At 38.1% G+C, this 1153433-nt stretch overlaps 2 protein-coding genes and 2 pseudogenes across 8 annotated transcripts; 2 read left to right on the plus strand and 2 right to left on the minus strand.

The window, feature by feature from the left end:
* Positions 1-172798: 172798 nt before the first annotated feature.
* On the plus strand, positions 172799-777365 carry DIP2C (disco interacting protein 2 homolog C). Its single transcript, XM_043967134.1, is given in 39 exon segments — positions 172799-172867; positions 509778-509849; positions 511738-511905; positions 523089-523199; positions 548889-548963; positions 548965-549016; positions 552225-552434; positions 570112-570246; positions 574401-574520; positions 576457-576654; positions 605656-605747; positions 610657-610767; positions 624489-624612; positions 625859-625968; positions 626170-626272; positions 626702-626766; positions 630858-630951; positions 631155-631274; positions 632027-632141; positions 657145-657284; positions 659739-659875; positions 664950-665158; positions 667289-667403; positions 667952-668153; positions 677314-677423; positions 679005-679085; positions 690030-690153; positions 690817-690938; positions 697164-697275; positions 697423-697532; positions 700549-700679; positions 711005-711173; positions 715660-715830; positions 728404-728465; positions 758675-758732; positions 763222-763296; positions 765664-765838; positions 768723-768846; positions 776978-777365. Coding segments are annotated over 37 exon segments (4677 nt in total). The 5' UTR covers positions 172799-172867; positions 509778-509849; positions 511738-511743; the 3' UTR covers positions 777231-777365.
* On the minus strand, positions 231958-232688 carry LOC122728478 (annotated as a pseudogene).
* Positions 777366-813512: 36147 nt separating the features above from the next.
* On the plus strand, positions 813513-814125 carry LOC122730072 (annotated as a pseudogene).
* A 4271-nt stretch (positions 814126-818396) lies between these two features.
* On the minus strand, positions 818397-961387 carry ZMYND11 (zinc finger MYND-type containing 11). 7 transcript variants are annotated; one of them, XR_006353213.1, is made up of 16 exons: positions 960680-960774; positions 893355-893489; positions 871958-872117; positions 859894-860055; positions 843042-843119; positions 842404-842496; positions 838832-838919; positions 837919-837974; positions 835872-835949; positions 834301-834419; positions 829937-830144; positions 829461-829529; positions 828289-828561; positions 827779-827964; positions 821653-821984; positions 818397-819011 (listed from the first exon to the last, which is right to left on the minus strand). XR_006353213.1 is itself a non-coding variant. In XM_043965825.1 (15 exons), exons 2-15 carry the CDS (start codon positions 893468-893470, stop codon positions 821862-821864), a joined length of 1809 nt encoding a protein of 602 aa, XP_043821760.1. In that variant the 5' UTR covers positions 893471-893489; positions 961312-961387; the 3' UTR covers positions 819323-821861. The 7 variants fall into 7 exon arrangements, 5 of the variants coding, with proteins under 5 accessions (XP_043821760.1, XP_043821759.1, XP_043821763.1 ...); XR_006353214.1 differs by lacking the exon at positions 818397-819011 and adding an exon at positions 822787-822891 and having other exon boundaries at positions 821855-821984; XM_043965825.1 differs by lacking the exons at positions 818397-819011; positions 960680-960774 and adding an exon at positions 961312-961387 and having other exon boundaries at positions 819323-821984.
* Positions 961388-1153433: the final 192046 nt, after the last annotated feature.

Genomic DNA, 1153433 nt, shown 5'->3' on the forward strand with positions numbered 1-1153433 from the left:
CCTCCTAACATTGGCATATAGATGTAAAATTTTTTTTTAAGTGTGAGAGAATGTTGTTTGTTGGGGATTTTTTTTATGTGCTGGAGAAAAATCCCTGCTTTTCCTCTGAAATGAGGTTTCTCTTATTGATTCACTTCTAGAAGTGCTACACTTCTGAAGAACAAGGATGCACTAAATTAGCAAGTTTCTAATAAAGTTAAATATAAATTATTTTTGTTTTTAAATGCCTAAGCTTTTTCTTTAAGTATTCTAAGCAGCAGGCAATTAAAATGATACTATTTCCTGCTAAATGTAACCATACAACTTATTCCATAAATGTTTATTTAAAAGAACTGATTTTTTTTTTAAGAAATTATTTCCATCCAATATTTAAAGACTTGAATTTTATTTAAACTTGAAAATGACTTTGCCTTAACTTTTGTATAAGACAGCGTAGCGTTAATGAAGACTGGCCCACTGGGTTGGCATGAGTGGAATACAGGATTACTCAGTTACCATATATATCTAGGGTCACTGGTTTTACTGAGTAAACTTACTGTAGTACAGGTGTAATGGCAGTTTTTGTAATATACCTTAAAGATCTTAAACAGTTGAACTTTTTCAGATTGTTGAAAAATGCTGTAAATGCAAATAGTCAATACTGTATTAAATATGTGCACTTGGAAGTGTGTGCTTTGCTTGTACAGTTGTAAATAATCAGAACATATAAAAAGGTACCCTAAAGAAAAATCTGATAAAAATTATTGATATATTATAAATGTTGCTGTTGAGCTGGATGTAGATAAACTAAATGTTGTGGTTTGGGTATTACTTTAATTTGTTAATGTTTTTCTTTTCTTTTTCCTTTTCTTTTATTCTGGTGTGCTGAACTCATTCTGCCTCTTCACTGCAAAAGGGAAATGGGGAAAAAATTTTATTTAAAAACCCTTAGATGTTTTCATAGCCATCTTTAAAAGTGTGCATTTTATTCAGTATGAGTGTGTCTTATAATGTAAATAAGTAATTGGCAGTCTAGTGAAGTATAAGATAAAAAATATAAATGTTAAAAAGATAGTCCATTAAAATAATATTTGTAAATGTGAAACTAAGCATCATTAAAAATGCCTTCTCCCTCCCCCTGCTCAAAAAAAAAATCATACTCCAATTTTATTTGATCACTTATAATGGTATCAGTACTCAAAAAGGTACAAAATAATTTTTGGATACTTAAATAAAGAATATATAGTTGATTTCCTTTACTTTGTCAAAGAGCTGAGTAGAGAATCAAAATTAATTGGCTTCTTAAATCCAAATTAAATTGGACTGCAAGAAAGATTGTAATGGCAAGCTAAGACCCAATTACTTTTTAATATTGCACACTTTGTTATGGGAGTAGATGGAACATGAACAACCAACCAGTCATCACCAAAATTACCAAACCTATTGAGTCACTGGATTTTAATATTTATTCTTCCCTCTCCCCAACAGTGAACGTGGCAGTTAGATTTGTATATGGTTAAAGCCAGGTGTAATGATTGGCTTTGTTTGCCTGCTGAGCATGTAAAGCTCAACAGCTGCAAACAATTTATTGAAAAGGTCACTAACAGCAACAGTATACAGCTAATCGTTATAGTAAACTGGTACATTATAAGGTAATATATTGAGATCAGCAGGCTATGTTGTGCTGTTTTAATGTATTCTGCTGCCATTTGTACTAGGTCAATACACTGTAATTACTGCTTACCCAGCAATAGTCTGTTGCATCCAGAGTTTAAACCTTGCCGTGATGTGGTTTTTATAGCTTTCTTTTTAATTAAGCAAAAGTGACATGCCAAATAGCTGTATGGTGATACAAAAAAAAAAATCATACTGCAATTACTTTGAAATGTCCACTCACTGACAAATTGAGGCTGAGAATAGAAAGCTGTGATGCTACAAGCAGACTTTTGTGATGGGACATATAGCTAATAACTGTGGCTTTCATAAATTCATTTTTAAACCCTCCTGGCAAGCAGTATCTCTAGAATCTGAGGTACAGCCATTAAAATTGGAATTTTTAACTTGTGAAATTGTGTGATAATACTTTTCAGTAATATAAAAATAGTACAGAATCTGGCCCAGTTTTCCCATAAATTAATTTATAGTGGTGTAGCTGTTTTTGAAGTGTGTGCCATGACACTTTAGATCAGCCCTCTTCCCCCCTTGATTTCATCATTGTTGGTCACTAGAAGTCACCTGATACAAGTGACAACAAACTTTTGTTGAATTTATCTTTTAATATTTCTGTGGTTGTTATGAAAAAGGTCTTGTTTGATGTGATTCATTGTTTCCCTAGAGCACCAGCTGACTGGTGCATACTGCTTTGTATCTCCTTTAGCTTGCTATAGTTGAGGGTTTTATGTGCTTTGTAACCTATTACACAAATAGCAGCAGACAATCAAAGATTTAAGGAGAGCGTTAACAGCTGCCAATTTTGGAACTAGAAGTGGAATATGGAAGTTTCGTTGAGGGTTTTTATTTTTGTTCTACTTTTTCCATTAAGACTGGAATCAAGCTTACATGTAAAGTATTGGTAATTTAAGTTTCTTTTTGTGTCAACAATGTAAAACTGTCTAATTTGAAAAATGTAGGTTATGAAAAATAAAGATTTAGGCATTGTTCAATTTTTCCTTTTGATTTTTTAAATTAAAATTTTCTTCAAGAATATTTCTTTTAACTTTTTTTTGTCTTCACATTTCTGTCTACATTAATGGAAAAATAAGTTGCCTCCAAATTGTTTGAATTATGGAAGTTTCTCTGACTTGTACATAATTCTAATTATTTAATTAACTGCCACGTAAGGTTTTTTCAGTCTGGCTAAAAAGTTGTTTACGGTTGTTTAATGAAAAATAAAAACGAGCACTAAAATCATAAATGTTCATTATGAAATAGTGAATTAAACCCAAGCCATAAAGTAAATGCAGAAATATCTCAGTACTGGGGTTTTTTTTGTTTTGTTTTGTTTTAAGAAATGATTTACAATCTCTTCCAAAGCATTGTCATCTAAGCCAGTTTGGATTGCTGTCAAATGTACACATTGGTTTTCAGTTCCATAAAGGCATTGTATGAAAATAAAATCAAAAACAAACTTATGCATCAGTTCCATAAAAAAAGTGATAGAATATGATTTCACTTGTTTATTTCCCCTCATTTGTAAAAGAAGAATGAATGAGGTTTTTTTAAGCTCAGCAGATGAATGGGTAGGTTTTGATGCTTAACAATTTGAAATAAATACTATGAAAAATAGCTACTGTGTGTTCTTTAAATAGCAAACATTACACTTTAGTATGCTTGCAGTTTAGCTGGCAAAATTAACCTTTGTATTCAATGTGTCCATTTGCACTAATTGTCACTGGGAATGAATAATTATGATTGACATGGGTGAAAGCATCAAATATTAAATACTGGAATTTCCACATATTTAAGTTAGTGCTGAGATTAAGAACAATGTTAGGGGGGAAAGGGTAGTATCCTTCTGCTAATCTTTGTCTTAAAATTGAGAGTCTAAAGGTTTAAGAATTTTTAAAAATTTAAGATGGCTAATGCTTTTCACAGCTTCAGGTGATTGGAGAAATCATTGGTTTTCATATGTGCTGTCGAATAGCTTCCAAGTTCATGAAGATGGCTGCATTTTAAAATTAGGTTAACAGCATACTTTTTGTCATATCTGTTTTTAAAACTGCCTTTTCTAAGCCATTTCTTTAGTAGATTTTAAACCTTACAAAGTTGTACGACTATAAGCTCTTCAGCCATTCATTCAGTAACACCTCGGAAACTGAGCAATGCTATAAAATCATAACTAGGCTATGGTGTTTACCTTGTTTGGCAATTCTGTGGAAGATGACAGTTTGGCTGTTGTTAAAGTTGACTTATTGGTGTTACAAGTCTGCTTTCCCAGGCAGTAACTGTGCTTCTGGAAACTGTGAAAGGATTTAGCAGGAATAGATATAAATCTCCCCCTTTCCCAAAAGCCAGCTATGTGTTGAACTGGCTCCATATCTAACAACTTCTCTTTCTATTCCAGCTCTTCCTATCATCTATCACCCCTGGAGGTAAAGTTTTGATCCTTTGGGAGAGCAGGTTGTAGGCTTATTTTCTGGGATGGAGGAAAGATGCTTAACCATCTAGATATTGCCCTAAAAAGGGCAGGTGATCATCATTCCTTGAGGTGGGTGAATTAATTTTCCACTTTTGAAAATAGTCTAAGCTTGACAACCTCCCCCTGTCCCAACCTTTTCTACCCACCCTGCTACTCTGCCTCCCTGGGTGGAGTGATGGGTGCTGTCAGCATTCTCAAGATACAAATCAGTAACAGTGTGTAGTTTTCCCTTTTTCTTTCTACCCTTTACTCCCCTACTCCAGAGAGTTTGGGGATCAGGAGACTTCCTGGGGAGGGACCAGCAAGGGGCTTTCTCTTCATTTGTGTACATTTACTTGTACCCTCTCCTCTGAGAGGGTATTGAAGCCACTTAAGTGGCTCAGTGGATAGAGCACTGAGCCTGGAGTCAGGAAGACCTAAATTCAAATCTAATCCCGAACACTTATTAGTTATGTCACCCTGGGCAAGTCACTTAACCTCTGTTTGCCTCAGTTTCTTCAGTTGTAAAATGAGGGTGATAGCATTTTCTTCCCAGGGTTGTTTTATGGGTTAAATGAGGAGCAGCTAAGTGGTGCAGTGGATAAAGCACCGACCCTGGATTCAGGAGGACCTGGGTTCAAATCCGGCCTCAGACACTTGACACTTACTAGCTGTGTGACCCTGGGCAAGTCACTTAACTCATTGCCCTGCCCCCTCAAAAAAGGCGGGGAAATTTTAAATGAAATAATATTTGTAAAGTACTTAGTATTGTGACTCACACATAGTAGGTGTTGTATATATGCTTATTCCTGTTTTTTTGTTGTTTTTTTTCTTTTGCCGGGCAATGAGGGTTAAGTGACTTCCCCAAAGTCACACAGCTAGTGTAGGAAAGCTCTGCCATGAGGAGAAGGTGTCTGAGGGCAAGCCATGTGGTCAGTTCCTTGGTGTCAGGAAGTGACGTTTGCTTGTCGGTACTGTTTATCAACGGTACCAGCCAGCTTGAGGAGCCTCCCATTTCTAGGAGGACACGAAGTAGGAAGCAGGCACTGGCAGAAGGGTTCTTCTTTTGGTTCCTGACCTCGCCATGGTGGATTGGGTGATGGGGTCTCTTAGAAATAGTTAGATTTTTACCTTTCTCTCTGATCCTAATACTCTTTAATAAATACTTAAACACTTAAATACTCTTGCTAAAACTTATAATTTATTGGCGACCACTCATTAGATTTTAGATAGTATAGCTAGAATTTTAACCCCCTACACTAGTAAATTGTCAAGTGTCTGAGACCGGATTTGAATTCAGGTCCTCCTGAATCCAGGGCCAGTGCTTTATCCACTGTGCCACCTCCCAAAACTCTACCCCCCTCTGTTCTCAAATCTAAGCATGAGGGTGAGGAACAATTTTTGTTCTGTATAGGGTCTAGACATCTAGCACAGGGTCTTACAAGTTTTAAATCCTTAAGAAGTATTTCTTGGATTGGACTATAATATTAACTCAGTTAACTAAGTCCTTTTACACCTTTACTACTTGGAGCAATGTTACTATTACATCTTTTAAGTACTTTCTATCTTCACAGAAATGCTCAGGAAACCTAGGGGGAAACCACCCTAAGAACTTAGGGAAAGCTATATCTCAAGTTTGCTACTGGCTAAGAGAAATAAATTGACTTGAAAATAACTAGCCAAAACCTAGATGCATGTCTGCAGATAAGAGGCTATGTGGAAGGGTGACTAAGAATGGGAGGGAAGGTTTAATATTTAACCTACCTTCCAAGTTCCTATCAGGAAAGTACTCCATAGATCTATAGTTAGACAACTACTTCTCATCCAGATCTTATTGCACTACGTCAAGGATTCTTATGCTGCAGTCTACATAAGTCTTAGGTTTCAGGAAGTCATTGAATTAGAATGGAAAAATAGATTTTTTTTTTCTCTTCTAACTGAAATTTAGCATTTTCTTCAATTATTCTTTTTTTTTTTTTAAGTGAGGCAATTGGGGTTAAGTGACTTGCCCAGGGTCACACAGCTAGCGTTAAGTGTGTGAGGCCAGATTTGAACTCAGGTACTCCTGACTCCAGGGCCAATGCTCTATCCGCTGCGTGACCTAGCCGCCCCCAATTATTCTTTTTAAAGAAATATTCCAAAAAGACATCCTTAAACTGTCTGCTAAAGAGGCCCATGTCACAAAATAATTGGTTAAGATCCCCATGTCTACAAGTATTTACCAACAACACCTGGGTGTGTCATGATTTTTCCACAATGACTCCATCTTTATTTTGATTTATCCTAAATATACCTTAATGAAGCAAAATGAGATCATATGGGAAAATTAAACACATGTAAGGGAATGCTCCTGCACAAGAATTGGGTATTGCTCACTTGAGGGGAAAAGTTTGAAGATAGGATCTTCCAGAAAGGGTATGTATGAACCTACAACTAAATAATGCCTTTCGGCATGAGAGGTTTAAAAGAAGCTGGGCAAATTTTGAATGTGGTATGGAGAAATGAAACATTGGGCCATGGCATGTAAAGTAAGACCAGCACTTAAAATCTCTACATCCTCCAAAGCTAAACTTAGATGAAGTAATCTGTAACTCAGTAAAGAGACTGCTGCCAATGCTGATCAGTAACACATTGCATGATAGCATCTCGTTATGAGGTTGGGGGACAGGAGGGAATACAGAGGGCATTCTTTAGTGAGTAGGCTGGTACTCCCAGGAGACATTTCGTGCAGGGGTCAAGAAAGTTGCTGTTTCATTCAATATTTTTTATTTGCCTTATTCTTCATTTGTACATAAATATTTGCCCAACCACACCAACCCCCAGCCTCCACTTCTTTCCTGAACTTTGCTTCAGCATCTATTGTTAGACATTTCTACCTGGTTATCCACCGCTTTCTTTGCATACTCATCTCGACCTGGAAGCACTTGTCTGATTGAAATCTGATTGTGGTCAGAAGTCTGGTGTGCCTGTGCCCCTCCCCCACTGGGTCACCACCACTAGAGTCAACCCACTGGATCAGAACCTGGGCGCTTCTCCCCAACTCCAGCAGAGACCTCAGCCAATCGTCGAACCCTGTCATTGGTCTGCGAGCCGAGCCTCAGAAGCCACTAACGCCGAAGGCTCTGAGGTCCTGGAAGCGCTGTCTGTCCCAGGCTGGGTCTGTACGGCACGCCAAGCTCTTCTCTCCATCTGTGGGCTGAGTTCCAGAAGCAGCTGCTGCCACAGTTGAGTCAGAAGTTACCAAGGCCTGGTTCTCTGAGGCTGGGGCTAGGTCTGCTCAGCCGCTCCACTCTCACCCCGATAGAACAGACCTTTCCTGCTGACCCTCTAAGCCGTCTTTCACTGGAAAATTATTTCACTCTGTCCTTGTTTGGGGTTCTGCTGCTCCAAAAATTGTCCTATGGCATTATTTGAAGGTATTTGGAGGGGTTTGGGGGAGATGTCAGGGAAGTCACTGTCTTTCCTCTGCCATCTTGGCTCCGCCCCCTAGTTCAGTTTTATGATTTAAGAACTTCAGAACTATAAAAACTACAAAATTAATAATCATTTCAGTATTTAAATTTCTTTTACATATTTAGTTTTATGAATCTTGAATCATTTTTACCTTTTAAGACTTGGTAACTGTCATGACATATTGTATGTAAGACAGTTTCTAGATGACACTTTCCAGACTGTTCCCTTTCCTTGAACACCTTCATTACTTGATCTATCTTCATAACATTCATTCTTTTGATGGTTACATCAAATCTGTTATGTATGCATCAAAACTTCATTGTTTGGATGGTCTTAAGGCTAAAGATTACACATGCAGTCCTTCTAGTCATTAAATAGGAGAATTTTACAAAATTAGGTAGGACAGTGTATAGCAGGACAGTGCTGTGTTGAATTTTAATAAGAATATTTAAAATTTTTAATTAACCTTTCAAGTATTTTAGAAAGTTTGCTATTAATACTTTAATACTTATTAGAGCTTAAAACTGTATTAAGATGTGGGACATCTGTTCCTCAGTGTCATTCATTTTGGTATGTACTATATACAAAAAGCTAGTTTCCAAAAACAGCAACTTTTTAAAAGTTTAAATAAATCAGAAATGGTTATAGGCAATCACTGAAAATTTTCAGTGATTAAATTTTATTTTTAATTTTTAAAAAATTTTCTAATTCTTTAAAGTGAAATAATATCTCTTTGTGATGAATAAATACAAAACTAGCTGAAGGAGAAGATCCATCTACTTGAACACTGGAACTCATATAAGCTAAGACAGCTTAGATAGCAGAATAATAAATGCAGAAACAAAAGTAGATGGCCCAGATTCAGAAAATAAATAACAAATTAGTAAATGTGCTTTACTTTATCATTGGAATTCATAAATTTTTGTTATTTTTGGAAAAGGAAGGTTATCATATTTGTTTCGGGCTAATGCTTTCTTTACAGATAGTTTGCACTCTAGCAACTTGTGAGTGCACGTGTAGGCTGTATTGTCAAGACAAAATACTTTTTCCCAGAGATAATTAGATGATTTTAGTAAACATAAACTTTAAAAAAAAAAAAAGAACTAGCTCGAGGGGCAGCTAGGTGGTGCAGTGGATAGAGCACTGGCCCTGGAGTCAGGAGTACCTGAGTTCAAATCTGGCCTCAGACACTTAACACTTACTAGCTGTGTGACCTTGGGCAAGTCACTTAACCCCAATTGCCTCACTAAAAAAAACAACAACAAAACCTAGCTCTGTGGCATCAAAAGTATTACCTGAATCATTTAAGGTTGTGTACAGAATTGCAAAGTGTAAAAAGCCTCATTGGATAAGAGAAATGTTTGTGCTGGTTTTCCAAATAATGGCAAAATCATTGTTTGGCAAATCATATGCAAAACAGCTTTTACTGATTTCCATTGACAGATAAATGTTGAAATAAGAAAACCACCCATATGTTTGAGGACCTTTATTTTCCATTAATTAATTGAGAAAGTGAATTTTTCCTCTTTTGTTTACCAAGTTAGTAGAGATGCTTGTTAATTTATGTATATACAGTGTGTTATTGAAAATAATATTGTGGAAGATTTATTAGTTTGCAAAACTATTGGTGGCAATACTATAGCAAAAAAAATGTTAATATAACTGAAAAATGTTTCTAGTGAAAATGATAAATAAAAAAATTATATGAGACAATTGTACAGGACTCAGTGATGGAGCCCAGTGAAATGCAGATCCACAAAAACTAGTTCAAAGTGAGCCCTCTTAAGCAAATCTGGACATAGTGCATGCTTCACAGACAGTCAGTCACATGTAGCAAGAGACATGAGAAACCACATTGGGATTTTCACATTGAACAGTCCATTCAAAGGAAGACTGTTTGCAAAAATTGTGTGACGATTTGAATGCACAGCATAAATCACTTCTATATTACTTTGGGCTTTATTTAGCCAAAATACTTGGGAGAGTGTTTAAACTAAAAGAAATGGCCTTTTTTCATAGTGATAATAAAGATGAAATATTCATTTTATGGTAGAATTTTCTCCTGAAATAAGCATATTTGATGGATATTTTTGAGTACTCTAAATCAATGCAAGGTTTTCAAATTCTTAATCTTACCCTAAAAAGTAACTTTTTACTGCATTTATGGAAAAGAACTATAAATAATAAGTTTTACTAAATAATGTATTTCCAAATTTTAAAAATACCCACCATACAAATGAAATGAAATAACTTATTAAAACATCATTAATCATTTCACTAACCTACAGAAGCAATTCTTTTTTAATCTTAAAGATATAAATATCTTGTGTGAATAAAAAAACTTTTGGCATGTACAGCTAGATTTCATCTTACTCCATCTGAACAAAAATGATTAAATGACTCGTAATATTACTTCAGAACAAGTGTTTAAACCAAAAAAACCTTGTTTGGGAATGAGGAGTTCTCTCGCTTTTCAAAATAAATTAATTTCATTATTATTTATAACATTATAACTGTTTAAAGTGGCATTTTCTGCTAGAACTACTATAAGGACAAAATTATCAGTCTTGATTAGTGGCTAAAGAACATGTATAAGCACCCATGACACCATGTTTTGAGAAACTTTGCACTGAAAAGCCTATCCATCATAATAATATTTAATGTTATAAGTGAGAATTGCAAACTAGTTTATCAAACATTTGTTATATTTTATACAAATATTTATTATAAAGTTTGTAACAAATTCCTAATTTGAATAAAATATGAGCAAAGATTATTTACCCAGATTGTTTTATGAAAGGGGGGAATCATCCTAAATTGCAAAACCAATGGCCTATGGAACATCTTACCTCAGATCATCCTTGTATTTAATTTTCTGTTTACGTATTGTAGCCTCCCCTAGAACATAAGCTCCTTGAGGGTAGAAGAGGATGGGAACTGGCTGCAGCAGAGCAGAATGACCCCAAGATAGCACAAGGCTGCTATGAGGGCAGCCACCATGGAGGGTGGGGTCAGGGGATGTTCCTCTTATTTCACACAAAAATGATCCAAACGGGGGCAGCTAGGTGGCGCAGTGGATAGAGCACCGGCCCTGGAGTCAGGAGTACCTGAGTTCAAATCTGGCCTCAGACACTTAACACACACTTACTAGCTGTGTGACCCTGGGCAAGTCACTTAACCCCAATTGCCTCACTAAAAAAAAAAAAAACTTAAAAAAAAAAAAAAAGATCCAAACGCCCACAACCTTCATTCTTTTAAAATAATTATGTATTTATTTTTAACATTCTTTTAAATTTTTTAGTTTCAAATTCTCTGCCCCAAGTGGGCAAATAATATATCAGTTTTATATGTGAAATCATATAAAACGTTTCCATATTAGCCATATTTTTCCTTTTTTTGTGTGTATATTTTTTTAAAGCAAGAATAGTATGCTTCACTCTACTCAGAGTTCATCAGTTCTCTCTGGAGGTAGATAGCATTTTTCCATCATGGGTCCTTTGGAATTGTCTTGGATCATTAAAAAAGTAAAGTCACAGCTGATCATTATTACATTGTTGTTACTGTGCACAATGATCTGGTTCTTCTCACTTCAATTTATATCAGTTCACATAGGTCTTGCTATGTTTTTCTGACCCCTGCCCCCCCCCCAGTCATTCTTTCTCATAACACAGTAATACTCCATCATTCCCCAGTTGATGTGCATCCCCTTAATTTCTAATGTTTTGCCACTACAAAAAGAGTTGCTATAAATATGTGTGTGTATATAGGTCCTTTTCCTTTTTCTTTGATCTCTTTGGGATGTGGACCTAGTAGTGATAATGCTGGGTGTGCAGTTTTATAGCCCTTTGGGCATAGTTCCAAATTGTTCTCCAGAATGGTTGGACCACCAGTAGTTCATTAGTGTACCTATTTTTCCCTCATTCCCTCCAGCATTTGTCATTTCTAATAGGTATGAGGTGGTACCTCAGAGTTGTTTTAATTTGCCTTTCTCTAATCAATTTTGATTTAGACCATTTTTCATATGACTATAGATAGCTTTGATTTCTTCTGGAAACTGCCTGTTTAATGTCCTTTGATCATTTATCAATACTCCATTCTATACTCATTGTACATTCAAGAAATAAGGCCTTTATCAGAGAAATTTGCTGTATTATATTTTTCATCTATGGTATCTTTTAGCAAAATGCAGTTTCCCTGATTATCTCTTTTAATTAGATCTCTTTTTGCTTTTGTTTTGAGATCATGATTGCTGCCCCTGCCTTTTTTACTTCAGCTGAAGCATATTAGATTCTGCTCCAGCCATTTATTTTTCTTAAAAAATATTTTGGGGGCAGCTAGGTGGTACAGTGGATAAAGCACCAGCCTTGGATTCAGGAGGACCTGAGTTCAAATCCGGCCTCAGACACTGGGCAAGTCACTTAACCCCCGTTGCCCACCAAAAAAAAAAAATTTAATTTTCCCCCCAATTACATATTAAAAGAATAACAATTTTAAACATTTTGGTTTGTTTTGAATTCCAGATTCTATCCTTCCTTCCCTTCCCTCCCCCCTCCTTGAGACAGTAAGAATCTGATGTAGGTTATACAGTTATGAAAAACATTTCCATATTAGCCATTTTGGACAAGAAGACTTGAACAAGAAAAGAAAAAAAGGATAATATGCTTCAGTCTGTATTCAGACAATAACAGTTCTTTCTCTGGAGGCAGACAGTATGTTTCATTGTTATTTGGAATTGTCTTGGATCATTGTATTTGTAAGGGGCTAAAATTCTAGCTATACTGTCTAAAATATATGAGTGGTCACCAATACATTATAAGCTTTAGCACGAGTTTAGACTTTTAAGCATTTATTAAGAAGAATAAGAATTTGGTGAAGAGAGAGAAAGAGGCCTAGATTCAGCCAGCTATCTCAGGGAGCCCGCATTTCTGGTCCACTTTCCATGAGAGTCCTGACGAAAGAGAGAGAGAGAGAGAGAGAGAGAGCGCCAGCCTTGCCTCTTCTTCCTCCCACAAGCCTTCTGTGAAACTGGAAACATCCCATCCACATGCACACACAGCTCCAGGCTGTTTTGGTGAGGCAGTTGGGCAAGGCAAGTGACTTGCCCAGAGTCACACAGCTAGTAAGTGTCAAGTGATTGAAGCCAGTTTTGAACTCAGGTACTCCTGACTCCAGGGCCGGTGCTTTATCCACTGCACCACCTAGCTGCCCCATCATAATTTTTCCACATCCCTTCCAGCTTGTCATTTTCCTTTCATTATGTTAGCCAATCTGATAGGTAGGAGATAATACATCAGAGTTGTTTTAATTTTCCTTTCTCTAATAAATAGTGACTTAGGGCAGCTAGGTGGCGCAGTGGATAAAGCACCAGCCTTGGATTCAGGAGGACCTGAGTTCAAATCCTGCCTCAGACACTTGACACTTACTAGCTGGGCAAGTCACTTAACCCCAATTGCCCAGCAAAAAATAAATAAGTGAATGAATGAATGAATGGTAACGGAGTATTTTTTCATGTGACTATAAATAGCTTTGATTTCTTTGAAAACTTCCTGTTCATATCCTTGGATCTTTCAGTTGATCATATACTATATTACTATGTTCATTTACTATACTCTGTTGTTTACCTAATCTCTTCAACTGATCCACCACTCTAGTTATTTTTTTTAATTAATAAAGTATTTTATTTTTTTTCTGTTACATGTAAAGATAGTTCTCAACCTTTGTTTATACAAGCTTTACAATTTCATATTTTTCTCCCTCCCCTCCCTCTCCCCTCCCCTAGACAGCAGGTAATCTGATATAGGATATATATATATATATATATACACACACACACATAATAACATTAATCCTATTTCTGCATTAGTCATGTTATAAGAGAAAAAAAATCAGAGCAATGATGGAAAACCTCAAAATAGAAAAAAAACAACAGCATCAAAAACAAAAGAAATAGTATGGTTCATTTAGCATCTATACTCCACAGTTCTTTTTTTTTTTTTTTCCTGGATTTGGAGATCCTCTTCCATCACGAGTTCCCTGGAACTCTTCTGTGCCATTGCATTGGTGAGAAAAATATAGTCCATCACAGTAGATCAACACTCATTGTTGATGTTACTGTGTACAATGTTCTTCTAGTTCTGCTCATCTCACTCATCATCAGCCCACGCAAGACCCTCCAGGTTTCTCTGAACTCCTCCTGCTCATCGTTTCTTATAGTACAATAGTATTCCATTGTATTCATATACCACAACTTGTCCAGCCATTCCCCAATTGATGGGCACCCCCTCAACTTCCAATTCTTTGCCACCACGTAAAGAGCAGCTATAAATATTTTTGTACATGTGGGTCCCTTTCCCCCTTCCATGATCTCTTTGGGAAAAAGACCCAAAAGCACCACTCTAGTTCTTATCCAGTACCATATTGTTTTGATAATTGCTGCTTTATAATACAGTTTGAGATCTAGTACTAGACCAAAGGTGCTTAAACTGCGGGTCACAACCACATGTGGGGTCATGTAATTGAAGATGGGTTGTCTCAAAAAAATTGGCAGTAAATGTTTGATTTGTATACCTATTTTATATAACTATATGCCCAGGGTCACATAAAAATTTCTTGGGCAAAAAGGGTTTGTGAGTGGAAAAAGTTTAAGAAGCCCTAGACTAGACTTCACATTTTTTTTAAATAGTATTTTATTTTTTCCAATTACATGTAAAGAGTTTTCAACATTCATTTTTGTAAAATTTTGAGTTCCAAATTTTTCTCCCTCCTTCCTTTCCCTCCTCCCTCCCCAAGACAACAAGCATTCTGAAAATAGGTTATGCAGCGTGATGATGTTTAACATAGTTCCACGTTAGTCATGTTGTGAGAGAAGAATCAGAACAAAAGGGAAAAACCCCAAGAAGAAACAAACAAAAAAAGACCACATTTTTTCATTGATTCCTTTGATATTCTTGACCTTTTACCCAAAAGAAAGATATTCTTGACATTTTCAGTCCTTTATTTTAATTCAGTCTGTCTGTTTCAAGTATGTCTCCTGTCATCAACATATGGTTGAATTCTAGTTTCTAATCCATTCTTGCTATCTTCTTCCATTATAGGGAACTCATACCATTCACGTTCACAGTTATGATTATTGTGCATTCCCCTGCATCCCATTTTCTTCTGTTTTTCCTTCTCTCTCTTTTTAGCCTGTCCCTCCTCAAAAATTTTTTGCTTCTGATTAATGTCACCCTCAGTCCCCTCCAGCCCATATCTCTTATCCCCTTCCCCACCTATTTCCCTTTTGGGTAAGTCACATTTCTATATATAACTCTGTGTGTGGTGTGTGTGTGTGTGTGTGTGTGTGTGTGTGTGTGAACCAATTCTGATTATAGTGAGGTTCAAACATTGCCTGCCGCCACCACCCCTCATTTCCCCTCAACTGTAAAAGCTCTTTCTCTTGCACCTCTTTTATATGAGAAAAATTCCTTTCTACCTCTCCCTTCCCCCCTTTCCCAGTGCATCCCTCTTTCTCCTTTTTTTTTTTTTTGGAGATTATTCAAAAAAATTGACTCAAACTCATGCCTATGTAATCATCTAACTGCCCTAATAATGCCAAATTTCTTAGAAGTTACATGTATCTTCTTCCCATACAGGAATGTAAACAGTTTAACTTTATTGATTCTCTTATGATTCCTCTTTCTTGTTTACATTTTTATGCTTCTCTTGAGTCTTGTATTTGAATGTCATATTTTTTTTAGTCAGCTCTGGTCTTTTCATCAGGAATGCTTGAAAGTTCTCTTTCATTAAATATCTTTGAGGGGGGGGGCAATGAGGGTTAAATGACTTGCCCAGGGTCACACAGCTAGTAAGTGTCAAGTGTCTGAATCCAGATTTGAACTCAGATCCTCCTGAATTCAGTGCCAGTGCTCTAGCTGCCCCCATTTAAATATCTCTTTTCCCCTCAAAAGGATTATACTTAGTTTTGCTGGGTCGGTGATTCTTGGTTGTAGTCCTAGTTTTTTTACCCTCTAGAATATCATATTCCAACCTCTCTGCTCCTTTAATGTAGAATCTGATAAATCTTATGTGATCCTGACTGTGGCTCCACAATATTTGATTTGTTTCTTTCTAGCTGTTTGAAGGATTTTCTCCTTGACCTGAGAACTCTGAAATTTGGCTATAATAATCCTGGGAGTTTTCATTTTGCAATCTCAGGAGGTGATTGTTGGATTCTTTCTATTTCTATTTTACCTTCTGGTTCTTGAATATCAGGACAGTTTTGTTTTTATAATTTCTGGATATATGTTATCTATAATCATTTTTTAACCATGGTTTTCCAGTACTTTAATAATTCTTAAATTATTTCTCAAACTATTTTCAAAGTGAATTTTTCTGATATTTCACATTTTCTTACATTTATTTTTCATTCTTTTGACTTTGTTTTATTGTTTCTTGTTTAATTCAGTCACTAACTTCCAATTGCCTATCTAATTTTAAAGGAGTTCTTTTCTTCAGTGAATTTTTGTATCTCTTTTACCATTTGGCCAGTCCTATTTTTTAAGGTGTTATTTTCTTCAGTATGTTTTGTGCCTCTTTTACCAAATTGTTAATTCTCTTTTCATAATTTTCTTGCCTCAGTCTCATTTCTTTTCCCAGTCTTTCCTCTTCCACTCCTATTTCATTCTTTATTACTTCCAGGAATTCTTGTTAGGCTTGTGTTAACATTTTTTTCTTTGAGGCTTTCGTTGTGTTTGTTTTTACATTGTTGTCTTCTGAGTTTATGTCTTGGTCTTCCCTGCCACTGTAGTAGCTTTTTATGGTCAAGTCCTGTTTTGTTGTTTACTCATTTTTTTTCAGCCTATTTCTTGTTAAAGTTAGGTTCTGCTCACCTGGGGTTGGGGAAAAAGCATCAGGCTTTTTCACGCTGCTGTTTTCAGAGCTGGGGGGGGGGGGGCAGGGCGGGGAGTCTGCAAGCTTTTGGTGCTTGTAAGATGGTGTGATCCTGGAGGAGGTATGGTTGCTGCTCTCCTGGTCTGTGCTCTCATCTTTACCAAGGAAGGGCACCTGGTCTCCTGGAGCTTCAGGTGCTTGTGCTCCTCTCTGCTTTAGAACTGTGACCAGGGTCCCTGCTCCTTTTTTTTTTTTGAGGAAAAAAATAAAAACATGTTAATTTTATTCTATAAGAGTTCTAGTTTCAAATTTTTCTCCCTCCATCCCCTCCCTCTCCCCTCCCTAAGACAGCAAGTAATCTGATATAGGTTATATATGTACAATCACATTAAACATATTTCTGCATTAGTCATGTTATGAGAGAAGAACTGGAACAAAAAGGAAAAACCTCAAAAAAAGAAAAACAATAGAAATAGTATGGTTCGATCTTCATCCAGATTCAACAGTTTTTTTGTTTTTGTTTTTGTTTTTCTGGATTTGGAGAGCATTTTCCATCATGAGTCCTTTGGAACTATCTTGGACCATTGTATTGCTGTCCTTGCTCTCTTTTAAGAGGCCACTAGTGCTACTTTCTGCCCTGAAACTACAGCCCAGAAGTGTGTATGAGCAATAGAGTTTCCAACCAGTGCCAGATGTACCCAGTATCAGCAAAAAGTTTCCTATAATCTCTGACTAGTTGTCCTTTTTTTTTTTTTTTTTTGCAGGGCAATGGGGGTTAAGTGACTTGCCCAGGGTCACACAGCTAGTAAGTGTCAAGTGTCTGAGGCCGGATTTGAACTCAGGTACTCCTGAATTCAGGGCCGGTGCTTTATCCACTGCGCCACCTAGCCACCCCTGTCCTTATTTTAAAGCTGCAGAAGCTCTAGATAGACCTCCACCCAAGTGTCATAGACTTCTCCTCTGCAGACCTCTTAAATTTTCTAAGAAAATGTCTCATTCCAACTTTTTGTTGTCTCTGCCATTCCCAAATTTGATTTGAGACATTATTTTAGAGCTATTTGGAGGAGACTGTTGGGAGAATTCAGCTGGGTAGCTGTCCTTAATCTGTCATCTTGGTTCTTTGGCTTTACTCTTAAGAAAGAAACCAAAGGCAGAAATCATTTCTCCAGGAAAAGTATTTCTCAGAAAAATAACTAATACTTGAAGTTGGGTTCTCTAAGTTCTAAATTTTCATGTGGAGAATTTCCCAAGACAGTTTGCTCCTGAACTCCACCCCTGGCCTTGGTGGACATGAACCTAATCATCCCCTTAATTTTCATTAAATCAAATTTACCAAAATTTGGTTCCCTTCTCAGACAACATGCCCAAATAAGCTCTGAGAGGAGGGATGGTGGTTTAAAGGGAGAGGAATTTTCAACTGAAGGGAAAATTACAGAAAGCTACAAATGAGTTCCCTTTTATCCCTGAGCATCTATTTGCCAGAATATATGGAAAGTGAGCCCTTAAAACTGTTTATTAATGATGCCCATTTTTTACTTGAGATATTTTAATGATTTGGTACTTGTGATTTTTTTTCCTCCACAGAGCTTAAGTTTCAGTTTCTCTAGATACTCTCAAAACCAAAAAAGGAGCTACATAAATGTGATGCTGTGATAAACTAAAATTATAGTAATTCTTGTCCTTTAAAAAAAAAATCTGTTGAGGACATTTTTTTCATTAATACCTCCCTCTCTGGGAAAAATAACCATTGTATCCACGTTACTAATAGCCGGCTGTAAGCCGAGTACTTCCCAACTGGTGTCAGTCAGTGTCCCTGAGGACACTGAGTTAAGTATTGGTGCTTTCTGAATACCTTTGTTTGGAAACTTAACTGACTCTTTGCAAATAAAAAAAAGCTCGCTGAACTACTGTCCATGCAGCAGCAGGGGGCGATCTTCTATTGGTTTTCTGTGACTTAAAGCCTGTTTCCTTTGTTCCAGGGATGGAAGTGGTTACTTAGTTAGGTTTTAGGGTGTGGTATTTTTGTTTGCTTGTTTGGGTAGATGGGGAGAGATGGATAGGATATCACATAGGCTTGTAAAGCAGCCATTATGGTATTTCACAAGGAATCCCTCAGTTATACCAACAATCAAGCAGGTTTTTAACTTCTCAAACTTTTTATTGTAGTGGAAAGAAACACAAACCTTAATCAGAACCCTCCAGAATATTTTTAAATGCCTATGGATAGTTATTTATATGGTTTTTATTATTATTCTCTTTGACCTTTTATTGAGAAAATATCCTAAAAGTATTTTCAAAAAACAAGAAAGCTCGAATGATAGCTGACATTAATATAGGCTTTAAGGATTGCAATCATCACCATTAATGTGGATGGTATAATTTTCAATTTACAGAAGAGGAAACTGAAGCTCAGAGGGGTGAAACTGTCCAGAATAACAACTACCAAGTGTCAGACCCTGGTCTGAATCTAGGACCAGTATTCTAGCCATATGTATAGCAGTGGCACTTATACTGAAAAATTTAAGATAAACTTAATTTTCAACCTTTGAAGAACAAACTGGTATATCGGTGTAATTCAGAATGACAACTATGAAGAATGCTGTATAAGGAAATAAGAGAATCAGAATTAGAGCTGGATAAGTCCTCAGAAGTCATCTAGTTCAACTTTCTTATTTTTCAGACTGGGAAACTGAAGCCCAGAGGGGTTAAGACATGAAATAAAGCAAAGGGAATAAAAAGATCAATCTATATGTTTACTGATAAAGGAAAACTATACATAAATTCAGGTATGTATAAAATCAGATCAAGATATCAGAAAGGAATATGGACAACTTAACTAATAAGTAGTTATAAATATCTGTCAAATGAAATTATTATAGATAGAGCCAGTGAGATGTTTTAAGCACTCAAAAACACTGTAAATGTGAACTATTTTAAGTGTTGTGTCATTAGGTATTATGGAATGTTACTGCTTTCCTTGTATGAAGCATCAGAATGGCTTTCATTTTTCTTTTACTTAGTAACAATGTTGGGGGGGGGTGTTTCAGTTCATCACACTTTGATTTTTAAAATTCAAGAGTCTTGCTTTTTAACTGTTCTATTTTGCTTGGAAATATCTTAGTGATTTTGCCAGCACCATGTAACTTTTCTTACAAATATAATAGCATAAGGGCAGCTAGGTGGCGCAGTGGATAAAGCACTGGCCCTGGATTCAGGAGGACCTGAGTTCAAATTCAGCCTCAGACACTTGACATTTACTAGCTGTGTTACCCTGGGCAAGTCACTTAACCCCCACTGTCCCAGAAAAAAAAATTAAAATTAAATAAAATAGCTTAACATGTATTATGTGTCTGAATCACTAGAAGGAAATCCCATTTGGAGACAATTATAATCAAACTTTTGGGTGTCTTCTGGGACTACTCAGGCCTAGTTTAAAGATGTTTGTTTCAATCTTGACTTGAATTTAGGGTTTCTTTTTTGTCAAACTTTGTTTCTTTCTCCCCACAAAATAAAATAAAATAAAATAAAACCTTTACTAACGAAGCCTAATGTTTGGACAGTTATTTAACAGACATTCTGTCGACAGAGACTGACAATCCAAGATTGTATTGTATTCATAATCCAAGATTATGAATGAAAATGAATTAAAAAAAAGCTTTACTATGTACAAGTCACTACCTAGGCACTGTAGACAAACAGTAAGACATTCTCAGCCCACAAGAAGCTTGCTTTGGGGGTGGGGGGAGGGGGCAGACAGAGCAATGAGGGTTAAGTGACTTGCCCAGGGTCACACAGCTAGTAAGTGTCAAGTATGTGAGGCCGGGTTTGAACTCAGGTCCTTCTGAATTCAGGGCCAGTGCTTTATCTACTGTACCACCTAGCTGCCCCCAAGAAGCTTCCATTCTAATGATAATACATATGGGAGAATGGGGAAGAGGGAGGAGCATTTAGGTCCGAGTCATGGATATGGTATGTGGAATCCTAGAACAATTAGTTACTATTCCCAGGGCTAGATAAAAAGCTCCAAGAAAGGAGGGAGCACAGTATGGCCAAAGAGCAATGTAGTAAATAGAATCTACTAGATATAGTGAAGCCTCACCAATCAGGACAGAATGCCCCTAAAGGAGTGTTAAACTATGTTCAATGACCTCCAAGACTATAGGTATAATTAACAGATGAGATGAAGATACACATACCTCATTCTCCTCTCCACCTTTAATTCCTTTTTTGTTTGTTTTAAATGTCTTCTGCCTAGCACTGCTACTTACTATCTGTTTAACTGGGCAAATCACTTAACCTCTCTTTCTCTCAGTTTCCTTATGTATAAAATGGGGCAGCTATAAATCCTATGATCTACTATTTCTTCTGTATGCCCTTCCCCTGGTTTATCATGATCAGGCAAATTCCTTCTTTGTCTACACTGATGAAATATGTTCTGTGAGAAAAAACACATGCTCTAGGTAATTATAATTCCAGATATATATATATATATATATATATATATATATATATATATATATATATATATATATATATATATAAACTAGGAAATGGATATAAAATAAAATCATCTTAATATATAGTATTCCCTTTAATGCTGAGAGAGCTGCATTAAATGGCCAGATTCTTGGTGATAGTCATGTAAATTATCCTGTCAAAAATTACTTGTGTTATAGGAAGATGTCAGTCTCTCACTTGCTCTCATTTATTTTTAGTACATTAAAATACTTCAGAGAAGCACATGTACTAGAAACCAAGGTAGAACAAGCTAGAAACCAAGAAAGATATCATATCCCCCTTTTTCCATCAAAATCCTATTTCAGCTGTGCCTATAATGGAGTCTCCACTTAAGACTAATTTGCTTTCTCTAAATTGGTGACATATATGAGAGTAACTAATTTTGGAGGGCAAAAAAAAAGGTAACAATTTGGCATAATGGAAAAGGAGATGAGCCTTTCCACACTTGGCTAAATTGGTCCTCAGGCTTACAGACATAGAACATCTGTAACCAGGTGCCCACTTAAATACTAACTCGTGGGACCTGAGGGCACTGTAGGATTTGTGCCACACTGGCATTACCTTCAAGAACCTAGGTTCACCTCCATGTTATAAAGTATTGTTTTAGGATCTTGGTGTACTTGGTGAATCTTAAAATCCCATATCAATCTGAGCTGTTATCATTAATACCCAAGTAACATTTGCTGATGGTAATGAAAGACTCTAAATGAAGCATCTTGGTAGGGGAAATATTTTTAAGCCATTGAAATTTTTTTTTTTAGTGAGGCAATTGGGGTTAAGTGACTTGCCCAGGGTCACACAGCTAGTAAGTGTTAAGTGTCTGAGGCTGGATTTGAACTCAGGTACTCCTGACTCCAGGGCCAGTGCTCTATCCACTGCACCACCTAGCTGCCCCAAGCCATTGAATTTTTAAAGAACTTTGTCATCAGTTGTATTAAATTAATTACACAGGTGGTAACCTACTTGGATCCTACCATCACTTCCTTACCATCAGCTTTTAGATAATCTTCTGTTACATTGGACCCTAGATAAGAATCCAAGTCTGGACTAATATCTTGAACCCAAGTGAAAAGGGGAAACTATATGGCAGCCGAATGAGGATATTAATGTGTGAAGCTCGTGAGTGTTCTGAAAAATCACTGTAACAAGTACAAACAAAGCCACTTTTACTCAAAGGCAAGGTAGATAACCACCCTGCTAGTATTGTGAAGGCTACATGTCTAAAACCAAAACTCTCCCACTGGTCTATTTCTGATGCTTGGAATTCAATTATTCATACTTCATTATTTTGGCTGAAGGTACTGTCCCTAGTTAAAAATGCATATCTTTCTGGGAAACTGAGTTATATTAGATTGGCAGAGCAGGGGAATACTAAAGAAAAGCTATAATAGACTTTGAAAAACAGTGGCAGATTTCGATCTCAGAAATGAAAAGAATATAAAAAGTTTGGTAGAAGAGAAAGAAAAACCAGGAATGTTTACAGCACACATGAATTCCAAACAAACCAAAGTGACTGGTCTCAAAGACAACATGTGTAGATGTAACTTAAGGATCATTGGTCTCTCAGAAAAAAACATAAATTAAAAAAAAAAAACCAACTGGATACCATACTACAGGAAATAAGAAAACTTTTCAGAAGTTTTTATTACAGATGAAAAAGTACTGATTAATTGTGTCTACTAGAGAAAAACCCCACCCTGGAACACCAAAGTATATAGTATTTAAATTTCGGTTTCGATGTTAAAACCACCACCACAACAAATTTTTTGTCAAGAGAATACCTTCAGCGTTGAAAGAATGTTAATTTGAATAATCCCAAGATTAAATATCCAAGAGGAATCTGAGAAGGAATTGGAACAAGATATTTCAAAAAGCAAAGGATCTCAAGAAGAATTCCAAATTATCATATCTTGTAAAACTAATTACCAAAAAACATGAACCTTCAATCTAAAAGAGGCTTTTGAGACATTCCTAGCCAGAGGTAGTAGAGGAATTAAACAAGGAATTCATTTATCACACACTTTGAACAAGAGAAAACAAAAACAATGTAATAAATATAAGTATCAATAAAAGACTAATCAATGAAATCAATGCTCTCCTGTTTTATTTTAAAAAGATCTAAATGTTTAAAGGGTTAAGGACATCTTACCAAATTAGGAAGAATGGAAGAAGAATTGAATTAATATCCCATGGTCTAAATCCCACATTCCCCTGAAAAGAAATCACTGTTTTATAGGGTGGATAATACAGTGGCAATTCACACAAAGAGGTGGGAAGCAAGAGAAATATGGGGAGATGCAGCTTCAGTATCATTCACCTTAGATATGAACAGAAAAGGGATGTTAATCACCAAGTGAAATAGTAGAGAAAGGGAAGAAAAGGCCCAGGAAAGAGCTGTGGGAGACTAATGATGTGGGATGGCAAATTGATCGTGAGGCATCCCAAAGAGTTATACGACTCAGTGACTCAGTTTCCCAAGTTTTATTGCAATACTGTGAGTGACCACAGGGAGAGAACCATGGAGGTGTCTCTCCAATAAAGAAGAAAAAACCGTTATATTTATAGCATGGATAAATTGATTATCAGTCTCATAATAATCTCCACCTTAAGGAGATACAGAGGAGGGCCTATCCTAATTTAGAGTTCCTGGGGTCCTAGGCCAACCCTCGAGGCCGGTACCTTTTTCCATGGAGGCGTGTTTTGGGGGTTTACATGTCCTAAGGTGAACTGGGGACAAATTTGGCCTTTTCTGTGCATGTTACCTCAACTTGCCAAGGTCAGAGTGTCCCTGTGTTTTTCATTCCTGAGCCTAGTTTCTGGGTATTGACATCTATCAATTAGGATTTCAATAGCCTGTCTGTATGTTTTTGTTGTAGTTAAGGTCTCTATGACCTGCCTCTTTATGTTTTTGTTATGAGTGGTGACTAATGGGAGTAATTAATAGGAGCCAGATCTCCAGGTACCAGTTAACAAGAACCTAGGCCCTAACTTGTAGGCCCAAGTCTTAAGTTATCCATTAATCCCTTTCAGAACTGGGGTCTGTAAGTTATAGCCCCTCTTGGAGCTCAGATCTAAATGAGAGCTCAGGTCTTAGGGTTTTCTGTTAATCCCTTTTTTACCTCCTACATTATTATCAATATTGGTGGACATTACATGGATGAAGCAGGAGAAAGAGATGCAGTGGTAAAATAGGTAGGTAGAGAACTAATCTCATGAAAACCTAGAGATGGTGATCAACAGGGTCAAAGGCTGCAGAGAGATCAATAATGATGAGGATTTGGGAAAGGCCATCAGATTTGACGATTAAGAAATCATTGATTACTTTGGAGAAAATAGTTTCAGTTGAATGATGATGTCAGAAACCAGACAGCAAAGAATTAGAAAGGGGGGGGGGGAAGTGGATACACCTTTTTTAGGAATTTAGACACAATCGGGAGAAGAAATATGAGATGATAGCTAGAGGGGATAGAGGGATCAGATGAGAGTGTTTTCAGGATGGGAATGTTTCTAAGTAGTAGGGAAACAGCCAATGTATACAGGATTGTTGTTGAGTTGTTTTTAGCTGTGTCTGACTCTGTGACCCCTTTGGGTCACAGATTCTGGACTGGTTTGTCATTTCCTTCTCTGGTTCATTTTACAGATGGGGAAATTGAGGCAAACCAGGTTAAGTGACTTGCCCATGGTCACACAGCTACTAAGTGTCTGAGGCCAGATTTGAATTCAGGATGATGAGTCTTTCTGACTCCAGCCCTGATACTCTCTCCACTTTGCCACCTAGCTGTATACAGGGAATGACTAAATATTAGAGATTAGGGATGATGGAAAAAGCAATTTGCTGGAGAAGATGAGATGGAAAAGCATCACTTGTTCATTTGGAGGGATTTGCCTTGGCAAGGAGAGCCACCTCTTCATATGAGGTGTCTCATCAGAATAAATGACCACTTATCTAAGAAGGATTCCAGGATAGGCTGGGAGATTGAAATATAAGCTTTTCCAATCCCAGCAGAAGTAGTTTATGACTTCAGAACCTCAAGATGAACATTTTTTTTATCATGCTTAGTAATCAATAGTTGCTCATGTGCTTTCCTGAATAATGGATTACTTTTTTTTTAAGCCATTGATGCTATCATTTCACAGGTCCCTAGTTGTTTGTAGAATTATCCTTTACAGCCTCTTCTCTACACAGCATCACTTTCCACCAGCACCAGTCCCCTTATCTGAAAGCAATTGATGGACTTTAAGATGATGGCAGTGAGGTTGTGGGCACCTTAAAACAAGATGATGGATGGGATCCTTTCAAACACATACACTGAGTCAGAAAATGTGGGCCTGATAGTAATACATGCTAATAGGCTCTTAGGAAGTCTATGGTAAGCAAGCAAAGTTCTCTGTCTCTAAAAGGTATATTAACTTCCATTCTCCTACCTTCTCTCTCCCACCCCTTCTCTCTCCTCCCTCTGGCTCATGTTAGTACCTTGGGATGAGATTCAAGAGAAAGTACAGGATCATCTCCTTAAAGCATCACAAAGTATGATCAAAATCCCAATTCTCAGTTGCAACAAATGTACACTGGGCCTCAATTTCTCCTGCAAAAGCTAAACAGTCTCACACAACACAGAGTGCCAAGCACTTATAGAAACTAGTTGGTCATTCATTTCCCTCCCAGCTCTGCTGGACTTATCTATCCACCATGCCTCAGCTATAGTCTACCTTCAGAAATTCTCTCTTGTGAGATATAAATTGGATATTAGATCATAAATCTACCCTACTTAACCTTTCCCTTAATTTATCTCCCAGACTAGTAAATGGAAGAAGCTTCTGGTTTTCTAGATAGACCTTTTATTGTATGGGAGTCACATGGTGATGTTGATTAGAAGGATAGGAAAGTAGAAATACAATACAAATCGTCTTAAGTCTAGGCTTAGTCTATATTCCATATAAAACTCACCAAAAGCGGAAGGCCACCTTTGGGGCGAGAGACCGAGTCAAGCGCGTGCTGTTAACCGAGAGCCGGGCCGAGTCAAACTCCAGTCCGCGTCTGTCTGTGCAGCGCAGCCAGGAGACCAGCGGAGCAGGAAAAAAAGGCCCCACTTCCGTTCTCTCCTTGCCTTTTAAGCTCGCACCCCGGAAGTCGAGTGCTCAGCAGGCAATCTGGCGCGTCGCAGGCGGACTGGTGTGCATAGCTCATGCTGTTGGTCTCCTCCCCAAAAGGGTGGTCCTAAAAAAAACTGGCGTCTTTCCATTATCTAACCGACTGTTAAAACTTTTTACCACATTCCCCCCTTTTGTTCCTCAAGAAACAAAATATTTCCTTGACGGAACAGTAAAAAGAATATAATAACTATTGCTAACTAATAATATGTGAACAACAATATAGAAAAGGAAGAGAGGAAAGTTTTGTCCAGAGGGGCGATTTTTTTGTCCTCATGAACCGACGTTTTGACATTAGTCTTGCAAAGGGAGAACCTCTGCAGAGAGTACATGTTACAGATAGTGTATATTATAACAGAAAGGAGATAGTAAAAACTAACAAAACATATGAAGTCTCTGAGTTCTCTTGTCTTCTTGAAGTGGTAAGATGTCATCAGGAGGAAACTGGATTCTGGACTCTGGTCTGGATTCTGGTCTGGAAAAACTGGATTCTGGACTCTGGTCTGGAAAGCTGAATTCTCTTCTTTAACTGTTTGAATTGCTGTATTTTTACTAAACCTTAGCATAGCATTGTCAATGATCGAATTAATAAATTCCATTACACTCTCAACCCCAGGACCTTCTCATCATGAAACATCTCTCCATGTCCTTTTCCCAAACTGTTGAGTTCTCCAGAGACTTCCATGGGCCAAGGCCAGCTAACCTTCATTCCCCTCTTGATTCTGTTCCCCACTGTTTCAGCCTGCCTAGGCAAGGAACAGCAATGTTCACTTAGATGAGTCTTTTTTTTTCCTTTCCTTTTTTTTTTTTTTTTTTGGTGAGGCAATTGGGGTTAAGTGACTTGCCCAGGGTCACACAGCTAGTAAGTGTTAAGTGTCTGAGGCCGGATTTGAACTCAGGTCTTCCTGAATCCAGGGCTGGTGCTCTATCCACTGTGCCACCTAGCTGCCCCCTACTCACTTAGATGAGTCTTGAGGAATTATATATAAAGGTAGAAGTTGGAAGGAAGTATTGCGAGAAAATATTTCTTTTTTTTTTTTTGAGAAAATATTTCAATTAGGGAACTACTCTGGATTGCTCACAAACCTATCATTGAAGAACTGAGACTGAAATTACACATTTTAGAGAGCTACTGCATTTAGTGAAAACGGTAAAATTCCATTTCAGAGAATACCATTCTGAAAAGGATTCTGTATAGCAAAACCACTTGTGTTTCATGGCTGTGAAGTTTAATAGTGTTTCATTGTGCAGATTACAAACCAATTGGCTACAGTGAATAATACTGTAAAACATGTTTTGTTTGGGGATTTTTTTTTCTGATCTCTGTCCATGTAGCCTCCATTCTCTAGAATGAAAGAACTTGGTCACTTGCTGTTAGCATTATTTGTTTGGAGGGGAGTAGGCAGCTATTTATAATTGTTTTGCTCTGCCATTAAATAGAATTTGCTCTTTACCATTCCATCCCTACTACATCAAAAAATCACAATATCCTTTGGTCCTTCCCAGAAAAAAAATCACTTAATAGTACAAAAAAAAACAAACTCATAAAATCAAATTTAAATAACCCAATAACAACAAACAAAAAAGGTCTGAAAGCTTGGAGGAAGAACGAAAAGGAGGTATTGTGCATATGACACCATGTCACCCCAGACCACTTCTTTTCTGCTTTCCTAATTCACTTCAGAGAAACCAAATATCAATTTTGTTTCATTTCCAGTTTCTGAACACTAGGATGTGATTTCTAGCATCGGATCCATAATAACCAAATTCCACTGCAATAAAGCAATTGCAATGTGCTGTGGCATTTGTTATCGTGGCATTTTTACTTATAATCATATTGTTGAGCCAAAGAACCAAATAACCCCCAAAGAAGAGAGCACTTCATAACTGTGGCAGGAAAACAGCAAATCACTGTTCCTGTTTGCTATCAATCTTTTTCATTATTATCGTAATTATAACTGACATTTATATAACACTTTCACTTATATTATAGAAGTCTTTCTGCACTACAATACTGTGAGGTCCACAGAAAAATTGGTGTTGTTATTCTGTTTGCAGCTCTAAAATCTGGGACTTTAGCCCATATCTCTTGACATATCCAACTCCCAACTCTGTGCAGAGAGGAGTCTCCTATACATCACCCCCATCCCTCTCCCCCTCCCCTCCCCAAATAGCACAATTTCATACAGGCCGCTCATCAGCACTGTGATGTTAATAAAGCATCCCCTCTTTTCTCTATCTTCGAGTCCAGATAAGGAAACGATGAAGTGGGCAGTCCTCTGCATCCATCCTGTATCCATCCCACAACCCCAAAAAGGGAAGGCGAACAGGGCGGGGATGCGTATTTTACTTCTGGGCGCCAGAGGGCAGCCGAAAGAAAGAAGCAGAGACCCAGCCAACGCAGGCGGTCCCCTCCATCGCCCATCCCTCTCCTACCTTCAGTAGTTCTAAGAACGCAGAGGGTCCTTTGGAGCCACGTCCCTTGGAGAGAGGCCTTAGCTCTGACCGGCCCTGCCCTGATAGCGCCTCCCCAGCCCGGAGCAGGGCCCCATTTTCTGCTAACCCCGTGGGTCAGGTTAGGGTGCTGAGAAGATCCAGTCTGCGGGTAGTGAGCCTGTTCCCCTCCCCCACTCCACGCCCCGCCCAGGTACATGAGACTGTGGCACGTGTAGAAAGGGGAAGGCTGCGGGGTGGAATTGTGAGGGTCTGCGGTCAGCAACGACTCTGGGCCTAAACCCGCTTTGCTCTGAGAAAAGGACGTCTTTTCAATTTTTTAAATGCGTACGGATATATTTTCTTTTTACATAGCTTAAATTTCTCCCCTAACCCTCCTTCTCCCAGCCATTCGCTATAATAAATAATTTATTTTTAAAATAGAGGAAGAAAAATAACAAAGAAAACTGATAAGTACATCTAAAAAAATGCTGACAATATGTGTAATATTCCACACCCGTGACCCCTAACCCCACCTCTGCAAAGTGTTTGGCTGTGTTCGTTTTAATTGGACAAGCTGGTTCGTTTTAATTTTGCAATGCTCGTTTTTGATCGGGATTGGGATCTTTCCATAGACACTGTTGTAGTCGTTGTGTAGGCAGGAATGTCTTTCTAACCATGAAACCCGCCAAAAAAGACAGCGGCCTGTATCAGAGAAGGGGGTCCCCTAGGCTGGCTGGAAGACTTCCTGGTGAAAAGCAGTCCAGCCAGTGGTCCTTCAAAAGATGGTCATTTGGAAATAACTCGGAAGCTTCGGTTATGAGGAAAAACGTCCGACTCCCCGTCTTCTCTGTCCCCTCCAAAGTCATTGTCTTCGAATAAGGCCACATCGTTTGTCTTTGAAGAGGTCGCCTTTGATCCCCATGGAACTCTAATGCTTTCCAATTGCACTTTGGAAAATTAATCCTTTCCCAGGACCTTCTTGTGACCAATAAAGAAAGGATTAGATATCCTCCTGTTGCTTTCTGCGGGATCCTCGGCCTTGGAGGAGTTGTGTTGTGTTGTTTTGTTTTGTCTTGTCTTTTTCCCCCACCACCTTCGCCACACAGACCTCACAAAATGAAAATGTCACCTGGAACAACCCTGAGATCGGATGAAAAGAAATCATCGGCAAAGGTTAGCTGGGATTTTTTTTTTTTTAATTATTCCCTCCCCTCCCCTCCACAGACCCAAGGCCTGTCTCTGAGAGTTTGCTGTTTTTGTACAAAGCCTCCTCTGGCTTTGCTGTCTCCCAGGGAATGGTGGGATGGGTCAAAGAACACAACTGCTTTCATTTTTATTATCATGTGATCATGTGTTTGTTCGCCTGAGTCAGTGTGGTCGAAGGCAGGATTTGGGCAAAACAAGGAAACGTCATAACAGAAAAGAATTGTCATCATAGAATGACAGAAGCACAGACTTGGAAGAGAGCAGCTCTACAAACCCATGTCATTGTGTGTCTGTCTGATGTCCTAATCTGATGGGAAGCTTATTATCTATCAAAGACAGCTTGTTCTAATTTGGACAAATAACACTTGCTTAATAAGTACTCGTTGACTTTGACAATGCTAATTATTAGGAAAGTTGGGTTTTTTTCCCCCTTGATGTTGAGTTAAAATCTGCCTCTGCTATCTTTTATACCGACTGCTTTCACTTGGCCTCTAGGGGGTAGGTAGGTAAAAGAAGTCAAACCCTTTCCCCGATTTTACAGCTCTTCAGCTATAATAAAGACAGGTATAACATATTCTAGAAGTCTACTGTTGTCCAGTACTGGCATGGCATGTTTTTGAGTCCCATCACTTCCTCCTGCTTGTCTTTCCTAAAATGTGGTGTCCAGAATTGAATATAATACTCCATATGTGGTGCTTGTGACCAGTGCAGAGTTCAAGGAGATTGTTATTTTATCTTGTTCTGGACAGTTCTCTTCAATCAATGCTACCTGAGTTTGCCTTAGCTGGCAGTTCACAGTGTTGACTTTTGTTGTCAGTAATGTGACCTGACAGACGAAAATGTCCCACTGGAAAGAAATTCTCATGTTCTCCTAAATCCCACCTCTACCTCTTCATTTCCTTTTCTTTCCTCTTCTCCTCCCCCCCTCCCCAGTGACCTACCTTTGCCACATTCATGTAGAAGAGTTCCATCAGGCACCTTCTTAACTGACCAATCTGACCCTAGGTTTGAGTGAACTGTGCTTGTATGTGTAGTGCTAACTTTACCTGTAGGTGGAACAGGTGCTACCTATGTGGCATTATGTGAGGAACACAGGAAAAAAATCTTCTGCAGGAGAAAAAACTCCCTAGCTCTGTCTGAAATGCCCTGGTTACTTAAACACCTGACTTAAGGTACCACTTAAATAACAACAACAACTACTACTACTACTACTACTACTAGGTAGTGTATTATAGCACTTGAATATTTGCTGCATATGGGGGTATCAACGCATTAAATTCTTTTCATCTGTTAATATCTTAGCCCATGTGAATTTATTAGATCTTTGACATAGAACATAGAGGTTTGTTAAATTTTGATGGGAAAAGAAGAGATGGAAAGTTCTGGAACATAGAGTATGGTTGTGAAGGCAATATAAAGACAATAGTGGAAAGGCTCAGTATAAGACAGGATGATGAAGAGTTACTGAAGGAAAACTTAACAAATGTCACAGTTGGCCTGAGGCTGGCCCATACTGTGGCTATATAATGAGCTAAGGGGCTTTAGTGACAAAGAGCTCATCTGAAAGATTCCTTTGCATGTGTCTTCTCTATACCACACCTAGGTAGCTTCACCTCATATAGCCTGAGAGAAAGTATCATGGAGCAGGAAGGCATGGCTAGACCAGAACCCTCCCACTAAAGTCACAGGCTCAAAAAATGCATTTAGGAGTTTTTCTCCAGCTTGATCTCGCTTGTTTCTTTTATCTTATTTTATTTTATTTATTTTTAGTGAGGCACTTGGGGTTAAGTGACTTGCCCAGGGTCACACAGCTAGTAAGTGTTAAGTGTCTGAGGCTGGATTTGAACTCAGGTACTCCTGACTCCAGGGCCAGTGCTTTATCCACTTTGCCACCTAGCTGCCCCCAGCTTGATCTCTTGACCTATTTCCAGGAGGAATTCTAAAACTCATGTAAAGAAGAGAAAAATCTTGTGAGCACATTATATGAATGAGAACATTACATGTTGGGTTTTTTTTTTCATTCTGTTAAAACAGCAATTTTCAAAATATAGTCTGGGAACAAGACCCTTTTAGGGGGGGTTGAAAGGTCAAAACTTTTCATAATATACGTTTTAACTTCTAATATGGTAAATATTAATAATTATAACCCTTTAAATAAAACTCTTGTGGGGGTCATCTTCAATAATTTTTAAGAGTGTCCTGAAACCAGAAAGTTTGAAAACTTCCATGTAAAAGAATGCATTTACCAGATTAATATTATTTCCTATTATCACTTGTGGTTCACCTTGGCCTTATGTCACCTGATATCTAGTTACTGAGAACCATGCAAGAGAAAGAGACCTTTTCTATGCAAGTCTGGGAGCTCAACCCCAGCCTGTGCATTATTAGAAAGTTGGACTCTCTCTTGGGAGCGTAAGCTTGAGGCATTTCATAACTAGCCTTCTAAGGGGAAAATAACTATGAATCACAGCCATCTTTTAGAGATCTGCCCTATAGATATGAGTGATGCTACACATACAAAGCAGGCACAAAGTAATTTGGGGTGGGAAGGCACTAGCATCTGGGGGATGGGGACCAGGACCAAGATCAGGAAAGATCTGGGACAAAAGGTGGAGCCTGAGATCATTCAGGAAGGAAACCAGTGATTCCAAGAGATGGATGGAGGCATGGAGGGAAAGGGTTCTAGGCACAGGCAATGTGTCAAAGGAAAAGGCCAAGATTACAGATTACAGGTATGACCAGACTCAAACTTTAATCTGGAGTAACCATTGTACAAATGTGTTCTGTCAGTCATATGGGAGATTTGGGCAGAAAATACAGATTAGGCAGGCATAGGTTACTATCACCTCATTGGCAAATGAGGAGATAGAAAGGTATGACTGTGGACTACTAACACCATCTTTTTTATATGAGAACCATATTTTCAAGGAATATCCTGAAAGTAGAGCTCTGCTTTTCTATGGCGAGTGGGTGAGGTAGTGTGTATTACTAGATATACTGAAAGAAGGCAAGAAGAGCTGGATTCAAATCATACCTCAGAAATTTAAGTCATTTGACCTGAATAAAATCATTTAATTCCTCTGAACTTGTTTTCTAATATACACTCCTGCCCCACAGGGTCCTTTTGAATATCAAATGAGATAATGTTTGTAAAGTGTTTGCAAACCCTTAAAATATATAGAAATGTGAGCTATTGAGATTGTAATTACTACCCTTGCTATTGGTACAAGTATATTTTGGTATACAGAGAGCCACCACCACCACCACCAGTGACCATGCCACTGTTGCTTCCATCATTTTGAAGAAAGGAATTCAAAGAAACAGTCAGAGGAGTGTGTTGTGTGTATGCACATACATGTGTACACACATACCCATATCTGTGTGCCCATTCCTTCTGTCAACATTAGAAAAATCCTGGATGAGGCACAAGATTCACTAGGCTGGCCAATGAGAACAAAGACAATGACTCTTTCAATCCCTATTTAAACCTCTTCCAGAAGAAAAGTACCCTAAAAGAGAGGGAATATATGAAGATCCTGGCAAATGTTACCCAGTAGTGAAGAAAGAGTATTTAAATTAAGAAGAATTTCAATATGAACTTTGAATTAAAATATACTTTAAATATCGCCTTCTGTTGGCTGGTGAAAGTGTCTCCTTCAGTCTGCCATCTCTGTCCCTGGCTTCCTGCTCATTGCTGAATTATGTTCAAACTTAGAGGATCAGGGAAGATTGGTAGATACTTTTGCAGAATTTTTATTTTACCTACTTCCTCCAATCTTATCACAAGATCCCATGTCCTGCTCCCCTCACACCTGACTTTCTTCACCTGACCCTGATCTCACTAGCAAATGCTTTCAAATCTCCCAGGCCACCCCTTTTCTCCCAGTTTCTATCTTAAAAAGGTCACAGGTATAAGACATTATTGAGATTTTACATTGTTCATATCTGACAATATTTTTCTTATTGTTTTAAGTGTTCTTGTCATTTGTTTGATTATCATTTTTGTCTTTAAAGATCACTCCAAGTGTTTCACTAGAGGCATTCACATTTAATCTTTACATTTTCATTCTATCTTTCTCAGGTGAATATTCCTTTGTGTGATCATAGTTAGTATTTATATAGTACTTTAAGGTTTACAAAGCACTTTATAAATATTATCTCACTTTTTTGGATGAGGAAATTGAGGTTAAGTGACTTGCCCTAATTCACACTGCTAATAAGTGTCTAAGGCAGGATTTGAACTCAGTTTTTTTGAATCTGGGTCCAGCATGCTACTCACTGCACCATTTATCTGCTATTTTTCAGTTTGGCTCTCTTTCCCAGCTTTTTGTTTCTTTTATCTCACTTCATTCATTCATTCATTCATTCATTCATTCATTCAATAACTTACTGAATACCACCTGAAAAAGACTTTAGGTTCCCAATCCAAGCAGGTGTATATTTAGAACCACTGATTGTTTATACATACTACCCTTTTCCTGAAGATCTTTAGGGATGGAGAGTACACAACATCCCATGGTTTATCCATGTTGAGAACCTACTATGTGCACTTTTCCCCCCTTTCTCTTGGTTTTCTCAAACAGTTAATAAACATTTAAGTGCCTACATACATACTAAGCTCTGGGCAGTACAAAGGCAGGTAAAAGACAGCCTTTATCTTAAGTAGTTCACAGTCTAATGGGGGAGACAACCTGCAATAAACTATATACAAACAATCTATATACAGGACAATTTGGAATTGCTAGAGGGTTATTTCCACTTCTCTTGCTTACTTAATAAGTGATGATCTTGTTTGTGATAGGTTTGATGGAGAGGTTGAGAGGGAATGGCAATGGAGTAGGTACTACTTCACACAGGCATCACTTAACCACTACAGAGAGTTCCATGGTTGTATTTGCAAACTTCACTTTGGGGTTGGGGAGGAGGTTCCTGAAATGCTCACTTTAATAAATCTTCCTCTGATACCTCACTGTGATGTGGAAGTGAACCCTGAGTTCTTGAAGGCCATGTCAGCAGATTATAAGCTCTAACTGGTCCCAGGAAGTAGCAAACATTTCCTAAAGGGGCTCAGTACTGCACTTTTGTTCCAGCACCAGCCTAACTCCATTTGGAGAGGTTTATTACTAAGGGGTTCATCACCTGCTGATTAATTTTCTTCAGCCATACCTATCCAGTACAGCATCTATAAAGGCATGCAGGGGTTGTGCTTTCACATGGGTGGAGGAAATCACCAAACATATGAAATCATGACTCTTTTGAAGCAATAAAGTTTAGAAATGTTCACCTTACCTTTCCTAATTTTTGACACAGTGATAACAGCTTGGACTGATGTTATCCCTGGTATATACAGATGTACAAACCTATTTTTATCAGTTCTTCAGGGCCATTCTGAGCTTGGAGTCTGCCTCTGGATTTCTATAATTGGAAGAAACCAGAAACTGGTAGAAAAAAACATTACTGCTTCTCCTGCTGTGGGAGATCTAAGAAAGGTGGTGCATATATGGTTCCTTCAGTCAGCCTCATTTAGGTGACTGTATGCTCAGAATCTGTCAGGTGTGTTTCCTGGAGGTAGAGCACCTGAATGCAATCTTTTTCAAGTGGTAATGATATCTTTTTTCCCCCTATTTATTGGGCTATGAATTCCTCTAATGTTTTGCTGAATTCCTCTCCAGGTGCTCATTAAAGCTAATCAGCTGAGTAAATAATATAGAATGAAGAGAAAAAAGATCAGCAATAAAATACTAAAAAATAAAGCTGCTTTGGCGCATCATTATAATTAAGTTGCCTCACTATTCCAATCTCAGAACACATATGCATTAACTTAGAAAAAAGCAATCCTCGTTCAATAAGTCAAACATAAATTGCAAACTTTAAGTGAGTCAAGATTGATTTCCAAAGGATTAAAAGAAACACAATGTATATAAAGCTTTGTGCAGAGAGCAAAGGCATTGAGACAACAGTAATGGATACAAATTCGAGTCAATTTCACTCCCACTGGCACCACAGCTGTAATTGACAAAATGAAAACCATTCTCTTCCTCATGCTCAGAAATGTGTTCCTGAGATACAGGAAGTTTAGAGAAACAGAGCAGTTTTCAGTAAACACCATATAAAGAAGAACCAACTACAGAAAATAGCCTGTATTAAGTTAATATCAGGCTGCAAAAATTGCTAAAGATGCTGGGAGAGGAGAAGAAGAAAAAGAAATGGAGTCTCATTCATGTATGTACAGGGCAGTGAACCGAAATCCAGAGGGTGTAGCAGAGATAGTATTCAGACACTGAATCTGCAGGTGAGCTACCTTTGTAGAGATGAAACATGAGATTCGAAAGAATTGGTATCCAGGGTTGTGCTAGATTCAGTTCTAACCAACTGTTCAGAGCCAGTTGTAAATTTTCATTGTGAACATTTGTACTTCAGGAAGAAGAGAATACTACAAATTGGAGCTTGATTTATTGTTTTGGTGATTTCTAGATTTAAGGAAGTGATGGGAAATGTTAATATTATAGATTAAACTTTAAAATGTCCATTCCCTGCCCCCCTCACCTTGCCAAGATCTGGTTGTTACCAGCACATCTCTTTTTTAATAACTGAAGGACAATGCATAAGCCAAGTCAGGTGAGGATAGGAGGCAGCTAGGCCAAATTCTTAGTTACAACTCTGCCATTGTGTCATACCTTTATAAACCTTTTTTTCTATAGTCTGTGATAGAGTAATAATAGATTTATCCCAGGCATATCATACAAATTAATGGGTAGTGTCTTGTAAGGCAAAAAAACTGCTACTTACTCCTTATTCTGTCTTTTTAAAAAAGATCTGGCATAACCCCCAAAGAAACCCTGCTTCCTTCATTCTCTTTCTCACCCTTTCTATGTATATATACATAAATAACATGTCTTCAAATGTTTGTAAAGTGGGAGACCTAGGAAAGCAAAGTTGCACATGAGATAACATTTAGTGGTATAGTGATACAGACTATGGAACAAAATAGGGGTTAGGGCTATAGTAGAGAATTTCCTAGACAATTGAATAAGATGAGGATTAATAAGATGAGGAGGAGAAATATTGCAGTATTTTTCTAGTATATCCCTGAATTCTCCTCTGCTGATGAATTTGATTGAGTTGATAGGGTAGAATCTCTGCATGTGCATAGACAATATCAGCAAACCCTTCCCTGCCACCCCCTCCAGAATCTTTTTTTAATAATAAACTTTTATTTATAGTTTTGGGTTCCAATTTTTATCCCTCTTTCCCTCCCTCCTCTCTCCCCTCCCTGAGGTGGCAATCAGATATGGCTTATACATGTATGATCATGTAAAACATTACTATATTTCTCATTTTGTACAAGCAAACTTGATTAAAAGAAAAAAATGAAAGTGAAAAATAACATGCTTCAGTCTGCCCATCAATATCAGTTCTTTCTTTGGAGGTGGATAGTATGTTTCATCAATAACCACCCCCTCCAGAATCTTAGGAAACTGTATCCATTCCATTCACCTCTAGAGCAACCAATCTACCTTTCTTCCCAAAGAAAGGAGTTACAAAATAATCTAGTTCAAAAGTATCTTCGAGATAATAGTTAATCCAAAATAATCATTTTGTATGTAGCACACATTCTGGGATGACTATCCCAACTCCTACATGCACTTATAGGATGGATCCCAGGGTCTAGCTATTATACCTCACCTAAAGGTTTTAAAGAGTTAAGTCTCCAGGTTTGGGATTTTTTTTTTAAATAACTAGAATGGTGTAGTGGATAAAGAACAGACTGGAACCAGGAAGATTTCTCTTCAAGTCTTGCCTCTGACACCTACTTGCTATATTACTCAAAAAAAAAAAAAATCATTAAACCTGTTAGTGAAGCACTGAATTGTCTAGAGTCAACTTCAAGTTACAGAGTCTAATACTTTAAACCTCAGAAAAGGTGTTGACTTGCATTATTAGAGGGCTCTTCCTCATCTCAGAATTTCTTAAATGAATGAAATCATCAGTCCAGTCCCTATTCCTATTCCAGAGTTTTTAAGCCAGAATGTTGTTGTTCAGTCATTTTAGTCATATCTGACTCTTCGTGACCCCACTTGGGATTTTCTTGACAAAGATAATGGGGGTGGTTTGCCATTTCCTTCTCCAGCTCATTTTACAGAGGAGTAAACTGAGGTGAACAGGATTAAGTGCCTTGTCTGGGGTCAAAATTGAACTCAGGAAGATGAATCCTCCTGACTCCAGGTCAGGCATATATCCACTATAACACCTAGCTGCCCAAGACCAGAATGATGTCTGAACTTTGTGGATCATTCTAGCTGGTGTCAAGAGTTTTTTCATTTGCATGCCACCTGCTACTGTGCTTAGACTTATGAACTTTCTGGAAGCATACGTGACAAAATATGAGACCAGAAAAATAGGACATTCAGAAAAGAGTATCTTTTTGTTTCAAACACCTCGCAAATATATTTGCTCTTAAGTAGTACAAGTGTTCCTTGATGATGTAATACTGCTAAACCCACCTCTATTCTAGGGAGAATTAATTCATATCAATGTAATTTCCAAGTGATTGGGTTTCTATAGTGCATTCTTTCTGAAAGTTCTCCAATCAATATGAGTGAAAGTCTTGGGTCTGTGTTTGACCTGATTCAATTTTTCTGCTTTGGAAAGAGATGGAGGTGAGACTCTTCCAGGCAGAATCCTAGCCATAGCTATACATTTATTACTCACCTACTTCTTTTTTTTCATGGTTTGTCTGTGCATGTACTTTATTCATCTATTCGTTCATTTATATATCTACTTATTTATCCATTTATGAATTCTTTTATCTATCCAGTCACTTATTTTTTCATCCACCTACTTAATTGCTCATTTGTATATTCATTTATTTATCTATCTGTCTGTCTATGTTTCTACTTATTTATTACACCTATCTTTGCCAGGCTGTAAGTGCAGTAGTCATTTACAATCCAACCCCACTCCTGTTCATTAGGGAAGCTTTAACTTGGTCCCTTTCTGATGTGGCTGGTTTGCCTCTCTTTAGGCAGCCTGGTAACAACTTACCCTGCCAGGAGCCCACCATATTGGTGTCAGGAATAGTATGGACATTCAATTGATTTTAGCCTGACTGCAGCTCAGGACTCCTGAGATCAATCATTGGAGTCTTGGTCTCCTTGAGAGACTTTGTGCCAATTATTGTATCATGAGCTAGAGATTTTAAAAAAGAAAGAAAAAAATCACTGCTTCAAGGAGCTCACATTCCATCAGGGGAAACAACATATACATACATACCTACATATACATATATATGTAGATATGTATGGATATATAAATAAATAAAAATAAAGTAATGGTGAGGGGAGGGATTAGCAACTGAGGTGATCAGAAAAGGCCTCATGTAGGAGGTCTTACTTGAGCTGAACTTTGAGGAAAATAGGAGTTCAAAGAGGCAGAGGAGTGACAAAGGAGTGCATTCTAGATGTGCCAAGAGTGATAGAATCTGTTTCATAAATGTTGGCCTGGTTACTCCGTAAAGGAGCAGGGAAACTATCCTCAAGATTTGATTGGTCCTTGGGGGGCAGCTAGGTGGTACAGTGGATTAAACGCCAGCTTTGGATTCAGGAGGACCTGAGTTCAAATGTGGCCTCAGACACTTGACACTTACTAGCTGTGTGACCTTGGGCAAGTCACTTAACCCTCATTGCCCCACCAAAAACAAAAACAAAACAAAACAAAAAAAAGATTTGATTGGTCCAAAGAGAACCTGGCTTCCTGGTCACCTGAAGTGTCAAAGGATCAGTTAAAAAGGAGGCAGCTGGGGACAGCTAGGTGGCGCACTGGATAGAGCACTGGTTCTGGATTCAGGAGGACCTGAGTTCAAATCCAGCCTCAGACATTTGACACTTACTAGCTGTGTGACCCTGGGCAAGTCACTTAACCCCAATTGCCTCACCAAAAAAAAAAAAAAAAAAGGAGGCAGCTTTCATCAGGCTTGACAGAATCTCCACCACCAGGGGAGTCAGTGCAGAAAAGGCTGACTGGGTGTTGCCACAGTAACAGATGTGGAAGCAGAGGGGAGCTGCATCCCTCTGTATTATTGGAAGGAACCTTAGAGACCAACAAATCCAACCCCTTCATTTTGCAGATGAGGAAATGAGGCACAGAGAAAGGAAGTCACCTGCCAAAGGTCATCTCACAATGAAGTATCAGGTTTACCTGAGCTCTCTACTTCCTACTATGCTACCTGGCTGCCCAAAGCAGTAGCATATCCTTATTGAATCTTTTATTGTTGAGTAAACTTCTTTTTATTGGGTGTTATATGGTCCACAAGTGTTTCATTGCATTCCATTTCCTAGCCTGAACCACTGTTTTGGCCTAGCTAGTTAGTTCTGGCCTTTAATATTTGGAGTAGTAGGTGGTATTGCATAGGAATAACATTATGGTCCACGTGGTGGAAGAAAGATGTGGTGGAAGGGGAGCCTTGGGTGATAAGTTTGGCCCCCTTTATCCCTGTTTCTTTGGTGAGGATCACTGTTCTTCTTGAATCTGAATTACCAGGACAATAACAATTGGTTATTTTCCTTTGTTTGCAGTGTAATTAGAGAAAGACACACCCAGGGCTCAGTCAGTCCCCCTAACACTGATCTTCTCTAGATTTGAATTGGATTACTATGAAATTGATTCATTTCAACCAGTATCTATTAGGAACCCGTTATACAGAGTGCATTGTGCTGCTGCTACTTGTGTAAATTTAGACAAGTCACTTAACCTCTCTGGGCCTCAGTTTCTTCATCCACAAAATAAGGGAGATGGACCAGATGGCATCTAAAGTCTTTTTCTAAACTAAATCTATCTTTTCCTTTCCTTCCTCTTCTTTCCTTTCCTTTTATTTTTTTCTTGTCCACTTAGGGAAATAGGATTTGATAAATTAATTCATCTTGACTTCCTTTAAGTCTCATCTCAGGGACCATCTCCTAGAGAAGTCTCTGCTGATTCTCATCCCTGCCCCCTCAAATTATCTTGTATTTACTTATGTAAATTTAATCCTGTAAAGGAAGCTCCTCCAGAGAAACAACTGTTTTTATATTGTCCTTGTAGCTCCAGACTAGCTCAAAACTTTGTACATAATAGGTTCTTAATTATTGGTTGTTGAATTGAATAATTTTGAATGTAAATAAGACAAAGTTCCTGTCCTCATGGAGTTAACAATCTTTTTTTTTTTTTGGTGGGACAATGGGGGTTAAGTGACTCGCCCAGGGTCACACAGCTAGTAAGTGTCAAGTGTCTGAGGCTGGATTTGAACTCAGGTACTACTGAATCCAGGGCCAGTGCTTTATCCACTGCACCATCTAGCTGCCCCAGAGCTAACAATCTATTAAATGTGATAAGACAGGTATTAATATAAGCCAAATTGGAACATAAGTGTATAATGGGGTATGAAAGAGAGATAATTGCCAAGTTTTTTTGAGGATGGTTGGTTCAGGGAAAGCGTCATGGCAATTTGGTTAGGACAATCTCAAACATTATTCCATGTAACCTTTAATGCCTACAGAGAATGGTGTATCTGCTGGGGGAAATTTTTATGTTGAAATTCTATCACTACTCCCTTTCACAATTGTTCTTTCTTGATTTTTCTTTTCTACTTCCCCCACCATCACTGACCTGTTTCCTCTACATTGAAAGTATAAGATTTATATGATAACAAAATTGTAAAGACAAACAATTTTGAAATACCTGAAAACTATCAATACAATAACCAACTGTGATTCCAGAAGATAAAGCATACTACTTACCTCCTGGCATGTGACAGTTAAGGTGCAGGATGAGGCGTAGAATTTTGGATATTGAAAATGTGAGAATTTGTTTTGCTTGGTTATGCATATTTATGACATCTTTGTTTTATTTTTCTTTTAAATTGGGGGGTGGGAATGAGAGAAAAGAAATGCTTATTAAATCTAAAATAAATTATATGGAGGTAAATAAAGTATAAAGAAGCAAATTAAATATATAGAAGTAAATAAAATATGTAAAAGTAAATAAAATATACAGAAAAAGAAAATAAATAGAAGCACATAGCAGAAATAACCAACCAGGATTCTAGATGGCTGATGATAAAAATGCTACCCACCTTCTAATAGAGAATGTACTATAGGTACACAATGAGACGTATATTTTCATACAAAACCAAAATATGGATTTGTCTTGCTTTACAATACTAAATTGTTGAAAGGGAGAGTTTTAAAAATTATTTTTTGAGGAGTAACTTTGAGAGACAAGGGACTAATGATAGTGATGCCAACAAAAAAATAAGAAAAGAAAATATTGCCATTGAAACTTTTTTTTAAAAAAGACAGAAAAGAATGGAAATTCAAAGGGAGTCAAGCAGGATAGCTTTAAAACTAACTTGTTGAATGTGAGGGGAAAATTCATCCTCTTAATAATTCTCGGGAACTCTCTCATGAGAAGGAGGCACCCTAGTGTGCAGCTAGTGGGTGCCCCGAAAGGGGGCTCACAGGCCCTGTTTTATACCCTAGTCCCTAACGGGAATGGACCTTCCCCTTTTTCATCACTGGTCGGGGTTACAACTCAGGAGTGGACCTTATACTTCCTTATATGGACAGAACTCTGGAGAGGACCTAATTGAGACCAGGGCTCCTTGAACCAAGTGACCTTGCTAACCTGAGGGGGAGGAGGGGATCTGAGACCTTTGTCCCAGAAACAGGTCAGAGGTGTATGACTGACTGTTTTATTCACATTGAGAGGAGACAATTACCCATTTCTCACAATCCCTCCTCTTTATTTTTGACTATTTGGCTCCTCTCATTCTATTTATTGAATATTTCCTCTGCCTTTTGGTCTAAATCTGTGAATCCTATGCTATCTAGGCAGATTAGAGCTTCAGATGACCCTTTCTTTCTTGATTTAGACTCAGATTTGGAGAAATGCTCAGATGCCATGGTAAAGAGGGTGGCCAGCCGCACCAACCCACAAGTCCCAGCCCAGTTAGGGAGTAAGGTTGGTCTTCCACCACAATACCACCATAGGTGGTATAGGTCATCTCAGGGATGAAGAATGTTTGGACACAACTCATTGGCTTTCTGGTTGGCAGGCCTGGCACCTTAGCATACCTGGTACCTATGGACTTTAACCACCTGGCACCCTGGTTGGCAGGCCTGGCACCTTGGCACACCTGGTACCTACGGACTTTAACCGCCTGACACCCTGGTTGGCAGACCTGGCACCTTGGCACACCTGGTACCTACGGACTTTAACTGCCTGGCACCCTGGTTGGCAGACCTGGCACCATGGCACACCTAGTACCTACGGACTTTAACCGCCTGGCACCATGGCACACCCGAAACCAAGAAAGAGCTGCTGTCCTTTTTCCAAATCCCTGCAACTCTCATCCTTTGCCAACCCATTCTGGTATAATTGAAGAAGACACCAGAACCCCTCCAGGCTAATCTGGACTTAGAGTATGGGCAGCTGGTCTTCCGAAAGCACTGACCCATTCCATCCGAGTATTTGCATCTCCAAACCCAGTCTCTGTCTCCACTGTCTGTCTCACATCCTTAACTTCACTGGCCTGTTGGGTTTCCTAATTTCCCTTCTGGACTTAGAGAAGTTATTTCTGGAGTCTTAAAAGGATAGGGGGATGTAGGATACATGAGATTTTCCTATTCTTCCTATGGGATCAGTTCTTCCTTCAGATGCCCATATACCAAAATCCTTTTTGCTCCTCCACTACTTGTTTGCCTGAGCAGCTCCCACTACCCAAAAATGTTACCTCCCTTCCCCCTTTTTGTACCAGGCTTGGTATATTGTACATTAAAGTCTTTTTAAACTTCACCCTCGGTCGATCAGATTCCCTATTAACAGTCCACTGCTCATATTTTGGCTCTGGTTTTTCTTCTGGAAATGGTGCCCCTTTTACTTGAGAGTAGTGAGTAGTGAGTCCAGTTTTGCTCCTCAGTCCTCACTGCAGTGTCAGTGAAAAGTAACACCAGGAACAGCCCTTCCCAATCAGGCTTCAACTTGTTGTTCTTCCACATTCTTATCAATACCCAGTCTCCAGGCTTAAATTGGTGAGCTGGAAACTCGAGGAGTCTGGGCCAGAAGTCCCTTCTGTCAGAGTAAAGAAACAGAGGCAGAGAGGCCAGAAATATCTGAGAAACATGCTTTTCATTTCTATTATTGGGAACTCTGTTTCCCTTCCCAAGCAAGGATCACATATACATTTAAGGCTTGGCATACCCAATTTTCATTAGGCCCAAATTTCAACAATATTTTACTTTCTTCCTTTTCTGTATCACTAGACATGGCATTCCTCATCTTTAATGAACTCTTTGAATTCTTGGGGACCACCCTTCCTGGCACACTACTTGGCATCTCCTGGCACATTGCTTGGCACACCTGGTACTTACGGACTCCAATCGCCTGGCACACTGCTTGGCCTGGTTGGCACTCCTGGCACCTTGGTACCTATGGACTTTAACCACCTGGCACCCTGGTTGGCATGACTGGCACCTTGGCACCCCAGGTACCTACAGACTTTAACCACCTGGCACCCTGGTTGGCACACCTGGTACCCAGGCACCTATGGACTTTAACCGCCTGGCATACTGGTTGGCATTCCTGGCACCTTGGCACCCCAGGTACCTATGGACTTTAACCACCTGGCGTCCTGGTTGGCACACCTGGCACCTTGGCACACACGGACTTTAACCGCCTGGCACCATGGCACACCCCAAACCAAGAGAATCCAGGAACCCCAGGATCCTGCATCAGGAGTGAAAAGCTGTTCCAGTGAGAGATGCCAAGAATGCCCCATGCTGTTAAAAACTTCCCCAAGCCACCTGCAAAGGAGTCCATAAAGTGATCATCTTTACCCTTCTAATTTAATATAAGATAATTAAAGAATCTAATACCATTGATACCAGTTGCCATGGCCAAATTCAACATTGCGTTTATCATGCCACCTGGGATGATCATGGGGGTTACCATAAAAGAACAGAAGTTCTTTCCCCGTGGATAGTTGGCACCTTGTTTGCTCAGATCTGATAACTCAGAAGAAAGGCAATTAATGTAAAAGAATGAATATCTAAAAGCTGCAGTGAAGGCTTTCAGTTAATCAATAAACTCAAACAGTATTTAACCCTTAGCAAAATCACAAAACCAATTTACAATAGCATGCAACAACTGCTAAATATTACCATAATTTCCATCTGTCAACAGTTTACCAATTAAAACAAGGAATCAGTTTTCTCAAGATATTAAAGTAGAATTCTCAAACTTTTTTTTTCAACTTTTTCTTTTCTAAGAAAAGGCACTGAATTCACACTCCCCTTTCCCAAGCAAATGAATTGCCTGGGGCTAACTGATATTTGTTAATCCTAGACTCCCCCAACCTTTCCCAAGCAAACCCTTTTGTTTTTCTAATGGGCCTAGTTTACCGGAGAAGTTCCCTGGGACAAATTAAAAGAACCCCCTCTCCACAAAACCAAACCGAAGGACCGACACTCTGAGTAATTCCAGGACCACCACCCTTCACTCCAAGTCTCCTCCACCCCCAGGGAAGACAAGATTAGATGTGGCTGCTGTCCCTGTGGTGTGAGGGGGGGAGTGAGATGACCTGAGGGATCTGGAGCTGCCCCTCACCCAAATTCCCTCAGCCACCACCAGTGGGGGATGGCCCTCCTCCAACAAGATACCCCTACAGTCAGATGATGACCCCATCGGACCGAGCCACGCCTCCACACCATGCTCTCTTCTCATGAGATGAAATTCAGGAACCTCTCTCCTGGCTTTCCCGCCCAAAGAAAACATTATACTAAACCCCGATAACATTTTGCTCTATCCTCACAATCCTGGGAGGTAAGCTTTCATTCTTAAATTCACCCAATACCCCTGCAAAAGACGTATAGCAAGTGACTCCCCAACATGAGCCTAACAAACCAGAGTGCTGGCTTTTCCTTCCTCCCCACGGCAATCCCTGTTTTGATAAATTCTTACCCCCTTGGTGAGCATGCTCCACCCTGCGTTTGCGACATCTCTGCTGAGTTCCTAGAACTCAGGAGTTGGGGGTGGCCCCCTCCGGGCTCCGACCATCCCTGGTGAAGGGCGCTGGAAGTGCTGGAACCCGGAGGGCCCCGCAGCTCCTTAAATCTCGGTGGGACCTCCAATTGTGAGGGAAAAATCCATCCTCTTCTCAATAATTCTCAGGAACTCAGCAGCGAGGTGACAAAGGCTTTATTTTCTTCTCATGAGAAGGAGGCACCCTAGTGTGCAGCTAGTGGGTGCCCCAAAAGGGGGCTCACAGGTCCTGTTTTATACCCTAGTCCCTAACGCGAATGGACCTTCCCCTTTTTCATCACTGGTCAGGGTTACAACTCAGGAGTGGACCTTATACTTCCTTATATGGACAGAACTCTGGAGAGGACCTAATTGAGACCAGGGCTCCTTGAACCATTTGACCTTGCTAACCTGAGGGGGAGGAGGGGATCTGAGACCTTTGTCCTACAAACAGGTCAGGGGAGTATGACTGACTGTTATATCCACATTGAGAGGAGACAATTACCCATTTCTCACATTGAATATATTATCTCTCTAACAATAACAACCTCTGGATCTACTCCCTATACTTCAGTCCCAGGCATACAGCCTGGACTAAGTTCAGCCCTAGAGGAGTCTCACGCTTTCTCACACTCTTCCCCCAGCACCCCAAGAACAATTTACTTAAGTCTTAATTAGGTTGTGGGTTATATTTAGGGTCTCTCCAAAAGGGAGAGTAGAAAAGTACTTAATGTACTAATTGAGTCGGCTCTGGGACAAGAATCTATTTCCTCCCCACAAAAGAAATGCTAAAGGTCACAAAAGACTCAATATTGCTCAAACTGACAATGACTTAAGACAGGATTCAGTAACTTAAGTTAGAACTACTTTTAGTCTTGTGGGAGGCTGATCCTTAAGTCTTATCAAACCATCACACTGTAGGACCAAAATTTAGCAATCTCACAATCCCTCTGCTATGCACTGTGCCCACAGGCACTTAGTCTTCTCTGTCACTGTAATGTAGCAGCTACTCCTACCACCAGTCAACTCCATTCATGGTATCCAGGGGTCCTGGACTTTTGGAACTCACAAGGTCTCTGCCAAACCTGCACAGGTTACATTTTGAGAACAATGTTGGATCACCTACTCTGGAAAGAAAACACAAAACAGAAAAAAACAGTCAAAGATCCAGGTTCAGGTTCTCCTCGTTGAGTCCCTATACCATGTGCTGATCTGCTCATCCTCTCCCACAATGGGAATTTGGTGACTTAAGGCACTGTGTGCTACAACAGAGAACAGAAGCAAGCTAGAAAGTTTCTCTTAAAAAAAAAAAAAGACACCGCTCTGTGTCCTGGCTGCTGCTATGAGTGGGGAAGGTCAAATTAACATCTAGGGTTTGCCATCTTATACTAAGAGGGGGCATGTAGTGTCATGTATGGTCAGCTGGAAGCCAGAAAGGCAACTATGCTGATGATCAATTGGGATGTCCCTCATTACACTCACTTAAAAAAGATGATTTTTTAAAACTGTACATAAGGGGTGACTAGGTGGCGCAGTGGATCAAGCACCGGTCCTGGATTCAGGAGTACCTAAGTTCAAATCCGGCATCAGACACTTGACACTTACTAGCTGTGTGACCCTGGGCAAGTCACTTAACCCCTATTGCCCCACAAAAAACAAAAAATAAAAACAAAAAAAACCTGTCCATAATAGACTAACACTATCATGTACCTTTCTCTTTTTCTGTTCTACTTTACATATGCAAATGTTCAAGTTTGTGGGAGTCTGTCAATTTCAGAATTTTTAAAAAGAAAATGAACATGATATAAAAGCAAAAGGCTTATTTTTAAAAGTAAACTTCTTTAAAAAAAAATATGGCAGAGACAGAAGAGATTTAGAGCCAAATAGAAACATTTGTCCAGCTGCAGAATGCCTTTCCACTGTCCTGGAATGGTCCAAAAGGCACATCAGCTAGGGCCCAGATACTATCAGGCAAGCTTATGAAAGTTTGATCAGTCAGCATTAGTATCAAACATTTAGTGAATGCCAGCAACATGCAAAACACTATACAATGGAAAGTAAGAGTATTGAGAATTAGTCCTCAAGAAGTGCAAAAGGAGTGGTGGTAACTTAGCCTAGGGAAGAGAAAGCAGGAAGTCACTTCAATCCAACCATGGGATCACAGGGAAGGTAGAACTAAAATGGGAGCAATGAGGTCAGAACCTCCTGGCTATAAATTTACAGGATACTGGAATGTGTTATTACCAAGCAAGGCTGCAGAAGCATCTGCTCTGGATTCTTACCAAAAGGGATAAACAATTATCTGTCCGACAAAATGTGGCCTCTCAGGGCATTTTGCCTGGCTAGGATCTCAAACTGGCAAAATCATTGCTCTCTACTGTAGCCACTTAGTGTGATATGGGCACTGATGTCATTATGTCCATGCCATCTGAAGGCATCTGGGTAGAGGCAATGACAGTAACTAGGTGACATTCATCCAGTGACTAGGTCACACTAACCCAGTTCTCTCCAGTTAATGAATAAAGTAAGGTTCATGGTCAGAACTCACTGCCCATTCTTGTATAAGGCTAGTCAGGTTTAAGGGCAAAATGATCTCTCACACAGTTCTACCACATTTATGATGATGTTCAATAAAAGACTAAACATGAATGGTAAAGGACTCCTTTGGAACAGCCCCTGTTAATGGAGCTATGAGGGTCAAGGTCTTTTATCCAGCTTTCTATCTAGCATCACTATATTCTGTTCATCTAACCAAAATTTTAATGGTGGGTCTGCTCTTCATAGACTAATACAATAATTTCACTCTGCCTGTACACATTATATGTGTGCCTATATATAGTTATAAATAAAATAGAAATAACAAGAAATAGAAATTAAGAAACAAAAAATGAAAGTACACAAAAGACCTTATAATTTGAACTACTTTTTTTGTCAGTGTGTATGTGTGTGTATAGTGTAGATTCTACTGATTACTCCTTTCATTATGTGATGTTTAAAATCTAATTGTGTGGTCAACTTAAATTAGAAGCTTTAGCACCAGTCTTTGGGCATTAAGCATTTATTAAAGCACACTAGGTATTAGTAAAAAGAGAACACATGGAGTTCAAAAAGTTAAGAAAAGGCCTATCTAGCCTAGAGTTCCAGCCTGCTTCAACCATGAACTGCCTCAGCAAACTGAGTGTGGAAGCTTTTTATAGGTCTGGAGCATAGTCCTCCTTACACTGCTTCAAGCTAATTGGTTAGCGTCATCCAAATCCATTGTCACTGGACTTGAAGGTGGTCTCAGTTGAGTTCAAAGTCCTTAGCTTCTGGAAACAATACCTTCTTAAGGGCCTGTCAGGTGTGGTTACAATCTAATTAACTTGAAGTAGGCTAATCAGCAAAGAGAATCACTCTCACTTAATTCAATCAGTTTAGATTAATCTCCAGGTGGGGCCTTTGAGTATCCGCCAAATCCCATTATTTTCTCACAATTACCTCATATAGGTCTTTTCATGTTTCCCACCTCAGGTACTTACTGGCTGTGTGGCCTCAGACAAATCATTTAACTTCTCTGTGGCTCAGTTTCCACTTCTGAAAATGAAAGAATTTTCTGACTTTTAAGGTTCCTAACAGCTCAATGATGATTATGATGATAAGTTGTTGTTTGTCCTTCATTCTCAAAGAGGACAATGACATCAGGATGATGTCATGATTTGCAGTGAATTGGATTTAAGTGAAGGCAGGCTCTGAAAAGTCACCAACCTCACTGTCTCCTCTAGAGCCATGTGGGTCCAGTGGCAAGATATCAATCAAGATGAATGGAGATAACCCTGTATGTTTAAGGCAGTTGGGGTTAAGTGATTTGCCCAGGGTCACACAGCTAGTAAATGTCTAAGGTGAAATTTGAACTTAGGTCCTCCCAACTTCAGGGCCAGTACTCTATCATATGTACCACCTAGCTGCCCAATAATAATAATAATAATAGTAATAACTAATATTTATATAGCACTTTAAGATTTACAGAGTACTTTACCCACATTATCTCTTTTGATTTTCACAACAACCCAATTGTTTTCTTCATTTTTGCAGAGGAAGAAACTGAGGCTGAGATGGTAAAGTGACTTGCCCAGAGTCACACAGATTGTATGATTGCCTTAAATTAGAAGCTTCAGCACCAGTCTTTGGGCATTGAACATTTATTAAAGCATACAGATATTCACAAGGAGTTCAGAAAGTTAAGAAAAAGCCTATCTAGCCTAGAGTTCCAGCCTGGTTGGGTTCTTCCTCAAGTCCTCCTCCACGAGCCTGCTTTAATCAGGAACTCTCCAGCAAGCTAATTGTGGAAGCTTTTTATAGGTCTGGAACAGAGGCAGTCCTTATACACTGCTTCAAGCTGATTGGTTGGCATCATCCAAATCCATTGGTTTTGAAGGTGTTCTCACGTTGAGTTCACAGTCTAGCTTCTGAGAACAATACCTTCTTAAGGGATAGTCAGGTGTGATTACAATCCAATTAACTTGAAGTAGGCTAATCACCAGTCAATCACTCTCACTTGATTCAATCAGTCTAGATTAATCTCCAGGTGGGTCTTTGAGTATCTGGGAAATCCCATTATTTCATCACAATAGTAAGTATCTGAAACAAATCATCTAGACCACAAGTCCATATTTATGATGTAATACTTCCCTTAATATAATTTATTTAGTTATTCTCCAATCATTGGATATATGGGTTATTTCCAGGGTTGTTGCTGCTGTTGTTTTGCTATGTAAATAGAGTAGCTATATATATTTTTAAACAAGTAGATCCTTTTATGGTGTTTGAGGGACATAAAGCATTGGAATGAGTGAGTCAAAACAAAGGATCAGTTTGGTAAGTCAATGAATTTTGTCATATCATGCTCTGAATTATACAAATGATCATGAACAGATTATGATTTTCCTTTTGAAATTTATTCATTTTGTAACCGTTCCAGAGGCACACAAGTGGGAAATATTTCAAATTCAGGCAGAGTAATCTGCAAGAAAGTATAGATATCTGAAGTGTTTTAATAATATGAAAATGCAGATTGTTCACGAGGATTTATCTTACACTTTGCTCCTTTTTAAAAGCCACTTATTACCTTGATTAATGTTTGTAAGTTTATTAGATTTTCTAGATGTATAATCATGTCATTAACAAACTGTTGTGATAGCTTCTTCATTGACAATGCTTATTCCTTATCCTCTTATGCCTTATTACTATAGGCCATATTTCTAAAACTATGTTAAATACAAGAAGTAGTAAAAACAAACCACCCATCTTTGTACCTGTTTTAAGTGGGAATTTTCCCTGCTTAAAAATCGCTCCTGCTGGTATCTGTAGCCCACCAGTGTTTCACATAGCTACTTCTATCTTTATCTAGTTCCTGGTTTGCCTATCTGTTCTGCAAGACTAGCTCCATAGAGAACACCACTAATTCTTCATCTTTTGCCCATGCTCCCTCAATCCTCAAACGTAATCAGTCTACAGTGGTTACAGATTGCCTCAAGGGAATTGGAATCTTTATTCTCTCCCCCAAAATCATTTATACTCTAATCCTAGACAATTTGGAAAGTGTGGTCTTTCTACTACTTTGACTTTGTCTACTAAATCCTGGCATATGCCTCCTGGGAAATGTAGTTCTTTCCCTTCCTCCCTTCTCCACCTGTTACATATGCTTTCTGGTACTCCTAATAATTTTGAGATTTCCTCTCCTGCCTCTCTCCTTGATATCTTTAACTTTCACTGGCATTGCTTTCGAATCTTGATCCATTTGAGTTATTTTCTGAGCTTACTTTTCTACTTTCTGTCCTCTACTGTATTACTCCTGTGTTTTTGGTTTCTTCCATTGCAATTTTAAAATTCCCTATGCTATTTTACATTTTGATGAATTTTTCCACTTGAGATTTCTAAGCTATGTGCAGTTCTGCCCTTAATTTTCCTCATATTTTTGATACTTTAAAATCTTTCATTTCTTGAGTGTGTCTGTTATGCATTTGAACTCAGTTCTCAGGATTTCTCACATTTTTTAATGTTTACTTTTGATAATATTTTGAATCAATGAAAGGGCATTTTTATGTGATTCAGTTTTTATTAGGGAAATCAGACTTTTCTTTTTTCTCAATAAATACTCCTTTATTTAAAGTTTTGAGTAACAAATTTTATTCCTCCTTCCCTCTCTCCCCTCTCCCTTCCCTGAGGAAGTAAGTAATCAGATATAGGTTATACATGTATAATTATGTAAAATATTGCCATATTAGTCATTTTATATAAGAAAACTTGAACAAAAGAAAAAAATGAAAGTCAAAAATAGTATGCTTCAGTCTGTGTTCAATCAATATTAGTTCTCTCTTTGGAGGTAGATGGTATGCTTTATCATTAGCCCTTTGGAATTGTCTTGGATCATTGTGTTGCTGAGAATAGTTGTCATTCACAGTTCTTCATTGAACAATATTGCTGTCACTGTGTACAACATTCTCCTGGTTCTGCTCGCTTCACTATGATTTACTTCACACAAGCCTTTCCAGGACTTTCTGAAATCATCCTGCTTGTCATTTCTTATAGCACAATAATATTCCATCACCATCATATACCACAGCTTGTTTAGCCATTCCCCAATTGGTGGGTATTACTTTGATTTCCAATTCTTACCCACCAGAAAAAGAGCTGCTATAAATATTTTTGTGCAAATAGAGCTTTTTCTCTTTTTGGGGATGTCTTTGGGATATAAACCTAGCAGTGGTATTGCTGGACCAAAGGGTATGCATGGTTTGATATCCCTTTTGGCATAATACCAAATTGCTTTCCAGAAAGGTTGGATCAGTTCATAACTCCACCAACAGTGGATTAGTGTCCCAGATTTCCCACATCCCTTCCAATAATCAGTATTTTCTCTTTCTGTTATATTTGCACCCTGATAGGTGTGAGGTGATAACTCAGAGTTGTTTTAATTTGCATTTCTCTGATCAATAGAGATCTAGAGCATTTTTTCATATGAATATAGATAGCATTGATTTCTTTGTCTGAAAACTGCCTGTTCAGATACATTGACCATTTATCAATCAGGGAATGACTTGTATTTTTATATATTTGATTCAGTTTTCTATATATTTGAGAAATGAGGTCTTTATCAAAGATACTTATTTCAAAAATTCTTTCCCAGTTTTCTGCATCCCTTATAATCTTGGTTATATTAGTTTTGTTTGTGCAAAAGCTGTTTAATTTTTCATAATCAAGGGCAGCTAGTTGGCACAGTGGAAAAAGCACTGGTCCTGGATTCAGGAGGACCTGAGTTCAAATCCAGCATCAGACACTTGACACTAGCTGTTGTGACCCTGGGCAAGTCACTTAACCCTCATTGCCCCGCAAAAGAAAAACAAAAACAAAAGCAAAAAAAAAAATTTTTGTATAATCAAAATTATCCATTTTACATTTTGTAATGCTCTCTATATCTTCATTGGTCCTAAATTCTTCTTTCCAGAAGAAGGACAGTTAAACTATTCCATGCTCTTTTGATTTGCTTATGGTTTTACTCTTTATGTGTAAATAATGTACCCATTTTGACCTTATTTTAGTATATAGTGTGATACATTGGTCTATACCTAGTTTTTAACACACTGTTTTCCATTTTCCCAGCAGTTTTTCTCAAATAATGAGTTTTTGTTCTAAAAGCTTGGATCTTTGGGTTTAGCAAAAGCATTTATTAAGTTCTTACTATGTGCAAAGTAAGCTCTAGGAATAAAAAATAGACATTTAAATGGGTATGTATTGCTTCTGGTGTTTTTTCTCTGCCTTCTCTTATTCTGTTTTGGTTTTGTTGTTGTTTTTATTTGTATTGGAACTTTTCAGTTAATAGTGATTTTTTGTTGAGTTTTAATTTTCTTTATAACATTCTATATGAATTTCTTCTTCTGTGTTTCAATTATTATTTTTTTAAAGACTATTAGGAATTCTGCTCCCTACTATCATCTCCCCCAAGATCTCTTTCTTGAAAAGAAAATTGACATTTATTCATATAATTTTCCCTCTCCTTTCCCAATATTTTCATTCTAAAAGAATCTAGGAAATTTTTGGAGGGGGGGTGTTTGTGGGGCAATAAGGGTTAAGTGACTTGCACAAGGTCACACAGCCAGTAAGTGTCAAGTGTCTGAGGTCACATTTGAACTCAGGTCCTCCTGAATCTAGGGCTGGTACTTTATCCATTGTGCCACCTAGCTGCCCCAGGTCTGGAAGATTTTAAAACATCTGGATCTCTACTCTTGACCCATCTCAGGAACTTCAAATCTCCTCCTCATATATTGATTCATTGAGAGTTGCAAAGCAAAGTTATGTAACAACTTAGCTGGAATCTTGTCTCCTTTGTTTGGCATTTAAAGCTCTTCACAGCCTGGCTGCAAGCTACCTTTCTAGGCTTATTATAGATTACTCCCATTCATTCACTGTATGGTCCAGCCAAAATAGCCTTCTTGCTGTTCCTCACATGCAATATTCTGTCTCACATCTCTGTGCCTTTGCATAGTCTGTTCCCTACTCCTACAATGCATTCCCTTCTCATCTCTCTTACCATCTCCTTTCTGACAAGTTCACTTCCTAGATGAGACCTTTCCTGATTCCCTTCAGCTGCCAATAATGCCTTCGCATCCTCTCCAAAGAATATTTTGTATTTTGCATGTATGAATTTTACACATATTTACACAGATACATTTGTTTCCCCCAATAGAATGTGAATTCCTTGAGGGAAGAGTATTTCTTTTTTGTCCCCAGTGGATGGTAGATGCATGATAAATGCTTTATTGATTAATTCATAGAATCTACTCCCTTCTCTTAAGAATTATTCACCGCAGGGGCAGCTAGATGGTGCAGTGGATAGAGCACCGGCCCTGGAGTCAGGAGTACCTGAGTTCAAATCCGGCCTCAGACACTTAACATTTACTAGCTGTGTGACCCTGGGCAAGTCACTTAACCCCAATTGCCTCACTAAAAAAAATAAAAATAAAAATAAAAAAAGAATTATTCACTGCTGAAAATGAAAACTTTAAGAAAGACTATCTCTTTTATAGAAAAATAAAGTTTTGCAAGTGATTGAAACATGTCACACATTTAAGTACTTCTTTTTAAAATGTCAGGTTTGGTTTTTAAACATTTTTGGGCAAAGAGAGAAAGGACCAGGCTGCTGCTGTCATCCTAGAGCAGGTCTGATGTATCCATGCAAAGTTTCTCTCCCAATTGAAGGCAGACTCCAAAATAGTTTCATTTCTGTCTTTATATGCTGCCTGACTGGCACATAGTAGATCCTAGTGATATTTGTTGACTAATTGTTTGATTGAGGGACTGATAGTCCCACATCTCTGGTCTAAGAGAGGCAGGAAAAAGATTTAAATTTGGAGTGAGTTGACTGGACAGGGAAAGAAGTGCCTTGTCCTGCTTTTCCTTTACTCTACACAGGGGCAAACTTCTGGCTGCTTCCTTAATTGGCCCTTCATCTGTATGGTCAGATATCAAGTCTGTTTTGTCTGAAGATGCCCCAACAAGAACTCACTTGCTATTTCAAAGTTGTTTTAAATCAGGAACATGAAAAGATGAGGAGAAAAATGGAGGATCCATGGAATAAAGCATATTATCATAAGAATAAATATTTTTCTGATGCCTTCAGGTTTTCAAAACACATGCACACATATTCTCATTAAGTTCTAACCACAGCCCTGAGAGCTAAATTCCCCAATAGGTCAGTGTATCCACAGTCTCTTGGATACAGGTATGCCAACAAACCATGTAGAGTATTATACTCTGAAACCCATTTTCCCGCCCCTCCCTCATCCTACTTCCTCACCCCTTCCCCAGCCTTTTTCCCACTTCCGCTGGACATTTCTCCATTGAGAAATACACCTTATATATGCTGGAGGACTTTCCTCTAGGTCTTCTATCATTAAATGATTCCCAGAGGTAGCACTTGGATTGTTTGTCTGTTAGCACTTTACTCAACTGGCTCACTTTTCTTGTTGATTTTGCTTTCCTGGGTAATATATTTTATGTCACTTCATGCATGTGTGTGATCATTGGTAAAAAGCTATACCCTGTTCATACCTGCTGGATCTCTCCATTGCCTTTTGGATCACTAATAATTTTGATATTTCAGAGATTGTGGTGCTTCATGATTTGTAGCCAGATGGCATTGGTAGATAGGCATTAGTGTTTCCATAAATGTTTTTGGTTGGTTGGTTGGTTTTCAGGGAGCAGCTTGGAGCCATACAAAGTCAACAAACATTTATTAAAGAAGCTTTTCCTGCTTCCCCCTTAATGCCAGTACCTTCCCTCTAAGATTATCTCCAATTTATCCTGTAAATAGTTTATTTGTACATAGTTGTTTGTATGTTGTCTACTCCATTAGACTGCGAGCTCCCTGAAAACAGGGATTTTCTTTGTATCCCTAGGGCTCAATAAAGTGTGGGCTCATAGGAGGCCCTCAATAATTGTTTATTGACTAATTCTTGTTGTTCAGTCATGTCTGACTCTTCCTGATCCCATTTAGAGTTTTCCTGGCAAAGATACTGGAGTGGTTTTGCCATTTCCTTCTCCAGCTCATTTTACAGATAAGGAAACTAAGACAAACAGAGTTAAGAGATTAGCCCGAGGTCACACAACTAGTAAGTGTCTGAGGCTGGATTTGAACTCAGGTCTTCCTGACTCCAGGCCTGGAAATCTCCCCACTGCACTATCTAACTGTCTCTTGACTGATTGACTGTCTATGTTCTAGGCACAACTACTAATGAGTTTATTGGCTGATTAATTGACTCCTACTCTAAACTAAGCCCTGGGGATATAAGAAGAACAAAGAGTAAGGAGAAAGTAACAGAAAGGAAGCTAGTGTCATGGATTGTAGCCTAGATAGAGGAGAGTAAGATATAAAGAAGCCTGGAAAGGTAGGAAGGGGACAGATCATGAAAGGCTTTAATAACTTTTATATTTAAAAGATTTTACATTTGTTCCTAGAAGTAACAGGGAGTTACTGGAATATTGAAAAGGAGGAGGCACACAGTTAGATTCTCACTTAAAGAAGGTCCTGTACTGGGGTAGCTAAGTGGTACAGTGGATAGAGTACTGGCCCTGTATTCAGGAGGACCTGAGTTCAAATCTGGACTCAGACACTTGACACTTACTAGCTGTGTGACCCTGGGCAAGTCACTTAACCCCAATAGCCTCACCAAAAAAAAAAAAAAAAAAAAGAAGGTCCAGTACTGAGAGGATTGAGGAGAGTGGGGAGAGCCAAGATGGGAGACCAAGCAGCACACTACTGCAGGTGCCCAGGCATAAAGGGATGAGGGACTGCCCAAAGGCAGTGCCAGTGTCAAAGGAGAAAAAAAGGATGGATATGAATGACATTCCAAAATAGAAGTGATAGGAGTTGGCAACAGAAAAGTACTATACAATTTCTGAAATGCCCTCTTCCTCCTATTGAATTCTATGTCCAGCTCACTGTCCAACTAAAGTATTTCTTTTTTTTTCTTTTTTTTGTGTGTGTGTGAGGCAATTGGGGTTAAGTGACTTGCCCAGGGTCACACAGCTAGGAAATGTTAAGTGTCTGAGGCTGGATTTGAACTCAGGTCCTCCTGACTCCAAGGCTGGTATTCTATCCACTGCGCCACCTAGCTGCCCCCCAACTAAAGTATTTCTACAAGACATGTGTTCTAAAGGATGAGCTCACTGGGGTAGCCATCTAACTGCAAATTAGTCTGGAAAATAGGCATTCTTTATCAACTGGGGTTTTTCCTCTGTGGATTGTTAGGCTGAACTCCTGTGATTTGCTGCAGATCTCTTTGGGAAGGCTCTGGAGTCTTCAGAGATTTGACATAATCAGCACAATGCCGTCTCCAAATAAGAGCTTATGGATGACCTCACCAATTACATGGAATTCCTCTACAATTTGGACTCTGTGCTATATATACTACATGACAGAGACAAACTCTGTGGCTGAGCAAATGTTTCCTTATTTTATGCTTTGCTTGATATTAGTAATTGGAAGATCGCCGAACAATGTTTCTTATATATGAGGACATAGTCAATTTCCTTTTTTTGGTCTTATTCCATGTCTGGCATGCTCAGTCTCTTCTACCTTCTTGAAGAATGTATTCATTATATTTTGTGCAAAGCCTCTGAATATAAGCCTTTTTTGTTTCTTACTCAACTACTTCCCGGTATGTTACATATTTGGTATCCTCCTATACGCCCACCTTCCCAATCAAATCATCAAATATTACAGAATATATTGGCTTAGTTTGGAGGAACCTCTTGATTTCTTTATAGAACTTCCCTAATTCCTTAATCTTTTTCCTCAGAAGAGGAAATTAAACAGGGGTTTTTTAAGGTAGTAGGGATTAAGTGACTTGCTCAGGGTCACACAGCTAGTAAGTGTCTGAAGCCAGATTTCAACTCAGGTCCTCCTGACTCCCGGGCTGGTGCTCTATCCACTGAAATATTTACTAACACATAAACTCCAATTTTCTTCATGATAGCATGGTAACCTCCCCCCCCCCCCCAGTACTCATCATGAATACTGTGAGGCAAGATGGCCAGATATCCCATGAAATGGTGATCCCTGTTGTCTTTGAGTGGATGATAAAACCAACTCTAATCATTCCTTTTTGTCACACATCTTCCCATTTCAATAAATCTTCCTTATAATTTTTGTTTTAATTTATAGCAAGAACACAAATATCGATATAGATAATTTCCTCTACTAGCATGTTAACTTGATTGTTGAACAAAGATCTCATAATGAAAATACCAATGGTTAAATTAAAATTTATAGATGGTTTAAACACTGTTATTCTTAGCATTCCCTGAACCCCTTTCTAACCTTCTGCTACCATTATTACAGAAGAAGGTGGGTGACACATAGGTAGGTTGGCATTATCATAGTTTAAAAAAAAAGATGTATGGGGCAGCAAGGTGCCACAGTGGATGAAACACTGGCCCTGGATTCAGAAGGACCTGAGTTCAAATTTGGCCTCAGCCATTTGACACTTACTAGCTGTGTGGCCCTGGGCAAGTCACTTAACCCTCATTTCCCTGCCCCCCCCCCCAAAAAAAACCCCATGGAAATCTCAGTCTCACTCCTCTACAAAACAAATAAAAAGTTAGGTGGCACAATGGATAGAGCACTGGCCCTGGATTCAGGAGGACATAAGTTCAAATCTGGCCTCAGACACTTAACACTTACTAGCTGTATGACCCTGGGCAAGTCACTTAACCCCAATTGCCTCACAAAAACAAATAGACAAACAAATAAAAAAAAGATGCACTACTCCAAGTTTAGAGCACAAATACTGCCATGACAAATCATGACAGGCAAATGCCAATTGGCATACATAGAAGGAGATGTGTGGGGCAAGAGGGCTCTAATTACAAGTCATTTTCTCAGTATACATAGAATCAAATTAAGAAAAGGCAGGGGGCAATTATGCTGGACCATGAATTATTACTACAGAGGAGGTAGAAATATTCTATACAAACACAGATTACACATCTCTTGCAATATTTTGCAGCCTTGTTCATCACAGTGATAAGAGAAACCCTGGTGAGGGCAAGAAGAAGCTATTTAAAGACCTCATAAAACAATCGAGAAGAAAGGAAAAACTCAAACACAAAGGACAATAGATGTCTTGTTCAATTTACACTGAAATGGAGGTAAATTCTAAAATGGAGTTACTCATTTCAAGATTGGGATCATACAGAGCTCTCTCATTGCCTCCTCAATAGTCCTGCTATTATCACCCTTATTTTGTACATTTAGGAAACTGAAGAACAGAGAGATTGTGATTTTCCTGTGGTCACAGAGAAAGTAAATATCAGAGGTAGGATTTTAAGCGCTATCCTCAAGGCCTGTGCTCTTTTCTGTATACTATGTTGCATTATAAGCTTCTTGACGTTGAAGACAAGGTCATCTCTAAACTTTGTATCTTCCACACTTTCTGGCACAGTGCTTTACACAGAGTGAATACATAATTCACGTTTGTTGAATGAATGAATGAGTTGATGTCAAAGGTTATTATTACACGTGATAAACACTTACCTTTATTCTCATCCTGAAAATGTGAGTATGAGAAAAATATATCTGAGGGGAATTCATGAATAAATACGCTATTTTATTTATCCTTTCTTAATTTTATCATTTATTCAGGATTTATGCTCTACCTGTTTTCAGAAACAATTTGAGGTGACTTTTTGCTTCTATAATAAAATGTCATTATGAAAATAAAGGGAAAAAGAGAAAAGTTATACTCAGCAGAAGCTAATACAATTTCCAGCTCATTTGCGGAAAGAACGAACTATATTTGCTATTTATCTTCTTAAGGGACACTTTTGTAAATTTCATGTTTTAATAAGCAGCATTGTATTTTACTGAGATAGTTTCTGCTTCTATTTGCTTTCCTATCTGATGCTTCCTTTCACATGCTGTAGATTTGCGGTAAAATGCACAGCTCAGCTCATCCATACAGATAGGAGAATTCAGTCACCCGAAAGGAGGAAGCAACCTTAATCCAGAAATAGCCTGGGAGCTCAGAAGATGGAGAATTCCAATTTCAGTTCCACCACAGATTGGTCAGTGAAAGGGACAGAAAAGTGATGTTATGGGTTATGTCTATACAACACCAATGCAACTCTTCAAGTTTTTTTTTTTTAAGTCTAATAAAGGTCACTAGGTGGCGTTGTGAGCCTGGAGTCAAGAAGACTCATCTTCTTGAGTTCAAACCTGAATGTAGACACTACCTGTGGGACCCTGGATAAGTCACTGAACCCTGATTGCCTCAGTTTCCTTACCTGCAAAATGAGCTGGAGAAGGAAATGGCAAACCACTCTAGTATCTTTGCCAAGAAAACCCAAAATGTGCCCACAAAGAGTCAGACATGACTGAAAAATGACTGTACAACAATAATTTCATTGGTCCCTTTGTGCAGAAGTTCATGTTGCCAAGATCTTTAACTCTGTCCATAACATGTGTACACTCAGTCTCACAGAATACCAGAATCTCAGAATTGGAAGAAAACTTAAGAAATCTACCTAAGCAAGAATCCTAACTTCAATATTCCATATACAACAAACACTCATCCAGCCCCTGCTTGAAGACTTCCCGAGAGAAAACACCCACTCCTTTCCCAGATTACACTTTTGGACACCTCACTTGTCAGAAAGCATTTTTTTAAAACAGTAAGGCAAATCTGCCTATGTGTTATTTACAATTATTGCTCCTTGTTCTGCCTCATAGGGCCAGGTAGCATAAGTCAAATCCTTCTTCAGAAGGCAGCTCTTAATATACTTGAAGATAGCTTCCAAGTCTAAGATCTGCTTTTCTCCAGACAGGACATCTCTAGGTTTTCTTACCCTGTCCTGGTCTGATATAACCCCAAGGCTCTTCCCAGTGCTTGTCACCTTCTTTTAGATGCTCTAGCTTGTCAAATGCTTCCTACTATGAGAATTACAGTGCTACCAACCTGTTGAGAAAGATACTGCAGGGAAGTTCCACCATGAAAAGAATGCATGTGATCTAGCATCCAGAAGTGACCTTTCTGGGGTTTTGAAGGTCAGATCAGCGTCAGGAAGTCGTGTCTGCAGCCTGTGAGTCCTGTCAATCAGTGTTACCAGCCAATTAACTTGGAGCTTTGTGTGTGGACGGCCCTGTTTCCTGTTTCACAGGGGGCTGCTGGGAGAAGCCACAGAGGAGTGAGGTCTTTTGGGTTCCGGACTTGGGCCTGGCGGGAGGTTGGATGGAGGCTGGCTCTTAGAGACAGTTAGATGAAGGCTGTTTTCTCTCTCTCTCTCTCTCTCTCTCTCCACTAACTTTTTTTTTTTTTAGTGAGGCAATTGGGGTTAAGTGACTTGCCCAGAGTCACACAGCTACTAAGTGTTAAGTGTCTGAGGCTGGATTTGAACTCAGGTACTCCTGACTCTAGGGCCAGTGCTCTATCCACTGCACCAGCTAGCTGTCCTCTTCACTAACTTCTAATGCACTTTAATCAATACTTAAAAAAACTAAACTCTTGCTAAACTTCTAATTTAAGACAACCACTCATTAGATTTTAGACATCACAGCTAGAATATTAGGCCCTTATGCTACCATATGGTGCCCAGAATTGAATAAAATACTACAGATGTGGTCTGACCAAGAGGGGAGAATGTTATGATTATTGTTAACTTTCTTTAGGAAAGTATGACTCTATTAATGTAGTCCAAGACCATCTTAGGTTTTGTTTTTCATTTTTTTTCACTGACATATTTCACTGTTATTACTTATAATGAATGGAAGGGGCTTGAATCAACCAAAACCCTCTCTCTTTTCCATGTTAACTGTCTAGCCATGCTCTCTTTCTATGCTGAAGTTACAATTAAAAAAAAAACTTCAAATAGTATCTTCAATTTATTTTTATTAAATTTCATGTTATCAGATTCAGCTCATCAGTCTAGCCTACTGAGATCTTTTTGGATCCCTTTCCAGGCTGTACTGCTGACTCATCTCCACAGGACTGTCTACCATGCCATAGAAATGTCTTCCCTCCACATTCCAGTGCTGGACTACTTCTCAAATGGGAAGTACATCCCTCTCCTGGAAGCCTCACCTTCAGATTGGCTGGTTCCTCTCAGAATTGCTGTCTCATCTCCACGGGATTTTCTTTACCATGCACCTAGTCTGGGTACCTTTTTCCTCCCCAACTCCCTACTTTTCAGATCCCTTTTATATATTTGTATTCCCTCATTAGAGTATAAGATCCTTGATGTCAAGGACTGTTTTCCTTTTCTGCTTTTTATTTGTATTCTTAGTGCTTATCACAGTGCTGGCACTTGGGAAGTGATTAATAAATGCTTCTTGACTGACTGACAGTCATCTCATATGTTCCCCTCTAAGTTTTGTGTCATGAAAACATAATAAACATGTCATGTATGTCTTTATTGAAGCTGTTGACAAGATGTCGAATAGCATGGGGCCAAAGACAAATCCCTGGTTCTAATACTATATAAAAGGTTAATAGTAAGAATGACGAAAGAATTCACATTCATATAGCACTTTCAACCTTACAAAGTACCTTTTTCAAATCCACCCTATGAAAAAGGTGACATAAAAATGACTATCCCCATTTTATAGATAAGGAAACTGAAGTTAAAAAGAAGCCAAGGAACTTTCCTTGGGATCACATACGAGGAAGGATGGACCAAACTAGGGTTATAATCTAATTTTCTGACTCCAAGAGGAGTGCCCTTTTTATTACCCAATATGTGTGACCTGAAAAATGATCCTATCTCTTAAAGAAGTAGAAATGGGTGCATAACCACCTAGAACACTTCATTGGTGCCTCTCTTACAGATTTGATAATGACAAGATGGAATCCAAGATAGATACCAAATGTTAACAATCAGACAGCTTTTAAAAAGCCAAGTGTTGGTTGCATGAATCAGAAAGGAAAGATGGCCAACAGAGACTTCCATGTGAACAAAACACAACAATTCAGAACATTCAGTATTGTGGGAATGTCAGGAGAGTTGGATCTTGATTTCATTGATGTGATTTTAAGTCCCAGATCTGTCAATTCCTAGATGTCTAACTTTGGGAAAATATTTTTCCTCTTTGCACTCCAGTTTCCTCATTGGCAAAGCAAATGGATTGGACTAAATAATCTCTACAGGTCCCTTTCAAATTTAACAGTATGATTCAGAGATTTTTTCTGAGACCAACCTGGTGCATAAACATTTCCCTATTCAGCAGCAAATACCATCATACAAACCATGACCTTGTCACCATTAATAATAATGACAACCACAACTTATATCCATATGCATTTTCCCCACAAGTCTATGAGGCAGGTGGATGGGGAAAGTGAAACTCAGAGAAAGTGTGTTTTGCCTAGGGTCACTCAGCCAGTGAGCATCAGAGCTATGTCCCCCATACTTTTCTCCTAGCCTGCCACCATGCCTGAAACTGGAACCTAGTTCTTTAGAATTTATGTTAAGTTTCCACTCCAACACAATTCCTTACTAGGCTATTTTTTTTAAACTGTCTCAATAATACATATTAGAAACTTAATTCACTTGTAATATACAGCAATATTTCATTCCTTCTGAGCACGGAGACACGAGACCTGCTAGATCAATGTCTAAAAAGTCTAGTTTAATCCCAGTTCCATCAAGGACATTCAAGAAAAATGATTGGATGATAAGTAGGGACATCACTAGAGCCGTGTGGGACCTGAACAGATTACATTGTGTTTACTCACCCCCAAGTTAGAAATCATATTTAATTGATTATCCTTTTAGGGCAACCTAGGATGAGAAAAGAAACCATAAAAATAGAGAGAATGCAATTCTCAGACTTCTTTAGCTTTCCATTCAATTTGGCATATCATAGTCTTGGCTTTTATGATCAGTGACTTAAAAGCCAGTCCTATGCATGGACAGCATAGATGTCTGCCAAAACTGTGATTTACAGTTTTACACATGGCCATTGTGGGAATTTGTTTTGCTTGACTATGCATGTTTATTATAAGGGTTTTTTTTTCTTTTCATTTTCCAGTGAGAAGGTAGGAAAAATAAAAATAAATAAATGTATGTTCATTGAAATAAAATAAAAATAAAACTGATTTGAGGGCAGAAAAGCCTGCCTTTCAAAACTATTTTTCCACAGTCTTTTGCCATATACCTGGAATTCTTAGCATAAAAGATTTCTCTCATTTGATGAATGATTTCAAAAAACCTCACACTTATATAGGGCTTATATATTTAAAAATAAGTTTTGCACAATGCCTCTGTGAGGTAGAAATATTAAGTGTATATGTATAAAATCAGTTTAATTCAACAAGCATTTAAGTGCAAACTGTGTACCAGGCATTGTGCTATAGGCTCAGAACAAAAGATAAAAGCAAAACAATCCTTTTTCTCAAATAGCTCACAGGGAAACAACCTGTACAGGTTGTAAAGACAGAGAAGTAAAGATAGAAATATTTTTTAAAAATACAAAGTAACTTGGTTGGAGCAAGCACTTAGTGAAGAACCAGGATAGGCATCTTGTCAAAAATGTTACTTAAACTGCAGTCATGAATGGAGCTGAGGGTTCCAAGAAGCAGAGAGGTGTAGGGAGAGCATTCCAGACCAGGAGGCACCTCAGAGGCACATTTGCATTAACCCAGCATTACCTATAAATGTGCCTTCTGGTAATAAAAAGCAGGATTAAGACATGGGAAGGAACTAAGACATAGACCAGATAAATTTACATGGTCATGGGCCAGGGAAGAATCAGAGCTTGGAGTCACTGGGGAGAACAAACCCTGCTAAAGTTGTGTGCTATGTAGACAGGTACAGAAATAGAGAACTAGATGCCCAAGAGGTGGCACAGAAAACGGGGAAGAAAATGCCCAAAAGAGAGGATGTCAAAAAGAAACCTTGCTGACTCTATGATTTTGCCTAGGGCTGGCCCTTTCAGCCTTTTTTTTTTTCTTTTTTTAAAGCAGGCCTTTGTTTCTCCACAGTCTTGTCCCTGAGGATATTCTATGTATGACCTTAAGAAGTGGTTTGGATAAGTTGGAAAAGCCAGAGTGTAAAGGCTGTGATCCTCATTAGTGTGATCTCCCTTTTCCCTATACTATTGCCTGCTGGGAAATGGTATTTCTGCAAAGTCGATTTCAATAATGGAAATTCTGATTCACTAGCAGTGAACCCTTTAGTGATGAATCTAAAAATGGCATTTCAGAACACTGAGTCAGTGGTTAATGGGAAGCATTTTTACATCTTTTGATGTGGAGGGAGGATGAGCAATCACCCCCACACTCCCCCTCCCCTGCCTTGCCCTAGGATTGGAGCAATTCCTTTGACAGGAGTCCAGAGTTCTGATGATTCTAGGGTTCAAGTACCAATTCCAGTTGGTTCCAGAGAAGAGGAATCAGCAACAAGACTCAATTGCAAGGGAAGTTAATACCATTTAGAAATTGCCCAAGAGCTCTTTGTTCCTGAGGCTGAAATTGATTTGCTTCATCTTTCCAAAGAGTAAGGACTGTAACACTCCCCCAGCAAACAAGGGCACAGGAAGTGAAGACAGCAATTGTTGGAGAATCTGAGTGTGCCCAGGCAATCAGAAGGAAAGGATTGGAAGCATTTACACAGAAAAACTAACCTGCCCCTCCCTGACATAAGCTGACCAAGGCAACTTCTTGAAGAATCAATACAGCTTAGAATGCACTGCTTCACTTCCAAATTGTTCCCAGTCAATCAAAGGGTCAAAGCCAAGGGGAGTTCTTCTGCCCCACCATAAAATAGGCTTACCGCTTTACAAATGACCCAAACCTACCTCACTCTAATTTACCTCTCCTGTCATTTTCTCCTGGATAATATCCAAACTACAAGCCCATTAGCTCTCCTGAGGAAAACTGCATTAAGATGAAGACCCCTGGGTAATTTAGCTGCTATATTGATCACTAATAATATCTTGAGCTTCTATCACACCTTCCTTTGGAGGGACTGGAAGTGCTTTGTTTTCTTCTTTTCATTAACCCTGTAGACATCAATGACAGGGAAGCTGCGAGCAGCCTCCTGTTTGACAGTTGAGTTAATGGGCAAAGCAACTAGATGCAGAGTCAAAAATAACAACATCCAATCAGATCATCTCCACTTCTTTCAGTTAAAACCTTTAGCTTATTTTTCTCCTGTATTTTTTATTGGCAGTATTGAAAGACCAGAAGGATAAGAGTCTGTAACTTGTTGCTGGGGTTGAGAGATGAGGAGTAGTGGGACAAAGGTCACTTATATTTTCCATCTTCTGGTCTTCTCACCCAACCCAGCCCTTGTGTTTGCATAGAACAGAAAGTATGAGTGGGGGGTGGGGAATTGAAAGCAGATTACTTATCATAAATTCTATCTCCCTTTCTGTTTGAGCAATTATAGTCTTGGAATGACATGTCACACCCAGAACACAGGGTGGGGTAGGGGGAGAGGACAGGGTAGGAGGGAGATAAGAACTAAAAACTAAAATGGATTCCTGACCCTGTCACATAAGAGTTGAACTTAGAGGAGAGAGTAGAACAGAGCAAGTCAGAGAAGAAAGTAGAAGAAAGAGTAATTAAAAGAAAAGTTGTAATCATAGCTGGTTTCCTCTGGTATAGGCTGGCTGTTGGAAAATAGCTCATAGCCGTTGGTAGAAATAACTATAGATCTTCCCTGCTTCAAAGGGGCTTGCTAGCCATAGCATCACTAGTGGATTAAAGACAGCACTAGATGGCCCTTAAGATAAATGGATTGTGGAAGACCAGCTGGAGCAGACATGGTACCTGGCAGGCAGAAGAAGAGAATGATAGAACAGACCCATCAGGAAACAATATTCTCCAATGACACCATTAGCTTTGTAGCATTAGAAGAGTGTGTTGCTTTTCTAAAATCATTGAGCTCATCATTTTTAAGACTTGCATGAAATAATGAAGAGTAAAATGAGCAGAACCAAGAGAACGTTGTATACAGTACTAGCAATATTGTTTTAAGAATGACTTTGTGGGGCAGCTAGATGGCGCAGTGGATAGAGCATCAGCCCTGGATTCAGAAGGACCTGAGTTCAAATCTGGCCTCAGACACTTGACACTTACTAGCTGTGTGCCCCTGGGCAAGTCACTTAACCCCAATTGCCTCACCACAAAAAAAAGAATGACTTTGAATGGGGCAGCTAGGTGGCACAGTGGATAAAGCACTGGCCTTGGATTCAAGAGGATCTGAGTTCAAATCTGGCCTCAGACACTTGATACTTACTAGCTGTGTAACCCTGGGCAAGTCACTTAACCATCACTGCCCCACAAAAAAAAGAATGACTATGAGTGAATAAGTTATTCTGTCTACTATTAATATCCAAATTAACTATAAAGGACACATAAAGAAAGATGCTATCTGTATCCAGAGAAAGAACTTATAGATCAAAGTATGGATAGAATAATTTTACACATATATACCTATTTCTGTCTAATGGTAACCATCTTAGGGCAGTGGGGAGGGAAGAAAAAAAAAGAAATTTACATGATAATTTTGTTGTATATTTGAAAGGAATAGCAAGTTATACAATGGTAGATTTGCATTTTCATGCACAATCATCTTTTTTATTGTAGTGTGTTATAGAAATGCTAGTTTTATTCCATAAACATATATACATATACATACATATATGTATATGTATGTATGTGTTTATGTATGTATGTATAAAATCTGAATCCATCTTCATCCAATTTTGCTTAGACAAAACCTGTACATGATCATTATGAGATTTAATCAAAGAACAAACTATTGTGTAGATGAATGAATGAAAGGCTGTATAATTGAGGGTTTCCTACTGAAACATTGACATGACAGATTTACACATGGAGATAGTACACATACACGGACATTTTCCAAGAGCACATGATGGAGGCTGACCTGAGAACTGCCCTTTTGGAAAGGGAAAAAATTTTATAGTCTTCTGGCCTCTAAAGCAGCAGATGGATGAATGGATGGAATGTAGCTCTGAGTGCATCACTGGCTGCTTGCCATCTCTTGAATGACAACTAATAATAATATCATTTAAAAGAGCTGTTGAACATTTAGATTGGTTGGACTGAACCTAATTTATAAATAATCCAACATATGTGGGCTGATTCTTTCTTGGTCTGGAATTGTAGTAAGCCTTTTTCAAGAAGCAGTTGATATACAGCTAGGCTTGTTTGTTAGTTAGTTTTTCTGCATGGAAGACTATAATTAATCTTTCTGATTATCAGCAATAGGTGGTAAAATCTGGTGTATTTGAAATTGTGTTTGGTAACATCCTGTTCCTTGGAATTTATCAGAAGACAGAAAGTGTCCAAAGTAGTTACTCTAAAATTAATCTAGAGGTATGCCCTAGGATATAACTGGTAACTGCTCTGAGGCTAGGCTAAGTTAGGCTGAAGGGTTTTCAGATGAGTATATGAGAACAGAGGCCTAGGTTGAAGGATGTCAGGCTTAGCAGTGGTTCTGGTCAATCAAAAGTTGGACATAATCAGTGAGGTATGCTAGGTTTAGATGGAAAAATTCAAGTGCAGGAGAGGGGGAAGACTGGTCGTGTGCTGGGACAAGTGTGTAGTCCCTCAGAGCCTATAGGCTAGATAGAAAAATGGATAGATGCAGAACTACAATGGAGAATGAAAAGGAAAAAGAGTCACAAGGTCATCAGGCTTTTGTCTGTACCTCAAAAACCAAAAGGATCCAGGCCAAATGCTGAAACAAAGAATTAGCATTGCTCCCAAGGTGATATTTTTCTTCTGAGGAAAATGAATGTGCTGGCGACTGCTAACCAGCTTAGAGTTTCCTTGGTATCACTTGCTTTTGGGTAGTCTGCCCAATCAAGGAAGAGTCAATCCATCAGCTAAGGTCTAGCTCTGTTGAGATAGTGGCATTGACTCCATTAACTAAGGAAGCCACTGAGTCTCTATATCTTTGATGTAAGTGAATGGTTCTGTTGACATAATCATAGAATCCTCAAATCCTTTGGGTCATACTGTGTGATTGATATGCAGCAAGGCACTTACCAAGGACCCTGATAGGAAGTAGAATTTAGACCCTTCTTTGCCAAAAAAAAAAAATTTTTTTTAATTGTTTAAAAATATTGAATATATTAAAAAGCAAAATACCCCCATAAGCATAGCATGTGTTTCAAAATCATTCATTCATTCATAACCCTTGGCAAAATTGAAAAGGAGGGGGGCAGCTAGGTGGCACAGTGGACAGAGCACTGGCCCTGGAGTCAGGAGGACCTGAGTTCAAATCCGGCCTCAGACACTTAACACTTACTAGCTGTGTGACCTTAGGCAAGTCACTTAACCCCAATTGCCTCACTTAAAAAAAAAAATTACAAAGGAGGTAAAGTTCATTCTAGGTAAGGCCAAACCTACCAGTTATGGTCTTCTTGCCTCTTCTAGGACCATGCCCCATGGATCATTCTCTCATTCCAAGGTATCTTCAAATTCTCCTTTATTTTTTTCCTCTCTTCCTATACCTACAAACATGCTGAGGTCTACTAGATCCTGAAAAAAAAAACAACTTCACTTGAATTAGACATTGTCTTTAGCTATCATCTGATTGTTTTATTCCCCTTTACTACCAAAACTCCTAGAAAGAGTAATCTATTTTCACTTCCTCCATTTCATTATCTGCTTCTCAGCTCCTTCCAATCTGACTTCTGTTAGAGCCACTGCGTTATCTCCCTTTTCCTAATAATCATTCTCCTTAAGCTTTCTTCTGCATTTGATACTGTGGTTATTCTTTCTTAATTCTCTCTCCTTCCTTGTCTTCCATAATACTGCTCTCATGGCTCTCTTGTCTGTCTTCCTTCTCAGTCTCTTCTACTGGTTCATCTTTTTACTCTTGCCCCCAAATGTCAGTGACCCCCATGTTACTATTCTTGGCAATCATCCCTTCTCACTTTATACTCTTTCCCTTAATGATTTCACCTACTCCTCTGGCTTCTGTGATCCCTTTTATTTGAAAACATACCAACCCTGATCTCTCCTCCAGACTCTACTCTCATATTTCCAATTGCTTTATGGCTATCTCTTTGTCTTTCTGATACTTGGTCAAATGTCCAAAATTAAACCTATCATATTTTCTTCAACATTAGTCAGTTTCAGGGGGAAGCTAGGTAGTGCAGTGGATAAAGCACTGGCCCTGGATTCAGGAGTACCTGAGTTCAAATCCGGCCTCAGACACTTGACAGTTACTAGCTGTGTGACCCTGGCAAGTCATTTAACCCCCATTGCCCCACAAAAAAAACCCCCAAATTAGTCAATTTTCTATTTCTTTCTATGGTACTGCTATCTTCAAGGCTTAGAACCTTCATGCTGTTTTTTACTTCATCTGATCATTTGCCAAGGGTTGTGTATTTTAACTCTGAAAGATCTCCCTTTCTTTCCACTCACATGACTCCTACTCCAATTTAAGCCTTTATTACCTCTGTCTTGGACAACTGGTCTTCCTGCCCCAGCAGTAATATTAATTTATTTATATGGCACTTTAATGTTTGCAAAATGCTTTCCTCAGAACAACATTGTAAGAGTGATAGTGCAAGTATTATTATCATAATTTCGTAGATGCCAAAAGGTACCACAGACAATGAAGTAATACCAATACTAAACATATATGCGCCAAATGGTATGGCATTCAAATTCTTAAAGGAAAAGTTAAATGAGTTAGGGAAGAAAATAGATAGTAAAAACTCTATTAATGGGGAACCTCCACTTTTCTCTCTTAGAACTAGACACATCTAACCAAAAAAAAAACCAGAAAGAAATTAAGGAGGTGAATAGAATTTTAGAAAAGTAAGACATGATAGACCTCTGGAGAAAACTGAATGGGAATAGAAAGGAATATACCTTTTCTCAGTATCACATGGCACCTATACAAAAATTAGCTATGTATCAGGGCATTGAAAACCTCACAATCAAATGCAAAAAAGCAGAAATATTAAATGAATCCTTTTCAAATCATGATGAAATAAAAATTACATTCAACAAAGGGCCATGGAAACAGATTAAAATTAATTGGAAATTAAATAATCTGATCCTAAAGAATGAGTGGGTCAAAGAACAAATCATAAAAACAATGAATAATTTCATTAAAGAGAATAACAACTGACTGCACATGTATAACCTATATAAAACTGTTTGCCTTCTCATTGATGAGGAGGAAAGGGATGGAGAGAATTTGGAATGCAAAATTTAAAAAACAACAACCATATGTTAGAAATGTTTTTACATGTAATTGGGGGGAAATATTAAATAGAAAAAATAGAGAATGGTGAAACAACACAACAAAATTTATGGGATGCAGCCAAAGCAGTACTTAGGGGAAAATTTATATTTCTAAATGTTTACAGCAATAATACAGAGAAATAGCAGATCAACAAATTGGGCATGCAACTAAAAAAACAAACTAGAAAAAGAACAAATTTAAAATTCCAAATTAAACACCAATTTGGAAATTCTAAAAATGAAAGGAGAGGTTTTTAAAATTTGAAAATCAGAAAACCATCAAACTAATAAATAAAACTAGAAGCTGGTTTTACAGATAAGAAATACACAATAAAATAGATAAGCCATTGGTTAATTGGATTAAAAAAAAAGAAAACCAAATTACCAGCATCAAAAAAAAAAGCTAAATTCACCACCAATGAAAAGAAATTAAAGCAATTATTAGGAGATATTTCTCCCAACTACGTACAAATAAATCTAACAATCTAAGTAAAGCAGATACATATTTACAAAAATATAAATTGCCCAGTTTAACAGAAAAGAAAATAGAATACTTAAATAACCCTATCATAGAAAAAGAAATTAGATAAGCCATAAATGAGCCCCCTAAGAGAAAAAAAATTATCAGGAATTGATTGATTCACAAGTGAATTCTACCAAACATTTATAAGCTTGAAACCTTCTCAATAAAATCAGGAGTGAAGGAAGGATGCCCATCATCCCCACTATTATTCAATATTGTACTAGAAATGCTAGCTCTATCAGTAAGAGAAGAAAAACTCATTGAAGAAATTAGAATAGGCAATGAGGGAACAAAACTAACACTCTTTACAGATGATATGATGGTATATTGAGAGAATCCTAGTGAATCAACTAAAACCTATTTGAAGTAGTTAACAACTTTAGCAAAGTTGCAGGATATAAGATAAACCCACATGAATCATCAGCATTTCTAGATATTATCAATAAATTCCAGCAGTAAGAGAGAGAAAGAGAAATTCCACTAAAAATAATTGTAGACAATATAAAATACTTGGGAGTCTACCAGCCAAGACCAAACCAGGAACTATATGAACATAAGTACAAAACACTTTTCACACAAATAAAATCAGATCTAAACAATTAGAAAAATATTAATTGTTCATAGGTAGACTGAGCCAATATAATAAAGATGACAATTCTACCTAAATTTACTTATTCATTGCCATACCACTCTAACTACCAAAAAGTTATTTTATAGAGCTAAACAAAAAATAGTAAGGAAATCTATCTGGAAGAACAAAAGGTCAAGGATATCAAAGAAATCAAGGGGGAAAATGTGAAGGAAGGTGGCCTAGTTGTACCAGATGTCAAACTGAATTATAAAGTGGTATTCATCAAATCAATCTGGTACTGGCTGGATTAGTGGATCAGTGGAATTGATTAGGAACACAATACAAAGTAGTAAATGACCATAGTAATCTAGTATTTGATAAATACAAAGATCTAAGTTTTGGGGACAAGAAGTCACTATTTACCAAAAACTTCTGGGAAAACTGGAAAGCAGTTGGATGGAAACTATGTATAGATCAACAACTCATACCATATATCAAGATAAAGACAAAATGGGTACAGACAAAAATGGTGATACCATAAATGAATTAAGGGAGCATGGAATATTTTACCTGTCAGATCTATGGATGAAGGAAGAATTTATGACAAAACAAAAGATAAAGAACAGTACAGGATATAAAATGGATAATTTTGATTCCACTAAATTAAAAGGTTTTATACAAACAAAACCAATACAACCAAGATTAGAAGTAGAGCAGAAACCTGGGGTGAAATTTTTATTGTAAGTTTCTCTAATAAAGGCCTCATTTCTCAAATATATAGAGAACTGCATCAAATTTATAAGAATGAGTCATTCCCCAATTGATAAATGGTAAAAGGATATGAATAGGCATTTTTCAGATGAAGAAATCAATGCTCTAAGTCACTATTGAATAGACAATGTCAAATGAAAACAACTGTGAGATACCACCTCACACCTATCAGACTGGCTGTGAGGGAAAAATCCATCCTCTTCTCAATAATTCTCAGGAACTCAGCAGTGAGGTGACAAAGGCTCTTTATTTCATTCTCATGAGAAGGAGGCACCCTAGTATGCAGCTAGTGGGTGCCCAGAAAGGGGGCTCGAAGGCCCTGTTTTATACCCTAGTCCCTAAGGCGAATGGACCTTCCCCTTTTTCATCACTGGTCGGGGTTACAATCTACATGCAAAAACTAGCTAATCTGAACGCAGTATTCCCACCCCTCTTCCTTGTATGGGCATAACTCAAGAGTGGACCTTATACTTCCTTATATGGACACCACTCTGGAGCAGACCTTATTGAGACCAGGGCTCCTTGAACCATGTGACCTTGCTAACCTGAAGGGGAGGAGGGGATCTGAGACCTTTGTCCTACAAACAGCTCAGGAGGAGTATGACTGACTGTTATATCCACATTGAGAGGAGAAAATTACCCATTTTCTCACACTGGCTAATATGACAGAAAAGAAAAATGACATGCTGGAGGGGATGTGGAAAAATTGATACCAGTGCACTGCTGGTGAAATTGTGAACTGATTCAACTATTCGGGAGAGCAATTTGGAATTATGCCCAAAGGATTATAAAACTGTGCATATCCTTTGATCTAGCACTACTACTACTAGGTCTATATCCCAAAAAGATTAAAGAAAAGGGAAAAGGATCAATTTGCACACAAATATTTAAAGCAGCTCTTCTTGTGGTAGCAAAGAATTGGAAATTGAAGGGATGCCCAACGATTAAGGAATGGCTGAAAAAGTTGTGGTATATAAATGTGATGGAATACTGTTATGCTAAGAAAATTATGAGCAAGTAGATTTCAGAAAACCCTAGAAAAATTTACATGAACTGATGTAAAGTGAAGTGAGCAAAACCAGAATAACACTGTACACACTAACAGCAATATTGTCCATTGATCAACTATGATTGACTTAGCTCCTCTCAGAAATAGAGTGATCCAAGACAATTCCAAAAGACTCATAATGTAAAATGTTATCTACATCCAGAGAAAGAACTGATGGAGTCTGAATGCAGATCAAAGAATACCCTTTTAAACATTCTTTTCCCTTTTTTTGTCTGTTTTCTTTTGCAACATGGCTAATATGGAAATGTGTTTTACATGGCTGCACATATATAATCTAGAGGAGAAGGAGAGAGGGAGGGAACTTGAAACTCAAAATTTTTTTAAAAGAAAGTTTAAAATTGTTTTTAGATGTATATTTTAAAATAAAATATAAACATTTTCACATTAAAAAAAGAAAAGGAATTTAATTTGGACTACTTCATGGCTTCCTTCCCCCGGCCGCCAATAAATTTTCTGATGAAATAGTGCTCATATTGTCCACTTAGGGCTGTCATTCCTTAGAGGTATCCCATACTTTGGGTCATGTTTCACTTATATAGTTTCTAAAACTTTTTCAGCTGTTTTACAGGAAAGCACACAATTCGTAATGAGGTTTTAATGTCTTAATGGTGAGCTCTCCTTTTGAAGGTGAACAGTATAAAACATAAGAATGAAAGTGAAATAGTAGGGATTTCAACTACCCAAAGGAGGTAAGTAAGTAAGGATAATCTTGGTTATGAAGAATTTTTCTGAAAGCCCTTCATATCACACTTTGAAGGTAGCTAACTAATGGCTTATGAGCTCATTGATGTAGTGGATAGAGTGCTAACCTTTGAAGCAGGAAGACCTGAATTTGAATTCTGCCTTGGGTTCTCACTAGCTATGTGACTATAGGCAAGCCACTTAAGCTTAGTTTCAGTTTTCTCTTTTGTTAAAGGGGCATAATAATAGTACTTACTTCATAGGGTAGTTGTGAGGATCAAAAGAGATGAAGTATATGTATATATGGCAGATACACTATGTAGCAAATGGATTACTGGGCCTGGAATCAAGAAGATGTGAGTTCAAATCCAGCCTCAGATACTGTTGTGGGAATGCATTGAGACCCCAAGAAACCTAACAATCCCAACCCCCAAGGAATCCTTTAAACTTCCTCAAGGGAAAAGCACCTCAGGAATAAGGTGTGACTGAGCATGACCCTGGTAGGCTGATAAGCAATATCAAGGTCTGAAAGATGAAATGTAGGACATAAATGGATGCTGCATGTTCTACTGATACCCCATTATTCAAAGATCCTCTCACAATTATCTTGCCCTTCCCTCCGCTTTGTTTTGTAAAGATAAAAAAGACCAGGTCTTCTCTTACTCTAGTGGGACAGTCACCATGGTGATCTGTTCCCAGACATTATTCATCTTTCCTAATAAATCTTTTTTCTATTTTACAAGATTTGTGATGAGCCTCCAATTCTTTGGATAAGCTAGCCCCCCCAAACCAGGTCAGAAGTCCCCCCAACATTTTGGTGCCAAAACCTTGTGAAAAGTCATCAGATAGGTAAAAGGGGGCCTGCTCATTTGACTCTTGGATTCCCCTGGTGGGGTGTACACTGTGCTTCTCTTCTTTGTCAGGGTCCTCAGTCTCGTTGGGCAGGCTCCCAAGGTCCAAGGTCAGAATAGCCAGGCTACTTCTGGATTCTTGTTTCTCTACAGCCAGGAGCTATCCTGACTGTAGAGAAACACTCCTCCAGTTTTTGTCAGCACCCACTTGGATGCAAGTGTGGTCGTCTTTCTCGGTGTCGTCTAGCCCAACCCACCATGAAAGGACAAGGAGAGATCATTCTGTGTGACCTCCATCCCTTGGGTGTATCCTTAAAAAAATTGGGAAAAAATTGGACTTAGGTAAAAAGAAACAAATGATTTTCTATTATAACACCAAATGGCTGTTATGTGCAGGAGAGAGGAGAATTAAGGTAGACAGGCCTCCTGATCAGCACTTACCACACCCCAGAATGGGCTACACAGGAAAAAGTAACATCTCACAGTTGTTAGTTTCTTTGTGTGTCTTATGTGCATTTATATTTTTTCTAATTAATAAAGTATTTTTTTCCGTTACATGTAAAGATACTTCTCAACTTTTGTTTATACAAGCTTTACAATTTCAGATTTTTCTCCCTCCCTCCCCTCCCTCCCCCCTCCCCTAGACAGCAGGTAATCTTATATAGGTTATATATATATATATATATATATATATATATATATATACACACACATAATAACATTAAACATATTTCTGCATTATTCGTGTTATAAGAGAAAAAATCAGAGCAATGATGAAAAACCTCAAAATAGAAAAAAAACAACAGCATCAAAAACAAAAGAAATAGTATGGTTCATTCAGCATCTATACTCCACAGTTCTTTTTTTTTTTTTCTTGGATTTGGAGATCCTCTTCCATCACAAGTTCCCTGGAACTCTTTTGTGCCATTGCATTGGTGAGAAGAATATAGTCCATCACAGTAGATCAACACTCAATGTTGATGATACTGTGTACAATGTTCTTCTGGTTCTGCTCATCTCACTCTAGCTCATGCAAGACCCTCCAGGTTTCTCTGAACTCCTCTTGCTCATCATTTCTTACAGCACAATAGTATTCCATTGTATTCATATATCACAACTTGTCCAGCCATTCCCCAATTGATGGGCACCCCCTCAACTTCCAATTCCTTGCCACCAGTCTTATGTGCATTTATGTATCTGTCTTCCCATAGGTTTGGGTTTTTTTTGTTTGTTTTGGGGTTTTTTGTGGGGGCAGGGCAATGAGGTTAAGTGACTTGCCCAGGGTCACACAGCTAGTAAGTGTCAAATGTCTGAGACTGGATTTGAACTCAGGTCCTCCTGAATCCAGGACCAGTGCTTTATCTACTGTGCCACCTAGCTGCCCCCTAAAGGTATTATTTTTTAACAACTTTTAGATGATGAAACAGTCTCATAAAGGTTAAGTAGCTTTCTGAGGATTGCACAACTAATAGGTATCTAGGGCAGGATTTGAATTCAGGGCTTCCTTGTTTAAAATCCAGTCTGTTTTTCAAATAAGGGATTAGTCTTAATGCTCTAATGTGGTATGATACTATGAATTTAAGGAATTTGCTTATGTATTAGATAATATCACATTAAATGCTTTCTTGTGCTAGGAACTTCTCAGGCTTTTGAATGTGCATATGAAAAAGTGAGTCCTTAATTTCAAAGAGTTAAACTCATTGGATAAGTAAATATGGAATTTATGTCATGATTATTCCTCCTCTAGAAGAGGTCCAACAACAACAAAAGGGTGATGTCTTGACTTTCATGAGCATTGGATTTAAGAGAGGCAGAGCTGTGTAAAGTCCTCAGCCTCACTCTCTCCTCCAAAGTCATAGCAAGACAAAAGTCAAGATGACAGGAGATGGCCCAGGATGCAGTAGGTGACCTTGGCCTTTCTAAATTAAGGTCTTTCCCAGGCTTTCAATGACTAAGGACTAGATAAGAATTGAGACAAAGGAGAGTCTAGTTTGCCATCACAAAAATATCAATCTCTCTGTTTCTGGCCAGAACAGGAAACAATCGCTATTTACACTCATTCTAAGCCATCAAAAACTAAACAATAAGCAACAGAGGGATGGGCTGGGGTTACTATGGGCCATTGAAAGAAAGCCAGAGTGATTTGGATTTAAAGGAAGTCAAGTAGCTCCATTTGAATCACAATGCCCCTTTTTAAAGCTTGTTTTTCCATAACTATATTTCAAGAAAGGATGTATGTAAAATAAATACAAAGAGCTTTCAAAGTCTAAACAACAAAATTCCAGAAGATATAAAGGGAAGAGAATTTTAGATAAGCAGGAAAGGGGGCAGCTAGGTGGCACAGTGGATAAAGCACTGGCTCTGGATTCAGGAGGATCTGAGTTCAAATCCTGCCTCAGACAATTGACACTAGCTGTGTGACCCTGGGCAAGTCACTTAACCCTCACTGCCCTGAGGGGAGGAAAAAAAGTAATAGATAAGGGGGGGGGGAGGAGTTGCCCAAAGAGAATGATTGATTTTGGATGTACAAAAAATTCATCAGCCAACTTAATTTTAAGGACTCTGAATTTATTCAGATTAGCTCTGATCCAAAGGAATGGGCCTATGGAGATCAGTCTCTCGCTTCACCTCATTGCAATACTGCAGGGGCGCACTGTCCTGTATTATCTTGGTCTCTGGGAAGACTGGACTTAGACTTAAAGCAGTTTCTACATAATGTCAGTTTTAATAGTTTCACATCCAACTCTCCCATTGCCATTGGAGGAGTCCTTGTCTCAGATATTGCTGAGCTGGGTCCCAGAGGTCACCCTGTGTTCCTTGAAGCTCTCTACAAAACTCAACATGGATTGGACTCCCAGACTTGATGGCTTGTCCCACTGACCTTTCAAAACTCACAGTCATAAATCAAAAAAACAAATGCCAACACAGGCAAAGAACAAAGACTCACATTCATGTTTGACTCAGATGGGAAGACGGCCAGAGCCCTCTTCCCAAATGGCATTCTCTTTCACCATATGCTGTATAGCAAGAAGAAATCCACTAAAGAGAAGTCAAACCAGGAGAAAAAATTGGGGCTGAGTACAGCCTTTTGAATGTTTCCTTCTGTGCCATCTCTGTGGCTACAGCTGATCAAAAGGCTCCTACTCTTCAGTGTAGGGTTAGCAAACCAGAAACAGCTACAGAGGGTCTACAGATACTTAAAGGAAATTTGGACCAGATGGCCTCTTCAGTTTCAGCTTAAAACCCAATGATCCAGGGGCAGCTAGGTGGCGTAGTGGATAAAGCACCAGCCCTGGAGTCAGGAGGACCTGAGTTCAAATCCGGCCTCAGACACTTGACACTTATTAGCTGTGTGACTCTGGGCAAGTCACTTAACCCCAATTGCCTCACCAAAAGAAAACAAAAACAAAAAACCCCAATGATCCTATGAAACCATTTCAAGCGTGGCCTGGCAAAAACAACAAACAAACAAACAATCCTTTATTGATGGCACCATAAACAGAGTGAATAGAGCATTCAAATCCTGCCTCTGGTGATTACTAGTTATTCAGTGATTGATAGGCAAGTCACTCTCTGAGTCTCCCTTTCCCCTAGGTAGAATGGGGATAATAACCCATGCTGTATTAATAATAGTAGATATTTATGTAACATTTTAATGTTTGCAAAAAGGTTTACATACATTATCTAATTTGTTGCTTCCATAGAATTTAATTCACAGTGTTGGAGTTCAGCCCAAATGAATTTTATCTCATATGGTGAATCATAAAGTGCTAGCTCCCAATAAAAATGGATCACCTACTGTGACCTGTCCTCAGTCCCTGAAGTTGGGAGTTGTTTGGACTGTATTTGGGGAGAACTCTTTCATTACTTAAAAACAAACCAAATTCTTCTTAAAATATTGTCATTTCCCCTTAAACCGCCCCCCCAATACATACCTCCCGTCTCCATTGAACCCTTCCTTTTTTTTTTTTTAAAAGGGAGGGTTGTGGTTTTTTTAGTTTGTTTGTTTAGTAAAGCCCACCATCACAGCAACTGTTTAAGGGGGACTTGCAACCGGAATCCAGAAGTAGCCTGCCTATTCCAACCTCAGACCTTGGGGGCCTGCCCAGTACAACTGAGGCTCCTGACAGGAAAAAAACACAGTGTACATCCCACCCAGAGAATCCAAGAGCCAAATGAGCAGCCCCCTTTTTACCTGTCTGATGACTTTTCCCAGGTTTCGGCACCAGAAATGTTTGGGGGAACTTGTGACCTGGATTGCGGGGCAAGCTCACCCAAAGAATTGGAGGCTCATCATGAATCTTGTAAAATAAAAAGAGATTTATTAGGAGAGGAATATATGGGTAGGGAACAGATCACCTTGGTGACTGTCCTGCTGGAGTAAGAGAAGAAACAAAAGAGAGGGAAGGACATTACAAAGAACTGGAAGGAAAATGCAAGAACAGGGGGGGAATTTGGGAATAATGGCCATCAGTAAGATATGCAGCACCCATCCATATCTTGTATATCGTCTTGAAGACCTTGATATTGCTTATCAGAATACTGGGGTCATGTCCTGCCACACCTCATACCTGAGATGGCAGAGAGAGCTGTTTTTCCCTTGGTCTTGGGGGTTGGGATCTTTAGTGGGGTCCCACTGCATTCCTATAACAGCAACCATCTAATAGTGTATACTACATTCCTCATTCCCAGTTCCCAGTTCTCTATCTTGTAGATAGAGATTGTTTACTCAGACTCATTTAGCTTCATTTCCTTTTGTTCTCATTATTTTTTGCTCATCTCTCAATGGCCAGGAATTTCAAACACTGGGGCTGTTCAGCAATCCCCATTCTACTTTCAAGACTGAATTATATGGGAAGTAGAGAAGCAAAGAGACAAGGCAGGGAAAAGTGGAAGCAACCCTCTGAAATTAAGGGATAAGAGATGGGATTTGAGCCACTGGAGGAAAAAGTCTTCCCAATCACAAGCACACATAGACAAATTTTGCAGCCACTCTTAGATCTAACAAATCCTCCCTTGCATCAGTGGACAGTGAGAATGGGGCAGAATTAATCTTGAGCACTTGAACGGTTCTCTTCTTTAAAGCACTTTTAAAACTCTCTAACTAATCACAGGCCACTGGTTAACATGTAACCTAGATTCCCTTTAAAACATATAATCAAATTGTTCTGGCTACAAGGATGTATTCTTACTCTCAGAGGAACTAAAAAGCAACTTTAGCATTACTTCCTCTGGTTTTTAAGTACTGCTTGGGGTGTTCAGAGAGGGCTAGCACCTTTGGTCAGAGGACTTGCTGAGCCCTTTTCAGGGCTGTTCATCCATCCTTGGTGTCCACCTGTCACCCAACTCTCATTTGCGGCTGCAAGAAACTGTAACGTGCTCAGCAGCAACACGGCAGCAAAAGCATCTCTCAGACGAACTACCTGAGATTTCCAATAGCTTACAGGCCTTAAATCCATTGGTGAGTTAGGGGGATGCCTGCCCCAAGCACATGAAGACCTCTCCTTGCAGAATGGGCAGACTAAAACAGGTTGTTCCAATGGCCACTTAGAATACTGAAGCAAATGCTGTGGAGCACATAGAGCTTGGTCGTTCATACATCAAAGATGCCAAGCTCATCCACTGAGTCCTGGACTGTCTCCAGTTGTTCTGACTTTTGTCTTGCCACTGGACTTTGATGACCCTGGAAGAGAAAGTGAAGCTGACAACTCCGTGCAACTTGGCCTCACTTAAATCCAATTCACTCAGAAATCAAAACATCGTTCCAGTGATGTTGTTGATCTTCGAAAACAAAGGACAAACAACCACCACTGCTTCTTTGATCTCTATCCTTTTGGGATCCATTGTTACACCTTCCTTTGGAAAATGCTGCAGAACACAAGGGTCCTGCATGATCATCCACTTGGAGATAGAATATCTTAGGTCAACAGTGTCCCCTAGTACTCCCTATTCTGTCCTTAGAGAAGTCTATATAATCTTTGCTTATAACTTTAAGTTGAGTCTTTGGGAACATAACTCCCAAATGGCTGATTAAATTACAGAATCTCAGTTAGAAGTAACCGTAGAGGCGATATAGATCAAGCTTCACTTAAACAAGAATTGCCTCAACAACCTGACAAGCAGTTGCTCAGCCTTAGCTGTGGGGAAAGGAAACCCATCAAGTACCAAGGTAGCCATTCCATCTTTGATTAGTTTTAATTTTAGGAATTTCTTCCTTCCATCAATCTTTTTTTTTTTTTTTAGTGAGGCAATTGGGATTAAGTGACTTGCCCAGGGTCACACAGCTAGTAAGTGTTAAGTGTCTGAGGCCGAATTTGAACTCAGGTACTCCTGACTCCAAGGCCAGTGCTCTATCCACTGCACCACCTAGCTGCCCCCTTCCATCAGTCTTAAATGTATGTAATGGGGTGGGCCAAGTGCACGGGTATCGTGACTTACTTTTGAAAACTGTATCCCCAGAAACCTGTGTACTAGCTGAGCAGATTTCTATACACAAAATATTATCTGTGGAGAATGAGGTGCAGGTACCATTACAATAGACCAGGCCTGGAGTGTGTGACCAGTGGCCAGGAGCAGATCCAGCAATACACAACAGCAGAGCACAATAGATCAGACCTGGAATGTGTGCCCAGAGACCAGGATCAACCTGACAAAAACTTGGGCAGGAGCAGAAACAACTGATGTTCAGAGAAAGAAGCAATCACTGAGCTGAAGGATCCCTGGGGAGCCTGATACTTCTGCTGTAAGTAACTGATGGATTATCCTTCTGTTTTGTGGGAGAGCCCAAGCGGTTATTTGGGGGTGAAACATGAGATCCCTTTGGAGACATGTGTGGAGGAACAGATGATCTGATAGTTTCAGAACAGTTTCATACCAGATTTGATTCCATGTCATTGCCTGTTATTCTATTTCATGATATGCCTTTGCTTTGAATTTACAGTCATTGGATTTGACTTAATAAAAGAAACATTGGGGGCAGCTAGGTGGCGCAGTGGATAGAGCACTGGCTCTGGATTCAGGAGGACCTGAGTTTAGAACCGGCCTCAGACACTTAACACTTACTAGCTGTGTGACCCTGGGCAAGTCACTTAACCCCAGTTGCCTCACAAAAAAAAAAGAAAAGAAAAGAAACATTGGTGGGGGCTTCTGAGGATTGGATTTCAATAAATGATTAATACAATGTAACACCTGGATCATTCTCTTCTCACGTGGGGAATCACCTGAAAATGTTACCCCAGATTCATGGTATTCTGTGGATCTATATCAGCTCCAAAACCATAGTTCACAGACACACACCCCCCTCCATTTTGTTGATTTTTGCTAGTAATTCTGAAGACACAATTAATTTTTATTTTATTTTATTTTTTTAGGCAGGGCAATGAGGGTTAAGTGACTTGCCTAAGGTCACACAGCTAGTAAGTGTCACGTGTCAGAGGCTGGATTTGAACTCAGGTCCTCCTGAATCTAGGGCTGGTGCTTTACCCACTGCATCACCTAGCTGCCCCCAACACAATTAATTTTGGGGGGGGCAGGGCAATGGGAGTTAAGTGACTTGCCCAGGGTCACACAGCTAGTAAGTGTCACATGTCTGAGGCCAGATTTGAACTCACATACTCCTGAATCCAGGGCTGGTGCTTTATCCACTGCGCCACCTAGCCGCCCCCCCACAATTAATTTTTTAAAAGCATTAAATAAAATAATATAGTAAATAAAGTAGCAAAAATAAATTTCCACACCTTAGGCTCAGTCTTCCACAAGTATATATGCAATCAATGGGAAGAATGGGCACACCTAGGGTACAAGCATCCTTATGGAATCTGCATGGCCAGAGCATAACCATTGCCAGGAAATAAGCTTCCAAGACTGTATGTCTTCTTGTGATGTATTCACACTTCTCCTGGACTTGCTCCCTGTTGGCTTCATGTGGAATATAGTCTCTGCTGGTCATGTAGTGTTTTCTGAGTGGTGTTTCACCACTCGGGGTTCTTGCTGGGTGTTGATGTGCTAGGCACTTAATTGTTGCTAGAGGTTGCTTTGTTATAATTTCTCTTTGGTGCCAGCTTCTGAACTTTGGCTAGAAGCCTCAATCAGGGTCTTATCTCATCCCCATAGAAAAAAATGAGTAGATTCTACTGAAAGCTTATGCTTCATCTTTTTTAGAGAAGGAAGCTGGTCCTCTCATACCCAGTATAAGACTAGGAAGAATTCCTGGATTCCTTTATCTCCATAAAGAGAGGAATCTGTTAGGTCTTAGATCATTGCTTATAGCTCTTCTTTCAAGAGAGTATTTACTTTCATGGGCCAACTTCTTTTGGAACACAGATAGTCAGCTGAGTAGAGACAAGAACAAGAACAATACACACAAACACAGACACGCAAAAGCCAGATGAATCTATTGAGAGGCATTAGCCTCCACATGAATCTTTTGTCTTGAATACTTGACTTTATTACATATTTGTGGCCAATGCCAAGCCTCCTTTGTCTTTGAAACAATCAAATACCAACAGGACCAGAGACCTGAGAAAGGACAACACCAAAAAGCAACCCTATTTATCTCTTTACAACTTCCATTCATTGTTTCTAGTGGTCCAAGTCAACGATTAACATTGTTATATCAGCCATGAACATTCATTGCCTACAAAAATTGAGGAGGAACCCCCCCCCCAATAATAATCATTTTATTGTGTTTTGTACATTGTAGAATATTTTCACATACATAGTGACAGGTGCTATTGTCATGGTACCTGCACCTCATTCTCCACAGAGAATATTTTGTGTATAGAAATCTGCTCAGCTAGTACACAGGTTTCTGGGGATACAGTTTTCAAAAGTAAGTCACGATGCCCATGCACTTGGCCCACCTCTGAAGCAGATATTAATACTCCTGTAGAAAACTAACATACAGAGAGATTGACTTCTTTAAGGTGTTGAAGCAGAAAGAGCAGAGCCAGTACCAGTCCTTGTCTTCTAACTCCTATCCAATGCTCCTTTTGTAACACCATGCTTTCCCTTGGTCAACTGAAATCGACAAAATATATAAAGTGTTTTCTACATGTAAAAAGTAAGCAGTGCAGCATGGGGGATAGATGGTGAGCCTCGATCAAAAAGACCTGGGTTCAAGTCCCACCCTGACATATATTGACTGTGTGACCACTTGCCTATCAATTTCCAGATTTCTAGACTACACTCTAAGGCTATAAATTGAATAAATTATAGAAGAATTGCTGCTCTACATTGGTAGAAAGAGATTCTTTTTTTCCCCTTTTCTCTCTCTCTCTCTCTCTCTCTCTCTCTCTCTCTCTCTCTCTCTTTGCAGGGCAATGATGGTTAAGTGACTTGCCCAGGGTCACACAGCTAGTGTCAAGTGTCTGAGGCCAGATTTAAATTTAGATCTTCCTGAATCCAGGGCTGGTGCATCATCTACTGGGCCACCTAGCTGCCCTCTAGAAAGATTCTTGATCCAAAGGCAAATATACTATCCTAGTACAGAGGAACCAAACTAAAATGTAGCTGAGAAAAATTTGACAAAATAAATAAAAATACAATAAAACATAGATAACATATTTTAACATAGATAATATATTTTAAAATATGTAACTATGTGGCCTGCAGGAATCTTTATGTAGGGATTAGTAGTCCTTTTTTCTATTTGAATTTGATGCTACATCTCACAGCAATGGAATTATAGATCTGGCCAATATATTTAAGGGACTAGTGAGGAAGGCTGGTGCCCCATGACAACAGGAGTTAACATATGTACATGTGCACACACATACATGCACATATACATACATTTATATCTACACATACAATATCATATATACATATTTAGACACATGTAATTTTTTTTTTTTTTTGCGGGGCAATGGGGGTTAAGTGACTTGCCCAGGGTCACAAAGCTAGTAAGTGTCAAGTGTCTGAGGCCGGATTTGAACTCAGGTACTCCTGAATCCAGGGCTGGTGCTTTATCCACTGTGCCACCTAGCTGCCCGACACATGTAATTTTATATAAAATAAAAATGAAAGTAAATATATATTCATAGATACATATTCTTTATCTCTTTGTCTCTGTCTCTTGGTCTGTGCCTATCTGTCTCTCTCTGTCTTTGACTCTTTCTCTCTCAAAGTACTCATTTGAAACACCCAGAAAGACTTAAAGCAATCCTTGCCCTAAGAAGTCTACAGCCTAAAAGTGGGAAAAGATACATAGATCACTATGACATAAAGAGATTGATAAATGCAAAGGAGAGGTCTTGAGAAATAGATTCTGGGTGGCACCTGAGTGAAAGGACAGGGTCCTACATGAAGAATCTGGAGGACATCCCCTTAGATGGAACTTCATTCTGTTTAACAAACTTTTACTAAGTGTCTCTCATGTGAAAGGTCCTGTGCTGGATGTCAGGCTCACAAAGACACAAACAAGATAGTCTTTTCCTTCAATACATTTGATTTGATATTCTATTGGTTCATTCACTGCATCCTTGGGTGAGGCCACTAGAGAACAGAGATGAGACTTCAGATGCAAGGGAGCATGTCACTCGTACACTCACTGCTAGTCTCTGCTCCATTGGCCAGTGTCAGAGTACCACACAACACTTTTAAAAATTGCCTCTTGAGGCAGCTAGGTGGTGCAGTGGATAAAGCACTGGCCCTGGATTCAGGAGAACCTGAGTTCCAATCTGACCTCAAACACTTAACACTTACTAGCTGTGTGACCCTGAGCAAATCACTTAATCCTCATTGCCCCCCCCCCCAAAAAAGTTGCTTCTTGTAGAATGGAGCAACTTTTCTTACATAAAGGAGGAAGAGTTTTATAGTGAAGGGGAAAATGGGGTGGTGGTGGCGGCTGTGATTAAACCTTACTCTCATCAAAATTGGTTCAAAGAGGGAAGAATACACACACACACACACACACACACTCAGGTGCAGAAATCTATCTTACTTATAGGGAGAAAGGAAGGGAAGGGGATAAAAGACATGGGAGGGTGATAATAAGGGGGAAGATGAGTTGGGGAGGCAGTGGTCAGAAGGCAAGACAGGCTCTTGAGGAGGAACAGGATAAAAAGAGAGAAGGATAAACAGGAAAATGGGATGGGTGGAAATGCACAGTTAGTGATCATAACTGTGAATGGGAGTGAGATAAATTAATCCATAGAATGAGAAAAATTATAACTGGACCTAGACTGATAAGAAAAAAGATTTTTAAACCTTTCAATTTAACAATAAAAACAGGGTTTATTGATAAGAATAAACTTAGAGATGAGGATATATGACCTGACTACATTTAACTTTCTCCCTGCAACAGTGAAATCTCCTCACTCATCTCTTGCCTGTGTGTGTGGCTGGCCACTTCCACCACCTCCTGTGCTTATAACCCTGAGCTGCGTCTCCTTCTCAGGTCGCTCCCCTGCTCCCCTCTGCTCTACTTCTCATTATCTCTTTCTCTGGTCGCTCCGTTGCTCCGTCACTCCCCAGCTCTACCTTTCTTCCTTCTACCAACCCCCGCTCCTCTTCACTACATCCCCCTGACTTGGTTACGCCCTGTAGCACCTTCACTCTACATCTTCACTATGCCCCCCCTTTCATTACCCCCTGCGTCTCTTAAAAAACCCTTCTCTCAGGGCAGCTAGGTGGCGTAGTGGATAAAGCACCAGCTCTGTATTCAGGAGGACCTGAGTTCAAATACGACCTCAGACACTTGACACTTAACTAGCTGTGTGACCCTGGGCAAGTCACTTGACTCTCATTGCCCATAAAAACAAAAACCAAAAAATAAATAATAAAATTTAAGAAAAGTTTCATATTGGTTTTCTCTCCCAATCTTTACAGTGAATCCTTACACATACTCAAACCTTCAACTCCTATATCCTAAATATTTTAAGCAGAGATAGGCAATTGACTTTTAATTTATAGTTATACAATTGGAGAAGCTTTTAGGTGGATGTGTACAATCCACTTTTTCTTTGTTCTATCTTTTTTTTTCTTAACTCTTTTGCAAAGCAGTCAATAAAAGTAGTAAGCATGTGAAAATTCTTAGGTAATGACGTAATTTGCTCTTCAAATTGAACTGTGTTTTATGGTCTTTCACTGGAGAATAGATTTGACAATATGATGCTGCCTTTCCCCTGAATACCATACTCTGGGCATAAGTTCCAGGTGAATGAGTCTGTTCTCACCAACCCTTTGCTTCTCTCACTGAGATGGTGTGAGGAGCTATTAAAAACACTTCAAGATCCTCCAGTGTTCTGTGTCAATCAGAGGTGATCTTGTGATTAGAATAAACTCTTGATTATTTGCAATAATGAAAGTAGTCATAAAATATTCGAATGAGAAAGGATGTTAGAGTTCATTTAATCTTACCTTCTTAGTTTTTAGATAAATTTAGGATGAGGGGTAAAGTGCTTTGTCTAATGTCACACAGCTAGTTAGTAAGAGGACTATAAGTAGAACCTAGATATTCCATCAGTTTAGCCTTGGGACATATTATATGATTTTAGTGGACTACAGCTGTACATTCATAATTATGTTTTACTTAGGCTGTCATCAAATGAGTTTCTATTCCCTGAACTTTGCTAGTTTAGGGGAAGAGAAGGGAGGCAGCTGGTGATGGGCTTTGTCAAAGCAATCTGGAATTATCCAGATCAAAACCTGATTCCTTTTGACACATAATAAATACTTAAATGTTTTTCCCCCATTCATTTATTCATTGCAAAACAGCTTTCTGTACATATTATCTTTAAGATGAGATATAAGATGAAAATAGGACAAGAACATCTTTCCAAATGCAAAAATAGATATTTCAGTTAATTAAATAAAAGGAATAATCACATCAAGACATTACCTCATCAATTTAACTGCAGTGTTTGAAATAACTTTGGTTCTGGTTTTTTAAATGGTCAATTCAAAAAGAAATCCTGAATATTACCTATCATTTCCCTGTAGCTATTTGCTATCTCTTTCTCTCTTCTCCTTTTCCCCTGCCCCTACCCCTACCCCATCTCTATAGAGTTATATGGAGCTTACAATGTAATTATTAATTATTATTATTATCAGTTATCTGAAGTATATTCTCTTTCTCTCCCTCTTCTGCTCCCCATACATAAATGGAGCCACAAATTTCCTTTTTCCTCAATCATTTCCATTGATATTGTGAAAATGATACCCCAAATTTAAAATACATGCCCCCATGCCCCATGTTGCCCCTGTTTACAAGTAGAGACATACATCTGAGCACCTGTACTTATGTGCAAAGATGTAAAAGGATAGAAGTTGAGATCCCTGAGCAAAGATCAAATTCCAGATTGATTCTGGAAACATCCTAAATGATTAGAGTGGTATTTGAGTGTGTTCATTACCTGGCACCTAAGGTGGAATTTCCTCACATTGTATCATATTTCAGCACATTTCCTTCTGTAGGAAGGAGAAACATGTTGATAGCCAGCCCAGATTTCACAGTATCATAGAATTTTAGAGCTGAAAGGGAACTTAGTAATATGGACAAATCAATCAAGATATCATTTGCTGGACAAGGCATCAGCACTGGAGGCCAATGTCCAACTGCAACTGCAGTTCAGTCAAGGACAGAGCTCACTGAATTTTTCCTAACTCAGTACTTTGAAGGCTCAGTTTGTAGCTCAGTGGAAAGAGTAGCTGAGGACTTTTGTTCTGACACATTGTGTGACCTTGGCAAATAATTTAACTGTTTAGTGCCTTAGTTACTTCACCTCAAAAATGCAGGAGTTGTACTAGAACAGAGATTCTTAACTTTTTCTGTGTTGTGGATCCCTCAAGCAGTCTTGTGAAGCCTGTGAACTTCTTCTTAGAGTAATGTTTTTAAATTTATAAAACAAAAGTCACAGGATTATAAATGAGAACAACGATATTGAAATATTGTTATTAGAGTATTTTTCTTAAAAAGTTCATGGCCCCCATGTTAAGAATCCCTAGAGTCAAAGATCTCTGCATCCTTTCTCCCAAGACTTCTGTGTGCTTTTTCATTTTAAACAAAGCACACTTCACCAGTGAAGTTTTGGCCCCTCCCTTTTTGAGTTTATTTTAATGGTCAATTTCTCCATCTGTTTTAGAAGGCAAAGAAAGTAGAAGAATCCCCATGTTTATGTAGTTTATCTTACCTGGTTGCTCTCCCAAGTAATTGAGATTTGCATGATTTATTGCATGAGACCTGAATGATTTATTTAACTTTGGGTACACAAATGGGTCCACTGTTAATTTATTTTGATTTGTGTTATGATTAGAGTTTCAAAGTTGTCATGGGGAAATGGGTGATGTGGGGGTCCTTAGGTATTCCTCTTTATTATTTTTTTTTTGCGGGGCAATGAGGGTTAAGTGACTTACCCAGCATCACCCAGCTAGTGAGTGTCAAGTGTCTTAGGTCATATTTGAACTCAGGTCCTCCTGAATCCAGGACCACTGCTTTATTCACTGCGCCACCTAGCTGCCCCCTTAGGTATTCCTCTTTAAAAAATTACACCCTCTCACACACAAATCCAATTAGAATAAAATAATATTTCATTTGAGCGCTAGGGAAAGGATACCCTGAGAAGAATTTCAAGGAGAGATAGTTCCAAAGACGTGGTTCTCTGATATACCTATCTCCCTGAATAGGAGAAAGGCAAAAACTTTTATAGATGGCAGGATGGGGTGATCACCACCTGACAATGGAAAGTTACTTTTGGGGGTGGGGGAAGACTTGAATGTGGAAGTCATCCTGACTTCTGGAATTATCTCTTGCCCCTGGCACGGATCAGGCAGAAGCGACGCCTAATGAGATTATCTCCCTGTGGGATGGGGGAGACTGGAATGAAGGGTGGTGGTCCTGGAGTTAACTCTGTACTGTGCAGGTGCCGCTTATTTCCCTTGCTTCTTTAGGTGCGTCTGTCTTCTCAAGGAGAATTACCCCAGACCCGTGTCCTTTAGTTCAGCTAGCCAGTTTAAATTTTAATAGTCCTAACTCCGTAACAAAAGTTATACACAGTTGCACAATAAATTGGCTGTGTGCTCACCTGGAGGAGTGATTTCAAGCTCTATCAACGGGGAATGAAATCATTGTGGGTGGGGGAGGGGCTCAGGGAAGGAAAGAACTTAGAGAAAGCTCACTGGAGGTTAGACAAGAGCTTAGAATTTAGAAATCTGCCTGACAAAATTTCTTGTTTTCTGGCCTCTAGATCTTTGTAGGAGACAAAAAATAAACAAAACAAACCAAAAACTCTCTTCTCCTAGTCAAATTGCTTCGTGTTCATCACTCTCCATGGTTGGCTTGTGCCCTGTCCTTTACATAGAACTGTAGATCTCTAGCTGGAAGAAACCTCAGAGGTCATCTAGTTTAACTCTCCTTTTATAGACGAGGAATCTGAGATCAATTACTTAGTCAATAAATATTTATTGACTCTACTATGTACCAGGCACTATACAAAGCACTGGGGATACAAAGAATGGCAAAAGACAGACCCTGTCCACAAGGAGCTCAATCTGATGAGGAACAAGAGATGCAAATAACTACATACACAAGATAAAAAGGAAATAAACAGAGAGAAGACATTAGAATGATGAAAGACTGGTTATTTTAAATGGAATTTCTCAGTTTCTGCTGAAATTTGATGGAAATGTACAGAAATGTGGATGATTGAGGGCAGCTAGGTGGCACAGTAGATAATGTACTGGCCCTGGAGTCAGGAGGACCTGAGTTCAAATCCAGCCTCAGACACTTGACACTTACTAGCTGTGTGATCTTGGGTAAGTTACTTAACCCTCATGGCCCCCCCCCCACCTCTAAAACAAACAAAAACAAAACAAAACAAAACCCCCCACAGAAGTGTGCAGGATTTGCTAGAGTTGTTAATTGTTTCAATTAGTTTTTTTAGTTGACTCTAGGGTTCTCTAAATAAATCATCATATCATCTGCAAAGAGTTATAGTTCTGGAGTTGGGGGGGCGGGAAGGAGTTGGGCTATGGTAATTCCTTCTGTTTCTTTGTCTTGTCTCTGTTGTAGCCGGCATTTATAGTGCAATATTGAATGATCATGGTGCTGACTTGTTTCACTCCTGATCTTCTTGGAAACACTTCTAACTTGTTCCCATTATAGATAAGGCTGGTTCTTGATTTTAGATCAAGTTTAAGAAAAACTCTATTCCTTTGCTTTCTATGAGGTGGTGGTGGTTTTTTACAAGAATAGCTGTTGTATTTTGTCAAAAGCTTTTACTGCATCTGTTGAAATAATTGTATGTTTTGGTTGGTTTTGTTATTATGTTCAGGTATTTTTATAGTTTTCCTAATCTTGAACTACCCTGCATTCTGATTATAAATCCCATCTGGTATTAATCATCTGTATGATTTTTGTGATATATTGCTGTAATCTCCTTGCTAGTATATTTTTAAAACTTTGCATCCATATTTATTAGGGAAATTGGTCTATAGTTTTCATTCTCCATTCTGATTGTCCCTGGTTTAGATATCAAGACCATACTTGTGTCAAAGAACAATTTTGGTAGGACCCTTTCTTTACCTACTTTTTTTTTCCATTTAGTTTACATAGTATTGAAATTAATTGTTCTTTAAATGTTTGTTAGAATTAGTTTATAAATCCATCTGATATGGGGGTTGTTTGTTTCTTGTATGGTGTGTTCATTTTTCCCCCTGTGTAAGGGTTAATGGGCAATACATATTTTTGTAAATATTCATCCATTTCATTTAGATGATCAGTTTTTTTGACATATAGTTGAGAAAAATAGCTCCTAATAATTGCTTTTATTTCTTATTCATTGGCTGTGAATTCACCTCTTATCATTTTTGATACTGGTAACTTTGGTTTTCTTTTTCTTTATAACCAATTAGTGAATGGCTTATCTATCTTGATTGTGTTTTCTTTTTTATCGCTCCTATTTTATTTATTATTTTAATTTTTTACTTACAATTTTGTTCATCTTTCTTTTGATTTTCAGGATTTCTGTTCTGGTATTTAATTTATTCATTTTCTAGTTTTTTTAGTTGCATGCCCAGTTTATTGATATGCCCTTTTTCTCTTTTTACTGATGTAAGGATTTAGATATATTTATCTTCCCCTAAATACTGCTTTTGCCTCATCTAAAATTTTTTGTTATGTTGTCTCATTACTGTCATTATCTTTAATGGAATTATTTATTGTTAATATAATTTGTTCTTTGACCCACTAATTCTTTTAATTAGGTTATTTAGTTTCCAATAAATTTTTTATTTTTGCTTCAAAGACCCTTTATTAATTGTAATTTTTATTGCATTATGGTTCATAAAAAATTCATTTAATATATTTCATTTATTGAAATTTTTGTAAGTTTTTAATGCCCTAATTCATGGTCAATTTCTGTGAAAGTACCATATATGGTTGAGAAGTAGGCATGTTCCTTTTCATTTCCATTCATTATGTTCTAGAAGTCTAATATATCTAAAATTATGTTTATCTCCTTAGTTTTTTTCATGTTTATTTTATGGTTAGATTTGTCTAGGTCTGAGATGGGATAAGTTGAGATCCTCTATTATTATAGTTTTACTCTCTATGTACTGCAACTAATTTAACTCTTCCTTTAAGAATTTGGATGCTATGCCATTTGGTGCATATATGTTTAGCATTGATAGTATTTCATTGTCTATGATCACTTTTAGCAAGATGTAGTTTCCATGATTATCTCTTTTAATTAGGTCTATTTTGCTTTGTCTGAGATCATGATTTCTACCCTGTGTTTTTTACTTTAGCTGAAGCACAATAGTCTACTTCAGTCCTTTATTGAACTCTCTGTCAATCTTTCTGTTTCACGTATGGTTCTTGTCAACAACATGAATTCTAGTTTCTAATCCATTCTGCTATCTTCTTCAATGATATAGCTGAATGTACCCCATTCATACCCATAGTTATGATTCCTCCATCTTATCCTCTCTCTTTTTTCCCATCATTTTTATCTTATTCTCTTAAACTTTCCCCTTCTTTTTTTTCCCCTGTGCCCTTTTAAAAAGTCTATTCTGTTTCTGACTATTGCTTCCCTTAATTTACTGTCCTTCTTATTCCTCTTTTCCCTTAATCCATTTCCCTTTCAGTTTCCTATTGGGTGAAATATATTTCTATAACTCTTTTTTGTTCCTGGCTTTCAGGTAGTCCAAATACTTTAAAAATATCTCTCCTCAATCTGTTTTCCAGGTTAGTTGTTCTTCCTATGAGATATCACATTTTTTTCTATTTTTTTTTAGACTTTTGTTTTTATTTCTTGATGTCTCATGGAGTCATTAGTTTCCATTTGGCCAATTCTAATTGTCAAGGAATTATTTTCTTCAGAAATTTTTGTACCTTTTTTTTAAGCTATTAATTTTCTTTTTCATAATTTTCTTTCCTAGCTCTCATGTAGTTCTGTGAATATTTCTTTTTCTTTTGTTTTTGTTTTTGTGAGACAATTGGGGTTAAGTGACTTGCCCAGAGTCACACAGCTAGTAAGTGTTAAGTGTCTGAGGCGAGATTTGAACTCAGGTCCTCCTGACTCCAGGGCCAGTGCTCTATCCACTGGACCACCTAGCTGCCCTCATGTAGTTCTAAAAAGAATTTTAAGTTGTTTAAAAAAAAACCAAACAACTTTTGCTTTGACTCTTCTAAGAATTCTTGTTGAACTTGTTTCCAAGGTATATTTTTCTTTGAATCTTTGCTTGTAGAAATTTTCAAGTCATTCTTTTCTTCTATAGTAGCTCTTTATGGTGAGATTCTCTTTTTTGTTGTTTTGTTTGCTCATTTCTCCAGTCTACTTCTTAACTTTAAACTTTATGTTAGTCTGGTAGAAAAGGAGAGAGAGAACAAGTAATTTTTTTTTTTTTTTAGTGAGGCAATTGGGGTTAAGTGACTTGCCCAGGGTCACACAGCTAGTAAGTGTTAAGTGTCTGAGGCCGGACTTGAACTCAGGTACTCCTGACTTCAGGGCTGGTGTTCTATCCACTGCAACATCTAGCTGCCCTTTGAGAACAAGTAATTTAGATTAGAATCCCTCAGAACACCACATACTTAACCCAGGAGCATACTTTGCTGTCAGAGCCTTTTGGTCCTATGATATGTAAATCTCATATTCCAAAAGACCAGTTGAACACTAAACTTTGAGATTACATGAATATATTAATTTTAAAGTTTTACTGACAATTTTGAGATGAGTTGGATATGTTAATGAACTAACCCCAAGGTGGTAAAGGGTAGTCTGTTCCCCCCAAAAACCTCTATAAAATGAAATTTCTTGCCCCCCAAGCACTTTCATCTCCATTGGGTACATGCAGCCTAGTGTTATTAACTCTTATCCATGGTTATGTGAGTGATACACTCTGCCTTTCTTCCTCCCCATCTTCTTCCCTATCCCTACCTTCCTTCCTTCACCACCCCATCCTCTTTTTCTACACTATCTACTGCTTATCTCTATACTTTCTGTACTGTTTGCCGCCACTTCCTCTATGCCTGATTAAAGTGTTATTGTGGGGCAGCTAGGTGGCACAATGGATAGAGCACGGGCCCTGCATTCAAGAGGACCTGAGTTCAAATCTGGCCTCAGACATTTAACACTTACTAGCTGTGTGACCCTGGGCAAGTCACTTAACCCCAATTGCCTCACCAAAAAAAAAAAAAGTGTTATTGCCGCCCAGTTTCCTGCTGTCATCTAGGTCTGTCCTAAGTACCCAAAGAACTGGGCATACCTGCCCCCATTTCATATAACTTCATAAATTAATTATCAATTCAACTATATTAAACACCATGGGGTAAAGAGAGTAGACTATGTTTTTTCTAGTCTTCAAGGACTTACAATCTGAATTATGTTCATGTCATTCATATAGAACTGACTTTAAAGCCAGTCTGTGGAAACCACAGCAATATACCATCCCAGGGGAAAAGAACATTGATATTTGATGATGGTGGTGGTAATGATGGATCAGGAGGAAACTGAGGTGAAACTGGGTTTACTTACACAATCACCTTGATCTTGGGGGCTGGATATAACACTCATTTCAGTCAAAATGGTCATATAAAGAGATACAATCTTTGGGAGCATATTTTAAAGTAAAAACCAAGAAGAAAGGCTATGTCAGAAACACCTACTGAGGAGATTAGTGGAGGTGGAATTATCTGCTAGTTGTTTGATTTAGGCTTTGTTAAGTACAAAGTAGAACAATATTTTATTTTTAGCCTCACGAATATAAGAACAAAAGAGGAATGCCTGTATCTCTGTCTTCAAATTCACATGCAAAGAAAAGAACTGGAGAAATTGTGTGGCTAGTTAATATTTTTAAAAGTTTCACTGAAATAATCAGATAATTCATGTCAAAAAAAGGGGTTTCTATTTATTCATTTCTAGATGATTATTTAAATCCTCAGTTCACCTATGCTGCCTTTGTATCCTCAGATGTTGGTTCAATGTCTAGTACATAGTAGGTGCTGAATAAATGATTGATTGATTAATGTGTAGACAATGTGAAAAAGGAAAGCCTTAATTTCCTTTTTAGTTTTCATTTACTTATCCCATCCTTGCCAAGATCTCACTTAAAAATTCAAATGTAATTTGATTATTGTTTTTGTATCAAGGGGTGACCTTATAGGTCATCTTGTCCAACCCCTTCATTTTTTTTTTTTTTTAGTGAGGCAATGGGGGTTAAGTGACTTGCCCAGGGTCACACAGCTAGTGAGTGTCAAGTGTCCGAGGCCAGATTTGAACTCAGGTACTCCTGAATCCAAGGCCGGTGCTTTATCCACTGCGCCACCTAGCTGCCCTCACTTTATCTTTAAAATGAAGGGGTTGGGGGGCAGCTAGGTGGCGCAGTGGATAAAGCACCGGCCTTGGATTCAGGAGTACCTGAGTTCAAATCTGGCCTCGGACACTTGACACTCACTAGCTGTGTGACCCTGGGCAAGTCACTTAACCCCCATTGCCTCACTAAAAAAAAAAAAAAAAAAGATAAAGTGACTGAGTTCCAGAAAGGTTAGCAGACTTTGCTGAAGGTCATATAAGTAGTAAGTGGCAAAGTCAAGATTTTTTTTTCTTCCCACTGAAAAACCAGAACTTTTTCTACCACACTGCTTTAAAAAAAAAAAAAAGAGGCTATGGTATGTATGTGTGTGTGCATACACATATATACCTACATAATATATAAAATATAAGTGAATTATATGTGCTGGTTTATTATTTGGGTATATAATACAAATTATATATGTAATACTTTCTAAAACTTATATGTAAATAATAGAAATTATATGTGTTTCTATACATAAAATATACATGTGCTGAATATCTACATTTATATATAAATGAAAGTAAATAGAACTATAATGTGTTATGTAGACTTAGTGACAAGAAATCCTAATCTGTTTCAGATACTTTCTAAATAGATTGTTATAAATTATTTATTTAAAATATGCTACTCACACATATCAATTTACATAATGGAACATAAAATCCAAATCCTACTTTGGGGGGAATTTTTAACAGTAGCTCTTTTCCCCTTAGGCTTCCCCTAAGGGCTTGTATCATTGATATTAAGGGAGAAAATGAAGTTAGTGACCTAGAACTGCAGTCTCTAATTTAGGGATACTGGTCTATGGAATTACTGCCACCAGAGCCATTGACCAGAACCATTTGCTTTCACCAGAAACCCTGGCTCCCCTACTTCTAAAATTCTTATTGTCTGAAGCCTCCACTGCAGAAGTCTCATGGAAACACCAAGGAAATTCTATAAACAGAGATATAGAAAAGATAAGAGAGAAATGCAGAATACATAAGGTATTCTTGCTTTTATTTTATTAAACTGAATGTGTGTTAACTTTTTAGTAATGTGTCAATAGTTTGTAGTTTATGGTTTTATGCATGGCATTATTCTTTATTTGATTGTTTTTGTTCAGATGGTTTTAAAATATCTAGGTTGTTGTTGTTTTTTTTTAATTCCCCAAACCCTGAAATTTTGTATATCATGGGAGGCCATATTTCCCCACTCCCTTGAAACTCCATTCAGAGCTTCTCCATTTGCCCACTCAGTACACACACAAAGGGCTCTCAATGCATCAATATGCCAGTGATTCTTGATTCTACTTATCTAGCCCTAATCTTCCTTCTAACCTCCAGTCTTGCATCTCCAACTTCCTACTAGATATCTTGAAATGTTAGTCTGGTAGAAAAGGAGAGAGAGAACAAGTAATATTTTTTTTTTTAGTGAGGCAATTGGGGTTAAGTGACTTGCCCAGGGTCACTATAAACAGAGATATAGAAATGCCTAAAGATGCCCTATATAGAGATGCCCTAAAGATATCTTAAATTCAACATGTTCAAAGCTGAACTCATTATCTTCCCCCCAAACCTTCTTCCTTTCCAAATTTTCCTATTACTATTGAAGATAACCACCATTCTCCCAGTAACCCAGGCTTTCTACCTAGGTGTTATCCTTGACTCCTGATTCTTTCATATACATGTATTCAATCTGTTGCCAAGGTTTACTGACTTTGCCTTCATAATATCTCTCATATTTGCCTTCTGTCTTCTGACTGCCACCATACTGGTGCAAGTCCTCATTGCCTAACACTTGAACTCCTGCAATAGCCTGTTGGTTGTTCTCCTTGCCACAAGTCTATCCCTACTCCAGTCCATCTTCCACTCAGTTATCAATGTGATCTTCCTAAAGCTCGGGTCTGATAATCTTACCCTGTGAATCCAGTGCCTCCCTATAACCTCCAGGATCTCTGGATTTTCTGGCATTCAAAGCCATTCATAAACTCCCCCCACCCCCAACCTTTCCAGTCTTCTTACATCATCCTTCCCCTCCTCCACCCTTCCAGTGACATTGTCTTCTTTGTGGTTCCTTAAACAAAACACTCCAGAATGCCCTCCTTCCTCATTTCTGCCTCCCGACTTCCCTGCTTTCCTTCAAGTCCCAGCTAAAATCCCACTTTCTCCAAGAAGCCTTTCCTAATCTCCTTTAATTCTAGTACCTTCCTTCTGTTATTTCCTTATTTATCCTGCATATAGCTTATTTGTATATATTTACTTTCATGTTTTCTTCCCAACCAAGGACATTGTGAGCTCCTTAAGAGCAGGGACTATCTTTTGCCTTTCTTTGTATCCCCATTGCTTGGCACAATGACTGGCATAACAGTTGCTTAATAATACTTATTGACTCACTTACCAATTAATAACCTTCCTATCCCCTTTTGCAGTGATATTTCTTCCCTTCTGCTCCTTTCTTCTTTTTCAGTTGCTTGTCCAACTTGGTTCCCAAACACCATCTCTATCACCTTTGTTTATTCGTTAGGTTTCTCAGAGATTATAAAGGTTCCCTTCCTTACACCCCCAACCAAAGCAAAAAACATAGATTAAGAGTTGGAAGGAAATTTAGAGGCCATTAAATCCAAGCCTCTTATTTTACAGATGAGGATGAGATTGAGAGATCAAATGACTTCTCTAGGATAACACAGCTAGTAACTGTCTAAATAGGATTTGAATTCAGATCTTTCTTCATCTAAGTCCAGAACTCTAGCCACTGTACCACCTAAATTAAAAAATATGCCTATAAATAGGATAATAGATTTAGAGCTGAAAGAGACCAGAGAGACGGTTGAGTCCAATCCCTTCATTTAGCAGATAAAGTGGAGAAAGATTAAATAACTTGTTTAGTATCATCCAGCTAGTAGATGTATGAAGCTGGTTCTGAATTCAAGTTTTCCTGACACTAAGCTCAGAACTCTTATCTTCCACTCCACCTATCTGATGGATCTATATACAAAAACATAGTTTGAGCTAGAGGAGCCCTTGGATATCCTCTTATCCATATCTCATTGTGTGGAGTCCAAGCGTGGAGAAAATGACTTCCTCAAGCTGATGCTGCTCATTAATGGTATTTCCTGGGTTAGAACCTTGATGTTATGATTATAAGTATGTAAATTATTTATTATAGTAATAATAATAATAGCTCACTTTGTTAGAGAACCTTGAAGTTTGCAAAGTATTTTATAAAGTAGTCCTTGAATTAAGAACAATATAGGTACACAAGTAGAGATACTGCCACTGGAACAACTTCTACAAAAACTGAGGGAAGCTGGGAAGCTCTGACTAGAGGCATCAGGGGGTTTTCAGGCTCTGGACTTGGCTTTGTGGCACATCTCTGGGGACTTCTCTGATAGGAGTTTCAGGGACTTCTATGCCTAAACTCAGGGCTTCCATAAGATTAAGATGGCCTGCAGTTCTCTAGCAGTGGTCAAAGTTGCCATGGAAATTATTGTCCCCCTTTAGTGATTTCAGGGAAGTTGGAATATAGTCATAAAAACCACATTAAAAATGGAGACCTTGGACCAACAGGATCCATTGAAAGAAATGGGGATGTTTAGCCTGGAGAAGAGAAGAGAGAATGAAAAGGCCATATGATAGCAGTCTTGAGGATTTCAAGACCTGTCTGGGTAGATTAGATTTGTTCTGCTTGGCCCCAGAGGGTAAAACTAGAGGCAATGGAAATTGCAGAGACATAGATTTAGTTTTTAGTAGAAGAAAAACATACTAACAAAAAGATTGACCTCAAAGTGGAATTGTTGTTCTTTATCCTTTGTTCTCCAAGAGGACCATGCCATTGGGGTGACATCACAACTTGCATTGAATTGCATTCAAGTGAGGAAGAGCTGTGCAAAGTCACCAGCCTCACTCTCTCCTCCAGAGCCATCTGGGTTCAGTGACAAGATAGATATCAGGATGACTGGAGATGGCCCTGGATGTTTAAGGTAATTGGGATTAAATGACTTGCCCAGGGTCACACAGCTAGTAAGTGTCAAGTGTCTGAGGCCAAATTTGAATTCAGGTCCTCCCAACTTCAGGGCCACTGTTCTATCTCCTAGTCCACCTCACTGCCCCTGAAAGTTGAATAGTCTACTTCAGGAGAGATAGGAAGGAAGGAGGCTCCCCCTCGACCAAAATTCTGAATTTTTTTTTTTTGTGAGTGCATGAAATTGTAATCGCTAGAAATGTTTAAGCAGAGACTCCCTAACCATTGGGTAGAGAGGCTATGAAGGGAATTCTTATAGAGTTAGGGGTTGAATTAGATGACCTGAGTTTTTGTGATTCTTCAGTAGTTAGCTTCTCTTATTATAGGACAAAGGTTCAGCTGTGCTGTGAGTTAAATGGGCTTTCATGAGCTGTCCCAAGGGTTAACTAGCACTTATGATGTTTTCTCCCAATATCTGGGAAGACATAAACTTCACATTCTAAATAAGTGACTGCTATGTACTTTTTGAACACAACCTGTTTGTAAATTGGGGATGGCCTGCACAACTAAATATTTAAAATGTAACTTTCTAAATACTATATCAGCCTACAAGTTTCTTCTGCATTAAAGAAAAAATACTGGAGGGGGCAGCTAGGTGGCGCAGTGGATAGAGCACCGGCCCTGGAGTCAGGAGTACTTGAGTTCAAATCTGGCCTCAGACACTTAACACTTACTAGCTGTGTGACCCTGGGCAAGTCACTTAACCCCAATTGCCTCACCAAAAAAAAAATACTGGGACTACCTCCACTATTCATGTTCCTTTTTTGGCTTACGACAGGACAGGGTGACTTATCAGGGCAGGTCAGTGTATTAATAGGAATGAGGCCACATTATGATCATGCTTGTCAGTGCCATTCCAAAGAAAGAGCCCCTACAGCATTTGGAAAGGTGGGAAAGGGAACAAGAGATCTCACTAACCTGGGCTGAAAAGTATAGTGGTTTCCACCCCCTCAAGCATCTCCTCGTTATTATTGCAACACTATTTTGTATTGATTGAATGCCAACAGCATGCAAAACTTTGTCTAGGACTAGAATTGGATACAATTTTTGTCCCACAAAATTTACAATCCAATATAGGTCACTTATTTATTAATCTCTCTCTGCCTCAGGACAAACATCTGGTGTTTCTATAATAAAGTGATTAAGTTTCTGCCAACATGGATTCAAAGCCTGGAATTTTATTTTTCATTTATTTTTTAGGTTGTACACATGCAATTATATAAAACATTATCATATTAGTCATTTTGTATAAGAAAACTCGAATAAAAGAAAAAATGAAAGAAAGTGAAAAATAGCATGCTTCAGTCTATGTTCAATCAATATCAGTTTTTTCTTTGGGGGTGGATGGTATGCTTCATCATTAATCCTCTGGAATTGTCTTGGTTCATTGTATCGCTGACAATAGTGACAATATTTGTTCACAGTTCTTTACTGAATGATATTGCTGTCACTGTGTACAACATTCTCCTGGTTCTGCTCACTTCACTATGCTTTAGTTTATACATGTCTTTCCAGGCCTTTCTGAAATCATCCTGCTTGTCATTTCTTATAGCACAATAATATTCCATCACCATCATATATCACAGCTTGTTTAGCCATTCCCCAATTGGTGGGTATTACTTTGATTTCCAATTCTTACCCACCAGAAAAAGAGCTGCTAAAAATATTTATGTACAAATAAAGCTTGGAATTTTAGAATTGACTTGGTTTATCAGGTCTTTGGAAGCTGCCCCCTTTGCCACGTCTAGGTGGCAGGTTTTGCCTCAAGAACAGTAATATTTATCTCTCTGTTTTTATCAGACTTCTAGAGCCCAGGGGCACCACAGATGTCTATTTATTAACCAGGCCTAAAGTCACAGAATACTTACTGAATAATGTTGGATAGTGTGTCCTCTTAAACTTATTTTGCATTTTGTGACTTAGAACTAGGAAAAAATTTAAAAATGAAAGAAAGGACTTGAAACAAGCTCATGGTTGTTTGTTCCTACCCTTGAGCCCATCCTGGTAGGAATGTCTGACACACATCCTGTGAAATTGAGAATGCTTTCCTTTCCTTCCTTTGAATCCCTTGTTTCCTTTAAAACTCAACTCATGTGCCATCTGTCTTCTATTCCTTTCATATGAGCACACTCTCCTTCAAATTATCTCCTGTATGTCTCTGTCTGTCTAATTGATCTACCATCTACTTATTTATTTAGGCATTCATGCATTCATTCATTTGTCCATTTATTCACTTATTTATTCATTCATATATTTATGTTTCTTCATTCATTTGTGTATTCATTTATTTATCTTTTTATTATTCCCTCTCCCTGCCAAATAGAATATAAGTTCTTTGAGGGCAGGAATTGCTTTAATATTGTTTTGTTTTGTTTGTAATCCTGCTACTCAGCATAGTGCTTTGTATATAGTAGGTGCTTAATAATTAATCAAGGGGCAGGTAGGTGGCGCAGTGGATAGAGCACCGGCCCTAGAGTCAGGAGTACCTGAGTTCAAATCTGGCCTCAGACACTTAACACTTAGTAGCCGTGTGACCCTGGGCAAGTCACTTAACCCCAATTGCCTCACTTAAAAAAAATAATTAGTCAAAATACATTTGCTTCTTTAATTGAATATTCACCAAAAGGTCACTATTGTTATAGTAGTGTCTATATGATGCCAGGCACAGGCAGAAGTGGGTTAAATGGTACTGAAATTATATACTGTGGAGCATTCTAATGACTAAACAAGTCATAGGTGTTAAGGGCTAAAATTCTAGCTAAACTGTCTAAAATATCTAATGAGTGGTCGCCAATAAATTATAAGCTTCAGCAAGAGTTAGACTTTTAAGCGTTTATTAAGGAGAATAAGAATTTGATAAAGAGAGAGAGAAAGGCCTAGATTCCTATCTATTAAAGAGAGAGCACATTTTTAGCTCCCTTCTCTGCCAGAGTCCCCAGGACAGAGAGTGAGACCGAGCGCCAGTCTCTTCCTTCCTCCTCCCACTAGCCAGCGTCACTTCCTGACGCCAAAGAAAAGACTCCTGGTCTTGCCCTCAAAGACCTTCGCTTCATGGGTGGAACTCTTCTACAGTAAGTCTCCAGCAGGTGGCGTCATTCCAATCATTACATAGGATCACAGCTGTAAGCTAGAAAGGACCTTAGAAGCCATGTAGTCTGACTCTTTTTTTGTAAAACATGAAAAAACTGAGGCCTAGAGAGATGAAATGACTGGCCCGAGGTCTCACAAGCCAGAAAGCTATGGAGACAGAATTTAAAGAGCTCTCTTAACTCTAGATTCACCCCTGTTGGCACTGTTTCATGCTACCTTATTATTTGGATTTAGTCACCTGGCTCACCTAGACAAATATATGTACTAGCTGCCAGGAATATATAATCAACATAGATGTTGATGGGAAAGAGAAGGGGAAATCTCCTCCCCACTATGGGAAGTCCAAGAGAGAGCTGTCTGAGTCCCAAACAACATGTTTAGAAGGAAAGATGAAGATACTGAGAGCAGGAATTTTCTCTCCTTTTAAATTTTACTGAGTGGACAGCTCTTGCTGCTTAGTGGTCAGTCCTTTTTGACACAGCCTTATCAAGGCGAGGAGGTTAGGCAGCCTTTTGGGAACAGAAGCCTCTGGTTTCACAAAAGGCTAAGCTGCATGGTTCACTGGAAGTGGCCCACTCTGTACATGCTTGCTAGGATAGTCCCAAATGCCTATCCTTAAGGATGCTTCAGGGGTCAGGTCTAGTTCAATGATTCTTAGAACAACCCTGTCGAGTGGATACTATTATTATCCCCATTTCATGGATGAGGAAACTGAGATTCAGAGAGGGTAAATGATTTACCCATGGTCACAATTATTAAATAATTGACCTGGGATTTGAACTCAAGTCTCCCTGATTCCAGGTCCAGTGCCCTTTCTGCCTTTCACAAAACGAGGGAGTTGAATTATACTGTGTTATGCAGACCTAGCCTCAGGATCCCATGTTGGGTGGACATTGTGCTGTTTGGATGGAGAGCTTTAAATGCAAAACAGACAATTGATGATGCCAAGAAATTTTAAAAAAAAGAATTGACTGTGTGAATGAGGGAACAAGGGGGAAAACATTTTTTAGGTCACTTGGATGACATATTATCATCTCAATATCCAGCAACAATCCAAAGCTAAGCTCACTATCCTTCTTTTTGAATTGATTTCTAATCCCAATGTGTAATTTAAGATTCTAAATGTGGATTCTAATCTGTCCCCCCAGTTTGGGGAAAACTGACTAAAAAATCACTGATAAAACGAGTTTAGGTTTTTAAGGGTTTATTGGAAAATAGAAAGAAAAAGATTGAGAACAGAATTCTAACAGCCTGGCATTCCTATCTTTCCTCAAATTTCCTGTGAAGCCCTCTGCCGCCACCACCATCAAGTCAGGAAGCCAAAAGGCCCAGTGCTCTCTCCGCAGGCTCCCTTTCCTCCTTCCTGTCTCCTCCCAGACCATAGGAGGCTCCTCAAGTTGATTGGCTGGTAGCCTTGATAGACAGCACCCATGAGCAAACGTCATTTCCTGACGCCAAGGAAAAGCCACAATGCCTCTGAGGCATTTTCCTCATGGTGGAGCTTTCCCACAGCAAGTCTCCAGTAGGTGGCGTCATTCCAATCATTACAGTCCCCCCTTTTGTTCCTCAAGAAACAAAATGTTTCCTTGACGGAACAGTAAAAAGAATATAATAACTATTGCTAACTAATAATATGTGAACAACAATATAGAAAAGGAAGAGAGGAAAGTTTTGTCCAGAGGGGCGATTTTTTTTTTTTTTGTCCTCATGAACCGACGCTTTGACATTAGTCTTGCAAAGGGAGGGCCTCTGCATAGGGTACATGTTACAGATGATGTATATTATAACAGAAAGGAGATAGTAAAAACTAACAAAACAAAACAGTTCATATAGAGTCTCTGATTTCTCTTGTCTTCTTGAAGTGGTAAGATGTCATCAGGAGGAAACTGGGTTCTGAACTCTGGTCTGGATTCTGGATTCTGGACTCTGGTCTGGATTCTGGATTCTGGACTCTGGTCTGGAAAGCTGGATTCTCTTTAACTGTTTGAATTGCTGTATTTTTTACTAAACCTTAGCATAGCATTGTCAATGATCAAATTAGTAAATTCCATTACATTCCCTTCTTTATATCCTTAGACTTCCAATAGAGGATTGAGGTAGTTTTGCAATCAGTAACACTTTTTACCACCATGTGTCTGGATCAAAGCCAAATTTAGTATGTGTTCATGACACCTGAAAATGTTATGGAAAGGTTATCATACCATATCTTACGGTTCCGAGACAGCCAGTGACTGTGCTAGGCCACAGGTGAGTTCAACAGAGTGAGATAAAAAGATAAATAAGTTCAGTTAAATTAGGTTAAATTAGGAGGGAGAGAGGATGAATACTGGACTGTGCCTAGTAATTGTGCTCTACATAGTCACCATCATAAGCAAACCATGGACTTACATATACCTGTCTCTCCTTTTGTTGCACATATATTCTCTCCAGGGCCTGCATCAGAGTTCACAGCAAGTTAGTCTCTGAAATGATAAGTTTCCATATTTCTGAAATCTCAGGAAGCCAAAAGGCCCAGCGCTCTCTCAGCAGGCTCCCTTTCCTCCTTCCTGTCTCCTCCCAGACCATAGGAGGCTCCTCAAGTTGATTGGCTGGTAGCCTTGATAGACAGCACCCATGAGCAAACATCATTTCCTGACGCCAAGGAAAAGCCACAATGCCTCTGAGGCATTTTCCTCATGGTGGAGCTTTCCCACAGCAAGTCTCCAGTAGGTGGCGCCATTCCAATCATTACACCAACTATGTAATTTTTGTCAATGGTAGTACCATTCTTTCAGTCTTCCCAACAAGTAACCTTTAAATCATCTTGAATTGTTTCCCAGGCCCATAATTTACTTGGAGACATTGTTGGATTATTGCTCCATTTTCAGATGCATTAAGTCCCACCTAGAAGTTCCCACACCCCTCTTTGTCCCCCATCCTAGTTCAACTGATCACACATTATGAGCCCCCAAACCAATTATTGAACCCCTACAGAATTCCTTGTTTCCCCTTCTCCTTTATTTCTTATGTCTAGTCTGTTAACAAATCTTGTAATTTCCCCCTCTTTCAAATGTCTCTCAAAATTGGACCTGGGAGGGAGGTGATATTATTACCCCTATTTTACAGATGATGAAACCAAGGCAGACAGATGTTAAGTGACTTGCTCAGGGTCACACAGCTGGTAAATATATGAGGCTAGGTCCAGTATGGTCAAATGGGGCATCTAACTTCCAAGAAGTTCCACGAAGACAAAAATAATGGCAGACATGCATATACAACAAACCCATCTACTTTGCTGTTTGTGTCGTTCTCATATGATGTGATTAAGCCAGTGGCAAAACCCATCAGATATTTGACAGAATTGTTCATGTGACTGAAACATTGGGTTTTTACCAGTCTGGCATTAATCATCAAATATACCCAAAAATATGTGACACACAACCAGTGAGTTGTCAGAATGATTTTCTTTTTCTATCATTTTTGGAGATAGGTAGAACAATGCCCATTCAGGATAAGTGGGTAAAATTAAGCTTATGAACAACAAAGACGCTGACAATGAAACAAGCATTCACAATGTGATTAAGGTACCCAGTTTCAAACACAAAAGAAATGCAACATAATAGTCCTTAATTTAGGTTTACCTCTAGTGATCTTGATGCAAAATTTTTGGTATGTTCCTAATGTGTAAAAAGTAGTTCTATGATTCTGACAAAATTACAAAAGTATTTACAAATTTTAAAAAAAAGGATTTAAAAAAATTTGATGCTGTTGTTCATTCATTTCCCTTGTGTCTGACTCTTCATGACCCCAGTAGGGGTCTTCTTGTCAAAGATACTGGATTGGGTTGCCATGTCCTTCTCTAGCTCATTTTACAAATGAAGAACTGAGGCAAACATGGTTTGCCCAGGGTCATACAGCTAGTAAATATCTGAGGTCAGATTTGAACTCATGAAAATGAGTCTTCTGGAATTCAGGCCAAGCACTGTGCCATATAGCTGCCCTAAAATAATCTAGTACTGACATTTGTAAAAGCTAGAGGACTATGAAAATTGTCTTTAAGGAGTTTACAAGGTTAGTTGTCATATGAGCCTTGGTCCAATAGTATTCTCAATTTTAAAACCTTTATTGGTGACAAACTAATCTTTTCCTAAGTATTGTGGAAATTTATTTTGATTTGGGGACCCTACCTTTGGGCTGAGATTGGAAAGCCTTGGGCCCTCAGGGTCTCTTTCCCTCCTCCTCAGCTTCAGCTGAGCCAAAAAGCCCCATGGGGTGTACAAGACACCAGGTCAGACAGCTAGGGGGAAAAAGCACCAACTCCCTCCGACCTGAGTGGAGCTATCCGAAAGATCCGGGATAGCCTGTGCTGAGGCATGAGGCTCGAGAGCACCCCCCACCCCCACCCCCACCAGCTGCAGCCCTGGCTGGCGGATTAGCTTGGTCTGTGGGGGCACAAAAAGCCCCAAAATTTGAGTGGAGAGAAGAAAAGTTACATATAGACCTGGGAGTTAGACTCAGGGGCAGACTAGAGATGGGGCTACAAGGATGCAGGAGAAGATGAGAAGGACTAGGAGCAGGGAAAAGAAGGGCCGAAGGGCAGACTGACAGAGCAGACAGACAGAAGGTTGGTGAGAGGGAAACACAGGGGTTTGGCCCTGGCAGTAAGGAGGAGAGAAAAGTTAGAAGCAGGGGATTTACAAAGTGAAAGGGGCTTGGAGTTAGAATAAAGGACCTGAGTGCCCTGAGGTGGGGCACGGCTAAGGCCCTTATTGTATTAAAAAGGTTACAGGCCTTATTACAAACCAGTAATGTGCCCTGAGGCCTGAGGCGGCTAAGGCCCTTATTGTATTAAAAAAATTCGAAGCTCAGCAGGTGGGAAAGAGACCCAGTGGAAAGAGACTGCAGGAAAGCAGTCAGGTTGTACATTTTATTTCCCTGTATTCTTAATTTTCAATAGTATCTCATAAATAAACTCTGCTTTGATTATTTAGTTAAGAGGCTTCTTAATCTTTTTTTTGTTTTTGTTTTTGGTTTTGTTTTTTTTTTAGTGAGGCAATTGGGGTTAAGTGACTTGCCCAGGGTCACACAGCTAGTAAGTGTTAAGTGTCTGAGGCCAGATTTGAACCCAGGTACTCCTAACTCCAGGGCCGGTGCTCTATCCACTGCGCCACCTAGCTGCCCCAAGGCTTCTTAATCTTTAGTTTATCAATTTGGGAGTAGAGCAGTGTAGTGGAACTTTATAAACGGCCCATAGTAAATTAACGAAGTCAGATAGCCAAATAGTCAAAAGTCCCCAGTTTAGTCCCTCAGTCAGTTTAGCCCCCCAAAATCAGGCCCAGTCAGTCAAAAATATTTTTACAGTATATTGTTTCTGTCAGATTCAGAATGGGGCAGCTGGATGATGCAGTGAATAGAGTAGTAGCCCAGGAGTCAGGAGGACCTGAATTCAAATCTGACCACAGACACTGTGTGACCCTGGGTAAGTCACTTAATTCTGTTTGCTTCAATTGCCTCATCTGTAAAATGAGCTAGAGAAGGAAATGGCAAACCACTCCATTATCTCTGCTAAGAAAACCCCAAACGAGGTCACGAAGAGTTGGACAGGACTGAACAACAACAACAAATTTAGAATAAAACTGATCAGAAAGTATGAATTGTTTTAAAAAATTGACTTTATGTTATTTGGTTCTATCAATAGTAAGCAATTTAAAATGTCTGACTAACTGCAAAGATTCAATGTTCAAAAAAATTCCGATTATCCTCTGTCTAAAACTCTAAAATGCTCCTTTGTCATTAGGCAGATAAGTGATACAGTGAATGAAACAGTGGAAGTGTGTGAATGGGCAAGTCTCTTAACCTCAGCCTCAGTTTTCTTATCTGTAAAAAGGGGCAGCTCTTACTGTCACTATAAGAAACAAATGAGATAATATCTGTAAAGTGTATTACACAGTGCCTACCATACAGTAGGCACTTACTAAATGTTTATTTCCTTAAACCTAAATCTGGTTATAGTAGATGTAGTTTTGTTCCCATCTCTAGTCTCCTAATAGATACTAACAAGGACTCCAGAACCCTGTTAGTTCAATTTCAATTTGGGGGAGATCTGAATTAACAGTTCATAAAAGGAAGTTGTCTTAGACTTAACATCCGGAGTTTAGGCCACAAGGATAGAGGATACCATTCTCCTTCATTTGCCATATGGAAACTGTAACTGGTGTGGCATTTCCTTTAGTCTTCAAACATAAACCGAATTGGAGAAGAGTATGAAATCCACATGGGTGGGATTTTTTTAAATGCCCTTACATAACCAGGAAGCTCTTGTTGTTTGTCCTTCCTTCTTGAAGGGGACAATAACAGATGTCATGACTTGCACTGAATTGGATTTAAGTGAGGTTGGGCTGTACAAAGTAACCAGCCTCACTCTCTCCTCCAGAGCCATCTGGATCCAATGGCAAGATATACATCAGGAGGACTGGAGATGGCCCCAGATGTTTGAGGCAATCAGAATTAAGTGACTTGCCTAGGGTCACACAACTAGTCTATGTCAAGGATCTGAGGTCAGATTTGAACTCACCTCCTCCTGAATCCAGGCCCAAAGTTCTATGCACTGTACCACCTAGCTGCGGCCAAAAGGTGTGATAGTTCACCAGAACAGGAATTTGAACTCTGAACACTCAGATTAAAAGTCTGATGCTATACCAATTGAGCTACCTGAACCCAGGAAGTTGTATCAGGGGAGGGCAAGAACCAGTCAGGTTCAAGGGACAACTCTATTGCTTTATAGGGAAACTGAATCCTGTTAAGGGGGAGAGGGTGGAGGGAACCCAGATAGTTATTGATCTGATCACAAGACACTTACTGGGCCCTTTCCCCCATGTTGGCAACCAAGAAAAACATTAAGAAGTTTAAGGGACTGTATAATCTGAACAAGTGTAATGATAAAACAATGTCAGCTGACAAGTGATCAGAGCAGAGGGACTGAGTAACATGTGGCTGTTAGAGTGTGGGTGACTCAGCTGGAGTAAAATCATTGGCTGCTGTGAAACAATGAGCCAGAGACAACATAATCAGCAGGCTCTTCAAACTGAAGAACCAGCCATCAAACAGATAACGTATGAAAGCCCAGCTCTGCCAGGGGTTCTCCCTCTCTTATGTCTGAGGTCTAGGAGCCTCACCTTTTTCACCATTACAATGGAAGAAAGGAATTTAACTAGGTGACTTCTGATGGTCTCTTTTTCTATTTCTATTACACATCATCATGTACACAGCACTGTGCTACAAGCTATAGGCATATGAAAGAAGTATAAAATAAAGGAGCTAAAAAGTAGACTTTGTATTATAAAGATTATATTTACTAATGGATCTTTTTTCTTGGGGGTTGGGTAGGGGAGAGGGATATGGAAGTAGAGTATCATAACTGGAAAATTATCTCAAAAAGTCATTTTGGGCTCATATTTTGTGCTCAATTTGTATGGATGAGTCAATAACTCTTCTTTTTTTTTTTTTTGGCAGGGCAATGAGGGTTAAGTGACTTGCCCAGGGTCACAGCTAGTAAGTGTCAATTGTCTGAGGCTTGATTTGAACTCAGGTCCTCCTGGATCTAGGGCTGGTGCTTTATCCACTGAGCCACCTAGCTGCCCCCAAGTCAATAACTCTTGTAAGCAGTGAAATATTTAAAGAGGAAACAACTATAATGGGAAAGTTACTGGTCTGTGATTTAAGTAACCTGGAAGAACAATTAGGAAATGCATAAACTAGAGTTTTTGTTTTTATTTATGTTATAAGGATTGACCACAACTAAGTTAAGACTTTATGTCTTGATGGTGTATCAGTTTATCAAAGTTTCTGTTCAACTTGAATGCCAAATATGAGAAATAAAGCATATAAAATCCAAACATACTTACAGTTACTTATGGACACTAATGGTTTTAATAAGGGCTGAAAACTTTATTTGAAATAAGCCTATAATTAATTGTCACAATAGACATACAAACTGGACCTAGTTAATGAATTTGTTCATTGTTCTTTATAATAATGGCTATTAGCTGATGCTTGTGTGATCTTTCGTTACATTACCTCTAGTTTCCTAATACAAAAAAATGAGAGAGCTGAATTAAATTTCCAGTTAGATGCTTCTCAGCTCTCAATTCCATGATCCCTCCAAAGACAGGACCACAAAGTCACTGCTTTAAGATATCTGTTTCTCCTACATCTTTCATCAACATTTGCCCTGCTCCAGTGAAGTGCTGGTGCCTACTTACCTTTAGAAGAAACAATTGTTAATTTTTCAGTGTGAGCATTTCAACCTCAGAAATAAGCAAATGCTACAAATCAGGGGTTGATTTATAGTTTTGTTGCTGGCCCAGGCTTATGAAAATGATGGAAAAAAACCTAAGAATTTAGATTAAATTTCAAAATATGACCTGCACACATTTCCTGTGCACCCTTTCCCCCCTATAAAACATTTATGGCATACTACCACCCTATCTGACCTCAGATACTTACTAGCTATGTGACCCTGGGTAAATCACTTAACTGCCACCTATTTCCCCAACTATGACATGGGGAGAATAGCAGCACCTACCTCAAAAATTTGTTGTGAGGATCAAATGAGATGATGTTTGTTAAATACTTAGCACAGTGGCATATAGTAGGCATTTAATAAATGCATATTCCTTTTCCCCCATCACGTACACTCAGTTTTTAAGTTTTAGAAGTTACAAAAAGGGACACTACTTTGATGCATCCTTTGCACTGACCTGCATCCAACTATAAACACCTTCATTTTTTTCTCTCTCTAAGTTTATGAGGCACATAATTTGTGTTCCTCTGCCCCTTCCAAACTTAACGCTTTGGTTCTGGTTACTGGGCTGTGAAATTACAAGTTCAGCCATGCAAAATTTTGGGGTTTTTTTTTTTTGGAGGGGTGAGGTGGGAAAGGCAAAAAGCTACTCAAGGAAAAATTTCCCCAGTTTAAGAGCCCAGGACTGATTTCTCACAGAGAGCTATGATTGTTCACTGATAAATAGTACATATTGGTGCTCTAAGGATAAAACAATATTGAATCATAATGGAGATGCCAGATGAAGATAAGCCAGAGGGACCTGGCCTGGATTCCCAAAGATAATATATAGATTGTGTCCTATAGCAACTTTTTGAATGCTCTAGGTCATTTCCCCAACCCTGACACTATGTATCATCTCTGAGCATTATTGCATCTCTACTGGTTGGATGTAGACTATTTTTCTTCAAGCTGTTTATCCTGTAATTCTCACAGCTTTTATTTATGCCAGGAGAAGCACTTGGACTATTTGTTTAAGCCAGGACAACCTTGTTCTACTTTTTAAAAAATCATTGTAAACATAGTAAATATTTAAGCTGATGTGGAAGTCAAAAGGTAAAATTTAGGAGAGTTGCTTCTGGTGGGCAAATGAAAGTGAGTGAAATTTGACTCGGCCAGTTCACCAGTAAGGGCTAGTTTATAACACAGGTTGGCCTGGGAGATTTGCTCTGATATAAGATGTTCAAAATTATGTAGGCAGGGCTACCCCTGGGGAAGTACAGATAGATCATGTTGTGTGATAGTCACCTTCACTCCTGACATGTTTATGTAGGTGAGATCAGGTGAAAGTGAACATCAAGGGCACAGACTTTGATTATGTGGAAAGAAATAATAAATATAGCCTTAGAACCAAAGCCTGGGCTATTCTAATAATGATCTGCATCTAGGCCATACCAGGCCTCAGGCCTCCAGAGCTTTGCCCCAAGCTGGGGGATTTAGAGAGTACAGAATTTGAACACATGGGCTCCTTCAGCAGATTAGAATGATGGTGAAGAAAGCATAAACTCAGGTCCTGGGCAGGAGGATGAAGCCTATTTGTTTCCCCTCTACCTCTATCCCATTAAAACAACAACAACATTCCTGACTTGTCATACTTCCTTCCCAGCCTGACCAGCCTCTCTGCCTGTTGTTGTGCAGATGTGTCCAAATCTTCATGACCCTGTGGACCAACTGTCTATGGCTTCCTTGGCAAAAATACTGCAGGGTTTTGCCATTTCCTTCTCCAGTTTTATACAGGCAGGGGTTAAGTGACTTGCCCAGGATCACACAGCTAGTAAGTGTCTAAGGTCAGATTTGAACTCCGATCTTTCTGATTCCAGGCCCAGTGCTCTATCCACTACACCACCTAGGTGCTCCATCTATACCCCTCTGAAAGCAGTGACATTCCCACATTGAGGTAGAGTAATCCCTCTGTTCCCTTCCCTTCTCCACAGTAGGGGAGAGACTTTTTGAGGCCTCTCTGGTGCAGAAGAACATGGCACCCTCAAATCCCAGTGGTTGGTATAGATGATTTCTGACATTATTTCCAAATCTGAGACTCTATCTCAAGCCACAATAGTAACTAATTCTCCCTCTTATCCCAAAGAATTGCCTTAATTCCTTCTTGTATTTTTTTTTAAACAAGTGGCAGCAGATAGAGAACTGACCTTGGAATGGGGAAAACATAAATTCAAATCACGCCTCTGACACATACTGGCCATGTGATCTTGGGCAAGGCATTTAACCTCACATTTCTCCAGGTAACTCCGTAAACAAATTTGCGGAGAAGATGATAATGTGCATTAGTGGGAGGAGTTTCCAAATCTGGGGTTTCCTCTTATTAATGAAAGTACTGGTCTAACCTCTATTATCTTTTTTTTTTTTATTCACAAAGTCAACTGAAGGGCACACTTTGAGCAACTTGGCCCATACAGAAATTTATTGGAGTAGCAAAATTTCAAGTTATGACTGACCTATGTTATATGCAGAGAGGTATGCTGGAACCAGCTGGAACCATCTTGCAAAAGCTGATTGTTAAACTTTTAGTGTGAGCATTTATATCATGGAAATTGGCAAACACTACAAATTAGGGTTTGATTTATTGTTTTGTTGATTGACTAGACTTAATAAAGTGATAGAGAAACTGTTTATAATACAGATTAAACTTAAAACCATATCAGGCATACATTTTATTTTATTTTTTCAGGATAGCTGGTTGTCAAATATCAGCACACCTCTGGTTACATTTATCTAATGAGCTGAGTATTAAAAAAAAACCATAATTACAGAATTGACAAGAATCCATTACTATTACATGATTCTAGCTAGACAGTATTCAAAGTGGGTATAATACAGTCATTCTCTGACTAACAGTCTATGTTGGAGAGAGAGCTTGATATAAGAGAAAAGTCAATCAGCCAACAGCATTTATTAAGTGTCTTTTAGGTGCTCAACACTGTGCTAAATGCTGGAAAAAACACTGGATTTAGTTAGGAGAAATCTAAGAATACTGCCTCTACTATATACTAGCTGTGTGATCATGTCATTTAACTTTTCTGAGCTGCGATTTCCATATTTGTAAAATTGGAATAATAATAATTGTAGTCCCTACCTCCTAAAATTGTCGTAACAAATCAAATAGATGTAAAGTGACTATTTATGGTGGCTTGTGCCTCTAAGCTCTGCTACTAGAGGAGGCCGAAGATGGCAGATTATTTGAGTTTGGGAGGTCTGAGCTACAGGAAGGCGAAAATCAATCAGACACCCACACTAAATCCTTCACCAATATGGTGAGCCCCTAGTTGCTGAGGACTATCAGGATGCCTAAGGAGGGGCAAACAAGGCTAGGTTGGAAAAAGAGGGCTGATTAAATCCTCTGTGCTGATCAATATTGGTATAAAATTTGCAGGTGACTTGCAGCTATGGAAAGATGCCCAGTGGATAGGTGGTAGCATATTAGCAGTTTGCATTGAAGAAGTGGCCTAAGGCTAACTTCAATATTTCAAGACTCTGCAGTATTATTAAAATAGATGCTCCTGGCAGTGTAGATTGCATAGAGTTACACATAGATGATCTTTAAGAACCGCTGTGGGGGCGGCTAGGTGGCGCAGTGGATAAAGCACCGGCCCTGGATTCAGGAGGACCTGAGTTTAAATCCGGCCTCAGACACTTGACACTTACTAGCTGTGTGACCCTGGGCAAGTCACTTAACCCCAATTGCCTCACTAAAAAAACAAACAAACAAACAAACAAACAAAAAACTGCTGTGGTTAAACAATTCATTACCCGCTGGTCAACCTGGTAATGGACTCAGCTAGGCTGGTCCTTCCAGAGTAGACCTCTAGTCTGTCACCAGGTCCATATTTTTAAAGTCTCTCCAGCTTACACCCAAGCAACTAGGTGGCACAGTATTTGGAGTCGAGAAAACCTGAGTTCACATCTTGTCTCAGACTTACTAGCTCCATGTCTCTGAGTAAGTCACTCAACTTACCTCAGTTTCCTCATCTACAAAATGGTAATAATAATACTACCTATCTCGAAGGGATATTGTGAGAATCAAATGAGATAACATATGTAAACTACTCTACAAACCTTAAAGTGCTATATGAATACCTATCATTACTATTATTGTTTTTGTTATACCCCACAGTCACTGTTGTTTGGAGGTGACTAGATGTTGAGAGCCTCAGAAAAGAGGAAGAGCCAAATACAGCCTTAAATGTAGTATATCTGCCAGGTTTTAGAGGCTCAGATCCATAAAGAGATGAGTGGCATTTCAAGCAAGGGCTCTCTAGTGCTAATAGTACTGATAGATGTGCAGGGTGGCAAGCTGCAGACAGGATGTTTAGGTGCTGTTGCAGTCCCTAGCAGGGAGTCTTCTAGTAAGCCACGGAAGGGAAGAAGTCAGCAAGACAGCAGCTGAATAATGCATGACTCTGAATGAGAAGGAGCTACTTGTGCAGTCTCCAGGAGTTGAATTTCTAAAGCCCCTGTTCTTACGTGTAGAATCACAGAATTACAAAATCACAGCATTTCTGAGTTGGAAGGGGCCTTAGTAGCTGTCTATTCCAATCTGTACCTGAAAAAGAATCCCATTGACAACATAGCTGATGAGTGAAGGGGAACCTCCCACTCACTGGCTCCTGGGACAGCTCATTCCACTCTTTGGCAGCTCCTCATTCTTCAAAAGTTCTTCCTGACCACAAGCCCTCAGTTTGTCTCTGCGGTCCCTACCCATTGTTTCTTGTTCTCTTCTTTGGGGCCAAAGAAAACATATCTAATCCTTTAAAAAAAATTAGCAGAAATCTAGTTTCTCTCCCTTCTTCCTCCTTCCCCACTGAGGGAAAAAAGTACTTTTAGCACATATGCATAGTTTGTATAAAGTTCCCTTGAAGTCTCTGTTCAAAAAAATACAGATCAGGGTAGATGTGTGACCCTAGGCAAGTCACTTAACCCTCATTGCCTCACACACACACACACACACACAAAAGCAAAACAAACAAAAAAATACACATCTCACTTTTCACCCTTAGTCCATCGCTTTTCCATCAGGAGGTGGACAATGTGCTTCATCATCAGTCCTCTGGGATCCAGGATTGTCACGGTGTTGATCAGAGCTCTTAGGACTTTCATAGTTGTTTGTCTAAAACCTCATTTGTATAACATCTCTTTAAGTACTTGGAGACAGTTATCATGTTCCTCCCCATGACCCCAGTTCTTTTTTCTCTAGACTAGATGCTCTTGGCTCTTTAAACTGATCCTCATATGACATGAACTTGAGCCCCTTCTCTCTATGGGATGCCTTACTTTGGAGATTCCAGCTTATTGTTGTTGTTCAGTTGTTTCCATCATGTCCAACCCTCAGTGACCCTATTAGGGGTTTCCTTGGCAAAGATAATGGAATGGTTTGCCATTTCCTTCTCCAGTTAATTTTTCAGATGAGAAAACTGAGGCAGACAGGGTTAAGTGACTTGCCCAGGGTTACATACCTAGTGTCTGAGACCTGATTTGACCTCAGGTGGTTCCTGATTCTAGGCCTTGCACTCTATTCTCTGCACTATCTAGCTGTCCCAATTTATTAATGTCCTTCTAAGATGTGAGCCTAGAATTGAATCCCAATCTTTAAATGTGATCTGATCAGGGCAGAGTAAAGCTACAAGCCATGACTCTCTTATTGCAGCCCAAGAAAACATTAGGTTTGGGAACTGTTATCACTGTTCTCAGCACTTTAGCTTGCAGTCCACCCAAACCCTCAGATCTTTCTCAGTTGAGCTGATATCTAATTAGGTTTCCCTCTTGTAATTATGAAGTCAATTGTTTTGAACCCAAATATAAGACTTTTTCCATTTGTTCCTATTAAGTTTTTATTTTACTCTATGCAGCACAGTATTGTAGCCTCTCAAAACATTTTTAGATCCTGACTCTCATCCAATGTGCTAGCTATCCTCAGAGCTTTGTGTCATCTATAAATTGGATAAACATACTATCTATGCCTGTATTCAAATCACAGAACCAAACACAGAGCCTTCATGTGGCAACTAGGCAGTACAGTGGGTACAGTGCTGGGCCTGGAATCAAGAAGATCCGAGTTCAACTCTGGCCTCAGACGCAAGCTTTGTAACCCTGGGAAAAATACTTAACTGCTGTCTGCCTCAGTTTCTTCAACTATAAAATGGGGATATTAATAACATCTAACAGACAGGGTTATTATGAGGCTCAAATGAGAAAATATTTGTAAAAGCTCTTAGCACAGTGTCTAGGAAATAATAGGTACTTAATTAAAAATAAGATAAACAAAACTAAAGCAATAAAATAAAGGAAAGAACAAATAAATAAATAAATGAATGAACAGCCATTTAAATAAATAAATAATAGATAGATAGATAGATAGATAGATAGATAGATAGATAGATAGATAGATAGATAGATAGATAGATAGATAGATAAGTGGGATGTGCCTTCCCATCCCCTTCTCTTTGGGAATTTCCTTGAAGGATCCTGGAAAGGGGCAGTCCTTATTTAGTAGTGTTAGAAATTCCAATGATGTCACTCTCTTTTGTAAGACACAATGCTGTAGATAAGCCTGCAGCACCAAATCACTCTGATATCAACATCCTACAGCCTCTGAGGAAGGCACAGCCCAGAGGTGAACTGCTTCAGAAAAGGATTCAACAGGGGGATTGTCAACAAGGAAAGGCTCCAAAGTGGGGTTATCAAGGATGCACCTGTCACTTACTATGTGATAGGGAATCAAACATCATAGACAATAGCAACATATATTTAGGGTTAGAGGGGGAACTTGGAGATCAGCTGGTTCAAATAATAACCAAATAATAATAGCCAACTTTTATTTAGTATCTTAAAATTTTCAAAGTGCTCCAAATACATTATCTTAATTAAGTCTCACGGCATTCCCATGAAGTAGGTGCTATAATTATTATCTCCATTCTACAGATGTGGAGACTGAGTCTGAGAGGGGCTAAATGATTTGCTCACATCCCTCAAGCTATTAAGTGTTACAGGCAGAAAGGGATCTTCCTGATTCCAGGTTCAGCATTCTAGTCACTGTGACTTTTTGCCTCACACTTCCCCCTGGAGTTGCACTGCTCTCTCATGATGGTTATTGGATCAAAATGAGACCCTTTGATTCCAAACCTTGTGGTTTCTCCACGTGTTTCTCCCCTGCCTCTCTTGTTCTCCCTTCTAGAAACACAGTAAATTCTGCTCTTAGAGCATGACACCTAATTTAGGACTACCAATCCAGAGGTTCCGAGTCTGCTTTCATTGATGGTCTGCAAGGCAATGTGGGAGTGGCAGAAAAGCTGCTGCCCTATTGGCAGCAGCTGCTACCTTCCTGCCTAGGAGATCAACTGCTCTGCCTCCCTGATTATGGCCACATATGGTACCACACATGAAAATAATCATTTCAAGGAATACAAATTCCTGTCTTGGAAACATATCAACCAAACCAATCACTTGTACACCAGGCACATATGCTCTTCCCTTGATGTCTACTCCATTCACTGTGTACACATCATTCTTAAGGGACTCAGATAGGTCCTTGGCAGGGGCAGGGCAGCCATATCTTAAAAAAAGAGAGGAAGGATGGTCCCATAGGCTTACCATGACCCACCGTGTAGGATTACTGAACAAATTCATCAATGCTCAAATACTAAGTCTTGGAGATGTTCACTTTTCTCAAACAATGAAGAAGTTATTTGGAGCATTCCATCTCTTTATGTGGCAGCTAGGTGGTGGGGAGGGTAGAGGGCTGGACCTGAAGTCAATATGATTCATCTTCCTGGGTTCAAATCTGACCTGAGATACTTACTAGTTGTGTGACCCTGCGTAAATCACTTAATCCTGTTTGCCTTAGTTTCCTCTTCTGTAAAATGAGCTGGAGAAGGAAATGGCAAAACCTTTGCCAAGAGAACCTGAAATGACTAAACAACAGCATCTCTTCATGAAGAGCTGAGACAAGTCATGAGTGCATCCATGGCAAAGTTTGGAAATTGCACTCTCCATCCCCCACCTTGCTACTAGTCACTAGAGGCTTTGTGGTTTAACCTCTAATTGGTCTTCCAGTTTCTAGTTTCTCCTCTCTCCAATCCATTATCCACACTCTGCCAAAGCTGTCCTATAGCACATGTCTGACGATTGCTCAAAAAAACCTCCAAGGGCTCCCCATTAGTTCTAGGACAAATCCTCTGTTTGGCATGGAAAACCCTTCACACTCTAGCTTGAGCCTTACCTTTCTGGGTTCATTACATATTGCTCTCCTCCACAAACAGTGTTCTATCCAAACTATGCTACTTGCTCCCCAGACAGGACATTCCACTTCTGCCATTTGTGCCCTTGTACAGGCTGTCTTCCAGGTCTAGAATGCACTGCCTCCTCATGTCTGTCTCAGTTAGGATTCCTGGCTTCCTTAAATGCTCAGCTCAAATGCAACCACCTACAGGAAGACTTTCCTGTTCTTCCCAAATGCTAGTCCCTCGCCCATCCGCCCCCATCCCCCATGACAATAACTTGTATTTATTTTTTCTATATTTCAATTCAACTTACATGTCTGCATTTTGTTTCTCCTGATGGAATGTAATCTCCCCGAAGGCAGGGATTGTTTTGTTTCAGTGCATAGCAGAATACCTTGCCCAATGAAGATATGAAATATCTGATTATACTCTGATTATAGTTTATTGTTATCTAATTATAATAAGTAATTATTAATGTCCTTATGATATCTGACTTTACATAGTACCTGTTATGTGTGAGGTACTGTGCTAAGCACTTTTACAAATATCTGCATTTGATACTCACAAAAACCCTGCAAGGTAGGTGCTATTTATTATCTCCATTTTGAGGAAAGTGAGGCAAACAGAAATTAAATGACTTAACTGGGGCTATACAGCTGACAAGTGTCTGGGACCAACATTTGAATTCAGGTCTTACTGACTACATCCAGCACTCTATCCACTGCACCCAACTAGCCGCAGCATATTTTGTACTGCCTAGTATAAAACAAATACCTCCTTGTCCTGGAGAGTAGAATTTTCTGGCATTAATAATATGTTAATTTATAAAAATAATATTTTTGTAACATCAAAGAAACCACAGAACTGATAAAAAACTATTTTAAAGTTTCCCTTATTGTATTCTACAGAATGTATCCCAGACAGTTGTTTCTCTTGGCTCTTTCTAGATCTAGTTCATAAGCCATGACCCAGGTCTGTTTGAGCACCAACCAGGTTGTGCTTCTTTCTCTGAACCCAGGTAGCACTTTAGAATTTAATTATACTGGGGCAGCTTGGTGGTGCAGTGGATAGAGCACTGGCACCTGGATTCAGGAGGACCTGAGTTCAAATCTGACCTCAGACACTTAACTCTTACTAGCTGTGTGACCCTGGGCAAGTCACTTAACCCCAGTTGCCTCACCAAAAATAAATAAAAATAAATAAAAGAATTTAATTATACTGTTGACCAAATGCTTTATGGAAGGGTTGTTATTACGGCTGGATTGTGAGCTCTTGAGGACGAAGATTATGTTTTATGTTTTTCTTATATCTGCCTCAGTAAATTGATTAGTTTTTCAGGCTCTAAGAACTTAGAATAAACTGTCTTTTCTGAACAGCAGCCTCACATGCTTGCTGCTGGCAATAACAGCTGCAGCTCATCGGGTAAGAAGAGGAAGCATGGCTAAGGCTGAGCCTAATGGCTCAAAAGGGTCACCAGCCCATGCTCCCAAATAAGGAGGCATATCAACATGGGGAGAGCCTGAAGAACTCAGTCCGCCTTTCCGTTTGATCAATACTCTGTTCATCTTTGAGGAATTGTTACTTCTTGCTTCCCTTCTTGGGAATTTTCTGATGCATGATAATTGGATCCTCTGTTCTGCCTACAAATAAGTCTCTTTTGCTCCTCAGGACAATGGTTGATTGTGGGGATCTTTTGGATCATTGTTTTCACAACTAGCCTTTAGCTTCTGTTCATCTGATACTCTTGAAAGTTCCCCACAGATTGGCTTCAGGAGTTCAGCTTGACGTACAAAATGGAAATGTATTTTGAACAGTCCCCCTACACCTAGATTAGTAAAGAAGAGGTAGATAAGCCGTTTCATGCTGTGTTGAGTGCTGATGTACAATTGTAAAGCTGGCTTGCCTTCTTCTCATGGTGCAAAGTGTGGAAAAGTACAGGAATGAGTGGCCGACTAATTTATCTCTGACTTATTCAAGAATTATGTACCTACTTATATACCAGCCATCACTAAGTACTGGGGGTATGAATACAAAAATGAGATACATCTCTTCCCTCTAAGAGTTTACATTCTACTAAGGGGATACAATATGTTGATGGCTAAGAGCATACAAAGTATATACAATGTTAATTCACAGTGATTTGGGCAGGGCAGAGGGCACTAACTCCTGGAGGAATAAAGGAAAGGTCTCTTAAAGGAGGTGAGAGAGCTTGGGAGTTTCAAGAAGTGACAATTAGGCAGAGCATTCAAAACCTGGGTATAACTTGTGCAAAAGTATGGACACAGGAGATAGAATGTGATATATGAAGAACAACAAATAAACCAATTTGAAAGGCATGAAGGGATCATTGTGTGATATACTTGAAAAAGTAGTCTAGAACCAGATTGAAAAAGACTTTAAGTATCAGACTAAGGTGTTTGCATTTTATTTTATAGGCAAGAGGGAGCCATTAGAAAGTGACCTGGTGGACTTGGTTTTTAGGAAAACCACTTTGGTGGCTATGTTGAGGATGAATTGGGGAGGGAAGAGGTTTGAGGCAGGTAGACCAATTAGGAAGAAGCACCCCTTCTCTCATAATACAAAGAGTATCAGTAAAACAAATACAAAATGCACAGAAAAAAAAACACAAAAAAGTGAATAAGGATATGGAAATAGAGCAGTTTTGTTATTAATGTGCTAATAAAATATGTTAATGTGTTATTAATGTATTAATAAAAAAAGAGAAAGAGTGAGAGAAAGACGGAAAAGAAATGTTTATGTTTGTTGATCATTACTAGGTTCACAATAGTGACAGGGACTGGAACTGTGAGTTCATTGGTTTAGAATACTCCCAGGAACGGAAAAATCATAATAGTCTTAGAGTTGCCCTAAGGACTGAGAAATTAAATGACTTGCCCAGGGTCACACAGCAAGTATATATCAGAGGAAAGACTTGAACCCAGGTCTTTCTGGCATGAGGCCAGCTCTCTCTCCACCATTGCTCTCTGTGATGTTTAAAATCTAAATGTATGGTTGCCTTAAATTAGAAGCTTTAGCACCAGTCTTTGGGCATTAAGCATTTATTAAAGCATACCAAGTATTCACATTGAGTTTAAAAAGTTAAGAAAAGGCCTATTTAGCCTAGAGTTCTAGCCTGGTCGGGTTCTTCCTCAAGTTCTCCACCACAAGCCTGCTTCAACCATGGATTCCCCTCAAACTGAATGTGGAAGCTTTTTATAGGTCTGGAGCAGAGGCGGTCCTTACACACTGCTTCAAGCTGATTGGTAGGCATCATCCAAATCCATTGGTTTACTGGACTTGAAGGTGGTCTCCAATTGAGTTCAAAGTCCTTAGCTTCTGAAAACAATACCTTCTTAAGGGCTGGCCAGGTGTGGTTACAATCTAATTAACTTGAAGTAGGCTAATCAGCAAAGTCAGTAACTCTCACTTAATTCAATCAATTTAGATTAATCTCCAGGTGGGCCTTTGAGTACCTGCCAAATCCCATTATTTTCTCACATCTCTTTCTCTCTCTCTCTCTCTCTCTCTCTCTCTCTCTCTCTCTCTCTCTCTCTCTCTGTCCCTCTCTCTCCCTCTCTCCCTCCCTCCCTCCCTCCATTGCTGCTTTTCACAATAAGTTCACATAAAAAAAGGATATTGAATTTTTTTTAAAGAAGTTGTATACTCTTTCTGCCATTTTGTAGTGCTGCCACCATGGTGCACATGAATGTCCTGGCCGATGCTCTCAAAAGCATCAACAAGCAGAAAAACAAGGAAAACACCAGGTTTTCATTAGGCCTTGCTCTAAAGTAATCGTCAGGCTCTTAACTGTGATGATTAAGCACTGTTAAATTGGTGCATTTGAGATCATCGATGATCATAGAGCAGGAAAAATTGTTGTGAATCTCACAGGCAGATTAAACAAGTGTGGTGTAATCAGCCCCAGATTTGATGTTCAATTGAAAGATCTAGAAAAGTGGCAGAATAATCTGCTACCGTTCTGTCATTTCGGGTTCATTGTGCTTACAACCTCAGCTGGTATCATGGACCATGAGGAAGCAAGATGAAAACACACAGGAGGAAAAATCTTGGGATTCTTTTTCTAAGGGTATAAAACATACATACAAATAAAATGCTCCAATGGACTAAAAAAAAAAAGAAGTATAAAGAATGTCATTGGAGAAATGTATGATCATGTGGGAACAAAAGATAAGCTGGGCCCATAATTAGAATACAATTCAACCAAAATACGACCTCTTTGCTCAGTTCAGGGTGGGGTGGGAAAAGGGATTGGTTGGTGACTTTGTCTGGGTTATTAGTAACAACTGATGCTCTCATTCTCCCACAGTTGAATTACTCTGCCTTCTAAGCATTTATATGGCACCTGCTTAGTGTTGGCCACTGGAGTAAACTGGGAGGTTGATGCTATTGTTACCAACCCCATTTTACAGGTGAGGAAACAGGCAGAAGATTAAGTGACTTGTCCACAGTTACACAGCTAGTAAGTATCTGAGTCTAGATTTGAACTGAAATCCTCCTGACTCCTGGCCCAGAGTTCTATCCACCCCTGCACTACCAGCAGCCAGAGAGGATCCCTAAATGCATGGACAAGATATAGTCCCACAGATTGTGGGAAGAGGTGGAATATGTACATGCTCCTTTATTCCAAAACTACTTGACTAGAGTAGATGACCTTTCAGCTCCTTTATAGCTCTTCAGCCTTTGATTCTGCTGTTCTGGTTAGTCATTTATTTTTAAACTATTTTTTAATCTGATGTAGGTTTTATACATATATATAACATTAAACATATTTCTCCATTAGTCATGTTATATGAGAAGAATCACAGCAAAAAGGAAAAACCTCAAAAAAAGAAAAACAACAGCACCAAAAACAAAAGATATGGTCCAATCAGCATCCATATTCCACAGTTCCTTTTTTTCCCTGGATTTGGAGAGCCTTTTTCATCATGAGTCCTTTGGAACTTTCTTGTACCATTGGACTGGTGAGAAGAATCTGGTCTAGGACAGTTGATCAACACACTATGTTGATGATACTGTGCACAATGTTCTCCTGGTTCTGCTCTTCTCACTCATCATCAGTCCATGCAAGTCCCTCCGGGTTTCTCTGAACTCCTCCTGCTCATCGTTTCTTACAGCACAATAGTATTCCATTACATTCATATACCACAACGTGTCCAGCCATTCCCCAGTTGATAGGCATCCCCTCAACTTCCAATTCCTTGCCACCACAAAAAGAGCAGCTATAAATATTTTTGTACATGAGGGTCCTTTTCCCTTTTCCATTATCTCTTTGGGAAAAAGACCCAAAAGTGGTATTGCTGGGTCAAAGGGTATGCACAGCTTTATAGTCCTTTGGGCATAATTCCAAATTGCTCTCCAGAATGGTTGGATCTGAAGATGGCAGAGAGTAGCCAGCAAATCGCTTAAGCTCTCCTTCTGTTCCCTCAAAAAGAACATTAAATCAAGCCTCTAGACGGATTCTGAAACTACTGGTTAGTCATTTATACAAAGGACCCACAGAGAGTTTTCTCCTTTGGAGAAACAAGTTAGGAAGGGACTTTAAGGAAAGGAATATGTCAATAATAGGGAAGGTGGGGCAGCTAGGTGGTACAGTGCATAAAGCACCGGCCCTGGAGTCAGGAGTACCTGAGTTCAAATCTGGCCTCAGACACTTAGCACTTACTAGCTGTGTGACCCTGGGCAAGTCACTTAACCCCAATTGCCTCAATAAAATAATAATAATAATAATAATAATAATAGGGAAGGTTAGGCTTGTGCTTGCATTACCTCTAGTGTTCAAAAGACATCTTCTGTGAGGTTCACAGTGCATTAAGTGTGGAGCAGTATAGGAGTGAATGGTCAGGAATATCTCTGGGAAACTTGTAATAGCTTTTGACTAGGTAACCTCAACCTTCAAACTTCTTTTTGCCTCAGAGGTGACTCCTAGGCCAAAATTTGATTGTTTGCAAGGTTTGGTTAGTATTTTATATTTGGAGATACAAACCCCAGGAGAAAAGTTCCTAAATTAACTATGATGTTGTCAAATTATCAACCAACCCAGAGAGGTCCAGAATCCCAACTACAACAATACATGATCTCATACCAGTCCCCACTTTTGTCTTCTGAGGTAGCATCCTCAGAGGCTCTGATGTTATCCTTTGCGAATAGGAGAATCTGAAAGGATAGAGATGGTAACAATGCTGCAGAAAGACTAAATTGAAAGTAAAGGGACTGTCTTTTGGTAGTAGCAAAGAACTAGAAAGTATATGCTCATTGGTTGGGGAATGGATTATTACTTTGCTTTATTAGCTTAAGGGGTGTCCCAAAAGTCTTAGTCCTAGTCTTCAGGCAGTTATAAGTTTTAAGCTCAAAGTCTTAGTGCATTTTAAAGTTTTAAGCACTATGACTTTGGGGACACTGTATTGATGGGTTTTGCTGAAATTTTTCTTTGTTCAATTAAAAAATTTTTTTTTAATTTTTGTTAAAGGGGGTGATGGGAAATGTTAAGTCATGTGAAAACAAAAGATACCAATAAAAATCAATTTTAAAAAACTTAATTCCCTGCAGCAGGCAAAGATAGAATGATTATAGACACATATAAACCAAGAGATTTATCTATTCTCTAACATAGTTCCTGTGAAGTAGTAATGAATTGGAGCTCCCCCAGAATCAAAAAGCTGGGCTTATATCATCTGTGTGACCTCCTGCATCCTAATGCCTTTAACAGCTTCTGGCTGAAGGATGGGGAAGCTTCATTAGCTAGTTCATCCTTTGGGTAGGAAAGCTAATGATCGGATATGACTTTGTAGTTACATTAGTATTGACCTAGCATAATGTTGTCATGTAAAATGTTACTTTTTATTTTTCAAGCACAAGTTAAAATCTGCCACTGTTACTAAGAGTTCATATGTAGCCCATATTTTCATTCTAGGAAGAGGCAATGAACAAGAAGAGGAAAAGGGAAGGTGTTATAACAGGGAAAGGAAGAAGAAAAGCTAAGGCCAATGAAGCCACAATGATAAAACTTGAGACAGAAGGCATCAGTGTCTGGGTTGCTGATGTGTATGCCCAATTCATCTTGGTGTAACCCCCTGCTCTCAGAGCTCTAGGCTTGTGAAGGGGTGCAGAACACCCATGGGACTTCAGTTTTCCCTGTTCAGTGTCTATAGGGCAGTTTTGCCTAGTAGAACCTAGCAGACATTTTCCCATGAAAACAGTAGAAGGGTACTACCCATTGCTAGTCATTTCACCTGCTAATCAGATATTTAGATCTACTGAGCTTCTTCAGCATTCTCCTACTCTAAACTAACTGGTGACAATATATTTGCTAGTCCTGTGTAATGCTGATCCTGCAACTGGAAGTCTCTCTTTCCTCCTTATTCCCCCTTATTTCCCTCCTTATTCCCCCATTGTGTTAGTTGATATGTGTCTCATTGTATGCCCAGGGCTGTGATTCTTTCTTTTGTGTGTGTGTGTGTGTGTGTGTGTGTGTGTGTGTGTGTGTGTGTGTGTATGTGAGGCAGTTGGGGTTAAGTGACTTGCCCGGGGTCACACAGCTAGTAAGTGTTAAGTGTCTGAGGCTGGACTTGAACTCAGGTCCTCCTGAATTCAGGGCCACTGCTCTATCCACTGCGCCACCTAGCTGCCCCTTAGGGCTATGATTCTTGACCCTGGAGCTGGTCACATGTCTTTTGGATTCCCTGAAGGATTGTGTCCTGTTCAAGTCAGTTCACCAGACTTAGCAGGGCAGCTAGGTAGTGCTATGGACTGAGTGTTGGGCTTGCAGTCAGGAAGATTAGAGTTTAAATCCTATCTCAGAAACTCATTTAGCTGTCTGACATTGAGTTGTTCTCATCCTCAGCTTCCTCATATGGAAAATGGGTACAAAAATAATATCTACTTCACAAGGTTAAAGTGATTTGCAAAACTTAAAGTGCTATATAAATGCTAGCTATCATTATTTATCACTACATAGTATGTGCAAGGCATTCTTCAAGGTGCTGAAGACAGAAAGACAAAAATGAAACAGTATTTCCCCACAAGGAGCTTACATTCCATGGGAGGGAAATGTGGTAGGACTCTATGATACTGTGTGTGTGTTGTTAAAGACAGAAGGTCCTTGTGTAATGGTGTCCTGTCAGCATTGGTATGCAGGTGGTTGGTGATAAGAATTAGCTCACTTGTGCCTGTGATCTAACAGTCTAAAAGCTTAACTTCACTTGATTCCATAGAAGAATAAAAATGGAGAAATATGCTAGCTGTGGCAAAGGGAGAAACCAGTGCAAAAATGATAATCATGCTAGGAAGTGCTTTATGAGCAGAACTAGGTAGGAAAGGTATCCATTTATGTCATGTGACGCTCCCTCTTTCAAAACTATCTCCCCCACAGGAAGGCCATAGTTCTCCAAATTCCCCCCTTAAGATAAACTCTTTTTGTTTAAAACTTTGTTTTCCAGGAATTGTCAGTTAAAATACCCTTGACAAGTGATGATATCATCATGATCAGTGGGCTTTAAAAAAAAATATTCCCAGTATTTACCACAGTGCCTGGCACATAGAGGTTCTTTTTTTTTTTTTAATGGTGAGGCAATTGGGGTTAAGTGACTTGCCCAGGGTCACACAGCTAGTACATGTCAAGTGTCTGAGGATGGATTTGAACTCAGGTCCTCCTGACTCCAGAGCCAGTGCTCTATCCACTATGCCACGTAGCTGCCCCTAGAGGTTCTTAATAAATGTTTATTGAGTAACTTACTCATTGATAGAATACTTTCTAACACCAAATGCTAGGTAAGATTGCTAGCTAAGAAAGAAACTACTATTAAGAGATGGGACACAGGTTGGTTAGGTTTTGATGGGAAAAAAAGATTGGAAAATGTCTGGGGCATTGGCACAGTTCATGAAGAGTAGGCCTGCATAGGATGCCATTGAGTGGGTAGAAAACCAAGAGGAGGAAGAAAGTATAAGCCTAGGATACCCAGGACCTGAGTAGTTAATGGGCAAAACCATGTGACTAGAAAGAAACAAGTGGTATGATGCATCATTGATAGGGTGCTAAGGTCTTGTTTTAGATAAATTCTTTCCTTCTTAATGAGTTATGAATGCAAGAAGAGATCTAATCTAAGGACATTATAGTAGCAGCTCATTTTTGACCCTAAATGGTCTTACCCAGCTTTATCATCCAACTTGTTTCTTGAACTTGGCTCTAAATAACTTTTGGCTATTACTAAAAGTAAAACAAAAAACAAAACAAAACAAAAAACCAAATTAAAAAAAAACCCTCAACTTCCTCAAGGATGGAAATTTGCTCCTTTTCAGAACGTTCAAAGAATGTTCCATGGGAGAGGCCTTTATAAAGTAATGTAAGTGATTTTTTAACACTAGAACTTACACATCCAAATGTGTTTCCTTCTTCAAATCAGTCACGTTGGCAGCCTACACACATAATGAAGCTGCTATTGCTCACAACATTTCTGAGACTCATCCTTTGGAATTGCCTTTAGAGTCTATGAAACATTCTTTTGGATTTATAAGCTCTGGCAGGTATGTGGAAGCCAAAAACTTGACTCTAATCCTTGGGGTAATGGCAATTCACACGTATATAGTGTTGCACACTTTTCAAAGTGCTTTCTTTATAGCATCCCAGGAGAGTAAGTAGTAAAAGTATTATTGTCCCCATTTTATGGAAGAGAAAGCTGAGAGGGGTCAGGTGACTTTCCCATAGCTATACATTCTCCCAACCTCATCAGAGAAATTTCTTCACACTTTGCAAATGGATTACAGGGTGCAGACTCATCTTTGCACTTGTTTTAACATATCCTTACCTCCCTACCTCTGTTATATACCCCTCTCTTTCCATGATATCAACTGGGCTATGGAAGTGGGGGAAGGAAACCAACTCCCACAACTCTATGGATATGATGCTAATTTTAAAGTTTGCTTTTTGAAAATGTAAGGCAATAACTTCAAGGGAGAAATTTTTATTTAAAGTATGGCAAGCTTTTATTCAGATTTTGTATTGGTTAAAATCTAGAAGATTTTTTATTATTATGTACAAGTTTCAGAGCTTTCCATAGACTCTGTATGTCTTCCCTTGAAGCCCATGTCCAAGGGACACCAGCAATTTTGAGAGCAGAGCCCAAGGGAATGTAGCATGACTGTGGGTAATGGTGATTATTTTAGAAAAATCCTGTGACTAGAAGCATGGACTTTTAAATTATTGGTTTATTTACAGTTTTGATTACAAACTTTATTTAAATATGGTATTTATTGATGTTTTCTAACTCTCTATCTAATTATACATGATGGGTATCACAGTAAGTGAAGGGGCAAGATCATAGAAGTACAGCTGGAATGGAACTCAGATGATCATCTTGTTCAACCCTTTCATTTTACAGATGAGGAAAATGAGTCCTAGGGAGATGAAGGGACTTGCCTAGTGTCACACAGCTAATAAGAAGTAGAATGCAAAATATTTTTTAAAGTTCTCTTTATCTCTATGCTTTAAACTAAAAAAAAAATCCTTGCCTCTTTTTGTTTTGGAGTTTCACAGTGAGTTTATTAATATTCTATGATAGTGGGCAGCTAGGTGGAGCAGTGGATAAAGTACCAGCCCTGGAGTTAGGAGGACCTGAGTTCAAATCCGGACCCAGACATTTGACACTTACTAGCTGTTTGACCCTGGGCAAGTCACTTAAACCTCATTGCCCAGCCAAAAAAAAAACAACACAAAAAACACCAAACAAAAAAATACTCAATGATGTTAGTGCAAAAATTACTGCTCCATATCTATTACTCTTTCAGCAATGATAAATGAAATTAATATTTGTTGATACCTATGTAGCTAATAGGAAGGTAAAGCCTAGTGTGGAATTTTCTTAAGCTACTCTGACTTCACTTTGGGTAATCTCATGGTTTGTCAATTCTGACCTGTAGTATCACATCTGCAATAAATGGGATGAAAAAGCTGCATTCAGATTCTGGTAATAAGGACATTTTATGTAAACCCAGATACCAAGAATTTATTTCCAGTCTTTGCATATTCCTTCCCTTGAAAATAAACAAGCATGAACACCATCAATTCGATATGAGCCTTACAGTGGATAGAGAGGTGGGCCTGGAGTCAGGAAACCCTACATTCAAATCCAGCCTCAGACATTTACTAATTGTATAAGCCTGGGCATATCACTTAAGCTCTCTATGTCTCAGTGTTCACAATTATAAAATAGGCATAATAATAGACTTATCCCCCAGGATTGTTGTGAGGATTAAATGAGATGATATTTGTAAAACACTTAGCAAGTGCTTGCCTGGCACATAATAGTGTTGAATACTAAATATAATTTTCGTACCCATCCTCTTAAAAGATAATAAACAGGTCAGAGATATCAATAATATCTCCTACCCTTTGCTCACCCAGATCAAAGAAGGCTATTTCTGCTTCTCTTACCAGAAGTAGGTACCTCACAGAAACCAGATCAGAGAATGGATAGGAAAAACATAATATCAATTTAATATTTTGTCCCAAGAAGAAATATATAACACATGATCATGTGGAGACTCCCCTCCTAAGAGTAAAGCTCAGAGACTCCTGATTTCTGAGGGTATATATGGTTTTTTTGTCCACTGATTACAGGGTGTTGTCAGTTTCAGTGCCATGATACAGAAGCAAAGGCAGTTTAACAATTTCAGTTATAACAAGTATGGAAGAAATATGGAAGCATCATGATAAGATTATAGGATTAAAAAAAAAAAGGGTTTGTCAAGGATGAGGACGCCCTGATGTTATCATAAGATAGGGATTTACTATCCTGAGGGAAAAGAAGTCACTAGGTAGGGTCTTTTATCTGCTAGCTATCAGGGTTCAGTTTGGAGTTCAGGTGAAGGACATTTCGCTCCTATTAATCCAGGGTTTCATAAAAAATATTTTTGGATAGTAAGGCACCTCCATCAAATCCAGGTGATCCATAAATTCATATTAACAGTAGGTAATTTATAAATGCTTGTTTCCTTCCCTGTTTCCACAGACAATTCCTTGATTGTTCATATCTATGAATGACCACTAATAGTTAAGGTAGATATTGAAATAATTAGGAGGTACATAGGAAAATAGCTAATTTCAAAAACATAAGTATTTAATTCATGAGATTTAGACATTGAAAAGAGTTATTTCAAAGACTGATGAATAATTATTTACTTGGCACCTTGCTAGGTGCTAGGTGTTATAAAACTGGGTAACATACATAAACTAAGACCAATACAACCAGTTCAATGCAAAGAACCTTAGTCATTTTCTCAGCAGTCTTCTATTATAGCCAATATAAATGAGTTCTATGATGTGTATTCTAGAGTTCAAGTATAAGCTAGAGTTAAAAGTACAGTAATAGTTTGCCCTCTGAAAGACCTTTTCCATAACATCCTTAAAGTTCACAGATCATCTTTTCCCCGGACATCTCTTTCCATGAATTTATCCATAGTAAGTGCTTACCAAATGGTGTAATACTTTCTGTAAATTTCATCCTAGTGAAGTAATCTCCAATAAAAGAATCTCTTGGAGCTCGGTAAATAATGTACACAGAGCATAGTCTTTGCACTCATGTCTACTCTATGCCAAAAATATAATCATAGCAGTGATTTGAGTTGTGAAATAATCTATTGTCAATTCTTTGGATTCTTAAAGGTTGGCACACTCTGTTTCTAATTTCAAAAACAAATAATTTAAAAAATTCTTTATTTGATCATGGAGACAAAGTACAGTCCTATTTGTACTTGAGACAATACCATAGGTGCTCCTAAATACTAGAAGGGAATTGGCAGTAAAATAGAAACAGAAGCAAGAAGAGAGCACCATGGCATTGGAGAATTTTCTTTTACCCAAAGAAAGTTGTAATGTAAACATTAGAGATAGTAAATAATGCAAATTGAAAACAGAATTTAGCAGAAGATTTAATGAGCCTGGTATAGCTGCAATATTTTCACCCTCCCTAATACACACACACACACACTCACATACAACTTGCAAACTCCAGGCACACACAACAGTATTCCCCTGATTCCTAATCTAAAGCCTCTTATTTGTGCAATTTAGAATAATAGAATCTCAAAGTTGTAAAGACGTTTAAAGGTCATTTAATTCTCAAAGCATGAATCCCCTGCCTGGTACCCCTCCTAAACCATCATCCTGCTTCTGAAAGTGTTCAGTGAGAGGACACTACTATTTGAGAACAGCACTTGCATCTGCTGTATAGTTCTAATCCATAATGAGCTACAATATGACTCCTTATTACTGCTATTCCTTGGTCCTAGTTCTGTACTCTGGGATCAACCACAATGAGTCTAATCTGTCTTGCCTATGATAGCCCATCAAATGCTTTAAGTATTGATGCCTGAAATATTAATACTTGAATATAAATCATTTTGTGAGCCAAAACTCAGATTTTTAAAAAACCAAGAATGCTGATGTTTGATGACTTTTTTTTCACTTATACTTCGTTTTGGATCATTAGTGAAATAGCAAAGGACATTGAAGAGAACATGACTCAGAGGGGCTGGGTTCAAATCATACCTCTGACGTTTGTAATGTTGGTCAAATCACTTGTGTTTCCTGTGCTTCAGTTTTCTCCTTTAAAAAAAATAAGGGGATTGGATTAGATGGCTTTTAAGATCCCTTCCAGTTCTGTATGTATGATCCTATGGTATTACACCATCTTCCAAGCAGTCACCATGATATTCTCTGCTCCACTTTGTAGCATAAGAAAGGAAGCTGACTTACTATCTTGTCACAAAGACAGCAAGATTTCTCTTGGTTTGAAAAGACATGGGTGTATGAGCAGGAAGATAACATGCTATGGGAAATGGTTATGTTCTGAACATAAGAAAATCGACAATAGCATCAACAGTCTTAATGGTATTCTCAGATATAAAAACAACCAAAGTGTACTTGAGGCCACTGTAGCAGAAAGAGTACAAGGGGGGGCAGCTAGGTGGCGCAGTGGATAAAGCACCGGCCCTGGATTCAGGAGTACCTGAGTTCAAATCCAGCCTCAGACACTTGACACTTACTAGCTGTGTGACCCTGGGCAAGTCACTTGACCCCCATTGCCCTGCAAAAAAAAAAAAAAAAGAGTGCGAGGGTTGTATGTTTCTGATGCATCTTTATCCTGTCATTCCATGAGATTTTCAGGATCAAGAGGTGCCTTGCCAAGAAATAGAAGCAAAATCATCCTATCCCTCAGTTTATTTGCCTAAAAACCTACAGGAAGATTAGGTACAATTCAGAGAAGACACTGGAAAAGAAACAAACTGGGTTTGTTTGTTTTTTTGCCTTCTCTTTCTTTCTTTTTTTTTTTTAGTGAGACAGTTGGGGCTAGGTGACTTGCCCAGGGTCACACAGCTAGTAAGTGTTAAATGTCTGAGGCCGGATTTGAACTCAGGTACTCCTGACTCCAGGGCCGGTGCTCTATCCACTGCCCAATCTATGTTTGTTTGTTTTTTGGTGAGGCAATTGGGATTAAGTGACTTGCCTAGGGGTGTCACACAGCTAGTAAATGTCAAGTGTCTGAGGCCAGATTTGAACTCAGGATCTCCTGAATCCAGGGCTGGTGTGGGTTTGGGTTTTTTTTTAACAGATTTTTTATTTTTAAAAATGTCCCCAGGGCAGCTAGGTGGCACAGTGGATAAAGCACTGGCCCTGGATTCAGGAGGATCTGAGTTCAAATTCAGCCTCAGACACTTAACACTTACTAGCTGTGTGACCCTGGGCAAGTCACTTAACCCCAATTGCCTCACCAAAAAAAAAAGTCCCCAGATTTCCTATTGTATTGTTCCTCTATCTTCTTCCTCCTCCTTCCAGACAACTGTTCCTTATGACAAAGATTTTTTTATAAAGGAAAAAAATTAGCAAAACTTGCCAATATCTCAGAAACATCTGATATTGTATGCAATATTACACACCCATTGACCTCCACCCCTTCTGCAAAGTACTGAAGAGCGATGCCTTCACATATCCTCTTCTTTGGGACCAAGTCTTTTCTTTATAATTTTACAAAATTCATTTTTGATTGTTTGGGGTTTGTTCCTCCCACAGTTAGGTCCCAATTAGTACAAATAATGAATTCCCTGAAGTGTTATTCAAATTCAATCTGAATAATCCTATTGGGTTGAAATCAATGGCCATATTTTACATAATTATAACTTTGAATAGTGTAAATCTTCCACATAAATATTTGCACCAGAACTCCTTCTGGGGGCAAAAAACTGGCAACAAAGCAGATGGCTGAAAGTGGTCAAATATGTCCAACCACTTTAGAAGTCATTATTTGCACTATTTTATATTCATCACATATGTTTTTTACATGGCTCTGCTTACTTCCTTTTGCATCATATCAGTACAACCTGGGCATATAAAGAACATACCTTTATTATGATAATACACAATTTAATTTTGTGCTCCTTGCCATGCTGCCCTGAGCAGTAGCAAAAGAAATTACTTTTATATTTTTTAATCTCATTTTTATATTGATGTATTTTGATTTTTTAAAAATACAGTTGTTGGGGGCAGCTAGATGGTGCAGTGGTAAAGCACTGGCCCTGGATTCAGGAGTACCTGGGTTCAAATCCAGCTTCAGACACTTGACATTTACTAGCTGTGTGACCCTAGGCAAGTCACTTAACCCTCATTGCCCTGCAAAAACAAACAAAAATACAGTTGTTCCCAAAATGTACTATTCCCTCTTTGAATATCCCCTGGCAACAAAAATAAGAATAAAAACAAACAAATGTTTACTGAAACTGACTGACAAAGCAATCACAACTAGGAGTATATGCAACATTCCTTACCCCTAATCCCTCACCTCTTCACCAAGAAACACACATCAGTTTTCTATACTCTGGCATCAGATTTCATCATTATGATTATTTAGAGGTTGGCTTCCTTTTGTGTTGTTTTTGTTTAAACTATTGTAGTCATTGTGTAGTTTTATCTGTTGGTTCTGCTTTCTTCACTCTATGTTACTAAATATAAATACTCCTTTGTTTCATAATGCCTCATATTAATTGTCTTACCATATAAATATATTCCATTACACTCACATACCATATTATTCCAAGCATTTGCCTACTTTTTTGCCAGTTTTTTGCTACCACAAAGAGTATTTGCTGTGAATATTTATGAGGAAAAGCAATGTGGAGTTGTGAATCGAGAACTGGCTTACAAGCCACAAAGACCTTGGTTGAAGTTCCTCCTCTGGTACATCTTGGCTCTGCCACCTTGGGAAAGTCACTTGACCTCTGAGTGTTCTAGGGGCAATTCTCTAAGACAATAAGACTAAATTTTAAGACTATATTGGTGCTAGAAGTTTTCTCATGTGGGAGTTTCCTTATGCCAATGAAATCACAGGGCTACTAGACACTGAATTCCTGATGTAAATCCAACATGATCATAATATAAAATCTTTTTAGTATATTCTTATAGCTTCTAATAATATTTTATTCAATATATTTAACATCAATATACATTAGAGATGGTGGTCTATAGTTTTCTTTTTCTGTTTTATCTCTCCTTGGTTTTATATTCAAAAAAATATTTACTTACTAGAAAAGGTTTGGTAGGATGCTATCTTCCCTTATTTTTGCAAAAAAACTTCTTTAATATTGATTTTTTTTTGCATGATAGTTGCAACTTGTATAAATTCATATGGCCTTAGAACTTTTTTCCCTTGAAAATTTCTTTATAGTTAATTGAATTTGTTTTTCTGAAACTGTTACCTAAAATTGTTGTTTCTTGTTCTGTGGATCTACATATTTTATATTTTCATATATATTATTGATCAATTTCGTTTAAGGTATCAATTGGACAAAATAGTTTCTAGTAATTTATATATTTTCTCTTTGTTATGAATTCTTTTTATTTTTGATTGGTACTTTCATTATGCTTTTTCTTTTGATTAGATTAGATATCAATTTTCTATTTTATTGGGTTTTTAAAAATTTTACATATAAGGTATTTTATTTTTTCCGTTACATGTAAAGATAGTTCTCAACTTTTGTTTATACAAGCTTTACAGTTTCAGATTTTTCTCCCTCCCTCCCCTCCCCTAGACAGCAGGTAATCTGATAGAGGTTATATCTATATACATGTACATATACATATACATATACATATATACACACACACATATATATATACACATAATAACATTAATCCTATTTCTGCATTAGTCCTGTTATAAGAGAAAAAATCAGAGCAATGATGAAAAACCTCAAAATAGAAAAAAAAACAACAGCACCAAAAACAAAAGAAATAGGATGGTTCATTCAGCATCTATACTCCACAGTTCTTTTTTTTTATCTTGGATTTGGAGATCCTCTTCTATCACAAGTTCCCTGGAACTCTTCTGTACCATTGCATTGGTGAGAAGAATATAGTCCATCACAGTAGATCAACACTCAATGTTGATGATACTGTGTACAATGTTCTTCTGGTTCTGCTCATCTCACTCATCATCAGCTCATGCAAGACTCTCCAGGTTTCTCTGAACTCCTCCTGCTCATCATTTCTTACAGCACAATAGTATTCCATTGTATTCATGTATCACAACTTGTCCAGCCATTCCCCAATTGATGGGCACCCCCTCAACTTCCAATTCCTTGCCACCAGTCTTATGTGCATTTATGTATCTGTCTTCCCATAGGTTTGGGTTTTTTTTGTTTGTTTTGGGGTTTTTTGTGGGGGCAGGGCAATGAGGTTAAGTGACTTGCCCAGGGTCACACAGCTAGTAAGTGTCAAATGTCTGAGACTGGATTTGAACTCAGGTCCTCCTGAATCCAGGGCCAGTGCTTTATCTACTGTGCCACATAGCTGCCCCCTAAAGGTATTATTTTTAACAACTTTTAGATGATGAAACAGTCTCATAGAGGTTAAGTAGCTTTCTGAGGATTGCACAACTAATAGGTATCTAGGACAGGATTTGAATTCAGGGCTTCCTTATTTAAAATCCAGTCTGTTTTTCAAATAAGGGATTAGTCTTAATGCTCTAATGTGGTATGATACTATGAATTCAAGGAATTTGCTTATGTATTAGATAATATCACATTAAATGCTTTCTTGTGCTAGGAACTTCTCAGGCTTTTGAATGTGCATGTGAAAAAGTGAGTCCTTAATTTCAAAGAGTTAAACTCATTGGATAAGTAAATATGGAATTTATGTCATGATTATTCCTCCTCTAGAAGAGGTCCAACAACAACAAAAGGGTGATGTCTTGACTTTCATGAGCATTGGATTTAAGAGAGGCAGAGCTGTGTAAAGTCCTCAGCCTCACTCTCTCCTCCAAAGTGTTAAGGGTTAAAATTCTAGCTAGTCTGTCTAAAATATCTAATGAGTGGTCGCCAATCAATTACAAGCTTTAGCAAGAGTTAGACTTTTAAGCATTTATTAAGGAGAATAAGAATTTGGTAAAGAGAGAGAGAGAAAGGCCTAGATTCCTATCTATTAAAGGGAGAGCACATTTCTAGCTCCCTTCTCCGCCAGCGTCCTCAGGAAAGAGCGCGAGACCGAGCGCCAGTCTCTTCCTTCCTCCTCCCACTAGTCCGCGTCACTTCCTGAAGCCTGGTCTTGCCCTCAAAGACCTTTGCTTCATGGGCAGAACTCTTCTACAGTAAGTCTCCAGCAGGTGGCGTCATTCCAATCGTTACAAAAGTCATAGCAAGACAAAAGTCAAGATGACAGGAGATGGCCCAGGATGCAGTAGGTGACCTTGGCCTTTCTAAATTAAGGTCTTTCCCAGGCTTTCAATGACTAAGGACTAGATAAGAATTGAGACAAAGGAGAGTCTAGTTTGCCATCACAAAAATATCAATCTCTCTGTTTCTGGCCAGAACAGGAAACAATCGCTATTTACACTCATTCTAAGCCATCAAAAACTAAACAATAAGCAACAGAGGGATGGGCTGGGGTTACTATGGGCCATTGAAAGAAAGCCAGAGTGATTTGGATTTAAAGGAAGTCAAGTAGCTCCATTTGAATCACAATGCCCCTTTTTAAAGCTTGTTTTTCCATAACTATATTTCAAGAAAGGATGTATGTAAAATAAATACAAAGAGCTTTCAAAATCTAAACAACAAAATTCCAGAAGATATAAAGGGAAGAGAATTTTAGATAAGCAGGAAAGGGGGCAGCTGGGTGGCACAGTGGATAAAGCACTGGCTCTGGATTCAGGAGGATCTGAGTTCAAATCCTGCCTCAAACAATTGACACTAGCTGTGTGACCCTGGGCAAGTCACTTAACCCTCACTGCCCTGAGGGGGGGGGGGAGTAATAGATAAGGGGGGGGGAGGAGTTGCCCAAAGAGAATGATTGATTTTGGATGTACAAAAAATTCATCAGCCAACTTAATTTTTAAGGACTCTGAATTTATTCAGATTAGCTCTGATCCAAAGGAATGGGCCTATGGAGATCAGTCTCTCGCTTCACCTCATTGCAATTCTGCAGGGGCGCACTGTCCTGTATTATCTTGGTCTCTGGGAAGACTGGACTTAGACTTAAAGCAGTTTCTACATAATGTCAGTTTTAATAGTTTCACATCCAACTCTCCCATTGCCATTGGAGGAGTCCTTGTCTCAGATATTGCTGAGCTGGGTCCCAGAGGTCACCCTGTGTTCCTTGAAGCTCTCTACAAAACTCAACATGGATTGGACTCCCAGATTTGATGGCTTGTCCCACTGACCTTTCAAAACTCACAGTCATAAATCAAAAAAACAAATGCCAACACAGGCAAAGAACAATCATAACAAAATTTATCTGGAAACATAAAAAATCAAGAATATCCAGGGAAATAATGAAAAAAAATTCACAGGAAGGTTTTTCCAGATAAATTTTGTTATTATTTTTCCTAGCTCTATAAAATAATTTTTAGGTAGTCTGATTGGTATGAACTGAATAAGTAAATTAATTTAGGCAGTATTGTCATTTTTACTATATTAGCTCTGCCTATCCATGAGCAATTGATATCTTTCCAATTATTTAGATCTGATTTGATTTGTGTGAAGAGTGTTTGGTAGTTGTGTTCATAGAGTTCCTGGGTTTGTCTTGGCAAGTAGACTTCCAAGTATTTTATATTATCTACCATTTCTTTAAATGAAATTTCTCTTTCTATCTCTTGCTACTGGACTTTGTTGGTCATGCTGATGATTTATGTGGATTTATTTTATATCCTGCTACTTTGCTAAAGTTGTTAATTGTTTCGAGTAATTTTTGAGTTGATTCTCTAGGATTCTTTAAGTATGCCATCATATCATCTGCAAAGAGTGATAGTTTTGTTTCCTCCTTGCCTATTCTAATTTCTTTAATTCCTTTCTCTTCTCTGATTGCTAAAGCTAACATTTCTAGGACAATATTAAATAATAGGGGTGATAATGGACATCCCTGTTTCACCCCTGATCTTATTGGGAAGGCCTCTAATTTATCTCCATTGCATATAATACTTGCTGATGGCTTTAGGTAGATACTGTTTATTATTCTAAGGAAAGCTCCACCTATTCCTAAACTCTCTAGTGTTTTTATTAGGAATGGGTGTTGTACTTTGTCAAAAGCTTTCTCTGCATCTATTGAGATAATCGTATGATTTTAGTTGGTTTTCTTATTGATGTGGTTGATTATGTTAATAGTTTTCCTAATGTTGAACCAGCCCTGCATTCCTGGTATAAATCCCACCTGGTCATAGTGTATTATGCTGGTGATCACTTGCTGTAATCTCCTTGCTAATATCTTATTTACGATTTTAGCATCAATATTCATTAGGGAAATTGGTCTATAATTTTCTTTCTCTGTTTTTTGCTTTGCCTGGTTTTGGTATCACCACCATATTTGTATCATAAAACAAATTTGGTAGAACTCCTTCTTCACCTATTTTTCCAGATAATTTGTATAATATTGGAATTAATTGTTCTTTAAATGTTTGGTAAAATTCACCCGTAAACCCATCTGGCCCTGGGGATTTTTTCTTAGGGAGTTCATTAATGGCTTGTTCAATTTCTTTTTCTAATATGGGTTTAAGGATTTTATTTCTTCTTCAGTTAACCTGGGCAGTTTGTATTTTTGTAAATATTCATCCATTTCATTTAGATTGTCAAATTTATTGGCATACAGTTGGGCAAAATAATTCCTAATTATTAATTTAATTTCCACTTCATTTGTGGTAACATCACCCTTTTCATTTTTGATACTGGTAATTTGGTTTTCTTCTTTCTTTTTTTTAATCAAATTAACCAATATTTTATCTATTTTATTGGTTTTTTCATAAAAACTAGCTCTTAGTTTTATTGATTAATTCTATAGTTTTTTTGCTTTCAATCTTATTAATTTCTCCTTTAATTTTCAGGATCTCTAATTTAGTGTCTAATTGGGGATTTCTAATTTGTTCTTTTTCTAGCTTTTTAAGTTGCATGCCCAATTCATTAATCTCCTCTTTCTCTTTTTTATTCATGTAAGCATTTAGAGCTATAAATTTTCACCTAAGCACTGCTTTGGCTGCATCCCATAGATTTTGGTATGTTGTCTCATTATTGTCATTCTCTTGGATATAGTTATTGATTGTTTCTATGATTTGTTGTTTGGCCCATTCATTCTTTAGAATGAAATTATTTAGTTTCCAATTGATTTTCATTCTACTTTTCCCTGGCTCTTTCTTACATGTAATTTTTATTGCATCATGATCTGAAAAGGATGCATTTACTATTTCTGCCTTTCTACTTTTGACTGTGATGTTTTTGTGCCCTAATACATGGTCAATTTTTGAAAATGTGCCATGTAGGGGGCAGCTAGATGGCACAGTGGTTAAAGCGCTGGCCCTGGATTCAGGAGTACCCAAGTTCAAATCCAGCCTCAGACACTTAACACTTACTAGCTGTGTGACCCTGGGCAAGTCACTTAACCCCCATTGCCCCGCCAAAAAAAAAATGTGCCGTGTACTGCTGAGAAAAAGGTATATTCCTTTCTATCCCCATTCAATTTTCTCCAGACATCTATCATGTCTAACTTTTCTAGTAATCTATTCACCTCTTTCACTTCTTTCTTATTTATTTTTTGGCTAGATTTATCTAATTCTGAGAGGGGGAGATTCAGAACCCCCACTAGTATAGTATTACTGTCTAATTCCTCTTGTAACTCATTTAACTTCTCCTCTAAGAACTTGGATGCTATACCACTTGGCGCATACATATTTAATATTGATATTACTTCATTATCTATAGTACCTTTAAGCAAGATGTAATTTCCTTCCCTATCTCTTTTAATAAGATCTATTTTTGCCTGCACTTTGTCTGAGATAAGGATTGCTACCCCTGCTTTTTTTACTTTAGCTGAGGCATAATATATTCTGCTCCAGCCTTTTACGTTTACTCTGTGTGTATCTCTCTGCTTCAGATGTGTTTCTTGTAAACAGCATGTTGTAGGATTCTGGTTTTTAATCCACTCTGCAATTCGCTTCCATTTTATAGCAGAGTTCATCCCATTCACATTCACAGTTATTATTACTGACTGTCTATTCCCCTCCATTATATTTACCCCCTTTGTACTTCCCCCCCTTCTTTCACCCTATTCCTCCTCACCAATGTTTTACTTCTTACCCCTGCCTCCCCCAATCTGCCCTCCCTTTTTATCATCCCCCTCTCTTTTCTTTACCCTTTTCTCCCTTGCTTTTGTCCTCCCTTCTATCAGTCCCCCCCTTTCCCTTCCCCTTTCGCTGCCCTAAAGAATGAGTTAAGTTTCTTTATCCCAATGAACGTATATGTTATTCCCTCTTTGAATCAAATCTAATGAGAATAGGGTTGAAACAATGTTCCCCCCTCCTTTCTTTCCCTCTATTGTAATAGGTTTTTTTTCCACCTCTTCATATGATATAATTCATCCCATTCCACCTCCCCTTTCCTCTCCTCCCCATAGACTCCCTTTTTAACCCCTTAATTCTTTTTTGTATCATCACATCAAAGACAATTTATATTTATACCCTCTATGTTAAGTCATTCTCTCTGCCCAAATACATTTACAGTTCTTAAGAGTTATGAGTATTATCTTCCTGTGTAGGGATATAAACAGTTTACCCTAATAGGGTAACCTTTTTTTTTCCCCCTCTGTTTATCTTTTTAAACTTCTCTTGAGTCTTGTATGTTGAGATTGAATTTTCTATTCAGTTCTGGTCTTTTCACCAGGAAAGATTGAAAGTCCCCAATGTCATTAAATGTCCATCTTTTCCCCTGAAAGAAAATGCACATTACCCATTGCTGGGTAATAGATTCTTGGCTGCAATCCAAGGTCCTTTGCTTTCCGGAATATCGTATTCCAAGCCTTGCAGTCCTTTAATGTTGAAGCTGCCAGGTCCTGAGCAATCCTGACTGTGGCTCCATGATATTTAAATTGCTTCTTTCTGGCTGCTTGGAGTATTTTCTCCTTCACCTGATAATTCTGGAATTTGGCCACAATATTCTTTGGAGTTTTCCTTTTGGGGTCTCTTTCAGGAGGTGATTGGTGGATTCTTTCAATGATGATTTTATCCTCTGATTCTATGATATCAGGGCAGTTCTCCTTAATAATTTCCTGGAATATGGTGTCTAGATTCTTTTTCTGATCATGGCTTTCAGGCAGTCCAATGATTCTCAAATTGTCTCTCCTCGATCTGTTTTCCAGATCAGTTGTCTTTCCAATGAGGTATTTCACATTTTCTTCTATTTTTTCATTTTTTTGATTCTGCTTGACTGATTCCCGGTGTCTCATGGATTCCTTATCTTCCAACTGTCCCATTTTAATTTTTAAGGCATTGTTTTCTTCAGTGAAATTATGTGCTTCCTTTTCCAAGCTGCTGAGTCTTTTTTCATAGTTTTCTTGTTTTGCTTTCATTTCTCTCCCCATTTTTTCTTCTACCTCTCTCAATTGATTTTTAAAATCCTTTTTGAGCTCTTCCAGGAAGGCTTTTTGTTCTTGAGACCAATTCACCTTCCCTCGTGAGGCTTCAGATGTAGGCAATTTGAGGCTATTGTCCTCATCTGAGTTTGTGTTCACTTCTTCCCTATTGATACAGAAGCTCTCAATGGAGAGGGCTCTTTTTTGCTTCTTACTCATTATTGCAGCTTATTTATTTATTTTTTAAGTTGAGGTCTGCTCTGGGGACACCAGGGTCCCTATTTTGGGCTTCTTGTGCAGGGGTATAGGTGCTGTGTGACCGGCTTTTTACTCTGAGGCCTTTATGGTGTGTGGAGATCCCCCGCCCTGTACTTCCTGTCTGATTGCGCTCGGCCAGCCAGGTGCCGATCTCGGCATCTGATCCCGCCTGACCCATTCGTGGCCCTCTTGGCCAGCGCAGGTAGGTTTTTCCACTGTCCTTCTTGGTCACCAGATTTTTGAACCAGGTTCCAGGGGCCTCAGTTGTTCGGCTGTGGCCCGCAGCTCCTGGTGACTTGCCCCGACCCCCTCGGCGCTGGGCTGCTGCCCTGTGCTGGGCCTCCCTTTTGCCCAAGTCAGACCGACCTTTTCCTGAAGTCTTCTAAATTATCTCTGGTTGGAGGACTGTGTCTCTCTGTCTCTTTGCAGGTTCTGTAGTTTCAGAATCCGTCCAGAGGCTTGATTTAATGTTCTTTTTGAGGGAACAGAAGGAGAGCTCAGGCAGCTTGCTGCTTCCTCTCCGCCATCTTGGCTCTGCCCCTTATTGGTTTTTTTAAAGCTCTTAGTTTTGTCATTTTTTGTTTTCAATTTTGTTGATCCCTTATTTGATTTTCATTATTTTTATTTTTGTGTTTACTTGTAGGCTATATCAGATTGCTTTCCATCTTGGGGAGAGGAGAGAGAAGGGAGGAAGGGAGAAAGGTCTGGAACTAGAAATCTTATAAAAACAAATGTTGAAAACTATGTCTACATGTAACTGGAAAATAATAAAATACTTTTATCATTAAATTTAAAAAACAACAACCTCCTTTATGAGCAACCATCAGAATTTTATCATTGTTTTTCTTGTAACTATTTCCTTCCCAATCCTTATACTCCTTTCTCCCATCTTCCCCTTTTTGGTCTATTTCCCTGAGTTTAATGTATTTCTACACCAAACTCTGTGTGTGTGTGTGTGTGTGTGTGTGTGTGTGTGTGTGTGTGTTCAGCCTTCCTTTAAGTTCAGATATAAATGAGCTTCATGAGATGTTCACTCTCTCCACCCTTTCTTCCATGTTTGTATATTCTTCATGTACCCCAATACATGACTAAATTCTTTCCATTTCTTCCTTACATCTTCCCTAGCATATTTATAGCTTTCCCCCTACATTTTCTTTCTTCTTTTAAAACCAACAAGACAGAACAAAGTCATACCCTGTCCCTATATTTGTATGCTACTTAAATCTCTCTATAACCTTTGGAGACAGTAGATACTTGTTTTTTCACTTCTTGTTGGAGTGTTACCCCTTTAAAATGCTCATATACATTCACCTTTCTTGTTTCCCTTGACTATTCTGTGTCCAGCTTTGGCTTTTTCATCAGAATATATTGCAAATCTAGTTGCCCAAAGGTCCACTCTTTCTACTAGGATTATACTCAGTCTTTCAGGTTAAGTTATTCTGTCAAAAGTTTTTTACCACCTTTTGGATTTTTTTCCACCTAAGATTATTTTTCTCCTTTAGTATTTGTACTCTAGTTTTATGTGATCCTGACTGCAGTTTTGAGCACTTTAATTCTTTCTTTCTATATGATTGTACCCCTTTTTCTTTGACTTGGATTCTTTAGCCAACAAAGGAAGCAAAAAAGTCTCCATTGAGCAGTGGTAGGCTGATTGCCTACTCCTGAGGTCTGGGGGGTAGGTGGGGAGGAAAAGGGCAGTTCCCTTGAATGATCTGTCATCTGTCTGAGTGGGAGGGGTGAGGGGAGGTGGAAATAGAGTGCTTGCTTTTGAGATACTGACTGTTCACTGGTCTTGGAACTAGGTAGGTGGATAGGGGTAGGGTGGAAGTGTTGAGGAATTTGGGAAATCAGTGCTTGAAAATAAATTCTTGTTGAATTGAGCATAAATTTGTAACTGATGAAATTAAGTCTGTTGCTCTGTTTTCCTACAGCGTGTTAATAGGGTCAATGAAAAATATGTATGTAATTTTTTAAAGGGGAAAAAAGAGCAATGGACTAACATACAGAATACTTAGCTTCTATACTTTGATTTGCCCCTAACTAGATGACTTAACCTGGAGCAAATCACTGTCCTTTTCTGGATCTCTATTTCTCATTTGTAAAATAAGGAAGTTGGACTAGATGATCTCTGAGATCCCCTTCATTCTCTATTTTATCTATGATTCTTGTAGGAGTATTAATTTTCCATTTAGTCTAACTAGTATGTTGCAGTGGTATAGAAAAGTTAGTTTTCTAGCAATTCACTAAAGAAACAGTCTAGACTTCAATTATCTCAATATTCCACGGACCATTTAAAAAGAGACCAATAAAACAACCCAACTAAAATCTGAATGGTTATAAAAAACATATAATTTGTACTTCTCTAATGGTTTTTACCTGAGTATATGAAAGTACTTTAATGGAATTTGAAGTAGATTCTTCCAGTGCTTAAGGTACTCTTGGATATAAGTTAAACATCTTTGGAAACTGCATTAATTTCTTTAGCCCACTGGCATAGTAGAGAGTTCAGCAAACAAGAGAAGTAACTTACTTTTTGTGACTTCAAATTGTCAATATAATTTTCACAAGTGCCTAATTTAACCAGGTAGTACCTCAGGCACTGGGAAGATCAGGCTCTGTATTTATATTGCATTTTGTGGTATAGTGAAAGAAGTCTACCAGGAATCAGGAGATCTGGATTCTAATGCTGAGTGTACAACAGACTGACTAGTGAGTGACCTTTAGACTTCAGTAACAGAAGCATACTATCTAGAACTAATGAGTCCATAATCTCATTCTATTTGGCAATAGACAACATCTGGAGTATACTGTTTACTTCTGGGAACCACATTTTTTTTGTTTTTTTTTTTAACTTTTTTTTTGAGGGGCAATGAAGGTTAAATGACTTGCCCGGGGTCACACAGCTGGTGTGGTAAAAAGTTTTAACAGTCGGTTAGATAATGGAGAGACGCCAGTTTTGGGGTTTTTTTAGGACCACCCTTTTGGGGAGGAGACCAACAGCATTGCCTGCTGAGCACTCGACTTCTGACTTCCGGGGTGCGAGCTTAAAAGGCAAGGAGAGAACGGAAGTGGGAGCTTTTTCCTGCTCCGCTGGTCTCCTGGCTGCGCTGCACAGACAGATGCGGACTGGAGTTTGACTCGGCCCGGCTCTCGGTTAACAGCATGTGCTTGACTCGGTCTCTCTCCCCAAAAGTGGCCTTGGGTTTTTGGTGAGTTTTATACAGAATATAGACTAAGCCTAGACTTAAGACGATTTGTATTGTATTTCTACTTTCCTATCCTTCTAATCAACATCACCTTGTGACTACCATACAATAAAGGCTCTATCTAGAAAACCAGAAGCTTTTTCCATTTACTAGTCTGGGAGATAAATTAAGGGAAAGGTTAAGTAGGGGAGATTTATGATCTAATATCCAATTTTAATCTCACACTGGTAAGTGTCAAGTGTCTGAGGCCGGATTTGAACTCAGGTACTCCTGAATCCAGGGCCAGTACTCTATCCACTCCACCACCTAGCCACCCCCTTGGGAACCATGTTTTAATAAGGATGTTGATAAGTTGAAAGTACCCAAAATAAGTTAACTGGGCTGATGAAGGGCATTATTTTCATGCAGTATGAGAATTAGTTGGCAGAATTAGAGTAGAGAAGAAGTATGTGTATGTGTTGTGGGTAAGTGGAGAGAAGGAAGAGAGATTGGAGTATGAGTGATGGAATATGATCATTATCTTCTTATATTTAAAGCATTGTTTTATTGAAGAGGACCGAACCTTGTTCTCTTTGGATCCAGAGAACAGAAGAAGGAGTAATTGGCAAATATTATAAAGATACATATAAAGGCTTAACATAAAGAAGAACTTCCTAAGAATTAGAATTATCCCAAAGCATCAAAGCATAAGAGTTTACCATACATGGTGGATGACCATTTCTTGGGTGTAATATAGAGGAGAGACTTATTCATGTATATGGTTGTCTAAGGAAATAGGACCACAGATTTAGAGCTGGTTGGGACCTCAGGGGTCCTCTGTTCCTGCCTTCTTGTTTTACAGATGAGAAAATTGTGGTCTAGTGGAGTTCTTACTGGCTTAAGGTCACATATCTAACACATGGTAGAGCCAAGATTCAAATCTAAATCACCTGTCTCTAAACTTAGCATTTTCCAATTATTAGGCAGTAACACTGAAATTCTGTAATTCTGTGAGTTGTCTTTGAAGGGTCAAATAAGATGGATATGTAGACTATAGACATGGTCCATAGGATTTAGAGCTAGAAGATCATTTAGTCTAGCCCCACTCTGTGGGTCAACCCCATAACATCAGCTCATAATTATGATGGGGACATGCCATCCATACTAGATTCCAGGTCTACCTTTTTTTCTACCTCCCCAAAATGTTAGCTACATATCTCTTTTCTCAGAACCTCCCTCTTTCCCCCCAGTCCCTAGCTGGTATTTTTTTAGATCCCTTGAATGAAGCCAACTAAGACGAATTTCATCTTGAAGTTATAATGAAGCCCACAGTTCAGTGTCACAGGCTAAACTGTATTTGCCACCATGTGAGAACTGGCTTTAAGTGGAAAGCTCCCCCAGCTTGACAGTACTTTTTCATCTAGTCTCTGGAGTTTAGTGTGTATAAAACCCTTTCTGTTCCAGACAGCTTTGGCTTCATTCAGTGAAGACATGGTATTCCAACTGCATACTCACATTCTTGGACCAATGGAATGGACCATATGACTTAGTATTAGAAAGCTGGAGTCAGGGATGAACTACTTGGCCAATGGTGTAGTTCGTGCTAAAGCCTGACTGCACTCACTGGCTAATGGAAAGCAGATTGCTTCCTGTTCCTGGGTACCCTTACAATAATCCTCACTTCACTTTGTAATGATAATAAATCACTTCTTATACCTCAAATCTGAGCACCTATTGGCAAATGCCTCAGACTAACACAACAATTTCATTTTACAGATGAATAGCAGACTCGGAGTTGTGAAGTGAACCATAGAAGGTCTCAGAATTGTCAGAGCCAAGATTCAAACCCAGTCCTCTGACTCCAAAGCAGATTCTTTTCCCACTGTACCACACTGCCTCTTTTACATTGCTTCAGAAAATACAAACATAAGGTATGTTTGTGATTCCAATTTTGAGATGTCCCGATTTTCTTCTTGATCAGCAATAGATGTCTGTTCTTCCATATACAGACTCTTTCTTGCACTTCTAAGCTCAAATAGAAAATTAATAAGACATCTAACTTTGACAATCATCATGATGTGTCCCTGGTTTCCTTAGCTAGCAAAATCCAAGATGGCTTTCTGGAAAATAAATCAATCAACAGGCATTTATTAAGCACCTTTGATGAGCCAAGCATTGATAATACAAACACACAAAGAAATCAGTTCCTGTCCTCCAGGAGTTTACATTGTATTGGAAGAAATTACATATGTGTATATGTTTCATATACACATATAAATGTGTATAAAACATACATAAATATATACACATAAACATTATCTAGTATATAATACATGTATATTATATCTTATATGTATTATATATTATATGAATATGTGTAAACAGAATAAATGCAAGTTAGGGAGGGAGGGCACTAGCAATTGAATAGAACAGGAATGACTTCATAGAGAAAATGGTGCATAAGCTATTTCTTGAAGTAAATTAAAAATTCTGTGAAGTGATAGTAAGGAGGAAAGGCATTCTAAGCATGGGGTAAAGCAGTGCAAAGGCATGGAAAGGGGAGATAGAGTATAGAATGTGAGAAATAGAAAGAATGCCAATTTGACTATATCATAGAGTTCAGGAAGTACAGTAATGTATCACGAAGCTAGAAAAATTCATTGGAGCCAAATTGTGAAGAGTCTTAAAATCAAACACAGAAGCTGATATTTTATCCTAGAAGAAATAGCCACTGGAGTTTGAGTAAGGCAGCTACATAGTTAGATCTGTCCTTAATGAAAACAATTTTGGCAGCTGTAGAGAGAATGGATTAGAGTGAGGAGAGACCCAAAGGAGGAAGAAGAAATAAGAGGCCATTTCAACAATCTGGCTGAGAGGCAATGAAGGCCTGACTTAAGGTGGAGGCTTTGTGAGTACAGAGAATGGGTCAGATATGAGATATCTCATAGAATTAGAAATGGTAAGATTTGGCAATTGACTGGATTGAGGAAGATAATGCTGAGGTTATGGACCTGGAAGACTAGAAAAACAGTTGTGCCCTAAATAGAAATGGGGAAATTCCATAGACAGATTTGGGGGCAAGGATAATGATTTTTGTCTTAGACATTTTAAATTTGAGATATCTTTGATATATCTAGTCTAATAGTGGGTTGTTGTAGTTGGATAAGAACTCAGAAGAAAGACTGGAACTGGATCCATAGAACTGTGAGTTATCTGTATAGAAATGATAATTCAACCTGTGGAAACTGATGAAGTCACAGAGAGAACACAGAGAGAGAAGAAAATAGTAGCAAAACCCCCAGAAAACTAAGAGAGTACCAACAATTGAAGAATAGCTGCATAAGTTGTGGTATTATTAACTTGTTAAGAATGCTATTGTGCTGCAAATAAATAAGTAAATAAATTATTTCAAAAACCGTTCAGAGATATGAACTGATACAGAATGAAGGATACTCAAAAGGACCAATGACAAAACATTCTAAAACACAAATTTTTAGGTTGCAAGATTACACATACACACGTATATAAATATACAGTTATACTTCTTTGGACTTCTTCACCATGCCTTACTTCCCCAGGAAACTTATCATTGGGAAATCTCTGCCAAACAAAATTTTTTTGGTACTCACATCTCATGAGTACCCTCTGATCTGCCAATTGAACCCTCTGGCTAGAGGGCAGGGCCATGGGGTCTAGGATCTCTATTTAAGGAGTGGCTTAGCACAGTTTTTCTCCACATTTCTGACCAACTACACTGAATTGGGAATTCTTTGGCACTCTCCAACATGTCCCTGAAGGTACCATTTCTAATCCCCACCTCACCCACCACACACTCACCTATTATTCGGCTTCCTTTTATGTGTTGCCTTTCCCCATTAGATTGTGAACTCCTTGAAGGTAAGAACTGTCTTGTTTTTATTTATATCCCCAGCTCTTAGCACAATGGCAGGCACATAGTAGGTACTTAATAAACGTCAATTGATAGATAGACACATACTCATACAAAAAAACCACACACGTACACATGCATATATAGTGTACAGCTATTGAATGAATATGTTTTGCTTTGCTGAATATTTTTTACCAAAATTTTGTTTCTTTTCTTTTTTCAATGGGGTGGAAGATGGAAAGGAAAGAAAATAGATTTTGGTTAATTTTTTATTAAGTAAAGAGGTAGGGGGTTGCTACAGATGTTCAGATAAATTCATTGTATTATTAGTGTTACTTAACTGTTTTACTTTGTTATAAAAGATATCTCATGAAGTAGGAATAATTTGTAAATGTGTGTACTATTTTAAAAAAATCAGTAAAACTCAAAGTGATCTCCCCCAACCCCTGGCAAGATAATAAGCCAACCAATGGGACTGAGAAGTCAGACACATAGGAGAACCAGGAGAGAGCACTCTTAGGAAAATTTAGGCTAGAGAGGGTATCCAGGAAGAAATGGTGCTTAACAGTATCAAATGCATCAGATAAGTCAAGAAAGGTGAATACTGAGAAAAGACATTGATTTGGCAATTAAGACATCACAGTTAACTTTGGAGAGAACAGTTTCATTTGAATGATAAGGTCAGAAGACAGATTGCAAAGGGTTTAAAGGTGAGAGGAGAGGAAGCAAAGCAGTGACTAGTTTTTCTAGGAGTTTGTGAAAGGATGATATTTTGAGAAGGTAGTAGGGTCTAGGGAAGGGCTTTAAGTATTGGAAAAATTTTGGCATTTTCAGAGGCAGTAGGAAAGAAAAGAGTAGATGGAGGAGATTGAATGTTAGAAAGAGAAAGAGGATGACTGAAGAGATAATCTGCTGTGGAAGTTGGTGGTATTGGGATCAAAAGTACCTATAGAGGGGGGCGGCTAGGTGGCGCAGTGGATAAATCACCGGCCTTGGATTCAGGAGTACCTGAGTTTGAATCCGGCCTCAGACACTTGACACTTACTAGCTGTGTGACCCTGGGCAAGTCACTTAACCCCCATTGCCCCGCAAAAAACCAAACCAAACCAAAACAAAACAAAAAAGTACATATAGAAGAGTTGACCTTGGCTTAGAGAAGGACTGTTTCATTATAAGAGAGTCAAATACAGTTGAAGAGCATATGGGATGATGCTAAGGGTTTTTAAGATGAAGAGGACGAGACAAGAGGGCATTCATGGTGAATTGTCATGATTTTCTCAATATGATAAGAGACATGTCCTTCAAATGAAAGAGTGGAGGACAGGGAAGTAGAGGAGATTTAAGGAGAGAAGAGAAGGTTTGTAATAGCCTATGTCAGAAGCAGTGCCCTGAATCAATTAGGAAGGAGTAAAATAATTACTTTAGTAAGGGCCCACTCAAGGTTAGATAACACAAATTTGTAATAAATGCATAATTTCTCCCAGTTCTGTCTAGCAGTGGGTAGAAGCAGAGGAGTTTTTAGGGTTTGGCAAGAAATGAACAACAGAATAGAACAAGAGTTGAGAGCAGTGTAAAGTTGAACCAATTAACTATAGGGCTGAGATTGGGAAGGAATGAAAGTAAAGACAAAGGAGGAATAATTTCCTGAGAAAATGCTGAGGGGTGGAAGGATTGAAGGTCAAAAATAGCTCCATACAAGATTATGTTCAAATAGGAAAATAATAGTTTTGATTATCTATAAATGTTCAACTTTTATAATAGTTAGAGTATAACTCTATATATGGCTAAGGTGGAATGGAAAAGTAAGCCAATGGGATTTGAATAGATTGAGGAACTAAATGGTTAGGGCATTGATGAGGGGTCATCAATATGAATGGTAAATGTCTCTAATACAAAGACAACTGTTGGAAAGAAAAGGAAGACAATAAGCCAGGCACTGATCTCCTTGAGATAAGTGAAAAAATAATCTGGGATCAATAAACAGGAGCCATCATGATCTATATTGGGTGCAAAATTTTAGTGGGGTAAACTTTAAAGGAGCTAAGTAATACTGGCAAAAGGATACGCTAGAAGTGGTGGTATGGAGCAAGGAATATTCTGTCTACTCCTCCAGGATCAATGTGATGTGGGATATGAAAGGAGGCACAACCAGTACTAGAGAGGATGGCCAGGGACATGGGATCCTATGGAGGAAGCTGGGTCTCTGAGAGCAAGTAGATGGAAGGAATGTCAGAGGAGGAATTCCAGAATAAATGGATGTTTTTTATGGAACAGAAATTCCAAAAGTCACACTACAAGAAATGGGCAGAGTTGGAGTGGGACATAGGAGTGGAAGGGCCGAGGAAGATGAATGAGAATGAGAGAATGGCGGATGGAAGTTAGGAATCATTTATTTATTGGCAATAGATGGTTATATAATACTGGGAGAGGGATTAACGAGCAGTTTTGTTATTATTATTGATTGAATGAAATATTACTATATTGAATGAAAATGTCAAGATGTAGGTTCATCTTTGGTACATTCAGTGAAGGTACCTTTGGGACAATTCCAGTGGTAAAAATACAACAGAGATGACATATATATATGGTTTTTATTTGTCCTGCTAGATCTCTATATTTTGAGAGTTCTTCATTTATTGTAGCTTGGAAATTATGAGTGTTTGGCTTGGTGGAAATTATTTTTTAAATTGTTCTTAAACTTGTGGGTCAATGTTTTTGTTCAGGTGATTGTGGATGATACTTTTGTCTGTGATAAAACTAATTTTAGTAGTTAATTTGTTGAATTCTCAAGTCTAGATGGGAATACATATTATAGAACAAAGATCTGTTTATTAATTTATGAAGAATATCAAGATTTGGATGTATACTGCTGGTGACTTGATCATGCCTTTATATATAGGCACTGTTTTCCAGTGATATGGAGCACAGTTTCTCCTACTTCTTGACAAAATTTGCATTTATCAATAAGGCTAGTTGTTTTTAAGGATGTAATTTCTGAGAGCAATGGCCTGATCTTACAGTGCTATCATAAACTCTTCCATTTCTGTAAACAAATCCATTTGACTCAGTCACTTGTTTGACATTTCTGTTTTGATAGTGTTCAGCCCAATTCATTCTCCTTCACCAAAGGAATGAAGAAGTATTGCATAACAGATACAATCTTAGTCTTATACTTCTTCCAGCCATGCTCTAAAATGTAAGGAGGTATGAAGAATAAATGAATGAACAGCATTTATTAAGAATTTGACATAATGCTTCTTGACACACAGTCCCTGGAGCTTACATTCTTATAGGGGAAACCAAACATATGTGGTCAGAGAAGGGAATCTTGTTCTGGAAGTAACAAAGATGATAGGTGGAGCAATGGGATAATATATTGGCATCTCCTTTCTAGAGGCAATGATAGTGTTTATTTTATTATAATTCTCAGAACAAGTGATAGAAAGCCAGAGTGGGTTAGGAGGAGAAGAAAATAGTGGGAGTAGAAATGAATTTGCATGGTCTCAGGGAGTTCAGAATCGAATGACTTAGCCCCTACCAGACATGACCAACTGGTAGTTTGGTTTGGACAGCAAGGTGGGAAATAGCTGGGGTCCCAGTGAGTATAGAGCCAAGTGGTTTAGCTTTTCACAAGTATGGGTTTTTGTTTTGTTTTGTTTTGTTTGTGGGGCAATGGGGTTAAGTGACTTGCCCAGGGTCACACAGCTAGTAAGCGTCAAGTGTCTGAGGCCAGATTTGAACTCAGGTACTCCTGAATCCAGGGCTGGTACTTTATCCACTGTGCCACCTAGCCGCCCCCTTTTCACAAGTATGGAGGAGGGTTATCCTTGGAATTAGAAAATCAGGGGTTGAAGTCCTGCTACTCATGCTTGTTATATGTGACCACAGCCAAGTTAGTTAACCTGTTATTTTCCTAGGTAACTCTCTAAAACTTTAAGTTAGAGAAATTGTTGTTCTTCATCACTAGAGGAAATTCCTACATTGGAAATATACCAGTGAAATAATTGATCTAGACCAAAAAATGTTCCAGAATGCTACAAAACACTTGGAAGCTGGTATTTCTTTGTAGAATAGAAATAATGAAGATTGATTGAGAAAATTGTCTATTACTTTGTATAGAATAATGACTACTCTGGAAGCATACCCACAAGTATATAATGCCTTGTATATAGTAAGCACTCAGTAAATGTTTCAGATGAATGAATGACTGTTCTAAATGATTCAGATCTGTTTAAATCTAATCCAGACAATATTTTTGAAAATGGAAAGGCATTAAAGAAATAAATGAACATAGAAAACGCTGATGCTAAAATTATTCTAATTCATATGTTTTCATAAATATAACTAGGGATTATTTGATCTGGAATGCAAATAATTGGGGAGCCAGCAGTGGTACAGAGAGTTGCATGATGGGCTGGTCAGTCTCATTAGGAGAAAAGTCTGGACCTCTTTTCTTGGGGTATGGAAAGAAAGGTAGACTGGGAGATGGTGCCACATAAAAAGGATCCTGGAAATAACTACTGGAAGTGATTGGGCTGAATGGCTGGATGAAAAATGTAAAGTAAAGCACAGGGACAGCAGTTACCATGGGGAGGAAATGCCTTGCCTGGGAGAAAGCCACCTTCCTAATGTCAGAATCCTTGGGTAAAGCCCCATCTGCTCTGTCCATACCGCACAGTAGGCACTAGCCTAGACAGTGGGCATACAGATACAAAAGTGACACAGTCCATGCCCTCAAGGAGTTTACATTCAATTTAGGGATATAACAAGCTCACTGATAAGGAAGTAGAGCATGCATACAAAAAAAATGTCAGTTAATAGGCATTTGTTAAGGGCTTGCTAACTATGTGGGGCACTGTGCTGTGTGCTGGGGATAGAAAGGCAAAAGCAGTCCCTGTCCTCAAGAAGCTTGCATTCTGATAGGGGAGACAACCTGTAAATGACTTGTGATGTACAAGATATATACAGAATACATGGAAAGTGCCCTGAGATGGAGAAGCTCTGGTAGTTTGAGGGGTGGGAGAGCTGGTAAAGGCCTCCTGCAGAGGATTTGAGCTAAATTCTGGAGGAAGCCAGGAAACTAGCAGGTAGAGATGAAGGGGCAGAGCATTCTTGATATCAAGAATAGCCAGTGTAAAGGGACAAAGCTGGGAAATGTTGTCTTGTGAAAGGAATGGGAAGTAGAACAATGAAGCTAGACTGTTGAGTAACTGGAAAGATAAGGTCAGACCAGGTTATGAAGAGCTTTAAATAGCAGAGGACTTTATATTTGATGCTGGAGGTAACTGGGGGCCACTGGAGTTTATTGAGTAGAAGGGGTAAGGTGGTTAGATTTCTGAAAAAAAAAAAAAGCCCCTGAGTGGAGGCTGGATTGGAATAGGGATGGATAAGACAGGAAGACCAGACTTGAGTTTTTTTCTGGTGGTTATGGTTGGTGAAATCCTTTCCATCGCTACTTCATTTTTTTGTGTTCAGAAGTTCTAGACAATTCCTGTATACTTTTTCTGGATTATGAGCATACCCAAGGCATGGGTAGCAGAAGTACAAGGCAGCAAGATAGTCACTTCGTTGATAATCCTAGGATTAAGGCTACTAAGAAAGAAAGATAAGAAGCCAGAACAGGGGTGATGGTCTGAGAGAACAGGGCTAGATAATATCTATTCCTTATGAGACTTTGGGCAAGTCTCTCAACTTCTCTGAGTCCCAATGTCTTCATCTTTGTAAAATGGGGGAGTTGGTGTAGATGACCTCTGAGATGATTTCCAGCTCTTTGATTATATGACCTATAACCACCGTTTCTTGTATGAACTTGATGATCCAGCCCAGGTGACTGAGAATGTCAGAACAATGCCACAAAAACCCAGGGAGGAGAGAGTATTCAGACAGAGGGGTTGATAAAGTGTCCAATGCCACAGAGAGGTCAAGAAGGCTGAGGACCAAGAAAAAGACATTCATTGGATTCAGGAATAAAGAGACCATTGGTGACCTTGGAGAAAGGTTTGAGTTTTGAAGTTCGAAATTGGATTGTGAGGTGTTGAGGAGTGAGAGGTGAGAAAGGGGAGGCAATAAGGATAAATAACTTTTTCTGAGAGTTTGGTTGTGGAAGAAAGGACAGATCTGGGGCAAGAGTTAAGGAGATGGCAATGTCAAATGAATGGTTTTTGAGGTTAGTGGGGGAACTCAGGGGATGTTTGAAAGCAGCAGGAGAGGAGGCTATAGATAAGGAGAGGTTAGAAATTAAGGAGAGGAGAGGCATGGTCAGAGGGACAAGACTTTAGTGGAGACAGGTGGGGCTATTGTCAGTAGACCAAGTAAAGGAGTCAACATCAAGAAACAGGAGGGCCACCTTATCTAATGACAATGGGAGTTTGGGGGGATAGGACAGGGGCAGAGTAGGAGACTGGCCTGTTCTGGTTGAGCTTTCCTTCATCCCTGCTTTCATCTTTTATGTTCCCAAATGTTTACACTTACTCTAGAGCACTAGCTAAATGACATAGTCAGCTGGGTGTTTTAGTGGTCATTAATTTAGTCATTATCTGCTTAAGTGATCTGTTGTATTACTATCAGCCACAATAATGTGGACACCTCTAAAACTTAATCATGGTGATGGGGATCACCTAGCACCATGTACTTCTTGTTACTGACTTTCTTTCAGTATTTAATACTGAAACAGTCCTACTTAGATAATGGACTTGATCCCAAAGATTTTGTCCTTCCCTCAACTTTGTGAGAACTCTTGGTCATTATATTTATCTTCCCTGAAAGGACATTTTCACACCTTTTATGTGGGTGGAAATTAAATCTTGCATATAAATGTCCCATTCTAATCCTATAAATTGAGTGACTGTCTTGTAGTCAATTCACAGTGTATCCTTGTACACAAGACTTTCTCTTCCCAAATCCAGATGTCATCCTGGAATTGATGAAAAAATCAAGCTCTCTGTCCCTTTCAGTAAAGGCACATTTTAAGCTTATCTCATTTGCTAATATGGTTGTAAATTGGGTTATACTGTATTTTCTTGGTTATGTTGATAAATCACCAGGTATTCTGTCCATTGCTACACCCAACTTTTGAAGGGCAAAGAAGAAAAAAATCACACCTTTTTTAATCTCATAAAAAAAATGTCATTTTGCTTTTCCCAAGAAAAATTCTATGTCATCCCACCAGAGGGCAGTAACATGAATACTTCAGGGCCTTCTAGGGATAGTATAATCAGTGGGTGAGATAACATTTTTCAGAGAGAGATTTTTCCTCCTACCTTTGTAAACATAGATGAAGGTATACTTTCCCTATCAATTCTCTCTCTCCATCAAATATTTCTTTAAAGTGTTCTTTTGAAGGACTGAGGAAGGTAAAGGAACAGTAGAAATAAAACTCACTGGAGAGGAGGTAATATATTATGTTTACAGATAAAAGGAGTAACTGATCATATTTGCTAAATTTACTTCTTCATCCTATTATCTTGTTAAGAAACACAAGGCACTTACCATCTTATCATGTACAACATTGTGTACATACCTTATCTCCGTGTACAAGATTATTAGGTCCTAGAGGGCAGAGATTGCTTCTTATTGGTCTTTGTATTCCCAACATTGTTTAACATTTCATCTTGCACATAATAAGTTCTCACTAACCATTTTCATTGGATGAATGAATGAACTAATATATACATATACATATATATGCATACATATACATACATACATACATGAATAAATGGAACTCTGATCTCATGAATATAGGCACTCTCCCCACTGATGCAGATTTCCACCCAAACATGCCTTCCCATCATTGGTGCTTCTTGTCCATGATTCCTCCATAGAACCCATGGGGCTAATGACCTTCTTTTAGATCTTTTTACATTATAAAATGTCCCAGTTTCCACTATTTTATTCTAAGTCTTTGGTCAAGAACACAGTTCCCAAATGTTGTTCTTATGGGAAAATATCAAAATTTTTGGTGATCCATTTTGTTACACACACACACACACACACACACACACACACACACACACACACACACATAGCTCAAATTATGCTAAAAAATTGGAACTACTTATATATGTTCTTTCCTGAAGGGCTTTGCTAGCATTTTCATTTTTCTGTTCTTGGAGTTAAATATTGAGGAATTAGAACATGTAGACTATGAATGAATGAACATCAACTCAATTAATTCCTAGGCAACTGAAGTGAATTGGGGACAAGGGGGCAGAAATTCTGGGTTCTTTAAGTCCTAATTTTCTGAGAGAATAATTTTTAGGATCTTTTCTCTCCTCAATATCTGCCTAGACATAATCTTCAGATCATAACAGAATCAAACATGGTCAAATATTTATTTGAGTTTGCCCCAATCCAGCAACATGACTGTGGTAGAGACAAATAGTGTCTGCCACTAAAAAAAAAAAAAAAAAAAAAGCATGTTCTAGTTACCCTTGATTTGGTTAGATGAAGTGTCTATTGATTTTCTGTGGAAGGAATGCAGCTCATTTTTTGATTATCCCGATGAGGTCTGTCCATTCTGTGGAGCATCAGCAAAGAGGTTTTAGTCCGAAATTTCCCTCTTCATTCCATCCACCATGTTTTTGCATCACTTCTCCCCTTCATCAGATGCTGTATGCCCAGGGGGTAGTAACTAATTTTAGTATCAGCTTAATTAAATTAGACATAATTGTGGAAGAAAAATTTGTTGCCAAAAGGAATTAATAAATAACACATTCTTCAGCCAAATCAGCCTCCACTAAAGTCATGTTCAACCTTCCTTTGGAGGGCAGCAACAGGTAGCAGAAAAAGCATTAAACTTGAAGTCAGGAGAGACTGGAATTGGAATCTTGCCTCTAACCATGACTAAAGATGTGGCCATGGACAATTCACGTCACCTTTCTGATTTTCTATAAAACAGGGATTGTAGCCCATGTAATCCTTTCCTTTAGGGTTGTTGTGAGAACCCAATGAGATCAGGTATGTAAAATGCCTTATTAAACTGGAAAGTTCTCCACAAATGTTCCTTCTTTGTGGAAGAGACTCTGAGTTCTTGAAGGCTAGGCCAGTAAATACCAGTCAAATTGAAAAGGTTTCAAGAGCAGTCAAGAGATGGAATGTATGTGTCTATGTATGTACATGGATATAGGTATACAATGTGCTTGTGCACATGTAAAAGTATGTGTGTATGTGTGCATGTATGTATATACATGTGTGTGGTGTGCATCTATATTCCATGTTTGGGAACCAGCTTAGCTACTTTCAAACAGAAGTTGATCAATTTAGACAAGTTTGCTAACAGGCTGATATCATGGGGGTGGGGGAGGGTAGTGGTGGCAGCAAACTGTTTCCGAAGGTGTGGAGAGGATTAACTCCTGAATCAATATATGCTTATGTAATCATACTTTTTTGGGGGAAAGTATTACAGTAAAGGACCATAATAGGAATTGCTCCTGTGATTTCAATGATATAGGTAACTCCCAGGTGAAGAATCTTCCTCTATCAATACAGCTCAGTAACTTCCTTGCAACAAGTCTTAGAGAGGTTCCTAGAGCCTTGAGAACCTAAATGTCTTTCCTAGGGTCACACACCCAATATCTCTGAGGCAAGATGAATGAAAATCTTGGTTTTGGAGATGGCTCTGATACCTATTACACCACGCTGCTTCTCCACCACAATAAGACCAGTAGAATTTAGCTAATTTGTTCAATAATATTAACATCCATGCCATTCTACCCTCCATTGACACAGTTAACTGAGATCTAACTAATTGTTATCTAATGCTTTAAATACATCTTCTTCTTTTGGTAAAAAGGAAGATTGATTTTTCTCTCTGAGTCAGTTATGTTACCTGAAGCCTACTTCAGTGGAATCTAAAATTCTCAAATGATCTGAAATAATTTTACTATTTTTTAAAAAGGCTCACTGATTCTGTTTGTTTTTATACTACAGTCATATGTCATTAAATTCACCCTATCCCCAGTATGATCCTTTCTAATAAGAAACCCAATGCACTGAGCCTGGCAGCATATGCAACAGTTTGTATCTACCAGACACTGTCTCCTTATTGAGTGAGGATAGAGAAATGTTTCAAAACTATTTCTCGGGACCAAGATGCATAATCTGAAATCTTTCTCCATTCTACTCCATTCCACCTATTTGCTCTGTATCACACATATTCCATCTCTAATCTCTCTGATTTTGCACTGGAATTCTGCTAAGTTTTTATTTTTATTTATTTATTTATTTATTTTTTTTGCAGGGCAATGAGGGCTAAGTGACTTGCCCAGGGTCACACAGCTAGTAAGTGTCAAGTGTCTGAGGTCTGATTTGAACTCAGGTACTCCTGACTCCAGGGCCGGTGCTCTATCCACTGCGCCATCTAGCTGCCCCCTGCTAAGTTTTTAATAAAGGCTTGGTAATTGGTTGATGAATTTCAGTATTGTCTTCATTTACATTATTATAGTAATGGTTCATACAGAGGGTTCCAAAAGTTCTAATAGCTTAAAACTGCACAAAGACTTTTGGGAAATTCTATATTATTCTCTTGGTTCTGTTTTCTTCATTTTTTCCCTCATGTTTCTTATACCACAATATTATTTTGTATTATCCCATATTCATCCATTTCCAATTAATGGGCACCCCCTCTGTTTGAATTTTTTCCTACAACAGTGTTGCTATGTATGCATGTTTTGTTTTTTATTGTACCTTGCTTATAACCACATACTGGTGAATTCTAGTTTATGTTGTAATAAGGGTGCTTTACACACTTTCCAATCCCAATTAATGTAACTAACAAGATGCTTTATGTCCTGATACCTTTATTAGTATGACAACACCTGATCTAAGTTACAGAATCCCTCCATCAATCAAATGTGTAAAATACGTGTGAAGAACTTCCAGACACTTCTATTGGATCAGTCAATCAACCAAAGTCATAAACTAGGTGCAGACAGCCCGGTTAATTAAGTTGGGAAGAAGTGAAGAACATAGAGCCACTGGATTAAATCAGACAACAGGGATAACAATTGTAGGAATTAGACACATTTTGGGGTCTAAGGAAATTCTAGCTGTAGCATTCCAGCAACTGTTTTGAGAGTTAAGCTTTGGGAGCAATTGGGGGAACCAGATGCTCCCACCTGAAACCTTAGAGCTGCAAGGAGGGTGGAGTGAGCCTGAGGTGTGTCAGACTCTCCTCAATCTCCTGACCAGGTCATTAGAGATACTGGACCAATGATCACAATTCATCCCTCAGGGAGCTAAGAGAAGACAAACTGTACATGCTGAAGAAAGCTTTCCCGAGCGTGTCTTCTTCAGGGCCAAGATAAGTATAGCTTCAGAACTCTGCAAGAACCTGATCCTTGAGTCCCAACAGAGAGCCACACCTACCTCAAGAGAACTTCATAAAGACTACCGAAAGGGAGAAAAGGACTTCAATCTTGCCAGGAGTTGTGAATGAACCTTTTGAAACATGTATGCTCTAACATGTTTACTTTCTCCTAGATTCTGTATGTGTGGGAGTGAAACCTCAACTTTTGGGGGGAATGTTTTACTTTTACTATTCTTATGATGTTCCCGGAGTAAATTTTCCTCATTAAAGGCTAATTAGCTCTGGATTGCTAATTGATATCAATTGGATCATCAATGGGGGAAAAAAAGGAAAAAGAAAGAAAAAAGAAAAATCAAAGGGGGCAGCAAGGTGGTGCAGTGGATAAAGCACTGGCCTTGTATTCAGGAGGACCTGAGTTCAAATGTGACCTTAGACACTTGACATACTTACTAGCTGTGTGACCCTGGGCAAGTCATTTAACCTCATTGCCCCACAAAAAAAAAAAGAAAGGAAGAAAAGAGGATAATCAATGGGGAGAAGAGAGAATGGGAACTTATAAGCAATAGCACTAGAAAATTCACCGACTGTTCTTGGTTACCCACCTGGGAATCTGGGGGTTAAGGAAGTAGCCTTGGAGGGAATGCTACAATGACAAATAATAATTTTACTGGCCAAATTAAAATATAAAACAATACAACTAAATCACATACAACTTGTCATGGATAAATTTTAGAGATGTATTTTTTTAATCAAGATATGTTCTTCAGAAGAAGAGGCAACATAGCAAAATGGATAGTGGGCTAGCCTTTAAGCTATACCACTGAAACACACCAATTATAAGACCATGGCTATGTCATTTAACCATTCAGTGCCCTGAGATAACTCTCTAAGATTATAAATTACATATAAGTTGTTGCTCCATATAGAGAGACTTTCCACACTAGGAGTTCCCCAACAATGATGAAATCACAGGTCCAGAACAAATTAAAATCACAATCTTCTTGATAACACAACTGTGTTCTTCCAGTATTTCCTGGAATAGTATGGGGAAGAAATGACCAGCCACATAGGCTTATTTTTATCAACTGTTTTTTTCCTTTGTGTTGCTTATAGGTAAATGGATGTTGATCTTTCATGATTTTCATTTGTCTGTTCTTTAGTCACAGAGGGAGAAATTAATCACAAAAGGGAAACCATTTATATATATATATGCATACATACATATATACATATGTGTGTATATATACATATACATACATATATATATATATTTGGATGGGGCAATGAGGGTCAAGTGACTTGCCTAGGGTCACACAGATAGCAAGTGTCAAGTGTCTGAGCCTGGATTTGAACTCAGGTCCTCCTGAATCCAGGTCCAGTGCTTCCATTGTGCCACCTAGCTGCCCCCCAAACCTTTGATATTTTAAGTATAGTATCACTGACACTATCTTTTTTTCTCAGTATTGTACCTACTTTTATCATTATACAAACTGTCACAAAATTGCTAATAATATCTCTCTTGTACCTAATAGTTTGTATCCAAGGATCCCAAACAGCTCTCTAAACATTAATTAGTTTAGCCTAAAATGTTCCCTTTGTCTTTTTCTTTAAGCCAAACCATCTATAGCAGCAGAATTTCTCGAAATATGGTAAAAATGTTAGTTGCCAAGTTCAGTGCTTTATGACAAATTGCATCTTGGAGAGATTTTGTCATGACTGGGTTATAAACCCCAGAAAAATAGGATTTATAATGTAAGCGCCCAGAGAACTCTAAGTACAATATTTCACATCAGGCCTTGTATGTAACTTCAAAAAAGGCAAAAATATCATAAACTTGGGAAATGCAAGAGAGAACACAGCTTGGCCAGGTCTTACTATCAACTGATAGGAATCAAATAATCACCTCTTATCGGCTCTGAGACTTAAGAAGGAAAAGGTGTACCTCTGAGATACACTTCTTTAAGGGAGCCAGCTTTCTATAAGTGCTTTGTATTTACCTCATTAATAAATAAATCACCTTCTGAATTGCATGGATTTCTTTTACCTTGTTTTAATTTATTGCATCCTTTCACACACATCCTCTCCTTAAACCATAGGATTTGGGATAGGAACCCTAGAGCATATTTGGATATAAATAATTAATTTTTTATTTGTTAGAGGAAGGCTCTGAAGTTCACTAGATGTGAACAAATAGAGGTGAGGCCCTGGGGTATACATAATGACAAATTATTGTGTGTTATATCCCCTGATAGAGTGCAAGTTCTTTGAGGGCAGGTGCCATTCACCATTTTGGCTTTCTCCAGTGCCTGAAAGTCAGCCTGGTAGAGATAGAGGGCTCAGTCTCCATTTCAGGAAGATGGGGCTTCTAGTCCTGCCTCTGACAGTGCTGTGACTCATAGGCAACTCTCTTGACCTCTCAGTACTACAGTTAAGTCTTTAATGCTATAAGTTATAGAAAAATTGCAGGTCTGCATTAGTAGATGTAGCTTCTTCACTGGGAGTAGCCTAAGCCTAGTAGGGTGCTCCACCCAGGGATGCTATCCCTGGTCAGTACCTGCCATTATGAACTACTCCAAATCAAACTATTGATTTTTTGGGATCTCATTCCTTGGGGTCTTTGCTTGGAGACTACTGGCTGATCTTATAGAAATTAAGCCATGTTTATGTATTAGTGGACGCTGATTGTTTAATGTAAAATGACATGCATATATATTTCAACAGTAGCATTCTAGAGAGGAAAAAAAATCCTAATTTGAAAGTAGAACTGTAATAGTGAGGACTTAAAGAATCTTGGCAGATTGGTGGAGGTAAGCTTTCTGGGAAGGTAGTCTTCATGGAACCTTTAAAGAAAATCTTGTAAACACTGGGGAAAAGGACCACACTGATGACTTTAAACACCAACTCCTAATTTTATTAAATAGAAAGGAAAAACAAAAAATAGGAGAGAAAATCAGAGGTAACATTTGGTAGGGGTGCTATAAGAGGATCATCAGGGAAGCAGGAATCATGAAGAACAGGTAATGGCAAATTGGAACAGTACAAAGAGGGTAATCAAGTCCAAGAATGGGTAAGACCTAAGAGCCTTCTGGACCTACCTGGAGCTGATTGTTTTGCAGGGTCAAAGAAAAGCTAGGAAAGAGGATACTTCACTTCTCTGGTCTTGATTTTAGACTGCATGCAGTGCTGGGTTATGCTGCCTGCTGCAGTGATGCTGGGAGCAGGTGAATGTTTTGGCAATATATGCTGTGATATGCTGCCTAGGTGCTGTACTGAGCAGAATGCAGAGGGGTGTTTTGGGTCCTCTAACACATTCTCTTCTTTTTTTTTGGTGAGGCAATTGGGGTTAAGTCACTTGCCCAGGGTCACACAGCCAGTAAGTGTTAAGTGTCTGAGGCCAGATTTGAACTCAGGTCCTCCTGACTCCAGGGCCGGTGCTCTATCCACTGCGCCACCTAGCTGCCCCCACACATTCTCTTCTAATAAAACAAATTGGATAAACATAGCTTCTCCTCTATCCTCACTTCATATAGCCTATCCCTTCTTTATTTCTATATTTTCTCTTCTATTTACCTTCTTCCCTTCCTCCTCCCCCCTAGCTAGATGGTGCAGTGGCTAAAGTAGCAGCCCTGGATTCAGGAGGACCTGAGTTCAAATCTGGCATCAGACACTAGACACTTACTGGCTGTGTGACCCTGGGCGTCACCTAACCCTCATTACTCCACAACAACAAAATCAAATTAAAGGTAGCATCAAAGTTGGGTTGTTTTTCTTTCTTTTTTTTTTTTTTTTGTGAGGCAATGGGGGTTAAGTAACTTGCCCAGGGTCACACAGCTAGTAAATGTCAAGTGTCTGAGGCTGGATTTGAACTTAGGTCCTTCTGACTCCAGGGCTGGTGCTCTATCCACTTTGTCACCTAGCTGCCCCCCAAAACCTTCTTAAAGGGAATATGGATATATAGGGAAGTGGGTGGGAGTCGTTCTACATTCTTGCTTTGGTGATGGTAGTAAGTCTATGTTATATGAGGTAGATGCAGTTAGGGTCTTTGTGTATCAGCCAAAGGAACCCTGTCCATATTATGTACTTGGGTAGTGAAGTGGCACAGTAGATAGAGTACTACACTTAGAGGCAGAAAGACCTGAATTCAAATCCTGTCTCAGATGTTTACTAGCTATGTGACTCTGGGCAAGGGGCTTCACCTCTCTTAATGTCAGTTTCCTCAATCCATAAGGAGCTGGTCCTTATGGCCTCCAATGTCCATTCTATCTCTAAATCTCTAATCCTATGATCATATGTAATGCTCCTGAATCTGTTGGCATTGGGAGTTTGGAACACGGTAAGAGAATGCAAAGAACAGAGTAAGGGGCATTTCACTCATTTTCCATAGTGATAGTGATAGAGTAGAGTATAGACCTGAGATCTTATTGGTAGAGGAGACTCCCTCTACCAGCGACGGTTGGCACCTTTCCTTTGAGTGTTAAAAAGCATCTGCTGTATAGAGACTTATTTAGGGTCACCCACAGGCTATCACACAGTGTGCATCTGGGCAGAACTTAAAGCCAGGTCATGCTTGTTCTAAGCCTGGCTTTCTACCCACGACACCTTATTGCCTCAGGAGACCAGATATAAGCTTCAATTACCTAATCACCCTAACACGTTGCCACATAGGATAAGCAAACAGAGAGAGAAGACTGAAGACTACCAAAAGGTCCTTGTAATTATAGTTTTAAAAATTCCCTTTATTCTTGCTACAATGCTTGAAATAAAATTCTTGTGCTTAGTTAATTCTTTAGGAAGACCTGACCCTTATCAGCAATTAATACCTTGCTTACAATTTCTTTCTTATATTAGCCAAGTAGTCATATTTCATGGCCCTGAAGAAATGGGGCAAAGGTCAGGAAAGTTTTTATAGACTGGGAAGGAGGGTCAGGGAAGTACCAGAGCATGAGTATTGCTTCAGAGGGCAAGCCTGGATAGTCCTTTCCAGTGAAGGACAATCGAGGTCTGCTTTTTTGTGGAATAATTCTTTGATGACAACAGTAGAAAGTCACTGAGTATTTGAAGGTGGGTGTGAATGGTGGCTAGCACTAAAGGCAATTTTAACTACTTAGCAGTTTTCTCTCTTTGCAATTCTGCATTTCATCCTATCACACCTGGTATTTCATAGAATCCAGAATTTAAAAGTTGAAAAAGGGGGACAGCTAGGTGGTGCAGTGGATAAAGCACTGGCCTTGGATTCAGGAGGACCTGAGTTCAAATGTGACCTCAGACACTGTGTAACCCTGGGCAAGTCACTTAACCCTCATAGTCCTGCTAAAAACAAAAACAAACAAACAAAAAAGTTGAAAGAACTCTGGATGGCCATCTAGACCAACCCATGTAGGAAAAAGATGCTTGTCCCTAACATGTCTGTCAAATGATTATCCAGTCTTTGAGGGGCTCTGAACTCTACCCCAAGGCAGTTCATTTGATGTTTATATAGATCTAATTGGCAGGAAAATTTTCCTTGCATTCATTCTCTTCTACCCATTATTTCCGTTTCTGCCTTTTAGGGCCAAACAGGACAACTATTATCCCCACCCCAAGTCTTTTAAAATACTAAATATGTCCAGTGCTTTCACCAGATCTTACTCCATAAACTCAAGATCCTCTACAATTCTGGGTGCCTTCCTCAGGCCATTCTCCAACTTATCGATTTCCTTCCTTAAACGTGGCACTCAAAATCCAGTTTTGGCCTGACCAGAGTGCAAAGGGTCTACCACCTCCTGGGCACTATTCCTCTTTTAACACAGCCAAAGGTTTTATTCACTTTCTTATTTAAGTAGGATGTTGTGGATTAAAGAGCTCAACTGAAAGCCAGGAGACCTGGGTTCAAGTCCTGCCTATGATCCTCTAAGTATTCTCAGCAACTCTTTATGATTATAAGGTGACAACCTGCATTTATGGAGGAAAGTTTCTCACCCAGGTTTTCCTTATACTAATGAAACCACAGATCTCATCTTACCTCTGTCTTTTTTCAGTTCCTACATCTTGCTAATGACTAAAATTTCCCAGATTTTTTTCAGATAAACTGCTATCTAGTCACACTGCTATCTAGCCTTATATTTGTGAAATTGATTATTCAACTTTACATTAACAGCACTGAATTTCATCTTGAATATTTCTGTGTTCTAGCTTGTCAAAATGTTTTTGAACCCTGAACCTGTTACCCTGTTTTTGTTGTTGTGGTTGTTGCTATTTGCATATTTGATAAGCATACCACCTATGGCTTTATTGGCCATTTATAAAAATGTTAAGTAGTCAGGGCCAATCAAGCATGGATTCCTGGGATACTATCCTCCAACCTCTGGAGTTGTCATTGAATTCTTAATGACTACTGTTTGGGTCTAGACATTTAACTAATTCCATATATATCTATCTAACTTTACATTATTGTGCCCAGTCTAGTTCCCAATCTCTTCTATAGGTTTCCTTGATCAAAGCTACTCTAATATTTAATTGAGCCAGATTTCCAGTGTAGAAAAAAATGTTTAAGGTTAGGGCAGAGTACCCTCCATCACCAACAGTATGTTTTTAAAAACTTACTCTATATTTGTCCGGATGACCCTGGGAAGTGGGAAAGGTGGGAAGTAGGGAGAAGAGATTTAATTCTTTTTTTTCTTTTTTTTTAGTGAGGCAATTGGGGTTAAGTGACTTGCCCAGGGTCACACAGCTAGTAAATGTTAAGTGTCTGAGGCTGGATTTGAACTCAGGTACTCCTGACTCCAGGGCCGGTGCTCTATCCACTGCACCATCTAGCTGCCCCGAGATCTAATTCTTTATGTGCTTTCAAGGCCCAAACTGTTAGATTACACTTTGGGAATTACATTTGGGATTACACTTTTGGGGGGCAGCTAGGTGGTGCAAAGGAAAAAGCACTGGCCCTGGATTCAGGAGGACCTGAGTTCAAATCCGGCCTCAGACACTTGACACTTACTACCTGTGTGACCTTGGGCAAGTCACTTAACCCTCATTGCCCTGCCAAAAAAAAAATTTTTTTTTAAAAGGGATTACACTTTTGGGAATCACTGGAAGGCTTTTGACCAAGGGAGTGTCATGATTAAAATTGTATTTCAGGAATGTTAGTCTGGCAGTGCTGGGAAAGATGGATTGAAAAGGGAGAGACCCTGTTTAGGGGGCTGTTGAACTAGTCCAGGAATTAGGTGATATGGGATTAAGGTGGTAGCAGAAGTAGATGTGAGAGATGTGATAGAGAAAGAATTGGGAGGACTGAGTGACACTGATTAAAGTTCTGGTTGAGGAATGTGAGAAGTCAATGATGAATGAGATTATGAGCAACAACAGAAGTGCCACTAATGAAAAAATGGAATTTAGGAGGAGCTGATTTGTCTGAGAACAACAGCAACAAACATTAAGCACCTTTTGTATACACAGTACTGTGTTCATTATGAGATTAGATAAGACATAGTCTTGATTTTGAGAAGTTTTTGATCTACTATAGGTTATGACACACCAGCCCAAAGGGCACTGTCCCATAGTAAGTGTAAGATTTAGTTTAGTGGGATGACTAGCCACTGGGCCGATTCACCCGACAATTGGAATTAAAGGACTGGAGCTTGAGAGAAAGGGGACAGAAAGAGAAACAGGTTTCAGTGTCCTTCACATGGAGATATTAGTTGAAGCCACTGGAGTTGGAAAGGTCAGTGAGGAAGAGTACAGAGAGGAATGGGAGGAGGGGATAGCTGAGAAGACAGGAATGGGCAAAGAGGTAGGAGGGAAACTAAGAAAATGCAGGTTTCTATTTCCTGAAACCCTCTGACCATGGTCACCAAAGACCTTTCACTATGGCTCAGATCTCCACTCTGGGGATCATTAACTCTTGTCACTGGAAGCAGAATAACCCTGGAGGAGAGAGTGAGGCTAATGACTTTGCATAGCCTGGCCTCTCTTAAATCCAATTCATTTGCAAATCAAGAGGCCACCCTCCTGTTATCTTTGGTCCTTTTGGAGAATGAAGGACAAACAATAATCTGTGAGATCTCCACTCTAAAACAATTCATTAAAATTGGATACATCTTCAGCTTCCTTTTTTCAGATGCAGAATATTAGGAGTAACCAAATAACTAAAGTTGAGGATCATTCAAAAGGAAATGGGGAGCCCAAAGAATTGAAGGTGAAAAATCAGAGAGAGAGAGAGAGAGAGAGAGAGAGAGAGAGAGAGAGAGAGGAGAAAATGTGAACACAGGCTGTCCATCAATTCTCTCTGGTTCTCAGCATGTGACTAGCCCTTCTCCACTCCCTTCCCTCAGCTTTTGCAACCTTATTTGTAATGAGTAAGGACTGCCTGTGATCCATTAGTATCCTCAGAATATCAGGAGGACTTGAGGAAGGCCTACAGTACTCGGTTGGGTGGCCTCCCTGTGGTGAATCTATGAGCAGACATTGACAAGAGTCATTTGGGATGGATTGCAATCTTCATCATTGGAAGCAAAGTCCATAATGATGAGACTGTGGATCCATTCCCTCCAATAAGGGCTGGGGAGGCAGAGGGAATTAGACTCAGAAGTTTTAGCATGTAAGTTTAAAGACCAGGATCACGAAGATTTTTTTTTTTAACATTGAACTAGGGAAAATTAGTAGGGCTGGCCTGTGAATGTCATTTTCTTGTCATCTTTGAAGGAGATCAGGATTGGTCTCTAGTTGGCACCAGCTGTGTCAGAGGGGAGGAGGGCTGTAGATGCTCACTCCCCAGTCCTCACAAAGCCTCAGGCTGATGAGGCCTCAAGCACCCCAAGCCGAGGGAACGCACCATTCTCCTGCCCACTTCCCTCTCCCTCCCCCAACTCCAGCCCCTAAGGCATTCTTCTCTTTCTCTCGATAGTTTCCCTCCTCCTCCTCCTTTTGCTCGCGCGCACCCCCTAGGGAGAAGAAACCCCACTTGGGGGGATGGATGCAGATGCACGCACACACACCAAATCACGCACACACACTCGAACCTACAATCACGCCGGGGCGCGCGCGCACACACATACACACACACATACACACAAAATCACACAATCACGTGAACGTGACAGCCACGCTCTCCCAGCGGCAGGAGGCAGCAGCAGCAGAGGCGGCAGCAGCAGCAGCAGCAGCAACAGAGGTAGCAGCAGCAGCAGCAGCAGCAGCAGCAGCAGCAGCAGCAGCAGCAGCAATAGCAATAACAGCCGCCGCCGCCGCTGCAGCCCGGGGGAAGCGAGCGTGAGCCCGAGCCCGAGCCGGAGCCGGAGCTAGAGCCGGAGCCCAAGCCCAAGCCCAAGCCCGAGCCCGAGCCCGAGCCGGAGCTAGAGCTAGAGCCAGGCGGTGGCTGCAGCGAGAGGGAGCCGGGAGCTGACGCCTGGACAGTGCTGAGCCCGGCGGCGTCTTGGACTGGGGGGGAGGGTTGGGGAGGGGGGCGGCTAGCCTTGGAAGTCACCTGAGGTTGCAACCTCCCCCTCCCCGTTTGCCACCGAGAAGACCTACGGACAGAGGGAGGCCGACATGGCGGGGCTCCACTGAAGGAAGCCGTCAGGGAGGAGAGGAGGGGGGAGAGAAGAAGAAGAAAAAAAAAAATCCCTGCATTTCCTCCTCCTCCTCCTCCTCCTCCTGCTCCCACACACCATCCCTTCTGCTGTGACTCCTCGTCCTCCCCCGGCGTCCTCCTCCTACTCTATGCATTACTAAAACGGCGCAAGGACTGCATCAGGAGGAAAAAAAATCTCTTGCAAACAAAGAGAGAAAGAGGGAGCGAGCGAGGGTGGGGGGTGGAAATCTCCTAGGCGAGTATGGCGGACCGCAGCTTGGAAAGCATGTCTTTGCCCCTGGAGGTGAGAGCCCGTTTGGCCGAGCTGGAGCTAGAACTATCGGAAGGTAAATGCAATGAATGCAACGGCCTCCTCCCTCTCCTCATTCCTCTTCCTACTTCTCCGCCTTTTGCCTAGAAAAAAAAAATGACATTTTCCCCTTTGCCTTCTTCCCCCCAGCCCCCTCCCCACTCACTCCGTGCGACTTGTTTCGGTGCATCTTGTGGGGATTGGCAGTTGCTGGAAAGTGACATTTTCCAGAGTGTGTTGGGGGGGGGGGAAGGAGGAGATTTGGGGGGCGGAGGGGTTAGGGGTCTTTTCCCCTCCCCTTCCCCACCCCCACAGTTTTTCAGTTAGGGGCTCAGTGCAGTTTCAGGGTCTCCTTTGGTCTGTTGAATTTTGCTTCTGCAGTTGTTTACTGTAGGTGTAAATGGATTGGGGGAATCTGTCAAGAGAGCGAGAAATGAGAGGCAAAGACACACACAAAGATTCCAGATAACGTTTGGCTCTTGGGTGACTCTGACCGAGAATGTGCTGTCTTTCTGCTGGTTTCGGGCATGGTATCACAGTCTTTTGAAAATATTTTGTGGTGGTGTGTATTTGCAATTCCTGATGGCGTATAGCACCCACACACCGCCTCTCCCCTAGTCCCCCCCGCCCCCTCCCGTTCTCTACCTTTTCCGTGGCTGTTCTTTCTTCTGACTAATTTCCACCTCTCCTTGCTGCCTCCTGCCACAGTGGTGGTGGAGGAAGGGAGGAGATCGAAGAAGAGGCTTTGGCCGCAGTTTTTTGCTTCTCCAGCTTTGTACGTTTCATTACGGAAGATGGAAAAATCTTTGGGGCTGGCCTTGCAGGGACTTCTGTCCTGCCAAGGAAATACTATTTTAGTGAAATCCACGCTATCCCCTGAAGTTAACGTCGGCGCAGCCCTGGAAGCATGATGTGATCTGCACTATTATATTCCTTAAAAGATCGTTTGATTAGAGAAATTACTTTATGCTGTGATTGGAGTTTTGAATTTGATGGCTTAGGACGTTTCTGGGCTTCCTGGTTCCGGGCAATAGTTGTTGGGATAAAGTACTACTGACTTTTTTTTTTTTAATGTGAAGAATATGGTAAAACCTTAGAGTCTTAACGCCCAAACCAAGCTTCTGATGTTACTTTCTGAGTGGCATACTTGGAATGTGTCAGATTTGCTTGAAAAAAAATAATAAATTCTTAGTATGATTTTTAAAGCAATTGATTTTTTTGCTTGTGATTGTAGAAATTGTGTTCAAATTTCACCAGCATTAGATGGGTTTTGCAGGGTCTAGTTCGCTTTCTCAAAAAAAAATTGTAAAAGTTCAGAAGTGTTAATATCAAAATATGCTTTTTCTGAGTGATCAACTGCCCCACTTCTGGAAGGGCATGTCTGAGGAGAAAAATAAAGATGCCTGTCCCAGATTTATCTTTGGAATAAGAGTAGTTCAGGCTATTGAACTTTTTTTTTTTGTAACGGTTTTATGAAGGCTTCCAGCCAGAAAATGAATTCCCTCATGCCAATTTTCATCAGCAGGGAGGAGCTGATGTTGACATTGTATTTTCCTTTTTAACACTTTCAGGATGAAGGGTAGTATAAACTATAGAAGACTGTGTGCTCGAACTTGCCTTTTCAGAGCTTCACTGATCATTTTCCTTTTCATATTTCAAATTTGATTTACTGCAGTGTGTATTTAGCCAGTCCCCTAAAAAGAGAGGAAGAATGTTTCCTAGGCTTTAATTGTGCTGAGTGGTCAATATTCTGATTCTTTGGAGAAGCAGTTGTGAATACTGCATGCTGTTATGTCAGACTGTCACTAGAATTTCTCAGAAGACTTTTTGTCCAGGAAATAAAGTCCACCGTACAGTTGCCAGAGATAAATTCAATGGTATGGTGGCTGAAGTGTGAAGTATATTCAGGCCATTGGCAAACACTTTATAAAAACATCTGTACACCAACTTAGTTTTGTACAGGCTCATAATGTTAATTTTGTTCTCATTCTGTTTCTTCTCTACTTTGAAAAAACCTCTCCTCACCCTGACCTTTGTCTCTTCTTATCCTTTCGTTGGCCAAGGTATATGTTTATTCATTAAGTCAACAGAACACATTTGTTGTGTCTCTGTTTTTATCATTAATACTGACAACTATCTCTATCTGTCCCATCCTCCCAAGTGAAGGCATTTGTGTCTGATCTGGAGTATTCACAGTCCACTTGCTGCCAACAGCTTCATCCTTTTTTGTATTAACTATTTCAAAGATTATGAGTTAAATATGGGAAATGCCTCTGTGACTTGTAGGTTATATGTACCCTAGACTAATTCTTTGGAAATAGTTGCTTTACACATACTTGGTTTTCAGGCATTCCTGCTGTTAGATGGAAAAGTCTCCAGATCTCCCCCCAAAATTAACATCAGGTTCTTCTTACTACCTAATCACAGCAAAGTTGTTTAGGGGATGGCAAAGTCAGATGAAGGAAACCAAGCTGTACTCAGCTAAACTTACCCGTTTTGATTTTTTTAAAGGGTCCTTTATAGCATGGTTGTTTAAGGGGTGTGTATACATACATGTATATAAATGTTTAAAGTCTTATTATTGTTCTTGCTCTGTGAGCCCAGCCCAGGTCTGGCTTAAAGGTTTGAGCAGAGTAAATTCAAAGGCCTGCTGCTTATATGCTATTCTCTTTAGCCACACCCACACACACGAGAGGCAATACCCATCAGGTATGTTGTCTTTGAACATGCAGGGTGACCATATTTATGTTGGCTTTATAGAGAGTTCTTTAAGGTCATCAGGAATTGTATATGTTTTTTTCTCTAAACCTTATAGATCAGCTTGAATGGTTTAAATGAGATGAACCAACTTAATTTCCAAAATAGCTTGGAGGTAATCAAAGAATCAATGTGTCAGAACAAAAATCTCAGTGTTGCTATAAGCAGGTGATACTTACAAAGTCTTTCATAGTGCATTAGACTTCTGCTAGTGTGTTCCTGAGTGTGTCTTTAAATTCCTTTAAAAATTTTTCTTTTTTGTGGGGCAATGAGGGTTAAGTGACTTGCCCAGGGTCACACAGCTAGTGTCAAATGTCTGAGGCCAGATTTGAACTCTGGTACTCCTGAATCCAGGGCTGGTGCTTTATCCACTACGCCACCTAGCTGCCCCCATGTCTTTAAATTCTGTGGTGTCCAAGATTAAATTATATTTTCATTTTTGTCTTCAAACAGGATTCTTTGGGAGAAGAGTTTTTAAAGCTTTATTTTTATATTTGAAGTGTCAAAACTCTGAAGAAACAGTTGTAGTAGAATCATCAGTACCCAGGGCCTGGCAAGAGAAAATAGGAGGAATTACTTTTAAGCAGATGACATGAATATACTTATTTTTAGAAAAATGCTTTAAAAGTTGTGGTAAAGTCTCAGCCAGTCTTTGTATTCTCTGCTCCTAGACTCCAGGATCTAGTTACGGTCTGGCTAATATTGGTCTGCATTGTTCCTTTGGTGCTGTCGTGTACTCTAATGTAGTTTGCATTTATTGGGTCATTGTTTGGCGGGCTGTTGTAGATTAATTTCTTGGCTGGAGAGCTCAGGTCATTCCCAGCCCCTCTTTCTTGCCTGTGCCTGTTACTACATTGCTTCAGTACTTCCCTCCCACTGGGGAAAGCAAGGCCCTTCTCACACAGTAGAACAATGTTGTCAGCAAAATACAAGAGCATTCTGTGGGGAGATGGGGCTGGCAGCCTCTCCTGTGGACACTAAAAGCATCACATCTGCATGTCTGGATATATGCACCGGTTTGGGGCCAGGGATCTTGGTCTGTTAGTGTCCTTGGGACTGAATGGGAAACAGACTGATTAAACCATATCACTGAGAATGCCACGCTGAGTAGAATTATCTCCGTTTTCTGGATTTGTTTTTCAGAATTATTTCTTTCTCTCTTCCTAATATTTCTACTTTTGAAAGTGAAATTTCTTTTTTAATTTGGAAACTTGATTCATTGCTAGGATTTGGCTTAAGAAGTACTCTTCCTAAAAAAACCAGAAGTACTTTTCCTTCCCCCTCCCCAACAACCCATCCTATAGCTAGCTGCCCGGAAGCACTCAATAAATCCTCGCCTGTCACTCCCGTTTGCTGAAGCTCTTAGTTTTGGGTCAGAAATTGATTGAAGTGCACCTGATTAAAAGTTCCTCTGCTAAAAAATCTGGATATTGTTTCTTTTAGCTTGTTTACAATTACTCTGTTACCTTGTTTAACATGCAAGGCTGAATAACTTTCTACATTCAAATGTGTATTCTAGGAAGCAAAAGTTTGATATATTGTTCAACTTAGCCTTTCTGTGATGTGTATACTTGGTTGAAAGTATTACCAGATTTCTATAAAATTTACGTTAATAGATAATAAAGAACTTCTAAAAAATGTTTAATTGATCCTTTAACAAATGTTGCTGTCATTTCTAAGTGACCACTGCTCCCCCAGGATCCATTCTCTTGTAAGAAATAAGTGTAGGTAAGCAGAGCAAACAACACAGGTGGGGTCTAATGAGATATGCCTCATTCTCCACCTGTTGGCTGCCACATTTCTGCCAGAGGAGGAACCATGCTTTGCATTCAGTCTTGTGAAGGAGCAAGTGATTCCTGCTTTGATGAGCATTCTGATATCTCCATGTTGTTTTCCTTTGCATTATTATAGTCATCATGTGAATTAGCGTTATTAGTTGTGGATTCTGCTGGAGCATATTAAAATAGTCTGAGATAATGTATGAAAAGCTTTTGGATTTTTTCAAAAGATAAATATATTCTTTTTATTGGAGGGGCAGGAAATGTTGTAAAAATGGATTCTATACAGTCAACTAGTGTTTATGGACTGACTAATGTGAATAGTTAGAAATAATTTCACCCATTGTCAATTGGGAAATTTACAAACCCAGGTGATATCTCTTAGATTACTTGTAGCATTAACAGTGTTCATAATAGGCCTCCAATTTGCAGTTTTCCTAGGATAGCGTGAGAATTGCATGGAGAGGAAGGTGGAGGACTCATGCAGGTGTCAATTCTTCTCTTTGTTGGTCAAGGAGCTAGGCAAAGCCTATTCATTTATAACAGTAAGCCTTCACCTCATAGGTGGCAGAGACTTTTTAAAAAAGCATTCATATCATTATCACAGGACAGTAGTCAGAAATGGAGACTCAGGGGTTATTAGTGCTTGTTGCTGTCTCTTGCTGCACATTGAGAGTACACATTTTCCTTATTTAAACATCAGAACCACTTCATAACAACATACTTTGAGTTGTCTGTATAAATTATTTCTACTTACAAACATTGTGCTGTTGTTGTTTTGCAATCTCATTACTTGGTTGTTATTGTTGTTCTTTAAATAAGTGAAAGGTAATCATTTACTTTTTGGAAAAAAAGTCTTGAAAAAAAATTCACCTCCCCCAGCAGTATCTAATTAATTATTTGTTGTAAAATCTGGATTGAAATTTTATCTTCCATAGGAGATAGTAGCTGTTAAAATGGAGTAAACCCACTCCCAGTGGGGGGACTTCAACAATACTTGTTTACTTTGCAAGAGCTTTGTGGGGAAAAAAAAGTCACATAACAACAACAATCTGTCAGGTGTTATACACGATGAGATGGAATACTTTTGTGCATAAATTGAAAATATAGTTACATGTAGTACTTTTATGTTTACAAAATGGCAACTGTGATATGTAAAGGACTTGAGATTGTGAGGAAATTTAATAGTCCTACACAGTCAATTATGAAAATGGCTGAATTTTAATATTATTTCCTTTAGTGAAGAATTGCAGAAGTCAGATTTATTTACGGAAGGCATTAACAAAACTAGAGCACCAAGATTTCTCTGAGAACTGTTAGCTAATATTATTTACTGTAATATGTAATTGACCTAATTATAGATCTGATCATTTTGACATCTGTAACATTTCCACTTTTCTTTCTTATATTTGCTACAAATTTTGGTTTTGTGCTGAAACCATAAGTTTCATAATAGTATTTTTTTGTTACAATTCAGGGGAGAAGTTCCTGGGTAATATAGTCTTTTGTCTTCCAAAACTCCTTTTCTTGATGTCTTCCTCCCAAACTGTTTGATCTCCCCCCTCCATTTTTTATTTTGATAACTGGTTTTCCTAGGCAGCAATTTTTGCAGGGAAACATTTATAGTATTGGTGGGGTTTCCCCCCTTCAATGTACAGAGGAAAAGTACTGAAAAATCTTGGGTTTAGTGTTACATACCATTAACTGACTTGGCAGTTCAAATCATAGTAATATTGAGATGCAGAGCTTTCTTTTTTTTGTGGGGCAAAGAGGGTTAAGTGACTTGCCCAGGGTCACACAGCTAGTATGAGTCAAGTGTCTGAGATCAAATTTGAACTCAGGTCCTCCTGAATCCACGGCCAGGACTTTATCCATTGCGCCACCTAGTTGCCCCCTGAAATGCAGATCTTAATACTCTGTTTACCCTCTTTGGGGTTCAGGCACCCTTTAGAAATCTTAATGGTAGCCTTTAGTAATTTGGTCTAACTTTGAACACTAGTCCTTATAAGGCCTGAAACAAAGGAGGTCACTACCACTGATACTTGGAAAAATAGCATTTTTCTCTTGCTTAATGTGAAAGTCACATTTTGGGGTCCCTGATTAATATACACACACACAAACACACACACACACAATTTCCTTTTGTGTTGACAGTCTTGCTGGGGCTCCACATTCACTTTTCTTGTCTGTGTACTTTCAGAATCCCATCTTCCCTCATTTCCTCAAGTGCTATTCAAAGGTAATATACTATCTTCTTCCTCCTCCTCTTTTTCTTCATCTTTGTCTTCATCTTCATCTCTGTATCTCTCTCCTTGTCTCAGAATCTCTGTATTTCTCTGTGTCTCTTGATGTTTCTGTGTCTGATCCCTTTTGGCTTTGCTCCAGTGACTGTCCTCTGCCCCTGGCTGTCTGGCTCTGCTTAAGACTATCTTTTTGGGGCAGCTAGGTGGCACAGTGGATAAAGCACCAGCCCTGGATTCAGGAGGACCCGAGTTCAAATTTGGTCTCAGACACTTGACACTTACTAACTGTGTGACCCTGGGCAAGTCACTTAACCATTGTTGCCCTGCAAAAAAAACAAACAACAACAACAAAAAACACACACACACACACACACAACCCCAACAAAACAAAACACAAAACCCACTATCTTTTCCACACCTTTCTACATTCCTCCTTGTGCTCTGGCTTCTTTGCATTTTTGTGGTTCTTTGTGTTCTCCTTTACTTTTCTGTTCCTACATTTCTCTGACCACTTTCTGGGCTATTCTTTCCCTGGTTTGACATCTTATTTTGAACTTGTAGTAGGTGCACAGCTGCCCCTGAATTGGTAGAAGGCTTTAGACCATGGTGTTCAGCTCAGTGCCTTCCTCTTGTCCTCAGTATTGCCCTCCTGGTAGTAGTTCTAACCAAACAAGTTTCATTGTATCTTGCTTTTCTCCACTTTTTGCCAAGGCCATAGCTTAGCTGGGCTGGACCACTTCCCCCACTTAATTTATGTTGGTACCTTTATAGAAGAGAAAATTCTATCTTTGAAGTAATAATAATAATTATTAATAATAACAACAACAAACATTTATATAGCAATCACTATGTGGCAGGCACAGTGCTAAATGCTTTACAGATGTTATTTCTTTTGATCTATCTCTGTTCTCTCTCCAGTGTAACTCAAATAGCACTTCCTCCATGAAACTCTACCTAATTTTCTACCCCCAACATCAGCAAGAGGTAACGTCTCAAACCTATGAACTCCTAGAACATTTTGCTCATATCCCGTATGCCTTGTATTATAATTTGTACAAGTCTTATCTTCCCTCCTTGACCATGAGTCCCTTAAGGGCAGGGATCATGTTTTTTCCATATTTGAACTCCCCTTACATAGAAGAAATACTTATAACTGATACATAAATGAGTGATTGGATAGGAGGTACAGCATGATGCTATTTCAGCTCTTCTGTAAGATAGTTAGACAGGTGCATCATATACCACAGAGTAATAAAAACATTCCTCCCCCAAACAGTAATTACATAAGTTCATTCTTTCAATACATTTATTCAGTAACTTCAGTGTGCATATATAGCACTGGGCTAGTTACCAGGGGTCTACAAAGAAGAATGACCCATAGTCCCTGTCCTTAAGGACCTCAGTTGATTTGGGGAGAGAAGACATACAGTGGAAGGGTTATAGCAATTCAAACCTCAGTGTAGCCATGACTTCACCCTTGATCTTCTCAAAGCCAGTCATGTCATGAGAGGTACCTTCAAGCAACTTAAATTCCCTTTCATTATTTACTGTTATCTGACACAGTCGTGGTGATAGCACCTACTATAAAGGGTTATTTTTAATGTTTAGATGAAAAATAAAGCACTTTGTCAACCTTAAAGCAACTTTAAGGTGCTGAGGATTTTTTTTTATTGTTTCAGTCGTGTCTGACTCTGTGATCCATTTGAGATTTTCTTGGCAAAGATACTGGAGTGGTTTGGCATCTCCTTCTCCAGCTCATTTTACAGATGAGGAAAGTGATACAGAGTTAAGGGATTTGCCCTGGGTCACACAGCCAGTAAGTGTCTGAGGCAGGATTTGAACTCAGGTCTTCTTGAGTCCAGGCCTGGCACTTTATCCACCACTCAGATGCCTGATGATGATGACCCACAATGATCACAATGACTTCATTATATCCCAGAGTTCTTGTATATGCAGTCTGGCTCAGTCAGTATTCATTGTTGATGGTGATGAAGATAGCTCTGGCTACTACTGCAGGGAATATTCAGTTCTCCACAGGACTGGGAATTTTTTTTTTTTGGTAAGGCAATTGGGGTTAAGTGACTTTCCCAGGGTCACACAGCTAGTAAGTGTTAAGTGTCTGAGGCCAGATATTTGAACTCATGTCCTCCTGACTCCAGGGCTGGTGCTTTATCCACTGTGCCACCTAGCTGCCCCAGGACTGGGAACTTTAAGTGGAATAGAATGACTAGAGATATGAGAGTACCACTTGATATTTTCTAAGCATAGTAAGATGAAAGATGCCATCCTCTTACAGGTGATGATTTGCCTCCCTTACCTTTGGGCATCTGGAAGTATAAACTGGGTTACTGTCTGTATTCTGAATTATGAAAGGAAGAAATTTCTTCTTCAAGTTCTTTGTGGATGAGTATATAAATCAGACAGAAAAAAGAATTCTGGGTGAATTCTATGATTGATAATGGATTAAATAGACTTTCCCCCTTACAGAATGTTGGTTTTTAAACCACTGACTGCTTATCAGATTAGAAAACTCTTTCTACGTTATAGTTAAAAGGCTCAGTGGTCTTTGCCCTTAGCTTTGTGAATATGCATTAAGACTCCTGAAACCATTCACATTGGCACCTGGGAGGGCAGCCTTACAGGATCTCAGTACAGGCAGACATTTTATTCTTGGCACTGACTTGACTCACCAGTTCAGCCATGGAGTTACTTTGATCTTTTCCTTCTGGAAATAGGGCTAAAGTTTGAATTTACCTAATTAATTAGTAGAGTTAGCCTAGTTTTAGACATAGTTTTAGTTGAAACCATTGCACCTAGAGCAGTAGTATCTAATCTTTTGAATGTCTTTTGTCCAAGCCTGTAATATTTACCTTTTCCCTAAAAACTCTCTCTACCTTCTTTTGTGTATTAGATATTTTAAAAGATTGAATTAAAATTAATTTTTGGGGGGGGAAAGAATTTTGTGATACCCTTGGTACAATTAGTGTTATGAACCAGGGTTGAGATTAGAGACAGAGACAATTTACTTTCCATTCAGTTACAAAAAATGTATATTGTTGAAGAAATCTTAAGGAAATCTTAGCTTTCTCCCTTTAGGCTTCCATTTATTTGAAGAGAGAGAGAGAGAGAGACATTTCATAGATCTGAAGAGTCTTAGGTTTGGAAGGTATCCCAGAGATCTATCCATATCTGAACAGAAACCTCCTCCATTCTATTTTTGATATGTGGTTTTCCAGCTTCCTCTTGAATACCTCCTGACAGGGGGAACTCACTACTTTTCAAAATGGTTCACTTCACTTTTGGTCGGCTAATTCTTAGGGGTATACATATGCATGTGCGTGTGCGTGTGTGTGTGTGTGTGTGTGTGTGTGTGTGTTCTATTGAAATCCTCTCCTTTTTAGCCTTCACCAATTACTTCTACTTCTGCCCTCTGGGGCCAAGTGGAATAAGTCTCTCCTTTCATATGACAGTCTTTCAAGTACATGAAGATAGCTATTATGATGTCTCTAAGTTGTCTTTTCTCCAGGCTACATATCCCATGTTTCTGGAGCTGATCACAGTGCCAAAGCCTCTTGTCCTCTTTGCCTTCCCCTGGCCGTGCTCCAGTTTATCAGTGTCCTCCTTAAAATCTTGGATCCAGAAGTGAATATAGTATTCCAGATGTGGTCTGACCATGGCAGAGTACAGTGGGATCATGACCTTCCTTGTACTTGGTGCCAGGCTTCTATGAATGCAACCCAAGAGTGAACTCTTTCAGTTGCCACATCACGCTCCTGACTTCTATTTGAATGTATGGAGAGCCCTGGGTACAGTTCAAGGTGGTTTTCCAGGGTGAGGTAGGTAGTCTGGGTACCTGTGAAGTTCCAGGATAAGTGGCCCACAGTCAGGGAGAGGATAGACCAAATACTTTAGGTGCTCCTCCCCCATCTACTTGTTTATGTTATTCCATTGCTGGCCGCTGTCAGATTTCTTCATTTTGTGAGTATCACAGGGAAAGCTTGCAAATCTCTTTCACTTCCCATTTTCACATCTGGTCTTCCTCCTCAAACTTAGAAGCTTTGAGGGCTGCCTTTCTGCAACAATGAAAAGTATGGGGAGCTATCTCTCCCTCAGATAATAATGCTGCAATTCAACTCATTTCCACAAAGCCTTTGTTAGTTGCCAGACAGCACACTTTGGCAGTCCCAAGGAGGTGGAAGAGACTGGAGTCTATTTGGGGAAAATGAGATTTTCCAAAGTTAGCCCCTAACAAAAAATAGCATATTCAGGCGGGTTGCAGTTTATGGCAAGATTTTGGATACAACTTATTAGTAAGATGGTGTGTAGGAGATGTTGCATTTTATCTTATGGGTAGACAGTGGTTAATATTTGGGGGCAGCTAGGTAGTGCAATCAATAGAGCCCTGAGCATTGAGATAAGATCTGAGTTTAAATGTGAACTCAGGGGCAGCTAGATGGCGCAGTGGATAGAGCACCGGCCCTGGAGTCAGGAGTACCTGAGTTCAAATCCGGCCTCAGACACTTAACACTTAACTAGCTGTGTGACCTTGGGCAAGTCACTTAACCCCAATTGCCTCACTGAAAAAAAAAATGTGAACTCAGACACTTACTAGCTGTATGATACTGGGTAAGTCATTTAACCCCTGTATGCCTCAATTTCTTCAACTGTAGAATAGGATAATAAGAGCACCTACCTTGTAGTATTGTTGTGAATATCAAATGAGATGATATTTATAAAGTGCATAGTATAATGTCTGGCACATAGTAGGTGCTCTATAAATGCTTTCCCATTTCTTACTTGTTATGAGTACATATATGGTAACAGAAAACTCTTAAGTATTCTCTTTACATTTCTTGTTTAGGCAACAATAATGTCCAAAGAATTACACTAGACATTTTAGTTTAGCAAATGTTTTAAGATTGGACAGGTTTATTTAAAAGTCTCCAGTATGGTAGGGGTATGTTAGGTTTCAGTACACTATTTCATATACGACTTGTGATGCCAAGAACAGTTTGGGTGATTCTTTTTAAATTCAAGGATGTCTTCTTCTTCTTCTTCTTCTTCTTCTTCTTCTTCTTCTTCTTCTTCTTCTTCTTCTTCTTCTTCTTCTTCCTCTTCCTCTTCCTCTTCCTCTTCCTCTTCTTCTTCCTCTTCTTCTTCCTCTTCTTCTTCTTCTTCTTCTTCTTGTTCTTCTTCTTCTTCTTCTTCTTGTTCTTGTTCTTTCTTCTTTCTTCTTCTCTGCTTGCAAGAATTTTTGGCCTTTTCCTCCCTTAAAAGTCCATGTTTCTGAATCCGAAGAATTCTTAGTGTGAAGATAGTAGTTTTATAGTTTGGGAACATGCTTTGTGTGTCCTGTGCGTGTGTTTTGGTAACCTTCATTCAGTCATCCATCCATTCGTAGCACATTTATTGAAGGCTTGCTATGTCCTAAGCACTGTGCTGGGCTGATTGTATGTCTAGGAACCTCATGTTCTTGGCAACATCTGGCAGGGTGACCTCCTCCTTCCTATTTAGCTACTCCCTCAGGTGCTGCCCATCCATCTTCAACAGAGGAAGTGGAAAGAGGCAATCATCTCACATATCCCTTAGCCATGACTTTGCAGGTGTCTATGAACAGTGGAAAAAACTCAACTTCTAGTCAGGCTTTAAGACTTTTGAAAGGGTTGCCTGTGCCTTTCTTTACTTGGTCTGAGGTCCTTTCCCTCTTTTTCTCTCTTTACAATTTCAGAACCTTAATGCAGTGATGCCATTGCTACTAGAAGGGGTGTGTCTCTCTATTTCTCTATAGCTCCATTCACTCAATATACTTGTAACTTTCTCCCCCCTCCCCCTTTTTTTGTTTTATTTGTTTTTTGTTTTTGTGGGGGAATGAGGGTTAAGTGACTTGCCCAGGGTCACACAGCTAGTAAATGTCAAGTATCTGAAGCTGGATTTGAACTCAGGTCCTCCTGAATCCAGGGCCAGTGCTTTATCACTGCACCACCTAGCTGCTCCCTCTCCCCTACAACTTTCCAAATTAAAATACTCCTAATTGGCTACCACCTTGCTTTATGTATTGTTTCTTCCTAATAGAACTCTTTTTGCTGATAGGGGCTGTCTTCACCTTTTGAATTTGTTATCTCCAGTACTTAGCACTGAAATTGGTGCTTAGTAAGGAACTAATAAATGTTTATTCATTCATTCATTCTTCCACTCATTCATCTGACTCTCTGGTTTATGGTTGAAAGCCCTGCCCTATTTGTTTGTGTAGGACCATCTTTACACTGGAAAAGTATCAGAGCAAAATGCATGTGTGTCCTTCCTAGCTGTGACTTGTCAGCTGATGATTGTTGGTCTGTTGGGAGGGCTTGAACTGGATATCAGTTCTCATTACTAACTGCCCTGGGAACTGGCATGTAGCTTATGAACACTGACTGATAGGCTGGGATGTGTCTAAAGTTTTCCCTCTAACTGGGAGAAATCTTTATCCATGTTATATTAGACAGTCTGAGGGCAGAGCCCTTAGAATGGGTACCTACCTGCCTTTGGTTCTCCTACCTGCTCCAGTTCCCCAACCCTCAAATAAGCAGGTGTCTGTAACTACAGTCAAAGAATGACTGCTTCTGTCTTCCCATGCCAGATATCTCCTTACCTCCACTTATTTGGGCTGTATTTTATAATCACATATGGGAATCACAAATTTAGAATGCCATTTTTTTAAATCACAGAAGCACAGAATTTGAAAGTTTAAAGGGACCTAAGGGATTCTCTTGTCCAACCCATTATGTTTAAATGTTTGTATTAGCATATATACATTTTTGCCTATTCCTTTGGTCAGCTGTTTTGTTTGAAAATCAAAACCCCAAAACCAAATTCAGATATTTCCGATCCACTTCTCTATTTCTTCCTGTGATCCCTAATTGTATTAATAGTTTATTGGTTCTATTATGTGTAATAACTGATGATTTTAAAGGTAACACAAAGTACTGAGGTGAAACTGTCATTCTAGTATGCCCCTAGGCTAACAATCACTGAATACTGTGGCAGCTGGACTTGTAGTTAACATGATTGGGCTTTGAAAACCCCTTCTGTTCCTATTTACTGTGAAGATTTTAATGGAAACTTAATAGCTATTGAGATTCAGTAATATAGGGTATGAATTTAAGGTGCTTTTAAATTGCCTGACTGCATCAATTCTGTTCTATTAAAAAAACACACACACACACAACAACACAAAACCTTCAAAATCAGAGCCAGAAAACAGCAACCCAGGAATACCTGTTGATGATCAAAAAAGTCATGTTTAGATTGAAACTAAATGCTTATATTGAAACTTTATTATTAGTTATTCACATTACTGAAACTTACTTGTCTTCAAATACAAGGGGGGATATTGTACTGTATGAGAAAGTTCTCCATATGTGTGGCATGATATGTTTTATGCTGTAATGGGCAAGGTCCCATTTTGCAAACAAGCAGATTTCCTGTACAGGTCTTAGCATACACCAGGGTCAACACAATTATGCTGGACCAGGAAAATAAAGGCCTGAGTGATTTTTCTTTTTTCTGTTATGGGTTAAAGGCTTGAGGATTTTTTTGGCTTTTTAGTAACTTCTATAAAATACTTATGAATGATGAGTCAGCTTTTTTTTCTTTTCCTTGGAGATGCTTATAGATGATTATGTATGCTGGCAAGATGCTAAAAATGCATTTCAGTACCTCTCTCTAAAAGGAGGGAAGATAGATTTCTGAATCTATCAAAGATTATTATTTTTTATTTTTACAGGTCAGTGCCCTCCCCCTTCCCCCATATGTCTTGCTTATTTCATATTCCTTACTTCACTCTTGGAAGAATTACAACAATCTTAAAAAATGAGTGTCTTAGGTTGGCAAATACACCTGGTCTTCTGTGGTATAGTTCTATACATAAAAAGTGACTTGGTAAAGTCTGAGCTATGTAAAAATAGAGAGAGGACATTTTCAGGGGTATTGTAAAATAGATGAACCTCAGTCTGACAGAGAGAAACCTGGAAGGAGGCTCTAATGTGAGATATTCTGGAGAAAGGAAGGCTTGCCAAAGGCAAGAAGGAGGAATAGCGCCTTATATGGGACCAGCTTTTTGGCTGATGACATAGTATCTGCTGTTTGACATTGAGAACATTCTACTACAGGAAGAAATCCCACAGGAGAGACAGAAACAGGTGGTGGTAGCAGGAGATTCAACAACTCTGACTTCTCAGACTGACAAGATAACATGGAATGTTAGGACAGAGAATGATATCTAGAACAAGGGTCATCCCTTGTTTGAGAGACAAATTTAGGAACAACAAAAGGAAGAATGACTTCACACAGTAGGTATGGATTAATAGAACGTTAGGGCTAGAGTGCACCTAAGACATCATCTAGTCCAATAGCCTTTTTTAAAAAGATGATAAAACTAGGAGAATCTAGATGACTTGCTGTATATCCGTATATCTTTTGTTTCACACTTGCTGTATGTCCTTTGTCTTATACTTGCTATATATCTTTTGTCATAGCTGATTACCCCCCAAGAAGAAATGCAGGCTTAATATATTAGCATATTGAAAAAAATACTATTTTAGAGATGTTAGTAGAATCTATATCCACAATCATTTAAGGAGAACAGAACCTATTCCTAAGGTTCAAGTCTAACCTCAAAGTAGGGATATAGGAATACTACTTGCTCCTTATCACCACTGCTATATTTTCCCTCTGCCATCATCACTTAACAACTTCTCCTTTTAGGTTCATATTATCCAAATTTATTACCCAATCTAGATCTAGGTAGCATCATCTATCATCCCTTAGCATATTTTCTTTCTTTTTTTTCAATGAGTTCAGTGCCTGGCTCATAGTGTCTCTCCATCTCAACTTCTGCCCTTACTTTAGGGATTTCAATATTTTATATACATACACACATGTGCACAAATATATGTACATATATAGATCCTCTCTCAAATATCCTAACAGTTTCTCAATCGACTCAATTCCCATGACCTGTTCACTCCACCCTTGCCTTATGCAGAGATGTTTACATCCTTGATCCTGTCATCACCCACAAGTTTTACTTATATGTTCATAAATTCTACAATTCCTTATTTAAACATAATCTTTTACTGTTCCAACTTTTCCTATGCTTGAGGGCCTCTAAACCTGTTCATTGTCCTCTCTGTGACCTCCATTCCCTCTATAACTCAGTTCCTTCTCCTGCCCATCACCCCTGCACTAGCTATAGCTCCTCCTAATCTTTTTTTAAATTTTATTTTAAATTTATTTATTTTGCGGGGCAATGAGGGTTAAGTGACTTACCCAAGGTCACACAGCTAGTAAGTGTCAAGTGTCTGAGGTTGGTTTTGAACTTAGGTCCTCCTGAATCCAGGGCTTGTGCTCTATCTATCCACTGTACCACCTACCTGCCCCTACCTCCTAATCTTAACCTCTTGGTAGTTCAACTGTCAAATCTCTCGTACTCTAGTCCTTTCTTACCTGTCATGCCTTACTAAACTCCATGTTTGCATTATTCCTGCTATTCACCTCCTTTTACATTCCAAATTAATATTATCTAATCTCACTTATCTCAGGGATCAATCTCTATTCAAATGTTCTAACACAAACTTTTTACTTTACTCTCAGCTGAAGACCTGTCCTCATATTTCACCAAAAAAAAAAAATGGAGACCATTCAGTAAACGCTATCCCTTTAGACATATTCTCCTCTTTTAACCTCCTTCATTTCTATTCCACTTTAAGGTTGCCCTTCTCCTTGTGAAGAACAATTCCTCTACATGCATTCTTTTTTTGTTTGTTTGTTTTTTGTTGTTGTTTTTTGGTTTTTTTTGCAAGGCAATGGGGGTTAAGTGACTTGCCCAGGGTCACACAGCTAGTAAGTGTCAAGTGTCTGAGGCCAGATTTGAACTCAAGTCCTCCTGAATCCAGGGCCGGTGCTTTATCCACTGTGCCACCTAGCCGCCCCCCCCTACATGCATTCTTGATCCTATCCCCTACTATATACTCCAGAAAATTGCCCCCCCACTGTCATTCCCACCCTCTTAGCGTCAGTCTTCTCCTATCTTCTGACTCTTTTCCAGTGATCTGCAAGTATGCTCATGTGTCCTGCTTGCTTAATCCTATCTACAATTACTGCTAGCTATTGTCTCTCTCTTTGTGGCTCTCTTCTGAAAGCTATCTACGCTAGGTGCCTTAACTGTCTCTCTACTCAGTTTTTTAAATCCTCTGCAGTCTGCCATCCAACCCTATCATTCAATTGAAACTGCCCTCCCCCAAATTAATAATAATTTCTTAATTTTCAGATCTAATGGTGCTCCTCCAATCCTCCATTTTGATCTCTTTGCAGCCTTTGATACTGTTGTTGATTGGCCATTTCTTCTACAGATTTCTTCTCTCTAGATTGTCATGACACTACTTTCTCCTGGCTCCCTTTTCATCTCTGTCACCACTCATTTTCATCCTCTCTTGCTAGTTCTTCATACAGATGATACCCAATAACTGAAAGTTATCCTGGGATCTCTCCTAGGCCCTCTTCTCTGTATCCCTAACTCTTAGCACAGTGTGTAGCACATTCTAGGTACTTAATCAATGCTTGTTTATTGACTAACTGACATATTCTTCAACAGTGTGTACCAGGAGGCTCTAGGTGCTGGGCCTTGTCCATTGTGATATTTGCTATGTGACTTTCAGTAGTAGTAAAGTGGGGAATGCTACTATTCCATAAGAAGATTGTTTATGCCCATACAATCAGCAGACATTAATAATACCACTGGTGCTCAAGTGAATGACTTCACAGTGAAGGGGTTTTAACATTTTTTATATTACGATATACTTTGGCCAAAATATGTTAATGATGTTTTGTTTTTTGTTTTTTGCAAAATTACATTGGTCAGGTCATCATTATATAGGATATACCTATATTTTTGTTTGACTTTTTCAGAACAGTACATAGGAGTATTCTCCAAAAAAATCTAAGCAGAGCCCCCTAAGAAGTACCTGTCTAAAGTCTAAAGCCTCTGGATCAGTCTGAGGAGCATGAGACTGAATCTAGAGTTTGGAGGGCATAAACAGCTGGATGTTTAATCCATCCAGCCTTTGGCTCAGCAGGGCCCAGGCTGTCATTTTGCTCGATGGGGGAAGCTGAAGGTTTGAATTGTGGTCCCACGTAATTTTTAACATAGAATTTTATCCCATGTTTAGCTCTCTGTGCATGTGTTCCTTTCATACAGTTTAAACTTCTTGTGTTTTGATTATTTAGGGTGGGGTAAGTGGCTGGCATCATTATTTTAATTCCCAGTCATGTTAATGTTTGAAAAATTCCATGAAGGCAATTTCAGAAACCGATTTTTTAAAATCTCTAGCTGACTTAATCTGCTTAATATAGTCAGGATTGTAGTCTCCTGTCCTATTGTTGAGTTAGCCTTTTATTATTATATTTATAGATCCTCTAGAGGAAGCTATTTAGTGATTATTTATAATTACCAAAAGAACCTAATGATTAGAGCATCTCCTTGGAATATGTCTTAGGTTGTAGTTTTCTTCTGCTAAAGCCAGAATCTCAGCACATGAAAATATAGGAGAGAGCACTTACACTTTGGGACAGAGTCCATTTAAATGGTTAACACTGTGCTCTCTGATGGTAGAAGGTCACACATTGTCCTTGGGAGTGAAAACAGAATTACTGACTATACCTTTCTACTCATTTTTTCACCTTCCTCACCTCCCATCCTCCTCTTTGTGTCACATCACAACTTCCCTCTGTCTGAGCTGGGGGGTCCCATTATGTATAGTGTCCTGTGTTACAGCTGTCACTAGGGACATTTCTACTTGTGCCTCAGCTGGGGGTCTGTAACACATGCAGATATGTGCCACAATGGACACTTTAATGACTTAAGGCCTCTTCTAGTGGATGGCAACTCACAAGGGACACAATTTGTAAACCTTGTCCAGGGTGTACAGATGGCTCATCATGCTTACTCTGAGTATTGCTCTTGTGGTTAGGGAGATGTCTGTGAGTGAGACTTTTCCTTTGCTTAATTAGAGAATCTGCAGCTTCTCCCCCAGAAAAGAAAATACCCCGAGTTGGATTTCCCTCCTAGAAGTGGGATCATAAGATTTTGAGCTAAAAGACCTTCTGGAGATCACCTAGTTGATCCTCCTCATTTTACAGATGAAGAAAATGAGGCCTGATGTGGTGAAGTAACTTGCTTGAGGTCAATGACAGAACTAGAATTTGAACCCGTCTTTGACTCTAAATCAACAAGTAATCTTTTTACTTTACCTTAATAAAAATAAAAACTTTACGTTGGTACAGTTTACAAATGCTGCCTATGCTTGTACATGATCTCTGACTTATTAAAAATAAATAAATACCAGACAAATATGGTTTGTGCTTTGCATAGTTTCAACAGAGCTTCTTGTAAGAAGTGGTTCATGCTTTCTCCTTGATGGAAGCCATGTGAATTGCTTAAACATAAAACATGGATTATAAATTGTATCTTCAGATCATCTTTGCATATTTATGATTGCACCTGTTATATAAGCTATGAAAAATACTCAACTTCGTCCTATTTGGTGCCATGGTTATCAGTTTGGAGAAAAACAAGATCATTTGTCAATTTAAGTATTCTAAGTCTAAGGCAGTGCTCTTATCTGCATAATAACACTCTCTTAAAGAAAGATACCATTTGACTTTTAGTGGGATTATATTCATGTGATTGTCTGTAGTTGAATTATGATGCTGAACTCTATGTTAATTTTTTTTTTCAGTTTAGCATAATGTTACAGTATAACAGAGCAGTTCCAAGAATATTGGCTCTTTTTTCTAGACACAAGTGAAAATGATACTGTCATTGCTTTGTGATATAGACAAACCTTTGAACATTTATGAAATGATAATCATAGGGATATATATTTAATTTCTATCCATCTTTTCTGAATCATCAGCCAAACCTCCCTACTTCCCTTTAAATGTCTTATTTTTAAAGAATTCTCATTTTTTCTCTAATTTTATCTTTCATCTTGCTGTTGACTGTGGAAGTCCTGCCTTAAGACAGTCCTCTGTTTTGTGTGAGTGGACCAAACTAAAAAACTAACTGTGATTATGAATGAATTTATGGAAAGGAAAATTCCTCTTAAGTTGTTTCATGGGCATACAGTTTATTCTTGGTTATCTGGTTAGAGAGTTGTTTTGTGTTTTCTCTTTGGAAAGATTTTAATCTTAGTATGACTTTCATATCTCTCCCATCCAACCCCCATCCTCCAACTCAACCTGGTCAGTAGGTGTTCCAGGTATACAAACATTAAAAACTTGACCTAAGAAAAATATAATTAAGAAAATAAGCCCATGAATAAAAAACATCATCTATTGCATTATGAAGCCAGATAGATTTATTTTGGATTGTCCTTGGGATTGTGTTGTTCCACCTGGATGTTAATGTCTGAGACATTAGATGACTTCCGAGGTCCCTTCCAACTCTGAGATTTTATGATCTTTGAGAGTATTGTGTTTTGTTTCTCTTTGTGACCAAAAAGATCGTGGCCTTTGCTAAGCAGCCTTGGTAGTGTTGTCTTTTTTAAAGTAAGATTTATTATTTGTAATCATGTAGCATGGAATAGGGATATTTTGATTTAAATATCACCTAAAGGAGGATAACTTCAGTTATAATTTGAAAAGTTGGACTACACTTTTGAAAAATAGCATCTGGCTTTTGTTATAGTAGAGAGTTCTGCTTATAAAGAGTTGAGCTTTTCTTCCATTGTTTGGACCCTTTATTTTAAGGGGGAATTGCTTTTGCAGTGGGAGTTTCTCTAGAGATTCAGGTTAAGTTGCTATATTGTATTTTTGTTATTGTTGCTTAGCATTTGTTCAGCCTTGGCTAAAGTAACTCCCCACTATCTGTTGGGAAGTTTTAATCCTAAACAAATCTCCCCCTGCCATCCAGCACACGGTGGGTCAAACTTTTCTCCCTTCTTCTGTATGTTGGTATAGATTAAGTAACTATTTTTAATTTTAGGCTATTCAAAATGTGATTTGAAAGTAAAATCTTCTAGAAACATACAAATATATACATATGCTCTTAATATGTATATATTTATATGTGAATATGCATATATTGTGAGAAAATAATTATTGATAATGAATTTCTTGGGGACCCAGAGACCCAGTCTTAGTCCCTTTCTCTTCCCCACTCCAGAAAGTCCACTTCTTTACCGGAATCTTGTTTAGGGCCAGCCCAAGGGAACAAAAGAAACGAAAATAGATTCTTTTGTCTAGCTCATTGAAGGACTGATGGGATTATGCACAGCTAGACTTTGCCTTGCATACTTCTTCCTTATGTCTCTGTCTGTGGAGCTCATTTTAATTTGGACCACCCTCAGGTCATGTCAACCAATGGAACTGAATGATGCTAACCAATTAGCTTTGATCAAAGAGAGAATAACAATCCTTGACCAAGGAGGGTTGCCATCTTGACTAGATCTTAGCTCACTCCCTTGGCTCTCTTGGTTTCCTGTACCCACTCCCTTAGCTCTGAATGCTGTCTCTTGGTGTAGGCTCTTAGGTATGTAGGCCTGAAGGCCTAAGACTATGAGGAAGTTAGGGAGCCACACTGTCAATTATTTACTGGTATACATGATATTAATTAATAATAAATGCTTACTGCCCAAACAGGTGCAATAGCCATTAATATATAAGTAGTAATCAATAATTTTAGAAAACAGAGTTTAGCAACAAATAATTTAAAAAGCACAATATGTATATTTATATTTACTCTGGAACCAAATATATATTACTTTTGGATTTTCCTTTCTTTTGAATTACTTGTACTTTTATTTAGTTCCATTATTTCATCCATTAATCCACACCTATTTATTGAGCTTCTATTATGCTAGTTGTTATGAGAGCTATAAGAGGGGTAAAGCTCGTCCTCTGCCCTCCAGGAGTTTACAGCCTATCTGGCAAGATAAGACATAAACATAATGATAAAAGAGATAAATAGTTTAAGGCAGTTAGATCAGACCTGTCAGAAGGCCCCTTAAGATCTGTGACAAAGTTGTAGCTCAGATGCTGTAAGTAAATGCCAGGAGTTCAAAGGACAGCCTGAGGTGGGCTGGGGGAGGTTTGATAGAGGAGGAAGGACTTACCTTGGATTTTTATTTTTTTTTTGGTGAGGCAATTGGGGTTAAGTGACTTGCCCAGGGTCACACAGCTAGTCAGGTGTCAAGTGTCTGAGGCTGGATTTGAACTCAGGTCCCTCCTGACTCCAGGGCCACTTACCTTAGATTTTCAATGATAGGTATGGACAAATTATGGAGCATTCAACTTTAACCAACTCTTAATTATATGACAATAGATTTTCTTGGAAGATTTTCTACTTTGTGGATTGGCTGTGTTCTTTATACCTGCCCTGCCTTGGTGTATTTTATAATGGATACTAGGAAAGAAATGGGATTGGCCATAGAGGAAGTTAACAATCTTGGTATCTGAGTAGTATGAGAAGTACTGGGTTTAGTTCTATTCGCCACACGATATATAGCAAGGGGATTGATCAGTTGAAAATTGTGTAGCGAAGGAGAATCAGGCTGGTGATGGTCCTTGTGTTTATGCCATCTAAGGTTAAATTGAAGGAACCAGAGATATTTAGCCTCAAAAAGAGAAAATTGGGGGGGGGGGCAGGACATGATACCTGATTCCAAATGTTGAAAGGGCTACTGGGTATAATAGAAATTAGCCTTGTTTTCTCTGTCCTTAGAGGATATAACTAGGAGTAGTGGGTTGAAATTATACAAAGGCGGGGCAGCTAGGTGGTGCATTGCATAAAGCACTGGCCTTGGATTCAGGAGGACCTGAGTTCAAATCCAGCCTCAGACACTTGACACTTGACTAGCTGTGTGACCCTGGGCAAGTCACTTAACCCTCATTGCCCTGCAAAAAAAAAAATTATACAAAGGCCAGGAAAAATTTCCTAATTATTAAAGACATCCCAATGTAGAATAGGCTGCCTTGGGAGCTAGTGACTTTCCTCTCAAGCAAAGGTTGAATGACCACTTGTCAGGTTCTTGATTAGTTAAGAGATGGAACAGGTGCTCTGTGAGCTGCCTTCTAACTCATTCTGTGGTCTTGCATCAGCATTCTCTTGCATGACTGTGGAGGGTGAAGAGTTCACTATGTTTTTACTATAGGATTGGCACTTGAATATTGAAGACCATTGAATCAGATGAGGACACTGTAGTCTATAAAAATTAAATGACTTGCCAAGGATGTGCAATGGCAGAATTTGGACTAGCCCTCAGAACTTTAGATTTCTGATCTTATGCTCTTTCTTATCTCCCAATATAACCAACTAGGCTTTGTTTCCTCATGGGCTCACAGAATGATAGGCAAGTAATAATTAATTTTAAAAATATTATCTTGTGCATTAAAATGGGTGAGACAAAATTGTGTCATTTTAATTTTTGTTAATAATGGGTTTTCTCTGTGGCAAATCATCACTGTTCAGCATCTCATGCCTTTCAGGCCTTCAGCGAGTCCTTCTGACTAATCAGGAAACAGTCAGCAGATGTGCTTGGCTATACTCATCCAACCACGAGATGACTCCAGCCCACAAATTGTTAGTGTTGTAGATCCTAAATTCAGCATTTATCTCTCATTCTGTATTTTATTCCTGTTGATCTTATTTTTGTCCTCTAGTCACAGAAAGATGTCTTCAATGTGAAAGCTTTGGTTTGTTTTCCTTTTTTAAATCTTTTTTTTTTTTTTTTGGTGAGGCGATTGACGTTAAGTGACTTGCCCAGGGTCACACAGCTAGTAAGTGTCAAGTGTCTGAGGCTGGATTTGAACTCAGGTCCTCCTGACTCCAGGGCCAGTGCTCTATCCACTGCACCACCTAGCTGCCCTAGTTTTTTTTTTTTTTTTAAAACAACGTGACTTTTGCTCCTCTTTTACCCAAGGTTTGGTGTACAGCATGCTGTTTAACCATATTCCTCAAAGCTCCATGGGTGGATCGATGCTCAACTTATTGACGCTTGCTTATTGGGCAAGCTGTCAGGGGGTGGATTTTATTGGAAAAAGGGTAGTGTTTTTAATTTTAGGCCTTATCTAGGTCATAGAACCAGAAGGAAAATGAGTTGACTAACTAGGCAGGGCTTCATTCTTAAGGAAATGGAATGTGAAGAAGCAGCTCTTTCAGGGATTGGAATCTGTTTGGAACCCTGATGCCTGTGAGTCAAATGTCCTCTACTCCTGCTTTGATTAGCTGTGGATCATTTCTCTCCTTCTCTCCTGTGCTTCTCATTCCTTAAGTATTTGTAAAGGCCTAGGGAAATGGGGAACACAGCATCCTTACACTCTAGGACAGACGTGCCTCACTCTCCCTTATTATTGTTGGTATTTGATGTCTATGCCTGGGAATATTCACCTTCGGTTTTTCCAATAACAGAAAAATTTCTTCTGATTTTTCTGCCTTTGAATCATGTAATAGCATATGCCAGTCTTATGTTTGAAAAGTTCACTTTTACTGAGCAGCACTTCAACATTTGCAAAGCACTTGGCAAATATCATCCCATTGAGGTTCCTTTCTCTCAGCTGAACAGCACAAAAATTAACATGGGCAGGACAAGGCTGTGGGTTGTAGTTAAAAGAACAGTAGCTTTCAAGTCAGGAGAAAGTAGGGTTCTCATTCTAGTTACTACTAACTAGTTCTGTGACCTGAAGCAAGTCACTTATGCAGCCTTTTAGAGCCTCAGTTTCCTCATTTGTGAAATGAGTCCAATAATATTTGCATTACCAGGTGGTTGTGAGGATCAGATGATACTAACTTATGGATAGCACTTTGCAAATTGTATGTAAATGTAAAATTACATTTCTATGATTTCTTCTTAACCTAGTGATCTATAAGTTCTTTTTTCTACAAAAGAGATTTAAATAGATTTCATATCAAAGATCTTAGTATCTGGATATCTTATTAGTGCTTTGAATTTACCATATCTAAAGTCACATTTCCCTCCTAAAGCTCACCTATCCTACTGTGTTTATTTTAATTATGGAAACCAGCATTCTGCTACCTTCAGACTCTGGGGAGATCCCTTTTTGGCCTCATGCCTAGTCTTATATTTATTGAGATCTTAGCAATTATTATTTATATTCATACTTATGGTTTTTATAATATATTAATATTAGTTGTAATTAGTATTATTTTGCATATCTTATATAAATTATATATTCATGAAACAGCTTTTTTGATGTCATAATTGACTTGTCTGGTGTTATTTCTTATTGAAAAATGACTTTTAAATTCCTGGCTTTCTACTGCTGTAGATTTATCTTTTGATTGAATATTTGTGAAGTATTGTTGGCCTATGATTTTTGTATATCATTTGATTATTGCAGTTCATTTGACATTTTATGACTTTTAAACATTTAATACTAATACAGGGTATTAGCAAGGTAGGGCATTTGTATATTTTAGTCAGGCTTTAAAAACTATGTCCTCTGAAATACAATCCAATGGAAACTTTGAGTCTTCGTTCATTCACTTATAATAACACATGCAACCTGACTTTCCATGATATTATTACTAACTGGCACAGTTATAAAAATTGTAAAAAGCAATCCTTGATACCCTTTCTTCTCCCACTATAGGATTAGAGATTTAAAGTTGGAAGTGACCTTTGAGATTATCGTGTGGCACCTAGGTAGCTAGTTGTCTTCTTTGCCGAACCCAAGTATGGCAAATATCTTTGTATTCTATAGTGTGTTGATGTCATCTTTGCTTCTTCCTTCTCCCTCTTCTTTTCCATTATTCAACAAGTCATGAAGTCTCATTGATTCAATTTCTAGAATATTTCTGACATCCATCTGTATTTTTTTTCTCATATTGCCATTTTAGGTCAGGCTTTCATTATTTGTTGGCTAATTAGTCTCACCCCATTTCATGTCCATCCTATACATTTCTTCCAGGTTCATCTTCAGAATGCTCAGCTGTAGTTATATCACTGTAGGTGTGAAATCCTTCATTGGCATGTTACTGAATAAAGTCTGAGCTACTTAAACCAAAATTCTAGGCTCTCCATAATCTGGACTCAACCTTTCTTTCCAGGTTTATCTCACACTATTCCTCTTCAGCTGCTTGACATCTTAGATGAACTGAGTTACTCACCCTAAGTATTTCTTCTTGTTTCATTCTTTATGTCTGGAATACCCTTCCCCCATCCCAATCTTTTTTTTTTTTTTGTGAGGCAATTGGGGTTAAGTGACTTGCCCAGGGTCACACAGCTAGTAAGTGTTAAGTGTCTGAGGTCGGATTTGAACTCAGGTCCTCCTGACTCCAGGGCTGGTACTCCATCCACTGTGCCACCTAGCCGCCCTCCCCATCCCAATCTTTATGTATTGAACTCCTACTGGTTCTTCAAGTAGTGCCTGACATATAGTAGGTGCCCCTAATAAGCTTACAATTTCATTGGGAAGACAAAACTGACACATGAAGAATCACAGCATTTTTTTTTTTAATCAGTAAGGGAAATTGGAGACCATGTTATCCACTCCTTTTCTTTAACACAGGAAACCCAGAGTCATGGGATTGAAGATATAGTAGGTGTGTTTGAGTAACTAGAATCTTGACTGATCTAAAGGGGAAGGGGAATTGAAGAAGTATTATTTCTTTCACTACTAAATCTAAAATATTCAATATACCATCTATTATATAGCAGTGCTATGCAGAATAATTGAGAATTTTAAAGTATTTGAAATAGTAGACAGGACTTTAGAAATGCTAATGCATAATAACATAAAAGTTTGGTTATCTCTGTAGGAAAAAAAAGTCTTTTAAAATGGTTACCACTTGATTATTTACTTTTATCTGTTGATCATATACTTGGGTGAATGAATTCATTTTAAGATTTATGGAATATCCCTTACATCAAATTCTGAAAGAGATAAACCAGGCTCTAGGATTTTTATCTCACACTCATAAATTTCAGCTAGATTCACCTGAATGATGGTTTCTTTGGACAATTACAAGAAAAAGAAGCATTAGAGGATGTATATTCTGATACTTTAACAAAGTGGAGTGTGTGTGTGCATGCATGCATATGTATATGTAGTACAGATTGCATATATGCAAGTGTGTGTGTGTGTGTGTGTGTGTATTTAAGAATGCAACCCTATGGGTCTCATGAATCATCATTACAAATGTGAGAAATAGACTCAGCAGACACTTTGTTTAGCCTAAGCAAAATTCAAGCTTATATGAGACTGTCAGCAGGGAAAGAGACTAGGATGCTGAACAACCTCATTTTGTTTCTTTCTCTTTTGCAAGTTCATATGACTCATGTACTGTGTTTTTCATGTAGAGAACTTTTTTTTTTGGATGAGGGGATTGGTATGAGTCTTCATTTCCACTTGATGAGGTCATCACTGGACTTGTAGGTTGCTTTCAAAACTCTCACTTACAGTTAAATCATTATTTAATCTATCTTTTTTTGGGGGGGGAGGTTAAATATAGCATCCAAAGTAAGGAGCTACTGATTAAGTTTTGTTCTGTTGCTTAGCCATGTACAACTCATTGTGAACCCATTTGGGGTTTTCTTGGCAAAGATGCTGGAGTGGTTTGCCATCTCTTTTTCCAGCTCATTTTACAAATGAGGAAACTGAGGCAAATGGGGTTAAGTGATTTGCCCAGGGTTATACAGCTAAGAAGTGTGTGAAGCCAGATTTGAATTTAGGAAGATGAATCTTCTTGATTGGTACCACTTCGCTGCCCTTTGTTCTAGGTTGTCAATTTGAATTTTGTTGGGTTTTTTGGTCCACTTCTGGAATTTTATTAGTGTGAGGCATTTCTGGTATGGAAACTCTGTCCATGGATGCAAATAAGCTCATTTCTGGCATAGTCGGGTGCACTGAGAAGTTATGAGACTTGTAGCGATTAGGTGCTAGAGGGAGAACTTGAGCCCAGGTCTTTCTGGCTTTGAGGGCCACTTTATCATCCTGCCTCTCTTTGAATTTAATAGGAAATAAAAATAAACATTCCAAATACACTTTGATATTTTGCCTTTTAAACATTTACATATAACCACCTATTGCTTCTTTCTCATGGTATGGAGATAATCTTAGGTTTGTGGAGGTTATGCCAGCACAATAGAAATGCTGGCAGGTCCTACAAACCTGGAAAGATTTTGAGTGAAGGCCTTTATATGGATTCTGTTGTCCTAGGGCCAGAGTAGCAAAATTTGGAGAAGCTCATCACCAGGTGAGCTGAAAAGGGAGGAATATTTTGGCCGCAGAAAATCTGGAAGACAATTGACCAAGTCATAGAGGAGTTTGATCTTTGTTGATGGTGAGAGTGTCTTCATTAATGGTGATCTCAGATTCCTGAAATATTGATGTTAATATTATGTGTGTGTGTGTGTGTGTGTGTATATATATGTATATATATGTATATATATATATATATATATAAATATAAATAACTATACTGGCTTCAGACACTTATTAACTGTGTAACCCTGGGGAAGTCACTTAACCCAATTTGCCTCAGTTTCCTCATCTGTAAAATGAGCCAGAGAAGGAAATGGGGAAACCACCCCAGTATCTTTGCTAAGAAAACCCAAAATGGAGTCAGAAAAAGTCAAACATGACTGAAACAACTGAACAACCATAAAATAGTTATATACATCTCTATCAAGCATATTTAAAACATGACTTCTTGTTCCACATATCATGTGATTTCAATACTGGGTGTATCACTGAACAAAGTTCCTATGTCATAGAATCCCATGTAATTTTACTTTATATGTAGGAGGTTCGTTGTTTGAGGAGAGCCTTTAAAATGTCGTTGGCCTCTTAAGTATTTACAAGTAGAATGGGAGATATCCTGTACAGAGTAAAAATAAAAAGGGTTCCTATTGATGACATAGTTCTCTGTATTCCTCTTTTCCCATATGACTTTATAGACATTGCATTGAAGCCTGAGAAACGATGAAGTTTCTGTAATGAAATCTGCAGAAATGCAAAAAATCAAAGTGGCAGAAAAATTCAAATCTCCCAGATTAGGGCCTGGAATTGCCTAAGCATCCGGTCTGGTTAGTGCATCACTCTACAAACCTTGAATGAATGTTATGAATAGAGAGCGAGCTGGTCCCAGAATTAAAGGAGAGTAGCTTTGTTTGGATTGCATTTGGGAAATTGTGCAGTGCTTTGGAGAGGGATCTGGATTTGTATTTGACTTCTTGGGTTGAAAGCCTGATTCTGATCCTTCTCTGCTTTTGTAATGTTGGGAATCCACTTAAATTCTCTAGGTTCTAGTTTCCTCATCTGTAAAATGGAGGGGGTTGGACTCAATGTCTAAGGTCCCTACCAGCTCTAAATCTATGATCTCAAACTCATCACTGACACAATAGTCCATCTATTTAATACCAATATTCTTCCTACGATAAATGGCTATGAATCATGGAACAGCACACTCCAGGATGAAGCAAAATGACAAGTAACCCAAAGGGCAGTAGAACAACATATGACTGGCATAAATTAGTTGCAGCATATTACCAGCAGTGACTTGTGCCATACAAATGGTGTAAATTAAGGCATCATCAAGGATATATGTGATTGGAAAGGGAGGTGCTTTAGGCATGTAAGGAGGATGAAAGATAACAGGTAGTCAGTCTGAATGACACACTCATACTCTTAACAGATTAGAAGGGCCAGAGAAGGGCCTCTAATTCATTGACTAGAGCTTTTATAAAGGATTTATGAGACATCGTGGGTAGTAATGACATGGCATATGAAAGGTAGAAGAGCTTATTGAGATCTCTCTCATGCAAGGGGTGCCATTCCAATGAAATCACAGAGCCATCAAAGTAGTTATTAAATAGAATTCTAAAGAAATCTTCTAAAAGTATAAGGAAAATGACCAGGAAAGAGAATGAAAAGAGAACTATTTTAAAACATACCTTTTTTGTGGTTCATCTACTAAGTGTGGATGCAGAGCTCTCAAATTTCCTTTGTCTGGAATTTTTACCTAAATCATAATTAAACTATCCTATGCAGGTCCCAGGGTCCATCATCCATCTGTGCTGGGGACTGATTTGGGGCTTTGTCCCTTCCTCTCGGAGTTGATTAGTAACTGTCCGTTGACGGTGTTTTTGATTGAATTTGTTTAATGGGCAGGCTCTGAGCTGTGTAAGAGATTGTCTCATTTTTTGTTATTATTTCTTTTAGAAATTCACTTTGTACTCCAGCTGTTAATCAGGGGACAGCCATTCTCTCCCTATATTTGTAAACATGTCTTGCACATATTAAAGAGAGGTTTCAGATGTAGTTTGAAATCCAGAGAAATGAAAATGTTATAATTAAGTTGATTTGGCACATTTTCTTTGAATCTTCATGTATAAGAAACTGACAGTATTTTTTAGCAAGATAACATTGGATGTAGCAGAAGGAGAAATGGAGGTTATACTTCCCATTCAGGGAATCTCAGGACTAGATGACCTGGAAAAGTCACCTTGCCTTTTTTCTTTTCTTTAAGGCAAATTATATCAAAACTCTTCCAGGCGAAAGCCTTTTTATGTGTTTCAGTCCATGTAATCCTTGGTCAACTTCATAATGTTGAGTTTTGGGGTTCTAGCAGTTTAACTTTCCCAACCTTTTGTCTCTCATCTCCCATCATAGGTTGGAAATGGGTTTTCTTTGGCACAGAACAAACACATTTTGAGAGAGAGCTATGGTAATGTAGCTATTTTTATATCTCTCACTTGAACTAAGAAGAATAAATAAATAATAAAGTCTGTTAGACATGTAGGTTTTCAGTCATTTAGTGAATGGGTATTTTTAGAATTCAAGAAATTTTCCTTGATGACTACAAAATAGATTTGCCCATCTAATTTATACATTTTTTCTTTTTTAAAATATTCTGAATTTAGGGGACACCAGACTAAATGGGCATTTCCATATACATAGTATAACAGAAAAAGAGGATTATAAATGTAAAACTGGGGATTTCTGTTATGTACAGCCTGCCTTTTAAATATATGTATATATGTATGTGTGTATGTATACACACACACACACACACACACATATATATATATATATATATATGTAAAAATTCAACATGTAGCTTTTTTGGGGGGGGGGGAACAGGGCAATGGGGGTTAAGTGACTTGCCCAGGGTCACACAGCTAGTAAAATATCAAGTGTCTGAGGCCAAATTTGAACTCAGGTCCTCCTGAATCCAGGGAACCTAGCTGCCCCCAACATGTAACTTTTAAAGTTTTAAAGTTTCTTTGTGATACTTTCAGGCCTTTCTTTTGTTCATTTAATAAAAAAAAGATGTTTCAATGATCATTTTTTATTCCTTTTTTTTCTTTTGTGCTACCCTATCCTTTATTTACTCTCTCCCTCTCAATTCCCTTCCCCACAGAAGAAAAACAAAAAAACCCCCTGTAATATGAATAATTAAGCAAAACACATTCCCACATTGTCAGAAAATGTGTATTTTATTTTGCATTTTGGCTGTCATTAGGTAGGCAGCCTGGTTCATGATCAGTCCTCTGGAAATATGGTTGGTCATTGTATTAGAGTCTGTAAGTCCTTCCAAAGTTGCTTTTCTTTATAATGTTGTTATTGTATAAATTTTTTCTCCTGGTTCTGCTTACTTCACTATGCATCAGTATACATGTCATATTCATTTTCTCTTAAACTGTCTACTTGTTAATTTCTTACAATATAATACTAATTCATTATAGTCTTATGTAATAATTTATTTAGTTTTTCTCTATTGATGGCCATCCCTTTAGTTTCCATTCATTGCTATGACAAAAAGAGTTTCCACAAATATTTGTGCATATTGGTCCTTTTTATGTTTTAATTCTCTTTGAAGTTTATGTCTAGTAATTGTATCTGTTGGCCAAAGGGCATGCACGGTTTAGTGCTTTTGGGAGTGTGGTTCCATATTGCTTTTCAAAGTGGCTGGACCAATTCCTAGGTCCAACAACAGTGCCTGTTTTCTGACAATCCCTTTCAACAACTGTTGTTTTCCCTTGTTTTTTTTTTTATCATCTCTGCCACTCTGATGGGTTTGAGATAGCACTTCAAGATTGCTTGAATTAGCATTTCTCTAATTAGTAGTGATTTGTAGTATTTTTTCAAATTTTTGTGGATAGCTTGTATTTTTTCATTTGAAAAACTGCCTGTTCATGATGAATACATTCTTAAAGATGTCTGCAGAAGGAGGTTGCAAAACCTCCCTTGTTAATGGCTATGCAACAATCCCTTAGTTCTTTGTCCCCTCCTTAGTAGGAATGGAATACAACTGAAGTTTATCTTTTGTAGAAGTCTCTCATACACTTGAATTCCTTTTTATCCTTCAATTTTCCAAAGCAAACAGGATTTTACTTGTGGGCCTTTTAACTTCTTTTGGTTTTTATCGTCATCTTTATATCTTTGTAAAGTTTTCCGTTGCCAAATGTGTGACTCCAAAAAGAGGTTAGTGTAGAGAGAGAGAGAGAATAAAAGGTAGAGAGATGAAATCCTTCCCTGATAGCCAGGAGGTAGGAAAAGATCTGGAGGGAGGTTTTTGACCCAGAGCATGGCTTCTTTGTGCAAATATGTAAGGAAGAGCATGGACAAGAATTGCATAGGATGGGGAGGGAATATATGCATGGATAAGATTATTGTCCTATTAAAAATAATAACTAGCATTTATATAGCACTTTAAGGTTTATATTTTATACTCTAACAACCTTAGAAGGTGGGTACTATTATTATCCCCATTTTACGATTGAGGCAGACAGGTTTAAGTGTCTTGCCCAGGGTCACACAGCTGGGAAAAGTGAGGCAGAATTTGAGCTCAGGTCTACAGGTACAGAGCTCTATTTATTGCATCACCTAACTTCCTTTGAAAGTATTGAAGTGGAAATTCTCTTATTGATGTTAAGGCAAAGAATATATGATAAAGAATGAGGCAGATAGTAGTAACAGTGGAAAAGAAGGGATTTCAGTGGCTTCTTCCTATTGCCTCTAAAATAAAGTAGGAACACTTCTGTTCAATCTTTAAAACCCTTCACAACTCAATTCCAGCATAACTTTCTAGTCTTGTATATTACTCTCCTCTCCCTTCCCTATGATTTAGCTAAACTTATCTTCTCCTTTCTCACCCATGACCCTCCCATCTCTTTGCCTTTACCCTGGCTGTCCTGCTTGCCTGTTGTAATAGACTCCCTCCTCCTTACTTTTGCCTTTACTTTCTTCAGAATTGAGACCAAGAATTTTTGTGAGCCCTCCAACTGTTAATACCTTCCTTCCCATATCTACTTGGTATTAATTCTGAATGGATACACATGTGTATGAGTATGAAATTATGTAGTATCTCCTTTGCCTTTGTGTCTTTAGCATCTAGCACAGTGTCTGGAACTTAGTAGGCGTGTAATAAATACTTTTTGATTGATTGCTATGAGAGATGTTGTGGAGATAGAATTGCTAGGCTTTCGTGACAAAGCTTGACAAGTATTATTGTTCATTTGTGGCACAAATGTGGTACATATCAAGATGAAATGTTGCTGGCAAGTTTGTCTTTTGAAATGCATGGAGTCCTTTAAGTATATTCCTGATTTTCCACTATCTGGCACAGAATTCTTGGGGTGGGGGTGCAGGGCTCTGTGAAAACTGGGCTACTAGTGCTTCTGGAGCTGCCATGGGTCCAGCCATTCCTAAGAGTGCTCTAATTGTGGAAAGGTGGGCTGGCATGATGCCAATCTTAATAACTACCTGTGCCATTTTACTTCCCCTTCTCCTTCTAATTGGAATCATAACTGGAAGTAATTGCTGAGCCCTGGTTTATTTTTTTAAATTTTTGATTGTGATTTATGTCCCTTCTGTGTCCAACCAGGATTTGGGGCAGTGAGTCTTCAATTTGTAACATATTTCTGCTGTTGATAAGTTCAGTAACCCTGTAACTTCAAATGCTTGTGTCTCATTTGAAAGAGGGAAGGAGGAAGGAAGGAAGGGAGGGAGGGAGGGAGGGAGGGGATAGAGAGACAGAAACAGAGAATATGAACCTAAACAATTTTCATGTAGTTTTATTCTTAAGGGTTATTACAGGGTTTTAAAAAAATGATGGTTTAGAAAAAATGAGCAACTTAGATATCAAAGACTCCTGACAAATTGTTTTCTAGTACCAAGACTATCCTTATATTTAATGTTCATTTCAGTTTAGAAATATGGATATAGGAAGCTTTGCCATGGAAGACACAGCAGCTCTTGCCTTCTGTTTAATGTAAGTTATGCGGGCAAGGGAGAATGAAACAGAGAGGAGTCAAAGATTGTTCAGAGCTTTCAAATCTGGGTGACTTGGAGAATTTTGTCCTGTTGATGGAAGTACTCAAGAGGAACTTCCCTGAGAAGATGTGTTGAGTTTGAGGTGACCAGCTAACAGAGGAGACAGGTTTGAGCTCAAGATGGAGATTTCAGTCCTTCTCCTTGAGGCAATTTTAAAAATTGGGTGAAATGATGAGGTCTTTGAGAAAGTGAGTGTAATGAGAGGAGAGGGCTGAGGAGAGGTTTTGGGAACTGTATTTATGGGGTACTAGTTGAAGGAGATAGGGAAGGAATAAACAAAAAAATCGAATTAAACAAAAACAAGTGGAATGCCAGTAAAGACAGAAGAGGATAGAATATCCAGAAAAAGAAAGAAAACAGTTCATTTTAGGAGCTACAAAAAGGTCAAGGAAAATGCAGATAGAGAAAGGGCCATTGGCTTTGCCCAGTAGGACCTCCTTGGGGAACTTTCACAGAGTAATTTCAAGAGAGTGATGAGGATGAAAGCTAGATTTTAAAGTTTTAAAGGAGTGAATAGTTGGTTGGCTGAGGCAAATGGAGGTCCTCAAGGCAATAATGACCATTAAAACCATAAAATCAGAATAACTGTAATTCATTCCATTCATTGCTTTCTGATCCATCCATCTGTCCATTCCACTCACTTTCCCTCCAATTGAAAATGAAAACTAGGACCAGGAAGAGGCAGTAAGCACCCAACTAGTTTTGTGCAGAAGAGTCAGCTTCTTCGGAGGACTAAGCAGGTGATCAGGAACAGAACTGTGCAGCTTTGAAGAGTCATGGCAATCTTTGATAATTAACGATATTTGTAAAGTGCTTAGCACGATGCCTGGTGCATAGTAGGTGCCATCTAAATACTATACGACACACATACACACACTTATTCACTTTCTTGAAACTGATATGATAATGGTAAAAAAAAAATCCTTGCAGTTTCTGTTCAAATATTCAATCTTCATATTCTATTAGACTTTAAATTTATGTTGACCTTCTGCAGTTCCATAAAAAAGAGAGGAAGTTTCACAGAATGACCTCATGGTTGTAATTTCTCTTCCTGACTCTCAGGGTTCCCTCCTAGCTTTGCTCTTCTTGGCTAGGTACTTTTTAATCCCTGACATGGCATTTGAAACTGCAGCACATCTCTTGTTTCGCTGATAGGCTGGCTGGGAAGATGTTTAAAATTAGATTCCTAGAAATCAAGTTAGAGAATCTCTTCCGCTTATTGCATAGGTTGTGTTTTGAGCCTTTAAGAGTGGAGTCATGCAATAGTAACTATAATTAGTATTTATAGAATGCCTGAGTCAAAATGTTATAAGAGCAGTATTTATTTTCCTTTCTCTCTTGTTTCTGGACTTTGTGCTTTTTTACATGTCCTCCATGGGAATCCTCGTGAGGCCGATACACAACTTAAAAGTCCCTTCACACCCCTTTCTTTAGTCTTCTCTTACCTTCACTTCATTTTATTTTAGAGAGTGTAAGACAGATAATAATTTGAAATAGGCTGAAAAATTTGCTTGGGGTCATTATTTGTCTGCACAGTGTTATGAGAACCCAAGTTTACAGCTATTTTTGTCTTTTGCCCATCACTGGTAAAAGTTAACGTTTCTCTTCAGTTCAGCTTCTCTGGCATAGTCTCTTAAAAGGAATTACTTTGCCTTAAATTTTCACAGCTAGAATTTAAATAAAAAATGAAAGGGAGGCAAAAAACAAATAAAACAAAAGAGAAATGAAGAAAAGTATCCTATATGTTTTATTCAGAAGGAAATCACTCAGATGGGAAAAAATATTATAAATGGGTCATGCCAGAGCAAGTTTATATATATTAGATAAGTAGCATAGTCTTAACTATGTGTTTCAACCAAATGATTATTGTAGCCAGTAGTGAAGAAGAGGATGTGCTTTGCTACCCTTGGCTTGAAATTTACATGGTTGCTATACTTGTTAGCCATAGATAGTAACTTTGTCCTTTTTTTTTTTTTTTTTTGGTGAGGCAATTGGGGTTGAGTGACTTACTAGGGTCACACAGCTAGTAAGTGTTAAGTGTCTGAGGCCGGATTTGAACTCAGGTACTCCTGATCCGGGGCCGGTGCTCTATCCACACTTTGTACTTTTAATTCTGAGGTTATGATGATCCTGCATTTGGCCTTGAAAGAGACTTTAAGATTAGCCAAGCCAACCTTCTCACTGAACAGATGGGCAAACTGAGGTTCTAGAGGGATTAATTGACTTTTCCAAGGACATATAGGCAGCAAGTGGCAGCGCTGGGAGTGGAACCCAGGACCCACAAAGAGAGAGCCTTACATGGTCAACAAGTGATGAAGTGAGATCATTGCTTTCAAGGGATAGGGTTTGAAGAATACACAAACTTACACTGGAACTGAGGGGTGAGGGGCTAGGCTCTTTTGGAAGAGTATGTGCTTAAGAAGTTGTCTCTGGGGAAAATATAGAACTGAAGGCAATTGGGGTAAGTTATAGTAAGTGTCTGAAGCTGGATTTGAACTCAGGTCCTCCTGACAGGAGGGCTGGTGTTCTATCCCCTGCATCACATAGCAGCCTCTAACTGGAGTTTTCTTGGCCAGCTCCTACAAACCTGTCTGGGAGAGTCAGACAGACCATTGGAGCATAGCAAACAAGCACATACATGGGGTGAAATGTACCCAGAAGGCTCTGAAAAGTGATTTACGTGTAAGACGTCTAAGCATGTTAACAGTACAAGGTCAATATGTCAGCTGTAAGATAGGTGGATGAAATCATTAGACCAGAGTGCAGTGTTCTTGCAAAAATTGTAAGGATGATGATAATTTTTCATTATAAGCCACTAGTTCTTGGACACATTATATAAAGTGGATTGTGGCTAAAGTCACAGCTCTGATGTCAAATATTTGCTACAGAGGTCTGGTTAATGGTTAATATCACTAAAGGTACCTAGAAAAGGTTAGCTCTTCAATTGAACTTAGATGTCATTCACACACTTACAGTGTCAATGCCAGTTTAGTTCATTTCTTCATTCAGGAAATGTTAAGCACCAATTGTACTCTGTACAATATGTATTATGGGATGGGCAAAATACAAAGATAAATAAACTGTATTTCCTGGTAGCTTATCCTACATTTCCTCAAAAGGTTTATGATCTAGTAGAGTATGAAAAGATGTACACAGAAAAATAACACAAATACATCTAAGCATAATAGGAATATAAAATTCTGTGAGGTAAAATGGATGTACCTCACTTCCAGCTTGGGGGCAATAAGGCACAATTAATCTCCATTAAAAATTCATTTTTGGGGGTAGCTAGGTGGTGCAGTGGATAAAGCACCAGCTCTGGATTCAGGAGGACCTGAGTTCAAATCCGGCCTCAGACAATTGACATTTTCTAGCTGTGTGATCCTGGGCAAGTCACTTAACCCTCATTGCTCCACCAATTTTATTATTATTATTATTTTTTACCTAGTATAGTATTTAGAGCTGGAAAGGATGTAAGAGATCATTAACACATCCTTCTGTCTCCCTGTACAGATGAGTAAACTGAGGTCCAAAATGGTTAAATGCCTTGACCAAGATCTCAAGAAGTATGAAGCAGAGTCAGGATTTGAGTCTCCAAGCCCCTTTACCCTGAATCCATCACTCCTTCTATTCTTCTATGTTGTGCTAGCACTTTAGTCATGAGATGTATGTTACATCTGTCTGTATGAAAAGATGTTAATCACAATACTTGTGTGCAGGTGTGACTGAGCAGCCCAGGCTATGCCTAATGATCCTTTCCATGTTACCCATGTGAAAAGATTGTTTTTGGCTTGGTAGCCACAGCTGTCGTTTGTGGAGTCTGTCATTGTTTGCCACTCAGTCTCTTTGATTTATAGCTGGCTCAAATCAATTCAGTAATTCAGCAAACATTTATTAAGCAGCTAATGTGTGCAAGGATCATGCTGTTCTGGACTGCTGCATTCCATGTGGGTCTCCTTCCTGCAGGAGTTTAACATTCGGTACCATAATACATGAAGCTGGACTTTGGCTCATCTGTAAGCATTTAATTCACTCCACCAAATGGATCAAATACCTACTTTGTGTAAAGTTTTAGGCTAGGTACTAAAGTCCCAGGCAGGAAAAATGACAGTCTTGCGCTTTAAAAAATTATAGTCTATTAGTGTGTGTGTGTGTGTGTGTGTGTGTGTGTGTGTGTGTGTGTGTATACATATGTGCATATATATGTGTGTGTATGTGAATGTAAGTATGTATCTATATGTGTGTGTTTGTGTATGTGTGAAGGGAGTGAAGAAACATTTAACTACAGCTGGAAAGATAGATTGGAGACATAGCAGAGAACATGGCTTAGGAATACATTTTTTTACTCTAAAGGCAATAGGCAGCAATTGAGGGTTTTTGAGTGAAGGAGTGACAATTCTGTCACTTAAGAAGATAATTTTAGTGGCTTTGTGAAGGATGAATTGGAGAGAAGACAGCTGGTGGTTATTTGTCTTTACCTAGGCAAACAGGTTGGTAAATCTTATGCTTACTCATTCTCCTATCAAGTCTACCTAGCTTAGTATAAGATCTTAGTATATAGAGCTAGAAGAGACTAGCCCAACTTCCTCATTTTACAAATAAGGAAACTGAGTTCCAGAGAAGTGAAGTAAGTTGGCCAGAGTTATGCAACTAATAAATAAATGGTAGGTTCAGTAAGTGATCTGATTCAGAATAAGCGGGTCTCAATTCAGTGCTCTTACCATCATACCACAGTGACCTTTCCATTAAGCTGCACCGCAGTGGACATTGCGTCAGTGTTTTAGGCCCACATTGGTTATCTTCTGTTCCTTTTCACAAACCATAATCTGCAATAAAACAGACTTTCACAGGCTAGAGGAAATACTAATTTGACCTCCACTTGAGGTATATATAAAATGAAATAATGATGGAAATGTAAATCATATGAGCAGTTACTGTGAGCTGCTATTATCCTGGTAGGGAATGCCCTTTACTCAAGGTATATGCACCTCTTTCTGATTCACTTGTTTTCTCAGCTGTAGGACTGGAATATGTATTGGCCCATCTGTGGCCATGTGGGAAAAGTGCTGCACTTGGAATCACAATTCAGATCCCAACTCTGCTTTCTGCTGTCCTTATGACCTAAGATAAGACACATGCGGCTCTGGGTTTCAATTTCCTCATCTCTAAACTTAGAAAGTTGGGCTAGACCTTTATAATACCTTCCAACTCTAAACCCTATGATCTAGTGATTTGTATATGGATGTAAAACTCATGCTCAAATCTCCTGCTACACACAATGCAAGAATACTTTGCTACTCTCAGATGATCATGCTCTGGTTCTTCAGCAGTATTAGTTTGAGGGCTTCCTTTGATGCTTGGGGAGTGTGAGCATTGCAAATTATGTTGAAAAAATTATTACATTAGCACATTTTGTTTCATATGGATGCTAGGATAGGAGTTTTGTCTGTTTATGTAACATTTTTTGAGCCACCTGGAGAGATATTATAATAATGTGCATTGAATCCGATCAAAGTTTCTTCATTAATGGGGTCTCATTTTATGAAAAATGTCTTAATAGTTTCTTGCCTATTGTGTAGAAGTTAACTTAAAAGGCCCACTGGTGTTTGGAATGCGGGAGTCCTTTGGACTTTGTTCATTGAAAGTCATTTCACTAACCCAACTGGCTCTGAGAATGAGCTTGCAATTTCCCCCTTTTCTTTTCCCTTTTCATCTGCCAGTTTCTACAGAGATATCCTGGTCTAGTGTCAGGAAAGCTCCTATTAGCATGAGATCTAGACTTCAGCTGTGAAGAATGAAAGCGCTGCTAAGAAATCTCCCTGGATAACGTTTGATAAGGAGACAAACTCTGCTTTATGCTTGCTGTCAAGGTTTATGAAGCAGGATTCTCCCAGCACCGGAGTGCTTAGTAAGGTTACTTTCATAACTGCCTTTGTCGCTGACCCCTTTGCTGTAGCTATATCCCCACACTTTTTCATATGGGTTTCATTTCTTTTATTTGACATTGGTTGGAACCTTCCTCAGAGAGGTGAGCAATACTATTTGTGCATTTGATGATTCAAAGAAGGATCATGTGACTTCTGTGTTTATAGACCGTACTCCTGTCAGAAGAAAGAGATTTGTTTTTAGGTTAATCCAGACATAATAAAATGATCAAAAAAGCCTTCCTTTTTAGAGCATAATCTTAGTGAGGAGTTTGCGTTGTTCGTCCTTTCTGAGTGTACATGTGTATTTACTTCTGGGAAAAAAAAAAACACCCTTTGATTTTCTCAAAAGTCAAAAGACAATCAAAGCTTGGTTGAGAAGGTACTTAACACAATGCCCGACACACAGTAGGTGCCATGTAAATGCTTATTCACTTCCCTTAATCAACTTTTCTTTGTGATTTTACAAAATGGCATATCATTGAATCTATGTACACTTGATTATTCTGTTTAAACCAAAAATGTTTCTTCTTGGCCCCATCATTGGCTCATTTTTTTCCTTTTTTTTGTGTGTGAACATGTTATCTCCACATTAGCCTCAAAACCCCTCAAAGGAGGCACTGTATTATTTTATCACATTTGCCCACTGGGCATTTAGTACAGTGTTTTGCTACAATAGGCCTTAATACATGTTCGTTAAATAGTGTCTCTCTCTTTTTTCTATTTTTTCAGATGTCCTATCTTTTCCAATGCTCACAACTGTCAGGTACCCAGTAGGTATTCAATTCTTTGTTTATTACCTTCTGACTGTATGGAAGAAGACACATCTCTATGGAAGTTCTACTTTTCTCTATGGGGTCTCTTTTTTGACATTACAGTGTGGACTGTGTAGCATAGCAACTTCTTAAGCATAAGTCTAGAGAAAAAGGGGACTCCTAAGGAAGGGCATAGCAGAAGCTCTGTGGCATGAACTAGAGGCCTTCTTTGCCCTCAAAGTGTGCTTTGTCTGGCGTGGCCTTAAAACATCCTAATGATAATCCTTCAACACTGACCTTGTTGCTGTTGTGGCCATGTTGACTTATTTTTTTACCTACCCCCATAACTTAGACATATTTTTGTTTGATTAGTATGTCTTTAATGCTTTCTATTTTGTTGGTTTGATACAACAGATATTTTCCTCAAAACACCCCTGACGACATTCCTTCCCCCCAAATCCATCCCTCATAGAGGTTTCAATCTGACCTCTGACACTCATGAGCTATGTTATCCTGAACAAGTCACTTAACCTCTCCAAGACTCAGACTCTTTAGTTGTAAAATGGATGTAAAATGGTACCCACCTCAATTCTATAATTATTTATTAAGTGCCTCCTACATGAAAGGTACTGCACTAGGTCCTTAGAATACAGATAAAGAAATGAAAATAATATCTATATTAAATGACCTCACAAGGTTACTGTTAAATTACTGTACAGTGATTTGTAAACCTTAAAGCACTACTTCTGGGTGACTTATGATTTTTTATTTTTTTAAATTTTATTTATTTTATTTTTAACTTATGAAGTAGAACAAGAATTTCCATAACAGTAGACTAAAAAAAGATGATTTGCACATGAAATTGCAAATCTCTTATGTACAACTTGCTATTCTTTTAAAATATATAATAAAGTTATCATGTAACTTACTTTCTCCCCCTTTTTTCTTCTTCCCTTTGCCCTAGAGATGGCTACTATTAGACACAAATATGTGTGTGTGTGTGTGTGTGTGTGTGTGTGTATGTAAAATCATTCTATGTATACTTCTATTTATCAGTTATTTTTCTGGTTGCAGATAGCATCTTCCTTCCTATGTCCTTTGTAGTTAATTTGGGTATTTATAATAGTCAAAATGACATGTCATTCAAAATTGTTCTTAAAACAATATACAAACAAACTGTATACAGTGTTCTCTTGGTTCTGCTCATTTCACTCTTCATTTATGATTATCTTTATGATCTTGAGTTGTGATTATTTTAAAAGATTTTTTTCAGAAAGCTATTGATAGTTCATATTTCTTTTGAAAATTTCATTCATAAACCCTGACTACTTTTTAGTTGGGGGCTAGTGTTTTTTTTTTTTTTTTTGGCCAGGGCAATGGGGGTTAAGTGACTTGCCCAGGGTCACACAGCTAGTAAGTGTCAAGTGTCTGAGGTCGGATTTGAACTCAGGTCCTCCTGAATCCAGGGCCAGTGCTTTATCCACTGTGCCACCTAGCTGCCCCGGGGCTAGTGTATTTTTGATGCTCCCACACATATTTAAAAGATATACTATATGGGCATTAGGATTATTTGAGTAGAGGGATGTTACACTCATGACTAGATAGCCCTGAAGGTGCTTCCTTATTCAAAAGGAACAAAATGGACAAAAGGTAGAGTAGTGCTGTAAACTTATGCTCATGTGAAGAAATCCAGTCATCTGAGAAGGGAAACCTGGGGCCAAGCATTTGAGTCAGATCAGTGGACCTGGAAAAAGAAATGATATTGTTGTCATGGTATATCAATCACCTGGACTGGAGGAGCAATTAGATATGGAATTTGGGAAATAGATTACAAATCTGATTTGGGAGCCTAATCTCCTAGTGATGAAGGGATGTCAACTAACTAGATTGGTGTCATGGCAGCAATATTTGTTTAAAATGTCTGAATTGTGACCACCCAAATTTCTCAGGATACTTTCTTTCAAAATATAGTACCAGCCAAAACACTTCCATTCAAAAAAGTGTAGGCTGGCTTCACATCAGTGTCCTATGGAAGCCCAGCCTTAGAGTATAATGAGTGACCTAAAGTAGCCTTATTTGTGTACGTGATCTTTGAAATCATGATCTCTATTTTTTTTGTTTGTTTTGTTTTTTGTTTTTGTTTTTTAGTGAGGCAATTGGGGTTAAGTGACTTGCCCAGGGTCACACAGCTAGTAAGTGTTAAGTGTCCGAGGCCAGATTTGAACTCAGGTCCTCCTGAATCCAGGGCCGGTGCTCTATCCACTGCGCTGCCTAGCCGCCCCGTCATGATCTCTATTAACAATGATTTATATATATACTATTTATTCACAAGGACTATTTAAGAGGTGGTCTGGCATACTGGATAGAGAACTATGCTCAAATTTGGAGCAACTGGGTTCAAGGTCTACCCCTGATACATGCCAGCTATCTGCCCCAAGCAAGTCACTTAACCTCTCAGTGTCCCAGACAACCCTCTAAGGCTAGGAGTTGGAGAACAGGTGCTGATTCGCAGGTATAATGTAAGTTTCCTGATTGAGAGTTCCCTATATCAGCAAAATCACAACTCTGAGACCCTCCCAAATATGTTTTTTTTAAAAACTTACCAGTATATTACAGAGTATTACTGTTATCAGTTATTTGAATGGGGTTTCACAATCAATTTTTTTTTGGGGGGGGCAGGGCAATGAGAGTTAAGTGACTTGCCCAGGGTCACACAGCTAGTGTCAAGCATCTGACAGTCAGTCAGTCTGTCCTTTGGCAAGTACAGTAGTGCCTAACATTGTGTTCGAGCTCTTCAGGGTGCCAATGAAAGATATTGAGGATTTGAACTCAGGTCCTCCTGAATCCCAGGCCGGTACTTTATCCACTGTGCCACCTAGCTGCCCCCCCTCCCCCATCATCTTAGTCCCATGTTTGTCTAGCCAGTATGAGTTTGTCTTATGAGTAGCCCATACATGTGAACAGACATTGAATGATAATGGGGAGCTAGAACTGCTAATGAGAGAGAGAGAGAGAGAGAAAGAGATGAACACTTCCTGGTTTCTGCTTTTCCCACCTGAGTCTTAACCCTGTGTTTGTGTCACCCAGTGGGGATGGTACCTGGCCCCCTTGAGCCTTGCTACTCCCTTCTCTACCTTTATGTAGCTCTCATTTAGTCTTGGGGATGTAGTATTAATATGGATAATGTTGGGAAATCCCTGCTGGAAGCAGTATGTATGCTTGTGTTTTATGTATTGTGTGTGTTTGTGTATATGTGTGTAGGAGAGAGAGGGAGAAATAGAATGAGAGCAAATGACTTGAAAGGTTTCTAGTATCTCCATTTGTTGTTTGTTTGTTTTTTTGCAGGGCAATGAGGGTTAAGTTACTTGCCCAGGGTCACACAGCTAGTAAGTGTCAAGTGTCTGAGGCTGGATTTGAACTCTGGTCCTCCTGAATCCAGGGCCAGTGCCTTTTTCCACTGTACCACCTAGCTGCCCCTCCATTTGGTTTTGCAAAGCATTTCCTCTTAGAAATGTATTCTGTAGTGTTTAAGTTATCTAGTTCAGTGAGTCAGTCCCATGGTTCAACAAGGGACTTGTAAGTGGCTCTGGGAGCCTGCCCACTGTAAATAACATTGACTCTCTGGTCAAACACTTTTCAAATTCCAAAGAAGGGACTTTGAAAGGTGAGTCACTTAGGTATTTTGATGCAATGAAAAGATTGATGGAAGGGGTAGGGTGGGAGGGGGTCAGAAAATCTGGATTAAAATTCTGCCTATCTTTTACTAGCTAAGTGCCCTTCAGCAAATCACTTCACCTCTCTGAGTCTCTATTTCCTCATCTGTAATATGCCAAGATGACCTTTGAGGCTCTTTCTATTTCCAAAATCTGTAATCATTTAATCTTACTTGTAAGAGTCTTGGGATGCAGTTTGTTTTTAAATACAGCGTCACTTGTGCTTATCAGGGTGGTGTATGGAAATCATTGCTCCATCCACCTGAGGGGACTAATTTGTATAAGAACTGTTGGTTGTTGGGGTTTTTTTTCCTTCCATTTCTCTGTTTAGCTAGCATTTAATAAGAGTGTGAGAGCTGGAAGAGACCTTTATGGTCTTGTTCTTTTCTCTCCATTTGAGGGATTAGGGAGTCCCTAGGAGGTGAAGCATTTTGATCCAGGTCACACAGCTGTTTGGGCAGTGGCAGAGTTGGGTCTCCTGACTCATTTACCCCCTACAGTATCACCTCAGTCTCAAACAAACTCCCTTTGTATCTTCTACAGTCAGTCTGTCCTTTGGCAAGTACAGTAGTGCCTAACATTGTGTTCGAGCTCTCCAGGGTGCCAATGGAAGAACCATGAGGGAATGATGCCCACAAGAAAGCAGTAGAAGCATATTCTTACAGAACAAGGGATGCTTCTGAAATGGTGTTGATCATACATCTATATATTGTTCAGCAGCACTTATGAGTATTGATATTTTGAATATCTGAAGGATTTTCTTTGAAAATTTGATTGAGTTTGTAAAAAAAATCATCTCTAAACATTTGGATTTTTGCCTTTAATCATAATTGGGTGGTTTGAAGTAGGAGGAAGAATGAATGACAGCTGTCAGAAGTGTGCTACTAAAGAATTACAGCTTAAATCTAGAAATGTTTTGTATTGAACAAGCTATTTTTTCACATTACTGCAAGAAGCCATCCTGAGATGGCAATATGGGAACATGGTATAGAATTTTGGTTGCTGTTCTCTACCTTCTAGCTCTTCCCACCCTCAAACCTGAGAAGAGAAACTAACCTCATGAAGGCTAGGAGGAAGATTCAGGCTTTTGTAGGATGAACAGATCTGCTTAGGGAATAAGAAGGAATTGTGCTGCATTCAATCTAAAATGAGAAAGGTTGACTGTGACTAAACTGAAGAATTCTCATCTCAGGATATTTATTGTTCTGTGACCTGAACACAAACGGGCAAGTGTAGCTTTGAGGAGACAGTCAGAGGGGAGACCATCTCCTTTTACTTAAAACCTCCCACATCCCAGGACCCCAGTGACTTATGCTTCCTCTTTCTCACATAGTGACAGCTAGAGGCAAAGGCAGCAGGTTCTCAACCGGCTTTTCATTCATTGCAAAGCTCAAACGCCAATGTGAAATCATGTCTTAGTCCCATTAACAGTTTTCTGACTTACCATAAATGTGATGAACTTGACACTGTGAATAGCAGCTATTTTTCTCCTTGTTTCAAAACCCAAACATCGACATTTCTCCCCCTCCCCCAATGTTTCATTTATATAATTTTTCTCACTCTTTTTTTTTTAAGTGAGGCAATTGGGGTTAAGTGACTTGCCCAGGGTCACACAGCTAGTAAGTGTTAAGTGTCTGAGGCTGGATTTGAACTCAGGTCCTCCTGACTCCAGGGCCAGTGCTCTATCCACTGCACCACCTAGCTGCCCCCATTTATATCATTTTTAAAGTGACAGAAGTCCTGCTCAGGGACTTGTTTCAAGGTCCCCACAGTAAGCAGGCTTTGCCAACAAGCCCTATCCTTTGGCTGCACTAGGTTGATTATGTAGCCTCAGGAAGGGTTTGTTCAGCTAAGGTACAGAATGACCATAACCTTCCTTATCTGTCATTAAAGAGCCAAAGCACTGAGAGTAACGTCTGCACTTGAAACAACTTTAGAGTGAGGGATAGAGTTAAATTTGGGTCATCCTTCAAACAGTTATATGCATGATTGAGATCAAGGCACACAAAGCTTTCCCTTGTTGCTTTTCTTTCATTCTTGTTAATGTGCAGCTATTAAGAGGTGTGAGAATTCCTTTTTAAAATTGGAATCCTTGTGGATTTTAGTACTTCTAGGATAGCTGAAGGGAGCAGTGAGACTACATTCATGACTAGTGCTCATGTGCCCCATCTCTCATGGATTTTAGAATTGGCTTTATAAAAAAAGTAGTTGTTAAAAGTCCTTTGGTGTCATTTTCATATATTCTTTTCTTTTGTACTAGATTCTGACTTTACTACCATCATTCTCTTCAGTGGTAGCTGGGAAAAACCAAGTATAGAACTTCCATTCTTGCTTAGGAGTTTTGAATGGTTATAATTTTTTTTTTAATGCATAGGAATGCTTGTGTGGAAAAAAATTAGATTTTTTTAGGGTAAGTAAAAGTTTGAGAATGTGAATGCTAATAGTCTTTTAAAGAGACCTGGACAAAATGGACCAAACTACTTTCTAGTACTTTCCATTGTTTTTTTTTTGTTTGTTTGCCAGGCAATGAGGTTTAAGTGACTTGCCCAGGGTCACACAGCTTGTAAGTGTCAAGTGTCTGAGGCTGGACTTGAACCCAGGTCCTCCTGAATCTAGGGCTGGTGCTTTATCCACTGCGCCACCTAGCTGCCTCCCCCCCACATTTTTTTTTTTTTAGTGAGGCAATTGGGGTTAAGTGACTTGCCCAGGGTCACACAGCTAGTAAGTGTTAAGTGTCTGAGGCTGGATTTGAACCCAGGTACTCCTGACTCCAGGGCCGGAGCTCTATCCACTGCGCCACCTAGCTGCCTGACATTGCTTTTTAAAAAATAATATGCCAGCATATGTTTGTGTGTTTTAATCTGTATAACACAAGTGGAAACACTATTGTTGGAAGAGAACCAGTGACATCATGAGAGGTGTGGAAAGGCTATAAAAGGCTTATAATGTTATATTTTGTTGTCAAAATATTTACCAAGTTCCTATTATATTGCTAGTTTTGGTTATTAAGTAGTAGTCAATTAATAATACTCATGTTGAATATTATGGACATCTATTGTGTTACTGACCAATAGACCGCCCATACTCACACACACACATATTTGTTGGATTTTTTTTTTCCAGAAGAGGGAAATAATGTATCTCTCATGATCCATCCTTACTCTCACACCATAGAATCTTTATTTTCCTACAAAGCACAGCACAGGAGACAGATACTTCCAACAGGAAACCTTGTCTCTCTTCCCATCCCCCACTCATACTCTCTCCCTCACTTTTTTTTTTTTTTGCAGGGCAATGGTGGTTAAGTAACTTGCCCAGGGTCACACAGCTAGTAAGTGTCAAGTGTCTGAGGCCAGATTTGAACTCAGATCCTCCCGACTCTAGGGCCAGTGCTCTATCCACTGCGCCACCTAGCTGCCCCCCTCACTTTTTATATACTTATTTTTATACATGTGGTATCCACCCGGGAGACTAAAAGTACCTTGGAGATAGGGACTCATATTATCCCCTCATTTATCCCCAGAAACTTGCAGTGCTTTTTCACATTATAGGTAAGCACTGAAGAAATGCCTTTGATTGAATGGTTGTTGACCTGTATTTTCAGTATGGTTATCTGAGACTGAGTGAGGTTTATATTTATGGAAGAAAATAAATATGGTTCCTGTGGTGATGAGGACTCTGATGATGAAGTTGTGTTCTAACCTGTAGATCAAATTAGCTACAGTCCTAGGGAATATTGACTTCCAAGTTTTTCTTTTATCTGAAGGAGGGAGATGAGAGGGTCTAAGTAGTGAAGGAAGAGATAAGTGGTGAGTCCCCCTCACCAGGAGTATTTAGGTGTGGGCTTGAATGCCCTTTCCTTAGTGATGTCATGGAGGAGTATAAAAGGTGACCTTCTCTGAAGTCCCTTCCAATTCAGGATTTCTTTGAACATGACCTTTCTAGAGCTGCAAAATTTCATGGTGTTTGGAGAGTGCTCTCTTGGGGGCACTGTCTCAAGGAAACCTTGCCAGGCTTTTCCAAAGGATCTGGGAATGGTCTGAGCACTTATTTAACATGTTCTTGTTCTATTTCTTGATGAAAACATGTTCATAGGATCAAAGACTCAGAACTGGAAGTCCCTCCTAAGAGACTATCTAATCCAACCCCTCCATTTTACAGTTGGGACAACTGAGGTTACGGGAGGGAAAGTGACTTGCTCTCAAAGTCATATAGATGGTAAATAGGAGAGCTAGGACTTAAACCCAGATCGTCTCTCTCTGAATGCTGTCCAATACAATCCAGCTAGTATTTATTACGTTATCTGTTGTGTGCAAGGAATAGTGTTAGGCATGAGAATACAGAGGCGGAAAGGGAAAACAGTGTCTGCACTCAGGGGGCTTACATTTTACTATTCCAAATCCAGTATTCTTTCCCATGCCCATGTTACTCAATACTTATCGTAAACGAGTCCTTCACAGCTCTGTATAGGCCGGGACTAGTTGGGGGAGAAGTCCTTTCCTTTAGTCATTTATAACCCAGACCCATAAGGGGATTAGAGATTGGGGGACAGTAGTGGAATATTTTTCCTCCATAAGCCTCCTACTACTTAAGACTTCCCAATGTGAAGGAGAATAGAACTGACCCTTCCTAATAAGGAAATTTCAGGCCACCCTGAAGTGCTGTACTGTGGATGACTTGAAATCTGGGAAACATATTCTGTCTAAAATTTTTTTCATGTTGATGTGTTCATAGCATGTTTCCAAAACAATGATATACTGGGATCTTGCTGACAAATGACCAGCTATAAAAGAAACATGAGCTTGTTCAATATAAGGACAGCACTTGCCTTGCATTAACTATAACATGGAATGACTTGCTGCCAGATACCATCTGTCTTTCACTTAAAATAAATACAGGATTGTTTAGTTGCTGATTTGGATTCTTTCTTAACAATCCAATAATTTAAAAAATTTAATCATTCAGTGTACATTTGGATCGTGCCTATATACTAAGTCCTTATTGGACTCTTATGATGGAATAATAGAAGAAGCCTTTGAGATGATCTCTTCCAAACTATCGATTTTGCTAAAAAGGAAATTGAGACCAGGAGAAGTAACGTGATTTAACCTATTCAAGAATTTAATGGCAGAACTGGTGCTGGCTTAAGAGTATTTTCTACTTATATGACTGTGTTGAATCCTACTTTCCCCTTGATTAGTAATATCAGTGACAAACATGGCAGTCCTTTCACTACCAAAATTACCAGATGCTCTAAATAAGAGTTTTAGTTCTTTAAAAAAACTTTTTTTTTGCTTTAATGTAGTTCTATTGGTTTCCATTTCCACAGTCTACCCATATTTTGAAATAGGGATGACTATTCCTTCCTTCCTTCCTTCCTTCCTTCCTTCCTTCCTTCCTTCCTTCCTTCCTTCCTTCCTTCCTTCCTTCCTTCCTTCCTTCCTTCCTTCCTTCCTTCCTTCCTTCCTTCCTTCCTTCCTTCCTTTCTTTCTTTCTTTCTTTCTTTCTTTCTTTCTTTCTTTCTTTCTTTCTTTCTTTCTTTCTTTCTTTGCAGGGCAATGGGGGTTAAGTGACTTGCCCAGGGTCACACAGCTACTAGTAAGTGTCAAGTGTCTGAGGTCAGATTTGAACTCAGGTACTCCTGAATCCAGGGCTGGTGCTTTATCCACTATGCCACCTAGCTGCCCCCAGGAATAGGTATTTCTGATGTGTTAAAAGTAAAGTAATTTGAACCTTAAAAAAATCATAACTCACTTTAAAAGAGTATGGTCTCATTTATTTTTTAAGTGCAAAATGCTAAATTTATATCTAATATTTTAGTTAATCTGGGGAACAATAGTGAGAATTAAGGTAGAATCAAAATTTTAGGACTTTCAACCCTTTTTTCTCTTTCCTTATTTTTCATTTTTTCATATTTCAAAGCATGCCTGTGAACCAGGTTGGAAAATTATTTTTTTAATCTGTATGCCAATGTAATTTAGAATCCTGAGCAATGTTGTGGGGCATAATGGAAGAGAGGAGCCTTAGATTTGCAATCTTTGTGACTTTGTTCAAGTCACTTCAGCACTATATGCCTCACTTTCCTTATCTGTAAAATGACGGAGTTAAACTACATGATTGCTAAGGTCTCTTCCCACTTAAAGGGTGAAATTCAGTGCTCTTCTTGGCTTGAAATTTTAACTCAATCTCTGTTTTGGCCTTTGGTGTTGTTTTTTTTTCCACACAGTTGGTTCAATATGATGAATTCACATAATGATTTTTGTTATTTAGATCATTGTAACTACAGAAGGATGCAACTTTGCAACACTCTCAACATTTAGTTTATTGAACACTCTTAAAAGTTATAGTAGCATACATAGATACAGAGCTAGAGGGCACCCAAGATGTCTTATCCAGTCTTTTCATTGTACAAATGAAAACCTTAGGGCAAGAAAGGTTGCTCATAAAATTGTTAGTGGTAGTGTCAAGGTTGAAGCCCAGAATCTGGTCCTCTTTCCACTATAGTGTGCTACAGTTTGCTTTTGTCATTGTAGTTGTTATTGCTGTTTTTCCAGGTGGTCACATCACATTAATATATTGTAAGATTGGTTGGGGTAAGAAAAATGGGTGGAAAGATATGGGCCAGAAGGCATCAAAGATCAAAATAGGTAACACAAGAAAACAGTCTGTGAGGCCTCTGAGAAAGTTAGTCTAGTTGATGGAATACTTCAGAATTATCTTTATTGTCTCCCTTAAGATCAAGCAAGTAATAGTTTAGGCTTTAGTGGTAGCATGTTGTTTATTGTCTCTTAAAAGGAGAAAGTGTGAGTCATAGAAAGTTATGGACATGGACTCCGAAGACTTGGGCTTGACTTCAGTCCAAGTGCTAACTAGCTATATGGTCAAATCATCTAACCTCTTTGTGCCTCAGTTTATTTGACTTTTATATGACCTTTTTATATTGACCTTTGACCAATATATGTATTACATGCTCAACTTTTATCAGAGTTCTTGAGTGAATCAAATAAAATCATGAGATAGGAAATGATGTTCCTCGATTTCTTCACAACTCAAATGCTCTCCTGCAGAAGACCTTTCCCTTTCCTCTCAGTTGCTAGCTTTTATTATTATATGTATCATATGCATTTGCATATGCGTATGTGTATCTGTTATCCTTTAACAATATATAGGTATATGCTTTTGTTATCTTTCCATTGAATGCAAGTCCCTTGAGGACAGGGATTGTTTTTTACTTTTCTCTCATATCTTGATCATTTAGCATAGTTTGTTGATTATTAATAAGTTGCTAGCAGCTGGGGACAGGTTATTGAGTAGATATGTTTTTTAAAAATACTATCCTTTTAAATGAAAGTAGAAGAAAGAGTAATTAGAGTGATCTGTTTGCCTATGTTCTAAGTGGAAGTCACATATAAGACATGACTAGGAATAACCTGGTTAACATAACTGAAGAAGCTCTAGGATGAGGCCTCTTTTCTCACTCTGACTGCTTTCCAGTGGAAAGTGTAGATATGGGCCATTGACCTTCGAGATGATTGACATCTTCAAATGGGGCATGAATATCACTGCAATGGGTACTATTGCCTCATTGATACCACATTGAGGATGACTGATTGAGTCATGACTCGGAGATATCTCATAGCAGTGACTCAAATCATTTGTCTTCAGTGTGTTTTCAGTCAGTAATCAGTGTGACATCAATTGGCCAGGAAGTACCTAGGGCAAAAGTAATAGCATGTATAGCTTCAAGCAGAAGTCATTACTCCAAAGCAAAGGTGATAGCAATGGCTATGTCCATACTTTTTGGAAATGCCAGAATAAAAGGCCCCCTCTGATTACCCTGGGTTAATTCTAGTCATACAATCTATTAGTTTTTTGCTTTGTTTTGTTTTTTGTTTTTGTGGGGCAATGGGGGTTAAGTGACTTGCCCAAGGTCACACAGCTAGTGTCAAGTGTCTGAGGCTGGATTTGAACTCAGGTACTCCTGAATCCAGGCCGGGTGCTTTATCCACTGCACCACCTAGCTGCCCCCCAATCTATTAGTTATGATGATGATAAATATTTTTAGAGTAAGATGACTTTTCACAAGTGGAAGCGCCAGGGTTCTAACTCCTTGGGTTCCTTCTCCATTGTGTTGTAGAAGCCATGCAGTATTTTTATGGGGGCAAGGCAAGTTGTAAAATCAAATCCACAACAATATTCTATTGCAATTCTCAAAAGTCTGATTTAAGATCCTCAAGCAGAAATGTGGTTGGGAAAGATGGGTTTGCATGCAGAGTTACAAAGGGAGGTTGGGGGATAGGGGTTGGGCATGAGGGAGGGAGGAGGCTCCTGAACTTTTCTGAAGTTAAAGACAGAGCCTAAAGGAAAGATTTGCAAGCAAATCATCTTTGTGATGGGTTATCTTGTTGACAGACACAAGAAGTCAAAATCTACACTTGTAAAAAACTGTGGTATGGAGGTAGCTTTAGGATTGTAAGAGAAGATTTTTTCCTTCTCTAAAAGTCATCTAACATAGCCTGTGATTCATTTAATACTATCAGGCGATCTGTAATTCATTTATTGGCATGTTTCCTTCCTTTCAGAGAACAGAAGACAATTGGCTTATTCAAACGTAGAAAGCTAAAATTGTATCATTTGTTGGGAATAGTAGGCACAAGCTAACTGAGATTAATAATTCATGGAGACACAATTTACAGCATTCCTTCCACTTCATTCAGCGCAGCATTCAACCATACTGCCTCTGTTTCCAGTCTGTGACACACTTTGTTTTGTGTAGCATTGTATCTTTAGGTGCCTACTCCAAGTCTTTTTTTTTTCCCCAAGGCAGTATTTTTAGTACATTTGAGAAGATATGCCTCAGTCTTTCCTTTTTATCTTTTGACAGTGATTCTTCATATTCCTGGTCTTTTTAGAATAACCACAGCCTGCAATTTTTTTCATTGTAGATTCTAATTCTGTTGTTTTAATTCTGAGTAAAGATAAGAATTAGTACAACTAGAATCATAGAATATTAAGAACTGAAGAAGGGAAAAGGGGGAAGGGAAAAAATTGTGGTGTAATGGAGTGTTAAGGTACTTGCCCAATCACACAACTTGACTACTGAGTGTCTGAGGCAGGATTGGAATTTTGGGTCTTCTGATTCTAAGCTCAGTGGTCTTTTCATGGTACCACCTCATTGGACTAAATGATCTTTAAGGTCCTTTCTAGCTTTAAATCTTAAGTTGATTCTAAATTATTTCTCATCTACCATCCCTGCTTCTTTGAATTCTTCCCTAATTACTCCTTTGTCTATCCATTTCTTCTCTATTCTTTAGGGAAATACTCCTAGAGAACATACTATTTCCCAAAATGAATTCACAATTTACTTGTTAGTAAATTGGAATAAAACCGTTGTTTAATATGGAAAAAAATGATCCTTGGTGTTCAATTACATTTCAGGGGTTTTGATGTGGATAGTATCCATATATTTGTATATTTCTTAAGATATCAAAATGTGTATTTGAGATTTCATAAGGTCAGGTTACTTGTTTAAAGATCAGATCATTGCTACTGACACCCAGTGCAATAAATGTGAGGGCATGGGAGGTGATACCATACTTTGTAAAGTTTGCTTCTAAATATAGCCTGATTCTGAATTTCCTCTACCCAATTCTGGAGGACCATGTCAGTTGTTTGTGGGGAAATAGAGCTTACATAGATTTGAATTATATTTCTGCTCCTAGTTAAAGTTTCTTGAATACCATTTATAGTTTGGAGAAGACAATTGCCTTGACTCTGGAAGGTCCCTCTGTTCAAATGAATGTAAGAATGGCTAGAAAGTTTCTGTATCATTTCCAGTGGCAATATATGTTGATAGTTATAACTGGGGAAAGTGTGTGAGTATGTGTGTATGAATGTTCTTATGGTATCTTGGTACATCAGAGATGTAAAAGCTTAAGCTAATCTTGGTCATATTCAGTTGTTGTGGGTAAAGAGATCTAAAAGAAAGATAATATTTGGAGGTGGTTGTATTGGCCAACATATTTATTAGAGCTACAGATTTTTTCATCTTCACCTACTTTGTGGAAGTCCTAGAGAGTTGTTTTTAGAATTAAATTGGCAGCCACTTTGGTATTTGGACATTTGCTCCAGACTTATGCCCTGCCAAAGTTTACTGGCATGGGAAGAAACCGGGTCTGGTATATTCCCATCATGGAGAGAGGCAGGCAACTGTGAAATGACAAGGTACCAGTATTGTGGTAGGAAAAAAAATAGATGTGTTCTCTTAAAATGGGCAGAAGAGGGAAAATGTTTTTTAACTTAGTCATACTTACAAAGGGTTTTTACATTGTCAAATGATATTTGCAAGTATTGATAAACTTCTTTATTTCCCACTGGGCTCAAATAGAGCTTGTCTCTGGAAATAAACAGCACAGACATGAAAAGACTAGATTTGCACATGTTCCTTGCCTGGCTCCCAATCACAAAGTACCCATAAACTTTTAGAAGCAATATTACAAAGTATCTTAGTAGAACTAAAAATGTCACCTAGATGTATTTTGACCTGAACTAGTCAGAAATGAAGTTAAAACCCTAAGTCCCTTATGCCATGAGAACTTGTCTCCTCAAGATTTGTTAAATGGTCAGCTTGTTATTATCAAGAATGTTTTCCAGCCTCTCAGTTGGTGAAAAAGAAAGGTAATAAAACACTCATTTAAGTAATCAAAGTAAGTGATTAGTCCAAGTTTGATATTTGAAGTGAGCATTTATCTACATAATTGCTTCAAGGTCTTCAAAGCTCTTTCCTTACATTATCTCATTTGATGCTTATGGTGACTGTTATGAGGTCTTATTATCTCAGGTCTTATTATCTGTTTAACAAATGAAGAAATTTAGGCTCAGAAAGGGAGAAGTAACTTGCCCACTGATGAAACCTATTGGATGTGGCATCTGAACTCAGGACTTTCCTAACTCTTTACTACACCAGGCTGTGTCTTAAGGAATCATAAACATAAGTATAAGAATTAGAAACACTTAAAAAAAAACCCCTTAGTATACTAAGTTTCTAAGATCCATAATTTGTAGCTACAGGGTTCAATCTCATTTTAAGTGCTTTGCAGACAGACATTGCTACCCTTGTTTTGAGCACAGGAAAAGGCAGTAACTTCTTCGAGGTCACAGTGAGTTTCTTTCAAACCCAGGAATAGAAAACAGGTCTTCTTTGCACTGCTTGAATGAGTATCCTTCTTTAAAATGGATTCTTTGTTGATTACGTGGAATCAAATGAAGCCTATAATGTGTGGCGCCAGTAAACTTCAAGGAATGAAAAGTTTGCCCAAGAATCCTGAAAGATTGAGTTAGATTTAATATTCCTAATCTTCTCCCACCTATTTTTTTTTTGTCTGTGTGCATGTGTGCTTCCATATTTTTTCCTCTTTGGGTTAGTTAAAGATAAATCCTCAGGGTATATATATCCAAAGATAAGTGGAAAGAACACATTAGCTGTGGAGTTAGAAGACAAAGGTTCCAATCCCACTTCTGACATTTTCATACCTGTGTGACCGTAGGCAATTAATTTGACCTTTCTGGGCATCGATTTCTTTATCTGTAAAATGATAGGGTTGAATTAGATGGTGTCTGGGGTCCTTTCTGCCTCTATGATCCTATAAATAAAACAAAACATCAAAGTGGTTTTTCAAAAAATAGGTTATTTTATTTGTTACTCAGAATGCAAATTGCAAATGTACTAACCAATAGGTTAGGAGATGAGAGGTCATCTCTGGTTCACATTTTCTCCTATGCTTTGAATGTGTCCCCACTCCAATAGTACCAGAAGTGTAAGGTATCTCTGTTTTGGCTCATGCAGTTCTATAACAGCTGACGCAGCTGTCATGAATCAGCTTTAGCTTTGATATCCCATATTGCTGATAGTTTATCTGTCCCTGTCTTTTCTATTCTCTTCTCTCTTCCTCCCTCCTGTCTTAACAGTCAGTTTGGAATTTAATATTTATTACCACTGCTGGGCATGCCTCTTGGTTTTCAGTAGGTACTTAAATGCTGTGGGGGTTTTTTTCCCTCTAGGGGTTTACTTTTACTGAGATGTGGCTGAAAGGAAAGGACATGTTCTATAGGCAGTAAGGTCAAAATATATGTACTTGGGTATTTCCTCATTAATGCTAGTGATCCAAGTCATCTTTTGGTGTGATTTGAGAAGATAGAATTTGCCATCAAATAACAATAATAGCTATCATTTATATAGCACTTTCAGGCTTTCAAATCACTTAGCATATGTTATCCCATTTGATCCTGTGTGGTTCACAACTCAGGAAGAGGTAGGTACTATTATTATGTCCAGTTTATACATGAGGAAACCAAGACTTAGAGAGGTTAAGTGACTTGCCTAGCATTGTATAGCTAGTAAATATCTGAGGCAAGATTTGAACTCAGGTCTTCCCAACTTCAACACTGTACCACCTAGCTATCATATTTAAATGTTATATATTTAGTTATTTCAAAGATGGGCAACAGTTATCATGAGTCCATTTGATTCTGTCTCAACCATTTGGTTGTACTTTTTAAGCCCTTGATGTACCATGGGCTAACTGTAACATTTTTATATCCTTTAATCAGTAATAAGCATTTATTACGAACCTACTATGTGCCAGGTGCTATTCTCAGTTCTAGGTACCAAGAAAAGACAGAAATATAATTAAGAGAGAAAAGTACATATATAGAGATGTGTGTGTATGTGTGTGTGTGTGTACGCTAGAGAGAGAGAGAGAGAGATTGAGGTTGAAGGTGTAATATTAGCAGCTGAGGACATTAGGGCAGGGCTCATGTAAAAGGTGGCACTTGGTAAAAAGTGTCAGCATGTGCATATGTGTTCATATAGTCCAGTGGGATGAATCTGGAGTCAGAGGACTGAGTTCATATCTTGCCTCTGTTGCTTCCTCAAGACCTATGACCTTGGCCAAGTCACTTAATGCCCCAAGGGCCTCATTTTCCTCATCTATAAAATGAGTGGATTGTATTAGATGGCCTCTGAGGTCCTTCTTAGAACTAGTTCAGTAACAATATATCAATAACTGTTTGTATACCTCAGGCACTATTCATTCGAGAAATGATGATGATGATGACTTGAAAGACATTGTACTAGTCCCTGTGCAGTGCCTATTTGCTTTAGATGAATGATGGAATTTCTACTTAAATAGATGATCACATCCAGGGATATGATCTGTGTCCACAAATGCATGGGACACAGAAACACTGACACTAACTTGCAGTTCTTGTAGGACAGAATATGTAGACAGTTGTATTATGCTGAGATGAAGCAGGTCACCCGTGGTGGGCCAGACACCCTCCAATCAGGCAGGCAGCATCGTGTCTTGGTGGAATGCTGAGAAGGCCAGCCTTCCCTTTCTGCAAGTGAAGCGATCAGAAATGGGAGGGGCTCATTTTGAGGGAAGACATCAGTCACAAATTCAAGGCTAAAAGACAGAACCACAATGAGTGACAGGCCCATCAATTAGCAGCTGCATTTAGGTATGGAATGGACATGTGGTCATGCTTTGTTCTTTTCACCCACAGATGGATAGCAATATCAGCCTTGTTATCCTAGAACATGAAGGCCCACCATATTCATCACTGCTCTCAACTGAAAAGAGGTACTCTGGAAGAGAAAATAGGCTAGGGGAAGTGAGTAGCTGGCTGAGATGGCAGTGGCAGAGAACAGGACTTAGCTTTCTGAATCAGGGATGGGAAGAAATATTGATGGGCTCTCTGCCAGAGAGCTTGTACCACATCTAAAGGCTGGGGGAGTGCCTGTGACGATTGTGTTAGAGAGCTTCTGAGAGCCTACTATGAGTTGAGGGTTTTGATAAATGTTAAATGAACAGTGTGAAAGACAACAAAAAGAATCATTTCATTAATTGTGCCGAGGGGCTGCAGAGGAAGGGTGGAGTCCCCGTTGGAAGTGAATGGGAAGACCATGATACCTTACAACAGTGAACTATTAGGATTCTACCATCCCCATTTTGCTTTCGTTTTCTCTCTGGAGGAAAACAACCTTGATCTTGGGAAGCGTTGGACAAAAGTGGCTATTAAATGAAATTGAAATACAGAGTAAGCGAGGAAATTGTTAGAACACCTTGCTGTCTCCTGTAAGTTCAAGTCTCTGGTCTTCTACCTTCCAAATATTTGAAGGAGCATCTTATGGAAGGAATGGTTAGATTTGTTCTGTTTGAACTCTTGGGATGGAACTAGGATGAATGGGATGAAGGTACAAGGAGACAGCCTTCAGCTTGATACAAGGAAAATTACCCAATAATTAGTATTATCTAAAAAACAGGGGACAGCTAGGTGGTGCAGCACTGGCTCTGGATTCAGGAGGACCTGAGTTCAAATCTGGCCTCAGACACTTAACACTTACTAGCTGTGTGACCCTGGGCACGTCACTTAACCCTCATTGCCCCACCAAAAAAAAATAGATTGAGTGGCCTGGAACTATAGAGTAGGGAATTCTTCATCTTAAAAGTGGAGATCAAATGGCCAGTTGATAGAGGTATTGTAGGAAGCATTCATACTTTTTTTTTTGATGACTCACCATTTCCTTTATTTGTACAAAATAGTGAATAACCATGCAAGCTGAGAAAAATGGGTGTTTTGAGGGTTTAAACAAGTCCTTCTGTCCTGAATGAAGCATCTATTTTGAAGGCTTGGGACTTGCAGCTTTAGCCTCAGCATCTTTGGGTTTGGACTCAGCAGGCTTAGCAGCCTTGGGATCAGACTTAGCTGTCTTGGGATTGGACTTGGCTGCCTTGGGGCCAGACTTGGCTGCCTTGGGGCCAGACTTGGCTGCCTTGGGGCCGGACTTGGCAGCCTTGGGGCTGGACTTGGCAGCCTTGGGATCAGATTTACTGACCTTGTTGGCAGACTTGGCAGCCTTGGGGTCAGTGGGCTTGGCGGCCTTGGGGTCAGTGGTCCTGGCAACCTTAGAGGCAGGCTTTGTGATCTTGGGGCCTGGGCGTTTGATGCCGACCCTAGGGCCTGGACGCTTGGTGGCCATCTTGAGGCCAGCACGCCAGGCACTGGCCTTGGGGATCTTGGGCATCTTGTGCCTGAGGAGCTTGGCCTTGGAGGCCTTGGTGCTCAGGGCTTTGATGGCTTCTGCTCAGGCCTTGATGGCTTTGGCATTGTTGGCCTGCATCTTCTTCAGTCCCTTCTTGTTGTGTTTCTTGGCAAAGCGCATGTTTCTCAGAAACTTGGGGTCAACCCCTTTCAGAGACTCGTATCTCTGTGACCTAGGTTTCTTGATGCCGTTTCTGTGCCATTTTCTTGATTGGTTGTGGGTGGCATGGTTCTTAGACTTAGACATCTTTATACCGCAGCCTGTGCTCACAGGCACTCCACCGACCGGAAGAGGCCGAAAGCGAGAGAGAGAAAGAAGGAAGAAGCGCAGGGTAGTGTGTCCCTTCATACTTTTTTGTAGTGGTTAGAATAGATGACCCCTGTGGTGCTTTCCAACTCGGAAATTCTAATGATTCTGTGTTAAAAAGAAGCAAAGCACCCTCAGTGGATGATTATCATTCATTTAATTGGACCCCAACTTTAAAAATCAATCAAGAAAATCTTTTCCTCTGCAAAGTCATCTTGCTAACTGGCTAAAGTTCATCAGACAAACAGAGGAATTAATGATATCTTTTATGGAAATGGGCTGTTCATGATTGAGCCTTAGTTTCACTTACAACTGAGGATGGAGTTTTCCAAATACAAGTGAAGAAGCCTAATGGTAGTATATTTGCCATGATAAATGGTGCTAATATAGTCTGGGAATTAACACAGACTCTGATGAGTCAAATGAAATGTCTCCAGAGTGTCTCCAGAATCAGAAAGTGAAATTAAAAGTTGTTTTTAGCTGTTTGTTTCCTGTCCATTAAAAACAAAGTATGCTCTCTCTTTTGGAATATCCATTGATAAAAGATGGTATCTCAGATAATTGTAATTTTTTTCAACATCATCTGATAACTTTACTAGGAAAGTTTCTGGTCACTGACAAAAGAATGTGCCCTTCTCCCCATATCATTAATTTTTTTCTCCATATCTAGTTTTCCAAAGGAATCCTAGAGACATTTGATAGTGGAGACATTTTTTCTTTTTTGCCAAATCACTAATTTGACCTGAGCTTTTAAAGAAAGCCTGTGCCTAAACAGGTGGGTTTTGCTAATGCTTTGCTCACAAATTCATGTGCTTTTTATTCTAGGCCACATGTAAACAGGCTCATCCTTCTCTGGAGTCCAACTTGTGGTTTCTATGGAAACAACCCCTCTGCTGCTAAAAATTGAGGGCAGGGACAATATTTCTGCTATGCTGTCAAGTCCCTGTAGTGCCAATTACAGTGCCATGCACTCTGGCTGCTCAGCAGATTTTGTTGTTGTTGTTGTAGTTATTATCAGCAACAATAACAATAATAGTAATAAGATGGACTGGCTTTTCTCCATTTCCCAGGAACCAGTCATACTAACAGTCAAAGCTCTGTAGTCACTGTTAGTTGCTTCTTTCTAATAATTATAATGATGGGGATTATAACAACATATAAAGGACAGCTGGGTGGCAGAGTGGAGAGAGTACAGGGCTTGGAGCCAGGCAGACTCATCTTCCTGAGTTAAGATCTGGCTCCAGATACTTGCTGGCTGTGTGACCCTGGGCACATCACTGAACCCTGGTTGTCTCAGCTTCCTCATTTGTTAAATGACCTAGAGAAGGAAATGGTAAATGATGCCAGTCTCTTTGTCAAGAAAACCCCCAATAGGGTCATGAAGCATTGAACGTGACTGAAAAATGACTGAACCCATACAGAGCTTTCTGATTTTTAAAGTACGTTCCTTACAACCCCCTGTGAGGTAGTAGATAATTTATCTTGTTTTTATAGATAAGGAAACCAAGGCTCAGAAAGGTAAATTTATAGTCACATAACTAATACATATCAGAGCTGGGACTTGAACCCAAGTTTTCTGGCCAAAAACATGTTCATGGTTTCACATGGAATGATAGAATTTGTTGTCATTTCAAATTAGTGATAGAGGTGGATAGCATGGATCCTGCATCTAAGTGCTTTTCAAATTATCCATCTGCAAGGCCTTTGGTGGAAGCCAGAGCAGCAAGCATCAATGAAAGCTTTCTTTCTTTTGATGCTTCGTAATCATGGCAGCCCTTTGAAAGGCATACAGCAAGTGGCCAGAAATGGAGCCTGATTTTGCATACTGAAACATGATTCATTAAGACTGTGCCACTTTTCTACTGTGCAAAGTGCTTATGTAATATTAAAAATTCAGATACCCATAGACCTGCAAGCCATTCTCATTTGCTAGGTAAAATAACATTTAAATGTCTGGAAACTGACTAATTTCATGACCAAAAAGGAAAATAAAGGACAAGAACTCGACCTAGAACCATACTTTTCTTGTCACTCTGTCAACCAACAAAGTTTTAAATTAAAGTCTTTTTTCCTTCAGTCTGATTTATTTAGCCAAGCTCATTCTCTGTTTTGCAAATTTGGGACTTCTGAATTTTTATCTTCTGAACTTCTGTGAAGAACTGAATTGGCTATAGAATTCACTTCCTTAAAAAACAACAACATTTGTTCCATGTTGGAATTCTTTTTCTATTTCACACAAGGCTCTGTTGCCAACATAAAGAGGATTACTCTTTGCTTATGATGATTCCTTTGACCAAAGCAACTGTACAGTTTGGATAGAAAATTAAATGACATTTTCCTAATTAACAGGACTTTTCTTAGTCTTCATCCTTCTTAATATCTCTGCATCCTTTGACACTGTCAATTATCTTCTTATCCTGAGTATGAAACTGACTTGTTTAGTCCTGTCCTCTCATCTGATCTCCAGTCTCACCTATCCATCTTGAACTAGATGTCCTATAGATATCTTGAACTCAACACACTCAAAACTGAACTGATCATCTTCCCTTCAGATTTTCCTTTCTTCCTGACTTCCCTATTACTGATGGAGGTGCCACCATTTTCCCAGTCAGCAGAGCTTGAAACTTCAGTGTCACCTGCTTCTCCCTCTCTCTTACCATCACCCCATATCAGTTGTCAAGTCTAGTTTTTTTCTCCCTTCATAACATTTCTTTTATATGCTTCATTCTCTCCCCTGACACTGCCACCACCCTGATACAGTCACTCATCACGTCACACTCAGATTATTGTCATCTGACTGGTGGTTGTTTCCCTGCCTCAACTCTCTCTCCACTCCAATCTATCCAATCTACGTGTCTTGGCACCAGACATTTTCACTGGCAGTGCCTCATGTCTACAATGCTCTTTCTCCTCATCTGTGCCATTTAGCTTCTCTGGCTTCCTTCAATTTATGTAAAATCCAGTCTTCTGCAAGAGGACTTTTTCAAAAGTCCTCCTTAATCTTAGTGCCTTCCACCTGACATTATTTCCTGTTTATCCTGAATGTATCTTATTTATACATAGTTGTTTGAATATTGTCTCCTCACATTAGACTGAACTTCTTGAGATAAGGGGCTGTTTTGGGCATTTGTTTATATTCCCATTGTTTATCATGGTGCCTAGTACATAGTAGGTGCCTAATAAATCCTGGTGGACTAGTTGTTTTTTTCTTGTGTCTTCCATATGTATTCCTAAAATTACCTTCCTGCTAACTATGGGATAATATTTTAGAAAGTTTAACTTTTGTTTGTTTGACATTGTTTTTAAAAGTTTTGTTTTATACATTGCTAACATGTGTGGTTAAAAAAAGACCAGAATCTGGGTTTTAAATGGTGGTAATGATGAGCTTTTTGTAGGCACCTCTTCTCTTAAATGATTTAGTGTCTAGTGAGTATCCACGATCAGGAAAGTGAATGAAGGCTGTTTATTAGATTGCTGGGCCTTTCAGATTAGTGTCAGAGAGATTAGCCTTCAGGCAAGAGTTTGGGGAATAATGGATTGATTTTTTTTTTTTTGTTAATGGCATAATGTTGACATCTATATTAGCTACATCTCCTTTGTCAGGCATTGTAACAGGGTAAAGGTAATCGGAATAGAATGATTTCAATCTTTTACATAATCAAAAGATGTGTGTGACACACTGAACACTAATTATCAACAGGTAAAGGAAACAAATCGATTTCTGCAAGTTCATTTCTGTCTTGAGTATAGATGAAGTGACAAAGGAAGCTAGGGCTATAGTTGATGAACACTTCTTGGGCTTCCCACTATGAAAGTCCTTCACTCCATAGAGACTCTGGTAACTACTTAAGTAATCTTACCTGGCTTAAGGGCAACCATCAAGGTCTATAGCCTGTGATGTATAATAAAACTTTAATTATTGAAGGTGAGATCTCTACATTGAAATCTGAGGTAGCTCCTTTATTAAATGAATCATGTTGGAGGATTGGAGCATTCACTATTTTACTTATAATGTGTTTAAAATGTCAATTCAGTACACACTAAAGTACCAGAAGATTTCCTACCAGAGATAAAAGAAAGGTAATTTCATTTAATGAACTTATTTTCATGTGATTTGGGAAATACAATCTGGATAAAGTGGCCCATAGTGTCCAATGAGGTATGGCGAAACCCCTCGTTCACACTTTCATGGAGTGTGGGAGGAAAGACTTGCAAATTGAAAGAAAGAAAAATCGAGGGAAATGATCGTATTTTTGTTCCTTTAATAATGACAGCATGAATGCAGCAAAATTGGAGAGACAAAGAATTTTCTTCAACTGCAGATGGTTTTTAGGATAAGCTCAGTGGATACCTATTTGACCAAGTCTTTAATTTCATCAATGTAGGGACCCCTGAAGATGGCTAGAGGCAGCTGACTTGAAAAAGGTAAGTTACTTGGCCAGGTTTACACAGCCAGTATGTGTCAAAGGCAGAACTTTAATTCAGATCTTCTTGACTCACAAGCCAAATCTCTAGCCACTCTTCCATACCATTTCTTTGCATTAGTATGAATTAGCAACATGTGTAATAGTCATATTCTCTGCAGACAGTGTTGTTATCTACCAGGTACTGCCACTAAATGAACCCAGATGGGAGGTTCTCACAGTAGTAAAGGAAATAGGTTCAGAATAAATAGTCATGAGTAAAGGGACAAATTTAAATTGTAATATTGTAAATGAGGGATCTCCTCTGTCATGTTGTTGCATTCCAGATTTCAATAATATTTGCATGAAATCAGAGAGTTAATATAAGGATGCATTTTTGTTGACTCTAATTAGGCCTTCCTAATGAGCTGAAGTACTTCTAACATGGTTCTTTGAGGAATTAGATGAATCTTATCTCCTATACTTGGGTCTACAACCTAATTTTCTTGCTAATTGATTAAGGTTCTTACTTGTATATGGGTATAAGAGCCCTAATGACTCTCAGAACTTTGCATTAGTGTAAATTGTCTTACAACTGGAGAATCTAGTAGCTAGGCAAACAGTATTCATGAAGATTGAAAAGAAGCAAAATGTGCCATATTTTAGTTGCTGTGAAGTGAGTTTTAACAGTATAACAGACTCTGAGAGAACTGCAAGAGTATTTCCCAGTAATTGTCTGGGAAAGAGATTGTGACTTTACTTTTGGGAAATCCTAGGCAAACTCTTACAGATAGGAGGTTGAAGCACTGTAGCATGGTTGCCAGCTCTTGTATGAACTCTTTCACTGGGCTTTCTGTATTATGGGAACTGAAGAAGGAGAAAGAGGAGACTCCATTTGTCCTACTCTCAGCACCCCACCTTAAGCTATTTTCTTCTCCACTTGCTCTTTGCTTATCTAGCTACAACCACCAGATAATGAGAATGCTTTTGACTTTGTCAGTAATTTGAAAGACATCAGTGGTTAATGCCATAGGCATTGCTCACTTAGATACCTTTGAAACAGATTTAGAGGTAAATGGGGCTTTAGGAGTCATTTAGTTTCCTCATTCTACATTGGAAAAAACTAAGCCCAAGAGGTTAATTGGCTTGCCCAAGGTCACATAGTGGTAGTTAAGTGTCTTAGTGGGGCTTCTCATCCATGCCCACTTTGACTTCTCAACAGGGGTTCACTGGTTAAATGTTCAACAGCTGGCTCTCTTGGAAAAAAATATGCACAGGACATACTTTTAAATTCAACATTCATTATCAATATTGTTTTCCACAGTTTTATTTTGTGTATGTCTTTATTTTTAAATGTGTTTTCTTTTCAGCAATAGATTGTAGAGTTTTGTTTTCTAATCTGAGCTGTCACTTTTTCATTTTATTGGATTTTAAAATCCATTCACATTTAAAGTTATGAAAATGAAATACATATTTTCCTCCACCTGTCTCTTATATTGCTTATTTTAAAAAATGTTTTGTTATAAATATAATACTAGATTCCTTAGGTTACTTTATCTTAATCCTTTTAAAGGTGTCTCTCCTCCAACAGACTCTCTTCCCACTTTCCCATGTGCCATTTGCCCCCAGGAGGTAGAAAGGCCTAGCAATCTAATAAACAGCCTTCATTCACTTTCCTGATCATGGATCATCAAAGCAAAGCATCCTTTCTTTCCACTCATTTTCAATCCTTCCCTTTTCCTTCTCACCCACTCCCCTGTAGGCTTTTTCCCCCCCTGAAATCACAAGGGTTATCTTCCCCTCATTGCTAGCACTTATTTGACCCCAGCACTTTACGTATTCCTCTCTATCCTTCTGCTCCTTTTCTTCCTTTTCATGTGCCCTTCTATGTTGTTATGTAGTCCCACAAAAACAAAAGAAAACGTTGATTCATCTGGAGACAAGGTATTGCCAGGTTCTATACATAATGTCCCTTGCCTGCCTCTTCACTATTACTTCTACAGGGCTTCTACCTTCATCAGTCTCCTTGTGTATGTTTAGAAATAGAAGTTGATTATTGGTGTCTCTGCTGTCACTTTATTACTGTCCTTATCTGCTGCATTTTTTCATTCTTTTTGTATTTCTGCTGTTTGGGGTGTTCAAGAAGCAAATAATCTTTTCAATTCTAGGTTTCTTTCTAAAAATGTTTTAAGGCTTCTTTATTATTAAACATCCACCTTTTCCATGTATTGCAGTGTAGATCACCATGGCTGCATCCTGAGTTCCACTGCCCTTTAGAACACATTATTCCCTCCTATATTTTCCTGTGAGTGCAAAATACTCTTATGCTATTTGAATTTCCTTTCCTTTGCATTTAAAGATCTTTCTCCTCACAGCTTGCAGAACTTGGAGTTTCTGAAGTGAATTTTAAAATTTAACCACTATATGTCTTGGAGTTTGTAGCCTTGGATTTTTTTTTTCTGGAGGTGATCTGTGAATTCTTTGAATTGGCATTTTATTTTCTGTGGTTAGAGGTTCTGTTGAGTTCTTTTTTATTATTTCCTTCATCATGATGTTAAACTGTTTTGTGATCTATGATCTTTAGGTTTTTTTCTATGCCTTTTGTCTTTGAGATCAGTATGTTTTGCTTGCAAACTAGACATATTTTTTTTCTTTTAATGTTATTGTTTTTTGCTTCTCTTCTAGATTGCCCTTCGATTCTTAGTATTTGAATTCACAATCTTTTGCTCTCTCTTTTGTTTCTTTGGTGAGACTTAATCTTACAGATTCCAGTTTTTCTATTCTGCTCATTGTTTTTGCTCTTAGGGACATAAATTCTACTTTCTCTTTCAAACCACTCAGAACAGTGTATTATGGTTCCATGTTCTCAAATTCCACAGGTTCATTTATCTCATCAAGTGTTGGATCAGTCTTTGTTTTGGAGCATTTATTCATAGATTCCAGAATTCATTTACTATCTGGTGACCATATTTCCTTCTGTTCTTAATGTTTTCCCTGTTGATTTATCTGCTTATGTTCAAACTTTTTGAGTTCTCTTCCTGAGATCTTCAGTAATTTGGGGTTTGTTTGTTTGTTATTTTCACCCTTTGATTTTCTTTTTGCTTTCTAATTGTGCCCTCTAATGATGATTTCCTTGGGAGCTGGATCTCAAAATGGCTCAGTCTTCTTCCACTTTGGGTGGTTTATGGTTCACCAGTCTAGGTCCCTACCCCTAGTGATTTTTGGGTGATCAAAACTGGCACTGGCTGGATGTTGTGCACTTTGCCTCAGGCTTAGTAGAGGCTGCACACTGCCCTCTCCCAACCCCATCCCAATGTCCTGTTCTGCTCTCTCTGTTTTATAGTTTTCTAGCTTCAGTGCCAGCAGTTCAGAGAACTGCTGTGCTGATGCTATAAGGTTGTATGGTCCAGTTTTCATAGTTTAGAGTTTTGCAGCTCTGGTGCTATGGGGTTGTGACTACCAGCTGTCTGTTCCAGCCTAGGTAAATTTTTGCAGTCTGGAGCCAAAGTCTCAACTGCACTGAAAAGAGGGGAGGAAGACTGGAGTGTTGTTCTGTTATAAGCCTGTGTTGGGTCCTTGGGTCTGCTAGTGCAGTCTTCTGCCAGTTGCATGGGAGGTGGGGAAGGGGGTACTGAATGAGTTTAGTGTCAGTGAGCATTCATCAATGGGTTTTTGGTGTTTTGTTTTGTTTTGTTTTTTAACCTTCTTTTGGATTCTGAGTATCCTAAACTGTTGACACAGTACAAGTTGCTTTATCTTGGGTACAAATTTCTCTTTTGGAGGGATTTAAGAGGCCATAATGGTCAGAGTAATTGCTCAATCCTCCATCTTGTTGCTCATGTGACTTGGAAGTTAACCATAGTAAACTAAATACTCTGGTCCCTGTTTTGGTCTCTTGACTGTTAGAGCTTCAGCTTACATTAGAATCTAAAATCTGTTTCCTGGAATCAGCATCATGCATGACTCCCCCTTCCCTGTTGTACTCCATGCCATGGTTTGATAGCTAGAGAAAATTCTTAGTCATCCAAGACAAAAATTGGAATACTAGAGGCTGTTGTTTACTAAGAAAGCCTATTTGGTACAAAACTTTCTACTGGGTTCTTTGGAGTTACAAATTAAATAGATACAGCTCTCATTTTCTGCTAACTAAATGTCAGGATTTTGGAATTTGACTTGAAATAATCATAAATTGAAGTCAAATATTTTGTTTTAAATATGATTCCTCTTTTTAATAAATTGAGCAAGGGGGAAGGAACCCATATATTTTGGGTTGAGGTACAAGTAACTGGTAGTGATTCATCATCTTGGTTACTTTGAAAGATGTTCATTTGTTTTCTTTACTTCATTATCTTGGACCTAGACTAGTTGGTATATCTCAACAGAATTTGAGAAAATCCATTACTCCATATGTGCTGTGTACCAAATGTGAGTAATTACAAGGTTTACACCATGTTTAGATTTGGCTTTAGTTACTAAAACCAGACAAAGAGAAATAGTATTATTTGTTAATGGCCAGTCACTGTAAAACAGTATTCTCTTTTTCCTTCCTAGATATTGAAGTAATTGTGTTTGATTTGAAATAAATATTTAGAGATGAACATTGGTAAGGACAGAATTATGAGACTCCTCTAGTAATTTGTTTTATTGTCTGCCCAGTAATTTTGTACAATTCTAAAGCTGTCACAGTGAAGATGTTTATGGTACATCATTTTGAGAATGTTAATGATTTTAGCTGGTGTCATCTTGGAAAATGGTAAGTAGTGACTTGTTAAGTTAACATCTTATAAGGGCCAGCAGAATCAGTCCACAGAGGAAACACACTGGGCATCCTTGGAGAAAAAAGGAAGGGGAAATCATGCTGTATTAAGAGCTCCAAAGTCACTTTGAACCTTCATGGAATAATGATCATTACAGACAGGATTGCCCCAAGCGGATTATTTTATTTTAGTGGTGTTGTTTCATAATGGCATGTTAAAAATAACAAAATGACAAAAAATTTAGGCTAGCCAAAGATGGTTAGGCAAATTAGGGGACCAAAATGGAGTAAGGTTTCAGTTTCTCTCTCCCTCTCCCTCTCCCTCCCCCCGCCCCCAGCTTTATTACTGATTATACTTTTATATATTTGACAAAAATGATTTAGAATTATCTTATTAGCAATTCCCCAGAGTGGCATCTGGAAGTGTTTGTGCTACTAAGTATAATGCTGTCAAATTTGAGGACCTAATTTCCAGATAATTGATTAGCGTGCATAATTGTAAATGGCAGTGTGGACTTAGATGAGTACCCAAACTGAGGCAAGACTAGTGTGAATAAAGGTGTATCCTGCAAAAAGTTGCCTGAATCAACGTTAATTTTCTTTTTCTTTTTTTTGGGGCAATGAGGGATAAGGGACCTGCCCAGGGTCACACAGCTAGTAAATGTCTAGTGTCTAAGGCCGGATTTGAACTCAGGTCCTCCTGAATCCAGGGCCGGTGTTTTATCCACTGCGACACCTAGCTGCCCAGTATTAATTTTCAATAATGTTAAAACATAACCAAAACCCTTTTAATGACTACCCATTCTGCAACGTGATTAGAAAGCATCCCAATTCATCCCTCTAGCTGGCTTGACATTTTCTCCCCCTATCAATTCCCTTTGCTTCTTTTTTTTCCCCCATATAAATATTTTATTACTTTCCAGTTACATTTAGAGATAGTTTTCAACATTTGTTTTTATAATATTTCTAGTTTCAAATTTTTCTCCCTCCCCTCCCTTCCCCCTCCCCAAGACAGCAAGTAATCTGATATAGGTTATATACGTACAATCACATTAAACATATTTCTGCATTAGTCATGTAATGAGAGAAGAATCAGAGCAAAAAGGAAAAACCTCAAAAAAGAATAACAACAAAAACAATAGAAATAGTATGGTTTGATCTGCATGCAGATTCAACAGTTCTTTTTTTTTTTCTTTTCTGGATTTGGAGAGCATTTTCCATCATGAGTCCTTTGGAACTATCTTGGACCATTGTATTGCTAAGAAGAATCAAGCCTATCACAGTTGATCAACACATAATGTTGATGATACTGTGTACAACGTTCTCCTGGTTCTGCTCATCTCACTCATCATCAGTTCATGCAAGTCCTTCCAGGTTTCTCTGAAATCTGCCTGCTCATAGTTTCTTACACCACAATAGTATTCCATTACATTCATATACCACAACTTGTTCAGCCATTCCCCAATTAATGGGCATCCCCTCAATTTCCAATTCCTTGCCTTCACAAAAAGAGCAGCTATAAATATTTTTGTACATGTGGGTCCTTTTCCCTTTTTTATGATCTCTTTGGGAAAAAGATTTCATAGTGGTATTGCTAAGTCCCTTTGCTTCTTATGGCACTAACTATCCCTTGTTGCTTTATCAACCTTATGTTGTGTTCGAGTGGATCCATTTAATCATGTTAAACAAGATATGTCTGTAGAGATAGCAAAGTGACTAGAGAAGCCTGTAAGAGAGAGACTAGACTGGAGCTATGAGGAAGGAAGGCCTGTCTTGTATGCACTGGAACAGAAGGGGCAAAGAGAATGGATTTACAACATAAGATACCTATTCCTATATTTCTCTCTTTTACAGGGAGTTGGATAGATGTATTTGGCAGATTATTGCAGGTTTTTTTCTGAGTTTCAGACAATCTGAATAATAAACTGTAGGCTTTCTCATTGCTTTTCTTGCATTAATGTTCTTTTTTTTTTTTTTGGAGAGGCAGTTGGGGTTAAATGACTTGTCCAGGGTCACACAACCAGTAAATGTTAAGTGTCTGAGGCCAGATTTGAACTCAGGTCCTCCTGACTCCAGGGCCAGTGCTCTATCCACTGTGCCACCTAGCTACCCCTGCATTAATATTCTTAATCTGCCATGTTCAGCTTTTCATCTCTTGTATTTATGATTATTGCCCCTTAGTTTTAGTCAGACTATGTAGTTTGGCTCTGGATTTTTCTCATTTCTTTTCTTCTATGAGTTTTCTTCATCTACTCTTCTTTTCCTCACTTCCTTTCTTTTTTTAAGCATGTTTTCTTTTTGTACTGAATGTAGAATACTTTCATCCATTGGGAGTGGTTTTTTTTGGTGCAATATAAACTATATTCCTTGAATCCTCAGTGCCTCATAGTGGGGTGGGGGTGGTAGTAGTGTTGGTGGTAATGGCAGTACTTTTTAATTTGTTTGTGGTATGTGTGTGTGTGTGTGTGTGTGTGTGCGTGTGCGTGTGCGTGTGTGCGTGTGTGCGTGTGTGTGTGTGTGTGTGTGTGTGTGTGTGTGTGTGTGTGTGTGTGTGTAAGTAAATACATTGGATAATAAGGAAGGAATTTTCCTGGTTTCAATCTTTGTTCCTGGTTTGATTTGTTTGGCTTCTGTTCAGTGGGCTCTTCCCTGCCTGAACATCATTGGAACAATGATTTGTAGTTCGAAGTCTAGTCTACTCCCCTCTTTTCACAAATGGAGAAACTAAAGCCTGGGGAGATTAAGTGATTTGTTCAAGGTTACCCAACTGGTTAATAGTAAGTAAAGATGAGATTTGAACTCAAGTGCTCTGGTGAAATTCAGTAGACTTTCTTTCCTCTGTACCCTGCTACCTTATTGTTCAGTCTTCCATGGTTCACCTTCCATTGCCTTTGGGCTGGAGATACCTGACTCTATGCGCCATTGCTAGGGAGTCAAGTTACAAAAGCAATAGACTTTTGACCTTAGAATTCATATTCTAGATTAGCAGTGGACATTTTCTGCTTACTCAGGAGGTCAATGAGAATCTCTTTGCCAAGTCATTTCCCAGAACACTCACTAGTCTTCTCTTGTATGTTTTAATTCATGAGAAATTCACCTTTTCATTTGTATTTATCCTTGTACATTTGGCTTCCTTAGTGATGTCAACAGTGGGACACAGATGTGCATCATCTGCCTCCCTGGGCTGCAGTTCTAGCTGCTACCATTATGAAAAAAACAACTGGGAATAAGCAGACAGAGGAGGAAACACTATTTTGCTGGACTTCCATCATTAACCAACTCACAAACACTGGATAATTACTTCAATGTAGGGGGGAAGAATAGTTTTCTTACTAGTAGTAAATGTCAATACCCTCTACATCCTATGAATGTATAATATATGTTCAAGATATGCTTGTGGTGTAGTTTCCTCCTATATGGTCTTAGTTTATGGCCCAATCATTGTTTTGTTTATGAACTAGGAACATATATATGTATGTATCTCTATCTGTATGTATGTATACATAGAAATATACATAGACATATGTAACTACACATGTATATATGTATATATAACTTATATATATATATCCACGGAGAGAATAGGATAATATTTTAGTCTCACTTCATTTACCCCTTCACCAGAAATAACTGAAAAGAAGTAGGATTCTGGTTTTGAGCAGCCTAAAACAGGATTGAATATAGTGTTTACCATAATGTACTACAGGGTTTATAATATCTGTTATTTTCATATTCCATATTAAAAAAAAGCTGTTCATGTTAGATGGCAAAAAGTCAGTAGTATCCTCATGTCACTCTGAAAACCACTTTGTGTCCTGCCCCTAATGTTCTTGAAAGCTCTTGTGAGGGTCACTTCTTTTATGAATGTGAAAGTGAGATCATAGAATTGTTTTCCCTTTCCTTTTTTCCTTCCCTTTCTCCCTTGCCCCATGTAACCCTCATATTTTATTTCCATAGACTTTTCTTCAATTCTGTTTAGTCCCATTCCTTTCACTTAGCATTCTGTTGAACACCTACTATTAGGTACTAGGGATCCAAAAAAAAAAAAAAAAGAAAAGGAAAATAAACTGCCTGTCCTCAAGGAGATTATATTTTGCTTTGTAGCAGCTGTAAAGATAAACTGTTAAGGTTTATAATTTAAATCTACTTTTCCTGAAAATTGGTTTTATGTTATTTGGGGATACTCTTACATTATCTTTTTAAAAAATTTTTTTTACATTATCTTTTTAATGAACCTCATTATTAGCATTTGGGAACTAAATCATTGACTGTTACATGCCTCATCTCCCTTCTGTTCCCTGATAAAGCAAGTGCATGTCTCTGCATACCTCCACAATGAGAAACAATCTAGAATCATTCTTAAGCATCTCTAACTGTTTAAATGACCCCTGGGATGCTTGGGGTTGTATTTTGATACTTTTGTTCACAGTAAACCATATTCTGAACAGTTGTTGTTTTTTTAAAGCTTTAATTTAATCAGTAGTGCTAGTGGTATCATCTTGGTATGGGAACTATTTTGCTGAAAAATAGCATCATTAGGGGGCAGCTAGGTGGTGCAGTCGATAAGGCACTGGCCCTGGATTCAGGAGGACCCAAGTTCAAATCCGGCCTCAGACACTTGACACTTACTAGCTGTGTGACCCTGCACAAGTCACTTAACCCTCACTGCCTCACAAAAAAAAAAGAAAGAAAGAAAGAAAAAAGAAAAAGAAAAAAATAGAAAAATAGCATCATTGAGTTCATGTTCACCCAAAACAAAAAAGGCAAAATATTCATCCTTTCCTCATAGATCAGTCCAGTACTTGAATTTCTTTTTTTTTTTAGCAGACCTATGGTTTCCTTGGCATCAGGAACTACCGATGTGGAAACTTACTCTTTCAATGTAGATCATTGTCTGCTTTGTAAATAATAATTTTTATAGAGGGGCTCAAGGCACTGACAAGTTACTTGCCCAGGGTCACACAGTGAGTTTATGGCAGAGGTCTTATGGACACAGAATTTATCACCTTGTAGCTAACCTGCTGGTGATTAGTTTAAAATCAAAGAATGTTAAAGTTGGAAGGAAATATAAAAATCTTTCAGTCCAGCCCCTTTTCACCACAGATGAAGAAGCCAAAATACAGAAAAACCATGCAACATGGCTGAGGGCACAGAGCTGAATCATGTCACTTACTATTCTTTTAAATGTAGCATTGATGTGATGGAAAGAGCTCTGAATTTTGGGATCATAGGACCAGGGTTCAAGTTGTTGCTCTGTTAGTCACTACCCATGTGACCTTTGTTAAACCATTATTTTCTTTTTTTTTTTCTTTTTTTTTTTTTTAGTGAGGCAATTGGGGTTAAGTGACTTGCCCAGGGTCACACAGCTAGTAAGTGTTAAGTGTCTGAGGCCAGATTTGAACTCAGGTACTCCTGACTCCAGGGCCGGTGCTCTATCCACTGCGCCACCTAGCTGTCCCCTAAACCATTATTTTCTAGGAGTACCTAAAATATTTTTTTTAGAAAAAAATTTATAAATATATTGCAATAGAATAGCTCTACTAATAGCATAAAGCTAAACACTATGAACCATTTTCCCTGGTAATACTCTTGCTCACAGTATCAGTGTGTCCTAAAATGAAAAATATATTTATGCATTTATATGCTTAGATTTACTTTTGGTGGCCTTGGACCTATCTACCTGTTTATTTTCTGCCTCAAAAAATGGATAAGAATAAGGATTTAGCATTCTTCATAAGCCTGTAATGAAACTTTTATAACAGTTCTTGGGAGCAGAATTGAGGTTGCTGATGGCACTTGGTACTATGAGACCAATATTTCTCTATTCCATTTAAGAACTTTTTAATTCATCCCTAACAGTTTACTGGTATTATATTTCTCTATTCTTTCTCCCCTAACTCTTCCTTCCTTCCTTCCTTCCTTCCTTCCTTCCTTCCTTCCTTCCTTCCTTCCTTCCTTCCTTCCTTCCTTCCTTCCTTCCTTCCTTCCTTCCTTCCTTCCTTCCTTCCTTCCTTCCTTCCTTCCTTCCTTCCTTCCTTCCTTCCTTCCTTCCTTCCTCTCTTTTAGGAACTTGGTTCATTCTGTCTCTTCTAGGCTAAAAGTGCCCACTCATCCATTACTTACTGCTCCCAGTTCTTTTCACCTGCTATTTCCAACCTTGGTTAGGTTATCCCCTCTGTGGGTAACCTTGGTGGTGGTTGTTGCATCTTAAAAAGCATAAGAAAACATTTTAGCACTATTTCCATCAGTATCTGTTTCTATTTGCCCCTCAAGAGAGTAACTCTCTACCAGTGGGATGTCTTGTACATCTCTCAGCATGTATTTTGTCTTCCCATCCACTCAGCTTAGCTACACAATATCTACTTGAAGTTGGTCATAGCCAGGACCTCTCATTATAGTTGCCAGCATTTTATCATATTGGTGTTGGATTCAGCCTGGATACACAACTGGCTGTAGCTCAGGACTCCTGAGCTCAAGTGATCTTTCTGGTAGCTGGGAGTATAGATGTGCCTATTTGCCTTCTTATTTCTACTCTTCTTGCCAGCATCCTAGTTCAAGTCCTTATTACACCTTGTTTAGCCTATTAAAAAGTGCTTCATTGGTATTCTTTCCTTTTCTTTTATCACTGTCATTTCCCCACAGTTCCCTCCCTCTTCCATTAGAATCCTTCCTTGTAACACATAAGTACAATTAGATAAAACAAATTATACTGTGTCTGCAAGCATTTGGCTCCTATTCATTGTTCCTTGCAGTACAGTAATATTTTCTTATGTACCAGTGTGTTTAACCAATGCTCTATTGTTTCCATCTTTTTGATGCTACAAATATTTTGTGGTTCATAGGTGTGTTGGTTTTTTTTGTTCTGATTATGACTGACCTCCTTAGGAGTATATACTTAGTAGCGAAATCTCAGGGTCAAAGAGCACAGACATTTTAGTAATTTTCTTCAAATAACTCCAAATTGCTTTTCAGAATAGTTGGACAAATTCACAGCTGTACTAACAGCTGATTAGAGTGCCTGTCTTCCCACAACCCCATCAGTACTCTTTCCTTCTTTTGTCATCTTTCCTAAATGTTCAGAATTGTCTTGATTTGCATTTCTCTTATTAGTGGTTTGGAGGAGTCTCTCATGATTATTAATAGTTTGAAATTCTTTTGAGATATATTTGTTCATAACTTTTCACCACTAAACCATTGGTGAATGGATTTTGGTCTTATATATTTGTGTTAGCTTGCTTTATATGTTGGATATTAGATCCTTGTCAGAGATATTTAATGCAAAGAACTTCTCTCCATTATCCCCACCGACCCCCTGCAATTGATTGTTTCCCTTTCTATTCTACTTGTGTTATTTTCGCACCCTCTTTATTATTAGGTTGCATTTATTCTTTTTTTTTTAAGTGAGGCAATTGGGGTTAAGTGACTTGCCCAGGGTCACACAGCTAGTAAGTGTTAAGTGTCTGAGGCCGGATTTGAACTCAGGTCCTCCTGACTCCAGGGCCAGTGCTCTATCCACTGTGCCATCTAGCTGCCCAACATTTATTCTTATATGAAATCTCTTTGAGCACAGAGACCACCAGACTTCTTGTTTCTTTTGTGTCTTATTGTTGTGCCTCACTTAGTGCCAGGAATATTTGTAGGTGTTCAGTAAATGCTAGTTGAATGAGCTTGAAACTAATTCAGGTAAAATATATTCTTACAGCTTCCACTGAGGGATCTTTGTGAAGATCCTTTGAAGAAGCTTGAAGAAAGCTTGATTTTGAAGTTATTTTAAGCTCTTTCTTTTAGTAAATGTGCTCTAACACCTAGAGGTGCTAAGTACTGGTTTCCTACTCTAGATTTCAACTACTTTGCTTGTTGTTAGGCTGGAAAATGGCACATTAAAGGTACATTTATTACATTTAGTCACATTTCAGACTCAAGCTTAAGTGTCCTAGTTCTTGAGCCTTGTGTTAGCAGCTGTGAATGGTACCTCTCGTGGAGATTCCTGCCATTTGGCAAAGTTGACAGCCCTCTGAGGAAAATCAAGAGCCCAGGGAAATGGAAGACTTTTCCAGAACTGCAGGCCCTACTATGTGATTTGGTACTGTTGTCCCTTAGCAAATAGAGAGGACTTTGGGAAAAGACTTTTAAAAATCCCAATGTGTTAGCATTAAATCAAAATGTGTCAGAAAGACTTGGTTGTTTAGCAATGAAGTACAAGCATGGGGCAGGATCGCTACAAAGAACCTAGAGAGCTTAGCACATGCTAGAGTTCAGTAAAATGACAGTGTAGGGGGAGCCTGTTTATTTTAAACAATTTTGTTATCTTGTTTTAAAGGTTTATTAATCCAGTGGCTAAAGCCCTGGGCTTGGGATCAGGAAGACTCAGCCTTCATGAGTTCAAATCTGGCCTCAGACACTTACTAGCTATGTGATCCAGGGCAAGTCCCTTAACCCTGTTTACCTGTTTCCTCCTCTATAAAATGAACTAGAGAATGACATGGCAAACCACTGCAGTATCTTTGCAAGAAAACCCCAAATGGGATCATGAAGAGTTGGACACAACTGAACAAAAACAAAGTGGTTTTTTTTTCATACTAACCTGTGATTCTATTAGCATGGGGAGCTTTTCTGCTGATATAGATTGGCAAATCACCTATAATCGAATTTTCCTGACACTGAGGTTCTGTGATTTGCTCACAGTCACATGTTAGTTTTTCTCAGAGGCTGCTCTGTAATGCCTGTAATTTTTCAATTCAAGGTCAGTGTTCTAGTCTCTCTGCAAGGCTGTTTAGTACATACTCATTGCTTGACAAATATGCTGAATTGAATTGAATTGAATTTCTGAACTCCTTTCCCTAATGTATACTTGAAATACAAATCTGACTTATAGGTTACGCCCTCTTCTTACTCTTGAGATTTTGACAATGGTCAGTTCATGTTTAGATGCCGTTCAGGGCCAGACATTCCCTCTACTCCCATAGCCAGTAATATTATTAATAATAGTAATGATTTTCATCTTATCTAAAGTTTGAAAAGCATGTAGTTAATGGAGAGATCTGGAAGTGCCTGATGATAAGTTCAGCCATCGATTTTATTTCTTGCTTGGACCAATTCATCTTGCTGTGCCAATTACAAAATTTTGATTGCAAAAGCATCAGGGTTCTGTTGTCGGCACACTGGCAATGACCTCAGTCATCTGGGCTACCTTTCCAGTGGGGAGGGTCAAAGTGCTATTATCTCTTTCACTTCTTCTCAGGGATCCAGGGGATGTTGGCCCAAGTTGGGCTTATTTTCAAATACATGGCCTGGCGCTTTTCTCTCTTAGATTGACTGGATATTATTCTTTGGTTATTTTTGTATGTTTTGCTCTGCCTGCCTCCCCTCCCCCCAGGGCAGAGACTATGTTTTTTACTTTTTTTATCTTTACCACAGTTTCTCATATAATCAGGACATTTAAAACATATAGGTTGATGGTATAGTATTTTCTCTTGGACCCTTCCCAATCAAGCTTACTTGGTAGAAATACTAGAAGTCTCTCATTGTGGTGTGGTCTGACATCATATAACGTGAGCCCATGGTGCCTCAAGACAACACCATTACTGTGGGCTATAAACCAGTGCTTTCTGTGATAAGAGGTATAATAAATCAGGCCTTTTTTCACATTGAGAGTATTTAGTAGCCGCTTGAAATTTTACTTTTTATAGGCTTTTTTTTTTTTTTAGGAATCCCTGTTTTTTGTTATTAGATAGTCAGGTACATTTAATAAAATTGTACCAATACCTGATAATCATTATGGACCTGAAAACCTCTTCTAGCCCTGGACTGAGCCAAATTAAAGAAGTCTTATTAATTATTCATCATGACATTTTCTATATTATTTCACTTTATTTAATTACTCAACTCTGTGTAATTAACCTTTTCATTTAGAGTAAAGCATTTACCATTAACTAGGGATATAATTACAACTATTTTTAAAAAGTATATGGAAGCCTTATAATTATTAAACAGGTGGAAAAACCATTTGTTTCAATTTTTCCCTGAGAATCCCCCTGCCCCCGCTTATCAAGAAGCATCCCAGGGATGGCTAGGTGGCACAGTGGATAAAGCACTGGCCCTGGATTCAGGAGGACCTGAGTTCAAATCTGGCCTCAGACACTTGACACTAGCTGTGTGACCCTGGGCAAGTCACTTGACCCTCATTGCCCCACCAAAAAAAAAAAGCATCCCAATTTTAAAAAGAGTAGTGTAGAGAAGAAAGCAAAAATGATTTAGCAAGCTTCTGAATGAAGGTAGCTGTTATGATAACTACTTTTATTCAGTATGCATTTTTATTGGGATAGCCTCAATTTGTGTTTCATTTTGTTAGGCTTAAGGATGACAAGGGATTGGTAGAAACCCTGTTTGGATCAAATAAGAGTGAGCCAGCTGGGAAAAGGAAAACATTTTAAAGGTGATGGTTTCTGTTTGTTGAATAATGTTGGCCCATGTCAGTCTGAGATGATGACTCTCTTATGACCTTGTGAGTGGACATTAATATCTGACCTCAGAGTTGAGGTTAGAACCATGATGCCATGGCTCATATTCTTCATTCCCTCTTCCATGCTGTGATTCCCAAATGTCCATGCACATCTAACTTTGTTGGCTAATTGGCCAAGACACTGAGTGGTATGTAGGCTTTAGATGGGAAGCTTAGTTAAAGAATGGGTTGAAAATTTTAGAGTCAAAACCAATTAATTATGGAAATATATTCAAGATAAATCTGTTTGTTGAATTTGTAAGGGAAGGCATTATTCAGCAAGCATTTGTTAAGCACATTATGTGCTAGGGCTGGTAAAATGCAGACCTTGCCCTCAGAGTGTTTACATTTTCACGTGTAAGTTTATCAACATATATATTAAATGGATGGATCCAGAGCCCAAAAGACCTGAATTTAAATCCAGTCTCATACACTGACTAGCTGTGTGACCCTGGGCAAGTCATTTACATGTCTGACTGCCTCAGTTCCCTCATCTGTAAAAGGAAGATAAAATAAAATATTTGTAAAGTGTTATGTGAATCTTAAATCACCATAAAAATGCTGTTGATATTATTGTTATTATGTGGAGAAGAATTGCTTAGGATTGATGAGAATTATTTCAACCTGGCAGTCTACATATTCAGAGAGAGTACCCACACCAGTGACATCATAGATACTTTGGTACATTGAGGTAAGGTGACTCTAAAAAGTTAAGCCTGATAATAAAAACGTAGAAAAAGGAAATTCTAGATATTATAGGCCAGACTTAGCATAATAAAATCTTAGATTTAAAATGAAAGGAGAGGGGGCAGCTAGGTGGCGCAGTGGATAGAGCACCGGCCCTGGAGTCAGGAGGACCTGAGTTCAAATCCAACCTCAGACACTTATCACTTACTGGCTGTGTGACCCTGGGCAAGTCACTTAACCCTAATTGCCTCACCAAAAAAAAAAAAATGAAAGGAGAGGCAAAACAGATCAAGAGAAGAGAAAAGGAAGAGGGAGAAAGAAGAGAAAAAAGGGACACATATTGAAAGCAGAGGACACTAACTTTTGGGGCTATTTAAAGGCACTGGAAGAAGGAGTTGCCATTTGGTTTTGCCTTTCTCTTAAGGATTAGATCCAGAGGTTTACAGGGTTAAAAGCAAGATGACAATAACTCATGCTGAGGTGTTCTGGTTTTCTATGGTTCCTGTGACATATTTCAGAGGTTTAGTTACAATGCAGGATTAATTACAACATGCTGGAAGAAGACAAGCACTGCATGGAAATCGTGACTCCCTCATTAAACTGAAGTTGTTTCTCCAATTTTTCCCCCACTCAGCATTCCTTTTTACTAGCCTTCCCATGTTTTTCTGAAGTTTTCATATTTATTGTTTTTGATAGTGAGATAATGTTCCAGAACTTTCATATTCTATAGCTTATTTAGCCAATCCCCAATTATTGGGCACATATTTTGTTTCCAGCTTTTTGTTATCGCAAATAATGATACTGCCAGCATGAAAAAAATGTCTTTTCTCACTACAAATGCCTCCTTTCTAAATCAGGAGCTAACATTTGAGTCACTCTATGCTCCTCTGTCCTATTAGATTTATAATTTACACAAATCTCTTTCTATACCATTTTTGGAGCAAAAACTCTGTGGCCATTTTCCAAGGAAGCTCACTGGTAATCTTTACAATTTTACTGCATTTCCTCCCAGTACAGGATTCATCAAGATTCATTTCCTTTAAATAAATAAATTTCTACTCCAAATGAAATTTCATTATAAACAAATAGATGTATTTTTACTCCTTTTCCCACTTTTTTTTTGGGGGGGGGGAATCTCATTTACCTACTCAGTATTTGTAAAGCAATCACAAGCAAATCAGGATTTTTTTTTCTTTTCTTTTTTTTTTTTTGGTGAGGCCATTGGGGTTAAGTGACTTGCCCAGGGTCACATAGCTAGTAAGTGTTAAGTGTCTGAGGCCGGACAAATCAGGATTTTTTTTTGTTGTTGTTGTTGTTGTTTTTTTTTGTTTTTTTTTTTAGTGAGGCAATTGGGGTTAAGTGACTTGCCCAGGGTCACACAGCTAGTTAAGTGTCTGAGGCTGGATTTGAACTCAGGTACTCCTGACTCCAGGGCCGGTGCTCTATCCACTGTGCCATCTAGCTGCCCCAAATCAGGATTTTTTAATTGGGTATATGTCGACCTTAAAGAGATTCTTATTGTTTTAACCTTTGTGAAGTGATCTTTCTGCTCTTTCCAAACCAGTCTCTTTGTTTATCCCTTTTCTTGCCCCTTCCCCAAATCCAGCAAGCATGACATACGATGCGCAGCAATCTTTGAATGACTTGGTTGATCCAAGCAGCTGGGGCCACCAACTAAGTGCGGCTGAAGCACAGGCCCTTGGATGGAGAATGGAGAAGTGTCCAGATGTAGTCCCACTCCTAAAATGCATTTGAAGGTAGAAACCTATTATTAGCCTCTTTTTAATGAAAAAAGCACTCTGCAGAACGTTTAATTTAGCAGTCAGCTCCTACAAGTTGCCCATTTTCCCCCTGTGTGCATTTAAAATTAAAAATGACATTTTCTGTCTGGTAGCCAGTATCCTTGCTAGCTCTTAGTCATTGTCATGCAGCTTTATGTTAATTTGACTGAAACTGCCAGATGCAGGAATGATTCTAAGCATGTTTGCCCCCAAACTGTGTGAGGCCAGGTTCTGACCATCTAATAAAGGTTGGGTTTTTGTAAAGTGCATTCAGGGTTTGAACTGTTCTTTGATTGTGAGTACAAATGGCGAGCAGGAGAAAAATGGCTGTGATTTGAAATATGAGGATTTTTATATTCATATTGGACTGTAGGTACCTAATTGCAAAAAAAGCAAATGGATACTTAGCAAACTCATTATCCCATTATTGCTTATTTACCTGATCTTTAAAAAATGTTATTGTTGCCTTTTGTTTTTATACCACAATCATTTCCCCTTTTTTCTTGCTCTGCTCCCTCCAACCTGCCCCTAGTCTGCACCCCAGAGAATTCTTCCTTATGGTCAAGTCAGCAAGCCTTGATTAAGTGTTTACTGGGTGTCAGGCATTGTGCTAAGTGCTAGGGATATAAAGAAAACCAAAAACAAGTCCCTGATCCCAAGGAGCTCATGATATAATTAATGGAGGAATCAAAATGCAAATAACTATGTTCAAACAAGATAATCCATCATCTAGAAGTTGGGAGTTGGGCCATTGAGTGTCACATGTGAGCAATAGCAAAGAGGCCAGTGTCCCCTAGATGGTAGAATATTTGGAAGGGAGTAAGGTGTAAGAAGATTGGGGAGGTCTGGAGACGGTTTTGAAAGCCAAACAGGATTTTCTATTTGATCCTGAAGATAATAAGGGAGTCTCTGGAGTTTATTGAAGAGAGGGTCATATGGACATTGCAAGCAAAAGACTCAATGAATTGAATACAGTGTCTGAAATTAGAAACACTCATCTTTCTGATTTCAAATCTGGCCTCAGACACTAGCTGGTGTGACCCTGGGCAAGTCACTCAACCCTGCTTGCCTCATTTTCTCATCTATAAAATGAGCTGGAGAAGGAAATGGCAAACCACTTAAGTATCTTTGCTAAGAGTATTCCAAATGGGATCAAGGAGAGTCATACACAATTGAAAAATGACTTGAATAAATTGACAGAGAGGGTGACTATTTCTTACTGGCTTTATTTGTTACCATTCATATATTCAGTCCCCACCTCTCTAGACTATAAAGAGGAATATATGTTTCTTTATCAGTTCTATAGGCCTGAGACTTCATTAAGATTCATCAAAATTGTCTTTTTTGATGTTCTTATCAATTACTTTATTTTATGCATATTATTTTCTTGTTTCTTTCTTCAGTTTGCAACATGTTATACAAACCTTTCCATGTTTCTCTGAATTCCTCATAGTTGTCATTGTTTATATTATAGTACTATATTCCATTACACTCATAATTTGTTCAGCCATCCCAATTGATTCGGTACTCATTTGGCTCTACCCATTTTTTGTTTTGGCAAAAACTTCATTTGTAATGACTATAAATTTTTTTGGGTGGGGCAATGAGGGTTAAGTGACTTGCCCAGGGTCACAGTTAGTAAGTGTCAAGTGTCTGAGGCCAGATTTGAACTCAGGTCCTCCTGAATCCAGAGCCAGTGCTTTATCCACTGCACCACCTAGCTGCCTCCATGACTTTCTCTCTCTCTCTCTCTCTCTCTCTCTCTCTCTCTCTCTCTCTCTATATATATATATATATATATATATATATATATATATATATATATATATTGTGTGTGTGTCAGTTGGGGTTAAGTGACTTGCCCAGGGTCACACAGCTAGTAAGTGTTAAGTGTCTGAGACCAGATTTGAACTCAGGTCCTCCTGACTCCAGGGCTGGTGCTTTTATCCACTGCACCACCTAGCTGCCCCTCCATGACTATAATTTAATAAAAATAACATAAGAAATAAATTTAATAATAATAAATACTCTTAGGGTTAGAATGGAATTCAAAGGCCCATACTTGGGTCATTAATAAGAATTTTTTGCATATCAAGAAATTCAGTTTGATAGGGCAAAAGTTATAGCAGTAACCTCGTCACCTTAGAAGTTAGCTCAGTTCTGTCCTAGTTATGGTCCTGTTCTGGAGAAGCACCTTAGGTGTTTTGTTGGTGTGTGGATGTGAGGTTCACTCCTTGGAGTCCAGACCTTGCTGTGTGATATCTTAGTATTTAAAATGCTTACTCAGTGAACTTGGATTGAGATAGGAAAAGAGAGTATACTTTCCTTTTATCCTGACTAACTTGAGAATAAAAGATTGTTAATACTTCGTTAGAAGAGGAAGCAAATATTTTATTTCCTTGGACCACCGTCTTTGGGATGGAAGACGTTGCTCCATCGTGTGTTAAACATAAAAGAATACATTCTAAATTATCAAATTAATTTCTTTGAGTTCATAGAATTGGGCAAAAAGCCAAATTACAATTTATTAATCATAAAATTACTTAATAGGTCTCATTTTAACTAGTGATAAAAAGTTAGTTTTCATGTAGGACTAAGGAAGCCAGTTTAAAAAAAATGAATAACTAATTCTGTACATTTACAAAATCCTTTATGGTTTACCAAGCACTTTCATATGAAATAGCTTTGTTTGATCCACCAAACAGTACTGTGAGGTAAGCAGCCAGGGTAGATATTCTTATCCCAGTTTTACAGATAAAGAAACTAAGCCTCTAAGAAAGTGTGACTCATTAAAGCTGACATGGCTACTTAGTGGCAGAATTAAGACCAAAAACCAACTTCTGTGACTCCTAATGTGCTCTTCCCTACTATACAACATGCTCTTTGAAGTAACCAAGTAGAGTGAGTTAATTTGATGACATTTGGGAGAAGGCATTAAGAAGGTGCACCTACCTCCAAAAAATGCTTTCCAGCAAATTTGTTAATTATGAGAGATCAGATTTATATTAAATGATGTCGGTAGGAACTTTGAAACCAAGCTTTTTATTTCAAAAAGTGAGAGGACATTATACAGAATCAATAAAAAGATCAGGTGGTAGGAAAATTAATGAAAGGACCAGAAAGAATCTCCATGCTGGGCATTAGAAAGGGATGGTTGGAGGTGAGCCAAGCACTGAATGGTGAGCTTTGTTGTAATAACATGACAGGATGTCTGTCAGGGTTAGGCCAGTCAGGTACATTTGTAGTTCAACTAATGCCTGCCATAAGAGATGGTTAGTATTAATCCATCAACAAATTTCTGTTGAATATATGCTACATGAAAGGTATTGTTGTCAGTACTTTGGAAGGAGGCAAACAAAGCATTTCCAGGCAGCAGCTCTGCCCTCTTGGAGTTCAGACAATGGAGGAGATAGACATCATCATTACAAGGGATGTCACAAAGTAAGACCTGATTGTCAGACAAATGGGTATAGATATGCTATGAATTCAGAACTTAATGAATTTGATGGCCCCAAGATAATTGTACAACAGGAGGAACTTCAACCGTGACTTAATAGTTTAAGAGATATGCAAGTACATTAACAGTTAAGATATATAGACATTTATTGTGGGGAGGTACCAGTGATTTGCTGAGTGTTTCATGGAGGACAGTCAGTTTGTGTTTGGCCTGATCAGCCTTAGATACTTCCTGGCTGTGCAGCCAGAGAAGGAAATGCCAAACCATTCCAGTATCCTTGCCAAAAAAACCCAATGGACAGCATTGCTCTGCTATGGCACTTGGGGTCACAAAAGAGTCAGACGTGACTAAACAACAACAAGCTGTGTGACCCTTAGCAAGTCACTTAACTCTGCCTCAGTTTACTCATCTGTAAAATTGATGATGTTGTTGATGAGAGTTAAGATAAAATTTGTAAAATTTTTAGCATAGTACCTGGCACAAAGCAGATGCTTGTTTAAAAAAAAAACCCAAACAACAAAACAGAACTGAGATTCAGACTCGGGTCTTCTGAGTACAGATCCAGGCCAGGTCTTTCCATTGCAGCATGCTAACTTTCAGGTTCATTCATCGAATGGATGTATCTCTCTAATTCCCACCTCTTAAACTCCATAGCCTACATTGTTCTCTTGGTCTTCATTCTCCTCACATCTCTTGGTTTCTGGTGGCTTCGTCTCAACACCCTCAGCAGGATCCAGATCCCAAATCTGTGCGCGGCCCTTGGGTTCCCTACTACTCCAGGCATCTCTGAGGACTGTCAGTTTGTTGTCTCGTGCCAGCTTCTAATGTACTTCAGAAAACAAACATCGGGTCACCAGTTTAGAGTTGGAAGGAGTATCGGAGATGACCTACTCAGATCTCCTCCATTTTCAGTTTAAGACATCAAGTCCCAGAGGGCTGAAGTAAAATTGTCCAAGATCATACAGACTAGAAATAACATACATTTATATCAAAGTGAAATGATTTCATTGGAAAATAAAAAGTAATACTTTTGTTCATACTATTTCCCATGCCTAAAATATCCACCCTCCCTCTCTTTATTGGAATCCACATCTCAGCCAATTTTCGAGGCCCATTTAATGCTTTCCCATTGCATGAAGTTTTCCCTGACCTCTCCAGTTTGAAATGACCTTGTTCTCCTCAGAATGAATAATACTAATTGTTTATACTGCTTACTTGATGATTAGTAAAAAATCTCCCAAAATTCTGATAATATATTTTAAAACTCTTACATTGTTGTTTAACTGTTTATGTATTTATGACTTCTCCCCAGTAGGATTGGTTTTTAGTTCTTGGTTATAATAACTGACATTTATGTTGTTTTTTAAAAGTTCATAAAGTGTGTTGTATAAATGATCCAATTTGAGCCTTGCAGTGACCCTACGATTAATACCCCCATTTTACAGATGAGTGAACGGAAGGTCAAAGGTGTCACAAATGAGACCCAGGTCATCCTGACTCTAAGACCAACTCTCTATACCCTGTGCCACCTTGCCTTTCTTTATCTCATCCACCTGTACTCTAGGTGAATGTGGGCCACTCCTATGTGCTCAAGTATGGTATTATTATGGGATGTGAGCTTTACCTTATTGTAATTGAAAAATTTTAAATGGTGTCTTTTTTTTCTCCTTCCCAATATTCAAGTCAATCCTGAGATTATACCTCAAGTGGGCCTGAAATTCTGAGTTATTATTGGACCATTGGGAATAATGTTGATTTCCTTTGGCAGGAGGAAGGTCTAACAGAAAGATACAGACACCTCAGGAATCTGCATGCTTGGAATAGGCGTATTCCCCAGATTGGAGACTCGGCATTCCTGTCAGCTGCTTGATTAGTCCTCCAGCAGGTGCCACTGGAAGGCATTGCTAATAGAAGTCTTAAAATAATTGCAGTGTTCCATTCGTTTTTTAAAAAATGTATTGAAGACCCTCAAAGAAAGAAAAATGAAACAGACAACCTAAAAATATATAGCAATTTTTGGAGTTTTTATATTTGATGGAAATAATTTCTTTACTGAATGATGGCAAGTTAGATAAAAATTTAATGAACAATAGGGATGACTGGTAGAATCATAATGATAATGAAAATATAACAGGCTATTTGTTTTATTTTCGGGGATACAGTAAGTCTTTAAGTCTTCAGAGCCTACCTGTGAAGGGTATGCATGATGGGGAAGGGCCTCAGGTTCATTCTGTATGAAAGTCATTAGAATGGGGATCTTTTACCTAGAGACAAGAAGACTCTTTCTTTTGCTTGTTCCTAAAGGACAGAACTTAGAGAAGTGGGCTTGGACAAGCCAGGAGGTACATTTAGGCCTTATTAGATTAACAGTGGAGGGTTTTTTCTTCCTGGTAAGGGTCGTCCTAGATGGCTTCTGAGATCTCTTCCAACTCTAAACATCTGTGACTTTGCCGCTCTGTAATATATGTTTCTGTCCTATGTAGAACAAAGCAGATTATTTGTCTTATTAGCATTGTGGAGAATTTCAGGTTAGTTTTTTCTTTCAAATGATTGACATGAATGACAATCTGGACCTCAAAGTTTCTCTAATCTGACTGTTATTTAAAGAGGCAATGAGGGGCAGCTAGGTGGCGCAGTGGATAAAGCACCAACCCTGGATTCAGGAGGACCTGAGTTCAAGTCTGACCTCAAACACTTGACACTTACTAGCTGTGTGACCCTGGGCAAGTCACTTAACCCCCATCGCCCCACAAAAACAAAACAAAAACAAAAAAGAGGCAATGAAAAGAGGCCATGGCCACTACCAAATTTGGCTGTTTACAACTGTGTAGTAGAGTCCCTAGAGTGACCTGATGGCACTGGAGGCTGGCTTAATGTTGTTGATATTTTCCTTATATTAGTTACTTCAATGGAGGAGAAATTAGGGCCTGGTATTCTCTGCCTTTTTCTTTTTCTTTTCTTTTTCTTTTTCTTTTTTTTTAAGTGAGGCAATTGGGGTTAAGTGACTTGCCCAGGGTCACACAGCTAGTAAGTGTTAAGTGTCTGAGGCTGGATTTGAACTCAGGTACTCCTGACTCCAGGGCCAGTGCTCTATCCACTGCACCACCTAGCTGCCCCTGCCTTTTTGTTTAAAAACGTTTTTAGGTGTTTTTCTAAAGCTATGGGGCCGTTCTTGAAAACCACATACAGAAAGCCAGCTCTTTGCTTCATCTAATGTAGCAATACACTGAACAACAACAAATATTCAGCATATGTAAATAGAAAAGATAAGTGTTGAATGGGAAAGAATAACAAATAGTTAGCAGTATAGGAAAAATTAGACAGAAAATACATCTCATCCAACTCTACTAAACTGGATTCTGTTCTGTATAAATTTGCTTTAGTCTTGTGCTTTGTGAATATGAAACACTGGGATCTAATTTTAATTTGGAATGTTTTCCAATGCAGGTTGAAGCATATAACCTGCACTGCATATGCAACTATTTTTAATTGAGCATCATTAACAGGATGTATTTAAAGCACCTCAGTATGTCCCAAAGGGCCTACCAAGCTCCAAGTCATGCATGTAGTAGGCACCCAATAAAACTTGGCACACAAGAAACACATGTCCAAAAGAAATGCAGAGCCCAGCACTGACTAAGCTAGAAGAAGATGGAAGAGTCTGGAATGCAAACACAAAATGATATCTTGGATTATGACTGTGAGCGGTTGTATTATTCTCGTTATAACTCGTCAGTTCAGTTCAGATAAAAGACAGTGGGGCTGTTAGCTAATAGCATAATTTAGTAATGAACCCAAAAATATAATTTCTGCGCAGTGAGGAAGCAAAAGTTCCTTTGCTGGTTCATCGTCTGGAATTTCTGAGCCAGACCTCTTCATCATCAGCTCAGTTGGATGATCTCTTGACCAGAGCACTCCTCTTGACCAGAGCACTCCTTCATGTGAACCAGTCCTGTCTCCAGCCTTACCTCTTCTAGCCATCCATGCCTCTTTTTGCCAAGAAGCTCATCATCTGTGCCATGCTCAGGAAATATTTGTGGAATGATTACATGACAAATGTAGTTATGCACTGTTCTCCTCGGGGACGCCTGAGGCAAGTGTAGGACAAGGGCGGAATCTCACTGTATGGGCCATTTTGTCCTCTTTTTCCTTCCTTCCCTACAAATCATTTTGTATAGGTGAGTAATACCCCATGCAATAGAAGGAACCAAGGATTTAGTGTCTGATTTGGGACCAGGGTATGCATCTTGGTTCTGCTCTTGACTGCTTCTATGACCTCGGACAAATCATGTTCCCTTTATGGACCTCAGTTTCCTCATTTGTAAATTGAGAATGCTCGCCTTGATTGTCTCTAGGATCTCTTTCATCTCTCTTCCTCTGAAATCTTTTATTTTAGAATAAATTTTATTGATATGTTTTATTTTCACACTGCCTAAATTTCTCTTTGTATCTCTTTTCCTCTCTTCTTCCAGAGAGCCATTCCAGATAACAAAGACTTTTTTTTAAAGAAAGAGAGGAGGGGGCACAGTGGTACAGTGGTACAGTGGATAAAGCACCAGCCCTGGATTCAGGAGGACCTGAGTTCAAATCTGGCTTCAGACACTTGACACATACTAGCTGTGTGACCCTGGGCAAGTCACTTAACCCTCATTGCCCTGCCCTGCCCCTCCACCCCCCCCCAAAAAAAAAGAGAGGAAAAGAGGGGGGGAAAAAGCAAAACCAATAAAAATTTCCCCAAAATTCTGTGCTCCACACTCATAGACCTCCTCTCTCCTTTTTTTTTTTTTTTTGCAGGGCAATGGGGGTTAAGTGACTTGCCCAGGGTCACACAGCTAGTAAGTGTCAAGTGTCTGAGGCCGGATTTGAACTCAGGTACTCCTGAATCCAGGGCTGGTGCTTTATCCACTGTGCCACCTAGCCGCCCCCCCCCCCTCCTCTCTCCTTTTTACTGCCAGTGTCTGCAAAGGAGTGAAGGACCATATTTGTTTAGAAATCTTTTCAAAATGAAATAAAAGACCATCTTGAAGAGGAGCTGTCAGAAATAGGTAAATGTCCATGGTAGAAAGTAAAGATGGGGTGGCATGATATTGGCAGACTGTCAGGCCCAGCCCTGATGCTTTATGGATGCCTCAGGTCTTTCTGTTGTTAATAGCATTGGCCCTTAATGATGCCCTTTTGTTCTTCTCCTTGCTGTCCATGTGAGTCTAGAATAGCTTCTGAAGCTGGAAGCTGATCCTCAGAGGGGAAAGGCTGGGAATGAACATACTGGTGTGCTGTACCCTGAGGAGTTTCTGTGCTTTCTCTAACCTTCAGCAGAGATGTTCTTCAGGCACATTAGTTTTGAAGATGGAACATGTTTTGATTTAGTTATATAAACTTGCCTATGGCCTGACCTATTATCAGTATAGCAATTCCTCAGAAACCCTTCTTTGAAAAAAAAAAGAAACAATAGAAATCCTTCTTTGACAGTGTCCATCACCATGCCTGGTTGGATTGAGCTAATTTCATTTTCAATATCAGCAGCAATACCCGGGATGCTTTTGGTGGAAGTTATACAGTTTGATGGAATACCCACAAAAGTGGCTCCTCTGACAAGAAATATGGAACCTCTTACCCAGACTCCTAATTTTCTTGGGCAGCTATTTGTCATAAGAGACGGAGAACTAGCCTAGAAATCAGGAAAACCTGATTTTAAAACCTGCCTCTCTGACATGTACTGGTTGTGTAACTCTGAGGAAGTTCCTTCATTTGTCAGACAACTGAGTGTAAGTTGTAGAAACGGTTCCAATAAAGAGGTTCCTCAGCACAGAGTTACCTGTATGAACAAAATCATCTATTCAGGCTCTTATTCCTCTCACGTTTTTGATGTAAAAGTACAGCCAGACAGGGCTACTTGAGATTTCTTACATACACCCTGTAATTTTCCATCTCAGGCTAGTTTCCCCCCCAACATCCCTTTAGGGTCTACCTCCTTTTTGCAACCCCTCTTCACTTTGCCCATCCTTGAAAGGTCAGCTCAAATATCACTCCCTCTTGGAAGCTTTCCTTGACCCCTCAGACAACAGTTACCTTTTCTTATTTGGATAGAACATGGTATTTGTCATTGCCTTTATCTTTCAAGTGAACGTACCATGTTTCACTTTGTATTTCTCTTGTCTGTGTGTCTCCTCTCTAAACTGGAGGCTCTATGTAAGCAGTGACCTTGTTTTTTCTAACCTTTGTATTCTTACCAGTGTAAGTCCAAGAGGGTTCTGTGCACACAGTAGGTGCTTAATAAATGCTCATTTGTTTGAACTGAAGTGAATTACACACATGTGAAAACATCTATCATAATGAAATAGTTCTTAGCGTTTGAGAAAAGAGTGCTCTATCCACTGTGCCACCTAGCTGCCCCTCCTGTCAATTTTTTAGTTGATGTTTGTTCCCTAAGTCAAGGTAACATATTTGAAGCATCATTCTACATACCCCTTCTGGATGCTTTTGCCTTACCCTCTGAGATTGCCTTCCATCTTTACATCTCTTCTGTATATATCTGTACATGTACCTAGTTGTTTCTGTGTCATCTTTCTCCTTTAGAATATGAATTCCTTGAGGGGCAAGGACTGTTAGTACAGAGGCTAGACCATAGTAAGCTCTTAATAGATGCATGTTGACTAACTCACTCACTGTGTTTTGGAAAATAAAATACTAGAAAATGCTTATCACTGGTAAAATAATTTCATCTGAATTTTAGAGGAGTGAGGCATTTGGAATACATTAAGTGCAAGAAAACTAGGCACTGCATAATTCAAAAATTAAAAATGAAGTTTAATCAAATGTATACTCCCATAACGATTTGGTTGCCTTTTTTATTGAAATTACTTTTTTTCCAAATAAAATCCATTCATCCTCTTAAGTAGCTCAAGGTGCTGAGTGTTATAAAGTAAACCGTTTGGCAGCCAGGGCCTTTGGATTTCAGAACTTTCTTAATAGTCTTCTCCTAGAACTTTCCTTTCACGGAAAAAATGTATCCCTGGGAACATACTGCAGAATGTTATAGGCTCATTGAATTGTGAAATCAAAGTTATTAGAGAACATCTCCTGATGTTATGTGTTTTGCTTGGATGTGCCTGTTTTCAGATTCTTCTCTCATTCCTGGAATATGTTAAAGTTCAAGCTAAGTTGGTACAATTTAATGAAGAAAAAGAATTTCCAGATGGTAGAACAGTTATTGTGATAGATCATTCTTCAAACACTTTGGAGGCTCTCTGCCCAGGAGAGCACTTTAGATATTACTTTTTCTAATGGGGTACATGTGTGTAGTTGTTTTGTACCCAGGGTAATCACTTTCTACACTCCTCGGTGATGATCATTACTTATGGGAGGTTCTAGCTCCCTAAATACTGAGTTATTGTATGGTTTTGCAATTTGGAACTATTTATGTGTAATTTAAGATATAAATGTTAGTAAGCACATACAATTAGTTTAATTAATGAAAATCTACAATTCACAGTAAATCTAAACTGCAGAACAATGTTTTATAAACGTTCACTTAAAAAATAAACAAGAATGGACTGTTGGGGTAAGTCAGGTGTTCTTATCCTGGCTTCCACAAGTTGGTTTTTAAAAATATTTTGATAACTGTATTTTAATTTAGTTGCAGGAGAGTAAACAGTAAAAGCAATTAAGTCAGTCTTGCAGAATTATTCTCTATTGATCATTCTGAGAGCTGAGGCAGTATTTGTGGTCTTAATGCAATATTACATACATTGGTATAGTTCAGTATTTTTAAATGGTGGGGAGGCCTCTCTGGAATCCCTGGGTATGTTGGTTTCTATTTGAAATGTTATAAGCAGCAGCTGTGCTCAATGCATCTAAGAAATGTGGGCAGGTCAGCAAATTTAGCCAGGGGCTGATGTGTGATTGTGTAAGGGATATGTGACAAGGCCTCATTAGCCCCAGGAGTTCAGCCTTTGTCCAAGCAAATGTGCCATCTGCCTATATATATAGCCTGGGAGCTGCCAGACTTCATCTCAAAGGCGCTCGTTGGATGAAGGAGGTCCTCTACCTCCTGAGAATGCTCATTCCTCAAACAGATAAAACAATGATTTATATCAATGAAGGATGGAATGGAGGGGTTGGGCCTATAAATCAGAAGCAAAATGTTTTTCATTAAAAAAAAAACCCTTTAATGTAATAATAACAACATCCACCATTTGTATCAAGAGAGCTTTATGTCTTAATACTTTGCTATTTCAGACCTCACTAGTTTGGAACATATAGTAGGGCAAATGTAGTAAATGCGATTCTTAGTGAATGAAAAAATTGTTTCCCTATGAACTTTTAGGACCTTACTCAACAGTAATGGGATTTTGATCCAAAATCAGTAGCATTTTCAAAGCAAAGATTTAAGAAATTAAGGATCCCTTCAACTTCTTTGGCAGCTTGATGAAGCCAATAGACCATTTCTCAAAATAAGGTTTTAAAATACATAAAATGAAGTTTGAGTATTAAGGAGGAAACCAAATTCTATTGGAATACAGTTATCAAAATATTTTTAAAAACCTGTTCATGGAGACCAGGTTAAGAACCTCTAACTTAAATTCATACTCATAGGGGGAATCTAACAGTCCATTCTTCAAATTAATGTTTATAAAATATAGTTCTAAAGTTTAGACTTACCATGAATTGTAGATTTTCTTTAATTTACTTTTATGTGCTTAGCACCATTCATGTCTGAAATTATATATCTGAAAAAATATAATGATTTCATTTTAGAACCTTCATTTATTTATTTAACTTTGGGTGTATGGTTTAAGAAATTTAAAGAAATATTTTGTTCAGATACAATAGATGCCCTCCAACTGTAACCTTAAAAAGTCCTCTCATGGATTGCATATCCTGAAAAATATTTATTTACTTGTCTCTTTATCTTTATTCATTTATGCATTTATGCATTGATTGATCGGTCATTAAGAGAAAGGAGGGATGTGTTCTTGAACTGTGATAGTATAAAACTAGTACTGAGCCCTGACTTTTCATCAGAGTTTTGTTGCCTGTCCCTATTGAATTTTATATCATTACAGTGACTAAGTAGAGTCTTTTGGTGCTGCTTTTTTCATTCTGCATCTTGTCACATGAGGTGCACTTCTCTACATTCTCAATATTTATCAATCCTGACAGCATACTAATATTCCATTTCAGTTGTATGTCATAATTTGTTTATCCATTTCTCAGCTACTGGGCACACACTTTGTTTTTAGTTTTTTGGCCTCCCCAATCATGCTGCTATGCACATTTTTGCCGTCAAAACCCTCCTTGCAACATGGTCCTAGTAGTGGAATCTCTGAGTCAAAGGATGTGAGTAATTTACTAAAAAGATGAATTTTTTAAAATTCTCCAAACTTCTCAGAAAGTGTGACTGGCTTCCCTTCCAGCCCCATCTGATCTTTTAGATTTTTATTTATTATGCTTATGCTGCCATGACTTCATCATCGTTTAAAAGTCCGCGTCATGAGACTCCTAGCAGTTCAGATCCACAGCTACTCTGCAGTACAGCTTTCATGTTGGAGAACATCGAGAAGAAAGTTAGGGTCTCCCAGTCAGGATGTGTCAGAGATGGGATTTGAACCCCCACCTTCTGTTCTTGGTCATCTCTTTAGCTATTATGCCATGTTGCCTTTTATTTCTTTAGATACATATGTAAGGGTATAGATGGAACTTAGATGGAAATGTTTGCAAATAGGTGTGCTTGCCTAGGAATCATCAGCTCAGACCTAATAAAAATGGACAATGATTGAATGTCAAGAGCCATTTGGGTCATCTAATTTAGAGATCATCTAATCCCATTCTTTTATGTGTAACCCTGGTGTTAGAGCATCCCTTCTAGCCTGAAGACTTGGAGTACAGTTTTGCTTGTGTCTCTCACAAAATGTCTCTGGCTTATGCCTTTACTCAGGTAACCTCTGGGAATATCTAGAAAAGGACCTTTAGTGCTCCTAGAAGCAATCATACTAGAAAGAGCATTAAACATAGAAAAGGGCTTCTTTTTACGACAGAAATACAGAATGGTTTTGTATCTGAGCTCATAGACAGTTAAGAAAAGTCTCCCACCTTTTCCATAGACCCTTCCACCTTTGAGTACTACTTTTTATGGCTCGGTCACTTTCTTTCCTTGCTTTGTCCCCACTGAGACATATACAGTACATGTAGTCCAATAGTTTACTACACTTACTCCTTGGTGCTGGATCTTCTCCTATCCTTAATTCCATGGCTTCCTGCCCTGCCCATCCTTTCCCTTTCACTCCCACCCTGCTTTGAGGCTTCATTATGATTCTTCTGTTTCCTTGTTCCTCTAAGGCTCAGGAACCCCTTTCTGGTCCCATCCCTGGGAGGAGAGACGGGGAGAAATGACTAGGAAATGCTCTGTTTGTGGCTGGGTGTCTCCAGCTGCCATTGAGTTCTTCTCTCTGTGGGGCTGGATAGCTACATCAGCAAGGGACCCTGAGGGAGAGACAAGAGGCAGTGTGTGCCACAAAGGACAGATTATCACTACTGCCATGACTATCACCATTTCTCTTCAGACCCTAATGGAGACAGCTCAGAACCCCGAGCCCAAGAGCCTTGGGGGGTAACATTGCCCCCAAATCACTAGACATACTTTCATCTCAGCCCCTACAGCCATCAATGAGGGAAGTAATCATGCAGAGAGGGGCTCCACCTTCTTCATCACTACCAGCAACAAATATTGACCAACCTCCACCAACTCCTGCTCCTGTCCTAACTCTCCTAACCATCATCCAGGGAAGCGAATCCTTTGGGAAAGAGTTTTAGAAAAACCAAGAATGTTTTTGTAAGACCCTCCATACAAAAACAAGCAGCCAGTAGTTTGCTGACTTCTGGTGTAGACTACCAGCTCCTTTCAGATCATAATGGAAACATGCCAGGACCTTGAGCCCACGAACTTTGGGAGTGCCCTCAGCCATCATCCTGGAAGCAAACTCTGGCGGAGAGAGAGCATGACCAATGCTGAAGGTGCTACAGCCAGAGCTCCTGAAGAGCCTGAAAAGAACGTTCTCCTCACCAAAGTCAGACAGTTTATCCCAACTGATTGTATTTTATAGCTGTAAATGGCATTAAAGAAGGAGCATTAACATATGTTTTCCTGCTGCATCCCAAGGAACATGGGACTTTTCTATCTGACTTGGAATCAAAACTTTCTAGTTGTGTTCTTTCCTCTGTTAGGATATTAGCTCGATTTCTTTCTCCAGTACTTAGAACAGTGCTTTGTGTGTAGTAAGCACTTAATAAATGCTTCATTCACTTGTTCAGGGCAGCCCCATGCAGGTGCACATAGATGGCTTGACTTGACCATCTCCAGAAGACTCCTCTTATCTACTCCTGCCTTCAGGCCTTGAAGGCACCCCCCCTCTTCCTTTATCTGATCTCTGCTACATAAATGGTTTTCTTTTCAGGTATGTGCCCCCAGGCTTTTTGAGGAAGCTTAGAGAGGTTCCCTGAGCTTCTTGATGCATTGCTCACTCTGTAGGAATGAAGAAAGGGAAGCTGCTGGAGATTGCACCCTACTCACTTGTGCTATTCAAAATGGTTCATTGTAAATGGCTATAAATGTTTCTTTGTTTTTGGACTCAACCGACATCACCACTTGGTGTGATCTTGAACAAGTCATTTAACTTCTCTTTTCTTTGCCTGCAAAATAAAGACATTGAATTCTATGATTTCCAAAGTCCTTTCCATTTCTGACAATGTTGTGATTTTATTGTCAGATGGAAGGGGTCTCTAGGAAAGGGGGTATATTTCCCTATAGAGATCATAACATATGGATATATGATAAAACTCATTTAAGGAAACCATTCATCTCCCCCACCCCCTTTAAACCAGGTAATATTTGATAATTATAATAATCTAAAGGGGATTCTGTAATCCCCGACTCCCCTGATTGTCTTTATTCATCAACATTTCCATAAATAGAGATGGTATAGCTAAATGGGTTGAGAGGTGGCCTCAGAGTCCAGAAGACCTGGGTTCAAGTCTAATTTCTGAAATACACCATCGTTGTGACCCTAGTTAAGTGCCTTAACTCTCTGTCTATAAATCAGAGAGGGTGTTTACCTGCTTTGGCAGAGAGAATCCCCTCATCTAGTATTTCCATGCATCACAGGTCCCCATTTCTGTTCCTATTCCCAGGTTTACATGAATATTTTTCAAACTACAAAGGGTTTTATGGCTCAGTTATTTTGGGTAATGCTATTCTAATGTTTGTTCTAAGAAAACCTGCTCCCTTATAGGTGATCTTCAAGACATTATTTACTCTATAGTCAATGATAGCTATTTTTCCAGCTTCTTTTATTGGGGAACCACATAACAAAAGCATAGCAATGTTTGGATGCAGTTTGATTTCAGGAGATTCTAACACAAATTGCAGGATAGCTCACATGATTAAGTTTCTGGGATTTAGCAACCAACGAAATTATTTGATCTGCCCTTCTCTCCCAAAAGTCCCCCCCCCCCCAGCATCTTGTAATCACAGAACTTCTGTGTTGTAAGAGACCTGAGTCCACCTAGTCAAATCCATACCTGAACAAAGTCCCCATCTCCAAATGAACAAATAATATCATCCCCAAGAAGTGTTTCATCCAGCTTCTGCCTGAAAGCCATTAGGAAGGGGGAACAGAGAATCCATCCTCTCCTAAGGCAACTGGTGCTACTTTGGGATGCTCAAATTGTCAGGAAGCTTGCCTCTACGACTTCTACCCTTTGTTCCTGATTCAGTCAGCTGAGAACAAGCCAAGCAAAGCTAATCCTTCTAAGCATTAGCTTTTCAAAGACAGCTGTGTATCCCATTTAAGTCTTTTTAATTTCTCTAGGCTATACATCCCTAGGTTCCTTCAGAGGATGCTAGGGGGTATGGTGGCTGGGACCTAGTTCAATTTAGATAAATAGCTTTGGTCATTTAACCTCTGCCTGCCTCAGTTTTCTCATAATAATAGTACCTACCTCCCAGGGTTGTTGTGAGGATCAAATGGGATAATTGTAGAGTACTTTACAAAGCTAAAAACACCATATAAATGCTAGCTATTATTAGCCATTATCCATTATTCAATAGAATGTCCTACTCTTCAGTAGGAGATTTTCCTATGACATAGTCTTCCATCCCCTCACCATCTTTTCCATTCTCTCTTGGTTGCTCTCCAGCTTGCATTCTGGATGTGGTCTTATGAGGGCAGAGTGAGCAATATTAGTGTCTTCATTTTGGACAACATTTCCAGGACGGTATTAGCTCTTTTAGGCCACTGTGTCTCAAGTTTCTCTCATTTTGAACTATTGAAATCTGCTAGAAACCAGGTCTTTTCCACTGGGCAAGTAGATTCGATGTTGATTGTTTTGGTTTGGGGCACTTTTCTGGGCATGTGCGAGAAATTCCCTTAAGAGCTAGCTCTCCAAAAATAGCGACCAATTTTTTGTTGTTGAATATATTTATATATTCAAAAATATATTTTAATCTGTTTTTTCTTCTTTAAGTTTACATAGAGCCAGCCACCTATTTACAGTTATTAATGTTCTGTGCTTACCACATACATCATTGAATGTTGGAGACAGGAAAGGCTTTAAAAATCAGTGAGTCCAAACAATCCTTCTGTTTTACATAGGGGGCTGAGGCTTAGAGAGACACATACCTCATATGGGATGAGACTGCTAGTTAATGACACACATGGGAATTGGAAACCTGGGACACAGTATAATGGAAAGAACATTGGGTTTGTTATCAGAAGACTTGGGTTCAGAAATTTCATCTCTGTCACTTACTGCCCCCATGTCCTTGTGTAAGTCACCTAACCTGAATAGGCCTCAGTTTCTCTCCTGTATGTAAAATGAGAGGTTTGGGCTAGATGTCCCCTGATGTTCCTTTACACTCTAAATCTATGATGCTGGGACTTTCAGTCCAAGGTGGTTTTGGAATTGCCAAGACTTTTACTTAGATGAACTTGAGGGAAGTTCTTAACATTCCACAGTTGTATCCATTTTATTTCTTCATTTTTGAGACTGACATTTTTATTTCCTTATCTGTATAATGAGGATAATACTCTCTGTGGTCTGTGACCCTATGAAGTATGACCTTGCAACTTGACAAGATTGTTGTAGAGCCATGATTCTCAAAGTGTGGGGTCCCTGAGACCCTTTCAAGGGGTCTGCAAGGTCAAGATTATTTTCATTATCAACACCATCACCACCACCACCACCATCATCCTCATCATGATCAGACATTTTAATTTCTAATGCAGCAAATATTGATAGACACAACCTTCATTAACAAAAGGGCTTAGAGGGAAGTCTTTAGTAATTCTTAAAATCATAAAAATGTCCTAAGCCCCAGAATTTTGAGGACCAGCATTCCAGAGAAAGCTCTTTGTAAAATTTGAACCATTAAATAAATGAGATGTTATTATTAACAGAAAATGTCTGAAGATCAGGGTTCCTTTTTTCCCCCTAAATGGAAAGAAAGGAAGGAAAGAAGGTAACACGCATTTATTAAGCACCAACTATGTGTCACCTTACAAATATTATCTCATTTTATCCTCAAAACAACCCTGAGAAGTAGTTGCTATTATTATCCTCACTTTGCAATGAAAGAAACTGAGTCATATAGAGGTTAAGTGAGTTGTCTAAGGTCACAATAATAATAGCAGCTAACATTTATATAGTACTTACTGTGTGTCAGTTGTTTTGCTAAGTAGTTTAGAAATATTATCTCATTTTCTCTTCATAATAACCCTTGAAGGTAGGTACTATGATTATTCACATTTAGCAGATGAAAAAACAGAGGCACACAGAGGTTAAGTGACTTGCCCAAGATCACACAGCTAGTGTCTGAGATCAGATTATAACTCACATTTTCCTGACTCTAGGTCAAGCTTTCTATCCAGTGAGACTTTTAGCTGCTTCCGGAATGGAAGGACATAAAATTTGTTCTCTCTCGTTGCTGGGCCTTGTTTATTTGGACTTAAAGTCAGCATGTAACAGCAGAATGAGAGATGAATTTGGTTTGGATTCAAAGACCCAAGTTTGACTACCAGCTTTGCTAATTTACTATCTGTGTAATGTTGGATATGTATGTCACTTAAACTTTTTTTTTTTTAGTGAGGCAATTGGGGTTAAGTGACTTGCCCAGGGTCACACAGCTAGTAAGTGTTAAGTGTCTGAGGTCGGATTTGAACTCAGGTACTCCTGACTCCAGGACTGGTGCTCTATCCACTGTGCCACCTAGCTGCCCCTGTCACTTAAACTTTTGAGGCTTCTGTTTCTACAATTGTAAAATGAAATGGGGGGAAAGAGTTGAGAGGGGGAATGAGAGTTTAGATTAGATAACCTCTGGAGTCCCCTCTAATTTCCAATCTGTGTGTGTCAGCTGGAGCAGCTAGTGAAGGAATTAAGTAATGTTAATCCTCAGAACCTTATTTTCTTGCAAGAGTTAATATGTGAGGGGCAGGTAGGGCACTGGCCCTGGATTCAGGAGGACCTGAGTTCAAATTCAGCCTCAGATGCTTGATACTAGCTATGTGACCTTGGGCAAGTCACTTAACAGTCACACCGCCCCCCCCCCCCCCCGCAAAAGAGTTAATATTGGATTATAATCTGTTATTATTTTCAGAAGATTAAGTTTTTGCTATAAAACAAAGTCTCTCTTTCCCTCTGTTCCCCACCAGGTTTAATATCTAAGGAAATGGTGTAGTCATAGAGAGTTCCTATAAACAGGTTAGAGGGGATGTGAAGGGATTTTTTTTTTTTTATGGTTTTGGTGTCTCTAACTTGTACTTGGGCTGCTTGAGTGCACAGCAAAAACTCAGTTGTTCACAAGTCTCTAAAATAAATGAAGGTATTTAAATCTTTAATATTGATAATACTACATAATATAAATACAATTGAATTATAAATGTTATTATTTAAACATGGGAATTGCTTTTCCCCCTAGTCTTTAGACTTGTGTAGTTGTAGTCTCCCAGTGTTGACAACTTCCTCCTTCCCTGCCTCCCCAGCTGTGTGTAATCTTTGAGGAAGCTGTTCCAGCATGTTCCCCTCCCTCTTTTTCGGAGGGCATTGCTTTAGAGAGAAAAAAGGGTTGGTTTTTTTTTAGGTGGATTATATGGTTGTTAAAAGTTCTCAGCTAATTCCAGAGCTGAATTGAGGAATGATTTTGTGTAGCAGCCAGGGGAAACCTTTGTATTGAAGAAAGAATTACTTAAATAAAAGGCCTACAATGGGTTAAGAGGGATTTAAGATTTTAAAGCCTCATCTTAACAATCTCCCATGGGAATTTTGGGGGAAGACAGAGACTGTAAGTCCAGCTGTTAGAATCTGAACTCATGGGCCTACATAATGAAGACATTTAACTATTGAAGATTAGACCACTTTGCTTTTCTTTCCCAGCTTTTTTTTCCCCATGTAAGATTCACAGGAAGAAAAAATCATTAGTAATTAATAGATGTAAACAGTGATTGGAGTCATTTTGTAGCGTTTGTACAACTAGATGGTCACAGTGAAACAGACTAGGAGAAGATCCGAGAATAGTCTGCTAGGGGATGGAGCTGAATAAATGTCAATCCATCATCATCCTATCATTGATTAAGCTCCTTTTATGCACTAGACTCTGTGGATTTGAGTATAAAGAATGAAACTCTATCTCCTCACAATAAACTTCCATTCTAATGGGAAAGACAAGTACAGTTGTGTTCAATAAGTACTTAAGTGTCCCTGCCATATGCCTGGCATTGTGCTAGATGCTAGAAATACAAAGAAAAAGAAACTATTCCTTGTTTTCAAGGAATTTACATTCTCTTGGGGGAGAAACAACACACCAAGAAATAAGTCAAAAGCAGATAATATGGGGAGGGAGGTTCAGGCTTAAGTTGTCTTGAAGAAATCTGGTGAAGTTAAGGTGGAGAAGAGGAACTCTCATTTCCTGTGAGGGAGATTGCCTTTGCCAAGGTTCATGGACTGGAAGGGGAAGGTCACATAGAGGCAGAGCAAGTACGCCCTTCTGGCTGGAATGTAGGCTTCATGAATGGGAATAAGCCAGAAGTAGCCTGCTGGCAGATGGGGAGGGGCTTTAAATGCCAAATAGACTTGTTTGTCTTTGTTGTCCTAGGGGCATTATGGATCCCTTGAAACTTCTTGAGCTGGGGCCAGGCTTGGTCTGCCCTGATAGTTTGTATTTTGTTGACCTACTTTATTCTATTTACATATCTTCAGAAGGGAGAGAAACCCTTTTCATTTTGCCTTTGCTCTGCTATTTCATATAGCTACATCTCCATTTAATCAGTCTATGGTATTAATAATGATTATATCCGATTACATTATAAACCCAGTTGTTTTTTTAATGCATTAGAGGGACTTCTGTTTGAAGGATTTTTTTTTAAAAGAAAAGGTTATTCATATACTATTAAAGTGTTTTTCTGATAGTGGGAGTTCCTTCCAACTTCATATTTCAGCCTATCTGTGACTTGATTAAATTATAGCATTGTAGATTCATAGATTTCAAGCAGGAAGTAAATAATCTTCTTGTGCTAAAATTTCATGATTTGAACTCTGTTTATCAGGTCCCAAGCCCATCACACCTACTATTCCTTGTTTTTAGCTCATCAAAGTGAGGTTCATTTATAGTTAGAATGATGCATGTATTGTGGAAAGAAAGATCATAGAAAACACAAACTAGGGAGTAATTATTCTTTCAATTGTTTCAGTTATAAAATAAATATAACAGGCACTAGGAATGTACTGAATGGCTTTTAGAAGAGAAATTAGAAGAGAGTTGTATAACCAACTAAATCTGATTCGTTCTCAGTTTGTAGAAAGGGGGAAGATGCACTCAGGGGAAATATTGCTGATTTGTTGTCTTTCCAAGGCAATAGATTCTTTAAAACTATATTGGAAAACCATATTGGAAAAAATAAAAGGAGAAAAATTTTTGTGTGTGGAGTATAAATTGGTTTGCATTTGAATTAAAAGAAAAAAATGTCCTTGTTTAAACAATTGGATTGTTTACTATTATCTGCCGTTTAGTTCTTTGTAAGACAAACTCATAATTGGCCCCACAAACAATATATACAGATTAATTGGTGTTCTTATCTTGTGTTAGTCTATGATGTAAATATGAGCTATTATTGCAGTCTAAATTAGCTTTAAATTTAGTATCTGATTGTGGTCCAGATTCTTAGCTTGCTGCTTGATAATTTAATTGACTAAATTGTCAGAAATGCTGTACTTTCATGTTGGAGCCTGCAGTAGGGCTGACTCAATCACTTGTCTCATAAAAGAATGTAATGGATGGGAGAGATTGGGATGGTATGAACGCTGTGAGTTTAGACTGAGATTATATTGAATCAGAGGAATGACTTTGATTACTGTCTTTGCTAGCTTCAGCAAGGAAGAACAAGCTCGAAAAAGAAGAGCATCTAAGCATGACATGAGCACACACTACATCTTTCCTCCAGTCCTAGTTCTCCTAGTACCATTAAAAAAGTGAATGGACTGAATCATTGTAACTTACTTGAAGAACACAATGTAATTAGTATTGAAGTGAAATAAATCGATAGCGTTGGGTCTTAGCTGGTGTTTCATTTCCGAATGCCCTTTAGGACTTAGGAAATGACTCACTGGCCCTGCTGTGTGCAGAATAGTGAAACCTGACTCAATGTAGTACCAGGTTCTCAGCAACGAGCCTCTGGAAGCAGTTATGAGGAGCTCAGCTGAATGAGTTTGGGACTTGCTGTGTTAGAGGCATCAATGCATCATGGATCAGTAAAACCTGTTCAATGTTCTCTGGGTTTATCAAATTGATAAATAGATGACATTTATAGACTATGGAAGGACTCAAGCATACCCCTTCTTACCCCCTTTACAACTTAAACTCACAAAGGTTCTTGGCTCCTTCCTTCTCTGGTGGAACTAATTGCATTTGGGTAAAATGGATCTGAGCCTTCCTGAGGACAAAGGTCCCTGGAAGCTTTTAGACTTTTGGACGTGTACTGTTTTCTTGGTACCTCGAGGATATTTCCGGTTTAAGCTAGTTGATATTGGATCTGCCTTCAGAGAACGCTAATCAAGAAGAGGAGAGACTTTATTCCTTTCCCTACAATGTAAAGTACAGATAAAAATGTATGAGTCAGAGTTAGACAGATGTAATATATCTGGAGATGCAACCAAATGACATCACTGCAGTAGGAGGCCATACAGTAATGTAATATGGAAAGAGAGCTGGGTTTTGAGTCCACAATCTTGGGAGTCACTTCATCTCTCTGAGATTGTTTTCTCATCTGTAAAATGAGAGGGTTGGACTTGGGGATCCCTAGGGTCCCTTTCATCTCTAAGTCTTAATAATCTTTGATCCTGTACCTAAAACCTTGGGCAAACCACTTACCCTTCCTCCACATCAGTTTCCTCATCTGTGGCAAGAGGAATTTGGACTAGATGACCTCCTTGATCCCTCGTTTGATCTCTGATCCCATTTACCTGTATAGGCAGGATGGCAAAGTCAGAGCCCCAGAGTGGAGTAGTGGTAACACTTGGTGGTCAAATGAGAAAAATGGGGTTCTCATGGACCCCCTGGATCAAGGTCCCTGGGAAGAGGGAAAATAGAAGCAGGATTTTCATGTTTTCTGTTATTGTCACTGGAGGAACATTCATCCTGGGGGAAGGTGGGGAACTGTGGCTCAGGTTGGTAAAACGCAGGGCCCTGTTATGATCTTATAAGCTTGATTTCATACAGGTGGCAGTAGTGGTTGACATTTGTACGGTGCTTTAAGATCTGAACATTGCACTACAAAGCTTATTCCATTGGATCCTTGCAACAATCCTGGTAGTAGGCACAGCACCTATTATCTTTGTTTAGCAGGTGAGGAAACTGAGGCTAAGAAATGTTACGTGTCTCGATGGTCACATGGTCAAAACACACAACTTGCTTTACAGAAATAACCTTAGGTTTCTGTGGCAGTGCCTTGAGTACATTAGGCACTCGGTAAATATTGAATTAAATATGAAGGAAGGGTACTATCTTCTTGGTCTCGCTAAGTGAAGAGTCAAATAAGTGACTCCCCTCAGGTTATTTAGTGTGCCTGTGGCAGGGCTGGGGAATGGAACTCTTACCGAGAGAAGCAATTTTAATTCATGCCTTATGTAGGTAGAAACAGAAATGCTGGTGCCAGGTTGATGTATGGTTTCTGAAATGCTTGTGAGAGCTTATTAATAAATTGCTAAAGATTTTGTAAATAAATGATCCTCTTCCTCTGTTTCCCACAACTCTACTCAATTTAAGATCCCCCATTAGTCTTAGATGTGTGTGAAAGTGTATCTAACATCAACAAAGTGACTTGGTAGAATTGTGCTCTTTTAGTTGTTTCCTTACTTCTCAAGGGAAAGTTTACTAAACATCTGTATGGAAGCCGGCTTCTTTGGTTGGCTGCTGGCTGCCTGCCCTGCTCAGGTGTTGCCCATCTTTATAAAAGTGCTATTCAGGAACAATGAGACTTGTGTGGGGATGCTAGGACTGAGGGGACTTTTTGCCCAAGAGCTCTCCTTAGCATTGTTGGCTGCCCTTCCCTCCCAGAGGAGGCTGGCTCTGCTCTGTCACTTGAAACCACACTCCCACAACATCAGTCAATGGAGGCCCATCTTTGAAGGAAAAGCTTTGCTGACTTCCTGGACCAGCAAGGTTTCTTGTGCTGCTTCACTGTGGAGTGTGGTAAAGTTTTGATTTCTGGCTAGTTGTAGTATCTAAATAGCAGTCCATCTTCTTCAGATGGCAGAGGGAATGCATTCTTACTAATTGGATTAAGAGCTACGTTAATTTTTGTTTTTTAATGAAAGCTCCAGTGACCACATAAGCTCTCCTGGTCCTTAGTAAGGGCAGATGTAGAGAAAGCTTAATTGTTTATATTTTGCCCCTTATCCAAGCTCTTTTGCTGCCTATGTGGTCAGGAGTTTTGTTTTGGTTTGGTTTTGATTTAAAAACTATTTACCTGAACATTCTCAATAGGAGTAGAGCAAAGCCTGAAAGCCAGTTTGGTGAAATGTTTAGTGTAGGAAAGTGTTGAAGTTATGGATTAATTAGCTATGCTTTCCCTTACCCAAATTGTAATAGGGGATCAAGAATGGAGGTCGTCTGCTTGGTTATTTTCTGGTTCCTTGATCACAGAGTCAGAGTTCTCTTGAAGTTATTTATTTAGTCCAACATTCTCCTCTTTCAGGGGAGAGAGCCCAGAGAGGGTCAGTGACTTACCTAAGGTCACATAGGTAGAAAGTAGGAGGGGGCAGCTAGGTGGCACAGTGGATAAAGCACCTGCCCTGGATCCAGGAGTTCCTGAGTTCAAATCTGGCCTCAGACACTTGACACTTACTAGCTGTGTGACCTGGGGCAAGTCACTTAAGCCCCATTGCCCTGCAAAAAAAAAAAAAAAAAAAGTAGCAGACTCAGGATATGAACTTGGTTCCCTCTGATTCCAAATTAAGCATGCTTCAATAAAATGGAAGTAGGTTCACTATTTTTTGGCAATGGTGAGTACCTGTTGCATCCCATTTCCAGGCAACATTTTCCTTGGTTTGAGTGTGGTCTTATTAGGAATTTGTACCATGGTAATTCAGTAGCAAATTGTGCAGTTGTTCTAATTAACCTGTGGTTAAGCTGTTGTTCCCAATTATCATGGGCTGGAAACGGTGATAATTATTAGAAGAGGTAACAAATCAAAGATATCTAGGGTAAAAGCTAATGCACTTGTTTGCCTAATCAAGTCTCACTAAGTATGTGAAAACCCCTGAAACTGATGAGAGGCTTTGAATTCTCTCCACATGTGATGACTGAGATGACTTAATTTCTCTTAGCTGCTACTGTTCTTTTTGGAGGCATTCACAATCAAGCATGCCCATTTCTCTATGGGTGTAAACAGGGCCTAGACTTGGGATTCCATAGTTATAGGGAACTCACAGGTGAGGAAATTCCATCTCCCAATGCTGGCTGGCATCTTCTTTGCAATTTCTTGTATATGTCAGAGGCTAGAGTTGAACCCTGGTATACTTAGTTTGAGGTCAGCTCTCTCTCCTCTCTGCCATTTGACTTCATGTTTTGATGCTTTACATTTCAAGCTTTTTCAATACTTTCATTCTTGGGTCAGCTGCCATTACACTGGTGTGGATTTTCTTCCCACTGGTGCCAGTCTGAGCACATTATAGTCTTGAAACAACATGGTCTAATGAAAAGAGTGCTGGATTTAGACACCTGGGTTCTAGTCTTGACTCTGTTGCTCATTATTGTGTGATATTGGACTAATCGCTTAACTTCTCTTGTTCCCAGTTTTCTCATCTGTAAAATGGAGATAGTAATTTGCATTATCTACTTCACAAATTTGTCAGGAAAGCACTTTCTACATTTTAAAGCATCATGTAAATGTGAATCATTATTGTTATAACTTTATCTCGGGGGATTATTTTGTTAAGAACTTCGTTAGCTCAGCCTGTTGCTGAACCTTATTGAGGCTGACCCTTGGATAACAGACATGCATTCTGTCAGCACATCCATACACACTCAAAGCCTTTGTAGCTTGAGAGAACTTGCCAAGGCTTAGACTCTTAGGGAAGAGCCTTGCAAACACATAGTCATTTTTATGCCACAGTGAAACACAAGAGGAGGACTTCAGTGGGTATTTCGAGCCTTTTTTGTCACATCTCCTAGTTGGGACAGAGGGAGGTTGCATGAACTATTGAAGCAGCTAGAGAAAAGCCAGGAAGACAGCCAAAGGTTTTTGATTTCTAGTACTTGTAAGGGCCTAGAATTCTATCTATATGTCTAAAATCTAATGAGTGGTCTCTTTAAATTAGAAGCTTTAGCAAGAGTTTGGACTTTTAAGTATTTATTAAAGTGCATCAGAAGTTGGTGAGGAGAGAGAGAGGTAAAAGGCAAGCTTCCTCTAACTATCTAATAGACCCCAGCATCCAACCTACCAAGCCGAGGTCAGGAACCCAAAAGGACCCCTCCTCTGGGGCTTCTCCCGGAAACCCCCTTGTGAAAGCGGAAACAGGGCCGCACACACACACACACACACACACACACACACACCTCCAAACTAATTGGTTGGTAGCCCTGATTGACAGGGCCCATGGGTGGTTCTATAGATGTAACTTCTGGATGCCAAGCAACTTCTGGACAGGGGGTAACTTCCAGACAATAAAGTGACATGGTTTCCAAAGTCACATGCTTTCTCCTCATGGTGGAGCTTCCCTGCAATATCTCTCCCAGCAGGGGTGTCATTCCAATTCTCAAATAGTTCTTTAACTGATTCCTTATCAGTAAAAAACAAAACAAAACCATAATGGTCGACTTTGTAAGACAGTAGGATTTGAATATAGAATTAGGCAATCAGAGCTTTAGAGCTGGAAGGGACCTTATATGCCTTCTTATCTGAGGCCCTGAGAAGTTAAATGATGGACCCAAGGTCATGCTGGTGGTAAATGATGGAGGCAGGATTTTAATCCAGATTGTCAGGCTCCAAATACACCGCTCTTTCTGTTGTGCTCTATTGGGATATTAGAGATAGATCAGTCTCCTCATTTTTATGGCCAAGGAAACAGGCCCGTGGACGGAATAAGTAGCAAAACCCAGATTCAAACCTCTATTCTTTGATTAAAAAATGGTCGTCCCTATCATTAAGGAGTATTCAGTCAGGTTGGGGAGCCAAGGTATAACAACATGTCAGAGAATCAAAAGAATGGCATAAGGCAAATGTAAAATAGAAGTATAAAGCACCTAGATTGCATATTCTTTTCCTGCCCTTCTTGGTTTAGTTCTTCCTATTGGGTGAGCAACAAGGAAAGTATTCAAAGACTCATAGAATTTTACATTTAGAAGAGAATTTAGCAATTATCTAGCCAAAGGGTGTTTTATTTCCTTCAATTGTGGTTCATAGCCGTGCAAATTCATATGTGTGCCATAGAATTTAAATTATATAAATAACTACATCCCATTTCAGTGTAATTACAATTACTAATTGATCCAAGCCTTTTAGCATGACGCCTGGTTGGTTACTCTCCTGGCCTACTTAGCTTCATGTTTGCTAGCTAATCAAATTTTTTAAATGAACAAAAATTCTTAGATGGGCCCTAGCTGAGCTGTCAAGGGGACTGAATTTGTTTGGCTATATTGTGGGTTGTATATTGGTCAACCTAGATCTAGCTTATCTATCTTTGTTACTTATCAAAAAAAACCAAAACCCTTTCTTAACGTATATACTATCTGCCAGGCACTGTGCAGAGCACTAGGGGTGCAAAGAAAGGCAAATGACACTTGTGATTCTCAAGGGGCTCACAAAGTGATGGGGGAGATGATCCAAAAACAAAAAAACTACCAAACAACCCAATGTACAAACAGATGGGTACAGGATGGGGAGAAGGCACCATCCTGAGGATGGAGCGAGAAAGGCTTCTTGTAGAAGGTGAGACTTTAGCTGGGACTTTATGTTATACACGAGGAAACTGAGGTACCTAATGATAACATACCTAGGTAATGACAGAATCAGGGCTCTGAGTCAGTTTTCTTTCTGCGATAGCATGCCGTTGGCTAAAGGTTTACCAGACCTTTGCCTCACAACATTTTTGTGCGGTAAGTCGTAGAAATATTATTGCCCCTATTTTACAAATGAGAAAATTGGGACTCAGAGAGATCGAGTGACTCAACTACAGTCAAACATCTAGCAAGTGTCTTTCAGAAGAGGGTTTGGAACCTTGGTCTCCTGCCTCCATCTCAGCGTTCTTTGTGTTGGTCTTATCTCCAGAAGCTCCTAATGAGTGGGAGGTATGGCACAGGGAGATTTCTTCACTTTCTAGGCTAGTACTTTGTCACTCTCTCAATTACTATATAGCTCATAGAAAGAGAACAACTTCAAATTAACTTCTTTATGTCATCACCCTAGAAAAACTGCTGTAAAATTTTTTTTTAGCTCATCAGAACCAGGAGAATATTATACACAGTAACAGTAACAATTGTGTGATAATCAACTGCAATATGCTTAGCTCTTCTCAGCAATACAATGATCCAAGACAGTTCCAAAGGATTCATGGTGGAAATTATTCTCCACATCCAAAAGAACTATGGAGTCTGAATGTAGATCGAAGGATACTAATTTCACTTTTTTTGTTCCTTTTTTCTTGTGTTTTTTTCCATCTTGTTCTGATTCTTCTCTCACAACTTGACTAATGTGGAAATATGTTTAACATGCCTGTACTGTATAACCCATATCAGATTGCTTGCTTTTGAGGGGTCAAGGAAAGGAGGGAGGGAGAAAAACTTGGAACTCAAAAACTTACAAAAATGAATGTTGAAAACTATCTTGGAAATTGGAAAAAATAAAATGCTTTTGAGTGTGGGGGGGAAAGCTTTTGTTTACATGAAGTGAAAGTTTGCTTGAACCAGGTATGAAAGCTCTCCCCTTCGTCCAGCACCCTCACTTGTGTTCCACATTGACCATTCATTTGTAAGTACTGAATCCTGATCAATCTGAATCACCAAAGGGAGTGAGCATAGGATTTAAGGATGGCTTTTCTTCTTATCATTTTGGAAAGGAAATTACTTCAATGTTCTTCATAAAGCACAGATATTCTCCTGGGGCTTCTTAGTAAGGGATCCCCCCTCCTTTTCTCTTTAACACAAACCACACAATCTCCTGCTAGTATAAAGGGCACTAGTTCTCATACACTTTGTGCTGAAATGTACCCAGTTAAGACAAAGAGAACTGAAGGGTTCTTTTTGAGCTCTGGACTTTCTGGAACTTGGAGGTTAAATGTTGAAAGTACTTCCCTCATTTCACCCTGCCCTATCAGTTCCCAGGCTTTATACCCTTGTTCTACTTAGCACAGACCACCTGGGCAACCTCTTCTTTACAAATCCAGTTCTGTGGCTTTCAAAGGTCTTAAATGAAATTTGAGATATTGGGCAATTGTTAAAATGACTTTTGAGCCATTGACCAAGTCACACCTAAAATTGTTGCTACTGAATTTAGCATATGTGCGCATTATTTGTCTTATGTGTATATTAGGTATATTTATTGTATAAAATGATCTCCCCAAATGTTGCTTTATAGAGGAGGTGGGATTTTGTGGAAGAGTTAAGATGGAAAGGCAATTGTCTATTAAGCAGGGTCTATCTGTATTTTATCAAGCTGTTTCTTAGCCACAGATGATATAAATACCCATCCTAAGTCTGTCATCCTATAAATGTAAATGCCATTTTGTTACAAAGAGTTTAGGGCTCAAATTTGTGGTTGAATATGGGCAAATACATTTGACACAGATGTAAAGATAATTCAACATTCCACTAAGAGTGGATTATTAGATCATAGATCATTTCAAGATGGAAGAGGCCTTATGGCTCACCTAGTCAGAGTACCACAAGTCAACATCTGTAAGGGGCTTTAGATAAAGACAAGGGAGGCTAAGTACCTTTTCCAGATAATAAGAGTAGTGGGACTGGGATCCATTTTTTTTTAAATTAGAAAGTGAATTAGGAATTGTTTAGTACAACCCTCTTCATCTGTACTTTAAGCCAATATTTTCAGTACTTAATATGTATCTGTGGGACACTGCTGAGTCTTTTTATTTACTGTATTGTCACAAAGGTGAGGGGAGAGTACCTTTCCTTTTGGAGGGTACCACTACCATTTTTAACGAATTCTTCGGAGCAGGGAATGTGTCTAAGATACTGAGGAAAGATGCAGAACTTATCATTCTCCCTGCAGATGAAGGCAGAAGTCTTTCCCTTCATGTTATTACCAGCCTTTAAAAATAGAGCCTTTAAAGAGTCTACACTGAAGGAGGAGAGTGGATTTTAAGCCACTCCTGTTTGGAGGCTTTATGTCATTTCTTTATACCCCTGGAGGTATAGATGGAGAACATAGAAAACGGTGAATTTATTTATGTTTTCCTCTTAAATGTAAAGTAGAATTCCTACAAAAATAAACTTGAATGGGTCAGGCTGGATGTTATAATATAGTTCTTAAGGTATTCAGGATTATTGCCCATATAGTCTGGCCTCTTTGTATCTCTTCCCACCCCTATTGGAAAAAAAAAATGAACATCTTAATATTTGGGTGGGGAGGAAGGAGGAGGAAGAAAGAGAGGTTCTGTAATCTTCTCCCTGCTTTTTTTTTTTTAACGGGGCAATGGGGTTAAGTGACTTGCCCAGGGTCACACAGTTAGTAAGTGTTAAGTGTCTGAGGTCAGATTTGAACTCAGGAACTCCTGAATCCAGGGCCGGCGCTTTATCCACTGCGCCACCTAGCCGCCCCCTTCTCCCTGCTTTTTTAAACCTGATGTTTCAATTATTTCTGAGGAAATAGTTGGATGGTTAGGTTTCCACTTAATAGGGGCTCACATGTAATAGATCCTTTTTTAAAGGCTGCAGTGTCTGTCCTGAGCTGGAGTGATAGAGGTTACTTAGTTAAGGACAGTAACTAAAAAACAAATTTAGAGTAACATGGGCCCCAGATGGCCCCTTTGATCTAAGAGTTGAGAGGTTGTAGAAATGTTCCTAAATCAGCCTTTGAAATAACATGTCTTGCCAATTCACACCGATTAAATAAAATCTTGGATATTTCATATTGCTTGTGCTGCTGTCCCAGAATATGACCAATCCAAAGTGTGGGGGGAGTGGGTTCAGAAGGGCTTCAGTAATGGTTTAAATGTTTGGAGATGAGGTTGGGAAGAGGATTTGGCAGAGATAGCATTTCATCCCCTTGATATTGTTTTGTAAAAGATTTAAGAGTGAGAATGAAATGAACAGATGAGAGGGACTTTTTTTTTTTAAGTTTTTAAATGATAGTTTTTGTTTTTACCACACCCATATTTCTCCATGTTTCCCTTCTCTTCTCTCCTCCCAGCAAGCCATATTTTACATAACAAAGAATTTTAAAAGGACAAGAAAGGTTCTGTAAAACTAAGCAACACATCACAAAAGTGTGATCTGATATGCAGCAGTATTCCACATCCCCATAGTTTCCCTCTTCTATAAAGAATGGAGACAGGTGCCTCCTTATATATTTTCTATGCAACTAAGCTTGGTACTTGCAATTTCATAATTTAAATTTAAATTTAACATTATAATTTTAAAATTTCCATCTTGTTTTGGTGCTTCTTTCAATTTACATAATCATTTCTAGAAATACCACCCACTCCCATTTGAACCCCTCCCTTATAACAAAGAAAACCAGCCACCACATGACAAAGCAAACACACCTGCCAGGATTTGCAATACTTTTGGACTTACAGCTACCATCTCTCTACTAAAATTATGTTTCACTATCTATTATCTGGGACCATGAATGATCATTCAGTTAGTTAATTAGGATCTGGCTGCTTTATTACTGTTGTTTTCATTTACAAGTTATAGTTGTGAATTTTATTGTCCTTATTCTGCTTTCTTTGCTTTGCCTCAATGTATACAAGGGAAGATGACTTTTTAAGGATAGCATTTAAGGTTTCATTTTATTTCAACAAGGATTGACAATAGAGGAATACAATCTTCCTGTTTTTGTTGGTTGTACTAAAATGTAGTTTGAAGGAGAAAAAATGTCTGCTCTTTTCATGTTTTCGTCAAGGATACCTTTGGTGATATGTGCATAGACCATTCTTAGAACAATGTATTTTTATAAGTATCTAAAAGCTTATAATTCATTAATAATAATGAGAGAACTTCAGGAAAAGCCAGATTTGGCCAAACTACCTATGATAGGCATTGTTTCACATTCATAAATAATTTTATGTCAGTGTGCCAAGTTGAATTCTTTTTTTTTTTTTAAGTGAGGCAATTGGGGTTGAGTGACTTGCCCAGGGTCACACAACTAGTTAAGTGTCTGAGGCTGGATTTGAACTCAGGTACTCCTGACTCCAGGGCCGATGCTCTATCCACTGCGCCACCTAGGTGCCCCAAGTTGAATTCTTTATTTGACTGTTTTACCAGATCATCAGAGATGTTTTCTTTTCATCTTCAACAAAGGTTTTTTGTTCCGTGGGGAGGAATTTTAGCGTGTGCCTTGTTTGTTCCCTACTGTGTAACAATGTTAAGGTTTTACTCCTTTTTATGTAGCTGTTTCCATTACCCTGTGATGACCTGTAAAATAGCATCTGCTTCTTTGGATGTAGTATTTGTGATATATGACAACTGATCCATTTTATTTTGTATGTGATTTAGTGGTGTAACTTTCTATATTATTCTTTTTTCCATGTGACCATTTGTTTAATTATTAGTGCCATTTGAAAGGACATGAAACTGTTATAATGAGAGATATGTTTACCTATTTCTGAAATTAGTGTAATGCAAGATGTGTTCTTCTATTTCTAAATCTCAAAGGGAAATTATTTTATTTTTAGAAAAAAAATTTAGTGACCTGCCTTAAGGAATGGCCCTGAAAAGGATGTCACAGTGTTCAAAGGAATGCTTTTCTACATTCAGAAAATTGCACTTGATCTAGACCAAGAAAAAAAGACATCTAGTATATGGAACATATTGTGAATATTGGAAGTTTAGTCTATTTCTGGTTACCTGATTTTTAATGAATGTAACAAATCATTTTTATCTCTTCCTTATGAAGTATGTGGGCTGGAGAACGCACAAGCACACCCGCTCTACTGCTTACCTTTTCAGTGATGTCATCACAAAGAGCAGATATCTTATTTTTAAATGTAGCATTTAATTTTGGAAAGCCAAGGTTATAAGAGAAGAGAGAGATTCTAGCATTGGAGTATCCTAAATCAAATTAGAAGACTTTCACTCTTAGTGTCTGCATCTTCTTTAATTTGGTCATCTAGACAATCAGACATGTGTGTCCACCCAGGTAATTAGAAGAAGCAGACATTTTCTAACCCCTTTGGATGTTGCTCCTGGACTTTATTCTTTGGCTTGTGGAAATGGTTACACTGGGAAACATTGGGGCCAAAAGGATCACATTAAGTTTCCTGATGCAAAGCTTCTTTCTGTATGCTTTAGTCTTGAACCATAAGATTTTTAGGGTTAAATTTTGGTAGTACATAAGTCACTTCCATATCTGACAAATTGAAGCATAAGCTCTACATTCTGACTTCAGTTGTTTTACACAAAAACTTTGTCTTACATTAGTCATGTTACTTTTTGGTTATTTGGAGATGGTGAGGCTGGAGGCAGAAAATTGACTCAGGGTGAGGCACTAAATATTAAAATTCAAGGAAATCTCTTTCCTAAGTAGTTTCCAAAGAGGAATTAACAGTGTTTTGAATTTCTTGAGGGGAAGGAGGCTAGTATACGGGAACACTACAGGTCTGTAGATGACTGATAGACTTTATTGCACCTTAATGTATGCTGGAATGAAAGCTAAGAATGGTGAACATGAATATCTATTTTGGCTTTGACTTATGTGATTGTGACACATGAACACAATCTGTTTTTAGATCTTGTCATCTGTTTTGAAGATTTTAAATTATAGTTATTAGAGAAACCCACTAGGAGTCTTGAGGCCAATGTGTGGTTGACTTGAATAGGTCATGTGACAGGCTATTTAATTAGTAGGTAAAGTCCCAGTATGGGGATTTCCTCCACTAGCACATCATGATTGTCAGTCAAAAGTCATTTTTTTAAGTGCTTACTATGTGCTACTGTGCCAAGTGCAAGGATACAAAGAAAGACAAAGACACAGGATGTAACCTTGAGTAAGTTACATTCTGATTGGTTTATGATTTAGTATATAATTCTAGAGAGTTGCCTGAGACATGTAGAATTTAAGTGATTTGTCCAAGATCACATGGCTGGTAAGTCTTCCTTACTCCAAGCCCAGCACTTTTATCTACTATGCATAGTCTGAGTGTTCAAGTAAGAAATTAGATGCTCTAATGAAATATGAGCAATTGGAAGGTAGAGGATATTTTTCATTTTCTAAGAGAAGCATCTATAGAGCTGGCAGGGACTTCAGAGGCCATATAGTCCAACTCCTCCATTTTACAGATGAGACTGAGGCCTAGGTAGATTAAGTGACTTGCCCAAGGCCACAGAGGTAGTATCACAGGTATGATTTGAACCCAGAACTTCACAGTGGTTTGCACATAATAGGTACTTAAGAAATTATTGTTGCATTTTAATAAATTTGAATATTAACACAGGGTTGTTGTAAAAAATGTTTGAAGGATAGCTGTTCTATAGTCCACACATGGACTAAGACTCTAAAATAATAGGAAAAAATGCTGTAAATACACAAATAGAAAAAAAATATGGGACACATTATTGGACAGAATAAATACCTTGCTGTTGTTGATGTTGTTATTGTAGTAAATACTACATTGCCCCTAAGGATCTGTGATTTCATCTAAGGGGATTTTCCTTCCAAGTGATATAGATCGCAAACCATGAATACCAGCCCATCCTACATGACTATTGTCCATGTCCTCCCATCAGTTTTCATGCAGTGTTGGGACCTTTCTTACATTCTGTTATTTCATTGGGAGGATGCTGGTCCAGCATATGCACCTCTCACTCCCAACAGTTGTCCCTTATTCTCTCCATGTGATAGAGCTCTCCTACTTTTCCATTTTGTTTCTATGATTACATACTTTATACCAATCCTCCTTCATAATTACTTGTTTGTAATGTATTTCAGCCTGCTTATGCTCCCTGTGAGTCTCTCCATTGCCCTTTTGGTGATCCTTTATTTCAGTTCTTCCAATAAGGTGTCTCTCCACATATATCAAAACTGGACAGTAGTCCCTGTAAAACAGGAGAGCAGGCATCGACTTTGTTGGTGTGGTTCTCCAGATGACTTAATTTACCAATGATATGATCATCAAATCTGAGACCTAGAATACTGCAGAGCCATGTAAATGAGATTTATAATAAATCAAAAGAGTTTGACCTATATAAAAGAGAAAAAGAAATGGATAAAGTGTCCATTTGAATATGACATGAAGTTGGTTGAACAAGTCATTAAACTCATTCAAAAAACACATAGATGGGTATGTAGATAGATGATGAGATATGACCAGAATTGAATAGGAGATGAGACTAGATTAAATTTGAGAAACTGCATAATTTTTTAAGATTAACCCAAGCTTCCTTGAAAGAAAAACCTCATCTTTTAAAACAATATTGTTATGGGACAGCTAGGTGGTGCAGTGGATAAAGCACTGGCTCTGGAGTCAGGAGGACCTGAGTTCAAATTTGACCCCAGACATTTAACACTATCTGTGTGACCCTGGGCAAGTCACTTAACCCCAATTGCCTCACCAAAAACAAAAAAACAAACAAAAACCCCCCAATATTGTTATTCTGGTGATAATTGTGTAACTGTGAGTCATGAAACTCTACAATCTCTGAAGAACTGAAGATTTTTTTGGTATAAGTTTTAAATATATTTTTTTCTTTTAAAAAGTATAAACCGTTTTAATTATGTGGTTTTATTCAATGTTTTATTTCTTATTTTTGTTGAACTCATTCAGATGGTCATTATCTAAAATTTAAAAGCAATTATTTAAAAAAAATAGATATTCTGACATTTAAATGAATAAAGGAATAATTTATTGCCAGCCTTGACTCCTTTTCAATGACAGAAAATACCTGTAACCTCTTCACATTCTTAGTCTGTCATTTATGATTGAAATCTTCTAGATTTTCAAAACATACATGTTCAAAAATTATCATACAATATTGCTATGAATTTGTGTGTTTTCCCGTTCTAGGGATGATTCTTATGGTTAATGCTGTTTATTTTCTGAGGATAAAGGGCGCTTATTTCTGAGACAAGAGAAGAGGCATTTAAGGTAACCCTTGCTTACAGAATGAGCTCATTGGAATGTCAGAATTCATCAAAAAATTCAAATTACAGAACAGTATCCTATTGGAGAAAGGAGGCAGTTTGTCCATGTCATAGTGCTGTGACCACAGTGGTCACTGCTGGGACCCTTGCTACTATGTTTAGAAGCTATGAACAAAACATTTTGTGTAGGCCAGAAAGTGCTGGATTCAGTTTCGGTTAGTTGCTGAGAATTACTGAATGCTGTATCTACGGTCCACAGCACTGAGACTTAGGGATTGTAGATCTAGTCATTTGCCAGTGTATCTACTTTCTGATTTCCTCCTTAAGCTTCTCTTTTAACAGAGTTCACGTTGAACCAACAGAGACATGAAAGTAGAAGGGAAGAGGATGAGTAGGGGTGTGTGTGTGTGTGTGTGTGTGTGTGTGTGTGTGTGTGTGTGTGTGTGTTCAGTAGCCCCTTTGTGGCCTTTTTGGCAGGATAGTGCAGTAGGAAATTTTCTTCCTTGTTTTTTTTTTTACAGTTTCATATCTTTTTTTTTTTAGTTCTTATATCTATGCTAAGGATGATAGACACCTTAAAATGCATAAATAGACATTTTTATTGTGCAGAAATTCTGTGGTTCTGGACACATTAGCTGCAATTATTGGTGAATTACCCAGTTATGTTTAGCTGGACTTGAGAGGGAAAATCAGATGACTATCAAGAAACAAGGGTGGGAAAGGAAGGAAGCATTATGTGCATACTGAAGAAATGTTTGTTCCATAGATCACATTAAGAACCTGGTTTAGGAACAGCCATATACTTTCAAATGCTAAAATGGGGACAATCAAATTTCATGGTTTCTAGGAGCCAGCTGGGAACTCACCCTCATGAACAGCTTTGCATAACAGCCTATGTGTTTGGGCCATTGCTGAAGGCAGGGCATCACTTAATCTTATCCTCTGTGGTGAAGCATAAACTTTATGCACAGAACTTGACCCTGCCAAACTTGGCATGGGACCATAGAAGAGCCAATCAAGAAAATGTCTCAGGAAATCCTGCTTCACTGGGGGCTCTTTTGTTGGTGGAAATAGAGAATTGGATGCACATAAGTTCCTGGCATCCCTAAATTGTAATGATCAAGATAGTGGTAGAAATTTAATTATGCAACCCCCAAAGCTCCATTTGAAGGAAAGAACATAACTTGGAGCTGATATTTTTTCTCTGTTTGTACCCCAGTGACTGATGCTGATAGGGTTCTTAACCAGTTGCTCACATGGGAGAAAGTTGTAATTCTCTGGCAGCATTATAGTGAGGAATTTCGTCACGCAAGATAAACAGTTATGAGATTTGGACCCTCTTGGCAAGTCAGGTGTTGACAATTGTAAAATTTCCTTTTACCTTATTACAATGTGTGGTAGTCATCATTTTCCTGAAAATCGCCCCCTGTTGCCTTGAGAGTTCCACTGTGTGTGTCTTTTGATTTACCCACTTTGTAGTTCTTGCAGATGTTGTTGGCTTTTCTCAGCCTTCTGGAACTCTGGATTTTTCACTAAGAAATTAAGATGCTTTCTACTTGCCAAAAGAGCAAATTGGTTGCATTTCATTTCTGCTTGTCACCTTTGTTCTTGCCCCCTCCCTCCAGGATTTGGGTTTTCCTCATGGGAAGGGGGTGAATCAGCCCTAGTCACCTTCATAAAGCTGAGTGAATATTCCCCATTCTTTCTTACATTTAACATAATTTTTAGCTCACATGAACCACAATACTGAACAAGAAAACATACCCATCATGTTTCAAATGAGCCCAATTTAAAAGCGCTTGTCTTAAGAAGATTCATTGACAGTCAATAAGCATTCACTGGGCAAGTAGCTACTATATGCCAGGTATTGTCCTACACAAAACAAAACAATACACTCCCTGCTTTCAGGAGCTTACAATCTAAAAGGGGAAAGATCATGAAATATTTACTGAAAGGATATATCCAGGATAAATGGGAGAGGGAAGGGATATGTGTTCAGGGAAAATCAGGAAAGGCTTCTTATAAAGGGTGGAATTTTAACTGACACTTGAAAAGGAGCCAAGGAAGCTAGGAGGCAGAAATAAGGGGGAAGAACATTCCAAATATGGGAGACAGTCAGTGGCAATGCCTGGAGTTAGAAGATGGAGTTTCTTGTACAAGGAACATCAAAGAAGCTAGTGTCACTGGTTCATAAAGGGAATCTTGTAGGGAGTAAGGTATAAGTAGGCTAGAAAGAACCAGCTTGTAAAGAGCTTTGAATGCCAAACAGAGAATTTTCTATTCATCCTGGAGTCTGAGCACCACTAGAGTTGATTGAATGGGAAAATGGGGTTATATGATCAGATTTGCACTTTAGGAAAATTGATAGCTGAGTCAAAGATGGATTAGAAGGAGGAAAGACTTGGGGCAGGGAGATCAGCCTGGAGGTTCTTATAATAGTTCAGGTATGAGGTGATAAGTACCTGTACCAGGGTGGGGGTAGTGTCAGAGCAAGAAAGGGGATGTATATGAGAGAGATGATGAAGGTGAAATTGAAAAGATGTATCGGGGCAGTTAGGTGGCGCAGTGGATAGAGCATTGGCCCTGGAGCCAGAAGGACCTGAGTTCAAATCTGGCCTCAGACACTTGACACTTACTAGTTGTGTGACCCTGGGCAAGTCACTTAACCCCCAATTGCCTCACAAAAAAACAAAACAAAAAAAAAAGAAAGAAAGAAAAGATGTAGCAACAGAATGGATATGGGGGAGGGGGGGGTGAGAGAGTGAGGAGGATGGTGCCCAGGTTACAAGCCTTGGGGCTTGGAAGGATGGTGATGTTTTCCATAGTAATTGGGATGTTCTGTACAGGGAAGGGTTTGGGGAGAAAGACAATGAGTTCAGTTTTAGACATATATTGAAGTTAAGATATATACAGGACATAAAATTTAAGATGCCTAATGGGCAGCTGGAGACGTGAATCTGGTCACCTTTATTGAAAAAATTTCACATAGGATTCTGGACAATAATGAAAGGAGCTTCAGTTCTTGCCTGGCCTTTTAGGCTGTCCCTCTTCTTTGGGGGTCCACATCATTGGTATGGGGACCTCTCAGTTTGGAAATTCCCCCCACCAACCCACATAAGCAACTTGTTGCAGTGTTCTCTTGAGTAGGAGTTCTTAACTTTAGGTCTGTTGTATGAACTGATGCAATGTGATGTCAGCAGAGGGAGAACAATTTATGTAATAGTAGCAACATTGTAGAAATAGCCAACTATGAAAGACTGAGTAACTCTGATCAACTCAATGACCAGCCACATTTCCAAAGAACTGATGATGGAACATGCAGTCCATCACCAGGTAGAGGACCAATGGACTCATACTACATTTGGAAGCATATTTTTTTCTATTTCTTAATTTTTGTTCTTTTTCTTTTTGGAACATAGGCAACATGGAAATTTGTTTCGCATGACCATACACATTTGTAATGTTTCTTTTTGTTTTTTGGTTTTTTGTAATCTCAGTGCGTGGACGAGGGAGAGGGAGGGAAGTTATAATTGAAAAATTGAATAAGATAAAAAAAATCTTAAAAGAAAAAAATAGCTTGAGATCTGCGAATCCCTTTCACAGATAGATTCCAGGTACTCTGTGACCTTGGCTGGGGGAAAAATTACAACTCAATTTTCACATCTCTCTAACTGAACTTTTGCATTTTTTTTCAGTTATGAATATAGGCAAAAAAACCCACCCAATAATTAGAGAAAGGGTCCATAGCCTTCACCAGACTGGCTAAGGGGCCTGTGATACAAAAAAGAGTTGCTTGAGTCACTGAAAAGTAAAGTTATTTGCCCATGGTAATAAAGTTAACCGTATATCAGCGGCCTGACTTGTACCTATGTCTACTTGGCCCCAAGGCCTTCTATCTGCTCTCACTATGCAGTGCTGCCTACAAGCTAGAGCTTATATATTTAGATGCAACATGATTGTAAACTCTTTGTGTGCAGTGGCTATTCATATCTTTGTAATACCAGGCATAGTTCCTAGCACTCAATGAAGTAAATTCAATAAATACTAGTTTGCATATGGTTTTTGGTACAGTAGGAAGAATGATGGATGTGGGTTCAGAGGACTTGAGTATTTCATCTCAGATTTGCAACCTGCACTTAGTATCTGTAGACCCTTCACCAAATTACTTAATATCTTTGGATCTCAAGCACCTCCTCTATAAAATAAGAGAGTTGAATAAGATGACCTCCAAAGCCCTTTTCAACTCTAAATCATGCATTTTTTACATTTATTGATTTTATTATGATATTTGACTTGTGCTACTGTATTGATGAAATTTATGATTTCCTGTAACTCTGTTTGGGTTTCTCATTTCTTTGATGAAATAAATGTTACCACAATCTCTGCTTAACTGCGTAATCACCAAATTTTGCTTTCTTTCCTTTTGTTATATATTTTACCTTAGTTTAATTTCTGCCTTTTGTGTCTAATGGCATATATGGCTTTGTTGTTATTCAGTCATTTCGGTCGTGTATGACTCTTCGTGAACCTGTTTGGGGTTTTCTTGGCAAAGATACTGGAGTGGTTTGCCATTTCCTTGTCCAGCTCATAGCATGTATAGCTATGAGATCATAAATGAAGAGGCATAATTAGACTCATAGATTTTGAACTGGAAGGGACCTTGGAGATCATGTTGTTCAGTGGTTTCAAACTCAGAAAGTGGGGATCACTAAACCGTATTTAAGGATTACTGCAGGCTGCATATTGACTTAGAAAATGATATTAATATCATCAATGTTCTATTGTGTTTTTTATTTATTTTGTTAAATATTCCCCAATTTCATTTTTTTTTAGTGAGGCAATTGGGGTTAAGTGACTTGCCCAGGGTCACACAGCTAGTAAGTGTTAAGTGTCTGAGGCAGGATTTGAACTCAGGTACTCCTGACTCCAGGGCCAGTGATCTATCCACTGCACCACCTAGCTGCGCCCCCCCCCCATTTCATTTCAATCTGATTCTGCCAAATTTATTGATACCCCTAATCTAGTCTAACTTCCTCATTTAATAGTTAAGGAACCCAAGGCCCAGAGAAGTTGTGAATTGCCCAAGGTCATACAAGTAGAAAGTATCAGAGTTAGGATTTAAATCCAAGACATCTTACTTAAAATTCAGCATTTTGTTTTGTTTTGTTTCTCACTGTACTAGACTGCCTCCAGGAAACCATTTGATTATGTATGTATGTATGTATGTATGTATGTATGTATGTATGTATGGATGGATGGATGGATGGATGGATGTGTGTGTGTGTGTGTGTGTGTGTGTGTGTGTGTGTGTGTGTGTGTGTATAAAAGATGGTTATGAAGTAGGATGAGACCAGTTGATATGTTACTTATGATGCTACTGGCTGGTCAACCTCCTTTCTCATCAACATACAATTTGACTATATACATTTTGATTAACTTATTGTGAATTAAATAGAAAAACCTGTTTAAGTTATGTCCTCACCTAATTAACTGGTAAAAAAAATCCTTGTTAATTTCATATTGGCATGTGTATTCAAAGAGAAAGCAGAATTTGCTAAAAGATCTATTGATTTCCTTTTATGGAATGTAAAAGTGAAGTTTGAGAGCAGAATAGGAAACTGCTCATTTGTAACAGGTTTAAGTGTAATTGAGGATAATGTTCATTTGATGTGTACTTAATTGAATGAATGATTACAAGGATGTGCAGCTTGCTTGGTTCACTTTGATATAATAAAGACATGATAAAGTATTTTGTTTTGTTAATTTCCACATTCTCTTAATTTTTAAACCTAGTTTCAGTCCATTGGAAGTTTATTGTCTTTCAGATTTTAGAAATATGAACTTAATTTTGAATTGATAAAACTTTAAAACAAGAATAAAGTGTTAAAATATAGTAGTTTTTTCAACAGTCTTTAATATTAAAGTCTTTTCAGGGTGCAAATGCATGAATTTTATTTCTATTTTTTATTAGCATTCATCAGATTACTTTTTACTTGAATAACTATTTCCTGGAGATAATTTAGTAAAAATTGGCGAAGCTCATGTAGTAGAATGCATAATTATGCAATAAAAGTGCTTGGTTGACTGAAAGACAAACCAAATGGAGCCTGTGGCTGATCTATTCAAGATGTATGCTACAGAATGAGTATAGAATTATGCTATTAATTCCCTTTGACAAGCTTCTGAAACTTACAAGCAACCAATGGCTTTTATTTTCAGCAAGACCAAATTAGGTGATAAAGTTATTTTGAAAGCTTTAATCCCTCAAAATATAGCTCTTTCAAAACTTTAATCTATTATAAAAATTACAATTCTCATAAAGTCGGCTTTATATTGTGAAGGTAATGGGGTCAATTATAGGACTGCTACATTTGCCATTGGGGGACCTTGAGCAAATCACTTAACCTTTCTGAGCCCTTCTGTAAAGGGAAGAGATTGGATGAGAGAGCCTCTCAAGTCTTTCTTAGTTCTAGATCTTTTATTTTTATGACTCTTTTAATGGCCAATATGAAGAAAAATACTGCCATCCTACAAAAGTTCCTTTGTTTTCTCTATCCCAGTTTAATTTTAGGGTTTTTTTTTGGGGGGGGTAATGGGGGTTAAGTGACTTGTCCAGGGTCACACAGCTAGTAAGTCAAGTGTCTGAGGCCGGATTTGAACCCAGGTACTACTGAATCCAGGGCCAGTGCTTTATCCACTGTGCCACCTAGCTGGCCCCATCCCAGTTTAATTTTTAAATAATATTTTAAATGAGCACTTTTAATAAAGTTTTTATTGAGTAAAAGGATTGATTAAATGTCATCCTGAAGTCATTTAAACTCTCAAAGCCTCAACTGCTAAATTTGATGGTCATGATGATATTGTACCCAAATGAAGATAGGATATTATAGCAGAAGAAGAAATAGTGGCTTACTCGAAAGAACCCTAGTCTCTTCATCAAGGTGACTTGAATTTGAGTCTTATCTCTGTCACATATTGCACATGTTATTGTGGTCATATTTTTTTGTGTCTCACTTTACTCATCTTTAAAATGAGTAAAATCCTTTGTGTCTGGCACATAGTAAGTGCTTAATAAATACCTGTTGACTTGATTATAATCTCTAAGGTTCCTTTCAGCTCTAACATTCTACTATTCTGTGATTTTCTTTAGCTTCTTACATCCTTACAGTACAAATGCAGCCTGTTTAATTTCTATATGGATTTTTTTTTTTAGTAGCAGGGAGCTTTACCCATCTCCTGGATGCCTGTTTGCTTTCTTCAGTCTATCAAATATTTATTGGGTACTTCCCAATGTGTCCAGCATTATGTTTCTTGTCCTCCCCTTATGTAGTGAAGAAGCCAGCCCTACTTGAATGAAGGAAAACTGTACTTAAGATAAAATTATCTTTTCAAACTTTTCTTCCAAAATAGGACATTATATTTACAGAAAGATCCAGTGAGGGTTAGGTGATTTGATATCTCTCTCTCTCTCTCTCTGGGTCTCTCTGTCTCTCTGTCTCTCTGTCTCATTCTCTCCCTCTCTCCATAAACACACACACACACAACCCCCCCCCCCCCAACACACACACTCATCCACCCATCCACCACCACTGGAGGATGAAAGAAAGGTTCATGAAAGAGGTAATATTGCAGCCTGACCTTGAGGGCTGGTATCAGTGGGAAGAGAAGAGAGTGAATCAACATTCTATTCCAGTTGTACCAGAAAGTATGAGCAAATGCCCAGAGATGAGAAAGTAGGGGAGAACTTCAGCTTAGCAGGTTTGACAAGAACAAGAAGCCTGAGCTAAGTCTAGAAAAGTAGAATTGTAGGATCATAGGTATAAAGTTGGAAGGGTCTTCTGGGGACCTTTAATCCAGCCCCCTCATTATAGAGATGAGGAAACTGAGACTTGGATTATAGGATAAATTGGAATGGAGAGAACTGGATTGGAGGCAGAGAGAACAGGCTTTGGCTTTTGCAGTTGTCCAGATAAGATGTAATGGGGGCCTAAATTAGGATGATGCCAGTGAGAATGAAAAAAGGGACCATTTGGGAGAGACGTTGTGGAAGTAAGTGTGAAGATGGGATTTGACAACTGATTGTACTTGGGGCTTGGTGGTAAGGGAGACGGAGGAGTAAGAGATCCTATAAATGAAGCTAAGCCTTCATGTTTGTGTTTTATACGGCACTTTGTAGAGACCTAGCACATTAAGGGCATTCAATAACTAGAAATGTGTGATTTAAAAAATATATATTGTCACGGCAATAGCACATACACATTAGTATATATACAGTAATGGAGCCCTGTTTTTGTGAATGAGAAATTTAAGCATTCAAAATTGCAAACAGTTTATAGCTTTTGCTATGCATGGTATGTTCCCTTTCTCTGCTCCCCCATTCCCTGCCCGCCCCCCCACCCCACCCCCAAGCAACTTTCAGGTAATTTGGTTCTCTTTTCTAGGATTACCCTCTTCATCTCCTTATTAAAACTTTGGGAAGCACAGTTTTGGTACTTAGTACCTATTTCTGTAGGCATCTAGGGTGACAAAATTTGATGTAGCCTCATTTTGGAACTCTGTCTTATTGTGCCTAAATTTTTACAGCAGCTGTGGAGTGATGATGTTGACAGTAGTTTTTATTTGACTCCTCATACTTGAAGGGCTTGAAGTGATGTAATTTAAAACCTATGTAATGGTGCAAAACAGAGCACTCATTGGAAAGTAGCCAACTTTTTGGCTCTCCTTTTTTATCTTAACCAAACAAGGAAATGAAATGCATGAGAGTGCCTCATTAATGTAGATATAGATGGTAAATTTAAACCGGAAACATCAGAAAAATTGCAAGTTAAATACTCTCAATGAAGCATGAGGTTTCCTATATCAGTACATGAAATGTCTTCATTGATAGTGACATGTTAATATATTTATTATATTGGAAAGAAGATTCTCCCAGCGTGCATTAGAGTAGTTATAGTATTAAGGCACTTAAAAAAAACAACAACACCATATTGAATTAAATTCATTTGAGCTGTCCATTCTAGTACTGGAAAGAGTGCTGGTTTAGGACCCAGATTGGCATACCTTCTAAATAATGATTTGGTTTTAGGCAAATAACTATAACTCAGTTTCCCCATCTGGAAATTGGGATAACAATATTTGTCCTACCACTTTACAGAGCTATTGTTTTTAAATAATGAAGGTGAAAGGTATCAGAAGGAGTGATATATAATTTTAAAAAAAAAATTTTTATTTATTTATTTATTTTCCGAGGCAATGGGGTATAAGTGACTTGCCCAGGGTCACACAGCTAGTAAGTGTCAAGTGTCTGAGGCCGGATTTGAACTCAGGTACTCCTGAATCCAGGGCCGGTGCTTTATCCACTGCACCACCTAGCCGCCCCCTGGAGTGATATATTATTAAGATGCTAAAAGATATTAATAACTCTCCCTGCTTTCTTGGCTACATCTCTGTTTCTCTTATTATCTGCTCCCCCCTCTTTTTAAACTGCTTCTCTTATCAGTAGTCATTCACCTGGGGCTAGAAATCAGGAGAAAGGAAATGTGTGAAATTCATCTAACAAATGCAGTTAGTTGTGAGCAGCTCTGATAAAAGCTGGATGGGAAGAAGGCTGGGCATATTGGCCCAAATGGAGTCCACACTTAATGAGAATTCTCAGCATGAGCAGGTTGACAGTAGACAGACAGGCCTTTGAAGGCCACTGGAGCAGTTCCTTCAGTAGGATCAGGTGGCCCCACAAGGGAGAGAATCCTGGCAGATAGAGCAAGGGCTTTGGGCTTTGATCTGGAGGAATCAGCCTCCTAGGAAGCCTGAAAAGCTAGGACTCAGGCGTTCTGACCTTTGTCTCACCCTGGCTACCCATGAGATTTGCCAGTCAAATCTTTTCCTACCTGACACCATTTCCTAGTATTTTAAAAATAACTGGTTTACTTAAAAAAACAACAACAACAACAACAATAACATTAGATATACATTAATCCAGAAGAAGTTAAATTTCATTACAGAATTAGAATTTTCCCATCTTATTTATGGTTCTTTGCATGAGAAGATGATTGAGTGTATGTGGGTATAAGGGCCATTTTCTTCTTTTTTCCTCTCCCCCTCTACCAGAGAGAGAGATACAGAGAGAGAATGGACAGAGGTCTAAGTCCTGGAGAGAAGTTCCCAAAGTCCTTTGGGAATAGAAAGTCAGTGAACCAAGAACATAGTTGAGAGGTGATTGGGTTAAAAGGACATGGAACTATGTTCTACTTGAAACCAGATGTAAGAAACTTGCTATCAGGACAACTCTTGAGTCTCTCTATTTCTGGCTACTCCAGAGGTAGTCTGGGTAGAATGAAGTGGAACTCTGTAGTAAGAGTTCTCACTGATAAACTGCTTTGTGATTTCCAGAGTGCTTTCCTCACGATAGCCCTGTGAATTAGGTCTTGCATGTATTATCTCTCACATTTTGAAGATGTAGAAACAGTCCAGAAAGAGGAAGTGCCTTGCTTTAGATCTCTGCTAGTAAGTGTCACAGGTTGGTTTCCAAACTCAGGACTCTGAGACTCTGAGGCTAATACTTGAGATTCCAGCACATTTCCTTTGATTCCATATCCAAGACTCATTCTAAGACTTTTCTTTGCCATTCCTCAAAGTCCCTTGTACAGAACCTTGCTCACAGTAGATATTTAGTAAATATTTGGTACATAAATGGTGAATTAATTCATGTAGATTTTGGATTCTGGGCTCCTTAGTCATACTCTGCTACTTAGATATGTTGCAAAATGTAACTCTTGAATGTCACTTGTTTGTGAAGATAAATTCTTTATTAGACAAAGGCAGTGAAAATTTTTGCAACAAGTAAAAGTTTTGTGCCTCTCAGAAAAAAGGAAAGTCAGTCAAGGGCACTTAACTAATAAGCATAATCATTGAACCAAAAATATCAGATGGATTGTTGAACAGATCCCAGTCTGTGGTTGGCTAACCCCATTGGTTTGAGCACCATGCTCACAAGGCCAGCCAAGGTCATGAGTTTCATCTCTGTGGGCTCTGCTCTGCTCTCTAGCTACAGATTGTATGTATACTCCTAACTCTGTACAAACAATCTGAAAATGTGACTGTTAAAGGGGTACCAGACATCAAAAGATGGCTAGAACAGAATTGAACATCCACTTTTAATATCTTGCTAATTCTCTACATTTCAAAATAATATTTGTCCAAGTAAAAATTTGAGAATACTATTCTAAAGGGGGTATTTACTGGTACAAATGGCATTCAGTTACAGAATTGCTTACCAGTTGTTTACTACAGTAGAGGGTACTGTGAGAGGTGTTGGTGAGGAGATATGAAACTCAGATTAACCAGGATTCCTGGGGGAAGAAGGGAGCTCACAGTCTATTAAGGAGATAAGACTTCACAGAAATAACTATAACAAATAACTAAGGTTTGCAGAAAAAGTTTGCCAACTTTAAGGTGTGCAAATAATACAAAATAAAATATGTATATAGAAGAGGTACAAAATAACTGAGATCCAAGAAACTTTTGTAGATAAAGTGATGTTTGAATTGTTCTTTAAAGAATAGATAATTTCAAAAAATGAAGAGTTTGAGAAGTCCAGAATTGTAGAACAGTATATGGTAAGGAGAGAGAGGAAAACTGTGGGCATGTTGGGAGATGGCAAGTATTGGCCAAAGTACAGACAGACTATTTATGAGATAAAGCAGGAAAGGTAGGGTGGTACCAAAAATTGTGGATGGACCCTGAATGTTATTTTTGAGTTTTACTCTGTAGGTAGTTGAGTTTTGAGTGCTAGTGACATTTGTCAATCTAGACATAAGGAGAATTAATCTGAGTTTAGCATAAATGCTGTTTGGGAAGGGTGGGGAAGTATAGGCACAAAGACTTCTTAGAAGCTAATAGACTGGGCAAGTCACTTAACCCTCATTGCCCTGCAAAAAATTAAATTAAATTAAAATAAAATAAAATAAAATAAAGGGGCAGCTAGGTGACACAGTGGATAAAGCACCAGCCCTGGATTCAGGAGGACCTGAGTTCAAATTCAGTCTTAGACACTTGACATTTACTAGCTGTGTGACTCTGGGCAAGTCATTTAACCCTCATTGCCCCACAAAAAATAAAATAAATTAAATTTTTAAAAGAAGCTAATAGAAATAATTTAGGCACTTTATTGGGATAGCCAGGTAATATGGCAGGTAGACTTCCAGGCCTGGAGTTAGGAGAATCTGAGTTAAAATCTGGCCTCAAACACTAGCTGGGTGACCCTGGGCAAGTCACTTAACCCTGTCTGCCTCAGTCTCCTCATCTGTAAAATGAGCTGAAGAAGGAAATAACAAACCACTCCATTATCTTTGCCAGGAAAAATCTCCAAAAAGGTAAAAAACAACAAAGGCATTTGATCATGAGGGACCACTCAGGTTGTTGACAAGAAGGGACTAATGGGAGGGAGATTATGTTTATTGACATGTTTATTGAGCTTGCATGAGGGAAAGAATCAGTATTAGTCAAAGATATCATCAAGTTTTAGATATAGGACACTGGGAGAATTGTGTTTCTGACATACATTTATAATTTTTAATATTATTACCATGTAAACTTGTTACTCTGAGTTGGGCTAAATACTTTTCTCTGATGTGTATGTTTGTTGAAGAATGGTGTTTTATATGTCTTAATGTTGAAAATGGTTTAAGTGAGACTGGGGGAAAAACCCCTTGTCTAAGAGATTTATTTGTTCTTTCCCCATATTACTTTCTAGTGGAGGCTTTGTATTTGTTTACTTTTCTCTGCTCGGTTTTATGTTTACTCTGTGGCAAGAAGTAGAGACAGAATGATGGAAGAATGGTTCATGGCATCTTTTTCTTTCCCTTTGCTGTTAAAATATGCTTTCTGTGGGTTCTAAACACATGCTCCAAGTATTTCTTGACATTCTCTTGTCTGCTGTCATGAAGTGGTATTAACAAGCACTGAATTGTAGACTCATAGAGTTGAATAATCCTTTTATTGTAAGGCAGTTGTAGATGAATAATATGTAGTGTTTCTGGTAAGAACATGTTTTAAATGGCTTTTGTAGCTCCTTTCCAAAAGTGGAAGAAATTGTTTCTTATTTTGTTTTGCTTTGTTTTTCTGTCCTGGAGTTTGAAGGAAGGAGCATGAGTATAAGACCTAGCTCCTGCCCCACTGGGAGCTTACACTTTAGTAGGGTTGATTATGGCAATGTATGTTTTGATATCCAGGGGCAGATAAGTGGCACAGTGGATAAAGCACTGTCCCTGGAATCAGGAGGACATGAGCTCAAATCTCACCTCAGACACTTACTAGCTGTGTTACCTTGGGCAAGTCACTTAACCCCAATTGCCTTAAACATGCAGGGCCACATTCATTCATTGTTATGTGTATCTTGCCACTGGACCCAGATGACTCTGGAAGGCAAAATGAGGTTGGTGACCTTGCACAACCCTCTTTCACTTAAATCCAATTGAGTTCAAGTCATGACATCAGTCTGATGTCATGGTCCTCTTTGATAACAAAGGACAAACAACAACAACAATCTAATAATCTGTTGCTTGAGAACCCAGAAAAGTATTTGGTGGTCTGTGACAGCCACCTAATATGTGCTTTTTTGCTACTTAGGAAACAAGTACACAGGATTGTTGTTGGTTATCAAATGAGACTGTAAAACACTTTTACTGTCACAATAAAGTGGTATACTTGAAAATTGTTACATTTGTCTTATATGTTGTATAGTCAAAGTGTAGGGTGATAGTTGAACACTCTAAAAGGGATAGGTAGTTGCTCTGTGGAGGATTTATGGAAAGACGTGGACAAAAAATGGAAAGGATAGGAAGGGATGATGACTGAATGAATGAAGCACTTTAAGTTGTTTTGGTTGTGTCTACCCTTTCGTGGCCCCATTTGGGGTTTTCTTGGTAAAAATATTGGAGTGGTTTGCCATTCCTTCTCCAGCCCATTTTACAGATGAAGAAACTGAGGCAAACAGGGTTAAGTGATTTGGCCAGGGTCATAGCCAATAAACATCTGAGGCTGGATTTGAACTCATGAAGATGAGTCTTCCTGATTCCAAGCCCAGTGCTCTATCTACTGTTCTACCTAGCTGCCCATTAAGCACTTAGTATGTGTCTAGAACTGTTCTAAGGGCTTTGGGCTACAAATACAAAAACAGTCTTTGCTCTCTGAGAACTTCGTTATAATATGAGGAAACCACACAAATTGGGGAGTCAATGGTCAGGGATGGATGGTGAATGGAGATATAGGGGAGTACTAGTTAGTCCTTTCATTCTAAAACCACAGCTAAGCATTCACTACTTTTAAAGTTAACTTATTAGAAATTACAATAAGCATTTATTAAGCACCTACTCTGTGTCAGGCATTTTGCTAAGTGCTCAGGATACAAAGCCAAGAACATGAAGTTGGTCTTGGGATTGCTAGATAAGTACTAGATGAATTTCTTGTACTCTTGCTGATCCTAAGAAGGTAAGTAGCTTCAAGTGAGTTGACAGTCCCATGAACTCTCACCCTTTGTTTTTTCTGTTTTAATTTGGGCTAGCACAAATTGTGCAATCTAAATCAGTTAATATGCTTTTTCTGTATATGCAATTATATACTTAATTGTTCTGCTAGTTTTGCCTTAACTGGGTTCAGGAGGAACATAGAGTATTCCCTTCAATATAGTTAAGAAACAGATTGTGTAGTTAATAGTCTGCTGACAGTGAGGCAAGGTCTCTGGTCCTGGTCTTGTGTGAACAGGGTGGTTGGTGGGTCGCTATTTTTTAAATCCCCTCTTTGGGAAATCAATGGTTTCTGGATAAGGCTTAATCTAGGTGGCACAGTGGATAGAGCACTGGCCCTGAAGTCAGGAGGACCTGAGTTCAAATCTCACCTCAGACACTTACAAGCTTGTGGGACCCTGGGCAAGTCACTTAACTCCAAATGCCTTAAACATCCAGGGCCATCTTCAGTCATCTTGATGTTTATCTTGTTACTGAACCCAGATAGCTCTGGAGGATAGAGTGAGGCTGGTGACCTTGCACAGCCCTGCCTCACTTAAATCCAATTCAGTTCGAGTCATGACTTCACCCTGATGTCATGGTCCTCTTTGAGAATGAAGGACAAACAATAGCTAAAGGGGAGGATAAGATTAAAGGAAAAGGATTGTGCATTAGACTCCCCCACCCCACTTTCTTTAATCCAGGAAAATGCTGGTAGAGAGACCTTTGAAATTGAATCCTGCAAGGTCATTATTATAACAATTACTAACATTTATATAGCACTTATGTGCCAGGAACTGTTCTAAGCACTTTACATTTGGTCTTCATGATTGTGGGAGGTAGGTACTATTATTATTACACCCCACCCCCCCTTTAACACATGAAGAAACTGAGACAAATAGAGGGGAAAACTTGCTCAGGATTACCCAACTGGCAGTATCTGAGACCAAATTTGAACTCAGGTCTTCCTAAATCCCGACCCCATACTCTATCCACTGTACCATCTCCCTGTTTGAAGACCATATTCTAGGGCCAGTAGAATGGCTTAACTTGAGGGTGGTAGATGGGAAGGAATAGAAAGGTTGTAACTTCTCACTTTTTAAAAGAGAAGTTAATTCTCTCAGGCTTTCTTTTACCAGGAACACTAAAATAAGCAGTATGTATACCTTGAATAATGGTGCCAAGGGTGCTTTGTTTTAACTTGTCCTGTCCTAGCTTCAGTTATCCTGGTGTAGCTTTGTGTGCAGTGAAATTAAGACATCTAATCTTACTTCTTCCTTTGTGATCTCTGAAACAGAAAATAAGAGTAAAATTCCTGTCCCTTGGTGTGAATCTCTCTCCCCTAACTTTTTATGTTTCTCATTGATTTGAGTTTTAAGAAATGGCTTCCCTGGAACATGTAAAGTGCCTTTCAGAATTCTCTCTGGATGCCTTTTAACAAAAGAGCTATCTGGACAAAGGGCAGGAGTTAAAGATAAAATGGTTTGTGAACTTATGCACTTGCTGTGAACATGGGTACTCTTTTATATGTGGTTAGTGCCACACCTTGCTTTACTTTCTCCTCTTCTTCCTCCATATAGATGTGTAGAAGGTGGGGCATCAGCAAAATGTTTTGGGTAAAGCAGTGCCTTATCCATGTCCTTGCTTGCCTTTTGTAGATCTAGCTGTGGTCTGTAGTATTATTTATATTCTCTTATCCCCCAGGCTTGCTCTGCCACTAAAATATCAAGGGACAGGAATAGTTCAAAGGCATTTACAGATTTATGCAATGAAATAAATAGACCTAGTTTCACAATTTCCCTAACACATGGACAGATCTTAAAACAAGCTTATTTAATTTGTAAGAAAAAAAGCTAAAATTTGTTTTATAGAAATACTCATTACTTGGTTAAATTATATATGTATACATGTATCTATATAGCTATATGTTTATATAAATACCTATAAATGTATTTTGTGTATTCATATATGTACATATATTTAGAATTTTTCTTATAGGAGGGATTTAAAGCAGCTGCCCATGTATATAACTTCCTAATTTGTTATGTGTTACTGCCTTCTTACACCCACTGTGTGTCTCTCTGTTGCCCTTTGGGTGATCCTCAACTTCATTTCCTTTTAGGCTGTAGTTTTTCCATGATGTGCAGCCATATAGCATTGCAGGAAGCATACTGGCATTAGAAAGGTGGACTTTTGTTCCAGGGAGAAGCCTGGGTTCAGTTATAAGGACTCTGCAATTCCCTAGTCATATACAGGTAGATGGACAACCTATAGAACTCACACATTTATGTCTGTATCTTGCCAATAATGCCTCACACATCTGATCTTTTACCTTATTGTAGCACTGTTATTCATTAGCTCCTTATGACAAGCTGGTGAAAAGTATGGAGCAGGTGGTCCTCATTTGACAGATGAGGGAACAAGAAAAACTGAGGTTAAATGATTTTCTTCTCCAAGGTCACCCTACAGGTTTGTAACTATTCTGGATCTATAATCCAGGTCCTGTGCTTTTTTTTCTATTTGATCAGGCATATTAAATAAATTGAAATGAGTTTTAGGAGAGAGATCTTTTTTGTCTAATCAGTTAGGCCAGCTTATATAATTTGTTTTATGCCCAAGTGTTGACACTGGTCATTTGATTATTATGACAAATCTTAATTGGTTATAGTGGTAGATCGGTAATAATTTTTGTTTTAGATATCATTCAAACTATTGAATAAGCAAGAAGGTAATTTAACGCCATAATTCAGAATTATCAGTGGGGAAACAAAGGAAACCAATTACAGTATCAGTCTTCCTTTAATGTAGCAATTGAATGGAAGTTCATAGCCATATTTTACAATATTACTTGATGAGGATTAAAAAAACACCTATCCTACTAAATGGAGCAAAAATAACCAAACTAAAATGTAAGTATTTTTAAAATTCCCAGGAACAAGATATATAATTGTATTTGAGATAAATTATTGTATTTCCTTTAGCTGTGCTTTAAAGTGTGTATGTTTGGGAGTGGGAAATGGAGAGTATCCCTTCATTAAGCAAGTAATTTTGTGAAGGTCTAGTGAGCATGGCCCCAGAGTAGACAAATAGAAAGTTACAGTAGCATTGATTTTCAGTTGAATTAGAAAAAAAATTCCTCCCCCTCTAAAAAAAAAATCATCTGTAGAAAGAATCATTCATTGGCCCTTACAACTGCATCATGCCAAGTGAATGCCTCCATATCATCAGTTTGAAGGAGTGTAAGTGTATACTCTTTTCTCATGAAAGGAAATTTCAACACAACATTTTTTAGGTAACAAGTATTTAATAAATATTTCTTGAATTAATCAATGGTTCCTTTTGGATTTTCTATTTGAATTCTTTTCTGTCTACAAATGAGTTTAGATCTGTAATGATTGAGGTTTAGTAAAAATCCAGCAATTCAAACAGTTAAAGAAGAGAATCCAGCTTTCCAGACCAGAGTCCAGAATCCAGTTATCCAGATCAGAGCCAAGAGTCCAGAGCCCAGTTTTCCAGACCAGAGTCCAGTTTCCTCCTTATGACATCTTACCACCCCAAGAAGACAAGAGAACTCAGAGACTTTATATGAATAGTTTTGTTCTGTTGATTTTGTTTTCTGTTTCTGTTATAATATACACCATCTGTAACATGTACTCTCTGCAGAGGCCCTCCCTTTGCAAGGCTTTTCTCAAAGCCCGGTTCGTGAGGGACTGCCCCTCTGGACAAAACTTTCCTCTCTCCCTTTTCGATATTGTTATTTACATATTGTTAGCTAGCATAGGATGTTATTTTTGGTTGTTTCATTGAACAAACGCATTTGTTTTTCAAATGAAACAAAAGGGGGGACTGTAATGATTGGAATGACGCCACCTACTGGAGACTTACTATAGGAAAGCTCCACCATGAGGAGAATGCCTCAGAGGGCAAAGCCATGTGACTTTTCCTTGGCGTCAGGAAGTAACGTTTGCGCTTGGGTACTGTCCACCAAGGTTACCAGCCAATCAACTTGAGGAGCCTCCCATTTTCTGGGAGGGGACAGGAAGGAGGGCCTGGGCAGAGAGGTCTCTTTTTTTGCTTCCTGACTTTATGGTGGTTGTGGCGGTAGAGGAAGTCACAGGAAAATTGAGGAAAGATAGGATTGCTGTTGGAATTCTGTTCTCAATCTTTCTCTTTCTACCTTTCAATAAACCCTTAAAAACCTAAACTCATTTTTATCAGTGATTTTAGTCAGTTTCCCCCAAAACTGGGGGAACAGATTAGAACCCACATTTAGAATCTTAAATTACACAGATCCAAGTTTTTCTTCTTTTCTACCATCAAACTCTCTTACCCTATCCCATCCCCTTCTGGATAAAGGTGTTCTCAATGATTTATCTCAAGAATCAAAGAGATACCATTTGAGACAGGCTGGCTCATGAATTTAGGCACATTTCCTAGTGTGATGGGTGATCCTGAGATGTTAACTCAATTTGATTCTATTGCTTTTTTTCTTCTTGTTGTAATTGGAAAAATTTCAAATTGTGGAGATCCTTGAAAGAGATTTATCCTCTGGGGTTTGGTTTAGGGAGCTAGACTTCCCCAGGTTGTGGTATGTTTATTGTACTTATTTGAGCATCTTTTGAAAGCCATAAAAAATATCCTGGACATTTATAGTCATTTACATTTATGTAGTTATTTATCTTAATCTTAATCTGCTTGCTTTATGTTGATTTATTACAACTGTAATATGTTTTTCAGATGCTAGTCCTAAATTATAATTAGCACCTACCTCAGGGTTGTTGAGAGGATCAAATGGAAATAATATACATAAAGTAGTGGCTATTTGTAAATACTAGCTAGTATTATTGTCTGTCCGGATACACATATATAGTACTTTATAATTCATAAAGCATTTTCCTCCCAGCAATTTTAGGAGTTTTGTAGTTTAAGTACTACTGTCTCCATTTCACAGAGGAGAAAACTGAGGCTCTAGCTAAATGACTTCCTTAGGGTGACAAAGCTAGCAAGTGAGAAGTCTAGACTAGTTTTAACTGGAACTTCCATCTCCTGACTCCCAGGGTCTTTTTACTATACTATGCTGCTCATCCCTAGTTGAGTAGGCCTGCTCTTTAATTGGACATAGTAGCAGCCTATCAGCTCAATCAGCATTTTAAGGATTCCCCTTCTCAGTCTCTCTTCTCCCTCTCCCACCTTCAAAAACCAGATTAACATTTACCCCACTGGTCCTTCCCTATCTCCCTTCCCTCTTAATAATTGTAGTATTATGGGAATGAGAACTACTTGCCTTTTCCTGTCATATTGGCACTTAGACAAAGAGAAGAGGTCTCTATTAAGCCCGGAACTCTTGGAAGCTGTTGTTTTTAACTGAAAACATTAAGGTCTAGAAAAACCAAATTCACAGAAGCCAGGTGGTCAGAGGTCTAGTGGAAAAGGCATTGTTTTGGGAGTCTGAAAATTAATTCAAATTCCAGCACTTACTGGTTGTGTGACCTTGGACAAGTTAATTAACCTTTTTGAGCCTTGGTTTCTCATCCATATAGTGGAGAAAGTGCTACCTCCTTCATCATGTTGCTGGTGCATTTACTAAGTAAATTGAAAAGTACTGTGTCCATGCAAGGTGGTCTCATTATTAAGAATAACAATAATAATACTAAGATATAAGGGTATTATGGATCCCAAAGGTGCCTCTTTCCTCTTTCACCTTCTTTGATGGTGAGGAAAAGAACTGAATTACATTGGGTATATATGGGAATGTGACATGTTGAGGCCAGAAAAACAAATCACCATAAAGCTGCCTAGCATGTAACATCTCATCTCCTTGCCTAATGCTCCTATACCTGGCTCTGGTGAGCACTTACCAGTGTCATCTTCTTCTTCTTTTTTTTTTGGTAGGGCAATGAGGGTTAAGTGACTTGCCCAGGGTCACACAGCTAGTAAGTGTCAAGTGTCAGAAGTCGGATTTGAACTCAGGTCCTCCTGAATCCAGGGCCAGTGCTTTATCCACTGCACTACCTAGCTGCCCCATGTGTCTTCTTTTAACACAATTCACCACCCCATTCTCCTCCTTCCATCCTGCAAGCCCATGTAAAAATAATAGTGAAAAGTATAGTTAGGAAGAATTTTGCCAACAAATAAAAAAGTTTTATTAAAAGCATCTGGCAAACTCCCAAAATGTCCCCTTCCTTACCTGTTGGGGTTCTATAGCTAGGAGAGCAATAGTTTTCCAGAACTAGTACAGGATAGAAAATAGGGTTATTGATTTGGAATCAGGTTCATATGTTGCTTCTGTGACCATGAATAAGTCACTTTAGCTCATTCAGGTACCTCACCTCTAGAAAGGGAATAATTAATAATAATAATAATAATAACAACAACAACAATAATGATTGTCAGTCCCATCTTATAGAATTGTTATGAGGCTTAAATAAGATGATTTATGTGAAATGTAAACCTGTAAACTATAAAGAACTATGTAAATGTCAGTTATTCTAGAAGGAATAATGTTAACTTCAATCATCAGGTTTTTTAAACTAGCCAATCCTTTAATTTTTAATTTGTCTTTTGTTTTTATAATGGCTTTACTTATTTTTTTTTTCAAATTGACTTCCAAATTCTGTACCTCCTTCCAGTTCCTCACCCACCCATTGAGAAGGAAAACAGTATTATATCAGTTATCCATGTGACATGATGTAAAATATTTCTATATAAGCCATGTCTCAAAAAAAGGAAAGAAAAATAGAGAAAGTGAAAAAATTATACTGTAATTTACACTCAGTTTATCAGTTCTTTCTCTGGAAGTGGACAGAATTTCTCATTAGGAGTCCTTCAGAATTGTCTTGGATAATTGTCTTGATCAGAGTAGCTGTCTTTTGATCATCATTACAATATTGCTGTTACTGTATGCAGTGATCTGGTTCTGCTCACTTTACATTAGTTCATATAAGTCTTTCCGGGTTTTTCTGAAACTATCTCCCTCATTTTTTTTCTTATAGCACAAAAGTATTCCACCAAAATCCAATGAATAACTTGTTTAGCCATTCCCCAATCGATGGTCATCCTCTCCATTTCCAATTCTTCACCACCACAGAAAGAGCTACTATAATAAAACTTATAGGCCCTTCCTTCCTTCCTTCCTTCCTTCCTTCCTTCCTTCCTTCCTTCCTTCCTTCCTTCCTTCCTTCCTTCCTTCCTTCCTTCCTTCCTTCCTTCCTTCCTTCCTTCCTTCCTTCCTTCCTTCCTTCCTTCCTTCCTTCCTTCCTTCCTTCCTTCCTTCCTTCCTTCCTTCCTTCTTTCACCAGTTCACACCTCTACCAACAGTTCATTGGTGTACCTATTTTTCCACATCCCCTCCAGGATGTCATTTTCCTTTTCTGTCATATTAGTCAATCTGATAGGTAGATGGTAGTGCCTCAGAGTTGTTTTAATTTGCATTTCTCTAATTAGTAGTGATTGAGAGCATGTTTTCAGGTGACTATCGATAGCTTTGGTTTCCTCTTTCTTCTTCTTCTTCTTCTTTCTTCTTTCTTCTTCTTCTTTCTGTTAAGTGACTTACCCAGGGTCACACAGCTAGTAATTGTCAAGTGTCTGAGCCAGGGCCAGTGTGGTTTCTTCTGCTTAGAACTGCTTCTTCATATCCTTCAACCATTTATCAATCATGGAATGGCTTTTATTTTTTATGCATTTGACACAGTTCCCTACATATTTGAGAAATGAGACCTTTAACAGAGAAATGCTGTAAAATATTTTGATATTACTTCATTGTCTGTGGTACCTTTTATCCCTCTACTCATCCATCTTCAGTAAGCCATCTTTTGTTTAAAAAAAAAAAAAGAAGAAAAAGAAAAATCAAGTAGTTTAGCAAAACTAACCAACATCAGTTGTACCAGACATTGTATGCAATGTTGCATTGCTATGCTTCTCCATTTCTGCAAAGAAGGAAAGGGGCGTGTGTGCGTTTTCTCACTTGTTCTTTGCGTCTAAGATTGGCCATTATAATTTCACGGTGTGCAATTTTATTTTTCAAATATAAGTTTTGATTTGATTGTAGAAATTGATGTTTGAGTCTTTCAAACTGGGTTCCTTGAGCAGCTCCAGGCATTCCTTAAGACCGGGATTACAGAACCTCAAACAGCTGTTTTGTGGTGGCTGTTGTAAGCTGCAGGGAGTACATGAAGTGAGAAGTTCAGCATGCTCTATTTCCCAAGTTTTTACTTTTATGTGCCCTCTTTTTTCCCCTGGATGTGTTTTTTTTATGTACAGAATGAGAAAAGAGGCAATGGACCAAGAGTGTCAATGGAATCAGTCTCTAGTCCTGGCTAGCTTCATGACCTTGGATAAGTCACTTAACTTCTTCTTGTCACTTCTGTAAAATAAAGGAATTTAAATGGTGGCTAGGTGTTCTTTAAGGTCCCCTACAGTTCTAAGATTCTAAGAAAGCAGCAGCCATGGCTTACCATAGTGCAATTTGCCTATAAATTGGAAACAAAGGGCTCTTCAATATTTGAAAATTACTGTGGCCTTGGTAGCCTATTAAAAAAAATCTCAAACAGCAGCAGCAAGCTCATGTTGTCTGCACCTGTTTATGTGGATCAAGGCCCAGAACTCATGACCTATAGTAGTTGTCAATGGGTATAATTAAAATGTGTACCTAATATGCCTTGAAAAATCAGGCTTCCACCCGAGAATGTACTCTTTCCTCTCTTCCAAAGAGCCTAGGTGAATTCTGGCTCATCTGGAGCCTGAGCAGAGGATGGAAGCCTGGGAAGGGCTTATCTGCTGTGGCAGGAGTTTGCAAGCGAATGCACCCAGTCCCTGGCCCATAAAGTGGCTTCGTTCCACTGTAGACATCAGTGAGGTTCTGCCAGTCGTCCTCACCGTTGGCTGGCACACACTGCAGAAGCCTGTTCCTCCTTGAGATGTCAAGCTTCATTCTGTTGAAAGTCTTCATTACCCACAAACACTAGGGGACCTGAGAGTCCTGCTGGAATGGGTCTTTTCTACTTTCTTGGTTCCTTGCTGAGTTTTATGGCTTATTAAGATTATGATAACTCTTTCCAATGAACTTAGTATTCACAACCCCATTTAAAAAAAAATTAACACTGAGCCTCTATCTTTAGTTAAAACACTGCTAAGGTGGATAGGGGTAAGGAAAGGTGCCTGAGCAAAGGTTCCATTACTGGGGTTTTTTGGTATATCTGCAGAAATTATTAATTTGAGGCTGCAAACAGTTGCTTTTCATGCACGGTAGGGGATTTAGGGGCTTCTATATTTTCTCCTTTTTTCTGTTAAAGTTTTTATTGCCTTGTGAGTATTCTCATATTATTAAATCAATTATCCTGCACTTGCAAAGCCCTGTGGATTGCTTTCTTGCATCCAGCTCATGGTGATGAATTAGAGTTAACTTGAAGAAGGTTGGGGGTTTTTTTTCCCCTCTGTGTATGTGTTCAGTTCTGGGCACTCTTCCACATAACTTGGGGCAGAAAATATGAGTGTGACGGCTGCTATTTGAAACCCTTTTAGTAGTATGGCATCAGGGCTGTGCTAGTTTCCAAGGAATTTTTCAACCAGACAAAGATTGTGTCTGTCTGCAGACCGAGGTAAAGGAAGAAATGAGAGTGTGGTTTGCTCCAGCACTGTCCAAGGGCTAGAGGAAATCTCATACAATGTCCTTGCCAGTTGTCAGGACCAAAGAGCACCCACCTTGGAGAGCATTCTCCTTTCTGGTCTTTTTTAGGTCAAGACCTCCCACCCCCACCCCTCTTCTTGGCTAGGGAGGCCATATTTTGTGTTGCTTCTTCCTGACTACATTGTGAGTGAGGGAGGTGGTAAGGGAAATGAGCTGCCTCCCAGGCTCATACCCGCCTCTGGCACATAGACAGAATGCCAGCTCTGCAACTTCCCTAACTTTTCCAAGTTCAGGGATGGGCCAACTCTTGGTTCTCAGAGCCAGGCTTAAGCAGCTGCTGCCATGGCCACTGACTGCTTGCCAAAATGCCCTGGAAAGCAAGTAATGCATGGGAGAGGGGGTTGGGGAGGAAGTGGTGGTTGCTGCTGGCTGCCCAGATTTTTAATAGCTCTTCCCAGAGAGCAAGGTACCCCTTTCTGGTTCCAAACTCTTCTATCCTGTAGTAGAAGTGCCATGGTAAGAGTAGGATGGGAGCACCATCTTTCTCTTAAGACTTGGTAGCTGTGCAGGGTTTGGTGGGCACATCTTTTGTCCTCTGTGTACCTTAGACCCCTGAAAGGTTGAGTTACCCAATTCACATAGCCAGTATGGATCAGAGGTATGACTTGTATCCCATTCTTCCTATCCCATACTGCCTCTACCATCATTTACAACACCACATTTAAAAGCAATGAACACCTCTGCTTCTTCTTCCTATCTAGAGGTGATCATTGAAGGTGTGGCAGGAATGTGGGATTGATTACTTGAGGCAAGAGTGCAGAGAGGGCAGAGGAAGGATTGAGAGCAGAGTTCTGGGAGCTACCCAAGGTTAGGGAGTTGGAGGAGGATGAAGTAGTCAGAGGAGGTGGTTATAAACCAGGAGAATGTGATGCCAAGGAAGAAAAGGGAGGAAGGTGGAAAAATAGGGCTAGGCAATGTCGTCAAATGCTACAGAAGTTAAATAGCTCATTATATTTGCCTACAAGGAAGTTGATGATCTTGATTTTTTTGCAGGGCAGTGAGGGTTGTGACTTGCCCAGGGTCACACAGCTAGTAAGTGTGTCAAGTGTCTGAGATTAGATTGGAACTCAGGTCCTCCTGAATCCAGGGCTGGTGCTTTATCCACTGTGCCACCTAGCTGCTCCTGAAATAATATTTTAAAGAGTTGAGGAGTGAGTAGAGAGGTAGACACTGTGAGTGTACAGGTAGACACCGTATGTGTACACAATAGAATACTCTTCCCTTAAGTTTGTCAGTGAAGTGGGAGAGAAGGTATCAGATTTTTTGGTTGTTTGCTTTGTTTTTAAAAACTGTATGAACCCATAGTATCTCTGTAGGCAGAAGAAGGAAATAGTACAGAAGGGAATATTGAAGATGCCTGACAAAGAAGCAATGCTTGGTAGAAATAATAATGATAATGATAATTATAGTTAGCATTTATACATTGCTTTATGGTTTGCAAAGTGCTTTACAAATATTAACTCATTTTATCTTCACAACAATACTCAAAGACAGGTGCTGTTACTAGCTTCATTTTACAGATGGGGAAATTGAAGGAGGCAGAAGTAAAGTAAATTTCCCCTGGAATCTCACAGCCCGTATCCGAGGCTGGATTTGAACCCTGGTCTTATTGATTCCAGTTTTGTCTAATGTGCTGCCTAACAGCCTTTGGTTAGAGAGGAAAGCTAATAATAGTATCAAGGGACAGGTGAAGGGTCTTAGTCTTAATCAGGAGGAGAATTACCTCATTTCCTGAGAAGATAGTTGAGGTCAGCATCCAAGAAGTGCAGGAAAGGAGCAGAGGAGCCTTCATTGGATGGTTTCTCTCCTTTCAAGGTTCAACTTGGTGGATTCTTCCCTGATCTATCCCAGCTGGAAGTGATATCTACTTCCCCTAACTTCTCATAGAATTTTATACTTCTATACTTATCACATTCTACTTTGCATAATTATTTGTGCCATTTCTTCTTACACTTAAGTTCCCTAAGGGTTAGTTTTGTGGTCTATTTTATTTCTGTCTCTCCACTGCTTACTTGATACCATTTTGTGGATAGACTAACATATGTAATGGTACTAGTATTTCAGAGGTTGTTATAAACAATTGCAAATATGTGTACCTCAAATGTGTAGGAGAGACTGGATAGTTAATTTGCCCTCCTTGGAATTAAGATAAATACAATGAAATATGATTAGGTTACTTCTATTGCACAGTGTACCTAGAAAGCTACTTGTAAGTTATCAAGAACTATTATTTTTAATACTCTAGCACTTCAAAGTATTGGCCTAATCCTTCTTTGTCTTCTTCAAAGGGTATGCACAGTTTTTTAACCTTTAGGGCTATACAGAGCCTTGTCAGCAGTTTATTCTCGTGATATCATCTTCAAGAGCCCTAGGAGTGGAATTTTACTTGATGCCATGCTGATAAATGTCCTGTTAAACAGAAGGTTCCTTCAGTAGGTTTGAGGACTTTTGCCTGAACAATAATCCTTCTAATTGAAGGTTCACACTTTTTTGGGTAGGTGATTTAAAATTTTGATGGAACTATAGAATTTTAGAGTTAGAGGAGACTTTTGTGCCCAGAGGTTCTTGACCTTTTCTGTGAGAAGGACATATTAGGAAATCTGGTGAAGCTTGTTATGCATTCCTTCTTAGAATGTTTTTTTTAATGTATAAAATTCATAGCATGACAAAGGAAACCAATTATACTGAACTATAGTTATAAAACATATATTTTCTAAAAGTTCCTGGACCCCAGGTCAAAAACCTCCTTGTCTGTTTCAACCCCCTTATTATTATAGGTGGTGAGATATGGTCCCACAGAGAGGAATGTGACCTGTCCAAACGATGCCGATAGGGAACTCAGTAGATAGAATTCTGGGCCTGCAGCAAGTAAAAACTAAGTTCAAATTTGGCCTCAGACCCTGGGCAAATCACTTAGATCTGTGTGAACCAGTTTCCTCAACTGTAAAATGGGGGTGATAATAATAGCACCTATTTCATAGGGGTGGTTTTGAGGATCAAATGAGCTAATATTTGTAAATCACTTAGCACAGGGCCTCCCTCATAGTATATGATTAATAAATATACTTATTCTCTCCCCTCATACTACAAGTCTTTTAATTAATATCATAGAACCAAATATAGAAAATCAACATATATGTGTTTATTTTTTTAAAGCAAGGCAGAAACTATTATGAAAGTAAGCATGACATTGGGAATATAAGAATTTGCTAATTATCCTTTCCTCACTGCACAGACTTTTCAGATTCTAGGTAGGACATAGATTTTCAGAGACGATTATCTTAAAATAATGGATTTTATGATACCCTGCATATTTGTTGGAGTAAAGAAATGGCATATTCTTAAATTTTGATTCATTTTTCCTGGGTAGATTTTTCTCTTTGTGATATTATTTTATTTGTGGAGTCTTCGCATTTTGAATATGATGCTATCTTAAGTTTTCCAGGATTTGATGAGTGATTGTATGGCAATCTATGAGAGGTCCATTAGTATATATGTATATTTCTCTATATCTTAGACACCGTATATGTCAGTAAACTATACTGAAAAGGAGGATATCTGGCTAAACTGCATTTTGGGAAATTGTGTTGTTGATGATGATGCTATATGTCTGTGAATCATATGGTGCTGGCATAATTTCTGATGAGTTAGTTGTAGGTTACTCAAAGGGCAGTGGATAGAATACACAGTGGATGGGCTAAGGTCTGTTACCAGTGAAGAATTTGCATACCAGGAGAGGGAGAAAAGAGATCATCAAAGAAATGTATGACCTAAAAAGGGAGGCATCAAGAGTGCAGGATAACAGATGGCTATATCACCTGGATGCCCCATGGTATGAAGTTAACATCAAAGACTTAGATGAAGACCCTCAGCACATTGCTTGCACTCCCTGTGGAGGATTTATGGGCAGATGGTTATAGGATGAGAAGGTATAGATGGGTTGCAGTATGGACCACTGGATACAACACTTACGTCAATGAGATCATAGCTCTGTGAAAGTATTCAAGTATATGATGAATTAAGAGGAAGCTCCTACAGCTATTAAAATGTTCATAATACTGTTTAATCATCAATGTGTGGATGTGATCTGGGAATCGCATAGATATGGCTAGCTTCCTCTTACCTACTAAGTGTTTAAAATAAGGTACTAAGTATATTTTGTTAGGTGTAATAACAGCTCTGGAAAAGATGTATGTAAACTTCTGAAAATAAAATAGCATTTCCAGTTTACTAAAGGAACTTGTAATACTCCAATATTTGCATGTAAAATTTTAAAATTCTGTTATAAAGTAAATAACTGCCCCTTTATTCTCTCTAGTTTGTTCTAAAGAGATTGAAGTTACACCTGTGTTTTCATATTTAACTGAAAACCAAACCATAATGTGCTTGTTAGCATCATGCTCTCTCTATTTCCATAGATTTTCCTGGCCTGTTTCCACTTTTTGAGGCTGGAGAAGAGGTATAAATTTTCCGTCTCTTTTAGCTTCCTAAAAGATGTCTGGTTTTTTCAAGCAAAGGTATTTTTCCCCCAGATGGTCTCGTTGGCAGCTAGAAGGTTAAATAGCCCTTGATAAAACAGCTAGACTTGAAGAAAAGTCTCAGGGTTTTCTGGAAAATCAAGCTAACCACCTTGGGAGCTATTAACCTTTCAATGCCTGTTCTATCAGTACCTTGAGGAAAGAAAAAGGAAGAAAACAATTATTACATACCTGCCGTGTACCAAGATTGTCACAAATATCTCATGTGATCCTTCCACAAGGTAGGTGATATTATTGGAAATGGAGGCAGAAAGAAGTTAAGTGACTAGCCCAGGGTCATACAGCTAGTAAGTATTTGTGGTTGGATTTGACCTTGGGCCTTCCTCACCCTAGAAGAAGCTCACTTTAAGAACTTGGTTAGTATTCTTTTTGTGTTCTCGGTGTGGAGTTTTTAGTGGTAGTAAAAATAATGATTTCTTTGGACACAACAAGTTGCTAAACACAGGCAATGGAAAACAGCAATAATCTTTGCTATTAAAAACTAATTTCTATAGCTTTTCTTTGAGAAGGGCATATAATTGTATCACAGTCTAATCACTGCTTCTACCTCTGAGCCAAAATGAATTCGTTTGAAAGCAAAAAAAAAAAAAAAAAGATGGTACATTTTATTGCTTGTACCTTGAGCTGTTAGCTGCTGAACTTATTTTCCTTTATTCTAACACATGTAAACTGATTGAAGTGCTTAACACACTTTACCTTTAGCTAATTAGCAGTTCTACCATTTCTAGGAATTTATTGTATTTACAGATAGAAGAAGGAAGAAAGATCACTGCTTTGGGAACTACCATACCTGAGGTTTTGCTTCTTCTTACCTATGTGACCGTGGGTAATACACACTTTACCTCCTTGGGCCTCAGTTTCTTCATGTGTGAAATGAGAGGGAATGATGATCTTTACCTTCCTTTTGGCACTAAATTTGTAATCTTGTGAAATCTAATTATGTAAAGGAAAACATTCCGTAGAAAGAGAGAGACTTTATTCTGAAATGGGTTCACCAATGTTTTCCTTATTTTCCTTGCCACTCACAACAATGTTAGAAGAGCAGTAGGTGTTGCCAACAACAATGTTAGGTTGCAGACCCTTTATGATTTAACAGATGGGCCGTGAGAGTTGCTTTGGCTGAAAATTCATCAGCCTGCCACCAGCCTAGTGTTGAGACTCCTCTTAGCTACTAGCTACTAGCTGATTCTTGGATAGCAGTTCATTCTCAAGCCCATATTTGAAGCCATTTAGCTTGATAGGAGTGTCTAGAGCTTGTATTTTGCTGTTATAGACCTTAGAGTCCAACCCTATATGCTTGGATAAGGCATTATATGAGGACTGACATAGAGAAAGAAGGTGGCTTAGTGAATAGAGTGCTGGGCTTAGGGTAAGGACAGGGTTTCTTAGACTGGGGTCCACTAACTTTTTTGTTGTTGTTGTTGTTTGTTTTTTAATATATATCTTGATAACTCTATCTTAATATAATCCATTTTATTTTAACCTTATGTATTTTATTTTATGCATTCAAAAATGTTTTGAGAAGGGTCCCATAGACCTTACCAAATTGTCAAAGGGATCTATATGCAAAACAGGTTAGGAACCTCTAGTTTAAGAGGATACAGAATCAGATTCTCTCTGAAGCTTAATAGCTTGTGATTTACTTAACTGATGTGCCTTAGGCAACTCCCTGGATTTATTCAGTAAGTGAAGGAGGAAGTTCCCATTTAGGGAATTCCCTTCTGAGGAATTCATGGATTCTTCCTCTAATCAAACTAATTATGGTGACTTTGCTTTTTTGGGGGGGTTGGATGACTTTGAAGTGTATATCAGCTTTGTTTCCATTTCAGAGTCGGGATTCAAACTCAGGTGTTTATACACCAAGTCTATGTTGCTTTTTAAACACTCTCTTGGTCTCTGAATCTATGAAGGTGTGATGAAATGAGTCTTCCCTTATTGTGAATAGAAATGACCCGTGTTATTATTGTTCTGTGTTTAAGATATTAGAATTCTACAGGATCTAATCCCCAAAACAGATTGGATTAGAAGAAAGAGGTTCCTCCCTTGAGGTTGGGCCACCGAGACTTGCATGCCATTGACTGGCAAAGGTGGGGAAGTGAGCAGAGCTGGGGACTGTCATAGGTTTGCTCATTAATTGGATCCTGAGGGTTGAGTCACTCTTGTTCTGAAAATGGGCAGTGAGTTAATGCCCATTTGGAAGCAGCCTTGGGCTTGCACTTTGTGGGAAGGGTGAGAACACAGTTTGAGTTTTGGCATTAGAATGGTCATTCCTAAAGTCTGGAGAGAGAGTAATATGCAAAGGGGAAGTGCTAGGGCATGTGTAATTCTTAAAAATTCTTAAAATTCTCAACTTTTAGGTTGAGAGAAGAGGTAGCTAAACAAGGGAAGAATTAACTTCATGTCCAATTAGTAGTGTATATTCAGGGCTATATATAACCCATACATAGAGATGGGTGAAGCCAAACAGACTTCAGGCTCAATCAGGATTAAGCTGTTACTTCAAGTTAAGACAAGTCAATAAAAATTTATTGATTGCCCGCTTTGTGCCATGCACTGTGCCAAGCCCTGTAGATATAAAGAAAGGCAAAAGATAGTCCCTGCCCTCAAGGAACTTACAGTTTAATGGGGGAGACAACATGCAAAGGGCTATGTACAAACAAAATGTATTTGGGAGGAATTGGAGATAATCTCAGATGGAAAGCATGAGGATAAAGGAGGACTGAAAAAGGCTTTTTGTAAAAGATGGAATTTTAGCAGAAGTTTGAAGGAAACCAGGAGACAGAGGTGAGGAGGGAGAATGTTCTTGCCAGGAGTCAGTTGATGAAATGACTCATTTAAGGCCATGTTCACTGGTCATAGGGTACATGGAAGGGAGTAAGGTATAAGGAGGTTGGAAAGGTAGGAAGGCTTTGAGGGGCTTTAGAAAGCAAGCAGAGAATTTAAAATTCATTCCAGTACCCAAGATGGAGCCATTGAAGTTGACTGTATAATAGGTCACACTTGCACTTCAGAAAGATCACTTTGACAGCAAAGTGAAGGATGGAATGGAGTGGGGAGAGAACAAGTAGAAAGCAACTGCTACAGTCCAGATGTGAAGGGAGGATGGCCTCTATTAGGCTGGTGACAATGTCAGAGGAGAGATGGAGCCCATATGGGATGTGAACAAAGATAGAAGTGACAAGATTTGACAACTGATTGGCTATAAGGAGTGAGAGGGAGGAGTCCAGGATGACACTTAGGTTCTGAGCCCAGCTGACTGAGAGGATGTGTTGGTGTCCTTGAAAATAAATAATAGGGAAATTTGGAAGAGAGAACAGTTTGTCATCTTGTCAGTTTTTGGACTTGTTTTATTTTCCTTTTCATTCCCTAATACATTTTGATTGTGTTTCTTTCTTTCTCCAACAGCCTCCAAAAGTATCAATGGGTTTAAATTTGCAGTATTGAAGTGGGGGTGCACAGATCAATGAGATTTAAGTATTGAAGGCCTTTTAGTTAGTTAGGTTGGGCAGTGGACCTTTAGTCAAGAAGACCTGGTTTCAAATCCAGACGCTTAATAGCTGTGTGACCCAGGTCAAGACACTTAAGTATTCTCTGACTCATTTTCCTCATCTGTAAAATGGGGCTAGCAATCCTCCCTACTTCCTAGGGTTGTTGTGAGCATTAAATGAGATACTGTTTCTAAAGAGCCTTGCAAACTTTAAAGCACTATATAAGAATTAACAGTTAGTAAGGAAAGTAGATTTTAGTCTACACTTGGGTACAAAGGCTCTGTGTTGAATTGAAATAGCCAAGCTGGGATAGGTAGCTACAAGAAAATGAAGCTCAACTTAGGAAACAATTTCCAGCTTGCCAGGTTTTTTGATTTATAGTTTGAAGTCTTTTTGTGTCGAAAACTTCAATTGTTATTTTTGTGCTCTTAAGGGTTGTGTACTACTTTGGATCATAATCAAGTTGTTATAATGACTTAAATAAAAAGTGAAAATTAGAATTAATTTGACATTTTACCTACAGTGAATGTGTCAAACAGCTAGATATTTGGAAACATCTGACACATTTTATGTTTCTCATTTGCATGGTAGGCATTTCTTCATTCAGTAAGCATCTTTAAGATGCCTACTATGTGCCAGGCAGTGTAGTAGGCACCAAAGACACAAAGACCATGATGAAGTAGTCCTTATCCTCAGGGAGCTTACATTCTAGTGACTGTAGGCACTATAATTTCTGTGCTCCAAATCGATGAAAAATATGCTCCCTTCCAACCCATTCTGATGTTGACTCCATCAGATCTAGGTGTAGGTTTTGCCCACAGCATCTTTTACTGATGTGGTAAAATAGATAGCATAAAGGAAATGCAATATAGCTGCTGGGAGACATAATGTCTTGTATTATTTGTGATCAATGTAGCTAATTATTTTGTTTTTTAGTGCTGAAATGAATGCAATCCATGTCTGCAGGGTTGATCTTGACAAATGAAATTGCAGGACTGACATTCTGTTCCAGTTGAACCATACTATTAGCAGACTTTTCTGGGATGTTCCTTGAGGAGGAAGCGCTGATTCTGTGACTTAAGGCATAATTAGCACATGCTGGGAGGAAATGCTTCAAGTTCAGGTTGCTCATTGATTCTGCACTAGTAGGAGATGCATATTTCGGCAGTTAAGTATCCCATTTTCTTTAGTTTGCCACCCTTTTTGTACAATAAGCCACAAATAAGTCTGCGTGACTCACACTGTTGCCCCTAAATAAATTAATAAAGTTCATGTCAGAATGTCAAGGGAGTCTTCCCTCTGCTGCTCATTTAATTTAATTGCAAAACTTAACTGCATCCTCCAACCTAACCAATAAATGTTGAAATGAAGCTTGAACTTGGGGGAAGGGGACATAGGAGAGACAGAAACAGGAAGGGGAGAAAAGTATCTTTATTAAAACCATAGACACCTGCTGGGAAGTTCCAGGACCTCTCAGAAAGCTCAAGACAGAAACATCATCTCACTGATTCACTTCTACACAATGATGGATTTTTGCCTTTAGTCTCCATCCATGAAGTATAATTTTAGAAATATTTTGCCCTTTGCTCATTGCAAAATGAACAGATGATGAGGGGGGGCGCTTCTCCTTTGTTGTTGGTGTCTGACTCTTCATGATCCCTAGGACCATAAAAGGCCAGAACTGTCCACGGGGTTTTATTTGCCAAGATACTGGAGTGGTTTGCCATTTCCTTCTCAAGTGGATTACGACAAATAGGTTAAGTGACTTGTCCAGCATCACACAGCTAGGAAGTGTTTAAGGCTATATTGTCTTCCTGACTCCCAGCCCAGTGCTCTCTATTCACTGAGCCACTTAGTTAATGTAGAGATAAAAAGCACTTTCATAGTATCCTAGTGTAGAAGTGAGTTTTACCCCTCAGCACCATGATATGGTGGAAAGAATACTGACTGGGTTTGGAAGCTCTGGATTTACATCATGACTGACACTTGCTAGTGGGTATGACAGTGGGCAAGTCATTTTATCTTCTAGTTTTCTCTTCTCTAAAAGGGGCCAGTGATACTGGTTTTGTCTACCTCACAAGATTGTTTTGAAGACAGTGCTTTGCAAACCTTAAAGGGCTATCTATATAAATGTGAATTCTTAGAATCCAGTAAGGATCTTCTGCTGGTTTGATCTCTTATGGGTCCGGAGATGGTTAGATTTGGGAGGAGCCTTAGAGACCATTTAATCCAACCTTGAATTAGTAGGGCTAATGTCACCTCTGTTGCACTATGGTTATGACTTGAAGTGAGTTTCTGGGGGTTTCTTCAACTTCTGGACCCTCAGGATTAGCCAGGACTCTGAGCAGTGGGCTTTTATAAGGCTATGTTTAGAAGACTGTAGTGAAGGCAAAAGTTCTTGAAGGATAAAAATTGGAACTCAAAACTATAAATAAAAATGTTTATTACTTTGGGGGCTTTTGTGTTTTTGTTTTCGTTTTTTTGGTGAGGCAATTGGGGTTAAATGACTTGCCAAGAGTCACACAGCTAGTAAGTGTCAAATGTCTGAGGCCAGATTTGAACTCAGGTACTCCTGACTCCAGGGCTGGTGCTCTATCCACTGCATCACCTAGCTGCCCCCAAAAATGTTTATTACTTTTTAAAAAATTTTCCCCTTCAAAAATTGAAGGCATTGATTACAGCTTGGAGTAAGTTACTGCAGTTGGTTTGTAGAGTGGCCTCTTTACTTGATAGTTATATTTTATTTATTCATCCATTCATTTATTTTGCCATTACCTACCTTATTCACCATTGTACTCTGGAAATGGCTTTTGTCTGCATACAGTAATCAGATCTGTCTTGAAAGGACAAAAATTTGCCATGTTTGAGGACCTTCAAGACAATGCACTGTTTTGAAGGTAAAATGTGTTGCATAGTGGCAACATAAGCACAATAAGAAAGATTCTTGGTATGATAACTTTGAAGGAGACAGTACTTAAAATGCATAAGCTCTAATATGTTCATTAAAAATTAATTATTTTATGTTATAAACATGCCTCACATTTGTTTACTCTGTCATTAGGCACTCTTTGGTGGTGAAAGGCAGCATTCGGGGAAGGCATATTAGTTTGGGTGACAGTTTCTTTAAATAGAAACTTCTTGCCCTCTCTCATGCCATTTAATCAAGCCATTATTTCAGAACATTTGATTCTGATCTGTTGAGAAGGTATGTTTTCCAGACCTGATGATATGATGATGATGATAATTACTCACATTTATTTATCAGTTTACTGATTAAAACAGTTTTTCCTACAGCAACCCCCAGTAGTAGGTATTGCCACTGTTATTATTCTCTTTACAAATAAAGAAACGGAAGCCCAGAAAGTTAAGTGACTTGTTCACAGGCACATTGATCTTCAATATTGGACCCAGATCTCCTAACCAGCCAGGTCTCCTGACAAAGGCATAAGGTCACACTTTGAGTCACAATCGGACTTTTAAGTAGTGGTGTCACCTTGGAAAAGTCATCTTTGAGTCTTCATGTCTTCATCTGTAAAACGACGAGGTTGATCCCTTCGCATTCTAGCATTCTCTGAGTCTTTAAAGTCTGGTGTTCTTTCAACTTTACTGGGCTGCTCAACTGTCTCTCTGGCTTTGTGTAGATAATAGAAGAAAGACTTTAAGTACATCTAATAATAAACAGATATAGACTAAGTGGGTTCTTTCCAGCTTGATATGTGTGGTTTTTGAAAGGAATGCTGTCATCTTTTATTCACCATAATTTGGAAATAGGGTCATCTGGCTAATTAGATATTCCAATTAATCACAAGTTACCATATATACTGTTGTTGTACAGTCGTTTCAGTCACGTTTGACTGTGGATTTTTCTTGGCAAAGATACCAGAGTGGTTTGTCATTTCCTCCCCCAGCTCATTTTACAGATGAGGAAATTGAGGCTAAAAAGGTTCAGTAACTTGTCCCAGAGTCACACAGGTTTCTGACTTGGATTTGAACTCAGGAAGTCTTTCTGACTCCAGCACTAGAACTCTATCCACTGTGCCATGTAGCTGTCCTTACCATTCATACTATACACATTTAAAAAATGTGGAATATAATAAAAATAGAATTAACCTTGAAGTTAGAAATTAAATTAGAATTTAATTCCTTGGATTCAGAAGATTCTTCAGGATTCATGACCATCATTAGGAACTTATCAATCTACCTTATAAACCCAGAAGTATCAGGGGGTTGATCCCCACTTCTTGGAGAACAGGAAACATACATGTATTATTATTATTATTATTAATTTTTTTTGTGGGCCCAATGAGGGTTAAGTGACTTGCCCAGGGTTACACAGCTAGTAAGTGTCAAGTGTCTGAGGCTGGATTTGAACTCAGGTCCTCCTGAATCTAGGGCCAGGGCTTTATCCACTGTGCCACCTAGCTGCCCCCTGTATTTAAAAAAAACAATATTTTAAGCTGTAATCTCCTTGATGTAAAGAAATTTATAATATCTGCTCTTACTGTATCAGGCATGTGGTTTATTCCTTTCTGTTCCAAAAAGGTCTCCACAATAATGCCTCTGTATTTTCTTTTCTTTCTTAGTTTTACTCCTGCTTTTATCAGTTTCAGTTGAACAAACATTTTATTGAGTGCCTAATATGTACAAAATACTATGCATGGTGTTGGTGATAGAAAGCTAAAAATAAAACTGATCCTCCCTTCATGAAACTTGTCTTCTTCTGGGGAGAGGAAAAAACAATGGAGACTAGTCCATTCATTAGGAAGATTGGAGCAAAAGAGCATTCAAATGGGGGTGGGGGCGGGGGGGGGTGGATCCTGGATGATGTGAAATTTGAACTAAACCTGGAAGAAAGACAAAAATTCTCAGAGAAGGAGATTGGCAAAGGTATGCTTGTATGAATTCATAGCAATAGGATATTGATCTTTTACCATAAAAAAAAATAAAGAAAATCTGGAATAGTTCTTTGACATCAGCTAGTTTGATTACCTCATTTTATAGCAGAATAACCCGAGTTTAGCAATGACTTTAAAATAGGTCAGCAGCACAATATATGTTTAAATTCATGATTGCCCCCAATTCATTATTTTATTTTTTTCTTGGGCAAATATTGATCATTTACTTTAGCTACTTAGTTAAACAAAATGGGAATTACTGTGTAAGGAAGACCAGTCCTGTAAAATCATCATCAGAATCTATCATTGTAAAGAAAGTATATTTACATTTCCTACAGATGAATATAGGCATTATCTGAAGGGCTCCACAAACCCATCCTGATTTTTCAACTGTTTCTGCTGCACCTCAGAGATAATGGACTTATCCCATGGCATTTATTTGTTGTCATCTAAAAGTTTTTGGCTAGCATGAGAACTAAACAGTCTGAAAAGACACATTTTAAAAAGTATTATTTAGAAGTCCATTTAAAGGAGATGCCATCTGGAAAATGCTTTTCTCCCTAAACTTTAAAACTGTGGACTTTCAGACCAAGTGTCTGGTCTTCAAGAGCCATTTTGAGATGAACTGTCCCCCACCCCCAAAAATGTATTAGACTTTTACATATTTACCTCTCTAGGAGCTGTTAAAACATTTCTCTCTTATAGATAAATGTGTTGTTTCCTATTTGCTTTAGATAAGGCATTGTCATAAGATATTATGAATTTATTCCCTGAAGCCAAATTAATCTCTTTGTACAAAAACCATTTTGCACAAAAAGGTACTTATGAGGGTGTGTCGTAAATCATTACATGCTCTCCCTTTGTGTGTGTGTGTTTGCATGTGTTGGGATGGGGAGTGGGGAGCATGGTCTATTGGAAATTGTTTAATAGCTTTAATCAGTTACTAGATGAACTATATATGTTAGAAGCTGCTGAGTGTGAATTATTAATGTTTCTGAGTGAGGAAGTAACCATCTTCTCATTGGTAAAGTATCTAAATGGGGTGGGAAAATCCATTAAGAGTAGAAAATTTCATTGAGACCAACTTTCATTTCTACTTTGAAAGAAAGTTAAATAGAAATTCATAATGGTTTCACCTTGTTTTAGTTCCTTCTAAAATATTGCTAGGTAAAGGTGAACATGCTACAAAATAGACATATTAAAACATGAAATAAACTAGTGAAAAATCCCAATTTGAATGCACTGGAGATTTTGTTTGTTTTAAACAGAGATTTTCTAAAATGTAAAAAAAAAATCTCAATGCAATCTACTTTTGATCTGCCTTACATATGTATATTTTGATATAGTGAAATAGGAAGAAATCCTATGGTAGAAGAGTGGATAGAACTCTAGACATGGACTAACGAAGACCTATGTTCAAATGTGGCCTCAGACACTTATTGGCTCTATGACCCTGGACAAGTCACTTCACATGTGTCTGCCTCAGTTTCCTCATCTTCAATGTAGGAAAATAATAGTACCTACCTCCTAGGGTTGTTGTGAGGTTAAAATGACATAATAATGTAAAGTGCTTTGCAAACCTTAAAGTACTCTATAAGTGATAGGGAAGGACTTGGGGGAGTGGGTGATTTTGTTTTACCCAGTACTTGTTTGATGGAGGCCCACAAAGTGATGCTTTACTGGTCCTGTATTATTAGGGCGGCACAATGAGAAATTATTAACTGGCTGTGAAATAGGAGAAGTTAGTTGCGAATCCACTGTCGACTGTCATATTCAATAATTCAGTAAACATTTACTAAGTGCCTACTCTGTGCTAGGCATTGTGCTGAATTCAGGGATACAAGAAGAGGTGAAAGACAGTCCCTGTCCTGAAAGAGCTTCCAAAGCAAGCTATATACAAGATCAATAGAAAATAATTCACAGGAAAGTATTGAAATTAAGAGGGGTTGGGGAAGGTTTCCTTAGGAGGTGGGATTTGAGTAGGGACTTATAGGAAGCCATGGAGGTCATCTGAGGAAGGGGAGCATTCCAGGCATGAGAGACAGTCAGAGAGAATGCCCAGAGCCCGAGACAAACTGCTTGGTCTTCTTGGGTTAGATGAGTCTGGGTTGGGAGGCGCTCTCTCCCTCCCATCCTCAAGCTCTTCCCCTCCCCCCACGTCTCCCAGGTTCTCCACCTCTACAAAGAGCTAACATTTTTTCTTGTTGTGCCAGATCAGCAAATAGCTGCCTCTACCCCCCTCTGCAGTGAGTCCATCAATTTTCCCTTACTCATCTCTTCTTCCTTTCCTTCTGGTTTGCTTTCCTTTCTGTGGGTAGAACCTCATATTTATTACTTGGCTCCCTGCGCAGAGTGGCCTTTCTTCCTCTCCCGCTCAGTGTCATACTCTGCTACCTTCCAACCTTCTGACACAGTCTAGGATTCTCTTCAGTTTCTTTGGAAGGAGGTGGGGGTGGGTGGTCTGTTTTCAACTTTGTTTTTCCTTCATTCAATTTTTTTTTCTCCCCAAGAAACTCTTCATTGCCCTGATAACCTTAAAGGCAGGGTTGGGGTGGGGAGGGAGGCTACAACACCACTGTGAATCCTTGCATATTTCACAGGGACCTTATTTTTGGCCTGGCTATTCTGGATAGGAAACTTGAATGAGCACATATGCTAAGTAAACCGTAACACTTCTGTTATTTAAAGGTTTTCCTCTGGAGATAACTTCGGGGAGAGTTGAACCTTTCTTCTTAAAATGGGAGGGCAGGCTGTTACAATTTAGAATGTGGGGTTCTTTGAACTGAAAGGGACCTTCAGAGATCATTTATTCCATTTGCTTCATTGTATTAAAGTGGAAACTAAGGACCCTAAAAGAATAATTACCTCAAGGTCAAAGGCACTTTTCTTTTTGTCTCCCTCCCACCCCTGTTTTGACAGAATCTTTAGTTTAGCTGGTTTAGGGGAATCTCTGGGAAGAAATTCATGCTTCCAGATCTGCATTTCTTCTGCAAATTCAGTTTTAGAGAATTGCCCAGTGCACTGAGATGTTAAGTGACTTTCCTCAGGTCACCTGACCGATAGGCATCTTGGGAAGAGAGCAGATCCTAAGTCTTGTTGACTGGAAGGCTAGCTCTCTTTATCCATTTTATCCAGCTGTCACATACCTCTTACATAATAGGAACTTAATAAATGCTCAATGGTTCAAAATAGTCATAGAGATTGGGAAGGGTCTGTGACATGAGGATTTTGTAATCCCTCCTTCAAACAACCCAGAAGGCAAAATCCCTAATGTCTACAATTTGGGAAAGTAGATATAGAAAAAACCCTTGGCTAAGAGTCATGAAGTTTGGACTCTGGACTCATAATGATTATTTTTGGCTTAATTCATTGGATAATCTTTCTATTTTTGTTTTTGCTTTCAGATATTTATTATAATTTGACTTTCCTCATGTTAGTTTTGTTTTCCTGACTAATTGGTTAGTTCAAGATAAGCATGCCCAGCCCTGCAGTCTTTTATTTTTTAAATCCCAACAATGACCAATTAATACTTTGTTGATTGGAGTGGTAAAGAGCATGGAAATACTGATTTTTTCATTAGTTTGTAGGCTATTTTAAGTGTTATTTTTAGGGTATAGCTAAGTCCTTCAGCATGATTCACTTGAGTAATTGTGCTGAATAGTGAGTGGATCTTTCTCTGTTGGTTTAGGAAGGAATTTTGCAGCCCGTGAATAAGCCTAAATCTTTAAATTGCTGAGAAGAGACTACATTCTCTACCCACCGAGCTATTTTAACCTTTTTGTGTATGGCAGCCTGGTGACACCTAAGGACCCCTTCTAAGAATAATGCCTTTAAATACATAAAATAAAATATTTAGAGTTACAGAGGAAACCAATGCTATTGAAATAATTAAGAAAAAACAATTTACACAAGTTTGCTCATTTCTGGTTAAATACTCCTGTGTTGAGATATAAGGTATTTATCAATTTGGGCTTATTAATGAGAGACACAGAGAGAGAGAGAGTGAGAGAGACAGAGACAGAGAAAGAGGGATAAGTCAATCTGGAAAACATCAGATTCTATATATAGCGATTACAATACTTTTTTACTAAAGTTCCTCCAAGAAATCATGTTTAATTGACATAGTTGAATTCTTATTTGGAAAAGTCTGTTTATAAAACCATATATATACAAACAGTTTGTGTTTGTATTTGGCTCAGGGTCTTAGTCAAATCTTAAAAAGCAAAGGAACTTAAAATTAAGAAAATCAGCTCATCCTTAATTCAATAGGAGAGAGGGAATCAGTAATGAAAGTGGGAAAATGTTGATTTCACTGGCACCTTATCAGTACAAGGTCAGGCCATCTTGGGCATCAACCAAATTGGTTTTGTTAATGAACTAAATGAAAGGCTACCTACAACACAGACCCTAGATTAGTTTACTAGCTTTTTTTCCCTCTCTTTATAGTCTTTCTCTTGGTTATCTTGTCACTTTCGATGGGTTTAATAACCATCTTTACATAGATGATTACTCATATCTCTTCTAAACTTTACCATCAAATGCCTTCTTGACATCTTCATAAAAGTGTCCCATAGGTATCTCAATGTCAACATAAATGGAATTCATCTTTCCCCCTAAATCTCACCCTTCTTAACTTTTTCTACTTTTTATTGACATTTTGGCAACCTCAAAGTCTTTCTTGCTAGACTCTTGGCTTTCCCTCACTGGCCATATCGAATCTCCAAGTCTTGTTGAGTTGACTTCCATAATATCTTTCCTACCTATTCCTTTCCCCTCACTCATTTTAGTTCATATTCTCTTCAGTTCTCAACTGGACTGTTTTAATAGCCACTTAATTGGCCCTGTTCCTTCTAGCCTTTCTCCTCTCCAATCCATTTTTGAAACAGCTGTCTAGTTAATGTTTCTAAAATACAGGTTTGACCATGTCATTCTTGTCACTCCAGAAACTTGAGTGGCTTCCTGTTGACTCTAGGATGTAGTGTAAACTCTTCTGTTTCTCATTTAAAATCCTCTAAACTCTGGTTCCAACCTATTTTTGCAGACCGACTTCACATTATGCCCCCACCTACCACCCTAGGAACTCTTAAGTTCCAGCCAAATTGGCCTTTTTGCCTTGGTGTTTTTTCTCCTTTTTAATTGAAATTTTCTTTTTATTTTTAAATGAACATCAATGAACATAAACACATCAGTATACAAAGAAAAGAAAAAGAGTATTGTTTATGAAATTATGGCCTAGTAAGGCAGTTTTTTAAAAAGTTGTATATTAAATTTAATATGATAGTAACAAAATTACTCTGCATATCTGTTAACCTTTTAAACTCTTTTTTTTTCAGTCTTCTGTGTATGTAAACATTTTATTGATGTTCATCCTTTATGCCTTTTTTTGTGTGTGTGAGGCATTTGGGTTAAGTGACTTGCCCACAGTCATATAGTTAGTAAGTGTCAAGTGTCTGAGGTCAGATTTGAACTCAGGTCCTCCTGACTCCAGGGCCAGTGCTCTATCCACTGTGCCAACTAGCTGCCCTCTCTATGCCTTTTCAGGGTGGCACAGTGGCTAGAGTGCTAGATTTCGAGTACGAAAGACCGGAGTTCAAATATTGCCTCAGATAAAATTTAATCTACTGTGTCAATCTAGGCAAGTCACTTTACCCCTCTCAGTGTCGGTATCCTCATTTATTGGAAACACACACCTTACTGGGTTTTGGTGGGATTCAAATAAATTAATATGTGAGGTGCTTTGCAAACTTTTAAGTGTTATAGAAATGATAGTTATTAATTATTAATCCTTTATATTTTACATGAAAATAATGTCATTACATCATTATAATATAAAATGATAATTATTAATAGGCTCTCCACCATGCCAGGAATGTAATTCCACTAGATTGCAAGATTCTTGAATGCAAGGACTGTCTTTTGCCTCCTTTTGTATCCCCAGAGCTTAGCATAGTGCCTGCCACATGATAGGTGCTTAGTAATATTGATTGAATGTTCTGTCTCACTTCGGCTTCTTGGAATCCCTGACCGTTTTGAGTCTCAGTGAAGGTTCCCCCTTCTATACTGGATTTTTCCTGATGTCTCCAATTGTTAGTATTTTGCGGCATAGGTGCCGAGAACCCTTTTTATTTACTTTGTATTCTGCATTTACTGATCTCTACACCTGTTATTTCTGTCTTGTAGATGGGAAGCTTCTGAAGGGCAGCAGGGCTTTTTTTGTTTTTATTTTTGTATCATGGGTGATTGATAAAGAACTTTGATAAATACTTTGGGAATGGAATTTAATCTCACAGCAATATGGAAATATTTACATTTTGTCTTCTCAAGTGATAATCCTGTTTTGTCAGCTTAGGTTATTCTGGAAGAAGCCAATTTGGCCAAGAACAAGTGTGGTGTGTTGATGAGACACCCCCCACTCCCAACCCCCAGTCTTAGCTCCTTGAGTAACCTTCCAAAACATTTTTCACCTATAGATGATGCTTAATAAGACTCAAACTCCTTCCTTTTCATGGAAACTAATTACATAGCAACTTAAAGGAGATGACTGGAGAATCTGTGGTTAACCTTTTTTGTTCCCATAGAGAGACTCAGCGTTTCCATGTGGTTTCTTCTCAGTGGCAGCATCCTCTTTATCATGATCTCCTCATTTTGGATCTTGGGAAGCTTGTGCCATTGGGTAGGCAGACACATTTTCTTTGAGGCCTTAAAAGTGCCTGTGGATAACATTTTTTTTAATGGCTGGGCAATTGCTATTCTGTTTGCACATGCCAGTCATTACTCCTTAGAAATTTTCACTCCAAAAATCTATATTTTCTTTTTGCACAGTTCTTCAGTGTTCTGTGGGTATCATTCATTTTTTTAAATAAGTGAAACCTCTTTGGCATTGGGGAATGCAGGTAGAGTTCAGTTCAAATACTTATGAAGAGTCTGCTTTGTGCAAAGTGTTCTGCTGGACCTAAAGGAGGTTAAAACTACAGGAGCTATGGTCGCTAAGGTGCCTAGCCTTTGAACCAGAAAGCAGAGACACCATCTACATAAAGAACTAGAATACAAAAATACAATGGAAAAGGATCAAAGTGTTATGAGAGTTCAGGAGCAGAAGAGGTCATTTTGTTTGGGGTTACTGAAAATTTATGAGAGCCATAGAATCCAAAGAACCTGGCTTTGAGTTACAGCTTTGCCACCCCAAAACTCGGTAATCCTCGGATAGTCACTTAGCTTCCTTATCTCTAAAGTGTAGCGATTGCACTAGGTATCTTACAGCTGAAATAATCAGTGAACCTAGATGACTAAGATGCCTTTAACAGTCAAAAAGCATTTATTAACACCTTCTGTGTCCCAGTTTTTGGGGATTCAAAGACAAACAAGATATCATTCCTATCCTCTAGAAGCTCACATTCTACTGAGAGGAGTGGAAGAAGAAGCCTTTATTAAGCATCTGCAATGCCTTCACAGCCATATATGAGGGATTCAGGGAAGAGAAAGCAGCCATTTTGATTGGAACATAAAGAGATTCTTAAATTCTGACCAGAAGCATTGCATTGTCTAATCAGAGGACTTGTAATGGGGGGAAAGTAGGTGAAGTGAGATGAAGGTTTTCCAGCTCCTAGATAACGATATACCAGTAATTCCAGGAAGTTTGTTAATGTCTTCTGGGCAACATTAACTTGTAAATGATCTTGCCTTTCTAGATTTCTTCTTCTCTTTAGGTGTTACAGATTGGGGAGCAAAGGAAACTAAAAGGGATAGGCTCTGGACTTGGACACCCGACCTTCTACATTTCTCATAATTTGCCATGCACATGCTGTTCATAAACTGAGTATTTGTAAACCTAAGACTTCCCTTATTTTGACTAAAAATGTTGTAGCCTAGCAAAATAGGCATCCTATCACATCTTTCACTGCCATTAATGAGTGCCATATAATAATGTGCTTGAATTGTATATTATATATACACATATGTATATGTGTGTATATATGTATATAAATTATCAGTGCCTAACCCTGCATGTTACACTGTCACATTATATATACATAATACACACATAAATACATATGTATGTATGTGCATATATGTGTATTTTATATACACATATACATATATATATATACACATATCTATACACATATGCAATACTTGGATTTTCATCTTTATGGAATTGAGAACAATAACTGTACCCCAAGCCATCTAGATTATAAGCTTCTTTTCTTGATTCAAGAATAATGCTGCTTTAGGTTATTCATTTGTGCTTGTTACCAAGCTAGACAACAGTGAATGAACATTTGAGTCATATAAAACTTCTCCACCAGTTCTCTGCTTCGCTCCCTCCCTCTTGCTCCTGAATTTCATGTGGGCTTCTCTCTGACTGCCTGGAAGTTCAAGCATCAATTAAATTGTTCATCCATTTTAAGGCGGGCACATCCACTCTAAATAGGAGGTGGCATCCATTCCAATACCTGTAATTTCGGTTTTCTAACCCTTGGTGCCAGCGTGAAACATGAAAAGCCATTAGTAAAGGAAAGAGATGCTTGGAAGGGAGACTTGTGTGAATGTTTTTAATGATTCTCATCTGGATGCCATTCTCTTTCTTGACAAAAGGAGAATATCAATAGATTCACTTATTTATTTGCAGTGTTCTGCTCCTAGGCACCAGGACCTGGGCACTGTCACAGCACAAGCTGTCTGCCTGCCCTCATTTTTATTTTTGTGGAAATTAAATAGAGCGAGTGATTGCCATTTTCATTCGTGTCAGTTTAGCATCCCGAGATTAAGTGTGGGTGAAGAGCACGGCTAGAGACTGTATTCTCACTGATTTCCTTCCATAGGAGCTGCTCAGTGACCCACATAAATTGTTTCTTTGTGCCCATATGTTTCTGCTGTCCCTTTCTATGGACAGACAGGTAGCACACACCCCTTTGCAGATGAGAGCTGGCAAAAGGGGAGGAAGCATTTCATTCAGCTGTTTCTTGGGCAAGAGGGATTTTGGAAACACCAGGCACATTGGTGTTTGGAGAAATGAGCTTTTGTATCATTGAAAATCAGAATAAGAGTCATGTCACTTACAAGGGTCTAGAAATGCAACTTAACTTGTCTTCAGTTTAAAGTGAATTATTAAATTTTAATGTCTACATCGATGGATGTCTTTTATGGTCTCTCCTTGATTTCTCTCTTGATTGATTTTGCCCCCCTAATAGCTGAGGCATTTTAAGAAAGAAAGCTTACATATATTTCCCCATTCTTTTTTTATTCCCCATTCTTGAGAATACAAAGTGCATTAGGAAAGCTACACATGTAGGCAATGAAATAACATGGGAAATATTTTTATTGAGTGGCTAAGCAAGTGAGCAGTAGAGATGATTAGAAGCCATTCAGCAGAGAAAGTACATGTGCCATTGCAGAGGGAAAAAAAAAACCTGACCCTAAATGTGAGAGGATATTCTAAATGCTCTTTTCTCTTAGGAGGTTGGAGGAAACCATCTGGATAATTCTGATGTTAAAAAAAATAGATATTTGCCTTAAGGTTTGAAAGACTTCATTTGGAAGAGATTATGCATTTTCCTCAATTCTTTTTTTAAACATCATTTTATCATAAAATTAATAATTTATTATTTATTTTTGTGCTTCAAGTATTGATGATTTTGTCTGTAATGAAGTCCACAGTTGAGGCCTAGTGGGCAGAACCTGCCAGGGCTTATGTTCTGCTGGCATAGTCTTTGAGGAGCCAGTGACATCTCAACTGCAGTGGGGCTTGAGAGGACAGCTTTAGCAGAAAGGGTTGGGGTGGGAGTAGGGAAAAGGGAGGGAAGCTTAATAACAGTCTTATCAGATTGTGTAGATTTTATATGAACATCAAACTGCAAGAATGAGCACATGTAAAGTGTTGAAATCTAATAAAATGGATCTTGAATATTTATCATACTACGCATAAGTGGTCAACAATTTTCCTAAACAATCAATTAGCCTGACCCTCTGTAGTCAAACCAAGGCTTTCTGTGGTCAATTTGAGGGGGTGGGGTGCATAGATAATCTTAGGAAAGTCTAAGAGCTGGAAGGATTGCTCCCAGATCCATCTCCCATCTCTAGACATTTGCATATGCCTAGAAAGCCCTTCTTCTTCCCTTTGCTTCTTAGAATGCTTTCAAGACTCAACTGAAATGCTGTCCTCTGCAAGAGGCCTTTCCTGATACTTTTCCCTCTCAGTTTCACCATAGTGTGTATATACTACTGCACATTGTCTCCACGATCAGAAAGTAAGGTTTTTGAAGGCAGGGTTTTGTTTTTCCCATTTTTTTTCTTTGTATCTCCATTGCTTAAAAGTGACTGGCACATAGTGAGTACTTAATAAATCTTTGTTGACTGATTAGAAAATCACTAGTCCCTTCCTTTGTCTACCCCGCCCCTTGTCCTCCAATTCCTGTCAGTAGATGAAGCCATGGACTGTCTCATTCTGATCTTATAGTCCAATATTCCTGGGCCTTAAGTCTAGGTACACCCTTGTGGCTGTCTCATTCTACCTCCTCCTGCTGGGGGCATGGCAAATCTATCATTTTGGGTATCCTCAGAGTAACAGAACTCTGCTGGTATCTTTCTTGCCAGAGGGGAACAGGAAGGCCTGCCTATTGGGACAGTCAGGAATTTTCAGTAGCTCTAGGAAGATCTCTTTTGGTGTATACCTGGTTCTCCTCTTCCCTGACTTGGTTGGTTTCGGGAAGCGATTAGGACACAAATATACCTTTCCTTTTCCCCCTCCCAGGGCCATACTTCAAATATGCTCTAAGCATTGAGATTCTAGGACTCTTGAAGAGGTAGATGCCACCTCTGGATAAGACAAAGAGCTGTAAAGGCTTCTCAGCTATGCAGAAGCCTCTGACTGGTAGCAGCTGGATTAGAGGTGTAGGAAAAGGAAGCATAGAAAAGAAGGGCTGGTCATATAGCCAAGTTGAGGATTAGCAGTTGGTGAACTCCATCATGGCCAAGCATTGCTCAAGCACTGGGTAGACCCTCTAGGGGAAGACTTGCAGAAAGCTTGGCAGGCATGCATGGGCTTCTATGTGCACCTGTGGAGGCAATCCTTATGCTCATGTGGTCAAAGGATCAAAGAATGTAATGAAGAGCCAGCTTAGTACATGTGCTGGATTTGGCTTCACAGGACCTGGATTCAAACCCTCCCTTTGTTACTTCCTGGCTGTGTAAATGTGGTCAGATCATATAATTTCCCTGGACCTCAGTTTCTTCCTTTGAAAAATCAGGAGGTCGGATTAGCTGGCCTCTATGGACCTTTGATCAAGTAACCAGTTTTACATTATTTCACTGAATGGAACAGTATTGCCCTAGTAACAAAACATTATCTGACTGCTTGGGGAAAGAGCCCTTACACCACAAGTATTTGGGACTAAATCCCAAAACTATGAATCCTCTGAGTTTCCTGACATTTCATTTAATTGTCTTCTGAGCTCTGAGAACTAAGGGCATGAAAATGTTGATGGTGAGAGGAGAAGAGAGGTCATTTGGGTCAGTTTTCGATCAAATTCGAAAACCTGTGGTCTGATAAAGGGTTTTCGTTTGTTGTTGTTTTTTTTTTTTTTTTTTTTTTTTTGCAAAGTCTCTTTCAAGGTATACTTAATTTTTCTTGAAATAGGGACTTTCTAGGCAAGTCCTAGATGGTCTCTCACAGGAAAAGTCCTTAGACAGCCTTAGGGTATTGAACTTTGGAGAGGAGGCTCTGGCCATGACTTTGATAAGCTACAGAAGAGTATCATGAAGGACCTTAAGACAGTGCCATTTGGCTATGAGAAAAGATTTAAAAGGATGTGATGGCTGTCTTCTCAAGTATTTGAAGCACCATCACCTAGAAACAGGATTAGGCTTTTCCTCCTTGGTTATCTAGGGCAAAATTAAGCTCGAATGGGTAGAGATTCCAGAGGGGCAGATTGAGGCTTGGAAAACACTTCTTCACAATGAGAATTCTCCAAAAAGTGAGGCAGCCCTCCTCAGCTAGAGATTGTCAAGCAAGGCTCAATGTCCATTTGTTGGGATATCATAGAGGTAGGGTGGGAGCTGTGGACAAATACAAGTTCACCTAAATAGCCTCTTATTTTCCTTCACCTTCTGAGAGATTCTGTGAGGGAGTATACTATGGGAGAGAGAGCATGGAAGGGGAGGTGGGAAGGCATTTGCCTAAGGAAACTGGCTTACTGACACTGCTCTCACTTCCTTCACCCTGCCAAGGTGCTCCTTTCTTTCTTTCTTTCTTTCTTTCTTTCTTTCTTTCTTTCTTTCTTTCTTTCTTTCTTTCTTTCTTTCTTTCTTTCTTTCTTTCTTTCTTTCTTTCTTTCTTTCTCTCTTTCTTTCTTTCTTTCTTTCTTTCTTTCTTTCTCTCTTTCTTTCTCTCTTTCTTTCTTTCTCTCCTTCTCTCCTTCTCTCTTTCTCTCCTTCTCTCCTTCTCTCCTTCTCTCCTTCTCTCCTTCTCTCCTTCTCTCCTTCTCTCCTTCTCTCCTTCTCTCCTCTCCTCTCCTCTCCTCTCCTCTCCTCTCCTCTCCTCTCCTCTCCTCTCCTCTCCTCTCCTCTCCTCTCCTCTCCTCTCCTCTCCTCTCCTCTCCTCTCCTCTCCTCTCCTCTCCTTTCTTTTTTTCTGGTGGGGCAATGAGAATAAAGTGACTTGCCCTGGGTCACACAGCTAGTAACTGTCAAGTGTCTGAGACCGGATTTGAACTCAGGTCCTCCTGAATCCAGGGCCAGTGTTTTATCCCCTGTGCCCCTAAGGTGCTCTTTCTAGTAGCTAATACAGTGTAATGGCTTGGGAAAGGAGAGAAGAATAAGGCAATGGCAGTGATTCCAAATTAGTTGTGTTCAGTGAAGATAAGGTGTTCCGGGACAGCTAGGTGGCACAGCAGATAGAGCACCGGCCCTGGAGTCAGGAGGACCTGAGTTCAAATCCAATCTCAGACACTTGACACTTACTAGCTGTGTGACCCCGGGCAAGTCACTTAACCCTAATTGCCTCACATAGAAGAAGAAGAAGAAGAGGAGGAGGAGGAGGAGGAGGAGGAGGAGGAGGAGGAGGTGGTGGTGGTGGTGTTGGTGTTCCAGGGCCATCCTGGAATGCGCCTATGAACACACACACACACACACACACACACACACACACACACACACACACACACACACACCCTACCCCCCCCCCCCCATTTATCGGGAACTATACAGCACAGGTCATGTTGGCTCACTGTATTGTGTGTTGAAAGCTTGAGGCTTGGATTTTTCAGTCTGGCAGAAGTCACTGAAGGAGGGAGGATGGAATGATTGAATTTATTTACATTTTCTATAGTATTTCTTTAGGCGACATGGACTAAAATGGGAAATGTAAAAATAGTAACACAACAGGCCATCAGGGAGATGTATGACTAGATAGTAAAGAAGGCAAGTCATGTAGTGAGATCAAGGGATAAGCAGAGGACAGCCTGCATGTGCTATTGCTATCCATATATTGTCAAGAGATCTAGTGGAAATAACCAAGTCACCTAGCCTTTATTAAGTATCTGCTATGTGCCAGGTAGTATGCTAAGTGCTAGGGATACAAGGAATAGTAAAAGACAGTCATCCCTTCTCTTAAGGAGCTCAGTCTAGTAGAAGGCTCTTAGCACAAAGGGTCACACCCTTCAGAGGGGTCATAGGAAGACATGGATGACAGTTGCTAAGGATGAGAAGTCATGGATAGGCAGTGTTCCATAGGGGCAAACAGTACCCACCTAAATCAGTAAGATCAAAGTAAAATAACTGTAACACAGTACTTTAAAAATTTCATGAAAAACATTTTTATTTCTAATTCTTCATTCTCTTAATTCTGATGAATCTTCCTTTAAGAAAAAAAAAATTTACTTCCCAAATTTCAAAATCCAGCCAGAAGCTGCAAATCCGAAATTAGTTAGCCATGGCTTACATTCGAGTTTACATGCTGTGAGAAAGCTGAAAGTGTGAATATCTGGAGCCCAGCTTTCCTGTTCTTATTTCTTTTGAATTAGATTCAATTTATAGTGTTTTGTGGTAGTTTGGAAGGACATTCTGTGAGCTTCCTTTTAAAGTAATGTAGAAATGGGGAGGAAGCTGGAGAGTAAAATTTGTACCTTTTAATTCTTACTTAGGAATAGTAGACATGTGGCAAGTTTTAGGGTCAGTTCCTCCTATAACTTAATATGTGGCAGGATGTCAAACCCCTCATTAGTGACTATAAATGAGTTTAAATCATAGGGAAAGGTATTTTACTAATCTGGGCTCAGAGTTTAAGAAGCAACTGGTACACAATAGGAATAAAATATGGCAAATCTGCAGCACAAAGTTATGTTTTGGGTATTAAGGAAATATATAAAATGTATAAAATATAAGTAAATAAGATTTTGTCTCTTTGGTCAGCTCCTTAACGTTAGGGATGGTTTTAGTTTTGTTTCTATATTCCAGGGCCTAGCACAGTTGGGCACAGAGTAAGTGCCTGTCAAATTCAATCAAGTATGTTCCAGTGGATTTAATCAACTGGTATTTATCAAACAGTACTTGAGCATATGTGGTACTTACTACTTGAGATACAGAGAAGGAAAAGATCTACCTCCTGTCCGTGGGGAGTTTTCAATCTATTTGAGAGCTTCTAATGTGGTCAAGCAGAATGTGAAATAATACAATGCAACGGGTCCTAGAGATTTCACAAAGCAAATTTCCAAATCAATGCTATGCTCATTCCCATGACTTTTTTTTTTTTGGTGAGGCAATTGGGGTTAAGTGACTTGCCCAGGGTCACACAGCTAGTAAGTGTTAAGTGTCTGAGGCCGGATTTGACCTCAGGTACTCCTGAATCCAGGGCCGGTGCTTTATCCACTGTGCTATCTAGGGACCCGGGCCATGATTTTTAAAGGGAAAGGAACACTGTGGTTGGGATGGTTTAGGAAGGCATTTATAATTTTTTTTTCTTTATAGAATAATTTAGAATAATTCTTTCATTTTACAATGTAAGAAGTATATTCTTAACAGTAACTTAAAAAATATCTACTAAAATCTAGGTATATATAACCTGGAGACTATCTCAATCATTACAGAGGGCCTGGACTTCTCAGTCAGAGATATAATGGGTGTGACTTATGTTGATCCTCTATTAGTTTCCAGTTGATGCTGGAACAAAATGAGACATTCATGGATCATTGGACAGTTAACAAAAGGAGCCATAGCTAAGAAAGAATCTTCAGCAAAGATAGCATATGAATGTGACCAACCTCCCCTCCATATGAAAACCCACCTGCTCAACAGGATAAGATGTGGTGATGCCTGCTCTGTTGGAACATCTACCTAGTCTGAAAGGGTTTATTGGCCTTTTTATGCCATAAACAGAGCCGTGTTGTTGGCCAGAAACCCCCAGGAAGCTTGACTCTCCAGGCCATTCTAGTTCTGGGTCAGCTTTGTTGCCTTTTGGGGGGAGAAATTATCCTGTCTCATGGAATGGGTGCATTGGAAAATGGGTAGATAGTGATATCACAAGAGGTATGAACTAGAGGTGAACAATCCCTAGACTTCTGTATTGAGTTAATCAAGTCTTTGATAAATTTGGAAGGAATAAAAGCCATTTAATGATGTGGAGTGATGCTGCATAGGAGCTATGTTGGAATTGGCTGAAGAGATTTGGTCATGCCTTGTAGGTCTTGTTTAAAACAAGCACATCAGTTTGGAATTTGAGCATTTACATGTTGTCAAGGCTAGAGGAGAAGGGAGAGGAGATTTTGTCTGGGCCAGGGGTGTGTGTGTGTGTGTGTGTGTGTGTGTGTGTGTGTGTGTGTGTGTGTGTGTGTGTGTGCATGCGTGCGTGCGCGCGTGGGGGGGGAAGTGATGAAATGGAATAAAGACCAGTTAAGAAAGAAGGGACCTGAGTCTGAGAGATGACTTGTTCAAATGGGGTCACAATGAATTAATAGCAAGTTTAGGGCTAGAGAACCCAGGATTGCCATGCCTGGCCCTTTCTGTAATTCCAGGATTTTTAAAAGAAGTGGACTGAGTTGGCCTAAGAAGATGGGTAGCATTTAGATAGGCTCCTCAAGGCTTAAAATAGCTATGAGAAAGGTAATTCAATAAACTGTCTTTCCTGCACTACCTGGAAAGGAAAAAACAAAACAAAACACCAGAAGATGAATAGCCCCAGATTTTCTTAGTTATTCTAAAAGCTAATGTAAACCACAGGATTAGAAAAAGGTAAAAAGCACTGAGGGGAGGGAGGGGCCATGGTGGAAGCAACATACATACAATGGTGACACTTGGTTCATTCTTTAGCACTTTTGTGCCTGCCTTCCTCCCTCCCTCCTCTTTTCTCTCCTCTCCCCTTCCCCTTCTTCCCCTCCCTTCCTCCCTTCCTCCCTTCTTCCCTCCCTCCCTTCTTCCCTCCCTCCTCTTTTCTCTCCTCTCCCCTTCCCCTTCTTCCCCTCCCTTCCTCCCTTCTTCCCTTCTTCCCTCCCTCCCTTCTTCCCTCCCTCCTCTTTTCTCTCCTCTCCCCTTCCCCTTCTTCCCCTCCCTTCCTCCCTTCTTCCCTCCCTCCTCTTTTCTCTCCTCTCCCCTTCCCCTTCTTCCCCTCCCTTCTGCCCTCTCTCTCTTTCTTCCTCCCTTCCTCCCTCCCTCTCTTCCTTCCTCCCTTCCTCCCTCCCTCTCTTCCTGCCTTCCTGCCTTCCTGCCTTCCTCCCTAGTGAGAGATTTGCTACAGTGTATGAAAACTTCAACAGATGAGAGATCCCTGTCCCCACCTCCACCCTAGGAGGTTTGCTTTTTCCTCCAAAATCAAACTAAGAGAAATAAACAATTACTACATGAATATGGAGACCCTCACAACGTATTGAAGGAAAAGGTACTGGCTTGGTAATGATGTAGCATACAGCACTGGAACAGAGGTATCCCTTAGAGATGTGATTAGTGGTTTCCAGGTAGTCTTTGCCAAGTTCTGACATCATTTGGGGTTACATTGAGGGTTACTAGTTTCCAACATTCATGTAGTTCACTCTGGGAAACAAAAATTTGTTGGCTTGTTCCTTTGTGACTTAAGGATGTGTTAATAAGGCATAAAACAATTTTGCAAGTAACCATTTATTTTAGGAGAAATAAAAATTTAAACCAGAGGTAGTAAAAGAATGTTGATTAAATTTATTTTATAGTTTTAGTGCTTCTTGGAAAATTAGTACTTAAAAAATACAATAACAAAAACTTGAGTCACTAAACTTTGTTTTCTTTATTAGGAAAACCAGACTTTAAACAGAGCAGAACTTTTCAGTTGAAAACATTTTCCCTTTCTCCCAGGCTTTAAAGGCAAAATAAAGCAGATCCTGGTTTGCATTGCATTAGCTATACTTAAGGGAAGTTAGTCATCCTTAGAAGCTAAAAAGTGAAATGCCACAATGAGAAGTCAAGTACAAAGCATTTTATAGTAGAATGTTGGATTTGGGTGGCAGGAGACCTGGGGTCAAGTCCTAACTTTGACATATTCTTTGTGACTAAAGGAATATTACTTATGGGATAATTCTTGGATCATCTGCTTCATAAGGTTGAGGTGAAAAAAGTGTTTTGTAAACCTAAAGTTCTTTTTAAGGTAGAAGCCCTTCTCTATCCCTTCATTTGTTAATGTTCTACCTCAAATTATTTTGTATTTTTTAAAATGCACTTATTGTGTTTAACTTACCTTGTTTAATGGTAAGACATACATTTCTTGGAGGACATGGAAGATTCCATTTTTGTTTTCCTCTTCTTGCCATCTCCCACCATGCCTTTATACATAGTAGGGACTTAATAAAGATGTAGTAGTTTAAATCGAACTGAGGAAATGAATACACCAAAGTGTAGGGAGCTCCTTCTAGGTGCTTGGCAGTACAAGGAAAGAGGGATATAGGACGTTCGCTTGAGGAGATGGGAGGGGCACCTGAAGGCTCTTTATTTTTTCTTTTAAGGTGAAAAAAATTTGGGAATGTCTGGAGCTAGCAGCTAGTAAGAGATTAAAGATCAGTGAGGGAAAGAGGAAATGATTGATGAAAAGAGGATGGCGTACATGGAGTTGACCTTGATGAGGGGGAGGGCCATTCTTTCCTCACTGACTAGAGTATATATGAAGGTCAGTTGAAGGCACAGAGGGGTTTAGGGCATATAATAATTTGTTGTTGTTCAGTCCTTTTGGTCGTGTTTGACTCTGTGACCCCATTTGGAGTTTTCTTGGCAAAGATTCTGGAGTGGTTTGCCATTTCTTTCTCCAATTCATTTTATAGATGAGGAAACTGAGGTGAACAGGATTAAGTGACTTGCCCAGGGTCACACAGTGTCTGAAGCCAGATTTGAATTCATAAAGATGAGTCTTCCTGACTCCAGGCCTGGCATTCTATCCACTGTGCCACCTGGATGCCTCATGTAATAATAGCTAGCATTCATATAGCTCTTTAAGGTATTTGTGTTGCATAAGGTCTTTAAGTGATGATTGGTATATGTGTGTGGATATATACATATTTATAGTGTGTGTATGTATGTGTGTATACACGGATGTATGTGTACACACACACACACACATATCGTTTGATCCTTAGCACTTACCTCATAGGGTTGTTCTATTATTATCCCCATTTTACAGATGGGGAAACTGAGGTTGGTGGCTTAGAATCAATAAGACCTGGTCAAATCCTGCCTCAGAGACTTAACTAGATTTCTAGTGGTTGTGAGACTTTGGCCAGTGATGTCCAGAAACTCTGTAAAGAGGGAAAGTAGAAGTGGAAGGAAAGAAGAAGTAGGAGTAACTCAGGGTGAAGAATTGGTAGGGTAAAGGATTGAAGTGTAGGTTTGGGTGAACACAGTGCGGGATGTAAAAAATGAGGTCAGGGTAAAAAAAAAAGATCATATTCAAAAGAAGTAAAGCAAAGAGAGAGATTAACTGTATGGGAGCCAAAGTGGTTCAGTGGAAAGAAGCCTGGCTAGGGGATCCAAGGCCCCCCGGGGGCAAATTCTGCCTTTGATGCTTATTCTTTTTTTTGTTAGTGAGGCAGTTGGGGTTAAGTGACTTGCCCAGGGTCACACAGCTAGTAAGTGTTAAGTGTCTGAGGCCAGATTTGAACTCAGGTACTCCTGACTCCAGGGTCAGTGCTCTATCCACTGCGCCACCTAGCTGCCCCCAATGCTTATTTTTTGTGTGTTAGGGGACACTTACCCTTTTATGTCCTCAGTCTCCTCATCAGGGAAATGAGGCATTGAGTTAGATTCCAGGTACTTAACCTGAAATTTATGACCTTTTAAACAGATTTCTATGTTTCAATATAATTACTTTCCCTTATAATCCTATGCATTTTTTAATGCACTTAAAACCACATGGACTTCCCCATACTGTTGCCCAAGGTGTTTGGGATACAAAAAGGTTGATCTCAAAGGTCTCTTCCTCCTCTGGGTAGAGGAGCCTTTGTGGCCCGTGGTGACTGTTAATTCATGAGATAATTTACTTTGAATCCTATTTCCCTTTGAGATTTTTAATGAGAAATTTTTTTTTCTTTGCACTAAAAAGAATACATTCACAACATGATGAAGCCAAACTTTTTTTTTCACCTTTTTTTTTTTTTTGCAGGGCGATGACAGTTAAGTGACTTGCCCAGGGTCACACAGCTAGTAAGTGTCAAGTGTCTGAGGCCAGATTTGAACTCAGGTACTCCTGAATCCAGGGCCGGTGCTTTACCACTGTGCCATCTAGCTGCCCCCGAAGCCAAACTTTTAATACATTCAAAGACTGTTAGAGAGTCTCTAAACAAATTCTGCTTTGAAATCTCCTGTGCACTCTAGGACTCTATAGACCACTTGGCAAGAACTAGAATGCCCTAAGAAATAATAGTTTCCAGACTGTATTAAAGAGGTTTCTGTTTTAAGGCATCTGATTCCACGGAAACTGGAAGGGGAACCACCACCAGGAACACATGATTTTCATGGCATCCTTGTTAATTTCACCAACTTCTGTCTGAGATACAAGTATAATTGTACAGACAGCACTTATGCATATTCAAGTTCCAAAGAAAGCATTGTCTTGCATTGATTCTCAAAAATTGCAATAAAACTTTTTAAAGAGAAAACTTACCAGGGGGTAGTGGATAGAGCACCAGACCTGGATTCAGAAGGACCTGAGTTCAAATCCGGCCTGAGACACTTGACACTTATTAGCTGTGTGACCCTGGGCCAGTCTCTTAACCCCCAGTGCCCCACAAAAAACAAACAAAAAGAGAAAACAGCAATTTTTGTCCTCTTTAAAAAGGAAGGGGATAATGAATATACTCTATAATTATCAAATGAAAATAATTGCAAACAAAAAACCCTCTAAAGAGTACATTAATCTCAAAAGACTTTATTAGTTTCTTAAGAGTGCCAAACACATGAAACAAAAAGTAGCATATTCCTATGAATTTTCCCTTTTCCTTACTAAAATTGCCTAAGTAATAATTTAAGACTTAAACGGATCTAGCCTGTATTCTAACTAACTTTACTCTGCTGTGTTGAAATGTGTGGTTCAGTAGCTCAGAGAATATCTAGGGGAAAGTATAATATGGAGGCTAATAGCAAAATGTGACTGGGGACTGTCACACATGTATTATTTGAATACGTAAACAAATACATGAAGCATTTCCTCCTTTTAAAAAGCATTGCTATTTTAAAATAAGAAATATATATATGTGTATGTGTGTATGTGTATATATATATATATATATGTGTGATTTTGGAAAGAATTAATTTTGACATAAATTATATGAGAACCTAAGAAATAGAAGAAAAAAGAAAAAAAATACATTTTGTGGCTCATAATGCTTAATTCGTGTGTGTGGTGCGCACGTGTGCACGTGCTCGTGCTTGTGTATGTATAGAGAGAGCTGGCCTCAGAGCCAGGAAGATTGGGCTCAAATCCTGCTTAGGACACATACTGGCTGTGTGACTATGGTGAGGTACTTAACCTTTGAAGGTTCTGGGCAAGTGTCCAAAGACAATAAGTTGATCTGCATTGGTAGAATTAGTTTTCTCATTAGGATTTCCCTGTTCCATTAAATCAGGTGTCTGGTGTGTAGAGGAGAGAAGGTCAACTATGCAATTAGAGTAAAACAAAACCAGATTCAACTTCAAAATTTATAATGAGCATACTGCGCACCAACACATCACTAACTTGAAACTGACTTCTGATTTGTTCTTGCTCACTTCCAAAAAGAAACGGGAGTGGAGAAAGAGACATTTTGTAACATGGTCCATGGGAAGTAAAATCTTTGAACTTGAGACATTTATTCCTTCTTATTTCATGCCTCATTTTGGCTTCCATATAACAGGCTCTAGCAGTTTAGAATGTTATAGTCCTACTATAATAATTGGTTTGCATCATTCATATCTATTGGTTTACTGGACTTAGGGGTGGTCCATATTAAAATCAGTAGTACATACTGAGGTCGGAGTTCAGAAGACAGACCCTCTGAGGGGAAAGGCTTTCAGGTAGGTGTGGTTTTAATCTCTATTGTCTCTATTCAGAGTCTTAGGTCAAATGTGACTGACTCTGGGCTGACCTTAAAAGAAGTCAGTCCTCGAGTGGGGGGACCTCTGGGACCCTCAGAACCCATTATTTTCTCACAGTAGTTACTAAATCACTCTCCTTACCATAATCCTATGATGTAGGTAGTGCAAATCTTATTATCCTGTTTATAGCTGAGGAAATTGATGCTCAAGAGGTTTAGTGATTGGCCTACAGTCACACACCTGGCAGGTGCAGTAAACTCCAAGGGCTTCCTCTTTCTTCCAAGATAAAATATAAAGTCTTCTCTTTGGTTTTTAGAGCCCTTTTTAATAACCCTGCTTCTTCCTCTGATCCCAGTCTTCATATACATTATTCTCTTCTAGATACTCTAATATCCAGGAACACTGGCTTCCTTGCTGTTCCTCCCACAGTATACTGCGTCTCTCAGCTCTGTGTATAAGTCCCCATGCCTGTGATTCTGTCCCTCCTCATCCTCATCTCCTGGATTCCTTCAACTCCCAGATAATTTACTACTTTTTATGAGAAGCCTTTACTGATCCCCCTTTTGCTAGTGTCTTCTTTCTCTGATCATCTCCAATTTATCCTGTATATATCTTTAACGTATATAGTGGTTTGCATGTTGCCTCTGAGTTCCTTTTGGACAGGGTCTGGTTTTGCCTTTCTTTGTATTGTAACGATTGGGGGCAGCTAGATGGCACAGTGGATAGAGCACCGGCCCTGGAATCAGGAGTACCTGAGTTCAAATCCGGCCTCAGACACTTAACACTTAACTAGCTGTGTGACCCTGGGCAAGTCACTTAACCCCAATTGCCTCACTAAAAATAAATAAATAAATAGATAGATAGATAAATAAATAGATAAATAGATAGATAAATAGATAAATAAATAAATAAACCTATTAAATGTATTGTAACGATTGGAATGACGCCACCTGCTGGAGACTTACTGTAGAAGAGTTCCACCCATGAAGCGAAGGTCTTTGAGGGCAAGACCAGGAGTCTTTTCTTTGGCGTCAGGAAGTGACGCGGACGAGTGGGAGGAGGAAGGAAGAGACTGGCACTCAGGTCACATGCTTTTTCCTCTGGACTCTGGTGGAGAGTGGAGCTAGAAATGTGCTCTCCCTTTAATAGATAGGAATCTAGGCCTTTCTCTCTCTTTACCAAATTCTTATTCTCCTTAATAAATGCTTAAAAGTCTAACTCTTGCTAAAGCTTATAATTTATTGGCGACCACTCATTAGATATTTTAGACAGTTTAGCTAGAATTTTAGCCCTTACCAGTATCACTAGCACTTAGCACAGTGCCTAGAACATAGTAGGTACTTGATCAATGCTTATTGACTTGATTTTATTCAGGTCTTCTGACTCCGAGCCAAATTCTCTTCGCATTACTTGGCCCCTCACCTCCCCCCTTTCCCCAACTGAAGATGTTCAGTAAATTGTATTTTACACTGTGTTAATCATAACATTCTTTGTGTAAAGGGCAACTTAACAAAACAAATAACGTTTTTAGTTAAATTCCCAGGACTGTTATAAAGTAAAAATATGAAAAGAATCATCCTGTAATGTCAATCTGTCCTCATTTCTTTTGAGCATGAGTTTGTGTACACATCTTCCTACTGTCCTTGAAGAGTTGAACTAGGGCATTTAAAAACTGTTTGGTATTCCTAGTGCTTGGTATAGAGTAGGAACTTAAGAAATTAATGTTTGTTCACCAAGTAAGGACTAGATAAAAACCTTCTCTTAATTGTCTGTTGATTGTGAGAATAATCTAAAATCTCCCTTAAATGGGACCTCATAAAGTAGTATTTCAAATTTAGAAGAATTAAAAGTTGGAAAAAAAGAAATGTATATAAATTTAATTTTTTGAAGAATATATGAAAAATTTAATAAATAGCTATGTATTGTTCATCATTTCATATATCCTTCCCCACCCCCACCCCCCACTAGCAAGGGTTTGCAGGATGGGGAGAGAAAGAAATTAATTCACTTAACTGCTTGTTTTTATTGAAAATCAAATAAGTTCAAAGCTTAGTCTTTTATCTTTTCCAACTCTGGAAATGAATTGAATCTATACTGCTCACATTCAACAGTTCACATTAAAGATTTTTTTTTTTGGTTTTTCTTTATATTTATTGTACCTTGGAGAACAGCTGCTACTGAATGCCCAGCTAAAGTCATGAAGTGTCATATGGTCCAATTTAATGTGTCCCCAGATACTCCTTACTGCCTGCCTTTTTCTAGCAGGGAAACTCACTATGCATAAGATGTACATACAGCTAATATTTCTTTGAATCAGTATTTCAAAATTCTTTTTTTTTTTGGGGGGGGGGTAATACAGTATGACCTTGTAGACTAATTATACTCTGAGAAAAAAACGAATACATATTTGATGATTTTAATGTTAAAAAATTAATCTGTCATATGATTCTTTTTTCATTTCCTTTTCAAATTGAAATGTCCTATATGTGAAATAAGCATCTTGTGGCTATTGAAACTAATTTGAACTCATTCTTATGTAGCCCTGACTATGTATTCCATCAAATACATTAAATTAGAATTGAACAAATTTAAGTGAAACCTTTCTAAGAAACTCCTTCTTTCATATTCAGTTTTGGATTTGTTAGTATAGGGATAAAAAAATCAGAGGAGGAGGATTTCATTTTTAATGCACTTTTAAGGTGCTAACTTCAGAAGAATGGAATGTATAGTAATGGCTGATATACTTCAAAGATCATTGAATTCATCAGTTCGGGCACCCCTATACTCATGCACATCTTGAGTAAACTGTCTTTATCAGTGACTGAAAAATTTCATTACCTGGTGGCCAGTGCTTTGGTGAGAAATCTCCCCAACTTTAGCTAGACTGGTCCCTGGATTATGGGACATAGTTGCCAGGCCCATAACTGAAGCTCTTCTGATTTGCTTCCCTATAGTCTCACCTTCAGGATTCCAGGTTTCTTTCCACACCACACAATGAAACATAGGCATAAAACATGGGTAAAAGATAATAATGGTAGTTTACATTTACCTTGTGATTTAAGCTTTAATTACAATTTTACAAATCTATTATTTCATGCTGATTTACTTAGGATAAAACAATGGCTGAGCAGTGATCATGGTCTTAGCAAAGAACAACTTCTGCTCTGGTCAAGAGAGTTGTTTCCCAAAAGGTAGTAGGTACCTTGGCAAAAGCTTAATTTAAGGAACACAGAACTGCTGTCTACTAAGAATGTGCAAATTTAATTTCATTTAGAAGCTAAGATTTCAGTTGATTTATTCATTTATAGATCAGCTGCTAGTTTTAAGAATGCATGCTGTTACTTTTCAGGCGTTGCTAATACATTACAGTACTGCTCAGTTCCCTGGTTTGAGAAAAGCCTCAATGTATGATGAGATCACTTTTGATTTACATCACTTGAGTCAACCAGCTTGTAAAATGAGAGTGAAATGTGTGGATTACTCCCTCCTTGGGGGGAGGAGAAGAAACACTTTCATTTTTAACTCTTCTCTTCTGCAGTCCACCCTAGGCACATCACTCCAAGAGAAATCCCATTTGCTACTTTTAGTTCCATTTAGCTAGTTTTAGCCCACTCACTTGTCCTGTGCTCCTGGTTCTGAAAAGTTTGACAGTCTGACTTTTAAAGGGTATAGATTCAAACAAACAAACAACCCCAAAATAAAACCTGGTTTTTTTCTGTCCCTTGTTCAGAATAGATTTTTAGAGAGGGATGGTTTACTTGTTGGGTCTTTAGCACTTTCTCTGAAATTTGCCTAGAGAGCCCTAAGAGGAAGAGACTTGTTCAGAGCTACAGAGCCAGTATGTGTCAAGAGGCTTAAAATCCCCTTAGCTCTGTATAATGACATCTCCGTTTTCTTTATCCATATCTTGATATAAGGCATATCTAAGTATGTCATTTTGCCTTTCTAAATGTTTCATTCTTCCCCTTCCTTCTTCCCCATTTTGTTTTTTGGAGGGTTTGTGTGTGGATGTGGGTTTTTGTTTTGTTTTGTTTTGTTTTGTTTTGTTTGTTTGTTGTTGTTTTGGGTTTGTTTGTTTTGGGGTGGGGTTTTTTGTTTTTTTTTTTGGTGGGAGAAGGGAAAGCCCTGTTAGGGCAAGGCCTCTTCTATTATCATTCCCATCTCCTCTTACTTCATTGTCTTTGGCAAATAGTTGAGGCTATGATCTGAGTTGATCTGGCAAAGAACACTGCCTCACAGTGGGAGAGTTGGGACACCTTGCCAGCAGCAGCTGAGAATTTACCCATGATACATGGTAGGGAAAGTAAACCTCAGAAAGGCAGAGAGATTTATTAAAGAGTATAGGATTATTTCCCCTTTGACCTATTGTTCCCATTCAGAACCCTTCTTATCCTGCCTGATTTCTCCTTTATTTCTAGGAGAACTTGGGCATCAAGCTTCTCTTTTAAGGAAATGTTTCTCTATTAGTTTTTAGCTGGGCATTTTTATATTCTCTAGAAGTTTGTAATGCCACATAGTTTGGCCCCCTTTCTGAAAGACTTCTCTTCTGAGTAAGTAGGCTGAAAATGGTGAAGGTATGTTTTGATCTGGCTGAACTATCTGACTCGTCAAAGAAAACTGTTAGCCAGGTTTCCCAAGGAATCAGAAGAGTCAGGACCCCACATGGAGTTGACCTGACGTGGTCAATAGAAAAATGTATGAACTTGAAATTGTCTGCATTTGGCCTCACCAGTAACCTGACATCTGCAGTGTTGTTAGGGAAACCTCAGCTTGATCTTTACGTTCTAACTTGTAGTCAAGACTTGAAACCTATTGTTCCCTTGGAAAAGGTGATTGATACGTTTGGGCAAGGGTCACGTTGCAGGCTTTGAAATTATTTGGCTCGCACCCACAAATTAGCTTTAAAATTTTTTTAAAGACACATGCGACAGGAAAATAATAGAGATTATTTATCGCTACAAAAAAGGATAAGTTGAAAAGTTGTTTATTTTTTTAAGTATTTGTAGTTTTCCTGTCTTTTTGGAGCAAAACCCTTTAGAACCTGGTTCATCACATAGCCAAGATTCTTTGATATTTTTTCCTTTCTCTTTTCCTGTTTCATTATTTGATTTTTCCTGTTCATAGTGAACAGGGTGTGTGGTTATAATGAGCCTTCACAAATTCCAGGTGCTAGCCAAGTTCAGGAAGTAAAATGGGGTCTAGTGTATTGCACATGGTGAGAAGTTAATAATTCACATTTTAAAATTGAATTGACTACTATTTTGCAAAGGGACATTGGACATTAAAACTGGAAGGGACTGGAGAGATTACTGTCTAATACATATATACAGAACAGGAAAATGAGCCTAGAGACCCAGGTTGCATAGGTAGTTAGTAACAGATTCAGATTTCTGGCCATTTTAGTGCTTCCTTCCTTACATCGATCCTCCTTTCATTCCTGTTTTGGCCCCCTACCCAAATAGATCGTATCTATCCACAAGTCAGAGTAGGAACTCATAGAAAACAGGCCTACCTGGCTGGGATTCTCTCATTCATCTGTCCTTTGGCCTTCAAGCATATCTTTCTTTCCTAGGAGCCCTTGAGAATTTCTTATCTCACTTTATTTAAGTGCATCCTAATGTATAGAGAAATGAGCCTGTGAAATTTTATAAATTGATTTTTAAGGTTTAAATTTTATTTAAAATTCATCTGGGGAGCTTTGCTGTTTGAGAGGCAGTAGATCATGGTGCTTAGGGCACTGGACTTAAAGTGAGAGACTAGTGAGGGTTCAATTCCTGCCTCACACGCTTCTTTGCTCTGGTTGACACTATAAGCAAGTTACTTATCCACCCTGTGTTTCAGTCTTCTTACCTTTAAATTGAGGGTGTTAGAGGCCATCACTTGCATCTCAAAAACAATGGCCCCATGATCTACTTGAAGGGAGGGTATTGTGAATCCTTTTGCAAAATAAAGAATCCTTATTTAAAGTCCAAAACACTATTAGCATTGATCTATTTTAGATGATTCATTCTTAGGGGTTTCCTTAAGTCAAGGTGTTTTGTGTGTGTATATGTGTGTATCATGGACCCCTTTGGCTGTTGACCTCATCTCATAAAAATGTTTTTAGACACTTCAAATACACACGATTATAAAAGAAACCAATTATGTTAAAATATAGTTGTCATATATATCATACATATGACATATATTTTTAAAGTTCATGGATCTAAGGTCAAGAACCACTGCTTTACAGAGACTCTCCCTGAAGGGCTCCTCTGATGCTTAGCACTGGCACAACAGTAACCCTGCATTTTCAATGGTTGTGCCAGTTGGAAAGCAAGCTCCAATGGGTCCTGCCAAGCTAGAAAGTCTCTTACTATATATTCCCAGTGACAAACTGCATGCCTGAGAGTCAGCTTAGGTAAATTCAAAGGGGTAAGTCCTCAGGTTTATTTTAGGTGATGAATTTTTTTCACTGTAGCAACTCTGAAAGGCCATGTACTCAGTTGTAGAGAGGTTGTGATCTGTGGGTATGTCAGTGTAGGGAGTATCCCCTGATATTTCATCACGGAAGATTGAGACAGAACTATAGGTGAAGATAATAAGAAGCCTGGTTCAAAAATGGTCTGGGGTTGTGGGCTATCAGATTGACCATGGGGAGTTTGTTAAGAGTCCTTTTAATTCGCAGTGCAGAATTCCAGGATCTTACTAGCACTGTCCCGTGCACTCTGACTTGGACCTCTTCAGGGAAATAGGGAAGGGGAGGACTCAGAAGATATTGTCAAGAACAAGGACACTGCTTTCACAAACCCCATGCTCACCCCGTGAGCAGCAGCTCTTTGGTATGTTCTGTGTCCAAGACCTGGAGCAGCTTATATTATAGGTGGATGGATACGGGAAACCTTCTACAGGGACACACACCACATGTGCCTACACACAGGGAAAAAACACCCATTCATTTAACCAACAAATATTTATTATTAAATGCTTATTCTGTGTCGGGCACTCTGCTATGGACAGGAGAGACAAAGAAGAGTAAAAACAATGTCCCCTTCCTCAAAGAGCTCCCACTCTGATGGGGAAGAAGGTACAGGGTAAATGGGAAGTGATCTCAGAAGGGAAGGCACCAGCAATGTTGTGTTCACAAAAACCCTCTTGCAGAAGGTCGAACTTGGGCCAATTCTTGAAAGGACCCAGGGAAGCTGGGAACCAGAAATGAGGAGGAAGAGGGAAGGCTTAGAGGGACAGCTAGTGAACAAGGTGCAGAGGAAGATGTGGTGCTGTGTTTGAGGAACAGTCAGAGCATCAATATTGCTGTCCTATGTTGCCATCCACAGAGGAAAGCAAGTAAGTGTAAGACCAGGGAGTTGAGGAAGAGTTCTGTCCAGATGGTTAAATCCTGGATGTAAGAGGCAGTTCCCGGAAGTTTGTTGAATAGGGAGGAGAGGTGCTTTTTAGGAAGATTCTTTGCCAACTAGTGAGAGGATGGTCTATAGTGGGAGAGACTAGAGGCAGGGAGACCAACCAGAAGGCTATTGTCATAGCACAGGTGTGAGTGAATGAGAGCGTGCCCCAAGCAGTGTGAATGGAGTGTCCATGAGAGGTATTGTGAGACTTGGCAGCAGACCTGAAATGTGTGACACTGATCTGCCACAAAAGAAGGCTTTCATGTCAGTGCTCTGCAGTCATAATAGAAAGGCTAGTTTCGGGATCATCAGCCCAGAGACCTGGACTCTCTCTGTTCCCTGGGTGAGAAAAAAAAAAAAGCTGATCTCCTTAGGATCCCTGGCAGCTCCTGCAGTTACTCATCGACTTCTGCTCTCAACAGCTCCATTGCCTTACTTCTCTGAATGTGCCACTTCAGGAGGCTTGAGAACTAAGGTCCATGGGAAGAAGGAAGAATAGTTATATTACCTGCTAGATACCCTTTGATGCCAGTAACTAGATCTAAACATTAATTTTAATTTTTATTTTGGTGGGGCAGGGCAATGAGGGTTAAGTGACTTGCCCAGGGTCACACAGCTAGTAAGTGTCAAGTGGTTGAGGCCAGATTTGAACTCAGGTCCTCCTGAATCCAGGGTCAGTACTTTATCCACTGTGCCACCTAGTTGCCCCCTAGTCCCATAACTCTAAAATGAAATAGACAGCCATTATCCACCTCACATCATGTGGCAAAATCATGTTTGCATTTTTTCATTAAACTTTGTTTGTAATAATTTAGAGATAGACTCCTCTAATCTCCTCACTTTAGAGATGAGGAAACTGAGGCCTAAGGAGCTTTAGTCACTTGCCCAATGTCACAGATAATTAACAGTAGAGTCAGGATTCTGCCCCAATCTTCCATGTATAAATCTGTTGCCTTTTCAACTCTACCACCTCTCTGAAAGAAAATTAATGTGCTCTTAGTCAAAGAAATATTTTCTTCTTAAGGAACATTATTTCTTTTCACTGTTTTTGTCAAGAAATTGGTATAAAATTACTTCTGAACCAATTCTCCCCCACCAGCTCCCCAACCCCCATAGATCTTTGTAAATTTAGAGAACTTTCTGTTTTCCAAATCTCCTTTTTGCCCTTGCCTTATTTGGTTCCATTTATTAAACAACAGGATGTTATAAAATGTGTTGAGCAGTAAATGATTCTCAGAATGCTGGCTAATGTTTTACCTGCAGTTTTGTATATTCACTATTCAGAATACAATTTACATAGTATTCTCCTCTGTTCCTCTGGGTGGTTCTTCTCACCCTTCCCCCTGGCCCCCAAGTCACCCAGGTCTGGCCTAAGCTGAGCATGTTTGTTTTAAATATTTTTTGCATTTCTTAGAATTGCACCTACTTCAAGAAGAATTTTCTAGGACACAGAAACCCTTTCTTCAGTTTCTGTTAATTTCCACAAGCCTCTGCCTTGGGCTGGCCTATTGTGACTTGAGGGAAGGTCTAGGAAGGATCCTGTTCTCTCAAAATCCCTTCTGCATTCTGGTGACACGGTGGAATTTCAATTTTAAGTGACCCTGTCTTGCAGTCATTCCCCGCGCCCCCCCCCCCCCCCCCGATCTTTTTGTAAACTTTAGATACTTCAGGGAAGTATCTTTGGACTTTGATAAATTCACATCCCAAAGTGTTCATGACTTCTCTTTATGGGGCCTGGGATGTATTGAAATGTGGAATGAGGAGATGGTCACTGATGAAAAGAAGCAACTAAGAGAAGTGAAGGGACTCCAAAGATAAACCTCTTCATCCTTCCTGCCTGTTTTCATTAGTAATTTCTTTGATATGAAATCATACTTTTGTTTAGAAGGACTTCTGGTTTCTCCTGGTATTAATCCCCTTCTCACCCATTACCGGCTTAGACTGTTTTGTATAAATATCACAAGATAAAGGCAATTTCTGAAAACTTTAAATTGGTGGATAGGAGCATAGCTGGGAAATATTGTATATAGAGATTCCTGGGGACCTTGAACTGTATTTCATTTGCTGAAGATACTTTGAAAGTTGCATCTGAGTGGTAGAATTTGCGTCTTTATGGCATTTTTCTGTCTTGCTTGCAAATTAGAAATTTATAAGTTAGAGAAGGAATGTTCCAAATGGCTTTGAGATATGAAGTCCATTTGGAATCTACTTTTATAAATAAAAGCCTTTGTTTAAAAGGTCAAAACTTAGACTCAAGTTTCTTTTTTTCATATTTTAAAAGACCATTTAGTTCATTGCTAATTAGCCTTTTAAATGTTGCATAAGAAAATAGCTGAACTTTTATTGACAGAACAGTCCCACAAGTCTTGAAAATAGGTGTACATTTTCCTTTCTCTGTGATGATTTCCAGAAATTTTCTTTTTTTCTTTTTTTCTTTTTTTTAAAGATCAATCTGGGTCTTCATTGTTGTTGATGTTGAATTGTTTTCAGTTGCACACAACTTTTTGTCGACCCTATTTGGGGTTTTGTTGGCAAAGATACTAAAGTAATTTGCCATTCATTTCTTTCTTCAGCTCATTTTCCAGTTGAGGATACTGAAGAACACAGGGTTAAGTGACTTGCCCAGGGTCACACAGCTAGTAAGTATCTGAGGCCAGACTTGAACTCAGGAAGATGTCTTCCTGACTCCAGGCCCAGGGCTCTATCCACTGGTCACCTTCCTTATTACTGACTGATATTAGTGGTTAATTTCATATTGTGAATAAAACACACTTTTCTGGGAAGTCAGACAAGTGGATGCTAGTGTTGACTTTTTCATTGTCTCCCTAGGTGGTATCTATGCTAGGAATTAAGGGAAGAAAAGAGGGTCATTAAAAGAAATTTAGCTAGTCAGAAGGGGAGGCCATTGTAGACCATATGTGATTCACATCATGAATCATGTCCAAAGAAGGCAGTGAAGGGTGAAGGAAATAGGTAGGTAGCATTGATTTTGCAGGGTAGGTAAATGTTAGAGTTCAGAAAATCAGATAGCAGGAAGTCTACAGAACCATAAATCTATAGACCAGCCAAGAGGTCAGCAACCTAGGAAGAACAGTTTGGCTAATGAAAGGCTAGCTACTCTAGCCTAAAGATGAGGATAATAACATCTACCACACAGGATTCTTGTGAGTATCAGATGAAATAATGTTAAGCATGATTCAAACTTTGAAGCACTATATAAATGTCACTGATAACGAGCCTGTTATTTTTCATGCCTTTCAAAAAATTATTTCTGATAAGAAACTTCCTGAAGTTGGTCCAATAAAGACTTTTGTTATAGAGCTTAGGGTTGATTTGTCGAGCGTAAATATTAGTGATACATAATAATATATGGACAGCAATAGATAATATCATGCAAGTAAAACTTCATAATCCATTTGCAGTGGACAGAACCCTGGAGATCTCTTTGACACTGGGTACTTGCTTCATCTCGAATCTTCTAGATTAGCCATGGGCAAGATGCTTTGAGTTTCTAGGCTTTAGTTTCCTCATCTATAAAATTAAGAGGTTGGGCTTGGTGATATTGAATGATTTAAAGTTAGGATCTGAATTCTTCTGAAGACAATTATCCATAATAATATTTTCTTAGACTTGTTGTTTGTCTTGCTCAGTGTGTGTGTGTGTGTGTATCAGAAATTCTTGGATTGTCAAAGCTGGAAGGGACTTTAGAGATCAGTTAGTCCATTCCTCTCATTTTATATATGAAGAAATGTAAATAGTCAAAGAAACTTATGCTTTTTTCTATATAGACTATGGAGAACTTAAAGAACATAGCCAAATTTGGCTAGTTGGTCAGTAGGTTGTAACAAGATGGTCTGGGAAAGTGTTAGGGGCATATGAACATGTGATGATATCATTTCTGCTTCCTCCTTTCCCATTGGTAGTCTGCCACTCATCAGAGAATATAACTGCTTTCTTTTTTTTGGTGAGGCAATTGGGGTTAAGTGACTTGCCCAAGGTCACACAGCTAGTAAAGTGTTAAGTGTCTGAGTCTGGATTTGAACTCAGGTACTCCTGAATCTAGGGCCGGTGCTCTTTCTACTGCTCCACCTAGCTGCCCCTATAACTGCTTTCTTTCGATCCTTTCTATATGTCCTTTACCTATGATACAAGGCCCAGTCCTGAATTTGCCACCTCAGTTCTAGCAAGGAACAAAATGCTTCTTTGATGCAACTAGTGAAAACCTTGTGAGATAAAAGATTTTTCATTAACCTCAATTTATATCAAATGTGATTTCTTTATAGGTTTCTTCAGGTTTGTTCTTTACAATCAAGTATTCTTTTTAGCTTGCCTAATTATATGGGGTGCTGATGGGAAGGGATAGAAAAGTAGAGATCTGGGTAGAGATTCAAACACAAGTGCTTTTTGGTAAAAAGGAAAACTTTATTGAGAACCTACCCAAACAGTTGAGAAAGAATCAAGCAAGGTGACCGAAATTGTTCATTATTTTGTGAGTGGAGTTTACTCTGTGGCAGTTACAAAGTGAATTGTCCATTATCCTCATTCTAACATCCCTTTGTGAGTTTCATTCTTGTTTCAACATTAATAAGAGAAAACGTAGCTTGGCAGGAGAAAGTTGAGAATCAAATTTCTGAAGTATTTTGCCCTTAGAGTTCTGAGGTTGATACACAGATGGAGAAATGGTGTGAAATATTTCTTATTGTAGACATCCCCCTTGTATTCACAGTTGCTTCATGTTACATTATATACTCTTTTAACTCCCTAGCAAGAAAAGGAAATGTAAATTGAATGGAGTCAATAAATAGTGATAGTACAAGAGAAAATGATGTTTGTAGACGATATATGTCAAGCTTTTTCATACAACACACACACACCTATCTTATATTGGACCTTTTCCTCTTGGTACTTAGTATGATTTAGGAAGCATGGTCTCTTAAGTATTTCCTTGGATATCCTCCACTACTTCCCTACCCTCACTACCAAGCTTTAGCCAAACAGCTTTATTGCTCTCTTCAGAACATAAACTCATATATTTGAATCTGGAAGGCACCAGAGAGAACATCTCAGGTTCTAACCTTTAAAGGTGTGGAAACTGAGGCCCAGGGAAGTTGAGTGACTTAGTCCAACAACATGCACATCACCTTTTTTAGGCTACAGTTTCCTCATGTATAAAATGAGAAGGTTGGATTCAGTGACTTCAAGTTCCTTTCAAGCAATAATTCACCCAGGATCCATAAAGGTTTCCCTGACCACCATAGCCTGAAGTCATCTTTCCTTTTTCTTTACTCTGATAAGCACTTCTTTCTTTCTTTCTTTCTTTCTTTCTTTCTTTCTTTCTTTCTTTCTTTCTTTCTTTCTTTCTTTCTTTCTTTCTTTCTTTCTTTCTTTCTTTCTCTCTTTCTCTCTTTCTCTCTTTCTCTCTTTCTCTCTTTCTCTCTTTCTCTCTTTCTCTCTTTCTCTCTTTCTCTCTTTCTCTCTTTCTCTCTTTCTCTCTTTCTCTCTTTCTCTCTTTCTCTCTTTCTCTCTTTCTCTCTTTTTCTCTTTCTCTCTTTCTCTCTTTCTCTCTCTCTCTCTCTCTCCCTCCCTTCCTTCCTTCCTCCCTTCCTCCCTTCCTCCCTTCCTCCCTTCCCTTGCAATGAGAGTTAAGTGACTTGCCCAGGGTCACACAGCTACTAAGTGTCAAGTGTCTGATTTGAGCTCAGGTACTCCACTGTGCTACCTAGCTGCCCCCATAAGCACTTATTCTATATACAGTTCTATTGATAATTGATCATGCAGGGCTTGACAGCTAAGGCCCACTAGAAGGAACACTGGATTGGAAGTCAGAGGACCTGAATTCCGATCCCCTGCTGTTGTTGGCTATCACTTGGCTATCACTTGGCTATCACCTTGGCTATCACTTATTTTCTGTGTACCCCACTTTGATCAAATGTTTTATGATGATGTTGGACTAGATGACTCTTAAGACATATTCTGACTCTAAAATCTGTCATTTTTAAGATTAATACTGTTGCCTTGAACTGGTCTTTGATTTTCCTTATTTAGTATTTTTATGTGACTTGACACTTAAGATTTAAGCTCCTTGAGGTCACAGACTCTTATTTTGTAACCTTTTTTTTAATCCACCACAGCATTTCTCAGAATGCCTTACATAGTATTTGTTGATGGATATTTTGCAGTGTAAAGAGTATTGGAATTGGAGTCAGAGGACCTAGGTTTCAATTCAGACTGTTGTTTAATACCTGTGTGAATTAAGTCAGATCGTTTAACCTTCTGGGCTTCAGTTTCCATTGTTTAGTTTTCATTCTCATTACAAGAATGATCTTTATGCCCAACCAAATTATGGAATTTCAAAATTCTAGTAAATATGAGGGCTGTGCACTAGACAGTTTCTCAGGTTTCATCCAGCTTTAATTTTATGATCCTATGATTTGAAATTGGTTTTGAGATATTTTTCCCCTCCTCTGCTGCCCTGGAGCTGCCATCCTTTCAATCCTTCTCTTTCTTCTTTCTTTCACTGTCAATTGCTGTTCCATTAACAAATAATAGGTTGTGTGTTTGTGTTGACATTTACATTCTTAGTGGTTTGCTCTGTTGGCAGTTCTCATTAGGACTCAGTCTATCAAAACATTTAAAAAAACATATCAGATACATACTGGTTAGCCTTGGGAACAAATGAGAAGATGGAAGCAGAAACTGTCATTTTACCAATCCCAGCTAACCCTCATTTTATGCTCTAACTTTACTGTCACATTATTCCTATATCTATATTTCTTCCCCCACCCCCACCCCCACCCCATGCATCTGGCAGCGAGGTGTCACAGTGGATAGAGAGCCAGGCCTGGAATTAGAAAGATTTGTCTTCTTGAGTTCAAACCTGGCTTCAGACACTTACTAGCTGTGTGATCTTGGGCAAGTCACTTAACCCTGTTTGCCTCAGTTTCCTCATCTGTAAAATGAGCTGGAGAAGGAAATGACAAACCACTTCAATATCTTGGCCAAGAAAACCAAAAAAGGGGTCAGCAAGAGTTGGACATGACTGAAACAACTATATGCATGTGCCATAGCTAATGATGAAAGAGAATCTAATATGCATAAACAGGGAAGGAAAATTAATCTGTTGTTAATGAAGATGAGATTTATAATTATTTTGAAGCATAAACACTTGTTAGTCTTTGTAAGATCCCCTCTATCAATTGCAATTGTTGTTTGGGTAAAATTTTGAGTGTATCTGACTTCTTGATAGGATTTGCAGTGATGTATGAAATTCATATGTTTATGACATTCAATTTGATTTGTCAGACATTTATTAAGCCTACTATATATATGACACTGTGCCCAAGCATATTATCCTTTCTTGCTAGGCACCAATAAAGGCAGAAAAAGTTGCTTGAAATAAGCAAATGATCAACACTGACAATAGAAATTTTAGTAGGATTCTAATTTGTAATTTCTCTCTCTCTCTACGTACTTTGAAATAGCAGTGATTTCACTGGTGGTGGTACTCCTTCTGCCAGTGCAGAACACAAGGCTGCCATACTTCATAAGTTGTCATGCTCCTAAAGTACTTGTCCTTTCTTGGTCAAACCTCTCATGAAGAGCTTTTCAGAACTTGGTTAGTTAGGCTGGTCTTTGGGAGACAGTCACCTAGTCTCATACAAGTCTCACACTCAAAACCTTTGCAGCTTGGTAGCACCTCTTAGACCTTACACTTTGCTGACATTTAAGAACCATCTCTATGTCATGTTGAAGTGAGGGTCTTTAGTGGAGAATTGATGTATAGGTGTCAATTTTAAAAATAGAGATGTTTTCATCCTTTAGAATCATAATTATGAATTTCAGTTATCCTTGTATTGCAGATATTTGGGACCTTGAGAAATACTCTCTTTGAGTGCTTACTGTATGCTCAGAACTGTGGATGGTGAAGCTTACTTAGCAAGATGGTTAGATAAGATGTTGGATGAGCAAGCTTTTTGCTGTATAAATATCTGTGTAAATATTCCCTTTTTGTTATGTCAACCAAATATGAATTCCTAAACCATAAAAATCTTAATGGTGAGAAGGGCATTCACCTTATGAGCCATTGTGGAAATGAGCACTTATCTGTCAGCTGCCTGAAATAGCATCCTGGTGGGTGGGTGACAGAGGGGAAGAAATTACTTAAAGAAAGCCTACAGTCATGAAAATGCCACATATTTCTGTTTCTGCATTCATGACTGATGGCTGGGTCTGAGTGGAGAACACAAGGGTAGGTAAAAGAAAGATATTTCAGTGTCCTAGAGTTCTGAAAACAACAATATCCTGGTACAACCGTGTCCCTAAATTGAGTTCTCTCCATCTCTGAGCAGCTGTGAGATGTCACACATTTACTTCATTACCAGGCTAGGGCTGGATTGGAAATCATGGTCTAGAGGTGGAATGCTCTCTGTGGCGTTACTTACCCCAACACTGCCCCCCCACCCCCACCCCAGCCATCTAGACTCCTGTGGAAGTATCACTTTTAATGTGGCAGTTGCTTACAGGTATGGAATGATAAAAGTGTGTTATTAACTTAGCTGTTTTGACAGTTGCTGTGTCTTTTCGTGGGCTTCTCCTGTGTGCATTTCCCCCCCGGGAATTGGTCTGTCATTCAAGGAAGGGCTGTTCTGCCAGCTCCTACTCTTGGTCCAGGGATAGGACACAAATCAGGGCTATGCTATCAGTTCATTTCTTTTTTTTTCTTATCAGTTCATTTCTTAATGGTAGAATGCTATGTTGAAAGAGTCGCAAATGTCCACAGTGGAAGGAGCTTTTGGCTATGGGGAGGAGGCAGGGAGAAGAGACCATCCTGGATACCTATAACTCTCCTTCCTTGAGGAGAAGCCCATTCTTTACATTTTCACCCCGGTTTTCTTTTTACTTGGAAATTGGCCCAGAGCCTCAGCAAGACTATTTAGCCTAGTTTTCTCTCATTTTAACAGTGCTTGTATGATCTTTTGCAGATTAGCCCCAAATCAGTATTCCATGATGGTTTGTTACTGACGAAAAATACCTGCTAATGTCTCTGTACCCCAATTAAGTACTTTATTTCTCTCCCACCCCCCCAAAAAAGTGGCCACTGATGATCTCTCTGTGGCTGTTTAGTTTATATTAATAAATAATAAAGAGGATGCCTGCCTGCTTTTAGGTCATCAGTCAACCAACAAGCATTTATCAAGTGGCTACTATGTCCTTGGCACTGTGCTTATTCATTTGGAATGCCCTCAAGGAGCTTTCTATTAGGGTAGATTACCATGCAAATATCCAGGTGTAGACAAAACAAATGCAAGGTAAATTGGAGATGGTAAAGAGAGGCAGCTGTGAGAAAATAATTATCAATAATGAATTTCTTGGGGACCCAGTGACTCAGTTTCAATCTCCCCCGCCCCCCACACACACACACTTCAGAGGGTTCAATTCTTAGGAGGAAGTTTTAATCCTGTTCGAGGAAGAGCCTAAGGAATGGAGATTCATTCTTTTGTCTAGCTAAATTGAACTGATGGGTTTATACCACACCTAAAGACTGGACTTCACCCTTTGCCAGAGGGTCCCTCCCATTAGGTCATTACATCATGTAGTCATCCTGTAGAGTTTATCTTAACTTGTACCACCCTCAAGTCATGTCAACCAATAGCATTGAATGATGCTAGCCAATTAGCTTTGATCAAGCTGTAGAAACCTGCCTCTATCAAAAAATAAGCCACAGAGATCACCAGGTTGTTGCCATCTTAGGCTCAAGCTATTGGCTCAGATTGTTGTCTCTTGGTGCTCACTCTCCTCTTAGGACAGAGTAGGTAATGTAGGGCTTCTGAACTCTGCTTGAGGCCATGTGCTCTCTTTCTGAGATACAAAATGGCACTGGGGCTTTCCTCCTGCTTGTGGTAAATGCCACAAGGTCAATACTTTACTAATATTTAATATCAATTAATAATAAATGCTTACAGCCAAAATGGGTGTAATAGACATTATTATATAAATAGCCAAATATACATTAGCCATAATAATTTTTAAAAACCCATCCTAGCCCCAAATAATTTAGCAAACACAGCTTAGTTGTCCTTTGTTCTTTTTTTTTTTGCTTTTTTTTGCAGGGCAATGAGGGTTAAGTGACTTGCCCAGGGTCACACAGCTAGTCAGTGTCAAGTGTTTAAGGCCAGATTTGAACTCAGGTCCTCCTGAATCCAGGGTCCATGCTTTATCCACTGAGCCACCTAGCTGCCCCAGTTGTCCTTTTTAAATTTTGTTTTGTTTTGTTTTTTGGTGAGGCAATTGGGGTTAAGTGACTTGCCCAGGGTCACATAGCTAGTAAGTGTTAAGTGTCTGAGGCCGGATTTGAACCCAGGTCCTCCTGATGCCAGGGCCGGTGCTCTATCCACTGCTCCACCTAGCTGCCCCTATCCTTTGTTCTTAAAGAGGACCAAAATGACTTCACTGTGTTGGGGTCAAGGTATAGTTTCCTATTGTGACTGATCAGACCATATGAGCTCAGAAGACACTACCTAAAAACTTTGGAGACATCTCTAAATCTGTGTGCCATCTCTCATTTCTTTTGAGCTACTGCAACTGTGCTTTGCTCATATAGCACAGTACCTTCTTTGATGTGGGCATTCCATGCTGGGCAGTCCTGTGCCAGTGTCTTCTCTGTCTTATAATTGATTCCAGAGTTCTTCAGAGAAACCTTGAGAGTGTCCTTGTATTACTTCTTCTGACCTCTGCTTGCATTTTGTGAGTTCTCTGTAAAATATCTTTTTATGCAAATGTAATTTTGACATTTAAACAACGTGGCCCAACCTATCGGAGTTGTACTCTCTGCAGTAGAGTTTGAATGCTTGGCAGTTCAGTTTGAGAAAGGACCTCAGTGTCTGGTACCCCATCCTGCTAGGTGAATCTTCCTAAGACAATTCAAATGGACATGATTCAGTTTCCTGGAATAACTGTGGTAAGACCATCCAGGTTTCACAGGTATACAACACTGAAGTCAGCACAATATTTCTGTAGACGTTCAGGTTGGTAGGCAGTCTAATATATTCTCTCCCACACCTTCTTTCCAAGCCTCCCAAACACTGAGCTAGTTCTGGCTTATCTATGCAGACATCTCTGGAAAGTATATCCCCAAGGTAAGTGAACTTATCCACAGCATTCAAAATTTATCCATTTGCTATTAGTGACAATTCCATATATGGATGGTGTGGTGTTGACTGGTGGAGAACTCTGTTTTCTTGTTGTTAATTGTTATGCTAAAAGCAGCTTTGTTGTATCTTAGCCTCAGAGACTGCATTGACTGCATTATTATCTCTGAATGTAAGGTCCAGCACCCACTTTTCCTCCACCCTAGTCTTGGCTTGTAGCCTTTTCAAATTAAATAATTTACTGTCATTGTGGTATTAGGAAAGGTTGCACATCTATCTAGGAGTTCCCTTTGAGCATCTGATGCTCAAAAGCTTTGAGCTATAATGCTTTGGGGGCATTGCATTTTGGAGATGCTTGACAAAATGGCACTGGGAAAGTTCATTCATATTCATTCATTCCCTTTTTAACTACCTTCTGCACAGCCTTCTTTACCACTTTGAAAATCTTGCTGTAGAACTTTTGCCCTGGGGCACTGCTTGGGTCCCAAATGGTGACTGCCTTCCACAGGCCACTACTTCAGGAAAGCGCTAGCCATGGTACTTCACTTTACTTTCTCCTTTCCTAGCCCTTCTACTGCCTAGGCAGCCACTTTCTTGCCAATGACATTTTCTTACTCTTTCCCCCTCCATTTCTAGATCTTTGCACCATGATCAAAAAATGTTGTCATTGTTCCTTAATGGGATTCGTGTCTTAGTGCCCCTTAACTGTCCTTGGTCATCTTTCCCTTATGTGTGCTGTCTTCTTTTTTAGAATGTAAGTTTCTTGAGGGTAAAGACTTGTATTGTTGCTTTGTATTTGTATCTCTCAGTGCTTAGCACTATGCTTGACTCAAAGTAAGCTTCTGATAAATACTTTGTTTGTTCATTCATCCACTCATTAATTTTCATTCCCATTTCCATCCCCTTCTAAGATAGGTCTTTCAGTCTGCTAATATCAAAGGGCTGTTAGGGCCTATACTTTTCTGCTGCTTTGTGCTAGATGTTTCCTGTAAACATAAAAATTTGGATTGATGGTGAAAATAGTGGTGTGAAATGTTCAAATGAGGCTGTAAGTGTGCTATTAAAAATACATGATATTTCCTGGCGCTAGTAGTTCTTATCAAAGAGAATCAGATGTGGTGTAGTAAGTTTCAGTATCAAATATACTTTGCATTTGGAAGTTGCTCTTAGAGGACAGAAATAGAACATTGACCCTTGAAGGTTTTTAACTATTTGCCCAACACATTACCTCATTGTTATTTTATTCTGAACTGAAACATACATTGAGAAATGGGTAAATCTTTCTCTAATAGACCATCTCAATCTCAAATCATTCACAAGCAAAAGGACCCATATAAAATGAACCTAAAGTTTTACAAAGTTTCTCTCTTCTCTTGCATACAAGCAAATGAAATAAATTAAATGTCTTATGGAGGTAGATCAAGAATTGTATAAATCACTGTGTGATCTTGAGGATTTGACATGGTTTCCATGCCTTCAAGTAACTGTGCCAAATATTATTTGTTTAGATGGAAAAGAGCTAAATGGTGGAGACATGGGGATAAATGGCCTTTTCCAAATTAATATCCCTTGAAAAGAGTAGCATCCTTTACCCAGCAGAGGACACATGTGACAGTGCAAATGTTGTGAATTACTGCATAGATATTGTTTCAGTATATGATTTCATACATGTAGGGGGTTGGGGCAGCTAGGTGGTGCAGTGGATAAAGCACCAGTCCTGGATTCAGGAGGACCTGAGTTCAAATCCGGCCTCAGACACTTGACACTTACTAGCTGTTTGACCCTGGGCAAGTCACTTACCTCATTGCCCTGCCCCCCCTCCCCCAAATAAGTGTAGTGGGCTACATCTGAGGATGTTCCTATGCCAATTAAGATTATCACTGTCTAAGCAGCTGTATTGTTTTAGGAAGTTGTTTGAGGACACTGAAAGGTGAAGAGATTTACTGGGATTTAGGACACAGCCAGTGCATGTCCTCCATAGGGTATGTGCTCCTGCCCTTCCTGAGCAAAGCCAGCTCTCCATCTCTCATGCCATGTTTCCTTTCTCTAATCTGGAGTGGCGTGGGGAATATTTTACAGATTTTACGGCACTTCCACTTTCCTGCCCTCAGTTTTATCTGTAAAATGAAGGGTTTCCACTGATTTCCAAGGTTCCTTTCAACCCCAACATTTGGATGTGTGAGTGGGGAAAATCCCAATCCAGATTTTGCTATGCTTGGCTCCGAATGAAATTCTAAATCCATTCTTTTAGTTAATTTCACTTTTAGGATTTTAGTAGATTTGTTTGTTTAAACTCATCAAAGCTCATCGAATAAAACTACAAGGTTTTACTAGTTTGTGCTCTATCAGTGTTGATGGAGACAAATTGGTTACAAATTTTTTCAGTCAGCAAGTTGGAGTATCTTTAAAAGGTAATATATTTATATTAGGTCCTAGAGGGCAAGAATGCTTTCATTTTTTGGACTTTGTATCTTCAGTGCCTTGCATATAGTTGTCCTCTAATAAATAAATGTTGAATTGGAGAGACTGCTGAATTCTGCTGTTTTGAGTAGAAGCTTGTTTTTCACAATTATTAGTGAATATGAAACAATAAAAAGTACATGAAAGTGATATATATATATATATATATATATAAATAATTAGGGATTAAAATCATTTTCTTTTCTTGGATCTTGTTTTTCCTTAATTTCACATAAAGAGTATACTCTTTTATGTTCACTGAGAACATTAAATGAAAGTATAATTAAAGTCTTGCTTGGCCAATTAATTTAAGAAATCAATCAATAAGTATTTATTAAACAACTCCTTTGTACTGTGTTAGGCCCAGAGGAGACAAAAACAAAATCAGTTCCTACCCTTTCAAAGTTTGGGTTTCATATCTGATTACTTATCACCTTAGGGAGGGGATGGGAAGGGAGGGAAGGAGGTAGAGAATTTGGAACTCAAAATTTTAAATAAAAATGTTTATTATCATTTTATAAAAATTGAGGCTCTGTCAGGGGAGACAGCATGTGGACATAGATGACATATATATTATGGTATTTCTTGGATTTGGGAGAGAGGCACAAGTAGCAGGAGGATCAAAGAGGCCCCTGTGCAGAACTTGATGCTCTGACAGAGCTTTTCAGGAAGCCAAGGCTTCTAAGAGGTGTGTAGATGAGAAGAGATTCATTGCAAACACGGAGAACAGCCTAGGCAAAGGCTTCAGCATATAGGTGAAATGCCATCTGAGAGGACCTGGGCAAAGGGTAGTTTGACTGGATAACAGTCTAAGCTTGAGAAGACAATAGAATAAGTTTTGTTGGATAATATAGTATGCAAAGGAGAGTAACATTTCATGTTTGTGCATAAAATGGCAGATTGGAGTCCATTATGAAGGGTTTTATATGTCAAACAAAGCTGTTTGGCATTTAAACACTTTTGTTTAAAAACTCTTCCATCATTAAAAAAAAAAACAGGGGTGGCTAGGTGGCACAGTGGATTAAGCACTGGCCCTGGATTCAGGAGTACCTGAATTCAAATCCGGCCTCAGACACTTGACACTTACTAGCTGTGTGACCCTGGGCAAGTCACTTGACTCCCATTGCCCCGCAAAACAAACAAACAAACAAAACAAAACAAAAAAACATAGTGTGATTTGCTTGGTCAAGTCAAGAAGCATTTTCCAGTGCAGCCAGCATCATATTGTGTATGTATAGCACAGTCTCTGAATCATTTAAAATTCTAAGTTAGTGGATTTCAACTTTAATTGTGTTTCTCTCTCCATCTCCCTCTCCCTCTCCCTCTCTGAATCTCTGAATCTCTCATTCTTCCTCCCCCCTCCCATTTAGAGCAAAGCTTCTTACACTGTGGGTGTGATTCTATATGGGGGTCCCATAACTGAATGTAGGGGTCGCAAAAAATTTGACAACAGCAAAAGGTTATGTATACCTATTTTATATACACCTATATACCCAGGGTCACAAAAATTTCTTGGGCAAAAAAGGGTCCCAAGTGGAAAAAGTTTAAGAAGCCCTGATCTAGAGAGTTACATCAGTCATTTTTGGAAACTAAGTACCAGGGAATAATGTCTAGGACAAGAAAATGTTTATCAAGTAGTTTTGCAGCTTCAAAAGTCAAAGCAATTTTACCATCCCCCTAGGTTTGTGTAATGCACTATTAATTTTTTCAAAAAAATGTGGGAATATCCTCTTGAATGACTAAGTGGAAGCAGTGAACTGAAATACTCAGCATACTGCTGAAATAGATGGGCCAGCAGCTGTTCTTGATAAAAGGAACTGTTGGTTTCATACTTATGTTTAACACTTGTCTGAAAACAGCTTTATTCTACTGTGTATTTTAATGGGTTCCTGTGGCCTGCTGATTACAGAAAATTCTGGGTGACCAAGCATCCTGTGGTCATTAATTGTCCTCTCTGCTTTGGGAAATGTATCTTAATTGTTCTGCTATTCATCTAGTAGTGCTGCATCTGGAAAAGGTGGTGTCATTTTTTCCTTTTAGGTGGCCGTCCTCTTACCACATTTTTGCTTAATGAGACAGGATTTCATAAGCCTGATTCTCTTAGAATGGTTTTGCCCTGTTGTGTATTTAATATCCCCTTATAAGTCCTTTAGAGCTTTAGGTGTGTGTTGGGGAGAGGAGTAGTAGACCTAATTGAATTTGGTCCCTAGTAGCGATGCTAAAATAACTACTCATCACCTATTTGTTATAGATGATAATTACTGGACACTTTTGCTCTCAGTAACTCCCAAATTTTTCTTGCTCCCTTTGTTTTGAAACATATTCCATAGACAATGTTAGCTTTTTAAAGTCTCTTTACCATATATTGTTTAAAAGTCATATATTTGCCATGTTGTGTTTTCCTAAATAATATTGAGGTGTGTATTTAGGATTTGGAAAAATAGCAACAACTCTCAAATTCATTATTTAAAAATAATAAATACCAGAGTACCTCAAAGAAGGTATCCTTTATTAGTCTTTTTGTTGGTGCTCATGTACAGTAAGATGGTAATAATGCTCCCTTTTGGGTCTTTTGGAGGGATCATTGAATAAAATCTCTCAACGCCAATTACTTGAGCAAGTGTTCTTGTAAATGGAAAGAATAACCCATGTGGAGTTAATGCATGAATGAGATTCAGAAGATGTCAGAAATGTCCTAACTTGCTACCTTATTTTGTTGTAAAAAGAAACTTGTTGGTCTGTTCTACAAGTATCCTTTTGGTAATGTACTAATTATACTGTATGAACTACAGTTGCTTGATAGTTCCTGATGCTTATATAATAATTTAATATTTATACCAACCCTGTGATATAATTTCTACAGATATCATTATCTTTGTTTCACATATGAAGGAACTGAGATTCAAAGAGCTTGTTAAGTAAATATTTATCCAAGATTTGAACCCACAATTCCTGATTCCCAATCCAGAACTCTTACCATTATACTGGGACAGATAAAAACTGTGATTACTATGCATAAAAGCCTGCCTTCTGATATTTGGGGGGGGGGGGGTTGAGCCTGTTGTCTTGGTAACACTGTCTTTTCACCTACTAAATTCCTACCCATCCTTTAAAGCCCACCACAAATGTCATGAAACTCCTTCCTTCCCTGTCTTTAGCAACTTTTCTCTCAGGTATCACATGACATTTTGCTTAAATAAGAAAAAAGTCCTTGCCTTCATAAAGCTTAAAGTCTAGCAGAACTTGAGACTACATAACCTTAGCATAGCTCATTATAATACTGTAGAACAGTGCCTCCCCTAGACACCATGATTGTGGATATGTATCTTGAGGGGGGACCATGAAGGAAGATTCTAATGTGTCATTCATTAATATTGCCATATGGACATCTCTCATAAACATATACCTGATGGAAATAGACTAAAGAGAAGGGTTGGTCATGTCCTGCTGTCTTACTGGAAAGTAAGAAATACATACTCCTAGCACATCATATTTCTTTTTCTTTATACCCACTTTTTCATAATGGTTATTGATCATCCCAGTGGAGTTTGCACAGTTTGACTATTGGGAAAGGAAAAGGATACTATATGAATCTGGACCAATATGTGTTTTGGAAGCTCTATGGTAAATCAGTTGATAAACAGCATCTTTGCCCTTTGCTTTACAAAGCAGTTTTGTCTTTTGCTTTGATTATTTTCTTTCAGATTCTTTTGTGTTTATTAAAAACAACTTAACGAGGACTTGGCTTGTGTCAAATCAGCATAGTCACTCTAGAAGTTTGTGCATGAATCACAGGTTTGAAAAAAAATTGTAAAAATTAAATTTAAAAATTTTTTTAAAAGAAGCATAGGTTTGGTGTATGACTTCATTGAGTGGGTAACTGTGCAAAGCTGTTTTTATGGTGAAAATGTCTGTCATAAACTAAATAGTAAAGCATAGATATTACTGAACAGTCATCTTTTTTAATAAAATAGGTCGGGGGCGGCTAGGTGGCACAGTGGATAGAGCACCGGCCCTGGATTCAGGAGGACCTGAGTTCAAATCCGGCCTCAGACACTTGACACTTACTGGCTGTGTGACCTTGGGCAAGTCACTTAACCCCCATTGCCCCGCAAAAACAAAACAAAACAAAACAAAAATAAAATAAAATAGGTCAATATCAATGGTTTATAGCAATCTTTTGTTCTCAGTTTTTCTGAGAATATAGATCTTTTGTCAATTACAACTCATTGAGTACCTGTTATATTTAAAGTGCTGTATTACCTGTGTGTATGTATATGTGTGTACACACATACATACATACATACAAACATACATACATACACTCATACACACACAGGCAGCAGGTAATCTTATGTAGTAATTAATTGCCTACATTGTCAGCACTGGCATAAATCATCAAGTGACTTGCCCAGGGTCTTAAAGCAGACGAATCCCGTCTCCCTGGTTCAGACTGGCCCTCTCTTCAAAACTCCACACTGCTTCTGGGATTATGTTCGGATGACTCTCTTTTATTTGGTATTTCTTGAAAAATACATGCACATACACATACATACATCAAAGATATGAAAGTTTTCTATAATATAGTTCTGAGAATCTTGTGTTGCCAATGAATCCATACAATCAGATTTCTAAAATGTGAGTCCCAGAGGCAACCACTGAGTCTAGAGTAAAAGAAGGAAGACCTGAAGTCACTTCTAGCCTTAAACACTAACTTTGTTGTATGACCCTGGGCAAGTCACTTAACCCTGCTTGCCTCAGTTTCCTCATCTGTAAAATGAATTGGAGAAGGAAATGGCAAAAACCCCAAATGGGGTCATGAAGAGTTGGACAGGACTGAAAACTATAATAATAATATCATCTCTAAGGGTTGTTGTCAGGATTAAATGAGGTAAAATTTGTCATCTTGGTTACATAGTTGGTGCTTAATAAATGGTCGTTTCCTTTTATATCCCTTCTTTGTTATTAAGCATTTTTATGGTTTTTATCAGCACATATACATTTTCAACCCCAAAGTTAAAAGCTTAGAATTTTAGAGGACCTTAGATAGGGACCTTAGATCCCTTCTTTTCTAATTGAATCATTTTACAGATCAGGAAATTGGGGGTCCAGAGAATTGAAGTGACTTCACATAGGTCACACAGGCAGAGCCAGGGTTAGAAACTAACTCTCATCACTTGTACTCCTTTCATTCCATCTGGCTGCCCACGGGGCCTTAAATCAGGTTGTAGAGTATTATAGATCATGAGGTCTGTAAGAATTTTGGGGAGAAGGAAGGAAAAAATACTTAAATTACCTGTGAATAATTTTTTGAAAACTCAGAACATTTTTTTAATTATCCACTTTCAGTGGATTTCTACATCATTATTCCAGACTCTCCTTATGGCTACATAATTTGAAAACTTTCACCTTGGGAATCCCTTCACAGAGAATCAATGTTTTGTTACTGTATAGGTTGATCTTTCATGATTGGAAACATTCTGAGCCACTGGAAAATCAGTTATGAGAATTCCTAACCATCACTGCTCACGGTATTTGATTTTCTTGATTTCCAGTCTGGAGTTTGAGGCAGAGCATTTTCTGGAGAAGGTTTTCCTCTCCCTTTGCCAATAAGTAACTCAGGGTAGTTGAAGAGGTGCGAACTTGCCCAGTCTTGGCTTGCATTAGCTCTCTGCAGAGGCAAGGTGTCTGAGAGCAACCCGGGAAGGGTCACGGGAGCATTGGCACCAAGACGGTGCCCTAGAGGCTTGTCTCCTTGGTAGCAGAGTGAAAAATTAGAGCCTGGCACGAAGGTTGGGGTTTGGGAGAGGAGGAGGAATCACTTACTGGTTCATTTCATGAACTAGTGTCAGAGCTTCGCAAAAGTTCAGAAGTGATTATTTTGGTTTGGTTTGGTTTGGTTTTTTGTTTTTGTTTTAATTGTTTTAGTTTTCCTGATTTCTGAGTTTTTGTTTTAGGAAAAAAAGAAAATGCTCACCTTTTTTCCAGGTTGATTTTGCAGAAAAAGAATGTGTTGATGGCTTGTCAAGCCAGTTCCCTCACAGTCCCTCTGGAACTGAAAAACTGTATCAACAAAGGTGTGAATGCTTCCTTCTTTGCCTTCACCTCCCTTTTTTGCTTTTGGGAAGTGGGAGGACCAAAGTCTAAATGGGCTATTAAAAACACTAACCTTATCAAGGTGCTAGAGATGTTTATTTTTGGCTCCTTAAAAAAAAAAAGTAGATCTAAAAGGGGGAGGCTTTTGGGTTTGGGGATGTTGGCTCTCCTTTCCCATGTGTCCTGCAGAGGTGAAAAAATAGGAATAAAAACAAAGGGGAAAGGAATGGGGTTGGAGAGGATTAATCACCTCCCCATTGAGAAATTGCATATGTGCCCTTGCAGACAATGTAAATGTTGTTAGAAACTATGGCACTTACTGACTTGAAGGATTTTTTCTTAATGCCCAAAGATGTTAGTGAAAAATGAGTTTGTTTCCATAGAATGTGGGGGGAAGGGGGATTGCTTAGATGCTATAAATGTTTGTGGTCTGGTATATCATAAGTTTTATGACCAAAAGGGACTTTAGTCCAGTACCCTTATTTTATTGATGAGTAAACTGAGGCCAGAGAGATAAAGTGATCTTCCCAGAGCCACCCAGGTAAATAACAGAGCTGAAACTTAAACCTAGGTCTTCTGACTCCAAATTAGGTGTTTATTCCATTACCCCATGCAGCTAAGTACTTTAGTAAAGCTGTGGTGAGAAGCATCCTTATTCCGTCTCTGAGGAAATTGCTTTGAAAGCACCCTTAAAATGTGAGTAGTTATTTTGGTGATGGTGATGGTGGTGGGTTCTGGTGTCTGTATGCACCCTAAGGACCGGTACTGAGTAGGTTTTCTTCTATATCTTTCGGTTGCTCCTGGTAGAATCAAAGGATTACATTCAGGAGTGTAGAATTGAGGGTTTACAAAGTATTATGTTGTATCATTTAGTCAGCTCTCTTGAAATTCCCAAGACAGTAGTAACGTTGTGTGAGAGTGGGAGTGTTCCTGCACTACAAGCAGTGGAGGGTATAGTACCACTGTAGGCAGCATAACAAAACTATATTAAGGTTATTTTAAAGGATGTGTGTTATAAAATTAAACTTAGGCACAGTTCCTCTTGTATATGAATGAGATCTCCTTATTCCCAAATGAGTAATAAATATTAGTGGTTATTTTATTTCTTTATTCAGATTCAGCAATCTGAATTTATTGAACTGTGAGGTGATATGAACTGGGGGCAGGGCTGGAGCGCATATAACTCATATTTGCTAAAAAGGGCTTAGGGACGGAGGTTTTTTGGTTGTTGGTTGTTTCTTATCACTTCATCTGCCACTAGCACGTTCTGTAGCTCAGTAGGCTTAAAACTTAGAGCAACTGTACAAACTTGATTGGCTGAGTAATTTTTATTTAGCATGTGGGACCCCTCCCCTCTTAATTTTATATAGTTAGAACTTTAGCATTTGTGAAATCTAGTTTTAAAGCCCATGTGTGTTTAAGCAAGTGATATGTAGAAAAAGTCTTTAAAGAAATGGAAAAGTGTCTAAATATCAAAATAACTCAAAAATGACCCTATTCCATCTGATCCATCTATGTATGAACTTGAATACTCATGACAAGTCTTGAATGGAAAAGAATCCATTTGAGTTTAGACAGATAAAATTGCATCTTCCATGGGACATTTTTATTGAAGTGCAAAGACTGACTTTCTTGAGCCAATCTTATCTTTCCTGTTGATTGGGTACTTATTAGACACTTCCTTATTTTTAGTTATAATTTCAGTTAATAGATCCAGAAAGTTACTAATAGCTATATGACTCTGGTCCAGTCATTTGATCCCTCTCAGTTTCCTCTCTGAAATGCTGTGCCAATCTAAGAGGCTGTTATAAGGATTGAATGAGATAATGTAGGTTAATCACTTTACAAACCTTAAAACTGTATAGAAATATTTTTACTATATGTATAGCTCAGTTCATTTAATATATGTGGTAATAAGTGACAAATGGCAAAAATATATTATTTTCCCTTTTAACTAGAGGATGGCAAAATTATGACAGATAGGAAAAAAGACTCTCCCCACCCCCCCCATCCCCATCTGCCATCTCCGAGAATTCAGCCCATTAAGTTAAAGTCATTTCAATAATGATGCTGCAGAAAGATATTTAGCCATGGAGTCAAAAGACCTGATTCTGAGTTTTGCCTCAGTGTGACCTTCATCAATTACTTAACTGTTTGAGCCTCAGGGTTTGTTTTTTTTTAATTTGTAAAGTTGTGGTAATAATATGTTGATTGACCCAAAGAGTTGTTATGAGAATTAAAGGAGATGATATTTGTAGGGTGTCTTATATTAATCAAGGTCTGTATAAATGTAAGTAGGGATTATTGGTTTTTGTATCTGCTGGCTTCAAACACAATAAAAGAGAGAAGACAGGAAGAAAAGAAAGTCATTCCTACTAAAATCTTGCTCCTTGTGTTGTGTAGGGAGTCAAGGAATAAGAGGATTTCTTTCTGGTTATATTTCAATGTAGAGATCACACTTGGGTTAGTGGATGCACAGTCTTTATATATAGGGACATCAAAAGTAATAAATAGATAGTGTTGGAATTAAAAGATTCCATCTTGTCTTGTGAATTTTGGGACAGCTAGAGAATGAACCTCTTTGGTCTATGATCATTTCATGATATAGCCTTTGTTTTTCTGTTTGGGAATTTGCACTGGAGAAATTGGCATTTGGAGTAAATAATCCCCTCAGAGTTTAGTAAAATTATCCATAATATAGGCAGAAAGATGATTACAAGGTATGTAGACAAGGGACATGCAAGAAATTATTATAAATTATTATGTAGGTCATATACTTAGCTGGATGTTGGAAGGTGACTTTTTGTTGCTTTTATTTCCATTAAATATTGTTTATTCATGAAAAATGGCTTTCAAATAACATTTTTAATGATCCCAGCTCTGTTCCTTGCTACTCAAGTTATGTGATATTGGGAATCACTTTACTTCTAGGCCTCAGTTTCCTCATGTGTAAAATGAAAGAGTTGGGCTATCTGATCCATCTAACTGTAAGTTAAATGCTAAGATAAGATGATGCTAAGAATTGATTCTGTGATAAGTAGTACCGTTTCTTTGTAAGCAGGAGGACACAGTGTACAAATGTAACAGTAAATTTTGACAGAACAAGGCCTGGGAAAACATTTATCTGCATCACAACCAGTAAGTAGAGTTAGCCAGAAACAACCTTTAGGCAGGTTAGTGTCTTCCTTGCCGTTTAAAGTGTTCAAGCAAAGGCAGGTTGACTGCTTGGTGTATGTTGTAGAATCATTGCACTTCAGAGTTGAGTGGAACCTCAGAGGTGAGAGAGTTCAACCTGTACCTGAATTAGAATTCCCTTTACAATACTCCCAACAAGTCCCATTTATGAGAGAATAATTTCTGATGATCCTAGGATCATAGGTTTAGTCTAGAAGGGACCTTAGAAATCATCTTCCAACTTCCTCACTTTCCAAATGATGTAAAAAAGGATTCTTATTTAGAAATGGGTTATACCAGGAGGTCTCTCATGTCTTTCCCAACCCCAAGATTCCATGATTCTATAATTCTGTTGGGACTTTCATATTTTCTTGTTAGAGACATAGGTTGTACCTTTGATTTTATAGGTACAAGGAACTCTCAAAGAGGAGGCACCTTTTACTGGTGAATTTGGTTAGATTCAGGACTAAGAGGCAGAATGACTTACCTGAAGTCACACGGTCATTATGTGCTGGAATCAGGACTTGAACCCAGGCCTCTTTTGATTTGTAGGCTCCCTCTTTATCTACTAAGAGGAAATACACCAAAAAACAAAACAAAACAAAACAAAACAAAAAGCCAAAGAAACAGAGACAAAAACCCAGAAAATTAAAAAAAGCTTAAAAAAAATTTCCCCAAGGTCTCCACCATCCCATGCTAGTTAATTGGTTCTAGAACCCAGATCTTGATGCCCAATTTTGTGTTTGTTTGTTTTTTAATTTCACCATTGTTCAGAAAACAGTTTAAGATAAGAACACCTTATATCCCTTCTCACATCTAAGGTGTTTGCCAGTGTTGTGGCAGGTCCTGGTCAGAGTCTGAACAAAAGTAAGATTTCCCATTGATGAGAGATGGTACTCTTAAGTTCTTCTCTTTGTATGATACTCTACAAGTTGCAAAGAACATCCTGGAACACCAAAGTGCCCTTTTTAGTTTGACCAAAGAGACTGACCTAATGATGCACACTAGATTTCAGTGACTATTTTCTCACACTGTCATGGCAGCTCTAGTGTTAGGTCATGTATGTGCTTATTTTGGATAAGTGTTATACAAGATAATCAAGTAGCCAGGTAGCTTGGGGGGGGGGGGAAGAATGAGAATATGTGTAGAGAGCTGAAGTAAAAAAAAAAAGACCTGCATTCAAATGCTGCTTCAGACAGTTACTAACTCTGTGACCCTTTGCCTCAGTTTCCTCATCTGTAAAATGAGCTGGCTGGAGAAGGAAATAGCAAAGCACTCTAGTATCTTTGCCAAGAAAACCCCAAATGGGGTCATAAAAAGTCAGCTACAACTGAAAATGACTGAAGAACAACATACAGGACAATAAGCTGTACCCAGAATTGAGTGGGGGATGTTGTGGAATGGCATTTGGGGAATTATGTAGATCCAGGATGGTACAGTGGAAGAGACATTGGATTTGGATAAGGTGTTCTGAGTTCAAATCATAGTTCTGCTGTTTTAAATTTGTGTGACTTTGGGCAAGTTACTTGTACTCCTTAGTCTTAAATTTCCTTTTATATAAAATTGAGGAGGGGGTTGAGCAGGAAGGGGTTCATAATTATTTATCTCTAAAGTCCCTTTTAGGTTTTTTTGTTTGTTTTTTAGTGAGGCAATTGGGGTTAAGTGACTTGCCCAGGGTCACACAGCTAGTAAGTGTTAAGTGTCTGAGGCTGGATTTGAACTCAGGTACTCCTGACTCCAGGGCTGGTGCTCTATCTACTGTACCACCTAGCTGTCCCGCCCTTTTAGTTTTAAACAGGATTTTAGAGGGCCTTGCAGACCATAATCTGAGCAGTATCAGTGAGTTTTTATATTTGTTTGCAGAAGTTCCAGTAAAAGAGTTTTAGTCGACTGGCAGAAAAGCCAATGTTTACTGTTTATTCTATAACTTAATGGCAAACATTTCCCTGTTAGAGATGTATTAAACAGAAACTTGTAGGGAGTGGAGGGGAATCATTCCCTTCTCTAAAAGATTGCCTTTAGTTTGGTAAAGTGAATTTTCTTCTTTAACCTACATCTGGTTACCATACAAACATGGGGACTTAATCTACAACTGTTAAGACAACTTAATGGACAACTGTTGCCAGGAATCTTTGGGGTTCCTTTTTTAAGGTATAGGCTGCCTTGCTGTTGGAACCATTTAAATGCAGATAAATTTTTCTATATGGTTTCAGTTTCCCTGGCTTCTTCAGTTTCTGCTTTGGGAATTTTTTTTTAAGTGACTTAAGAATGTTAAATATGAACCAAGCCTACAAAATCACTGTCTAGAAATGCATTTGTAAGATGTGTTGGGTGTGATTGACCTGTGAGCTCTAAGTGACAGTAGGTGTTGAATTGTAATAAGGTGCCTGAGGCAGCGTTTCAGTGAAGGAAAAAAGCAGGTGATATTGTTTGGTCTCCTGATATTAGAGACATTTTAGAGCCTTTACATTTCCCAAATATAGATGTTATAGGGGTGGAGGTGAAAGGGTGAACAGCTGTACCAATTAGGACTAGAAATGCCTGTGGAGCTTGCCATCAGAATCTACAAGAAAAGAAAATTCTTTGAGAAACAGTAGCAAACTTGTCAGGGAATCCTGTGTGGAAGCCACCTGTTTTTAAGATTCTAAGCAAATCAATATTGACAAATAAATGTGGAGCTAGCTGCCAGCCAGCAGCCTTTGACCAGTTCCCAGGACAGCCCTTCCAATTGTTCCCTTCCCTTGTTGAGGGAAGAAGTGGCAGCCGATGAGCAGATTCCCTTTTTGCTGCCTGTTTCTAACTTGAGTTTCTCAGAAGGCACCATTGATTAGGAAGGATGAAAAAAGCTGGTGGAAAGAAGAAGATGGATAATGAAAGTGCTACCTGTCATTGTTGGCAACAAGGAGAAAATCTAGCATATTATTCCCCTTATAAGTACACCCAAATCCTGGTGTCGTGGATGCTTAATAAAGAGCTCTCTGGCAATATATGGCAATATAACTGAATGCTCGTAAGACATTTTTTCCAGCCAGTCACAAATTCTTTTTTTAAACCTTTGAGGATGGAAATGGAAAATTATGAGTCTATGTATATGTGTGTATTTGTGTGTGTGAGAGAGAGACAGAGAGAAAAAGACGGATCGAGACAGAGAGAAGGGAGGAAAAACAGGGTGACATTAATGAATGTCTGTTGTTATAAATGACCTCAGGTATTAAATATTAGAATTGACACACAAGATATTTTAAGATATTTTATTCCTTGCTTTTGAAAGAGTCATGATTGGAAGATTTTTATAAACAACTACTTCTGGCAGAAAGCACTGTGCTAAGCCTGAAGAAAGAATGAAAATAAATCTTATAGGAGAAATAAGACATGTATACATTAATAGTTCTAACATAAAATTGAATATTAAGAACCATGAGTGTTCGAGGAAGAGCACTTGCAGCACAGGGGAATTCAGAAAGACTTTCCTGAAGAGGTAGCATTTGAACTGGGTCTTGAAGGGTAGGTAGGATTTGAACAGGTTAAGATGGATAAAGAAAGGCATTCTGGGTATGTAGAATTATATTGGCAAGGGTATAGAGGTAGAGACTTTGTGATTATGTAAAGGGTTGATTTATATGCATTTTGCCAGGAACAGAGTGGACTGTTCACATGGTATAGTTGAAGGAGCAGGAGATTTAGCTGGTTTTGAGTCCTGACTCTGCAGGAGGTCTGTGTTTAATCAAGGGGACACCACTTAATCTTTCAGGTACTAAGTTTGCTGGCCTATATATAAAATAAAGAGGTTCCATTGGGTGATTTCTGAGGTCCCTTCTAGGTCCAACAGTTCTATTGCAGAGTGAACCTCCAATGTTATCAGTTGCTGATAGTCAAATTTTAGCATTTAATTTTTAAAAATCTAGTCATGCATTTATATTGTAATGCCATAATTTATCCACTTTGGGGTATATAATGATTGGAATGATGCCACCTACTGGAGACTTACTATAGGAAAGTTCTGCTGTGAAGTGAAGGTCTTTGAGGGCAAGACCAGGAGTCTTTTCTTTGGCGTCAGGAAGTGACATTTGCTTGTGGGAGGAAGAAGGGGGGAGCCTGGTGCTCTAACTGGGGCTCTTTCCTTTGGACTCTGGTGGAGAGCAGAGCTAGAAATGTGCTCTCCCTTTAATAAATAGATGAATGTAGGCCTTTCTCTCTCTCTCTCTCTCTTTTTTAGTGAGGCAATTGGGGTTAAGTGACTTGCCTAGGGTCACATAGCCAGTTAAGTGTCTGAGGCCGGATTTGAACTCAGGTATTCCTGACTCTAGGGACAGATCTCTATCCGCTGCGCCACCTAGCTGCCCCCTTTCTCTCTCTCTTGACCAAATTCTTATTCTCCTTAATAAATGCTTAAAAACCTAACTCTTGCTAAAGCTTATAATTTATTGGTGACCACTCATTAGATATTTTAGACAGACTAGAATTTTAGCCCTTGACAGGTAGACCATGGTGCAAACTTGGGGGGGGGGAAGTATAAAACAAAAAATATGTCTTGGAGGGTGCCGGCCTGTCTAGAAACTTGGGCAGGCATTTAAAAATATTTTTTGGCTAAAAATGCAAAGAATTATTTAACAGGGTTATGAATAATAGATTAGTCTTGAGATCTAGCATATACATATATATATATATATATATATATATATAGCAGATATATGTAAGTGTGTGTATGTATGTGTATACACATACACACACATGAACCAATTGGTCTAGAGATCTTGATTTTTAGAGAATGTAATGAAGGAAAGTGTACTACTCTGAAATGATGATGTATGTAGAGGACTTGATTGTCTTTGGAAAGACCTTGGAAAGACTATGGAAGAGCATGAGCAAATCCTGATGAAAATGTAATCTGGGATGAAGGAAAAAACTTGGGCAAGTATTCTCTAGCTATGATCCAATTTTTAAACTTGTGTAAACCAAGGCACCACTTGGAGGATATAATCTTTCCTGGTATATATTCACTGTTGCATTGAGGATGTCAGTAATTAATAATCAAGTTAATTATTAGCCATCAGAATGATTAGAGTTTAATTTTTTAAAATTTCATCTGGACCTAAGATTTTATTAGTTAAAATTAATAGCAGATCACTTTGATGAAAAGCAGTAGTATTTGAGTCTTATTTGATTGACTGACAAAGGAGAAAGTTGGCTTTAACTATGGGTTATATACCAGTTGCATAGCCAAAAACAATAGGACAAAACCTATTTAATTAAACCGACTCAAGTGTTTATTACCAAGGAGTAAAAGAACATTTAAAAAGAATTCTTCATGCTGCTACATTAAGTGGTTCAAGAAATTAAATCCTGATTGACTCTTAATTAAAGAAGAACTTTCCTTTAAAAAAAAAACAGAATAAACATTTTTCTGATTCAGTTTTCAATGTGTGTATTGATGTATATATTTCTTTTCATTATGGCTATTGAACATTTTGTATTTGGTACAACTTTGAATGACTAGAAAGCCAGTCTAGTTCACCAGAGTGACTTCTGGACTTGAAGTGAGGAAGATCTGGGTTTAAATTCAGTCTCTGACATGTTGGTAGCAGTATAACCATTCACAAGTCACAACGTCTTTTCTCATTTGTAAAATGAGGATTAAAAATAATCACATCTATTTCAGAGGGTTGTTATGAAGATAAAATGAGTGTGTATAGAATACTTTGCTAACTTTGGGGGGGGGGTGCGGGGGCAATGAGGGTTAAGTGACTTGCCCAGGGTCACACTGTTAGTAAGTGTCCAGTGTCTGAGGATGGATTTGAACTCAGGTCCTCTTGAATCCAGGGCCGGTGCTTTATCCACTGTACCACCTAGCTGCCCCCAGAATACTTTGCTGACCTTAAAGTGCTACATACATGTTGGATTACATTTAATTTGGAATTAGAAGACCAGAGTTAGAAACTTAGACTGCTGATTGCTACCAGTGTGACCTTGGGCAAATTGACTTCATATTTTGGGGCTCCAGTTTCCTCTTTTTAAAAGGAGATCATTGGACTAGGTGTCCACTCCTGCTCTTAATCAAGACATGTGATCTTTTGATTAGAAACCCTGAAGTACTTGTTTGTGACATATCTTACTGTCTTGTTATAGTTATTATTGCATGAGTCTTTTTCTCTACTCCACCAAACTTCACACTCCTTTAATCCAAGGGGCATGTTTGATATCTGCATATGTAGTCCTTACTGTAAGTAGCAGAGGACTCTCTACTTTTAATGAATTCATTGAGTTTGGAAAAGCAGGGCACAAAGAAGGAATGGAATTAGGGAATGGATCGATCAGTTTGGACAAATCCCTGTTCTTTTTTGGGTCTTAGTGATCATTTTTGTGAAATGAGGGATTGGACCAGATAAACAAGAGATCCCTTCTGCCTCTAAAGGTTTGTGTATCTACCTAAAATAATATAATATCTATAAAAAAGATGGAGCTGGAATTTGGGCTGGAAGCATATGCTCCAAAGGTTAAAAAAAAATGCTTCTTCCCCCCTCCTCCCAAATCCAAGTTGAGTTTAGTTCAGCCTTTGAGAATAACTTCTATATTACTAGTGAATGAGAAATAGGAAAGGTCCAATTGCTTCTCTTCTGTTTGATGGAAAATGGTGGTGGAATGAGCAGGTTTACCTTGATGGTATGAGGTAGCTTTGAAGTTCTTACATCAGCAAAATTTTTTCTTACCTAATTGGGCCATTGCCATTTCACTACTTTGGATGGATGCCCTGGGAACAGACGCCTAAATTCAGCCAGCCAAGTGGATTAGCCTCCATTAAAAAAAAAAAAATAGCTTGCCAATTGTGTCATCTAGCCAATACTTCAGTACTTCCAGGAGCATCATTTTGTCTGTGTAGGTATTCCTTCCACTGATATAGATCATAATCTCTCTCTAGTCGGTAGACTGCCTTTCAAAGTTCACACCCTTTTGCCAATTTGATGAGGGAGTCTCTCTCCAAACTAAGCAGGATTTATCCTTTGATGTATAGTTCCATGAAGGTCTATATTCAAAGTCTTGCCAATACTCTCTCCATAAGAAAACACATTATGGGGTTGATTTTGTTACAAAAAGATTCAGCCAAGGCATACTTTGGTGAGAGAGAAGTAGAGAAATTCCCATGTGTGTGAGAAATCAAAATAGACCTAGAAGAGACCTTAAGTATTATTCATTTAGCAACCATTTCTTAAATACTTAATTATATGTAGCCTCTTGTACTAGTTACTGTACTCTGTATAAACCATGACATTTTATAAATGAATACATTATGAAATAGAATTTCACTTTGGAAATACTGGTTTGCAAGCAACCTATCAGGAACATACCTATAAGTATTGTGTTAAGCAAAGTAGAGGGGCTTTTCCCCTAGAAGTCACCTCAGGACTATTAAAAATTATTTTTTTAACCTGGGGAATTGTTTATAAGACTAGGTGTTGGTTTTGTTTGTTTGTCTGGTGTTGTGGGTTTGTTCGTTTGTTTGTTTGTTTTGTTTTTTTGTGGGGCCATAAGGATTAAGTGACTTGCCCAGCGTCTGTCACACAGCTAGCAAGTGTCAAGTGTCTGAGACCGGATTTGAACTCAGGTCCTCCTGAATCCAGGGCCAGTGCTTTATCCACTGTGCCACATAGCTGACCCCATAAGATTTGTTTTAAAGTCATTAACAAATGAGAAAAGGATATCCAGATGATTGAACTGTTTGAATTGTGCCAGGTGTTGTGCTAACCTAATGCCCCTAATGAATTTACAATCGAATGGACCAGTGCCGTTCATTCCTTCAGTAAAACATTCATTAAGAACCTACTATGTGCAAGGCAATATGCTAGGCACATATTGATTAATGTTATCTTTTCTGGGCTGTCAGCCATAACTCTTTCAACTAACAAGAGGCCAATGGTTGATGGGTTACTAATAGTGTTCTTTCCATCTGTTCTTATGATAATTACCAAAGCTTAGGGGGAAGGGAGAGGAAGGGAGTATGGAGAAAGCTAGCTACCTTCATTTCTCAGTTTTTAAACATTTAATGAAAAGGAGGAAATAATTAAAGTAAGTGCTTCTTTCATGAGAAGCTAAGCCAAGTATTGAGAACCTGTTAGAGTTGTTTTTTTTTTTTTAAGGGACTGAAATCTTGTGTCTGAAGCTTTATGTTATGCTGTTGGCTCACTCTATTTGGTTAAGAAACTAGGAAGAGACTGTGTCTTTAGAAAGTAAAATTCAGGAAGTAATTATCTGGTGAAGTAATTTTTAAAAAAAGTATTTTTGACATCATAGATTAATTAGCCTTCTGAAAATAACCTCTCCTTTCATCTGTCATCTATAAATTTTTTAATTACTTAGAGATGTCCACGATTGGTCAGTTTGGATATTGTGACCTTCTCCACCTTTGTACTGTGTCCGGATCAAGATTTTAAACTTGGCTGAATGTTTTTATATGTTCACTTTTGAGTATAAAAATTCTCTCCACAATGGTGGAGCCACATTTATAGGAGTTGTAGATATAAATGCTTTTCTCATACTGAATATCTTTGGTTGATCGAAAATAAAAACTTTAAGGAAAAAGGACCCCATTGTCTAATTTTGCAACTTCTCACCAATTTTGTAGCACTCACATTTGTACTCCTATTTCTGGGCACTTAACTATTTCTGTGAGGCTAATAGATGTTTGTTTCTATTAACCCTTAAGTAATATTCTTTCATATATTCGGTAGGTCTCAGGGCTCCATGGTGGAAGAATGTAGATCAAGGTTATTGTTGGGAAAAGCTTGATTTTCTAAAATTAAGAAGAGCATTGGTTCCCAGCTCAGTGAGATTGAATATAGGGCAAAGGTTTTGCAAACACATGCAGATTACTACTCCATTCTGATTTATGGCACCTTTAATGCTTGTGACCTCTTGCCCCCAAATTTGAACTCAATAGAATCATGGGAGAGTTTGACTCTCAATAAGTGGGTATGGGTTTAAAAAATAGAGCAATATAACTTGTTAGATTTATCTCTGCCAATGTCTTGGCCTTTTGTAGAGGAAGGTCTAGAGGAAGGTCTGTATTGTTACAAATGATTTGTAAAATTTTGTGTAATGATATAGGAAATTTAAACTTTGCTTTATGTTCAGTCTATTAAAGTATGCAAGCAAGAGTTAAATATTTTGCATATCAGCAAATAAAATGAACAGTAATTACTGCTCAGATGCCTATTGCATTTTTATAAAGCTTTTCTTCCAAAGAATTGAGATTTAAAAAAAAATATTTGGGTCATCAAATTACTAACCGTTTAGGAATAGTAGGAATCATATTTTCCTAAAGGGATTTAGTGACTTGAAATAATTTCTGTACTTACAGAAAGTGTTTTATTCTTTTTCTTTTTTTACTGACAAAAATCTGCATTTATTATAAATTTCTCCATTTGAATGTTCTTTTGATAGATGATAGACTTTATTAAGGAACAAATCTAGCATATACTTTCCCCTTTGCATTTATCTCATCCATCTTGGCATATTTCTTAGTTTCTTAAATATAGGAATGTTCTAAGTACTATGCTTCATCCAAGAAATGCAATCCCGAGTTCATAAAGCATTTACCATTCATATGATGTTTCTTAATTCTTGCAATATAGACTGTTATTTGTTACCTGAATTCACCCTCTTCTGAATTCTGAGATGACCTACATAATAATTTTAATGGCAGAGTGGAAAGAGAGTTTGTAATTAGAGGGCCTTGATTTAAATCTCTTCTTATGCTTACTACCTGTACTATGCTGGACAGCAAATAATAATAATTAAGAATGATAATAATAATTAATAATAATAATTACTAAAATAAAACAACTATCATTTGTATAGCTCTTTCAGACCACCTAGCTTTCTTAAGACATTTAATTTTCTTGAGCCTCAGTTCCCTCTTCTCTAAAATGGGCGTGTTGGACTATGGGACCTATGAAATTTTTTCTAGTTTTACATCCATGACCTTATGATTCCCAGGATGACATTTCCATCTGTCTTTTTCCCCTCTAGGTTTTGTACCACTGGGCTGATTACCCTCTAGTCATTTACTGTTGAGTGTGAATGATAGTTAATTCAGTTGTCAGGCAAGCTGCCTAAGGCCCCAAAAGGCTTCCAAAAGTTTTAAAAACCTGAGCAGGACGATGAATAGGCTTGTTTGCCAAACCGGGAAAATTACTTTTTAAATGATCCTTTTCTGGGAAGTCTTGGATTGCCTTTTTACTTACTCCTTCTTCCCTCTGAAGGACAATTAATATGATGAATAAATGGGACCATTACATTCAAGGACAGTTCTATCTATGAAATTCATCTCAGAAGAGGCATGTGTGGCTCTGAAAGTAATGAGGAAGGAAAAAGGGATGGAAAAGCGAAAGTGTAAGACAACCTCAAGTGAAATTCCTCCTGAATTGATGTGCCCAGTTTGATATTATTGTCTTTTAATGTAAATGAATGTTTATACAACCTGATTATTTTGACCATTTTAAAGCTTCCTGAGGGCTAAACTGTTCCCTCTTTTTCTTGTCTTTGGATGCCCACGGCACTTTCCATAGAAGGTGGAGAGAGACATATGAAATGGACATTATTTCATGGTGGCCATTAAAGATGGAAAGAAGGATCTGAGAGCTATTGTGTAGAGTCAACTATTTGCATGGGATGGGCAGGAAAATGGGAGGAGGAGAGGGGGGCGATTTCATTAGTATAGGGATCTACTAGGTGAAGAAACTCCTTACCAGCACAGGTGGACACTTTCTTTGCCTCTTCTGATTTGACAGCTGCCTAAATCACTAAGAGGGTAAGGAACTTGCTCCAGGTCAAACAGTTATATGTGAAAGGCCTTACTTAAATCCAAGTCCTCCTATTTCTTGATCCAGTAAGCCAGACTGTCACTGTGACTTGCACATCATAGGTGCATAATCAATGCTTATTGAATTTATAAAGAGAATGTTAACATTTTCATTTCTGTGTTAATCAGTTTTATAATATTTGTCATTGAGAACACAGACCCAGTTGATTTGCAAATTGGAAGAATTAACAATGTCATTTAACCTTGAACTTGACTTTGCAGTATCCTTGTAATTGCATGACTTGGACCCATGCCATTTAGCATTTTGATTTAGTACTTGTTCCTTCCACTAGAAGAGAGGTGACAGGGCTGTTTAAAATCTGAGCACATCATGCAGTGTAGCATGTTGTGTTGATACTGGAAACATCCATTTGAACTATGCTATAATCAGGTTTTAGAGTTAGAAGCAGGAAAAATAATTTTTAAAATCCCTGAATAATTAAATAAATCTATTCCTGGTACTTTACAGGTGCCCAATCTCCCCAGCTTCCTGGAGGGAAATTTAATTGCTCCCAAATGGTGTAGGATCCAGACCTAATTGTATAGCCAGCTAGTAGGAGGCAATAGGGGTGTGGGGGAAATGAGATACCTGAATAAGAGCATACTTTCCTAAGGTGTTTTTATATGAATAGTATTGAAATGTAGTTATGTAAAGCATCCCTTCTACTACTGACCTTTTAATATCTGTAACATTAGGCTTGGGTTATGGTTTGGGTCAAGTAACTATAACTTAATGTTGTCACACTAGAGCTTAGCACAATGCCTTGCACATAGTAGGCATTAATAAATGTTTATTGATTAGCCAATTTTCCTCCTTTTCTGAAACACTCTTCTTCTATTAGCTTTAAATTAGGTAGTTCTTAAAACCTATCCATTTTTTTTAATCAAGTGCATATTTACTACTGTTTCATGCTTATTCCTATGTAACTATGATGGAGGGAGTCAGGAGTTTAGGTTCAAATTCTGGCTCTATTCTTTCCTACCTGTGTGATTTTGGGTAAGTGACTTAACATCTCTGGGCTTCAGATTCCTTGTTTGGAGGATGAAAAGATCCTTCTTCTGCTACTGTGGCAACTCTTTTCTCAGTCTCTTGTGCCTTTTCTCAACATCCTTGCCAAGGCTCTGTCCTAGGTTCTCTTCTCCTTTATGTGTACACAGTGCTCTTATGTTCTTCAGTGGGTTCAGTGATCATTTCATTGCAGACATCTTCTTTTTTTTGGCTTTTATTTTCTTTTTCAATAATAAACATTTTTATTTATAGTTTTGTGTTCCAAACTTTATCCGTCCCTCCCACTTCCCTGAGATAGTAAGTGGGCTATATATGTGCAATTATTTAAAACATTGCCATATTCATCATTTTGTACCAAAAAAAAAAAGAAAAAAAATGAAAGAAAGTGAAAATTAGCATGTTTCAGTCTGTTCAGTCTATCAATTCTTTCTTTGGAGGTGGATAGTAGGCTTTATCATTAGTCCTTTGGGATTGTCTTGGGTCATCGTATTACTGAGAATAGTTAAGGCATTCACAGTTCTTCATCAAACAATATTGCTGTCTCTGTCTCTGTGAACAATGTTCTCTTGGTTCTACTCACTTCACTATACATCAGTTCATACAAATCTTTCTAGGCCTTTCAGCTGGAAATAACAAACATCCTGCTTGTTATTTCTTATAGCACAGTAATATTCCATCACCGTAATATACCACAGCTTGTTTAACCATTCCCCAGTTGATGGGCATTCCTTTGATTTCCAATTTTTAGCCACTGCAAAAGAGCTGCTATAAATATTTTTGTACAAATAGGTCTTTTTCTCTTTTGGGGGCATGTCTTTGGGATATAAACCTATCAGTAGTATTTCTGGATGGTATGAACAGTTCTATAGCCCTTTGGGCATAATTCCAAATTGCTGTCCAGAGTGGTTGGATCTTTTCACAATTCCACCAACAGTGAATTAGTGTGCAGAATTCTATATATCCAACCCTAATGTTTATTTGTAGCTCCATCGCCACATCACCAATTACCTAGGGAATGTATCAAATTGGACCATTGTGTAGGTGTCTTGAGCCCAATGGGTCCAAAACTGAATGAATATTTCCTCCTAAATCTATCCCTCTTCTGAACTTCTTTATTTCTGTCAAAGGTATTGCCATGCCACCAGTCACCCAGGTTTACAACTACAACATTTTCTTCATCTCTTGACTCTCCTCCTTTCGCCCTCCCCCATCTTCCCATCCAAATTATTGCCAAGTCTTGACTCTGCACCACAGTCCTCAGGTCCTTCTTTCCGCCTTCCATGGCCACCACCCTGACTTTGGTTTTCATTACCTTTCACAGGGATGATTGCAGTAGTTTGTTAATTGATCTCCCTGTCTCATCTCTGCCCTCTCTACTACATCCTCCATGGAGCTGTCAAATTGATATTCCTGAAGCCCAGCTGTAAATGTCACCCCTCTGCTCACAAAGCTCTGGTAGTGCCCTCCTGTCTGCCTCCAGCTTCCCAGTCTGACTCCAGTCTGCCCTTTTAGTCCAACTGCATACTATTCCTCTTCATTTATTCTATCCTCCATCTAAGCTGGCTTTCTTATTGTTCCTCATACAAAATGTTATATTTCCCATCTCTATGCCTTCATATAGCCTGGGCTCCATCCCTTGACTCCCCTTTCTTCTCCCTGCCACCTTAGACAAAGACTATCCCATGCTAGATTCAGCTCAAATATCATTTCCTGTATTAGCTTTTCCTAATTCCCCCACCCTTCAAAGATTACCTGACACTTTTGTGTTTATATGCTGTTTCCTTTGATGGAATCGAAGCTCTACAGGGATATTCTGGGTTGTGTTTTTTTTTTCTTTAAATCCATGGAATCTATCCCTGTGCTTGGGATATAGTGAGTTTTTAAGAAAGAAAATTTCTTTATTGCTATCTTTTTTTTTTTTTGCATTGCCAACATTTTTCCCAGCATCTCTCCTTATATCTCAGAAGTATCTTCTGCCCTTGGGGTCCCTTTCTTTATTGGAGAATGGAGGAATTTCTTGTATGATTTTCATTTAAAAAGGGTTCCTAGGCTAGCCATTTCTTTATTTTCCCACTAGGCTTCACTCCTTTGGACTTTTCTATAATCTTCCTCCCCTTTCCTCTTATGTGTTGTCTTTCCCATTAGAAGGGTAAGTTCCTTGAGGGTTGGGATTGTCTTCTCTTTTTATTTGTTGATGTATTCCCACTGCTTAGCACTTTGTCTGGCATATAGTGAAAGTTTAACAAATGCTTGTTGACTGATTAACCCTTTGCCTCTCCTAGAGGGAGCTTAGTAAGCATCAATACTTGCTTTCTGAATTGTTTGTCTAAGTCATTTCTAAAGTCTTTTGAAGTTCTCGATCTTATGAACCACATGAATCATCCATTTCCTTCCAATAGAGCAATCAGGAAGTTTTGCGTGACACCTAGAAACTAGGAGCTCCAGGGGTTCTGGAAAGTTTTCTGAATTTGGAATCAGAGGACCAGAGCTTAGGACCCTGTAATACCACTTTCTAGCTGTTTGCACCTCATCCTTAAAATGTGGCATAGGTAGGAACAGATGAACCTTCTGTGGTTCCTTTTAGCCCTAAAGCTGTTGTCTTTCAAACAATCACTTAGCCTGAGTATGTGCAAGGCACCCTGCACTGTGGAGGCATGTCATAAAGAATAAGCTGCAAAGCCTGCTTTTAAGGAGCTAACTTACTACTGAGACAAGATTGAAACGTGTGAAAGGTGAAATAACAGCAGACTATCAGCGTAAGAAGTGTCATAGGACAGCGATTCTGAAGCAATGTCCAGACAAGGAGTAGAGACAATCAGTGATCCCAGAGTTCTAGAAAGGGAGAAGACTGGAAAAGCCAGCCAGTGGTGGTCCTGTTGATGGAGAAGTTCATTCCCGCCTAGAGGGGAAGCTGATTTTCCTTTCCTTTTAATACTTAGGTGATTCTTTGAGGTATGTTAGTGGTTTTCCCCTCTGAATCTTGGCATGTTTTGGAGGAACTCAGTAACCTTATTGTTTCTTAAGAACCATTTAGTTAAGCCACAGATCAAGCTACAATGGGGAAGTTCCACATTGAAGGACAAATTGTACACTTAGGATCTGCTTCTGCTCTTTCTAAATATTCCCATTTCATTGTTATCATTATGTTAAAAGTCTTTTTTTCCCTGTCACCCTCACCTTCTCTCCCTTTTTCTTTCTAAAGTGCCCACCCACACACTGCATTATGCAAATAACGGAGATAGTCCCTGGCCTCCAGAGAGGTTTACCACTCAAAAATAGACAACCTTGACGTGTACAGACATTTAACAAAGGACAAATATCTACCAGATACATAGAACAGATGAAATAAAATATTCACATAATGTAAGAACATGACAGGAAGTTCAAATATTTCCTGTAGCTTTTAAATCTGAGCATGCAATGGAACAGGAAGGCCCACCCCATGATCTGAATTGCTGAGAAGGTCCTTCAAAACAATCAATTTCAATGCCTTGATTTTGCAGATGAAGTCAGCTAATAAATTTTGATTAAACACCCAATATGTGCCAAGCACCATACTAAGCCCAGAGAGGGGATTTGCCCAAGTCATATCATTGGTCTATAGTAGAACCAGGACAAGGGTTTCTGACACCCAGTCAAATTTCTTGTTTTTCTACCTTTCTGCTCCTATTTGTCTGGGATTTAATGGTGGGATGGGAGAAAGGTATAGCCAGTGGGCATACATTAGCTGTGATCCAGAAAGATCAGAGACCCTGGTGCCAGAGGCCATTTCTTTGTATATACATAGTGCCCTACCCATGTTGGGGTCTAACCAGTATGGCTACTGTGAGGGAAAAATTCATCCTCTTCTCAATAATTCTCAGGAACTCAGCAGTGAGGTGACAAAGGCTCTTTATTTCATTCTCATGAGAAGGAGGCACCCTAGTGTGCAGCTAGTGGGTGCCCAGAAAGGGGGCTCGAAGGCCCTGTTTTATACCCTAGTCCCTAACGCGAATGGACCTTCCCCTTTTTCATCACTGGTCGGGGTTACAATCTACACGCAAAAACTAGCTAATTTGAACGCAGTATTCCCACCCCTCTTCCTTGTATGGGCACAACTCAGGAGTGGACCTTATACTTCCTTATATGGACAGAACTCTGGAGAGGACCTAATTGAGACCAGGGCTCCTTGAACCATGTGACCTTACTAACCTGAGGGGGAGATGGGGATCTGAGACCTTTGTCCTACAAACAGGTCAGGAGGAGTATATGACTGACTTGTTATATCCACATTGAGAGGAGACAACTACCCATTTCTCACAGCTACACTTTCATAGTCTAGTTCCATGACTCTTTTCTCCTTCATATTGCCAACTTTTATTATGTATAACACTTTTGTTTACTAGCCACTTTCCAAACATTCCAGACACATTGATTCATATAGATTCTGTCTTTTGGTTTCCTTCCTTCCTTCCTTCCTTCCTTCCTTCCTTCCTTCCTTCCTTCCTTCCTTCCTTCCTTCCTTCCACCCACCCACCCACCCACCCACCCACCCACCCACCTTTGGATCGACAGTAAAGCCCCAGACCAAAATAGTCCTTCCCAGGTATCATTCCACAATGAATAGCCATGATAGGGAAAGCACAGAAGCAAGAGGAGATTTGGCCATCCTACTGGCTTGCAGGTATCTCATTGAATTTAATTTTTATAAAAGGTAGAAAGTCTCTGAATTATGACAGGGAAAAACTTGTTCACTCTGTCAATTAACTGAGGCAGCTAGTCATGGTGCTAGTGCCTGGAGTGAGGAAGATGCATTTTCCTGAGTTCAAATTTGGCTTCAGTCGCTTACTATCTGGGTGACCCTAGGCAAGTCACCTAACCCTATTTACCTCAGTTTCCTCATCTGTAAAAGGAGCTGGAGAAGGAAATGGTGAAGCACTTCAGTATCTCTGCCAAGAAAACCCCAACTGGGGTCACAAAGTCACTCTGGACTGAAAAACTACTGAACACAAATTATTATATCATAGTTCTCTCTCCTTTTTTTTTTTTGTGAGGCAGTTGGGGTTAAGTGACTTGCCCAGGGTCACACAGCTAGCAAGTGTCAAGTGTCTGAGACCAGATTTGAACTCGGGTCCTCCTGACTCCAGGGCCGGTGCTCTATCTACTGTGCCACCTAGCTGCCCCTATATCATATTTCTCTCAATAGATTGTAATCTCTATGAGGACTAGGGTTGTATCTTATTTATGTCTCTCTCCCCACACCTTTCACATTGATGTATACTTTGTTATCACTTAAAAAATGTTTATGGAAGGTGAATCTATCACCATGACAATTCGTTTTAGCCTGACTCTATGTCAACCAGAATCAGAGGCTATAGAATGGAGCTAAGATGGCATGACACAAGGCTGATGCCAACTCCAACCAACTCCAAATTCCTACGAACAAACTGGTTTTACTCTCTGATTTTTAAATATTGGAGGTAAGAGTATGCATTTGGTTTATCACAGTTTATAGTCCCTTGCTACATAACAATCTGTTGACTGATTAGAGAATACTTTTATAAATTCAGTTCTAATTCAGGAAGGATTGGTTAAGAGTTTACTAAATGTCAAGCTTTATGCTATATACTAGGGTTACAGAGGGATAGGGACTGAATCTTATTGTATTATGTTCCCACGATATAGAACAGGGCTTCTTAAATGTTTTCCACTCATGACCCCTTTTCGCCCGAGAATTTTTACATGACCCTGGGTATATAGATATATAAAATAGGTATACATAATCCTTTGCTGTTGCCAAATATTTTTGCAACCCCCACAGTATTATACAACTCTATATGGGGTTGTGACCTACAGCTGAAGAAGCTTTGGTATAGAATATAGTACACAGTAAGTGATCAATAAATGCTTGTTGAATAAAAATGAAAATTACTCTGCTAGAATTTCCAGCATTAGTCAGTTACGCACATAAATTAAAGCACATATTATATATAAGGAAACTGATTTTTTAAAAAAGAAATAACAAGCAATTCATTTTTTCCTCACAAACATTCACATTTTCCATATTTGTTGAAGCGTTCATTTTTGGAGTTACTGGGAGTACTACCCTTCAGTGATATTTTGGTATCTTTTTTTTTCTTTCAAATTTGCTTTTCAAAAATAGAATGTCAGTTTTTCTAGGGAAAGACAGTCCAGACCAAATGTCTTCTTGTGGCAGTTGTCAGCCAAGGATTTTTTTTAATGATTGGATATTTAAATAAGATATGAAACTCCTTTATTTGTAATTGTCATTTATTTTGTTGGATATTTCATAATTACATGTAACATTTTTTAATATGCATTTTAAAAATGTTGAGTTTTGAGTTCTCTCCTTCCCTCCTGCCTTTCCTGCACCCCTTGAGAGGGCAAGCAATATCGTAGCCATGCAAAACATATTTATGAAACTTACTTTTCAGAAAGGTGATAAAATAAGTCTCTCTCCCTTCCTCCAAGGCCCCAAGGGCCAAAACAAACACAAAAGACTCGCTAAGTTCCAGTAGTAAGTGAGAAACCAAACTCTCATGGTTAGAATTATTAGAGCAAGCCAAAGATAAGTGGTGATTTCATTTCTTGGGATTTTATCAGCAGGGTGTTACCTTGTACTCTGTATCCTGCTTAGCTGTTCTTACTCTTTCATAACTTCTTTTCTGTGTCAATGTGAAGGTACCACCTGTTTTCTCTCACCAAACCTGGTTAAATAGTTCAAAACTGAGAAATATGCCTGAAAGTGTAAAACAGGTTTCTTTTCATGATCTCTCAGCAGCCAGCCTTCCCCCCACCCCAACCCTTTATCAACCTCTTTCCTCACCTCTGAAAGGACTTGAGTGAACTGAGCTTCATTCTGAAAATCTCCAGTATCACTTGTGATAAGGAAAATAGTGTTAGGTTATTTATTTGAGTACTGAGGTGAATTTGCTTATTTGACTTTTGGGTGGCATTTGTGCACGTCGTAATTTGCTTGTGTTAGTCTATATGAGTGTGTAAGAATATATGTAGGGGGCAGCTAGATGGCGCAGTGGATAGAGCACCAGCCCTGGAGTCAGGAGGTTCTGAGTTCAAATCCAGCCTCAGACTCTTGACACTAGCTGTGTGACCCTGGGCAAGTCACTTAACCCCAACTGCCTCACACAAAAAAAAGAATATATGTAGGAATATACAACATTTCATATATAGTGTTATAGAAATGCCGCATTTGAAGTCTTGATACTGATTGAGATGGAAAAAAACAAACCATTTATTAAGTGTTTATTTTGTGCTAGATGCTGGGGATATATAGAAAAGAGCTTGTAGTTCCTGTTCTCAAGGATCTTATTGATACTTACATTGAAATAAGTGACCACATATTTCATGTAATGCTTTCGCCTGAGATAATTCTAATTCTAATGTGGACCTTTTGTTAATTTGGAATATCTAGAGCCAGAGTTTATTTGGTCCATGGTGCTGAAGCCAGTGAACCCTGGTAGCATGTGGTCAACCATCGTGGTAGGATAGATAGAAATTCTTATAAATTCTATTGATATTAAATTAATATTAATGAGAAAATGAAGCCATGATACTAAAAAGTAATCCAGTTTTCTGAGTCATTCTCTCCCTTATAGTTATGGATTCAGTGAGAATAAGAAAACCAATATCTGGTCTGACAGTGGCAAAGAGAGGCATATTGACTCCTGTGATTTATCTGTCCAGGAAAGGGATTCTGCCCTTCAGGTGAAAGAGGTCCCAGCTGTATAGAGTTATAGTAGGAAGAGACTCCATCATATAACCCATAGCCTGGGGTTGGGGAGGTAGGGGATGGGAAGGAGGAAGGAATCTCTTGTTGAATCTTCTCTGCTGCATGCTGGTTCTGTAATCACTTAGCAGGGGCAGTGACTCAGCAGCCCCATCTGGGAGCATTCTAGGCTTCCCATGACCACACTTCATGGGAAATCAGTGCCAACTTATCCTGTGATCAGGCAGGCTTCAAAATAATAACATGTTCTCCTTCCTGTATGAAAATGAGGTGACAGACACAGCACTAGTAGACACAGCACTAGTATTTCATATATTTTGAGTTGCTTTTCCAGAAGTGAGGGTGAATTTGGGTTGAACAATCTGTTCTACTCCATTCCTGTGGTGACAAAAAACCAATTGTTTGGGAGATGGCTGTTTGGGGTTCAGGGTACAGCCTAGGGTTAGGGAACAGAGAAACTAACTGTATCCCAGATTGGGATCCCACCTGCAACTTTGACTTCATTAACACTAGGCTCTAACCAACTGAGCTAATCAGGCTTTGGCAGCTGTGCAGTTGTTAGGGAGCTGCTGTGTTTGATAGGACATTTATTAGCATGCACAGCGAGACAGAACCCAGGCGGAGCCCAAAATAGTTTAGGCTTTGGTCAAGAAGAATTTAGAGAAAAAAAATGCAGTCACTGGTTTTGATAATATTGTTTTTAAAGTTAATGATACACGTGACCATTGGGTGTGTCTTTGACAGAATGATGTGTGTGTGTGTGTGTGTGTGTGTGTGTGTGTGTGTGCGCGCGCGCGCGCGCGCGCCAAATGGTAAGAGTTAGTTTGGGGGCTGAGGACTTAAATGTCTTGCTCATGATCCCGAGTTAGTTAAGTGTCAAGCACTGGAACCCAGGTTTACTTGAATCCAAAAATGGCTCTTTATCCATCCACTTAGCAATGCTGCCCAATGCTTCTTAACTAGATTGTATTTTGTAGAATTAGTATTTCTGGGTTTTGATCAGTAATTATGTAACTGGTGATAGAATGAGTAAATGCCATACCTGAAGATTTATAGTGCAAGAATAGCTAATCTACTGTTCTAGCAGGAGTCTCTAATAATCTTTATAACACTTTCTTGTCAAAGTACTTTGATTTTTGGTATCTTTATCTTGGGTCACATTTGTCATTTGTTTAAATTTTTTTTTCTGTTCTTAGTGACCCAAAAAATTAAGTAGCTGTCATTGTATATAATTATAGATTTGTTGTCAAACCACTATGTAGTAAACATCAAGCTTGATGATATGTGTTAGTGAAGATTTCTAACACCTTTTTCATTCATCTTGAAAGAATCTATATTTGGGTAACTGCAAGTTGACTTGAAAAGCTAATATTTTCTTCTTTTTTTCCCAAAATCTTTTTTTTATCCCAAACTTAACACTAAACAAAAGGAAAATTTCCATAAAAAGTAAAGTAGAACAGAAGGACTGATTGTGAAGCTGTGAATCTCCATTTTGTCTAGTTTGTCCTTCCTTCTACATACATATATGGCAAATTAAATAAAGCTGCCCTATTTGTCTGTACTTCTTTCTAGCCTTCTTTTTGACATTTTTATTTTTAACTAGGTTCATAAATAGTAAAAAATACTTCTTAAGCCAGATAAGATTCCCAATGGAAAAAAATTACTATTTGGTTCAACAAACATTGATTAAACAGTTACTATCTGTAAAGCATAATACCAGGCTATACAAAGGTAAATAAAGTATGAACCCTACCCTCAGGGAGTTTATGGTCCAGGAGGATTTAGTGTCTTCCTATCTTTGGTCTGCTTTAAAGATCTTCTCTGTGACTTTACTGGTACATAGAGGTGGGGTAGGTTGAATATCATTTTAATTTAGAATTATTTTGTTTCTTTTGGTGATAATATAATGGGTGGTAATTAAACTTGCATCTTTGCATAGAGAGGATATCATGAAAGATTTAATGTGAAGAGATATGATGGAGAAGAAGAATGGCTAGAATTTATATAGCCCTTTAAGGTTTGTGAAGTAGTTTGCATGTATTATCTCATCTGGTGGCATAGATTTTGCTATCATCTCCATTAACCCGAGACAGCTGAGACTGAGAAAAACATAAAGTGACTTGACTTACCGAGGGTCACATAGATAGTAAGTGTTTAAGGCAGGATTTAAACTGGGATCTAAGTCATTTCATGTCCAGCACCCTTTTTATTGCAACATGCCAGATAGCATGATGGGGAGGGGGAGGGAGGGAGGGAGGGAGGGAGAGAGAGAGTGAGTGCAAGCGAGAGAGCACGCGCGCGTGCACACACACACACACACACACACACACACACACACACACACACACACACACAATGTTTTACCACCATTTAGGTTGTAAAGTTTCTACTTTTGAGCTTAGATTTTTGACTGAAATTGCATGAAACAGCCTTTGTATAGTGAATGGTTGGACTATAGAAACTGTACTTCATTCCCCTTGCTTTCTTTCCATGGCTCTTCTGTGAAATCTCACTTTGATCTTGAGCTGCTTCCCTTTGCTCTAGTTTCTTTATCTGCAAAGTGAGGGAAATAATACTGAGCTTTGGCTTAGTTAATTGGGGAGTGCTAGCTAAGCGGCTCGCCGCAATATTGGGGCAAGGAAGGAGACCGGCAGCCTCCCTCAAAACAGAACAAGATTTATTTTATACATTTTTTTTTTTTAGTGAGGCAATTGGGGTTAAGTGACTTGCCCAGGGTCACACAGCTAGTGTCTAAGGCCAGATTTGAACTCAGGTACTCCTGACTTCAGGCCTGGTGCTCTATCCACTGTGCCACCTAGCTGCCCCTGAACAAGATTTATTTTAACAAAAACGAACTTAAAAAAACCCAAAAAAACACAAGCAGGATCTGTAGGATCAAGGGAAAGGAAATAAAATGGGGAAAGGGAAATTATAATACCTGAAAAAATACCACCGTCCAGGAATCAGCTGAAAATACACAGCAGAACGCCTGTCACTTTCCTGCTTCCACCTAGAATGCCCAATTCTCCTCCCCCAAACCTAGAAACACCCCACACAGCCCCAGCCAATGGGATGGCTGCTCTGACAGTCACATGACTGCCCTCATTAGGCTTCCAATCATAATTTTGCCAGGCCCATGTAGGTGTAGGGGAGTGGTGATGACATGAGGTGCCAGAGCCCTGGCAAGGGCTACAACCAGTGGGTGGAGCATCGTGCGGTTTGCGGAGCCCCAGGCCAGTGCGTGCTGAAGCATAAAATCCTCAATATTACAGTTAATTCTTTACAATGTTTGTTGATTTAATAGTGGGCAACACTTGAGTTTCCATTGTTGTTAAGAAATTAGGATTATGGATTTAATGCTGAAAGAAACCTTTAAGAGTGTCTAAATCAGCTGTCTCTTTTACAGATGAGGGAAATGAGGCCTAGGGAATCAAGTGACTGGCCCACTAGGATTCGAACTCACTCCAATGTAATATTCTTGGGGTATTTTCTCTGTGTGAGAATCCTAAACTCATTGGCAAATAGCTGGTTCAGGGTAAAGTTTGCTGGATTGGAGTGAGAAGATCTGGGATTTACAAGTTATATCATTTCTCTGACACTCAGTTTATTCTATAGGCAAATTTAGGATAATGCTTGTAGTAACTACAGGGCTACAAGAATCACATGAGATAATCTAAAGCTCTTTGCAGACCTTTATGTCATGTGATTTTAATGACTATTGTTATTTCTGTTTTCTCATATGGTGGGCGAAATTATGATACCTGTGCTAACTAACTCGAAATGTTGTTGTTAGGGTCAAACAAAGTAGTGTGTGTGAAAACCTATTGTAAACATAAAGCACTATATAGATGGGAAGAATGAGTATTATTCTATCTCTACCAACTTCTGCAGGTGGAGAATTTGGAGAGAAAGGATTTTTCAGGTTTTCTTTTACTCCTTTACTTTTCCAAATTCCATGTGTTTCTGTTTTTCTGATATATTTCTTTTTAATATTCAGATAATTCATTCTACTTTTTTCTTCTCTCAATGTACTTTATCCAGACTCACAGGATATTACCTTCAAAATCAATTTCCTTTTTTGACAGGGGAGGAAACTGAGACCCAAAAAGGTGAAATATCTTGCTTAAGATGACATAGGTTATAAATAACAGACATAGGATTCTGAACCCAGGGTTCTGATTGTAAATTCAGGGTCCTTTCTTCTGTCCCACGTTCTTCTTTCTATCTGGGTTGACCATTTGTATTTAATAGAGGTTAGATGTTTTTAAAAAATACACATAGCTTGGATAAGAAAAAGAGTATTTTTTAACCCATATATGCAGTGTAATTGCCAGCAAAATTTATCTTCTGGTCTCCAATAGTGATTCAAAACACTATGTTGATGCCAAAGAAAGAGGTTGGAGCAATAATTATGTACAAAGATGTTGTGAGGCATATAATGAAGAGCTGTCCTGTTAAGAGACCCACAAAATTCACATCCTGGTTTCATATTTGAATGTGAGTTCCCGTTAAGAGATGAGAGATGTGTTCCCCCTTAAAAGAAGATTTGCCTCTCACCTGATAGACATTGCACCTGTTTATCTGGTCCTAGGACTTTTGAGAAGAATGAGGAAGGAAAATGTAAATTCTGTGCTTCATTGTTAGTTACTTGAATCCAAAGGAATCACCTGATACTCTTCTTTCTGTTTGTAACCTCTCTTTGAATCTACAGGGATTCATTTAGGAATCTGTAAGTTAGATGCTTTCCCAACTGCCCCCCAGCTTTTGAATATATATATATATATATATATATATATATATATATATATATATATTCATCCATTCATTCATTTATTTATTTTTATTTTTTGGTGGCAGTGCAGTCAGTGGAAATGAATATCTTTCCTGGCAAGAGCCAAAGGGATCTAGTGTCACTGAATGATTTCATACCCTTGTGTGTTTTAAATTATATCCTAAACTTAGCAGAACCTCTTCTCTAAACCATGCTTTGACAATTAAGTGTTATTATAATCCTGTGCCTGACATTACATCATTATTTTAAGGTTAAAGGAGGAAACCTCACATGTCTGGGAGGCAAAGACTTTGAGTGCCAGAGTCAAAAAAAAAAAAAGATAAGCAAGAAATAATGTAGTGTTAGATTTGATTATATGGATGTTCAAATGGGTTCTTTGGGAGCAGTCAGTTGCACAGTACAGGGCCCTGTACTTGGTGCTGTGGGAGAGTCATGGGAGGGATAGATTAAGCAATTCATACTCTCAAATAGCTTACAATTTAGTTAGGAGAATTCATCAACAAGCATTTATTATGTACCTCCTGTATGCAATGAACTGTGTTTAGATGCTAGGGAAAACCAAAATAGAAAATGAAATAATCTTTTCCCTCCAGGAGTTCATATTCCCCCAGGGGAAAACAATGCCTAAATATGTGAGTATATAAATATTAGATGCAGGGTAAATATACCAGTTTTGTAGAATTTAACATGAGATCTTAAAGATCTAATATAGATGTTTTGAATTAGAATAAATTATGATAAATTACTTTAAATAATTCAAGAAAAAAAGAGAAGAAATGTCCCACAAAGTAGGAAATGATTAATTGTCAAATAATTGCCCCGAGGAATTGCAGGATGTTAGATGATGGAGATCACTTCCTGCTGGAGTGATCACAGACATCTTTACAATGCCCTCAAGAAAGCTGATGGGGGCGGAGGCAGTAAGGCTTAGGTATTATGGTCTTGATTTACAGCTGGAAATAGGTGATGTTAGAGGTTGATCCCAGAAATAGTTAATAAAGTTTTGTTGTTGTTGTTGTTGTTTTAGTGAGGCAATTAGGGTTGTTAAGTGACTTGCCCAGGGTCACACAGTTAGTACTTGTAAAGTGTCTGAGACCGGATTTGAACTCAGGTACTCCTGATTCCAGGGCCGGTGCTCTATCCCCTGCGCCACCTAGCTGCCCCGTTAATAAAGTTTTAAAGACATGTCCCATTAGCCCGGAAGTTTCTCTTCTCCAAGCAGGCTTAATTCCTTAATTAACTTAATTCCTGTGATTACTTTTACAAAAGTTCTTAATAAATTCTTTTTGTATAACGGTTGTTAATATGTTGTTAAACAAGGTCATGGCTATATGTGCTTTTAAATCAGTATATAAATGTCAATTATTTATTATACACATGAAAATGAGAGCTAATATGTTTAGACAGTGTTTAAGGATTTGCAGAATGCTTTACATATATCTCCTAATTTGATCCTTACAATAGTGAGGTGGCTTTTAATATCCCCATTTCACAGCTAAAGAAAACCGAAGCTGATAGGGGTTAAAATGACTTGTTGCTTTCCTCTGTTGATTCTTTCCAGTTTATCCTGTATGTAACTTGTTCATACGTAATTGTTTACATGTTTTCTCATCTTTCAGACTGTGAGCTCCTCCAGAGCAAGGATTGTCTTTTACCATTCCTTTTCTCTCCAGGGTTTCTCTCCAGTGTAGGCACTTAAAAATGTTTATCAATTGACTGGCTTTCCCAAGACCTCATAGCAAGTGTCTAAGGCAGAATTTGCATTCAGTTCTTCCTGACTCTAAGCCCGATAGCCCTCAATAAACTTCATGGAACATTCATCCCCCTCCTCTCCAGAGTATTCATTAGCTGTCTGGACAATAGAAGAGCTGTCTGTAAGCTTATGGGCATCTTATCTTTCCCATTCTTCTCCTCTTTGGCCTCACTCAGAATTTTATAATCTTAGTATCTGTTGGAAAGGACCTTTGATGTCACTAAGTTCAGCTTCTTACCTCTGATAAAATTCAGGGATCATTTAGTCAAGGAGAAGGGAGTGGATAAAATATCAACTCTACAGATTTCCCTACAGGACGTTACCCAGCCTGAACTTTGGTCTGTCTAGTATAGAACTAACAGCTTGATGAAACCTCTTTTTTGGGGTGGGGGGGGAGGTAGCTTTGATTATTCTTCTTTATGCTGAGGCTGAAACCTGTGTCTTTTTTTCTTTCCAATGGTCCTGATTTCCCCTTGTAGGGGCCATAAATAACAAAACCATTCCCTCTCCCACATGGCAGCCCTTCACACATTTGACAGTCATTGTATCTCCTCACCCATCTCAACTACACATAGCCCTTTCCTTCAATTATTTCTTACGTGATAGAGTCCTCATCACCCATCTTATCCTCCTATAGATGGACCCCAGTTTGTTCACATGGCCCTTAAAAAGCAGCTCCTAGAATTGAGCTGGTAGAATCAAGGCAGAATAGAGTTGGACTCTCACCTCTTCTCATGGCATCTACACATCTGCACTTAGTAGGTGTTCAAAAAAAAAATTGGAGTGAATGCGTCTGGATCAGGTATTTCTTTAAGTGTGACCTGAAATCACTAACTTTTTTAGCTGTAGTATTATGGTATTTGGTCTTATTGAACGTAAGTCAACTTAATAAAACTCCCAGGTGTTTTTCATTTTTTTAACATAAACTAACTATACAGCCCTTTGAGGTCTTTCCTTCCTCACACAGTAATCTCTCTCTGTACACCCCTGTCTGTTACTTCTGCAGTTGATGTTTTTGAACTTCTGTGTAGGATTTTGCACTTAGTACCTGTAATTACTGATTTAGGCATCTTGTAGTTTATTAAGGTTCTTTTGAATCTCATGCCCTGTTAAATCCCCATTTTTCCCAGTTTGATGTCATCCAAAATGTAATGAATATTTCTTTTTTCCCCAATCCAACCTTTGTTGAAAATATTAAACAGGACAGGGCCAAGAATAGAATCAGAACCGTTCCTCAACTTTTACTTTATACATTCCTAAGTTCTGTTCTTATGAATTCCAAAATGAAAAGGTCCCCTTCTCCCAAGGTTCCCCCCACTTCCACATAAATAATTCATTTTTGTTCATCAAGATTGATACAGACTAGCCCCTCAGTACTGCCTTGGTGAAGTGATGTTGGAGAATTTGCATTCTATGAGAAGGTGGTTTCTCTACGCTCTCTTCCTCCATCTTCTCACCTCCTGCTTCTCTTCCCCTACCAGCACCACCTCTTCCTCCTCTACTACCACTCATCTTTCCTCCTCCTATCACTACTTCCTGCTTCTCCTTTTCCTCCATTTCTTCTACCTCTCTTTCCTTCTCCACCTCTTCTATCACTATCTTCTCTTTTTTTCTCCTCCTCTTCTTCTTCCTCCTCTACCACCACCTCTTATCTTCACTCTGTGCTATTTTTCTTCTGTTTTCAAAAAAAAAAAGACTGTTTTCTCATTTTGAGTAATAAGGAGAGCTTCTTTCACAGATGGCAAAGGTATACCACGATGTGCTGTGATAGCACTTGTTCTGGCCTAAAAAAATCACACTGTTTATTATCTTACAGTGGAGAGCACAGTGCCCAGAGACAGGAAAACCCAAGGAGGTTAGGAATCAAAATGGTGAAAGAAGACTACTTGAAGGACCCAGATAATTCAAGTGAACAAAGGATAAGGAGAGCATCTTGAGAGTCCTCCTGCAATAGATATTAAGGCCCCACAGTTGCACCTGCTCTTATTCCTGTGATTCATAACAGATTAAAAAAGGGCAGAAGCACTGGCTGCCATTAAAAAATCGGAAAAGGATGACCCTGGTAATTATAGACTGGTCAACTTTCCCTTGATACTTAGAGAGATATGACAGCAATTTATCAAACAATTACTTTGAAATCAGCTAGGAGAGCTCAAGGTACTGAGGCAACTGCCTTAGCTTTGTAGAGGAAATCATGCCAGACCAATTTCATTTCCTTGTATGATAAGGTGACAGGCTATCTAGACAAGGAGGAAGCAATAGATAGAATCTAGACCAACTTTGGTAAAGCTCTTGATAATTTCCTACATGACATTTTCATCAGCATGGCAGGAAAATACAGTCTGCACCATTCTGGTGCCCCAACTCCTCCATTCCCCCTTACACACACACACATACACACACACACCCTCTATACACACTCCGATACATCACTATATACCTTTCTCTTTGTAAATAGTTACATATATGCAGAAAGGACAGAGAATGGTCTCAGAACATTTATATATGTGTGTGTATTATCAATATGTAAAATTGATAGATTTGAGGGTGTTTGTGTATATATGTATGTGTATATGTGTGTGTGTTATATTCTCAACCCTATCTTTCTTGTTTGTTTATGGGATTACCACAAGGTACATTATCAAAAGCTTTACAGAAGACTGGATTGATTATATCTAGTGCTTCCTTCTTGAAAATGATATGTCACTTGATCATGGAAGGAAATGCATGCTTGCTCTCTTCTCTCACTGTTTCTCTGTCTCTATCTTTCCCTCCCTCCCTTCTTCCCTTTTTTCTCTCTCATGAATATATTTTATGCTATATATAAATGCATGCTATATATTTGTACACATTTACATCCTATATAGAAATGTACACTATGCAAAAATATATGCCACATATATATGTATATATGTAGAGAGATAGAAAGCTATATGTGGCTTGTTAAATATAGAAAAATAAATATGGATATACCATATTTGCCTACCTTTTTTGGAGGGGGGGGGTCTTCACCAGTTATTTCGTTGGTATTTCCAAATCCTATTAAAGAAAATCTCTAACCCTACAGATGAGCAGAGACTTTGTGACCAACAGTTCTTTTGGATCTGTGTATGCGTCAAAAGAAAAAAATGCCATTCAACTTTTAGGCCTAGTTTTTCTTTGCAGTGTCTGGTGACTCTGTCTCTCCAAATTATACTCTTTTAATCCCTGAAATTTGGACTTTTGCATTTGTTCTCTGTCTCTTTTCATGTTGTGTAAATATCATATAGAAAAATTCATGTCCTTGAACTACTTCAGTCACTACCTGTGGAACCTCCCTAGGCCCCATATCTGTAAAATGAGAGGACTGGACTAGATGGTGTCTTTTAGATCCAGAAAGGTAGAATCTTGTGACTATGCTAAAATACTTTAAAAAGCATTTCTTAAATACTATATAGCAAGCACTTCACTTAGGATACACAGGTGCAAAAGCAAAGATAGATTTTGCCCTTCTAGGTATTATATTCAAATGGGCAAAGCCAAACAAACAGCAAAGGTCACTTTGTTCCAGAAGGTTCCCGGCATGTCATGTGGGAGAGGGGCATAGGTATACATGGAGGAGTATATTGACATGAGTTGTTCCATGAACCATAATCCTGGTTCTAGAAGGAGTGAAAGTGGACGGTGTACAGGGGTGATGGTCAGTGCATATACAGAAAGGTGCTAGAACACCAGAGAGTTGTGGAAGGAGGATTTAGAGGAGGAGATGGTATCGGGGGAAGAAGGAATGTTTTGGTGAAGGTGAGTAGACTTTTGGTTGGATACAGTATTTGTTCAGGGGAACAGTGTGAAATGGGAAAGTTAGTTTGAGGGAAGAGTACAGAGAACTAAGGAAATGTGAACTTTATTAGCCTTGGGGAGCCCTTGAAAGTTTTTTGAACAGAGAAGTAACATGATCAAAGCTTTGTTTTAGGAAGATTAATATTGCTGCAACGTTTTTGCCATATAGAGTTGTTAGCTTTCAGGGAATGTGATTTGATGGAATTTTGGTAATGAGGAGCTCTATGACATCCCACTGTATTTCTTAACTATGAATTCTTCCCTATGCTCTATTTCACTCTGACTTTAATACCTTTATAACTGCCTTTCACTGTATGTAATACATACCCTAAACTAGTGCCTACAGAATTTATTGAAGAGGATGGTAATTAGAGAAGCTTAAATCAAACTGATTTTTTCTCCCAAGAATTTGGATTGTACTGTGAATGCATCTGTGTATGTAAGTATATACAAGTAGAAATACTTTTTGGTCACGTGTGACCTTCAGTCTTCCTTCTCTGCCTGATCTTGATATGGTTGTGACTCCAACTCCTCAAAGGCAATGCCAGGAATGCATAAGAAGAAAAAATGGACAGATTTACACTGTCAGCCAAGAACCAGCCTAGCAAATCTAGAAAAGGCTCATCACTAGGAGGTTGGGCACCTAGTGATAAGAGTTTCCAGCCACAATAATTCATGAAAAATATTGCTAAAATGTAAAAGGCTAGGGATCAGTATCAATACATTCACACTAAAAGCATTAAAGCGTAGAGGGGATGTTCACTTGGAGGTAGGGAGATCTGGTGGTTAAGAATTCCTCATCATAAACATGAGCTTATGTTCTTCAAATTCATATTTAGCCTCAGTGCAAACTTAGAAATTTAATATTTAATTCTTCTATGCAAAAGCAGCATTTCAACTAATGTGCAGAAAGACGAATCTTATGCACAAGGGGAAAAAATGCTGCCCAACTATTGGACCTAGGAAAATCAAGTTTCCAGTATGTTACTAATGAGCTATATGACCTTCAGCAAGTCAACTCTTTGGACCTCATTTTTCCTCATCTCCATTTAGTGGGCTGGATTAGATGATTCCTAAGGTCCCTCCCAGGTCAAAAAAAAATTATATGCTTAAATGAGAAATCTAAATGAAATGAAATGATTCATAAAGTAAAAGTGGTCATAGTCAAAATAAAAAAGAGGGACTTGGGAGGGGGCAACTAGGTGGCACAATGGATAGAGCACTGGCCCTGGAATCAGGAGGACCTGAGTTCAAATTCGGCCTCAGAACTTAACACTTACTAGCTGTGTGACCCTGGGTAAGTCACTTAACCCCAATCGCCTCACTTTAAAAAAAAAGTGGGGGGGGACTTGGGGAACAGGGTCAGTGAGAAAAGAGCAGGGGATATAAATGAGGGAAAGAATAAATGAACCATTGGAATGAATGAAGAAAGGTCAAAATTACAATTTTTTGGTTTGGAGATATGCCTTTTTGGATGTTTTTAAGCTTTTGGCCTCTTTGATGTGACTGGAGTGGGTTGGTTGTAATTCATATATGGCTTATGAAAAATGCAAACAATTTATCTAGTGTAAATATATTAAATGAATTCTTGTTGCTGTTTGTGTGCAATCCCTTTGAGCTATTTCCACACTATTAAACTCTTCCCTTAAAAAGGAAATGCATATCACGAATCATTGATGGACTAAGGAGAAGAACGAACATCAGATGAGCAAGGCAAGGGCTGCTGTTGAGACTGGTTCTAGTTAATTTAATTAATAGCTCAGGAGATAGTGTTCCTGGAAGCTGGCCCTCATTTCAGGGGCCAAGTTAGTATTTTCTTCTCAGAATGAGGAGATGGTACACAAGATCTAGAGATAACCAAAAGGTCCCAGGGTCTACTTTTGAATACAAGCTCTGCTTTTTAATTCCTGTAAGCAAATCACGCAGCCTGTTTATGGTGGTAACCAAGGTGTGTTGGAGCCAGTTTGAGCTGATTGTTAAATTTTCATCTTAAGCGTTTAAGCTTTCAAAACTCGCACATGCTACAACCACATCAGGGGTTAGTTTCTTGTCTTGTTGATTGACTAGACCCAAGAAAGTGATGGGAGAACATGTTAATAATGCAAATTAAACTCAAAAGTGTGTTATATGTATGCTTTTTCCCCCCTTCACAGAGAACCTGTTGTTAAATCCCTGGTGTTAGGGAGTTAGGGAAGACTTCAAGGAGGGAGTGATATTGGAATTGAGTCATGAAGAGAAATTAAGGCACAGGTGAGAGAGTGTCAAGTCTGGGGAATAGCTAAAAGTTTGGTTTAATTGGACCCTAAAGTGCATGAAAGAGAGCAATATGCAATAAGGCTGGACAGTTAAGTTGGAACCAGAATTTGGAGGGCCTTAAATGCCAAACTGAGGAATTTGTATACTTGATGCAATAGGAAGCCACTAAAGGTGATGGTGTTTATTCATTTTTAATCGTGGGAATGACATAGTCACACCTGTTCCTTAAACAGATTATTTTGATAGCTATGTTGAAGATGGATTGGACAGGAGAGAGCGTGGAAGCTAGAAGATCAATTAGGAGGTTGTTACGGTGGTCTAGCTAAGGAGTGATGAGAGACTGTATTTGAGTGGCCTTTGTGGGTACAAATGAGATCCATATACTAATATCAGAAGACCATGACATTATAGTATAGAAAAAGCCCTGGAGCAGGTAGGTGGCGCAGTGGATAGAGCACCAGCCCTGGAGTCAGGAAGACCTGAGTTCAAATCTGGCCTCAGACACTTGACACTTACTAGCTGTGTGACCCTGGGCAAGTCACTTAACCCCAATTGCCTCACCCCCCCAAAAAATAAAAGAAAAAAAGAAAGAGCCCTGATAATCTGAGTCAGGAGACCTATGGGAAATAGTCCCTTTGGGGAAAAAATAAACAGTATTTTGAGAACATTAATGCTCCTATCGGTAAGCTATTACTTTTTTCTCCTCCCCATTAGAATGTAAGCTCTTGGAGGTTTACGTTTGTCACAACAGTGATGAAAACAGTCCTTGGTCCACAGTAAGCTCTTAATAATTGCTTGCTGATGGATAGCTTAATTACAGTCAATGAATCCCTCATTATTAAGGCTTTTTTTTAAAAGCACTTGACTGTAAGTGACCATGGTTTTTACCAGCCTGTGTTGGTTCAGTGTGTATTTTCCAGGGAGAGAGTTAAGGCTGAGCCAGGATAGGAGAAAATGCCTGATCTTTTAAAGACTCCATAACCTCTAGTCTTTGTTGAATAGCTGTAGAAGCAGGACAGAACCTTCCAGAACCCAGTGTCATCCTCTCGGCACCGCAAGGGCTTCTCATTAGGATTTGCATACCATTGACATTTCTCAGGATACTAGTACTAATGATTATAGGATTAAGCTGGAAACCAGCTTCCTTAGATCAGGAAACGGATGGCTAGAAAAGTGTTAAATGACCTTATATTAGTCAACTATGCTATGTAAGTCATCATGACTGGACTAATTTAGTCTGGCCACCTTGACTAATTTTATTACAAAGAACTAGCAAATGTCATTGGAAGAGTAAAATGAACAATTGTTTCACAAATGAATATAAACAAGGGATTTTTCCCCCTTTTGAGGTCTAAAGAAAAAAAAAAGAAACCCACCCTTTACTTGGCAGAAGATCTACTGTGTGTGACTAAAAAGGCAGTGGACTTTATTCTTAAAATAGAGGCATCTGTTGCTTTGTACAAAACTTCTGAAAATTATAGTCAAGGCTCTAGTGATTTAATGTGACAGATTGTAGAATTTCTTCCTTTGCAGGAACTTTTACCTCATAATTCCTTCCCTGAAAAAAACCTATCCACCTTCTGAATTTCCCTATTTGTGTCACAGGCACTAACATGCTCCCACTCACCCAGGTTTGCAAGCACCCAATTCTTTCCAGTGCCTTACTTTCTCCCTGCCCTTCCCCCATCCAGTCAGTAACTAATTTTATCAGTCCTCTCCCTCTTCAGCATCTCACATTCATCTTCTTCTCTCTCCTCACATGGGCAGCTCTAGTCCAGGCACAATCATTTCTTCTGGTGATGGACTATTGCAATAGCTTCCTGATTGGCCTACCTGACTTTGGCCTCTCTTCTCACTAACCTGTTTTCAATAAAGCTTCAAAGTGATATTGCTCAAGCACAGGCCTGACTATGGTATTCCACTGCCCAGTAACCTCCCAAGGCTAGGATGAGATACAAATTTTGAGTGCTTCTCAACCTGCCTTTCACCTGCCTCTCCTATGATATTCAGTTCTTCCCTTGGCTCATTCTTCATTCCAGCTGGGCTGGGCTGGCCTTATTTTTTAACACATGACATTTCCAATCTTTCCTGTCTTTCTTCCTTTTCACAGGCTGTCCCTAAATCCTGGTCTACCCATCTTCTCCCTTAGATGCTTGGTTAGGGTCACCCCTCTAGAAAGTATCTGAGGCCAGATTTTAACTCATGAAGACAAGTCTTCCTGACTACAGACCTGGTACTCTATGCACTGTACCACCTAGCTGCCCCCCTCAACAAAATTACTTTGTACTGATTTTGTGTATATGTTATGGATATATATGTGTGTGCATGTGTCTATGTATGTGTATGTGTGTGTATATGTATGTATGCATTTATACGTGTGTGTGTGTGTGTGTGTGCTAGTTCCCCATGTCGAATTAAGCTCCTTGATGGAATCAGCTTAAAAAATGTTTATTTCTTTGAATCCTCAGTCCCTTTTATACTATCTACTACATAGCAGTTGCTTAATAAATATCTGTTAATTAATTGTTGATTCTGAACTAAGAATATATGGCTAATAGTCTTAAAAATGTTCTTCCTAGAGCTTGGTCTTTACAGAACCATCCCTGATAGTCTGCATTATATCAGTTAAAACAAAAATGTGTGTCACCATGGCAACTTCTCAGGGCCTGGGATTTGACTGCAGAATTCTCAGAAGTTGAACCCAAATCATCAAGCATTGTAAGGGCACTGTTTCCTATTTTCAGACAGGAAGCACTGCAATTCCCTTTTGGTAGGTTGGTGCTGGGTGGTTGGTTTTTTTTATTTGTTTTTTGTTTTTTGCCGAAGTTCTACTCTAGAAATACTAGGAAAGGACCTCTCCACCCAGCAGTGTAATACCAGAATCACTCAGTAACTGGGGCACAAGAGGAGTGAGAGGTCACAGCAATTATTCAGGAGTGGTAGCATTTCTGAGCCTCTGAGCACACATTTGTCTTGATTCTTAAACAGATCTTTCTTCCTAGAGGCCTCACAATCAGAGGGCTTTTACTTCCTTGCACTATTGGGTGCTAGAAGTTATCTTTTTCTACCCTAGTATATGTGTGGGATGCCCAAGCCATTTCATTTAGATACTTAGTGTTTACTGGAATGGACCAAAGCAACTGGGAGACCAGAGCAACTTTAGGCACTCCAACCCCTTATCTCCTGGCTCCATTCATTGGTCTTTCACTATACCCTGCTAACTTGTCAATGTAAAGTGAAGGAGTGTGTAGACAGCTTTTCAAGGATCAAAAGCCTGTTAATGTTGATGACTTCATTCATGACATTATGCTAGACACTGTCCACTCTTTTCCTTGAGATCATCTTCCAGGAATTATACTGATGAGGTGTGGTAAAACCGATGGGTTTTTGCCATTGTAAGTTGATTTATCAATAGAGCCAGAAGATACATTAAAAATTGCCTAATCTTTCCACAGCTGAGGAAACTGAAGCTCAGGGAGACGGAGTTTGAAGTCATGCAGCTAGTTAGCAACAGACCTGGAATGTGAACCTAGGTTTCTTAGCTTTTGTGGAAATTTTTGGTTGCACCATGCTGTTTTATTGTCTATATCTATGCCTATATCCATATCTATGGCTTAAATTTAATTCTTAGTAGGTCCAGTTAGCTTTGAACCATGGAAGAATTGGGGCCCACTGAATGTACTGTACCTGCCCGATCGATGACTTAGAGATGAGTACTATTGCACCTAGTGAGGATGGACCCATAAGAGGATTCAGGACCACCTGGTATAAGCCATTACTATATAATGTTGTGTTATTCCTTGTTATTTTTTTAACGCCCTAGAGCATGGCTGCCAAACACATCTGGACTAATTTCTGGATTAAGGTGGGGCTAAAACCAGATTATAATGTAATTGGGAAATATTTAACAAAATAGATAAAAATACACTAAAACATTGATCATTTTCCATTGTAAAGCTAAGTTAGTCTGCGACTACAGGGATTCTTCTGTATAGATTAGCAGCCCCGTGGTTCTTTTTGAATTTGATGCAGCTGCCACAGCAGAACTATTTCCGAGGAAAACTGCAAAGAGTATTGTAATGGGAATAACCCCCTCCTTTTGCATCTCCTTTTAAAAATTTAATCTGCATTAATCAGGGGTGCTATGGAAGAAATCATTCGGGGCAGCAGGTTGTAGGAGCAGAGAAAGGAGGAGAAGATGGTGGGTGTGTGTCTCTCTGTGTGAGCCAAACAAGTGACACATTGTTTTTTAATAGGTAAACAAAATAGTTTGTGACCTAGCTTCAGGAAGACCTTTTAAAGGAAAGTGCAAAAGGATGACTTACAGCCTTGGCTGTACCTCCTGTTCTTCTCTTCGATCTAGCTCCATTTTAGGGGTGGGTTCACAGGAAGGAAGGGGCCAGGTACCTGGAGCCGGTGCCTCATTCTGATCCTAGGTGATACCCAGACAGTCTTCTCATCAGGTGATCTCACTGCATATCCTTGCAGCATTTGGTGGGCCTTCAGAACTGGACTGCAAAGTATTTTGTAGAGAGGCTAGAGCCCTGAAACCTGGGAATAAGGGCACAGTGTATTTTTTCTTCTTTTCTTTCATACCAATCTGTAAAAGTCCTAGAGGGATACAGGCTTTGAAAATCTGTTAAATATTTTGGCTACGATGAGTATGGGGCAGGGGGTGGGCAGAAACCTGATTGTCTCATTTTATGGCTTTCATTTACTCTGTTCCCCCATATTCAGAACCTAGATAGTCCAAAAAGAGCCAGAACAGGAAAAGAAATCAATATGGGTCTGATTGTTATAATGACACTGTTGACTTAAACTGTGGGAAGATTGCTAAAACCCAAAGTAAACAATATAAATGTTAGTACTTTCACTATTTTGTGTTGTGATGCTATGCCAGAGAAAGCTACGCTGACTTTCTCTTGGTTATATGATCCTTTAAGAAACAGTTTGGGGAGAATTTCCTTTGTCAGTCCTGACCCACTTACTTGGATCACAGAGAATCCTGAAACTGGGCAGTAATGTTGTGTTGACTCACACGAGTGCTGTAGAAGTGTCCTGAGGTTGGACATGACTGACTAATACAGCTCCGGGGGAAAGGGAGGCATAGTTGTCAGTCAATAAGCACCTATTATGGACCAAGCCCAGGGTCATACAATAACGGTTAGAGCTCAGGTTTTGACATGCAGATTTTGGTGCTCTTTCTATGACACTTTGCCATGCTTTCATGGGTGGGTAGGAGTCAAGAAGAGACCTGGGTTTAGGGGCAGGTAGGTGGTGCAGCCCTGGATTCAGGAGGACCTGGGTTCAAATCCAGCCTCAGACACTTGACATTTACTAGCTGTGTGACCCTGGGCAAGTCACTTAATCTTAATTGTCTCACCAAAAAAAAAAAAAAAGAAAGAAAGAAAGAAAGAAGAAAAGAAAAAGGAAAAAAAAGAGAGAGAGACCTGGGTTTGATTCTCATCTCTGACATTTAGTGTCTATATGACCATGTGCATATCAGTCAGTCTGAGCATTTATTTAGTGCCTAATATATATCAGATGGGGCATGTATCTACCGTGCCACCCCTAGAGTCAGAAGAACTCAATTTCATGAATTCATATGTGGCCTCAGACACTTGATAGCTATGTGACCCTGGGTAGGTCACTTAACCCTATTTGCCTCAGTTTTACATCTGTAAAATGAGCTGGAGAAGGAAATGGGAAACTACTCTACTATCTTTGCTAGGAGAATCCTAAAAGAGGTCATGACAAGTTGAACATGACTGAAAAATGACTATACGACAACATGTAACAGTTACTGTGGTAAGTTGCCAAGTGCCCATGTTTCCCTACAGAATATTTCAGAAATTTGCCTCTGTAAAACCTTTCTTGGGCTGCCCCTGCCTGAAGTGATCCTTCTCTCCTATATATTTCTCTAATAGCTATTATCCATACAATGTAGTTAGCTATTAGTTACTTCTATCCAGTTTTGAATATTCCCCCCCCTTTTTTTTTTGCTATCCTGACCTAGTACATTATTCTTTTATCATCACTTGACTTGTCACAAATTTATGTCTTATCTCCCCAACAAGACTGTTAGCTTCTTAAAGTAGAGGCATCTTTGTGGATGCTTTATATAATGCTTTGCAAATAGTCAGCAGACAATATACTTGTTGGTTTCATGTGATTAGATGGAATTTTGTCTTTGGGGACTGCTTTTGTGATAAGTTACAAGCACATTTGATTAGGGTGACAAAGTGAACCCAATGGTAGTTTTGTTATTTGTTTTTGTTGTTTTGATTTGGTTTGGTTTTTCATTTTTGCTGACTTCATCACACATTTAGACAAAGCAGAACTCATTTTCTCAGATGATCAAACTTTTCTGCTAATATACTGTTTGTTTGTTTTTTAATATAGGAGCTGTATTATATTTGTACTGTGCCTTAGATGTATACGCTAGTACTAAATTGCTACTTTCCTCAGGTATTAGAGTTTAATTAAAATGTCATTCATACATCAAATAAGGATAATCTAATTATAGCCACAGGGCAGTAATACCAAGGTTTGGTGTTTTCTGTAAAGAAGCCTTTGCCATTTTATTCAGTTTGTCCTCCTTAGACATGTGTACTAATAAATGTTTGGGTTTCTCTCTTGGGCTTTTGATTTCTAGTGTTATTCCATACAGCTTTAGGGACAATTTAGAACAATTGCTTTTTTCCTTTTAATGGACAGTGCTCTATATTACAACTGGCCTAGTTTGATACTATAACTTTGGAGAAAGATTTAGACTGTGGAAAATAAAGAACATAATTAAAGACTGAAAAATAGCACTGGTCAGTAGAGGTTAAAGGATTAACCTTGTCAGAGAAATGGCTTGAATTCTTATTATGGAGTTGTTGGCCTACAAGAAATTCTTGTGAAGCTAGTGTTTTGTAAATAGTAAAGCACTTATATACTTGCAGAAATGATGAAAGCAGGGGGCAGCTAGGTGACATAGTGGATAAAGCACTTGCTCGGGATTTAGGAAGACCTGAGTTCAAATCCAGCCTCAGACACTTGACACTTACTAGCTGTGTGATTCTGGGCAAGTTACTTAACCCTCATTGCCCTGCAAAAAACCAAAAACCAAAAACAAACGAAAAAGAAATGATGGGGCAGCTAGGTGACCCAGTGGATAAAGCACCGGCCCCTGGATTCAGGATATTCTGAGTTCAAATCCAGTCTCAGACACTTGACACTTACTAGCTGTGTGACTCTGGGTAAGTCACTTAACCCTCATTGCCCCACCCCCCAAAAAAAGAAATGATGAAAGCAATAATAATAACTTTAAGTTTTATAAAGTATTATTACTGAAGAAAATAGTGCTAAGTGAGCAACTGATTAGATGTGAGAAGTGAAGGAAGAATCAAATATGACTCCAAACTTTCAAGCCTATATGACTGCAATTGGGGAACTGCTCTGTTATTCTTGGAGTATACTCCCTCTCACTTTCACCTGGTAGAGAATCCTTCATTTCCTTCAGGGCTTAGTTCAAGTACTACCTTCTTTATCAAGGATTTTAAACCTGAGATCCATGACATTGCTTAAAAATATATTTTGATATTCTTAGCTATGTATGATTAGTTTCCTTTTATTGTATGTGTTATGCATTTTAAAACGTTTTTCTTAGGAGTCAGTAGGCTTTATTAGACTGTCAAACCCTTCTTCTCTGCCTTTCCTTATTTCTCTTCCCTTTCAGCTGCTAGTGGCCCCATCCAATTACCTTTTTTTTTTGTTATATATTTTATATATACTTATGGATGTACTTAACGTCTCCTGGTACGGTATAAGTGCTTTGAACATAGAAACTCTTTCAGCTTTGAGTATGTTTCCAACATCTGCCATAATGCCTGGCACATTATTAATGCTATTGGTTGATTGGTTGATTGTGTAAAGATTCATTTTTGGGTTCAGGCTAGACTGACAACTTCTAAGGTACTTTCCAAAACTGAGGTTCTGAGTTGCATACAAAACAGTGGAGAATTTGCAAGTGACTTTCTAACTGCATTGGACTGTTCTCACACTGAGAAGATTATTCAAGAGATAGCCATTCACATTAAGTAAAAAATACTTATGGAACAAATTAATGAATAGATGAGTATTTTGAGTAGTTTACAAATGTTGTTTGTTATTAATAGTGCAGAATTAACTTCTTCACAGGTGATAAATACAGAATGGGAAGGTATCCCTAGAGTTCATATAGTTCACAGGTTTTTAAACTTTTTGTCTCATGACCCTCTTTGGTAGTCTACCAAAGCCTGATACCCTTGTGGTTTGTTACTTACATTTATATTTGAAGGAAATGGTAAATTTCAGTTAGAAGTTAATAAAAATAAAGATGTGTTATTTTTCCATTCAAGTTCATGAGTTCCCAGAAATCTATCTGTGGACTCTGTCATTTGGCAGATGAGAAAAATGAAGACCACAGAAATTGAGCCTTTGTCAAGGTCACATAAATAGTAAATGATAGAACTGGGATCCTAACCCAGGTCACCTGAGTCCAAATCCAGAGTTTATTCTACTGTATTAAGCTGCCCATATCAGGTTAATTCCCTCCAAAATTTTGCTTATAGTTTTAATTTACCTCCTAAGTGTTTTTTCACAGATATTACATGCATCATTCTTTTGGGGGGGGGGGGCTTGTATCATCATATCATATTATTTACATCTTGGGTCAAATTGCCCAATCCTTTTTGGTATTTCTCTCTCCTCATCCGCCGTCATGTCCTAGCAAATGAAGGGGTCTTATTATTATTCCCCAGCCCCTTAAGCTCAAGATATTGAATTTTCTGGGACACAGTTTGAAATGGAGCACTAGCATTTTACAAAAGTCAGGAGTAGCAAAAGGATCTTTGTTGAACATGATGTGGAAAATTAGAGAAAGTAATGAAACATCATAAAGCTTCTCTCACCCCCAGATAGAAGAATAAAACAATACTGACAAGATAACTCAGGAATTAATCAGAATGGTCATTTCCAGCTTCGGTAGCAGAACTTTGTACTTACAGGTTGCTTTGGAGCACTCATTTTTTAATGGTTTAATTCCCAGTAAGATCTAAGTGGTTAAAATTGCTGGTGGTATAATTTAAAAAAAAAATTTTTTTTTTTTTAGAATCTGAAAATGATTGTCTCTAAAATGCATTACCAAGTAACTCAAGGCCTGAAAATCATTTAACTGCTCCATCTTTATGAGATTTTAAAACTATAGCCATGATGTGGTTTTTATGAATGCAGAAGACAAGAGTCTAGTATAGTATATCTTATGCCTATATTATCAATCTCTGCAGCATGTAATCATTCACTTGATGGCATTTGTGTTTACCGGAAAAGCCAATACAGAAATGTGATCTGAATACTGTGCCACAAAAGCATTTCTTTTATCCAGATGGTCTTAAGTAATGCAGTAAGAAATGTGGTCACAGTACATTAGCTTCATCTCCATGGCAACAGTATTTTGGCAGATTTAGTCTTTTAGATCTGCACTGCAGTGCTCTTTAAAGGATAGCCCATGCCACATATTCTATAGGCATGTGTGTGTGTGTGTGTGTATGTATATATATATATATGTATGTATATATATGTATGTATGTATTCATTGTATTGGAATTTTTTTAAGTGATTACATCATTATTGTTCACAGAAAGAGAACCCAAATTGGAGTGAGGCAGCCCTCCTGAAAGAAGCTGCTGCCACAGTGGAGAACATGTTAGTGATTCCCAAGCAGTGATTCCAAAGAGCCTTGTAAAGCAGGTTTTTATTTGGTTGCATTCATAGCAGCTTGAATGCTAAGGAATGGTTCAGTAGTATGTCCCATCAGCATAAGCATGGCTGTTTTTTAGAAAGTCACACAGGTGTTTGGTTACATGGAAGGAGGCTCCTGGCTTCATGATTACGCCATCTGATAATATTGTCAACACTGTCACTGCCTTTATATTTTCATTCAGGCAGAGTATTGGCACTTCTGTGTGTGAAGATGCCGCTGTTGGCCCAGACTTGTACCACTTTTCCAGTACTGATGAGCTTGTATTGAGGCACCTATATAACTTCCCTGATCTTCACTGGGTATACTTTAATAAGGGTAGGGTGAGGTATACCACCTCCGACTATATTTTAGAGTTCATCTCTTTGCAAAGCTGACCAGTCATAACATAAATACTATCTTATGTGGGTACCGCAGTTGTACAGTTCAGTGAACACCCTCAGGTCCGTTATCCCATTGGATTTTCCCCCCTCTTTTGAACTTTTTTTCCCAATTAAGTGTATTTTTCATCTTCTTCCCACCTTCCCCTGACAGTTGAACAAAGAGGAAAAACTGAACAAATATGCATTGGCAAAGAAAGCAATTTCTCACATTGGCCATGTCAAAAATGTGTTTCTTGTTCTGTATCTTGAGTCATCACCTTTCTCATCACCTTTCTGTCAAGTACTGGAGAACTTAATACATCATTGGTCTTCTGAAATTATGGTTGGTCACTGAATTGATTAGAGTTCTTAAGTCTTTTCAAAATTGTTTGCCTATATACTCTGTTGTTCACAATCATTCTGTGCAGCAGTTAGGTCAGGTATTGTCATTTTCTTATCCCCAGCTTTTAATGATTTTCGCACCTCCTTTCCTAGTCATATAGCTTTTATATTTGCCTTCCCTTCTTTAATGTAATTCTTCATTGGTAGTATAGTGCATCCTAGTTAGTCCCACTATATGTCACTCCACTCTTCTTTGGGGAACTGATCAATTTAATTCTTTGAAGAATGTGACATTCTATGATTTGCAGCCATATGTCATCAGTGAAAAACACGAGGAGTCAGAAAGAAGTTCTGTACTGTTATAAAAGACATCAAAAGTTGCCCAATCTAAACCTCTCTTCTCTTCTCTTCTCTTCTCTTCTCTTCTCTTCTCTTCTCTTCTCTTCTCTTCTCTTCTCTTCTCTTCTCTTCTCTTCTCTTCTCTTCTCTTCTCTTCTCTTCTCTTCTCTTCTCTTCTCTTCTCTTCTCTTCTCTTCTCTTCTCTTCTCTTCTCTTCTCTTCTCTTCTCTTCTCTCCTTTTCTGGTGGGGCCATGAGGATTAAGTGACTTGCCCTGGGTCACACAGCTAGTAAGTGTCAAGTGTCTGAGACTGGATTTGAACTCAGTTTCTCCTGAATCTAGGGCTAGTGCTTTATCCACTGCACCACCTAGCTGCCGGCCTCTCATTTTTTAGATGATGAAACTGATATCCCTAAAAGTGGCTACTTGTCCAAATACATGTAGCAAATTTGTTGTGGCAGAGTTGGGACTGGACACCATTTCTCACTCATCTCAGTGTTGTTTCCATGATTCCTTACAGCCTCTGTCACTATATTGCCCTACTAAGCTATCTCTCTTCTGTTGTTCAACAACTCTTGAAATCTCCCTTCATGAAGCTTCATAAAGATAGTAGTTACTTCTAGCATGAGATTAGACCAGATGGTCCCAAAGATCCTTTCCAACCCTAAGTTCTGTGATTTTGGCCTGTTTGGCAGGTAACACTTATGCCTATCACTCTGTTCATACTTACTAGACCTTGCTTGCATACACTTAGTAGGATATATAAAATCAGGATAAATAACAGGTTCCTTGGATCCTGGGTTTCTATGGTTACAACCTAATTATGCATACTGTGGCTCTATCCATTTGTCCTGACTCCTAGATGTGGAAACCTGACCTTCCCACTTGGACCTTTTCTCTTGGTCCATGCTAAACTACAGGGTTCTAAATTTGGTCTGTCTCCTTGGATTCTGCTCTATGTCTCTGTATACCATATAGAACTCATGGAATCATAGTGGAGACTCCCTCTATGAACTGACTTCTTGACTTCAGAACCAGACATATCATCTGTCATACCTCTGCTCTTATCTAGACTGCTAGTCCTGGATTTCCTAGTTGCCATTGAACATCCAATCCTGGTTTCCAGACTGACTGGAAGAAAAGTAATTGGGTTTTCCTTAATCTCATTTTATGTGGACCCAGGACTCCCATAGTCACCTTGTCCTTTCCCCCTGTTCAGCCTAGTCTCCACTTCTAAAATATACTCACCTACAGCACTTTTATTATATAAACATATGTTGCTGTTGTTCATCTTTTGCACTCAAAAAGGACCAATAATATCACAGTGTCGTGTTCAAGGTACAGTATGTTCAACTGTGGCTGATCAGTCTAATACCAGCTTGGAAGGCTGTACCACAGGTTGGGCTCAAATAGTCCCTTCAAACATTTGGGATGGAGATATCACCAGATTTGTGAGTCTCATCTTCCTTTTGTGCTGACTGCAGTTCTAACTTTGCTCATTGAACAACACCTTCTTTGATGCAGGCACACCGTGCTGGGTGGTCCTGTGCCAGCGTCTCCCATGTCTCACAATCAATACTAAAGTATATACAAGACTGACATTCAGCTTTTTAATTTAGCTTTCTATCTCTATTTTTGGATGTTCATCCTTGTCAGTGTCATGTTATAGACAAGTAGTTCTATAAAGGATGGGATGCATACGTGCTTAGATTGCTCTGTGAAACTCTTAATGAAGTAGCCCATGTGAAGAGGAGCTTATAAAATACTTTAAACACTCAGGAAACACTTCAGCCTCTGTTGAATTTTTCTTAATATTAGTGGAACCTGTTGTAAAAAGTACTTTGTAAACCACAAAGCATTCTGTAAGTGTACTTTCATTGGTTAGTTTATAAATACAGAAGTTGTAAGCCCACCTCTTCAAATTAATAAGCATTTGTGAAGTGGCTTTTCTTCTATTTCTGTTTAATGATCGCTACATTCACAAAATTAAAAAAAAAAAGAACATTAAAAAAGTGTCAACTCTATGCTAGGCACTGGGGATTTCAAACCAAAAATGAATTAGCCTTTGCCATCTTAGAGCTCCCCTTCTACCTCTCTTTGTAGTCTTTGGAAGATCAAGAATCTCACCGGCTTGCCTATTTGGTATATAGGTACCCTTTTGTCTATCTCTATAGGTTATTCATAAGAGATCATTAGACATGATGCCCCTGAGGTCAATGGTGAAATCTTTTCTGAATACCAGAAAAGACTTGATTGCTTTCTCTTAATATTAAAGGATGGAATATTTATTTACTTATTTTGAACACAAATACTTTTTATAAGTCTGCTTCTATTCTCATAAGTGAGGAATGTCCTGTTTCATTTCCTCTTCAGGTATTTATGTTAATTCATTTCTTGGTTATATGAACAGCCCTCTGAGCCAATGCTTCACACTTGTGATCCTTGCAAAACAATTTTAGAAATTAAAAGAGCCCAGTATCCAGTGGTTAAAATTCAAGGCTCATTTGGGCTCATATTTTCCCTAAGATACCTGTTGAGCAGTTGCACATTTTAATATGCACTTACCAAAAATAATTCCTTCTGGGTATTCATGGTATATATTACACAGTAGTTAGCTTAATAATGTTCTATCATTGCCCCTTTGGGGTCTACTTTATGCATCTCAAAAATCCATATAGAAAGTAGTTCTTATGTACATGTAACTGTACAACTGTTTTTGCAGAGCCCCAGATGTTGTGGTCATTTCACTTAAGACCAAAAACAAACAATTTTTTCACCATATGGAGCATACTTTTTGCAAAAATCCCTTTCAGTAGACCATATTGTAATGTGACTTTTTAATACTATGACACTTTTAGCAACATATAAGAAAGATGGGAAAAGGAAAGAGAAAATGAAATATGCTGTGGCTAATATTTTAGTAAGGGGCAGTTGGGTGGTGCAGTGGATAGAGTGCCAGGCCTGGAGTTAGGAGGACCTGATTTCAAATCCAGCCTCAGCCTTGTATGACCCTGGGCAAGTCATTTAACCCCATTTGCTTCAGTTTCCTCACCTGTCAAATTAACTAGAGAAGGAGATGGCAAATCACTCCATTTTCTTTGCCAAGAAAAAACCACATGGGGTCATGAAGAGTTAGGCATGATTAAACAATAGCAGCAACAACAAAAACAACACTATTTTGTCATCTTACATTGATTTCCTTCCAGGGCCTTTACAGGAGAGGCATAGGAAGAGAGCAGGAAATTGGTTTGCCTTTTTCAGTAAAATTTCTGCATCCATTATGGACCTGAAAACCAGAGTGCAGGCAATATTGAATTTTAATTTTGTGTTCTAAAAGTTAGCATATGTCAGTTGTTTGGAGAATTGGTTTGGTTTTTTCCCCCCATGTAGATCATTCTGTACATGATAATAGTTTCCGAGGGCACACCAGAGAAGTTTATGACCTAGCCTGTATCTAAGATAAAGAATTGTACTAGTAATACATACAGTTCAATTCACAAACATTTATTAATCAGCTACTATATTGCTTGAAATTGGGCTAAGTATTGGCGGTGCAGACAAAAAAAAGAAGCAATCACAGTGTTTTAAGGGAAAATGTTTTGAGAGTTCCACCTTGGGGCTAGAAATATAATCTCCCTCCTAACCATCTTTCTTTGCTCACTGCTATTGTTGTTCAGTTGTTTCAGTTGTAACGGATTCTTTGTGACCCCATTTGGGGGTTTTCTCGGTAAAGAATAGTTTACTATTTTCTTCTCCAGAAAACAGGGTTAAGTGACTTGCCTGAGGTCACATAGCTAGTAGGACTGGATTTGAACTCATGAAGATGGGTCTTCCTAATTCCAAACCCATTCATCTATCCACTGTGCCACCCAGCTACCCCTTTAATGAGAACTGGGATTGCACCAATTTCAATCTACTCTTATTGACCCTGCAGCCTGTGTCATGGATTTATTAGCAGTTTGGACATTATAAGCTAGTGTTGGAAGCTTCTCTAGGTCCTGGGCAAGTTCCCCAGTTAGTCTTTTCCTTTTCTTCTAGGACCTTGGGGTTTAGCATTTGATATCAGTTGTTTCAGAAGAAAGCTTTTAACATATTCATTCTGCTACCATTTCTTATTTCTTATCTCTTGTACTACTTGCTCCCCTTTACATGTAACTCTATTTTTTTTTCCATTTAGCAAAATATTTATTTGTAACAAATCTGTTCAAAAGCAGTTGGTCACATTTTTTTTTCTATTTTCCATTAAGAAGTTGTAACAAGGGGTGGCTAGGTGGCACAGTGGATAGAGCACTGGTCCTGGAGTCAGGAGGACCTGAGTTCAAATGCAGCCTCAGACACTTGACACTTAGTAGCTGTGTGACCCTGGGCAAGTCACTTAAGCCCACTTGCCTCACCCAAAAAACCTCCACAAAAACAACAAAAACCAAAAAACCCCCAAGAAGTTGTAACAATAGTCTTGGTAAATGTCAATAAATGACCTCTTTATATGGTACACAAAAAGGAGGGTTTACTGTCATGTAACCTTTATTCTCTAAAGACATAGATGGACTCCGAATCTAGGTTATGACAGTGGGGGCATCCAGGTAGGAGAGCTTCGGAGCTATAACTTTTAGGATTTGGGAGGGAACAGATCAACTCTCCGGACAATGTTTTACAGAGGGGATACCAAATGGTGGTTAGTAGGTAGTAGGCTTCCGCCAGTCACGGACAACCATGGATCAGTGCCTTGAAGAAGGTGGATAGTAGGTAAGTCTTGCCAAAAGGCCCAATGACTGGGAAGTTGGAGCCTTGGGTTCTAGTCCCTTTACTGTTCCGGGCCTGTTTGCTCATCTGTATAAAAAAGGGAGAAGACTACAGTTTCTCATGGTTTGCATTCTGGATTAACACCTAGATGCCTGCCAAGGAGTCAGATTATGCAAAGCTAACTAATCTCAGGACAGTGGCAGGTTGACCCATAGCAGAATGATGACTTGTAGGAGTTCTCTCAGTGCAGAAGGGATGGGGAGAGAGATTATCCAGACCCTTTATGTGGCCCCAAGCCATCTCCCCTCTTATGTAACTCTCTTTAACATAATTCATCCAATATATAAATACCTCTGTCTTTTTTTTTTTTTTTTTACTTAGAACGAGTATGGAAAGATGTTAATGTACAGATAATAGTTTGGATTCTTTGGGTGCCTAAATTAAGAGCAAACTAAGTTTAATTTTTTCATTCTGCATAAAAACTAGACTATGGAATCTACTACATAGACTAACCGTCCAAGAGCCTTTTGTCACTGCTGCTATGGTGAAGTTGGGGGTTCCTGGGACAAGAAATAGAGGGTTGGCATGGGGCAGTTTATTGATAATGGAAGAGACCAGAAGTTGACTCCATTACTATGGGGAAAGTAAGGAAGAACAGCCTTAAGCCCCTTCCACCCTCTCCTTCTTTATTTCCTTATTATTAGTACTGCCCCCAATACATTGTAAATCATTGGATTCAAAGCTGTAATTTTCCCAAGAGATTGGCAAGGTGCATTGAGGTCTTCTCAAAAGAGACTTTATAGTTCATCTCTTCTGACCTTTTAATTTAAATTTCAGATAAGGAAACTGAACCCAAGAGAAGGGAATCATTTGGCCCAAAGTCACAGACCTAGTAGCATGTCTTTTGCCTGAGAAGTAGCCTAGCTTTGCGGCTGAGACGGGTGGATTGTAGGTTGTTAAATTTTGCGGCCGCAACAACTTGTGAAGATTGCTGGGTTGTTGGAGACTTGTGATCCCTGAATGGAGTGCCCAGGACCAATGACATAACAGATTGAAATATTAAGGAGAACAATAAAAGAGATTTTTCTCGAGGATGAGTCATATGTATGGGGGCAAATTTCACACTAGAGGCAACCAACGGAGATGACTTTATTAAGCATCTATCATATCTCAAACACTCAGAATACAAACAGAAAACTGAAACAATCCCTGTCTTCAAGGAACTTGTATTCTAATATTCCCAATGATGTCATTTCCATTACAAATGAAGTGGAATTTGATTTGTCATCTGATTTCCCCTCCACTTTATAAATCACTCTAACGATCCATTTAAAGAAGATTGCTTTTGTGGAGCAGATGTGTCTCATTTCCCATTTGGAAGTTATGTGTAGCCAGTGTGCAGAAGGGCTTCTGGGGAAATGTGCTGATCCTCGTGCTAACCAATGAGCCTACTGGACATGTTGGGGGCAGTAGCTCAGTCTCTCTTAGGGTTTTTTCCCCCGTTTTTTTTTTTCTGATGTAAATAGAATGAGTGGTGGCTCAGTGCCCTTCCATCTCCTCAATCTTGTGTGTGAAACCAAACAACTCTGCTGGATGCCGAGTCAGTCGGGGAAAAGTCTGTTGTAATGTAATAAGAGCAGTTCATCTGTTGTCCAGAAGTTGAAAGCTCTGGAGGATTTGGATGGCCTCAGAGTTTGTTTGATTTTTTTTGCCAGTCTCCTTGCCATAGCAGAACATGGCATGCCATTAAAATGTCATCTTTTTAAAAACATTAATTCATTTTTCAAAATCTAATCTTAATGGTCCCTTGTGTTTAAGCACCGTAGCCTTGAATGTGGTCGTAATTAGGAGACAAATCATCGACCTCCATTAATATTTACCCATTCCTGAACCTCTACCAAACTCTCTACTAGGGGTTTTGTGCCAGATTTCAAAAGCTTGCTTGAAGGCCCTGTGAGAAACCTCAGTGCAGAAACACTGACGTCTTGGACAAGAATCCTGGTGTTCCCATAGGCCTGGTATAGCATTTGTGGATTTGACCACATGTGCTGTCAGAAAGGGGAAAAAAAAGCAAATAAACATACAGCATTTAATAATCAAAAACCAAGATGTTTCAGAACAGAAAATAAGACCGGAGTAACATGATCAAAGGAAGAAGGTTTTGAACCTTCTTTTTTCCTTCTTCAGATATTTCAGATCTCTCCTGAAAGAAAAAAGTTTGTCAGTTATAAATAAATCACAGATTAGTCTTCCAAAAATAATGTATCCTATATTTATTGTAGCACCCTTTCAGATGGTGTTTCTTCTCTATCTCCTTGCCCTATAGATTAGTAATCTATAGTAATAAATTCTTTCATCTTCCTCTTTTGACATTCATTCAATAATTATTCCTATACTTGGTCCATACTTCATGACCAATTTTTGCAATGGGAATGGGGGGGGGAGAATTTTAAAGTATGCTACATATAGACATAATTTGTATTTTGAGCAAGAATTTCATTTGCAAGAATATATCATCACACAAGTTCTTGAGATTCCCTTAAATTAATTATACACTGCCAATAATTCTTAGAAAGAAGCAGGGCTATCTCTCCACTATTCAGCAAATATGTAATAGCAGGGAAGCCTCTATTATTAAGGTTCACACAATATATTACTAGCAGTTTTATTAGCCAATTATAAAATTTTTATCTTAAGTAGTTAACAGTTATGTAATAAATAAATGGAGAACATTTTGTTGTTGCTAATAACAATTTACATAACACTAACTTTATGAAGAGCTTAGGTTTTTTAAAAAGTCATTTGTGTTGGTTTGGAGGTAGTAATGGAGTATGGTTTTTTTTTTGTTTTGTTTTGTTTTGTTTTTTAGTGAGGCAATTGGGGTTAAGTGACTTGCCCAGGGTCACACAGCTAGTAAGTGTTAAGTGTCTGAGACCGGATTTGAACCCAGGTACTCCTGAATCCAGGGCTGGTGCTCTATCCACTGAGCCACCTAGCTGCCCCTGGAGTATGGTTTTTAATATTGTGTTCAAACCTTTTATAATTCAACAAATTCCTCTTATATTGGTCGTCCTTAATTCTAGTGGGAATTAATGTGGGAATGTAATGTTATCAAAGGTCAGAGCTCTCACGCAGAATCATATACTCTCTTAGAATATATTATATTGATTGTATTACAGAATCATACATTACACATTCACTATTATTGTGTCTGATTTCCCAAAGTGGGTAGTAGACGCTGATACTTTCTGTATTTGACAGGGAGATGCAAATAAAGTACAAATGCTTTGATCCAAGCAGAGGGTAGTGATGGTGACAGGGTTTGTTTTGTTATCAGAGATGTCTTGAACTCTGTCCTCTTGTTAAGCAGCTGTCTCCCAATTAGAATGTGGGGTCTTGAGAATAGTGACTCTACTTTTCTATTTGGATCTCTAACACTTAGCTTCACTGAATAGTAAGCATTTAGTATGTATGCCTTTTCATTCCTTCATTCTTTCCTTCCTTCCTTCATCTATCAACTTCCTATCTCTCCTGACCCCCTCTTCCTGATTAGGGTCAGATGAATATGATTCTCAGAAAATAGTCTGCATATTCAGCAGTGAGTTCAGCCATTTTCTCTGTGAAGGGAACATTGTCCCTTTTTGGGGAGCTAACAAGGATTAAGATGGTTTGTAGTATTGATTTCTGTTTCCACCCAAGGGAGCTCAACTTTACCTCCTGCCCCCAAATAAAAGCACAGTTAGAATCTATGTTTTTAAGCTATTTCAATCTCCATACATTGACAGAAGTTGTTTTTAGTGGATTCTGTTTCAGTGTCCATGAAATCATACGGAAACAGCCATCATCTCCACCAGCTGACTGAATCCTCACATTTCAGGAAACACCAAAAACAAGAATCAATGAGAAGGTGCCTTTGCTCAGCTAGGGACATGCTGAGTTCCCTTTAGGCCAGATTTGTTTGCCTGTCATAAAGCCCACTGATAATTAGAGTTCCCAAACTTTCTTGTCAAATGTAACAGCGTGGTATAGGCAGACTGCTTTCACTGGCCTCGGGTAGGCTGTGCTACACCTTTTGTTTTCATTTGAAGAGAGAAATGAAATCTCTCAACCTGGTATTGAAGATGATAAGGTCAAGAATAGACATGTGTCAATACTTCAGTTTGGCTGCTGGCACATTGTGCTTCCTCCCCTTTCCGCTCTCCATTTTAATGGCGTTGGATAACAAACCTTTTCATGTGCTCAGGAATGATGCTTCTGATTCTCTGAGTCCTTGACAACATGGTGAATGCCATCGGAGATAGAAGACCTGGAGGACCTCTCTCTTCTTCTGCTTTTTCCCCCTTGTTCTACTCTAAATCCTTAACAACAACGATGATGATGATGATCGTGAAAAGAGGGAGTTGGGGGGCAGCTAGATGGTGCAGTGGTTAAAGCACCGGCCCTGGATTCAGGAGTACCTTAGTTCAAATCCTGCCTCAGACACTTGACACTTACTAGCTGTGTGACCCTGGGCAAGTCACTTAACCCCCATTGCCTAAAAAAAAAAAAAAAAAAAAAAAAAACAACGAGGGAGTTGGTGATTCTCTCTAACAAGTTCCAACCAGTTATTCCCATGAGTCTAAAAAACGGTTTTCAATTGGCTCCATAGAAGATATTCAAAGGGCTAAGCCCTCCTAGCAAAATTTTGGCTATCTGAGGCCCACATTAGTTTCTAACACCTTTTAATGTTTTGTGACATGTCATATCTAATCATGGGAGGCAAAGTAACACTGTACAATGAAATACCATTCACAGTAGCAAGTCAAAGCATTTTTGGCATTGTCATTTAGATATGCACTGTCATTTGACCTGGCAGATCTACCCACCCTCAGCTGACAGTGGTTATCTGACATGGTAAGCGGTTGAAAAATGCTCTGCATTGTTTGCAGACTTTTGGGCCTGCAACAGGATAATGCTGCCATATTCTTAGCAAGTGAAGAGCACATCAGAAAGCCCTGTCAGAATGGAAATATTGTCTGGTGCTGTCAGTTCTGTAGTTTTAAATGAAAGATTCTATAGTTTTGTTGTTGAGCAGAAATATACAGACTGGGGTTTTCATTCTAATGTAGATGGGGAGTTTTTCTTTTTTTTAGGAGGAAAAGAAAAACTCAAATCTTGGCACACTTTTTTATTTCAAATTCTAAGAGTCATAGACTTGTAACGTTGAGGAAAAGTACCTTAGAGGGAAAAAAAATCTAATCTAAGGTTCTTTTAAAAAACAAAAAAGATGGGGAAAACCAAGTATTGGTGGGGGAAGACCTGAATGTTGGTTCTTTGTCTGGTGCCTCCACCTGAGCTATGGAAGTCAAGCAAACATTCAATCCACAAGCATTATTAAGCACTTAGATGTTCCAGATGCTGTGTGGAATGCTGAGGATACAAAGAAAAAATAAAAAACCAAAATCAATAATCTTCCCTCAAGGAACTTACATTCTAATGGGAACACAACATATATGAATCTGAACATTTCAGGTTGTTGTTGTTTGTCCTTTGTTTTTGAAGAGGACAATGACATCTGGGAAATGTCATAACTTGGAGTGAATTGGATTTAAGTGAGGGAGGGCTGTGTAAGGTCACTGACCTTATTTTCTCCTCCAGAGCCATCTGAATCCAGTGGCAGGATATATATCAGGACAACTAGGGATGGCCCCTGATGGTTTGAGGCAATTGGGATTAAGTGACTTGCCCAGGGTCACACAGTGCCAGATTTGGACATAGGTGCTCTTGACTTCAGGGCCAGTGCTCTACCCACTGCACCACCTAGCTTCCCCGAATATACCAGGTAAATACAGAAGAACAAAAGTCACCAGAGGGTAAATGTTCTTAGCAGTTAGGAGGACCAAGAAAGTTGTCCTAGAAATAGTGGCACTTGAACCGAGTCTTAAAGGAAGCCAGGAATTCTGAGAGTTAGAAGTCCAGGGAGAGAGAGCTTTCTAGGCATGGGGAATAGTTAGTGCAAAGATGGAAGATGGAGTGTTTTATTGGAGGAGCAGCTAGTAGACAAATATCGCTAGAATGTAGAGTAGTAGAGTGCATGGAGGGCAATAGAATGCAATATGATTAGAAAGGTAGGAAGGCGCCAGCCATTCAAGAGCTTTACATGATGTACAAAGGGCTTCTTAATAGGGTCTCTTTGAAGTTTATTGAACAGGAAGCTTCACATGGTCAGAACTTTGCTTTCTAGTATGTGAGCAGAGGATGGATTTGAAGTGGGCAGGGAGACCAGTTAGAAGGCTCTTGCTGTAGTCTAGTGAGAGGTAATGAGAAACAAAAAGGATCACTTTTAGGGCCATTTTGCAGCTGATCGTGTCGCAGTCTCCAATGCCTGGAAGCTATGTTCATTTCTGGTGGTCCAGGAGATAGACATTTTTTAGTGTGTTAAGCCTGGTCTCACGACCCTGTTCTTGAGCACTTATGAACTAGAAGGTAGGGGAAGATCAACCCTGTGAAAACAGCTATGTTCCAGTGGAGCCATGGTTGTCTTGGTGATAGAAATGTTTCTCTTTCTCCTATCCCTATGTACCGTGTGGGCTTTGATGGTACACTGATCCTGAGGAAAAGCAACCCCAGGGAAGGATTTTTGTACTTTTCCCATTCCCTTGGCTACACAAGGGCTCTCTTGGTATGTGGAATGGGGAAAGGGGTTACATTTCCCCATGTCTTCCTTTCGATCCCTCTTTTGTGTCTTTGTTTTCTGTGACTTTTGTTTTTTGGCTTTCGGAAGGTGTGCACTGAAGTAAAAAAGCTGTAAAAGAGTTGGGATTTAGGAATGTGGGTGCTCCTTCTGGTCCATGAATATCCTCATTGATCCACATCTTAGTAGACAGACTTGATAAACTGCTGTTTCTAGGTCCCCCCTGCCCCCACTTTTGTATTTACCTGGTTGTGATTTTCTTTAGAGAACAGAATTACACACTGCTGCTGTTCTACTTCATGCCTTACATTATAGACAGAGATCATGCTCAACAGGAATGGACTTTGAGAAAGCAGGGTCACTTGGTAGTGAGGTGTTTTGTTGCATTTGGGCTTAGAAAGAGCTAGGTTTGAATCCTGCTGTAACATGGTACTAGTTCTGTTACTTGGGTTGGGCATGTCACCCTCTCTGTCTTGGCTTCACTTTCCTCATGTGGAGTGGAGGTCATAGCCCCTACCTACTTCACAGGCTTATTGTGAGGATACAACGAGATAATATATGGAGCTCTTGATAAACCATAAAGTACTACACAAATATTAGCTATTGTTATTTCCATGCCAAGAGAAGGCATCAGAAGAGGACTGTAGTGGAACAAAGTGAAAGTTAAATATACTTTTTTCTCTATGTGAACCTGATTTCCTTTGAATTTCATGGAAGATCACTTGAGTAGTTCCTCTCTTCTTGCTTTTCCTCTCTTCTTGCTTTTCCTCTCTCTTCCCTTTCTTTTCTTCCCCCTCATCCTCTCTCTCCTTGTTTCATCTCTCTTCCTCCTTTCTTTCTCTTTTCCTCTTTTCTCTCCTTCCTCTTCACCTCTTTTTCCTGTCTTTTCCTCTCTCTTCCTCTAGTCTCTCTCTCCATTTCTCTTTTCCTCCTTACTCTTTTTTGCTTTTCTCTCTCTTCCTCCCTTATTTCCCTTACCTTTCTTTCTTCCTTCCTCCTTTTCCTCTCTTCCTCCCCTTTGTCTCTCTTCCTCCTTTCCCTGTCTCTTTCTCTCTTCTGCCTCCATTTATACTTTCTCTCAGCTGCACCTCCTCTACTCTCATACAACCCCTGGGACAAGACCATCAGAATATACGATCTCAAAGTGATAAATGTATTTTATAAATTTTGTTAAATGGTGATTAGGCAGCTGTTGAGCTAAGTGCTATGGCAATGAAAAAGGAATATAATTCATGACCCCTGCCCTTGGGAAGCTTGTGGTCAAATCATGCTTTGACAGATTGTGGATTCCTTTGGAACATTGCAGGCAAACATTGGTAACCTGAATGTCAAAATTAGTCATTGGGTTATCAACTTACTGTTCATACAAAGACATACGTTAGTGCTATTGGAAACTCTAGGTATTCTTTTCACTTGGAGTTCATTAGCTAATAGTTATTTTGTAATTATAGGGGGTTGAAATTTTGAGCATAGAGTTCTAAATATTGTCATTTGATCTATTAGTATAAAAAGAAATTCTTCTGATAGTTGCTATACCCATAAAAATTATTACGAGGTGGTAAGGAATTTAAGGTTTTTTGTTCAATCATTTTAGTTATCACTCCATTTGGGGTTTTCATGGCAAAGATACTGGAGTGGTTTGCCATTTCCTTCTCAAGTTCATTCTACAGATGAGGAAACTGAGGCAGAGTTCAGTGACTTGCCCAGGATCACACAGTTAGTAAGCATCTGAAGTCAGATTGGAACTCAGGAAGATGAGTCTTCTGGCTCCAGGCCTGGTGCTCTATCCACTGCGTCACTTCACTGCCCCCAAGGAATTTAAGCTAGAACTGAATAAATGATACAGTATGTAGGCTATCCACCTTTCAGGCCCTGACATCTTTAAGGTGAAGAGAGGAATGATGGTTTCAACCAAGCATCAGGCTTGAAATCAAACAGTAACTAACTATGGTGTCGGGCAACCTGCTCTGGGCTTCCTATTCTTTTTTTTTTTTTTTTTTTGGTGGGGCAAAGGGGGTTAAGTGACTTGCCCAGGGTCACACAGCTAGTAAGTGTCAAGTGTCTGAGGCCGGATTTGAACTCAGGTCCTCCTGAATCCAGGGCCGGTGCTCTATCCACTGCGCCACCTAGCCGCCCCTTCCTATTCTTTTGATATTTGATTTTTGGACAAGCAGCACCAACCATCTAATCTCCTCCAGCAAGGTCAGAGTAACAGAATGTGGTATGGAACCACTGGATGAGCATGCCAGCACATTTGAGCAGTTCCTGGATGGAGAACTGAGGAGAGAAAATTGACTGCCAGGTTGATGAAAGAACTTTCAGGGTACATATGATACTTTTAAGATGTCCCCAAATACAATTAGAGGTGATACTGTCACACAAAGTATGATTTAATGGGTGGTGACTGACTTTTCTCAAGGTGAGTCTTCACCAAAAAGGAAATGAAGCCAGAGCTATGCAAGCTTCCTAATTCCCAACTGGTCCCAATATCTGACAGTCATTATAGCCAAATGAGTCCTCTTTGTGGGTGAAGGTTAAATGTTTAAACTTAATCTGCAGGGTGGGATTATCACGAATGGATTAATGATAGCACCCTCTGGCTGTGGGCCACCATGAAGCCATTTGAGGAACAGTGTCTCAGTTGGAGCCAAAAATATGCTGATTGTCATTCAGGAAAAGAGAGGGAGAAAGAGGAGGATATCTGATTTTGAATACGCAAGGAGAATCCTGAGCAATGGAAAAGTTAGTTATTCATTATGTTATATTAAAGCTGCAATGATAGAGAGTTGTAATGATTTTCTTTCTCCAGCCCCACTCCTTTGCTTTTTCTGAATTTCCTTTTATGTTTGTATCTACAGTGCTTGAACATTGAAAGTGCTTAACAAAGACTTTTTGTTGTTCCTGCATTCATTCCTTAACCGTAGGAGATGAATTCAATAAATATTTATTGAACCCTTTTTAAGGGGGAAAAAGTAGGATCAGAACCTTAGGTAAATAAGGGACCTTTGAGACTTTCTAGGTGAATCCTTCTCATTTTACAGTGGAGGAAACTGAGGCCCAGAGTGGATAATTGTCTTGTCTTGGCTCACAAGGCAATAAGTGTCAAAGGTATAGGATTTGTGTAGCCCTTGATGAACTTGTTATTAGTATCTTTTCGGATCCATATCACATGTACATAATATAGATAACAATGTATGACCTTGTGTTTGTTTCAAATTAATAAGAGAAGCTTTAAGTACTAATGGGGCTACAAAAGACTTTTTTTTAAAATGGATGTGCACAGAAGTCCTTTTCTAAGATTGCTTATAAGAACCAATTTCTGTTTCACTTTTTCCACAACAAAGGAGTATCACTAATATTCAGATCATTTGTTGAGGGAAGCATGCTAGAATGGGAAAGAGTCCTGCTTTTATGCTTCAGAGGCCCTGGGTGAAATTCCCTCCTCTATATCATCTTTTGTTGTTGCTATTTTGCAGGGCAATGAGGGTTAAGTGACTCGCCCAGGGTCACACAACTAATAAGTGTTAAGTGTCTGAGGTCATATTTGAACCCAGGTTCTCCTGAATCCAGGGCCGGTGCTCTATCCACTGCGCCACCTAGCTGCCCCACCTCTGTATTATCTTGAGCAAGTCTCTTTACTCTCTGGGATTCAGTTTCCTCATCCATAAAGGATTAAGGTTTGGGTTCCATGATTTCTAAGCTTTCTTCCAAGTTGTAGATTGTGTATATTGAATTTCATTGTAAAAATTCCAGTGTTTCCTCTATCCTAAAGGTGATATTCAGTGGTTATATGTTCTACTAGATGTAGCTCCTCTTATATGTGTTTGAAAATATTTTCTTACTTTTTGATCATTTAACTATGGCCATATTAAGCACAGATTGGCTGGCCTATTTGGCACAAAATTTGAAGAAAAATAACTGGTTAAGCTACTAAATTTCAGCTTTGAATTCAAAAATCAAAATGGGTTTATGTTATTTTTTATTTTTTCTACTAATGAGCTAACGGACCCTTTCATTCTATATCTTAATGTTTTCTGTTACTCTTCATATTAACTTTTTTCTTACCAAAATATCCCTGATAAAGATTTATTTCCACTTGGTATAGAAGAAAGGACCTGGATTTGGGGTTTGAGCACCCCAAGCTTGAATCTAGGCTCTCAGTCAACTTTTGGGGTTTAACCTCACAGTGATTCTCACAGCCATGTTAGTATAACCTATTGCTGCCTCAATGTTGGTTTTATTTATCATTCTAAGGAAAGGTTTGTTTATTCCTATGTGTCCTCGTTTGGTTTTGTTTTTAACAGAAATGGGTTGGACTGGTCAAGGGGAGAACCTCTGATGTCCCTCCCAGTTCTAAATATATTATCCTATCAGTGTTCCTAATTATGTCAGGTCCCTATGTTGCCATGCATTGCTCCCAGTTCTCTGTGACATGGAGGATGGAATTGTCTTTGTGTTCCATTTAGGTGTAAACCACCATTGTGTGTGTGTGTGTGTGTGTGTGTGTGTGTGTGTGTGTGTGAAGATCTTGTGATTTTTGCCTAATTTCCAGTGCACTTTTTGGGAGGTTTGTTTTATTAGAGAATGAAGGTCCTTTCTTTTGTGCTAATGGAAGGCCTGAGTACTCACTGTATCATCATAAACCAAATTGTACTTACATTACTGTCCATTTATTTGATAGATTTTTTTTTGGTAGTGTCTTCCTGGTCCACTTGTGCTTTGGTCTAATGTGATTATATCTTTGTGGGGTTCTTGACTAATTTAACATACTTTATTAACCTTAGGGTTCTTAAGATTCCATCTCTTTGAGACCCTCAAAGTAACATGGTATCATTTGTCACTTGACATAAGCTACAGTTTCATCAGAAAAGCTTCGCCTTTTCCCTTCCCGGAACAAAGTGGAATAAACCTTCAGGGCTGCTTGGTGGCACACATCTGACTGTATGCTGACATTCATTAAGTTTTTGTGTTAGGGAAAGGTTTCAGTCCCCCTCACAAGTCATAAATTGACATGCTTGCTAATTAGAAGAGTAGTAATCAGATTGTGTGCACTTGTGGGATGCTTGTGAGAAGAGAAAAGAAAGGGATAACTTATTCTCTTATTTAGTGCCCCCCAAAGTTATGACAAAGTAGAAAAATGGTAGTATTTTAAGGTAGCAGTGAAAGAAATCCAAGATTATGAAAAATACCAGTTGGGTTTTTAACTATGTCAGGCCACACAGTTTTATTGAGGGCAAGGTACTATGGAGACTTATAAAGTAAGATATAAATTATGTTCCCTACCTCCAAAGACTATACAGTCTAACTGAGGAATCTAGGTATATATAAAAAATAACCAATAATATGAGAAATACATGGCAAGTATCAAATGAGAGTCATTAGTGAGAGGTATAAGAATTCAGAGGAGGGTCAAGTTGGGGAATAATTTTTGAGCATTAATTAGTACAAATACCATATTTTAAGAAGACTGTTAAGGAAATCGTGGTTAGAGTATTTTGGCTTCTATAGAGGGTTCCTGAGAAGAAGAAGTGAAAGGAATTATTCAACTATAGTGTGTATTCCCATAAGCTCAGTGAAAGTGCAGATGTTAATGTTATCTTTTTTTTTTTCTTTTGGAAAAATTTGTTAGTTTAGGCAATATTTGAATCTCAGAACCTTTTCCTGTTTTACTAGTCCAGGTTACACAACTGACATTATTTTAAGGCAAACAATCTTAACTTTATTAGAATTAATTAAAAATAAAGTTAATAGTACTTGATGCGGTGGGGGAAGGGTAGTTCAACCCCTGGATGCCATTTTTCTGTGATGAAAAAAATTAGACCTCATGAAGGTAGTAATCACATTGATATTCCTTCTTACCTCATCTCTTTTTTCTTCCCTTCTCTTATCTCTTTTTCTTCTTTGTATTTGTGAGGTAAAAAATATTACTAATCATTAGCTGATAAGCATACAAATAATGTTAGTGATACACCTCTATCAGGGAAAAGGAAAGTCACAAGTTTAGAAGTGAAATTAGATATCATTCAGGATTAATGCCATCAACTCCAAGACCCTTCAAAACATCCATTTGTCTTCTTTAAAATCTATGCAGTCTCAGTGAACCTATACCTTCTCTTTCAGTTAGACTTGCCTTTCTTTAAGTACCAGGATTCCATGTTTTCTGTGCACGATCTCTTTGCCCAAATAGACTGGGAAGTCATAAGTACCTGCATTCAAAATATTAAACACATTGTTATCCAAATTCATTGGTTTTCTGTCTTATCTAATTCAGCTAGGTGGTGCAGTGCATAAAGCACTGGCTCTGGATTCAGGAGGACCTGAGTTCAAATACTTTCTCAGACACTTGACAATTACTAGCTGTGTGACCCTGGGTAATGCGTCACAACCCCCATTGTCTTGCCAAAAAAAAAAAATTCTAACATGACAGTATTATTATCTGCTGGTTTTCAAGGAGAACGTACAATATTTCAGTTACATTATAGGTTTAATTGGCCTTTGTAGACAAGCCTGGGACCATAAACTTCATTTATTACATGGTTCCTGTGGGAAAATATTTTTCTGAATTCCAGACTCCTTAGTTAACACATGAACAGAGCCATTTGTAATTTGTGGGCTACTTGAACATATAAGTCAGAGTCCATGTACACTTCTGTTTTTAGGAACTTCAACAAGGAGGAATTTTCAGGAGCTACTGATTCCCATTTCTAGTCAGAAACTCTCATTATCTTAAAAAAAAAATTACTGAGAGAATTCTTTGGTAGTCTGAATCCCACTCAATTCAGTTTGCTATACTCAAAATAGAGGATTTGCAAGTATTTAGAATTTGGGGAAATTTCTAGAACAACATAAAAACATCAATCTATAGGAAATAAATCCTATAAATTGAGACTTCTTAAGAATGGCTCCAACAGTAAAGACCCAAAAGTATTTTTTACTAATAAGCTAGAATTAGAAAAGTTCTAAGGTTCCTTCTATTCTGATGTCTGAATCTTTGATTCTAGATTACTTATAATGCCTCTTCTGGTCCTTGATAATTATAACTTTTGTAGGATACCACTTTACCTCTGGCAGAGAGGTCAAGGATGAAGGGGAGGGGAAAGGAGAAAGGAGACCTGCTGCTGAATTTTCTTCTGTCTATCAGACAGAAGAGAGAGGTTCCTTTTTTATGACAGTCATTTAAGCTCATTTGATAGATGTCCCAAGAGATACTTGGGGTTCTTTTACAGCAGTGATATCCCATCTCTAGTTTGTGTCCTATTCTTTATCAGCAAACAGAAAAGTGCTTTTATCAATCCATTCATTCATTAACCACCAACCAAATAATTTGGCCATCTTGAAGAGTTATATTCAAACCACCAGTTGTGTTGTTTTATTAAAGGATCTCCAGTATACCTGCATGGCTCACCAGAGGGCACTCAGCCCATAGATTCTTAGCCTAATTCCCTTCTTCAACCCTGAGCTTGTAAGGCTTTTGTTAGAGCAGAGACAGTTGCTGCAGTTCAATATTTGTCTTAGGGTGTAGAAAAATAAAATGGATTATCATTGTGAATTATGAAAATTGGGAAATTTTGGATAATTTAATGATAAAATGGGGCAGCTAGGTGGCACAGTGGATAAAGCACCAGCCCTGGATTCAGGAGGACCTGAGTTCAAATCCAGCCTCTGACACTTAACACTTACTAGCTGTGTGACCCTGGGCAAGTCACTTAACCCTCATTGCCCTGCAAAAAAACAAAACAAAACACAAATAATTTAATGTTAAAAAATGGAATTGCTGGTATAGATCTATCTTCTAGTCTCTTTTTTTAAATGATGAACATACTTTTAAGTTTAATTTGCATTGTTAACATTTTTATAGTCATGAAAAACACATTTCCACATTAACCATATTTCTCCTCTCCCCCCCCCAAAAAAAGCAATAAAAAGAAAGAAGAAAATATCTTACAATCTGTATCCCTAGTTCATCAGTACTTCCTGGAAGTAGATAATTTGTTTCATCATGAGTCCTTTGGAATCTTGGTTAGTCATTGTGTTGAGCAATAACTAAGTCTTTCAAAGTTGATAATCTTTACAATATTACTACAACTGCTCTCTGGGTTCTGCTGATTTACTTCTGCTTTAATTCATGCAAGTCTTCCCAGGTTTTTCTGAAACCATCCTCTATATCACAATAGCATTCTATCATATTCATATATCATAACTTGTTCAGTCCTTCCCCAGTGGATTAAAAAATCCCCTCAGTTTCAAATTTTTTGCCACCACAAAAAGAGCTGTTATAAATATTGTTGTACTTATGGGTCCTTAGTATCACTGAGTCAGGGGGTAGGTACAGTATAATATCTTTTTGGATATAGTTCCAAGTTGTTTTCCACAATAGACTAATTCACAGCTCCACCAACAGTGCATTACTATAACCGTTTCCCCACATCCCCTTCATCATTTGTCACTTTACTTTTTTTTATCATTTTAACCAAACTGATGCATTTGAATGGAGATGAAACCTCAGTTATTTTAATTTATTATTCTCTAATTATTAATGATTTAGAGCACTTTTTTATATGACTATTGGTACCTTTGGTTTCTTCCTCTGAAAACTGCCTATTTATATCCTCTGACCATTTTTCAATTGGGTATGACTCTTATTCTTATGAGTTTGACTGAGTTCCTGATATGTTTTATAAATGAGTCCTTTATTAGGGAAACTTGCTGCAAAGATCCCCCCCACATTTCTGCTTTTCTTCTCATTTCAACCACAGTGTTGTTACTTGGACAAATACTTTAAAGTTTTTTATGTATTCAAAATTCTCGTTTTTACCTTTTGTAATCCTCTCCATCTCTTGTTTGATCATGAATTCTCCCTCTGTCCATAGATCTGACAGCTAATTTCTTCCCCGGTCCACTAATTTGTTGATGATACCATCTTTTATGTCTAAATCACGTATTCATTTTGAGCTTATCTTGGTATATGGTGTGAAATATTGGTTTATGTCTAGTTTATAAGAGAATGATTTCCAGTTTTTGAATGGGATATTTCCTTCTTTATGGCTAGTCATAAGACTCCAACTATCGCTTTTTCATTGGCCACTTGATTTGTTAAAACACAGTAAAGTAAAAAGAATTGTAAAGGAACTGTCAAGTCTACCTGTCTCCCAAATTGAAACCTTCGGCTGAGCCCTCCCAGCTTTCCAGCAGTGGGAAATGGTTAAAGAAGCAACTGATGGTCCGGGACCTTGGAATTTCAATAGCAAGGCAAGGATGGGGTGAGGAGAAAGACCTGTCTCCTCTTTCCCTGTTCTTCCTTCCACCATGATAGCTGATTCCCTCAGGCACTCTGAAATGGACTCTTGATGCCCTTCTCATTGACATGCCAGGCATTCTCTGTCACCAGCTTGCATTCCTGTTCCAGGTCCAGGCCTCATCTGTCTAGAGCCTCAGATGCAACAGGAGCAGCCACTATAATAATGCCAATAAGCCTTGTTTTTCAACCTCCTTATGCCACCCCTCCCAGTTGGTTCTCTGACTCTTCTTTCCACATATTCCTCCCTCCAAAACAGTATCAGAATAGGAAAGGATGGCATATCAGCCACATGAATGAGAATAATCACTTGCTAGAAATTCTTCCTTCAGGAAACTAAAGGAATGACTATTCTAGGAAAGGGCCAAATTATGTATCTATGCAAAATATAGTCATTTCCATGGCTTTAACTATCTCCCCAACTCATTCTCAGGTAATTCCTTGCTCTTAATATGGCCTGCTGACTCACTTTACCCTCTGGTAACTTTCTGGTTCCACAGAGTTGAAATGGGTTATAAAACCCACTATGATATATGTGTAATATCTGATATTTATAATCTTTTAAGATTGCCAATGTACTTTGCATATATTGTCTTCTTTACTGCTTACAACTAATTTGTAAGGCAGTTACTATAGGTATCCTATAGGTTTCTATAGGTGGTATGAGCCCCATTTTATAGATGAGGAAATTGATCTTGAGAGACGTTGTGATTAGTTAACCCAGAGTCCTACAGCTAGTAAGTCCCAGAAGCAGACAGTCTGTCCAAGGTCTTCTTGGACTTTCAATTCTAGCATTCTTTTTCCTGCACTATCCTTGTTTCCTCATGGTATGCTGGCTTCTCCCAATGCACTTCTGCTTACCAGCCACAAAACAAAGTTCCTTTCTCTGATTCTTTCAGCAGAGAAAAGTGAAAAGCTGAAGGAAGACATTTTAGTCCTTTGAATCTTTGCATCCTCCCCAACTTTCCTGCTATGTTTAATAGAGGGAGGGCTGGAAACAGAATTTGAGCCTCTGACCTGTGAACTCTATACTTGCTCTGTTACTTTGGGTCCCTTTTAATGAGATAGACCTCAGTCCAGTTGAACGAACCCCCTTTTCCAAAAGGTATTTTGGAAGGAGACAAATCAGGGAGGAGTACATTGTTATGCCCACCACCCTTTTGCATACCCCCCCAAAGAAGGTGATGAGATTTCAGTTGAAAATTATGATGTTGCCAAAGGTAGTTAAACAAGCAGGCTTCTGACAGAAGTTACAGAAATAGAACAGGAAGATATGATGGAAATTTATTTAAGTGGCAGGACTTAATTTTATATATCATGCCTTTTCATAAAAGACAATCAAGACAGGTGTTTCAAAGACAGCACCTAATTAATAATGCCTTATTACATTTTAAACTTGGACTTCTTTGGTGAGGATAAAACATTCACATTTATTTTATCCCTACTGAAAGAACATGAAATATCCTGAGTGTGAATTAGTACAGAGTGGTCTTATTCTGTATCTTTGGGGCCCATCAAAGCTTGTTGATCTTTTGACTCCTGGGAAATCTGATTTAGTCATAAGCATTTATGTCTAGACAGCTTGGATTGCTTTTTAACAAGCTTTGCAAATATATCCTCTCACTCACTGAAAGTTAGAAATGGAAAAATAGTATGCTTTAAAATATCAAAATCCTCAAGTAATTTTTCCTAATCAGTATTTGAGTGGAAAAAATAAACCTGCGAAATGTTAAAATGATTTGCCCTCCTGTGTTACTGGGCACCCACAAATGAGCAAATTGTAGGATTTCTAAGTAAAAATAATCATTGACTAAAGTGAAAGTTTAGAAGGCAATTACACATGCCTGATGTATACCTTTTCAGCTAAAATACCTAAAATTCCAAAGGACTTCATTTTTCCTGTATGCTTTGATCTGTTTTTAGATTTTGAGTCTACATAGCTCGTTTGCAAATGACAAATGTATTCTTTTTTCATGAGGATTTATAAGGGAGCACTGAGTGTTGATAGATTATCTCTTAGAGGATAAAAGGGAGCTTCCATGCTACTAGTTTTTTCCTTCCCAGGGTCATCTTTCCATATTGTATTGCTTGCCTTGTTTACCCACAATTTTGGTGCATTTAATGTCTAACCAGTTTAAGCTATTGCTTCTACTTTTCCTGGGATGCTAAAATACTCTCCTCATCTCTCACATTGCTGAGAACTCCCTCCCCCACTTTTTGTGTATGGGTAGTGAAAGAAAGACCTTGAAATGCTTCTTCCTACAGTGTCAGTTTCATACCACAGTGCATCATCAATTTCTGGAAACAGGAGTTAGTCTACAGCCACTTCTGGAAACAGTTGCCTGCTTAAAATAGCACCAGATATATCAGTCAATCAGTGGGGAATGACCTTTTGGTAAGGATCAGAGTGATTTGTCTAGGGGCATGAGAATGTGTGGGTCTGAGAGTGAGATTATATGTAGAAGCATATAGGCAACTAATTTCTACACACGTAAATTTGCTGTTTCTTTGTGGAAAATGGCCATTTTGCAGATTGGCAGGCCTGTCTGTAATTGGGTCAAGGAGCCATGCCTTAAAATAGAAAACATCAAAGATTCTTCAAACTGTTACTTTGTAAGTTTTCCTCTCCTTACTTGCCCTCTTGATGATCAGAATAAATAAAACTATGAAATCCATTAGAAGAGACATATGAGGTTGTGAGAACTTGTGTCTAATGAGTTAGAAATGAACTGAGAGGAAAGCTTGTTTATATTGAGCAGAGGTTTATTTGTCCTCCTTATTCTGAAGTCAAAGCTGGTAATTCAAGTGGTTTTGAAGGGCTTAGAGGTGTCTTTGCATTGGGACAAGATTGTTGGCTTCTTTGCATCCCTCTATGTCAACTGTCCAGTTTTACCCTTTAATACATGCATACATGCAAATTTAAAAAAATATACATGGTCTGACAAAATATATTATGTTTTCAAATTTACATCTGTGTATATGAGAGTGTGTGTGTGTGTGTGCTAGCGAACTCCTACAACCCTCTTTAAAAGTATGCTTTCTGTTCTTGAAATCAATGCTATCCTGAATTTCCAGAACCCATAGTTACACTGTTTATAAATGGTAGTTTTTTCTCTAATAATCTGACTGACCAAACAGCCCATGTGAGTGGTTGGCAGAGTCAGATTATTCCACATATGTAGACATGGCTGTGGCTAGAAAACATTCAAGAATGGTGACTGTGCCCAGGAAGACCTGGTAGCACCATTTATGATCCTTCTCCCCTCCTTCCCCTCTAAAATGTAGCCAGGATGATGAGCATAGGTGAGCTGTAGTGTCAAAGCTACTCGATACTACCTTTTTTTTTTTTTCCCCGTCAAGGCAATGGGGGTTAAGTGACTTGCCCAGGGTCACACAGCTAGTAAATGTCAAGTGTCTGAGGCTGGATTTGAACTCAGGAGCTTCTGAATTCAAGGCCTGTGCTTTATCCACTGTGCCACCTAGCTGCCCCTCGATACTACCTTTGAGACAGTCAATGAGGAGAGCCTTCTTCCCCCAAAACTATGAACTTTTTGTTGCTACTGTCCTTCCCATTACAGGGAAGGCAGTCTCAGGAGCTAGGAGATAGTCAGGAATAAATACTGATAGAAAGTACCTGATCAAGCAATAGTATTCAGAACTGCTGACACATTCAGTGGTCCACACCCATGGTCCCCCAGCTGTGAGGTACCTTATCATATCAGTTCTTTTGGGTATCATGGTTTTGAAGCATTCATTTTCAACTGTTGTTCTTTCCCTTTACATGACTTTAATCATCGTGTATATTGTTTTCTTGGCTCTGTTGACTTTACTTTTCATCAGTTCATATAAGTCTCCCTCTGCTTCTCTGTATTAATCATAGTCCTCATTTCTTACAGTGCTGTAATAGTCATTACATTCATGCATCACATCACATTTAGCCCCTTAAATTTTAGATCTTTGATGGAATAAAAGAGGTGTTATAAATATTTTAGTGTATTATGAGGTCTTTCTTTTTATAGCTGATCTCCTTGCAGTATGTGCCACAGAACTGTTCCTTCTGTTAGGCAATTCTTTAGGACCTCTTTGAGTTTTGGAAGTGAACAGAGAGGTGAAACGGTATTTCTAGAGGGAGGCAATTCCTGCACCAGAAGTCCTTTTGACCTATAGCCATACTAGACAAGTAAATCATCATAGAACTTTATCCTAATTGACATGGTAGAATATAAACATTTTGAAATGAAGAAGGGAGGGTTTTTGTTGTTTTTAACCTGAAGTTTCTCCTCTCTATCTCCACCTTAGGCTGGATACTATGTAGTTTATACCTAATAGTATTTTATAGAATTCAAAATGCCACTCAGTGCTATTATTCCTGTCATCAGAAGTAATCAGAATGTACCCTGGTTGTAACCTTTTGAAAAATTTGAGTATTGACTTCATCAAAAGAAAGAACCTTTTGGAATAAATGACCTGATTTGCTTTTCTGTTGTGTGCCTAAAAGTAGTGAACTTATATGAAACATTGCAAGGAGTGAGGACGGATTTCTTTTTTTCGTGTTAATAATAAATTCCTACCATCGGGTTGCTGAGTAATAATAATAACAGTTGTGATATGACCTTTTTGTGTTATCCTGAAAGATGTACTGTATAGAGTAATGCCTCACTTATTTGGCAGTCAGATTTTCGGTAACTACCATCTGGGATACAGCTGTGAACTCTTAAAAAAAAAAAAAGCAAACAAGACCTTGAGCATCAGGGAAAATAGCGACCCCTGAATTCTTGCACTTTATTTAGCATGAGATGGTACAATCTCCCTCAGGCCAGAGCTATGGAAATGTCTGTAAAATTAACATTACTAGTAAGTTTGGTTATGTTTTCCCTTGGCAACCTTTAGTACACATCAGCTTTTATTTGGAAGCAAGATTGGGTACTGAGAAGGAGCTTGATGTTGTTAGAAACTGACACCTACTCAGAAGTTACAGCTAATGGGGAAGAAGATGGGCAGGAGAATCTCAATTTTAAATCCTTACAGTCTGGGACCATTTACTGTAGGGAAAACAACCTCATACACTTTATCAGTCCCAAACACCACAATGATAAGTAAAGGTCTGCAAAAAATGACTACCTTTAGCTTAAACACAATTTGACTTGTTGTTCAAAAGTCATAAATTTCTGAATTTTTCCAATTTCCCAATAGCCATATGACTATATAGAGTAATTGACATGAAACTATGGTTGCCAAAGTGACTTTGGGAAGCAATTTATTCTATCCTCCTGCTCTCTACCTTTTTTAAAAAAAATTAATCACCATGAAAAAAGACTCCATCAGTTTGCTTGGTAGCATCTTCCAGTGTCTCCCAGCTATTATGTTTAAGAAGTTTTGCATAACATGATTTTGCCAGTCAGAGCATTGCAAAAAACCTTTCATTAGAGTTATATAGAGCAGAATTTAAGTTTCTTTTTAAATTTCAAAAATATGGTCATGTGTTACACAACAGTGTTGACTGCTATTAGAAATCATCAGGTAGAGGAATGGCTACTGATTTTTAATAAAGTGACCTTTTCATATGAGCACAAATAGGGGTTGACTTGAAATAAATTCACTATGGTTTTAGCTTATTAGTGGGCTGTCAGTCAAAGGAAATGGGAGCACATTTCTGCCAGTGACAAATTTGTTTGTGTTATTGATTTTGCTCCAAGTCTGTTGGAAAATGATGAATGGTATTGGTGTAATCATCTTTTAAAAAATCTATTTAGAAGAGTATGCACACTTTACTCTGCCTCCCTCTCTTCCATTTACTCCCAAATACAAGTAGAACGGGGAATCGCTAATATCATCATAATTAGCATCAATAGATATTTGCCTCTTTTATGTAAAATCCCAGTGCTAGGCTTTGTAGGGGAAGCATTAAAATGAGAAGATTCAGTCCCTGCCCTAAAGAAGTAGTTGTAGAATTCAGGCACAAGTCTTGCCTCCTTCTAGATATGTTTTCTTCCCCTATTGTCCTGTTGTTGATCCCTCCTAGTTCTCCTTTTACCTGTGTAACTGCTCCTGTTTGGTCCCCTTTGTTCATTTGCCACACATCTCTGAGTCCACAAGCATGGAGGTCTCCCAAGACTACAACCTGCACTCTCTTCTCTTTCTACACATACTCCAGTGATTTTATCAGTTCTCATAGATTCACATCTCAAATCCCTATATCCAGACCTAGTTCTCCTCAACTCGAGCCCCTATTTCTAAGTACTTGTTTAGACAGCTTTACCTGGATTTCATATTGATAGCTCATGCTCAACAGGACTGTATGGAACTCATCATTCCCTTTAAAGCCATTCTTTCTAGATAGCTAGATGGTGTGATGGGACTACAGTCAGGAAGACCTGAATTCAAATTCCAACTCAGATACTTTGTATCAGTGTGACCTTGGGCAAGTTCCTTAACCTCTATTTGTTTCATTTACCTCAACTATAAAATGGGGATAATCATAGCACCAGCCTCTCAGGGTTGTTGTAAGTATCAAATGGGATAATATTTGTAAAGCACTTTGCAAACCTGAAATCACTATATAAATGCTAGCTATATTGTTACTATTAGTATTCTCCAAATTTCTATGTTATTGTGAGGAACACTATTCTCCTGGTTACCCAGGGATTGTTATATAATGCTTTCTGTTACATCTCTCCATATATATATATATATATATATATATCTGTTTGGTTACCATATCTTGCCAAGTCCATAAGAGCCTTTGCATTTGTCCTCTTCTTCCCACCATAGGGATATTCCTCTTGTCCTGGCTCTAATCATGTCTCCTTGACTGCTGTGGTAACCTTCAAATTAGTCTTCCTGATTCTAGTCTTCCCCCACTTTAGTAATCTATGATTTGATCCAAATGTCTACTCTCTCAATAGATGGAGATAGTGACTTCCCTCTACATCATATCCTAGGGTTCTGTGCCATGCTGAAGTCCCTCCAGAATTCATCATGGTAATTGCACCTCTGCTGACAAGTTTCTCCAAATCTAATGAGGCTGGTCTTTAATTGAGAGACATATAGCCCACCACTTGACCTGCAGTGATAGTGTTTTTTTGAACTGTGCAGGACCTGCCAGAGTCTCTGGCATAGCTTTTTGAGAAACCAGGGTCACTTCCCACCATGAGACATTAGAGGAGTGAAAGAATTCCTTTGAAGACTGTACAAATGTAATTTATTTTCTGACACTTGCCTAGACCAAAAAGAGCAAAAGGTTATTTTCAGGTTTGTTATTTTGTTTGTTTGTTTGTTAGACCCCTTGTCTAAGTTTCACTTGATTTCCATGTTTTTGTACACTATAATTTAAATGCACATGTAGCATACAACCCACAGAGGTTGAAGATTTTGTACTGGCTGTGGCCTGGTACTCTTGTTTGGCAATGAAGACATTTGGATATCATGTCCCTGCCTCTACACGGAATACTCCATATACAGCCCATTAATTTTCAGTAGAGTGCTAGTAGGTCCCATGAGTTCTTTTTATTGATGGTGGATTTTCACCATTGTCTATAGAGAATGAAATAAATCCTAGCTTATTGTACTGTAGTCAGCTGGTAGCTTATTGTCCTGCAGTTCTTTGGAGGATGCTGTTTTGAGTTTTGGTTTATTTTTTTTCAGACTGATTTCTAGTTTTGGGAGCTCCCCTTATCTTTCCAAGCCTGTCTACATCGAATAAATAGTTAACTACATGACAGGAGCATAAGGAAAAACAGAGAAGACATATAGGAAAATCCATTTGGAAGTTGTGCCAAGCACGTGTGCCCTACGATGATAAGTCATTTAGCAGAATAAATAGTGGTTCCTGTACAGTGCAAGCAGCTAATAGATGAGCCCTGAAGTGTTCCTCTCCAGGTACAGGCTGCATGTTCATTTCTAGTTAATTTCCACAGTTTTTCTTTTTTTGAAATTTCCTTACAATTCAAAAACCCTACAAGATAATAAAAAACCACCAGCATTTATTGCCCTTTACACAGCTAATTGGAATGCATTACTTGCCAGCCTTCTCTGAGGCATTTTGGAGGGGGTGGGGAAGGGGGGGAGTTACATGATTAGGGCTTATTAATTTCACAAGGTGATATACAGTCCATTTGTTTAGCAAAAACATCTTAAGTGAAATATCCTTTTTCTACATAGTAAATTTATAGATATGGCCCCCAGTCTTAAAAAAAAAATGCCAGAGTAGGTCACCATATATCTTCCTGGGGAATGCTTGAAGAAATATCAACGTCAGCTGTTTAAAAAGAGTAAGACTAAATCAGGGCTTCTTAACCTTTTTCCCTTTGCAACCCTTTTTTGCCTGAGATTTTTACACGACCTAGGGTATATAGTTATGTAAAATAGGTGTGCAAATCAAACATTTATTGCCAAGTTTTTCAGGACCCTCACATTAAGTCACACACAGTTTAAGAAGTTCTCGACTAAATGACCACCTCTCTCTAAGTATGCACTTTCTGCCAGCCAGATATTGTTCATCATTCAGATACAAAGGAAGATCATGGGTCAAGGTTTTGTGGAAATACATTTTTTAAATTAGCTTTTCCTCTGCCTACCTGATAGAACTGTGATCTAACACTGTGAACTAATAACAATGATGTCATTTGTAGCCTTTTCAAAACTTATTCCCTCTGACTCTTGGGGTGAGGGAGATCTGTCTCAGCAAACAGAGTATCTTAACATCTATTTGCAAAACTTTGGGGCTCCAGGGGAAATTGCTTGGTTATCTACTTCCCTGTTGACATTTATCATCCAGTTATTCCCGGGGGAGTCCTCAGAACTCAAGGATGGATAATTGGTGTGAAGATGGGGACAGAGAGGAGCAATGAGTCAGAACTGGACAAACCATTTATAAAGGAGAGGGAAAAAAAAAAGCAATTCAGAGTCTCTGGCAGTTATTTGTGAAGAAGAGAAAAGGGAAAGTGCTCAGGATACAGATATTGTAGGATAAAATCAACACCACTTGGTAGACTCATTAGAAAGGGAAATGTCCAAGTTAAGGGTTGAAGAATTTCTTAAAGTAAATTCCCAAACCATTATGGGACCCAGAAATTTAAACCATATTTATATGAATGATGTTAAAGAGGATAAAATTTAACTAGTTCAACTAGACTGATCTGCTGGAATACTTGGTTTTAAGCAAACCTAATATATGAAATTTATATATTTCAGTAGAGTTTAGAACTAGAAGGGATGTATGGGTTTTCCAGTTCTACTACCTCATTTTAGCATATTTTTTTTTTGGTGAGGTAATTGGGGTTAAGTGACTTGCCTAGGGTCACACAGCTAGTGATTGTTGAGTGTCTGAGGTCAGATTTGAACTTAGGTCTTCCTGAATCCAGGGCCTGTGCTCTATCCACTGCACCACCTAGCTGCCCTTACCTCATTTTATAGATTTTTAAAAATGAGACCAAAGATGGTAAGAAGGATTAAGTGATTATCCAAACCCCATCCCAACAGATATATTTGAGGTGATTGTTCATTTTTTTTTTTTAAAAGGATTTTAATAGTTAACTCTGTCTGGGCATGATGGCGCATACCTAGCACCCTAGCTACTAGCCAGGATGAGGCAAGTAGCAGGCTATGGTGATGAGATGCTTGCACCAAGTTTGGCATCGATATGGTAATAAGCCCCCCAAAAGAGATGCCACCAGTCTTCCCATGAGTAACTGCATTTCTCTCTTGAGCCAAATGGGGGAAAACCAGTCTTTAAAAATAAATAAATAATAAGCTCCAATAATACATTTAAACTATGATTTCGTTTATAAAAATTCAACTTCTCTATCCTTTTTTTTTTTTTTTTGAAGTCAACTCTATTCCTTACAGTGAGGTCCACCAATGTGGTATGTCTGTCATTTGTGAAAACCTTTATCAGATTTGTATTATAGTAGAAAGACTGCTGACAGTATTGTGGAACCAAAAGGACCCGGGTTCAAGTCCCATTTTGGAAATTTACTACTTGTGTCGCTTTAAGCAAGTAGTTTTTCTTTGTTAGACTTTCACTCCTTTAGTTGTAAAATGAGGGGATTGGATTAGATGACCCTGGAGGACTCATGATGGCTACCTTCATAATAACATGATCATTTTTGAGTTTTTATGCTCTTAAGATTACTCTGTGTATATGAGACCAATTAACCTCTTTGATTTACTCCAGTTAGATCCTCTTTAAAATGTGCCCCAGGTGAAAGGAAAAATGAATTTGTTTCTTGAGTCTGTTTTCACAGTTTTTATACTATATATTCTATGTGTCAGAACTTTGTTTTATTCTTTAAGTAAACTTTCTAGCACATACATGTATTGTGTGTATATGTATGTGTGTATACATATAACTCAGCATGGAGGATCTACAGTGTTTAAATATTTGACTGTAGTTTACACAGTGATCTAATGAGATTTACAGTGTTTTTCTTTTTTCTGTATCTTAGGGATACCCCCACCTTACTAAGTGTTCTAAACAGGTAGTTTCTTTTACACTATGTTGGTTTTTCTATACTTAAGGATTGCAAATATCATATGTAACAAAATGAATTATTTTAAAATAATTATCTGCTGTGAAATGTCTGTGGGTTCTGTTTTAATTTTCTTCATGTTGTTTATAACATTTTCTTAATGTTAAAACTCATATAAGCACTATAATATTGGAGGTCATCTTGCTGCTTTTCATACCACATTTAAACATATGTAATGGCTTTTTCTTTCTACCAAGATGGAAAAGGCATAAAAGCCTGTGAAATATTTCTAGGGTTACCAAACCACAGTGAGTCTTAATTCTGTAGACTATAAATTTCTTCTTTTTTCAATCTTAATAGTACTTTTTTCCCCTAGCTACATGTAAAGGTAGTTTTCAATATTTGTTTTTATAAGATTTTGCTTTCTGAATTTTTCTCCCTCCCCTTTCCCCTACCCAAGATGGCAAGCAATCTGATATGGGTTATTTATGTACAATCATACTAAACAAATTTCCACATTATAAACTATAAATTTCAAGCTCTCTTCTACTGACTTGAAACTTGCTCTTGAAAACTTGCTTCTGGTCCAGTTTGTGAGATTTCTTTTTCTTCTTAAAAATATTATTGACCTGAGTTCAAATCCAGACTCAGACACTTTACACTTACTAGCTGTGTGACCCTGGGCAAGTCACTTAACCTTCATTGTCCTGCAAAAAAAAGAAAGAAAGAAAATAAAAAATTTGTTTAAGGGGCAGCTAGGTGGCACAGTGGATAAAGCACCAGCCCTGGATTCAGGAGGACCTGAATTCAAATCCGACCTCAGACACTTGATACTTACTAGCTGTGTGACCCTGGGCAAGTCACTTAACCCCAATTGCCTCACCAAAAAAAAATGTTATTGATATATTTTATTTTTTACATGACTTTCACTTCCAAGTATATCTCTCTTCCCCAAGTGTCATCCTCTATATATCCGAGAATAAGAAAAAAGGAAAAAAGGAGGGAGAGAAGGGAGAAAAGAAGGAAGAGAGGGAAGAAGGGAAGAGAATGGATTAGTTCAGCAAAACTAACCAGCAGTTCAACAAAGTCTGTCAGTATGTGCAATATGTCTCACCTATGGGCAGGAGTTTCATTTTTGAAGTAGATTTAATGTTTTGTTCATAGCTTGAGAAACATTTTATACTTAACAGCAGGAAACAATACTTACTGTGTCTCTCTCTCTTTAAATAGGATAGTCTCTTTTAGAGGTTACTAACTAAATAGGAATTGAGTTCATTAGTTTGAGTTATGAACAAAACTAGCCTCTTATGTTATTAAAGAACAAATTCCAAACTGATAGAGAGATTTGTATATGGGTGTAAGTACAGACATGTGTTTGTATATCCATGTATCTCTATGTATATACTTGTGTGTGTGTATACACACAAATACAGGTGTGTCTGACTAATAAATTTATACATATGCATGTGAGTATATATAGTGTGTATATATTTCTATTTAAATGAGAGAGACAAAAAATAGCAGACATCTATTTCTTTAATAAAAATTATTGCAGATGTTTCTTCATTTGTATTGTCTCCTGATAATAACAGTAGCATGTGTATAACACTTTAAGGTTTGGCAAACTGCTTACAGGTTATCTCATTTAATCCTTATCACAACCCAACTACCACCTTGTGAGGTGGGTATTATTATTACCCTCATTTTACAGATAAGGAAGTTGAGACTGAGAGAGGTAAGTGACTTGTCCAGGGTCATATACAAAGCTAGTAAATATCTGAGGAAAGATTTGAACTTAGATCTTCCTAAATCCAATCCTATCACTCCTTCCTACCTACTACCTAGTTGTCTCCAAGTCCCTTTAAAATGAATGGTTTGGTGTATAACATCGATTTATGTACAACTTTTTAGAAACTTGCCTATATGATAAAAGAAAAGGAAGTTGTTCTTCTAGAGAATATATCATATAAAAGTGTTTTATTTTGTTTGTTTTTTTTCACCTCTGTATTTGTTGTTAGGTGCCATATTAAGATATATCTTTTTTATTGTGGGACAGTAAATTGCAGAAAATCCAACTGACCTATTTAAGTATGATTTAGTTCCTTCTGATGACATGCCATTGTCTGATATTTTTCTGGACAGATTTCATTATACATTCCTATTTTTTAAAGATAACTTAAGATCATCGATCTGCATAGAATCAGAAGAGACTGTCTACCTCCTCACCTTACAGAAGAGAAAAGCGAACCTTAGGGAACTCCAGTGATTTCCCCCGGGTCTCGGAGGCAGTAATTTTCCAGAGTTGGGATTAGAACCTGGGTCCCCTACCTCTGAATTTAAGGCTGTTTGTAGAGGGTGCTTCTGTATTTGACCATGGCCTGCTTCTTTGAGTTAGCAGTGGTCCAGAGCTTGCAAAAGTCAGTGTTTACAAATTGAAGAACTGACCTGGCTCATTAAGAACATTTTTTGAAGGAGGCTTTTGAAAAAAAAAGGAAACCACTGGGTTTCATGGATATTATCTTTTGTAACTTTTGAATACCTACACTTTGACTGTTTGACCCTGCTAGGAGCCAGAGGGACCACAGGAGGGAGTGCTAACTGCTCCTTGTTCACTGGGCAGGAACAGGGTACTTAAGTGACTCTCACCAAGATGGCTCCTTTATCAGTTAGCTATACCATATGGAGCTAGGGGCCTGTTGTTTTTGGAACTAAGATGAACTGCTCCAATGGCTATGAAAGAAAAATGCCTTCACACACCTTTTGGGTTTAGTTTTCCTTTTGTCCTTTGTTGAAAGCACTGCTGTCTCTTTCCAGGTAAAATATATACATATCTATACATACGCATATACATACACACACGTGTGTATGTGTGTGTATATATCTATATATCTACATGCATATATAGGTATATATTTATATATATATGTATACATATGGATATGGTATATAAAACTATAATTCCATTGTTGAAATATGGCTTTGTAGAGAGATTTGGCTCTGTCACAAACTGACAGTCTACTAGAGTGTTAATCTGATGATTAAGCAATTGTTCTGACATTATATGAATGCATTAATCAATCTCTTAAAATAATGTCTCATAACCTCATAATAGCAAATATAACCATTTTCTAGATAGCCTTCATTTTGTTGCTAATTACTGAGAATACAAGCATGTAAAGAGACCAAATATATTGTATTATGGAAGGATCAAATTCAAGTTTAATTTCTTTTATTAGGATCATAAAATCATAGGTCTGGTGTTGGAAAGAATCTTAGAGGTACTGTAGTACAACCTCCTCATTTTACAGATGAAGAAACTGAGGCCCAAAGAGCATAAGGAATATTCCCAAGGTTACCCAGGAAGCTGTAATATTACACAACCAATCATAGTCCTTTGTAGTCTTAAAAATGCTTTCAGTGCCTCATCTTTTTCTGCACAAAAGCCCTGTTACATAGGTAAGGCTAGTGTCCTTATATACTATCTTTGTGGCTAAGTGACTTGTCCAAAGTAACACAGGCAACAAACTAGGATCCCAGGTCTTTGGATCTTAGTCCTGTGCTGGCTGCAGTCTCCCAGATCTCTCCAAAAAAGAGAAATATTTTCTGATAATTATCAGATCATAAAGAGGAAAACCTAGAATCTGCCAAAAGTGAGAAAACAACATTCTGTGATTTAGCTACTTATCTCTTCTTCTACTTATACATTTATTGAAATGACAGAATAATTTGAGATCATTCAGTAACATTTTACCTTCAGAAAAAATTAATCATACCTAACAGAAAACAATATTGAATAATATCGTGTTATGTTTTCCATTTTAATTTGGTTTCATCATAAAAATTACTTTTCCCTTATGAAAAATGAAATTGTTTTTAAAAGTTAGGAAAGAAATTACTCTTCCTAACCTTAAAAAAAAATAGCTGTTAACAATAGGTACTTAAGATTTGTTGAATTGAGCTGATCCTAGAGCTAATCCAACAAGATCATTTTACAGGTGAAGAAATTGAGTACCAGAGAGATAAGGTGACCCATTTAGTCACCCAGCTGACCAATGGTTTTGCTGGTATTTGAACCCAGGTCCTTTGACTCCACTGTACCATGTGAATAAATAAATTAAATTGAAGACCTCTGCTAAACACCTTACTAAGCTCTTTGGGATGCCAATCTTTTATTTCCATAAGTGTTACTTTAATCTACCTTCAATGGAGTCCCTTATTTGAGCTCTTTATTACATATACCTCCCCTGCCTCCTCCCTTTTTTTTTTCTAAAAAGGGAAACATTTAAAAATTGAGGAATAAAATGAACAGTGGGATTAGTAACTTAGGAGAGAGCCTGAAAAAGGCAAAATGGAAGGGATGCTGGTCTTTTTAGGTACTTGACCATTGACTAACATACTCCTAGTGGGAATGAAATGAACATACATACTCTGAACTCCTTAGTGAAGAATCCAGCCCTGGTGCAGACTGCTCTCTGGCATCCTCTGGTGGCTGATTGAGCAGTCAAACTAACTGTACCATCTCTCCTTCGAGTGTCCAGTGATAAGGCTGGGTGAAAATTCATTTTCAAAGTTCATTTTTAGAAGTAGGTGACTAAGGGAGCTCAGGATTTCTCTCTAGTTTTGTAGCATTCTCTGTCTGGCTCTCTCCTTTGGACCCACCGTACTCCACCATGTATTATGGTCATATATGCCGTGATTGCCCCTCTCCATTCTTATAGTCCAGTATATACTCCCTGTTAGCAATGACTCTTTTAAAAAATTTGTTATATCTGTGCCTCTCTGCCTTTCATAGTACTTCCATATAGAAGAGGCAATGTTGTCATATATGACAGTGTGTGCATGTTTCTTCAGTCATAAGACCAGAGTTCAAATACCACTTCTGACATTTACTAAGTGGATGATATTGGGAAGTTCCCTTAAGTTCTTTGATGCCCAGTGTCTTAGTGTATAGAATGAGAAGGTTGCAATAAATGATCTCTGAGTTCCTTACAGATCTAAATATATGATCTTAAAGAAGGTGGTTAATAAATCTTTGTGGGATTTAACCAGTCCTAGTTGAAGTCTATTGTTGAATGAGTATCCAGAAGGGTGATTGATTGAAGCATGTTACAGTCATCCCCTGGAGAAAATGTTGGGCTATAGTTTTAGATAAAGTCAAACTTCAGTAATTTGGAATGGAAAGAGAAATAAAAACTGTGATGGGGCCTGTATGTTCCAGGATCCCAAATTATCAGCTGCCTCACAATCTTTCCACTTTCCCATATCAGAGTGTCAATATGGTGGAGTTTAGATATTATTGACCTTTGCTCATTGTTTGGTCAGGCGGCTCTAAAGCTGATAGATCAGTCAATAGTGAGGAAAGTAAACCCCACAACCATTCAGGGAATGTGAAAATATTTAGATATTACAATCACAACCTGTGTAGATGTGATTTTGGCTTCCCCCTCGGTATTATCCTGTATTATCCAGTATTTGTTCCCTTTTCCTGTCATCTTCTATATTCCAACAGCAAAGAATTTTCTTTAATTGAGGTTTCTCTCCCTATAGGGAGAACATCACAAGTCAGCCTTTGTGACTCTGTCATGGCTTTATTAGTGAGGGATTCAAAAGTCTCACATGCATGACTATAAAACAGGGTCGAGTCTACTTTAAAAGGATGCCAGTAGATTGAGAGAAGGCAGCATTGTGTGTTGACATGCCAATGTATACAGAGTTGAGGCATGTGAATTAATGTGTCAAACTGGAAAACTCGGGAGGGGGGGATTAAGTTGTTTTGTGACTTTGGGCAAATTATTTCCTATCTCTGTCAAGTTTCTCCCATAGAATGATGGGACTTTGACAAGATTGCATTGGTCCTTTTGAGCTTTAATGATCTAAGAGGCTATAGTGATTCATAAGGGAGAAAAAGTTCCCCTGAGAGTTTCTGATAGCTCCCTGTCCCCAAATCTATTTAAAAGATTTATCTCTACAGCAAGCATATCAGATGAGGTGATAACAACAGCATGGTATAAAGTCAGAAGTCTAATTTGGTCTTTGATTTGCCAGACTCAAATGAAATTGCAGTCCAAAGAAAGATTTTCCAGTCTGGGCTCCCATATGTATATCATTTGGGGTTCTCTCTCTGCTTCCCTCTTCTGAAGGACCTTGACATTCACACTTGTAGCAGAATAAAGCTATTTTCTCATCTTGAAAATTATAAAACAAAGGGGTCGAACAAAATTATCTCCAAGGTTTCCTTGAGCTTTCACATGCTGGTACCTTCTACATAGGAGCTGGAATACTGGGACTAAACCTACAGCATAATCATGTGGATATTTACCCTAGTTGCAACTGTTTTCCATCAATCTTTGTTTCAGAACCAGCCCCAAATAACTTCATGAAATAGATGGAGTTTGGCTTCATTGATGCCTGTACCTTCATGGACATCCCATTCCCCGAGTGTTCAGGCCTTCACGAGCAAGGCCATTCACATCAGAACCCCACTTAGGTTGTGGGCCCCTCTTTGCCTTTCTTAGAAGCTATGTGGCCGAGATCAAGAGGCAAGATGCTCAACCATAGCTCTGGTAACTTACTGGGCTGTGTATTATTGGGTGAATCATTACACCTTTCTCTGAGCTCAATTTCCTCATCTATAAAATGGGAATAACAGCATACATTATTATACTCACAATGTTGATGGTAATCAATGTGCATGGGAGGCCTTAAAGTCCTATAAGTATAGGAGTGGGTTAGCAACCTCCTCAGCCCTCTCTTCTTTTCCTCACACTTGAAGTGAAATCTTTCTGTGTCTTTTTGGCCAGTTCCTGTGGAACCCTCAGCTTAGTAAACTAATCTCTCCCAATATTTAGACAAATAACATTACAACTTAGGGCTAGAAGGCACTTCAGGAATAATATAGTGTAGCTTTATCATATCAGAGATAAGAAAAGTTAAGGCTCAGGAAGATCACCCAGGATATCCATGTCTCAGTCCAGTGTTCTCGCTAATTGGCTAATTATCTTTACAGGGAAAATATTTGCATTTTACTGGACCTTATGAAGATAAGGTCTTAGGAGTGAATCAGATGATGAAGTGATATGTACACATCTTGTTACTCATTGCCAAGCTTTCAACAAGAATGGATTGAGCATTTATTATATGCCTGTCACTGAATAAGGTGCTTGGGGTGGGTGGGGGTGGCAGAAATGACAGTTTCTGTCTTAATGTTTTGGTGTTTAAAACTATATGGGGGGTGGCTAGGTGGAGCAGTGGATAGAGCACTGGCCCTGGATTCAGGAGTACCTGAGTTCAAATCCGGCCTTAGACACTTAACACTTACTAGCTGTGTGACCCTGGGCAAGTCACTTAACCCCAATTGCCTCATCAAAAAAACCAAAACAAAACGAAAAAAACCACATGTGGTCACCTTATTTCTGTCCCAAGTTTGGGGAAAATTAGCTGGGGTTTCTAATACATTGCTGCTTATAAATTAGAAGCTTTAGCACCAGTTTTGGGGCATTAAGCATTTATTAAAGTATATTAAATATGAGTAAAGAGAGCACAGGTCTCTGAAAGGTGAGAAGGCCTATCTAGCCTAGAGGAAAGAATAGAACTCAGCCTGGCCTACTTCTTCCTCCAAGTCCGAGAGGGTAACTGCGTGTGGAAGCTTCCTCTGGGTTCAGAGGAGAGGCGGTCCTTACACACTGCTTCAAGCAAATTGGCCACTTATCAGCTGTGTGACCCTGGGCAACTCACTTAACCCTCATTGCCCTGGAAAAAAACAAAAACAAAAACAAAAAAACCAAGCTAATTGGCCAGCATCACCCACATCCATTGGGTCACTGGACTTGAGGGCAGTCCATGGGAAGAGTGTGCTGAGGTCAGAGTTCAGAGAACACACCTGCTGAGGGCCAGGCTCTCAGATAGGTGTGGTTTCAATCAAGTCAACTTCAAGTGAGTCAATCCAATCAATCTTAATATAATCCCCTTGAATAGGTGGGGCCTCTGGGCATTCTAAAACCCATTATTTTCTCACAAAGTTCTATCAGGGGGCATAACATGTAGTTATAGAAATAAATACAAAATGAATATATGATGGACTGTGGGGCTTGAGCCCATGGTAATGGAGACCAAGGATTCTAAGAACTGGAGAGTACAGAGGGAGGTTATTCCAGGCATGGGGGACAGCCCTGACTGCCTTCTGCCTGGCAAGCAACTCCTAAGGGTGTTACTTACTGGCCATGATGTAGAATCCGAGCGGTAAAGAAGAAAGAAAAAAGAAATCAATGAGAGGAAAGGGAGGGAGAGAAAATAGGCCACCTGGTGTATTGTGTAGAACATGGGACTGGAGATGGAGGACCTAGGTTCAAATTCCAACTGAGTTTTTAACAACTTTGTTGGACTGTGAGCTCCATTAGAACAGGGACATGTGTGTGTGTGTGTGGTGGTGGGGCTTTCTTTGTATTCCCCAGTGCTTAGCACAATGGCTGCCATATTGTAGGCACTAAGTAAATGCTAGTTGCCTGATTGACTCTGTGACTTTGGGTAAGTCAGTTGACTTCTCTGGGCCTTAGTTTCTTCATTTATCAAATTAGAGCATTGAGTTAATGATCTCCAAGGTCCCTTCCGGCTCTAAATCCTTCCCACCTCTCTCCTAGCTACTTCCTCCCCCCCGGACCCTGGGATCAGATCGGTGAGCTTACTAGTTTGTTCCTTAGTACCAGAAAGATTTCCCGACCACCCCCAAGCTCTGTCCCTGTGCATTCCTCCTGCCCAGCTGACTTTTCACCTCTAGTACTTCTTTTTCTTTTTTTTGGGGGGGGGCAGGGCAATTGGGGTTAAGTGACTTGCTCAGGGTCACACAGTTAGTGTTAAGTGTCTGAGACTGGATTTGAACTCTGGTCCTCCTGAATCCAGGGCCGGTGCTCTATCCGCTGTGCCACCTAGCTGCCCCACCTCTAGCATTTCTTAATGTTTTGTTATACCCTCTAGAATATAAACTCCTTGAGGGAAGGAACTACCATGCTTGCCTGTTTTTGTATGCTCTGTACTTAGCACATTACCTAGAACATGGTAAATAATAAACGCTTTTTAATTCATTTGCTCCATCACCAATCCTAATAGTATTCTCCCTCTGGATCACTGTGCCTTGGAATTCCCAGCTCCCTCCAAGGTAAGGCTGAAGTGCTACTTCCTACCTGAGGCCCCAGTTAGTGGTCTCAGCACTCCCAGAAATTACTTTGTGATATACACTTATCTGTGCATATGTTATTTCCTTCCAATAGAATCTAAATTCCTTGAGAGTAGAGCCTGTTTTATTTCTGTCTTTGTGCATGTAGGCACATGGGAGGCAACTAATAAATGTTTTTTGTTTATTTTATTATTTTTATTTTTGGTGGGCAATGGGGGTTAAGTGACTTGCCTAGGGTCACACAGTAATAAATGTTTTTTGAATTGAATTCAGTCTCCATGAAAATCTATTTGGGGTATTGAGGTAAGACATTAGTATCATAGAATCACAGATTACATCTAGAAGGCATCTCAGAAGTCATCTAGTTCAACCTTCCTATTTACTAGAAGAGGGAATTCAGGCTTGGAAACATTAATCTACTTTCTCAAAGTCACACATCATGGTACATCAGCATCAAAGGTGAGATTTGAACCCAGGTCCTTTAACTCCAAAGTCAGTTCCCTTTGCACCAACTCATGATCTTCTACAGTAATTCTCACAGTGAGATCCCTGTATTGATATAAGAGGCAGGAACAGAGTTCAGTCAATGGCCTGAATGTGGCTTTATTCATCTAAGGTGTACTGGCAGATGTGGCTCCTTGGCCTCTTTGTCCCTGGCATGGCTGACATCTGGTACTTGGACCAGAAGGCAGAGCTGAGCTAGGTCTGAGGGGGGCCAATCAGGCTTGACTTAAGGCTGGGAGAATTGAAAGAGGAAAAAAAAAATTGAGTGACATTTCCACTAAATCATATGGCTTTGATGAATAGCCTACAATCTTGCATTAGCCAACCCCCACTTCTTTTGTTGCTTGTCTGCCTGTCACATGGGTGTATTTGCAGGGTAGGATATATTGCTGGATAAAGAGTTTTGAGTATCAGCAAATTGATAAAACCTAAGAACTTCCCACATTTTTTTTTTGGTATGTGACAGCTGAATTGATTGAAATGGAAGATGGAAGGTCCCTGAGACAAGACATCAAAGAAGTTCCCAAACAATGCTACAAATTAGGACCATTCCCGAAATCAGCTAACAGAACAGGCCCTTGTGGCATTCACTCTAATTATTGGCTGAAACAAATGGAATCTTAATTTTAAACATAACCTCCTTCTGCATAGCACTCATCATTAAAGAGCTGTAGAATTATAGAGCAGGAAAGGCAACTTAGAGGTTACCCAGGCCAACCCTTTCATTTTATAGAACCAAGGCCCGAAGAGGTTGTGACTTCTCCTAGGTAGTGAGTGGCAGAATTAGAATTGGAGCTCTCAGTCAGTGACATCACAACTATTGAAAAATACTCACTTTGCAGACTTCAGCCTACTCTGCAAATATCACCCCTTTTTATTTTTTTTACTGAGATGCCTATAGACAAAGAGCCAGCCCTAGAGTCAGGAAAATTAGTTCAGGTCCCCTGATTCAGTGTCTACTTCTCATTACGCCCAAAGCAACTCTAAGAATATACCTTTCTGTGGAGGTGCTAACCTGCCCTAATAGAAGCCGTTTTCTCCTGTATCAGTGAAATCACAGGTTCAGGCCCCATTCCTATCCCTAGTACTTCATTATTAAATATCTACCTTCTCATTTGTCCACAGAACTGAATATATAATAGGCATCCAATAAATACTTTATTGATTAGTGGATCAATAGGCTAAGAAAATAAGTCTTCCTGAAATATACAGGTGAAGATGCCTAGCCATTATGTTCTCACCAAATCCATTCCCTAATCACATCAGGTTATTAGGCCCCTGGAGATAAGTGCACACAAGCCTATTTGTCTGGTAGTACAATAATCATAAAGCAGCCTTGCAATTAACTACTTGCCCAAGGTGAGCCATAATTTGTTTAGGACAAGCAGAGAAAAATGCTGAGTTCATTTATTTTACTTCTGCTTTGGAAAAGGCAGGAGAAGTCAGAAGGAAAAACAGGTTGGTAATTTTTTGTATCCATTTGAGAGACTGATGAAGTAAAAGGCTTTTTAACATTTTAGAGAAAATTGCTCTATAAATAAGTCATTATTGTTATTATTATTACTCTCATTGTTAGCAGTAATCTCCAAGGCCATCCTTCTCCCAACAGTGATACAAAGAATTATCATTGATTTATGGTGCATGCTATTTATTAAATGCTTCGTTAATATTCATTTTCACAGAAATCTCTTAAATTAGGTTTTTGGTTTTTTTTCCATTTGCTAAAGTGGAGCCAAAGGGGTTAAGCTCTGAGTTGAAGATCACAAAAGGAAGCAGTTGGGAACAAGATTAACATTAGCCCAGAGCAAAAGACTAAATCTTTTTGAGCAGAATTTATTTCTTAAATGTTGGTCATAATAGCTATAATAGATTTGATTTTCACTGGTAAGGGTTGTCCAGAGATTTACTAAATAAAGGAGATCTGCTCGATATCTGATTTAAATGCAAGCATATTTAGAATAAAAATCAGGAAACAATGGCATCCTTGGAAGATATGCAAATAAATATCTGGAGATGAAAAGTATTGAGTTGTTGTTGTTTGTTTGTTTGTTTGTTTGTTTGTTTTAAATAGGGCCTAGTGCAATGGCAATGTAGAGTTCATCCTGATACAATGTTGTTGTTTAGTCGTGTCTGACTCTTCATGACCCCATAGGCTATAGCACACCAGTACTGTCCATGAGGAAACTGAGACAAACAGGGTTAAATGACTTGCCCAGGGTTACGCAGCTAGTAAGTGTCTGAGGCCTGATTTGAACCCAGGTCTTCTCTTCCTGACAAGTTTCTTGAACAGGGCTTGAGGTGTGCTGGTGGGTTACTGACTCTCACAGGTATTATTATGCTAATCCTTATGACCAAGGTCTGTACATTTATCTTTGACTCTTCCACTTATTACTGGTGAATATTCTTTAGCTTTAAGGAGAAGGCTGGCAGTCTACGGTCCTAGACGTCTTCCAGCCCCTGTGCTGTGTTTGTCCTTGAATCTTAATCAGTATCTTGTATAGAGTAGGGATTTATAGGTATTTTTAGAAGAGAACATATATCCTAAATAGCTGAAAGAATGAATTAAATAAAAATGAAGTCATTTATAAATTGTCTGAAGAATGTCAGAAGTGTGCACCAATTTCTGGTAAAAACTCCTGGAGACCAAAGGTAGTCCTTCTCTCCCTCCCCGCCCCCCCCACCCTGTACAGAGGGATCCCTTCATTTTTTATTAGTAGTGGATATTCTATTTTTTTTTTATTTGAAACAACAGCAGTAGTTGAAACACAGGGTCGAAACAATCTTTGAATCAGCTAAGAAGCATTTATTAAATGCCAACTACTTACCAGGAATTGCACTTGGCCCCAGGGGCACAAAGACAAAAATGGCCTGGTCTGTGCTCTCCAAGAGATTATTACATTTTTTGAGGAAGATAAAAGAGACCAGTGAAGTAACTTGTGTAATAACACATTAGATACTACTCAGAAGTAGAAGATAGAAATCAAAATCAAAATATTTTAAGATTTAGAATCATTTTGTAGAGATTTTTTTCAGCAATTGCTCCTAAATTAGAAAATGGCCTTGTTATTGGTAGCAATCCCTAGGTAAGGCAGGAAAAAAGATGAACGACTGGTATAGTGCCACTGGATGCATTATCTGATGCCCATATAGTTATGCTTTAACAGAAATGTCAGAGGACCTGAAATAAATTTAATAAATTCCGATATTTATTTTTTCCTTTTGACTCTCTTCTCAGGAGTTTGTTGTTATTTATTCATCGAATTTCAGTTTGGGGGCATGTTTCTCTTGGCAAGTCCTCTAAGCAAAGTCCGCCTCAAGAACATGTGGCATTCTGTGCATATCTGTGGCATTCAGGGGCTGTCTATTGAGAATTCTCTAGTCTCTCAAGGTGTCCAGCCCCACCTATTTTATTGATTCCATGTGGTTTTGAATGATATCCTTTATATTGCTGCAGCCTATTTGTCTTCCCATTGGCCTTTCGTGTTCTTAAACTTGAATTCTTTAGAAATTGTAGTACTTCCTGATTTCCAGCCACCTAGCATCCCTGGAAAGATACTGGTGTTTTATTGGCAATTGAAGCTTGAAGTAGCGCACTGTTATGGTGTACCTTCTAAGCATCTCTCCATAGGGTATGATGGGACAAGCCCTGGACAAAGAGTACTAAGACCAGGTGTTCTAGTCCTTACTTTGTCAATAAATTGATGAGTAACCTTGGTCAAGGCCCTTAATTTCTTTGTGTATTAGTTTTTCATTGGGATGAGAAGAGTGATTAAAAGAGGAAGCAGGAATGGACAGCTGGCCTGGGAATTAGGAAGCCATTGCTTCAAGTCCTGGCTCCAACATATATATTGACATGGTGACCCTGGGCAAGTCACTTAAACTTGTCATCACAGACAACATCCAAGATTCTAAGTAGTAATTGCTCCTCTGCATTGGTAGAGGCAGTTTCCTTGATTCCATAGTGATGAAATAGGATATACTTTCCAATTAAAAAAATTTTAAAAGCAACGTCATTCTTAATGGGGCATAAGGGTTAAGATAATCTATGCAAAAGCACTTGGAAGATATAAAGTTCCATGCAAAGATAAGCTATTTTTCATCTTGAATTATTTAGGAAGTATATTAACTCTTCAAGAGAAGCAGCATTGGAATGGAGGATGGAGAGGTGGTCCAGAAGCCAGAAAGATCTGAGTTTGTGTTGACTCCGACAAATGCTGGCTAGGCAACCTTGACTGAGACCATGAGCCTTTTGGTGATCTAGATCAGGGCTTCTTAAACTTTTTCAACTCATGACCCCTTTTTGCCCGAGAAAGTTTTACACAACCCTAGGCATATAGGGATATAAAATAGTTTTTGCTGTTGCCAAATTTGTTCTGATCCCCACATGCAATTATGTGACCCCATATGGAGTCATGACCCACAGTTTAAGAAGCTTTAATCTAGGCAACTCTCTAAGATTAGAAATCACAGGAAGTGCTGACTTGTATTTGTAGAGGAAGCTTCCCCCATTTATGTCCATGAAATTACTAGTCTAGCACATAGCCTTCTCTTTTGAGACTTTAAGAAAGTTGGAATCTTAATTAACTACATTTTTTTTGGAATACCTGGCCTTTTGGGACATGTATGAAGAGTCACTATTGCCCTCAAAGTCAAGATGACCTGGGTTTGAGTCCTGCTTTAGATACTCGTTAGCTTAGCACTCACCTCACTTACCTTTATCTGGGCTCAGATACTCTGTTTCCTCAGAAACTGAAGCAAGCCCCAGTTTCATCTTCTCTGAAATGATGTCCTCCTCCCAGCTCTAAATCTATGACCCTGTGAAGGTCCCCCTTCATTTTGCAGATGAGGGAATTTAGGTCCAGAGAATCATAACATGAGACTGTGAGGACTGGACAGACAGAGGCTAAGAAGCTTGCTTGCCCCAAATTACACAGAATATTAGTGGTGCTGCCGTGGTTAGACTCCTGCAACAGTGAAGTAAGTCTGATGGCCATTCAGAGAAGAGAACTGATGGATTGCTCTGGAAGCATCACTGTAGGAAATATCTGCATTTTGAAAGTGCAGTTTTGAGCCTCATTCTTCCCATCCACTTCTTCACACTTCCACAGGTAATGCCAAGAAATTACTCATTTGGGCAGATATAAGCTCTTAGGGTGACAGCGTTCTCTTGCCTTGTTCTTTGTATTCTCAGTGATTAGCACCATGCCTGACACACGTTAAAAGTTTAGGCACATTGTACTGTCGATTTAGAGTTGGATGGGACCTTGGAAGCCATCAAGTAAAACCTCCTTATTTTATAGATGAGGAAATGGAGATGTCAAGAGAATAATTGACTTGCTTAGAGTCATACACATAGTACAAGTCACTAAGGCAGGATTCAAATTCAGATATTGTTGACTCTTCCAAGTCTCTTCTTGTTGCCAAGCCCAGTGCCTTGTAGTGTGTGTGTGTGTGTGTGTGTGGGGTGGGGTTAATAAATGTTTAATTGAATTAATTTAATCTCCCTTGTAGGGAAATTATTAGAGGGGGGAGAGACAGAGAGACAGAAAGAGAAAGTATGTGTGTGTAAAATGGTTTTGCACCGAATACACCTGTAAGGCACAGATGCTTCTTGATTAAATTGGTTTTTTGGTGGGCAAAGAATTATGGAGACCAGCTGAACAAAGAAAGCTGTATCTATGGAAGCTCACAGGTCTGCTGATAGATTCCAACTGTCTGAGTCAAGTACTTGTTTCATGGGTACGGAAGGGTGTAAAGTGAGGTGCTCAATACAAATAGAAGCTAGAAAGCTTTTATTGAACCTCATTTCACATTTTTAAGCTTTTATTTTTTAACTAGTACCCTATTGACCTCGGTGTTTATGCAGACATTTCAAAAGGGTTGAACTTACTCCAGGAGAATAATTTATTCAACCCCAGAATCAGATCTATAAAGTTTTAACATTGGCTATAAAACAGCAGCTACTGATTTGTATGAAGTTGTATTTTTTCAATACTTTTAATCTGACCATTTTTTTTCTGGTCCACATTTGTAAATGTACTTAGGAAAGGGAGGAATAATGCAGAATTTTCTATCAGTTCTTTGATAGTGGGGTTTATCACTTTCCACATGCTATAAACAGGAATCTGCCCAGTTTAATAAAAAGATCATCTTATTAAATGGCAGGAAATCTGGATCCAGGCTGAGATACTTGCTATCTGTATGACTTTGGGCAAGTCACTTAACTTCCTTCACTTCTTGTAAATGGGGATAATCCTACCTACTCTGTTTTCACTGGGTTGTAAAGAACTCTGTATATGAAGTATTTTGTAAGTTTAAGTTAATTTTATCATTGAGAAGCACCATGGGGGCAGCTAGGTGGCACAGTGGATAGAGCACCGGCCCTGGATTCAGGAGAACCTGAGTTCAAATCCAGCTTCAGACACTTGACACTTACTAACTGTGTGACCCTGGGCAAGTCACTTAACCCCAATTGCTTCATCCTCCCCCCCCCCAAAAAAAAAAAAAAAAAGAAAGAAAGAAAACCTAACTGAGAAGCACCATGGCTTGTAGATAGACAGCTGTCTTCTGAGCTAACAAAACCTGGGTTCAAACCCTGCTTTTGACATGTTCTGGTAGTGCGACTTTATGGTGCTTTTGGAAACACTCTAAGAATATTAAGTTACTTTGATGTCTTAATATTCAGTAGGGTAGTAAGTAGGACACAACTGAAACACTGAACAACAGGGTAGTAATTGAGGCAGCTAGGTGGCGGCATAGTGCACAGAGCATCAGGCCTGAAGTCAGGAAGATTCGTCTTCCTAAGTTCAAATATGATCTTACTTAGACTTACTAGTGTGACCCTGGGCAAGTAATTTTTTTGTTTTGTTTTTGGTGGGGAATGAGGGGTTAAGTGACTTGCCCAGGGTCACACAGCTAATAAGTGTCAAGTGTCTGAAGCTGCATTTGAACTTAGGTACTCCTGAATTCAGGGCTGGTGTTTTATCCACTGCTCTACCTAGCTGCCCCCATGGGCAAGTCATTTAATCATTTTTGCTTCAGTTTACTTGCTGTAAAATGAGCTGGAGAAGGAAATGACAAATCACTCCAGTATCCTTGCCAAGATAACCCCAAATGGGGTCATGAAGAATTGGACATCATTGAAACAACTCAACAACAACAGTAGGGATAAGTGCAAACCTATTTTACAGAGTGATTATCCGGAGAATGGTTTATATAACATCAACAAAACTCTCAAAACAACTTTGAAAACTGTGACAGTGATCAATACAATGACTGTTAATGATTCTGAATGAAACATACTATCCATTATAGAGGAATGACATCTAGGGTGTGCATTAGATATATATCTTTTTTGGTAAATAGCTATTGAAGGAATTTGTTTTGTTTGAATATGCATATCTGCTAAAAAGAATTTGTATTTTCTTCTTTTTCTTTCTTTTTCCAATGAGGTGGGGTATATGAGGCAGAGAAAATCAATTGGTTTGGTTTTTTGTTAAGAGAGGTAATACAGATGTGAAATGTTGTGTGTACTTTAAAATGAGATCACTGTATTAGTTGCTTTATTTAGCTGTTTTATTGTGTTCTAAGGGACCTCTCCAAGTGGGAATAATCTGTAAATTTATGTAATATAAAGAATACATTAAAAAAACCTTAGATTTATAGGAAACAAAAGAAAATATGATGAACAGGATGCTATCAGAAAAACCTGAAAAGACCTTCATGAACTGAAGCTGAGTGAAATGTACTGTATACAAAATAGCAATAGTATAAGATGATCTGCTGTGAAGGACTTGGTTATTTTCAGCAATGCGATGATCCAATATAACTCTGAAGGACTTATGAAAATTGCAATTCATCCACAGAGAAAGAACTGATGGTATCTGAAAAAAATTGAAGCATAATTTTTTTTTTGATAGCTCCTTAATCTAAAGGTTTGTTTTTGTCTATTTTCTTTCATAACCTGGCTATTTTGGAAATGTTTTGCATGACTGCTCATATATAACTTACATTGAATTGCTTGAGTTCTTGGGCGGATGGAGAGAAGTTGGAACACAAAGTTTTGAAAAATTGATGTTCCAATTTGTTTTTACATGTAATTTGGAAAATTAAATTCTAAACAAACAAAAAAATCCCACAATTTAGAGTAGGGGGCAGCTAGGTGGCGCAGTGGATAAAGCACCAGTCCTGGATTCAGGAAAACCTGAGTTCAAATCCGACCTCAGGCACTGGACACTTTCTAGCTGTGTGACCATGGGCAAGTCACTTAACCCTCATTGCCCAAAATAAACAAACAAACAAAACCTTAGTGTAGCCCCAAATTTTATTTCCATATATATATGTATATATATATATATATATATATATATATATAAAATATACAAATTTGTAGCCTGAGAATTATAAATATAAAGGATTATAGGAATTAGAGCTACAAGGTTCTATAGGGATCAACTAGTCCAACCCTATTTTATTGCTAAGGAAACTGAAGTGTCTAGAGTCAGCAAGTAGCATTCATTAAGTGCCTGTTTTTTAGCCATCCAAGTTCAAAGATCCATGCACTGCAGGTTGAGTATCTGGTATCTACACATACATAAATATTATATCAATATATAATGACACTATTCTGTATTAAGGCTAAATAATAACTATTGTTGGATCTCATTTTCAATCGAAAAAAAATAGTTTTTTCTGTTAATAAAATTTTTTAGAAGCCTTTTGTAGGTGTTTTAATGATAGGCCTTAGGGTTGGCTATGCACTAGGAAAGAAGTTGAGGACTAAGAAATTAGAGTTAAATTACCAAGAGTGGCAGAAGTTGTCATTTCTTGGGTGAAACTTACCTTCCATAGTGCAAGTTAGTATTAAGTCCAAATTGAAAAAAAAAAACCCAAACACCCTCAATTACCATTTTCTGAATAAAATTTTGTTCTACTTATAAATCTACATCTCCTTCTGATTTGTTACACTTCTCTAGCCCTGGATTTCCTGGATGCCCGTAATGAGATCTCTCATTTGAATATCCCACTGACATCCAAATTTACAAATGGGAAAAAAAGGTGGAATTTTCTTGTTTATAGAAAATATTTTGATGACTGTATTTCAATATAATTGGTTTTCCTTATAATCCTATGTATTCATTTTATGTATTCAAAACATAATTCCAAGAAGGGATCTGGTCCATAGGCTTTACCAGACTGCCAAAGGGGACCATCACACACAAAAAAAGTTAAAAGTCCTTGTGTTAGCATGTGATAAGGAGTAAGCCAAAAGCATAAAGTCAGTCTCAGACTGTTTGGCTTCTGACAGATAATTTTTTTTTTTAGCCATAGACATTTATTTCCTAAAGCAAAGCTTCTTTAACTGTTACCAAATGTGGAGGTTGCAAAAAAAATTTGGCAGTAAATGTTCGATTTGTATACCTATTTTATATACTTATATACCTGGGATCATGTAATAATTTCTTGGGTGAAAAGGAGCCGCAAGTGGAATAAATTAAAGAAGCACTACCCTAAATCACATTGGTATTCTGCTAACAAACTCTTAAGCATGAGAATACAATAGTAGTTGAGTTGATAGAAATCCATCCCTACAACTTGGAGAAAAAATCTGAAGGACATTCCTCATGAAAAAAGTGCTATTTTCCTATAAAAACAAAGGAATGAAAGACTTTTCAATTTAGTGCCAAAGAACCAGAGAGGCATGCTAGTGATGTGCTGGGCTGGGGTTTGAATCTCCCATCAGACATGAGTCCTGGGATGCCTGTGTGAGTCACTTTTCCTTTCTGTTAACTCATCTGTAAAAATGGGAGTGATATTTCTGCTTCCCAGTGCTGTGTGAAGTACATTATAGATCCTAAAGGACTCTATACATGAGTAGTAATTATCATAGCATCAGTCAGTTAGCTATCGTTCAATGAGTGTGCACCATTTCTATTCAGCCAAAGTTCTTTTTGCTTTCTCTCCCCAACCTCCATGCATGCCACATACTGATGCCTTTCCTTAAAGCTGTTGTCCCAACTTACACTATTTCTCTCCGCTTTCTCTGTCTAAATCTCATAGAGTCACAGAATCTGAGAGGTAAACAGGGTTTCAGAGGCCAGCCTTTCTCATACATGAATCCATTCCACAACAGCTCCATAGTTGTTTTCTGGCTTCTTTTCCCAGTCCTGCAGTGGGTGATGGGGAACTAGCTTCCCCACCTCCCAGTTAACTCATTCCTTGTTTGAACAGCTCCTATGGTGGGTGCTTTACTATTAGCAATGCCGTACTTCTTTGAAGAAGGACCAAAAGGAAAGACTCATTATAGTCTAACTCCTCCCTTCAGTCATTAAGCATTGATTAGACACCTACTGAAGTAGCCGTCAGGCACTGGGCTTGGTGCTTGGGATACAAATTTTAAAAATGAAACAGGCTCTAATGTCAAGTGTTTTACATTCTGCCAGAAATTTAAAATAAGGGCATTCTCTTCCTCTTCTCTTTAAATTTTGTCTTTAGTCAATTTAAAATTCAAAATCATCATCGACATAAAGACATTATTGGCCGTTTAACAATAACTCATTCCATAACCCCTTCTGATCATTCTAATGTCCAATAACTTATTCGACTGAACAATTCCGTTTAAGCTTCCAGGATTCTTTGCCCATTCATTCCTCTTAAATGGTTGTATTTAGAATGTATTGTTCTCCTGCTTTTTTTCATTTTGCATTATTTCATACTTTTCCTTATTTATCTTCCTCATATTTGTCAATATTAATTGCATTATAGTATCCCATTAGATTATGTACCGCAATTTATTTAACTATTTCTTTATTCTTTTTAGTTGGTTCTAATTCTTTTGCAATTATAAATAATACTGCTATAAAACTATGAGCAGATAAATCCTTTTTGTTGTTTGGTTTCCTATATCATTCTAATGGGGATATTGGAATTACTCCTTAAAAGCTTGTTTCCTCCCCACCCCCCCCCATACTCCCAAATTACTTAAAATGATTCTACTAGTGGGCAGTTTCACCAACCATGATGAATTTTGTCATAAAAGCCCAGAACAACAAAAAAAAGGCCTTTAGTTAATCAAAGGTTCCCATTTGTTGGATTCTAGTTAGTCCTGATTTTGAATGGAGGGGAGAGAAGAGATTAAAAATAGGGAAGCCAGCTTTGAGAACATCATAAGGCTGCATGGTGACTTCCATGTTTTAGACACAAATATATTTGTCCATTTGATTTGATGGTTATGTCCTGAGCCTTTGTCAAAATGAAGAAGAGGAATGGGGTGGACAGACAACTTCCTCTGGAGGAAAAATGTCTGAATTTGGGATGCTGAAGTCTAAGGAAATAATTGACTAAAGGACACTGTTGTTACTAATGGTCATGAGGACATCATAGTGGACATCTTTAGAGTCTCTTGGATTTGCAGAATTTTTTATACAAATATCTCATTTATTCTTTGCAACAACCTGCCTGCTGAGGCAGGTAATACAAGTATTATCCACATGGATGTTCTGTAAATCTTGTGTTCCTAGACTTTATTTAGGGCCGACTCTATACCTTATCAAGCATTTGTCCCATTTTCAAAGTCCCAAGTCCCATGAAATCCTTTATTGTGAGTCTCCCTTACTCCCTAGAAGGACTATCAAAAGTTGAGTTGCAGAGTTTTGCTAAAAATAGAAAGTTTGCCAATGTAGGAATTTGTTTGGCTCACTTACAAGGGTATACATATCAGTTAAAAAGATTTTTTTTTTCTTTTCAGTGAAGGAGGGTCAGGTGGGAGGGATAGGGATTGTCGGTCACCCTCCCCACTAAGAGAAAAGAACAGAAGGCAGGCCAGAAGGAGTCTCAGACATGCAGGACGTCTTTGAAAATTACACGTTGAAGAAATTGTTATATACTTAAAAAGAAAAGCAAGCTGTATATAAGAGATTCCAAGTTTGGCATACAATCCTTTCCTCATGCATAATGCACATTGGAACAGTCATTTTATTTGTTTGCTAACTTCAGAAAAAAATAAGGGGGTGCAAGAAATATGGATGCAATCCCCTTTATCCCATGGGTTGGAATATAGCAGAGATGGACATCTGTATGATAGGACAGAAATCATTGAGGGCTGTGAAAGCTTTTAGAAAAGACAGTTCCTCCTGCCTATCTTACTAAATAAAATATTTGAATTATATTAAAGGGCCGGGGGCGGGGGGCATGGTACATTGTTTAATGGGGAGGAGAAAGAACACTAAATCAGAAGTTACATTTTCACCTTTAATTCTTGCTACTTGAGTGAACTCGGACAAATTATGTTATCAATTTAGGCCTCACTTTCCTCTTTTGTAAAATGAAGGGCATGAGGGTTGGACAGTTCTTGGCACAGTGTAGCCACTTAATCAATGCTTGTTAACTAACCTTTGACTGCCTAGATGGCTTCTCAGTTCTCTCCCAGGTCTAGATCTATGAATCCCTAAATAATTATTAATCTTTCATTTCAGGAACTATTTTCCTCTGCTCTCACCTTACGAAGGAATTTGCTGCTAGGCCATGTAATGAAAGGATTGAATTGTATAATAGTTGATTAATCTTCTCTTGGGATAGAATTTGTAATATGTGCATTAATATTTACAATTGTGATTGTCATTTCTATTTCTAACTCTTTTCTCATAAATTCTTAAGGGGGTAATACAATAAAGTTTGATGAATTCTGAAGCTGGACTCTTTCCGAGTATCTGAAATATGTTAGATGCTTTCATTTTGTCCTTCCCTACAAGTTAATAATTCTTCAAAGTTTTTTTAGAGCACCTAATGAAACCTGACTTTGCAAGAAATGGATAAGTGGGGTGTTGGAGGTGGTAGGCACAGTTTCTTTTATGATTTCTTTCAGTTATATCTCTCTCTGAAGATAATGTTGAATATGTCTGCCTTTTGTAAATCCACACACTTCCAGCTATGTTAGCTTAATGCTAAAAGCCTGACTTCAGTAGATAATGAAATATGAAATGTAGGATGGAAAATTATCCTAAACCCTGTTTCCATCCTGTCCCGGGCCTCTCAGTGAATCACAACATTGTAATAAATTTCGAGAAGTTATCTGAGTTTCTTCTCTCTGAGATAATGCAAGTGAAAGCTCTTTGAAGAGTGTAAAATACCATTGCCTAAATGAGGTGCCATCACTATTTCGAATGACCGGTGATTTAACTTTTTGATGTATAATCCCTTATCTTTTTATGGCTTTTGGTACTTTTTCATGACTCCCACAGTGCAGGAGATGGTGCTTTCTAGCTTTAGTATAAGGTATTTCATGATTTGCTTGAGCTTAAAAAAAAGAAGAAGAAGAAGAAGAAGAATTCTCACCTTAGGACCAAACTTCTAGTGATGAATTTCTCTGAGATTACTTGTTAGTCCTTGAATAATAGTTGTAGTCTGTTGGATGAGCTTTTTCCTAAAGCTTATTTGGCTTGGTAGAACTTATTGGACAACTTACTTTCTGCTGGCATTACCTTCACGAATTTAGGGTCATCTCCAAACTATGATGAAACTTTGGAGTATTTCTCTAATGGAGATTATGGCATTAATAAGAATATCCAAACAGGGATCCCTTTGGCAATTAATTAATTTTTATGGCGATCTTTTTTAGTTTGTTTTTTTTTAATCAGACAAAAGAAAGTCTGTCACTAGACTCAAACTCAGAAGTTTCCCAACCACAAAGCCACTTTAGTGAAATCAGCAATAATGTAAATAATTTCAGAAGAATTATCTACAAATAACCCAAGGGAATATTTGTTTTATAGCTGTGAGATGTAGAACAAACAATCTCCAAAGGAGTGAAAATGATCATCACACTGGAGGCAGTGGAGACATGCATGGTGATTATCTTTAAACAGAGAATTCATGGTGGTGAAATCACAAATCAGTGATTTATTAAGAAGGGAGTGTGAAAATGAAGTATGTGAAAATATGGAGGATCTCACTGTGGCATACTTTTAAAAATTTGGGTTGTTGATATTTTTTGTTTTTATATTCTCCTTATTTTTAAATATTTCCTTCTTCTTCCCCTATCCAGAGAGCTATCCTTTGTAATTAAAAAAAATGTTTTTGATGGTGTAAAAAGTCATTCAGGAAAGCTAACCAGCATGTCAGCGAGTCTGATGATCGATTATTGCACCGGTCCCCACCCCACTTTGCAATAAAGGGAAGGAGTTATATTTCCTCATGCCTTCTTTGGGAGGTGTTTTGGTTTTGTTTTTGTTTTTTTAATAGTACTAGCTAGAGTTAATTATTTACTTTTGGTCAGAAACATGTGGTGAGAATCAGTTTGTAGGTTAAGCTACCTTACAGATGCTTGGAGGAAGGTAATTTTTTTTGCATATTTCTTTGTTTTAAAATACATATGATAATGGTGTTTGCTGGGTTTTTGTTTTTTAATATGACAGTGAGGATAAGTAGGTCACCTGCCACTTAACAGCTTTTCTGGGCATATCTTCCTGAAAACAAAGCCCACGAGAAGCATCTAAATTATTTATTTACAAAGTGAGATGAAACATAAAATGTCAGGGGTAAAATCTACTTCATTATCCATAAAGAACTCATAGACACTTTGGCTAGCTTGGCTTCTAAATTAGCATCCTGTATCTTCAGGTTCATATTTTCATGCAGCCTGAACATATGACATTAACTTAGTGATGTGTTAGATTACCTGAGAGTGGAATGAGCATATTTTCATAGGGGAAGCTGAAAGATTGCTTATGCTGAGAATTGATTGAGGATAAAGAGAGGGAATTTGTCCTTTTGCATTCATGGTAGAATGTGAAAGTTTCTTTCACTCACCTGGTTGATTTCACTGGACGTGTTTTGGGAAAGATGATTAGTGGGGGGAAGGGTTGAGGCTGGTTAGATTGGGGTGGGGAGGGAGAGCTTTTGCTAGATCCTCTTTAGATGATTGGCTCCCTTGTGTTTCCATTCCACCCTGGCATTCATTTTCTGCAGAGTGTTTGCCCAAGCAGTCATTTGATAATGATTTATACATTATGGATCATTTAGCTCGTGGGAAGCTTGGGGGCAAATGGTCTTTTTTTAAAAAAATAGCTTTTTCAAACCAGTCATGATGTGCAAGGGCAAATGTAATCGTGGTAAATACCCTGTGAGTGGCCTATATGCACATATTGGAATGTAAGTGAATGTATCTTGCTGTACAACTGCCTTCTTCCAAATAATTTTTCTGTGAAGCCCAGTATTCCCCAAAGGAGGGAACTGTTGAAGGTAAGAACATTATGAAGCTGCATTAGGCTCCCCCTTTGTAGTTGAGAATGGCATCATGAACTTTGGAATGCACCTTTCATTTTTGAACTGAAGTAGAGCGCAGCATTTGGGGCCGGTACATATAAAGCAAGTATTATGTTTGGAAATGGACAATCAATAATTAAGGTTGTGAGAGACTAGAGAGCAGTGTAGGTTACTGATGGGTCATCTTCAGAATATTAATTTTTCCAATTGGACTAGGTTCTGGAGAGAAGGGTGACTAGAAACAAGATATTTCAATTTCCCCATATCCTTTCGAAGATTTATTGGTGTCTTTTGTGTTTCATGCCTTAACTTCTTCTTTATATTAAGATACACCAAATATATATGTATATACATACACACATACATACATGCACATGCACACACACACACACACACACACACACACACTCCATTACTCTCTAGAAATCTTGAAGCTAAGCTATGATTATGCAACTAGAAACACCACCTAAGCCAAATGTACTGATGCATAGCAACAGTCTTGAAATGCAGACAATATTCTTCACTCATAATCCTCCTCCTTTCTACCTAGGGAGGGAAGTGGTTTTCATCACCTGTCCTTCAGGACCAAAATCAGTCATTGGATTTAATATGACTTGAACTGCCTCTTAGGGTTTGTATCATCTTCATTATTGTAGCCATTGAACAGTTTCAGAAAAATCTGGGAAAACTTGTACAAACTGATGTAGAGCAAAGTGAGTAGTACCAACAATTTATACAATGGCAACAACTTTGTAAAGAAAAACAACTTTGAAAGACTTGACAATTCTGAACAACACAATGCACTACCTGATGTCACATGACGTATACCTCCTGACAGAGAGAGAGGTGAAGGTTTCAGGGTGCAGAGTGAGACATAGACATTTTGCACATGGCCAGTTTGGGAATTTGTTTTGCAAAAAGAAAATCAACTTTTTGCTAATTAGAAAGAATTAAATATTTAAAAATCATTGTAGTCTTGCGTATTGTTCTCTTGGATCTTTTTCCCCACTACTACCCCCACTACATCAGTTCTAACAAGTAGAAGTTTCTGTTCTTTCTACTTACATTTTTATTATTATGAACTTAAGCATTAACAAACATAAACATTTCCATATACAAGGAAAAAAAGAAAAGGCTTTCTTTCTGAAACCAAAAATCTCTTTGATATACAGCTTGTTTTCAAAATATATATTAAATGTGATGAGATAATTCCAATATTTCTCTACTGGCTTCTCTCCCCTTCTGAACTTCCTTTTGCTTTCTTCTCTATGGTTTTTTGTTTTGTTTTGTTTTTTTTAGTGAGGCAGTTGGGGTTAAGTGACTTGCCCAGGGTCAAACAGCTAGTAAGTGTTAATTGTCTAAGGCTGGATTTGAACTCAGGAACTCCTGACTCCAGGGCCGGTGCTCTATCCACTGTGCTACCTAGCTGCCCCTCTTCTCTATGGTTTTTAAGTAGTGCAGCTGGTCATAGTGGTGTACTACAGGAATCCCAGCCAGTGGGGGTGGGAAGCTGGTCAGTACTTCACTTGCACTCCAGAATTCTGAGCTTCAGTGGATTAAGTTGATCAGGTTTCTGCACTGTTTGAATCAGCATGGGAAGCCCCTAAGAATGAAGGGCCACCAGGTTGCCTAAGGAAGGATGAACCAGCCCAGATTGGAAATGGAACAGGTTAAAGCTCTCACACTGATCAGTAGTAGAATTGGGCTTGTTGGTAGCTGCAGCTCTGCAAGTCTAGGTGAGATGAGGGGCCCTAGTCTTTGAAAAAAATTTTTAATTAAAAAATTCTTTTTACTGCTCTCTCTCCCAATCTGCCCTTTCTTCCTTCCCTTCCCCCCCCCCCAGCAAAAATATATTGGTATGCCTACTTGAGTATGTATGTTAGTCCTTCTTGACTGTTTTCTCTCACAACTAGCTAATATGGGAATATTTCCATGACTACTCATGTATAACTTATTTTGAATTGCTTGAGTTCTTGTGGGTGGTGGGTGAGAATGGAGGGGGGAAGAGAAATTGGAACACAAAGTTTTTTAAAAATTGATGTTAAAATTTTGTTTCTACATATATTTTGGAAAATAAAATTCTATTCAGAAGAATTTTTTTTTTAATTCTTAAAGCAGTTTCTCTTATTAGTAATACACACACACACACAGAGTGTATCTCCTCCTCCAGGGGAAGGCTAAGTATTAAGTATTCCAAATTCTTTTACAATTTCTTTAGCCTCTCCTAATCTATAACTGACCCATTGTAATGGTTCTAGGCTAGAGTATATCTTCATGAATTGCAATATAAATAAACACCCATACATGATATGTGGAGAGGCTTGGGGTCTTTCAAAGCTGTTGCCATGTGAGCAAAATCCCTTTCAAAGTCATTTTAGAGATATTTTGCCTCTTCATTCAGATGCCTAGCATCTCACCATTGCATCATTCTATTATGGTATGGGCATGCCTAAATTTAAGAAAACTGATATGAGTAAAAATTAAGCTATTAAGAAGCCTTGTTGGATTATTCATTATAGTTTTTTGTTTGTTTTTGGATACAAATGAGGTATAACTTTTTTAAGTACTTAAATTCCTAAGATATTAAGTGGAAGTTTTCACAAAATTTTGCCACAAATGTCCATTTTTAAACTGAGTTCATTGAACTTTCATATTTTTTTTAATAATTTTTTTTGGCAGGGCAATGAGGGTTAAGTGACTTGCCCAGGGTCACACAGCTAGTTAAGTGTCAAGTGTTTGAGGTTGGATTTGAACTCAGGTCCTCCTGAATCCCGGGCTGGTGCTTTATCCACTGTGCCATCTACCTGCCACTGAACTTTGGTATTTTTTGATGACTCAGAATCATCATTATTAGTATTAGCTATTGCAATCTGAAGAAAAGAGAGCTATAGATGCAGATATAGATGAAGATGGTATGGAACAAAGAGTTGACACATTCATCAGATTGGCAGAGATGGTGGAAAAGGAAAATGGCACATGTTTTGGAGAAAACAAGAACACTAATGTACTCTTGGTGGAGCTGTGAATGAATACAACTGTTCTAGAAAGTATTCTGGAATTATACACAGAAAGTTACTAAGCTCTGCATTCTTTTTCACCCAGTCATACCACGGTTTGGCCTAGTCCCAAAAGAGATCAAAGAAAGAGAAAAAGGTTTTACATGTACAAAAATATTTATAGCAGCATTTTTTGTGGTGGCAAAAAACTGGAATCTAAGATGTCCATAATTTGAGAAATGGTTGTGGCACATGAATGGGATAGAATACTATTGTGCTACCAAAAAATGAGGTAATCTATTATTTCAAAGAGAAATAGAAACACTTGTATGAAATGATACAGAATGAGCAGAACTGGGGAGCAATTTAACAATAAAAAAACCATTATTATGAAGAAAAACAACTATAACCATCAGTAACCATTTATAATTTGGGGGGATCTATGATGAAGTTTGTTTTCCACCTCCTGACAGATGGATTCAAGATGCAGGAAGAGGTGTATGTATGTGTGTGTATGAATGTATGTATGTATGTACGTATGTATGTTTTGGGGGGTTTTTTGTGTGTGTTTTTTTTTTTGCAGGGCAATGGGGTTAAGTGACTTGCCCAGGGTCACACAGCTAGTAAGTGTCAAGTATCTGAGGCCAGATTTGAACTCAGGTACTCCTGAATCCAGGGCTGGTGCTTTATCCACTGCGCCACCTAGCTGCCCCCATACATTTGGTTTTATAAGATTTTGACTTCCCAACGTTTCTCCCTCCCTTCCCTCCCCCTGCCCCCAGACAGAAAGCACATTTCCACATTAGTCATGTTGTGAAAGAAGAATCGGAACAAAAGGGAAAAACCTCAAAAAACAAAACAACCCCCCCCCTCCCCCAAGTAGAAACAGTATGGTTCAATCTGCATCCAGATTCCAGAGTTCTTTTTTCTGGATGGGAAGAGCATTTTCCATCATGAGTCCTTTGGAATTGTCTTGGATCATTGTATTGCTGAAAAAAGCTAAGTTTGTCACAGTTGATTGTCACACAGTGTTGCTGTTACTGTGCATAATCTTCTCCTGGTTCTTCTCACTTCAATCAGCATCAGTCCACTTAAGTCTTTCCAGGTTTTTCTGAAATCTCTCTGTTCATCATTTCTTATAGGACAATAGTATTCCATTACATTCATATACCACAACTTGCTTAGCTATTCCCCAATTGATGGGTATCCCCTCAATTTCCAATTTTTTGCCACCGCAAAGAGAGCTGCTATAAAATTTTTTGTACATGTGAGTCCTTTTCCCTTTTTAATGATCTCTTTGGGATACAGACCCGGATGGTATTACTTGGTCAAAGGGTAGAGACATATATTTTTCAGGACAATCAATGAAATTTGTTTGGCTCAGTGGGCAATGAGATGGTGGTGGTAGGGATATAAGGAAGAGAAAATAGATTTATCAATCAAAAATACCTTTAAAATAATAATAAACATTTCTCTTTAAAGTTTTTTGTTCCAAAGTCTATCTTTCCTTCCCTACCCCTCCCTGAGGTGGCAAGCAATCAGATATAGGTTATACATATGCAATTATGCAAAACATTACCATATTAGTCATTTTGTATAAGAAAACTTGAAGAAAAGAAAGAAAGGAAAATACCATGCTTCAGTCATCAATCAATCAATGAATATCAGTTCTTTGGAGATGGAAAGTATGCTTTCTCATTAGTCCTTTGGGATTGTCTTGGATCATTGTATTGCTGAGAATGGTTAAGTCTTTCACAATTCTTCATCAAACAATATTGCTGTCATTGTGCACAATGTTCTCCTGGTCCTGCTCACTTCACCATATGTCAGTTCATATAAATCTTTCCAGGCCCTTCTGAAATCATCCTTTTCATCATTTCTTATAGCACAATAATAAAAATACCTTTTTAAAAAGCATTGCAGTTGGGGCAGCTAGGTGGCGCAGTGGATAGAGCACCAGCCCTGGAGTCAGGAGTACCTGAGTTCAAATCCAACCTCAGACACTTAACACTTACTAGCTGTGTGACCCTGGGCAAGTCACTTAACCCCAATTGCCTCACTTAAAAAAAAAAAAAAAGCATTGCAGTTGCCCTGAAAATGACTTTTCTGAAAAGAGTCTTTGTTTGCCAAGTTGTTTTTTGCCCATTTCCTTCTTTTTCATAAGGGTATAGGGATAGCATGTGCAACTGCAAGACTTCTTAGAAACTGCAACATGACTACAGAAATAATTAGTGAATTTAGGACTGAAACTGTTTTTTCCCCAAGTATTATTCTCAAACTCAAAAAACCCCACCACTCAACCCCCACACATACAAGTCCTTTGACTTGTCAGCATCATTTAAAATATTATCTATAATTTCTTCCTCACTAACACAACGGACCATAGGCATCTTCTTGTCAGCCTACACCCACTCTTCTATCACACTTGCACCAAAGTCGTTGACAGGGTGTGAAGGAGTATCCCTCACCATTTCAAGAATTTGTGCCAGGGTGGGTGTTTTCTGGGCAGCTTATTCTGAAATCTGAATCTGTCATCATTGAAATAATAACAACAACTCTTATTCAGGAGTAGTATGGCACAGGAGTGAGAGAGCTGTGCTTGCAGGCAGAAAAGCCTTGTTTTAAGGCCCACTTCTGATCCATATTGGTTGTGTGAGCTTGGCCATGTTGATTCTCCTCATGCAGCCCCCAGTTAATTCCCCCAAAACTAGGAGTTACAGGAGTTGCTGACCTACATTGATGGAGGGGCTTTTTCTGATATGAGTTTCCTATATCCATGAAATTACAAGTTCAAAGGAAAATAGTTTACAAAGTGACCTAGATAGTGTAAATATTACTAGCCACATTTACAGAAGAAAAAACTGAGACTTGTCAAGGTTTGGTGCCTTAACTGTAGTCGTGCTTTCAAATCCACGGTATTTAGTAAAGCAACCACTAGATATGGTGCCATATTAGCAGGGGTTATGTCCTATTGGCTTTGCCAGCCTGAATGTTTGGCCTTGGAATAGAATTCCAGCCACTGCATTAAAAATGGCTGCCTTACTACTATAACAAGAATAAAAGTTCTGCATAATATCATTAGGATGAATCAATTCTTTAACAAAATCTCTTCTGTGTTAGTTTTTATATTCTGAATAACACTCTAGACTATAGGTAATAATATTGGGGCAATAGTAATTTTTAAAATATTCCCATTCACAAACAGTTTACCTCAAGGGAAGTTCAACAAGTATCTATCAAGATTAGAGAACAGTGAAATTATTCTTATTTAAGTTCATTTTTTCCAAAATGATCTTTCAGTCAATCATTCAACAAGCAATATTAAGCACTCTGTGAGGTGCCAGGGATACAAAAGACAAAAGTGAAAGACCCTTGCTCTTAAAGAAATTACATTTTATCAGGAGATGGCACATACATAGAAGTACAAAATATGTACAAAATCAATATACATTAATGGAAGTGATTGGGGAGCAGAAGGAAGGGATGCACATAGGCAATGGGAGGGATCAATTGTAACCTCAAAAACAACAGAGCAATTAATTAACTAACAAGTATGGCATCTTTTGAAAGCTTCATGGCCATGAAAGTTTCTAATCACCAAAGGTTTTACTTTATGAGAGAAATTTCCCACGCAGCATTTTTCACATGGAAAGAACATGTGCAAAATGCCTTTTGCTTAAAGGGGAGGAGGGGCCATCAGGGAGTAGACTGGATTTATTGACAACTGGCAGCATAGAAGTTGTCAAACAGACCTCAAAGACACTAGAAAAATGTTCTGAAATAATTTCTCTGAAAAGACCCACCGAGTTCTTTTGTAGTTTCACACTTTTCTCTTTTCTTACAGATATAGCTAGAGTTCTCTTGCTCTTAGTTTCTTCATCTATGGAATGAAAGGCTACACACTCTCTAGGTGCCTCTTTCTGGCATGATTTGATGATTCTTGAGGCATGAGAATTGCTAGGAAAAGTAGCCTGACTTTCCTGACAGAGTTAAGGACCTGGATCAACCCTTTAAGTGTGCATCACTGTTCAACTTAAACTATATTAATATTTTAGAATGCCATAAAAGAGAAAGGTACTCTTCTAAGGGAAATCACTACTTCAGAGGTTGGGGATATTCCTGATCCCACCCAATTATAACACAATATGCAATGAATCGTTTACCTTCAATAATAAGTATAATTTTCAACTTTTTCAAAAAGCGTCTGGGTAGAAGTCAATGTTTCAAGAACAAATGGTTTGTTCACTTCCATGAACATACAGATGCAGAATCATTCCACACATCTAGAGTCATCAGGATTAGGCACAATTCTTCTATCTAATGAAATGGATAATTGTAGTTTTTTTTTTTTAAAACATGTACAATGTGGTGTAATGGAAAGAATGCTGAAACTGAAGGCACTTCCAGCTCTAAAGTTTACTGTGTGTCTATGTGAAGTCACATCTCTATAAACTTTTGTTCTCATTTGTTGAATGGACTAATAATCACAGTGCTATTGTGAGAATCTAGTGAGGAGATATATAGATATAGATATATATGTATATATATGTATGTGCGTGTATATATATGACTACATGAGAAACGTGCCAATATTTTCTTCTTTAGCAAACTCTTTGGTGCACTGTGCTATGCATTTCCTTTAAGGGGCACATTTGTGTAAAATCAGTTATGATGATTTACTTGTCAAGTCAAAGACTCTATAAATATTTATGAAGCCAATGCAGGAAATATGTCAGGATGAATTTCGGTATTGGTCACCCACTAAAGGAGATTTGGATGAGGTACATAAAATCGCTATTAGGAAGAAATCAAAAGTTGTGCCATGGATTATTAGGCACATATTTTAAAAGTTAGCAGCAAACTATTAAAGGAACTTAGGTCTTACACTTGGCATACCTGCCAATTGCTTAGTCTATGGAGAAGCAATTACCCATAGTATTCAGGAAAAAGGAGGTGAAGAAAATAGCACTAGAAATGAAAATGTACATTTAAAAAAAGTTTTTTCCACTCTTATGTAGTCAAAATTATGTATTTTATATCTTGACATTGCTTATGTGCCTTGTTTGGTTAAGAATTTATCTTCTCCCTATAGCTATGAAAAGTACGTAGTTTCCTTCTCAGATTCTGTGTGTGTGTGTGTGTGTGTGTGTGTGTGTGAGAGAGAGAGAGAGAGAGAGAGAGAGATCATCTTTGATATTTAGGTCACTTATCCATTTTGAATTTATTGTGGAATATGGTATAAGATGTTGGTCTAAGTCGAATTTCTGCCAGTTTGCTTTCCAGTTTAACCAGTAGGTTTTTAAAAAACCAAATATGGAGTTCTTTCTTAAGTAATTTATGATTATGGGTTTATCAGACACTGACTGAGTTATTGATTTCCATTTCTGATTCTACCTGGTCTAGTTTGTTCCATTGATATAATTGTCAAAGTCAAATGGTTTTGATAATTACTGGCTTTTAATATAGTTTCTGGTTTGAAAGTACCATTTCCTTTTTATTCTTACCTTTTTTTCATTATTTCCTTTAATATTCTAGAACTTTTGCTACTCTAAACTTAGTTTGCTCCAAATTTTATCTAGCTCTCTACAATGTTCCTTTGGTCATTTCATTGGTTTTATATGAAATCTTTAAATCGATGGTTTGGGCATTTTTATTATATTGGCAAGACATAGACACAAACACTGAATATTTTCCCAGAAATTTAGGTTGTTCTTTATTTATGTTCTTTAAGGATCTCTTTGTAATTGAATCTATAGAGGTATTGACTATGCTTTGGTAGATTGCCTTAATTTTGGGGGGATTTTTGAATGGGAATTCCCTCTTTATTAATGCCTCTTAGTTCCATTATCATTATATAGAAATGGTGTTACTTTTCTGAAGCTTTTTATTGCCTCAATTTATTTGTTAGTTCCTTAGGATTTTCTAAGTAAACTATCTGTCATCAGAAAATAGGGTGTTTTTTTCTTTTTGATAATTTTTATTCCTTTAATTGTTTTCTCATCTTATTGCTATTGCTAGCATATCTGAAAGTTTATCAATTAACAAGAGTGGGAAGGGAGCATCCTTCCTTTACTCTTGTATTTATTGGGAAAGTGTATAGTATTTCTTCATTAAATATAATGATTATTTTTAGTTTAAGATAGATGCTTTTCATGATATTAAAATTTTTTTCTGTTCCTTTTCGTTGTAGGAGTTGGTTTATTTTTTACATAAATGTCTTATTTTATCAAAGGATTTTTCTGCATCTATCGATAAACACATAGTTTTGAATTTTTTATGAAAATATGATTATGTTGATTATTTTTTTAATGTTGAAACATCTCTGAATCTCTGTTAAAACCCCAGCTTTGTGATAATGAATAACTTTTTGGATAAATTGCTTTAGTCTGTTTGATGGAATTTTAAAAATATTTATATTGATATTCATTAATGATATTTTTTATGAACTTGAAAACATGAACTTTTCCACATACAAAGAAGTATACAGAGACTTGTGCATGAAGCCAAGAATCTATTGCATACAGTTTCAGTTTTTTAAAGTTTATTTTAAATTTTAACTTGTTAGTACCAATACTAGCCCTGGGGTCTGTATATCCTTCTGAATTTAATTTTATGGTCTTCTGTGGTTTGTTTGTTTTTTTTTTTTTTGAAAAAAAAATTTCAGAGACTTTTTTCCTTCTCATTTTAAAATCATATCACTGTCATTGCAATACTCCGCCCCGTTACAGTTTTTTCAATTAAAAAATACATGTGTATATGAATGTGTATAAACACAAATATAGGCCACCAAAACATTCCTACATTTGTTATGTCTGAAAATCTGTGTCTCATTCTGTACCTATAGTCTATCACCTCTCTACCAGAAGATGTGAAGCATACTTCATCATCATTCTTCGGCAGTTAGAATTAGTCACTGCATCCAAGTTCCTAAGTCTTCCAAAGTTTTTGTTTTTCATTTACAATATTGTAGTCATTATATAAATAGTTCTCCTAGGTCTGTTCAACTCATCTGACTTCAGTTCATACACATCTTCCCAGGTTTCTCTGAATCTGTCTCTTTTGACATCTCTTAAACCACAATAATATTCCATTACATTTATATACTATAATTTATTTTCCCACTTTACAGTTGATAGGTGCCCTCATCCTTTCTACTTTGTTACAACAACAACAACAAAATGCTGCTATGTATATTTTTGTACAAATGGATCCTTTCCCCGTCTTTGTTCTCTTTGATCCACAATCCTACTAGTTGCCTTTCAGGGTATAAGGGCATGCTCAGTTTAGTAGATATATTTTCAACTTTCCAGAATGGTAATAGTGTTGCTATAAATAGTTTTGTCCGCTTAGTAGCATTGAATGAAAGAGTTTGAACAGTATAGTGATTTTTAAATATAATTTCAAATTGTTTCCCAGAACAGTTGGACAAATTCATAGCTCCATTAACAGTGCTTTAGGGTGCTTTGATTTTTATAGCCCTTGGAGAGGATAACCAATTAAAATCACAGTCCATATCTATTTAAATAATAAAATATATAAATTAGTTAATGCATAGTATTTTCAAACCTCTTCTCCGCCCCCCCCCACCCCGTCCCACTGGCTTTTTAAAAAAAATAGTTAGACTATTAGTAAAACCTGTTCATTATTTCAAAAACTCCATAAGGGTCTTGCATGAGCATGAGTGAGATGAGCAGAACCAGAAGAACATTGTACACAGTATCATCAACATTGAGTGTTGATCTACTGTGATGGACTATATTCTTCTCACCAATGCAATGGTACAGAAGAGTTCCAGGGAACTCATGATAGAAGAGGATCTCCAAATCCAAGGGAAAAAAAAAAAGAACTGTGGAATATAGATGCTGAATGAACCATACTATTTCTTTTGTTTTTGGTGCTGTTATTTTTTTTTCTATTTTGAGGTTTTTCATCATTGCTCTGATTTTTTCTCTTATAACAGGACTAATGCAGAAATAGTATTAATGTTATTATGTGTGTGTATATATATATGTGTGTGTGTGTGTGCATAGATATCTATATCTATATGTATATAGATATATAGATATATAGATATAACCTATATCAGATTACCTGCTGTCTAGGGGAGGAAGGGAGAAAAATCTGAAATTGTAAAGCTTGTATAAACAAAAGTTGAGAACTATCTTTACATGTAACAGAAAAAATAAAATACCTTATATGTAAAAAAAAAACAAAAACTCCATAGACCAGAAAACAAATTACTATGTGTCACTAATAGGTTGTGTAACACTGGGTAGACTTCTAGCATCCATTTCTGAGAATTGGATTAGTCCTATGGGCATGATGATTCTAAGGCTTTATTCAGGCAAAATTTTGCAAATGGAATGATGGCTACTGTAGGGAGGGTCATGAAATTATTGTCAGCCTAGAGGACAAGCTAGTAGAAGATTATAAATACCACAAATCAAGGAGGAAACAGCAAGAAGAATATTGTAAGAAATCATTCCAGGGTTGGAAGCATAAGATTGGAATTAGACAGAAAAAGACTGGTAATATTTAGTAAATAAAGTATATTTCTTTTAAAACAAACCAACTTTAAAAGGCTCAAAGTTTAGAAGACAACAGAACTTTATTAAGCATTTACTCTTATGAAATGTGAAATCAAATAGAGATGAAAAGGCAAAAACAAAAACAAATCTGTCCCAAAACAAATTGGTCCCTCAAGGAATGTACATTTTATCGGGAGATACAACATGTAAACAGATAAATTAATATAAATAATTCAAGGGAGCAGAAAGAGAAAAGAGGGGGATCGGAGAGAAAACAACAACAACACTCAAGAAGGGAGGTAACTTGACCAGGGTCATCCTATAATCAAGAAAGTCTCCTTTGCTTATCTTCAGTGCCTATATATCACCACTCTGCTTTTCCCCTGGAGTATCTCCCTTTCCCTGGCAGTGAAAGGTGGTGCAATGGATAGAGTCCTGGGCTTGGAGTCAGGGGGACTCATCATTCTGAGTTCAAATCTGGCCTTAGGCACTTATTAGCTTCATGATCCTGGACAAGTCACTTAATCTTGTTTGCCTCAGTTTTCTCAGCTGTAAAATGAACTGGAGAAGGAAAATGGCAAACTACTCCAGTATCTCTGCCAGGAAAACCCCAAATGGGGACACAAAGAGTGGAACAAAACCGAACAATAACATATCCCCTTTCTACCTTTTCTGTTCCAATGAACAGTTAAATTAGAGATAAATAAGGTCTCCTATTTTTTAGGTTAATATTCCCTTTTCAGTACAACATGGCAACAACATCCTGTCTAAATCTATGGTTCACAATCTTGCTGCTAGTGATGTGTGATCAAGGCTTGCCTCATTGGGCTTTAGATTTGTTTGTCATCTGTACATCGTTCACAACCTACCACAATAAGGCCCTGGAGCCCATGCAATTCATTACAGCATAAGACACACCTACACGTTAAGCTGATTTCACCCCCTTTTCCTCCTTGTCAAGGAATTTTTTTTTTGCCCTGTTACAGATGAATATTCATTCTGAAATTAGTATACAGAGAAACAGCTGCTATCCTGGAACAACTAAAGGACCACCACTGAACTGGAAGGGTGTGGGAGTAGCTAAAATCTTCATTTTTCCCCTTCTCGCCTGCTGATTTTTTAAAACCTCTAAAATACTTATCACTATCTCTTTCTGTAGAAGAAGCCTCATTTACTTGCAAGAAATACAGTATTGGGAGTTGAGCATACAAGGTCCTCTCCCTCCCCCAGACCAACATTTGAAAACTATAAATAGAGAGCTTCTGACAGAAGGAAAAGAAGGATGTGGTTTTAGCACCACTGAAACAAATGGTGCCAGGAAAGGATGCTAAGAACACGGGGGAAAATGGCAAAGAGCTCCTTGAAAAAGTCAGGATTTCTTGTAAATAAGGGTAACAAGTACCTTACTATTTCTGGCTGTGCCAGTAGCATACTGAGTTGATTCAAAATAGGTACTTGGAGTCCCCACTTCATGAAAAATGGATCATTGCCTTCTTAGAGAAACATGAGTGAGCCCCAGTGAAAGATTCTGGAGTTCAAGAACCTGATCTAAGAAAATCATTAGTCACCTAGCATTTATCAAATGCTTATTGTGTGCCAGGCGCTGTTCTAGGTGCTGAAAACAGATGTGATCATTTCTTTAAATGAATTGTATTTGTATTTCAACTAAGAAACATCTATTTCCCTCCCTTCCACCTTTTCCTTACTGAAAAATGAAAACAAAACCTCTGTAAAAATATACATAGTAAAGGAAACAAATTCCCATATTCACCATGTCTGAGGGATATATTTCTCAATCCTTTATTCTGAGTATGTCACTTCTGACATATGTGACATTGACATGGACCATCTGTCAACATGATATCCACACCACAAGAAGACTGCAGTTAGGTAATGATATACAACTTTCTTTGTGGCTTCTATTCTTTGAGACTAGAATTAGGTATCTCAATCTTTTTTTTTTCTTCAGTATGCTTTGACTTATTATTTCAATTTATCTAGTCCTCACAAGAAACAGAAGTTGGGTGGCACCATTGGGATGAAGGTTGGATAGGCATTACTTTCCCAATTTTTACAGATAAAGGAAGAAAGGTACAGATAGGTTGTCATTACTTTAAGGGGTAGTGATAAGACTAGAACCAATGACTCCAAATTCTCTGTTGCCTCTCTCTCCCCTCCCTTCTTTTTATTTGGATCATACATTCCATCATAAAGTTTGAGCTGAATTGGAAGAAACCATCATCTAATCAACCCTTCATGTTTACAAATAAGGAAACAGATCAAGAGAAGTTAAGGCACCTGCCCCAGATCACACAAAAAATCAGGGAGAGAGTGAAACCTTTATAACTCAGGACACCTAATGCAATATAATCTTCTTTCCTTTATTCTATAGTTAATGTCAGACGTAAATCAATGCAGAATCACCAGAAACAGTTGGCCCAGGCAATCAATAGTATTGCGCAGTGTCCACCATAGTAGGAAGATTGTGAATCTGGAGGTAAAGATAATAATAGTATCAATACAGCACTTTAAGATTTGCAAAGTGTTTTAAGGATGCTAAATCATTTGGTCCTCACAACAAACTTGTGAGGTAGATGCTGTTATTATCCTCATTTTACAGATGAGGAAACTGAGGCACAGAGCTGTTAGGTAATTTGTTTAGGGTCCACAACTTGTAAATGTCTGAGGCAGGATTGTAACTCAGGTCGTTATGACTGTTCCAAGTCCTGTACTTTATCTATTGGGCCTCTTAGCTGCTCATGAGATGAGAACAGAATGCAGCATGCATGTATGGGTCAAGTGACTGTATAGTCAATATGTGGAATACTGGATATTGGTAGCAGTAGAAAGATTTCTTCCTCTCTTCAGCATGCCCTCCCCCTCAACTTACCTTTCCAGGCTTATTATGTCTTACTCTTCATTCTTCATTCTATAATCCAGCCAAACTGGCCTTCTTGCTGTTCTTTCCAGGATACTTGGTTCTAGTTGCCCCCTACCCCATACCTGAGTGGACTTCTACCACATCCTTGACTTTTACTGTTCTGCCTTATCCTTGCTCCCCCAGATCCTAGTACCCTTCCCACCAAAACCAAAAGTGACCATATATTTATTTTGGTATTTTGATGTTACCTCCCCAGATAGAATATAAGCTCTTCAATGTCAGGGACTGTCCCTTTTTGTCTTTCTGTTCTTACTTAGCACCTACTTTATTGAATTAGTCTCGAGTGAACAGGTATGATATTGGTATAAGCATTCAAATATTTCCTCTCTCCTCACCTCACCATAAAAGTGGTATACTATCTGCCACCCCTATGGTTCTTGGGACTGCTTTCTTTTTGTGAAAAACATCTGTTGGCATGGAAGTTATAGCCCTTAATGCCATAAGATGTAGGTCCCTAGTTCTGCACCTGGTCTGAAAATTGGTATTACTGCATTGCTCTTTGGGGTTTGATGCAATCAACGCCAAAAGTGCTCTGCTTCTACCCAGAAACAAATGCCTATGAGACACCATAGGGATTCTCTAACAGAAGGTGCCCACAGTTCCCAGAGATTATCTCATTACTCATTTATAGGAAAAATCTCCTTTTCAGCATGATGCTTTTCTTTGATGTACAGAGGACTGAACAGTTTAGTCACCTTCTGTGACTTGAGAATGTGACCAAAATGTGCTTTCTCCCCAGCCTCCCCAAAAGGGCAGATTCAAAAAGGGTTTTTTTCTGTATGCTCAGAACATTAAACTACCTATTGCCCAAAAATTTTAAATTGTGTGTGTATGTGTTTGTGTTTGTGTAGATGCATGTATAGTAGGGGCAGGTGGAAAAGAGACAGGGGTGGGAATAGATTGTGAGCTCCTTGAGACTGGGGACTTTTGTCTCTTTTTGTATCTCCAGCTCTTAGCATGGTGCCTGGCACATAGTAGGTCCTTTTTTTTCCTCTTAGTGAGGCAATTGGGGTTAAGTGACTTGCCCAGGGTCACACAGCTAGTAAGTGTTAAGTGTCTGAGGCCAGATTTGAACTCAGGTACTCCTGACTCCAGGGCCAGTGCTCTATCCACTGCGCCATCTAGCTGCCCCACATAGTAGGTTCTTAATGAACATTTATTGATTTGATTGAGACAGAAATATATATAGAGAGAGCATGAGAACAAATGTGTGTATTTTTATACCGTGTGGAAAATTGGAGGCCTATTGATTTTGGACCATTCCACTTTCAGGAATTCCTGCTCTGGCAGATATAAATAGCAGATGTGTGTCATGATTTCTGTTTACATAAAGAGGTCCACCTCTCTTTCCATTTGTTTTCCCCAATTGGAAATAGCTTCTAGAGCTGTGTTATCCTCTCCTCTCTCTAACCCTGATCCCTCTAATCACAGTAATCAGAATCCTTCCCTTTCTTCGGGTGCTTCCTATTTCTCTCTGGGATTCAGTTACCTTAAATAAGGGGAAGCAGCCTTAGACATCATCAAACTCACGCATTCTACAATTGAGGAAACTGAGGCTCAGAGAATTTAAGTAACTTGTATAAAGTCACTGAAGTGATCTGTAAATGGCAGAGCTGTTTTTTTTTTTTTAATTCAGGTCTTCTGATTCCAAGCCAATTGCTCTTTCCACTATACTACATCTTTTTCCTTTTGCTACAGGTAATTTTCCTCTTCTTTATCTCTAAGAGCCACAATTAAATCCCAGGAAGTTTCCAGTGTATGGCTCCTTCACTCAAGGGGACACAATGACACAATTGCCTCCATCTTGAGAACTGTGTGGGTTTTCCAATTTATAGGGTGATTGATGAGGATTAGCATAAATAATGTCTCCAACAATCCCAACCGTTATGTCTAACCTCTGCTTAAACTGTCTCTTCATAGCACTAATAACACCATGCACCTTATGAATTGGAGAAATCATTGCAGTCCTGTGTTTAGACAAGAACAATCATCAGCTTAGGAAATCTACATATAGCTGGAGAGGCATCTAGTCCTGTGAGGTTGTTTCAAGATGTGTGTGTGTGGGGGGGCTCCCCTTGAATTGTTTTAAGGTCCTAGGAAAACCACTGAACAACAACAATCATTGTGTTAATATTCTCTTAATTCTGAGGCAGCCAAATTGGGCAGTAAATAGAGCAAGGATTTTCAAGAAGACCTGAATTCAAATCTTGCCTCAGACACTTTCTAGCTGTGTGACCCTGGGCTAGTCATTTAATCTCTGCCTTCCTCAATTTCCTTAACTGTAAAATGGGATACTAGTACTTTATTTTCCAAGGTTGCTATGAGGAGCAAATGAAATAAAATTTGAAAAGTACTTAGCACAGTGCCTGAAACATTGAAGGTGTTTAATAAATTCTTGTTTCCTTCCTTCTTCTTTTTGCTATGTTGTGATGAACTCTTTTTTGGGAATTAAGAGATCATTCTTTAAAATTTAAAGCCAGTAAGCCTGTAAACATTATTCTTGGGAGATTTCCCCTCCACTCCTCACGCTATATTTTTAATAGAAGTGTTAATAAAGAACTTATCTCAGAAGACCCTTGAAAGAATGTCAGGACTGTCTTGTATGCTAATTTTTTTGTTAAAGTGGTATGTGATTATGTTTTATTTCAAACAGTTAGCTAACATATGTTGAGTTCCTCTAATATACATAGATGACATAGTGCTATGTATTATAGAACAGAGGTGTCAAACTCAAATAGAAACAGAGGGCACTAAATCATACGTAAGGATCCTTGTGGGCTCTATATTGGCTTAGAAAACCAGAAATTAATGTTATCTGTGTTTCATTTTATTTTTTTATTTTGCTAAAAATCCCCTAATTACTTTTTTTTTTGGCGGGGCAATTGGGGTTAAGTGACTTGCCCAGGGTCACACAGCTAGTAAGTGTTAAGTGTCTGAGGCCGGATTTGAACTCAGGTACTCCTGACTCCAGGGCCGGTGCTCTATCCACTGCGCCATCTAGCTGCCCCCCCCCAATTACATTTTGATATAATTCTAGCAGCACTCAGGAATGTTGTGGGCTACCTGGTTGACATCTCTGTTAGAGACTATATGGAAAAGTATATGAGGATGGTCCCTGCCACCAAGAGGCTTGCAATCTAGACCCATAAAATAGCTAATAATAAAAAGTTAACTAAAATGAAAGGTACTTAATAATAAAATAAAAGGTACTACACAACAGTACAAGAAATAATATGTGATTAATTGCCGCATGATTCATGTGGGCAATCATAGAGAAGCATAATAGAATCTAGAAGAGACAGTAGAGAACAAACATAGAAGAGAATCGTGGAAAGAAAATGTAGTTTCTCATCATGGTTGACTTTACCTAAGCGACTTTGATCAAGCCACTTCTGAAAGTCATTTTCCTCATCCTTTGAGATGGGAACAGTAATATTTGTGTTTTTCCCTTCATAGGATTGTTATAAGGATCAAATGATTTATAACATATGTAAAACAGTTGGCATTGAAAAGTCTTCCAGTGAAGAGGATAAGTGGGCAGGCTATGAGAGTGATCCTAAAGTGTTTAGGACCTTTTTCATCTCAGAGGGCAGAATGGTAGATAGAAGTTGCTGAGAGCCATATTTCTGTCTAATGTAAAGAAAATCTTCCTTAACATTAGAATTATCTAAAAGAGGAATGGACTACTTTGAAGGGGAGGGAGTTCAATTCATTGAGCATTTATTAGCCTCTACTACACAAAAACGGAATGTAAAATATTTAGTCCCTTCCTCAAGGAACTTATTTTGTACTGCAGTTTCCCCTTTGTAGAAGTCTTCTAGGAAAGTATGGCTGATGACTTGTTAAAGACGCTGTAGGGGAAATTCTGGGTCAAGTACTATTTAGATTAGGTGGCCATTGAGGTCTGATTTTGTAGAAATATAGGCTACTACTATTACAACTCCTTACCCCCTCCATGTTAGCAGGAATTTCTTCTAAGGGATTTGAAAGACAAGACCACAGTAAGCTGTAATGCCCTGAGAAGGCTTCCTCTAGAGAAGAAGAGCTGTAGCTGAGCCTTGATGATTGAATCTTGAATTGTTTGTTAAAGTTGAGTATCTGTTGAAGATTCTGGAGACAAAGTCAGCTTCTAAGTTTAGCTCCCTTTTCAGATAGGGTGGTGAGAGGTGAAATATATTTAGTAAAAGGAAGGGATTGAATTTAGGACTTCCTTCTACTTCAAAAGCCATGCAGAACAGCTCAGCACAGCAAATTCAAATTCTGATTTTCATGAGCCTTCTTGAATGAATTCAATTCAACTAGCATTCAGCGAGTACTTGCTATGTTCAAGATGGTATCCCAAGAACAGAAGCTTCACAAAGATTAAGACAGGGTCCTTTCCTTAAAGGAAATTAAGAATTCAAAGGGGGTGATAATAAGAATAATAATGTCAGTTAATCAAGGACCTGTCAATATGCCTCTCTATCATGAGGAAGAAAGTATGTTGGGTTCTGTATTCCCCTAGACCTTGTTTTTTTTTTTTAATGTTTCTTTTGGCATTCTCTCAGTGTACAGCATGCCCATACCCCACAATCATTTGTTGTGTGTCTTCTTGTATACTCCCTTATACTCTTATAGTGCTTTATGTTCTTACCTCTTATCTAATTTAATCCTGACAACAACTTTGTGAAAATGGGAGGTTTTAGAGGTAATGTGATAGTGGATAGAGCAGTGGGTATGTGTCCCATGACAGTTACTTATTAGTTTTGAGACCCTCGACAACTGATCAAAACATCTCTTGGCCACAGCTTTCTGAAAACGAAGTTTATACAAACACCTACCTCACAGGGTGGTTATGAGACTTAAATCTTTATGCAGAGCTTTGCAAACAAACAAAAAAGCCCACTATCCAAATATCGCATAGGCTATTTTATTTCCTTTGTGTAAACAGGGAAACTGAAATATCAAGGCTATGAATGTCTTTCTACAAGCTGAACTCAGATTGAGTAAAATAAATATATTCAGTCCCATTATGACATATCACCATATTGATGATTTTTGCTTAATTACTTTTCTTTTCATGGCAGTTGTTTCTAAAAGACTCTGGAGGAGGGCGTGGTGAGGTGGGACATAGGATAACAATGATATACAAAACCAAAAGGAAACAGTTGTCTTTTAAAAACTGATGTTCATGAGGTTACACAGCTAATTAGTGGTGGTGCAGGAACCCTCAAGTCTTTTATCTCCTAAAGCTGTGGCCTCTCCCTGTTACATAGGACATGCTGATTTTGTATGTGTGACCAGCTTTAGGTCAGTAGTGTAGGTAAGATTGGATGAACCTGATCCTGAGCATACTAGTACAAAGTGCTTTCCCAGTGGGGAACAGAAAATCTACTAGAGTGAAGAGATGAACACCAGGCAGCTGTGAAAGAGCTATTCCTTCCAAGGGTTCCCCCTAAGCCTTATAAAGCAATGAGCTTAGGAAAGCGGCATTAGGAAAGTTCCTAAGGACCACAAAACTCCAAACATGGAGAAGACTGCTTTTGTTACATAAAGCATTCGTTGCAGCATTAAATAATGACTCTTGACACTAAGAATGGAAACCGTCCCTGTTAAACCAGGCTGTTTACTTTGCAATAATCCTGGCCATAGAAGCAGTGCCGTGACACAGATATTTCATTCTTGGGTAACTGGGAAATGCCTGAAGACCACATGATCCTAGCACAACTTGGAATGAGACACCCATAGAGCTTGCTGGGCTCAGGCCACAGTGTTGGCAAATGCAAAGGGTAACAGGATTGGCAGAATGTTGCTGAATTTGAGAGACCCAGGAGCCAAGCTCAAGACAGGAGTTGTTAACTTGTCCTTTATATTTTCTGGCCTGAAGAAAAGCTTAACTTTGCTGAAGTCTAGGCTCTTACACAGTGCTTGGACTTTCTCTCTTCCTCCCTTCCCCACCAGACTGTTTTGCAATGTAAGTTGGGAAAAGGGGGTTGTACTGTTGGAAGGAGAGGGGCCCAAGGCAATAGGAGGAATAGCTTTCCCCTTGTGAAGCTTTGTCCAACTTCATGTTGCCATAGATGTTTCCTCTGCATTTTTTCAAAATTTTTTTTATGACTGACCCATAAATAGATCTCTTTCCAACACACTGGAAAGTTTATACTGTAGTTGAGAAGCCAGCTTAGCTTTATGTAATTTCTTTGTCTGAGAACAAGAAATCACTGTTTTAAGAAAAGTATTCTAGGGGCAGCTAGGTGGCACAGTGGATAGAGCACTGGCCCTGGAGTCAGGAGTACCTGAGTTCAAATCCGGCCTCAGACACTTAACACTTACTGGCTGTGTGACCCTGGGCAAGTCACTTAACCCCAATTGCCTCACCAAAAAAAAAAAAAAAAGTATTCTAGAATTAGCTCATTAGGGATAGTATTGGAATAGGTACTTCTTGCAAATAGCACCAACCGTAAAGTATTTTCAAAAAAAATACTCACCTTCTTTTGCTTTTATCCAAAAACCAACATTTCCTGCTTCTGCTTTTCTGTTAAATGTTGTTCTTAAAACTGGGAAAGTGGCTACATTTTTCACTGCAACAAACCGTGTCTTGACAATCATCATCCACAAGCATTTATTAGGCCTGCATTGGGCACAGTGCTGGGAGCAGGGCACACAAAGAAATGCATTTAAAATGCCCCCATCTTTCAAGAAACTTACATTTTAATGGGGGAAAATAACATGAAACAATTACATATACAAAACATGCACAGGGTGGGGGGAGGGTAATCTCAGAGGAAAGAATAGGAGTGAGGAATGCAGAGGGAGAATTAAGATGAATGATGAGATTTGACTTGAACCTTGAAGAAAACCAGGAAAAGGATACATATATCAGGGAAATGAAGATGGAAACATTAGGTCTTGACATAGAAATGGCCTTTAATACTAGCAAATCCTTTTAATAAAAGCATAGTTACTTTTAAAAAAATATTAAAGTTTGTTGTTGTTCAGTCATTTTCAGTCATGTCCGACTCTTTGTGCCCCCATTTGGTTTTTTTGTTTTGTTTTGTTTTTGTTGTTGTTGTTGTTGTTGTTGTTGTTTGTGAAGCAATGAGGGTTAAGTGACTTGCCCAGGGTCACACAGCTAGTAAGTGTAAAGTGTCTGAAGTCAGGTTTGAACTCAGATTCTCCTGAATCCAGGGCTGGTGCTTTATCCACTGTGCTACCTAGCTGCCCCTCCTTGGGGTTTTCTTAACAAAGATAGTGTTGTCTTTGCTATTTCCTTCTCTAGCTCATTTCACAGATGGAGAAACTGAGGCAAACAGGGTTAAGTAACTTACCCAGGGTCACACAAGAAGTGTCTGAAGATGGATCTAAACTCAGGAAGATGAGTCTTCCTGACTCCAGGCCTGGCCTCCCCAGTTGATAGGCTTTTACAATTTTTAGTTATAGTTTTCTAAACTGAAAATAAGAAATTCTGTGGTCAAGAAAGATGGTTACCTAGGTATGCACTTAAAATATTAATATAGGTGATAAAGTAAGTGAACTCTAAACCTGCTTTTTCTTTGTATTTTATGGGTACACTTGGGACTTGCACCATCTCAGATAAAGCCATTTAATTTTCCTCATATTTTTTGCTCCATATGTGGGAGAAGATGAGTCATAGTTTTCCTTAGGAAAAGCCTTGTTTCATTCAACTACTTAATGCCAAAAAGATGACACTGAAATTGAGTCATCCACAGTGAACAGCTTGTCTTCAGAGCTGCCTCATTACATATGAGAAGTAGGGAGTAGGAAAAATGGGAAGACTGGGTGGTAGGGCTCACAGATGTAGCTTTATCTCTGTGTGAGCTTGTATGACCTTTAAAAATGGTGACTTTATTAGTCTCTTGCATTTGGCTTTTGGTTTCACAATTTCCTGGCTTACTGCTAATAATAGTGATGTGAGGTATGAACTTGCTCCTGTATGCAGTACCTATTCTTTAAAAGACTCTGGAAGCCCAGTCTTTGGGTCTTTTCTCTTGGAGGCAAAACAACATGGAAAATCAGCATGGAACTTTAAATTTTAGTTGAATTCACACCTTCCAAATTCTAATTATCTATTTCTAATTGTATAGAATAGACTATTAATAAATCTAACCATAGTGTAGCAACACTCAATAAGTTTATCATTCTACCTGGATATATACTCCTAACTAAATTATTTTTGTGTCAGTTTCCCTGATCTAATTTACCTTTTCACTAGATATTCCTGAAGTGAAACCTTCATATTACATGTACATTTCCTCCCCCCCAGGGTGTTTATGAAAATGAAAAGAGTAAGATTTTATTCATTTTTATGTTAGTTTAAAGTCCTTAGCAGCAGAAGTGTATCTGTAGGTTACTTGGCATATGTCGTAAATTCAGGACATGGAAATGATGAAACATTCAGCTTTTGTCTTTTTTTTTCCCTATCCATGTTTCTATTTTCCCCTTTCCTCATTTGTATCTCTTTATTTCTATGCCAAGATTCTTGCTTTTCTTCTCTATCTCTAGCCACAAGTTCATCAGGAGTCTAAAGGATCGAAAAGTGGTATTTTCACATAATCAGGATAAGGATATGCAAAAGATGGCCAATGGCTCTTTTGAGGCTATAGAAATTTACACAGCATTCAGGATGGAATGATATTAGCCCAATCTAATATGGGTTAATTTGCACTGTGTTGAATAATTGGTATGGATAAAAGAATATACTTGACACAAAGTAGAAAATAAGTGGTTATGTAAATCAATAGAGAAATATTTCTTAAGTGTCATGCACTTAATGGGCCAGGCAATGGGGATACAGATACAAAGAATAAAATGATTCTTACACTGAAGGGATTTCATTCAAGGAGAGGAGAATATATATATACATATATGTATTTGCAGAATAAATATGAAATACATTCAAATTAAGGAAGAAGGGTACTTGTAGCTTGTCAGGAAATGTTTCATCTCAAGAGGTGATCCTTGAGGTGTGTCTGAATAGAAGTGTTTTGTGAGATGGAGACTAAAAGGGAGTCTTCTAAGTAAGAGAGACAGTTCATATACCAAGGCATGAGGGTGGGAAATGGTGAGCTATGTGTGAAGAACAGAGAGAAGACCAGTTTGGCTGGATTGTAGAGGGTGAGAAGGAGATTACTATATAATGAGGCTGGAAAGATAGATTGAAGGACAGATTTTGAAGGACTTTAGAAACCAAACAGAAGAGCCTGATAGTTGTCCTAGAATTAATAGGTATCCATTGGAGCTTAATGAGTGGGGGAGTGAGATGTTCAGATCTGTGCTTAAGGAAAAATAGCTATCTCTATAAATATGATGATCTGTCAATCTTTAATGTTTAATTTCTGTGTAGGGATTATTCCAGAACCAGCATATTTTATTTTTTTAAAAGGATGATTCCTGCCCTCGAAGAGTTTACAAATTAAATGGGTAAAAAAGAAGCACATGTCTGAAAAAGATATCAACAAAGAAATATCAATAAAGGTGAATTAAATGTTTGGTGGGTATCTAGTAATGATAGATTAGGACTGGGTTGTATTAATTTAGGAGGTGTTCATAGAAAAAACTATTTGGAAGCTTAATTGTTTGGGGTGGGGTGGCAGGGAGGTGGGACATAGATTGGCTGAACAGAGGGGCAAGGACATTCTAGAAGTGATCATGAGCAAATTGTGTTCCAGGGATGATCAACATTGTTTGGCTGAAGAGTCCATGGTAGGCAATAATGAAAAATTAATGTTATTAAAATAAAGAATAGCTGCTTATTAGAGGAGTTGCAGCTAAAAAACAGAGTGGATAGAGTTCTGGGCTTGAAGTCAGAAAGACTCATCTTCCTGAGTTAAAATCCGACCTCAGACACTTACCAGCTGTGTGACCCTGGGCAAGTCTCTTAACCCTGTTTGCCTCAGTTTCCTCATTTGTAAAATGATCTGGAGAAGGAAATGGCAAACCTCCCCAGTGTTTTTTTTTTTTCAAGAAAACCTCAAATAGGGTCATGGACAGTTGGATATGACTGGGGAAAAAACAACAGCAACAGCAAATGAACACTTAGAGGTTCTTAAACCTAGTGGTATAGCCTGGTGATTAATTAACTGTGAATAGCCCAGGGTAATTTTAGCCTGGCTTCTGATTTGCAAGTGTACAAATCAATCCTTAGCCACAAAATATATTTTTTGTTTCCCTCGGCAAACGGCTCATTTGTAAGAGGATAAATTCTTGCTCAGCAATGTGGAAAAGTGCTTACACTGTTTTGATGTTTACCTAGCTCTACCCTAAATTCTGTGATGAAGTTAAACGCAAGCCTGTTGTCACAATATATCCAGCATTTGACACAGAGGAAAGGAACAATCAGTTGATACTACAGAACCTGAAGTGACTATAAAAAGTAGAGTGTTTGAATTACTCTTAGAGCTAACTTGGACTTCTAGGGTGAAAACACCTGTAATTTATTGGTAGGGTCAAGACTTTACCAATCAACAGTATATTCAGGATGGAAAATGTCATTTAAATGTTGTGGGTGCTAAGAAACATTCATCACTCTGCCTTCTCAATAAAGGGAAGCATCTTAGCACCCTACGCTAGGACATTTACCTACAAAACTAACCCTCCAGTCCCTAGAATTCATTTTTGTTCCTTCGCTCTGGACCAGAAGTCCAGGGAAGCTTCTGCTATTGGTTCTTTGTCTTTCACCTATTGGCTCGAAACAAAAAATACCCTGGAATTCTGCCTGAAGATTCTTCAACCAGGTTACTTTTAGCATTGAGACCTCTGGGGTCTGGTTGGATATTCCAATGGGAGTCCATTTTCCCCTTTTCACTGTAGACATATGAACCTCTTAGGGATTCCACTACCCAGGTCACTCTCTAAGTATCCCTTTCTTTCTGTATTATTGATTTCCCTGCAGGATCCCAGATCCACAGTATTTAGAGTCAGAAAGAACCTAGACATTATCTAGTACATCTCCCTCATTTTACACCTGCGGAGCAAACCCTGCATCTTAAAAAGTTCACATCAGCATTTCTTCCTTGTGAGAATTCTACTATTAACAGATCACAAGGGTATATAACTTTGGGTCCTAGAGTCGCTGGGGGTGGGGGTGGGGGAAGGGGGCTGAAAGACATTCCTGGGTTACATAAGTAGTGATGGAGCTGGGATGATGAACTCAGGGACCCTGCAGGATGCTGCCTCCCAAGTTTCACAACTGGCATTTAAATACAAATCTTTCCTACTCTAACCAAGTCAGGCATTACGGCCAATCAGTCAATCAACAAGCATTTATTGAGTGACTGATATTTGTGAGTCCATGTGGTAGGAAATAGACTCAAACATGAAAGCCACTATCCTTTAGAAACTTATGGTCTAATAATTGAGCACACAAATGTGTAGAAAGAGGCATGTACAGAGTATACCCATGATGCTGTGCTGCCTCTCATTAAAATATTTTATGTAAATACAATGGAAAGTGTCCCAAAGTCTTGTTAAAGTTTTAAGCTTTAGTAACTGCAGATGTATAAATGCTAGACTTACAAAAACATAATTTGAAAGTTTAATTATTTCCATTTCTTTAATACATATTTAGTTTTATGAGTTTAAAATAATGTTTTTAATTTTAACTCCATAGGACCTTTTGTCATTATGAATTTTTGGGCAATAGCTTCTGAATGACATTTTCTCAGGACCTCAGAGGAGGTCCTGTTATTGGGCCATCGCCATCACTTGATCTGCCTCTGTTAGACTTTTTCTTGTGGGGTCATGTGAAAATTGTTATGTATACACCAAAACCTAGTTCTTTGGTTGATCTTATGGCTAAGGTTACAAATGCAATCCCTTCTGTCCCTGAGCAGTAGCTGATGAAAGTTTTCATAAAGTTTGAAAGAATCACATTTAGCACAAGATGGTGGTTTGATTTGATTTTAATAAGAAATACATGGATATTTTAAAAACATAAATAATTAACTTTTGAAAGATTATCTTTTCGCAAGTTTGTAGCATTTATCTTTCTGAAATTATTAAACCTTACAACTGTGTTCAGACTTTTTGGGACACTATTTTACCACAATATATTTAATATAACTAACAAAATATAATAATAATGGTTTTTGTTTACTTGTGTGTGTGCATGTGCATGTGTTTCCTGACCTATGATTTCATTAATGAAAGGAGGTCCAACAGTATATGCAGCTTCAAGTTGTCTGACTATGCTTCATCTGTAAAGTGGGATAATAGTACCTATCTCACAGGATGGATGTGCGGTTCATATGAGATAATATAGTGAGAGCATTAATAGTACATATAGATAGCTACAGATAGTATACAGATAATATAAATAACTAAAAATATATAATGTATACGTAATGTATAAAAACATATAAGATATTTGGAAAATCTACATAAATGTGAATTATTCTTACAGCAACGACTAGTGCTGCCTCAGAGTTGCCTGGGGCCCTTGAAAGTCACACTGTGCACGTATGTGTCCGAAGCAGCTCTTTAAAGCCAGTGGTCTTGGTTTCAATGCTAGAACTCTCACTGCTATGTCACGTTGCCTGTAGAATAATGTATTTATATGACATGCACACCCATATATGTATTATATACACACATATAATCTCATAAAGTTAAAAAGATTACGGAAATAAAACAGCAATGAAGCTCAGAAGTTTTACACAATTACAATAAGTGTCCTTATTTGCTCAGAATGCAAATAGTGTCTATATCTATTCTCTGGGTCATGTATTAATTATTTAACATGTTTATTGATTACAACACTGTGTGCAAGACTCTTGCAAGAATATTGAAGGAGAAGACAGAGAAGCCAAAGAGTTAGTCCTGAAAGAACTTAGATGGAGGATACAAAGCAAAACGATAACTAAAAATATAAGGGAGTTGATGGTAAATGCTAAGTGACGTAGAACTTGAAGGAGGGAAAGTCAAAGAACCCTTTGCGTGCAGTTGGCCTTTAAGGATGAGGGATGGTGTTTTACCATTTGGAGAGGAGGGAATGCTCTCTGTGTGTAGAAGCAGGAAAATATGAGACCAGTTTGGCTTTGATGAAAGAGAGGGGGGCATCTAGATGGTGCAGCAGATAGAGCACTGGCCCTGGAGTCAGGAGGACCTGAGTTCAAATCCGGCCTCAGACACTTGACACTACTAGCTGTGTGACCCTGGGCAAGTCACTTAACCCCCATTGCCCCGCAAAAAAAAAAAAAGTGCTTGGTGTTTAAAGAACAGATGGCAAATTAGGATTCTTAAGGTCATCTCTGAGGAGAAGATTGGGGAAAAATAAATGTGGAGAGCATTTACTTCCTGGATAGGTACATCCCCCCCCTCAGTCTTTCTTTCCCTTCTTAATGTGTTAACACAGCTAGCTGCTAGATGGGATTTAATTCTTTCCCTTAAGAGGGAAAAAAAAACCCACAGTGAAGTTATTTTAAGCTGTGGAGGTCCCTGGCCATGATTTTCCCATCCTTTAGGTTTTTGCTCTTAATTATTTGTTCTCTTGCCTGTTGTGTTTCACATGCTTCTGAATTGAAATGTCAGCTCCTTTTGGTGTTGAGTATTTCCTGGTTTGAACTCCGGAGGGTGGGAAGAACAGTGTCTCTCTCTCTCTCTCTCTCACATAGCCAGTTGAAAAATTTGTGAAATTTGGGCCACATTTGGTATTTAAGACCGACTAAAATGAAGAGAGAATTTTTCCAGGGTTTGAGCTTCATTGTAGACCCTTCCCAAAGAAACATCTGAAGCCTAGAACTAGGCCATGATGTCTTGAATGAGGATGGAGAGAAAACTGCCTATGGGATGTTTATGTGGTGATAATGTAGCATCTTGTTGGGAGATTAAAATGTTATTTCTTTATTCACAAGTCAATCTTACTCTTTTCTTTTTATGTTGCTTTAAAAAAAAAAAAGTCATTACCCCAAATTGTAGGGGAAGGAAGCTATACTGAAGGAGTTTTGGGGGTATATTTTTCTTGAAATTTTTGCTATTTTTTTGTTAAACTATAGTGAGGACTTTTTTATTTCCCTTTTTCCTTAAAATTTTTTGATTACTTACTTTTGTTTCCATATTACCTCAGTTTCTTAGTATCTCTTATCTCTTTTCCCTTAGCCTTCTTTTATAATAAAGTCTGCACTAGAATATTACTGTGCCCTAAGAAATAAAGAAGATTAGGGAGTTAGGGAAGACTTATGTGAACTGATACAAATGAAGTAAGAAAAACCAGAAAAAAATAATTTACACAACCACTATAGCAATGTGAATGAAAAGAATAACAAAAATCAGAATAGAATTATTATAATGACTGTTTGATATTGAAGAAAAGATAAGAGCAAACACTTCCCTTCCATCTTTTCAGAGGTGGAAGACTATGGAGGTAGAACACTGCATACACCATTGGAATTGATGCATTCATTAGTTTTGCTGAACTGCTTGTGGTTTTTAAAAATGCTTAATATCAAGCCACAATGGATGAAAGCATAAATATGATCTTTGTGAAAACTCATCTCCTAAGCAGTATTTTAAATAAAGCATTGTCTTGAGATTATTGAGAGAGAGAGAGAGAGGAAAAAAACAATATGAAAGAAAACTAATCCACTACTCCCAAGTGTGACTTGTAGCAGCTGCCTTGTCCAAGGCCTCCCAAGGAGGTTTATGCTTTCCAGGTTTCTCTGCATGCCAAGATGGGGAGTGTCATAGCCCACTCTTATCTTCCTATATCCCTTCTGGGATTTTATTTTTATATACCATTCTCTCATGCAGAACAGTGGCCTTTGGTTCCATTTGACCAATGAACACCCTCTTCCTCTGGTTTTCATGAAGTCTCAAGTCCGGGGTTAATGGAGAACCTAAAGATTAATGTGAAGTTGACTGTTTATTAATAACATTAGGAAACACCAAGACATTGGAACCTTAAAATTTGTACAGACTTTGTTTCCCACATATTCTTTCATTGCAAAATATTTCCATCTTCCCTCTAATATTTTAGATGTGGTGATTTGTAGGGAGAATGGCATGGGTGGGGAGGAAGGGAGGGAGGCTGTAAAAAACGAAAACAAGACCTGGCTAGGAGATAACAGCTAATGGTTAGGTTGGTAATGTTTTTGTTTTTTGGGATGGGTTTGTTGATTGTGGGTTTTTTTTAACTTCATGACAATTGCTTTTCTTTTCATTTAAAATCTTATGTATGTATGTATTTCCTGTTAAACTTGGAATATCACCAAAAAAAAAATCACCTTTGATGTAATAGTTATGATAGGGCAGAATTATCACTTCCAGGAGTGATAATTTTGAAAAGAAAACAAAAACATTCACATTGAAAGCTTAAAAAAGAATTCAAGAACAAATACCTGTCAACCTATAAAAGAAAGCTTGAAACATTGTCCTTATAAGGTTTTATCCAAAAATAATTAATAGTTTTTCATTTAGAGGAAAATGTAAACACATTTCTTCTCTGCCTGGATATTTGACTGAAAGGTTAAAAAATTTGACTGATTTCACTGTAAAGTCAAAATCTTATTTAATGTCAAAACTGAGCACTTTTCTAATATATTTTGGTTTATATGCTGAATCTTTTAAGGGGTGGCATGCTTAGATTTTCTGAAAACACCACCTTCTGTCATAACTAGTTATATTAGTGAAGTAACATAGCAGCAGTCTAAAATCTTTTCGACCTCCATGCTTGATTAGAAAAATCCCATTAATGAAAAAAGATGCTAATCGGTAATGTCTGCTGCCAGTCAACACTGGCCTAAGCAGTCTGCATAATCCACTGTTGATTGAGTTAATGAAAGCCCAGCTCTGGGTTTGAAAGCTTTGTGACAGCAGATTGGGATAAGATTGAAGGCTCAGACTGTACTGCACTAGGAAGCTGAATCAAGATGGGAGGGTTACTTACCCAAAGGACTCTAACATGCATTAGGTGGGCTTGGGGAGTTTCTTTTGTTCGTGTTGAAGGAGGAGAAGGAAGAGAAGAGAGACTCAGAGAGGGATGATCATACTGTGCCTTGATAAGTTTATTATCACTGTCAAGGCTAACAGATGGTACTAGATATGCAGTCGTGGTTCTACGGATGGACATTGTGCAGCTTGGAACCTCATGTGATGTAAGGCTTACTGAATGTTCTTTTTCTTTCCTCCCAGGTGACATCACACAGAAAGGTTATGAAAAGAAGAGGTCAAAATTAATTGGGGCCTATCTGCCACAACCTCCAGGTATGTATATATTGATTGGTGCCATAAAATCTCAAAGTTCTGTGGGTCTTTAGAACTAATCACATTAGACACAGGGCAAGTAAGATAATTCATTTGAGACTAGAGGACATTTTTGATGTATAGTCAACACTAATATCAAACATTTTTTTTGTACCTAAATAGCACATTTCCTTGTGCCTTTATACATACCCTTTATGGCCATTTGCTCATATGTCATTTTCCTAATCAGCTGGATACTTGATTTAATGAGTTGTTCGTGTAGAGATGGCAAATGATGTAATAATTATTTTTGAAAGCCCCATTCCTATAAAAATGAAGACCAGTTAGGAGTTTAAAATACTTTCTCTCTCTAAAGATTTCTACCTGGAAATAAGGCTACAAATATGTTCTGTGATTATGAAATCTCAGTCAGAGTCTTGCTGTGTTTTAAATTGTAGCTTATGTAAAATATGTTTTATTTATTCTCCTCACGTGTACAGCATCTGCCCCCATTCTAGCCTTCTCAGATTTGTTAGTTAATGTTGTCTTTTTGCACTCGGGTGATGTTGGTCTCTCCCTGAGCCTTGGTAAATTCTAGGAGAAAGGAAGCCAATGTTAGTATTGGTGTTAATGTCTAAAGTCTCAGGCAATCCTCTCTCTGGTCTAAGGGTGACCCTGAGTGCAGGCTACATGTTAGCAGCAGCTAAAGTGAGCTCAATTAGGAAATGTTTATTTTCCTAAGAAAAAATGAAACTCCTATACTGTGAAGTTGAAGAGGTACTGGTCTCATAAGCTGTATTTTCATGTTATTCAGTAAATTTTGGTCTTTAAAGCATTGCTTTAGAAGTTCTTCTGGAGAATGTTCACACATATACACAGACACACAATGAAACATTTTACTAACTTCTTTTAGCTGGATAATAATTACTATAACTAACCTTGATGTGTTTAGTGGCATCCTACCACCAGCTAATGGAAAAGTGTGCTCAAAGAGAGCTTATTTGTATTCTGAGTCTCTACTGACTTTGTAGATTTTGTTTTAGTTTTGTACGTTTGTTATTTTTAATCTATTTCTTTTTCCTTCCTTTAGCTGTAAAATAACAAACATAAAAATGGGTGGAGACATACTGTATTGTTGCTTTCTTTATTGTAATGATTAACCAAATCAGTTTTCCTACCAATAAAATGGAAAAGATACTTAGGAAGGTTAGAGTATTGACTCATTTTTACAAAAGTCCCCATGCCTCCCAATTTGCCCATGAAGGACATTCCTGGAAGTTAAGTTGTCTTTCTTAGGCCTTGGTTAGCTGAAGGAAGGGTAGAAAGGATGTTACTGCTTCCTGGATCTAAAATGAAAGAGAATGGAAGTGATTTGTCATCAGCACACTCATGACCCAAAAACAGTTGGGCTTGCCTGAACCTCTCAAGTGTAGATCTCTCAAGCTCAATCATAGAGAGACAAGTGATGGAATTCCATGGTTTGTTGTGTTTTCTCTCCTCCTTCCAACAGAATCATAGCCAATGCTGACCTTCTAAATAACCATGCCACTTACTGAATTGTATAAAGGAAGTAGAGTCTTCTGTATTTTGGAAGAAGGCTGGGGATGGATTGGTTGTGTGTTGTCCTTGTGGTTGTTTTTTCATCTGTGCATTGCAAAACTAAAGTGAAACAGAGGCATTTCCCAAGAAGATAGTTCTCAAGCTGCAGCTTTGCAAAGAACATGATTGACCCCAATGTTGGTGGGGCATTGATTCTGGAAGGAAGGCCCTGGGGCTGTGTCCTGCGGTCCCTTGTTTGTTGTGTGTGCTGTTCTGCATGGGGGCGGGAGCTCCACTCACTGCTGTAACAAATTTAAAAAAAAAAAAACTAAAATTTGAATTAATTAGTTTTTTTTTCAACTTGTTACAGCAGCGAATGGAGCTGCCGCAGTACGGTGTAGACTACAGCACAGTGAAGGACCCACAAGAAGGATGCTCCGTTCCGCCAACATCGGGGTTTGTGACATCCGAGAAGCAGCGGCCAGAGACCGGGCGGCCAGCACCGCAGGAACCCGGCCTCTGTTTTACTTTCGTTTCGGTGAGCACTACTTTCAAAAGGGAGAGAGAGAGAGAGAGAGAGAGAGAGAGAGAGAGAGAGAGAGAGAGAGAGAGAGAGAGAGAAGGAATGGAGAAATCATGTCCTGTAAAGAAACCTAAAATTCAGAAAATACTCACCTCAACTTTGTTATACTTGAAATTGAACAATTATAAAATCATAGAGTTAAAAGAATCTTAATGATCATTTGGTCCAGTTCTTTCATTTTATAGACAAGGAAACTAAGGCCCAGGAAACTGAAGTGATTTACCCAAGGTGACATAGTTAGTTGTCTCACAAGTCATTGGGCTTTTCTATGTAAGTCCCCCATTTTTTTATTTTACAACTCTTTATTCAGAGTTGTAGGAACACACAACTTACATTTGAAAAAAAGACAAAACTTGAAAATTCAACTAAAATTTTCTGATTTCCTATTGGCTTCATCATTCTATGGTCAAACATCTGTTGGAAGGTTGGACTCAGTTCTGAACATCAAACCACTTGGGCATTTAAAGACTTGTAAATTAGTAAATTCTACAGATCACAAGAAAGCATGTTTGGTAAAAAAAAAAAAAGCAAAAGAACAAACAAAAAACTAGCCAAAAGGTGAATGTGTTCCTCCTGGTTGTATCATAAGAAAATTGACATTTATAGATAAAAGTTTTAGCTTCATGAATCAACACATGGCATTTCTCCCTTTGTCCCCTGCCTTGTATAAACATATTGCAAGGGAATCATGTACAAGTAATGGAAATCATAGATATAGAGCTTGTAGAAACCTTGGAGCATAGTGCTTCCAGCATTCTCATTTTTAAAATGAGGAAAATAAGGCACAAAGTGGTTTGTCTGTCTTGCCAAGGGTCATTATGCTAATATGTGTCTGAGGTTGTTCTTGAACCTAGGTCTTCCAGAAGCCAAGTCTAGAACCTTAACCAACTATGTGAGGCTGATGAGGCATCATTAGAATGCAGTTGTATTACAGATAGATAGATAAGATAGATAGATAGATAGATAGATAGATAGATAGATAGATAGATAGATAGATAGATAGATAGATAGATAGATAGATAGATAGATATAAAGTCACTGGTTGATATCCCAGTTTTAAAGACAAACAGGGGTGAAGGTTGCTGCTCCCCATTCTTCCCACTGTGTTTGTCTCCCAACCTCTGCTTCCATTTATCCTTTGAAATTTGACCCTCAGCCAAATTGGTGATGTCCCTGGAAGTCTGTAATACCTTTATCAATGAAAAGAGACAGAAAGAAGAAACAGATGATTTGTCATCAGATAGCATCTTAGGATTTTTTTTTGAAGACTCACATGCTCATTGAACATGAGAGGAAAAAATATATAATCTGACAGGAGTGTATTTTGTGTAGAGGAGCCATTTACCTACATTAGTCTCCCTGGTTTCCTTTGAGAACTAAAAAACATCATTGTCTTCCCACCTGTGATTTAAGGACAGGTTGTCCTACTTCATGGTCTGTGGGAGGTTGACACTCAGTGTTGCTTCCTCATATTATTTGGTGGTTTTTCCACTGTTCTTATTCTTTTAGAGATTTACTCCTGAGTGAATAAAGGCATCCATTATGCATAACTTAATTCTCTAGCAAGTGAGTAACTGGAGCAGATGTTTCTAAATTAAAGAATTTAATTCTTTCCTGCCTGGCCCACTTTTTATGATTCTCCTTATATTGAAGACTCAAAAATTATTTGGTTTTTCTTTTTCCCCTCCCCATTCTGTCATATGTGGAAAGATAGATCACTGAATTTATTTTTTGGCCACAAAATAATTTGGTATTATTTCAGACAAACTTTTCTAAACATGTAAGGTGGTTCCAATGAATTCCTTTTAATTTTTAAGACTTATTGTTTCATAAACAATGCCAAAGCATTTGTGGTTAAAAAATATATAATTAGCATTTCCAAGGAGTATTAAGAACATACAACATTTGACTGGAGATTCTTGTGGACTTCTGTGTAAGATTCAAAGCTGTTGGAGTTCAGCCACTTTCAGCCAATTTTGATTTTTCACAGTAGAATGTTAGCACTGTCCCAAGTGGTTCTTCTGGAAGCTTCGTCTCTTTGCCACTTTTCATAGGCTTTTAAAGACAGGTCATGTAGATTATATTCATGTAGTAAGCATTACATTCCGTAGTGACTACAGATATCTCATGAGAATATTGTGGTGCTCTCAATAATGATTGAGGAATACCTTTGTTTATTTATAACCCTAAGAACACTCCCAGAAGAAAAAATGATGACTAAAACTGAGAGACCTTAATGTAGGATGTAGAGGTGAGGGATAAAATGTTGCAAATTGAGACTAATATTTGAAAGAAGGAGAAATACTTAAGGTACCTTAGCATTTTGGGGGGGTACTTGTCCTTTTCTGGCTTTTTGTCACTTCCTGCATCATAGTTCATTAACTATTCTAACTTATTACTCTTGTAAATATATGAGGTAGAAACCAGTGCCCTTATTTTTCTCTGCAGTGAAATTTTATTATAGTACAGTATGTTTTTGTACTTAAGTAACTCCTAACTGTTTCTGCAACATAGGCTGCAGTGGCATAATACAGTCTCTTACTAATGCTGCCATGAATAAGCAGCATAAGTTTTCTTACCTGATAAACACTGAGAACATTTTATGTCTTAAATGGCTTGTATTTGTTCTAAGTGCTGTTCTAGAAGATATCACTTACTCTACAAGAACTGTCAATGAAAATTTTTATGTGATGTTCATTGCTGTCCTAGAATATTCATTCATTCAATTTCCTCCCTGGGATTTAGGCAAACTTTTTATTTTTCAAACTTTTCTAGGTTGAAGTAGTAATTAAAGAAGACCCTTACTAGACCTCCTTGCTCTAGAAGTCCTCATAAGCTGTCATTGCCCAGTGAGACATTTTAGAGTATTGATGTGGAATAATTTGTTGCTATGGTAATTGGAGGTACAAAAGCCATAACATAGCATGATCCACAAGTGTGAAGGTTAAGGATGATCAGAGACTCACAGAATTAGTAGGGAGCTCTATCTAGTCCAGTTCTTTGCCTACAGAAGAAGCGCTCATATACTATCCATTCAGTTTTCACAAAAAAGAAATCTAGTGAGGAGGATCCTCTATTTTGGAAGCAGCCATTTCTACTTTTGGGCAGTTTTAATTGTTAAGATTTTTTTTTTCCTGGGGCAGCTAGGTGGTGCAGTGGGTAAAGCACAGGCCCTGGATTCAGGAAGACCTGAGTTCAAATTTGGTCTCAGACACTTGACACTTACTAGCTGTGTGACACTGAGCAAGTCACTTAACCCTCATTGCTCTGCACCCCCCCTCAAAAAAAATTTTTTTTTCCTGACATGAGCCCATGTCTGCTTCTTTGAAACTTCAGTCATTCCCACTTCTACCTTTTGTGTCCAAAACAAGAAATCTCATCTTTTCTACCTGGTAGCTTGAAGAAAATTTCACATCTGCCTTGAGTATTCTCTTTCCATGTTAAATACCCCCAGTTTTTTCATTGACTTTAAAATAACCACCATGTTCCTATGGAGCCTTCTCCACTCCATAGCAAACATTCCCATTTCCTTCCTATACTCGACAATAATGATCATGTTACTCTTGAGCCCTCTCTTTTCCAGGCTAAACACTGTCAGTTCTTTCAGACAGTCCTTGTAGATCCTGTATGTGAGGATTTTGACTATTCTATCTGCTGTTCTTTGGACATTCTCTAGTGGCTTTCTCAAATTTCTTTCTCACATGCGGCACCTAGAATTGAACATGTAACTTCCAGATATCGGTCTACCAGAACAAAGTACCACTTTAATACATCTGTCACTTTGTTGATTTCCACAGTTGCTGATGTGGCTGGTAGGATGGAAGCCCTCTGCTTCTTCTACCACCCCATGTGGAGGTATGAAACCTCAGAAGATATGTTTTGAGGCTTCAGTCCATCTCTTGCTCACTATGTCAATCTGGGAAAACCAGTTTCCTAATCCATAAAATGGGGATAATAATATTTTCAATATTTTGATAATATTGATATTTTCCTCACAAAATTGTGAGGAAGGTTCATTGTGAACTTTGGAGCAATATAACAATGTGAGCTTTTATTATTAGTACCCCTCTAAGAACTAGAAGAATAAAGAGGTCAGTCTCTTCTGAGTGAAGTAGTGGTATTTGTACTCTTTGTTCAAGAGCATGAACATAATTCAAATCTACCACTCTTCCTTCTGCTTCATCTTATTTTGCTCTTCACCCCACTCTATTCCTCTTTGGAAGGACACAGTTTGGAAAATGAACAAAATAATATTCTTTTATCCTCTATAAGTAAGCAAGATAATGTTCTAATGATTGGTACTGAAGGTAGATATCAATGATATTCAGTTTTGTGACTCACACATATACACATACATACATACATACTTACATATATACATGTGTGTGGCTCACTCATACACATAAACACATGTCCTTTTAGAGGACAGCTTTATTTTTTTAACCCACCTCTTTATTTCCTTCGGTCGCCACCACCCTTCCATTTTGGTTTCTTCTTTGGGCAAATCTGAAAGGCAAAGTAGGCATGGAAGCAGTATTTATTACTAGGCAGTCATGGAAGATGACTGCCTGCTGGTCACCATTCCCATTTCTAAAATGTCAAGGATGCCATGATCTTTTTACCTCAGCACATTCTAGGGAGCTGAATGTTTGTTTGTTTATTGTTACTTTAGAGAACTCAGCACAAAATCCCTGTATTTGATGATAATCTCAAGGTAACAATGTGTAGCACTCTTTAGCTATGAATTTCATGGCTTGGAGTTGCCTGCCTTTGGGAAATTTGGGGTAATCGATGCTAAGAGAACCTGATTTGAAGCCCAGTAGCAGCATTTGACAAAGCAAGATTATTTGATGAGATGCAGAGCCTTTATATGTGTTTTACAGGGATTTTCTTTGTCTTCAGTTTCAACCTCATTAAATCCATGATCTCATCAGTACTTCCTTCACTGGGCAGATTAGAACTCATCTTCACCCTCTCATCCAGTGTGATTTCTCTGCATGTTTTACATGCCACTCAATGGGCCAGGGGAATTCTTGGCTAACTTAATATATTTTCAGTACTATAAAATGTATAAGTCCCTCAGACACATACTATATCTGTTGTTGTTATTGTTATTACTACCAGGGTAATAACTAAGGCTGTCAGTTTGTCATGCCAACCTCCCTCTAGTTGCCCCATAGACTGACCCTATGCCAGACATGTCCTGAATGTTTCATTTTGTGCACCTTCCCAAGTAAAAGTCTTTGTCCGGTTCAATTAAGCAAACATTTATTATGTTGTTGATAATATGGTAATGTGTCCTTGTTCCTACCATGCATCTTTAAATTGTTCTTTGGATCACTTGCAATTTTGATTCTCCTAAGATCATGGTGCTTTGCAATTTGTAGCCATATAGCATCCAAGGAATAGTTTTGAATGTTTAAGAGTTGTTTCATTTTTATTTCTTTGGAATCACCTGGGGACCATTGAAAGTAGTTTTCAGCTTAAAAATGGTTTTGAGCATAATCTCTACTTTCTAAACATTTCTGAGTTCAACTTTTTGTCTTTCCATGTACAATATCTGTGCAATACATGTATACTTACATACAGAAATCTAGACCAATTAGTAGGATATCAATGCATTTCAAAATCTGAGTCATATACATTCTTCATCCACTTGTGGGGTTTTTTTGGGGGGGGTAGGGGGTGCAGGGCAATGAAGGTTAAGTGATTTGCCCAGGGTCACACATCTAGTGTCAAGTGTCTGAGGGCATATTTGAACTCAGGTCCTCCAGAGTCCAGGCCTAGTGCTTTATCAACTGCTCCACCTAGCTGCCCCTATCTACTTGTTTTTTCCCACATTTAAAACTGGACCAATCCATGAAACAGATTTTTGTATACACCATTTAAAATTTCCCTGTTATTTCTTCTAAATGATTTTGATGGAGACTAGGCTATTTATTTAGAAGATATATTCAAAGAGATTTGGTAACAGCCTACTTTTTCATTCTTATTTTTGTTTGTTTATTGAGTTTGACATTAATTTTAATTAATTTCATCCTTGCCATTTTAGCAGAGGGCTTCTTCCATTGAATCATTTCTCAATAATACCAAGGCACAGATTTAGGGTAATGTTTTCATTATGCAAGTAAGAGCTTGAAAGCATCTTGAATGTGATGTTCAAATGTGCTAATCTATGCAACATACTCTGTGAAGTTTTAAAGTACTTTATTAGGCAGCTATTAGTATTTTAAGTCTGATGATCATGACAATAAAAATTCCATTTGTTACCATAAGCATTTAAACTGAATCTGATGGGGATTTGTTTTTTCTCCCCTTTTCCTTCACTTTGGGAATGTAACGATTGGAATGACACCGCCTGCTGGAGACTTACTGTAGAAAAGCTCCGCCATGAGGTGAAGGTCTCTGAGGCCAAGACCATGTGTCTTTTCTTAGGCGTCAGAAAGTGACGTTTGCTTGTGAGAGGAAGAAGGGGGTGCCTGGCACTCTGACTCGCCCTCTTTCCTGAGGACTCTGGTGGAGAAGGAAGCTAGAAATGAACTCTCCCTTTAATAGATAGATGAATGTAGGCCTTTCTCTCTCTCTTTACCAAATTCTTATTCTCCTTAATAAATGCTTAAAAGTCTAACTCTTGCTAAAGCTTATAATTTATTGGCGACCACTCATTAGAGATTTTAGATAGACTAGCTAGACTTTTAGCTTGTACAGGAATATATATATGTAAGCATAAGATAATTTAATATAGCCTTTGCCGACTGTGGTCTCCAACTTAAGAAAGCCTGTAACCTATAGCTTCTCTAGTGGTGTAGAACTAGATTGTGTTTTCACTAGATAAAATGTAAGAGACAAGGTTAAGTCCTGGAACAGAGGAAGAAACAGCATTCAAATAGGTAATTGTTAGTAATTTAAAACATGGCCAGTCTGTGACTCAGCCTGATATTTTCCCAGAACAGATTGCTACAGGAAATATAAAAGAAATCCCAATTACAAATGGGCATGAATACCACAAACAGTTTGGCCCAGTACTCACAGACACTGGTGAGTCTATTTCTCCTGCTGTTTCTTCTTAAGGAGTCTGTTCTCACTGCTAACTGAGGTGTGACTAACTCTCCACCTCATTCCCAAATGTCTCTTTGAGGCTCTCTCATGGGGCTGTCACCAATTCTCTGAGACATAGTGATTGGCTAGCCCATTTTGTTATCTTCTATCAACAAAAGTGTTAAATTACTTGTATCCCAGTTAAGCAATGTTCTTGATCAAGAATATAAAATGGACTTCCTATTCTCGACCAGGAAACGTACTCATTGAATATATCAGTAGGAATAGATAATGGAATGATTAGTGAAATTTCTTGTCAATACTTAGGGTCCTGATAGTTCATTTTCTGGTTCTTAAGGAAGCAGGTTCTTCATTCTAATTAAATTTGGATAATGACAGAAGCAGCTCAAAACCAATTCTTTTTTTTTCTTTTCTTTCTTTTTTCTTTTGGTTTTCTGATCGATCTAAAGCATGGACTGTCACTACATTTATTTTCCTGTAAGTTGAAGGTGTTTTGTAGTCTAATTTTTTTCTCCTATGGCTATGACACAGGAACCTGATAGCTCATATTCCCACAGTGTGAACTCACTGTGAGCTCGGGCTCTCTGCCTTCTAATCAAGGGAGCACTTGCTGAAACACCAAGTCAACTGAGAGTAAAGGCACAACCCAGGCTTCAAGGGATTTTCAGGCTTCTTGAAATCATTTAAAAAATGAATACTGATTTCCAGAACCTTGATTAAATGCAAATTTAGTGAAACAGCACAGACGTTGGGCAGATAGAGTCATGCAGAATTTATAGGAATCTGTAGCCAAAGATCAGTATTACCTTAAGAGGTAAGGCTAAGGTGATGGTGTATATTTTTGCTTATCCTGAAATAATAATTAGAATAGGTATTATCAGAGTTGTATGGTCATAGGAATTATATTATATTTTATAATGTTTTCTTGCTCTCCTTTTAATCTTCTGTAGACAAGAGTAAATCAAATAGGGTCCATCTTGATACTGCAGATGAAGTTCTTCGTGAACATTAAAAGAATACATAGTATGAAATACTCACATCATTAAATATAATGCCCTTTTTACCTATTGGTGGCAACACATATCTCTTTCTGGCACTGACACACTTACTAGCTGTGTGACCCTGGGCAAGTCGCTTAACCCTCATTGCCCTGCCCCTCCCCCCCAAAAAAAGAATCTTGATTTAAGATAAAGAGGATAATAAATTAGAGATCTAAGGAGAGAGGAGAGCAGCATTCATAAGTCATATTGGCAGATAAAATTTGAAAATAATCTTTAATTTCACGAAAACTCCTAAAGTCTAACCCTGCACATGAAATGTCTCAGCAAATCCTCACATGTTTCTGGAGAATTCAGTGGGTCCTCAGCACCCAGTTTGAAAAATACTCATCTGATAGTTCACATCTGATTCAGGGTATGAGGTTAGAAAACCAAGGTTAAAATTGAGGTCATGTGCCTGGTCAATTCTCACAATGATTGTGCTGTTGGAAGTGCATATCATGGTTACCACTTTATGTTCCTCACCATTTATCTTCTCTTTCATACATAGATAACCATGATTCTGAATATGTGCTTTTTGCCTTTTTAGTTCAGAAATCCTGATTGTCCCTTTATGTTTAAATAAAGTTGACTACAGATGTTTTCTGGCATCAGCGGCACCCTGAATCTTCCAAAGGTAGTCACTTCTGCCAGGTCATCAGACATGGTGATCTGTTGTGGTTTAAACATATTATTAACATTATTCTGTGGAAATTTATAGGCTCAAACATATCTGCCATGTTCTTATGGTGACTATGTGGTTTACATATTTTCCAGTGACGCAGATGCTGTCTACCCAAAGCATAGCATTCATGAAATCTTACACTACTTTTACTGGTGTCACAGCCTTTAAACTTAGATTGAATAGGGAAGAGTTGCGCCTTTTCTCTGACTTAAAGACACAAAGAAGAAAATATACCTGATTGAAGAGCCTTTAGATTTTTATTTCCTTCTTGAACATATCCTGATTCCCAGTGATGTAGGGTATAGAATTTAACCTGGCTGGTTAATAGTTTCCACCATTAATTTCTCTCTCTCTTCCTCTCCCCCCTTTTCTTCCATTCCCTGTCTCTGTCTTTGTTTCTGTCTCACTTTCGCTCTCTCTCTGTCTGTTTCTCTCTGGATTTTCTTTTGAATTCTTCAACTGGAGCACTTGTGTGGAAGTTATAAATTGTTTCCAATGAAGAATGGTTTCTATCCTTCCCTTCCACTCTTCCTATTCTTTCCTTCATTTCTTTCCCTTCCCTTCCTTTGGGTTTGAGTTTGTGATACTGAAATATTTCAGGTGTTAGTAGAGTTCTTGTATAATATTGCTCTGTAGGCAACTCTGCAACTCTGACTCATTTACAACTTTGTAGTAGAGAAAACCTCAAACACTATAGGAGATACATTCTTTGTGGCTTCATCCTGATATTCTCATTGGAATTGTGTCAACATAGCATCAACATAGTTGATCTATCCAAGAGCCATTTTATGGAACAAACACATACTTTCTAATGTACCAGTTAGGTTTGAAAGTTCACCTTTTACTGCCATTGGTCATTTTGCTGGGGAGCAGAGGGAGGGGTAGGATGCAAGGAAGGCAGAAGAAAGGAGACATGCAGCTTTAGAAAGAAGTGCTGAGAATTAGGGAAACTCTTGCCCTATCACTACCCAAAACCAGGAAGCCCAGGGAAAATCACACTATGAGTCTCATCCTAGGCCTTGATGTTCATTGTTAAAGGGAAATACCTGCATTTATAAAATCCCAGATTCCCCTGAAGTGTTTGAGTCCTTCGATTAAAACTATGTCTTCTGAAATAATAAATGACATGACAAAAGTGCATGTCTTCCTAAATCTTCTTATGAACTCTACTGAAGCTTGTCTCCCTAAAGCTAATAACCTCCTGGGAGTTTCTGTAACCTGAATTATAGTAAAAAATCATTATCATTAAAATGATAATTATTATCATTAACTTGAAATTAATGTCATTGCCATGGTCACCACAGGAACAGGTCTCACAGTAATTTCCAATGGGCTTGTACCTCCTCCCATTGAGTCAGGATTCATGAGAGACAGTAAGGTAAAAGCCCACTCTGACACTTTTGTACCAACCAGCCAAATAAAGGTTGGGAAGAAGAGGTGATGAACAAATACACATATGCCTTCAGTCCCTCCATGATTTATTAATATGAACTAATTGACTCATTTTGGCCCATACTACCTCTTTCAGATTAAATGCTGTACCATAGTTTTTAAAACATTTAAAAATAAAGTATTTGTTATTTATATATAATTTGGAAAAGGTGTTTTTCTTATAGATTTTTGAAAACCAGGTATATTCGGTATATGAGATAGAAGAAAACTTTATATATTTTGTATTTCTCATTCCTTATCTTGACCTTGTAGGTTCCCTTTGTTCATTGTACCTTCATTTATATTTTCCCCAAATGCCCAGAAGGACTAACCATCTAAAGTAGAAGTCTATGCTACTGGACATCTTTGTGATGTATGAACAGTATATTCTGTTGTGTATATGTACATATATATATATATATATATATATATTTACTACTCTTAGGTGGTGAGAAGGCATAGTTTAAGTATACTATTATCGGGGCAGCTACGTGGCACAGTGGAGAGAGCACTGGCCCTGGATTCAGGAGGATCTGAGTTCAAATCCTGCCTCAGGCACTTGACACTAGCTGTGTGACCCTGGGCAAGTCACTTAACCCCAACTGCCTCACCAAAAAACAAACAACAACAAAAAAATTTTTTTTAATGAAGTATATTATTATCCTTAGTATGTCCTCCACAGTACTCGAATTAAATATCTCTCTTCTCATCAGTTCTCCTACTGCTATTGGCCACAATCCTCTCATCCCCCTTTTTCTCAGACTCTTGTTTGGCTGCTGGGAACTGTATTCGTGGTTTGTTACTACTTGGTCATAGGATAAACATGATTGATTCCTATAGAAGTCAGCATAACTGTAATTTCCATGAAAATTCTTCCAAGTGAATCCTCACAATTATATGCCTTTTCCTTTTCCCATTGAATTTAGGGGTGGATCAGGCCTTGCCACAGGAACGTCGGACTCCTGTTACCCCCTCCTCCTCCTCCAGATACCACCGCCGCCGGTCCTCGGGGTCTCGGGATGAACGTTATCGATCAGGTAAGGGACTAAGTTTAAGGAGATACTTCTCACCTTAACTGGACTGATCATGTAAATTTAAATATGTAACAGAGAACTGAATTAGAATCACAGTTATGGGTGGGGGGGGTGGGGAGGGCAGGGTTTGGATCTCTCAAAAGTTAATTTCCTTTAAAGGTAATTTTTGATGGACTATCTTTGTTATCTTGTGATAAATAGATCCTAACTTCTTCATCATATGTTGTTTGGAACAAGTGAATATGTGAGGTGAATGCCATTATTCTCTAATAGGAAAACTTCTATTCTTCTAAATCATGTACCCATTTTGACCTTATTTTAGTATAAGGTGTAAGATGTTGGTCTATGCCTAGTTTCTGCCATACTCTCTTCATCTTTTCCCAGCAGTTTTTGTCAAATACTGAATTCCTATCCCAAAAGCTGGAGTCTTTGGGTTTATCAAACAGTACATTACTAAAGTCATTTACTACTGTATCTCCTGGCCCTAACCTATTCCATTGATCTACCACTCTATTTCTTAGCTAGTACCAAATAGTTTTGATGACTTCCACTTTATAGTAAAGCTTCAGATTTGGTACAGCTAGCCCACCTTCCTGTGCATTTTTTTTATTAGTTCCCTTGATATTCTTGACCTTTTGTTCTTCCAGATGAATTTTATTATTTTTTAGGTAGTGTAGGGTCTAAAATTCTAGCTGTGATGTCTAAAATCTAATGAGTGATCGCCTTAAATTAAAAACATATAGCACCAAATTAAGTATTTATTAAAGTATATTAGGGGCTAGTAAAGAGAAACATGTGGATAAAGAATGAGATCTGTCTACTTTCCCTATTCTGCCTGCCCCTGCTGCCAAGCCAAAGTCCGGAAACCCAAAAGACCTTGCTTTTCTGCGGCTTTTCCCAGAAGTCCCCTGTGAAACAGGAAACAGGGCCATCCACATAAACAGCTCTAAGCTAATTGACTGGTAACACTGATTTACAGGACCCATAGGCAACAGACACAACTTCCGGATGCCAATCTGCCCTTTGAAACCCCAGAAAGGTCACTTCCGAACGCCAAAGTCACATGTTTTCTTTTCAGGCCAGAGCTCACAATGTCCCTCCAAGTAGGGGGTGTCATTCCAATTCTCACAGTAGTCTGATTATTATGGCACTGAATAAGTAAATTAATTTAGGTAGAATTGTCATTTTTATTATATTAGCTCAGTCTATCCATGAGCTATTGATATTTTTCCAATTATTTAGATCTGATTTTGTGTGAAAAGTGTTTTGTAATTGTGTTCATATAATTCCTGAGTTTGTCTTGGCAAGTAGACTCCCAAGTATTTTATATTTTCTAAATGGAATTTCTCTTTCTATCTCTTGCTGCTGGACTTTGTTGGTCATGTATAGAAATTCTGATGATTTATATGGATTTATTTTATATCCTGTAACTTTGCTAAAGTTGTTAATTATTTCAAGTAGGTTTTTAGTTGATTCTCTAAGTATACCATCATATCATCTGCAAAGAGTGAAAGTTTTGTTTCCTCCTTGCCTATTCTAATTCCTTTAATTCCTTTTTCTTCTCTTATTGCTGTAGCTAACATTTCTAGTACAATATTAAATAATAGAGGTGATAACGGACATCCCTGTTTCACCCCTGATCTTATTGGAAATGCCTCTAACATATCTCCATTACATATAATGCTTGCTGATAGTTTTAGGTAGATACTACTTATTATTTTAAGGAAAGCTCCACCTATTCTTATGCTCTCTAGTGTTTTTGTTAGGAATGAATGCTGTATTTTGTCAAAAGCTTTCTCTGCATCTATTGAGATAATCATATGATTTTGGTTAGTTTTGTTATTGATATGGTTGATTATGTTGATAGTTTTCCTAATGTTGAAGCCCTGCATTCCTGGTATAAATCCCACCTGGTCATAGTATTATCCTGGAGATCACTTGCTGTAATCTCCTTGCTAATATCTTATTTAAGATTTTTGCATCAATTTTCATTAGGGAAATTGGTCAATAATTTTCTTTCTCTGTTTTGGCTCTGCCTGGTTTTGGTATCAACACCATATTTATGTCATAAAAAGAATTTAGTACAATTCCTTCTTCACCTATTTTTCCAAGTAATTTGTATAGTATCAGAATTAATTGTTCTTTAAATGTTTGGTAGAATTCAATTGTAAACCCATCTGGCCCTGGAGATTTTTTCTTAGGGAGTTCATTAATGGCTTATTCAATTACTTTTTCTAATATGGGCTTATTTAAGGATTTTATTTCCTCTTCAGTTAACCTGGGCAATTTATATTTTGTAAATATTTATCCATTTCATTTAGATTGTCAAATTTATTGGCATACAGTTGGGCAAAATAGTTCCTAATTATTGCTTTAATTTCCACTTCATTGGTGGTGAATTCACCCCTTTCATTTTTGATATTGGTAATTTGGTTTTCTTCTTTCTTTTTTTTAATCAAAGGTTTATCTATTTTGTTTGCTTTTTTATAAAATCAGCTCTTAGTTTTATTGATTAATTCTGTAGTTTTCTTGCTTCTATTCTTAAAGAATATCTTTTCCATTGTTTATATATGAACAAAGTTCATATTTTTTAAAATTATGTACATGTAAATTTATGAAATTTTTATTTCTAATTTAAGAAAAATTAAATTATACAGTAATTTTTCCTTTTCTAAACAAAGTTCTACTGATGATTTAGGTTTCTGTAGCTAATATATTTACTTTCATTACCCTTACTAGTCATTCATATCATCTTGTACCTTTGTTTCTCTTTCTCAACCTAAACTATTTCCATTTGCCAAGGAGATTTTATTTTTTTAATCTAAAAAAGGTCCTGAAAACATTATACCATATTTACTTATTACCATAAAATCTTTTGGCCCCTTCCACGCTTGCTTCTGAAAGCACCTTATCTTGACATTTCAATTTCATTATAGTCATCACTTGGCCTCAACCAAATTTCAACCATTGATTTCACAGCAGAAAAGTTGCTACCATGATAACTTAACTACCTGTTGAGAGATACTCCTCCCACCCCTGCCACTACTCCAACATCTCAATTTTTAAAATGCTTTTTTTCAGGGTAGGGGAAGGGTTGGAATACTCTTTGAGGAAGTATGGTGGTTTTTTCCACCTAAGATTTTGTTTAAAGAACATTCTTTATAAGCTGTTTTGTTTGTTCTTGGATTATAGAGCATCAGATTAGAGTGTGCTGTGGAATGGTGATAGTAGTAACAGCAATAATGGTTCTCCCTATTAGCCAGAAGCCTTTCATTATAAACCATCAAGCATTCCCACCTGGGCAGCTGTCTGGCAGCTTGCCTGCCTCTGAAAGGGAAGGAAAGGAAAAGAAAGGAACTTTGTGGCACTTGGGCAAAGAATGGGTGCTTCTCCCATATTGGCAACTGTTGGAAAAGCTGAAAGGCCAGGACTATGTGGAAAGAGGCTTTGTTCCCAGATGTTAGCTCTCCTCCCTCTCCAGGCTGTAAAACAATTGTCCAAAATTGGCGCTCATACATTGGCCATGTGTGTGGGGTCTGCATTTCTCTTTCAGGCATCAAGGAATCCTGTTCTGACTTATCAGAAGCATAAAGGTCTGGCATCCTTGATGGCACCCCATCAGGAGACCATGAAAGAAAACCCAGGAAGTTTGTCTTATCTCAGTTTCTGCCAACATCAACAAAAACCCCTAGCAAAATCATCTCCCTGCACTTAGCATGTATATGGTATTATTATTCAATGTATTAAATACTCTAAAATAGCTATTGGGAATGATTTTTTAAATCAACCAAACAACATTTATTAAGTGCCTACTATATGCCAAGCACTATGCTAAGGGCTAGAGATGGAAAGAAAAGCAAAAAGCAAAACAAAACAATCCCTTCTCTCAAGGAGTTCACAGTCTATCACCATTCAATTTGTTCAATTGTTCATTCCAGAATAGAAATGATTCGTGGCCATAAGAGGAGAGAAAAAAAATGTTATAGAGCAGCAGTTCTCAACCTTTCTTTTTGTGTTTCATGGACTCCTCTTGTACAGTAAAACTCAGAGACCCCTTCTCTGAATAATGTTTTAAAAGAAATAAAATTAAATACATAGTGTTACAAAAGAAATCAATCATATTGAAATATACTTCTTAAAATATATTTTTTTAAATTCACAGATTCATCTGGCCTCAGACACTTAACACTTACTAGCTGTGTGACCCTGGGCAAGTCACTTAACCTCAATTGCCTCACTAAAAAAACAAAACAAAACAAAACAAAAAAACTCACAGACTCCCTGAAATCTATCTACAGACCTCTTAGGGGGGTCCATGGATCCCAGGTTAAGGACTTTTGATATGGAGAAGTGACTGTATTGGGTCATTTGTCAAGCTTTTTATACACTTAGGAATCAATTAAAAGTTGAAGTCCTTTGGAAAAGAACTGAAATACCATTCTATTTCTCTTTATTCACCTTCCCACTTCACTCCAGATCTGGCTTATAACTTTTATTCATTCTCAGTAGCATCTCTGTGAAGTAGAAAAATCCTCTGAGTTAAGTTGTCAAGTAGCTACCATGTTTGAGTGCTATAATATATTCCATTAACCTTTTAGAAGTAAGAAACAGTTCAAGTCCAGAACTTGGGAAAACAGAACTAGCTAGGCATTCTTCCTCTGATCCTGCACCCTCATCATCTGAATGTATTCCCTTGGAGAATTATTTTTCTAGTTTGTTATATGCCCCAACAATATTTTTAGTGCTCAGAAAAGACTGTGGGGATTAGTGTACTGGTGAACCTACTTTGACCAGTGTGGTGTAGTAGGAAAAGGAATGATTTGGAGTTAAAGACCTGGATTGAAATGTGTGCTCTTCTACTTAGTAACAGTGTGTCTTTGGGCAAGCCCCTTAGTTCTCAGTTTCATTTTCTTGATCTGTAAAATATTGGAAGTCCAGGAATCTATAAGAGATGATGTATAGGTCCCTTTCAACTCTAAATCTCTGACCAAATATAATGGAAAATGACATGCTTGTCAGGCCAGCAAGTATTTATTAAGCACCTACTATATACCAGCCACTATGCTGAACTATAAATTATTATCATATTAAAGTTTTATCTAAGAATGAACAGCCCTTTCCACTTTTAAAGAATTATCAGTTTAATCTAGATGTGGATTCAATATGTCCAAAGTTTCCTCTGAGATTCTAAGTCTTTTATTGATAGTCTGATGTCCCTCTTATGCTTATATCATAAGTCTATTTTTATTATCCTTACGTTTGTACATATCTCCCTTTTTTTAAAGTGAGGCAATGGGGGTTAAGTGACTTGCCCAGGGTCATACAGCTAGTAAGTGTTAAGTGTCTGAGGCCGGATTTGAACTCAGGTACTCCTGACTCCAGGGCTGGTGCTCTATCCACTGCACCATCTAGCTGCCCCCTCATATCTCCCTTATTTTTTTTACTGTAAACTCCTCAAAGAGCAGTGACCCTCTTTTATTTAGATTTCCGTCTCTTTCCGTCTCTTTCTGTCTCAACACAGTTTCATGCATAGAAGTAATTTAATATGTGTTTAAATGAAGGATTGTTCTCAAAATACTAGCACTTTAGAAATGCTGACATAATAGCTACCCTGGAGAACAACTATGGAAGTAAACTTCATTCAGTCTGGGCTGCTCCTTAAATAATTTTTTTTCAATTAGCAAACATTTATTTTTCTCCTCTCCCTGCATTAAAAAAAGATAGTAAATACACACACATATGTGTGTATGTATAAACAAATCTACCTAGTTGAGTAAACCACATTCACACATAGACTATATCTGAAAATTTCGGTCTTGTTCTTCATCTTGAGTCCATCACCTCTTTGCAGGGTTTGGGTCATGCTTCTTCATCTATCTGTCCTCTGGAACTGTAGTTGGACTTTGTGCTAATCAGAGTTAGGATGTCTTCAAAATTGGTGCTTTTAAAAAAATATATTGATATTATAAATTGTTTTCCTGGTTCAGCTAACTGCATTCTATATCACTTCACACAAGTCTTCCCAGGTTTGTTGTGAAATTTTTATTCACCATTGGCACAATAGTATTCCATTATTTTCATATGCTATGATTTGTTCAACCATTCCTCAATTGATGGATACCCCTTTAATTTTCAATTCTTTGCCATTATCAAAAGAGCTACTTTAAATATTTTTGCACATATGAGGTTTTTTTTCTTTCTTTGATCTCCTTGGGGTATAGGCCTGGTAGTAATATTGTTGAGGTTACATATAGTTTAGTTACTTTGGGGGGTGTGGTTCTAAACTTTCTAAAGTGCCTCCACCACTTTATAATCCCACCATTAGTGCACACATATGCTTTTTTACCCTAAGCCTTTCCAATACTTGTCATTTTCGCTAATTCAGAGTTGCTTTAATATATGTTCCTCTAATTATTAATGATTTGGTACATTTTTTCATATGGTTATTGATAGTTTGAATTTCCTTCTTTGAAAACTGCCTGTTCATTTCTTTTGACCATTTATCAATTTGGAAATGCCCCTAGCCATTAAGATATTATAATAATGGACTTCCATTTGGATTTTTTTAAAAAATCCTTTATCCCATTCTCTCTTCTCCCACCAACTGCCTCCCTATGGGAGTGTAAGTACATTTTAAAACTACAAATGCTCTAATAATTTGCTGAAATGCAATAATGCCTTTTCTCTTAGGGTATGTACATTGTACAAGATATGCATGTTTGATTTTAATCTACACTTTTAAAATGTGTATGTCTGTATCTTCTGGTTTAGTTTCACTTGAATTTGCTTAATAAGCACTTTATATTCATTCTCTCATTTGATAAGCATATTAAGCCTATGAAGTAGTTAGTGCAAGTATTATGACCTCCATTTTACAGGTGAAGAGCCTGAGTCCCCAAGATGTTTGGTGACTTTCCTTAAGGTCATGTAGCAAGTAAGCCACAAAAGCAGACTATCAAACACTTCTTTATTCTGGTTAATAGACCCCACTATTATTTTAATGGAAAAATCAGAAATCCATGCTCAAGCAGTGCTAAGTTGTTTCAATGGCTCCTTATAACTTATTAGAGAGTTGACATATAGACTTGAATCTATAGAGCAGCTGATTGATCTGCTCTTTGCAGTAGCATTGATAATGGTGATTGAGTTATTGTGCCCAAATTAAAAGGTGTATGTGCCTCTTGTACTCATAGGATCATAGAATCATAGAGAATTGGAAGAAATGGAGAATTGGAAGAGATGATCTAACCCAATTCCCTTCCCCCTTTTTTATTTAGATGAAACACAGGGAGGTCAAGTGATTTGCCCAGAGTCATGCAAGTAGAAACTTTAAGAGGTGGAATCTAAAATCAGATCCTGGATTCTGGAGTCAGTGCTCTTTCCACTGTAGTGAGAGAGGAATGTTCCTCTGAGGGCTATTCTATTTCTACCCCCCACCCCAGTCTTAATCTGTTATCTCATTGTTATCATTATTTTTCCATACTTATTCTCTGTTTCTTTGATTTATTATTTGACTCCCTTTCAAACCTCAAGCCACCTACACTCCCCCTTTAATAAATACTTTTTGAATTGAAGTTTTATTCAAAGGATGAAAATGATGAGGGGGTGAGAGTGGGGGTACAGTTTCCCTAAAAACAATTACTGCCACCAGCCTTCTGTTGAATTTCTGGCTTCTGTGGTAGGTACCAAATCCTTCAATAGTTGCATTTGTATTACCTGAGCTCCAGAGCTCCTTAAGGTCAGGTGCATTGTGGGATGGGCAAAGAACACAATAGCACAGGAGAGAAGTGGAATGAAAAGAAATATCCCTTTACTTCAGCCTCTACCTGGTTGGCGTCTCTGAGGAAATTTAAATTATATACTATTCACAGAAACAAAAAGGAACATGGAATCTGGTATTCAATGAATGGATAATGTAAAGTCATGTTTTCAGATGACCTCCCAGACACAAATTGATGCAGAGGAGCCATATAATGAGAATGTCATAGGTAAGGACCAAAGACTGAGAAGAGTTGCCCTTTGGGTCCTATCTTTAAGATAATAAAGCAGACACTGTGGAAAGGCTTCATCAGCTGCCTCATGTGTGGATATTGTAATCAGGGTTGTTACCTGTCTCCCTTCCTGTCAGGCTGGCTTATTGTTTATGGAGCTATCAACTGGTCTGGTGTATGACCTTATAGGAAGCAACCATGATATAAACAGTGTCTAGGCCAGTTCATCTCGGGGCATATGATCTGTGCTTCATTCTAATGTCCTTGCAATATCAATATAATAATGAGAGGGTTAGAAGGCAGGGTGGGAGCTGAGATTGCACACCATTCTGAATATATGGTGATTGTTGTGCTTTCAGAGAGATCATAAAGTCAGGGGCAGGCTCTGCAGCTTTATTTGAACAGCACAGCAGATCCCAGCACAGCAGAAAACAGTACCATCACCTTGTTATTAGAAGGATCAGAAAACTAGAGAGCAGTTTATATTGCTATATGCGAGGAATGTTCCATACCTACCTAAATTACAGTGAAATCCCCCTTTACCAAATAATCAGACATAGAATGTTGTACCTGGAAATAATTTCAGTTAACGTAGCGTCCCACCCACTCATGTTGCAGAGGAGGAAATGGAGATTTAGAATAACATGGTGGGAATCTAAAAATCAACTTTCCTTCCTTCCTGGTTAAGAGAATTGAGAAAAGGATGAGTTCAGAATACAAGCTGTAATAGGTTTATGATTCAAGGGCTAGGGGAACTCTGGTTAGGTATCGACCTTGAAAAGGAAATTTTCCATCTGCATTTATGGAAAAGCTGAGTATCAGTGAAGGGTTCTAGCAGTTGGTGCTGCTGACAACCTGCAAGACAAACCCCCAGCCCCGTTCATTGGCAGCGGCAAACCCCTAGGTAGTGCTCCTCACTTAAAAAACGCCTTAAATACATTATCCAATTTGTTCCTTGTGAGAATCCTGCATGAAAGGGAGCAACAAGTCTCTATTTTATCATTAGGGCTTGATTCAGCCTTACTTACTAAGTTCATTCAGAAGGCTGCTAAACTCATGATATAGTGTTTCAGAATCTGAATTTACAGATAGAAGATTGGTTCAAGCTTTGAAAGCCTTAAGAATGCTGATCAACACAAAGATTTGATGATATAGCATGTTATGCACTTCCTGCCAGAAAGGTGATAGATTCAAGATGGATAATGTGACTTATTCTCCGGATATTTCAATGCTGTAGTTTGTTTTGTCTATGGGTGTTTTGGGGTTTTGTTTTGTTTTTTTTTTTCCGTTTGTTTGCTTGTTTACAATTTTCCCCCAGTGGTGGTAGTGAATGAGAGGAAGAAAAAAAGGCGATTTTTAAAAAAATTTAAACCAATTTGGTGATTTTTATTGATGGATGACAACTTTATGTTCCTAGATATCACTAAACTGTGTACAATTAGAAACTCAACATTAGAGAAGAGCAGACAGCAAAATTAAACAAAGCAGACAAAGACATATCAACCTTCATTATTTTGCCCATTTTAAAATCTTGTGTACACAGAAGTATAAATGCAGTTTGAAATCTTTAATAGCAATAAAGTTACAATCACCCATCTATTAGCCTAACATCTTAACTCCAAATATTTGATCTGCAATGTATACTTCGGCAGTTTCCATCGCATAATTATTAAAATTGTTTTCCTATTTAATTGATTTTAATTTTTAATTGATTAATTTTATTATTTAAAACTAGTTTCAACTGGATGATTGCAAAAACCTCTTCCTGCTCTAAATCCTCTGGTCATATGAATTCCCTGAAGGAGTCCAACAATTGTTGACTGGCTGGGGATAAAAAGAGACCTGCTGAGAGGGTACTCACAGAAATGGAGATAGAGATGGTATAGCCTAGCAAGAAGTAGTGAGCAGAAATAAAGGATGATATTATCCCAAGATTATAGGACTGGACTTCTAATAAATGCTTGTAGAAGGGGACAGCTAGGTGGTGCAGTGGATAGAGCACTGGCCCTGTATTCAGGAGGACCTGAGTTCAAATCCGGCCTCAGACACTTAATACTTACTAGCTGTGTGACCCTGGGCAAGTCACTTAACCCCAATTGCCTTAAAAATAAATAAATAAATACTTCTAGAAGCAGATATTATTTGCCATTTATCTATCCATCTCTGACTTGCAAAGTGGCTTACCATCATTTTCAGGGCTTTTCACATTTCATGTAGAGAAATTTAACTGCTCCTGCTACTTTGCCTGACAGTGCAAATACAAGAAGTACTAAATAAATTCTTTCCTAGTAATGTAATGATCCCCTAAATTTATTTCACTGCTACACAAGACTGGCTTTAAATATCTCCTTTTCCTTAGTAGATGGACACTTTTAGGCCATCAGGAATGAAAGACTCAAACTGAATAAAATATAAACTGCTGCAGCAGAGAAGCGAAGCAGGGCTATAAGGAGATTTACTTAGTTTTGCTTAATGTCACCAGTCAGCTTAATTGAAATGCCTCCCAAGCTGGATAATGAATCTACTTATCTCCAAGCACAAACGGAGCATTTACTCTTCTTAAATATGATACCTCGTTCATTGCCATGTATTGATTACCTAGAATGTACTGAGAAGAGCATCTAATGTATATAGCAATGCAAAAGATCCACAACAGCCACTTCTTTTTAATAAACTCTTTTAACTAATGCTTTTATATAGACTGACCAATTATTTGGCCTTACCAGACTCATTTTTCCTTCAAAAACACCATCTGGGTGAGAGGAGAAGGGTTTGCTTGTAATCCCACAAACATATTACAGAATGTCAGAGTAGGAAGGGCCCTCAGAGGTCAAAAGTACTTAAAAATAATATTTGATTGTTTTCTTTTGTTTTTACATTGCCTACGCTTCCCTCTATATCCTTTCCCCTTTCACTCCCAAAAGAGCCCCTTTAGGACAAATAATTTTTAAAAGAACAAGAAGAATTTAGGGGGGAAACCCCCAAAATCTATCAGTACCTTGGAAAAATCTGGCAATATATGCCACACCCCACCCCCCTGACAGCCTACCTATACAGAGGAGTTGGGGGCAATGTCTTCCCACAGTTCTTTGGGATCACATTTGTTCTTTGTAATTTTTCACCATCCATTTTCTGTTTTTGTTTTGTTTTGTAGTAGTAGTTGTTTTTTTTTTTAATTTACATTCCTAGGGCAGCTAGGTGGCATAGTGGATAAAGCAATGGCCCTGGGGTCAGGAGGACCTGAGTTCAAATCTGGCCTCAGACACTTGACACTAGCTGTGTGACTGTGGGCAAGTCAATCTAAAGTTTACATTGTTGTAGTTGTCTGTTTCTGGACTCTTCTTACCTCATTTTGCAACTGTGCATTTAAGTATTTCCATTATAAAGATAATCATATTTTTTGTTTCTCATAACACAATATTATTCCATCACATTCGTGCATCATAATTTGTTGAACCAGTCTTCACTCAATGGCTGTCTACTTTATTTCTAGTTCTTTGCTACTTGAAAAAATGCTGTGGTGAACCCCTTTTCTTTCTGTCAAGTCTTAACTGAAAAGGCATCCTATCAATGACAAGCTTGTCAAGTGGTCATTTGACCTTTCCTTTAATACTTTTGGTGATAATCAATGCCCTATGTCCTGAGGCAATTCTGTGTACCTTTGGACAGTTCTAACTATTAGGTCCTATTTTGGTTTTGGTTTTGGGGGTTTTTTTTGCAGGGCAATGAGGGTTAAGTGACTTGCTCAGGGTCACACAGCTATTAAGTGTCAACTGTCTGATGCCAGATTTGAAGTCAGGTCCTACTGAATCTAGGGCTGGTGTTTTATCCATTGCGCCACCTAGCTGCCCCAGCTCTAACTATTAGGGAGTCTTTCATTATACTGTTTTGAAAATTGCCTCCGTGATTCCCAAACCTTTGTTAAGGGCTAAAATTCTAGCTAAACTGTCTAAAATATCTAATGAGTGGTCACCAATAAATTATAAGCTTTAGCAAGAGTTAGACTTTTAAGCATTTATTAAGGAGAATAAGAGTTTGGTAAAGAGAAGAAAAGGCCTAGATTCCTATCTATTAAAGGGAGAGCACATTTTTAGCTCCGCTCTCCACCAGAGCCCCGAGCGCCAGTCTCTTCCTTCTTCCTCCCACTACCCAACGTCACTTACTGATGCCAAAGAAAAGACTCCTGGTCTTGTCCTCAAAGACCTTCGTTTCATGGGCGGAACTCTTCTACAGTAAGTCTCCAGCAGATGGCGTCATTCCAATCGTTACACCTTGCTCCTTTCCATTTCCCTCCCCTTCTCTTCTACTCCTTTTAATTCTTATGTCAGTTGAGACAACTCCAAAACTTATACCTATATCTATAACCCTGGCCTTTCTCTCTTCAAATTCATAGATTGTTAAGCATTTCTAGATCCCTAATAACCATCTTTACTTGTCTGTCCCAGGGCATCTCATGCCTGGAACTGAATTTATCATTTCCATCTGAAATTCTGCTCTTCTTCCCAAGTTCCTTCTCTGTCAATGTCCCCATCATTCCCCCAGTTACGCAGGCTGTTGATAAGCTTATCATCATCACTGACTCCTTCTCTTCTAACCACATGGTCTGTATATACGTCACCAAATCTTCTCTGTTCTAAGCCCACAGTATTTCTCATGTGTGATAGATACTTCCTTAGCATTCACAGTGTGATCACTCTACTTGGGCCCTCATTACCACTTGCCTTGATTCACACATTCTGCTTTCTGGTGCCTTGCCATTAAAATATTGTGGTACAAATGTGAAATTATTCAAACACAGACTCTCTAAGGTCATGAAGTAGAAATATCAGTTGTACTGTGCATGAATATTTTTTATGTCTGCCCACCCTTTGTTCTTTTGTTCCTCCATCCCCCAAGTCTCTCCCTCCCTCTCTCTCTCTCCCTCCCTCCCTCTCTCTTCTTCCCTCCCTCCCTCCCTCCCTCTCTCTCTCTCTCTCACACACATACACACACACACACACAAGCACACACTCACACCTTTTTCATAACACCACACAGCTATCAATGTCAGAAGGCAGAGCACGCCCTGATGTTGAACTACTTTTAAAGAAGCCTTTTGTGCAGAGTTACTGCTACATTTGTTTTTCTCTGTGGTTGCTTTCCTCACCTGGTTTTTAATTTGTTTTGGGGGCTCCTCACAATTCATGAGGAGGTCATGATTATCTTATCCTTTTGGTTACACTGTCCTTTTCTGATAATGGTCTCCCCTTTATCAATGAAGATGATGGGATTACTCCACCAACTATGTGTTTTAAGTGGCTTCCTTTCTGTTTTTAGTAACTGTGGTATATGTGAACCACCCACAGTTCCTAACAGCCACTCCCATTTGTAAGCAGCAGGAAGTATCTATGAGCCAACTGGCCAGTGAAAGGTACAGTCTGTGAACATGAAAGAGAGGGAAGCCAAGTAACTCACATGGAAATGGAACCTTTGACTTGCCTTTGGTAGCATGGCGTTCTAACTCACTGAGTTAACCTTTTCCAACAAAGAAAGTTGAAAACTCTTTGCCATGCTACCTGAATTAATGAATCCTTTAAAATCTGTGCTTTTTAAAAAAAATGTGCTCTTGTTATGTTTCTCCATTAGTTCCTTGCCTGAATTATAATATTTAATTTCCTTAATATTTCTTGATCCTATGTTAAAGTTATACTCTGAAATTGTGGGTTCCTAAGTCTATGCCATTGAAGCAGATGCCTTGACTGGTCCTACAGACTTTGAAAGGCCTTAACAGTGGACCCTGTGGAAGACAGTCTACATGTTTGTTGTCCAAATGGTCAAGTTTAGAGAGTCCCATCACCAGGCTAACCACAAAGAGGTGAATATTCTGACCATAGAAGCTTGGAATGAGCACTTGTTCTCTAAGTTATAAAGAAACTGTCACCATCATTGGGGAAACCAGATTACACATGACAATTTTAAAGATATTTGATGTATACAAGTAATATTTACTGATAAAACAGTCCCTTTGTTTATGTATTAGACTTTTTCCCTCCCATTTCTCAATATCTTGTGGCTTCCAAGCAGACCAAATTGAGATCATTTATTCCAAACACAGTTTATAACCTGACAGAAACTGGCACTTTTCTGTCTTTTCTTATGCAGTCTAGAATACTTTGGGGTGCTATATCTTCTTCGATTCTCTTAAATAGTAGAAAAATGACTATCCCTTTTCTCTTAAGTCCAACAGGAAGACAGTCTTTTGCATCAGTTTTGAGAGGATATATTTGGTTTCTCTCCTGTTCCCTGTTTTTAGTTTTAAGACTGCAATTTTCTTGTATTTCAGCCCTCACTGCTATTCATACTACATGGCACATTAGGCATATCAGCAGATCTCATTAATGTTATATATGCCCTGTGAAAGATTTTTTAAAATATATTTTAGATAACTTCTGTATTCATACACAAAAGGAATGGGTTTCTAGTTTTTATTATTACCCACTTATAGCTTCTCTTGTGCATGGCTTGTTTTAAAAGTATACACAGAACACTTATAATGAAGTTTTTTTGTGAGGCATTTAATCAAGCGCTTTAATTAATTTCAAATTTTGTAACAGCAACTCACTTGCTTTCATTCATTAATTTTGTGAAAGTACCTGCCTCTATAGATTGTGTGGCATGATTTCTTAGTTTTCAACATTTGTTTTTATAAATTTCTAGTTTCAAAATTTTCTCCCTCCCTCCCCCCCCAAGACAGCAAGTAATGTGAAATGGGTTATATATGTACAATAACATTACACATATTTCTGCATTAGTCATGTTATAAGAGAAGAATCAGAGCAAAAAGGAAAAACCTCCCAAAAGAAAAACAACAGCACCAAAAACAAAAGAAATAGTATGGTTCAATCTGCATTCATATTCCACAGTTCTTTCTTTTTTTCTGGATTTGGAGAGCCTTTTCCATCATGAGTCCTTTGGAACTATCTTGTACCATTGTATTGCTGAGAAGAATCAAGTCTATCACAGTTGATCAACACATAATGTTGATGATACTGTGTACAATGTTCTCCTGGTTCTGCTCATCTCACTCATCATCAGTTCATGCAAGTCCTTCCAGGTTTCCCTGAAATCTTCCTGTTCATCATTTCTTACAGCACAATAGAATTCCATTACATTCACATACCACAACTTGTTCAGTGTGGCATGATTTCTTTATAGCAATAGAAGGGTTTTTTTGCAATCTGTTCTGATGTTTATAAGATAATTTGGTCTGTGGTTCACCCTAAGTAATAAGGACCATCAGTAGAACTATGAAGTAGGAAAAATCTGTATTTGGCACCAACTCACCCTAACCCTTCTCCAAGTTTTCAATACCATAGAGAGAGCTGCTTCATACAATGGAAAACTCTGGATTTGACATCAAAAGACTTGGGACTCAAATGTTTGACACTAGTGAAGTGACTTTTCTCCAAGTCTCAATTTCCTTATGTTTAAATTGAGGATAATGATGTTTATACTACTTACATTATAGGGATGTTGTAAAGAAAGGGCTTTGTCAATTTTTTGACAATTTTGGGTTAGAATTGCCAGGTGTAGTTTCAAGGAAATTAGGATCACCCCTATGATGCAATCAATAGACACATCAATATAGAACTTCAATGGAGAGTGTCAGACTTTTAAAATGTAATTGATTTGAAAGAATTTGTATGGAAGGAAACCTATAGATAGTGCCTCAAGATTCTTAGATTGAGGCAATGTTCCCAAATGAGCCTGTCTTGTATTATTGTGACCATGACTAAAATTGTACATAATCCATGACTCCTCAGTCTGTTTATTGAAGAGAGGGAGGAGAGAGAGAGAGAGAAAAAGGAGGGGGGGAGGGAGGAAGAAAGAGAGGAAGAAAGATAAGAAAAATAAGGAGGTTGGACTTAAGTCATTATCCCTGGAGGCCTTTTTCAGATCTGAATCTGTGATCCCATCATCCTGTGACCTTAAACATCAATATTTACCTTGGCCCTTCTCTGGCAAATGAATATTCTTTCAAGTGTCAACAATACCTTCTTTCCTTTTTTTTCTTTATAAGTGACAGGATATATCATTTGAGGTGGCATAGTTGTATATAAATTAATTGGGGAAAAGTAAGATAAATTTCTTGACATATAATAAACCTTACATCTTTTTTTTTTAGCCTTATGTCTTTTTACATCTTTAGAAAAAACACTTTTAACATGTGATATGTCCTCCTTTGGTTATAGTCCTTTGCTTTATATGATTTGTTACTGAGTTCCAAAGAGTATTATATGTATTCTTTAATTCTTTTTCACAAAACCAAAATCCTTTGGATATTAAGTGTACCTTTGGACAGACCATTTTCCCGATGAAGCCTACATTAGAAGCCTCTAGGTTTTTACTGCAATTTAAATAAATCAAGGTCACAGTCCATTGAAGCATGCTCATCTCTATTTCTTGGATAATTTTTTTTTTTTGCAGGGCAGTTGGGGTTAAGTGACTTGCCCAAGGTCACACCGTTGGTTAAGTGTCAAGTGTCTGAGGCTGGGTTTGAACTGAGGTACTCCTGAATCCAGGGCTGGTGCTTTATCCACTGCGCCACCTAGCTGCCCTAAATTTTTAAATTTAAGTTCAAATTTGAGTTCAAATCTGAACTCAGACACTTACTAGTTGTGTGACCCTGGGAAAGCCACTTAACCCTGTTTGTCTTAGTGTCTTCATCTGTAAAATGAATTGGAGAAAGAAATGGCAAACCACTCCAGTATCTTTCCCAAGAAAACCCCACATTGAGTTATAAAGAGTCAGACACAACTAAAAAGCAATTGAACAACAACAACACCAAGCACAATCTGATTTCATCTGGTCAAGGTCAGATAGTGAGTCAGACTCCTGTCAATAGAAGCTACCATCCATGACCATTGCATCTGTAAAATGAAACTATATAAAAATCATTACTTCTTCTGAGTAATGCAGACAAGGTAATGGTCCTAGAACAGTGAACCCACCCTCCCCCATGTTTGATCTATGCATATAACTGTGTTTTTGCGCAAATAACATCTCAGAGCTCAAAGAAAATCTTGAACTATCATAGAAGGAATCTGAGCTGATTGGCTTAGAAGTAAACACTCGGAAAAACAAAGTGCCTATACATTGGTTTTTGGCAATAGAGTACATATAGATGGGTTGGAGATTAAGGAGGCATATGAGTAGTATGTTTACCTTACACAACTTCTTTAGCAAGAAAAGAGTATGAATGAAGAATGAGCTAGCCTAAGTCATTCTCCATTACATTCACCCTAGTTACTAATGATGTGACCATGGGGCACAAATGTTCAAATCCGGACACACCCAATGTAAAGAACAGAAATCCATTGTCACCTAGTGAAAAGTGCAATGGATTAAGTTTTTCCTGTGATTGCTTGACAAATGAAGAACTCTTTTGAGGTCAGGAAGAGTTAATGGACTTGAGGATATTCACTACATGAAGAGTTACTAGCTGGCTCATGTACCCAAGCTGCATGGGTAGCTAGCTGATGATAGCCTGGGTAGCCACGCATAGCCTGGATCCCCCAGATTCAAAAAAAGACCAGTAGCAATCCCACAACTCCAGAATTAGCCAGTGTTTCAACAATTTAAACAAAAAGGGAACTTCAGTAAGAAAATGGCCAGTCGGGTGTTTGGGCAACCTATACACTATAGTAGATGTGAATGAATTCTAATGAATGCTAACATCTTAACATCCCTGGGATATTAATGAAACGTAGACTCTATTGCAGAAGGACCTTTGTTTCAGACCTCCTGGTGTGGGGATTACTTCTACTAACAGAAATCCCATCCTGTTTGTGACAATGAAATCTGGGGAATGGCTTGAAATACACAAAAGTTAAATCACTTTCCCTAAGTCATACAGCTAGTAATTTGAAGTTAGATCTCCCAGACTCCAAGCTGAGAAGTCTTACCTACTATTCCAAGCTTCTTCCCTGAGTCTTACCATTTTCAGAAAGGACACCTGGAAAATGTAAGGCCTTGACCCAGGGGACTACAGCCCTTACATGAGAATGTCACCACAGGTGAGCCACAAAGGCAGTCACAACTCAGTCTGTGAGACCTGCCTTAAGATCAAGGAAGCTCTGCCTCCCCTGAATTTCATCTTAGTTTTTGTCTTCATTTTATACTAAAATTAAGAGGAACTCCCTCAGTTATACATGGAGATCATTTTTTCCTCTCAATTCCTCTTTAGTTACTAATAGGAAACCAGAGTGGTACTTATTGGCCATTTCACACATGGACAACTTTTTCAAGAATATATAGGATAGGGGCAGCTAGGTGGCGCAGTGGATAGAGCACTGGCCCTGGATTCAGGAGTACCTGAGTTCAAATCTGGCCTCAGACACTTAACACTTAACTAGTTGTGTGACCCTGGGCAAGTCACTTAACCCCAATTGCCTCACTTAAAAAAAAAAAGAATATATAGGATACAGAGCTTGAAGGGGTTTTAAGGATTATCTAATCAAACCCCTTTGTTTTACAGTTGAAGAAACTAAGGCCCAGAATGAGAAAAGACCTAATAATGCCTTAGGTCATTCAAGTAGTAAGTAGCTTAGCTGGAGTTCCAATATAGATTTTCTAACTCCAAATCTCAGGTCTTTCTTGATCATCTTTCCTCTATACTTCCAGGCAATATGACCTTGGGCAAATTATTTTACTTCTCTGGGGCTCAGTTCCTGGTCTTTAAAATGTTAGGGTTGTACTCAATGTTCTCTAAGGTTCTGACTCAGGAATCCTGTATGATCTGTGGCTGTGGCAACTTTGGATAATAGCCAGCTTTGGAGTAAAACATGGAAGTAGGAGAAATATTGTTTGAAAAACTTAAGGATGTTTGGAAGATTATTAAGAATAGGACAGGAGTTCCAAAGGGCATATTATAGTAAGCTAGGAAATGTATGAACTGGATTGGAGATGGACAGGGGAGGAGCAGGCCTGATTAGAATAGGGATGGATCCATAGGCAGGCATAGAGCCAAGGCAGAGTATCCTTGTATAATCAAAGGGGAGCATTCTTATTGGCTCTTCCTCTGCCCACACTCAATACCTATAGATACACATATACACATGCACACACACACACATATGTGTACATGTCTATATATTCTCTTATCTAACACTTCTAAATTCATATTCAGCAGAATTGTGAATATTATTTCATTGTATTTTTAATCAAAATTATGTAGTCATCACTTGGAAAACAAAGAACTAAATGAAAACAAAGCAGAAGTTGGAAAAAACAAAACCATGTGTTTACTTGTGGTAGGGAATATGAATCATTTTATAAGCAATGGATTTGGATTCCAGTGGTATATCATGAGAGGTGCCAAATTTATAATTCTGGACATTGCAGTCCATCGGTTAAGCAAGTCAAAGTTTTTTGAAAGTGTTAAATGAATCTGAATCTTAACTGTTGGCTTTTAGTAAAACACAGGGCAGTGAACTTGGCATTTGTATTGATCATATGTCCTTGGAACTAGACTAGAGACAGACATCTAGGTGTCTACATGACTAGATTTGATGGAATGGCACTGGATTAGGACATAGCTCTGGCTAACATCTGTCTTGAAAGGTTTCCAATTCTGTCCCAAACATTCCACTACATGTCTACACATGGGATGGGGAAAGAAAAGATTGATGCTAGCTCTTTCCCTACCCAAGAAGAACGGTCACACGTGCTTTTCTTTTTTGTGGATGTCTGAGGCAGTGTGGCATAGCGAATTGTGTACTAGGTTGCCTTAAGCAAGACCTGGGTTCAAGTTTTGATGCTGACAGTAATAGTTTGATTCTGGGAAAGTCATTTAACTTCTGTGTTTTGAGGCCACTGTTCACAATTTACCTACTATTTCATAGATGTTTTGAGATCTCCCACTGGAGTTCCTCATACTTATGAAATCACAGATCATGAAGAGCAATATTAAACAGAAGCTTCTCAGTGATTATTCCCAACCATAAACCTATCAATTTACTCTAAAACTCTGTTAAAACATGTGAATCTACCTTAGTACTTGAATAATGGAATCACTAATATCAACATTATTTATACTTCATGACTCGGTAGTTTAACCAATGTGGGCCCTCTCTGCAATAATGTAGACTGCAACCCCTTTGCAATTTAGTAGACAATCTTCAAGAATCACTGTAGTCTGGCTAATATGGACATGTTTTGCATAACTTCACATGTAAAAGTGATACATCACTTGCCTTCTTAAGGAGGAGAGAATTTGGAACCCCAAATTCTAAAAAAAATGTAAAATTTTTTGATGTCATTGAGAAATATTTAATAAAAATACATATTTTAAAATTTTTTAAAAAAAGAATCACTGCAGTCAAAAATTTCATGGCCCTTTTAGGGCTGACCTGATAATGACCATCTCTTTTTTTGTTTGGTTTTTTTGTTTTTTGGTGAGGCAATAGGGGTTAAGTGACTTGGCCAGGGTCACACAGCTACTAAGCGTCAAGTGTCTGAGGCTGGATTTGAACTCAGGTACTCCTGAATCCAGGGCCAGTGCTCTATCCACTGCGCCACATAGCCGCCCCCATGACCATCTCTTAACAAATGTAATATGTTCCTTTGGCCACTGACATCACTGGACACTTATTCAAAGATTTTCCTGCTCCACATGGGAACCCACTAACACTGTCATTCTGTGGCCATCATCTTTGAAAACCAAAGGCCAGAGGCATAGCATAGGCTCTCCAGATCAATATTTTATTGCATTTTATTAATGTTTTTGCCATTGCATCACTTAAAAGAAAATTTCTTGCTATACTTTTGGTCGTAAATTGGACTACCAATTGCATCTACCAATTGTAGAAATTGAAAGTACAATGATTTCACTACTTCAACACAAGCCATCTAAATGTCCCTTTCCCCACTTCCCCAATCCCAAAATGATCACAAGCAAAAGGTTTGTTTTCAGAGTCTTTAGCAAGTCTGATTTGATTTTGGGATTCTGTAGCATGAGTCAGAGGCAACAGTGAACAAAATAAGTGGCTGAGTGTTTGTGGTTGCTCACATGAGTATGGGATGTGTTATATTGCTTTTGCTGCCAGTAACACATGACTAGGTCAGGGTAGAGGCAGTACACACAGCACACAGAACTCAGCGGAAGGAAGGAAGGAAGGAAGTTAGTTCAATGTAATTATGATATTTATGTTTAACCTTCTTGTTTTGTTTGTTTTGGGTTTTTTTGTAGGGCAATGAGGGTTAAGTGACTTGCCCAGGGTCACACAGGTAGTAAGTGTCAAGTGTCTGAGGCTGGATTTGAACTCAGGTGCTCCTGAATCCAAGGCCAGTGCTTTATCCACTGTGCCACCTAGCCTCCCCTAACCTTCTTATCAACACCATTATCGCATACATCAATTAAAAGACTGATACACTGGGTAAAAGGACAGGCCTCTGAATCAGTTCGCTTCAAACTGGGCCAGGTATAATTTGTCTTTATAAGATATCAAAACATAAAAAGACTAAATTGTAGGGGCAATCCTCTATAATCTATGAGGAGTGTTCTATATTCAAATGGATATTTCTTTCTGTTGGCATGTGTTCTTGGAACAAAAAAAGAGACAGAGAAACTACATAAAACATGAAGTAAATATTTCAATTGTCATGAAGTTGATACAAATAAGACTCAAGTTTTTGTTCTGTTACAGTTATGGGTTTCCCATTCCCACAGACCTTGCCCTTTCCTATGACCCTTTTTGCTCCTGGCCAGAGGTACCACAATTTCACCCTGGGGAAAATGTTCTCAAGATTTCCAACTTAAAAAAAAACACTCACAAGAAAATCTAAATGACTTTCCTGCCCCCCTCAGTCAGGGACCAGCTGGTTGACCACATTCTCTCCAGTGTAAATGCTTGAATATACCCAGTTCTCAGGAACTTCATGAAAAATGATTTGTGAAACGAAGGAAAACAATATATAAGGGCACTTTGTGTAACTTTTTACAGAGTTAGGGTGTTTGGACAAATACCAAAGTGTTGAGCCTTTTTTGAGTCTTTTTTTTGAACCTTGAACAAGGAACTTTTTCAGTAACCAGAGAGAATTTTCTTGTAAGGAAGCATGTCAACTCAGCATTGTTTGGTCTTTCATTTCCCTTTCTCCTTTTCTCTCTCTCTCCTTTCCCGTTGTTCTTCTCCCCTTTTTTCTCCCTTACTCTCTCCTTTCCTTATTCCTCCTCTGTCTCTTCCCTCCTTACTCTCTCTCCTCCTTTCCTTTATCTTCTGGATTCATTATCTTTATTTTGTGGCATGGCAATACCTCACAATCTCATTAGATCAGCAAGCTGTAGCTGTGATATAATTCTACCATCTTTTAATCATGGAGGCCAGGGGAAGAGTGGTAGGGAATTGGGGATGAGTAGTTAATGCTAAAGAAGCTGGAACAGGTCAGTGTATGAACATTGATTAAAATCTGTCTCCAAAGTCTACCCCTAAATTGAAAAAATTAGGGCTAAAAATATCTGAAACGCATGGACATAATGAAAGTCAGCATGTAACCTACGCAATTACATCTTTTGCTTCAAGTGACAATTGCAACATACATACAAATGAAACACAGTAAGGACTTCAGCCCTTAGGTTCATGCTTCAGGCCTCCAATTATTTTAAGTAATTTTTCCCTGGCAAAGCATGATAAAATGTAGATTTGAAGGTTTTTTTCCCCCTCTTTGTCAGGAATCTAGTAGTATTCTCACTTTTTAATAACAGTTCACAGATTAATTTTCTCTAAGCACTTGTCATTAATTCATCATTAATCTGCATTAACAAGATAATTACCAAGGCTACCCTAATAATTTCAGGTTCTAGATTCATAATGCTTTTACCTGGCTTTCATTAGAAAGAAAATATGTTTAGAAATACTGTATTCCACAAGGAGGTTGGAAGATAGCCTATCTTTTTTTTTTAATTCAAAAAGCACAATCTCTTTTCCTTTGAAAAATCTATATAAAGTACAACTTGCTTTAGCATGATTATTTTCCTAAATAAAAAGACATACAAAGAATTTATTTTACATTAATCATGGACATGTTGCAAAACGTTTTCTTTCCCTTTTATTTCCTTAAAATAAAAAAAGTTCAGTTATGTAGGGCTATGGTTAGTTACTGTGCTGACGTTCTCTATCTAGCATTGGGGCTTGTTGGAAGGGTAGTATTAACTATTTAACCTGTAATGGTGTACTTTAACTCTTATCTAGCACGTCATATTCTCATTACTTTGGGGGGTACCAAGGGTATCTCTGCTGGTACTGTCTAATTTGCTTACCTGCTGAATTAGCAGTTTGCTTGTGCTATAACCTTTACTGTAGGTGCTATTTAGGGGTAGGCTTCAAGTGCTGGGGTGGTGATTTCAGTTAAAACAATAAAAAATTGTATTTTTTAAAAAAAGAAGAAGAAAGGAAATTTGTAAAAAAGAAAGCTAATCTTACTCCTCACTGAGGAAGCTCCTGTAAGGATAGAGGGATCAAATTGGGCACCATTTGTCAAAATCTCTTACTCAGCAAGATTGTACAAGATAACACACTGCTTCGGGCGTAGTTCACATGGAAATGTTTTTGTCATTGAATTTATTGAGTAGCTTCTCTTGAATAGTCTTATGCTAGGAATTGCCAAGGCCAGTCCTTCTGCCCCAGAATATCTCTCATGCCCATTCCTTTCTTTCTCTTTCCATTCCTGCCACTGTAGTTCAGGTTCTAATCACTTTTTATTGCTTCTTTTGTCTTTGTGCCTTAAGTCTCTTTCCTTTCTACTTCACCTTTTATAAATTACCTAAATTAATCTAATACACATACATGGATACATTACCCTTCTGCTATAAATCCTTCAATGTCCCTCTTAGTCTGGTGAATACAATATAGGATATTCACTTTAGTGTCCAAGGCCCTCCCTGTCAGGGCTCCAAACTCCCTTTTCAAACCACATTTTATGGTGCTTCCTTTTGGACATTTTATGCTACAGGTAATGTGTGCCCAGACTACCTATTATCATGTTTAACCACTCTGCACTATTTTGCCCTTGTGACTTTGTGTAGTTTGTTCCTTGTGCCCATTCTGGGAAGAATGTCAAGAAGCTGAGTACCTCACTCCAACTCCTGCCCATTGACATCCTTCAAAAAATAATTCAGGTTCTACTTCCTCTATGAAGGATCTACCCAGCCAGATATCATCTTTTCCTCTTTTGAGTTTCATAGGCCATTGACCTCTACTATATACTTAATCATTTTTGAGCCTGTATTTTAATTATTTGTCTCTTATCCTCTTATTATACTATAAGCTTGTTAAGAATAGGGATTGTGGGGGCAGCTAGGTGGCACAGTAAATAAAGCACGGGCCTTGAATTCAGGAGTACCTGAGTTCAAATCTGGCCTCAAACACTTGACACTTACTAGCTGTATGACCCTGGGCAAGTCACTTAACCCCCATTGCCCTGCCCCCCCCCCAAAAAAAAAGAATAGGGATTTTATTTTATCTTACTGCTTCTCCACCCTATCCCACTTTGGACCTGGGACTTTATATCGTGCTGTCTCTATTGATACCTTTCTCACTCTATCATGTATTGTAGCTATGTATTATAAGAAGTTTGGTAATAGACTCTAAGCTTTATGAGGGTAGGGACCATGTCTTTTTAAAACTGTTTCTCTTGCACTTAATAATAATTATCTAATTGAATGAAATTGGAGATTATTGAAGGCTAAAAATAATTTATTCCATGTACGAAGGGCATTAAGGAAGAACTAATGTTCACTTACCCAAAGACAGTTGTCCCCAGAGAAATGTGTGGTTTTTTTGGTTTTTTGTTTGTTTGTTTGTTTTTTGCGCAGGCAATGAGGGTTAAGTAACTTGCCCAGGATCACACAGCTAGTAAGTGTCAAGTGTCTGCAGGCCGATTTGAAACTCAGGTCCTTCTGAACCAGGGCCAGTGCTTTGTCCACTGTGCCACCTAGCTGCCCCTCCCCAGAGAAATGTAATGGAAAACTCACAGGGGTGAAGGGGAGAGAATAAGAATTTATATAGCACCTAATTATATTCCAGATATTGTGTTAAATGCTTTATAAATATAATTTCACTTGATCCTCACCAGACCCTGTGAGGTAGGTGTTATTATTCTTTCCATTTTAGAGTTGAGAAGACTGAGGTAGTCAGAGGTTAAAGTGATATGGCCCAAGGTCACACAGCTGTTCTGTGTCTCAAGTCCAGATTTGGATTTATATCTTCCTAACTAGAGAACCAGAGTTCTACCCTATGTATGACCTTCCTGTCTGTCATAATGTTTGTGAAATTGGTGCACAGGTCTAGAAAAATGAGTTCCATGGGGAGAATTTAAGAGGAAGATTTATTTATCCAAATAAAGGCAATATTGAGCAATTTACAAATATAATCATCTTTTGATGAGTAATAATGGTTCAAAATACCTGGGTAAATTAAATCTCTAGATGAATCAAGAACTAAACATTTTGTCTACTTTTTAATGGAACTTCCATTGAGTAGCAAAAAGTGACTGAAGTAAACTTTGCTCTTCTTTTTCTTTCCCCACCCTTCTTTGGTGCAGGACTAAATATGGCAAAGAAAGCAGCCAAGGGTCCATGAAAAAAGGGGGCAAAGCCAGGAGCATAGGCTCCATAGAAACCACTACGCTACATAATAAAATAATCAAATATCTTATATTATTCCAGATGTGGCATACAGAAGCTGTCCAAGCGGCCCTGGCTAAACACAAAGAAAGGAAAATGGCTGTGCCAATGCCTTCCAAAACGCCGTTCTCTGGTTGTGCAGACCTCAATGGATGCCTACACACCTCCAGGTAAGTGAATGCACTCATCCATTGTCTTTCTTTCTCAAGAGAATAGGTGTGGCCAGTCAGAGATATGGTGAAAAAAACAATCGATTTTGGGTTCCTCACACAGGATTTCTTTTGTTTTCCAAATTGTTGGTGCTATAATTTTGAATTTTACAATATTTATCAAGAACACAGTACATGTTATAACTGGGCTCAAAAGCTCACTTGAAACTCACCTCCTGGTAGAATGACCAGTCTTTACATCCTTTTTAAAAGCCTTTATTCCACTGAAGGGAACAAATGTTTAAGAAGCACTCATTTTGTGCCTAGCACTGTGCTAAGTGCTTTTCACGGTATCAATCTCATTTGATCTATTAGAACAGAAGATCTTTGAAGGTTGTTTTTGTCTTTATATCAACAGTGCTTAATGTAGTATCTGGAATATCTTAAGTGCTTAATAATTACTTTTTTGTTTTGAATGGATTGAATGAAGCCACCAAATATGTGACTTGGATAGACTTCCAAACCTGCTTGATGAATTGTTATCTTTTTTTTTTTAATACAGAATTTTTTTTCACTTCATGCCTCTCCCCCCTCCTAAGTACCCAAGTAATTGCCTTAACTCTAGCTTGTGGAGGCTGACCTGTTTTGCATATGTACAAAGGTATACAGGGTGTCCCCCCCCCACCTTTTTTTTTCTCCATGGAAAATTATAAGGAACTACAAGAATAGTGAAACAGCAGCATTACATGGAAATGGGTGAGTTTTGAGCTCTCCTCTTGCAATTTATAATTTAGCACCTAGAATTGTATGGAGAAAAGTGACATAGGACTCACTCAAACCAACACTGTGTTCATATTTATAACTTTAGTTGTCCTCATTCTATCTCCACGTATCTGAACTTATACGACCTAAAAAGTAAGGCTACATCAAATTTACAGTGCCACCTCCATGTAATTTATGGTTTATATGGGAGCCTCCAAATGGTCCTTTCTTTTAAGGACATGATTTTCGTTATTTCTCTTTGTCTTTATAGCAAACATTTTGCCTATTTATAAACATATTGTTCTAGCATATGGCAAAGTGTAGTTAATATGCTTAATTTTATAACAAATTTATTTCCCATGTTTTTTCCCAATTTATAATGCAAAGTAAACTTATCATTATTGTTGTTTTTAAGTGTTAGATTACAAAAGTATCTTGCAGGGATAAAACAGATTTAAGCTGGAAAAAAATGGGAAATAGTTAAAAGGCTAAGCAAGCTTTGGAGACATGGGCCTTTTCTACAAACATTTTTGTAGGAAAACATAAACTGCATCAAAATGTAAGAAACAATATGTAGTTAATCTACTTTTGACTATCTCTGTATTTATATAATCATTTACATACTTATATATACATTTCATAAAGAAATGTATCACATGTGCATATGTACATGCACATGCACAAGCACATAAACACTGATAAATCATCCTGACAAAAGGTAAAATCCTTGTATTTTTTAGCTATCTTTGAGAGTGTGCAGGCTCATTGGGTGGGAGTCTTATTTTGGCTGTAACATTTGCATTTGATTATTTGCATAGCATTTCCATGCTCTCTGCATGAATAATTTTGCAAATTGTCATCCATCCAATCCAATCCAAACCAACAAGCATTTCTTCTCGTCATGTGGCAGTCACGCAGGAGTCATGGTGTTGATTTCACATGGGATGGCTTTGAAAAACCTTACATGTCATGATCACCATCATGCTTATCCAAAAATTTTATTGAGTGCTCTCTTTTGTGTTCAGTACTGCTCTGAGCATTTTATAACCACATCTGCTAAGGCATAATCCAGCCTCCATTTGTTTGCATTATTTTCTTTCCTGGGATATCGATGACCTTTACAACTTTGCTCATTACAGAATAAACCTAACATGTGAGACTCTGCTTGGAATAAATGGCTTCTGTACCACTGTCTCCTTTTCTGGGTATTATCCACCCAGTGCTGTTATTGCTCAGCTTACTCTGAATAACCATTTGTCTCCTTGGGGAAGGATTCCTTTAACTCTGTCTTAGGTCAGCTTGGCACATAAAAATAATTTACAGGGGCTATAATTTATGTTGTGCTTTGTTTTTGTGTTTTTGCTTTTGTTTTTTAGTGGACAACTCCCAAGATACATGAATATTATAATCATAATTAACAATTAATAATGCTGATTTAAAAAAATAACTTACAATAAAAGTCATAGAAACACTATTGCTTATAGCTGGATCACATCTGTGTGTACATTGACTAAGCAGTACATAGTTTTCCATAAATTTTTTCAGCTCCTTATTCCCCAAGTAACTCGATATATAAAAGGGTGCTGAATTGAAGGGAAATGTTGACATCTTGACATTCCTACCAGATGGGGCAAGATGTCTGTCATTTTTATTTGTGGTTCTATAGGAGACACAAACTAGGGATTGCTAATTTATAGTTTAAAAAGTGGTAGACCTTCATGGTCCTGCGTTGTGCCTGTCTTCTGGAGACCTATATGTTAACTTAAATCTGATACTGGGTTAAGTAGAAACCTTTAGTATAAACTACCCGAGTGTTTGGATTTCTTGCTGGACTGGAAGAGTTAGCATCAACTGGTTGGTCAAGAACTGGTTACTAGAATACCTTAGAAGTACAAAGCATGGTACTAAGAGGTGTGATAATGTTAGGAGAGATTGTTTCATTCTTTGTATTTTCATCCCCAGTAACTAGCACAATGCCTGACCTAGAGTCAGTACTTAATGTTTTGTTGTTTTGTTTGGTTTTGTTTTGTTTTTTACTGAATGAGTAAAGAGATAGGGAGAGTACACTGGAATGCCTCTGTAATACCATTTCTTTATGTGGAAGTATATAGAGGAAAGGTGGATTTTCTAGGAAGAGTTTGTTATTGATGGTACCAAGAGGTAGGTGCTTTCGAGTCATGTCAACCAAGCATTTGTGAAGCTCTTACTATGGTCCAAGCACTACGTTAAGCACTGGGGATTCAAAGAAAAAGGCCCCCTCACAGTCTAATAGGGGAAAATGTGAAAATGACTACACACAGGACAAAATTGTAAGCCATCTCGGAGGTAAGAAATCGATATTAACTTTCATTTATCAGGGAAAGAGCCTCGGCCACAGAAAAGAGTTTGGATATGGTTCTCTCGTCCATGAAAAATATCTGGTCCTTGTCACTTTACTCACTCTCCCTTTGTCTATTTCCACATGTAGATACTTCTTCTGGTTCAGAGGATGAAGGCTCCGTACAGGGCGACTCCCAGGGAACCCCCACCTCCAGCCAAGGCAGCATCAACATGGAACACTGGATCAGCCAAGCGATCCATGGCTCAACAACCTCCACCACGTCCTCCTCTTCCACACAAAGTGGAGGCAGTGGGGCCGCGCACAGGCTGGCTGATGTCATGGCCCAGACGCACATAGGTAAGGAGGGGCCAGGGGATCCTTCGAGTTTTCCCATAGCTCCTGTGATCCAAGGGCTTGATGGGTCTGTCTCCTCTTTATTTTCTTCCTCTCATCTCTGGCTCTAATTTTTACATATCTCCACTGTCTGTACCACAGAGAAAAGTTGAGGATCCTGTCCGTCATGACTCAGGCCCCAGTGGTGTGGGAAGTTAAAGGCATAGACCTTCTTTCAGCTGTCTCTGGAATTCTTGCCCCTACCACCCAGAGATACCCTCTAGATCTAAAATTTGAGCATCTTTTTTAAAAAAAATCATTAAAAGGAAAAAAAAAAAAAGCCTCATCCAGTAAGAGGACAACTATTTTTTATCATTTTCCACTTTTTTATATTTATGAAACTTTCTTCAACATGAAACTTTAACCCTGTTAGGAAATATAAGGAAGTAGAGCTGTTTATGTCTGAGGTGTGTTTCACTGAAAAAGAAGCCTTACGTTCTATGTCAGGCAGCTTTTTGTTTTATAAACATAACTCCATTTATATATAATGAGTTTTGGCTTCCAGGACACTTTTTTATACAATGGCCCTATAAGGTAGGGGGGTGTAAATATCATTTCCCCTATTTTTAGTTGGCAAGTCAGAATTTGAACCCAGATGTTTCATGGCTTCAATTCTAGTGGTATTTACACAGCTCTGGGTATAATAGTTGAGAATGTTTTATTCATATAAAGTATAAATATATATAATATAAACTCCACAATTCATATTATGTGTAAATATAGCCTAAAATTTATAATATAATATAAATTCTGTGCCTTGTATTATATTATTTTATATTTATATATTAATAACATTTATATTATATATAAATTAGCATAATTATAAATTCACAGGAATCCCTCTAATATTACTGCTTTAAAAGTTTTAGGAGATTTTGCCCTGCACCCCTCAGCTTCTCTGACTTTGTTCACAGACTTCTCTTGAGTGGATTTTCTCTTGTTCTTTACTAGTCCCTCCCCCCTTCCTCACCTTTATCAACCAAAGTGACTTTTCCTTCTCTTATAATACATTCCTTGAACTTCTTTGTACTTGCCATATTTTCTCATGCATCATAATTATTTGTACACATCTCCTATAGTGCCCAGCATCATGGGATGATTAGATCTGTGGTTAAACAGACTTGATTCAAATCTTGGCTTTGCCACTTAATACCTGTGTGACCTCAGAGAAAGTCACTTAACCTCTCTCTGTTATTTCATCTGTAAAATGAGGGGGCTCAGCTAGAGCATTTTTACATTCCCTCCCAACTCTAAATCTCTCATCCTGTGACCTGTTCAACCACTCTCCCAGAGACATTGCAAGAACAAAATGAGAAAATAGTTGTGAAAACTCTTTGGAAACGTTTAATGACTCTATACAATTGTGTGTGTGTGTGTGTGTGTGTGTGTGAGGCAATTGGGGTTAAGTGACTTACCCAGGGTCACACAGCTAGTAAGTATCAAGGGTCTAAAGCCAGATTTGAACTCAGGTCCTCCTGAATCCAGGGCCGGTGCCTCTATCCACTGCACCACCTAGCTGCCCGACTCTATACAATTTTAAGGTATTTGTAATACCAAAATTAAATTTATAGATCAGATTTCAGAACATGAGTTGTGTGAAGTGAACTCTAGTTAATGTTTGACAATCACATTAGCCTGATAGTTGAACTCGAAGACATAAATGAAGGAGAATGAAATAGCTGTAGTTCCTAGATTGGATCCCTCTACAGTCTCCCATGTCTGTCAGCATGTTTTCATCCATCACCTGAACTATTAGATAAGTAATTTTCTTCCTCCTCTACCTTGAAAGCATTTTGTATTCTACTTCAAATTTGTTTTTAAGGAAGTGCTCAGAACCTCACTGAGAGAAACAATTTGTGAACAGATTAATCATTGCATTTCCGTTACCCTTTAGTGCCTTCACATCTTGGAATGTTGGAGGAAATTATAGTGTGGAGAATTAAATTTATCCAAAACTATGAAAGGTTGCATTACTCATATACGTCAAGTCTCAATTGTGGCCTAAATATAGCTTTGGAGTGTGTGACATTTTCAGTAATTTTTAATCTTGGCACAGTAATAATGTCCCTAGATATCTGTGAGTTTTCTGTAAATAGGGTAGAATTTTTAGAAAGAAAGCAAAAGGGAAAATGATGCAACTCAATGAGGAAAGGGGAATGGAAATAATTTTTTTTTCTTGAAACAGGATAAAAACCAGTCAGGAAAATGGCACCATTTGGCCTTATCTTAAGTGTTACTAGTAGGCCAGCTAATAAGAAGATACAGAGTGTTATATTTTTGGAAGTAATTCAGAGAAAAGCTCAGTACGACATCTATTCACTAATTTTAGGCATTATTGCAATGAGGAAAAATTATTGATATCATAAATAGAGTTGGGTGAGGAAAAGTCTGAGGTGGACAGTGGGAGAAAGCTGATGGTTAATAGAATGCGGAAGACCACAGAGAGTGTCATCGTCATGGAAGGAACACATCTAAGCATCTTGGACTTTCAGAATCCTCTCCCAGTTGCCTGATTATTTATATTTGCAATAGAAATTACATCTCAATGGTCAAACCTTATCAGACTCGTTTAGACTAGATTGCAAATACCTGGTCTGAAGCCGTCACATTTCACTATCTCCTCAGCTTCTTTTTCTTGGTGGGGCTGGTCTGAGGTGTGTGCTCACATACCTAGGAGCCTTGACAGTTATATCTCTATATATTGCCAGTGTTTCTTATGCATTAGTAAAATAAGTTCTGTAAATAAACACTTTCCCTAAGTGTTCAGCCATGTGGATTCAGTTGGCATGTAATAGCAATTCATGCTCAGGGTTGAAAAAAGATGGGGCCACACATCACAATAGCTGCCCAGATCACCATCTGAAGCATTATGAAGCCTTCATCCAGGAGAGATCAAAGTGACTGCCGGTCACCATCCAAGAGCTTGTACTGAGTCCCACGTGCATGTCACCTCATGGCAGGGAGTGGACAAAAAGAATTTCCCATAATCAGGACATGGAAGAATTTATCTTCTGAGATTGATATCACCAACATCGATGTACCCACAGAGGGCTACAAGACAAGAAAAAACATTTGCCACATGTCCAGAGGGTGAAAGGTGATTATATCCTACTTATGTGAGTCACTGCATTTTTATGATAGAGAATAGGGTGAGTAACCAGGAAGTTCCCTGCCCCGCAAATAACAGACCAGGCTGAAACCTGGTCAATAGTGGCTGCTTCTCTTTAAGGAGATTCCTGGAATCCAGCAACTACAAATCTGTTTCAGCTCATTGGATCATATCCTGGAAGGCTAGTGAAGAAGCAGGTGTTTACCTGTGTGCAGAGATCATGGGACCATATGGGACCATAGGATCATAGAGTAAAAGCTGGAAGAGACCTCAGAGCTGGAGTGCTTTTTGTTTTGTTTTGTTTGTTTGATGGACCCCTTCTTTGGTGAAGCCTATGGAACCTCCTCTCAGAATCACATGTTTAAATGCATAAAATAAAATACAGAGGATGACAAAGGAAATCAAAGGTTATTGACCATAAAGATGTGGGTTTTTTCCCCCCACCCAAATTTATAGAAGCCCTGAAATCTGTCCATAAAGCCCAGATTAAGAACTCTTGCCTTAGATGCCATCCAGAGCAACCTTTTCACTTTACAGGTGTGGAACCTGAGGCTGTGAGAGATTAAATGACTTGCCTAGAGTCACATGCGCAATAAGTTCCTGAGGCAGAATTTAAACTTAGATCTTCCTGACTCCAATCCCAATGTTCCATTTACTGAACCACCTAGCTGCCTCAGAACTATTTTTTAAAATACCTGTGGTGATAACCAATCAATCAATAAAAATTTATTAAGTCCCCATTTACTGTATACTAGGCACTGTGCTAAGCCCTGCCCATACAAAAAGAAGCAAAAGATAGTTTCTGCCCTCAAGGAGTTCACCACCTAATGGCTTTTCATAAGGCCAAATTAAATTACTTCACTGAAGTCCTACAGTGCGTTATCATGAACTAAGGGTGATCCTGGCTTCCACAAGGCAATGTCAGCAGAGTGTGTGCTGGAGTAGGTCTTACAAAACAATAAATGTTTTAAGTATGGACTATATATCTGTTGTCCGATGTCTAACCTTGCTAATTCCAGGTCAGCCCACTAGCATGGTGCCTGTAGAGTGATTACTTTTTAGGGATGGCGTAACAACGATCCCCCAGGGAACATTTGCTGGTTTGTTGGGGTCTTTCATTGCATTGGCTAGGAAGGAGCTATATTACTGAAACAGGATCAGTGAAATATTCAGGAATCACAAGGACCCATAAAAGACATCTGTATCAAACATGCGATGGACGGACCTTGGCACTTCTGACACCCCTCAGAATGTTTTCCAACTCCTACAGGAGTGAAAGCACACAAAATCTCACCATCAGAGATGGTACTGAAGAGTAACAGCAATCCAGGAATAGTAGCACATGCCTGTGGTCCCAGTTACCAGGGTAGTTGAGACTGATCTATCTCTTGGGCCGTCAGATCACCCGAAGAAGGGAAATCCAGTTCAGGTTCGAAATGAGTGGGTCAAAACTTCTGCACCAGTCAGAATGAGACTAGGAGTGTGAATACTCTTTGTACTTGTGTCTTGAGTGAAGCAAAGAAAGGCAGCAAGCAGTAGAAGCATTTTAGACAGTAGAAAAAGGAAAATAAGAGAAAAAAATGACTACTCAACTAGCAAATGTAGAAGGAGGTCAGGCCTTGTTCAGGCAGTCTGCTGCTTCTCTTTAGGAACTGGAATGAAATGAAACACTCACAATCTATCTGACAGTTTATAAAAGGAAGCCTACTTTCCCATAGAGTAGTAACGTTTCATGGTAGGTGGTGAGCTAACCTTGGAGCCAGGACCTGAGTTCAAAATCCCATATCTGACAAATTTGGGCTCTATGACCCTTGGCAAATTGTGTAACTCTCATTGCTGTATATAGCTCTTAAGCATGGAGTATGTCATCCCCAATGATAAGGAAGTTCCTCACTGGGAGCTTCTTCTCCCTGTGAAATCACAGGTTTGATTTCTTTCCCCTATATAGTCATGAAAATGACACTCAACAAGGACACGGAATTTATTAAGTTGACTACAGCTTCCCTGGGTTTCTGTTAGCCATGCTGGCAATCTAGTCTAGCTTGAGGGAAAACAACTCCTTCCTTTTAGTGGGCAAGTTTGTACTTTGGCCTCTAGGAAACTAAGTAACCTGCCCAAGGCTTAGTCTCTTGATAAAGTCTAGTTTCAAGGACTCTTTTAATACTTTTGAAGGAAGGGGCAGCTAGGTGGCACAGTGGATAGAGAGCACTGGCCCTGGAGTCAGGAGGACCTGAGTTCAAATCCAGTCTCAGACACTTGACACTTACTAGCCGTGTGACCTTGGGCAAGTCACTTAACCCCAATTGCCTCACCAAAAACAAAACAAAACAAAAAAAGGTAGATTCAATACTTTTAAAGGAAAAACTACCCTAGTCTGTAAGGCAGATACTGCTTCTACTATGGGCATATTTCTGGAGGTAGAAATAAGTATGAAATAAAATAGAAAATAAAAAGTCAGTTATTTAGAATGGAATATTGCTTTTTGGCATAAATTCTGGCTGGTTAAGTGATTTGGTCAGGATCACAGAACCAGTATATGTCATATATGCCACTTATACTCCCAGTCTTCCTGGCTGCAAATGAATGATTGGAAGTCACTCTTAACTGTAGGGTTAGAGTGAAGATCTGAAGACATTCCCCTAAGACTAAATTTGCTTCCATCAAAAGTCTTTGGGAGCCTCCTCATTAGCAATATATTCAAAGAAATATTTGTAATTTCTTGAGCTATTTTAGCCCTTCATTGATGTTAATGCTGTTCACAGTGTTTGGGGTGTGTATCAACAAACAAACCCTCTTCAATTTTGTAGCCTCTGTGTTCCCACTAGAAAGATGAGAAATCAAAAAGGTGAACGTGTGCAAGGCAGACCGCGAAGGCAAAGTACATTCCTCCTCGTTGCATAATTAAGCGAGAACCCAGCAATTGCACATTTTTATTCTAGTTTCTGCTTTACCAGCACATTTATTAAAAGTGCTTGAATGGCTCCAGTTGTGATAGTTAAACCATCTAATTCATTAATGTGTAACCATCGTAAGTGTTGGGGATTCTTTGGTATCTTTCTATTAATACTTCTAAACACATATAAACATTTTTCAAAATGCCAAATATGTACATGTTGAGGATGGGCAAACAATATGTGTAGAGATATTTAAATAATTCCTTTGCCCTCTCAGTGTGAGGACCAAACTTCTGTCCAGGAATTCCCTTTGGCAGGAGCCTCTGAGGCTTGGGGCTTCCTTGACAGAAAAAAACCTTCATTGTTAAGAAACAAAGGCCATTGGGAAAGCATGTTAGAGAAATGAGCAAAGAAGGGTGAACTCAGAAGACAAGGAATTCTTTTGGCAAATTGAAGGTCTTCCTTATGGCCTCTTGGCATCACCTTCAGCAGCAGCAGGGCTAGCATTTATATAACACCTACTATGTGCTGGCACCATGTTAAGCACTTTCCCAAATTTAACTCATTTGATCCTCACAATGACCCTGTGAGGTGGGTGCTATTATCATTCCCATTTTACAGAGGAGGAAACTGAGGCAGAGAGAGGATATGTGTCTTACCCCAGGTCCTATGTTAATTAGCGCCTGAGTTTTCATAGACTCAGATCTTCCTGACTCCATAATTCAAGCCAAAAGAAATTACTCTTTGTAGGCCTTGGTAAATGACCAGGAGAATGTTAGATTCTGGTTTTCTCTCCTGGCATGCTCTTGTCAGGATGTCTGAGAGAAAACTGGAGAATGCACACAAATAGCACACAGTCTGACTCTGAAGTCCACAAGGTCAAAATGACCCAAGCAAGCTGAGTGATGTCAGCATCAGGCCACCCTAGCAACAGGCTGCCACCTCAGCCACAAATGTTGTTCGAATCTATCCTCGGATCATACTAACTAATTAGTAATAAACCTGAGTCTGAGGAGACACATAGGCACTGACATTGGGATAAATATCACTTTCTTTCCCTGTGTATGCTGAGGGACCACTAACAATCTTAAAAAGCATGGAACAGCCTCATTTTAAAATTGTATAAACTTGAGGAGCTGAGCAGGAAGCAGCCTATTTTAGTAGGGTCTGATCATTTTCAAAGTAGACTTGAATACTGACCTGATATTTAAGAACTCAGAGTTTATGTAAATCAAGGTTTCCAAGGAAATAAATTAATTATTCTAAGGGAAGTTTGCCTTGAAAAGTGCCTTGACCTTGACAGAGAAAATTAGAATGTCTTCCTTGCCCTAAAGAAGACCGAATGAAGTATGGTATTGATACAACCACCTTGTGCATATACTGGGTTGGCTGAGTTCAGGGGCAATAAATAGGCCTCCTTGGAGGTGGGGTGTGTGTGTGTGTGTGTGTGTGTGTGTGTGTGTGTGTGTGTGTGTGTGTATATGTACACATTATCTCTTTCTGCTTGCTAATGATAGAAAAATAGCAATTAGATGTTCATCATAGGTTCACAGATATAGAGCTGGCAAGGACCTCAAAGACTACTCCACATCCCTCATTTTGAAGATGAAAAAAAACCTAAGGCTTAGGGAAGCGATTTTCTCAGAATCGAAGACATAGGACGCATTAGAGGGTAGGATTTGAACCTCAGTTATCTGAATCTGGAGCTGCGGCAGTTTCCACTGTACCGTGTTGCAGATAATTGGTCACACTTAGTCATTTACATCTTAGTATGAATGAATTTAGGAAATCCCTTCTCTGGAGTAAAGCTTCTTAAACTGTGGGTCGTGACCCCATATGGGGTCACATAACTGAATGTGATGGTCATGAAAAATTTGGAAAAACAATAAAAGTTTATGTATACCTATTTCATATATTTATATATGTGGGATCATGTAAAAATTTCCGCATTGAAAAGGGATCACAGGGGGCAGCTAGGTGGCCCAGTGGATAGAGCACTGGCCCTGGATTCAGGAGGACCTGAGTTCAAATCCGGCCTCAGACACTTAACACTTACTAGCTGTGTGACCCTAGGCAAGTCACTTAACCCCCATTGCCTCACCAAAAAAAAAAAAGAAAAGGGATCACAAGTGGAAAAAGTTTAAGAAATCCTGCTCTAAAGCCCTTGTTCCCTGCGGGTTGGGATCAGCCTCAAAGGAAGAAGAAAAGGCAGGCTGGTGTCATGAAAATTTTTCTGCTTATAACTGAAACCAGATTCATTTGTTCTTAGACAGAAACTTTATTAAATGTCTCATAAACAGTACAGATTGTAGAGTTGTGCTGCCACTGTAATGTAGAATCTCTGTTCTTCAGGAATTTCACGATAATAGTTAATTACAGCCTTTCATAGAAGAAATGGGGTGGCTACAGAAATCTGCAAGACCACTGTCTAAAGTACAAGAGGTTGGTTCTAACAGCTACCCAGAGATTTATCTGTCCTTCTGCATAACATCTTCAAAGAAAAACAAGGGTTCAAAATTGGAATTGCTAGATCTTCTCAGGTAGCCCTACATCTCTAAGATTATTGGATGAAGGAAATATAGAGAAGTAGGAGAAGTACTGAATGTAGAGCCAGGCCCTTGGGTTCAAACACAGTCTGTTATCTGTTATTGTTCTAGCCTTCAGCTTTAGTTTCCTCATCTGTAAAGTGAAGGCACTGAATCTGATGATTCCTAAAGTCCTTCAGGCTCTAAGTCCTGGAGCTTTATTCAAAAGTTGGAGAAATGTCCTCCTTTTCCCCCAATATCTCTTTGGCCTATTAGCTATTCATATGCGAATAGATAAGGCAGCAGATCATTTCTGCCATTATCTAAGATACCTTAGAAGTCATCTAGCTTAACACTCTAGCTTTATCAGTGAGAGCCCAGAAAGGGGAGTGATCACACAGGGAGAATGTGACAGAACCAAGACCAGAACCAAATCCTCTGGATTGACTTCGAGTTGCAGTGTTCACCAAAAGATTGAAGCAAGCATCTCTAGTAAGGAGAAAAATGAAAAGAAAAATACCATGTTCTTCTATGCTTTGGCAGGGGGGAGTCTAGATGTACACATGCACATTAGCTCTGCACTGGATACTTTTCTGCCTTCTGCCTTGCTTTCCAAACTGGAGCAAACAAACATTCCATGTGTCTGGAATAGAACTAGAGAGGCCGTGTAGAAGCCCCAAATGGAGATCATCCCTAGAGAAATTTTTACTTGACCCCAGGTATATAAATATATGAAAAAGGTATACATAAACTTTTGTTGTTGCCAAATTTTTCATGACCATCACATGCAGTACATGGCACATTTTCAAAAATTGACCATGTATTAGGGCACAAAAACATCATAGTCAAATGTAGAAAGGCAGAAATAGTAAATGCATCCTTCTCAGATTATGATGCAATAAAAATTACATGTAAGATTCCAGAGTGATTTTTGACAGCTCCCTAACCCATCCCCATAGCTCAGCCAAGCAGTAGTACATATCAGGCTGCAGGGGGCACTCCTCATCCCATTCAAAAGCGACAGGGGCCACAGACCGGACCATTACATCCTGCCCTCCCACCAGATAGACATCCTTGGACCAGCACCTGTGTGTGTGTGTGTGTGCCAGGCCACTTGTGGGGAGGGCTGCTGATGGTGGCCTCTGCTCTGAGGGCTGGCTTGTTCAGGTAGGCTAATTTTGTCCCTTTTCCTGGTTGACTGATGGCTACACAATTAACAGTGGGGTGCTACGGCTGGGGACAGCCTTAATGTATGAAAGAGTTGAGAAATTCAAGTCAATCAGGCAGAAGTTTCTTTGGGTGTTTTTCATTAAATTCAGTGGCAGCTAATCAATTATAAGTGCATTGCCTCCTCTGCATTAAAACCAAATCTAGCCCTTGTCTTCTATTAATTTGGCCGCTGTCCTTAGCCTGAAAAATAACTAGAGAGGCTTGGAAACAAGCTCTCTCTTGCCTTTTTGACTTGGAAGTTCTCCGGTGCTATGGTTTTGGTTCAGAGCACAATATTTTCAGACAACATTTTGCATTCTCTCCCTGAAAGGGTGAGGTTTTCCCATCATGAGTAATAGAAGCTTATTGCAAGAGTTAACAGTTCTCTCTGCTGAATGTCCTCGGGCTTGAAAAGATTATCCGATCAAGATTTAGGACTAGAATGTGGCCTCAGAGGCCAAGTCACCCATTTTACAGATGAAGAAACTGAGGCCTACCTAGGTGACCAAGAAAGATCACACAATGAATAAATAGAAGGGTTAAGATTTGGACCTAGGTCCTCTGATTCCAACTCCAGAGGGGTTTTGTTTTGTTTTGTTTTGTTTCCTCACGACAATCTCCTGATTCTCCTAAAATGGGACAACTGGTCCCATTTTTTGAAACTATTTGTTTACAAAAGGTTTTTCACAACGTTGACCTGCGAAGGAGATAGTGCAAGTATGATTATACTCATTTCACAAGTGGGGAAACTGAGGCTCAGAGACAGTGAGTGGCTTGACCAAAGCCGTGCAGCTAGTTGGTGGTAAAGTACAAACTGCTGAAATCCAGGCCTTCCTATCCTAGCTTGATGTTCTTGTATTTCAAGGACCTTGATTTGATTATCAGCTGTGATGGCCCTTCTGTCTGGATGAAAGCTGTGGCATAAGAATTAGGCCACTGAGTTAGTCAGCCCACACTTGGGAGTGGAGGAGCCTTCTTTGGTCGACCCTGGAATTTCAACCTTGCCTTGACCTATACCAATCAATTGAAAAAACAGCAACAAACTTTCGTTGAAGCTCTCACCTGTAGAAAAAACTTTCAAAAACTTTCCTGCAGATTTTTGTTAGCTTTTTAAAATTCTTGGTACCCTGATAATACTCAAAGTAAGTAGGGCAGAGCTTTCTCTGACCTTCTTAACGGAAGCCAGCTGCTGAGTTTTGTGATCTTCCAGTGATGGCATATGCACAGAGATTGAAAGGGAGAGGAAGGGGAGATGACACAAATAAATTTGGAAAACACTTTGAAGTCACCCAGCTGTCCCTGTTCCTATTTTTCAATCACCAGATGTACCAGCACCGTTATTTTTCCTAGCTCCATGGTGGAAACGTTTTGGTATTTGCCTGATACCAAACACAGAGGCTTATCGCATATCACTAATGATTCAGCTACAGTGTAACCTAAACACTCAATTAAGACTGAAGAAAAGCAAATGCAGTGGACTCGCATTTTGACTGCTTTTGTTGAAAGGCACTAATTTGAAAATTTGTTCCTAAAATGTTAACCTCTATTGTGTTTACTTCTGAAGCATGGGCCCCCAGCTCATGCAATACTGAGCCACACAAAAGGTTCTTAGTAGGAGATTAAACTCATCATAGAAGAGTTGCGGCATGTGTGATAAAGCAACAGGTGAAAGACAGCATTTAGAGCTGGGGGCTTCAGAGGTATTTTAGCAGACAGCTCATTTTAGAGACAAGTAAACTGAGGCCTAGAGAGTCTAGCTGATTTGTTCAAGGTGTCACATAAATAGCGGACTCTACATCTTTTCTGCCTCATTTTCCTAGCAATGGCAGCAGTGAGGAATTGCTGGCAGAGCACCTGAAATCCAAAGCAAACTATTTAAATTTGCTTGCCCTTGCCCCCAATAAGCTGAGCACCATCATTTCCATTCTTTGCACCCATAATCAGTTATTCAAATTCTATGGGGTACACTCAGATTTCTTTTTTTGCCCTTTCACAAATCTCTGTGTCCCTTTTATATTTGAGTAATGACCCAAAGGATAAGAGAGTACTATGTGTTGGGCTAAAAGAGGCCTATTATCAATGACAATTTATACACAAAAGTTTATGTAATATATATCATCAAGGAAATATACTATGGGAGAAAGAAGTTGAGTAGTCTTTTAGCAAGAGTGAGATGTAGAGGGGCAGCTAGGTGGCACAGTGAATAAAGCACTGGCCCTGGATTCAGGAGGACCTGAGTTCAAATTCATCCTCTGACACTTGACACTTACTAGCTGTGTGACCCTGGACAAGTCACTTAACCCTCATTGCCCAACAAAACCAAAAAAAAACAAAACAAAAAGAGTGAGATTTAGAACCAGAATCCTGCGTTCCTATTCATGAAACATTCAAGGAAAGGCCCTGGTGTATTGAGTACATCGAGCACCTCAACTATGAGGAATTTATGGGAAGACATGGAGGAAAATGTCATGGGATGGGAGGCAACCAATACTGTTCAAGGAGGCCCCTTGTTAATAAAGTCATAGATCCATTGAAGAATTGAAGATGGCCTAAAGAAAGCAAATTATGGAAGAAGTTGAGTAAGGTAGTCCATTGGAGTAGAAAAATTCTGACTTTTTTATTAGAAAACCTTTGATTTGAATCCCAGCTCTGAGGGCATATGGCTTCAGAAAACTCATTTTTTTTTTTTTTTTTGCTTCAGTCTTCTCATATGTGAAATTATCGTATTTGGACAAGGTGGTTTCTCAAAGCCGTTTTTGCTGTGCACTCTAAGACAAGAGCTCATTCTGCTTCTTAGGTGAGGGACTCTGAATACTTTTGGAATTTTCTCCTCTTTTCTTACCTTCAGTAACAGCGGCAGAAAGCTTAGACTATACAAGGGGTAGCTCTTGGGTGGGAGAAGAGTGGATGGGGCAGGTTGGAGGAAAGAAGTGCTGACAACTTTATTCATATAACAGCACAAGCAGGATTTGGAATTAATTCATTCAGCAGATGGGTTAGAGAAACAGAGTGTGACAGGTGAAAAGATCCTTGGACATCTAACTACTTCCATCCTTCAAGTAGCCTATCCAGTGTTGGACAACTGATTAGTAGCAGATTAACTCAATACCTATTGTGCAAATTATTTGGAACATCTATGACTACTGAATATTTTCCTTACCTCTTTTTTGTTGTTGTTTTGTTTTTTGGCGGGGCAATGAGGGTTAAGTGACTTGCCCAGGGTCACACAGCTAGTAAGTAGGTGTCAAGTGTCTGAGGCCAGATTTGAACTCAGGTCTTCCTGAATCCAAGGCCGGTGCTTTATCTACAGTGCCACCTACCTGCCCTCATCCTTACCTCTTTTTGAGTGGACTTTAGAGGCAGCTAGGTGGCCTCATTAACAGCCTTTCCTAGAAGAAAAGACAAGGGACCCTTGAGCCCAGCCTAATATCTAGATTATCATAAATACTGAATTAAAGGAGCTAAAATAGGGGTCTCCAGCCACTAAATACAACAATTCTACTAAATCCTGGAGGTTTACCTGGAGAACTTTCTAAGTCATTTGCTATCTCCAGCATTTGTCTCCTGTTGTTTGTTTGGGTTCCTGGCAGGAAAGACACCTCTTAGGCTGTAGGGCCTGTTTCCCTCCTACTCAAAAACCTCAACCATCAGCATATTGTCTCCCTCCTACTTCTCCTGTCTCTCTTGCCCATCCTCTCCAAATCTCTAGCTATGGGAAGCCTCAGCAACTGATAGGATTGATTCTAGGAAGGGGGTACGAATAGAGACAGGATTTATGATTTCCTTAGTACCAGGAATTCTGGGGTGAGGAAACTCCCTCAACTAAATTAGCACAGTATCATCTCAGAAACGCAGTCTTTAAAAGTTTCCTTGAGCCCTGAGAAGTGAGCTGACTTGGCCAGGGTCACGCAGCCAGAAAGCATCCAAGGAAGAGCCTGAATTCAGGTCCTCTGTCTTTGAGGCTAACTCTCTAGCCACTACACAACACTGCTTCTCAGTGGCAAGCAGTAATAAAGGGAAGCATTTCTGCATAAAAATAGCAATAACCATTTATAAAAGTCCATTATTTGTGCAGAAAAATCTAAGCACTGGTGGCTAGAGAGCTGGTCCTGGAATCAGGAAGATCTGAGTTAAAATCTAGTCTAAGATACTTACTAGCTGTATAACCTTGGTCAAGTCACTTACCCTCTGTTTGCCTTGGTTTCTTCATTGGTAAAATGGTGATCATAATAGCACCTACTTCCCAAGGCTGTTGTGAGGATCTAATGAGATATTAATTGTAAATGCTTTAGCATAATGCCTGGCACATAGTAAGTGGCTGTATAGATACTAGTTATTATTATTCTTTTTATCATCGTCATCATTATGATTGTGATCATTGTCATTATTCATTAAATATGGATCATTCATGTAGCTGCAGTAAGCACTAGGTTCCTTTGTTCCACCACTACCCATTTCTAAGACCTTGGGCCAGTCTTTATACATGGTCACTTTTATTTGTATTCAAAAAGACTTGTCTTCTACTGCTGCTGCTGCTCACTTTCCATCACTCCAGAGCGTAAACAAAAAGACCTACAGCAGCTCCTTACATTTGAGTTAGTTTCTCTTCCTTCATCTCTTTTTTCTTCCTCTGCCCTTCTCATTTGTTCTTTTTTGGGGGGGGGGGCAGGGCAATGAGGGTTAAGTGACTTGCTCAGGGTCACACAGCTAGTAAGTGTCAAGTGTCTGAGGCTGGATTTGAACTCAGGTCCTCCTGACTCCAGGTCCAGTGCTCTATCCACTGCACCACCTGGCTGCCCCTCATTTGTTCTCCATTGAGGTTCGACTTCAGTCTTTTTTCATCCTCTTCCTCCTCTCTAAGTGAACAAACAGCCCTGCATATTCTTTTGTGTCTTCCCACATATCTGTAACCCCTACGGCTCTTCATCTAACAAGTGCTCTTGTCTCTCTCCTGTCATACATTTACTTGTGAACAACCTCAGCATTTTAAGTACCTCACAAAAAAGGAAGAATTATGATTATCGATTACATGTAGATTGGCACCTAGAATAGCTTGTTGTATAATGATGTTACTGAATCTCCTTCCTCCCCCCCAAACTGGGGTTCCTTTTCTGTCAGCAGACAAGAAAGCTATGATAGACTTCTCAGAATGATGTTTTTATGTGCACAAAATGATATGCAAAAGGAAAATGGGCAAAGAAAGCCTATAATATTACATTACACATAGTTATATATACATATACATATTTTTGTTGTTATTCATCTATTCATTTCAGTCATGTCTGGCTCTGTACCTCATTTGAGGTTTTCTAGGCAAGGATACTGGAATGGTTTACCATTTCCTTCTCCAGTTCATTTGACAGATGAGGAAATTGAGGCATAAAGGGTTAAGTGACTTGCCCTGGGCCACATCGCTAGTAAGTATATGAGGCTGGATTTGAACTCATGAAGATGTCTTCTGACTTTAGGCTTAGGTGGTCAGAAGATCAGGACTTCATGAGTTGCTCAGACTGTGCAGCTCTTTGACAGAGTTAGTATATCGCTCAGCAGTGCCACAGTTGCTTACCTTTGTTTTACAATGTGATGGGCAATTGTTTATTTTCTAAATTTGTATTTGTGAGTCTTGAGTTTTAAATATTTCTTTTGTGATGGAAATAAAATGCTATGCTTGGTACCCCGTTTTGTATGAGTGCCTTTCTAGAAGGAAATTTGTTAATTCATTTTTGTTCAGTGCACTCTGCCCACTGCACCACCTAGGTGCCCTATATATACATACACAGCATCTAAATACAATTATATGTTATCCATAAACATATATAATGTGTGCATGCATGCATACATACTACAACATTTACAAGTTCATGGACCCCCAAATTAAGAACCTCCTATGTTAAAATGATACTTTCAGGGATTTGTGATTCCTTTAGAGTATCCACTGAAACCTCTCCACACCTTAGCAAGTGGACATCATGGGTTGTCATGGCCAGAAGATTTCACTACAGTGTTGCCATCCTTTTTTTTTTTTTAAATGAGGCAATTGGAGTTAAGTGACTTGCCCAGGGTCACACAGCTAATAAGTGTTAAGTGTCTGAGTTCGGGTTTGAACTCAGGTCCTCTTGACTTCAGGGCCAGTGCTCTATCCACTGTGCCACCTAGCTGCCCCTGCCATCCTTCTTGTGAAGAGCCTCTCCCCACAACTTGGATGATCCTCCACTGCTGGTGTGAGTCTAGGTCCATCCTCAAAACCTTTTCATAAGCCCTGCCAGAACTTACAACCCGAAGCATCTCCCCCCCACCCCCACCCCCACCCCCTGCCATGCCCCATTCAGACATCCAAGTCAGGCATTTCTGAAGGCACTAAAGGGAGCTGTTAACAAGAAAGCATTTCCAAGGAAAGAGAGGTATACCTCTAATTGACTGTGCACACTTCTACTTTGTATGTATTGCCTTGTGTTTCTTTTCGGGTAAACAATCCACCAGGGAAAACACTTCTTTATAAAATATAACACACTGGGTTGCTCAATGTATTGCATTCCCAATAGTCAGTAACATGTGATATATTCTGTCCAGGTCATCTGGAACTGTGGCCAAAATAAAAAAAAAATGAAACAACTTTGGAAAGTAATTTCAAAAAGTATTACTTGTAGGGCAATAATGGAAAGTTACTGTCCAACTGAGACACATATATAATTTTCATTGTCCCTTTACATTTGCCATTTAAATCAATACTGTTTTTAAAAAAATTTACATTTAATAATTTTTATTTTGAACTTAAGTATCTTCCCAAAAAAGGACATTTCCATACACACAGCAAATCATAAAAAGAAGATTCTTTATGAAGTTGGCTCTTCATTCATACCACTGGGTTTTTTAAAAAAGGATATCATACATTTTCCAAATGACTTCAAAACTGTCCTGCTTATCTGTGCTTCCTTCTGAACTTCCTTTTATTCTCTTATCTGCATTTTTAAAAATGTTACACTGGTCCTCTTTTCTTTTATCCCTATACCTAACTCCTCCTTCCCTTTGACTTCCCCTCCTTAGTTAAGTATGGCTAAAAAAGGGAGGCAGAGAAAGGTCTTTACAAGTAAACGGAGTCTAGCAAGATGAAGCCACAGAGTGGCCATGTCCAAAAATGTATGTGCCCGCCCCTTGTATCCATCACCCCCTGTCAGGGGGTGGGGTGATGTGCTTCAAGCAAGATACCGTAGTTAAGACACAGCCCTGTATTGTTCTGATGACTCTGATTTATGAAATGCATTCTGAAAGGTGTGACTGCTTTTTGTACTCAGCAACGAGGCCTATCTGAAACTGAGAAGTGCAGTGGGTCAGGGTTCAGTTTTGGAACTAGGAAGCCCTGAGTTTCAGTGTTGTGACTAATGCATAGCAGCTTTGTTCTCTTGGACAAGCTGCTTCACTTCCCAGCATACTAGACAGCCCTGTAAGGTTGTGAGTTGTAGAGAAGGTGCCAATTTGCATTGGTAGGGGGAGTTCCTTCACCAAGGCTCTCCCTATACCCGTAAAATCAGCTCCTCTCCTTGTTCCTAACTCATTTTAGCCCTGCTCTCTTTGGATCTTCATCCCTTAATGTAAAGATCCCACTGTACCTACTACTCTCCATGTTCAGAAGTCTTATATCACCTTTTGTCCAGAGTAATGCTCCTCTGACCTGCTCAAAAGTAAAACAAACAAACACACACACACACACACACACACACACACACACACACACACACACACACACACACACACACACACACCCTCTGCACCATTTTATTGCTGAATAATGACAATAGTGTCTTTTCCCAGGATGTGGCCCTGCCTCTTACCTGGTGGTCTAAATAACTTAATTAACCTTGATCATTTAAAAAAATTCAACCGAATAATTCATTATTTCTTCACAGAAAACCATTCCGCGCCTCCTGATGTTACCACTTACACCTCAGAGCACTCAATACAAGTTGAAAGACCTCAAGGATCAACATCATCACGCACGGCACCAAAGTATGGAAATGCTGAACTCATGGAGACTGGGGATGGTATGTCTTGTAGTTTTTGCCCTTTTTTTTTTCTTCTCCCTTCCCGCCTTCTTTTGAGTTCTGATTTGCATTAGCCCATCTTTCCACTCCCATAATTTGTGTGCTATAGACATCTGTTCCTTGTTTCTTCTGGCCGTATTTCACTCAGAAATGCATCCACAACCCAGTTTGTAAGATCTTTTTGAACCCTTAAAATAAGGTGGCATATGGAAAGCAAATGACAAACTCTAAGAAGTATTCATTAATGCGATATGATTTCTTGGGCGGGGGGGGGGGAGGGGAGTGAAATTTGAGGAAGTTTGGCTAAGAAGAGAAGAAAGAAGACTCCGAAGACAATGATGTTTTCCCAGATGTGTAACCAGGGTGGATACAGGGATTAGAACACATGGACTAATACCTGAGATGAGGACCAGAAAGGTCAAAATTAAGTTAAATGGGGAAATAAAGGTGGACAGAAGGGCACTTGAAAAGAAGTTGTTTGGAGGTTCAGAGAGAGAGAAAAGTATGTAACAAAAATCAGCCAAATTGTGGGGAAATGATCCACCAGTCAAATGCTTCAGAGGTCTTGCAACTTTCTTCTTGGGGTGTTCTCTGATGTTGGAGCCTTTTGCAGTTGCTGAGCATGATGGCCTTTGGAGAACAGTTGGGCCCCAGCATCTTATGGATCAAGTTCTTGAGTTTGTTATTCTAATTCCCCAAGCCCTGGTCCTTTCAGGTAGTGTTTGGGCTACATTTGATACAACAAGGGTTTACTTTTCTAGATGAATGCTACACAAAATTTGGGGTGTAAAATTTGTCAACACACTGATCCAAGACCTGTGTGGTATGGTGACAAATGAACTGCAATCGTTCTGGTCCTTCTTTTTGTCCTTAAGACCAGCTGCCTTTCTACAAGTCACTTAAGCTACCTAATTCTTATTTCCCTTTGTGGTAAGATGTGGAGGACAATAATTCCCAGGGTTACCATAAGAGTAAAATGATAAAATATTTGGGAAAACTGATTGGGAAAGTAATTAAGTATTTGGAAAAAAGGATTGTAATTTATTAAGTTTGGGACCACTGGGGTGTGTTTTCTTTTGCAGGTGACAAGATTGAAATTGATAACCGCACTAAATGTGGGTACCAAAGGCACCAATTTTAAGCTTGCTAACAGTGATATCAGAGAGGAAGGGAGGGGGCCACTGCCATTGGACTCTTCTATCTAATGAGAGAACTTATGACATGGCATGGATAATTTTTTGTGTGTGATTAAGCAGGTGGATGAATAAACATCAGCCCCTGTTGTGACCAATGACATGCTTTGCTACAGAGCTGAGCTTGCCAAAAATGCTGTAAATTTTTAAAGTACAAAGAAAAGAATTTGGCATAAATTCACTGTTTTAATGTTCATGTGCCAAATTGGTTAAGTACATTGCAATAATTCATTACTGAGTAGAAATATTTAGTAGCAGAACTAGCATCACCTGAATTGGGTTGAATATAGATACCTAATTAATGGGTATGTATGTATTAATATGTGTGAAACTGTCCCAGTTGCTAAGAGGAAGCAGAGTGGTTTTTTGTTTGTTTCCTTTTTTTTTTTTTCAGGGCAATGAGGGTTAAGTGACTTGCCCAGGGACACTCAGCTAGTAAGTGTCAAGTGTCAGAGGATGAATTTGAACTCAGGTCCTCCTGAATCCAGGGCCAGTGCTTTATCCACTATGCCACCTAGCTGCCCCAAGAGGAAGCAGAGTGTGATAATAGCACTGGTTGTTGATTTGGACAAACTTACTTCAAACCTTGGCTCTGCTTCATGAGTTGCATGACCTTAGACAAAACACTTTGTCTCAGTTTAACTTTCTCATCTGTAATAGAAAGTTGTTGACTAGATCAGCAGTTCTCAACCTGTGAACCATAAACTTAAGGGTTTTTTTTGATAACCATATTTCAATATTACTGATTTACTCTGTATCCTGGTATTCTCTCTCCCCATGCATTTAAAAAACGTTATCCCAAGGGTCTATTGGTTTTAAAAGATTGCCAAAGGAGTCCATAACAAATGAAAAGGTTAAGAGCCCTGGTCTAAATGATCTCTAAAGTCCCTTGTATGTAGTTCTAAATCTATGATAATCTGTCTTATGTTTTTTATTTTCATTTTTCTTAACTTTGTTTTATTTTCTCTGGTAAATTTATTATTTATTCAGCTGATTTTTCTGTTATTTTTATTATTACTCAGAGTTTTCTAAGTGAATTTTCTCAGTGATTCACTTATCATGGGATGACCCATGAGTCATTGGATACAGTTCCCCTGACATTGCTTACTATTGTTTGAGTATGCCGCCCTTATGCTTGAGAGATTTAGGGAGAGTTCTTGGTTATTGAAACTTCCTATCTTGAAAGGAACCTATACATGTGTGTGATAACATAATAACACAACACAATATATACATATATGTGTATCTCTCTATATATATATATATGTACATATTTTTTCATTTGAAAACTATAAGAGGAAAAGTTCTTTGAATAACAGTATTTATTCTTGAATGTTGCAACACATCCCTGAAAAACTTGTGCTTAGTTCTTCTGTCTAAAACAATATAAAGTAACAGCATTCATTTTCCTTCTGTGATTATTATGAAAAAGTATCTCCACCTCAGCACCATAATTCATATTCATTCATAGGATGACTAAAATTCACACCAACCCATTGATATATTTCCAATCTCTTTCTGCATGAATAGCCTTTTATTTCAAAGGCAGTATATTAATTCTACTCAGGTTCTTGGATGAGTCTGCTGGTCTCTCTTGAGTTTGGGTAGACTTTATACTTTGATAGTAAAAAACGCCACCACCTAAATGCCTGTTTGTGGGAATCTCAGCACTATTTCTTTAAGCCCCTCCCCTCCATTTTGCTGAAGATTTATCCTTTTTAAAAACCCCCAACCATTAATTTTAACCTTCATTTGCTCCTGTGGTTAATAATCAAACGGGCTACCAGAATGTCATAGGTTGACTATTCTTTCCTTAGGAAAATCCAAGGAACAAGTGTAATAGAATTCTATAAAGTTTGGGGTATTTTTCTTTAAAAAACAACAACAAGATACTTAGAAAATCTTCTAATTTATCTCTTCTCCACACCTATTGAAAAGTAGTTTGAATCATCCTGGAAGCAAAAAAATGAACCTTTTACAATTATTGTTGAAGACATTTTTTGTAAAGTGCGTGTTAAATGAATATGTGTTCTACTATCTCATATGGATGATATATAGTGGGAATGGCAGTACTACATTGCAGTAGTTTACACTTATATAAATCTTTAATGTTTAAAAAGCAGGTTACAGAATTCATTTTGCTTGATTCACATAAAAATGCTGTAAGTCAGACACTATTGGTATTAACACCCCCATATTACATAGGAGGAAAGAGAGACTCATAGGGGATAAATGATTTGCCTAAAATTGCCCATTTCATAAGTGTTTGATCTGGATCCAAAAACCCAAACCCTTTAGTGATGCCATGACCTCTGCTTTTTTCCAGTGGGCAACATTTCTCCTTATTGGCAGAACATTGACAACAAAGCATCACTATATATAAAATAGGGTCTATGATTTCATTGATAGAGAGAACTCTCCTGGATGAGAGGAGAACTTTTACCAGTACAGGCTGAGACCTTCCTTGCTACTTGTAGTTTCAGAGTTACCTGATTTACACAAAGTGACATGGTTACCATTGTAAGAGGTGGGTCTTCCTGTCTTCAAGACCAACTCTCTCTACCATATTGCCTCTCATTCTGCACATGTTAAGGGTTGTGAATTGGGCCAAGTTCATCATTAGCAACCCAAATTTGATCACAGATTATTTCCGAATAGAATCCACATAAAAAGGACTTAAATTCGTCTCACACAGAGTCATTCTATTTCATCTTTATTGTTTTTATGTTTGGATAAACACTTGTTCAACTAAATATACTTATTTCAGAAAGTTATTCTCCCAGTACTTTGGTTCAGGGTAGGGTGTCAACTTATTTTTGTTTTTGTTTTTTAATTTTCTAAACAATCTCAGATCTGGTATATCAAGCTCTTGTTTCATTGCCAATTGTTGCCTTGTTTCTTTGTTTAAACCCTGAGTTGCCTGGAAGCCATCTCATCTCTCCCATGGTCCCTATTCTCCAGGAGTACCTGTGAGCAGCCGTGTGTCAGCAAAGATTCAACAGCTGGTCAATACCCTCAAACGGCCCAAACGACCTCCGTTACGAGAATTCTTTGTAGATGATTTTGAGGAATTGTTAGAAGGTAAAAAAAAAAAAAGAAAGAAAGAAAAAGAAAAAAAAAGCTTTATATATATATATATATATATATATAACTTTTGGATGTTGTTAAAATGCTATAAACTGTAATGATATTGTTTCTACCAGAGCTCTTATCTTTAAAAGAAGAGCATCTCATTCTCTGAGATGACAAGACTTTAGCAAAGAAAGCTCAGATAAAATGAAGGTCCCTAAGGATCACCTTGCACAATGAGCCAAATTCTTGGTGACTCAGGATAGCAATTCAAAATTGATTATTTGGTGTATCACCCTCAGCAGATTGTGATTCTATCATCTCAGCAAGGGCTCCTCTGAGAATACTGTAGAATTTCAGAGGGGGTGTGAATTATGGTACAGCCTAACTCACAGGAAAGCATGTTTCTTGGTGTGTGAGTGTATATTTCCAGAGTGAAACACGATGCTACCATTTTTCTCCTTTTCTTGTCCCAGTGTAAAAATGTGAGTGCCTGGCATCATATATGGATGCTTTGGTTTTATTTTTTAAAACAGACAAGAATCAGAAGTGATAGATGGAGGCAGAAAAGGAAATATGCTTATTTAAATGAATTTTATTGTAAAGGTGAAATCCATATGTTTAAGCAGTTGTTGGTATTAGACATCAGTTGTGATATAGTGAGAACAAGTATTATAATCTTATCCTGTGGATAGCTGGTTCTCGGACAATGATAAGCCATAAAAAATTCTATAAGGTTAGAAGAAGTTGTCTCCTGCCTTCATCTTCCTAATCTAAATAATTGGACTAAATGCACTTGATTGTTAAGTTTGTGTTAGGGCTTTACTTAAGGCGATAGTCTTTTTCCTCTACTCCTTTGGTAATTATAAATGGAAATGTTTATCTTGTTGACTATGGGTAGAAATATACTTTAGCAATAACAAGTGTTAACAAGAGTTTTTAGAACCTAAAGTAATTTTGTAAGCTGATGCTTTTCCTCCTTTTAAACATTGTTGATAGTGCTGTTTATTTCATTGGGCATCAGTTCATATAAGCTTTTCCCTGTCTTTTTGAAATCATCCATTTCCTCACATCTTATAGCACAGAAGTATTCATTTCATCACACTGATATGCCACAACTTAGCTATTCCTCAATTGGCAAGCATCTCCTTACTTTCCCAGTTTTTGCCACCACAGTAAGAGCTGCTATAAATATTTTTGCACTGGGAGGACTCTTTTTTTCCTCATTCTTTAACCACTTTTGATTATAGACCTCCCAGACACAATAGTATTTGTACTACTAAGTAACTATTTGTGTATTTTTTCAAATCGCTTTCCAGAATAGTTGTACCCATTCATAAGTCTACCAACAGTGCATCCATATATATCTTTTCCCACAGCCCCTCTAACATTTATCATGTTTCTTTTTGTCATCTCTGCTGTTCCAATGGGTATGAGATGGAATCTCAGAACTGTCAAGCATTTTTTCATATGGCTATAGATAGCCTCTGTTTCTTTTCTGGAGAAGTGTCTGATCGTATCCTTAGACCATTTCTCAATTGGAGAATGGCTGTTTTTATTATACATTTGAATAGTATACCCATAAAGGTTTTGACACTTGGATTAGAAAAGATACATTTAAAAATTTTGCGGGTTGTCATTCAGCAAGCATACTTGTGGTTTTCCTAAGATTCTTTGACCTGGTGTGTGTGTGTGTGTGTGTGTGTGTGTGTGTGTGTGTGTGCGCATGCATGTAAAATAAAATGTATAGCTATTTCTTCTATGAATACAATGGTTTTCTCCAAAACTCTGCCTTCTGAGAAATATGCACATGTAGCTCCTCCCACATAACAAATTTAACCTTTCCATTTTTAAATTTCTGTGGTGTTTTGAAAAGACGACTGAATTTTACAGGTATGAAAATGATATTTATTTGAAACTAATTCTGATTTTGTAATTCACATACAAGTTCAACAACCAGATCCAAACCAACCAAAGCCAGAAGGAGCACAGATGTTGGCAATGCGTGGGGAGCAGCTGGGAGTGGTAACAAATTGGCCACCATCATTAGAAGCAGCATTACAACGATGGGGAACCATTTCACCAAAGGCCCCTTGCCTAACCACTATGGATACAAATGGAAAACCACTGTACATTCTTACTTATGGTAAGTAATTCCACAATGCTATTTTTACCATGTTCCATTAATACTGGTTCTCCCATCTATGTAGACCTCCTTCTCTGCCTTACCTTCCTAGATGTAGATATTCTATCAAAGTTCTATTGTTGGCCCTCCTACATTCCTTCTATAGGTAAGCTTATCCAGTCCAAGGATAATTGACTTAGACTCTTGGGACTCTCAGTTTTTTAATTTTCGCTCTGCCCTCTCTCCAGCTAGGTAGTGCAGTGGATAGAACACTGGGCCTGCAGTCAAGAAGACTCATTTTGAGTTCAAATCTGGCCTCAGACACCAGTTGTGTGACCTTGGGCAAGCCACTTATTCCTGTTTGCCTTAGTTTCTTCATCTGTAAAATGAACTGGAGAAAGAAATGGCAAACCACTCCAGTATCTTTTCCAAGAAACCCCAGATGGGGTCACAAAGAATCAGACACAAGTTAAACACAACTCAACTTTCTCCAAACACCAAAAATGAATTTCTATGTATCTGTTTCATGCATATCTCTGTCTGAAAAACCCATTGAATTCAACATGTCCAGAAACAAACTTACCATTTTGCTCTATCTAAAATAGCTTATCTTTATATCCCAATTTTGTTTTGTTAGTGGCATCACCATGCTTTCAAACAGATTGTCTTGGAATCCTCCTCTACAAATCTTTCTCCTTCACCCACTACATTCAATTAGTCACTAAGTTTTGTCAATTCTACTCCCATAGTATCTCTCCCTTTAGTCCCTTCCTTTCCTTTTCTACTGTCACCAGCCTGGTTCATACCTTCTGTACTTCTTGCTTGGTCTATCTCAATAAGGCCTGTATTAGTATATCTATCTGCCTCCAGATTTTTTCCTTTCTCATCCCTTGCAAGAGAAATCTTTCCTTTTTAAAAGCTTTTTAGAAATCCTTTTTGAAAAGTCCAAACTGCTTAGACCAAAATTCAAGACCCTCCACAGTTTTGTTATTACCTATCTTTCTAACTATTTCTCATGTTACTACCTTATATAGTTGTTCCTGTAAACATATCTAGTGCTTCTTTAACCTTTAGCCTTTTTTTCATGCTATTTCTTCTGCCGTTAATGTCCTCCCAGAATATTGTAATACTATTGATGAAGTCCAACTTGTCCTTCAAAATATATCTCAAATGCCACTTCTTTTAACCAGGCCTCCTTGATTCCTTGTTAACTAAAATGATCTCTGCTGCCTCTTCTCTTGTTTAGCACTTTCTAACTTTCTTGGGGGAATTTCTCTCATACTGTCTTGAATCATAGTAAATTACATACCTAGTTAGTTCATCTCCCCTATTTTATAAGTTCCTTAAGGATAATGACTGTGTTTTACTTATGTTTGATTCTTCCATGGAAGGTAACACTTTTCACATATTTATTAAATATGTATTGAAGGAATGAATGAATTTTTCATTCTCAAAGTTATCCCATCATTTTCCTGTGCCCACGCAGGAGGGCTTTAAAAAAAAAAAAAACAAACATCAATTGCTTTTAACTTGTGATAATTATTTTTCAAAGATTGTTTTTATGAAAAAAAATCACATCAACTATTTTAAAAGTAATTATGTATGTATCAATTTTATAATGAATAAGAAACTCCATCTTTGGCTGTTTATGAACAAAGTAATGCTCTCAAAGTCAGGTATGAAAAGTTGCTACTGGTATCATTTAATAGAAATGTCAGCAGGTCATTGATTTCATGCTAATTGCAGATTAGAAATTCTAATAAGGTGAGGGCTTAAAATTTTTTTTTTTGCCTGATGTATAATTAATAACTCCTACCTGGAGATCAGTACAACTCTACTCTGAATGCCCCTTGACCCCCTTTAACATGAAAACAGAGACAATACAATGGTCTCAAGGCTCAAACAAGCTCTACTTGCTACCTGACACATATACCTGGTGATATGGAAGTTCCTTCTTTTATACTAAGCCCTTGAGAAATTAGTCCTTCACTACATATATGAGGAATTGGGGGGGGGGGAATGCATTACATATACACTCCAGTTTCATGAATGAGGACAGCGTATAACATTCTGTTATTGGAATTTATTTGAAAAGTTCTTGTGAATTTTAATTGTTTCCCTGGATCAGTCAAGAAGTAAACATTTTTTTTCTCTCTTGAAAGTCTTCCACCAAAAACACAGCTGATCTGAAATTTCAAGAGAGTTGACAGTCCTTGTTGGGTGGGCCAAAACTGACATTGCTAGGGCCCAATGAAAAGAGACCTAGAGGCACATTGCTTTTTTTCTGAATTTAACCTTGTGGCAATGAGTCATGGGACTAGGTTCAGCCAGGCCACGTGCTTAAAATTCTTGATTTTGTTCTTCTTTTCATTAATATTTGACTGCCCATAGCATGCCAGGAACTGAATAAAGTGCTTAGCCTTAAGCCATATTCTTTAAGCCCTACCAAGGTTTGAGCCAAGAATCTGAAGAGGAACATGAGAAAAAGTAAAAGATCTAGGTCTACCCATCTGTAGAATGATGAAAAATTCTGTAGAATCCAAGTAAAGAAACTGGCAGGGCTGTACATATCCTTTGACCATTTATCAATTGGGAAATGGAGGGAGGAATTTAAGGGTGAAGAGAAGAGAACCTAAGGAAATAGTCTTTCCTTAAAACAGAAGCAAAAATAACTTAAGAAACAATAATATCTTTTAAAAGTATGAACTTTTAAAAATCCTAATTCAGAAAAATCTGTATTAAACTCAAGGATAAAAATTGAAATTTAACTCATAACTTTACACATGAATAGATTAAATAATACAATAAAACAACTGTTACAATATGAATAAGAAAACAAAATCCCAAAATCTGTTGCTTATCAGTTTTAAGAGGTTTTTTCCCCTCTTCATCCTGTTTTTTTCCTTTCAAAAAATAGCCTTTATTATATGGAGTGGCTCTCATGAAGGAGAGATATACTAGAAGAAATCAGGCAATGTAACAACAAATTACATCAACAAAATTTTTTTAAAAAAGAAACTGGGCAGGGAAATAAATGGGGGACATGCATGAATTTGGGGTTTTTTTGTTGTTGTTGGGTTTGGGGTTTTTTCTTGTTTTTTTTCTTTTTTGCTTTACTTAGTATTTTATTTATCCCCAATTACATGTAAAAATGATTTTTAATATCCATTTTTAAAATTTTGAGTTCCCAATTCTCTCCCTTCATCCCCTCTTTGAGAAGGCAAGAAATTCAATATATTATACATGTAAAACATTTCCATATTAGTCATGTTGTAAAAGAAGACACAGAGAAAAAACTCAAGAAAAATGAAGTAAAAAAATTATGCTTCTATCTATATTTAGATACTATCAGTTCTTTCTCTGGGGATGGATAACATCCTTCATCATAAGTCCCTCAGAGTTGTCTTGGATCATTGTATTGCTGAAAGTAGCTAACTCATTCACAGCTGATCATCCTATAATATTGCTGTTACATTGTACACAGTACATTTCATTTCATATCAGGTCATGTAAATCTTTCTGGGTTTTTCTGAGAACATTCTGCTCTGCTCATCCTTTCTTATAGCACAATAATATTCCATCACAATCTCATACCACAGTTTGTTCAGCCATTCCCCAATTGATGGGCATACACTCAATTTCCAATTCTTTGCCACAATTAGAACTGCTACAATATTTTTATACCTATAGGTCCTTTTACTTTTTGTTTTTCTCTCTTTTTGGATACAGACCTAGGTTAAAGAGTATGAATGATTTTATAGCCCTTTGGACATAGTTCCAAATTGCTCTACAGAATGGTTAAATGAGTTAGCAACTCTACCAACAGTGCATCAATGTCTCATTTTCCCACATCTCCTCCAATATTTGTCATTTTCCTTTTCTATCCTGTTAGCCAATCTAATGGGTATGAGGTAGTACCCCAGAATTAGTTTGATTTGCAACTCTCTGATCAATAGTGAGTTAGAGCACTTTTTTTTCACATGACTGTAGATAACTTTTAATACTTCATCTGAAAACTGTTCATATCTTTTTATCATTTATCAATTGGGTAATGTCTCTTAATTTTATAAATTTGACTCAGTTCTCTATATAATTGAAAAATGAGGCCTTTATCAGAGAAACTTGCTTCAAAATTTTTTCAGTTACTATTCTCTCCCCTCATTTATCCTATTCTCTTTCTACTTTTATCCTGTCCCTCCTCAAAAGTGTTTTGCTTCTAACTAGCCCCTTCCCCAATCTGCCATACCTTCTACCACCACTCCCCTATCCCCTTCCCCTCCTACTTTCCAGAAGGGTAACATAAAACATGAGTTTTAATGGGGTATCTGAGGCAGAAGAGGAAAAAAATTATCTTATGCTTGTAAGTTTTGTCATGTTTATATGATATATAGCACAAAGTAGCAGCATAGTATGATGGATAGAGGAATACCTGGGTTTGGAGTCAGGCTTAATCATTTACTAGTGACTTGGTCCTCCCATGGACAGCTAGTTGGGACGGTGAATAGAGGACCAGGCCTTGAGTCAAGAAGACTCATCTTAATGAATTCAAATCCAGCCCCAGACACTCACTAGCTGTATGACCCTGGACATGTCATTTAACCCTGTTTGCTTCAGTTTCCTCCTCTGTAAAATGAGCTGGAGAAGGAAATGGAAACCACTCCAGTCTCTCTGCTGAGAAAACCTGAAATGGGGTCACAAAGTCAGGCAACAGCAATGATTCCCAGATAATCATTTAATCTCTCTCAGGTACAGTTTCTACATCTGTAAAATGTGTCTAATAATAGCACTTACTTTACAAGGTTGTCTTGAGGACCACATGAGATGACTTATGGAAAACTCTCCATACATGCCAGTTATTATTATTATTATTATGAGCCTAGAAGAATACACCTGGGAAGGAAGTGTATAAACACAGGAAGGTGGGGCAGGAAAACAGAATGAGACCAGAGGGAGAGATAAAGGAAGTGTGGTAGAATGAACCTTTTCACAAAGAAAACAAGTCTTTGCGCTTTTGCTTTAGGTCTTAACCCAGAAAAGCTAAAGTCCATCTGTTAGGTAGTCACTGAGATTATGTCTTCCTGTTGAACATGGCTGGACATTATCACTGCATGTGTGTGGTGTGGCCCCAGGTTCACAAACTTGGTCACCCTCACAGCCTCTCCTGATGCTACTCATTCTATTCCTACAACAATAAATCACAGGGCTTAGATTATAAGTAATCCCTATTGTTCTCATACAGCTGCCACCTCCAGAGTGAAAATAGGATTTATCTCTTGCTCTCTATAAATAGCACACAACTTTTCTGTTAGTATTTTTAAAGGATTTTATTACTGTGTACTAGAGGGAAAAGCAGAATGGAATAAGAATGACAGCCAACATTTGTACAGCACTTTGGGGTTTGCCAAGCGCTTTACAGATATTATTAGATCCTCACAATAACTCTGGAAACGAGGTGCTATTATTATCCCCATTTTACAAATAAGGAACTGAAGGCAAAGGTGAAGTGACCTGCCCAATGTCATACAACTAATATGTGTCCAAAGCAGGATTTGAACTCAAGTTTTCTGACTCGAGGCCCAACACTTTGTTATAAAATGGGAAAAGTACTAGATTTGAAGTCACAAGACCTGATTTTCAATGTCAGCTCTGTAATTTACTGCCTTTATAACCTTGGACAAATCACTGAACCTCTTTACTTCTCAGTTTCTTTATCTGTAAAAATAAGTGTGCAGCGTTGAGTTCTAAGGTCCTTTTCAGCTAAAAAAAAAAACCCAAACCCACTTTATGATTCTTGAAACATAATGAGAGGAGCTAATGAAAAAAATGTTAGGCAAAGCTGAAAAATTTGTTACTTGACATTTAATCCTGGTATCCCTTGTACATTTATAGGAAACAAGATTTGGCCCATTCATAGTGCCTCTTTTCATTTTCTGATTTATCTTTCACTCTAGATCCTGCTTTCAGTGATCTAGCCTAATGCAAGTTTATGATCTGTAGTTAACAAATACATATTTGGCAATGCTATAGGAATCCTAGCTTTTCTAGAGATCCCTTCCCCAACCTTCAGTAAGCCTCTGACTTTGACTGCTGATTTCTGTTTCTAAAGTATACTCGAGTTGAGCCCTTTTATGCTCCATGAACATGGACTTCATCAGGAGTCAGATGACTTCCCTTGGCATTTGGGATGAAAAAGAACCTCTTAAGCTTCCCAAAGACTTCCATTTCAACTGTCTTCCACCTTTTCTTAGAAAGTGGAGTATCTGATCCTGGATATTAACTGCCTTTTTAGTGTGAGAGCTTTCCTAGGTGGTCGGATATGGTTGCCTTGTTCAGCTGTTATTATCAGTATGGTGAAGTTGGCTGCCCTTCCTCATGGCCTTTGACTGCCATCTGCTCTCTCCCCCCACCGGATGCGCTGGGAACCTCAGGACTTCAGGAATGTTCTGTACTTCTTTCTATTGAAACTACTTGCTCCGTGCTCTAAATCTATGGCTCTGTTATTGATCCCATGTTGCTACTATTATCTAGTCCCCTTCCAGGAGACTCTTGTTTTCCTTTTCAAGTCCTATCCCTCCATGATGATCCCTCCAAGTCCTATTGCTCCCACACAGGTTCCTACTTCAGGTTTTCTTTGCATCCGTCTCAAGGGTGAAGATAGTAGTAATAGATATAAAATGAGCCCAGTTGATAATAGATGCCTCTTTAGGCCCAATCTTTTTGTTCATCCCTCCCTGAGTCTCATTATATTGGGTCCCTCTCCCGGTAGTGGGTTTTGCAAGGAAAAAAAATGTACATACTTGACACTCATGGGGTACATCATATCAAATATATTTCTCGTCCAGTAAGGGCAGGGTTTTCCACCACATTGAACTGGTTCATCGGTTGTTGCTTGTTTGAAAAGACTAGCTATTTGTATGAAATGTCTTTTTATTTTTATCTTCTACTTAATTGGCCCATTGATATAGGTATAATGAACAAAAAGAATTATACATGTATAACGTATAAACAGGAAATGTCTGGAGTGGGGGGCCACACCCTTCTATGGAGAGAAGCACTGAGCCCATGCAACATTTAACATAAATGTCACCAGGTAGGCACTCATTGCCCATATTAGACAAAGATAGGGCTTCTCTGCTTCATAAGCCAGGCTTATATACAGGAAATATTACCATTACTGATGTGATGTTTAAAATCTAAATTGTGGTCGCCTTAAATCAGAAGCTTCAGCTCCAGTCTAGCCTAGAGTTCCAGCCTGGTTGGGTTCTTCCTGAAGTCCTCCTCCACGAGCCTGCTTTAAGCAGGAACCCCTTTTGCAAGCTGATTGTGGAAGCTTTTTTATAGATCTGGAACAGAGGCAGTCCTTACACACTGCTTCAAGGTGATTGGTTGGCATCATCCAAATCCATTGTCTTTGAAGGTGTTCTCAAGTTGAGTTCACAGTCTAGTTTCTGAGAACAATACCTTCTTAAGGGATAGCCAGGTGTGATTACAATCCAGTGAACTAATCAGCAGTCAATCACTCTCACTTGATTCAATCAGTATAGATTAATCTCCAGGTGGGTCTTTAAGTATCTGCTAAATCCCATTATTTCATCACACTGATCAGCCTTATTTAGAAGGGAGTCCAGTCATCTGCCAACAACTTAAGGATTTTCTCACATGAATTTCTCATGTTTCAGGGGGCATGCTTTGGCTCATATGTGTGTGTGTGTGTGTGTGTGTGTGTGTGTGTGTACACCACTGAGAGAGAAGCTGTGTTATGATAGTGTTCATGCCTGCATACACACATCCACACATACCTATACATGTATGTCTATGTACATAGATACCTATATGTATATGTTTGTATTGCAAATATAGCTATCAAATGAGAGATGATGTATTTAAGTGCTTTGCAAAACCTTAAAGCTATACACATTTCAACTATATATAACTATATAAACTATACACATTTCAACTATATATACACATTCACACATAACCATTCTATTTTAAGCACCACCATGATTCACCTTGGTACTTTCTACAAATTACTTGATGACCTAATTTCTCTGGACACTCCAGATTGCTTTATATGAGTGTGAAAGTGCAGCTGACCTCATCTACCTGGAGCCTAACAACTGATAAGTTCTGTTCCTAGTTATGGTTCTTAGCACATCAAAGAATGTTAAAGAAAAAAATCAGACCTCATTGCCATATTCATCAGGCACCATGTTGGTATGGTTAAAAGAGATTAATATTACCGGGTGTTACTCAGCAATCATTCAGTGAATGCTTGATGCTTATGTTTTTTGGCCTAATGATTTATTGACAACTGAAATCTGCTGTCCTAATTACTGACTTATTATAGATTTGAAATCAAGACCATTGAATCTAATTAAGTACCATTAAATCTAACCCATGACCTATTATTGCAGGGCACTCTACTGGGTGCTGGTGATATAAAGAAAGAAAATTGAAACCCTCTGCCCTCAGGAATCTTCTAGCTCAGAAAGAAGGACAAATGCACAGATGTGAGAAGTTTAGCCGAGTGGGAGAGAGAAAGGGTTTCTGAATGGGAAGAAATGAAGGAAAAGGAGACCAAAAAGGATGTGGCATACGTCCTGGGTTTGAAGGATAAGAAAAACTGCCAGAGGTAGAGTTAGAAGAGGAGACTATTTTAGGCATGGGGGACAGCCCATACAAAACAAGAAATTTAAAAGGGAAGGATGAGAACAGAGTTTGGCAGGAACCACACCAAGTCATGTTTAAGGAACAGTACAAGACAGAATATAGTCTGTCTGATTCATTCAATTATTTATGGGTAGCTCCCTCCCCCATCTTTCTTCTTCTCACAGTCTCTGTTCTCAGGAAGCTTTTGGGTCTAATTGAGAAGACTAAACTGGAAAGGATACAGTTAAGCATCAAGGCTAGGATATATTCATTTGATTAAGGATCTGGTTGTGTGTTATAGGAAATAGCTGTATAACTATAGGCCTGTCAAAGTTTCTCTGAGGCTTAATCAATTTGTCTGTCTGTCTGCCTGCCTCCCTCTCTCCTTCCTCTCTCCCTCTCCCCCTCTTTCTTTGCTTCTCCCCTTCTCTCTCCCTCTGTCTGTACATCTCTCTCTCCCTCCCCCCGCCCCCACTCTCTTACACACAACTAGAACTTCCTTTAAAAAAAAATTTTAATTAACAAGTCAAATTTTAAAAAAAGATTACTTCCTGCTAAGCACTGTGCCACTGTGGCAAGCTCTAGGAAAACAAATTAAAACAAATACAGAAAGATGGCCCCTACCCTCAAGGAGTTTACATTTTGTTGGGGGAAAGATAACACATAAAAGACAGTTGAAAAAGGGAGAGAAGAAAGATGAGGTACCCGGCAGGGGCTACACCATGGAGAGCACTGAAGGCATGGTGGGTCTAGGTGTCCTCCTTAAGATGGAGGTTCTGGGAAGCATGAGCCAATCAGAGGTAGAGGCTGGGAGTAGGAGTGGGGGATACTTCCAGTGTGAATGAGGTAGAGTAAATGTCATGGGTAAAACATTTATTTTTCTCCCCTCCACTTTTTCCCTTCCATTAAAAAAAAGGGGGACAGGGGACAAAATCCCTGAAGCATGAAAGGAAATCAGAGAGAGACAGAAAAAGAGACCCGTATATATAAAAACATTTATAGCAGCTTTTTTTGTTGTGACCTCAGTTTTTTTACAAAATAGGGATAATAACACCCATGGGATTTAACTCTTGGTTACTGTGAGTATCAAATAGGGTAATATGTGTAGAACACTTGGATAATCTTAAAGTTCTATATAAATGTCAATCATTATAATAATAACTATTATTTTCATAATCATCATTGTTAATAAAAAACTTCAAGAGTTTAGAGAGTGAGGATGTTGTTCTAGTTCTGAATAGCTAGGGAAGACCATCATGGAAGAGTTTGATCCTCACAAGGGGACCCTGTGTATGTCACCACACGCTTTCCCCACCCCCAGCAAGGAGCCTGACTTTCATTTTCTCCTAAATCTCCCATGGTGTCACAATGCATAGGCCTAGATACACAACAGGATTCACTACTCATTGATAGAATACTTTCTGGTGAGCTGGTAGATAGTAACAGAAACCTCATGGATTAATCTGTTCAGTTGTTTCAGTCACGTCCAACTCTTTGTAACCCCTTTTGGGGTTTTCTTGGCAAAGACACTGGAGTGCTTTGCCATTTTTTTTCTCCAGCTCATTGTACAGATGAGGAAAGTGAGGCAAATAGGGTTAAGTGACTTATCCAGGATTACACAGCTAGGAAGTGTCTGAGGCCAGATTTGAACTCAGGAAGATGAGTTTTCCTGACTCCAGACCTAGCACTCTATCTATTGTGCCACCTGGTTGTCCCCATACAGTAGCTTAGCACCGTATGATTTCCAAAGCCTCCATTAACTTCCTCCTAACAACCATGTAAAGGAGTTAGAATAGGTATTATTATAGATATCACATTACCTGAAACAAGACTTATATGTATTTCATTTCCCAATAATCTCAATGCATACACTAAAAATAAGAATCTCTGACTAGTTAACGCCTTTATTATATTTATTCCATCAGAGTTTCATTCCACTTACCTAAATTTTAATTAGAGAGGGACATCCAGATTTAGAAACATGATTCTAAGTCTAATCCAAGTGAAGATACTGACCTCCAATGTCCACTTTACAATTAATACTACAATTAAAAAAGCTGTTTTCTTTTTCCTCTCTTACCACACTATAGGCTCAAAGCTAATTTGCTTTTCATTTTTGCTATGTGTCCTTCTAGCATTTTTTTAAATTCCTTCCCTCCCCTACCTTGGATTCTTGCTTAATATCCTTGGTTAAGAAATTCCCATAGTTGAAATAGCATTTTTTCTTCAGCTTATTTCTAATTTCAGCGAATGTCCTGGTTGTCTTCTGTGTTTGTAACTCGGCTAAGATCTGCCAATTTTGGTTTGTTTGCTTTTTCTCCCCAAAAAAGTATGTTAGTAATCTAGGGCTAGGATTAATGAATTTGTGCTTTGTACTATTCTTCCTGTAGGTTCCTATAACTGTTTTTACTTCTAACACAGTTTGGCGGTATTTTCCTTAATTAAGATAGAGATAAGGCTTTGTTTCTGATATCTAACAAAATTTTAAATGCTTTATATTGCCTCTAATATTAATTTCACCAATTAAAGTTTTAACTTACTTAAAAAGCATGTAGCTTTACCAAGTTCAATTTGTTTCCCTTCTGATGGTGTATTCAGATGATAATGGATTTATTATTAGGTATTTTGATATTGTTTCATAGACTTGATGAGTGTTTGCTTTAATATGTACTTTCATCTTTTAAATAGGGATTGATAACAGATTTATCTAGAAAGATCTTTCCTAACTGGGTTAATCTTTATATTATCTTTGCATCTTATCTCAATATTACATTATTAGATTGACAGATATGTCAGTGTCTGAAGAGGCATCCTAATTTAGCCTTCACATTGATTGGAAAGATTTTGCCAACCATTCTGAACATACCATGAATCAATTTTGAGAGAGATGTAAGAGGTTAGAGTTTATTTCTGTGCTATGTTTAATTTCTGCTGCCTAAATCACTGGAATTGGAAGTTCTTTAAAGAAAAATAGTGGGGGCGGCTAGGTGGCGCAGTGGACAAAGCACTGACCTTGGATTCAGGAGGACCTGAGTTCAAATCCAGCCTCAGACACTTGACACTTACTAGCTGTGTGACCTTGGGCAAGTCACTTAACCCTCATTGCCCCACAAAAAAAAGAAAAAGAAAAATAGTCAGTTTTCAGTAAGAATAGGTAGGACTTATAATGAGGTTTTGTGGAGAAATTTTCAGACTGGGAGCTCAGAGACCAGGATTCTGGCACTATCTTTACTAGTTTTATCTGCTAAGTCCCTCAGCTCAGACATTGTGTTACTGCCTACTTGCATTTCCTCAAACACACTGCTCCATCTCCCATCTCTGTTTTTTCACTGGCTGTTCTCCAAGTCTGAAATGTTGTCCTCTCATTTCCACTTGCTGGATTCTCTTGCTTCCTTCAAGTCTCTGATCAAAGCCCATCTTCTAGAGGATGACTTTCCCAGTCTTCCCAGCTGTTCGTGTGTTCCCCTCTCAGATTATTTTCCATCTACTCCGTATTACATGTATATAACCTATTTATTTACATGTTTTCTTCCCCATTCAAATGTATGCTCCTTGTGAGTAGAGATTGGTTTTTTGCCTTTCTTTGTACCCCTGGAATTCAGCACAATGCCTAGAATATTGTTGGTGCTTAATAAATAACTGTTGACTACCTCTAAAATGATAGTATTGACTGGGTCTCTCAGGATTATGGGAATCTCTGTGCTTTTAATGAAAATCAGGAGTAGCACAAAAACTAATGACTGTATGTACAGAATACCAGATTTTGCCAGCTGAAATATGTTTGCTATTTTTGAATGAAATAATTTCCCATAATATGAAATAGCAAAAGAATATATGTTAAAACTTATTGACTTGTTTCATTCATAAGAAACAAACAAAAAAATCTCCCCAAAATAGTTTTTTACAAAGCAAGAGAAACAATCTTTAAAAATTCTTCATTCATTACAAGTAACGCAAATAATAAATTATTTGTAACTAGTTAACTGGAGAAGACAAATATTTTCAGCTATGTTTATTATGCTCTTTGGTTTGTGGGTAGAGAGAAAGTGGGTGGTTATAGAGGTTTTTCCCCTCCCTGCCTGACATAGCAAAGTCTGCTCTTTCATTGGTTGTTGTCATGGAAACCAACTTGCTAAGCAAAGCCCAAATGTCTCATGTCTGTCCGTGTGATATTTTGGGCTCATCTCTTTCCTTCTCCCTCTCAGTCTTGTCCATGTGCCATTCACAGCCCTCTAATTGGTGGTAGGTAAGAACAATAAAGGTAATTTCTCCATTGCTTGCTATATAGCAGATGAACAGAAGGAAACAGTTGCTGTTGTATATTAGACTTATAATGGAACAGAAGAGAGGACCTTACTTTACAAGCTTCTCTGGGTATTCCAAACCTGGAGGAATGAATGAGCAGGAGATCTCATTGCCATTGTTCTATGCATGAAGACCTCACTGATGGATATCAGATTTGGTACCATGGATGAGTCAGTGTAGAACATGGTTTCTGGTGGCTCTATTTTCTTATATCCTCCTTTGGATGTGGATATTGCATGTTTTAAAGAAATTCATTCATGTAATGATTAATTTAATTCTCCCCTGTGCATGACATAAGAGGATGTGTAGGTGGGTGGCAGTGTGCTCCAATGGAGGGAATACTCAGTGGGTCCACTGAAGTTTCTGCTCAAGGATATATGGTTTTCCCAACTGCAGAGAAGGAAGCCTCTACCTGTGAAATTTTGCCCTGGAGCTAACAGGATATAACTGCTGCTTCTGAGTTTTCAATGGTTCCAGTACTTACCTGCATACCATTAAAGGTGACATGAGGTATGACCGAGTCAGAGGCAGCTGTCTTGTAGGTTTCCTTTGGCTGCAAGTAGCTGGGGGGCATACAAAATGGCACTTAGCATGATTGAGGAGGCCTCAGAGATTTGTTAGTCCAAACTCTACCTGGACAACTACCTCTTTGCAACCAACTGCTGCTGGTTTTGCCTCCTAAGGAAATTCATGGTAAATCTAAACCCTCTTGCACAGGGAAGCCTTTCAGATACTGAAAAAGATATCATATCATGCTCTCCCCTCCCTCCCCTGAATCTTCTGTCAGATTTAACATTCCTGGTTCCTTCAACTGATCCTTATACTATGTGGTCTTGATATTCTTTGCCATCCGTGCTGCCCTCCTGATACTCTGCAGTTGATCATTGTCCTTCCTAAGATGTGGTTTCCCAAAGTGAACTCATTACTAGAGATGCTCTCTAACCCAGGGAAGGGTAGGGTGAGCTTATTCCTGCTTTGTCTCTCAATTCAGCCTTAGATTAAATTTGCTTTCTTAGGTGTTTTATCACACTGCTGGTTCATCCTGAACCTTCAGTGCCTAGAAGTCCCCCAGATTCCATTAGATGATGAGTCTGTTGAGTTAATACACCAGTACCTTCATCCACGATGAGCATTGTCGATGGACAAAAATTCTCCTCCCTCCCTCTCCTCTCCCTCTCAATGCTTCACAATAGCTTCAAGTAATGAAGGACCAGCCTGGATGTTGAGAATTTAGCCTGGGAAGTTCTAACTCCTTTTTTTTTTTTTTAGTGAGGCAATTGGGGTTAAGTGACTTGCCTAGGGTCACACAGCTAGTAAGTGTTAAGTGTCTGAGGCCGAATTTGAACTCAGGTACTCCTGACTCCAGGGCTGGTGCTCTATCCACTGCGCCATCTAGCTGCCCCAGTTCTAACTCTTTTTGACAGAACTCTTATTTCCCATTGACATTAGTCACATGCAGTAGGTAAAGGCTATACCTTCCTTAGCAAAATCAAAGCAGTGTCAGAAACTAAATGACCCCAGCAATAATTGATCCAAATCCCATATTCAGCTTTTTAGTGACCTGGGTACCCTGTAAATTCTGCACGTTTGTATTCCTGAAAAGGATCCAAGGCAGTAATGAGAAGAATGGATTATTTGCCTCATGTCAGCATACCTTTATCTTGAAAACACACATACACACACACACACACACACACACAATTAACTGAATACCTAGCACTTTAATTAACAGTTGTTGGCCTGTTTTTAGAGCCCACTTTGTTTTCAACATCATGATAGGAAATGGAAGAAAATATGCAAAGCAGTAGCTGCCTCCAACTCACAACTCCCCTAAGCTTCAGTTTTTAAATCTGGAAATATATAGTACTGGTCACCAGTGTTGGTGTATGGTTAAAACAAGATGATATACATACATAAAGTCCTCCACAAACTTGAAAATGTACTACAAACTTCAGCTTTTCCTATTTGTCTCATAACAACAGCTAGCATTTGATGTTTTCAGAGAATTTTGCATATGTCAGGATTTTATCCTCACAACAACCTTGGGAAGTAGGTGTTACTATTATCCTTATTTTACAGATGAGGATACCGAGGCTGGGACATAGGTTAAGTGACTTGCCCAGGGTCACAGAGTTAGTAAATTGTCTGATTCAGGATTTGAACCAAGATCTTCCTGACTCCAACTCCAACACTTTAGCTGCCTCATATAACCACCTGATGCTAGAGTGGGTTTTAAGCAGTCCTCTTACTGAATCTGCTCTTTTAGTAGTGAAAGTGGTAATGGTATAATTAATGTTCTTGAAATATAGTATGACCATACACACCAATGAGGGATAGAGCTCCTGGATGCTTTAATCATGCTCATATATTTTAGAATATTACAAAGAGTATTCTCTTATGTATTCCTTGGATTCCTGAAAGTTTGGAAATTAGAAGGGAGAAAAGCCATAACTCACTGCCTTACAGTGTCTATAGTTAGGGTTATACATTTTTGAAAGCCTGCAGTTGCCCTTGTCACCACTAGGTGGCAGAGCATTGTTGTCAAAGTGAAATACCTATTAAGGGGCTTTGTTTTCTCAGATCAGCTGGAAATTGACAGATGAGTGCGTTACCTTTGTAAAAAGTCACATACAAATCTAATTTTTTTTCAGTTACTACTGAGTGTGAAAATGGTTCAAAAAGAGAAACTGTCATGTTTTAGAAAACAAAATGCTATATACTGTGTTATACAGATATGTCAAGGATACGTGATTTTATCAGTATTGGGATCCAAACTACTAAGGCAGATCATCATCCATCTGTAACCTAGGATATAGCCTGAATGAATGAAAAAATCATTTATTAAAGGTTTACTAAGTGCCAGCTCTGTGCTGAGCATTAAAGGTACAAATACTGGCAAACAAGACAGTTCCTGCCTTCAAAGAGCTTACAATCTAATGGGATAAATCAACTGATAAAAAGGAGCTAGAATATAAGCTGATGTTATGGTTTGGAAGTGGCTTGGTTCTTTTTTTTCTTTTTTCTTTTTTTTGGGGGGGGGGCGGAGCAGAGGGTAGGCAATAAGGGTTAAGTGACTTGCCCAGGGTCACACAGCTAGTAAGTGTCAAGTGTCTGAGGCCAGATTTGAACTCAGGTCTTTCTGAATCCAGGGCTGGTGCTTTATCCACTGCACCATCCAGCTGTCTGCTTTTACCTTATTTTATTTTGGGGAGGGTTTTTTGTTTGTTTGTTTTTTGTTTTTTGCAGGGCAATGGGGGTTAAGTGACTTGCCCAGGGTCACACAGCTAGTAAGCGTCTGAAGCTGGGTTTGAACTCAGGTCCTCCTGAGTCCAAGGCTAGTGCCTTATCCACTGTGCCACCGAGCTGCCCCTGCTTTTACCTTATTTTAAAAAGAACCGGGGGCAGCTCGGTGGTGCAGTGGATAAAGCACCGGCCCTGGATTCAGGAGGACCTGAGTTCAAATCCGGCCTCAGACACTTGACACATACTAGCTGTGTGACCCCGGGCAAGTCACTTAACCCCCATTGCCCTGCAAAAAAAAAAAAGAAGAACCGGGGCAGCTCAGTGGCGCAGTGGATAGAGCACCAGCCCTGGATTCAGAAGGACCTGAGTTCAAATCTGGCCTCAGACACTTGACACTTACTAGCTGTGTGACCCTGGGCAAGTCACTTAACCCTCATTGTCCTGCAAAAAAAAAAAAAGGATAAGGTAAAAGCTTCCATATAAATGTGGTGTTGGTGGACCAGAAAGGAAGGAATGAAAAGGATGGTCAGAATGAAGGTGGTATGATTCTAAAATTACCATGAAGTTGAGTTCTAGGTAAGATAAGGGAAAAGCACATGGACTTAATGAGTTAGTTGTCGAATAAAGAAACTTGCCTGTGAACACCAAATTAATTAATACTAGAACTGGAAGTCAGCTTTCCCTAACTCCAAATAAAACCTACTTTTCTACCTTTACTATATTGCTCTAATAAAAGGTCATAGTTAATTTAAGGCTCTCTGATCTGGTGTTAAATAAGAATGACTTATTAAAATATAAACATTTCACTTAATTCTCATATATTCTTCATTCAATAAACATTTGTTTAGTGCTCATTTCATTTAAGTACTGTGGTTTGCAGAATCACTCTTTTATCTCCAGCACTTAGGATAGTGACTAGTTCACAGGGGTACTTAATAAATGCATGTTGACTTAACTCTGCATGAAAAAAGATGGTAAAATAATGAACTGATCCAAAGTGAAATGAGCAGAACCAAGAGAACATTGTACATAGTAATAGTAACATTGTTGTGATGATCAACTATGAATGACTTAGCTCTTTTCAGCAATAAAATGATTCAAGACAATTCCAAAGGAGCCATGATGAAAAATGCTATCCACATCCAGAGAAAGAATCAATGGTGTCTCAATGTAGCTCTAAGTATACTATTTTCATTTTCTTTATTTTTTGTGTTTTTTCCCTTTTGGTCTATTTCTTCTTTTACAACATGACTAATATGGAAATATGTTTTACATGATTGAATATATTTTTGTATATGTATATGTGTGTATACATACATATATATATCTATCTATTTATCATCTATCTTTGATACCTATATCAAAGTGCTTACTGTTTTAGGGAGGGAGAAGAGGGAGATAAATTTGGAACTCAAAATTTCTTTAAATGAATGTTAAAAATTGTCTTTATATGTAATTGGAAAAATAAAATACTGTTTAAAAATTAAGAGAGGGAGAAAAATGATAGAGGCCTTTCTTTGGTGCTTTGCAAGGCTATAATATAGGAATATTATAAGAAAAGACATGTGGATAAATTTCACATTTTTGAAGGCTGTTCTTCTTTAAGAGAAACTGGGTGGGCGGAGCCAAGATGGCTGAGAGGAAGCATCAAGCTGCCTGAGCTCTCCTGTTCCCTCAAAACAGAAACTGGGTGATCTAGCAGATAGAGAATAGGCCTCTAATAGACCTTGAAGATCTCTTCTTGACCCTATGTTATTTGACATTTTTATCTGAAATTTCGATGGAAGGCATAGATACCATGTTGATCAGTTTTTCAGAAGAAACAAATCTGGGAGGGATAGTGAGTACATTGGATGATAGAAATGGGATCCAAAATTATTTCAGTGAACTACAGCAGAGACTAAATTTCTCTTTAGTGTTAGAAATCAGAAACTGGATACAGTGGATGAAGTTACAGACTGGTAGATTAACATTCTAAAAATTAGAGTTGTAAGCTAGAAATAGGAGTAACTTCTCACTTATTGGAAGTCTCTAAATAGAGGGGGGATGATTCCCAGTTAGGCATGTCATAGATGGAATTTTGGCTGAAGTCCATATTGAATTAGGTGACCTCTGAAGTCTCTTCTAACTTTGAAGTATTGTGATTTAGTGGAGGGAAACCTTTTTCATAAAATGTAACATTTATGACTAGTTTCTATTAATTGTGATGTAATTTTTTTTCATATTTATTTTCAGTTCAGTGAAGGTTAGAATAACTGGTATACACTCCAAATATTACTAGCAATGTGACCAAAGACACATCAGTGACTTCTTCTAAGGACCCCTTTTCTCTGTTGATCTAAGCCTGTACAGCTTTAGCATTTCATAATTTGATAGATCTATCACAATTATGCATTTTGTTCCTCATTAACCTTCTTTTGATTAGTGATTTACTGACATGTTTCTTCTTTTGCTTCTCTTTTTTTCTGCTAAAACATACATAAACTTTGGTAAATTCCTTTTAAAACTTAATCTATAATTTTTGTTTTTAACATTTTCTTTGTTCTTATCCACACTAGGGAAACTAATGGAAAAAGTCCTTGTATCGAGCCTTCTTATCATATCTATGTATGTGAAAATGTTGTCTTGTGCATCAGCAAAGGCATTACTATACCCTGGAAGCTTTTAAACCTAGAGTTGGCTTGTTATTGAGCAGTAGTGCCCACTTAATGCACAGCTGAAATTCTGTGCCTCTCATTTATTGACGATCCCATTAATAGAGTACTCCATTCTGCTGTAGTGGAGAGCCTCCTCTGGAGTAAGATCCCTTAATGCATCTGTTTATTGGACAAAAAGAAGATATACTCCATTACGAATCAGAATTTTAGTGGTTGTTTTTTACATTGGCAAAGGCAGATGATAAAAACTCCAATGGTATTAAAAACCCCAAGGGTATAAGGCATTATAGCATGCCTTATATAGCATTCAGACTTGGGGGAAAGAAAGAGTTCCTCAGCTTGGAGAGTTGCCCCCAGTGAAAACAAGATATTGAAAATGATGTAATAATAATAATAATTAATAATAATAATGTTTTGAGGCTTGAAAAGCCCTCTACTTGTGTTATCGCCTTTGATTCTCGTGACAATTCTGCAAGGCTTCTGCTATTATTATTGCTATTTTAAAGATGAGGAAACTGAGGCACAGAAAACTTAAGTGACTTGCCCAGGATCGCATAAGCAATAAGTGTCTGAGGTAAGCTTTGAACTCGGGTCTTCCTGAGTGTAACACTCTATCTACTCTGCCTCCTGACTATCCTCATTAATCACAGCAGTCAGAACATGACTGAAGACCCCTCTCTGGACTTACTCACTTAGAGATATGTGCTTCTCAAGGAAGGCTTATTCCTTATTCAAATTCCAAGGGGAATAAGAGAGGATAAGTAGAATCAGCTGGGTTGAGCAGCTATTTAAAAAAAAAAAAACACCACAACCCACACTTGGTATTGATAAAGTGACAAAAGACTGTTAAAGTTGCAGTGTCCATAATTTGGTTGCCTTGCCCTACCCCCTTCAAGCCTCTAGATTATCTGTATGACAGTAAGACTCTTAAAAGTACCCAGAAGGTTTGTTTTCAATTACATTAAAAATCTCCCCTGTGATTTTGTTTGTTCTATTAATATTTTAGCAAATTATCTTTATAGGTCATGAAGAGGTAAACATCGGTACAATTTGTGCTTGAATAATAAATTAATGGGGTCTGAATTAATTAGCTTTTTCCTTCACAATGATCTCAGAGTTTACCACCCCCCTCCCCATGGGTTACAAGGGCAAGGGAAATTTTATAGCAGAATAAAAGAAGTTAAACTAATTTTCATCCTGAAAAATTATCATAAGTGATAAGCATTTGTGAGTTACACATAATTCCACTTTTAATATTTTAAAGGAAACTATTATAAACATGAAATGTTTCTCATTGAGCCACACTGTTTGCTGTTGTAAGAAACACCAGGCTTATAAGGAAAGCTACATTAAGCACCTATTGGAAGGAAATGGCACCTTTAGGAATCATCGGATCCTAGCTTTAGAGCTGGTAGCTTAGAAGGCATCTAGTTCAACTCCCTCATTTTGTGGCTGAAGAAACTGAGGTCCAAGAAGTTGAAGTGCCTTGCTTTAGGTCACCTAAGGAGCAAGTATCAGAGTTGCAATACAAACCTCGGTCATTGTACCATACTGCCCTCTGAAAAACAATACCTCCTAGCTCCCAAGCTAGTTAGGCTCGGTGGGATTTTTTATTATATTTCTGAAATTCATTTGTGCATTCCCCATGTGAAAATTTCTCCTGACTATAATCAACTATTCTATAACTTATACTTTTGGAAAATTGCCTAGAGCCCACTAAAAAGTTAAGTGACTTGCTATGGTCATAAAGCTTTATGTAAGGGGCAGTACTTGAATTCACACTCCTGATTTCAGAGCTAGCCCTCAATCCACAACACCAACTGGCTCCCTTAACTCTTTTTCTATAATAATAGCTTACATACATAACCCCTTTACCATTACAAAGCACTTTCCTTGTGTAAGGGACACCCTCCTCTTTTCATATGGAGTTGTTTGGTGTTGAAAAGAACAGAAGAAAAGTGTTTCTGTATCAAGGAAAATGTTTATACTAAGTATCAAAGGATAGAAGATATTGCCATTGTTATAGTTATTTTGATACCTATAAGGATCAGTGAAATAACTTTGTTTTAATAGTATCCGAATATCATCTGAAATTTCAAATATATGTAGAACATTGAATTGAATTGAAATTTCAAATGGTATTTGAATAGTTTTGGACAGAAAATGAAGTATGGTATAAATATAAAGACTCATTTCCTTGTGAATAATGTAAAATAATCCCTTGCTTGTGTTGGAACACTTTAATATTCTAAAGAGACAGAAAAAAAGATTTTTTATTTATCTTTTTTTTCTTTTCTTTTTTTTTTGTTTTTGTGGGGCAATGAGGGTTAAGTGACTTGCCCAGCATCAAACAGCTAGTAAGTGTCAAGTGTCTGAGGTCGGATTTGAACTCAGGTCCTCCTGAATCCAGGGCCGATGCTTTATCCACTGCTTCACCTAGCTGCCCCCAATTTTTTATTTATTATAAAGCAGAAAATATGAATATAAACCTAGTTACTTGGACACCAAAACAACAGAGAACCATGTTGAAGCCTTCAAAAGCAGTGTGGATGCATTAAGAGAATGGGCTTCAGTGTTCAAGACTTTTGGTAATAACTATTGCCCATTAGTACAAACTAGGGTTTGAAGGTTAATTTCCCATAAGAGCCTCTGCTGCCACCTGTGGCTGGCCAACTTTGCTGCTGCTTTGGTGTCCTGGTGAGCTGGCTAAACAGGTCCACCTGAGCTGTGTTGTTGTGAGCCCCCTTGTGGCTGTATGATTCAGCACACCTGTGAGTTTATAACTGACTCAGCTGGTCTATGTAACCCAGAAATAGCCAGTCTGATGAACTTTCCCAAGTTGAAGAGTGATAAGCATCAAGAGCAGCAGGTTTGTGTGGTGCACATGTATCTGTTCCATTAACAGAATTGTGAATAGCACTAAACAAATGAGTTTTCCTTCTTCATCTGTTTTCTTGCCAGGTTCCTGTGTACCCACTTCTCACCATTGTCAATCAACATCCTTTTTTGAAAAGCACTTATCATGTAAAGAAAGGCAAAAACAGTCCTTGCTCTTAAGGGAGCTCACATTCTAATGGATGCTGAGTGCATTGGTGGGGGAGTATGATTCAAGTTATATATGTGCTGTGGTGTGTATTATTATATTTAGGCATTTGTTTAAATATATTAGTACCTGTAAATATGATTTCCTTTGTTTTCTTTTAAGGTAAATTTTTAGGTTTAAGATCTAAAAATGTCCTGATTGTAAGTAGCTGGTTGTATAGATAGGAAACGTCTTGGGTAGGCACTGAGGAGGTAGAGTAGGGGAAATCTATTTCTCCTAACAGGATTACTGGTAGGACAGTGAGAGAGTCTGAATGTAACCTTGTGGCATCAGTCTATCCAGACATACTACTATGAGAGTAGGTTGGAGTAAGTGAGCAAACCAGAGGATAGGGATTGGGTGGGAGTTGGACCACCTAAGTGAGAGATATGATGCCCTTCAAAGTTTGGTGGGCATTTAATATCACCCACTTGAGGCCTCACGTTTGTAACAACCCTGTGAGGTAAAAAATATGTTATTACCTGTTTTACAAAAGTTAAAACTTACATTATACTAGGTGGCGGAACCAGGTCTTCTCATTAGAACCAAAGCTTGTGGAAAGAAGCAATTGTTTCATTATTTTTTTCCTATCCCAGCACCTAGGACAGTGCCTGACGCTTATTAAATACACGTTGGTTGATTCTTACTTTCTGTGTACTGTTCTTTCTTTTAAACTGTATTTCCTATAGTCTAAAATATAACTATTTAAGACTATTCCAGGAGAAAGAATAATCTGATTTATAAAATCTTAAAACAGAGAATGAAAGTTTATTACTGTCAAGTGCATAGGATATTGGAAATTAGTAACAATGTGTTAACCAAGGAGAGGTTGGTGAGAACCTGCCTTAATAAATAGCTGTGGATCACTTGTAATTGGCAAATTATTTGTATCTGGATCAGTGTTTCTAAACTGATCATGTAGTATAATGAATTTATATGCCAAAGTTTGTTCATTTATCCCCCAATTGATGAGGTCCCCCCTTAGATTCTTGTGCTTTGATTTCCTTTTTAAAAATTCCTTTCAGATTTCACTTTCAGGATTAGAAGTTTGTTTTGCTTCTGACTATTCCCTCCTGGTTATTACCTTCCCTCTTAGCTCTCCCCTACCCCATCCCAGCTTTTTTTTTCCTGGTTGTCCTATGCATTTATTTTTTATTTATTTATTTACATCTGTTTATTTATTTGTTTCTTTATTTATTTAGTTTTCCCCAAGTTACACGTAAAAAATAAATTTTTTCACATTGATTTTTCTAATACTTTGTGTTCCAAATTTTCTTCCTCCCTCTCTCCCTCCCCCCCTAAGAAATCAAACAATTCAATATAAGTCATACATGTGCAATCATGCAAAACATCTCCACATTATTCAGGCTGTGAAAGAAAAAAAACAAAATATCTTTAGAAAGAGGAACTAACAAAAAATTATACTTCAATCTGTATTCAGATATCATCAGTTCTTTCTCTGTACATGGATTAGGTTTTTCATACATCCTTCTGATAGCATCCTTCTCGTCATTTCTTTCACAGTTACTATTTTAGCTAACTGTATTGCCCTCCATCCTATTCCCTCCCCTTGATATTTACTCTATTTTCTATCTTCTTTCACCCTATCCTTCCTCAAAAGTGTTGTGTTTTTTACTGCCCCTTCCTCCAATCTGCTCTCCCTTCACCTCTCCCCCCCATCCCCTTCCCCTCCCACTTTCCTGCAGGACAAGATTTATTACTATACCCACTTGAATGTGTATGTTATTCCTTCTTTGAGCCAATTATGATGAGAGTAAGGCTCACTCACTCCCCTGCTCCTTTCCCACCTTCCCCTCCACTACATAAGCTTTTTCTTGTTTCGTTTATGTAAGCTACTTTACTCCGTTCCACCTCTCCCTTTCCCTTTCTTCCAGTACATTCTTCTTCCCCCTTAACTTTATTTTAAAGATGTCATCATGGGGCAGTTAGGTGACACAGTAGACAAAGTACCAACCCTGGACCCAGGAGGCTCCAAGCCTAAATCCAGCCCCAGACATAAGCCACCCCACCCTTCCTGCCCCACAAAAAAGGATAAACAAAAAATAACAAAAAATAAATGCTTTAAGGATACCATCCCTTCATATTCAATTCACACCTATGCCCTCTAAGTATATTCCTTTCAGCTGCCCTAATATTGAGAAAGTTCTTATGAGTTAGAAGTGTCATCTTCCCACGTAGAAATGTAACCAGTTTAACCTTTTAACATCCCTCATCATTTCTTTTTCCTGTTTACCTTTTTATGCCTCTCTAGGGTCTTGTATTTGAAAGTCAAATTTTCTATTCAGTTCAGGTCTTTTCATCACAATTAACCAAAAGTCCCCCTTTTCATTGAAGTCCCATTTTTTTCCCTTTGCTGGGTAGGTGATTCTTGGTTGTAATCCCAGTTCCTTTGCCATCCAGAATATCATATTCCATGCCCTCTGATCCTTTAATGTAGAAGCTGCTAGATCTTTGGTTATCCTGAATGTAGCTCCACAGTACTTGAATTGTTTATTTTTAGCTGCTTGCAGTATTTTCTCCTTGACCTGAAATCTCTGGAATTTGGCTACAATATTCCTGGAGGTTTTCATTTGGGGATCTCTTTTAGTAGGTGATCTATGGATTCTTTCAATTTCTATTTTACTTTCTGCTTCTAGAATATCAGGGAAATTTTCCCTGAAAATTTCTTGGAAGATGATGTCTAAGTTCTTTTTTTGGTCATAGTTTTCAGGTAGTCCAATGATTTTCAAATGATCTCTCCTGAATCTATTTTCTAGGTCAGTTGTTTTTCCAAGGAGATATTTCATATTGTCCTCTATTTTTTATTCATTTGGATTTGTTTGATTGTGTCTTGATTTCTCATAAAGTCATTAGCTTCTCTTTGCTCTATCCTAATTCTTAAGCAATGATTTTCTTCAGAGAACTTTTGAACCTCCTTTTCCATTTGTTCAATGTGGCTTTTTAAGCTGTTGACTTTTTTTTTCATGACCCTCCTATATCACTGTCATTTCTCTTTCCATTTTCTCCTCTACCTGAGTTGTTTTTCTTTCTACCTCTCTTACTTTGTCTTCAAAGTCCTTTTTGATTGCTTTCATGGCCTGAGACCAATTTATATTTTTCTTGGAAGCTTTGGACATAGGAGCTTTAACTTTATTATTATCTTCTTCTGAGGGTGTATTTTGATCTACCTGTCACCAAAGAAACTTTCAATGGTCTGCTGCTTTCTCTGCCTGCTCATCTTGTCCACCTATTTCTTGGCTTTTAACTCCTTCTTAAGGTGGAGCAGTGCTTCCTGGATGCATTGTTCCAAGCTTCAGGGGGTCCCAGGTGGTACAATTTAAGGAGAGACTAGTTCTCAGCCTGCCTGGCCTATAAGTAACCACGGGTCTGCTTTCTTTTTAACCCGGAAGCAGAAATCTGGTTGAAATCTGATTCTCGGTGGTCTGGTCAAAAGCTTGGTATGCCTATGCCCCTCTCCCACTGGACCTGTGCCACTCAAGTCTGCTTCCTGGGCAATGTGCTCCACCTCTGCTCCCACAGCGACCTCCACTATTTCCTCCCAGGCAACCGCTAGACCCTCTCACCACTCCATGTTCTGAGATTCAGAAGAAGCTTCTGATGCTGAAGATTCCAAGACTCTGGAGGTGAGGCCTGCCTAGGGCTGGATCTGTGCTTAGCAATGAGCTCCCCTCTCACCCTGGTATAATAGACCCCTCCTGCTGAACTTCTAAGCCATCTTTGACTGGAAAATGATCTCACTCTGTTCTTTTGTGGTTTCTGCTGCTCCAGGAGTTGTCTTATGTAATTTTTTGGAGGTGTGTCAACAGATCTGTTTGGAGCTCTGAGAATCACAGCCTTTCCTCTGCCATCTTGGCTCTGCCCCCTGAGTCCTATGCATTTCTAGCCCCAAACTCATAAGTCTGTGTGTATTCAGCTATCCTTTGTTACAGAAGAGTGAGATTCATTTGATACCCAAGCCCACCAACTCTTCCTCCATGTTTGTATACTCTTGTACTCCAATTAAGAGAAATAATAAATTCTACCCTCATCTTTCTCTTTTCTGTCCAGTATATTTATTCTTTTTATCTTATATTTTCTTTTCCCTGTTGAAAACCTTAGAACTAAACCAAATTATCCCTTAGGATCTCTGTTTTTCTTATTTAATTCCTTCAAGACATTAAGGTTCTGAAGGGACATTTGTTTCTTCTGTCATTGGTAAGTTCCCACTCAATTCTGGCCTTTTCATTAGAAATACTTTTCAAAGTCCTCTATTCCAGTAAAGATCCATTTTCCCCTCTAGGATAATACTCAGCTTTATAGGAGACATGAGTCTTCTTTGTACACCTGTCTGCTTTGAGTTGCAGAATATTAAATTCAAAGATTTGTCATTTGTAGTAGATACTGACACATCTTGGTGATCCTGACTGTCATCCCCTTTTATACATTTGTAATTTGATTCTGATGAATTTAGGGATTTTTGTTATGATGCTAATTTCCTTTTTTCTCCAGGAGTTGGCAAATCAAATTGAGGCTAACAAGTATCTGTAAAATGAGGAGGTTTGAGTAGATGACCTTTAAGGTCCCTTCCAGCTCAAAATCTATCACCTCACTAAGCTTCTTCCTTCAGCAGCGACAGGCATGATAAAGCTAAATTAATACCACGATTATCATATTGAAGAAAAATATCCCCTTAATTGTTCAGTGAATACTACATCTTTGCCTGTTTGAATCAGCAACTTAACTCAGTCATCATTTCCTTGTCCCCCTTGAAACTGGAACTGTGCCAAAATTATGATTTTTTTTTCCTCTTCAGTCTTTTTTTTGTAAGATCAATTTTGTATGTGATTATGATAATGTAGACCCTAAGATTCTGAAGCTTTTAATAAGTCGAAATTTCATTGAAGACTGATGAATAGCACTTTTTGACAGTCTGATTTTGATTGTAATAAATATGCTGGTTCTGCAGTAGTATGTATAAAACTAGATCCAAAAGCACTTATCTGAAGCCAAAGTTTTTTTCTTTTGTTTAGTTTCTTGTTAGAGTGAGATTTTAGATTATAATCACATTCTGAATTATTCCTAATGGGATAATGACTTTTATTTTGGAGAAAAGAGATGAATATTAACATACCCACATAATTTCCTCATAGGCTGTTAGAATTAGAATTAGCTTTGTTTAATTCATCAATAGACAGATAATTGCTGTAAGTTAGGGGAATGATTTCTACTTATAAACTTACTGCTATTTCTCTTCATTTTGTACCTGAGAAGATACTTCTTGCTTTGAAGAGAAACTATTTCTTTATTATAACTTCCTTAAAGTCTAACCAGTGGTCGTTTCAGAGGGGGAAAAAAGGAATATGCAATTCCAGGGGCCTTTTTTTTTTTTTTAGTGAGGCAATTGGGGTTAAGTGACTTGCCCAGGGTCACACAGGAGCCTTTTGTTTTTAACTCAAAGATATAAACACAGAATGATTGACCAAAGTTGTGTTTGTATCCTCAGTGTAAGAAAATAGGTTAAATTACATTTAGTTTTTTGCAATATATTATTATTATTAACATAACCAACCATTACATCTTAGAATCAGTTTTATGTCAAAGGCCTTAAGTAGCTTTATATCATTAGCATGAATAAGTTGTAGGGGCTTTTATGTATACTCTGACTGTTGTACAAATCAATCAATTGACAAACAAATATTTATTAAATGCATACTATGTGTAGCATCAGTTCCATAGCTGTTCCAAAGCTCTGCAGCAATTAATAGGAATTGCATTAACTTTAAATGGCCTGCATATTTAGATAGTTGGAATAAATCATTTTGCATGTGTCTATGTGTCAGGATAACATTGGACCTAGTCTTGTAAAATCAAGTTGCTTCCCAATCATTGTGGCTGCCATAATGCCACATAAATAATGGGATTAATGCTTATGGGTCTTCCCGTTCTGCATTTTTGTCTTTGGTGCCAAGCCCAGCCATTATGATTATACAGCATTCAGTTTTGATTTTTATTGTTTCCCTATACACTGTTTGTCATTGTATATATTTTTCCAGGTTCTGCTTACTGCATTTTGTATAAGTTCAAAAAAATCTTTTCATGCTTTCCTATATTCTTCTTCATATTCATAGTTATGACACAGTAATATTTTCCATTATATTCATGGACTATAATTTATTTAGCCATTTCCTAATTAATGGGCATCCACTTGGTTTCTAGTTCTTTGCTACTACAGAAGTGCTTTTATAGATATTTTGGTGTCTATTGGACTTTTCTTTCTTTGATTTCCTTGAGGTAAAAACCTATCAGTAAGATCTGTGGATCAAAAGGTATGGGCATGAATAGTTTAGCAACTTTAGGGATATAACTGCAAATTGCTTTCCAGAATGCTTGGCCAAGTTTGCAACTTCACTAGCAGTGTCTTGGTGTGCCTTTCTATCTACGGTGCCACCAGCATAGACAATTCCCATCTTTTTTTTTTCTTTTTGGCATTTTGTTGGGATTGAGGTAAAACCAAAGTTGTTTCAATTTGCATTTCTCTAGTTAGTGATTTGGAGCAGTCCTTCATGCACTGATTAATAGTCTCTGGTTCTTCTTTTGAGAACGGTTTGTTGATAGCCTTTGCCCTCAGGTCCCTTGAAAAAAGCCTTTAGGTCTTATAGATTTCTGTTACTTCCCTGAATATACTGCCTAATTTCCAATGGTGACTTTGTCTCTTTATGATTTTTTTAAAGGAAATTACCAACAAAAATTCATTTTTAAATGGCTCATATTCCTCCTACTCAGTCTTCTGATGTTAAAGTATTTAAGATCGATTGAGGGGATAAATACAAACTTTCATTAATTAACTACATTGTGAGTGATTATCCATGGTCTCCAGGAAACTGCCTTTTCTCATTTCTTCACCCTGATCTCTGTTCACTCTTTGACAGTTTGTTTCTGGGTAATTTGAAAAAAAGTGTGGTTCTTTAAAATCCATGCATTTGAACATTACATGCATATTTTATATGCATATACTTATGTGGAAAGTATATATTCTTGATGAAATAATCCAATAACTTTTGCCTTTGTAATTTGCATTAACAGGTAAACTGTGGACAAGGAGTATGAAGGTTGCTTACAACATTCTACATAAATTAGGTACAAAACAAGAACCCATGGTGCGGCCTGGAGACAGGGTAAGCATTAAGTTACAGAATTTGTAAATTATCTGTGTTATGTGTAGGTCTTATTAAATACCCAACAATTTTAAAAATCCCAGAGTTCAGCCCTTCCTAGGTACACTTTTGTGGCCTACCTAGGAAAGCGAAACAAATACATTTCTTATCTAAATCTGGCTTTCTCTGTCCACACTAGCCACAGAGGCAAATATCTAGCCACAAACAGGTGTTTTTCCTTCTTCGTTACTAAAGTTCTCTATGGTAATACCTTAGAATCATAAAGCAATTTATGCTTTGAAAAGTGCTTTCACATATGTTAGCTTATTTGATCCTCCTAACCCCCTTGCTGGATAAATGGAAACAATACTTTAACCCCATTATCCAAAATGAAGAAATTGAAAGAGAGAGGTGAAGTTATTTGCCTAAAAGCATCCAGTAAGAGAGTTAATGGTAGTACTGGGACCTGAACTCAGATCTTTTTCTACCAACCATACCATTCTACAGAAGCTATTAACTAAGTAGTCACATCATGGGGAACCTATAATAGTTGCAGGGTCATGAGATCATACATTAAGAGTGGCTTCATCAGAGGCCACTTATCTACAAGTTACCATATATATGATTTGAGGATTCAAATAACTTCACCCTAGCCCCTTTTTGAAGCAAAAATGGGCAATGAAGGATAACTGACCTCCTCTCTCACTCCATAGCACCATAAACCAGTAAGGGTCAAAGCGGTGATGTATTTACACTCTAGGGAAGATAAGAGATTGGAATAGATAGTCTCTTGAAATCATTTTTCCCTCTAGTATTCTACGATGGACTATGGATCCCTCTAATTTGGGAATATTTAAGTTTGAAATCTAGTTTTGGAATGCCAACGTAAAGTGTGTACGTTTATAGAATATTTCTGCATTTCATCAGATTGACTGGAAGGGGGATATTGAAATACAATGAGAACATGGTCATAGTATGGTGGTTTCCAAATCTGTTTGTTTGTAATTTGGCATCCAGATTCTGGGAGTTCCTGGAGAATAGTAATTGCAGATTAGGTTGGCATGTATTGAACTGAGATGTGGGTAGGGGTTTGGAGAGCACAAAATTAAGTGACAATAAAATGTGGGGGAAAATATGGGTTGGGGTTTTTTTTAAAGTGTTTGCTCAGGGTTTTGGTTTTTTTTTCCACTCATAGAAAAACTATTCACATGGCTAGCATCTGGCACTTGTGTGTGACTGCTTCTTAAATAAGCAATCCCAATTAGAGTACTCATTTGGTAGAAGCTTGCTCTTATAACAAACCGGATTCTCCTTCATGAAGAATCTTGTCAATTTTTCCAAAAGAGAAGATTTTTTTTCCTCAGCATAATGAGCATTCAGGAGCTGGCATGTTAATAAACTGCATTTGTGTGGATGACATTTTCTTTCTTTTTCTTCTGTTGTTCTTAAGGGGTTGGGATGCTAACATCCTGACCTTTGAAATGGACATTACAGATGACCACTCAAGTTCCTGTTCACTCCGAAAGTCTGTGATTCTGATGCTAAAGCCCAAGGCCACAGCCAGATAACTGACAAAGTGGCTTTAAAAGCTGTTGCTTTTCCTCCCAAGCTAGGATTGCCAGTTAGGACATATCTTAGTCCCAGTGGACAGTCATACTGACTAGAATACTAGCTATTTATCATCCGTGTGTGTGTGTGTGTGTGTGTGTGTGTGTGTGTGTGTAGATAGATAGATAGATAGATAGATAGATAGATAGATAGATAGATAGATAGATAGATAGATAGATAGATAGAAAGAAAGAAATCTTTCTTGAAGATATATCAAGAAATCTTGATGAACTAGAGTAATTGGGGGACAGACCTATCTACATTCCTTTAATCTCCCTAATTTACTGCAAGGCATCTGAGGTAAATAGAGAGGGGTTGGAAGGCCATCCCATCAAATCCAGAGCTCTCGTTCTGAGCTATAACTCAATTTCTTAAGCATCTCTATTCACTTTATGATCTCCCCAGTTTATCACTGATATCACCCTTCACAAAGCATCCTTATTTATTTAAGCTAAGTATGGTAGTTCATGAAGGAATTCAGGAACTTCACAGTTTATGTAGCTGTATGTAGGATCCCTACATAGATGCTTTTCCTAGAATTCCTGGTTACCTGGGACCAACTAACTTACCAACAACAACAACAAAACACCAAACCAACAAACCCTGAATCCTGAAAACAACAACAACAACAACAAAAACCCTGAGCTGTCTTGAGAACCAGGTGTCTGGTCTCCTTTACATTGCATTGTGACTTTTGCTAATTGTTTGCTATTGAGTATTCCCACCAGTGAAAATTCTTAGTCTGAGGGTGAATGTGTATTTAATGAAATAGCAGGGAAATATAGAATTGATTAAAAGGAAGCATGAGATGTTGTGAATTCCTGATGCTGCTGTTTCATAAAAATTAGGTGTCTACTCATTTCTCTAAATGTCTTAGATTACTGCTCTGAGCTCACCATGGGTTCTACTATTAACATAGGGTTTGTTGGTGATTTAGACATAAATTGGCCTCTTAAAAAGAATGAGCTGTAGGATTCCTTTCCCTAAGACAAATTGCAGTTTGGATTTTAAATAAGGCTACCAGGGTTACAGCATAGCCATCTATGTTTATAGTGGCAAAAGATTATGCTTTATGTTGATGAATACCTTATACAAAGGCTTTACGTAATGAGCACATCCTGTCAAGCCACTTAGAAGGCCATACCAAAGTACTATTCTGTTGGATTTAAAAATTAAGATATGCTATTCACTATTAGAGTTTCTAACCTTTTTGAACAGTATAAAAATGATTCATTTAAATTACACCTTTTTAAGGACCTTAGAGGTCATCTATAACATCCCTTTCAAAGCCCACGATGTTAACATACCTTCCCCCTAATCAACACATTGCTCTTGAAAGGCTTATAATATAAACAGTATCATCCTCATTTTACAAATGAGGAAACTGAGGCTCTTAGAGATTGCTAGTGCTCATACCTCCTTACCATAAATAGGACATATATGTTCCAGTAAGGCATACTACATATTCTTGTCAAGCTGATACAGAGGATCTTGTGATACATTCTGGGTTCTGTTTAGAGGTCTTAAAATGTACATATAGGGGCAGCTAGATGGCGCAGTGGATAGAGCACCAGCCTTGGAGTCAGGAGTACCTGAGTTCAAATCCGACCTCAGACACTTAACACTTACTAGCTGTGCGACCCTGGGCAAGTCACTTAACCCCAATTGCCTCACACACACACACACACACAAAAATAATAAAATGTACATATGGATACTATCCGTCTTTTTTTTTTTTTACATTAAAATGTGGTGTCAGAAATTTTGAAAAGCCAGTATTCCTGGTATGAAAGGTGTGTTTTTTGGTTTTGGGGTTTTTTTGTGAGGCAATTGGGGTTGACTCCAAGGCCAGTGCTCTATCCACTGCACCACCTAGCTGCCCCTGAAAGGTGTGTTTTTAATCTTATATTTTAATCAACAAAACACATGAATTTGGTTATTCTTTATATGTATTCAAATTCCTCTTCAAAAAATCAGGAAACATATTCTTTCTTCCCTAAAATTTTCTGTGTGATAATTGTGTATCCATTAAATACTACCTAAGACAGAAATATGGGGAAAAGGGCAAGAATGTTGATGTTTGATGGGTGGGCCATGGTACAGGGACCTTGCTTGTTCTTATGCACACTCCTTTTCCCTGAATGTACTGAGATTTTTTTCTTAGTTTAATTCACGAACCTAAAATGTATCATTAGACTCTGCATCTAGTTTACATGATGTATATTAGTATATAATTATATATGTAACATTATATATTAGTTAATATGTATTTTAAATAATCACACTTATTTGTCTCAACATTCTTAAGAGATACGTTTTTGTTACTATTAAATTCTTTAAAAGTTTATTTGATTTTTTTCAAATTAGGTAACCTTGCAATGAGTTTCACTTATGAGGTCTCCTTGCTTCTATATGACATCATTTGCCTTAACTTTTATGAAATTGTGGGATTTGTGATTTTGGATAAAGGTTTATTGAGTCAAGTGGTCTTAATTTGGAAAGCTATATGGAGATCCAGAATGGGACCCAAACCAAACCAATGATTCATTGCTTGACTATGGAAAACAAAGAAACAGACAGATAGACAGAAGAACACTTAGCTTCATTTGTTTCAGTTTCACCCTTGGGAACAATGATGTTCTGGGAAGAGTTGATGCATTGATGCTTATAGGGTATGTTATGCTTTCTTGGGAAAAACAACCCAAAACCCTCTAACGCCAGCAGGGTAAAACAACCCCTCCTCCCTTTCAGAGAGGATTGTTTTATTTTATTTAAATTGGTTATATTTTATAAGGAAGTAATGTAGGTATCATCCGTATATGTTAATCATGGGTTTAATACACTGATGAAAATAAATGCATATAACAGTTAGGGAAGTGATAGGTGGAAACATAGTATATGATGCTATGTTAATAAAATCCATGTTGAAAGAACATTGCATGTGTTCTTAATTATGTTATTAAAGCAAAGAGGTAACATGGATATTATAGAGGTATCAAGTCCATGGCCCACAAACCTCCCAAATGCCAAATATCAGGCATTGGAGTCATGAAGACCTGGGTTCCGAGCCTGACTCAGACACTTCCCTCTCTGTGCCTCAGTTTCCTCATTTGTAAAATGAGGGTTCTGGACTCTATAGTGTCTGGCTTTTTTCAGCTGTGGATCTATGATCTGACAGTGCTGTGATTTAAGGAGAGACCTCAAGTCTCTGCTTAATCCATTATGGACATTAATAATCTATTATGGGACTCTCTTTGGCTCTGCAGACCTTTCATAATGACACGTCTTCCATTGTGTTCTGTGTTCTTTGTTTCTCTTTCAGGTAGCATTGGTATTCCCTAACAATGACCCCGCTGCCTTCATGGTTGCCTTTTATGGCTGCTTATTGGCGGAAGTTGTTCCTGTCCCCATTGAAGTGCCACTTACCAGAAAGGTAAAGAACACATTTTTTTTTCTGGCATTATTATTAAAGCCTATTTTAAAAGTAATGACAAACCATAGTGCAGCTGAAGGTGGCCTATTGTGAAGTAAGAATGGGCACACTCCTTCTTTAAAAGTGCCTCTTCATCTCAGCAGGAGATGAATCGTGAGGCCCTGCAAATTATGGATTGTTTCGGAGATACTCGGCAGTGTTTTTTATCAGTTACCATCTCAGTAAAGGGGACAGTTATCAACCTACTTGTCATGCCTTTAACTGCTCCACTTACCAAGAGAGGCTTGGGGGGATGGGGGGAGAGACGGGGGAATGGAGAAGGCTATATTATATACGGCCTGAATGTCCAGATGGGTAGTTAAAAATGAGGAAATCACATGTTTCAAGTATTTGGTTGTTTGGAATCATGTAGACCAAGCCGTCAGGTGATAGACGGAATGACCTGATGTTTATCCATGTGCCTGGCTGTCATTTATTCACAGATACTATCCTTTAAAGAGGAATCACTATAATGCATTGGAAATAATGTGTGCCTTTGGGCCAGAGGACCTGGGTTCAAAGTTTGTGCCTGCCATTTATTGCCTGTGTGGCCTTGGGCAAGTCATTTAACTCTTATAGGTCTCAGTTTTTTCCTCTGTTAAATTAAGGGATTGGGCAAAATGATGTCCCATGTCTTTCTATCTCTAAATCTCTGATCCTACATCTTATAGTAGTACAGCAGATATAGATTGAGGAGGTCTGTTAGGGCCATCTAGTTCAACCCTCTTGTTTTGTAGATGAGAAAATTAAGGCCTAGGGTAGTGAAGTGATTATGTAAGGCCATACAGGTAGCAGGTCGTAAAGGTAGGATTCAAACCCAAGTCCTCTGGCTGGTCCTTTGTACAGTACTCATGGAGTCTAATTCATGAACAGAATTGTTTAGGATTTGGTTAAATGTATAGCACTCACACACCCCAGTGCCAAAGACTGGCATCATTTGGTATGTACAAAGCATATGCTTTTTCAGAGTTTTGTTAAATGTAATTTCACTGTTTTTAATGCCATGAATTATAATTAGATTTTCAACCAGTTTAAATAGATGAATGCTTTGTATGAGCTAAAGCTTATATGTGATTAAACTGAGGTTTTGAAATCCATTTAATGAGTGATATATTATTCTTGCACACAAAATTACAGTAACCTGAAAATCACAGTACAATGGGAAAACTAGCCCAGCCCGGATGTCTGACAAATGAATCACAACAAGCAGGCTGTGCGCTGCCGTGCTAAGGATAGTAGAACTGAAAGCTTCCAATCCAGCTAGACCAATGAGCTTTGGGGCCTTGGCTTTGTCACGTGACCTCTGGGCCTCAGTTTCCCAGGAAGTCTCCCAGCCTCCCTGAGCCTAGGAATTGCTTCCATTCTGAGAGCAGATGACAAGACTTCCCAGGTGTCCTCTAGGGTCTCTGTCATTGCATAATTGCAACTTCAGCCATGCTTCCGCATGTAGAAAAATGAAATAAACAGGGATTCCTTTGAAAATGTGGTCCAGAAAAAAATGAGATTTGCCAGGACTCTATTCTGTAAAGTTAAAGGAGTCCACGTTCTTTTCTGATAGAAGTGGTTGAGCTAGAATTTGGGGTTCCCGTCACCCCAATAAAAGTCAGGGTCTGGGGGCAGCTAGGTGGCGCAGTGGATAAAGCACTGACCCTGGATTCAGGAGTACCTAAGTTCAAATCTGGCCTCAGACACTTGACACATACTAGCTGTGTGACCCTGGGCAAGTCACTTAACCCCCATTGCCCTGCAAAAACAAAAGCAAAAAGTCAGGGTCTTAGAGCAGCCTGGCAGGGGGCAGATCCCTGGGGCTTCTTTGCTCCCCTCACTCTTAGTGTTAATGAGGCCGTAAGAGACTCTGGACCACATACCCTGGAGCCTGCCACTTTGTTTGTGGAAACTTGGATTTAGTGCTCCATTATTGTACGATTTCTCCAAAGATTTACCCTAACCTCCTTTGATACCTAGATTGCAGACCCCTCATCCCTGCCTTTTTTGCTGTCAGATTTCTAAGCCTTCTTAAGCATGTCCTGTAGATGTAGACCCAGGGGGGAAAGACCTCTCCTTCCACAAACGTTCCTAAGGAATTTTGTCCAGATCTCTTCTTTGCTCTTATCTTGTTCTCCCTTATATCATGCAAATTCGTGTCTCTATTGTGTATGGCTTGAGTTAGCTTGCCAGGGGCTGGAGTCCTAGGCTTGGAGACATCTAAAGCTCTGGACTCCGAGCCACCTTCTGATGCTCTTTCATTCCATGACCTTGGCACTTAACTTATTTTAAGGGAGACAGCTCCCTGAGACTTATCTACTTAGTCATCAATAGATTGGAATCAGCATCATTGCAGGGAATTCCCACAGTAGGAGATCCTTGTGTTGATGAAACCACAGAGCCTTTGCTTAGTTTCCTTATTAGATTGTTAGTCTCTTAGGGGCAGCTAGGGGGTGCAGTGGATAGAGCACTGGCCCTGAATTCAGGAGTACCTGAGTTCAAATCTGGCCTCAGACACTTAACACTTACTAGCTGTGTGACCCTGGGCAAGTCACTTAACTCCAATTGCCTCACTAAACAAAAAGAAAGATTGTTAGCCTCTTGAGGGCACAGACTTTGTATCCTTCCAGCCCTCAGTAGTGTCTTACATATAGCAGCTCCTTAATATGTGTTTACTGAATTGAATCTCAGATGATATGAGTCATAGATTAAGACATGATTGACCCTGTGGCATGAATGCATCACAATGTTCCCCAGCAGAATAATGCAACTTAAATTACTTGATGGGGAGGACAGGTCCACCCCCCCCAAACTAGGACACTCAGAGTACAAGGAGAATACACCAATAGAAACTAAAAGAAACCCATTTGGGAGCACCCATTCTCTATTGTTATGCTAGTCTTCTGTGCCAGTTTCCTCTGTGACTCTGAATACAGTGTTATGGTGAATCATTTCCAATCACAGGCAATAGAAACCCTGTTAAGATGTCCTACCTACATAGAACTGTAGTGTAGGGGAGAGGTCGATGAGTTTCTCAATCCTATTGGCTCTGACTGCTGACTTCCTGACCCCACCATTCAGTTCCATTCCCTTTAATATCGTGCTCACTATGAGGCTCGGAGACCACTGTTGTTCTTTCCTTTCTAAGCCTTTCACAAATCCTATTCAGTGCGAACTAATCTCTTGCTATATCCAAATGCTTCCTGTGGTTTCCCTCCCAGAGTCCTTTCTCCAACGGCTTTTTTCCCTTGTCATAGCCACTTCCTCTTTACTGCCTAGCCATATTTCACCATCAATGTCCAGCTTCATTTCTACCTCTTCTAGGAAGTTTCCCTTCATTGACTCTTTCTGCTAGAAGTATTTTCTCCCTTCTCAATTTCCATGTTTATTCATTTATATTTCTCTGAAGGTGTTTATCACATTCTCCATTGTTACTTCTTGACTGTAATCTCCTTGAGGACAGGGTACACCCTTTATTCATAAAGGTGTCAGAACTATGTTCCAATTAGTGTAAATAATTAATTCCATGAACTAGTCACATCATTAAAATATGTGCTATTCAACATAAAATTATATGTAAAATATGATCACTGGTGCCAACGCAATGAAAAAATGCAATGGAAATTCAAATACAAGCATTTTACAGGAATCACTATTCTCAGTAACTGAGACTTCTCTGTATGCATTTGGCATTCAATAAATGTTTTAAAAATATAAATGAGTAGGGGCACCTAGGTGGCGCAGTGGATAGAGCACCAGCCCCGGAGTCAGGAGTACCTGAGTTCAAATCTGACCTCAGACACTTGACATTTACTAACTGTATGACCCTGGGCAAGTCACTTAACCCCAATTGCCTCACTAAATATATATATATGAGTAAATATATTGAAAACAACTGCATTGCTTTAAACATCCATGATTTCATTGGTGATGCAGATCCTTTGTGTCTTGGTAGATGGTCTTTTGAGGCTATGGCTAAAAACATATTACCCGAAGGCCAAAAGCCTTACTATCATATATCATATCATGAGTTGGCTACATGTATTTTGGACTCTTTGCTGATATTTGGATATTTAAACAGCTTATTATTGGGAATTTTTCTAATTAAATGAAAGCATTGAATCATGATGTATGTGTGTGGTCTGAATCCAGATTAGGATAAAGGATAAGCATGTGTCCTCTTGGGAGAAGAAGCATGTGTATGTGTGTGTGTGTGTGTGTGTGTGTCTGTGTGTGTGTGTTTCTCCTTTCCTTTTTATAGTGCAGGAATCAGAGTGGAAAGAATGAGCTAGAAATCAAGCATTGTGAACAATCCCAAGAGGAATGCTTCTGTTTGGTCAAAGGGTAGTGGATTTGTTTCTGGCATGGATAGGAAGATATGTTGTGTGTGTGTGTGTGTGTGTGTGTGTGCGCGCGTGCACGCGCACGTGTGTGCAACAGGAGCAGATCATTTGCATGCCTCAGTTGGTACAGGCTGTAACTTGCACAGATGAAGAGGCTGATGGAACCAGTGAATGACCCATGGTGGGCTGTGGGTCAGTTGCCACACACCAAAAAAGATATCAGAGAGTCAGATGGAAATTAGGGATAGCATTAGGGTTAGTGGTGGAGAAAGGCTGGTTTTTGACCATTGGCAGTGGGCACTTGCAAAGCAGGCAAAGGCAGTAGGGGTCAGGCACGAGGGAGAAGAAGTAGTTTTCACCCTTTAGCCATTGGAATAGTGTCTAGTGGAGTAAAGAGACCTCAGTGGTAGAATTAAGTCTTTTCATTGTTCAAGGAAGGATTGTTTTGTGCCTTAAACATTGCGATTCTGAACTTAAATGTTGAGGCTTAAAAAACTGTTTTCTTTTGTTTTGTTTATTACTGATGGGGGGAACCACCTGTATTCAAGATTTTCAGATGATCTCGCAGTGTTTGAAGCATTTCCCTTTTCTGTGGTCTGCTTTACCTCCTCTGTGCCTCTAGCCAACTTGTATTTACTTTGTATATATTTTGTGCAAATCTATATCTGTCTGTCCAGAACAGATCACTGATCTCTAGTAGAGTGCCTGGCACATAAGATATGCTTAGCAAATACTTATTGAATTGAATTGAATTAGAACCAGAGACTTAGAACCGAACAAGAACAAAAAATGAACTACACTAATTTTATTAGCTGTGGACCAAGCTAAGCCCAAATATTAACTTATTTATGAATTTCTAGTCAAACTTAAGGTTTTTGTTTTTTAAAAAGACCACCTGCTATAACAGTTTGAACCAGAACCCAAGCTTTTTATTTCCAAAACCTTTAAACTCTAAGAAGATTAAAGCAGTCTCTGAGTATGTATCCACTTGGCTTGTGTTAACTTGTTAGGTTTGTGTTAGCTCTGTACCAGAGAACAGTTACCAAGTGGGTTCTGGGGTATTCTGAATCCTTTGGTGATCAAAACCAGAGGGACCTGAGCCTCTGAATTTGCTTGACCTCTTTTTTTTTTTCCCCCCTGTGGAGTTAGTCTAATCCTCCTCACAATGTCTATTTAGTTATAGACTTAAGTGGACAAAATGGCAACAATAAGTCATCTTCTTGTCTGTTTTTTCCTATGTGATTATAGTCACTATTAATTGCTTTGCCTCTGCAGACATTTGCTCTGTAAGGGAAGAAATAACAGGATTTTATCTTTTCTTCTCCTAGAGGATTTGAATGATATGAGGGGGGATTACTCTTATGGATGTTAATATTTGATTTCCAGATCATTAGTTCAATCTTTCACTTAGCTACCTTTCTCCTATAATTAACTAGGTGAAGGCATAGAAATGTACTTTTATATAGTGTTGCATGGCCAAGAGAGGATGGATACAGTGGAATTTCAGGGACTGTTCCCTGGAAGATCAATGATCAAATGCTAAATGAGGGTCCTGTTTATATCTGTTCTCAACTATAATCACTTGTTTAGACCAAAGCTTTGTTTTTTCATTAGAATTATTAGTGAATAGTAATATGTTGGAATTTCCTTTAAGCATTCTAGCATCTAACACATTGTGTTTTCCAATAGGGATGGCTCCATGCCAATATTTTCAGGTAGTGATGATCCTGCCTCAGAAACTTCCTACTTATGTGACCTTGGGAAAGTCCCAACCTCCTTGGGCCTCAGTTCCTTCATCTGAAAAATCAGGGGGTTGATTGGTATGGCCCAGAGGTCCCTTTTATTTCTGGATCTATAATCCCGTCGTGAGTAATTAAAATCATAAGTTCAACTAGAAAGTCTCCTACAAGAGGTCTTTCCTTTACCCCCATGTTATTGACTCTACCCCAGATATTCTCTTGAAATTGTCTATATACATTTATGGTTTTCCCCCAATAAATTCCTTGGGGATGAAGATTGTTTTATTTCTATCTTTGTCTCCCCAACACCTACCTTGGAGCATAATAGTGGCTTAGTAAATGCTTATTGTTTGACTCTGAGGTTATCTTCAGTACTAAATATTTGTGATACAGTACATGATGTTCCTTAAGGGAATTACATTAATCTCTGCTCAGTCTTTACCATAGGTCCAGCCATAATCTACATAGGTTCTGTTTCAGTGTCTTGCTTCTAATAAGTCCATTAAAAGAGCCCCACATTCCCCGGTTCTAACTTGCAGATTCTGAAGAACATCTGGTATGAATACTGAAACTAAAGTTAGCACCAGGGCCTTCAAGACAAGGCTGGCAAAGCAGCCTTGTCAGGGCAGCTGGGTGGCACAGTGGATAGAGCACTAGCCCTGAAGTTGGGAGGATCTGAGCTCAAATCTGACCCCAGACGCTTACTAGCTTTGTGACCTTGGGAAAGTCACTTAAACATCTGGGGCCATCTCTAGTCATCCTGATGTATATCTTGCCACTGGACCCAGATGGCTCTGGAGGAGAGAGTGAGGTTGGTGAACTTGCACAGCCCTCCCTCACTTATATCCAATTTACTGCAAGTCATGATGTCATGGTCTTCTTCAAGAAAGAAGGACAAACAACAGCAAAGCAGAGTGATGGGGTGGGCTTAAGATCAGCCATTACTGGGGCTATACCTGGAAGCCTGCAGCGAAGCTGGATTAAGAGAGTGGGGTGCCAGAGACAAAATAGCAGTTTTTGGAATTCTGTGGTTACTAGAGCTCAGAACAAGCAGGTAGTCAGGAATCTGTAGGACCTAAATCTTGGAGCTGAGGAAGGTGGTTCACGGTCATCCACAGGACAACCAAAAATGCAGAGTGAAGTTAAAGGTCAAGAACTCATACCCACTGGAGGGAGGTCAAGAATGTCAGCATTTGGGTCAATAGAGAAGATACCAGCAAAGAAAGGAGAATTTGAGATGGAGGATGTGTCTCTTCTTCCTAGCCAGGAATGTTTTAGCATGCTTCCTTCAGAGACAGGAGCCAATCCGTGAAGTTAGACCATTTGAACAGTGGCAGTTCAGCCTCTCTGGCAGAACTAACACAGACCTGTCTCAGGTACCCAAACACGTTGCATTTGTAAGATCATGAAACCTGGCTATATCCTAGAGCAGAGAGCATTTCCTTCCTCTGACCACCCCCCAGTCCCCTTTAATCTAACTTTCCAGCTGCCCCATGTAAACCAGATGTAGTGAAGTAATGCCTAGGAGGGAATTTGGTCTCTTGGGGGTGGGGGTGGGGCGGGATGGGTGTTGGGGAGGAGTATCAAGAAGAGGGAGCGTTATTACAACTTGAAAAGATTTTGACCTGTATCACCAGACCAATGCACTGCTCTTTGACTTTATCCTTAGATTTCGGCTTCAATACAGCACTAACCAGGCCAACCCCTCCCACTCCATGACTAACAGTTTCCCTCAGACAGGGTTACTCTCTCAGAAGAGGTTTTCAAGACCTTGCCAACAAAATCCAAGTATGGCTTACATCAACACCTTAAGATGTTAATTCCAACCAGGAGCGCCCATGTATAAGTAAGAATCTAGTTTTCTTGCTGTTACTCCTCCTCCTCATTTTTTGAGCCTCATTCCTTCAGTTTAAGATGTTGTCTCTTAAAAAATGCACATCTCCTTCAGAAGGTTAATGTTCCAAATCTTCTCAGTTAATTACACCTTAATGTGATTAATGTTATCATTTCTAGAGTCCTCTGAAAGTCAGTTCTGAAAAGGGAAACAAAGACAGAAGCTAACTGGGGTTCTAAGGGGAGGAAGAAGAGGGTTCTACTATTGGAAGGAAAAGTACAGGAAGAAGAGACTTCTAATTTTGAGTAGTCATGGGGCAGGGTAGCAGAGTTTGGCAGCTTTGAGCACTCCCTTGGAAATTAGCCTTATTGAGGGTTTTTCTGATCCAGCCAAGTAGTGACTGCAATGATATTCCAGCTTGGTGCCTATCAATTTGCAGTTCACTCTGTGCTGACTCAGCAGAGCAAGCCATTTAAAGTCAATCTCTTCATTACAGCTGCCTGTGTCAAATTCTTGGTGGATATGAAATCATGTAGGTTTGAGACTAGTGAGCATTTGGAGGAACCCCAAATCCAGGGAAGAAGCTTCATCCTGTTACTTTTATACTCATTAGTGAAGCAACCCTGCTGAAATATGATTGATGCCTTCTGACAGAAGGAATGGAACAGGAGTGGAATGAGGTGATGGAGCATAATGATGTGGTCACACTCATGGCCCACTTGATGTGAATATTTGAGAAGTCACTGATATGGTAGCTGCAATACAAGGAAATATTTTCTGGGAAATGACATAATTTGTCTGGGATATTTTTTGGGTAGGTTTTTTTCCCATCTGAAGTAGGTTTGAGGATAGGAAGTGATGGATGGGTGAAGGATGAGTCTAGATATTCATAAAAATAAAACTAGGTGATAGATTTCATTGAAAAGAAAAGAAAGTATCCATGAATGCTTATTTGTGTGTAGGAAGAATGATTTTGATTTTGCTGAGCTAACTCTCTGTAAGGCCGTTTTTGGTAAATAGAGATGCATATCACCAAGGCTGTCTGAAGAAGAACTTCTGAGTGTGTATCTGTCATTCATTTCAATTCAGGAAGCACATGCTAAGTGCCTGTGGCACGTAAATAATTGTGACGCTTATTAGCTTTTCATATTTTCTTAGCTATCATCAAAGGCCATTCTAGAGAATCATCTGATCATAAGTTTCATGAAATGACATGCCCAAAGTCACACAGGTTAGCAAGGAGTAGATTCAGGTTTTCAACCTAGGTCTTTAGACTCAGAATCCAGTAGTTTTCTTTCCATCACAAGAGTCAAAATTGTTAATATCAAGAGATAGAAACTGAACAGAGGCAAATACATTCCTGGTATGTTCTCCTTCCTTGGTTTTAATTACTCTCTCACTCACTCACACACACACACACACACACACACACACACACACACACCCAACACCTCTCCCCAAAACACAGAGGAGGTACAGACTCAAATATGTGGATTGAAACTTATGGATAAAGAACCACATTTCTAGCCTCTTTTCCTACTGTAATCTGGTCTGATTGTCTAAAAAGGACAAGAGTACTAGATATTTCTAAGTTCTAACTTTTTGAACATGCAAGAAGTTAATAACAAATATTTACTCAGTGCCCATAATGCACCAGGAGAAATGAAAGTCGACATCTTGAATTAGGTCTGACTCTATATTGTTCTGTGGGTACCAGAGTGACTTAATCATTGTGGTCTGCTTGATTTAGAAGATAAGTTGGGCTTGGGTAGTTAGATAACAAGCTTTTATTAAGCACTTACTTTGTGCTAAGTGCTGGGGATATAAATACAAGCAAAAAGAAAGATAAGTCCTGCCCTCCAGGAGCCTACGTTTTCGGGAGGAAGACAACACATAAAAGAGAGCAAGACAGCATTTTGGTAGCATTTGGTTGAAGCAAGACAGAATGCTCCCATGGCCATAGAAATGAGACACTTACAAGCTCCCTTTCATCCTAGTTTCTTTGGGACTATTGTGCACCTCCTATGTCCACTTAAACCTGCATGTGCTAGCTCTAATGAGAACACTCACTGGTAGTGCAGCCTGGCTGGGGGGATTCCTTTTTTTGCAGGATTCCTACCAGAAAGATGAGCGGCCAGAAGTTCAGAGATACACAGAATGTTAAAAATAGAAGTCCAGCAGGGGAGCCAGTGGTAGCTATAGGCATATTTCCATACTCATATAGAAAAGGGTCATTTGGCCCTACCACAGCTGAATATGTTGCTAAAAGAGGAAAGGCCCATGTGTCAACAATGTCTTTGCTTTCAGGAAAATGCATATGGCCAATCCCTTGAAGGTCAAGGTAGTATGCACACTGGGAGTTTATTCCACCCACTCACCTTGGCTGTACCCTTCATTCCTCTTTCCCCAAGTTCTTCACCAGCTTGTCAAAATCTTCTCAATCTCATCTAGGCTCTGGGCAATCCACCCCCAAGAAAGATAAAGCTACAGTCAGAATATTGGTCCCTGTGTTGCAGTGTTTTGTACAAGAGTCCTTCCTTGAGGGAGCTGGTGTCAGCAGAGTGGGTGAGCATCCTGGCTTTCTGGAGACTGTCCAGAAGGAACGACTTTGATCTCAGTAGAACACTGTCAGCCTCTTAGGCCAGGTCACGATGAAATCACAGGATGCTCCTGGGCAAAGCCTGAGTCAACCCATGGGGGCGAGTACAGCTTCGAGAGGACAGATATCATTCTTGGCAGCAAGTCTACTGACAACTGCAGCTATGAGGATCCATGGGCCTTAATCATTTCAAGGACTTGAAGGATAGGGTTGTAATGCATTTCTCCTGTTCTTTGCAAGTAAATGCCCATAAAAGAAGTTCCTTTATACAGCAAAAGCAGATAGCTTCTAAAGTGTGTTCATTCTCACCTTTGCAAGTCACACACACTTGGTAACTTAATTTTCCCCCTGCTTCAAGAGGCTGATATTATCCCTAAAATATAATGAGTTATGGTGTTACTCACTTGAAGATAAAACTGCTCTGGGGAAAAAGAATGCACAAAACAGTACTTGGAACAAAAGTCCTTTTTATCTATTGAACTGACCCTTTGGACCTCTGACAAATGATAATAACATAGTTGTTGTCTTGGGTAAAAAGTGCTATTGGAATCAGAAAGACCTGAGTTTAAACCCTGTCTCAGATACTTTCTAGCTGTGTGACCATGGGCAAGTCACTTAATCCTATTTGCCTCAGTTTCCTTACCATAAAAAAAGATATAGTAGTAGCACTTACCTCACAAGGTTGTTGTGAAGGTCAAATGAGATCATATATGTACAGCATTTCACAAACCTTAAAGTACTATATAAATGCTAGACATAAATAATGATGATGATACTTAAAAGAATAATATTCAGTGCTTTAAGATTTACAAACAGCTCCGCATACATGCCCTCATTTGATCATCACAAAAACCCTATGAGGCAAGTACTCTTTTCTCCATTTCATAGATGAGAAAACTGAGACTTTGGGAGGTAAAGAAACTTGCTTGAGGTCACACAACTAATAATTGCCCACAGCAGGATCTGAACCCAAGTCTTCTTTGCTCCAAGTCACATCCACTATTCTATTCTACCCAGAGGCTTATAGTCTGGTTCTCAAAAGGCCTGCATTTCTGGACTGACCTTCCAAAATTTTGTGCCAGTTGTGAGATCCAGAACTTGATGGGCTACAGAGTGTCATTTATGACCTTTGAAGGTCCTTTGTTGACCTTTGTTGATGGGAAACTCATTAAGGCAACCCATTCTACTTTTGAACAGCTTTAATAATTTGGAATCTTTTCCTTATAATGCACCACAATCTGCCTCTCCATAATTTCCCTTTCTTTAATTAAAATATTTTTTTCCTCTAACAAATAAGCATTTATTTTATCACTTTTCACCTCACCCCAAATGGAAAACAACAACCACCCCCCCAAAAAAACCCAAAAACCAAAATACCAAAAACAAAACCTTTGTAACAAATATGCTTAGTCAAGCAAAACAAGTGCCCATATTGGCCATGCCCAGAAATGCAATATCTCATTGTCTGTTTAATGTAATCTCATTCCATTCTTTATGTTTAGTCTATCATCCCAGTCCTCTTCAATTATAATTAGTTATTGCTTTGCTCAGAGTGCTTAAGTCTTTCAAAGTTGTTTGACTCTCTAATATTTCTATTCTTGTATAAAATGTTCTCTTGATTCTACTCACTGCACTCTGCATCAGTTCATACAAGTTTTTCCAGGTTTTTCTGAAGCCATTATTTTCATCATTCCTTACATCACAATAGTATTCCATCACATTGTTCCACAATAATTTGTTCAACCATCTCCCATTTAATGCTTTCCTTAGTTTCCAAGTCTTTGCCACTACAAAAAGAGCTTCAGTAAATATTTTTTGTACCTTTGGGTCATTCTTCTCTTTTTTGGATCTCTTTGGGGCATCGGCCTTGAAATTATATCTTTCTGCAACTTCTACATATTTCTCATAGTAATATTTCCTTTGGGTCCAAAGGAAGATAAGAAGCAAGCAGTAGCTTATCTTTTCCCCCAGGGGAAAATAAGGACTAAGTTGACATTTTCCCTTGCTTCAGTCTCTTAGAGGAGAATCTTTCTCCCTTTCCATACCTTCTCTCAGCAATTCATCAGCAGGGCATCCCTCACTTCTTTTTTCTCACCATTCCCTAACCCTCTGGCTTCTGGAAGTTACAGAGATTTTATTCTCTCTCTCCTTTGGTGTGGTATCATTATAAGTAGAAGGCCACAAGCTACAGCAGGAAGGCAGATGCTCCAGTAGTAGGGGCTGGGGAGGGGGCATGCCTCCAGGAAGCATAAGGGAGTTTGGTCATTATCTTCTGTGTTGGAGGAGAGTGGGGGTAGAATAGTCCATCAAAAGGTGGTAGGGACATCAGGGCAAGAAATTGGAGTTGGCTCCATCTGAAATGGCCCTGGGTATTTGCAAGACAGGGTTATCTCAAAGAATGGGGTGTTGGGGATAGGATTGGTAGTATTGTAAGGGAGAGGGAGGGACCAACATTGGGAAAAGAATCACAATTCCTCAGGCCCTGCAAACTAGAGCAATGAGTCCCTGCCTCAGGTGGCCCTTTTTATGTAAGGGACATTCATAAATCAGGCTTATGGTGTCTGCCTGTGCCTATTTACAGGTTGCCAGAATCAATTTCTTGGACCAAAATATTTTCCGCCAGGAGACCATTTAATGTGCAAAAGTTATTTCATGAGAAACATGAAAGTTACAGCCTCAGGATAAGGAGAGAATATGGCATAATAAAAGTTCCCATTTATGTCGTGCCTCAAGGTTCGTAAAACACTTTTCTCAAAATAACCCTTTAATGGAGGTGGCACAAATATTATTTATTGTGACAAATGAGAAAATTGAGGCCGAGAGGTGTTAAGTGACTTGCCCATGGTAAGTATGGTGGCTGAGATTTGAATCCAGGTATCCAGACCCAAGTCCAGTCCTCTTTCCCCTGTGGTGCTGTGTCGGCCTTAATGCTTGGTGTTTGGCAATGGCACAAATCTATTCAGTCACTTTGCCAGTTTACAGATTAAACACTAAAAAGAAATCTATTTTCTCCAACCCTGCCAGGATGACCTGAATGGTGGGTTTCCATCTTATAGGTATGTTTTCTGTTTGGGAGCCTCAAAACGTAATTTATACCAACTGTAACAAAGGGAGCATGGACCTTGTAAGTTCTTCACAGCGTATTTACACACAATTGTCTCCTCTTTTTTATCTTCTCTCAGGATGCAGGAAGCCAACAGATAGGGTTTTTACTTGGAAGCTGTGGAGTTACTGTGGCCTTGACTAGTGATGCCTGCCATAAAGGACTGCCAAAAAGCCCAACAGGGGAGATACCACAATTTAAAGGTGAGACAGTCATACATTCGCCCCCTGAGTCGCTGTCTTGGGGTCCTCTGTTCCAGGTGAACAGCATTGAAAGAGGCTCACTGCCCGACCAATCAAAACACACGTGTCTCCCTATCACCTTCCTACTTTGAAAGCTTTAAAGGTCCCTTTGTCTATATGAGCAATGACACATTCCTCCATTTGTCACTTAGAGCTCTTCACAGCCTAGCTCCAACTTACATTGTCAGACTGTTCCCACATTATTCCCTCTCGGGTGTTCTGAGTTTTGGCCAGATGACTCACTGTTCCCTGTCCTGGATGTCCCATCTCCCACCTCCGTGTTTTTGTCCCCCGTGGCTGGGATCTGCTCCCTCTTATCTCTCCCTTTCTTTTGGAATCCCTAGGTCTCTTCAAGGTCTACCTCAAGGTTCACTTTCTTCAGGATCTTTCTTCATTCCCTTTGTTTTTAGTGCTTCCCTCTTCCCCTCATGAAAATGCTTTGTATTTGTATGTGTGTGTGTATGCACATATAGATGTGTATATGTATATATTGATACTTGTAACATGTATATTTATCGGGATATATTGTATATGGACAACAGGTACCCTAATAAGTAAATATGAAGCATATATGTGCATATATATATATTTATACAATATTATACATGTGGGTGTATGTGTCTGTGTATATATATAAAATGCACTTGGGTATATATATATATATATTATATGAGGATACATGTCAATATATAATATGTCTATTATTTCTATATTTATTTTTATAGATAAATAGTCATATAAAGAGCTATTTATGTCAGTATATAGAGATGTCAGTCTATAAATATATCCATATATATCATATAGAGGCATCAATAAGCATATTGATATATGTATAAATATATAGATAAGTATATGTATATGCAGATATCTATGCCTACATAAATATGTACACATATACATATATATATATATACAACACACATTTCACATTTACTTATCAGTGTACCTGTTGTTCCCTATCAGAAGGTGAGCCCCTTGAGATCAGAGACTGTTTCATTTTTCCCTTCACATGCCTAGAGTTTAGGAAACTACTTGGTTCATAGTAGGTACTAGTTTATTTAATTGAATTGAATATGCTTAGCGTAGCTTGAAATATTCTTTGAAGAGCAACATACAAAGAAAAAGGCCTTACCAAGGTTTAAAAGAAGTTCTGTACTCATTTTGGGGTGAGTGCCAACCAAAAAGATGTCTGTCATTTATTCCCAAGGTTGGCCAAAGCTCTTATGGTTCGTCACAGAGTCTAAGCACCTTTCCAAACCTCCTCGGGATTGGTTCCCACACATCAAGGATGCAAATAATGACACTGCGTATATTGAGGTAAGTCAGATGTGATCCATTCCCACTGGATTTAATGTATATTTGGGGTATATAGTCATGTGTGTTTATGACAAGTCCCAGGAGCAAGGGGCAGATAATATTTGAAATGTCTATGAGATAAATCTAATTGTTGTTGTTTCCTAACACAACTCTTCCATGTACAATCTTGAATCTTCCTTTTTTTTTTTTTTTATATTGTAGTATAAAACATGTAAAGATGGAAGTGTGCTCGGGGTGACTGTGACAAGAATTGCACTGCTAACACACTGTCAAGCCCTCACCCAGGCATGTGGCTACACCGAAGGTACAGGCCTGTACCCAAATGCGTTTCCTACCAAACCAGCCTACTTCTCTTCCCTGTCCATGATATAACTTTGCCCCTTTTAGCAGGAATGCTCTCCTGCAGTCTCTAAGTTCATGTGCCACTTCCTTCCAAAAACCTTTCCTGATTCCTCCAGTTATCAGGACCTCCCCCATCACTGTATATATTTCTTTTCTATTTACTTATCTGTAAACGTACAGTATTCCTTAAGTAGACTGTAAGGTCTTTGGGGACAAAGACTATCTCACTTTGAGATTCATCTTCTCAGTACTTAGGATGGTCCCTGTGAAAATAAGCTAAATTAACATTTGTCTGTTGTTCATATTTACTTTTTGGGTTTAAGTTTTTTTTGTCTCTGTCTGTACTGGGCTGTAACAAGTAATGGGTTTTTTTGGTGTTTTGGTTGAACAGCTGAAACAATTGTGAATGTATTAGATTTCAAGAAGGATGTGGGCCTGTGGCATGGGATTCTGACTGTGAGTATGTGACCAACCCCCTGCCTGTCCCTGCTTTCCTCTGTCTTACCCCAGCCTCATCTCTGTATATATGTACAAATGTCTCCACTGGAGGCTATTAGAATCAGGATGTTGGTCTGTTCTTGGGTTCATGATAACAAACTTTCCTTTACATTTTTAAGAAAAGATGATTATTGCCTTTTAAAGGACAACAAAACTTACATTGTCAGCTAGTTCATCTCCTTACCAAGCAAGACAAACCAAGATGGTTTCAGTGGCAACAGACTTTAGTCACTGACCCACACATTGAGATTACAAGCTGCTGACAGAAGCTTTTCTTACACTCATTTGTCGCTTAACAAATGAACATCCCACCCCCTCGCCCCTCTACTCTTGCTGTTTTTCAGAGCAGGAAGTAATGTCATCCATTGCTTGTTTATATTCCATTTACTTTCCCATGAATCTGTTTTGGATAAACTTCCCTTGACTCTTGCCTTATGCCATCTTTTAAAAAAAGGACTCTCTGTTTATGAATGTTGTGGGATCCAGTGTTCCATGATGCTGGAGGAAAAGGGGGGAGAGAAAATGGTTAGCGTTTAGTTGCCCCATTTCAGATGAAAATTCAGCATGAGTTGAACAGAAATATGTATCTTATTATTATGGATGTCAACTGATAGGTGATGACATTTCCAGAATGAAAGCATGTTGGGAGAGAAATGTCTGTTTGTTTAGCTGGTGGCTTTTAAAAGCACGTTTAGCACGACCACCCAGAAATCAACGTATGCCTGTTTCATGTGTGAGAACTTTCACTTCCTTTTCCCTCCTTCTTACCCCAATACTTTTTATAATTGTTCCATGAAAAGTAGAGGATGAATAAAACCACAGGGTGGAGTTCACTGTACAAGGCATTCAACCAGAATTGATCCAAATAGTGAGAGGCAGAGTAGAGATTATGCTGGACCCAAGGGTCAGGAGTGTGGATCCCACCTCAGACACCAACTCCATGTGTGTGTGCACTCGCGCGCGTATGTACATGTGCACACATGTGTGCATAGGCAAGTCAGTGAACCTCTTCAAGTCTGTTTCCTCTTCTGCAAAATGGGGATAATATTTGTACTATCTACTTCACAGCAGTTTTTTTTTGTGAGGTTCAAATAAGATAATGTTTGTGAAATTCTTTTCATATTATTTTATCATATTATATTGCATTACGGAGATGCACAAACTAGCCTTAGCTTACTTTTTTATTAATATGCTGTACTTCTCCTCTGACTATAACATTAGTCAATAAGATTTAGTAGGAGTAATGAAAATAACTCAGTTTTACATAAACATTGTATTTACTTCTTCATTATATAGTGTCCCCAAAGTCTTAGGGATGCCCTAATATTTGGGACACCCTGTATTGTGTATATGTGATTGTGTGCCCGTATGTCACCATTTCTGAGCTTCATTATCCCCATTTTATAAAGAGGAAACTAATATACTTCCAATCTCCCAGGGTTGTTGTGAGGATCCAATGAGATAATATAGGTAAAAGGCTTTATAATGAGGCAGTTAGGTGGCAAAGTGGACTCAATTCTAGACTTACATTCAGGAAGACTTGAATTCAAATCCTGCCTCAGACACTTAAATAGCTGTGGACACTAGACCAGTCATTTAACTTCTATCAGTCTCAATTTCCTCATCTGTAAAAATTAGGAAATTGTACTTTATTAGGAAATTGTATTTTATTTTATTTTATTTTATTTTATTTTATTTTATTTTATTTTATTTTTGGTGAGGCAATTGGGGTTAAGTGACTTGCCCAGGGTCAAGTGTCTGAGGCCGGATTTGAACACAGGTCCTCCTGAATCCAAGGCCAGTGCTTTATCCACTGCGCCACCTAGCTGCCCAAACCGTAACCATTGCTTCATTGTTTCTTTTCTTTTTTCTTTTCTTTTTGGGTGAGGCATTTGGGGTTAAGTGACTTGCCCAGGGTCACTCAGCTAGTAAGTGTCAAGTGTCTGAGGCTGGATTTGAACTCAGGTCCTCCTGAATCCAGGGCTAGTGCTCTATCCTCTGTGCCACCTAGCTGCCCCGATCCTATGATTTTGTGAACTTTAAAATACCTTATAAATAAAATGAATCAGAGCTGTAAGGTACCTTACAGCTGAAGTTTATTAATCCTTTTAATATTTGAGGAAACTGAGACCCTAAAGGGCAAGTGACTTGGCCAAGGTCACATGGTTATTGTTGTTATTGTGGTTCGAATTATGATTTTCTGGAGAAAATCTTGGTTTTAATTTCTTTGTGACATTTTATGTCCTTGGCTGAATTCCAACACTGCCTCTGTTGATTATCACACTGAATGACAGCCTGTAGCCTAGCAGGAGCTGGAAGGAATGGGAATTTGAAATCCCTTCTGAATTACCTTTCCCCTGGCAGAAGGAAAGATAAGTCTTCCTTCGTCTAGTACTTTGCATCCCTTTGAAAAAGAGGAAGTTTGTTCTCAGTATAGGGAACAAAGAGGGGTTCATCTGGAAAGCTGGGGAGCAGAATAATGAACTAGAATAGCTGTCCATTTGGTTATCAATGCCTTGGACATTGTAAGCACTCGTGTGTGTGTGTGTGTGTGTGTGTGTGTGTGTGTGTGTGTGTGTGTGTGTGTGTGTGTGTGTGTGTGTGTGGATAGATACAGCTAGATATAGATACACACAAGAATTCATCCATACACACATACAGGTGTGTGTATATATATATATACTTGTACATATATGTGTGTGTTGTAGATATAAGGTATCCAAAACTAAGCTTAAAACTGCACTAAGACTTTTTGGATATCCTCTATACTTGGTATTTTTTCTTCTAAGTTGGTTTTTCATAATTTGTTCACAATACATTTTAAGAACTATGCATTTTCCCAACATGATTCATGCATATTCAAATAAAAAGAAGAAAATAACATCTCTTAGCAAAACACAAATTTGGGGGGAATTATATACTATTTCATACTCACATCTGTTCTCTAATTCCATTGGTGTAGGTAACAGAGTCTGCTATGTAGTAAAGTTAAATATGCTATTTAAAAACAAATCTTTTCCTTTAGTCTTCAATTTTTTGGGGACTCAACCTGTGATTTTATTAGTATAAGAATCTCCCCATGAGGAAATACCCCTTCTCAGTGAAGCTTGGCACCAGCTTTTGTGACATAACCTTAGAGTTGACTTGAATATGCCATAAGGAAAATGCTTTCTCTCTCTCCCTCCCTCCCTCCTCCCCCTTCTCTGTCTCTGTCTCTCTCTCAGCACTCACACAATATGGAAGGCCACACATCCACTGACAAAGCTGATTGGAGGACTGAAAAATTATCTGGATAATTAAAGCAAATCTCACTCCTTCTCCACCCCTTAGGGTCATATTTAATTAAAGGCACAGTGCCAGAATGCTTAGGGGGTTGAGAAATAGAGCTTATTAGATAAAGGTAGAGAAGATCAAACTTCAAGTATGTGAAAGGCTCTATTATTAAATAGGATCATGACCTCCTCTACTAAAGGAAGAGGCAGAGAAGAAGACCAGGTTACCTTTGGTGTTCTTTTTCAGTCCCAAGAGTGTCTAAAGGGATTAGCAAAAAGATGTTCACAGATGATGTCAGTGCCTCTAGAGGAATCAACAAGATATTTACTCTGGGGAAACTATGTGGCTCAAACAATCCTGTGCATAGCAGAGTTGAAGAGCATAGAAGTTGGAGTCAAAGGACCCAACTTCATATTCTGCCTCTACTTCCAGGGTTGTTGGCCTTGTACAAGCCCTTCTTTTGAAGACTCTTGCAGACTCTAACAGGCTGGATCAGAGAAACCCTCAATGAGATTTTCATCACTTTGGAGAGCCCAAGATCCTCATTTGTAAATTAAGGGGGTTGAATTAATTGACCTCTAAGGTTCCTTCCAGCTGTAAGTCCTGGTAGTTGGGAACCCAGTACCATGCAAATTTCTAACCAGGTGCTTAAATTGTTCATCCCACAAAGTTCTTGCATGTTTATCATATGCCAATATGGTGGGATCTTCTCTAATTGTTAATGTTTTTAAGACAGTGAGTTGCATTCCCATGTGAATGTTTCATTTTTATTCCAGAGTGTTATGAATATGATGCATGTGATCAGTATCCCATATTCCTTAATGAAAGTGAACCCCCTTTCCTGGATACAGAAGGTCTGCCAATACAAAGGTAAGGACCTGAGACCTTCCTTTCAGTCACAGATGTTACCAGGAGTTGTCAGTTTGATTACCATCAAATTTCTGTGCAATCAATAATTACTATTCTAGAGTTAATCATAATTCCCCATTCCCTGCCTTTCTATTTTTGGAACATGTGGCCTGATCCAGAGCAGCTTCATACTTTTTCATTAACATTCGTGTGGGTTTTTTCAGCTAAAGTGGCTTGTGTCAAATCCAGAGACATGCATTGGGCTTTAGTTGCACATCGAGATCAAAGAGATATCAACCTCTCTTCTCTCCGTATGCTGATAGTTGCTGATGGAGCAAACCCCTGTAAGTAATGTCCTTCTAGCCTCAGAATTCTTCCCTCAGGGACAAAACCTTCAGCAGACATCCTCACATTCTGTAGGCTGTGCCACTCTCAGTGATATTTTGTATTTTTAGTCCTCACCTGGGTAAGACACAAAACTTCCAAATAATAACCAATTTGATTGCAAGGTTTCTTAGGATGCAAACTGTATTTTGTATTTTTCTTGAACAAATCCTTCAACAAACTTATTCTCTATAGCATTAGCTATAATAAACCAACCTTTTTCCACTTTAGAAACAACAGATAACAATTAAAACAAAGTGTTTTGCTTTTACTTTTACATAAGATATAAAAGCTTTCAAGGCTTTTAAATGGAATGAGACACAGGACAAGTACATTATTAACTGTGTATGACAGCACCAAGGGAGACTGAAGAGGGTAAGAAAAAGTTTTGAGCAACCTATGAGAAATTTGAGGGAGGAAAGATCACTTTCAGTTATGAGGCTAAGGAATTACTTAATGGCAGTGATAGTGTTTTAGTGGGGCCTTGAAGGAAGGGAAAGATTTCAGAAGATGGAGATGGTAGATAAAGAGACCATCAGGGGCACTGCCAAATACATAGTACAATGTTATGAGAGGAGGCATTTTTTCCTTATCTAATTCCTTTTGTACCTCAATCTCACCATTTTAGAATCATATGACATATTTTTATATAAAAATCACATTATTTCAGTGGTCTGATTTTTTTTTTCTTTCTCTGAATTTTCCACTCCAGGGTCTATTTCTTCTTGTGATGCATTTCTCAACGTCTTCCAAAGTAAAGGCTTGCGACAGGAGGTCATTTGTCCTTGTGCTAGCTCACCAGAGGCTCTCACTGTGGCCATCCGAAGGTATTGGGTTACATTAATTAAAGTAGACAGCTTGTAGAGCAGCCATGATGAAGTAGCTAACTCGACTGAAAGCCCCCAATCATATCAGTGTTAATGCTCTGCTTGTAGAATAGAAAACTAGATTCATCATTTTCAGAATCCAGTAATGGCTGGAGACTCGTCTATGGTTACCAGGTGGGGCCGATTTTAGAGTTAGCAAGATGCTGTATTGCTGTGTCATTACTATCAAATATGGGGAATCTGAGAACCTACATAATATCAAAGCATCACCATATACAAAGTAAAGCAGAAAAAGAATATTCACAAATAACTGTGAATTAATTTGTGCCACATACAACTTGCTTCTTCTTCCCGACAACATAGTACGCATGTTATCAGAGCTGTCCAGTCTGTATTCCCTACTGATCTTCCTTCTGTTTCTTTTCTGTGCATTTTAACAGCTTTCTTCAGTGCCTGTCTTCCTTCTCTGAAAGAAAAGGGTGTTGCTTTGTTATTGTGGTTATCATGTTAACTGTTTCCCTAGTTATATTTACTTTGATATGCATCAGTTCATAGAGCCCTTCCCAGGTTTCTCTAAATTCTTTATATTTGCAATTTATTACAGTACAAGAATATTCCATTTCATTCTTACAACAAATTTATTCAGCCACTCCTTCACTGATGAGTGTCTAGGGAAAAAATACTGTTATAAATATTTAAACAAATAGATAAATGAGTGAATGCATGAATAAATAAATGAATACAATATATTTATAACATATATGATGCATACACATATATGTATGTATGTATATACGTATGTATGTGTATATATAAAACACCATTCTTTGACCTCACTGGAGGCAAACGCCAAGTACTGGTGTTGCTAGGTCAAGGAGTATGCCCATTTCTGACTTTTTTGTATGATTCCAAATTGTTTCCCAGAATTGTTGAACCACTGCCCAGCCACACCAGTGGTGTTTGCTTTCATACAGTTCTTCTAATGTTTATCAATTTCATCTTCAGTAATCTTTCCCCATCTGGTGAATGTTAGATGAAAACACCATCTTTTTAAAATGTTTATTTCTCTTATTATTAATAATTTGAAGTTTTCTTTTATATGGTTATTGATAGATTGTATTTCTTTATGAGAAAAAATACATGTTCATGACCTCTGACCACTTTCTACTGCAGAATAACTTTTATTCTTATAAATGCTGTAGTTTTTGTACAGAGTTTTCAGGTAGTTAACTTTCTGGCATCTGCTCTCCATTAACTTGGGGGGAGAGGGAAGGAAGTAAATGTTAAATACTTTAGGTCCAGTCAAATGCAAACATTTCAACATGAGGTTGTTATGCCATCTTCAGCTCTGCCCTCTGGAACACTGTGCTGAACGCATTTTGAAAAATGCTGATTTTTTTGAGCAGCAGAGCAGCTTGATAACACATCAAAGAGAGGCCTGGTCTGTGATAAGCAGATTTTCACTCAGCGTGGGCATTAAATCTCCCAGGGTGCTCTTACTAAGTCTAAGCATTATTCTCATTGTCCTTGGTCATAAGTCACCCCATCCTAGTGCTCTACCATGGAGGTAGCTTTTTAAGTGCTTTGGGAAGGAGGTGGCTGATTTTTATTGTGCTGAGAATGAGGAAAAGATAGAGCCCCATTGACTGTACATAAAAATAGAAACACCCCCGAAAACATTAAATCATTGTTGTCACTTAAATAGCTCCAGTTGTCAATTATCCCAGATGCCTAATAGCCAGATAGCTCTCGGTTATCCACACTAATGAGGAGAAAGGAGCATTTGGAAAATCCAGTCATTATTTTTGTTTGCTTCTTGAATGTCTCCTATAACTTGCCTTCACCAGAATAGCAATTTTCCTTCTTAGTAATGTTTTATTTAGGCCAATAGGAGCATGCAACAAGAAAAACTGACACGAGAAAGGCCAGTCTGCAGAAGAGAGAAATTAATGGAAGTGATTTGCATGAGTAAAACATTCTACTTCACAAAAGATTCACTGGAAGAGACTTCTCCAATAACATCCCTTCTAGGGATGTTAACTGTTGATTTAAACTGGTCTTTCTTAAGAAGAACAGCAGAGGACTGGAATAATTTAAAGCGAAATTGTTTAGACTGATGGTTAAGTGGAAATGAATACTCCCAGTGATGATTCAATCTCTTTGACACCTCCTTGTAAATCACTGAGAAAATATGAATATATTTACAAAAATTCAGTATGTGTTTAACTTTTTAGGGACATAGTCACTATATAAAGTGAGATACAGTTTTAATGTTAGCACTTAATTATAATAATAAAGGAGATCTGGGGGTTAGGCAAACTGATAGTCCTTCCTTTTTTGTCTTGAAATTTAGTTTGTGTGAAGTGGTTTGGTTATGTGTATATTTGTAGCAGGTTTCCTTTCCTATTAGTAATCATTTATGAAACAAATATTATGTGCCAGGTACTGTGCGAGGGCCTGAGAATACCAAGAAGTCAAAATATTGCCATTGCTCTAAAGGAGCTCAAAGTCTAATGTTGGAGACACCCTGAAAATAACACGATACAAACAAGATCTATTTGGGACAAAGTGGAAATAAGTAGCAGAGAGAAGGCACTGGCATTAAGGGGGAATCAGGAAGCGCTCCTTAGAGAAGACGGAACGGTACCTGGAACCTGAAGGGAGCCAGGAAAGCCAAGAGGCAGAGGCAGAGACTTCCAGATATGGAGGACAGCCAGTGAAAATAATCACAGCTGGGAGATGGAGTTTCTCTTTCGAGGAACAGTAGGGAGACCAGTCTCACTGGGTCAGAGTACATGGAAGGAAGTAAAGTCTAAGACGACCAGAAAGATAAGAGGGGGCCAGGTAGCAAACGACTTTGAAAGCCATATTACGTTTTGCTTAGGCAAAGAAAAGTAAATTGTTCCCCTTAAAAGCATAAGAGGGGCAGCTAGGTGGCTCAGTGGATAGAGCACTAACTCTGGAGTCAGGAGGACCTGAGTTCAAATCCAGCCTCAGACACTTGACACTTACTAGCTGTGTGACCCTGGGCAAGTCACTTAACCCCAACTGCCTCACCAGAAAAAAAAAAAAAGCATAAGAGAAGCAGTATAATAGAGTGGAAGGAGAGCCAGCCTTGGAGTCCAGACCTGAGTTCAGATCCTGTTTTCTGATGTATTCTACTGGTGTCCCAGTGATTGCTGATCTGCAGTACTACAGAAAGTTTCCTCACCAGTATTTCCCTATATCAATGAAATCACAAGCTCATACTAACTTATGGGAGGATGAATTAGCCTCTCAGCAGCTGGCTACCAAGGAGAAACCAAGCTTGGATTAATAATTGGTCATGGGTAATTTAAAAAGTGAATAATCGAGCATTTACATTAATTCATATTTCCTTTGGCTATACTCGGAGAAGGAAATGTAAATGGCTTGGAGTGTGCTGGTTTCAACTTGTTTTATTATTTAGTTGTTTTTCAGTCACGTCTGATTCTTCATGATTCCATTTTGGGTTTTCTTGGCAGAAATTCTGTGGAGTAGTTTGCCATTTTCTTCTCCAGCTCATTGTACAGATGAGGAAACTGAGGCAAAGAAGCTTAAGTGACTTGCCTAGTGTCACACAGCTAGTAAGTCTCTGAGGCTAGATTTGAACTCAGGAAGATGAATCTTCCTGACTCCAGGCCTAGCACTCTATCCACTGCACCATGTAGCTGCCCCACTAGTATCAACTAGGATGTAGAAAAAAGAAAGAATAAAATAAAGAAAACCAGCCCAAATGGCAAATAACCAAGATGTCTTTCAACAAATAGTTACTGAACAAAAGTTATTGATTGTGCACTGTAATGGACACAGTGGGGGAGATAAGGGGAAAAAAAAAAGGCTTACAGTTGTGGTCTGGGAGACAAGACTTGGCACAATAAATAGAAAATGGTAAAAGACAGTTTATCATTAAGTTGTCAGTTATGGAGGAGTCTGGGATATGTTCTCGGTGAGCTCATAATCGAGAGCTGCCTGGGTCATTTCAGAGTTCCTTCAGTGGCATAAGGCTCCTCTAAGGGATGAGGGTGCAATACACTTGGGGGGTGTGGTTTTCCCTAACATTGTCCTGCAATCAGTTTGGATCCACAGACCCACTGAATAAAATGTAATTAAATTTATTGCAGACATACTAACAAAGAGGAAATGAAGTAACACAAGATGAAAACAAAGTCTGCTAAGTAGCTAAACACATCACCTGTTGCAGTCCCTTCAGTGAATCTTGTTTTTATTTGTCAACTGTTTCATGCTATACCTGCACATTCTTGTTATCGCTCATGCACTGTGCATGGGACTTAAGAAGCTTGTGTAACACAGCCACAGTCTGTCTACCTGTTTCCCAGGTAACCAGTACAAAGCCTCCGAGCCAGGTTGTGTGCAATAGAAGGAAATAAGCAAATGTCCCTGCAGAGTGTTGTCTCAATACATTATAGCTGTTGGTGTTACAAAAGGAGCTGATGGAAATAGCAGGTGAAAGACTGCCAGCATGGGGCTGCCATGATCAGATCTTGGCTGAACTTGCGGGAGGCAAGAGATTGGTCCCAGACATAACTTCCACTTTCCTTGATTGTATTCCTGCCTTTCGATCAGAATCCAAAACATCTTCCATCCATTATGGAGCTAAATAGTGCTACCGTATGCTCCCTCCCCTGCTTTTTGTTTTGTCTTCCTAGCATTTATGGGGTTTTTCCTTTAAGGTTCTTTCCTAAGAAGTCTCACAAATCTTTTTTTTTTTTTTTTTTTGGTGAGGCAATTGGGGTTAAGTGACTTGCCCAGGGTCACACAGCTAGTAAGTGTTAAGTGTCTGAGGTTGGATTTGAACTCAGGTCCTCCTAAATCCAAGGCCAGTGCTCTATCAACTGTGCCACCTAGCTGCCCCTAAGTCTCATAAATCTTAAGTGACTTCATCTTGCTTTCATCCAACCTGGAGCAGGTTAAAAAAATAGTACCGGCTAGCATTTATATAGCATTTTAAGGTTTGTAAAATGCTTCACATGGCCCATTTGATCAGACAGTGAAACAACACTGAACTAAGTTGGGAGAACTAGGTTCTAGGACAAGCTTTATGACTCTGGGCAAATCAGTCCAACCAGGTAGGAAGAAAACCAGGAGAAAGCGACGAAACAGAAACTGAGAAGGCATTGAGATGTTACAGAAAGACCATGGAAGATAAAGATTTTTTTAAAAAGCATTAGGGGGCAGCTAGGTGGCACAGTGGGTTCAAGTAGTGAGTCTTGAAGAAATTCGGGCAGCACATGCAAACTATTCTTTCTGGAATTTTGTCAGTGAAAGGGAGGGAGTACAAGTTTGAAAGGCACTAGGGTCAAGTGAAGACTTGAGCTTTTAAAAAATGTTTTTGGTTTTGGGGTTTGTTTGTTGTTGTTGTTTTTAATAGAAGTCGGGGGGGGGGAGGGGTGTACTAGTACTTTGATTCAATTTAGGAAGCATTCAAGAAGCACCTACTATGTGCCAGAGCCTGTGCTAATTTCTGAGTATACAGAAATCAGCCCTTGCCCTCAAGAAGCTTACATTTTCCTGAAGGAAAACACATAAACAGTTAAGTCAATACAAAATATAAACAAATTGAGACAAATTTGTTTTCTGGGAGGGTTTGCTAATGGTTGGCTGGGGGAGCCAAAAGGGGTGGCATGTAGAAGACAGCCCTTGGCCTTGAAGGAGCTGAGAATTCTAAGAGGCCCAGGAGGCAAGGTGTTAGCGTGCAGTCTGAGGGTCTCTCCTCCCTTACTCTCGTTGCCCTTCCATATTCTCTCTTAGCTTCCCTCCTTTTCTTTCTTATCTTTGGGGGGAGAGGCTAAGCTGTGCTCTCCCTTAAAGCAACAGGTTAATGCTTTAGAGTTTCCCCCTTTCACCTGAGGCACCACTGTATGCATGAAATAGTTGGCTGATTGTGGGTTTATATCTGGCTTTGCCTCTGGTAACAGACAATGCAATCCAGCAGAAAGGGTGGCCAGCCTGCTGCGAAGAGTGGTGCTGAGCTTTCCAGTGTCCTCAGGCTGCTGCCATATTGAGGGTTGTTTCTGCTTTGACCTTCCCTTGCTAATGCCAGGGACCTTTACGGTGTTTTCACTTAATTTCAGCCCGACTTGAAGCTTCTAGGTTGGTTACTTTAAGATAAACAATAGAAGGGCTGCCAGCACTTCTCCTGGTGCCCCTTGCCTTGTTGTGGGCTGTCATCTAAGAGTTGATGATGATGGTGTGGGCTGGTGTGAGGCTTTCCCAAGTGTGGTGCAGAAACTTGGGGAAGTTTCTGGTAACTCCTGTGGGTCTCAGGACAGGTCAGTTATGTAAGAAGAATGACCCTTCCATTATGCTTCCATCAGTAGGGGTGGACAGCAAAAAGCAGTGAACTACACTGTCACTTCAAACCATTTTGTGTCACATCCCCAATTACTTGTTTATAAAAATTAATTTGTACTGCTATCATTTGTTTTTACATCTCCTGCATTTCCCAATATATCTTCTTTTGCTCCCTTTCAGACAGTCACTCTCTATGATAACAGATAAAAGAGAGGAATAAATAAAAACAAAAGAGCTAAGCAACACTCTGACATTGAACAGTACACAGCATTCCATACCCATAGGCCTCCTGACCTGCAGAGAAGGCAGAGAGGGTCTTCCTGGGGGTGAAGCTTTGGCATTCCTATTTTATGGCTCTTAGTTTCAGGTGTTTTCTTGTTGTTCCATCCATTGACAAGGTCCTTCTAATATTTCATTACCTTAACGTACCATAACTTATTTCCTCTCCTCTTGAACTTTTAGGTTGCTTCCAGTTTCTTTGCCAATTGTTTCAAATGCTGCCATGAAAATCTTTGAACAGAACTCCATGTGTTTGTGTTTGTGTGGGTATTATGACAATGCATACAGAAAAAAGCCACATCCACTACAAAAACCAACAACCTCATAAGTGCAACCCGAATGCCAAGTTTTCTAGCTACCATTTGAGTTTTTTAATTCTGTGGGTTAGCCTCCAAATTGAGCTGGTGGAGTACTAAATTCCCTTCCCCACCCCTTTAAGAGAGATAGTAAATTGGAGTAAATGGGACCTAAGAAGGGAAAACAGGCCGTTGGTTTTAAAACCAGGTAGGCATTGCTCCTTGGTATGGTCTTAGATGGTATAGGCTGAACAATTTCATCAGTTTGAGTACTATAATCTTAGGAAAACACAGGGCCAGCTGTCTCAGTTCAGCCTGTGAATGGAGTTTATAAATAGAAGTAAAAATAAAATGTTAAAGTATAGTAAGATCTGAACATCTTCTTAGTATTAAGCTATAAATCACTTGCTTAACAAGTCCGTCAAAACATGCACTGGGCATTACAAATGTTAAAAACGTTGCAGTATAATCTACAGGAGTATCAAACTCTGTTTTTAGAAAAGACTTAGTCATTCATTATTATTATATTGTGTTATCACTGTAAGGCTGCAGTGAGAATTTTATGGACACTATGGACTGGCTCTCCTATATGACCAATGACAAATAATTCTTTATTAACTGCATACACACTGCTGAGGCACTGGACTAACTGCTGTGGCTCAATAAGAGATTGTTGACATATTCAGAGCAAGATAAGTAGTTTCAGAGTAGCGTAAAAAAACTTGGGCAAATAGCATTTTTTTCTCTTTTAAAATTAGTATCATTTGTTTTTATGTTATTTTCATTTCCCAATATATCCACCCTCCCCAACCCAAAGACTTTGCTTATAACAAATATTTTTTTTAATTGAAAAGAAAAAAACACCAACAGTTCAACAAATCTAATAATAAACACATCAAAGGAGTCTTAACAACATGCAGTGTTCCATACCCACAATTTTTTTTTTTGTTGGCGGAGCAATGAGGGTTAAGTGACTTGGCCAGGGTCACACAGCTAGTAAGTGTCAAATGTCTGAGGCCGGATTTGAACTCAAGTCCTCCTGAATCCAGGGCCAGTGTTTTATCCACTGCACCACCTAGCTGCTCCCATACCAACCATTTTTGTTATTGTTGTTCCATCATTTTTCAGTCTTATACGATTTTATGTGAATATCTCTTGGCAGAGATATTGGAGTGGTTTGCCATTTCCTTCTCCAACTTATTTTACAGATGAGGAAACTGAGGCAAACAGTTAAGTGACTTACCTAGTGTTATACAGTGACTGAGGCCAGATTTGAACTCAGGAAGATGAGTCTTCCTGACTCCCAGCCTAGCAATCTATCCTTTATGCCACCTACAGTAAGAGAAAAAAAAAAAGGGGGAGGGAGGTACATTCTCATATTTCTCCTTCAGGACCAAAGTTGGTCATTTTCATTACATAGCATTCAGTTTTATTTATTTTGTCATTGTTCTTTTATATTCTTGTAGTCACTGTATGTTATTTTTCTAATTCTTCTCTTTTTATCAGTTCATATAAATCATCCCATGATTCTCTTCTGCATGACAATTTCTGCTAAGATATTTTATTCATCATGTTATGTTTGCAATATGACTAGTATTTCTGGGGCCATGCAACACTAGATGCTTTCATCACACTTATGTCAATTTGTTCATGAAGTTAATCAGTCACTTAGTATCTATTAACTTGGCCATGAAGTTAATTAATTTATGTTAACTTGGCCAGTCAGTCATTCAGCATTTATTAAGTACCTCCCATGTATAGGCACCAAAGATAGACAAAACTGTCCCTTCTCTCAAGGAGAGTACATTCTATGGAGGAATTCTATAATTCTATGTGCAAAGAATTATATACATAATAAATAGGAGATCATGCTGAGAGAAGGGCGCTAGCAGTTCTCCTGATATAGTTCTGCTCTAGTATATAACTCACACTGTTCTGATGACTTGTCATTATATGGAACCATAGTATTAGGGTACTTGTGTATGACTTCTGGGTATATCTGTTCTTTGCCATTCCCCTAATGAGACTACTGTCCTCTTCCAAGAAAGACAGGTTATTTCCTTTTTTATTGTGACTACTATTAGCATTTCTGTAGCATTTTAAAGTTTTCAAAGTACTTTGAAAATATCTTATTTTATCCTCACAATAATCTTGGGAGGTGGATACTGTTATTATCCACATTTTATAGGAAACCAAGACAGACAGAGGTTCAGTGATTTGCTCACCGTCACACAGGTAGTAAAATATCTCAGTTCAGATTTAAATTGAGGTATTCCTGACTCCAGGTCTAGTGCTCTATCCACATATAACCTAGCTAATTGGTCTTTAATACAGAAAGTATGTGTCCTTTAAAGCTGTACCCACAGTAACTTCCAGGAGGATATGTGCTGGATCAGCTCCACAGATGGTTTGATTCAGACTAAAAATGTTATTGCTAGCACTTTATCAGTTAAAGAATAACATTATCAGTTATGAGGATGGGATTCCTGACTTCTCCAGATCTCGAGAAATAAGTTGACCCTTAATGCAATACTGCATCAAGTCCCCTTTTCAAGATGGGTCATTGAGGGTGATCAGAGCTATGAAAAATGCCTAGGTTTTAAAGACTATGGGCAACTCCCTTGAAATTAAAACTTTCAAAATGAGGCAGCAACATCAATGGCTGCATATCCTCTCCGTCTTTGGAAATCAAATATAACACCATAGAGTTCACACTTCCAACATCAATATTGTCTATAAAAGGAAAAGCAAAACCAAGTCATACTTGGGGAATTGCCAGAGAAGCTATTACTGAGATTATCCTGGCCAGCCCTTACTGTGTTGCATGTTTCATCTTCTTGTTAATTGGGCATCTCCTAAGTCCCTGAGTGGACGCAAATCCCAAGGATGATTTTTTAGAATTCTCCACATGCAGAATAACTTCAAAAAGAAGCATGCAGAACATACTTGTAAACTTACAGAATCATCCATTTAGAGTTAAAAGTGCTCTATCTACTGTGCCTTGGTGCCATGCTGAATTACTGTGTTCTACTTAAACAAAAGATTTTATCTGTCATAGTCATACTTTTAGTCCATCTTTATGTGTGCTTGTATGTCTAATATCTGAGAGTAAATATAGCTTAGTGGACAGGCAAAAATTGTTTCCCAGCTTCCTGTTTTTCTTTTAATCTTGGTTGCATTGGTTTTGTTTGTGCAAACCCTTTTTAATTTAATGTAATCAAAACTATCCATTTTGCATTTCATAATGTTCTCTGTCTCATCCTTAGTCACAAATTCTTCCCTTCTCCATAGATCTGCAAGTAAAGTATTCCATCCCTTAATTTGCCTATGGTGTCACCCTTTATGTCTAGATCATGTCCCCATTTTGACTTGACTTTGGTGTATGGTGTAAGATGTTGGTCTTTGCCTAATTTCTGCCATACTATTTTCCAGGTTTTGTCAGATAGTAAGTTCTTATTCTGGAGGCTAGAATCTTTGGGTTTATTAAACAGAAGATGGCTATATTCATTTATGACTTTGTATGCCTAACCTATTCCACTGATCTACCACTATTTTTTAGCCAGTACCAAATAGTTTTGGTGGTTGCTGCTTTATAATATAGTTTTAGATCTGGTACAGCTAGGCCACCTTTCTTTCCTTTTTTTATTTTTCATTAATTCCCTTGATATTCTTGACCTTTAGTTCTTCCAGATGAATTGTTATTTTTTTCTAGCTCTATAAAATATTTGTTTGGTAGTTTGATTGGTATGATACTGAATAAGTAAATTAATTTAGGTAGAATTGTTATTTTTATTATATTAGCTTGGCCTATCCATGAGTAATTTGTATTTTTCCATTTGTTTAAATCTGATTTTATTTGTGTGAAAAGTGTTTTGTAATTGCATTCTTGGGTTTGCCTTGGCAGGTAGACTCCCAGATATTTTCTGTTGTCTACAGTTATTTCATATAGATAGTTAAAGGGATGATGGAATCAAGTGACAATTTTTTCTTTTGTTTTGTTTCTTAGGGTAGAGGAGCACTGGGCTTGTTTGTAGGCATCAGAATAAAGCTTGTGGATAAAGAGAGATTGAAGATTAAAGAGAAAGTGTTGATCAAAGGTGCAAGTTCCTGGAAGAGATAGGAATCAAGGCACAAATAGAGAGGTCAACTGGCTCTGTCAAAGAGAAAGGCTACCTCTTCCTTGGAGACTGAAACAAAGGAGGAGAGCCTGGGGGGGACGATAGGTAGGGGAATGTTCAGTAGCCACCAGCGAGAGAGAACTTTTCAGTTGTAGATCCTCAGAGCTGAATCTGTTATGACAGGAAAGTGATGAAATTTATTTCCACAAATCCCACATGGAAATTAATCTCATTACCATTACACCTTTTACTTTTCTTCCAAGTTGAGGTTGGGGTAGACAGAATCATCTTCGTGGGATTATGCTTAGGGAATAATGGATAACTGAACCTCTTCTAGTGGCAGGAGACCCCTTGGCTCGAGGTGGTGAGTCCTTATGTCAGCTTTGATGATGATTATAATGACAACTGGAGCAGTAGGATCTTGCCAGAGTATATATAGCAGTGCTTGCTGTTATTCAGGCTTAGGATGGAGGAGACAACCATGTGTATAGTCAGTTTGGAAGGAGCCCAGTTTTTGGACCCACATCCATCATCATTGATCCAAACATAGAGCAAAACTTTTAAGACCAAATGACATTCATGGTAGCAACACTGGCATCTCAGGGGTAGGTTCATGGCCTGAGAAGCTTAAGACTTTCCCAACCCAGCTGACCCACGTGACAGGAGATAAAATTTATGGGTTGGGTGGAAGAACTATTCCCACCCCAATGGGAGGTAAAATTGAACATTAGAATTATATGGGAGGGGGGCAGCTAGGTGGCGCAGTGGATAGAGCACCAGCCCTGGAGTCAGAAGGACCTAAGTTCAAATCCAGCCTCAGACACTTAACACTTACTAGCTGTGTGACTCTGGGCAAGTCACTTAACCCCAATTGCCTCACTAAAAAAAAAAAAATTTAAGAATTATATGGGAGGGGGGCAGCTAGGCCGCATAGTGGATAAGAGCACCGGCCCTGGAGTCAGGAGGACCTGAGTTTAAATCTGGCCTCAGGTGCCATCCTAGGTGCCATTTTTCTTAACTGATAAATATTGGCAAGAGATAAAAAGTCAAGAAGAAACCAAAGGGACTGTTTACAAATTACATGAAAGGTATAGATTTCGAGGTGCTAAATAAAATTAAGACTGATAGCTTAATGTTAGTTTTTAAAGATAGTACTTGAGTGAATTGGTTCACCTGTGTCTTCATAAAGGACCAATTTTTTGTTTTTTGGATTTGTTAATTTCTTTAAACATCTATTTTGCTAACCCTTGGTGCACAGAGGTGGTGCCTAACGCTTTTTGTAATTGGATGTATCATTTATACTTTCTCCTTCCTTGTACCGAGGTCTCCCTTCAGTATAATTTGGCACACTCTCCAATAGCAGATTTGAATAGCCATTGATGCTTTATTTAGATTGGAAATCTTGGTAGTAATGGAAAACGCTTTGTTCTTGAGGCTGCTAGGGGTAGTGGACAGAACACTGGGCCTGGAGGCAGGAAAACCTGAATTCAAATTTGGTCTCAGACATTTACTAGCTGAGTGACCCTGGGCAAGTCATTTAACCTTGGTTTGCCTCAGGATTCTCAACTGTAAAATGGGGATAATAACATCACTTACCCCTCAAGGCTGTTGTGAGGAATAAATTAGATGAAAGTGCTGAGCACATGCCTGGCACATACGAGGGACTTGATAAATGCTTGTTTCCTCCCTCCTTCCCTTCCTCTTTCTTGTTCTTTTTCTCTTCCTTCCTTCGCCCTCACTCTCTCTCTCCCTCCATCCCTTTCTCCTTCTTTCTCTGTCCTTCCCTTCTTTCCTGTTTTTCTCTTCTTTCCTTCCCCCCTCCCTCCTTCCATCTCTCTCTTCTTTCCTTCCTTCCAAAATTTTATACTCTAATCTCTCATATTTCTTAAATCATCTTACCATGGCTTTCTCTGTCAAAATTCTTTATATGACCTCTGAAGTGCCTTCCAAATCCTAAAACTTTATAAGATTAAAAGAGAGTATTTGCCAGCTCCTAATTTCAATTACATGCTCCATAACTGGTTCATGACGAACTATTACTGTCATGTAGAAGCAAGTGGTTAGTGGAATGAAGCAATTGATTTTTATTGGAGTCAAATCCATTGACTCAACTGCTTACTATGTGACCTTGGGCAAGTTATGTTACCTCAGTTCTTTCATCTGTTAAATGGGAAGGCTTGGATTAGATCATCACTAAGATCCCTGTCTCTAAACTTCTCTGACCCTGTTGCCTCATCTCTAAAACAAGAAATAGAAATTAAATGGAAATAGAGATGGCCTAGATAACTCAGGAGGTTTGTTATAAGGAAAATACTTTGTAAGCCTTACCTCATTACATAAATGTGAGTTCCTTTATAGTTATAATTTAATTGAGTTTAACAAACATTTATTATTTATTAAGTGGGCATGTTGCTGGGCCTCAAAGACTAATGTAAGGCACTAAAATTTTAGCTAGTCTGTCTAAAATATCTAATGAGTGGTTGCCAATAAATTATAAGCTTTAGCAAGAGTTTAGACTTTTAAGTATTTATTAAGGAGAATAAGAATTTGGTGAAGAGAGAGAAAAAGAGGCCTAGATTCAGCTATCTATCTCGGGGAGCTACAGTTCTCCTGCTCTGCTCTCCACTAGAGTAATGTTGAAAAGAGCGTGAGAGAGCCAGCCTCGCCTCTTCTTCCTCCCACAAGCAAAGGTCACTTCCTGATGCCAAAGAAAAGCCACATGGCTTGCCCTCAGACGCCTTCTCCTCATAGCAGAGCTTTCCTACAGTAGCTCTCCAGCAGATGGTGTCATTCCAATCGTTACACTAAGTAAAACAGTTCCTGGCCTTGAGGAGTTTACATTCTACAGAATGTAATTTAAATTCACTTTATAATATTTAACTTTGAAATGTACATTCAAGTCACATTGTACTTTTAAACTAAGAGCTGTTTTTCTCCAGTCACTGAATTTAATATTAAAGACTTAAAGTGAAGCCTGAATATATAGGTCAGAGGCTAAGTTATTAAGTAAAACTAGCTTTCCCCCACTCTATTAAAACTATTATTTTTTAAAAGGCAAGTAGGAAAAGGTTAATCATTGTCACTCTGCTTGCACATTTCAGCATGTGGAGCAAACTCAGCTGTTGCATGTTTAGTCCAATACTGCTGGAGGCACTGCAACTCACATTGTATTGATTTGTTAAAAAGCAAATGAGACGCACAATCTCTATAAAGAAAATCAAATATGTTTGACCGATGAGTTATGTATATGCCTCTGACAAAGGCAAATTTCTTAGATGAGGTTAATTGCTTTTTATCTCTTGTTAGAAAGGGTGCAGGAACTGGAATTCTCGTGCAAGTTGGTGTTTCCTCTGCTACCAGGGACAATCCACCTGGCATACTGTGTTAGGGACAAATGACTTTGTCCTTATAGTCAGGTGGAGAATTAGCATTTGCATTCATTAAGTGGCTCAGTGGAAGTGGCCGGGTTCCTTTTTTAAAAATTGTGTGTGTGTGTGTGTGTGAGAGAGAGAGAGAGAGAGACAGACAGACAGACAGACAGACAGACAGACAGACAGACAGAGTGCTCAAGCAAGCAAGCACAGGAGAGCACACCATTGATTTCATCTGTGTGGGGTATTCCTAGAACCCCACTCAATTCAGATCAACAATTTCTCTGACAGTTATAGTCTTAGAGACTGTACCATCTTCTCTAAGGTAACTTTCCATCTTCTATCTATGTATTTTATATGTTCTGATTTATATATGGGATATTCTGTTAGAATGTAAGCTCCTTGAGGACAGGAATTTTCCTTTTTCTTTGTGTCCTCAGCATGTAGCACAATGCTCAGCACAGCAGTGTCAAACTCAAATAGAAACATATTACTTCTGGCCACATTTTGACTTAGAAAACCACAAATCCACATTGCCTGTGCTGTACTATAGTTGTATTTATTTTGTTAAACATTTCCCAATTTTATTCTGATCTCTTTCTGGCCTGAACTTTGGTATTTTGCAAGGAGTTTAACATTTCTGGTCTAGAGCACACTGTGCCTAATAAATTCTTGCTTGATTGTCTGAGGCCCTGAGAGGTTAAGTGATCTGCCCCTGGATACACAGCTTAAATGTGTCAAAAATATGGACCTAAAACCAAGTCTCCTTCTCCCCACTATCCATGCCCAACTTCCTCTCTTGTTTTTCTCAACTCTAAATGTTACTAAAGTACTCCATATAAATGAACACCATAGTTGAAGTTGTGGTTACATTTATGAATTGATACCTACTCAAATTTTCAGTCACTTCTGATTTCTCTTGAAACAATATAAATTTTTTATCCTTCCTTCCAGGAAAAAAGGAATAAATTGGTGAACAGAAAATCACTGTAGGCTAGCTTAGCTTCTGAGAAGTAGAGACCAGGGTCAGAAAGAGCGCTATTATAAGCAGGAGAAAAAAAAAAAAAGACCCCCCTCATCCCAAACATACAAACCAGCTGCTGGCAAAGTTAAATCTTTTTTTCATGATTCAGTCTGTACTACCATGGAGTTCTTAACTGGTCAAATCACACTACCAAAACTAGAGAAAAGTACTTAAGAGAAATGATAGATGCAGAGACTACCTTGCATGCTCAATAGCACTGCCTCCCCCGCAGTGTAATTGCCAAATATAAATCAGGAAATTACCAGGCACTACAGTGTCCTCAAATGAGTTACCCAGCTTCTGATGCAGCCTCCATCTCTAAAACTCAGGTGATATTGCTGGATTTAGTTACAGATATGTATGTGAGAATGTTGATTAAAGGACTATTTGAAAAGTCCTTGGGGCTTTTTAGCATAAAAGTGCAGTTTAAATAAATGGCTTGCTATTAGCAATAAAAGAATAACAATTATGCAAAGTAGCAATTAAAACAGCAAATTAGGAGACTAAGTCAAAACTCACCTGCCATCTGAACTTTTCCTATTTGAAACTTTCTAACTTAGAAGTTTGCATGGTGAATGAGAATTAAGGGATTAGAGGGAAATGCGGAAAAAGTGCTTTCTTTGACCATGGGGATTCAAATCCACTTAGCCATTCTGTGCCTCAATTTCTTCCTTATTCTATTTTATGAGACACAAAATAATATGATAACTTTCAAGGGCTCAGGAGAGGGACAAAGGCTGGAATAGGTCCCAATAGATCTGGGAATCATCTACATAGAGATGAAATTGATCAAGTGAGAGATTACAGAAAGAAAAGAGACCCAGAACAGTGTTTTAGGAGATACCTACCATTAGTCAATGTGACATGGATGACAACACAGACTGAGAAGAAGCAACCAGACAGATTGGAAGAAGAGGAAAAAGAAGAGAAAGGAGAGGAGGAGGAGAAGACAGAGAGAGAGAAGGAGGAAGAGGAAGAGGAGAAAAGAAAGAAAGAAAGGAAAGAAAGAAGAAAGAAAACCCAGAGAAGAGAAAGTATCAAGAAGAAGGTGGTCAATGATATGAAGGCATGCAGAGAATTCTAGAAGGATGAAGATCAAGAAAAGGCTATTGTTTTTTGAGTTCATTTAAGAGATTATTGGTTATGTTGAAGACGGAACTTTCCTTTGTATGATGAGATTAAAAGATACAATATAGAGGGTTGAGAAGAGGGGTAGTGGAGGCAGCAATTATAGATAGATTTTCAAGAGTTTAGCTAAAATAGGTAGGAGAGAAGGAAGATGATAGTCAGTTGGCATGATAAAATATAATGAGGAGTTTTTTTAAGGATGGGAGAAACTTGGGCATGTTTGTAGACAGCATGGAAGTAGCCAGTAGGTAGGGAGAAATTAGAGATTAGAAAAAGAGTAGAAATGATGGTGGGGGCAATCTGCTGGAAAAGATAGGTGGAAGGGGATAGGATCAAGGGTAGATAGATGTACAGAGGTTGATCTTGGCAAGTAGAAGGACCACCTAATCATCAAAAATGAGAATAAAGCTAAATATAGTAGGAAGTGTCATCAGGAGAATGTGAAACAAATGAGAAAGGGGAAGAAGGAATATTCAGGAGCTATTCCAAGTTCTTTTCTGAATGTGTCTTCAGCAGAGAGGGTGGGTTTAGGAGTGCCACTGGGAAATTTAAGGGATGAAGAAAAAGATTGCAATAGCTGCTATGGTAAATGGGATAGGGGATCAATTAAGGAAGAGGAAAAGACGTACTGCCTTCCTATAGTCAGGACTGGGTTGAAATTGATTGGCTCATATAAATTTGTAGTGGATCCAATCTAGTTCCATGCTTCACAAGGAAATGGCAACAATTAGGATCACTCCTAGGTGGTCTCTAAGTGGGTCCTATCAGCTCTCAGTGTGACAGTTCCCTTGCTCATATGGTTGGCTGGACCCAAAGTTTTTCCAAGTCATCTTCCAGCTCCCTCATTTCCTCAGAGTCTTTTCAGTCAGGTCTTTTATTACATGTGAACCTTTCCAGCCAAGTATTAGGTTGCTTTGTGAACACAAGGTTATGCAGACCAGTTTCAATACACTAGGAGTAGAGACGCTGCTTCTCTCACCTCATATATGCTAGCCCAATATAGCTCCAGTTTGGGAGAAAGAATACTGTCCTCAGGGCTATTGGCTATAGCTGCTGCCTTCCTACCCCCTTGCCAAGAACCACTTTCCCTTGGGCCAATACAATAAGTAGATTCAATTCCATGAGCATAGATTAATGCCTACTGTGTGTGCAGAGCATCATCCCAACAGTTCTGATGCATAAACTCATTAAGAAAGAAAACACTAGACTACTTAGTCCCAAAATGTCCGTGATGTGGCATAGAATTTGGGGTCAAATTGATTGTGAGTTGTCCCAAAAGAATTACAAGACTCAGTGACTCAGTTTCCCAAAAACACACCTCCACTGAAAAAGGTACCGGCCTCAGGGCTTGGCTTAGGACCCCAGGAACTCCAAATTAGCATAGGCCCTCCCTTGTAACACCCCTAGGTGGAGAATATTATACTGAGTAGGACAGGCCCTCCCCTGTACCTCCCCAAGGTGGAGAGTATTATAATGAGACTGATAATCAATTTATCCACACTATAAATATAACCATCTTTCCTTTCCTTATTTGAGAGATACCTTTCCAATATTCTGGTTCTCTCCCTGTGGTCACCCATAGCATTGCAATAAAACTTGGAGCAATCTTTTGGTTCCTTTTTTGTTCTGTTACCCCATAAAAACCTTTTCCTCTGTTACCATCTTTGGGGATTCCTAGCTTCCCGAGCTTTGTGATATCATGAGCCATAGTTCCTCTGCCCTGATTAAAGACCTTATTTTCTTCTAAAAAAAAAAAAGAAGAAAGAAAACACAGAGGTAGGGCTTTTCTTCCCCCATAATGCTTGCAGATAGATAGTAAGCAGTCATTCCCAGAGATTCTAGAGGCTTAGCTAGATCTTCTGTTTAGTTTGGAACATTTCATTCACTTTGTAACGATTGGAATGACGCCACCTGCTGGAGACTTACTGTAGAAGAGTTCCACCCATGAAGCGAAGGTCTTTGAGGGCAAGACCAGGAGTCTTTTCTTCCTTACGTGGGCTAGTGGGAGGAGGAAGGAAGAGACTGGTGCTCGGTTTTGCTTTTTTTTCCTGGGGACTCTGGCAGAGAAGGGAGCTAGAAATGTGCTCTCCCTTTAATAGATAGGAATCTAGGCCTTTCTCTCTTTACCAAATTCTTATTCTCCTTAATAAATGCTTAAAAGTCTAACTCTTGCTAAAGCTTATAATTTATTGGCGACCACTCATTAGATATTTTAGACAGTTTAGCTAGAATTTTAGCCCTTAACAACTCATTTATGGTTTTGAGTTCCAAATTCTATCCCTCCCTCCCTACCCTCCCCCCTCCTCAAGGTTGCAAGTGATCAGTTCTTTCTCTGGAGGTGGATAGTATGCTACATCATTAGTCCTTTGGGACTAATTTTTGGGATTTTCTTGGATCATTGTATTCCTGAGAGTAGTTAAATCATTCACAGCTGCTCAAAATAATGCTGTCATTGTTAACTGTTTCCCTTCATCCTATTCCCTCCCCTTGATATTTACTCTATTTTCTATCTTCTTTCACCCTATCCCTCCTCAAAAGGGATTGCTTCTGACTGCCCCTTCCCCCAATCTGCCCTCCTTTCTTTTACTCCTCCCTCCTTATCCCCTTCCCCTCCTATTTTCCTGTAGGGTCAGATTACTCCACCCAATTGGGTGTGTATGTTAATCCCTCTCTGAGCCAACTCTGATGAGATTAAGGTCTTTGAGTCTATTTTGTCTTCAAAGTCCTTTTTGAGCACCTCTATGGCCTGAGACCAATTCATATTTTTCTTGGAAGCTTTGGATGTAGGATCCCTGATGTTGCTATCTTCTTCTGAGGGTACACCTCAGTCTTCCTTGTCACTAGAGAAATTTTCTATGGTCTTCACCTTTCTATGGTCCTTACCTTTCTCTGTCTGCTCATCTTGCCTGTCTTTTACTTGACTTTTAACTCCTTAAAGTGGGTCACTGTTTCCAGGCTACACTGTCCCAAGATTCAGGGGATCCCAGGTGGTATGATTTAAGGAGGGGCTGGTTCTTCACTCACCTGGCCTGTTCCCTGGTCTGTAGATAATCCCAGGTCAACTTGCTAATTAACCGGACAGCAAAACTTTGTGTGCTGTGGTTGTTAGTTAAGACGAGCCTGTGTCCCTCCCCAACCTGGGTCACCACTACTCAAGCCTACTTCCTGGTTCCCAGCAGGGATGAAAAACCCAAGTTCTGCCTCAGCACCAGCAGAGACCCCTGTAATCTCCCCCCTGAAAACTGCTCAGCCCTCTCACCAGAAAGTGAGCTTAGTTCCACACAACACTGGCGCTGCAGCTGATTCAAAAGCTCTTGGGGGTCTCTCCCTGGCTTGGCCTGCCTAGAACTGGATCTGTGTCAGCATGACTGTGGGGTCAGGCTCCACTCCTGCCTCAGCACAGCAGCCTCCTCCTTCTGACCTTCTAAGCTGGCTTTGGCTGGAAAATTATCTCAGCCAGTCTTTTGTGAGTTTTGCTGCTCCAGGAATTGTCCTATGGCATTATTTGGAGGTTTTTTGGAGCGATACAGTTTGGAATATTTCAGTAAGAATAGACACATAAACTCTTAGACATGTGACACCATGGATATAGCATTTTGACTTACTGCACAAATAGTTTTGTTTTTAGGTTACATTAAATCAGAATTTATGATTCATCTGATTATCATAAGGGTATATTCTCCTGTTTTGTTTCCTAACCTTCAAAATTACAGCTTTAACTTTTAGAACTTATTGTTAGGAATGCAAAATGTAGGCTAACATGATGCAGCCTGAAGTCAAAACCACAATTACATCAGGGAGATATAGTATCTACTGATATGTGTGTGCCTATAGTAGATCAGATATTTATTATCTAGGGAGTACAGTGGTATTTTTAGACCGGGTAATTCATGATTTTGGCATTTTAGGAGAGTAGATTATAGGGAAATTATTAACACAGCATGGTGCTGAGCAGTATTCTGAAACTCAAAGAGAAATGGGGCTACTAAGACATACATAATGCCTCTTTCATGCCACAAATTTACTTAGAAAATCATATATTAACATCATGTTGTATTACATTTTATTTATTTTGTTCAATATTTCCCACTCAACAGGCCACACTAGGGACTGTTACTGGCTACGTCTGACACCTCTGCTGTAGAGGTTAGAGAACTTGTTTAAGAGCTGGAAGACTTGGGTTCAAATCCTCCTTCTCATACATACCGTGTGACAGTGGGCAAGTCAGTTAACCTGTCAGTGCTCTAAGAAATTTTCTAAAAATGTCAATTGCACAGAACATACTGATCTGATATGGTGTGAGTTTCCTCACATGGGAATTCCCTATACCAACAAAATTCCCTATCCTTTTGAGTATTATTGTTCCCATTAAAACAAACAGCAAATCAAATCTATTTCTGTAGAAAGAAATAAGCTTTCTATCAAATCATTTTAATTACCTCTCTGGAATAATCTACAAAAGATTCAGTGAAAGAGAAAGAAGAAAGCAATGGAGAGACACTCAAGAAGATAATATGTTTGTTCAAATGTAATCACCCCAGTATCCTCAGTGATCACTGATTTTGGGACTAACTCTGGTTAGTTTAAGAGAATACATATTAGTGATAAGAGATGAAACAAGACATGGAGATATCTGAAGAGTGATGAAGTTGGAGTAAGGAGACCTAGCTTTGAATCCCATCTCTGACACTCTAGCTGTGTTACTATTCAGGGGCAGCTAGGCAGTGCGATGGATAGAGCCCAGAAGTTGGAAGGACCCAAGTTCAAATCTCTCCTTGGACACTTACTAACTGCATGACCCTGGGCAAGTCACTTAAACCCTGATTGCCTCAAACTTCCAGGCCATCTCCAGTTGTCCTGATCTATATCTTGCCATTGGACCCAGATGGCTCTGGAGGAGAGAGTAAGGCTGGTGACTGCACAGCCCTGCCTCACTTAAATCCGTGATGTCATGGTCACCTTTGAGAACAAAGGACAAATAGCAACAACCACAATTTGTTGACTAATCACAACTTCTCTGGACGTCATTTTCTCCATCTGTAGAATGGATCTGATAACCCTATTAATTTCCTACATAATTTGTAGGTCTTAAAGTCCCACTTGAATATTAGATTATTGTGGCTTTTTGTCCCTGGTTAAATTCCTTATAGCTGTTAGGGGATATTCAGTAAAATCATACTCATATGCATGCAAGAAACAAACCCAAAACAAGCAAACAAAATAATCCCTCAGCAACCATGATGGTTCCCATAGGGTTGTAAGTAATTATTGGGTCCCATGAAAGTTAATTCAAGCCATAAAATCCCTATTGTGCTATGTCGTATTTCAACAGTGCCTGACCACTGGTTATAAACATCACTTCTATGGAAAGATACATGCCAAGTTCCTCTTGATGGTGTTGCAAGGCAGGGGCTGTCAAGAGACAGGGAAGACAAGGTCTGATGCTTACCACTTGGCCTCTGTGTAGGAGAATGCACCATTCTCCATATACTAAGAAGGCATTCTCTCTCTCTGTGTATTTCATATAAGAGATATCAGTCAATCAACAGACATTTAATAAGCACCTACTATGTAGCAGACACCATCCTCAGAATTGAGGACACAAGGACAGAGAGACAGGCCGTGCCCTCAAGGACCTTACTCTAGGGAAAGAAAACATATACATACAGAAGTATTTCTGGGCTATATACAAAAGGCATAGCTTGCAGGCTTTGACGTGGAGAAGCACTTCACACCTGGGAGCATATTAAAAGTCCTCCCAGGGGAGAGTGCTTGGGCTGACTTATGAAGGAAACTGGAAAGATCTCTCTTTGGGCTATGTTACAGCTGTTCTTATTAGGGAATTCAGGGATAGATACATAGAGGGCTTTGGGAGAGGGGGGGTATATACGTCAAAAATAAATAAAGCCGTGAATTAAAGGCTTTTAGTTTTTCTCCATTAGAAAGAACACCGTCAATGACAAAGTGGAATTAAAGACATCACAGGCCATTCCCAGTCAGTCCATTAGATGCTAGAAATGCATTCATCATAACTGTGTGTTATTTACACGCTTCCATTTATTCTTCTTCAAGCACATTTGGGCTCAGCCCAATCTCTGTTTGCCGACACTGGCAGTGCAGAGATGTTGCAAGCTGTAGTGCATATTAATTGAAATTTATAGCAGCTATTACTTCTGGTGTTATACAAGCACGATTAGCTAAAGAACTTTCTACTATTCCACATAGAATGGAGGTGGCCTGACAGGTAAAAAGGGATGCAAATGGGCCTCGCATGCAAACATTTGCTATAATGGATTCCTGTATAAAGGCAGATTCTGGAGGCCAGATAGAACGCGTTTCCTCCTTTCATTTGTCTTTCCATTGCTGGCTCTGTGGGTTCATCTCTGTTGCATGTCGTCTTCAGCTTTGACTGCAGGCATCTTGATGTTAGACCTGCCTTTTACATTTTTAGATGCCAAAGACGAAGTGAGGGGTAGCAGCTGATGTAGTGGGTAGTGCACTGGGTCTGGATTCAGGAAGACTTGACCTCAGATACTACTTAGTAGCTGTGTGACCCTGGGCAAGTCACTTCACTTGTTTGCCTCGGTTTCTTCATATGTAAAATGAGAGTAACAATAGTAGCTACCTTTTTTTGTGAGGATGAAATGAGATAAGAAAGCAGAAAGCACTTAGCGGGGCAGCTAGGTGGTACAGTGGATAGAGCACCGGCCTTGGATTCAGGAGGACCCGGGTTCAAATCTGACCTCAGACACTTAACAATTACTAGCTGTGTGACCCTAGGCAAGTCACTTAACCCCCACTGCCCTGAAAAAAAGAAAAAGAAAGCACTTAGCACAGTGCCTGGCAGATAGTAAGTGACCTATGAATGTTACCTGTTATCATCCTCCTGTCCCAGGAGCCTCTTGTGATAATTCAGCATGACAGCCCACAGCTAATCCATGCCATCATTTGGCGCAGAGATATATGATACTCCTTCCCACTGTCTCTCGGTGATTCCATTACTGTACAGATGTGCTAGCCCCCCTCGAGGATGGCAATGACACAAACACAGTTCCATTATGAACCTAGATACTCAGAACAGCACTTTTGGGGGCCACAAAGAAATGAAGACTAAAGGGGTTGCTCACTGATTGGGGACTGGATAAACATAGAATATTATTAGACAGTAAGAATTAGAAATGTGAATTACTCAAAAGGAATGGAGAGCAAGAACAATGTGTTCCATCAGAGTTAGAGGTGGAATACTACAGGGCAGAATATGGCATTCTTTTCCAGATGAATTCACTCTTTTAGGTGTTTTTGTTTGTCTATTTTTCTTTGTTACAAAGGAAGATTTAATTCCAGGGCTTGTGTGTATATTTTTCCAGAAATAGTTGAGATATAAAAACAAATGTCATCAATAAACATTTTTAAGTTGGTATGTATACCACTAGCACCAATTATTATTTTGGGGAGTCCATATCTGTGACAAAGACAGTTTGCACCCCTCTCTTTACTTGTCAGGCTTTGTCCATACTATTTGAAATTATTACAGAGTTCTTTAGCTAATCATGCTTGTATAATGCTAGAAGTAATAGCTACCATAATATGCACTACACAGCATCTCGGCACTGATAACGAGATGAGGAAACTCTCTCCATGAGTACAGCTCAGGGCCTCAGCAACTGTTCTGCAACTTAGAGCTTTAGAGAGGTGTCTGTGGCACTTAGAGGTTAAATGACTTACCCAGGGTAACACATGTCATATTGTAAGGGCCTAAAATTCTACCTATACTATCTAAAATCTAATGAATGGTCGCCAATAAATTATAAGTTTTAGCAAGAGTATTTAAGTGTTTAAGTATTTATTAAAGAGCATTAGGATCAAAGAGAAAGGTAAAAATCTAACTATTTCTAAGAGACCCCATCATCCAATCCACCATGGCACGGTCAGGAACAAAAAAAGACCCAATGCCTCCTGTGAAACTGGGCACATCCCCTCTTTGTTGAATTTTGAATGAAAAATTTATATATCCAAAATAAGAGTTTAAAGAGTAGGAATCCTAAGACTCTACTCCTTACTGAATGTTTTTAAACTGGGGTCCGTGAACTTAAAAAAAATTTTTTTTTATAACTATATTTCAATCTAATTGGCTTCTTTTGTAATCCTATACATTTTATTTTGTGCAAGTTACTCTCCCTTTTGCCCCCATTTGTAAACTAGGCAAAGCAGAACTGACCTGTCTAATGGGACAATATTCATTTAACCAATGCCTTTCAGGTAGTGTGCCATACTTGGAAACAAACAGGAATGTCATGTAGAAGCTGTCATTGGCATCCATTAAGAGAGAGAGCAAATTCTGTAGGAAGTGTAAAGGACCATCCAGGAATGTGAATGTTCAAAAGGGCGCCAGTGTTTTCTGAGACCCCCTGAATTAGGAAGCTTCTTGTTCAACTTTTGAACTTGTCCTTGCAGGCCAACAGATGACAGCAACCAGCCCCCGGGCAGGGGTGTTCTCTCTATGCATGGGCTCACCTTTGGTGTCATCAGAGTGGATTCTGAAGAAAAGCTCTCCGTTCTGACTGTGCAGGATGTAGGCTTGGTGATGCCTGGAGGTAAGTGCTAGCAGCCGCACTGCATTCTGGGAAACAGGAAGCATAAGATTTCTTTTAAAACTTTAGAAAAAGTGGCATAGAAATACTACTAGTTTGTAATTAGAGCGACTTTGAGACCACAGGGATGGAGAGCATCTCTTTTTATTTTATGAAGGTGATTAAGAAATGCTATCTTTGAGAATTTGAGCATGTTCCTTATTTTGACTGACACCTTTCCCTTTCCCCTTTTTAATCCCCCCACTTGCCTAGATGTAGCACAGTACAGTCAGGGAAAGTGTGCTTTAGTCCTGACTCTGCCACTGACTAGCTGTGTGACCTTAGGTCAATCACTTAAGCTCTTTTAGTTTCCATTTTCTTATTTGTAAAAATGACAGGGTTGGACTATATGTCTGGTATGTGATATTTCATCAATTTAAAACCTGTGATTCCTAAATTGTTTCATTTTCACCTTTGACAGTTTTGTTTATTCCACTGAATATACTGGATCACAGATGTAGAAATCAGTGTTCTTTGAGGTCATCTAGGCATATCCCATAATATTACAATTAACAACATAATAATTATAATTAACGATGACGATAATGATAACTAACATTAAGATAGCACTTTAAGGCTTGCAAAGCACTTTTACAAATATTGTCTCACTTTATCTGAACAATCTGGGGAGGGAGGAGCTATTATTTCCATTTCACAGAAAAGACAAACTGAGCAAATGGAGGTTAAATCACTACTTAGCCAGGGTAAATTCCAAGAAAGGATTTGAACTTTGAAGCCTTCCTGATTCCAGGTCCTATGATCTGTGTACTATGGCGCCACCTAGCTGCCAAATGCTTTATAAATATCTCATTTGATTCTCCCAATGTCTCTAGGAGATGGATGCTATTATTATTTACAGTTGAGGAACTGGAGGCAGACAGGTTCACTGACTCGCCCAAGATCATACAACTAGTCAGTGTCTGAGGCTGGACATGAATGGTGGTTCTCTAACTCTAGAGCTAGTGCTCTTTCTGAAACACCATCCTGGCTTCCTTTTTTGTAGGCACAGCATATTAAGCCCTAACGGCAACCTTTTTAGTCAGTTTATCGGAACCCTACTCAGGACTTAGGATAGAATTATTGCTATGTGCATTATTGGGACCAAGATAAAGCCAGTTTAATGTATGTAACTACATATATAACTATAATTACATGGTACAAAATATGATTTCTCAGGAGAGAGGGTAATAGGCAGCATATTTGGAGTCAAGGAACCTGGGTTCAAGTCCCAGATCTTCTATTTATCATCTATATAACCCATCTATGTGTTGTAGAACCATAGATTTAGAATCAGAAGGGACCCTAGAGTTAAGGGATAGATTAAGAGGCTGCTAGAGATAAAATCACCTGTAAATGAAAAGCTTGGTCTGAGGCCCCTTTCATCTACAAACCCCGTGAGCCCGTGACCTGTGGGTACCATTCCATGCTCATGAATGTCCCTGCCATTGTCTGGTCTTCCCATTGGTCTTCATTTCACGAACCCTTTCAGGCACAAAGGGAATCGAGCCACTCATCAGATTCTTCCTCCTGTACTCCCACATATCACATAGTTACTTGATCTCTCGGCAAGTTCTTTACCCATTGTAGAAGCTTTGCTCAAAAGTTCCTATCCTTGGCTTTGTTATTTCCCTGGCCTGGGCCTACTCTGCTTTCTAGTTCGAGAGAGATATCTTCTTTTCAAGTTCTCTGCCATAGTTATGGCACTAATAATGAATTCCAAAACTAGAATTCCCAAGATTGAATGTATCAAGATGCAGCATGCAAGAAAAACTTGGGAACTCTAGCCGTGGAGTGATCAAATAGAAGCCTAGACTTCTCTAGATACAGTTGGATACAGTTACACATGCGAAAGATAATTTATGTTGACAAAGTAGCCTGCAACACTTATGTTGTGTCTCTAAACTTAATAAAAAATGTAATATCAAAGTGTAAGATCTTCATTAGGCATCTGAAGCTTGAATATGGTTGTAGCTTGTTGATTTAGCTGTTAGATTTGAAAAGATTTTAAGGGACAGGTGTCCCTGCAAGTATTTGTTGGTTTTTCAGGGACGAGGTTGTCCCATAACTTTGAAATGACTTCCATGTTGCATTTTATTTAATTGGGGGCACAGGACATGGCAACACCAAATCCTTATATGCTCATATCCTGGCTTTATCCTAAACATCCTGGTCTTAACCACACATCATGAAAGTCACTATTTGTTTGAGATAAATATCACGTATTGATATTGGAGAAATTTAAATTTTTTATCTCTGCCACAACTTTTTGCTGGAACAAACAAAACCATGGCTCCTTTCTTGGGGAAACAAATGCCAGGCTCTTTGTTATTCTGATGAGTCTAGGCCAGGCTCTCTCTTCCATTCTGGGGTATACATTCTTTTGTAATGTTCTTTTGTGCTTTCTTGTTTTGCTTTTAGCTATCATGTGTGCAGTGAAGCCAGATGGAATTCCTCAGCTGTGCAGAACAGATGAGATTGGAGAACTCTGTGTATGTGCAATTGCTACGGGTACATCGTATTATGGCCTCTCAGGCATGACGAAGAACACTTTTGAGGTAGGCTGGATGGAAATGTCACCAAACAACATTTTTGAAGCTTCACCTCACAGTAGCTATTTTTAGATCTCATGTGCTGCCTGAATGGGATGGAATTAAATTTTTTCTTTAAGGAAACTGATAAATAATTTTGTTAAAGTGATTGACTGGTAAGGCAGCTAGGTGGCGCAGTGGATAAAGCACTGGCCTTGGATTCAGGAGGACCTGAGTTCAAACCTATTCTCAGACATTTGCCACTTATTAGCTATGTGATCCTGGGCAAGTCACTTAACCCTCATTGCCCAGGGCGGGGAGGGGGGGGACCAAGCTTTAAAAAAAAAAGTGATTGGTAAACCTGGGGGATTATATGATAGTTTCATATTTTCTACAGGGGCAGCTAGGTGGCACAGTGGATAGAGCACTGGCCTTGAAGGTGGAAGGACCTGAGTCTAAATCTCACCTCAGACACTAGCTGCATGACCCTGGGCAAGTCACTTAAGCATCTGGGGCCAACTCCAGTTGTCTTGATAACATATCTTGCCACTGGATCCAGATGGCTCTAGAGGAGAAAGTAAGGATGGTGACTTTGCACAACCCTTCCTCACCTAAATCCAATTCAGTGCAAGCCATGACATCTGTCATGGTCTTCTTCGAGAACAAAGGAAAAACAACAACAACTTTCTTCATCGCTCCAGCTTAGTGGCTAGTGTCAAGAACAAAGGGATTTTTCTCTGGCACTCATTAATCTGCTGGCCAGAGAGCATTTATGTGCTTGTGTTCATATGACATTTTGGAAAGTATGATGCAAAATGGTAATTTGCCCGCAAGCTCTTCAGGGGCTAGAGACATGAGTTATATATCTTTGTATTCCCCAAAGCATGTAGCCCAGTGGTGGCCCATACTAAGTACCCAAAGTACTGAGTGAACGAAGGAATGTCCAACAAACCATGGAATTCAGAGGACATGGGTGTCCAATCCTGGCTGTGTCACCACTTGTGTGACAGCGGCTTCAGTTCTAGATCTGTAAAAGGAGGGGGTTTGGCCTCTAGCCTCTAAGATCCTCTCTAGCTCTAAATCTGTGCTTCTGTGATCCTTCCCTGAAGGGGCTTTCTGTCTGATACTGAAACTGGATAAGCCAACAGAGCACAGAGCTATCAAAAACGTGCGTCAATTGTGGGAACGCTGCTCCAGAGTGTGAGTATAGGTATACACCTATGGGTGAAGAGCATAGTGGAATTAAGGGGAGCCAGATGTTGAACCAGAATGAACTTGGGGTAATCAGTATAGACTGTTGCCCCCTCAACTAGACTATAAACTCCTCCCTGAAGGCACAGGGACAATGTCTTCTCTCAATACAATAAATACTTAAGAAATGATAATCAGATAATCTGTATCTTTCCCATTAGCTAAATGGTCAGGAATCTTATGGCACCTCAGTATTTCCCCCTCTATTTTATCACAGAATGGACAGAAAGCACGTTTACCAATCCATGGTTCTGACATCACAGCATAATGTAATAGTTTTGGGTTTTTTTAAATAGCTAGCATTTACATAGTGCTTTGGGGTTTGCAAGATGCTTTGCAAATATTATCTCATATTATCTAATTATTTATTTGCACAATAACCTTGAGAGTTTTGATATTGGAGTTTATGGGGGAAATTATTATCCCCATTTTACAGATAAAGAAACGGAGGCAAACAGAGGTTAGTGACTTGCCTAGAGTTACACAGCTCATTAAGTCTCTGAGGCTAGATTTTAACTCAGATCTTCCTTAATTCAGTCCTGGTGCTCTACCCACTGCATCACCCTAGTATCTTACTAAGTAATTTATACAAGATAAGTACTTTGTTTGATCAATCGATAAAGATGAAAGTAAAAAGCTTAGTATCCTTGAGCAATAAATCCATCTGAAATCTAAGCAGTAATGGCTTAACAAGAAAACATGTACTTTCTCTTAGAGATTTAGCTCTGGGAGAATAGGGCCTATATTTTCTGTGCTTTTCATAGAGTTCCCTGTGATACTGTCCTGGGCATGTCAGCTTTTTGGAATTTTAATCTTCAGAATTTTTTCCAATCTCTACTCAGCTTTTAAAAAATATCCTTTAAATCCAGACATAAGTGTGCCTAAGTGTAACATGTCTCCTTCCATACATGATTTATTTATCCATTAGCTAAGAGACTACATTTATACTTTAACTCATTTCTCTTACATTTCTCTTTTTCACTGTAGGGAGTAAGAAGAGAAGTAGCATCTTCATAAGTGGTATCAAATATTTTTGCAAACTAAAATGAGTTAAAATTTTACTTATATATTTACTTTCATATCCATTAATTTAAAATAAAATTTGACATTTTTTGTTTTTATATCAGTGGCATTTCCTAATGTATCTCTCATTCTTTCTCCTCCCATATATTCATCCCTTAAAATAAAGAATAAAAAAGAGAAGTTGTCAAAGTTCAGTAAAACTACTCAGCACAATGAAAACGTCTGATGTTATGTTCAGTGTTCCACACTCATTGTCCTCCCACCTCTGCACAAAAAACCCCCAAAAACAAAAGAATAGGGAAGTGCCTTCTCATATCTCTCCTTAGGGGCCAAGCCTTGGTTATTGTGATTTCAGAAGATTTGGTTTTGATTTTTTTGATGTTGTTTTCACCATGTATGTGGTTATAGTCATTGTGTATATTTTAATGTGTTTTTGTCATAAAAATACCACCCTTCAACCAAATTAATTATCATTTACTTAACCTTCATTTAAGAAAGCAGTTGACACTTCTATCTAAGCAAGGGTACCCAAGTAATGAGGAATCTGGAAACAGTTATATAAAATACCAGGGGGAAAAAAGACTTAGGAAGGCCATGGTAGATAACATGAGATACTTGAAGAGCTGCCATGTAAAAGAAGTCTATTTAGTTTGTTGGTCCAGAGAAGTTACTGGGTGGTATTTACAGGGAAGTATCTTATGTATCAATAAAAGGAAGATTAAATTGAGATGATATGGTGGGAAAAGCACTACACTTGGGATCACAAGACTTGATACTAATTATGGAATGCTGAGTAAGTCATTTTGCCTGTCTGAACCTCAGTTTTCTCATTTGTAAAGTAGGGATAATAATATGAGGTATATTGTGAACATCCCTTCACAGCTATGTTGTGATGGTTAGATTAAGTTTATAAAGAACCCAGTAGTCTTAATTTAATGTTGTTCAGTCATGTCCAACCCTTCATGATTCCATTGACAGTTTTCTCACTAAAGATACTAGAGTGGTTTGCCATTACCTTCTCCAGGTCATTTTACAGATGAGGAAACTGAGGCAAACAAGGTAAAGTGACTTGCTTAGGATCATATAGCTAGTAAGTGTCTACGGTCAGATTTGAATTTGGGAAGATGAGTCTTCCTGATTTCAAGCCCAGCAGACCACCTAGCTGCCCCGGTGATCATAAAATGTTACATAAATAAATATAAGCCATTATTATTGTCGTTGTTGTTATTACTAAGTTATACAACCATAAGAAAATCTTTGTAGTCCTTCATATGGACTTTAAGGTAATAGAGGATCAAGAATAAATGAAATTACAAAAGAAAAGAGGCTTTTCATAGAACAAGATTTTAGTTTTGTTTATCTGTTCTCCAGTTGTTTTGGTTTCCAGTTTATCACTGGCAAGAAAAGAAAGGGATCTCATATACTAACATTTCTAGCAGGACATGTTTGTTTCAGCAAAGAACGGGAAACAAAGTAGATAGCATCAACTGAGGAGAAGCTATTTTTCCGTTCCTCTTAAAAAACAAAAAATCTTTCCTACAAGAGATGGCTCTCTGGGAGAAGCTAGAGGGAGAGATATAGAGGAAGGTGATATAAAAATTAAAGGTACAAATAACATCTGTTTACAAAAAGATAATAGGCTTGTAATGTCATAAGAGGGGCAGTGTGTAATATGAAGAAAAGACCTCTGAACTTGCAGTGAGGAAAAATATGCCATGGACACTTCCTATGTGACCCTGAGCAAGTCATTTAACTTTTTTGATCCTCAGTCTTCTCATCTGCAAAATGGGTGTGACAACATCTATAGTATGTCTCCTACTTATCTTGGGTGACCCTTAATTCCCCCTATTTGTTTATTGCCAAGTATATCTAAAGGAGTTTTATTAACATACTAAAAACCTATGGGCAGACGAGTTCTCATCATAATTTTGCCACAGATTTGCTGTTCGATACTTGGACAAGTAAATTCTCCTTCCTTGGCCCCAGTTTCCCATTTTCAAAATATGAGAGTTAGGCCTGCCTGGCTCTAAAATTCCAGGATTCAAGAAAAGACCAACAGTGGAACATTCCAAAACAGGTTTACATTCTGGTAGGAGCTCGTTTTCAATCAGAAACTGGATAACCAAATGTCAAGAATATTGTGAAAGGAAATCCTTCATTGATTCACTGTCAATGAGGTGATTTGGAAAGTCATCTCCATCTCTAATGTTCTGTGGTTTTGTTTGTTTGTTTTGAGACTGATTCTCCCTATCTCATTTAGGCAGAAAGCACAGTAGTCAGCTTTGGTCCAAGGCTGTACAGAAGCTTTGATCTTCTCTGTTTGTAAGCTGAGCCAGTTCATCACCTCTTAGCCAGTCTGGTCCTTTCCCGCCCCACCCCGCCCCGCCCCTCCCCAAACCACCACAGAGGCTCACCATGTTGCTTCTGGAATGAATGCAGCCACTCAGCTTTAGGCCACTGCAGTTTAAAACTCCAGATTTCAAGCAATCCAGCAGCCTCGGCCTCCTAGGTAACAGGGATTATCAGGACCTGGAATATTCTGTATGTATATTAATATGCTGAGGAATATATATCACACACTACCTGGATCTCTGGCATGACGCACAGAACAATGAACAATGTGGACCCTTCCTTAAAATGGTTAAAAAGTAATTTATAAAAGTTTTGATATTTTATGATATTTTTATGTCTTGCCCTTTTGGACCAATTTAAATAATGCCTTTTGGCAAAAATCCTTGTGTAATACTTAACTCTCATTAACCTTGTATAGCCTTACAGTTGTTAAGACAAAAGTTGTACTGAGAAGCTTCTGTGTGTTTTTTCTTAGGTGTTTCCTATGACAAGTTCAGGGGCTCCAATCAGTGAATACCCATTTATAAGGACAGGATTATTGGGGTTTATTGGTCCTGGTGGACTTGTCTTTGTGGTGGGTAAAATGGATGGCCTGATGGTCGTCAGTGGGAGAAGACACAATGCTGATGACATTGTAGCAACAGCGTTGGCGGTAGAACCAATGAAATTTGTCTACAGAGGAAGGTGAGTTACACTTCCTTCTTAACCTCGTTCCATTTTTAATGTGCTGGTCAGAAAAGTCCTTTGTGATATGAAGATGAAAAAGGTTAAGCCAGGGCAATTCACTTCACCGTACTGGGTCTCAGTACTCTAATCTGTAAAATGAGGCAGTTGTACTAGCTTATCTCTAAGGGCTCTTTCAACTCTGAAATTTTTCTGATTCTTTGGAAATTTTGCAAAGCTCATGGAATGTATGAGAATATACGAAAAGATCTTTTAAAGTGAAAGTTTAAATATGATAGTATTAGTGTAATGCCTCCAGGATTGTTCACTGTAATCTTTATTAAAACTTTTCATTTCTAGGAACTATTAGATTTTTAAGTCATACTTTCATAGAATAACAATAATATCTTACATATATCTAATACTTAGAGTATTAAAGAACCTTCACATTTCCCACCTCATTTTATCCTCATGTGAGGTTTGGCAGAGTTTATTAGTAACTTTTATCTCCGTTGTAAAGAAGAGGAAAGTACTTGGAAAAGTTTTAGAACAACTGAATCTCAGAACTGGCCAGAAATCTGAACCACCTGGTCCAGTGGTATCTTCTATTATATCTACAACAAAGTAGGCTTCTGACTTCTACCTAAGGACCTTCAGGGAATAGAGAATTTTCCATGTGCTGAGGCAGCTCATTCCACTTTTGGCTAACTCTACTTGCTGGGAAGTTTTTTCTTATGCCCATTAGTCTTCCCTCCCACCCTCTACACCAACACACCAGGCTAGGAGGCAGACTAAGCAAACTATTTGCTTCTCCCTTCCACTTCCAGACTCTTCTTCTCTTGCAGTTAGCAGTTTCTCACCCCTTTGAGATTCCCTTCATCCTGATAGATCACCCTGTCCAGACCCTGGTGGCAGTTATCTACTGACCCTCAGGTCATTCTACTTCCTTTTTTCGGAGAAAGTTCAGTACTTGGCTTAATGTAGTCCAAGGTTATAAAAGTTGCTGGCTCATATTGAGCTTGCAGTCCACTAAAGCCCCTAATCTCTTTCAGACAGACTACTGTTAACCATGTCTCCCCTCATCCTTACCAGCGATGCATACCACTCTTGTAAAATGCTTTTGGAGCAATCCTTAGCTTATTTATAAGCTTCTGAATGGCTAAGACATGCCTACCAAAAAAATAAGTTAATACCTCCCCTACTGTCTTTCCATCTTTGTTGCATAAAAGGAACTATGACATCTATGATATGAAATCAGAAGATCTGCCTTTGAGTCTGTCTTAGCCACCAACACACAAGGCGACTTTGAATGAGTTACTTTCTGTGACGTGGTCAATTTCCTTATCAATAAGAAATAGGGGCTTTGACTGTATCATATTTAAAGTTCCTTCCAGTTCTTAATGGCCTATAATCCTGTGGTCCAAATCTTGTAAAAAGATTGTTTTTCAGTGTTGTCTGACTCTTCATGACCCCATGGACAAAGATATTGGAGCGGTTTGCCATTTCCTTCTATAGTGTGTCTCCATTTTACAGAAGAAGAACTGAGGCAAATAGGGGTTAAGTGACTTGCCCAGGGTCACACAGCTCTAAGTGTCTGAGGTCAGATCTGAACATAGATCTTCCTGCTCCAGACCTGTGCTCTATCCACTGCAACACCTACTTGTGGATGGGTAGGCTTCCTTAAAGGAAAAGCCAGTTCCCAATTTTGAAAGTGAAACTCTGAGTTCCTGAGACAGAGCTACCCCATGGGTCCAACATCAGAGTGGCACTGTAGATGCCTACTCTGCTATTTTCTGTGGCTCCTACATAATGACATGCCAAAATTTTGTTTCTTTATGAAAGGTATAAACACTTGTCATGGGAACTTGAAGGTTACTGAAGGCTGTTTTTGCTCGCACCCCATCTTTAAGGCTCTTCTCTCTCACCCTTGCTTCCCTCCCCTTCTGCCCCAAAGCTATTCTTATATTAATAAGTATTTGGGAGCCAGAAGATACAATTTGCCTTCTGCAGAAGCATTAGTTGGAGCTGTGATCTTCCGAACTGTATAATTAATGATGGTTATAAAAAGTTCCCTTTTGAAGCAGTGGGAATCAACATGGTATCTCTGGCCAATGCCTTCTTACCCTGCGCCCTCCTTTTCTCCTTCCACAGAATAGCTGTGTTTTCAGTGACTGTCCTTCACGATGAAAGGATCGTTATTGTGGCAGAACAGAGGCCAGATTCCACAGAGGAAGATAGCTTTCAGTGGATGAGCAGAGTTCTTCAGGTGAGTCTTTTGTTGTCCTTGAAAATTCTCTTTCCTTTTTCTTACTTCTCAGCATCTTATTCAGCCTTTAAGGCTACTGTCTGAGCCTTAGCAGCCATGGGGTTTCTCCCCTTTCCTGCTGTTGTGCTCTGGTTTTTTCATTACTTCTAAACAGAAATTGCATCAGTTGTAAAACCGGTAAGTCTGGCTCCAGTTATCTGGTCAAACAGATGAATAACGGTAGATCAGAAGGGTTGGCAGAACCCTATTCCTGATACTTTTCACTTCAGTCAGGCCCAAAGGTAAATTCTTGACATCCTAAATGTTTCATTCTCTTTCTTCACTTCATCCTGGGTTCTCATTGATACTTCAAAAGCCCCAAGTAAAAAACAAAACAACAGCTCACTGAGGGGTTAGAATGGCTGTGCATGTTTGAGTTATTAGTGTTTTTATGTGGGACTCATTACTGATATTGCTCACTGGTATTGGGTTTTGGTTGGCCCACTATTGTCAATAGTGAATGTTTCTGGTTTTGAACATACTGGAACTGCTTTTTGGAATTTTTCTAGGCTATTGATAGTATCCATCAAGTTGGGGTTTACTGCTTAGCGCTGGTTCCAGCAAACACCCTTCCCAAAACACCCCTGGGAGGAATACACTTATCGGAAACCAAGCAACTTTTTCTGGAAGGCTCCCTCCATCCCTGCAATGTCTTGATGTGTCCGCATACTTGTGTTACCAACCTGCCAAAGCCTAGACAGAAGCAACCAGGTACGTTTAATAACTGTAGTGGATTTATTTCTCAGGTGGATAGTTTGTGCATTTAAGGTTCTGCTGCATTTTAACTTCATAATTACAAATTCTGATTCACTGGGGTCTCACAAAGAAGGAAACTAAAGTCAGTGAAGACCAGCCAGATGATGAAAATAAGAACTCTGGTAGAAATATTTGTCTGCTGAACCAGTCATTTCTTTTTAGACCTTTTAACTTCATGTCTCTAGGTGATAAAGAAAGGAGTGTGCTGGTGAATATTTAACAAGGGACTCTCCAAAAATGCACAACCCAATTTCTATGTTTAATCTGCATTATAAACATTTTTCTATCACTTTCTTACATCAAGAAAATTAACACAGCAATAAATCAAGGCCTTATTTGGAGTTTTTCCTCATTTCTGAGGTATAAATGTTCAAAATTAAAATATAACAATTGGCTCTCACAAGCTGCTATGAGCTAGTTCCAGTATACCCCTGGAGGAAGTGTATACTAAACTAAGAGTAAAAAGCCCCAATTATAATCTTCACTCCAATATGAAGTTCTGGAACCTTTGATATATCACTTCATTTTGATGTATCTTGATATTCTCATCTGTAAATTGCAGATGAATGCTATTCTTTTTCCTTACTTCATAGGGATTGGTGTTTGGGGGAATTGGAAGGCCCTGAAAAGTTGAGACTTGTTCAAGATCACCACGCTCTCAAGTCTTAAGCTTAGGTCTTTAGATTCTAGGTCTAATGTTCTCTTCACTTCACAAGGTACCACACTATGGGCTATTATTGGATGCCAAAGTATTTTTGAAAAACCTTACACATTATAAAAATGAAAAACGGTGACCATATCATGTTAGTCATTCCATTGACTTTTTGAGTCTTACTTTGAACTTTTTCATTACTTGAATATTTCAAAGTTCAAGAGTTTCTTCCACCAATGTAGGTTGCATCCCCTCTCTGCCTTGTTGGATACTCTTTGAAAATTGTTGTTTTTTAAATCCAGATCTATTATTTCATTCTTATAGGGAATTCCCATTAAAAACTACTCTCTCTAGGAATGTAAACTGGCTACTACTTTCTTAAAGCTTATAGGAACATGGTTCTAGAGCTGGAAAGAACCTTAGAGGTCATCTAATCCAGTTACTACATTTTACATATATGGAGGGAAAATAGCTGAGGCCCATGGAGGTAAAGGAACTTGCCCATGGTCACACAGCCAGTATGTGTCAGAGACAGAACTTGAACTGAGTTTTTTCTGACTCTGAAGCCAACTCTCTGTCCATAGCTATATATGGTAACTTTCATTTGAAATGTTATGGCAGAAACAAAGAAAAATGAAGGAAGGAAGGAACTTATAATTAATCTCTTGAGGATAATTTCCAAATGTGGCTAAACCATTCCTTCAACAAGAGACAGACAATCCATTGCCATACTGTAAGCCACCACCATCACATCAGCCAAAGTTTATACTCTACCTGGGTTTTATATTCCAGGGAGCCATTGAAGTTTCACTTTGATGAAGAATTATCTTAAATATATCCATAAATACCATTTATTTTATAATATTATCAGTTCTTTTTGGCTGGTTCTCTTAAAATGGGACTGAGCCAGTCAGTCTTACTTTCTACTTTTGTAGTCAAATTATACCTTCTTTTATTATGATTATCTTTCTTTTCTGAATAATTTCCATCTCCTAATGACTTTCCTAGATGGTAACATAACAAAAATTGTTCAAAAATTGATCTCACCTTTTGTTTTTTTTCTGAATTCTTGGCGTTTGGTTACTCTCATAAGCTGTAGGATTGCAGTTCTCAGAGATATATCTATTTCTCTAAATAACACAGGTACAGTGGCTCTGTTCAGAGAGACATTAAGAAACACAATGCATCACACTTCTGTGAACATAATAAAAGGATGAAAAATCACCTTTTGTGTCTCATATCATCTCAGAATATAAATAATGTTGGGAATCACAAAACAACAATTACTTTATCTAGGCATATCTGTCTGTGTCTTATTAAAATTTATAGTAGGATCAGAACTTGCCAGGGGCCTGTTAGTATAAAGTATGTTGTGATTACATTCTGTAGCTCACTGCCCACTCCACTATTTAAGAGCCAATTCATTACTGCAGACTTCGAGCAAGTGACCCAGGCAATCAGTGGTTCTAGATATGAAGGAAGAGATGTGAATCCTTGAGAGGTGAACAGAGGAAAATGAGGACCAAAACATCTATGGTGGAGGCATACTCCAAAATATGATGCAATTCCACTAACCAAAGCAATCAATCAGTTTGTCACAGGTCAAAGAGAATTCCTTTCCTACCTCACAGGTCATTATAGAAATCATCCAAAGAGAAAAATTGACATCCATCTAGATAATTGAAGGAGTCTGCAAAACTCAAAATATTGTGGTATGTGAAGCACAGCCCACTTTGCAAGAATCTGAGACTTGAAAGGATGGTGTGGTGAAGAGATTCGATACCCCTTTGGTGTGTTTTGTATTTTGGGATCATCTAGACCAACTCCTTAGCCTTTACTCTTCAAAGTGTTGTGTTTTTTCTTTATGCCCTTGGAGTCTAAAGATCTGGGTTCAAATTCCAACTATGCTACTTAATAAATGTGTAGCTAAGTGGTACAGTGGTCAGAAGGCCTAGAGTCAAGAAGACCCAAGTTCAAATCCAACCTCAGACACTTAGTAGATTTGTTAACTTGGGCAAAAGTCATTGAGCCTCTGCCTCAGTTTTCACATCTGAAAAATGAAGATAATAACAGTACTATCTCCTAGGGTTGTTGTGAGGATCAAGTGAGTTAAAATTTTGCAAAGCACATAGCACAGTGCCTGGCACATACTGACCACTATATAAATACTAATGGTAATGATGGTGATGTTTGATCTTAAGCAAAGCACTCTATTTCTCTGAACCTCAGTGTTCTTATATACGAGATTAGTGGTTTGGGCTAGATGATTTCAAAATTTCCAATCTAGCTCTAACAGTCAAATTCTCATGATAATAAAAAAATATATTTATTCAGTATCTCCTATATAAATAACACTGTAATGACCTTAAAATAATACCCACCCCTTTCCTCATATGTATCCTTGGTAGCAGCTCTGATAAGCCCCACCCCTCCACCTGCTAATAGTGCAGAAATAAATTTTTTTTGGTGGGAGGCAATGAGGGTTAAGTGACTTGCCCAAGGTCACACAGCTAGTGTCAAGTGTCTGAGGCCAGATTTGAACTCAGGTCCTCCTGAATCCAGGGCCAGTGCTCTATCCACAGCGTCACCTAGCTGCCCCTGCAGAATTAATTTTTGAAAATTCTTCATTTTTTCTAGTTTATTTTTTAAATTAACAAATATTTTATTAATATGTCTTGTGCCTTCTTCCCCCTTCCCCCGCCCTTCCCCCCGCCCCACGAACACCTTTGTTGGGCAGATAAAAAAAAAAGAAAAGAAAAACAATTCACTTCATACACAGCTACATAGTCCAGCAAAACAAATCCCCCCAGTGGCCATATATGAACAAATATGTCTCTTTCTGCATATAAAGTTCATTGCCTCTCTGTCAGGAGATAGGTGGCATGTTTCATCTTCATTCTTTTAGAGCATAATTATTTTGAAAAAAAAATCAGAGATATATCTGTATTCAACATTGAGGACATTAATTGGCCATAAAAATGCCAATGGGACCGACTGCAATACAGTAAAAAACAAGCAGTAACAGCATAGTTTTTGAGATTACCTCAGGAGCATTTCATCAGAGGCTGGAGGACGATGATACTTATAACAGTGTGCAACACAGTCTACAGAGAGCAGCAGTGTGCCTCCCTCAAAGGGAAGAAATATTTCTTGTGGTTGTGAATTATCTATCTTGCAGCATCTGTTCTACATAAAGCCTCTGCCCATGCCCCCATGTGAATTTGTCAACCACTGTAAGGCAGAGAGATCAATAAGAGCTAGAGGTGTAGATGCGGATAAATCTATCAACAGGAAGGAATAAATGGGAACTACAGGTGCCTGAATTCTGGGTGTACATCTCCATTTTATGTATTCAGTTTGGAAGAAGGGTGATATACTACAAGAGTTTTTCTTCCACATTCCCCTATCTTTAAGTAGAGAGGAAAATCATCTGTTCTCAGGAAGGACACATTTTATAAATGAGGTGTAACTAGAAAGTCTTCTGTTTCCTAGCAACAACTGGAGAAATAAGTTTTCAGGCCTCTATGAAGAGCAGGTATCCTGAGGCCTCCAAAGTTACATATAGTTGAGGTCAGTAGAAATAAGAGGAAGAGAGGACCTGCTTAGCTGAGTTCTAAAGACCCTCCAAAAAATATAAGGTGGACACCTGATGTCCCTAAAAAGGACTGTCATCCATACATACATTAGATCAACCTCTAGACATCTAGTTAAAAGGAACATCTTGCCTAGCCCTAAGTCACAACGTCTTAAGACACTAACAAGTAAGCACTAACGAGAGAAAGCTAACAGATAACAAGCAAGGATGCAGACTACAAGGGTTATTTAATTATTCATGCAAAAGCAGTTAAATCAAATATGCTCTAAGTAGGACAGCAGTTCCATTCATTGTGGCCACACAGTTATGGTACCAAATTTCCTTTGTATTTTGTTGATGAGGAGAATATTCTTCTGCAGCACAATAATTTTACCAAAGAAAAAGCTAATTCCTACTCCCTCCACCCCTCCCCACACAAAAGTACACGAAAATCAACAAAAGCTTCCCTGAACACATTAGGCATAGTTTGGTTATCATACATGCTTACATACATGTTTAAAAACTGCCTGACAGTAGACTCCCAGAATGGCAACCCAGAAATCCCTCTCTGAAGGTTACTGGCATCTGGAGGATCGTGTTCATTTCTGGGTGCTGATAAGCTGGAGGGCATCCAGTAGAAGACAACTGGGATGGTTGAAGGCCTCCAATCAGTGCCACAGGAGGATCATTTGAAGGAACTGGGGACGTTTATCTCAAAGAATAGGAGAGCCAGGGGAAACATAGCTGTCTGGGAATATTTGAAAGGCTGCTGTGTGGAAGAGGGATTAGCTTTGTTTGTTCTGCTCATTTTCCAAGGGCAGAAGTGGAAGCAGTCGGGGGAGAGTGCAGTGGCAACAATGAGAGCTAGCCAGAAATAGAGTGGACCTCTTTAGGATGTTGTGGCTCCCCTGCCACTAGAGGTCAAGTATGAGTTGGACCAGTGGCATCTGAGCTCCATTCCAACTCTGAGATTCTGTGGTTGTGTGACCCTAAATTCTGATTCCCCATCTTGCAGTGCCCCAACTTCATAGAATAATCTTTTTTTCTTGGCTTTGAGTGGTTTCATACCAGAGTCTGGTGTGGTCCCCTAGGCTGGAACTGACATTTAGTATGAGCTGCTGTCTAGCTTCAGAAAAACTCAAGATACCTGTCCTTTTATAAGTAATTAGCGGGGCAGCTAGGTGGCGCAGTGGATAAAGCACCAGCCCTGGATTCAGGAGGACCTGAGTTCAAATGCGACCACAGTCACTTGACACTTACTAGCTGTGTGACCCTGGGCAAGTCACTTAACCCCCATTGCCCTGCAAAAACAAACCAAAAAGTAATTAGCAACTAGGTAGTGACCACCTATGATACAGCCAATACCATGTATTTTCTTTCTCTTACAACTGCACAAACCAGGAAAGTCACAAAAGTGGTTGTTATAAAAAAAATAACATGTTCATCAACCAAGCCTTCCCCTCTTCAACCTCCCATCCTCTGTACAAAGTTATCCATGTCTTCTGTATGATGTTTTTGTGTTGGTATGTTCATGTGGGTGTATACACATGAATTTGTTCACATTGGTATTTTGGTTCAGTCCTACAATTTCATCAGTGTAGGAAACTCCCTCTCACCTTACAGTCTCCTGACTCCAGGGCCGGTGCTCTATCCACTGTGCCACCTAGCTGCCCCTCTCACCTTACAGTCTTTTTTTTTTTTTTGCGGGGCAATGAGGGTTAAGTGACTTGCCCAGGGTCACACAAGCCAGTACATGTCAAGTGTCTGAGGCTGGACTTGAACTCAGGTCCTCCTGAATCCAGGGCCAGTGCTCTATCCACTGCACCACCTAGCTGCCCTGTCACCTTACAGTCTTAACAGAGTTGTTCGGGGCACTAAGAAGTTGTGAGCTGCCTACGGTCACTTGACATTTTAACAGGCTGCCTCTATTGCATGTGTATTAATGTGTAAATTTATATTCATCTATCTAGCCTTAGTTTTCCTCAGTTGTAAAATGGGGATTATAATATAACCTATCTCCTCAGGTTGTTGTGAGTACAAAATGAAATATGTGTAAAGCACTTAGCAAGGTACCTGTCACATAGTAAGTACTTAATACTTCCCTCCTTCTTTCTTTGCTTTCTATGAGTGGGGTTGTGTGTGTACAGACACACGCAAAAACATTTACAGGCAAAATTATATAGTATGACCTGACCTTGGAACCAAGCAGACCTGGGTTCAAATCATGTCTTTGACACATCTTGCCTGTGTAGCCTTGGCATATCACTTAACCTCTCTTTGATCCAGGGAGTTCTCTAAAACTGTAAGTCATAGACAAATCTATGCTGGTAGAGCCCTTCCTTTTATTAGAGATTTCCCAGTACCAGTGAAGACACAGCCCCACCCCGTCTGTGTGTATACTTACATGTATGTATACAAGTATGTATGTGTGCATGCATATATATAGGTTCATCCAAATGCTCATCAGCTTGGAGATGGCACTCTGGTACATCTCCTGTGTCTCATTATACAGATCTACATGAGCCCCAGGCAGCTAGGTGGTGCAATGGATAGAGCGCTGACCCTGGGGTCAGGAAGATCTGCATTCAAATATGGCTTCAGACACTAGCTATATGACCCTGGGCAAGTCATTTAATCTCTGCCTGATTTGGTTTTCTCATCTGTAAAACGGAGATAATAATAGCACCTCCCTCCCACAGTTGTTGTAGAGACCACATAAAATAGTCATTGCAAAGCACTTAGCACAGTGTTTGGCACATAGTAAGCACTATATAAATGGTGGTATTATTGTTATTATTATTATTATTATTATTTCTGGCAGCCACCCTTCTAATGATAGTCCTCAGAATTTGGCTACAATGGTCCTCATCTGTAGGTATCTACATATCATTTTTTACCAGGTACATGGTCGAAGCCTTTCCAGCTTGGGGTACTCCATGGTACCCCATATGGGGTACACTATATTTCTACTTGACATACTCTAGTAGGTCCAGCACTCTAATGCTTCGAGCCTTTCAGAACTCAGGGTGAAGTCCTTTCAACAGAGACATTAGGACCGTAATCAAAGCGTATGTATCAGTTAAGTGTGTGTATGTGTTTATGTCTGAACACACATGCATTTATGGCTTACCTGACTACATGATTTTCTTCACAAACATAAGAAAAATCTGAACAGAGGATTTCAGTTTGTATTCCCAAGAATACCCTGACTATGATGGGTATGTTATTCTAGACTGAAAAAAAACACCGCGACCTCCAAGCACTATGATTCGCTTTGGCATAGGTATTTTAAAATCTCAATGGAGGGGGGCAGTGAGGCGACACAGTGGATAAAGCACCAGCCCTGGATTCAGAAGGACCTGAGTTCAAATCTGGCCTCAGACATCTGACATCTGACATCTGGCTGTGTGACAGGGCAAGTCACTTAACCTTCACTGCCCTGCCCCACCCCCCAAAAATAATATTAATTGAAAGGGGAAAATAAACCTCAATGGAATGTTCTCCCCTAAAGTTAAAAATGTGCATGAACAAACTAGCAGTTCTGTCTCATTAACCTGACTATCCGACTATCATGGTGTCTCAGGGCCATTCTGTTAAAAAGAAAATGCTGGCACTGTGTCTGCCAGTGGTGATACTCTGAGGTCTGTAGGTTAGATCCCTAGAGGTCTAAGGAGTCATTAGAAATCCTGAAGAAGGGTTTGTAGTTCAAAAAATATGGACAATCACTTTTATTTTTTAGAGACATGCTCACCATACATTGCAGGATCATAGGAACATGGATTTGAGCTAGAATGGCTCCTATAGGCCATAAAATCTAACCTCCTCATCTTATAGCTGAGAAACCAGAAGCTTAGAGAGCTTTGGTGTCTTGAGCAGGGTCCCATAGCTAATAAGAATATGTTTCAGGATTTGAAGGGTGGCTCAGATAAGCAGCCTATCTACTATACCCTGCCTTCTTTCAAAGTATCTGCCTCACACTTCCAAGATGTGTTCTTAAGCCAGAAGAAAAAAATTGAGGAGTCTTGGTGTAATAGGAACAGTGAACTGAGGACTCTCATCTCTTTTGTGCTATGTGCAGTCTTGAGTAAGACATTTTCTTGCTTTAGACCTGTTTCCTTGTCTGCAAAATAAGGGAGTTGAAGCAACTAACCTCTATGTGCCCTTCCACCTCTAAATTCCAAGATTCCTCGAGTAACTGTAGAATAAATAAAAAATTAAAAAGGCATTGATTCTGCAGCTTCTTTTATTTTGAAAGTGTTTTCAAATGCTTCTTGTAGATTTGATGAAAGTACTTGAAATTTCTTGAGTTAATAAAATGGATAAAGTCAAGTGATTCCTTTTCCTCTGCCCCAACAATCTAGTTCCTGAAACCTAACTCCCTCCCTTCCTGAGGCCTCCCCTCCCCCACCCCCCAGCTCTTATACACAAGATTTTGCAAAATTTGTGATTTTACATATATGGAATTCTCCATTATGTATAATAATGAAGAAGAGAGTAACAGATTCAAGAAGTCATTTCTCATTTGACTTTGGAATGTATTATCTCGTGTGTGTGTGTGTGTGTGTGTGTGTGTGTGTGTGTGTGTGTGTGTGTGTGTAAGAGAGGGGGAGGCAGGGAGAGATTTGCTAATAGATTATATTTAAATTAGTTTGTACTCCGAGTCAAAATAAAACTTTCCCTTGTGATTGATTCAACTCAAGATATTAAAGAGTGAACAAATCTGCTCTCACTATAATTCATGTGTTTTTTTAAAAAATGCTTAATAACAGTCAGATTTGTCTCCAACTTAGGCTAGTCAGGCAACTAACTGCCTCTCTAGCCCAAGGGAAGTGGTACTAATTTGGGGTAGAACCTTCTAATTTTCTTTGCTCATTTTCTGCTCTCACTAGAAATTGGCCCTGCCTCCGTGATGGTGGGGAACCTCGTCTCTGGGAAAAGGATTGCTCAAGCTAGTGGCAGAGACCTGGGGCAGATAGAAGACAATGATCAAGCCCGAAAGGTAAGCCTGGGAGCATTTGGACTGCAATTTCTATGGATGTAAAGTTAATATAGGACTAATATAGCCCTTTGAAGACAGGAGTTGCTACATTTTAGAATATCTGACAGTGGGGGTGCTCTATATTCACCCTTGTCTCTGAAATAGATGCCTTATCAGTTTTGTAGACAGATGGACATTGTTTAAAGACAGTAGGCACATGGTCAAAACCATTGAATGATATGGAAAAGGGGTGACCTTGGTGCTAATATTTAGTCTTTTAATTTGGTAACATAGGAGAAGTAGGAAGGAATTCTTAGAAATCTTTGCCTGGATTTACCCCATACTCGTTAAGCTACCTGGTGTTCCAGTTATCCCTATTCCTCCTATCCCTTCTGTTCCCCAATTATTCTCTGCTGCTTTGGCTCCCTATGGAAATGCTACTTCTGACCCCTCTTCATTGAAGCTCTTGCTACTTCAGGTTGTGAGGGAAAAAACAGCTCAGAAATCCAGGTGTGAAAGCCAAGTTTCTTCAGAGTAGTTCATGTCCTCAAGGGCATTAAAAGGGAAAATTGCTAGAAACACAACTCCTGCTCTTTTAAACTTATTTTACCTCAAGTATTGTCCTCCCCAACACATAGGGTCAGGAATCCCCGTTATTCTCAGTTCTACTTAATGTTTCATTGTATCAGCTATCCAAGGCCTCTTAGATAAGAAGATATCTCTGTTTGAATATGTAGTTAATTGGACACAGCAAAATCACCATAGCTGCAGCTGCCATTTTGTCAGAAGTGAGCAGAGGTCAATCTATAGCATAAAATACCTCACCAGGCAGGGAGATTGTTAAATGGTGGGTCACATCATTTCTATACACTTCCATATACATAGTGCATCTGTATGTCCAACTCTGTGCATCTCTGATTTTCTGTGTGTATATGACATTGTATGACTATATCTCTGCCTTTCTCAATCTCCCTCTCCCTCCTTCCCTCCCTTTCTCCCCACCCTCACCTCCCCAACACAGACTGCTGGACAGACGACTGGTCTAATACCAGCATTATGATCAGAGAGAGTAACCCAGTGGGATGTATATAATTGTGAAACTGCCATGCTTTCTTTTACCATACAGAAATCACCCCTAGAGATAGTCTGCTTAGTCTAGTGTAGGAATTTCCTCTTTTAAAAAATCTGAGTATGGGAGTGAGGGGGTAGGTAGAGGTTTGGGGATGTGGGGGTGAGTGTATGCTCTAGTTATCTTTTGAAGCCTTGCAGGGGACAAACATACTCATTTTTCCCTTATGCAGGGGGATCTGAGTTCTTCTGCTCTTGTACAAATGTGGGCCAACGACTTGGGGGTGAGAAACATTGAACTACATTAGGCCAAAAATTGAAACCAAGCTGCTCATTCTTGGTTATGTTTGTTGAGGATTTTGGCTGTGGAATAGAATTGTGCTTCTTTTCCTATCGTGTTTGGATTGGGGAAAACAGCTGCTGGAAGTGATACTGAAAGCTTTCAAGATAGAATTGCCTTATTCTGTTGTTGGAAAGGAGAGTGAAAGGCCCTAGTTCCAATAACCTGAGCCTAACAATTGTGCTTTGTTGTAGTTCCTGTTTCTCTCAGAGGTTTTGCAGTGGAGAGCTCAGACCACTCCTGACCACGTCCTGTATACGCTGCTTAACTGTAGGGTAAGCCATTTTTGTCTTTTACTTTGGAATACTCACCTTATGGAACATCTTTTCTTATTCTTTCAAGCTTTTGGTATCATTGTTTTCTCCCCTTCACAATATCCCTGACTTGGTCTTTTCTCCGATTTCATTCTTCCTTGTGTTTAACATAGCTTTAAATTTGTGATCACTTCTTTTTGACTGGATTTTTTTCCCCTATTCAAATAGGAATATCATCACTAGTATTTTAAATTCAAGTAGGTCCCCTTTATATTTAGCAACACTGTTTGCACAATACCTCCCTTCTCCTATCCCTCCTCCTGCCCAATGCCTCAAACATGGATGTGTTGTATTTAATTTGTCCATAGTCACACACATCATCTTTACCAGAAGTAGGATTTGAATCTATGTATTCCTGACTCTAAAGAATCATGTTTGAGAGTTGGAAGAGGATTTCAGAAGCCATCTAGTCCAACCCTTGTTGTTTGTTCTTTGTTTTTTGAAGAGATCAATGACATAACAAGGGTAATGACTAGATTGGATTGGATTGAAGTGAAATAGAGCTGCACAAGTCAGCCTCCCTTTCTCCTCCAGAGTCATCAAAGTCCAGTGGCAAGAAAAAGGTCAAGACAAATGGCAATGGTCTGAGATGCAGTGAGTGTCTCTGGCCTTTTAAAATTAAGGTCTTTCCCAGGTCTCAGTTTATCTTAGGCCATGTCCAGTCAATGACTAAGTGCTACTTATGAAGTGAGACAAAAGATGGCCAAATTTACCATCGCAAGTATATGTCTGGGAGGGGAAGATCCTCAAAGTTTCTTGCCAGGACATAAAACAGTTGCTATTTATACTCATTTTACACCATCCCACCAAAACCTAAACAATGAGCCACAGAGGCTTGGGTTGGGGCTATTATTGGCCATTCAGTAAAAGCCAGAGTGATTAGTCCAACCCATTAACAAAAAGAACTCCCATACCTGACAAATAAATGGTCATCCATTTTTTTTGAAAGCTTCAAGTGAGGGGGGCATACCACCTCAGGAGAAAGTCCATTCCACTTTGGGGCAGATCTAATTGTTAGGGAGTGTTGTTGTTTTTCCTGACAGTAAGCAAAATTTGCTTCTTTGCATCTTCTTCCTATTCTTTCTGGTTTTGTCCTCTAAGGCTAGACAGAGTAACACTATTCCCTCTTCTCAAGATAGTCCTCCAAATATTTGAACAGTAGCAATCATGTTCTCCCAGAATCTTTTCTTCTCCAGGCTAAACATCTGCAAGGTGGCCCTTCTACCTACCATTCCATGTTACCTCTTTAACTAATCAAGTAAAATCAATAGAGAAATTCATGGATCACGTTTCCAGTTATGTTTATGTTGCCAAACTAATTTTACCTAGGTAGACACTTGGACCTTGATTATAGCTTAACAGGAAATGAAAGCTATCTCTATTTTACTAAGGTCTCTGACACCAAGCTTATCAAATATTTTCATGTGGCAACACCTCTGTGCAAAGGCAATACATAAAAAAGGCAGCTCATTCATTTAGAGAACAAAGTATAGACAAAGGCAATTATTTCACGTGCAATTCTTCTATCCACTGTGCCACCTAGCATGCCTCAAAAGAGGCAGAAAACAGAATGTTGTGAATGTAGTGGGGAACAGCAAGTAGCCCAGAGAGGCTTGGTCACTGTGTAGGATATCTTTCCTATATCTTTCCATCTTTTCCCCAAGAAAAACGAGGGAAATATAACTGAAAACTATTTTCATTTTTGGTTTTGTATACATGCAGTGCCTTAGTTTTTCTCCCTTGTATTTCACCAGTCAGTTCATACCATAAACATCCTTACTTCACTTTTTCATATCTTTGCCCAGACTTCTGGTGGTTTCTGTAGATCATGGGATTATAAGATTTTAGTGTTAGAAGGCATCTTTGTACTCATCTGTCCCCAACCCCCCCATTTTATGGGTGAGGACCTTTATGCAAGTAAAGGTATTTATTTACCTGTGATCACTATCTAAAAAGAGGAGGGCAGCAGCACAAGACAACTACAACACATGTGCAGTTGGGGTTTTCCTTGGAGATATACTTTAAGCACGTATTGATTGGCTTATGTCTGTTCCTAATTAACCTAAAGACCAGATAAGAACACATGGAACTTGTTAACCTAAAGAGCTAGTGCAGGCTAAAAATATGTATAGTTTTAAGAATATTTAGCTAAATTCATAAGTAATCAATAGAGCTTATCAGTTACTATGGGAAATTTGGTGTTTCCAAATATAGATCTAAATTGAGGGGTTGATATGGTAGAAGACCAATGCGATGGTCTCCCACAAATCACCCACTGACACACTATAAGAAATCCAGTGCTAGCATAATGGGAACCCTGGTCTGCTCCTGAATCCACAGCCATGTATTTCACTTACAGAATGGTTATTCTGGAAATTGTGTTCCACTGAAAATAACCAATTTTTTCTGAAAAGGACAAAGGACAGACACAGCCAGATTTCAGTTGATGGGAATGAAGTCACAAATGAATAGTTTTTAGGTTAAACTGAGGAAAAGAGCTATTTCCCAAATACTGCAAAGACAGCTACGATCACAGAAAATTATTCGACAAAGCTTTCCATGTACTGAGATCAATTCCAGTTCTAAAGCATTCTGTTCATTCTGTTCCTTAATCTTTTGTTTTCTCTTCATCTAGATCTGTGATTTCCATCACAGTTAGGGACTTCCTGACCAATGCAGACTGGCAAATTATCTGTTTCCTGTAGTCACAGAATCATTACTTTAGAGGGGGAAGGAACCTCAAAAATCATCTATTTCCTCCCATTTTACAAATATGGAGACTGAACCCTTGAGAGGTGAAGGGACTTGCATATGGATGAACGCTTCCCCACTATACAAGGCAGGACCTGGACCTAGATCTACCCATTCCCAAGGCCAGTCCTCTCTCTACTATGCCAACATGCTTCTTGTTTCATTGTGTTTCTATTCTGATAATCCAAAGGTGTCACATTCAAGGAATTCTATTCTTTTCTCTCCCCTCCTAGAGGTGCAACTGAACTCATATTTGAAGGCATAAGGCATAATTTCTACAGTTATCATATTGTCATTTCTACTTAAAATCATCCGCAAAGCTAGTATGAAGAATCCTGATGCTATCTGACTCGGGCTTCATTTTTAGGTAGATTACTAGCTCCTTTAAAAATGATGGAGCCTTTGGTTCATAACTGGGAGTGATGCAGGACAATATCCAACTTTACTGTTGTGCTCTGTGGCCCTCTCATCTCTAAGGCCCCTCCCCTTCACTGGTACTATAGTGAATAAATACAAAAGCTGTTTGCTAGGACTTAGTGGTGAATAAGGATTAGATTCATTGCAAATCAAGAAAAATTTTCCCATTCTTTGAACCTGATGAAGTAAAATGAGAGAGAGATCTGTCAAGAATCTTTTTTAAAAAACAGCCAAATGTTTTAACTTTCTTTACTTGTAATAGTGTTTAGGGATACAGAATTCTGATTCCTTATTATTTTCTATTTTTTTTCAGTCCCACCTTTGTTTTATTATATTTAGTCTTGATTAAATGTGTCATATTGACAATCACAGACACTAAAATTCTTTATCAACAGAGTAAGGATTTGTAGGGTGTGCTACCTAGACAACTACAGACAGAGTGAGAGAGCGAATATGCATTTAAGAGCTTGCTATGAACCAGGCACTGTACTGAACTCTAGGAAAGCAAATACAGGTGAGCAATATAGCTGCTGCCTACATTCTAACACAGGAAGACAATATATAAAGCAGTAGTATATGGGGGTGAAGAGGATATGATGCTGGCATGGTTTGGAGCTAATGGGCAGAAAATAAGGCCTGATTCTGAGCAAGATAACACAAAAGCTAATTTGTCAGAGCTCATGGTAGTTCCAGGACTGGGATTCATCAAGGAGATAGGAATAAGAGCAGATATGGAGGTAACATGGTTCTGAACTATAGTACCAGTCTTTTACAATGTCTCCCATGGCTATTTTTGAATTCAGTTATTGGGTCTTCTGCTTCCTTTTTTGAAACTACTCTACTAGACTCTTGTTCTAAAAATCATCCTTCATTGTATTAGCTTTATAAAAAGAGCACCTAGTTTTTCCATGAATGCCAATAAGGAGCTCAAAAGGGAGAAGACAGATATTTCCCTGACGTCCAGTAACTTACAACAGAAGGTACTATATAAAAAAGGTGACTAAAAATCAGTGTTCTTCCCTTGGAGGCAAGAGTTTTTATTAAAATCATCAAAGACCAAGTAGTAAGAACTAATGGTATGAGGAGTCAAATGTGAAAATGTACCCCCTTGTAAAAACTGTCATAAGAGGCATTAACAGTGCCTGGTTGGAAGGTATCTCATTTTTAAAAATACCTACCACTTGTAATCCTACAGTAATATTCCCAAAATGTTTGGTACCTTAGGGTATTGCTAATGTTAGACAACTTGTGAAATTATGTTTTGCATTTTATAGATGCCAACCAACATAAGAACCTCTGAATTCCAATTATGAAATGTATTGTGATAAATAAGAGTTGTTCACAGCATTCATAACTACTGTTGTGATCTTGGGACAACAATAATCAAGGCAGCATTTATGTAGTGCTTTATACTTTATACTTTATAATGTGCTTATACATTTCAAAGGGCCATGGTCGTTATCTGCATTTGTTTGAAGGGCTCTCATTCCCCAGAAAAGGAATTAGATGTGGTTGGGGTTTTTTTGTTTGTTTGTTTGTTTTTTGGTCCTGTGAATAGAAAACTAGGAGTAAAGGGCAAAAATTGCAAAGAGGAAAATGTAATCTTGATGTAAAGACATCCCAACAAAAATAGCTCTCCAAAAGTACAATATGCTGCTTTGGGAGGTACTGGGTTTTTCTCTCTTGAGGTCTTAAAGCAAAAGCTGGATCATTACTTTTTAAATACCTTATGTTAAATAAGGAGATCCTTTTTCAGGTGCAGTTTGGACTAGATGGACCGTTAGGTCTCAGATTTCCCACCTCTGAAATTCTGTGATTCTCTTATGAAATCCTCACACCACCATGATGGGGCAGGCAATACAAATATTACTCCCATTTTACAGATGAAGACACTGAGGGTCCTTGTGATTAACTGACTTGATGAAGGTCACCCAGCCAGTAAGTGACACTGCTACAACTCAGAGACAGGAAGTCTAGTCTTTCTGTCACACCATAAGCCGCCATACTCACACCCTCAGCAACCAGATTCTGATGGGGAGTGTTGACTATTATTAGCTCCACAAGAAATGGGTTTCTCTGAAATGGCTCTTGCCTAGACTATTTTAATTGCATCTTAATAATTCTTCCTGACTCTTGGAAAAGAAACATCCAAATCATCTTTTACCTAGCTGCTGGAATGTTTTTCCTTAAGTGTAGGTGTGACCATGTCTCTCTTTTACTCAATAAATCTCTATTGTCTCTAGAATACAATATAAATTCCTCTGTTTGACATTTTAAAATCCCAACCTTTCTAACTTTAGATATTCCTCTTTGCACTTAGGAGTGCTGCCAAAGTGATCTTTCTGACCTTCACAGGAGACATCCATCTCCCATTGCATCTTCATGTCCTTGCCCTGGTTAACCCCATAGCTGCAATTCTATTTCTACCCTGGGAGATCAGGGTAGAATATCTGACCCTGAAAGAGGTTTGTTTTCTGTGTAAAACCATTTGGTGATTACACCAAATTACCAATGTTCTCAACTTCTTGGCTTTTTTTTTTCCTATGAAAAACCTCAATCTGATGTAAAGAATTAAGCTGGCCTAGCCTCTAGTCCTGGACCTATCATTAGCTGTGTTATGCTGGACAAATAACTTAACCTCTCTGATCTTTACCTTGTTTCCCAATATTGTAAAATGAGAACTTGTAACCAGATCTCTAACATCCCTTCTGGGTCTACAATTCTAGGATCTCGTTTCTGAGCCTAGCTCAAAACATATTCTCAGAGATAATTATTGATACCATTTGGCTTCTATGAAGAATCTCTTTTCTCACTTTATCTTTGATCACAAGAATGTCTTCATTTAGACTTGTAGAGATTTTTCTTCTTTCTTCTTTTTGACCAGATATAGTTGTCAGTTTTTCCAAGTATTTACTCGATCTTTTGTACTGCCCTAACACCCTTATCATCTTATTTTTTTTACCCTTTTTTGGGAGTCACTTTCAGTTCTATTGATGTTTTCATGTTGCATACATTACAGATTGTTCCCACTTTGTGAGAGGAGGTTGCTCTTCTTCAGGTATCATACTCTTTATTCTTTTTCTGTAAAACTTTTCTAATGGAAAAACATTAAATCAGAATAGAGGGTGGGGAAAAGGTGTTAAAGGTATAATATAGGAATTGTTTAGGGAACAAAAGATGGATGTCATCTGATGTAATCCTGGAAATGCTAATAGTTGTAATTAGTCAAGAGAAAAGACAATAAGAGAATAAGAGAATTAATATTGGAAATGAGGTCAGAATATCATTATCTACAGATGACATGATAATGTATTTAGAAAATCTACCTGTCTCAACCATAAAATTGAGTCAATAAATGAGTTCAGTAAGGTTGAAGGATACAAGATTGATTCACATAAATTATGTGCATTTTCTTATATACTAGCCACAAGAGCAAGAAAATAGCAGGCAAAAGAGACTCTATAATAACCAACCTCCCCCTCCCCCGCAAAAAAACCACCCCAAAGCACCAAAATACCCTAGCTAATTTGTGGGAATTAAACACCAATGACTAAATTAAAGGAAGACAAATAGAATGACTCTGTGTTCATAAGTAGGTCTGATAGCGTAAAAATGACAATATGCCAAAACTTAATTTAATATAATATCTACCAAAATACAAATAGATTTCTTCATAGAACTTAAAACACATTTCCTGGGTACAGCTCAGAGAAGTGAATATCTGAACTAATCAATTAGGCTTTTTTCTATAAAATTTTTTAAAGGCATCAAATATATTATATATATATATATATATATATATATATATATATATATATATATATATATATATATATATAATAAAGTATGATATAGTAGAAAGTGTTCTGGATAGAAATTCAGGAAACCTGCCTTCTAGTTCCAATTTGGGCTTGACACAAAAGTTCATGAGACCTTTGACAAGTCACTTGACCCTTCTGTACCTCAAACAATCAATGAGTAAGCCTTCATGAAGCACCTACTATGGGTCAAGAACTTTACAAATATCATTTCCTTTGATCCTCCCAACAATGCTTGAAGGTAGATGCTATTATTATTCCCAGGTCACAGAAGAGAAAACTGAGGCAAACAGAGGTTAAGTGACTTTCCCAGACTCACACAGCTATTATATGTCTAAAGTTGAATTTGAACTCAGGTTTTCCTGACTCCAGGTCAAAAGCTCTATTCACTCTGCCAGCAGCTGCTTCTAATTTAAGAAAATACTTAATTTTTTTGAGGGAGTACTACCTTCTGGACTGGGAAGTCATCCTGAAGAAGGTGGCTATTGAACTGGACTCTTTGAAGGGAGGTTGGGAATCTAAGGGTCAGAGGTGAATTCCACTGCCTGAGACATTTCCTGGGCTGAGATACAAATTCTAGAGGGGCAAACAGATCAGTATAAGCAGGCAGTAGCATGTATAAAGTATGTAATAAGCCTGGAAAGGTAGGCAGATGGGGAAGAATTTGAAAAGTCAAACAGAGGAGTTTACATTTTATCCTAAAGGCAATGTGGAACCACTGGAGCTTTTCTAGCTCCAGTTGTTGAGAAGATGGCATGGAGAATGGAGAGACTATCGTCTATTGTAGCAGTCCTAGGTAGAGTTCATAAGGATATAGAATACAGTGGGGGCCATTTTATCAGAGACTGAGGTGGATAGGGTGATGGTGTAAGTATAAATTTAACCAGCTTTGGCAATCGATTGTTTAGGTGGTAGAAGGGAGCATGAGGGAGTTGGGAACAAAGACTTGGATGTCTAGAAGGATGGTGGTGCTCTCAACAGAGATAAGGTAATTCAGAAGAGAGGTGGGTTTGAGGTAAGGAATCTTACTGGGGACATATTGAATGTAAGATGTATAGAGGAGACCCCATTGCAAAAGTTCAACTAGGTCACTGGTAATCTAGATCTTGAACCCAGGGCTAGATATAGTTACCATCTACATAAAGATGATTGTTGAAGCCCTGTAAACTGATGAAATCACAGAGCAGTTATAGACTGGGAAGAGGTCCCAGAACAGAGTATTTGTCGTTTGATGGCTAATGTGTGGAACATGGATGATAATTTAATAAAGGATAAGGAGCCCTACGTAGTAGTAGGAGAACCAAATGAGAGGGTATCCAGGAGAAGAGAGTGGTTAATAGTGTCAAATAGTGCAGAGAGTTCAAGTAAGAAGACCCAAAAAAGGTCATTGGATTTACATCTAGAAAGTTACTGGTGACTTTGGAGACAGCACTGTCAGGTGAGTGATGAGATTAGAAGCCAGTTTGCATGGGGTTGAGAAATGAGAAGGGAAAATGAAGGTAACAGTTTTTTCCAGGAGTTTGACTACAAAAAAAGGAAGAAAAGCATAAGTGGCTGGAAGGGTCACACGAAGCTTTTTTGTCTTTTTCATCATTGTTGCTAGCAAACAGGAAAAAAAGTAGATGTGGAAAGATTGAAAACTAAAGAAGTAATTTAAGGGGATTCATCTAGAAAATGAGCTTTAGGGACAGCTGGATGGCACAGTGGATAGAACGCCAGCTCTGGACTCAAGAAGACCTAAATTAAAGTCTGGCCTCAGATACTTAATAGCTGTGTGACCCTGGGCAAGTCACTTAAACCCCTCTGCTTCCCAACTACTCCTCCCCCAAACAAAGAAAGCTCTTTGGACAAATACATTTTAAAATATCAACACCAAAGTACAAGTACCTTCCTTCAGTAGTACACTTAACTATTTGAATCACAGCTTAATAGAGCCTAGGCTTTCACTTATGTGCTCATTACTTTGTCGTCCTCTGCCTGCTTCAGGAACAGGTGTGTGTGTGTGTGTGTGTGTGTGTGTGTGTGTGTTTTCTAGCTAATTATTTAATTAGCATCTTCCGAGAGAAATCAAACTGCTACCACATAGCTTTCTTCATTCCACTGCCTGAGTTTCAAGCTGCCCCCTAATCTAAACCCTTCAGACTCTCTTACCCAGTGTCCCAGGAGAAAAGGAATGAAAATCAGATTTCAGAGCACCTCCCTGAATTTGGCAAATGCCATGACAATCTTCTTTCAAGAATGATCCCTCTAGTGGTAATTCTTCTATGACACTCCAGTTCCCTGTTCATATACAAGCCATTCTGGATAGAGATTATACTCTAATTAGTCTTTTTCCACTTCTGAGGTTTTTACAAGTGACTTCCTGCTGACAAAAATATCTTCTTATTACATAAAAAGCTCCAGGCTCCTTTTTCCTACCGAACTTTTAAAAATACAATTTGAATGGAAGAGAAACCTATTAAACAAAGTTATACCGCAGTTTCTTCACCCTGGGAAATGTTGTACCCCAATGGTGTCAAACTCAGATAGAAATAGAGCCAATAAGCTATCTGTAAGGATCCCCATGGGTTGCATATTGACTTAGAAAAGTTTTAACATTATCTATGCTATATTGTGTGTTTACTTTGTTAAATATTTCTCCATTACATTATAATCTGGTTTGGGCCTTACTTGGGAATGTTGGGCCACGGGATTGACAACCCTGCTGTGGAGTTATGGTATGAAGTGTATGAGTGGGAAGAACAAAAATAAATATTTACTGCAAGTTGTATCCTCATTTAATTACAGAGGTTTGGGGGATTTTTGAAATTAGTTTTCTGCGTATGTTCTTAGAAGGGCAGTGTGTCTTGGCACCAGACTTGGAGTTGAGAGACCTGGATCCAAATTCCACCTCAGATACTTCCTGTGTTGTTGTAAACAAATTACTTAATCTTTGAACCTCAGTTTCCTCATCTGTAAAATGGGGATATTATTACTCGTGCCATCTCCTTCACTAGGGTATTGGAAAGAAAGCATTTTGAAAATCTTAAAACACTATGTAAACATGTGAACCATTGATGTTTTGAATCTCATATCCATATTTGAAACCACTCTTTTTCAGTGTTTTTTTCTCATTATTTTAGTAATCCTTCTAGATAAATGTGGTTTCCTAGTCATTCCTAGATTCCTTATGATTTTGATCAATTTTTTTAGTATGGGTGGTAGACTTTTGCAAGAGATGTGATCCCACAATCTCGCCACTGAATATCAGAGGTCCTCATTGATACTTCCAAATCTTTAAATCACTACAGTGGTGCATTTACTGCCATATTTCAGATAATTATTTTAAAAAATATTCAGATATTTCAAGTGCATGCTCCTAAAGGCCAAAATCAGGAACAGTGGATCGAAATGGGAAAGATAGTAATTTTAGCTTGTTGTTAAGAACACCACACTATTAATTAAAGCTTTCCAATAGTGGGATGGACTAGTGCTGGACTGGTGGTGGGGTCCTCTCCTTGGAGGACTTCAAACAGAAGTTGTATGACCACTCTTCAAGTATGTTACAGTGGGAATTCCTTTTGTGTGTGGGTTGAACCACAGGGTCCCTTCCAACTCTAAAGTTCTGTGAAACATCTTAATACTGTTTTCACTTGCATCTCAATCCTGCCCTAAAGGTAATAATAGTAATAATAATAATTCACATTTATATTATACATTCTAAAAATTATAAAGCAGACTTATAAATTCTGAATAATTACAAATCCTCAAAAGGAGCCTGTGAGGGAAGTATGTACTCTATGAGATAGTTAATCTGTAATATATTACCTTTAAAATGCCTTTCCAAACAGCTTTTCCTTTGATCAGGAAGCAGAGAAATAATTTATAGATTAAAAAAGCCTCAAACCCTTACTTGGTCCGGTCTTCTTTTAATATGCAGGGCACAATAGCCAACTCCTTGACATGTGTCCAGCTGCATAAACGAGCTGAGAAGATTGCTGTTATGTTGATGGAAAGAGGGCACTTGCAAGATGGAGATCATGTGGCCTTGGTTTACCCCCCAGGTGAGGGACTTGGGCAGAATCTAGGGCTCCGGACAGCTGAGACCTGCACTTCTCTGCCAAGAAACCTGTTATAATGTACACTGATGCTCATCAGCAAACACACCTGTGTAATCACAAACCTCTAGCAATGACTTCAGTTCCTAACCCTAGTCAGGTGAAGCCGACATTAATTTTCTACTCTGGAAATTAAAATGAGCTTATTCAGGTTTGTACAAGGGTCTAGGTGCTACATTTCCAGGCACCACAATTCCACGATGGCTTGGTTACAAAGTTTAAAGGGGGGGGGAAAAAAACCAAAAACACTTTTCAAATATTTTGTTGCCACTTAAATTTATTTTATTTAGGCACCTGTTGTTGCTTATTTAATCAATGGTAATTAACCCTTTTCATTACTAATTAGTGATCACAATATTAAAAAATTCCTCTGAGAAATGATGGGGGGGGGGGTTCCTTGGGCATTTCACGCCCAAAAGAATAGCATGAATGAATGTGATCAGTGAAGCTTAGTGGATATTGATGAGGCACTGAAAAAGGGGTCTGTTAAAGAGCTTAGCTGTTCATTTAACCTTCTAAGTTACTTCAAAGTAGTATTTATGCTGACAGTGGTGACTGATTAAACAATCTGATTTTCAGCTGAGAGTTTCTGTTTTGTTCTTCATGCAGGAATAGACCTAATTGCAGCTTTTTATGGCTGCCTATATGCTGGCTGTGTGCCAATAACAGTCCGACCTCCCCATCCCCAGAACATTGCCACAACGTTACCAACTGTCAAGATGATTGTGGAGGTAAGGCTGTCTGGGAGGAGAGAGGTTGTGTGTGCTTAAGCCCAAGTGAATGCCTGCTCTCTTTTGTAGTTAAACATAAGGCTACCCTGTCTACATGCATTTGAAGGTTTCTGAGTTGTGACAGTAAGTGGTAGGCAGGTTTTCTTTTTAATGTCTTAATGTTAAATGGTAATCAGAGCCCCTTCATGTTTAGCTGGGCTGTTCCTTAGACAGCATATAAAGTCTGACCCCAGCCCCAGATTTACAGCCTTTCTAGTGTACTTTCCCCTAGAACAGCCCATTAAGAAACATGTATTGCTTTTGTGCTATGATAAGACTTCAGTTTAAGTTAAGACAAGCCAGTTCTTTCGATTCATCTCCTTTTTTGTCCAGAGGCATACACAAGAGAGATTAGTTGCCAGGATTAGTATACTTCAAGGCCATATATAAATCCAACTTAATGGGTAATTAAGTGCCAAGGAACATGCTAGAGGTCATATGGTCAAGAGAAGGAAGAGTCAAAGTCAACTCTAAAGTTTTGAAAATTAGGAAATTGGGTTGATGGTGGTACAACTGACAAATAGTAAAGTCAGAAGGAGAAGCATATTTAGGGGCAAAGGAAATAAGGACACTATGAACATGTTGAGAATGAGGTGAGAACATCTGGGTCTGGAGCTCAGTTGACCGACCAGGGCTGGAGAGATTCAGGAACCATCTGCTTGGGTGTCATTTGGATAAGTGGGAGGAGAATCAGCAGAATGTAGTAAATCTAAAGACAGGGGAGGCTCAATCTTGTCAAATGATGCAGAAAGGTTCATTCAATTCAAATTATCAAGTATTTTTTTTTAACACAAAGGCCTGTGCTAGATAGAGATACAAAGACAAAAATAAAACACTTCCAGTCTTCAAAGATCTCAAATAAACAAAAAAGCATTTTTTATCCAACTGGTATGTACAAAGTGTACTGTATGCTGGGAAAGCAACAGAAAAAAAAGTAAGACAGTCTCTGCTTTTGAGGAGTTCACATTCTAATATACACCTTATGTATATATTTACATTGTATATGTGTATGTATGTATGTATGTATGTATGATGAAGGTTTTATCTGAAATGGCAAAGCAATTTGTAATACCTCATTTTTTGTGTCATTTCCACTGTTAAAATATTATCAGGTTCTTTGATGCTAGACCATTTGACAATGCAAAGACTTTGAGGGTAGGCACTGACTTTTCTGGGTCTTTAATAGATGTGGCTACATCTCCCACAGAAGCAGGACCAGTGATCTGGGGGTGGAGTGCCTCTAGAGTTTACCTGGCCAGCAGCTGCAGTTAGTGGTGGTGGTAGGGAAGGTGGACCCCTTCCACAGTGTTCTTACCTCAAGGATGGTTGTGAAGCCAAGGCTAGAAGCAGGACTAGTGGTCTGGCCTTGAAGAGAATCCAAGGCTATTGGATTCAGGGTCCTGAGTAGTCTCCATTAGGGTTTTTGGAGATGGTGGGGTTTTTACTTACCTAGAACATGCAACCTCCTGTTTCTCCTTCAGGGTCTGAGTTTACATTTTTCTAGGGGGATAGATGTATGAAGTTAAATAAATACAAACTAGGAGGAATCAAAGAAGGCCTCATGAAGGCAGATGCACCTGAACTGAGCTTTAAAGGGAACCAGTAATTCCAAAAGGTGGAAGTGAGAAGAGAGAATATTCTGACTGTGGGAGACAAAATATCATGTACAAAGACACCAATTTGGCTGGAATATAGTATGTGTGAGGAATGATGTGAAGTAAATCTGAAGGGACAGGTTAGAACCAGATTGTGAGGGGCTTTAAATGCCAAACTAGGATGATAATTGAAAAAGGCCAATGAAATGATCAATCACTGGTGACCTTTACACGACCTGGCCACAACCTATCTTTCCAATTCCACTGGACATGATTCTCCCTGCTGCACTTTGGGATTTAGCTAAATCAACCCTTCTCTTTGCTTTCATAGTGGCTATCCCTCAATGTTCTGCATCATTAAAACCCCCCATTGAGTCCCTCACCTCTCTTTCGATACATCTCAGGTACCACCATCTACATAAAATCTTTCCTAATCCCCCCAAATGCTAGTTTCTTCCTACATTGTATGCTGATTAATTTGATACTTATTATGCTCTTTATATTATTACATGTACTTAGTCTCTCTCCTCCATTAGGAGATAAGCTCTTTGACAACATAGTAGTGATTGTTTCATACTTTGTACCCAACACCTTGTACAAAGTCCAGTTCATAACAAAGGCTTCATAAATACTTGTTGATTGATTAAACCCTGTTGGCTTTTCTTCCAGAAGATAATGCCAAAAAAAAAGTCTCCTTTATTCAACTCTTACTTTCTATCTGGACAGCACAGCAAAAATATTTATCCACGGCTGACAAAGGGAACAGCATACTCTCAACGTTTCAGAGAAAACCTCTCTAAGAAGTGTTTCTTTGTGTTTCATTGTTTCATTGTGCCTGGTGTGGCTCAAACACAGAAGGCCCAGCTGGGCCCTCTGTGCTACTTGAAAGTGCTATACAGTAACCAATTTATGATCTCATTTCCTAGAGTAACTACTCCAAAGCTTTGCCTCTATTTTCAAGACCCCAAGTACATCTCCACTGCCCACTTTTTTTTGGGGGGGGAAGTGAGGCAATTGGGGTTAAGTGATTTGCCCAGGGTCACACTGCTAGTAAGTGTCACATGTCTGAGGCCACATTTGAACTCAGGTCCTCCTGAATCTAGGGCCAGTGCTCTATCCACTACCCACCTTTTTTTTTTTTTTTTTGCTGGGCAATGAGAGTTAAGTGACTTGCCCAGGGTCACATAGCTAGTGTCAAGTGTCTGAGGCTGGATTTGAACTCAGGTCCTCCTGAATCAAAGGCCAGTGCTTTATCCACTGCACCACCTAGCTGCCCCTCCACTACCCACTTTTATAAAATATAACTTGGCTTCCCATTTCACTGAAACATAAGCTCTGCCAACTCTACCCCTATAAACTTAGTGTTATCATCCACCATCTACTGCTTCCCTCTGCTCAAAGAAGTGGTATCCCTAGGATCTCCTCCTATGTCTGTTCTGTTATGTCTCTTTCAGGAAATTGGTACCAGCAGCCATGTACTCCACTCTGTCATATACCTTAATCTTTCCTCTGACACATTGATGGAAGGAATATCTGACACAGTGAATGTTTGGCAAAATTCGAATTGAAAAGGCCCTTGACAGGCCAAAGCATTGAGCTGTATCTAATAAGATGAAATTTGGTAAGGAAAGATGCAGTAAGGATGCAGAACACTGAGGGATACCCAATATGAAGGCAAAGAGAAGGGTTGATTTAGCTAAATCCCAAAGTGCAGCAGGAAGAATCATGTCCAGTGGAATTTGAAAGACAGGTTGTGGCCAAATCATGTAGGGTTTTCAAAGGTTACCTAACAGCAATCCTAGAGGCAACAGGAATCCACAAGAATTGGTTGACTAGAGGACTCACATGATCAGATCCGCTCTTGAGGAAACATACATAAGCAGCTTTCTCTATTGGGCAAGAACAGCTATCTCAAATTTGGACAGCCTTTTCATAACCAAAAGAAACATTATTGTCTGATGGGTGGAAATGACATTTAGAATAAGAAAAATATAGAGATAATAAAGAAAAAGATAATAGTCCCTATCCTGCCCTGTGGGAGCAGTTCGTTCATATATCCTTTATAGAATGTGAGTTGTCAGGTAGAGTTCTGTTCAATTCAACAAACATTTATCAAGCCCTCATTAAATATCAGGCATTTTGCCAAGCCTGTGCATACAAAGATAAGAAAGAAACAGCTGGGGGCAGCTGGGTGGCAAAGTAGAAAAAGCACTGGCCCTGGATTCAGGAGGACCTGAGTTCAAATTTGGCCTCAGATACTTGACACTTACTAGCTGTGTGACCCTGGGCAAATCACTTAACCCCCATTGCCCAGCGAAAGAAAAGAAAGAAAGAAAGAAAGAAAGAAAGAAAGAAAGAAAGAAAGAAAGAAAGAAAGAAAGAAAGAAAGAAAGAAAGAAAGAAAGAAAGAAAGAAAGAAAGAAAGAAAGAAAGAAAGAAAGAAAGAAAGAAAGAAAGAAAGAAAGAAAGAAAGAAGGAAAGAAGGAAAGAGGGAAAGGGAAAGAAAGAGGGAAAGAAAGAGGGAAAGAAAGAGGGAAAGAAAGAGAGAAAGAGAGAGAGAGAAAGAGAGAGAAAGAGAGAGAAAGAGAGAAAGAGAGAGAGAGAGAGAGAAAGAGAGAAAGAAAGAAAGAGAGAGAGAAAGAAAGAAAGAAAGAGAGAAAGAAAGAAAGAAAGAGAGAAGAAAGAAAGAAAGAGAGAAGAAGAAGAAAGAGAGAAAGAAAGAAAGAAAGAAAGAAAGAAAGAAAGAAAGAAAGAAAGAAAGAAAGAAAGAAAGAAAGAAAGAAAGAAAGAAAGAAAGAAAGAAAGAAAGAAAGAAAGAAAGAAAGAAAGAAAGAAAGAAAAAGCTTCTGCTCTTAAAAATGTTATGGAGAGGATATAATGTGAAAATACATACAAAGTTATACAAAATGATTTTAACAATGAGAAAGGGCTATTAATACCTGGAGCCATTAAGAACTGCATCTTGGGGGCAGCTAGGTGGCACAGTGGATAAAGCATCCAGCCCTGGATTCAGGAGGACCTGAGTTCAAATCTGGCCTCAGACATTTGACACTTACTAGCTGTGTGACCCTGGGCAAGTCACTTAACCCTCATTGCCCTGCAAAAACAAAAAACAAAAAACCCAAAAAACAAACAAATCAAGAACTGCATCTTGGAGGAGTTGTACTTAAGGTATGCTCTGAAGTAAATGACGGATTAAAAATAAGAGGCAGAGATGATGTCCCAGAAGCAGCTGATGCAGTGGATAGAGTAACAGACCTGAATGAAGTCAAGCAAGACTCATCTTCCTGAGTTAAAAATCTGGCCTCAGACATTTGCTTGCTGTATGACCCTAGGCAAGTCACTTAATCCTGTTTGCCTCAGTTTCTTCATCTGTAAAATGAGCTAGAGAAGGAAATAGCAAAACACTCCAGTATCTTTGCCAAGAAAAGCTTAAATGGTGTCACAAAGAGTTGGCCATGACTGAAAAAATGACTAAACAATATCATGATGTTCCAAGGAGAGGGTGCCACATTCTACATTAGCTCTGATCTTGATAACGTGAGAGGTTCCCATGATCACTTTCCCATCCATGCTGTACCCTAACTTGTTTATATTGGATCTTCGCTGGGAAGAAACTGTTCCCCCTAGCTTTTATTCATTCATAAAACACTCTGGTTTGTTCTTATTAGGCAATAAGACTTATCACTGAGAATAGAAAAGGCTCTGCATTTGAGGTCATAAATCACAGGTTTTTTGCTATTTCTATGGCCTTGCACACGTTACTTAATGTGTTTCTTCATTTTTAAAAGGAAAAGGTTGAACTAGGTTATTTCCAAAATGCCTTTTATCTCTAAAATCTATTGTTACAAGGAATGCGTGCGCACACACACACAGTACGCACACATCATGACTATGTATTATCCCAGTAATATTTACCACTCTTTCCCTGTCTCTTGCACATGCTTATATCATACACTTGTTTCTCCCATTAGGAGGTGAACCCCTTGGAGGCAGAGACTGTTTTTGTCTTTCTATTTTGGCGTCTATAGCAAGCACCTGATAAACGCTTGTTGGTTGATTGATACACATAAAGTCATGTGACCTTTAGAGACTATTTAGTCCAACCCCCTCATTTTATGGGTGAAGAAACTGAGGCCCAGAGAGTTAAATGACTTGCAGACATCCAGACCCTCTTGTATCCACGTCCAGTAACCTTTCCACCCAACAATACTAATATTTAGGTGACACGGTGCCTTACATACAACAAATATACAGTAAATATTTGTTACTAGAGCACTGGATCTAGATTCAGGAATGGATTCAAATCTGTTCTCAGTCATTACTACCTGTGTGACCCTAGGCAAGTCTCTTAACCTCTGTCTTGGTTTCCTCATCTGTAAAATGGGGGTGTTAATAGCATCTATTTCATAGGGTTGTTGTTAGGATTACACATTTACAGATGCATAGCAATCTGCAGACCTTGAAGTAAGATATAAATGCTAGCTATTAATTTTATCTTTACTTATGCATTCTGAGATTGATCCAGATTTGTCTTTTTCTGCTTTGGTATACATAGTACTAATTGCCTTGTCATTTTCCTGTTCCTTAGGTGAGCCGCTCTGCCTGTTTAATGACAACACAACTAATATGCAAATTGTTAAGATCCAGAGAGGCAGCAGCAGCAGTAGATGTCAGAACGTGGCCCCCCATACTGGATACTGGTAAGGATTCAAAGTAGTCAGATCTATCAGTCAGCATTTACAGTGAACTGCTTAGATCCCTTTTGAAGCTGAAATATCTGAATCTCTTTTCTTTGAATGTTTCAAAGTTTAAGCAAGACATGCTAAAGGTTCTGTTTTTGTCTCCAGATGATTTGCCAAAGAAGCGGCCTGCCCAAATCTACAAACCTTCTAACCCAGATACACTGGCTTACCTTGACTTCAGTGTATCCACAACTGGAATGCTAGCTGGAGTAAAGGTGAGAGTTTTACATTCAGCGTAACCTGTATGCCTTTCCAGGCCCATAAAGTTCCTGTGTTTGTTTTGGGACATGTTTCATATACGTTCATATACTCATGCAGGTCTCTTGAGAGTTTAAAAGGGGTAGTAAGTAAAGCAGAGGACAAATCTATGATATAGGAAGATAGAACACTGGACCTGAAATCAGGAATACCCCAGTTCAAATTCAGCTTTGAACACTCATTAGCTGTGGGACCCTGAATAAGTCACAACCTCTTTTTACCTCAGTTTTCTCAATTGTAATATCAAGGTAATAATGGTACCTACCTCCCATCATTGTTGTGAGGATCAAATGAGTAATATTTGTAAAGCTCTCTGCAAACATTTAAATGCTGGCTATTACTGTTGTTATTGGTAATTCTGTGAGTTGTTTCCATATCTCCCTTAGCATCTAGCCAAGTATTTTGCACATAGTAAGTAAGTACTTCACTGGAAAGCAATGTGGTGCTGTGAAGAGAGCTTTTCCAACCCTTACTTCTTTCCTAAATTCTAGGCTCACATTTCCAACTGTTAGTTTGTTAGTTAGAATATACCAATACAACTTTGAACTCAACATGTGCCAAATGGAATTAATAGTCACATTAATGTGACAGGCAGAATCAGAACCTTAAAATTATCTCAACCAGCAAGAACAATGACTGGGTAAGAACCAAAAAAAAAGTCAATTTCAATAAGAATGGATTAAGATAGAGAAAGCATGATTAATTAGCAATTTATCTGAAAAAAGTCTGGTCTCAGTTCAGAATTTATTCCCCCAAAACACTTGTCCTTCTTAGTTTTTGTTATTCATTCATTTCAGTCATGTCCAACTCTTTGTGATGCCATTTGAGGTTTTCTTGGCAAAGACACTGGAATGGTTTTCCATTTCCTTCTCCAGCTCATTTTATATATGAGGAAAGTGAGGCAAACAGGGTTAAGTGACCCATCCAGGATCACACATCGAGTAAATTTCTAAGACCAAATTTGAACTCAGGATTTCCTGACTCCAGGCCTCGTACTCTATCCCCTGTGCTACCTAACTGCCCATCTCTTTGATGGTACTAGTTCCCAAGGCTCACAATTCTGGAATCCTCATTGGTTCTTTTTTCTTCCTCACCAAGTGACATTATTTCTGAAATAGCCCTTTTCCTTTTCCTTTCCTTTCCCATCCCACTACCCTCACCCTAATTCATTCCTAATCACCTCCTAGTTGGACTATTATCATAGTGTCATAATTCTAGGCTCTTCTCATGCCATTCTATCATTCACACTATTGTTAGCCTGGCATTCAAGCATTACTACACCTTGGCTTTCACAGTACTTTCACAAATTGCACTAAGTTATAGTCAAATTGGACTATAAGCTGTTCTCCAATCCTGTCATGTCTTTCCCACATCTATCATAAAACATTTTTACTTTCAGTCTTCCATGTTTGGAACATATCTACTTTACATGTTGGCCTGTTTAAATCCTTTTCTTCCTCCTAGACCTTCAACTAAAAGTGATCCCTCCCTTCCCAAATCTCTCATATCTCTACATTTGACCTTTCCTACATGCTTATCACATGCTATCAATTCTATTAGTTAAGCTTTAATAGTTTAAAACTATACTAGAACTTTTGGAACATCCTGTTTATATCTTATACTATTAGATTACAAGCTCCTTGAGGACAGAGGTGGTAACATTTTTTAACTTTACATTCCCAGCACATGCCATAGTGCCTTTAACCATAGAGACATTTAACAATGCTTAATGAATAAAATTCTGCTTTCCATTTAACATCAGGCACCTGCTTGAAATTCAGTAAAAGTTCCAGTCCTAATATTGCCCCTTTCTCTTTTGTTTTTCCTTCCATCTGGCTTGGCTGGGTAGATGGTCTCTTCTAAGAAAATTAATTGTTTTGGTTGTAAATTACAGTGTTTGTCTGCTATGCATAGAGCATATCATATGTCTGGTGGCAAGAATGTAATTATGGATTTGGCTGAGGATGGGTGTCCAGGTGCAACATTAATGGTGATGTTGGAAGCAGGGATCATAAGATCCTTGATCCAGAGCTTAGAAGCAGATGTCAAAGGCCATCTACTCTAACCCCCTTATTTTACTTTCATTTTCATTTTTTTTTAAATTGAGGGAGTAGAGAAAAACATGGTTCTATTGTTCTACAAGAGTGGGCAGGTCATAGATGAAGAGGAAGTCAGTTGATTGCTTATCAGAAAATAGCAGATCTATACTTCCCAGGAAATTATGATTTTTAATAATAAGACTAGAATGTTACCTTTACTCCAGTTCTTGCTGTATAAAGTTTGTCAAATGTGTATTCAGCTCTTTGGTCTTCACTACTTTGTGTAGTATAGCAATACCAAATATATAGGACTTAACAAATGACTAAGAGCTTTCAATCCCATTATCTCACTACAGCCCTATAAAATACAGAAAGCACATATTAATACTACCATCTTACAGAAGAAGAAACTGATGCTGAGGGTGAATTGATTGGCTAAGGATGACAAGTGGTAGCAAAACACATTTCCATACATTCCTCTCCCATTTAACCTTGATAAATAGAAGTTTCATGGGTGAAAAAAATCACTATTCTCCCCCCTTTTATTGGTGGTTTTATAAATATTAATATATATAAACAAATAATTAAGAAAAATCCAAATTTAGGGCTTTTTCCACTTTGTCACAATGCTCCCTAAAGGATGATGGAGTAATAGTGAAGGCTGCCTCTTATGTACAAATGATACTTCCCTGGGTAACAGGACATGTCTGTGTGTAGATCACAGGATGACAGGATGCTGGTTGCAAAGTACTGATTCACTAACCCATCAACCTGGGATGTATTTCCAGATGTTTTCAGTGGATCTAATAGTAGTAGCTCACTCCCACTACTCCAGCACAGCCCCAAACTGGCCCTTAATGTCGCTGTTCCAGGTACTGAAAGGCTTATTATTAATAGGCAATGATTTTAGTTGACTGCTCTTTTTGTCTTACAGATGTCCCATGCAGCCACTAGTGCCTTTTGCCGTTCTATTAAGCTGCAGTGTGAACTTTACCCCTCTAGAGAAGTGGCTATCTGTTTGGACCCTTACTGTGGGCTTGGGTTTGTCCTCTGGTGCCTCTGCAGGTAAGATTCCTCTAATTCTTAAGGAAAAACACATGTACCACTTCTCTTCTGGCACCAACGACAGGCATTCCAGTTAGAACAATTATACAATTTGAAAGAGCAAGCAGCCTAGAGTAATTGGAATATTTCAGAGATTTTGCTGTAGCCCAGGGTTGTATTAGTGCTATCAATAATACATTATTTCATGGGAAGTAGCTTAAAACATTCAGGTTTTCAGACAGTGGTCGAAGTACTGTTAGCTATAGGTAGGGGCCTTCTTGATGAGAAAATCAGAACACCAGTTCTGATTTTATAGGGCATTTCTGTCTTCAGTGGGCTAAGCACTAAATGAATCTCAAACCCACAGAACAGATGTGGAGTAATTTCTCTCCCTGCAAACTTGTAAGTCTGATGTTTTGTGAAATCAGCAGATGAGGCAATGCCAAACTGCCAGGACTATTTTTGTGTTTTTCTTGGTTTCAGTAATTATGGAAAATAAATACCCTTTAAATGGATTTTATATTTGGGGGGGGGGTATGGTATCTTTCAATTTTGCCCATTCCCCCCACCCTTTTGTTTTGGAGTCCCACTCCTTTATTTTACAGATGGTAAAACTAAGCCTCAGAAGGAGAGATTACGTGATTTGTCTATAAACTCAGACTAGTAGTGGTTAGCAGAACCAGGATTCAAATTGAGTTCTTTTGGTTCCAATCTCATGCTTTTTTGACAATATTGGAGTGCCTCCAATAACAAAGGAACAAATTTTGCTCAAAAACTGAGACCCTGGGGAAGGTATAAAGGTATAAGTTACAGGTGCCTTTGTTTTCTACTATTCTCTGTAAACAATGGAACTTTAACAAAGCTACAAAACAGTGGAGACTAAGGACTTGGGCAACCCTGCTGTTCAATACACAGGCACTAGAACATCTAGACCTGAAATTTCTTGTTGTTTTTTTTTTTTTTTGCAAGGCAATGAGGGTTAAGTGACTTGCCCAGGGTCACACAGCTAGTAAGTGTCAAGTATCTGAGGCTAAATTTGAACTCAGGTCCTCCTGAATCCAGGGCCAGTGCTTAATTCACTCTGCCACTTAGCTGCCCACAGACGTGAAATTTCTAAAACGACAGATTGTTCAGGAGCATACCAGTATTTTTTGTCAGTGTTTTCTTGCTCTTCTTAGGCAAGATATGTATTATGTCAAAGACCCAACAGTGACTAATGAACACAGCAAGGAAAGAATAACTAGCAAATTTATGACTCAAATTTTCTGTTTACATTCTGTTACAAGGATTAATTTTGGGTTTCCTAGAATAAATATTTCTACCTTGGTCACTAGCCATTTAGTAAACACACACATGTATATACATATATGTAGATTACTTAAGTGTTTTTGAATATCATTCATTAATATTTTTAAGCACTTGTTATATGCAGAACACTGTATCAAAAGAGAGTTTAGATAAGACACAGTTCTGGCTTTCATCCATCTAGAAAACTAGATTTTAAACAATCTCCAATTCCTTATTATCATGCTGAAAATGTCTTAGGTCTTGCAATTCGCATGAGGGAAACAAGAAAAAGCTTTTATTTAAAGAGTAAATCAGGGGGGCAGGTAGGTGGCGCAGTGGATAAAACACTGACCCTGGATTCAGAAGGACCTGAGTTTAAATCTGACCCCAAGACACTTGACACTTACTAGCTGTGTGACCCTGGGCAAGTCACTTAACCCTCATTGCCCTGGGTGGGGAAAAAAGAGTAATCAGCCACCACATAGATGAGGTCATTCTCAAAGGTGCTTGCAGAACATCTTGTGATGGTCTAACTTAGTTTTTCCTAATGTTAGTTGCTCATGTTGAACCACAGTATCTTACATAAAGTGGTCACTTAATAAAAGCTTGTGGAATTGAACTGAATCTAACAGCAATGAAAAAAGAACCAAGGAAATGGAGCTAAAAGGGAAAATTCTTGGAGTCCTGTGTAAGTATGGGGGAGAGGGTAAAATAGAGAAATATGATCAGCTTTATCTTTCAGCTAAGAAATTCAACTGAGGAGTAATTAAGCATTTTTGACACCCAGCCCTGAAAACATAACAATCTTTGATGTGGGAGGGTGACTGTTTAAAATAGAACTGCTCCAAAGATCATGGCAAGGCAATCCAATTAAGTCCATGGTTAAGCCTTTTTCACAAATGGATACTGAATAAAATTTTGTATTAGTAAAAATATTATGTTCCAATTCTTGTAAGTAGTTCAAAAATGATAAGAGCTATAATGTCTCCCAGTGGATAATTATGATTTATGAGATACATAAAGCATATGCTTGTTAGACCTTGTCCCTATTACCTTGGTATATGATCCCATTTTCAGCCCAGAGATTGTTCTCTTATTATCCTTTCAACAGAAGTAAATTTTCTGTTCTTCCAATTTGTTCCTGCTTAATAATGCTGCCTTAGGGCTTGAATCTGAGTTAACACACAGGTTTACAGTGCTCTAAAGAGGTCTCATTCAAAGCCACAATAAGGTAGAGGTATCTAGGCTGGTCCTGGAGTTATTTCAGCACTTTACTTGAGTTCTATACATGGTTCACAAAGTAAGATTAAGAAAATTGTGACTTCCTTCAATGAAACTCCATTGCAGCATACACACAGCTTACTGAAATCAGAAGTCACCCCTTTTTGGTCTTTGTCATTTTGCTAAGTGTCAGATTACCAACATCGCAGAAAGGGGACATGCATTTGCACACATCCGGATCTATGGGGATTCATCATGTATTTGCCTTCTAACAGCATTATTAAAAGATCCTTGCCCAGGACAAAGGTATGAATTCAGTAATTCACCTTATGCTTGTGATCCTGGTAGAATGCAGTTTATTATTATCCTTCCACATCTCCCTTCTGTGAAAAAGGTAGTGACAGTGATGGAGAGCAAGTCAGGTATAGGAACTGGCAGGTGGCCACAAAGGGGAAAAATAAATGGGTGTGGCAGTCATTGTAATGACCATTTGTGTATGTGCATTTGGGGTGTGGGTGGTGGAGGCACAGAGGAGATTGGGAGGAAGTAGAAAAGACCAGGTACAGTGTGTGTGACCCCAAGAGCAAGGTAGCACCATGGTGGTATTAACACTTTTGTGTAAGATGCAAAGTAGGGCCGGGTTTTGATTTCTAAGTGACTCAGACTCCAAAAATCACTTTGGCAATTCTACCACCTGTGAAAAGATAGTTACTTCTGAACTTTAAAAATCTTTACAAAGCCAGGGTCGCAGACAAGTTGGCAAATGTGCTAGCTCTCCAAAGTAAGAGGAAGGGCTGATTTTAAAGACTGTCCCAGCCTGTCTTTGAGTACTCTGTATAGCAGAGCTATATACATTGTGGAAGGTCTTCAATTCCAGGCTAAGGAATTTATATTTTATGCTATAGGTGATGGGAAACCAGTGGAAATCTGGGAAGTGACATGGTCATTTCTGTGCCTATGGAAGATTATTTTGGCAACTGAATTGGAGAAGGGAAATATTGGAAGCAATAAGGCCAATTTGTAGGCTGTTATAGAAATACAAGCTATAAGTGATTAGTGTCTGAGCCAGGTTGTTAATGTCTGAGTGAAACGAAGAACACAGATGCTATGCTGTGAGGCATCACAATCAATTATATATGTGGATTAAGGAAAAAGGAAGAGTCACGGAAGAGTCCAAGGCTACCTGGGTGCTAGGAGAGTGGACGAGTGCACAAATGCAGACCCTTAGAGAAGGGTAGGTTGTGAAGAGAGAAATAATGAGTTTCATTTTGGTCATTCAATTTGCGATGCCTAATGAACACCACCCAGAGAAGAAATATCTACTAGGCATTTATCAACGTGTGGCTTGAAAATATTATGACAGATATGGGATGGTTATTGAGATTTGGAAGTCATTTATGGAGAGATGATACTTAAACCTATGAGAATGGATGATCTCCAAGGGAGAGTTTCTAGAGACAGAAGAGAAGAAAAAGTTCAGGACACAGCACCAGGGAAACACTCTTGTCAAGGAACAAAAGATCCAATAAATGAGACCAAAAAATATCAGTCAGTCAAGTGGAAAACCAGGAGAAAGGAAGTTTCATGGCAGCCAATGGAGAAAAAGGTGTCTTGGGGGAAGAGGTTAACAGTATCAAAAGCTGCACAGGTCAAAAAATTGAAGACTGAGGAAAAGGCCATCAGATTTAGCAGTTAAACAATCACTTAGCTGGAATGTCAATTTCCTGTCGACCATTTTTGTTCTGTCCCTCTCATTCTGAAGCGCATTCTCCACAGAATGTAAAATAAAAGACTTGAGTAGTTCTGCATTCTTTTACTATTCATTGCTGTTGCCCTAACAGAATAACTAAACTGGTCCCTGTTGTTTGTCATTCATCATCAGTTCCAGCACATTCTGAGTTTTAGAATTCCTATTTCTTACTATTCTTATAGGACCATGATACTCTGGTATCCCCCTCAGTTATTTACTCTTGATTCTCTAATCTCCATGGCTTTGTCAGTGAATTCACTGAGTATCTGTATCAGGCTCTTTTGTTCCTTGTTGTAATCATCTGTTTGCTTAATAAAAATTTTATTCTTGAGCTTCTCTCATCTTTCCTGAGCCAATTTTCCCTGTGGAATTTTAGGTCAGGGGTTCCTACCTACTCATCCTCTGAAATTTTCAGAAGTGTTAGTAACAGGAAGAGCTCAAAAGAGCTCAATAGTTCCATTAACTTGGTTACCGTTGACAGCACACCTAGGGTACAATGCCTATCTTCAGAGTTTATTTTCAGTGAAAGCTAGATAATCATTTCCTCTAAACTGGCATTTGTTAAAATTTCACTTCATTTCATCGTAGTCCTTTTGATTTTAATGCAAACTCCTATTTGTTAGACATTCATAGTTCTGAAAGTATTTTCACATCCATTATCTTAGGTGTGTCCCCTAATAAGTGCTTGGCACATAGTGAGCTCTGAGTAAATGCTTACTGACTGACAACAACCCTGTGCAATAGACCAGATAGAAAACTAAGGTGAAGAAGATGGTTATCACTTGCTCAGAATCACACAGAGAACCAGTTCTGATTCTTAGTCTGGTGCTATTCTATTCCATGCAACCAGCATTAAGCCATGTTCTCCAGATTAGAGAGAGAAGACAACAATGTGAATGAGGCTTGTGGGATGGTGTGCTTCTGATCCCATTGTGAAGTTGCAGTTTTGTTTTTAACATCATCACCTGTCTGCCTACTGAGAAAGCATGATGTAACAAATTATGCACTGTAACTTCACCACAGATTCAAGTGGGAGGAGGAAATAAGCTGTAAGGAAAGAAGCCATTTGTTTCCAAACAAGTATCCTTGCCAGCCAAGCAAGTGTGACAAGAAGGGGTATTTCACAAAAGCACATGCAAGTTTAATGATGGGTACATACTCAATTAAAATGCAATTAATAATACTTAGCACTTTTTGTCTTTCAAGAACTTTTTAAACAGTGACTAATCCTCTAAGCACCCCTGTGGGTAAAGTTTAATTGGGTCCAGGGAGAAAGTCATCATTAGAGCTGAGTTTAAAACCCAAAATATCCCTAGATCCCTTTTCTTCACTCAGCTCACCCCCTTTTCACAGAGGTAATCCATTTTAATGCTTGATTTATGGGAAAGGCTTTCCAATTCCTAATCCAGTTTAGGATAAGAGTCCAAAGTGCCATGTGTATTGCCTGCAAACCACTAGACACCCTCCTTCAACAAAACCAGCTATTCAGGGGTGAGGAGAAACAGATTTAGGATGGAATACCTAATGTGCAGGTATTTTAAATTTTTTTAAAGTTGGAAGTCTGAAAAATCCCTTTGCTGAACTAACAGATGCAAAAGATCTGTCATTCCCATATGAGTTGCCTGAAGTATTTGTCTCAGGATCTTCTGCTCTTTGTCCCTCCCTTTCACTTTTCCCAAATTATCAACAAGTTTCTAATTCAGTATGTTATTTTCCATTTGGAAGAAGGTTTGTTGTAATTGTTGTTCTTGTTGTTTCAAAAAAGTAGAATTTTTAAAACAAGTCCACTGAGAACAGGTCATGGTAGAGATTAATTAAAGTGGGACCCAAAGTAGAACTTGGCCAACAGCAATGGCCATTTAACCACAAAGGCAAGCAGAATAAAACTTTTTCACAAAATTCATGTAGAATGGAATATGCTTTTACTAAAAAGAGCTTGTTTACACATAATAATAGGATTCATTTTGCAATGATTATTTCTGTTCCCTTTAGACAGAAATTCATTCTTTAAATGACAGACAATTCACTGCTTATGGCTAGACATTGACTAAATAGGTATTTGTGGGATGCTCTTTTAATTTTTTTCTTCTAATTTCTTGGATTTCACAATTTGTCTGAAAACTGTAATTTCTGACTTGTGATCTTCTCAATTTTTTTTAATACTTTGAATAGCCTTTTAAAGGGAATATTTGGTTGAACAAAATATATACTCTACTATTAAAATAAAAGACACGTAAAATTTCTCTTTGGTTGCTTTAACAGAGTCTCTGCTCAAGTACTGGTTACTTTAGAGGTTTTGAAATATACTAGAGCACAGGGGGCAGCTAGGTGGTACAGTGGATAAAGCACTGACCCTGGATTCAGGAGGACCTGAGTTCAAATCCGGCCTCAGACACTTGACACCTACTAGCTGTGTGACCTTGGGCAAGTCACTTAACCCTCATTGCCTTGGGGGGAAAAAAGAAAGAAAGAAATACACCAGAACAATATTTGATTTTTTTTTCTTCACCTTAATTTTCTTTCTTCATTTACTATAAATGAAGGGAGGGAAATTTAATCAATGAAATCACAGGTCTAGTTCCTCCATCTATAATATGTTAAAAATACTGAGAAACAGGGGGTGGCTAGGTGGCGCAGTGAATAAAGCACCGGCCCTGAATTCAGGAGTACCTGAGTTCAAATCCAGCCTCAGACACTTGACACTTACTAGCTGTGTGACCCTGGGCGAGTCACTTAACCCCCATTGCCCTGCAAACACCAAAACAAAACAAAAAACAACAAAAATTTTATTTGTTTTTTTTTTGTTGTTGTTTTTTTGTGGGGCAATTGGGGTTAAGTGACTCGCCCAGGGTCACACAGCTAGTAAGTGTTAAGTGTCTGAGGCCGGATTTGAACTCAGGTCCTCCTGAATCCAGGGCCGATGCTCTATCCACTGCACCACCTAGCTGCCCCACAATAAAATTAAAAAAAAAAAATACTGAGAAACGTGATGAGTGGCATACAAGAGCAAATAAGGATATGTCATTACTTTTAATGTATAGATATATAGGAAATAATTTTTAGTCAAAGTTTCTGATAAAGGTCTCATTTCTAAGATGTATTCTTATAAATTTGATTCAGTTGTCTATATAAGTCATTCCCCAACTGAGAAATGGTCAAAGGATATGAATATGTAGTTTTCGGATGAAAAAATTAAAGCTATCTTTAGTAACAAGGAAGCTTGAGGTGCACCCTCAGAAGAGGATAGCAACATCAGGGCTCCTACATCCAAAGCTTCCAAGAAAAATATGAATTGGTCTCAGGCCATAGAGGTGCTCCAAAAGGCCTTTGAAGATAAAGTAAGAGAGATAGAGGAAAAAATGGAAAAAGAAATGAGAGTGATGCAGGAAAGTCATGAGAAAAAAGTCAACAGTTTGAAAAGCTAAATGGAAAAGAAGATACAAAAACTCTCTGAAGAAAATAATTGCCTAAGAATTAGGATCGAACAAATGGAAGCTAATGACTTTGTGAGAAACCAAGACACAATAAAGCAAATCCAAATGGATGAAAAGGGGCAGCTAGGTGGCGCAGTGGATGAAGCACCGGCCCTGGAGTCAGGAGTACCTGAGTTCAAATCCGGCCTCAGACACTTAACACTTATTAGCTGTGTGACCCTGGGCAAGTCACTTAACCCCAATTGTTTTACCAAAAAAAAAAAAAAACAACCAAACAAACAAATGGATGAAAAAATTGAGGGCAATGTGAATTATCTTCTTGAAATATCTGCTGACCTGGAAAATAGATACAGGAGAGATAATTTGAAAATTATTGGACAACCTAAAAACCAAGATCAAAATAAGAACTTAGACATCATCTTCCAAGAGATTGTCAAGAAAAATTGCCCTGATATTCTAAAAGCAGAAGGTAAAATAGAAATTGAAAGAATCTACCAATCACCTCCTGAAAGAGATCCCAAAATGGAAACTTCCAGAAATACTACAGCCCAATTTCAGAGATCCCATGTCAAGGAGAAAATATTGCAAGCAGCCAGAAAGAAACAATTCAAATACTGTGGAGCCATGGTCAGGATAGCAGAAGAACTAGCAGCTTTTACATTAAAGGATCAGAGGGTATGGAATATGATATTTCAGAGGACAAAGGAATTGGGATTACAACCAAAAAATCACCTACCCTGCAAAACTGAGTATAGTCTTTCAAGGGAAAAAAATGCAACTTCAATGAAAAAGAGGACTTTCAGGTATTCATGATGAAGAGACCTGAACTGAATAGAAAATTTGACTTTCAAATGCAAGACCCTAAAGAAGCATAAAAAGGTAAACAGGAAAAAAGAAATCATGAGAGATGTTAAAAGCTTAAACTGTTTACATTCCTACATGGGAAGATGATATGTCTAAATCATAAGAGCTTTCTGAGTATTAGGGCAGATGATAGGAATAAATTTAGACAGAGGGCACAGGTGGGAATTGATTATAAAGAGATGATATCTGTAAAGCATTTATTTTTTATCTTTTTTTCTTTTTTGGTGGGGAGGGCAGTTGGGGTTTGTAAGTGTCTTATGTCTAAGGCTGGATTTGGGCTTGGGTCTTCCTGGGTCCTGGGCTGGTGCTTTCTCCACTGTGTCACCTAGCTGCCACATGATGACATCTTTAGGGTAAAATTGAGGGGAGGAAAGGATTGCACTGGGGGAGGGGGAAGAGGAAATGTAGAATGGGGTGAAATCTCACCCGAAAGAAGCAGGAAAGGGCTTATGTAGTGGGGGGAGAGATGGGGGAGGAGTGGGACACTGAATGAGCCTTACACTCATCAGAATTAGCTCAAAGGTCTTAATTTCATCAGAGCTGACTCAAGGAGGGTATAGAGAATAACATACACACTCAATTGGGTGAAATAATCTATCTAACCCTGCAGGAAAGTAGGAGGGAGGAGTGAAAGGGAGGTCAGAGCAGGAGAGGGGGCAGTCAGAAGCAAAACAATTTTGAGGAGGGATAGGGATAGAAGACAGAAAATATAGTAAATATCATGGAAGGGAATAGGGTGGAGGAAAACAGTTAACAATAGTCATTGTGAAAAAATTTGAAGCAGAGGCAAGAGTAATGTAAGATGAGGAGGAGGAGGAGGACCAACTGATGAAGAAGAGGATGGATGGGCAATGATGAGGATTGGCTGAAGATAATGAGGAGGATTGATGGATGATGACTGATTGATGATCGATTGAATATGATGATGGCAAAACATATGGTATTTACTTTGCTGGGCTATTGTGAAGGAAATTCTTTGTCAAGTTTAAAGTACTATATAAATGTTAACTATTACTGTACTGTTTCAATAATCAACCTCATGAGTTTATTGCAAGGAAATCTCTCTTTAAAGTACTATATAAATATAGTTTACTATTTAAAAAATCATGAGCAGGATGCTATCAGAAACACCTGGAAGGACCTGCATGAGCTGATGTAAAGTGAAATGTACTATATACAAAATAAGAGTAATATTATGAGATGATCTACTGTAAATGACTCGGTTATCTTCAGCAAGGCAATAATCCAGGACAATGCTGAAGGACTTATGAAAATTGTAATCCATCTACAAAGAACTGATGGTATCTGAAAACAGACTGAAGCATAATTTTTTTGTTAGTTCCTTAATCTGAATTTTTTTTTCTCTTTTCTTTCACACCCTGGCCAACGTGGAGATGTTTTGCATGACTACTCATTTATTTTTTTAATTTAATTTAATTTTTTTTAGTGAGGCAATTAGGGTTAAGTGACTTGCCCAGGGTCACACAGCTAGTAAGTGTTAAGTGTCTGAGGCCGGATTTGAACTCAGGTACTCCTTACTCCAGGGCCAGTGCTCTAACCACTGCGCCATCTAGCTACCCCCATGACTACTCATTTATAACTTAATATTGAATTGCTTGAGTTATTGGGGGGGGGGGAGGAAGAGAAGTTGGAACACAAAGTTTTTTTAAAATTGATGTAAAAATTTGTTTTTACATGTAATTTGGAAAAATTAAAATTCTAAATAAAACATGAAAAAAAAGGGGAAAAAAACTGACCCTCTCCTGACCAGTAGTGTTCTGTTTTTACAGTGTTTATTCAGGACACCAGTCTATTCTGATCCCTCCCTCAGAGCTGGAGACCAATCCTGCCCTATGGCTTCTTGCTGTGAGTCAGTATAAAGTCCGAGACACTTTCTGTTCCTACTCAGTCATGGAGCTTTGCACCAAGGGACTAGGCTCACAGACAGAATCATTGAAGGTAAGCAATTCCATTTCTTTTTTCAGAGCAAGCAGGCACTTTCAGTAGTAGCAGGGTATTTTTTCTTGTTTTCCCTTTTCACAGGGAACATTCCTAGTTGTAGTCATTTAAGGACTTGGAAAATGCTTGGTAAAACTAATAGGAGTCTTCATAAAAGCCAAAATACCATCACCTGCTGCTTCCAAGCCCATTTTCATAAAAGATATTAAAAAATACTCATTTTAGAGAACTACCTAAGCTTTTTTTTTTAATTTCTCTTCCTTCACTGCTACAAAGTAGACTTAAGGGCCAGATGACAGCTGTCTAGATGTATGAAATGGGGCATCTAGGTGGCGCAGTGGATAAAGCACTGGCCCTGGATTCAGGAGGACCTGAGTTCAAATCTGACCTCAGACACTTGACAAGTACTAGCTGTGTGACCCTGGGCAAGCCACTTAACCCTCACTGTGTCACAAAAAAATAAAATAAAATAAAAATAGAAGCATGAAATACTCAAAATCATCACTTCATTTCATCATTGCAACTCTGAAAAATTGGAGTTTGCCTTTGCTTCATGCAAGTTGATGCTAAGTATCATGGACAGAGAGAGCCAGCCTTGAAGCCAGGAGAACTGGATTGAAATCCCACCTCTGATGCCTCCTGGCTATGGGACTATGGGCAAGTCTGATAACTACTTTAAGCTCTAGGCAACTCTTTAATACTATGAAAGTGCCCAAAAGGTGCTAACTTGAATTGGTATGGGGAGTTTCTTCACCCAAGGGTTTGTTCTATCAATGGAATCACAAGTATAGTCCTTCTGTCCATACTATGTGAAAAGTTCTGTGCAAGGTTCTGAGGGGTATACAATATCAAATAAGGACCCTCACTGCTTACAGTCTAGAAGGGGGTAAAAAAGACATTTGCAAATTACTTGTATGTATCGTGTGAAAGTGTAAGAAAGCTGCAAAATGTTATAAAGTCACAGGAGTGAGGGATTGTTTCTGGCTGATCTGGTCAAGAAAGGTTACGTGAAAGAGATGGTAGGATTTTATCTGGTAAGGGTTCAAAAGAAGGAGAACTATAATGCTCTTTAAGGATTTATAGAATTTATATCTAGAGTGTATGCTGATGTCAGGAGACCAATATTTCAAAGAATACTAATGATTATTTCTTAAATCTCACTCGGGGCTTTACTTAAAGAATTATAGAAGACAATTTGTTCAATTTCCATTTTATCTCTACCATGAAGTGAAGATACCAAATTTCATTTAAATCCAAGGATACCCTAGTTATTTTATGTTCTCATGGCAAATTCAAATAGCTACTTGTTTCAAATATTGTAAATTAAATGTGAAGTTTCAAGAGTTTATATTCCTGAAATCAGCAATATTTGAGGGCTTTATAAAACAACAGGGTGAACCTTCAAATTCTGAAACACTTGTGTCTGTTTGTCCTTCCCACAACCATTCCCTAAAAGCAAGAATAGTCATAGAATATGGAGATAAAATCCAAAACATTAAATAACTGAACTGAAAAATCATGTCTTTTAAGTACCTTTATTTTTCAATATAGGAACCAGTTAGGCCTAAGGGGTAAATTACATTATATCTTAAAGCGCTTCATATGTTACATCTAATTGCTCAACATCTGGCCAGTGTCTATTAGCAGAAGAAACTGATAAACACATATTATAAACCAAAACAGGAGAGACAAGAATGCATTTTCCATTAGGTAATAATGCCTTTCATTCTACTGATCTTGTAAATTAAAAGGTCCACACAAGCAGGTCCTTTCTGACAGTTTTGGTTTATACTATGTATTCCCTTGGTTTCATCTTGAGCGTCATTCACAATAGAGACACGTGTTTCATATAACTGTAGATTCTATGTAATATATGCGTATGTACATACTATTTGGTTACATGTGTATGTAAAGAAAGAGAGAATATTATATGTCCATAGATACTTAAAAATAACCTTATTAAATGTGGAACTGAATAAAGAATTTCACATTTTACATGTAAAACATATGCAGATGTGTATTATATATGTAATGTGCACATTATATATATATAATGTGTATGTGTGAATATATATACACACAAAAATGTATGTATATTTATGTGTGGACATAGTGTGTTTACAATACCCTATATATTAATTCTGCATTGCAGAAAGCTGTATTGCATCTATAAGAAGTATCATGGGCTATTGGATTAGACCTAGCTTGACAGTCATAAAGACCTGGGTTCAAGTCCTCCCTCTGATACATATTAGTTGAGTGATATTGGGCAGATCACTTAACCTTTAGGGCCCCCTAGACAACTCTCTAAGACCTAGTTACAGTGCCCATCATCCTGGAATTCCTCCTACCAGTCAAATCACAGGTCCATACAAAAAAACCAAACCATACATGTGCATATATACACACATCTATGTATGTATTCTTTAATGATACAGTTGATATATGGTGTTCTGTGATATGATATATATCAACATGACATATATCAAGGGAGAAGAATATAATCTATACTTCTAATTACATTTGAGGCCATCAGTGTGAATACTCTTTGCACTGACACTAAATATAACACTTTTGGAGATAATTTTATGACTTGCTACAGCCAAAAAAAGTTGATTACTTGGCCATCATAACCGGAGGTTATGAGCCTTCTCACACTTAGCGGGTTCTAATACAGCAGAGCAGAGGCAGTCAATAGGCATCTTAGACCTGAGGCCTTTCTAATTTGGCAAGACCTTCCTGAGTCTGAAGTAGCCTAGACTTCAAATAACCACAGTCATTTCCACAAGACAATGAGGCATCAAGCTAAAATCTTAGTAAAGGAGAGTATATTGCCTAGCTATATAAAAATAGATTTTTCTGTCAAGCCTAATTGAGTGCAGTATAAGACCAAGGAAATATGCACTCAAAACCTACAATACCAGGAAAGATTTACTTTGTCACAAGAGCCACAGGGTTACATTAGTTACTTTTCAGAGTTGCTATGTGGAAATTGCTTTCCAAAATATAAGCTATCACAAAAATATGAGTTACCATCATAATAGTTTAATATAGGGGCAGCTAGGTGGTGCAGTGGATTGAACAGCAGTCCTGAATTCAGGAAGACCCGAGTTCAAATTCGGCCTCAGACACTTAACACTTACTAGCTGCGTGACCCTGGGCAAGTCACTTAACCTCAATTGCCTCACCAAAAAAAGGAGAAAAAAAAAGTTTAATATAGCAAGTAAACACAGGCACACCTGTTCACATCAACTTTAGCTTGATTCTCTTCTTTGCTCCTGTAAGAAGTGCCTTTGTTAAGCAATGATAGAAGGTAGAGAACAGACAGGCTTTATTTTGGGAAGTTCTCCTCTCTTTGGCCCTCATTTCTATACCAGCAGACAACATACGTCAGTGCCTGTTTGGGATGCCATCCAACAACTTTGTTTACTCTCAGTGTGAGCTGTGCCAACCATTACCACTGGAAGCATTTTGCTCAGCTCATTTGGATTCCTCCTCCTCTGATTTCTGGTGCTTTTGCTCACTGGACCTTATCCAATGCAGAAATATCCTACCGTAAAACTATAAAGTGATTAATCACTGGGAATATATCATTGGGTCTTTCAAGGGCCACAGGACATAAAATGCATGATCTGTCTTTATGAAGTTATTGGAAATGTCTGCTTTCCTATTTACATCCAGTGGGTTGGGATTTTTTGCATTTCTCTCTTATGCATGCTCAGAAATGCATACATACACTCATGCTTGTAAGGACACACACATTTTGTCATTCTTCTTTTCCTGTTTTTTTTTTTTGCCAGCCTTGAATTACCTTCTCAGAAGCATTCATTTTTCTCTATCTCCCCTGCTTCATTTGCTGTCCTTATGACCTTGCAGCTATTCAGAAAAAGGTGTTTAGTGTTACTACTTCAGAGAGGCAAGCCGGGGTAGAAGACAGAGGGCTGGTCTTAGAGTCTAGGAGAACTGCAATCAAGTCTTGCCTCTTGACACTTACTAGCTGTGTGACTATGGACAAGTCACTTTACCTTTCTGAGACTGGTCTACTTTGATGGAGGGGGTCCCCACATCAATGATATCCCAATTTTTATATCCTCCCTTCAGGTCCAAATGTCACTATGAATGTTTTAAACAGTTTATTTCTTTGGGGTTTTTTGGGGGGGAGGGGGTTGTTTGGTTTTTTTGGTGAGGCAATTGGGGTTAAGTGACTTGCCCAGGGTCACACAGCTAGTAAGTATCAAGTGTCTGAGGCCAGATTTGAACTCAGGTCCTCCTGAATCCAGGGCTGGTGTTCTATCCACTTCACCACCTAGCTGCCCCAATCAGTTCATTTCTAAAGAAACCCATAAAAAGCACAACACTAGATGACCATAAGGCACTGGGTTTTTGCTGTATTTGTCATCAAAAAGTAATGGAATTCATAGATTTACAAGGAGATACACAAGTGTAAGATTGCCTTACCAATCAATGTCATCATTATTATTCCCAGGCCAGAGGACTGGACTTGTCCCGGGTACGGACGTGTGTGGTAGTGGCAGAAGAACGCCCTCGAATAGCTCTCACACAATCATTTTCAAAATTATTTAAAGATCTGGGTCTCCATCCACGAGCAGTTAGCACATCATTTGGCTGTAGAGTTAACCTGGCGATCTGCTTACAGGTGAGTTTCACTAATGACATTAGGTCCTGGAATCAAGGAAATGACAAGTGGATCCTAAGCACACACCACAAAGCTTCAGACTTTTTGAGTTTTTTTCCCCCTGAGTATGATGCTTAGGTAGAGTTTTTGTCATCTTTTCAGCAAATACATGTGGTTGGTACATAGATGTTGATTTTATTTTGTTTTTCTTACAGATTCACATTTGTCTGTGACCATTATTCATAATGAGTATTCTTAGCATTTATCCAGTCCCAAAATCTTTTAGTAACAAGCACAGCAGTTTGTCACCACTTCTGCTGTCTCTTTTTTTAAAGATTAGACACTTAGAATAATGTATTCATACCTCCTATATCCTTGTCTCTTTAAGGGTTTGGTCTGATGTAACTAAGCAAATAATTACTTTGTGAAGAACTAAGTTACTTGAAGCAGGTTCAAACACCTCCTGTTGTATTGACAACACTTAAATCACAATCTCAGTTTAACTTCCTTGCCTTCATTGTTAAGACAGGTCCCTGAGACAACCATTTACTAGCCTTTCAAATCTGCCAAACAAAATATTTACAATCTCTGCTTTTCCATAAGTTTTTGTTTTGTAAAAGACATAACCCATGGAAAAGCTCAAACTTCCTAGAGTTAAGACTAATTAAAAAAAAAAAGAGGGTAAAAATAGTTCATCTTTCCATAAAGTCCTGTACAGCTAAATCCCTCTCATTTGCCCTTAGTGTATAGAGCTACAAAGTTCATCCTTTCTATAGCATTTTAAGAAGAAAAGCCAACTAGTAGTCTCATTCATTACTCAACCCCTATCCTATGTCTCTTCAATTCACACAATCCCCACAAGGAAATGAGTGAATTTGTTTTGCTTACTTATGCCTACTTACTAACAAAAGGATGATTTGGCTTTGTTTTGTTCATTTCATGGGGCAGGGAGAGTGGAGCTACTGCCCAGAGTTGCCTCCCCCCCCCCCAATAAAAAAAAATAAATAAAAGCAAAGAGGGACCTAGAAGCATTTTTAATGCAAAGAAGAAAACAGAAAGGCAGCAGCAGGACAACTTAGAAAGTAACATGTTAATTTTTTTGTATACCTTAAAAAAAAGACAAGGTATACATAAAAAAAATTTAGATTTTTCATATATGATTGTAATTTTCTGTTCTACCCTCTATATGGAAGTGGATTTTTTCTCTCTTTCTCTCCTTCTCCCTTTCTTTTGGTGTCTGGCAAGTTCAGAATTTTTAAAAACTAAATGTAATTTAAAAATAGAAAAGCTCAGAAGAGTCTTGCAAATATTTTCCCCATTTCTATTTACTCTATATTCTCCCTCATCTCCAACCAGTTATTTTCCCCTTTCTATTTTCTTTCTCTTCCCCCATCTCCAATCAGTCTTCTACTACTGCTTTTACATCCGGGCAGCCAGTCTTCTCATTGCTCTTGCCTTCATCATTCTGTGTCAGTCTCAAATTCAGCAACTGCCCAAAACAGCAATAACACCTCCCCCTTCCCCAGAGAGTAACTGGGACTCCCCAAGTGAGATTATAATGAGAAATCATTAGGCGGTAACTTGGCAACAAAAACATATTTAATCTATTTCTATCTTAGCTGCCACACTGAAGTACTATAGGAAAGTCCTTTCAGAAAAGGAAAACAAAACAGATCCCAGAAAGAAACCATCACATTTAGCACTCATCATTTTTTGATGTGAGTTGTAGTCATTGACAAATTAAGGTCCACAAACACTTTTGTGAGCAAAAAAATTATCAATTTTATACTTAAATTCCAAATGGAAGAAACTGGACTTAAATTCAGGGATGGTTATTAGCTTTCCAAAAATGTTCATTAAGCGTGCATAATTTCCAAGGACTAGACTCCTTCAAGATTGCAGGCTCTTTCAACTATTAAAAATAGTGTTTGAGGGGCAGCTAGATGGCGCAGTGGATAAAGCACTGGTCTTGGAGTCAGGAGGACCCGAGTTCAAATCCGGCCTCAGACACTTGAGTGACACTTACTAGCCGTGTGACCCTGGCAAAAGTCACTTAACCTCAATTGCCTCACCAAAAAAAAAAAAAAAAAAAAAGCTAGTAAAAATAGTGTTTGAAATTACAAGGAAAGAAAAAATAAAACTTTTCAGGAACCATAGTTGTCATGTAAAGAGAACTATGCCTGCACACTACATATCCTCAGAAATGAAACGTATCATGAACTGCCATATCAGATGAAGAGAAGTAGTAAATAATTGGTCTTCTTGGAATTGTCCATCACAGCTTTTAAGGCTTTTCATGGAACAATAATAACCTGAACCTCTTGTTTTAAAGGGGAAAAAGAAGCTCATGCTTACAGATTTCCTTTGTAACTTAAACCTCATCAGATACAGACTGCTTGATTCAAACATTCCCAGTATTCACCATGATATAAGCAGCAAATGGGGAACTTCTTTTAATCTGACAGGCCCTGAACAGCTTCCAGAGAATAACAGAAAGGCTATTTCTTTTCCTTCCCTGACTACTGTTTATACCTCATATCTGAACAAGTCATACATGAGTTAGGCACTCCATGGAAAAAAGGAATTAAGTTTCCTTTTGCTTTTGGGGCCTCTCCATTCTTCCTAGCCTATGTCAAAGGAAATAGTTTTCAGATTTTCTTTCTCATGAAACGAGTGAATACAAAAAGGATCTTTCTACTTTTAAAAAAATTAAATTTGTGAACAGGAAAAAATATTAGTCAGTTCTTCCTCATGCCTGTGTGTGGCACCATCTGCATAATCAAAATTTTCAAGAGCCCAATTTGCCAGTGCAAGGTCAGGTTGAACAAGGTGGCCTACATAAAGAGCATTCATTCAATTAGATGAAGTCCTGTAACTGAATAAATAGCTGTCAGATCATGAGGCTGAGTAAAGACTAAGTCGCTACCTAAGAAAGCTTTATATATCATATGACATGGGCAGGGGAAGATTTCTTAAGTAGCTCTAAAGTTCTGCAGCCTTCAGAGGAAACTCAATTGCTTCTCCTTGCTAATGACTTATTACTCTAACCCAGAATGTCCCAAAAGTCATTTTTTTAAAAGCTTTCTAAAATCTTAAGCTTTAGCAAAAGGAATCAGACTTTCTATTCTACTAATCAAACTTCCACTGAATATTTTTTGGAAAGATTTATGTTTGGTTTCTCTGTGAGCTGTACATGAATAGTACAGGAAGTACCATTTGTTGGAAAGACCTCTGTTTTGAAGGTAGAAGATCTGTTTTCGAGTTCTGGTTTAACCATTCATTAACTACATGGCCTAGAAAATTTCTCCAAACCGCTGTTGCCTTCATTAGTAAAATTGGGACAACAATCCATGTTAGCAGTCCATAAGTACTTTGTCAGAGTAAATTAGTAATATGATGGAGTAGCATAATCATTCTTTTGTTCACCATTGTTACCCCTACAGGGTTTAAGCTTGAGATAGAATCAGTTGGTAATGGAATACTATGAGAGAGTTATCAATAATTCTAGGCTATTCACCTCATTTTGAATGTGATGTTATTAAGAATCTACTTTGCCTGCCTAGTGACATGCTAATTCAGAAAAACCTAATTTCTATGATGCTGCTGAGGTTGCTGTTTCAAGTATTCAATCTGAAAAACCAAACAATAGTTGTTGGCTCCTCAATCATTTCAAGACATGAATTACCCACTGTGTGCATTTTGATGCTATTGCTTGGAGTTCATAAGCCATTATGCTTGACAAAGGCATGACCTTCTGAAATGTAAAATAAATCCCTTTTATTTTTCGCATGAACTTCTAAAATTGTAGGCACTTTTCAAATGAGAGGGATCTAGATGTACAAGCCATTTGTTATTGTCAGGAAATGACATTTCCCAGAATATCTAGCTGCACAAATGACTTTTAATATAAAACAGTTGTAATTTGTTGAATTTAGTGTCGAAGAGAACATTAAAAAGATCACATCCTGACTTCTGTGTTTAATTAGCCTTAACATAAATTTCTCTTAGTGCTGTTAAAAAGTGTCATTTGTTTATTAACCTCTGTTGGAAAGGATGTTGCCTGAAGCCACAATTACTCTTTTGAAAAAAATTAAGATGAAGAGTTTTTGCTTGTACTAGGTTAGAAATTATGTTCTCTCATAAAAATCTTAGTATCTTTCTCCATAAGATTCATTGGGAGAGAGCCCGAATCTTTCCTCCTTTTCCAAAGTAGACCCAAATTTGGGGTTTTTTTGGGGGGGAGGGGCAGTTGAAGTACCCATGGGCAACTTCCAATGAAACCTTTTGATCTTTGCTTTATTACAGATGATGAAGGTCTGTCTTGAAAAGAAAACTGTATTTACAAGTAGCAGGCATTTCAATGTTTAGGGAAATCAATAGCCTCAAGAATCTTAAATTCACAGAATGTCATTAATTAAAAGTGACTCAGGAGGCTTCTAGTCCAACTTTTACCTTAAGAGAAATATAATCTCTTTAACAATGTAGTCACCCAGGGAACCCATAACCTACTAGGACAGCCCTTTCCATTTTTAAGCAGTTCAAAATGTGAAAGTATATACATATGTGTGTGTATGTGTATATGTGTGTGTGTTTATATGTATGTATGTAAATAATAATGAGCCCATCTGCCTCCCTATAACTCCCATGGAACCGAGTTCTACTCTCTAAGACAAAGTTTTAAAAAAACCTTAATGCCTCCTCCACATGACATCCTTTCATATTCTTAAAAGTCACTGCCATGTTTCCCTGAATTTCTTTTCTTCTCAATATTAACACCCTCAGTTCCAATCTTATGGCATGGTTTCCAGCCCCCTTACCATTCTGGTCACTCTCCTCTGGATGCATTCAAGCTTACTTTAACTCTTCTTAAAATGTAGTTCCTCAAACTGAACACAATACTCTAGATGTTGACTGACCAGGGCTACATAAACTTCTGCTATCCTCTTCTTCTTCCTGCATGCTGAGATTCATTAGCCTTTGTGACCACCATGTCACGCTCTTAACTCACTGAGCTTTCTGCCCACTAAACCGCCTCTCCCCAGACTTCTACCATAAATCTTAAATGTGGAAGAGGCAAAGCATTAAGCATTATCTACCATACTGACTAATTTTGCCACAGATAGGCAGCTTAGAGATAGACTAAGACGTGAAGAACAGAAACACCATACCATTCACACTCATCCCCAATATCTGCAATTGCCAGCCCAAGCTCAAGTTAACACAACAGGTACCGTGAAATTCTCAAAATAATATTAATTTGACAGTAAAGTCTTCTCAATTGATTAGATTCCACCACCGCACCCCCCCCCCCATTTACTCTATTTTTAGGAGAAAGAGCCAAATATCACCAAAAAAAACCTGATATGAAGGATTCTGCATATGCTAGGTAGTTAGTGTCCTGGACTCAAACCTAGCTTCATACCCCTTTTCATTTACATCTATATTTTTATTTACTTTTAAAAAATTTTTATTTTATTTTTTCTTTTTAATTTTTTTCCAATTACATGTAAAAGAGGGTTTTTTTTGAGTTCTAAATTTTTCTCCCACCCTTTCTTCCCTCCCTCTTCCTGGGGATAGCAAGCAATTTGTACATCTGTATTTTTAAACAATCTGCATAAACAGAATTAGAACCCTGAGGTAGCATAACATCCTCAAAGTGAGACACAGGAATTCAGTTTTGTTCAGTGACCAAGTTAGGAAAGTGAAGAAATATAGGCATATTTTTAAATTGGCAATAGTAAAGGTTATTAAAAAAACAAAAACCAAATAGCTGCTTTTGAAACCAGAGGTTCTGGCTTTGCTGTTTGCCAGATCTTGGTTCTGCCGTTCTTCTCGCTGTCTGGGTCTCAACAAGTCATTGTGCCTCTCTGAGGGATCCGTTTCTTCATGCAGAAAATGAAAAGATTAGATCTGGTGACTTCTAAAGTCCCCTTCTAGTCCTAGATCCCAGGATTTCTTCTTAACTCTGTTAAGTCAGCAAAAACTTCACACACCAACCATTCTAGCTGATGAAGGGTTTACTAGAGTTTCCTTTTTATGGCAAGTTCAATATACACCCTATAGCATATGTTTGCATTGTGGGATGAACTAGAGTATCATAAAATGAAAACTAAAGCGGTTTGGATAATCATTATCCTAATAATAAACATAAACCTTTTAAATTTATAGATGGGAAAGGACTTTGGAAGTTATCTAGCCCAGCCTGTACCTGAACTGAAACCCTCTATTGTAATCAAGATAATAATAATAATAGTAATAATAATAGAGAAGCTTATGTCATAATATAACTTTACAAACATCACTGGACCTCATGATTCTAGGAGCAAATTACCATTATTCACAGTTATAAGTGACAATGAATTTACCAGAGATAAAGGTAAAAGGACTAACCCACTTAGTACTTGGTAAAGGCCAGATTTGACCTAAGTTCCTTTAACTCCAAATTCATGTCTATTTGCACAAGAACATAGCTTTCCAGAGTACGAAGTGAGAAGAATGAGAACTTGTGGAAATTCTGCTCCTACCTCATGGAGCTGGAGCACTGCTCTCACATCTTTCTCCTTCTTCGATCCTTAATGACCTTTTCTCATCTGGCATCCTGCTTGGCCTCTCTTTAGCCTTTGACACTCCTGACCTCTTTCTCCTCCTAGATTCACTCAGCTCTAGGTTTGTGTGTTACTGTTCTCTCCTGATTCTTCTCCCATTGGTCTAATGGCTCCTTCTGAGTCCCCACTGCTGGCTCTTCATCTAGGTCATGCCCACTGTCGTGGGTATACCCCAACATTCTATTCTGGACGCTCTTCTCTTTTCTCTCTGTACTGTCTCAACTGGTGAGAGAATCAGGTTCCAAGAGTTCAATTATGTCTATGAAGATGATTCCCAGATCTGTTTATATAGCCCTAATCTCTCTCCTGAGCTTTAGTCCCTGAATCACCAGCTGCCTCTGGTGCCTCCTGACATCTCAAACTCAATAGAATTCCATTATTTTTCTCCCTAAGTCCTCTCTTCTTCCAAACTACCCTATTATTGGTAAGGGCACCATCCTCCTAGTCACAGACTCTCAGCCTTGGTGTTACCTTGAACTTCTCACTCACATTCGCAATTCATCCACAAGCTAGAAGGAACAGAGAGACAGTGAGAGCATTCCAAACTTAGGGAACAGCCAGCTTGAAGGCCTGGTGTCAGTAGATGGAGTCTAATGAACCTATGTGTGTGCTGCTTGTACAGTTATTTGTGTTTTCTACCCCAATTAGAAAGTGAGCTCCTTAAGGGCAAGAACTGAGTTTTTTCCTTTTTTTCTATCCCCAGCCCAGTGCCTCAAACATATTAAGTATTTGATAAATGCTTTCTGATTGGCTACCATCACTTGAGAACACTTGAAGCCAATTTGGTATGGAACAGAGGCTAAGCCATCTATCTCCTGGGAGTGGCTCCTTAGATTTTGAATCTATATTAACATAGCAAAGACAGGTCTTTGTGGGAGTTTCTAACTTGTAAAACTTTCACCACATTAATCTTTGTTAGAATATATTGATTTATATTTTACTCACTTCAGGTCTATGGAATATAGTTTATTTTCCACCACTAATCATCTATTAAAAAAACACCCAACAAGTGGACATTGAGCCATTCAGGGAGAACTCATATTCTTCAGCAGCCCAATTCCCTTTTGGGTGATTGTGCTAGAAAGTCTTTTTTCCCCTTAGATTAGCCTTGATTTTCCCTTCTGTGGCTTCTACCCATCTTTTTTTTTTTGGGGGGGGGGTGAGGCAATTGGGGTTAAGTGACTTGCCCAGGGTCACACAGCTAATAAGTATCAAATGTCTGAGGCTGGATTTGAACTCAGGAACTCCTGCCTCCGGGGCCCGTGCTCTATCCACTGCACCACCCAGCTGCCCCCTACCCATTTCTCTTGATTCTATTCTCTGGCATTTGTGATCCAGTTGTAGGTTTTGCCCAAAGCGGTTTCATTCTTCTCTCCCTCTGCCTCCTAGAAAAAGAAGGCTCAGGTGGTGTTGGGGAAAGGGCACTTGATTAGGAATGAGAGGAGCTCTCTGCTATTCTAAATAAGTCCTCTCTCTGCCTGCCATTTTTTCACCTGTAAAATGAAGGGCTTTGGACTCAATGACCAGTACTTTGGGCAAACCCCGACCCCTTGCGAGTTTTTCTTCTCCGGGTAACCCGGACGTGGCCCCAGCCCTTTCTGTAAGGACTGGCTTTTCTATCAATGTGTAAATCATCTGTTAGGGACAGAATGAGTCGTACCTGCTTGCTGGCATGTTTCACACTGTCTTGAGTTCAGTTCCCCAATTCTGCTACTTAACACCATCACTTGAAGTCCTCCTGCCATTGCCGGCCTCTAGGGCTGAAGGACACAACTTCGGTGGGGGACGTCATTATTTAAAGAAACCCTGAAAGCCAGCCTTTGGTGAAGTAAACCACCTCCTAATTTGTTTTATGAGTTCAGATTGGGGATCTATCCGGTTTTCTAAAAGTTGGACGTATTTTTAAAATTTCCTTACTTTCCAAAAGTGTGTAACTTTTCCGTCTGAAAACAGAGGCCTTCTTTCCATCACAGGCAAGATGAGAGTTTCTAATTTTCCTATTGCCTTTACGACATGAATTTGTAATAAAGTTTTTTCAAAGAAGGGTGCTTATGTTTTACTCAATTCAGGTAGAGAGTTGCTTTCCACCCAAATATTTTCCAGAGCATACCACCCTGGGCATTCTGACTACTCTTGCAGCTGGGTAATTTGTTGAAAGCATTGACCTAGTTCCAACTCCAGCTTGATTTCAGACAATGTGGACTCTTAGGATGTTATTTAAATAATTATATTCATCTGGAAAGTATGCAGCGTGATTCCCTCTAGGAATACAAAAGCACATCACATATGCCTTCTTTGTTCTTTCTCTCTTCAATTTTGCCTCAATTAACAGGGAGGCCATGAGGATGGTGGGGTGGGGTGGGGGTGGGTAGGGTGGCAGGAGAGAGGCTGAAAGGGAGGAAAGAGTCATATACTAGAAGGCATAAGACCTAATTTCTCTTCATAGCACTGCCACAAACTTTGTGTCTCTGGGTAGGCCTCTTTGAGCCTCAGTGGTCTGTACAATGGGTATAAAAATGCTTGCACCAAACACTTCACAAAACTATTCTGAAGGAAGTCCTTTATAAACAGTGAGAAGGCGATATGTCTTTATCAGTGGGATTAGAATTAAACTATCTCAAAGAACAGCACAGACTCACCTACATGTTTCATCTATTTCTGGGAGGAGTGAAAATGTGGCAACAATGGTGGGTCACTCTGGTATCTTGTGAATAGTGCTACCTGCTTTGTTCGGTTCATTCCACCATAAATTGGCAGATGCAAATATGATCTTACTTGTAAACATGAGCAATTAGTGGGTCCTAAGGACAGAAGGAAGGAGATGTGAGTCCAGATGCATAGAGGTAATATTGGGAATAGGGGTGAATGTCCTCTGGTGCCAAGCAGGGGTTGAACATGATGGGAAAGTATGTAATGTACAAATGACCCTTTCAAGAGTGGGTAGCCTTGGGGCAGCTAGGTGGCACAGTGGATAAAGTACTGGCCCTGGATTCAGGAGAACCTGAGTTCAAATCCGGCCTCAAACACTTGACACCTACTAGCTATGTGACCCTGGGCAAGTCAACCCTCGTTGCCTCGCCCCCCCCCCCAAAAGTAGGTAGCCTCTGCTACGTGGCATGGAGGTAGACCACACAAGAAGAAGTAGCAAAAAGAAAACTTGATATAATTTAACAAAGAAATCCAGTAAGAATAGAATATATGCTGCTCCTTATGTCTTTCTCTGTGTTGGTTTTGAGATCTTGTTGAGCAGTATTGCTAAATTAATGCAGTATGCATAGGTATACTACTTTAGAGGAAAAAGACTATCATTGGCATCCTTTAGTGTAAGAAGTGTGGATTGCCATTTCAATTAATTCAGTGATTAAATACCTGGGCCAATAAAATTCAAATGCCATTTCTTTTGGGAAAAAACAAACCCCAAAAAAGCTTCCTAAAATGAAATCATCCACTAACATTGTCTTTATGTCTTTAAAACCACTTAGCTGTTCATTCATGGTTATTTATTACCATCTCTTCTGTTGCTCTACTACTAAGATGTTGACATCTCATTTTAATTTTTTTTTAAACCTTTAATGGTACAGTGGTTAATTTTGGAAATTTCTGTATTTGACATTGTTTTGTTCTTTTTTTATTCTGTTCCCTGCTTTTTGCATTTTCCTCCTTCCCTTCCCACTTTTACTTCCCATTTTAATTGTTTGGCTGTTTGGGGGATTTTGTATGTTTTTTGGTTTTGGTTTGTTTTCTGTTTTTGGTCTTGTGTTCTCTTCTTTCCTTCTCTCCTCTTGTCCTTGCTGTCCTGCCGCTATAGCCTCACAGGCTGGGGAAGCTGGCTGACCAGGTAGGGGATTTTCCTGTTCCCTCAATAGCAATACCTACCTTATCAGCTTCCAACAGTGGGACAGACTAGAAGTTGAGTCTGGAGATTGAGGGGTTTAAAGACCCTTTGGTGCAACAGTGCAGATGGCCCAGGGCTATTTAATCTGCTCAAACCTCATCAAACATTTCACCTTTATGATAAATACTCCACTTCCATTGAACATAACCAATGGTGTGTGTTAATCTCATCTTCCATCATTTTCACTGTTATACCCGTTTTATGTTTGTTTTCAAAATTGGCTGAGTCCTAGAAAATCTGTCAACAGAAATACCTTTTCCTCTCCTATTTCCATTCTACAATCAATAAAACATGTTGCATTACTTGAAACATCTAACTAGTTCTCCACTCAGCACTAGTCTGTTACACAGCTGAGTATATTTAAGTAGATTTGCCAAGACATCTGGCTAGTTAGCCTGCTCCTTGTATTGTATATTAATGTACTCTTCATACTAGAGGCTAATCTGCATGTGCTGCTCCTTAGATCTTTCTCTGTCTTGGTGTTGGATTCTTGATGAGAAGCATTGTTAAGTAAATATAGTAGAGAGTTAATAGTTCATGAATAAAGTTAGCTTACTTGTCTACTTTTGGAATGGAATTAGGTTTTTCCCAGGAGAATGAGTGTAGTTCTACAACTAGAATGCCAGCTGATACTGCTATAGTATTGAATCAGACTCAAAGAACTGTTGAACTTAAAGGTCCAGCCTAACCTCCACACATAGTATGAATCTCATCTACAGTATATCAGATAAATGGTCATCCAGCCTTCCCTCAAAGATCTCCACTGATGAGAAACTTGCTAGCTCCCCAGACATTTCATTCATTTAATAGCAAGCTGATATGTGTACCTTAATTCCTACCCCTCTGATCCTTGTTCTGTCTTCTAAAGACAAGCAGAAAATACCTAACCCATCTTCCCCATGACAGCCTTTCAAATTCTTAAAGTATTTTGCCCTGCCCCAAGTGTTCTTTTCTTCAATTTAGACATCACCAGTTTTCCTCAACCATACTCATAAGGCAGTTTCATATCGCCTCACCATCACATTTCTTCAATGGATTCCATGATTCTTCACTACAAAGCAGCATACATTGCCTTAGCTAGTTTCTGTGTGGAACTGGGGCTTTTCATACTGAATGGAATTAATGTCTCATGCTATGTTCTACTTAATATGGTTATTGCAGGGATTCATGGAGCCAAGACAAAAAGTTAGGCAACAGGATTTAGTTAAGTTTTCTTTTTAGCAGGAGAGCAAAACCAATATGGCAAGGACTTAATGTTGGACAAACAGATGATAATGAAAAAAGAAAGCATTCAGGCACAGAGCCAAGGAGGACTACATTCCTGGGCACCAGGACTACTCAGTCAGATAGAAAAAAATTCCTATTTCGACACTGTACTGTCCCATCCACCTGAATAGGGTTGATGTAGACAACCCCTGCCTGTCACAGAAAAACTTGAGAAAAACAGCTTCCAAAGTAGAAGCAGGAATATTGGATCACAGAGTTGTCGAAGGTTTAGAAGGAACAAAATAATTGCTTTTTACATCTTCTCCTTAATCCATGTCAGTTCTTGCCATGTGTTCTGCATTAATATCTTGAGCTCTAAACACACACCTTTTTTTTTTTTTTTTTTTTTTGGTGCATGCAGTGAGAATTTCTCAGCAAATCATGCTTCATATTCTTGACAACCCGCTTCTACCACCCAAATGTTTTCTTAAATTGTCCCAGCTTTCTTTTATTTGGTAAAACACTTGGCATGCCTCTTATGGTACATTTTTTCCATTATCTATAGCTGTGTTTGAATTGTTTAAGCCTTCTGAAATATCCACAATTGTGTTGATTAATGTCTTTTTTTGAGACCAATCTCCTTTGAAGTTCTGATCGATCCCAAAGGGTAACAGGTACCTCCGGGTAGGTATGGTTTTATGCATTTTTCCTAATCAGATATTGTAACTTAGAGTAAATATCTCTCTACCAAAAGTATGCTTAATTCATAGTTACATTACATGCTCTTATTTTATTGGCTTCCCAAGAGCCTATACAAGTGCTCCACAGTCAGGGAAGTCTCCTTTCCATTCACAACCCCTATTAACTAAAACATGTCCTTGTTTACAGGGAACATCTGGACCTGATCCAACTACTGTGTATGTTGATATGAGGGCACTAAGACATGACAGGTATGACAATATCCTGTTCTTCTTGCTTTCCTAACCTTCCTAACCCAAACAGACAAAAGAGGGGAAAAAAGGGATTGATGCCATAAATATTGGCCAATTCAAAGGAGAACAGGTATCTACATAAAATGGAAGGATTGCTGGAAGCTGGGGTTTCATTGTCAGGAGGCAGAATGCTGGTCCTTTTAAGCACTGTAAATCTTTACCACATTTTAAGTTTTGGAGTTAACATGCCCAGTGATATAATAAAGCTCTTGAAAAATGGCCCAAGCTCTACAGATGTAGTGCAGATGCTCCTACATAATAACCAGGAGTCATTAAAGCTGCTGAATTGAACAACCTCACCTTATAATCATCACTGTGATCTCGATCTGGGCTATTTCAAGTAGCCACTAGCTTGCACCACAACAGAAAACCATATTTTGTCTTCATCTTTCTACTTTATTCCCGCCCCCCCCCCCAAAAAAAAAGAGTATCCCTTAAGTAGATACTGAGCTATCCCAGGTGTGTGGCTTTTTCTAATCGTCCCCAGGAGAAGGGTTTAGGAGGTAAATTACCAGCATACAACGAGAAGAACCATATATATTTTGATCAGTATTGCAGTGAAAGATCTCAGGAGAGAGAAGGGAAGGAATAAGGAGGCTACAAGCAGAGGCAACTGTTAAAGGCCATGAATAGAGGGTTTGGTCTGGAGTCTGGAAGACCTGATTTCAAACGCTCCATCAGACCCTTTCTTACTAGTTATGTGATCTTGGGAAAGAGACTTCACTTTTTGGTTTTTTTGGCCCCAGTTTTCTCACCGTAAAATGGGGATAATAGCAGTACCTAACTCCCATTGTTGAGCAAATATTTGCAAAAGCCCCTAGCACAGGGCCAGGCACACAGTGGGTACCACTCCCTTCTTTTCCTTTTAAAAGGAACTTCTGTCCTACAGAACAGAATCTAGTAAATTGCCTTGTGGGAAGAGAAAGTTCTTATCTTTCACATTAAAGGCTTTGGAGTAATGTTTCCTTTTTGTTAGGTAGTGGTGGAAAAGGTGGTATATATTGTTCCCACTGTCTGATTATTATTAGTAGAAACAGTTCCTAATATGTTAAGTACCTGATTTAGTGCAGAGACGAGAACAACTAGAAATCTCTGGTATTTCAGACAGAGAGAGACTTTTGTAGTGGAAAGGGAATTTAGAAATCATAGTTTGTCCCCCTCAGCTTATAGTCAAGAAAACTAAAGCCGAAAGGATTTGTGACTCCCCGTAGGTCCATCCGTATTCTGGTGCAGTATTCTTGTGGTAATGCAATGCCTCAGTTCTGCATTATCCACAATGACAAAAGGGGAGTGACTACAGAGTATCCCAGGCAGCAGATAACCCAAACATCTTACATTCAGCTTTGAAATGTGGTGTTTTTTCCCCTCCAGGAAACCTTCTTAGTTTGATGTAGTTTAAAATGAGTTTGCATTCTCTTAGCTCACTCCAGCTGTACTAAAGCATGGCAACTCATGCTAACAGGGAAATGATTCTGGAGTTAAAAACCTTCTATAGTTTATCCATAAAATGAATGTATTTCACACATAACTGAGCCACCTGCACTGGTGATTTTCTTAGTTTCTGAATTACAGTCTTATCTATTTTTATAATTTTGTTTTCTCAGAGTCATAGGATTGTAGATTGAGTTGGAAGGGACCTCAGAGGTCATGTAGTCCAAGCCCCTCTTCTTACAGATTAACCCACAGAGGTTAAATTACTGGCCCCAGGTCACATGGGTAAATTGAAGAAGCTGGAGTTTGGAGCCAGGACCTCTGACACCAAATCTAGTTGTCTAATCTGTCCACTGTGGTACCTTGAGTTCACACAAAAGGAAAAAAAAAAAAACCTCTTTCACTCTATATTTGTTGATAAGTGGCCCACCACAATTCAGTCTTGGAAGTGGAAAGATTTCTTTGTACTGAGCTTTTGTCATTGAGAGGTTATCATTGCCCCTTTGTTAACTCAGCTAAGCTAGACAGAAATTGAAGTTATAAAATTTAAGAGTCTTTAAGTGTTCAACTTTCTATTCTGTAAATAGGCATGACAGTTATTTAGTAAAATGAGTCAGATTTAGATGTTCCCAGCATTGCCCATCGAATATTTTCAAATGTTTTTTACTGTTATAGTGATAACATAACATTCCTAAGGCAGTAAAAGTCATGAAGCAGACTATGCCATACCTAAGACCTCAACCATGGCTCTTTAAAAAGGAGTTTACATTTCATTCAAATAAAGTTAAAAGATTTTAGTAAATGGGTTAGTTTTGTCTCAGTTACCAATTGTTAGTACATGGAAAGAAGAACAAGGACTTTGGAGTAAAGGATCTAGGTTAAAATCTACTTGTGTGACCTGAAGCAAGTCAATCTATCTGCCAGGACCTCAGTAAGATGAGGGGCCTGGACTAAGTGGCCTCTGGAGTCCCTTCCGGCTCGGCTTGACGTGGGATACTCTTTTGCTAATAGAGCCATTTGAGACACTTCTCTCCCGTTCAGAAAAAAGAGTCCAGTGGTCTACACTGGGACGTCACTACCATATTACTTTCTCTGTGGTGGGATCAGGCACCTGCTGGGCCTAGTTTGAACAAAATAAGGAAACCTCGACTCTAGTTTTACTTCTAGCCCTTATCAGCTGTGTAATCATTGGCAAGGTGCAAAACCACTCTGAGTATTAGGTACCTGGCCTCTCCGCTGAAATAAAAGTATTTGTATTCAGTTCAGCCAGCATGTAGGTGTCTACCATGTGGAAAGCACAGTTCTATTTGCTTTACAGAGTCGTTTTGAGGAAAGAACTTTGTAAACATTGTTCTCATATAGATGTGAGCTGTAATTACTATTTTTATTATCAAGGCTCTTTAGTTACTGATGTACTAAAAGGACTTGGGTATAAGGCAGTTTCACATGTAAGCAGTCCCAAGCGCTTCTTGTGTGATTCGCTGCTATTTATATTGAAGCACTAAAAATACATGACTGAAATTCAGGAACAAAAAACAATGTCAAAGGCTCTTTGTAGGTTCAGAAGAACTCAGCCCTCCCTAAAACACAGTTCAGAAACAAGTGGGTTTTTTTAAAAATCCAACAAGAAACCCCCTCAGCTCCTAACCCTCTGCACCTGCAGCCCCGAATAACTATACTTTAAAAAGTCAATACTATCTCATTAAAACACATATGCCTCAGTGACTCACATGTAGTACTGTGTGTATTATAGCCCTTGAGGTAGGTGAAAAAAAATGAATGCACTAAGACAGCACTGATAAAGACTGCTGACCTTTAGAGTACTAGACAAAAGGCTTCCCCTTTCAAGTATCTGGCACCCATGGTGTAGGCACTGAGATGGAGATTTTCTATACTCTTCAATTAAGCAGCTTAATGGGAGGGAATGCCAGGCAGGGCAGATCTCAGGAAACAGCTCCTTTAACTCCATTTCCTTCTTCTGCAGAGATGGCTTACCAAGATCATCACAAAAAGACAAACTAGTTCATTTGTGTAGCGAAAATCAATCAACCAAAAGCACATATTAAGCCCCTTCTACTAAATGCCACACACATTGTTAGGCACTGGAGACACACAGGTGAAACAGTACTTACTCTCAGGTAGGGAAGAGAGGTATATACAAAGTAAGAGTGAGTGAGGCACTGGTATCTGGGGAAATAGGAAAGGCTTCATGTCATCGGTGGCACTTGAGCTGAGCCTTAGAGAAGATGAAAAAATTCACTCCTAGGACAGATGAGGGCAGGGTTAGATTTCATCCATCCTCCTAATGATGAGGGCCTAGAAAAGCCTGTGTTCAGAGGGAAGCCAGTTTGCTGCTGGTGAGTGGTTCCATAATGCCAAAGCTATACTATGCTTGCAAGCTTGGCCGTGCCCTCCCAAATACATCTCCCTGGTGACGAGTCTTGCTCATGTGATTCTCAGAAAAGAGAGAGACTATTTCCAGACCTCTGGTCTTCAAAGCCCCTGGAGCTAGGAAGCTCCTGGCTGGTGTAGCCTTTACACTCCCAGGGCCACCTGTGCACTAAGATGAGGATTTGGAATAGGACTCTAAGGCAGCACTCGAACCAATGGAGGTGCCCACATCAATGAAGTCAATCATCTGTGAAGTTATTTTTCCAAATGGGGCTTCTTCAAGGTCATCATGTTGGGAGGGTATTACCACTGTTCAAAATATTTTTGGACCTCCTCCGCACTTACCTCAACATCTGTATATCTTCATCTGCTGAAGAATGTTTGGTTTGGTTTTTGGAAACAGCACAGAGTTACTCAGAGCCATGCTGGAGGATAGAGTTTAATAATAATCTGGGGGTGGGGGTGGGGAATGGGGTTTTTTGTTTGTTTGTTTTAAAAAACAAGCAACATGCAAATGGTAGAAACTGAGTCTACCAAGTGGCTGGCAAACTAGTTCAGGAGAGACTTTTTCAGAGTAAGACCAGCAACATTTTGAGAATTATCAGCATTGTTTTTCAAATAAAAAAAAAAAGAAATAGAATTTATGTAGCATTTTAAGGTTTGCAAAGCACTTTACAAACATTCTCATTTGATACAACAATCCTGAAAGGTAGGTGTTATTATTCCCATTTTACAGAAGAGGAAACTGAGGCAGACAAGTGACTTGCCCAGGGTCTCACAGCCAATGAGTATCTGAGGCAGGATTTGAACTCAGGAGTTCTTGCTCCTATTCCAGCATTTTTATACATTGTGCAACCTAGCTGCCCAAAGATGTATAGAGTCCCATGGTGATTACTTGGAGAGTGCTAACATTTATTTGGATATAAAATTTTAAGTGTTTGCTTTTTAAAAAATCAAGTAGCATTACCCATAATTATACCTCATACATGGGAAAACCTATTCTATGTCATTCTACAAACATTATAACAGCACCTACCATATAAAAGGCACTAGGGCCAAGGCTAGGGATAGAAGAACAACAAAAAAATGAAGCAAATCTTGCCCTCAAGGAACTTGCATTCTACTAGGAATGTGGGACATGGATACAGAGAAGTAAATAGAAAGTTTATACAAAGTAATACAAAATGATTTCATTAGGGAAAGAAGTAAAAACTCAAGGAATCAGGACAGGCTTCACGGAGGAAGTGACAGCTGAGCTCTACTTTAAAGCAAGCTAGAAAGGCCAAGAAGTAGAAGTGAGGAAAAGGTGTATTTCGGGCTTGAGGCAGGGATTTCCGCTACAAAGAATAGCCCGCAGGCCTGGCAGAGGTAATTAGTCTATAAATCAGCTCATGGCTATAGTTCATTTTTCTTTGACATTAATAACACTGAAGAACGTAAGTACCATGAGGACAGGGAGTATGCCTTATGGAGAGCAGGGGCTTAAAGAATGCTTGTGTATTTCTTTTACTGTCTATGGCCTTTGTTAGTGTGGAAGGGCTTGTGAGCACTTTGAAACTTTTACCTAGTTTTCTTTCATGCCTGCCAAAAACTGTTTGGCTTTTTGGGTCATCACTTTATAGTTCTCTTAGAGATCAGTTCAGGAGGCTCAGCTGTACTCCTGTGTGCACGCCTCCTCATCTCTTAAGCTTGGCCTTGGGATCCTCAATCTGGGGGTGTTAATATGCTCAAGATACAGACTGTTCTTTCATCAGCTCATAGCTCAAGTTGCTTTCAAGGACTTATGGAAAAGAATAAATAAAGCAGAAGAAACCAAATAATCCAAATAGAGAGACATTTGGGAACAAATCACAGACTACAAGGCATTTGATCTATAATGGAAGGCTATGTGTTCTTAATCAAGCCATTAACATTTCTCATATTAGTTCAAAGGTTCCTTCAATCTGGGGCTTGGACCTCTTTCTCCTCTGCCTTCTCCAATAATAATAATAATAATAACAACAACAATAATAATAATGTAAGGATTCTGATGAGGTCTAGAAAGCAAGTGAAGAGCCTGATCACACAGCTCATTTCTTCCTTACTTTATCAGTCAATAAGCATGTAGTATGCACCTCTAAGTGCCAGGCACTATGCTAAGCTCTGGGGATATAAATAAAGGCAAAAGAAAGTCACTGCCCTCAAGAAGATAACAGTCTAAAGTCTCTCACCCGCCATCCACTGTCAACACCTCTCCACTCAACAGTCTATGGCTACACCTATCTACCTACCTACTGGAACCAATCCCTGGCTCTGGAAGGGGCCTGAGCATGTCTGAAATGGACAAAAAGTACAGATGAAATGTTACTGTCATTTTTCCCTTATCAACAATCTGGAAATCCAGTTAAAGTTGAAGACTATGGGCATGAGAGAAGATAAGTAGGGCTGTATGGCACAGGGAGGATTGTGGGGCAGGTGAATCAAAGGATGAAAAAAAAAAATGTTTGAGTGTTACCAAAGAGATGGAGGTCTACTCTGATAATATGAGATAATATTAGTAAAACGCTTAGCACAATACTGGCACCTAGTAGAAGCTTAATAAATGCTTGTTTACTTTCTTTCTTCCCTCCACTGGAAGGGACATCCTAAAAACTTCTTCCTCCTCCATTTTTCGCATTCCCTTTGGAAGTGTGGCATAGTAAAGCTGGATGAGACAACAAAGGCCCTCTAATGGAAGCCCCTCATTTTACAGTTGGGGAGATTGGGGTCCACAGAGATTAAATGACTCACCTTAAATCCCACAGGGAGAGGCAGAGCTGGGATTCAAACCCACATGTCCTGACTCCAAATCTAGGGTTCCTTCCCTTCTTCTCCCTCCAGGTACATTCCTCTAGTCCTCACTTACTGTTTTAGCCACGAATTAGAATTCTGTTCAGGTAGGAACCCCTCTTCCATCTCCCCTCCTTTCCCCACAACACACACACACACACACACACACACACACACACGCTCTTTCTCTCTGGTTAAACACTAAGCAGTCTGAGTTGCTTTCCAAAGGGATTCATGTCAGATAAGAAACAAGCCAACCAGTATTTATTAAGTGCCTACTTGTTCCAGGCACTGTAAACTATGGAGAAGGGGGAAAGAACAGGTGTAACAGAAGAACCTTTTGGAGAGATATGGGAAAGGAAAGGTTGAGAGGATGTACTCTTTGCTATTTCTTTCCTGTTATTCCTATGGTTAAAAAAAAAACATCATTATTGTCCATCAGTGTTTCAACTGTTTGGTTTCTGCCATAAGGATTAATTACTTTTGATTTTTGGCTTCATGGTATATTTCCTTGGGAGCTCCAGGGCATCTGTCCAATTATCACTTAATTAACCTGTAGAAACTTAATTTGTCAATGCTAGTATGCTCACTCCCGTCAAAACAAGATGAAGTATCATTGTGGAGTCACATTGTCAAATAAATCCCACCATCTGATTAGCTATTACTACATACATTTCTGCCTGTTTTTATTTCCACCTTCCCCCCTCCCCCCACCTACCCACCCAAGAACCACAGCATCTGAGTTTCTTTCTGTGCATTTGAATTTGTAGCAGGTTGCCATGGAGAGTATTTTTTGTCTCCTGTAATGGAATTTATGAGGGTAAGAATTCTCACTGCTGATCGAATAAATCCAGTTACCATATACACAAGGGGAAAAATGATGAAAATGTTTTGAGGGTATTTAGAAATAACTTATGCTTGAGAAATATATTTTGTGATATATTCATTTCACATGTATCCTTGGCCCATCAGATTACTCCTATGGTTGCCCTTTCTTAAAACATTCAAGCTTTTTCAGGCTTTACGTGGGAGAAGGGGGAAAAAAAGTTTCTGCCTTTATATTAGTCCTTTGGCAGTGAGTGAACTCTATTTCCCACCCCTCCTCTGAATAGACTGATGACATCTCCCCAACTCCATTCCCTTTTTCTGTCTTGTGGGGCAATGGGGGTTAAGTGACTTGCCTAGGGTCACACAGCTAGTAAGTGTCAAGTGTCTGAGGGTGGATTTGAACTCAGGTCCTCCTGAATCCAGGGCCAATGCTTTATCCACTGCGCCACCTAGCTGCCCCCATCCCCTTTTTCTGCATGCATTGTGGACAAGATAACGAAAGAATGAAAGCTTGTTTGGACTCTTCTTTACCGGGAATCCAATCCAAAGTCAAGGACTGTGTTTACAGAGCATAGTCAGAGAAGCAAAGGATAAAATTGAGCAGGAGCAGACAGAGTAAAGGGATTTTGAAAAGACCCGGCATGGATTGTAAGCATGTCAATATACCACTAGTCACTAGCTCAACAAACCGTTGAGGGAAAGAGAAGTCAGTTGTGGCAGTAGAATTTAAAATTAAATGCACTAATAGGTGTGATTCTGTCCTTCTTATCTTAGAACTATAGATCTAGAAAAATCATTTGTAATTCCAGTTACTGATTCTTATTCCCTTCAATGATCGGCCCCACTGCCACCATCACTTCTTTATTGGGTTCCAACCAGTGAGATTCCATGATAACAATTTTCATTTCTTTGTGCACTGATGATTTTCATACTGCTTCACACAAATGTGTGTTTGGTCCCCTCAAATGAAGTATAAACTCTTAAAGGGATGAGACAGTACTTTTTTATGTACATCAATACCTAAGAGATCAACCAAACCCAGAGCCACTTGGTGATGATGAAGCAGTGCGGTACAGTGCTATGTTTGGAGTCAACACTCAAGCAATATTCAGACCAGCACAGAACACCAAGTATTCTCAACTTCATTCTTTTCAATACCATGTCTCTTCTCATGAAGCTAAAGACTTCACTAATTTTTTTTGGCTGCCACATCAAATTGTTAACTCCTATTAAAACTTGAAGTCTAATCTTTTTCGACTTCAGATTCAAACCTTTTTCAGCCCAGTCACACTCTACCCCTGACTCCCCCATTTTATAAAGTTGATATTTTGAGTTCAGGTGTGGTAGGATGTTACATTTGTCTCTCTTAAATTTTATCTTATTGATTTGGCCCAACATTCTGATCTATCCAAATTTAATTAATATGTTAGATATCCCTTCTGGCTTAATGTCAACAATATATTTTACAGAGATATTATCTATCACTTCATCCAATTCATAGAAAAGGATGCTGAACTGCAGAGAACTCCCAATAAAAGAATGATCAGAGGACAGCTAACTTATCTCCTGTCTCCATGATTTTTTACAGGTTATCTTCCATGCCTGGAATGTACTACTTTCACCTCTACTCTCTAGGAATCCCTAATCAATTTGTGTACCATCTCCAAAAGGAAAGCCTTTTTTTATCACAGAAGTTTGAGCTCATTTTCTCATTACCAAATTATTATAGATATATTTATCTGTTTACATGTTATATCCCCCTCCAAGTAAAACGTAAGCTTGTGGAGGTCAAGGGCTAGTTTTTACTCTTGTCTTTTTATCCTCATTGCCTTGCAGAGTATACTACACATAGTAGGTGCTTAACAAGTGCTTTATAAATTGGATTAGATTGGATTGGATGTCTTATGGAAATAGTATGTGGGAGATGCTTAAGAGGGAAGACATATCCAATTATTTTATTTCCTTTAAAGCTCAACCAGTCCCAACACCTGCAAAAGGTCTTCTTTCTTCTCCAAGTCACAATGATTCCTTTTCTGAACTTCTAATACATTTAGAATCAGCGTCCTACAGTAGACTATTTTCTCTTACATTGTGTGTGTGTGTGTGTGTGTGTGTGTGTGTGTGTATAAATCTATGGCTACATACATATCTCAATGTATTTTATTCTGGCGCTTTCCTTTTTTTTGTAATTGCTTCATATTTAGGAGTCTTCCCTTTCCAGCTGCTGTGATAGGGATTTTGATTTCTTTTGTAAGCTACATGGTCCCTAGGACGGTGTTTTCTCACAAAGCATAAAATAAAAACTTCTCAACTTGATATACATTTAACTGAGGGGAGGAGGGAGGGAGAGTTCCAGAAGGTTTGGCAGTTAAGAGGGTTGTTGGTATTTGCAAATCTAACTGGGGCATACGTATAGAATATCATCAGATTTAGAGTTGGAAGGCCTTTACAAATTTTTTGGTCTCCATCATGAAGCTAGGATGCTACGTTTGTAGCACTAGACCCCCCAGACCTGGGTTTCCACATAATTCTGAAACTTCTCAACACCTCCCAAGTTCATTGTGCTTTTTTCTTTTTAGGTCATAAATTATTCAAAATCTATGGCCCTCATTATTGAGGGCACCTCTACACTAAACTTTATGCATGCATAAAGTAAAAAGTAAAAAGCTTTTACTTAAAAGAGTAACAAGGTAAATAATAAGGAAATGGTAAAAATTCAGAGCTATGGGCAAACTAGCTATTCTGGAAATCATCCATAAAAGGCAGAGCCAAGCTCTATGTGAATGATATGTTTTTTCCATTACTCTCACCCAATCCCTAAGGTTGGGAGTACAAGCAGACCAGACCTTTCCTTAAAATAAAGGCACAAAGCCTTCCCTTCACCCAGTTTGAAAATTCCTTTCTTGAAGTGAGCTCATGTATGAAGGGCAAAAAGAAACGATAGAGTAGGAATGGTGTCACGGACCATAGAACAGCTTTGTTATACCCAGGCACTGGCCTTTCCAGGGACACAGCCAGGTTTGCACAGAACACAGGGCCTCTGTCTGGCAGCCTGAACTTGAGAATTTCTTCAGAGAGTCAATGAGTGGAAAACCCAACCAAGTATCTGGCAGTTTCTTATCCAGGAGTACACAGAGACCACATACCTTTCAAATCTCTTTGCTTTCCTTTTTTCAGGAGATGCAGGTTCTCCTTTCCCTGAGCCTTCATTCTTTTTTTCTCAATATTTACTACTTTGCTACTCACGATGTGTATGACATTAAGTGAGGCATTTCTCCTCTGCGTTCTTCTGTATCTTTCATCTGTAAGAGTAGTTTGGGGTAGATGATCTCATAGGGAATCTTTTGCAGCTCTACTTCCTATAATTTTTTGCTTTCTCAGTTAAGGCAGAAGCAAAGCATAAAGGATAATAGTAAAGACTGGGAGCCAGGGACAGTGTGACCCTGTACAAACCATGGAACCTCTTCAGTTGCTTCTTCTGTACAATTTAGTTCAATCCACAGATGTTCATTAAATATCTGCTATGTATAGAGCATTGTGCTAGTCCCCTGGAGAAATACAAAGTTTAGATAAGATACGGTGCCCACCCTCAGTGAACATTCAGTCTAATGTGAGAGAATATGACACATATGCAAATAGTTGTAATGTAAAATGATACTTAAATACATCAGAGAAATACAAGCAAAGTACTTATGTGAGTCTAAAGGAGGGGAAAAGCCATTACTGATGCACAGGCCACTGAAGGAGACTTCCTGGAAAGAGGTAAAGTTCAGGATGATTCATTTAGTTTGGCTGGAATAGAGAATACCTAGAGAGGAGTACAATGACAAAGTCTGGTGCCAGACTGGAGGCCTTACTACTGTGCATCAAAGGCAATGGGAGGCCAAGGAAGGTTTTTGAGTAGAATGCTTAGAGAGCCATATTTAAATATAGTAAAAATGAGCTTGGAAGCCTATTAGGAATATTTTACAACTGGCCAAGTACATACCTCTAACTATTATTAAAGTCCCATCCTGGGGTGTTTGCAATAAGCATGTGGGGATAGATGAGAAACACCATATGGAATTCATAGGTTTTAGTAAATACATTAAGATATGAGAAAAGGGTAAGGAAGGAGTCTAAGATAACATTAAACGGGGCAGCTGGTGGCACAGTAGATAGAGCACTGGCCCTGGATTCAGGAAGACCCGAGTTCAAATGTGACCTCAGACACTTGACACTTACTAGCTGTGTGACCCTGGGCAAGTCACTTAACCCCAACTGCCTCACAAAAAAAATAAAATAAGATAACATTAAAGTTTCAACCATGGGGAAAGTGTTATTGTTGTTGAGTCATTTCAGTTGTGTCCAACTCTCTGTGATCCCATTTGGGGTTTTCTAGGAAAAGATACTTTGCCATTTCCTTCTCCAGTTCATTTTACACATGAGGAAACTGAGATGGAGTTAAGTGACTTGCCCAGGATCACACAGCTAGTAAGGTATCTGAGGCCACATGTGAACTTAGGAGGATATCTCCCTGATTCCCATCCCAGTGCTCTATCCACTGTACCACCTAGCTGTACAAAGAGAAAATATTAAAGTCCCAAGAAAAAAAGCAAGTTTAGGAAGCAAGATGACAAGCTCATCTTAGGAGTTATTAAATTTGAGGTGTTCATGGATCATCCAAGTAGAGATATCCTATAGGCCGTTTGATATGTGGGTCTTAAACTTGGGAGACAAGAAGCCTGGAGGTACAGATTTGGGCATCATGAATGTAGAGGTTATAGTTGAGGGGACTGGATAAAATTGCTAAGGAAAAGGGGGGGTGGGAATATGTATGTATGTATATATGTGTGTATGTATTGTGTATGATTTATATGTGTGCACATATGCATGCGGGCATATTACATGTATGCAACACATACACATATGCGGTATGTACAGTGTATATTACATATATGATATAACAATGTGCATAAACTATAATTACATTACATTATAGAATTATAAGAAGAGATTTGGTTCAATGTTAAAAACTTGGGAGACTGCCCACTTTAGGAGGCTGAGAAGAGGATGAAGAGCCAGCAAAATTAAAGTTAGTTAACAGTTAAAGAAGCTAGAGACCCCAGTAATAGAGTATCTTAGAGGAGGGAAGAGTACTAGGGAGTTAAAACAAAAAGCAAAAGCATTAAAACAAGGAGACTGAGCCAAATAAACCCTTCTAGCTATAAGATTTCCTAGGCTACATTTTTCTTACCCTGACAGGCCACTGTCAAAGAAGTGAGCAGAGACTTTCCATCAGAAGCTGGACATGTCGAGGATGGTATAGGGTTCAGGCTTCAAGTAAGGATTGACCTGAGTGGTTTCAGATTCTTCCTGGAAATTGTTCTCCCATCCTTTACCAGGTTCATACTTAGTAGGCTTTAGTGGCAATGTTCTTTTCTTTCTTTCTTTCTTTCTTTTTTTGCAGGGCAATGAGGGTTAAGTGACTTGCCCAGGGTCACACAGCTAGTAAGTGTCAAATGTCTGAGGCCACATTTGAACTCAGGTCCTCCTGAATCCAGGGCTGGTGCTTTATCCACTGCGCCACCTAGGTGCCCCCTAGTGGCAATGTTCTTTAAGAAGCCAAGTAAAGAAGCCAAGGATCCTGCTTAATGGTTTTCAGGCCAGGGTGTTTGACTCTTTTCTTCAAGTTGACTATATCTATCATTCAGTAAAAGTTAGTACCCCGAAGGAATTTTCTTTCACTATTTATATAAAACCATCCAGCATGGAAGGCTGTGTGTTCTGAAGTACCTGCAACCTATCTGAATGTAATGATTACAAAATAACATGCATCCCCAATAGCATCAACCTAAAAGTCCTCTGGAGAAAACTCTCCCAGGGTCTCTCTTTATGAAAGCAATGAAGCTTTTCTACTTATGGCCTTTTTCTTTGGATATCAGTAAGACACTGCACGATTCCTCCTGCATTTTTAATAACTGGAAACCTGCTCAAACCTGTTAAATCTCTTTGGCAAGTGTTCTTTCCCTTTGCCTGAATTTTATTCCCACTGATTCTTTCTCAGGTTTCTCTCTCTCTCTCTCTCTCTCTCTCTCTCTCTCTCTCTCTCTCTCTCTCTCTCTCTCTTCCTCCTCTCTTCCTCCTCTCTCTCCACTCCCTTTCCTTTTTCACTTGGGACTAAAGTTTTCCCTCAAACATTTATGTATTATTCAGCAAAGGGCCAGGAGCCTTAGGAGATAGGATATTATCACTTTGTCACTTAGCCTTCACTGGTCCGTTATTTTAAGCTAAAGAAGAAAGGGAGACAGTTCAAATATTAATTTTTGTTGTTCCTAGTTTGGCTTTGTTTCTTTAAGGTGCTCTGTTAATTGCACACACTTGCGCGCGCGCGCACACACACACACACACCCTACCTCAAAAAGAGAAACTGATTCGAGGCAAATCATTTACTATAGAAGCACCCATTACTGGAGATAGGGGTGAGGTAGGATCTTGGAGAATGTTGTAACAGGAGCCTGTCAGTTCTCTTGAGGAAAAGGCTCTCTGGAGAAAATTACCCTTACAAAAGTAATTTGCTTTTTTAACCAGAAAAATAGTTCAGGATGACATTTTCCTTTAGATTAAAAGGTAAATAAATCATGGAATGAGAATATGGTTGGACCACGCAGCGGAGAACTCAGGGGAAAACCTAAATGGGATATGTTTTTCTTTCTCCTACCTGTTAAATCATCCTCTCTTCCCCAGACCCATCCTTTGAGGCCCAGTTCTTGTCCAACTGCTTCTACAAAGCTTACTCTTCAATCCCCAGTGATTTTTCTTTCTCTGAATTCCTTCGCTGCTATTATCACACAATTTAGTGCTTAGTTCTATGCATTATTATATTATTTAACTTTTTCATGTCTTATTCTTCAAGTAGATTACAGAACATCGTATTTCTTTTTCTGTGTTATCCCTCAACTTTGCTGCATGGCCTCATTTTCTGATTACACATTGCTTTAGGGATAAATTTCATATTTGTACACACAGTTCACCACTAGTAACATACTGTGGTTTATTTGCACTGCCATGCATCTCTGTATGTCCCTTTGGGTGACTCCTTCCCATAAAATTTGATTAAAAATTGTAATGCTCCAAGGTTTGATGCCATACTACATAGCCAGAAGGCTATGGATGCTTAAAAAAAAAAAAAAGATGGAATTTTGTTTCAGAAAGAAGCTTAAAATCATCTGAGTGCTACATAAGTTCCCAAATACAAAAGGCAGCATGATCTCTTCCTTTTTAACTCTGCATGCTTTTCACTGTCCACTGACAGTGTCTGTTCAAGACAGAACAGCTCTATGGACTATCCATCCAGTTGCTTATATCACATGACTAAACAGCATCTTTTAACCACTTGGTTTTGTCCATATGGATATTCTTTTAGGTGATTATGGACCTATAGGAGACTTTGTGAAGACAGGGATTGATACAATCAGCAAAATGTCATCTGCAAACTACAGTCACTAAAAGACCTCCTTCTCTATAAGGAAATACCTCTCCCACTTCCACTGTGTAGTAGATAACCCCCATAACTATGGCCTCCTCTTTATGGCCACTGATTCACAATGGTTATAATTCTATAGTAAATAGTGACTGTCCATGTCAATGACTGCCTTCTTTAACCACTTCCTATGTTTCAATGTTAGTAGCTCATTTAAATAGATCAGGGTAACACTGAATTATAGGCCTTATCTTTTCATTTTTATTCTTCTAATTTAGTGTTTTGATTTTTAGTTTAATAAGTCAAAGGTATGACTGAACAAAGATTTCCACATTGATAACTTCCTTTTCACTAAAAGATAATCCATTTCATTCTTCATGGTACTATTCAAGGCTTTTTGTTAGTATTACTGCCAAATTCTTTTCTTGAAGAAAGGATAATTGATACACAGGTGTTAATCTAAAAGTTTCTATCATTTCTTGATTCATAGCAATGTTTTCCAACACATTTTTCATTCTTGTCCCCTGCCTTCGTTAAGTATATGTTGATTTTCATTTGGAGGATCTTAACAGGTTCTTTGTAGAATTTCTCTATCTCCTCATCCTCCATATTGGTTGTTGGTACATATGCTACAGATATCTTCATGATTGTCTTTCTGCTTATGCTAACCATGAACACTGCAATAAGAGTTGACCAATTATCTTGTGAACTTATATTTCTTATTGACTTTGGACATATAATTAAATCAAATATATCAATTCCTTTATTTGTCTCTCTCAGGAGACACTGTAAGTTATACTTCTATTTACCTCCATTTTATATATTCTGGCTTCATTTACAATGAGAATGTCAATAAAGATACGATTCAGTTCTTCTAGCACTATGCCAATATGCTTTTCATTGTATTAGGATCTCACATTTCTTTCTTTCTCTCTTTCTTTCTCTTTCTTTCTTTCTTTCTTTCTTTTTGCAGGGCAATGAGGGTTAAGTGACTTTCCCAGGGTCACACAGCTAGTAAGTGTCAAGTGTCTGAAGCCGGATTTGAACTCAGGTCCTCCTGAATCCAGGGCCAGTGCTTTATCCACTGTGCCACCTAGCTGCCCCAGGATCTCACATTTATAACCTATAAATGGTGTGGTTCCTATAATCCCTTTTCTCTACAAATTCTAGTGGCCTCTAGGATTCAATATAAATTGACATTTAAAGCTTTTCACAATCTTACTCCTTACCACTTCTACAAGTCTTTTTATATTTTTCTTCCTTCCTTGAACTCTGGGCTACTCTGGGTGCTGCATACTTCCCCCTGGAATTTCACTCCTCCTCACCTCTCAAAATCAGTGTCCTTCAAGAAGCCATAACTAGCCCCACTCTTCCAGCTGCTATGGCACCCCCTCCCAAAATAGGTTGTGTTCCTTGTAAATACAAAATGTATACATGTTGTCTCCTCCAATACAATATGAGCTGCTGGAGATCACAGACTATGACTTTTGTCTTTGTATACCCATCACTTAGCATGGTGCCTCATAAGTACTCCATGCTTAGTAAATGTTTGTTAAATGACTGGTTGATTTAGAACTCTCTGCCTCCTTTTCCTCCACTCAACCACCATGATACAGACCAGATGGGGACCACAGAATACTGGGAGCTATTTTGTATTTTTCTTTGCTTCATGAGTTGCCATGATCAAAGCATTTATCATTTAGTGGCTGGCCTAAGAGTGAAAAGTCTCTCTGTACTTAACTCCCATGGTCTTTGGAAAGCAGCCATAAACCACCAAATGGACTATACTGAAAGCTATTTTTACCATGGTAGAACCTATCAAGGTTTACACATGATTGTCACTACCTTTGAGAACCCATGCTATGATGGGATATGCAATTAGACAGACTGCTCAAACTCCCCACTATACTGTTTTCCTTCTTTGTTTCTTTTCCCTTTTGAGATGAAATTGGCATCAAGGAATTTAAGACTGAAAACAAAAGAAATGTCATGTTCAATAAAGATGCCTCCCTGGATTAAATAAAAGGATTTGAAGGCAAACAGGCTGGAAAATGATATAAAGGCAAGGTGGTGTTGGTATAATGGATAGAAAGCTGGCTACAAAACCAGTAAAACCTGGGTTCAAGTCTCATGACCAACCCAGATGAACTGGCTGTGTGACCCTGGCCAAGTCACTTAAACTGTAGGTGCTTAAAGTCTTATAAGAACAGAGAATGACCCAGAATAGTGGTTCTACATTTTGATACCATTTACTACCTCCAGGAAAACTTAGAAGATTGGCACTGGATCTCTCATGATCAGAGTTTGACCTTCTCCTACTGAGAACCTTACCATATATTTTACTCAAAAAATTGAGGTCATTTTCACCCCTCATCATCTCCTAACACTTGGATGCCAGCTACCTTCTGCCACTATCTCCTCCTTTATCCAGTCTCACACAAGAAGTGGCCCTACTCCTCTCTACCTATACAAAACCCTCTCTCTACCTACAGAAGTGATTTCAGCCTATACCATCTCCTCAAGCAGATTGTGCCTTCTATCATCCCTAGTCTCACTTATCTTCAAGCTTTCCCTGTCTATTCTATTGCCTAGAAACATGGCCATGTCTCTCTCATCTTCAAAAAACCCTCACTTGCTCTTTCCAACTCTACTATCATCCCATCTCTCTTTTGCCCTTTGTAGACAAACTCCTTGAGAAGGCTATGTACAGTAAGTACTTCTACCTCCTCTCTTCTCGTTTTCTTCTTTAACTCTCTACAATCCCAGTCCCTACCTTATCATTCAACCAACACTGCTCTCTCCGAAGTTATCAAGGATCTATTTGTTGGTGTGTTTTCTCCCCCATAAGATGGTGAGCTCCTTGTGGGCAGGGATGGTCCTCTGCCTTTCTTTGAATCCCCAGTGCTTAGCACAGTACCTGACACATAGCAGATGATTAATTAATGCTCAACGAATGACTGATTTCCTGTAAGATTCAACATCTGTTTTATAGTCTTGAGGATCACTTTCAAAGGGGGCCTTTCAATTTCCAGAATCAGAAGCTACAAGAAACAATCAATCCAATGATCAATACCAGCATCTTCTTTGATAATAGAAAGCCTTGGTTCACAGATTTCATCTACATGTGGAAGGCAGGCATGTTTAGTTAGGGAAAAGACAAAACTTTTATTAGTTAGTGTGAGTATATGATTTACATATGCCAGACACCAATCCAGACAAAAAGGCTGGGATTTAGGATTTGTATATGGACTTAGTGTGAAAATCTCTTTGTCATCCTCTTGTTTATGCTATCCTTAAAACATGGTGTGCTTTAAGTGATTTCTAGTGTGTGCCAATTCCAGAGTCTGTTTGGGTGTCAGAAGGGGAAAAAATAAGAATTGGAAGCTTGTATAAGCCAGTGAACCCAAGGATATGTGAGCTGCCAGATTGGGATCTATTCTTGGTATCCTATTAGGTTGTCAGCAGGGACAATGAGTACCACAAAAATGGTGGCTTGGGGATGAAAGCTTGGTATGTTCACATTACTGTGGCTTTTATTACAATCTGCATCTTGGAGCTAATATAATTCTACCTTGCTTAAACCTAGCCATTCGGGCAGAAGCATTGTTAATACAAAGCAAGACATGCCGATTTTTTTAGTAGCGCATTTTTAGAGACAGTACCTATGATAACACCTAGAAGAATACCCAAGAATTCATGTTTTTGTTTTTGTTATTTTTTTAAAATGTCTTAAAAATTCTCAAATGCTTTTCTTTCCCCTTAACTTCAGTGCCATCCAGAAATTGGTTCTTTTCCAAGCCCTTTCAATCCACACTTCATTTGAAAACTGAATTTTATCTCTATCTACAGGGGAAGATAAAAAGAGATAAAAGATTGAAGATCAAAAAACCATAAGCCCTGAAGGGGAAAGTAGGAAGGAAAAATGATAAGACTGAAAGATAAGGGTGCATCAAGGGCATAGGAAATGTCTGAGGAAGTGAAGATGGAAAAAAAAATCTACCACAGGATGAAAATGAAATTTAAAATAAAAAATAAAAAGACCCCATGTAGAAGCCTAGCATTTAATTACCATAATGCTCTTTTTCAAATAAGTAGGAGGATTGCTCCTGCTCTTTCTCTGTCTCTACTCACCCTGACTGGGCTCTGGCCACAGAAAGAGAGTAAGGGGTTGTGGGGAGGCAAAAGAAAGCTATGAGCATGTCTGGGTTGCCGGGGCACTAAGTATTCCTATCTACCTCCTTTCCTTGGTGGTTTTTGGGTTGTTTTGTTTTGTTTTGTTTTGTTTTGTTTTTACCACTGCCTTTGCAAAAAGGCAGAGGCAACTGTCAGCTGGAGCTTTTCTTAGCTGCTGATTTCCAGCTCTGGATCATGAAGTGTGGAGAGGATCAAGGGCCAAGGAAGAGAAAAGGAAAGGAGTTGAAATACCAGTCTACTGAGCTTAGCTCTGCAGGCAAAGAGACAGAACTTAATTGTGAAATGCGGTTTTAGAATTCCCTGTGGATTTGGGAATGGGCACATTTGGTATTTCTTCCCCACCCACCTCCTCCTTGATCAGAAGTTATTCCGATGACTCCGAGGGCCATGGGCTCATTTACTGACAGAGGACAGATCAGAGGGGCCATAGCCTGATGGCTACAAAGGACTTCAGAGGCTCTCTAACCCTCCAATCCAACATTCTCTCATTTTACACATCAGAAAAGTTTAGTCACTTGTCGGTGGTCGAATAGCTAGGGTGAAAGGTGGAATTTGAACCCTGGTCCTCTAACTTAAGAGCCACTGCCCTTGTAATTACTGCTAAGAACACTCAGTCACAAATGACCCAAGGTTTTGGTTACACAAGAACTCTTTTCCTTAGTTTCATGATTTGAGTTTAGAGGTAGGACAGACTGGTATTAAGAATTCTTGGACTTGGGAGTGAGGAAACCTGGGTCCCACTCTTGACACTTACTGGTTGTGTGTTTTCTGAACCCTCCTTGGTTTCCTCATCAGTGAAATGGGGATAATGACACTTTCAGTAATTTTTTTTTCCATTGTGTCTAACTCTTTGTGACCCTGTTTAGGGTTTTCTTGGCAAAGATACTGGAGTGGTTTGCCATTTCCTTCTCCAGCTCATTTTACAAATGAGGTGCTACTAGTGTCTGAGGCCTGGCTGCCCCTAATGATATTTGCACCTAGTTATTTTCATGTTATCTCCCCCCTGCTTTCAGAAGCAAGGACTGATTTTTCTTTTCTGTGTATCTATCCTCAGGGCTTAGTACAGTGCCTGGAACATAAGTATTTAATAAATGCTTGTTGACTGACTAGCTGGCGCCCTCACAAGGTTATTGTGAAGTTAAGCATTTTTTAAATGCAGAAACATGATAGAAATTTGAGGAGTGAATCCAGAAGCTAGAACTCTATCCCCCCCACTCCTAGGCAGTCCGTGAAGGACGGCCCCCACAGCTTGCATTCCACTGCACAGCAAGCAGCTGCCCCTCATCTGATGGGATGCTTGACATTTATGCTTTCAGCTTCTGGTAATCCGGGAGTGATTATCATTTGGGCAGCAGCTGTTGTGATGGGTTGGTGGTTTTTTTTGTTTTGTTTTGTTTTGTTTTTAACATTCCCCCATTGGGGCAACTAATGTAATTTTGTTTCTTAATTGTTATAAATAAGTCTCCAGCTGCCAAAGATTAATAGACATTACACAAACCAATAGACTAATAACAGGTTTCACTACCTATCCAGGAATGGCATTAGCTGAGCTGATGTACTAGCCAGAGTGGAGAGGTGGTGTGTACTCCGTAACTTCCCTTTGGAAATTATTTTACCATTTTCAAAATGACTCCTAATTCTGCCATACTGTGCTTAGCATGGATCTAGAGGGATCTAGAGTCCAGAGCTGGTGGTGTCCAACCTTGAGCTTTAAGTGGCCTGAAAGAAGCACCAGGTGGTCGGGGGAGCAGATAAAGAGCCAGGAAATGGGGGTTTTAGTCCTAATTCTGATGCTTGTCCTATTGACTTTATTATGTTTTGATGAAGATCGAACATGACAGGCGATAGGTGTAAAGGCCTTTTGTAGAGTATGAAGCACTATACAACTGTGAGCTCTGATTCTTAGGGCAATTAAAGGCCTGATCCCCACCAGCTGCTAATGCCTCCTTGTCTCAAAATTACCATACATTTATTTGGTATATATTTTACATATAACTGTAAATATATATGTTGGTTCCCTCAATAGAATGTAAGCTTCCTGAGGTCAGGGGTTGTTGTCACCTGGCACAAAGTCTACACTGTATGTAGGTTCTTAATAAATGCTTATGAACTAATTGACTATACAAATAGTTTCAAATTCTCTTTAAAAGAATTGGACAAAGCAATTTTAAAAGTTGTATGGGTACTGGGGCAGCTCGATGGTGCAGTGGATAGAGCACCAGCCCTGGAGTCAAGAGGACCTGAGTTCAAATATGACCTAGCTTTGTGACCCTGGGCAAGTCACTTAACCCTGATTGTCCTGCCCTCCACACACACACACCCCCGCCCCCCTCAGAGACAGAGACAGAGAAAAGAAAGAATAGGAAAGGAAAAAAGTTGTAATGGGCCCTATGGAAAGCTGGAAGGGGAGGACTGGTCTTGACCTACGCTTTCATTAATATAGGGAACTCCTAATAAAGAGACAATTCCCTTTACCAATGTAGTTCAGCAACTGTTAATGAACTTGTAGTTTCAGATAGTTGCCTGGGACGGAGAAGACTGATTAATTTTTTTATGGTTACATGGCCTGTGTAAGGTCAGAAGGAGGAGCTGACTCTGAGGTTTGCTCTCTCTATCTACTGGCCAGGCTTTCTCTACTAACATATAGAGATGTATGAGTCACTCAAGGTCTTATTGTGGAATGGAAGTGACCCTGGGCTCACAAAAGAAACAGGAGCTCTAGCAGAGCCTTCCAAGCTTCAGACATTGAGCACAGACCCAGTGAGGAGCCAAAGCTGGCTCTAGGGCAATGACATTTCCAGTTTCAGATACTCTTAAAGACTAACTGCTAGGTTAGAAAGGGATGGAAATCTGCATTGGTGTAGGGAGTACCCACAATGATGAAATCACAGATCTTTGAATCAAGGAAGTAAATATGTGAGAGGCTGGAAGGCAATGAGCACATCTGTAACTATTTGGGTCATTTTCTAAAATGTCTTTTATGTTTCCTCCCCAACACCTGACCCCAGCAGTTTTTTCAATACCTCTCCTCATACCGGACCTGCTGTTCCTTCTTCTTTCAGGTGAAATCCTGAAACTTCAGGGCAACGTCGGAGGCTAGGATGAAAAAGCCTGTCTACCTCTAAGGTCACAGCTTTTGGACTTAGGTTGAAATTGCAAAGGAGAGGGAATGAGGCAAGGATCAGGAGTAAAGGCTTTGGTTTAGGCCCCCACAGGGAGGAACAATAGTCCCAATGAGGAAAAATATGGAAGGTAAAAGTGAACAGATTTGCAGCTACATGCGGTGCACTTGAAAATCTTTCTTAGATGTGGAAAGACTCTTTAGAACACTTGATTTACAGATTCAGCAGAGCTGGAAGCTGTGAATATCCTGAGCAGTGCAATGAAATTCCCAATTCCAGAATTCCTAAATTGATAGGTGATTTTAGCCTATGAACACACAAAGTCAAGATACACTCTGACAGCTTGACCCCTAGCTCTTTGCCTTAAGAGAGAGGTTTTAAAAAATTTAAATGACAAACGCCCTGAATTTGGAGTCAGAGATCTGAGGCTGGCATTTTGGTTTAGATGATTTCCAAGGTCTCTTCCAACCAACTTAAAATGTATAGTCCTTTGATCTCTCGTTCTGTTTTATAAATTTGGCTTTTGGGTAATTATTCTTTAAAGACAAGCTGTCTTTATTTCCTCATCCCAGTCCTTTTGTAGGTTCAGAGTAATATATTTCTAGCCCAAAAGGCTGTGGCAAAACTGTAAAGCATTACAGTCTTAGAATGTTGGAGCTGAAAGGGACTTGGGCCAGGAAGGGGGGGAGGGGGGGGGAGAATTTCATCCAATCCCTTCATTTTATAGCTGATGGAACAGAGAACAGAGAATGTGAAGTTACTTAGCCAAAGCCACAAAGCTGGTTAGAAAGAAAGTCAGGACTGGAGTCCAGATCATGTGACTGAATTCAATTTAGTACCAATTTAGTAGGCACCTATGGTATACTGAGTTTAGATAAGATGCTGTAGCTCTGGTTATGAAGCTTACAGAGCAGTAGGCAGATACAAGATTTACAAAAGTAACTACAAAGAACTGCAAGAAAAGTTCAATTTGCATTCCAGAAGGAAAAAAGATCATTGCTGCCTGGAGAAATCAAGGAAGACTTCCTTGAAAAATGTAGCATTTGAGTGGGACTTTAAAAGTTAGGTAGTGTGGGGGGCAGCTAGGTGGCATAGTGGATAAAGCACTGACCTTGGATTCAGGAGGACCTGAGTTCAAATCCAGCCTCAGACACTTGACACTTACTAGCTATGTGGCCCTGGGCAAGTCACTTAACCCTCATTGCCTGCAAAAACAAAAAACAAAAAAAAAAGTTAGGTAGTGAAAAGGGGAAGGAGGGGGAATTACTAGGTTTAGAAAACATCAGTCAATATACAAATTCATGTTAACTTTTCCTGGGCCCTCCCTGCATCAAGGTACTATCCTTTTGTTTTTCCCTAATTGAATTCTCATCTCACTCCCCACAAAAGCTATTCCCAATCCTTTTTTCCCCTCAAGCCCCCCACAACTCTCCTTACCACTGTCTCTTAGGTAAAGAGAATGCATTTTACTTTATGGAGAAATTTGCATTCCATATGAGCCGCCTCTTCTCCCATTCTCAAAACTCTTTGATATCATCTTTCATTCCCTCCTCCTTTCCCCTGGTGTCCAACAAAGACTTGGCCTTCTATCTTCCCCTTATCCTTCCATGAGGGAAGGATGGTTGCTCCCTTTCATGACTGCACCTCACATTGGACTACGTTTTCTCAGGCTCTCTCATTTTCTCTTATCCCTCTCAGTATGCCTTTTCCCCAATGCCTCTTGCTTAAACACTTATTTCTAACTCTCTCTAGTCCTTTTCTTCCTCCATTCTCACCCCACTGTACTCTCTGGAACCCTCCTTCATTCTTTTTTTAAATTAACTGTGGGGTTTTGTTATTTAATAAACAAAAATCAGTCTTTTCCTGCTTCCCACCCCATCAAAAAAAAAAACCCTCCAAGAATAAATATTCATAGTCAAGAAAAACAAATTCCTTCTTTGCTCATGTTCAGTGTCTCATTCTGCACCCTGAGTCTGTCACCCTTCTGTCAGGAGTTGGGTACCATATTTCATTACCAATCCTCTGGAGTCATGGTTGATCACTGAGTTAATCAGAGTTCTTAAAGAGCTTTCAAAGTTGTGTATTTTTCCAGGGTTGTTGTTACTGTATAAGATCCTCTCCTAGTTCTGCACACTTCACTGTGCTTCGGTTCATGCATGCATCCCAAATTTTGTTGAAACCATTCCTTTCATGATTTCTTATAGCACAATGGCGTTCGTTCCACCATATTCGTGTGCCTTTCCTTAGTTGATGGGTACCCAATCTTGCTTTATTCCTCACCTATCAAATGAGGAGATTTGATCTCTTAAGATCCCTTTCAGCTATGGATCCTGTGATCTTGTGAATATTAAATTGAACTAAGTGTTTGTAACTAGAAACAAAAATTCAGACAGCAGTTGTACAAATAGATTAGTGCATTAGAGAACTATGCATTTTCAGTGTGAGATCAGAATTGAAAAATACATATGTACTGACACAAAGGAATTATCCAATGAGCTTTGTATCCAGCCCCAATGTGCCCTTTTCCTAAGAGCTGAGATCAAACATAGATGGGCATGTTCCTGCTTTTGTCATAGTTTTTGACTTTTCATTAGTCGGCATGATACAAGATGTAATGTATGATACCAGCAGTAAGAAGTGAGTGAACCCAGGAGGATCTGTCAAACATAGTATTAGTAAGCTGTGTGTAAGCAGGGTTTGAGGGGGCTCTCTCTTTTATTCTCACAGCTATTTCCATTCCATGAGCTGGCATGAGTTTTCCCCACAACCAATCATCTTGATAAAGCACCCTAACTGCCTGACATATCTGATGACATGCTTGGCAGGATTCTTTCACTTTCCAAAATAATAATGAACATTGAGTAAATGATAGGCCAGAGGGTGAGCAGGAATAGAAATCTGGCTGACCTCTCATCACTTTGAGACTACTGGGCTCTAATTTTTGTCCTAGGGGCTCACTCCACAGCCTGGCTGTCTGGGGCATAACTCACAACCCAGTTGTTGGAAGGCAGCCTACCACCCAAATAGTAGCAGGTCTTTATACCCTCTACAGCGGTACAGAGATCAGCACAGGCAATGGAAGCCCAGATAAAGGCATTGCTAAAGAGGGAGGAGCACTGAATTTGGATTCGACAGACCTTGGTTCAAATTTTGGCTCTGATACATGCGACTGAAGTATGTGAAGAAGTCACGCAACTTTTCTGGGCCTCTGTTTCTTTATCTTGAAAGTAAAGGGGTTGGAGTAGATGACTTCCAAGGTCCCTTTCCACCCTAAATCTTGATCTTCTGATCACAAACAGGAGGTGGAATTATGGTCCTTGTTACAGCAGGCCCTGAGTTAAGCAATATCACCCTAAGGTTAATTTAATACAAATACTGGACTTCCAAACTCTCCATACATCAACCCCATTTCACTGGCAACATTTTAGACACAAAATGAGATGATGTATGCAGAATTCTTTCCAAACCTTAAAGCACTATATTACTGCCAGTTATAATTATTTTTTGTGTGTGTATGTGTGTGTGTGTAAAATACATCATTATTGACATTATTACAATAACTGACACATGGCCATCCCCACTTCCAATTAGAGGCTAGTACTTCCCAATTAACATTACATGTAGATTTAGTCCAAGGTACACAAACCCCACAAAGGAGCAATAACAACTTACATATATGTTACATTAAGGTTTACAAAGTGCTTTCCCTAAAACAATTCTCTGAGAAACAGCTGGAAGGAGAGTGTGGTGTAGTGAGGCCAGCAAACCTAGTTTCAAATCTCAAGGGGGCCACGTACCACCTCTGAGTCTACTGGCAAATTCTCCAATTAAAGAATGAAGAACTTGCACTAGATAATTTCTTAGGGTAGCTCTAAAAGATATGGTAGAGGTAGTACAAGCATAACCCCAGGGTCTCACCTTCATGTGGGCCCCTCCCCCCACCTCCGAGAAGTTACTCTGGGTCAAAGATATGTTTTGATTTATCAAAACTTTTACCAAAGTAACTGGAAGATACATTAGTTCAAACCAAAAGATATTAAACATACCAAAATAAGTTTCAAAGGAAACTCCCACATACACAGAGAAAGAAGTACATTCTCCCATGAATTCCCATTCATTAAAAAGTAAAGGGAACATGTGACACCAAAACAACATAGATTATTTTATTTAAAAACAGGGCTGTGTCCCAACTGGAACCTGCCTCCATCACTACCACTGCTGTCTATCAACAGATAAACTAATGTCATCCAACTGACTGGGTGGTGCACTGAGCTAGAGGTCTGCACCTTTTTTGAGGCATGGCTTGACTCTCTGGTGAAACCTATGGACCGGTTCTCAGAGTAATGGTTTTAAATGCATAAAATAAAATACAAGGGATTACAGAGGAAACCAATTAAATTGAAATAAAAATGTAATTTTTCCCCATACAAGTTCATGGACCTGATGAAATCTACAGCCAGGTTAAGAAACACTAATAGACACTGCTGGGCTATTTTGATAAGTTGTTCTCTCCACTGCTCTGCATACCCGCACCCTGTGTTCTCTGCTACTATCTGCTAGCTCTCTGACATTGCACAAGCTTTCTGCTGCTTTCTACTGCCATGTGGCCTTTTTTCTTTCTCTAAGGAAGAGGTTTCAACTATTTTAGCACATAGCTTCAGGTACTGTCTATTAGGGTGTGTGTATGTAATTTAAATCTCCAAACCATATTCAATAATCTTTAAATTAGGTCAAATAACTCTGGTTCTTCCTGAGTTGTCATTCCATAAATTCAATCTGACTTAAGAGTAAGAAAATTTTTTTCAACTCCTTCCCCCTCCCATGATGTCAATGATGGTCAGTGAAAATTATCAAGGGAACTAGAATAAAAGGATTTGAGTGGAGTTGGTGATCTCTGTTCTACTTCTTTTCTTCACACATATACCCAAGAACTAGGGCTCTGGTTCTTTTAGGTATTACAGCAATTGGTGGATATACATCTTATAAAACTCAGATATGTAATAGCAACATTTCTAGGAGTATTTGCATTTTAAAAGATAATTTATCATATGCAAGAATTTCTTAAGTGCCTACAATATAATACAAATACAAAATACAGGTCTAGTAATAAAAATACAGAAGTGAGAGAGTATCTGCCTTTACCAAGCTTCTTATATTCCACCAGAGGGATACAAAATGTGCATAGATAAGTAAATGCAGAATATGTACAAAATAGAGTGTTTGGAAAGGGGTTCTAAGAATTAGAGCAATCCGAAAAGACATCCCAAAGGAAGTGGTATGTGAGCTAATTCCAAAAGGCAAAGGTGATAAAAGAGAGGAGAATCCCAAGCCTTTTCAAAGAAATAGAGGCAGATGGAATGTAAAATATGAAGAATTATAAGTATGTTAGTTTGCTTGGACCACGTAAAGGGAAATAATATGTAATCAGCTTGGAGGCAAATGGTAAAGACCTTTAAATGCCACACAGAGGAGTTCTGAAAATCACTGAGGGAAAATCTTTTGACTTGTGGAGCTTCATTTAGGTAGTAAACAATCAGAGACTTGGGTTTGAGTCCTGTCTCCAACACTTACTGGCTATGTAGTGACATACCAGTTATTTTTGTCTGTTTCCTCACATGTAAAATGGAGATAATACTACTGACACCATTATTTATTTCACTGAGCTGTTGTAAAGAGAACATTTTGTAAATCAAAAAATTTTTTAAATAAATGAGCTATTATTATTCCTGAGAGAGCCATCTATTTCACCTATATTTAAGGGTCTTGGAATCTTAGATTCAGACCCAGAAGGGATCTAAAAGATCACTTAGCACAATCTACTCATTTTACAAATAAGGAAACTGAGACCCAGAAAAGTGATAATCTCAGGGTAATACTCCTAATCTAAGAGGGAGAAGGAATCTTGGAGATTCATTGGTGTAACTTACTCACTTTACAAATGAGAAAACTGAGGCTCAGAGAGATGAAGCAATTTGCCTAAGGTCAAAGAGACCTACAATGGGGCAGCAGAGCTGAGATTTTAACCCAAATCCTGTAATCTGAAGTGCATCACTTCACAACACTGGCAAGAATGAGACTACATCCCCCTTCCCCCAGCTTTTAAAAGTTTTCAATCACTGCAGACTTCCTATCTTTACTTTTTAATAAGCAACAAAAAACTAACACTTACAATGCACTTTAAGATTAGCAAAACGCTTTCTCCTTGTTCCAGTGACACTGGCCTCCTTGCTGTTCTTTAAATAAAACACTCCACTTCTCTATTCCAGGCATTTTCCCTGGCCATTTCCCCATCCCTGGAATGTTCTCTCTCCTCATCTCTGCCCCTCTTAATTCTAATACCGTCCTCTTATTATTTCCTATTTATCCTGTATATGGCTTTTATGTACATAGTTCTTTGTATGTGATCTTCCCCCATTAGGCTGTGAGTTCCTCAAGGGTAGGAACTGTCTCTTGCCTCTTTTTGTATCCCCAGGGATTAGCAAGTGCCTTACACACAGAAGGCACTTAATAAATATTAATTAACTGACTGACATGGCAATTCATCTGATCCTCACAACAGCGAAGCAGGTGCTATTTTGAGCATCTTAATTTTATAGATGAGGAAATAAATGAACAGAAATGTTAAATAACTTGCCAAGAATCACACAGCAGGTTAAGTATCTCCTTGTCCACTGAGCTACTTAGCTCCCCTCTTTCTTTGGTACTTCCTGAATGAACAACACCATGGTGTCCTAGTTCCATTGCCAACAGCAACAATGTAAGAGAAAAAAAAAATTAACAGAGCTGACAGTGATGATTGACTCTGCAGTGCCGGAAGTACCTACTCACTGTCTGAATTAGAAGAGTCTCTTTTAAGGAAATTTCATCCTATGAAGTAGCAGACCTCTTACTATCTCTGTTTTGTTACTTACATTGTGACCATGTTTACTATGATATAATAACAGTTTCCATTCTGGGTACAACTTCGGGAACTGTACCTTAGGCAGGTTTATTTTTATCTGTAGTCAGGGGTGGGCTGGAATCAACTAGAACCAGTTTGCACATGTGATCATTTTTATAACTAGGAAATCTGCAAATGCTACAAAAAAAGGGCTTGATTTATTGTTTTGTCTCTAAGGTCATGGAGAAAAAGTCAGTAATGCTTGAAGTTTGTCTTCTGTACAATTTTTTCTTGGAGAGTCAGATGTTATATATATACACACACCAGCACACCACTGCCTAGAACAACAAAGGCTTGTTTTATAAATGTTAGTGGTGGTGGTGACGTATGACTAGGTGTGTTTGCCAATACTTCCAGTCTGATGAGCTTTCCATACAATACCCCTCCAGCCTTATATTCAATTCTTCCCTTTCAGCAAATGATAGATAGAAAGTTAGTTGCTCCTTGTAATAAACAACATTCCCTATTATTTAGGTCATTTGGTCAGACTGCCATTTCCCATTCTCTCTTGTCTTCACCCTACATTCACTGTTCTCTCCTTGTACAAATGCTTTCTATTTCCTTAGCACTGATTATCGAAAATTGTTGCAAAGTTAAGATCTTTGATATAAATAGGAATTTAATCTTTTCTACTCTGGAGCCTAAATGTGTTTACCCATGTGCAGATAGAAAACAGGATGTACCTGGATTCCAAGCTGCAGAGCAGGACCCAGAAGTCCCACAGTCAATTTGGTACTTTCTAATTGAATACTTTTCCCCCCAATTTTCAGTTATGATCATACTCTACTTCTTCTCTGCCTATACACAACCAAAGTACAATATATGAGAACACTTTCTTTTCAACCACATTTGTTGTTGGTTTGCCAATACCATCAAATTGATCACTCCTCAAGAGAACCTGCTGGGAACATAACCTGGGACTGAGTGGGATGGGGATTTAGCAAAAGTAGGGAGAAAAATGTTAATATATCTGTTGTTTCTGTGTTTACAGAGTTCGTCTAGTAGAAAGAGGATCCCCCCACAGTTTGCCCCTCATGGAATCAGGAAAAGTAAGTATTACATAGAAGTAAGCATAAGCACATACTAGTGGGTATGCACACTGTGTGTGTTTGTGTTTTTACCTTAAAAAGGTAGGGGCAGCTAGGTGGCACAGTGGATAAAGCACCAGCCCTGGATTCAGGAGGACCCGAGTTCAAATTCTGCCTTGTCAGACACTTGATACTTACTAGCTGTGTGACCCTGGGCCAAAAAAAAAAAAAAAAGCTATTATCACTGAAAGCTGAATAACTTTTCCACTTGAGACTCTGACCAATGAAATCTCATGTAATACATGTAATAATAGCTATGATGATTGGCAATTAGGAAAGCCACCATTAGTCAAGCCCTTTGAAGTTCCTCTTGCCACAGTGGCTGCAACAATACAAAATACTACTTGGCCACTAGATACTGAACTATAAAACATCCAATTCACTCTGACAAGGCTAGAGTTATTTGCTCTGGCCTTGTTACCTCAGACCTCTATCCAAACAGATACAATTCAAAAAGGTTCTGTGTTCTATACAAAAAGGTATTCTCACTTGTCTCTGGTTCTTTCATTTTGAATTATCAGAACCACAGCATATTGCATACTGAGACTCAGCTTTCTTCCTCTCAAATGTCACACCATTTGAGCTTTTCTAATCAACAGTATTATGCACCAGCATCTCTTGTTTTAAATATGCCTTCCCATGAAGTCGGTTAGGCAGCAACTCTATTAGAAAAATCCCCTGGTAAGCTGAGTAGACAAGTTGATTAAAAGGCAGGGAAAAGAAAGAATGCAGCTAGTTGGTACAGAAGATAGAGCACCAGACCTAGAGTTTGGAAGACCTGAGTTCAAATCCTACGTCAGACACTTTTATGCTGTGTAACTCTAGGCAAGTCCTTTGATCTGCCTGAGTCTGTATCCTTAACTGAAAAATGAGGATAACAGTTACTACCTCACAGAGTTGTTGTAAGGCTCCAGTGAGGTAATATATGTGAAGGTAAACATACCAGCCATTTTTACTTTTGAGTATTCAATAAATGTTAAGTCTTTTGAGATAGCAGTTAGGGTGCCAGACTTGAGTCAAAGGACCTGGTTCTCCATTTATTCCTTGTGTGACCTTGAACAAGTCAATTAATGTCTGTGATGCTCCTTTTCCTCATCTGTAAGATGGAGTTAGACTAGACAACCTCTCAGGCCTCTCATCTTAAGTATGTAATACTGTGAAATCCTGTTTTTGACAACGGGCAAGCCATTTAACCTCTAATCCTCACTCTCCTCTCTGTAAAACAGAAATAATTATACCAGCACCTACAGGGTTGTAACAAGTTCCAAAAGAGATAACATATACAGAAAGTACTTGGTGCTTTAATACTATTATTAGTAGTATCATTAATGATTATTATTAATAATTAATTTATACATGCATGGGGTAAATGATGAAAAGCATACAAGGAAGAAAAACAATAGTCTCTACTCCAAGGAACTTTCTAGAAGGAGAAATAATAACTAAGATTATTTTAGGCATGCAAAGTGTTTTACATATAGTATAATCTCTCATTTGATTTTCACAACAACTCTGTGAAATAGACATTGTCATTATTATTATTTTATAATTAAGGAATTTGAGGCAGAAAGAGGTTAAGTGACTTGCCCAGAGTCACACAGCTAATACTCAGGTCTTCTTGACTCTAAGTCTAACCCACTGTTTCTAAGGCAGGAGTTCTTAACCTCTTTTTGTATCATGGACCTCTTTAGTCAGTCTGCTGAAGTCTATGAATCCCTTCTCAAAATAGTGTTTTTAAATGAATAAAATAAATTATATAGTGATTACAAGAGAATCCAAATATATTTAAATACAGTTATGAAAAAAATTTAAAAACAAACAAATCCATGGTTCTAATGAGGCAGGTACACAAATAACTATGATATAAATTAAAGCATAATAAATTTACAGAAAAGGTCATATAAAATCAGATGAATGATTTAAGGAAGCACCAAGCACTTTTGGCTGGAGATGGTCAGCTTCAGAATATGTTAAGGTATATAGTCAATACAAGTGCTAAACCTAATGGGAATCATGTCCCTATTTCATAGATATTCCTTCCACTTCAATCAATCAATCAATATTCATTAAGCACCTACTATGTGCCAGGCACAGTGCTAAGTATTGCCCTTGAGGAGTTCACAATCTAAAGGGTGAGACAACATGCAAATAAATAAATACGAACAAGCTATATACAGGATAAATAGGAAATAATTAACAGAGAGAAGACACTAGAATTAAGAGGGGTTGGGAAAAGCTTCCAGTAAAGAAGTGATTTTTGTTGGGTCTTAAAGGAAGCCAAGGAGCTTCCTAGTCAGAAGAGAGGAGGGAGAGCATTCCAGGCATGGAGGACAGATAAAGAAGAAGCCCAGCACTGAGAGAAGGAGTTGGCTTGTGTGTGGAACAGCCAGGAAGCTCATGTCAATAGACTGTAGAGTACACGTCAGGGAGTAACGCATAAGAAAACTGGAGGGGGCTAGGTTATGAAGGGTATTGGATGCCAAACAGAATGGTTTGTATGTGATCCTGGAGCCAACAGGAAGCCTCTGGAGTTTACTGAATTGGGGACAGGGAAGGTCACATGGTCAGACCTGTACACGAATATCACTTTAGAAGCTGAAGGGAGGATGGACTAGAGTGGGAAGAGACTTGAGGCAGGCAGATTCACCAGCAGGTTATTACAATAATCCAAGTGTGACAAAGGTGAAATTGACAGACCTTGGCAACAGATTTGATTTGGGAGGTGAGAGATAGTGAGGGGTCAAGAATGACTCATCTTTCGAGCCTGTGAGGATGGTGTTGTCCTCTACAGTAATAGTTGCCCTATACAGTAACAGTAAGATACAGAGGGCAGAGTAATTAGGGGTAAATATAATAATTTCTATTTTGGACATGTTAAGTTTAAAGTGACTACCAGATATCCAGTTGGAGATGCAAGACTGGAGGTCAATAGAAAGGCGGGGGTGAGATAGATAGATTTGAGAATCATCATCACAGAGATTGTAATTAAACCCATTAGGAGTCTATAGAGCTGATAAGAATACTAAGAGAAGTCATATAGAGGGAGAAGAGTGTAGACAGTCCAGCACAGAACCCTGTGGGACACCTGTAATTAGATAGCACGATCTGATCTGGAGGGAGATCCAACAAAGGAAACTGAGAAGGAGTGGTCAAATAGAAGAAAAACCAAGAGTGAGTGGTGTCCCTAAAAGCTTTAGAGAACAGAGTATGAAGGAGAGAGTGATCAACAGCGTCTCGGGCTGCAAGGAGAGTGAGGATTGAGAAAAGGCCGTTGGATTTGACAAATAAGAAATTAGTGCTAACTTTGGAGAGGAGTGTCACAGTGTAATCATAAGGTAAGATGCTACTTCTGGTGATTAAAAAAAGCAATTACCTCCTGAATCATTGCACATGTCTGGGGTACCCTTAGCCTTCAGACCTTGGCTACCCTAACTTCTTTACTCAAACACATATTGCAATAGCAGCTTTCACTTACAAATCTCATCATTTGAAACAAAGGATTATAGGATGCATAGCTAAGGAAATCTTAATGATCACTTAATGCAGCTCAATAATTTTATAGATGAGGCAGCTGAGGTTCATGGAGGTTAAGTGGACAAGTGTATACTTATCTAAGTACACTCAAGGATTAAGCAGAGAATCTGGGATAATGGGTTTTAGTCTAAAAACGATCTTTTAAGGTCTGCAGTTACATAAAATCAAAGAGCAGCATGGTATAGTGAAAAGAACACAAAATATGGAGCCTGAAGACTTAAGAATTCTAGATTTAATAATTATTAACTTTCTTAACTATGAACAAGTCATTTCTCCCCCCTTTGAATCTGTTTCCTCATCTGTTAAGTGGGGATGATGATATTTATCCTGCCTTCTCAGAGTTGCAGAAAAATGCTTTGCAAACTGTAAAACGGTATAGAAATGTGTGCAATGATTCATTATCATTGCACATTTCTTGATTATCAGTTTGAGATTTAGGGTTGCCTGTGTAGTCATTCACTATAATTGAAATATTTAAGAGCATATCTTAAAGGTAATGTATTTCTTATGCATCATTAGAAATACATTGCGGGGGCAGGTAGGTGGTACAGTGGATAAAGCACTGGCCCTGGATTCAGGAGTTCCTGAGTTCAAATCCGGCCTCAGACACTTGACACTTACTAGCTGTGTGACCTTGGGCAAGTCACTTAACCCCCATTGCCCCACAAAAAATAAAAATAAAAATAAATATATTGCATAGTTCTGGACTCAGGTTCATCACCTTCCATAAAGGAAAGAAACTCCTTAAAAAGGACAGTTCTAAGAACATGCACATCTAGCATCAGTGTAGAAATAAGTGTTTTCCTGATTTGATGACTGTATCCTTTACCTATTTGCATGCTTCTCCTCTCCCTCCCTCCTTTCCCCCCTTTTTTCCTTCCTTCTCATCAGCTGGATTTTTCTTCTCTCTCAACAGATCCTCCCTGGAGTCCGTATCATAATTGCAAATCCAGAAACAAAAGGACCCCTGGGAGACTCTCATCTTGGGGAGGTAAGTAATAGAAGTTGTCTTTTGCAAGGCCTTCCCTCTAAGACCAAATTTTCCTCTTCAGACACTCATATTCTATTCTCCTTGAAACCAGGGAGGACCTTTTCACACATGCATTTGATCTCTAATTGGAACCTCATGAATGAATGAGAGACTGAGCCAACAAATAGCCCCCAAAGGAAATGGAGCTTGGGAAACGAAGTACAAAGTCTGATTTGATCAGATCTGGAATACTTGACAGAAGTATCTGTTATACTACATATATGTCTCAAACAGTTACATCTCTTCCCCAGAATAACAAAATGTCAATTCCTTAAGGAAGTGCATGAGATTCTTTATGAGATTCAGTAATGATTTAAACACACATTTGACTATAATAATGCAGAGGAATTGGGGAGAGAGAGAGAGAGAGAGAGAGAGAGAGAGAGAGAGAGAGAGAGAGAGAGAGAGAGAGAGAGAGAGAGAGAGAGAAAGAGTCTGTCTCTCTGTCTGTCTGTCTCGCATGTGTATGCATCTCTAATCCTCACCTATCTGAACAAATCCTCCTCCCTTTGGATTCCCTTATATAGGTTGCCCTTGCTGACAATTCCTCATATGCAAAAGAGATTTAGAAAGATGACTAAAAATAATAATGCTGAAATTTAGAATCGAGATACAGTTTTATCACTTAGGAAATGATGGCCAGTGTTTTTATTTCAGGTCATAAAATACATGTCCTTTAAAATTTACAGTAGAGATTGGAGGATAATATCTAGTATTTGTAATTTATTTGGTAAAAGTAGCCATGGAGGAGACAAATCTTGAATCTCTTACTTTACCTGTTTTTTTCCTTGTAATAACCCTTTAAATGCAAGATCAGATCTCATTTCTTAAACTCTTTTTTCTCAAGGGGCTTTTATTGGCTCTGCTCCTTGTTCATATGTGAAGACCCCTAAAGAACTGATAGAACTCCACATGTATTTAAATTGAATAGAAAGATCTTAAGGAGAAAAAAAAAACGCTTAGTTAAGTTTCAGTGTCTACCATGGGATACCACAGTGTTAGTCATGTACTAGTCTGCAGTGCCAGGAACCAAAAAAATGTTGGCATAGTTTCTACCTTGAGAAGCAGCATGATGAAATAGAGCACCTGAGCTTGGAGTCTGGAGGATGTGGGTTCCAAACCTGCCTTGGAAACTTTGTGTGTGACCCTGGGCAAATTCCTTCATTCTAGGCCTCATTTCTTCATTTATAGAATGAAGATGTCGCAATAGCGTACCTCTCAGATCCACTGCAGCTCTACAAGTATGATCTAACAACTTACAGAGCAGAAATAGTCTTGGTTAAAGAGGCAAGCCAGTTTGTCCCCTTGTTGCAGCATGGGTTAGTTCTTGGGGTTCCTGGAGCCTACCTTGGGAGTAACTAGTTATCAACCAACCAGCATGTATTAAGAACCTACTACGTGTCAGGCACCAAGCTAGCTATATGCCAGAAGGATACCAAGACACAAACATCCCCTTGTCTTAAGGACACAACATTCTAGAGATAACATCTATACATATGGGGGAAAAAAAGGAAAAAGGGTCCCTTTGGAAGTGTCAGCGCGACAAAGAGAAAGTCCTTAATCTCTGGTCACCCTTCCCTCCAATACCTAGTTGACCATCCAGCAGCAATAGCCCAGAATTCCTCCTGACCCCTATGTCTTATTTCTCTAGTACCCTGGGGTACATTTATCTAGTCCTTTCAGATACCATCATACTGAGAAACCTGGGTTCAGGTTATAATAATAGAAGTAGGATGGTCTATTAGGCCACATAGAGTATGTATACTCCTTGAGACCATCCATAATTCAAATCTACATCAAAAACTGGTTTCCACTTGGAAAATGATTGTGTTATCAGCCACGAATACTATATAAGTGAATTATGTAAGGGATCTCAATACAGTAGAAATCCCACTTTGATAATAGAAAATGAACAATTATACCAGAATACCTCTAAATATGTTTTTGTCCCCTTGTATTTTCTTTTCTTTTCTTTTTTTTTTTTTTGAGGCAATTGGGGTTAAGTGACTTGCCCAGGGTCACACAGCCAGTAAGTGTTAAGTGTCTGAGGCCGCCCTTGTATTTTCTTAAACTCCTGTGGGGAGGGATCTTTGGGGGAGAGTTTAGCCAATAAGATGAGCAATACCTTTAAGGCAGGAAGCTTTACATATTATAAAATCTCCCAAAGCATAGAATGAGATTAATGAATCAGACTTTCAGTCCAAATAAACATGCAATTAGAGGGGGGTGTTTTGTTTTTTAACAAATAACGAACAGTTTTCATAAAATACTTGCCTAAGTCAGTTGAATAAAGCTCTGGTCAATTTTGTTTTGTTGTGTTTTAAACAGATCTGGGTTCACAGTGCTCACAATGCCAGTGGCTACTTTACTATTTATGGAGATGAATCCCTTCAGTCAGATCACTTTAATTCAAGATTAAGTTTCGGAGACACACAGACTATTTGGGCTCGAACAGGCTATTTGGGATTCCTGAGGAGAACTGAGCTTACAGATGCCAATGGAGGTGAGCATTTCCTTCTGAAAAGTTGGTCCAGTTCAGACAGCTTCCTCAGAACAGAACAGATTCCTAAACAGCTGGTCCTTTAATTAGTTCCCAGGTATGCCAGACTCCTATTTTTCCCACCTTCCTTTGGACACCCCCCAAAAAAGAACTGGCCCATCCATCAAGGACTAAATGCCCATTTGCCCCTTTGGGTGGCCCACGAAGAATTGAAAGCAAAAGGCCTTTGAGAAAGCACAAAAAAGTAATCAAATTTGCAAAACATGAAGGATCCCTATAGGTGACAACTGTGCCCACATAGGACCTCCCCAGTGTTATACAGTACAACATTTGGTGTAAAACTCAGCCTTGTTTGCAAGAAGGCACTCTACACTGAAAACTAATGAAAGCTCTTAAGTTATTTAATGCACCTGAAAGCGTGTACTTAAAGATTTGAATGCTTCCAAAACTCTGTATTAAAAAAGCTCCTGTGGATGGTCTCCTTCCTGGTAACTCAGGACCCATTTCCCAACCTCCCCCCAGATGCCTGCCCAAAAAAGAAACTGGCCCTGAAGTTCCCACAGGACAGTTGCTGAGATCCGGTTTGGCTCTGCTCCTTCCTCAGGGTAATTCAGCCTGTCATCTTCTCCTGGGGAAAATGCCCCATGCCCAGTCCTAGCATGGCCATCTTCCTAAAATCTGACTGCTCTGGTTTAAGCAAGTGGCTGTTCTCCAGCCATGGCTTAAAGAAGGGTGTCCCACTGCCCCCTAGTGGATGAAATTAGACCTACCAATTTTGTTTTGTTCTAGAAAGATAGGAAATGAGATTTTGTGAGAGGAAGAGGCTACTTCGCAAGACAAATCAACCATATAGAGAGCCATTCTGGCTTGTAAATGAGCTGGAGCATATAGCTATCTACATGTCTCCTCAACACCTATATCACTTAACCTCTTGAGACAGTTGCAATACTTGGGTATTTTTTCATCTTGGTTAAGATAAAGTGGTTAGTTTCTTTTCCTGAAATTAAGACATTAACATGCCACTAAAAACTTAATGGAAGCTGAATGAACCCACTTAGAGAGTGTCTGATTCAACCAAAAGATTACATTTGGAGTTCTAGAGATAAAAACTGTTTGGGTTTCAACACAAGTTATTTGGGATTCCCGTCGAAAATCAAATTTACAGACACAGAGTTGAGAAACTGCACATTGACTCAGAGTTGGATGGCCTTCCCAACACAATTCCTTGATACTGGGTCACTAAGCCTATGTTTTGGGGGACAGAGGTCACTCCTGCCCCCCCTTACCATGATATCCAAAGAATACCAGGGCTGTGCCACTCCTCCACAGGAATGTAGAGGGATATTAGTAACCATATGTCCTAGAGGATGCTGGTGGCGTGATGGATTAAGCCCTGACCCTGACTCCAGTTTAAATCCAACCTTAGATACTTACTATGGAATCCTGTGCAAGTCATTTAGCCCATTTACCTCAAGTTTCCTCAACTGTAAAATGAGAATCAGAAAAAGCACCTTCCTCACAGGGTTGTTGAGAGGATCAAATGAGATAATATTTTTTCAAGTGCTTAGCCCAGTGCCTGGCACACAGTAGATGCCAGTTCCCTTCCCTTCCCACTTTAATCATAAGTTAGTCATTTTTCAAAGGGAGGCCTTCATTTACCACTTAAAAGATCAAGGATGGGGGCAGCTAGGTGGTACAGTGGATAAAGTAACGACCTGGATTCAGGAGGACCTGAGTTCAAATCTGGCCTCAGACACTTGACACTTACTTAACTTTCATTGCCCTGCCCCCCCTTCCAAAAAAAAAAAAAGATCAAGGATTTATTTCCTTATTTTCTTTTTTCTTTCTTTTTTAAAATTTGCAGGGCAATGAGGGTTAAGTGACTTGCCCAGGGTCACACAGCTAGTTAAGTGTCAAGAGTCTGAGGCTGGATTTGAACTCAGGTCCTCCTGAATCCAAGGCCAGTGCTTTATCCACTGCGCCACCTAGCTGCCCCCTATTTCCTTATTTTCAAAGAAGCACAGGACTGCAATTTATTGTTATTCTTAAACTGGCCAGGAATAAATCCTTCAATGTGAGCCCTCAAAAATACAGTGTTAAATGGAAATCTAGCCGCAATATGGTATGGATGTGGTATATCACCACACTGGAAGTCAGGAATGTCCTGACCCTTTCAAAAACCACCTCTGTTACTTTCTTCATGTGAAAAGTAAGGTGTTAAGCTAAATAATCACTAATGTTCCTTGGATTCATCATTAGAAGAAGAAAAATATTAAGCATATATCAGGGGGTTGGTAGTATGTAGCAAATGGTGCAGAAAAAATAAATATGAACCTTCCCCTCTGTGAGCCCTGAAACTGTAAGAGGAAATTTGACATGAGTAAACACCAACATTATTTGGGGGGGGGGGGGAGGAGGAAGATTCGCTTAAGATGCTGAAAGGAGGGATAGTACAAACAAAGCTTAACAAATTCAAGGCATCTTCAACAAAGGGACTTTGCAGCACAGAGGGTGCTATATTTGGAATCAGGGGACCTGCTTTGCAATCACAATTCTGCCACTGATTAGCTGTGTGACCTTGGGCAGATCACATTTTTCTGATCCTCAACTTCCTCATATAAAATGAAAAGTTTCCATGACCTCAGAGGGCCCTTTCAGCTCTAAGTCTATGATCCTTTCAAACCCACTGCTCTTCTTGTTGGTTTTATGTAAAAGGCCTCTCCTAATTGGAGGTTGTTTCCTTTTTATTAGAGGAGACAACACTCCCAATTGGGTACAGAATTAATTCAGATTTGTTTTTTAAACATTTTAAAAAGAAGCAAATTGGACTGTGTAATCACGATAGCTTAAAAATCTACTTCCTTTCTCCTCCTGGTTCAAAAAACAGAGCGCCATGATGCCCTCTATGTTGTGGGTGCACTAGATGAAGCTATGGAGTTACGAGGAATGAGGTATCATCCAATTGATATCGAGACTTCAGTAATCAGAGCCCATAAGAGTGTCACAGAATGGTGAGTAGCAAATTGTGGAGCCTGGCGTCATTATGAACTACAGTGAAAACATTTCTTTTACCGAGATAACAGAATGCTTCTTCAGGACAGACTAATCATTCCTACCCGTAGAGAGGCAGAATTTCACGGTGGAGCGAGGAGAGCGCTGGATTCCAGTCCCACCTCAGAAAAGCAGTGTGATCCTGGGACAATTAAACCTCCCTGCATCTCAGTATTCTCACATGTAAAATGGGGACGACCACACCAACTTCACAGAGTTGTAAGGATGATCGAATGAGAAGAAGCAAATCCTCAATGCTAAATAAATGCAGCCATTGTTATTCCCAAGAAACAAGCCCTTTACTTATTTTCTAGGAAAAAGCTGTTAGACTGGGGTTGGGTGGGGGACAGAGCAGTGGCTTCAGTCTGAATCTATGAAAAGTCAGCACTATGGCACAGGGACAGCATAGTGTAGTACTGACCCCAGGAATCAGGAAGCCCTGGGTTCCTGTCTAGCTTCTGACACAATACACACAGGCTGTATAACCCTGGGTAAGTCATTTAATCCCTCAGTGAGGCTTAAATTCTAAAGCAGTAGGTGCTTGGCCTTGATGGATAGAAGAAATTCCTCACCAAATGGTTAGGATTTCCTCACTATATTTCTCCAGTTTTCCCTGCACCAAAGAAAGCATAGGTTCACTTTAAAAAAAAAAAAAAAAGGGAATTATTCAACTAACAGTCCATGCCATTTTCCATTTTTATTGTTTACTTTGGACAGAAAGGATATAGGTGCCTTTACTTTAATAATCTGGAGCCAACACTATCCACTGTGTTTAACCTAAAGCTGTTTGTTGTTTTTTTTTTTTTTAAGTTGTCTTCATATTCCTCATGGTTGATGTTATTCTTTTGGTTTTGGTTTCTTCATTCAGTATCAATTCATTTAAATCTTACCATGTGTCTCTGAATCTTTCCTGTTCTTTTTTCCTTAGAATACAGTAATACCAGCTGTCCCAAAAGATTTAGAGCAGTTTTAAGTTATTAAAAGCTTTTGGGGTACCTTGAATATTATGAATTATGAATAATAGTTTTTTCACATTCCTCGATCCCTGAGTTCCTAGTTTGTTTTCAGCACTTTACTATTACAAGTATCACTGCTTTTAATATTTTGATACATTGGGGTCCTCTTTCTTTTGGGGGGGGTCAGGGCAATGGGGGCTAAGTGACTTGCCCATGGTCACACAGGTATTAAGTGTCAAGTGTCTGAGGACGGATTTGAACTCAGGTCCTCCTGAATCCAGGGCCAGTGCTTTATCCACTGCACCACCTAGCTGCCCCTGGGGTCCTCTTTCAATGGTAAATTGGGGTATTATTCTAATAGTGGGACCTCTGGATCAAAAGGCATTAACAATTTAGTAACATTCCTTTGATAATTTGCGATTATTTTCCATTACTGTCGAACCAATTCATAGTTTCTCCACTCTGTGACTTAGCATGTTTGTTTTCTAATGCCCCACAGATGTTTAATTTTTCTACCCTTTGCCATCTCTGCCAATTTGATGAATACAAGGTAATCCCTCAGAGTTGTTTTCATTGCCTTTTTTCTAATCATTAGTGATTATGAGAAGTTTTCCAAATGGTTGCAGCAAAAATATTCTGCCATTGTAAAACACTGGTGGAAGAGAGCCTTGATAGAATGGCTAAGGAAGTGTTTCTGGGCCTTCAATTGTAAACCTTTATTTTTCTTGGGGTTAATAAGTTAGCAATAAAAAAGCACTCCCAGCTCAAAGTTAATATATCATGCTTTACCTGGAACTAATTTTATTTTTATTACAGTGAAAACTACTTGGTAATGTTTTCCAGGAGGCCAAGTTTTGTTAGGCTTTGGAGCGAGGGTTTTGGCTTAAGGAAAACATGACACAGGGGATTTAAAAAAAAAAAGTATGAGCTGTCACTTGGGGTCTTTGAAAATAAATGTATGAGGTATGTGGGAAAATCTTATATTGAGAAGGGAGAAGAGGAGAACATTACGTCAAAGTTTTGTTGGAGGTATTTTCAAAGGAAGGCTTACATTAATTTGACCAAGTTCCCCCCTTATGCCCCCCAAACAACCTATTTCAAATACTCCCTGTCATTCTGTGTGCAGTAAAGCAGTTTACCAGGTTTCAAGTCCATAACAGAGCCTTGGCCCAGTTAAGTGCTTTAAATATTTACCCTCCCTAGAGGCTGGGGCTTCAATCTATCTCTAGTCCATTTAATCTGTTGTAAAGTGCCCTGTATGCTAGTGACACTTTATAAATAATAACAGCCATGTTAGATGACCAAACAGCTGCTTTTAAACATATTTGCATCTGTACTACAAGCTCACCAATGTGATTAAGTAGGAGGTTAAGAGCTAAGTCAGCCAGGTTTGGTGGATTTCCCCATCTAGCTAACTTTTCCAGCCCAGGGACATAATATTAGAGCCTAATGATTAAATAGGGGATTCACTTTAATTAGGGATTTCCTCCTCCTCCTCCTAGATCTTTTGGCATTAGCTCCAGGATCAAATATAAAATATTCAGTTTGACTTTTAAAGCCCTTGTTAACCTGGCCTTTTCCTCCTGTTCCAGTCTTCTTGTACCACACTCTCCCCAACATGGTGCAGTCCCATGACACTGGCCTTCTTGATCTTCCTCAAACCAAACACTCTCCATATATTTTCAATGGCTGCCCTCCTTGTGTAAAAGACTTCCCCTCCTTCCCTTGCTCTTAAATTCTGTGGGTTCCTTCAAGTTTCAATGAAAATCTCCCTTCTACAAGACCAGGAAAGCCTCGTCTCCCTTCACAGTGGTGCCACCCATCTGAAGTGACCTTCCACCTCTCCTATATATTCTTGCATGTACCGAGTTTTTGTTTGTCTCCCATTAGACTCTGAGTTCCTTGAAATCAAAGACTATGTTTTTGGTTTTCTTTGTATCAGTGCTTGGCACACATCTGGCATGGAGCAGACTCAATAAATGCTTAAGTGGCTAACAGGCAGTAGTGGGCATGCTTGCCCAAGGACACCAAGCCTCTCACCTAGGGGAGATTCGATAAGTTTGGCCTCCCAAGCACAAGCACCACCGTGTAGAGGGCACAGCAGAAAAAACCTAATGGGAAAACGCTGACATCCCTCCTCCTCAAGTCCTTTTTAACTCTTGACGACATTGATAGGAAGGAATGCTAACTGTTTCTTTTGAGCCCGCGCATTTGCAGTAAGTCACTGTGAGCGAGTACATGTTTGGCAGAGCACAGTAGCTGAAGTTTTCTGGGTAAACTGTGCAAGTTCACTCATCTAAAAATGAAAACACTGAAATAAAACCCCCTTAACTGTCAAAGCGTTCCTCTCCTCCCAAACTCAAGTTCTCTAGTTTTCTTAAGGGAAAAACAAAACATTAAAGGTCAGTGCAATCACCACTTTCCTTTTTCTTATTTCTAAGAAAACATTTTCAACTTGAATTATCTTCCTCCATTATCCAGTTTTTTAAAAAGTATCTAGTTGTCTCTTGAGGCTCCGCCTATCTGATATATGGTACCCCAACAGTTGTGTTATGGAATTCTATCCCATGATTTCTTTTGTTTGTTTGTTTTAGTGAGGCAATTGGGGTTAAGTGACTTGCCCAGGGTCACAGAGCTAGTAGGTGTTTTTAGAGCTTAAGGCTCTAAAAAGATGAAAAAGATTCAAAATTCATCCTGATCTCTTTTCAGAATAAATCTGAGGTCTTAGGGGACAGAGCAGGAGAAGACCCCCCCCTGCCAATAAGTAGGAAAATCACAGCAAACTGAACCCCTAACCCCTTCTTTCCCTCTTCTAACTAGGCCTCTGTCTTGGAGGTCAAAATTCATACATATATCAATCAGGATATCACCCTCATAATATCTTTTGATCCTCTTCAAAAACAAAGGAGGAACAACCATCACCTTTTCAATTAATGACTGAGTTGAGAAATCTGATACAACCAGTTCATCTCTGAGCATGCACCTTCAATGTATTATCAATCAGTCAACTATTATTTATTAATGAGTATTAAACACTTAGTGGAAGTCACTCCTAATGCTAAGTTTGGTAGATACACCTTGGTCCCTGTCATCAAAGACAACATTCAAATAACTCTGTACATACAAGATATATACAGTGTAAATAAAAGGTTATTATACTGGTAAGGACTGATTTTTGGGAAAAAAATGTGTATACTTTTTTCAGTTTCCCTTTTTCCTTTGCCTGTGAAGATATGGCCAAGAAGCAAAGGGACTTATTGTTTGATGAAAAGCCCAGGGATAAATGAGTCCCTGGTCTTCTTTAAGATTGTCAGTCAATAAACATTAACACAAATGTGTTTTCTTTCCCTCCCATCTTTCCACTCTTTTGAAAATGAGGCCTTAAAAAAAAAGAAAGAAAAAAGAAAATGAGGCCTTTACTGTCCATACACCATCTCCCCCCCACCCCAGCCCCATCCCCCCGCAGTTGCAAGTGCTTTCCAAACCCAGGTTGCATTTTATATATATATGTATATGTGTGTATATACACAGACACACATGCATGTTGCCCCACCCACTTAGAATGCAGCTCATTGGAAGAGGAACTGTTTGCTTTTGTCTTTGTATTCTCAGAGCCTCACACAGTGCCTGGTACATAGTGGTGTAGTGCAGATACACTGTAGGTAAATGCTTGATGGATCAAATACCTGATCATTAAGTTAGGGTCATCATCTGTCACTGGAAAAAAAAACCCGCTTTATTATTTCCCACTCATCTCTTACCTATGTGGACTCTCGGCCATACTACGCCTATTCCTCTCATTTCTGCTTAAGAGACAGTGGTGTCATGAGGAATATATTAGCTCTGAGAAAAAACCCAGTAGTCTCACCCCAAACAGCCTCACTCGTGTTAATTATTTGGCCCAACAATGATAGCTATGGAGAGCTAGTTTTTACATAGAGATTAAGGTTTGTAAAGTGTTGGGGGTTTTTGTTGTTGCTGTTCGTTTGGTTTTTTTGTGGGACAATGAGGGTTAAGTGACTTGCCCAGGGTCACACAGCTAGTAAGTGTCAGGTGTCTGAGGCCGGATATAAAGTGTTTTACATGTGTTATTTCACTTGACCCTCATATCAGCCAACAATCCTGGGGAAGGTAGGGAATGTTTTAAATGTGTTTTCTGATCTTTAAGGGATAGTTTCGATATAAGTTTGGTAGGCAATGTTTCATTGGTATAGGGAACTTCCCAGGAGAAGAAAATCCCTCAACTGATGCTACTCAGCAGTCTCTCTACAACTTAAGAGTCCTGGGGTTTCCTGGAGCACAGAGAATATAAACAGCTAGCCCTGGGTCACACAGCCAGTCTGAGTCAGATGTAGGTTTTCTTGAACCCAGGTTATCTTCATTCGTGAGCCAGTTCTCTATCCTACTATACATCTCTATAACAGGATGTTCGTGATTATTTTACTCCTAAAATCAATACCCTGTGTCCTCATTTACTTGCAAATTTTGTGCAGTCCACTACCTTTTCAGTTGCAATGACAAAGAATTAGAAGACCTTTCATCCAGTGGCCTTCCTTTTGCAGCCATACTTTAGAGAATTTTGCTTAACCGGTGCATTTTTCCCCATTAGAACAAGATTTCAGTCTTCCTTAAAACTAAGTCAACAAAGTGTTAACCTGGAGCAGATTTTTATGGCCAAGTTTTATATTACTTGGGAAAAAAAAACCAACACTGAGAGAAAAGATAATTAATACTGCACATTATAAATTTCTACATTTCAGGGTTTGGTAATTTGATTTTTTTCAAGCTGTACTTAGCAGGATGATCTCATTTGGGAAGAAAACATAGGCCTAATAAGTCTGCTTTTTTTCAGACTCAACTTGGCCCAGATCTAAGTGAATTCAGGTTTTATAGGAGTCCTCTGAACTGCTCCACCATTTTGGACCTTACCATTGTCATGACAGTTGGAAGGGTTCTCAGGTGCCATTTCTATCTGAACAGAAACACCCTCTATAGCCTCCCTGATAAGTTATCTAGTCATTGTTTGAAGACCTCCAGAGAGAGGTGATATTGTGGGCACATAATCAAGAGAGTCCTAGCTCTGACCCTTAAGATTTATGGGACCTTGAACAAGTCACTGGTCGTCTCTCTCAAACAGTTTCTCTATACTAACAGTGCTTATGCTATTTACAGAGTTGCCACGAAGCTCATATGAAGACAGTGGAAGTGCTTTATAAAATTGTTTGTAGCAGAGGTTCTCAAACTTTTAGGGAGCCAGGTCCCCTTTAGAGTCTATTAAAGCCTATGGACCTTTTCTCAAAATAATATTTTGAAATTAATAAAATACATAAGATTACAAAGGGAACCTGGAGTCAAGAAGACCCTGAGTTCAAATCCTACCTCAAACTTACTAGCTGTGAGACCCTGGGCAAATCACTTAACCTGTTTGCCTCAGTTTCTTCATTATAAAATCAGAATAACAATAGCACCCACTTCCCAGGGTGGTTGTGACAATCAAGAGAGATATTTGTGAAGTGCTTTGCAAACATTTGGGACAGTGAGGTGGTACAGTGGATATTGTGTCTGGCCTGAATTCAGGAAGACCCATCTTGCTGAGTTCAAATGTGTGCTCCTGGGAAATTCACTTAACCCCATTTGCCTCAGTTTCCTCATATGTAAAATGAGCTGGAGAAGGAAATGGCAAACTACTTCAGTATCTTTGCCAAGAAAACCCCAAATGGAGTCAGAGTCAGATATGACTGAACAACTGCAAACCTTAAATCACTACATCAAATGTTTATGCTTACACTTACACACATACACACACACTAAAATAAAGATGTAATTCTTTTTTTCAATTTCAGTTAATACATACCCTAAAATCTGTTCATACCCATTGGGGGCCCGTGGACAACAGGCTAAGAAGTCTTGTAGAAATTTATTTAATGTGAGAATTCATTCCATAAATAAGCAAAACCTAGAAAATAGCTGCCTGAAACTGAAACGTTAAGTGACTTGCCCAGGGTCATACGATATACCACATTACATCTCTAAAGTGTTATATAAGAGCTACTTAAATACAGGTTGTTGTTATTATTGCCAATAAAAATCCTCTTCTAATGACTCACTTTGACATGGAGGAAAGTCCATGTGCTCACAGACCTATGGCCACAGAAGGCCACCAAGGTGGATGATGAATTGTATGTTTTTTGTCAGATGACCCGCTTGGCTTATTTTGGCAAGGCTCTTATTTCCTTCAAAATTTCCTTCAAAAAGCCATGTGAAGGGGCAGCTAGGTGGCGCAGTGGATAAAGCATCGGTCTTGGATTCAGGAGGACCTGAGTTCAAATCCAGTCTCAGACACTTGACACTTACTAGCTGTGTGACCCTGGGCAAGTCACTTAACCCCCATTGCCCCGCAAAAAAAAAAAAAAAGTCATGTGAAGCCTTTCTTGATCTCCCCTGCTGCTAGTATAAATTACCGTTGATTTATACCAAAAAATAAAGTCACCAACTGTTCATATTCTTTGACCCTGTGACTGTACACTGTCATCTATACCCCCAAAGAGGTGAAAGACAGAATATTCATAACAGCCTTTCTTCTTGTAACAAAAAAGAAAAAAAAAGAAAAGAAAGAAAAAAAAAAAGTTGGGTACCCATGGATTGGAGAAAGAATGACTGAACTGTGGTATATGAATATAAATGTAATGTTAACTCTGCTGTAAGAAAAAATTTTAAATCTGAGGAATTTATAGAAACATAGGAAGACATGAATCAGGAAGTGAAGACTGCAAGATGAAGAGAAAAATGTTACTACCATCCCATAATTTAAAAGAACACTAAAAGGCAGCTGAACTCAGATTAATTACAGTAACTAATCTTAGTCTGGAAGAACAGATGATGAAATATTTTCTTCCTTTTAGAAGTGTGGAGGGGGGCAGGAAGAGTATGGGGAGAAATGTCTTAAATGCTATCAGATGTGGTCCTTTTGTTGGTTATACTTAACTGTTTATTTTGTTACAAGGGAGGGTTCAGTGGGAAGAGATGGGGATGGTATGTCAGGAAATGACAGTGATGAGAAAAAGAAAAACAATAATTTTTTTAACCTTTACCCTGTCTACCATACTAATGATTTATTTATCTTCTCCCCTCTTAGTGCTGTGTTTACTTGGACAAACTTATTGGTCGTCGTGGTTGAGCTGGATGGATCAGAACAAGAAGCTTTGGACCTTGTTCCCTTAGTCACAAATGTGGTTCTAGAGGAACATTACCTGATTGTAGGCGTGGTGGTGGTGGTGGACATTGGTGTCATTCCTATCAACTCCCGTGGAGAGAAGCAGCGTATGCACCTACGAGATGGATTTTTGGCAGACCAGCTAGATCCAATTTATGTGGCCTACAACATGTAGTCTTTTCCCTTTGGCTTCCATGGACTTTACTAGAGATGTATACATTTTTCTCACTGTCCACTAAAATTGTGCAGAGAAGTAAGGGTGATGCTCATCAGATTGGAACTGTTTCTGTTATTGTGATGATGATGATGACGACGATGACGACGACTTTTCAAAGCAGTCACAATTGGCCGGGGAATAAAATGTGAAATGTGTTTCCTTTACCACTAAATTTTTAGCTCAGAAGGACTTTGGGATTACTGCCTTTGGTTTGTTGGAAAAACCCATTTTAAAACTTTTTTCTTTTCTTTTTTTCTTTTTCTTTCTTTTTTTTCTTCCAGCTTACTGGATAAGTGCTTTCTGCGTAAATGTGGCTTTGTACTTTACTTTGAGCTGAAGTAGCAATTTAAAAAAATTCTGCCCTCCAAATGGGTTCTTTTAAACAATTTTACATAGTGTGACAAAGAATTGTTTTCACTGTTTAATGTGTCATCAATCTTACCAACCGTGGATCTGTTAACTAATTGAAGCCATCTTTAGATCCCATTGTTTTAGGAAAACGTGTTGAGGTACGAAAACTTTCCAAATAGCACCTTCCAATTAGAATATAGCAGCTTTCTTTGTCAGAAATGTGCCGAAGGACAAAGGCTAACAAAGGCCTTTGGTGTTAGCATAGAAAGAAATTATAAATAAGGTGTATTTCGGCAATTATCTTGCAGATATCTTTGTACTAAACTAAAAAGATAAAATAAGTTAACTTCTTCATATGTAATTATGTACAAAACGTTTAATTTATTTTGATCTCTTTAGAAGTATAAAAGAGAAAACATTCAAGAATATTAAAGTCTTGTAATGTTTGCTAATATAAAAAAGTGTTGTATTATCTTGCGTGGATAGTATCACATCAAATATATATATATGAAATATAAATTCACTAAGGACAAAAAGATTTTAAAGTTTAAAATGCAGAACTTGTCACTTGCATGGTGTCCCTGTTCCCCCTTACCCCCACTCTACTGTAGATAATTGAGTGTTAACTCACACAAACTTTCTCTGATGAAAGCAATCGTGGATTGCCAAGTAACCCTGTCTCAAAGTTTCTTCTAGATACCAGATACCAGCAAGTGAAATTATTGCCATCTCGAAGATGGTAGATGAATTTAAGGCTATACATGCACTAAAATATTTTTTTCTTTGCCACAGAGGTAACAATAACTATATTTGTGCTGGCATGTGCTTACACTTGTTAGACTTTAGGAAGGCAGGTTGGCAAATAGCACTGTTTCCTAGCTGCAAGAATCTGTTGCACAAGTTTTCCCCATCATTTTTGTTGGTGTGTTTATTTTTTTTTCATTGCTGTTATCGTTGTGATATGATAAGGAATGGTTTTACATGGTCACTTGCACCAAGTTGGTCTCATTTCTCCCTCCCAATGGCCATTGTAGTGGGTAGGCACATTCTCCAAGACAACTTTAGGGAATGGAATTAGATAAACGGTCTTCTCTCCTCCTGCCTATAACCAAGCTAGTGAGTTTCTCTTCTCCAGGGTCTCTTAGACCAAGGGAAGTTCTTCAAGGAGCTGAGCTGCCCTGGTAGCCTGTAACAGAGGCCATCAATAGGGAAGAGTCACAAAGCATGCTTCACAGCTGCCTTCATTTTACTACCCATAGATAAATAGAACTTCAGGTCCTACTTCCATTCTTGTCTCTCCTTTCCTCCCTCCATCCCCGCCCCCCCCCCCCCGCCCCTTTTTTAATTTTCAGAGCTCATTAGTACATTTCTAAATCAAGATGGCCTGTCTGTGTCTGACCAGAGTGAGTCTATCAGCAGCCACCCAAGACTGATTTATTTTATAATTGTCCCAAATAGGCTCCTGTGATAGCTCTCTTGTTACTGGATATGCATGACTGAGATTGTTGCTGGGAAAAATTTAGATCCTTTTTCTTTTTTAAATGACACTTTTAGGCAATGTCTATGTCTGACTTTGCGGTGTGCATTCAGTAGTGGGCCCTTTGCTAAAAGAAAGTTTTGTTTGACTTCCAAAATCCAAGGTGGATTATTTTGAGTATTTTTTTAAAGGCACAATTTTTATTTGTCTGCATGTACATCCTCCCATGTCCACAAGGCATTTGCTTTTTAGATCACAATTTTGGACTTCATTGCCGTGTTAATATTTCTAAACATATGCTCCAAACACACAATCTGAGAACTTATATAATATAAGGTCCTGTATTTCCTAAGAGGCAAAGGGGAGGGGAGATAATTAAATAAATATTATATATATATATATATATATATAAAATAAGAAATACCTTGTACACATTCAATCTCCTTGTCCTAAGGGAGAGTTGGCTCTAAGTTTCAAATATGATTTTGATCAACTACAAAATATAATTGTCCAGTGGGGAGTGGGGGTGGGGTGGGGTTGAGGGAGTGTAACTTATGAAATTCCACCTCAGTCCTTTTGGCCAAATTTAGCCATCACTTCAATGTTATTTTAGCCTTCACCAAATCAACTCTACATGCATGGAGGAGGGAGAGGGGAGAGACATGCTGCAATGCAGTTGGGAAAGGAGTTAATAATAATGGATCTCTTCTGCAACCTGTCATCTGTGCTGTTGAGTTTTCTACACAAAAAGGATAAAGGACTGAATTTGGAGCAACTGTAGTGCAAAGCAAAATGGAAGGCAACCCTTTGATACCACCAGATTCAGCAATAAAGAAGGATTGTTCTGTAATAGGAACTGTATTGTAGATAAACCATTCATGAGAATATATAAAATGTTTGTCTTGTGACCTTGTGCTTTTGAAGTCAGACAAAACCACGTAATCAATTTGCACAAAGAGAGGGTACACAATGAACATTCACATACACACACACACACACACACACACACACACACACACACACACACACCCCTAATCAAACAGGAGCAGATTCCTCATGGTGCTTGTTTATTATATATATATATATAAATAAATATATATATATATATTTAATCCTGCTTGACACTTTACCCAAGGGGAGACTGTCCCTTTTATCAGTTGAATGTTAGCAGCGTTATTTCATAGAGTGTGGTGACTGGTTAGAGCAGTTCATATACTCAGCCAATCACAGTTTCAAACAAAGTTTTTATGTGCAAAGGACAGCAAACCTTCTTGTATGTTAAACCACCAGTACGCTTTGTACATCTGTGATAACGCCTGTTTTATATTCAAATGAACAAATAAAAGCTTTTATTTTTGTTGCTCTGAAAATAGTTTCTTAATGGGCTCCCCAGGGGGACAGAGATATACTATGAAGCAGCTAAGCTCTCTTTAAAGCACAAGGATATCACTCCCTACCCTCCTAACTGGATTGTATCTTGTGTCATTTATCCAACTAATTGCCTAGGTGATAGTACATTTTCATTGGCTGTCTCCCAATGCATGGAATGCTCCCCCTCCCCATTTCCACCTCCTGGATTCCTTCAAGTCCCAGCTAAAACCCCACCTTTTACAGGAAGCCTTTCTCATTCCCCCTTATTTGTAATGCCTTCCCTCTATTGGTTACCTCAAATGTATCCTGAATAAGGCTTGTTTCTACATAATTGTTTGCATGTTGTCTCTCCCATTAGGCTGTAACCTCCCTTGAGACAGACTCTTTTACTTTTCTTGGTATCTCCAGAACTTAGCACAATGCCTAGCACATAATCGGCAATTGATAAATATTTATTAACTGAGTATAGAATATAATAATTATGACATTTATAGCACTTTGAGTTTTGCAAAACATTTTACATAGAGTATCTCATCTGAGATACCTCCCAACAACTGTATGAATTATGTACTGTTGTTACCTTCATTTTACAAAGGAAGAAACAGACCCAATCAACAAGCATTTAAGCACTGACAGTTCTCAAGGAGTTTACATTCTATTAAGGGAGAAAGTACTCAAATGTTGCAAGACTTGCCCAGGATCACACAGTTATTAAGTGTCAGAGTTGGAATTTGAAACTAAATTTTCTCTACTCCCAAGTGCAGTGTACTACCGTGCACATCAGGCTTTAAGCAAGTTTTATATCCTAGAGCAGACACTTGTTGTTTTGAACAATTTAGCATGAGAAATGCTTTTGTTTTCCACCCTCCCACCCTTTTAAATAAAATTAAATAAGTATTAATCTTATGCATTTTTCCTGAAAATATACAAAGCACAGGGCTCTTACTAACATTTTGTAAGCCCCAGTGAGGAGCATCAAGACTGGGCTAGGTGGCAGAGTAGATAGTGTGCCAGGCCTGGCGTCAGGAAGACTCATCTTTGTTAGTTCAAATCTGGCCTCAGACACTAGCTGTGTGACCCTGAGCAAGTCACTTAACCCTGTTTGCCTCAGTTTGCTCATTTGTAAAACAAGCAAGAGAAGGAAATGGCAAACCACTCCAGGATCTCTGCCCAAAAAACCCAAATGGGATCACAAAGAGTCAGACATGACTGAAAAACAACTGAACAACAACAATAAACTGAACTTCTCAAGGTTTGTTGATTTCATCTGTCCAGCTGCAGGCAACCTGTGACACCTCAGGAAATATTATGCTAGCTGCTGCAACCAAAATTGACTTGATCCATTCAACAGCTAAAAGCCACATCCTTTGCTCAAGATCTGTGGGCGTCATTATGGTTTTTTCTTTGGGGAAGTAGTACAGCGTTCACCACCAAGCAGGTCCCCCAATATGAAAAGAGCTCAGCCTTGTTGGATCATGTTTGAAAGTCAACAGAACTCAAAACTGGCAGGCCAGAAACCACAAGGGTTGATCTAAAACCATTTTCCCCCTTAAATACCATCCCTACTTTAGTTCTCTTCTCCCCATCCTCAGACAAATTTAGATTGAATTAATTCTGTCATGGAACATCCCTAGGGGTTGATCATACATTGCCCGGGAGGATAGCTCTAATAAGCAACTTTGTGGGTTTACATGTAGAATCCTGACCCAATGCAGACCAGCAGACTAGTATAGACCAATACTGCAGACTAGTCTGAAGGTCTAACCAGGCACACAGGTAGAAAGTTGCAATTTTCATTCCACTCCTGGAATTTCTGACCTGTTGTTCTGGCAGTAGGTAACAGATACTATGTTGATCGAGTCAAATCAAGTCAACAAGCACTTTTAAAGTTGCTACTATGTGTTGGGTACAGTGCTAAGTGCTAGACAACCTGGGTGTCAAGGAGATCACAGAGGAAGGAAAGACCATGTTAGGTAACTTGAATTATCCTTCCTTGAGACAAATATCATACATGGATGCACATTTCCTGTTGGCAGTTCTCATATTCTTGTCTTCCTCACTAATTAGCTGTGTAATAGTAGGTTAAGCCAGGTCTCCAATTTAACCAATAACCATTTAACATACCTCATAAGGAAGAATTATGGAAAGTTCTGGAACTATCTTGAAATGGTATAAAACAGTTGGCAACTCTACAGCCAGAACCAGATTAAAATATAATTAGGAAATATCAAAGAAATAAATTTAAATACAATAAAACAGATAACATTAAAATTTAAGACTGAGTCAATATGTTGCCCAAAGGACCCTGATGTACAGATCAATAGCTTCTATTTCTATTTGTGTCTGACACCAATGGAATAAAGCATTCTATAAATGCAAAATATGATTATGATTCATGTTAATTTAGGCCAGAAAAGACAATGATCATAAAAATTCCTACTTCATCAAAGTGCTAATCTCCTACTCATCTCCGGTTGTATGGAAATCTTCATGAACGCATTAAGATTCAGAGGGTTGATACCTGTGGAAGTAGTGACTAGGCTACTCAAACATCTACCTTTTCCCTTTCAAGAGAAAATTCAAGGTTTATAGTCCTACCTGGCCTCAAGAAATGATTTATAGAGGTAAAAACTTATTTCTTGATGTACTACTCTGACAAACCCGAGGCTTGGTCCCCATTTTCTACAACATTTGTGCCCCTACCCTACCCTTTGTCTCCCACATATGTCTCAGACAATTGGACCAGAATCCCAGACCATTCCCTTTTTAGTGCCTAGTTATTCTAGAGAATATAGCTTAATTCTGGAGACCTGCAACAGGAGACTGACTTACTAAAACTACAATCAATCTGATGGAAATTGGCTCAAGTCAAGTGGGTTCTCTTAGCTTAGAATAACCTGTTTTTATCTTTCAGTCTTGAAGACACCACCCATAAAGATGAAGTCATCAGAACCCACCATAACTGAGCAGCTTATTTTTGCCATCTTGGTACTATGAGAACTGCCCTGGATTCTGTTACAGGACCTAAGTTTTAGCCCTGAGTCTGAAACAAATTTACCTGCTTGAGTTTGGGTAAGTGACTACCACTCTGTTCCTCAGTTTCCTCATCTGTAAAATATGACAGTGTAACTGGATGAATTTAAGGTCTCTTCCAAACCTAAATCTATGATCCTATGGTCCAGGTCACCTTATGGCCATTCATGAAGAAAGCAGAACATAGCAGTTCGATCTTGATGTGGGCAATTCACCCCCTAGATAAAACATTAGCACCTTAGGTCTGTGGTAAAAAAATATGAAAGTTTTTTAACAGTCGGTTAGGATAAATGAAAGATGCCAGTTTTTTTTAAGGACCACGCTTTCGGGGAGGAGACCAATGGCATGAGCTACGCACGCCAGTCCGCCTGCTGCGCACGTCAGACTGCCTGCTAGCACTCCACTTCCGGGGTGCGAGCTTAAAAGGCAAGGAGAGAATGGAAGTGGGCCTTTTTTCCTGCTCCGCTGGTCTCCTGGCTGCGCTGCACAGACAGACGGGGACTGGAGTTTGACTCGGCCCGGCTCTCGGTTAACAGCGCTTGACTCGGTCTCTCGCCCCAAAGGTGGCCTTCCGCTTTTGGTGAGTTTTATACGGAATATAGACTAAGCCTAGACTTAAGACGATTTGTATTGTATTTCTACTTTCCTATCCTTCTAATCAACATCACCTTGTGACTACCATACAATAAAAGCTCTATCTAGAAAACCAGAAGCTTCTTCCATTTACTAGTCTGGGAGATAAATTAAGGGAAAGGTTAAGTAGGGTAGATTTATAATCTAAAATCCAATTTTAATCTCACAGTTCCAAGGTGACAAAAGCAGGAAGAGAAGGTGATAAAGACAGTCAACTGTAACAGATCAAAGATTTCAGAGCTTTGAGTGACAAACATTGTTAGATTTGGAGTCAAGAAGATAGGAGCTCAAATTCAATCTCTAGTACCTACCAGTTCAGTGACCCTGCACAGGTCACTTCAATGCTCTTAGCCTTAGTTTTTTAATCTATAAATGGGGATAATAACACTTGTAGTTCCTCTCTCATAAGTTGCTGTGAAGTTCAAATGAGATGTCCGTTAAGTTTCTGCACAACTTTAAAGTCCTATAGAAATACTGGGGAAACATTGAACTTGAAGTCCCAAGACCTGAGTTTGACTCCTATCTTTGTTATTTACTACCTATATGACCTTTCTTTGAGTCTCAATATCCTTACCTGTAAATTGAAGGGATTGGACCGCATGGCCTTTAGGGTCCCTTTTAGCTCTAGATCTCAATGACTTGGAATGTACTGGCATATGGTTTCTTTTTTTCTTTTTTTAAACATATGTACGGATAATCTTGCTTTTATATCATCTAAATATTGAAATATCATTCACCCTTCACCTTGCTAGATGAATCCTCTGCAACAAAATGCAGACCTGAATTTTCATCTTTACAACAGCTGCCTAGAGTATATCTTCATTTGGATACCTCTCAAACTTAACATGTCAAATGAAATTATTATTAAATAACCAACTGTTAATATTGGGGCAATTCAGGATTTTTTCCCTTCCTATTTCCTTATTCTCTAATAGGTCAAATCAGCCTCTCAAGAATAGGGCTGATAATGAGATTGGATTTAACATTCTCCTCAATCTTATTCAGACCCCACCCAACTGGGGAAGCCCAATTATGTTCTACTCAGCCTTGGGGTTGGGGGTGGGTAGATCTTGTGTCTATATTGCCCAGGCTGGGAATGGTCTAGGAGTAAGAGTAACATAATCAAAGTCCCCCCAGCCCCTCATTAGAATAGGTCTCTCTCTCATTATAGTATTCATTTTTCTCCAAGATTGTTAACTAGAGTTGATGGCCTACTGTTGGGAACATCCATCCACTCTTCCAAGGGTATATAAGCAGTCAAGAGGCCACCATGATCTATCTTTGAATTAGGAGAGATGGCCAAATGACCATCCTTTTATTAATTACTCACTAGCCATAATTAATAAAAAGACTAATTACCCAGAAATCATGTCTCTCAAATTTTTTACACATCTCACCAAAAAGGATCTGCTCTTCTGATCCTCAAATCTATTTCTCTTCATAATTACCCTGTTTCTTTCTACTGGTACCACCACAGTTACAGTATTTGAGACTAGAAACCTTGGCTGACTCTTCTACCTAGCCTGTGACTGGTATTTCAGGAAGTTTTGTGGGGTTTAAAAAAGGTTTGCCACACATTATTTATGAGGAAACCACTTTCCTCTTCCACTCTTCTCTGTGTGAGAGGAGGGGGAAGGAGGAAGAAGTTTTAAATAGAGATGGCAGGCTCCTCTTTGGATTGTAAAGGAAGCAGATAGAGATGAAGCAGCTGGTCCTGTGGTCCAGAAGCATGACTGCGGTAGAGGAGTGACAGAAGAAAGATTCCCCCTTCAAAGAGCAGCCTTCTCACCCTGAAAGTTCACTCTGCCCTTGTGGTCCCTTGCTCCAATTGGACAGTTCCTTTCCAAAATCTAAAGTGGCCTGGCCAGTCACTTTCCAGCTATTCCTCTCCAGACTCTACTCCTGACTCTGGATTTTTTCCAACATCTTCCATGCCTCCATCCATTAGACCTCCCCTCTCTCCCCTTCCCCATTCTTCGGCTTCCTTTTATTTATGTCTTCCCCCATGAGAAGGCAAAGACTGTCCTTTTTGTTTGTATTTCTATTCCCAGTATTTAGTGAAGTACCTGGCACACAGTAAGAGCTTAATAAATATTTGATGATCTGTCTTGACTTTAGCCCTGTTCTTTGCATTGCTTTGTTGTTGTTCAGTTGTGTCTGATTCTTCATGACCCCATTTGAGGCCAAAGATAATGGAGTGGTTTGCCATTTCCTTCTCTTGCTCATTTTAGAGATGAGAAACTGAGTCAAACAGGATTAAGTGACTTGCCCAGGGTCAACCAGCTACTAAATGTCTGAGACAAGAGCTGAACTCAGGAAGAAAGGCCCTCTTTGTATTGCTTAATCATGTCTCAGAGACATGATTGGGCTTGGGATCCCAAATGGTTCCCCTCTCTGGTGACAAATTATTCTGAAGGATACAGCTTAATTCTAGAGACATACAACAGGATAATGACTTCCTAAAACGAGCTCCATCCAATGGAAACTGACTAAAGTTAAGTGCATTCTCTTAGGCTGTGCTGCCTTGTATGGCCTTGTGTAATAATGAAAATATTTCTGGTCTTTGAATCAGAAGACCTGAGTACAAGGTTTAAACATGGGCTGTATGAACTTGAGCAAGACAGTCTCTGCGATAATAGTACTTTCATGACTTACTTCACAGGGTTATTAAGGGGGATAAAAAGCACTCTGTAAACCAAAAAGTTATGGAAATGTCTGTTGTGTTATTCTCATTATTTCCCTTATTAGACAATAAGATCCCTCCCTGATACTGTGTTTAATTCACCTTTATGTCCCTTGCAGCACTTATCCCAGTGCCTTGTTTTAGGTGCACATGATTTGATGAATGAATTTTTTGCTCTCCAACAGGCTTTCTGACTAGAAGAGGGGCTACTATATGCAGGAACCTGGAGCATACCTGGCATAGGGAATAATGCAAAATAATAGATGAGGAAGTGGTTAGAAAAGTTAAATGGTGGTAGTAAGTGCCAGGTATTGTTTTATTTTTTATAACTTTAAATGAGTCAACACTCACATTATTATGTAACCACCTAGAACCTGTTGGCCAAGTATACTACAATAACCTATTGTAGAGATAAAAACTGCCCCAGTGATGTGGAAAATGGTTAGAAAGACTTGCTCATAATTTGATTCCTGGGCTTGAAAAATGAGTTCTTCAAGATGGCCAATCCATGTACAGTATATTTAATTCAGTCAGCTAATCCTAGTCAGAAGCAATGCTAAGTACTATATCAGAGGCACAGTTCTCACCCATTTGTTGTTATGTTGATTATTTGGATGACATCTTTTGGGGGGGAGGGCAATGAGGGTTAAGTGACTTGCTCAGGATCATACAGCTAGTAAGTATCAAGTGTCTGAGACCAGATTTGAACTCAGGTCCCCTGAATCCAGGGCTGGTGCCTTATCCACTGTGCCACCTAGCTGCCCAGATAACATCTTTTTTTTTTCCCCCGGGGCAATGGGGGTTAAGTGACTTGCCAAGGGTCACACAGCTAGTAAGTAAGTGTCAAGTCTCTGAGGCCGGATTTTAACTCAGGTACTTCTAAATCCAGGGCCGGTGCTTTATCCACTGAGCCACCTAGCTGCCCCCAGATAACATCTTAATAGTGAAATATATTACGTATTTTTATTTCTGCTGATCAGCTTGTATCCAGGTGCTAGAAGCTGTTTCTTGACTTTCCTTTTGGTCCACGGGGCATTAGTGATCTGTTTTGGGTTTGGTTTTTTTGTCTTTTTTTTGGGGGGGGGGTAGTTGAGTAGCTCGCTAAAATGGATAGTCATAGATCTAGACTCAGAAAGGCACAAGTTTCAATCCTGCTTCACAAACTTAACTGTATTACTCTAGACAAGTCTCTCACCTTCACTATCCTCACCTACAAAATGGGGAGATTAATGGAAACGGTTTCGCAGGGTTGTTGTAAACATTAAATGCAATAATGCATGTAAAATGCTTTGCAAACTTTAAGGGGTTGTCAGCTAGCATTAAATGAAAGTTTTAGATATGTTCTTTTTCATCCTTCATTTTTGAAGACAACCAATGACATCTGGAATGAGAAATGTTTTGACTTGGATGTGAACCAGATTTAAGTGAGGCAGAGTTGAGACCTCACTATGTCTTCCAGAGTCATGGAAGTCCACTGGTTAGATAAAAGGCAGGACAACTGATGACAGAGATGCAGTAGACGACTGTGGTTTCTTCAATGTCTTACCATATATGACTAAGGTGACAGGGAAGCTTAAGATACAATCAAAAAAAAAAAAAAAAAACCAATGATGTGAAAATATCTACAAGCAAAGCCTCAAAAAAAAAATAGACTGGACAGAAGCCCAACATGAATTCTTAGAAGAGCTAAAGAATGGGATAAAAAAAAAAAGCAAAAAATATGATTTTAAAAATCAAATGAGGGGCAGTGGATAGAGCACCAGTCTTGCAGTCAGGAGGACCTGAGTTCAAATCTGGCCTCAGACACTTGACACTTACTTACTAGTTGTGTGACCCTTGGCAAGTCACTTAACCCCCATTGCCTCACACACACACAAAAAATCAAATGAGAGTAGTAGAAGAAAAATTGGGAAAAGAAATGAGAGTTATGTAAAGAAATTAAGACAATTAACAGCTTGGTAAAGTGAGGCACAAAAATACTAAAGAAAAAAACTCCTTAAAAATAAGAATTGGGGGGCAGCTAGGTAGCGCAGTGGATAGAACACTGGCCCTGGAGTCAGGAGGACCTGAGTTCAAATTTGACCTCAGACACTTAACACTTACTAGCTGTGTGACCCTGGGCAAGTCACTTAACCCCCATTGCCCTGCCCCCCCCCCAAATTAGGACTGAGCAAATGGAAGCTAATGACTTTATGAGAAATCAAGAAACAATAAAATAAAACCAAAAGAATGAATTGAAAACAATGGGAAATATCTCATTGGAAAAACAAATTACTTGGAAAATAGATCTGGGAGAGATAATTTGAAAATCACTGGACTACCTGAAAACCATGATCAAAATAAGAGCTTAGACATCATCTTCCAAGAAATTGTCCGGGAAAATTGTCCTGATATTCTTTAACCGGAAGGTAAAATAGAAATTGAAAGAATCCACCAATCACCTCCTGAAAGAGGTCCCAAAAGGAAAATTTCCAGGAATATTATAGCCAAATTTATGAGATCCTAGGTCAAGGAGAAAATATTGCAAGCAGCTAGAAAAATAGAATTCAAGTATTGTGGCGCTACAGTCAAGATAACACAAGATCTATCAGTTTCTACATTAAAGCATCAGAAGGCTTGGAATATGATATTCCAGAGGGCAAAGGAACTGGGATTACAACCAAGAATCACCTACCCAGCAAAACTGAATATAATCTTTCAAGGAGGGAAATGGGACTTCAATGAAAAAGAGGGCTTTCATGCATTTGAGATGAAAAAGAACTGAACTGAATAAAAAATTTGACTTTCAAATACAAGACCCTAGAGAAGCATAAAAAGGTAAACAGGAAAAAGAAATCATGAGGGATATTAAAAGGTTAAACTGTTTACTTTCATATATGGGAAGATGATACTTGTTATTCCTAAGAACTTTCTCATTATTAGGGTAGCTGGATGCAGTATATTTAGATAGAGAGCACAGGCATGAGTTGAATATGAAGGAATGATATCTTTAAAAAAGTTAAAATCAAGGAGTGATTGAGGAATGCACTGGGAGAAAGTGAAAGAGAGAGGTGGAATGGAGTAAAGTATCTCACATAAAAGAAGCAAGAAAAAACTCATACAGTGGAGGGGAAGATGAGGCAAGTGATGGGGAGTAAGTGAAACAATCTCATCAGAATTGGCTCAAAGAGGGAATAACATTGATACTCAATTGGGTATAGTAATCTACAGGGGGGAGGTGATAGAAAGGAAGGAAGACTGGGGGAGGGGGCAGTCAGAAGCAAAACCGTTGAAAGTGTGAAAGGAGATAGAGAATAGAGTAAATGACATGGGGAGGGAGTAGGATGGAGGGAAATTCAGTTAGCAAGAATAACTGTGTTCAGCAGAAAAAATGGGACTTTAATGAAAAAGATGACTTTCAGTTATTTGTGATGAAAAGACCTGAACTGAATGGCAAATTTGACTTTCAAATACAAGACCCTAGAGAACCATAAAAAATTGTCTTGTGTCTGAGGCCGGATTTCGGCTGGGATTCCCCTGGGTCCAGGTGTGATGCTTTGTCCACTGTGTCACCTAGCTAGGTGATGACATCTTTAGGGTTAAATTAAAGGGTGAAGGGAATGCACTAGGGGAGGGAGAAGGGCAGAGGTGAAATCCTACATGAAAGAAACAGGAAAAGGCTTATGGAGTGGAGGAAGAGATGGGAGAGGAGCAGGGCAGTAAATGAATTTTACATTCATCAGAAAAGGCTCAAAGACCTTAAACTCATTAGAGCTGCCTCAAGGAGGGACTAACACACACACACACACACACACACACACCCAACTGGGTGTAGTAATCTATTTAATCTGGGCAGTAAATGAGCCTAACACTCATCAGAATAGGCACAAAGACCTCAATCTCATTAGAATTAGCTCAAGGGGGGAATAATATACATACTCAATTGTGTGGAGTAATCTCTCTAACCCTGCAGAAAAATAGGAGAGGAAGGGGATAAAGAGAGAGGGCAAAAGAAGGAAGGGCAGAGTGGGGGAGGGGACAGACAGAAGCAAATCCCTTTTGAAGAGTGATAGGATGAAAGAAAATGGATAACAGAATAAATATCATGGGGAAGGGAATAGGATGGAAGGGAAACAGTTTACAATAGTAATCATGAAAAAGAGAAAAGGGGGAAAAATTGTACAAAAAATATTTATAGCAACTCTTGGTGAAGGCTAAGAATTTAGAATCAAGGGAATGTCCATCAGTTGAGGAATGATGGAAAAATCTGTACTATATGATTGTAGTGGAATGGTCTTGTGCTACAGGAAATGACAAACAGGATAACCCCAGAAAAACCTTGAAAGACTAATGAACATCAATGTATAGTGAAGTGAGCAGAGCTGGGAGGACATTGTACATAGTGAAAGCAGTATTGTTCAATGAGCAATTGTGAATGACTTAACTACTCTCAGCAATGCAGTGATCCAAGACAATCCCAAGAAACTAATGAGGAAGCTTACTATGTACCCCCATAGAAAAAACTGATTAAAAAGAACACTTGTGGGTTGTATATATATAACCTGGTTGCGATCTTGTGGAGGGGGGAGGAGAGGGAGGGAGGGAGGGAGAAAAATTTGGAACTCTAAATCTTATGAAAATGAATGTTGAAAACTACCTTTACATGTAACTGGAAAAAAATAAAATAAATGTTGCTAAAAAAAAAAAAAAAGAAGAGTAACTGTGAAATGATGAGCAAGATGCTCTCAGAAAAACCTGGAAAGACTTACATGAGCTCTAACAGCAATATTGTAAGATGATCAGCTGTGAATGACTTGGCTATTCTCAGCAATGCAAGAATCCAAGACAACCCTGAAGGACTTATGAAAAATGTGATCTATTTCCAGAGAGAGAAATTATGGTGTCTGAATACAGATTGAAGCATATTTTTTTTTGTTTCTTTTTCTTAAGTTTTTTTTTGTCTGTTTTCTTTCACAACCTGACTAATGTGGAAATGTTTTGCATGATTACACATGTATAACTTATATCAAAATGCTTGCATTTTTTTTTTGGTTTTTGTTTTTAGAATTTTTTTTCAGGGCAATGAGGGTTAAGTAACTTGCCCAGGGTCACACAGCTAGTAAGTGTCAACTGTCTGAGACTGGATTTGAACTCAAGTCCTCCTGAATCCAGGGCCGGTGCTTTATCCACTGCACCACCTAGCTGCCCCCTAAAACGATAAACTTTAGTAAAGGTTCAGGATATAAAATAAACCCACATAAATCATTAGCATTTCTATATATTACCAAGAAAACCCAGCAGGAAGAGTGATCAAGAAAAAAATCTACTTAAAATAATAGCAAACAGAATAAAATACTTGGGAGTCTAAGTGCCAAGACATGCAGAGGAACTATATAAACACAATTACAAAACTCTCTTCACACATACAATAGGTTGTTTAGATAGATCTAAACAACTGGAGAAATAGTAATTGATTATTGATAGGCAGAGCCAATGTAATAAAAATGACAATACTACCTAAATTAATTCATTGCCACATCAATTAAACTACCAAAAAATTACTTTATTTCACTAGAAAAAATAATAACAAAACTCATCTGGTGAAACAAAAGGTCAAGAATATAAAGGAAATCAGTGAAAAAAAAAAGTGAAGGAAGAGTATTTAGCAGTACCAGATCTTAAACTATACTATAAAGTAGAAATCATCAAAACAACTTGGTATCAGATAAGAAAGAGTCATTCATCAATGGAATAGAGTACACAATATACAAAGTAAATAAAATTTGATAAACCAAAGATATTAGCTATGGGAGAAAAACTCATTTTTTGACAAAAACTCCTAAGAACACTGGAAAGTAGTCCAGTAGAAACCAGGCATAGACCATCATTTCACACCATATACCAAGATAAGCTTAAAGTAAGTACACAATTTAGACACAAGGGATGATATCAAAAGCAAAGTGGGTGAGCACAGAGAACAAGTTACTTGTCAGAGGTTTGGATAGGGAACGAATTCATGACCAAACAAAAGACACAGAGATTCACAATAGGCAAAATCAATAACTTTTATCACATTAAAACAGTTTTATACAAACAAAATCAATGCAGCCAAAATTAGAAAAAAAAAGCAGGAAACTGGCAGGGGGGGAGGAAAAGGGGATTTCAACAGCATTTCTCTGATAAAGGTCTCATTTTTCATATATATTAGTAATTGAGCTAAATTTATAAAACTGAACCATTCTCCAATTCATAAATAGTCAAAAGATATGAACAAGCAATTTTCAGAAGTCAAAGTTATCAACAGTAATAAAAATGTTCCAAATCACTAATTATTGGAGAAATGCAAATTAAGACAAATGTGAAGTTCAACCTCATCATATTGGCCAACGTGACAGAAAAAGAAAACGACAAACACTGGAAGGTATGTGGGAAAATAGGTACACTAATGCACTCTTAAAGGAGTTGTAAATGAGTCCAACATTCTGGAGAACAATTTGGAATTATGCTCAAAAGGCTATAAAACTGTCCATACCCTTTGACCCATAAATACGACTAGTCTATACCCCAAAGAGATCAAAGGAAAAGGAAAAGGATACATATGTACAAAAATATTTGTAGCAGCTCTTTTTGTGGTGGCAAAGAATTGGAAACTAAAGGGATACTCATCAACTGAGAGATGGCTGACCAAGTTATGGTATATTAATTTGATGGAATATTACTGTGCTATAAGAAATGATTAAGGTGATAGTTTCAGAAAAACCTAGTAAGATTTATATAAACTGAAGGAAAATAAAATGAGAAGAACCAGGAGAACAATGTGCACAGTAAAGGCAATATTGTAAAGATAATAAATTATGAAAGACTTAGTAATTCTGATCCGTAACAATGATCCACCACAATTCCAAAGCAGTTATGATGTAAAATGATCCAGATAAAGAACTAATAGACTCAGAGTACATTTTTTAAACTTTATTATTCTTGCTTTTTTTCAGAAAATAACTAATGCAGAAATATGTTTTGCATTACTTTATATGTAAAATACGTATCACATTCCTTGACTTCTCAATGGGCAGGGGGAGGGTGGAGGGAGGAAGGGTATTTAGAACTGAAAAAAACAATAGCATGAGGAGCAGTTAGGTGATGAAGTGGATAGAGCACTGGCCTTGGAATCAGGAGGACTTGAATTCAAATCCAGTCTCAGACATTCACTAGCTGTGTGACCCTGGGCAAGTCACTTAACTCCAAGTAAGTGTCTCCCCCCAAAAAGAAGGTGAAGGGTTATATTTTAGAAACAAGATAGGAGTAATTCTCAATCACAACAGATGAATACAATGCAAATTAATTTTTTATCATTTTGTAAATTTATAAATATCAATTTGTAAAAATCAATGGAGTCGACTCCTTTGCCCAAGTCCTATGCCAACAGTAATTGTAAACACTGTGACAAGAATGTGCCTAGGTGATTTTAAGTTGTAAAAATTAATGTAGGGGAGTTTAAGCCTTCATAGGTCTTAATAAGCTGGAAAGGCTCTAACTTTAACAAAGTCCTATAATAAATAGTATGCCTTTTTCTGAAAGCTAGTACAGACAAATTCAGAGGTTCCCCGCCAGTAGACTTCCCTCCAGATTGTTTTTTTTTGGCTCCTGGGATACACGAAGACCACCCATAAAAGGAGGAGTATGTGACCTGTATTTTTGGAGGTAGAGTACACCCACACTAATAAAATCTTGACTCCTGGAGGTATTAAAGTATAAGAATTTACCCCCAAGGAATCCACCTTTAGATGCTAGCTTTCACTCAAGTACTAGGTTTGAGCCATTTATGTTACTACATAAAATTCCAGATTTAGATGGGACCCCACACATTATCTAGGACAAACTGTGCCCAAATTATGACTCTTGTCTACCACATCCCTTACAAGTTTTTATCCAGACTCTGCTTAAATGCTTCCGGGGCCAGGGTACTCATTATTTCTTCTATTACCTAACAATAGGATTGTAGGACTCCCTGGGTGGGAAAATTACATTTTTGGAAAGCTCCAAGAATAAGGAAATCACTTTGAGGTGAAATCTATCTTTCTGTTAACTTTCCTCTATAGGTCTACACCAGGTAGAAAGTTTAACCCTCCTTGCACAGTACTGCCCTTCATGTACTAAAAATACAATTATCCTGTCTTCCAGCCTTCTCTTTTCCACCCTAAGCATCCCTAGTTCTTTCAATTGATCCTATGACCTGACTTTAAAGTCCTCATCATCCTAGCCTTTCTCTTTTGGATGCCCTCCTCTGAGGATGTATAAATTGACCGGAAGAATGACTATGCTTTTAAAAAAAAAGTTTATTTTTAACTTATGGAATAAAACAAGCATAAAGACTTTCTCAACCACTCCCCTTTACTCTTTCTGGCAGCTTAGTGCTACTGTGGACCTGAAATCAGGATAGATCTGAGTTCACTTCCTAGCTGTTTGATTCTGGGCAAGCTCCTCTTCTGTAAAATTACAGCCATTGCCTTTGTGATGGAGGATCAAATGAGATAGTTTTGCAAACTTTAAAACACTATATAAATGCGAGCCCTTTATATGATTCCTCTAGATCACTGACCTATACTAGTAAGCAGGGGTGCTAGCAGCATAAAAGAGACTTCATATGTCATCTAAGGGGAACATCTATTGTTTTAAGATGTACATTCAGATGCCCAGAGGCAGAATGTTATGGTGAATAGGGAGCTGGACTAGGAGTCAAAGAAGATCTGGGTTTAAGGCCTGCCAGGGACACATACCTTCTGAGTAGCCCTATGTAAGTCACTTAAACTCTCTATGAGGTGTTGATTTGTCACTGGTAGAGGAAATTCTGAACCAGTTCTCAAAGTGTGTTCCACTGATCCCTGGGGGTTCCAGAGACCTCTTCAGGGGGTCCTCTAGTTGAAAATTATTTTCATAATAATGGTAACACATTATTCACCTATTAAAATACTACTCTAGGCTATCTATGTGAGGCTGGATTTTTTCCCCATATACTTCACCCAATCACAATAGATTGAAAACAGATGGGGGAAGGAGTAAGAAAAGAAGCATTTACTAAGTCACAGGCACTGTGCTAAGTGCTGCGGGTAGAAATAACAGCAACCCTGGTCCCCTGGTCCCCCACTCCTCCCCCCAAAAAACACAGTTCCTTCCTTCAAGGAACATTTCTTTTCTTTTCTTTTTTTCCCCAAGGAACATTTCTAATGAGAGAAGACAACAGGCAAAAGGGGGGGGGGGGGGAAGGATGAAGGTTGAAGTCTAAAAACCAGTTGTCTTCTATTAAGCCAGACACTAAAGAGATTCACAAGAATATGTAAAACAATGCAACTCTTCTCACTATTTTCTTTGTTTTGGAAAATAGTTCTTTTTCTAAAAAGATATCACTTATATCAACAAATAAAGGGATTTTAAAATTTTAAATGAATTAATATTTTAAAGCTCATCGCTTTTCAGTCCTAATAGAGTAAGTATTGCTAAGTATAAACAAAAGCATTCAGGGGTTCTTAATAATTTTTAAGAATTAAAATGGGTCTTGAGCCCAGAAAGTTTTAGAAACACTGACCTCCACTACAGAAATCACCAGTCCGAGCAAAAATAAATAAAAACTATCCCCGTGACTCAGAGGTCCACAAGTCGACATATAGGAGGGTCAGTCGGCGGCTGAGGCCTCCCGCCTCCCGCCCCTCCCCCCTATTGGGCCGCGTCCAACCTCAGCCACATACCTGCCCTTCCCTAGGCCTGTGTCACCTCCCCTCGTGTCTACGAAGGGGAATCCCATTGGCCTTGACAGGGCCACCGCCCTGCCGCCTCTGGCTGGAGAAGCCAACTGACCCCCAATGGCCTAGGGTCCCTCTCTGGCACGTGGCTCCCATGACCCCTCAACGCAGCATAGAGGCAGAGTCAGCCCGGGCATTTATGAGAAATAACGTAAAATCCGGCAAATGTATTTTAAAACACCCCCCCCCACACACACACACACACACACACACACGGCAGGAAGGCTTCTCGGCGAGGGTGGGGCCTCTCGGCTCTCCCACTCCCGGGGTCACACTCACCTCCTCCTGGGCCTTCAGGATGGAGGTGCCCTCACCTGTTCTCGCAGAAGGGAGCCCACCGCGTGGCTGCCCCAGCCGCTGCCCAGGGGCTGCTCCAAGGCCCTGGGACAACAGACCCTTCTGACTTCTTTATTCTCCTCGAGATTCCCACCAAACCGCTGTGGCGGCCACGTGTGGTGAGGAGCAGGGAGGGGCAGAGCACCCCTCCCCCTCCTGGTCCCGACTGATCTCGCGTTACTTCCCCAATTGGGAAAAGGGATAGATGGGGGTTGGGGGGGAGGGGAATCCAGCTGCCACTGCTAAGGTTTGTTGTGACTGAGAGAGGATGTGAAGTGACAATAATTTGTTATTTGGCTGTTATTGGGGTGTGTGTTTTTTGTTTGTTTGCTTTTAAATAACCCTTGGTTGTTTTATAACAGCCAAGAAGCCGGCTGCTATGATTGCAGTTGACTGCTCTCCAAAGGTCTCTTGACTGGTCATTGCACACAGAGACCTGAGGCGCCCTAACATTGAAGAAGGAAGTGGGAGGGAGGGGCAGAAGAGGAAAATGTATTTCAAGGAGCCTTCCTTCCTTCTTTCCTTCCTCCCTTCCTCCCTTCCTCCCTTCCTCCCTTCCTCCCTTCCTCCCTCCTTCCTTTCTTCCTCTCAATAGGGATATAACCATCACCATTCAAATTATACTCCTCCGGACCTATTTGAAGACAAAGGTCTAAGTCCCCTTTCCCTGCCCTCCAGCAAATAGATCACATGGTTCACATAGCCCTGAGCTGGTCTCAATGAAGTCCTCTTCTTCCTGTGTCACCTCCCCTATTGGCTGAGAACCCAAAGAATAATTATGGACATTAGGGTTAAGAAAACTGTGTTCTGGTTAGCTAGCTTTCCCAAGTAGATGCTAACCTTTAAGTAATCCCCCAGTGATGAACAAGGGGAGAGTCTATTTCTAGTTAGGAAATAGGGATTAAAAAGGGGTTGCTAGGAGCAGCTAGATGGTGCAGTGGATAGAGCACCGGCCCTGGAGTCAGGAGTACCTGAGTTCAAATCCGGCCTCAGACACTTAACATTTACTAGCTGTGTGACCCTGGGCAAGTCACTTAACCCCAATTGCCTCACTAAAAAAAAAAAAAGGGGTCGCTAGCCATCACTCTGAATTGCACTTGCAGGCTGTGGCACTTATTTGCAAGTGTCTGTTCTGGAGACAATGAAAACAAATGAGGCTTTGACACATCCCCACTGAGTTCCAGATAATTATTGAGCAGGGGTCATTTTCCTCTCACTTTCTCCTTAACAGATCTTGCCCCTTTCTGTTATTCTTTACTCATCTCCTTTCTTTTTTCTCCATTTTTCCCGGGGGGGGGGGGGAGGGGGGGAGGGGGGGAGGAGTAGTTTAGGAGAGGAGGTAGAAGTTTAGAATGGGGTAGGACCTTTCTGCTGTGGAAAGTTATTTTGATTTGGGTACCCTACCTTTGGGCTGAGATTAAAAAACCTTAGGCCCTCAGGGTCTCTTCTGTGTGGGAGGGTCTGGTGCCCCTCCCCCTCAACTTCAGTTGAGAAAAAAAAGAAGCCCCTGGGCTACATGAGAGGCCAGGTCAGACAGCTGGGGGGGAAAAGCCTCCAGCTCCCTCTGACCTGAGTGGATCTATTCCAGAGATCCTGGGCTTGTCCAGGCTGGGCTCTGGTGTAGCCTGTGCTGAGGCACGTCATGCTCAAGCACCGCGCCCCCCCCCCCCAGCCCCAGCTGCAGCCCTCGCTGGCAGATTAGCTTGGGGTCTGTGGGGGCGAAAAAAAGCCCCGAGATTTGAGTAGAGAAAAGGAAAATATATAGAGACCTGGGAATTAGACTCAGGGGGGCCAGCGGACGAGATTAAGGGGAGCTGACGAGATTAAGAGAGCAGAAAGGCTGGAGCACTAAGAAATGGGGGAAGGAGAAAAAGCTAAGAGCAAGCAAGAAGGAACGGAGAGGCCGAAGGACTAGGAGGAAGAGAGGAAGCTGACAAGATTAAGGGAACGGAGAAGGATGCAGAGGAAGGCTAAAGGACTAGGAGCAAAGGAGAGGCTGGAAGGTTAAGAGTTTGGAGAGGAACAGACAGAAAGGGGCTACCAGGTGGGAATGGAGACTAGAGATGTTGGAAGGAGGCCAGAAGATTAAGAAGAAAGTTAGAAGAAAGTAGCTGAGCAGTGAAAATGGAACATACCCTAAGGCAAGAGGCGGTAAGGGTCCTTATTGTATTAAAAAAGTTCCAGGTCCAGCAGGTGGAAAGGGACTCTGCAACTCAGGTTGTACATTTTATTTCCCTGTATTCTTAATTTTAAATAGTATCTCATAAATAAACTCTGTTTTGATTATTTAGTTAAGAGGCTTCTTAATCTTTTGCTTATCAATTTTGGAAGCAGTGTGGAGAACTTTTTAAATGGCCCATATTAAGTTAAAAGCAGTCAGCCATTTAGTCAAAAGTTCCCAGATTAGTCCTCCAATAGATTTAGTCCCCCCAAATTAAGCTAGTAATTTAAAATATTTATACATTTGAATGGCGACCCAGATGGGATTTACGGCCCAATTACAATTTTTCTAAACTTATAATTCTGTATATAGTTATAATTTTTCATAAGCACAATTATATAAAATTTTCCAGGTTAGATTAGCTAATTATTAATTTTTTTTTTTTACACTGCCAACTCACTATAGATGAGTTCTGCCTGTAGTGACCTATGGAGTCGGGGTGAGGAGATTCCCACTCACTGTGTATCTTGTGACATTTCTGAATGAAGGGGCCTGTCTCTCCTTCCCTCTCCTATCCACCCCTTTCTAAGCTACCATTAGGTGGTATCCCCAATGATCGCTTCTCTTGCTCCCTTTCTGGAAGGAGTTAAAAGAATTCTTTTCTCTCTGTTCCATCCTAGCTTCTTGAATAGAGTGGCCATCAGAACCTCCTTGCCCTCCTAGCAAACCCCCTAGCTAAGTCCTTCTCTGAGAGGTATAAGCTTTATCTACCTGGACTGGAAATCCAGAAAGAAGTTTTGTTTTTTTGGTTTTTTTTTTTCAAAAGAGGTGGCAGCAGTCATGTTAAGAGGCAGGAAATTGGTTTATTATCTTTTGCTTTCAATACTCATCAAACAACACCAAATGTATAATAGCCAATGGCTTGCATCTAGTATTAGTCAGAATGTTGGTCTGTTTTTAAGTGGAAGCCTAACTAAATCCAACTCAATTCAACAAACATGTATTAGGCACCTACTTTGGGCAGTACCCTGGGGCAAAAGGCAACAAAGATAAAAGACAAATCAGATACACTCCCTGTCCTTCAGGAGCTTAGAATCCATACGCCATATACACAGGAAAACAGTCATAGAAAATAAGTGGTTAAAAGGGAGGATGAGATGGGGAACAGTGATTTCAGGGTACCTAATTAATTAACAAGCATTTATTAAATGTCTACTATGAGTGAGAACATTCCAGGCACGAAAGACATCCTATGCAAAAGCATAAACATAGGAGATGGGATGCATATGAGGAATAGCAAGTAGGCTGGTTTAGTTGGAATATGAGGTTCCTGCAGAAGATGTGAAATCAGTTTGGAAAAATAGGTTGGAGCCAGACTGTGATGGGCACTAAAATCTCAAACAGAGGATCTTAGAATCATAGACTTAGAGCTAGGTGGCACAGTGGATTGAGCACCCGCCCTGGAGTCAGGAGGACCTGAATTCAAATCTGGCCTCAGACACTTAACAATTACTATCTGTGTGATCCTAGGCAAGTCACTTAACCCCAATTGCCTCACCAAAAAAAAAAAAAAAAAGCTGTTTTAAAAGACAGTGAATTGAATCCCCTCATTTTACTAGAGAATTTGGTTTTTTTATTCCCCGCCCCTTCCTATCTTGTATTAAAGAGAAGATCCCTCATCTTCATTAGTCAATAGATATGGGTTCCTGTCCTGACTTAAACATGTTGTTTTGTGACAGTCAACAGGTCACTTAACCTCCTTAGGCCTTGTCTAGTGCTTCCTACTGACCCCCACATCCCCTCATTATCAAGTATCTATTTTTTGTAAACATATAAATGTGTAAGTTCTCTCCTTTGATATAATGAAAGCTCCCTGAGGGCAGGGACTCCCCAGGACCCCCTACCATCCATGGCACACAGTAGGCACCTAATAAATGCTTATGAATTGAATGGCTCTGCTAGCCAACATGGAGGATATAAAGTAATTCAGGAGGTACGATATGGAAGGAAAAGAGTGAATTGTATGTAATAAAGGCTTAATATTTAGGAATGAATGACAAATAAAAGGAATAAATGATAGATGCTTTATCTGAGGACTGTTTCTTACCTTCTCTTGACTTCCTCACAGCACCTAACATAGATGGAGGCTTACACATAGTAGGTTTTATTTTGTACTGTTTTTATTTCAGTGCTACAAACTAATGATACAGGAGTTCAGAACAGGGAGAAATTACTTTGGAATGGTTGGAAAAGGCTTCCCAGAATTAGATGGAAACTGACTTGCATCCTAAAGGAAAGGACGAACAGGCAGGAGAATTGTGTGAGCAAATATTCAGAAGTGAGGAAGTAATTTGTATCTTCCTCTTCCCTTCATATTCTCTTAAATCAAAGGACTGGGTGACAACTCGCTGCCTAGGCAGAAGTGACATATTGGAAAGAACACTGGATTTGGAGTCACGTAGGCTGGAGTCCCAGTTAATCTTGGACAATTCTCTTGGCATCTCTGAACGCCAGCTTTGCTGTCTGTAAAATGGGAACATGGGAAAGTCTGGATTAGTATGAATAATGAATACAGGGAAGTGGTTTCATGATTTTGAATTTGCAGTGTAATAATAATACTATTTTTACTATTGGCCCGTTTGTGAAGAAAGCTCTTCGTTGATTATCAGTGTGAGTAGTTATTATTCCATTTGTTGACAGTGGCATGAACACATACATGAGATAAGAGCTATGGCTGTGTTTTCCTTCAATTCAATAAGTATTTATTCAGAACTCATCATCCACCAGATATTGTGTTAGGCAGGATGCAGAAACAATGAAAAACTACCTGAAGTACTGCCCTTAAGAAACTTATATTAGACTGTAGGGAAGCAGTTGCATACAAGGAAATATAAAATTTATACTATTATATTATTCTATGCCTCCCTAGGCTCTAGCTGCTCAGCCACCAGTCAAGTAGCACATCCATGGTGTTGGATTGATTATCTTGATAATCAATTACATTGATTATATTGATAATTAAATTGATTATATTGATAATCTTGAGATGATTACCAAATGCCATGCACCAAAGAAGAGGGAACTTGCGTACCTTAGAGACAAGTAACAGGACAGAAATTTTCTCAAGCTCCTTCATGCATCAGCCTGGCAAATTAAGTGTGAGGCAATAACAACAATAATTAACATTTGTTTAGCAATTTAAATTTATCTCTCCTATCAGATTATGAGCTCCTTAAGAGCAGGGATTGTCTTTTGCCTTTCTTTGAATCCCTGGCAACATAGTAGGTGCTTAATAAATGCTTGTTGCCTTGAAGACTTGACAATTGTCTTTACAAAAACACTATGAGATAGCATTATCTTCTTTTTTGCAACTGAGGAAACTGAGGCTCAGAAGGGTTAACATGCCCAAAGCACTTCTTGGAGTCATAATTTGAAATGATTATTGTTACTTTAAATATTGAAGTCTTTTGGGGTAACTAGGTATGGAAGTAGATAGAGCTCTGGTCCTGGAGTCAGGAAGACTAGAGTTCAAATCGGACCTCAGACACTCACTAGCTGTGTGACCCTAGGGAAGTCAATTAACTCTGTTTGTCTTATCTGTAGAATGAGCTGGAGGAAGACAGGGCAAACCACTCCAGTATTTTTGCCCAAGAAAACTCCAAGTGGGGTCACAGAGAATCTGACACAACTGAAACAACTAAACAACAATGTTACAGTCTTTGTCTTTACTCTGAACCTTGGGGGAAACATGGGAGATGTGTGAGGTTTTTTGGGTCATTTTTTTTTTTTTTTGGTAAGGCAATTGGGGTTAAGTGACTTGCCCAGGGTCACACAGCTAGTAAGTGTTAAGTGTCTGAGGCCGAATTTGAACTCAGATACTCCTGAATCCAGGGCCGGTGCTTTATCCACTGCGCCACCTAGCTGCTTTTTGGGTCATTGTTAAGCCACTGGAGCCCAGCCAGCAGCAGAGTGATAAATGCTGAATGAAAAAAGTAACCTTCATCCCTGCCCCCCACCCCCACTCCCACCCCCACCATTCTTTTTGACCCACTGGGGAGTGTAAGCTGAGCTTTTAGAGGAAGAGAGAGATTCTCTGCTTTCTAGTTCCATCCCTTTTCACCAAGTGACGATGAGCAAGTTAACAATTCAACATTCTGAAGCTCCTTTCCACTCCTTCAAATTTCTCCGTAATATTTGTTATGATAAGGTGATAATGGTGATTAGCAGACAAGTCTTGCATTCAGGATTCCTATTTCACCTATAAGGGTAACTAAAGCCAAGGAAACTTCAAAAGACCAGACTCCCAGATATAAAACTGCTTATGTAATCTAATGCCTTTTGAGAACAAACTCTGAGTTCCGAAATGTTGGGTTTTTCTTCTCTTGCATTTCTAATTCTTTTCTTGCTCCTCTTCTCTCTTCCTCTTCTCCTTCCTCCTTTTTTTCCATTTCATCCTATCTCCTCTTCTTTTATTCTCCCATTTCATTCTCTCATTCCTTCTCCCTTTCTATTTCTTCCTTACCTTTCTTCTTTTCCTCCTCCCCTCCTTCTCTTCCCCTTCTTCCAACCCAATCCTTTTATTTACAGATGAGAAAAGTGAGGCTGAGATGAAATGATTTGTCCAAGATCATGTGTGTTGAAGGTGTCAGGTGAGATTTGAATCCAAGTCCTCTGACTAGAGTTCAAATCCAGCCCCAGACACCTATTAGCTCTGTAATTTTGAGTAAGCCACTTAAAAAAAAAACTCTGCCTTAGTTTCTTCATCTGTAAAATGATGACGATAATAGCTTGTACCTCTCAGGGGCATCAAGAGGATAAAATAAGATGATAATTATAAAGTAATTTGTAAGGTACTTTGCAAACCTTAAAGAGCTATGTACATAATAGCCATTATTATTATTTTTTAATTCTAGTTAACAAATTTATGTTTCTTTTCCTTTCACCCATACATTGGGAAAAAAAGAGAAAAGAAAAAATTTCCTTTTAACATATTTATAATCAAGCAAAAAAAAAATTCTGTCATTGGCTGCATTCAAAAATATGTTTCATTTTGTGCCCTAAATCTATCACTTCTCTCTAAAGAGGTCCTCTGAAATCATAGGTGGTTATTATACTGATCATGATATACAGATTTCAAAATAATTTGTTTTCACAATGTTGTTATTGTATAAATTATTCTCCTGATTCAACTCATTTCATTCTTCATCAATTTACAAGTCTTCAAGCTTGTTTTTTTTTTTTTTAATTTTTTTTTTAGTGAGGCAATTGGGGTTAAGCGACTTGCCCAAGGTCACACAGGTAGTAAGTGTTGAGTGTCTGAGGCCAGATTTGAACTCAGGTACTCCTGAATCCAGGGCCGGTGCTCTATCCACTGTGCCACCTAGCTGACCCAAGCTTGTTTATTTTTAATATTGATAATATAAAATATTCTTCTGGTTCGGCTTTCTTCATCTTCATCAGTTTGTATGTGTTTTCATGGTTCTTTAAAATCATCTCCCCACTTTTCTTATAGCACAATCACATTCCATCATATTAATATTAAGCCATTACTCAATTTTTTTGCTATCATAAAAAAGAGTTACTATGTTTTTGTAGACATATGACCCTTCCCTGTTTCTTTTATCTTTTTCTTTTTAAAAAATGTAGGTCTAATAGTGGTATCGTTGGGCCAAAGAACATTAGCTGTTTAGTAATGTGGGGAGTGCTAGCTAAGTGGCTCATCACAATATTGGGGCAAGGAAGGAGACTGGCAGCCTCCCTCAAAACAGAACGATTTATTTTAACAAGAACGAACTTTAAAAAAAAAACAACACACAAACAGGATCAGTAGGATCAAGGGAAAGGAAATAAAATGGGGAAAGGGAAATTATAATACCTGAAAAAATACCACCACCCAAGAATCAGCTGAAAATACACAGAACGCCTGTCGATTTCCAGCTTCCACCTAGAATGCCCAATTCTCCTCCCCCAAACCTAGAAACACCTCACACAGCCCCAGCCAATGGGATGGCCGCTCTGACAGTCACATGACTGTCCTCACTAGGCTTCCAATCATTATAATTTTGCCAGGCTCATGTAGGTGTTGGCGAGTGGTGATGATGTGAGGTGCCAGAGCCCTGGCAATGGCTACAACCAGTGGGTGGAGCACCATGAGGTTTGTGGAGCCCCAGGCCAGTGAGCGCCAAGGCATAAAAACCTTAAATAACAATTAATTCTTTACATTAACTTTCTATGTATAATTCCTAATTGTTTTCCAGAATGCTTGTAGCCATTCATAGATCAAAGAACAATGCATCAATGTGCCTATTTTCTCACAACCCTTCCAACACTTATCATTTTCCATTTTTGTCATCTTTGCAAATCTTATTGGCTAATTGCTGGAGTGGGGGAGGGGCAGGTGGGTGGGAAAGAATATGAAACTCAGAATTTTAAAAAATTAATGTTAAAACTTTTTTACATATAATTGGGAAATAATTAATGAAATAAAATATATTTAAATTTTTAAAAATGCTTGTTGACTGAATGCTGATGCTTCTCAAAATAGCACAAAAGGTGGTGTATCTGACCCAGTGGATTTTTTTAAGTTTAATTGAGTCTGGTTGACTATAGTACAGAAGGTTACTGGTATTGAGCCTAGCTTCAGTTAAAGCATTAAGAACAGGTTTTAGAAAGACACTGATTCTGGGCAGCTCGGTGGCACAGTGGATAGAACACCAGCCCTGGATTCAGGCGGACCTGAGTTCAAATTTGGCCTCAGACACTTAACACTTAGAAGCTTTGTGACCCTGGGCAAGTCACTTAACCCCAATTGCTTCACCAAAAAAAAAAAAGAAAAGAAAGATACTGATTCAACAAGGAAGAAGAGGAGAGTTTCCTATCAGATCTAGCCTTCTTGTTAAATTGTCCAGAAACATATGTATGTGGTAACCTAAGGAGGGACCTGAAAACTAGTGGGAATTGTAACCCTACTGGTCATTTTTCAGCTCAAAGACTGGTCTCTCACAAGCCCTTTAAACTGCCATCCAGGAGTTCTGGGAAGTGAAGCCTTTTCCCTCTACATGGCATGAAGCACAGGTGGCACATAACAATAATTAGAGAAATCCCTGGGGGAGGGCAAATGGATCCTTACCAGGAGCAAAGTGTTTAACACAGGAGAACAGTTATTCCAAAGTCAGATATCTGAATGAATATGGGACACCAACCAATATCTAAGATGTTGAGTGGGTGAGTAAATGTCTAGTCAGAGAGATGAAAACACACACACACACACACACACACATAGGGAGAGAGACAGAGACACAGAGACAGAGACACAGAGAGAGACAGAGACACAGAGAGAAAGAGATACAGAGACAAAGACAGACAGAGAGAGGGGGGAAATATGTGAAGATTAGAGAACAAGCAGCTCAGGGAGTGTTTCCTGAAACTTCAGGTTTTTTTATGTTGGAAGCTAGCGTGCCCCAAAGAAGCAAATATAATTTCCAGAGAAACCTTAAAAACAAACAAACAAAACTCTGATATTTATGTTCTTGTTTGGGGACCAGGTTGGTTGCTAAATGTAGAGTTCTCCTACCCCACCCTCTACTATCAATCATGATATACATAGATTATTATAGCAACTTAAAGGACACAAAATGCCTCAAATACATGATGTAGTTGAATCATCCCATTGACCTAGCAAAGTTGGTATTCTAATCATTATTATCTCAGTTTTATAGAGGAGGAAGCTCAGGCTGAGACAAATGAAGTAAGCTTGCCTGAGATCAAACAGCTAAGAAAGTAGAATGCAGATTTGAACCAAAGTCTTTTGACTCAAGACACATTGATCTTTCCATGACATTATGCTGCCTCTCAACATAGTTTCAGAACTGAGCTGATATTAAGTACAGAGCGAAAAAACCTTTTTATCTGTAAAAGGAAAGTGAGGAAAGCCCTAGCTAAAGGCACCCAAAGGCTATAGGTTATTTGGAATTTAGATGTGTTCATTTCTTTTTTTTTTAAATAGTAATTTATTTTGTTTTTTATAATTACATAGGAAGGTAGTTTTCAACATTCATTTTTTGTAATATTTTAAGTTCCAAATTTTTCTCCCTCCTTCCCATCTCTTCCCCCTCCAGAAGCCAGCAAGCAATCTGATATATTACATATATATACATTACAACACGTTAAACATATTTCCACATTAGTCATGTTGTAAGAAAGGAATCAAAACAAAAGGGAAAACCACAAGAAAGAACAAACAACAACAAAAAAGTGAAAGTAGTATCTTGGATCTGCATTCAGACTCCATAGTTCTTTTTCTGGATGTGGAGAGCATTTTCCATAAGTTTTTTTTGGCATTGTCTTGTATGGTTGTATTGCTGAGAAGAGCAAAGAGTATCACAGTTGATCATAATACAGTGTTGCTGTTATTGTGTACAGTGTTCTTTTGGTTCTGCTCTAGATGTATTCATTTCCAAAAAAGCCCAGGTGTCTGATTTAGCAGACTAGGGCTGGTAAATGCAACAGCACACGTCCTTTTTCAGCACCAATAGCAGGTTCCCCCTTGCCTGCTTCAATAGTCAATCTCCCTTCATTTTGAAGCTTATTTTCTCTTCTAACTTTTGCTGTTGAAAATGGATACATTATAAATTTTAGTTAAAACAGAGGTTTCGTTGGGCAAGTCACTTAAGCCCCATTGCCCTGCCAAAAAAAAAAAAAAAAACCCAAAACAAAAACAGAGGCTTCAGTGACTCCCAACAAGCTAAAGCATAAAGCTCCATCACACTGCCACCCAAGTTTTTAGCTTGGTATTCATGGACTTTTATAAACTGGCCTTAATCTACCCTTCCTCTCTAGCCTTATTTCCCATAATTCCCTTGTACCAATCCATAACCACACTGGGACATTTGCGGTGTACTGCTCCATTTTGGAATGCTTGGACACTGACTAGAAGCAACCCTTCTCTATTTACATTTTGGTTTACCCCCCAAACCATTTCTATGCCCCCATTAATATAAAATCACTTTATATAGCCCTGCTTCTATGTGAACCATACACTCAAGTCAAACTGGCTTAGTTGGCATCCCCTGGACTCACCTTGGACCTACCTCTGTCTGCTCAAACAATTTCCTACACCTGGAATGCCTGCTTCACTCAAAACCCAGGTCAAATACCATTTCCACCCTACTCACTTCCCCTGTTGAGGAATGTTTATCTCAACTTCTCTAACACTTCTTGTCTGTACAAGTGTCCATTGACTGATAGTGAAAAGTGGAATTAAATGATCTGGATTCCATTAGGAACTTGGGTCCTTAATATTGTTCCTGTTTAGTCTTTTGTTAAATTGTCTAGATATGAAAGGGGCATATTGAGATCCCCAACTGTTGGAAATTTGCTGTCCATTTCTTCCTATAATTCAATGAGCTTTTCTTGTATTTAGATACAGTAATATTTGGTAATATATATTTAACATTAATAATATTTTATTATTTATTTGTTCTTAAAGCATAATGTAATTTTCCACTCATTTAATTGACATGTCTAAAATCATAAATGCGATTTCTGATTTTTGTATTCATTTGAAGCATAATAAATTTGTTCCAGCCCCTCATATTTTAACTTAGTATAAATCTGTTTCAAATGTGTTTCCTTTAAACAATATATTGTTGCATTCTGCTTTCTATTTCATTTCGATATCCTTAGAAGTTTCAGAATTGGGGCAGCTAGGTGGCGCAATGGATAAGGCACTGGCCTTGGATTCGGGAGGACCTGAGTTCAAACCCAGCCTCAGACACTTACTAGCTGTGTGACCCTGGGCAAGTCACTTAAACCCCATTGCCCTGCAAAAAAAAAAAAAAAAAGAAGTTTCAGAATTGTGTTGAATGGATATATTGTAAATGTCTGTTTTCTTTTAAATTGTTTCATTCTAAACTTACACAAAAAATAATTTTCAAATACATAGCAAAACATAAAATGGATTGGTAGCCTCTCAGAGCTTTGCTGTGGTATGTGTCCCTTCACAAAGTCATCTTAACTGGAAGTGTGGGATGAGCTTGATTGTTCCATCTCAAAGCTTGGTGTGGCAGGATAGAGTCCATTAGTGTTGGGCCTTAATTACTGTACTGCTCTTTATAGGACTTTATGGAGACAAGGTGAGTGGTTTTCATAGAGCTGTGAATGAATAAAAATATTCCCCTGGCCTTTGTTTCCAGTTTCACCACTTGCTTGCTTTGGGAAAATTGCTGACTAAGCAGTTTGTTATTTAGCCTGTATTTGTTTAAGCAAATGTCTTTCAGCCTGTATTCTCCTCTGTAAAACAAAAATATTAGTACTTGCCTTCAGTATTTTAGAGGATTGTTGTGAGGATCAAATCAAATGTCTATCACCTGGTGAACCCTTTCCTTACATGAGGTGCCCAGAAAAGTTTCAAGGTATTTGGTGTATCTGCATTCATTCAAATGCCATAGCTCCCAAACTTTTATTCATGTAGTTGTGTGTGTGTGTGTGTGTGTGTGTTTTACTACTCGGAGTACAAAATTAGATTAATGTAGAAGTACTCAATGAAATGATCTATGAAGAAGAGCTGTAGAACATTCTCTCAGAAATCTGGGGCAGGCAGTCCTACAAATACATGCATCATAGCTAGGAATAATAGTCCTGCTCAGGGAACAGGGGTAGATGGGAACTCCCTTGGTGGAGTGAGAGACCAGGGCAAACTGATGTCTTCCAGTGCTGCATGGCCTTCATTGTGTTCAGTTGTTGCTATGGCTTTGCTCTTCCTGAGTCTGTTTCCCCCTCCTGGTCTCTCATGGAATGGAGTCTGCAGGGTGGGGGTCTGCCAGTCTTTGCAGTCCCTGCTAGGCATTATTCAATTGGGCATGTAGTTGTGGAGCTTAGCTGGCTTTTTCTGGAGTCCTCAGTTGAGGTGATACATGGCTAGAGAAGGAAGAGGAATGGGTTCTACTATTTGTCCTTTACCTTAGAGCCCAGACATTTTAACTTTAGCCTTTTTTTAGTGAGAGAGGAAGGTATTTTTTATATGTACATTATCACACTAGGGAAAACCCTTTGCTCCTCTCTTCTTCCCAAGAAGGGTGATCTGGCAATTCCAAGGCCTTAGTTGTGGGAAGCTTTTGTCTTCAGAAGTCCTTTTCAGGGACCAAGCCTATTTGGAACACAGAACAACCAACCACCTAAGTGGCACAGACATTTAATCAGAGGATGGATGTTGAATTGTACTCTATTATCCCAGAACACGATCAGACTTGGTGTTACAAATTTTTTACAACTCTCATTCAATCCCTCATGGAGATCCTGTGACCTCATATCTTCTTGAAGTTCAAGGAAGAATCTGTAACAGAAACCTCACAGGAGGTCTCTAACTCTTCAACTCTAAGTCCTGCCAAGATTTGTTGTTCTCCAACGTTGCTGTTCTGTCTTCTTTTCTCCAAGAGGACCAAAGACATAATGAGTGTGATGTCTTGATGTGTACATGAATTGGACTGAAGCGAGGCAGAGCTGCACAAAAGTTGTCAGTCTCACTCCTCCAGATTACTCGAAGTTCAGTGGCAAGATAGAAGTCTCCAATGAAAATGAAAGTGGGAAATGGGACTTCTATGGAGAGTAGCTTTCTACCTCTGTCCTTCCTTCTGCTTCACCACATTCTAGCCTTTATTTTGTCTATGTGGTTATCGAACCTCCCAGGCTTTGAATTGCTTTACATATAAGTAAAAGTGCTTGTGAAAATGGTAAAAATAACATTTTATATTCTACCCATATAATTCTCCCTTGATTAACTAACTTCATTCCATGGTGCCAGTTCCCTCACTACCTAGATGTACCTTAGGTTACTGTACTTAAAAGTGATGCTCTGTCAGCATTTCAAATTCTTTCCCCCCAGTTTCCACAGTTCAACTAAAGTTAATTGAAGATGGAGACCATTCATTATCTTCTTTTTCTATTGTGTTCTTGGCACATGCTGACTGCTCAATGATTTTTTCCCTTCTCAATCAATAAATGTTGACCAAGAATAACTACAAACTCAGAATAATGCTTAGTATGGGTCAAAATTAAAAGTACTAGTTTTGGAGCTTGGGGACCTGGGTTCAGATCCCATCTCTGACATACTCTGTGTTGCTTTGGGCAAATTTTAAGGGCCTCAATTTTCTCTTCAGTAAAATGAGGGGGTTGATCTAGGTGATCTCTGAGATTTGTTCTAGCTCTAGATCTATGATCCTATGGTCCTTCCAGAGACATGATGTTGTATAACTTGGAATCAGGAACCTTGGATTAAGAATAATAATAGCTATCATTTATATAGCACTTCTTATGTGCCTGACACCGTGCTAAGCTCTTTACAAATATTTCATTTGTTCCTCACAACTGTGGGAAGTGCTATTATCCCCATTTTACATAAGAAGAAACTGAGGCAAACAGATGTTAAGTAGCTTGCACAGAGTGACACAGCTGGTAAGTATCTGAGGTCGTATTTGAATTCAGGTCTTCCTGGCTCCAGGTTGAATGAGTTACCAAGGAAAAAATAATTTCACCTTTCTGAATTTCAATTTCTTCATCTGTAAAATGGAGACAATAATACTTGTGACACTGAATTAATGTGTACATTCCAATAATTTTTTTCCATAAATTTTAAGTGTTATACAAAGGTGAACTATTATTAACATAGAATATCCATAGAATCTCCTTCTTATCCCAAGTTCCTTGGGAACAAATTTGTGTATCTTACCTTCTTTGATGTTGACTAATGGTTAAAGTTTCCATTTGACCTCCACTTTTTGGTCATCAGTTACAAGAAAGTGTTACGTAAAGAGTCTGAATAAAGGATTCAGTGAAGAAACTAAGAAATAAAATTATTTGAAGAGGCAGAGGATAATCCTAATCTATGTGAAGAAATTGGAATTTGGCAAAATGTTACACAAAGGAGAAAAGGATCACCGAAAACTTGGACCTAAAGGGAAAAAAAAAAAGATTATTCTAAAAGAGAAATGAGTTTAATGATCAAAAGAAAAGATAACTGGTGGCAAGGAATGGAATGATAGTGTAGACCTAAAGATGTTGTCAGATGAAATCACCCAATGAAGGTCACAGAAAGAGCTGAAAAGTGATGAGTGGGGACTCTTTATTGAATGGGAGTCCTAACAGAATGATTTGTGAATATGGTAATAACACTAGTATTCTGTCTTCCTAGGGTGTGTTTCAAGGATGTACAGAGAACCTTCTAAAACTTGTTGAACCAGATGACAACTACCTAATTCTGGTGATTCATGTAGGCACAAATTATGTTGCTAGAATAAACCAAGAAAGCATTGCTAAATACTGCTTTCTTGGGAAAGAAACTAAAGACTTTAGAAATGTAAGTGGTGTTTAATTCCATCAAAGGAAAGGGATTCAAAAGAAAAAGACTTTTTGGAAATGAACAGGAGACTATGCCTAATAAAGTGAACCATTGCATAAAGTAGAGGAATGACAGACTCCTGGTCAGGGAGGGAATATACCTAAAAAGAGTAGATAAAGTGTTTGCCTAGAGTTTTGCAAATCTCAACAAAAGGGCTCTAAACTGAAAAGAAAAAAAAAACACTCTCTGTAACCACCATACAACTTAGGTACAAAGTAGAATAGCTGTGAGATACTCAAAAGTTCAGAAGGGACAAAATTTTTTTAAAAAGAGGCCAATTTGTAAACTTGTAACCCCAAATATCCATACAAATATGGATAAGATCAATGAGGACCCCTAAAAGCAAGGAGGCAAATCTGACTTTATGTAGGTTTCACTGAGACTTGGTGGGATGAGACCCATGTCTAGAATATGGCCTTAAAAGGGTATGACATTCAAATGAAAGAGGATAGAAAAAAGTGGGGTAGAATACCATGAGAGGAAATCTAAGGACCAGAGTAGGGAAATAAGGTGGATAGCATTTGGGGAAAGAAGTAAGAGTGATTCTGTCAATTAAAGTATACTATACTTCGCTTGGAAGGAAAGATGAAAGAGAAAATTTCAGGGAGCAGCTCAATAATCTGTTAGAGACCAGTAGAATTCATGGGAGACTTCAATTATATAGGCAGTTTCTGGAGCCCTCCCTTTTGTCAAAAATAGAGCAGCTCCGAACTTCTTGACTTACTTTATACCAAGAAACATAGACATTTCCCCATACATAGAAAGAAAGACAACAAGGGGAAAGGACCCGCTGTTGTTATTTGTCTTTAAGACACCTGGCCTGATGATGCATTTGGAACTATGGAGGTAAAGTCATATTGAATCACCAGTGGTTTGGGGAAACTCCAAGGATTTCCCGACACCTTGTGCTGTGAGTGAAAGCACCCTCCAGACTGGACTTCAAGAGATTTTGCCTCAGTTCACTGAAGGAGCTATCTACTCAGATTTGGAACTCTTTAGCTTTGCTGTCTAGATTAGTGAGGAAAAATGAGTTGTGGATCAGCACCAAGGAAGAGCACTGTGTATGTATCTAACTTGCCTTTTTCTCTGACAAACAATGGCATACAAGAGTTACTATTATGAAAGACAAAGATACCAGGAAGAGCAAAGGTCTTGCATTTATCTTGTTTTTGGATAAAGAATCTGCACAAAACTGTTTGAGGGCACTAAACAATAAGCAGTTATTTGGGAGAGTGATACCATTGCTATTGACAATGGAAGAGTGGCTGAGTTCATCCAAGACACAACTAACTACTTTGATAAATCTAGGTATTATGAATGTGGAGAAACAGGTCACCTAAGTTATGCTTGTCCTAAAAATGTGGTTGGAAAACATGAACCACCAAAAAAGAAAGAAAAGAAAAAGAAAATTATTGAACTGGAAGAAGAAATTGAAGAATGGAAGAAAGTGAAGATGAAGGAGAAGACCCTTCTTTTGATAGCCTCAGCCAAGTCATAGCTTTCCAGCAAGCCAAAATTGAAGACGACCAAAAAAGATGGAAGCCCAGTGCAGAGGAACCCTCATTCAACATCAGATGATTCAAGATGCCCAAGGATAAAGAAAAATGCATATTTCAGTGATGGAGAACTTAGTGACTGACATTGATTTATGATGTAAATATAACTGAAATACAAAAATCTTAAAGCATAGTTTAATCGGTATTAAAATTACCACTGGAATTTTCAATATAAGTAAACATGGAACTAACCATTTTTGCACCTTAAAACTAAGATTAGTGTTTACTTTCATAAGAATCCAAAAAAGATGATTTAGAGGTATCATGTTTCTGAGTTTATTTTAATAGAGTAATACAAATTCAATTTTGCTTCTAAAACTATTCCTCTTCTAAAGCCATACCTAAATGCAACCTAACCAGTTGCATTCAGTAATAAGAAAACTAAATTGCTAAATATTGTCATGATGCCACTGCAGATGTGCATTAAAGAGTGGAAGTATTAAGAACCTCCTAAAAAGTTTTAAAGCCTTCTTCATGTTTGAGGTGTCAACTCAAGCACTTCTCAAATCTAATTTTAAACAAAAGTTTCCTAAAAATTAAAGAAAGTCAGTGACTTAATTGTATTTAGAAATGTTCTTTACTAAAGTTTACAAAATAATTTTTTATGGATAAATGGCAAGATTTAGGGGAGGTGGGGGAGAATTTTCTGTGTTCTACTTATGTAAAACATGAATAAATTATGTAAATAAATGATGGACAGAAAAAAGAAGGGTTGCATACCAAACTGTGAATCTTTGTTATAGAAAGCCTTTTTCAAAAAAGTAAATTTCTAATTTACTCTATTAAATGCTGGGCACATTTTTAAAAAAGAGATACTAATAAAATGGAGAACACCCAGAGGAGGTTAACTAGGATTGTGAGAGGTCTTGAGGTCATGATAAATTAAAAGGTACTAGGAATGTTTAACTTGGAGAAGACTTAGGTCTATGTATGTGTTAGGGTGGGGAAAGCATGATAGTTGTTTTTTGCTGTTTGAAGGATTTACTTTGCTGAATCCCAGAGGACATGAAAAGGAACATGATATCTTTAATGAAGCAAACTTAGGCTTAATGTAAGTAAGAGCTTCCAAATAAGTCAACCTGTCCAAAAGGGCAGAAAGCTGCGGTGGGAGGTGGTGCTCTCTTCAAAGGTCTCAGAGCAAAGACTAGATCAAATCACCTCTGGGTTTTATTGCTGAGAGGATGCTCACGTAGGTATGGCTTGGACTAAATGTTCTCTGATATTTGTTGTGATTCTTTGATTCTTTTTTGATAAGAGTGCAGGATGCACAGAGTCAAATGCTACCTGAATAAATAAATGCAGGAAGGTTGTGGATGGAGAAAAAAGGCATTAGGTTTGGCAGTGAAAAGGTCGTTGGTGGCTTTGGAATGCTTATTTTCACTAAGCTGTTCGGGAATCAAGGGCTTTTGGAGAGCTGCTGTTAGGGAAAGCATCAGATAACTGCTTCAAGTTAGGTCATAAACCTGAGGAGAGTATGAATAGTAGTTTGAAGATGGGCTTTTCTTAAAGACTGAGGACACTTGAATAGACAGTCAAATGTAAAGGAATCGATGGAGAGAGGAAGATTAAATATATTTGAAAAAAGAATGATTACTGAAGGAAATCTTACTATACCAGCATACTTTGTGATCTTATCAACTCCCACAGCTTCAACTGTCACTGCTACTCAGATGATTTCTGAATTTCTTTATCCAGTTTTAACCTGTCTTGAGCTCAAGTTATTCATTTCTAATTCTGTTAGATATTAGTATCTGAATGCCCTTAAAATCTTAAACTTACTGAATGAAAATCAGACTCATTATAGAATGTTAGAACTAAAATGGGCCTTTAAAGATCATCTGGCCCAACCTCATTTTACTAAAGAGGAAACCAATGACTGAATATATTAAATTATCTGTTCAAGGCCATACATCTATTTAATGCCAGAGCCAGGAGGTTTTCCTGACTTTTAGACCTGCTGATTCCAGTACACCAGGCTGTTTCCATCTTCTTCCTATTAACCACCCTTTCTGTGGCAAACCTGGATGAAAACTTCAATTAACTTATCTTTAATTCCCGATCCTCCCTTTCCTGCAACTCCTCTCTCTCAATTCTTACTCATTCCTATTAATCCTATTTTAGAAATATTTCTCACTTCCATCCCATCCTTTCCCTTTCCACTGCAACTACCCTGCTTTAGGTCCTCCTATCACAGCTGAAATATTACAACAGATGCCTAGTCTTCCTCTTGTTCAGTTCATCTTACACACCACAGACAAATTAATCTCAAAGCACAGTGTTCTGTAATAACCCTTTGCTCAAGGTTTTTAACTACCTAGTAAATCAAGTTCATATCTCAGCCTAACATTTAAGGTTCTTCACCATATGGATCCACATTTGCCTTTCTAGATTTCTATCTAAAAACATACCATGAGATATAGGATATCATTACTATACACTTCTAGTCCTGCTTGTGCACCTCCTCTCCCTCCCATCTCAAGTTTTATCCATCATTTTCCATTCAATAGATGGAACTCTAATAAGAGTTCATTTCACAGCCACCTCCTTCATGAAACTTCCCCTTTCTCCTCTCCCTCCTCTGAACTTCCACAGGATCCAGATTTGTACTTATTTGTACTATATTATTATTTGTACTTATTTGTCTTATTTCCCCTGCTAGAGTCTATGTTTCTTTTCTTTTTTCCTTTTTCTTTCTTTCTATTTTTTTTTTTTTTTTAGTGAGGCAATTGGGGTTAAGTAATTTGCCCAGGGTCACACAGCTAGTAAGTGTTAAGTGTCTGAGGCTGGATTTGAACTCAGGTACTCCTGACTCCAGGGCTGGTGCTCTATCCACTGCGCCACCTAGCTGCCCGAGTCTATGTTTCTTCATAGCAGGGACTCCTGTAATTGCATATCCCTCAAAACTGAGCATAGGACCTTGCACTCTATTCTAGTTGAATGAATGAGCTATTTATTGAGTCCTAATGTACCTTCCATTTCACATCATATCTTTTTTGTTGTTGTTGTTGTTATTTTTTTTAGTGAGACAATTGGGGTTAAGTGACTTGCCCAAGGTCACACAGCTAGTGTGTTAAGTGTCTGAGGCTGGATTTGAACTCAGGTACTCCTAAATCCAGGGCCGGTGCTTTATCCACTGTGCCACCTAGTTACCCCACATCACGATATCTTGTTGCCTCAACCCACATACCTTAAGTTCAGGATATAAATGATGAAAACATTTATTTAGACTTGATTAGTTCAGAATTGTTAATCATTTGGACAGGGGTTGATTTACATGGGAATCCTGGGCATTGCTGACCAGGCTGAGGGTGAATATCTTGAACATTCCTCTGTTCTTTGTCAATAATCTCGTGCCAGGACTCCTACCTCTGTCATCAGGCAAGACTACAGCCCGCACATTGGCTCTGCCACTGGACATTCCACACTGGTCCTCTCTGCCAGTGTTCCACATTTATTTCAGGGATTAAGATTTAAATCAAATTACCTTTGGTATTATAAAGGGCATAGAAATCTATTGACAGCTCCACTTGGAATTCTTAGGTTTCAGTTATAAGCTGCCCAAGCAAAGTCCCTTATTCTAAGCACCACTTCCTTGTCCCTCAGGTTCATGCCAGAGGTATTTCTACCCTAGTCATCCCTATTTTGTTTTTTGGGTTCTCTGGAACCCCTATTATTAGCAATCTGTCATCCTTGTTAGACACTAGAAATTACTTTGTCTTTATAGACTGGAAGTTCTCTGAAAAATAGGCATTTTGAATTGAATTTGTACTATTTATTAAAAAAAATGTGATAACTAATCTAATTAGCAGTATAAACCAAATTGCAAATAGATTGTTTACCTATGTATGAACTTCCATAAGCACTTGTCTTTATATAAAATAACTTCAGTGCCACTAGTCCTCCTTAAGCTGGGATTTTCTACACTGATTAAAAATCATTAAGTAGGACATCCATGAGACAATACTATTAGTTTAGTTTTAGGTATTTAAGCAAAATGGCAGTTTTAATACAGTCTGGTCTTGTTCCAGGTGGTGGAATTTTTTCTCATTTTTAATTACCTTTTTCTTCTTTTGTAGTCAGACTTGGCCAAATAACATGTGGACTTTTTAATATAAATTTGCCAAAGTTTAAGAAAATTCCTTAATTTGGTAAACTTATTTTAGAGCATCACTTTCCTACATGAGCCCAGGTCTTAGAGATATGTATTTGCAGTTAGTAACTGTTACTAAGAAAAATGTGTCTAGCTTAATGACTATTTTTGCCTTTCTTTATATCCCCAGTGCTTAATAAACACAGTGCCTGGTATATAAGGTAATAAATGCTACTTGACTGACAAAGTCATAATAGGGTAATTTAAATGATTTTTATTAACAATGTTGCAAACCTCATTTCCTCTGATAATCTGAGAAACCAATATTCAGAACTTAAACTATTTTTGTCTTTCAGAGATGTATGCTTACAGGATAAGAAACATGCACAGAGCAGCAGTTAAGGACCAGGTAAACCTCTTTTTAATGCTGGGGAGGAGTCTCTGACACTGAAACTATCAACGTTTGGGGATTGGTGAGCTGAAAGTAGGAGCAGCACCAGATTACGAAAAAGATGGGATCCACTAGTCATCATGTCTGACATGTTCCAGTGGAATATATGTATAGCATAAAAGCAAACACAGATACTGCTATAGGAACATTATTTCTTAAAATGGAATAACAAATGCTTAATACAGTGAAAATCCAAGATAGTTTTGTTTTATATTCAATTTACAAAGAAACAAATTCTTGCTTTTTGATGTTCCCTCTCTCTCTGTCTCTGTCTCTTTTTGTGACACACACTATATAGAGAACCAAAGATAATACACAGAAATGGTCAAACATTGAATGTTGGAAGTGATTACAATGAGGATTTTCCTTCCTCTCTGGACATGTCCTGCAGCTGGAGTTCCCTTTAGGGTCAATGGGATCTCCTCCACCTGTGGATGAGAGTAGCAGGGTGAAGAAGAGGAAAGGGTATGGCCCAAGAAATGACACAAATACATACAAGTGAACATATCCCATATACACTTGTTAGCAAATTTCAATGACAGCACAATTCCTAAAAGAATAAGCATTTCTAGTTTGTAGCTGAAATCACAATGTTCTAATCCCAGTGACTTAAAGTAAGGTCACCTAGTCAACAGAACATTGAGTGGCATTTGGGGAAAAAAACTTTTAGCTGAATTTCTTGCTAACATACATTTTAAAGTGTTTGCCCAGTTTTGCATGATGCAGAAACCAGACCAACTTTCTTAGATTATAGACAGTTTTATTGACCAAATACAGTTTTCCTGAAAAAGCTGGAAAAATCCAAATATGGCGATGCATTAAATTTATCAGGTTCCTTAAATGGATATCATACCTCTCTTGTTAACCATGGTACAAAACACAACTTTAAAAAATCATGAATGAAATTTCAAATTAAATAAATATTGTTTGTAGGAGAATTATTACTTTAATAAAATTACTCTTTTATAAAGAAAATGGTTGCCAATGAATGACCCATAATACAGAATCAACATTCAGCTGCAGTTGTATTTAGATGCAGGGGACTGGACTAGATTGACACTTTATTAAGCCAGTGATTTTTTTAAATACATTTATTAACCAATGTTAACACATTAAATGACTCTATATATTGCTAGTCAGAGCAGCTTACAAAATGCCAGAATGCATCATAGAACTGGACAGCCACAATGAATAATTACAATGTGCATAGTGGCTAAGCTCAACACCGTAATATAGCTTTATGATTTGCAGAAAATTAATTTTTAATAATGATTCCTAAAACAATCAATTGTAATTTTACCTAAAACTTATACAAAACCAGGCCACAATGTCTTTTTTTGTTTTTTGTTTTTTTTTTTTAAACACACAGTTTTCACGCTGTAGTAACTTGGAAATGTGCAACCGTGTCAACAGAGACGAAAAAGCCAAAGTAACACGAATCTTACTTTCATGCAGCTATCAGTTAAATAGTACATACTCTGGAATGATTTTACACCAAAAATATTTCCACAATAACTTGCTTTCATAGGGGTGGATCGAAGTTTGGGAATTTGTAAAATAACTGAACAAGATTAATTTTCTTCAGCTATGATGGACCTCACCATTGCCACAGCACAGTGGCAACATGGATTAATTACACAGAAACGAGAAATAATGCAAGTAACTGCGTAATTTAGTATGTTGTTTTGAATGGGGCTGCTATGTAGTTTCTGCAAAATATTGTGCATTATTTGGCAGTCGTTGGTCAATTAACTTGTGTCACCACCATCTGCAACAACATTAGGTTTGAATGTTTTTTTCACAGAAGGTTTAGTTAGGTTTTTATATTTAGAGTGACCCTGACAAAACCCAGAGAAAACTTTTTAAAAGGCTTTTCTCCTTCTTCTTTCACTTCCATTGTGTGTAATTGCTTTTAATAAATATCAAAGATCTAAATAAATATTTACAAATTATTCCTCTAACTTCTCAAAAAATAGCTAGATGATAAAGGGAATTTGACTTGGTCTAAGATCAATCAGCCTTTGAAAAAACAAATTATGAGACATTTTGAAAGAAAAGAAATTTAAGTTTTACTGGATGTCATTTATATATCTATGTATAAAAAAAACCTCATTATTCAACTATCGATCCATTCCTATTGGTAATGCTTCTTAATCCAGACATTCCTCAAAATACAGACTTTTTACAAATCACGGCATCTTTAATACAAGAAAATTAACATGCATTATTCTTCATTCTGTGTACAGTGATGGAGCTCATTAACAGGCAATGACCCATTACTACAAACATAACGGCTTCTGTGACACTTAAGTGCTTTCTTTCCTTTGAGTATTAACTTACAATGGACTAGGTGACACCAGATAATAGGCAGTCAGATGATATTTGGGGAGGGAAGGGAAGCATTAAAGAAATTTGTATGCCTCATCTAAAATTTCATGTATGAATAAAGGTAGTTTTTGGCTTTTCCTTGTTTTGTTACAAGCACTCGTGTTAGGACAAGAATGAAATGTGCAAACTTTAAAATTTAAATATTCATTTTCTCTAAGATCCAGCTCAGTAAAAGATTACCCCAGTTCCCTGCAATTTTAAACTACAAGATCAAAGCTAATAATTTGTTATAAAAGTTATATATTGAAAAGAAATAATGAAAAACACAATTGGGAAATATTTAAGAAAAAATATGCAGGACTAGCACCTGCTGTGTCAACCCTGTTCCCTAAATTCAATCATATACCCACTGGCATAACCAATAGATAATGCCTTTAAACAGTAAATTAAGCTGAACAAAACCAGCTCAACAAGGTTAAGAAATAAATGTTACATCAAGGTAGTATGTTTTATTTTTGAAACAGTTCTATATTTCTTACATTCAGATCTATTTTAAATGTTTCTTTGTTAAACTCACTTATATTCACCTGTTGTTTTTTTTAAAGATCTGTTGTTTAAAGGTTAAAATCTCTGTAAAACCTAAAAATGTTTTAAAATTTGCTGAAAATGCAACAAATCCTCAATTAAAATTCATTTAAAATAACCCTTAAAATACCCTCCACTGATGTTAATCTTACTTACTGACAAAATCTGGAGGAGCATGAACAGAAGATTTAAACTACTGTGCAAAATTTCTTCACGAAAAGTGTTTAAAGGCTGGTGCAAAATGGGAAGCAAATTCTAAACAATTTTGGCTTCTTGGAAACAAAAACCGCTTTGTCTGAGAATAGCAATCATCGGGGTGATTCTCTTGCTCGCTCGCTCGCTCTGGAGGAGGAGGAATACAGCTTTCATCTTTTTCGGCGACAGGTGCGTTTATGTTCAGCATGCCAGTGTTCCTGCTGACACTTGATCGAGCAATAGGATGTATTCCAACAGCAATGGTACATGGCTTCCTCTTCACAGTTGTAGCACTAGGGAGAACAAGCCAGGAGGCATGATTATTACAGCCTGGGACACAGAGCCTGAGAAACTAAACCTCTTCCTTGCTAATTTTAGTTTGGTTACTATGTTGAATATGCCCACTTTCTGCATTTAATGAGACAAGGTATAGCCAAATTAACAAGTCAGTTTGAGTATCAGGCAAGGCAGCTGCTACATTGGGCCTTGGGAAGAGCACTGACCTAGTAAGTAGGCACTGCACCTGAATCTGGTTTTTGCTCTACCTCTTACTACCCATGTGACCTTTGACAAAGTGCTTCCCTTCCCTTGCCCTGGGCTTCCTTATCTAAAAAAATTAAGGAAATGGAGATGATGACCTTAAGGTCCCTTTTAGCTTTAGAGCTGTGATGAACCTGTGATCAATCATTCCAAAATGATCTAGTCAAGGAAGGGATTAACAAATTTAAATCTTATGCCTCCTTTCTTTAAGCAATGAAGCAAAAGGAAGACCAGTGAAAATAACAGATCAGTAAACACTTGAAATTTGTTAAGCTAGCACCATCACTAATACTTGAATGATTGCTGTGTCTGGACCAATTTCACAGAATCTGAAAGTTGGAAGGGTTCTAAGAAGTTACCTAGTCTAATTTGCTTCTGAAACAAGAATCCTCTCCAAAATACCCTACTTCCAATTGACTGGTGATAAAGAACTCATTTTCTTAGGATGCAGCCCATTCCATTCTGGGACAGCTCTAATGACTGGGAAGTTTCTTCTTATTCTGAGTCAAACCCTGCCTTGGTAATTCAAATCTGGGCACTACTTGATGGACTTACCTGCAAAATTTTGAAATAAAGATCTTTTTGTCAATGATCGCCATTTATCCTTGTAGTAAGCTGATAATATTGCTTATCCATCCCCTATTACATCTTTGCTTTTTCCTGAATACCAAGGGCCAACAACCGATAATGACAGAGGCAAGAAATGTTAATTTTCTTTTTGTATGAACAATGTTATATATAAAAAAAGGACCTTCAGGAAAACTCCCATAATGAATTACTTTGTGCTCTTTATTTCTAGTGGGAATGTGATCTCTCATTCTTATGCTATCATGTGAATAATTACTACTTGGTCTTACCTTCTGGTTATTCTTATTTTCCCAAATACCAGCATTTTTCTTTAACACTACTTTAGTCCTTTTATTTCCCTGACATAGAACATATGTTTGGGGCATCTAGGTGGCACAGTGGATAGAGCACTGGCCCTGGAATTAAGAGTACCTGAGTTCAAATCTGGCCTCAGACACTTAACACTTACTAGCTGTGTGACTCTGAACAAGTCACTTAACCCCAATTGCTTCACTAAAAAAAAAGAACATATGTTGTCATCCTAACCTCCTTGTTGTGTAGTAGTATTTAAGACGTCCCATCAATATGGAAGCTCATGCTGAACTCATCTCATATGTATTAACACAGCTTTTACATTAACCTCTTTCATGTTTTACTTAGATTTTTCTATAGCTGAAAATACCCTCCCTCTTCTTAACAAACCATGTCTCTAACATCCTTCCAAACTTAGCTCATAAATGAAAAAAGTAAAATTTTTTAAAATTACCCTTTTCAAGGAGTTCTCTCCTAATGAACTCAAACTCTTTCTAATCAATCCTTTTCTGATTGGATGCAGACAGAATACACTTTTTGATGTGTTGCTTAACTCTTCATACATCACCACCAAAAGGCAAGGACCACTTCATTAGGCACAAGGTTGGTGCTAATAATAAATATTAATTGAATAACTGGTATTTAAATCTGAAAATTTTTAAGGTGGAACAACTCCATCAAAGTACAGAATTTATTAGTGCATTCAAGTCAACAATTACAAAGTGATATCCTTGGACCTGATAACAAAGAATCAATATGTCTCCCAAAGTATCCAACTTGCCATTAATTTATGTAGCAGTTTATTTACACGACTGGACACAGTTTATTAGATAATGACAATTTTCCCACAAGACAAAAATAAGAGAAAATCATCTCTAGTTCTTACTATAGCCAAATCTTGAAAACCGAGTACCATACTCTGAATATTTTTGGTTTATAGCCTGGCAAGTGAAAAGTCATTCTACTGAAAACATGTGAGGTAGCCTCGGGACCTAGATCAGAATCCCAGTGCTGCTATGTACTACCCATGTAATCTTTAGCTAGCCACTGTTCATCTCTGGATCTTGGTTTTGTTTTTTTTTCCCTTTTGTAAAATTAGAGGTTTGACTGAGGGCTTTTTTTTTTGGAAATAAAGGCCATTTAATTTTGGGGGAGCTACCTATCATCTTGTGATAGTCAAGTTTATCCTGAAGAATTTGTACATCCAGATACCCACATAATACTGGGCAACAGGAGTTTAAAAATATTTTAGTTTTTTTTTTTTCTTAAAACCTGAGTAACGGGGCGGCTAGGTAGCGCAGTGGATAAAGCACCGGCCCTGGATTCAGGAGTTCCTGAGTTCAAATCCGGCCTCAGACACTTGACACTTACTAGCTGTGTGACCCTGGGCAAGTCACTTAACCCCATTGCCCCATTAAAAAAAAAATAACCCCCCCCCAAAAAAAAAACCCTGAGTAACAAGATAAATGTAATGCACAGAATACACTTTTATGAAAAAAAAAATGGAACAAAGGAATATATGGCATAATTGCCAAAAGAAATAAGTTTTCAAGACCATGATCAGGTATCACCTCTTATGAGAATGAGAGAATATTAAACCAAAGTCTGAATGGTATTTAAATTTCAGGAATGGAAATCTGCTTTTTCTGAAGACAAGGTCCCTTTACACTTTATTTACTTAGTAAAACAGGACCCTGTAAGACAATACTGATCACAGTTATAGGGGTACTCAAAAGATGAAATGCAGTATCCCCCCAATTTTAAGAGTAAAGTAGGGGGCAGCTAGGTGGCACAGTGGATAAAGCACCAGCCCCGGATTCAGGAGGACCTGAGTTCAAATCTGGCCTCAGACACTTGACACTTTTAGCTGTGTGACCCTGGGCAAGTCACTTAACCCTCATTGCCCTGCAAAAAAAACAAAAACAAAAACAGAAATAATAATAATAAAGACTAAAGTAAGATAACTCTTCCTAATATAAAGAAACTAAAAAGGTCTATGTTGGTACTCTCCTTTGCTTTCCCTCAAATTCAGCTATGAGGTAACTTGTAATAGTGTTCTCAGTAAGTATTTTCTAGAGATCCATATTCCTGGATTTCACAAACTTCTGGAAGTCCTTAGAAACACTGGCTGAAAAGCCACATGAACAAGAAGTATTTATATAGATCACACATGGCATGTTAGCAAGCCTCTGAACAGGTTCACACCTGCTGGGTCAGGGGGTTGGGGGTCAAAGTGGGTGGGGAAGGAAGTATATTAGGAGGGTAAGAGAGATACTTGGAGAATCCCTGTTGTTTTTCTTCATTAAGTGTCTCCTTCAAACCTTGGCTATAATTTCTTCATGTAGCTGTAAACTATGTGACACACCTAACTGAAATGCCAATGTGTGACCTTCTGGTGTATTTCTTTGTTTTTTATTTAAGTGAAAGGGAAAAGAAAAACAGTATTAAGAAACATTAAAGCACACATGTAGAAATAAACCCAGTAGTGAATGACAGTTGCCCAAGCATAGAGAAAAGTTTAAGTAAAGGCTTTAAAAAGTAAGGTTTATTTAAAAAACAAATACTTTTTTTTCTGAGGTAAAAACAACAACAATCCTAATGAACTTTTAAAAAGCCCTAAAATGTTTCTAAATGACAACACATTTATTCAATTAAAAAAAAACACCAAACTCTTGTTGACTTAAAAAGTATCATACTCAATAACTTAATCACTTTTGAACTAATTTTTTAAACGGGGGGAGGGGGGGGGGTGGACATGGACCAGTTCAGATTTGCCAATAGCCAGGCTGCCTGGTCCATTTGCAAATAGGTTAGTTTTGGCTTATAAATTTTGACATAACATTGTTTCCAAAGTGATTCACTTAGTACATACTGTTTTAATGAAACAATTTATATGTCCCCAATTTACTATGAACCTGCTTATATATTCCAACTATTTACCCATGTCAAAAAAGTCTGATGATTCAGTTCTTATTTCATAAACACATCCTCTAATTGAGTGTTTCTTACAATAGTAGTACTTGGTAACCACATGTACCATTTATGTAGATTAAATAATTAACCTATCCATTTCTATCCTTCCGTATATACTAGAGACTCACTATAGTGTGACCAGTTATAACATAAATTGAGGCCAATCTAAGATCCTAAGAGAACTGAGCTTTTAGATGTGAAAGAAAGAAGCCAGCCACAAAGCATAGACTCCAAGCACTTCATTAAAGCAGGGTTCCAGTATACTCCTAAAGTTCTTGGACCTGCTGATTATATTTGGCTACTTACAAGCTCAATATTGTAATTTTTATCTTGATTTTGATTAGTCTTCTCTTTCAATAAAAATGTTATTTTGAAATTTTACAGTGACCTTCCACTTATAAAATGGAAGAGAACGTACTCTACTGTTAGCGGTCCCAACCATAGGAAAGCCATTATTTCTCTCTTATAACTATGCTTGGAGTTTCTTGGGCTCTTTTCTCCCCTGATATCTTTCTGTGTTTCAGAGAAAATCCTTGAGAGAATATCTCACCTATTTGATCTTTCTTCTTAAAGGGTGTCTCACTCTACTTCATTAAGAGTACTTATCTTATTTCAAGAATTATGTCTAGGTACCTGATATACATCTACTCAAGTTCTCTCTTTGAATATTGGTCTAGCATCTTTCCTGGATATCTTACTACCAGACAGTGAAGAACACCAGTCTTCTTTCTTTCTTTTCAAGCCTTCCTTTTCCCTGATTCTTCAGTTACTGTTGGGGATCTCCTTCTTCTGATTAGCCTGTTGAATGTCATCATCATTTAAGATTATTGGGTCCATTCTCTCTTACCCCCATCCCTGCAAGAAGTCAGAACTGTTATGACAGCACAGCTTCCAAGCATCCTGCCTGCCTCCTAGCCCCCATCTGGCTCTCTTTGCTCCTCCCCCACCCCCTCATTTTTTCACTGACCTGTCTTCACAGCTGGATCTCAGCAGGCTTCATTTATCTGCTTGTCAAAACTTTCCTTTAAACTAATTTTCAATATTCACTGTTCATAAAGTTTTTATGAATTGTTTAAAAATATTTCCCTTTAGATTACTGAAGCTGAAAGTGAGTAAGATGAATTAAAGTGGCAACAAAACTTCAAGAAATGAAGTAAACTTCAACAAGGCAACAAAATTTTGGAAGTTGCAGGCAAACTGTGTTTTCTCACTCAATAAATAATTACTGGGAGTCTACTCTGTATCCAACACAGTAAGGGATACAGGAGAAGCATATGATATCATTATTGTCATCAAAGAGCTTAGCATTTAGCTAGGGAGATAAGACTAATCAAAGTTAAACAAGGAGACCCTAATAAACACAGTATGTATTGTCATCAAAGAGCTTAGCATTTTGTTAGGGAGATAAGACTAACCAAGGTAAAACAAGGAGACACTACCAAACACAGTATGTAACTGGATACTAAGTGGTGGAGTGAGAGACTGTAAGAAGTGCAATTGTAAAATAATTTAACTGATTTTTAAACAAATGACTGATAAAAGAAGTTTGTGGAAAAGATGAAACTGCTAAAATTCAGCACTGCAATTCCCAAATGCACCATGGCAAAGCTATTGTTAGCTAACATGTGAGACAATATTAGATATGAAAGGTAGATTTTCAATAAAAAGATGAAAAATGCTCTATCTAATATTTACCCATTGCTTCTTCTTGGTCTGGGAAATCAGTTGCTTGTGCTGTGTTGCTAGCTTCTTAATCTCTTCTACAAATTCTTCTTTACACTTTTCCTTTACCTGTTTACATTTTCTGTCCATCTCACTCTGCATATTGGCCACAGCTTTATTTACAGCTTGCCGTTTTTCTTCCTCCATTTCAGTACGCAGCTAATTGGGAAAAATCAAGCCCCCAAAATGTCAGTTAACATTGACATGGTTTACACAACTTGGCAAACAGCATCCATACACTGTTACCCAAATAATGCCATCCTCTTGATTTCATAAACACGTAAGAAGAAATCAGGAGTCTAAGGTTATTAATAAGTCTAGTACAAAAAGTTCTAAGTAGGTGATAAGCATAGCTGTAAATCTGTGGCTCAGATGGTGAGTATATACAAGTAGTTCAACCACCACAGGAAATGGTGTTCACCTACTAGGCAACATTTTCTGAAAACAAACTACATGAACCAGACTTCAAAAAGACAGGATTACCTTCTCCAGTGCTTCTCGCACAACTCTTTCAGTCTCTCGTTTGTGCTCAGATTTCATTCGGTCTTTGAAATCATTAAAGATTTTGGTGTACTTGTCATGGCACATGTTTTGACACACTCCGTCATTAGTGGTCTGTGTGCTCCGATGCAGCATTCTTGGAGAAGAGGCACTTAACTTCTTGGTCTGAGTTGAGACTGAAACCTTTTCTATTGGCTGAGGCATTGTGGGAATTTCCTGGCTGGAACTTACAGCTTCTGTTTCAGGCTCTGGTTCCTGGAGGGCAAAAAAGTACTAGACATTATCTATAGCCACAATAAAGCAACACACCCCAGACACAAGAATAAAGAATTAACTATGTGAACATAGAAGTTCAGTAACAGACATAAAAAGCTATGTAACAAGCAACTGTCATAATTAGCACAATTATACAATCAGTTACTCTAAAAGGGAACTTGATTGTTGGGTTTCTTAGAGATTAACTTTATAAGTTATATAATTTAAAACTGAATACTAGTAAGCTTAAATATTTAAATATAAAATTATTCTACACACTAATAACTTTTTAAGAAATCACTTGTTTTGACCAGATTTATTAGTTAATTTGCTAAAATTCCCAACCACTTCTCATTGAATATATATGTAGACTATAGTCCAGCTCAGCTCTAGAGCTTGACTTAAAGAACACATGAATTTCATCATGAAAGGATTATCACTTTAAAAAAGTAATGGCTTTTAAAATGTCAGCTTCATTTATGTTAGTTTCATTATTAGTTTTAGGAATAGTAAAGCAAAGAGTTCCCAGACAAAGTTGAATGATAAAGAAAGTGCCAATTCCCCTTTAACCATGTGAATTTCATTATTAGTTTTAGAAATAGTAAAACAGAGTTCCCAGGCAAAGTTGAATGATAAAGAAAGTGCTGTTCCCCCTTAACCACAGGAGTTAGTGATCCTTTAATCAAATGGAAACTTTAACCTGTGATAACCACCCTCTGTTTCTAGCAATGGTGCAAGATATAAAAGTGGTAAGACAACATTTACACTTAATTGATGTGACTAATTCAATGATGACAACTGCTTTACACAAGTATCCATAGGAGGAACCATTCTGCCCACAACTTTGAAAAGATTATCTGGATCAACAGCCACTTGGACACTAGGTCAGGGTAACTTACTTCTTTTTTGGGTTCCACACTTTGATTACGTCGCCCTTTCTTTGCTCTTGGTTCCTGAGTGACCTTCAGCTGTGAACATACAAAAGTAATAGCCTATTATTTTAATATTGTTAAGTACTTTATCTAGGCTGCAAACACTGATGAAAGGTGAGGAAGGAGTAAACTGCTCACTTCTGCCTTAGTACTCTTAGGACACTTGGCACTGTTTAGTAAATTACCTGTTTTGGAGCACCTTGTACATACAGCTGAAAAAATGAAAAAAAATAATGCACCCCACTCCCCAAAGTCAGTAATTTACTTCCTCCTTCCTGGGAGGATCACATGTTAAGACTGTTTGGTTTTGGGGGAGCAACTCACAACATGGTTAAGAAATTGAAAAATATGACCCAGGTTCGGTTTCTGCTGGGGCAGAGCACGCATTCAAATATTTTCCCACTTAACAATGACTTGTAGCTTCTGATGAGATTAGGACTTACCTGTTCATTACTGGTAGAGGAGATGCTGGATTCTGCCTCTTCTTCACCTCGGTCCTCGTTCTTAGACTTCCAAAATCTTCCTTCACGAAGGAAGCGTTGATGTAGTTCCAGCTCATCACATGCTTTTTTCCAGCCCATACTGCGTTTCACATGCAACCGATGAATATTAACTGTGATATCTTGTATATTTTCAGAAGGAATCCAGGCCCTGTAGAAAGAATTAGAAGGCACAATTAGAAACTCCCTAAGAATATGTGTGTGTATGTGTGTGTGGGCGTAAGAGTGGGGATAGAGGGATGTGGGGGATAAAACTTTTCTGCAGGGATGTCAATACCAACCCCCACCCCACCCCACCCCCAAAAAGTTACTATGAAGCCATTAGTAGTGTTCAGGAGCTCATCAGAGCTTCAGACTCCTTCAGTCTGCTGATGATCTTGATGTTACTTCCTGTTTCATCCAGGACCTTTTTGACTGCATTGACATCAGCTGCCTTTAGGACAAAAGAAGCAAACACCCCCATGTCTGTATCTGTTCTACTGGAGATCTTGGATATTCTTTTTAGACACAGCAGGAAAGTCTACAGTTACATGCTTCTTGCTGCCCAAGGTACCACCATTCTCCACCTTAGTCACAGGAAAATCATTATCCTCCTTCCTCCTTCACAAGCAGAGAAATTAGCTCATCATCCACAAAGATCTTGCTGTCAACTTGCACCCCTCTTCGAATGTTTATACAGTCTAGCCACAGAATGCCGTCATCACCCTTCCCTATAAGAGCATAAGAGCAGGCTGGTCTGCCTGCTGCCCTTCTTCAGCTTCTCTTCAGGAGGGTCGCCACCTCTGATAAGACAGTTTGGAACCCTGATCCTTTGGTGTCCAAGGCTACAGCCACAGGCCAATAGAGAATGGGATTAAAAACAGTCTTCTGTGATTTTTCACACATTTGCAACGTCTCTGCATGGTAGCTTCCATGGGAGTTTAGAGCCACCTTTATTCCGGCTCTAATCATCTCATTTAATTTTTCCACAAACAGGGAGGCAGGCCAAGTGTGCAGCATTTTGGTACTGATGGGCTCACAATTTTTCTCTCTTCCCCAACTTCAATATACATACTGACTCTCCCACGAACTCACTTTTTTCCTCCTTAAAAATGATATTAACTTTAAAAAGAATTGCTCCCATGACTGACTGGAGGGCAGTGTGATACTCCAAGTGCAAGAGTCCCAAAGTAAAAATATCTGGGTTTGAATTCCATTTCTACCATTTACTATTTGACCTGGATAAGCCACGTAAGTGATACTTTAATTTCCTTATCTATAAAATAACTGTATGGCATCTTAGGATGTTTATAAAGAAAAGGACTTGTAAACCTTAGAATACTGAATAAATCTGAATTGTTCCTAAATTAAGGACATTTTTATAATCTACTCTTACTCTCTTTTGAATTCTTAGTTTCTATTCTGCAAACATTTACTGCCAGGTCCTGATTACTGTGAATAGTGAATCCTGTGAAGTAGCTGAATGATTCAAATTTGTACTGCATATTTTCATTGGGTTAATGGTGTAAATTCAAACAGAGGAGACCACTTCAAGGAATTCATCATTAGTACTAATCAGGACTGCACTTTCTTAAGCATCTACTATGTGGAAGATACTGGACAGATGTTGTGTCTACAACCTTAGATGGAATGAAAATGAAAAGTTGATTCTGAGAGATTTTAAAATTTAAAATATTTTTTATTCATTCTTTCAAATAATTTTATTAAACATATCTGTCCAAGTGGTCCAGGAGTACAGAATCAACTGGAGTGCCGAGACACTCGAGGCAAGGAGATCAATTAAGAGCCTGTGGCAATAATATAGGTGAGAGGTAATAAGGGTTTGAACTATAGAGTGACTTATGAGTGGAGAGAAGGGATCAGATGCAAAATAAGTTGTAAAAGTAGAAATGGCAAGATTTACCAACTGACTGGATAAAAGGAGACTGAGGAATCTGAGATAATTTTGGAGTTGCAAACATAAGAGACTGGAAGGATGGTAGTTCATTCAACAGAAATAGGGAAGTTTCAGAGAAGAAAGGGTTTTTGTGAAAAGGAAAGGGGAAGGGAAAGCAAGGGAATATTGTTGCTGTTCAGTCATTTCAGTTGTGTCTAACTCTTTGTGACCCTATTTAGGGTTTTCCTGGCAAAGATTCTGGAGTGGTTTGCCATTTACTTCTCCAGGTCATCTTTCAGATGAGGAAACTGAGGCAAATAAGGTCAAGTGACTTTTCCAGGGTCACAAGCTAGTAAGTGTCTGAAGCTGGATTTGAACTCAGGAAGAGGAGTCTTACTGAATCCTACTAAGACACCCAGCTACACTTATAAAACACTTATAATAAAGCACAGTGCCAGCCACTTTATGGATATTGTCTAATTTGATGCTCACAACAACCCTGTAAATTAGATATTATTTTCCCCATTTGACAGATGAGGAAACTGAGGCAGACAGAGATTAGGTGACTTGCCTAGAGTTACATAGCCAATAAATGTCTGAAGCTAGATTTGAACTCAGGTTTTCCTAATTGCAGGTTCAGAGCTTTATTGTCTGTGCCACGTAGATGCCTCCAAATATGATAAATTCAGTTTTAGACTTGTTGAGTTTAAAATGTTTTTGAGACATCCAGTTTGAAATACCAATAGTCAATTGGTGATACTAGACTGAAGCTCGAGGGAGAAGCCAGGGCAAGATATATATATATTTCCAAGTCATCTGCATGGAGATAATAGTTAAATCCAAGGGACTGATACTTGTGTTACTTGATAGAATATAAGCTTCTCCTTGAGGTCAGGGACTATTTCATTTTTGCATTTATATTCCTAGCACCTAATACAGTGATTAACACATAGTAGGCACTTAATAAATGCTTATATATTTCCCAAAGAGCCTTGTATACAGAAAGTACATAATAAATGTTTGTTATATGAATGAATTCTCATTTTCTAGATAATTTATTAATGGCATTATTATTAAGAAACTTAAAAATTTAAGTGTTAACTAAAATTTTAGTAATGTCAGTGTGGTTGGCAGATGTGCTATAGCTGTATGTGTCATAATTTATTCTATCCATCTTGTGGAAGTAAAATTATCCAAAATAGTCTTATGGAAATAAAAACCAAAAATTATTTCTGCCATTGATAAATATCTAAATCCTTATTCTGAAAAATATAATTTGGAAGATGAGCCCCTCTTGTAAACAACAAAGAAAAAGCCAAGTTTTCTAAGCTAGAAACTATGTCTTATTACTGTTATTGGCATACAATTCTCATGAACATTAAAAAAGAGGTACACATATTTTTACATACCTACTCTGTTAGTCTGTACCTTCTACCTAAAAGGTGATAATTTGCCTTATGTTAAAATCCCTCCATTTTAGTAAGGCTTTGTTAGAAAGATTGAAACTACTGTAATCATGTTACAATACTACTAAATCCCCATGTATTCTGAACCTTTCTATCCTACTGTCTGGGTTGAACCAATATTCAAGGCTAATACACCACTGTTATATTATAAAACAGTATCGGTTACCAAAAATGTCCTGAATTTAATACACAAGGAAATGATACATTATTCTATCTGCTCAGTAAATATTTGGTTCAGGCCTTATGACTGATTCAGACATATTAAATATATTTATCAGATGATTATTTTTTCTAAAACCTGTTGGTAATCATTAAAGGTTAAGTTAAGGATTGGCCACGTGCTTCATTTCTTTTGTTTTGTTTTGTTTGTTTTGCGGGGCTATGGGGGTTGACTTGCCCAGGGTCACACAGTTAGTAAGTGTTAAGTGTCTGAGGCCGGATTTGAACTCAGGTACTCCTGAATCCAGGGCCGGTGCTTTATCCACTGTGCCACCTAGCTGCCCCCTCTTCATTTCTTTTTATTCAATATAAATCAAACTTCATAACTATTATAGAGAGATAATGAAACCCTTGCCACAAGTCTTTTATGACTGAATAACATTTTGCCATGTTTTGAAACAGTCTTGAAAACACACATGCATTAGGAGATTTGAGACTAACAAAAGGTAATATCTTTAAAAGCTTCTTAAAAGGGGGGCAGCTAGGTAGTGCAGTGGATAGAGCACTGGCCCTGGATTCAGGAGGACCTGAGTTCAAATCCAGCCTCAGACACAATGCTTACTAGCTGTGTGACCCTGGGCAAGTCACTTAACCCTCATTGCCCTGCAAAAAAAAAAAAAACAACCCACAAAAAAACCCACAACCCCCCCCCAAAAAAAAACAAACAAACAAAAAAAAGCTTCTTAAAAGACAACTTTAAAAGCAAGGAAGGTTATGATAATTTGCATAAGAGATGCATAAATTACCTTTGGTGATGGTGACCAAAGAAACGAACATCAACTTGATTGTCCTCTTTCTGCATAACTTTGGCTGGCCAAAACCCAAAACCTTTCATTTTGGCCCAAACCAGCTCATGATTAGGTATCTAAAAATAAAACACATTCCCTTTTATAATTTTAAAAATGTTACAGTAAATATACTACTAGTATTTAAACTATAAGGTAAAATATTATATAATCACTTAAAATCAAAGTTGTTATTTGCTCCTTTTTAACAAATTTTTTATGTTTATATGGTAATATGGAATGTTTTTTACACAGTAGATAATATTCCTTTCTCTAAGAAAATGTGATAATTTTTCAAGAAAAACAAATATATGCAATCATTGCTGAGGAAAAAAGTAGTAAGATAGCTTTTTCCTCCATTTCCTATATGCTTGAAGACAGTCCTCTCAGAATTACTAGCTATATTAAGGAACAAATCAGTCAGTACCATTAAAAGCCATGAATGCTACTGTGCATTGAAAAGAAAAGAATAGGGGCAGCTAGGTGGCGCAGTGGATAAAGCACCGGCCCTGGAGTCAGGAGTACCTGGGTTCGGATCCGGCCTCAGACACTTAACACTTACTGGCTGTGTGACCCTGGGCAAGTCACTTGACCCCAATTGCCTCACTAAAAAAAAAAAAAAAAAGAAAAAAAAAAAGAAAAGAAAAGAATGTCCAAGTCTTAAGATCTTCCATCTTAAGGGCTCCAGAACTGATTTTCAGAGATTTAAGAAATTGTTTAAGTTATGACTTTTGGAGCATTTGGTTATTTTAATCACTTTAATTGTGGCTGGTGTTTATATAGTGTTTGAAGGTTTGCAAAGAACCATACATAGATAATCTCATTTCATCTCAACAGCTCTGTGAGGTAGGTGCTATTACTCTCAAAAACCTTCTATCTCTTCAAGGAAGCTGGGTAATATGCCTGCAGGGGACAGTCAGACAGGCATAATCATGGATTCTTTTCATGACCTTGTTGGTCCAGAAACTTTTGGGGTGGCATGCCTGGGATTAGACAGGCAAGCTTAAATTTCTTTTTCTCATTCCTCCCTAAATTCAGTGGAGTAATTACCCGCCAAGAGGCCTCAAAATTCTGTGAACAAATGAAAAGCTGTAAAACTCTTAAAAAACAAAAGTAATTAAAGAGGGGACTTAAAAAAATTTAAGCTTGAAATAAGCAGATACAGAGATAAACAGGCCTCTGAGTTTCCAACACTAAATGATACCTTAACTTTCATTTTGATTCAAGTGATTATGATTAAAATTATATTGCTGATGGGTGCCTACTTGAAGGCCTTTAATGCATGAAACCATAGCTTTGACATTATGCATTTATGAAAAAATTAAAGAGAATCAACACCAGGAAAATTTAGTATCCATTGTAAAATACATGTACATATAGGTTTATTACAAATGTATTTTTTGCAATAGCAAAAATTGGATATATTGGAAATGTATTTAAAACAATCTATTTTACATTTAAGAGGCAAAACTTTGGCAGTCCCCCCCCCCAAAAAGGGAAAATAAGCAAATTTCAAAATTTCACAAACATACACAAGGATAGCAGAACCAGTTGTCAGGACGTGCATTTGACAAATAGAAGCAATTCTTGCAAAGCTGCAGTTCATCCAGCTGAAAAATAAAAACAAACAAAAAATTCAACTAAAGAATATACAGTTGTCTTGTGTAAAACCATGCATGCACATTATTAAAGACTCAAAGAGAATTAAGATTGCTATAAATAGTTTAATGTTTACAAGATTTAGCCATCTACAAAGTTGTTGAAGTTCATTACTGGAAAAAGAAATAATTATAATACCAGAAATTGCAAAGTTAAATTTTTGAGTGAAAACTTAAAAATTCCCCACTCTTTTATATAAAAAGAAAATTCTGCCTTTAGGCCACATCTATGAAATGACAAAAAAGCATCACAAAAAATACCATTTGCCAAGGTAAAAGTATATAGTTGTGAGTGATAAAATCTTAATATCAAAATACCAATATGGGCCACAAAGAATGTCATTTAAATATTTGATTTATTATTAATAATTGTTTTTGACAGTTGCTCCCAGTTAAAATGTGTGGTTTTTCTTGGCTTTATTTTTTTGCCTTTATGTAGCTGACCCAAACAATCTTCACAGAGATTTTTGGGTAACTTCCTTTCTTAGGTAGAAAGCAGGTTAAAGGGTCACAACATTAATAAAGCATCTTGTGACAGTCCTCTGGCAAAAGGGAGTTAGTTCCTCCTGGAAGGACAGAGGTTCTACTTTTGTCCTTTGCTTTTGAGGATTAGGCTCACAGTGCCCAAGTTCCCATTAGAGCTATGACTGTCAAAAGGGAAAATCCCTGTCCTGGGACAGGTGTCCTATCTAAGGAAAGGCCTCAGAGCCAGTCAGAGAAGTTAAGGGAAAATAAACCCCTTAATGAGTTCAGATTCCACGAATAAGCAGTCATAGCCACAGGGGCCAGTATCCCACTCTGAGCAGAGTATTTTGGAGCACACCTGAGTGGCTGTGCCTTTATGCTCCCCAATGCAGTACCATCTTTACATGAGTTTTAATCTTGGTTAACAGGTAAATGTCTGACTTGTATATTGGGGTTCCCTTTCCCCCTCTCTCTTACACTTCCCTATTAATTACCAATAAAACCACAGCACAGAATTGGCTCCTATTGTTATGACATCTCATTCATAGCACTGAACTAATTAAGGGGTCTGTTTTCCCTGAAGGCTCTGGCTGTCTCATAGGTGTTTTCTTAGATATAAACCTGGTTGTGGGACAGGGACTTTCCCTTTTGACAGTCACACCTCTGATGAAGGCTGGAGCACTTTATCCCAGTCTACAAAAGCAAGGGTCAAAAAGGGAATCTGTCTTCCCAGGAGGGACTCCCTTATGCCAGAGGACTGCCACAAGACATAAAGGCATCCAGAGGAGCTTGGTCCTAACTCGGGGTTGGAATCTGTAAGAGTTCCCTTTAGTTCATGGTTGATCTTTAGACATAATATGAACTGCTTCCAACTCTTAATTTTTCTTAGTATATTTATGAATAAAAATGTGTTGGTTGGGCATGGAAATGAAACTACGTGTGGCAAAATAACATAAGAGTTAAAAACACGTGCTTTTTGCAGATATTCTCATGATCTGACATAGGAAAAGGAAATGATATATATAATTAAAAAGTATTTGAGAATGACAAAATGATGCCAAATTTATGATTATAATTTTTTATTTTCACAAAGATAGAAATGAGGTTCAAGATTGAATAAATTATGACAACTTCTGTTGTATTTCTATAAAGATATGGAAATGAAAAACTCTACTTCAGATTTTTCATTTCCTAGAGCTAATTCGTGGTGTTTTCTATAAAAACCAACAACCCAAATAACATAAGTAAAAAGAATAAAATACTTAAAATCACTTTTCTAAAGATAATCCTGTGTAGCAAAAACATCAGTAGAAATACTATTCTGGTAAAGTTTAATACAGAAATGTCATAATAATTATCTTATATTATTTGTAACTTATAAGAGAAAAAACCCAGTGTTCTCATCAACTAGTATGATATAATCCTTAAATGTCTAGTTATTGGGCTTTAACATTACCTCATGACATGTATCCTTATAGAGCATTCTGGCTATGTCAGCTTGTTCACTGTCCGCTGTAATTAAAGACAGACATTACCCATTACCAACAATTTAACAACATAAGCTAAGCCAAATTAAAATATTTGACTTAGGGTATTCACACTATGATTTTCAAAACTTAAACATATGCAATTGTGCTATTTAAACTGAATGTTTTCTTTTAAGCCAAATTCTACTAAAAGATCAAAATGAACAAAAAATGCATTTTACATAGCAAGATTTGTCAACTGTCTAGATATAGAGTGCCTTCCTGCCTATTCATATGTAGTTTAGGAATTTTTTTCAAGCTCTTGATTGACTAAGAGATATGTATTTAAAAAAATATGAACAAATCAACTATAGAAATAATAAAAATCTGTTTATTATCTATAGTATTATATAGTATGCCTTTGGGATAGGAAGAATTGAAATATACATATACATATGTGTAAATAGCATTTTATAACTATAAAGTTCATATACCAACAGCCTCCCCCTTCATTTACTTTATCTCAATTGATCTTTACAACCACCCTAGTAGGTAGAAAATGAAAGTATTTTTTCCCTCATTTTAGAGATGCAGAAACTCAAGTTCAGAGATGCTGAAGGTTATATACTGGTAGATATAGCAGAGAAGATATTTAAATTTGAGTTTTTTGGCATTATGTAACTATAGCCAATTAATGAGTTATTTCTTCTGCCTTTACTTTTATTACCATTGTAGTCCACCAATACATACCCTACCTTTGGCACTTTTATACACCTACTTAAGGTTGCATAGTTAAAGTTGTAACTAAACAATTAATGCTTATTTCTATAGTAGTTTTAAAGTTAAATACTTCCCCCTATTGGAAGTAAAATGATTTAAAAGAAAAAAACAAAACGACTCAACCTCCATAGAAAATCACTGTGTTGTGGAGAAGAAGTTGAGCATCAGCTTTAAATTCTTCATAACTTCTGTACTTCCCTTCATTCACTTTCTGCAGAATACAAAAACAAAACACCAAAAAATTATTAGAAAGTACAGGGTGGGCCAAAATTCATGAAGGGGCTTCAATATTTATCTCGGGGGGGGGGGGGGGGGAAATGTGGGTTAAGTGACTTGCCCAGGGTCACACAGCTAGTAAGTGTCAAGTGTCTGAAGCCGGATTTGAACTCAGGCTCTATTGAATCCAGGGCCAGTGGTTTATCCACTTCACCCCTATTTTTTATTTTTTAATTTACAATACCATAGCATCATATACAGTATATGTAGGAAATGAATTTACATTATTTGTGAAAATGCAAATCTAGTAAATGGCAAAAAATAAAGAAAAAATAATTTTCAAAAAGTTATTAAAATATTGTGACTTTTGGCCCATCCTGTATTAGGAGTTTACATTATGGGAACCTCAGTTGGGAAGAGGACAGGACAGTTGACAATACAGGATGGTAGAGGGAACTGTCTTTTTTTAACAAGTTCACAAAGTACAAGGTGATAGACCACTTAATTTCCCAACTAGAATCTGAAAGTTGTCTGTATAAGACATGTAAGAAAACAAAATTGTATTTTATAGGCATTAATGATACATCCTACCAAGTCACTTTATGCCTGCCTGGCTGGACTGATCTTATAGTTCAGAAGGGTCTTAATCTACAAATTATAGAAAGTTTGGGACTTTCTACTATAAAACTCTTATAGATGTTGAAACTGAGGCCTAAAAAAGTGAGATGAATTGTTCAAGGTCACATAGATTGTTAATGGTATATGGGAACAAGAATGTTCTGACTGACAGTATGGTGATTTTTCTATCACATCTGCTTCTTGGGGGTTGAGGCTACAAGCAGGTTATTTAGTGTGGAGGCAGAAGTTCCCGGATATGTCCCAGGCTGGGGAAATCAAGTCAAGAGAATTCATTATTCACTTTACTCTCTTTTTCTGAAGTAAATCTCTTTGAATTGTAAATTACTAATCTCTTTTAGCTGTTACAAGGATTCAAATGAGTCTAAGGAGTTTAGCACTGCTTCTTAAGGTATCTACAAGTTTTCATGGCTAACAGCTATATCTCAAAGTTTCAAAGTGACAGATGGAGAACAATTTTTGCAATCACACTGATCTCAACTGGAAACATATGGTTAATTTTCTTTGGGTTGTCATGTTGTAAAATTTCATAATTTATCATTAACATTCTGGGGCCACAACAGTGGGTTATATCTCAGACTAAAAACATTTGATTCAACACATATCAATTAGGTGCCAATTATGTGCCAAGTACAAGGGAGTCTGTATCTTCTATGTTTCATTTCATCTACTGTCATTTCTTAACTTCCCAAGGAGGGAACAGGAAGAGGCCGGCAGTTCTATACAAAGATCTAAAGCCATAAAACCTTAATGGAACAAATTATGAAATGTGCCTTCACACCTAATATATGTGATGATTTGTGAAAATGAGTAACTTTTGATTATTTTTAAATTGTCTTTAATACTTCAAAAGATAGACTTTTGAGTTTTTTCAACCTCTAACGAATCAGATTACAACTGCTTTCTACCTTAAAAATTTTTTTCTTTTTCTCTTTTCTATCCACTTTCCAACTTCATGAACTGACTGTGAACAGCAAATGCATCCCTTGGTGCATAACCCTGTGATGATGATCCTCTTCAAACTTCTCTAAGTAGTTTCTTGGTGACTTAAAGACATAAGCTGAAGACTTTGTAAAGAGGTAGGAGCTTCCCTATCTAGCACTTTGCTGGCCTAACATTTCAGAACTCATGTCACAATCTGGTGTTAAGAGGACAATAAGCACTGAGTGGTTCTTTAATCCAAGAGTCTCAGGGTAGAACGGGACTCTGGAGACTACTCTAGTCTTTCCAGTATACAAACAGGAATACCTTTGACAACACCCCCAACAAGTAGTTATCCAGCCTGTGCTTGAACACCTCCAGTGAAGGGGAAACCAATTCCTCCTTGAGATAGCCTTTTTTCACAACTGAGTAGATCTAAATGTTAGAAAATTTCTAAATCTACCTCTACTTCTAAATTTCTCTCTAACTTCTACAGTACACACTACTCCTAGTTTTGCTCTCTGGGGCTAGGCAGAACAAATAAAATCCTCTTATGACGATTCCTTAAAGTACTTAAGTGCAGTTATCAAGTCCTCTTTCTCAGGCCTTAAACTCATTCTTAGATGGTGCGCTTACAAGGTCCTTACTCATCTTTGTTGCCTTTTCCTAGATACTCTCCTATTAATATTTTCCCTAAAATATGCTACCTGACATGGGGCTATGTATATCAAGGAATTAAGGGATTATTAACATTTAAATTGGCCAACTAGATATCAAGATGTACACACCTAAGAAGTAAGGGGAGTTAAAATTCTAAAGCAGAAAAGTTAGGCATAGCTACTACCTGAGCTAGGAGACAGAGATAACACAAGACCTTCAATCCTAATAAATAATCCCCCTCCATTCTCAGGAATGACAAGCATCCAAACTACCCCCCCTCCCCCACCCCCATCTGTCCTCTATAAAAGCTTTTGCCTTTCATCTGTTCTGGGAGGAAGAGGTTTCTAAGTCATCTCTTCCCCTTGAAGCTAAGTCTTCAACTTCCCTCTTGGTCACTTTCTCCAGTGCCCAATAAAGGACCATTTTAATTCTAATTGGACTAAGTGTAAGAGTGTAATTTTTATTTATTTTTTTGGGGGGGATGAGGCAATTGGAGTTAAATGACTTGCCCAGGGTCACACAGTTAGTAAGTGTCAAGTGTCTGAATCTGGATTTGAACTCAGGTCCTCCTGACTCCAGGGCTGGTGCTCTATCCACTGCACCACCTAGCTGCCCCCAAGAGTGTAATTCTTTACCTAAGGACCCCCACCACCTATTTCCCCCATGACACTACCCATAGCTGAAAACAGTATAACAGATATGGTCTAATAAGGGCAAAGTATAATAGGATATTGCCTCCTTCCTCCTGGACACTATATCTCTCTTGATGCAACTTAAGAGTGCGTTAGCTTTCTTGCTATTTTACACAATTCCCCCATCTTATTCTTGTGAAGTGTTTTTTTTTTTTAATTTTTGCAGGGCAATGGGGGTTAAGTGGCTTGCCCAGGGTCACACAGCTAGTAAGTGTCTGAGGCCGGATTTGAACTCAGGTACTCCTGAATCCAGGGCCGGTGCTTTATCCACTGCGCCACCTAGCTGCCCCCGAAGAGTTTTTTTTTTTTAATATGAACCCAACTAAATATATAATACTATGTCCCTATTAAATTTTGGCCAATGTTTGAGTTCATCAAGATCTTTTTTTAAGATCCTGATTCTGTCATAAGACTGTGATAATTGCTCCTTATGGTTTTGTGTTTGATAAGCATGCAATTAAAACTAAAAAGAATACCAAAACCACAGCCCTTACTGACTGGGTAACTTCAATTTCACAAGAATTATGAGCAGATGTATTGGGCAGGGTCGGGGTTGGAATGTGACCTTACCTCTTGTATTGTAGGAACATCAACAGCTGAATGTACCAATCTTCTGTACATTGGGTGCTTATTGTCCTTTCCCTTTTTGTTTAGATCTATAGCCTATAAGAATTATTAGAGAAACTTCAAAATGGGAGCTAATGTAAAACATGAAAATCATCAATATGTATAACTCAAAAAATTTTAGATCTATAAAGAAATTTTATCAAAAATCTCTAAAATGTAACTGAAGAATGTATACATACTGCACTGAGTACTTTATAAGTGGAATTGATGATTTTAATTGTAATAGCAGTTTTAATGATCCTAGATAATCTCACAGTTTTAAATATTAATTACTGATTTAAAAACCACTAATACCAATTAGTAGAACTTAAAGCAAGTCATGTTTCAAATCTTTTAAAGCACATGACAAAAGATGATAGACTTAAAAATGACAACTAAAGAGACAGCTAAAAAGCCTGAGAACAACTATTTAGTGAAAGAAGCAATGTAATAAAGCATTCATTTTCACACTTTATACTGCTTTATATAGAACTAGTTGCCACTCTATTCATAAATTTCCTCAAAGTGAACTTAAGAAAACAAAACTGGGGGATGGAAGGGAAGGAGGAGAAGGGAGGAATGAGAGATTCCCCAGGACTCACCCGCTCCTTCATACGGGAGACAATGAATCTCAGGTATGTGCTCATCTCCTGCTTGCTTGTATTTTTTTTCTTAATACTCTGTTTAACAACAACCAAAGGTATTTAATTACAAATCTGCTCTTTTACATACATATATATGTTTACATATATAAAACTGTTTGCAATACTCATTTTAAAATGCAATAATATTCTTGTATAATTAAAAAATCTAACTAAAAACCAATAATTAGGCTAAAAGTAAAATGTAGGCTGCATTTTACTAAGGATTTTAAATAAATTTATATTTTATTCATAACAGAGTATGTGCATAAAGTCAGATGGCTCTAGAAGGAAAAAACCTATTTGACAAAGAAATACTTTTTAGGGTTTTTTCAGTTTATATTACTGCAGTAAACTGCAGATTGTTTTCCAAGCTCTGCTTTTTTTGTTATTCTTTATTAGCTCATACAAGTCTTTATATATTTCTCTGAATTCCTTATTTCTGTCATTTCTTATAGTATAGCATATACTATTGTGGTAACTCTAATTACATTCATATACAATTTGTTTGGTTATTCCCTAATTAATGAGCACTGTTTTCAGCTTTTTGTTATAATAGCTTTATGTTATTTTGAATATTATAGCATATATGGACTTTTCTGATTTTGACTTCCTGGGGGATTGCTGGATCTTACATATGCTGTTTGATGTGGTCACTGAGGTTTTTTTAAAGAGGATTTAACGGGGATGGAGGGGAGTAACAGAGGAATGACTGCTGTAAAAAAATAAATGATAGCAATGAAAAACCAAAAAGGCCAGTTTAGTGACTTTCCTTCCATAATTTCAAATTATTATCTGCAACAATTGGACCATTTTACAGTTCCAGTAATAGTGGAAGATCCTTCCTATTTTCCCATTACCAATTCAACATGGTGTAGTTCTTTTATCACGTTTGGCAGTTTTATGAGTATGAAACAATACCATGTTATTTTTTTGTTTTTGCGGGGCAATGGGAGGGTTAAGTGACTTGCCCAGGGTCACACGGCTAGCAAGTGTCAAAGTGTCTGAGGCTGCATTTGAACTCAGGTACTCCTGAATCCAGGGCCAGTGCTTTATCCACTGCGCCACCTAGCTGCTCAATACCATGTTATTTTAATTTGTATTTCTCTTATTAGTGGCTTTGTGCATTTTCTTCTTTTCTTCACATGCTTATAGTTTGAAATAACTCTTCCCCCCCCCCCCGAAAACGGTTTGCATCCTTTGAATACTTATCTATTAGGGAATGGCTCAGTCTTATATGTCAATTTCCTATTTATTTTGGATAGCAGAGTTTTACCAGACACACGATGCATATTTTTCCACATTAATTTGTTTCTCTTCTTATTCTGACTGCATTTTATGACCCAAGCTTTTTAGTAGAATAGAAATAAAGACATTTATATTGTCTATAGTGTCTACATCCCTCTAGCTACCCCCATCCACTGTCCTTCCTGTCACAGTCCTGAAAGGTACCTACTTCTTTATCCTTATTTTTTAAAATTATGTATTCTTTAAGGTGGGATTGCTTATTATCCTCTTGGGAGTTTATTGTTCCATGTATGCTTTTCAATCTTATTTTCTGCCAAACATTCTCCTAGTTTTCCCGGAATTTATTGTTGGTTGAATAGGGAGAATCTTTCTCTCAGTGTTTGCATTCTTGTTTTTTTTTTTTGGTTGTTTTAAAAAATTAAATATTAGGTTATAATGTTCATCTGACTCTGGGCCTTCTTGATCTAGTTGTCTCATCGACCTCCTTTTCTGTTTTAAAACCAGCACCAAATAGTTTTAATGATTTGATTTGTAATACAGTTTGAAAAATAGTAATGATAAGCCCAGCTCATTTCTATTTTTTCATAATTTCCCTAGAGATTATAGACATTGCTTCAAAGTGAATCTTGTCAATATTTTGTCTAATTTTATATGATTTCATATTAATCTGTTTGGAATAACCCTAAATCTGTAAATTAGTTTAGTTGGTATTATCTATTAATACCCTTTATCTTTACCATTAAAACACAAATCTTTGACTTCTATATATGCAAATTAAGAAAAAAGCAAGATTCTGTACACTAATTCACTAAACATTATTTGCTTTAATCATTACAAATTTCAATTTTTATTATTGTGGCCTTAAATACCATTTGTTTTTATTTTATTTATTTACAGAAGTCACTTTTACTAACAGGGAAAAAAAGGATAAATGTCTTCTATTGGAGAATTCAGAATACGATTCTTAAATTCTCAACATACTTCTACTTTTTAAAAAAAATGCACAAATTACCATCCTTACTTCAGTGACATCACTGTTTCAGTGCCTAGCACATTGTCTGGCACATGGTAGGCACTCAATAAGCGCATGTCTGGTTGATCACAGTAACTCTGTTCTTTGTCCACATGATCACCTCAAATCTCTCAATCCCCATCTTCTTTCCAGGCCATCACCCCTGTACTAACTACACACTTCTCTCTTTCCACCTTAAATCTACATTGTCGGTTTCTTGAGTCCCTTGTCACTTAACTGTACCACCCATTTCTCTGCCAAGCTTCAGCTCTGGATCACTACTACCATCTACTGCTTTTGCTTATAGTTACAAGTTGCTGAATGAAGCTGAACAAATCATGAAACTGGGCTGACTAATTCTAGTACAAATACAGGGTCATTACTATGGCAAAGGAATCCTTATATACTTTCCTAATTAACTTACTATCTCACTCAATACAGTGGCTCTTTCAAACCTTTTTTCCTTCCCCAACCTTCCCATGCAAGGCTCTTCTTCCCCGCACCTTCTCAGCTGAGAAACTTACTTCATATTTCTCTGAAAAAACTGAGGCCCTTTGCCAAGAGCTCCCTCTTCTCCCCTTGTCTTCATCTCCTCATTCACCCACCTCACATAGTGAGGTGACCCTTCTCCTTGCCAAAGCAAGTCCCTCCACATACACATGGAATTCTGTAATACCCTGTTTACCCCAGCCTCTCTTACCTTTTGGTTGTTTCCCTACAGCCCACAAACATGCACAGAATTACCTTATCAAAAAGATCCTCACTTGGGTCCCATATCTGTCCTCCCTTTTGTGGCTGAACCCTTGGAGAAGGCCATCCCCTGTGTGATTTCTGATCTCATTCATCATTCAGCCAAAATTTTCTCCAAAGTTTTTAATGATCTCTTAATTGCCAAATCTAATGATCTTTTTCCAGCTTTCATCCTTGACTTCTCTGAAGCCCTCTTCTCCTCGATACTCTTGTGGTTTTGGTGATGCTAATCTCTCCAGGTTCTCCTCCTGCTTGATTGCTTCTTCTGTCTCCTTTACTGGGTCTTCATTCAGGTCTGTTAATTGTGGGTGTCCCATAGGGCACTGTCTGGGACCCTGTTTTATTCTCCCTATATACCTGATCATCTCATCAGTTCCCATGAATTCAATTAACATCTTTAAGCTGACGATTCTACAATCTATTTATCCAGCCCTAATTTCTCTGAAGATTCCCAGTCTTGCACCTACACCTGCCTAGTGGACACTGTAAGTGGATGTTACATAGATACGGTATACTCAAATATGCCCCAAACTGTAATAATTATCTTCCTTCACAAACTCTCCCCTCTTTCTAATTTCCCTATTTTTAATTGAAGGAAGTACCATCCACCTAGCCATCTTTCTAGGCTCACTACCTAGTTATACCCTCAACTCCTCATTCTCTCATCTCCTCCCCATACCCTATAATCTGCTGACAAATCCTGTGGATTCCACCTTGCCCCCATTCTTTCCTCCCACACTGCCACCATCTTGATGAAAGCTCTTATCACCTGATTTCTGGGACTATTAGAACAACCTGCTGGTTGGTCTCCCTGCCACATGTCTCTCCCTATTTCAATTTAACTTCCACTCAACTGTCAGAGTGATTTGCCTCAAGCACAAGTCAGAGCATCTATTTAAGTGCTCTACCCAACAAACTTCAGTGCCTCCCCTTAACCTCTAGCATTCAATAGAATCTCTTTGTTTGGTGTTCAAAGATGTTCCTCCTCCCCCAAGCTTTCTAGTGTTCTCAGCATTATTATCTCATAGAATCTTCACTATAACCTTGGGAAGTAGGTGCTATTATTATTACCCCCACTTTATAGATAAGGAAACTGAGGCAAACAGAAGTGAAGTGACTTGTTCAGAGTCACACAGCTAGGAAGTGTTTGAAGCCAGATTTGAATTCAGGTCTTCCTGAATATTCTTTTTTTTTTTTTTTTAGTGAGGCAATTGGGGTTAAGTGACTTGCTGAGGGTCACACAGCTAGTAAGCATTAAGTGTCTGAGGCTGGATTTGAACTCAGGTACTCCTGACTCCAGGGCCGGTGCTCTATCCACTGCACCACCTAGCTGCCCCTTCCTGAATATTCTTAGGAGCATGAACTCACTATTATTTCAATTCCTGAAAATTTTGAATCCATCACTTTAATTTACTACAATGATCTAAATATGATTATATCATAAATCTATATGTAAATATATGCTGGCACTTACTTATGGCAATCTCATACAAGACAAATTTAAAGCAAAACACATATAACATAACAATCTGTGTGACCTCCAGCCTTGAGATTATGATCCTTCTTAGAAAGTTACATATCAATCAAGGTAAAAACACACTCTGTTCTTTAAGGTTCTGAGAATAAAATAATACAAAGGAACTTACTCAAGGATTCTGGCCATATATTCTATTCAACCATTTCCTTCAAATGGAGTGAAAAATTATTTCCCCTTCTGAACTAGTGGAAATAAAGCTCTACCTTCTGGATTCTTTGCTTGATCTTAACTTGTACCAATTTAAACAATTCAAACTACAGGGAACTCTATGGAGTTTTGTGAGAATGAGGCCACTGTGACTATACTTTCAGTATTGGCTAGGCCATTATGTTGCTATACATATACCATCTCCCAAACATGAATTCAGGTGAAGATAGGGACATTTTTTTCTCTTCCAACCCCCAAACATAAACACATGGAGTGTTCTTCTCTGTGAGACTATAGTAAATCTCCTTTTATTTTGTTTCAAAGTCAGAGACTTAGAAAATAGTTAAACCTGACATTTGCCTAAGGTCAAAAATCACAGAAGAACATATACAATATGTAATACATATAATAGAATAAATTGCTTAAGTATATTTAAACTGTATTTTGTTTGAAACTAAAGAAACCATATTAAAACACTTTTGAAACCTTATAGAAAACTACTATTTTAAACTTTAAGATTGGGTGCCATGTAAAAATTCCTTTGTGTCATGATGTAGCTTAAATAAAGGTCTTTTCAATTTCTACTTTCATTTACGATAGAAAACCAAAATCCAGAAGTAACAAAGCCCTGTGCTATATCATTACAATGTTTTAATTCTAATTTTAACACTCCTTTAAAATACCTCAAATGACTGTAAAATGTAAGGCTAAAGCATTACAGAAAGACATTTTTAATTTGACAATTTTGAGATTTACCTCCTTAGAAAACTCATAAAAAAGTCAAATTTATATCATGTAAGCTATGGACATGACTTTCAAAAAAACTAAATAATATCCGTGAAAACTTGATTTTGAATGAGTTTGCAATTTTGTTTTGTTTATAGAAAGGATGCTAGACAAGGCTATTTTTATCTAAGTACAATTCAAAAGGATGACTTAGATTTGGAAACTATGGAAGATGGAAGTAAGAAGATCTGAGTAAGAGAGAATATGTGGCCTCAGGAATGAGAAAAGGAAATAGTCTCCAGTGGAATTAAACTGGTTTTAGTTTCTGAATAGAATGCTTTAACTGCTACCTTCCTTTCTCCTATCCCCAATCTATTAGAACATCATTCTCATGTAACACTTTAAGAAGAATTTTATAACTTATTCTACAAAGTCTAACTTAAATTTCTTGCCAGGAAAACTAAATATAGAGCCTACACTGTAGTGGAAGGTTATGGAAAAAGTCAATTCCTTTCTGTAACTCTCCTAAAAATCATTCCTTAAGTTAGTTTAGGTGGTTAAGTGGTCTTAAGACTCTATCTTCCCACAACAAATAATTAATTTTTATTTTTTAAAAAGAATTCATTTTAATAGACAAAAATTTACAAAAGCAAATTGCAGAGATAAAGTTTCTTGTCTGAAATGATATTAATAGTCTTTCTTTTCAGGTCTTAGTAGATGACATTTTCCAGTACTTAAGTGAGGAAAAACCATAGCTGTACTTTGGAGTTATAGTCTTGCTATTACTTGATACATTTACATAATTTGTACTGTGCAGACAACTAAGGTTAAATGTATGTGCATTTTATGGACAGCTAGGTGGCGCAGATTCAGCTTCCTGAGTTCAAATCTGGCCTCAGATACTTATTAGCTGTGTGAACCTGGGAAAGTCACTTAACCCTGTTTGCCTCAATTTCTTCCTCACAAAATGAGAAGGAAATGGCAAATGACTCCTTTATCTTTGAAAAGAAAATCCCAAACAGGGTCACAAAGAGGGAGATATAGAATTGAAACAACTGAATAACAAATGTGTATTACACTTATATTTCGCAATTTATTTTGTTGAACATGAGTAAACTTTTATTTTCTAGGTTTAATGTCAACCATCCTGATGTATGAACCTATTTATAATTATTTTCCTCTTAATTTTCCCTACTTAAAAATAAAAATGTAAATTAAATTATAACAAAGATAGAAAAATAGGTCTATGATATGGTTACAGTAAAAAATACATTATTACAAACTAAAATAACTTTTACATTAGATTATTTTCTTCCTCAACATTATCTGATGAAAATAACTATTTCTTCTCCCTTCATGTTGGTGATTGGACAGTTTCAGGAAGACAAAAAAATGTGGCTTTCACCATTATATCTCAAAATTAATTAAAAAAATAAGACTGGTATTAGTAGTATTTTCCATATCGTTGGCTCCAAGTAATGCTATTATGATAAATGGCTATTTTAATTACTATGAAAATCCAATGGTGTACATTGGACAATGAAGACTACAAAATGCAGTTTTTTTCCTTCATTCCTACATCAGCAAAGTTTATTACTAAGATTATGTGATTTCTGTTCTTAATCAAGATTTCTCCATTTTATTTTAAAATCTAGTATCTAGTTCCATTCTTGTAATCTTGGATAGCACCCTTTTTAACTGAAAGAACTTAGAGACAGAAAATGGTTTTTATTAAAGGATCCAAAAGATGAGAACACTTAAATGTCAGTCATCACCTTTTCCATCTCTAGTTCCAAGATAAAAGAAGTGTGAAAATTAAAAGAATTTTAAGAATAATTAAAATGATGTTTGGGAAACAATAAGGAGATAATCCATTTAAGCTTACGTAGAACTCTGCTGATGTAGAAATGTGGAGAATAGCATGGTAGAGTAAAAAGAGCATTGGTTGTGTTGTGAGAGAAGCAATCCTGATGCTGATATTTACTATCACCTGTATAACCTTGGATGAGTCAGTTACTTCCTTAAGCATGTTTTCTCATTTGTAAAATCAAATGGTGGACTCAATGGCCTCTGATGTGGATTCCAGTTCTAGATGTTTGATCCTACAGACACTTTCCTCAAGAACCTTACATCATGGCCTCATTGCATTAGACATTAGGCAGAGGACTGAGAACTTAGTCTGGGGCCTGTTGTTAACACTGTACTGTATATATAACCTATAAACCACTTAGGATTTTCAGTTACTTATCTAAAAAAAAATATTACAATGACACAGTGTGGAACAAATTCATGGGTAGAAAACAATGAAAACTTAACAAAAAATTTCATAACTATGCCATCCATATTCTTGTTATTTTTGTTTGCTTATTTTCCTAAGAATCAAGTTTCTTGTAAACACCCCATCCTTTTGGTGAGTTATTTTGGCTCCAGTAGATAATGCCTCCAAAGAGGAAATTGATGCTATAGTATTCTGTTCTATAAAAAGTCAGGCTTTAAGTACCTTTAAACATATTCTTCTCTATCTCTCTATATTTCTGACTAGAAAGAGAATTATAAGAAATGAGATACATGAAACCTTATCTTCTTTTGTAAAATATATAGCTAGCACTCTTACAGATAGAAATCAGTTTAAAATATGTCTTACAAAGAATACGTTTCTTAAAATGCATACTATTCCAACTTCTTTAGCTGACACCTACTTGTTTAAACATTTTGAGGCAACAAGTTTGGGGCCTTTTTTCTTCCATCCTCTTAATATTTTATGTGTAGTCTTAGGTGGATAAATTTTGTTTTTGTAACTTTAAGGAAATTCCAACTAATTTCTTTTTAAAAAAAAAATAAACATTTTTATATGTAGTTTTGAGTTCCAAATTTTGTCCCTCCTTCCCTTCCTCCCCTGAGGCAATAAGCAATCAGATATGAGCTATACATGTGCAATTATATAAAATATTACCATATTAGTCATTTTGTACAAGAAAACTTGAATAAAAGGAAAAAAATGAAAGAAAGTGAAAAACATCATATTTTAGTCTGTGTTCAATCACTATCAGTTCTTTGTTTGGAGGTGGATAGTATATTTCATCATTAGTCCTTTGAGATTGTCTTAGATCATTGTATTGCTGAGAATAGTTATGTCATTCATAATTCTTCATTAAACAATATTGCTGTCTTTGTACACAACATTCTCTTGGTTCTGCTAATTTCACTATACATGAGTTCATACAAGTCTTTCCAGGACTTTCTGAAATCATCCTGCTTGTCATTTTTTATAGCACAATAATAGTCATCATCATCACATACCATAATTTGTTTAGCCATTCCCTAACTGATTGTCATTCCTTTGATTTCCAATTCTTAGCCAACATAAAAAGAACTGCTATAAATATTTTTGTACAAATAGGTATTTTTCCCTTTTGGGGGAGGCCTTTGGTATATAAACCTAGTGGTGGTATTGCTGGATCAAAGGGTATGCACAGTTTTATAACCCTTTGGTCACATCAACTAATTTCTTAACAGTTTTCCCATTTAAATGCAGATTCAAAATTAAGGATTTAAGATTCTTTAAAACCATTTAATTTCTTCTAAATAATTTAAAATCATTTTATTTCTTTTAAATCATTTAAAAATCATCATAAGTTTCTTTACCTAAATCATTTTAGAAAATCTGGGGGTATGGACTGGATGACCCATAGTGATTTGTAAGTTTTTTTCTTCCCAAACTAGGCCTCTGAGGTAGAATGCAGCCCAAGTGAAATCCATGCAAGTAATCCTAACTTGGATTTATGACCATTTATTAATACTATAAAATTTTAATGCGTTATGCTTCACTGTAATCTAAGAATCTCAGATTACTATATAAACCTAATATTACCTTATAGATATTAGACCAATGAAAAATATCTTTTAAATGTAAGGGGTACTCAGTTACAATAAATAATTATTTAAGCAACTGAACACTCAAGTATCACCATTTCCAGTGTACTTTTTTTTGGTGAGGCAATTGGGGTTAAGTGACTTGCCCAGGGTCACACAGCTAGTAAGTGTCAAGTGTCTGAGGCCAGATTTGAACTCAGATACTCCTGAATCCAGGGCCGGTGCTTTATCTACTGCGCCACCTAGCCAACCCCTCCATAGACTTTTAAAAGATTTTTGCTACCTTTTTTCCTTCCACCCTCTTAATATTTATGTGTAAATATTGATCCAAATATCACAATTTCATATAGCATATTGATTTCTTTGACATTTATCCTAGTGTATTATATGGTTACTGGATCTTTACTGGGATCCAACTGCAACTAGACCTTCCTTTAAGAGTTTCTCATGGGGGCACTTACTAGCTGTGTGACCCTGGGCAAGTCACTTAACCCTCATTGCATTTAAAAAAAAAAAAAGAGTCTCTCATAAAAAACTATTGAAGCTTTTTTTGAAGTGGCCACCCCAGTAGTTTGGGTTTATTTCTGTGAAATCTAACTCACCAAAAGATGGAGAGCCAATTCAGCATTCACAGGCTACATTACAATAAAAATCCAGTGAGTTTATAAAATGAAGGCCAAAAAAGAAATCCATAAAAGTAGAAATTTCAAGGTAGAATGTCAAAAAGAGAGATATTTCCTGTGAAAGAATGAATTATTGCAAAAACTGATTTTAAGCTATTAAAAAAACAATTGTTGGGGCAGCTAGGTGGCGTGGTGGATAGAGCACCGGCCCTGGATTCAGAAGGACCTGAGTTCAAATCCGGCCTCAGACACATGACACTTACTAGCTGTGTGACCCTGGGCAAGTCACATAACCCCAATTGCCTCACCAAAACAAACAAACCCCAAACCAAAAAAACCCCACAACCCCCTCCCACAATTATTGGGTATCTATATATCTATATCCCTATCTCTCTCTCTCTCTACACACACACACACACACACACACACACACACACACACACACACACACACACACACACACACATAAACTTTGACCTGCTCTTTTTTGAGGGAAGGGTTGAAGAAATTTCTTTTCCCTCATGAAGGTAGTAAATAAGAAACATACACCCGCTGCATACATATATAAGATCATCCTATAATGTATATTTAAAATATTCATACACTACTTTTTAACACTCATGTTTTACAAAAACTTGAATTCCAAATTTTCTCTATCCCTCCCCCCTCCCTAAGAGGGCAAGCAATTTGATATAGATTATATGACATATTTTAAAACATTCGAGGGAGCTGGATGTACAAGATAAAGCTGCTTGAATTGAATTAATTCACACAACTGACAAACTGGTAATAACCCTCTGATTTTCCCCCTCTCACTTTCTTAACTTTCTTGAGTTTAGCTTTCTCATCATTTAACTGCCCTCTCCAAAATCATCAATAATTTCTTAATTGCCAAATCTAATGGTCTTTTCTCAATCCTTATTCTTCAAGGCCTCTCTCCAGCCTTTGACACTACTGTTCATCTTCTCCTTGATTTTTCTTATTGTGACTATGTGTTCTCCTACTTGTCTGACCACTTCTCAGTGTCCTTTGCTGGATCTTTATACAGGTCATTCTCATTAACAACGGGCACCGAACCACCCCCCTCTCCTGCCCCTGTCTTGGGCTTCCTTATCTTCTCCCTCTATATTGTGGTAAAAAGTTTTAACAGTCGGTTAGATAATGGAGAGATGCCAGTTTTTTTAGGACCACCCTTTTGGGGAGGAGACCAACAGCATGAGCTACGCACACCAGTCCACCTGCGACGCAGGCCAGACTGCCTGCTGAGCTTTTTCCTGTTCTGCTGGTCTCCTGACTACGCTGCATAGACGGTCTCTCTCTCCCCAAAGGTGGCCTTCGGCTTTTGGTGAGTTTTATACGGAATATAGACTAAGTCTAGACTTAAGACGATTTGTATTGTGTTTCTAATTTCCTATCCTTCTAATCAACATCACCTTGTGACTACCATATAATAAAGGTCTATCTAGAAAACCAGAAGCTTCTTCCATTTACTAGTCTGGGAGATAAATTAAGGGAAAGGTTAAGTAGGGGAGATTTATGATCTAATATCCAATTTTAATCTCACAATATGTGGTAATCTCATCAGCTCCCATGGATTCAACTATTATTTTTATGCAGATAACTCTAAGACTTATTTATCTAACCTTAATCTCTCTTAACCTAGTTTCACATCTCCTACCATCTCTTATATATCATGAACTACAGAATGTCCTATAGTCAACATATCTAAAACTGAACTACTTATCTTTTCCCAAGCTTTCCCTTCTTACTTTTCCAATTATTATGAAGGGCACCACCATAATTTCAGTCACTCAGGCTCACAACCTAGGTGTTGTTATGGACTCCTTACTCTCCCAAGTTGTCCGCCCCTGTTACTTAATCACTTGCTAAATGATGAACTTTCTACTTTTTTTGTTGTTGTCATTTAGTCATGTCCAACTCTTTGTGACCCCATTTGGGGTTTTCTTGGCAGAGATATTGGAATAGTTTGTCATTTCCTTCTCTAGCTCATTTTACAGTTAAGGAAAGTGAGATAAACAAGGTCAAATGATTTGTTCAGGGTCACAAAGCCAGTAAGTGTCTGAGGCCAGATTTAAACCCAGGAAGACAAATTTTCTTGACTCCAGGCCTGGCACTCTATCTAATGTGTCACCCAGCTGCCTTCTACTTTGTAGCATCTCTTATATATGCTACTTTTTCTGATATTCAACCAACCTGGTAGAAGTGCTCATGATCAATCAATCAATTGATTGATTGGTTAATTAATTACAATAACCTTCTGGTTGCTCTGCCTGCCTTAAATTTCTCTCCATTCCAATACATCCTTCACTCAGCTGATGAATTTATCTTTGACCATGTCATCACCCATCTTTCCTGCCCTGCCCTAACCCATACAATAGATTACAGTCATTCTCTTATTATCTCCTGGGAAAATATAAAATCTCCTGTTTGGCTTTTAAAGCTGTCCCTCATGCTTGTAATTCCATTACCCCATATATCTGCTTCCTGGCTTGCTTCAAATCCCACCTAAAATCTCACCTTCTACAAGAATCCTTGGTGATTTAAAGAAGCCTTTGTCCTTTCCCTTTTAGAAGGGAAAAGGGAGCTGGTACCTTTCCTCTGTGATTATCTTCAAATTATCTTGTATTTATCTTGTTTGTTTATAGTTGCTGCATGCTGTCTCCTCCATAAGACTGTGGATTTGTTGAGAGCAAGGACTGGTTATTGTCTTTCTTTGTATTTCCAGCACTTAATATAGTGCTTAGCATCCAGTAAGCATTTAATAAATGCTTATTGACTGAGTGATCTTAGCAACATTATAAGGACAATATTTATATGCAAATGAACTACTGTCACATGATCTCAAAATAAATTGCTATTACATGATTTCTTCAAAATATTTATCAAGCATAATTCACTTTCATCTTATTCAGAATCATTTCAGTGTTAATTATTATTTTCCTTAAGCAGAATGCTTTTTTCTTTTTGCATTAAACATTCAGCACCTTCTCTTGTCCTCACTACAAAAGCTAATTTATCTTCATTGAAAGAACTCCAGGGTTTCACTTCACACCCTGGAAATTGGCAGAGATGACAAAAAATGGCAGAAATCAATATTGTAAGGGTTGTGAAAAGATAGGCATACTAAAACATTGCTGGTACACTGGTGGAGTCATGAAATTGCATAATCATTCTGGAAGGTAATTTGGAATTATGAAAATTACAGTGACTAAAATGTCCATACCCTTTGTCCATTACTGTGCTTATATACTAAGGAATCCACCAATAAGGAAAGTCCTAATATACTCCAAAATATTCTAGAGCAGGTTTTTTGTTTGTTTGTTTGTTTGTGATAGCAAAGGACTGGAAACAAAGTTGCTTATTGAATGGGGAATGGCTAACAAACTGAGGTACATGAATGTAATGAAATATTACTGTGCTGTAAGAAATGATGATGCGTGTGATGAATATAGAGAAGAACAGAAAGATCTCTATGAACTGATGCAGAGTGAAGCAAGCAGAGCCAAGAAAAAATATATACAGAATTATGATAGTGTAAATGGACAGAACCATATACCAAAATATCAAAAGTGAACAAAACAAAATTATAAAGATCAAGTGGGACCCAAAGGAAGAGAGATTAGAGGACACTCCCAACCCACCCCTTCCTAGAGCTGGAAGATCCATAGATGTTACACAGTGAACAGATTTTCAGAGCTTTTCAGGGTATTAATCAGTTGTACTGATTTTTCCCCTTCTTTTTCTTTTCTTTCTTTGGTCTTTAAAAAATATGATTTGTTATACAGGCTGGCTCTCTGAGACAGGGAGGGGGACAGGGAGACATACAAGGGTTAACTATGATAATATATAAAACAGAAGACATCAATAAAAACTTTTTTTTAAAAAAAGGAAAGAATTTCCTTCACCAGTCCAATAGAAAAAAGCTATTCTGTATAAGAACCAAGTTCATAGGTTTCACAGTTCTCAAACAAGTGTCTTTTCTATAGTTCTCCATTTTTAAAGTCATTGTATATTATTAGATTATATATATTTTAAAAAGCTTAATTCTGAAGTTTGTATACTTAATTTTTAAGATGAAATTCTTCATCCTAGAAAATGTTTAAATATTTTATACACATGCACACATATATGTATAAAATAATTCTTCATAGAAAAATAAAAATTTCTGTGATTACCATTTTGTAATATCAATATGGCACCATTCCCCCTTCTCTACCAAAAATGTTTCTCTCTCAAAAAATGTAATCTGTGAATTACAAAAGAAATATTTAGCTCAAAGTTTTTGTTTCCAATTGCAAAACTTCAGTCTATAAGATACTGAAAAATTTCTTGGCTGTAAAAAGAGAAGAAATGGTAGAAGAGAAATAACATGGAAACTTCACAAAAATCTCAGGTTTGAAAGACACCTCAGATATCATTCAGTCAAATTTATATCTGAACAGGAATTTTCTCTATAATATAATCCTAATACATCATCTAACTAACTAGCTAACTTTACACCATTTAACAAGATCTATGTGAGATAGTGAATGAACTAGTGAGTAAAAACAATTATTCAAGCCACAAAAAAGACTAGTTAGCATTCACAGGGAACTGAATGAAAACTTTTAATAACTGATTTTAATGGAAGTCATGAGCAAATGTCTTCAGAAATAACTGAGTATATGGGGACAAGAGGGGTATATGGACAGATGGACACAGTGGCATGGTAGAGAAAAAAGTAGTCAAAGGACTCAGTTTGAATCCTGGATGTGCCATTTGTCACTTGTATAACCCTGTCACTTGTTGGAGTTTCCATTGCCCATCTATAAAATGAAGGGATAAGGCCTCTAAGGTCCGTTTTCAGCTCCAAAGCTATGATTCTATGCAACTGCTTGATCTCTCTGGGTCTCAGTTTCATAATATGTAAATTGAGAGTGTTGGATTAGATGACCCCAAGGTCTCTTTCAGCTCTAAATAATTGTTAATATGGGATATAAGACATCTTGAATGGAATTTTAAAAACAAATCAGAATTAAAAGCTTTGTAATTCACTACATTTTACTGAAAATTATTTGGCTACTAAAATTAGTCAAAAATAACTTTATATGTTCAAAACATTAGCTCACTGGGCTTTTTGGTTTGTAAAAAAAAGCATGGTTGTCCTAACAACCCCATGTGGTAGGAAGTGAAAGATTATCTATAATGTAAAGATAAGGAAATTGAAACTTAGAAGTTAAGTGACATGGGGCAGCTAGGTGGCGCAGTAGATAGAGCACCGGCCCTGGAATCAGGAGGACCTGAGTTCAAATCTGACCTCAGACACTTGGTACTTACTAGCTGTGTGACCCTGGGCAAGTCACTTAACCCCAATCGGAAGAAGAAGAAGAAAGAAGAAAGAAGAAAGAAGGAAGAAGGAAGAAGAAGAAGAAGTTAAGTGACTTGTATGAGTCAGAACAGGGGTTGGAATTCAGGTCCTTTTCACTCTAAGCTTAGGGCTCTTAGTGCTAGTGACTTCTTTAAGATTTTCAGTTTCCTTTGCTAAAGCTCTGGAGTATTATTAATACAAAATACTCTGAACTGAGATACAATTTTCATTATTGACAGTCTTGCTTGTCTTCCCTTAATTTGACTATCTTAGGAACCTTCATTCCTATTTATATCAGGATGACAGCCTGAAGAGAATGAAATATGAAATATAACCATATCTATGAAAGTAAACATGCTTTAATGCTGGTACTGTCTAATTAATATGAATATACATACCACTGGTTGAAACAACTACTTTGTTGGACAGATATATTCACAATAACAGGGAGAGAACTAGAAGGGACTTCAAAGGGCATCTAATGGATCCCCCTCTAAAAAACTCTGGGCCAGGGAGGTTAGGTAACCTGAGCATATGTATAGACTTGGGCCACTTAAAAATGATGACATACGAACACTTCTGTAAGCAATAAATCCTTGTAAATATTTATTTTCCACATGACTTACTTTGTTATACTATTTAAACTGCATTGCAATGTCAATAAGATAATACACAGGGATTCAAAGATGGAAAATACTAAAAGAATAAAAAAACACAGAGTTACCTAATAGAGTCAATAAAACATATGGAAGTGCAACACAAGTAATCTGGGTAATCTACAAACTGCTAAATGTTTTAGTATACTGAATAACCATGAACAGTTCAGGTATCAGCCAAAAACATTCTTTAAATTTTAATTGATAACAATCACATGTCACCCTTATGCCCACTTAGCATTATATAGTAGGCATTTTTTAATGGGGTTGGGGGAAATAAATAAAATGAATTGTGAACACTATTTATTTTTACCTACCTCTTAAGAAAACCCCTCCAATCCTCAACATCAATTGTTCCTCCCCTGCTACCATCCTCAAGATAAAAATGTAAAGAAAAGAAGCTAACTCAAGATCTAACACAAATAAATAGATGTAGATAAAAAAGGGCAGAATGAAAACAAAGATAAAGTATTCTGCTTTTGAGAATGCGTCTTGTTAGTATGTTTCTTTGAATGGCAGAGATTTTGAAGTTCAGAATCAAATCAAATACTTATGGAAGATAATCTGGGAGGACACAACACTCACTGGGCCCCAAAGGCCATCCATTCTTGAGCTGCGGCAAATAGCAAGCAGATTTAGAGTAAGAGAAGGCAGTGCACAGTTGAAGATGGATGACCGCTCATGGTCAAAACCCTAGAATACTCTGTGTCCAGAAATATCCACATCTTTACTTTTTTTGCATTTAATAGCATTTTAATAGGTAATTTATCATTATTTTATTCATTAATCTAGCCAGACCATCTGAGACACTTTAATGTAGATATCAATGAAGTCGACCTTTTAAACAGCACATTAAAGCTCAGGGATACTTACCCTGCAAACTGGACATTGCCAGTGGCTACTGCTGTCTCTAAGCCTGAACTCATCAGATAAACACTTGGAATGATAAACACGAAAACACAGGTCACATATCAATACCTCTCCAGGCAAATGGCATTCAAAACAATACCAGTCATGATTTTCTGTTTCCCAGTCCTACAAAAAACAAAAACAAAACTTGGTGTAATATTTTGTTGATATCTGCAACAATAAGGAATAAAATTAAAATTTTGAAGTCCTTTAGTAAAAATAATATAAACACCTGAATGTTTACTATATTTGATTTATATTAATTTTTTAAATCTAGCATCTTAAAGGACTTCAGTAATTCTTAAAAATGCTGCCCTAAACATTATCAATGAAGATAAAATTTCAAAACCAATCTAAATATAATTTATATCCAAAGCTATAAAATAAGCTACCATCCAAATTTTATATAATCAATGATCAATATGTTAATGATTATTAATTTATTAACTTATAAATTAATTCATCAACAATTAATTTAATGAATGAATTTAAATAAATATCCTAAAACATCTTCCATGAAAGTGATCTTCCTCCAGTGTTGGTCTCACCACATCATCTCACCTACTCAATAAACTCCAATCACTTCTTATCACTTCCAACATCAAAATACAAAATGCTTTGGCATTCAAAGCCCTCAGTCCCAACCTTTTCAGTCTTCTTACACTTTACGCTAAACCACATACTCTTTGTTTGTTTGTTTGTTTTATTTTTTGTGGGGCAATGGGGGTTAAGTGACTTGCCCAGGGTCACACAGCTAGCAAGTGTCAAGTGTCTGAGGCCGCATTTGAACTCAGGTACTCCTGAATCCAGGGCTGGTGCTCTATCCACTTCGCCACCTAGCTGCCCCCAGAGGCTTCATTTTAATGAACTATTAAATTTGTTAAGCATCTAGAACACTGCAGAGCTCCAAAAAATGATAATCGGTGATAAATTACAATCTTCACTATTTTCTTTCATGACATTAGAATTATTTTATTTAAATAACTACCATTAACTAGCAAATATGGCTTTGATTATGTCATCAAATTCTGAATCTGAATTTGAAGGAATACAGTTAAAAAAACTAAAACTAAAAGTTTACCAAAATGCATGTTAAAAAGTAGCCATTTTTAGGGCCGAGTCTTACTATGGATATTCCTGGATGCAAATAAATATAATTGTTAGTACACAGATGTTCTCTGCATTTTCTTTCCATCTAGTCTTTTCACTTTTTACAAATATTGCTCCAAGTCACCACAATTAGCACTACGCCTTCTAGAACAACAAGATTTGATAAATTTTCCACAAACCACATTTCTGATAAGAGTGCCAGCATCTAAATTAAAGAATGTAATTCAAAATCTTAATAACCTCAAACATTTCTGAGCTACTAATATTATGACTTTACTTACATTTACTAACAAAACTAACAAGGTAACATGAATATTATTATTCACTTAGATAGTAAAGAGATTTATACCTTGCATCAAGAAAAATTAATCAAGGAATAATCTGGCTTGGTAATTAGAACTTGAATAGCTGGCTGGCACAAATTAACATTCTCTTTTAAGGGTTACTACAGTGACAATGTGTGGACAGTCTTTATTTCATTTTCCTTGAAACCATAGAAATGGTATATAACCTCGTCAGATAAGTAAAGAAAATAGTTTTTTAGTAAACTCTTGCTAGTTTCCATTCCATAAACAACTGCTTGCAATTGAAGTTTCTGTGCAGATGTTTTGCTAAATTTATTTTTTTTTCAAAATCTGAAACATCATCATAATATTCATGGTGGTTTAGATACCTTATTTGATTTTGGCATCATATATTTGGCTTAGTATAAGCAACAGAGCATTGTGATCTCACATCATTTACACATTTTTCAATTTTTTAAATCCAGAAGTGATTTTCATAAAATAATCAAAATAGCAGTCAGTAGAACTCAGGTTACTTAATGGAAAGTAGAACTCAGGCTACTTAAGAGAAAAAAAAAGTTGTTCCCTAAAAATAACATGTTTCATGTTATCAATTAAATAACATGTTTCTATTATAGAACATACCTAGTTTTAGACCCTATTTTTCTTGATAATACAAAATTAAAGTGTGATAGTCAAGATATACTAAAATAGGATAGTTCAAAATTGGGCAAATATGTATTAATTTGTCTATTTTATATATCTTTCATTCTGTTGCCAAAGTGATTTGCTCCAAGCATGGGTCTGATCAGGTTGCTTCTCAATAAAATCTAAGAGTTTCCTATTACTCTAGGACCAAATTTCAATTCCTAGCCATGCTGATCTCTGCACTGTTTCCCTCCCTGGTCTAGCTCACTAGCTCACATGTATTACTCATACATGGCAGTCCAATTGCTGTCTTGGGTCTCTGTCCTGGTTATCCTCTTTGACTGGCATGCATCACCCCCTGGTCTCTGCCTCCTAGAATCCCTCTGAAGCCTTTCCTTACCTACTATGCATTTATTGTGTATGAATTCTGCATCTATTCCTTTTTTATATGTTGTTCCCTTAGTTCCTTTAGAGCAAGGACCATTTGAGTTTTGTCTTTATATGCCCAACACAGCACAATATCTGGCACATAGTAGGTACTATAGAAATGGTTGTTGATTGATTAATAGAGATATTTCATGTAAGGGTCTAACTGCCTCCTGGCAAACTGTATGGCCTAAAGTCTATCTACAATCTCAACATAACTGAAAATATACTGTAAGATTTTCCAAAAGTGTTGATTCTTCATATAAGAAACACACAAATTCTACTAAATGGAAAAAGAAATCAATATGTGTAATCTGAATAGAGATACTTATATATCTTACAGAAGAAAAGAGTTATTTAAATAACAAAATCTGAATACTAATGTTCAGGCCTAAAATTCAACACATGTAAATACAGTTGAGTTGTATTTTCTGTGTATTCCACCAGATGTCATCAGCTGCTCCATAACTTGGTTAAAAGAAACCCAGAAAAGCAAAGCATGAAGTAACTTGCTTTCATTTGTAAAAGAGCAGACAGGAATACTGTCCTTCAAACCCGGAAAGAAGGTGATAATAGCAGGGTTTTAAGAAATTACTCTAGATCTAATGATCAAAACTATCCTTATAAAAGGCAGAAATGTATAGGGTAAATAAAGAAATTCAGGACACACTCCCAGAATGCCAAAGGAGCTCCCTTGTCTTGGGCTGTTGTGCTGAAGAAAGCCTTCCTAGTATAGGATTTTTAAGGTATAGACAAAAAAATTTCTTTCCTACATTCTACAAAATTCTGCTAGGCAACACAATATATACAAGGTTACAAAGGAATTTATAAATGGAAAATGTACAATATTGGTATAAAATTTCTACTACAAATTTAAGTAGATTACTTAATATTTTTATTTTCCTATATTTTAAACTATCATTCATAAAAAGACAATAGTATGCAAACAAATATCAATAGTAGTTTAAAAGGAATTAAGCTAGTCTCATGAATGTAAAAATTAAGATTTTTTTCTAACCCTTTAGCGATGTTAGAAAAACATATTGACCAACATTTATTTTCATTGTAAAAGTGAATGTGTTTAAAAAAAGAAAGAAAAAACTTCAATGAAAAGAAAATGAGTCTTAAAGGGCTAAAACTTGCCCTAGCAGGACTAAATACAAATAGAGCCAATGGAGTTTGAAAGTGAACTCAGCACTTCAACACAAGTTTGTAATATATAAGGATTAAAAATTTCCATAATTCAGCAGCAGCCTAGATACTTAAATCTGTTAGTGTGTCATAAAGCTAACAATTGACCACAATGCACAAAGGACTGATTACCAATTTGTAAAACCATCTATCCTCTTTATGGTAATCCTTTACATCTCCCTAACATTTTAAAGTCAGGAGTCTTAAGTGGAAAAAGTTTAAGAAGCCCTGGTCTAAAGAACTGAGGGGTTAAGTGTCTAATCCAGGATCATGGTAATTTTGTGAGAAGCAAGACATGAATCCAGGTCTTCATGTTTCCAAACCTGGTCTATTTTTCACTCATATTCACAATATAAAAAATTAGATCTCCATAGTTTACCGTTTGGTTTTTACTTTTGTATTAGCATATTCAATTTGTCATGAAAGTACATGAATCTGATAAAAAATATTTCTAACTATGCTATCAGAGATATAGAATCTAGAAAGGGACAGGAATAATCTAGACATGCCCTGAAAAGAGAGGCAGTGCATCACAACCTTAAACCATTTTACAAAACATAATGGAACTTCTTGTCAAAGAAAGAACAATTTTAATAAGAATGAAAATCATAATATCATATAGCAGTAGTATAACATCTACTATGTTCCAGGCACCATGCTAAGCAGTTTACAAATATTATCTCATTTGATTTTAATGTATAAAGGAAATACTTAATCACTAATAGATCATGATGAATTTCTTTGTAACTGATAAAGGTAATGGATATTTTAAAGGAGCATGGGATTTTACATAACTAATATGAACAAGGTGAAATACTTGAAAAAAAAAGTCTTAGGGACAACAGTTTTAACTTCCAGGACACTTAACATGTATTCTAGATCTAGTATAAATGTCATGGAAAACACGTTAAGTAAAGTAAATTAATACAAAAAAGAAAGGCATTTTCTTAAAATTGTCACTGTATCAAACTAACTATATAACTGTAGGGACAAAATGGAAAAGGGAGAACAAAATTGAAATTAGTTTTCCCCTTTAACAATGTTCTCCAAAAGAAAGCTAAGGGGACCACTTCTTGCCACAACCTTATATTTATTTTGCAGAACAAGGTTCTTAACACCAATTCAATATCAAATCCAAATGATGATATATGAAGTAGCTGAAGCTCCAAAAGTATAAATAAATTGAACTTGTTTACACAACAAATCTATATGGGGTGAAAGGACAATATTTATCACTAGTAAAAAAATGCAAAATGAGTTTTTGTAAATGCTTCACTATAATTTTGATTTAGCCCACTTATCTCCAAACATGAAGTTTTTACTTCATTAAAAAAAAAAACAAAACAAAAACCTTGGGGCAGCTAGGTGGTGCAGTGGATAGAACACCAGCCCTGGAGTCAGGAGTACCTGAGTTCAAATCCGGCCTTAGACACTTAACACTTACTAGCTGTGTGACCCTGGGCAAGTCAATTAACCCCAATTGCCTTACTAAAAAAACAAATACAAACAACCCCCCCCCCAAAAAAAAACCTTATAGTGATCCAACCGTAATCAACTACAATTAAAAAGAAAAATAAGACTGTGATAAATTCTAACTTTAAAGCAAAAGAATAAAGAATTAATCTCACCATTTCATTTAAAAAGTAGCTATATATATTTGGTGTTAAAATAGTATGAAATTCTGCTTACCAGGCAATACAAACAGGATTGAGTGGAAAGAAAGTATTCAAATTGAAGTAGAAGAACTTAACAGCCAAGACCTGAGTTCAAGTTTCCAGTTTCTCTTGAATCATAAGCAGCAAAACAAACTGGTGGAAGCATTCCAACAGAAAATGTAAGCTACATTCCCTGTATTGTATTATTTTTGTAGTGACATCAACTACGGAAGAAGAAACAAGAGACCCTGAGTTCAGGTTTGGCAGGTAAGTAAATGGGGAAATTGGTCAATTTACATTTTGATCAATTTCAAAATTAACATTCAAAATGAATTTTGTTTTCTGATTTCTACTTTGCTTAATAACAGATCAATAAAACTGCTGCAAAATTGCAGGCTGTACTCTGGACTGTAACAATACAGTGGTCATCAAATAGATGATATTAACTATACTGAGTCCCAGATCCAGTCAGTTAAAACATGTTATAACAGTGAGTGGTCAAATTCAAATTGGCTCATCTTATATATTATCTTACACAATAGTATAAGGAAGTCTCATTGCCCATAGATGGTAAAAATTTAATATTTTCATTTTGGACTCAGAAATGGAGTTCTAATTTTTTTTTTTAACAGAAATAGCTACTTGAAAGAAAGCCCTTAATTTAGATAAACCCTGCTAATGATGGGAAATTCTGCCCAAGGAATAATCTCATTAACTGAATGGCTGATATGGTATCACTTTGTGAGATGGCAGGCAACAGGGTTTTAAGAAAAAAAATAGTAACACTAGCTAGTATTTATAAAATAGTATTGTAAGGTTAGCAAAGTCCTTTGTAGATCTCATTTTATCCTCATTAAAAATCCTGAGAGGAACATTGTACACAGTATCATCAACATTGTGTGTTGATCTACTGTGATGGACTATATTCTTCTCACCAATGCAATGGTACAGAAGAGTTCCAGGGAACTCATGATAGAAGAGGATCTCCAAATCCAGGAAAAAAAAAACAAAAAAAACCCCCCAAAACTGTGGAGTATAGATGCTGAATGAACCAAACTATTTCTTTTGTTTTTGGTGCTATTGTTTTTCTATTTTGAGGTTTTTCGTCATTGCTGATTTTTCTCTTTTAACATGACTAATGCAGAAATATGTTTAATGTTATTATGTCTCTGTGTGTGTGTGTGTGTGTGTGTGTGTGTATGTGTGTGTGTATAAAACCTATATCAGATTACCTACTGTCTAGGGGAGGGCGGAGGGAGGGAAAAAATCTGAAATCGGAAAGCTTGTATAAACAAAAGTTGAGAACTATCTTTACATGTAATGGGGAAAAAAAATAAAATACTTTATTAAAAAAAATCCTGAGAGGGAGAAGGAAATTGAGGCAGGCAGAGGTTAAATCACTTATCTGAGGGTCAATGAGCTAGTAAGAGTCTGAGGCCAGATTTGAACTCATTTTCCTGACTCCAGGTCTGGTACTCTATCCACTGCAGGTTCCCTTCTTCTCTTTAGGTGAAAAACTTCTAGCTGCAGATGACCAGGTGATATACCGGAATGTCACTACTCTGCAAAGCTTATGAGATAAATTGTAGCATAACTCATAAGAGGAAAAAAAAGGCAGGTTGCTGCAGTAGGTAAAAGCGGATTGTGAACTCTTCACTGTTAGCATCCCCAAACTCTCAATACTGATACACCAAAGGAAGAGACAACAACTCAGAAGATGCTATTAAGTAGATGATTATTGCTGACTAGGTGACAAAAATCTGACTGCCAAATCCCTTGTGTGTATCTTAGGTAATGGGGTAGCATGGCTGGTACATTATACTCCTTCTGGGAATACAACAGAGCACAGAGTGCAAAGTATCTCAAGATACAGGAGACACACCTAGGAGAAACTGAACTCTGGTTGTGCTGCTCTGTTGGGACCAAGTCCAATCCATATTTTCTCTTTTCATCTATCAAGATGTATATAGATGGTACAGTGAGGGCTAGTTTCAAGTACCAGTAGCGGAGAGCTCTGATTATCCCTACTTTTATGTGCTGACTATGGGCAGCTCTAGCATGAGAGAGAGGTTAATGCTAGAGCAGTACTCAAGGCTATTGTTTACATCTGCTCACTTTCTACAGTGCTCAGCAGCACTGCCTTCTCTTCCTGCTAAAGCATCAGATGAAGAACAACGGTAATTTAATTCTAAATTCCTAACTCTTCAGTCTTTACCAATATAATGATCTAAAAAGTGATATTTAACTTTCAATTCTCCTTAGATTGTTTTTAATCCTTACAAAAGATAATGTCAAGCAATACCAGACTAGAAATGATTCCTCATAGCGAACCTGTCCCTATAAGAAACAGGTGGTGTGTACAGGCTTACATGTCAATGACATTTTTAGTACATATCAGTATTTTTGAAAAAACAGCAAATATTTACAAAAAGCCTTAAGATTTCAAAGTGTTTTACATAAATTACCTCATTTGATTCTCACAACCATCTTGTGAGCGAATACAGGCATTATAATTCTCATTTTATAGATGGGGAAACTGAGGCTAAGAGAAATTAAGTAACTTGCTCATGATCATACAGTTCACAAGTATCAGTGACAAGATTCAAACCTAGATCTTTCTCTCAATCTACTATGCCATACAGTTTAACCCCCCCTCAAACTGGTATGTTGGAGGGGAGCTTTTAATAAACATTACAGAAAGTAGATGCCCATTAACTAGAGAATGGTTACACTAATTGTGGTACATGAAAGTAATGGGATAAAACTGTGCTGTAAGAAATGATGCTTATGGAATAGCTTGGAAAAACGTCAATGAACTGATACAAAGGGAAGTAAGCAGAGCCAAGAAAACAATACATACTATGACTGCAACAATGTAAATGGAAGGAATAATCAGAAAACTAAAAGTGAATACGGCAGGATCACAAGTTAGAGATAGAGGACATTTCTCCTCACTCCTTTGCAGAAGTGAGGTCGATGGGTATGGAATACTGCATATATTTTCAGAATCTTTAATGTTTTGATGAGTTTTGTTTTTCTTTCTTCATCATCTTCTTTATTATATTTATATTTCCTGTTAATGGGGATTGAAATGGGGAGGTATGCAAGAAGAAATTTAGGCAATGTAAAAACAAAAGATACATATAAATTTATTTAAAAACGTAATAACAGGTTACATTTAAAAAGTAAACTTTTCAATAAATGGAATTCACCAGCAGGTTACATTCTATAACCTTCATAATCTCCTAAAATTGAATAAAACTGACAACCAAAGCCACTACTAAAAATGTATAAATGAGAAGATACTTAATATTTTTTCATTTATAATAACAAAATTTTCTTATGAAGATTGATGACACTGACATTGTTTAAAACACTCATATTTAAAGATAATACTATCTTCAAATTAAAAAAAATACTTTTACCATTTCCCCACAAGAAAGTATAGGTAGGGAACATATGTTCAAATGTCTTATACATAGGAAACATTTAATAAATGGCTCGTTTGTTGAGGTAGGATTGCTGCCTTGATTGTCTGACCCACAGAATCACAAATGGATGTTTTCTTTGCTAATAAAAGATTCTTGGGATGAGTAAGTAAAAAAAAGAAACTCCCTGATGTCTTTTTCCACCTAAAGTATCCCAGATACAACTGGTAGGGACTGAAGAAAGGAGATAATCTTTCCCTTCCCCACTTATAGCTGCTGGAGTTTGAGGTGGGAAAAAAAGTGTTTCCTCTTTATTATGAAACCCTGCTAGACTGCAAAGTATTGTGATATTTAAAAAGTTTACAAACAACAAACAGATAAAATCCTGGCTTGCCCTCCCAATGTTAAATAATATCCACCTGTTTTTACCTTCTACTTCTAAAAAGGAGGAGGGTTAGAATCTAAGCCATGAATGAGTTATCACATAAATCTCTTCAACTTAAACGTTCCAGTTACAGAGCTGTCCAAGGTAGTACTGTACATGAAGTATGTCAAAAGTCATACAGAAAATTTCACTACTCTATATTACATGTATTCTACATGCATATGTTTAAGGATAATTACTATAGAAATTTATTTATGTTATAGTATAAGAATAGGCAAAGTATAAAGAGGACCCTTTCTGATGATTATGTTTATATAGTTGGTAAGAATTTGTGTGGTTTTGCACATCAGACAGCACTTTTTTTTAATCCCATATAATTATTTTTCATAAATATTTGTTTTCTATGCTAGATAACAAATCTGATACAAATACATAACCATGTTTTGAGATAACTCATTAAATGTGAAAGCAAAGGTAGATGAACAAAAAGAGTGGGAAGATTAAGTGCTTATTAAATAAAAAGAGATTTTGATAGGAATTCATAAAAACTCTGGGAGCAAAACCCATGTTAGATGATAAAAAAATGGCTGCTATAAAATATGACAACAACAAATGAAAAGATAAAATGCTTAAGACAAACCATCTACTGCAGTGCTGAGCACACAGTAGGTTCCATAAATACTTATGGAATTGAACTGAACAAATGCCCCCCAACCCCACCCCAATAATCTGAGATGAATGAAAGCATTTAGGAAAACAAAGCACAGAAGGAGAGGTAAACAACTCATTGAACAAAGGCCTAAAAATATTCATAAGAGCTGTAAAGGCTAGAGTTCTAAGTCACACTGGCAGCCAAACAGAGAAATAGCTTTTTTTTTTTTCCTTTTTTTTTTTTTTTTTAGTGAGGCAATTGGGGTTAAGTGACTTGCCCAGGGTCACACAGCTAGTAAGTGTTAAGTGTCAGAGGCCGGATTTGAACTCAGGCATTCCTGACTCCAGGGCCGGTGCTTTATCCACTGCGCCACCTAGCTGCCCCGAGAAATAGCTTTTATGAAGGAAATGACCAGGTGATCCATAAACTTAGATCCAGTGGATTAAGTCTGTGGACTACAGTGGTTGAAGACAACTTTCTATGTGGTTATCATAAAAATAATTGCTGAGGAATAGAGCACAATGTATTATGTGTTTCAGGGTAGTTGAAAGCCTTTATTATCTGGAGTAATAATTTTGTAATATATTTTGACCATAAATCATAAAATCAATCCTTTTGTTTTAAATAGTTTGTGACAGTGAGATCGTTATGTCTTAAGAAAAAGAATTTCACTGGAAACATTTTTATTTTATAAAGTCCGCAAATAAAAAAGTAATTGTGATAAGATAAATATAACACTTTTTCAGGACATCTAATGCCTATATCACGGGACAGACAATTAAACACTCTTTTATTATACAATTTTCTCACTCAATGAATAGGAGTTTCCGTACATTTTCAACTCAACTAACATAAGCAAAGTGCTATATGATTTTCTTATCCAATTTTATAACTCTCTGTCATATCAAAATAGCTGCTTTTGTGAACCAATATGATTCTGAAACAGTATTTGTTAGTTAACTCCCACTGAGGAGCTAGGAAAGGACACAGCTATAAGTCCCTGTGTTTGTTAATTCACTGTTGCAATGGAGCAGGAAAAAGGAATACAAAACATTTTTTTCCTTACAAACACCTTAAAATAGGAACAGTAAAGATTCGTTTTGGTTTTTAATTTAAAGCTTTCATGAACTAATTTAAGAACAGTATATACCACCCAAACACTTAAGCCCTATCAAATTCAATCAATTTAAAAATCTGGCATATTCTGAACATATCATTTTAAAATAGTGTACCTCTAAAATCAAAGTCATTTCCAGATCAGAAATTTGAAACATAAGGAAATAGAAACACTATATATTAAATCAACTTTACATAAGAAAAAAAAGAAAAATTTACTCCCAGGAATAATCATTGAAGCAAAATAAGCAGATAAAATGGATGCTTATAATATAATCCAAGCAGATAAAGGTCTAAAAATAAAAACAAGCTAAAAATAGAACAGAACAACCTACCAGCATTTCTATTTCAATTTTTGTACATATGCCACAAAAAAGGCAAGAACCACTAGTTTACTAAGGTAATGCTCTTAAAATTAACATATGGATCTACCTAGTACCAAAATTCAACCTGAAGCCCTTAATCAACCCTAACATCACTCTCCTGAGGTCCTTCTTTTCAACTATCAACCTGTTAACCCCAGTCTTTGGTTTAAATATACAATTCCTGAAAGAAAATATTTTTCAAAGCCTACTAATTGCAGATAGCCTCCTGTGGAAACCTTCAATTAAGAGAGGCATTTTTGTTTTAAAGAAATGTCTTTTTAAAAAAAGAAGTCTTTTTTCTTCTTTTATAGAATTAAGTCAACACAGACTCAATAAACAGGTCTTATCTTTTAAAAAACTAGTATCTTGGGGCAGCTAGGTGGCACAGTGGATAGAGCACCGGCCCTGGATTCAGGAGGACCTGAGTTCAAATCCGACCTCAGACCCTTGACACTTACTAGCTGTGTGACCCTGGGCAAGTCACTTAACCCCAACTGCCTCCACAAAAAACAAAGACAAAAACAAAAACCTAGTATCTTGAAAGATATCCAAGGAACATGTCAATGCTACTGATGTAGGTTCTTAATTATGATGAAAAATCTTTTCAATTTCAAATGTTTAAACAATAGTAAGCTTCTGAAAAATCTTTATTTCTATAGGGCTGCATCTAAATTAGCAATGATTAAATAAGTTTTTCAAATATTTTAAGTCTACACACACACACACACACACACAGAAATGTGGTGAGATTGACCAAATTATACTCACAATCTCATCTCCTGGTAACCAATAGCCTTCTTGTTCAATACCAGCTTTTGAACCCTTGCAGCCTACAGTTAGGGTCTCAACAATAAGCCCATCTTTCACTGCTAAGCTCAGCTGACGTGTTGTCTCTTTTGGATGCATACCATGGACTCGAGACATATACCTGAACACAGAGGAAAAACACATTATAAATACCTTACTCATTGTTTGGTAACAATAAATAGTAAATAAAAAACTAACATAAAACAACCTGTGTTTAGACATTCATTCTATTCACTTATTAGGTATCTACAACCAGAGCTCAAGAATATGAAAAATAAAATGAAAAATTCTGATTCTTTATTCAGACCACTCCCACACAGTATTTCTGCCTCACAAAATGCTCTTTTGTGTATTTGTGGGGATTCCAAATTTTAAAATAACCTAGAAATAGCAAACACAAATCACTTAATAGATCTCAGCAAAAAATTCCATTTAGTCTTAGGTTCATGACAATGACCATTCATAGCTTTTATATTTAAGGATTGTACTTTTTGCTTTCCTAAAGCAAAATACAGAATGCCAAAATCCATTTCTCAAAACTTAAAAATGAGAGCCAAAGAAAATGTAGGAATTACAATAAGTTTAGTCAAGAGAAAAGTTGTCATTAAGAAAAATTCACTTTCAATTGAAGTTTGTCTATGCATGCTTGAAACACTTTAAAAATAACAGGGATGTCTCAACTTACAAACAAGTAATTATTATGAAATTTATAGGGAACTCTGAACATGTTTCTCTAGGAAAACAGTGATACAAAATGTGGTTCTCAAGCTAGTTACAGAAGCATACATTAACCAAAACATGAATGAAAAGCAATAATTTTTACAAAGTAGAAAAAAATTGTTATAGATATAGCATTGCGACTTCACATTCCATATAGTTACCCATCTCCACCATCTTCCCTCTGCCCTTGCTTCTGCCTTCCTTTTATCCACCTGGCATGTCATCTCCAGACCGGAGAGCCAGAAAAATACCTCAGTTCTTATGGGAATCAATCCACTGACCTTGGTAATACATATTCTGAATCAAACTGTCTTGATTGGTGGATGAGTAAACACAAAGTCCACAATATCTAGCCAGGCCCAGATCAACAGCACAGATCGTGATTTATATTCATCAAACCTTTCCTCTCCCATTTTGCCGTCTATCCTCCTGTTGCATCATACCCATGAAAGTCCCTCTTGCTCTCGGCTTGATAATCAAATCAATACCACCATCCTACCTTTTTTCCCCTCAGAAAGGTCATTCCTATGAATCCCTAGAGACACACTCTTCCCTGATGACCACTTCTATATTTACAATGTTCCTACCTATTTGAATTGTATTTGTATCTCAGGTGCTTGGAACAGTGTATGACACATAGCAAATGCTCAATAAATGTTTTCCCTCCTCTACCCCAAGGATCTGAATTTCAGAAAAAGCAAAAGATTCAGCAAGACTATAAGAAATTGCTAAGGAATAACAAATAACACAAGCCTCACAAGTGTCTCCATCTATAGACCCAGGTAATCTGAACATCTCTCTTTTAGCTGAAGAAGAAATTTTAGTAAGCAATGTAGAAAAGAGAACAAAACATCTGCTCAGAGTCATTAAAAAGGGAAATAAGAAATAAATCCATCCCTCATCACAGTAGAGGAGAGTGGGTGGTGAAGGATCAAAGAGCCAGGTTGAGCATCCTGAGGTCTGAGGCTCAAGTTGGTTCTGATGCTGTGACTCTCAGCAGGTCATTTAATAACCTTCTGGAACCTCAGGACACTTCTCAGATTTGTAAAACGTGTAATTATCAGATGGAACATAACTTTTTCCTGTATCGGACAAATATATTTTCTGTTAAGTGACAAGAGGTGACAAGGAAACATTCTTACCCCCCGCCCCACTGAAGATGAGGTGAGAGGCTAAGTGGGGAATGAGAAGATGGAGAAAAGATGGAGAAACTGGATGGTAGAGGGACACAAGGAAGATATCAGAAAATAGATATTAGGGAGAGGAGCAGAGAAAACTCTTGTTTCCCAGCTGTCAGAATCCATGTCTTCAGGTCTTTTTGTTGCCCAGATACCTGTCTACCCCAGGACCCATATCTAGCCATTCTGCCCTCATGATCACAGCAAGGTAGGAACATACTTCCTGTTGTGCTCACCATTCTCCTAGTCAACCTGCCTGGGGGACACATAGTTCCACTGGAAAAATGTCTGCTCCCCTTTTCTTCCACCAGCCCAGTATGTAGCTAGAAGAGAATACAATGGCAAAGAAAATAATTCGCACTTGATGGATTTCTGGCATAGTTTGCTCCTGATTTAATGAATTCACATGTTTGAAGCATTCAGGTTGTCCCTATGCCTACAATGAACTTACTCCTCCTATTGGCTTTTTGACATCTTTAGCTTCCTTCAAGGGAAGTCCATGTGTCAGTTTATATAGAAGCCTTTCTTGAGCCATATATCCAGCTCTAGTTTTCTGAGTTTCTGTCCCTCATCACCAACTACCTACTGGAGAGGGGAAACTGGGTGTTCTGCAGGCATTTCAAGTTCAACATATCTTCCTACCTATTTGATAATTCCTTCTTCGTGTATTTTTCAGGACCTTTATCCAAGTCATGCCCATTAATTAAGGTTGAATCTTCAAGACTGTGTCAGGCCCTCCTCTCTTCTCCTTCCATACGATCTCATTTTGTGGTCTCATCAGCATTCATGGGTTCAAGTTATCATCTCTATGAAGACGACTCTCAGATCTACATATATAGACTTGGTCTCTATTCCTAGCTCCAGGCTTACAACCCCAAGTCTTTTAGACATCTTGAACTGGATGTCCCCATCTTAAATTAAACATGTTCTATACAGAATTCAGTATCCGCACCCCCCCCCACCCCATTCTCCTCCTCTTCCAAACTTTATTATTGTTGAGGTACCACCCGCCATTCTAACCTCCTGGTAACCCAAGATTGCAAGCTCTGTATCATCCTTCTCTTTCCACATACATAGCCTCTATCCCAGTACAGGCTCTTATCATCTCTCACAACTACCCATTTCAATTGATCCTCTACTCGGCTGACAAAGGGATTTTCCTATAGCATACGTCTGATGTTGTCCCTCCCGAGGAAATCCCCATTACCCCAGTATCAAATATAAAATGCTCGATTGGGCAGTTAAAGCTTTCACAACCTAGCACATTCCTACCTTCCCATTCTTACACTCTACTCATAATGCAGTAAAACTGGACTTCTGGCTGTCCCTGGCACATAACAAAACTCAACCCAAACTCCATCTCCAGACTCTGTGCCTCTGCACTGCCTGCCCTGCCCCCTCCTGACTCCAGCCTCCCATAGATGCACTCTCTCTGGCTTGTACCTGGCTATTCATCAGAATGGGAGCTTCTTGGGGATGGAACGGCACTTTCACCTTTCTTTGTATTCTCAGCACTTAGTACAGAGGCTGGCACCTATTAGGCACTTCATAAAGGGCTCCTCCATTAACTTCTTCATAACAAAGGCTACATGTCATTTTATCTTTTGATGAGGAAAGGGTCAGCTTGGATGAAAAGGAAGTTTAAATCAAATCCCTCCCTAGCCTTAGTTAAAGCAACAGTAATGATAACAGAGGAAGCTTTTACCAGCAAGTATATACTGATGATAACTAGCTAAAAACACCAGCAGTAGCCACCATCTTCCCTGTTTTCTGAGCTCCTGAGTAAATCCCAAGTCAGTCATTCAGTCTACAAGCATATTTAAAATGGTTACTGTGTGTCAGGTACTGTGATAACTTGCTAGGGACACACAGAGAGGCAAAACCAGCACCTACCCCTGAAAAAACAGCCCTCAGCTCATCATAGTTTAATGATTGCAATGAGATACAAATACCTATACATATAGGAGAGAGGGCATTGAAAGTGCCCTAGCCCAACCTCAGTTCTCTTCAATTCAACAAATACTTATTAAATAGTATAATATACAAAGCATTATTTTAGATGGAAAATGATATTGCCCCTCCACTCTAAGACTCCTATGATGTAGAAGGGAAGCGAGACATGTCCATAGAGAACTTGAGTTAAGGGAACTGTATTCCAATATTAGTCATCTAGAACCAACAATGGTCACTGCATTTGAGCTGAATTTTTATTTCTTATAGAGTTATTTTCATTTATATTATTATCAAAATTGTATATATTGTTCTTCCGGTTTGGCCTCTTTTATTCTTCATCAACTTATACAAGTCTTCCTTTCTTTCTCTGAATTCCTCCTATTTGTAATTTCTTAAAGTACTATAACATTCTATTCTATTTATATGCCACAATTTGTTCAGGCATTCATCAATTAAAGGTCAACTATGGTATTCCCAGCTTTTTACTACTGGAAATATTACTATGAATATTTTAGCATATCTGGGACACCTTTCTATAACTGTACATGCAGTTACATATGGTACATCCACTACTGGAATTTCTGTCAGTAGTGCAGTTCTATAGTCAAACTATAGTTTAAAGTTGAAGTAATTGTATATTAAAGTATTTATCATATCACAGCTCTTTTAACATTATGTTTAGTCTCATCAAATTTGCCAAATTGATGAGTATGAGTAATACCTTAGAAGTTTTTATTTGACATTTTTCTTATTATTAGTGATTTGAAGCTTTTTCATATGGTTCCTAATAGATTACATTTCTTCTTTTGAAAATTGTTCATTTCCTTTGCCCACTTACCACTGAGGAATTGTTCTAGCTCATATGTTTTTGTCAATTCTTTCTGTAGTTTGCATTTCAGACTTTTGTTAGAGATATGAAATACTGTGCTTAGTATTGTTATTGTTCTGTTATGTCACTCATTTCCGACTCTTCATGACTCCTTGGGGTTTTCTTGACAAAGATATTGAAGTGTTCTGCCATTTCCTTTTTCAGCTCATTTTATAGATGAAAAAACTGAGGCAGACAGGGTTCAATGACTTGCCTGGGCTCACACTACTAGTAAGTGTCTGAGGCTGATTTTGAACTCATGTCTTTCTGAACCCAGGTCTGGCACTCTATCTATGGTGCCTCCTAGCTGCTCAGGTTTAGTGTAACATTAAATATTTTTTGATGTGTTAAAATTGTCTTGAAATAATTATAATTATCAAGGAGTGGCTCTCACTTGACAGTTCAAGTACAATAACAGAAATGAATTTACATGAGAAGAGTGGTAAAAATTGAAATTAAGGTCAAATCAGTCTCTGAGTTTCCCAACTGATGTTTAATCCACTGCAGAGTTTTGTTATCTTTTTTCAACTAGATAGGCATAAACAGCCTAGTAGTTCCTTTACAGTAGTATGTTAATCTTCTACCATTAATTCTTTTCACTGATTTGCTTATGTCACTAACATCTAAAGTTCATGTTTAATATATTTAATACTGAAATATTTTTATTACTTTGAATTTAAATTTTTTAGACATATGTTTCTATCTCCTCCTCTCTTCTTTCCAGTCTAATTTCCCTAGATCTTTTTCTTGGTATACTTGAATACTTCTTAATCCCCAGATGAAGATTACTTTCCTAAAGTTCTGAACAGTGTTGTATAGCTAAGCAACACAGTGAGAATCCCCATGTCACTCCAGCTCTCTTGAGATAAACTCTAAAATGTTTGCAAAACAAAGATGTGGCAAATAGTTTTGAATTCTGAAAACCTTAAATTCGACAATAGCAAATTAGTAGTTACAAATAAATCTGAAATATTGTCTTTTGTAGTTTGACAATTATCCAATTTTAAAGAAACATGTTTTTAAGTTGTATTTCTTCTTTGATACTTTATTTCATTTTTTAAAATGGGGAACAGGTAATGCTTTTTCTTCTTTTCCCCACTTAATCGGATTTTTTCCCCCTAAATACATATAAAGACAATTTTCAACAATCATTTTTGTAAGATTTTGAGTTCCACATTTTTCTCCCTACCTCCTTCCTCAAGACAGCAAGAATTCTGATATGTTTAATAGTGCAATCTTGTTAAACTTATTTTCACATTAGTCATGTTGTAAAAGAAAAATCAGAAAAAGGAAAAAAAAACAAGTGAAAATAGTATGCCTCAACTTGCATTCAGACTCCATACGTCTTCCTCTGATTATGGATATAATTTTCCATCATGAGTCTTTTAGAATTGTCTTGGATCATTGTATTACTGAGAAGAAATAAGTTTATCATAGCTGATAATCACACAATGTTGCTGTTACTGGGTACAATGTTCTCCTGGTTCTGCTTACTTCATTTGGCATCAGTCCACTTAAGTCTTTCCAGGTTTTTCTGAAATCTGCCTGCTCATCATTTCTTACAGCACAATAATATTCCATTACATATTCATATACCACAATTTGTTCAGCCATTCCTCAACTGATGGGCATCCATTCAATTTCCAAGTCTTTGCCCCCACAAAAGAGCTGCTTAAATATTTTTGTACATGTGGTTCCTTTTCCCTTTTTATGATCTCTTTGGGATACAGATCTAGTAGTTTTGCTGGGTCAAAGGGTATGTACTGTTTTATAGCCCCTTGCGTATAGTTCCAAATTGTTCTTCAGAATGGATCAGTTCACAACACCAATAATGCATTAGGTGTTTCAATTTTCCCACATCTTCTCCAACATTTATCATTTTCCTTTTTTGTCATATTAGTCAATTTGACAGGTGTGAGGTGGTACCTCAGAGTTGTTTTAATTTGCATTTTTTTAATCAAGAGTGATTTAGAACAAGAAACATGTTTTAAGAAAAATGCTAAATATATTTTTATTGTTGTCCTATACCATGGATTCCTGAAGATACACGAACCCAAAGACTCTAACAACCTTCTAATCTCTGATGCTTCTGGTGCACTCACCAATTTGAGCACTTTAGCTACATGTGGTACATGTGGGAAAGAATTAATTCTCTAACAAAACATTTAATTACAATATGAACAAATCACTTAAAATGATCCACAAACATGTTGTAATTATATTAGTATTTTATATATTAAAATAATACTAGTTAGTATATCTAATGCTCTCTGGTCCTTCACAGACAAGAAATCTAGTCTTCATTACTACACTACTAGTACAGTATATAGAAAACTGAAATGGAGTCAGGAAGATCTGGTTTTGAACCTCACTACAGCTAACTATGAACTTCGTGACCCTAGGCAAATCACTGAAACTCTCTGAGTTTTATTTTCCTCATGTGTAAAATGAAGGTGGATTCCCAGATAGTTCTAAATTTATAAGTTACAAATTTTACAGCTGTCCATGTTGCAATCCTGTTCTGTTAGCAGGAGTCAGCTCAAACTGGTTTTTATCAGTTCTCCCTCTAGCCCTGAAAAACTTACTTTTCTCAAATTCTTGAGTTGATGTAATTTCACTAGATGATATTGTCTTGCTGTTCCTTATATGGGCACGCTTTTCCCTAACTGAGAAGAAGAGTCTACTACTTTAACAGGCTGTTACTGTATCTCACAATAAGATAAAGATGTCTCTTCCCATCTATACTTCATCATAGTTAGTACCTAAATTCCAAAGGGAATTCATCGGGACTTAGGAGTTTTAGCATTAGACAATTGTACCAGCCAATTAACTTTTTGTTGTTGGTTTTTTTTTTTGTTTTTTTTAGTGAGGCAATTGGGGTTAAGTGACTTGCCCAGGGTCACACAGCTAGTTAAGTGTCTGAGGCCAGATTTGAACTCAGGTACTCCTGACTCCAGGGCCGGTGCTCTGTCCACTGTGCCATCTAGCTGCCCCCCAATTAACTTTTAAACACTCAGGTTTCTTCTAGTCAAGTCAACAACTATTTATCAAGCACCAGACACTGTTCAAAGTGCTGAGGATAAGAAAGCAAAAATGGTCCCTACCTTCAAGGAACTTATGATCTAATGGGAGATAAAATGCAAACAATTAGGTACAAATAAGATATATGCAGATAAACTGAAGATGTTTTCGGAGGAAAGGCACTCTTTGTATATGTTACTGAATACCGCTAAGACCACTTCTCCCTGTCATTCTCAAGCATTATGGGTCAAAATAATGGATGGCTTCACCATCCTGTCTTTGGCCCGTGCTGCCAACATAAGGGAAAAGAGAGCAATTCTCTTACTATGCTGATGACTGAGCCTCTTCTTTGCTCATTTGACTTTCACCCATAAGATGGCAACATTAACCTTAGAGCTAGCCTAGGCAAATTGTAATAGGATGTGATGCAGTAAGAAAAGAAAAAAAAGAAAAGCAAACAAATTCACTTGAATATGGTCTGTCTTTATTATGAAAACCGGACAAAAGAAATCATACATCTAAATGCTGTGAATAATCCCCCCAACATACAATGCATATATGGCAGCTATGTGCGGAAGTGGATAGAGCATACAGCCTAGAGTCAGGAAGAGTAAACTTCATGAACTCAAATCCAACTTCGGACACTTACTAGCTGTGTGACCTTAGACAAGTAACTTTACCTCTCTTTGTGACTGCAGAAGGAAATGGCAAACCATTTAAGTATCTTTGCCAAAAAACCCCCACCAAAAACAGAACAAAAAACAAAAACCCACAGAAATGTTTCTGGGGTCACAAAGAGTCAAATACAACTAAAACAACTGAACAACAACTATTTGCCAAACACTCTGTGTTAAAACAGAGGATATAAAGAAGGCAGAGGACAGTCCCTGTTCTCATGGAGCCCATGTCTAATGAGGAAAACAACATGAAACAACTATGAACAAATAAGATATGTATAAGATAAACTGAAAATAAACAGAGCACTGTCAGAGAATTATAGAACTAAAAAGTACCTTTTTCATTGTAGCTCACATCTTATGTAAGCACCAAAAAAACCCCACCCCAAATAAAAAAAAAACCCAAACAGAACAAACAACAACAACAACAAAAACCCACAAAACAAAACAAAATAAACCTGCTGTGGATATAGTGGAAAGAATGCTGGAACAAGGTACTTGTTCTAGTTTTACTTATTAACTATTTCACTTTGGCCAAGTAATTCAATCTCTTTGGCCTGCATTTTACCATTTTAAAAAAAGGGGAAGGGGGAAAGAATAATATCTGTCCTGTTAGCCTCATAGGCTTTCGGAGTTCAAATGAGATAATGGATCTGAAAGAATTTTGAAGGTTTTAAAGTACTAAATAAACATAAGGTAGCAGGTACAGCTAAATGGTGCAGTGGATAGAGCCCTGGCCCTGGAGTCAGAAGGACCTGAGTTCAAAACCTGCCTCCAGACACTTAATACTTAGAAGCTGTGTGATTCTGGGCAAGTCACTTAATTCAGATTGCCTCAATAAATAAATAAATTTATACTCATGCCTCCTGCTCTTCATCATCATCATTTCCTCAAAGGCAACAACTATAGCTGATATATTTTTTCTATCTTCCACAAGACAACATATTCTTGGACATATCAGTTACAATATTCAAATATTTTGGATTAAAATAAATGACACAAAGACCTTCCTAACAGAAACAAAATAATAAAATATAACAATGGACTCTGTAAAGAAAGCTATATTTTGTTTATTTTGTTTCAAGGAATTTAATAATTTTTCCATTCAATATGGTACACTGGGAAAGAATACTGGATTTTGGGGTCAGATGACCTGAGTGAAAGAGTTGGTTCTGCCACTTACTAAATTTATGACCTCGGGCAAGTCATTTAACCACATTGTTTTCCTCACTGGTACAATGAAAAGGTTAGATTAAATGAGCCCTAATGTCCATTTTAGCTCTAAATCTCTGATCCTATGACCTCTTAGGAGTTAAATTTTATTCTTGGTATCTCTAGCGCTGGCTTCAAATCCAAGCAGTGATCAGTTATTACTAATCTAGGTTAAACTTATCATGGAACAGTTTGAAAGGAACACTTTAATGAAGTACCCGATTAGGTTTATCCTAGTGATGGAGGAGACTAAAAGGGTTAACAGATAACCTATCAACAGTAGCTATCAATAGTACCTAAAAGGGGTTAACAGAAAAACATAAGACCCAAATTCTAATTTAGATCTGAGCTCTAAGAGGGATTCAGATCCCAGTTAATGGATAACTTAAGACTTGAGTCTTCATTAATACAAGTCAGGGCCTAGGTTCTTGTTACCCACATTAATCAACACTCATAACAAGAACATAAAAAGGCAGGTCATAGAGACCTTAACTATAACAATGATACACAGACAGGGTATAGAAATTCTAATTGATAAATGAAAATATTTTAAAATTAGGCATAGGGAAAAGGTGACATGTGCAGAAAAGGCCAAATTTGTCCCCAGATTCACCTTATGACATGTAAACCCCCAAAAGACACCTCTATGGAAAAAGGTACCCATCTCGGGGGTTGGTTTAAGCCCCCAGGAACTCCAAATTAGGATAAGCCCTCCCCTGTACCTCCCTAAGGAGGAGATTATTATATTGAGACTGATAATCAATTTATCCATACTATAAATATAACTGTCTTTCCTTTCGCTATTGGAGAGGCACCTCCATGATGCCTCTTAAAAAAAAAACAAAAACCTAAAAGAACAATGAGTAAGCTAGTTTGGTCTTTGCTAATAAAAGTCAATGTATTAAAAAAAGGTATATTAGGTGATTTTTTTTTTTTTGGTGAGGCAATTGGGGTTAAGTGACTTGCCCAGGGTCACACAGCTAGTAAGTGTTAAGTGTCTGAGGCCGGATTTGAACTCAGGTCCTCCTGACTCCAGGGCCAGTGCCCTATCCCCTGCGCCACCTAGCTGCCCCATTAGGCGATATTTTTCATATGGCAACCTTTAAGTAGTCAAGCCACATAAGTAGGTTCATGCATTTGGCAACTATTCTGCAGTGGCTGAAAAAGCCTTTTAAAATATATTTATACCATGTCTTCTCAATTACAGTGTAAGTGGCCTTGAAAGCACTTATGTAAAACAAGTTCCTTTTGTCATACATCTCTGAATCCTTTTTGAATCGAATCCAGTTCCTTATACATAGTATACACAAAATGTTCTGTTGGTTGTAGCTGTTGTTAAATATCTCTTTAAAGGATATGAGAGAAACTCCACCTGACATCACATACTGTAGGGATAGACAGGAATATATAACAAACCATTTAAAAATTCTATCCAATTGGAAGAAAAAAAATGCCACATTAAATCAGATCCAAAAATTATCCATTAAAGTGTGTCTCTGACATTTGCTGAGAAAGACTGGTAATGTATTCCCCAAACTGTGTCATCTCCTACGAATCCCATTAAAGTTCTATCACCCATGATTTTATATAATGAATAATGAGTAAATTTACATTTTCAATTCAATTCAATTTCAATTTAATTGTCAGCAGTAATAACTTCTCTAAGATTACTTTACCTGTATTTTTCTGTATTTTAATTCACCTCTGTGATAGAAGTGATATCCTAACCTATGTAAGTTAGGCTAGTTTCTCCTAAAAAGGTCTTGGAACATCCCTTAACATATGGTTGACTCAGAAAAGAAAAGGTGCAGACTGTTGACATCATTTCCTCATCACCTGAGTACAAAGCAGCCATAAGTACAAGGAGTGCTCTGAAGTTTGACTCAGCTAAATTATTTCAAAGTAGTCTCAATACCTATCTTTACTTGCTGATTATCCTTTTATCATGGCCAAGTAAATCTCTTCTTTGTTAACTAATGAATGACCTACAAATGTCTCATTTTGTTCTAATACTGAACCTAAACTACCAGGAAACTGGCCTGAGTCAAGCACAGCACAGAACAGATAAAGATATCTCCCTACATCTGATATACTGAAGGTAGATAAAATCTTATACCCTTTAAGATTTTAAACCTCGCTCATTTTCCCTTGCTAATTACTTCATATTATCAGAACAAAGAATTTTTATATCAGTTTATGCCTCCAATCCACTCTCATATTTCTTTACTTAATTATTTTAGCCATGTTCTAAATTTTGTCTGTATCATTCATGAAAGATCATGACCAGAACTATACATAGTAATCTAGGTTCATAGTTGCATAAAAATAATAATAATATATCTTCTATTTTTTTCTTCTCTCCAATAAAGCACAGCATCTGCTTGTCTTTTTTTTTTTTTAAAGTGAGGCAATTGGGGTTAAGTGACTTGCCCAGGGTCACACAGCCAGTAAGTGTTAAGTGTCTGAGGCCGGATTTGAACTCAGGTACTCCTGACTCCAGGGCCGGTGCTCTATCCACTGCGCCACCTAGCTGCCCCGTCATTTTTTACTACAGTAGGATATTAAGTATGTAATTTAAATTTATCAGAACTTATCACCTTAGACATATTTGGGACTATTTTACTTCAAAAACATAAAACAGAATTTCAGAGCTAAAAATGTGTTACAGAGATCATCTAGTTTAAAACAGTGGCTAAAAAAAGGTCACCATTTAAGTATCTTTCTCAGATAATGCCTCTCCATAAATCTTCTCCACATAACTCAACTTCTTTTCTTTCCATCCCTTCATTTCTCCTATTCTGGGATTCTTATCACTTAGACCTGGACTACTGTAATAACCATTGGTCTCCCTGCCTCTAGTGTCTCCACTTTCCAATCAATCCTCCACCCAAGTGACAAATTTACATTCTTCTAGCACAGAATCCAGATCTTGTCACTCCCCTGCTCCAATGCATCTCTTTTTTTTTAAGTGAGGCAGTTGGGGTTAAGTGACTTGCCCGAGGTCACATAGCTAGTAAGTGTCAGGTGTCTGTGGCCGGATTTGAACTCAGGTACTCCTGACTCCAGGGCCGGTGCTCTATCCACTGCGCCACCTAGCTGCTCCCAGAGCCCCTTTTTTGACATTTAGATCCCTTTAGGATGTCTCTAACTGACCTTTCTAGGATTACTGCACATTATGTTCATTCATGCACTCGAGGTACCAGCTGAAGCTAGTCTACTTTCTATTCCATGGATATGACATTCCATTTTAAATCTGTGTACCTTTATATAGGCTGTTCCTCTTGCCTGGAATACACACCTTCCTCACCACATCAGAAAATGTCTAGCTTCCTTCAAGGCTCAGCTCAAGACCTTTAATGAGAGTCAGTGTGGCCATGCCAGACTAACTACAGGTGTGTTAGGTACAATATCCTAATCCCTACTCCCATGGAAGTTAGGTTAGTTTTATGAAAATGAATGTTGAAAACTACCCTTACATGTAACTGGAAAATAAAATAAAATGTTTGTTCCAAACAAAAAACAAAAAAAGACATCTTCTGCTTGCTCCAATACAGCTACAAACAAATACGTGAAAATGATTAGAGAGATGCAAATGAAAACAACTCTGAGGTACCACCTGGCACCTATCAGATTGGCTAAAATGACAAAAAAGGAAAATAATAAATGTTGGAGAAGCTGTGGAAAAATTGGAACACTAATGTATTGTTGTTGGTGGAGCTGTGAACTGATCCAACCATTCTAGAGAGCAATTTGGAATTATGCCCAAAGGGCTATGAAGCTGTGCATACCCTTTGACCCAGCAATACCACTTTTGGGTCTTTTCCCCAAAGACATCATGGAAAAGGGAAAAGGACCCACATGTACAAAAATATTTATAGCTGTTCTTTATGTGGTGGCAAGGAACTGAAAGTTGAAGGGATGCCCACCAATTGGGGAATGGCTGGACAAGTTGTGGTATATGAATGTAATGGAATACTACTGTGCTGTAAGAAACAATGAGCAGGAGGAGTTCAGAGAAACCTGGAGGGTCTTGCGTGGGCTGATGATGAGTGAGATGAGCAGAACCAGAAGAACATTGTACACAGTATCATCAACATTGTGTTTTGATCTACTGTGATGGACTATATTCTTCTCACCAATGCAATGGTACAGAAGAGCTCCAGGGAACTCATGATGGAAGAGGATCTCCAAATCCAAGAAAAAAAAAGAACTGTGGAATAGAGGTGCTGATTGAACCACACTATTTCTTTTGTTTTTGGTGCTGTTGTTTTTCTGTTTTGAGGTTTTTTCTCATTGCTCTGATTTTTCTCTTATAATATGACTAATGCAGAAATGTGTTTAATGTTATTTTATATATATACATATATCAGATTACCTGCTGTCTAGGGGAGGTGGGAAGGAGGGAGAAAAATCTGAAATTGGAAAGCTTGTATAAACAAAAGTTAAGAACTATCTTTATATGTAACTGGAAAAAAAATAAAATACTTAATTTTTTTAAAAAAAGGTATTGAAGGGCAGCTGGGTGGTGCAGTGGATAAAGCACTGGCCTTGGATTCAGGAGGACATGAGTTCAAATCCAGCCTCAGACACTTGACACTTACTAGCTGTGTGACCCTGGGCAAGTCACTTAACCCCGTTGCCCTCCCCCCAAAAAAAAGGTATTGAGATGATCCTAGAGATGTGATTGGCTCAGGGGACTCAAGGTTCAGGTTGTGTACTAGCTTCCTGGCCACCTAAGTACAAAGAAAGCAGGAACAGCTTCAGATGTGCTGTGATGCTTGGTTGGTGGAAAATGAAGGGAAACACTTGAAAGTGAACTTCATTCAGGTTAATTAACTTGATGTCTTCTATGTCTATCCTTGTTAAATACCCTTCTCCAATTCCTTAACCTGAAGTTTTGGGGTTTTTTTGGACTGTTTTCTCTCACAACTAGCTAATATGGGTATTTTCCCATGACTACTCATGTATAACTTATTTTGAATTGCTTGAGTTCTTGTGGGTGGGGGGTGGGAATGGAGGGGGGAAGAGAAGTTGGAACACAAAGTTTTTTTAAAAATTTATGTTAAAATTTTGTTTTTACATATATTTTGGAAAATAAAATTCTATTAAAAAAATTAAAAATTAAATACCCTTAGCCATGACCCTGAGCAAGTCACTTAACCCTCATTGCTCCCCAACCCCCGCCCCACCCAAAAACAAAACAAAACAAAAAAACTGGTTCTCAAAAGGTATTGCAAATACCACAAAGTCCATGGAACTTATAACTGCAATCTAGCACAAACATGAGTTTCCTGCAAGTTACACAGAATTTACAATTTGTAATCTTATGACCATGCTTGAGTCTCCTGAATTTCCTGTCCTTTGTAGCATTTTTTACTAATAAAGAAAAATCCCAGGAAAGAGGAAAAATTAAGTTTTGAGAACCACTCAAAAGGGAAAGCCATTTTAGCTATCCTCTGCCTTGGTCACAATACATAAAATTGGATTACTTTATTTACTTCTGCACATTAATCAGAAAGTTCTTCTGAAGTGCCTCCCAATGTTCCTTTGTGAAGCTGCCCAAGTCACTCAGCCTCCCAATGTTCCTTAAACTAGTGAAATCACAGGCCTGGTCCCTATCCCCACTATATTGGGCACTGGGGATAGGGACCAGGATGAGTGGCTTGGGCAGCTTCACAAAGCCAGCATGTCAGAGACAGGGCTTTAACTCAGATCCAGTTCCTGATTTTGAGACCTGCTATTAATGTGACACTTCCTGATGTGCCAGGCATCAGGGATACAAAGGACAACAATTTTACCTAGAATTTTTTTCAGGGCAATGAGGGTTAAGTGACTTGCCCAGGGTCACACAGCTACTAAGTGTCAAGTGTCCGAGGCCAGATTTGAACTCAGGTCCTCCTGAATCCAGGGCCAGTGCTTTATCTACTGCACCACCTAGCTGCCCCCAGGACAACAATTTTAAATCACATATAGTTCCGTATAAAGTTTTTGCTTTTTGGTGGAGAGGCATCAGCAGGTGAAGGGATCATGGAAGAGGTGGCATTTGATGTGTGCTCCAGGCATCAGGTTCATCTGATCTATTCGTTTTCCTCATTCTAGTTTCATTCATCAATGATTCCAATCAACAACCGATCAGCCAACATTTATGAAGCACCTATTATGTGCCAGGCACTGTGCTAAGTGCTAGGAACACAGACACAAACAATGAAACAAGCCCTGTTCATAAGGACCGTACAGTTCATCACAGGGGTTTGGCTTAGCTGGGTCTTTTGCCTACTTTTCATTTAATAGATTTTTCTCTCCAGGGCTACTCATTGTTTTATGAGACAATGCTGCTAATAGTCTCACCATTATTCTTTATAAAATTGTACAAAGATGTACTGTTGATGCTTTTTCGTCTTACTATCAATTGACAATGATACTTTGCCTCTCTCCTAACAGAACCATCCCTGATAACTAACTACATTACATTAAAGCACAACAACCACACTCTTAAAAACTACTCCATATTTAGAACGCCCCCCGCCCCTCCTCCCTCTCCTCATATGCTGGAGATGGGCTTTACTTCTAGTTCTCTGAGGTCAGAGATGGTCACTATATCTGAGTCCTAAAGTCATTGCATTGTGTTTTCCTGTACAATTTTTTTTTTTGCAATTGTGTAAACTGTTTTCCTTGTTCTGTTCATTTCCCTCTGTATTGGTTGATACAAGTCTTTCCAAATTTCTATGAATTTTTCATAATTGTCACTCCTAAAGCACAATAATAATATTCCGCCACAATTTGGTCAGCCATTACCCAACTGATGGGCTTTCATTTCAGTTCTCTGATAATATAAAAGTACAGCAATTATATATTATCTCTACTCATATATGCACAAATACACACACACACACACACACACATATAGCCTTTCTCTTTGTGTCTTTGTAAGGGTTATCATTAGTTTACGAGTTTTGTCTTATCTAGTAAAGTTAAAATTCCCAGTGCTTTTCCAATTGTTAGGACAATTCACAGCTCTATAAACTGAGCTTTATAGTGCCTATTTTCCCACAGGCTCTGAAACATTTATCATTTTCAACCTTAGACATCTTTGTCAATACAAATAAGTTTTACTCTAAAGGGATGGTTTCTTTGGCTGCCAGAGGTCTCTGCTTGGCAAGTTAAGTCAAAGGTTTACTTAGTAGGGTTTGGGTTTTGTTTTGGGGTTTTTTGGGGGGTGCTATTTTGTTCTCCTGTAAAGGGAAATAATAAATATTAGTTAAATTTCTGAATGAAATTGTTATGAGTGGCAATGGCCTTTCTTCCATACACTTCTCACTTTTTGGTCTGGTTGTAGTTGTTTGCACACTATAACTTTTTCTCATGTTTATTTATTCTTTTTCCTAGTTTTAACACAAATTTTGACCTTTGCTCTAAAAAGTTAGTGTCTCACTTTACACAGATAGTTGATCTAGGAATAACTCCCACAAAAGAATTTTTTCCCCATGTTAAAAAATATTCATTTTTGTGATTTTACTCATTGTCTATCATGTCCCACAGCTTCTGATTTCCTCAAAGAAAGTATCAATCTGTCATGTAGATAGAGCATAAACTTTTATTTTTGTGGTGTTCTTTTTTGCTAATATTTATTGTAAGTAATGTGGTATGAGATAAATATCTCAAGAAATTATTTTTCTTGTTGCCTTTGGACACATAATTAAAAGCAACTCCACCAATTTCTTTATTTACCCTCTAAGAAGAACCAAGAACCACTCTTCCCTGGTGCTACAACAATCTTATCTTCTGACTCTGGTCACAAGGACAATGCCAAGACAGAAAGAGTTCAGTTCCTTTGGTAGCATATCCATTTATTGGTCTTTGGACAAGAATATCACATTTAGAGTACCAACTAAGATATAAAGACAGTATAAAAACTGATTCTAAGCACCATCCACATTCTTACCAACACTCTACAACTGTTACTGCAGGAACAGACTGAGGATAACTTAGTATTTTTCTCTGTTTTCAACTTACTTAAACATCTAGCGAGGATGGTTCTTACAAAGTGGACATGTCTGCTATGTGCCAAGAATGTACTTTCCAACATACTTAATCTACCAAATCTTACTCTTCGCAGGTGTAGACTTTGAGAGTCCACTGGGTCAACTCCATGCTGTTATGAGGAATGAAGTAAGACTTTGTGAAGAAATCTAAAAGGAAGAAATAAAGGAATGCATTCCAGCTATAGGGGATGGATGGATTACGCTCATGAAAAGGTGTTGGAAATGACATACCGCACTTGTGGAACAGTTAGCAATATGTGGGGAGAAGTAATAAAAGTCACTACATTGTATGGTTTTCTTTGACCAGAAATGCCACTTCTATGCATATATTCCAAAGTAATCAAAGATAGAGGTAACTGACCCATATGCCTAAAATGAAAATCAGCACTATTTGTGGTAACACAGAACTGAAATCAAAGTGGATCCCACCAACTGGGGAATGGATAAATAAATTATACTATATAAAAATAATGGAATATTATTATTCAGTAAGCAATGATGAATGATGGAATAAAAGAAACCTGGGAAGGTCGGTACAAACTGATGCAAAGTTTAAAGTGAGAGCAACCAGAAAAATAATTTAAACAATAATGTAAATGAAAATAACATGGAAAACTTCAAAAGACTGATGACAAAGAATGCTTTCCCCCTCTTGGAAGAGAGGTGACAGACTAGAGGTTCAAAAAAAGAGCAGATATTTATAGACACAGTCAATGTGGTCGTTTCTTTTGCATGACAATACTTTTTGGTTACAAAGAAGGGTTCACAAGAGGGAGAGGGAGTTGGTTGACAGTGATGCAAAAAGAAGAGAAAAGAGTAACAATGAAACATTAAAATACATTTTTAAAAGAGTAGCAGTAAGTTCAGAAAAAGGATATAGATAAGTAGGGCAACTGTGTTACTATTGTGTTAAATTCAATCTATACATTCAAAATTTTCTATGCAATCATTCAAGTTTGTTGAACCTATTAACTAGGAGGGGAGATGAACATACATATACAAAAAACTCATGAGATAAGACAACAATGCAATAGCTGTCAAAAGATGGTATAGGATCAAGTATCTAAAGAATGATAGCAACAAAAAGTACTATAGGACTTCAGAGGAAGAAGAAATCACTTTAGATTGTAATTGTCACATGAAGGTTTCATAAAGGAGGTAAGATTTGAAGGAACCTTAATGGATGGGTGGAATCTGGACAGTTGAAATGGAAGGTGAGAAGAAAGAAGGGAATAAGGCATTATTCTAGGTATTGGGGCGGGGGGGGGGGGAACCACTGAAGGTAGTAAAACCATGAATAGATCAGTCTTGTTAAAGTAGTTAGAGGGATATTTGTTACAAGGACTTTTTTTTTTTGGGTGGTACTTTTTCAATGGGAGCGTGGGAAGAAAAGGAAATGCTTGCTATTCTTAAAAAATAAGGTAGAGCATGGGAATAGTGGAAGATATAGTTGGAAAGGCAGGCTGATATCAAATTGTGAAAAGGGCTTTGAATGTCAGAGTATATCTTTTAATTGAATAATAAAATCTTTTTAGTTTTCACTTATATTTGGTTTCGTTATTGAATAATTTAATCTGATAATTACTTAAGCTTAGTATTTTACATATTTAAAAGCTTTCTGAATTTTCAATGAGAACAGTAACAGAACAGGGGAAAAGGATTTTTTTAATCCTGAAGAACAATTACATCAAAATTATGCTTCACTCATTTTGACTGAGGAAAAATATTAATGTAGAACTGATATTTAAGAAGCTTTTAATTTTTAAATGGGATTAGGGTTTTGTTTCATTGGACTTTGTTAGATTCAGAATAAAAAAAACTAAGGAAAAAAGCTTTCATTTATTGAAGCAAAAGCTAAGTGGTACAATTAATAAGTCAGTTATCTGGTAAAAAATCAAAGGCAATCTGTTTTATTGCACATGTTGAAGAGAACTTTCTAACTTTGTTTTGGTTTATTCTTATCTGGAACATTAGTAAGAACTCCAGAACTCAGAAATTTCATTGCTCAACAAGGCACAATAAATTAGAAATCACATTTTCTTAAATAGCAATGAATATAATTAATCTGTGTTCTAACTTACTACTATAATTTGAATCAAACTGCTCTATCAATCCAATATTAATTGTCTGTATTTGGTGAGTTCTTTTCAACGTTGCTAATCACAAATGTTAATCAAACTCCACTTCCAGTAATTTTGCAAAAACAAACAAAAAAACCAAACAACCCCCCCCCAGCAAATCCAAGCCATCCCATGTGTAAGAAAAACAACATTTTAATTCCAAAAATATGGAATTTAAAACCTTCTTATAATTAATACTAATAATTATTAAAGCTGAAATATATTTTGAACTTCAAAATCAGATATTCATAGGTCTTTTTGGTTATAATAGTAATTTGTTTAGTTATAAATAGAAAGAAAGTGATGAATAGAAATAGTTTATACATCTCAAGACTTTAAAATATGAAAGTTTACAATCAGCAAGTCAGAGATAATGACTTGTAATAGTGTATGGCTGTCACTTATCTTGATATTGAGATGATGAAGTAATTGTTTCTTTACACAGCCATTCTAATTTTTAAAATGGATTAAGTAATTTCTAATAAAAAATAAAACTAACAAGAAAGTCACCAGATCTGGCACATTAGTTTGGTAATCTAATAGAGATCATCTTTAGCCAATCCACAGCTATGCCACATAGTTTGGTATTGTGCTTCAGTGTGTCAATAGGGCATTACGGTTTGCTTTCACTACTTTGAGCAACGTCATATTAAAAAGCAATAAAATTGTTATACTATCTACCTACATATTAAATTTAGAAACTGAGCTGCAACAAATGTTTATTTCAAAGCCAAATTTATTCCAAGTGCTTATTATAAGATAAGATATTCTCTAGTTTCCTTTCTTATTCCTAAATTCTACAATTTCATGCTACAAAAGTATAAACCGAGTTTGTATTCCTTAGACATTTTACTTGCTTGTATACATGCAGGAGATATATGGATCATGGATGTTGATGCAACATGCCGGTATGACAGGTGGAGTTGATAGGAGAGCTTTGTGGAAGAAAACACATTTCTTGGAGAGATACATGGACCCAAATGTTTCAGTATCCTCCCCACTAGACTGGAAGGTCCTTGAGAGGAATGATAGTTTTTTCCTTTCTTGCTATCCCAAGAACTTAGTACAGTGCCTGGCACACATAGTTTGTGCTTAATAAACACTTGCTGACCAGAGGCTTAAGGTTTTCCCCTTGAATGAGATTGGGACTTCTCTCTTAGTTTGAGTTGAGACCTAAAAACTTGACCCCAGCAAAGAGCTCTTTCACCCTTTTACATTTTCTGATATTTTCTAATGTGCAGAACTTTTCCAATTTCTGTTTGCTATTTTCCTTGGGGGAGAAAATGGATCTGGCTATTGGTGATGGTCTTCTAAGTAAAAAGAGATGGATGTAAAAAGGGCACATGCTTTAAGTGTAAACTCAGAGGTACTCAATGCTTAAGAGTGACCTGGGAAGTTTTTGTTTTGGATCTATCATAATTATTTTCTATGTAACATGCCTATGTTATAAAAATGAAAATTTTAAATACTGATTTATTTTTATAAATCTTTTTTTACAGAGTTCACAAAGAGAGATTGTTATATTTTAAAAATCAACTTAAAATGTTTACTATGAAATGCTACTTACTTTGTAATGCGGTCAATGTTAGCAATTTGCTTCTGGTTTCGAATGATCTCAATAGCTGCCCAAAGATGCTGGATAGCTTTTGTATCCGCTTGTCGTCTTTTTGTTAAGCGTGCCATGACCTATTCACTTTTTTTGCTGCAGTAAAACACAAAGAACATACATATATTGAGTTATGCAATTTAATATACCATATCTCTTATAATAAATTGTGAGATTTAAAATTGGATATTAGATCATAAATCTCCCCTACTTAACCTTTCCCTTAATTTATCTCCCAGACTAGTAAATGGAAGAAGCTTTTGGTTTTCTAGATAGACCTTTTATTGTTATGGTAGTCACAAGGTGATGTTGATTAGAAGGATAGGAAAGTAGAAACACAATACAAATCGTCTTAAGTCTAAGCTTAGTCTATATTCCTTATAAAAACTCACCAAAACCGAAGGCCACCTTTGGAGAGAGAGAGAGAGAGAGAGAGAGACCGTCTGTGCAGCGCAGTCAGGAGACCAGCAGAGCAGGAAAAAAAACCCCACTTCTGTTCTCTCCTTGCCTTTTAAGATCGCACCCCGGAAGTCGAGTGCATAGCAGGCAGTCTGACTTGCACAGCAGGCGGACTGGCGTGCGTAGCTCATGCCATTGGTCTCCTCCCCAAAAGGGTGGTCCTTAAGAAAAACTGGAGTCTTTCAGTTATCCTAACCAACTGTTAAAAAACTTTCATATTTTTTTTTTACCACATTTCCCCCCTTTTTATGCTTTGGGACTCAGTCTTCGTAAAGTATCAGGAGACAGAAATTGCCTTTTTAGGGCTTTAGCAGACCAGCTAGAAGGTCACTGTAGAAATCATCTCAGACACAGACAAGAAGCTGCTTCTTATATGATTAACCATAGACAAGAGTTTGAGTCTTTTAGAGTAAATGACTCCCCTTTTGAAGAATATGTTGACGAATTAAAGAAATTTGGAAAGTGGGGAAGAAATGATACAATTGTAGCATTTGCTAAGCAGCATCAGCTGAATGTGGTGGTTCATCAGTTAAATCAGCCTTTATTGAAAATCAGTGGCACAGAAAAAACTGATGCTAGAGAACTCCACATTTTCTACCATAAAGAACATTATAACAGCATTAGAAAGGTCAATGACAATTCAGAAACCCCTGCCACTTTGGCATGCAGAGAATTGGGGAACCAGTTAAAACAATGTGGCATACCCCAAACTCTAGCAGCTTAAATACCTTATAATTTAACAAGCATTTCCTTCTACAGGCAAACCACTAAAGCACATGGCCTAGTTTTCTGGCCCACCTCAAATATTTTTTTAAATTCTTTTTGTTTTTGTTTTGTTTTGACTTTTGAAAGGCACTGAAAAGACCTGGAATTCACTACACCTTTAAGTTCTTTAAGAGCACAAAAGGGTGCTTAGCGAATCTTTTGCTTTTTATTTTTGGTTTTTGGTTTTGCTTTGTTTTTTGACATTTGCTTCTTTTGCTTTTCTTTAAAACTAAATTTTGTAAACTAAGTGATTATTCAAAGACATTTTAAGTATATGCTGTGAGTGAGGCCATCGGGCCTCAGAAGCTACCAGAATTCTTTTTTTTTACTCTTTCTTTTTGAGAGAACCATGAGTTCTAATGAGTTTTGTTTTATTTATTTATTTTTCTCCTTTCTCTTTTATGTTGTTGTTTAACTAAAAAAGACCAGAAAGGGTTATTGAACCCTATTGCTTGATACCTCACTGAAAACACTGAATATTGAATCTTGCTAATTGAAGTCTTACTTCTTTTTGATAAATTAATCACCACTTTAAGTATCTGCTACTGTTATACTAGAGAATTCATGTATAAGATGATGTGGTTTACTTGCTAAAAGAAGATTATGTAATAATGTTTAATATAATCAGCTATTTACATTCATTTATTATTTATATGTCATTATACTCTGGGTATGGTTTGGAATTATTGTATATATCACTAATATACTCTCAGTTATGCAGCATAGCACGAATTTTTACCATCATACTGTCTTTGATGAAATTAATGAGATTTCAGAAATATGGAAACTTATCATTTCAGAAACTAACTTGCTGTGAACTCTGATGCAGGCCCTGGAGAGAATATATGTGCAACAAAAGGAGAGACAGGTATACGTAAGTCCATGGTTTGCTTATGATGGTGACTATGTAGAACACAATTACTAGGCACAGGCCAGTATTCATCCTCTCTCCCTCCTAATTTAACTGAACTTATTTATCTTTTTATCTCACTCAGTTGAACTCACCTGTGGCCTAGCACAATCACTGGCTGTCTCAGAACCATGAGATATGGTATGATAACCTTTCCATAACATTTTCAGGTGTCATGAACACTTACAAAATTTGGCTTTGATCCAGACACATGGTGGTAAAAAGTGTTACAGATTGCATAACTACCTCAACCCTCTATTAGAAGTCTAAGGATATAAAGGAGGGAATGTAATGGAATTTATTAATTTGATCATTGACAATGCTATGCTAAGGTTTAGTAAAAAATACAGCAATTCAAACAGTTAAAGAAGAGAATCCAGCTTTCCAGACCAGAGTCCAGAATCCAGTTTTCCAGACCAGAATCCAGTTTCCTCCTGATGACATCTTACCACTTCAAGAAGACAAGAGAACTCAGAGACTTTATATGAACTGTTTTGCTTTATTATCTTTTACTATCTCCTTTCTGTTATAATATATACTATCTGTAACATGTACTCTCTGCAGAGGCTCTCCCTTTGCAAGACTAATGTCAAAGCGTCGGTTCATGAGGAAAAAAAAAAATCGCCCCTCTGGACAAAACTTTCCTCTCTTCCTTTTCTATATTGTTGTTCACATATTATTAGTTAGCAATAGTTATTATATTCTTTTTACTGTTCCATCAAGGAAACATTCCATTTCTTGAGGAAGCAAAGGGGGGAAATGTGGTAAAAAAATATGAAAGTTTTTTAACAGTTGGTTAGGATAACTGAAAGACTCCAGTTTTTGAAGGACCACCCTTTTGGGGAGGAGACCAATGGCATGAGCTACGCATGCCAGTCCGCCTGCTGTGCAAGTCAGACTGCCTGCTATGCACTCGACTTCCGGGGTGCAAGCTTAAAAGACAAGGAGAGAACGGAAGTGGGGTTTTTTTTCCTGCTCTGCTGGTCTCCTGACTGTGCTGCACAGACGGTCTCTCTCTCTCTCTCCAAAGGTGGCCTTCGGTTTTGGTGAGTTTTAAAAGGAACATAGACTAAGCTTAGACTTAAGACAATTTGTATTGTGTTTCTACTTTCCTATCCTTCTAATCAACATCACCTTGTGACTACCATAACAATAAAAGGTCTATCTAGAAAACCAAAAGCTTCTTCCACTTACTAGTCTGGGAAATAAATTAAGGGAAAGGTTAAGTAGGGGAGATTTATGATCTAATATCCAATTTTAAATCTCACAAAATAGAACTACTGGCAATTCTTGATTTGGGGGAAAATCAATATAACTTTGAAAGCATTTTAAGGCTATGGTTCTAAGTCAAATTTTGGACCACCAAACAAATATTTTATAAAGAATACCACACAAGGAAGTGCTCGGATTGCTGAATGTTCTTTGACTTATACTCTATTTCTATCCCAGCTCTAGTGGGGCCACGTAACCCATGCATATTATTGTCATATTCCTTTTATTTCTCTAAAACTAGTTTAGTGCTTCTATTTCTAAACATTCCCATCATCCATGAACCTTGCTTATATAAAATTAACATCTGCCATGGAAAGGTCTTTAGGAGATCCAACAACTGTATATAGAAGCAAATAAAGCTGAGTTTGGTTTACGTCTGAATATGAAGCTTTTAGGTTACTAAAAGGAAAGACACTTTAAGCCATATGTTCTGTAGTGTTAAAGAAATAAGCACTCTCTTCCCCATTGTTACATCTTTTTACTCCAAACTCTGCTTCAGAATCACCAATTATAGGAATAGAGACAATGTTCAAAAGTCTTAAAGAAAACAAGGAACATTATTGAAAGGGAGACTTGATATATAACCACAAAAATATAAATAACTGTTTTATGTAAGTTTCCACTATTTTTTAAAGTAACCAATATTTTAAGCACTTTAAAATATATAGGACCTTCATTTAAATAAATTAATTTTCCTAATTTCAAGTTCATAACTCCTTAAAATATATTGTTTTATATAATCTGAAACATGAAAGTAATTGAGTTGAATATAACATGTACCATATGGCATAATAAGCACCAAATGAATAAGTAACTTCAACATAAAGGCCATGTCATTGTGTAATTTAAGATTCTAAATGTGGATTCTAATCTGTTCCCCCAGTTTTGGGGGAAACTGACTAAAATCACTGATAAAATGAGTTTAGGTTTTTAAGGGTTTATTGAAAAATAGAAAGAAAAAGATTGAGAACAGAATTCCAACAGCCTGGCATTCCTATCTTTCCTCAAATTTCCTGTGAAGTCCTCTGCCGCCACCACCACCATCAAGTCAGGAACCCAAAAGCGCGAGAGCTCTCCGCACAGGCTCCCTTTCCTCCTTCCTGTCTCCTCCCAGAAAATAGAAGCCTCCTCAAGTTGATTGGCTGGTAGCCTTGATAGACAGCACCCATGAGTAAACGTCATTTCCTGACGCCAAGGAAAAGCCACAATGCCTCTGAGGCATTTTCCTCATGGCGGAGCTTTCCCACAGCAAGTCTCCAGTAGGTGGCATCATTTCAATCATTACATCATATAAAGGTGAATGGAAGGACACATATTTTAAAGATCTATGGTAAGAGGCAGAATTCAGTATCTATTAATATAGTAAATGATGAAAGTTTTGTATAAACAAAATCAACACAATTAGAATGAAGTGTCTAATAAAATTTTTACATCCAAGATATAAAAGAAATGAACATATATGTATATGACCACTGAAAAACAATTGAATAATAAAACATGGCCAAGTATCATTATTCAATATATAAGCTGTCAATAGCCATGAATCATAATTTAAAGAAAAAATGTCGGTGGAAAAAAATACTCCAAATGACTAATCACAAAATAAAACAATCCTGAGGCTTTAACTCATACCCAGTAAATCAACTACATGGACTAAAGCTACTATTTTGTTCAATTATTTTAAGTCATGCCCAACTCATGATGACCCCAGTTGGCAAAGATGCTGGAGTGGTTTGCTGTTTCCTTCTCCAGCTCATTTTACAGATGAGGAAACTGAGGTAAACAAGGTTAAGTGAATTTGAAAAGTCTAATTAATCTAGAAAACAATTTAAAAGTATGTAAGAAAAGTTACTAAACTGTTTATTCTCTTTGTCCCAATGAAACCTCAAAATTATTTTGGAACAGTGCTATAACATGACCTCTTATGAGGTCTAGAAGCAAGTTTAAAAAATGGATTAAAAAGTAGAGTTTTTACAGGGTGGAAATCAGGTTATTGAAGATGATTCTTAAAAGAAGATAAGTGATTTATGCACTCTTGGAAGGAAAGTAAAAGTTTAGAACATGAATCCAGAGTCTAGTGATTCTTTCAAATATATCATGACTGATACAAGAATTTATTATGATTATAGCAATAATATGAAACTGATTGGATGAAGGCGTGAAGGAAAAGGAGGCACCAAAGATGACACTAAAGTTTTAAGCATGAGTAACAGAGTGACTGTGTTGAAATGGAAAACAAGTGAAGCAACATCACTGGAGATAAGAAAACATCTTTAATTTTAGTCATAATGAATGTGTGTGTATACTTGGCATGATGTCAAACATTAACCCTTTCCTTATCAAAAGTTTTAAACATTTAACAGATGAAGCTTTTCCCAGTGGAATACTCGGGTTTTTAAAAGATTACCAATGGGAAAACTGAAATCACTTGAACCACATTTACTATGTAAAATCAAGGCTATTTGCTGAACCCCACAAAATATTATGAATGGCAACCTGCAGTTACATGAAAATAAACAGGATCTTCAGAAATAACTGTACATGGTACAAAGAAAATGTGTATAGCAATTAAAACCTACCATTTTAAATCAACAAAATTGGTACTGGTTGAAGATTAGAAGATAATGCCTTTGAGTATGTACTAAGCAGAAATGCTGATATACTGAAGTACCAATCAAGAGTATTTATAGAACACAGACTGAAGCATGCTATTTTTCATTTTCTTTAATTTTTTCTTTTATTCAAGTTTTCTTATATAAAATTACTAATATGGTAATATTTTACATAATTGTGCATGTATAACATGTATAATCTGATTGCTTACCACCCCAGGGAGGGAGTAGTAAAGGGAGGGAAGGAAGGATAAAAATTGGAACCCCTAAGAATAAATAAAAATGTCTATTACTTAAAAAAGAGTAAGAACATAAAAGCAATTGACTTTATTTATACACTTTATAAAAGTTTTAGGCAAAAAATAACAGGAGCCATAGATGGCTACATGAGCTTTCAGAGACAATTTCCTTTTCAAAGCTTAATAAAAGCATTCAATAAAGTCACGCAATTATTGGGGGGAAATGGAAATAGATGAGCTGGAGGATAGTATAATTAGTTGAATATATAGTTTCCAGGACTAGTGTGGTAATAGTCCTGCTATACTCTACTATCACTGAACTACATTTGCAGTACTATGCTCAATTCTCAGCAACACACTGGTAAGCTTTGTCCAGGGAAGGATGACCACAAAAGTGAAAAGAACTTGAGTTTATATCAAATGAGGAATTATGCTTTTGTTGGAAAAGAAAAGATTCAGAAGGTATGACAATTGTCATTAAGTATTCAAAGGGCCATCCTGGCTTGAAGATTAGACTTTTAGTATTTGGTCTCAGAAGGAAGAACTGGTAACATTTCATGGAAGTTACATGTAATGTTTTGTTTGTTTGTTTGCTTGTTTCAATTTTTTTAGGCAATTGGGGTTAAGTGCCTTGCCCAAGGTCATAAAACTAGTAAGTGTCTGAATCTGGATTTGAACTCAGAAGAAAATTTAGGGTTTGTGTAAGGAAAAACTTCCTGATAATCAAAAGTATCCAAAAGTTTAACAAGGTGCCTTGGGAATTAGTAGGTCACCAGGGATCTTCCGGCAATGACTGGATGATCACTTTCCTGGTGTATTAATAGAAGATTCTTGTTCAGGGCACTGGTTGGACTTAATGATTTCTTAAGTCTCTTCTAGCTCTGATGATATGAATATTTACAAAAATATAAAGTATTCAGATTAACATAATAAGAAATAGAAGGTTTAAGTAACTCAATATCATTCCAAGAAATCAAAAACACCATAAGAGAGTTACCAAACAATGGAAAAACCAGACGAATTTACAAGCTAATTCCATTGAACATTCAAAGAACAATACATTTTCAAGCTACAAATGCTGTTTGAAAGAACTGAGGGAAAATAAGGAACCTACTAAATTCCTTTCATGATAAAAATTTGGTCTTCATACCTGACCCAGGAAGTCAAACTAAGATAATGGTTTATGTGTAACAAAGAAAGATAACTGCATAAGCCAATATTCCTAATGAACGTTGATGCATAAGTTTGAAATAAAATTTTAGCAAGGAGAATACAATAATATATCAAAAGAGATACTATGGGGGGGCAGCTAGGTGGTGCAGTGGATAAAGCACTGGGCTTGGATTCAGGAGGACGTGAGTTCAGATCCAGCCTCAGACACTTGACACTTAACTAGCTGTGTGATCCTGGGCAAGTCACTTAACCCTCATTGCCCGGGGCAGGGGGGGGGGGCGGCATGGGGGAAGAGAGATACTATGACCAGGTTGATTTTATACCGGGTATACAGAGCAGATTTAAAATTAAGAAACTATAAACACAATTGACTATATTAATAAGAATAAACAAGACCATATTATATCAATAGATGCAGCAAAGTTGTTTTTTTTTAAGATACAACATCCATTCCTTTCAAAAAGATTAAAAGAGGTACAAATAAATCTTTCCTTAATATGACATGAAGTATATATCTAAAATCTAGAATCAATAAATGCTTATTTCCTTAATATGACAAGAATATATCTAAAACCTAGAGTCAGCATTATTTGTAAAGGGGATAAAGACATTTCTGCTAAGATAAAAACTAGGATGAAAGTTATCACTATTCAATACAGTGGTAGAAAGGTTAACTGTAAATAATAAAAGAAATTGGGGGAATAAGCATAGGTAAAGTGTAAACAAAATCATCACTTTTTGCTGATTACAGGATAGATTTACTTGGAGAATCCTAGAGAGTAAACTAAAAAAAATTAATTGAAACAATGAACTCCAGCAAACTTGTAGGACATAAAATAAACTCACATAAATCACCAGCATTTCTGTATGTTACCAACAAAATCTAGGAGGAAGATATAGAAACAGAGATTACAATTAAAATAACTAGAACAAATATAAAACACTAGGGGTGTCTACTTACCAAGACATATACAAGATATTAAATTACTACAACACACCACTTTTTTTTTTACTTAGTGAGGCAACTGGGGTTAAGTGACTTGTCCAGGGTCATACAGCTAGTAAGTGTTAAGTGTCTGAGGCTGGATTTGAACTCAGGTACTGCTGACTCCAGGGCCAGTGCTCTATCCACTGTGCCACCTAGCTGCCCCCACACACCACTTTTAAGGCAAATAAAAAACGATCCAAATAAATGAGAATTATTAATTGGCCATGAACAAGCCAAGCTAAATGACAATATTACCCTATTTAATCATTCAGGGCCATACCAAATGACTATAAAGCTAGAAAAAATAGCAACAGAACTCATCCAAAAGAATAAAAGATCTAAAATCTTGAGGGAACTAATGGAAAAAAAAGTAAGAAAGAAGGTATCCTAGCAGTACTAGATCTCAAACTAAACGAAAAATCAGAACAATTTGGTACTGGTTAAGAAACTGAGAGGTTGATTAGTGGAACACATTAGGTATACAATATATAGAAACAAACAGGGACAGAAGCCTAATGTTTGATAAACTCAAAGATCCCAGTTACTGGGATAAGATTTCACTATTTGACAAAAAGTGCTAGGAAAAAATGGAAAACAATCTGGCAGAAACCAGGTATAGATAAATATCTCATACTATGTAACAATAAAATCTAAAAATAGGTACATAACTTAGACATGAAAGGTGATATCATAAACAAATGAGAGGAAAAAGGAAAAAATCACCTGTCAGATCTAAGAATAAGGGAAGAATTCATGACCAAACAAGAGATAGAGAGGATCCAGGAGGAAAAATGGATATAAGGATCTAAACAGGCAGTTTTCAGAAGAAATTAAAATTATCAATAACTATATAAAAACATGTTCTAAATCCTGAAGAGAAATGCAAATTAAAGCAACTCTGAGGTTCTACCTCATATCCACCAGATTGGCAAAGATGACAAAAAAAGGAAAATGAAAAATGTCAGAGTGGCTGAGGGAAAAGAGGTTCATTAATGCATTGATAGTGGAAATATGAACTGGTTCAGCAGAACTAAACCCCCAACATTTAAAAACTGTTTGTACCTTTTGATCCCATGATATTACTACTACGTCTATATTCCAAAAGACATCAGTGAGAGAGGAAAAGGACCCATATGTACAAAGCTGTTTATAGCAACTCATTTTGTAGTAGCAGAAAATTTGAGAATGAGGAGATACCTATCACTTAGAGAATAGCTGAAGTTGTTACATGAATTTGATGGAATAGTATTATGCTTATAAGAAATGAAGAGGAGAGTTTCACAGAAACGTGGAAAGACATTTGGACTAAAAGAGTGAAATAAGCAAAACTAGGAAAACAATTTATACAAAAACATTATTGTAAAGACAAATAATTTTTTAAGACTTCAGAATTCTAAGCAACTCAATGACTGACCATAACTCCAGAGGATTCCGGATGAAGCATGCTACATGACACCTGAGAAGTGTTGCAATCAGTACAGATTGATATATTTGTTTTTGGACATAGGCACTGGGGGAATTTGTTTTACATAAGTATACATGCTTTTAGCCAGTATTTTGTTTTTCTTTCTCAATTGGGGGGCAAGGAGGAGGTGTGAAGGAGAAAATCAGATTTTCATTGTTTAAAAATATTAATTTAATTTTAAAAAGTCAGAATAGGGGGCAGCTAGGTGGCACAGTGGATAGAGCACCAGCCCTGGATTCAGGAGTACCTGAGTTCAAATCCAGCCTCAGACACTTAACACTTACTAGCTGTGTGACCCTGGGCAAGTCACTTAACCCCAATTGCCTCACTTAAAAAAAAAAAAAGTCAGAATAGGAAAACTACTAGAAGACCTATCTAACCAGGAAAATTGTAAGTTGAGGAGAGATTCTAGATGACAAACAACACAGTATAGTGAAAATTAGTTGAAGCTTCCTCAATAAAGCTTCTAAGAGTCATTATTGAAAGATGAGCAAAAAAAGTAGCATAATCAAACTAATCCCATCTAATATGCTCAGAGTTTGCTTCAGGAGGGTAGAGTTCTAACTGCTTTTAACTCCTTAGGGTCAAACCCTCATCTTATCCAGAAAGGGGGATCAAAGGAATGCTGCTTTTACTCTTTTTATCCATAAGTTATAGTTGTTGTCAGAGACCCAAAGGGTACCCTTTTACACAAGGATTAGAATACCATTAGTAGATAAACTATATAACCACTACTAGGGTTACTATACCCCAAAGAAAGAGCAAAATGACTTATATGTACAAAAATATTTATGAGGGGCTTTTTTTACAGTAGCCAAAAAATTGGAAACTAAGAAGGGTAATGACTAAACAAATTATGGCACATTAATGTAATGGAATATTATTGTGTCATGAGAAATGCTGAAAGGGTCAATTTCATAGGAAACTAGAAAGCCCACTATTGAACTAATACCAAGTAAACAATTTATACAACATCACAGAGAAAAACAGCTTTTAAAGATTTCCAACTCTGACAAATGCAATGATAAACCACGAGTCCAAAAGACAAAGATGAAACATACTATTCACCTCCTACCAGAGAACTGATGAACTGAAAATGCAGAGATATATAGTTTTTCAGGTATAGACAACATGGGAATTTATTTGCTAGTCTATGACAGTTTACGATGAAGCTTTTCTTTTTGTTTATTTTGATTGTTGTAGTTGAATTGGGTCAGGCTAAGAAATAGACAATAAATGCATGAAAAAGTACATTTAAAAAATAGATTATGAACTGATGTATAGTGAAGTGAAAATAACCAGGAGACACTGTACAAAGGAACAGCAATATTTTTCGATAAAAAACTGTGAATGACTTAGCTATTCTCAGCAATACAATGATCCAAGACAATCCTGAAGGACTGATGATGAAGCATGCTATCCACCTCCAGAGAAAGAATTGATATTGATTGAATACAGATTGAAGCATGCTATTTTTCACTTTCTTTATTTCATTTTTTCCTTTTATTTGAGTCTTCTTATATAAAATGACTAATATGGAAATATTTTACATAACTGCACACATATAACCTATATCTGACTGCTTACTACCTCAGGGAGGGAAAAGGGAGGGAGGAACAGAAACTGGAATTAAAAATTTTAAATATAAATGTTCAAAAATAAAATAATAAAAAATAGATTATAGGAAGGCTTTACCAGGTACCCTGCTCTAAGCATTGCTAGTATTTTTTCTAGGTAACTAGTAATCAATTTATTAATTATGGCTAGAAAATAATCAATAAAATGAGGTAAACGGCCCCCTCAGAAGCCAGAGAGGAATCTTGGAGGCAAATGAATTTTAAATACCCTTGGAGAGTCTGTATTCCCAACAGGTGGAAATCAACTCTGACTGGTTAACAATTAATGAGAGAATGAATATTATATTGAGAGGTGGGCTTATTCTAATGAGTAGCTGGAGTATCCTAACTGATTATGTCACCCTTGGATAAAGAGACTTATCTCCACCCAGACATTTTATGTAGTTGAACAGTGAGTTTGAATTCACCTACATTAGATTAAGCTTTCCCAGTTGGGTTAATGTTAACCAAATCTCATCATTAGCCCAGTCTTTCAGAGGCTGCCTGAAAAACCTACAGGGTCTGATTTCTGAATGAGGAAATAGACAAGGAAAAAACACTGGATTCCCTCCCTCCATATTAATGGGTTATTTATAATCTTTTCTCTCAGAATTAAAACAACAACAACAAAAGAATTAAAACCAGTTTCATTATTTTGTTCTAGTCTTATTCATTTTTGTATCCTTCCTCCTATTTCCCTCTTCATCATCACTCCCACAAAGGACATGAACTGAACAAGGCCTTTTTGAATGTAGGAGTCTCTTAGCATTGCTAGTCTTTACAAGTAACCTTACCCCCCAAAATGCCACATCTCCTTTTCTCCCCCAAATATTTATTTTACACTATTCCAGAAGCCATTAACAGAAAAGGGAAGAAAAATTTAAAAATATAAAAGAATTAGGAACCATGCTATATTAGAATGTAGCATGAAATGTCTGATTTTAAAAGATTATAGTTTTAAAAGTCTAGGAAGAAAAAAAGATGAATAACATGCTAAATAAAACCAATCATATACTTCATCCCATAACTTGGGAAAATAAGGGAATGTTGATTTAAAAAAAAAAGAAACAGATGCTATTGATAAGACTATTGGTTTTCTAGGAAGCAAACTGCAAAATGAAAGGAAAAAAAACAGTGAAATGAAAACCTAAGAGTACTAGAATCCATACCTACTTTATGGCAAGAAATCACAAACTAACGACAGAAGGTGGTCCTTGCAGTACTACATAGTCCCAGTCTACTCTATTCATGGCTTCTATTTGTTTTCCTGTGTATTTCTCTCCCTCTAGTTCTCAAAAACAGAGAATATAGATTCCACATGAGAAACTTGTCTTTGACTTTCTTTTTTCTCACTTTCCTGTTGTCTTGCGTGCCCATACATGCTTCTTGTTCTTCTTTTCATGAACACAGCGTGACCCTACTTTTTTTGCCAACTTTTCCATTTGAGTGCATTTGACATTCCCTTCCCTCATATTCCAAAAGAATTTGATTAATACTTGTAATCATAGCAACTCATGATTTAAAAATACATAATTCATAGTATAAACTAATTATAGTGGCATTCTGCTGAAGTGAGGAAAAAAGTGGCCAAAATATAGAATGTGACAGACACATTAATACCAATAACAAGCACTTATTAAGCCTTTGCTAGGTGCACCGTTCTGGGGACACAAAGAAATGCAAAAACATGGTCCCTGCCCTAAAGGAGCTTACATTCGAAATGGGGAGACAATATACAAACAACCAAGTATAAAAAGGAAAAGGAAATGCTTCCTGTAGAAGGTGGAATTTTGGCTGATTCCTGAAAGAAGCCAGGAGAATTTGTCAGAGTTGATGAGGAAGATGATACAAATTAATATTAACATATTCTTGCATAACTTTTTGTCGGATATATCTGAAAAAGTTGTGGTATGCAGGTATAATGGAAAACTACTGTTTTGTACAAAATGAATTTGGTAAAAAAAATGGGGAAATAAAGCAAGATATACAAAATGAAGCTCTGTGAAATAAAGTCCTAGGTAGACAACAATGGCCCCAACAAAAAATGAAAAGGACAATAATACTGAGCCAAGATATGGCGTGTCTTGTCTGTGCAACCTCCCATCACAGAATCAAAGGGTAGATGTTGGAGAATAAGAAGACTGGAAAGGTAGGAGAAGGCTAGTTTATGAATGGAGGATTGATTGAAGTTGGGGAGAGACTTGAAGCAGGCACACCTACCAGCAGGCTATTGCAGTAATCCAGGTGTTAAGCAACAGGAGAGAGCAACAGTAATCTAAGTATGTTGCAAAGGTTAAATCAACAGACCATGGCAACAGATTGGATATAGGTATTTTCCTTAATTGCTGCAACGTGAAATAAGTTTTAGAGGAAGGTATTAGTTCTAGTTTTGGTCTACATATTGAAATCTATAAAGAAGATCCAATTATTTGAAAATGAGACTAAAATGTAAAATCCATTTTCTACCAAAAGGCATTTTCCAATAAAACACTATTCTTATCTCTCCGCCTGGAGTAAAGGAGACCATGGATTCTTCTTCTTCTTCTTTTTTTAATAATAAACATTTTTATTTAAAGTTTTGAGTCCCAAATTCTATGCCTCCTTCTCCTCTCTGAGGCAGTAAGCAATCAAATACAGGTTATACATGAGCAATTATGCAAAACGTTACCATATCAGTCATACATCAATTCATATAAATCTTTCCAGGACTTTCTGAAATCATCCTGCTTGTCATTTCTTATAGCAAAATAATGTTCTATCACAATCACATATGTACCACAATTTGTTCAGCCATTTCTCAATTGATGGGCATTCCTTTGATTTCCAATTCTTAGCCACCACGCCCCCCCCCCCCACACACAGCAGCTATAAATAATTTCATCCAAATAGGTCTTTTTCTCTTTTGGGGGGGATATCTTTGACATAGAAACCTAACAGTGCTATTGCTGGATCAAAGGGTATGCATAGTTTTATAGCCCTTGGGGCATAGTTCCAAATTGCTCTCCAGAATGGTTGGATCAACTCACAACTCCATCAACAGTGGATTAGCATCCCAGTTTACCCACATTCCCTCCAACATCCAACATTTTTTTCCTTTTTTGTTATATTTGCCATCCTGATAGGTGTAAGAGATCATGGCTTCTTTGGGGGGGGGTGATGGGGGTTAAGTGACTTGCCCAGGGTCACCCAGCTAGTGTCTGAGGCCGGATTTGAACTCAGGTCCTCCTGAATCCAGGGTTGGTGCTTTACCCACTGTACCACCTAGCTGTCCCTGAGACCATTGATTCTTAAAGACAATGGTGGAGTGATACTACTGGAAGGTATTATCCTGTGGGTAAAGACTTTGTGTATGGGACTAATAACAGATTAGAGGTCTATATTATGAGCACCATCTTACCTAAACTAAGCTAGATCGTTACTGGTTGGTCACAGGTGAATGGATTTTTCTAAAATAAGAACTCAAAGTCACAGAAGAATTGCAATTTGTGTTAACAGTGTGATCACATCAATGTATTGAAATAACAAAATATTTTAGATGATTACATTTTTTTAACACAGGACACAATGTAAAAACATGGGAATCATCATTTTAAATTAAATTTTTATTTTAAGTAAGCAAAGTATTAAATACCTTAACTCATTTGGGTAATTGCTTTTAATGCAGTATTTGCATTACCCACTTAGCTCCTCTCCTACTGCTCATTGTTTTACAATGTGAAAAACGAAGACTTTTCAACAATTTCCCCTGACATGGTCTTTTCTCTACTTTTAGACCTCCAGAGACAATCCACTTCATCTGGGGACAGCTCTAATTTTAAGTAAGTATATCTCCAGAATAACCTTATATTTAACCAACAAGTATTTGTCAAGCACTTTATGTGCCCATTTCTGCACTGTACTAGGTGTTGAGGGGAACATGATAAATAAGCAAATAAATAAATATATCTATCTGATCCCTACCTTCTAAAATTTAGAACTTCATTGAGGAGGCAAAACTAACAAATATCATCAAAGGACAATTAATTAATTGCTTACAGAAGCAATCACCCTTGAAAAGTCTTCAGAACTGAGGGAGTCTGAATGAAGTGTGGAGCATACTTAAAAAATTATTTTTCTTTTTTTTTGGTCTGTTTTCTTTTACCACACAACTAACATGGAAATGTTTTGCATGACTGCACATGTCTAATATAAATTTTGAATTGCTTACCTCAATGAAGGGGCAGAGGAAGAGAGAGGGAGGAGAGAATGTAGAACTCAAATTTTTAAAAAATGTTAAAAACATTTTTTAAAATGTTAAAAACATTTTAAAAAATGTTGTTTTTATATGTAATTGGGGAAAAAGAAATATTCAAAAAAGAAAAAACCTTCAAGAAAATAAGTGAAACAAGCTGAGTCTTGAAGAAAAGGCACAATTTGGATAGCATTTGATTCAGATATAGCATAGCACAAGGAGGGGGCAGCTTGGGTGCTGGTTTAAATGAAGCAGTAGATGATGTAGCTGAGTAGGCAAAAGAAAATAAATGATGCATTCTGTTAATTTGTGATATCATTAGGTATCCATTTGTAAAACAAATCATGCTTTTATGATTTGAAGAATCCTCTAATATCCATCTTCTGTATTTGAATTTTATATATTGAGTTTATTAAAATTCTGATTGGTGTGTTGTCAGTTGCCCACTACACTTAAGACCAGCTCCAGCTAGGCTTCATTTCAATTTCTGGAAATCTCTTCATCAGCTCTTATGCCAACAAGACTAGAAACGATGTCCTTGAGGACTTAACTCTTTTATCCCTTCTCCTCCTGTCTTGAAGCTGGTTTCTTTACTCACCTCACTTACTTAATCATCCATCCTTCACCTCAACCCAGAGCCATCTCCTTAGCAGCAACCATGTCATCTCCTACATACTCTCTCCCACCCTCACTCCTTCCAGTTCTGGAACCATAATCAAGCCAATTCTGTCACTGTCTCTGGAAAGGGTGTGTGAATCCACATAGTCTCTGGTGCCACATGCCATCCCAGGAACTTTCCAAACCAAAACATCTCTCTTCCTTTCCACTAAGAATATATCTTCCTTCCTTCCTTCCTTCCTTCCTTCCTTCCTTCCTTCCTTCCTTCCTTCCTTCCTTCCTTCCTTCCTTCCTTCCTTCCTTCCTTCCTTCTTTCTTTCTTTCTTTTGGGGGTAATGTGCGGGGTCACACAGCTCGTGTCAAGTGTCTGGGACCGGATTTGAACTCAGTTTCTCCTGAATCCAGGGTCGGTGCTTAATCCACTGCGCCACCTAGCTGCCCCCAAGAATATATGTTCCTTAAGAGGGCAGGGACTACCTTTGCTTTTGCATCTGTATCCCTGAGTGTTAGTACAGGGCTCAGCGCACAGTAATGACTTCATTCCCCCCACCCCCAATTCATTCATTAAAATAGTATACAGTTGTATAAAGCATTTACTCATTAATTCATTTCTCATTCCATGAACATATTGAAATTTTAATTTTATTTAGTCAAAAATGAAATGAATGTTTATTTTAAAGACAACAGTGTGATGTGACAGCCAAGAATGCTAATGTGATTCTGGGCTGCATTAAGAGAGGCATATCTAACAGGAAGTAATAACCATGATGAACCTTGTCATACTACATCTTGAGTATTTTTGTTAGGTTCTCAGCTCACATTTTAGGATGGACACTGTCCAGAAGATGCTAAGGGTGAGGAAGGACCTTGAGCTCATATCATGAGATCTGGTTAAAAGAACAGAAAACATTTAGCCTAGAGAAGAGGAGATTTAGAGGGAACAGGAAGTTTGCAAATATCTGAAGATCTGTCATGTAGAAAAGGAATTAGACCTATAAAAGGGAAGAATGAGATTCAGTGGATGGAAATTGCAAAGAGGAAAATTTATACTTTAACAATTTAACTATGCAAAAGTTGAAAGGTCTTTTTTAGGAGGTAGTAGTTTGGAAATCCAGGAAAGTATGTTAAAAGGATTCTTCTTTAGGAATAAATTTAAGTGGATAACTTCTGAGATCCTTCCAATCTGAGATTTTATAACTCTGTGTTCCAAATCCCAAATAATTTTTTTAATCTCAGATATTTAGCATCCTCCCAAAAAATTATCAAGATAACATCAGCAACTAGCAATCTGCCTAAAAGCATTTGTAAGTCATGTAAAATGTCAAAGTACTAGACAATAGGAATATAAATATAAAATTGACATAGTCCCTACCTTCAAAGAACTTGAATTCTCTTGGGGTGAGGAGGGATTGGAAAGGAAATGTGACAAGATGACAGGTCAGCAAATATAGTACATACACAAAATATATGCATATTTTGAGATTAGAGTATAAGGGCACTCTTAACTGTGAGGACCCAAAAAGATTTATTGAAGGAATTAGAACTTGAGATGAACTTTGTAGGAAGTCTAAGGGTTCCAAGGGAGAGAGATGAGAAGGGAGAACAGTCTAATTATGGGGGAACACCCTTTACAAAGCTACAAAGGAAGAGATAGAATATAGTTTATAGGGAATAACAGGTAGGCAATTTGGCTGGAACATGGGGTAAATAAAGGATAGTTATGTGCTCAGCCTGGAAAGATAGGCTTGGAGACAGAAACACTTTATATGCTGACAAGGGAGTTTGTATTTGTTACTAAAGGACAACTGGGAGCTACTGACACTACTTGAAAAGAGAAATGACATAGTTTTATCTGTATGTTAGTATTAGTTGCTGAATGGAGGATGGATTGGAGAGGGGAGAGACAACAATATAGGTTAGAGTTTATAAGGACCTGGACTATATATAGCCTACATGACTACATTTTCATTTGTATAAAATGTGTATGAGAAGAATCTACACACATTTCAAGGGCATTCTTCATGAGAGTATAAAGGAATAGACAAAAATTTTTGCAAAAAAAAAAATCAACATCTTTTTTGTTGTTGTTTAGATGTTTCAGTTATGTCCAACTCTTTGCGACCCCATTTGGGGTTTTCTTGGCAAAGGTACCGGAATGTTTTGCTGTTTCCTTCTCATTTTACAGATGAGGAACTGAGGTAAACAGGATTACGTAGCTTGCCCAGAATCACACAGGTGCTAAGTACTGAACCCAGGACAAAGAGTATTCTTGACTTAACGCCCTGCATTCTATCCACTTCACCACTGTGCAGTCCTACCATCACAGCTTTATCCTCACACGAATGATCAAAGTTTACAATATACTACTAAGCTTATGATTGCTATTTAAAAAAAAGAAATTTCATCAGGTAAAGCAAAACCTTACCTTAAAGTCTCTCCTTCAACAAATGACTTCCCATGAATATGTCAAAATTATACAAGAACCTTTCCTGACAAACCACTGATCAACATCAAATGAGAGATAAAACAGGGAGATGTATGCTGGCCAAAATTATTCATTGTAGGAGTTCCAGTGCACAGTTCAAATCAAAGAGAAATTCTCCATAGATACTGATGTCCCATTACATCCTCTCACTTGCCTTCTGTATTGTAGATAGTTCACAAATATTTGGCGAATTGAATTGAATTTAGGGATGGGGGTAGAGATGTTACTGATGTGAAAGACAGACAATTTGGGAAAAGCAAAATGATTTCTGTGCAACAGTGAGGGCCCAGTTGACATTAGTTAATATTATTCTATAGTGGAACCAGCAGGTATAGCAGTTACTCAATTACTTCCAGCAATATTCAAAAATATGAAAGTTAAGAGCTGAAAAGGTAGACTATAGGGGTGAACAGGCCTTAAAGACTGGCATATGAAAGTAACAGGACAAGGGATGCAAATGTGAAGGACAGTGCAGAATTAAATTGATAAACAACAAATTCAACAGTATGAATGAAGGGAAGCTAAAGGAGTGATGCAGCAGAAGAAAGGTTGGTGAGCCTAGAGATTGTGATGAGCACAAAAGAGTTTAGGAAGAATAAGAATGGGTTATAAAAGGAGAAGAAATTGTTAGAGTTTAAAAACATAAAGGTGACAGTTTTGGCTAATGGTGAATCTACTGCTACAGCAGAGTGAGGATTAAGGTCACATCTATTAAAGAGATTAATGTAGTGGGTTATCAACACATATACTGTTCTCCATATATGACAGCAGGCTTAAGGGAGAAGGAGGGAAGCTGTGATCTATTTATTGAACTTCATGAGAAAGAGAGGGGAACAACACTAAAGCTTAGAGATTACAGCAATAACCATCTAGACATGATGATGATAACTGCTGGATAGCATGAACCTCAAAGGAAAAAAAGGTTAAAAAGAGATGTCAGCAAAAGGAGCTTCTGGAATTGACAATAGGAAATAGTCTTCTACCTCATGCACTATTTGTGTTTACAGAGAGAACAGGTTGGCATGAAAGAATAACCATACCAATAGTTCACTGGGATTGAGTCTCGAGGAGAAAGGCAGGTTTCTGTGAGTAAAGGCAAAGAGTGAGTTCTAGAAAGAAGCTTGCTAACAAGTAGGGGCTTCAGCAAGCACAACAGAAAGGGAGAAATCCAGATGAAGGTAAGGAATGGGGAGGAGGGAAAGGGCTAAAATGGATGGAGATATTAATAAGGAATGGCCAAGAGGTGTGTGTGTGTGTGTATATCAGAAATTAATGAAGTGGGACCAATTAAAAATCAATTAATTGGTATCCTGTGGGAAAAGACTATGAGATCTTTCTGTTCCACCTGCTAACAAAAGGGCAGCAGAGTTTAGGAAGGCATTTGAGCCAATAAGTGTTGCTACTCATTTAGTTATATCTGACTCTTCATGATCCCATGGACCATAGCATGCTAGGCCCTTCTATCCTCCACTATCTCTCCAAGTCTTTCCAAGTTCATGTTCGTTGTTTCCATAACCCTATCTATTCATCTCATCTTCTGCTGTCCCCTTTTCCTTTTGCCTTCAATCTTTCCCAACTTCAAGGTCGTTTCCAGTGAGTCCTATCTTCTCACTATGTGGCCAAATTTATGCTTCAGCATTTGACCTTCCAGTGAACAGCCTGAATTAATTTCTTTAACTAGTGACTGATTTGACCTCCTTGATGTGCAAGGGACTTGCAAAAGTCTTCTTCAGCACCACAATTTGAAAGCCTTGATTCTGTGGTACTTAGCTTTCCTTATAAAGAAACACAGCCACATATTGCTACTGGAAAAACCAGGGTTTTGAATACACAGACCTTTGTCAGGTAACTGTCCAGATTTGCTATAGCTTTCTTTGCAAGGAAGAAGCAACTTTTAACTTCATAGCTGTAGTCAACATCTGCAGTGATCTTTGACCACAAGAGTATAAAATTCTGACACTGTTTCCATTTCTTCTTCCTCTATTTGCCAGAAAGTGATGGGACTAGTTGCCAAAATCTTAGGGTTTTTTATCTCGAGCTTCAAGCTTCAGCTTTTATTCCCTCCTCTTTTATTCTCAAGAGGCTTCTTAATCTCTTTTCACTTTCTGCCATCAGAGTGGTATTATCTGCATGTCTGAGATTGTTAATATTTCTCCCGCCAACCTTAATTCCGGGTTTTGATTCATCCAGCCTGGTGTTTTGCATGAAGTACTCTGAATATAAGTTAAATAAATGAGATGACAATATACAGCCTCATCATATTCCTTTCCCAATCAGTTGTTCCATGTTTGCTCCTGTTGCTTCTTGGCCTACATACAGGTTTCATAGGAGACAAATAAAATGATCTGGTACTCCCATCTCTTTGAGGACTTGCCACATTTTGTTGTGATCCACATGGTCAAAGGCTTTAGTGTAGTCAATGAAGCAAGAAATAGATGTTTTTCTGGAACTCTTTTGCTTTCTCCATAAGACAGTGAATGTTGGCAATTTGGTCTTTAGTTCCTCTGCCTCTTTGAAAACCAGCCTGCTCTTCTGCTAATTCTTTGTTCACATATTACCAAAACCTATCTAGTAGAATCTTGAACATAATCTTGCTGGCATATGAATGAATTCAATTATTCAGCAATTTAAACATTCCTTGGTATTGCCCTTCTTTAGAACTGTGATGGGAAAAGAATCTTTTCCAATCCAGGGGCCACTGTTGAGTTTTCCAAATTTGCTGATTGAGAGCAACACTTTAATATCTTCTTCTTTTGGACTTTAAATAGTTCTGCTGCAATTCCATTATCTCTACTAGCCTTATTGCTAGCAATTCTTCGTAAGGCTCACTTAATTTTATTCTCTGGGATGTCTGGCTCTAGATCAGATAACCTTACCATCTTGTGATTATTAGGTGACATTAAGATCTTTCTTTCTGAGCCAGTAAGCACTTAGTGATTTAATCAATAGTCAATCAATATTTATTAAAGTCTACTGTGCTAAGGGAAGAAGATACAAATAAAAGACAGTGCCTGCCCTCAAAGAGCTTCTAATCTAATGGGACTAAAAGGACAATAAGCAAATATGACACACAAAGCAAGATATATATAGAAAGAAATAGGAAATAATTAAGAAAGGCATTGTAGTTAAGAAGGGTTAGGGAAAGTTTCCCAAAGAAGGTGTGATTCATGGGAAGGGAAAAGGCTTATATAGGAGGTACTACTTGCAAGACTAAAATGGGGAGGACTCAAAATTGACCAACAAAGTGATACCATCTGTCAGGGTATACAGTAGTCCACATCAATAGTCTCCCACTCTTCTACCAAGAGGACGAAAATGTTCCATCATCTGTTCTTTAAAACCAAAACTGGTCATTGCATTTAATTTGAATTCAGGTAAATTTTAGTCTTGTTCTCATTTACAGCATTGCATTTATTTCCTACACAAACATATTCATACATATATACGTATATGTATATATATATGTGTGTGAATTTGCTTTACACAAATTTATGTTTTCCCATGTTTCTCTTAATTCAACATCTCTCATGTCAATATAATAGTACTGAATTAATTCACATATCACAGCTTGTCTAGGGGGTCCCCACCCAACAAACTCACTTTGTTCCCAGTTTTTTGGTACTAGGATCAGTACCACTATGATTATTTTGGTTTATATGGGTCCATTCTATCATTAACTGACCTGGGGAATATGTCCAATAGCACGACTGCTGGGAAAAAAGGTTTCAGTAGTTAGTAACTTTTCATTTATAATTCCGAATTGTCTTCCACAACAGTTGCATCAACTTACAGCTTCAACAGTGTATTAGTATGCCTGTCTACATGCACCTCATCCAAAACATCTTTTATCATCTTTGTTAGTGTTATAGGTAGAATACAATACTTCCAATTTGTTTTAATTTAAAATTTTTATTATTAATTTGTCACATTTTATATGGCTATGGATTATCTTCATCAATCTATTGGGGGATCATTCTGATTCATATATTTATGTCAACTCTCTATGTATTTTGGATTTTTATATTTTGATTAGAGATAGTTAGTGTAAAGACAGCACCTTGGGAGTTTAGTAAGGATCCTTTTACTCTATTTTATTTTTACAGTTTATGGAGCATAAGGGATATTTGTCCTTAGGCGTTAGATAGTCTACCTGTTAAAATCTCTCTGTAGGAAGATTTTTTTCCCTTTGTGAATTCCTTTGTGTTGTTCAATTTTCCTGAGTCTAGGTTATTTAAAGTTATCTATTTTATGTTTTAGTTTTAGTTTTTTGTTTCCTGTTTACTGGGTCTGCTATTCCTAGTTTTTAAAAATCTAGTTTGCTGGGCAGCTAGGTGGCACAGTGGATAAAGCACCGGCCCTGGATTCAGAAGGACGCGAGTTCAAAGCTGGCCTCAGACACCTGACACTAGCTGTGTGATGGTGGGCAAGTCACTTAACCCTCATTACCCCGACCAAAAAAAGGAAAAATCTAGTTTGCTAGTTTTTAAAAAATTCAACTGTCAAATGTTTGACTATAGTTTTACTTATAAACTCAATGGTACCTTTATTTTTCCATTTTAAAAAGATTTCTACTTTTGTATTTGCTTGAAGATTAATAATGTTGATTTTTGGGGAGGGAGGAGGTTAGCTGCAAATAGAATTTACTAGTATTTTTCTTCTTTCGTTAGTGTTCAATTATACAAATTTCTCTTCACAAATGCTATAGCTGCATTCCATGATTACCAAATGTTGTCTTAATGTTGTTGTTCTACCTATCTTTAAAGTAAAAGCTAACTAGTTGTTTTTTTTAATCACAAAATAATTTAACAAACATTTCCATGTAGCTTTCTTTTCCTTTTCTAAGCACATTAGTTTGAAATTGGAAATATCCTTAAAAAATTAATCGGTCAAAGTTTCTCATGAGATACTTGCATTGTAGTCTTTTAAATGTTATTAAAGAAATAAAAATTACTTCAATCCTGTGCAAGCAGTGCATTAGTAGTACTAAATAATAAACCATCACTGCTTAATTTTCAAACTATTCTTATAAACTTTGCTTGTTTCAAAAATGTGAGTGTGAGGGGGCAGCTAGGTGGCATAGTAGATAAAGCATCAGTCCTGGATTCAGGAAGACCTGAGTTCAAATTTGGCCTCAGACACTTGACACTTACTAGCTGTGTGACCCTGGGCAAGTCACTTAACCCTAACTGCCCTACAAAAACAAACAAAAAATATGAGTGTGAAAATCACATACAATGACAAAAGCTTCATAAGCTTTATTTGCTTAAGGTCATTATTTCACTATATAATCGTTCAAGTTTTTTCCAGAGAAAAATGATTTTACTTATAAAAAGCTCTGAATTCATTAATTCTAAATAAATGTTAAAAAGAACATTATTTATAACTACATCTAATCTATTATAAAACATTTCCTATTTAAATCAATGCAACTTAAAAAACAGATCCCTTTGTAAATGGATAATTCTGCATTTTTAACAGTTACATTACACTTTAATATGGCATAAACAATTTGCTCACAACAACCTTCTAAGGTAAGTAGTATTAAAAGCATCATATTTCCCATATTTGAACCTGACCCCAACTTACTCAAGTCTGGGAACAGTTTGATGTTCATCTGAATGAATTTTAGGCATGGTAATCTTGGGAGCCACAGCTTCTTCCAGACAACATTCACAATACATTAAAGTACATTACCATCAGAATCATTTTCCTAAGTAAGCCACCAAAACTGCCAAGCGTCCATTTAAAAATGTTGTGTTAAAAGTGATAAAAGTTGGGGCAGCTAGGTGGCGCAGTGGATAGAGCACTGGCCCTGGATTCAGGAGGACCTGAGTTCAAATCCAGCCTCAGACACTTGACACTTACTAGCTGTGTGACCCTGGGCAAGTCACTTAACCCCAATTGCCTCACCAAAAAAAAAAAAGTGATAAAAGTCAAAAATCAAAACCCTAAAATAATACATACAAAAATTAATTGAAGGATGAAGTGTAAATTTACCTATTTTAAAGCCAAGTAAGGTCTACATCCTAATCTACATCCCAGGAGATCTTTAAAACATAGCATACATACCCATCTGTGGAGCACATTCAAGTAAAAACCTGCCTAAACACACAATGAGCACCAAATGAGTGGAACTATCCTAGTGGAAATCCACTGGGATTTTCTGAGGGCAACTATGAAACAGTGGGGGCAGGAAACAATTTGCATGTGATTTACATGTATTTGAATATATTGTATAAGCCTTTAAAATGCAAAGTCTATTATCAGGTAATTTCCAAATTCAAATATTAACAATCATCCTTAGTAATTTTTTCCCTTTTCAATACTACTTGTCATTCATATACTGTCAGTAACTATAAATGAAATATATAGCAGAGATGTGAGGAATATGAAGAGGTAAATTGCAAAGATCAAGAAAGACCTTAGTTTAGGCTATGAATGAACACTTTAAGAGTGAATAAAAAAAGAAAGAAAAAAAAAGAATAAATGAAAAGAAAGCCTAAAAGGAAAATAAAGTCAGAAATACAATTTATTGCATATGATGATTATTTGTAGGCTTGTTGACTGAACAATTCTAAATATAAAGCATTTTTGAACCTCACAAGGAGATTCTTATATGCTAACTTATCTTTCAATATTATACACTGGCTGCATGTTGTTTAATGCCACCATGCTTAATATTTTCTAAGTCTGATAACAATCAAGCAATCGATCAACAACAACCAATAAACTTTTAATAAGTGCCAGAAACCTCCTGAGAGCAAGAGATATTAAAAAAAAGGCAAAACCATTTCCTACCCTCAGGGAGATTACATTCTTTTTTTTTTTTTTAAGTGAGGCAATTGGGGTTAAGTGACTTGCCCAAGGTCACACAGCTAGTAAAGTGTTAAGTGTCTGAGTCTGGATTTGAACTCAGGTACTCCTGACTCCAGGGCCAGTGCTCTATCCACTGTGCCACCTAGCTGCCCCGGGAGATTACATTCTAAAGGAAAGGACACTCTCTTTAGAATAGTGGAAATAAATAAATATATGCAAGATACATACAAAATTGATACAAGATAACCTTAAAGGGGAATGAATACTAGCATATTGAATCAAAATTTCTACATTTGTACTTAATTTTATTAAATTCAGCCCAATTCTCTAATCTGCCAAACTCTTTTTTGATCTTGTCATTGAGTGTCCCATACATAGTGTCTTTGGCAAATCTAACATGCCATCTATACATTTTAACAAGCAGCACAAAGCCAAGCACAAATACCTGGGATATTTCATTGGATGCCAACTTCTTGTCACTCCCCATAAGTCAGTGCAATGTCGGGACATAATACTCATCTTAAGAGTCAGAAAGACCTGGATTTTAAAACTGTCTTAGACTCATACTAGGTGTATGACCTTGGGCAAGTTTCCTGACCTCTTTTTCTACATTGACCATATATGCAGTTAAGTTATTACATCTTTTAATCTCAGTTCTAACAAGAACACCTTAGCAGAAGTCTTGCTAGATAATTTTATGAAGTAGTCAATAAGACCTTCCCAGAACCACAAAGTTATTTAACTTGTAATGAAACAAAAGGGATCTAATCTTTGTAGTAAAACATAGAAATAGCCTAAATATCAAACCCTTGGAGAAACATAGAATCTGCAATTTGGAAGGGACCTCATTAGACATCTAGCCCAACCCATACCTGAAAGGAATTCCAAATAAAACATAAATTGAGAAATAGTCATCTAATCTCATCTTGAAGACCATCCCCCTTATCAATGTTCTTAAATTGCCCCCAAAAACAAATTAAAATTCATATCATATAATTAATTATAATTTTACTATATCCATAATTATTAAAATTGTAAATATACAATTATGAAACTAATTATACAATAATTACAAATATTTTATGAGGGATATTCGGTAATAATTAAAAGTAACCTAATAAGACCATATATGCTCACTATTATCTTTAATACAATATTAAATCTTTATTTTGTAAATTTGTTTACTATAAATAATATTTTAATGAAATAAGACACAACTAGGCCGATGCTTAAATGAATATAGCAATCATATAAATTAAATGTTTGGACATGTATTTACTATTTATTTACTAAGACTGCAAAAAATTGCAATCTTATGCTCAATACCAAACAAAGTCTTAAATCTAGTTCTGCATTGTTTATTTCTGTATTTTGATTTAAAGTAGAATAAAGTAAAAATGCTTGCTTATACAAATATGTGATAGAAAAACGTTGAATAATTTCATAAGTTCTTTTGCAGAGAGGTAAAAATCCATCTTGTATTTTTTGGTTACCTAACCAATCAACAAAAAAATGAATAGCTAGTTATGCTATAAAAATTTACTTTTCGGTCAGTCAATAAACATTTATTAAGTATTTACTCTGTGTTAGGCATTGCATTAAATGTTGGAGATTTTATATTATATATATATATATGAGAGAATAAAAAGGTTCTTGCCTTCAAGGAGCTCACAATATAAGGGGAAGACAATAAGCAAACAAATACGTACAAACAAGCTACACAATACCAAATAATCAACAGAGGGAAGGTAAAAGAGGCTGGAAAAGACCTGCTGTAGAAGATGGGATTTTAGTTGGAACTTGAAAGAAAAGCAGAAGGCACACAGAGAGAGTCAAGAGAGGGAGTGTCTTTCTTTGTGCAACAGCAAGGGGGCCAGTGTCATTGGATTGAAGAATCCACGCTGGGGAGTGAGATATAAGAACACTGGAAAGGTGAGGGATGGGGGTGGGGTTAGTAGGTATTGAGGGCTGTGAAAGTCAAACATAATTTTTCATTTGATCCTAGAGGCAATAGGAAGCCACTGGAGTTTACTGAGAAGGGGCAGGGAGAAAAGAAGTAGGTAGACCCACTAGCAGGCTACTGCCATAGTCTAACCTTGAGATGACAAGGGCCTGCAGCACTTGGGTGGCAATGTCAGAGTAGAAATGGGAGGAGTATTCAAGTGATGCTGTAAAAGTGAAATCAATAGGCCTTGGCAACAGATTGGATTTGGGAGGAAGGGGGAAAAATGAGGAATCCAGAATGATTCCTAGGTTACGAGCTAGGGGAAGTGGAAGATGGTAATGCCCTCTATAGTAATAGGAAAGGTAGAGGGGTGGTTTTGGGGGAAAGATGAGTTCCATTTTAGATATCTTAAGTTTAAGGTGTCCATTGGACATCCAGTTTGAGATTAGAGATCAGCAGAGAGATTGGGGCGGGATAAGTAGATATGAGAATCATTAGGATAGAGACGGTATCTACATCCCTGATGAAATCACAAAGGGAATTAGTATAGAAGGAGAAGAAGACCCAGTGCAGAACCCTTGAGGGACACCTACTATTGGAGGGAATGACCTGGAAAAGAATCCAGCAATTTTGCCATTGCAGAAGGATTCATGACTATATATAATAAATAATCTGTCCCATTACTGCTACCTAGAAAACAGTAAATGGCCCCTTTGCAAGATGAGTGATGGCCATGGCTCACTGATGCTGCTAAGGCTGTGGGCAAGGTCATTCCTGAGCTGAAAAGGAAACTCACAAGGAGGGTCTTTCATGTTCCTACTCCCAATGTATTTATTGTGCATCTGACCTGCCACCTGGATAAACTCTTGAAATGATATCAAGAAAGTAGGTACACAAACATTAGAGGGACTTCTGAAGGGCATCTTAGTCTACAGAAGACTTGGCTGTACCTAGTTGGGTTTGTGACTTTCTACTTTTGATGCTGGAACTGGAATTACCTTTAATTGCCCATTTGGACAAGTTCATTTTCTGGTATAACAAGGAGTGTTGTTAAAGCAACGCGGTAGAAGACCTCCTGGTATACAATGCCTCCAAAGAGTAAAGTAGAAAGCTATGGATCATCATCCTCAGCCAAAAAAAGGAGTTCTTCCACTGTGGAGCTCACACCCCTACCCTCTTTTCCTATACTGAGGATCTCATGACCCACCTAAAATCCTTGCCCTGAAGAACCACTGTGGTAGGGAGGAGAGACCATCAATAAAGTTGATGTATTCAGTGCAAAAACAGAAACAAAAACCTAGGGAGAAAACCCCCCCCCAAAACCAATCGCTATTCCAACCAAAGCAAAGCTGATATGCAAGTGCTGGGGCTGGTTGTAATCAGGACTCTAATCCAGGTTTCCTAACTGCTAGTCTGGTGCACCTTCTACTATACTTTCCTGCCTTTCAAAAACATTTATTTTAAAATTTCATTTAATACTAATAGAGGGAATTGTATTTCATTTTTTCTCAGTTAATTTTATTTAAATAATTTTCTTTTACCAAGTGGGTTTTTTAATTGTCTTAGATCCCATACCAACTGTGCGACTAAAGGTACAACCCTTAATATCTCTGGTTTCCTCATCTGTAAAACTCAATGACCTCAAAGGTCTCTTCCATTTCTTTATGCTATTATCCTGTTATTATTCACAAAATGTACTTAAATAAACCATGTGGGATATAAATAGGATAAACACACCTAACTGTTCAACCACACTGAAGTGAAGGAAGAAAGGCAAATGAATGCTGGAGCCAATGGAAACACAGGAATGCCTAGTTGGCAATGAATTAATACAAAGGGGAAAAGACTGTCAGAAGATAAATATTAGGAAATACACATCAGACACCTTAGGGTTCAATTAAAGACAGGAAACTAAGACATTTTATACACAAACACTACTTTTTATAACATACTTTAAGCTAGAATCAAAGCCATACTCTAAGTATGTTATTATCTCACATGTATAATAACTTAGTATTTCAAAAATTTTCTAAAAGGAGGAAGGCAGGGCAGGTGATAGACTTCATTCCTCAAATACCACTGCAGGCTGTCCAGAAGTAACAATAAAAATCTTCCTTTGACTTATGTATCATTTTAATGACTAGTCCTTTTACTTAGAAAGCTATCATGTTAAGTAACAAACTGGGAAACCGTGTTCACATTAATAATAAAAATATAATCTTAGACCTGTAAATGAGTTCTTTGTATGCTCTGACTTAGTTCTCTTGGGTCATTTCTGTAATTGTCATTTCACCTTTCTGATTACCCCAGAAGTCTGTGAAATCTTTTTGTTGACAATGATCTCAGATTACATAAAGCATGCTAGCAGATTATCTTTAAATCAGTGAAAAAACAATAATCAAAAGACACAGAAACCTTTATATTAATGCCTATAGGCTTAAAGAAAGTAATTTGGAAGATATTTCCACTTTTATTTAGAATACTTCCGTTTTGGTGGTGTATAAATATAATTTAGAAATTGTGTAAAACATGTACAACATGGTTTACACATTCCTCACTCATCCAAAAAAATGCCTTATTTTTTTACTATTTAAAATTAGGTGGAATAGTGTTGTGTTTATGGGCAGTGCTCTGGATTTCAATGCTCAAAAGAAACAATTTAAATCTTATAGGAATTATAGCATAGTACTAAATCATCTGTGGCTGGTTAGCCTCAGAATTAGGGCATGATGTTAATGAGGCGATGATTGATCTCCATATGTATTAATTTGCATTGCTCTGTTCTTGGAGAGTTCTGCCCATAAACATTGCTAGTTATCTCAAAAACACATGCCCCTGGTCACTAAGTAAACAACCTTTAAGTACTGAAGAGTCGGGTCAAATATATCGTGATTGCTGAAAAGGAAGCTCAAATAACATTTCCTTACTGGAGGGATTATCAGGAACACAGGGATGTGGGGATAGGGATTAGACCGGTGATTTAATTGGTAGAGAGAACTCCCAGATGAGGAAAATCTTTTTTTTTTTAATTGCCCATGGGCTTCTGGCTGACTTTTTGTCAAGTTCTAGGGTGAAAGGAATCGCTGTTTCTATATCATGATTTAATCTTGTGTGAATCTAAGGTTTCAGCCACAGGAGGAATGTGGGTTGTGGGTGGCTTGTCTCCAATTAGGCAGCCATTTTAGCTGGAACTCCGTAATATCTTTTGGGAACTTGACTATCTTTCAATGTTGCCCATCACTTCCTGCCTATGTCATCTGCAAACTTGGTGGGCATTCTATCTATTCCTTTATTGGAAGGAAATTTCCTCTCTTCTCAGATTGACATCTATTATACAACTCATAGTCTTAGAGGCCTATGGCACTGTATTGAAAGACTTGCCTAGGGTCATACAATTTATGTATCAAAGGCAAGACATGAAATCAAGTAAGCCAGCTCTCTATCCACCAACCCATGATGACTTTCACATTAAAAATGAAACAAAAGTAGTGAGAGAGAATTTTCTCTATGTTCTGATATTAATGAAATATTAAAAGAACAAATAGAAGGCGTCCAGTTTATTGGATAGAATTTCTATGAAGGATTTAAAGAATACAAACAAGAATTTCACAAGATGATAATTCACGGAGAGAATATGATTTTCATCAGAGAAGAAAATATACAAAAATAATGAAATCATAGGATCTTTTTTAAAAATAACATTTTATTTTTACCAATTACACAATTTAAAACATTCATGGGGGGGGGGGGGCATGAGGGTTAACTGATTTGCCCAAGCTAGTAAGTGTCAAGTGTCTGATTTGAACTCAGGTCCTCCTAAATCCAGGGTCGTTGCTTTATCTACTGTGCCACCTAGTTGCCCCAAACATTCATTTTAAAAAATTTTTGAGTTCCAAAATTTCTACTTCCTCCTCCCTAAAACGGTAATCAATTTAATATAGGTTATGTATACGCAATCACACAAAACATATTGTTGTTATTGTTTGTCCTTCATTCTCAGAGGATCGTATCAGGAAGTGGTCATGACTTGCAGTGAACTGGATTTAAGTGAGGTAGGGCTGTGCAACGTCACCAACCTCATTCTCTCCTCCAGAGCTAGTCTAGTGGTAAGATACATATCAGGATGACTGAAGATGGCCCTGGATATTTGAGGCAACTGGGGTTAAAGTGACTTGCTCAGCGAATGAGTGTCAAGTGTCTAAGGCTGAATTTGAACTCAGATCCTTCTGACTCCAGGGTCAGTGCTCTATCCACTGTACCACCTAGCTGCCCCTTATTTTCCATATTAGTCATGTTGTGAAACACACACACCATGAAAAAATAAAGTCAAAAACTGTATGCTTCAATATGCAGACTCCATCAGTTCTCTCTCTGGATGTGGATGGCATTTTACATCATGAGTCCCTTGGAATTGTCTTAGATCACTGTATTGCTGAGATTTAGCTAAGTCATTCACAGTTGATTATCATACACTATTACTGTTAATGTTACAATGTTCTCCTGGTTTTTCACACTTCACTTTGCATCAGTTTAAGTCTTTCCAGGTTTTTTTGAAAACAGCTTGTTCATCATATCTTACAGCACAATAGTATTCCATTACAATCACATACCACAACTTGTTCAGCCATCCCCCAATCCATGGTCATCTCCTCAATTTCTAATTCTTTGCCACCACAAAAAGAGCTGCTACAAATATTTTTGTATAAGTAGGTCCTTCTCTCTCTCTCTCTCTCTCTTTTTCTTTATGTCTTTCATACATAGTAGTAGAATTGCTGGGTCACAGGGTATATGTACAGTTTGACTGCCCTTTGAGCAGAGTTCCAAATTACTCTCCAGAAAGTTGGAACAGTTCAAAACTCCAACACTATAATAGACTCCCAATTTTCACACATTCCCTCCAACATTTATCATTTCCCTTTTATGTCATATTTTCTAATCTGATAGGTGTAAGGTGGTACCTCCCAGTTGTTTTAATTTGCATTTCTCTAATCAATAGTGATTGAGAGCATTTTTCATATGACTATAGTGCTTTGATTTCGTCATCTGAAAAATGCCTATTCATATCCTTTGACCATTTCATTTATCAACTGGGAATGACTTATATTCTTATAAATTTGATTCAGTTCTCTATGTAGTAGAGAAATGAGACCTTTATCAGAGATACACACTGTAAAAATTGTTTCCCAGCTTTCTACTTTTCTTCTAATCTTGACTGCATTGCTTTTGTTTTTACAAAATCTTTTATATTTAAAATAATCAAAATTATCCATTTTACATGTCATAATGTTTGGTCATAATTTCTAATCAGGGAATCTTCTAAGTAATTCTACCAAAGCAGGTGCAGTGCTTGCTACCATGCCAATACAGGACCACGGTGAATTTAAACAATATAAACAGCCATTAGCTAAGCAAAAATAATTAAGAATAAAGAATTTTATCAACCATTAAGTCTTCTTTTGTAGTCCAATGACATTTATTGATTGCTAAAATATAAGCAGTACTTTTTTCAAATTAGAGAAAAACTCTTTGCTATCTGCTACTATTCATAGAGATGAGAGAAATTATGAAAATAGAAATATAAAAAGAGCTTCTCTTTTCCTATCCTTTCCTTTGAGAAATAAGAGACATGGAAATAGTTTTTCAGACTTTTCAGACTTATGCAAGTTGTATAATATCATGATTCCATATGTAAATTATTTCAATGATATATCATACTTTTTTTCAAAGAAGGTACTATAAGTCCAGCTGAAGAGATGAATAAGAGATTTGGGGGGTTTTGCACGCTGATATGCGGCCATGTATCTATTTAGTAATGTTTTCCATGTCTGGGGGGAAGGTATTATCATAGTTTGATGTCTAAAGAACTACATGCTGCTTTTATCAAAATTCAACTACCATACTTCTTGACTGTGAATATAGTTTTACATAAACTTAATTCAGGAAGAAAGAACTCAGTTATGATGAATTTTAAATCTATTCATAATATAGTTTTGTTGTACTGAACATCATCTGAAGTGAGCCACTGGCTGAGAGGCCTGGAAATTTTTATTATACTGGTTTTTATAAATGGACTTTACTTGTATATAATAGAACTACGTTCATATTATTTATTCTAGTACTTAGAGTAGTTCTATTTCTCCATATAGAGGAAATCTGAATCTTCAAAATTAATATATTGCTGCAAAATTCACCTAATTTTAGATTAAAGAGAACTCAGAGATAATCTAATCCAACTCCTTCAATTTACCCACATGGGCTCTAAAAGCATAAGTTTGCTACTGGGTCCCTACCATAATCAAGTTATAGTCATCGCTCAAGATAGAAAAACAGAACCTCTGATAGGCTCCTTTTCTCCCTCCCTGATACTACTCTCAATTCTGAAGGAAGCCTGCCTTGTCACAATTAAACATACCATGGCCAAGTCACATTTTGAGTTATTCATTCACTGCCTGTCCCAAGAAAAGCCCTCAGCCAAACTCAAGCTTGTGCAGAAGATCTAAGGTAAGAATAAATGACTCTCCACTCTGGTCCATCTTTAACTCAGCAGACAAAGTCCTTTCTTCCTAAAGTGCACTTTAACTGACCACATCACCTTCCTACTCAGGGCTACCTACTCTCTCCAAGAGCAAATATAAAATGCTCTGGCATTTAAAATCCTTTACAATTTGGCCTCTTCTTACCTTTCCATTATTCTCACACTTTACTACCTTCCATGTCCTCTACAATCTAGCTACACAAGCCTACCTGATGTTTCTCACATATAATATTCCATCTTCCAACTCCATGCCTTTTCACTGGCTGTTTCTTCACAATGTCCTTCCTTGTCTTCTCTACCTCCTACTTCTCTGGGTTTCCTTTAAGACAGCTCAAATTCTGCCTTCATCATGAAGTTTTTCCAAGCCTCTCCCTACCCTCAGTCCCCAGTTACTTCTTTTAATTGTGCTAGATACTTCCTGATCCCATTTGGGGTTTTCTTGGCAAAAATAATGGAGTAGTTTGCCATTTCCTTCTCCAGGTCATTTTACAGATGAGGAAATTGAGGCAAGCTTAAGTCATTTTCCCAGGGTCATACCGCTACTAAGTGTCCAACGCTAGATTCCAACTCAGTTCTTTCTGGCTCCAGGACCAGAACTCTGTATTGTGCCACCTAGGAATCCTCCTTCTACTTATGCCATGTATATATTGCATGTTGTCTCTCCCATTAGAAAGTGATGCCCCCGAGAGCAGGGATCATGTTTTTGCCTTTGTTTGCACACAACCCTTACTAAATGCTTACTGACTTTGCTTTATTATGCCCACCTCACTCACTGCAATATTTCTATTATTTCTTTTTCCTGTCATAGCTTAACTTTGTCTTTCCCTTTTCACCTTCCACTCCACAATCCCCTTGGCTCCTCTTTATTCTATACATTTCTTGAGCTGGACACCATGGTAGATGGTAGGGACGAAAAGTAAAAAACAAAACAAACAAAAAAACAGTCCCTAATCTCAAGGAGTTCACAATCTAATGGAAGAAACATTTAAGTTAACAACTATGTATAAACAATATGGCATAAGACACACTCCCCCTTGAAGTATTTGACAGGAAGAAGGCCATAGCATTAAGGGTGACTGGGGAAAGTTTCTTGTAGAAAGTGGGCTTTTAGCTAGGATTTGGAAGGAAGTCAGAGAAACAAGGAGGAGGCATTAAAGGAGAGAATTCTAGGAGTGGGTGAGAGCAGCCCAAGGAAATAGTGTGACTTGTTTCAAGAACAGCTATGGAGTACTTGGGGGTAAGGAATAAGAAGACTGGAAAGGTAAGAAGGGTCAGGTTATAAAGGGCTTTGAATGATAGAAGATTTTATGTTTGATCTTGAAAAATATAGAGAGCCTCCATAATTTATTAAATAAGGGATGACAAGGTCAGAGCTTCACAGTTTAGTGGAGGATGGACTGGAGTGGAGAAAGTCTTGAGGCAAGATCAGTCAGAAAAGTCCGAGCGTCGGGTGATAAGGGCTGCACCTGGAAGGGTCGGTAGTGTTGGATGACATAGGAGGCATGGGTGAGAGATGCTACAAGGTGGACTTGAGAGGATTTGGCAACCTAATGGCCATGGGAGGTGGGAAAAAGTGAGGAGATGAGGATGACACCTATGTTTACTGCAAAAATCCTTCTACTATACAGTCATCGTCCATATTTTGCTTCATAAACATGGACATATCTTAGGGCGCAGTCCTAGGGCCTTTTTTCCTCTAGTCTAAACCTTCTCTCTTAGCCATCTCAGCAACTCCCCCAGATTAAATAATCATCTCTATGGAGATGACCCCCAAATCTACAAATCCAGGAATCATCTCTTTCCTTAACTCCATTCTCATGTTTCCAACTGCCTTGCTGGACATTGCTTCCTAGACAATTCAAAATGAGAATAGGAGCCTTTGGGGAGGGTGTGTGTGTGGGCGGGGTGGGGGTGGGGGTGGGGGTGGGGGGGAGACTTCTAGACTACCAGTCTTGCTTCCATCCCAGCTCTCAGACATATTAATGGAAGCAACTGCTATGAAGAGAAATCCTTGCCAAATGGCAACCAAGTGAGAATAGCAATGCTTCCAGCCCAATGCCCCATGGCATCATCCAGGAAAGTAGTCCCGGTGGCGATTCAGCTTAGCAATTGCTCCTGCATGAGCTACAGCTACATCTATCAAAGACCCAGGGGAAAAAAAAAGTTCTTGTCAACAAAATCCCTAGTATTGCTGTCAAATGGTTAAATATCAGTAACTGACATGGTTTTATCAGTGGAAATTACATTAAAGAAGAGGCATTACCATCTGCTTTGCTGCTGCACCCTAACGATCCTAGGACCTTTCTATTTGACTTACAGCTAAAATCTTACATATGTCTTGTCTTCCCCATTAAAATGTAAGGTTCTTGAGAGCAGAGACTGTCTTACTTTCTTATTTGCACACAGTAAGTACTTATCAATGCTTCATTCATTCATTCATTGATAGACACACTAAAATCAGTATCTCTAAAACTAAATTCATTATATCTCTCCCCAAATCCACCTACCTCCTCTTTCAAACTTCCCTAATTTTTCCAAGGACATCAACATTATTTTAGTCAACCAGTTTTAAAACATAGACAACATCTTCAACTCTTCTCTCTCATTCATTCTACATATCTAGCGATTTCATCCTCCACAAAATATCTCAAATTTATCCCTTGTTCTTCAACCACATTGACACCCTAGATAGCCTTCTAATTGGTCACCTGACTTTAAATATTTCTCCCCAGGGGCAGCTAGGTGGCACAGTGGATAAAGCACTGGCCCTGGATTCAGGAGGACCCAAATTCAAATCTGGCCTCAGACACTTGGCACTTAATAGCTGTGTGACCTTGGGCAAGTCACTTAACCCTCATTGCCCCACCAAAAACAAAACAAAACAAAACACCACAACTTTCTCCACTCTATTCCATCCTTCACATAGCTGCCAAAGTAATTTTACTAAAATGAAGCTCTGATCCTATCACTCCTCTACTCTACAAACTCTGAGCACACATAAACCCTGATGTTTGGCATTTAAAAGCCTGTCACAACCTGGCTCCAAAACTACCTTTCCAGTTTTATTATACATTACATCCCTTCATGTACTCTATAGTCCAAACCAGACTTCTTGTTCCTTGCACACAGCACTCCATACCTTTTCCCTGGTTATTCCTCATGCCTGAAATGTAGTCCCTCATATGGTCTTCTTCAAATCTTTTCATTCCTTCCAGATTTAGAACAAATACCTTTTACATGAAGCCTTTTCTGGCCCTTTCCCCCAACTGTCTTCTCTCCCTGCCCCATCCCCAAATTACACTGTATCTATTTTGTATCTATATTGCCTAAGCCCTAAGATTTACATGTTGCCTCTCCCTAAAGGATCCTTGAGAGAAGGGATTTCTTTATTTTTGTCTTCATTTCCCCAGGGCCTAGTAAATTTTTAATAAACAATACTGGTTGAATGACTGAATGACAGGGGACAATCTGGTACACCACACTCAGATTACTAAGACTAGGAAGCAGGTTGGGGGTGGGGGGTGGACTAAGGATCTATCCCAAATCTTCCTCTAGCTAAAAGACTAATTTTGTTTTGCATTTATCACAGTTTATATACACACATATTAATACTTATTTGATATTTATGATTCAAATGTATATTTGAATACGTTCTTGCTCTTAACACCATTCATATCACACATATGGGGGGGGGGGCAATGAGGATTAAGAGACTTGGCCAGGGTCACACAGCTAATAAGTGTCAAGTCTCTGAGGCTGGATTTGAGCTCAGGTCCTTCTGAATCCAGGGCCAGTGCTTTTATCCACTGTGTCACCTAGCTGTCCCCACACGTCCTTTTTTTTGAACATTATTTACCTTAGTTTCTTATAATAATTACCCTGAAAACAGTCTAGTCATTTCTGTGTTTGTTAAGGGAAAAAAGTACTTATAAACTTTGGCCAGTGCAGCTAAACTAGTAGCCAGGTTTGGTGATGGAGGCACTTAGAATGTGCAGTGGGTAAAACACTGAACTGACAATCAGATAAACCCAAGTTCAAATATGACCCCAGGCACTTATTAGCTGTATAACTTTGGTCAAGTCACAACCTCCATATCCATATTCTCATCTGTAAAATGGGGATAATAATAGCAACAACTTTCCAGGTTGTTGTGAGATTCACATGAGACAAACCTTAAAGCACTAGATACATGCTAGCTGTTATTATTCTCATTATTAGTATTAGCAGCCTATGGATGTTCTATTTTGTGGACTAAGCAGTCTGTATAGCAGCTGTTAACCAAAACTCCAGCCACTTCTTAAGAAGATATACGATGATGTATTAATATTTCTAAGCATATGGAATCTTAGCTAAAAAGCCCAAAGGAAAATAGGAAGACAATATATCTCTTTCATATCCTAAAGGATTACTGCACTGTCACACAGTTCTAACAATGTGAAGAATAACCACCAAAATAACAAAACATACATGTTTTCCTTTAAGCTACTTTACTGTAAACACAAGAAAACTTTACTTCCTGTTAGCTTTCAAGTATGGGGGGGGGGGAATGTGCTTTAAAATTAAGTGCTAATAGACTGCAAAAGTGAAAAGCTATTATAGTGGCATGGATAGACCCACTAACATAATCAATATGTCAGAAACTTAACCACACACATGTGGACATGACATCTATCGCATTTTTCTGCAGAAACAGCAAGTATATTAAAATTATATATTGTAACAGGAATTTAAAATGCAATGATGTATTAGGCTCCATAATTAAAACTTGCTAAACAAAACTAAAGTTTCAGCTTACTTTCAATAAATATAAATTCAAAATTAGGTCATCTAATCCAGTTCAATATTTTACTTACTCTATATAAGCTCATTTTTCATTAAGATGGTTGTGTTCAATTCCAATGTATATTTGTTTATTATAGACATCCTACTACATAACAATTTATATTCTAATAAAAATCAAAAGACACAAAACTCAACATCCAAATCCCAGAAATCCCCAGGAAAAAAAAACTTACATAAACCATTTAAAATTGATTAAGAAATAAAAATATTTTGGCTTACTGCAAAGAATGGCTTGTACTAAATCAAAAGAGTGATTACTTTAAAATATAGAAAACAGTTATTTTTTAATACAACACAGGAAATAGACAAACCTAAAAGAGATGTAGAAACAGCACATAATTGGTCACAAGATTATAAATTTAGCATAAGAAAGGATTTCAAAGATTGGGCAGGGCAATGAGGGTTAAGTTACTTGCCCAGGGTCACACAGCTAGTAAGTGTCAAGTGTCTGAGGCTGGATTTGAACTCCTGAATACAGGGCCAGGGATTTATCCACTGTGCCACCTAGCTGCCCTGATTTTCTTTTAATAGATGAGAAACTAAGGCACAGAGAAGTTAAGTGATTTGCTCAAAGTTACATAGTACCAAGTCATATATTGAATTTCTTTTTAAATGTAGTTTAAAGATATACTTAGTTTTGTTCCTGTGTAATGTTAAATTCATAATTAACTATTTTTAAGATACAGAATAATTATTTGCAATTAAAAAAAAATGAAGTAGGGGATATGATCTAATCACACCTTAAATTCTAAGTATTATCTAATGCAACAGATAAAGGGGCTCCAGTGTCTAACTGAAAAGAGATAAAATGTTTCACATAAAATAGGAGTATAACTGCTAAGAATTATTTTTTTATACAATATGAAAGTATTTGGGTTAGGAAACATCTCTAGGATTTGAAGTAATATGAGACGTGAAAGAAGAGCATACAAGAGTCTAGCTCTCCCAAATATTCTCTAGCAATGATCTAAAAAGAGCATCAAATCAAAAAATGATAAGCGGAAAAAAACTCGACCTAGTCCAGGACTGCCCCCCCCCCAAATGGTTAGAAGCCCCAAAGCTGGAAAAGAGGTTGCAACAGAAAAGCCACATGTTCAGGTGAACAAACCAGAAGATTGCAACAGAGCCTTTCCTGGTGGATGAAATGCCTCCATTCTGACGGGTGGAATAACAGAGTGGCAGCATTTTAATTGGAGACAGCACACACCTCTCACCAGAGGGCATGAAAGTTGGCTCAGATCTCAAACAGAGGAGGGAGGTAAAATTCAGAATCAGGAGCACAGGAACTTGAGTTAAAGATGAAAAAGGGCCTGGCCATCTAAATTAATGTGGGAGGGGTGGAATCAGATCTTGGTAAAGTCTGAGTCAAGAGGACTAGTCACAAGGACTATAAAAGTTTCTGTTAGAAATGAAGCCCCCCCCCAAATGGGGGGGCAGCTAGGTGGCACAGTAGATAAAGCACTGGCCCTGGATTCAGGAGGACCTGAGTTCAAATGTGGCTTCAGACACTTGACACTTACTAGCTGTGTGACCCTGGGCAAGTCACTTAACCCTCATTGCCCCACCAAAAAAACCCAAAAAACAACAACATCAAAAAGAAAAAGAAGAAAACCAAAACCAAACAAACCAAATCACTTCCTAAAAGAAACTCCCAAAATAAAAACTATCAGCATTATCAAAGAAAGTAAAACATCTAGTAATTGAGGTTTGGGCAAAAGACCCAGGAGAGAGGCAAGTGAGTGGAAGCAGATCAGTACAATTATAGACTACTAATGTTTCTCAGATTCCTTAGATTTCACCTTTTTCTATCTAAAGGGGAGAGGTGGGGGGGGGGGGCCGTGTTACTTATTATTCCTTTTCTTGGACTATATGCCCCAGTCTAACTGGACTCCTCACACACAACTCTCCATCTCCCATCTCTGTGCCTTTCTTTCATGCCTGGAATATCATTCATATTCCCTCCTGCCTTTACCTCTGAGAATCTGTACTTTCAATTTATGGACTGCCCCTAGCTGCTAATCCTGACTCCCTTTCCCCTTCCACTAAAATTACTTTGCATGTATCTATACACAGTATACCTCTACAGTAGAATGTAAGCTCCTTGAGCATAGCTCTTTCATTGCTTTGCACATTCCTAGCAGGGTGGGTGGTGTATGACCGACTAGTGCCTCTAGACCTCCAACCTCAATTTACCTGTCATATATTTTTTTTAAATGGGGTATATAGGGGCAGCTAGGTAGCGCAGTGGATAAAGCACTGGCCCTGGATTCAGGAGTTCCTGAGTTCAAATCCAGCCTCAGACACTTGACACTTACTAGCTGTGTGACCCTGGGCAGGTCACTTAACCCCCATTGCCCTGCAAAAAAAAAAAAAAAAATTAAATGGGGTATATACCCTCCTTTCAGACACACGTTCAATTCATGGTACTCATCCTATTTAGCATTAGTGATACCTACAAATTCCCTTACCTGGGAATCTTTAGTTGATCTTGCTTATTTACCTATTCACTGTAGATGTGACTATAAGACCCAAGACCCTGTGTTTCATCACTGGATTAAATACACACACACACACACACACACACACACACACACACACACACACACACACACAGAAAAACTTTGGTCTTCTGTGAATTTTGTTATAGCTCCACTGCTATTCTTTATCTAGTTTGGTGAATGTACACAGGCAACTTTCTCTCCCTTTTAGTTTAAAGTACTTTTGATTAAATTTCTATGTAATAAACGAGAAGGAATAGACTCATGCCACCAGGGCATGTTAAAGAGAATTTCTCTCTCAACAACAACTTTACACCTGTTCCATTCTCTCTATTCCTGCTACCTTTCTACTACCTAAGTGTATCATTTCCACATAGCCAAACCCAAAGGTCTTCCTACCTTCCATTTGTACTTTATGATTTTTCCAGACTAATACTCTTCTTTATGCATAGATTCTAGCCATATCGCCCCTGAACGCAAAAATCTTCAGGGGTCCCCTAATTTCTTTCCTGTCAAGGTCAAACTTCTTAATTTGGCAATTGAGATCCCTCACAACCTGGTTTCATCCTATATGCCATTTCATGGGCATGTTTTGTACTTTCCCACTTATGATGATACTGTTTCTTATACCTGGAATATCTCCTTACCCACTCTCTATCCTCCCCCTATCAACCTACTGAATTCCTACTTAGCCTAATTATCTTCACAACGCATCTTTCCTGGATGGTTATGATCTTTCACCCTATAACTCCACAAAGCATAGCTTTCATATACACTTAATATGTGTTTCTTTGCATCATAGCCACTTTTATGCCTGGTATATTCCCTTACTAAGCTTTCTTCAAAAAGAGTCAAAAGACCCTAGACACTGCAAACACTAAACAACATCACCAAAAAAAAAAATCAATTATATTTTATACAAAAGGGACAAGAGCTTTTCTGAACCAGCACCGGCCGTGGATTCAGGAGTACCTGAGTTCAAATCCGGCCTCAGACACTTGACACTTACTAGCTGTGTGACCCTGGGCAAGTCACTTAACCCCCATTGCCCTGCAAAAAAACCCAAAACACAACAAAACACAACAATTCATGATCCTAGTCATCAATAACCTCATGACCTCAGAATCCACTAAAAATGAAACAAACTAGGAAGCAGAAAAAAATTGAAAACAGAAATTATCAATCATTATTACAAAGTGAAACAAAGAAACTTGTTTCCGGGGTTTGCATTCTGCAGCATTATCAAAGTTGCAGAAAACACTTTCAAGAAAAGGAGTTAAAGGGAAAAAAAAACCCTCCCAATATCAATCTTTCCACTGTTACACAGTTATATAAGTCTCTTTTTGAGCTATCATTAATGATTTTTGTTCAATAAAAAGTACAAGGCAATTTACTCTACTGAGGGGAACACATTTAATAATATTTACGGAATAATTAAAAGCTTTCAAAGCTTTACTCACTCATTTGAATTAACCCACAACCCTGTGAGGTAGGTACTAGAAGTATTCTTATCCCCTTTTTACAGATGAAGCAACTGAGGCTTGAACAGATGCTCTCACTTTTGCCCAGGGTCCCCAATTAGAATGTGTCTCAGGTAAGATTTAAATACATGTCTTTTCTGAGTAGAAGACTAGGAGACTTCTATGCACTATATGCGAATAACAAATATGCCATTTATTCAATTCAGGAAGTATGGCATAGTACAAAGCACATTATATTGGGGTTGAGGAGATCTGGGCCTTAATATTCTCTAGTTAAGTGACCTGAAATAAGTTGTTTCAAGTCTCTGGGTCTCAGTTTATCTGTAAAATGAAATAAACTGAATTAAATGTTTGCCTTCCTAGGAGCCCCGACAAACAAACAGAACTGATTCTCAAGAGCTTAGAAGAGTAACAAGTATGGTGTCAATAATATAAATTTTAATATAATACCTACTCTTCTAAGTCCTAATGCCTGTTTGTCAAAAGACAGGTTATGTGTCTTTACACACAAATTGTCCTCTGACAGAGGCAAACTGATAGGGTGTGATCTGTTCAAATGCACAATATAAAGTTTGACTCAATGTTTATAAACCAATGATTTTTACTTAAGTACTATTAGCTAAAACACAGCAATTTTAAAAATACCAGATGAATAAAAATGCTTTAATTGACCCGACAGTTAACAAAACCGAAAACTCCACTGTTAGGAAGTAAAACCTGGAAAGCTGTCAATATGTTGAGAACTGCTTAGGTGGGAAGAAGCAGAGGGTCCAGAAGGGACTTGTACTTTAACACAGCAAAGTAAAGTTGGAAAGCAAGCCACTTCCACCTGAGGTTTCTGTAGTAGAGTATATAATTCAATAAAAAAACCCAAAACACTACAATGAACAAAGGGCTAGATGTGACATCAAGAAGACCTGGACTCAAAGCTGACCTCTAACACCAAACTGCTGTTTGACAAAAGATAATTTATCTAATCTCTCTAAGCCTGGTTCTTCAATTGTAAAATGGCAATAATACCTATAGGACCTGTATCTCAGAGGGATAGGGACTGTCATCTTTCATTTTTGTACCCCACGTAGATAGCATAGTTTATGTATATATTGTTTACTTAATCACTATCTATTGAATAAGTAAAAACAACGATATTAAAAGTCAGCTATCATTTTAATAAAGTTGTGCAAGGTATGAAAAAAATCATGGTTTACCTATATTTTTGTACAACTGTAATCTGATTTTACAGGAATGTGTAAGCAAATTTAATGCATATAAATCTCATACTGACAAATGTAAAATGTTTCTCAGAGTGAATGTTAGGATTACGTAATTGTGACCATGGGAATGTATCACCAAAATTCTAAGTGTACAGGAAAATAATCCAGTAAATATATTTTCATTTAAAATTCTGTACAACCTTGTATTGACTACCAGGTAGAAGATGGCTTCCAAAGATGACTATGAGAAAATACAAAGGATAAGATAGAATGTGAGGACAACAGAGAAGTTGTGATCTATATGGATAGAGGGAGACACCATGCAAATGAAATAACAACCAACAAAAATATTAATGCAGAAGCCAAAATGTATTATTTCATATATTCAATTAACATTTCTAAATTTTAACAGTTTAAACAAAAAAAGAATAAGTGTATGCCTACTCATTTGTGTTTTTCTCAAAACACATTTTCTTCTAAAATGCTAGTTTCCATTTCTCCCCTTACACACTAAAAAAAAAAAAAATTAGATAAACATTGGATTGAAAAGTCCATAATGCCAGGAGTTACATTTTAATATATTATAGAAATCCTGTCCAAGTACAGAATGTAGAAAACATGATTAGAAAGCAAGTAATTTGAAAAAGACCACAAAGCCAATGAATCAGCACTATGTTTCATAGAACCCAAAAAAGATAAAGATATATATATATATATATTTAAGACTGTATTATAAGTGAATATAGAGTCCAGAATAAAAAAGACAACAGTCTTGCTATATATTCTCCCTGATCATAGCACAGCTGTTTTTACAAACACACACACATACATATACTGTTTCCAGGTCTGGGCACCATTTTAGAAAGAAGGATGACCAAGGTGAAGGGAAGGGGAATGCTGCAGCTCATTTAAACTGGCCTGAAGAGAGCCAATTGCTAAATTTTAATTTTCAGTGTGAGCACTACATCTTCAAAATTGTCAAAGCCTACTTATCAGGCTGGTTTGTTAACTGTCTAGAATTAAATAATGGAGAAAATGTTAACAATAAAGATCAAAATTAAAAGTGTATCCTGTATACATCACCCCCCTCCCCAGCTTGTTGCTAAACCTTTACCAGCACACATCCCTGTTGAGGGGATTTAAAAATCATGCAAATATCAAAGACAGTTGTTTAAAATATTAACATTAAGTGGCAGCTGGGTTTGTGTGCCAGTGCTTTTGCGTAAAACAGGCACACTATCATTACACTGCTGATGTAATTATGAAAGAGCAACCTTTAGAGCAATATGGCCTTTTACACCAAGCACAAAACATAATACCCTTTGATCCTATAATCCCATCATAAAAAAAATTTATCTGCACAAATGTACTGAGGGCACCATTATTCATAAAAACAAATTATTGGAAAAAGCATGTATCCGACAAATGAGAAATGTCCAAACAAACTGTGACAACATAAGGAATTAACATTATTGATCACATAAATGTCTTAGTGTTTACTAGATTAATGTATAATATAAAAAATTCAAAAAAATATGGGGAGATTTAATTGGCATGATGCAGATGAAGAAAAGGAATCAAAACATATATACTGACTACAACTATGGAAAAAGAAATGAACAAAATCCAGAAAATTAGAGAATTCAAAACGGGACAGAGAAGCAAAGCATTTTTGTCACTATGTTGTTAGTCAACATACACTTTAAAGGACCATGTATACGGGGCAGCTAGGTGGTGCAGTGGATAAAGCACTGGCCTTGAATTCAGGAGTACCTGAGTTCAAGTCTGGCTTCAGACACTTGACACTTACTAGTTGTGTGACCCTGGGCAAGTCACTTAACCCCCATTGCTCCACCAAAAAAAAAAAAAAAAGGACCATGTATACAACAGAAGTTTCATATACATGCATTTTTATTCGTTTGTGAATGGGAAAGTTTATTCTTGCAGATTATTACTAAGCTTACTATCAATCTTTTTTTTTTAAGTGAGGCAATTGGGGTTAAGTGACTTGCCCAGGGTCACACAGCTAGTAAGTGTTAAGTGTCTGAGGCCGCATTTGAACCCAGGTACTCCTGACTCCAGGGCCAGTGCTCTATCCACTGCGCCACTTAGCTGCCCCACTATCAATCTTTAAAAATCATGCCATTCAAGGATTGGTGGAAGGCATAAAGAGTATTGGGTTTAAAGTCAGGAGATCTGAGTTCAAATTCCAATCTGATACTTAATAGCCTCCTAAACTGTTAAGCCTGTTTTCTCATCAGCATAATGAATATACTAAGGCTTGTACTACCCTACCTCAGAGTTGTAAGGAAAGCTCTTTGTAACACTCAGATCACTAGATAACGGGAAGTTGACATTATTTAGCTTGGAGAACAGAAGATTTAGGCAGGTGATGGGGTTTGAGGCTGAAGTGGAAAGGTCATTGGATTCACAAACACCTCCCTTCAAATACTGTCTCTGCAACTTAAGAGCTCTGTGACTTTAACCTCTGTGGACATCAGTTTTCACATTTGTAAAACGAAGAAGGACAGGGGGGTTCAACTAGATGGGCTCTAAAGTCTTTCAGCTCTCAGTCTCTTATCTTATGAACAATATAAATTTTGAGTTGTCATGTGGGAATGGTATTAGGATGTTTCTGCTTGACCCAGAGGATATCAGTCGGTGAAAATGATTAGGAAAGCACACTTCAGTTTAATATGAGGTAAAACTTTGTAACATCCCCAAACTAGAATGGATTATCTTAGGGGATACAATGTCTATCCTTAAGCAAGAATTTCATGATCAACTGTCAGAAATGCTGTAGACAGGATTTGTCTTTTGGGTAAGTGTTGGAATAAGGAACTTCTGAAGTCCCTTTTGTATCTGCAATTCTATGATTATAATTACATTGGCATCAGTCACATTTGAAGTTAAAAAGAAGTATAATATACACTTAATCTTTTCCACATTATTTATTCACAAAAAACTGTGAATAAGCTGTGTACTTGTGGTTTTTTGATACAAAAAGGTATATGTGAAAATATGGCTCAGGTTTAAGAAACTAAAGGGGTCAACAGTGTGTGTTTTAACTACTTAGAAGCTAATCCATCAGGAATATTCTCTTCCAAAAAGAGTTGGAAAGCACAAGACATGGTAAACACTGAGTAGCACCACAAAAAAAACCCAAACTGACTTTATCTTAATAGTCATATTACTCATCAAAGTCATAAAGGAATCAGCTGTCTTTATACAGTGAGGCCAAAAACTAACTAGTTAAAAGGTTTAAATCAACACAATTTGGAAAGATAACAGGGAGAAGGCACTGCATATAACTATAACAACTTCAAACTGACCTATTCCAGTGAACTCATTATTCAAAAAAGAAAATGGAAAGAAGAGTATTTTTTTTACCACCATTTCCTGAAAAACTTTAACCAAGGTAAAGCAATCCCCATAAGAAGGACAAAAGAATCCATAAAGTGCCTTAACTAGCAATTTCCCTAGCAAGCAAAAAGAAATGGCAGCCTAGGGCAGAATTATTTTTGAATGCAAACAATTATTAAAACCTATAGAGTGAAAAGCAGTGGAAGTGAAAACAAGCCTAAAGTAGCACTCAAAAAAACCCCTACTATAATCTCAAGGGAAATAAGGGGGTAGGGGTGGTGTTTAGAAATAAAGAGGCAGAACACATCTCAAATTATATTAAAAGCAATGATCATCAAAATACTTTAATACTAGTGAAAGCACAGAACAGTAAATGAGTGGAACAGACTAGAAAAGCAAGCATCAGAAACAATTAAATCCAATAACCCAGTGCTCTATATAAACAAAATCAATACAGCAAGGATAAGAAAAACCACCGATGGAGGGAAGCAAAAAACCTTTGCATCAATTATTTCTGATAAGGATCTGATATCCAAAATATGTAGGGAATTAACATAAATGTTTAGGTTCAAGAGTTGCTCCCTTAATGGACAGGTAGTCAAGGAGTATTAACAAACAGTTCTCAAAAGGACTGCAAACTATTAACATGTATATGAAAGATTCCTTCCAGAAAGTAAGAGAAACGCACTATTAAAACAATCCTGAGTTTCAACTCATACATAGCAAATTAATAGATATGACAAAAGTAGAAGTCATTGAAAAACAAGCACACACACTACTGGTGGAGCTGTGAATTGGCCCAAGCTTTCTGAAAAACAATTCAGAATTATACTAAAAATATAACTCAAATATCCATAGGAGATAGAGGGTGCGCCAGACTGCATTTGGGGAAATTATTACAGGCTGTTTCCCGACAAAAAACAAAAAAACATCTTTTCAACACAAATGTTTCCCAAGACATGCTTTACAGTCATGAATCTAGGAACCAAACAATCTCTGAAGAATTAAAGTTGCAGGTAACCCAAAAGGCAATGGAAGATACATAGTGGATATTACATAGGCTGTAATATATTACATGCATGAAATAGCTAAGAAATAGTTTTGAAGAAATGCATGAGTGAAAAACTTAGTCATTTAGCAAGGGTGAGGAGTAATAGATGGGAAAACTCAGTTTTGAACTGCTAGTCATAGAATGTAAAAAGATTCATAGGAATGCAGATCCTTTATAGAACATCTATGGAACAACATCAGCCAGAAAGGACATAGAATGAGAAATCATAGTTGGGCTGCAAAGTACACCAATCCATTAACATGCTGAAGTTACAAAAGTATATTTATGTTCTCTTCAATCATCACTGACCAACTTCTTAGTCCTGACAGGCTATACTTTCATAATACTGGCAGCCTAATTCCTGTATTATGGTTAATTACTGCAAGAACCAGAAGCTTTTACCTCTAGCTCTATCTACTATGATCACTGATCACAGTATGTGGCAAAATTAGAATGTACTTTGATTTCAAATGATATTAGTCACTCTTCACTTTTCCCTTTGCTGATTTATGTGATATATTTTGTCTCATAAATCCTCCTTACACCATCACAGTCACCTGTCATTTATATTCCTGAACATTCTTACACTTAGTATCTAACATAGTCACACTCCCATCACATTTTCCTCCTCATTCGTTTATACTCAATAATCTCTCTCCCTCTGCCTTCCTCCTTTTCTCTTCCTTCATCTCCTCCTCCTCCTCCTCCCGTTTCCCTTTCCCCTCCCTCTCTCCCTATATCATTCTCTTCTTCCCTTCTCCCTCCTATTAACCCCAACCTCTTGGTCTAGAACACTTTTGTCAGCAAAATATTAACAACCAAAGACCTGAGCCAGGAAGTACTTAGATTTACTAATGATTAGAGAATAGTTGCTGGGTCAAGTGGAAACAGACTCAGTATTGCAAAAAAAATAAGAGTCAGTCTGGGGAGAAAGACATGAGATCAATATTATATAACAGAATGGGGAATTTATGACCTTTGGCAGCAGCAGTAGTGACACTAGGAAGCATGGTATAGGAGGAAAAGTCTAGATTTAGGGACCTGAATTCAAATTCTGCTTCTGACAATTGCTAACAGTGTGGCCACGTTCCAACCACATAATTTATCTAAGCTTAAGAATCCTCATCTGGGGGCAGCTAGATGGCGCAGTGGATAGAGCACCAGCCCTGGAGTCAGGAGTACCTGAGTTCAAATCTAGCCTCAGACACTTAACACTCACTAGCTGTGTGACCCTAGGCAAGTCACTTAATCCCAATTGCCTCACTAAAAAAAAAAAAAAAAAAGAATCCTCATCTGTAAAATTGGCATAGAAATATCTGTAGTTTTTCATATAAAAAAGTATGTAAAGTGCTTTACAAACCTAAAAACATCAGTTAATAAATAGGCACACTAAAATTGTTCAAAGCCAATCAGATTAAAAAATAAAGGTAGAACAAGAATGGTGCAGTTTAGAGATAATACTATAAATAGTGTTTGGTACTACTAATAATTTTACCAAGAAATGAAAAGTGTATGATTCGAGATTATTTTGTTAAAAGGCTTATCTATTTCAAGGACATATTCTGGGCACTTTTACATGCTAAATAAGAATTGTGACTACCACTGTGCTCCAGAGAGGATAACCACTTAGTAAATGTTTTATTGGTTCTATGAAAATCATCAAAACTGCAAAAGAAAGAAATTGGAGAAAACTAAGTTGGACACAATGTTTTACCTATATCTAGAAGTTTGCAAAGCTAATACACTGGCAAAGGATACAATAAAACACTGCCATTAGAGAGAAAACTTAATTATATTACTTTTTTTTTTTAGTGAGGCAATTGGGGTTAAGTGACTTGCCCAGGGTCACACAGCTAATAAGTGTCAAGTATCTGAGGTCGGATTTGAACTCAGGTACTCCTGACTCCAGGGCGAGTGCTCTATCCATTGCACCACCTAGCTGCCCCCTTAATTACATTATTGTTGACCTCTACATTTACCAAAGAGTAAGGCATCTCTTTCTTTTATGTTATGAATTATATATACATATGTACACATATATAATTCGTGTTTATGGTACAACTATAAATTAGAATGGTTTCAGTCAAAAACATTAAAAACAGTTAGCTAAAAAGTTAAAATTTAGAACATATAAAACTTGTTTTAATAACTACATGGTAGTGAAGGACATTTTATAGCTGAATATCATTAGCTCTCAATTTTTCAGAACTGCTGATTATTCTATTGCAGAATAGTAATGGTCTTTCCTATTATTGTGATTTACTTTTTATTCATTCAACAAAGTATTGCCTATTATTTGCACAGCAGTGTGCTAAATATAGAAGAGATAAAGTAGCAGAACTTGGTCCTTTACAACCCCCACCCCACCCCCAGCTGAACATAAGCACATTAAAAGTTAAACAATAAAAATGGTAAATAATCGAGCCAGTAATACCACTTACTAAGGTTATACTCCAGGGATCAAAGAGAAAAAGGACCCACATGTACAAAAATATTTATAGTAATTCCTTTTGTAGGGGTTAAAAAGTAAAAAATAAGGGGGTGACCATTGTCTGGGGCAGAGTTGAACAAATTATAGTATATGATATAATGAAATACCATTATGCTGTAAGAAATTATGAAAGGTATAGCTCAAGAGAAACCTAGGAAGACTTATATGAACTGTCTGAAGTGAGCAGAACCAGAAGAAAAATTTATACAATAACAACACTGTAAAGACAAAATAACTTTGAAAGACTTAAGAATTCTAATCAATGCAATGACTAATCAGTATTCCAGGGTGCCAAAGACAGAGGATGCTGCCTACATTTTGACAGAGAGTAATGGACTTGAGATATAGAATGAGACATATTTTTGGACATGAGAATTTGTTTTGCCTGATTACAAATCAAAAGGGTTTTGGGAAAAATAAATGCTACTTAACTGAATACGAGCGGCTTCTCAAAGCAGAAGATTAAAAGCAATGTGAAACAGGCAGGAAGAAAAAGGACCACTATAAGCTAAAATTAAAAGGGAGAATTCAAGAAGTAGATATAACTTGAGCAGCTTTTGAAGACCAAAAAAATTTTGTTTTATCAGGATTTTAAAATATATGGGGAAGGGCAGCTAGGTGACGCAGTGGATAGAGCACCGGCCCTGTAGTCAGGAGGACCTGAGTTCAAATCTGACCTCAGACACTTGACACTTACTAGCTGTGTGACCCTGGGCAAGTCACTTAACCCCAATTGCCTCACCAAAAAAAAAAAAAAAGTGGGGGAAATTACATCTTCTTTGAAAAAACAAAAGCAGAATGTTCACAACGTGGAGATCAGTTTTGCTACAGTAAAGATCTTATAAAGGAGAATCCAATAGTCATACAGATTCTTGATCTTGACATTCAACCACAAGTGTTCTTTCTTGTTCAAGAACTCTGAATTTCCTTAACCTGATCATAATCTTTATCTTGCTGTATACCCCATTCCTTCTAAATTTACTCTTCATCTTCACTATGACCTCCAAACCCTCTATCGCATAATACTGTACCAAGTTATCATACTTGCTCTGGCTACCTTGCCTTCTCTCTTCCCAACCTTGTCCCATTGATTGAACCAGTTCTACTCTACTCTTTTTAAAAAAATATTATTATTATTATTGCAATGAGGGTTAAGTGACTTAGCCAGGGTCACACAGCTAGTAAGTGTCAAGTGTCTGAGGCCAAATTTGAACTCAGGTCCTACTGAATCCAGGGTCAGTGCTTTATACACTGCACCACCTAGCTGCCCCCTTCTAGTCTACTAAAATCTCTTGTTCCCTTGTCCTACTGTATACTACACCTTGACATACCTCAATCCCAGATTCCCACTACCTATTTCACTCTTATTAATACACTCAGAAAACTGTGTTTAACAGGGTCCTCTATAAATTTATGATAGTCAATCACAAATGGGCCCTCAGTGTAAGAAGTCAATCCTATAACTACCAGTCAATTTATTCCCTACCCCACTCACCACAATAGCCATTGAAAACATTTTCTTTTCTCAAGGTGCACACATCACTCCTTTCCCTCATCCTCTGTGGTGAGGGCTTTTCCCTATACTTCACCAAAAATATTTAGGCCATTCACAAAGAACTCTCTTCTCTCCTCTTCTTAATCTTGTCTTCTGCAGCAGACTGCCCCTGTTATCGTTCCTACTCTTTCTTTCTAATCTATCTCTTCCTCTCTACTAGTTACTTCCCTGCTACCAACAAACACACCCATGTCTCCTCATCCTCAAAAAACTCTCACTTGATCCAATCATCCTAGATACCTACTGTTTTATATATTCCCCTCCTTTTGGGCCCAATTTCTGGAGAAAGCCATCTTCACAAGTTGTTTCCACTATTTCTCTTCTAAACCCTCTATAATCAGGCTTTTGACCTCATCAGTCAGAAATTGTTTTCCCCAGTTATCAATGATGTTTGAAAAGACATACCTAATCCATATTCTTCTTTTAAGCTCTCTGATCACATCCTCCTGGAAACTCTTTTTTCTGGGTCTCTTTTTTTTTGACAATGCTCACAGCTCTCCTATCTTGTTTGACACATACTACTTACTTAATCTTTCACTGGTTCTTCATCCATGTTATGGCCACTAACTGTGAGGATTCCCCACTGTCCTTGGACTTCTTCTTTTCTCTATGCACTCTTCATTTGATAATCTCACCAATTCCCATGGTTTTAGTTATCATCTTGATGCTGATAATTCCCAGATGTGGGCCTTCTCTTCACCATGAATCCATCACCAATTGCCTGGTGGGTGTTTCTAACTGGATATACTATAGGCATTTCAAATTTAACATTTCCAAAAGAAAATTAGCTTTCTCCCTGTATTCAGCATCTTACAACTCCATTATTACTGTTGAGGGCACCATATCCTCCCAATCACCCTACCCTGAAACTTCAGTGACATCCTCTTCACTCACCCTACATTGCAATCAATTGCCAAATATTACACTTTCATGCTCTACATCTCTCCCATATGTCCCCCTTCCTCCCATTCTTATTATCATTTCTTCACACACCAGATATATACTATTACTTGTTATAGCTTATACTTTCATTTTCTACATTTCTCCTTTGTTCCCTTCTCTCCACTCATAGCTACAACCTTTCATCACCTCTTGACTTGACTATTCCAACAGTGTTCCAATTCATCACTTTACCTCAAGTCTCTCTTTATTCCATTCCATCCTCCACTGAACCGCCAAAGTAATTTTTCTAAAGCACAGGTCTGGTCATGTTAACCACACAATTCAAACTGTAACAGATCCCCTATTACCTGTAGGATCAAATATAAAGTCCTTTTGGGGGTATTTAAATCTTATAAGCTTGCCCACTTTTCCAGCCACATCCCTTTACTTGATATAATACTCCATCTCCAATCTGTACTGTACTCTGTACTGGCTCTCTGGTCTCCCTGGAATATTTTCCCCACAAGGCTTGCCTACCAGAATCCCTGGTTTTCTTTAAGACTCAGCTCAAGTACTACTTCCTTTAGGAGGCCTGTCCTAGTCCCCACTTCCAAGGTTACTTTGTCCCTTCTGTATTTAACTTATATGCAATTTAATCTGTTCTTGTCCTAAAGTATTTGGAGGCAAGGGCAGTTTTTGCTTTTTCTTATTATCTCTCACATCTAGCAAAGCACCTGGAAAACAGAATACTCTTAGTAAATGCTGACTGACTGATAGTGAGGGACATCTAGATGGTGTGGGGCAGCTGAGTGGCACATATATAGAGTGCAGGGACTGGAGTTAGGAAGATCTGAGTTCAAATCTAGCCTCAGACAAATTACTGGCTGTGTAATATCAATCTGCCTCAGCTTCCTCATCCATAAAATGGAGACAATAATATTACCTTTCTCCCTGAATTGTTGTGAAGATCACATGAGATAGTAGGTGCCTGTAAAGGTACTTAGCATACTACTCGGCACGTAGTATGTGCTATATAAATGCTTATTCTTTCCCCTTTCTTTTCTATGTATCAGATACAAGGAAAAAGGGGAAGGTTAACGAATGAACAAAAGGCATTTATTAAGAACTATGTAGCAAACACTGAGCTTCAAAAGCAAAGAATGAATTACATGTAAAATGAATTTATAAATCATTATCTCATACGATCAAGAGGCCACTATTTCTAAGTGAGGCCCAGAATAGGGGCCAGGGGTAGACTGCAAATTCATTGACATGAGAGCTCCAAATACAGGTCAGCACCTTCACTACATCTCAAAGTTTAGGAAAGTTTTCTTGGCACCGAGAGCTTCAGAGACTTGATTAAATCAGTAGGAGTCAGAGGCAACACTTGAATCCAAATCTTCCTGGTTCTGAGGCCAGCTCTTTATGCACTATAACAAGCTGCCTCTCAGTAAACACTGCCTTACAAAAAGCTAACGTGATTAGCTATTACTTCGGTGTATGTGTGTGTGTGTGTGTGTGTATGTATAATGTATATACACACTACACATATACAGTCTAAGTAATAGAAATACCATTATGCTTTAAATTATACCTATAATTTTATCAAATAATATATTCATGTAAGTAAATTAAAGGTGTCAATTATTTAAAGAATATAATCTAAAAAGTAATTTCAGACTGGCATAAAGAAGTGGTGTAAAGGAGGGGTGGAGGAAAAAGGAATATCTAACATTCAAATGATTCAGTTCTCCATTATACACAAGTACATATCATCTTTAACATTAGCCCTTATGAGATATGTAGCTCAGTGTCTAAATATGACTGAAAACTTTTAAAACATGTCAAAAAGTTCTACCATTTAATTATTTTTTAAGTAAACTGTTGGTTCAAAACTAATGGTATGGACCATATATTAACTACTAGAATTAAGAATAAGAGCTTAAATTCATTCATGGATGTGGCAGGTCCACAGGTGTTACACAGGCCACAGTTTGGGACTTTTTTGATGGACTGACTAGCTGTGCTTATTCCGCCCCCCCCCCGCCCCCAAATAATAATTATTTGTTATATGGGATGGATCTTTGGGGACGAGGAAAGTGGAAGGAGGAAGGATACTTGGGATAACTACAAAGTAAAAAACAGAAGATATCAATAAAACTTATTTTTAAGAAACACAAAAAGAAGATGGGCTTAAAAACATGATTTTGAAACATTCAATCAACTCCAAAGAGGGATCATATCACTAAAGAAATATCCTTCATTGCTCACTTCCATAATTGTAACAATTGTGAAATTTAAAGATATAAGGAGAATTTCTAACTTCTCAATATAACCTAAAATTCACCAAATCAGAAATAGGAACATTTGAAAATAGTACAAGTATTGTCATTTTTTTAAAAAGTGGAAATGCTGGAACCTTTGATTTCTAAAAGTTTAGTGTAAAAAGATGTGTTAACAAGATATATGTTCAGTTATCTTGAATTCATGTTAAAAAGAATGACAACTGTCATTGCCTGAAACCATGCCAGCTGTTTGATAAGTGAGATAAAAGAGAATGGAGAAAACAGGTAGGATGGTACATAAACAAATTAAAAATATTTTTTCCTCATTAATTTTTTTTTGGGGGGCAGGGCAAGGAGGGTTAAGTGACTTGCCCAGGGTCACACAGCTAGTAAGTGTCAAGTGTCTGAAGCCGGATTTGAACTCGAGTACTCCTGAATCCAGGGCCAGTGCTTTATCCACTGCGCCACCTAGCTGCCCCCCCCATTAATTTTTTAGCAATTTCCAACACTTTATAAAGCATTTAAAATTACTATTTACCATTCATTTCTTAGCCTCTTGCTATCCTGAGGAAGCCTTCCAGAGAACCAAATATCCCAAAGCAAGGAGTGGGGAGAGGGGCCATATTCTTCTGTAGACAATGTCTGGACTATCAATTTCAGTTCCAGGATGGAGAATGGTAAGTTGAATAGCATCCAGACAACGAGGAGGGTGAAGGGGATTGAGTACATGGCTTATGAGAATGGTCTTAAGATGACCCTTCCCCAAATCACTCTGTATATATTTCTTGTGAGTTAAGAATATAAAAGTTATTTTCTTCCAGAACAATATAAACTCCCTGAGGACAGGGACTGCTTTAGTATCCCTAGAACATAGCACAGAGTAAGTACTTACATAATAAATGCTTTTTAAATGAAGAAAAGAATCAGTGAGAAGACTTGGGAATGGGCCTGATAGCAGTTTTAGAAAAATGTATAAGGCTGTCACGTGGAAGTAGCATTAAACTTGTTCTACTTAGTCCTATACAGCAGAACCAAGGGCAATGTGTGAGAAATGCAAGACAAATGTGTGTAAACAAAAAATTTCTAACATTTATGGCTATGACAAAATATAATGGGCTGCCTCAGAAGGTAGCAAGTACGCCCCCCCCCAACCCCTAACTGAAGGTGTTCAAGTACAGGCTGCCATTTAAATAAGGGCATGTGTAGAGGGATTTTTTTCAGTTCAAAGTTCCTTTCAACTTTGTGAAATGTCATTGTGTCCAATATCCCTTTAAAAAAGAGGGGGGGAAAGCCTTTTACTGCCATGATTGGACATTAGCAGATATTTGTCTTAGAATTTTTATTTTAAAATTGCTCACATTTACTGAAGTCTGTTTTTTACCTGATTTATAATTTTTTAAATCACAGTGACTGGTGGTTTGATTTTAGCAGCAGCAGCAACCAGTGAACCACATATAATTTACTTATGTCCCTAAGGCTCTTAAAAATTATCAGATAATACTTAGTAAACAGATACTATGGAGACTTAATAACTGTAGCAAAATGATAGTGGCTTGTTTAAAAGGAGACAATCACTGTCAAAAACAAACAGCTTACTTATTTGGGAGATTTAAAAATCTTAACGTGTTGGTATCAGGTATAAATGATTACACAGCATATCACTTAAATCTGGTAACTGTCTAGGTGAAATAATCACAAGGAAGTTACAATGTAATCTAAAGCTATTCAAAGAATCAGAGTTAGATATTACTACTCCTTATGTCAAGAAGGTCACAGAATTCCAAAACATTCCACTTTTTAGAGAAAATGACCTGGTACATCTTAATTACACTTAAATCACATTTTCACTAATCCATGATTTTTCCTCAATACTTTTGTTAGTTATACATATTCTATTAAACATACAATTCCTTCTTAATTTAGTTGATGATATTAAACTATAAACTACCAGCTTGCTAAGAGATTTGGATATCATATTATAGGGCCAGAAATACACAAAAAAGGAAAGAAAATAAGCAACATGTAATTATTAATCTCAACTGGGAATGCACTTTAATCCTGATAGGGTTGTTATAGGCTAACAATTATTTAGTAATACTTTAATTTCATCAAAAAATCTACATAACCAGTCTAGTTATAAACTTGCGTTCTTTATGCCAGATTCTTCCTTTTATTGGTCCGGCTCATTCTTATATGTTCTCTTTTTCCAATTGATAGAATATCTTAGGAGCTTACCCAATAGTATAGAAAACGGGTCTAGCCATAATTTTATATAGGAAAGATAATGAAAAATAATTAACACTTTAGTTGCAATTAAAAATCTGAATTATTTTATAATGATGAAGTTTTAAAAAGTAAACAAGTTTTTCCCCAATGGGTCAGATTTTATATCTAATGTCCTTCATGTAGTTCCCAATATAAATTCTTTAGGCAGTCTCTGAAATATTATCTCTATGCTAAATTAAACTCATTGTTTCCACTTTAAGAACTGGACAACTAATTATACTCTGTCGACTCAACAAAATTTAATTTTCAAACTATATTCTCAAGTTCATATTCTGAAAGAATATTAAAGAGACCATTCCTTCCTAAAATATGAAAATATACCTCCATATTAACAAATCAACTGGGACATCCATGTTCAGATTGAAAATGCTGACAATAAATATTTAACAATTTAAATCTTTGTTCTTTTTGTCCTACTATGCCACATCATGAGTAGAGCACTTATCAGAACTATATTCCTTCTAAAACTTAACTAAGGTCAGTTGTATAAGTTGTAGTCCCTTAAAGTCACTTATTTATCTTTCAATCTATAAAAATCACAGATTTAATAAAAAGGAAAGCACATTGTGAAAATACCTCAAAAAAGACTAGTAGTAGTGTTAAGTTTTTCATTAGAATGTGAATTCCTTGTGAATATGAATTGTTTCTTTTTTGTATTTATTTGTATACTAAGGCCCTAGTATAGTGCCTGGTACAGAGTAAATAGCTAATAAATGCTTCCTGACTGATTTAATTCATTAGCATTAGTCAGAAATGCATAAATACCACAGACAGTAGAATCAAGCTGTGGGATTTTAACTCTACAATTTAAGAGCAAATTCAGTATTATTGGGGGGGGGGCAATAAAAAACTCAAGACAACTTGAAAATATCTCCCCTTCTATAAGCTTCAGTTTTTCATTTACTGACACTAACGAGGGACACAAGTCAAAATAGATATAGAATACATAATAAACATAAAAGTGCTAAAGAAAATGCTGCCAGGAGAAGTGATGTAAAGTATCTTTTATCAAAACATACTGAGAAATGCTAACTAGAAGTGAGGAGGGGGAAAAGGCATTTTGGACATTGTTTTCATTTAGAAGTAAAAAAACAACTTAAATGAAACACACCTATCAGAGGTAGCACATAATGAAGTCCCAGCTAAAATGATTTCTTCAACTCATGGAGGCTTCTTACTTAAGAGGAAAGACCCCCATATCAAATCTCTACTAGAAACAGAGGGCCTACAGGTTCTTCAAATAACACTTCTGATAAACAGGACTATGACAAATTTGTGGGCAACAAACACTAGTCAATTCAAGAACCTACATGAAGGAAATACTTCCCAATAAGTTCATTAAAAGTATTGTGAGTTTTAAACATAATAATGTAGGGACAGTTTAAAGAGTAACACTTAATATTTCTTGTTTTTCCACAATAAAAAAAAGAGTTTAAGTTTAACATACATATACCCTGCATATGGATACTGGAGTCTCCACTAACATAATAGGAATATGGCTAGAACTCACCTGGTGTATTTATTTCTTCACATTTTTATGAAGGGGGTAGGAGTTCATCTTATTTTAAATGAATATACAAATACTATAGAACTATGAAGTTTCCTCACTTAAAGCAGCCATTTCAATCCAAACTGCAATGATCCAGCAGAGACCTTTTGAAGTGATTATATTGCTCAAGGCAATAACTCCACTTTATTCCCCTACTACCTCCCAAATCTAATATGTCAGGAATATTTGTATTGGAATAAACTCCAAAAGACTTTAAATTTTTTTCTCTTAAACATAAGTATTAAGAGAAAGATTACAGGGTTTTGTTGTTTATTTTTTTAAAACTTCCCTGAGCCATGTTATCTTCAAAATGTCTGCTGGCACAGGCAGTATAGTTTATGATGAAACAGCCAACCTCCTGAAAGCTGCTACGGGCAGGCAGTAAGTAGTCTTTTGAAGTGACCTAAAATACATTCATATTCACTTAAAATAACACAAACCCAGAAGCAAATTGTACAAAATTATTCTGTTCAATTATCTTGCAATTAATTATTTGTAATTTTTTCCATGATGAATAAATTCAAACGACAAGTTTAAAATCCTGGAGTGAAGATTATGTGAAATGTTTCCACTGCAAGCTCCGTTTAAAAAAATTCCTAGCTAAAAATGTACATTTAATTATTTAATCAATAATTCAAGTAACTGATAAAATACTGTTAGCTAAGCAAAAAAATTAATTCATTTTTTTAAATAAAATTTAAGATTTACCTTGCTTAAAAAATCAGTGAAAAAACAAATTTTTGAATGTGTCTGTCATTTAAATGTCTGGATTAAATGTCCAAAAATACAAAATGTGTTTAAGACACTGCTGTAGATATAAAGTATTATTTAATTTTTATGTGGCTATAGTTTAATGCAACTATGACTGGAGAAATTAGGAAAAGTTAAAGGGGGGGACACTATAAGGAAAGCTTTTTGTGGTGTTTGTGCAATTTTTTTTTCTAATGACCTTTAGTTAGAATACACATTTGAAATAACAAAGTTAAGGCTTAAATAGCAATTACTTTTCTGTTGTGTGGCTTAAAAAAAATAACCTTTGCTTCAAGAAAATTAATGCAAAAATATTAGGTTAGAACTCATTTAAAAATAATTAAAGTTAAGGTTTACATAGTAATATTGACTCAATTAAAATCATCTTAAGATAAACATCTTTCATTTATTCAGACTAAGATTTGCTTTCCTTTAAAAAGCTTCAAGGTATTATATAAATATGAATTTATAAAACAGATTAGTGTTTTGCATTATAAAAACATCCATCATCACCCCCCCACACTCCCCCCCCAAAAGTTTCTTTGCATCAGGTTTGCTTCCCTAGAGCATTTAAAATGTGATCCATATGCAATTTCTTAATAATAAATCCATTCCATAGATTTCTTGATACTTGTGTGAATTTAGGCATATCCCTCAAATTCTCTGGGGCTCAGTTTCCTCAACTGTAAAACGAAAGGGTTGTGCTGGATAATCTCTAATGTCCCTTTCAACTCTAAATTCTTCGGATCCCATGATATAAGTACTCATGAATACTTAATTCCAGGGGTTTTTAACCTAGAGTCTGAAATTTAAAAATATACATATTCTAACTATTTCCACGTAAGTGGTTTTGTCAGTAAAAAAAATTAATTGTATTTTAAAAAGTTTTCTCAGAAGACATCACCAGACTGCCAAAGGAGGACCATAACACAAACAAGATTAAGAGTCCCTGATTTAGTCTACTAAACTTCATTCTTTGGCGGGACATAATTAGAAGCATCAATGGAAAATTCATACTTAATTGGCACTATCCAGTCAAAGTTTGTTATTTTTTAAATGAGAAAATTGAGGCCCCCAGAAATGAAGTGACTTGCCCAAGGTCAGAGCTATACCGTCAGGGTGCTCTTTCCACACCAATGTGTTATGATATTTAAAAAGTACCTCTCTTGTTGTTATACAACAGTGATTAAAAAAAAACAACAACTTTACAATGCAATGTGAAACATTTAGGTGTTGCCTCCATTATTTCTACTCTAAACTTAAGACAAGATTCTTCTGCCATTTACACATTAAATGCTAAATAACTATTTACTGATAATGCCTGGAAATGTCAAACAAAATAATTTTCAGCTACTTTTAAAATAACATAAAAAGAAATATTTTGTACTTTATTGCAATAGATTTATGAAAAAGTCAAATCTATTTTATTAATAAGCTTGGACTTCTCCCACCCATCTCCACTGATTTTTAAAAATTACTTTAATTTGTGAAAATATTTTTCAAGAGATGAAATTTAATGCCAGGATATTTTAACATCTTAAAATGTCTTTTTAAGCTACTGAGATTTAGCCATCTATCCAAAAGAACAAGCTATTCTACAAAGTTTTGCAGAACATAAAAATTTACCCAAAAGTTCTAACAAATTTTTCTAATTTTATAAGATAGCTTCAGATTTTAAACTTATAGAATTTAATGAAAAAACAATATTGCACAGACATAATTTCTCATTAAAGTAGCAACCATAGTTTCTATATAATACAGCTAAGTTTTAATCATTACAATTATCTTGTTTGTATTTTAGGCTATTTCTTTTCTCTCACATCCTTCTTGTATTTTGACCACTTTACATTTATCTCAGTATCAATATACACATTTTTTTGGTCAGTGGTATACATCCTCAGGATAAAAATCCAATCAAACACCTAAACCACACTATATTTCTCTTTGCCAATGGGAAAAAAAAATCCCCAGGATTGGTGTTGATATTGGCGTAATCTTTAAAATGTGACATCTACTATGTTACCGAATAATGAATAATTTGTAACTAAAACAAAACCAGAGAAATTGTCATACTATTTTAAAAAATGAATACTATAAAAGAGGAGACTACTACCCTTCTAGAGGACAACCTGGTAGACCACCCAGTGTCCAGATAATATTTTAAGAACCAATGTGGGGAAGCTGGGTGGAGCAATGGATAGAGCATGAGCCCTGGATTCAGGAGGACCTGAGTTCAAAAGTTCAAATCCGACCTCAGACACTTGACACTTACTAGCTGTGTGACCCTGGGCAAGTCACTTAACCCCAACTGCCTCATCAAAAAAAAAAAAAAAGAAAGAAAGAACAAACCAATGTGACAGGTTTCCCTTTCACAATCACCAAGCCGTCCTTTATTCCAAGTGTTATAAGGTATGTATATTCTAATTGATGCTCTTTCACTTTTATTTTGAAATTTCACAACACTCCTGATACATGAAGTAACAAACAAGGGTTCCTAAAAATCAAATCTGGTGAACACTTCAATAAAGGATGGGCAGAAAAAACCTAAAATATGCTATTTATTAAAAGCTGTAGTCAAAGGTTTTGTGGTGAGTAAAAATAAAGAATAAGGCTTCTATATTAAGGGAAAGCCAATACCTCTAAGTAGTGCACAGCCTTCAGACAGGATTGCTACTGAGAACCAATTATTAAAAGATCCTTAAAATCATTCACAAAGAAACTCAATCCATTGGATCACAAAAAAACAAAAACAAAAAACCCTTACTCACATCCCCAGATAACTGCCTATATCCACTCGGATCTGTTCACTGATAGCTAAAAGTGACTTGAGGCCTGTAAATAAGAATGTAGTATAGAGTTACCTTATAAAAGCTTTTCTTTTTCTAGTTAGGAAGACTGCTATAGAGGTATCAATTATAGTTTATATTTACACAATATTTTAAGGCAATTTCAGAGTGCCTTATATACTTTATCTTACTTAGATGATACAGGCAAGTCATTTTAACCTCTGACTTAGTTTCTTCATCTGTAAAATGGAGATAATAATAGTACCTTTCGGGGTTATTGTTAAGAATAAAATTTTAAAAACCACATTCATATAGCACTTTGCAAACCTTAAAGCTTTATATAATTACTGCTCGATCCTAACAATCATCCTGTGAACTAGTCAGTTTATTCATAGCCCTCTTTTACAGATGAGGAAACTGAGGCTCACAGGTTAAAAATGACCTAAGGTTTCCCCACCTATTAAGGAGCAGACCCAACACCAGAACCCACGTCTTCTGACTCCAAGAACAGTACTGATTCCACTTACAATGGAATACATTATTGGCTCCCTAAGGTTTTTAAAAACCTAATCAGATATGTAAATTGTTACTTAAGTACTGATTGTCAGTTCAACAGTGACTATAATGTGTATTACAACAGTCAAGTTATCTTTTACTCTTTTTCATTTCTATACTTAGTACCTCATAGATCAAAGGGCAGAAATTTGTTTTTAAAAAACAACAAAAAAAAGATCCTAACTGAACATAAACAAATTGGCAGCTAGTGAAGACTCAAATTCATCTGTGGCTTTCTTTTATAGTCCCACTATACCTCCCTCTATTGACAGAGACAACCTTAGCTATATACTCCCATTTGTTCTTTCAGTACATTATGTTCATTCAGGAGAGTGGGCATTGCAACTGTTATCTGGGAAAGTAAGATGTAATCTTGCTTTACTGCCAGAGCCACCATTGCCAGGGGGCAAACTGTATTTGAAGGAGTACCCACATAGAGGAAATCAGAGCTCTATCAAAGTAACTTATGGAAAAAAAAAGACACTGGTGAATGTTGTGTGCATGAATATCTTCTTTTTCATGTTGGCACAACATAAGCTTGCTTGGGGAAAAAACCAAAACAAAACATTCAAGACAAAGGATGAGAGAATATCAATCTTCTTTCAACCAAGGCAGGTTTTACTAAACAACAACAAAGTCCAAACAGGTGAGAAAAGAGTTCAGAATCCCTTTTTAAAGAACTATGAACTTAAGTTTATACTGAAAAACCACCAAGGGGAAAAAAAAACCTAGTAAAAATAAATCATGCATTAACCTATTTGGAAAGTAATACCTAGAAAGAGAAATGTCTTTCCTTATAAAATGCCTAGATGATGAAAAATGCGTTTTTCACATGAAAGAACCATTCCCATAGCAAAAAGATCACTGTTAAACCCCATGTTTAATAGCAGGAGTTTTCAAAGCAGAGTAGGATAAACTTTAAAACATTATGTAAAAAACAAAAAAAAACACTTTACAGCAAATTTTTGCATTCCAGTTCTTTTCTTTCCTATAACTACTTAATTGCAAAGTTTTCCATGTGGATCTGATTTGTAGGGATAAAAAGAAAATATAATAGGACACCAGGTAGTTAGGGCTGCAGTCAAACTCTGGTTAAAATCATTAGAATACTTGTATTCAACATTATCACTAGATTTCACTGTATCCAACTAAAGACCGATATACCAATGCAACCTAGAAACATTGCCCTAGGCATACAGAGGGCATCAACACTCAGAGTTCTTTCCGGAAGTATATACATGGTATATTTTGTGTTACACTTTGGAGAAAGACCCAAATAAAAGATTCACAGAACTAGAGTTAGAAAAGACCTCAGAGGCCATCTAAACCAAACCCTTCATTTTACAGATGAAGAAATTGAGGTCCACACATGTAAGAAGTGACTTGTTGAAGGTCACCACTCTGAGGACTAAAGAATGCTTAAACAGTGTACCAAGTAGGGATGCTGACATCTATGACCAAATTTATTGTCCATAAAATATCTGGGCTTGTGAAAAGTGCCTTATTAAGCTAAAAGATTATGTTAAAATCATAGCAAAAGTGCTTTAATAAAAGAAAAATCACCGACAGCTATTCATCATTATAGTTTTGATGAACTCATCTCAAATTTATCTAGGAAATTACTATGAACTTAGCTACATTATCTTTTCTGATCTTTGAACTCCTAAGTTATTAGTTCATCAAAAAAGAATGACTAACAGTTAACATAAATGATTATAAAACCAAGCAGCAGACCACTGTCCCAGAACTGGCCAGACAACATAAAGCAGAATATTACAAGGGTATTGGATATAGTTAGTAATAGCTCTTATGCTTCAATAGCTTAGATATTCTGAAACCAAAAAAAAAATACAAACGGGTAGTTGTCTTAAAAAAGCCATCTATGTAAAGACAACTTTCGAAACACCGAAGAACTATTTCTCCAATATCTTGCAAGTAAATGTAATTGTATCCAAAGATTGCTACCCCTAAGATGATCTTATTTCCCCTAAGTCCGGTTAAAAAAAGTCTGTTTAGTGCCTTTTAACAAGGTGTGAATTAAAACTCACAAAGCCGAGTTTATATGAAAAGAGAAAACTATTAAAAGTCGTTTTTCTTTAGAAACTTATTTTAGGACAAAAAGACAATAAAATTGTTTATTAAAGTGATGCAGTGCTAGCTCCCTTGTGTTAAATACCCAAGAGACTAAAAAGTTCCAGGTACTCTAAAAGTGTGAACCAATAACGTCCTTTTCACTCCCAACTCCACCTGCTTCATAATGTTCCTTCATGGGAATGCAATAGTATCTCACAAATGATCAGTTCCATATTTCCAACACGGGCTCTCACTGAGGGAACTTTTGCTGCTGTGGCTTTTCGCCGCAGACTATCCCAAAGTTCCCGTGATATATATGTATACACAGGCTTCTAGTGTCACACAGAGACGCTGGCAGCCAGAGGGACGGTCTAAAGGGACAGACAAGACGTAGGGCCGACAATCAGAGAACACACAATGTAAAAGCTCCAGAAGCTCGGGGAGAGGAAGGACTTCCTCCAAGAGGTCGGGGGCAGCAAGAGCCAACTGACCGGACAATGTCTTTCTTCCGAAGCTGACCCCCTCCCCTGGGACGCCATTAGGACACTGGGGAGTCTGGAAAGGAATGAGGGGCTTCTCTCTCAAATACCACAAACGCTGCTTTTCTCAAAAGCTCCCAAAAGGACGAAAAAAAGCCTCGCCAGCGGCGACCGCTAGTACCAAACGGCCCAGAAAGGCACGAGAAGGTGGGCGGGAGGGGAGGAACTTTGTGTTATTTGTATTTGCCGAGCGGGAACCTGTTGAGGGAGGAGGGCGGCGGAGGCGCCGCCAGGCCCGCGGCGGCCGGGGGCAGGAAGCCCCGCTCGCGCCCGCGTCCCGCAGGGGCCCGGCTACGGCGTCCGCTGCCATTGCTCGCCCGACAAGGCTCCGCCGGCCTCCTCCCCACCTCCCGGCCCTCGCCACACACACACACACACACACACACACACACACACACACACACACACACACACACACACACACACACACACACACACACACACACACACACACACACACACACGTTCCCCAGGGTGGGGGGGAGCGGGCTCCCGGGGAAGGGTCCGGGCTACCGGCCCGAACGCGGCCGGCCCTCGGCCTCCACGCGACGCCCCGGCTTTCCCGTTGCCGACCAGGCCTCGGCCGCGGTTCTTCCAAGGGAAGCTTTTCCCACCGTCCTTTGAAAGCCACGGCCGGGAGGGGGAGGGGACGCGGAGGGGGTCACTCCTCTCAGCCCTCCGAAAAAGCAAAAAAAAAAAAAGGAAAAACCAAACAAACCAGACGCCCGTCCAGAAGCCACGACGCCAGGATGCGCCGCCCACGGCTGCCCCCCGCCCTCCACCTCCCGGCCGGGGAGCCCGGCCGCGCCGCCCCACGCGGCTCCCGCGGCCAACTTCGGCCGGGCCGAGGGAGCGAGAGGAGGGCTGGTCGCGGGGCTGGGGGTGGGGGGTCGAGAGCACAACAATACAGGGTCTCCCTTCCCCGCCCCCCCCCCGGGGTGGGCTGCTTCTCCCCACCATTATGCTCGGGATCCTCGCAGCCGCCGTCGCCGCCGCCTCGGGCTCCTCCGGGCGCCCCCAGGTTTCCACCCCCCCCCGCGCGCGCGCACACGCGCGCACACACGCACACACACACACACACACACACACACACACACACACACACACACACACACACACACACACACACACACACTCCCGCCCCTCGCCCTCCTTCCTTCCTTCGCCCTCTCCCCCGAGCTCAGGGGACCGCACGGCAGGGAAGGGCGGGAAGGAGCGGGAGGGGCGCCCCGGGGTGAGGGCGGGGGGCGACCTGCCCGGGGGACAGGTCCCCGTGGCCGCCGCCCTCCCTTTCCCTCACCACCCCTCCCGGCGGGGCCCGCGGGCTCGGGAGTTTGGAAGGCGCCATGTTGATAATCCTCCATCACACAACCCGCCCCGGGAGAGAGAAGGCGAGAGACCCGAGGCGGGGGGGCGGGAAAGGAGCCGCGACAATGGAGGACGAGAAGGAAGGGGCGGCGGGGAGGGCGCGCGCGGGGGCCGCCCCGGGGCGGCGGGGGCCGAGTCCGCCCGGCGGGGCCCCCTCCGCCCTGCCGCCCCAGCCCCAGCCCCAGCCTCCCCCTCAGCCCGCCCGCCTCTTCCCCACTTACAGCGTCGCTCCGCTCCTCACCTGGTGCTGCGGCGGCGGCGGCGGCGGCGGCGCGCGGGCGGGCGGCGGGCGGCGGGCTGGCTCCCGAGCCGGGGAGGGAGGGAGGGAGCGAGCGAGCGAGGAAGGCGCGGGGAGCGAGAAGGGAGGGAGGGAGGGGGACCGGGGGAGGGGGGCGGCGGCGGCGGCGGGGATGAGAAGTTGGGAGGCGCGCCCGCCGGCCTGCCTGGCTGCCGGGGGAAACTTTTCAATCCCTTCCCCAGGCCGCTGCTGCCTCCCCCTTCACATGTTGGTTTTGTGTGCGTGCGTGTGTGTGTGTGTCTGCGTGTGCGTGTGTGTTTTCCTTCCCTCTCCTCCTCCCTCCCTCCCTCCTTCCTTCCCTCCCCTCCTCCCTGCTCTCCTCTCCCTCTCTCCCTCGCTCTCTCTTTCTCCCACTCCCCCCGCCTTGTAGTTTTATTGTGTCTGATCCCCCCACCCCTCCACCCCTCGGTGTCTACAGGTCAGGTTTCTCCGGGTAAACAGGGTTGGTTTCCGAGGGTGCAAGGAGGCTCAGCCGCCGCGTGGGGAAAAGGAGAACTCTAGCGGCTGCCTCCGGACTTGCTTCTCTCCCCAAGCAGGGATTTTTTTTTTTAACGTATATTTATATGATGAAAATAAATCTGCATTTACACCCAGTCACCCAGAGCCTCCCGCCCCACCCCATCCCACCTCCCCCCCCTCACTTCTGGATGCGATTTGTTGCAACTTAACACTTCTCCCTCTTCACGGATGTGGATTCTGTCGACACGTGTGAAAAACATATCATGCACACTTGAGTAATAATGAATAGTTACTCTAGGCAAACATTTAAACGGGAGCTTTCGTTTTCATTGTTCATCAGTGGCAACTGTAAAAGAGGGGTGTGCGTGTGTGTGCGTGTGTGTGTGTGTGTGTGTGTGTGTGTGTGTGTGTGTGTGAGAGAGAGAGAGAGAGAGAGAGAGAGATTCTGGGAAGGCTTGTGTTTAAATGGGATTACACTATTGTATTTATGTCGGTTATATTCATGTTTTATGTGGCCATGGGAATTCTATCCAAGGTTCAATAAGCCCCTTGCAAGCATTAATCTTTAAAATTACGAAAGTCTGTGAGATAGTTTCAGTGCCTGATGTAGTGAAATGTACACTCAATCACATGCCTCATATGTTGGGATGGACAGAAATATCTTATTACATTTCATTTTAGCAAGGACAGTACAAATAAGGATTAGAAAAAGAGATTATTCTTTACAATCGCCAGTTATAAACTAGACCACAAGAAATCCAGATTTTCTGTTCAGGAGGGTAAAGGAGTAGGTGAGCTTGGCTTTGTAAATCTTGGATTCCTCCCTGTGAATGCCTGTCATGTTGGGTGGAAAAACAGCAGTCAGGACCCTCTGACCAAAAATCTCTCTTCCAATTCTTACCTGGTTATTAAATCTGATGCCGTGCTGTAGCTGGAAGTCAGTTGGTCAGGGGGTTGCACTGGGAGTATTCATTTTTAAGCCAACTCATCAGTCTTCTGCCAGGCCTTAAAGATTGGGTTAGAAATTCAAAGAACTGAAGTCTATAGATGTGCTTGTCTGTCGAATCTTCGTTACTAGGTGGTCAATTTCAGTTATTGAAAGTGAGCTTTATATACCAAATACAATGGTAGCATGGCCTATTAATTGATCCCCAACCTTTATTTCCACACACCTCAGGAGGTTTCCAGTTATCTCATGGGATGTCACAAAATTCTCAAAAGTAAATTAATTTGAATAACATACCACACAGCACTTTTGGAGGTGCTGTTAGAGAGTACCAAAAAATTAAGACAAAGAAAAGGTGTGGCAGTATGGAAAGGAAAAGGAGGAATTAATTCCACCACTGGCGAATTCAAGCAAATTCTATGCAACTCAAATTCTGAGTCTGAAATGGTGGAAATAGTTGGCCCTATGTATTTCAGAAATCATTACGATATTTCATTTTAGTACACACACACACACACACACACACACATATACTATATTATGTTTGTACGTGTAAAAAATTTACTCTTAAGAAAAAACATTGCCATATACATCCAAGTTTTAATCCAATTATATTTTGCAAATCACTTCCATTTTTATCTGTTTCCTTTTGCATGAGACCAACTCATGTTCTGTATTTTCATTATATCAATGTTTTCTCACTTTTCCCATGAAGCTAACCTGACAATTTTCCCTTCAGAGCATGATCTTTTTTACCTATTTCACTCACCACCTGCTTAATCTCTTCTCAATCTTGGAGGTGAGGTAGGGGGAAAAAAAACTGCACCCAACCCTGGGTACCTCGATCCACTTTGGAAAGAGGATGAGTGAGAGACAGAGGTGGAAAAAGTATATATGAGGTCTGAAAGGCACAAAGGGCACTTAGAATCAATGAATCAGAGAATATTAAATCTGGAAGGGACCTTAAAAGCCATCTAGCTGAATCTCCTCATTTTACACATGAGGAAAACCCCCAATGGGTGAAATGACTTCACAGTTAGTTTAGTACAGCAAGGGTGAAATTAGAAGTCACATCTCATGACACCTACTCCACTGTTTTCTACACTCAGAAATAGTTAATAGAAAATAAAGCTATCTGAAGAACTCCTTACTTCTGTACTCCCCTCTGCCCCCCAAAGTTTGCTTCCTGACAATAGGGAATGGGAGAGAGAGGACAAATCACTTTAATCTCGAAATGCACTAGGGAAATCTTTGATGCTGCAAATTATACAAAAGGTGCTGAACTGCATTGGTTGAGAAGGGTTCTTTATTTAGGGCTCACCTCTATCAATGGAATCACAAGTCCAGTTATATGACTGTCCCAATCCCTCTGACCACCCACCTCACACACATATACCTCAAATCCTCCCTTATTTCACAAGCAGCTTCCCATTTTCATCCAAAGTCTATCCTTAGGCTTTCCAGAACTTTTAGCCCACCAACCAGGTTCCTTTTTATGATGAAATTATATATGTGTGTGTGTGTGTGTGTGTGTGTGTGTGTGTGTGTATACACACATATGTGAATTTTGATATTTCTCATTTTATAGGAAAAAGATAAAGGTCAATAAATTAATAAATACCATATCCTTGTAAACTTGAATAATAATGGACATTTATATTATTTTAAGAATGTTGTTATTCAGTCATCTCAGTCCTATCTGACTCTTTGTGACCCCATTTTCAGTTTTCTTTGCAAAGATACCGGAGTGGTTTGCCATTTCTTTCTCCAGTTCTTTTTACATATGAAGAACTGAGGCAAACAAGGTTAAGTGACTTGCCCTGGTCACACAGCTAGTAAGTGTCTGAGGCCAGATTTGAACTCAGGGAGATGAGTCTTCCTGACTCCAGGCCTCAAACTCTATCCATTTCTCTGCCTAGCTATCCATTTTAAGGTTAGCAAAACAATTTAAAGATATTATACAATTTGATTATAACACAAGTGATACATTCCAACTGGGGAAAAATGCTTAAGAGAATGGGCTGACAATTTTGGGGGAGGAAAGAGTTAAGAGAGTAACCCAGACTCACTTGCTGGGTCTATTCTAATGCTGAATAGATTGATTCTTCAGTATTCCATGTTGCCAGTCAATGCATGATGTATTCTCATCTAGAAATCTTAAAATAAATCCGGACCCTGTGTAGTAAGACAGAGAATGGACTCCCTGTGCTATTTCTGGTAGATTTGAAGTTAACTCTTGGATGATGCCACTGGCAACAGTATAAAGGGAGCCTTCTCCATTCAACAAACATTTAAGATAAGTACCTCCAATTCACAAAGCCCTGTGACAGGGCCTGATGGAACTGCAAAGATAGAAGAGAGTACCCTGCTCTCAAGCAGGCTAGAAGAGGATATGACATGCACACAAATAATCATAATTCAAAATAGAATAGATAAGCGAAGCACAAAGTACTGTGATAGGTAACACTACACTCTGAATCCCAGACTTTCCATTTCTTCTCTAAAAGTAATACTAACTTAAAAGATTTATAGGGGGAGCCAGGTGATGCAGTGGATAAAACACCGGCCCTAGATTCAGGAGGACCTGAGTTCAAATCCAGCCTCAGACACTTGATACTTACTAGCAGTGTAACCCTGGGTAAGTCACTTAACCCTAATTGCCCCAGGGGGTGGGGGTGGGGAAAGAAGATGTATAGGACTTCTCAAAACACCTTTCTCATGACAGCACTGTCATCTGGAGGGGGGGGTTGTATTATGATCTCCCCATTTTACAGATGAGAAAACCGAGGAACACAACTGCAAAGTCTCATGCATTGTCACACAGCCAAAAAGCCAAATCAGGTATCCTGATTTCAAATACATTGTCTTCCCTAACATCACTGTGTATGTAGTGCAATATACACAGTTTCAAGTCCTTGACTAAATTTTATTATACCATGATAGAATTGGGGGACAGATTACAATACAGTTGACATAAATCACAGACACAGACTCACATTACTGAGCCTAGTTTTAAATAAGGCCTTCCAGGCATTCTGTGTACTTGCATTCTCCCCTTCTAGTCCTGAATCCAGTCCTCTCAATCTAACACTCCTTCCTTTCAGTCCTAGATTAAACTACCTTCAGTGGCTCAAGGAACTGAGATCTTTCCTATTTGAGTTCTAGGTTCCCCACCTTTATTTTTGCTCATGGTACAAATTGTTGTGTCTTTTTAGCCTGTCTTACATTTATTGGGCTAATTCAAAGGGTTAGAGAGGAAACAAATCTCTTCTGCCCATTCCCCAACTTTTAGCAGTAAATACTCTCTAGAAAGCTAAGTTGGGTGATAAATGTTTCAACCATGCCACTAAAAGGTGAAAACAAAAACCCAATGCACCAGACATTATGTGTGTGTGTGTGTGTGTACACACATAAATATACATACATCTCTCCCAGTGGGCTTTATTAATGAATATGCTACAGCTAGCTAGATGTCTTTGGATAGCAAGTAAATGGAATGTGAAGGCTTCCATAGAATCTTCGGATCCTTTCAAGACAAGGAACATAGTCCACATTGCTGATGTAAGCACCAGACTCTTTGGAAGCAATGCAGTTTAAGGTTAGATTGTTCTTGCTTAGATAGAGTAAAATCTTTTCCTCTGACAAAATTATTAGCTAAGTCTCACTTCATAACATGTCCTTGACAATTGCCCAGAGTATGGTGTCAGAGCCTTTAGAGATTCTTTTTGATACAGATTATTGGTCTTTCAGGCAATTCTTCCTTGTCATACATTCAACCCCCTCAATAAACTCAAACACAAGTAGTTGCTCTGTGGAACAGTGGCCTACAATAGGCAGTGTCTTATAATGAGCCTAAGAATAACAGGTTTTGTACGACAGGTAACTCTTATTACAGGATAGGTGATATCCCCAGTTTAAATATTAATAATTATCCTGAAAGGATCCTTAAAGAAGCTATGCTTACTTAGATTTTTAGTGAAATCCCACTAAGACTTCTTGCAAAAATGTTACAAAAAGGGATAGAAACAGGGGTGTAAGGTCCTGGGCTACTCAGACACAATACTATGTATAAGGTAAGACACAATGTCTATATTGGATGTTTTTGCTTAATTGTTTCTCTTTGTAACAAGGCAGAGTTCATTGGGGAGGGAGCATGACTGTGTGGTCAAGACAAAAGGCATCAATAAAACATTTATTTCGTTACAAAAGAAAAACAATTGCACTTTAGGCATACGAATGATGAGATTCCAAGCAGAAATATGTCACAGAATGTTAATTCTTATCATACAAGCAGAAATTATTACAGTAAGCTATACTTTTAACATGGCTATTTCTTCAATTTAGGAGACAAATCTCCCAAACCAGGAATTGCCCTTGTGTTTTGAATGTACAATAAGTGATAAATGGATCCAGTCTCACATAAGGATTGTTCTATTACTTAACGGTACTTCTAAAGTTAGACGTTCTTTCATTAGTAACACCTCTAAACATGAAATATATAAGAATGATCATATAAGACGCAGCCTGATTCAAAAAGGTCACCCATAACATAGCCTCATCCCAATCAATTATGCTAATGTCCCTGTAAAGCAAGGGTTCTTAACTGTTTTTATATGAAGTATCACTTTGGCAAGCTTGTGAAGCCCAAGGACCCCTTCTTAGAATAATACTCTTAAGGGACATTTGGGTGGTGCAGTGGATAGAACTCTGGCCCTGGAATCTGGAGAACCTTAATTCAAATGTGGCGTCAGACACTTCCTAGCTGTGTGACCCTGGGCATGTCACTTAACCCTGTTTGCCTCAGTTCCTCATCTATAAAATGAGCTGGAGAAGGAAATGGCAAACTACTCCAGTATCTTTGCCAAGAAAACCCCAAATAGGGTCATGAAGAGTCTGACAGGACTGAAACAAAGAAACAACAACAAAACTTGGACTTGTAGTTCCTCATTTCCACCTCTCCTGTGGAAAACTCCACCTCATTTTCCTTCAGGGTTCACTTCAGATGCTCTGCCCAGTGAAACCTTCCCTAATCCATTCCCTGATTCCAGAGTTGTCAGATTCTCCTCAAAATGACCTTGTACCGATTTATGTATATGAGAGATGTGGCATTGTATAGTGGCTAAAGAACAACCTTTAAACTACCTCACACCTATCATATTGCCTAATATGAAAAAAAGGAAAATAATAAGTGTTGGAGAAGCTGTGGAAAAATTGGAACACTAATGCATTATTGGTGGAATTGTGAACTGATCCAATCTTTCTGGAGAGCAATTTGGAACTATGCCCAAAGGGCATACCGTTTGACCCAGTAATACCACTACTGGGTTTATATCCCAAAGAGATCATAAAAAAGGGAAAAGGACCCACATGTGCATACAAATTTATAGCAGTTCTCTTTGTGGTGGTAAAGAATTGGAAATTGAGGGAATGCCTATCAACTGGGAAATGGCTGAACAAGTTGTGGTGTATGAATGTAATGGAATACTATTGTGCTGGAGGAAATGATTGACAAGCAGATTTCAGAAAAAAACATGGAAAGACTTAAATGGACTGATGCTGAGTGAAGTGAGCAGAACAAGGAGAACATTGTACACAGTAACAGCAACACTGTATGATGATCAACTGTGATAGACTTAGCTCTTCTCAGCAGTGCAATGATCCAAGACAATTCCAAAGAACTCATGATGGAAAATGTTCTCCACATCCAGAAAAAAGAACTGTGGATTCTGAATGCAGATTGAACCATACTGTTTCTTTGTTTGTTTGTTTGTTTCTTTCTTTCTTTGGAGGTTTTTCCCTTTTGTTCTGATTCTTCTTTCACAACATGACTAATACAGAAATTTAAAAAAAAGAAATACTAACTACATTATGGAGGAGTTATGGATGGGTAATGATGGAAGGAGCTTCTGTTCTGGAAGGTCCCTATATTAATGAAGTTACAAGGAAAAAAAAAGAGGTTTCATTTTCCATTTTGTATCCCTGTACTTAGCATGATGCCTTGCACATAGTAAACACTTAAGAAATGTTTGTTGAATTTAATTGAAACTTCTTTAGCTCTTCATAGTCATCAGCACCTCCAACTTCATCTCACTGTGGTCCAGCTGTAAAAGTCCTCAGAGACTACCTGGTGCTGTGGAAAGAGTATGAACTTTGATGCCAGATGTGACTTGGATTCTCAACTTTCACACTTAGCAGCAGTGGGATGATGTCAGATCTTTGAGAGGCCACATTTGCACATTAAAAGTCAAGAAAGTGTAGTAAGAGTGGCTGAAACAATGAACTTGACCTTTGGGCATGGGTTGCCTCAGAGTCTTTTCTTTATCCACTCCCTGTGAATTAACATGTGCTTTAAAAAATGTTTTATAATATTTTATTTTCCCCCGATTACATATTAAAATGAGATTATGTGTTTTAAAATGGCAAAATAAACTTAGTCTGATCATTTGAGAAGAGAGCCAGCTTTGGAACAATTCAATTCTTAAGGACATCTTCAGCTCTTAAATAACTTGTCTGTACATCTTGTAGAACAGAGGTGTTAACCACATAAGGCCCCCCCAACCACTACCCCCACTCCTGAGTGTGGCCAAACCAGATTAAAATAGAATGGAAATATTTGACAAAATAAACAAAAATACAACAAAACATAGATAATAACAATACATGGTTTTCTAATTCAATGTGTAATCTACAGGGATCCTTATATACAATTTAGTGGCACTTGTTTCTCTTTCAGTTTGATAGCCCTGTTGTAGAGTATAGCAAGGGAGGAGAGGATTTCTCTTTCTTTTCCCTACCATATTGACAATGGCAAGGTAAAGGAGAGGAGCCTGAATGTAGGAGGCATACACTTGCACCCAGACTGAGAGAGGCATTTAAGAACATCACTTCCTGAACTATAACCTCTGTGTAGAGAGAAGTTGAGAAAGAAAGATCTTGATGGAATGGGGATCCTGCTGCAGAGGAAATGAGAGAACTCAGAGCTGGGAATTAGAGAGAGCATTGCTGGGGACACACCCTACTGGCAATAGGGTAAGGGTTCTGGTTCTTTCTGAAAGAGGATATCAGTGCCCTAGCCAAGGGTTTCAGCTTGGCCAGGAATCAGAGGCTTCTGAGCCTATGGCCAACTGACAGACATCATGTTTTTAAAGAGTCCACAGAACCCAGCAGAGCTGTGGGCTTAGCCAAGATGTCTTGACCATCCAATAGCAAGCAGCACAGATGTCTCAAAGATCTTGTAGGTCCAACCACATATGTCCCTTGTATGTAGGCACCTCCTATGTGATCCCTGTACTGTTATACTCTCCTGATGGACATTGTGTGTGGGATAGAGTGCCCTAAATTTATGGGGAGCGGGAATTTTCTCTTGTAAATTGTCTTACTTTTACTTTGAGATAATTGTGTTCTCTGGCTTTTAAGAGGAAACATGACAGTGGGGTCTGGTAAGCTATGGTTTTAGTTGTGTGAACCAAGAGAGTACATTGAGCCTGGGACAGTTGTCTTCTGGGAAGTTTGCCCTGAGATTTGAGCGGTGTAACAAAGGAGTACTACATATCCTTTTTTTTTTTTAATTTTGTGGCAATGCATGTCCTTGGATGTCTTGGAAATATCTATCATTTTGAATGGTGTGGTGGTATTTAGTCTTGTCCTATTCGTGACCCCATCTGTGGTTTTCTTGGCAAATATAGTGGAGTGGTTTACCATTTCCTTCTCCATTTCACTTTACAGATGAGGAAACTGAGGCAAACAGGGTTAAGTGACCTGTCCCAGTTCACACAGCTACTAAGTGTTTGATGCCACATTTGAACTCAGGTCTTCCTAACTCTGGGGAAGCTAGATGGGGCAATGGATAGAGTCCTGGGCCTGGAGTCAGGAAGACTCATCTTCTGAGTTTAAATGTGGCCTCAGACACTTCCTAGCTGTGTGACCCTGGGCAAGTCACTTAATGCTGTTTGCCTCAGTTTCCTCATATGTAAAATGAGCTGGAGAAGGAAATGGTAAACTGCTCTGGTGTCTTTGCCAAGAAAACCTCAGACGGGGGTCACAAAGTGTTAGATATGACTGAAAACAACAGAACCACAACTTCCTGACTCAGGTTTGGCATTCTATTCACTGTGGCACCCAGCTGTTTTGATAGCTCTCTGATTTTTCAATCAATACTGTGTGGCATGCTGAACACCAGGAAGATGTGGGTTTGAATCCTGCTTCACACAATTACTAGTTATGTGACTCTAGGCAAGTAACTCATTCTCTATTAACTTCAGTTTTCTCATCTATAAAACAAGGTGAATATCTGTGGCACCTCATAGGTTTGTTGTAAGGATCAAACACAAGGCACAATATAAATTTCAGTTATTACTCAACATTCATAGAAGGTTACTTTTAGCCTTGGCTCTCTTAATTATCTTAACAGTTTATTTGCATACTTTAATTATATGAAGCCAGTGAGACTACTTATAAAATAACAGGCACATTTTCCATATATCAATCCTAGGTAAAGTCACTTTTAAAAAGATCTTATAAAGTTAGTCAAAGGTAAAAAAAAAATCCTCATCCTTTCCCCTTTTCCCATTCTCTCCCTTGAAAGAATCAGTGAAATTGCCCATTCAAATCCTAAAGAGCAATGGGGAAAAATTCAGATGTCTCAGGAAAGAAGCAAAGTATAAGTAAAATTTAGAGAGGAAAAATGAAACTTAAAAACCTAAAAACAACAACAGCAACAACATTCTACTTTATATTAAATCATTACAGTTCAAATATGCATTTCCAGATTTGGGGTGGGGGAGGAGTTTACTCTCTGTACATCTGCCCCAGATAAATTTGCTCCTGTGTATGCACAATGTTCAAATGAAGTCAGAGCATGAGATACATTTGCACGATTTACCCCATCATTACCTCTGACCTCAACTGAAGAGTAGATATGAGCAAACACTGCTCTCTTTCCTTTTTTAACCTAGTCGTTTAAAAAGGTACACTGTTGGCCTTAAACACACCTGCTGGGAGCTTTCTCTGTCACTATGTGACACTCCATAACAAATACTCTTGCATAGCACTGTATAACAAAACTTATTCCTTTTTCCATCCCTCTTTCACCTTGTTACTTCTATTATGCTCTCTCACTTTCTTCCTTCCATTCTCAGCCAGTAGTTAAGCCATGCATTTCTTTCAATATACACAATAAATTCGAGGCTATACAGGGACTTGTTATCTATTCTTTTTCTTTCTATTCTCCTGTCTGCTGCCCTTATTTTGACACTATCACCAGAGCATGAATGGCTAAGGGAGAGGTAATGAAATTCAGTTAGCCTATTTTGATACTCATTAGTTCTGAGAGAAGGTTTAGTAGAAAAGGGAGAGGTTAAGACAAAAATAAAGTTTAGGAATTATGTGTGTGTGTGTGTGTGTGTATATGTGTGTGTGTGTATGTGTGTGTGTGTGTGTTTTGCATTTATTGCTGTCATTCCTGTCCCCCATTAGTGTGGATACTTGAAATATCATTATAAAGCTGTTAGTGAGGGCACCTAACCATCTAGTTAAACAAGGCAAGATACATGATCAGAACTAAAATAGTTGGGTTTCTGTGTTTTGTTTTTGTTTTTTGAAAAGCAGAATCATAACAGGGATAGGAGTGAGGCTTTGCCCCAAGATGTCAAAATTCATAGGGCTCTGACAGCACTTTCAATCCTGCATCATAGAAACAACTGAGCTTAAAAATCTGGGTGTAAGAATAGTTAAAATAGGAAGATAGGGAATGGTGCTTTTCTCTTCCCACAATAGCCACAATCCTGTTGAATCTTTAACTAGTTCATCCTGTTTTGCTCTCCCAACTCCAACCCCTGGCAACAGCCATCCCAAGGCCTTTGTCCCCTTTTCTCAATGAATTACTCCATGCACCAAAATTATTAATAACATTTTCTGTTTCAAAGTAAGCAACATCAAACCAAATGGTTTAGTCGGTTAGCTTCAATGCAAGAAATCCAGAAAATTCTGAATTTGACTTTGCCCCTGAACTCACTTATCTGGGTGGGTAAATCCATACTTCATTCTATAAAATAAGAATTATAATACCAAATTTGCTTCAGGGGACAATTTTAAGGAAGAAGATCACTAAACAAATACAGTTATGCAAAACTGCTAATAAATCATTTGTTACCCCTGGAAGGAATCCTTTAACCATTAAACCCATAGACTTCTTTAGGACACATTTCTTTGATATTGAAATGTACTGTTTTTCTTACTAGATAGTGTAGATTTGCATAATTTTGCATGATTAAAAAGCAGCATCCCTAGTTATGAAATTACCAATACAGGTAAGGTGTCCCCAATATAAAGGAAATCTATTGTGCAGAAATCTACACTTAATAGAATGAATATGATAAAGGCGGGATAATTTTCCTGATACTGTATCTGAGACAGTAATATCTGGAATAATTGCATTAAAAGAAACTCAATACCATCATTTGTATAGAAAGGTAATATTACTGATCCACTAGTTGGATTTTGTGTGTGTGATGGTAGATTTAAGTTAATCTTTTAAAAATCCATTTAAAGTCAAGTCATATTTACATTTTAATGTGACTTTTAAATGTTTCCATATTCTTTAAAATGGTATTTGTTTAGCTTTGGGACCAACAAATCAATGGCTATATGTATAATTCAGTTAAGAGAAAAATCTATTCATAGCCAACTTTCCAGAAATACCTGTATTTCATAAAATGAAATAAAATAACACTAGATTCTCAACTCCTAAGAGTAGTCTAACAAAAGGAGTATCTAGTAAAATCTTTAAAAGTCGCTTAAATACTAATGTTACAAATTATAGTTGTTGTTGAAATAATATTATGAGTCAAGATGCCTATTATAAAGAGGGAAGATGAAAGATACTTTATACTATTCCATCCAGAATATAATATTTAATGTGGAAAATACCTTTTCTGAAGTTAGAGACTTATGTAGTACTTGCCTGGCACAAAGTAAGTCTTTAATAAATGCTCTTATTCTCTCTCTCTCTCTCTCTTTCTCTCTCTCTCTCTCTCTCTCTCTCTCTCTCTCTCTCATATTCATCATTTCAGATACTAATCTCAATTAGAAAGTTTAAAAAAAGGATTAAATATTACATATCGATGATATATATATACATATACACATTATATATGTGTATATATGTGTATATATATGTATATGTGTGTGTGTATATATATATATATTCTACTGAAAATTCTTTTCTCTGTCCATCAAAGGAAAACATTACAAGAAGGGCAGATAAGTAAATGACTTTTAGACAGAGCTATAACTAGGGCTGGACCTACAGAGCTTTATCCAAGGGTACTGAATTAAAGGGGCATTAAATTTAGAGGTCATTGACAGCTCTTGAAATTACTCTATAATATAAAAACAAGATTTCAGTACCCAGTTAACGAGAAAAATTAGTTAAGCCAGGAGGATAACATGCCATCACCCTCTTTCCAATGCTTAAGGAAGGATGAATACCAGAGAATGAATACCCCTTTTTCGAATTTATGGTATTCAGCTCAGGGACAACAAAATCCCAGTTATATCACTGTTTTTAGGTACATACATTTTTTTTTAGGGACTTAAAGTTTTTAGAAGCTATATATGTTTGATTTTTGTTGTGAAATACAAATCTTAGTGAAGTGTTTGATTAAGCATATGGAGGGACTACAGGCAACTATGTAATACTCTTGAATACTTGATATGAACTCAGGAAGATCTGAATTTAAATCTAGCTTCAGATACTTAGCTGTATTTTTGTTGTTGTTCAGTAATATCCAAATCTTTGTGACCCCATGGAACATGTAGTCCATAGAGTTTTCTTGGCAGATATACTGGAGTGGTTTGCCATTTCCTTCTCCAGTGGATTAAGGCAAACAGAGGTTAAGTGACTTGCTCAGGGTCACAGAGCTAGAGTCTGATACCAGATTTGAACTAAGGCCTTCTTGACTCCAGGCCCAATGCTCTATCTGCTTAGCTACCTAGTTGCCTCATTTAGCTGTATGCCCCAGGCAAATATCTGACACACTTTCCCCCTCATCTGTAAAATGGGGATAACAATTTTGCCTACCTCCCACAGTTGTTATGTAGATAAAATAAAAATAATTTTAAAATGCTTTGTATACCTTAAAGCAATATCTAAATATTAGTTATTATATAATATAATGATATTAATTCAGAACTGATTAGATGGCTGGTCTCAAAGAATAATTATTGGGGCGGCTAGGTGGCATGGTGGATAAAGCACTGGCTCTGGATTCGGGAGTACCTGAGTTCAAATCTGGCCTCAGACACTTGACACTTACTAGCTGTGTGACCCTGGGCAAGTCACTTAACCCCCATTGCCCCGCAAAAAACAAAAACAAACAAAAAAAAAACCAATCAAAGAGTAATTATTAATGCAAAGTCAACATAGCAGTAAACCCACAGTAGAATCTTCCAGGGATATGTTCTTTGCTTTTTCACCATTTTCACCAATTACTTGGATAAAGGTGTAGATGGCACACTCATCAAATATGCAGATGATACAAATCTGTGAGGAATAGCTAACACAAAGGATAAAATTCAGAATCCAAAAAGATTTTTGATAAGGCTAAAGCATTGGGCTGAATCTGATACTATAATATAAAATCAGTAGGGATCGATGTAAAGTCTTTTGTGTACAAAAATGAACATCACAAATATAAGATGGGGGAGGTATCCTTAGGCAGAAAAAGATCCAGAGTTTTAATGGTTTATAAGCTAATTATGAGTTAATGGTGATACTCTCATACTCAAAAAGATCTATTTCATTGATTTGGGTGTTTCCTTCAGTTATAAAGATGACAACCCATCCATACCTACCCATTCTCTGAAATTCCTATCCAAGCATTCCCCATAAATTCACCATATAATATCTACCTATGGCAACCGAAATAGTTAATGTTATTTTTGCCTATTTTAAGAGAGGGATGAGAAAGGTAATAGTTCTGCTATTGCTGTTCTGGTCAGGCAATACCTGTAGTATTGTGTTTGGAGAATATCCAAAGGAGGGCAACTAGGATAGGGGAAAAGGTCTTGAGACCAAGTCATATAAGGGTCCACTGAAATCACTGGTTATATTTTATTTGAAGATTAAGTACTGGACAAGAGAGGGGAAAGGGCACCAGGGAAGATTATGATACCTGAATTCAAGTTTTTGAAGGTCTGTCTTGTGGAAGAGGGATTAGAATTTCTCTTTGGCCTCAGAGAACAAAAGAGGAACATTTTGTGGAAGGAACAAAGAATCAAGTATCAGCTTAACTTCAGGAAAAGCTTCCTAATAAATAGAGCTATCCAAAAGTAGAATGTGCTACCTTGGAAAGGAATAGGTTCCTATCATTGGAGTTCTTCAATCAGAGGTTGGATGAGTGCTTTGTATGTTGTAGCAGGAATTTCTTTTTGTGTATGACTTGAACTGAATTATCATTGAGCTTCCTTCCAGTTAAAATTCTGAGATTTTGTGAAATAAAATGCAACATATCATGTTCAGAAACAGAAAATGACATAATTTGAGAGCAGAGATACTTTGGGAGCCATTTAGTTTAAACCATAGTGTATACAAAAGGAATACCCCCTATAGCATACCTGGTAAGTTGGGTGTGTTCCAATATACACTGTACTCCCTCCTAGCCTGACTTCTGACCACAGAAGGAAAAACATTTTTTTCCCTTTGATTTTCTCATGTGTAGGCCCAGGATGTTTTCAGCCGAGTACACCTTAGTTATTTCAGTAATTACTTCCTTGAAGAAATCCAGTCTGCTCAAACTCAATTCTGTTAAGACTGAATTTATGCTATCAGGTAAAAGGGAAGGTCTTTTCAAGGTTATGGATAGTGTGAGCTATTATTATACCAAATCCCTATAGGTTAACATATATACATATACACACACGTGTATATGTGTATGCATACAAAACTTACATGTATCATACATTAAATATATATGCATTAAATACCTTAATGCTGAGGACAATGTTCATGTTTTTAAGCTCAAAGTTAAAATGAATAAATATTATTAATTTTAAAAGGTATATTTGTGTATGTACATGTGAACTAATAGAAGGAACTTTTCAAACTAAAGAATTTGGTTTAGATATGGCTTGGCATGCCACAAATGACTTCATTTCATAAATTTGTATTTGGCATTCATAGTCATATATGAGAATAAAAACATTTATTTGATTTGAAAATAAATGGTCAAAAGAAACCTTGTGCATATATGTCATGCACACCCTTTTCTATACTAATTTAAGTATTACACTAGAGAAGTTATTGAAAAATAAGAAATTCATTGAAAGGAATAGTTTTTCTCATTTATCTGGATTCAAGTTCCTTAAAAATTCCTTTACCTGGGGTAGCTAGGTGGCGCAGTGGATAGAGCACCGGCCCTGGAATCAGGAGTACCTGAGTTCAAATCCGGCCTCAGACACTTAACACTTACTAGCTGTGTGACCCTGGGCAAGTCACTTAACCCCAATTGCCTCCCTAAAAAACAAAAATTCCTTTACCTGCCCAACTCTGTGTAGCCCAGATATACTACCAAAGTATTACCAGTCCACCTCTCTTTCTTCTTCCCTTTTCTCAACTCATATAAACCCCAATTTACCTTGGCAGGTCTAATGGATTTCTTCCAAATGAAGAGCATTCCACAGCCATAACCATTTGGCTACTATCCAAACTCTAGGGTGATATGGTGGAATACCATCTTATTACTCTCTACTGTAGCTCCTGAACCCCAACTAGTAAGCTTACCATTTATATGAAATAACTAGAATGACACCTTTGACTCTTAAATATGAAACATTTACTGTAAGGCAAAACTAAGAAATACCATAACATTTATTCATTAGAAGGCAAAAGGAATAATCCAAAGTAACAAGTCACCTATAAATATGGGCCGCATACTCCCACCATGCACATTAACTTCTATGAGGGTGAGTGGGCACACAATTAGCAGGGAGATGTTTGTTTTGGGAAATACATATACCTGGGGCAATTCACAATTATGTACTGAAACTCTTGTTGACCTTGATCCTATTCCTTCATGAAATAGTTGGCACCTGTTGAGAAACACTGAGTCATTTCTAGCTGTTCCCATTCTAATCCATACAGTTCCTATTCTGGGCAAAGGTGCTCTGCTTCCAAACAGGTCTTCTCAGAACATTTATCTGAGATGCAGTTTTTGTTCAGGTCCTTAGAGCAGTTGGTGTCTTTCCTCTAGTATTTTAACTTGAGGGGCTGTTTCTTCTCAAACTGATTTTTATTGTTTACCTTATATGAATGTTCTTTTGCTGCCCCCTTTCAGCAATCAATAATGTTAATGTGACAAAAGGGTACTACCTTACATTTGGAAAGGTTGGAAAAGTAGTAATATTTGGAGGTAATACCAAAACAAAGCTAAAGAAGGCTACTGATCCTAATTTGTTGGGCAATTGGCATGCAATTGCTTAATAAACTGATATGCTCAGAAGTTCACACCTTTGTTTCCTCATTTCTTTCATCTTTCACCTGCTATAATTTATGGTAGAAGGCAATTGAAAGAGACTTCAGAAGTCAGAGGATCAAGGTACTAGCCTTGGCTCTGTCATATCCTCATTGTGCACCAAAGAGTTTATGTGACATGCTCAAGGTCACAAGTAGTTAGTTAAAAAGTCAGGATTGGAGCCAAAGTCTTATAGTATCATTTAATCCTTATGATTTTTAGTATTCTTATTCACAAAATAGGAATAATATCTGACCCAACTACATTATAAATGTTGAGAGGGTCAAATTAAATAATATATGTAAAAAGACTCTAAACTAACAAAGTACCATAAAAATACAATAAATTATTATTTGGGAACTGGCACATATGCTATGATTGATAAATTCTTTAAGCATATATCATTCCCCAAAGGTAGACACCAGTTCCCCCCTATAATCACTCAGAATCATAAGGCCTCAAATAGTTTTATTTACATAGTAAAAGACTTAGAGGGAGTAAAGGATATCTTAGACACTCAAAATGCAACCCACTCTTCCTTAGGGACCTGTAAAATACCTGGTACTATTAGTGGGTGGCCTGGGTACTTCTTTCTGCTGTCACTATTCTCACCTTTACTTTATTGTTCCTCCTTATTTGATTCCTCTCAGTAGATGATACGAATTACTTGTCTCCAAGGGTAAGAACTCTAGCAGCTGAAATTATTACACAGTAACTTCTGCTAACAGTGTTATACCCTTTCATACATTTGGGGGATCAAAGTGTCTATCTAAAACCATCTGTTGTTTTACTCCTGCATTCCATAACCTTATCCACCACACAAAGGATCTTGTCAGGTTAAATTAGTTTCTTAGAACACACAAGTGGGGTTCTTCTTTCTGTTCCAGAAATTCTCTTCTGGCAAGGCCTTATGACCCCTGGTGCAGAGAAGCAGTGAGGGCACCTGGCCCCTGGTACAGAACAGCAGCAGGGTTTCTTGATTCCCAGCACAGTCCAGTCGGGAGACCCTGCACCCCTGTGCAAAAAGATTGGCAGAGTGCCCTCTCCACCAAAGGGGCAGAGCCCTTGAAAGTTAAAAGCCCATAAAATTAAAAATCATGAAATAGGCTGGAAAATGAGCAAACAAACAAACAAAAAATAACTTGACCATTGAAAGTTACTACAGTGAGAGCAAAGATCAAAATAAAAACTTCGAAGAGGACAATATTAAATTGGCTATATGCAAAACCTCAAAGAAAAGTGTTAATTGGTATCAGGACAAAAAAGGAACTCCTGGGAGAGCTCAAAAAGGATTTTAAAAGTCAACTAAGAGAGGTAGAAGAAAAATTGGGAAAAGAAATGAGTGATACAATACAATCATGAAAAAAAGCACAAAATGGACTGATATTCTAGAACTACAGGGTACAGTACAAATTGAAAAAATCTACTGATCATCTCCTTGAAGAGGTCCCAAAATGAAAACTTCCAGGAACATTATAGTCAAATGCCAAATCTCCCAGGTCAGCCAGAAAGAAACAACTCAGTTATCATGGGGTCATAGTCAGGATTGCACAGGGCTTAACAACTACATTAAATTATAAGAAGGATTGGAATGTGATATTCTGGAAGGAAAAGGAGCTAGAATTACAACCAAGAATCACCCACCCAGCAGAACTGAGTATTATCAATGAAATAGAGGACTTTCAAGCATTACTGATAAAAGTACCAGAGCTGAACAGATAACTTGATTTTCAAATACAAGATTCAAAAGAAGTATGAAAAGGCAAACAGGAAAGAGAAAACAAGGAATTCAATAAGGTTAAACTGTCTACATTCCTATATGGGACAATTATACTTGTAACTCAAGAACTTTATCATCATTAGGGCAGTTAAAAGCAGTATACATAGATAGAGAGTATGTGTATAAATTGACTATGATGGGATAATATAAAAAAAACACAGGGGGCAGCTAAGTGGTGCAGTGGATAAAGCACTGGCCCTGGATTCAGGAGGACCTGAGTTCAAATCTGGCCTCAGATACTTGGCACTTACTAGCTGTGTGACCTTGGGCAAGTCACTCAACCCTCATTGCCTTGCAAAAAAAATAAAAAAAACAAAATAAGGATATGAGAAATAGAATTGCACTGGGAAAAGAAGGAAGGGAGAGGTATCATGGGATAAATTATTGCACATGAAGAGTAGCAAAAGAGTAATTACAGTGGAAGGAAGGATGAGGGATGGGAAGTGTCAGGCAATTCTTGAACCTTAATCTCATTTGAATTGGCTCAAAGAGGGAAGAACATATATGCTCATCTGGGTATAGAAATCTATCTTACTCTACAGGGAAGTAGGCTCAGAGGCAGAGAAGGGGGAGTACTGATAGAAGGGAGGGTGGGTTGAAGGAGGCAGGAATTAGAAGCAAAATATCTGTGAGGAGGGACAGAATGAAAGGAGATAGAGAGACAGACAGAGACACACACACACAGAGGATAAACTGGGGAAAATGAGATGAAGGGAAATATAATTAATAGTCATAATTATGAATGTGATGGGATAAATTCACCCATTAAATGGAAGATAAGAGTAGAGTGGATTAAAAAAACAGAATCTTACAATGTTATTTATAAGGAACACATTTGTTTTTGTTTTTTAGCAGGGCAATGAGGGTCAGGTGACTTGCCCAGGGTCACACAGCTAGTAAGTATCAAGTGTCTCATGCTGGATTTGAACTCAGGTCCTTCTGAATTTAGGACTGGTAATTTATGCACTGCACCACCTAACTGCCCCCTATAAGAAATACATTTGAAGAGGAGAAACACACTAAAAATAAAGGTAAGGGGCTGGAGCAAAATCTATTATACTTCAGCAGAAGAAAAAAAAATGCATAGAAATCATTATCTTAGACAAAGCAAAACCAAAAAGACATCTAATTAAAAGAAATAAGAAAGGAAACTCCATCTTGCTAAAAGGGGCCATAGATAGTGATGTAATATCAATACTAAATATATATATGTACCAAGTGGTATAGCATTAAAATTTTTTAGGAAGTTAAATGAGTTATAGGAGGAAATTGTAAAACTATATAAGTGGGGGACCTCAACTTTCTTCTCTCAGAACTAGATAAATACTAATAAAAAAATAGAAAAAAGTTGAGGCAATGAATAGAATTTTAGAAGTTAGACCTCTGGAGAAAACTGAATGGGAATAGAAAATAATATACCTTTTTCTCAGTGCTACATGATACTTACACAAAACTGACCATATCTTAGGCACAAAAACCTCATAGCCAAATGCAGAAAACAGAAATATTAAATGCAATCTTTTTAGATCATAATACAATAAAAATTACATTCAACAAAGGGCCATGGAAAGAGATTAAAATTCTTTGGAAACAAAATAAGCTAATTGTAAAGAATGAGAGGGTCAAAGAATAAATCATAGAAACAATCAATAATTTCATTAAAGAGAATGACAACAATGAGACAACATACAGAAATTTATGTAATGCAGCCAAAGCAGTGCTTAGGAGAAAATTTATATCTCTAAACACTTACATAAATAGAATAAAAGCAGATTAATTAATTGGGCATGCAACTAAAAACATAGAAAAAGAACATGTTAAAAATTCCCAATTAAACACCAACTTAAAAATACTGAAAAATCAAAGGAGAGATTGATCAAATTGAAAGTGGGAAATAAAACTCTCAGCTTTTTTATGAAAAAAATAATAAGCCATTGATTAATTTGATTATTTAAAAAAGAAAGAAGAAAATCAAACTACCAGTATAAAAAATAACAAGGATGAATTCATCACCAGTGAAGAGAAATTATCCTAAAGAAATTATCTTTAGGAGCTATTTTGCCCAATTATATGCCAATAAATCTGGTAGTCTAAGCTAAATGGATGGATATTTACAAAAATATAAATTGTCCCTATTAACAGAAAAGGAAATAGAATACTTAAATAACCCTTTCTTAGAAAAAGAAATCAAACAAGACATCAATGAACTCCCTATGAAAAAAATCTCCAAGGATAGATGTATTCACAAGTGAATTCAATCAAACCTTTAAAGAAAATTAATTCTAATACTTTGTAAACTATTTGAAAAAGTTGGCAAAGAAGGAGTACTACTAAATTCATTTTACAACACAAATATGGTGATGATACTTAAACCAGGAGGATTGAAAACCAAGGAAGAAAACTATAGATCAATTTCCCTAATCAATATTAATTAAGATTTAAAAAATAAAATACTAGCAAGGAGATTATAGCAATTGATCTCAAGGATAATACATTAAGACCAGGTGGGAATCTACACCAGGAATGCAGGTCTGGTTCAATATTAGGAAAACTGTCAGCATAATTGACCACATCAATAACAAAACCAACAGAAATCATATGATATACAGTGGTAAATGATCATAGTAATCTAATGTTTGATGAATCCAAAGACCTAAGTTTTTGGGACAAGACTTCACTATATGACAAAAACTTCTGGGAAAACTGAAAAATAGTATTGCAGAAACTAGGTAGAGACCAACATCCTACAACATATATGAAGATAAGGTCAAAATGGGTTGATGATCTAGACATAAAGGGTGAGACTATAAGTAAATTAGGGGAGTATGGGACAGTTTAGCAGTCAGATCTATGGATAAGAGAAAAATTTATGACCAAACAAGAAATAGAGAACATTACAAGATTTAAAATAGATAATTTAGTTTATATTAAATCTAAACGTTTTTGCACAAATAAAACTAATGCAACCAAGATTAGAAAGCAAGCAGAAAGTTGGGAAATAATTTTTGCAGCAAATGTCTCTGATAAAGGCCTTCGCTTTTCAAATATATAGATTATGGAGTCAAATTTATAAGAATATAAATCATTCTTTAATTGATAAATGTTCAAAGGATTTGAACAGGCAATTTCCAGATGAAGAAATAAAAACTATCTATAGTCATAGGAAAAAATGCCCTAAATCACTATTGATTAGAGAAATGCAAATTTAAAAACTCTGAGGTACCACCTCATACCTATCAGATTGGCTAATATGACAGAAAAGGAAAATGATTAATGTTGGAGGGGGTTTGGGAATATTGGGACACTAATGCACTGTTGGTGGAATTGTGAACCAATTCAACCATTCTAGAGAGCAATTTGGAACTATGCTTAAAAGGTTATAAAACTGCATAACCTTTGATGCATCAATACCACTATTAGGTCTGTATCCAAAGAGATAAAAAAGGGAAATTTTGTATAAAAATATTTATAGCAGCTTTTTTGTGGTGGCAAATGATTGGAAATTGAGGGGATGTTCATGAATTGAGGAATGGTTGAACAAATTGTGGCATATGATAATAATGGAATATTATTATATTGTGAAAAATGATGAGCAAGCTGCTTTCAGAAAAACCTGGAAAGACTGGCATGAACTGATGCAAAGTTAGGTGAGCAACACTGTACACAGTAATAGCAATACTGCATGATGATCAGTTGTGAATGAGTTAGTTATTCTCAGCAATACAATGATCTAAGATATTCCAAAGGACTCATGATGAAAAATGACATCCACCCACAAAGAACTGATGGAGTCTGAATGCAGATCAAAGCATACTATTTTTCACTTTTTTTGTGGTGGTGTTGGTGGTGATTATTTTGGTCTATATTTACTTTTTTTTTAAAAATAAATCAATCAATAAAAATTTATTAGGGATCTACTATGCCAGGCACTGTGATAGGCAATGAAACTACAAAAAAAGAGGCAAAAGACAGATCCTGCCCTCAAGGAGCTCACAATGTAATAGGGGAGACAACACGCAGGCAAATATATACAAACAAGTTATATGCAGGATAAACAGGAAATAACTAACAGAGGGAGGGAACTAGAATTAAGCAGGGGTTAGAAAAGACTTCCTGTAAAAGATGGGGTTTTAGTTAGGACTTAAAAGAAGCGAGGGAAGTCAGTAGGTGGACTTGAGAAGGGAGAACATTCCAGGTGTGGGGGACAACCAGAGAAAATGCCCAGAGATGAGAGATGGTATGTCAGTCTATTTCTTGGAATCACAAGAAGGCCAGAGTCACTGAATTGAAAAGTATGTGTTGGGGAGTAAGATATAAGAAGAATGGAAGGGTAGGAGGGGGCTAGATCATGAAGGACCTTGGATATTAGATGGAGGAGTCAGACCTGAGCTTTAGAAAAATCATGTTGGTGGCTAAATAGATGGTGGATTATAGTGGAGAGAGCCTGAGCCAGATAGACCCACCTGTCTATACAGAAGAAAACAAAACAAAAGTTCAGAAGGGTAGGTAAATAGGGGAAAATTATTATTTCCCAAACAAATTTAAAATACAATCTTTAAAAACTGTATGGAGGGGGCAGCTAGGTAGTGTAGTGGATAAAACACCACCCCTGGATTCAGGAGGACCTGAATTCAAATCCAGCCTTAGACATTTGACACTTGCTAGCTGTGTGACCTTGGGAAAGTCACTTAACCCTCATTGCCCCCTACCCCCAAATCATTGTGAAAAACTGTTAGGAACATGTTTTCATTTCATATATAATCTTCATTTTTTAAATATTGGAATGTTCATGTTTGTTGATGATTGTTAATGATTTAAAAAGACAAGATTTAAATGAAAATGCTAAGTTCTATTATTTAGGAAGAAATATAGAATTGTTCATTTCTAGTACACATAGTAACATTAACTAAGGCTAACAAAATCTTGCCAAGTAGAGCTTTTTTGAAAGCCGCTTTAATTAATAAATTAGCTCATTGTTTTTATGCAAGTAGATGGTTGCATAAAATATGTAAAGTGATATGCATATCTTAAAGGACTGTATCATATAAGTTTCTGTAGTTTCTGAAGGTGTTCAAAAACACTTTGCTTTCTTAGGTAAATAAAACATTTCCTTCCTGTACTCCTCACCATGTTTTGTTTATGTTACTCATTCGTTTGGGGGGGACCTTTATTTTTTTGGGGGTGGGGGGGGTCTATATTTACTTTTACAACATGACTAATATGGAAATATGTTTTGCATATGTATATATATGATTGCACATGTATCCTGTATGAAATTGCTTACCATCTCAGGGTGAGAAGAGGGTGGTGAGGGAGGGAAGGATACAGTTTGAAACTCAACATTAAAAAAAAGAATGTTAAAATTTGTTTTTATATGTAATTGGGAAAAATAAAATATTATTTAAAAAAAGACATTCTGTTCCAGAAATTCTGTTCTAGAAATTTTGTCTTCTTTTCTAGAATGGCTCATCATGAGTCCATCCTGCTTCCCTTCAACCTCTCCCATAGGCAGTGTTCCTATCACTTGCTTTAGCACCTTCTGCTTAGTCTCGAGTTTTAGAGAGGCACTTACACTCTTTTCTATTTGATTCTCTACCTTTCATCTTCCTACAGAGTACCGGGGCCAGGTTATACAAATTATACTGTCCATTTTTCTAAGATATTCATGAGAAAAAAGAGGGCAAGCAGAGAACTTCTCTGAGATGATTATTCTCAATAAGGATTTCTGGGCTAAGAAAGAGAGATAAGATATATACTTCCAATTCATAGTTTCTCCTTCCTCTCTGTGAATTCTAATCCTTAGCTTCTTTCAAAACCTATCTTAAGTTTTACTTTGTCCATGAAGCCATTCCCCTAGGGAACAAATACCTTTCCCTTACCCAATTTCCTATAGCACTGATAGTTGGTAGCCCAAAGCCTAACACTTAGGAAAACAGTCATAAATCTCCCAGTTGAAAGGGACAGAAAAAGGTTTATCATTCCTATTTTGTAGATGAAGAGTAGTCTCACAGATGTAAAAGTCTGGGTTAACATACTGCTTCTGACACATACTGGCTGCTGGTTTGAGGTAAGCCACAACCTTTCAGTGCTTGCAGGCAACTCATTAGGCCTGTAAAGAGTAGCTGATGATCTGAATCTGGAAGAGGGAGTGTTATCACCCAGATAGACTTTCCTTATGATTATAGAATTATACACCCAGTTCAAAAAGAGAACAATGGTTGAAATAGCTAGCTATGATTTTGTATCATCCTCTGTCAGTTACATATTTCCAGTACAAGACAGTAAATTCACTAAGGTAAGGAACTATATCTAATAGTATCCAACCCATTTCATACCACATTGTTGATTGGACTTGATTTAAAGATATATACATTTAGATTACATATTAAATAAGGAAACCATCAATATAAGAAGCTGTGTGTGTTTTCTTATTTTACATCAAGACCTAGGACTTTATTAGGGTGAAGAACTCCCAATATGGAAACTCCTTTCACCATTGCAAATTCACAGCTGTTCTTCAATCTATAGCCTTAGAGAGTCTCCTAGAACATTGAAAATTGTTTGAGGTCACATAGCTAGTGTAAGTCAGAGGCAAGACTCAAATCCAAATCTTTGTAACTCCAGATCTTGCTTTCTTTTAAGTATGTCTTTTCTATTAACTTATTCATTACCATAAATTAACATAAGTGAAGCCTGCCATTTAAGCATAGTATAAGAATATATATTATGCAAAGAAGTAAAAAAGATTTTTTGTAATAGTTAAATATTAGCTATTAAATTTTTTTGACTTTCTCATATCAAATGCAAAGATATGAGTCATATTGGAGTAGTAAACTTCAATCAGCATAAGAAATATAGTATGAATGATTTGGGTGGTAGTTTGTTATTACTTAAAATTTTTTTCTTTCCCACAATATGATTTTTTCTGTGTTGTATATTGTCATCTAATGTCTGTGTAAACATGTACAAATCTTTATGTTGTACCCTTCAAGCAGAGTGTGCCTTGCATGTTCTTGATTTCAATTGCACGTTGAGTGCATGAGAGTTGTTAAATTAGCAGTAGCAACAGAAGTAAAATTCCTAACAAAAACTCAATAATAAAACCTTATGAGCCCCAGAATCATCTCTCCACCCTGGCTTCCACCTCTACTTCTAATCTAAGCTCAACATACACAGACTACCCACTTAGCTCATGTAAGTCTCCATTTGGCCCAACGTTGAACAGTGGTAACATTTGATAACTTACTAACCATGTAGTTTCCAGGGTGTGCTTTCCATCTCCCTAGGCATCCCTCCCTCCAACACATACATACATGCATTCTTTTTTAAAAAAATATTTTGTTTTCCAAGTTATATGTAAAATAACTTTTAACATTAAAAATCTTAAGTTCTAAATTCTATCCCTCCTTTCCTTTCCTCCCCTCTCCCTGTGAATGCCAGACCTAAAGTCAAGAAATCTGATTTCAAATCTGGCCTCAGACACCTACAAGCTGAATCATCCTAGGCAAGTCATTTAATCTTTGTCTCAGTTTCCTTATCTGTAAAACAGGGCTAACAGTAGTACCTACCTCCCAGAGGGTGTTCATCAAATGGGATAATATTTATAAAAAACTTAGCACAGTATCTGGCCCATAGTAGGTACTATATAAATGTGCATTATTATCAGAAAAAAAGAGCATTAAAAAAAGCAAATCAATACATTACAATTGTAGGCAGTAGGGAAAGAGTTGGAAGATAGGGAGAAATTGATGAGAAAAGAAAGGCTGGAAATAATAGTGGGAACATTCTGGTAGAGAGCTCGGAGAGAATAGGATCATGGGTTAAGTAGACAGGTTTGCTTTGGCAAGGAGAAGGGCTTCTTTATGTGAGATGGTTGGAAGAGTGATATGACATGAGGAGGGAAGAAACAGGAGCTCCCACTTGTTTCCACTCCCAGCAAGTGATATCAATTTGTGATACATTGTTAGTGAAGCTGTAAAGTGCTTCAAACATTCTGGATTCCAACTACACATTATGCAAGAAAAGTGACTCAACTGTCCATGCCTTTTGACACGGCAATTCTCCTATTTACTTGTACACCCTAAGGCCCTTAAAGACAGAACTAATAGTCCAATTTATAATAAGATGCTCATGGCACTCTTTGTGGTAGCAAAGAACACAAAACAAAGTGGTTACTAATTGATTGAAGAAAACTGAAAAAACCTATGGTACATGAAGGTAATGGAGTATTTTTGTATGATAAAAAAATTACAAATATGTGACTATCATGGCAGAAGTAGAAGGGTACTTAAGAGTATCTTGTAATTTTTGTTTGTTTCATGGGTTTTCATGGATGAAGAATTCATCATCAAGTGGTCACTGAGGTCATGAATCTCTCTGCACTTAGCTATACTGGTTTTTGGAAAGCAGATGCACTCTATTGATGGATCATCCTGGAAGCCTTTTCAACCTAGTAGGATTTTCTAGAGATGCATCTACTAGCATAGCCTAATAACCCCTTGAGAGACTCAGTTCCACACTATAATGTGGTACTAGAGGACTGTTGAGAGGGAGCTATTAATAACACTTATAGAACTCTTTCTCTTTCCACTGCTTTATAGATAAACATTAACCGATAATGTCTGAACATTAAAAAATTCAGTTTTATAGATGAAAGAAGTTTTTTATTGAAAACTGTGGGAGGTGCTAATTAAGAACTGACATAGGGTTGGTTATCTGGGGGAGAAACACTTGACAGCAGAAATTGTGCTGCAAAAATCAGTTCATCTGATCACATTAAAACATTTGGAATTGACAGATGCTTTCCAAAATGTTTTTGATCAAATGAGATAGCATATATAAAACTCCACAAACCTTAAAGCCCTCTAAAAATACTATTATTGTTTTTCCTTGCAGATTGAAATATGCTGTGTCAATATGGTATAGCGCTGGACTTGAATTTGGGAGATATGAATCTGAATCTTGGTTCTGAAATATACTAGCAATATCACTTTGAACAATCATTTTAATCTCTCTCATTCTTAGATTCCTCATCGGAAAAATGATGATAATAATACTCTCACTGAAGTTGCCATGAGGAAAGCACTCTGTAAACTTTAAAACTATATATCTATATCTGTGTGTATATATTGTACACACACACATATATATTTTGCAGGGCAATGAGGGTTAAGTGATTTGCCCAGAGTCACACAGCTACTAAGAGTCTGAGACCAGATCTGAATTCAGGTCCTCCTGAATCCTGGGCTGGTGCTTTATCCACTGTGCCATCTAGCTGCCCCCAACATTATATAAATTTAATTTACTACTGTAAGAAAACAAATGAGGAAGAACATGCAACCTTTCTCCAACCTTTGCTTATTTAATCAGTCAATGAACAAGTGCTTACTAAGTGTTTACTATGTGCCAAGCACTATGATTAGCATTGGGGATACAGAGAAAAACCAAAAACAGTTTTTGTCCCCAAGGAGTTTAAATAGTTTTTTTTTTCCAGGGCAATGGGGATTAAGTGACTTTCCCAGGGTCATACAGCTAGTGTCAAGTATCTGAGGCCAGATTTGAACTCAGGTACTCCTGAATCCAGGGCCGGTGCTTTATCCACTGTGCCACCTAGCTGCCCCAAGGAGTTTAAATTCTAATGGGGCAGACAACATATGCACAAATTGATACATGGAAAATAAATAGAGAGTGGGTAGGAGGTAGTCTGAGGGGGGAAGAGAGTGAATAATAGTTGGGAGGATCAGGAAAAGTCTCTTGGAAGAAGTAGTACTGGAACTATCTTAAAAGATACCTAGGATTCTACAAGGTGGAAGTTAGTCTCCAGCCCTCTCCTTTCCATATTTACACATTTGTACAGAATCCCATATCTTTTTACTTGGGAGAAGAGATTCAGAGAGTTCTAAAAGTATTCACTTTCACAAAATCAGGTATATTGGATATAAAAAAATATATACAAGGAGGCCTTTTCTCTAAACTATAAGAATCTTCTTATATAAAGATTATGCTCAATCTCAATCAAGATATAGGAGATTGTATTGGATTTTCATTAATAAGCTGAATAATATATAATTGCAATATCCACCTAAAGAAATATAATCTTTTGATTAAGGTTAGATTGTGATCACAGATTATCATTATTGCCAATACCACATCAAGAAAAAAATCTTAAATCACAACTATGCTTTTTAATTAGAAACAAAATAGGATACCACATGGAACTTGGTAGCACCTAATGGTTTTACATGTCTTTCAATAGCAAATCAAAACAATGGCAGCAAGATTGAATGATTTTTTATTTTGTTATATTTTATGTTATTTTATTTTTTAAGATTGAATTTTTTATATGTCTGGAGACCTTTTTGTCTATAAAATATAATAACTAACTACAAAAAGCTTGGTGTTCTAGAAAGTGAGGGCTAGAGCTATTACTCAGACTTATGAAAACATAAATGTTTAATAGTAAATATATGTTCCACAACTAGGTGGCATAGTGGATAAAGCACCGGCCCTGGTTTCAGGAGGACCTGAGTTCAAATTCAAGCTCAGACATTTGACTCTTATTAGCTGTGTGACCCTGGGCAAGTTACTTTACCCTCATTGCCCAGCCCCACCCAAAATAAATAGCAAACCACTAAAGAAAAAAACAAGTAAATCTATGTTCCTTTCTATATTTGCTAATAAGAATAATAGCCTAGGTTATTTGTAGTCTAAAGCCTTTGATTTTGAATAAATTTCATGAATTACTCTAAATGAACTTCAATTTTTTTTAAACTTCAGTTAACAATCTACCTTTTCTATAGCACATTTTTTCTAAGGAAATGACATTTTCTAAGGAAGTTGCAATAAGAAAATGATTTTCAGAGATGTGTTTGTCTTTTCAGTTTCAAGATAACTTTTCAGATTTAAGAGGTCCTATTTTGATGTTATATTTTTTGGGGGGGCATGGCAATGAGGGTTAAGTGACTTGCCCAGGGTCACACAGCTAGTAAGTATCAAGTGTCGGAGGCCGAATTTGAACGCAGGCCCTCCTGAATCCAGGCCTGGTGCGTTATCACTGTACCACCTAGCTGCCCTCTTGATGTTATATCTTGAATTAATATTAGTGCTAGGCTTGGTTAGAACATCTCTTCCTCCTCTCCCATTTAAAAACCAAAGAGTTTATATTCGATAGCCAAGTCTTAGCTTCCTGGAGAAATATCTTGCTTTGAAGCTTATTACTAGCACCCACTCCATATAGCATTATGTATATTTTATCTTTGTATGCTTTCTCATTAAAAAGTCCATACACCAAATATAACTACTTCACAGAGCTAAGACCAGAGCAAAGCAAGCCAGTCACTTAACTTAGGGCTCAATCTTTAGGGGGCAATGAGGACAATTAAGAAGACTTTTCAATATTATGTTTTTAAAATAAAGAAAACATTTTAGATGACAGATAATTATGCTTTCTGTAGAATACAGTTACTTTTTGGTGATAAGTCAAGTCCTATGTGTTCACTATTAAGGCTTAAAGATTCAGATGAACAATAACACATAGGAGGTAAAATTTTCAAATTCAAGGGAAAGGGTTTGGGGCAGGAAGCAGATTTTAACCCTTGACTAAGCACAAGCAAGTATCTAGTTCCAACTCTGACACTTCCCTTGAACTAAGTAAAAAGGAAGAGGGAATAAAGGTTGCCTTTTCCCAACTGGGTTCTTCTAAGAGCAATGAAGTCAGTTATAGGGAGGAATTGGGGTCAGAATGGAGAGACTGAACAATGCTTCTGACTGCTCCTACATTATCAGGTCTCCCTAAGATGAAATTTAGATTATTATGTGGGAAGTGAATTCTTTGCTATCAAGGTCATTTTTTGGTCCCAGGCTTGAGTGAGGCTAGGGTAGGGAAAGTTTCTTTATTGGGACCATAAACTGGGGAGAGGGTGTAATGTTAATTATCTAAGGCACCAGAAGAGGGAACTAGTTCAGACTTCTGTGTCCAGGCAAGAGCTTCATTCATCCAACCAAAAGCTTCCAGTCTTAGCTGCCTGACACAGTATATACTGTCTCTCTTTGTCTGTATGCTTTTCTGGGCATTGGAACACTTAGTGTGAGTGATACCATATTGAAGTCTTTTATTATAACTATCACATCAAACAATATAAAGTCTATATTTGCCACAATCATGGATGACATCCAAGATGGTCCAGTAGCTATGCCATGCTTGGAAGTGAAGTTGATGGGGTGGATGCATTGTAGCAACTGCTTTAAGCTTTTGTTCACTCTCCCCAGGGTAAAAATGGTATATGGAAAGAGTATGCCCCAGTTCAGGGGAAAGTTTGTAGTCTGTTCTCACTATATATTTTTTTTAGTGAATATCCTTTTGTAAAATCTAAGTGATGTTAATTGGTTGAATGATACAGAGGTGCTATTAATTAGTAGAAGAGATATTAATTGATAGTAGTTAGATGATATTGAAGAGATAACTTGTGTCTGGTATTGAGGAAACAATCTGGAATGGGACTCAAGTGGATGACACTAGAAAGGCACTCCAACTCCACAGGGGTATCCCTGGAACACTGTGGGGGAAGAAGTAGCCTTACTCTGGGAATTCAACTTCCTAGTGAGAATGGAGCTTCTATAAGTTACACTCAAATTTACTCTTAAATTCAACATAGCAAAGAATTATTGTGTCTCCTCAGTCCAGTATAGTTCAGGGGTCATATAGTCTTTGGGCCAAATTAGGCAAAAGTTAAAACAGTTTTTGAGTTTACAGGCTATACAAAAACATGTAGAAATGGACAAGTTTGGCTTGGGGCAAGGTTCGTGCTTTGAAGACCCCTGGTAGATAGAATATCAAGAAGATTTGGGTTCAAGTTTTCCCTACAACAAATATTTTTTTTTGTGGGGCCATGGGGGTTAAGTGACTTGCCTAGGGTCACACAGCTAGTAAGTGTTAAGTGTCTGAGGCCAGATTTGAACTCAGGTACTCCTGAATCCAGGGCTGGTGCTCTATCCACTGCACCATCTAGCTGCCCCTTTTGCCATCTAGCTGCCCCCACTTACGACAAATATTAACTGAATACCTAGGCAATTCATTTAACCTCTCTTTGCTACCAGGCTCACCAGTTATAGAATAGTTACCAGTTATAGAATAGTTTCTGATCTATATTGGTTGAGAGAAATTCCCTCAGAAGAGTTACCTATATATCAATGAAGTCACAAGTCCAGACCCCCAAAAGATGTAAAAGGTTCTGGGAATACAAAGATTGAAAATGACACAATATTTGATTCAAGGGGCTTACAAAGAGCAATGAGACGTGTGAAAGTATAATAGAAATCAGAATGAGGAAAGCATATAGGTGAGTTCAAATGGAAAGATATGAGAAAATGGGAACAAAGGGATTTCCTTTTACTGAGTATCTCAGGGGAGGCTTTATGGAGGAGTCAGTACCTGAGTTGGATCTTGAAAGAAGGGGAAGCAGAACTTTGGGAAGAAATAGGATGTAGAGATGTGGCACAGGCAAATGTATAACTTTGGAAGAAAGCAAGGCAAGATCCAGGAGGAGCTATAAATCTACTATGGCTAGAACAAAACATGCATGAGGAGAATAGTAAAATGAAGCAGGAAACATAGGTTGGAAGAAGATTGTGGAGGGCCTCAAGTGCTATAAGAAGGTATTTACAAAAACTGGTAACTTGGTACTGACATTGGTGTCAAGATTTTTTTTCTTAGAATCAGAAATTTCAGGTTTCTCAAGAGCTCAAACTGTGCATTTGTCACCATCTTGCAAAAGGCCAAGCATGGAGTAGATGTCTAAGAAATACTCACTTAGTTGAAAAGGGTATAAACAAATGAGGCACATTTACTAATTATCTATCTCCAAAATACCTGAGCCCTTTTAGCAATAATCTTTGGTGAGTGAGTGGAGGCAGCATCCTCAAAGAAACCAACAGAAACGAATTGAGAAAAGTGCCCTTTGCTTTAAACTTTAATCCACTATCTAAGTCAGGTAAATCTTAAAATAGACTTTTTTTTTTTTTTGGTAAGTGGAAGATTTAACAGTAACTCACTTTGACACTTGCTTTTTAAAATGTCAGGTTCCTCGACAAAGCAACATGTTGTAACACAAAATACAATTTTCTGCTTTGTTTAAATTAATTTAAAACAGAGCCTAAGTGAATTTTTCTACACTGGTTTCAGTTCTGTACAAAAAGATCACTCAGCAGGGATTACCAGTTGTTCAGCTCATTGAAAATTAGAGAGTACCAGGAAAGAGTATTCAGTATTCAATATTTCTTACCTTAAGAAACAGCATCCCCAAGGTGCTTTTGCCCTCCTGTAACAAAGCTAGTAAAGTGCTTTGTAAGACACAGGGGCCACATTTTTGCTAAATTAAAAACATGCCTGGGGGTACAGTTTCCCAGCTGCTATGACCCTGGTATTTTTTTTTTCACCCTGGCTTTCTGATTAAAACTTTTAATGAATTCCTCATATAGTTCAATGAAACACTAAGATATGAATTTAAAAAAAAGAACATGTGTGATTCGTACATTAAGAGGTATGACTTTTTATGCAGCTGCCTTAAAAATAGGTGCATGACACATTAATGGGAAATATGTGATAGTCTCTGAAATGTTAGAGGTTTATTATATTATGTTATATTGATCTAAATCATGAGAATTGCATTAGATCCAGTCTTCAGTGAGTTTGAGGGAAATTCAGCAGTGGTTGCCATGGGGTAGAGGCAGGATGTGGATTATTTATCCTATTTTCATGGGCAAAGTGAGAGGTGTCAGAAATGTGCTCTCACACATCTCATTCACACCTCTGATATGGGTTTGTCAAGACATTATTTTTTGGGGGAGATATTAATTTCCTCAGCCATCTTTTAACTATTATGTATATGGTTCTGTATTTAAACCTTTTTTTAAAAAAAAAAACCCCTAAATTGCTAGCTATGGTCAATTGTGTTTAAATATAAAATTAATTTGTTAAAATGGTTTTTGAAGTGTTTTTGAAGTATCAAACCCCAAATAATTAATGCTAATAAGCAATTTTCTCAATTCTTTTGTTTTATTTCTACATTAAATTTAGCTCATTCATTTACTCTGCAGTGACATTACAAAGGTTCAACTTCATGGTCTCTCAAAGGCTGAATAAATAGTCATATTTCCTGGCATTTCTTTGTTTCTAGACATTGCTGTAAATAGAAAACAGTACATTTCTACAATTTCTGCACTTTGGCTTATGCTTTTTACTCAAGGTTGACACAGATTCTTAAATTAGCAAAGCCATTGGATTTCCATTTCCTCTATCAGCTGGAGCTTTTATGAAGGGTCTCTTATTCATGACTGCTAGGGTAGCAATGGTAACAGTTCAGAATGATTCAGTTAATAGAAAAACCATGGGAACAACCTGAAATAATTGGTTTTTATTACAATTGTAAGCTGGAAAATATGATTTTTTTAAAAAGCTGACACTAGATGGGACTTCAGTGAATGTCATTTGATATTAAACAAGCTCATTTTATGTATATAAATGCTCAGTGTAGTATCTAAAAAAAGATGTCCATATACTTATACTTAAGTGTATATTATTTGTGTGTTTTTTTCAATTTCCAAAGTTTATCATTAAATTGGCAAGACTGGAAAAGACATAAAACTGCCTTTAAAAAATAATAATAGTAAATCACTTGGACTTTAGGTGATTTAAAAGTATCACTCTTCCTGCCCTCAAACCTCAATTAGATTTGTCTCTCTCTGTCCCTCTTTCTTTCCTCTTCCTTTTCTCTGAATTTCCTAAAGTTTATAATTTTATACGCCTTAAAACTAAAATGTCATGGACAATAAATCTAAGTCCTGACTTTGATTTTTTCCCCCAGACTTCCCTAGTTGGTCAACCTTCTGTCCACTCTATTGCCCTTTCTCCCATTAGAGGAAGAGGGACAAAGCAGGCTGTGGTCCATTTTGCCACTGTCCCATCATACAACTACTCCATTCTCCTTGAGTTCTCCTCTTTTCCCATCTGGCCACCTAGCTCTCTAGAATCAACCTTTTAGAAAAATAGCCTCCTTAGGATCAAGAGTTTGGACATTTCATAGATAAATATCTTATTAGCCTTCTACACTGAGAAGTTGATTTCCAAGTTTCAACCCTCATTTAGAAGAAAAGAAAATAAGTGCCACATTTTGATTTAAGTTACCAGGCTGATGTTTATTTTTCACACAGGGACTTAATACCTCTTCTCCTTTCTCAAATTCCTCCCCTCCCAACCTCCCCACCTAACCTCTCCTCTGACACCATAATTGTCCCATACATGCACAATTTTTTTTTTTTTAGTGAGGTAGAATATAAAGAAAAAGAAAATAATTTTCTGGTTCCACAAGTCATTAATGTCTTCTCTGTTCTTACCCACCTAAGTTTCTGGATCTATAGTTGCCTTGTTTTTATTCCTTTTCTTCTAGACCTAGTTTCCCAATATAAATAAGATTTATCACCATGGACAAAGAAGGATTGCATTGGGAACAAAGTTGCCATTTCCAGTGTATGGCAAAAGAGAGTTTTCTTTAGAAAATGATCAGTCAGAACAGCCAAGCCTGAATTAATTAAAAAACACACACAACACTATGTCATAGATTATAATTCAGTCTTGAAAATAATATTAATATCTGTTCATTTCTATCACAGCAATTTCTTGGTAAAAAATGTCTTTGAAAACTATCTTTTTTCTCAGGGAAATTTAACAACCAGTAGTAGTACTTTCCCATGAAATAATTTTTAAAAACCCTTTAAAAAGTACAGCTATTCATAATTGTCACTTCATGCTGAAGAAACTGTTATCTGATACCACTTGTTTCCTTCCCTGGAGAATATAGGGCAGGCATCAAGGAGATTTCAGCCATTTTCTAGACAGAAAGGGAAATGATATATCTTACAAAATATCATTTGCACAGAACATTGTACTATTGTTAAATTTCAACTTTTAGAGATGCGTAATGTAGTACATTATTAAAAAACAAAATTATAGGCAATTTATAAATTAAAAATTTTACTAAGCAAACTTCTATTCTTTAGAGGGTACAGATTGGAATGGTATGCTAGATGGAATCTTAAACCCTGATATAATGGGACAGCTGCAGTATACTTTACAGGGTTCAGAAAGGTTAGGTAATTTGTTCCACAGAAGTAAGTACTCTATCCATACCCCTTTTCATTCCACTTCCTATTCATCCCAATAAAGCCCTTTTTAGATAGCAAAGACCGAGTTAGTCCAAAACTTAATTACCAAGAAACATAGTAAAATTAATACTACTACCAATAAATAGTTCATATTTATAGAATGTTTTGTAGTTTGTAAAGCACTTTATATGAATAATCTCACTTGATCCTGATGATAACCCTATGAGTTAAGTGACATAAGTATTATTATCATTGGATGGATGCAGAAAATGCTATTTATCTAGTTATTCACTTAATAGTGTTTTATTTTCCCCCAATTATGTGTAAAGATAGTTTTTTAACATTCATTTTAAACTTCTCCAATACTATCCAACATAGACTTAATTTATTACAGTTACTATCTTATAAAAAGAAATTGGGGCGGCTAGGTGGCACAGTGGATAAAGCACCGGCCCTGGATTCAAGAGTACCTGAGTTCAAATCCGGCCTCAGACACTTGACACTTACTAGCTGTGTGACCCTGGGCAAGTCACTTAACCCACATTGCCCCGAAAAAAAAAACAAACAAAAAAGAAATCAGTAAATTGTTAAAGAATCATTTATAGGGTAACAATGATGTCATTTACATAATTTTCATATAAAAATTCATTGAGGGAAATATGAAAATGAAGGATGCTTTTTTCAAAGAACGAAGGACAAAATCATATAGTCATAATTAACATTCTTCATTTCTGTAAGATTTTGAGTTCCAATTTTTTCTCCCTCCCTCCCTTCCCTTTCCCCTTACCAAGACAGCAAGCAATATGATATAGGTTATATTGTACAATCATGTTAAACATATTTCCACATTAGTCATGTTGAAAAAGAAAAATCTGAACAAAAGGGAAAAAAAAACACAAGAAAGAAAAACCAAAAACCAAAACAAAAAAGTGAAAATAATATGCTTCCATCTGCATTCAGACTCCATAGTTCTTTCTCTAGATGTTGATAGCATTTTCCATCGTAAGTGAAAATGGTATTTATTTAGTGATTTACTCATGGTCCCATGCTAGGTAGTAAAAAGCATTGTGTGAATTTGAACCTAGAACTTCACACACAAAATTTAGTCTTTCCAGCACATCATAGCCTCTCTCATATAAACATATATCTTTGATTATGTGCAGGAAATATTTTTCAAAGTGTGACTTTTTAAGGCAGAAATTTATACTCCCTAATCATCATTTTTTGAAAGTTGTTTTATTTAGAAAAAGTTGAAATTTAAATAGAGAGGGAAAAATATAGAAGCAGCTATGATCTTAAGGAATGTTCTGAAATTGCACATTTCCTGAATTTTCCTTATCAAGAGCATATATTAGGTATTCCCCACTGAGAAATCAAAATCTGAATAGGATAGTTTACAATCTTTTTATTTTGTTTTGATGGGAGTATATATCATTTGTGGAACAAGTAGTCACTCTCTCTCAATAATGCACAAATTCTGAAACCTGATGGAATGATCATGTCTGATTTCTGCATCTTATCAACATGCAAATATTGGAACCCTTTTTGAGGTGCAAGGGAACAACATAACCATCAAAGAGAATCTGGAAGCTTTTTTTCCTGGGACATACTGATGAAAAATAATACATTTTGAAAGGGGGTTAAAAGAAATCATATTTAGTATGCAATATGATAGCTCTATTGATTATACAGTTTAAAGAGTAAGTTCTTGTTTGAAAGAAATAACTATTAAAGAGAACTTTGGAAGATTTGACCCTAAAAATATATTCAATAGGCAGATTACAGTCCATTATATTTTCCAGTAAAATTCAATGAAGAATGATACATGTATTGACCACATGGTATACTAGGGACTTCCTTCTGTAATGAGGCTCTACTGGCCTGAATTTTCTCTTTTGAGCCCAGGAGGATGTTGGGTATATTGATTGCCTCTTGGGTGTGGCAGTCAGAAGAGCCTTCCTGCATCCTCTGCCTGCATTCTTATGCCTGGCTGGAGGGAATAATAGGCTGGCAGCTACAGCAACCTGCTGTGTGGTTGCTGGGAGAGTGGATTAGCTATGCCCATTTTGATTTTGAATGGGTTTGGCTATACCCCCTAGCAAGCTATGCAGCCTCATCATCACTGACGTTGGAGAGCCACTGCAGTTGTGGTGCTGGTGATTCCACTCTTGCTGGCACCCAGGGTACCAAGAGCTATGCTCTCTTTTTAGTGATCAATGGGCTAGAAAATGCACAGATGCAGTAATACTGTATAATGCCACTAAATCTGAGGTGAGGGGAAGGAACACAACATTTATGCAATGAGACTATGCAGTTTTAGTTTAATGTTATCCCACTCCCTCATAAAGAGAAGTCATTTATGTATGTGATAGATGATGATGATGGAAACTGAGGCAAAGAGAGGTTAAGTGACTTTTCCAGCATCACATATATATATATATCACACACACACACACACATATATATATATATATATATATCACATTCTATACACTGTCACCTAGCTGTCAAGTATCCAAGAAAATTTTAGACCCTCAACTTACTCTTAATAAGTTACTGATGTGCATTTTATATGTGACTTTCTTCTAGCAGCTTACCTACTCTACCATAAAAAAGAAAGTAAGATGGTTATTTGAAAGTGACACAAACTGGCTCCTAGGCCTGGAACAAATTGCCTCCTGATTTATACTTCTTGGGAACCTACCACTAACTTCCTTCAAGGCTCAGATCAAGAACCACCATCTTCAAGAAGCCTTTGCTGAGTCCTCTAGTTCTTAGTGTCCATTCCCCTCCCCCATCAGCAAATCACTTTGGATCTATTTTGTTTTACTTTAATGAGTCCATTTTTTTTTGTCCCCCCCAGAAGGTAAACTCCTAGAGAGCAGGGACTATTATACTGTATTTTCTTTTGTTTTTGTTTTTGTCTGCATCCCTAGCACCTAGCAATAAATGCTTGTTCAATTAAACTGATGAGCTGATACTAAATTGACAGAGTTGGTACTCAACTCATGGGTTTTTAGGTATATGTGCAGAAGAAAAAATAGAGGCCCATTGAGAGACAAAACAAATTTGGCAATAGTTTTCCTCTCTCCCTTCAAAATAGCAGTGTATTCCATTATAATGGAATATTATTGTGCTATAGGAAATGAAAAGCAGTATGATTTCAGAAAAATCTGGAAAGACTTATATGAACTGATGTCTAGTGAAGTGAACAAAACCATGAGAAGGTTGTACACAGCAACAGCAATATTGTTTGATGAATTGTGAATGACTTAGCATTCTCAGCAATACAATGATCCAAGACAATCCTAAAGGACTAATGATGAAGCATGCTATGATGAAGCATGCTATCCACCTCTAGAGAAAGAATTGATATTGGTTGAATACAGACTGAAACATGTTATTTTTCACTTTCTTTCTTTCTTTTTTCCCTTTTACTTCACTGTACTTATACAAAATGACTAATATGGAAATGTTTTACATAATTATACATATATAACCTATGTCAGATTTCTTACATTTCAGGGAAGGGGGAGGAGAAGGAGGGATAGAGGGATAGGATGTGGTACTCAAAATTTTAAATAAAAATATTTACAAAAAAACATAAAATGGCAGTGTGGGGAACCAGGCTGTGCACTTCTTAAACAGGGAAATGTTAGCTCTATTTTTTGCTGTGGGTTTGGATACACTATATGGTTAATGGGCTCTCAGCTTGGTTTACGATGCATACAGAAGTTTTAAGGTGGGTTTTCCCATCATGCTGTGTTCTCCTCTCTCTGAAGAGTTGTAAAAATTTCCTAGGGAAAAAAAAAAGAATTTTGGAATACAGCTAATTCTCAAGACAATATATTTTAAGCACATTAGGAAGAGGGGTTAGCCAAAAAAATAAAATTAATAGCTGGAATAGTTCACATTCAGAAAGCACCTATTCTAGTGAAGAATTACTCTTTAAACATTCCCTGACGCTATTTGAATGCCTTTAATGGAAAAAGACTGCCAGACATGAATTTTCAGGGTGATTTTAGGAGCAACTATGTTTTTTCTTAGCTAAAAGGGGGTAGGTAGGTCAGTTGCAACCAATTATGTACTCTAAATTCAGATATTTCTTTCTATCTTTGTTCTTGCCTATAAAAATTGTTGCTAGTCTTTGTGAACATGGACTGCTTTATTTGGAAGATGACTGATTTAAAGGAAAATGACCTTGTTCACAAAAAGAAATTTAGGACAAATAAGATTTTGAAATTATGGAGAAGAAACAAAGAAAAGAAATGAACTTGCAATACAACATAATTAAAAATAAATAAGCACCTCTCCCCCAACAATATAAAGTAATGAACTAATTTCCCCATAGGACCATCATTCTGCTATACTCTTTTTTTCAAACTTAAAGTTATGGGAAGTCTGCCAGTAACTACACACTAAAGATACAATTCAATAAAACTCTTTACCAAAAGCTGTGAATTTGAAAATTATTGCTGCTGAACTCTTCCTATTTCTTTGTTCTCTATTCTTATTTTTTCTACTTTTAAATTCTCTATATTGCCCTTTTTCTGTTTTAGTCTTTTTTCCTCTTTTGTTTCCTATGCATCTTTTTTTCCAGTCTTTTTTCCCTTTCCCCCTTTTAGAAAATGCAATTCTTATTTCATTTGTCCCCCTTTTCTCTAAAAGCATATATGATTAGAATTGGAAGGGGACTATGTTGATAGTGGGAACTTCCCATGCTGAGAGTTCCTTCCACCAAAGAAATCATAGGTCCATTCTCTCTGTCTTTATTCAACTAGATAAAATAGCATTTTTCATTTCCTGGCCAAAGCTGCTGTCCTGTTAGAGGCTACATAGAGGTAATTAGAGAAATGGGTCTCCATCTACCTTGTAGAGATCTTGTGAGATGCATAGAGCTTATTGATATCCTTCTTTAAAGAGTTTACAGAAGTTCAAAGGACTAAAATATTAAATGAAATTTTTTCCAATGTGTCAAAAAATATATATATGTAATATATATATATACACATATGTGTGTATCATCTATATCCATCTATATCTATATCATATACATTTCTATCTATCCTTTCTAACAACCAGATTTAGAGTGCCTTTGAAGTTTAAAATTACTTTGAATTACTCGGGCCATACAAGATAGTTCCTAGTAAGCATGCATGAAGGATGTTAATAAATATTGAGTCTATTTTTTCCCTTTGAGCTCAGGAGGGCACAAGGAATATTCCTTCTCAAGCATACAAGAGAGAAAAGTACTCATCTAGGCCTTCCTTGGTTTTCATTTTATGACAGGGTTAAATTATTCTAGAAAGTAAAAATTAAATAACTGAATAAAAGTTTCCACTTGATCCAAAACCAGGGTCTTGCAGTTGGGGAGAGGACTTCAACTTGGGGGTCCTGTACTGTGGTAGGGTATAGGGTACCCCACAAAACAAGGAGAATACCATTCATTTCTACTACCAGTAAACCCAAGAATTTATCCTTTATCGTTGATTTGAGTATTTATAACACTCAGATTAACTTCATTATTTACAAGTATTCTTCAAACAATATTTCTGTTACTGTATACAATGTTCTCTTGGTTCTGCTCACTTCACTTTTCATTATTTCATACAAATCTTTCTTTTCTAAAATCAATCAGTTCATCATTTCTAACAACTCATAATATTCCATCACAATCATATACCACAACTTGTTTAGCCATTCTCCAATTGATGGGCATCCCCTCAACTTAGAGTTCTTTGCTATCATAGAGAGAGTTGCTATAAATGTTTTAGAACACATAGGTTCTTTTCCTTTTCGCCTGATCACCTTGGGAAACAGACTTAATGGGGTATTGCCAGTTCAAGGATATATAGTTTTATAACCCTTTGAACATAATTCCAGATTGCTCTCCAAAATGGTTCAATCAGTTCATAGTTCAACCAATAGTGTATTAATGTCCCAATTTTTCCATATCCCCTCTAACATTTGTCATTTACCCCTTTTATTGTTTTAGCCAATCTGATAGGTGTGAGATATCTCAAAGTTGTTTTAATTTGCATTTTTCTAATCAATAGTGATTTAGAGCATTTTTAATATAATTATATATAAATTGGGATTTTTTCATCAAAAACTGCCAGTTCATATCCTTTGACTACTTATCGACTGGGGAATGGCTAATATTCTTATAAATTTGACAAAGTTGTCTCTATATTTGAGATGAGACCTTTATCCGAAAAACTTTATAAAATTCCCCCCACCATTTTTTTACTTTCTTTCTCATCTTAGCTACATTTATTTTATTTGTACAAACCTTTTTTAATTTCACATAATCAAAATTATCCATTTCATATCTTGCAATATTCTTTGTCTCTTGTTTGGTAATTGATTCTTCCTATATTCATCTGACAGGTAAACTATTCCACACTGCCCTAATTTTTTAAAGGTAGTCAATCACCTTGTATGTCTAAATCATGTACCTTTTGACCTTATCTTGGTATATGGTGTGAGATGTTGGTTTATACCTAGTTTGTGAAAGACTGCTTTCAAGTTTTCCTAGCAATTTTTACCAAATAGAGTGCTTTTATCCTCAAACTTTACATTTTTACTTTGGCCAAACACAAGGATACTATAGTCATTTATGACAGTGCCTTGTATGTCTACTCTGTTCTACTGATACACCTTTTTAAATCTTAGCAAGTATCAGATAGTTTTGATAATTACTGCCTTATAAATACAGTTTACTATATGGTACTGCTAAATCTGCTTCCTTTGTATTTCCCTCCATTAATTCCTTTGAAATTCTTGGCTTTTTGTTCTTCCAAAGGTCAATAAAATAATTTTTGTTAATTTAATTGGAATGGCATTGTATAAATATATTAGTTTAGATAGAATTGTCATTTTCATTATATTAGCTTTGCCTACCCATGCACATATTTTTTTGGTTAGATTTATTTAGTATTGAGAGGGGAAGATTAAAGTCCCCCACTATTATAGTATTTCTATTTTCATCTGTAATTCATTTAGTTTTTCCTTCAAAATTTTGGCTGCTATAGTATTTGGTGCTTATAAGTTTAATAGATTTGTCCTATCATACCTAACTCAAACCCAAGCCTTCTATCTATGTATACACCTTCAAACTACCCAAATAATGATCACATTCAAGAGTTATAGATAATGTTTTCCCAGATAAGAAGTAAAGATTTTGATCTTATTAAGTCATTTATAGTTTGTCTTTAATGTTTATCTTCTTATGTTTCTCTTGAATATTGTAGATCATATTTTCCATTTAGTTCTGGTCTTTTCTTCACAAATAGCTGAAAATCATTTAGTTCATTAAATATCCACTTTCCCCCTTTTAGGATAAGATACAGCTTTGCTAGGTAAGCTATTCTTGGTTGCAGGTCCAGCTCCTTTGTTCTTCAGAATATATTGTTCCATGACCTTCTGATTTTTTTTTTGGGTGGGGCAATGAGAGTTAAGTGACTTGCCCAGGGTCACACAGCTATTAAGTGTTAAATGTCTGAGGTCAGATTTGAACTCAGGTCCTCCTGAATCCAGGGTCGGTGCTTTATCCACTGTGCCACCTAGCTGTCCCCAACCTTCTGTCTTTTAATGGAGAAGCAACTAAATCTTGTATTATCCTGGCTCTAGCTCTACAGTATTTAAATAGTTTTCCCTTCTAGTTGCTTGTAGTCCCTTGACCTGGGAGCTTCAAAACTTAGCTATGATATTTGCGTGAGTTTTTACCTTGGGATCTCTTTCAGATTGTGACTGATGGATTTTTTCCATTTCTATTTTGCCCCCTTGTTCAAAAACTTCAGGGCAATTTTAATGAATAATCTCTTGAAGTGTAGTATCTATACTTTTTTATTACAACTTTCAGGTGGTCCAGTAATTCTTATATTTTCTCTACTCAATCTGTTCTTTAGGTTTTTTTTTCTTTTTTTTTCATTTTTTTGTGGGGTAATGGTGGTTAAGTGACTTGCCCAGGGTCACACAGCTAGTAAGTGTCAAGTGTCCAACGCCAGATTTGAACTCAGGTCCTCTTGAATCCAGGGCCAGTGCTTTATCCATTGCACCACCTAGCTGCCCCAGTTTTTTTTTCTAATGAGATGTTTCACATTCTCTTCTATTTTCTCATTCTTTTGATTTTTTTATATTATTTCTTTTTGTCTTAGTAAGTAATTAGCTTCCCCTTGCCCAATTCTAATTTTTAAGGAATTAATTTCTTCTGCAAGTTTGTGAATTTCTTTTTTCTCAATTGATTGACTTTCTTTTCATAATTTTCTTGATTTTCTTGAATTACTCTTATTTTTTCCTAATTTTCCATCAACTTTTCTTATTTTATTTTAAAAATCTATTTAAAATTCTTCCAAAACCTTTTTTTGGATTTGTGACCATTTCACTTTTTTCTTTGAGATAGAAATAGCTATTTTAATTTCACTTTTCCTTCTGAGTTTGAACCCAGATTTTCTCTATCACAATTATAGCTATCTATGGCTAGGTTCTTTCTCTTTTGCTTGCTCATATTCATTCATTCATTCATTCATTCATTCATTCATTCATTCATTCATTCATTCATTCATTCATTCATTCATCTATCTATTTTAGTGGCTCATTTCTTGTCTGTTAACTTTGTGTTAAAGTTGGGCTCCAGTCCTGAGGTATAAGGGATAATATTTAAGGCTTCAGGTTCTTTGTGCTATTGTTTTCTTACCTCTATCTGGGGGCTTAACTTCAGGTATTCCTCTCTACCCCTGAGCCATAACCACGGTACCCTGCAACTCTGTCACTGCAAATGCTTTTGTTCCCTGCAGTATCTCCTGTGGCAGCAAACTTTAGTTCACCCCTCTACCATGGAACAAAAACAAAGGACTCTGGGAGTACCATAGGTATTCCCAAGTTGTCTTAGGTAGACAACTGCTTCACCCTGACTTTATAATAATTTCTGTCACTCAAATTGTGCTCTGAAGCATTAGTTTATATTGTTTTAGGGGGAATTTGGGAGAGCCAGATAATTTCCTAACCTATTCTACCAAATTCTCAGAATTCTTTCACTGCTTTTCTACCTTTAACATTTAATACTCTGGGGGACAGCTAGGTGGTGTAGTGGATAAAGCACTGGCCCTGGATTCAGGAGGATATGAGTTCAAATTCAGCCTCAGACACTTGGCACTTACTAGCTGTGTGACCATGGGAAAGTCACTTAACCCTCATGGCTCTGAAAAAAACAAACCCCAAAACAAACAAAAAAGATTTAATACTCTGAAATTATCTTCAGTGATGACAATATTTTGTTTATCTCTTCTATCATGTTTTATTTCCTGAACCTGTCCTTCACTATCATCATGATCTCAGTCCCTCCCTGTTCTTTTAGTCTATCTTTCCTCTGATGGTTTCATTTTTTTTTTCATTGTCTTGACTTTATAGGCAGTCACTTCAACAATGCACCACCTTTAAGCCTGAGGTCTCTTGTCCTACTGTTCCCATAAACTTTGGATCACTCCCACAATCTATTTTCTGTGTTCCTAATCTAAACTCTCTCAAATCTCTCTGCTTTCCAATACACCTTCTTCATAGGTTTAACCATGTAACTCACTTACTCAATAAACTCTAGTACCTTTCTGTTACTCCTGGTACCAAATGTGGAAAGAATCTTTTCTGTATACCACCCCCACTTTCTCTCCCAGATGCAGGAGAGTTTTTCTATTTCCAAGCGTGTTTCCTTGGAAGCTATTACTTTCCTATTAGTACTTTCGAAAGACTCTGAATATTTTGGAAATGGGGTTGGGGTGAAAACAGAGTAACTCTACTTACTGCCCCTTTAATTTCCTTTCAAATTACCTTGCCTTGATATTTTAACTAAATTCTTTGCTACTTAATTCATGGTTACCAATTAGTTTATGAACTGATAATGTTCACTGGAATGAGGATTTGAGCCACATTTACCTAATTGCATTACACAAAATATCCATCATGGAGCCCAAAGTAGCTAGAGATGCCAGGGATAGATATCCATGGTGCCCTGGGTTTCAAATAAATACAAGGTAAATTGAGGAAGGAGAGATAACTAACAACTAGGAGAATAAGGAAATGATTCACAGAGAAGGTGATTCCTGAGCTGAGCTTTGAAGAAGCTAAGTATTCAAAGAGATCAGGAAGGAGTCTTAGTCTAAGAGGAAGGTCAAGAGGAAGTCTTTTCTGAGAACGGGGGATCACAGACTGTGCAAAGACAGGGAAATGGTAAATGGATTGCTGATTTGGATGAACAATAATACTGTTTATCCAGAAGAATTGTGTAAAAAGGGGAATTTCCTATAAGTCTAGATTGAAAGTTGGACATATACCTGTACAGACTATTTTCCTAAGCAGAAATCTGGTAAGATCTTTTATTATCCCTCTCTGCTTTTTGCTATAATATAATCTTCTTGCTTCCATTTTTCTACTCCCTTACAACCTCTGGCCCATGATAGCTGCTTTTAACTTTAGTTGTTTTTTTTTCTATACATAAGGACTATCTCATAATTTCTTTAGTAAAGGGTTGCCTGGGAGATAGCCAGACTGTGTCTGTGAACCTCATTGGCTGCTGAGACCCTTGTAGCTGATTTCCCGATTTATTAAGGTCATTTGTTTCTGTTTTTCTTGATTGATATTGGGTTTTTTCATAAGAACAGATGCTTTCTGTTGACCTAAGTATTCTCATGATTCTTCCCCACTGAGCATGTATTTAGCTTCACATAATACTTAACCATGACAGAATGTAGAAAAAATATTAGGCTACCATATAATAAAGGACATTGAGTTACACTGGAAGAGTGCATAAAAGTTAGTTAAAAACACAATGTCTTGTAAATATTAGTTTGACACATAATGGAATCCTCTTAAGCAAATTTCCCAAGATCAACTATAAAAGGTATTTAGAAATACATACTATTTTGGGTCATTAAGAAAAACAATAGCTTAACACATAACCTAACTTTCTTAAGTTTCAAAGCAAGCTTTCCCTAAGCAAACCCCCTTATGCCCCACAATCTTCCTTCTCTGGTTCTCTAATGATCTATATCCCCCAAGACTCCATTTTCATTTCTTTTCTGTCTCTACATACTTTCCCTTGGCAATTTCATTGCCTCCCAAGGCTTCAATTATTACTCCTATGCAGATCACAAACTAATATATATTGCCAAATCCTTATCTCTCCCCTGAGTTCTGTTTCCATATTTCCAGTTGTTTATTGGATATATTTAGACACATTTCCAGATTCTAAAAACCAACATTTATAAAATTTACTTCATCATTTTCCCCTCAAGTCTTTTACTCCTACCAAAATACCAATTTCTCTTAAATTTTATTTATATATTTTGTTTTGTCAGAACAGGTACTTCTCAACAAACAACCAGCCATACCCCATTAGAACATACATCCCCTCCCAACTCCAAAGCAGTTAAATGATGGCAGGGATTTTTTCATGTTTGTCATAGTATCTCTGACACCTATTAAGATGGGGATAAGAATAGAAATTGAACTTGTGATTTCATTGATATAGGGAATTCCCAGATGATGAAACACCTACCAAATCAGGTTGCAACTTTCTCTGAAACTTATACCTTTAGTTGACTAGAACACTGTGAAGTTAAGTGATGAGGATCATTCAGAGAGTATAGATCAGAGGTGGGAAATTTTTGGTTGAGATGTCAACTTTCTTTCCAGTATTGTATCCATTTTAACTCTCAAAGAGTAAGCACTTATAAAGGAACATTAATTTAATTACTAACATAAAGGAGACATGCATCCTTTAGCTTTGGTAGTATAACAGTAACTTTGACCACCATTTCTGACTACAGTTTGCCTACCAATATTGTTTTTATTTATGTTGTTGTAGCCATTTTCTATAGTTATTTTGTCTTTGTTCTCTTCACTCTACATCATCTCACAGGAGTTTTACCTCGTGTCTCTGCATTCTTCACATTTCTCGTAATGAAATATAATTAATTCTACTACAATATCACAATATACCAGAGATAGCTCAGATTATTGGCCATTATTCTAGTTCAGGTGTCCAATACCCTCACCTGGACTATTTTAATAGCCTCCTAAATGGTCTCCCTGTCTCAAATCTCTGCTCACTGTAATTCAACCTCCATGTCTAACCATATCACCAACCAACTGTATAGGCTCCTGTGACTCTCTATTATTTCAAGATCAAATATAAACTCCTTTGTTTGACTTTTAAAGCCCTTTACAACCTTGCTTCAAAATATTTACCCAGACCTATTACAGATTACTTCCTTTTCTGTATTTTATAGTATGGCTAAATTGGTCTTCTTGGTGTTCCTTATGTCTTCCTCACTATGGCTTCCATCACTTTGCCTCATTACATTTTTCCCAAGAAGGATAATACTTCTTTGAGTGTCTGCCTTATCCTTGATATTACATCCCATAGACTGTCAAGAGAGTACATTTTCATTTTTTAGTGGGTTTTTCCTCCTCCCAGCCCCAGTGGAGAGTTTGTGATACACAAAAGCACCCTGGGTAGGACCCCAGTGGAATGTAGAGGCAAGGGCTGACTCTTGTGGTTGTACAGCTTATCATTCTTCTTGCTGGTTCCAGCTCCCTGGTTACTAGTTACTGTTTGACTTTCCCTTCTTTGACACTGCCTGTGACACATATTTGCTGTGTGCCTCTGGGCAAATCATTTAATATCTAAGTGGTCTAGGCAACTCTTTAAGATTCTTTAAGTTGCAGAGATAGTGCTGACCTGAATTGGTAGAGAGGGTTTCCTTATTTGGGAATTCCCTATGCTAATGAAATTATGTTTCTATAGATATCATTGTTTCTTCCCTAGAGTTGATACCGATTAACCCACAGTCATCTATTTTACACCACCAATCTCTACTGTCAAGCAGATTTCATTTTACCAGAGGAGACAAGTTACATATATGTAAATAGAGAAATGCAAGGTAATTAAATATAAACAGGTGAGAGCACTAGCCATTAGTCAATTAGCATTTATTAAGCTTTTATTATGTGCCAAGCACTGTGCTAAGTGCTGGGAATACAAATACAAGTAGAAAGATTGTCTCTGCCCACAAGAAACTTAAATTTGAATTGGAGAAGACTGCATAGGTAGGCTTCTGCCAGTCACGGACGACCATGGATCAGCACCTTGAAGAGCCACAGGCCACAGTGTGGCTGTGCAGTCTTATACGGGAGCTGCAGCTCCTGCTGCAACGAGGACATCAGAAAACTGTGCTCTCTGTTGCCTGTCAGTTCCTGCATCTCATTCGTTTTTCTTCCTCCAGAGCTTGAAGGCCCATCTCAGCTGCGCAAGCTGCTCCTGAGTACTGAACTCCATTGAGCGTGGTCCTTGGCCATCTCCTCCCAGCTGCCAGTGTCTATTCCCAGAGCCCTCAAGTCTCAAGTCTCGCTTGCATACATGTCTGTAGCGAAGCTGGGGGTATCCAGCAAGTCTTTGGCCTGAGGCTAACTTGCCATAAAGTAGGTCTTTAGGAATGTGCCTGTTGTGTATGCGGTGCACATGATCAAGCCAACATAGCCGTCTTTGTTTCAGTAGCGTGTAGATGCTCAGAAGTTGTGCACGTTGGAGCACTTCTGTGTTGATGATCCTATCTGACCAAGATATGCCAAGGATGCACCTAAGGTAGTGCACATGGAAGCTGTTAATCTTCTTCTCTTGTCTAGTGTATGTAGTCTATGTTTCGCTGCCATACAGTAAGGTACTCAGGATGCATGCTCTATAGATGGCAAATTTGGTTCCTCTTGTCAGTTTACCATTTGCCCAGACATGCTTGGCAAGCTTAGACATGCTTGAAGTAGCTTTCCCAATCTTCTGATTGATCTCAGAATCAAGTGACAAATTGTCACTGACAATAGAGCCAAGATACAAGAATTGGATTACAACATCTAACTGGTAGCTACCGATGTGTATCAATGGAGGCGACATAGCACTCTGACACATGACTTTCGTCTTTTTAAGATTAATGGTTAGGCCAAAGTCCATGCAAGCTTGGAAGAAGCCGATCCATCAAGGTCTGCAATTCACACTCTGAGTGACAGACTGCATAAAAGGAGGCTTAAAAAGAGTTGGGGGTAGAGAGAGAAAGGTACTAGGCATAGGGGCAGAGTGGAAATCCAGAGTATAGCCCAAAGAGGAATGAGCCATGGTTGGCCTGGGTGCCCTCTTTAAATGGAAATTCTGGGAGAAGAAATCTAATCAGAGGGTACTTCCAATATGTGAATTCTAGGGCTGGAGAGAGAGCCTTCAGGATGAAGTAGTGTAGATTGATAGAAAAGGTCTTAAGTGCATCCCGGAGAGAAACTAGTAGTTAGGAGGATCAGAAAAACTTTAATTTATAATGTGATGGTTGAGCAGTCTTGAAGAAAAGGAGGAATTCTATGAGGCAGAGAAGTAAGGAGGGAATGCATTTTAGCATGGGGAATGGCCATTGCAAATGCATTGACAGGAGATGGAGTACCACTTGTGAAAGAATTAACAGAAGACCAGTTTGTCTGGACTATAGAGGGTATTGTGATGCTGGAAAGAAAGGTCGGGGTAGGGTTGTTAAGAGCATTAAAAGCCAAACAGAGCTAGAAATTGTGGTGTAAGCCTATAATTCCTGCTACTAGGTGAAACTGAGGTTGGTGATCACCTGAGTTTTGGAAATCTGAGCTGCAGTAGGAATAAAGATGATAATGTATCTGCACTGTCTGGCACCGGCGTGGTGAGTCCTGAAAGTGGGAGGTTACCAGGCTGCCTATGGAGATGTAAACCCATTTGGTTCAGATATGGGCAAGGTCAAGGCTTCTATGATGCTCAGCTATGGGGCCGGCCTAAGAATAGTTATTTTGAAGGAAGCAATTTTATTTGAGTGATGAGTTTGGAAGTCAAATTGCAAAGATTTGAAGGGTGAGTGAAAGGATAGATAGTAGAGGTAATAAATGCAGACAGCTTTTTCTAGTTTGGCTGAGAGAAGGAGCAGACAGAGGATGGGGAATGAGGGCATGGTAGGGTCTGATGAAGATTTTTGTTTTTTGTTTTGCAGGGCAATGAGGGTTAAGTGACTTGCGCAGGGTCACATAGCTAGTAAGTATCAAGTGTTTGAGGCTGGATTAGAACTCAGGTCCTCCTGAATCCAAGGCTGGTGCTTTATCCACTGTGCTACCTACCTGCCCCATGATGAAGATTTTTTTAAGGCTAGGGGAAACTTTGGCATATTTGAAGACTGTAAAGAAATAGGCAGTAATTGAAGAGAGGAGCTCCCTAAAACAGGCAGCAGCTGGGTGGCATAGTAGTTAGAGAACTGGGCCTGGAATTAGGAAGGCTCGTCTTCCTGGGTTTAAGTCTGGCCTCAGAATATACTAGTTTTGTGACCCTGGGCAAATCACTTAACTCTGTTAGCCTCAGTTTCCTCATCTGTAAAATTAATAGGAGAAGGAAATGGTAAATCTTTCCCATATATTTGTCAAGAAAACTCCAAAAGGAGTTATAAAGAGTTGGACATCACTGAAAATGACTAAACAATAACAAAACTCCTTAAGTCTAGGCAGCTAGATGGCTCAGTGGATAGAGCGCTAGGCCTGGCATCAGGAAAACTTGAGTTCACTTCTGACCTCCAACATTTACTACCTTTGTGATTCTGGGCAAGTCACTTAACCTCTGTTTGTCAATCCACTGGAGAAAGAAATGGCAAGCCACTCCAATGGTCTTACCAAGAAAACCCCGTGGAGAGTATTGGTGTGCTATGGTCCATGGGGCCATGAAGAGATGGACATGACTGAATGACTGAACAACAACAAGGGCAAGGAGAAAGTTTCAAGAGAAAAAAGGGATGGGTGAAGGGATAATTTGTTGGAGAAGACAGAAGTGGATCACAAGAGGCTTATGATAGTGTTACAAAAGCCTTGCAACAAGCTCTTTTTGTGTTGGCTAAGAACTGGAAATCAAGGGAATGCCCATCAATTGGGGAATGGCTGAACAAGCTGTGGTAAAGGATATGTAATGGGATATTATTGTGGTATAAGAAATGACAAGCAGCATGCTTTCAGAGAGGTCCAGAAAGACTTAAATGAACAGATGTATAGTGAAGTGAGCAGAACCAGGAGAATGTTGTGCACAATGACAGCAATATTGTTTGATGAAGAACTGTGAATAACTTGACTCTTCTCAGCAATACAGTGATCCAAGGCAATCCCAAAGGACTAATGAGAAGGCCTACTATTCACCTCCAAAGAAAGAACTGATATTGATTGAACAGACAAAAGCATGCTATTTTTCACTTTCTTTCATTTTTTCTTTTATTCAAGTTTTCTTATAAAATGACTAATATAGTAATGTTTTGCATAATTGAACACATAACCAATATATGATTATTTACCATTTTAGGTAGGGGGAAGGGGAGGGAGGGAAGGAAGCATAGAATTTGGAACTCAAAACTTTAAAACATAATGTCTATTATTATTTTTTAGAAGCCTAGCAATAAATATAGTCAATCAAAAACAAATCCTCACATCAGCTTTGTTCAAAAATGTATGTTTCATTTTGCAAATTGAGTTCATTATTTTTTTGTCAGGAGGTAGCTTACAGTCTTCCTAATTGGTCCTCTGGAATTATGGTGTTGGTCATGACACTGATCAGAGTTTTTAAGTCTTTTAAAGCTGTCCATTTTACAATGTTGTGATTGCATACGTTATTCTCCTGGTCCTGTTCACTCTGCATCAATCATTTCAAAAAAGTCATCACAAATTTCTCTAAAACCATCTTTTCCTTAATTTCTTATGGTATAACAGTATTTGATGACAATCATATAATTTATTCAGCCATTTAGGAGTACTCAGTTTTCAGTTCACTGCCACCATAAAAAGAACTGCAATAAATATGTATATAGTTTTCTTTTCCCTTTTCCTCTGATCTCTTTGGGATATAAGTCTAGCAATGATATTGTGGCATCAAAGGGTATGCACCATTTAGTACCTTTTTGGCTATTTTTGGAAAAATAGAACAATATTATACATATGGATAGCATTTATATAGCGTTTTCTACTTTTTTGTGGGGCAATAAGGGTTAAGTGACTTGCCCAGGGTCAGACAGCTAGTAAGTATAAAGGGTCTGAAGTTGGATTTGAACTCAGATCCTCCTGAATCCAGGGCCAGTGCTTTATCCACTGTGCCACCTAGCTGCCCCTGTATAGTGTTTTAACATGTACAAAATGTCTTCACATATCTTATCTTACTTCATCTTCACAAGTGGCTGGTGATGATGGAGACACAATTTCTTGATACATTTTCAATTGTTACTTTGCCTGTAAAACAATTATATAAGTAGGCTTCATGGTTGCCAAATTGAAGAACCTGAGGAAGTCACATGAAAGGCTGACAGAGGGGGTTGAATTGAACTTCTTCACATGGTATTAACAAGTGATAAGTAGTCATAGAAACTGCTGAAATTTGGAAAACAGCAGTGGGAAGAGAGAAATGGTGATTTAAATATCTATTTCTAATCTGTCTGGACACTTGTAGAGGATAATTATATTCTCTCAGTTTTAACACTGTCTAAGCACTCCAAAGTATTGTAAGTGAATGTCAATTTTTTAAAATAAAAATAAAGTTTTTAATAGATGAAACTGCCAAAGAACAGCATATGAAAAACAGGTAATTCTCCTTTTCTTGGCAAGATTATCCATTCAACATTTTATATTTCCTTTACAAAAAGTGGTTGTTTAAAAACAGCTGAAATACCCTCCTATTATCCTTGGAGCTGCGTTTTTAGCTGTCTGGGAGAAAATATTGTAATAACACCATATTTTTTTTGGTATTTTTGTAATTTGCAAGATGTTTTCAAACCTTTTGATGTTACCAGGTGAAGAATATGAGTTTTCAAGAGGTTAGAAGACTTATAAGGTCAACTAGCTAGTAAATGGCAGAAACATGAATAAAACCTTCATTTTCTGAGCCCTAGTAATAGTAAAAATAAAAGGAAACATTTACATAGAAACTTCAAGTTTGCAAAGTGCTTTTATATAGGTTGTGTTATTTGATCCTCACAACAACCCTGTGAGGTAGTTGCTATTATCCCCATTTTTATTTATTTATTTATTTATTAGCCTCATTTTTATATATGAGAAGCTGAAGGCTTAGAGAGGCTGCCTCATTCAGGGCCACATAACTATTGGCAGGATCTGAACCCGGTTCTTCCTGAGTCTGAGTCCAGTGCTCTCTTCACTTTGCCATCTAGTACCTATGCCAGAGGTAGAATGACTTTTCAGGGTTTAATAATTTGGGACTGAAAACATTGCTTTTTCCACAGAGAACATATTTTTAAGGTCCCTGCTCCCTAAGAGCTTTATGTCTAAAAGACTGCCCTGTCTCAAAGCCCATTTATATGGGACTCTCTCCTTATTGGTGGAGATGAATGTCCTCCCCTGCATAAGGGGTAGGGTGTTGGGGATAGCAGGAGAGCTGTAGCCATTTTTAGTCCTTTTCAGGACTCTCCATGCTTTGAGTCCTCTTTGGGACTCCTCAAGCTTCATATTCAGGTCTCCTTTGAGCATGGAGTTGCTTTAGGAACTTCTGCTTTTCAGCTTTGAGAGGGAAGATGGAAATTGCTAACACTACTTCAGGTTGTTGAAGAAGACTATGGAAAGTCATGGGAGGAGTTAGAAGTCTTTATTATGTCCCTATTTCCAACTTGCTACAATAGAGACCATGGGAAGTTTCCCCTTCGTTGAGATCCAGGATTCTCTGTCTAGGGTGAATTTAGTTATCTCACTCCCAAAGGGAAAGTTCCTTTACTCAGCATTGTCTGGTATATATTCTCCTATGTGTACCTTCTCTTATTTCTGTTTTGCTACCAGTTTAGATAAATGGGTTTTCTTTGCTATTTTCTATGTACGTTCATTAAGAAATGTATTTGGTAGGAAAGGGGTCAAGTCTTGGATAAAAAGTTTGAGGTACTCCTCCCCTTCTCCAAAATTACAAAACAAGCAGAAGTTAGCTTGAACCTGATCATATCCTTCTAGAAAAACAATATATAAGGGAACAGATAGATATACTTCTAGTCTAGTTTCCCTTCTCTCTCTGAAGAGAAGAAAATGGTGGTTTTTGGTCCCAATCTTCTGCTTCTACTCTTGATAGGATTAAAAGTCTCTCAATGAGAAGGATGTGGTGTGCCTCTCTTTAAGCCATACAATAAAAGTCCTTGACACAGTGGACCTCTCTACAATTGGGGTTTTTGCTATATGTGTATATATACCCACATACACATACACAAATGGAAAAGCAAAGTGACTAACAACATCAGCAAAAATGAATCCCTTGATCCCTTGTCCTTTCACTGAACATGCCATGTCAAATCATAACCCCGGATCATTCCTACTATCTATCTTTTTCATGCCTATTCATGTGCTATTTCAAGGAATCATGAAACTATGAGGAATTGGGTCCAATGTAAATTTATCTTATCTAATCTCAACTGGTCCCTCACTGTGCAAGTTAACCATTCTATGCCTCTACCCTCTAAACTATCCACAGTTACTCTTCCAAACTGGCTCTCCAGTGACATCACTTCTCTCTCTTCTTCTCATGTCACATCATATAGACATTTATCCCCACTATTTAAGTTACTCTGGTCCTAAATGAAGAGGTATCCTTTCTTTTTTCCAAGGCCAACTCCCCCACATGTACCCTTGATCCTATGCCTAGTACTGTACAAGAGATGTCTAAATCTCAACATATCTAAAACATAATTCATTACCCCTCTCCTTCCATGCTCCCTTTTTCTTAACTTTCCTTTTACTGTTGAAAGTAATAGCATCTTCTTAGGCACCTGGGCTCACAACTATGGAGTCACCCATAACACCTCATTCTCATTCACCTCATTTCTCCCATACATTGCTTATCACATCTATCTTCACAACACTGTGTTTGTGTGTGTGTGTGTGTATGTATGTGTGTATTCCTCTTCTATTAATTCAGTTCCCACTCTAGTTCATGCCCTTATCTCCTCTCACCTGGATTATCGAAATAGCCTCCCAATTAGTCTTTTTGCCTCAAGTTTCTTCTTACTCCAATCTAACCTCCACTCACCTACCAACATGCTTTCCTTAAAGTGTAAGTTAACTCACTCACTTTCTCCCCACTTGAGGCCCCACTAAATATGCTCCACTGGTTCCCTAGTACCTCCAGGATGAAAGAGAAAGCCCTGCTTGCCATTTAAAATCCTTTATAATATTGTCCCTTCCTATCTTTCCAATCTTCTTACCCTTTACATGTTCTATATGACTACATTGACTTATTTTTGTTCTTTGCAAGTGACATTCCATTTTCAATCTCTAGTCCTTTCTATTGATTATAGCTTCTGCCTGGAATACTTTGCCCCCTCACCTCAATCTCTTACTTCCCCCTTCAAGTCTCAACTCAAATCCTACATTCTGTAGATGACTTTCAGAAGTGCCCCCATCTGTTAGTGTTTTCCCCTCTCAGATTACATCTATCTATCCTGTATGTATCTTGTATATGCCTAGTTATTTATATGTTGTTCCCCCATTAAAATGTGCTATTGAGGTCAGGAACCTTTTTTTTTAACCTTTCTTTATACCCCCAGGGAATAGTTCAGTGCCTTAGAATTTAGTAAGTATTTAATAAATCATGTTGACTTGCTGAATGACTGACTAGGGGAGGGTAGAAACACTCCTAGAGAAGACAGAGGGATAATACTGAGTTGTTTAGCCAGAAGTTTCGTCTCTGGATAGGGATTGGATTTTTTTTTTTTTGGTAATTGCACATCATTTCCTCCCCCTCCCCCCAACTTTATCTAATTCTTTGAATTTGGTACTGATTTAATCTTTTTTCCCAATTAATTAATCAAGTGATTGAACATAGAAGATGATTATTAGTGTATTAAGAAATAATCACTCTATTTTTGAATTATTCATTTTTTAACAGATTCAATGCCCTTTAACTTTCTTCTTAAAGAAAATATTCATGATATACAGATAAGAAGTTTCTGAGAATATACAAGCCTTTGTCCTCTTTAATGCCTTTATTCCAAACATAGTTATCAATGAATTTTTTTTACTATCCTCCTCTGTACCCCTCTCATGTTGAAGTCACATGAGTGTTATACCGACAAACTTGTCAAGTTCTTCATAAAAATTTCTCTGCTTCTTCAACAGATTTCTGCAACAGATTTTGGCACATAAATTCTAGTTAACTTCACGGTGGTCTGTTTGCTTACACTTAGGAGCACTGCAAGGCAAGATGGTTTTTTAAATTCAGTAAATTTGGCTACAACAATTGGACTGGTCTCAACATCTTCCTGATTGGTGTTCCTTTTTCATCATTTCACTTTGAAATGTCTCAAATTTTTATCGAAGTTATTATAAAACAGAAACTTCAAACTGAAATCCCAAACAATTTACTTAACAGCAAATAAACTTGATTCTTTGGGTCATCATAGGGAATAGCTTCATTCTCTATAAAATCTTATTTATTACAGGGTGAGCCAAAACTCATGATGTTTTAATAGCTTTTTGAAAATATTTTTTCTTTATTTTTTGCCATTGATGAGATTTGATTTTTCATATCTAATATAAATTCATTTCCTATATATACTGTATAATGTGCTGTGTGATTGTAAATTAAAAACAAAAAATAAAGGAGTCATTAAATATTGAAACCCCTTTTTGACTTTTGGTCCACCCTGTATTTGGATGAGACCAAAAGTCTTCAAAATCAGGATTACTTATGTACCCAGTAACAAACTATGGACCCGCTAATTTCCAGAGGAAATTTTTGCTAACAATACAACCCAATGAAATAAAGTAGTAAATTATTTTTAAGAAAAAGAAAGTGAACCATAGTGAGAAGGAACAACTTTTGTTATCGTTGTTGTTGCTGCTAATATCGTACACTATGACAGATGAGTAATTTGTAAGTTTTAATTCAGCAAAGAGTTCAATGGCCCTACTGTTTCTCATTTTTTTCATTTTTCAGTCTCTTTTTCTATGAATGAGTACTGAGAACTGCCTAATGCAAAAGAGGAAACAAAGTAGAAGAAACAGGCCCTGTTCACAGGAAGCAGCTTTCCTAACTGGAGCTAGAGAAACAACCATTTAGGAAGATGACTAAAATCAATTACACAAACTGCACAAATAGTATAGAAATATAATCTCCCCTTCTGGGGAGATAGAGTCAAGGAGTGATCACAAAAGACATCTTAGAATGTTGAACCAAGTCTAATGGAGTAGAGGGATGGGGACTAATATACAGGAAGGCTGGTATACCCTATATATCATGTTCCTCATATCAAAGGAATCCAAGAGAGTTAACTAGGGAAGTGAGAATCTGATAAGGGCAGGTCATAGCTGTCAGGGACCAGATTGGGGCAGCAAAGAGCCATGAACATGGGGTCTTATTGGTAAGGCAAGTCATCTCCTCTGTGAGTTCTACAGTAGGTGGCTGACCAGATGTCATAAGAGGCAGACATTAGGTTGAGTTCAAGCTGCTCTTGGAAACTTGTAGAATCAAACTTTAGGAAGATAAAAGAGGTCACAAGGTCAAAGAAAATCCTCCAAAAGAGCCTAGTACATCAGAATCTGGTATAGCATACTTGGCAGCTACATTTGCCTCTTAAAGGCGCCAGGCAGTTCACATAGCCCCATTCATCCTGGCACTTAAAGGTCTTGACTTGAATAGACCATAATACCTTCTAGGCCTTTAAACATACAGAAATTATGTGAAAATTCATTTGAGATATCTATATGCCATAATTACTACAAAAGGCTGATTTCCAATCCTCCACACATGCACCTTAAGCACTTTTTTTCCTCCTACATAGGTAGGCTGTCACTAGATAGCAGAAGGTAATGGCCATATGTTGTGAGGCACATTTCCCCTGTACAAACATTAAAAAACTCCTTTTTTAAAGTCAGCCAAAATAGAAGAGTAAAAAGCTAAATAGTATTGTTCTTGTTTTTGAGTTGTGCTTGACTCTATGTGACCCCATGGACTTTTGTGTATGGGGTTTTCTTTACTAGAGTGGTTTGCCATTTCCTTCTCCAGAATGTTCTCTTTTTACAAATGAGGAACTGAGGCAAATAGGGGTTAAGTGACTTTCCCAGGGTCACACTGCCAGCAAGTGTCTGAATCTGAATTTAAATTCAGCTCTTCCTGACTCCAGGCTCTATCTCTTGCACCACCCACTTGCCCCCCAAATAATGTTAAACAATTATTCAAAAATAAGCTTTTAAAATTTAGAGTCAGAGGACCTATGTTTGCATTCCAGGTAGACAGTATTATTGATTAGTTTAGGCAAGTCATTTTATCAGTCCAGGTCTCAGTTTCCTCAACTTTCAAAAGAAATGTTCCAGCCTAGACTCTTTCCAAGGTCCTTTCCAGTTGTAAATCTAAGATCAAAAGAAGTAAGCAGGTATGCCTTATTGTCTTTCTCAGTACTTCTTAGGCATTATTAGTTATGATTAATCTAATATTAATCATAAAACCAGATTTTGATCAGAATACTCCTTTCTAACTCACTTTGAATCCTATATTGGATTCATAGATTTGTGTGTGGATTTAGGAATTCAGGTGAATTTGGCATCATGAGCTCTTCCTGGCAGTTTTTCCCTAACCTTCTGGTTACTCATTTTCTCACAGCTGTTGACTATGGATCTCTTGGCTGAAAGAATAAGTTCTTGGCAGTCAATTGTTCATAGCCTGTTGTTGAAATAATCCCCTATAGATTTCAGATATATCAAAGGCCTTCTAAGGAAAAATGAGAAAACTACTTTAGGTTTCTTTGCCTGATAGTCCCTTGCATCCTCCAACAATAAGGAAACAACCTTTTACCCCACACTAGGCAAACAAACAACACCTCTCCCATTCCAATCCTATTCCCTTATCCCCAACAATTTTCCAGCTAGCTAGGTGTTGCTTGAAATCTAAATGCAGGTCCTCCCTGGAGCTACATTCTCTGCACATTTTTACAAATTACCTTTGATACAAATTGCTTCCAGAAACTGTTTTCTCAAAGGACCCATATCTCTTCCCACAAAATGTTCATAACAGCATTTAAAAAAGATTTTCCGAATAAGGATAGTTCCTTGCACATAGTAGGTACCCAATAAATACATTCTGAGTGAATATATGTAATATATTGAACCAACCATGACTTTGTAGTCAAGAAGTGGTAGAAAAGACATTATCAAAAAATGTATGACATGAAAAGGAAAAATAAGTGGATAACCCACTCACATTGAATTGGAACTTAAAAACATGGAGGAAGCTCTTCAGTGCAATGGTAGGTCTTCTGTGATTGTTTTATGAAAGAACATGAATAAGAATGGGATAGAATGAGAAGCTAGGGATGGACTGTGATGGTCACTACAATCTGCATACCCAAAACAATGAGATTATAGTTTTTTGAAATTTCAGATACATTTAAACCGATTATAACTCATGACTCATCTAGTCATATACCATCATAGCATAGTGGAAAGAACCTTTACCTACTCTAGGAGTCAGTAGACCTGGGTTCAATTACCACAATGCCATTTATTATGATCTTGGCCAAAATGACATTTCTCTGACCCTTTGTTTCCTCATCAGTAGAAATCATAAGGTTAGAGGAAGAAAGGACCATAGGGTCTAAAGGCTTTACTGAAGGGGAAATTGACCTCAACAAGGAAACAAGTATGTTACTCTGCAAGTTAACAAATACTTATTAGTCACCAGCTATGTACTAGGCAGATGGGTGGTGCAGCGGATAGGGTTCCAGGCCTGCAGTCAGCAAGACTCCTCTTCATGAGTTTAAATTTGGCCCATTTGCCTCAGTCTCCTTATCTGTAAAATGAGCTGGAAAGGGAAATGGAAAACTACTCATATCTTTGCCAAGAAAACTCTAAATGGGGTCACAAAGAGTCTGAAATGACTGAATAAAGACAACAACAACATGTACTAGGCACTGTGCTAAGCACTGGGGATACAAAGAAAGACAAAAACAGTCCCTCCTCCCAAGGAGTCTGTTTCAGCTTTTCCATAAGATGTGAGCTTCTGAAACTAAGAACCACTGTCTATCATTTTAATTCCATTTTTCCTTAATGCCAAATACTCTTGCTTTTCCCTTTAAAATTACACTGTTCATTCTTTTCCAGTCCTTTTTTTTTGGTGAAACCACAATCCATAAGGTAATGTTTATGTGCCATATATAGTAGATTCAATTATCAAGTAAAACTTTATGAGGCAGTATATTCAGTATTTTACTTTAGACAAAATGCTGGATAACATTTCCTGAGCTTTCTTTAACCATGTATATTGTAACCCTATTGCAAAGGGCTGTCAAATTTAGTTGGCTTGAATTGCGCTTGAAAACTTCACTGTTGTTTATAGTTTATATTTTCATTTCCTCTACATGTTTCCAACTACATGTTCCTATTTTTTAAAAAGTAGATATTTATAGGGAACTTATTGTGACATCATTCTGAGGCTATCATAGCTTCTTTTGAATTGATACCATATTTGGGTTTTTTTTTGTTTGTTTGTTTTTTACAACCACTCATGGTTCCCTAGGGCTCAATGATTAAAAAAAAATAACAGGCTCATTTAGTACATAAGGCAATTTCCTTAATTCCCTAAGATGTATGTCATCCAAATGTATTTGTTTTTGTTTGCTAAAGTTTCCCAAGAATCCTCTCTTCTGTTTTTGTCAGTAGCTGTTGTTTTCGTTGCTTATGTGTTAATTGTTCAAAATTATTTCCTGTTTATCTTGTTAAAATGGTCTTTTAACATTGTGCTATTGAGTTTATCTATTTTAATTTCATTTTTAATCTCATTACCCTTGGTGATTAGTAGTCTTTTTCTGGTATTATGTTCTCCATTATATTTATGAAAATCTATAATATGCACATTTTTCCAAGAGAATCACATCTCAATGTAGGGCATTTCTATTCATTTTTAACTATTCTATGTTCTCAGTGATTTCTTCAGAGCAATTTTCATGAAACTACAAGATTTTTCCCTTTCTGAAATATTTCATTTTATGAAAAGTCGATTTGCTATTTGCTTTTTTTGTTATATGATTTCCTTAAAATACTCTAATATTCCTCCTATTGAAGTGCCACTCTGATGTTCATCATGGAGTAGGGGTGAGTTTTCAAAGGCTATTCCAATGGAGTAGCTCTGACAGGTCAAACCAAACTAGAAAGGCACTGTAATGACCTCAACTACATCATCAAGGACCAGCTAGATAAGGAGGAAGAGTTGATGAATTTTTTTGCTTCCAAATACTCTTGTAGGCCTTCTATTAAGGTATGTTTGGTTTGGGATTTGCACTGGTATAGGGAGCATCAACGTCAAATAAATTATAGGTCCTAAAAGTATTGGAACTTTGCATTTTTGTGTTTTATTAAGGTTTTTTGTTTTGTTGCTTTTATTACATTTTTAAAAATAAAGTCACATGCCTAGTCTTGTTCTTTTCTTTTATTGATAAAAGTGTTTAGAGAAATTTTCCTCTTATGGACTGCTTTGGTTGTATCTCATTGTCATATTGCTGTCATTTTCTTTGACAAAAGTGTCTGTTGTTTCTATGATTTGTTATTTGATTCACATATTCTTTAGGATTAACTTATTTAGTCTTTAAAATGTGAATTCTTTCTTCAAATGTTCTTTGTTTATTATAATTTGGGTTCTATTGTAGTTTTAGTAAAGGATTTATTTTGCATTTTCTGAATTTTCCTGTAAGTTTTTTGCCCTAAAAGAGGTGTTGGATATAAGTCAGTGAGCTGCATGCAGTCCACTATACTCACAAGTGTAGCCCAAGCTAGATTGATATATACTTGGGACATATTCTTAAAAATAAATACAAGTATAATATACATAGATCATGATAATATGCTGCTTTCTAAGATAATATGCACCCATTTGGAGTCTTTATGTATGGTTTAGTGATCCCCATTTCTGTTTAGTGTGATAATATTGCCCTAGCACATGAGAAATGTGTGCATTCACCAGAGATCTCTCATTCTTGACATTTCTAAAATTCTATTCAGGTCCCTAATGTTTTTCTTATTTTTTTTTGTTAGATTTGTACAGTTTTGAAAGGGGAACATTGAAGTTGCCAACTATTATAGTTTTGCTGTCTATTTTTCTCTCTACTCTAATTAGCATTTCCTTAAAGTGTTTAGATAGAGGCTGTGCCATTCAGTGCACTTATATTATATGTTACTATTGTTTTATCACCCAGAGTACCTTTAATAATACTGTAATTTCCTTGCTTATCTATATTAGCCATATTTATTTTTAGTGTTGCCTACTCTAAGATCATGATTGCTACTGCATCTTTTTCAAATTCATGCAAAGCATAATAAAGCTTCAGTTCTTGCCTCTCATTTGAACTTTGTGTAAACTATGCTTCCAAGTATTTCTTGTAAATAATCTAATATTTGATTCTATTTTCTAATCCATTCTGCTACCCTTTATTTTAAAACTGAATTAATACAATTCTATGGTTATGATTTTTAATTATGTATCCCTCTATGATCTCCTCTTATTCTTTTGCCTTTCTTTTCCCCCAGTTCTTCTCTATGCAAAGGAGATAAACAAAGGGAAGTTTCCCTATCCTTGCATTTTTTCCTAGTTGAGTTTAACACATTTCTACATTAAACACTTGTGTGTGTGTGCTTATTCACATGAGCCTGAGCTGTCTGCAAGACCCTTCATAAAGAGTATAGAGGTGCTGAGTTCTTTCAGTCTCCTGCTCTCTATGCACAGTGACCTATAGTTTCCCCATCCTCCCCCCACCTCTTTTGTTCTGACAGGCCAGATCCAAGATCTGGCTTCATGACCCCCTAAACAGAGATGGTTTGTCATTCAAAGCCCCATTCCTTCCCCATTCTCCCTGGAAAGTAACCTTATTTAAAGCACCTGCTGACTTTGGGCCCATTTGCTTCCCTGGGAAGACCCTCTCCCTTTTCCTCTCTTCTTGTGAAGCTGAGAGACTTCAAGGCCATTTATTATGGCTTCCACTGACTACCATGGCATGACCCCTTCTCCCCAAGCCTGGAGGCTTCAGAACCATTTACCACAAGGAGCTTGTCCCTGCTTCCCTGATATGACACCTAACCCAAACTCTACTAGTTTCTGGACATTTTTTTTCCATGTACAATTCTAGACTGGATGGAGGTGCTCACTTCCCCTCATTAGCATTCTTTATCATAGCTCTATCTGGAGTTCTTTTTAGGAATTGTCTGGGATTTGTATATAAGATAACCAGGTTCCTCTATGATCCTGAACCAGAAAATTAACCAGAATAGCTTAGTGCTTAGTAGTTTTAATACCTACAGGCTTCATACTAAATAAAATGTTAATTTTCTTTTGACATTTTAAGGTTTGCAAAGTACTTTACTTATAAGCCCATGAAAAGGATATGGCGGGGGCAGCTAGGTGGCGCAGTGGATAGAGCACCGGCCCTGGAGTCAGGAGGACCTGAGTTCAAATCCGACCTCAGACACTTAACACTCACTAGCTGTGTGACCCTGGGCAAGTCACTTGACCCCAATTGCCTCACTAAAAAAACAAACAAAAACAAACTGAAAAGGATATGGCGGTGGTTATCAACCTCATCATCATCATCCATCATCATCAATCCCATTTTACAAATTAGGGAACTGATGTGCTGAGAGGTTATGACTCACCTTTGATTACATACCTAATCATGTTCTGAGGTTTGATTTGATTTCAGCTTTCCCGATTCCAAATCTAGCGCTCTATTCACTTAGAACACAACCTACCAGCTTACTCAGCCTACCTCTCTCTGTCTCTGCTGATTTCTACCATTGATCCTACCTGTCAACTCCCCTGTTCCCTGCCTTGCTTGCCTGCTTAGAGTGAGGGTTCAGGATCATGAGTTGAACAAGTTAGGACTCAGTGTTTGCTATCTCTGTAGCATAGGTGTACACGGTTTTATTTAATAGATTCGTTCTTGAAAATATTGAGCGTAAATCAAGTGTTTGTATAGGAAATCTCATTAATGTGTTTTTCAGGATAATTTTAGAAATGTGGTATTTTGAAAGATAGCTTTAGCTAGTAATAATAACCATATTTAAGAACTCTAACATACATTTCAAGGAACATTCAGCCTTTGTCAGTATATATCTCTGTGTTTTTATTTCTCCACAGCTCCTGAAGAATGTTACTCAAATGAACAGCCCAACCACATAATCTTTGAACACAGAAGCATGCAAATATTAAAATACTTTATATAATTAAGTCAAGCAGAATGCCCATCTGTCTCATATTGGAAACCTAACTTCAAGCATTTTCCTAGAGACAGTACTGTTTTTCCATCTAAAAACCTGTTTGTTACAAGAGTCTTGGATATAGCAACAGCAGCTAAACTGATCTTGACATAAAAGACTCAGAGATGAAATGGCCACTTCGCTTTAAGTAAAAGAACCAGATTGATTAGAAGATTGGAAATAGAGGGAGGTTTTACAAATAATATTTAAGGCTACAAATTAGAGGCCCAAAATAGTCTGATGCTTTAATGAGCATCTTAAATTTAAAGTTGGTAGGGAAGTTTGAGATTAAACCATCCTTTCACTTAATGGATGAAATTTAGGCCCATAAAAATCAAGTAACTGTCCCAGGGTAACACAGGGACAAGAACAAGGACTTGAACCTAGGAACTCTGACTCAAAATTCAGCAAATTTTCCATTTATACAATATGTGAGAGAATGATGATCTTGGACTGGTGTTTTAAATCATTCAGTATGTAATCAGAAGCATCATTTTTGAGAGTATCTAATAACAATGGCATACAGCACTTGTGCTAAATATTATACTGGCACATCACACATAGGAGAATAATTTTGGGTGATGCAATATTTTGTTAGGCCTATAAAGCAACCCCATGGCGTGGGTCAGCTATAATTGTGATTTGGTTTATACTCCCAGAAACTATTACTTTCCCAGACATATGGGCCCCAGACAAAGTATCATACATCTCTCCACTATCCTTTGTGTTGCCTACAAATTTGATTCTTTTCCCCCTATCATTATTCATTATGCTATATTCAGCTTGATGTTCAAGACAGTTGAGATATCCTTACTTGCATCTATCATATTAGCTATTTCTTCAAGCTTTATATTATTTACAAATTTAATAGTGCACCATCTGCGCCTTTGATTCAAGTCATTGATAAAAATGCCAAACACACAAGTCCAAGCACAGATATCTGGAAGCAGTCTACCAGACACCTCACTTCAAGCTGACATCAAACCATTAATGCCTTTTTCTTTGAATTCAGTTATTTAACAAGTTCCCATATCCCACCTAACTGTACTTCCTGAGTTTGGTTCCTGCCTCACTTCCTAACTACAACCCTGGGCAAGTCAGTTAAGCACATTCAGCCTCAGTTTCTTCACATGTAAAATGGGGATAATAATAGCATCTATCTTCTTGGATTGTTGTGAGGCTCAAATAAAGAACACATATACAGTGCTTTCTATACCTTAAAGCACTATACAAATGCGAGCTATTATAATTGCTCTTATCAGCATCCATACCTAGTCCACATCTTTCCATCTTGTGTACAAAGATTGCATGAAATATTAAATTAGAAGTGAAATCTTAAGTTGATAAAAACCTTGGTAAACTATATATCCATAGCATTCTCTTAACAGTAACCTTGTCAGGAAATGAGGTTAGTTTGGCATAATCTGTATTTATCACTAACTATTCCTTTATGAGAGAGGCAAAAAGAAAGAGTCACAGAAAGGAGTAATGGACTTGGTGGGCGTGGTAATACAGAAATGTTTGTACACATTTTTCATAGTACAAAGCTGAAACTGGGTAGGGTAATAGCAGGAACTTGTGATGATATGGGGAAAAGGAGAAACAGGTGTGCCCTAGAGGCTGCAAGAGGCAGGAGGTGCCTATAATTCTGAGAGGATGCTTAGGAACAATTTCAGGAAGTAGCCTCAAGGCTCGGATTGACCTTTTGGTGAATGAAAAACTAGCCTGAGAGTTTTATGTGCCCTATCAGGGAAGAGGAGTCAGAAGATGAGATTAGAGCATGCTCCGGTTGTCCATTTGAATGAGATTAGGCAATGAAAAAGGAGGGTGTTCTGAGACCAAGTTTGGAATGACAGCATTTCCAGACTGTGCACAGGACTAGTGAGAGAATTAATTCAACAGTGCATGCTAGGGCATGCAGAGAGTTTGGAAATCCCTGCTGTATGTTGGGAATTGGTAGGAGAAAGAATGTGTTCAGGGACAGGGCTGTGACCCAGTGGCTAATCTCTCCTGTACCCAAGCAGTGTATAGGAGCATTGAGGGAGCTATGGAGTAAGCGATAAAAGAGCTTTCTTTTGAGATTTTGTTCATTAGAATCCAGGGCATCTGAGCTCTTTCTGCTTTCTGTTTCAGGAGAAATTGCCTTGGGTGGCAAAGGATTACTTAGGTCTCTAAAGTGGGGCTGTGATCTAGCTCAAAGGCATGTGTGCTCAACTAATTTGAGGGTGGGAAGATTGGTCACATCCTACCTTCCCTCTGTAGACTGTTATGGGACTTGTTTCTAACATGATCCTTAACTACCCTTATCTTCAGCACATTCCCAGCCTATTCTCTTTCTCCTAAGTACAAGTTCCCAACTTCATTTTCCCCATTCTGAACCAAGTGTTAGTCCTTCAGGATAGTCATAACTGCCACCTGGGCACTCACAGCAGCAGCTACAGAGGTGCCAAGAGGGAACCTCTGCCGTCTTCATTGACATACACACCTCCTATACCCTAGATCACCTTGTAATCAGGCTCTCTTCAGAGAGTGGGCTTTCCTCCAGGGTAATGACTGGTGAGTAAGTCTTCCATCTATTTCATTTGGGTAGGATGGAATGAATTGCACTGAGTGAGCAGCTCACAAATGGATTATGATCTGTATTGCAGATCTCTACATTATCTTTCCTGCCAAACCCACCCATCTCTGAACTTTCCTACTACTGTTGAGGACCCTACCATTTTTCTAGTTACCTTTATGTCACTCTCAACTCCTCATTCTTCCTTACCCCATATGTCGATCTAATCAGTAGCCAAATATTATCCTTCTATCCACAATATCTTTCATTTTCTCTCCATTCACATATCTAACCATACTAGTTCAAAGCCTTGGGACTATTGCAATAGTCCCCCTTTCAGAAATTTCCCCCCTCTCTAATCCATTCTCTACTTAGCTGTCAAAGTGATTTTCTTAAGGCACAGTTCTGATCATGCTACTTGACTGCTCAATAAGCTACCATGACTCCCTATTTACTTTAGGATTTAATGTTGTTTTTTTCACAGTTATGTCATCCTTTTTAAATGTAATGTGCAAGTATTATAATGTATGTAATTATTAGTGCAGAAATACCAATAAGCAAATGCAACTAAAGTATGTCTGCTAAAATTGTTTTTGGTTTATAACAATGTATGAACAAAAAAGTTTGAAAACCAATAACTTGGGCATCAGTGTTGTGATGGGTACAAGCAACAAGAGGTAGTTGTAAAGACACTGACAACCACATGCTGAATCAATGAATTGAGAAAGGATGTTCTTGGCCTTGTCAACATGAGCCAATTCTCCTCACATACAAGAACGGTCCAAATCACTTTCTCTCCTACGTAGAGAGGAAGGAGAAAAGGGAATTCTTACAAAAGAGGATACTTTTAATGTTGTTATAGAAGCAGTCAGCACCATGGCTAGAGATAGCTATCTATCACAGTTGGATTGCATTGCAATACAATTAACACAGCATGCAGGGTGGCTTTAGAAAGGATTTTTAAGGAAGGTATTACTGCTATAGACTTAACAAAGTAGGCTTGCTTCTGTGTCTTTAGGCAGTTTGGATTGTTGACAGGGGGAAAATAAGACTCAGGGGAACCTACTAAGAAGAATACTGGCAGCATCGACTTGATTTTCAAAGCAGAAATTTCCCTGTCATGAGTATGTCTTGTCTCCCCTACCCAACCATGTGCTAAACAGAAAGAAACCAGTTGGGAGAGAGGTGTCTCATGTCAGAACTTCATACTAAATCTTTGTGGTAAGGGGTCATTGTTCTGGGAAGAGCTGACTTTGTGATGAAATGGCCTCCCCTGGACAATTTTAGCTATAATTCTGATACTGTCCCTCTTTGGAGAATTTACCCCCATTAGCCTAAAGGCATGTTTTGAGTGGAAATATTTAACACAGAAAGAGTTACAATGAATCCACTTTACAGCATTGCCATGTCTACATAACAAAATATTCTACCTATTAATAAGGTTATTGTAGTATAAATAATGCACTGGTAATTAACTGTAAACTTATTTTAATTTTTTATTTGTTTTTATTTATTTTTTACCTATTGTTATTTTATTTATTTAAAAAATATTTCCCAATTACATTTTTCCAGTTACATGTAAAAATAGTTCTCAACACTTGTTTATACAAGCTTTCCAATTTCAGATTTTTCTCCCTCCCTCCCGTCCCTCCCTCTAAATTTACTTTTTAAGTAATCTATATTCAAGTATGTTAGGAGCATGTGGAAATTTTATAACATTTATTTCATTTATTTAGTATAATTGTAGCATGAGGTGTTTCACAAAAGGGGATTTTCCAGATGAAGGTCTTTATAATTTTGAAAATATTTATTCAGCATTAGTGGAAACCTTTTTTTCTTTAAAAGGATATGATGAAGAGAATTTAAATGCATTCTGTGAAATAGGGTCATAAACATTAATTGTGCAGTAAAAATGATGCTCTTAGGGGCTTTTAAGGAATGTGGAGCTGTTTGTCCTTCTACCAAATGGCTACAGATTGCTATAGTTTTTTGAGTTTGTATGACTGATTTTCTGTCTCTTCTGCCAACTGTCATTTCTTGATACCTTTGTTGTGCTTACTTGTAGGACCCTACTCCTTCTTTCTAATTTTCTGCTTTTAATCTGACATGACAGTCAGAAATCAAATGTCCAAGCACATTAGAACTGTGTCTAAAAACTAGCTAAAAGTGTTTCCTTTTAGTAAACTATATAAGCTCTAATATATAAGGTTTCTGACATCTAACTATATCTAATCCTTTTGGGTTTTTTTCTGTTTGTTTGTTTCCTGATTCTCAGTTGCATTGCAAAAGGTTATTATTTAGTAGATATGTTTGTTATCACTATATTAATTATTGTTTATTATATTAATATCATACTACTGTATAATACTTTATCTCTCTCTTTTTTTTTGGTGAGGCAATTGGGGTTAAGTGACTAGTCCAGGGTCACACAGCTAGTAAGTGTCAAGTGTCTGAGGCCACATTTGAACTCAGGTACTCCTGAATCCAGGGCTGGTACTCTATCCACTGTGCCACTTAGCTGCCCCTTGTATAATACTTTAAAGGCTTGTTGCTCTTCAAAATCTAATTCTCTAAAAATTTAAAAACTGGTCTCTCCTTTCAAGTCTATTTAATTTCCCCAGCCACTATGACGGGTAGTCCATGAATCCTCAGGATTTTTGTACATCTCATCAAATATTTTTCTTCCTCTATTCTGTTGTGCATTTTACAATTAAACAATTATTCATGTATATTCAATGTATGTTTCCACTTTAGAGTCTTTGCAAAATGACACACCACCAGCAATTCTGATCTCTTGGCAAGGATGTCTATAATGACATTAAAAAATAGGATTTGTTAAATTCTTTACATTCATTAAGTCATTTTATCTTCATAACAACTCTGTGAGACAAGTATTGCAGATATCATTGATCTCTGTTTTATAGATCAGAAAACTGAGTCTCAAAAATGTTATGTGGACATACAACCAATAATTGTCTGAAGTGGGACTTGAACCTCAGGTATTTTTTTAAACTACAAATCCAGTGCTCCCCCCCGCCCCCAGACCATTGGGAAAATAGCCATTAAAATGCAATGTTCAGTAAAACTTGTCAGAAACCATTTTCTTTTCATTCATATTAAACATTCATACCCAAGGATGCAAAGGGAAAAATGAGAAGAAACATATCCAGGCAAGGTTGAATTTCAGAAACATTTGCCAGATCTCTCTCTATGCTCTCACATAAATCAAGTCTTGTGATATTTTCCTGGCCAAATGGGAAAAGGTATACCCTCACTCACAAATAATAGCTTTAGAATTGAAATTTATTCCAATTATTCTTTAGGAATCATTTAAGCCCAAATGAGATATTTTAGTGGGTCTTGACCCTGTCAATTATAAAATGGGGTTAGGAGAATTTGCAGCTATTTGTTTAGGTTTTTAGACTGGCACATATAAATATTTATGTCAGATAATATATTTGTCCCTGAAAACATACAGCATTTTCCCCCTCACTGAGCCAAATTTCCAAAATTATCCAGTCATTTCCATTGTTAGGGTACTGGTTTTCCATTGCTATTGAGTCATTATTGCTTTTTAAAATGACTTCTATTTTTAAAAAAAGTATTCAAGATAACAGTGGTGCTAAGTGAGAGAACAAGTTGACTATAATATTTAAAATAATACAATATATGATATATTATAATATAAAATGTCATATAATGTTTATATAATAATATAATCATTATATATTTTAAATATTTGTATTAAAGAAGACTTTGGTTCAAGTCCCAAATCTTACTTATCCTGGCTGTGTGGCTCTAAGCAAGTCACAATCTCTCAGTGCCCCCAGGCAATGCTATTCTTCAAGTTACTGGGTAGGTGATAGTCTACAATGTCAGATCCACAAAATTGTGGATCTGGTTCCCATTCCTCTCTTAGCAAAACAGAACAAAACAAAATAAAGCAAATTAAACAAGACAAATGAAATATATGCTAGTCATTTACTTTATTTTTGAAAACTAATTGAACGTGTACTTGATACTTTTAAAAACATTGCTATCTCTTCCCAAATGACCACTTGTCATGCTCACCTTGCCCCCACCCCCCACTTCCTGAAAGAGTAGGGCAGTTAAGCAAACAGCAATGCAGCTCATTAGCTCAGAATGCAATTTCCCAGTGGTTTGTAACTTTGCCTTAATCAGAAGGAGAATGATCCAGAAACAATAAGGGATGAGAAATACATTGGAAAGAGCATTGGACAGTGGGCCAGGAGATGCAGGTTCTTGTCTTGGCTCTGTGACTGTCATTGACACAACCTCAAGTAAGACACAGTCTTTCTGGGCCCCAGTATCTTTATTTGTAAAATGAACACTTTCTAAGATCTTCCAGTTCTTTTTTGGCTAGAACATTCTATGAATCTATGAGGACTGACAGGTCTTTTGGGGAGGTAGTTTATCCATAGATAGACCTTCTGAAGAGCTTGTCTAACTCAGCTTCCTCTGTCTTTCCAATGGACTGTGGTAGATTTTCTTTACTGTAGTGACTGCTTTGTGTTAACTCCATGAATATATTTCCTGTTCAGAATAAAGCCTCTTTCATCTGGTTATCATTAGGTTGCCAAAATGCCGTTCATTCTCAGCTCATAATGGATCCTACTCCAGAATTTTCAGCTTCTAATTGGGAAATCAGGCCTGAGCCTGTTTGTGTGCAGTGTAGAGGAGGAATGAAGTCAAATATGCATGTATTTTACCTGTCGGCTGAGGAGCTGTTGTGATGACTAGGGATCTGACACTCCTGAAAGCTACCTTGGGGAGTGCCCCAGCTTCTCCTTAGCAAGTTTCCTGTTCCTTGAAGTGACTGGAATAATGCCATGGTGTCCCACAAAACCTTTAAGGTGGTAGAAATTAATTAACCTAAGATGACAGATTTGAGAGCAAGCTGTGCTGTATGTGAAATGAATGGTAGTTTATTTGGTGTGGTGGTAGAAAACTTTCTATTTTTAATAGTTCATGCATGTGAAAAATGAAGGTTGATGATGATATAAAAAAAACCAGCCTTTGTGATAACAACCATTTTATTTGGAGTCATATTTTTCTAAAGATAAATTCTTGTTATCTGGACTCTGACTTGTTTTTGTGACTGGTCATAGGGAAAATTTATGATTTAGAACTCAAGTATATATATATATAATATATATATAATATATATATACACACATACACAATACATCCGCATCCACATATACACACAAATACACATACATACATATACTTAATATCCATATTCATAACATCCACATCCATCTATTCATCCATCTATCTATATTTGTGTTCATTTCCTAGAACTGAAGATATTTGGAAGAAGATGGGATTATAGCATTCAGAACTAAAGGACTCCATAGGGTTAATTTAGTTCAATACCTTCATTTTATAGATGGAGAAACTGAGGCCAAGCTGGGTGAAGTTACTTGCTCAAGGTTACACATTTGAATCTAGGTCTTCTTACAAATCTAAGGCTAATTCCATTATACCTTCCTTCCTGTCATCCTAGCCTTTTTTCCTCCCCTGAAACATCTCTCACTCACATTGCATAGGAAAAAAGAGATCTGGTTAGCAAAGAAATCTTGAATAAATGTTCTGCTGGTCCTCAAAACCATCCATACAACTCCTATATTTCCGGGTGGGCTCAGGAAAGGAGAATGACTCTCTCTGGAAATCTGATTAGTCTGCAATTAGCCAGGACAAAACAAATCATTTCTGAAATGTTTATTTGGATGCTTAGAATTTATCATCCACCACAATTGTTTTTCATTTCCCTGAATAGATCAAGTTTTTTTTTCAATTAAATTTTATTGTTTGGGTTGTCAAGCATTTATTTTTTTCTCCCTCTCCCTCTAACTAAAAACAAAAGGAAAACCAAAATCCTTGTACCAAATGATCATAGTCAAGCAGAATAAATTCTTATGTTGTCTGTGTTGAAAATGTATATCTTAATTCAAATACTTAGTCTGTCACATTTGTGCCAAGCGTTTTTCATCATTGGTCTTCTGGAATCATGGTCGATCATAATTCTTCTTTCCCCCCAATTTTTCATTTTTAGGATGTTGTTATAGTGTAAATTGTTCTGGTTCTACTCATTTCACTCTGAATTAGTTAATACAATTCTTCAGTTTCTTTGAAACTGTCACATCATTTCTTACAGAACAATAATGTTTTATTATATCAATATACCATCATTTGTTCAATCCTCTGAATGATGGGCTACTCCTTAGTTTCTAGTTAATTTGACAATATAAAAAGAGCTATATGTCAAGTTTGAAATAATACTAGTGGGGGGGCAGCAAGGTGGCTCAGTAGATAAAGCACTGGCCCTGAGTTCAAATCTGAACTCAGACACTTGACACTAGCTATGTGACCCTGGGCAAGTAACTTAAGTCTCATTGCTCTGCCCCCCCCCCCCAAAAAAAAAGAGGGAAGGAAGGAAAATAAAGAGAAAATAAATGCTTATGGGGCAGCTAGGTGGTGCAGTGGACAGAGCACTGGCCCTGGAGTCAGGAGAACCTGAGTTCAAATCCAGACTCAGGTACTTGACACTTACTAGCTGTGTGACCCTGGGCAAGTCACTTAACTCCAATTGCCTCACCAAAAAAAATAATGCCAGTGACTTGGCATTAGGCCCAAAGAAATACAATTGTACTAACCAACTTCAGAAGATCTATTGTCACCCTCATCCAAGAGAAATCCTCAAGGAGCATGTCCATATAGACATTCATCCTGATATATGTGGTAAACTCCTTCTGCCAAAGGAAGTCCTCCTCTAAGGCCTCATCATGTGGTGAAAGAGGCCCCTCTTTCTTAAAGCTATGTCCCTGCAGCGTAAGTTCTGCAAGACCCTACTAAGTTGGAAAGATCTTAATTATAGACTGATCAATGGAGAATATGTCTTCCAACCGAGGACTGGCATAGTTAAATTCAGAGATACATCTCCAGATATCTTGCCACTGGGAGATTTTTTTTCAGTCACAGTTCATACATTTTCTACTGAAGGTATATATAGTATGTAATTTATATCAGTGAAGCGATTACCCAAACCATGAAATCATGGATCCCTGGAGACCAAAATAATTTTTAAGAGGCCGAGTAGACAAATTGGTAGAAAAGGAAGTATGATTGAACTGGCAGTTTGGATCAGAATCATTGTTGGTAGTGAAACCACTGAAATTCCTTTTTAAATTTCCTTCCTCAAACCATGAATAAAAAAGTCAACTTTAAACAAAGGCCCCACCTTTCTTCTTCCTAATATAGCACTAGGACGACTGTTTGCAGTTGGCTAACTCTTGACAATTGTGACTGACTGCTCTTTTGGTCATCCTTTGCTATTAGTCACTGTAGGTTAAATTAGTTCAGCAGGCATTTGGAAGTTTTCTTGCTGACTAGGGTAGAGACAGAAAGCCTAGAGGCAGTGTGGATAAGGAGGCCTAGAGATTATGCAGGCATAACTCCTCTTTATTACATTAGACATAATACGTTTCTTTTAGAATGATATATAATGACATATGACTCCATGGGTTTCACAAGGCACAAGAACCAGGCAGGCTCAAGATATGGTGCCTTCTCCATACTTTGCACTTTATGTGGAAAGGAGAGATGCAATTGTAAATTTTCCTGAGGCTAAGGAAAGGAAGAAGTCAAGAAGTCAAGCTAATGAAGGAATGAAGCAGAGCCTGGAGAAGGCATACCACTATAGCCTTACTCTCTCCTAATAATGAGGAGAGAAAAAGTTCCATCCTCAACTTGACTGGATTCTCATTCTAAGGAAGTTCCTATGTGGGATAATCTGGGGACATATGTGTGTATGCCCACACCCACATTCACATATTTGTCATTAAGGGTATAATAACATATGCACAAGAAGGTATAAATATAAAACCGTAGAGGATTACCAACCAATTAGTAATGGCTTAGGAATGGGAGGTCAGTTTGATCACTTTGGGCTATGGATTGATTATAGTTATGATTTAGTAGAACATCCTAGATGTTCTACTTATAACAGCCCTCTGCTATTAGCCACAGAAAACTTTGAATTAGATACCCAGGAGGTATAGGTAGTTGGAGATTTCACAAATGAGAAGGCAACTAGTAAGAGGAATGTTCTGGATACCAACACTGAGGTACAGTGCTTCTTAGAAATGATTTGAAAAAGTTGTCATGGTGAAGCACTTTGAAATTCAAGTCAGGAAGAGGAAACCAAAGAATAAAGTGCTATCCTTAGCTGTGTGTTCTTAATTACTGGGATCTGATCATTCTGGGATTAAGTTTTTATCCCACTTCATCTTTTTTTTTAAAAGAAATAGTATGGTTTATTCAGCATCTATACTCCACAGTTCATTTTCCCCCCTGGATTTGGAGATCCTCTTCTATCATGAGCTCCCTGGAACTCTTCTGTACCATTGCATCGGTGAGAAGAATATAGTCCATCACAGTACATCAACACACAATGTTGATGATACTGTGTACAATTTTCTTCTGGTTCTGATCATCTCACTCACCATCAGCTCAGGCAAGACCCTCCAGGTTTCTCTGAACTCCTCCTGCTCATCATTTCTTACAGCACAATAGTATTCCATTACATTCATATACCACAACTTGTCCAACCATTCCCCAATTGATGGGCATCCCCTCAACTTCCAATTCCTTGCCACCACGTAAAGAGCAGCTATAAATATTTTTGTACATGTGGGTCCCTCTCCCCTTTCCATGATCTCTTTGGGAAAAAGACCCAAAATATCCCACTTCATCTTAATTTTAATATGTAATGAAAACCTTCCCATTGGTACCATATGTACGTTCAGATAACTGTCCGGAATTGGGTAAGAAGGTTGTTGGCTGGGTGAGGAAAATGATACTCCATGTCTCTTCAAAAAACAAAAACAAAAATGAAAACCAACACCAAGCATTCACATGTTTATTATATATGCCAGGAACCAGGAAAATAAAAACAAAAATAAAAAAGTCCCTATCTTCCAAAAAATTTACATTCTATTTGTGGAGACAACATATACAAGTATACACAAAATATATACAAGGCAATGGGGACATGGGATCTGGGGGCATTAGGAAAGTTTACTTTGGATTAGTTTAGCATAACTTGTCTTTAATGTATGATCCTATTTTTTGGGGGGGGGTGGAGTCAGGACTTGAAATCTCATTGATGTAGGAAGTCTTTAAAGAATAACTTCTACCAATGCAAACTGGTATCTTCTCTGCCACTTCTAGTCTTAGAATGTTGTCTGGGGCTCTAAGAGGTTACATCAGCTGCTGCTCAAGGTCATAGAACCAGGATGTGGCAGGACTTGTACCCAAGTTGTCCTGATGTGTAGACCAGCTTTACACCAGTCTGGCTTATTAGTCTGTTATATATTCAAGTTTGTACACACACACATACACACACATATACATACATGCATACATAAATATATCTCCTAGGGTAGCTATTTATAAGTATTTTTCTAGCTAATGGAGGAAAGTAAATTACTTTTCTCAGACACAAGTACAGAGATGATATTCATTGGAATGAATATGTTATAGCTATAGAAATATACATATAAAACATGTATTTATTATTAGTTTCAAATTTTACAGTTGGGTTATAGATTCTAATTGTATTCCCCAAACCCATCAGAGTAACTGTATAGTGACACATTTTTGTATATATTGTCTCAAATGAGTTCATCAAACATTTTTTGAGTATCATATATTATGTGCAAGGCACTGTGATTGGTACTATTAGAAATACAAAATAAGACATTGTGTCTCCCTCAAATTCCTTATAGTTTAGTATGATGGGGGCAGGGAATACTCAAGGCATAGGTGCATTAAACTTACATGCTAAAAGGAAGGATGTGTTTAATTACCAAATAAGAAATATAGCTAATAAGTCCTATATGGAAATAAACACTTAAAATTTAAATATCTACTATGTGCCAGGGCAATGCCTTTATATTGTCTCATTTGAAGGAGACATTATCTCCAATATTATCTCCTATAAATATTACCTCTTTTTATAAATGCTATCTCAAATATTTGACAAATATTGTCTCATTTGATCTATTGTGAATTCAGAAGAAGGACAGAGCCATGTAATAGGTAGTGATAATTTAGAAAAAGAAGCAGTGATCACAAAAAAGCTTCATTAAAAACAGGTTATGGCATATTATTTCCTTTTTTTGGACAAGATTACTAGACTGGTATATAAAGGGAAAACTGTAGCTATAGTTAATCTAGATTACAGCAATAGTATTTGCCACATTTTCTCTTCCTATTATTATGGAAAAGATGGGGAGATTCTGTCTGGATGATGATACAATTAGTTAAGCATAAAAGTGGATGAATGGAAGAACCCAAAGAATAGTCGTTAATGCTTCCTTGTCAGTTTGAACATCTCCACAAGGGAGAGAGCCAGGAAGGTGTGCTTGTCCCTGTGCTGTTTAATATTGTTTATTAATTACTTGAATAAAAGTAAAATTGGCTTGGGTATCATATCTGAAGATAACATAAGACCGGGAGGAGTAGGTAACACATTTGATAATGAAGTCAATATTCAAAAAGGGCTTAGGTTAGAATAATAGACCAAATCTAATTAAGTTAAATTTAATGGAGATAAATATAAAGTTTTTTGAAAAAATATCAGTTTCATAAATATAAGGTGGCAGTTGTTCATAGCTGGACAAAAGCTCATCTGAAAAATATTTAGGATTTTAATGGAGTACAATCTCAGTGTGGCATTGTGAGATGATAGCAAGAAAAGGCCAATATAATCTTGAACTTCATTAAGAAAGACCTTGTGTCCAGCCCTAGTGAAGAGATTATTTCAGTGTATTCTGTCCTTTCTGCACTATTATTTTCAGGTCTAGGCATAATATTTTAGGAATGGCATTGATAAACTGAAGAATGCTCTGAGCAGGGCAATTAGGATAGCAAAAGGCCTCTAGATCATTCTTTTTGAGGGTCGGTTTAAGGAATTGAGGATATTTAGACAAGAGCAGAGAAGATTTTGTGAATGCATATCTCTTCCGGTATGTTTGAAGTCCTCAAACTGTACTATGTAGAAAAAAGACTAGACTGGCAATGTTTGGTCCTAGAGAGCAGAATTAGGAGAAATGGGTAGATGCTGAAAAGTGAAATATTTAGATTCAATGCAAGGAAAAGTTTCCCAACAATGGGAGCTATTCCAAAGTAGAATAGGGATCATTGGAAGGTGGTGGATTTCCTATCATTTTAGGTCTTCAAGCAAAGGCAGGATGACTACTCTTTAGGTATAAGATAGTGGGGTGGGGCAGCTAGATGGCGCAGTGGAAAAGCACCGGCCCTGGATTCAGGAGTACCTGAGTTCAAATCCGGCCTCAGACACTTACTAGCTGTGTGACCCTGGGCAAGTCACTTAACCCCAATTGCCTCACCAAAAAAAAAAAAAAAAAGTGAAAAAAAAATAAGATAGTGGGGGGAGTTTGTTTTTGTAATGCAAATTAAAATTTAATAAATCAGGCTACTTTATATCCTGTTCCTTCAAATCTCTCCATCATGCCCTTTCTTTGTATGAATTGTCCTGCTGTGATCTCTTTAGTAGTCTGACCCTTTGAACACACTTTCCATTCTGTCATGGCCCTTTTATACTTCCATGCTGCCCTCAACTGTTGAAATTGTACTGTATTGTTTTCTCATTTAGAACCCTCATACTTCTCAGAGATGGATATAATCAGAATCATTGGGAGAATCTAGTTCAAATCCATTCCTGTTCAGGATGATCTGCCAGATTAGCTAGTTTTATAAACATGATTGCTTTATTACACACCTAATGAATGATGTTGTAATAGTGAAGTCTTCTGAAATGTCTGCAACAGACCATTAAGTATCCATATTTGGGGCTTAAGCACATACACCATTATGCTTTGGTAAGAGAAAATATTGTTGATACAGCTAATGAAATTCTGGCTCATCTCTTTGAAGAAGCTAATTGAAAATAGATGCATAAACATTGTCTTCCTTCAAGCCCTAGATTTATTTTAATGAATGTGTTTATTTAACAGTTGTGAGATGATGACATCTGGTTGCAATGGAGAAATCAGTCTAGTTAAAGTATTCCATTTCCCCTCTCTCTTGTTATTTTGTTGTTACCTCATCTTAGGAGTGAAACAAACAAACAAACATGAAAAAAGCTTATACCAACCCAACCCCTAAAAGGCAACAAGAACATCATCAACAACAATAGGACATAAAACATGGGCTCTTCTTATTTTAGGAGAAAAAAAATACAATTTTCTTATTAGTGGCATTTTCTCTCTAGATGAAAAAAAGGATTGGGAATCCAGCCACTGATTTTAGAACTGTCTACATACATAATAAGCAAATAATATGGACAGATTAGGGAAGAGTATTGTAGTATTGTATATATGTTTTTTTTAATTATCCAGGTTGGTATGTTCTTAATAATCCAAATGACTAACTAGTTACTCAGCCCTTTGTTTTGGCTGTGTAGACATGGGCACTCAAACATCATAAATTCTTACTTTTCAACAATGATGTAGAATGGTATGATGGCAGAAATTAAAAGGAAAAACCATCTGGGATGACAAAACCCAGTCTCCATCATTAAATTTCAAGTTCTTTTATAACATAGAAGCTCAATGCTAGCTTTGTGATTCTGTTTCCCAAACTATTTGTTTCTTTCTCTATAGCTGCTCTTTTGATGGAAATACAAACAATAAAAAAGAGTCAAAGTTAGTTTGACTAAATTTAGTCAAGCCCTAAGTTTTATTACTTGACCTTTTATGAAGAATTCTAAGTGGAAATTTTAGCAAATAAAGAAGTCCAGATCTCCATAGCAATGTTAACTTAGCAAAACTCTACAGCACATAGGGTGCCAAGTAAACTATAATTTACCTTGCAGGGTAAACTAGTAATCAAGAATATTAACCAGAGAATACAATGTTATATTGCCATGTTGGTTTTACACATTTAGCCCACAAAAGTCAACCATATTAAAAGTTTATATAGCATTAATTTGTTCTTATCTACAAAGCACATACTGTATATTAACTTAGTCTCAAAAGGTTTGTACTTTGAAAGCAGAATAGAAATACCATTTTAGTCATGATATGTAGATGACACAAAATGGTGTTTACAGAAGACCATTCTTTTTTCTTTTCTTTTTTTTTTTGGGTGGGCAATGAGGGTGAAGTGACTTGCCCAGGGTCACACAGCTTGTAAGTGTCAAGTGTCTGAGGCCGAACTTGAACCCAGGTACTCCTGAATCTAGGGCCAGTGCTCTATCCACTGCACCACCTAGCTTCTTGATGTCAGGAAAACATGGGTTCAAGTTTTGCCTCTGCTATATACTAGTTGTGTGACTAGGGCAAATTGTTTAACTCATTGGTGTCACAGGCAACTACCTAAGACTCTAAGTTAAAATCAAGTTGCTTATTTTCATGAGTGAATATGGTTTCCATATTGAGGCGTTTCCTACATTTATAGAATTACAGGTCTCTACTCCCATATTCATTCATTCATTCATTCATTCATTCATTCATTCATTCATTCATTCATTCATTCATTCATCTTCTCTCTCTCTCTCTCTCTCTCTCTCTCTCTCTCTCTCTCTCTCTCTCTCTCTCTCTCTCTCTCTCTCCCCCTTCCCTCCCTCCTAGCTAGCTAACTAGATAGCTATCATCTATCTATTTATCACAAGCCCACTTTATGATGACAAAATCAGTCAATTTTAATAAGTATTTGATTTGGACACTAAGTTTTCAGTATCTTTAAATGTTTAAAGGAACATCATACTTTTCACTAAGTTTAGTTTATAGCACAAATTTATAGGAAGAAAGCATGGGATTTGAAGTCAGAGGATAGGGATGTGAATCCTAGCTCTGAAATTACTATTAGGAAGCCCCTAAACTTCTCTGACCCCCAATATCCTCATCTCTAAAATGAGGGAGTGAACTAGAGATCCTCTAGGTTCCCTTCCAACTCTAAATCTATGATTTTTGACTTCTCTCTCTGAGTGACTTGGGCAACAGTTAACTGTTTGCAAGGTTTAAGTGGCCACTTTTTATGATTATAGCATTTGGCAGCTGTCATTCAACCAGAAGGTCGCATAAGATCATCTAGTCAAAAGGAAGGGATATTCTAGGCTGAATGCCAGGAGATGCCTTGAATAACCATATATTAATCCTTCAAAAACCCTTGGCTTTGTCAGTTTGGGTGCCAACATAGATTGTAACCCCTCTTAAAAAGTTAACATGGCCAAAAATTCATTACTCTGCAGCCAACTTGATTGTCATCTGCCCCAAAATTGGTCTTTGGATGACAGATTTACTGACCTTCACAGGCCCCTTGGTAGGAGATGTTCCATCTTAATAGGAACTGCTAGAGTTTGTTCTCAGGTTGCATAGTCTCCATAAACTCAGAGGCATTTCTATGCCATGTTGTAGCAGTCAAGTAGGGCTTTGGAGGAATGTTGAAAAGGGCCTTAGGTATCATCTAGGGAAACTTCATTTCTAGAAGAGGAAATAGGTTCAGATAGGTTAAATGAATTACCCCAGATCACAAAGTTAGTTAGTGACTGAGTAGAAACCAGAAGCCAAGACTCTTGATTATTCATTATTCTTTCTACTATGTCATGCTCATTTTTAAAGGGCAGCTAGGTGGCTCAGGGGATAGAGCACAGGGCCTGGAGTCAAAAATACTGGATTTCAAATCCAACCTCAGACACATACTAACTGTATGATTCTGGGCAAGTCACTTAACCTTATTTGCCTTAGTTTCCTCATATATAAAATGACTTGGAAAAGGAAAAGGTAAACTATCCCAGTATTTTTGCTAAGAAAATCCCAAATGGAGTCAGGAAGAATCAGATGCAACTGAAAATACTGAACAACAAAATGTTTATTTTTTACAGATTATCTCACAACTAACTAATTTAACTTGAAAAAGGCTTAAACTTTGACCATAACAAAGATGTGTGTTTATACACACAAAGATACATAGATATGTATATATATGGATAGATAGACAGTAGTTTTTTTTATTAAAAAAAAGCAGGTTTGAGGTTAGAAGAAAAATTGATTCTGTCTTTTGGGGTCAACCTGACTTTTTATGGTACAATGTAAAGACCAACATTCTTCCTAATCACTCTGTAAGTCTTTAATTTGTATCTATTATTTAGAAAACCTCTAACTACACAAGTAAAAAACATCATGAGATATTTAATTATATAACAATAGAAGTCACTCTATCCAATAGCATTTTGTTAATATCAACTGATGCATAAAACAGGGAGGTATCTTTGCCAATGGTGTTCAACAACCATCATGGAAGAGATTTAACTGAGTTCAAATAGCTGATGAAGTCTTCCAGATGCTCCAGTTTAGCTAAAATATTTTAAAAAGTTGGCGGGGGCGGGAAGATGGAACAATGGAACAAGTAACTAAAGTATTTTATTGGCTTGTGACTGTTTGCTAACACTACAGAATGAAAATATACAAAAGGTAACATTATAGTTCTTTGGTTAGATTTAATTCAAAGACATTAACAGATAACTACAAATATGACTTTTCAAAAAGGTTTTTCTATGCCATCTGATCATGATCAACTTTCTCTGAATATTGTCCAACAAGAAGGCATTGGCATATATTGAATTAAACACAACACTTTAAAAATAAATCCTGATTTTAAATTCCAGCCCATATTGAAAATAAACCAAATTTTCATATAATTTTCAACACAATAGTAAATAAACAAACAAAATAAAGCACTGTTGTGAGCTTAACTTGTAACAATAATGGTATTTAAACAAAATTCAAGCAGCCAGGCACTGAAACATCTTGGAAAAAATTTGGAAAAACCTGAATGTGGCATCAGAAGCTTCGCTTGTAGTTTGGTGATGCAAAGATGGAGTGTAGTCACTAACATTATCTATACTACTTTGGATAGAACTGAGATAATCTCATTCACTTGTGTGATATTGAGATAAACAAATTAACCTACTGTTTTTGTGGAACAGTCTTTTATTTTGAGAGGTCAAAAGTCTTGGTAGAGGAGCTCCTTGTATAAATGAGACTCTCTATAGTTCTCTCCACCATCATGTCATCTAGAAAAAGAATTCTATTTCTTCTTGGTCTATACTTATTTGCTCAATCTTTTCTTGTCTCATTGCTATTGTTAGCATTTCTAGGATATCATTAAGTAGTAGTGATGACAATGGACAAACTCAATTTATCATTAATCATCTAAGAAACATACTAGTTTACTTCTACTAGACATGCTGGTTCTTGGTTTTAAATAAATATAACTTACAATGTCAATTCATTCCTATGTTTTCTGGTTTTTGTTTTGTTTTTAGAAATGAGTGTTCTGGGGCATCTAGGTGACACAGTGGATAGGACACCAGCCCTGGAATCAGGAATTCAAATCTGGTCTCAGATATGTATTACCTGTGTGACTCTGACTAAGTCACTTAACCCCAACTGCCTCCCCCTCCTCCCAAAAGAAATGAATGTTCCATTTTATCAAGATCTTTTTCTTCACATATTGATAAAATTGCCTGATTTCTGTTCTTATTATTACTTGAATAATATTAACACCATAAGGTCAATTATGTTGGTAGTTTTTCTTTTATTGAACTAACTGTATTCCTGGTATAAATATCACAGTGCATACATTTATAATACATTGCTGTAGTCTTTTTGCTAATATTTTATTCGCAAATTTTATATCAATATTCATTATTGACACTGGTATATAATTTTATTTCTCTGTTTCCTCTATCTCTGATTTGGGTATCAAGATCATATTTGAATCATAAAAAGAACTTGTTAGGATCCTTTCTTTTCTTATTTTTGCAAACAGTTTGTATAATGTTGGAATTAATGTTTCTTCATTATTTGATAGAATCCACTTATAAATCCATTTGATCTTGAATTTTTTTTTAATTTGGGAGTTCATTTATACCTTGTTCAATTTCTTTTTCTAAGACTGGGTAGTTTAAATCCTCTACTTCAAGTTCTATTCATCTTGATAGATATTTTATATCATTGTTATTATTAGGTCATTTCATTTAAATTGTTGGTTTTATTGGCATATTGAGGGGAAAATAGTTTCTAATAATGCCTTTTATTTCATCTTAATTTTTTGTGATTCCTTCTTTTTCATTTGTGATATCATTAATTTGATTTTCCTCTTTCTTTTTTCTTTCTTTTTTTTTGTGGGGCAATGGAGGTTAAGTGACTTGCACAGGGTCACACAGCTAGTAAGTGTCAAGTGTCTGAGGCCAGATTTGAACTCAGGTACTCCTGAATCCAGGGCCAGTGCTTTATCCACTGCGCCACCTAGCTGCCCCCACCTCTTTTTTAAAAATAGAATTAGCTGGGCAGCTAGATGGCGCAGTGGTTAAAGCACCGGCCCTGGATTCAGGAGTACCTGAGCTCAAATCCGGACTCAGACACTTGACACTTACTAGCTGTGTGACCCTGTGCAAGTCACTTAACCCCCATTGCCTAAAAAAAAAATAGAATTAGCTAAAGTTTTATCTATTTTGTTTTTTCTCAGAGTACTTTTAGTTTTATTTATTAATTCAATATTTTTACTTCAATTTTTAAAAGTCTTTTCTTTGATTTTCAAGTTTTATATTTTGGCTTAATTTGTTGTTGTATTCAAGCTTCATGCCCAATTTGTTAATCTCTTCTTTCTTTTGTTGATGAAAGTATTTAGAAGATATAAAAATTTCCATAAGGACTATGTTGGATGCATCCCCCAAATTTTGTTATATCTTCCCATTGTTGACATTATTATTTATTAAATTATCTATTTTTATTATTTGTATTTTTGACCTATACATTCTTCAGAATTAAGTTGTTTAATCTAGTTCATTTTAATCCTTTTTTTCAATGGCCCTTTATTGAATATTATTTTATTTCATTGCAGCCAGTAAAAAAGTGTTTAATATTACTGTTTTTCTGCATTTATTTATGAGGTTTTTCATGCCTTAATATGTTGTCAATTTTTGAAAAGATGCTATAACTCCTGATAATATGTATACTTCTTAAAGTTCCCATTTAACAATTCCCAGAGGTATATCCTATTTAACTTTAAAAAATTGTATTCAGATCTTAATTTCTTTTTGTTTCTTTGTTTAGACTTGTCTAACACTAAAAAGGTTACATTTAGGTCCCCCATTATTTCAATTTTACTACATATTACTATAACTCATTTAGATTTTTAAGTTTTTAATTGCTAAGATATTTGGGACACATATATTAAGCATTGAAATTAATTATCTATGATGCTTTTTGGTTTCTTTGTCTATTTTTGCGGTTGCCTTGACTGTGATCAAAATTGTTACCCATGCTGTTTTGAGTTCAACTGAAGCATGACAGATTTTACTCCAGCATCTGATTTTAACTGCATGGTTATTAATGTTTCAAGTGTGTTTTTCGTAAACAGTATATTGTTAGTTTCTATTATGCTGTACTCTTCAATTTTGGGAGTAAATTCATCCCATTTATATTCATAGTTATGATCATTAATGAAATATTTCCATAGATAAATAGGACAAAATTTGTGTAGTAAGTTTCTCTGATAAAGGTTTAGTATACAAGATATATAAGAAACAAGCTCAAATTTACAAAAATATAATATAGTTCCCAATAGAAAAAATGATCAGAGGATATGAACACACTATTTCCAAAAGAATAAATCTAAGCTATTAACAATTATGTCCTTGAAATCACAAATAGAAAAGTAAAACTAAAGCAACTTTGAGGCTTTACCTCTTACTCCATTAGACTGGCAAAAATTAACAGAGGGGAAAATTTAGAATGTTAGAGGGGCTGTAGGAAAACAGGTGCACTAGTGTAATTTTGGTGGAGATTTGAATTCATCCTGAAAAGCAATTAGTAACTAATGTCCCAGAAGTTACTCAACTGTGCATACCCTTAAAAATTATTTATTTATTTTTCTTTGCAACAAACATTTATTTTACTTTTTCAAGTTACATGTAAGGATAGTTTTCAACATTCATTTTCAGAAGATTTAGAGTTCCAAATTTTTCTCCCTCCCTCCCTTTTCTCCCCCCTCCACAAGACAGCAACCAGGTTATATATGTACAATCTATAAGTGTTCTTTTTTATCAGTTCTTTCTATGGGGGTGGATAATATGCTTCATCATTAGTCTCTTGGGATTGTCTTGGATCATTGTATTGCTGAGAGTAGTTAAGTCATTCACAGTTGCTCATTGAACAATACTGCTGACACTATGTACAATGTTCTCCCAGTAAGAGTCTTTCCAGGTTTTTCTGGTATCATCCTGTTTGTCATCTCCTATAGCACAATATGTACATACTCTTTGATCAAATATTTCACTACCATCCTACTATAAAAGAGCGCAAAGAAAGAGGAAAAGGACTGCTATGTACAAAATTATTTAGAGTAGTTCTTTTTATAGAAGCCAACAAGTGAAAACCAAAGAGATGCTATCCTATAGGGGAATGGCTACATAAATAAATGTAATGGAGCATTATTGGGCAACAAAAATGATAAAACGGAGTTTCAGAGGAAAATGGGAAAACCTCTAATTGAATGATGTTGAGTAAAGTGAGTAGAACTAGGAAAACGAATTATACTATGACATTAAAGAAAAAAAAAACTTTGAAAGATTTTAGAATTCTGATCAATGCATTAATAAACCAAAAGTCCAGAAGAATGGAATTGAAGCATATCATTCATGTTTTGCAAGAGAGGTAATGAACTTAAAATACAGATCTATCTATCTATGTATCTATCTATGTATCTATCTATGTATCTATCTATGTATCTATCTATGTATCTATCTATCTATCTATCTATCTATCTATCTATCTATCTATCTATCTAATCTATCTATGGATATGCTAAGATTTTTTTCTGGATGCTGTATATTTATGATGAATCAATTCCACCACCACCACAACCATCATTATTGTGATCATCATCATTGTCATTGTGATCATCATGATTTTGTTCAGTAGAAGACAGGGTGAGAGACTGATTACAATGCATATAAAAATAAATAATTATGTATTTCTATCCATCATTTTCATGTATACATTCCATGTCTTTGCTCTCTGTCCCCTCTTTACAAAGGAGATCAGGCTTATTGGGCAAGACTGTGAGCAGCATCGATTTTCTATATTGATGTGATTAGCCTCTATTTCTACACACTTTTGTTTTCCTCACTCAGATAACAATTACAGGCCCTTTACCTTTTTTCTGTTTAAATCTTTCTTCATGCTTCCCCATATGAACTTAGGGTTTATTTATTTATTCCTCCCAGGATCTATCCTTTTCTCCCTGTCCTTCCTCTGTCCATGTTCACCTTTATTTTCCTGTTAAGTTGAATTTATTTCTACATCAATTTCTTTATGTGTATGTGTGTTCTACCACCTGGCCAGTTTATATGAAAATGAGGTTCAAGTGATGCCGCTTTCCATATCTCTTCCTCCTTTGTAAAGACTTCACTTGTATACCCTGATTATGTACAATAAGAGTTTCACCCATCCTTTCTCCCATTTTATTCCCTATGTGTAATTTTTCTCTATTTCCTTATTTATTTTAAGATAATCACAACATAACAGAATAATCCCCAGATTATCTGTATTATTTTACTTTCTTCATCACACCCAATTTAATAATGTTTGTTTTTAAAAGAGACATTATATTTCATACTTTCTACTCCTCTATGTGGTTGCTGCTAACTCTTGTGTGATCCTAACTATGGTTCCTTGGTACTTGAATGATTTCTCTCTGGCTTATTGAACTATTTTTTTCTTTGATTTGAATGCCAGAATTTCTGCTAGGCTGTTTCTGGGTGTGTTGATTTTAAAATTTCTTTCAGGAGGTCACTAGTGGATTCTTTCTACTTTCTCTTTTCCCTTTTGTTTTAACATGTCTGGGTAGTATTCTTTCATGATTTATTGAAATATGATATCCAGGCTCTTTTTTGTTTTAGATTTTAATCTATTGAGCTTTAAAATTATTTTTTCGGGCAGCTAGGTGGCGCAGTGGATAGAGCACCGGCCCTGGAGTCAGGAGTACCTGAGTTCAAATCTGGCGTTGGACACTTAACACTTACTATCTGTGTGACCCTGGGCAAGTCACTTAACCCTCATTGCCCCCACACCAAAAAAACCAATATTTTTTCACTGACCTGTTTTTGTCAATTGTTTTACATATGAAACGCTTTAAATTTCGTCTCTTTTTCAAATCCTTTGAAGTTCCCCCAATAGTTCTTGTCTCATGAAGTCATTAGTTTCTTTTTGGTACATTTTTATTTTCAGGGACTCTGTTACTTGGCTAAAGTATCCTACCATTATGCTAAGCCGTTAATTCTCTTTCCAAGCATTTCCTCCATAGACCCCCCACCCTTTTCCTGCAATACCCTTGTTTAATTTATAATATCATTAATTTTTTTAATGGCTTCATTTCTTCTAGTAATTTTAACAAATATTATGGCTAACCTGTGTTTTTCTCTGAGGCTTTGTTTTTAGGCATTTTGGAGTTATTCTCTTCTTCTGGGTTTGTGTCCTGGCTACTCTGGCATCAATATAGGTTTTTATTAACTTCTATTTATATATTTTTCTAGTATTCTTTCTTGTATTGGTAATTTATGTTAAGGCCAGGCTCCTGGCACTTTAGGCAGGAATATTGTGGCATTCTATAAGCATGGCCTGTCTTTTCTGGGGTCTTGTTGCTATCTATTTTCTCTGGGTTTTGTGTGCTATGTTATTCAGGGAACACAGGGCAACTCAGGCCAACAAGCTGCAAATTTCAAATATATCCTATACAGTCAGATCAAGGGCACAGTGTGATGGCTGTCATTCTACACTTTTCAGGTTTTAGACCCTTGTTTGGGTCTAGGCTACACAGTTGCAGACTTAACCTGTGAGTGGAGCTCAGCAGTCAGTTCCTGGCTCCAGTTGGTTAGGTACTACAGGTTCTGAGCTTGGGGGCTAACTCCACAAGCCTGCTCTGAGATAGGAGAAATAGTGCAGCCACTGCTGGCCTATTCTTCTTTTAAGCCTTGGGATGAGTCTCAGATTCTTTCTCTGGATCAGAGAGAAACTTTCCTGGCCTTATTTTGTGTGGGGTTTGTGATTCAAATTTGTGATTGTGTTCTATAAAATGACTTACTATGATTTCTTCTTAGATTTCCTGATAACTACATGGTCTAGCCCTCTTGGATCTTTGTTTGAATAGTCATTAAGCACCTGGGCTGTACTGATTCCTTCTTCTTTATCACCTTACATGGCCTCTCATCATTAATGACATTTTGCTGATTGTATCAGGCCTTGGAGTCTTAGAAAGTCTCCAAAATGAGATCCATAATCACTTGATATTTCAGTCTAACAATTTACACAGAAAAAACCAAATGGATGAAGAATTTCAAGACTCTTATAGTTGGATGGACAACACAGAGTGAGTCCATCGATATGTATATTCTGGATAGATGTTGTACAAAGGGAATGTACTCAAATCCAGAATTGAAATGGAGAATAAGCATGAGATTTGGGAAATTGTGTAGTGCTTTTAATGAATTTGAGCTTTTCCCTGAAAGGAGGGCTCATCTTTTAATTAACAATATTCTTCTAGTTATTCTGTATGGTTATGAGTCATGGAACACTACATTCTCAAAAGACATGAAGTTAACCAAAGAGCAGCAGAGAGGCACATGAGTAGGCTATGACACATAAATCAAATACTCTGCAAGAGAATCAACATAAGATGTATTATCAGAGAGAAATTTGGTGGAATGGGGCAGTAATATGGAAAGAGCAAGGGATAATCTATGAACAGTGCTTGTACTACACTGGTATGCATGTAATGTCAAAAAGTCTCTGGTGAGGATTGACAGAAGGACATGGACAAGCCTCTCCTAGGATGAAAAGATTTACTTACAGACTAGTTACTCTCACACTTTGACTCTTACTTTTCATCTCTACATTAACTCAACCACAGCAATTGCAATGATGGTATCATCAAATCTTCATTTTCTGTGCTACCAGGATTCTCTACACATTCTGTCCTAAACATATGGAGGCCAGATCTTCCATTGTCACACCAATGATAGTTCTTTATAAGCAGCATCTAAAGAATACATTGATCTTCTCTAAATAGCAGGGGAATTTGCAGATATACATAACAGCTGTAGTCACTTACCTATCTATACTCCTTCCTCCCTTCCACACCTCCTGTCTTGATACAGCTGTTTGCCTTTCAACTTGGAAGTCTCTAGAGTCTAACTCTGCTGGATGTTTAATCCAGGTGCTTTCATTCTGCTTTCCTTTAAACAAAAATTTCCCATATTGATCACTTCCTTCCACCCTTGAACTCTCTTTGGTAAGTCACATCCTGGTCAAGAGGAAGACTAGAAGGGTGGAAAGAATACTGAATTTAGCCTGAAGATTTGTACTAATAGCTATTGGCAAGTCAGTTAATCTTTCTGAGTTTCAGTTTAATCATCTGTAATATGGGAAATCACATTTGTACTACCTTCTTCACAAGGTTGCTGTGAGAAAAGCATTGTGTAAATGATAATATGCTACAAAATACGAGTTACTATTACTATTGCAGTTCCTTTATTACTCTTCCATTGAAGCAGTAGGAGAGAGATTAATGAACTCTGCATCTCGGTGTGATCCCAACCATGAAGTTTCTGATATTTCATCCCCCCCCACCATAGAATTTTGGTTTCTAACACACAGAAAGAGCCTGAGAGTGGAGGCAGAGTTGAGAGGACAGTGTGCATGTGTAATAAAGGAAGTTGTGGGCCAATGAAGTTTCAAGAAATGGTGGTTCATGGTGGAAAGGTAAGAATGGTGGCAAGAAGACTCTCTTTCCCTTCCTACCTTGCTCTTGGCTCTACTCCAATGCTCCAGTGGAGATGAATGTACTTTGATGAAGAAGTATAGATAGAACCTAATCAATGAACCGGATGTGGTCAGCTTCATCATGAGGCAGTCAGAGAGCAGAATCAAAGTCAGGAGCTGTCTCTGATCTCTTCCTACTTTCTGTGGGGGCAGCACCAATTTATTGTCAATGGGTGAATAGATTTATAGCTCTATCCAATTAGCAGTTAATACAGCACCCACTCTTGAAGCCTTCCTCCTTTCTTTTCTTCTTTTTTTAAAGGGCACTTTATTTCAGTGGATGAAATGATCTTGAGATAAAGGAGTAAACTCTACAGAGAAGCAAACAAACATGCCTGAATTCTGTATACATGTATTTTCACTTAGCATAGATTTTATTAGCAAAATAGTAGTACTCAATAACTAGTGCCAATGTATAAAAAGTCTATTTACCAAATGGCTGCCAGACTGTAGATTTCATAAACTCTTGAATCTGCCCAGACTTTAGATGCATATGAACTCAGTTGTAGGAATTATCTGGTAAAGGAGCTAGAGAGATTCCAACCTAGTGTTCCAGGAAAATGTGAAGATAGAGATTTCTCTCAGCTGTGTGAATCAGGGTAGGCTTCCTGGAGGCATAAGAAAAAAAAAGTATTAGCTCACATTTAGGTATCACTTTATAATTTCTAAAATGCCTTTCTCACAACAATCCATTGAATTGAGGAGTAGAAACATTATTAACTACCTTTCACATGTAGCAAGCATATTGTTGCTACACTCTCCCAGTGCAAGGCCTGTTATATCACCCCCTTCTTAGTTGTAGAGGTGCCCTGAGGATTAAGGGGTATATAAAATGCTATCATCTTAAATTTCCATTTGTTGTGTTTTTCCATTGTTAAATACTATTGAAAGACTAATGCCTCAGTTCCATTTGACTTGAAATTAAAGCAAGAACAAAAAGTAAAAATAATCTGCCCTAGTTCCCCTGCCTCTACCACAATGCCTTGTGGATGGTACTCTCTCCTATTTTTTCTATCTCTCCTATTACTGATTCAGTCTGGGAAATAGGGGACTCAGAGTTAGTACAATTTCTACGTAGCACTGGGCCTGCTAAGCTTATAGGCAAATATGGCAATACTACTGAATAAGTCTAAGTCCCAGCTAGCCCTGGGCTTAGTCCTTAAGGTTCCTTCTTGCTTTTTAGCCATCACTGTTGGTCAGACTCCAAAATGTAGCATGGATGTAGTCTCCCAGAGTCTATCTTTCATGAAATTTAAAAATTAGGTAGGACAGAGTTTCCAGATTGACCTCCTACACCTAAAATTGAAAAGAACAAATAGCGAGGCAAAAGAATCATGGCCTGTTTTCATGGCCACATATGAACCTCAAAGGGAAGAAGGAACAATTACAGAATTTATGTGAATGATCCGAAGTTTAATGTGTATTCGTGACATGTCCTCACAATTATTCTAGGAAAAGAATCCCATCTTTTTGATATGAAGACACACTGTCAGAGCCACTCTGAATATACCAGTCCATGTTGCACATAGATGAACAAAATGAAATTTAGAGGGATAAAGGGACTTGTCAAAGGCCTAGTGGCTGATCTGAAGCTCTATTATTGTATTCTCAAGGGTTTCTTCTCAGTTAAACAGGGATAGTTCCTCTTATTACCAGCACTGATGATCCAGCATGAGCTTGACATACTTTATAGTAGTGCCTGTGGAACTACCTATCTTCACACTCTTCCACCATTCCTTGGGACCTTAGTGCCTCCAGGAATAGCTATTAGTCATGGGGCTGGCTATGATAGTCCCATCCTGTGATGAGTCCCCAGAATAATCTGCTTTGGTAGTCTCACCCCAAACTCCTTAAGGGCAGAAATTGTGTTGTTTTTCATCTTTGTAATGCCCACTGTTTGTATGGAGCTGTAGCACTCTGTAGGCATCTGAGAAATTTGTTGTTGCTAATGAATCATTAAATGACTGTCCATAGGGTTCCTTCATTATAATACATGCAACTTGAATCATCACAAAATAAATATCTACATTTTGTGAATAGACTTTTCTAACATTAAGAAAACCTTTAAAAGATCACTGTTAGAAAATATCATTCATTGAACATTGTACACAGTAATAGTGACATTGTAATGACAATCAACTGTAAAAGACTTAGCTACTCTGATCAATACAATGATCCATGACAGTTCCAAAGACTCATAATAAAAATGCTATCCAACTCCAGAGAGAGAGAGAGAGAGAGAGAGAGAGAGAGAGAGAGAGAGAGAGAGATAGACTCTAAATGCAGAATGAAGCATATTTTCCTTCATTTTCTTTATCTTTTCTTACTTTTCAAAATTCTTTTGCAACATGGCTGATATGGAAATATATTCTATATTACATCATATGTATAATGACCATTGTATTTCTTGACTTTGGGTGGGGGAAAGGTGGGAGGGAGGGAATTTGGAACTGAAAATATCACACACATATAGCATAGTGAATCAAAAAAAGAGAAAATATCACTCTTTGTAATTACTCCCACGTATGTTGGACTCTATGGCTGCCTATCTTGCCTATGCCTAGTCTCAGCTCTTGATCTGGTTTGTTCAGTGCCATCCTTATGGGAGATGACAAAACGTGCATTGGTGGTTCCTTTGCCTACATTTTATGCCAGTAAAATCTAGTTAAGAAATAACATCAGGGATAGTTTTAAAGGGGAGGAGACAGCATCAAAGCTTATCAGTTTGCCTGTGCAGTAGAAGAATAATACAATGGGGATGGAAGAGTCAAAGGACCAGTCAATAAGCCACAGTACTTGCTCATATGCCCAAGTTTCAGGTCTCTTTTGGCAGCCCTGGCAGTAATGGCCTTTCAGCCTCTCTTTTTTTTTTAACTTGTCATGTTTGGCTGATCTCATTCAGCACTGCAGGATCTCAGAGTGAAAAGGAACCTCAGAGACTTCCTAGTTCAACCTGTCCTTGTGCAAAAATCCCCTTTCCAGTATACCCAACAAGAACTATTCAACCTTGATTTGAAGACCTAAAATGAGTGGGAAGCTGCTCTCTAAAGAAACAATGCTTTCCCCCTTTGGATAGCACTCTAATTGTTAGGGATTTCTTCCTTTATATCAACACCACATTTATCTCTTTGCAAGTTCCAACCACTGCTCCTGGTTCTGCCCTCTGAGGCCCAGAAGAACAATTCTATTCCTTCTTCCACATGACAACCCTTCAAATATTTAATGAGTCATCATGTTTTCCCTGCCCTGTTTTCTCCAGGATTAATATTCCCAATTCCTTTGACTAATCCTCATGTGACATGATCTCAATGTCTTTCATTATCTTGGTCGCTTTCCTCTGGGTGTTTTTCAGTGTCCAGATTCATGATACCTTGGGTCCTTGGGCCCAAGTTTTTAATAGTTATGTTAGTCTGTGGCCTTTCTTCTTCCACCTCAAATAATGATAAAGAGTGGTATTGTGGAGGGGGTCAGCTAGGTAGCATTGGCCCTGGATTCAGGAGGACCTGAGTTCAAATCCAACCTCAGACACTTGACACTTACTAGTTGTGTGACTTTGGGCAAGTCACTTAGCCCTCATTGCCCTGCAAAAAAAAAAGAGTGGTATTGTAGGAAAAGCACTAGATATGGAACTTGGGCATGGAATTACTTCCCTTCCCTGAGCTTCTCAAATGAGAGGAAAGAATTAGAGGACCTCCAGACTCTTCCATCCCTAAATCACAAAATCATAGATTTAGATTTGGAAGGAACCTTAGAGATCAAGTCAGTCCTTATTTTACAGATGAGGAAACTGAGGTCCAGATAGGTGAAGTAGCACACTCTATAACCAATAAATACTATCCTCCCCTTCCAAGATAGTGAAATACTTCCATTTCCTCTTATACTAAACAATGCTCTTTGTCTTACCTCTGATATTTTTCTCCAGATTATAAACTCCAAGCAGAGAGAGACCATGTCATTTTGAATTAAGCACAAGTCCCCATGCTGAGCCAGGCACTGAAGAAATATTAAATGGCTCAAGGACTCCTGAAGGTACAGGCACTACCCAGGCAACTGGGAAAATGGAAAGAGGAAATAAAGTGATTTAGTTAAATTTCATTCTCTGATTTTCTCTAAAAAACAGTGGTTGGAGAAAGAAGGAAGAAGTGCAGGTATTAAATTAACACCATATATGTAACATAAGAATTAGACTGATAAGATCCTGGCTTGTCCAAAAAAGAGAAAACAAGGGCTGTCAATGTGAATTTCCCTGGGCTTTTCACTCTTCTCATGTTCATTCCAATTTAAAGGCACAGTTGGTGAAATATTTGTTGTTGAGAAAACATGTTTCCTTAGGAAACTGAGCTAGGCTAATTCAAATAGACTTTCAATTAGAAAGTATTTCCTTATGTGAAATAGTCAGGTTATCAAAATTCTCTAACATTGCATCCTTTTATGTGTACTGCCCAATTTTATTCTATGTTTAATAATTGTATTACAAAAAGACAAAGGATTTATTGATTAGGTCAATAAAGTTGAAATGGAATATCCCTAAAAATGTGCAGGAACTCGACTAATGAATACAATGAGAAGAGGTTTTGAGTGCAGCTGAAATATTATAAGAAACACCACCACATGAAAAATGTTAAGCTGTCATAGAGGCTAAGACATTTCATGCATTAGACAAAAATCACATTTAGCATGCTCAAGTTACTGAATGAGATCAAAATAAGATAACATTCTTTTCCTGTTTATAGGCATTAAATAAGACTTTGGAGAGGAAAACTAGCAAGTAGGGACAAGTAGTGCATTATCCTATCTCAGTCAAATTGTGTGTGTCTATTGAGGGATACCTATGTTGGTATTAAAAATAAAAGAAAATCTTCTATTCTGTTATAATCATATATTTATAAGCAAGGATAGAAAGAATTTCAAATATATCAGCCATCTATAACTGTATCTCCTGTATAGAAACTAATAGAATATAATCTCCTTAAAGGCAGGTGGTGCAAATGGAGAGAGTATTGGACTTGGAGTTAGGAAATCTTGAGTTCAAATCCAGATCTAGACACTTACTAGCAGTGAGAACGTTGCTAAGTCACTTAACTTCTCTATGCTTCAGTTTCCTTATCTCCCTCTAATAGTTGTTGTGAGGATAAAATGAAATAATATTCCTAAAGTGATTTGCAAACCTTAAAGTGCTATATTATTTTAGCTATTTTATTTTTATTGTGTATCTTTTGTGTGCTATAGATGCTTCCTAAGTATTTATTTTGGTGGCTCATTCTAGGGCTAGCTTTTTAAAATTTTGCCTATGTTCAGGATGTTGTATAAGTCAGTCTCCTTTTGTTTTAACTTCCAGAGAGAAGGATGTAGTCAATATCTTTCACTTTAGTAGCCCTTTAGACCCTCAAAGCTGATTAGTAAGGTAGCTTGTGTTCTACTGTCCAGACTAAATAATAATCAACTTTTTATTTATGTTTTTCATGTCTATCTTGCTTCTTCAGTGTATCTATATTTTTCTTGAAATATTCAGAAGAAATTGAACTCTAACAAGGACTGGAAAGAAAACTATTTAGCCCATTTCAAAAAAATCATTAAATTGTTAGTGGCTCATACTTTGTGGTTTACTAGGACCCATAGATCTTTCTCTGCTTTAAAGAGCTAGTCAATAGAGCATGAGCTTTATTTCTTCTACCAAACAATAGCTCCTGGCACTTATTATTAGTGAATTTCATACTATTTTTGATGCTAATTTCTCTACTTTTTCAATGTTTATTCCTCTTTCCTTTTTCCTCTCACCTCCCACTCCTCCTAAGTTCATGAGCCAATTGATTGTATAGAAACCTTCATCTTAGAGTCATAGAATGTATTGGAAGAAGCTTAGGGATTAACTAGTCCAATACTGCCCCACTCCATTTTGTAGATAACCTCTGAACTGCTAGGAAAAATAATTGATCACTAGAACAGTTCATCTGATTGGCCTAAAGTCCTATACACTGATCACACCCTGCCATATTGCTTTTCACACATGACACTCCAGATGAGATGTCTAAGTGAGCTTGAGATAAGCAGTCAATACAACAGTTCTGTTAGTCTCCTCCTAATATTTTAAACTGGGGCAGCTAGATGGCACAGTGGATAGGATGCCAGACCTGGAGTTAGGAAGACCTGAGTTCAAATTTGGCCTCAAACACTTACTAGCTGTGTGACCCTAGGCAAGTCACTTAACCCTGTTTGCCTCAGTTCCTCATCTGTAAAATAAGCTAGAGAAGGAAATGACAAACTGCTCTAGTATCTTTGCCAAGAAAACCCCAAATGGGGTTATTAAGAGTTGGACACAAATGAAAAATGACTGAATGACAATATTTTAAATTATGAGCCAATCATCATTGTGCATGAGCAAAGGATCATGCTACTGAAGCATCTAACTGTGGAGATGGAGTACACACACATAGAGGTGACTTGTGATAAAATCAAGCTTATGTTGTGAATCTGTTAATCATAATGATATTCAAAATTGCTATTGTGCTGTGTGGCAATTAGGTCTAATAAAGTTTTGTAATCAGAGGAACTAGTTTCAAATATTGGCTCTCCATCTTACAATGTATATGACCTTGGAGAAGTCATTTTACTTCTCTGTGTATTGGTGTCCTTTTGTAAAAAGAAATGGTTGCTTAGATGAAAACTTAGCTCTAAATACTATGAGTCTTTCAATACTTGTTCGTTTCTGGCTTAAAATTTCCTTTAAAGGGAGACAAAGCCTTTCATTCCAATGTTAGTTATTATTTTCATTCTACAATTAGAGAACACTAGCTAGGACCATTTAAAAAGGTAAATAATGACAACAGATACTTAACTATTTCAATAGGAAAAGCTCAGTAGAAAATAGGAGGGCCCTAGGTACTTCCCTAAGGAAAGGGTATACTGTTGAATGGGGAGGCAGGGTCAAGGAGTGAGTTAAGGAAGAAGGAAGAAAGGGGACACTACAGACATCAAGGACAGACTTCATAGACCTCTGTTTTACCTTAGTCCTCAGCCTGTCTTTATTTGTATCTGGACAAAGGTACTTTTCTCAAAGGGACCTTCCCAACCCTGTCCTGCTTCCCTTTGGGATGAGCAATGAATTCCTAAATAGAGCTGACCAGGGACTCAGGGCTAGTGCTGCCTTTTTAGAGGGGTACTTAACATCTTGAGTCTTGGTATGACACATTTACATGTCTCCTCTGTTTTTAATAGCAGCTGGTTTGTAAGAAATATCTTCATTTTCATCTTTGGATAGCTGAGTGGATTTGTAAAGTTCATCTTTGGTGTCCTTGGTCTGACATTTCTGTACCCCAAGACACCTTCTTTGTCTTCTGTAAGACCTTTGAAACATTATTTCTTGAAACAATTAAAAACATTTATTTTTACTAATGTAACACCTCCTCTAGTGGGTGGAAGAATGCCATACTCTCACGGCCTCCTGGGATTTTTTTTTCTTTTTTTGCTAATCTCTTGAGGCTGCTATAGCTTCTGTTCATTCCAGAGCTGCTGGGGAAAGCATGAACTCTCTCTTTTCTGTGCCTTTTTCCCACTTCTTTTAAAAAAATTTTTTTTCAATGCAACAAACTTTTATTTTATTTTTTCCAGTTACATGTAAGGGTAGTTTTCAACATTCATTTTCATAAGATTTAGAGTTCCAAATTTTTCTCCCTCCCTCCCTTTTCTCCCTCCTCCACAAGACAGCAACCAATCTGATATAGGTTATATATGTACAATCCACAAGTGCTCTTTTTATCAGTTCTTTCTATGAGAGTGGGTAGTATGTATCTTCATTAATCCCTTGGGATTGTCTTGGATCATTGTATTGCTGAAAGTAGCTAAATCATTCACAATTGCTCATCGAACAATACTGCTGTCACTATGCACAATGTCCTCCCAGTTCTGCTCACTTCGCTATACATCAGTTCATATGAGTCTTTCCAGGTTTTTCTGGGATCATCCTGTATGTCATTTCCTATAGCACAATACCATTCCACTACAATCATATACCACACCCACTTCTTTTTTGTAATATTTACTTGCTTCAGGAGATGAGGAAAAAACTCCAAATCCTTGAAAGCTAAGAACATCCAAGCCATTTTTCTCCCCTCTAGAGGAGTCATTGCATTCATAAGTTTTGTTTCTACACCAACTTTATTTAGAGATATATTCCTCTCCTCACACTTTAACAGGAAGCCTTCCTTCTTAACACAAATTCTAAAAAAGAGGAAAAAGGGGGTTCATCAAAACTGATCATCATACTAGTCTTATCTGACATCATATGCAATTTTTTTTTTGGTGGGGCAATGAGGGTTAAGTGACTTGCTCAGGGTCACACAGCTAGTAAGTGCCAAGTATTTGAGGCCAGATTTGAACTAAGGTCTTCCTGAATCCAGGGCTGGTACTTTATCCATTGTACCATCTAGCTGCCCCTATATACAATATTTTTGCAAACAGTCTGATAAACTAATTTCTACCAAAATGCTAATAATAACAATAACAACAACAACAACAATGATAATTGTTATTATGTCTGATTGCAACTCTAAGCCTTGTACATATATGCTCTCCATGGTTGCCCTTGTAGCATAATCCTCTTTTTATGTAATATATGGTCATCTGCTCGTAAATAAGGAAGAACATTGGCTCAAATGAAAATGTCTTAGTTTAGGGTTTGGTAGTGCAGTGGATAGAATACCAGGCTTAGGGTCAGGAAGACCTGACTCCAAATTGGGCCTCAGATACTCAATAGGTATGTGATCCCGGGCAAGTCACCTAACCCTATTTGACTCAGTTTCCTCATCTGTAAAATGAGCTGGAGAAGAAAATGGCAAACTGCTCCAGTATCTTTCCCAAGAAAATTCCAAATGTGTTCATGAAGAGTCAGACATGACTGAAATAACTCAACAGCAACAAAAAAATGAGCTGGATCAGGAAATGGCAAACTACTCCAGTGTCTTTGCCAAGAAAATTCCAAATGGGGTCACAAAGGGTCAGACACGACTGAAATGACTCAACGATAACAACAACAACAACAACAACAAAGCATTATTTGGACACCTGTAGGATTTCTGGAGTTATTGTGTACTTAAAACACATGGTTTGTGAACAACATGCTAGACTAGACGTGCATTTCCTTTTATAGCAGAGTTTCTAGACCAGCAGGCTAAAAGAAGGTTAACAGTGTATCTAGATTTTAGAAAAAAATGATAAATCATGGGAGACAGAACAGGGCAAAGTATATTGTCTTTGGAGACAGAGAACCTGGCTTCAGATACCACTTCTGATGCTCACTTCATATGTGACATTGCGCAAGTCACTTAACATTCTGAAGCTTCATTTTTCTCATCTATAAAAATGAGGGAGTTGCACCAAATGGCTTCTGAAGTCTGTTCCACCTCCAGATCTCTGAACCTATAGCTCATGCTATCTATATGAACAAGTTGGGGAGAGTGAGGCAGCTTCAGAACTTAATGAATGACTAGGCCTAGGGAGTAGTCATGAATAACTTGAGATCACCTTGGCTTGAATTTAATGTCCCTGGGAAGCCTCTAGCCAAAGATGGCTCTAAAGGAGTGTCCCAGGAATTTGTGTTTGACCCTGTGCTCTTTACATTTTTTTTTATCAATTTCTTGGAAGAAGGCATACATGGATGGTCAAATTTGCAGATGACATAAGACTGGAAAAGGTATCCAATATGATGGATGACAGAGCCAGATTCCAAAATGATCTCAACAGTTTAGAATTTTGAACTGAATCTAAGAAGAAATTTCAGACATGATTGTAGAGTCTGACAGTTGACCTTAAAAAAAATTAAGTTCAGAAATGCAAGATGGGAATAGGAAGGCATGGTGAGATAACAGTTCCTTCAAAAAGGGCTGGAGATTTTGGTAGACTTGCAATTCAATATGAATTGCTAAGAAAACTGGTGTTTGCATTAAGAAAGTCAGAACTTCCAAAGCATGCGAGGTCAGGGTCCTGCTGGACTATTTATTGTCTTTTGGCTATTGCATTATTAGTCATGGGAGCTACATTTTTGAGAAGGCCATTGAAAAGCTGGAGAGCATCCAGAGGAGGGTGACCAGGATAGTGAAGGGACTTCAGCTCTTACAATACTAGTGACAATGGAAGGAATTGGAGAGGATGAGATTTTTGAAATAGAAGCCATAGCAGTTGTCAAGTATTTGAAAGGCTACTACGTGGAAGAGGGATTAGCATTTTTATGCTTGGTCCCAGAAGGCAGAATCAGGAGCAATAAGCAGAAGTTGCATAGTCAGTCAATCCGCCAGTAAGAATTTATTAAATGCCTACTATGCTTACTATTAAGTACCTACTATGTGGCAGGCATGTGGATAAACATTGAGAAGTCAGATTTAGTTTGATGCAAGGTAAAACCTCCTAACAAATGGAGCTATCTGAAAATGGTGGTAGTGAAGACTTACCAGTGAGGCATCCAGATGCCCTAGAAACCTTCAAGTGAAGCTGGAGGACTATTTGTTGGAAGTGTTGTGGAAGAGATTATTTTTCAAATATGAGTTGCACTAGATGGTCACTGAGGTCTCTTCCAAGCCTGTGATTCTGTAATAATGAGTTACATCTACACAGAACTTTAAGATTTATAAAACTTTTTTTCAACACTACCATGATGTAGGGAGTTGATTTTACAGGTAAAGAAAATGAGGCTCAGAGAGATTAGATTACTTTATTGTATTTAGGATTTTTAACTAGAATGTACTATATAACTTATCTAACTTTTTCTAATCATTTTAGACAGGATGGAAATGAGGCACAGGGAGACAAAGTTAACTTGCCCAGGGTACACTGTTAGTGTTATAGCTGGAATTATTTTTGAGGAGGAATATATGATCATTACTAGAGCTATTTTCACCCAAACTGGCGAAAATTCCCAAAATGAAAGGAATTAATGACCACTAATGGGTAGAAATTCAGGCTTTAGTAACTTGGTGGAAGATCATTAGAGTGTGAAACCTACTCTTTCCATTGGATGCCTTATGTACTTTGCACAAGATACAATCAAGATTCTGACCATTTGAATGATCAAAGAATCCATGTGAGATTCTGGCACTACTTCTTCTGCCTCTGATCTTGAAATTAATTTTAAAAAATTAAAAACCAATAACATTACTTATAGGCTATTTAACTTGATAACTTTTCCCAAAATAACCTGAAGAGAGAGCTTAAGTCAACCTCTAACACAAAGATTACCAATTTTTATTGGGACTAGGGACACATCATTGGTGTTTTGTGAATTTGATCCTTTTTTCTTACCTTTGTCAACATTTTGTATGGATTGAATAATTCCTTTAAAAATCAAAATGAATAAAAATTAACATTGCTTTGAGAATTTTGTGATGCTCCTAAAGAGAATAACAGATATGGGTAAAACCAGATAGAGTAAGACCACAGTGGGGAATGACTGATCTAAAGAATGAGGAAAGCTGCTCAGATGCTCGGATTGTCTGAAAACAGAGCCCTAGGAAAGGATTAAGCTAAAACCTCATTTTAGATATGCAAGAATCAGTTCACCTACTAATAACCTGTGGTGAAAGGCCTCATTTTCTTTTTTTGACATGAGGAGATTATGATAGGAAATGATTTTGCTCTTTCAACAAGCACAGTTAGTTCTGTTATCTCTTAAATATTATTGTTTACAAAGTTGATAGATTTTTTTTTTATTAAAGGGAAATGAAGATTATTCTCATTCCAAAGTCCACTGGCAACTAAGGCTTACTGGCTGTGTCAATATTCATCTAGTGAAGTGGAGAATGGAGGCCACTTTCTGGATAAATTTGCCAAGAAAAATCCCTGCTTCATTTGTCCTCAAACTTTTCACTCTCATGTGGAATCATCAGACAAAGTTTATTAGGTCTAAATAGTGCCAGGAGGCAATTCAATAAACATCATAAGTGTTTTCTGAGTGTAAGGGATAGACTTAGGCCTTATGAAAATATCTGCTTCACTTAAATTCAGTTCACTCACAAGTCATTACACTCATGATGTCATTGGTTCTCTTCCAGAATGAAGGACCATCACCACCGCCAACAACAACAAGAAGAAAAGATATATTAAAAAGGCTGCTTTTAATTCATATGGAAAAAATGCCTTTCCCCTTGGACTCTAATGCCTGAAATTTCTTTAACAAGGAGAGATATGGCTTGTGATGTAAATTGTTCAGGATAAGGAAGCTGAGGATAGAAGTCATACCTGGGGAAGAGGAGAAAAGGGAAAAGCAAGCTAGAAAGGGGATGAAAGACATACTAAAAACAAAATACCTTTGCTTCAGTTTTATAACAGGCTGAGTCTGGATGAATCAGAGAGTTGTCTTAATCCTCCACTTCAATGCATTCGCAACCCTACTATTGCAAGTTAGAGATGGAAAATCAGTTGTCCATGTAGGAACAAGAAAAAAAAATGAAACATGTTGCACTCTTACAGAAGTGTATTTAATATCCAGGAAACTCTCACTATATACACTCCAAGAAAATGATTCATTATAAAGTTTGCAAATAGTCTCCCTAAAACGTTCAAATTCTTTGAAGTTTTAGTTAACTGTATATTGATTCTTTTTTTATTTTTATTTTTATTTTTTGCGGAGTGATGAGGGTTAAGTGACTTGCCCAGGGTCACACAGCTAGTAAGTGTAAAGTGTCTGACTCCGAATTTGAACTCAGGTCCTCCTGAATCCAGTGCTGGTGCATTATCCACTGCGCCACCTACCCGCCCTGTATATTGATTCTTAAACCTGACTGATGGATTAAATAACTCAGTCATTTAGTTATTGAAAGAGGAAGATTAGATTTCTAAAGAACATCTATCTAATCTGTCTGTCTCTCTGTCTCTTTGTGTCTCCATCTCTCTGTCTCTGTCTCTGACTGATATTGTTCTGGGAATCTGGGAACTCCCAAGTGAAGAAATTCTCTTTACCAAAGTAGATATACAACTTTTCCCACAACTTATAGGTATAGAAAGTTACCAGAGGCATTGAAAGTTTAAGTGACCTTCTCAGGTTCACACAGTGACTATCTCACCCTGAGCTAGTTTAACATTTCATTGTCTCACACCACCCTGGCAAGTTGATAGATACAGAGAAATTTCCTAGCTCTCATCTGTAAAGAATATCCAGAGTGGAGTTCCCAACACTGATGAAATCATAGACTCAGGCTATAGCCCTCTATTCTTTGTTTATTTGTTAGTTTGTTTTTTGTAGGGCAATGAGGGTTAAGTGACTTGCCCAGGCTCACTCAGCTAGTAAGTGTCAAGTGTCTGAGGCTGGATTTGAACTCAGGTCCTCCTGAAACCAGGGCCAGTGCTTTATCCACTGTACCACCTAGCTGCCCCATAACCCTCTATTCTTTTTTTTTTTCTTCTTTTTTTTTTGCAGGCAATAGGGGGTTAAGTGACTTGCCCAGGGTCACACAGCTAGTAAGTGTCAAGTGTCTGAGGCTGGATTTGAACTCAGGTACTCCTGAATCCAGGGCCGGTGCTTTAACCACTGTGCCATCTAGCTGCCCCCCATAACCCTCTATTCTTAACAGATTTCAACATGAATTTCCCACCTTTTCCTCTTAAAAGTATACTATGTCATGGGTGTAAAGGACACAGAGAAGCTCAGAAAGGGGGAGGATAGCAGAACAGGGTAAGGTGGGCCACCAGTGGAGAAGATGAAAGTTGATCTTAGAATCTAGTTAGATTAGACTGCGGGATACGGACAAGTTTCAAAGTCCAAGCAGACAAGCTGATGGGGGTGGGGAGAGTTCACAGTAAGAGGTCCAAAATGATCAGGAAACACAGGCAGAGGGTCTTCTCTGAACTATAGGCTCTGGATGATAATGCTACCAAAATCAATATAAAAAATAACAACAATGAAGAACTCTAAATTAGCCATTATAACAGTAAGAAGCAATTGGCTTAGGTGATAAATTATCTACCTAGACAGCCACATACTGTCTGGACAGGAACTTTAGAGTTTGGCAAACAGAAATTCAGGCAGGTGGAAAGGTAGGAGAAGAAGTAAAGTTCAAATCTGAAAGCATGGGTTATAGCCAGTTTTCAGGATTTAAATAGAATATAAAGAAATAGGCAAGGAACAAATTTTAAAGGAGACCAAACACATCATTCAGATCCAAAAAAGGCAAGTGGAAATCCTTAAGGGTACAGTTCATGAGAGTATTGCATTTTCCCCCCCATATCTTCTCTGAGACCATTTATGGCCACTACAATAAGGTCATGTTCAGTTGCAAAATTTTTTGGTTCTTTCTATTAACATTATTATAGTCATTGTGTATACTGTTTTCCAGGCTCTGTTTACTTCACTCTGTATCAGTTCCCATAAGTCTTCCTATACTTTTCTGAATTCTTAATATTTCTCATTTTTTCAATCTTACCCTGGTTTTATACAACCTTCTTAGTGGCACACAGGGGTAAGCAGGTGGTGACTGATCCCTAGAGTGAGAAAGAGAGAGGATTATTCAATTGTTGATAATTACAGCAGAGGCTGTATCCTCTGGAGAGCACTCAGTTCTAACAACAGCAGTCTGAGCATCTGTTGACATTGAGCATCTGTGACAATTCTTCCTTAAAAGTTGGGCTGCTCATGGTGTCAAATTCACATTAGCTTCTGCTATTCACTTGTGGGGTTGTTTCATGCTCTGAATGTAGAATGGGGCACCCTGAAGAGATAAGCAAGAATACATGGCTCTTAGTCAGCAGAAGTGGCATTGCTCTTGGATAGTGAGAAACACATTTACTTTTGACATCATAGGCATAAAGTATGTTTTCTGAATGTGACCATGACCTTGTGGTGCTGATCTGGACATGATTCTAGGCAGAAAAATGTGGAAGGAAGCTGACTTATTAAAGAGGCTGAAAACTGCTCTGTATATATAGCAATGTGTACCTGCACACACGTGAGGCGCGCGAACACACACACACATACATCACATTGACACATACCCATGATGGGGTGTTTGCTGATGGAAATAACATCAATGGTTCAAGGGGTCAACCCCCAAATTTGACTCTCGTGCAGGGGTGTTTAATCTAGGATATGTGTTTTTTTATTAAATATTTTTATTTTATTAGTTTGTTATTCATATAATTTATGATTCCATATTTTATGTAATCATACATAATTTATCACATGTAAATTGTATATATAAATGATATGATACATTAAATACATTATATATAATTTATACCTATATAATTCATATAAGGATTTGTCATTAATTTTATTTATTTTACCCTTATTTACTAATTTTATTCAAATTTAAAATTAAAAACACTTTGATAACTATATTTTAATATACTTGGTTTCCTTTTTAATCTTATGTATTTTAATCTTCATTCAAAACCATTATTCTGAGAAGGGATAGGCTTCAGCTAGACTGTTAATAGGTTCCATGACACAAAAAAGGTTTAAAATCCCTGCTTTGATGGCTCATTATGGTGTGGAGGGGACTCTGGGTTCCTGAAGGTTAAGTCAGTGGAGAGTGAATTCAGGCAATTTCCAACATACTGGACATGGTTCTAGCAACAGACTATCTCCTTTCCAAGGATTAGCCTAGCTAAGTGCAGGCTAATTTCTAATGGGATGGCCATCAGGTGATGACTTTGGCTATAACAATTTGTGAAGCAAAATAAAATACAAAATGAGTTTGAAACTGTGTTGAAAGAGAACTTCTAATTTGACATTCTACCAAATCAAACACTTTTCATATGGAACAAAAGTAAAAGGGATATTGTATTCTCTGTACCTTCCTAGAAACCTTGTGCCTCTAAGGATGGGGTCTGCTATAGAATATAATTTGCAAAGACCTACTTATTTCCTTCTCATACTTTCATCAAAGATGTCCTAAATTCACATGCAGACAATTATCACAACGTTTTGTTCTGTAAAAATTTGATTAGCAGGCAAAGTATGGTATTTGGTCATTTTCAGTCATATCTGAGTCTTTATGACCACATTTGGGGTTTTCTTGGCAAAGATACTTAATTGGTTTGCTATTTTCTTCTACAGATCATTTTACAGATGAGGAAACTGAGGCAAACAGGGTTAAGTGACTTGCCTAGGGTCACACAGCTAGTAAGTGTCTGAAGCCAGATTTGAATGCAGGAAGATGAGTCTTCCTGACTACAGGCCTGGTGATCTATCCACTGTGCCATCTAGCTGTCCCACAGGAAAAGTTTATGGGTTGATAGTTATTGGTGTGGCATTTTTCTCTAGTAACAAGGACCATACTTTTTTTGGATTACCTCAAATATTTGGAAAACTGATCCTTTAAAGCTCAAAAAATTGTGTCTCCTCCAGTAGAGTAGGTTGCAACATATTCCCAACAAGCAATGATATTGGAGATATGGTGGAAGGATATATGAGTGAAAAATGAGATGGACCAATCATGTTGCAAGAGTGGAGAAGAAGAGATTCACAGAGCACATTGTGTGTGAGCTCCATTGATACTTTCATAATGTCACAAAACTCAAAACATGCTTCTGGTACCCAATGGAAGATTTAAAAAAATCTTTTTTGATGTTTTTGTTTTCATATCCCCCAAATTTATTGAAGCATACCTCCCCCACCCTGAGACATTCCATATAAGAACATTTTAAAAAGACAATGAAGAGAAAAAAATCAGCAAAATGGATTTAAACTGAAAACATTTGAAAATAAACACAATGTTCTACACCTAAGGACCTTTTTTCTCTGCAAAAGAGGGAAGAAATGTGGGGGTTTCTTCTTCTATGTCTTTGTAATTCTGCAACTTTCAATAATTTTGTGGTGGTTGCTCTTTCCATTTATGTTTGATACCATTGCAGGCTCAGGGGTATACTGGCCACTGTGTATCAAAGGAAATTTGATACTGAAGAAATGCTGGCAGCTCCAGGATGAAAAAGATAGAATTTATTTAAAGGAGACTTACAGCGGGGAGGGGGTTAGTTTGTCCATGATGGAGGGAGAACATTGTGAATTCCTGTGAATTCCCTCCTGTTCCCCTCTGGTATTTATACATGTAATTTATATAGGCATACTTGGCAAAGAGCCTTCTTTGTCCTAACTAGTGTTATTCATTGGTTATAGTACTCATGAAGAAAATACTGATTGGTTTAAATGCTGTGTGAAGTTGTGCATGGTTCACTCATATTATATGTACTTTAAGTGCAGCATGTATGGCTCTTATATAGATATTCTGTTCTGCATGTCTTGTATCTCCACAATTTATGTTGTTGTAGTCATTGTTGTAGTCTTGATTCTGCTTACTTCACTCTGCATCAGTTCATATAAGTCTTTCCAAGTTTCTCTCTTGATCATATTCATATTTTTAATAGCATAGTAATGGGTCATTACATTTATGTGCCACAATTTCTTTAGCCATTCCCCAACAAATGGTCATCTTCTTTATTTGCAGCTTTTTGTCATCACAAAAAGTGCTGCTATGACTAGGGGGACTTTCTTTCTTCTTCTTCTTCTTTTTTTTAAGTGAGGCAATGAGGGTTAAGTGACTTGCCCAGGGTCACACAGCTAGTAAGTGTTAAGTGTCTGAGGCTGGATTTGAACTCAGGTACTCCTGAATCCAGGGCCGGTGCTCTATCCACTGCGCCATCTAGCTGCCCCGAGACTTTCTTCTTATTGCTGATGTCCATAGTGGAAGATTTACAGAAGGAAGTAGACAACAGTAATGTAAGATAAGAAAATATGCATGGGATGTGATCTATCCTCTGAACAGAGTGTCCACAGCCATAAATCAAAGATCTATTAAAGAAGATTGGAAGCAGCATTCCCGGTTATCTAGTCCAACTCTCTACCCCTACCTACTCAAAAAGTCATTCAGTATTGTCACAGGTAAATTGTGAAGTTAGTGAAATTAGACTTTGGATACTGAAACTTTCCTTTCAGGTACAGGCATACCTTATTTTACTGTGCTTCACAGATGATACAATTTTTTTTTTTCAAATTGAAGGTTGGTGACAACCCTATACCAAGCAAGTCTATTGGCACCATTTTCCCAGCAGCACGTGCTCATATTGTGTCTCTGTGCCACATTTTGGTAATTCTCACAATATTTCAAACTTTTTCATTATTGCTTTATCTGTTATGGTAATCCGTCATCACTAATCTTTGATGTTACTATTATAATTTTGGGGGTGCCATGAATTTTGCCCATATAAGATGGTGAACTTGATAAATGTTGTTGGTGTTCCAACTGCTCTACCTAACCAGCTTTTTCTTTATCTCTCTCTTCCTTGGCCTCCCTATTCGCTGAGGTACAACAATAATGAAATTATATTGAAACCCTACAATGACATCTAGGTGTTCAAGTGAAAGGAAAAGTCAATTGATAAGGCAAAATTCCTTGTCTTATTTTAAGAAATTGCTACATCCACCCTAGCCTTCAGCAACCACCACCCTGATCATTTAGCAGGCATAAATCTTTTTTTTTCCGAGGCAATGAGGGTTAAGTGACTTGCCCAGGGTCACACTAGGGACAGCTAGTTAGTGTCAAGTGTCTGAGACCAGATTTGAACTCAGGTCCTCCTGAATCCAGGGCCAGTGCTTTATCCACTGTGCCACCTAGCTGCCCAGCCATTAATCTTGAGACAAGACCCTCTACTTGCAAAAAATTATGACTTTCTGAAGGCTCAGCAGGATGATGCTAGAGGTTTTTTTTTAAGCAACAAAGTATGTTTTTTGATAATACTATGGTACACTTAATAGACTACACTATCATGTAAACATACCTTTCATATGTACTAAGAACCCAAAAAGTTCATGTGATTCACTTTATTGCAATATTTGGTTTATTGCAGTGACCTGGAACTTTATTTGCAATATCTCCAAGGTATGCCTGTACTTTCTATCCATCATTAGAACTCCTAACCCCATACTCCTAGGGGTCTCTTATCTACACAGTACTAGAGATGTGGAAAATATTCCTGTGATTACAAATGCTATCATGTGAATATTATGGCAACTGCATAATCATAGTCTGCTGGGTCTGTACAACAACTAAAGAAATTTTCAAATGCCCTAATAAGGGACACCATTCAGTTCTAGTGGGAATTTAAACCGCAAAAATGAAGAAGTGCAAAATTGTTAGTAAAGAAAAGAAAATCAGTAAATGGAAGTCAAGGGTAGGAAGGTTTGTGTATTTAGATCTGGTGAATGACAGCTGTGATAAGAAATCTATTACTTTTTCCACATAGCCCAGCCCACTGGCTGCCTTTACTTGCTGCTGTATTTAGGACTAGAGATCCATGTCCCACACTTCCTCTTTCCTCCCCTCACTTCCCCTACTGGCTATAGGAAAATTGGTGGTAATACAACTAATCAACTAATATTGGATCATTTGGAAACATTGTACAATTTAAAGATAATGAGGCCTCAGTGGGAAGTGTCTTCATTCCTACTGTCATTACAGATATTTTTATGAAAGGCATCATAGGTCTTTGACATCCTGATATAGTAGGCAGAGTGTTGGATTTGGAATCAGGAAGACCTGGGTTCAAGTCATGCCCCTGACGCTCACTAGCTGTGTTACCATGGGCAAGTCAGCTTAAGCTCTTTCAAGCTCCAGTTTCTGTAGACAGGGGCAATAAGAATCTTCTAGAATTATGAAGCTTAAATGAGATAATAATACTAATCACTAAAGATTTGCAAAGCACTTTGCCAATGTGGAGAAATGAAATGTACATTTGGACAGAAAACTGGCCTCGAAGCCAGAAAGACTTCAGTGTCTTTGACATATCTTGGGGCTGTATGACCTTGGGCAAGTCAACACTTCCTAGTGTTCTGAGAACAATTCTCTTTAAGATGCAGGGAAAGTGTAGACCTGCTTTAGTAGAGGGGGTTCTGAGAGCTCCCTGTTTGAATGAAATCACAGGTCCTTATCCTATTATAAAATCCATTATAAAAACCTGTTACACCATTTGATCCCCATGACAGCCCTGGGAGGTAGATGGTGTTAATATCCCCATTTTATAGATGAGGAAACTGAGCCTGAGGGATGTGAAGAAGCTTGTCCAGCCTCACATGATAAGTGTGTGACATTCAGATCCTTTCTAATTGAGGGCTTCCACACTCCAGGCTCCATGTTCTACACTGAATTTCAGCTGCCTCCTGATAATGTTTGTACAGGACTCTAAATGTCAGCCATGATTAGTGTGTGTTCCCTAACTATTTCCAAGGCCCCATTAAAACAACATTTCGGCATGACCTTTGGTGTTACCCCCTTCCAGGAGCTATAATGCCTTCATCTGGTTAAATCACACTTAAGGCTTTTAAGAAAGAAATTTTTAGAAATTTTAGGCACCCTAGCTGAGCCAATAGGAGAGATATTTTTGACAGCAGGGGATGGGGGTGGGGTGGTGTCAAGGGTAGAGGGCTTTTCTTCTTTCTCACATTTCACCATAGAGACAGCTGCTTACTTTGCCTGTAGGGGTAAACCATCTCTGGTTTCATCTCTGTTTTTAGCCTTCTGCTTTCACTTCTAGGGGAAAGAAGGGGGCTGGTAGACAGGGGACCAGGACAGGATAGAGGATGGGTGCTAGATGAAGACTAGGGACTGAGGTGGAGTTTGGCAGTTCCGTCCTAGAGGCTCTCCATTCCCCTCCCCCCCAACCCCCTCTACTTGCCACAAGAGTTCTGGCTCCCCTGGGAGCCCTTAACCAATGTCAAAGCCTGCTGGGCTTGGCCAACTCCGATCCCCACTGTCTGAGTAATCACTCAACATCAATCCTAGTTCCTGTGCCAACTTTGCTATAATTTGCCTGCCCCTCTCCAGGGGACAAATCACTCACAGTTATAGAAAATGAAGTTTAGAGATGGAATTTTATGAGTTTTAAAGTGGTTGACATTTACCAACAACAACAGATCTGAGGATTCGAGGGCATGGTGTTGATGTTACCTTATAGTTAGGTATTCTAAAATGACATTGTCTGACATGTTAGAAAGAAAACCCCAGACGACTAGGAAGCTTTTATTTTATTGTCTTCTACATTTCACAAATAGTGGAAACCCTATTAGTGAGCTAATACCACAAAACACTGTATGGAAACTGTCTGGGCCAGTAAACTACTAGCTAAAGATGACAGCATGTATCCAAAATACCATGTGCTGAAATCTGAATTTGGATGCACAAAACAGACCTCAACATTTAAAATATGAATTCTATTTTACTTATCAAACCATCATCTCCTTCTGGATGGGGAGCAAAAGGGATGAAATGATAAAGGGACCATTATCTGAGACTCCCTTCTTTAAATTCAGGTTCAGCTGAAGCATACACACACACACACACACACACACACACACATATACATATATATATGCATGCTTGTATGTATGCAGGTATATATACATACATGCTTAAAGCTAGGTTATTGTAGTCTTCCTTAGGAAATTGATATAATTCTCCCATCAGCAACTCCAAATCATCATTGAGGGTTCAATTGTTCCAATCAGGGCTGGTCCCTGGTGCCCTTCCACCACTCTTTTCTATTCCCTTCCTAGTTCTGGCATTCCTTTTCCCCCAAGGTACCTATCATGTACTCGTCTCAAAGGGCCTCATTATAATCTAGTTGCAGGATTGGAAAGCATCCGATAACCTAATACTTTAAAATGTTAAGTTATTAAGGCATTACACTTCAAGAGATATTTGCATTTATGAAGGGGATTTGGGAAGACCAAAAAAGTCTTAAGGACCCAAAGGAATGACTATAATGGTGGCCCTTTAGGCATCAGTGAAAAGCTGTAAAGGATTTGCTTTGGGGCCAAGAAGATGGGCGGGGGTTGTTTCCTAGAGAATCTCAAATCTTTTCTAGGAGGAGGTTCCTATTTTATTTTCATATAGCAGCCCTGGAATCTTCTGATTCAGCATAGAATTTAATTAAATCCCCAAAGGAAAGATAATCTAAAACTAAGAATGAAGACAATGAGGAAAGATGAACAAGATGAAGGAAAGATTCCCTGGGTAAAGGGCCTAAGGTGTTTGATTAAGGGACCAAATTACTCTGCTCAAAAATACTGTACAGTAAGAAATGATGAACAGGATGACTTCAAAAAAGCTTGGAAAGACATGTATGAAATGATGTATTGGGAAATGAGTAGAACCAAAAGAGCATTGTACACAGAGACAGCAATATTGTTCGATGAAGAACTATGAATTATTTGACTATTCTCAACAAAACAATGATCCAAGACAATCCCAAAAGAATATTGATGAAACATACTATCCACCTCTAAAAAAAGAACTGATATTGATGGAATAGAGTGAAACATACCATTTTTCATATTCTTTCATTGAGTGACAAATATGACAATGTTTTGCATGATCATATATGTATAACCCATATTGGATTGTTTGCCCCCTTGGGAAGGGAGGAGGGGAGGAAGGGAAGGGGAGATAGAGATTGGAACAGAAAAATATAAATAAAAAAATATTTAACCTGAAAAAATAGATACTTATTCCTTTATTCTATATACTGTCCCTTTTGCGCCATTTACTATCTGTGTGACTATGGTGTAACGATTGGAATAACGCCACCTGCTGGATACTAACTGTAGAAGAGTTCTGCCCATGAAGCGAAGGTCTTTGAGGGCAAGACCAGGAGTCTTGTCTTTGGTATCAGGAAGTGACGCGAACTAGTGGGAGGAGGAAGGAAGAGACTGGCGCGGAGTCTGGGGCTCTTTCCTCTGGACTCTGGCGGAGAAGGGAGCTAGAAATGTGCTCTCCCTTTAATAGATAGGAATCTAGGCCTTTTTCTCTCTCTTTACCAAATTCTTATTCTCCTTAATAAATGCTTAAAAGTCTAACTCTTGCTAAAGCTTATAATTTATTGGCGACCACTCATTAGATATTTTAGACAGTTTAGCTAGAATTTTAACCCTTAACAGATGGCTGACCACGAAGAGGAAAGCTAACCCTCAGTCTTCTTCTGATCTTCTGGTTGGGTAAGAAATTTCCCCTCCCTCTCCCTTTAACTGCTAAGTACTGGTTTACTGGCTGTGTTTTCCTTTAAATTTTTTCAAATGGACCTTTTAAACTCCCTAATTATCCTATTTTTGATTTTAGTCTGTTTAACCAGACAAATGGGAGATAAGATCATGTTAATGCTTTGTTTTTGTGGATTTTCTATTTTTCTTTTTATTTTTGTTAAAAGAGCCAGCAACTTACTCACACAAGGAAATATCTCTCCCTCTCCCAACCATGCTTTTTCAGAGAAACCTGAAGAGATTCCCGCAGCTTTTCCCAGTTCTAACAGTAATTGTTGCTTTAATTTTGCATGCCTGGAGGCAATGACCCACCCTCTAGAAGCTTTTAATCCCCTAGCACCTGGAGGCAAAGTGGGGGAAGAGGAATCCAGGCCTGAGTTCAAAATCAAGTCTGATTCAAATTGTGCTGGTCCCTCCCCTCCTCTCCAGACCCCACCCTCTACTCCTCCTATGGCCAAGCCCATAGCTTCCCCTGCCTGGGAAGTCCAGAGATCTGATGCGCATGCTCAACTTTCTCTAACTACATTTGCAGCTTCAGGCTCAGCCCTTCCCCAGCCTGGCTGTGCTTCTGAGACAACCTTAGAAAACCCTTTAAATTCCAGATATGCTCGTTTTGTTGATAATTTTGCTAACCTGCTTTTGTCTTTCATTAGTAATCTTATAAAGCATTTGTATGGTGAAAAGACTGACAGACAATATAGGGGGGTTAAAGAAGAAAAATTTAAGCTGTATAAGAATGACAATCATCAACATAGTTCAAGACTCTGCTTCTTTTGCCATGGAAGGGTATATATTTTACAGAAATGTAGAAGTAAGCAGCAAGGTATTGATATGAGTATTGGGGATTTTAGATATCGGAATCAAAAGTGTTCTGAATTCACTCAGAGTAATAGTATCAGTTCAGAGGTTACATAGGATTTCTATGCTATTATATGTACATTTTGAAATTAATGGTATAGGTTTATTTTCGTAGAGGTTTTCATGCATTTGAGATTGTGTTTTATACTTAGTTTCTAAAACAAAGAGAATATTTGTAAAAGCTTTTTATAGTCATGTGGTCCAGTTTATATTTTATAATACTCTTATTGATATTAAGTTCATATTCATTTAGATTTCCCTAGTTTGAATTTCATTGTCTTTTATTGTTCCACATGTATCTTCTTCTATTCATTCATCTATCTAATTTTGAAACATGGTTTTGATTTCATAATACAATGTTAATTCTAGGAGTATTGTGCTCCCATATTCTGAGTTGTTTGTTTTTTTTATTTTTTCTCAACTGATTATTTGATCAAACTCTTTAAAGCATTTCCCTAGCAAATTGTTTGCCATGGCAAGTGTAAATTGATTCTAGAAGTATTATTTTTGATAAGCATATTCCAAAAAAAAAAAAAAAAGAGGGGAACATTTGTAAAAGTTTTCTTTTTTCAAAAAAAAAAAGTTCTTTGAGATTCTGTTATGCTTTAACTTGTATTTAAATATATTCAGATTTTTCACAAAAGTAATTGTATACTAAGTTTTTTAAAAAGGGGTATTATTTGAAATTGTTGCATAATTATATATTGTGTTCTGAGTCAAGATGTATTCACATTTTTTGCAATCATTTATTATCCTCAATTTTTAAATACATATGAGACTTGGATTATGGGAACTTATCATTTAAGACATTAATTGCCTTTATTCTGAGTTATCAGATGCCAGTTGGCCAAGATGCCATCCAATCACAAGAGGAATACACGCAAGAGCAGACACTGAACTGTCACATGAGGGGAGACATGCATGAAGTCAAGGTATGGCCAAGGGAACGGCTTTTGACAAATGTTGAGGTTGGATTCTCTTGGTTTAATATTTTATTTTTCCCCACAATATTGTACAGATGGCTGGAAGTATTGATCCCACCCATCTCACTTCTACACCTGGCTTCTATGCTCCCTCCTATATGCCTGATGCCATGGACATCTCAATCCCATGCATCTGATTAAGTCTGACTCAGTTTCTTCCAATATGTTCGGTGGCATGGACATATATTCCATCCACCTCTTTTAAGCCTGGCATACTGTATGGGCAGTACATACTGCTCAAGTGTGGGAATGCTCATATCCCATCATTTCTCTGTTCTTTTATGGTAACCCCCATAATTATCTCAGGTGTCATGATAAATACAGTGTTGAATTTGGCCTTGACATCTGTTACCAATTATATTAGATTTTTTAATTTCTCATAATGGCATGAGGATAATTAGGCAGATGATGCAAAAAGTGATGAAACAAAGATAAAAAATTATTTTTAATAATTAATATTGCAGCAATTGTCTTCTCAATTACCCTCCATAAGGGGGGACTATAGTAATATTATAATTTTAAAGAATGTTTCAATTTTTGTTTTATTATATGTTTCATGTGTAACAACTAAGATTCTGTATTCCCTTAGACATGTTTTTGAGAACTTTCATTGTTTGATTTTATTATTGACAAAGCTATTTTAAAGTTGTGTTAAGCTCAATTTTGTAGGAAATTTCCTGGCTGATTACCAGTATCCACACATCAACCCCTGAAAAGACTTCCATTCCACGACTACACCTAGAGGACATCTAAGAAAAGACTTTCAGAGACTTTAAATGAACAGTTTTGATTTGTTGTTTTTGTTTTTGTTTTTTTTTTCTCTTTCTGTTATAATATACACCATCTGTAATATGTATTCTCTGCAGAGGCCCTCCCTTTGCAAGACTAATGTCAAAGCGTCAGTTCATGAGGACAAAAAAAAAATCGCCCCTCTGGACAAAACTTTCCTCTCTTCCTTTTCTATATTGTTGTTCACATATTATTAGTTATCAATAGTTATTATATTCTTTTTACTGTTCCGTCAAGGAAACATTTTGTTTCTTGAGGAACAACAGGGGGCACTGTAACGATTGGAATAACGCCACCTGCTGGATACTAACTGTAGAAGAGTTCTGCCCATGAAGCGAAGGTCTTTGAGGGCAAGACCAGGAGTCTTGTCTTTGGTATCAGGAAGTGACGCGAACTAGTGGGAGGAGGAAGGAAGAGACTGGCGCGGAGTCTGGGGCTCTTTCCTCTGGACTCTGGCGGAGAAGGGAGCTAGAAATGTGCTCTCCCTTTAATAGATAGGAATCTAGGCCTTTTTCTCTCTCTTTACCAAATTCTTATTCTCCTTAATAAATGCTTAAAAGTCTAACTCTTGCTAAAGCTTATAATTTATTGGCGACCACTCATTAGATATTTTAGACAGTTTAGCTAGAATTTTAACCCTTAACAATGGGCAAATGACTTAAACTCTCTGGACCCAGATCTAAAATGAGAGGGCTGGAATAGATGACCACCCAGATCCTTCCTAGGTCTAATTGTATCATATGCTATGATTCTATTTCAGAAGTAAACATCATTGGCATAAAAATGCATTTGACATTCTTTTTTGGCCTCTGCTCTTAACTTTAAAAAAAGCGGGGGTCTGCTCCTACAGGTGGCTAGTTATCACAGTGGACAGTGCACAGGACTCTGGGTCAGAAACACTTAAGCTCAAATCCAGCTTCAGACACTTAGCAGATGTGTGCAAGTCATTTAACCTTTTCTATCCCGTAAAGTGGGGATAATAACAGCACCTATCTGCTCATGTTCTGTGAAGAAAAAATGTTTTGTTGTTGTTCAGTTGTTTCATTCATGTCTGACTCTGTGACTTGATTTAGGGTTTTCTTGACAAAGGTACTGGAGTGGTTTGCCATTTCCTTCTTCAGTTCACAGATGAGGAAATTGAGGCAAACAGGAGTGACTTGCCTAAGGTCACAGAGCTAGTAATTGTCTGAGGTCAGATTTGAAGTCTTTCTGAGTCCAGGCCCTGCAATCTAGCTCCCCCCCCCACCACCAAAAATAAGATATTTGTAAAGTGTTTTTGCAACATTTAAAGCACTTTATAGATACTGTTATCGACGTTGTTATTATCACCATCATTGTTATTCCCATTCCAACAGCACTTCTTTTCTGATTAAGGAAAGTTTTTGGGAAGAGACCACTAATTCTCATCAAGTTGTCTCTTGGCCTAACCTGGGGTGGTCACAACATTTGTAAGCAACCTCGATGAAGGTCATGGTTTCTACTAACATATGTTAGTCATTTTCCCCTAGGTCTCCTAGACATGGGATGCACACATTCTTTCTCTGAACCCTTCTGTCCTGTGAGTTACCTTTCATTAAATTTTGTCATATCCTGTAGAGTAGATCCACCAGGAAATCTTTTATAAGGCATAAAATTCAATGAAAAGCAAAATGCTGCCCTTTGTTTTCTGAATGGAGAAATATCCTTTGAATGAGAATGATCAAGGGAGATTCCCATTGAGGAGGTATTTCATTTGGGCTTTCTAAATGAATTTATTTTTCTTTACTCTTGGTTGTGTTTGTCTGAACCAGTGTAAGTTGCATTCTTAGTAGTGTAAATTTACTTAAATGTAAATAGTGCAATCCCCAATCAAATGGACTGACAAAGCCACCAATGGACTTTTATTTTCTTCACTGAATAATAGGGCAACCCAAGAACTAAAGACTCTAACTATTCCCTGTGTATCTTTAGGCTATTTGTTATTGTTCAGACATTGTTTTCAGTGTCCAACTCTTTGTGACCCTATTTGGGGTCTTCTTGGAAGAGATACTAGAGTGGTTTGCCATTTCCTTCTCCAGCTTATTTTCCAGATAAGAAACTGAGGCAAACAGTTAAATGACTCTCCCAGGGTCACATAGCTAGTAAGTTTCTGAGGTGAGATTTGAACTCAGGTCCTCCCAACTTCAGTGAAATAGAGTCCTGAGTCATCTTTCTGATTTCAAATCTGGCCTCAGATACTTACTAGCTGTGTGACCTTGGGCAAGCCACTTAACCTTGTTTGCCTCAGTTTCCTCATCTGGAAAATGAGTTGGAGAAGGAAATGACAAACCACTCTGCCAAGAAAACTGCAAATGGGGTCACAAAACGTTGATTATGACTGAAAAATGACTGAACAACAACAAATATTCAAGACTCTGGATAAGGATGGGAACGATGGTGATTAATCATATAAGAAGTTTCTAATTTATTGAATTCTCTAAATGGCATGATGGCTGTGCAACAAAGACAAACATCAGGAAGACGCTGCTCTCAACGAGCTTACATTTACCTCAAATATCTGCTTAAATCAACAGAACTAGTAATTTGAGAAAATGGGTTCCACAGGTGTAATACAATTAGTGAAAGGTTCTGAGTCAACCTTGAATAGATTATAGAGAGAGCATTTCCATGCAGAGTTGGAATTAGGGATAGTTCTCTGTCCTAGGCACAGGTAAGGTCAGCAGCTGCCTATGGTGTAATACAGGGAAGAGAAGAAGGAACACAGTTTTGACATTTTAATAAATGCACATATTTTCAATAGCAAATCATACTCTCCATGGTATATATGTAAGTTTGTGGAAGTCATGTCATATTTGAAGGCTCAAAACCCATGGTGCACAATAACATGCTTTCCAAACTTTGCCCCTAGAGAACACTTCAGACCAGTTCTACCTTGGGGCCTCTCAACATTTGCATTAGAAAGATTGGTTTGAGACAAAATTCTTAAGGAGTCCAAGTTTTTCTTTGGTGTTTTTCAACTTGTGCCCCATTCCTTCTTCTTCTGCTCTAAAAACCAAGTTACATAATACCTTCAGCTTATCCAGGTCAGGGAACCTCCATTTCCCATTGTGGTATCTATCTCATTATGGCATACCCTTTAAGCCTGCCATTCCCTAGATGCCCTCTCCCCACCATATTCTAGACCATTTCCTCTTCCCTGTTCTCCATCAAAAATGACCTGTTTAGGCCCTTGATCTCTATTAGCTAGTCTAATAAAATAATTTCAGATAAGTTGATCATGACTTAATGGAACAAAAGATCATAGTTTTAGAGAGTAAAGAAACTTTGGAAACCAAGTCCAACCCCTAACATACAGATGAAGCTGACAATCAGCTAATAAATATGAGGATGTGAAACCTGTTCTTCTTGATTCTAGGCTCAGCATACTATTCTACTGTGTTCAATTCTTCCAAATAACATTTATATCTTAAAATAAGCCTTCAAGGCATATTGAAGCCACCTAAGGGAACTAGAAATTTAGGTTTCCCAGGGCCTTGTGTGAATTGGGCAAATGATACCCCCTAACCTATCCATATTTAAGCTGGGCCTATGGGCCAGGATCTCTCTGAGGGAAGATTCTTCAGGTAGAAGCAGAGTTCACCTGCTATCTATTAAAGGCAATGACTTGAATTTCACTTTGTAGTTAATAGGCAACCAGCCCAGCCTCTAGTAGGCAGTGAATTATTGAACTTGGTGATTTATCACATAAGCACTTTCTAATTTATTTAATTCTCTAAATTGCATGATGGCTGTGCAAAAAAAAAAAAATAGGACAGGGAGAATGTTTCCTTTCAAACCTCACTCCACACTTGCAAAAATATGGAGCTATTGAGTACCTGACCAGAATCCCTATGTCGCTGTTAAGATTAACAAAAAGAGTTATAAGTTCAAACGACTGAAGCTTTGGGGGAAAAAATCTATATTTTTCTGAAGCTATTTGCTGATGAAATGTTGCTATGGAGAGTCACACCTGCTGCATTTGTCCGGATTTGTCATACTTGATGCCTGGCAAAGCTCTAATTAACACATAATTGCTCCAGTGAGTTTGGGGTAAAACTGCCTTGTTTCAAGAGCTCTACCCCCTTCTCTGATTAACTTCTTTACTGCGGGAGTTAGTGCTATAGGGTCAGGCTGAGCTAATGAACAGAGCTCCAAACTGGGGCAGAGTCGAAACCAATCAGATGGAGGCTAGCTTGGAGGCAGGCCAGATTTGGTTGTGTTTAATCACTGACATTTCTGCTGCTTTGGGGATTGGACTGAAACGAGTTACAGAGAGGGATGACAGAGGAGGAAAAGGAGGGGGGTTGTTTGTATGCCTGTGTGTGTATTTGTGTGTGTATGTGTGTACATTCACATGTCAGCCTGTGAAAGACAGGAAGAGGGTGCTACCCAGAGAAGGGAATAATGAGAAGAAAAGGAGACTCCTTTTGTATTCAGTACAAAGCCCCCTCCTTGAAAATGGTGGAGGCCACAAAGAGAATATGACCGCTTGTGGGGCTAATGATTTTCCTCAGGGCTGTGACTAGTTATGTTCTTTTACAGCCATATATCTTGCACGACCTCGTCTGCAATAAAATTAGTTCCATATGTGATTTTGCCCATTTTCTGAAGATTTACTTCTTTCTAAATTGCCAGTTTCTCTCATGTGAGCCCAGAAGGACTCAGAGACTTGAGAGGGGGTGCATTCTATGCCACACTGCAAACAATAAAGAATGAGAACCAGAGATGAGTTCAAAAGTGCCGGGCCTAGACAACACCAAAGAATATTCTCTCTGTGCCTCTCTAGCTCTCCTTAGCACTAATGGGAATTATATGTGAAGAGAATAGATTGCTTTTCCCCCAAGGGCTAGAAAAGGGCAAATGTCACAGTCTTTTTTTTTTTTTTAATAGTCCCCAGTTCAGTTCTTTGGGTGCTCCATGCATTTGAAGTTTCCGGCAGTTGAAAACCATTTCAACAGATGCTGTAAAAGATTTTCTCCCCCTTAATTCCCTCCCCTCCTGACCACCCTGCATAATTCACCTCCAGCAGCAACAAGGGACCAGCTGCCAGGATACATGAAAGAAGATAAACCTGGAAGGGTAGCTGATGGGGAAAGTAATGGGAGGGTAATCTACCGAGACAGAGAAAAATACATTTATCTAAATTTAGACTTCAGATATTCAAAAATAGAAAGTCTGAGTAATAACCTAGCTCCTGCTTTCGTCACCTCTGAGCTCAATTTTCCTGAGAGAAGGGAAATTCTCAAAACTTGAGGGTCAGTGATGGAAATGGGTGAATGTCAGAGACAGGGAGACAGGCTTGATGTTTTTTTTTACTTTAAAAAGATTTATTTTAATAAACATTTTTATATACAGTTTTGAATTACAAATTCTATCCTTCCTTTCCTCCCTCCCCTCCTTCCTCCCTGAAGCAGTAAGCAATTAGATATAGATTATACATGGTAAAACATCACCTTACTAGTCATTTTATATAAGAAAAGTCAAACATTAGCATGCTTCAGTCTTTTTTTAATCATATCAATTCTTTCTTTGGAGGTGGATAGTATCCTTCATCATTAGTCCTTTGTGATTGTCTGGGATCATTGTATTACTGAGAATAATCAAGTCATTCACAATTCTTCATCAAACAATATTGATGTCACTGTGTACAACGTTCTTCTGGTTCTGCTCACTTCACTATACATTAGTCCATGTAAGTCTTTCCAGGCCTTTTTGAAATCACCCTGCTTGTCATTTCTTATAGCACAATATTATTCCATCACAATCATATACCACAGCTTGTTTAGCCATTCCCTAATTGATGGACATTCCTTTGATTTCCAATTCTTAGCCACTACAAAAAGAACTACTATAAATATTTTTGCACAAATAGATATTTTTCTGTTTTGAGGGATGTCTTTGGGATCCAGCAGTGGTACTGCTGGAATAAAGTGTATGCACAGTTTTATATCCCTTTGGGTGCAGTTCCAAATTGCTCTCCAAATTGGTTGGATCAGTTCACAATTCTACAAGCAATGGATTAGTGTTCCAGTTTCCCCACATCCTCTCCAACATTCAACATTTTCATTTTTTTGTGATATTTGCCACTCTGATAGGTATAAGGTGGTAGCTGAGAGTTGTTTTAATTTGCATTTCTCTGATCAATAGTGATTTAGAACATTTTTTCATATAACTATAGATAACTTTGACATCTTGTCTGAAAACTGCCTGTTCATATTTTTTGACCATTTATTAATTGGAGAATGACTTGTATTTTTATAACTTTGACTCAGTTTGCTATATATTTGAGAAATGAGGCCTTAATCAGTGAAACTTGTTCCAAAATTCTTTCCCGGTTTTCTCCTTTCCTTATAATTTTGATTACATTGGTTTTGTTTGTGCAAAAGCCTTTTAATTTAACATAATCAAAATGATCTATTTTGCATTTTGTTTTACTTTCTATATCTTCTTTGGTCCTAAATTCTTCCCCTCTTCATAAATCTGACAGATAAACTATTCCATGCCTTCTTACTTTGCTTATGGTATCACCCCTTATGTATAAATCATGTACCAATTTTGATTGTATACAGTGTGAGATGTTGGTCTATACCTAGTTTCTGCCATACTGTTTTCCAGTTTTCCCAGCAGTATTTGTTAAATAATGAGATTTTTCCCCCAAACCTTGGATCTTTGGATTTATCATATACTACATCACTATAGTCATTTGCTATAGTGTAATTCTTACCTATTCTATTCCACTGATCTACCACTCTATTTCTTAGCCAGTACCAGATTGTTTTTTTTGGTTTTTTGTTTGTTTTTTGTTTTTGCGGGGCAATGGGGGTTAAGTGACTTGCCCAGGGTCACACAGCTAGTAAGTGTTAAGTGTCTGAGGCTGGATTTGAACTCAGGTACTCCTGAATCCAGGGCCGGTGCTTTATCCACTGCACCACCTAGCTGCCCCCCAGATTGTTTTGATAATTAGTTTGATAATATATTTTGAGGTCTGGTGCTGTTAGACCACCTTCTTTTGCATTTTATTATTGATTCCCTTGATATTTTTGAACTTTTGTTCACCCAGATGAATTTTGCTATTATGTTTTTTAGCTCTATACAATATTTTTTGATATCTTGATTGGTATGAAACTAAATAAATAGGTTAATTTAGGTAGAATTGTCATTTTTATTATATTGGCTCAGTCCACCCATGAGCAAGCAATATTTTTCCAGTTGTTTAGATATGACTTTATTTTGTGGAAAGTATTTTATAGTTGTGTTCATCTAGTTCTTGGGTTTGTCTTGGCATGTAGACTCCCAAGTATTTTATATTGTCTACAATTATTTTAAATGGAATTTATCTATCTGTTGCTTCTGGATTTTAGTAGTAATATATAAAAATTCTGATAACTTATGTGGGTTTATTTTGTATACTGCAACTTTGCTAAAGCTGTTAATAATTTCAAGTAGTTTTTTTGTTGATTATCTAGAATTTTCTAGGTATAACATCATATCATCTGCAAAGAGTGATGGTTTTGTTTCCTCATTGCCTATTCTAATTCCTTTTATTTCTTTTTCTTTTCTTATTGCTATAACTAACATTTATAGAAAAATATTAAATAATAGATGTGATAATGAGCATCCTTGCTTCACCTGACAGATTTGATATTAAGAAAAAAACTTCCGTACAATAGGAAGCACCAGACTGTAGTAAGTCCCCACTCCCTTTAAGCAAAGGCTGAATGTCCACTTATTGCAGATGCCATAGCAGGGATCCCTGTTCAGGAAAAGGCTGGATTCAATCATGGGTTCTTAGTCTTTTTTTTTGTGGCCAGGATAATATGGTAATATGGTGAAGCCTATGGACCCTTTCCCACAATCATTTTTTTTTACAATTAACAATAATATATATTCTCTAAATATTTTATATGTTCATATAGGTTCCCCAATCAGAACGTAAGCACCTTGAAAATAGGAACTATTTTCCTTTTGTCTTTGTATCTCTGCCTATAAGCACAGCTAAAGGCCTGGCACATAGCAAGGGCTTAAATACTTATTGATTGATTATTCTGGTTTTTCTTCTTCGTCATTATTAAGATTTAATTATAATGTACTATATCTCCTATCATATCTTTCCATGGTATTTCAGGAGCAGAACAGATATGTCTGACACCAGTGTCTTAAATTTTGAAGTGGGCATTTTTATGTGCCCAAGAAGTATGACAGATAGATAGATGATAAACTCCATGAAGATAGGATCATGGTAGACAGCATGATACACTGATAAGAATGATGATTTTTGGGTCAAATGACCTATGTTAAAATTGCAGCTCTGCCACTCACTAACTGTGTAACCATGGTTAAATCAGTTACCCTTTCTGGGTCACAATTCCCTCCACTATAAAACCATTGAATTGCCACATTCAGAATACAGTATTAGTATAGTGGGAAGAACATCAGATCAGGATTTAGAAAACATGAGTTTGCTCCAAGCTAAATCTCCCATAATAATGGCTAACATTTATAAGTACTTTATAATTATTATCTCATTTGATCCTCACAACAACCCAGGGAAGTAGTTACTATTATAATCCCTACTTTCCATATCAGGTTTCCGAGGCAAATAGAGTGACTTATCCAGGTTAACAGATCTAGTAAGTGTCTGAGGCTGAATTTGAACTCAGGTCTTCCTGACTTAAGGCTCAGTGCTCTATCCACTGTGGCATACCCCAATGCCCTCTCCTATGATCAGGTTCTTCTCAGCAGTATCAACTCAACTATTACTTATTTTTTGCTCTCTTTTGTTTTTATGTCATCTATATTTCCAAATACATCCTCCCCCCTTCCCAGAGAGCAATCTTTCATATTAATAAAAGAGAAAGGAAGAAAAAAGACAATTCAGTAAAATAATAAGATGCATATTAACCAGGTTTGACAATATACATGATATTTCATATGCATAGTCCCATACCTCTGTAGGGAAGGAAGGGAGATGAGCCTCCTCTTCTCTTCTTTGGGGCTAAGCTTAATCACTATACTCATATGGTTTCATTTTGTTGTTGTTCTAGACATGATACATACATACACTCACACATACACCCATTTAATGCTTCTGCTTACTTCACATTGACATTATTTATTGAAAGTCCACATGATACTGCACTCATTCTCCATTTTGCAAGTTCAATAGACATGAACTCTGACTTCTATATAATGGAAGAGTGAGGTGTAAAGATAATGAATTATGAGGCAGATATGTTTTTTTGCCCTCAAAGAGTTGATAATCTGATAGGAGAGATGAAAAAAGACACATGGGAAAACTACTAGAAAACAAGTTCAGGGGAATGCTAAATTGTGTGGTTTCATATTAGCTATATGAGTTCAGAAAAAGGCAATGGAGGAAGTGGGGGAGATTTCAAGAACATAACTTGGGGATCAGAGGAAGAGAGTCAGGTGGACCTTTCACCTTCTGTTGCCATGCCTGGCTTTTTACCCCAGATTCTTCTCTGTATAATTTTCTTAGACACCAATACATCTTGAAATTTGTGTTCCTACACTGTTCTTACTTAAAGGATCTGGGATTTTGGTAGTATGTGTGAATCTCCTTCTTCTAAAAGCAGATCACAATTATTTTATGACTTAGTAGATAAGTACTACACATACCTGAGTATTTATTCATCCCAATATCTCCCCTGAGCTAAAATCCAGCGTCACCATTTGCATATTGAAAATTTCAAACTGGACATCCCAGATATATTTTAAACTCAATACATTCAAAAGAGAACTCCCTATCTTTCCCTCTAAAATGCTGCTCTTTTCCAAACTTTCTTACCTTTGTTGAAGGTACCATTATTTTTCAGTCTCCTAGGTTTGTTACCTTGTTGTTATCCCTGAACCCTCATTCTCCCTCACTCCACATATCCAATCAGTTGCCAAATCTTGCCATTTTTACCTCCATACCATCTCTTACATCTGATTCCCCTCTACTAACATCACTACTACTTCAGTTCAGGCCCTCATCATTTCTTTCCTAGGTTATAGGAATTGACCTTATTGCCTCAAGTCTCTACTTACTCCAGTCCTTCCTCCTGACTGCTGTAACATGTTTTTCCTTAAGAGAATATCTGAATGTTACTCTTCTCCTTAATAAATGCCAGTGGCGTCCTATTGTTCCAGATTAAAATATAAACTCCTCTGTTTATTTTTTAAAATATTCACAACCTTGCCTCAACTTGTCTTTCTAGTCTCATTGAATTCTAGTCCCTGAATTCTTCAATCCAGATAAATTTTCCTTCACTTGGTTTCTCACACCTGACTCATCATCTCCCTTCTCCATGCCTTTACACTAGCTGTTCTTTATACATGGAGTACACTGCATCCTTACTTTTGCCTCCTAGGAGGCTTATTGCTCATTGTTTGGGTTTTGGCCTCAGAGTGAGTGTAAATAGTAATTGTTTCTGTTCTGGCCAGAAACCCTGAGGGTCTTCCCCTCTCAGACAGATTCTTTTGAAAAGTCAAAATAGGCCATCTTTTTTCTTCAATTCTTACCTAGCAGTTAATCACTGAATGGGTGTTGCTTCAGACAAACTGAGACCTGAGAAAGACCTTAGCTTAAAAAGGTCAAGGTCTCCCACTGCACGGGGCCATTACCAGTTTCTTGACCTATTTCTTACCACTCGATTCCAATGACTCTGGAGCAGAGAGTGAGGCTAGTGACTTTACACAGCCCTGCATCACTTAAATCCAATTCACTGACAAGTCAAGATATCACCCTTTTGAAGCCATTGGTCCTCTTCAAGAATGAATGGCCCTGGATTCAGAAGGACCTGAGTTCAAATCCGGCCTCAGACACTTGACACTTGCTAGCTGTGTGACCTTCAGCAAGTCACTTAACCCTCATTGCCCTGGGGGGGAAAAAAGGATGAACAACAACTCAGTTCAATGATCACTTTTTACATGAAGTTTTTCATCATCTCCCTAGTGTCCTCCCTCTCAAACTACCTTATATTTAACTACTTTTAATTTAGTCTCATTGTATTTATTCTACATATAATCGATATGTTTTTGTTGTCTCTCCCATTAGAATGTGGGCTCCTTGCAAGTAGGGATTGTTTTGTTATTTATATTTGTAACTCCTATGCCTAGCACAGTGCCTGGCACATAGTCAATATTTATTGACTGACTAATAGTAGGCACTTTATCAATATTTGTTGATTGATTTATCTATGGTCTGGGAGTAGCTCTGACTCACCCCTCTACCCAGTAAATTTTTCCCAGGTGCCAAAATTTCTCTCTCTGGCCAAGATTAAATTCAGATCTTCTGACTCTAAAACCAGTGCAAATATTTGAGACTTTCAGCAATACAAATTACATATGGTTATAGATGTAGAGCAGGGAGGACCCTTAGGGACTATACAGGCCAACCCTCTCATTTTACAAGGACATTAAAGGCAAATTTTACTAAATACATATTTGGCACATTTAGGCATGTACATGCTTAATTTACACTGAGTGTACACTTAATTTAGCTATTATACTTTCCATTTTCATCCTAAAATATCTTGTGATAATGGAGAAAGAAATTTCTCTCTCCTTTCAGTTTGATGGATAGCCTACAAGCTCTTCTGTTCTGTCTTTGTTTTTCTTTCTGAAGGTCTGCCATCCTGAAAACCAGACACTATGCCAGGTTCTTTCTATGCTCCTGGCTGCCACCTGTTGGAAATGTCACTCACTGCCTGCATAAGAAGTTAAGCCCCATCACAGTCAGTGACTGTCATCAGTTTAGAAGGTAGAGATACTGCACTGTCCTTTTTTGACTTCAAAATTGGGTACAGTCTGTTCTATCAAACTTTAAAAACCAGTGGAACAACTACGTTTGAAACCAATGGAAATTTCAAGCATACCTTATTATTTTTTCAGTTCCTATCTGGTTTTTTTTCCTTGACGCAAAATTCTATCCTGGCCAACATTACTTCCCTCTTTATTAAGGCCTAAGTATACTTATTTTTGGAGTAAGTTAGTCATTGCCAAGATTTTGCAGCTCTGTGTTGGAGTAGAAGTAGATAAAAGTTTTAATTACATAACTTTTTGACCTCTGGCAAGATGTGTTAAATCATTTATTGGTAATGAGCACACAACTTTGGAGTTAATGGAGTGGTGAGGGGGAGAAAAATACACAATATAATCTTTTCCCCACACTATTATCTTACTGGCTGAGATCAGAAGTTTATGGTCAGATAAAATTCCAGTCCTCTTGAATAGGATTTAGTTTATACAAATTCACCTGGAATTACTTCTGAATTCTTATATAACATAAAGTAAATAGACACAGAGGCATCACATTTTAGTAGAAAGAAGCCAAGGCTAGTTGTATGGAGATCTGGATTCTAGGATACCAGATTCATGGATCTAGACCAGGAATGAACCTCTGAGACATTTTGGTCCAATCCTCCAATTTTACAAACTCATTCCAGGATTGATTTGCTTGAGGTCACAAAGAATAAATGTCACAGCTAAGATTTGAATCTGTATTCTCTGACTAAAGTCATTGCTCTTTCCACAGTACCAGCTCCAATTCTGCTACAATGAAAAAGGTGAGGTGGTCTAGGTTCCTTCTCACTTTGAAATGCTGTGATGGTGCAATGCTATGGCCATTGCTCACCCCAGGAAACATTGCCAGAAAGACACCCCTATATCTGCTCCATTGTGAAGGAATTAAGTCTAATAGAGAGGCACAGTGTTCACTAATTAGAATTGACAAAATCTTAACAGTGTCCCCAACTCCTGCCCTCAAAAACCACCTTTGGAGAACTGACATGGGGGCCAAAAGGATTTTTCCTAAAGCAGATGGATTCATGGCTGTCACTAAAGATCCCCACATTTCCTTAGAGCTGTCATTTTAATAAAAGAAGTCAAGGAAAATCTCTGGGCTCACATGTGAGAAATCCCATGATAAGTTCGATGAATAGGCTATCTACCTGTCTGTTTATTTATTTATTAATTAATTCATCTATCTACTATCTAGCTGCATAGTCATTTAGTTATCAATGTATATGTATGTATTCATCCACCCATCTACTATCTATCTAGCTACTTAGTAATTTATCTACTATTTATCTACTATCCATCTATTTATTATCATCTTTCTAGCAACTTAGATATGTATGTATGCATGCATGTATGCATTTGTCTATCTATGTACCTATAAGTCTATATATCTATCAATTTATGCCTGTCTATCTATCCATCCATCCATCCATCTATCTATCCATCTATCTATGGCACCAATACAGTATGTACACTGTAAGGAATGAATTGTGATTTGGGGTTTCCATGACCCCATCTTTTCTAACCCCAAATCACAATTCATTCCTTACAACACAGAGAAAGAACTCTAGATCCCTGCCTTTAGCCAAGCAAGTCAATGGCTCCACTTATGAAATGAATTAAAACATGCAGACATAAAACTCCTGTTTTATATGGTGGCTTGTGGCTGCCAAAGCATTCTAGTCATTGTGTGGAATGCAATAGCTCAACATCAGCCCTTCTGCCTCTGATGACTTCATTGTCAAGGAGAAACAGGCCAGTTGGTTTCCCCCTTGGAAAGTTGCAGTTTGAGCATGGTTCTGTTAGTCTGTCAACAGCCATTTATCAAGCACTTAACTATATGTCAGGTACAGCATTAAGTACTGGGATACAAAGAAAGGCAAAATACATAGTCCCTTCCTTTTAATCTACATATGTCTTATATGGACCTAATTATTTACATGTTGTCTTTCTCGTAAGAGTGTATGCTCCTTGAGGGCAGGGACCAGTCAGGACGAAAGAAGTTCCTCTAAGAAATGGTTTCTGCTGTGGTTTGTGAGTCCAATTGATCAACAGTCAGCCAACAAGAATTTTTAAGCACTTATTTATATGGCAGGTACTGTGCAAAGGATGTAAATAACCAGAAACATGCAAGATACAGAGAGAGTAATGTTGGAGAGGAAGATGCTAGGAGCTAGGGAGAATAGGTAGGTCCTCCTGCAGAAGGTGAGATTCAGTGAGAAGTTTGTGGAGGAGGTGCCTGGAGAGGATGGAAAGTATAGTAACAAGCTATCTGCTCAACTGGTATCACCATCAATGGGGTGCGTGTGTGTGTGTGTGTGTGTGTGTGTGTGTGTATGTGTGTGTGTGTGTGTTTCTCTGACTGTGTCTGTAGGTCAGCTGGGGTTGATGGCTGAAAAAGAAAGTAGCGTTTAGGAACCTTGATAGGACAGGAGATCTAAAAGGGGAAATTTGAGAGGATTGGTGCATCTGGTGACATATGGGTATGTCACACAATGATGAAAAGGCAGAAACTCCAGAAAGTTGCCTGTAGGATTCTGTGGGGTCCTTTCTGAATAACTGTCTTGCTATAATCTCTACCACAATAAGACATCTTTGCTAGCCTGCCACTGAGCTCCTCAATTATTACTTGAGAGGCAATGTGACAGAGAGTTTTGGGGAGAGTGCTGGGCCTGGAATAAAGAAGTTGTATTCAAATGCTGCTTCTGACAGTTACCAGCTCTGTGATCATGGGCACATTGTTTACCTTTTTTCAGACTCATTTTCCTCATCTGTAAAATGGGGATAATAATATCAGTAGAACTTAGCTCAGGGTTCTTGTGAGAATCAAATGAGGCAATGTATATAAAGAGCTTTGCCAATGTCAAAGCACTACAATTCATTTTCCAGCTTGTTTCTGTGGTTGTGGTGCTGGGGGCATTTGGGGGCACTGTCAGGAGGGCAGAGTGAGAGCAGGCAAGTCAAGAAACTCTATTTGTTACTACATAGCTATTGGGAACCCATTCTCTTGTTTACCTCACAAAAAGATGGAATACACTTCAAATGTCCAGGAAATTATAGCATAATTAAAGATTACTTTAATTCTGAGAGGCTCTCAAGCCTCATTTTAGTCAATAATTATTTTTCTAGTCCCACTCTCTCCCTCCCACCCCTGTATTGTCCATCTAATTTCTGCCACCTCTCCCTCCCCATTTATTTCCCCTCTCCCTGTAAAATCTTTACATCAGAGGTGTTGGCATACAACATCAAATTCTTAAAATTCTATTCATTCATTTAAGAAGCATTAATTAAACAGAAGTGAGACACTGTGTAAGACACTGGTGACGAGACAAAAAATGAAATGGTCTCTGTCCTCATGACATGTATACTGTAAGCAAATAAACAATGAAATAGAAAGCAATTTTGGTGGGTTAAGGACAATAGCAACTAGGGGGAATCAGCAAGAAACTCATAGGAATTGGCAAATGAACTAAGATTTGATGGAAGCTGGGGTTCCTGTGGAGGTAAAGGAGAGAGTGAATGCTAGATCTGGAGAATGGTCTCTGCAAAGGCATGGAGATAGCCAATGGAATTTGTGAAACTTTTGTTTGTTTCTTTTTGTGAGGCAATTGGGGTTAAGTGACTTGCCCAGGGTCACACAGCTAGTAATTGTCAAGTGTCTGAAGTCGGATTTGAATTCAGGTCCTCCTGGCTCCAGGGCTAGTGCTCTATCCACTGTGCCACCTAGCTACCCGGCCATGGAATTTGTGAGGAATGTCAAGGAAGACCGAGTTGGCCAGACTTGAGGCTACATGGAGGGGAGCAAGGTGTAATAAATCTGGAAAAATAGCCTATAGATACATTATGTAGGGTTTTCAACCTCATCAAATGGACAAGTTTACATTTGATGCTAAAAGCAGTAGGGAGTCATTAGAGTTTTGTGAGGCAGCTAGGTGGTGAAGTAGATAGATAGAAGCCCCAGGCCTGGAGTCAGGAAGACTCATCTTCCTTAGTTCAAATCTGACCTCAGATATTTAATAGCTCCATGACTCTGGATGAGGCATCTAACCATCTTTTGACTCAGTTTCCTCACCCATAAAATGAGCTGGAGAAGGAAATAGAGAACGATCCCATTATTCTTGTCAAGAAAACACAAAATGAGATCATGAAGAGTTGGATATGACTGAAAAATGACTCAGCAACAAAGGGTTTTGTGAGCAAGGAGGGTGACACAGTCAGATCTGTGCTTTAGCAATATCACTTTCGTAGCCAAGATTGGATTGGAGAAGGGAAAAGCCTAGTGCCAGGGAGACCAATTTGAATTTGATTCTGTCCTCTTCTTTCTTTCCTATTCCTCGAATGAGGTAATATTTGTAAAAAAACCCAAACAAACAAACATTTAAGACAGTGCCTGGAACATAGCAGGCATCTTATAAATGCTTATTCTCTTCATTTTCTTTTACTATTCCTGCCACAGCTGTTGGCATGAATAACCTGTACAGTGCCACTCGGGTCAAATGCCTTGTCTAGATCTCAATCAACAAACATTTATTGAGTGGCAACTGCATACAAAGACCTGTAGTTTACTGTTGTATGTGGTAGAAAGGGAGAAATTAAAAGGTTAGGACATGATTTCTTCCTTCAAGGATCTTATGACATGATTTTTTTTTTTTTTTTTTGCAGGGCAATGAGGGTTAAGTGATTTGCCCAGGGTCACACAGCTAGTATCAAGTGTCTGAGGCTGCATTTGAACTCCAGTCCTCCTGAATCCAGGGCCAGTGCTTTATCTACTGTGCCACCTAGCTGCCCCTTTATGACATGATTTGAGAGAAGAAATATATTTTTAAAAAGTAATTTATGGGGGCAGCTAGATGACGCAGTGGATAGAGCACCGGCCCTGGAGTCAGGAGGACTGGAGTTCAAATGCAGCCTCAGACACTTGATACTAGCTGTGTGACCCTGGGCAAGTCACTTAACCCCAATTGCCTCATTAAAAAAAAACGTAGTTTATGATTAAGGGCCAAATGAATGGCATGAACAGGAAGTATTAGAGGAATGCAGAGAAGAGAATTATAATCCCTAGACATTTATAAATTCAGTTTTAAGCTGAGGGACTCCCAAAGTGGCCCTGTTGTTATTTGATTACAAATCTCTACCATTGTGCTTTAATGTGTTATGTAGACTAGTAAAATTACACAGGAAAAGGGAATTTTTGCTATTGTTCAGTTGTGTCTAGCTGTTTGTGACCCCATTTGAGGTTTTCTTGGCAAAGATACTGGAGTGGTTTGCCATTTCCTTCTCCAGCTCAGTTGACAGATGAGGAAATTGAGGCAAACAGGATTAAGTGACTTGCCTAGGATCACACAGCTGGGAAGTATTTGAGGCCAGATTTGAACTCAGGAACATGAGTCTTTTCAACCCCAGGCCCAGCACTTGATCCATGTGTCACCTAGCTGCCCACAGGAAAAGAGAATACTCTGGGTTAAAAGGGAACACCAGGATGGATGGAGTAGATAGAGAGCTGGATTTGAAGTCTGAGTCCCTTATATTTGTACTCTTGTCTTGCTACTTATTACCTGTTGGACTGTAGGAAAGTCATTTCTCCTCTCTGTCCCTCAGTTTTCTCCTAGATAAAATAAAGAGGTTAGACTAGGTAATGTTTAAGGACTTAGAACCACACAGAGACAGATTTCACTGGAGGGAAGCTTAGAAGCCATGCAGATCAATAACAAGCCAAAAAATAAAACTCAAAAACTACTGCATACCCTGAGTGGTCATTCCCTTGAGCACCTTCAGTGAGGGAGAACCCAGTATCTCCCTAGAAGCACATTCCACTTCTGGAAAACTGGTTGTGAAGATTTTTTTTTTCTATTCTAACATCTAGCTTAAAATGGCCTCTTTACATTGATCGAGTTTTGCCCTCTGGGCTGAACAAGCCTACTCCTTCTTCTTTCTGACAAGCCTTCATATACTCTTGTGACAGGGGGGCTGGTGGTGGTGACTGCTATCTGTAGTACTAAAAGATATACTTAACATTGAATGTGACTATTCCTAGCTTATTCCTTTGTTTTCTGATATTCTAGACCAGGGTTTCTTAAACTTTTCTCACTTGCAACCCCTTTTTGCCTATATACCCCAGGTATATAGGTATATTAAATAGGTATACACCACCTTTTACTATTGCCAAATTTTTTGTGGCCCCACATTCAGTTACAGATGCATAGTTTAAGAAGTTTTTTTTAGAGAGTAGCAGGGTGTCATGTGATCTGTCAATGGTTCAACCAACTGCAGGGGTAGTAGGAGTATTGTTTGACCACTGGATAGTCGTCAGTCACCTATAAGTAATCTACATCCCCCCTGCCACCCTGATTCATTCACCACTCCCTTGTCTCCCAAGTATCCAATGACTAAGCCATTCCAATGGAAGACTCTAGCAGTAGGATATATAATATCATGCCTAAAACTACCGAAACATCCACTTTCTTTTCAACTCATTGAGTTACCATCTCTGTGGGCAGGATTTAGTCCCTCACTAAGATACCGCTAACTTAGAGTATTCAGCAAATCAACTTTAATGAATTTAATGAATAAACCATGTGGTTTATTAATAATCAGGTAGCATAGAAAAAACTCATCAAATAGTAAAAACACTTTGTTGTTGAGGTGTTTCAGTTGTGTCCTTCCAAGTTTCTGGGTCAAAGGAAGACAGAAGGGACCAATGATTATATGAATGGAAACAACACAATTTATTTTTAGTAAGTTTTGTATGGAACTTCTTTTTTTTTAGGCTGGGCAATGAGGGTCAAGTGACTTGCCCAGGGTCATGCAGCTAGTAAGTGTCAAGTGTCTGAGGCCAGATTTGAACTCAGGTCCTCCTGAATCCAGGGCTTTATCTACTGTGCCACCTAGCTGCCCCAGGAACTACTTCTAAAAGCCTCTAGGTCTAAGGCATACTATTTGATATTTATATAGCTTTATAAGATTCACAAAGCACTTCACAATAACCTTTTGATATAGGTCCTACTATTCTCATCCCTGTTTTATAGATGTAAGTGATACTCAAAGAACTTCAGTGACTTGCCCATGGCCATATCAGAGGCAAGATTCAAACTGAGATTTCTCCTGAATCTAAGTCCAGAATTTTTTTTTACCATCCCATTATTTCCTCTCACAAGGTCTAAAGAAAACTCTACTTGTCTTTATGTGGCTTGGTCCTATATCACTTACATTAAAGCTATCTCCACAGAACATGGCAGATTGTGATCATTTTGGACACATCAGGAGAAGATTCAGTTTACTATGGTTTCTCCTATTAATGTGTGCTGATTGGCTGTTGATGACTTCAAAAAGAAAGGACTGACAAACATCTGATTTACTGGCTGTGTGTAAGCATAGCCCAAGTTTCAGAAGACTCTAATCACATCATTAGCCCATATTGTTGACTCACAAAAATCCCCTCTTTCTTTCCAGATTCTGGTCCCTCCCTCCCCTCCCCCCATCTCTTTCCTTTAGAAAATCTCAAGAAAAGCACATCGGAAGTGTGAGCATATGAAAGCAAAGAGATCGGTGCAGACAGAAACATGAAGCTTCACAAGGCCAAAGGCTACTTACTGTTTCTGCTTGTTCTTGGTGATGAGGCAAAAGTGGCAAATAAGAGTATTATTCCAAATTGGAAAGACCATTAAATTGCTTCTTTGTGGGGAGGGGGAGGGATCTTCTCAGGGAAGTCTTTTCCATTTCATTCTTGGGTTAATTGTTTCTAATAATAAGTGAGTATATTTGATATGCTGCCCAACCCTCTACACAACAAATCTACTGCCACTTCAATATGTTCATTACATCTCTTCCACTTCTGAAACTGTGTGCATCTAATAACTAATCAGGATGATTGTCAGGTTCCCTGAAAAGAGAACGCACTCTATAGATGAAGCTATTTAAAACTGGCTGTACTATCAGCAGCACTGAATGATTTGAGGAGACTCATGGTGATGGGGGTGGGTGATGTCTGGGAATACAGTTCCAGCAATTCTCGCCCCGAACAGCAACCAGATATTTTCACGATAAACAAATGATTTCATGGTAATAAGATCAGGGATTCCAGATGAAGTAATTTCTATTCCCACCACCTTTTGACATCCCTTATAATTCTATGTAATCTAAGAAAAGCCAAACAATAATAATGCTGTTGAATTCTCTGCAAGGGCCTCCCAGATTCTCATGGCATCCCTAGGATGAGACCATTCTTCAAAATTCTGCTCCAGGGACACCTCCTCTAAGAAGCTTTAATAGACTGTTCTAATTCACACTGATTCATTCCTAATCTTCCACTGTATTTTATGACCTATATCCCAAACTCCAACACTCAGTTGTGGATTTTTTTGTTCTGTCCTTTAATTGTTATAGCCCATTAGGTGATTTGATAGATAGAGTGCTGGGCCAGTAGTCAGGAAGACCTGAATTCAGTTTTGAACTCAGAGACTTACCAGCTATGTGACCCTGGCTAAGTCACTTAACCTCTCTTTGCCTCAGTTTCCTCAACTGTAAAATGGGGTTAATAATAACATTGTTGCTGTGAGGATTGAATGAGATATTATTTGTAAAATTGCTTAGCACAGTGCCTGGCAGATGGAAGGCATTTAATAAATGTACCTTTCCTTCCTTTATTCATTTAGTTTGAGTCTCCATTTATTCACAAGCATTTATTTATGGTATTGTTTTGTTTTGTTGGTGGGGGAATGAGGGTTAAGTGACTTGCCCAGGGTCACACAACTAGTAGGTGTCAAGTGTCTGAGGCCGTATTTGAACTCAGGTCCTCCTGAATACAGGGCTGGTGCTTTATCCACTGTGCCACCTAGCTGCCTCATTACAAACATTTATTTAGCACCTACTATGTGCACCTGGATTTACTTCATCTCTATTACTTCATACTAGGCTGGTCATACAGACCTCCAAAAAGAACAATGCAAGCCTTTTAGGAGCTTACAAGAAATTAGTGGTATTTGGGGGAGGGTGTTGGTAGGGATAATATGTATGTTACTAAGTAAATATAAAGCAAATTTGTGGGAGGGGAAGGCACTCACAAGGGTGCAGGGGGGTGATCAGGATAGGGCTTGCATAATAAGCAGCACTTGATTTGTTCTTTGAAGGAAGCTTAGGTTGCTTTAGGTCAAGAACTAAGTTATATCCTTCTTTTAAGTCCTTTACAGCACCTACCTCAGGATTAGGTACACAGAAAATATTTAGCCCAAAGTGGTTGAATTATATAAAATTGAATTTCCATGATGAAGGTGATGAGCAATTTCTTCCCCCAAGAATAGCACTTTGACAGTGGGTATATAGATGACCCCTTGGGAGCAGGAAGAGCTACCAGCATCTTTGTTAACCTTTTGCCACACCAAAGCACATGCAGCTTTCCCACTAACAGAATGGGCAATGGTTTTCCTTCTTGGCTTTCCAGTGTAACATGGTAGTAGGTATTCATTTCAATCTCACCTCTTATGAAAGGGAGAAAGCTGAAGTTGTAGGGAGATGCTAGGATGGGGAATGAGGGACATCAATACATATCATTCCTACATGTAAATCTGAATAAAAAAAGAAAAAAAATTAAACAGCAAGAGTTTGTCCACGTAATGTTTAACAAAAAGTAGATTTATTTTTGAAAAAAACCAGACACTATGTCTATACAATGGCAAACATCTGGATAGAAACAGAAATTGTGAGTGTCTTATGTTTGCCGTTATGTAAACATCTGGATTTTTTTGTTTTCATTTGCATGATCAGCATCCCATAGACACAGTCTGTATACCTTGACCTCTCATTCTATGAAGTAGATGAAAAGGTAGCAATGAACATAAGAATGTTAGTTATTACCATTTCATAATTCGTTAAGAAGAAAGGAAACTAGACCCAAACCACTGCATAGAATTGTTAATATTAGGCTGACTGAGTTTAAGTGGGAGATTTGCCGCGCCCCCCCCCCTGACAAAAAGACCTAAAGGATATATCCTTCTTCTAGAAAACTTTCCCTAGCTTACTTGAGTTGTTAAATTATTATTCCCTGCCTAAGAAAACACTATGAGATTTCCAAATTTCCTTAAAACAGTCCATTTGATCTTGTGGCTATAATGACACCTTCTCCCATGTCATTTCATTGTGTGTATGTGTGTGTGTGTGTATACACCCATACACATACATATGAGTATCTATACACCTGTTTAGGAAGATAATTTTATTTTTGCCTTGTCTTCACAGAGTTATTCTGGAATTCCCAGAAAGATATTTGGATCATAAATGAAAAACTGGAAGGTACCTCAAATATCATTTAGTCCAACAACTTTATCTTATGATTGAAGAAACTCAATCCTTGAGGCTTGCACCAGGTCACACAGGGACCAGCAAGGATGGGATTCAAATTAAGGTTCTTTGACTCCAAAATCAAGCTCCATTTTGAAGGCAGTGTCATATTATTTTTTGCAACTAGAAATGGGATCTTGTAGATAATTTTTTTTTAATGCGAGAACCAAGCCTCGAGGGATAAAAATACAGGTAGGAGGAGAAAGTGGCTGAGTCTTTTAGTAGTCATAATAATAGCTAAAATATATATATGGGGCAGCTAGGTGGTACCATAATGCTTAGAGCACCAGGCCAGGAGTTAAGAAATCTCATCTTCTTGTGTTCAAATCCAGCCTCAGGCACTTACAAGTAGTGTGATCCTGGGCAAGTCACTTCACCCTGTTTGCCTCTGTTTCCTCATCTGTAAAATGAGCTAGAGAAGGAAATGGCAAACCACTCTAGTGTCTTTGCCAAGAAAACCCCAAATGGGGTCATGAAGTTGGACATGACTGAAATGACTAAACAAAAACACCAAAAATGTGGGTATAGCTCCTACTACCTGCCAGGAATTGTGCTAAGCATGTTACAAATTATTATCTCATTTGATCCTCACAACAACCCTGGGAGTTAGGTGCTACCACCTTACAGATGAGGCAACTGAGGCAATGAGGTTAAAAGAGTTGCCCAAGGTCACACAACTAGTGTAAATGTGTGTCTGAATTTAAACTCAGGTCTTCCTGATGCTAGGCACCATAGTCTATCTACTGTGCCATCTAGTTGCTTCATTCAACCAGTGTTCTTTCCACCATATCATGTGGTATCTATTGTTATCATCATCATCGTTGTCATCAAATTAATTCATTTATTTATAAATTTTAATTAATATAAAATTTAAACATATTTAAAAATAATAATTTCACACTCATCTTTTTCAGCATAGTTCAGATAGAAATAATATAGGATAAGTCGCTATCCTGCGATTATTCTTTTTCATTTAATGGTCATGGCCTATTGCTCAAGTGTATCAAAGAATTACTTTTTCTTACTGAATAAAAGTATTGGTAGGCAAGCTCATATTCTGTAGGCCCATTAGAAGCAGATTCTATATAACTCCAGCAGCAGAAGAACAATAGGGATGATGGGTACCTAAGTCCATTCCCTCGTGGTTTGGCTTTATTTCTCTAGGTCTCTCTATAATTTCAAAGCTAGTCATTTCACATGGCTGCCTCCTGACAGAGGCAGGTGGCAAGAATCATCACCGGTCCTCTGGAATCATGGTAGGTCAATGTATTGTTGAGATTTTTTTTTAAGGCTTTCAAAGTAATCCCTACCCCCCTCCCCATGTTGTTGTTTAATAAATTATCCAGCTTTTGTTTATTTCACTCTGCATCTTTTATGATAATCATCTTAAAATGTTCCAAAGGTCCAAAGTTTGAGGAAAGTTCCAGAGATGCTTTGTAATTATCCCCATCCTCTTAAGCTACCATTTCTCTTTTTAATGGACTTAGAGACAAGGACCAGAACCTGGATCCTATTACTTAACTCTCATAGCTAACATTAAGATAGTTCTTTGAGATTTGCAAAGTGCTCTTCATATATTGTCTCATTTTGATCCTCTCAACAACCTTGTGAGGTAGGTGATGTCATTATCCCCATTTTACAGTTGAAGAAGGAGGAAAGCTAAGGCTGAGCAAAGTTAAGTGACTTTCCCAGAATCACATAGCCAATAAATGTCTGAAGCAGAGCTTTAACATATTGTCTTCCTGATTCCAAGTTCAAATCTCTATTTACTCTTCCACTTAGTTGTACACTATCCTTGTGATTTTGCAAAGTTCATTTCCTGTCCTCAGTTTATTTGTAAAGGTGGTTGGGCTACATGATTTCTAAGGTCCCTTTTAGCTTTAAATCCTATGATTTAGTCCACCTACACCCCCTACCCCAAATACTTCTCTGGCTTTCTTTTTTGATCTGCCTCTTATAGGGGAGGATGTAGGTAGGAAGCAAAGTCATCTTTTGTTCATTGACAAAATTATTTATCTTTAAAAGTCAGGTAAAAGAAAAAAATTCAAGTAAAAGGAAGTTTCTATCCTATTTAAAAAAAATTGGAGGGAGGGGCAATGTGGGTTAAGTGACTTGCCCAGGGTAACACAGCTAGTAAGTGTCCAGTGTCCGAGGCCAGATTTGAGTAGCACAGTGGATAAAGCACCGGCCCTGGATTCAGGAGGACCTGAGTTCAAATCTGGCCTCAGACACTGGACACGTACTAGCTGTGTGACCCTGGGCAAGTCACTTAACCCTCATTGCCCTGCCCCTCCCCCCCCAAAAGAGGACTATCATAGAATCACAGAGCCAGCTGCATCTTCTAACTCTTGGTCCTGTACTCTTTTTATTGCCTTCCTTCCATGGAGCCATCATCTCTGTTGAGGTTGAAAGTTTCCCCACTGTGATTGATGCATCAAGTTCTTTCTTCAGTCATTTTCCAGTCATGTTCAATTTACTTCACGACCTCATTTGGGGTTTTCTTGGCAAAGATACTGGAGCAGTTTGCCAGTGCCTTCTCATTTTACAGATGAGGAAACTGAGGCAGACAAGGTTAAGTGACTTGCCCAGGTTCACATAACTAATGTCTGAGGTCAGATTTGAACTCAGAAAGATGAGTCTTCCTGACTCATCTGTGTCTGTCTCTTTGTGCACTGTGGTGCTATCTTGCTGCCTCAGTCTCACAATCTATGTCTTCCTAATTCTCCCATTTCTCCAGTCATCTACTTATGTGACTATTAGCTATTAGGCTGGCTAAACTATTTTGAATTCTAGTGTGAATAGTTTATAAGGACCTAAGCTGTTTTTGTTTCTAGTAGTGACAAGTCCAAACATCAAACCAGTCCTAATAGAGAGATATTTTTAGTAAGGGAAGCCTTTCCTAGAGGACCGCTCACCATATGCAGATTCCCGGTATATTCTGAATACATGGAAAGCCTTTTGGAAAAGTATCAAAATTCTACTTAAAAGTCTGGCATCTGGCAAACATGTATAGTGCTCTGGGTTGCATGTGTCCAGGAGATGGTAAGAATGTACTATTGTTATTCTCACCAAAAAAAGCTCTAAGGGTTAGAGGTAAGTGTTAGATAATCAATTACTAGTTGCAGTGTGTAATATACTTCATGAAGTCAGAGATTTTCGATTCTGTGTTACCTGGTGTCTTCCATTGTCTCTAGGGGTATTGTGAAAGTATTTTAAAATTCATTTAAATTTTAGTTGAATGAAGACAACAAATCCTGGAAACCCTACATGTTTGTGTATTCATGATGTGTGGTTTAGAATATTTATGGAGCAACTAAAATCCCAGCGTGGGTCAAATTTGGGGCAATAAGGAGGGAGGTTGTTGGATCTCAGCTGCTGTGTGTAGTTCTCCTTTTCACTGACATTGGTATGTGTAGTTATAGGTTTCCAGCTGCAGTTGATGGGTGGCCTTGGCTGGGAGTCTATTGTCTTCCCACCATGGGAGGTAGAGTCACCTCTCCATCAGTGGGAGACAACGGGAAACTATAAGGTTCTAAAAAGGAGACAAGCATTTACCAGGTGCTCGGTGTTGGCATTATTCTATGTTGGGCACAAGTCTTCTTTTCACATAAATCTTTATTATGGAGGTAGTCTAGGATTTATGGATTTCTTTATTTAGAGGGATCTTTAGATTACATCTTCTGATACAATGAAAATCTCCAAGAAGAAATTTTAAGGAGAGTGGGGTGTTGTGAAATTAAACAATAAGGTACCCTGACTCAAGAGAGATTGGAAGCTCCTGCTTGATGTAGCCCGTGGTTTTTGAAGACAAATGTTCATTGCACTGGGAGGCAGCTGTTTTGGATTTGGTTTCTGGACCCAGTACTAAGTTGTGGTAAAAGTGTTATACAAATTTGCTTTCATACTTCAAAGATCTGTGATTTCATCAGTGTGGGTACTTCCTTCACTGGCACAGTTCAAAACTCCTCTTTGCCTTAGTAAGACGGTCTTGATGAGTCCCCCAAAATACACTTCCTCATTGCTAAGCATTTGGTGCCCAGTATGAAAAGGTAAGGTGTTTTTAATGTTAATATATCTCTGGATTGCTGCTTGACTAATTACAATAAGTTTGACTATAAAATCTTCCTTGTACAAGTGTGTGATATTCATAAAATAATGTATATAATACAAGGAAAATTATAAACTTTTTTGGATAATGTGGAAACATGTGGATCAGATGATCATACTTTTACATAGAATCATATCTGGTTGAATGAGTAAATCCCAATGAGTAGTCATTAATGAGGTCATGTCAACTTTGAAGGAAGTTCTTAGTAGATAGTTCAGATTATCCTTGACCCTCTATTATTCAACATTTTTATTAAAGATTAAAAGATGATAAAGAAAGTGTAGGATTAGTTGTAGAAAAATTCATGTTTAGGTATGGGTTGTACTGAATAACCTCTAAGGTCTGTTGCAGCTCTGTGATACTGTGATTCTGTTTGAAAGTTCACAAAGAAATCTGGGATCATTAATAGGAAATGAAGGTAATAATTAGGAAATGGGACTCAGTCAAAGATGGTTAGTAGGACCAGAGATAGCAAAAGTTAGTATGCGTTTAATATTTGTTGAATAAATGCATGATTGTTCCAAATCACATATTAGCAATGAGACTTTGGGAAAATAATTTCCCTTGGGCCTGTTTCCTTGTTTGTAAAATTAAGGAGTTGTATTACATTATCTTTAAGGTTCCTTGCATATCAAAATCTATTAGCCCACGAATCTTTCTTTTCATTCTCAGTAAAAGCACTGTCTGCCATTTCACTCAGAGAGGCAATATTTTATCTTAACAAATTGGTTTGATGGAATGCAGTGAAAAATAAGTGGTTGAATTCACACTTTTTTTTTAAAGATGAAGGTGGAGTTGGTATGGTAGCAAAAGGACAAAAGGACAAATGATACAAAATTATTGACTTGAGTGAATTTTTCATTATTTACCCAGTTATTGTGACACTATATCCTACTGTTTGACAAATATTCAAGTATTTATCTATTTATGGACTCTGAATGTGGAATGGTTATATTCCTGAATGGAAAGGGGCTCATGGTTATCTGTAGTTACTAGCAAAAGAGTAGTCAGAATATTCTTCCAAAGCTGATAAATTGGTAGAAAATGTGTAGTTAGGAGACCAGTCTCTGGATGTTTGTGAGAGAGGATGTTGAGAGCTGTTGAGAATGTGTGGAGAATAGAGCGTGAAAGGAATATTACTGATGTGAATTGCAGAGAGGAGCAACATGAATTGGAGAGAGAGAGAGAGAGAGAGAGAGAGAGAGAGAGAGAGAGAGAGAGAGAGAGAGAGAGAGAGAGAGAGAGAGAGAGAATATTCTGTTGTACATGTGGTTCTCCAAGTATAGATGTTTGGAGGATTTAGGTTGCCCCTGGGACAAATTTTGGTTTAAAGTGTGTGATGGATTAAGGTAGCATATGGAAACAGCTGTCCCAAGACTGGATATCTAGCTGAAAAGTTTGAAAGCATTCTGGGTTCTCTTGCATGCATGCTTTCCCATTTTGGATGATGAATACAAAGACTCCCTAAGATATGTTTCACTTGAGTTTTGAGTTCCCAGTAGTTTCTGCATGGCAAGAGGACACATCAGTTTATATCTGTGAGTGGTTGAGATTGAGAATACTGGTAAGTCTACACCAGCTGAACCATGGTGGAAAGACACTTTTTTCTAGCTTGGTTGGACATTGACAAACTTTTGGGAATTCAGGGTCATCTCTACACCAAGATCAACTCCATTTTCCATCAACACCTCTGCCTGGCTTTGACTCCAGAGAACAACATAGCCACACATCAGGTAACAGCTCTGTCCAGGTTTTCAATTTCCTTTTGTGTGTTGTCCCCCCCTCCCCCATTAGATTATAAGGTCCTTGAGGTCAGGTATTGTCTCTTCTTATTTGTATCCCAAGCGCTTAGCACAGTGCCTGACATGTAGAAGGCACTTAAGAACTGTTACTGAATTAAACTGAATTGATTGAAGCAGATTAAGACTTCAGTACATAACATGCATAAGCATGCATGTACACACATTTAGATAGAAATAGAAAGATGCATGCATTGTAAAATCCTTTATATTGATAGCAGAAATGTCCTGTGCTCTTTTCCATAAATAAGCATGTTTTCATATGATTGTTCTTTCTTTCTTGTACTACATAAAATGAAGACATTTTTGTAGCTATGTAATCCCTGTTGAATCATCTTTATTTCCATTAGTAAACAGAATTCTATAGTGGAAATTAGGTGAGGAATGTTGATTTATTTATACCCTAGGGCCAAGGCCTATATTTCTCTTTAGTGTTGTTTTTTTCCTTTTATTTCCCCACCCCCAACAAATAAACAGAGTTTCATGATATGAAATGACAGCACTGATGGCTCTTTTGTTTGTTTTTAAATAGAAACAGTGATAAGAGATTAGGAACAGAGAGCGTTCTCTTGCTCTCCCAGAGGAAGTTTCTGAATTCAACAATGACTTCTTTTATTGACTTGGGGATTATGACACATACTCACTAATCCCTGTAAAAGGGAAAAGGGAAGCATCCTGCTGAATTTCCAGAAAGAAAAAATACACTACTATGGTGGGGAACTACACTCAACCTAAGGTGGAATTTTAAATTCACTTTTCTGATTGAGTTGTTCCTGTACCTTTGAGAAGTAGGAACAGTATCCAGGATTTTTAAATTAGATCAAATACAAAAGGTGATTTTTTAGTCATTGAATGGGGAGAACTTCAATTAGTGATTGGTTCTCATCGTCCATAATTTGTTTTTTATTATATGTGGTAGTAGCTCAGCACATTTGGAGTACCGCAATGGGGACAGGCTAAGTTAACTTGGCAAGAGAATTAAAGAATCTAGTATCTGTTAACTATGATCCCGCTCAAGCAATGGTAGGCCCTAGAGCTGAGACTCCTGCTTTTCCTAGGGTCTGTGTGTTTCTGAAAGTTCATAGCAGTACCCATGACCACTATTTCTGCAAACTTGGCTGGAGATGGTGCATAGCATGACTCAACATCATGGCCATGTGCCCTACCCAGGAGCAGGCCCAGAAGACACAGTGGAGAGACTTGCCCTGCAGAGGCATCACACTCTGAGGATGTTATGATATCCTAAAGGACTAGAAGTGTAAGTAGACCCTTCTTGCACCTGTGTGTCATGGCTACAAATATCTTAGATGTGTCCATCCCACAACTGTAAACTCACTATATGTCAACTTTCTGCACTGATTTTGACTGTTGTCTGTAGGAGAGTGCTCTTCAGGTTTATCAAGGTGCTGTTTGTTTCTTACTACACCATTTGAGAAGATGCCTTTTCTTTGAACTCATTGTGTACTCTGACAGACTAGTGATAAGGTAAACATATCCCTGGGGAATTTATGAGCTGTAGTTTTAGTAGTGCAGGTTCACAGAGTACTGTCTACCTGGTTAGTTATCCCCGGAGGGACCCAACCTTCAAGGGAGAGTTAATGGGATAGCCCTAGGGGGAATACTGAAGTTGTTAAGGGCTTTCAAATCTTCTTTTGATCACTTATCCATTGGAGAATGAGTTTTGTTCATATATTTTTGTGTTAGTTTTCTAGATATCTTGGCTACCGGATCCTTGTCAGAGATTTTCTCTACCTCTGTTTATGCCCCAGCTTTTAATTCTTTGTAGTCAAAATGATTGATTTTATCTTTTGTATTTGCCTTTATATTTTGTTCAGCTAAGAATCCTCCTTCCTCTAGTTGTGAAGGATACCTGAATGAATTCTCTCTTCAATACTTTAGAAATGGAAGCTATAGCTAGATCAGCAGATGCAATATGATCATCCTTGTACAGTGGAGAGAGTTCTGGTCCTGGAATCAGAAATACTGGGGTTTTAATACTGAATCTAAGACTCAATAACTATGTGGTCATAGGTAAACTACCTATTCTCTCCTACTCTCAGTCTTCTCGTCTGCAAAATAGGGAGAATGATACTCCATAGTATTGGCCCAACAGGGTTAGTGTGAGTATAGTTTTATTTTAGTGGGAACTTTCTGGGAAGAATCCCTTAAGTAAAGGAAATGAGTCAGCATAATGCAGGGGAAGTGTTTTAGGAGAGATAAGCTTTCAAAATAAATTTTTTAAAAATCTTAAACCACAAGTAGGATCACATTCCACTGATTGAGAATCTTCCCCATTGCTTCTTGGATGAACTAAAAAGGTCACGGAGTGCCCTTTTTGATGTGGCTCCAAGTCACCTTTCTAGCCTCCCTTTACACTGTGTTCCGGCCCAAATGGCCAGCTTCTTCAGCTTCAAACTCAATATTTCTCCTCTCATTTCTGTGCCTTTTTATTCTCCACCAATCTGAAATCATCTCTTTCACAGAGTAGTCCCATGCACAAAAGTCTCAGGAAGCCTGATTCCATGCATGCTATGTATACTTTATATGCCTGTCACACCCCTTCCTTCTCACCTCCACTTTAGAGTCCCTCCTTTCTTTTAAGACTGTTCATATGCTACCACCTAAAGGAAGCTTTTGGTGATTCCCTTCATTTAAAGTGCTTGCTCCTTACTCAAATTATCTCTTTGTATTCTCAGGAAGGATGTAGTCTCCTTGAGGGCTGGGACTACATTTCAATTTTGGTCTTTGTATTCCTAGCACAATGACTTTTTTTTTTTGTGAAGCAATTGGGGTTAAGTGACTTGCCCAGGGTCACACAGCTAGTCAGTGTCAAGTATCTGAGGTCGGATTTGAACTCAGGTCCTCCTGACTCCAGGGCCGGTGCTTTATCCACTGCACCACCTAGCTGTCCCCACAATGACTTGTAAAAAATAGATCTTTAATCAATGCTTGTTGAATTGAATTGAATGATCTGCTTGCTAAAAGTGATCAAAATTGAGAAATATGCCAGACACAGAGTTGTTTTTTTCCCCTAATATCCTCTTATTGTCAGTTCCATCCCGGCCTTTCCCTTTGTGGAGGATGCCCAGGCCATCCATTTCCTCATTTCTCTTCAGGCTGAACTCCTGGACTTTTTCTGCACCTTCACCTCTCCTTCATCTGCTTTCTTTTCAGTGTCCCTTTTTGTGTTGTCTACTCCCATTAGAATGTAAGCTCTTTGACAGCAGAGACTTTCTTTCTGTTTGTATTTTGCATTCCCTGTGCTTAGTACAGTTCCTGGAACACATTAAGTGCCTAGTAAATGCTTGTTGACTTAATTTAACTTCAAGGTGGTCATAGTGTCAGATATAGATAGGTCAAGAAGGATAAGGACCAGGAAGAGGCAGTGATTAAGAGATCATTGGTTACTTTGAAAAGAGTTTTAGGTGGATGATGGGTTTGGAAGTCAGATTTCAGAGGGTTTAGAATAGAATGAGAGGAAAAGTATAGATGACCTTTTCAATGATTTTATCTGAGAAGAGGAGGTGAGATATAGATAGATAGATATAGGAGGTGAGATATAGGCAGGATAGGATCACAGAAGTTTTTTTTTTCCCAAGGATGGGAAATTTGGATGTATTTGTAGGCAGAAGGGAAAGAATGAGTAGAAAGATAAAGATAAAAGAATATAAACAGAGAGGATGGTGGGGGTAATTTGCTGGAGAAGACAAGAAGGGTTGGGAACAAGAGGAGACAGAAAAGGGTTGGCCTTGGAAAGTAAAAGGGCAACCTCATCATCATAGATTCAAGGAGGAGATAATGAGCAATGTTGTCAGGAGAAAGTGAGATGAAGAAAAAGGGGAAAAGAGGAAATTCTTTTCTCCCTTTCTCATCAATTCAAAAACATTGAATAACCTCAATTTTTGATGAAATATAAAGTGAGGTCTTCTGCAAACTGAGAGGAGAAAGCTGTTTTAGAGGCTTGAGGAGAGGAAAAAAAGGTTTGGAATTGCTGCTGTGATGTGCACAATAAAGAATAAATTAGGGAGTAGTAGGATTATCTTGCTGCAGTGAGAGTCTACTTTAGATTAGCTAACAGAAATTTGTGGTGGATACAGCTAGCATGATTTATGATTTCCTCCAGAGGAGCAAGTGAGTAAGAGTAAAGGAAATACATGCTTGGAGTAATCCAAGTTGGGTTTTAGCAAAATGTGATCAGTGATAGGACAAAGAAATGAGGTATTTAAAAGAAAAGGATAGTGTAGAATTGAGCTACTTCATCGAAAGAGTGAAGATTGGGAAGGAAGAAAAGTGAAGCCAGAGCAGAGATGATGGCCTGGTATAGTATTGAAGGATAGAAACATTAGAATTCAAAATGAGGATACATGGTACATTTAGAAAGAGTGAGAGTAAAGATATTTATGCTGAAAAAATGGGAAATAGGTAAAAGAATTGACATTGATATAGATTGTCACCATTTCCTAAGGTAATTTTACTGGTATAATTTGTATGATTGTATCAAACCCTTGAAAATTTAAGTCTCCAAAATGATATCCATAAACTCTGAAAAGTGTTTAACCTACCTACTGATGAAAGAAAAACCAAATGACGAATTCCTTTTGTACATGCATGGTATAATGACTTGAGAGCTGAATTTGGAATTAGAAACCTCAGAAACCCAGTAGCTATGTGCCTATGAGTACTCTCTGAACCTCAGTTTTCCCATCTTTAAAAGAGGGATTATATTATCTGCCTTATAGGATTGTTGTAAGGCTCAGATGAGAATAAAATGCATGGCAAACCTTAGAGCTCTATTTAAATTTTTTTTTTTTTTTTGGTGAGGCAATGCGGGTTAAGTGACTTGCCCAGGGTCACACAGCTAGTAAGTGTCAAGTGTCTGAGGCTGGATTTGAACTCAGGTGCTCCTGACTCCAGGGCCAGTGCTCTATCCACTGCGCTATTTAGCTGCCTTCTATTTAAATATTGATGAGGATGCTGCTGCTGCTGATATGCAACAGGATGGACAACCTAGGGAGCTAGTACATTAGCCCACATCTTGGAAGACACTGAAAGTAGATAGTAAACTAGGACCAAAATTAAACAGGAAGAGATTGGACTGGATTGCCCTCATCAAAATTGTGTAGTGCTCTTCTGATTAATCTGGGCTAAAATTGAGTTCTCAAACTGTGTATAACACTCTAGAAGAAGATGATTGCCCTAATGTTATTTAAAATACAGGAGGGGGACATGGATAAAAAGCTCTAAAAGGAAATGATAAATGATTAGTACATCAGACAGGTGCAAAACTATGAACTCTGTGAGGCCCAAGGTTGATAGGAGAAAATGTAGTGAATCATTCCATGGGGATCAAGGAAGTTAAGTGGTACAGTAGTAGGTAGAGGGCTAGACTTGGAGTCAGGAAGACCTTTTCAAATCCTGCCTAAGATACTTATTACTTGTGTGGCCCTGGTCAAATCACTTAACCTCCCTCTGTCTCAGTTTCCTCACCTGTAAAATGGGGAAAATAATTGTACCTATTTTCTAGGGTTGTTGTGAGAATGAAAAGAAATACTATTTGTAAAGTGCCTTGTAAAACTCAAAGCACTGTATAAATGCTAGCTATACAATTATTATCAAGAAAGTTTTTATGAAGGTGGTAGCATTTGTGTTGGGATTTAAAAGATGGGTTGGAATTCAGTAGGCAAAGAGGAGAATAAAAGACATTCCAGAGATAAGGCACAGAGTGAGCAAAGAAATGAGAAACTATATAGTATGACTACAGATTGGCTGAGGCACATAGGAATATGAAATAAAGTAAAGTGGTTTTAGATTATGAAGGCCGATGGATTTCAGGCAGAGGAGCATGACCTTTATTTGTCCGGCAATAGAGAATCACTATAAATTGTTGAGTAAAGGCATTATATGACCAGATCTACGTGTGATAAGGATTACTCAGGCAGCAGTATAAGGGTAAGCTGGATGGCATTATAACTTTGGTCTAGGAGTCAGGAAGACTTTCTGGCTGTGTGATCCTGGTCAAGTCACTGTTCCTTTCCATACCTCAGTTTCCTCATCTGTGAAATGAGAGGGTTGGATGTGACCTCTAAGGTGTCTTCCAGGTAATTTTATGTTAGGAGGCTATTGAAATGAGAATGAGGATTTGTTCCAGGTTATCGACAGTGACAATAGTGTAGAAAGGATGCATGCAAGAAATGTTAGGGAACTTAACAGGACTTTGAAACTAATTGGATATGAAAGGTGAGGGAGAGGGAAGAGTAAAAATTAACTCAATGAATTCTGGGGGAGACTGGATGGATCATGGTGTCACGTAATGGGAAGAACAGGTTTATGGAGGACAAATTTGGATTTATCTAAATCAATGCTGAGGTGCTACCCTTTGGGAACCTGAAGATGCAAGACCTGTGTTCAGAAGGGAGGTCAGAACTGTAGAGAAACTAATCCATATGGTTAACTTGTTGGGCTCTTTATAATGTAAGATCAAGTAAATGGATAGATAGTACATGGTTCCATTTTCTGATCTTTCTAGTAGCTTCTTAGAGAAAAGTGGCCTAAGTTACAAGGGAAGAAGACTAGTAAGAATACTTCTATGTGGCTTATAGCAGTAGTATCGAATTCAGATGGCAACAGGGACCAATAAACCATATATAAGGATGCTTGCAGGCTGCATATTGATTTAGAAAACCACACATTTATATATTTCCATTTTTATAAATATGTATTAACATATTGAAATCAGATTGTTGTTTAGTCATTTCAGTCATGTCTGACTCTTCATGGTTCCTTTTGGTATTTTTTGTCAAAGATACTGGAGTGGTTTGTCATTTCCTTCTCCAGTTTATTTTATAGATGAGGAAACCGACGCAAACAGGGTTAAGTGACTTGCCCAGGGTCACACAGCTAGTAAGTATGTATGGCTGAAATTGAATTCAGGTCTTCCTGACTCTAGCTCTATCCACTGCATCATCTAGGTGCCCTAATAAAGTGAGATAGGAAATAACTTTTAATTAGGTTTATGCTCACTTGAGTTGTAGGCCACATTCATAGGAGCTGGAAGTGACCTCAGAGGCCATCTAGCTCTACCTCCTCATTTTACATGTGAGGAAACTGAGGCCCAGGGTAGGCATGTGACTTGCCCAAGATCAAAGGACTCTAGATTTAGAGTTGGAAGCAACCTTAGCAGTAATTTAGTTCTATCTTTTCCAAGTCAACGTCTAGGTTAAGTGAGGACACGTGGGTAGTAAGTAGCAGAGTTGGAATTTAAACTCAGGGCCTCTAACTTAGGGGCTAATTCTGTTTTTCCCATACCATGCCAGCACTTTCCTGTCTTTTGCTATGTTTCATCCTCACAATATCTTTAACAGGTAAGTAAACCAAAGTATAGAAGAATAAAGCAAGAAGCTCAATGTCTCAAGGCTACTTGCCAAATCTGGATTAGAACCCAGATCCCTCAGCTGCCAGCTCAATGCTCTTTTTTTGGGGTGGGGGCGTTGCTTCAATGTACTATAGGTGGGGCCTAATCTCATATTTCTCTTCAGTTCCTCTGGGCCTTCAGAGCATCTCTCTATTTCTTATCAAACTAGAGCAAGGCTTAGTGCCCTGACTCTGCTCACACCTTGTTCTTTCATTTTCCTTCTTGCCCCTTTCACTTAGAATGATCTTTATTCTTACTATTTTCTACCCTGTGTTCATGGTGAACACATAAAGCCTATTTGCCTTCAGTCACCAAGGGCTATATTTTCAAAGCCCTGACTGGGTTTTCTTTCCAAGGAGGCTCCAGCAGATGTTAATCAAGACCAGGCACTTCCTCCCTCCCTCCTCCTTTATCGTGGCCACAAAGATGTATCTTTTCATCCATCTGTTCTATTGCAAAGTGCCTGGACTCCTTTGTGAGGTGACACACACGGAGTGCATTTGGTATCATTGTGTTCCCACCCACAGTCACGATAGACTTATCTGGCCTGATGACAAGTAGGCTGGATACTTGGTGCTGGCCCACTTCTGTTCAGTGACAGCTAGGGTCATGTGGGAGAACATGGAAAGGAATTCATTTTTTCAATGATGTGGCATCTCTGTTTCAAATTAGACCTTTTTACCTACAAAGATCACATAAGAAAGGAGTATTTGAGGCTTTCATCTTGCAGAGAAGCTAAGCTTCTAAGGCTTCCATTTTAAACCCTAAAAGTTGAAAACCTCTGAAGAAGGTTGATTTTACATGTAAGCAGGGGAAGAAATGGCCTACATAGTATGATCTGTGGTACAGTGGAAAACTACAATGCATGCCCAAGTAGATTTCACTTCCTGGATGGTCAATTGACTATGAAGAATACAGAGAGACTTGGGAAGACTTATATTAACTGATACAAAGTGAAGTGAAAAGGAGAAAAGCATTCTTCTTTTTTTTTTTTTTTTTGGTGGTGCAATGAGGGTTAAGTGACTTGCCCAGGGTCACACAGTTAGTGAGTGTCAAGTGTCTGAGGCCAGATTTGAACTCAGGTTCTCCTGAATCCAGGGCTGAATCCACTGCGCCACCTAGCTGCCCCTTGTATTTACTTTCAAGACTCAGTTGATGTGTTGGTTAGTTTTGTTGAACTACTTTACTCCCACCCCTCTTTTTTTCCATTTTTCCCCTTCTTGATAATAAAGGATGGTTCTAGGGAAGAGAGAGTGAGTCAGAATCTATTTGAATATGAGGGTGATATAAAACCAAAAGAAAACAATACAAATTTTCTTCTAATAAAGAAAAGGCGATTTTAAAAAAGGCATTCACTTGAATTAGGGCATTTTCCTAGAATAAAATGCAAATGCCTTTGGCAGGCACAACACACTATCAATCATTAACACCTTATTGTGAATTAGTTTTCTAGATCCTTTCCAACCTTACAGTTTGCCAGAACTGGCCCTGCTCTAAGCCAAATAATCATTCTTCCAGGAGAATTGTGGAGAGGTTGAATTCAATTATATTCTTGTTTTAACCACTTGATTGCAAATCTTAAAATGGGCAAAATGAACTACCAGGATCTCACACTTCTAGCCTCTTTTGAGGAAGAAGAAATTAGCCTAAAGTTTTAGGAGGCTATCCCAAATTAGGTAAAATATACATAGACAATGCACATAGACATTTATTTATATGATGTTTTCTGCATTAGAATATGAGTTTGTTGAGGGCAGGGACTATGGTTTGTCTTCCTGTGTATCCCCAAAGCTTGATACAGTACCTGGCACATAGGAAGTGCCCAATAAATTCTTGTTAACTAATAAATGGTTTGGTTATAATTCTGTTTCTGTCCTCTTTTCTTGTCATTCCTATTGGATGTCTTATAGCGTCTCAAACTCATCATATTCAAAACAGAACTCAACATCTTTTCTCCTCCAAGTTGTCTTCTGAAATTCTCTGTTTCTGCCAAGGGTACCACCATGTTCGCCACCTCAGAGTTATTCCTTTGTTTGTTTGTTTTGTGGGGCAATGAGGGTTAAGTGACTAACCCAGTGTCACACAGTTAGTAAGTGTCAAGTGTCTGAGGCCATATTTGAACTCAGGTTGTCCTGAATCCAGGACCAGTGTTTTATCTATCCACTGTACCACCTAGCTGCTCCTAGTGGGCTCTTAATAAATACTTATTGATTGACTTCCTGCCTGCCATGAAACTACTGCTCTTCAGCATCATCTTGCCTTCTCCCATCTGTGCATTTGCAAAGGTGACCCCCCCATTTCTGCAATGCATGCTTCCCCAATAAATGCCTGTTGAGTTTCTCTTCCTCAGGACTCATCTCAAGAACAACTGACTCCTTGAAGCTTTCCCCAATCTCCCCAGATGAAAAGAATCGTGTCCATTTCATATTTCTTAGAACATTTTGTCTAGATACCTCCTTTGTATTTCATTTCTCACCTGACTGTGCTACTCTGGGACTTCTCTGATTTCTCCACCGTGCCCCATGAAGCTCATTATCGAGAAAACCTTTTCAGCCTGCAACATCCCATCAGCCTTGGTATTTACCTTATCACTATCTTCTGGTCCTCTGATTGGGGCATGGGACCATGAACTCCCAAATCTCCATTTAAGGAAGATACTCAGATCAGACATCATCTTTGTGAGGCTGTATCAGTCTGTACTTTCTCTGACTCCTTCACCACAGCTTCCTTCTGTGTGTTGTCTTGCCCTGTCACATAGTAAGATCTTTGATGGCTGGGGCTGTCTTTTTCATATTCACATCCCATGTGCTTAGCATGGTGCCTAACACATAGTAGGTATTTTAATAAATGTTTACTGACTATTAATTTCTACCCTGTATAATACTTACTTAGAGATATGTACTAAACTCCTTGAAGGCAGGGGCCATCTTTTTCATATTCACATCTCAGGTGCTTAGCATAGTGCCTGGCACAGAGTAGGTACTTAATAAATATTTATTGACTATATACTTTTTTTTTTGGTGGGGCAATGAGGGTTAAGTGACTTGCACAGGGTCACACAGCTAGTAAGTGTCAAGTGTCTGAAGCTGGACCTAAACTCAGGTCCTCTTGAATCCAGGGCCAGTGCTTTATCCACTGTGCCACCTAGCTGCCCCCTGTATACTTATTTAGAGACATGTCCTAGCCTCAATATTAAAGTGTAAGCTCCTTGACTTAAGGTATATATATGTGTGTGTGGATACTTTTGTATCCTCAGTACTTAGCAAAATACCTTGCATATGGTGAGTGCAAAATAAAGCTTGTTGAACTATTAATGAATTAAAACAATGTGTGAGACCTATTAAGTTTTCTGTTTTACGTTGCTCTAGATGTAATTGTATAGAAAGACTTTTAGGAGTTGGTTTTGCCCAAATCTGTTCTGAAATCAAGTTTAATTTGAATCCAGTTAGAGCTGGTGTTCAGCAGAATTATCACATGCAAATTTAATTTTATAAACCTCTGGAAGTATAAGGTTAAAAAGTTGAGGATGTTTCATGCTCCTTCCAAAGAGAAACAGTGAACCTTGGAATTGGGAAACCTTATTCGTGGCAGAATGTCAACTTCAGAAAGGTAGAACCTGTTTTCCTTTTTGTCTTTATAGCTCCAGTATTTGGCACAGTGTCTAGTTCATAGCAGATTCTTAATTCATTCTTGTGCAGCCAAATCAAATTCACTCTAGCTTGTATACTCAGAAGACTGACTTCTGCCATTTGTTGGGGAAGAAGCAAAAGTGGGGTTAGGAAAGTGTTAAAAAATCAGTTTTTCCTTTGATTTGATGGGAACTATCAGAGCATGACACTTTCATTACTGGGGGGAAGCTGATAAGTGAGCAGAAAAGCAACCAACAAGGGCTTTCATTCTAAGGTGGCCTCAAGGGGTGGACTCCTGGAGCTGTATGCACGCTCCTGGGAATTTTTTATAATTTTAAATTTTTAAATGTTTTTTTTTTACTCTGAATTAAGAAGAGGATGAGCTACAAAGGAACCAATGAGTCTTCATCAAGGAAAGGCAGATATCAATTCAAAAAAGGGAAGAAATTTCTTAATTAGAGTTCACAAATGGAATGGGAAGCTGCAGGATGTTCCTTATAACTTATTATTTAAAAGAAAGCTGTATACTCTAGAGAGATGTCAGGATTGTAGTAAAGGTTGGACTAGATGACTTCTGATACCAACTCTAAGATTGGATAAAAATTCTAATCAAAGTCTGTGAATAAAAGTAATCATTGGGGGCAGGAATTAAGCCAAGGATTAGCAGAAAAGATGACAAATTGAATTTAGGTATTTGTTTGCTTTTCAAAAGTTGAGTTGTTGATATTAGCTAAAGATTTTTATATTATGAAATAGCATTCAGTTATACTATTCATGTCTTACTAAAATGAAAACTCTTAAAATAGAGTTTTATTTTTGTAAAAAAAAAAAAAAGAAAAAAAGGATGGGTGCTTATCTCCATCTCATTGAAATCATACTTAAGCAGAAGGCTTTTCTTTGTATCATGCTTGCAAAGGTGAGTCACAACTGATACATGGTGGCAACTTGCCCTAAGTCCAAGTCAGTTCCTGTGAAGGGTGCCTGAGCCCTGGCCACTCTTTTTTCATTCTTTCCTTTGACATTAGCTTTTTAAAAGAGAATTTTAAAAATTCTAAACTTGATAAACACTAGACAAACTGAACATTTCCCTATATATTGCAGAACAAAAGGAAGAGCTTGGCATAAAATTTATCTTTACTATGTAGAGTTTGCTTTCCTTTGTAAGTATATAATAAATTCAATACATAACTTTCAAAGCTGTCTGCTTATCGGTAATTTCTTCCGACCCTCCAGTTTGGATATCCTTAATATATAACATTTGCTATCATCTATCATCTATATCTATATCTATCTATATCTGTATCTATATCTATAATCTACATCTAAATCCATAGTTACATCTGTATCTGTATCTATCTCTATATCATCTATATCTATCTATAACTATACCCACATCTAAATCTATCCATGCGTATATATGTATATGTTTTTATATATACATTATTTATATTATATCACATCAAGTGATCTTGATTACTGTAAAGATTGGAATGACACCACCTGCTGGGGAGTTACTGTAGGAAAGCTCTGCCATGAGGAGAAGGTATCTGAGGGCAAGCCATGTGGTCAGGCCCTTGGTGTCAGGAAGTGACGTTTGCTCGTGGGTACTGTCTATCAAAGCTGCCAGCCAATTAGCTTGGAGCTGTGTGTGTGTGTGTGTGTGTGTGTGTGTGTGTGTGTGTGTGTGTATGTTCCCAGCTTCACAGGAGGCACTGGGCTCTTTTTGTTCCTGAACTCGCCATGGCTGGTTGGATACTAGGGTCTCTTAGAAATAGTTAAATTTTTACCTTTCTCTCTGATCCTAATGCTCTTTAATAAATACTTAAACATTTACATACTCTTGCTAAAGCTTATGATTTATTGGCTACCACTCATTAGATATTTTAGTCAGACTAGCTAAAATTTTAGCCTGTTATATTATATATATACACATACATATATATGTACACACCCATATACTCACACATATATCAATAATCCATCAAGGACAAAATCCTTCTGGAATCAGATAAAAATACTTCTTGAGCTATCTAGAGAGAAGCAAATTCCTGACTCAACCCTCTCCCCCAAACTTCTATTCAACCCTCCATTTTACTACTGTTCCCAAGTATAAGGTGAGAATCTGCCAATTCTACTCCCTAATGCAATTAGGAGAGAAGCTGACATCCATGCGATGACATTGTTCTTGGTAAGGTGAGAGACTCAGAAGCTATTAACTGAAAGAAATTTGGAGGTACTTCCTTGCCCGAAGGATAATAATAGAACAGGATGGGAATACTGTGAGTTCCTAGGGAGAGGTTAGACAATGAATGTGAACGAAGATGCCAACCAACCTGGCAAGGTGGAGAAGGAGTTTGTGGGGGGGAATGGAATTTCCATTTAGAGTAAGGGTCTTGCAGTATGACTTTTCCCAATTGGGAATGGTTATGGGTGACAGGTAATGAACAAAAAGCCCCATTCACCAAATTTAGAACAAATCTTCCTATGATTTGCCTCATTGAATGTGCTCCTTAATCTGCTTAGACTGTCTTAGCAAATAAGTCTATCTCAGCCTCTAACTTTATCATCATCTTTGTACACATAAACATATATGCACATATATGTATCTATCTATCTATCTATAGTATTATCTGATATGATGGATGATAATATACAAAAGAGCTTTTCTTTCATTATCTTCCCGTGTTGTATGTACATTTTTGCTATAGCAGTTTAAAAATACAGCGACTGGTAAAGGGGCATCTCCTCTATTTACTGGCATAATTTGAGGGTAGGGAGGAAAGCAGATATGGGGGGTACAAGCACATCTGTAAATATGGCAGAAACAGATATGGAGAGGAACATATGGGAGATACATTGAAAGGAGGAGGAGGAAGAGAAGGAAGAAGGGACATACTTAGTCTCTGTGTCTACCTAGCTCAAGGGTAGTACACGCAGAGCCAATGGGTGGGAGTCCACCCCCATCACTGTGGTCATAAACGCTATCCCATTTCCCCTGGCCAAGACTATGCTCCCTCTCAGTTTCTATAAATCAGGCAGCCTAATGGGAAGATTTCCATAGCACAAGAGTTGAGAAAGACTGTGATACACAGATGGCAAAATAAATAAAAAATTCAACTTTCTTTATTACTAGCTCATCAAGCACATTTCCCAACCTGCACACCAGCCTCTTCCTCAAGCTGTCCTGACTGAGAAATGAATATAACCAAGCTTTGTATTGTTGCCAGTAGTTTATTAGCACCAACATTACTTTAATCTTTGTTTTAATGTTACTTCTATACAAAGATTAAGAGCCATAGTCACAAAAGAAGCAGATTTTGCTCATCACTGAAGGTGAAGTCTTAAATAGATGACACTTTTGGAGAAGCAATGGAATAAGAAGGATAAAAAATGCTTCCATTTGTATAATACTTACGGTTTACACAACACATACATTCTTTTATATATATATATATTTGTTTTTGTTTTTTTAGTGAGGCAATTGGGGTTAAGTGACTTTGCCCAGGGTCACAGAGCTAGTAAGTGTTAAGTGTCTGAGACTGGATTTGAACTCAGGTCCTCCTGACTCCAGGGCCGGTGCTCTATCCACTGCGCCACCTAGATGCCCCCTAACACATACATTCTTACTGATATTCACCAAAGCCATGTGAGGCAGGAAGGGTAGGTTTTATTATCTATATTTCACAAATGAGGAAATCGAGGCTCAGGAAAGTCTAACAACTTATTTAGTAATCACATAGGGAGTATGTTGTAGAGCCACAAATAGAACCCTATAAATAGTCTTCAGATGCCTACTTTTTATACTGTAGCTTTCTACTTCTCTAAAAGACAGGAAGAGGAAGGAAACTCCCAAGAATTCTCAGGCCAAATTGTATCAAAGTACTTAAATAATCATCTGGATGATTTAAACATAAAACCTTTTTCCACTTGCATTATTTATTTAGTAGTAAAGAAGAAACTAGGGGAGTATCTGAATGGAGAAGCAGGCAATTATTTTAATTCTTTATTTGATCTGATGTTGGAACTATGACCCTGGTGCTACCTCTCATGTTTGCACTGGGGCTCTTTCAAGAGAGGAACTTCACCATGTTATAGGGGCATAGATTGAGATCTGGAAGAACCCCCACAGTAGTCTAGCACAAACTTTTCATTTTGCAAATTAGGAAACTGGGCCTCACAGGGGTTAAAGGATATGTTCAAGGTCATATAAGGAGTAAGTTGCAGAGCAAAGATTGAAAACCAGATACTTTTACTCTAAATCCAAGTCATTTCCTTTTTATACTATGCTAAGAAAGATTTAAGTGTATTCTTATCCATTTAGAGATATAAGAAAGATTTAGATACACTCTTGTCTATTTAGAGTGACAAAATACAGATAAAAAGACACAAAAGGGGAGATTTCTTTTAGACTCACTTTCACAAAAATCTGAGCTTCCAAAAGTGTCACTATTTAGAGTCACTATTGTATTCCTTGCTGACTATTGTAGCATATAGTTGACTCATAATAAATGGTAGTTGATTGATGGATTTTTATCACTGAATTACATATTTTCCTGTAAAGTCTCGAAGAAACTAAATCTTTGTACATTAAATTAAGTAACAGGAGAATTCATGACTGAACCCTTTTTATAAAGTGAAGAATACTTTTTGTACAGTGAAAAAACACTCAGTTTACTTGATCATTAATGTACTTTAATGTTTTTTATTGTTTAGTTGTTTTCAATCTTGTCTGATTCTTCATGATCCCATCTGGGGTTTTGTAAGCAAAGATATTTGAGTGGTTTGTCGTTTCCTTCTCCAGCTCATTTTTGCAGATAAGGAAATTGAGTCAGACAGGGTTACTGGTTTGCCCAGGGTCACACAGCTGGAAGTTGTCCAAGGCCCAATTTGAAATCAGGAAGATGAGTCTTCTTCTTCTTCTTTTTTTTTTAGTGAGGCAATTGGGGTTAAGTGACTTGCCCAGGGTCACACAGCTAGTAAGTGTCAAGTATCTGAGGCTGGATTTGAACTCAGGTACTCCTGACTCCAGGGCCAGTGCTCTATCCACTGCGCCACCTAGCTGCCCCGAAGATGAGTCTTCTTGACTCCATGCCTGGCATTCTATCCACTGCGCCACCTAGCTGTCCTTTTTAATATATTATTTGTGCTTACATAGGGAATCTACTTGGATTGCTTTGTCTTTCTAGTCTCCATTCCTCAAGACTTCAGTTTGTGTTCCCTGTGCCATTAACAAAAATAGAAAACTAAAGGAGCTTTGTATGGTCACATAATAGAAAAAAAAGGAAGTGCCCTGAGAAATAGTCAGAGTTAGACCTGTTGGATGGGAAACATGGTTCTGCCATTGTTTGAGGAGGACATTGGCTTCCTTTGTTGTGGTTGGTGTTGCTCTGTTTGGTTTTTCCCTTTCTGACTGGTAGATTGAAGTGTTCACTTTCTGCATCACAGGGTTGCAGTGGGGAAAAGGAAGGAGTGTGTGTGTGTGTGTGTGTGTGTGTGTGTGTGTGTGTGTGTGTGTGTGTGAGAGAGAGAGAGAGAGAGAGAGAGAGAGAGAGAGAGAGAGAGAGAGAGAGAGAGATTTTTTGCGAGGCAATTGGGGTTAAGTGACTTGCCTAGGGTCACACAGCCAGTAAGTGTCAAGGGCCTGAGGCTGGATTTGAACCCAGGTCCTCCTGAATCCAGGGCCAGTACTCTATGCATTGTGCCACATAGCTGCTCTGAGAGAGAAATTTCAAAAGAACGTTGGAACTTGAATGCAACCAATCTAAATTGTAATGCACTAATGAATTAAAAACAGGGCAATGACCTTCTTCCTATGAAAAAGAGGTGTGGTATTATAGAAAGGACACTAGATTTCCGAGTTAGGAAACTCTGGCTCAGATCTGGGCTCCAGCATTTACTAATTATGGTCAAGTCCCCCTCTTCTCAGGGCTTGATTTCTCCTTTGTAGAGAAAAGGATCCTCCTGTTTCCCACTTCCTCAAGCTGTGAGGCTCCAATGTGAACATGGATGGGCAATGTTTCATAGCCACCGATTATAATCCATTAGTACAAAGAGCTAGCTCTGAGCGAAAGTGTAAAGGAGAAACTGGTTTTTGCGACTTCTCCAGTGGCATTTTCCTTCACTGATCTGCTCATGATTCATCTTGGAGGGATAGCCTTTGCAGACCTTATTCAAATCCGTGCTCTCTTTTTTTCCTCTACATTTTTGTTAGCTAACACGTTGCATCCAACCTGTAGAATCCTTAAGCATAGAAACTTCTTTTGTTTGTTTTTGTAGCCCTATTTCATAGCACTATTCCTGGCACAAATTAAGCACTTGAAAAGTATTGTTGGATTGGATTCAAATGTTGCTTCCCAATACCCTTGAGTTACCTTCTGTTGTGCCTCTCTTGGGGTTAGACATCATGTGAAAATTTCTCTGACCCTTATTTCATCTTTCAGATGTCTGAATAGCCAACATGAGTAACCAATTCAGGTTGAGATTTGAGTGATAAAAGCTGAATGCTTATCCTTCCCAGACTTTTTCTTTTTTGGACTGATCTTGGGATTTTATAGGTGATACAGTAGATAGAGCATTGGGCCTGGAGTCAGGAGGACCTGAGTTCAAATCTTGCCTCAGACACTTACTAGGTTTGTGACTCTTTGGCAAGTCACACACTTATTTGCCTCAGTTCCTCATCTGTAAAATGGGGTTACTGGAGAAGGAAATGGTAAACCACTCCATTATCCTAGCCAAGAAAACTCCATGGACAACGACCACAGATTCATGAAGAGTCAGACAATACTGAATGAGTGAACAAGTGAACTCTGAGCAAGAAACTCCCTTTACCCATGAAAATTTTACCTGTTTTGCAACTTAGTCTCTTTTTTGTTTTGTTTTCTTTGTTTTTGCAGGGCAATGAGGTTTAAGTGACTTGCCCATGGTCACACAGCTATTATCAAGTGTTTGAGGTGGGATTTGAACTCAAGTCCTCCTGAATCCAGGGCTGTTGCTTTATCCACTGTGCCACCTAGCTGTCCCCGCAACTTAGTCTTAAAGCTGTCATTCTTAACATGTGTGTGTATGTGTAGACCTCTTTAGCTTCTGATGAAGCCAAAGGACCCCTTCTCAGAATTGTGTTTTTAAATGCATAAAACCAACCAACTTGTATTTGCTAAACATCTCTGATGTGCCAGGAACTGTGCCAAGGATTACTAAGGAAATATGTTTTATTGAAATACAGTTTTTAGCATTTCTTTCTTTCTTTTCTTTTTGCAGGGCAATGAGGGTTAAGTGACTTGCCCAGGGTCTCACAGCTAGTAAGTGTCAAGTGTCTGAGACCAGATTTGAACTCAGGTCTTCCTGAATCCAGGGCCGGTGCTTTATCCACTTCGCCACCTAGGTGTCCCAACATTTCTTTTTAAGAAAGCTCATGGAAGCGTGGATAAGAATCCCTAATTTGTAGAATGGCCTAGGGACACTGAGGTCAGATTATCCAGGATTACATGGGCGCTATTCTGGGAGTACTACTTGAATCTAGAACATTTCCCTGAATCTCAGGGCAATTCTCTATGTCATGTACCTTCTTTTAAATTTTAACCATGGTCTTCAACACCTTAACTCAAAGGAGTAAATCATGTGGGAGTTTTAGGATTCATGATAGGGTCAGTGGGGGAGATACTCAAGGGATAGTAGTGATTTTCAAATCATGCCAGACAGGGTGTTGCATGCTCTGCCTCCAGTGTTTAGCACACTGCATAGCACATATTCATCACTTCATAATTATTTGTCAACTCTGCCTTGTATCAAGCTGTCTTGACTATAGATAGATGTATAGCTTACAGGTATCTTTAACCCTTTTGAAAAATAGGTACCATCTATCATTCCCCCACAAGTATGATGCCAATGGGGCTTTGATCTACAGAATCACCATGTGTTGGGCTATGCTTTCTTCCTGTGGTGATTGATGTTCCCATGCTTATCAGTTCTCCACCACCCCATGCTGAAGTATACTGAGGTTCTTTTTTCAGGGTCTTCTCATCATGAACCTCCTCCTGGACCCTCCTTTCTCTTTAACCCCTGTAAGGATGAGGGACATACTACCCCTAGTCCTGGTGTGACTACACTGGTGCTTGCACCATCTTCTATGTTGCTATAGTGCACACCCTTCCTCCTTCTCCAACTATTTTTTCTACAGATAAAAAATTTCTAGTTATTCCTCTAGGTGTCATTGATGTAAAAATCCATCATACATCATCTGTGGCAGTCACATCGCTTTCCGGAAGCTAAAGAGCAGGTATCTACAGACTCAGTTCAGGTCTTTACCCCAGAGCCAAATGGTGTGCTGAATATTTTATTACTTTGGAGCTCAAATCAACAACCTATATTATCCAGATTCAGTGGATGATTTCCAAATTGTTTTCTCCCTCCCCTATTAGTTATGTAACTATGAGCTTCCAGAACTGAGAGCAAGACTGGAACCAAATGCTGCTTTGTATTTTATGAAATTTTCACTTATAATAATAATGCTAACATTCATGTAGCACTTATTATGTGCCAAGAACTGAATTAAGCAATTTATTACATTTATCTCATTTGATCTTCACAACAACCCTGGAAGGGAGTTCTATTATTATCCTAATTTTACAGATGAGAAAACTGAGGCAAATAGAGGTTAAGGCACTTCCCCAGGGTCATATAGCTAGGAAGTGTCTGAGGCAGGATTTGGACTCAGGTCTTCCTGATTCCAAGTCCAGAGCTCTATCCACTATGTCACCTTGCCTTGTCGCCCATATATGGCTTAAAAATCCACATGCATCATGGTGGTCATATAGTCTAGTGAAAATGATTCAGGGCAAGAAGATTGAATTTTAGGTTTAACACGCAATTTACCTAGTCCCACTTTGGGGCGGAAGTAAATAGCATAGAAACAGCAATGGAAAGAAAAAAGAATAATTCTCAAACAGTTCACCAGTTCCAAATCCTAGAAACTGAGTTGAAAAGGACCTCCAAAGTCACCTAGTCTAACCCATACCTAAACAGAAAGCTCCTCTACAGCCTTTTGGAAAAATGGTCATCTGATCTTTGCAAGGGGAAAACCACAATCACCCACAGCAGCCCACTGTAATTTGGAGCAGGTCTAAGAGGAAATTTTCCTTATTATTTTGAGCTGGAATTGACATTTCCAGAATTTCTGTCTATTGATCCTAAGTCTGCTCTTTGTAATTCAGCAAAAAAGAAAAGAAAAGAAAATCTTACTCCCTTTTCCATAGGACAACTCTTTAAAAATTTGAAACGGTTCTGCCATTTCTTCCTAATCCCCAACTAGATATCCCCAGTTTCTGAAACCAACCCTCATTTGGCACAGTTTCGAAACACTTTCCAATCCTTATAGCCCTCCTCTGGCTGTGTTCAAGTTTGTCAATGTCCCTTCTAAAATGTGACACCTAAAACTGAACAAAATATTCCAGATGTGTCCTGACCAGGGCAGAGCACAGAGGATGCATTGTTTCTCTCCCCCTGTATACTATGCGCCTATTAATGCAGCTTAAGATTGAATTACCCCTTTTGGCTGCCTGTCACATGGTTTATGGGCTCATAGGATCTAGAGTTGAAAGGGACCTCAAAGACCATCTGGTCCAACCCATTTCCCTCCCCCACATTGTGAGTGGAAGGGTAAGAACTCCCTGGCTGGAACAGCAGGGCCAAAAAGTCAGACCACCAGCAGAAGTGCAAGTGCCTGAGGCCCCACCCCTCCATGTGATATTTCCTCTCCTCCCCCTTCCCCCCTCCTGCCCCCAGCTTGGCTCAAAGGTTAACCCTTACATATACAGCTTATTTGATTCACATTGGTTGCTGAAATGTATAGTGTAGAACACTTGACTTAAAACTAGAGATAGCTAGTTAATTAATGCAGTGGTTAGAGTGCCGGACTTGGACGCAGAAAACCCGAGTTCAAAATCCAGCTTCAGAAATGAATAGCTGTGTGATCCTGGGAAAGTCACTTAATCAATGCCTGCCTCAATTTCCTCAACTGTAAAATGGGAATAATCATAGCACCTCCCAGGGTTGTTGTGAGGATCGATTGAGATAATATTTGTAAAGTGCTTAGCACAGGACCTGGTGCACAGAAGGCACTGAATAAATGCTTGTTTCCTTCCTCTCTCCTACTCATTGTCCAAGGAACACCAGTCACTGTGAATCTGCTTTAGTTGAGGAGATGAGATCTAACTGTTGAGATCCATCACTGATCAGTCAATCAACAAACATTTATTAAGTGTCTATGCTGGAAAAAAATTTTTTTAAAGTGTCTATGTTGGGTTGTGGCTGAAGATTAAAAAACCCAAAACAAAATCCATGTTTCAGCTCTCAAGAAACCAACATTACATTCACTTGGGGTATACAAGACGATCATAAGCAATATGATTGGACTAAAAATTTTACATGGCTTTATTTGCTATGGTTCAGTTATGATGTTGGTTCACCCAAGTCAGGATTCATAAGCACTAGTCTTGATTCTGGATTTGAATTTAAATGGCCTCCAGAAAAATTATCATTATGATCACGTTTTTGGACATTAGAGGTCATGTAGTCCAAGAAAACCCAATCCATTCATTTAACAGATGAGGAGACCAAAAGAGGTTAAATACTTGCCTTAAGCAGCAAAGGCAGTACATAACAGAGAAGGCAGGCTTGATCCTTCTTGTAATTTATTCTGCAACAATTTTTTCTCATTCTGACAGAAGAAGCATGTGTGTGCATATACATACATATACATACACACACACACATATAAATTTTTTTCAGTGCTTTAAGGATTCTAAACTAGAAGAGACTACTTTAGGTCCAGAGATCTTTCCATTGACCCAAACTTTGAATTGGAAGAGACATTAGAGATTATTTCCATAGGGTCAACCAGGATCTATAATTTTTTTTGGCCGGGGCAATGAGGGTTAAGTGACTTGCCCAGGGTCACACAGCTAGTATCAAGTGTCTGAGGCTGGATTTGAACTCAGGTTGTCCTGAATCCAAGGCCGGTGCTTTATCTACTGCATCACCTAGCTGCCCCCTATAAACTTTTGTTTTTGTTTTGGTGTGTGTGTGTGTGTGTGTGTGTGTGTGTGTGTGTGTGGCAATTGGGGTTAAGTGACTTGCCCAGGGTCACACAGCTAGTAAGTGTCAAGTGTCTGAGGCCGGATTTGAACTCAGGTCCTCTTGACTCCAGTGCCGGTGCTCTATCCACTGTGCCACCTAGCTGTCCCCCTGTATAAACTTTTAAAAATATTTTTAACAACTATATTTCTGTAATCGGTTTCCTTTGTAATCCTATGCATTTTATTTTATTTATGCTTTTAAAAGAATTATTGTTTTAAAAACGGTCCATCTCTACATAAATTTTATCAGATTGCCAAAGTCCATGACACACATGAATAAAAAAGTTAAAAATTCCTGATCTAGTGCAACATTTTCATTTTATGTATGAGGAAAAAAGGTTCAGTGACTTGTCTAGGGCACATGGTTAATGAGGTCAATGACTTCTAGGACACAGAACTACTGAATAGTAGAGGGTGGGTATGTTGATCTCTTGTTCAGTTGTTTCAGTTTTGTCTGATTTTGTGACCTCATTTGGGGTTTTCTTGGCAAAGATACTGAAGGAACTTGCCATTTCCTTCTCCAGCTCATTTTTCTTCAAATAAGGAAACTGAGACAAACAGGGTTAAATGACTTGCTCAGGATCACACAGCTAGTAAAGTGTCTGAGGCCAAATTTGAACTCAGGATCTGGCACTCTCTTCCCCTAGCTACCCACACTGATCCCTAATCCAATGCATTTTACAAACAAATCCTGTTTAGCCTAGCATATTCTTATATCATTTCTTGGAATATTCTTATTCTGCCATGGGAATTCTAAGTAAGAGGCTTGGAGATTAAAAAATAGTTTATCATGAATTTGCTATGCATCATATAATTTAACAGTGAATGCGTCATGATTTCCTATTTCAGGACTCAGACTATTATGATTAAAATAAGATCTTAACCATTCCTCCTACCTAATTTTTTAACCCACAGAAGGGCTGTCAGTCAGTGGTGTGTTAAATGTAATAATCGGTTCTCCAGGACAGAAAAGTGTACTCATGATAGGATAAATGTTTAAATTTAATTTGCATTATTAAATTTTTACCACTTTAAGTCTAGATGATCAACAAAACAATAAATCAAGCACTAATTTGTAGCATTTGCTGATTTGTGAGGTGTAAATGCTCACACTGAAAATTTAACCATTGGCTCTCATGAGCTGGTTCAAGCTGGCTCCAGCACACTGGTGCCACTGCCTGCACTTGTTCTATTAACAAGACATGGATACCCTAACATCATGCGCACTTGGCTGTAGCAACTGCGGCCAGGGATGGGGGTGGTCAAGTGAAGTAGAAAGCAGAAAGTCTCCAAGTCTTGTATGCAGCAGAGCTTGTGCTTTTGTTGTGTCCATCTTACCTTCCTGGGGTTTGGACCATACTGCTGATTCTGCCTAAAATGAGGTAGAAGCAGATGGGAGGGGGCTGGATATGTGAATTCCACTTGTACTGTTGTGATTCATACTAAACAATAATGGTACATAGAGTGATTACTGTAGGCATGATCAAAATTATAATATATAACTTCACTGTGACATTATTTAATAAAATTATTATTCAATTAGTCAATAGAATAGGGGTATGACAGGCCTGTCTTTGTCCCAATCAAAGTTTAATTATTTGGAAATCTTGTCATAAGGCCAGAGTCCATCTCACATACAAAATGGATGCACAGCACAGACCCTGAGGACCAAATTAGAAGAATGTTTTTGACCCAACTCTGTTCCATCCTGTGAGCTTGACCCAAGGTTCTGACCCTTTCCTCCTTGATTCCGCCTTTAATATTCATGCCAACCTTGATCTTAGCCTGCCTGATTTTAATTTCCTGTTTTACTGGCCTCCTTTATAGATCACTGCTTCTGCTCTGCCCAAATCCTGATCTCAGAGTTTCTGACCCAAGCTTAATGACCTGACTCTAATTCTTGACTTCACTTTTTTTCTGATAGTTTAGTTTGAGATTTTTGATTCTGGACTTTACCTCTTTTCTAACTTCAACATAATGTTTTAAGAGCAAGGGTATGGACCTGTTCCCCTAGCATCTAGTCAGAGTTGTAACTAGGGGAAGGTAAATAGTCTTATTCCTAGGTGGTGAAAGCTAGGTGGAACAGTGGCTAGAGTACTAGGCCTGAAATCAGGGAGACCTGAGTTCAAATCCAGTCTCAAGACACTTACTAGCTGGGTGACCTTGGGTAAGTCACTTAACCCTGTTTACCTCAGTTTACTCATTTGAAAAAAATGAGCCAGAGAAGTAAATGGCAAACCATTCCAGTATCTTTGCCAAGAAAACCCCAAATGACCAACCAACAACAAATATCCTTTCAATCCTTAAGCAGCATAGAAAACTCATGAAGTCCATGATAGTATTTCTTCCTACTGTGGTAGCAGCTTTCCATTAGTGAGCTTGAGATGGTTTGGACTAAATGACCCTCCCAGCAACAGCACCTCGGGTAAGCTTCCCATCTCCTACCTCATCTACTTGTCATTTGTTCTGGACACAAAAATTCCTAGTTCTGGCTCTGGGAAGGTTCTTTTACTGCTTAGGGGCAAGAGACTGTTTTGTATTCATCATCATCATTCGGAAGACAAATCAGCTTCAATTTAGTTTTTGTTCCTACATCAATATGATGGTGTTAATTTTGAAGAGTCACTGATCATTTAAACTTGGTGGGAGTTCTCCATTGGATTGCCTTTGAGATCTGTTCTCACCACCAGATGGTGTTTCAGGAAGGAGTCATACTTCTTGGATCCCGGGAACCAGGAGTCTTTATCTTGAACTCAGCTATTTTTCAACTTGCAGTCATTACCTTTCCACCTGTGGTCTGAGAACTCTGACCAAACGAAGACTACCATTGCTTTTGGAAAGGGCATACTCATTCCCTACCCTTTCATTCCATTCACTATCTCCTTGGCTTCACAAACCAAACCGCTGGTTGCTTGACCCTTGCCCTGCTATCTCACCTCCTTCGTTAGAATGTAAGCTCCTTGAGCTCTCTGACATTAACTAACTTGTCTTGTATCTATAAATGTGATATAGACCCAGTATGTATCAGAGGCAAGTCTTGAATTCAAAATTTCCTGGTTTTGAGCCCAGCTCTCTATCTTAACACTTAGTGCTTTTCATGAATCATTTGTTCATTCATTTTATCAATGACTTATATGAAGGAGGGGATAGAATGCTTACTAAATGTGCAGATGGCACAAAACTGGGATATGTGGCTAACCTATTATATCATAGGATGGTCAATTTAAAACTGGAAGGGAATCTTCAAGTTAATATTAATAGTAGTGCTTACTATGTGCCAGGCACTGTGCTAAACACTACAAATATGATCTCATCTGATCCTCATAACAACCCTAGGAGGTAGATGCTATTATTAGCTCTATTTTACAGTTGAAGAAACTGAGACACACAGATATTAAGTGACTTACCCATGGTCATGCAGTCAAGAAAGCATCTGAAGTTAGATTTGAACTCTGTTCTTCCTGAGCTTACCTGGGGCTCTAACTCACTTCACCACCAAGTTTCCCCTATTATAATTTGACCTCATTTCACAGACAAGGAAATCGAAGCCCAAAGAGGCTAATGGACCTCCCCTAGATCAAGTCAGAAAGTATTTGTTAAGCACTTATCATATGCCAGACATCATACAAAGTGCTGAGAATACAAATACAGGTAGAAAGAAGTCCAGGGAAGGAGTGAACCTGCAGGGTTAAGAGGCTTCTGTGGCACAGCAGAGTATCTCCAGAGAGTCACCAGTGGAGTCTGGAGAGGAATGAAGTCCATGCTTACCAGAACAATGATTAAAAAACTGACAGTCAGGATCCCCAAAACAGAGGACCTTGGTTCTGACTTGATAACTAAGTGACCTTGGGCAAGTCACTTGACATTTTTTAAGCCCCTGAGAGTAAAATACAGGGTTTGTACTAGCTTATTTCTTAGGTATCTTCCTACTTTAAATTTATCATCCTAGGATTCATTCTAACACTTGCAATATTAGCATAGGTATACTTATACCCTACTTTCTCAGTGTTGTCTTTTTTCATTTTGAATTTATTTTGCCTGAATTCAGCTATAGTCTGCTATAAAAATGGCTAGACCATAACCACCAAAGAGGAACATTTTTCCCACTTGAGTAGCCTTAAAAAAGTCATCCTAAAGCTGGGATATCAATATGTCTCATGAAGGCTCCCATAATTGGAAGCAATGTCAACTCACAGAAGGAATACAAAGGGTCTTAGGCATGCTGGGTCAGTGACACAGTAATTAGCCCAAGGCTGGCCTCTCTGCTCTTAGCTGTTTTCTCTCCCCACCCCTAGCATGGGGTGTATGTATCTCTCCAAGTATCTTTTGCTAGTAGAGGGAAAATGAATTATTCTGTAACTAAATGCCATATAAGAAGCCTTGTGGAATGAATAGTAATGGCCAGGAACTCAGGAGGTAGCTAAAGACAAGTCTCCAATTGGGCACCCTTCTAAGAGTCAGAAAGGGAGACTTTCACCCTTCTTCTAACACATTTTCAAGTTCTTCTCAAGATGGCACTCTTAGCACATGGAGAGTTCCTGTGCCTGACATTTTGGTCTGTTTTCAATAACGTTCTCTGCATATCAGAGAAAAACCTCTATCAATCTCTTGGCAAATTTGGAACCCTGAAGAAATTACCTATTTCTTTAGTTTTTTTTGGAGGAGGGGTCTAGAACCTAGCTTCTTCTTTTAAAAAAAAATTATTTTTTATTTAAAGTTTTGAGCTCCAAATTTTATCCCTCCTTCCCTCCCTCCCCTCTCCCCTTCCTGAGTAGGTAAGCAATTAGATATAGGTTATACATGTACAATTATGTAAAACATTATCATATTAGTCACTTTGTACAAGAAAACTTGAATAAAAGAAAAAATGAAAGAAAGTGAAAAATAGCTTGCTTTACTGTGTTCCATCAACATCAATTCTTTCTTTGGAGGTGGATAGTATACTTCATCATTAGTCCTTTGGAATTATTTTGGATCATTGTATTGCTGAGAATAGTTAAGTCATTCACAGTTCTTCATCAAACAATATCACTGTCACTATGTATAACATTCTCATGGTTCTGTTCGCTTCACTATAGATCAGTTCATACAAGTCTTTCCAGGCCTTTCTGAAATCATCCTGCTTATCATTTCTTATAGCACAATAATAGCCCATCACCATCATATACCACAGCTTGTTTAGCCATTTCTCAATTGATGGAAATTCCCTTGATTTCCAATTTTTAGCCACCACAAAATGAGATGCTAAAATATTTTGTGCAAATAGGTCTTTTTCTCCTTTTGGGGATGTGTTTGGGATATAAACCTAGCAGTGGTATACTCATCCATTTTTCCCCTCACCCCTTTTATGCTAACTCTCAATCCTCAGGTTCCCAGAGCTATCTTTCCTCTGATCACCTGGGAGCCCTGGTAAATTGTTCCATGTGAGCTATCTGGTATATCAGACCTTTATTTCTTTGTCCCCATTAACATTTACCTATCTTTTTTCTCATCTCTTCTGGTCACTACTATCTCTTCAGGATAATCTGAACAAGTTGTACATGCAAATATACCAATTGGTAAGAGCTAATTGTATGTACTACCTGTCTCAGATGGTAGCTTTGTACCCCCTTATTTTTTCTGTTGATGGTACCTCCATCCTCCCACTTTATAAACTTGTATTCTTCTTAGAATTTCCCCTCCATATCATTTCCCTCTTACCATATCCCACGTGTACCCCTTCCTTTATACTCCCATCCCTATTCCTTAATTTTAAGACTTAATTATCTGGGGCAGCTAGGTGGCGCAGTGGATAAAGCGCTGGCCCTGGATTCAGGAGTACCTGAGTTCAAATCCGGCCTCAGACACTTAACACTTACTAGCTGTGTGACCCTGGGCAAGTCACTTAACCCCAATTGCCTCACTAAAAAAAAAAAAAAAGACTTAATTATCTCTTGCTTAGACTGCTAAATAGTCCTCTACTGGTCTTCCTGACTCTACTCTCTCCATTTTCCAGTCTACCTTTCACATAGCTCCTAAAATAGTTTTCCTGATGCATGAGTATGGCTACATTATTTCATTACTAAAAAAACCTCCTGAGGCTCCCCATTGACTAAAGATAAAACACAAACTCCTTTACCTTGGTCTTTGAAGTCCTGAATAATACTGTTCCAATGTACCTTTCCAGTTTTATTTCCTCTGTTACCTTACATATGCCACCATCCAATTGGACTCCTACCTCTTCTTTGATCTTGTTTGTCTCTTTCCTATAACTGGGCATTCAGATTTAGTTCAGTACTTTGTCTGTGCCCTTGCTATTCTTTAATCACAATCTACTATGTGTGATATTGATTTATAGAAGTATTTTAAACCATGTTAGAAGATAAGATCTTTGCAGGAAGAGTCTGTGTTGCTTTTCATCTTTGTATTCCTTGCACTTTGCATGGGGTGCATCGTGCATATCAAATACTTAATAAATGAGTGTTGAATTCAATTTAGCTTTAAACCACAGGAAGGATACATGTGTGGATTTCACAATGGCTGGATAAGGAGGGGCTTATGTAAAAGGCAGTTGTTTCTAGTCCCTATCAAATCATCCCTCTTCAGGGGCTTGTAGTTTTAGGTGTAAAGCCCCTTGTTGCTTTACATTAATTTTGTTTCACCCAGCTAGTGAGACAAACTAAGGTATCTTACAGGGATAGTGTGCACTATGACTCTGGAGGCAGTGTCTCTGTGAAATAAATACTTAGCAGCATTTAGCAACTCAGTTCTGAAATGCCTGTTTTAATTGAGAATGGAGGCTGAGAAATGGGAATTTAACTTAAAATTCAACATGTGTGGCTGATTTGTCTCTGTGTTCAAATTTCCTATACCCTCTTTAAAACTGTTTTAGCGACACTCAATTATCAGCATTGCAGCTTAATTTGTGCTGGATTTAGCCTTTTTAAATTTGGTTCACTTACTCCTCCCCTTCCCTCATCCCTTTCTACCCCCCTACCCTTCTGTTGTACATGTTAACGAGAGGGAGTATACTGGAGCGACTAAAGAATTGGATTCAGAGTCAGGAAGACCAGGGGTTAAGTCCCACTTTTGACATATGTTGGCTATGTGAGCTTGGACAAATCACTTAAGTGATTCTAAACAGGGGTTTTGACCTTTTTTGTGTCATGGAAGAAGCTAGGTGGTACAGTGGATAGAGAGCTTGGCCTGGAGTCAGGAAGACTAATCTTCCTGAGTTAAAATCTGACTTTAAACACATACAAGCTTTGTGATCCTGGGCAAGTCACCCTTATTTGCCTCAGTTTTCTCATCTGTAAAATGAGCTGGATAAGGAAATGACAAACCACTCCAGTATCTTTGCCAAGAAAACCTCAAATGGAATTATGAAGAGTTGGACATGACTGAAAAATTACTCAGAATAATATTTTAAAATCACAATAAAAGGAAATGTTAAATTTCAGTTAGGGATAAGTGAAAAAAAGGATCTATTTTTTTCTCCTATCCAGGTTCATGGAGCCCAGAAATCCCAAGTTAGGAATGCCTGTTATAAGACTTTAAGGTGCAAAGAAGCCCCTTCTATTGTAGAGAAGGGGCTTCTCTGCACCAATAGAGGGAATTTCTACAGCTGGGAATGTACTAGTGAGATTACAGCTCCAGTTCCTGTCTTCTCTGTGCTAAGTACTGTGTTCCTTCCACTAAAGTCCTATTCTGATGCTTCATAATGATGTGCAGATCTCAATTTCCTCATCTGTAAATCAATGAGGTTAAATTAGGTGATCTCCTCATGCTCTAAATCTGATATGCTCTGATTACAGGTGACCCTTGGTTCTCAAAATCTATATTAACAGGACTCAAACTATGGTTAGTTTCTCCTAAACTGAAAAGTCTTTAGTTGTGGACTGGCAAAGGACCAGTGTTTGATATTCAAATCCTCCCCTGCTTTCCCCCCTGCCCCCACCTCCCAGCTAGGTTCAGAGAAGCTCATCACCAGAATTCATAGGATTAGAGAGTTAGAGCAGAAAGGTACATAGGAGTTTATCTAGTCTAATCCACTCATTTTACAAATGACCTTGATAGTGAGTGGAAAATCTGGGATTCAAACCCAAGTTCTTTGGCTCAAATTCAGTGCACTTTTCCATTGTCCCATGCTTTAACCACCATGTAATTTTTTTCTACAGTCATAATGATGCTTTACACAGGCAAGAAATTATCATGATCAATAGTTGCTGGTGCAGTAGATAGAGCTCTGGACATGGAGTCAGGAAGATCTGAGTTCAAATGTGTCCTCAGACACTTACTAGCTATGTGACCCTGTTCAAGTCATTTAACCTTTGTATGTTTCAGTTTCCTCAACTGTAAATGGGGAGAATAAGAACACCTACAATCCAGGGTTGTGGGGAGAATAAAATGAAATAAGATTTGTGAAGCGTACTTAGTACAGTGCCTGGCATAAAATAGGAGTTATATAAATGCTTATTTCCTTCCTCTTCCCTTTCCATGAGAGACCAATGAAGTCAGAGATCCCTGAAGTATATGATATATATTCATATCTATCTGGTGATCTATCAATTCCTATACACACATTTATTTAATGATACATTCAATATATGTTGACATGTATTTATGCAAATCAACTCACAACGACTTATAGGACAGTTTCAAGTATTTGTCCTTCAGTATTTGGAGTGGAGTAGAAGTCAGACAAGATAACCTCTAAGAATCTTTGTAATTCTAAGAAGCTATGATTTTATATTTTTGGTCTATAACGAAGTAATAAATATTTAAAATATTCAACAAAAATGATAAAAGTCCCTCTTTGACCTTTCCAATTCCTCAGGCCTTCAGACGATGAAGTAATTCAGAGATATACTTAAACAGGCTGAAAAAGATCTGCACACTTGAAAAATATTTCTTTTTTAAAAAATTCAGATATTTGGCTTGGTAAAGACCCATCCTTATTCTTTTGAACATCAGAACAAATTTTGAGACCAATAACTTCACTCCTCTGACGTTCTATGTATAAAACAATGAGTTTGAACTAGACTTCCGAGGTTCATTACAGCTCTAATATTTTACAAGCCTGTGAACATATTAGGGTCACTCTTCATCTGCCTTCCTACCCAGGCCACTCCAAGTCATACATATTTGCATCTCATTATTTAGAGCAAGAAAGACCGTGATTTCTCTGAAGTTGAAGGAGCATGAAGAATAAAGCTTCCCAGTCATACCCAAGGGACAGGATGACCCAGTAATCCAGAGGTGAAAATTAAACGTCATCTGTGTAGGGCATTTGGGGAGCTATCTTCTAGGTTGATTTCTGATCAGCACTGTTAGTTCACACCAACTTTGTCCAAATATACAGTGTACCTGTAACCTCTAGCTGAGAGCTCTTAAAAAATAAACATTTGTTTTGTTTGAATGTTCACAAAAATCTGCAGGACCCAAGCTGCTAACATGACTCCCATAAGGTCCTATTTAGAATGATCCCAAAGTTCTCCCATGGGGGAAAATTGACACCATGCTAAGCAACAACTCACTAACCCTTATATTTTCTAAAAAAGCTGGATTTAATGGTATCCACGGCAGCCACTAATATTGTTTTGACTGCCCCCCCCCTTTTTCGTGAAGCAACTGGGGTTAAGTGACTTGCCCAGGGTCACACAGCTAGTAATTGTTAAGTGTCTGAGGCCGGGTTTGAACTCAGGTCCTCCTGAATCCAGGGCCGGTGCTCTATCCACTGCGCCACCTAGCTGCCCCTTGACTGCCCCTTAGCTTGACCTTTAGCTACAGTTCCTGGCTAACATTCAGTTCAATTTAATTCACACCTTCATGCTTATTATGTATAAGCCATTAAGGAATAGAGGGTAGCATTAGGTAGTGCAGTGGTGTCAAACTCAAATAGAAATGGGGACCACTAAACCATACATAAAGGGCCACACATTAACTTAGAAAACCATATATTAACATTATCTATATTCTATTGCATTTTTATTTACTTTGTTAAATAATTCACAATTACATTTTTTGGTGGTGAGGCAAGTGGGGTTAAGTGACTTGCCCAGGGTCACACAGCTAGTAAGTGTCAAGTGTCTGAGACCAGATTTGAATTCAGGTCTTCCTGACTTCAGGGCCGGTGCTCTATCCACTGTACCACCTAGCTGCCCCCACAATTACATTTTAATCTAGTTCAGGTCACATTGCTGGCAGTGTGTTTAACATCTGTGATGTGGTAAACCAACTACTAGGCTTAGAGAAAGGAGGGCATGGGTTCAGGTTTTATTTCTGACATGTAGCTATGTGACCATGGGGAAATAACCTACCCATGACTCTTTAAGATAAGAAGTCATAGACCATAGAGTATGTGATTATATTTCATGGGGTCTTTGAACTTTGATGGGATATTTTATATATATGTATATATATGTGTGTGTGTGTGTGTGTGTGTGTGTATGTATTGCGTGTGTATTCTATAAAGCAGCAGTCATCAAAACTATTTGGTACTGGCTAAGAAATAGAGTGGTGGATCAATGGAATTGGTTAGGCACAGGAGACACAGCAGTAAATGACTATAGTGATCTACTGTTTGATAAACCCAAAGATTCTAGCTTCTGAGATAGGAACTCAGTATTTGACAAAGACTGCTGGGAAAACTGGAAGATAGTGTGGCAGCAACTAGGCATAGACCAACATCTTACACCTAATACAAAAATGAGATCAAAATGGGTTCAAAATTTAGACATAAAGGGTGATACCATAGATAAATTAGGAGAAGAAGGAATAATTTACCTCTTAGATCTATGGAAAGGAAAACAATTTATGTCCAAACAAGAGATAGAAAATATTATGAAATGCAAGATGGAAGACTTTGATTACATTAAATTAAAAAGGTTTTGTACAAACAGAAGCAATGGGGGCAGCTAGGTGGTGTAGTGGATAGAGCACTGGCCCTGGATTCAGGAGTACCTGAGTTCAAACCCGGCCTCAGACACTTAACACTTACTAGCTGTGTGACCCTGGGCAAGTCACTTAACCCCAATTGCCTCACCAAAAAACAAACAAACAAACCCAAAATACAAACAGAAGCAATGAAGCCAAAATTAGAAGGGAAGCAGGAAAATGGGAAATGATTTTTACAGCCAGTATTTCTGATAAAGGCCTCATTTCCAAAATATATAGGGAACTAAATCAAATTTATAAGAATGTAAGTCATTCCCCAGTTGAGAAATGGTCAAAGGATATGAACAAGCAGTTGTCATATGAAGAAATCAAAGCTATCTATTGCCATATGAAAAAGTGCTCTAAATCACTACTGATTAGAGAAATACAAATTAAAACAACTCTGAGGTACCACCTCACACCTATCAGATTGGATAATATGACAAAAAAGGAAAATAATAAATGTTGGAGAAGCTGTAGAAAAACTGGAACACTAATGCAGTGTTGGTGGAATTGTGAACTGATCCAACCATTCTGGAGAGCAATTTGGAACTATGCCCTAAGGGCTATGAAGCTGTGCATACCCTTTGACCCAGTGGTACCACTGGTAGGTATGTATCCCAAAGAGATCATAGAATAGGAAAAAGGACCCACATGTACAAAAATATTTATAGCAATTCTCTTTGTGGTGGCAAAGAATTGGAAATCGAGGGAATATCCATCAATTAGAGAATGGCTAAACAAGTTGTGGTATATGAATGTAATAGAATACTATTGTGCTGTAAGAAATGATGAGCAGGAGTTCAGAGAAACCTGGAAGGACTTACATGAACTGATGTTGACTGAGAGGAGCAGAAACAGGAGAACATTGTACATAGTAACAGCAACATCATGTGATGAACAATGGTGATAGACTTGGCTCTTCTCAGCAGTGCAAGGATCCAAAACAGTTTCAAAGAACTCATGATAGAAAATGTTCTCCACATCCAGAAAAAAAGAACTGTGGATTCTGGAGATCGAACCATACTGTTTTTACTTTTGAGCTGGTTTTTTCCCTTCTTTTTTGAGGTTTTCCCCTTATATTCTGATTCTTCTTCCACAAGATGACTAATGCAGAAATATGTTTAATATGATTGTACATATATAACCTATATCAGGCTGCTTTTCATCTTGGGGAGGAGGGAGGGATGGGAGGGTGGGAGAAAAATTTGGAACTAAAAATCCTATGAAAACAAATGTTGAAAACTATCCTTATATGTAACTGGAAAATAATAAAATACTTTTATTTTTAAAAAATTTAATTCGAGATTAATACATATATATACACACACATACTAATCTCTAATTGAAATTTGACATTTCCCTCAATTATGAATGTGTGCAACAAACATTATTCTGAGAAGGGGTCTGCAGGCTTTATCAGATTGCTAAAGGCATCCCTGACAGAAAGAAATGATGAGAAACTCCACTCTTAAAACTACAGGTAATAGGCAAGTTGCTCTGTACTTTAATCACAAAGAAACAATCAGCATTTATTAAATACCTACTATGTGCCAGCCACTGTGCTAAGTTCTGGGGATACAAAGGAAGGTAAAAGACAGTTTCTGCTCTCAAGGAGCTCACAGTCTAATGGGGGAGACAATGTGAAAACAACTATGTACAAACAAGATATATAGAGGATAAAATGGAGATAATTCATAGAGGGAAGACACTGGTATTAAGGAGGGCATTCCCATAAGAATATGAAATTATGGATCTTCTATGGATGTGTGAGACACAGAGCTTGGAATCTGGAATACTAAAATGAACAGCACAGTCCCTGTTGTCAATGAGTTTATAATCCAGTTTTGAATTCCAAGTGAGGAAGCAACCCACTACAGCTCTCCCAGATTTCCCCTCTAAACCAACCCAGAACTGCCTCTGGATTCTCTGAGGAGCAGGGAAGCAATCTACCAGCCCAGCAGGAAAGGTCTGTCTTACCTGGGTGGGAGGGAGAAGATGTTCAGGAGCAGCAGCAACAGCCGCAGCTTCTGGGCTTACAGCAGGGGCCTTCAGCAGATCTCTGAGCCTGCTGAACAGTAGTGAAGCCCTGCCCAAGCAGGTCAACAACAGATTTTCACCCCTGTGACCTCCCAGCAGAGAGACTGCTTCCAGAGCAAACCAGCCCCAGGGATTCAGCAGATCTCAGCTAAATTGCCATTCAGGGGCCTGCTACCAGAGTGACTGGTTACCATAACAACCCAGCAGCAGGTTACCACCCCTGGGCCTGACAATCAAAGGGATCATTCCGCCAGGGCACACTGTCAACTTTAGCAACTCAATAAGCAGCTGACACAAAAATGAGTAAAAAAAAAAAAATGAAAAAAATTTGACTATTGACAGGTATTTCAATAATAGGAAATATCAAGACACAAACATAGAGGACAGTAACAAATTGATTATAGGTGAATCTTCAAAGAGAAGTACAGATTGGTCTCAGGCCCAAAATAGATTCCTGGAAGAACTTAAAAAGGACTTTGAAAGTTAAATTAGAAAAAAGATTGGAAAACCATGAAAAAGAAATACAAAATAATAGTATAATAATATAAAAAATTACTGAGGAAAATAACTCCCTAAAAACAGATTTAGCCAAATGGAAAAAGAATTTTAAAAAGTAAATGAAGAAAATAATTATTTAAAAATCAAAATTGATCAGGGGGCATCTAGGTGGCACAGTGGATAAAGCACTGGCCCTGGATTCAGTAAGACCTGAGTTCAAATCTTGCCTCAGACACTTGACACTTACTAGCTGTGTTACCCTGGGCAAGTCACTTAATCCCTGTTGCCCTGCCCCCCCAAATCAAAATTGATCAAATAAAAACTAGCAACTCTATAAGACACCAAGATGCAGTAAAACAAAGTCAGAAAAGCAAAAAAAAAAAAAAAAAAGAAGAAGAAGAAGAAGAGAAAATGTAAATTTTCTCATTGAAAAAACAACTGACCTGGAGAATGGATTCAGGAGATATAAGAATTGTTGGACTTCCTGAAAGCTATGACCACAAAAAAAAAAAAAGCCTGTACAATATTTTCCAAGAAATTATCAAGGAAAATTGTCCTGAAATAGTAGAATCAGAGGGCAAAATAGATATTGAAAGACTACATTGATCGCTACCTGAAAGAGATCCCAAAATGAAAACTCTCAGGAACATCATAGCCAAATTTCAAAACTCACAGATCAAAGAAAAGATATTACAAGCAACCAAAAAGAAACAATTCATATACCATGGAGCTCCAGTCAGCATTACACAGGATTTGGTGGCTTCCATATTAAAGAATCACAGGGCTTGGAATATCATATATCAGAAGGCAAAGGAGTTAGGTTTACAACCAAGAATTATATACCCAGCAATATTAAATATAATCTTTCATGGGAAAAATGGATATTCAACAAAATAGAGGAATTTCAAGCATTTTTAATTAAAAGGCTAGAGTTAAATAGGAAATTTGACTTCTAAATACAAGGTTCAAGTGAAACATAAAACATAAAAAGGTAAAAAAGGAACAAGAAAAAAACTAAGAAATTTAATAATTTACACTGTTACACTGTTTCTAGTTCTGTATGATAATATTTGTAAGTTTATTTGTATTTGTAAGTCTAAAAAATGTAAGATAAGAATGATTAGAAAGAGTATATGTAGACAGAGAGTGCGATCATAAGGTGACATTGATAATACAACACCATAGAAAACAAAATAAGGAGATTAAAAGAAATTGCTTGGAAGAAGTAGGAGGGAAGAAACTGAATAGGGTAAACACACACACATACACAGAGAGGCATAAAAAATCTATTATAATAGAGGTGAAGATGGGGGACATGGTCAAAGATTAAACCTTACTCTCATCAAAGTTGGCTCAAAGAGGGAACAACAAACACACTCAGTTTGATAAAGAAACCTATCTTACCCTATAAGGAAGTTCAAAAAGGTATAGTAATAGTAGAAGGGGGTGGGGGGTCTGATACAAGGGAGGGGATTTTGGAGAAGGTGGTGATCATAAGTAAAACAATTGTGGGAAAGGAGAGGGTGGGGGGCAAAGTGGAAAGGATTAACAGGTGAAAATAGCATGAAGAGAAATAAAGTTAGTCATCATAACTATAATTGTGAATGGGATGAACTTATCCATTAAACAGAAGTGGATAGCAGAATGGGTTAAAAACCAAAATCCTACAATAAGAGAAAGAAATTAAAGGAATTAGAATAGGTAACGAGGAAACAAAACTTTCACTCTTGCAGATGATATGATGTTATACTTAGAAAATCCTAGAAAATCAACTAAAAAGCTAATTGAAATTATTAGCAACTTTAGTAGAGTTGTAGGATACAAAATAAATCCACATAAATCATCAACATTTTTATATATTACTAACAAAGTCCAGCAACAACAGATAGAAAGAGAAATTCTGCTTAAAGTAACTATGGCCAATATAAAATACTTGGGAGTCTGTCTCCCAAGACAAACACAGCAACTATATGACCAGAACTACAAAACACTTCACAAAATAAAATCAGATCTAAATAATTGGGAAAAATATTAATTGCTCATGGGTAGGCAGAGTCAATATAATAAAAATGACAATCCTACCTAAGTTAATTAATTTATTTAGTGTTATACCAATTAAACTATCAAAAATATTTTATAGAGCTAGAAAAAATAGCAAAATTCATCTGGAAAAACAAAAGTTCAAGGATATCATGGGAATCACTGAAAAAAATACAAAAGAAGGTGGTCTAGCAGTACTAGATCTCAAACTGTACTATAAAGTGGTAATTATCAAAACAGTCTGGTACTGGCTAAGAAATAGAAAGGTAGATCAGTGAAATAGAATAGATAGAAACAACATTATAGTAAATGACTATAGTAAAATAGTATATGATAAACCCAAAGATCCAAGCTTTTGGAACAAAACTCATTATTTAATAAAAAAACTGCTGGGAAAATTGGAAAGCAGTATGGCAGAAATTAAGTATAGACCATCATCTCACACCGTATACTAAAATAAGGTGAAAATGGGTACTTGATTTACAAATAAAGGATGATACATAAGAAAATTAAAGGAGCATGGAATTGTCTATCTGTCAGATTTATAGCCAGGGGAAGCACTTAGAACCAAAGAAGATATAGAGAATAAAATTAAATGTAAAACAGATCATTTTGATTATATAAAATTAGAAAGCTTTTTCAAAAACAAAATTAATGTAACCAAGATTACAAGGCAAGTAGAAAACTGGGGAAGAATTTTTGAAACAAATATCTCTGATTAAGGCCTCATTTCTCAAATATATAAAGAACTCCATCAAAATTTTAAAAATACAAATTATTCCCCAATTTATAAATGGTCAAAGGATTTGAACAGGCAGTTTTCAGACAAAGAAATTGGTCATCAATAACCATATGAAAAAATGCTCTAAATTATTATTGATCAGAGGAATGCAAACTAAAACAACTCTGAGATATCACCTTACAGCTATTAGAATGATAAATATAACAAGAACAGAAAATATTGGTTGTTGGAGGGATTGTGGAAAAACTGGGTCACTAATCCACTGTTGGTGGAGTTGTAAAAGGATTCAACCATTCTGGAGAGCAATTTGGAACTATGCCCAAGGGGCTATATAATTGTTCATACCCTTTGATCCAGCAGTATCACTGCTTGGCTTATATCCTAAAGACATTCCCTAAAAGAGAAGACCTATTTGTACAAAAATATTTATAGCAGCTCTTTTTGTGGTGGCTAAAAATTGGAAATCAAAGGTATGCCTATTAATTGGGGAATGGCTAAACAAACTGTGGTATAAGATGGTAATGGAATATTACTATGCAGTAAGAAATGACAAACATGATGACTTCAAAAAAGCTTGGAAAGACATGTATGAAATGATGTACTGGGAAGTGAGAAGAGCCAAGATAACACTGTACACAGAGACAGCAATATTGTTTGATGAAGAACTGTAAATGACTTGACTATTCTCAACAATACAATAATCCAAAATAATCCCAAAAGAATATTGTTGAGGGGCAGCTAGGTGGTGCAGTGGATAGAGCACCGGCCCTGGAGTCAGGAGGACCTGAGTTCAAATCCAGCCTCAGACACTTAACACTTACTAGCTGTGTGACCCTGGGCAAGTCACTTAACTCCAATTGCCTCACTAAAATAAAAAAGAAGAAGAAGAATATTGATGACACATTCTATCCACCTCCAAAAAAAGAACTGATATTGATGGAGCAGACTGAAGCATGCTATTTTTCACATTCTTTCATTGTGACAAATATGATGATTTACATGATCATATATGTATAACCCATATTAGATTGTTTGCTGCCTTGGGAAGGGGGAAGGGGAGTGCTGGAAGGAGGGATAGATATTGAACAGAATAGATAAATAGAATTAAATTAAAAAAAAAGAAGTGAGGGACATTTAAATATAAGCAGGGAGGGAGGATGGGGCTGGAAGAGGTAAAGGAATAGTGAGTAGTTCAGTTTGAGTGGGCTGTAGTATGCATGGAAGGGAGTGATATAAATAAGGCTGCAAAGGTTGGCTGGAGCTAAGTGTAGAGAGATCTTAAATGTCAAGTTAAGGAACTTTGTCATAGATTATGATCAATTTAGAGTTAAGGGGGAGATGGAAGAGAAAGAAAATAAGCATTTGCTAATTGAAAAAATAATTATAACAAGATTTAGAGCTGAAAGGGATCTTAGAAATCCAACTAACTCTTTTTTAACAGATGAATAAGTTGGGGTTCATGGAAGTTCAATGATTTCTTTTTATCTTTTCTTTAAAAAATTTTTTTCAATGATTTTCTTATAGAGCCCAGAAGTATTGGGGGCAGGATTTGAACTCAGATCCTCTTGATTCTAAGTCCTGTGGTATACATTCACAACAGCATGGGTATTTTATTGCAGAGGGTGAAAGCTGAAATCCCCTCAAACATAAGGAAATCAGAGCAATAGCACGTGAATAATTTTTTAAAAATAGGCTGGAAAGAGATATTTGGAAAGGCTTTCTAAATAATGGCATTGGGTTTTGAGGTAGAAAGGATTATAGAGATCATTTAGTTCAATTCCCCTAGCTTTACAAAGAGAAGACAGGTTCAGAGATGTTAGGTCACTTGCCAATAAATCTCAGAGATATGGTGTCAGACCATGGCTACTTTGACTGCAGAATATGTTAGAAATTATTATGAAACATTGCACCGGCCATATGCAGAGAAAACCTTATGGAAAAATCTCCTTTATCTTTTTTTCTGTTGCTTTTCTTGTGTCCTCATAAAATAAACTTGGAGCACCTGCATTGAAAACTCAGATCTGAGACTTGTTGGCAAGTCACAACTCCTCTGAGCTAAAATGTCACCTTCTGTTCAGTTGACAGAACACAGGACCTGGAGTCGGGAAGAGCTCAGTTCAAATCTGATCCCCAGACACTCACTTGCTGTATGACCTTGGGCAAGTCACTTAACCTTTGTTTATCTCGGTTTCCTCTCTTGTAAAATAGGGATCATAATAGTGCCTATCTCCCAGGGTTGTTATAAGGATCAAATTTGATAATAATTGTCAGGCATTTAGCATGGTGCCTGGGACATAGGAAGTACTAAAATTATCTTAGCTATTAGGGAGGAGCCATTCCCAGTCTCCTTCTATGCTAGTGCCTTCAGTCCAATTTACTCTCTATAAATATATCTCCAATTTATCTCTATATGTAAGTTGGCTTGTGTATATCTTCTTCTTATACAGTTTTTTGGGGCATATTTTCTCTCCCATTGGATTTTTAGCTTCTTGAGCACAGAGACTATTTTTGTCTTCTTATCTCCAGTGCTTATCATAGCATTTGGTGCATAATAGACACTTAAATGTCTCATGACTGACTCCATCCACCTTGTATATGAATAACAGTCACAGAATTTTTGATAGTTGGGGGAGACCTTAGTGGTCATCTAGTTCAACTCTTACCTGAAAGGAATCTCCATTACAACATACCCAAGGAGGTCATCTAGCCTTGGCTTAAAGAACTCCAAGGAAGGGGGAAACACTACCTCATGAGATGGCTCATTCTGATTTTGGATAGCTCTAACCAGGTAGATTTTTCTGACATCAAGAGGCAACTAGGTGGCATAGTGGTTAGAGTCTCAGGCTTGGAATCAGAAAGACTCATCTTCCTTAGTTCAAACCTGGCCTCAGACCCTTATTAGCTGTGTGACTCTGGGCAAGTGACTTAACCTTGTTTGCCTCATTTTCCTCATCTGTAAAATGAGCTGGAGAAAGAAATGGCAAATCATTGTAATATATTTGTCAAGAAAATTCCAAAATGGGGTCAGGAAGAGTTGGACATGACTGAACAACTAAAACTGACATCAAGCCTAAATTTATCTCTTATTAACTTCTATCTACTTGCTCTTGCTTCTGCCTTCTGTCATGAAACAAAACAAATCTAATCCATGTGTTAGCCCTTCAAAAATACTTGAATACAACTATCATGTTCTTCCCTACCTCCCCTGCCAAGTTTTCCCTTCTCTAGGTTAAGCATTCTTTATTTCCTTCAACCAATCCTCATATGGCCTGGGATCAAGGCCTTTGACCATTGAGTTTGCCTTCAATACTCTCTACCTTTTGATGTCCCGAGGTTAAGATGATATCTGACAGGGGCAGCTAGGTGGCGCAGTGGATAGAGCATGGGCCCTGGAGTCAGGAGTACCTGAGTTCAAATTCGGCCTCAGACACTTAACACTTACTAGCTGTGTGACCCTGGGCAAGTCACTTAACCCCAATTGCCTCACTTAAAAAAAAAAAAAAAGATGATATCCGACAAAGGCAAAGTACAGAGGACATTTCACCTCCATTTCCCTGGAAGCTCTTCCTTTCTTAGTGTAGTTCATGACTACATTAGTGTTTTTGGCTACCATGTCATACATCAGCTTCATACTGAGCTTTGTTAGATCAGCTGCTGTCTAACTAGACCCCTGCCATATTTTACTCAAAATGGTGATTTTAAAAAATACTCAAATGTAAGACTTTACATTGATCCCTTTTGACTTTCATGTTATTAGATTCAGCCCAGTACTCTAGCCTATCAAGGTCTTTTTGCATCTTGACTATCACCTAGTGTGTCAGCTATCTCACCCAGCTTAGTGCCACCTGCACATCTGACAAGTTTGCCATTTGTGCCTTTATTTAAGTCATTAATAAAAATGTTAAACATTCCCAGGTCAAGTACAGATTCTGGGGGAACACCCCCAGAATCCACCTCCAGTGGAACACTGGAGACTTCCTGCCTGCTTCACTGACACTACACTTTTAGTCCAGCCTTCCAACTAGTTCTTAATCTGATTGTATGCAAAAAGGACATATATGCCCTTTTTCAGTCAGCCCTGGAAAGAACAATGAATTTGGAGTCAGAGTCCAGGGGGTTGTCTCCTATCTCTGCTATATTTGTTACATGTGACCTTGTATCAATCACTTAACTACTCTAGCCCTCAGTTTCCTTAATATGTAAAATGAGTGAGTTGAGCTTGAATGTTCACACTAAGTCAAAATTTATGATACTATGAACACCCTGGTATTTCTTAGAATAGATTAAGGGATTGGTGTGACTAACTCAGGTAAATGAACACAGTTCTACCAGCACTTAGTTTGGAACAATATTTTCCAGCCCTCTTTTCACATCCCATTCTCTTTACTTTAGATATTTGGCTGGCTTTCTATATCCCGTGCCCTTTTCCTCTCCTGTAGGTCAGCACTCTCTGCATAGCATTGGCACTTAAATATTTGATGATTTTTTTTTATAAAGACTGTTAACCAGAATGAGTAAAGGGGACCTTGTGAATTTGATGGTTTGACTTTCATTCTGCATATGGAATGTATTCTCAAACTTCATCATCAGAGATTTTGTCCTTTGCCAGTTAACATGACCTAGAGGAAATGGATCTCAGCTGAAAATAATTAGTGGAGTCTCAGATAAAACTCTTTAAGAAGTTAAGAATGCAACAGTAAAACAGTCCATGACATATTTGTGAACTGTTGGGGGCCACCTGTAGCTCATACATTGGAAACAGCCCTGAACTAGGAGGCAAGAAACCTGGTTTCAAGCCCCACTTCTGCTATTAGTCAGCTATGTGACTTTGAAAAATGCACGTTAACTCTATCCCCTTACCTGCAAAATGAGAAAGGTAAACTAGAGGACCCCTGAGGTTGTTCTAGTTCTAGCAATCTATGGATTTATAACTGGTTAGAAGAGAGATGGAAGCACAGGTGGTTGTTTGTATTTTACCATATAAAAAAGGATCATGGTTGGGGGTGGGGTGGGGTTGTGGCAGCTGGGGTGAGGATCTAATCTACCAGAGCATAGTCAATGTCTCAGTGCAATGCTGGCTGTCATTCAAGTGAAATAAGAACTGCAAACATTAAAAAAATTATTTCCGTTTTCTTAGGAGTCAAGATAATAATGTCATGGGAGAGAAAACAAAATGTATTCTTTTTTTTTTTTTTGCAGGGCAATGAGGGTTAAGTGACTTGCCCAGGGTCACACAGCTAGTAAGTGTCAAGTGTCTGAGTCTGGATTTGAACTCAGGTACTCCTGAATCCAGGGCCGGTGCTTTACCACTGCGCCACCTAGCTGCCCCAAAATGTATTCTTAAAAAGGGATGTTCTTTAGATGAAAAACAAAATGGTGACCCAGTAGTAGTTTCATCTTGGTATATAAATCTTTAGTTCAGAAAAATGCCCCATGAACTTTTTTTTTTTTTTTTTTTTTTTAGTGAGGCAATTGGGGTTAAGTGACTTGCCCAGGGTCACACAGCTAGTAAGTGTTAAGTGTCTGAGGCCAGATTTGAACTCAGGTACTCCTGACTCCAGGGCTGGTGCTCTATCCACTGAGCCACCTAGCTGCCCCCCCCATGAACTTTTAATATAAAGATTCCAACATGTCAATAAAAGGAAATAAAAATTCAAAAAAGGGTTTCCTGGTCCCATTTCCCAGTGATCTTACAGGAATGAGCCAAAAGAAGTATCAAATGAAATCTGTTGGTTTTTTTCAAAGGGAAGTTGGGTTAGGAATTGAAAGTCATCTTAGTGTATCTGTTCATTTTCTCTCCAAATTTTCACCCCTTATCGCAAGTATTAAGGACTGTTCTTGGACACTAGAATGCCTTTCTGTTCTACAGCATAACATAGTGGAAAGTGTTATGGACTTGGGGTCAAAAGAACTGGGTTTAAGTCTCTGCTCTGACTTTTATTAGTCATTAGTGTTCCTGTGCAAAAAGCCACTCGAACTCTTTGAGCCTCAGTCTCTTAATCTATAAAATGGGGACAATAAGACATACTATTTATCCTCACAGAGTTGCTATGAAAACTTTACTTTATAAAGTGAACTGTGCAAACATGAGCTTCTATGATTAACAGATAGCATAACAAATTTGACTTGCATTCTGAGGTTTTGCTCTGACACTTATTAAGTAAACCTGGGCAAATGATTTAGACTCTCTGAGCCTCTGGTTCTTCATCTGTAAAGTAGGTACAATAATATTTGTGTTACCTACTCACACCCCTGCCCCAGGGCTATGGTCAGGTCCAAATGTGATTATATATGTGAAAGTGCTTTGGAAACTTTAAGATGCTCGATAAATGTCAGCTATTACTATCATTCTTTTTTGAAATATGTAGCTTCCTTATATTGGTACAGTTGTGAATAGATACTTTCTAAGAAAGGGTATCTTACCATAAACTCAGGGAGCATATGTGGGAAAGCACATATGTGACTAGGCACACACAAAGAAATAAATGCAGAGGGAACACATGTGACCAGGTACATAAATGGAGAGGCATGAATATAGGAAACATGTGTGGCCAAGGCACATGCATGGATGGATAATTCACAGGGCTGATGCTGCAGCATCACTGATGTTCTCTGGTGGGGTCATTATAATGCTGATACCAGTTCTGTTTCTACTTATGTTGGCTCCCTTCTGGTCTTGTGTGGTGTTCAAGGTGTAATCAGGTATAGCAAGCATACCTGCATCTGACACATCACCACTGGGAGACAGTTTTTTTAAAATAGCTCCTTATTTTTATTAAATATTTAGTTTATAGAGTTAGATCAGTACAGTTACTCACTGAAGGAAACATGGAATTTAATGGCAGTATCACAAGAATTCTCAGTCTTGATATGTAGTACAGGGAAGAGAAGGGGAGGGTAGTCCCACTGAATAACAACTCTTGACAAAGCCTGGTTTAAGTAAAACAACCTCTCTCCCATTCTGCCCTTCTCACCTCACAACCATACATGACATGTCCAAGGGCTGGACAGTGCTCATCCTATTGTTCATGAAGATGGAGGCTCTATGGTTCTCATTTCTATCATCATGACTGTCCCCCTCCCCACTAAAACATTTAACATGAAACATATTTGGGGGAAAGAAGGTGAGAAATAATAATGATAAAAAACAATTTGAGGTAAGGAAGAAGTGATATAGACACAGGAAGAACATGTAGATTCAACTCCAGAAAAGTACCAGTGAAAGGAGAGAGCCCTATGACACCTAACTTCTATAATAGACCAGAGGGATGAGCTAAGGAAAGATCTTCCAGGTGCAAATTTCAAGAATTCTTGGTATAATTTTAACACTTCTATGTCCAGTGCTGCTATGTCTTATGCCCTGAATAAATCCAGGGGTATTGAGACTGGATCCTCCCACAGAAGTCATGATGGCTATGGAGGTCCCCAAACTTAGTTAGAGGGTACTCTCTAGTGAATTGTCATCCTTAAACTCTTCAGCTCTTGGAAGTACTTAGCCTTTTTATTCTTTTGGTTGGAGGGAAGAAGAAACATCATAAGAATGTTTCATATTTTTAGCTGCAGACTGATGTTGTCCCTGGGAGTTCCCACCATATTCTTTGACAACATCAAGCAATTCATTCATTGTTTCTTGATAGTTCAGATATACAGTATGGCCAGGTGCTAGTCCCATATTGAGCTTTCTTAGAACAATCCAGCAGGATATCAATGAGGGTTTTGCAGATGCCTTTGATGGGGATATTTGTGTTTCAAAGCTCCAGCATTTAGGAGTGGAAGTTTTTGCCCATCAGGCTAGGAGGATGCTCACTTCTGACTGGAATAAGATATTAGATGCACCTGACAGTTGAAGTAAGATTTATTTCTCAGATGCAATAAGTTGGCATAATTTATTTTCAAGAAGCTGGGGTTTATACTTAACATCTTGGACCTGAGATCATTGGATGCTAATCTTTTCCTTCTCATCCTTGGGAGCATTGTGTCTCACAGGGATGTGAGGCCTTCTTTGGGACTTGAGAGCAAAATGTGTGACTTACCTTTTCACAAAAATGAATAGCAGCACAGACACCAAGCTCCTGTGTGTCGTTAATAGCCCAATGTTCAATCCATACAACTGGTTAGTGCCAGACACCATGGCCTTCCTCCAACTTCTTCAGTTTGGACTCCACAATAGCAATGGCTTCAGGAGTACTTGGCAATTCCAGGCCATTTACTTATGGGGGAAACCAAGGCCTAATCACAAAACATGGCAACTGGCAGGAGCATGGAGCAGAGAATGTGGGCGAGAGGGAGGAAGGTAGGACATAATTATTCTG

Source organism: Dromiciops gliroides, chromosome 5, assembly GCF_019393635.1.
Source record: "Dromiciops gliroides isolate mDroGli1 chromosome 5, mDroGli1.pri, whole genome shotgun sequence".
In the NCBI taxonomy this organism is placed as follows: Eukaryota; Metazoa; Chordata; class Mammalia; order Microbiotheria; family Microbiotheriidae; genus Dromiciops; species Dromiciops gliroides.

Bases quoted from the DNA above. Each gene is read 5' to 3' on its own strand.
- ZMYND11 (XM_043965825.1), bottom strand. From the start codon at position 893,470: ATGGCACGCTTAACAAAAAGACGACAAGCGGATACAAAAGCTATCCAG. The intron at 860,056-871,957 runs GTGAGTATAATT...TGTTTTTTGTAG, and splicing joins GGTTACCAGGAGATGAGATT to GACTGGGAAACAGAAAATCA. The intron at 842,497-843,041 runs GTGAGTCCTGGG...TAATTCTTATAG, and splicing joins TCTCCCGTATGAAGGAGCGG to GCTATAGATCTAAACAAAAA.